General features: G+C 40.1%; 12 protein-coding genes and 2 long non-coding RNA genes across 30 annotated transcripts; 5 read left to right on the forward strand and 9 right to left on the reverse strand.

The window, feature by feature from the left end:
* The first annotated feature begins 101,551 nt into the window (after window positions 1–101,551).
* ROCK2 (Rho associated coiled-coil containing protein kinase 2) lies at window positions 101,552–656,956 on the forward strand. Of its 4 annotated transcripts, none has more exons than XM_035562551.2 (32): window positions 553,536–554,068; window positions 596,336–596,417; window positions 608,211–608,311; window positions 615,240–615,377; window positions 617,925–618,185; window positions 623,707–623,851; window positions 628,150–628,288; window positions 630,011–630,102; window positions 630,932–631,091; window positions 631,797–631,860; window positions 633,722–633,801; window positions 634,090–634,138; window positions 634,851–634,986; window positions 635,116–635,207; window positions 635,461–635,707; window positions 636,053–636,159; window positions 636,818–636,977; window positions 638,070–638,230; window positions 638,636–638,820; window positions 640,039–640,108; window positions 641,430–641,533; window positions 641,668–641,854; window positions 642,182–642,275; window positions 642,376–642,470; window positions 643,117–643,296; window positions 643,532–643,700; window positions 646,806–646,876; window positions 647,791–647,879; window positions 648,456–648,534; window positions 648,747–649,008; window positions 649,632–649,845; window positions 655,232–656,956. In XM_035562551.2, exons 1-32 carry the CDS (start codon window positions 553,904–553,906, stop codon window positions 655,233–655,235), a joined length of 4,182 nt encoding a protein of 1,393 aa, XP_035418444.1. In that variant the 5' UTR covers window positions 553,536–553,903; the 3' UTR covers window positions 655,236–656,956. The 4 variants fall into 4 exon arrangements, with proteins under 4 accessions (XP_050565413.1, XP_035418444.1, XP_035418446.1 ...); XM_035562553.1 differs by lacking the exon at window positions 655,232–656,956 and adding an exon at window positions 653,890–654,749; XM_050709455.1 differs by lacking the exon at window positions 553,536–554,068 and adding an exon at window positions 597,632–597,723.
* LOC118255941 (uncharacterized) lies at window positions 176,258–189,056 on the reverse strand. The gene is made up of 4 exons (XR_004781094.1): window positions 188,928–189,056; window positions 185,890–186,062; window positions 176,833–176,882; window positions 176,258–176,321 (listed from the first exon to the last, which is right to left on the reverse strand). It is a non-coding gene; the product is annotated as an uncharacterized LOC118255941 (long non-coding RNA).
* LOC118255949 (uncharacterized) lies at window positions 313,439–320,901 on the reverse strand. Of its 2 annotated transcripts, none has more exons than XR_004781095.2 (3): window positions 320,729–320,901; window positions 317,426–318,794; window positions 313,439–316,096 (listed from the first exon to the last, which is right to left on the reverse strand). It is a non-coding gene; the product is annotated as an uncharacterized LOC118255949 (long non-coding RNA). The 2 variants fall into 2 exon arrangements; XR_007707950.1 differs by lacking the exon at window positions 320,729–320,901 and adding an exon at window positions 319,679–319,760.
* LPIN1 (lipin 1) lies at window positions 330,472–410,776 on the reverse strand. Of its 8 annotated transcripts, none has more exons than XM_050709457.1 (21): window positions 410,691–410,776; window positions 386,815–386,871; window positions 368,146–368,346; window positions 366,707–366,802; window positions 365,115–365,449; window positions 364,595–364,714; window positions 358,708–358,837; window positions 357,602–357,911; window positions 356,048–356,141; window positions 354,516–354,703; window positions 353,405–353,498; window positions 351,918–352,005; window positions 348,946–349,038; window positions 347,465–347,541; window positions 345,269–345,413; window positions 343,701–343,849; window positions 342,243–342,329; window positions 339,185–339,337; window positions 337,318–337,432; window positions 334,942–335,045; window positions 330,472–334,144 (listed from the first exon to the last, which is right to left on the reverse strand). In XM_050709457.1, the coding sequence occupies exons 1-21, from the start codon at window positions 410,727–410,729 to the stop codon at window positions 333,985–333,987; spliced, it is 2,835 nt and encodes a 944-aa protein (XP_050565414.1). In that variant the 5' UTR covers window positions 410,730–410,776; the 3' UTR covers window positions 330,472–333,984. The 8 variants fall into 8 exon arrangements, with proteins under 8 accessions (XP_050565414.1, XP_035418457.2, XP_050565416.1 ...); XM_035562564.2 differs by having other exon boundaries at window positions 351,936–352,005; window positions 410,691–410,775; XM_050709459.1 differs by lacking the exons at window positions 386,815–386,871; window positions 410,691–410,776 and adding exons at window positions 368,489–368,518; window positions 376,534–376,586 and having other exon boundaries at window positions 351,936–352,005.
* On the reverse strand, window positions 416,754–474,347 carry GREB1 (growth regulating estrogen receptor binding 1). Of its 2 annotated transcripts, none has more exons than XM_035562546.1 (32): window positions 474,191–474,347; window positions 467,088–467,207; window positions 466,185–466,361; window positions 459,219–459,401; window positions 458,775–458,918; window positions 457,358–457,483; window positions 455,256–455,378; window positions 454,234–454,371; window positions 453,858–454,043; window positions 453,066–453,416; window positions 452,462–452,590; window positions 450,826–450,951; window positions 450,162–450,359; window positions 449,900–450,080; window positions 447,929–448,121; window positions 447,166–447,302; window positions 445,495–445,834; window positions 443,861–443,976; window positions 442,941–443,140; window positions 441,130–441,219; window positions 439,146–439,756; window positions 432,557–432,659; window positions 431,680–431,838; window positions 429,126–429,268; window positions 428,139–428,300; window positions 426,283–426,487; window positions 425,069–425,243; window positions 423,880–424,098; window positions 421,168–421,303; window positions 420,431–420,631; window positions 418,629–418,767; window positions 416,754–416,917 (listed from the first exon to the last, which is right to left on the reverse strand). In XM_035562546.1, the coding sequence occupies exons 1-32, from the start codon at window positions 474,345–474,347 to the stop codon at window positions 416,754–416,756; spliced, it is 5,832 nt and encodes a 1,943-aa protein (XP_035418439.1). The 2 variants fall into 2 exon arrangements, with proteins under 2 accessions (XP_035418439.1, XP_035418438.1); XM_035562545.1 differs by having other exon boundaries at window positions 439,146–439,740; window positions 441,108–441,219.
* Window positions 526,878–537,319, forward strand: E2F6 (E2F transcription factor 6). 2 transcript variants are annotated; one of them, XM_035562554.2, is made up of 7 exons: window positions 526,878–526,982; window positions 529,263–529,311; window positions 530,655–530,871; window positions 531,181–531,339; window positions 532,548–532,662; window positions 534,149–534,296; window positions 535,032–537,319. In XM_035562554.2, the coding sequence occupies exons 1-7, from the start codon at window positions 526,896–526,898 to the stop codon at window positions 535,034–535,036; spliced, it is 780 nt and encodes a 259-aa protein (XP_035418447.2). In that variant the 5' UTR covers window positions 526,878–526,895; the 3' UTR covers window positions 535,037–537,319. The 2 variants fall into 2 exon arrangements, with proteins under 2 accessions (XP_035418447.2, XP_035418448.2); XM_035562555.2 differs by having other exon boundaries at window positions 526,885–526,973.
* Window positions 656,957–663,436: 6,480 nt separating the features above from the next.
* Window positions 663,437–673,251, reverse strand: SLC66A3 (solute carrier family 66 member 3). The gene is made up of 7 exons (XM_035562550.1): window positions 672,949–673,251; window positions 670,850–670,932; window positions 670,298–670,367; window positions 669,622–669,679; window positions 668,259–668,379; window positions 666,771–666,812; window positions 663,437–665,250 (listed from the first exon to the last, which is right to left on the reverse strand). The coding sequence occupies exons 1-7, from the start codon at window positions 673,089–673,091 to the stop codon at window positions 665,162–665,164; spliced, it is 606 nt and encodes a 201-aa protein (XP_035418443.1). The 5' UTR covers window positions 673,092–673,251; the 3' UTR covers window positions 663,437–665,161.
* A 7,445-nt stretch (window positions 673,252–680,696) lies between these two features.
* C3H2orf50 (chromosome 3 C2orf50 homolog) lies at window positions 680,697–685,858 on the reverse strand. Its single transcript, XM_050709461.1, has 3 exons — window positions 685,560–685,858; window positions 683,184–683,223; window positions 680,697–682,515 (listed from the first exon to the last, which is right to left on the reverse strand). The coding sequence occupies exons 1-3, from the start codon at window positions 685,817–685,819 to the stop codon at window positions 682,324–682,326; spliced, it is 492 nt and encodes a 163-aa protein (XP_050565418.1). The 5' UTR covers window positions 685,820–685,858; the 3' UTR covers window positions 680,697–682,323.
* A 22,011-nt stretch (window positions 685,859–707,869) lies between these two features.
* LOC118255931 (ataxin-7-like protein 3B) lies at window positions 707,870–715,024 on the reverse strand. The gene is given in 3 exon segments (XM_035562544.1): window positions 707,870–708,730; window positions 714,880–714,922; window positions 714,925–715,024. Coding segments are annotated over 3 exon segments (243 nt in total). The 3' UTR covers window positions 707,870–708,630.
* A 124,686-nt stretch (window positions 715,025–839,710) lies between these two features.
* On the reverse strand, window positions 839,711–841,278 carry KCNF1 (potassium voltage-gated channel modifier subfamily F member 1). The gene has a single exon (XM_035562576.1). The coding sequence runs from the start codon at window positions 841,276–841,278 to the stop codon at window positions 839,815–839,817; it is 1,464 nt and encodes a 487-aa protein (XP_035418469.1). The 3' UTR covers window positions 839,711–839,814.
* A 77,301-nt stretch (window positions 841,279–918,579) lies between these two features.
* On the forward strand, window positions 918,580–932,502 carry PDIA6 (protein disulfide isomerase family A member 6). Its single transcript, XM_035543124.2, has 13 exons — window positions 918,580–918,699; window positions 921,375–921,516; window positions 922,634–922,691; window positions 923,395–923,521; window positions 924,025–924,131; window positions 925,964–926,097; window positions 926,517–926,631; window positions 927,577–927,717; window positions 928,957–929,041; window positions 929,133–929,205; window positions 930,254–930,412; window positions 931,181–931,277; window positions 932,011–932,502. The coding sequence occupies exons 1-13, from the start codon at window positions 918,666–918,668 to the stop codon at window positions 932,077–932,079; spliced, it is 1,341 nt and encodes a 446-aa protein (XP_035399017.1). The 5' UTR covers window positions 918,580–918,665; the 3' UTR covers window positions 932,080–932,502.
* ATP6V1C2 (ATPase H+ transporting V1 subunit C2) lies at window positions 932,403–954,556 on the reverse strand. 4 transcript variants are annotated; one of them, XM_035543127.2, is made up of 14 exons: window positions 954,325–954,556; window positions 953,776–954,145; window positions 953,466–953,624; window positions 951,830–951,897; window positions 947,085–947,170; window positions 942,165–942,259; window positions 941,358–941,449; window positions 939,054–939,152; window positions 937,238–937,306; window positions 936,189–936,281; window positions 935,681–935,774; window positions 935,266–935,363; window positions 934,751–934,880; window positions 933,603–933,987 (listed from the first exon to the last, which is right to left on the reverse strand). In XM_035543127.2, exons 3-14 carry the CDS (start codon window positions 953,592–953,594, stop codon window positions 933,892–933,894), a joined length of 1,149 nt encoding a protein of 382 aa, XP_035399020.1. In that variant the 5' UTR covers window positions 953,595–953,624; window positions 953,776–954,145; window positions 954,325–954,556; the 3' UTR covers window positions 933,603–933,891. The 4 variants fall into 4 exon arrangements, with proteins under 4 accessions (XP_035399019.1, XP_035399018.1, XP_035399020.1 ...); XM_050709460.1 differs by having other exon boundaries at window positions 933,605–933,987; window positions 953,746–954,145; XM_035543126.2 differs by having other exon boundaries at window positions 932,403–933,987; window positions 953,466–954,145.
* Window positions 954,557–959,359: 4,803 nt separating this feature from the next.
* Window positions 959,360–1,008,528, forward strand: NOL10 (nucleolar protein 10). The gene is made up of 21 exons (XM_035543030.2): window positions 959,360–959,497; window positions 959,980–960,025; window positions 961,389–961,487; window positions 962,197–962,274; window positions 964,059–964,096; window positions 965,817–965,953; window positions 966,572–966,637; window positions 968,172–968,232; window positions 968,742–968,827; window positions 969,190–969,268; window positions 970,509–970,658; window positions 972,963–973,029; window positions 977,914–977,966; window positions 994,293–994,419; window positions 995,912–995,991; window positions 996,110–996,208; window positions 996,607–996,696; window positions 998,969–999,142; window positions 999,524–999,771; window positions 1,004,968–1,005,070; window positions 1,007,593–1,008,528. The coding sequence occupies exons 1-21, from the start codon at window positions 959,432–959,434 to the stop codon at window positions 1,007,710–1,007,712; spliced, it is 2,067 nt and encodes a 688-aa protein (XP_035398923.1). The 5' UTR covers window positions 959,360–959,431; the 3' UTR covers window positions 1,007,713–1,008,528.
* Window positions 1,008,529–1,080,226: 71,698 nt separating this feature from the next.
* Window positions 1,080,227–1,088,754, forward strand: ODC1 (ornithine decarboxylase 1). The gene is made up of 11 exons (XM_035542980.1): window positions 1,080,227–1,080,545; window positions 1,082,764–1,082,909; window positions 1,083,021–1,083,194; window positions 1,083,359–1,083,531; window positions 1,083,821–1,083,955; window positions 1,084,117–1,084,198; window positions 1,084,511–1,084,594; window positions 1,085,853–1,086,015; window positions 1,086,102–1,086,214; window positions 1,086,492–1,086,706; window positions 1,088,276–1,088,754. The coding sequence occupies exons 2-11, from the start codon at window positions 1,082,808–1,082,810 to the stop codon at window positions 1,088,415–1,088,417; spliced, it is 1,383 nt and encodes a 460-aa protein (XP_035398873.1). The 5' UTR covers window positions 1,080,227–1,080,545; window positions 1,082,764–1,082,807; the 3' UTR covers window positions 1,088,418–1,088,754.
* Window positions 1,088,755–1,101,369: the final 12,615 nt, after the last annotated feature.

The following is a 1,101,369-nucleotide window of genomic DNA, read 5'->3' on the forward strand; positions in this document are numbered from 1 at the left end:
CCAAGTCTAAATTTACAGGAGGCATCTAAATCTTGTGGGGAAATAGTGAATTGACGCTACAATTAGTAGCAATAGTAACAAGCTCTTTGTGATATTGAAAAAAAAATAGTGAAATATAATAATATAAAAATATTCTGGCCTTTTTTACCTCTATCCTGTCACATCTAATCTGCACCAAAGGTTGGTTATCCAAAAGGAAAGCTAAAAGTGGTAGAAGTTTTGCAAGCATTAGCAACACAGAACAGCATAACTTTTAAGGATGATCAGTTCCAGCAATGCTTCCCTGAAGGCAAAGTACTAGCGGCTGTTTGTTGTTGTTTCATTTTGTTTTCTTTAACTATGCTAATAAAATAATGATTCAGATATACATTATATATATGTAATTTTAATGAAGGTAAAATACATATACATTTACTTGGAAAAAAATTGTGGATGAGGTTCTAAATGTTAAGTAGGAGAGACAAAATTTAAATGCAGGTTGCCTTCATTAGCTTTTGTTGGAATAGCTGAGACCTCCCAGAGTGAAAGAGTTAGTTAAATATTAGCCATTCAGGTACTAAGGACTGTTTAAAAATATCCTGACTGTAATAACCAATGAAGCAAGAGCACGTTTCATCTATATCAGTTGACAAGTTGCGTAACATATGTTAAAGCTGAGTATAAAGCCAGTGCTTCACTTTCACAGGTATCTGGAATCACCACTTTTTAATTAAAGGCTTATCTGTTAAACGACTTGCTCTGAATACTTTTCTCAGTTTCAGGGTATTTTGGTTCTCACATGATATAGACATCATACATATTTTTCCTCTCTTTCTATACCAGTTCTATTTGAAAATTTTAAGTTCTTGTCAAAAGACTAGGCTGTTCTCTTTGTAGAGCTACAGATTCCTTTCCTGTCTTGTTCTGTCAAGTGTGAAGATAAAAAAGAAGGAAAGGAAAGGAAAGGAAAGGAAAGGAAAGGAAAGGAAAGGAAAGGAAAGGAAAGGAAAGGAAAGGAAAGGAAAGGAAAGGAAAGGAAAGGAAAGGAAAGGAAAGGAAAGGAAAGGAAAGGAAAGGAAAGGAAAGGAAAGGAAAGGAAAGGAAAGGAAAGGAAATATCATCTTCTTGGTATAATTTTAGTCTTCCTTTTCTACGACATAATGTTCCTTAACTTTGTTCTTTCTTTGAACAAAAAATCACTGTCCACCCAGTCACAAAGAAGAAAGGTGATCTCCGAAAACTTGTCATAAATTTGTAGTTGGGGAAATGAAATTTTAGCCTTATGAGAATTAACTTCACAGAAAAATCAGCAAGTGGAAAGTGTATGGGCTGGGGGTATATTGATTTAAGGAGGAGAAAAATAATGTCCCTGAAAACTTACACTGACTCATAAAGACTCTGGTCAGTTTTTAGCTTCTTTGTCATTTTCTTTCAACGGAAAATGTCTCTGAAGAAAGCTTATACACCCTGTTATGCTGTGAAGATTTGAATGAGCTAAACCTGATAAAATAAATAGTTCTACAGGACTTCATATATTGTTTAACCTGAGCAGTTGGATTTTAGAGGTGGAAAGAGAGATTACATAATATAAGGCTCTTGGGAAAGGACCCATCCCTTCTGGATCAAATGTGTGTAATTTTAGATTTGCATGAATATCATGAGAATTCTTTTCCTATGTGAATTATTAGAAAAACAAACACACATACACACAAAGGCTTTTCAGAGGATCAACAGTAAAAATAAGGAGTAAATTACTTTTTGTATGTTTAAACCACTTTTATGCTTAAAGTCTACTTTTCTTCTTTCTTTGCAACGCTACACAATGTCTATTGAAATCATGGTAGAAGATTCCCTTTCAAGGTTGTTTTTGTGGGGGTTATTTATTTTTATTTTTATTTTTATTTTTATTTTTATTTTTATTTTTATTTTTATTTTTATTTTTATTTTTATTTTTATTTTTTTAGAACGAATGGTCCCAAGCATGCTTTTTCTCTCCCTATGCTGATGCTAGTTCCGCACAAATAACTTACTGTCTTTCTGCTTTACTTTTGATCTGAAGAAAGGGTTGTTTTACACCGAAAGATGCTGACTTCCTTTCTCAGTAATCACAGTGGAGCAGGTGTTCCATCTTCCCACAGATTGCAGGTGTTCTCCTGGGTAGCTTTCTAAAACCATTCTGATGTGTCCCTGATTGATGTTCAGACAGCCAAAGTGAGTAATTTTGCAGTAGATTGTTTTTAACTGGTCTGTTACTATGTTGAGCTTGTGTGGATGAAATTTTCAATACCGTTACTGGGCTTTACATTTTAGTAAGATTGCCAAAGGGCCTTATTTAAGGTATGGTCTCCAAATAATGTCAGCTGGAGCTTTTTCAGTAGCTTTAATGTGGCAGTGATTTATTCTGTCCACCTCTACAAAGAGAATTAAAGGAGTTTGAAGGTGTTAGTGATAAGTGGTATAGATTTAGTATTTTCTGTTGAAGGTCCAGCAAGCTTGAAGCTGAAGCTAAGCAGAAAAAACCATGAAGACAGTAATCTTATTTCTCATTTCTGATCTTTATCATTCCACATATCTATAAAAGAGTATACACTGACACTGATTACAGTTGCATAGGGTCCAGTATGAAGCGTACATCTCAACACACAAGAACAGATTAAAGGTTTTACAAAAGAACAGCACTTGTGTAGACCTGGCCTGGGTAGTAAATCTTTATGAGAACAGAGGCACCTCCATGATGATAATAAAGTGGTGATATTTACATGGCAACATAGATTGAAGAAAGAATATATGACAGCATAAGATGCAATCGGGTAGATAGATATATTTTGGGGGATTGACATAAGTAGTTATACAATCTGATCCTGTGAAGGAGGTTAAGAAAATCATAGAATTATAGAATGGTTTGGGTTGGAAGGGACATTCAAGACCATCAAATTCCACCCACCCTGCAATGGGCATGGACACCTTCCACTAAACATCAAAAGCCCCATCCAACCTGGCCTTAAACCAGAGGTTTAAGGGGTAGGGCATCCACAACTTCTCTGGGCAACCTGTTCCAGTGCCTCGCCACCTTCATCTTGAAGAATTTCTTCCTTATATCTAATCTAAATCTACCTTTTTTTAGTTTAAAGCCATTCCCCTTGTCTTATCACTATACTCCCTGACAAAGAGTCTCTCCCCAGATTTCCTGTAGGCCCTCTTTAAGTACTGGAAGGTTGCTATGAGGTCTCCATGGATCCTTCTCTTCTCCAGGCTGAACAAACCCAACTCTTTCAGCCTGTCTTCATAGGAGTGGTGCTACAGCCTTCTGATCATCTTCATGGCTCTCCCCTGGACTTGCTCCAGCAGGTCCATGTCCTTCTTGTGCTGGAGGCCCCAGAACTGAACGGAGTACTCCAGGTGGGGTCTCATGAGAGCAGACCAGAGGGGGAGAATCACCTCCCTCGCCCTGCTGGCCACGCTGCTTTTGATGCAGCCCAACATACGGTTGGCTTTCTGGGCTATAAGCATACGTTTCTGGCTCATGTTGAGCTTGTCATCAACCAACACCCCTAGGTCCTTCTGCTCAGGGCTGCTCTCAATCCATTTTCTGCCTAGTCTGTATTTGTGCTTGGGATTGCCTCAAGCACATTATAATCATAAGTAGATATTGATAGATCTTTAGAATGAAATTATGTTCTTTTGGGATGGCATGTATTGTTGAAAGATATTTTCAGAATGTTTATGCAAAACATTTAAAGTTTTATTGTGATTATTTAATAAAATAATTTTCTTGTACACATAGTACTTACAATTTTAAATACCACATATAAGGATTAATGGTTTTAGAAGGAATAGTAAAATGCAGCTCACATTTCAGCAAACATATGACCAAATAATAAAAGCCTCATCAGGACACAAATGTGTCCAGGCAAATCTACTATCACAAATCTACTACCACTGTTTTTTGACTTTTGACAGCTGACAAGTTTGTGGTTGCATGATAGATTGTGTCCTAGAATCTGGCCAACTGACTTCTCTGTTCCTATCCTCTCTTCTCCCTAGCAGTTCAAACTGCAGAAGATGTAGTCTCAAGCCCTCTCAAAGAATTTTAACCTGTTTCTCACTTCCCCCCAAATTTTCACACCTTTAAGGTTAACTGCAACTGAAACCTCCTGGGGATCCACAAAGTAGGGTGTCTGTAGCATATTTTGCTTCCTGACCTATTTGGGTAGGTGTTCTCTGATGATACACACCAAACTAGTCACTATGAACACACAGGGAAGAGCAAGTGGTGTCAGCATCTCATTAACTATGAGGTGAGCAAAAAGTAGAACAGTCATCTGAAATGCTGGATATACAGAGCAGGATGCAGTGGCTTTCTAGAGATCAGCTTACTGTCTCAGATTGTATTATAGACAGCAGAGTTTAAAGGGCTCTTCAGCTGACCAGGACACATGTCTGCTTTAGGGTGAGTGAAATTTCTCACAACACATTATTAATTGTAAAGGAAGTTTAGAAAACCATTCATGTGCAGGCAACTTGGCCCCCAGAATTTGGAACTGAATTACCCTCCCAGCATTTTTATGTTTTATAGGGGCCAATGTAGAGCAAAACCACAGCCTTTGTTCTACTATAGCTGTTATAACAAGATAATTTTAGAGCCCTCTTTATTACTACCTAGTCTCTTTTGCTGAAGTGAATATTTGGGTATTCAACCTGGGGTGAGAGAACTTCGAATGGAGATGCTGAGAGAAGCTGACCTCTCGACCAGCTTCCATATTCTTCTTGAACAAACATGAAGCCTTCTATGACAGCCTATTGTTTAGAGAATTATGCCTAAGATAGAGACAGAAAGTGAAGCTAGAGCCTTAGCATAACAGAAACAAAAAGACGTGACTGTCTTTCCTTTGGGAAATGTTCTAAGAGGAGTTTGATCTACTTGGCATGATATAAATCTGCTTGTTGGGCTGGGCCTGGCAGGACCAATCAAATATGTGGAAAGTAGGTATTATAATGCTAAGCACTGGAGCAAGAAACAGATTTTAAGGTATCTTGGATAGAACAGCACAAATGTGCTCCGTATCCTCCATATTTTTTCAGCTGCAAAAAACATAATTTGGACAGATTGACAGGGAATTGGGAGGATGAAAAAGGGCTAAAAGGACTAGTTCTTCATTGTTTTCTGGACTTTTTTAGTCTAAATTAAGTAGCTAATAGAGTAGAATTTGTGTGTGGGGGGGTGTTTTCATGTTTGGGTGTTTTTGTTTGTTTTTGTTTGCTTTATGTTTGGTTAGTGGAGTTTTTTGTTATTTGTTTTTTGTTTTTTTTTTTTTGGCAAGAGATGTTTGTTTTCTCAATTAGTCAAAGAAAGTGCAATATTGTCAAAAGCTGCCAAATCACAGAGAGATATATGACTATTAAAATGGAAGAATCTACTATCAATCTAGGTAATGCTTTTCACAGCGCGCTGAGCAGAAGCAGAGCTGATACATATGAGAAACATGCAGACTTTCCTCTTACTCGTAAAGTTAAATCCATCTTTCCAGTGCTGAGCTTCACAGCAGGCTGGCTGAAGGTCAATGGTAACACCAACATGTCTGCCACATGTTGGAACAGATTTTTTCTGGTCAGACCATCAGGTTCTATAAATAGCAGTTTGCCATCACTGATTTTCTTAAATTAAACCAACATACCTATAAAGCTGGGGGCTAGCTGTGTATGTTCAAGTTATCAATGAATCTTCAGTGGAAAAAGAAATATATACATATATTTTAAATATATTTTTTGTATATAAATGCTATTGGGAGGCAGAGCTGATTATCTGTAAGGTAAGTATCTCACTCCTGCCATCAGCATTTTTACCTCCATTGTCCTCTGCAATGAGATTGTGTGTAGTGTAGGAAGCTATGTTTCCTCCAGAGTTTGTAAAAAACATGCATAAGTAATAGTGAAGTACAGAAATCCCAGCCTGTGACTCTTAACTGCTAGTTCTGTTACAGCTGAAGTACCAGTCATTTTTGTCTTTCTGTACTCCAAAGGGTTATTTCGGGTTTCCACTGGTGTAGAGAGAATCTGGGTCACAGCTCAACCATCTGTCTGTACATGACTTTTCCTCAGAAATGCTTTCAGTCCCATTTTAGTCTCTACCTATAATCTGAAAAGCAACTAGAGCTGGCTAGGATATTTCCACAAAGTGTGTTTTCATTCAAAAATGCTTATGAGTTGAAACTGAAACCTTTTGTGGCAGTTTGTTTTGACAAATGTTTATTGAGATTATTTCTTTGCTTTAACATGAGGTTTCTTTCCAAAACTAGCTAGTCCACAGCAGCCTAGTGGCTAGAGTACTTCCTTGAGACCAGGGAGACTTAATGTCAGATACCTGCCTTATGTGATTTGAAGCCAAGACAAGAGCTCAAGTTAGATGAGGAGGCTTGATAAGCTATTTTCATTCACATGGAAAAGTTATGTCTTGGTGGAAAGGGTTATGTTCCTTGACTGTGACATTTTGTACAACCAGTCCCCAGTACAGCCTTGTAGTACGGCAATAAATTCCCACTGTTGAGAATTTGGCAGCAAGAAAATGGAGCAAACTTTAAAAAAAAAAAAAATCTAGTTCTTTCTGCTAGTTCTTTTCTGTCCCTAGGACAGAGTAGTCTATGGGTGTTGCTTCATGCTTATTGCAAGTTAAGGCTAAAGGTTAAATATCTTGGTTTCTTCTAGCAAGATAAAGGTCAAACAACAGGTTACAGAATTTGGAAACAGGTTTACATAGTAAAATCAATAGGCCCTTAACTCCATTCCAAGCCATTGGTTCCTGAGCTCTCTCAGGGGTGCAGTTCACATCTAAAACTGGGGTGGGCTGTGATCTCTTTATTCTCTCCAGGTGGACAGGGCTTCTCAGAAACAAACTTTGCTTTGGTTCAAGGCTCCATGTTATTATTCTGTTTTGACAGCACAGTACTAGACAGAAGTTGTCTGTGAGGGCTTTATCTCTGGCACTGTTTTTTTTTTTTTATGTTTTAAAATGTCTGTTTACCTACTAATAAAGAGATCTCCTAATGGTTGTGGCTTTGGTCATTTGGAATCTACAGCTGCTACTGGAATTTTCATAAATTTATTTGAAAAGGGATCTCCAAATCCCCAAATACTCTGAAGTATTATTTCCAAACTTCTGTTAACTCTGTTTCCTAGTAGATTCAAACACAGTCGTAAACTTGCCCTATAGCCTTTGTCAAACTAAAGATTTCTTTTGTATTTCTGCAGTTTATATTCTAGTTGCCCCTCCATAACTGCATGATTTGTAACATGAATCTTTTCATACTTTGATAATAACATGTAATTTACCATATAATAGAAACTCAGTTCTCAGTTGAGCATCTCCAACTTGCTTCACAATTGAAATTACATTAAAGACTTCCACAGGACCTCCACATAGCTTGTCATGGTGAGATACATGACTGCTTTTACAGTTAGAATGGCATTGTTTTCCTTTTTTACAGAAATAATATCAGCACTAGAATTCAGTTAGCGTCAGTAATGGACAGACATTCCTACAATATTTCCTTAGGCTTGTCTGCCTGAGGTGAGTTAGTGCTCCTTTCCGAGCAAGTCTGAAGATCACAATTGCCTGGCAGTTTTGCAAAAGCAGTATTGACTTTGCATTGCCTGTCTTAAAATTACATCCCATTTTATATAGCAGGATTTTATCTTCTATTTCAGTCTCTTGAGACACTTGGCAAGCTTATCTTTTAATCCTTGGAAAAGCAGGATTTTGCAGTATTTCCTTTCTGATGTTAATTCCTGGTGCTTTGGAAGGAAGTGTCAAAATCCCTGCAAAGGGACAACTCTATTGTAACTTGCCCAAAGGAAAGTTTCTTTCTAACATGAGGCAGTAAATCCCTGGCATGTGTCCCAAAACATGAGGATTATATCTCTTACAAGCACGGTATTATCTAAAATCACTATAGATAGAAGCGTTGGGTCATATGAACATGTAATCCTCTATGTAAGACTTTGCATTTGGGTAAGGCCACAGAAAGATGAGTGTGATGGCCTGAAACCAAAGACCAAAATCATGCTGAGACCAAGAGGATTCTGGAACTGTGGGAATCAGGGGTTTTAAGGTGATTATGAACTGAAATAAACTTTGAAGTAAAAGGAACTCAGATATAATTTTTACGTACTATAAAGGCAGTTAGAGCTGCCTTAGAGCTGCTGCTGTTACCTAGCGAAAGAATGGCCATGGGCAGACCATGGGTCCACCCAAATCAGTTCCCTGGTTCAGTTCCCTTGACTGTGATCAGGTCTAGGAGACTGAGAGGGAAGTATATAAGAACAGGGAAAGAACGTAGTCATACTTCTCTAATTCTCTCTTTCCTTGTGCAGCAAGAAATCTCCACAACATAACCATGAGTTTGATGGGAGAAAAAGGCCTCCACTTAAGAATGTTATCTGAAATATGAAATTCTAAAGGAAACTTCAGGATTCTGTGCGTATATGTGTTTTGAGATGGTGAGGGTTTTTGTTTAGTTTCTTTGTTTTTGTCTGATGGATGCCTGTGGAATCCTAATGGCAGAATAAATATCTTATTTTGTTTTTATTTGACCAACCTGTGAAATAGCTGGCTGTTAATGAAAAGCCTTGGTATATCACGCATTTGGAGAAATGGTCAGTTTAAATTTCGCTTAGTGTGACATTTTGCTTTAGATTTGAATTTAGCCTACATATATTACTGGCACTCTGGAGAAGCTGCAGCAGGTAATGGGAGAAAAGGCAATCATATTTTGGTCTTTCTCCTCACAATTTCTATTTTAAAATATTCTAGTTTCAACCAATGACAGAAAGAGTAATAACTTTCTCAGCAAGTATAAGCATCCTTAAGAAATATTAGCTGCAGAATATACAGGAGATTTTTGTAATGCAGAAAATTGTGAGCTTTTTGTTTTTATTCTGGTATTTATGCAGCTTAGCAGGTAAGTCTTGGACTATTATTGCAGTTATATCTGAAAATATCCATTCTATTTACCAGCAAGGGTTAAAACTGTCCTACCAAAACAATTTTGCTGCAAAAACAGAGCTTGAAGTCGGATAAACGCCTGTCTAGCTTGCAGGGATTTTTTCTTCCTGCTTTGTAATTTGTGTTGGGGTCACAAATATCCAAGCTAGCTTGAAATAACCTGTGCTTGCTGTACTGTGCTGAGGTAGTGACCACAAGTGTAATGTGTGCCCATTTAAATCCTAGGTGGCTCCATAGAGGATGAAACATTAGCAGCTTCCCCTTATAGTCTTGGATCCTATAGATCTATAGATCTAACTTTTGTGACAGGAATATATTTATATATATATATATATATATATATGCATATATAAAGTATATAAATATATATGAAGTATATAATATATAGAGAGAGTATAAAAATATATTATATATATACGAAAGCCCTGATTTGGCCTTACTTTCAGTATAAACCTGTTTATATGAATTAGAGCAGTCTGTAGTTTGGGATAACCTGCAAAGATTCCAGGCAGGACTGCAAACTAAAAAACTGTAAGACTCAGCAGAGGGTGGGGAAAGCTGTCTGTGTCATGCTGCTGATTTTTTGCTTGATTGTTTTCCCACTGCTGCGATTTGAGGGTGAGGGTGTTACGTTGTGCCCACGTTCTGTGCATGCTATAGCTGCTGTCAGCTCTGGACACAGTGCCCCGCGAGCACACAGTCCCATGTCCGGATGAGCGCAGCCATAACTTCATCCAAGAGGAAGGGGTGCAGTCGGATGTACGCGTCCCATTGCCTGCAAATGGCTCTGCCGCCCCATTGTTCCCAGTGTCTCGGTGGAAGTGGATCAGGAAGCTTATCTAAGGCCATCCCCACCCTTTCATTGGAAGCAGTTTGAAAGAAATGTACCACGTTTCCCTCCCTCTTCCCTTCTCCCCTCCACTCTGATTTAAAGCTCGCAGCCCCAGTTGTTCCTACGGCACTCCGCCTATGGCGTTAGCCATTTGATGTCAAGAAATCTCATTTTAATTCCTCAAGCACTATGTCTTTCCTTCACTCGGGGCTCATGACAGGTGCGCCTTTGTTCTTTGATTTGATATTATCTCAAATAGCCTTGGAACTTCAGCCAGGCTAAAAAACTTGCACTTGCAGCAAACTGCCAAAATTAGCATTTTTGCTAATTCCAGAGAAACGCAAAATTGCTGAAGCCCTGCCAGGAACCTGTCAAATTAATTTGCAGTGGGAGAAGTGGATTTGGGGTGAGGAAAAAGTTCGATTGAATATGGCACAGAAAACAGCCTTTATAGACTTTCCTATTCCTCCTTTTAAAGATAGAATCATGAATTTGAAAGTCAGGTGAAATAATTTAAGATAGACTTTTTTTCTGACATGCTTGAAAATCTTGCATTGTTCTTGAGATCACCTTCAAGTGTCATTTCCCTTCTGTAAGTTACTAGGACATTTTTTTTTTTTATAAAGCACTTAAAATGCTCAGTGCTGTGTTTTTTTTTGTTTGTTTGTTTTTGTTTTTTTGCTATTTATTTATTTATTTAACTCAGTAATTTCATAGTGTTTCCTACAGCTTTATATTTTCCAACTCTTCAACTGCATGGTTCTTCTGTATTCACTTACCTGTGCTCTGAAGCTCAGTTTGTCTTTTTTTTTTTTGTCTTTTTTTTTTTCTGTCTGCCTTGTTAAATATGTAGTTAAACAAGATTTCTTCCTCCTCTTAGTTTGAGTTTCTTGCCTCATCTGAAAAATGTATGCCCAGCTCTCATCTAGTTAACTCCCAGGCTATTGCTCAAGGCAGATATAGAAGTGAGTGAAGCCCTTGGTTTTACTTTCCTGTCCTCTGTCTTTGCAACATATCTGGAAACCACAAAAAAAGCATAGGGTTATATAAACAGTAGATGAGCCATTATAGGGTGGGTCAAATTTTACAACTGGAGTAGCTCAGCAGTGAACTATTATGTGCTAGGAGCAAGGAAGAATTGAGGAGAGAATTGTACATCTGAGTCACAGCATCACTCCCAGGGTAGTGTGATTCGTGCCCTACCTTTGCTGCGGGCATGAAGTTTCAACCCAATCCTTTCTAATTTTCATTAGCAATATCATTCAATGTTCATTACTCATTTTGAGCAGATATATTATGTAAGTTTTAATTACTAATACCTTGCCATGGTATTCAAGAAGGCAGAAGTAAATTGTCATGCAAATACATGCATTAAACATTAATTAAACATTGATTGAACATTTTTAATGAGGGAAAAATGATATATATATATATACTCTTAATAAAACTGCTTTCTTTTTTGTACATTGCCAGACTTCTGCAGTTCTCTATTACAATGCATGTCTTCCTGTGCTGTGTGTGAAGGGTAAGCTAGCAAATCACTGTATTATAGACAAGGAAAATGTTTAAAGTACAGGAGAGGAGTGATGGTTAGAACTTCAAGCTGATGCTTGGGGAATTGAGGGGGTTGTGTTTTGGCTTATTTCTAGCTGCAGTGAACTGCTAGGACCATTCAGTGAACTGTGGTAAAATCAGCTCTGGGTTCCAGGTTCCAGTTCCCAATTTTCCTCTCACTTCATTCATTACCTGCACTGCCAGAAGAAAAGTTGCAGAAACCAAGGATGAAGCTATAGACAACATGCTGTGTGTCACAAAGTTCTCTCATACTTTGTGAACCAGTCTTGAAATTAAAAAGGAAAGAAATAAGAACCTTAAATTCAATTATGTATTTTAGCTGAATATGTAACTATTGCCTGCCATTTTTGTTATTTTGTGGTACAAAGGCTGGACAGCCACTCCCTCTCTGATGTTAGTGTGCAAACAACCTGATCTAACTTTGAAGGTAGCCCTGCTTTGAGCAGGAGGTTGGACTAGGTGATCTCCAGAGGTCTATTCCAACCTATTTTTTTCCATGACTTTACCAGCCTTTACAGAAATTCTTTCATCTGACACCCTGACACGCTAATGTGAACATCCCCCTCCTCCCACCCTCACCTCCCTGCAGAAAGCCTTTTATTTTTTATTTTTTTACCCACTCAGGCCTCAGTTCTGGCTCCACACAGGCTGCAGTCCAGGTGATATAGCTTTGTGGCAATCAGAGTCACAGAGACTGCTGTGGTCCCCCAGCATCCTGTGCCTGCTATAGGCACCGATTTCTCAGCCCAGGACGGCCTTTGCTTGGCCCTGGCAGAGAGCTCAGTAATATGATTTTTGCTGTATTACCTGAATACTCAAAAACAGTGTTTGTTTGAACTGGGACCTGGCATAGAGGGTAAATAAGGTACGTCCCTCTTTGCTAGTGCATCAGTGAAGATGATGGTGTAAATGCAAGCAGGATGAAAAGTCAGGTTATGGGTATGCTGAGACTTTTGATAGGTATTGAGAACATCTTATTTATACAGAATTAAGTCCTTGCTCCAGAGACATCACTGTTAAGTGAATATAAACCTAAATATGAGGCTTTAATTTTATCAGGTTAGTATTTTTGGTGTTTCCCCAGATCCCTGACATGTTCCTCTGCTTGTTTCCTAAAAGGACTGCATTTATGAGTTGAATTTCCCAAAATATGACAGCAGCATCACTAGCACCCACATTAGCTGGTGTGCCCCAAGCCACATTTTGGCCCATAAACTCTCTGTGATGCTTATATATCCCCTGCTTTCCTTATTGGAGACATACATAGGTTGAGACAGTACACTAAATAAGTTTGTCCAGAAGAAATTCCAGAGAAGATGAAGGGGGAGAAAGAAACTTGCTTCAGCAAGACCTAAAGTCTGATAAGATTTTTTTTTTTTAAAGAGTAGCTAAAACTTAAAGTATAATTCTGTGTCTGAGTAGTTCTCAGCTAGAATTTATTTACTGTGTAATGGATACAGTGCTCCCAGAACGACCCTACTTGGTTGAGTGAATTCCTCAGGGCTGGTTTTGATGCTGGCCCGGGGAGCTGGCAGACCAGCCCTTGCTGTTCCTGTTAGTTACTGACTTCAGCCACCTGCTTCTGGGCTTTCTTCCCCCTTGCAAGGGCTTTGGGTAGCTTCTACCTTTCATTCACTCATTTACCTGCCTTTACCTTTAAGCTGACTCCCTGATTCTCACTCATATCTGTGCAGCTTGGAGGAGTCTCATGTCCAGCACCCTGTGCCCTACCTTTTGGCCACAAATGCATATAGAGTTTGTACGATCTCTCATTTATAAATGATGAATCCCTGATTTTATTTATTTTTTTTCCCTCACAGGTTAAATAACTTTCATAGTTTTTATATAACACCAGCTTTTACAACATTGACAGGACTGAGGGTTGTGATTAGTAATACTCGGTGCATGTACACTGCTGCAGCCTTTAGTGTGTTCTTGGCATTTGTTTGCAACTGCATGTGATTCTTTTTAGACTCATTGTTGGTCTAGGTGACAGATTCAGGAAGAAAAAAAACATACTTTGCTTGGATGGCTTCCGAAGATGCAATGTTTTCACTTCTCTAAACAGCTGTTGCCTTTGGGGAGTTCTTTTATCATAGGGATGTTACGAATTTTAAATCAGCATCTTCCCATCTACACCCCCTGCTCTCTGCTAAAAAATAAATAAAAAACAAAAATCGGTTAGAGGAGAAGCAATTATCTAGCACTCAATCTGTTGCAATGCCATAATAATAATAATGGTGTTTGGTTTGGATGCCCATAGGTACATAAGAAATTCCTTATCTTGTGCAGTTATTGAAGTGTTAATTTTACTGTTTTCACTCTCTTTACTTTTGCATGAAAAGGAAATCCAGAAAGCTAAGAAAGCCTGGAGAATTCTTGCAGCCTAATAATAAATGTGTGTGTCTGTGGTGAAGTACTGTTTGAATTTCTGTAGACTGAAAAATATTCAGAACATTTGTTACTCAAATGCAGCAATGAAACTTTTCCTTTGTTGACTTAATAAGAATTCTTTGCAGAATTTTAGTAGCAACATTTACTTAGCATCAGTTACTGGTAAGGAAATTGTCTTTCTCTTCTTCTCCAAAGTAGTTTTCCCAAGACATCCAAACAACATGATCTGGACAGAGTGAAAATGGTCAGACTAGCTGCTATGAATTGGCTCATTCAGGTCACAGCAGAGAAAAGGGGAATCCAAGACTCCTAAAATCAGTAAGATTTTTAATGAATTGCTTGATACTGAGAAATAAAAAAAAAAAAAAAGGCTGATTCACTTGAGCATCAATCAGCACAGTGTTCAAACTCAAAATAATGACATATACTGACTGGAATAATAGTTGGAAAAATACCTGAGATAATCCATGGTTGTTTTTTTTTGTTTTGTTTTGTTTTTCAGGAGTGTACCAGTGGTGGTGAACTTACTGAAATGTCAAAAATAAACTAAACAAAACTTTCCCCTTCAAGAACTTGAATCATGACCTTCCTTACTGAAGTATAAAATTTAAAAGCGAAGAGTGACTTCCGTTTGTAACTCCCTGCTACAATGCCACTGCTGCTTTTATTTTCAGTGTAGTCAGATTCTGTAGCCTGGAGTTCTTTTGCTTTTGTACAGTACAGTTAATTTCTTTCTTGAAACAGGCATAGAAGAAACCAGAGATTTAAATCTCCTCTTTCCTGATGAAGCTAAATCACTCAAACGAGTCTAAATGGGAGTACCATGTGTAAATAAGGAGAATAAAATCCTATACTGGATTATTAATGTAACTGGGTCATCACCTGTTGAGGCGATCCAGGGGCATGGGTTTTTTCATTGCCATTAACTGAGATCTTGTACAACTTCCCATTCCATTTCCTGCTCTGTCCAGCCTCTGGTAGTAACATGACTATGCCTGGAAAGTTTGAGAAAAATGCTGCTTTTTTGGAGAATCACAATAGCATACAGAGGGAGTTGATTATCCTCGGACAGGCACCATTCAAATTCCCAGTAGCACTAGAAGTGCCAAGAAAACCCCAGAAAGTTCAGTGGCTTTGTTTGGCTTGGAAAAACACTCAGAAATTTGGCTTTTCATTTCTTCATGATCCCTACAGCATGCTTCATCGTAGCTGGAGCCTGACTGAAGTCACATTATGCTTCCTTGATCAAATATACCATTGGAGCTGTATGCAAGCATGGGACTTCTAAATGCATTATGAGCCTGGGCTTGAGTCATGAGGAGCTTTTCTACTAACTTCAAGGGTTCAGTTTAGCCTGCGTTTGGACTATGAGTGTCTGCCAAGTTAAAGTACAGTTCTCACAAGGTTTCCAGATCATCCTGTTACTAGGCGGGCAACTCCCCCCCAAAAAGAAGAGCCTTTTGGAATTTGATTGGCCTTCTGGGCTGGAAGCAGAAGTAATCAAATGGAAAGAAAAGCCTGGAGAGGAGAAGGGATATACATCTCAAGGCTGTGAACAGAGCCAGTTTCAGCTGACTACTGGCAAAATTCCACGTCCTTCTTTTCTACAGACAGGTTTATCTAATCCCATATGTTAGGCTGTGCTTCAGTTCCAGATTTGTCTGCTTTCATTCTTTTGAATGCATCTGTCCTGTTAGTATTTTGTCTTGGGAATTAACAGGCATTAACTTTGCATCCAGTTATTTCTGTGATTTCTCACTCTCAGAACATGACAAACTCACTACAAAGGTTTTTCTGTCTTGCACATGCATATCAAATGTGTGGAAGCCAAAGCAAAGAGGCAGTGCATGTCCAAAAAGGACTTCTTGGCTTCCATTGGTGCTTACAACTTTTCAGAATGAAGGATTATTGAATGTTTCCCAAAGCAGCAGCTGTACAAATGAGACCTGCATTGGGAGGAGGAAATATATGCACTAATCCTTGAACTGGTGATCCATGCCTAAATATCCTGGGGACAAGCTGAAAACTCAAAGGGAAATACCTGTTAGCTTTCAGGATCATTGGGATGTTAAAATCTCCCCAAGGTTTCCAAAGCTTCTCTATTTTCCTATTTGGTTTGTGAAGTCTATTTGTTGCCCTAAGGCAAGTATGCTCCTAACACTGTATACACTTCCAATAGGCATAAATTAATCTTTGACTTCAGTAGTACTCTACAAAGTCGATGGATCATCAAGCCCTGGAAGTTAAAATATTTTTGTATGTTAAGATTCTTTGACTCCCCTCCCTCACCTCCTCCCTTGTCACGTTAAACTATTCCTGAAAATTCACAGCCTCTGATAAGTATATAATAAAACTTGGTGAGAGATGATGAGGGGTAGAAATTAGCCGCAGTTTCTTCATTGTCAGCATTATGCAAGCCAGGTTTGGAGCTCATCTCAAACATCTGCCAATGCGTTTTCATCACAGACTCAAGGGAATGCCAGGAGCACTGAGCCCTCTCAGACCTGCCTGAGCATCATTTGCATTATCTTTTATCTAGGTCCATGGAGGAGTATGTGCAGCTATCTAATCCCCTTCCAATTATCATGGAGTAATACAGCATCTGATCACACGGCCTTTAGGCCTATATCCTACCATCCAAAATAGTGTCTATAAATAGGTCCTAATTTTGTGTCCTTCAATCCTACGGTACATTCTGCTGAAGTGCAGAACCACTATTAGCTGGTGCACACAGTTGATTCACCATCAGGTGGTCTATCATACTCAAATTCTTGTAATTAAACATATAATTAGAAAATTACTCAGAAGAATTTTCTTCCCTTCACATCTGCATAATGAAATTAATTTCAGTATTGTACTCTCCCCACATATACAGATTCCATGGCAAGATCAGAAGGTGAGAAAATGCTGTGTAAGAGAAGGGTGCACATGCAGACTTACAGAAGGGGAAGAAGGCAACTGCACTTTACCTTCCAGGTTAGCACGTCTGAGTTTAGAGTGCTCATTACAGCTTTCAAATACCTGTGTAAAACCCCAGGTTACTCTCAAGCAGACATTGTCCTGAAGGATTTGATATGAGTCTTATTTGAAGTCCATAGAAATTGTCCATGAACATCGGAAAAATTGAACTGAACTATAAATACAAGGTCTTGTGTTGGTCTTATGTTTGTATTTCCCTTTGAATCATCTTAGTGAAAACTCTAATAACAAGAGCATAAAAAATAATTCATGTTACCATCAGAAATTATTTTGTCCATCATCTTTTCATTTCCACCCTGTTTTTGACATTGCTGTGACTCTAAGTGTTGCTAACACATAAACAGGTCCCATACTGTTAGTTTTGAAGCCTCACTTTTGCCTAATTCCTCTTTCTGAAGTTATGTTCCTCTCATCTCCTATTCCCTCTTCCTCCTACACAACACTTTGCATGTCCACTGACCATAGGCAAGCCTCTGCTATTCCATTCCCTTCCATCCCTTGGCTGTTTGTGTCTTTTCCCCTTCCTCCATACCTTGAATCTGTGAAAGAATATCTGAGCAGCTGGGACATCTCCATCACTGATGATAAAGAAGCATCTCTGAGGGATCATGTGGGAGCAGATGATCTTGTCAGGTGAATTGTTCCAGTTCTTTCTAGTCCCATTTCTTCATGTTTTGGTGAAGCTTGGAGCATTCAATGGATGCTTTAAGGATCAAGCTGACATATACATATATATGTATAACCGTATATAACCTTATTTTATGAAAGAAAGTGAACACACTAGTTAAAGGTGGTCAAATATGCCAGTTGTAAAATACGGACTGTCGCTTCTGATTGGTAAGTTTGTTAATGCAACGTTAGAGCTCTAGGATCAGAGGTCCAGTAGTTGTTTCTTCATATTTAAATTAAGGAACAAGGATTCTGTAAATAACATCAATATTGGTTGAGATGTTTGGTAATTATTGTCCTATATGATTGGATCTACAAATTATGTAGATATAGGAGTGGATCTAAAAATTATTGTACAGCTGTAATGGTCATAAGTAAATACTGTGATTTACAGGTTTTGCAGTTGTTCACACATGGACTGAATGCTTTAAATAAAAGTACTGTGCTTGAGTCATTTTTAAAATTGATTGTTCTTATCAAAGATCTATAATGGCAACACTTGATAGTATTTGATAGTATTATTATAAACAAACTTTGCTATCAGGTGGAGAGTACAAAGTATTTTTGCCATAAATATAGCCAAATACTAATTTTTGTTCTGTTACTTTAATTGCTCAGTATCTCTCCAAAATTAAACTTTGGCTGGCTGCCAGTTGCCACCAAGCCACACTCTTTATTAATTCTCCTCAGCAGGATAGGGGAGAAAATAAGATGAAAAAAAGCTCACAGATCATGATAAGGACAGGAAGATTGCTCACCAATTACTGTCACGGGCAAAACAGACTCAGCTTGGAGAAGACTGATTTAATTTATTACCAATTAATACCAGAGTAGCACGTGAGAACTTAAACAAAGAACACCTTTCCGTCACCGCCCCTTTTTTTTCCAAGGTTCAACTGAAGCACCAATTCTTCCATCTCCTCCCCCTGAGCTGTCAAAACGTATGGGAAACAGGAGTTTCAGTCAGTCCCTAACACTTCCTCTCCACTGCTCCTTCACGGTCACTCTCTGCCCCTGCTGCACGTGGGGTCCCTCCCACGGGATGCAGTCCTTCCCAAACTGAGCCTGCGGGGGCTGCCCACAGGCAGCAGCTCTTCAAGAACTGCTCCCACATAGCTCCGTACCACGGGGTCCATCCATCCCCCAGGAGCAAACTGCTCCAGCACGGGTCCCCCACGGGCGGCAGCTCCCCCCAGACCCCCTGCTCCTGCGTGGGCTCCTCTCCACAGGCTGCAGCTCCGGCCCGGGGCCTGCTCCTGCGGGGGCTCTCCATGGGCCGCAGCCTCCTCCAGGCCACATCCACCTGCTCCACGGGGGGCTCCTCCACGGGCTGCAGTGTGGAGATCTGCTCCATGTGGGACCCATGGGCTGCAGGGGGACAGCCTGCTCCACCAGGGGCCTCTCCACAGGCCGCAGGGGAACTTGTGCTGCGTGCCTGGAGCACCTCCTGCCCTCCTTCTGCACTGACCTTGGGGCCTGCAGGGCTGGTTCTTTCACGTGTTCTCTCTCCCAACTGCTGTTGCACAGCAGTTTTTTTCCCCCATTACTTCAGTCTGCTCTCCCAGAGGCCCACCCAGCATCTCTCCCTGGCATGGCTCTGGCCAACGACAGGTTCTTTTGGAGCCGGCTGAAACTGGCCCTTATCTAACATGGCACAGCTGTTGGGCTCTGCTCACAGAGTAGACACCCTGCTACCAAACCCTTGCCACATAAACTTAGTACATGAACATATAGGAAAGCTGCATTTCTCTTCTTCCTTTATTATCTGTAGACTCATCAAAGTATGAAAGTTTAAATACATCTGGCTGTTTCTAGGCAACTTAGTATTCTGTAAGTGATTTTCATTACTGATGTTGGCATTCCTTTTATTTCTGTGGTGAAAATAAGCTGCAGAGCATTTGTTTTGTATGTTATATGACAGTATGTACATTGCCTACCTGTAGTATTTTTTTTGTGTGTGTTCTAAAGAGGCATTATAAATTTTAGTCTTCTCCTTATCTTAAAAAATTCATGTTGCCCTTGAATGCATGACTGGTTCCTACAGCTTACAGCATTATTTTATTGCTTGTCTGTTTTTGAAGTGATCAGAATGGATTTGTCAAACAAAAGATCCTAGAATATTTTACGCTTTAATAATTCCCACTCTTTCTGATTTGCTGAATTAAAGGGTAAACCGTGTAACAATTAGGGGTGAGTATAAGAAAGACTCCTAGTAGTTAGGGCCTTTTCGTAGATGAATGCACTTTAAGGACTCAGTAGTAATGAATCTCAGTTATGTTTCGCTGTGTCTGGATTTCTTTGGTCCCATTCTCACTTGAAGAGAGAAGGCTAGGGTGTGCTTGGTTCTGTCTCTCTTTTGCCCTTAAAATAGTATATGTTAACACTGATGACAATGATGCTAAAAGATGGAGTTCTTTTGGAGGAAGCCCAGCATCCTTTGAATTTCCTCCTGCCTTGTAACCTGAATAGGGAATCAAAAATACGATGTTCTGCCTACTTTCCTCAGCACAAACAGCAGCAAAATATTCTCTTTCTATGGCAGAAAATCTAATATGATAGGAAATTCCTGTAATTGTTTCTGGCCAATCAGAAAAACAATTTTGAATTTACAATTTTGAGTTTATTTATACTTCAAAGGGTCTTCTCCCCTAGACAGCTTGTAGTCTCACACGGAATATATATATATATATATATATATATATATATATAAAGCTTTCCCTCTTTATCAAATCTGATGAAAACATTCTCTAGAGTTGTAAGTTATTAAATTTGAAATTCAATTAAAATACCAAACTGCAATATTATTGTAATGGCATATTGTATATACATTATACATGTTGGTATGAAAGATGCTTTAATGGAAATGAAGTATTTGATACTCAATGTATAGCAAATATTGTGATCCCTCAAGTACCACCAGTTCTTATGAGAACAATATATTAATTAAGGTGGAGATGTCTCTTCTTCATTTAGTTCATCCTGCAATGTTTTGAGGATAATATACACTCTTTCTATAGAATGGATTATAGGGAGAGATTTTTATATTTGTTGTTTCATATCTGATTTAGCTGCCCTGAGGAAGCTAATACTTTGCATGGCAACAAAATAAGTTTTAGCTGAGCAGGATTACAGCACTTTCAGGAGAGAGCTGTATCTTGTGTTACAAGAAGCTAAGCACGACAGGCAGCTAAGCATGACACAGCCATTTGCTCACTCCTCACCCTCCGAGTGGGATGGGGGAGAGAATCAGAAAGAAAAAAAAAAAAGTAAAAATTTGTGAGTTGAGATAAAGAGAGTTTAATAGGATAGAAAAGGAAAGAAAAATAATAATAATGACTATATATATATATATGCATTACAAAGCGAGTGATGCACAATGCAATTGCTCACCACCCACTGACTGATGCCCATCCAGTCCCTCAGGAGCATTCCCCCAAGCAGCGGTCTGCACCTGGCCAGCCTCCCAGTGTTCTATTGCTGAGCGTGACACCATATGGTATGGGACATCCATTTGGCTAGTCTGGGTCACCTGGCCTGGCTGTGTCCCCTCACAGCTCCTTGTGCACCCCAAGCCTCCTCACTGGCAGGGCAGCACAATAAGCAGAAAAATCTTTGGCTCTGTGTAAGTACTGCTCTGCAATAACTAAAACATTGGTGTTATCATCATTGTTTTTCTCCTAAATCTAAAATATGGCACATACCAGACACTAGGAAGAAAATTATCTGAACTGAAACCAGGACATGTTTACAGTTTCCTTGTTCTGCCTCTCTGCTTTCTCCCCAGGGCAAGTACCTGAGGCCTCATACAAGGAAGGATCCATACATAGTCCACCCTTGACCCTTTCCATCCTGATTCTGGCTCAAGGGAAAGAACAATGTAGAATTGTTTCTGTAAAACAACAGAAAAACAAAATAAGCAACAACAACAACAAAAATTAATCTGCCTCTACACTGTTTTTCACATCATTATCTTTGTGTTATGTTATTCCAATAGTGTTTTTTTTGTTTGTTTGTTTTTTTGTATCAAGATAAGGTAATTGCTAAATCAAGGATAAGTGTACTGAATATTGGAGAACGGAAAGTCCCAAGGAAGACAAGTGAAGCAATGCCTGGTAGGGTGGACATGAAAAGGCACTCCCTGGTGATGGAGAGGGGAAAAATGAACTCAGGAACAGTTGGAGATGGGAGAAAACCAAGAACGATGGGCGGGACTGAGAATTTAAAGAGATCTATTAGACAATCTTTCCAGTTTTTGTGCATCTCCCTGCTTGCTTTCTCCTTCTCCTTCTCCTTCTCCTTCTCCTTCTCCTTCTCCTTCTCCTTCTCCTTCTCCTTCTCCTTCTCCTTCTCCTTCTCCTTCTCCTCTACCTCTTTAGCAGTAGTTAAAACAAAGCAAGCAAACAAACAAACAAACAAAAAACAACAACAACAACAAAAAACACCACAATTTGATTTGAAAGACTGTCTTGACTGTTAATCACGATTCTATTATTTTTGAAGCAGTATATACGTGTTCCTTTAATCTTGCTGAGGAGTGTCTAATATCAGAAATATTCCTATTGATATCAGTCACATTTTTCAGGAAGTGCAATTTTAGATAAGTACTTATATTAGTATCTTCCACCTTTCTTGCATTATTTCATGGGACTCATTTCACAGGACTGCTTGCTCTATCTCTTACAAGCTTGCTTGCACTACGTGGCTCTATCAGATTCGCCTCGTGAGTCCCTACTTATAACAACCTAAGTTTAGAAATTTTTGATCACATATTAGCAGTGGTATGATGTGAGAAGCTGTTTGCATTTCTGTATCAGCAGATTAGGCATCAGCTATTTTCTCTCATACATGATGCAGTAAGCTGCAGTGTTGCAATACTTTGTCAGAAAGAAAAGGAGATACACTGGGTGTGCAACTGGGACTGCATCCAAGAGATGAGAGTGCTGTTTTAGGCAGTCATACAGTGCATTTTTTGCTGACAGACAGGTGTCCCTTTATGTTCCAGCAGAATGTTTAAATTATTTTACAAGTTCTGTTCCTTATGAGAAGTACTAAGTATAAGAATGATCATAGAAAACATTTATTATATTTATTTTAATTAGCATAAGATAACATGTAAATGTTATGGTATTTAAAAGTCACTCCTCTCAACAAAGATGTCTGAGCATAGTACTCAATTTGTCTTCCAAATTCTTTCCTTTCACAGCATTGTGGGAAGAATATAGATTGCAAGATGTAAGAGGAGGAAAGCTTTCAGGGCTGCATGTATAGCTATGGCTGTCATTAGATTTCAGTGTGGAATCACTGGGCTTTGTTTAGCTGAATGCATCAGACATTTTCCCTCTCATTTGAATGGAGATATGGTCAGACTTCAGTGATTACATACACTGCAGTAGAGGCAAAATAATTCAGTCTTCGATCTGCAGATTTCCGGAGGCAGCTAGACAAGTAGAAACATTTTTCTTTCCTATTCTTGATCAGGCTTTTTATCAGCCATGTGGAACCACTTTTGTTTGCTTAGCCACAGTTAGACTGAGGTACACTTTAATAAGATCCATGTGTTTGAAGGATTTTTAAGCCAAGTACTACAGACTCTTCTCATTCCATGTTGGAACACAATATAAACACTGTATATATATATATATATATATATATATATATGTGAGTATGCATATATGTGTGTGAATGCATACATGTCTGTAGATATGCATATATTTTTCAGTTGCTTAGAGATTCTTTCTCACAGAGTTCAACGCTTCGAAATATAAGAGGTATTGCTGCTAAACACCATTACAATTTCTCTTTCCAGTCCTGAAAATACCAAAGTTAGATACTTAATCTAAGCTATGCAGTATGGGTAGAATTATAACTTTCTCTGTTTCATGAGGAGATAATCAAGGACATATCATTATTGTATTTAGAGGTGGATTGGATACAGCACTATTGTGAAAGCGTAAGGGATATTTCAAGATTGAATGTGGCTTCAGAACTTGAAACATGAATCCACTTTGCTGAATTTATCCTAGGGAAAGAAAGTCAAGACCTGTAACTATTTTTCCATGTCTCTACAGTTCAGACAACAAGACGAAATATGATAAGAACAGAATCCTAAAAAGAATGAAATTGATTTTCTTACAAAGATTCGTCTCAATATTATTTCCAGGATTTTCCAGGACTGCTTCTATGTATTGGTTTGGGTTTGCAGCAGGGTAGCAGTCTTGCAGTAGAGTAAGCCCAGCAAAGGTCTATATAATGAAGAGAAGAAAGAGTCCCTTTGTTCTCAACAGGAAGATGGCCTTTGGAGTTATATCACAGAATCAGAGAATGGCTGAGGTTGGTGGGGACCTCTGGAAGTCATCTGGTCACCCCCTGCTCAAGCAGGACCACCAAGAGCAGGTTGCCAAGGAGCATGTCCAGGTGGCTTTTGAAGATCTCCAAGAAGGAAGATTCCACAACCTTTCTGGGAAACCTGTGCCAGTGACCTGTTACCCTGGTGTTTATACAGAACCTCTCCTGTTCCAGTTTGTGCCCATTACTTCTTGTCCTAATGCTGAGCACCACTGAAAAGAGCCTGGCTCTCTTCAGGTATTTATATTTGTTGATAAGATCTCCCTGAATCTCCTCTTCTCTGGGCTGAATGACCATATGACCTTATTCTGTTCATTGAATTATCTGAGTGATTGCCTTGTTTCTTCTCAGCAAGAGAAGACAGGTGGAGGTGGAGGTGTGCATTCACAGTGTGTGGCTACCTTTGTACCGATGCTAAGAACAGGACAATATCCTCAAATAATTTCAGTTGCTGTGAAAATATTGTAAGTCAATCTATGGTGAGGAAGTTCATCAGTACTCACTACATCACCAGCAAATGCAAAAAACAGTAGCTTTGGAAGCTATGCCAATTCATTATTTTCTGAACAAGGAGTTATTTTATAGCTAAAAGAGGAATTAATACCAAAGAAAACTGAATGGAAGCGGAGACAGTTTTCTGCTGTAGGCATAGAGCCAGTGGAATTACTATTTGTTCGAGAAGTGACCTTTTCCTCTTCAGTGGATCTATTTCCATATTAATCTTAAAATCAAAGTAATTGCTATCCACTGTGTGCTACCTTGGGATTAGAATTTATTTTTTCTAACTTTTCTATATTTCATCTACTGTTCACAGCCTAGCATATAAACAAATTCAGTTTTAGACTTAGTCAACTCAGTTGTTGCACAGAAAGGAGCCTTAGGATAAGAGTTTTTCCTTCACTTTACTCCCCTATTTTTCTTGGTCACTTCTCTGGAAATGATGTCAGCAACCCAAGTAGAATTTAATGGCATTTTTCAATTAAAGTTTGAAAAATGGAGGTGTGGGGGGTGCTTCTGGGAGGGAGAAAAGAGTGGTGGTTTTCTTCTGTTGGACTGGAGAAACTCAATTTCTATATAAACTTTGTTTTAAAAAATTTCATTCTTTCTAAAGCCATGGGCAAGAATTGTATGTTTATGTCGTGTGTTCCCTGGACTGATTCCTACAATACAAAAGAGTCTCAAATGACATGTCATGCAGAGTAATGCAAATCCTACTGAATAGGGTGTTTAATATGCTTGAAAACAGCCAATTTACATCAACAATGGAGTGAGCCTGTTTTGGCTGATATTTCAGGGCTGAAAATAAGGTCTTCACAAATATTTTCTTTGCAAACAAATATCTCAACACGCTCAACTTCCATGGTGACTGAAATGGGTTGCATTCCTGTATTTGTCTAGAAGAACGTTTACCATTCTAAATGTCCAGAATCTGCAGTTTCAGGTCCATCTTGTGCTACAAGTCAGGAAACTTTGGGCAGCACTGGCACTACTAAATTAGAATCGTAGAAGATATTAGAGTTTCACTTTTGGCTTCCCCAGTCTTCTTGCCATGCAATTAGAAATGTTAGAAGGCCCTGATGGTGTCAAGGGATTCTGGGCTTTCTTCTCAATGCTTTGGATGTTTCAGACTATCTTTGATTTTCTGAAATTAGATGATCTCATGGTCCCCATTTTCCAGGGGCCACCCAGGTTGTTGCTCAGAATAAATCTCCAACAGTTCATTCTTTCTGAAGTAAATTTTACCCCCTGGAATCTCCGCGACAGAGTTCAGAAAACGATTAGTTTTCCATTTTAATTGGAGCTTGTCCTTTTTTCCCCCTCCCCAAATGTCAGCATTTCCTGTGGAGATGAAATTTTGAGCTTCAACCAGGTTTGAACAAAGAATCTAGCTGCCACAAGGCTTGGTCATAGTAAATTGTGAGCCAAACTGTGGAAACTGTTCATGCCAGGGCTCAAAGCAACCCAAACCACAGTCATCCTGACTAGAAATTAATCAAAACAGCAAAGACAACACTAAATATGGTTTTCAGCTAGATTTTTGCCCGCCCTCTGGAAATGAAACACACATTGGAACCAAATGTTGTTTAAATCAAATGAGTGATTATAGCAGGCGGTAAGACATGAGACATGTTCACTCATTAGTGATCTACTGGAATGTATTTGTGGCTTGGACATCCTCTTGACTCCTGAGAATCTTTCTGCTGTTGCAGTTCCCACTATCTTTTCTTTTGCCCTGCATGGCAGAAGATACACGGATATTTTAGATAGCTGTCTTTAGATGGGTTAAAATATCTTTCCCTGGCTAAATGGGTAGGGTGCTAAAAAAATTAATTATTAGAAAATTTGTCTGTGCTTTCTTCCTGACTGAGGTGTTTAAATAACATTAAAGGGGGCTATTTTGAAATATTCTTTATACTAATCACTTGTTGGGGGGCAAAAAGCCTGTTAGAATTAAATTCCTCTCAAATACCCTGCAAGCCTTCTTCTTTTGCATGTTTTGTCCCTGTGCATAAGGCTTGGGAAGTCCTGCTGCCATCTCCCAAGTTGTAGCTAATTTTAATTTGCATTTCACAAAGAAAGATGTTCTGTGTATTCAACTAAAACAAAATCTTATTAGTATGGTTTGGAATTCTGCTTGAAAGATAATAGGCACCCCCATCTCTTGCAAAAAGAATCCTACTGCAAACTAGGCAAAATTGGATAGTGTTTTCATATAACAATAGTTAAACAAAATGGCAGTGGATGTACCACTATATTATGGTACTTCAGCTGGGAATAATGCCTCTTATTTTCAATTGCCAACTTCTAAATATTATAGAAAGCAAACTCAAATGTTAGGAATTATTAGGGAAAATCATTGGCCATCTACAGTGTATTAGAGAGGGAACAGTGTATTAGAAGGAACCTATAGTTTTTCATTGTTGTCTCTGTATTTTCATGCAGTTAGAGGAATTAAGAATGTTTTTTATTATTTATATATATATGTATATATAAATATATACATATAAGATATACACCCCGCCTCACAACACAAATTGCATGGCTGATGAAAGGTCAGTTAATTAAAAAAACTCTCAAAATTGTCAATGCCTAAATTTTTCTACATGAAATTACACTTCTTTTTTTTTCTTCAGAATTTCAAGAAACAAATCAAAGCATTCAACAATGCTGAAGGAAAATCAAATATTTTCATTGGAGGTCAAAATAAATTTCCATGTCTGTAAAAACATTTATTATAATCATCTGCTGACAGAACAACTGTTGTTTGATGTTGCTATACTCAGAAGTCACTGACAGCAACTGAGAAAAGAGTGCAGTGAAGATTTGGTGATCAGCAGCTTAACACTCCTTTAGTAAAAGAATCTTCACTTTTGTTATCTCACTTTCTATTCTGTATAAATAAAACACAGAAAAGCTTTGCTGTTTGCCATGCACTTTCCCTAAATGACTCAAGTATGGATTTTCATTTCGATAAATACATATATATATATATACATAGTAATATAATTCACGTATGACTTCATTTTACCACCAAATCCAATACCAAAATTTAAGCTAAATAATTGTTTAATGTGAAACTCTTTCAGGCATATCTTTTCTCTACTGCTTCTCATTAAAGGCAAATTCAGCATTCATAAAATATACAAAATTCCTTTTATCAAGAATATTTTACAGAAAATTAATAAACGAAAATAAACAGCCTGAGCACTAAAAGAGAAAAGTTTTAATTTCATCAAGTTTCTAAAATTTAAGGAACAGTGCAATCTTTACATTTTCCCATCCATTCTCCCACAAGGAAAAAATAAGTAAATTTTATAAATTGGAAAAGTTAGGAAAGGGAGAAACCTATTTTAATATTTTTGTGTCCACAGGGTGAATGTTTTAAAAAGAAAAAGAGAAAAAAAAGACAAAATACTGAAATTTACAAACTAAACCAAAAATATATTTGTTTGGCTTTAATTCTCAGTTGCAATTTTTGTGATTAAGAAATCACAGTTAGTTTAATATTTTGCTAAAAATAAATAGTGCTTCCTGAACATCCTTTGTCAGGTTGCAACCTGATAAAGACTTTTGAATAAGGAAGATCTTTTAGTATTCTTATCTCCCAAGGTGCAGGACACGATGATAACATGTCCTCAACTGCTGCATGATCCAAAAATGAAGATCAAAATGAAAGAGATCATCAGATTGCCAGTGATTCTCTTCTATCTTATCCCAATGCAGTAATAAGTAGCACCGATTCTTGCCTATAATGCCAACTAGAATGAGCAAATTTTGACTGACTAGAAGGTCTCATGCGTAAGAACCCAACAAGTGTTAAGTAATGTGGTCCTGGACACCATTTTCTTCAACCAGTCTTGGAGATCTCTGATGTCTTGTCAGCACTCCAGATCCAGACAAGTTTTAAAAAAACCTCCATTAATCATACACCAAACCCAGAAATGCCCTCCTTAGTTCCAAAGGGTTACAGGAAAATTGTAAATGACATACTTGAAAAACAATTCTGTCTTCTTTTGTTGGTAATTCTTGTCAATGATACCTACCACTGTGGTGAAGGCTCTTTTAGAAAAGAATTACCTCAAAATCTTCTTAACCTATCTACCTCCTCAAAAATTGAACTTGTCTAATGAATGTTGTTTTGTGTGGTCTTATAAAAACAAACAAACAAACAAACAAACAAAACATCAGCTTGCACAATGGTTCCCATTCCATATATTTCAACATACTTTAGAAAACAAGTGTCCTGAGTGACTACTTATCCTGAGTTAATATTTCACATAGCAGGAGATACACTGGTAAAAGCAAATTCTGCCAATATCAAATAATGTACAGATGGGTTTGATGTGAACACCAGAACCCTGTCTTTGCCTGTTTGCATGGCTGACCTTGGGTCTGATTGTCCCTGACGTGGTCACTTAGCAAGAATTTATAGCAAGTGGAGTGCAAAGCCTTATATACAAGTGTTAAGATAACTCAATAAAATAAAATTTTAATGGAGAAAAAAAATAGTGCTAGTTTAATAGTTCCAGCAAATAACTCCTACTCATTCTAAGCTGTTGTGAACATTTATATCTCTTTATATTCAGTATTTAAAGGTGAAATACTCTCATGCAGTACTCTAGCTAATAACAGTGGATGTTACTGCAGTAATTTCATAAAACTTCATTGAAGTTCTTCTGTCTTAGCCTGTTGTCAAAAGTGCTTTTTGTATTTTTGGGCGTATTATGATGAATGCCAAAAAAAAAAAATTTGCATACAGATGGCCAGAAACAAGGTACAACCTACACAAACAATGTTCTAACCCTTCTGAGAGGGCACAACATCAGGCATTTATGTTTTTTTTTTTTTATGTGAATTTTTTGCTCACCCAAGTGATCATCCAAAATTTGGCATTCAGAAAGTTGTAGCTAGGACAAGAAACTGGTGATAGATGTGCTTCAGTTTATTTACAGAAGATATACAAAATTCCATTTCCCTTATAGCAAGAATCCAACAGCAGACTGTTTATTTGCTCACAGCTTCGAGTGCCTTTAACAGAACTGGAGAAAAGCATATCCATATCTGTGTCCTGTTTTTTTCTTATGGTTATGCTCCCAGTTCTTAATCTGGTGGTATATTATAGTTCTGCTCCTCCAGCTTCTCTCATCTTTTGTCTCCACATAAACACACAGACTTTCATTAAAAGAATAAAAAGTCTGTGAAGCTTTTTCGTTCAGATGTAAATTGTACAAGTCTTTTGGCATGGCATGGCAATGTATTTTACTGTTTGAGGCATATGTCTAGGACAATCTGAAGAACTCCTAGTTCTTTTTGGTTGTTACTCATTATGTTCTCATCATGCTTTCTGTGATTTGATATCAAGCAAAACAGGTGTGCTATGGGCTGCCTCTTAACTAGCATTAAGCAAACATAAATGCACACTGCTTGTGAGAGTTCATGGGTTGTGCTGGGTAGAGTATTATTTGTTGCTAGCAATGAGCAGCACTTAAACTGAGATAGAAATACTTTATCAAAATGTATGATCAGGATAATAGCTCTGTTCTACACGATGTACATATCTACTCATTTTCCTCTATTCAGTGCTGCATCTTTGCTTCTAACATGCTGAATTTGCTGTCAACTCAACTGAACTGGTTTATCAGTTCGAAAAAAATCCGTACTCAGGAGATGCCTCTTCTGGTTTTTATTTACAAACCTACTGTGAGCTTGAAAGAAGGCAAAGAAACTGAGGAAGGAAGCTTCTTGGTCAACAGCATCTAGCTTGGTCACTTAAGGAGCTATAACTCTGCACAAAGATATGAGTCAGCTTTTTCTTTTGGGGGGACAAGGAAGGAGCTTGTGTGGACTAGCTAAGGACTAGAAATAGCTTTATTCCAGCTGAGATATTGATTTGGTTTGACATTTTTTAAAAACAAAACAATTCATTATGAGCCCTTAATAAGATTTCATAATCGTCACTGGATGTGGTTATGAATAGAAGAAAGATTATATTAATTCTGTGGGTTTACTGTGTCCAGTTCTGATTGAAGGGATGTGGACTTCCAGCAAACCCATGATGCTTTTTTCTCATTGTCAAAAGTGACCTCTGTGCTTTTAAATCTGTGCATGCTTAACTTTTAACTCAACCCAGAGTGTATCATTTTCCAACTTAAATGCCTTATTGGCACCGATGTAATTTTTAGCCTAAAATGCATAGTGTTTATATCTGTCTATATAGACACATACTCATTGCATGTGTATTTATGTATATTTACATTTTAATGTACATTTTACAGTTAAAAGCACACAACACAAAAAACACTTTAACCATTACTACCCACTTCTAGAACCTAAAATAAGTTGTAAATGAAAGAAAGTGTGCATACATTTCTTTTACGGGCAGTTTCTGTTCAGATATGCACCAAAATCACTGTGTAAGGTCACTGTCATTGGTCCTATACTAAATTTCCACTGCTTTGAGTACCTTTGAAGCCACTGAGTACAACTCACTTCTCACAGCAGGTCCCATTAGATCACTAACAAAACAGTAAAACTGTAACATAAAAAATAAAACTTCTAAGACTTGAAACTGATGATAGTCTTCAAAAGTATTAGCTACGTGAATTCTTAATGGAAACTACTACCACAGGAACTGTTCCTTTAATAGAAATTAAAACTTAAACTCTTCAGTACCTCCAAATCACAAAGTAAAAGGGCCAGTGACCAATGTACATACTTAAGTCAGGATATTCTAATCAAAAAATACTTATTGCTGTTTTATTATAAGTTACATTTAAAGACAGTGTTATTAGCCACTCCAGGACACTTTTCAAAACTGTAATCTCTTCAACTACATCAAAGGAAAATAAATAACATTTTCTGCTTTAAAACTTTTTTTTTTTTTTTTTGCATGTAAAAATGGAGGGATGAATGAGATTCTATCAATTGATTAAAGAAATCAAGGGATAAAATATTTAGAATACATTGCTCTGCTGTAGTCTGCCAATTATCTTTTTCTAGAATAATCCAGCTTGTTCTTTCAGTTGTGCAGGAAGCAACTTTGGGAATAACAGTCACTGGGGGAAATATTCTAGCTCAGCCATAAGTATATGCATGCATAAGCCAGCTGCAGTGTTATCTGTTTCTCCCTGCTGTTATCATTTCTATCACTTCTGTTGTCTTGAAGGAGCATGTCTATTTCAAAGGACCAAATAAGTAAACATAACATTTCAGACCATGCTAAGATTAGAAAGAGGAGAAAAGGAAGGGAAGGGAAGGGAAGGGAAGGGAAGGGAAGGGAAGGGAAGGGAAGGGAAGGGAAGGGAAGGGAAGGGAAGGGAAGGGAAGGGAAGGGAAGGGAAGGGAAGGGAAGGGAAGGGAAGGGAAGGGAAGGGAAGGGAAGGGAATTGTATTCTGTCTCTTCTATTCTTACATAATTTGGTTATGATTTTGGCACTCTCTTGCTCTTCAGCCCTTCTGTCTGTCTTTGCAGACATAGAAATCTGCGTAGGAGGCAGGAAAAGCCCACTGAACACTTTTATTCATAATGAGAACATTGCTACACAGCTGATGAACATGTGGACCTCAGTGGTTCCAGAGGACAGGGGTGGATTTTTGGATTATATCCTTTTTGATTGTTTCAACAGTGGGTGTTTGTTTTAAGATTCCTTATAGAGAATTGATTTTCAAAAAGTATGTCCTTTGAGAGCAAAGATCTTTTTGAACTGGACATCCATAACTACTAGCAGACAGTTCTCCCTTCCTTTGTTGTTAGATCATAAAAACAGAAATGTCAAAGTGCTAGTTAGTAGACTTCAGGAGTTGTCCTGCCATTTTTTTGGCAGAATGTGATACATTTTCTATTCACTTTAATGACTTTTAAAATTGTTCTTTTCCAGGACAGTTAAAATCCTGTAAGACATGGTTATGAAAGAAACATGAGAAAGAGCTGCCTAGCTGAACATAATTTTTTGCCCTTGATAATTACATGTAGCAAGAGCCACTGGCCCAGATCATCCTGCCTAAATTTGCAAATGAAGAAAACCTTCAGTGTAAAACTTCTTTCTGAAAGGAACTGGGGCGGAGGGGAGAAGGGGAGGAGAGGGTTGAAGCTATCTGTATGGTTTGTAGACACAGCAATGTGCACTTCTGCTCTCAGGATTGTCAGAAAACTGCAGTGGGTGTCCAGAATTTAGTGCAGAGTAGGGAAGATAGATGGAGAAGGCTGGAGAGAGAAATAAGTTTGGTGGTTTTATTCAGCTGGGCAGCCCAGGTCTACCACAAACGCTTTCTCATTCCCCCTCTTCACAGGCAAAGGGGAAGAAAATACGAGGACAGGGAGATCACTCAACAATTATCATGATGGGTAAAACAGACTCAGTGTCAGGAGATTAAAGAAATGTATTACCTATTACTAACAAACTAGAGGAGTGAGAAACAAAGGAAACAAACTAAAAACACCATCCCCCCATCCACCTTCTTCTACCTCCTCCCCCTAAACAGCGCAGGGGAACAGGGAATGGGGGCTGCGGTCAGTCCCTGACGCTTCATCTCTGCCACTCCTCCACGCTCACTCTCTGCCCCTGCTCCCCGTGCGGTCCCTCCCACGGGATGCCGTCCTTCCCAAACTGAGCCTGCGGGGGCTGCCCACAGGCAGCAGCTCTTCAAGAACTGCTCCCACACGGCTCCCTACCACCGGGTCCATCCCCCAGGAGCAAACTGCTCCAGCACGGGTCCCCCACGGGCGGCAGCTCCCCCCAGACCCCCTGCTCCTGCGTGGGCTCCTCTCCACGGGCTGCAGCTCCGGCCCGGGGCCTGCTCCTGCGGGGGCTCTCCGTGGGCCGCAGCCTCCTCCAGGCCACATCCACCTGCTCCACGGGAGGCTCCTCCACGGGCTGCAGTGTGGAGATCTGCTCCATGTGGGACCCATGGGCTGCAGGGGGACAGCCTGCTCCACCAGGGGCCTCTCCACAGGCCGCAGGGGAACTTCTGTTGTGTGCCTGGAGCACCTCCTGCCCTCCTTCTGCACTGACCTTAGGGGCTGCAGGGCTAGGTCTCACTCCTCGTTCTTCCAGCTGTAGTTGCCCAGCAGGTTTTGTTGTTGTTGTTGTTGTTGTTTTTCCTCCGATCTTTATATCTGCTCTCACAGAGGCGCAACAACATTGCATATTGTCTTGGCTCTGGCCAGTGGTGGGTCCCTTTGGAGCCGGCTGAAATGGCCCTTATCTAACATGGGGAGGCTGCTGGATTCATCTTACAGAGGTCTACCCTGCAGGCCCCCGCTACTAAAACCTTGCCACATAAACCCACTACAATAAGCTCCATATGCTCACAGGGAATGGGAGATCACATCTTCATCTCCTGTCACCATCGTGGAACATGACAGTAAAAAGGCCTCAGATACTAATTTGGTTTCCATCTCTGTAAAATACAGTAAAGGTTGTGAAGAAGCTGTGTTTTATCCTTGCTAAAGCACTGTGAGACTGACTAGTCTGTAATCACATCGAAAGTCTATAGCAAAACATAATTTGAACTTGTACCTTCTGTTTTCTAGTTCATAGAATCATAGAATCATAGAATATCCCGAGTTGGAAGGGACCCATAAGGATCATCAAGTCCAACTCCTGGTACTGCACAGGTCTGCCAACTTCCGTTGGTTGGCAGTTCAACCAATGTTTTTTAACTTTATTTATTTATTTTCAGAGGGGGCTCCTTGGAGGCAAGTAAGTGGGTCAATTGACAGGATGGAGCTGTAAAGGTATAGAGTCTATCCAGAAGCAATATGCGTGAATTGGTTTTGCATTTGATAAACTGTCAGATCTATTAGAGCTTCAGATTTTTATTTTTATTTTTATTTTTGAGGAAGCCTACTTCTCTAGAGTATACCAACGCTGAATGGGGGTGTCAGGTTCACAGAGAAGATATTCTGAGCTAATATATTTGGAGTGTACTTTGTGAAACTCAGTCTGTTTTGTTCTACTCCAAGACCACTGTATAGTCTTCAGTTGTTTTTGTTTAAGTTAACAACTGGAAGAAACGCCCTTCCTCTGAGATCACTGATGGCTCACAAACTTTGTCATAATGTTCTAACTTTCCTCTTTAGAGCAGCATTTACTGGGCCAGCAGTTAAGCAGAGTATGTTAATTTAATTATAACTCTATCAATCGTGAATTGAATCTTGAACTCTGTCAAACCTATTATCCTTATGTGTTTTTTTTTTAGAAAATACTCATTCTAAATAACAGCAATGAGTTTCATGGAAAATATAAAAATTACAAACAAATCTTTTGGTATGGTGTTCATACCAGAAAGAAGGTCCTTCCTTTGATAATCCCCGAAATTATCAGTCTATCAAGTCTTTGTTCAAAATGTCTTATTTATAGTGGCTAGAGTTCTTTTTATTACATCAATAATACCATACATCATCTTGACATTTATCATTCATTTAATCTAGGTAAACTTATTATGTCTGATGTAATTCCACTGAGATAAATCTGTTGTATGTTTTTTGTGCTATTTCTAGCATGGATGTGGTTTAGAATGATGTTAATTGAAAGTAGGAACAATTTTTTGTACCAATTAGCCCACTATTATTTTGAAACCATGAATTATATTCTCATTGCACAACTTCCTAAGGAGATTCTTTTATTGTTTAGAGGAATAAGTTATAGAAAACTACTTATGACTCATAAATCTCTTAAATTTCAGTGTGAAGGATGGCAGAAGCTCGTATTGCTTTCTCAGTTTTATCAAAACATATCCTTCAGATTTCTTCACTTGTCTGCTCCTAAATGTCAGAATCCCATGAAATTTCAGAATGAAATGGCAAACACAGGATGTACTCTTGAATTTTCTAAAATAATATACAGTCATTCTTATCTGGTGCAGCAAATATTCCTCCAGGTAAGCTAGATTTTGTGAACTTCAGTTTATAAATACAGAGATTCCAGACTCAGGAAACATTACTATTCTTTTAGTTTCCCTGGTCCCTATCTCATGTAACAAATCTCACTCAGTCACATAGACTTGCAGAATAATTTAAGCTAAGAGACCCCCAGAGATCATGTGATCTAACACCCTGCTTAAAAGTGGGCCAACTTCAAAGTTAAGTTCAAATTTTTCTAAGGATCATATCCAATCAAGTTTGCAACATTGCTATGGATGGAGAACCTAAAACCTGTTCCAGCATTTGATTGCTCGCGTGGTGAAAATGTTCCCAAGAATAAGTGGTTGAAATTCAGAACCTTCATGAAAACTTTCATCACAGTATCAATTGTTTCAGAGAGGGAGAGAGACTGAGACTGACACTGTGAAGTGATTTATGGCTTAGTCTCCTTGCTGTTATTCTAAAGTTTTCTACCACTGGATGTTTACAATTAAAAAAAATAATAATAATAAATGAAAATTTCAATTTTCATGATGTATCTATTTAAAACTTGACCTACCCTGCCTGAAACAACTGCACAAAACTTCCCTCTACAACACGCTCAGAATCCATAAACTCACATTTTGTAAGTGCTTGGGGTAACAAAACGGTTCTCCCTCTTTCATCTGAAATCAAAGTGTGGAAAGATGTCTCTGAGCAGCAAAGCAACGTCAGATTGAACAGAAGTGAAAGCTGGGTCTCGACCAGAGGTGAGTCCCACTGCCCAGAGCAGTAGGCTATGTGGAAGATTCAGGTGGGACCCTTTTTCTAACCACATCTGTTTATTTTTATTGCTGCTCCAGGTACTGAGTTTCTGCTTTATTCACCTGTGCTTGTTTCTATTTCTGTACTACCTTATGAAGGCTAGGAAAACAAAATAAAACTAACACTTCTTTAACACTTCTAAATCTGTACAATCCCATACACTATAAATTAATGAGCAGAACCCTATATACTTATCTTTGCTAATAATGTTTTAGATTACTTTGGACATACTAAAGAAAACATTGTCTAACATTAAACACTCAGCTGCACCCAGAGCAAAATGGCAAAGTATCAGACTGCTTTAAGGATGAAGGGTATCATCTGCCTAAAAAAGAAGCAAAACCTGTAAGGGAAAATAGAAATGAAAAGAAGTTTCTCTGCTATGATTGAATCAGTAATGTGTAGGGTTAACATTTGGTCTTTCAGGGACTGAATATGCTCCTTGAATACTTCCTCTGATGACCTAAACGTGGCCTACAATAGTCCTCATAGTTTCCTATCTTAAATAACTAGCAGCTTGATTGTGATTTTATCTTCTCTCTCTCTCTCTTTTTTTTTTTTTTTTTTTTTTTTTACTGATACAGTTATATGAGAGTGCTGACCTTCAGTTAACTGCCTGTTTCCTCTGAGCAGGGTACACAGGATGTGAGAGCTTGGTTCAATTAGGCACGTTGAGTTGCATGTAAGTGAAGGCCTTGATCTCCACAAGTGATAGAATTGTTTTAGCTTGCATGTTACGGCATCTTTGTGGTCTGTTTAAAATCTGCTTGGTACAACAGGACAATCCCTGACTCATTTCTACCTTGCCAGTGTACATACCTTTGCTGATACAGTCCAAATACTGTTGTGCTTGCTCATGTGGGTAGAAACAACCAGGATTTAAATGTGTTAGTGGCTTTTCAGCATTTTAGGCTGTAGCTTGCTTTTGAATTATTTAACTATTTAAAACAATTTGTACACAACAAGAACAATTAAAAATGCCATGACTGTCTAACCTGGGAGAAGGCTAGAGCCTATAGAGATTCTTGCTATCTAGCTGAGGATCTGTTAGGAGGTTCTGCACAGGATGAAATGAGCATAGCTGTTACGTGGCACTGGAAGATAATATCGAATAGAATATGGATTTTGTTAAGTACTAGTATACAAAGGTCTGAGTCAGAATAAGGCAAGCACAGCTGTAGAGGTGATGAGTTTGGAACTCAAGACTTAACATTGTCATTTCTATCAAGAAGACTCCTGGAATTGGAGGTCCATACCCAAAACAGGGCTCTAGTTTGGATGGGTTGCATTTTGCACTATCTAATTTTCCTAAAGATTGTGTATGCGCACAGGTCCCTAAGCTGGAATAATAGATCCCACCAGACAACCAGACAGCTGCCTAAAAGTTAGCTAATACTTAGCACTTGGAGTTACAGTGCTTGTGTTGCTTTCACATCAGGACCGCAAGACCTACTATACCTATCAGGCTGGAGGGGCTAAATAAATTAATCTCTGCCTAAAAAGAGACCTCTGTGCTTTTGGAGAGAAACAGCACTCAGTACCTTTGCCAGCTGTGGAGGCAGAGAACAAGTTTAGTCCACAGCTCTGATTAAATCACTTCTCAAGGGCGGAGCATGCATTATAGACAAAAAATATTTTTAACTGTCTTCCAGATTGCTCCTTAATTCTGATTCATTGATTTCTTAAGATTGTTTCCCCAATGTCTTAGATTGTTGACACAATGCTTTATGATAGGTCTGTGGGGAATGAGACAAGACAACATAAGCTATATAAACAGCTATTTATTAATTCTGTCATTATGGCATAAAAAAAAGTCAGCCAGGCCAATGGAGACGGAATGGTCATTCCTTACTGAATGATATATATTTGCTTTCATCGGTTCCATGACCATTTTTCACTATAGTAAAGCAATCCTCAAAGACACTTTTAAACATAGCATTCCCTAGCTTTCTAATGTCTCCTAAAATGAGGTTTGGAACATTTTGCTAGTGGATTGTGTGATGTGGTACTTAAAGTAAGAAGGGAATCTTCTTATCTTGTCATATTTTCCCATCATACAGCAAGGCAGACAGAGAGATGCTATGGCAACTCCAGTACCCACTGTCAACTTAAGAGTCCTAGAGAACTCTTAATAGATCAATAAGAAAAAGGAAATCCAAATGTGTTCTGTTGTAGAAAGGCTGAATGGATGGAAAAAGACAGAAGTGATGGAAATTCCCTGTCTTTTCATATAGATTTAGCACAGGCTTTAATAGTAAAAATTGCTTAGTTTATAGGGGTGAGATGAAAAAATTAACTAAAATCTGTAATGTACATTGAACTTCTTTAAAACAAAATGTGCCAGGGCCACCACGTATTAGTATTATTTAGCTGCTACAAAAGGGCAATCACAGTATTTCACTGTTATCTTTCTCCTTGTCTTATTTTTTTCCTACTTCCTCAAGCTAATGGCATTCCTCAGTAGCATCAGATATTAATACTTTCAATATCAGATATTAGTAGTAAAATGGTTTCGCTTCAGGTTTTTTTTCCTGGACCAGGGTTTCCATTTACTACCACTGCAATGACACAGGAAAGCCTGACAGACCATGGCTTATAGAGCTCAGGACTTGAATCATGCGCCTTAATTTTAATTTGCCTGTTCAGTCCCATAATCAGTGGAGAGGAATAATCACTTCCACAGGGCGGTGATCCCACTTATAGTCTGAATCAGGGTCTGGAAATGACCTTTTTTGGCTGCGGAGGAACCTGGGGTGATTAGGCTTCTACTTTATGTTACTAAATGTTTGTACTGAGAAGGAATGAAGAGATAAACCTTTACCAGTAAGTGCTAGACAGACCTAGATACAGATTAACTCGAAAGTGCTGGAAGAAATAGCAGTAAAACAATATAGTGAAGTTATTCACAAACATTTTTTTTTCTCTGTTTATAATCACTGATCATATGGTACTGTCCCATTGTAGGAAGCTTTTTTTTTTTGCCTTTTTTTTTTCTCTTATCTCACTGTTGATTCTGTTTCTGCCCTTTCATATCAGTAAATGGCTGACACATATTCCTCTCTAACAAGATTTCCAGACTGAGTTATTGTGCGTTATATGAACACTGTTGCTCTGAGAGTTGGGATTTACTCATACCTTCACAAGCTAATGACAAATGCATCAGTGAATATTGATGGAAAATTGCATTCTCTAGTACAAAAGAACTAGCAACAAGCAAAAAGTCAATTTTAGCCTCTTTTAGGACAACATCAGACCAACTGTAACTAAAATGTGCCTTTTAAGCTTTCCTTAGCTGCAATGTGTCATCTTAATTACTGTACGGTGTATATCATGCGCTTTTGCAACATTTTACCTCACACCTCCTTACAGTGGCAAAAAGTGCTAATATAATAAATCATAATGTGCTAGGAGGAAATTAGAGGATTCAAGTGGTATATTCTTATCTTTCTAACATTGATTTGTCATTATCTAAGCAGTTTATCTTTCACTCATGAGAACTGTGGTTGAATTCTTTTGTGATATGATTTTTCCCTGTACTACCATGCATGGTTTATTGTGGTTTCCTTTTAACTCTGCTTAGCTATACCCAAATGAAAGCATGAAAGAAAGACAGTAAATTAACCAGGAGAAAGAAGAGGTATATGTGAGAAACAAAACCAGGAAAAAGGCTAGCTGCTCTGATGAATTCAAGTTGTTTCAGTATATTTGTAAACAAATACAATTTCTATATACCCAGATTATATTCTGATAATCTTGCCAGGATATTTATAGGGCTGCAACGTCACTAACAGGGACACAGACACAATCCTGTAATATATTTACTCCTTTTATTTCTATATGCTGTATGTTATATCTATTTACTTGTTCATGTTGCCTAGGGAAGGGCGCCGGAGAGCTCATACAAGTAAGGGATATAATTAGGCTAGTAAACTTGGGGGATATATTGAATGGTGATGTTGAGAAGGAAATGGGCAGCAGTGCTGTTCAGTCATGTGGTTGCACCCTTATCTATTAGGTAACATACTGCATCAGCTTGCATTACTGAGTGACAGAGTGAGAGGGAGATGGGGAGATAACTTTGCTTCATGTCATGCTAGAAGCTACCATAGGTCATACAGTGCAGGATTTACCATAGAGCACAACCATACTACCAAACATCTCCTGCAGAGTAAACAGGATCACTATTAAATTGACTGGCAGCCAACAATAGTTCATCTCTGAATAGCCACAGAGATAAATCTCCCTGTGGTTCTTTTCTGTCAAGAACATAAGATGTAGATTTGTAGTGTTTTTGTTCTTTTTTTTATTTTATTTATTTTTTATTTTTTTTCTCTTAGGTCTGCCCATTGGTTTAATTTCGGTTTGGCATATTGTCTACCCTCAGGTTTCCCAGAAATTCATTCTAGCACTGGAGAATGAATTATCACATACCTAATGTGATTAATGGGTATATGAAAATAAGCTTTCCCATAAGTGGAAGAGTATAAAAAAGCTTCTCATGGCCATTTGTGAACACAAAGACTACCTCCATTTTATTCTGGAAATCTATATAAATTCGCATTCAAATAAAAGTTAGTATGTATTTGCGCCACATTTAACAGGTAATAGGAAAATCACTTTGTCATATCTATGGTGAAGTAGTGTTACTATATATTGTGATTGTCAAAATCAATACACATGCTAAATATTGCAATATAGCTTTAAATACCCACATTTTTCATATTCTATTGATAAAACTATATTTTCAAAATGCATTTGCCAGTCATCATCATATATATATATATATATATATATATATATATGTAAAGAAAGCTATTGGATAGTTTCTATCTGAGACTATTGCCTCACCATGTTAGGTGCTTTACACATTTGGGATGTAAAATAGAACTGTTGCTTTGAAGTTCTGGTAGTGTAGAGACACAAGACATATCTGTAGTTTAGAGACACAAGACATTTCACTGACCTTTGTGTTAAGTAATCTTATTCATATACTCGGATGGTAACTAGGAAGCATGGGCTAGATCTTCACAGCTGTAGAGTTTACTTTAACTTCTTCTTTAGGAGTCTGCACACCTATTTGGGTCATCCTAGAAACACCAGGGAAACTTAAATGCCTGTGAAATGCATCCTCAGAATCCATCTGAGTTGACCGGAAGGCAAATATGGGATCTGTTTGGCTGACAAGGCCAAATAAAGCAGGATCCTGCTACTCAGTGCTTTGAATAATTTGTGAATTTCCTCTTAATTTTTGACACCTAAACTTCATTGCTGAAGGGAGAGGTGAGACTAATCCCATGATACTCACTAGTCTAGTGGTTAGATCTTGGCCTACGAGAGGCGGAAAATCAGAATTAAAGCCCAAGTTAGGCCTGGGACTCAAGCTCACATCCTACCTGTGTGTTGGAAGCACCTTCTGGGATGCAGCTACAGCCAAAGCTTCACACCCATCTGGGGAGACACCAATGCTTCTGGCAGGTAGCTCCAGGGCTTCCCTCACCCCTGTGAATGGTGGGATTTCAGAAGTTCCTGTTATTTATTTGTCTACAAAATAATCCCTTGCTTACAGACCATTTTTCCACAGCTAGGTACTTTACATTCAGAAGATAAGCTTTTTCTTCTCTCAATCTTTTCTTTGGTTGACTGAGTTAAATGAGCTCCTCATAGGACTCTGAAAAAAATTTGTGACTCTCTTTGAAACTTTCATGGAGATTCCCAGAATTTTTCAGACACTAGTACTGGCTACAATATTCTGATAAAGATCTTACTCTCTCTGTGTGCAGAGGAAAGGTTATTTCCCTAATTGGCTAGATGTCACTATTTATGCATCCAAAAATTGCATTCGATTTTTTAGCTTCAACACAGTACTTGAGAGCTCATGCTGAGGTGATTATCTGTGATGATGATCTCTGCTTTAGTTGAAGATCTTGCTATGGTTTGCTGTACAAGTGTATTTTTCCACAGTTTTTTTCTAGTTTATGTTTGTTCCTTGCATTTAAAATAAGTTATTTCTACATTGAATTCATCTATTCTTTACACTTTCTGAATCTGGAATCAGATAAAACAAATATATCACACAGATGTCTTTTATATTTTGCATTATCTTAAATACTCAGTCCAGTATTCCTGGTATAAGTCTACTCTATAACAAAATTTCTAGAAATTTTCAGAATGTTGTTGCGGTCAGCATGATCAACAAGAGGATTTAAAGCTACTCAGTGCACCAATATGTGAATCAAGATAGAGCAGATCTAATTCAAACCAATCCCACTAATTTGTATGAGCTTTAGATGTAGACTGAAAAAGCCATTTTTTTTTCAGAACTCCAAGCCCACAAAACACATCTAAAACAGTACAAGGGGAGGGAGAACTAAATAGTATATTAACTGTTGAATTATTTCAGTTCACTTGACAGACTTGCCCCAAATTTTTGCACAGCATGGTTAGGTATAAAGTCGTCATTTTCTTATCATTAATTTTAGCCATAAGCTTTGCTCAAATTACTATGACCTAATTTTCAGATCCACTAGAAAGCAGCTTGTAGGTTTTTACTGATGTAAACCTACCTTACTTCTGGTAGATTTAACAAGTACACCATCTCTCACTCTCTATTAAGAAGTCCTTAGAAGCCAGGAATTGTGAGAGTTAACTCGTGCATGTGCTCCCTCTTTCTTAACCCTCAAAGAGACACACAGAATTTGTCCAGCATATTCTTGTATTGGAGATAGCCCTGTTTTAAACACATAGTCAGTAAACTACTAACTGATGCTCTTTAGAATAGCCATAAAATTGCTTTAATCCACTTCAAGAGGTTTGTTTCTATGCTCAGGGGTAAGTAGCAGAGACAATGTTTTTAAAACTTAGTATTCTTTATCTACTCTTTTTGCAAAGCTCTATATAGCAGCCTTGTATCTCCTACATACAGTAATATGTTTATGCTGGTGGATGTGTTTTGAGGTTATTCAAGGTCACATGGATTTTTGTGTGCAAGTATGGTAAATGATTGAATTAGTTCAACCTAATAAGAGCTATCTAATTACAGAAACAACTGGCACAAATTCTATGTACCCAATCAGAAACAGAATAATCACATTCCATACACAGATCTTAATAATTTAGAACTAGTTGGAAAAAAAAAAGTAAGTTAGATCATTTGCAGCAGAAGAGAGCTTGGTGGTTTTCATCTGTTTCAGCCTTCTATATCAAGACAAGATTTGGAAATCAACAAGTAATTTGGTCATTTTGGATCTGATCCAAAATGTTTCACGTATTCAGAAAATCCCACTGGTAAAAAAACAGTCAAACCCTATAATGTGATACCAGTAATAAAGATCTGTGTTAAGAAAGACTAGGTAATTTTAAATAGACAATCTAAGCAAAAGCATAATTATCCCTTTCTGTTAAATTTCAGAAACCAACACATGGCTCCCTGTTTTGGAAAGAGTTGGTCAACTTAACTTGAATAAGTTTCAGTTCTTAATAGTATCATGTCAACAGACTAAATCCCTGGCAAGTTCAGACTTGCTTGGGCAGAAAAAATAACATCATTCTGAATGCACAGACTTGAATGACGATGCTAAGTCCCAGCTCTCAGCCTTTGACACTTGTCTCTGTTTTGAACTGCAGCACAACAGCAGATTCCTTACCAGAACTGATACTGTTAAGTGACATGTTGCTGACTGATTAATGCTCTAGCGCTGTCTCTAATTACACCACAGAGGTGATATTTTCTGAAGAGGTGCAACAGCTTTGCATCTCAACACCCAGAAAAATGCACTTATATAAAGTGTCTATAGAAGTTTTTTTTTCAGTAGTGTGGTCAGATGTTTTGTTGCGTGCTTGTATTTTAAGTGTCCAAAAAAAAAAAAAAAAGAAAAAAAAGTCTCCATTTTCCATGCACAGCCCATAAAAATGTCAAAATACACGTAAAAAATGTATTCTATTTTTATACATAGGGAAACCAAGGAACCAAGCTTTGCAAACAGTTGAAGAAGGGATTACAACAGAGAATAGACCCCTACCATAAGCTGCTGTCCAGCCACTCTACTATAAATATGTTCTTTCTGATTCCATGAAGCAAAACCCCATTTCATGTTATTTCAATCGTATCTGTAGACTGAGAGTCAGAATGATATTCCTTTTCAGTTTCATCTTTCTTAAATTCTAAATGCTAGCAAGCTCTGTTTCATGAATTTAATCACTCTGTCTTTATGGTGCTATCATTTTTGCATGCTGCCTGGTTATACTTAGGCTTAGTCTCCAGTTCACATTTCTCTTCCTCATTTTTAGTGCAACATGAGCTGTACTCATCTTAATGTTTCCTACCAGAAGTATTTATTTCTCTACTTTTGATCGTTAGAGGTAATTTTAGAGGTTGTCTGCTTTTTCTTTGTCTGTATTTGTTTTCCTATCTCCATGTAAATCTAATTTAGTTGGTAAATCCTTGAGGACTTCATGTTTATTTTAACCTTATTTATATTTAATAATAATGATGGACTGATACCAGAAATAGCAGATCTAGACACTCTGGCAGTATAAGAATCCCTCCTTTCATTCTTGTTTAGGCTTTGTTTCACTTTGTTAAAAAGGGAATTCTATTTTTGTGATTGCAGCATGTAACCTCCTTGGAGCTCTTGAAATCTTTCAAACGTTAAAAAATAATAAAATAAAATAAAATAAAATAAAATAAAATAAAATAAAATAAAATAAAATAAAATAAAATAATATTTTTTTTTTTTAAAAAAAAAAGGTAAATAATCCAGCATTTGAGCATGCAAAAATATCAGGCAATATTCTGGAGCATTTCAAGGGTGCTACCAAAGCTAAGTTAAGTTTAAAAAAAAAAAAAAAGCTCTGTTGGACCCAGCACCAACTTTTTTAAAAATCTGCATTTAATCTTGGTGAGTGGTAAAACCTCCCTGTGTCACTATGGGACAGGATCCATCTGTTAGAAGTGAACATCCTACCATTCCTGACTTACCACTTTAAAGTTCTGCCAGTTCTCCTAGCACTTTTATCTAAAACTCTTAGATCATATGTGTAAAAACATCCTCTGGAAAGGCAAAAAGTTCCACAGTACTATGACTAAAACATAACTGTGAGAGAGATAAAAGTAAATTTGGCACTTAATAGCTGGAAAAAGTAAAATCTACCTATTAGTTAAAATATTCCATAAGCAATATAAATACATCCTACAGATAAACAGAAAGATAACAGAACATAACAGATTACAGAAAGTCATACCATACAAAAATGACACCAACGAGAGAAGAACTACATAGCCATGAAAAGGACAAATCACTGCTATAACCCCCTCCTTTTGGTTGCTTTTGTCAGCCTAGAAGTTGCACATCAAGCACTGCTCTCAGGTTTGCAACTGGCACAGTAAAGTCTTATTCTTAGCAGATCCTTATGTACTATATGTCATTAACAGCAAGAACATTTTACATGGATACCCATCTTTAGTCAGGTCCACCAGCATGATCTTCCTAGTCTTTTCCTGTCACGTTGGTAAGTAAAATAGAAAGGAACAAGGTTAGCAGTAGACCCAGAACTTAAGTACTTGTTTGAGCCCTTAGTCAGGTTGATGATAGGTGATAGAAATATGAAGGTAAGAAGATACTGGAAACGAGGATGTACATCATCAAGCTCAAATGGCAGCAGAATGTGGATGTCTGCTGAAGTCAAGGGAACTGGTCACCCTGCCATACTGCAGAAAAAAAAATCAGATGTACACAGAATAAAGCCATGACAGCAAGGTTATAGCTTGGTTCTCTGAAGACAGCTCTTGCTCAGTCTTTGAATGACTGTGGAAAAGAAGAATGTCACTCTTATTTACACAAAGTAGAATAAATATTTATAAAAGATTTTTGCCCACAAATTTTGTGACATAAAGCATGCACCACTAATCCCATATTCAGAAAATCTGACAACTACCCCTGGAACATCTAGCACAGACTCCTGTTATTTCATGACACTGAATAACAATGACCATTGATCTGATCTAAAACAAGGATTTCCGTGGTTTCAGTAGATCGTGTGAATGCAAAGCAAGAGTGAGGTGCAGAGATTTAAAGTTTACGTTATTATAGCAGAAAAAGTGAAACAATCTCTGTTCTGACTACTGGAAATCTATCCTGTTCAGTGATCTGGTTTTCCTCTTTGTTTTTTTAAAAGCATGTAGCTTTAAATTCAAGCATACATCACCATGTCTGCTGTCACCAACATAGCTGATGAAGAAGTGTATTGTGATTTCTGACAACATCCAAGTAAAATAACAATCATTTTGGAGCTGGACTGGAAACCTCCCTTGGAAATCAAGTGCAGTGGAGGACTTACTGCAAGAATTCTCTCCCTTCTCTCCATCTGTGAAAGAATTCCCAAGGATAACATGAACATTCACAGGGACTGACTACCGTCAGACAAGGGCTGCAGCCAGGGAACTTTTAATGACCAAGTGATATTTAAAGTTTGTGCTAGAAAAGTCTTTGCCAGTAGTAGATAGGATCTGGCACTCAGAAGAAAACAGTTGTGATCTTATATCTGCCACTTATTTAGTGACTGTGGGCAACTTCTTTATGTGCCTTTTTGACTACGTATTTTGAGCTCTTCTGATTAGGAATTATCTTAATACTGTAGTACAGAGGGGATCTTTTCTAAGCTGAGGCATTGCAGTGAAATAGTAAAAGGAAACAATTCTGCATTATGTGACGTCTTGATGAGTTTTCTTGCTTTGTTTCTCTAAAATATTTTTCCTTTGTTCTTCACTCTGGATCCTGATAGTCCATCCTGAACTCATTGCAATACAAAAGCAACACAATATTTACAATGATCCAAGAAAAATATTCGTTGTTTCAATTACTTTGGTGCAGAAATAGTAAATAGAATAGTGAATAGGAACATCTGGAGCAGACTTTGGACCAAATTTCCGAATTACTGTAGAAATTTGACCTGTCTTAGTGTGTATTCTAAATTTGCTTGTGTTCCTTGTATTTCAAACGTTACTTATGCCAGATCTCTATGAAGGTGAGGCAATCCATCTCAACAGGACTGACCCACTGGGAAATAAAAGATCACTTTAATCACTTTAAGTTATCAGGAGACTTTATAATAAAAGATGCGCTTTCCTGATTATACATCCTTGTCAGAAATATCAGGAGAGTGACTGAGTTTTGTGTAGCTTGCATATCTGCTTTAGGGCTGCTGTGACAGCAAATCTTGGCAGAATTAAATATGAATCTTTGCACGTGGTTTCTATAAATCCGACATTTTCCACTTTACAATCCAGAAAAGATGATTGAGCAGATGGTAATGCAAGCCACTGGATTTATGCTTTTTTTTTTTTTTTTTTTTTTAAACTGGGAGTTTTCACTCTCAAGAGCAGCTTACATATGAGGGACCAAAAAGGCTGAATACTAATTTTTTGGCAAAGCACCATGCTCACATAACCTAGGTACACAAATACTAGTTATAAATAAGCTGACTGCAGGAGGTACAGAAAACAAATTCTTTCTGTGTCAATGAATTCTCTCTCAAGTAAACTCCATATATATGCATATATATATATATGTGTGAAATATTTTAGCACATTTATAAAACAAAGAACTAATATCTGTCTGCATTTAAATAACATAACTAAACTATGTTAACAACAAAAAATCAAAGGACTAGAATGCATGAGGCATGAGTAGGGCCATAACAATGAATGCATTTTTATTTTAGGAATTCTTCTCAGGAGCTGCTGTAATCAGTGACTCAATGCATAACTTATTAATAATGCTTCATGAGATGCTCTTTCAGCAGGTTTTCAACTTTCCTACTGAGGCCCCATGCAGACAAAGCCCTGCATTATATTACTACTCTGTTACTCTTACAAGTTTTCCCTGAAGGCCAAAGTCTCTCTGCTCTGCTTGGGAACTGTGTGCAGTACGAGGAGGTCCCACAAAGTTTTTAATGACCATATCTTCACTTTCATCACAGGATGATCCTTTTTGTCATAGGAGGGTGTCTGTCATGTTTATGCAAGATTTCCAGTCAAAACCACTTTATCAACCTCACCATGAGGTAATGAAAAGAAAATCCATCTCTTCTACTATCAGGCACAGCAGCACTGATGTTGAACGTCTGTTCATGCTCAGGCACCTCTGTAGTCAGTATGAAGAGAGGAGATCTCCAAGGAAGTAATCCAGCCAATTTAAGACCTCAGTGACCTTCTGTTAGTGCCTTTCACTAGCTCTTTAACACAGCAATTTCTTGGGCCATCAAGTGTCCCACCAGGACCTGTTTTTACTATATCTGCTACTGGTGTTCTTGTATTGATGGTCTTCCTGTGGATGGACTTCCCTGCCCTATGAGAGTTAACCAGCCTTCACATAGACATATTGAGCTGTGAAGAGCAGTTTGTGGAACCAGGATCATAGACTGAAAAATCCTCCATGAGAGACTGTCTATTTGCAGCTCGTACAGAGCTGAGCACACATTTTGGCTCCTTACACTGAGCAATAATTCTTAATAACAGCACGGACTTCAGGCCAAAAATGCTCTGATACATCTCAGCTTGTAATTCTGGAGCCTGTATTAATGTTACTTCATCAGCATTTTTTTTTTTTTCTGAATGGACCCTACATACTTTCATACCAGTTGGGGTGTGATTTTTATTCTTTTTTAAATTGTGGTTTCCAGATTCCCCTACCCTTTATAAATGTCTTTTTGATTTCCCATTGCCTGCTTGGTGTTGCAAAAAACTAGTACAGCATCAAACACTGTTATTTTTTTGTTTGTTTTGTTGGTTGGTTGGCTTTTGTTTTTAGTGCTGAAGTGCACTAAAATGCCCACTATCCTTGAAACACGCCCTGGTATTTCTTCATGACATAAATCCTTGCAGAGCAGTCTCAGGACTCCAGCAGTCTCCTGAACTCTGTTGACCATCACAAGAGCTCTATGATTCACTTCTGCCTTTCTCATGAATTTCCCCAAAGAATCATTAAGGATGTTGTATGGGTAGAATATTATAACTTTGTAATCACATCCAGGTAATTTAAATGAAGGGTATAGCTCCTTCCCTCGCTGTCAAAAATACGTCTGTTGCCTATTACCTCTGAATTCCCTCCCTCCCCTTCAGCCTTTGCTCAGAGAGTCCACATTTCTGATCAGTAGCAGATGGCAGAAAATGATTAAACTTACACATAAGGACCAGATCCTGCAGTCCTAGCTCCTTTCCTATTCTGGCACTTCTCCCATTGACTTCAGTGCCAGCGTAATAAATGTAGAAGGACAGCTGGATCTGTAGCAAAGATATTATTGTCAGCTTCCTCTGTTTCCCAGAATATTTTTCACAGACTGATTACTGAGACATAGGGAAGAATATTTTCCCTACCCAGTTTTGTGTTTGTATTCACTATCTCTAATGAGATTCCACTACACCAAAGTAATGCATTTTGAATTTAATATTCAAAATATTAATTCACAATAACTACGTGGAAAAGGGCAACACAATCAGAAGACTTGTCATTGGTCTGATATAGGGGAATCCTCTTTCCTGGGGACAATCTATGGGATCATGAGTAAAGCCTTTAACCTTTTAGTTCCTCTCTTTCACGATAGTAATTAATTCTTTTTGATTATTTTTGGAATATCTGAGTAAATGAGCTTTTCAGTTAGTAAGTAGCATTGTGAATGGCATAAAACTTACTTAGATCACATTGGCCACCCAATGGAAAGTAGTTTGCATCAAAGAACAATCACAGTGAATCATTCCACATGGATTTGCCTACTTTAAAAGGAGCTGATTTGTTTCCAGGCTCTAATAAACAATTCAAGTGAGTCATTATTTTAACATTGTATACCTTTCCTGTTTATAAGCAGTAGCAAGAACAATCTGGAAATTATTTCACAAGTCTTTTTCACTTTTGCAAATTGTACTTCCAGACTTTGTCTTCTACAACATGGCCTCTCCCTACACTGCAGGCATTTTGGGGATTTGGGTTTTCATTTACATTTCATTCACATTTCATTCTAAACACTTGGGAACAGAAATCTTGTTAAATTTCTGCATGTAAATAAGGAATGACAGCATATCCATTAACAAATATGCATTTGCTAAGTATAAATCATCACAGTTCCAGTAAATTCAGCAGAAGAAGGATGATCCCATGGTTAGCTTATTGGGGCAGAGTTTCCTTCTCTGTCCATATGTTTCCTGCATGGCTTTGAACATCTAAACCTCATCGTTCTTCCCTTTTACTTACTTAGTTGAAGAATTTAGTTTTCTAGGCTCTCCCTGATACCAATGGAGAAATCTAGGCACCTCCAACATTCCTACCCAGTATCTGTATACACTCATGAGATGGGATGCCAATGGTGGTCTAAATTCCTAGCTTCAATGCTTGTTACATGCACAAAACTAATGGCATTAAGCAGGCCTCACCTGTTTTGTACTGATAGGTGCCTAACCACCTTTGTGAATCTGGCCCTTATATAATCTGTCTCTTCATTTTTTAAAATAGAAATAATACCCTTCTAAGATTATCTTGGTGCTGACACCTGAAATAATAATTAAGAATGCATCAGTGAACTGAATCCAACAAAGTGCAGGAACTACAGTCAGCAGCTTCTTTACACAGCTTTTATGATCAATAAACGAGACAGAGGATTTCGGCATAGGTGCAGTAGTGGCAATCAAGAATTTAAAACACAGAATTTGAAAGCATGGGAAGGATCTAGCAGAATGAAATGCCCTGTACTTTGCTGGTCTAGGCAAAACCAGTGTAGATTGGATATAAATGCAATAGCTTAAGTAAGCTTGACTGAAGTCCAAGCATTTCTCCAAGAAGCAAAATAAGAGGATTAGGTCACTCTAATAGTCTCAGTGCTCTTGTGTAGATTAACCCAGACCTATCTGCAAGTATGTCATTTTATTCAGTATGAAAGCCAAAGTTTCCCACATAGGATTTTTTTTTAATTAATTGAACTGATTCGTTTTCACATTCAGAAGTATGTGGAGTTTTTCTAAATGCTGATAGCAATATCCTGTTATGATTCACCTTTTGTATACAGTGCCATGTGTACTCATGGTTTCCAGCAGTGTGTGCAGACATCCTCACTGGCCTGTAGTTTTCCAGTTTAAGCTTGTTGCAAGATGGCTAATATCACCAAAAGACACTACTCACCCTATCATTGGAGGAATAGGGAAAAAGGGGAAAAGAAGAGTGTTTCCAGTCTCCTGAAATTCATGACTTTCAGTTACTATAGAGTAGAAATGCTTGTGAGAGGCAGAAATAAGAGAAAACAGCAAAAAGTAAGTTGAGTGAATACTGGTCTAAGTAGAAATGATCAGATAGTAGGTAAATAACAAGGAGGTAAAAATATGATTCAGTATGGGTCAGTGGGACAAAATGGGACAAAACTAAGAAAAAGAAAACATTAAAAAACTAGGAACTCTTGCTACTAGTGAGCTATATTAAACTAGAAATACTCTTCTGGGGAAGTCAGTGGAAACCGTATCAGCTGAATCACTTTGCTACAGAATGGAAAAGCTTTCAGTACAGAGAGAAATCTTTCACTAGAAATGGATGAGTGGGTTTACCTACTGTTTGCTTCCTTTGTTACGCAGCTGAGGGATATCTGAGAGTTAGGACAAGAAGAAAAAACAAAACAAAACAAAAATATATATATAAATTGTGAGGGGGAGATACAGGTTTGATTCTCAGAGTTGCTGCAGATTTTCTGTGAGAACCTGATTAAATCACTAAAGTTCTCATTTAAAGCTGACTGGGAAATGAATTTCACTACTATGCAGAATGTCAAGGTTCAGGGAGAAAAAAAAAAAAAAGTCCTTAACCAGGATGAACTTTGGCATATTGCACCGCAGTGAAATTCTGTGGGAATAAGGACAGCAATGACCTCCCAGTCCCTTGGTACTGTTCAGCTCCCTGGCTGTTCACTTGGCAAAGATCCAGAGCCAGAGCACTGAGGCATCCTTCCAGCAGGTGCAATTTGTGCTTACAGTGTTTCTGCTATGGCAATCAGGGTAAAGCACTAATAAAATCATGTATCTTCAGAGTTAGATGTTCAGCCTAGCCTCTTGTTCTGTTACAGTTCCTCTGCCTGTTTTATGTAGTGGGCTGACCCAGAACAACCTCCTCTTTACCACCTCTGGGAGGGCTACTCATGATTTCACAGGAGATGATGGTTGGGATTTTGTTGGCTGCTGAAAGAGGAGAGTGAGCAGCAGCATTTAGCTTTGCAGCTTTGCTCCCTTCTGACTCTGGGAACTCTGTATCCACAGCAGCTTCCAGGATAAGGACAACTGCAGCACTGGATCTTTCCCAAAGCTCCTTTGTGGAAAAAATGTATACTTGTCATATAGGAAACCCACGCTGTGGTCTGCTTCTTTGGTAAATGAAGATCCAACACATTTCCCTTACTTGCGCTGTCACAGTTGCTGAGTTTTTGCTGCCTTATGGGCAATCTGTGAAATGAGTGCTGCTCACAGCCTGCAGTCACTTGCACAACAAACAGCCACTAAATATTTTGCTGCCTTAGGCAACCATGGTTTGACTGGTATATGTGAGCTGGCCCTGGCTGCTTTTTCCTCCATGGGCTGTTCTAGGCTACTCAGGCTCCTTGTTCACTGCTCTGTGTGCTGCCCAAGTTGTCTTTTATCAGAGGGTCCAGGATGAAGCAGGTGTGAGGATGAGGAACAAATTAAGAAATCAATAGTTCTTAGAATTTCACTAACTCTCCAACCTCCTGCTAGGTCATGTCATCTTTGAACACACAATTTTATTTTTCCTTCCCAAAGATTTTTCTCTAACAACCTTCTTGCGCACACTGCATTGCCCCATCCCTGGAAGTGTTCAAGGTCAGGTTGGATGGGGCTTTGAGCAACCTGATTTAGTGGGAGGTGTCCCTGCCCATGACAGGAAGGTGGGATGATCTTTAAGGTCCCTTCCAACCCAAACCATTCTATGGTTCTATGATTCTATTCCCATCAACAACTACCTGTACAAAATCAGCTGCTTCAACAGGTCTGTGCTGCAGTTGCAGGCAGCCTATTTTGGGAGCATCACTATCAGTGACTGTGCCTCTGTAACATGACATGTTTTGTGCCCTGGAAATTGCACAGACATTTTCAGCTTCCAACAGTGAGTGCTAGGGCTAAATTTGAATGTATTTTCCCAGTGCAAAATTTCTCTAAGATGATCAACTATAACTGGGAACTAGCAAGATATGAAGTGACCCACAGCTGGCTATATTATATAATCTTTTGTCTATGTTCCATAAGATTTTAATGCTCAGAAATCTCATGAGCGAAGAGGTGACATTGCATTACATGTTGTATCCACATGATATCAGAGACGGTCTTTGTCTCAGTCTAAGTAGGCAGGACAAAGAATATTAGAAATGTTTGCCAGTGCAAAGGTGAATAACAATTCAGGCAGTAACAGCATATTTAACACGGGAAACATAAGTCTTATCTCAGTGCTCTTACAAGTCTTTCTTCTGGTCCAGTTTCATTCTAGTTTTTCATTCAGCTATGTTCAAGCAGGATTTATACCTACATAATATATGTAGCTGACAGCAACAAAGGTGACCTGCGAGAAGAATTCTTAATATCATGTTGTAATGGGCTCTATCTGTAAAATAACCCTGAAATTAAATCTGCAAATGACTACCTAAAGCCCCCCTTTGTCTTCGAATTTGACTGATATTTGGCAAAGAAACTTTTATTCACATCTCCTAATTTTTGGACTGCAGATAATGCTGATGAAAGAACCAGATGTTAGGAGATGACTGGACATGTTAAAAATTTCGATCTGCTGCACTGACATCTTGTAAATGTGCCCAGTTTTCCTTGATGAATCCCAGTACCACTGGTCAGACGTTGCAAGATGCTACAAGTCAGTCTTCTTCCAATAGTGATGGCAGATACTTGACTCCCTGTGTATAAAAAGTGTTTTCAACCACAGCTACAGTCAAGATCGCAATATACCAAATTGTCTTATGTATCTGCAGAACCAGATTCCAACAGAAGACATTGAGGAACAGCGTATGTGCCTTGAGTGTGTCCCCTGCAACTCCAGGGCTATTAAATAACCGACTGAGACAGGAACTGTGGTTAACTAAAGCAGAACTTGGTACACTGCCATAATGTAATAAAGGTCACTTCCATATAGTAAGAAGGATTGCTTTTGCTCTAACTCAGTATATCTCACCAGGATACCTGGCAAATGGGGTGTGCCGTGTCAAAAAGAATCCTCTTTTCAGACCACCGAATAGCAACAGTGTCAATGCTCTGCGCCAGACATACCACCTCCTGGATTTCTGTAGGGAATGTACTACCCAATGAAATCGGGTTGGAAAAGCTGTATATTTTGAGTCTGCTAACCCATCATCCTGTTCAACATTTCTTAGTGAGCTGGGTGTTTCAATTAACTGTTACTGCAAGCAAATTGAAAAAAAATACAGCCTAAATCCTCCATCCTCTTCTTAACAGCAAGTTCAGATCATTTGTGATTCATTGTTAAACACACATGTAAGCCTCCCCAGAATAGACGCCAAAGTAATGAGTTCAGTCTTCACATCACGTTCAAAACTCCTTAAGCATGAAGTAAAACATGACCAGTTTAATTTCTCCTTTCTTTTGATTTATGCAAATTAGAATGAATAATTTCCAAATCTCAATTCTCACCAATAGGTGGCACCAACATTTTCTACTTTCTTCCTAACACATTTCCAGAAGCTAAGATTTAAGTCTGCACCAGTGCTAAATTATCTATTAAATTACAATGACTTCTGTTCTGTTCTTTTTACCACAGATTGTGGCTGATCACTATGCAGTGGTACACGTTTTGTTCTCTAAGCATTTCACAAACTTTGTGTGGGATGTTTTACTAGATACATTACCAATAATTCAGACTGCTGTTCTCTTACATGTTGTGGGAGTCATTTTAACAATGCTTTATTGGAGTCTGGGTTTGGGGCGCTTTTACTTTTTCTGATGTTTGATAGCTTGCTTTCTTCAGCCTTTCACACAAAAATGTTACTGTATGTATCTTTTTTTTTTTTTTTTAATGATCTTTCCTTCCCCCTTGAGCAGGTAACAAAAAGTTTAAAAGTAGACTTGTAAAAAAAAGTCAAGTAGTATTTTTTCTTTTTTCATGATTATATTATTGCAGCCTTTACAGCTAGGATTCCACTGAAAGTAATTTAATAGCTCTTCCATGAAAAGTTTCAATCGTGTGAATTTTATAGTTGTTTTGGGGAGTATGGTACTAAAACTCTGTCACAGGAAAGGTCATTGGAAACAAAAGCAAGCATGGCTGCAGCAAACTCAGTTAATTGGTTCAACAAATGTTTGATGACCTTCTTTGGAGTAAGGATCCTTACTCACAACTTACAGATCTACTACAAATAACCTATAACTTTGCATTGGAGTCCAATGCTTTTGAGTTTGTTTTCAAATAATAATTTATCTGGTGCAGATTACTTCTCAAAGGCCAAAGACTTTAGTTTCCTGCTTAGTTTCACAGACAAGAATGTTTCCTTATTCTCTCCTTTTGAAATTACAGTCATTGCTACAAGAATGTGTTTTTGGGGCTGTAATAGCCTTTCTGTGAATCATAATCAGAAGCTTTATATTTGTCAGATTTTCAGGGATGTAAAATGTGATTCTCAGACTATTTCCTATCCACCTGAATTCATGGCACTGCTGGCCAGGAAACAAGAATGCTGTTTCATCTCAAATTTAAAGTTTAAAGCCTGCTTATCTACCTGCCTATATACACAAATCATTTCAATGTGTTTATTCAGTTTGCTGTTCTGGGGAACATTGTGAAAAGAGAACCTATTGCATGGATGATTGCCAAGATTAATGAATGTTTGGGAATCCAAATGCCAATTACATAGAAGTTAGTCTCCTCCTAACATAATTTATACACCTGACTTGTCATCTTTATGTTTTGCTTTTTCATGAATCAAACCAAACCTCTTTATTGATTCTGCACCACTTTGTTGTGTTCTGAATATTCACTTCCCCAAGCTGCGTATTCACTGAGCTGTCAGGTGCTTAGCGTTACCTCTCCAGTCAAACACCAGGCTTGCATGTATAACATTGAACCACATGAGCTGAAGCAACTCCTAATATATAAAAATAAATAAATAAATAAAATTGAACCAGCAGAGTTCTTTACTTCTTTGATAACCTTGTGGTGAAGTTTTACTCATGGCATACTGGTCAACGTGTTAGTCTAAAATCCATTAGCAACAGCTGAAAATGTCCTTTGACTTAAATGAGTGTTAGCTCTTGAATTCCTCTGACATCTTCAGTGTTGTGAATATGCTCTAAAATAGAAGACATTACCTTACCCAAACTTTTCAGGAAACTTGATGCGTTTAAAGCAGTCATTATCCCACTCTTTAAATGATTTAGCATTTTGCTAGCCTTTAGATAGACAGCCTTAATTAACCTCTCTTTTTTACATGCTGAACACTGGAGTTTTCCATTTCTCTACAACTACATGATTCCAAAACACACACCTAAGGCTGAAACTTGTTTAATTTGGGATTTTAAGTATCCACCCTGTATTGCAAAAGCAGCCTATATGATGCAATACTGTTTTCAGCAGCAGACTTTGTAAAACAAGTATTGAGTAATCAGAATGTATCTTTATCCTTATGTGCGCTTAGCAACCTTACAGGTCTGGATGACAAAAAGAATTTGCCCTTGGACAGCAATTTAGCAAGACACCAAACAGTCAGGAGGAAAGAAATAAAAAACTTTGCTTATATTTCGTAATGAACAGAAGATTAATGTATTACCTCAAAGTCACATTGTTTTGTATTAGGGCAGTGTTTGAAACCTTTCACTTTTAGACCTCAGTAGGTGCTCTAGGGAGGCCTCGAAAACAGAATAAGAAACTTTCTCTTCTTGCATCCTATGGAGTGGCTGCCAGAACAGCTGTACAGACACATGATACTCTTGACCTTGTCTTTAGCACTAAACAGATACATGTCATCAATGGTTAGATTTAAAATAAACTAAAGTAAAATGTAAAAAAAAGTGAAATGAAGCAAATGCTACTTAATATGCTTCAATATGCTTCTCAGACACATCCTAAAAACAATATGATGTATATAGTACATAAACCTGGGAGGATTAGATTAATAATTGCCCAAGCAGTGATGATGTTCAAAGAAATCCACAAGAAAATGGCTTATTAACATCTCTCAAGTCTCAGACTGAGCCCTGGAGTCCAACAGGAAGAGATCATATGTCTGACATACAATGTATATAGAAAACAGATCAGAGCAGCAACTACCTGTCATCTATTTGTAGTCATGCTATGGCTGGTGTTGAGGAGACTATGTTTAAGGAGTTTACTTACACAGGAGCAGAAGAGTAAGAAGGCACTTCTTACTCTTACACAGGGTTTGTGTGGAAGATGCAATAATTCCTTATGACAGGATGAGAGGCAAGGTCACAAACTGGAGCACAGGAGGTTCTGATTAAATATCAGGAAGCACTTCTTTACTGTGTGGGTCACTGTGCACTGACACAGATTGCCCAGAGAGGTTGTGGAGTTTCCTCCTTGGAGATATTCAAAAGCCATCTGGACATGGTCCTTGGCAACCTTCTGGATGTGTCCCTGCTTGAGCAGGGTGGTTGGACCAGATGACGTCCAGAGATCCCTTCCAACCCTAATCATTCTGTGATTTCTTGTGTCCTTCACTGAATAGCACAACCTGAGTCTTCCTCTGCTTTGGGCAACCAAAACCAGTTAGTCAAAGGAGATGTAACTACACTTCACTGGCTGGTCTGAGGAGGTAAAGTTACTGATCTTCTCCCTGTAGACTGCCTTGGCTTAGCTTCTATTCAGACTGCAAGCAACTCCTACCCTCTCACAGTAGACAATGCTGGGAAAGACTCTAAATTGTCTGCCCTCTTGTTTTTAAGGAGCAGACGGGACAATGAAATCTTCTGTGTCAGGCACAGAGCTCAGTATATCCTGGAGCAGACACTACAGAGAAAGGAAGCCCAGGTTTTCCCTGCCCAGTCTCCTGAATACTGAGAAAGGCAAAGAATGGTAAGGGCTGGCAACTCGCATCTCACGCTCATACCCAAGGTCATATCTGTCTTCCAGAATAAGTGTAGCTGTTGGCTGCAATCTTCCCAACTCACACTTTTCTGTGCTCAGAGAGGGCAGAATTTTGTAAATAGTTAAGCATCCAGAGATGCTGTACTGCACTTGTTAGGAAGAAAGTATCGCCGAGATTAGGTTCATACTCAATTTTGGAAGACAAATACCTCTAAAAATCTGCTGCCTGTGGCTTAATAGCATACAGTTCATGCAATCCATCTCTCCTGACTCTCACAATCTACAGTCTTGGTGTCTATACTGGAACTAGTGACTTTAGGTTGAATAGAGAAAAACAGATGTTTTTAAGAGTGATTCATCTGACCTATTTTAGATAACTACACTAGGAAGAGAAAAATGAAGGCCTGGAAGTGCCTGTTTTTGTAGTTGTGGTTGTTGTTGTTGTTGGTTGGTTGGTTGGTTTGGTTTGGTTGTTTTTTTTTTGTTGTTGTTGTTGTTGTTTGTTTCTTTTGTTTTGCCTTTTTTTTTTTTTTTTTTTTTTTCCACTGACTAAAAGGAATCCAGATAACTAGATCAGAAACTATCCAAATAGGTGAATCCATGTCATGCATCCCGGATCACCCACTGCTAAGTTACAACTGACATTACCTGATTCAGATAGTGAAAGCAATTAAAAGAGTACATTTGCTTCCCCTGAATTCAGTATGTATGTGCTTTTGTCTTTATGACTTTGTCAGAGAAGCAGCAGTCTTTGCTAACATGTGTCTCACAGCAGACAGAAATGTCTGCATGCGGGAAGACAAAAAAAAATACATCTAAGAAAGCAAGTTTCTGGGGGGAAGAGGAGGAATGTTAGCTTTCTTTTTGACATATAATGCTTTTATTAAGCTCTGAATCTATTCTTCCTAAATTGTATCTAAATTTGGCTGCAGATGAACCAGTTCTTCTCAAGTAAATGCCTAAGTAAGTTTTCAGTGAATTCAGTAGAGTGATCTCATTTGCTGAAGACATGGATAACAGGTTCCTCCTTCTCTCCACTGACGCGAGGCCACAAGGTGATCTAAGTCAGATGTCAATCAAACAAGGAGGTGTGAACAGGTGTTCCTGGGGTCTCCATCCCTTCAGTGATTCTCCATCATCACAAGTTCTTTTCCAGTGAATGGCAGGGTTAGCTGGCTGCTTGCCTTACCTGCATGGCAGTGGGACTCTTGCATGACAGACTAGTCCCCATCTCCCCTTCTGAGCAAGTGCAGTTGACTAAGTTAACCACTTGAGAATTTGTCAGGCTAAGTAGAGAGTGTTTTCAGGAATATAAAATCCTAAAGCACTAGAAATCAGCAGATTGGACCCCTGTTTGAGTCTTCAGGCTGTTTTCCATGGCACAAATCATTGCAGTATTTCAGTACAGGTCACAGCTCCAGCTATTGTTTCCAAAAGTCTGTTATATCAAAGTTGCACAAAGAATTCACTGCCTTATATATCTTTCTCACTTTGTATGTTTCTTTAAACGTTTTCAGTTGATTATTTGTAAATTACACTATGGCATTAATATCTCATATAAGACTGTGATTTCTATGTTCTCAAAAAAAGCTTTAAAACCACAAATACAACTGCTTTAGTTTTTATTAATATTGCATTAAGAGATGTGAGGTTATTCTTGTAAAGTCAGATTGACTACAATTATCCCATATTTGAGAAACTTCATCATGGAGTATTTTGATATTACTTTTCCTTGTCCACCTTTGTTTTCATCAGAACAGTGTGAAATGAAATTTATTAATAGCTTAAGTTCCTAAAACTGAAAGTCATCGTATATAAAATCTAAAGTAGCGGTGTCTTGAGTGGCTGCCAAAATGTTTAGTCCATAGAAAGGTTTTATTATTGATACTGCATTGTTGCTAAAGATAGCCAGTCAGCTGCAGTCACAGTCATCATATATACTCTGAAATGATCTGGCACAATCTTTTTACATATCCTGGATTTCTTTAACAAATGTCTCACTGGGTGTCAGGTTGCTGTTATGCTGCTTTAAGAAATGTAACAGACAGTAAGAAGATGGAAACTTAGGAAATCTATCCCCTAGTTTCTTCCACTATAATCAATATTGAAGAATATTTTAGAAATGCTCTGCCTTGTCATATTTGTCAAAATATACCCTTTTACTTTTCCTTTGCTTTCATTTAGTCTTAACTAACTCAACTAACTTAACTTCATTTCAGCCTTAACTGTGTTCTAGGAATAACCTGGGCAATTTGTTTTCAACTTCTAGGCTGTTTCTAAATGACCAAATTCAATCAAGTATTCACTGCTCCTGCACTTAGCCTGCTTCTGATTCCTCCTGAACTGAGAAAGGTACATTGCTTACTGTATTTCCAGCAGGTCACCCAGTCACGATTTGAGAAAGTCTTGAAGTAAAGGGTCCAGCTTTTCCCTCAGTAGTCTACTTGAACAGCCATTGTATTCTCCACAGTTAAAAATGTGTGTTTTATTTCTAATTTGTACTGTATGGCTTTAGTTTAGACTTCAGTTGTTGGCTGTTATGACAACTGAGGTTCCTCTGTAACCTGGTTTATGTAGCCTAGTTACTGTCATTGATTTCACTCCTGGATTCTGTCAGCTCTTAACAAAGCATTAACCCCAATTGGAAGTGGTATAGGGGGCAAGGGTGCAGGGAACTTGGATAGTTTCCACTTCCTTTTCACACTGTCTGTGGAAGCTCATCTCTGAGCTGCATGTACAGCTGACAGACCACGCATTCAGACCAGCACTGGATCCACTCCCTATATCTTTTGGGTTCTCTCATTTTCTTAAAAGAGAAGGTAACAGTGACCTTTAAGCATAGAGGTGGAAGGTGGCATATTGAGAGAACTGCTGTATGCGGGCACACCTCAAGCGTTTGCAGAGCTTTGCGTACCAAATATCACCTGCTCTGTTTCCATAACTCTGACTTCTATGAACTATGACTCATTCTCACCAGCCTGCGCTAGACTAAGGGGTTTAAAACACTGCACTATTGATTTACCACTGTGTTACTGATAAGTGAGAAGGATTTTTTAAAGACATGTGGCAAATGTAAAATAACATACTCACTGCCTTTGAACCTCCCAACATGTCACCTCCCATGGAAAGCTGTGGAGGTGATGATTCTGTTCCACCTGCTCTTGTGAGATTCACCTGTTCCGATGAAGAATTTCAGAATTCCTGGAGATAGCTTTAAATCTCAGTAGAGTTACAGAAAAATAGTGAAAATGGAACAAAACAGGAAAGATCTTTCGAAAATTTCAATGTATATGAATTACATAGGCTAATGCAAGGTTAGTTTAAATAGAAAAAAGATTTGGGAAGAAAGAGTCTTTAAATAACTCAGAAATATCAGGAAGACTGATAGTGCATTAAATTATGTTTAATTAAGGGCTAGGATTTGGAATCAAAAGAATGAGTATCATAGCTAGGGTGGAGCACTGGATTTATATTTGACTTATATAGAGGTTTTTTTTTTTTTTTTTTTTTTTTTACTTGAGTAACATGCTATTTTTACAAATAACAGCAAGTACTATTATCACCATTATACTTTGGGGAAATCCAGACTCAGAAATCAAGACTGTATGAATTATATTCTGTAGAACAAAGGCAACTACTAATAGAACTAGGTTTCTTGACTCCCAGTCTGTATTTTTTTTTGTTTGTTGCTGTTGCTGTTTGTTTTGTTTTGTTCTTTTTCCATCAGACCTTATTGCATAAAGGACAAATCACAAGCACAAATTTGGAGAAGTTCTTTTTTTCTTTTTACCAGATATTGTAGTTTCTATTGTCTGCATTATGGAAAAGAGAAAGTTTTTCTTTGCTGGATTTATCTTTCTTTCCACAACATTTTAGGAAATTAATTGAAAGTACTTAGAAGCAGTAAAGGAGTACTTGCTGGAGCACTAATATCTGAGAGTGGCTCATACTTATGAAATTTTAAAATTTTTAGTTCTTATCTTCAACAAAAGCAATGATATAATAAAGAATTATATTTAATAATTCCTTAAAGAATTGGAATCCAGAGAGTGGATTGTATCTTGAGGAGAGATGTAGAGCATCTTTATTAATGTGCACATAGATAGTATTGCGGCCCTGAGCAACGGGATTACATTACACTAAGAAAGCACCTGTCTGTTGGCTCGCCTTCCCGCAAGCCTTGTCGGTTATATCTTTACTCCTCAGACTGTCAGCTTTTGGTTTGGCTCTGTGTCTATCTGTTCTGTCCAACTATAGCCTGAGCTTCAGCTGTCCCAGAGCTGCCTCCCCCAAACTTTACTCTGGTGCCTGAGCTGCCATTCCTTTTCACCAGTTGCTTGACCCACCTAACAGTAACAGTTCCTCTTTGTTTCATGTTTGCTCCTTTAGTCTCTCTCTATATTTACATATATATTAACATATGTAATTTTAGAATATACTTGTAATGCCTTAGCCCAGAAGCACAGCATCTTATTTTTGAATTTCTTGTATCTGTAACTTGCCTTCTCCTTGGCACTAACATAATCCTTTTTTTTTTTGTGTGTGTGTGTGTGTGTTTTTATTTTTTTTTTCATGCTGCAGAGAAAGGGCAAATTTTTAAAGCCCCTGTGGAGCTGTTTCTGTTCTCTGCGGAGGTTTTCATGGTGTACCTATCTCAGCATGGTACAAATTTCAGTGAGGTTCATTTCCCCCCCGCCCACTGTTGTGCAAGCATTTGGAGCCAGGGACAGGCATATTTTATAAATTAAAAAGAAATCAGTCAGTACACTGAAGCAATTAGTGTAAATGAGTTCAACAGACAAACAACCAGACAGAGTTCGTTGTGCTGTTTGTCTTTTCCTGCCCCCACAGCCTTAAGTGTAGTACAAGAGCTAAATGAACAGAGTGAAAAATGACCGCATATAATGGGCCAGGTTCCAGCCTCAGTGACAGAGTTGTAAATCCAGAATAAGAACATAAAACCTGCCGTCCTGGGTGAGCGTGAAAGTCCTTTTAGCTCAGTTCTGGCTTCAACAGTGTGCAAAAGCAGAAGCGTAGGAGAAGAATAAGGCAGATAAAGGGATTTTCGTCTGCTGTAGCCTCTGAACTGAAGGCTGATTAAACAGAGCCAGAGACTGTAGTTGATGATAGAGTTTAATAGCCACAAATAGACCTCTGCTCCATGATCTAATCCCTTTTTAAATCTATGTGTGTTTTTGGGCCCCACAACATCCCAGTGCAGTGAACTCTATAACTCCAATGCATCTTAAGTGAAAAAGCTCTTGTGTTCAGCCAGCTGCCCAATCATTTCACTGGATGCCCCTTCTGGTATGGTGAGAAACAGAGACTTCACTATTTCTGTGCTATTTTGTACTTTTATGGTAGTTTCAGTGATGCCACTAAAGGCCCCTTCAACCAATGTTGCTGTAAGGCAAGGTCAGAGTATTGTTTTTACAGGATCTGATTAATTCAAAAGTCTAGTTGCTACCTGGTTAGGATAGTCATCCTAAAAATTGCTGTTTGCAAGATGAAAGCCTTTAAGAGCACTCGGTGTTCAAGGAGAAAGGAAGGAGGTTAAGGGTATATAACTTGGGTGGCGCCTGGAGATTCTGTGCATTTCAAACACACCATTATTCAAGACATCCAGATGGCACGAAGTCAGTAGCATTCCTGCTCCTCTTGTTCCACAGGTATAGCCAGCAACAGACTTGCATGGAGTTATGTAGAATTTGCAGCAATCTTCAAGGGACCAGCAGGTTTCTGCATCCCAGAACCTGAGGGTGAAGATATGCCTGGCTCACAAAATTCGTAACAACTGCTCCCCTGCTGTATTCACAATGGCCTTTGCAGTCCTCGGAAAGCATGACCATCCACACAGTCCTCACCTTACAGAATGGTCTAAGTCACTTCCATTTGTGGTTACATTAACCCTACATTTATGATTGCTCCAGCCTAAAGAAGCCTGTGTTTTCCAATACAGATTCAAAAGTGGCATGCGGGCCCCCATGGCTCTATCATGTACACAGCCCTTCGGATATAATCACATAGGCTGCACACACAACCAAAGTTGCCCACAGTTGGTATGAGTCCTCAGAGCTGCACAGTCTCTTTCCAAGAGGAGACCCAACCACTTCTGGCCATATCATAAGAGCATACATGGCATCTCAGTTTTGTTGTGGCACCAGTATGATGACTACTAAGTACATGTTAAATAAAAAGAGGACAAAATAGAAAAAGGAAAATAAATAAATAAATAAGAAACACCATTACCACAAGGAAAAAAATATGATTCCTCATGGCTGAGTTTGACAACTCCGGCTGTAGTCAAGGAAAAGAGGAGCAACTTCCAGTCTCCAACTCTGAGGATACATCCTTCAGTTCATAGAATTTGCAACATATGCACAGTGATTAGAATTAATAGGTAAATACATCTAGCCCGTCAGCCTGTGTATCCTTCACTCAGACAGAGAACATGGACCACTGCACCTGTGAGGAACAAGCTCATCTCATGCTTTCTCCATACAGTAACTGTAAAATGGTCTCATGGTTTTCTCCCTGCTACCAAATGAACATACCAGTTAACCTCAGAAACCTCCACGATCATGGGCTGAATTGAACTCATCAGTGTTAAACAGCACAGATACAGATCAAAAGGAATCTGTCGTGGCATCTTTGAGAGGATGGTAGCTTCTTGCTTCTTTAACTGAAGTCTTGGATACAGCTGCACTACTTCTTCAGAACTAATATTAACTCTTCACACAAGACTGTGAAGGCTTGAAGTAAGGACCCACTACAGCTTACAGGTGCAAGGTAACGATATTGTCCTTGCAGATACTGTTCAGAACCACGATGGTGACTTGAACAATTTTCAGCAGTTTGGATCTACAGTTCAAGCACTAATCAGGACATCCCAACTGTTCAGAAGAACCATATGCCCTGCAGTGAATCACTGCTAATAGTGTTTCTTTCCCTGTGTGGTTCTGAATACAGATTCTAGGTACTTATTTCTCTCTACCTGAGCCCTACAAGCAGCAGTTACAAGACTAAGGCCTGAAGGGTCTGCAGCCTGCAAGGCTACCAGGACATGACAGAAGGCAAGGCACTTTATGTATGGGGGTGCAATGAGTAGCAAGACTGTGCACTGTGGAAATGAATTAGTTTAAGCCAGGTTAAACAGAACCATAGGTAGTTATTGTGAGGGTTTGCAGAGTGGGTGAGATGCCCAGAGTAAGAGTGTTTTGTTCAATAGGCATTGGTTACTGGGGATAAAAACATGACAGTACCAATTTTAGCAATTAATACTATAAATATTTAAGTTTTCTTGCTCAGGAGGATTTCCTGACATTGTTAATTCAAATGTAACCTCTGTGATCATTGAGGAAATCTGTGAGGCTTACAGTACTCATATGGTATGGGGGGCAGATATTTGGTGTCATTTACAAAGAGCTAGAAATGGAATTCCCGAGAGTCTTGTTTTAAAATGTCCCCTCCAGAAAGCAGAATTTCTAGTAGAAAGAGATAATAGGAGAGATCAATAATGGAACATTCTGACTTGTATTCATTAACCATACTTCCAAATCATCTCTTCCTATTTTTTAAGTCCCTTTTTTAGAACGTTTTTAAGCTGCTAGTTCCCATTCTTGAGACAACATGAGATATGCTCTTAGTAACTAACAAAAACAGTTTGGGAAGATCAGCAGACAACTTTTTCCTCCACCCTGTCTGATTGCACATCAACATTACATTAAATAACCATTTGTCATTCATTTCTTAGCTAGAAGAAGTCAGAGATGGTATTACGGATATACCCATGGTCTCTCTGATCCTTGTGTCTTGCTGCTGCCTGGGAATCAACTTGTTAAGTCCATAAAACTGGTTCTTTTTGTAGTCATTCAGGGAACATAATACTTGTACATGAAATAGAATGAAAAATAATATAACAAACTACTGCAAAATATTTACATGAAAATTTAATTTACAAAGTTTTAGTCAATATGCCTTGAACTTCAGGAAATGGGTTTATTGCCATAGGAAGAGTTAGGATTTTGAAGGCATCTTCTGCCCTTCTTTAGAGAAATTCTTCAGACTGCTGTGAAAATAAGGGAAAGGAATTAAGTGTTTGTAAGTAGGTGTCTGAGAGAGAAAGACAAATAGTCTTATTGTTTTGTCTTTGATTCCTCCTTAACTCCACTAATCCAATCTCTTCCCATTTATCTGCCATGAAATTGTGTCTCCAAAGAGTTTAGTGCCTGAGAAGAGACAGGTCAGCAACTCTTTGGTTTAGTGCTTAATACAAACAAGTTGAATTAACACACCAGGAAATCCTAATTCCCAGTGAAAAAGTTTCAAAACAAAAAAGCTTCTTGTGCTCAAGATAACATAGAGTGACACATCTTCATCAGAGACAGTGACTCATAGTTAGGGCTTGAGTTGTTGGGGTAGATTGTCTTATCTGTTAGCTGTATCAAGCTAAGAAAGATGGAGGTATGACCCTGAATGTCTTATAAACTGCCAAGATAATTACATCATGGACAAAATGTGGAGATGAAAAGAATTTGCATCAATTTCTACTTTTAGTCAGTTTATGTGTTCTGGAAAAAAAAGTCTGTATCCTGTACCACAGCTCTCAGGCAATTTTCATACTTTACAGTCTGACAGCCTCTGCTCTTTCAACGTAAAATATTTATTTTGACTAAAAGCAATGATGTAGTTGCTATTTTTCTTATTATCTCACCTATTTTTGTTGTTTAAATACCTTCACAGAATGTTTCATCCTATATGTATTTTGTTCACTTTTAGCATGAAAGATGGCACAGGTGGTGCTGTATTCTCCATGCACTCAGAATTCTCCAGGAAGTCAACACTTTCTAGCCAGTGGACTGGCTATGAGTAAGCACAGACATATATGGGATCAGAATCCAACTGACTGGTAATATTAAGAAAAGAAAGAAATCAGAAGTAGAGAGTGCAGCCATAGCTGCCTTCAGTGGAGAAGGTGGACAGAATATGTGAGCTTGCACTGAACCCTGAGGTTAGCAATTTTTCTACTGTGGTTAGCCAGACTGCATTTTTCTTTCTTAAACAAAAGAAAAATGGTATTGTCAGAGCCATAGTGTAAGCCAGGAAAGGCTGCCACTGTGGGAGGCAGTGAGAGTTCCAGCTCCCAGGAATCTCAAAACCAGGAAGTGAGAGGATGCTGATGATCACCTCCTTGCAGCATCCCACCTCTATGTAAGGTTCAGCACCCATGCTCAGGTGCTATGGGATGAAGGATCTAGAAACTGTTTTCTCTCAGAGGTGCTGCAGTGTGTTGTGGCTCCCCAGTGGTTTCTGTGTGCTAGCTCTGCCGTGCACCCCTTGAAATCCACCCACAGGCTGCTCTTGGTACCATGCAGATAGGAAATCTTCCATTTATGATCCAGTCCAGACACAATTTTCACATCATACAATTGACACACTGCTTTTCCTCCCATGGGTGTTGGGACATTACTTACAGGAACTGGGACAACAAAGATTTTAAGAAAGAAGTTTGAAGGAGTTTCCTGGGAGTGAGCAGGATGGGAATTGCTGTGATGTTGACAGGAGCACAAGGCTTCTGTACAGGTGAGGTGAGGAAAGACAGAGTATGAGTCAGTGGATGGGGAAGGCACAAACTCAAAGAAAGATGCTTGTCTGTTTTCATAAGAAAACCTATTGGGAATTAACAAAGAGAAAAGGCAGGTCTGATATTTTGAGAGAAGGGCTGGAGACTCATTGGCTGCCACCCTTATTTCCTTGTGAACGTCAGGAACAAATGTGTCCACATAAAGATATCTGAAATTATTTTTCAAGAGGAGAAGGTCTAATTGCCCTTTCCAACACTTAGTTTAAGCATCAGCTGCTGTTGCAGTAAAATATCAGCCATCCCTTGGCTACTATACGAAGAAAAGGAGAAAATGGTCTAAGATTTAGCGCTTTATTCTCCGGGAGCCCTCTGCTCTTTGTCCACCACATTTTTAGTGTTCTCCTCTCCTTTCTTTTGTTGTTCCTCCTCTTTCCTCACAGAAAATTCATCACACATCTTAATGTATAAAACTGTCTACACATGCTGCTTTAAAGTCTCCTGCTGTATGGAGTTACACTTTTTAAAGCAGTGTCTGACAGGTGACTGCTTAGCCTGGTGTGGATCTGCACAGTCGGAAGACAAGTTGTCAACTGCTAGTGACAGACATAGAAAAATGGAAAAAGACCAGAACTTCCAGAATATTGCAAAGGACAGATATCCCCAGGCCATTCTTTGTTTTGGAGCAGCACGTTTCAGCTCTGAGGGTATGAATGTTTCTTTCCCTGAAAGTTTCAGTTAGATCTTCTCTATATAGTACTCCATCGCTCAGCATTTAGCCATCTAAACTCACTTGTCTTCAGTGATGTTATTTTGTATATGTATGTACATATGCATGTGTATATAGATGTTCTTGTAGATATCTTTTGTGAATAACTACTCTCCTGTCTGGTCTTATAAAGAAAAAGAAATGTGCATTACTTTAGCTACTATAATAAAAATTGTGGCACGCTAGCGCTGACCAAATGTTTTAGAGATTGAAGTGCTAACACTGGAACATTTTTTTTGCTGTTGTAACTGTCTGCCTTCCTCCTGTCACAGCTGGCCAGTACTGGTAGCTGATAGACAGGAAGAAAACAAATACCTCTCTGCATGTGTGTTCGGTCCCCCCAGAGCTATAAATAGTTTTACACAAGAGAAAAGCTACAGCAGGAGGGGCCTATTCTGATAATCATTATACAGTAGAGAAGTCAGAAGACTGGAAGTTCTGGAAGTGGAGAAAGGGAATTATTTTCATTATATTTGAAGAGAAGAGTCAGAATGGCTGATACAAGACAAAATAATTTTAGAATGGACTTTTGGAAAAAGCTGTAGTGAGGTCCATGAGAATATGAAACAGCTGTGTTTTGCAAGTCGTTGTGTGGCTAACGCCATTTGTAAAGTAACTGGACAAAGAGCTCAACTATGTACTCTAGAAAACAATCATTTGGCACTGGGATGGAGTAAATGACTTAATAACATGTCTTTTCCCTTGTCTAATTTCTGTGGTTCCATGATTGATTAACAGTCTTCTGCCTGCTAGTCTTACATTCACTGTTATAAAATACCATGGCATAAAATTAATCAAAGTCTGACTTGAGTGTAATTAGGAGTGTGTGCAAGTAATGGCAGTGATGCAGCAGCAACCGGCCCTGAAATATGAAAATGAAGCTTTATGATGGGGAGATGAAGCAAGGTTTTATAAAGAGCTATTGGCAAGTTCTTCTTCCCTGCAGTGTAGTCAAAGTAGCGACTACTCTGTACCTTAAGTTCTTTAAATATTACCTTTAAATCCTAAATCCATTTTCCTACAGACATCCAGACACCGATGAAACTTGGCTCCCTTGAGGAGATTCATTGACCTGAATGGGACTACTCCTGAGTAATGGAATACCCTCTCTGTCATAAAGCTGGAAGACCCTGTACAGACATTAACTATCCTGCTGCAAATCACAGAGATGTGCCCAGTGAGTCATTGGCACAGTACGGCATGGAACTCAGGTCTAGTAAATCAACTTTTCCTTTTCAGAAACAAAATGTTTTAGGTGTCTTTACCCAGTGTTAGAGAGGTTGCTTGTATTTCCAATGAAATTAAATTAAAACAAATACTTCTACAACCACCCCAGAACAAGCCTGAAACTCAAATCTAGCATTTCTTTATTGTTCCCTGTTTCTTTTTGTTTTCAGCTTTGTACGAAAGCAATCCCGAATCTACATGGCCTCCTCCTTGGGTGTCCTCTTGCAGCAAGACCATATTCACACCCATAATATCACCTCTTAAGCTTTAGTGTATAACAAGAGGCTTTCCTCAGTGGCCAGTGCTCAGTACAAATCATTTCATGTGAAGCCAAAGGTATTCCTAGTGATGCAAAAAGTTCAGTTTAGCCACTGCCTTCATGCTTTTAGAAAGTTTTTGTGCCTGCCAGTCATATACATGGTCTTTCATTGCCAGGGGACAGAATAGTTTTGCAATTAGGGCTGTGAAGTACTGCTGATGAACAACTCCCATTGACATCATGACAATTGTACAATAAAACAAAGACAAAATGAGTTTTTTCTCACGCTTTGAAAGCATGAGTCCTACCTTTTGGAAGCCAGAACAACAAAAGATGTTACCGTCACCCACTGCTCTCAGCAGCAGCAAGTCAGAAATGGCAATGTTCATCCTGCCAGACCACTTTGAAAACAGATTGCTCAACAGTGCTAATAGTAGTTATAATGGGAATAACAACACAGAAATTGCTTTGTGCAATAATAACAATTAAAAAATCTTAAGCATTTTCTGCAATGTCAGAACCTTTTGAGGCAGCAAGAAAAACTAAAACAGCTCTTCTTTGGAAGTCTCTGGAGGGAAACAAAGCAAACAAACAAAAAGCAACCTGTAAGTCCCACGGTTATCAATGATGTTTTCTTTTTCTTTTTTATTTATTTATTTTTTTTCATTCTTTCTTAATGACACGTTTTAACCCTAAGAAAGAACGAAACAGGAGAAGGTGGAGAAGCATCTACTTCCATCTACTTTCCAGTTTCCCCTTAGCCTAAATGATTCTATTTGGATGACTCAGAATGCACTTTTACAAAATAGGACCCTCCTTGGGAAGTCCCACTTCTAACCCGTTTCCCATGGTAAAACTGAAATATTATTTTTACTGTGCTTTCCGTTCTACTACTCTAACTGCCCAATAAAAGGCTGAGATAATTAGATTCATTGCTCTACCCTATTTATAAATTTACACAGCAAACAAAAGGGTCAAAAATAATGAATGTTTCATATTTACAAATTCATTGTTGGTCCCTTCCCTCCCCACCCTCTTCTCTCTAGAGAAGATAGCATTTCATTTGTCTATATAAATGGCTTTTATTTCATAGAATTTGTTCAGGTCTACAGCTGGCACATTTTCCAGCACAGCAATACCAACTAAAGTTATTTTTATTGTAACATATATATATATATATATAATATATATATATATTGTCAAAGGCTTGGTGTAGATATGGTTACACTAGGATGGAAAGTGCTTTTGCTAGTATAAATTATTCCACTCAGGAACCAGTATTCTCTGTACCAGCAAAAAAATTACATTTTCTTTCTTTTTTCTTTTTTCTTTTCTTTTCTTTTCTTTTCTTTTCTTTTCTTTTCTTTTCTTTTCTTTTCTTTTCTTTTCTTTTCTTTTCTTTTCTTTTCTTTTCTTTTCTTTTCTTTTCTTTTTCTTTTCTTTTTCTTTTCCTTTTCTTTTTCCTTTTCTTTTTCTTTTTCCTTTTCTTTTTCTTTTTCCTTTTCTTTTTCTTTTTCTTTTTTTTTTCTTCTTTTCTTTCTCTTTTCTTTTCTTTCTGCACCCACACAAGGAGGGCTTGCCAGGACAGTTATATTGGTAAACTTTTCCTCATGTTGACCTGGTCTCCAAAACAGTATTGCATAAATAATAGAGACAGGTGGGAGCAATCATAAGTGAATGCCAAAAAAATGTAGCTGAGTTCATTCTTATGTCAGAAGCAATGTGGTCGTGTGGTTCTGTCAAGGGTCATCTATTTTGGGCTGGGTGGAGAAAACTGCAGAATGAGACGACACACTTCAGCATCATTTAAATTCTGCCTTTGGAAATAACTTTACAGTTAAAGCTGTTTTGAAAAAAAGTAGAGCTAGTTTATGGCCTGACTCCAATTCCCAGGTGGTCAGGACCAGAAGATAGAAGAGATGAAACAAAAGAAGCTCTCACAGGAGCAGCTGAAGAGGGAGATGTGGAGGGTCCTTTTTAGTCAAGCCAGTGAAGAAAAGAAGATAAGTGTGGAATACTGGCAGAAAGAGGAGCTTAGGTGGGCTAAGCCAATACGAACACACAACTCTTTGAACACACATCTCTGTACTGGCTCTCAGTGTACCTTGGATGAAAATCAAGGTATTGGCTGTAAGTTAAAAGACATGGCTCTCTCAGTTCCTGGTGGTCTCCAGCACTGCTTCATTCCTTCTTTCACTGCAGCTTCACTGCTGGTCCGAAAGGCTGGATTCCAGCAAGGAATGTGCTCTTCTTAGGAGAGGCCTTTTTGTCTGGGGTTTGCTAGTTTTTGTTGTCTAATAGCATCCAACCAGATCAATTTTAGTTTTAATATTTTTATCTCCTAGTATATATTCATTTTTGCTTACGTTTAATTCATGAGTATGTTGACATGGGTTAATTTTCAAGGGAGGATTCTGGCATTGCCAGGGATGTTCTCTACTCTGAAACGATTTGTTTGAACTCACCAGTTTTTACCAAATGTTTCTCTGAGCAGCTGTAAGGCACCTGGATATTGTGATGAATGTCACAGCCTCACCAGACAAAAAAGCACCTATTTAGTATGTAACAGCTAACCTGGGTATCTACTGATGGTACATTATGACATTTTAAAATTTCTTTGTTGCTTTATATAAATAGAAGAAGTAGTAAATATTTAGATATTGTCCTTCTCTGTATGAAAGCACAGAAAGCAAAGTGTATAGTGGGCATACTAGTGTAGCCTTTTATAAAACAAAATTGAGACTAGTCAGTAATATTTTGACTTTCTCACTTAAACTAAAACACTGGACTTACCCAAGTGCTGTACACAGGTCTTTCTCAATTCCATGATTTTCTGGATTTAGAAGTACTTAAACTGTAATGACAGTCAAGGGAAAGCTATACAGAGAACACAGTGTGCCTGTGTGCCATGTCTTAACTTTATATGAATACAGTCCTCATCTTTACTATATCAATGGAAATTCATCCAGAATGAGCTTTAGCTATCAATTTCTAGTACCTGAAAAACACCTTTTGCAATGTTTTTCTACTGCATACACTTGGACTCAGTTTAAACTATGAGTTAAAAGTTAAAATATGAGTATGAAGTTATTGCAAATTCCTTATTCTTTTCTTCATTTAAAGAAAAGCTAAGACTTGCCTTCCTACTAGAACAGTGTCTTTTGTCAACAGAGGGTTAAAGAATATTGTTTTCAAGCTACATTGGCAAATCAGGCTTTTAAAAAGTCTCCTCATGCTTCAGCAATGATAAAACAAGAACTGGAATTCAAGAGTTTGTTTCTTTCACTTAAAACCACTTGATTCAAAACAATAATAATGACAGAGCACTCTGACACGCATCACAGCTTTGAAAACTAATTCCTACTCTTCATATATTTAGAGACTAACTTAATCCACAGAATATTGTAGGATACAAAAATCCCTTTATAACAAATTATAAACTATTCTACATAAGGATCAGTTTAGGTGTTTTAACAAGATGCTGGTGTAATAGGAAAAGATTTTAACTTGGTATATCTTTTCCTTTCTATTTTCTGTATGATCACAATAATTTGAATTACTGCATCTTTTTACTTCTTATAGTTCCTACTGAATGTAGAGGTGGTTCTCAGTTCAGAATTGAAACTGGTCAGTAAGACAGTACCTGGTAAAACAGCAATTGCTGATGGCTTCTATAGACACTTTTCCTGTTCAAGAAGCAAAGCCATTAAAAACTTTTTTTTGTCTTTTCTTTTTTTTTTTTTTTTAATGGTGCATGAGGATTATAATGCATTCTGTAAAAATCCAGGTTTCCACCCTGCCCCTCCAGCATGCTTGAAATAATACATATATATATATCAGTAGTATTTCAGATTATGCTTAATGATAAATTTAGTTTTTTTTTTAAGAGTTTCACAGAGCATCGGGAATGCATTTTTACACTTGTAGGGACATCCTTCATTACTGCATTCTTGTGCCAAATTGACCAAGTGCAGCAACAAGTAAACAGCATCAAGAACCCCAGTTACAGCCCTGTTAATAATTTGAGGAATCCAAATGGGAAATCCACTTCTAGTTTTGTATTAATTTATTTCTGGTAACAAATTAAACATACTCCCCCATACCCCTTACCCCAGCTTCTTGTTCCAAGCAAGTCTGAATTTGTGGTTTCTTTTTCCCCCTCCATATAGCACTTCTATTTACTTCTCTGAAGCAGAGCACACACAATCAATGATCATAGTTTGCTATATGTAAGAAAGGAAGATTTCACTTTCACCAGTAAAACTGAGAATCAGTCATTTTTGTTTAGCTATGTTGCCTTTCTTTTTAAGCCACATTCACCATTGTGTAGGTTAATCCACATAATCATGTGGTAACGTAGCAGTAGCGTGAAAAACAGAACTAAACTCACAGATAAGCAATCAACAAAACTGAAGGATTGTAGAAAGTTACCATCCATTTCAAAGGTTGGAAAATAGTCAGGACAAATTTGTTTCTTATATATATGAATTTAGATGAGAAAAGCTAAATTAGAAATGTATGTAGCAGCCTCAGAATTATTCCTCACATTGTCATCCTTCATCAAAAAACTTCTGACTCCAGAATATTTAAACTGAAGCACCTCCATTGGTCTTGCTGATTACACAGTGCATAGGAAAAAAAGATCTGCTTTTTTTGGAAGCAAGGGCTCAGATTATGAAGAACTTTAAATAATTCTCTTCAAACCATAATTTTCCCATGGGAGTTAATGGAGACTCTTAACTTTTCCCTCTTTTCTCTCTATCATAAAACTAATGTTATAGATAAATCATACATATATTTGAAACATACCAAATGATTTTGGCTCATTCTGCTGTATGTATAATATATTAAGATGCATCTGATGGCATGTCTTTTAGTGGTTCGGGGTAAATCTGGTCATCTGCTGTCTAACTAAATTTAGATTACAATAAGGATTGAGAGTACAAGATGCTATGTATAGCAAGGGATAAATGCTTGAGAATGGTAACTAAATCCTGCATTTTGGAATTATCGCTGTGACCAACTGCCGATGAAATGCTTTTCATTTTAATGTATAGTATGTCTGTATATAATTCTAGATCTGTATTTATATCTGCAACCATATGCTGCTAGATTTCCATCTCCTGTTCAGACAAATTACTTGAGCTGCAGTTGCCAAAGCAAACAGAGCCCTTTTATTGTCTCAAAAGCACCGAACACATAACACATGACATACTTCATTCTTTCTTATGTGATAATTTCTAAAATAACAAGCTACTAATATGTGTGATGTGTAAAGGGGTAACAAAGTTAAAAACAGAGGGAGAAGTAAAAGTGTCATTTATATTTGTTACTAACTATTACTTGGAGTAGCCATTTGGGTAACACTTCTCAGAGACAGCAAAAGACAGACATGTATGTCCTGTCCTAAGTCAACATTTTTTCCTGCACACCAGGTTAGGCAGAAAGATGTCATTGCTCACCTCATGTTGGTTGATAGCAGAGTCTAGATGGCAGAAAGTTTTCTGTAAATCACCAGAGGTTAATTTCTTGCAATCTGAGGATTGCTGGGGACAGGTTAGGTTGTTTTTATTCATTTTGCTGCTGTCTGCTCACTGGATTGGAATTCCAGAGCCTGAGCCTAACCCCTGATGGAGAATTTACCAGTTTAATCAGGAATGCAACAAGTTCAGAGATTAATTGCAATGCAGGGAATATCGGGCTCATTGATAATACTGTCAATATATCACTAGAAAAAGCTCCAGAAAGGTGTGTGCCACATCTTATTGAGATCTTGTGTTCATCTGCTAATTTGACAGCAAGCCTTTTTCAGTGGAGCAAATCTATATATACTTTTCAGCCAAGAGTTATGAGTGGGAGTTTTTCCTGATTTCAACAACTTAGTAATCCCTCTTTTGGCTGACAACGAAGCAATATGAATATTTTTTTGCAAATATTTGTCTGGCAGTGGCTCATTTATATTCCACCATACAAAAATGTTTGAGGATAAATTAAACAGTATTCTCAGCTACACTGTCACCAGCACATTTCTTGCACACTTACACTTACATAAATTTTCAAGAAGAACCACAATCATCTACTGTTCACCTGCATGCCCTTTGACATCTGACAAGCTGCTTGTACATGGCAACTAGAATTCAGCATGGAAAATGACAATTTGTACCAAAAATGGTGAGAACGTCTCATCAGTGTAAGTCTGTTTCTAGCATGAGATTTATCTCAGTTAACTTTAATTGTGTAAACATTGGAGATTTAGTTTAACATAATTCTCTAGACTCTGTAGAATTATGGTGGTAATGTAACTGTTTTTAATATAGACTATAGAAACTTAAACGGAGTACTGCCCCTTGTCACAAATTGTCACCACTCTTTTGCAGCTTAAGACAGAATACAGGAACTCAGGCTTTTTTCTTCTTCTTCTTCTTCTCCTTTTCCTCCCCCCCAAACATTTAGGGTAGCTAGTTTCCTGCTGAGGGATAGGTCTGTACAGTAAATCTTGGAGGTTGTGCTATTCTGTGGAAGCTAATGGACTCTTGAAAGAGATGATTAATATCTTACAGGGCAGGAATGGTATTGAGACTTCTAATTTTGGAGTGTTCTCACCCTCTTTCAGACTTCATAGGGAATAGAGAAGAATGAGACCCTCTGTTCAATTCCATTTGACTGAATGAGGTACAAGAAAATAGTAATTAGTGAGAGGAAGTCCCTTGCCTCTAACTATTCATTATTTGTAGTCCAAAATAATTGAGCTGAGGTGACCAGTGACAGTATGAAAAGTGTGCACTTCCTTTTTCTTTTTCCAAGTTGGATAGCAGAGGAGGAAGAGCACTGTCCTGAAAAAGAAATCTTGCCTTGCCTATGCATGCACCAGCTATATTCTAAGAACAAGATTTTCTCTCTGAGTTAAGTAGAAGATAGGGGACCAATCTACTGTGGTTCTGTAGCTCCTTCTAGAGTTGCTAAAGTGAGGTAGGCTCCTCCAACTGCTATCCACAATGCCGTAATCATTCCATGTTTCTCAGTCACTCACACTACAATAATCTGAATTTTCCCTTGGAGATGGCTGATTTTTCTTTCCTACTTTGTAGATGAAAACTAGATTGCTGTCTTGGTCCAGACAACTTTAGATAATTAAAGCTACCTCAAATACATCCTAGAGTTTGTTAGTGAGATCTGAGCTGTCCAGCAGAAAAGAGATCTGCCAATTAAAACTATGTATAATTATTGCATCCCATAGTGTAGGACAATGTCTCTACCTTCTGCTAATTATACTGAATAAACAACAGCAAAAACTTTGCCTTGGCAAGCCTATACTTTCTCTATCCTGTTCAAATAACATTGCCAGCTGTGTACAAGGAAGTTTGCTAACCATTCAGATAATTCCAATATTCACACGTACAATTTCACAACTAGGTTTACTATATTTCTTCTTTTCCCCAGTTGATATAAAGCATAATTGTATCTCAATGAGGTTTTAGGCATGGTCAGAGAAACTGCATTGCTCAGCCAATGCATGTATGTGCTTGAAAAAGAATGAGCCCTTAACAGACATAGTTGGAAGACAAAAAAATCTATGACATTTATTTTTAGATACTCAGATGTGATTAAGCCTGGTGTTTTGATAGTATTAAATAATGAGCTATGTTGATGTAAGAAGGTGCCATCACTCAAACTTAATTGTGTGTCTCTTGGTTTCTTGTGCCAACTGAATCCCTGAATTACTTAAGAATTAGGGGAATGATCGTAAAAAGTGATTCAACTGTTAGCTTAAATGCAGTTCTCAGAAAGATTACATGGAAAAATGTGATAATTTCTCAATTTATTTGTTCCTTGTCTTTATGCTGAACTACATGCTTACTGGCACTGAATTAATTCTACCTGTAAGGTAATCAAAAACATATGTAAGCATATCAATTTTAAAGTTCCTGGATGTGTTGGGTTAAATCCTTAATATGTCTTTCAGTTTGGTCTTTGAAAATCAAGACAGTGCCAGATTTCAACAACAGAGAATAGAGAAGATGCTGAAGGATGATATTGTTGTTGCTGATTAAATGCATACTGATAAAAGCATGCTGACTACTGGCAAAAAATAGGTTTGTGTTTCATGTGGTACCACAAAGCTACTGCTTCTGTTAGACAGATAGATTCAATTTTGCCTGATGTGGTATGAAAGAAACAGTTAAATGAGTTAAAGCAGGTAAAAACACTTCTCTCCTATGAAGGTTGTTATCTGCTGGAATCAAGGAGAGTTAAATGGAACTACTACATTACATTGAAATCCTCAGCCAGAATCTTTGCTATTTGTAACATTATACTGGGAAGACACCTGAGATATAATAAGAGCTGGTAGAGCTGGCATTTAGGAAGAGAAAGACATCTTTTTTGCTTCCCAGCTGTCTGTACTTGAACAGCAGCAGTGTCACTGTGTAACCATAATAAAAGATTACTTTTACAGTCACTTTCCACCCAGTCAAATCTGCCCCTATCAAAACTTTACAAAGTTAGGCAGCACCTTCAGTCTGAGCAGAAGGATAATTTAATATTTCCACTCTCTGTTTATTTCATAATTCTAACACTTTTGTGAAGTACAATTAGTAATATCTTACTAAAAACAAAGGCAACTCTTTGTGTGCCTTCATTTTGCCAGTGATTCCAGTAGTGATGACAAGTCATATTCTTTACTTTTTATTTCACATGACTTTTCTCTACTTCTGCGTTGCTAAAGGACATCTGCCAGGAATAGTAATTCTGGGAATTATACCCAGCACTAGCTGGGAACATTAGTTCATTGAAGAAATGGGAATCATCTGTAAAGTTGTAGAGTCGTAGAAATAATTCAGACTGAAAAAAAGGGACGTGACTTTCTGAAGTTCACAAGGGACAACCTCTTAGAGCAGAATTAACCTTAAAGTTGATCAAAATGCTCAGGGCATTGTCCTGTTAGGTTTTAAAGGTCTCCAAGGACAGAGACTTGATAACCTTTCTTGGCTACCTGTTCCAACCCTTAACCACTCTCATTGTGAAACATTTTCCCTGTTCATAGTCAAAGTGTGTTTCATTTCACTGTGCACTTAAGTGCACAGCACCACAGCAACGCATAGCCCTGATTACCCCACCATCTGGACAAAAAATCTTTCTGAAGAGCATCACATTACCCTTTCTGCTCCTACCCTTTACAGAAATCTGGATACAAAGGCTCAGGCATACCTGAATCCTGTCTTGGCATGAATCTAAGCAATATAAATCTAGCCCCAAATCAATACACATTGACCTGGGTTAGATACAACTATTTTCAAAGTTGTGGTGAAACTCCCTCTAGAGCACTGTGTGGAAGGATGAAGTATCTGGCAGACACACGCTAGCTGAGATGGTGGCTACATTACAAGTTTTGAAGGAACCTGAGGTGAAGCACAAGGTTTGAAAAAGCTTTTGCAAGCATTAGCTGGAGCCAGTGCAAGGCAGAAGTTGAAAGAAACATTGTTGGAAGTTGGTCACATGGCGAAATCACTTAGCAGTGGATCCTGAGGGACAGGTGCTCCTCCTGGGGACCTACTGGCCTGACAGCAGGTGATGGTGGTGGTGGGACCCCCCAGCCCATCAGCCAGAGGGCCTGGAAAGGGAAATAACCTGGTGAGGAGTGCATATTATGTAATGGAAGATACAAGTACATCCTTAGGGAGGGTTTCTGGTCTGGTAATGATTTTGAGGGAAAGAATCATACTGTTTGTTTTCATTTGGGTTTAAACTGAACTCATCATGCTCTCCCCACCTGACTTGGCAAAGGAGAAACACACTCCCAGCTCAGGAGAATCACCTTGGAGGGAAAAATGTCTCTGTGGTGAAAGTTCCTCTGAATGATCCCTGAAAGTTCAGCTTTACAGTTGCTGTTCAATGATATCAAACCAAATACAAAGCAAATACAGTATTCAGTGACAACTGTAGCAACAGGCATTTCTATAGAGAAAGCAGACCCTCCGTTCTCTATCCTATCTAATGCCTGTCTTGCGTGCAGTGTTAGAACTCTTTGCTGATCAGTCTTTTCAAAACAGACCATTTAAAGTTATTTCTTTTCATTATGGATCTAGAGAGGAGATTGCATATCTGACAGGACTGACAGGGAACCTTTAACCTCTCAGGACTGTCTAAACCTGGCTCAGTACAGCAATGACCAATGACTATTAGTGGTTTGTGTAAAATGACTAAATAGCCTCAGGATTTGTTGGAGATGACTGGCCAGATAAAGGAGCCACAACAGGTCTTTAATTGTTGGTCTCACTGCTTCTAGTAATTTTCAGTGGAATAAGAAGCAACTGGCAGAGTCTGTGGAAAGAAAATCCATCAATCCTATTCAACTTGAAATAATCCAGCAGTTGTAGATCTTTTAATGACAAGAAAAACATATTCTCTCTTTAGGTGCCTTTGTGGCTGTTAATAGGAGAGTACCTACTTTTCTACTACCTCTAAATGTCTCTTTCCAGCTGCTGTTAGTTAGTCATAGCACAGTTTTACTGCTACAAGTCACTTCCAGTCCCTACAGGATGCTCTCTATTGGAGGCCTCTTACTGCATTGTTTCACTTTTTTTTTTCTTCCTTTTTTTTTTGTTTTTGTTTTTCCCTGATAAACATATAGCCATGAATGAATTGTTGCCAGCTTCTTTACAAGATCCTTTAAAATGCTTTCCCTAGTGCTGGGAGCACATCTTTCTTTTTCTTTGTTCATTTTTTCCTCTTGACAACTGAAAACAAAAATAAAAAAAGTGCCCAGGAGCTATTTTAATTCTTTATAGTTATTATAATTGCAGTTTTCATGGGATTTCCCTGCTGTTCTTTGGAAGCAGTCAGTAGTTTCCATATTGAAGTAAGTCTGTTGTACACAGAAAAAGAGCGTGAAATAGAATGTTGATGACTTAGGTATAACCTAGATATTTATCAACAGATATCACTTCTTTGTGTTAAAATTAATACCCTGCAGTAACGGTTATGGCCTCCTATTGAGAACTTAATTTCCACTTAAACTCACAGTACCAAGTACAAGGTAATACTTATCCAAAATATAAAGAGGTCAATGCCTACTTAGTTTTCTAATAGAAATATCTAGCTTCCTTTTTAAACGTATGTGTTTCTCAAATCTAAGTGCTTTCAAAAATCCTGCTAGAGACCATCTTGTTTGTTTAGGCTTCTGAATGCCTGTAACAAATACAATAATTAAAATTTCACAGAAAACCCATTGTGTAATGTCTTGGTGGAAATATTTAAGAATGGAAGTGGACTCGGGTTATTACTAAGGTGGACTGAACATTACGAAAATTTCAAAACAGTAACTTGATATATTTAGAGAGCTGTCACTTTTAGGTTTCTTGCTCATTGAGCTATTGAAGTTTAGAGAATCAAAGGAAAATATTTTAGTACATATTACTATTATACCACAGAAATGTATTATTTCTAACACCATCTTAATATGACAATTATTAATACCATTTTTTTTAAAAAAAGGTAGCATTTGCCTGAAAAGCAAAGTTATAACAATGAATAATTCATTCTGTTTGTTTTCTGATTGATTTTCAAATAATTTACTTGACATCAATATTCTGTTATAATTCTCCATCAAATGTCTGCTGAGGGTTTTTTTTTGTTTGTTTGTTTGTTTTGTTCTGTTTTGTTTTGTAAAAGCTGTCAGCACAAAAGGCCAAACTGCAATTCTGTTAATTATGAATAGTGGTACTATGGTGAATAATAGAAGAGGTAAATGTATCTGTAAAACAAGCTTACCTGTCTTGCTACAGGGCCCAGATTGGAAGAGGATGTCTGTGTTTACCATTGGTTATAACATACCGTGGTGTCTTACTTTGTTGTCCCATGGTGCTACTCATGGAAAATTACTGTTCATTAAGAAGGGCAACAAAATTTGGCCTCAGGGACTGAAGAATTGTTATGAAATGCATTTTCAAAGGAGGCTCTAACAACCTCTAAATTGGCCTTGTTTTATTTGCAGCTGTGAAACTGCATTTATCAAAGCCAGAGCTGGCCCTTTCTGGTGCATAGGAATGCATAGAAATGTGTAGGAATGGTTACATATGTTTAATATGTTTTTTGTTGTTGTTGTTGTTGTTGTTCTGTGAGGTACACAAGCACAAAGTTTTTTCATCCTGCCCTTTTTCATAGGCAGTAGGAACTTACCTTAATTTCAGTGATACATACTGACATTACTGGAATTGACTAATCATGACTCTGGATCTGGTCATTTAACTGAACAGTGGACATGAGCACTGGTCCAACATCCTGTAAAGTTACCTAGGAGTATTCCCACAGGCAGTGGAGGCATAGAATCAATCATTGTTACTATAATTAATGGTTAAATATGCATTTAATTCTGTTGGAACGCAGAATTGTTTAAATGCTGATTAAGTGCTGCAGGCCAAATACCAAGACAGGAACAATTCCTTTTAAGTATATCTCAAACAAAGAACAATTCTTGCTCTCCAAACATTTATCTAATTGGTATCTTGTTTGATTTTCAGTGAGCTTTTATGCCCATCCCGAGAAGAAATCTTGGGCATATGTACTTTATGGATTTTGTATAGATGTTTTCATACATTTCTGAAAGTCAGACATTTTCAAAGTGGGTGGTGGAAGAGATTTAATGGAACATGGCAAGAAAATACAGAAAGTAAAGAATACCAGATAAATTGTAAATTATGTGGATAGGAAATGTACATTTATTCCAGATTCACTCAACGTCTGTGTAATTTTAGTTGATATATTGAGTTTGAACTGAGTATCTCCCAAATGAAAAGAATAAGCTTCTACGGTTTGAGCTCAAAACTGTAGACTCTTTCACTGGTACAGTAATAGGATCATATCCTTTGTGGTTCAGGCGTGGGGGAGAAGATGAGGGAAACTGATCTCTACAGATGTTTTTGTTCTGTGCAGGAGATTATTCCACACAGTGTTTGCTGGAAACAGACTACAGGCAGGAGCTGCTGAGGAGGTCGTACAGGTTTCTGATTCAATGTTCCTGCTCCATGTTGCCAAAGTGGCGGAATATCTGAGCTTTAACTTGGATCAGTGGAGTGGTCTCCAAAGGACATACTGCCTGGTGATGACAGAGTACTTGGCACCTGGACACTTTATTTTTCTGTCCCAGTGTACATTCTGGATATTAGGAAGGGACAGTTTCACCACTGATCTGCTGGGGACTCTCCTATGAGGAACAAAAGTTATCTTTGGAAACTGGAGTCACCAGTACTAAATGTCAAATCATCTAAAGAGTTACAATAGAAAGTTTCTCTTAACAGCCATATTTTTAGCTGTTCCTTCCAACTGTGGTGAAATTATGCTATGCAGAAGCATTACTTAATCAGGTTTGATTGTAGCCACAGCACAATTTAGTCTTTTTTATATACTGCCGCATAGTCTAGACTACTAGCTCACACAATATTAATGCAACACAGATTAAAAGAATATTGTTGGAAAATACTGAAAGCAACCCTTGTTTATGCTCCACTCCTACTAAAACTGAAATTAAACTGTCTATTCTTCATCTACTGAATAGTCGCTTCAATAGCATTCATTTAAAATTGCCTAAAAATTCTTAGATTGACATTCTGCAATTGTAGGTTAAAGAAAAAGGATTTGAATTGTGCTGTTTTCCTGAACTGAGAAACTACTGCACAAAATTCTGTTGGGACAGAAAGAAAATAAATGAATAGATTTCCTTTGTGTTTATTATGGGTTTTGTTCTCTTTCTATGAATATTCTAGAAAACAAGGTAACAGATACAGTAAACCTAATTTAAATCTAAAGTATGTTCATGGGAAACTGATTCTGAATTCTGAGCAGCACATATCTATACAGGGAACACAAGTCTACAAGAACAGAGACCTCTTTCCAGCAGCTTCGTAGTGCATTTTACTTTACTAGATTATGTATTTGTGCTTATCTGAAGGTTGAAGGCCTCTTTGCCAGAACAAATAATTTGTTGAAATAGCTGCATTCACTGTTCCAGGGTTTTGGCCTAAGAGAATCAATCTAGTTCCCATAGAAATCAATGAGTCTGAATTATGCCCACTGTCTGATATTCCCAAAACTAATATTGCATGAAATAACAGAGAAGCGTCTTTTTTAGGGGGATTTTTTTTTTTTAGGCTACATAATTGCTACATAAAACTTTCTAAGGTCTGAGAATCCCCTTCAATAGGTAGTTAAGAACAGGATCAAACATGTCTCAGCAGTGATTGAATGCCTCAGGGAAGCTACAGCAAGATCCCATAGTGTTCTCTTGCAAGGGGAAACAGAGTTTTGGAAAGCCTTTCTGAATATGGAGGAATATTAGTTCTTCTACTTGTCCAGAACAAAATGCAATGATCCATACCCAAAGATACTGATGATAAAGGAATTGGAAAACTGTCCTCGTGTTGCCAAAATCATGATTAAGGTTCTGAGAGTGCTTAAGGTTTAGCTCAGCCATCAGATCATGAGAATTATATTTTTTTTTAAGATTCCTTCCTTCCTTCCTTCCTTCCTTCCTTCCTTCCTTCCTTCCTTCCTTCCTTCCTTCCTTCCTTCCTTTCTTCCTTCCTTCCCTCCTTCCTTCCTTCCTTCCTTCCTTCCTTCCTTCCTTCCCTCCTTCCCTCCCTCCTTCCCTCCCTCCTTCCTTCCTTCCTTCCCTCCTTTCTTCCTTCCCTCCTTCCTTCCTTCCTTCCTTCCTTTCTTCCTTCCCTCCTTCCTTCCTTCCCTCCTTCCTTCCCTCCTTCCTTCCTTCCTTCCTTCCTTTCTTCCTTCCCTCCTTCCCTCCTTCCTTCCTTCCTTCCTTCCCACCCTCCTTCCTTCCCTCCCGCCCTCGTTCCCTCCCTCCTTCCTTCCTTCCTTCCTTCCCTCCTTTCTTCCTTCCCTCCTTCCTTCCTTCCTTCCTTTCTTCCTTCCCTCCTTCCTTCCTTCTCTCCTTCCCTCCTTCCTTCCCTCCTTCCTTCCTTCCTTCCTTCCTTCCTTCCTTCCCTCCTTCCCTCCTTCCTTCCTTCCTTCCTTCCCTCCCTCCTTCCTTCCCTCCCGCCCTCGTTACCTCCGTCCTTCCTTCCCTCCTTCCTAGAAACTTGCTTCTGGAAAACAGAAAAAATATCAAAAACATTATCTAAATAAGAGCATTTTAAGAAGACACAACAGTTGGTGACACTACTGTGTCACTAGTTCTGTTCACAGTAAAAAATAAATAAATAAAAAAAATCTCGTGGTTGTTTTACATGTTGAAAAATAAACTGAAATCAATTTGATAGTAGTCTACATTATTTATTGCAGAAGATTTCTGATAGCAGACAGCTCTTTAACCACCAAGAAAAAAGGTATGGTTAAATAGCTGGAATCTGGAATTAGGCAAATTCAGGCAATAAATGACCTTACAGTATAGCAATTTCTCTGCCATCCGAAAACCTGAAAATAGCTTAAGTATAGTCTTAAGTATGTATGACAGGGGAAATTTAAGTTTAAGGGCTTAATTCTGTAATCAGTTGATGATGCTCTTTGACCTAAAGTTAGGAATTTGGACATGCAGCTCCATGATGATTTTAAAGTATAAGATGATATGAAGAGACCTGAAGACCTCTATATCTTAACTGCTCAGACTACCCACCTGTCTTGTGCCTTTTTTTCTAATATAATCATTCTTTCAACATTTAACATACATCTTTGATATTATTCCTTAATTTTATTCCTAAAGCCACAGTTTCTGGAGCATATGAGAATATTAGTTTCTGTTAAAATAGCTGGTTAATGCTTTTTGAGAAAATATGCTTGATAATAATAATTAAAAAGTCTATGTTACAATATGACACATTTTTAAATACCTTGCTATTTTTCTGTAAGCTAGTTTTATTGCACAGTACAAGACTATTGATTAGATGCTATTACAAATTAGGACACAATTTTTAAAGTTTTCATTATACATTATACCTCCCAACTTTTTAGGTGAGGAAAGTTCGAAGCAATGAATGCTTGTCATTTTTCTCTTCTTTCTTTTCTTTTTTTTCATTTCCTTTTCCTTTTTTTTTTTTTTTTTTCCCTCTGTACAACACTGCACTCACCAAAGCACTTCTAACTTTAAGATATATTTATGCAGCTATAATACATAAGAATAAAAATGTGTACAGGCCTCTGTATTTGTAAGAAGGACACTTCTAAGAAGAGTGATTCAGGACAGGTATACATCAATCTGGTAGATTTTAATCTCTTCCAATAGTTTATTCACTATCTGTTCATATTCCATTTTCCTCATTTTGTAATATTTATTGGATGCATGAAGTCTGTATTTTCTTATAATACAGTTAAGTCAGCAAATATTATCTAGTTTGTGTAATATTTTCTTATTAACAGATATGGTGTTAAAATAATCTTTCCACTTTCCAAGTGTCATTAGAAATTCTATTTTTTTTTTCTCAAATTTTTATTAACTCAATTTCTCCTTCCAGTTAAGATAAATTAGGTCCTCAGCTGGTGTTAGCCAGTATAACTGATGAAGCTTTGCAGATTTATGCACCTGAAATTTCAGTTCATCATTTCAATAGGTTATATTTAATGATAACCTATAAAATCAGCTGCCTGCATAGCTTAAAATTAATCTACACATACTATGGATTAAATGTTCTCCACCTGTGCTGGTAGGAAAGGGACAAATGAGAGTAAATGCATGCACAGATAACCTGATAGTGAAGTCTTGTAATGTTGGAATCTCAAATGGACATTTCTACTGGGGACTACCCTATACCACTATGAAATAAAACCAATTATCTTCCATTGGGCAGAATCTGTAGGGTAGGTGAGACACAGGTAATTGTATGACCATGTCTAGTCTTACAGTATGATGGTTTAATCAGATGTCCCAAGGCTACAGTTTATTCTTTTGTTCTTATTCAGTAATAGCAAAACCTCTGTATGTTTGTTATTGGATTAAATAGTTCACTTTCAAGTCAGAAACTGTATACACATCTATTCTTAAGGTTTGACACACTGTTACTTTCTGTTGCATTTGTGAACCAGATATTTGGTCATACTTTCATTTTAGAGGTCTTCAAAGGCAGCTGAGCACAGACAGTACCCATTACTCTCATCCATCCCCTTCAGATTTATCTTTTTGTGGTAAGTCAATTAACATGGACTTTCCCACAGATTTTATCCATAATTCTTTTCACTGTTTCTCTTCTATGCTTGCTGAAATCTAGAAAGGTGAAGGATCTTACCATCTTATTCATCTAGGGAAGGAAGACGTATAGAGGGAACCTCTCCAAATCTGTAGAAATAGAAGCAATTGTTTGAAGATTAAATTTCATTCAGGCTAGGGTTTCCCTTCTGGCTTCACTTTCTGTCTGCATTTTGTAACAGAAAAACTGATAAAGAATTGATTTGTCACTGAGTTTGTACAAGTATGTCAGAGAATAATACTCAGCCATGACCCAGCCACTCACTAATTTCAAAAAACAACACAACTCCAAAATTTTCAGCCAGCTTTATTTTTCAAGTTTTGCTTTCCACTAGCCATTGAGAAATGAAGTTGACTAGTGAAGGTATGTGCAGCCGTTCTTATTAAACAGAAGTATTAGTAGTTTGGGATTTTAATTAATCCAGCCTACAATTGTATGTGCATAATAAAAAAGAAAATTAAAGTGTTACCACTGAATTGAGAGTTAGTGTTGAACAAAATGATTATTTGGTACATGGATTGAGCAAAGAATATGCAACCACTTAATAGGAAGATAGAGAAATGAAAATGACTTTTCACATCCATGAGTTCAAAAACTGCTAGTTACTGATATAATTATCACACATATAATTACATTTTATGTTTGCTTTAAAAATGAGAGAGAAAAGGAGACACTACAGTTTTGTGGGCACAACTTATTACAGACACAAATATTAATATTTTGATGGTAGTCAACAAAACAAGCAGTCGGAGGTCTAGAAGCTAAAACATTTGAACCTGCAATTTAGTGCACAGATTTGAATGTGGGATCATTATTTTCATTTTCAAGGCCATTTGCCCTCAAACATCAATTGTTAGCTTGTTTATTAAAGCTTTTGGTAATTTAGACAGTTTCCCTGAAAACTGATGTATGCCTTCATTGTTCTGTGTCCACAGCAACAGAAAATATTACATCATATTATTATAAATGATATTCTTTTACTTTGTTTTTCTAAAACAAATCTTGCCAAAATATTTTTCTTCTGGTGAGGTTAAAGTCAAATAACAAACATCAGACTGCACTAGTTTAGCAGCTGCAGATGTGTACTATACAAGTTTTGAGTTGCTGATCCAGTAGTTGATATTTTCATATGCACATCTCTCCTTCAATGTATATACATTCCTCAGACTAGATCGGTATTTGTATTCATGGCTGTATAATTATTGACCACGGCAGTGAGAAAGAGTACGATTATATACCAAGTGGAAATAACAAGTGTGTCAGCACAAGGCTTTTCCTTTATTTGGTTAAAAACTTCATCTGTCAGCAGCCTTCCACGTCACTAAAGTCACGGTGACCAACGTGACAACAAGGCAGACGTGACCAGCAAATGTCACCCGCATCCTTGTATCTTCATGTAGTGTCATGTGAGACAGGGTCAGCACTGAGAAAAAGGATTATTCTGACAGTTTTAAAGGGGAAGACTGACAGCATTCAAATGGAGGGATCAGTAAGACAAACGAATGGCTCTTCAGTGATCAAACATACTCCCACCTGCACCTCCAGAGAAATGGGGAGTGATTTTCTGTGTACACACCACCTTGGCATCCACATGGATTCATGCAGGAGGAGTAGTGAAGGTAGAAAAATAATGTGTTCCATCAAGTTATATTTTTTTCTTGAACTGTTTAACAGGGACTTATTGAAGGAAAGAACAGCTTGCCTTGCTGGAGTTGATGGTATCAGAGGGAAAAAGCAGCTGAGAGAGTGATTGCCAAGTGCAGCGGGCTGATAGAAATTAGTTTATGAATATATACATTCAAATGTGTACATATGTATATATAAATGTGTTACAAACCCTTCATATAATGAGTTGATCACATTCATCATTACTCAGCTCTGTCTGATAAAGTTCTATCTTATGAGTAACCAGATGCTAGTGTAGAATGGGAATAAAACATGGTGATATAGAGGATTTCCTCTGGAATACACAATGCCGGGTGGTTGCCAGACTGTCAATTTTCATACACTAAGATTTTGTATCCAGGGAGAGGCTGATGTAACATGGTGGGATTCTAACACTCAGAAGACTTTGAGATTATTTGTTCCAATCAGTATTTCCATAATTTACTTTGTGTGTGTGTAACTGCATCTAATTTGTGCTCACAAATGACAGATGTCCTCTCCTGCCTTTGAAACATCAAAGGGAGACTGGTAATAAGATAGGGGTGAACAGAGCTGTAACTGCTTAAAATTGAAGGTAGTAATAATGGCGAGGTGTAATGGGCTGGCTGACTAGTAGCCATCCTCTCTAGGAGATCAACAGAGTATATACCCCAAACAGCTGAACCCAAACAGGCACCCACCAGAACTCTCCTTTCAAGGAGGCCATGGACTGCTTAGGGAGAATAAGTCATTGCTTTTTTAAGATTAGCTCATAACTGGTAACATATCTCCCTCTTGGAGGAACCACTTAAAGTGACATGGTGCTGAGCTCAAGCTAGTAACTCATGTCAGATGGTCGAGGGGAAGAACTTAAAAGAAGCTGCAGTGTTCACAGTGACATGGGGACATTGAGGAAGGCATAGCAGAAGACCAGACAGGAAAGCAGGCAGTCCCATAGGCAGAAGAAAGGAAAAGGCAAAAGTAGATGCAGGAACTCATAAAAAAACAGCATGATATTTACGCCAAAAGTGTTAGAAGCCACCGTTGGATAGAAGTGAGTTGTAAACAAGATGCTGCAATCTGCAAAAGTTTAACCAGATCCAACCAATAATGTGTCTAATGAAAGGCAGGTGGAAAAAGAAAAATGAGGTAGACAACAGTAACAAGAGCTTCTGAACAAATAATAACTTTTTTTTTTTCTAGATTATTTGTTCTTTGTTTTGTGGACATTCAACAGATACAGAACCATGTGGATAGCAACTTACATTTTCATTTTACAGCTGCAGATGTAACATCTTACGATGCAACATCTTACGAACTGGATTCCTAAAGTGTTGTTTGCCTTCATCTGTGTCTTTGCTGGATTAAAACATAGAACTGTAGAATAAATAAAAAAAATAAATGAGTGTTTCTCTTAGGAAAAAATAAAATAATATATGTATATATACATATACACCATATATATACACCAATAATCATTATCACTCAAAGTTTTGAATTTCACATTCTCTGAATAAACACAAAATAGATTCTGTGAAGATAGCTAATCAGATGGTGATTCATCCATACATTCACACATTCACAGGTTTCCCCTCCTTCTCCCAAGTATCACCGATCAAAAGACAAGAGATTATCACTATAATATGGATACGATGGATTGGAGATGTCAAAACGAGGTTCTTTAAGAACTCATTATTTCTTTTGAGCTGTGTATTCTGCAAGAACCCCTGTTGTCTGTCAATGAAAGCAACATACCCATTGCTAAAGTAACAATCAAACTAAATTTAATGAGTGATGCAGACAGACTTTCCTTTTCAGGATCAGTTAGGAAGTCATGGTTAAGGCATATGTGATGCACTGAATTCCATAAGGTTCTCAATATGATTTGTCCTGATCTGTAATGGCAGTAATATTCAGTATTGTTTAGTTGGACGTGCCTTTATCAGAGACAGGTAACAGCTCTAAGCACAGAGGAAACTTCTATTCTGCAAATTATCAGTTTTAGTAACATTCCCCAGCCCTTTGGCTGACAAGCCCAGTCTCTTCCATCCCCTTTTTGTATATGCTTGGCACTTTGAAGTTTCCATTATTTGATTTTGTTTTTTTCTGAGGATGCTAAACATCACTGAAAATGCCAAAATCTGTCATTATAGTTGCCATAGACTGAACTTTTCAACTGAAGTCAGTAATCAGCTCACAGCAGACTTAATAACAGTTGGCCCAACTCCCTCAGATTTCTTGGAGGAGAAGCTGTGATAGCTGGGAATGTCAGTCCCCCTCCGTTCTCAGAATTGTTTTTGCAGAAGTTACTAAATCACTTCAGAGACTTCTTTCTCTGGTGCTTTTAATCTTGGGGGTTTGCAATTTACAGGGGAAATAGTTGTTGAGGAAACCTTACAAATCACAGGTAGTTTGGGAAAAATTCTTAATCTCTGATAAACAAAAAGGGAGATCAACGTTATCTCAAATCACACACTATCTTATTCTATATAACCTTGGGAAAAAAAAAAAAAAAAGAAAAGGAGAAATGGGAACATGCTACACATCAACCTGCCACTGATGTTGGAAAGGCTAATGTTATCTAGTGACCACCACAGGGCCAAGCACAGGCACAGAGTGTAACACCACACAGGGTTAACCTAAGGTAAATACCTTACAGCTTGTCTTTCTTACTCTCTGGCAACACTTGTGTAACTTGTCATTCCAGTCAAGTCATACAGAATTGAGCAAAACTAGCTGAAACCAAATATGCAGAGAAACATATTTGTCATTGCACTTAAGCTGACAGCTGTAGCAATTTTCTGTGAGCAGACATACACAGCTTGATCACAAAGAGGGAAGCTTGTGTGGATTTCTAATTGCAGAGTTCTCTTGCATAGGCCACTGATAATGGGCCTCTGATTTTAAGAAGGATTAGGAAACAATCAAAACCAGGTGGTTTGTTTGGATTTAATATGCACAAATCATTGGGAATTTCTAACAGAATTAGGGAATAAGCTTTCCAGATTTTTCAAGAGGAAGCAGAAACTATTTTAAGATTCAATGTAGGATAGAAGTAATATGATAATAAAAAAATGGGTCACTACTTCACAAAACGTATAAGGAGAATTCATTAAAATCAGTAGTAGCAGAGGGAGGAAGTCTTCATTTTCACCACCATTTAACTGATCACTGTGACATTGACAACAGTATTAAAGGTGACACTGAATTAAAAGTTATTCTAATCTACTTGTATGATTTCTCACTGAAAGCTTCCAACTTCAAACACATTACAAGAGGGTAACTATTTATTTAGGTGTCTTCAAATCTATAGCATGCACAAGGCAAATCAAATTAAATTAGCCTGTGACGAACAAGCACTGTACTAACTCATATGACTTTGAATTTGCTGTTGTAAGTGACCCTGGGACTATTCCCACAGCTCAGATAATGCAGGTTGAATGGTTTTTCAGTGGTACTTTGTGCTTGTCTAAACAGTGACTTTAAAATGCTTTGCTGAAAATGTTTGTATCTAAGCATTACTGAAAGCATAGTGAAAATAGATATCTACTCTTCACTCCATTGTGAGCAGAAAACATTTCTAAAGTATAACTCTAATTATATATTGAAAAAAAAATTAAAAAAAAAAGAGAGAGAAATTCTATTTTGCAAGTCAATAGATATTTTCCTTATATTCTTCAGTACTTTTCTATGTATGCTCTTCAGTTCCCTTTAAACTGCAGCTATCACTGAGTTCATTCCTCAGAGCTCACTGCTGATACCCCCAATTCATCACTAGATTTTTTTCCTGTTTCTTTTCACCTTTAAATTCATCTAGAGTTTAAGAACCATTTCCTCTTTCTCATTGCTTGCTAAACCTCTCCCGTTTTGACTTCCACTGTAGTGAAACTGCCATTCTGCCCTTTTTTGGTGAGCTTCAGTTGTCTTGAAGAAATTCAGCCTTGTTTTGACACCGTCACTGATGGTAATGCTCTCACAAAGCCATTTTCTCTTGTAGCTTTCACAAATCTCAACTGTCTTCTCTCCTTATTCTAATCTCTCCAATTGCTCCTTTAGTAGGTCCATATAGTTCTCTCTTTGTTACATAATGCATTTCCTGTATAGCCTCCCTGAGGAAAATCAACCCATGGCACATTTTCACCTTCCATTCTTCTGCTGATAAATGAAAAGCCTACCTTTCCAATCTGGAATCTTGATTTGTCCAGCCAGAGAACCCAGCCCTCAGAGAAAAACATGGAGTAATGGGAAAATGAAATACATCTCCCAGCTGCTTGGGAGCAAAACCACAATTTTCTGTCAAGCAATCAGAAATTGTTTGTTCCCAAGATATTTGTCTACTGAAGTCTTGGTTACAGTGATTATTTCATCCTCACTTCTCAAATCATTCAGATTACCTCAGTTCCCAAAGTCACTTAGTTATATTAATTAGTATGTTCACCACACAAACTCCAATTTCACAAAGGAATTTCAAGCTCACTGTAAAACTCTGAATGGTCTCCAATTTGTGAATTTAAGTCTCTAAGTGTCTTCTTGGTTTGGTTGGCCATGCTGTTCTGTGGGCATGGCAAGTCCTCCCTAACAGATCTGTGAATCCACGTTTTTGCCTCTTCTCAGAGCACACCACACTGTACATTCCTTTCAAGCTAATGATGTTTTAACCAGAAAATAATGTGCTGCTATCCCCATTTTTATTTTATTTTTTTTTTAAATAACAGATAGGCAAAATATGCAACACTCTTATAAAATGACATTTGACTAAAAATTACCCGTCAGATACTGTTTAGGTACGAAGGAGGCAGATGTATAGCTAGCGACTGAAGAGGATCAGATGTGTTGAGTAAGAAAGTTTTATTATATAAACAGCTTTAATACTTGAATCATTTTAATAATCATAGAATCATTAGGGCAGGAAAAGATCTCTCAGATCATCTGGTTCAACCATCCCCCTACCACCAATATTACCCACTAAACCATGTCCCTAAGCACCACATCCAACTTTTCCTTGAACACCCCCAGGGACGGTGACTCCACCACCTCCCTGGGCAACCCTTTTACAATGCCTGACTACTTTTTATGAGAAGAAATGTCTCCTCATCTCCAAATTGAACCTCCCCTGGCACAACTTGTGGCCATTCCATCTTGTCCTATTGCTAGTTATCTGCTAGAAGAGGCTGACCCCCATCTCTCCACAACATCCTTTCCTAGTTGTAGAGAGGATATGTTTAATGATAGCAATATTTGAAAGTAATTACCGGAATTTATGGTGATTGGTTCAGATCTTTCATTAAGAGTACATTTGTACTACAAACTGGCAATGACAGAGAAGAATAAGTGTGTTACAAGAAGTCAGTATGCTTTTTAAAGCACTTTTACAGTCTCATTTTGTGTGTTTTCTCTTGCAACTTCAGTAGATTAAATTTAAAAAATAATCACTTTGAAAAATATTTTTTCACAAATGACAAGCTAAAGTAGTATATAATGAATTGAATAGTGTGGATGAAAAACAACACTAAAAGCAAGCTTTGAATGATTAGATCATTAATACAGCAAATACATGTAACATTAGCTTTTTGCAACCTGACAGCTTTTTAAATATATCTTCCATATGCATCAAAATCAAAGAATATGAAACGTGTAAAACCAAAATTAAGATAGCAGTATGTGACATAATAGCTTTGGTAAATTGTTTCTTGTTCACAATGTGGTTTCTGGAATCATGAGGATTAGTTCTTTGCATCAAACATCAAAGAGGCTGGCACAGACAGAAGAGATAAACTCTGCCCCTTATGAGCTTGTTCATATCACTTCTACCCATTTAAATTCTAGTTAGGTTGATCAGCAATGAGAGAAAAGCTTTAAATTGCATTATTAACAATAGGTTAAATCTTAGACTGCTGATTAAATCAATTTCTCTGAGATAAAATCATAATAGGCATTGGCTGTGTTCGTCTGACAAGAAACATGTCATTGGTAATGCTTTGTGTTGCCTTTAATGAGTCTGATTGTCATCTTCCAGCAGGGAGAGCATAAAAGGCACCTGCAGGTCTGGGTGAATGGGATCACTGATCGATCACGTTGTCAGGCCTGTCAAGCATTTGGGAACAGCTGAACAAGTACATAAAATCAATGCTGTGGTGTATTTATATGGAGTCTGCCCAGATTAGTCAGCTGATTGAAAATTTTGGCAGAATCAGTTACACACTAAATATCATTTCCAAAATTATATTTACATCACAATACACATGTTTAAAAACAACTGAGTTATTTAATAGTGTGTGTGATTTTTTGTATTTGAAAAAAAAAAAAATTGTTTATCATTTTGGCCAGCTTTGTGTCTGGGTACAACTGCAGCCTACCTGTTTTTTTTTTTTTTTTGTCTTTTTTTTTTTTTTCCTGACATGAAAATTATTACATTCTAAGTTTCATTTATTATTTATATTTAGCTTCTGCCTCCCATTCACTGAAAGGTAGTTACATTTTAGCAATTATCTTTGCTACCATTCAGCTATTTTACAAAGATTAGGTTATTCTAGAAAGAAAACAAGCAGATGAATAGAGGAGTCCCTCCTTCTCCCTAAGGAAACTGTATACTTGCCCCCATGGGAATGGAACCAGAAGAACACCAGCGAAGAGGTGCAGCAGGAGGAACAGCCTGCTACATCCAGCTCAACCTGCTCCAGCAGCTTAATGGATGCACAGATTAGCCTCTAGTCTGTGATAGTCTTTGGGGTTACTGGGAAGGGAAATAATAACATTAAAGCAACAGTTCTGGGTCACAACCTAAAGCAGGCTTCTTTATAATGGACAATTAACATGGTCTGTTTTGCATGTAAGGCAATGCATATCAATTTCTACTCTTTTGTTTACTGTTATCTTTTCTGTTTTCTTTCTGTCATTCCACATTCATATGTTATAATTCATTCACTGGTTTTCCATTCACATCCTAATCTTCCCTCACTCCATTTTTGTCCCCAGGGACTCACTTTCTCACAACCCTCTCCACCTCTATCTTCTTTCTTCATTTGCTTGCCTTATTTGTAGTCCTTAAACTCACAGAGGGATGAAACTAATCTAATTCAAGCCTACATCCAAAACACAGCTTATTCGATTCAAAATTATTCTTTCTGGTGTTTATGATACATGACATTTTTTCTTTGCAGATGGATAGAATTCATGCTTGGACATGAAATGTATTACTAAGTTTGCAAGGCACATTTTTTTTTCTTTGTCTTTTCCTCCTTGTTTTTTAATCTTCTCTACATTTTTATCTTTGCATCAGTCATTCCTGCATTTTGACTGTACAAGCTTGTTCCAACGTTGTGCCTTCAGTGTTAGTTTAGCTATGTCACTTTCAGTAGGAGTTAATCAGTTTAAACTTTGTCATAGTTGTAGTAACATAACATCACAATGGGCAAGTTCGACTACAATTTAAAGTAATAACATAAAATTTTAAGATAAGTTCACATACCAGGTTGGGATAATAAGCATATTGCTCTTTCCAGCCCACGTGTTACTTGCAAAGTCCCTTGCAACAAGCTTCCTGGATTCCTCCCAACTGTGAAACAAAAGATCAGCAGATCTTCAAGTCTTCTCACACTGAAGCACCAGAAGCCTTCAAATTCTGCTCTCCATGCAGAGCATGGCGTACACTCTGTTTCAGGGGGAAAACTTCATAGACATCGATATAAGGCTGAAGTTGTTCACAGTCATAGACATCTGAATTTTAGAAGACAATACAGTATTTCACGGGATGATGTGCGTCTAGGTACCGTTGTGATTGTTTTGAAATTTAGAGTGGATTGATAGTAATGCAAGTGTGGTGGATTTAAACCTTTTAGAGTAAACCTGGAGAATTCACAAGATGTTCTTGTGAATGATGAAGCTATGACTGTAGAGTTCTTATCTGATGAGTATTGAGAACTCTAAATTAAAACTCTTAATTACACTTCTTTATTATAACAGGTAGATGAATGCATAGCAGAAGTAGTTGGTGAGGGAGGAAGAACAATCTCTAAGGATAGTAGGAACTCACAGGTGAAGGTTTTGAATCCAAATATTCCAGGGCATGTTACTCTGAAGCCTGTATTGGAAATACTGGAATGGAGCTGTCTTCCCCATACATCATATTTCACTTAAATTAGTGAGATTTTTGCTTCTTTGGCAAAGGCAAGAATGAGATCTTGGTGTTTAAGTTGCCATGGCCAATGTAAAAAGCAGCATCTCACTGCAGGTGCATAGCCAGGTCTCTGCTGAAATGTGTGCAGTCGAATGTTAGCGCAAAGGAAAACACTTGTCATCACTGTCATTGATTTGCTGAAGTACAGCATGAGTGCTTTTCTTCCTTCCTTGATCTTTCCTACCCAGTGGTGTCATATCCATAACATCCTCTTCCCCTCTATTTTCTGATTACCACATATAAGACTTTTTGAGAAAAATTCTATGGCTTTTAACTTCTAATGAGTCTTCTCTAATCTAAACTACTGTTGTTAAAATCTGAATTGATAAATCATTCCAAAACAACAAGCATCTAGATTTCTAAATTTCTGGGAAACAAAAACAGGTTTCAAACACAATATATGGATAGCTTTTTAGTTTACTTCGTCTTTGTTAACATCTCAGAGAACCAGGCAACAGGCAACAAGAGTTGTATACAAGCAGAAAATTATTGCCCCCAAGGTAACATATTCCCTCTCCCTCAACATCCCTTCAGATATAGTATTTCTGTTCATCAGCTTTACTTCAATAGTTTAATTAAATGGTGGGACCAGAAAATGAGTGCTGCAGCTCTGGAAGGTGATGCCATCTCTGCCCCAGTTTTACAAGTAGCCTTATGAGGCAGTTCATAGAAGAGCATTATGCCATAAGCCTCTGACAAGTTTGCTGCTGCTTCTCACTCCTGCAGCTATAAACTATCTCACTCCAGATAGCTATAAATTGGGGAATGGCTGTGTTCTTTATTTCCTCTCAGTAGGTGTCTGTAAATCAAACCCAGCAGGTGTATCCCCCATTTTCATATGACCCCAACAGTTGGATGTGTTAATAGTACTAACCGCTCCAGATCCCCTTTAAATGACTGAATAAAATTGGTGAAACATTTTAATTTTTTCTGTGCTATAAATAAACCACAATTACCATGTACATAGATTAAGAACATGTCTCTGGAAAGACTGCTAAAAAACTCTGTTTCTTGAAAGTTATATCTTTTGTGTTACTGCCATGACTCTGTTTGTTATGTCCTTGAAATCCTGGTGTTAGAATTCTTGACCTTCCAACTAATTTGTAAATTATTTTTAAATGTATTGTAATTATTTCTCTAACATTCCAGTAGTTATGTACAGGAATAAGTATTTATAACTTTACAGAATGTGAATTAGCATTTGAATTTTAAAATAGCTTTTGATTACCAAGATGGTTTCAAACTAAATGAAAAAGAAAAAAAAAAAAAAGAAAAAAAGACTAGCAGACACTGTCATATAGATTGTGAGTTCCTATGTACTTTAAAATGTATGAATTGTGACATGATCCAGGGAACTTTGAAACTACATCAATTATTTTGCATCTGGCATTGCACACCACCTGCATAATGAGAGAGCAGAGGGCATGATGATTTTGAAACTTGTTTCAGTGGATAGTCACATGAGTGCATTGTATTGTTCTCTAGACAGATGGAAAGCTAGTAATGTCCCAGAATTCAAACATGACTTGTATTGAATCTTGGCTTATATTTTACTTTGTTTGTTTGTTTTGTTATTTTGGCATATTCTGATATATCAAAAGCAGAGCATTTTTTTCTAAAGAGCAACTTAAATTATATACATCTATATCCTTCCTTCTCCATGCAGTTGGGCTGCCCCAGGGGAACTGAAAGTAGAATTTAATATACACTGTCTGAAAGGGCACATTTTAATATCTACAGTTTCATTGTTTATTGGGTTTTTCAAATAGATTCTGTAGCCAAATAAGTTAATGTATGCAAACATTTGGCTCTTTCTATGTTCTCTAAAGACTTTAATTTAAATTCTTAATTTTAGAAGATCAGATTAAGAAAAAAACAAAAACAAAAAAACAAGGGCCAGAGCTGGCACAGTGAAGGTATTCTTATTTTCAAATGGTGTTTCACATGTTGCAAGTAACACAAGCTCCCAACAGCAGAATATCAAAACTCTGCACTACTAAATATAGTAGTACATAGCATAATAAAAAATGTTTGTCCCTTCATAGTTTTAAAAAAATAATAATAATAAAAAATAATGCAGTGATTATTCTGATTGACAAAGAATATTGTCCTGGTTTTGGCTGGAATAAAGTTTTCTTCCTAGTAGCTGGTATGGTGTTGTGTTTGGGATTGAGGATGAGAATAATGCTGATAACACACTGATGTTTTAGTTGTTGCAGAGGAGTGCTTACACAGAGCCAAGGACTCTTCCACTTCTCATGCTGCCCTGGCAGTGAGGAGGCTGGTGGTACACGAGGAGCTGGGAAGGGATGTGCCCATGACAGGCAACCCAGACTGGCCAAAGGGATGTCTCATACCATAAGGCATCATGCCGAACAATAAAAGCTGGGACAGAAGAGGGAAGAGAAGAGAATATTCAGAATAATGGTGTTTTTCTTCCCAAGAAACTGTTATGTGTGACAAGCACTGCTTTCCTGGCAAAGGATTAATATCTGCTTGCTGATAGGAAGAAGTGAGTGAATTCCTTGTTCTGCTTTGCTTGTACACACAGCTTTTGCTTTACCTAGTAAACCGTCTTTATCTCAACCCCTGAGTCCTTGCACTTTTACCTTTCTGATTCTCTCCCCCATCCTGCCAGTGACAGGGAGTGACTGAGCATCTGAGTGATGCTGAACTGCCTACCAGGGTTCAACCACAACGGACCCAGACTGGACATTGTATTCAGAAGTGGTATCACAGATGCCAAACAGAAGAGAAGTATCACTTCCCTGAAACAGCAGACTACACTCTTGCTAATGCAGGATAGGATGGGCCACCCATGTTGCACGGCCTCCTGCTGATCCAGGCTCAGACTTGATGATAGGGATCCCCAGGCCTTACGCTTCAGAACTACTTTCCAGAAAGTCTTCCCCCAGTTTGTACTGGTGCATGAGGTTATTCCACTGCAGGTGCAGGACTTGACACATGCCTATGATGAATTTCATGGAGTCATGCCTGCTCTCCTCTCCAAAGTTGCATGGGCCCTCTGAATGGCAGCCCAGCCCTCCAGCACTTCAACCAGTCTCTGCAATTAGTTAGCATCCTCAACATTGCTGAAAATCAGCTTTGATTTGATATGTCTGAGGTCTGTAGACCAGAGGTCAAACCAGGACTAAACTCTAGGTCTCTGATGCCCGCGGATTGAAAGTGAAGTTGGTGCAGAAAGATCCCTATCAGGACTGATGAAGTATACCCATGTCAAAAGAGAATCTTGCTTGGTGCAGAAGGGATTTTATGCTGGATCAAACTTTAATCTTTATGACAAATAAAGATAGTGGAATAGATTTCCAAAGAGGATGCTTCTCCACTCTCCAGTGTTATATGAAGGTAATATTGGGATTTCTTGCTAGGAATCATTCCTCCTCTGCCCTACAAAAATATGTCAACTTCCTGAACAGAAAAAAAGTTATTCTCCTTCCCTGACTAAAGCAATGTAGGTATAACACAAAAAACATAATTGAATCAAGTGAATGGGTAGTTCTACTTGACATTCTGTATTTCAAAAATGAGATATCTTTTAGATTTTATTTGTTTATAAGAAATAATCTTTACTTCTTGCCTAAAAAAAAAAAAAAAAAAAAGTTGGCTCCTTTTTCCACCTAAAATGAATTTTTACAGCCATTATATAACACCTTGAAAGTAAGGTGTTAATGGAAGTACTGACTGACCTTTAACAACCAGAACAAATGGCTTATCTGTAACAATCAGATTTAAAAGCTCCTCACATACATGTGCAGGTGCTTGATTTTTTATGTGTGCTTATTAGACAGAAATGGAATAGATGTAAATGTTTTGGACTAACTTTTACTAGTAGAATTTTTGTTTTAATTGATACCCACAATAACAATGTGTTTAACCATCCAGTGTTTTGAATCGGATGTAAGAACCATCTTCCAAAGGATGTAGACTTAGTAATGACTTTTTATTGTTACTACATGGCTGTCTTTCACTTTAATGCCCCTCTGTATCTTGATTCTCTTCTCCTGCTTATCAATTTCATCAGTTTGAGAAAAGAATTAAAAATTTTATTAACAAGAAAGGAAAAAAAAATCTAAGAAAACTCTCTGAGTTCAAGATTCAAGATTCAGATCCAGTATAAGAATTCCCCCAGGATCAGAAATATTTAGTCTTGGGGGTCGTAAGATTTTATTATTATTATTTTTATTTTTTGGTGGTGGGAGTTCATTTGGAGGACTGTGTAATTCCTTTGTTTGTGTAATTGAACATATCTGTAATTTATCCATAGGTTAAATAGGTTTCTGGTCATTCTTAAATAGAATGACTCTTAAAAGTTTTGGATTATATAGGCTTGTGGATCAGTATCACAGCGTCTAGCTTACACCTGGATGGCTCTGGGAAGAGGATTAAGATGAGCTAGCTGACAAAGGATAGTAACCTTGAGCTATCCATAGATGTCAACCACTTCTTCTGGGCCAGGTCCTACACTCTCCTCATTGACTGCCAAAGGGAGTAATAACAAATAGAGAAACGGGGATTTATTATGGTGTCACTCATCTGGCTTCCATATCAGCATGTATCTTGCATTAGATGTATACTTTAGGATGAAATGAATTACAAACTAAAAATGGCAATTGCTTCCAATAACTATAAAGGGAATTTAAATTATTAGCTCCTAAATAGATGTCTGTAATGCATCTGTGTTTTATCAGGTAAATTTCAAATATTGCCTTAGGTGCCTAAAAGCTTTTTACAATATAGACTTTAGATTTATTTAGATTTAACTCAAAGTAAATAGCCAGATTTTCAAATGTACTTCAGTGCATTAAAACAGAGTTAGGTTCCCATTATTATGTTCAAGCATTGAATTAAAGATGAATTATTACCTAACTTTCTGAGATACACTTGAAAGTAATGTCAGCATCTGACTGCATTTCTAGGCAATTGAATACATTTGAAAATTGAACCCTACATCTTCAGTTTACCTCAGAAAGCAAAATGCCTCTGATAAAATAAATAAAGCCAATTTCTAGAATTTCCCTTTATTTTCATTTCAGTATTTCATGTACCACCTATCACTAAGGCACAATTAAAGGGCCATAAAGATCACAACTGTATGCAGAAATGTACTTGATTCCATTCTTTATGCAAGTGACAAGGGAACAAAATTAAGTAGTAAAAATCCTTCCTTACTTCCAATCATTTTCACAGCCTAGTACCAAGGTTTTGTGTTGTACAGAGGGACAGGACAAGAATTCTGTACTATGTTGGAGTAACCCAAGTTTCAGTGTTAGATCTGGTCTTCATTTAGGATTCAAAATGTAACATAACTCATTTGCTGTCAGTGACTTTTTGTCACTGACATCAATAATTTCAATAATACCTTCTGGTAAATTTCAATTAGGTATTTATTAAAACAAATATATTAAGTTGAGGTGTTGAGATATTGTACTGAGACAGATCTGATTTCTGCAAAATGCATTAAACTACTTAAATCATTACGTGTAATTATTAAATATAAGTTATAATAGAGACTGGCCCATTTGGCTAGAAGACTCCTAAGAGTGACCTACTATAAAATAACTTTAAATTACATGCCCTCATCTCTCAAAATGCAGACATGAAGAATTTTCTATTTCCTAAGCTAAATATCCTTTCTTTAACTCTGTAATAAACATTCAGATAAATTACTCTTATATAACTCTAATCATTATCTCTGAGGTGTGTGGGAGATGACTTCTGGCTTTCCAATTAGAATTACTTTGCACTCTGAAATACTTTTCAAAACTAAGTTTTTAATTAATTAATTATTATTATTTTTTAATTTTTTTCCTTTATTCAAATTATTTTTAATGTATGAAGAGGTCTATATAACCAGGCTGGCACCTGAAACCTTCTGCAATACACAGTGGCAGTGCTTCTTTAAAGGAAATATAAGTGGTTATTTCTTGGTTTAAAAGATAAGCAAAAGCAATATTAAAATGGCAGAATTAATGGTATGATTCCTGGCAGCAGGTACAATTTGTTGGGATTGCAGATATTACAGTTATTTCAAAGCTGGGCCTAAATTTACTTTGCTTTATACTGAGTGAACACAAAGAGCTCCTTACTTTGATCCTTCTTAGATGTTTCTGTTCTTTTGGCTTGGAAATTTTCTAGACAGCTCATTTTTGTATTGTGAAGAATAAAGCCAAAGAAATTAGGAAAGCCAAAAGAAAAGCATAGAATAGCTGGTCTGGTTTTGTCACTTTATATATAAGTATATGTTTCTTCCCCTTGCTCTTTTCCTGAACCTGTCCTGGAAGTGTCTTCATAAGCTCTGAACTAGCTTGAACTTTGATGAGAACTTTTCATATTTTGTAGCATTTTCATCAGACAAGTCCCCCAGTAAAAGCAGAGCCACTTGAGACTTGTGAGTGGGTTCTTCTGAAAACAATTCTCTTGACATGGCCTAATGAATAGCCAGTGAAGCTTAGAATAGACTTTTCCTCCTGCATCATCACAGTAACTGGACTGTGGTCATGGTCATACTGCAAATCTTTTAGTACAGGGCAAATGCGATTGCTGAAAGCTCTGAATCAGAAATGCTTTGGGTTTTGTTTGGCAATACTTGATTTTATACCTCCTGGGTTCAAAGGGGTTTTGGAATGGAAGCTTGTTCACATTCCACTAGAGAAAGGAAGGTATTCCAAGAAATTCTACCTTATCTTTGAAGCATATGGAAGAAAAATAGCACATAGTGTTCTCCATTTTATTTTATTTTCCCCTCAATGTTCTTTACCTTAATAGAGGAAAACTTTTTTTTGTTTCATTGCTTTTTTTTCACCTAAAAGCAATGAAGAAGATGCAAATTCAGACTATCTAATGGTACTTATAATGAAGCTACAAAGTCAGTTTTATCAAGGCAATTTAATTACAATAAGATGTCTCTCACCTATATATGAGGATCTACTTTCCATAACAATCAATGGGAGTTTTTGCTTAAGGCAAAACAGGTGGAAATTCCTTTAGAAAAAAAGAATTAGGATTAGAAGTGTTTTTCCACCAGTGGCTTAAGAATAAAAAGAGAATTTATTAAGTTAGAAAATTTGAAAGAAACATTTTAAAAATTAGTTAATAATGTATTATAATAGGTTCATAGGGGATGGGGTTATCCAGCAGATTTAGATACTGGTCTCCTACATAAGTGCCCTAACTATTTGTCTGGCTTCTCCCACTCTTCCTCTTCTGCTCTCCCTCCTAGTTTTAGACTGCTCTGGATTTGAGAAAATTTTCATTTTCAATCTAATATATCCTGAAAGTTTTATTCTTATTCATAGTCATTCTCTGAGTATGAATGCTTTATCAGAATCATACCAGGTACACATCGAATATTGTAAAGCCATAATCTTTAAGTCCAACCATCAACCTGACCTAACAAGTGCCATCTCTAAACAATGTCCCTTAGCACTGCATCCACACATCTCTTAAACGCCTCCAGGGATGGAGACTCCACCACTTCCCTGGGCAGCCCATTCCAATGCTTGACCACCCTCTCCATGAAGAAATTCTTCCTAATGTCCAATACAAACCTATATAAAACTTCCCTAGAAAAATGCAAGACAATTTCCTCCTGTACTGTCACTTGAGAAAAGAGAACACCCACCTTATTACAACTTCCTTTCAAGTATTTGTAAAGAGCAGTGAGGTCTTCCCTCAGCCTCCTCTTTGTAGACTAAACAACCCCAATTCCCTCAGCTGTTTCTCATAACACTTGTTTTCTAGTTTGTTCACCTGGTTTGTTGCTCTTCTCTGCATATAGTCAAGCAACTCAGTAACCTTCTTGTAATGAGGGGCCCAAAACTAAACACAGTTCTTGATATGAGGTCTCACCAGTGCCATATACAAGAGGACAATCACATCTCTAGTCCAGCTGGCCACACTATTTCTGATGCAGGCCAGGATGCCTTTGGCCTTCTTAGACACCTGGGCACACTGCTGGCTCATGTTCAACCTGCTGTCAACCAGCACCCCCAGGTGCTGGTTATCAGCAACACCATCAGACTAGGGACTCTACTGACTTGTTTATAAGCCTTATTTTCAAATTAATAACAGTATTCTTGGTGCAAGAAGAGAGTTGCATCAAATTTATAACATTTATAACAATTTAAAAATAACCAGTCCCTGTCATAACTACATGAAAAAGAAAATTTAATTTTTGAAAATACTCTCTGAAAGTCCTGTAGTTCTCAACAGGGTGCTTGCTAGATGATAGTTACAGATTCTGGAGCGAGGACATTCAACAGCTGAGCCCAGGGTAGAAAAGAAATTGAAAATAATGCAAGATAGGGTTGAATATACCAGGGTAATACATTGTACTGTGTGGTGTAATGTAAAAGATCATCTTGACATGCAAACAGAAAGGATTAAAAAGTATGTGGAAAGTTATTTTCCTTGAAAGAGAAATGCAGGGCAGATCTCAAAATCAATGAAGTCATGCTATTGGAACATGTGAATTATTGATTCTGATTTAAAATGTAAACAGGAATTCCTCTGAAAGTTGATAAATATAATCCTGAAAAGTTGCGGGCAGATTATGAATAATAGCCACTGTGAAGGTGTTGTGGTTTAGCCCGGCTGGCAGCTAAACACCACACAGCCGTTCGCTCACCCTCCCCCCTCCCTCTCTGGGATGGGGGAGAGAAATGGGAAAGTGAAGCCTGTGAGTTGAGATAAAGACAGTTTATTAAGACAGGAAAATAATAATAACAATAATAATAATAATAATAGTATTAATAATAATAATGTGTACGAAACAAGTGATGCACAATGCAATTGCTCACCACCCGTTGACCGATGCCCAGCCTATCCCCGGGCAGCCGGCCCCCCCCACCCCGGCTAGCCACCCCTATATATTGTTCAGCATGACGTCAGATGGTATGGAATACCCCTTTGGCCAGTTTGGGTCAGCTGTCCTGGGTCCGTCCCCTCCCAGCTCCTGCTGCATCCCTAGCCTGCTCGCTAGCAGGACAGAGCGAGAAGCTGAAAAGTCCTTGGCTTGGTGTAAGCACTGCTCTACAACAGTTAAAACATCAGCATGTTATCAGCTCTCTTCTCATCCTAATCCAAAACATAGCACCCTACCAGCTACTAGGAGGAAAATTAACTCTGTCCTAACTGAAACCAGGACAGAAGGTCACGAACAGGAGCTTTTAGGTCAACAGAAATATTAGGCTCAAGCTGTCTGTCTTAATAACCTAACACATCCTGCTAGCCATATACTATTCATAAGTGGTTTGCAATATGCAAAGGTTTAGTGCTGTATGCACAGATATTTTAAGACCATTTGAACTATTAAGCAGTACATGATTTACTCTTTGCACAAGGCAGAATTTCTCATCCTAGGCTCTAAGCAACTTACCCTGGTTTCCTAACTTAACCACAAGGTCATCTTTTCTCTTGACCACAAAATTATTTTTCCGGTCTCATATGGGTATTTCAGGTCTTGTTCAATTATGGCTTAGATGCCTGCTCACTGAAGTAAGCAGCTGGAGCAGTTTGATATTTTAGTTCCCATCAACCAGAGAATAACACCTCATTGACTCTGGCAGGAGAAACGAAGTATGAACCTTCATCAAACATTTCAGTAAAAAAAACAGAACTTAGTTTAAGCTAAGGTTCTGTGACCTTTAGTTTATGCTACCAGTTTTTGCACTGAAGCAGTTGAAGTTTGTTCAGACACTGCAACCTACAGCCAAAAGAAGTGGTCTACAGTGGGAAAAAAAATCTTGCTACAGCCATTAGTGAAGCAAATGCATGCCTAAGCCCTATACCAGGTCACACACCCCTGCATATATATATGTGGGTTGTAGGCAGTCCAAATAAGTGACTGTTTTTCTTTCCTCTCCCTCTCCTCTGGACACAGAGAAGCAGCTTGCATTCAGCTCTTCCTGGTTGGTCTAATGGAAGAAAGAAAGGATGTGAAGACTTGCCACTGTCTGCCGTGGCCTGTAGATGTGGTGGAAACTGTTCATATCTTCTCCTAACACATTTCCCAAGCCATAGAGCAAACTAGGGTGCACAGTGTAGGTTCTGTGTGTCAGTCATAGAATCCAGCCATAATAGTTGCAATGCTTTCCATACATAAATGTCGCCAGAGTAAAATATTAATGTGTGTTACTATGAATAATCCAGAAATGTCATCCTGTAAGCTAAGAAAGTGGCTTCTCAGTTGCTTCCTGGCCATCTGCAACATTAGAACAATTGCTGTGCTACATAATACAGAAGAAGTGTGCCTCTGTGATCTCTAACTCTAGGTTTTCTCTCCCATGGAACAAATCTTGCAGAGTGCATTGCTGCCACAGAAACATTGCTGTGAAATGTCCTTTATTCCGTAGCCATTAATGATGTAATATGATCTTTAAAAAACAACTGTTAAGTTGTCTATGACTTCTCAAATTGAAAGCCTTTTCTTGGGCGTGTTCATTCCCCATGGTGCTACCATTTTCAGCCTGAGAAATTATGTAAATTCAGAATTTGTTAAAGGATTCTTCAGATATTTCAAAAGCGCTTGATTTTAAAAACTGATGTTACCCAGCTCCTGAAAATGGATCTCCTTTGAGGTGACCCAGGTTGGAATACAAAATCACAGATCACTGCTGGTATTTTTGTCTCAGTCTAACCATAGATGTACTGCTCAAAGCCCGTTACCAAAGAGGTCAAAGCCAACCTTCTTTCATGTGATGGAGGAGGTGTGGGAATGAAAGAGTCTTGCTGTTCCTGTGTAATAATGAAACAAGGGCTTCTGGCTATAACAGCCTTCATATGTGTGAAATGCCGAGTCATCTGTTAAAACACATACTGTTGCATAAAATCTGAGTTTAAAGTTGGCTTTTTCCTTAGAAATGGTGAATAGCCTCTGACTTGCCAATTGTTATTGAAGTTCCCACCCAGAAATGTCCTTCTGTCTTGCACAGCAAGGACTGAAGAGGGGGACTGTAATCATACTCCCTTCTTCAGAGCAGTAAGTGGTGGGTGAAAAAGAAGGAGAGAAAGAAGAGAGGGCAGTGTAGACCAGCTGTAGTTTTAGGTTGACCTTCATGGTATAGAAATGTATACTGTAGAGCATCTGGAAAATGGTCTGTGGATGGGTGTCCAAGCCAAAACAAAGTTATGTCCTATTCTTTGGACCCCATACACTCAAGCAAATCACTCAGCCACAGCATCCATTCCTTTCTTTCTGAAGGTGATGCCTTCCCTCACAGTGGCTCTGCGCTTGCCACTGGGCATTCCAGTCCTTCATCACATGCATAGTGAATAATCTCCTTCACAGTTTGGATGTGCACTTCTCACTCTTTCTCTTTTCGTTGCTTTGTCCCACAGGTTAGAAATCCCAAAAGAAGGCATGGGACATTCCGAGACTGTTTGGTTTAGAAAGCAGCTGACATCATGTTTCCTTGTGCAAGAGAAAAAGTTTTCACAGCACATAGGTGTTGTTCCTATGATTGTCTTCAGGAAGATTCTCTGCAGAAGTGAGGAAGAAAGGTAGTTTTTTAGAAAACTAAAGCTGGTCAGGCATTTTACAAAAGAACTTGGGAGTCTTTTTCTGTTCATCAGCAAAAGACCAAGAGAAATCAGGAAGTTTCAAAATCTGCCTCATTTCCTGCCAGCTCACCTTCCTTGCTGTATGTCACCCATGTGGCTAGCTGACAGGGAGCCAAGAGCCTGGTAGCACTGCCTGTTCAGCAGGGGGGCTCTCAGATCTGCACCAGCCTAGGCTGGGAAATAATGACCATTCTCCTCTCTGTTTATAAATACATAAATAAGTAATCAATCGATCTAGTTTATCTTGCTTTTACACAATTTAAATTCCCTTTCCTGATAAACTATAGTCTCATCTGCATATACATTTTTAGATATACTGAAATACAAAGTCATCTCCTATTTTCATCTCTCTCCATTTCCCAAAAGCTGCCTCTTCCTCCACATATTTATCCTTTAGCAAAGGTGGGGCAGCATATCTGTCTTCTTTTTTTCCCTTCTCCTCAGTGCCAGTGCCAGCAAGTGCAAGCTCCCCTCCACCCCTCAGATTCTCAGCAGGCAGTTGCACCAAGCATTAGGTGCACATACGTACTGTGCCCGTGACGTGCATTCAAAGTATTTTTAGAATTTAGTTAATAGGGACTCAGATAAAGCAGTTGCATTCCTGTGCTTATTTAGTTACGGGAAAAAATGGGGTCAATTCCATTTTCAGAGTGCTAAAGGCTTGAAGACTTTGTTTGTAAAAAGTCTCCTTATTTTACACCAAAAAGGTAGCAAGTTATTTTCAGTTATGTTGACTATTTATATCTGTTTATTTCATTAGTAGTGTTAGCATAGCTTTGTGAACAGTGTGGGTTCATCACTTGGATATAAAGATGGAGCTCAAATTCTTTTTAAAATATATTAATATTCTAGAGATAAATCAAATCAAAGAAAATTCCTCTTACAAACTATCTGTTTTTGGTAGCTTGTGCTTCAAAAACTTCTTGAAAAGAAGGATATATAATGCTAAAATATTCAAAAAAAATGGTACAAGATCTGAAAACATCCAGACATCAATCCACAATTGCTGTGTACCTTAAACAGTCCTCAGGTTACTCAGGCTACCTTGTCTCCAAGACACCTACTCCTCTTGACAAAATAATGTGTGACCAGATGCCCTGCCAAGTGCATATATTTTAATAGTAAATAAACAAGTTCCCAGTAGCTCTCTTGCAGTCGGCAAGGGAACTAATTTCCAGCTGCTTGTTTTCTTCTAACAGATGAATAAATACATTCCCAGTACTATAATACCTTCAGCAAGAAAATGATTGCACAGTAACTCAAGGCCAAGATACGCTCATCCTGCTGTTGTTTATCTGAAAGCAGGTGGGATATTGCCCAGGTACGTCTCAAAAATTTTATAAGATCCTATAGGTGAGGGATATAATCCAAGAAAAATATCTCTCATGGGAAACTGTAATTGGGATTTTCCCTTTTGAATTATAATGCAAGTAATATGAGGGTGAGCAATTTAATGGGACTGAATTGGAAACAGAAAATGAAATCCAGTGTATTAAGCTCACAGAAAATAGAAAAGACTTTAAAGGACAAAGTTCTGCGACAAAATTTTTTCTTGTCATCTCTAAGGGCATCATACTTCCTCAAAATAAACTTTCTGTTTATTAATAGTACTGTTCTTTGTGGTTTGGACCTTTACCTTTGCCAGTTTTCCAAACTGCATTGATATGTTTACTCCTTAATAGTTCTATAATCAGTGCTTACATGCTGTCTGATTACTACAGCAGTATTAGGCTTCATTTTCTCAACAAAATACAAAGAATGTAATCTCTCATCTTTACAGAAATTCTGTGTATAGTGTGCTCTCCTCTCTGCATTTGATAATAGAGCTGTGCAAATGTACATAGAATCATAGAATGGTTTGAGTTGAAAGAGATTTTAAAGATCATCTGATTCCAACCCCCCTGCCATGGGCAGGGACACCTTCCACTAGACCACGTTACTCAAAGCCCTGTCCAACCTAGCCTTGAACATCTCCAGGGATGGGACATCCACAGCTTCTCTGGGCAACCTGAGAACATTGCAGACGTTATAGTGTTCCTCTTATAATGCAATTACCTAGATTTACAGTATGTTCTTCAGTGGCATAGCTGAGAGCTGATGTGGGTAGACAAATGTACAAGTCCTTCCAGTACTGCAGCTGATAACACAGCATACGTAATTCTGTTGTACCTGAATAAAAACTTTGAAAACTTTGTACCTGAATAAAAACGCTGAAATCACTAAGCTCTGGCAATGGGGTATCCTTTGGTCTTCACTTGGCCATGATCCAGGCATTTCTTGCAAAGCCCTTTTTTGTGACTGCAGTTTCATTCAGTGAGAGGTGAAGGAACATGGTCATGCTGGACTTGGGAAAGTAAAAGGAAGTTTCTTAACTGCTTATCTAGAGATCTGGGTTACTGATTTTTTCTTATTATGCCTACAATGTGTGACAGCCACAAGTGAAAACCCCCTGCTAAACAAGCGTTATCAAGCTCTGGTGAGTCACATTTTCTTCTCACATATTGAGTGGGAGAGTACGCCTGATGGAAAGTGCTGCGTTCATGCTGGGGACTATCAAGCATGGCCAGACTGAGGGACACAACATGGAAAATAATCATTCACCAAACAGCAGACTGCTAGAGACTTTCTAAATAATGTTGTTGCCACTAACCATCCTTAGACAAAATTTCTTCCAGTCATTTCTTTTTGTCTTATTGTGACTTCCTTTTTGTATCTTTCCTAGTATTTCACAGTATTAATTACTGTTACCCTCCAGCCAGTCACTCATTACAACTAGGTTAAATGTGTCTGACCAAGACTTTGTGAAATCTGTCTTAATGTGTCTTAAAATACCTAAAGTGGATTCATCCTACTTTTAATGGTCAGGTATCTAATTTTAAGTAGTTGATGAGAAACAAGAAGCACTGGATGGCAATATGTCTCATCCTAAAGCTTGTGTCTGTAAATTATTAGGAATAATAACCTTTGAGAGTACCTATCTCTGTCCATTGACCACAGAGGGAGACAAGGTGAATAGTTTAGGCTTAAGCAGTTAATTGATAGATGTGTGAAGTTAAGTAAAATCTCACTTGTGGTGTTTGCATCAAGACTATCTAGTTTTTTAGGCCAATGCCTGCAAAATAAGCACCTGCCCTTATCATAATGAGTCAGATAGCCTTAATATAGGAATGAGGAAGCTAGTCATCCTATATATAGATGTATATATAGGCATACTGTGAAAAATCAACACCTCTGAAGAATGATTCATTAGGCTAAGTGTGTTTTCCTGCCTCCATTAATCGTAGGCCTTAAATGCTTTTGTAGACTTGCTCAGTGCATATTGATCAAGGAGCTGCCTTGAGCTAGCCACTGTGAAAATCTAGATGCTGCTGTCCAGATCTACATTTCTAAACCTTCTTTTGAAGCAGCTTCGCAAAACGAAATGAGAGCTCTAAGATCTTTTTCAGCTTGAGCAGGTTTAAACACAGATCCAATGTCATAAGCCTGTAACTGTTGCTCAAAAATGACAAAAGAGTGTCCTTCATCAGTAAGCCAAGCACTCTTTTGTCCATTTGCTTTCTCTCCTGGCTGGAAAATGGCACTCTGCAAGAGAAAGGTTAACAGTTGTGCAGCCCCAGTCTTCCCCATAGACTACTCATTCAGGACAATAGACCTTAGAAATATTGTGACCCACAAGGTATGTATTGGTTGCTTTGTTAAGATTTGGTAAGTGATTAAAAACACTCACTGCCATCTGGTCTGAATTTGGCCTGTAGGTCTTATGTTTTTAGAAAAAAAAAGACATGAAATATATGACAGACTCTTCAAACCCTGTTTTTTTCTACTTCAAATGGATAATTTACAAGTATCTTTCTTTAGTGTTCTTATGCCACCTCACAGTCCTTAAAATTATAGTGATAAATAAAAATGAATGATGAAATCTGTTCTGATCAGTTCTTAGGGACAGGTCACAGTGGCAGGAAATCAGTACTTCAGAAGATTTGGCCCATAACATAATTAAATATCTGATTCTTAATTCTGCTTTATTTTTCCTGTTTGATATTAGAGGAACAGGTAAATAGGTAAGTAAATGCCATTCACATATTTTATATGCCAGCAAAATGGACTGCAATACAGCATTACATAAATAAGTTTAAAACTAGACTTCCAGTATCATGGGAATAGCATACCACATAGTGGATCCATTATCAGACAGACTTACCTTGGGGGGGGGGGGGGGCGGGTGGAATAGAAAAAGAAAAAAAAAAAAGTGAATGACTAAGAAATAATAGGCAATAGACAATTAACATGTTCAGCATTACTAGAATATGCAAATTGTGCTAGCCTTACAAAAAATGAGAACCTTTCAAAATATCTGAGTGGCATATCACCTTCCTATAACTTGTTCTGATACATGCAAATGTGTCTTTCATTTGGCAGGCTAATGGATGGCATCAGTTTCTCCCTAAATAATTTGACGATCTTGAACATGACAATTCACCTGCCACAGTGTGACTATAAAGCAAACAAGGTCAGGATGGAAATTATGAATCATTGGTTCCATAATTTGCAAGCCGACTCAAGTTGAAAACCAAATGCATTTAGCATTGACTCAGACTGGAGCTTCCTGACTCAGTGTGTGTACATGCAGCAAAAGGAAATCCTATTTAAAAGTAAACCTTCTAAAATGCAGATTAGTCTCAGCAAGATTTCCTGTGACAGAAAGATGGAAGTAGCTCTCTCAATTTTATTTTTACACTTATTTGTGGAAGGATTAGGGTGCCTTTCAGTGAAGGATAAAAGGTGATTTCAGGTTTAAACAACTGAATTGTTCATTGAGCTTTGTTGTTGTTGTTGTGGTTTCTTTTTTTCATGTTTAGGGTAGGTAAATGGAAAGTGTGTCTCATTTTAACATGACAAAAGGGGGTGTCATTTTGAAGTACCTCTTCACATTCAAGGAACAAAATGTTAAGTATGTTTCTTCATTACCTACTAAAAATAAATATAGCACGGCACTTTTTACCAGACGGTGTTCCTCTTACTGAAAGATGTCTATAGATGATGAGATCAGACTCTAATATGTTTTAGATAAATCCTTTGACCTCCTTCTCACTCCTTTTAGAATGATAGTATGTATGTATATATCAACCTTATTCACAAGAAAAAATAATAATAATATAAAAACCTGTGGTAAAATATTTGGGTCTTATCTGGCATATCATGTACTAGTAGGAAGAACGTTATTGTAGAACTGCACAATATATTTGCAACAGTGTCATGAATTTTCCCAGGTCCTGCAAGTGTTTGCATTCACCAGAAGCTCTTTATGAGTGAGCAGTCTTTTCCAGATAAATAAGCATATTTATAGTTGTAGGATCTAGGTCGGAATTCATCGCTGTCTGGTGAATCTGTGGATCTCCAGGGTTGTCAGTGCAACCCAGTAAGCATAAAAACCTTTGACATATTCAGATGCTTTTCTGAAGAGGGGACTTCTTAAATCACTAGAACTGTTCTGTATGTACATAATCTTATTACAGTTAATAGATAAATATGGCCTATGTTTCCCATTACATTAAAAATCTAAATTTTATTGCCTTTCAGTAAAATATAGACACTAGCAAACCTGAATCTCTTTTGAAACAGCTTTTCTCTGTCCTGGATTATTTGGGGTAAGATTCATCTCTTCTTACTTTAGCCACACGCAAGTCAAACGAAACATCTGAGACAGTTGTGTAGTTTCCCTTTATCATCTATAGGGAGAGACAGGCAATTTCCAAAGAGCAATGCCTCCCTCTTGTTTTAGATATCTATTTTAAGATGAGCTAAATCACACTCTAGCGGTGCTTGTCGCTCTCCACTGATGATAAAAAGAGCCTAGAGAATTCACTTAGATGCCTAGCTATTAGATCACAAAAGATACTAAGACAAGTAAGACACTCTCTTAGACACTCAGGAACACTACCTTTATATTTTAAGCTCTTTTTCCTTACTACCAAATGATGCCATTTTAAAGAAACATCCAAATAAAATAAACTAGATGTTGAATAGACATGTAGATGGCTGTTGTTCATCTACAAAAACAATCAAATGAAAAGCCACCACTACCACCACCAACGACAAAACAACTCTAAGTCTTTAGAGTTCTTGAGTTTGGAAAGATAATGGTTTTGATCCAGTGCAATGCAGCTACCTCAAAAAATATGTTCATAGGAAGTATTGAGAAATCCAGCATTAAAAGACAGTAGAAATTGTTAATGTTGTTGTTCAATTCACTGAGGAGACAATTATGATCATGTTTTCAAGAAAGATGATCTCGGCCTGGAGCAGACTTAGAGAAGGACTGTCAGGAGTAGTAAGGGAATAGAGGGTCTGTCTGACAAGACACTCAAGAGTTTGGCTTGTTTAGCGTAAGAAAAGAAAAGTTGAGAGGGAATGTATTTGCTTTATAGGGACAAGCAGAGATTCAGAAGAGCTATTTTAAGCTAAAGAACAATGCTGGCATTACAAAAGCCTAATATAAGCTGTTCATGAATAAATTCTTCTGGAAATTAAAACAGACGGAACAATAATGTTTTAAAACAGCCTTCCAGTCAAAATAGAGGCAGAAACTTTAGCTGTTTTTCAGACAAAATTCAGTGCTTTGATGCATGGGACAATAAGACATGGAGCCTTGAACACCAGAGGAACAGACTCCATGTCCCAGCACAGACAACTCTCCAGAAGTTAGTGGTATCAAATCCTGCAGACAGTTCCAAGAATAAGAATATAACCAGAAGATCTTTCCTAGGCATCTGTTTCCACTGGAGGCCTTCAGTCTACACCACAAGACAAAAATACGATAAAGAGAAATATTATTAACCATCCAACTTATTTTTCTTATTGAATCAAAAAACTTATGTTAAACCCGAAAAGCATTGCAAAATTAAAATTATTTCCTAACCAGCAAAGAAGTGAGATTCTGAAAGGATGCTGCTTAATTTCTAATTTGAAGTTGAAGACTTATGATTTTATTGTATTGCATGGGTGCTTGTGATATCAGGGCTTGGATGTCATCACCCACGCTGTCTCTTCAGACCTGTGCTCGCAGAGTTGAGTATGGCAAGATATTGATATCAGTCAATATTAGACTGATAGCTGGGGGGATTTTATTGCTCCACGTGTGAGAAGCCATGAACTAAAATGAATCTTCTAACTACATCTTTGCTGGATGTCATTACTGATTCAGAAGACAGAAATCTTTAGTTTCCAACCTCTCTTCTCTGAGAAGGTACACTCAGGGTGTACCTTCTGAGAACAGTCTGTTCATTCACGTGTCTTCAGTTATACGTAGCATGTTGTGAGGATGAACCTAAACCAAAGTCTATATTACCAAATTTTGAGGGATTGCAATGACTGAAAGCATTCAGTTCAGGATCTCCCTTTACTATTTTTAATTCAGAGTCTTCTTTTTCCTACTGTTTGTGACCACTCATTCATTAATATAAACAAACAATATTCTGGAGAGTTGCAAGAAATATCACCTGTCACCACACTCCAGAAACATCCTGAAAGAAAGAACTGGAGCAATGCAGTTGGTTTTGTTTAAATTTTTTCCCACAGACCTTTGTAACAACCCTGAGGCAAACAGTGCTGTGTAATAGCCAAGGGTACAGCTTGTGACAGACATACCCTGAAGTCTGAATGTGGCTAAAAGGTCTGATTTAAAATCTAACTGTGAGGGATGTGGTATTGACAGTAGGCTTCAATAATCAGTAGCAACTCCAACCTAATTTCTTGTTTACCCTGTCTATCATGGGCGGTTGTGCACAAGATGATTATTTTTGAAGCCTGTTCCTTGACTGGGCTGGGTTTACTTGTTCATTACACTCAGGAAGCTTGAAGTCTTCCAATTTTCTTGAATATTCCTAATTTGTACTAATGCAGATACAGTGCAAGGGCTGAGGTCACAGCCACTCCCCCAAGAGGAGGCCGTCTCAACATGCATCAGCAAATTGTTCAGATACTTGTCAGCCTTTGACTAATATTTCAGCTATACTCTGGGGATCCCGTGTCACTTCTTTCCCTTCGGGGAAGCAACAGTCAGGCTGTAAAACCAGGTGCACTTCAATCGAACATGTCAACATCTAAGCATTGAAGCTGAACCACTTTATATGAGTCTGTTAAAAGTTTGCAGCCTATGTAATACAGATAAAAGTTATTCTTTTGAATGAGAAGAGAAATATTTTATATCAGCATCATTTTTCCTTAACAGCATTCTACCAGCAGCTACACTATTACTTCATAGTATTTCTGATCAGTATGTTTCTAGGAGTACAGTGTTAGTAAATAGGCTGGGTCTGGGTAAATTTTAGTTTGGAGATAGAGGAATTGAGGAAAAAAAAAAAAAAGGCAACTTAATCCTTTCCCTGAACATTGCACAAATATACAACAACTTCGTGATCAATAGGGATCATGGGCTCTAGGTGGCAAAGACTTGTCTTTGAATTGAGGATTTCAAGGCCATGCAGGAGATTGAACAGAGGTCCACTGTTAAAACAGATATTGAGGCTAAATCTTTGCTCTCCTGAAGAGCCTGGCCTTTGGGGCTGTGCTTGATGTGATTTAGTGAGGATCTGTTGCTGTTTTTAGCTTGATTTTCTCAGGAAACAAAAATATTCAACTATTGTTTTGTCTGTCAGTTCACTGCCCTCCTGAAACCCAAATATTTCCTTACCCTGTATCCAGAATAGCCCCAGCACTGTAGCCTCTTTCCCATTCAGATTTAAGGGGAGAAGTTATTGCAGTAAAGAGGTGTTTAGCTGGAGACAGAGGTATGCTTAGAGAACAAGGGACACAAACCTAGAGAAGCAAGTTTCACTCACTGCTTTGCTTACCAAATAACTTGTTCTTCTGAAGAAAATGAACTCACAAGTTTTTCCAAAACCTTGATGACTTTCGTTTGCTTAGCCTTGGATAGCCTATACTTACTCTCTTCCTTGAAATTTCTGGCAGAGATATATTAGGTATTTTTATACATAAACACAAGGGAGAGATAGGTTGGATGAGTTTACATACCTAGTGGAAAAACTTCCACTGAAGTAAACAAGTGGGGTTTGCTCTAAGGTGGTTTTGAAGATAAACTACACACAAGGCGGAGAGCTTGGAATGGAGTACGTGCAGCTGTTCCAAATTTTTATTAGAATACAGCAAGCTGTTGTCCCTAGGAGCTGTCTTGTTATTAAAAGTCAGACCAGGTAAAGCAGAGAACAATTATATTATAATGTTTATTTCTTATGCTAAGTGAGTTAGGACATCAAGTACAGAATCACGTCTGTAAAATGCACAAAACTGTGTCTTCAGGTCTTACATGAATTACAATGTTAGCTGTGTCTTGTCAGCAAGGTTTTAATAACAGTGAAGATAATAGCTGCTGCTTATCTAATATTTTTCATCTGAATGGCTTGAAGCATATTACAAAGGAAATATTATTGTCCCCCTTTTATAAGTGGAGTATCTGAGCATTAGAGAGATCAACTGCTTAAGGTCATACACAGAAAGGGATTTTAAGTAGTCACAAATGCTATTGCTAATATTTTGGTAAGTTTAAGAAAAATGCTTTCTCTTTGAATAATCTGGCTTTTTTAATTACTCTTGCACTAACTATTCTATATATGTCATTGCCCCATTGCTGAAGAAAAGTAGATTGTAAGGCTGTGTTGTGTCAGATTTTTCCTAAGGAAAAACTTAGTGACACAGAACTGAGGGAATTTAGAAAATTCACAATGAACTCTGGAACATTATTCACACTACATAGTCTGTACTCTCCTGACACAAGTAAATCCAAGGAAATCAGTGGTACCTTAGAGGAATAGTGAGTACCACAGTCTGTTTCTTTAAATGTATGTAAGGCTTTTTAATTTCAAGTAGGTGTCAAGACCAACGAAGCAGCAATTCCAGATCTAGAAACCATAGGTAATATGCTAATTAATATGTCTTGTTGAGAAGAAGCAGCTTTGTTCTCTCAATTAGGATTTCTGCCCTCTTGCTTTCAGCTCAATCTTTGTTGGCAATCTGGGTCCTCTCCCTTGCAAAACCCTTTAGTGCAAAACCAGTTCGCGGACCACATGGGACTTGCATATTTTGTGTGTGAGTGGTGTTTTCGTCCCCAGAAACACAGGTGTGAAATATCAGTTATGGTAACTAAGAAGTCAAATTTTTTGGCAGTACCTAGAGTCGTGTAAGGAGAGATTTATCTAAGAAACATTTAAAATTTAGGCACTTAATTAAAGCTGGTTGAGTAGGCTCATTGAGTAGTAAACTGTGGAAAAAACACTTTCAGAAAGTTGATTGTTCTATGCTAAAGAAAAAAAGAAAAGCATTTATGATAGGTGGAAAGCTCTCTTTCCATGCAATTTTATATAAATGACATAGGCAATTAACAAGAATAAAAGCCCAAGGTTTAGATGGCTAAAGTCAAGTAATATAATTTTCATCTATTGTGGTAAATCTTTCACTGCACTTGAGAAAACAACTTTAACTGGGTGTTCTTGCAGGTGTATAACTAGGCAAACTCCAGTAAATGCGTGGGCATCTCTTTCTTTCTGTGTAACTACAGAGATACACCATTTCATGCATTTTTCTTATCAGTGCATTCAACATAATCTGACCAACATATCATAGGAAAAAATGTATGATCTAAGAACAGTTATTTAATACCATTTCACATCCATGTAAACAGAGGTTTTGTTGGGAAAAACATCTGATGGGGACATGCTAAGAGACTGGGTAAGAGTCCTGGTGACCAAAAGAGAATGAAAATTAGGAAACATTCAGTTTTACTTTAAGTGCAGCAGCACTACCAGCCACTCTGTGAGTCAGATACTAAACAACAAGCCCCCGAAGGAACAGAAAGCTACAAAGTCTGTACGTGATAATAATCCTGATGGAACAAAGCAAGCAGCATCCAAGAGAGGTGTTTCAGCCTCCTTGAGAGAGAGAGAGAGAGAGAGAGAGAAAGAAAATGTCATTCGTCACTACATACTGGGAAAAATGGAGAATAACAAATGCTGTAAACTCACCAAGAATACAGCTGAAAATTAGACTGTAACTGTCTGAGGAGTAATTTTCTGAAATAGTTTCTCAATAGAGTTAGTGAAAGGACATCAGTCTTTTGTATTTGGCAGTGAAGTTTGATCATTTTTAGTGTTAACAGTGAACATTGCTTGATAACCATTGAAGCCCTTATTACCTCAGGCTCTTAGGGCAAAAGTCACATGGACAGTAGGATTCTGCACTGTTTCACTGGAGTAAAAATAAATCTGTAACAATAAACTGTGAAGCTCATACAGTAATTGTGTCATTCTTCTATAAGGAGTTACCATATGGAATTATGTAAATTATAGTTCTCAGGTTGTTAAAGAAAAACAGGATTCAACTTACTTCTCTGGAGATATGTTCATTTCATGAGCGACCAAGCAGTGGATTGCTGAGTATATAAATGGTATGAAAGCAAGGATTCGGGCTTTGGGGAATTTTTTGCAACAGTTCTGTGGAAAAAATAAATAAATAAATAAATAATCACATTGGCAGAGGCTTGTAAATTAGGGATAAAGATTAGTCTTCCTGGTCAATGGTAAATTGAAGTAGTCTAGAAGACTTTGTTAACATTGATGATAATAACAGTAGTTTTATCAATAGAGTTGATAGAACTGTGTGCATTGTAGACTCAGGTTGCAAATTTATTGAACTAGAGGAGAGATAAGGTAAAGAAATGACTTTGTTTTCCACATATTTACGCTAAAAATGTGGATGACAAGTAACAACAGAAAATTCTTGGAAAGTGTGGTGTACTTGGCAAAGCAGGTTATAGCAAGCATGTTTTATGTGACTGGAATTTTTAAATCTTTGGCTGTAAGAGCTGAGGATAAAGTGGGAGAAAGCATGAAGATATAGACAATGTGTGCATATCCAGAACTCAATTCAGTGTGACTTTGAATGCATTGGGCAACTTAGCTTAGGAGATGGTGATCATGGGAGGTGTACGGCAGGTCGAAGAATTAAAGCAGAAAATTAAGTCAACCATATCTTCTTGTCACGTATAGAAAACTATTTTTTTTTTCCTAGTGGGGGAAGTGTTGGCTATAGGGCACAGGCATCACAATTTCTAGAAGTTATAGACTATGATTTCTTATACAAAAGGTCTGGTACCCAACAGTGGTTTATTTTATTTGCCATTAAGTTGAACAAAGATAAATTATTTCCCTGTAACAACAAGTAGGTGATTGCCCATAAAGCAGTGACTATTACCTGGTTATATTCAATAGGTAATTAAACAGGGGACAGTCCTAATCAGTTGCATACATGGTTCTTCTAAACAACTAATTTCCCGAAGCTGAGGGTAAGTATGAGTAACAGTGAGTGGGAGGGAAAAGCAAATAAAAACTGAGAGAACTTGAAGAGATTATTAGAAGCCAAAAAGCCACTGCTCCACAGTCAAGAAAGAAGAATTTGGCCAAGAGCCCACTGTATTTTTGTCATAGTATTACAGGGTAGTTGGTGAAATGGAAATTGTAATATTGTTAATAACTATTCAGAAATGCAGTTTTCAGAGCATACTAGATTCTCAGAAGATGTTGAAATACTCTGGTGTTCCAGTAGTGATCAGGGAGGTTACTAATCAAAGTTTTATTAAAAATAGGCCTTTAAAAACAACTAGTCAACATTACTTTTATCCCAGAGTCATAGATGAGAGATCTCAGACAACTAGCCTCCTGGTGCTCCAGTATAGTTCTATTTCCTAAGAAAACAGTGCTTATGTGATCATGCTGTCTGCCTATTGAGCTGCCGGTCTGCTGTTTGCTCTAACTCCTCATCTAAAAAATAAAAAATAAAAACAAACTGAATCCACTAGCCAATTTCAACTACATTTAAGAGACTGGTAAAAGATTCAAATATAAATAAGTTCCTAACACTTTCCAGAATACAAGTGCCATTTTAAAGTTTTAGTTCTAAACTTATTCAGAAAAAAAAAAAAAAAAAAAAAAAACAGAACAACAACAAAACAACAAAACAAAAACAACAACTGTCTACATGGTGATTTGAAAGACAGTGTGTATCAACAAAATTATACTGTTATTTTTTTATTATTATTTTTAAATAATTTGAAAAACAAAGTATAACTGCATTTTAGTCAATAGCTACACTATCATCTGGTTCCTGCTATTATGGGAGTTATTGTCTTGCACAGAAGCAGGACATCAATTCTATAAAGAAAACAAGAATATTGGATCTCTGGGTGACAAACTTGGTAGAAAAAAAAAAAAAAAGACATCTGCCCCATACAGCAATCAAAAAGCAGCTTTAGCTAACCAGTCCTCATGTTGGGGACTTCCAGATCCCAGTGCGATCTGGATTCAGCAGTATCTGGGGCTGGAAACCTGCTGTTGCAAGCAGAAAGAATTCTTTTCAGCCTTGTGCAAGGCAACAATTCTATGACTGTATAAACTTAGTATTATAAAAAGGATTAATTCTTCCATACCTTTCTTAAACATTTTTAGTATTTTGAGCCAGAAGAAACCAGCAATTCTGCTCTCTTGATCCCAGCAGAAAGCAAGCACTTTAGGCTGGGCATTGTAAGTCACAAATCAGTGGTGCACATTTCTGTTGTCTGCTCGGTTTCTTCAATCCAGATCTGCCAGTGTGACTGACGAGGTTTAAATGACAAAGACCAGGATATAATTTTGGATTATGTTCTTGGTTTCAGCTGATCCATATTTGCATTTTTTCTCATACATGTGTAAATGATGTGGAAGTGGCAGATTTCTCAAATGCAATGGGAAGAAAATGCAGTTTATATTGTACTACAGTGATCTGCAGTGGTCAGGGTGATGAGTGGGCAGTACAGGAAAGGAAGCACAGAGCCCTGCATGCTGTGGGAAGTTGTAGTTTTACTGAGAGAACAATTTGATGAAGAAAACAAACTTGTGTCGACACTTTCAGAGCAATAGGCCAAAAAGAATTGCTTTTACATAGGAAGTCTTCAAAAGTCTTTTAAAAAGTATTCTTTTGTAGCATCTTTCTGTAACTTTTCATTAACAAGAATTTGAAGATAAAAATATATGCCTATTGTGAAACATTATAAAAAGGTCAGCAGCTGTAGCTGTGACCTGAATATGCATCGTCAGAAATTACTTACATACATATTCATTTTTCATTCACAGACTCTGTTCTAGAAAGAGTGCTACAGTGCTTTACTGTGGGATTGCTAAAATGTTTCCTTTCATCGTCCTCTCCCATGAAATCATCCATGCATTTCGTCATCAGAACAGATTTTCACTCTCTGATCTCCAGAGTGGTGGGCTTGCCATCACACAATGTTCAGTTCTTTGTCTGAGGAAGCAGGCATTGCTCCATGTATGCGCCATGCATATGTTCTTGCACTCTAGGATGCCAGCAGGAAATCTGAGCTGTATGAGGACAAACAAAGATGAGTCACAGCAGCCAGAACTTAATGGCATTCCATTTCACACTCTGAAAGAGATGGCTCCAGCAGCAGCCTGTTTGTATGCAGGGGCATTGGTTCAGGAAAAACACAGCAACCTGCTGAAAAGCTAGGGAGGGAGAAGGGTTGTCCAAGGGTTTGGTCTTTTGTATGTGTGTGTGTGTTTAACTTCACCCAGGTATCTCCTTAGATGCCTCTGATCAACATTAAACCTGTTCAACCTGTAAGCACAGAGAAAGGTGGAAAACTAGCAGATTAGGCTCTCAGCTTTCTATGAATTTAAAACCTGTTTCTCCACATACTTCATGAAGTGGTGCTCTCCCACCAGCTTTCATAATACACAGTGCTACCACCAAGCAGGACTAGCAGCTTAGTTTGAGAGGGCAGTGCTGAAAAGAAACTTGTTTGCTGAGGTCCATAACATTTGCAAAGGCAGCAGAAATTTCTGGCTGTACAATATGGGCAGACTCTGACCAGAATCAGGTCCTCCTGGTATTTTGTAGGATTTATGCAAGTTATTAGGAGTTGGTAGTTGTGTGCTTCTTCAAGTCATTAAAGAAGGCCTTCTCAGCTGGTTATCTGCTATATCGTCATCAAACAGCCTGGAAACTCAGTCCAGGTTCTTTCTCATAAAACCTCTATCAAATCTGCTTCACCTATAAAAAGGTATGGGCAAACCTCTTTCTTGCAGATCTTTTAGCTAAAAGATGGCGTTTCATTGATTTCACTGAGTCCAGTATTTCAAAACTTTGCCTCGGCTTTTTGATGGGAGGCTTCCTTTACCTCTGTACCCCGCATTTCATGCTCCTGGGTAGTTCCCATCCAAATCACCACACATACTGTCAATTTTTCCTTCTCTTTTTCTTTTCTATTAATTGCTTTGCCTTATCTGTCTATTTATTTATAATTTATTCATAATTTCTTCTTAATTTATTTCATTTTTTATATCACTGTAATCCCTACCTGGGATACTGAAGATCCTGTTGTCAGTGATTTAAACACTGCTGATATTTCATATCATGTTTGCTCATGACATTCTTTACTCTTTGACATTGTGAGGAAAGGTACCAGAAGTCACTTGCTTTGATAGTTTAGAGAACTTTGTTCTACAGTGTGCATCCTCCCATAAGGATATGATTTTTGTTCATATTCACTCTTGGAAGCAAACAAATGAACCATGAATTCCCTTTAGAGAAACAGGAATGCAGGAGGGATTTCCAAGAATGGTAGACTTGGCAAGCATCATATGTAAATCCAGACAATTTCTGTGTCCAACACATTCCTGTTAGATGTTAGAGCTGGCCACATCTTATTTTTACTGCTAAATTACCAAGAGAAATCTTATTTTATGGTACAGTCACTCAATCTGTATGGTTTTCACATTTTCCTCCCTTTCAAAATCTCTTTCATTTCCAGAAATAGCCACATCAATGATTAATTCTGCCTTCAAATTTTCTTAAATCAGCCAATGTCATGCTGGGCTTTCTCTACCTGTACAGCTGTTGAGTCATACAGAATTTATACACTATTATTTTGAAGTGTTTCTTAATGTTATGTCTCCATACTTCTTCACTGCATTCCAGTTTATGCTTTTTCAACAACTCCCACTGCAGACAGTCAGATGCTTGATAATGTTACTTGTCAGTGAACCTGCAAAGATTGACCATTGAGTTGCAATATGTTGCTTTATTTTTGATGTTCCATTATGCAAAAAGACTGATGATAGGATTTTCTCAGGAAAAAATGTCTTGGGCAGGAATGAATGATGCATTGCTAGTAGCTAAGCTTCAGATTCTGCTTTGATAATATCATAGTCTTTTCAAAATATAGCATGCAAGGGTAAAGTTATTATTTTGTGCAAAAGGAGTTCCTTCTTAATTTCCCTATTTACACATGACATTTTCAGGACAGATACATTCAGTTACCTACTGCAGTCATAACTAAAATAGGCAGTCACAACAAAAAAGTTAACCTGGAAATTCAATAAGAATGCAGTTCTAAATATATAATTTAATAATCAAAACTAGATTCTGCTACCCAAAATATTATAAATGATTGTGGCCGAGAAGATAAAATACTAGTTGCTTTCCAATAAACAAGGGCATCACAAAATGAGTGATCTAATGTGTCTGCTATTCCAAAAGTGCAGGTCAAACATTTGATACTCAAAATCATTATCTTAAAAATGACATATTAGCTCTGGGTTGAATTCTCTTTTATCAGTGTTCAGCACAAAGAAGTAGGGAGGAAAAGGGAAAAACATGATTAGAATGGGATGAAAGGTCAGTCAGGGAAGACATGTTTTATATGTCCCTTCTTAGGCAGGATTTGTTTCTCCATACTAGTCCCTTTGCACTATTTTCAGTATACAAAAAGAACAATAATGCTAGCTTAACCATTATATTTTCCATGATAGGGGCTCTCAGAAAGTGCAGTAGTTGTTACTTTGTTAATATGCAGAATGGCAGCAGGAAGTACAGTACCTAATATTTACTTGCTTACTTTGTATTCTTAACAAGTACGCAGGGCATCTTGCTGCTACATTGAAGGCCAGGGTCCAAGACTGTTTGGGGCAACACATTAGTTATTTCAAAAGAAAAAGGTGATTGGACAAGTGTGAAAAAGCTGGTAAATGTATGATACAAAGTTTAAAGCTTTTTCCAGTTCTTAACTGTCTCATATTTTTAATCAATGGTTTCATATTACTTAGGTAATGACGCTGCTTTTTTTTTTTTTAACACTGAATTTTAATTTAAGACGTCAATTTTTTTTTTGTTTGTTTGTTTTCAGAAACCATTATATATATATATTTTAATTGCTTAAATATTCAGTCTCAAAACCACAATCTATCAAGCTAAAATATACTCACTGGAGTGAAATAGAACATCTTACATCTCTGCCCCTCAACTTCTTTCCTGAGAAACAATTAAAAAGATGCATACAATAGTGCAAACTGAAGCCTGTCCTTCTTAAAGATTACCTTGAAAGAAAGAAAGAAAGAAAGAAAGAAAGAAAGAAAGAGAGAGAGAGAGAAAGAAATAAAAAGAAAGAAAGAAAGAAAGAAAGAAAGAAAGAAAGAAAGGAAGGAAGGAAGGAAAGAAAGAAAGAAAGAAACCCAACCCCAGACAAAAGTGGCTTCATAAAGTGGAAAAGATGGTACACATGCCTATATACTTACCTTACAGGAACACTTTTGAAAAAACAAAAAAAAAAAGGAAAAATTTAAAGGAAATGTACTAGCAGAATTTCCTATTTCTGAAAAGTCAGAAAGGAAAATTTGTTCTGAATTGTTCTAAAAGATTTTTATTGTTATTATTTTTATCAATGTTTTCTTGCCATATTTAAAGTCAAAAAACAAAGATTTTGTTCTGACATTTTTAGTGAAGGAGGCTTAGTTTTCCTAAGAGAGTTCTATTATTTTATATAATTTTAGAATTTTAGAATTAGTGAATCAAAATGATATCAATAAGCCTGCATTTTTATTATTTTGCTTTACTTGAAGATGTTTAAAAACAAAACAAAACAAACAAACAAACAAAAAAATTTGTCTGTTAACAATCCTGAATTTTGTTCCCAGTCAGCTAGGAGATCTGTCAGTAAATTGCTTCTCATTGCTTTTTGGCATCCCAGATGAACATCAAAATTAACTATTTTGATCACTTTCATAAAGTTCTTCAGAATCTAGTGATTTGAAGTGCTTATATAAGAGCTATCCATTATTATTACAGCCAGCCAAAGTACCTGTGACATCAAGTGTCAGAATGAAACGGTCTTTGAATGTACATGTCTACTCAAAATTGTCTTTCAAAATGTAAATTCTGTGAAAAATCAGAAGGAAATGCAATTTCCTGAATCATTGATGATCTGATATAGGAAAATATCCTTTTTCAGCATTAAGTACATGCTTAACTTCCAGTTATATTTCACCTAATGAAAATTAATAACATGCTTGAATTATGTAATTTCAATAATCAGGCCTATCTACATTAGCTAAAACACTGTTGGGCCTTAATATGCTAGTTTTGGTGGACTTCTAATATTTTTTTGTGATTTTTGACTGATGCCTTGATGAGGATGATGCTCTGTATAGTTCATATTTTCTTTATTCAGCATTTGTGCGCAACTAATCATTGGTCAGAACAACTGCCTTTTATATACTCCCATAAAAATTGCTAATTCAGATGAGACAGAATCACAGAATCACAGAATCATCTAGTTTGGAAGAGACCTAGATGATTGGAAGATCACCTAGTCAAACCTCCGATCTAACACTAACAAGTCCTTCACTAAACCGTATCACTAAGCTCTACATCTAAATGTCTCTTAAAGACCTCCAGGGATGGTGACTCAACCACTTCCCTGGGCAGCCCATTCCAATGCCTAACAACCCTTTCAGTAAAGAAGTTCTTCCTAATATCCAACCTAAACCTCCCCTGGCACAACTTTAGCCCATTCCCCCCTGTCCTGTCAGCAGGCACGTGGGAGAATAGACCAACCCCCACCTCTCTACAGCCTCCTTTAAGGTACCTATAGAGTGCGATAAGGTCGCCCCTGAGCCTCCTCTTCTCCAGGCTGAACAATCCCAGCTCCCTCAGCCGCTCCTCGTAAGACTTGTTCTCCAGACCCCTCACCAGCCTCATTGCCCTTCTCTGGACGTGCTCAAGCACCTCCATGTCCTTCTTGTAGCAAGGGGCCCAAAACTGAACACAGTACTCGAGGTGCAGCCTCACCAGAGCCCAGTACAGGGGGACAATCACTTCCCTAGACCTGATGGCCACGCTGCTTCTTATACAGGCCAGGATGCTGTTGGCCTTCTTGGCCACCTGAGCACACTGCTGGCTCATATTCAGCCGACTATCAACCAGTACTCCCAGGTCCTTCTCTGCCAGGCAGCTTTCCAACCACTCATCTCCCAGCCTGTAGCGCTGCTTGGGGTTGTTGTGCCCCAGGTGCAGGACCTGGCACTTGGCCTTGTTGAACTTCATACAGTTGGCCTCAGTCCATTGGTCCAGCCTATCCAGATTCTCCTGCAGAGCCTTCCTTCCCTCGAGCAGATCAACACACGCACCTAACTTGGTGTTATCTGCAAACTTACTCATGGTGCACTCGATCCCCTCATCCAGATCATCAATAAAGATATTAAAGAGAACTGGCCCCAGTGCTGAGCCTATTGCAGACTAGGAAAGGTGCTGACTGGCTCAAGCAATGACTAAATCACCACGAGACGGTGACTGAACATGTTAAAAAATAATAAAACATTCAATTCTGTTTGTCAGAAACCAATAGAAGGTCAGAGAATCCATTGTTTGTTTGTTCTTTCCTAAGCCCTAACCTACAGAAATAGTATTAATTTTATTTATTTATTTATTTTTCCAGAAAGGTTGCAACAGAAGAAGACCAGATCCCAAATGAAACTATGAGTTCCAAGTAGGTAGACAAAATTTACAGTATAAAATTAATTTCTCTAAACCCAATAGGCCAGGATAGTCAAGAAATACCATTAAATGAACTATTATAACTATTATTTTCAGAAGGACTAGCACTTGAGCTAGAGCCTACTTTCTCTTTGGATCGCCCCCTCAGATGAGTCACAGTGAAATTCTGTACCCTTTTCTGCAAATTAGACTGTTTTGGCTGGAACTAACTGGACACACATGTTGCCACCTGCTGCACGTTCTTTAGTCTGAAGTTTTACAACAGCTTGGTTTGTATCATTGAACAATTTGTTCATTAGAGAAGGTAGAAGTAGGGAAGGGAAGTGTATCCTTGATAAAGATTTCCAGCAATCCTATCTGGATGGGTTTGAGGCTGGCAGTTTACTGTAAAGTTGCTCCTAGGTTTACGGGTCTAACGTGTAGTTTCATTTCTGAATATACTTGTTGAGTCAGTGCTGGAAAGAGGTTACTTCACATGGTGACATTTAATTCAGGTTTGTAAACCAAACTCTAAATGTGCATGTGAAGATTTTTTCATATTCATTTGATTATTCATCTAGGTGTACAAATGGGTTTGTAATTGCACACAATTGTGGATTCATTAAATGCAAATTTAGAAAAAGTAGGTGAAAATTCAGTTTCTTTCATTTGCTGGAGTGATTACTTCCAGTACTTTGGATGGAACAGCAACAGTCCTTTTTTTCTCTCCAACATATTTTGTCACTTGTCATCCTTCCTGTTATCTTTCTCATAAATACACACACGCACATACTGTGCCCAGACCTTATCCATACAAGCCAAGCAGAAATAATCACAGTCAGATTAAGAATATTACATCGCTGTGATGGCACCTCTGTGAAATTTCATTCAGCTTAATAGAACAATTTCTCATCCATGGCTTCAGTCAGAATCAGTCACATACTGAAAGTCTGATCTGTTGCATCTCCATGAATAGAGACTATCAGTTTGGTTTGCTATGGTTATGTGCTCACATTATTCACTATCCATGAACACTCTCAAGTACATAATGTATTTGTTATAGCAAAAAGCTGTAGGGTTTTTAACATTCATGATGATTTCTTTGGCCCCCACTATTATTTATAAGGAAAGTCATATCATAGTGTCATGCTCCGTTATTAGCTTTACAGTTACAGTGTTTCAGTTATCCACTCACAGAACGATCATCACAAAACAAACAAAAACAAACAAACAGAAAAGTAGAAAGCTAGGCAGAAAGTTCACATATGAACCATGCCCTTAAAATGATTAATCTATAGTTTTCATATACTTATGAATAATAAATGCACAAGTAGAAGGAAATCAGTCTGGACTTGTATGTGATAGGAATAGGTGATGGCCTACATATAAAAATGTATATCCTTAATGTTACATTAAGGAAAGTAGATTGCAGGCCTTTAGTTCTCATATTTGATTATTGAATTATACATGAGCTTATCTAGAGAGTTCTAAAAGAAATTTTTGTGTGTAAATATTCATTAAGCTTGCTTACTTATGTAAACTTGAAGCCCCAGCTTTTAATGACTGTTGTTTTGAAACAGTTTGATCAGTTTGCCTTGCAGTTCCTCCCATCATCATGTGAGATTTACTTCTGCACTTAAAATTCTCTGTGTCTAACAAAGATAAACCTTTGCAACATTGGGTAGTCAGTAAAAGTTAATCCCTTTAGAGACCGTCCAAACTGCAGACTGTGCTGTGGGCCTCTACAAGACATGCAGTGATGAGCTTAAGTGCCTGCAACTAAATACAAACTCTCATCTCATACTTCTTTAGGCAACTTCATTTCTGCTTCAGCTGGGAAATATCTTTTCCACACTTTGCCTCCCTTTCTCTTGTCTTGCTCTTGTTCTAGGTCCAGAAAGTAATGGGAAGATCAGGGTAGGAAGAATATATGGAAAGGGTAGGTCAGGGAGAAATGATGCCTACCCAGAGATGATGTGGAGTCTCCCACCTTGGAAATCCTCAAAAGCTGCCTGGACATAGTCCTTGGCAACATACTCTGAGTGTCCCTGCTCGGGCAGGGTGATTGGACCAGGTAGCCTTCAGCAGCCCCTTCCAACTTCAACCATTCTATGAGGGAAAGGAAAGTTAAACAAAGCCAAAAGCCAAGTGATTTCAGTCAAGTAGGTGAAAGGGAGCCCAAATGACGCTTCTCATCTTAATGAACAGCATATTTCCAGACATCTAGCTAAACAAATTTTGTGTAAGAAGAGAGAAAGGAGGAAAAAGAGGCTGTAAAGAAATTTAAAGAAGTCTAAAATCATAACAATAGAAAATATTCTGCATACTTGTTGGTTTGGCAGAGTTCAGCAATTTAGAAAATAGCTTCTCTTTCCTAACTATTAAGCAGAAAAAATGCAAGTAAACTAAGAATTCAGATCCCAGCCAATGACAAATGTTTCCTGACTGATTTTTAAGACAGTTGAACAGTTCTGAATATTAGATTAAAAATTTTAATATATACTTATTTACCATATTTTATTCTGGCAGTCTGTTTCATACAAGAGCAGATCTATTTAACATTCATTCTTATATATATATATATTTAATTTATTTATTTCTAGCAACTGAATCTAATAGTTTTGAGATGTTATTGTTGATTCCCAACATTAGACTTCTACAGAAATCAATAGACTTAGACCCATATAAATTGGTGCTTACTATGTCCACAAGGACTTAGCCCTGAAGATTTTGTCCTATTTCTATAATTCATTAATCTAGTTTCATTGATGTAAGAAACAAAATATTAAAATTGGGGAAAAAACAAAGATACAAATAGAATTTTTCAAATCAGTATTTTTTATTACATCATCTGGAAAACAAATCTGTTTTCAAGCATCATTGGAGACTGCTGGAATAATTGTCCTCCATCAGTCCGGTCACCTCATTTTTCATACAAAAATGTTGTGAAACCTTCTGAAAAAGCAGAGCCCTGTAGTCATCACTGAGTAAATGTTTATCATTAAACATGAATCTCTTCCTGTGAAATACTTCATGGCCTCTCCTTATTAAGTGAAAAAGAAAAGTAAATTTAGAATCACTGGTGTCAGGTATAAAATGAAACAAAGAAAGTTAAAAATAATCATGATTAAAAGTTCTTTTGGTTATATTTTTACTTAATCTGAGGATATCTCAGGCGTGCTGCATTTCCAAGCTGCCACAGGTTTAACAACTGTAAACAATATAAGGTTTTGCTTTGGGACTAGACAAACATGACTCTCCTCCCCCCAAAGTTAACAAAGAATATCAATTAAAAAATGGGGACTGTTCTGGGAAACCGAAATTACAACTCTCTAGAGGTCTGAAATGAAGAATAAGGAAATTGCTTTTTCCCTTTGGGCATGACCTTTTCCTTTGAATGGATTCCACAGAATAAAAAGAGGAATCATCTTTTATTTAAACAGGAAGAAACTGGAGGCAGTTTGGGGCTCTTGGGAATACTTAAACACATGCTGAGAAAGAAATTGAAAGCTATGACTATTTCAAGGACAGAACTTCAGTGATCTGTGCCTTTAACTCGATACCCAGCCCTCCTGACACCAAGAGCAAAAATAGAATTTATCCTTTCATCAATACATAGCATTAACAATGCAACTGCCTGTGATAATGGCTGAAAATAGAGACAGAGCAGTTGTAGGGGCCTTCTGGAAGGAGTGGACACACCTGGTAGGTCCATTAGAAGTTGCATTAGGGTAATTTAATTCCTCCAGCCCCGCTCCATTCATTGCTCCTCCTTTCTTCCAAGTAAAAGTTTGTTGAATCAATAACCATTAAAGCAAATCAGCCTCAGTGGGAAAATGCCCTTGTATAAAGCATAGCCTGACTCACTGCAATCATTTCACATCCCTGTTCAAGCAAGAAAGTCACAGTTGGATCCTCAGCCAGCATGTACCTTATTTTCAAAGTAAAACCACAACCTCCAAGCAACACCAAGGAGCTGTGATACCCATAGAGAAAACTCAACCAAGCCAGCTGAGATTCAAGTCAATGTTGCTTTGTGTTTGCTTCCATAAGAGGAAATGCAGTCCCTAATATGCTGAATTGCTCAGAAATCTGAAGATATTAATATAATAGTTTTATAGAGTATTAGAAAGAAAGACCCATTTCTCTCTGTTCTCTTCTTTCACTCAGATTCCTGTAATCTCCTGTTTTATGTTTGCAGCTAGATGTCTCTGGGCGATGTTTTTCATTTATTTTAATGACAGAGTATCAGGTTGTGACTTTTCATGGCCTTCCAGAAGAACTGAGCCCTTTTATACCATGATGCATACTTTCATCAGTATCACCATACAACAGGATATTAAGGTCTAAATCCACTTTCATTCGCCCAGTGCATTCAGGTGGTCAGAAAAGGATGGCCAGACATCCAACACAGCCCTGTGTGTTCTAATGAGTACAGGGGTCTGTCAGGACAAATGATGGTTCCAAGGGTGAAGATCTTCCATTGGGAGGCGAGAAAAAAGTCTTTTGGTGCAACCCGGGGACCTTACAAGACAGGACTTTGTGTAAGATCTGAATACACTGTAAGTGAATTGAATATACTCACAAGTCAACTAAAAGTCACTGCCTAAAAATTACTTTGGAAAATGTTCTCTGTTACAGCCAAATTAACAGTAAAAACTGTATGAATATACTTGTGCATGTGCTTACTATATGGAACTCAATGCAGTAACTGAAAATGAGTTTTCTCTGTGTATTTCCTTGCCTCTTCGTTTTTTACCATCTCTAAAGTACTATGGTATGTTAAGTGCTTACTATTTATTTTTTGTCACTAATTAACTCAGAAAAGAAAAAAAAAGAAAAAAAAAGCCATGTGGCTTAATGTACAATAATGACTATGATATGATTTTCAAGCTGTAATATGAAACACTGAAAATGTGTTATTAATGTAAGGAGAAAGATCACATACCTATTTAGAAATCTCCTGAAATGATGAATCTTCCAGTGCTGCTACCTATTTATAAACAGCTCAGGGTTGTAAAGTACACTGACAAGTTGATGACCTAATATCACATTATATTTTGACTTTATTTAATATGCATGGATTCTTTAATCATAACAGGTCATATTGTATTACTTTATGGCGTGTTCCAAATATAATAATTTTGCTAACTTTTGCAGATAAACCGCAACAGTCACTAACAATTTTCTCTCATTTACTTTTCAATACAAATTACTCAGTTACCTCTAATGCTTATAGTTTAGTCTTAAAGTAACAGAATAAAGGATAGGTTCATAACCACATTTTGATCGCATAGCACTGACTTTTTTTCTTGCTAAGAGCTCTGTAAGCACAAATAAAAAATGAGACAGATGACAATGGATGGAAAGTATGAAAGCTTTGGTTTAATATGGCTCAAGGCTGGGAGGAATAATTGATGACAGGGAAATAAAATTGATGGAGACTCTGCTATTTTAAACAACGGTATGAATGGCAATAAGAAACAGAGGAGATGAACTGGAACTGGAACAAGCTCAGACTGAGAAATGTCAGGTTGGTACGATTCTTAGAAACATTATGATAAGGTTTTAAGCATAGAGAGCTGGTCTTTATTGCCATGTAAAGTGATATTAAACTTGGGCAGATTACTGGAATTTTCTAGTGCTAAGGGGAATGATCTAGAACAGCTTGTTCCAGAGAGGGACAATTCACCCATGAATTCCTTGGGAACAGCACGAGACTAACTACTTGTAAATGATAAGATCGCAAATATGTCAAGATAAGATTATATGGTGCAATTTGTTAGGAGAGCTTGGACAAGGTGATACAATGCAATCCTCCCTGCCTGTGTTAATCCATTGGGATGATCACACCCCAATCTTCCATGGAATTCACACAGAACAACCAAGAGGTTGCAAAAGCCATCTCACACACACAAAAAAATAAAAATAAAATAAAAAATCACCTTTTCTACACACAGAAGCCCCAGTCCTGCAGACAGACATGTTAATTTTATACTACTATAAACATAGGAATGAGCCTATTAGATTCTAGGTGCTTAAAGTCAGTCCAAATAAATCTTACTGATTTCAACCAAAAAGTGTTTTTAATTTGTGCAACTGGGTTACAGACAAGGAGTTTATTTTTTGTGGGTTTGAAACATGTTTTTCTTTCAAAGTTTCCAGAGGAAGGTACACTTCTCTTACTCTCTCCTCAAGAAAACAAACAAACAAACATAAAACTCTGATGCAAGAAGGCCTTGACAATTAATTAATTTCAGCAGTGGATGGAAATTTCTCATTTATTTAAATTAACTTCAAACCAAGAACATGCTCTTCTTCCAGGTGAAATATTCCTATTTTTTCTTGGGCTAGACATTGCTTTCTGCAGAACAAACGAAAATTTCCTCCATGCAAACTTGCATGTTTACTGAAATACATGGAGGTTGTCCATACGAGCTTTGCAGGTTCCAGTAACTGGTTGTTTTAGAGGTTCGAGGTTTCTCAGACCAGATTGCACCAGTGTTTTCTCACTGTACTAGTTTTGGTTTTGTTTTGTTTTGTCTGAACTGTTTCTCTTGATTTCAACTATGCTGCTATTTTTTAAACCATTATGCTATAGTAGGGAAAAAAAAAAAAAAGAGCAATCCTTTCTCATACATGAAAACTTCATTCTACAGCAACAAATTCACTTGGAATGAAATATAAATATGAAGTGCACTGAATGTATAAGAGTTGACAGTAAAAATCCTTATGATAACAAATTCTCCTTCTGCCCAGCCTTGTGCTGGATTTGGTTAAGTCAAATGCTCCAATCATCCCCTGAAGGCTGGCAGAGTAGTGCAAGAGAAGGGAGAGATATACAGGGTGACATCCTCAGGTGAGGTACATCCAGTGATTGAACTCATCCCTGCTGATTTACCGCAGCCCAAAAGCTAGCCTGTTATTTTTAACTTGTATGTTTTACTGGAATTTCACCGTTTCTCTCACCTGCAGGCAGAGCACATGCAGGGCTGCCAGTTCTGCTCCCACACAGCCGCAAGCTGCTTCTGCCCCTATTCCAACCATCCATCCTACAACTTGCTGACAAACCTCCCTCAACTACAATAAGGCGACTGCCTACACATGTGCTGGCTGATTTGTTTCGTGCAGACCCAACATACCACCTCCACAATCACAGCAGCCTGTTTCAGTGATTAAAAGTGTGAAGGAACAGCAATGAACAGGGCTTGCATATGCATCACTGTTTGGTGGTAGAATGAATTTTATAAAGATTCTTGTTCTCTTCCCTACAATGCATGACTTCTTCAGAGATTTCCTTAGCAGAAGGTGAATAAATCACAGTTATAATAAAAGTTGCACCTCCTCCTACACAATGTATGGTATTTTGCAACTAGAAAGGCTGCTTCAGAAGTTTGCTGTATAATAGAGTAGTACTTCAGTTATGCTGAGGGATTCTGCTGGAAGTTTCAGCACATGGGGATGACGCTGCTGCATGAAGGTCTACGTTATGTCTTTTTATTTTGTCTTTAAACATCCACATATCCTGCTTCAGACCAGCTTCCCATAGTCTTTCACCTGTGTGTGTAAAGCAGTCAACTTTCCAGGCATATGTCAACCTGAACTGCCTTTGCTTTAATGTTAGGGTTGCTTATTCTTGGGAAACTGATAAATTTGTTTCTGCAGCAGTGGGATGACTGGTCAGAAGTCTTTCAGAACTCTGTTGAGCTTGTGTTCTTACAGAGCATCAGTCTTAATTCATTAACTATAACTCTTTTGAGACCCACTAAATGCTTTAAAAGAACTTGAGATGATTAACCAAAAGTGCAGGATCCACAAGTCCAAAAGTCCGTGAGCCAAAGTCCATGAAGCATAGTGGAAATATTCTAACACCTAAACTATATAGAGATTTTAAGAACCTAGAGATCGAGACTGGAATAAGTGGGAGTTGCAAAACTGTTATCAGCTTAAGTTAGGCATCCAGGTGTTTCTCCGAACACTGAATTTCCCTTTCTTTGCTTTATCTGCCATGTCAGGTAGTTTTTAAACACCTCCAAAATTCAAAAATCAAGTGGTTGAATCTGTTATTTAACATGTTGGTCTTTGGATATAATTTGTTTCAGAGTTTCAGATTCACACCTCCACCTGGATTTAATCATTTTTCACACTCAGGGAAACATTGATTTACAGAATGGTATATTTTTAATATTCTTTTAGTTGTGAACTTCACAAACAATACTGTGGATCCCTGCCTTGGGGCAATGAGTCATCGGAAGTGGCTGGAGGAGTGAAGTGATTACTTTGAAAAGCATATTTTTAACTACAGGAGGAAATAACTTTCATTATCATTAGATTGGCAAAGTACTTGAAGGTAATAGCTCCATCAGGCATTTTTTCCTAGTCCTTATGTCAGAAAATAATAATAAAAAAATCCTTCTTTTTTTTTTTTTTCAAAGCATTCTTCACAGCAATGGAAAGTTAGATGTAAGAGCAAGTTTCAGACACTGACAAAATAAAATAAATGTTGAAGAAAATAATAGGTGGATAAAAGAGAGCAGAAAAGAAAAAATCCCACAGGATACATTTATTTCAAGTGGGATTTTTTTCTGAGATCCTTTTGGACCACAAACACAAAGAAACACACCTAAAACATTCTAATTTATACCAAAAGCAGAATAGTTTGAAATGATTTCAGATAAAGCTTGTACACCCATGATTCTGGGTAAGAAAGTGTTTTTAGTTATGTGCATAACCAAGAAGGGAAAGAATTTTACTGTTTTATTTGCTATAACATCTAAACATACATAAATGAAGAGTACCTTTGTATGCGTTTTCTTTTTCAGTCTGCCACTTCAAGCATCAGTAGCTGTGGCCATCTCTGACCATGAACTCCATTCGATTTTGGATCAATTTCTGTACACAGGCAGTCCAACATTAATGTATTACTGGCTGTACAGTAATGGGATCCGTCTACCCAACAACTTAAACCCAACCTATCCTATACAGATTTGCCCTTGTAGAAAGAGTATTCACAATTTACCTTTCAAGCTTGTCAATGGGTAATGAATAATATTCATATACTTTATACATGCAAATCAGTATCCAGGGATGTGTTTGTCATACGCACCCTCACAATGTTTGGAGCTGGACTGAGTGCCCAAAGATCTTTTGAATCAGTTAACTGTAATCCAACTTGATTTACAAGGTTATCTGTAATCCAACTTGATTGAGTTGAAATGCAGGCTTTCGTTAACTTGTCAGCATAAATACAAGACAGCATTATGCATCCTTACACAGTCCAATTTAGCAGCCCTGCAGTAAACGATGGTTTCTCTCTTAATTTTCATGTCTAATTTTTATGACAGTTAGTCCCAAGCCTCTACTTTTAGGCAGCCTTCTCTGAGAAGATGCAAAAATAGTTGCCAGTAACAAAGTAGGCCAAATCCTCTACATTAATTGCAGCTTCATCGCTCCATTTAGCAGCCACCATCTGCCAAGATCTGGCCAGAACTGGGGTGGTCCTCAGGCAGGATTTGCCAAAGTAGTGACAAAAAGCTGAATTAGGTTTCCTTCAGATTCTAGATGGAAAAATCCCTACTTAATATAAACTTTGAAACACTTGAATTCTTCTGACTCTGTCAGTACAGAAAAAGTTATAGGCATGGTAGAATTTGAAGCAGCTTTGGCTGTTGGTCTCTCCGGTTGCATCCACATTGTATCTGAGCTATTTGGTCTGAGAACAAACTTCACATTTCCAAAGCTATTTAATACATATTTTCCCTACAAGTGACCAGAAATGAAAGTGTGCTTTGACTTTCTCCAATATACTTACTCTTGCCATGTCTTACTCTTGCATAAATCCTGCCATGTCCTTCTCAAACCACCCTCACTGCCCAAAATCCCTGATGAACCAGCTCAGTAGAGGTGATGTAAGGCACCAGACCACATTCTTCCATCAGGTGAATACTGTGCCAGAGCACCACAGCCACCCTGAGGGTTCCCACCTTCCTCATTATGTGCTTCTGCATTGCATATAGTGGAGTTCCTGTTATAGTATAAAGCAAATCCATGTATTGCATTTATTATGAATATATGGCATAATATAAATATGAATATGACTAGAGCAGAGAATAGGCCTAAGTTGACCTTGGCTCACTTGTATTCGTTTCAGTCATACTTCTTTGCTCCTGCAATATTTCAGCTCGCTATGTCCAGCTGAGGTTTGTAAGGGCTGCTACACTGAGGTAGTCATGCTGTGCCCTCCAAAAATCTTTCTCTGCTTTTGAGTGTTGTAAAAATAAAATTTAAATATGGATTAATATGCAGCAATGCTTTGCATACATGCTATTCCCCATAGAAACCCATGTTTTAATATGCTGTTCATACTAGAAAATATATCTATTTTTTGCCAGAATATTTCATTTCTATGACAATTTAGCTTAATTATACTAACACAAAGAATCAGGCCCATTTACTGCCACTTCACTGTGGCATCAAACCTCCCACCCAAGCAGAAGGCTTCAAAGCCTTTGATTTGCTGCATAGTTACTGGTCAAATGAATCAATACCTACTAATAACATTTACAGCAGGAGAAATAATATGACTCAGAAGTGTTTTAGCTTTCAGCAGATCTAATTGTTTTATTTGTCTCTCACTACCTCTGCTCAGTATCTCAGGGCTGATGAGGTTTAATTGCTCTGTGAATACCAAACTTGGTAGCCATAGTTTTGCATATGTTGTTTATTGAGCCCAGTAAGAGTTACTGTTGTGGCAGAAGATGTATCCTGAAAATTATATGGGACAGAAGCTGCAGGTGGTTTGAGTATCCCTCTGAAAGTGTTGAGCAGCACCTTCCTACTAGGCAAGACCCTTAGGAGAGGAAGGTGGCCACATTTGGGACATTATATTTAAGCAGATACACCATGTACTAAAGTCCCCTTCTCCATCTCTTTTAAGCCTATCATCTGAATAATGAAAAACTAGATTTTGTAAATATACCTTTAACTATCCAAAGTGCAAATAGTAAGGCTAAAAAGTATTAGTATGAAATGTTTGTTGTAAGACTCCTTAGTTTTGAGATAATTGTACATTTAATAGTCCCAGCACAGATTCTTGGTTGACTAGTTTCTAGTCACAACCTTTTGAGCCTACTCTATCTTTAAACCAGATAAACTATTTTAATTTTGCCAAACAAGCATCATTTTGATCATTAGACTGTCACACAGCTGCTCTTTTTCATTGTCTTCACAAAATCAAACATTGTTTTTGCTTTTCTCATCACCCCATGGTGGACCCATATCAGTTCTTACCCCTTTGACCAGTGGAAGAAACCTGAAAACAAAGTAAGCTCTTGCTTTCACCTTCTGGGCAATCATGTCCTGCTCTAGGACATTCCAAGCTGTTACACCTTGCTCCGCCTCTTTGTTTGCCAAACTGCCTGTTCTTAGGTCCATGCTGGTCATCTTCAGTTGAATTTTTCTTGCTCCTGGGCCTTCAAGTTTACTCTTCCCAGGGCAGCTGCAGTTCTTACCTTCTGGTTTCTGTGATGACCAAGTTTTGGTACATTAGACATGAAAAATCGCTATCTAGCAGAATCAGGAGAATCTTGCTGGCCGTTTTCCATCCGGAATGTTCAATTATTTTGTTTCCCTGCATTGTTTAAGATGTCCTGCAAAATAGAGCTGATTGACAAGAAGGTGTAGGCAAGTTAATTTTTCTTTTAAATCTATTGTTTTTCTTTAACCTATAATTTTAGTCTATATACAGGTTTTGAAAGAAGGCCATTTTCTCTCTTTCTCTTTTTTATTAGTTAATTGTGGTATGAATCTTTTACATATTCACCCAAACTGTTTCTTTGTTTCCCCTTCCATCCCCATGGGCAAACGGATGACAGAAGAAATAGATTGTGTGCTGAAATAAATTTCAGCTCTTGTGAGAGACATCTCCCCATGGGACAAAGCACTGTTATGTTTCATCCTTTCCTATCTGCACTCTGCCTGCAGAAACAAGTTGAAGTGATAGGTGTCACACCGCTAAACACTGAATGCAGAGTGAAAACCATCTCTTTTCTCAAACCTCTTCCCAAGAGGTTGGAGTATGCTGCTGATTTGGGATGGCGTAGGATGGGGGGGGTGTGGTGGGAAGGCACAACACAAGAAATATATCCACGCATGAAAGTTCATGTATGTTTATTTTTTGTATAACAAATGTTCTAAGAGGTGAGATATTTTTTAAAAATCTGAAAAATTAATTACATTACCTTCTACTTCTGCATTCAAGAGAAAATGATATAATAAGAGCTCCAAAAAAATGTTGCTGACAGATATTGGTGTTCCTAGTTTCTTTCGGATTGCTTTTTTTTTTTTTTCTTAATTTATTCCACCACATGCTGGATGTTCACACCAACATTCTCTTGATTTCCTTTGTGGACATTTAGGACACGAGGCTGTGGATGTAAAAACTACGTGCTTCCTTTCAACACTTTACTCAGCCAGAAACTGGAAAATTGCAGTCTTGACTGTCTGGACGAATTTGTTCTAGTTCCATTTCATCTGCCCAATGATTTGACCACATTTTATAGCTTTTGTTCTGATGTATATTTACTGTAATATTATACAACAATTGTTATATATCATATCTATTTTTGTAATTCAATTTCTATTCATTTGTACATGTAAACTGTTTTTACACTTGCTTATGTCTTTGAATAATCAAAGGCTTAAATTTCCTCTTTGCCAACTGCTAGGAAATTATGATTTTTAGAGCTTAGAAAAAGCTAATTTTGACCAAAAGAAAAGGGGGGAAAATCTCCGCTATAGACGTATTTCTGAATCATTTTAAAGTGGAATAGAACTGGCTTGAAATATGAACCTGCTTGGAACAGTGAGCCAACTAGGAAAGGTGCCCTCCTAGATCTGTTGCTGGAGAACAGAGAGGGTCTTGTGGGAGACGTGGCAATTGGTGGCCGTCTTGGTCATAGTGACCATGAAGTGGTTGAGTTTAGAATTTATGGTGACAGAAGGAAAACTGTCACCAAAACTTCAGCCCTGGATATGGGGAAAGCAGACTTCAGGCTGCTCAGGGAACTAGTCAGCAAGGTCCCCTGGGAAACTGCTTTTGAAGGCATTGGCGTCCATCAGTGCTGGTCAATCTTTAAGCACTGCCTCCTAAAAGTACAAGATCAGGCGATTCCAAAATATCAGAAGTCAGGCAAGCGGGGCAGAAGGCTGGCCTGGCTGACCAGGGATCTTCTACTGGAGCTTAGGTGAAAAAAGAAAGTGTACGGCTGCTGGAAGGAGGGTCAGGCGACAAGGAAGGAATACAGGGATGCTGTTCGTGTTTGCAGGGAGAAAATTTGTGTGGTCAAAGCCCAACTAGAGTTGAAGCTGGCCATGTCTGTGGGAGACAATAAAAAAGGTTTTTTTAGATATATGAACAGAAAAAGGAGAACCAAAGAAAACATAGGTCCGATACTTGACGGGGAAGGTCTCCTCACAGACAATGACACAGGCAAAGCAGAGACGTTTAACACCTTCTTTGCCTCTGTCTTCAACACTGATGATGGGCTTCGGGACCCAGGGTGCCCTGAGCTGGAGGACCATGACAGTGGGAATGACAAACTCCCAGCCGACCCTGAATGTGTGCGGGATTTGCTGCTCCACCTGGATCCATACAAGTCCGTGGGTCTGGATGGGATTCATCCCAGGGTGCTTAAAGAGCTGGCTGACGTCATCATGGGACCTCTCCCAATTATTTTTCAATGATCTTGGGAATCTGGAGAGGTCCCGGTGGACTGGAAGCTGGCAAATGTTGTGCCAATTTTCAAGAAGGGTAAGAAAGAAGACCCTAGCAATTACAGGCCTGTCAGTCTCACGTCAGTGCCTGGTAAAATTATGGAGAAGATGATCCTTGAGGTTATTGAAGCGCACCTGGGGGACAATGCAGTCACTGGTCCCAGCCAACATGGGTTCATGAGGGGTAGGTCCTGCCTAACAAATTTGATCTCCTTTTACGATAAGATCTTTTGATCTTATGATAAGATCTTATGATAAGATCATCTAGTCGATCAAGGGAAACCAGCTGATGTGATCTTTTTGGACTTCAGCAAAGCTTTTGACACGGTTTCCCATAGGATCCTACTGGACAAAATGTCCAGCATACAACTCAACAAAAACATCATACGATGGGTGAGCAATTGGCTGACGGGCAGGGCTCAAAGGGTTGTGGTAAATGGGGCCACATCTGGCTGGCGGATGGTCACTAGTGGGGTCCCTCAAGGCTCCATTTTAGGGCCAGTCCTCTTCAATGTTTTTATAAATGATTTGGATGTAGGACTAGAAGGTGTTTTGAGCAAATTTGCCAACGACACCAAACTTGGAGGAGTTGCGGACTCGGATGAGGGTGGAAAGGCCTTGCAGAGAGATCTGGAGAGATTGGAGAGCTGGGCAATCACCAACCACATGAAGTTTAACAAAAGCAAGTGCCGGGTCCTGCACCTGGGATGGGGCAACCCTGCCTATACGTACAGACTGGGCGACGAGATGCTGGAGAGCAGCCCCGCAGAAAGGGATCTGGGGGTTGTGGTTGACAGCAAGTTGAATATGAGCCAGCAGTGTGCCCTGGCAGCCAGGAGGGCCAACCGTATCCTGGGATGCATCAAGCATGACATTGCTAGCTGGTCAAGGGAAGTGATTGCCCTGCTCTACTCTGCGCTGGTGCGGCCTCACCTCGAGCGCTGTGTGCAGTTCTGGGCACCACAGTACAAAAAGGACATTAAACTGTTGGAGAGTGTCCAGAGGAGGGCGATGAAGATGGTGAAGGGCCTAGAGGGGAAGACATGTGAGGAGCGGCTGAGGTCACTGGGCCTGTTCAGCCTGGAGAAGAGGAGGCTGAGGGGGGACCTCATCGCAGTCTACAACTTCCTCGTGAGGGGGAGTGGAGAGGCAGGTGACCTATTCTCCGTAATCACCAGTGATAGGACCCACGGGAACGGAGTTAAGCTGAGGCAGGGGAAGTTTAGGCTAGACATCAGGAAGAGGTTCTTCACCGAAAGGGTGGTTGCACACTGGAACAGGCTCCCCAGTGAAGTAATCACTGCACCAAGCCTGTCTGAATTTAAGAAGAGATTGGACCGTGCACTTAGTCTCATGGTCTAAACTTTTGGGTAGACCTGTGCGGTGCCAGGAGTTGGACTTGATGATCCTTATGGGTTCCTTCTAACTCGGGATATTCTATGATTCTATGGTATGTGATTTTTCCTGAGTGCATGATTGGCTTCAATGTAATATTATACGCTTTTGAAAATTTATAACATTGTTTGTGAAAAGAAGTGTGTTTCTTTCACCTGTACCCATTCGACTCAGTGGACAAAGTGAACTCTGAGATCTGGTTTAAGTAGGGTTTGCATTGTAAGGTGGATTTATTCAGGAGAGACTAACTGGGTGCTGGCTGAGGTTTTCCAAAGTGAGTGATTTTAAAACCATGTTACAAAACAATAACGGAGTGGAAGTAATTCAATTGAGACCAAAATGTGAAAAATAAAATAGTTGATTAGGTTATTCACTCCAAGTTGAACAAATTAATTTTGCATAATTTTGAATAGTCAGTTAAAACAAACAAACAAACTAGAACAACAAAACTTAAATAAGTTCCAGATTTAATGAACATAATAAACTTCCAAACTTGAATGAGCATGATATTTTCCTAATGCTTAAAGCTACACTATAATGTTATCTGACTAATAATAAGTCAAGATCTACTCAATAAAGTATTCTGGAGTCACAGCTGAGCCACTTTGGTGGGTGGAAGAAAGATCAAATATTAACCTTTAATTTTTCCAGCAAACACTAAACTGGAATAGGCTGTGTTTTTCTACCAAACAGAGATGTTTGTCAACAATATTTTATTCTTTTATTTGTGTTGGGAAAAAAAAAAAAAAAGTAATATACATAATTTGACAAAATCTAGACTGTATGGTGGAGTTATCCACATGTAAGACAAGTGCCTATCCTACCTCTATGGCCAATGGGGAGAACTGGAAGTTGTGAAGTTCATCTCATCTCATGTATAGTAAAGGCATTTTATAGATTAGATCAACAGCATGCCAGAAATTCTTTTTTCTGTTCACTCTCTGCAAAGGAGATCCGGATCCCCAGGTCAGATGTCTATATCACAGACACATGAAGTTCAACATGAGTTCAATGCTACCATTTTATTGTTAGTTCAGTTTGTAGAGTAAATCAGGACTCTTTATATCAGTGTGCCTTTTAAAGTTTTACCATTGCTTACAGATCTCTTGTTTTTGCATTCTTCACTTGTGATTTACCCCTGCCTCAGAATGTCCTTTTCTAGTTTTGTTCTATTATTAGTAAGACTAGCTGCATTAGTAACAAAAATTCTTAGAAATACTTTGGAAAACAGAAAAGATATTATAAAATACTTTTTTATTTTTATTTTTTTTATCTTTTTTTTACTTGCATGAGTAGGCTTTTAAAAATATCTACACAAAACTTCTGTGGCAATTTGCAAAAGTTGTAAATAAGGGAATATCTTGAAGGAAACAGAAAACCATTTAACATTTCACTGTAAAAATGGATGAAACCGTGATAAATATATATATATATACGAAACAAACAAACAAAAAGACCACAGAACCAATTGATTTCATAATGATCTGCTGAACAGTCTGTCCCCCTTCTTACTGTAAGTGGAAACAGATTCCTACTGTTCTACAATTGCAGCAACACGGTAGCAATTTTTTCAGGCTCTTCTCTATCTAAGGGTTGATTGGCTTTTCAAGCTGTGCCCACTCATTGATCCCAGCTCTGAAACATGCCAATAAATATAAATTCCTGGTCAAAACATTTCTCTTGACAAGTCACTTATTCACTTCAAGGGAAATTATTTTCAAGCACCGTGTTCCGAAGAAGTGTACCCCGAACATGATCAGACTTCAGAAGAGGAATGAAACTTTTCTACCTGAAAGGTTCATTGGTTTATGCACAGTTATATCAACTGTAACAGTTTGTTACAAAGTTCCACCTACCTAACACTGTTTTGAAAAACAGTTTTTGAATTGCTTTGGGGGATGAACCAAGAAAGTCTGTCCAGTGCTATTATTGCAAGCCAATTTACACCTTGCTTTTTGTCCTGGAGAGGAACACATGCTAAAAGTAATGGTTGTGCTCAAATCCATGCATAAACAGGGAACTATTCCTAAACTAGGATGAGAGATGGTAGAAACCTGTCATTCAACAACTTACAGACCCAGACTGGCTGTTCTGGATGCTGCTTCAGGATGCCTATATGTACATGAATTCTACACATTTACAACAGGTAATTCCATAAATATAGTCAAACATTTAATATGTTAAATTCTTGACACAGTTTGGGAATACGTTGCAAGTCAGAATGTTTTTTTCCCCTAGTGGGACAGAGGCCTTCTTCATTGATAAGCCTGTTTGACACAGACTTCAAAGTTTGAACAGATAATGAAACACTTCTTGTGGAGATATCTTATGGATGGAGATGATTTTGCTCAGTTCTTTTGGTGCACAGTCCCATAGTAGAAATTTTCAAAACCTTGAAAACTTTTTTTTTTGTTAGATGTAATGATATTGCTATGCTAGCAGAAGACAAATGAACCATATTCAAGTAGCAGTACATTCATTCCACTATACTTTTACACTAGATGAGCCAAGTAACTTTAAGAGAAGATATTCTCATTTCTCTGATATGGTTTATTGTGATTATACATTTGGCTATGTCAATTTCATGAATTTTCAAGCCATCAGAAAGTATAGTTGAGGATGACATGTATTACTCAAAAGTGCTACATATAAACATCAAGCAATCCAGAGGGAAAGTCCAAGGGTAAGTCGTTGAGATATTACTGATATGGGTGGGAAGCTTCCTGGACTCAGATCCAAAGTCAGAACAGTGCTTGCTTAGTGCTGCTAAACAAGCTGCTAAACTTTCAAAGTACATTCTGTGTCCTAACAAAAATCATCAGCGGCGCTGAAAATCACTCTTCCTTAGAAAAGACCTAAAGATTTTCTTTAATCCCATACTCCCCTATATTTCATTTTCATATAATTATAGATAGCTCAGGTTGAAAGGGACTGTAAAGATCATCTAGTTCCAACCCCCCTGCCATGGGCAGGAATGCCACCCAGCAGATCAGGTTGCCCAGGGCCTCGTCCAACCTGGTCTTGAACACCTCCAGGGATGGGGTATCCACAGCTTCTCTGGGCAGCCTGTTCCAGTGAACAGTTTTTTTTGAAGATAGGATTTTGATCCTATCTTCACAGTAGCTTTACCTTCCCTTGTTGTTGTTGTTGTTTGTTTGTTTGTTTTGTTTTGTTTTTCCTCATTTTGTCAGTATGAACAAAGAAACACTTGCTTTTATTTTCTGTGCATATGTTTTTATAATACTTATGCTTTGTTTGTATTTCTACATTTCTCTTTTATTGTATATTTTAATTTCTATTGCGAGGTATAAATAAGCTGACTTTTATCATTTGTATCATTTTCCATTACTTTCTCAACTCCATGATACAGATTTGTTGCTGATCATTCTGTTTCTACTCTTTTACACTCTTAGTTTGTTCCAAGTATATTTATGATGTTCATTAATCCAGGTTAACAGCACAGTCAATGAATTCATTATATTCTACAAGTGTCATAAATTTAATAGTAATAAATAATAGCTGAAGCTAGTATTCTATTTGAAATACATCTAGGACTGTTAGTTACTCTCTAACAGATGTTCCAAAGGAGCCCTTTCTTGAGGTCCTTATGCCTTCCCTCTAACAAAATAATCTATGCTTAAATTAATACCTTTACCAAGCGTCTTAGTTTTTTTTGGTCAAGACCCAGCTACTTGTCATGCACTCACTCAGTGGCAGTATCCCTTTGAAGTTCTCCCTGCTACTCCAAGGCTGGAAATTTTACTTCCTAAGAATTGCAGGATCAAACACAAAATGGCTGCATTCATTAAGGAATCAAAAGTGCCCAATCCTAAGTATTTAAAAGGACCTTTGCTGCACATATTGACATTGAAGAACAAAACAGGGAAATCGATGAACAGCAATTGAGCAATATAAATGCAGGGCAAACATCTGAAATTCTATCTGCAGGTCTCAGTTTCGCAACCCTTTTGACTGCAATGATGTTGCACAAGTATAATACAAGGCAGAACAGAGTCTTCTGCAATGAATAATCAAGAGCTAAGAAGTGCCTTCTGATCCATGTGTAATGACAGTTTTTGCTAGCCTCCACAATCATCAAAGGCACTGTGTGAAGATCTTTATAACTGTTGTGTTTTTAAGGGTGGGAGTCACTGCAATCATTTTAGGAAACACTGTTTCTGACAACAGCATCTAAAGGGATCTTTATTGCAATACTTCTGGTTATAAAATTATTTTAGGAATTCAGGAAGCATCATGACATCCTGCTCCACTATATAGGGGAAAACAGATAAAGTCGGTTCAACTCCCTAGAAATCAATATTACAGCAGCCAAAAATTTGGTCCAGGGTATTATAAAGCCTGGAAAAGACATACAAATTTTCCACTTTTCTGCATTAAGGATGAATCATTTTTCTTTGTTTTAGCAGCAAAGCTAAAGCAAAGAATAGAGAAGGTGTATGCCAGAGGCAAGGAGGAGGAGGACTTGAATCATTTTGAATTGTTGAAGAGCTCACTTTAATATGAAAAAAATATTTCAACAATCTGCAAATGAATGAGCCATAGAGAAGGGAAAGCCATACTTTTTGTATTAAATCAGTCCATTCATTTAACAGTTGGATGTGTTGATAGCTGAATTGCCATCTGCCATATAACCAGATGTTTTCCATCCATGTTTTAATGAATCTTATTTTTCTAATCAACTTTGTACAGAGTAAAAATCTGCTTTTACGAAGCGCTACATTTTCTTTACACTGCACTACTTTGGCCTGTCAAAATTACAGATTATCTTATCAAATTAAAGTGTTTATGTGACTGGATTTCCTTTTATGGCATGAAATACACCCTCGCTTAAGCAATGATTCTTTCCCATCCTTTTAAAAATGACATAGTGAAACTGCGGGCTTTCCCAGAGCAAGGCTGTGGCAATCCATCTGCAATTTGAGGTAGAGCATGCAGATATTAAAATAATTATCTCCTGCTATTACCCAGGGGCTCTCAAGTAATTACCTGTTTCCATTACCATTTTATTTGATTCACTAATTACCTTCAGAAAATCTGGTTGGATGTCCACTACCTGAAAGGACTACATCCAAATTAACAAAGATTTCTCTAAAGTTGTCAGCATGAAATTATAATGTAATCTGATGCATATGAATAGTAAAGCAGTAAAAACTTCTATGTGAGTCTTTTATCTTTGATTTGTTGAAAGTCACAGAAAGTTGTACGGATTTACAAGAAGGGAAGAGAAGAGAATGACATTTGTCCTCACATGGATGTTGATCATGCAAGCAGTTTATTGTGGAAGTACATCCATGTCATTTTGGTCTGATTCATCACACAGAGGGTTACATGCCCACACTGGTACAGAGTTTATTGAAGGACTGACCTCTGTGATATTTAATGGTTTCTATTTTGTTATATACTAGATGTACTATAGTTTGGTGTATAATACCATTGATTGATTGATAGAAAATATCTAAATCTGCTACTCCCCTAATTTGTGGTTTCATCAAAACACATAAATTTCAGTTGGTATTTAATATCTAAATGTGCATAATGTACTCTCAGGAAGTCTATGCTAGTAATACAAATAACCAAAAGAGATTTTGTAATGTATTAGATTGTAAAGTAGATTTATTTACAAGTTTAGTAATGATAATATGCTACAAGAGTAAAGCAGCCACCTTATTAACAGGCAATAGAAACATGATTTATTATTATTATTATTTTTAATGCCCCAAAGAAGAGAAGCTATTATAGTTTTTCACAATGGAAATATTTTCCACAAGAAAGCTCAATGTAGTCCATCTGTTATTTTTGTATGGGCTTAGTGTTGTGTTTTTTTTTTTTTTTTCCTTTTTTTTTTTTTGATCTTGTAATAACTGTATACTTACTTGCACGTCCTCCTTTTTTTTTTTGCCTGTGGATGGAGTCTCCCAATGCTTACCCTCCAGCACATATTTATACACAGTTATTCATACATAGGTAATGTACTGGGCCTTGTGAAGAATGCCAGCAGCTTCATATTCAGTAGAACACTCTTGGTGTGAGCACCTCAGGACACTCCCTTTGGGAAATGCTGACCACTTGAAGTTCACCAAAAAAAAAAAAAAAAGTTGAGCAAATGTTTGCAAAAAGAAAAAGTGATTTGAAGTATGCAAAAATATTGGAAAACCCAGTGACTTTGGTGAAAGTTGATGGTGATACTGTCACAAACACACGGAAGATCAACATAAATATATAAAAGGTCAGAAAGTTCATTACAATGTTCCTAAAAGTACTTTTTTTTTTTTTCCCAGACTACCCAAATGAAACTTAAAGTTAAGAAAAACAGGTTGAAGTAATTACATGGGATATGACACTTTTCAGTGATGTGGAAGAATTCCCTCAATTAGGATGCCTCCTGATTTAGATCATGGTTTTTAATTTGAAGCTTCCATCTCCTTTTCAGCTAAATGCCATACGCTCAGTACTATAGACTATGTGGGAATTGGTCTCATTTCCCTTCTTAACTAATTCAGTATTAATCAGAATAGAGAAAGAGCACTAGTTACATTATTGAGTAGTGGTTATGTCATATTTTGGTGAAGGAGAAATAAAGACTACCTTAAGATTCAGTTCTAAATAAATATTTAGGCTAAACAGAAAGCTTCAGATAGAAGAATGAGAGCTTGAGTTTTGAAAAAAAATCCTTAAAGCAGTGAAATAGAGAAGTTACTGGCAAAGCCTGAAATCCAGGTCAAATCCCACTGCCTGAATTAGAAGATAAACAGGGCTTTTTCTCCTGGGTGAATACCATAACCCTACAATGTAAGGAAAACGTCATCTACTCTTTGATCTTGTGAATACTGCCCATGTAAATCTAACTATTTAAAATAAGTTTAATCCTTGAAAATAAAACAAAACAGATCGTTTTGCTCAAAAAAAAAATCTTTTAAAGTTGAAAATAGCTGTTTGAATGACTAAACAGATAGGAAGATTTCTGATTGATTTCCTACCTTCCTTTCTATTTTATTTTTCAATTCAAACACCAAAATGATTCAAAATCTCATTCCAAGAAAAGCAGTCAGCAAAACCAACCTAAAATTTAAGATGTGACTATGTTGCTTCTATCCCTTCCCCATATAACAATACTGTTCCATCTCCATTTTGATTCTTTTGTCTCCTTTTCATCTGTCTGGAGGACAGAAGATGCCTCTTTTCTAGGGCAAAACTCTTGCCCTTTTTCTAGGGCAAAACTCATCTCACCAGCATTTTGAAAAGTGATAATGCTGTTTGAGACACTTGATTTCAGGGGAAGGTTTCCAGGGCCTTTGGCTAGGTATCAGGGTTGTATTCATTGCAGAGAAAAACATTAGAATGTAGACACATGTTTTCCAGAGGCAAAGGAGTAAAGTCTGGGTCTAATAATGGCAATTACATTGCATGCTATGCTTCTGGTCTTCTAGAACAGGAAATACAATTTTGAGATAGAAGCTGTCATTTCCAGTATTCTGACATTTTTCTCTTTCTCCCCTTTGCATTGCTGCTTTGCTCATTATCATTTTGCATAATGTTAGATTTTATGAAGAATCTCTAAAATTTAAAATTGAATGTAATGGCACATGCTTCACTTTTAATGCTTAAACTAAGTTCACTAACTAGTTATGCACTAACTAGTGCATTATGAACACTGTTTGGAAACTGGGAGACAATCTAATCTTATCCTAATGACATAACAACCCCCCAAAAAAATGTAACTAATACCACCTTATACCAGCAAAGCAAAATTTATGATGTCCCAGTCCTTGCATATTCTTCAGGTATAAACTCAAGCAATAATGTCAGAAAAGTATAATCTTATTCATACATGGTAGTAAAGATACCAACACAGCTGACCTGATTGGATATGATTACACTGAGCAATAGCCTTCCACTCAAAAAGGACTCCTATGAAGGGTACATGTAGTGTTAAAATTAAATTGTGTACCAGTGACGCTTCAAGTAAAAGAAAATTGAATTTACTAAAGATGTATTTTTACTCCAGATCAAACTTCCACTCATCACAGGCCAGTTTTGAAGGACTCCCTTTAAATTTAACCAACTTGTTTGACTGAAAAGAGGCTCATACATATCTATATATACAGATAGATGGATATATTTCTCCATATGCTGTTAGAAAGTTTAGGTACTTTCATTGAAGTAGGTGCCTAGGGAGGACAAAAGCACCAAAAATTTTGGTGTTAATCAAGCAAAAGGCAGAGTATTTCCTGTCGTATCAGAATAAAACTTTCTGCAGGAACATAAGTAAGCAGGTAAGGGTATTGTTTACAATCAGGTAATTATTTGATAATAAAGATAAAGTATTTCAGGTCTTTACCTTAAAAGAGTAGAACTGAGAAAGTTAACTGTGTAGTCATGTTTTCAGAGTCACACCTCACTCTGCCTTATCGACTCTGAGTTGAGGTGGATCCATACATTTCAATTTTAACACATTGTTATTGTATTCATACACATAAGTATTTCATTTTATTACAATAAAAATCATTTAATTGAAAGAAAAAAAAACCACTGTAATTTGCAAGCAGAAAAAATCATTATTTAAAAAATAATTTAATCTTTTTATATACCAGTCTAATAGCTTCCTCCTACTGGAAGGTTTTTTCAAATGTAGGAATTTATTGTTTCGTAGATGTTTTGTCTCTCTCTGTGGTATGCCTTTACATGGTCAAGTTGCTAGTTCCACATTTAATATGTTGCTTAATTGTTTAGAAAACATGAGTAGCTTTCTTTATGCAGATATGGAAAGATGATCAGAATTGTCCCTTCCAGTAACAAAATCTATGAATGAGCATCTTGCTTCTTCCCAATAATACCTTGTCCTCCCTCCCCAAACTTCTGTTCCAAGATATTTCATGCAGGTTACAAAACCAAGACATTTCTTATGTTATATGTGGGAAATACCTATTCACATCACTTTGTTTCCCAATTCCTGGTCTGCAATATAGTCTGGGGAGTGCCAGTGAACCTTTTCTGAACAAACAGATCAACATGGAAATGGGATAGTGTCAGTTCCATTCTTCTGTCTAGAACAGGTGATTCAGCAAAGTCCTCCTTCTAAAAATTCTCTCTCTAATACACTTTAGATTTAAAATGGTAGATATATTGCCCCATTGTATGGTAGTAGTTATGAATCACAGAAACTCTCTTGGTTGAGATAGCTGGGGTTGTTCAGTCTGGAGAAGAGAAGGGTCTGGGGAGACCTTATAGAGGCCTTCCAGTACCTAAAGGGGACCTACAAGAAAGCTGGGGAGGGACTCTTTGTCAGACAGTGTACTGACAGGACAAGGAGCAATGGTCTTAAGTCCTAAACTAATGATTTAAAGTCTTAAACTAAAAGAGGAGAGATTTAGATTTTATATTTGGAAGAAATTCTTTACTCTGAAGGTGGTGAGGCACTGGAACAGGTTGCCCAGAGATGTTGTGGACGTTCCATCCCTGTAAGTGTTCATGGCCAGATTTGGGCAACCTGGTTTGTTGGCAAGTGTCTCTGCCCACTTGCCCGCTCTGTGTGTGTGGGGGGGGGGGGGGGGGTGGGGGGGTGGGGTGATGATTAGGTGACCTTTAAGGTCCCTTCTAACCCAAATCATTCTGTGATTTTGTAATTCTGTGAAATCAGCAAGTTTGCCATTTTGTTCTTCACAACACTAGCAACACTAGAGAGACTTCTGAAGTTGCAAAACTGTGAGACAAAAAGAGCAAATGAGACGGATTTACTGTCCCATGGATACAAAGGAGCTAACACATGAGTGGGAAGTAGGTTTCGGAGCTTTCCAAATAGTTTGACCCAGATTTGGTTTGCATTCCTGAACATCTGCTACTGTTTAACATCTAAGTAGAACCCTACACCAAATCTAAGTGAGGAAAACCAAAGACACAAAGGAGTCTCTTCATGCAGCCTTCCTGCATTTTTATCACTATTCACTATATGCATAAATTTCATTAATATGTATCAGTCAAGCAAAAATCTAGGATCTAATTTTATATTTTCTGATGGAAATCTTGAGTCCTTTAATATAAATTGATGCTGATAGTTCATTTCCTTTGTATCAAGTTTTCCTATACTTTGCTATATTTGACAGTCCAAAGTGAAGTGAATTATTAGTTTCAAATAATATTCCATCACTGATAATACAGACTAATAATACTGGAAATAGCTTTCTGCAAAAACAAGTAGAGATTAGCTGCAGACAGCACTGGCCAGATTGTTTGATGGGATCTGCTGATTTTGCTATAGCTCAATAAATATTCAAGGCACTAAGGCTGAAGCTGTTAGAAGGTTTTAAAAAACTAATGCAAAACTCTGCTAGATATTTAGGGGTCTAAGTCTCCCTGTATGACATTCAAAACACATATATGTTCTCGTAGTCATCTGAAAAACAGTAAGTACCTCATTTCTTACCAGAAAGATTTCTTGACTCCGATTCTTTCCAGAACAGTGACTCTCCCAGGAAAGCTGATTGCTTCTGACCCAGTTTCATATCTAATCCTTTTTGTCCACCTGTGGCATTAAATTCATCAAGAAATTTCTTGTATATAACAACGTTCACTTGAAAACATGGCTGGAGCTTGTGATTTGAAAATACCAAAGGAAGGAAGGAGAAATAACATAGCCATGCATCTTAAGTACTGGAATCCACCACCATTCACTGTAGTCATGAAGTAAGACAGCAGTGGGTAGCTTTTAGACATAAAGCCCACAAGAAAAATATAATTATTATAACCTGTTTGAACTGTGATATAATTTCAATGCATAGTAGTTGGTGATCCAGAATTTTAGATAAAATGCTGTGAAAGACCTAACTTTATTTTCAGTATATTTAATTGTATTGTACATGGACTTTTACCTAGAATGGTGTGATAATTAAATCTTATTTGAGATAGACTGTGAGATGTAAATTTTAGCCTAGTTTCTTACACTTGCAGAAGATCATATCCAGTGAGGCCACTAGTGATCTTTACTTACCGGAAATACATTTGAATAGAGTGAATGCAAGATGATTCTTTTCTTTAATGCTGACTCTTGGAAGAGATAATCACTTAGGATCCAGGCAGAACGTGTGCAGTGGCCTTAGAAGTAAATAAACTGACAATAACAACTTTATGAGTTATGGGTCTCCTGGTTCTGAGTGAGGTAGGTTGTACTGGTAGCTTTTTTCCAGTTCCAGGAAATTTCTCCATGATCTAAGAGCAGTTTTGGTAATGTAATGTGGTAAATATTTTGTGAAGTTAGTAAGTTTGGGTTCAACCAAAGCATAGCAGCATCCGCCATACTAGAACAGATACAGGTAAATTCTATCCCCCTTTTATGTTTTCCCTAACTGCATGGTCTATTTAATTGAGAGAGGAGGCTTGATTTTATATTTATCTATAAATACGGCAGATGTCACACAAGAGAGCCAATGGCACTGATAAAGACAATGACACATTGTGCTTTGGGATGGATATGTAAAACACCTAGCCTACTGGCAGAATGACACTCTCAAGTCTTAAAAGTTCATTCAGTTGTTTCAGGCAACCTTCAGAGGGCATATTGTTTTGTAACTAAGCTAACACAATTTTTCATTATTTCCCAGAGCCTTCAATAAATTTGAAAGGTATGCTTATTACTTTGATCTACTGACCTAGGACTGCCTGAAAGGAGAAGCCTGCTGATTCACGTCAATTTCTTATGGTTGTTGTAAGACATGAAGAGAGCTCTTTTCCACTAAAAATTACAAATAAAAACAAATAAGCTTTGTTCTCAATGACCCTAAACAGCGAACCAACAAAAGGTGATGAATTCTTGGATTAATCTACTTAAATATCTAAAAATAATTGGTGAAAAAAAAAAAAAAAGAAAAAAGAAAAAAAGAAAAAAAAAGTAATTGTGACACATAACAGTTTGACTTAAAAAGAAAAAAAAAAAGATTTATTTTGCCATAAACATTAATAAAAATATAAATAAATAAAATAAAACTCTTTTAAAGCAATAGAATGCATCCTTTGTTTCATTTTCAGATAATTACAAAAGTGGGTTTTGTTGGCTTTGTAAAACATAGCACCTTTTTTTTACCTATATTATAGGAAATATTAACTCAGTAGAAACTATGTATGTATGAAGAAGAAAGCAGCTCTCTTGCTAATAATGTTTGCTAGTAAAAAGAAATCTTGGTATTTTTGCTGTACCACTTACTGGACAATATCAATTGATTAATGCTTGTTTTATAACAACTAGTTATTTGCATTCTATTTTGGTAATTTTTGAAAAGTTAAATCCTCAAAGAGATTTCTAACAACTGAATTATAATTTAATTCTATTTAAATATCATTCTGACTTCAAGGGGCTTTACTATAATTGCTTGTTTCAATTCACAATTACATCATTCTTAACTTTCTTCTCAATTTCTACATCAAAGCAGTAGAAAAAAGCACATGCATTCTACTTTCATAAAATTCAGGGAAAGCAGCCTTTGTATCTGCTAATATATGGAAAATATAGTGGGCCTTCAAGGCAGTCAATGAACATGATTATTTTTTATCCAGCTGGAATAAAACCATAGCATCTAGACTGGTACTTTTTTCTGTCGTCATGGCAAGGGTTCCTCATACTTGATTTTAAACATTTAATCAAAGTTCCTGAGTGCCAAAGTGCCTAAGCTGATCAAAGTTTACAGAGACTACAGCCAATGGAAACAGGTAGACAGCTTGGGGACTTTTTGTGTTTTAGTTACATATCTATGTTGCCTGCATAGGAATACAAAAATGACTGAGTTATACAGAGAAAATTATGGATAATAAATCTAATCTAAATATTAGATTACATGTCCAATAATATGTCAGAAAAATAGATAGAAAATATTCAAGTCATCAGTGAGAATGCTATGTATTTTAGCCCAACCACATTTCACCTCTAATAGAAATAATACTTTCTAGAGAAAATGGATGTTTGGATTACTTTATTTTATACTTCCAGGTTTATTAGGGAGCAGAGGAGGGAGAATTTGGAGAATATAATTTGTCTTTGGCAGGAGTGATAGTGGATCCGACAAGCATCTTTAAGAGAGAGGTCCATATGGAAAATGTTCTTTGCTATATTCATCCTTTTTTTTTTTTTTTTTTTGTCTCCAAGAAAAATACCTTTGCAAATCCATCAAAGACCGGTCAGTGAAAACATTCTTCTTCCACACTCTTCTTCCTTTAACTGAATATAATACACCTTTTTGTTGTCGTTTTTTAAGAAAAAAAAAAAAAAAGAGATAAAAATTATCATTAATAACATATTTTTTGAAAAACATGAATGGAAACTGAAGTGAAAAGATCCTTATCAGGATCAAGGCAGCAGCAGTTTTTAGTCTTGAAATCAAGCTTGGTTGAGTCAGTAAGTTAGAGCTCCTTCACAGATCATTGAGTTTGATGATGAAATTCATGTATAAAGCTTTATGACCTGCAAAATAAGAAGTCCAGACACTGCAAAAGCTGTCCTGTGTGTCAAGGATAAGCAGATGTGCAGTATAGAGTTTAAAAACAAAACAAAAGAACTTTCCTGTTCTTCCCAGTGATACCTAGTGCCTGGTGTGGCTCAAGTAGTTCTTCATGCTGACAAAGCCTTGCAATTTCTTTAGGATTCTGTATCCTTGCACAGGTGTACAGGATATAGCCACCAAGAGGGAGTCCATTATTTACTTTTTTATTCTCACTTTTTTCCTTTTTTTTTTTTTTGTCAAATTACCTGAAAATTAGAGGCAAGAAAGAAATATGTGCCTTTGTAAGACAAAAAATGATACAGTTGCTACTATATTTTTATAATAGAAACTTCTATTTCTATTAGAAGAACACTTCTATTAGAAGTGTTCTAATCATTTCTGTACCTTACAAAAGCACCCAGTGTGTTCTAAACTCCCACTGGAGTCTGTCTAAAATTGCAACACAGAGCATGCAGGAAGGAATATGCAAAATGTGGAACATAGCCAAATAAAGCTCAATCGCTTTACTCTTCACTTGAAGTACAAAAGACTCCAGTCAAAAAAATCCACCACATTACTGCACAGAGTTGCACAGATATTAAGAAACTGAGAAATATGTTCTTACAAAAATGAAAATCAAAGATGCAGTGTTTTTCTAACTTAAGAGACCTCTGAATGATCCAAAACCTTGAAGCAGTATTTTACATGCAAATCTAGAATTGTTTTGTAGAAACACAAAAATAAAAGAGATCATAAATTTAGAATTATAATTATTATTTTGGAAATTCTGAATATATTTCTTATAAGGGTTAGCCCAGGAAAGAAATACTAACGGAAATGCTTTTTGTCTAACTTCGGCAGAGTTCTTAATATGACCTACAGTACATTGCTACAGATGTAAAAGCTATCAAACAGTCTGGGAAAGTTTTTCTTTAAATATGGGTTCGCAGATGTTCAATCACTTGGCTCTTGCAAACAGAATAAATATGAATCCTATAGCATATATTCCCATTGGTCTTCTGTGACCCAGGTTAGCTTTTCCTTAAACAAAACATAAAACATTGATGCACTATCCCTTTTCTTTGCTATGAAATGTAATAAAATAATGACAAAAACATTTGCTACTGTATATCCAACAGTAAATTTTTGGGTCTTGAGCAGTGTAAGATCACAGCTGAAAACTGCTTATAGAATTTTCCTGTTTTCCTGTTTTTGTTTGTTTGTTTGTTTGTTTTTCTTTTCTCCTACAAATTGCAATTATGAAAGCTTGCTAGTAAGTCAAAGGGAAAGCACATCTCCATGCTGGAATAAAGCTATGAAAAGAAAGGTGTTTTTATAATGATGAATACTCAGAAACATCTGCAAGTTTATTTGTTGCCTATTATACATTCAAAAAATAAGGCATATTTATTTTAAAATAATTATTAGAATGGAACAAAAATCCAAGGTCAATGTCAGCATCATTCTGAGTTCACACTTGGTTGTCATCTTCAAATAGCTAGTCCTTGTTCATTCAGTGGTATCTGAAATACAATGTGTGTTTTTGTTTAGTTTTATTTTTCATTTTTGCTGTATGAAAGAAACACAGTTCTTATGAAGGTTTTCAGTGTTAGCTGGTGACGTGACAAAAGAAGGATTTTTTTTACATAGTGTGTCATGCAAGGATAGTTATTCTAGAATAGCTCTTCTTTAGTAACACTACAGCTATTTAAATAGGGTAAAAGCCTCTAATTCTGTTTAGTTTCATCTATTTTTCACAGTGAGAAGAAGGATGAGCAACAATGCTTTTATAATCACACTTTACTTACATATGAATTAACTTCTGTGTGTATAATGCACCATTATAGCAAAGCAATTTATAAATCCAAGTATCTAGTTTGGAAATTCAGGTGTTGAGTTTGGATGAAATTGTTCTCTATCCTGTCAGAAATCTAGGGGAATAACCATGAATTAATCCTATTTGTTAGAAATACAAATGTATTTAATGATTCTCTCTGCTGCAAAGCAAACATGACTATATTTTAAGATGAGAAGCATATCTGGTTGAATAACTCAGAGTAACTCGAAAAGACAAGAGAGCAGGGAAATGCTTCTGTGCAGGTGAAATAACTCCCATTCTTCCCTTCAAAAATGTGGGGATAGATTATTTTTATTCTAACCCAGTTTTACTGCAGATATACCTCTGCTGTATATTACAGAGTTGCATCAGTGACAGGAAGACCATATAGTATGTTGTAGAAAATACGTTTTATGACATAAAAGAATATCAGGTGCTTAGATTTATTTCCTCATTTTGTTCACTGGCAAATGCATTAAAACAAAACAAAACAAAACAAAACAAAAACTCTCTCTCTTTCCACTGAATTATGGTAATACATGACCTATCTATATGTTGTTAACATGTGAAAGAATCCTAGAGTACATGTTGATCTAGCTTCCTCATTTACACAGCTATAAAGAGGGGGCAAAATCTGGAGCACTATTTTTCCATGAATAAAATACATTAAATTTATGTTAGGTCAATAGCATAGTATAAACTAGTTTGCTTTTTTCCTCCATATATTTGCTTGCCTTCCATAGCAAGTGTGTGCCTTGTAAAACAAAGTTAAAATCCTAGGCTGACCAGCATATTTCCATTAAGTTTGAAGATTTCAAGATCTAACAATCCTAAATTCTAAATCAGATACAGATGAATTTGTCCTGTGAAGAAATATAAGGTTACTAAACAAGACCTATAGGTAATTTAAATCTGCACAGTTTGGATAAGTATGATTTTACTCAACAATAGTTGAAGATCTATTTAATAATTGAAAAATCAATATAATATCACTAAAAATTCTGCAACACTAATTACTTTTAATAAATGGGAAAAGAACACTATACTTCCCTCTTTTTTTTTTTTTTTTTGGAATACACCTTTCCCAACAATCTTAGAATCTTAGTGCTCATTTTTCCATGTCTTCTCTTTTTTAAGTAAAATTGCAGATAATTTGTCCTGTCAAAGTCAATGCTTCATAACTGCTGTTTATGCAGGTCGATGGGGCCGGATGGGATCCACCCGAGGGTACTGAGAGAACTGGCGGAGGAGCTGGCCAAGCTGCTTTCCATCATTTATTGGCAGTCCTGGCTATCAGGGGAGGTCCCAGTCGACTGGCGATTAGCAAACATGACGCCCATCTACAAGAAGGGCTGGAGGGTAGACCTGGGGAACTATACGCCTGTTAGTTTGACATCAGTGCCAAGGAAGCTCATGGAGCAGATTATCTGGAGTGTCATCACGTGGCACTTACAGGGCAACCAGGCGATCAGGCCCAGTCAGCATGGGTTTATGAAAGGCAGGTCCTGCTTGACGAACCTGATCTCCTTCTATGACAAAGTGACACGCTTGGTGGATGAGGGAAAGGCTGTGGATGCAGCCTACCTTGACTTCAGTAAGGCTTTTGACACCGTTTCCCACAACATTCTCCTCAAGAAACTGGCTGCTCATGGCTTGGACTGGCGTACGCTTCGTTGGGTTAAAAACTGGCTGGATAGCCGGGACCAAAGAGTTGTGGTGAATGGAGTCAAATCCAGTTGGAGGCCGATCACTAGTGGAGTCCCCCAGGGCTCAGTACTGGGGCCAGTTCTCTTTAATATCTTTATCGATGATCTGGATGAGGGGATCGAGTGCACCCTCAGTAAGTTTGCAGATGACACCAAGTTAGGTGCGTGTGTCGATCTGCTCGGGGGCAGGAAGGCTCCGCAGGAGGATCTGGATAGGCTGGACCAATGGACTGAGGCCAACTGTATGAAGTTCAACAAGGCCCAGTGCCGGGTCCTGCACCTGGGGCGCAACAACCCCAAGCAGCGCTACAGGCTGGGAGATGAGTGGTTGGAAAGCTGCCTGGCAGAGAAGGACCTGGGAGTACTGGTTGATAGTCGGCTGAATATGAGCCAGCAGTGTGCTCAGGTGGCCAAGAAGGCCGACAGCATCCTGGCTTGCATAAGAAGCAGTGTGGCCATCAGGTCTAGGGAAGTGATTGTCCCCCTGTACTGGGCTCTGGTGAGGCCGCACCTCGAGTGCTGTGTTCAGTTTTGGGCCCCTTGCTACAAGAAGGACATGGAGGTGCTTGAGCACGTCCAGAGAAGGACAATGAGGCTGGTGAGGGATCTGGAGAACAAGTCTTACGAGGAGCGGCTGAGGGAGCTGGGATTGTTCAGCCTGGAGAAGAGGAGGCTCAGGGGCTTATCGCACTCTATAGGTACCTTAAAGGAGGCTGTAGAGAGGTGGGGGTTGGTCTATTCTCCCACGTGCCTGCTGACAGGACAGGGGGGAATGGGCTAAAGTTGTGCCAGGGGAGGTTTAGGTTGGATATTAGGAAGAACTTCTTTACTGAAAGGGTTGTTAGGCATTGGAATGGGCTGCCCAGGGAAGTGGTTGAGTCACCATCCCTGGAGGTCTTTAAGAGACATTTAGATGTAGAGCTTAGTGATACGGTTTAGTGAAGGACTTGTTAGTGTTAGGTCAGAGCTTGGACTAGGTGATCTTGGAGGTCTCTTCCAAACTAGATGATTCTGTGATTCTGTGATTCTGTGATATGTTCTCTAGCTAACATCAATAGAGCAAAATAAACAAAATAATAATAGTAATAATAAAAAAAACTATATAAGACACTTCACTATTCTGCAGAGTCAATATGAATATGTAGAAAGACATTAACTGTAGATGGAAATAAGCATGCACGGAAATGTACTTATTGTTTCATGATATTGAATCTATTTGAGTTTTATACAGAAAATTCTGCAATAGCCAAGCACAGAAGTCCAGTAACGCTAACTGATGTAGTTAATTTGACTTGAAGGGCTTTAGCTGAGCTGTTCACTCACCTGTGGAACCATATTTTCTTGCCTGTGTGACACAATAACCTTATCCTTACAACTTCAGTTTGCTCCCTTGATTGCAACTTGTATTTAATTGTGTCTTGTCTCAACTTATAATGTACTTTCTTTAGGTCATTGTTCATACTAGGCTTGCACAATGAGGGTTCTATGTTCTAAAATAAAACCAAAATATAATAATTAAGAGAATGTTAAGGTTAATATGAGAGAGAAACAGACTTATTTGAAATTCTCTTCTGTGCTGATTTATTTTTTGTCATCTTTTTAATATTCTAAGGTTACTTATAGTCTCTTCTTCCCTCCATTGTCATTTCTAGTGGCTTTCCAAAGTAGGACTTAGGGTTAATTTCTAGGTGTAATGGCCTTTTTGTGTTCAGTGACATCAAAACACCTCCCCAGAAGAATATCAGTTTCAGTGAAACTTTTACTGCTCAGTATTTGTGAGGAATTTTTTTTTTTTTATAACACTCTGATGACGATGAGCTCACCAACAATACAGAAGACATTCAAGTCCTGCTCATCTTGGTTTAAAGCAGGACTGGAAATATGATGTCTCACATTGTGGGTGATTGCCCTAAATTATACTCTCCAAGCTATTCTGGAGTGAGTCAAAATTTCAGACTGGGGGGAGATGATAGAAAGAGAAGTAATTGTTTTCCTTTTCCACAACATTGAAAGGACTTGGATATTGCAGTGTAATAGGGAAAGAAATCTTCACTTCTCTGAATCCAGACAATATTTGTATTAATTATGTGGGAACCCATATGAACTCAGGTATGAGGATAAAAATAAAATTGCAGTAGGTATCTGGTCAGTGCTTTAATTTCACTTTCAGATTGAATAGAAGAGAAGTCCTATGGGGAAAAAAAATCACATAGGATGATCAGACATCTGTTCTTTTTATGTTTCCCAGTCTCCACAGGGAAAATAACCCTCCATTTCCTGTACATATTACAGACATTTGCTAGACAATAAAAGAATGTGAAGTACCATTCTGGGTTGTGGAAGACATTTATTCTAGCAGTGATAACCTTGTTCATTCTGCTTCCCTCATGCTTTTCATCAATTCCCTTGCCAATATCCCTTCCTCCATCTTTGTCACTCCTGTAACATTCTTCTGTGCTTTCTCCAAACTCTCTTCTCTCCCAAAACATGACTTCTGATCTTCCTTACTGTGCCTGTCTTTGCTAACAATGATAAAAATTTCCTCAAGGAAATAAGCTGGCATATTTTTGGCCTTCAATCCTTAAAGTTTGTGAACTCCAATTTTCTGAACCCCCATCTAACCAGCTGGCTATGTTTAGCAATTTTAAAAACATGGCAGAAAACAAATTTCTGAAATTAGGTTGGTCATGTCCTTCCTCCCTCTAGAAAGATTCCAAGTTCCTATCTAAATGCACATTAAGATGGTAGAGCTTCACCTTGAAGCAGCCATAAGGATAATCTTTAGATGAGCAAGACAAGGCATTTTCAGAAAGAGTAGAGCTGTTTTAGGTGGGAAGGCTAAAAATATTCAATCTGATACGTAGTTTCTGCTTCATAATGAGTTTTCAGAATTTTAAGGCACACCAAACCACTCTTCACACTGTAAAGTTTTGTATAATATCATCTACCAGAACAGTTAATAGGTACTGATACATCATGAATCAAAGCCAAATGTGAACACAGTGCATCCTCTTTAATGGGGTAAGTTCAGCTTGCACATTTTAACAGATCCAGATATGTAAGATTAAATCAAGACGTGCAGTATCTCTGTAAAAACAATCAAGATAAAACAATCTCAGAACAGTGTGACTGATCTGACTTTGCCCTTAGATCTGGGAGAATATCTTCAGAAAGACAGCTTAAAGAGGCTACATTCAAAAGAAGCAAAACATCACAATGAAATAATGAATGCTGTACATAACAAGGATCAGACAAAGGTGATCTATGCCATTGCTTTTGTGAAGAAGATAGTGCAGGAGATATAGAAAGGAAGGTAAAGAAAGATGTAGAAAAATGTTAGTAATAACTATAAATTATTAGAAAATACTTCTCTCTAAAAAAAAAATGATGATAATAATCATAATAATCATTACAATGTGACTGCAAGTATAGAATTACATTTTGTTAAATTGTAGATTTTGATTAGAGTATTTCAACTATCTGTATTGTGCATCTGTTGCTTAGCAGGCCAGAGGTAATTACTATCGGGTTTCTATTTACCCATTCAGGTATGCTACATTAGACAAAGATAAAAATATGTAATATGAGTCATCCTGTCCTATTGTAAAGCAAATACTTATATTCTTTGCGGTGGAAACTAATAAAGTAATGAAACAGTCAGAAATACATTAGAGAAAAAAACTGCTAAAGCAATATTGTAATCTAATCTTGGGACCCTCATTTGCTCAACATTAGCATCTTTTATTCAGCTAAACAAGGTCTTAGTCATTTGCACCTGATGAAGTTTTCACATGGTGACATATATTAATATTGGGGAGAAAAGCAGAATCCTATAAACAGAAAAATAAAATTCCATAAAAATGCATATTTCTGTTAAGTTTCCTTTTACTTTTCTCTGAACCACTGGAAGAAAAATGCAAGCTGGAATCTCAGTAGAATTATATGTCTTGGCATCAGAAAAATGAAAGCTAAATTGACTGGCAGGTAAATACTGAAGGCAAAATTTTATGGAAAATGTATACTTTCCCAGAAGTTCAGGAGTCATAAGGCAATCATAACCACTACTGACATGAATAAGAATGCTGCCTGTTTACGTCTAATCTGCAGTGCCTGGGGAGAATGAGGGAGAAGGAGCTGGAATTTTAAGAAGTATCAGCAAAAAGCAAGACTTCAAAATGGTGCTGAACCCACACTGAACCTATTTGTCAATTTGAAAAATTCCATGAGCCAGAAATGTTAGATGGGAAGCAAGTGACCCTAGCTGCTTTTAACAGCACTGAATATGAAATAACTGTATCGTGTAACCAAGCAAGAAGTGCATTATGAGTCTGAAACTTACAGCTGTGTTCAGCATTCTTGTTAAAATAGCTGGACGATATCACACATGCCAAATAAAATTATTGTTCCTCGTCTCATATATGAAGTCTAGATGAAAAGAGGTAACAGGGACAGGCTGCGTTTGAAAATGCAAAGAGGGCATGGACTAGCATTTTATCTCCAATTTTATCCTACGGGTAGTAACACTGGAGAGAAGGAAAAAGACGAAGAGTCATAAATGATTTTTACTACCAAATGTGTGTAATTTTACATTCCCTTTCTTCTGAAGATTGCCATTTATGAACTCTAAGCCTGATTCCTCATCACTTTATTCTTGGATAGTAGTAGATTTTAGTATAAAACTATATATAAATGTATTATTATAACTTTTTGGACAACAATTTATATTGGTTTTGTGTAACTGCTGATTACTTCATGACTTCCAAAAAGTCAGTGTAGACCAGTGACAAATAAACAACATTATGCTCTCTTAATTCCTTTGTTGCCTCTCCCTGTCCTAAGTGAGAAGTTACCATGAACAGCATGTCCATGTCTGCTAAACACCTTAGCATTTATTATGGGAAACCTCTGCTCCACCAATAACACCGTTTTCATTGGATCTAGGAGCCTTCTCCCTGACACACAGAATATCTTCCTAGTTCTTCTTTATGAAACCCATTAACTTTGCTTCTTTTCCTGTACATTCCGTAAAAGATTATCTTAAGATTCAAACATGAGTTCAATATCATAGAATCATAGAATCATAGAATATCCCGAGTTAGAAGGAACCCATAAGGATCATCAAGTCCAACTCCTGGCACCGCACAGGTCTACCCAAAAGTTTAGACCATGAGACTAAGTGCACGGTCCAATCTCTTCTTAAATTCAGACAGGCTTGGTGCAGTGATTACTTCACTGGGGAGCCTGTTCCAGTGTGCAACCACCCTTTTGGTGAAGAACCTCTTCCTGATGTCTAGCCTAAACTTCCCCTGCCTCAGCTTAACTCCGTTCCCGTGGGTCCTATCACTGGTGATTACGGAGAATAGGTCACCTGCCTCTCCACTCCCCCTCACGAGGAAGTTGTAGACTGCGATGAGGTCCCCCCTCAGCCTCCTCTTCTCCAGGCTGAACAGGCCCAGTGACCTCAGCCGCTCCTCACATGTCTTCCCCTCTAGGCCCTTCACCATCTTCATCGCCCTCCTCTGGACACTCTCCAACAGTTTAATGTCCTTTTTGTACTGTGGTGCCCAGAACTGCACACAGCGCTCGAGGTGAGGCCGCACCAGCGCAGAGTAGAGCAGGGCAATCACTTCCCTTGACCAGCTAGCAATGTCATGCTTGATGCATCCCAGGATACGGTTGGCCCTCCTGGCTGCCAGGGCACACTGCTGGCTCATATTCAACTTGCTGTCAACCACAACCCCCAGATCCCTTTCTGCGGGGCTGCTCTCCAGCATCTCGTCGCCCAGTCTGTACGTATAGGCAGGGTTGCCCCATCCCAGGTGCAGGACCCGGCACTTGCTTTTGTTAAACTTCATGTGGTTGGTGATTGCCCAGCTCTCCAATCTCTCCAGATCTCTCTGCAAGGCCTTTCCACCCTCATCCGAGTCCGCAACTCCTCCAAGTTTGGTGTCGTTGGCAAATTTGCTCAAAACACCTTCTAGTCCTACATCCAAATCATTTATAAAAACATTGAAGAGGACTGGCCCTAAAATGGAGCCTTGAGGGACCCCACTAGTGACCATCCGCCAGCCAGATGTGGCCCCATTTACCACAACCCTTTGAGCCCTGCCCGTCAGCCAATTGCTCACCCATCGTATGATGTTTTTGTTGAGTTGTATGCTGGACATTTTGTCCAGTAGGATCCTATGGGAAACCGTGTCAAAAGCTTTGCTGAAGTCCAAAAAGATCACATCAGCTGGTTTCCCTTGATCGACTAGATGATCTTATCATAAGATCTTATCATAAGATCAAAAGATCTTATCGTAAAAGGAGATCAAATTTGTTAGGCAGGACCTACCCCTCATGAACCCATGTTGGCTGGGACCAGTGACTGCATTGTCCCCCAGGTGCGCTTCAATAACCTCAAGGATCATCTTCTCCATAATTTTACCAGGCACTGACGTGAGACTGACAGGCCTGTAATTGCTAGGGTCTTCTTTCTTACCCTTCTTGAAAATTGGCACAACATTTGCCAGCTTCCAGTCCACCGGGACCTCTCCAGATTCCCAAGATCATTGAAAAATAATTGGGAGAGGTCCCATGATGACGTCAGCCAGCTCTTTAAGCACCCTGGGATGAATCCCATCCAGACCCACGGACTTGTATGGATCCAGGTGGAGCAGCAAATCCCGCACACATTCAGGGTCGGCTGGGAGTTTGTCATTCCCACTGTCATGGTCCTCCAGCTCAGGGCACCCTGGGTCCCGAAGCCCATCATCAGTGTTGAAGACAGAGGCAAAGAAGGTGTTAAACGTCTCTGCTTTGCCTGTGTCATTGTCTGTGAGGAGACCTTCCCCGTCAAGTATCGGACCTATGTTTTCTTTGGTTCTCCTTTTTCTGTTCATATATCTAAAAAAACCTTTTTTATTGTCTCCCACAGACATGGCCAGCTTCAACTCTAGTTGGGCTTTGACCACACAAATTTTCTCCCTGCAAACACGAACAGCATCCCTGTATTCCTTCCTTGTCGCCTGACCCTCCTTCCAGCAGCCGTACACTTTCTTTTTTCACCTAAGCTCCAGTAGAAGATCCCTGGTCAGCCAGGCCAGCCTTCTGCCCCGCTTGCCTGACTTCTGATATTTTGGAATCGCCTGATCTTGTACTTTTAGGAGGCAGTGCTTAAAGATTGACCAGCACTGATGGACGCCAATGCCTTCAAAAGCAGTTTCCCAGGGGACCTTGCTGACTAGTTCCCTGAGCAGCCTGAAGTCTGCTTTCCCCATATCCAGGGCTGAAGTTTTGGTGACAGTTTTCCTTCTGTCACCATAAATTCTAAACTCAACCACTTCATGGTCACTATGACCAAGACGGCCACCAATTGCCACGTCTCCCACAAGACCCTCTCTGTTCTCCAGCAACAGATCTAGGAGGGCACCTTTCCTAGTTGGCTCACTGTTCCAAGCAGGTTCATATTTCAAGCCAGTTCTATTCCACTTTAAAATGATTCAGAAATACGTCTATAGCGGAGATTTTCCCCCCTTTTCTTTTGGTCAAAATTAGCTTTTTCTAAGCTCTAAAAATCATAATTTCCTAGCAGTTGGCAGGGTGTTTGGTGTAGAAAGGGCGTAAGCATGTAGAAAGGGTTTCAGCATCAATCCCCCCTATCGGAAAGACAGACGCAAACACAACCTGTGCCCGTGATCCTTTAAGTAGTCGCCCCAAAGCCCTAAAGTCCCTTTTGATCGCTCTCAGGCTTCTCATTGCTACCTCGTCATTACCAGCCTGAAAGACCAGTAGTGGGTAGTAGTCAGTGGGCCGTACCAGGCGCTTGACTTTCTTAGTGAAGTCTCTCACCCAAGCCCCAGGGAGGCAACAGACTTCCCTGTGGGTTGGGTCTGGTCGGCATATTGGGCCCTCTGTCCCTTTCAAAAGGGAGTCCCCATGACAATAACCCTTCTTTCTTTTTTGACAGATGATGTAGCAATGCAGGGGATAGGTTGCCTTGCCTTAGGCACCCTCTCCAACTGGGACGGGCTTTCGTCTACTTCGTTGTTCTGACTGTCGTGTTCTAGACCCTCATATCTGTTATATAAGGGTAGATGTGAAGGTGAGTTGGGCAGGGACAGGACTCGCCTACCACCCCGAACAGGAACCTGCCTCCATTCCCGCCCCTTGGCCTAGGTCTCCTCCTACTGCCTGGTGGGATGAGGGAACTTTTGTCTTCTGCATAGCAGGAGACACTTGTGCTGTGGCAGGCTCGTGAGTCTGTCTCAGAGAGGGCAGAGTACACCTCCACCAGTCAATTTCCCTCTTTGACTCCCTGATGCTCCTGAGCCTGCTCACCTCCTCCTGAAGCTCTGCTACCTGACTGAGCAGCTCTTCAACCTGGGCACACCTCCCACAGACCTGGGCACACCACCCACAGAGGAGCAAATATATATATGTTCTCCTTTACAGAATCACAGAATGGTTAAGATGGGAAGGGACCTTTGGATGTCACCTGGTCCAGACCCCGGCTCAAGCAGGGCAACTCAGAGCTGGGTGCTCAGGACCATGTCCAGGCAGCTTTTGAAGATCTCCAAGGATGGAATCTTTGCAGCCTCTCTGAGCAACCTGTGTTAGTGCTCCATCACCTTCACAGTAAAGAAAGTGCTTCCTGGTATTCAGACAGAACCTCCTGTGTCCCAGTTTATGCCCATTGCCTCTTGTCCTGTCATTGGGCACCACTTATGAGTTACCTCTTGTTGGCTGAATACTCACATCAGGATATATGCATTTTCTCAGCAAATGGGGGTAACATTGTCATATTTCAGCCTTCACATCTGTCCCTGGTTAAGTTGGGTGAATTTGTTTTTGATGAGCACATGTAGGCAGGTACTGCAGCTTAGCTGAGCTGCCTGTTCTTGAGATGGCAATTTGCCCATGTAAGTAAACAGACCCTTATACCATTCAGGATCTCAATCTTATTTCAAATAAAGCTCCTCTTGTTACTCTGGTAGAATAAGGAAACCGATGTCCAGTTGAGAATCAGACTCTTCTTAATAATAGATGCATCTGTTAACATTTGCTAACTATATGATCTAAGCATTAATGTGAGCCTTTCTTATCCCACTGCTTTTGAGGTGGCTTGTTTCCTTTTCCTTGTAGAACAGTGCTTGCAATTAGCCTTTACACCAAGAAGTTGCTTGTGCAGTTTTATTTGCTGTGTAATAGTTATTGAGATGGATTTGTTCTTCCTCGGCCAAAGTTATCCAGGTCACTCTATAAATATTGGAAAATAAACATGCCATTCTCTGTGTTTCCCTGTTTGTTATGAACTATTGTAACAGTTATCCAGGATGCTGTCTTGACTAATGTTGAAAAAAAAAAATTAACAAATCTTGTGGGCTTCATGGAATATTTGCATGGTACCTAAATTTTCTTGCCATTTAATATACTTGGGATGAAGGATTTGTCTATTCTCAACCCACTGACTTTCCCTCTTTTTTTTTTTTTTGTGTGTGTGTATGTTCTGCTTTTTTTTTTTTTAAAAAAAAGCTTTCTTACACGAGCAATAAGCCTCTGATATCTAAACCACAGAGGAGATATTTTGTTTATGCATATTCATAGGTGATTAAAGGAAATTATACTTGTTTATTTTGCCCATCTGAATTGTAATATTATCCATATTGATTCCTGCCTCGGAAAATGCTGCTTAAAACTCATATGAAAAAGGGCAAGAATTCCCTGTAGAACTCTTTATGGTTAATTCTATTTTGAAATAAATCTTATGCACAAAAGGCCAGTTTTATTTGATGTCATAAGAATAAAGATTCATACTTGCTATTATTTTACTGAAATGATTTTGTAATGCAAATTGAGCAGCTTTAGTATTCAATTACTTTTGTGCTAATATAAATGGTAGGATTAACATAGTCATACTATAGCTTCAGCAGTTGGTATTGTAAAAATTCAGCCAATTTCAACAGCTGCAGTTAAATGGTATCCTGTGGTCCAAATACTGAAATTGAGGTACTGGTAATAGAAATGCTTCTTTTGGACACAATTGCGATAATAAGAATACTGCATAATTTCCGAGCCACTGTCATGAATAAACAACAAAAGAAAAAATAGAATAAACATACAGAAGATATAAGCCTTTCTGTACTTTACAGAAAGTAACACTGTGCTTTCACTGCATTAGTGGGTCATGTAGAAGTGACCACAGGCAAAGAGATTCCTGTACATAATCAGATGCTCACAGTATTTCAGGTACTTGAGCTATTTTGGCATCACCTTGTGATGAGGAAATGTATAGTGGAATATAAATCAGCAAAAAGCTCAATCCCATTCTGAACAGGTCCCATGGGTGCTGTCCTTATACACTGCATAAGCACAAAATACTCCAGCCCATGGATTATCCACAGGTTATGCTATTTTATTATTTAATTTTATTTATTTTCATTTTTAATGGTGGGGGAGAAGCAAGGGAGAAGTAGAACTGGACTTTTATTTGAACACATTCTCTCTAAACAAAGACTACAGATCATCTCAGCTAAAATGGTCCAGAAGTATCCCGAGTTAATGTGACAGCTACTGAGACTGCCCCTTATCACTTTCTGAGGCTGTCTGGGAAAAGACCTTGGTTGAAAAAAAAAAAATCCCTTATTGTCCCATTTGCAAAAGGCTGATTATACTGGGGTTGGGGGAAAACAATAAGTGAATGACAAACAGGTGTTCATTATAAAAATAAACCCTGTGTAGTCTTTACTTAAAGTATCCCGTTAGTGGCCGAATCTCTATCCTTTTCCTGCTACTGATACAGTTGCATGCTCTTTAGTGATATAGCAGACTTACAAAATGTGTTTTATGAATGCATGATGAAACTGAGAGGGAAATAGTACCCACCCTTTTAACTTTGACAGTCCTATAGCATTTGGGTATAGCTATTACAATCTGTTTTAACCTGAGACAGTGTCTCAATTAAAGAGCTAACAGAGCCAGATCAGAATGACTACGGCTAAGGATCAAACTATGACTCCTCCTGTGCCACCACCCCAGTGTGTGGCATTTAGAATGTCTCATGGTTTGGGTCTGCTTTGAGGATCCTCAATCCTTATGGGAAAATGCAAACTTACATTTTTTTTCTGTGTTTCTACAATGTTTTTCACTCATCTTCCACCACCGCCAACTGAATATGCACACAACTCAAAAGAGCTTTTGTAGTTCAAAGCAAGAAAAGTCTCCATCATGTAATTGTTGTCAGTACATTACAAGAAATTTAAATTAATTTTAAAAACTTGAGCATGAATAGCTGAATATTGTAGTTTGTACCCACGTGGCTGGTCTTACTGGTTTAACAAGTTACTGAACACCATTGCCATCTAATTTCACAAAGTGTAAACTCATTTTGTTTTAATTTTATATGAAATTTTGTCAAGATTAAAATACAAAGAATAATATGATCTTCTCCATCATATTTTCTACATGACTCCCCTAGTATGGAAACTGTTATGAATCTGCAAATTCATAGAAACTTAATCTGAAACCCTATTAATACATTTAAATGATTTATTCGACTTAAACTATTTAATTAGACAGCCTCTGCCTTTTTTTGCTTGCTATATAATTTTTTTTGTGAAATATGGTCCCTACAACTGTCACTTTCCATGGTGCCAGCTCATTTTAGTGTGTCTATGAGCAATCAGAAATTTTTGCATATGCATGATATACACTGCCAATTTAAATGTAATCAAAGTTCTGGTGAAGTTACTGGAATGACATAAGTAACTAAAGCATTGACTGATGAGGCAATAACAGTAACAGAAGCTGGATATATGGTTATCTCATAACATTGATGGCACCAAAAACGAAAAGTGTGAACCAAATTCTATATATGCACCATGCTGGACTTTCTCCATTTATCTAGAGAAGCCAGTGAGCTGAGGTTTTGTCTACTTTGCATTATTGAAAGGAAACTCATGTGTCATCTTATTTTGTTGCAAATTTAGAGGAACTCTATCATGGAACAGAAAACTTTGTCCTTGTTAATGATAAATGTACAGTAGTTTTCTTCTTTCCAGGGAGGTCATCAGGTCTGTGGCCAATCATTATCACTGCTTCCTATCATCAGAGACTAATACATAAAAGTCATGAGGCAGCTGCCGGTTCAACAGTTGAGTTAACACCAGTCTGCTTTCACACTTTGAATACATAACTGAGTTGCTCCACTGGCTCTGTCAGATGGACAACTACAGCTAGTGGCTCTTGTCATTAGATGGGAAACAGCGTACACCAGTCAAATTGTTAGTCTGGACCAAATTAGTGCCTTCATCACAGCTATCCAACAGCTTCCGAAACTAAATTACAAGAAATGCATCAGTTTGTATTTCTGTGGAGGAAAATTACCCAATATCTGCTTAATTTCAGAGCCAGTGCTGAAGGATGCTAAAGAAATATGTCTATTTGCTTAGAAGCTTTTGCTACAATGTTTCATTCCCTTTAGTTTCCCTGGAGACAGCATGACATGAAACAAAGTTGTGGATCAGTCAGGTCACTGTAAGAACAATTTTACTGCATAGCCATGAAACACAGACACCAAAAAGAAGCCTGACACTGGAAGGTTTAACATCTTGTTGGTTGTCCTCAACAGCAGTCTAATCTTAAGGATCAAAATAAGATCAGCATTCAAGACACTGGTACTTGAGAAGACCCTCTACTTCAGCCTGGTTCCAATTTTACAGCTCTTTTGGTAGAAGAAGTTTACAAGGGTGGAAACAAAGGAATTGCAAACAATTTTGACCAAGAAAAAACTATATACACAGTGGTTGTAGGCTTCAACACCTTAGGTGACATGGCAAGATTACAGTGACAGACTTGGTCTATCAATAAGACAGCTCATTTTAATAACTCAGTCAAAATTTGTTATAGCTGACATTCAGTCTTCACATTAGTCTCCCGCACTTTGGGATTTATCTCCTCAGCAGGTGGCAGTTGGATAAAATCACAAACTCTCTCCCACTGTGTTCCTTCTTTGACAGTGTACTTAACACCAGTTATGACCTCTGCTGTGAGATTTATGTGTTGACCATGACAAAAGGATTATAACCAATTACATTAGCTTCTGATACTTCCTTTTGATAATTTCCTAAATTGGCAATGCTTCCAATCCTCTTGATTTATTGTCCACGTTCCTGAGACACTGCACCAGTCTGCTACTTTAGTAAATGTACTTCTTAAAGAAGGGGAATGCTTACAGCCCACAGGTAAAAGGAAGATCCCCTTTCACTGGATCATGCCAAAAAGGGAAGATTTTATGAAGCATCTGCCAACAGAGATCAGGAGTCTGTTGCAGTGCTGCTGCACATCTTCACCCCACGTAGTTATCTTCCTTGGAGTAGTTCTGTCTGACATGCTTTTTAGGATGACAGCAATATGCATGTTTTTATTCTGTAACCTGGGAATTGTATAGATCATCTGTGTGTTCTTGTACATTCCTCTGGGACTCATAAAAGTTGATATGGGGTGTGATACAAGTGAGCATTCTGTATCTTAGAGCTTAGCTTTACACCTGGAACAGTGCTATCATTCAGCAACAGCTCTTCTCTCCCATGTCTGAGATTGGTTCTTTCTCAAAGCATACAAAAATGTCTTTTTCTCTGAGGTAAAGGAAATGATGCTTCAAGTAACTCTAGACTAAATTTTTCAAAGTTTAATATATTATTTATAAGGAAAAAGAGAGTTATTCAAAGCAGTGCAGAAACCAAGGCCATAAGCAGTCTGCTTGTTTTAGGTATGTAACTTCACCAGATAGGTGCTTAGCTCCAGCACAACAAAAGAACAAGCTGAGACTAGTGATCTGAACTCCCTGTGCAATCGATGCAGAAAATGAAGCTCTCCTGAACAATGCAGAGAATGTTAGGCTTTGGACTGCACAGTGAATCTAAGCTTCTCTGAAGTTAGCCAGTATTTCTGTTCTGTGTACTAGGAATCCTGTAGAGCCAAAGGACAGGAAACACCAAGTACAGGGATGTGCTAGAAGAGGAACTTGGTTTAGTGGGAACTTCCATTCATACACTATTCAGGACATTAAACCCACTGGGGAAGATAAGCACTCTCAGACAGAATATGAGGCTGCTGCAATGGATGTACTGTGAAATTCAGCTAATACTCTTCCCCCTCTTCCACCTTTCTTCCTCGGTTTGTGTAGCTAACAAAACTACATCTGACATGGCCACCCCAACATTGCTTACATACAAAGTAGGGCCCAGTTCCTCAGCCCTTTACAGTGACAAATCTGAAGCACAGCACAAGCAGTAGCTTTGCCCTTAATTTCCTAAGTTCATGTGAAGTCCCTGGGCTTCCAGAGCCCTCCAACCTGTTCCTACATTTCAATGAGAATTTGGAGGATATACACAGTTTTAGATTTAGTTATTCATGCTTCCAAGGCCATTTCAGGAATGGGAAAGATGAAGTAAGGTCCTCTGCATTTCGTATGAGCCTATTTAACTGTCTGTCATTGCTAAATGCATTGCACTTTGTCTGAAGATTCACTATATTTTGTATAATTTAGAAGTATGAAAATTGGATTCAAGTAGCAAGCATGCTTTCAGGCAAGAGCTTGCGATGTGGACTGCAGATCACTTTAGAGCCCGTTACATAGCTCAGAAATTACCACTAATCCCAGGATGTTCCCCCTGACATTACCATCATAAATCCATATACTATATTCCTATCTCAAGCCATAAATTTGGATTTCTTCCATTAGTATTTTTACATACAAAATAACATAAATAGCCTAGTTCCTAATATAAAATGACAACTTCTGTTCAGGCTATGAATTAAATTTCAAATTGAAATTGCAGATTGTATACATGCAGTTGACCTTCATTAAGTTTATAACAAGGTTTAGAAATCTTGAATTTTGATCAAATGTATCCTATAAGATTTTGATTTTATTCTGGTACACAATATCATCTCACTATTTCCCAGTTTTCAGTCACCCATACAGCAGAATAGGAGTAGCACTTAATCTAAATACAAAGATGCTAAATTATTGAGAGATTTGATTTATAACCAAACTGTTGATTTATAATGTGGTGAAGGATCTGAGTCTGAATTTCATATCTGGATCCTTCTCTTATGTAGGGAAGTTGAAAACAATATAATTCCTACAGGGACATTTTAAATCTCAGTCTAGCTCTGAATTTTGTAATGATATGAGTGGGTTTTTGTATGGAAGTGTTTTAACTGGGTGTTGGTTTCCTCATGAGGAGTGTACATGGCTACTTAGATAGGAGTCATATTGGTCTCAATGGGATCAACTTTATGCTTGGGGCAATATGAAACTGTGCTACCCCTGAATGAATGGTGAAGGGATAATGTGCCTCCCAGGAAGATCATTTCCTCAGGGAGATGCTCTGCCCTACAGGGCTAGTCAAAGAGATTAATCTAAGCCATCTCTATCACGCGCTTCTAGTGCTTTGCAGTGAATAAAGACTTTAGCACTAGCCAGCAACATCGGATGGAGGCCATTTAATATCTCTCAGCTGCTTCACAGACAAGAATGAGCCTCACAAAATGTGGTCCATTGCATATGCATCTGCCTCTTTTATCAATAATTACATTATATAAATCTAGGTTTCACAGATCTCTAGCACAAATGGGTAACTGGAACAAGATGAGGGCATTACCGTCCAAATAAATGATTCTTGTGGGGTAAAGTGTTATAAATGGCAGTCAGCATATTGCACCTGCAAGCAAAGAGCATATTACCTGCTGTCCAATGCCAGTAGTAATTGCAGGTTTGGTGAGAGATTGGGGAATTCAATGGACAGCACTCCTGTGAATGAAAAAAATTTTGAGCTATAGAAATATGTGTGTTTACACTCTGATCTTGGAGTCTGTGCTATCCATTTGTTCAAGCAAAATAGGAAAAATAATCATGCTTTCATCAGGAAAATACTAGAGACGTAAAAATTTCCATTGATTAATCCAGAAATTACCCAAGAACTTGAAGCATTTGTTCACCATAACCTGTAATTTTGCTGACGGGCTACAGCAAGGCTCTCAGAGCCAAAAGGGTTCAGCTGAGGTGACACAGTAAATGTAGAGACATGCTGCACTGAAGCTGCATAGAATTTCAACTCACATCGTTAGCTTCAAGGATAATAACTCTGAACTCCAGGGCAAACTTTTCTTATAGAGAACTAATGAGTTTTTGCAATACCTCAGAACATCGTGTACCTGCTCTTGAGCTCTGAGTTAAACAAGCGGGAGGGAAAGTATCTGTCATTGCTACTGTCTTCTTCCAGTTCTATGGTTCTATGCTACTTTATGGTAAGTCATTTTACCTCCAAATGTCTCCTCAGAATTATGGATGAAATAGTTCCTCTCCACAGATCTAAAAAAGAACAAATTGGTTGAGACATTGTAAAGAATGTTTTATATGCTATAGATTCCTACTAGTTCACTTCAAATCCATTATATTTGCAATAAGAATGGGAAAAAATAATAGAATGATTTACTATCAAACTACAGTTTTATCAGAATAAAAAAATGTGAACAACAACATCCAACTTTTGGTAAAAAAGGATTAAAATATTTTATATTTAATTTGAATTTATCATTTTGTTGCTTTTCATTGTGAATTGCATATTGTAGCTAACTATTAAAGTCAGCCAGCTGCATTATAATTAAAACAAAGCACAGTGCATCATATCTAGTACACGGAAATGAGATTAATTTAAATTATGAAAACACAACATTTTGACAAAATGAAAGAAAACTGTGTTAGTAATTGAACAAAAATTAATTCCTCCTCTCTAGAAAACAATAAAATTTTGGTATTTTTTAAAAAGAAAACCTAATTACATATTTAATTACATATTCATGTACAATGTTAGGCTTTCAATACTAAACCAAACCCTATATAACCTGATCTGTAGTTTTCCAGCTTTGCTTGGGTGAAAATATACACTACACATTCCTATTGCCACAGTTTTCAGTTGATATTTTTCACATACAGATTAAATGCATAGAGAAAGCTGCCTCATGACTACAGTACCCATGCAAGCAAGGCTTTCTTGCTTGCACTGATGTGTTTAGAGGGTGTTTTGCCTCCACAGGATGCTATCCCATGCCATTTAATCCAGGGATGTGAAGCTATTAACACTCCCCAGAAAGAGGATCTCTTTCTCCAGACCCACAACAATGTGAGACCTGTTTAAATCTCCCAGCTGTAGTTAATGATACACACCTCAGCACTGCAGTAAGTCACCACACCCTGTTTTTCAGGCCTCCTGCAGACCTCTGTTTCCCCTGCTGCAGGCAAGATCCACATCTCCCTCTGGCACACACCTGAGTACTGTAAAGTGCAGGCAGGATAAACAGAGACTGCACAAACTTCCAAAGCCTGTCCTTGGAGCACCTAATTCACTATAATGTAAAGGACATGTCCATGACTTCCCCTTGAAAATCTCATCCCCTTGAAAATCTCATCCGGACTGTTCTGAAGATAGGCCTAAGCACCCTGGACAACTATGTACAATGTTGAAGTCATTTGCTCCACACAGTGATGCCTGGTGCCCATTCCTGTTGGCTCAGGGTGTCTTGTGTCCACATGGCCTCTCTGGATCAGACCAGACCTTTGACCAGAGTCTTCTGTGCATCTCATGTTGCAGCTCTGTATACAGCTCAGTAACCTAAACAGTCCCAAAGTCCATTCCTTGACCTTGAGGGATGACCAAATCTTTAATTTTCAAAGCTTTTCTGCTATAAAATACTGTGAGATCATCCAGACTAGGTACTGGGAATTGAGCCTGAATAGCACTAGCTGGCCTAAATGAAATTGTGGAGGTGACTAATTCTAGTACTTTAACAGTATAGATGATATCTGGACTTATCTCTGTGTTATTGACTTTACTAGCACAAAATTAAATCTGTAGCCCTGAGACAGAACTACTAATCTGTTTTCTTATATTTAATTTCAAAATGCCTACAACAATGTGAGGGCTGTGTCACAACTAACCCAAGTGAGTTTTGTATACTGTGATAACATCATGCGTGTCCTGGGATGGGGCTAAAGAATGTGTGAAGTTGGCCACAGATATGTTGCGGTCCTGAAGGAATACTGATGTGCTGGAGGGGTCAAAATGTTTGAGGGAGCAAACCTGATGTTTATGTGGTTTGGGCTACCCATCAGAAGCAACCTATGGACAAAAACATTGCTGAAACCACATGCATGTTTCATCACAGAGCTAATATTTCATTCACTTCACAAAGAGAATCAGAATGAACTAACTCACGCACAACGAGGGTCTTCATAGCCTAAACCTCTACCTAGGAGCAAAAGGAGAGGCAAATAGTTTTCCAGTACTCAGCTTGGCACAGCTCACTCAGTGCAATTCCAGGCTAAATTAAAACAAAAAGTTTGAAAGAATCTGTGTCTTTGTCACAGTGGACAATGGGGATCTCTCTTTCCACTCAGAGCTTTAGAATGGTGACAGTGACATCACATTCATCCACACAGTGGTTTTTTGTGACCCTGTATGTATACTTTTGCCATTCTTCATAAAACCATTCCTAGATTACGCAAGTCCATAGAAATGCTGATTAAGCTGTACAGTAAATCTGAGCCTGAAACATGGGTAATTAACCAGTGCAGCATCTGCCAATAACTCCAGGGCAAGAGCTTCTTTTACTTTTCCTTCAAAAGCTGAAGGAAGAAATGTTTGATTGTGAAGCTTCAGCCAACAACAGAAGAAAATAGGGTCTTGTATTTCCTGGTCTTTGAAATAACAAAGAAAATTACCAGCACCTTCTTTGTGAAACAACAACTCTAAATCAGAACAAATAAGCATGCTTTACATATATGTGTTAGAATAAGAAAAAATATTTTGAAGACAAGGAATAAGAAGTCATCAGTTGAGAGGGTTGGCTCTGAGGAGGAATTCCAACTTTGGTTTACGCAAAGGGCCACTGGGGGATCTTGGGAAAGTCACTTCTCGAAAAAGTGCCTTGGTTTCTCCATTATAGATTATTCTGACAGCCAACAAAAACAGTTACATAAAAGAATTATACACTATACATAAATATATATTATTCTCTTAGTGCCTCAGCTATACTATTCTCTAAGTGTATCCGCTATTAAGTACAGTAACAGAGGAAGACAGCAAGATTTCTTCAGGATATGCTGTATTTGTGCCCGTAAGAGAGATACTCTCAACAGATAAATCTTCCCTTTCTGCCTCCTTTCCTGCCACGACACCAAAATCAAGAGTTAATTAAAAATACATAATTAAATAAAAAATAAATATCTTGCAATGAGAGGAGGGGGTGAATCAACAAAAGGGGACAGAATTTTCAAAGGATCACAGGATCACAGAATCACCGAATCGTCTAGGTTGGAAGAGACCTCCAAGATCACCTAGTCCAAGCTCTGACCTAACACTAACAAGTCCTTCACTAAACCATATCACTAAGCTCTACATCTAAATGTCTCTTAAAGACCTCCAGGGATGGTGGCTCAACCACTTCCCTGGGCAGCCTATTCCAATGCTTAACAACCCTTTCAGTAAAGAAGTTTTTCCTAATATCCAACCTAAACCTCCCCTGGCGCAACTTTAGCCCATTCCCCCTCGTCCTGTCAGCAGGCACGTGGGAGAATAGACCAACCCCCACCTCTCTACAGCCTCCTTTAAGGTACCTATAGAGTGCGATAAGGTCGCCCCTGAGCCTCCTCTTCTCCAGGCTGAACAATCCCAGCTCCCTCAGCTGCTCCTCGTAAGACTTGTTCTCCAGATCCCTCACCAGCCTCATTGCCCTTCTCTGGACGTGCTCAAGCACCTCCATGTCCTTCTTGTAGCAAGGGGCCCAAAACTGAACACAGCACTCGAGGTGCGGCCTCACCAGAGCCGAGTACAGGGGGACAATCACTTCCCTAGACCTGATGGCCACGCTGCTTCTTATACAAGCTGACTCATTATACAAGCGCTGGCTTCTTATACAAGCCAGGGTGCTGTTGGCCTTCTTGGCCACCTGAGCACACTGCTGGCTCATATTCAGCCGACTATCAACCAGTACTCCCAGGTCCTTCTCTGCCAGGCAGCTTTCCAACCACTCATCTCCCAGCCTGTAGTGCTGCTTGGGGTTGTTGTGCCCCAGGTGCAGGACCTGGCACTTGGCCTTGTTGAACTTCATACAGTTGACCTCAGCCCATCGGTCCAGCCTATCCAGATCCTCCTGCAGAGCCTTCCTGCCCCCGAGCAGATCGACACACGCACCTAACTTGGTAATGATATATATATTAGTCCATCTAGCTTTTGCATATATAGAGAGAATTTTGTTTACCTTCTGGAATTCATAAAATGGCAATAAGTATTATTTGAGATTTTTGTAACACGGTCTCCAGATTTCTAGAAAGTCTGAAAGGCTTATCTGAGCACCTTTATAGGGAAAACATGTGGATGGAGACTGAAAGTACTGACAATATATTCTCCTTCCTTTGTTGAACGAATTTATGTGATAACTTCCTATACTGAATAGTTTGTAAACAGAGATTTGAGCTACAATCTCTTCCCATATAAAACAATAATTTTAAGTAACTTTTTCAGATTTCAGTAGTCCTTCCAATTTATAGCCTTAACTTCTCCATTTAAAATGTTGTATATTTACTGTATATATTATATATATATACATACATATAGGGAGTAAGGTAGAGTTTCGAGAGTGAAATACCCTACTCAGTATCAGATTTGTAACTGAGGCATGTTGTAGAACACTAAACAGTTTCTTATGCAAAATCCTCAGTTATAATTACATTCAGTTATGTTAAAAATGCATATACTGGGGGACTGAGTAGATCATGACTCGCTCATGAAGGGACTCTAAGTTGTCACTTCATACGCAGTCCTGGTGGTTAAACAACTGAAAGATGTTAATTGTTCAATATCCCACATGAAGTGAAATGCGTGGTCTCAGATCACTGGAGAAGTGTTTAACACTACAAGAACACCAACTCACTTGGCACTAACTGGAAACTTTATTGTCAGCCTCAGCATTTATGCAAATGCAAGAATGCATCACACTGACCAAACAACTATTAGGATGATGATGGCGTGTACACAAAGAGATCCTGAAGAAGCAATAAGCAGATAAGAATTAAATTGCTACTGTTTATTTTATATCTAGTTCATGAATTAATAAAAGGCTTAGTAGGGCTGGAAATCCACTATCTTTGACTAACGCTTAATTCACTTCAGAAAGAAAATTACATTTAGGAAAAAAAAAAAAAACAAAAGAATTCAAAATGTTTAGGGAGATTCACCCCTGGGATTTGTCACAGAATTCAGAGATGGAAATTCCTTTGCATTGATAAGAGAGTTCACTTGAGAAATCAGACCTTATAGATTGCATTTATCCTGTCTAACTTTAGCTATATAAAATGCTGTGAACCAGTTGTAAACTAATTATTTATGATCCTTCTATAATCAACAGAGAAAAAGAACTAAACCACTCTTTCTAACCTTAACACATTTGTCTCTTTATCAGCTACAGAAAGAGCCTAAATGGTTATTTTCTGTAGGTTATAACTGAGTGTTGGACTAGCCACATAAGTTTCATTGGCTAATCTTAGCAGTAATTGATACCGTAGTTTCTTTTCATGAAATGCAGTTCTTCCTCAAATGGCCTTTGCTCACATTCCCTTTCACAGGATACTGGAATTGTCCTTGAGCAGTACCCACTGGACAACACTGAGCCTTACTGTGCCCATACCTGTAGTGACCCTGAGCATCTTGGTCATCGGACTATGAAAGGGAGAAAGACTGCTCCTATGGTACTGACAGGGGAAAAGTATGAAGCAGATCTGGGAGAAAAATCAGCTTTTCTATTTATCTAGATAAAAGGGAAAAGCTTGTAAGTTCAACTTTATGTGCAAACTGTGTATTTTCTATGGATTCTGTGAATATAAACGTTCAAAGTCTGCTTCAGATATCTCCAGTCACAAGACAATATCTTTAATTTTTTAGTCATAGCGCTTCCCCCTCCTAGGGTGAAATGAATTTGAGAGAGACTCTGGCCAATAGTGAATACACAGGAAAAAGTGGAAAAAAACAAGGCGTGTATAAACTGCCCAACTCTCCATCTATCCTCAGCTCCAGCAGTGATCAGTTTAAATATTTCCTGAGCCAGACTTTGCATCTGGATTACTTATGGATTCATTCCCATGCATTTCTCTAAACCCTGTTTAAATTCATTTATATTTTTGGCATCCACAGCATCTTGTGGAAATGACCTCACAGTGTGGTTATGCAACAATATGGAAAAGCATTTCCTTCTGTTTATTTTAAACTTGCTACCTGATAACTTTATCGTGTGTGTGTCGTTCTGAGCTTCTGTACTGAAAGGAATCCTATAGGTCTTCCCAGTTCCCCATAATATTCATAAACTTGTGAAAATCTCACGTTCCTTTAAGTTACCCTTTCCAAACAGAAGAGGTGCATTCAGTTTAGTCTCCTTACACATGGAAAGAATTCTCCATCTCTATCAACCTCTTTGCCTTTCTGTTCTTTTTTTATTAATACTATAGTTCTGTATTATTGGTAAGTTTGTTTTTGTTTTGTTCTGTTTTGCAAAAACAGCTAATACTCACATTTTTGTCCTATTTTTACATAACACAACACAAAAGCTTCATATGACTATGCTTGTCTTCAGCCAAAGCATTTACTGACTCTAAGACTGAATCCTCAGGAACTATATATGACATAACATAAAATAAAATCAATTTCTTCATATTGCATGTTGATGCAGTTGTACCTTATTGAGGATTTAACCAATGTCTATCTTTTTAAGTTTCTTACATTGCCAGAATTGTCTGACAGTTTTATAACTTGAGATAATCATTCTTCTCACACTCATGGCATTTCAATATTTTCTGAAACTGCATTGCTTCAGCCAGCTTTGTTTAGGTGTTTAGGCATAAATACAGGAACAGCAACAGATGTTTATGCTAATATTTAACTTGTTTAAAATGCACACAGAATCTCTGGTCTATTTTTTTATTGTTTGTTTAGCCAAATCATTGCTTTTTACATCATTATTCTACCGAAGTCTTATATGTAGCCAATTTTGTCAGGAACATCAACTATCTCATCTACCTCTAGCACTTTGTGTGGCACCTGTCATATTTAAAAATGAATTAGCAGATTCAGGAAAAGGAAAAAAATATATATAGAGAGAGAGAGATTCAGGTTATTTTAAAATGGATATTTCTCCAGAAGGTATATTGCAATGTGCTGGCAAATGGTCAGATATGGTATTTATATCATTTACCAGAAAGCTTCTGGTAACATAAACAAAAACTTGATCAAACACACACTCCAAAGTCTTAAGGCTGACCTCAGATGCTCTTTTTATCAACAGATGGGTCTATCTGACTCACACTTATTCTGTGTACTTGGGAAGCATCATGCCTTAGCAAGCCTGAGACCCTGAGGAACTGTATAAACCAATCTGTGAGCTGGAATAAGTTTCTTTTTCTGTTTGTTGTAGATGAAAGTAGAAAGTTCATGTGTTTTCAGGGAATGTTGCTGACAGCATTTCAGGCAATGAAAAAGTGACAAGGAGTTCAGGAAACTTCTTTTTCAACATCTGATTTCTCAGGTTCTGAGTTTATAGGATGTGTCTTGTGCATCTTTTAGTGTCACTAAATATTTTTGTTAGTGATTTTTTTTCTCTTCTTTATGAATTTAGTAAACACCAGTGAGTAAATTGCCAGGTCAAGGAAGGGAGATTAAGTACTTTAGTACTAGCTTTTTGGTAATTTTTGGACACTAATATTTCTTGTATCAGAACTATGTATTCTGGCATAATTTCTCATGACGTGACCAAAAATAAATAAAATGTAGTAGAATAAAACACAAAAAAAAAAAAAACAACCCAACACTTCCATGCAATTATGATGTTCTTATTCACAAGGTAAATTTATCTGAAGACCTTTTATTCTATCACCCTCAGTTGTGAGAAGAGATCTCAGTACAGATATTCAACCTAGATCATGTAACTGCTGCCTAATTGTCATTCTAGAGATCAGGAGTCTTGGTAGTTATCCTTGACTGCAAAATAAAAGTGTGGATTAGTAGCTAGAGATTTATTGTGAAAAGCATATTCAATCTGAGGCCATACAGATGATTTGTTAAGATTAAAACTTATTGCATGAGGTCTTGGGTTCTGTTCCTGAGGCAATCCATGACCTTTCCTTTAGCTTATTTATAAAATATGATAGCAGTTCATACTTGAATGTTCCTAGCTAAGAAGGCAAGCATGGATTTATTTAGTATAAGTGGCTAAGTGCATGAAAATAAAAGCCGAAGTCAGTAGATCTGACTAATATAAATCCATGGTCTCCTTTTTTGTAGCTCAAGGAGTTTTCCCCTCGTGAAGAAGGGAGTAGGTAGTACTGCCTTTCTTCTTTTCTGCTGAAGAGAATTAGGATTCCCTAATAAATATTGTATTGCTCTGTTGACAGCCCAACATCTTTACACACTCACATAGTGCTCTACAGCCTAGCCCAAATCAACTAAGCAAAAAAGCCATCTAAAAGCAGTTCTGTGTCTGCTACCCTCAGGAGATACCACTCATTCAAGAGCCTTGGCTTTCCTATGTGGCTCGGACCTCTCAAGTCTCATAGCACATTTAAATAAGGAGGGAGTCCCCTCACCCTGAACAAGGCAGGATTGTTTTTTCTGTCCTACACTGGTTTATGCATTTCTTTTACTTCTGGAGAAAAATATCAAACCATAATATAGACAATCTTTAACTATATAAAAGTGATAGATGTCTGAGTCCTGAAGAACAGGTGAAGAGGATATGGATAAGGTGGAGATTCCAGAATTTTTCTTCCAAAATAGTGATATAAAATAAAATAAAATAATAAAAAATCTAATCTGTCACTTTTAAGTACCTTAACTTGTTCTTAAATGTCTAATGAAGTAGTTCTCTTCAAATAGAAGCCTACTTTTTTTTTTCTTTTTTCTTTTTTTACCTTTAATAAAGAAAAACAGACAGCTCAGGAGACAGATTCATTTTCCTTGTCTTTAAACAGTCTTCCTTGCATATATAAGTAATTCAGGGATTTCCCTTACAAGAATTTCTTCATTAGGCATCCAAAATTGTAGCTACAAGTTAGCAGAAAAATGCAATGTATTGCATGCAATTACAAAAGCTTGGGAGGGGAAGAGGGATTATTTTACTGTATTGACCTGCTATTTTGCAAAGCAGGAGAGAAAGCAAATATTACTAAACTATTAAGTCCTAGGGTTTTGTTTCTGTGTTATTCTTTCATTTGTTTATTTTAAGAAAAAGTAGGCTTATAACACCTGTTTAACTGAAAACATCTTCCATAACTTTACCTGTGGTATCTCAGGTATCTCCATCATGATAAATGGTACATCCAGTCCAAGAAGAGTCAAACAACAGAGGGTGGATTATCTTGTTTACTATAGACAGAATCACCCCCATCAGGACAGGGGAAATGAAGATGATATGCTTTAGGATGAGTTCATTCTGAGTGCATTATTTTTATCTGTTAACAAACAGAAACATTTTTTCAATTATTTCACATTTTCTTTTAACATTTTTTTCTTCATTCTCTTAGTAAATACAGGAATTTTGAAAGTTTACTTTTTATTTCAGAGCATCTTTGACCTTCCATAAAGCAAGTACAGATTAGACTTTAAATTATGTACAATGAAGGCAATACAGGCTAAGATTTTAATGTGTTTCTGAATCATTAATTGTGTTGATAACAATGAATCTAGTAGGCTACAAAATTTGCTTTCTTAAATGAAAGCTATGCTCATTGCATCATGAAGCAAGTTCTATTTTTTGTTAAATTCAATTATATATTTATATAAATCCTGGTAGGATTTAAACCTGGAAGTTCAAAAGGTAGAGTGATTATAGACTACTTAATGGTTCTAAATTTCAAGATTATTTTATTCTCTGTCATGAAGTTAAGACAGATGGATTGGATACAGAACAATTTTAGTAATAATAAATTGGCAGAAAGTAAGTCTGTTTACAGAATAGTTTTTAGATCTCCTTTCTGTTTCTGAAGAGATGGATTGAAACTGTGACTTTCTGTGTGCGTGTTTTAGAAAAGCTGGACCTCAGGTCTTTTTGCCTTTTTCAGCTCTCAAAATATCTCTGCATCTTCACTTATTAAGGAATATTCATAGATATGAATTATGTCTAATCTGGTTGTTCTCATCAAGGCTGAGAAGTGCCTCTTTCTTAGCACTAATTTTACATTCTCTTTGTTTCAACTTGCCTACCTCTAGCTCCTATTAGTGTCATTAGTTGTTGCTTTTTCCATCATGATAAACCTGAACAAGCCTTCTGAATCAGAACTTTATACAGCATTCCCATATTTTAAAACTCTGGTTAGTTAATTAAAATTCTTTTTCAGAACTGGAGCCATCATTTGCTGGGTTGAAATTATCATTTAGAGCCTGAAAAAAATAGTCCTTCATAATCAGTGGAAAAGTTTTCATTCATTCAGAGGTTTTTGAATCAAGTATAAAATATGTATTTGAATGATAAATGTTAATAAGTTTGCTTTCAGACAGAGTAGATCTGCATCAATTTCAATGAAATAGTTTGAACAAGTGGCTGTTAAACATCAACAGGGTTATATGTGAGCTGGTTAACGCAGAATTTGTCCCTCGTTTGGTAAACCCTGCTCTTTCTTCACTTTCCAGTTTTCAAGAAGCAGAATTAAATCCCCTCTGAACAGCTCCCTTCAACTTTGCTTAAACACAACTGCGTGCAGCTCCTACCAAAGTCCATAAAGAGACTACATCTGGCATACAAACAATCTACTGCTCCCTATTTTTCCCCATTGTGAGCTGCTTTTCAAAGAATAGTCTCTATCAGGTGCTCAGTTAAACCTTTGTTTCTCTTCAGCCTAACCTTGATCCAGCCAATGCAATGTTCCAGTGCTGAATTTGCAAAGAGAGGCTGCTTTCGTTTTCTGAAGACAAGCTTTAGGCTGGGGGAAAATATCTGAGGAGCAAAATAAGAAAGATTAAGTTTAGGGTCTAAGGGTCCATTTAAATTAACGATTTATCTTCATTCACACTACAGCAAAGCAGATGCTTCTAACAGCAGTGTAGAAGTTAAAGATGGACATATTTTAGATGGCTGCTCTATTTTCTAAGCAGTGTTACTGCTACTGCATAACTAAAGGCAGTAGAGTAAAGGTAAAGCTGCATACATAAATTTTCAGCAGCAGCTAGTCTTTCTCCGCATTTTCCTCACAATCATAGGATTTTTTTCCTCTGAAAAATAGGAATATCATTCCCAGCATTGCAATAGGCTTGTAAATATTTTTGAAATCTCTCAGGTTTCATGGACTACTGCAGAGGTGTTCAGCAAGCTAAGGAGATCCTCAGAGAAAAGAGGGTTACAAAGCTCCTAACTCTATGGACTTTGTTTTGATCCTGTAAATAATGTCAAAAGGGAACCAAAACAAAGACACAAATTGGTGACCCCAAAATTTTGTCACCTGAGCAAACATCATATTAAGCATTTTAACTATTTTTATTTGTTCACCTACTTGTGCAACTATTGATATTATTGGAAAAGGAGTATCCAATAAGAAAAAAATATCAAGAAATTGTGAATTCTGATTCACCTTGGACAAGCTAAACCAAACACAATATTTACTATTTAACACAATTTTCTCTGGTGGAAATAAATAAATAAATAAAACATATATACAACATTTTCTAGAATATGCTGATTTTTGTAGAAACTGCACTTTCTTGGAAAAATATTCTCTGGAAAATTCCAGGTGTTGTTGAGACCTGGACACAATGGCAAATTTCTTGCTGTAAGCAGTCTACAGAGAGCAACACCCACTAAAAGAGTGCTTTATTATTTCAGTCCTGTTCCCACAGCCCCTTTGAAACCACAGCCACCTGCAAACCCAGCAGAGTGAGCCCAAGTACAGACACTGTACCAGAAACCATAAAAGCAAGCACCTGTCCATCAGCCGTTATGTTTCACTGTTGCAGATCTGCAACAATCGTGTACTTCAATCCCTTTTTAACCCCCAATAGGCTAATAGGCTATCCTTTTAAAATGAAAATTATGCTTACTAAAACCAGAATCTCTGTTTGAGGAGACTAAAGATGAAATCTCAAAAAAAAAAAAAAAAGGGTAGGAGATTTCTTCTTGCACTTTTCTGTGCATTTCATTAAATAAAAGTAGAAAAGGTTGCCACTTGCAGGCAAATCTATAAATGAAGTGAAATTAATAAAAATGTCATTCATTCATTGCTTAAGATTCATCTAACAAATAGATTTACCTTAACCTCTTTTATGACTCGTGAATAGACAGAACTTTGTTCCAGAATCAGTTCTACCAAAAAGAGCACTTCACTTACCCTTTGACTATTCACTATAATCTCTCAGAGGAATAGGGTCTCATTCAATGTCATGGCAAAATATCCTTTGCCTGGAGAAGTCTGTTCCAGCTACAGAATAACCAAGCCCAATAAATTTGATTTTTTCCTATCAAGCTGATCAAAATAAAGTTTGCAGGTGACAAAATACATTTCAATAATGAATGTCCACAGACTTCAAGATGATATGAAATTAGGATGTGGAAAAGCAAGAAAATGGAGAAGTTTTGCTGAAGTAATTTATCTCCCACTGCTACTTTCATTTCTTACATAGCAAGTACAGTTGTGATTCTGATGCCTATGTGAAACTGATACCATCTATGACTCAAAAGCTCTAATGAATGACTCACCAATGCTGAGAATAGCTACCAAAGGGTCACTCTGGGACTGGAAGGTTCCTTTCAGGAAACAGAGAGTGTATCAGTTCCTGCCTCACAGTAAAATACTCTCAACTGCTAAAAGGAATTTAAAATATATATTTTTACATAAAATAAATGAAATATCACTATAAAATATTAACAGTACGTGCACACAAAAAACAAACAAACATAAGAAAAATACAACAACAACAAAACAGTAAACTAGTAAACTTTTAACCAAACTGTTACAGAATTCCTGGAAAAATAAGAGCTGTGATTTTAGATTTTGCTTGTACAGATAATTTCATTTCACTAACAACAGTCTTAATTTAATTTAGACCTATTGTGAATTTTATCATTTATGTCCTACTACTCACTGAAATACTGTCTTTTACAGCAAGCAGAACAGCTTTGGGCTTCTGCACAGTTATTTATATAATTTATACATACATTAACGTGATTTTTAGCATAGCTCATCTAATCAAAATGTAGAGACAAGTGGATGCCAAAGGCTGTGAACTTGGAAATCAGTGAGGAAGAAGTTAAAATGCTTTGTGAAAAAGACAGTGACACACAGAATACAGACTGAATACATTTTCTCTGGAGATGCTCAGGATCAGATAACAGAGGAAACAAAGTTCTGAGTGTGGCAGATCCAGGGGTAAGCAGGAAAGACCAACTGCTGCAAGAAATTCAGTAAAGGGCAGGCACTGGGGAGAATAGGTGTGACACATTAGCTCTGGAAGACCTGGAGGTGAAACAAAAGAGAGGACTAAAAGGAAAACAACACAATAAAGTCACAGGCATCTATTGCCTGGAGGCCACAGAAAAGACAAATGGGCAGGCTACATTAGATGAAATCTGGTGTGATATATTATGCTATGCTTTGATTATAAGACAAAAGTGAGCATTGTATGTGGGTCTTTCTTGGTAAAGGTTTTTGGAATGTAAGGGATCTATCTGTGCTGGATGGGACTGGAGGTCCCATGAAGCCATGAGAGTGAATGAGTAGGAGTCAAAGAGATTAACAATCACCTTCATGGAAGTTGACACCACAAAAGATTAGGCAGAAAAAATATATCATCTCACCACAGCATGGATACAGATTCTCTGAAATAGTAGATCTCTTCCATCTCAAACATACTGTGTAGGGCTTGGTATCTCTGTATTACTCAGAACTGATACCACATCTCTGATAGTTTCTTATTACTATTGCAGCTGTGCACCTAAAGCACCTTGCTGTAATACATAATAAAGAAAAGCCTTGGCTTTAGCCTTCAACAAATACTAATGTGTTCTTTCATTCATTGTAAGTCTGTGGCTGTAGCAGGCTGTGATCTCTGATCTCTGACGGTAAGCAAGCTACTCTGACTAGAAGGTCTGAAAAGGCAATGACAGTGTAATAGAATTTTATGATTACATTTTGAACATTTCCACTGCGAGCAGAAGGCTCCTGACTCAGATATTTTTATCTTCTGTTTAAAGAACTATAAAAAATAATAAGAATAAATCAACAAGTTTGGGTAGAAATAACTCAATACCTGTGCTATATTTCCTTATGTTTTAATTTTTGCTTGAATTTAATTTGCTGAAACACAGTAAAAATAATTTGGTAGTTCTGAAAAGGAGACCAGCATTACCTCAAACTAAGCGGATGGTCATCCTGTATTGCTGGAAATGGGTTTTTTCTCCCTGTGTATCAGTGATAACAATGAACAAATGAACCAAGAAAGACAGCTTGAATGTGACCTTTGAAGGAATGTGGGAGACAGAGGAAAATTCTGCATAAGAGACCATTCTAAGACATAATAGATTCTCAATCAATGTAGAAGAGGACTGGGCATTAGGAAATCTGTGCAAAGCTTGTAATCATGTGCCCACATTGAAACAGAACCACAGCACACCTAGAAACACCTGGGCCTTGTGTACCTTGCTTTAAAAGAGACTCGTGTTTTGTCTATTAAACCTGACAGTGCCTGTTTATCAGGAAAGCTACAATAACCTTTCATTTACTTCATCACAGACCTCATTCTTCAAATGCATTCACTAGCATTTGTAAAGCACTTTGGAAGCCTTGCCTGGCTGGCACAATATAAGCTCAAAGTGTTATTAAATCATTGAGCATAAAATGTCCTTTACCTCATTATATTTTACAGTGGTAACTTTTTATTATCATCTGATGGCAGTAAAACATGACACAGCTCATCTACCATGCTGGGGAAAGGTCTTGACTGAAGTTGATTAGAGTTTTGTCTGAATGATAAGTGAATAAAAAATGAGTTAAGGACTTCAGAATTTGGTTTCTTAATAATGTATTAGGAAAAGAACATATATATGAAAAACAAAAATGGCATACCTCTAATATACAGCTTACTAATGCTTTAGGTTTGACTGACTCCTTTTAATGGGGATACTAACTCTCCTAAATTTGAAATAATGCTGCCATTTTTTCATGTGTTTATTGCTATTACTAACTACGATTTGAGCATTTTCTATACACCTCCCTCATGCTGTCTTTTTTGTGACACAACCATAATTATACTTATTTTAACAATATAGTGATTGCCTTTTGCAAGAATAATGAGGATGATGAGTATTATTGGCCCAGTGAATTGAAAATAAGTGAAAGAGTGATGAAAGGATTCTGCAAAGAATAGGTCTTCTTCATGAGAGTGAGAACAACTCCTTGTACTTTTCACCATTTTTGTCACTAAGCTTTCAAGAATTAATATATTAATTTCTCATGTGAAGCAATAGCTCTGGTGGACTTAAGGAACAGAGCAAATATTGAAAGAACAATGAGAAGAGAACTCCATGATATAACTATCACATGCTGAGTAGGAAATCAGTGACCTGGGCATCTCTTCCAAACCTCACCAAATTGTGAATGTAAGAAGGTAAGATAAAGAGGTTCCCTCCTACACTCTACATTTCCTCTTTTGTTAGCAGTTCTTTCTTCTCTTCCTTCCTTCCTTCCTTCCTTCCTTCCTTCCTTCCTTTCTTTTTTCTTTTTTCTTTCTCTTTCTTCTTTCTTTCTTTCTTTTTCTTTCTCTTTCTTTCTTTCTTTTTTCTTTTTTCTTTCTTTCTCTTTCTTTCTTTCTTTCTTTCTTTCTTTCTTTCTTTCTTTCTTTCTTTCTTTCTTTTCTGTTCCAACCTTGATATAAGTAAATTTTGCTTACTCTGTGTTAATGTCATATCATTTAATTTCCTTCTCAGCCTTTTGTTCCCACAACACTCTATACGAGGCCCAAAGACTTCCCTAAATTCTCCCATGCTCCTGAGGGTTTTTTCTAACTATGTCAGTTTCTCCAAAGTCCTGCTTAATCCATCACTGCTTTCTCTGGTAAAAGGAATTATATAACTTAGATACATAGTGTACCAACTCAATTAAATTTAAAAATTCTTTATGCAATACATTGCCTTTTGGCCTCACATCTCACCAGTAATTATTAATTTTATAAACCCCTCATACAAATACTTTATTTGGAGGGGAAAAAAAGAGAGAGAGAGAGAGAATAAGAAAGAATAAGAAAAAAAAAGAAAGAAAGAAAGAAAGAAAGAAAGAAAGAAAGAAAGAAAGAAAGAAAGAAAAAGAATGAATGAATGAATGAATGAAAGAAAGAAAGAAAGAAAGAAAGAAAGAAAAAGAAAGAAAGAAAGAATTAGCAGCCAGCATCACCACAGCCAACTGTTCTCACCAAAAATTCAAACCAGATAGAAATCCCCTATGGCAGAGCAAAGAAAACAAAAAAGGCCACGTGAAGGAGACAGAGAGAAGTCAGTGCAGGGGTGGAAGAAATTGCTGCAGAAGAGGACACAATGAAAGTGTATGAAGATGCTTCTTCATGTTGCAGAGAAGGCTGAAGGGAGCTGCAGAGTACTACCTGAGGACAGGAGATTCTTGCTTTTGGTCTTTTCCAGAGGTCAGAGTTACAGCAGCTTAAACAGTGTGCGTGTGGCAGGCACTGCACAAACAGCCCTATCCAAGACCAGGCACACTGCTCTTTTAACCAAGGGCCCCTGGTGTCAGCCCAGCAATCAAATGCTGTAGTACATGAGGATAAGCACCCATGCTGGCTGAACAGCAGTATTAATCGTGGGGCTCCCAAACTGCACTATGAGACAAGCTCGCCTTCTGTTTCAAAATGATGTTTGTGACAACAAATCTGTTAAACTCCTCCGCTGACATGTTTTACTTTCCCAGGATGAGAACACTGTGAAGGTTGCTTGTTGGCTCAGCTTCAATTCCCATGACAGACTTCAGGCAGTGACCGAACCTACCTCTTGCTTTACAGGAAACAGCTTGGAGATTCAAACTAGCTTCATCTACAGGAACTTAATGATAAATTGACCAGTGATACATAAGAAAAGAATCTGTCTTTTGTATTTATGAGAGACTATTCACCTCCAAGCCAAGGCTGAAGAGACATGCATCCTTTAGGGAAGGAAGTTTTATTTACAAACTAGAAACCTGCTTCCAAGGAAAATGGACTTGCTCTGGAAGATACAGAGTTTTACTGATTGTATTTCTTCCAGGGACACCTTACAGCCAGAACCAGAGAAAGATGGCTCAGGTCGCTGGTAATAGGTAACAAAGCTTTTCATGGTACAGCCGTTTTGAATACAGGAAGGGGATAAAAGGGGACATTTATAAAATGGTGTCTTGCTGGTGAACTGTACTGGACTTTACTTACTGAGTTACTTGAGTCCCCAAGTAACTTCTTAATAAAAACAAACACATTTGGTGCTAATGGGCAGCCTTCTCAACTCACCAAGAAAACAGAAAAGTTAACTGGGTGAAGAGACAAAACAATCTTGCACAATCTAATGTCAAGGTCAAAGGAGGGAATTCTACAATATTCACACTGTGCCTATTCACACAATAAAGGGTGAATTGCATTAGTCAGATAAGTCAATAATGCACTTGTGACCAGCAGCAGATTTAACAACTTAATTCCCCCTCAACCTGAAAGACCTCCTGGCTGCTCTTGTGAAACTCTAGACCAAAAGAATCATTTATTCTCTGGCCTGACCAGGGCTTAAGGATATCCAGGCTGTGAGAGCAGAGGAGGCACAACTCCTCCTGCAGATAAAAACAGCAGACCTGCAAGAAGGTGGAAGAAAGGAACAGAATTCGTACAGAAAAATTCCCCTGCTCTACTCTACACTGCCAAGTGCACTCACTTCTTTATCTCTGACATCTTAGTCTGTCCTCTCCCACCATCCAACCCCAGGGCAACAATAATTCAGGTGATGAGGTATGGAAAAAAATGCCTAAATCCATCTTTCTTCTTCTTTTTTTTTTTTTTTTTTTTTTTCTTTTTTTTTTTTTCTCTGTTTACCAAGCTGAGAGTAAGCACATCCCCAGATCCAGCTGCTCAATGCCAATGCAGGAACTACACATTATTAATACAATGGAGTCAGAGTACATTACATTGAACAATTTACTGTTTTATTTCTATGAAAAAATAAATTGATTGAATTTGCATGGCTTCAGTCTTTTCATGTGTTTTGTTGTTGTTGTTTTAGGCATTAATTGATAAGGACATGAAGACAGTCTGCTCCAATATCTGATTTCCAGCACAAAATCATACTTTCATGCATCAGCACATAACAGCTCAATTGCTGTCCAGTTTCCCAGTATTAATCTGTTGACAGAGACATACCACTGCCAGACCATGCTTCAGCACTCTGGAACCCCCTGTTCAAAGATGCTTAGGCTGCCAGCTTATATTTCAGGCTCATCTCTCTGCTGTATGGCACGGGATGGTTAAGATGAGGGTAGTTACTGAACAGCTTAGTAGTCTAGTGTTGGTTAAACTTTTCTGTTATATAACATTAATCCTTTTTGTACATCTGCTATGCTGTTCCCATGGGAGTAAAGCAGGGCAGAAACCAGATTTTCTATTTCATGGGAAATAGAATGATTTCCTTTTTTTTTTTTTCTTTTCTCCCATCAAAAAGAACAAAAGCAAAAACGAAGGGAAAAAAATAAAGCAATTTAAAAGACACTGAAATCACTTTAACTGTTTTGACTAAAAAAAAAAAAAAAAAAGTTGACATTTCACTTGGTTTTCAGTTTTTTTAAATATTAAGAATATTTTAGAAGAAAAAATAATTTGATTTTCAAGAAACATTTCATATTAGACATAATAAATATTCACTTCCAGGTATGTCAAAACAGGATAGTTTTTCTTTGGCCCCTACAGCACTTTCTTTTAATGTGGCAGTTGAAAAGAAACATCTAAGAAATTTCAGACAGAAATTAATTCCTGATTTTATACTGAGAAAGATTTATAACAAAACTCAACAGAGTAATAAAAAGGGGAAAAAAAGTCTTATTGGGGTTCTAAAGTTACTTTATTTATCTCTGATTTTTTTGCAGGTAGTAAAATGCAATGCATATGAATAGATATTAAAAAAAATATAATGGGGGGGTGGGGGGTTGGGGGGGAACGTAGCAGAACATCAATGATGATAATCTACCCATGGCATCAACTTATTTTTATACTCCTTCAAATATAAAAATAGGACAATAAAAATGACACTCTTCTACTCCTCTGGAGTCTGGAGTTTGTGATCTAGAAGACGGAAACGGTCTCAGACATGTGAGTACTGAAGTCAGTGTTTAACCAGCTCCACTGAGTTGAGCTCCATGGTACAAAGCAGCATCCTCGTCCTGAACTGGTAACTTTGCAGCCCACAGGTCCTGCGCTGCAGTTATCCTTTACTTCAAAATAAAAGGCTCCTGTTCTTAACATTACACTGAAACTTCTTTTTCACTTTGGAAGAGGGAAATTCTTATACGAGGATCCAGACGTGCACAGAGCAACTGTATGGGCAACTCTGCCCCACAAAGAAATTGAGTGTCCTCCTGATGGAAATCTAGTTAGAAAAAGCCTGAGTTATCCAACTAACTATCCTGCCTTTATAAAAGAAGAATGATGAGGTTCATCCACAGTTAGGTCAGGATATGGGAATTTGTTTGACGTTACCTACAGTATATCTTCCTGTATAGATTCTTTGTCTGGAAAATTGTTAGAAAGTTATTTTTCTGCAATGTCCTCTGTAAAATGGGACCTGAGTAGAACATGTAGCTCCATGGGGAGTTACACTGAAACAAAATTTGTGGTACTTTTCTACACAAGAAGCCAGCTTTCTGTTAGAATATGTCTGGCTATAGTTACCAGTATGATGACATATTACTCCTTTGATCCAAGAACAAGAATGTCATAGCTGGAAATGCAATGCTAGTATTCCAGGAACCATGTATAGGTCAGCTTACCCATTTTGTCAGTGCTATCGAGAAAAGGTGTTGATAGATCTGCCTTACAACAAGATGCACCAAGTCTGCCAGGATGAGTCATTCACAGCATTCACCCATCACCAGAAGCTGTTGGACAAATGAAGAAAACTGACGAGAAACAGGAAATTACTTGAGAATCAAGAGGCCAAAACTCATCAGTTGTACACCTGATTGTGCATAAATGTATCATAGCATAGATCATAGTCCACTTTAGCATAAAGAGGATACAGACAATAACTATAGGTTGTGTGGTGGGAGGGGGCACAGGATAGTTCACTTCTGGGATGCCACTTCAGCTTTTGCTTTTTCTTTCTCCTGTCATGCCATGGGTTATCCAGGGAACTTGAGTCAAGCCACCTATAATGCTTTCCTCACATCCATGTACACACCACTGCTAAATGAAGGATGATGCTGACCTTCCTCACACGGATTTTGAAAAAAAATAAATAAATAAAAATAAAATGTTAGACATTTATCTTAGACTTAGTTCATAGTGATGGAGGGGAAGGCAACTACACACTGTAACAGGTATACAAAATGGAAAAAAACTTACAAAATATATCTTTTTTTGAGTAAAATTTGTGTAAAATGTTAAATTCTGCCTTTGCACAAAATAGAAACATTACTCCTGTAATAAATGCTTAGAGTTCAGGACAATAATGCTTAGAGTTCAGGTTATGTAAGTCCAGATGCTTAGCAGATATAATTTATTTATTGCAGTTAATTTCAACTCTCTGACACTGATATTTCTGCACAAGTCAAAGATTTGATGACTGGTTTTTATTCCCCTTTTTTCCCTGCCTTTGTTCCATGACCCTAAGGAGCTTACGCTTCCCTCATCCATAAATTTGGCATAATAATATTTGTCTTTTCTGAAATTACTTTACCTCAAGGATACAAGATGCTCTTGTTTACATCCTTTGCCATTTAAACCATTATCAATTTGCATGTGTTGAGCTTAACTTCCCTCCCCCTTCAAAAAAAAAAAAAAAAAAAAGACAATATTTTGTGGGGGGCATTAAAACACCCCTGTCTAATTTAAGTGCCAGGCAAGGATTGTATTAACAGACATCTAATGCCATCTATAGCTGGCAGAGTGGCAGCTTTTTTCTGTTCATTGTGAGCACAGTCCCCACTGGGATCAATTTACTTTTTCATTCACACCACACAAAAGAATGTGTCGATAGTGCTAGTGATGACGTCAGTGCAGTCAGCTGCAGAGAGCCATGGAGAGTACAAGTGCTGCAAATGAGAATAGCCATCGATAACATGCTCCTTGGATGAAAACCTTTCTGCTGGAAACCAGCGGTCACATTTATTAAAGCCTTGCCTTAAAATACAACCCACGACAATTCAAAACAGCCAAATAAACCAGAGCAGGAAATACAGAATGGTGATTTTATCCTGAAATAATTTAAAGAATGTTGAACATCAGATAATCTCTTATTTCTAAGGAATATTTCTTCTGTGTAAGTATTAGTAATAAAATACATACCAATTTTGCTGCATAATTCACTACCTAGGGAACAAACTGATGCTGCTAGGGGGACATATTGAGCTCTCTGTCTCACCCAGAGATCAATGCAGTCTCTGATAATAACTTAAGAGCAAAATCTAGTTTGTTGCTTTCAGAAAAAAATAAAATAAAATAAAATAAAATGGAAAAAAAAGCTTTTTTTTTTTTTCCTGAGTACTCAGCTGCATTTTTTAAGTGGTGTTTATAAAATAATTTGTTGTGCAACATTCTTGAAATCTATTTAATACAGCAAAGGAGAAAGCATTATGGCTGTAATAATGAACTTGTCACAACTCACTACATTTTTTCAAGTATTTAGATGCTAGTTTGGAGCAGGTACTAATTCTTTGCTTCAGGCAACACACATCTTAGGTTTATTTTAATAATTGATATTTCATCTAAATTTAAAGATTGTTTAGGCTGTTCTGCCAAAGCAAATCTTAAAGAGTGCATAAGCAATCCCTTTCCACTTTACCCATGATGGTAAGGCACTTTAAGAGAGGGAAACATTTGAGCAGGCTGATGAGCTATAAGATAGGCATAGGAAGGTGCCTGCAATGGGAATCTCTCAGTTAACTTCAATGCCCTGTAAGTCAAAGCCTAAAAAGTACAAATCCAGAGCTGAAAGCTGCACGTAGCCTGTAATGGGAGTGTTACAGCAGCATACAGAGGCTTATCAGCCTAGCTATAATTTAGCTAGCTCCGCATTAATGGCAATGAAGTCATGGTGCTTGCATAGACAATCGGACACCCAGCATCTCAGGTGGCCTCACCCAGCCTACACCAAAGCTGGTAACCCTGCAGCTTCCCCGTAAGGACACCCACACTGTCTACACCAAAGTGACTGCCAACATCGTGCTACCTGAGCGCAGTGCAGAAACAACCTTAGGGAATGATGTCTTTCATGTAGCTATGAAACAGAACATGCTTTCTCTGCTGTCTTCCCTCGCGTGTATCATGAGGGGACCAGCTCTCAGAGCATAACTGCATCTCTGTATTTATTCGAGTCTTTGTCTCAGTGCTGACATTTTCTATGAGCAAGCTAATTCGAACCAACTGGGAGGGGCAGCAATGAAGAAAAAGAAGCCAAAACCACATTGGTTGGAAGAAGGCAAAGGAAATAAGTAATTATTTTCTTTAATAGGGAACTACTGGAATGACTACAAGCCCATTAAAGTGCATAAAAGGCACTTTATTGACATCATTAAGGTTTGGTTCAGGAACAAACTGAGTTAAGTCTGATCCAACAATCTCTAAAATGAATGGAAAAATCCTCATCACTTTCAGCTGAAGCTAAATCAATCTGCAGACTAAACTGCTTGGGCTAATTTAGAGTTTGGGGAAAAATAATGAAGACTAGCCAAGAGAGGCTGGTAGACTATTGGCTTGCCTTAGGCTCATTTTCTTCTTGGTCTAATGCTTTCTCTGCAGTATCTTTAAGGACTTCAAGAGAGTCCAGATTTCTCAGTCAGGGGTTAACCAGATCCTCAGGTTCTTTCAGAAAAGCCCTGAAGCTGAGGGGGTGGGGGACAGGAATTAAATGCTCAGCATGAAGGAGCTCCTCACATAGGATTGCTGACCTATGTACAGTGGCTAGAAGCTCAAATATGGCCTTTCTTCTGTGTACACTTACACACAAACTGCCTGGAATATAACTGTAAAGAACTTTTTTTTTTTATTTTAGTCAGTGAAACTGGGAAAGTCAGCAGAGGCTTTGCCTGGTCAAACACTGCAACTTTTCTGTTTCAAGTCTGGTCACAGAGGAGGGAGATAGATCGCAACCCTGTGGTTTTGCTGGGGCAGACAGGCTGCACTGCAAGGGTATTCCTATTACAGAGGCAGGTTGCTGCTTTCTACTTGAGAAAGAGGTTTTATATTTATTGTCTTATAGAATCAGGGTATTGTGAATTATCACCACCCAATAGGGACTTTTCAACAATTCAGTTATATTTTGCACTATCTAGTTTCATTGGGTTATTCATACAGTGAAAATAATACTAATTTTTATATTGATAAACATGTATGTACCTCTGTAATATATGTGTAAGCACACCAGGGAGGGAGGTCTATATACACTTAATTTAGGGGCTGTTCTTACTGAAGAGCAAACGTGGAGGTGATTACTTGGGCACTCCATGTTGCCTGAATCCATATCTGGAGTTGTTTTTTTCTGAATAAGCATCCGAGAGAGATAAATATATACATATGTTGTATGTGTATGCTATGAATATATGCAATGCATATATTTTATAGAAGGCATACAGCTTATATTAGGGATAGACCATACGAAAGAAAAACATTTCACTTAGCTTTTTGACAGGCTGTAACACATTTTAGTTAGCATGCATATTCAAAGTATCAATAATAACTGATTGCATTAAGTCAGCCAGCCAAAGCTCAAGAGCAGCTGGACAGTATAAAAGCTCAGTGTCCTGGCAGGATGAAAAGGGTTTTGGCTGTAGCAGCATGGTCCTGAGACCTGAATGCTGCTTAGGTGCAAGGCTGTGCAAGTGGAGCACAGGTTGAGGCTGGCCAGCAGCTCTGAGGAGTCGGTGGCTGTAGCACTGGTTTCCTGGAAAACAAATACAGAAGGACAAGGGAGAACAGAGGTGGCAGTAAAATCAATGGGCTGTGTTAGTAGAGTGAGGGATAATGGAAACAGAGCATCCGAATTCAGCTGCAGTGAATCAAAAATCCAGCCTTTATGTAAGATAAATGTAGTGTGTTGGAGAGGCTCTCCTTTGAGCTTCTGTCAGCCCCCCCAGGCAATGCTGGATCCATTCTTATTAGCTAGTGATTTTGCAGCTCTGCCAGCAGTTCATTTTATTATAATAACACCTGGATTTCTACATCTGAGAATCCCTGAACAGCAGCAAGCACCTTGCTATTTCCTCACTGCCCACTCTTTCAAATGCTCTTAGGGGAGATCTGTTTTTTACACTTGATACCCTCTGAAAGGAAGAATGAATCCAGCTGACTTTTTTTTCTTTTCCTGACAAAAGCAACACTCTCAGCCTTAGCATAGATTCCCTCCTCTATCTTGGATCCCTTGCTGCTACAGTAAGTCCAGTGGCATGCTTGGAAAATTTCTTGTCTCCTATAGGTTTTGATAGTATACAAATATTAAGTAATATTATGCCATAAAAGTGATAACTCTACAGAGTTACAAAAAAAAAAAAAAAAAAAGTTCTGTACCACCCCTATTCTATTATGAAAAATACAATGAATAGGAATCTCATACTGCTTTTGCTGACACAGGAGTAATCCAAATGACTTTCTGGCCAGAGACGGAACCTGCAGAGAGTAGGTAAAATTATTGTAATTTAGACATGTGAGTATCTGATTTCCAGGAGCAATCAGGTGCTTAAACACTTAAATAGCTGCTGTTTCATCTGCAGCTAATTACACGCTTAGAGAAAGACCCTGGTAAGGAAGGCTGAAGGCTGCATCCTAATTTGTACTTCCTCCCAGAAAGGATCTCTTAAATGCAAACAAAAGAGGACTTCAAAGCAAAAGTTCATGAAGCAAATTATTTATATATATACTATATATATATATAGGACCTGATTTATCAATATCCCAAAGCATTTCGTATTCGTTATTTGATGCTAAGACTCAGGATTTCTCAGTGTTATCAAAATGAAAAACTGTACCTTGGGACTTAGATTTGAAACAGGACAAACTGGTAGGAGTTGGTTTTCTATGCGATGCCAGCAAGGAGAAAGATGGAAAAGAGCGATACAAATCAAACTGCAGTCACCTAGATCTTTGCCTAGTGATTCCAAGTTCAGAAGAAAAGTTCTCTTAACTGCCGACCATAATTCATTGCTTACTGCAAACACTGATGTTTCTTATGAGAAGGGAAATCCAGTCACATGCCAGCTGCTAAGCTATGGTAGCTACATGTTTTCCCACTCACATTAAATATAAAATCCAACATGTATCTGTACTGCAAGTGGCAGTAAATGGACAAAGCTGTTTGTCATTTGTCAAACACTAGCTCTAAGAGATGTGCCAGGGCTTTGCAATAAGGTTGCAACAGTAATGCTGGATCCATGCCCTTCCCCTGGGCTTGTCCATGATAGTCAACACAGTATCCTTATGTCATTGATTTTTATGTTACTGTTGGGTTTTACCCCAATTTTTTTATGGAAGCTGAATATTTTTAAACAAAAGCATACAGAGACATTTAGAAAACTTATGAACAAGGACAGGAAGATTTTTGGTGTGTTTTTTTTGTTTGTTTGTTTGGTTGGTTGGTTGGTTGTTGTTGTTTTCCCCACAAAATGGGGAGATTGTTAAGAAATTTTGGCACTGAAAGCAGATGAGACTATTGCTTCTAGAGAGAAAATGTATTCCCTCTCTCTTTTGGGCGTCAGTCCGACATCTGGTGAAATCAAAGGGAATTATTTCATTGACTCTATTTCTGCTACACCTGGCCCTGTTTACTACTCAGGAACAGGCATGGTTTAAAAAATAGGGGAAGAAAAACAGATTAAACTTTTTTTATCCTCAATCCAACCGCCCTTTGTAGCAATCAGAAATCCCCTCCCCTATGCCCAAACATGTTTCTACATATATCAAAGAAGACTGTTTTGATATTTTGCTTACAATGAGGTATGAAATGACCATTGTCCATGTTACCATTTCAGATATTATTGGTCTTAATAGTTAATATCATATGAAACCATTCCTCTTCCCCTCATACTACTTCTTGAAATTGTCAAAAGTTGTTAGCAGCTGTCATGAGGTGGGTAACATTCACTTCATATTTTGAACCTTGTGCTTAGCCACAAAAACATGAATATCAATATTTTTCAGATGACAGATGAAATTCTGGAATACAGTTACAGAGATGCATAATTATAAATAAGCACAGCAAAACAGCAGTTCATTTTGCAAATATTGTTATGTGTAGGGTAAGCATCTGCCAGACATTTATCAAGAAGGGGAAAGTCAGGAATGATAAGGGGATTTTAGCCTCTTCCATCACTAACCGCAGGTGCAGCATATTTTTTTTTTCAGAGATTTCTGAACATCTGACATACTGAGGAAAATGACCACTGCATATTTGGACAAAGTTATGTGTTGTTCTCCCCTCACTAGACCTAAATGATGTGCTGGAGCTTGGAATCATGCCTTTTCTGCAGACCTCGCTTACAACCAATACAGCATCCTTATGACACACATGGAGACTACACTGCATTCACAGCATATCTGCTGTCATATTTTTTGTATGAAACTTCCATTTGATTCAGAGATCCCTAAACAAAGGGTACAAAAAAAAAAAAAAAAAAAGATTTGAAGCTGTGTTCAAAACCGGGTGATACACTAACCAGGTGAAGGTTGAGCAACTAGAAATTGTTGTATGTTGACTATATCCCATGCTAGAGGCATTTGACATTGGCATTGGCAGGAAAGGATTCCTGTGGCAGCAAATGCTATTTGTATTATCAGGAAATACATGTTAGTTTAGACAATGCCTACAGCTTTATTCCTTAAGAAGGAGCAAAAAAACCTTCAACATTTCTGGTAGTAGAAAAGAGCTTAAATTTAATTAGAATAACTATAGATGGGATTTTGTACATAGTTTTTGAAACCTTATATCATCCATCCTTTAACAGAGGCTAAAACTGGACTAGGCAGTGTACTCAGACTGAAGTGATTACACTGGAGAGAAGAAAGAAAACAGATAGAGATTCTGAACACTATGTTGGTGGCACAATGAGCATGACCAAAGTAGAATAGATTCAAACCACTTATTATTAAAAATGATAATGATGATAATTCAGGTACAAATATAGTTTTATACTGAAATTACAATTTAATGAAACTACTTCATGTTTTATACAAGTAAATATCACTAATTAATGTAGACTGTACATTAACTTCCTGTGTAATTACTTAATATCAATCTCATACCTAGAATGTGCATTTTTAAACTCTGGATACACTAACTATATTGTAATTATATACTGTAATGACTTTAAAATTATATACTTAGTTACAACGTGTGCCTATAACAAATTCCATAATTAAAATGCTTTAAGTATAGGATTGAATTTCTCACATAAGAACTCCAGACTTCGGTACCTAATGCAGATAATCTGAAAAGCCAAAAGCAGTAAATATGGTGTGCACTAAATTTCTAAAATGGGTTCTCTAATTTGGTCACTCATTCAGATTATATTTATTCACTTAGTGACTAGTCTAATTTTTCAAAAGTATCAAAAATCAGCAATTCTTTTTCACTTCATCTAGCAAAGCAGTCTACAAAATATAACGGATTTTTATTGTACAGAAATAATAAATTACATTATAGATTAAGTGTCAGTGCACTGTAAATGTTAAGCAAAGCATAAAATCGAGATCCAGAGGTCAACTTTGTTGATATCCTCCATATTATAAATTTATGAAACTGTATTTGAAAGTTTGTATCCTTATTTCTTCAGCCTTGCTTGAAGTAGCCAGCTTGGATTTCACTGTTCTGTTCTATAAATGTTGCGAGAGTACTTTGTTTTATTTCATTTAAAAAAAAAAAAAAAGTGAGAAAAAGTGAGAAAAAGATCAAAGTCCCATACAGTCTATAACAAAACGGTAGTCCAAAAACCTTTCAATTTAGAAATTCTTTTCAGCATTCATAAATTCTAATCACTGCCTGAAATTGGAACTTGCAAGAATACAACCTATAGGCAGTATCCTGTGATGTGCCAGGAAGGGAAGGAAGAATAACATTTTAAGACTTTCAGAATCAGAAAGCAGAAAGGTAGTTGATATTTTCCAGACAAACCCTTATTAAAGCCAGAGTCTCTTCTTTCAAATCCTTCATACCCTAACAACTTTCAGTAGACACTGGGACCAAAATTGACTTGTCCTTAAACCTGCCCATTAACAATTACCTGGGATTTTTATTTCAAGCCAGCTGTGTGCAAAATCTTCCACAGTCATTGACCTTAAATGTCTAAGTTCAAAAACATTCATGTGCAACTTCTTACACAAAAGCTCATCTCACTTGCATATACAACTGCCAGATGTGCACACTTACATACCTGATGTGCATTTTCAGAAATGTCTGTGTTAACTTCTTTATTCAAACACTGCAGAGAGGTCAGCTCAGTGGGAAACACAGTGGAAACCCATACACAAATATATTCACAGGATAATCCCTTCTTCAAAATTTTCAAAGGACAAAGTTAAAATCTGGCAAAAATATACAAAACATTTTTTTTTTTAATCCCAGTTGATTATAACTTGCAAAACAGATACACAATTCTGTGGTTGTACTTGCTTGAAAATCCAATATGATCTTGTCAATAAGACAGGAGATTTCACTTGACTTGTCTTAGAATTAGCTGAACAGTTCATTGACCTCCCTCATTTTTCTCCCTTGCCTATGAGTGACTCATTCAAACATAGCTATCTAACTTTCATATGTCTCACAAAGGACAAATAAATTCTACAGTTCACCTCTTTAATGCAAATAGATGTATTCAAATGGTACTTTTCTTGGCTGACAAAATTAGCCCATTATCAAACAACATGAAGTCTACACAGTTTATCATCTACAGGTATTTTAACAGACAAGTTAATATCGATAGTTAAGGAATAGGTGTCTTGGTTTTACATGCCAAGTACAAAAACATACAATATGGAGCTTTAATAGACATCATGATATAAAGCTATTTCTAGCTTTGCTGGATCTGTGAAGGTGCTGTAACGTACACCAGAAGTCTACCAGCGTGCTCCACATAGTATGTTTTTTTGTTTGTTTGTTTTTATTTATTTATTAAAAAAGATAAATAAGCCAGTTTTGAGGATCAAAAACTACCACTTAATTGCAGGATGCTTTGGATACTACTTGTAGAGGCTTCTGGACTGCAAACAGTTACATTCATCATTGTCTTTATCCATCAGAATAGCTACATGTAATGGTTTTACTCTAGTAGATTAAGCTTCATGCGTAAGTAATAGCAGGATAGGGACCTTTTTACATTTTGTTTCTTGGTCTAGAAACTGCCTATTCAATTCACATAGAACTGAGTCAGCAGTCAATGAAATGAGTATTTAAATTCTGCTGCCACTGAAAGCTTGGCAGGCCCAGGGATGCTGATAACTGAGTTCCAGTCCAAGCACTCTGGCCAAATCTACTGAAGTTTTTCAGCCTGTGCTATCTGTTGTTTCAAGTTCTCTACTTAGTGACACTGCATCTGACTGGTTAACAATCTGTATTGCATTTACCCTCACAGAATGCCTAAGTGGTTGGGCAAATGCTTATATTCTCCTTTAAAGAAGAAAAAAGGCAGGTGAATTAAAGAATGCAGGTATCTAAAGTCTGCTTCTCCTATCTGTCACATAGAAAAATATACAAAACATGGCCTAAGGAGATCTGAGGTTACTTAAACTATGCTGCTGTCCCAGGACAGCATCGTTCACGCCTCTGCCACTGATACATGATATTTCTTTAACCCGTTTCTCAAAATAACTCCTTTAATAAAAATTCCAGTCTGTCGACAATTCCACTGCATCACTATCCCCTATATAGAAAGCTTTCCTAAGCTTTTTCCTTAGCTTGACATAAGTCTTTCTACAACTTTAATCCATAACATAACCCATATAGGAATGGAGAACAGTTTATTGTCTTATTCTTTGCAGCAGCCATTTTTAAAGTCTCTCTTACAACTTCTTCTTTCTGAGTAGACTTTTCGCCATTTCTTTGGACATCATATTTTCTAATCCTTGAACATTCTTTGTGATACCCTCCCAGTTGTGGCAGATGGTCCACATCCCAAGCTGGTTAACTAGATTTTCCCTTTCAGTTTAAACATGTAAGTATTCCATGTATTTTAATGAGTTCCTTACATACCTAAGTTAATCAGGTATTGACATGCCCCACTATATCATATAAGAGGGATCAGATTCTTGCAAAATTACATCCTGAATGAGAAACTGAAATCAGAATTTACAGCAGAACTCAGAGCAAGAAAATTAAGAAGAACTGTATAACCAAGTACAAAAATATTTGTTAACTTCTTATACAACATTAGTAACAGCTCAGTATATCAACTTCTCCTGAAGTAAAACCCTAAGATATTCTGGACCTATATTCCTGTGCAGTTACTGTAAAACCTGTAAGTACTCATTTCAACAGCGATTCCCATTAAAAAAGAACTCAGCAGTGCTGGAGAGGCTTGAATGTTCCATGAAAAATGCATTGCCTCTTAATTTTAAACAGAGCTTCCCTCAACTACTTAATGGATATATTGACTAGAGATCACTAAAGAAGACTGTCTGCTACTAAGAAAGAATCGTATTACAATATTGCATATATAGCATCTGTTTCAGTAGGTATAATTTAAAAGTCAAGGAAAAATCTAAGGCTTTTGTGACTGGTATTTTCAGAGGGCAAAGATTCTACCAGCAGTGCTTCCCAAAACCCAGCTCACATGCATAATTCAGGACCTGTTCTTGATAATGTGCTCTTACCAGCACAGGAAAATTGTTGCATGTATTGTAACACAGAGTAATCACAGCTGTAGAACTGTTCCCAAGGCTATCTTACTGGTCCCAGGTACTTCTCTAGAAGAACCAGGTGTATTGTTTAAACATGTGATTGACTGCCTTGCTTTGAGGAGTCTGAGTAGCCATTCATACAGTCAGGACTGAGATCAGGAAAAAAGGAAAGGAAAGGAAAGGAAAGGAAAGGAAAGGAAAGGAAAGGAAAGGAAAGGAAAGGAAAGGAAAGGAAAGGAAAGGAAAGGAAAGGAAAGGAAAGGAAAGGAAAGGAAAGGAAAGGAAAGGAAAGGAAAGGAAAGGAAAGGAAAGGAAAGGAAAAAGAAAGAAAGCAAGAAAGAAGGAAGGAAGGAAAGGGAAAGAAGGAAAGAAAGAAGGAAAGAAAGAAGGAAAGAAGGAAAGAAAGAAGGAAAGAAAGAAGGAAAAAAGAAGGAAAGAAAGACGGAAAGACGGAAAGAAAGGAAGAAAGGAAGAAAGAAAAAGAAAGAAAGAAAGAAAAAGAAAAAGAAAGAAAGAAAGAAAGAAAGAAAGAAAGAAAGAAAGAAAGAAAGAAAGAAAGAGAGAAAGAAAGAGAGAAAGAGAGAAAGAAAAAGAAAGAAGAAGCTACAAAGAATTCTGAAGAATAATAGGAAGGAAAGGTCAGTTTTAACAAATCTGTCGAGATGGAAAACAGGTCAGCACAACTTCAAATTGCTTCCAGGGGTGAGGATATAGAAAAGGGTAATATAGAAGAATCTGTTCTAACCACAGAAAGGAGGACCCCAACCAAGCTGTTTTTAAATGGAGATATGCTTTCCTCCACAATAATGATTGAGGGCATATAGCTACATGGCAAAAGTTAGAGTTTTGAGCATTGTCCTTGGCCTTCATCATTTCTCTTTCTTGACATTTCTATCTGTCTTGTTCTATATTATTATCAAGAGTGGGCTGTAGGAAGATGTGGTTTTAAAATTGCTTTCCTCCATTATTTTGAGAAATTCTTAGACCAAAGTGTACATGCAAAATACATTACAGTATTATATACTGTATATACATATACAATACAAAATACAAATAATAAAATACAATAAAAAATAATAAAATACAAATAATAAAAATAAAATGAAGATTATGTATAGGCAGAAATAGCAAAGGCAGTAAGTTTTGTGGATCTTTAGCAGGGTGCACTTTATTGTAAATGACCAAACCTAAAGCAAGATATGCAGAGATATATAATGCCATGTAATGTTATGTTCAGATTCCCAGTTGGTATAAAATATTACAGTTTCATCAGAGTTCATGAATATACACCATTGTGCATACACCAGCTGAGACTCTGACACATTGGTCATATCTAACCACAGATTCATTAAAGTGGATAGCAGATGCTGCAGAGGAATTGTATATCTCTCACCTAACTAGGTTCCTAATAACATCTAACAAATACACAGATGTCAGAACAGTTTAGAAAAACTGCTTAGAACTGTTATCCACTGTTTATTTCTAGGACTTATCTCAAACACAAGCTTTCTTTTAGGTTCGGAAGGCAATTGAAGTAGTCAAAATCTTGCTATGGTTAAGAAGCAGATGTGATCTTTGGCTTTAAAAATGAGACTCTGAAAAGAGTAAATCGATATTTGACAAATTCAACTGAAAACCCCACCTCCAGCTCCCGAACCACTCTTTTCTGTATTCACTAGATTTCTGTTTGATATTCCTTGCTATATTTCAGAGTTGCTGAAGGATGATAAAGTATGACTTTTTGTCTCTTTTTTTTTCTTTTTTTTTTTTTTACAAAAATCTATTGTTTTCCCTTTCCTTAACTTCAAGATTTTTTTCAATTTTGAAATACAGCAAGCATGAAATAAGAGGCATGACATCAATCCAAAATTCAGCATTTCCTATCTCATTGCCATAACCAATCAAATTACATTGTGCTTTGCCTGTTAGTAACTAGGTCTACATAGGTATACTTTCAAAAAGATCTTAAATTTTGTCCCAGCATGGGGTTAAAGTACAAAATACTTGACCCACATTTTGCATTTCATTATGCATTTCATTGTTGTACATTATGCCTGCCTAGATACCAGTCAGTATTTTACTGCTAAGAACTCAGTTACCTCCATCTCTGCCACCACAATGGATTACCAGCATGGCTTCCTGATGATCTTAGCAGTAAAGGAGACTAAAGTAGTCACTGCACTAAGCCTGTCTGAATTTAAGAAGCATTTGGACTGTGCATTTAGTCACATGGTCTAAAATTTTGGGTAGACCTGTGTGGTGCCAGGAGTTGGACTCGATGTTCCTTATGGGTCCCTTCCAACTCAGGATATTCTATGATTCTATGATTCTAAATATACACAGAATATTTTAAAATAATAGGCACTTAAGGAAAAAAATATTGTTTAAAAATTATTTAGTAAAAAATCTTTTGGGAAATTTTATATTGTTGATGTGAAATTGTTATTTTCAGTCTAGAGGTTGAAGTCTAACCTCCTGCCCTGAGCCCCCCCTCTGAGGGGCTCCTCCTCTGGGCTCAGGCTCCTCCTGAGGAGCTCCCCCTATGGGGGCTCCTCCCCCCTGATATGGGGGGAAACAAAACATTATTCTTTAACATCTCAATACTATCGCTTAAGAACAATGGAACAATAGTAGCTATTTGCTGAGCTACTTTTTTTCTTTCGGGATTCTATGATCTGTAATTTAAACTGCCTTTCCCCTGCCCCAGTGTCCCTGCTACATCTTCATACAAGGAGAATGTCTGCTGCCCACATTAATAAATTAATGATTAGATAAGAGAAGGGTATCAGGAATCTCCAGTGGAGTGTATACATCTGGAGCACACACTCCCATATGCATACCCTGTCTTTGGCTGGTTTGGTTCTAGGCCCCCACTTTTATCCCTCTGGAAGTGATATTGGGAGTTACGCAGAAGATTGGCCAGTTTGAAAAGCAATTTCTCTAAAGATTTTTGATTCAGACTTTTGATTCTGAATTTCATTCAAGGGCATGGCACATTTTCGCATTCCAGCAGGGCTAGGTGGATAGCCACAACTTTGGTCTTGAATGGTGTCTCAGTGTTGCCATTTCAGTTTTAGGCAAGCTATGGATAGACGTTAATCATTTTATAGCATTTCTGGAAGCTTGAAAGGAGCTTAAGCAATCCGTATATACAGAACTTGATCCAATTGCTGTAGAACATCCTAATATGCTGAGGAAAAACTGTATGTCTACCCTACCTGTAGAGTCTGTAGGCAGGGTACCTGTACAAAATGGGTAAAAGAGGAAAAGACATCTCAACCTGAAAGACATATTGAAAAACTTAAAATCCTAGAGCTTATCCATGAAAGGTGGAAGCCAGAGGGAACATTTTTTAACGACAAAAGTACAGTTCCTATTTCATTGTGGGGCGTAAGTCAAGAGGAGACTACAGTAGTGTGAAAAGTGAATAAAGAGATTTAACATTCATGTACGAAATACATAGCGATGTTGATAGCGATGTTTGGGAAACACTGGAGGGATTTTATTGGGCACAGGTTAAAGAAACAAATATTCTCACTTTTTATGAAAATCTCCAACATTTTCAAAGAGAATGAATAAAAGTTATGGGTTTTCAAAAATTCAGCTGTTATTCAAAATAACTTTTAATGGAAAATTTTCACACTGACTCAAGGTCATTGCAATGATCACAACAGGATTTTAGCTTTTTAATCCCAGGCAGTGGGACCGCCAAGGCTGCAATGAAAGATAAATCTGCCCTGACAGCAGAGCTATCAGCCTGCTTGATTTTCTCTTTTGATAGGTTTATGTTTCATGCCAATCAATCCCATTCTACTGTGCAGCATAGTCACATTACCTTTATAATGTTATCTACTAGCAGCCTAAAAGCTTTGAAGGAAAACAGTGCCCTCTAACTACAACAGGAAAAAAAAATGTGTGAGAGAATGGGAAAAGATTTTTAAGAAAATTATTTTTCTGTTTAGCAAATGATTTTTAGCCATTCTGGTGATTACATTCTGATGATTTCCCTGGGGTAAACACATGTTCAGTGTGCTCACCTTGGGGTTCCTGTTCCTCACTTAGTCATTGCAACAGTAAAGTGAAATCTCTATGGGCAGATGTCTCTAAGGAGTGAGGTCTCATGGCCAGTGATTCACAAGAAAGTACATTCTTGTCCTGAAAAAAAAGACAACAGCAAAGTGTAAACTTAGTTCAAATGTTGAAGTAAATTCATATGCTAAGCAAGACTCTCATATCAGTTAATGGAAATGTAAATTCAGACAGTTTATTTGTGTGCTGAAGCTGGTTTAGATTTACTCTATTTTAATTAAAATGAGAATTTTACTCTCTTTGTTGTTTTAGATTTTTTTTAATAGCTGAATTTCGCCTACATACAGCAAAATGATGGATCTATTTCCAACACTGTTCCTTTAATAAAAGTTTCACTAGCCCTTAGTACCTTAATCTTGCTACTAGCACCAGGACAGTCCTTTGGGGTACACCTCACATATGCTGCAAATCAAGTTATCTCACTCAAATATAATACCGTAACAGCTTTGACTTCTAATAATCAGCGAACTGTAAAATCTCAGTGCAGGTTATCTCAAATGAAAATTCCAGAGACAAAAACAGTTTGGAGGTTAATGGAATTATCTGAAGTCTCAGGCATTGAGACAATATAACTTTAAGCTGGATCTGCAATACTGTGTGGAATAGCCAATTTGATTTCTTTTTACTCCCCTTCCTCTCCCACTCTTGCTGTTTCCCTGGTTTCTATGAAATAATGTGGAGCTTTTGACAGATACTCTAAAAATGAATCCTGACAAGCCAAATGCAATATAATATAGCTTCTTCCTTCATTTTTAAAACAATTCTCCTTCTGAAAACACTTACAAACATGTCCAGTCCCATTGCATGGTTCCAGCTGTGCTCAGCTACCCGAGTTAAATGGAACTCACCATGTATCATAAATCTGAGTCACTGCATGGTCTTATGGTTCTGAGTTTATTTTAAAACATAGAAAATAACAGGAGAAAAGCAAGACAGGTTCAGAAGAAAAGGGAGAGCAACCTCTTCTGTCCCCAGTTCAGCCACTGAAATACTACACAGCATTGGGAAAGGTGGGCAAGTCAAAAGTTTCCTCAAGCATGCAGGTGGAGCACTCACGCTGGGCTATCTGAGTCTTAGAATCTGAAGGATTTGGAAGCATACAGACAGGCTAAACCTGTGGCTAAAAATGGACTGGAAAGAAAGAGATAATTAGCATAGTTTAGGAAGGCAAAAGTTGAAATAAGATTGCTAATTTTTCCTAAGAAATACGTAATCATTTTTGATGGGAAAAAAAAATACAGTAAAAATTTTCTATAATTAGAATAGCATCTGGTTTGGCAAGAAATATCCTGCGAAGGTGAAAGTAACTGTCTAGAGAAGCAGAAATTCTTCTAGCATGGACCTACTGCCAGCAAAGGAATTTTCTACAATACCAGCATCTGATGCCCTCCTTCTTCTACCCCTTCTTCCTCCACATCCACTACAGATGGTTTCAGTCCCCTTACTTGTGATAAATGACTGAGAATTTGTTTTGTATCTGAATTCTAAATAAAGAGGGCAGAAACAAGCTGTCAGATTCTACAGAAACCTTTCAAAACACAATTAAAATGACCATAAAAATGACCTGCTCACCATCTTAAATAAACAAAACCAGATAAGGTACAATTAACAGCTACTGAAAGGACCAAGCCAGAAAGCACAGGATTGAGTATTGCAAGGAATGATCCCACAGCACAGCCAGGAGCTGGGATGAAAGAACCATCATCTCTAACACAGCTGCAACAAACTGACACACCAAGTTGTCATAAACAGCTGTCTTCATCTGCTGCTAGGGCAGATAGACTGGTCCTTACCTTCTGGCTTGATGGGTCAATGTTGTCAGGGAGAAAAATTTCAACTGGAATTGTAGCATCAGAACATTAAGGGTACCTTAATGGACTGCAGAATGCAGAGTAAGATGGCTTCTTTGGAAATAGAGTCTAAAGCCTTTGTTTTGTTAGGATCTGTAATACAGGTGGGAAGGTGAACACTAACAAGCATCTTATTATTGTGTAGTGTGAGTAACTCTGACAGATAAAGCAAATAGTCAGATTATTGTAGATAAAAATATATTGCTTTGAAATGAATTTCAGTGATTTAGGCAAGTGGCACTGTGTGCAACAGCCATTTCTGGCACTCCCTTTGTGCTCCAAAACATAAGCACAATGTGTGTAAATGTAAAACTAGGATATGTATAACTTTATTCTCCATGCTGTGCAGATTTGCATTTTTGAGGAGCAGCCTGATTGTCCTTATGTCTATGCAATGCAACAATATCTCAGATGTCTCTAAATGTCCTCACCGTGGAACAGGAAGCGGCATAGCTGCAGCAACATGGCAGAACTAATCAGCCTGGGCACCATGCCCTGCTGACGCAGCTCTCCTCTTTCCAGGACCCCAGCTAGCATCTCTGCAAGGCACTAAGTGCACACTGCTGAAACTCATATACTGTAGTCATGGGGACAGACAGAGAGCAGCCAAGAGATAACCTTCCCTCACAGGCTAGTAGGTCAGGCACATAAAGGAGAGGGGGCAAATTTATCCAATCTCATGCAATTATTACTTTTTCAATCTGAAGTAAACTGTGCACCTGGAACCATCCCAAGTGATTTTATGAGCTATTAGGTTAGGATTATTGGGGCATGTGGATTCCATACTCTTGGTTGCAGACACTACATCTAGACTGCTAAATTTAACAGTGTCAGAACCCTTTCTCTGGCTCTGAACCCAGCACTATGTCCCAGACATGCCCATGCTATGCTTCCAAAGAGGGCAGCTGCCTCCAGACAGCCTGCTGGAAACTGTCCCCATCCTGTGCTGGCCTCTGGGAATTGTTTGGAAGAACACTAGTAGGCCCAGGCCAAAATTGTGCTGGGAAACATGCTATGAGTATACAGACAGGGCCTGGGCCCCAGAATTAAGCTGCTAGCATCAGTACTTCAGTGAGAAATGTTAGAAAGCACCTAGACTCTTTGAAGAGCAGCTATTGAAGAGCTTCTATATAGTAAACACTAAAATTAAATAAATAAATAAATAGATAGATAGATAGATAGATAAATAAATGTTTAATTGTCACAAAACCAGTGAAATCCAGAACCAAAATAATAAATGATAAACCACTGGTGCCAATGCTGAGGTGAACTCTGTTCTTTCTGAAGTATGCTGAGTGAGTCTGATGTTCTTTTGAACTCTTAAGAGACAGGTAGTGCCTTTCAGACTTGAAATACTCAGACTGTATGAGCCAAGAATGACTCATGTTATCAAAGCCCTAGGAAAAAAAGAGAACCCAGGAGAATATAACAACAACCTGAATTTAGAACACTATCACATTTGGTCCCAATGGGAGAAGTAAAAGAGGTTGCTTACACCATAAAAATACTGTGTTAATAAATAAATAAATAAATAATAAAAAATAAAAAGTTTCTTTTGTCTTGTTTAATAAAGAATAATATATATTTATTTTTGAGTAGCAGCCTAATAATATATATATTAGTATTAATAAAATCATTAATAAACTAGCCATTCATTTTCCTTAAGACTGTATATGAAATTCTCAAACTGATTTTTGGACTACAGTTAAAACCTACCAACCTTCTCAGAATAACATAACTGTTTATTTCATGGTTGTCATTTTGTTTCAGTAGCCTAAGACATCCTAAACTAAACAGCACAATGACTCAGGTTTCTGTTTAACCCCATGGTCATTATAAGACCAGCATAATTAACATTAATATTTTAAGAAGGCTCAGCATTCATTATTCTAGTACATATGGTTAATACACCCAGAAGGTAGAATATAAACCCTGTTTTGGCCAAGCAAGTGGCTGTGCTTTGGTATGAGAGCAGCAAGAATCTCGTGGAGAATAAGTGGATGCTCACAGAAGCAGTACAGGGCATACTGATGTGCATTATTCTGCTTGCTTGCTACGTGGGGAAGAAGAGGAGCACTGCTGGGAAGTGTGTGCTCTGACACATCAGAGACCAACGAGGATTCTGGGCTCCTGGACAGCAAACAGATCCTTCCAAAGAACCTTCTACAAATGCAAATATATTTCACAACAGCTTTGACCCACGGGTGAGCCAATTTTTCCTCAGTTCACTCTGGGGTACAACTATAAAATGGCTTGAAATGATCAAACTTCACCACACCCTTTATGGGCACATTCTGAACATTCTTGCACTCGTCAAAGGTGTCTTGCTCTTTTGACCCAGAATTCTTCTCAAAATCTGAGTGCAAATTCAGCTGGCTGGCAGAAATGACTCTCTAACCTACTCGCTTGCAGTGAAGCCATAATGAGAAAGCCAGGTCATAAGGGACTCTGAGACAGAAGAAAAAGAAGCAAGGTTACCTCAGGATGTCTAAGATGGCAAAAAAACACACACCTCTCTCTCTCTCTTTTTCTCTGTCACTCTCTCACTCACAGATACACATCACATCACAGTGACAATAAGTTGTGGCACAAGCTGGAATATCAATAAATCCTTCATCAACCTGAGGCTGAAATACAGCCAGCTAAAATTTATTTTTAGACTACCTTGGACACCAGCCAGAATGAAACAGGCAGGAATAAGACACTGCAATAAATGCTGGTAATGCAAAGCCGTAGCTAGGAAAAGAGGACCTTAATCCATATGCTAGTGAAGGTTTCCCTTCCCTTTCTGAGAAGACTTTAAATAAATAGAATCATCCTCATTCAGATTATTGGTTTTGCCTTGTTTGGTTTTAGTCTGGATTGATTTCAGCTCACTTTGTATCACTTTAAATATGCCAGAAAACAAATACTTCTAGGGAACAAGTGATACCCCTGCCAAAATGGGAATGGAATATAAACTGCTTTTTGAGACTATGATTATAATAAAACTGTTTCCCAAGGTTATATCCAGTCACAAAGTACCAGCCCTCTCCCCTTCTACTCACACACACACTTATGTTTGAAACAAGAAGGTCCCTTGACTCAAGAGAAGAGATGGAAAAAGAGATCCATCTGGCCCTACTCTTCTCGTTCTTCCTTTTCCTACTTGCATGCTTCAGTTCACCCTGGGGGATGCTGTACATTTCCTTAGGTATATCTTCCTGCCTCTCCTGGCAGTGCAGCTATGCAGCTTTGCTGTCAAGGTAACTCCATACCTCCAGAGAAATGCAAAAATTTCCCCATGGGGAGGGATGAGGCATGAAAGAGGTGCTCAAAGACTGTTTACAGTACCTGGAAATGGCTGTTATGAAACTGGGCATTGGATTTGCTATTCTTTTTCAAACATGAATGTCTATCTAGTCCAAGATCCTGTCTCTGGCAATAACAAGCACTGGATATTTAGTACTTAGATATTTAGATATTAGACTAGATTAATGTGGGATAATGAAAGCATACCCTAATCCCTCCACATCTCTTTAACAGCACGATAGCTGAAATTTGGATGATACCCTGAAGGATAATTTTCTTTTCCAAAACTTTGTAGCACTAATTTTTACAACTCTAAAAATTCTTGTTAGATTCTTGGTTCCTCTTCACCACTTGTAAAATTCTTGGCCTTAAAACTATCCTGAGACGATGAGTTTCAAAGATTACAGTTACATTGCACCCTAAACGCATTCCTTCCTATTCTACTTGCTCTTCAGATTTCATTAAATTCATAGCTGATCTGTCCATTTTTTGATGGTGAGACAGAAAGTATTGATTCTACTTCTTTCCAAATTTGTATTTCATGTAATTTGATACATTTTATTGTTTTCCCTTATTATTCTGCTTTCCAAATAATTCCAAATTTTTCAGTCTCTGTTCATATAAATGTTTGTCAAGCAATTTCTAAACTCCTTACCATAACTTTAATTCATGTTAGATTACAACACTAATGTGGATTGTATACATTTGTGTTAATATTTTGTAGCGTTTGCAAATTTCTATGCATGAATAATTCAAAGTTATTTCAATTGTTCTTAAAAAAATAAAATTATTAATGCTAAATTTGAAAATAATGTAATTTTGCTAACAAAGTAGCATTACAGGCATATTGCATTGCCATCTCCATGTGAAGAATAGCTTCATATTAAAAAAAAAAAAAAAAAGCCTCTTCAAGGACTGATACAGGTCATTAGTAGGAGAATGTAGAAATAAGGTAGGAAATGATGTCATGTCGTTATTGCAAGTCAGGTAATGGTCACTAAAACCCGTTATTTCAAAATATACCTATTTTAAGCAGCAAGACAAGCAAACAGGACAGAGAAGATAATGGGCAGTGCAGGATGATAGCATGGATTGAGCTGAATGATTTTCATCTGGAATGCATTGATCTCAGAAAGCATTAGAGGACTCAAAGTCCATCCTCTTTACTCATCTGTGTGAGTCATCCTCATTAAATTCAAAGGATCTCAGAACATCTGCGCAACTGTAAATTGAATTTTAACACTCAAATGAGCAGTGACTCAATACAGCCTTCCATGCCTGATACTAAACTGGGCAAGTGAGGAATTGCCTAAACGCAACAAAGCAGTACAGAAATTTGACTTAGAAGTGTCAGTGTTAGTAGGTGGAAGGTTGAAAAATTAATTTCCTCTAGATTATTAAAACATAGCTTTAAATGTTTTTCAATTATAATTACCCAAGCATTAGTATAGCTAATTTAATACAGAGAGGATTAAACTTTTCTTAAGGATACAAGTAAATAGACACTGCATGAGACATTCAACAGAAAGAGACGGGAAATAAGAATCTGAAAAGAACTTTAGTATTAATGAATGATGACCAGTATTTTCAATAAACAGATGACATCAAATGGGTAAGTTTTCGTTTTAACAGTCATCATATTTCAGGGTTGATTCCTTGCTGAATAAAAGATGTCAGGTAAGACCTGAATGCAAAAGATATGGGTGTTTTTTAAGTGTTAAAAGACACTAAACAATACATGTGAAAGTGCTAAGGGATCAGATTTGCAAAAGTATTTAGATCTAAACATCAAAAAGATGGAAGCCTCATTGGATCTTTATCAAGTGTGAAACAAAATACAGTTAAGCATCGAGAACCCTCTGAAAATCTCACGGGTTCTTGTCTGGTTCTTTTCACCTGAAGACCTTTAAAATCTGAACAAATACAGGTAGAAACCCACTCATTTTTGGTTATATGTAACTTTTTTGTGCTTTTTTTTTTTTTTAATAAAGTAAGTTCTTAACAATTTCATAAAACTTCATAAGCTGATAAATTCATAAAGGCCATTGTATATTCAAGTAGTCTATTGTACGTGTCTATAAATAAACAAGTCAAAAATAAGAATAATCCTAGAAATATTCAGGTTTGTTATTTAAAATAAATACATAAATAAAAAGGGAAAAAAAAAAAAGAAAAAAAAAGCTTCTTTGTTGATTACAAACAGTACTCACTACTTGAGCGTGGCTGCTTGCTTCACCCATGGACAAGGTACACATTTTTGTAACTATCAAAGCTGGCTCCATGGCTACATATATATTCAAGAAGACAAAAAGTGGCAGAGAGCTCTCTGAATGCTGGAATTTGTTTACTTACACTAATCAGTTGCTCAGCCTGTCCCATGCATGCCATGGCATTGCTTTCCTACACAGCTTCTGAGCTTAGTTTGAGTTCCAACCATGGACTATTCCCATTAGGTATTTTAGACACAGCCACCCTATTGTATAAGGTAAATACCATGGACACAAACCTCTCTTTCCGATTGTCTGTGGTGCCAGAGAAATATTCTGGGCATTGGTGGATACTAGACACAGGTTATGTAACAGTGGGATTACAAATTTGTGAATGGGTTAATTCCTGCCACACAATATTCCTTATTACAAACCATATGAGCAGTCCGGAAAAGAGGGACTGGCACCCAGTCCTCTCTCTTTCCAGCAGCATGCTCCAACCAGAATCATGAGCCTTTACTACAATTTGTGCACTGCTGGGTGACAAAGCCCTGTCAAGCTAGTCACAGGATCACTAGATTAAGGAGAGAAGGAGATCTAGATTTCAGTCACCCCCAACTGAAAGCTCCAATATATGACAAATATGTCATTTCTCACTTCTTCCTATGATCACTGCCAGGCTCTTCCTCTGGATGCCGTGTTTTACACAGCTCATCACTGCCCTACATGTGCTCAGGGCATTTCTGAGTGCAGGAGAACTTCCCAGGACTGAGTCAAGATGCCCTTCTGAATTCTCACTGAGCTGCAATTCTTCTTTGTGCTTTGGCACCTGCTTTTCAGTGAAATGCCATGTTCAGCCCAGAGTATAGGGTCTGGCTGTAATGCATCAAGTTTTCGTTTGTGATATTCAGAAATCTCCCAATTTCTGGCTTAAATCTCCATGTGGTTGTGTGTCATTGTGCCTCTGTTATCCTTTAACTTCCCTACCTCCATCTGCACCAGTTAAGAAAGGACAGAGTGACCTTGCTCTAAGATACAGCCTAAGCAGGATTTCTGTACTTTCAATTATCCAAGGCCCACTCCTACACAGAGCAAGAAAACCATCTCCATAATAGCCACTGTAGGTTATATAAAAGATATTTTGTAGTGTTTCTTCATGTCTTCTCACAAGTAAGACAGCATGCAGGACAAATAGGCCATATAGATCATAGTAGATCTTCTAAGAACAAATATCTTGTTTTTGTTTTTGTTTTTGTTTTTGTTTTCTCCTCACTAAAAATGTGAAAATAGTAGAAGTGACAAAATAATTGTGAAGAACTAACAAAATTGTACCCTATTACAATTCATATTCAGTCACATCACTTAATTCTGACAGGAAATTGAACAAGACTGTCAGAACTCAAACATGACTGAAATTATCCAGTTTTGTAGAAGAAAAGCTGTTTACTGTGAACAAGATGTCTTCTTTTCTAACTCAGAAAACATAATTTGTTTCGGAAAGGGCACAGTTTTCTCTATGATCATAGATGCTTCAAACTATAGCAATAAGAACATTTTCCTGACCATTTTTTTTGGTACTACAAAGCCGTAAGATGACATAGACGTTGTCTGCATAATTAAACTCTATTAGGAATATTTGAATATATTCTGTAATTAAATAGTTTGAATTTTAACAGTGTATCATCATTTGCAGCTGCTAATGGTAACATTGGAAGATACAATTCTGTCCACAGACTAATTGAAAATTAGAATATTTGCCTCCAGCTACTGCATTAGGACAAATATTGCTTACTGTAAGAAAGTGCTCTATAGATAAATCATCATTAACTCTTTCAATTTGCATAATAGATTTTCAGACATTTTATCTCTTGTAAAGAAAGTTTTAGAATGGTGAGAGATTTGTTTTTTCAGTGTGGAATCACGGGAATAGAAATTTCTCCATGTAGCACCAGTTTACCTTCAAATGCCCTCCAATACCTGACTTCATATTTTGCTTGCTGTTTATTTTAGCTAATAGAATAACTCCAACATGATTCATCTGCTTTCTGTACAAAATGTTGACATTTCAGGAAATTATCAGCATCCCTAAAATTCTGAAAATTTTCAAATGGCTTTATGTGATTTATCTGCATAGAAAATGTTATTTAGCAAAAGATCCAATGGGTGCACTGCAAAAGATCAAGAACTCTTATACCTGGGAAAAGTCGAGACTCTCTCTTGGTCGTAGTTTTCCCAAGCCTTTAAAACTCAAAGAAATTTTATGTCCTTTATTAATTAAAATGTAGGACCGAAAGAACAAATTCCATATATATGACAAAAAAAAAAAAAAAAAAAAAAACCTTGGAAAGACTGCAGGATTCTAAATAATACTAATCCTGTTAAAAATGACCTTCAAATTAATTTCAATTGTATGAGTAAATATCATTATGATTTTTATTCTTATTTTTTATACAAAGTTGAATTGAAATGTACTGCAACCAATGATAGGTAGCATTTAAACAGAAAATTGAAGCTTGATGTGACCAGTTTGTACACTGGAAGCAACAGAGGTATATATTTCAATACTATATTTACTAAAAAAGATAGCATTTCCAAATCACAACCCTTAAGATATACATACGTTTGTATATTATTTCCAACCAGGAAAGATGATCAGCCCAGGAAAGATGAATAATAACATGTGGAAAATATCCATTGTGTAGGCTTCTGTGTCCTGCACAGCTTTGAAAAGTGGCCTGTTCTACTACCCTTAGTTCAAGGTTAGGTCAACCATTTCTGCCATCAATATTAGGCAAAACTGGTCCCTACATTTATAGCAGCTCTGCTGACAGTGCCTCCAGGTGAAACAAACACAGTGATGCTGTAGTAGGAGATTTTAGATCTATGTAACAGAACTGGATTACAATTTAGTCTGGAAGAGATGGAAGGTATAAATTACTATGACTCTCTAGTGCTGATTGACGTGATTATGTGAGAAAAGAGGTAGAAAAGATCTATTAGGTCATCTTGTCCATTCCCCATGATACATTTTAATGTCTCCAAAGGAAATGTTATAATGTGTTTTGACAAGGACCTGGCTATTAATAATGCCATTAATAATTTTTATGACATGTTTAATTCTCTTTGCTTGGGCTTTTTTTTTTTTTTCTTTTTTTTCATGATCTGATAGTAGATGCCTTGTTCTTTCACAATATTACCAATACAGGCAATATGAAGTGTAATAGAATGGTTCATTGTCAAAAAAAAAAAAAAAAAAAGAAAACATTAAATGATTAAAATTGCTCTGCATGACCAGAGTGCTAAAATTTTACCACATCAAAAACAGAAGGAGAAAAATAGCTCAATATTAATTTCCTTGGGTCTGACCTCACTTCCCATCATACAAAATACAGAGCAACTTCTGCCTCTTATCCATTCTCTAATCTATGGAACTAAAATCTGCACAGCTTTCTGGCTGAGGAGAATTTGAGGAACTGCCCCCAGTATTCAAAATTAAAGCATGAATTATTCCTTTATGCATTAATTTTCCACTGTTTCTGTTTCCTGTTTTCTGTTTATGTTTTGTTTCTGTTTATGTTTTCTGTTCTGTTTTCTGTTTATGTTTTTTCTGTTTCCACAGAAAATATCTTTACTTGTGAATCACCCAGCATTCAGTCCTTGACTATATACTCCTATGAAATTAAGATTTGTCCTACTTTGTATAGTAGTGAAATGGCAGTTATTCTGAATGGCTCAGAGGAGCCACAAGTCTGGGACTCAGGTTCAGGATAGCACTGCCACATATATTAGTGTCCATAGCTGCAGCACTGAATAAATCATTTAGTTCTTTTCATGCAGTTGTTTCCTCTCTTACTTTTATATATTCAGTCTATTTACATGGCAAAGTCTACATCTGAACTATGGCCAGCCCCTGGGTAAGATATGGACCGGCATTTCTCCCTCTCTTACATCCAGTTCCAGCTTGGTGTGGTTCTCACTAGGAGGCAAGCCAGCCAAATGAGCAGGGAAGAAGCTGTTGCATACTCCAGTTGATATCATCATGCTGGTGGCTGAAAGTCCAGGGCGGTGGAACACTGTCAAGATGACACTCTTGAATTTTGTTTGCACTGTAGTGCAGATAACTAACAGGCACCTTGTGAACTAGTGGTATTTATGTCACGAATTCTACAGTCCATGCAGAGGAGGTAAAAGATCAGAAGCTAAACTGGCTTGCCAAGTAATGAAAGGGTTCTCCTCGTGAGTGAAGAAATATTGGTGCTGGTTTTTTTATTATTCTGTAGCATGAGTTATCTGTTATTTGGTCCTTTGCACTCCATGAAGTAGATTTGAGAGATTTTTACTATAAATCAAGAACTATTTGTTTCAATTTATGGAAGAAAACTGGATGGATTTCTATGCCACTCTCAGTGAATGACAATATTGTAAAATAGTTTTTGTTTTATATTCTCACCAAACATGAAAACATAATAACCATAAATTTAACTGATGAGAGCATGATAAGGGATCATTAGCTACACAAAATTGTTTTTTATCAAGCTAGTGTGTGCATGTGTGTGTGCATGCACTTTTTTAATATTTATGAAATATTACTAGGTATAGCTAAATTCATTACTAACTTATTTGAGAACGTATTGTACAACATATATTAGTAATGAATTGTTAACAAGCAACATCGCAGCTAGCTGTTATAAAGAATATTGTAATGTAGGGATCATTAAAAGTAAGGACATGCCTAATTAATATGTGAATTCTAGAGGTAATATAGCACATTTAAAAGTACAATAAATGTATTAAATAATAACAAACCAGTTGTGTAAATGGATATCATAAAGAGTCTGAAAATGGTACGTAAAGCCAACTATAACAGAGTAATCAAACGCTCTTGGTCTATGTAGCTTCTAGTTCTAGTTCGGGCCACATATGAAAACAAAAGGAACAAAGGAAAATATGTTAACAAGAGCACAATATGAAGTCTCTGTCTGAAATTAATATGAAAAGCTCATGCACTGATGTCATCAAGTGCTGAATTTATCTTGATATGTTATGGCTAGTTTCTCCAGCTTTTCTATAGACAAAGGTGGAGACTCTTCAGAGTCCAGCTGAAGACAAGAGACAAAGTTAGGAACTCCAGGTGGCTCTTGGGAGAATTTATCTCCCTCTATTGACTACCCAGAAAGCCTGTGCGGATTAGGTAGCTGAAATACCCATCTAGATTACATTTCAAAAGCTGGATGTTGTGGTTACTCCCCCAGATGTCAACTGCCTGCAAAAAATTTTACATAAGACGACTGTTTATGTAGCTGCACATGCTACTTTGGAGCCACCTTCCTTTGAGATGACCATGCAGATTTTTGCAGACATATTTTCTAAAGGAAGACTCTTAATGCTGGCTTTAAAGCATGGCTTTAAATGTTGCGGTTAACTTTATTGGCAGAATGGCTTTGAAGACCAATTTTTATGAAGGATTTTTTCAAACCCAGACTGTTCATCTATTATGTGCTGACCAGTAATATGAAAGAACTCTGTGTTTCAGAAGTTCGGTGGTTCTTAATTATGAGCAAGCTTTGAAGCACCCAGCCATGTGTGACAGACTTCCTGATACCTCCTTGTCTCTTTCTTCTTGCAGCCTGAGCAATTCCCTCCAACTCCCCTGTTGCCTGGAAGTGTTTGCCTTTATCTTGAAGCTTTCTTCAAAACATCTGACTACTGAAAGATTCAGAGTACATGACTTGACAGATTTACAGTATGATTTAATATGACAAATCATATCCTATGCAATACTGCAAAATTAAAAAACTATTGACCGATATTTATGTCAGAGCTAAAGGAATCTATATCCTGTGGTTTTGTCTTACCTCCAGCACAGCAATTAACAACATCTCCTGTTCTGCACGCACCATTAGAAATGTAGAGCCAATTTCTGATCTTGCAGTATTTGACTAAAAGCCTGAGCACACATTAGTGATGGAGAAAACATTATTAACTAACCTTCTGGCCACAGAGTGTAGGGGAATCCTTTCAGAAATATGAATCTGAGCAATCCCAAGTTATAAATCATAGAGCAGCAAATTCATTTTATTGGAACAATTAATTAATATGGATCCTGCAAGGACAGAAGAAATTTCTCTAGGTATTTTAATTCAACTGAAAATCAAATAGATTTTAAATGACACTAAGAAATGTCCTCACATGGTGGAACACAATTTCTAACTTCCAAACTGGAATTAGCAAAGTCCTGGATTCATCTCATTCAATTTTATGCATCTAATATTAGATGGTCATCTAAATTTGATGTGTGGTTAGTAGAGAGAGAAGCAAAGAAATCAATCCATCTACAGATTACACATAAAAAGCATGGGGTGAATGTCTCTCTGAAAGTGCTCATCTATCTTCAATGACTTTACAGGTACTTAGATGAACTGCACAACTTTCAGATGCCTAAAATTTGTTAGATGAAAAAACTTGTCCCTTTTTGTCTCTCTCATTGTTCTCATTGTTTCGGTACATCAAGAAAGACAAAATCCATACAAACCAGTCATAACAGGATGGTGTTCTTAGAAGAAACTAAAAAAAAAAAAAAAAAAAAAAAAGTGGTCACTGAGTCACTGAAAGCAAATTTCCAAGATGAGATGTAATGCCACAACCTCAGCCTGAGCCAAGCACTGCTCGTAGGAGAGCCATGGGGTTAGTAGCTTGCCATGTTTTCTCCCCACAATTTTTTTAGCATGTGAGAAAGGTTAGTCTTGCACTAAAAGGTTAGATCCAACATCTGAGCATTTCCATCTGCTAATTGTTTTCTGACTCAGAAAGACTGTAATAAATGTGAGCGATTCAAACATGACAGAGATGAATGATATGTCGCAGTTTAGCTAGATAGATGTTACAGTAGTTTTGAAAGGACTCCCCGCAGACATGCACATGCACATTTATGAGTTTTTAATTTCCTCACTTCTCTTCCCTATACTTCTGCCTCTAAGCAGTCGACAAGAAAAAGACTGAGAAATAAAACTTTTCCTCACATATCAAGTTTCTTTTTAAAAATACTTTCCAAAACGATCATATGAATTATTCATTACCTCTCTCTCTTTGTTCCTATTAATATCAGCTCCTAGGGATCTGTTTGTTTGGGATTTTTTACCCAGTCCTTTTCATGCTTTGCTCATTTTCATTGATGAGATGTTATTTGTTTTGCAAATTAAAATGCCTGCAACTAAGCCATTAATCCTAGAAAGGTTCCGATAAAATTATTGTATTTTTCATCCTTCACTTGTCTGAAAAGGGTTACAATGCTTAACCATTTTTAACATGCATCAAAGAGAGACCACAATCCTATAGCCTATTTGCCAGCGAGAGTCTGTCAATAATTGCTCCAAGAAAGAGTGAGACATAGAAATATTCAATGATACAAAAGATCCACATACAGCCTTTATGCCAAGGCCATGAGAACTAGAGTCCTACACCTAGGTGTATGTCCTAATATCCAAGCTACAGGGTCTCCTGGTGTGCCAAGGGCTCCAAGGTGTAATGCAATCATTGCCACATTACAGTGTGATGCATTTTTTCTCATTATGGTGAAACAGACATGAACTGAGTGAATTCAGACTGCATGTAATTTCATATTGCCAATTAATGTAGTACAACATAGATCAGTCTTAGAAAAACAGTAAGGGAAGGAAAGGAAGGAAAGGAAGGAAAGGAAGGAAAGGAAGGAAAGGAAGGAAAGGAAGGAAAGGAAGGAAAGGAAGGAAAGGAAGGAAAGGAAAAAAGGAAAAAGGGAAGGGAAGGGAAGGGAAGGGAAGGGAAGGGAAGGGAAGGGAAGGGAAGGGAAGGGAAGGGAAGGGAAGGGAAGGGAAGGGAAGGGAAGGGAAGGGAAGGGAAGGGAAGGGAAGGGAAGGGAAGGGAAGGGAAGGGAAGGGAAGGGAAGGGAAGGGAAGGGAAGGGAAGGGAAGGGAAGGGAAGGGAAGGGAAGGGAAGGGAAGGGAAGGGAAGGGAAGGGAAGGGAAGGGAACAAACAGCCTTGGCACAGTTAGGAACATTTTTTCAGGATACTGAGGCACAGGACAGGCTCATAGGACAGCAGAAGGAGCCCCTCTGCCTTACAGAAAAGACCAACAGCCCTGTAGCATGAGGAGTAGTAGCATTCTAACAGGGAGGAGAATGCATGTCAGAACCAGGAGCTGTCAACTACAGTCCAAAAGGGACTGTTTTTCTTTTTTTTTTTTTTTTTTTTTCTGGCAGAGACATATATTTGGCAGGAGATGTTTCTCACAGCAGTCTTCCAGACATCAAGGTTAAAAGCAATCCTACAGAAGAGCATGCATCTCCCCAAGCTGCTGGGCTACAAACCTAGCTGTGCATGTCCAAAGACTGCTGGACGTTTTGCCTCATAGCACGCTACATACGTAAAAACTTCAGCCAGTCACAACATTTTCTCAGAAAAGTGGTTTAAAGGGAACACAAGCTCCCACTGTGGTATCAGGAGAGATGAGATAGCCACTAGCTTCCTGTTGGTGTCATCTAATCATAAACACAGAACTGCGTCCCCAGTTCTGGCACGCATACTCTGGGGTAGACAAATAGTGATTTCAAAGTCTGCAGTATTTATAAAATAGGCTCACTGTACAAGATCACTGCACAGTTGTGCCCTTATTGTCTTTAGATATTTCTCCAATTTCAGAGTACTATGCTACAGCTATTGTCCCACTCATCTCATAAAACCTTTTAACAAACCAATAAACCAGGGGGAAGAAATAACCCTGTGAGTTAGGGCTGTTTCTTCTTATCATGGCTCCTGGCTGACACGAGGCTTTGTCAGATCCTCACAGCCAGTACCTGGGTCCTTCTCACCACCCCAGACAGGAGCAGGGCTGGCAGGGCAGTGGACATCTCACTGGGGACAGGGAAAAGGACAGGCCAAGGCCACACAGGGGATATAGGCCTGTAGGTGGGCCCCACTCTACCCATGATCGGGCAGGGCAGGGCTATCAGGAGCTGGATACTATCCTTGTTGTGTTATCACTGGGGCAGAGGTGTGCAGCCCTGGGGTCTGAAATGGGGTCCTGGGCCATGGACAGAGTGAGGGGAGCCCTGGGTGGGCTGGTCAGGGAGAGTCAGGGTTGGAAGTGCCCTTGGGGCCCTGAAAGAAAAAGCAGAGCTGCCTCCAGCTGGTGTAGGTAACACACCAGCACAGCTGCAGAGTGGACATAAGCCACCCTGGCTACTAATCGGCCTAGCACTTAAGGCCACAGCCCCTGTTACAGTCCTAGATGTTTCTGTTTGAAATCTTCTGATTTAGTTTTCTTTGCACATACCTTCCAAAAGGCTCATGTTATTGATAAAGCTGAAATAGCTGAACGTTTTATGTGCAACTATGATTGAAAATATTCAACAGATGCAAACAGTAATTTACTTGTGCTACTGCAAGTGAAATAGCCAAATTCTAGTAAAACAAGTCCATTGAAAATCTGGCTCACGTTTGACAAAGCAATAAAAATATCATCATTTATGTCTTGCTAACTTCTCCGTGTGCTTTATTCTTGATCTCAGTCCAGGTGAAAGAAACAATAAGTGAAGTGAATACATTATCATCAAAATTATCTTTTTTACTTCTTGTTGTTAGCATAGCGTAGAGAGAAGCAGCTGGGATTTAGAAGCTTGCAAATTTCTAGCGCTGGAACAGGTAAGAGAGTTTCTCAAAAGTAAAACCACTTACAAGCTATCAAGGCTGTGGAGAAGAAAATAGCTATTATCTATCAATTAGATCTCATAGGAAAAAAAAAAAGAAAAAAAAAAAAAGCTGGAAACTTAGAAAAGAAGGTCATAACCCATGTAGTAACAGAAAAAATATATTATCATTGAGTACAGAAATTGATATTTCTGCTGCTGTTTTAGGCATGTTTTAGAGTAGTTCAGATGAAGTGTTAAAGTTATCTAAGAATTACAGTCCATCACTCTGAATACAAAAATGGGAATCAAAGATTTTAGGATTAACATTCAGCATATTGACACTTAGCAATTAGAGTACTATTTTCAGAACACACTGGTGTGCAAATTTCATTTAATTGCTAAAGTGTTCTAAAACTAGGCAATTAGAGAATTCACGTAGAGAACTCACTAATTTGGTGCATCTTCAATTATTCATTCCCGTGCTTTTTCAGGGGTGCTCCATATCCTGCAATCACAATATTGTCTGCTTAGTGTTAAACATGGGCCTTGGGTCATTGTGTCCTGTTTGAATGTTACTACCCTACAAGCTCCGGACCTTAGATAGGCAGAGAAACCAGGTAATAGAGGGTCCAGGGTCAACATCAGGCAGCCATGTTGCCTAAACATAGCCCTCTATGGTCTTTTAAACTCTCTGTGTTATCCCATCTACACTTCAGCTGGTTATCCAAGGGGAACATGCTTTCTGTAGATCCTCTCTCTGCCTTAGCTGGTTGTCTAAGATTCTTCAGGGCCTCTCAAGTCAGTCTAGACATCTCCTTAGGGAACTGAATTGAGCCTTCACCATCATGAGCAAAACCTTCATCATTCCCTGTAACTTTTCTGTTTCTGAGGTGAGGAACTAGTCATTTGGATACAGCTATGTGTTTTGCTAATTACTGATTTTCTTTTGGGGAAATAAATTAATAAATAAATGTGTATGTATATACGTGTATATATATACATATATATATATATGAAAGAAACTAGATGGAGGTCTGGTGAGTTGCTTTAGATGATTCTCAGTCCAGACATTTATGTAGGAAACAAGATGGACCCCTTAATAGAGTGGATTTCACTTTCTTGCATACTGTACAAAATGGTAATAGAGACAGCAGACTCACATCTACTGTTAATAGCGCCCTGTTTGCCTGTTGTGATGTTCCCAGGGACTTCATCCTCAGGACAGTCAGGAAAGCTAAGAGTCGGTAATCAATGATTGGCACTGAAATATGTTCAAGGGATTGTACAGTTACATTTCATCACGCATAGGAGTGAGTACTGAAAGTCAAATTCTCACTGCTTCAGTTTCAGCACTTCCTCAAAATTTGACCTTTGCACTGTAGGGAAGTTTTGAAAACAGAACCACAGGTTTAGAGATGCAGTAAATGTATTATTTGTTCTTCTAAAGCACCAAATTCTTACAGGCCTCCTAGCAAAAACTAAAATGAATAACGTGCTAATCTGCAGAATGAACTGTGAGTGGTAAATTATGTATCTCATAAACAGCCAGTGAGCTGTTATTTTACAAGCGCTATTTTGATGTTTCATTATCTCACAGAGATGAGCAAATCTGCAACCTTTCACTCATTCAGCAATCTTCAGTGCTTAGTTGTGCAAAGTTTAGGAGTTTGAATTAGAACACACCATTTACAATGGTCTATTGTGAGGAAAAGCTGTGCCATACCTAATTAAAAAGAATGGTACTATAAGTAAGACTCGGCAACAGAAACTTGCAAGAACAGGAGAAGATGCCTCAAATCTGAAATTGAATTTAGGCAAGCACAAACCACAGTAAGCTCAGATTTGTGGCAACTGTTGGTATCCATATTCTATGGTTAACCATCTCAATCTTGAGAGATGTAGGGAATTCTATAATTACTTGTATCATTCACTATAGCTTGCTCTAGCAGCCATCTTTGGTACTCTTGAAACAGCCTGGAGAATGGCTAACAATTTATCAAACATTGCTTCACATTTGGCTAAGGCAAGTTCATGACACAGACTATGTGTTTAAAATGGTCAGATTTTTTTTTCTTATCTGTTGGCCATACGGTGAAAGAGAATTATACTCTGGTGAGGCCACACCTCAAGTACTGTGTTCAGTCTTGGGTCTCTCTGTACAAGAAGGACATCGAGGCCCTGGAGCGTGTCCAGAGAAGGGCTACAAAGCTGGTGAAGGACCTGGAGCACAAGTCCTACAAGAAGCAGCTGAGAGAACTGGAGTTGTTTAGTCTGGAGAAGAGGAGGCTCAGAGGAGACCTTATTGCTCTCTACAACTACCTGAAAGGGAGTTGTAGGGAGCTGGGGTTCAGCCTCTTCTCACAAGTAACTAACGATAGGACTAGAGGGAGTGGCCTCAAGTTGTGCCAGGGGAGGTTCAGGTTGGAAATTAGGAGACATTTCTTCTCAGAAAGAGTGGTTAAGCATTGGAATGGGTTGCCCAGGGAGGTGGTGGAGTCACCATCTCTGGTGTTGTTTAAGGAAAGGCTGGACATGGTGCTTAGGGACATGGTTTAGTGGGTGACACTGGTGGTAGGGGGATGATTGGACCAGATGATCTAGGAGGTCTTTTCCAACCTTGATGATTCTATGATTCTATGATTCTGTGTGAGGCTACAGAGACCAGTAAAAAGTTAAGGATGGTGTCACATCATCTGATGGGGTATCATGGACACTACATGAAGTTATGGGGGCCAAACTAACAGATGATTACACCATTTTAGCTTTTGTTGCATAGTAGTTCTATGGTCATTCAGACTCTCGCTTCTGTCCTCTGCTGAAGCAAAGCATTGGACTGGAGAGTTTCCGTTCAAATCCATCAAGGAAGTTCTTGTTCTGAAATTTTCATGTGTTTTTTCAGTCAGAGGGAACTCTTTGTGACTATATATTTTTACCTGTATGTGTGGTTTTGTATTATCATGTTCTGTACTTCAATGCACAGATTTACACACATATTCATATGTATATCTCATTAAAGAGAGTTTTTTAAAAAATGTAAAAAATGTGAAAAATACACTTTATCTAGCAATGTATAAACTAAACGATACAAAACACCAACTCCTTATATGTACTGTTCCTGGAATTACAGTTATTCATTGGCTCACTTATGGGTGAAAACACATCTACTGTTTCTATTCAAAGTTGTTCATGAGCTGTGTGGTCTAACCCACATAGGTGGTGATCAGGAAAAACAGAAAAGAGTTCTGACTCATTGAGCAAAGATTCCGTTTTCTTTTTAAGTTTGGGGTAACTCTGAGCTGCCATCAAATTAATAAATTGACAGCACAAGTTAAAATTACTGATAACAGACTAGTCTTCAGTTTTTCAGTTCAGATCTCCATGACACCTCATGTCTCCAACCCTCACATTTTTCTGATTTTCCACCTTTCCCACACTGGAAATGTCCTCATGCTGGATTGTGTGGTGGTTTAATGAAGTGTACTGATGTGAACCCAGGTCAAGCACACCAGAATCCTGTCACATATCTTATCTGCTCACCATGCTCTTGTATACACCAGACACTTATATACATAAATCTAGAGTCATCTATACATCAAAGGGGAGGCTGTAGCATCAAGATACAGGTATATATCTGTACAGACACATATTGACAAAAGGAAGCAATAAGCCTAAGAATGTCAGCTAGTCAATGCAAGGTGCTTTTTGGAGCAAAAGAGAAGCTAGTCTGCTGTAATCCCTGCAAAGAATACCACAACATGAGGTCTCTCTTCAGACCAGTAACTCCAAAGGGCTCTGCAGGTTCACAGACTTTCCATGGACCTCCATCTCACATGAGATACTGCTATGTGGGGGATTTTGGTGCAGGATCAATTAGATCTTAGGGGTATGGAACCAGAAATGTGCCACAAACATAATCCACAGCTGGGAACATGCATTTCTCACAAGTGTTCCATTGAGCTGGAACTCTAGGCAGTGTGCGTGACATCTCCTTCACTTCTGTACCCCAGAAGTCAAAACAGATGTTATCTGATGTGGGACCAAAAAAGATGCTCCCTGTAATACCTCACATATGCGATAATGAAAAATATTGATAATGAAAGTGAAGCAACCGAGCAAGTCTCATTCACAGACCAGCAGAGTTGACAGATCTGGGTGTGTGAAGGGAGCAAAGACACTGCAAATACACCTAGATTAGGTTTACACTTGAAAAGAGATGGACAATTCTAGCAAATATCATTGCTCTCCCATGCAAGAGTTATATAGAAATCAGCCTTGAATGTTCAATGCTTTAGTACAGCTACACAAAAGTGCCCTTGGGAAAAAGTCTGCAGTATCTAGAATTTTTCTCAAAAAGATTAAATAAATAATAATAATAATAATAATAATAATAATAAGGATAAAATAATAAGGATAAAATAATAAGGATAAAATCCATAAAGAATTTTTTTAATAGATCAACACCTAAATTACTTCTATCACTCTTGTGACTGAAGATGTCACGAAAGTCCAGGCAAAGTACAATGAGACTGTTAGCACAAAGACCTCTTTTGATGCTGAAAAAAACAGTTCCAGCTTTCACTCTCAGCAAACTCTACCTTCTCTTTGGGCCTGGACTGGTTGCTTTTTGGAGTACTAATTGTCCTGCTCAATCTTCAGTCCAATTCTCTCCTTATATATTGAAGGCTATACTGGTCAACATGTGAGACAGACTCTATCCCTTATTTAATTCTTTAATATATATTTGCAAAGTGTTTGATCAGATGCTTTAAAAATATGAAAATGATACAATTTATCTGATTAATCTGTCCATGTCACACACACCCCTCCCCTCCTTCCCTGGAAGAAAAGAAAAAAAAAAAAAAAAAAAGTGGGTTCCCTATCAGCCATTCTGGAAAACATATTGGCTTTGCTGTCATATTTTGGGTCACCAAATTCAGGACACAGCAGTTAAGAGCATATGCTGTTTCTGAGCTGCAGCATAACATGCTGTGCAAAACTAATTCCATTATTTTGGGGTGTTTTTCTTCTGAATTTTTGTTTAAGTGCGTTGGAAGCATTCTATTTCTGTTCTTTATTCATTTAAAGTGTATCGCCTAGAAAACTTGCAAACTCTTGTATGGACTTCACTAGCATGAACCTGGTTAAACAACTGCTAGAGAGCAACTGCTTTGTGGTCAGGGCAGTTATATTTCTGTCACATTGTCTTTCTGTCTTTGATCAGATCATTCTCTTTCACTTCTGCATTGAGATATTTACTAAAACCAGAAAGATGGACACACAGCAACAATCCTCTTCTGATCTTTTGAGGTTTGTGTATTCCCTTTGTTTCTGTAACTCATTTTGCAACTCTACGTGTTAAAACCATTTGCATGATCACTGTGCAATCACTAAAAACTCTCAGGCATAGGCAGAAAGGTAGGTCTGACAATAAAAGAATTTGCAAAATAGGCCATAAGTCTGTTCCAAATAAAACTAAATCTAAATAGCTACCTCCTGATGCAAATGCTTCTTCTTTTTTTTCTTTTTTTCTTTTTTTTTTTGCTGTTGCCTCACTATGGGTCCCTATCTGTGAGACAGAGTAAGTGCAATGTAAGAGCTGGCTGGTATTTTCCATTCAAAATGGACTTCTCTGACATTGCTACATGATGAATTCATGAAAGGTTCATTAGCCCAGAGAAGAGAAGGCTTGAGGGATCTTATCAATTTATATGAATGCCTAATGGGAGGGTGCAAAGAGGACAGAGAAAGGCTGTTAGTGTTAGGTCAGAGGTTGGACTCGGTGATCTTGAAGGTCTCTTCCAACCTAGATGATTCTGTGATTCTGTGATTCCTGTCCCAGGACAGAACAAGAGGCAATGGGCACAAACTGGAAGACAAGAGGTTCTGTCTGAACATCAAGAAGCACCTTTTTGCAGTATGCGTGTCCAAGCAAGGGAACAGGCTGTGGAGTCTCCCTCCCTGGAGATATTCAAAAGCTGTCTGGACGTGGCCCTTAGCCCTTACTCTGTGTCCCTGCTTGAGCATGGGATTTGGACCAGATGGCCTCCAGAGGTCTGTTCTAACCTCACCCATTCTGTGATAAGATACTCCTCATATTAGTTTTCCTTCTGTGCTCTGCAGAATCTGGAAAGCCTGTTTCAAACCTCTTGCTTCAGCTCTGCCCCAAAACCTGGACACTTCATTTTAAGGCTCCACCTGATCAAAGTTCCCGTGTCCTCACCTGGATCTCTCAAGTTCCATAAGACACATACAATAAACATATAAAAACTGGAGACCTCTTCCTCTTCCACACCCAGGACTGTGGCTTTTAAAGTGATTTGGTTATACATTTCAAAATTTTGAATTTAATTAATCTTTTCTCCTTTTTTTCCTCTTTTCCAGTTGAAAATTGATTTTGTCTTTCCAAAAGGCAAATTGACTAAAACTTATTTGACAATCTAAAGAAGTACTGTTTTAGGTTTTTTCGTTAGGAAAAAAATATAAATAAATAAAAAATTGAGCAATATTCTCCAATGAAAATGCATTGTTTTTAATTGGCAATAAGTCTTGATTGAAGTATTTCAGTTACTGGTGGAGTTGTTCAGGAAAGCTACTGTCTCTGACAGAGTCTCTGTCAACCTGAGTCTGGATTTTTTTGGATTGAATTCTTCAGGGAATAGATACAACTGAGGAGTTTAAATCAACAGGACTTCTCACGTGCAGTAAGTGAATTGCCTATTTAATTTGCACAAAATCAAGTTCAGGATATTGTTCTAACAAGCCTTTCAAGAGGATATCGCTGTTTTGAAAGTGATCTTTAAAGTTGATTTTATGCAAGAAAACAAGGCTAAAAAAGAAACCACTCGGAAGCTCTTAACTGCAAATCTAATTGTTACTCCATCTTGTGTGACAGTCGAACTAAATGGAGACCCACTGGAACATCATAAAGAAATCAATTAAATCAGACTTCCACTGTAGAACAACAACAGAAACCTGTAAGGAATTCAATACTTGCTAATAGCTAATATATTCTGCTTCCTAGAGAAAACATCAAACTATTAGCAAAGCAAAAGCATAGTAAGCGTATTTCTTTAGGAGCTGGCGGCCTCTTAAGGGAGCACATCACAAAGGGAATATTACAGGAGGAACCCATCTAAGAAACCGAAAGGCACTATATCTATGAAAGTCATGTATTAACATTGAGGAGAGTTCACCAAGATCTCTGTAGCTTTCAGAAGAGCTTCAAGCCTCATCTCTACCATTTACCACAGGAGCAAAGTCACCTCCATAATCAGTGGATTGAGAGAGATGCCTCCAGAGGAAAATTCAGCCACATGGAAATTATGTCAAATGAGTCACCATAAGCTACTCAGTGCTGAAATTCTTTTGAATATATGCCCTTACCTGTAATCGAGTACTTTTGCAGACTTTAGGAATCCAGCAAAAAAGAACTCAAAAAGTCTCTGAATCCTTCACCTTCCTCAAACATTACAGATATGACTACAGAGATTCAGACAAGAATCATAAGCTATGGTATCATTACACTACTGTCATTTTCTCATTTTCTTTTTGTACCTTCTGAAGCCAAAGCTATGCCTGAGGGGAAGGAGGTATAAATATAGTTGCTAAAGGAGAATGCCCTCTTTTGAGGTAGCCTAGGGTTCTTTCAAATGTGTTGCAGGGGACTGTTTTGAGCATGTACCCTGCACGTCCATCAGCATCAAATTCACAGCACCAGCCAGAATGGTAAAGAGGCTTTCTTTCTCCAGTCGTTTGGAGTTAGCAGCTGTAGAAATATTGCAACTACCTTTGAGTATGTGTTTACAGAACATTTTTTGTGTTTTTACTCTCTTAAAAACCCAAGAGCACAAGTCAGTTTCCACCCTTGTACTTCAATAAATACAGATTCAGGCAGGTTACTTTCTCTATTTTAATTTTACACTTAAATCTGTGGCTTTGGGGTACTGAGGCTGTTGAACAGTGCACACAAAAATGCAAATGTATGCATATAAAGCCATTGTCAAACTGTACGGTAATTTCAGGAAATCTTGAAACCATGTGGGGTTTCTCCAGTAATATTCAAGGGTAGTCAAATGTAGCCCATGTCCATGAAATTTGACCATGAGTGCTCAGGGAGATGATCTAGAAGTTTGCCCTGCAAGAGGAAGTAAAACTGCCCTGGCCTCTAAAAAATGGCAACACAGGGCTCTTATTTCTCCCTCCTCTATGGAAAAACTGTATTAACATGTTCTCAGATATTGAGCTTCTTCAGGCAGAGTTCACATCTGTGTCACATGGTTGAAAAGAATGATTGTCCCATTGCTAGTGCCATTTAAATCCCAACAGAAGTGGTATTAAAGTGCAGTTACATGAGTGCAAGCAGCAGTCTTACTCTTGTTGTGCTTGTTTTGTAAAAAGCACAGAACCAAAATGGACCATCACTGCTGCTTAGGATCTTAGTTCATTTACGCCCATGGTTAACCTGAAGAACTTCCATCTGGTTTCCTCCTTTAACCTCTCTGCTTGATGGGAATCATAGCTTCCAGCTAACTTTTGGAGCCTGCATGTCACATTTCAGCACATCATCGGATGCCAGGGATAAGGACAGAACATATTGCATGTCAACACTATAAACTGTAAGCGAGTTATTGGTATGCAAGGTGTAAATCGTTGCCTAAAGGAGATTTTAGTCTTATGTCACAAATCCTCCAGGTCAAACATAGTTCACAGGTAGAAAAAAAATGTGAAAGTGAGCTTATCTCCATTTAGCTAGTCCTGTTTTTATCTTCTGGACTTTTAATTTATTTTTTTTTGAGGGCTCTGAACTTCAAATCTCTTCTAGTGATTTATTATTGATTTAATGTACCTTTAAATTTTACCCTTCAAATAATCCTGCTGAATGTCATAGGATGTTGTCCCTTTAAGCCAATATTGTGAACCATTATGCAGGGCTGACTGTGCTTGACCTAGTTAGGGCAGAGCTTTCTGTTACACAAGGCAGAAAATAAAGTTGAATCATCGGATACTCTCACTGTCACACAAGACCAGCACTCTCTATCCCCACCATGAATCAGTCAGTGATCAGCCCTTACACCAAAGATGCAGTTTCCTTATATAAGGGAAACAAGGAAAGCCTGCCAGTGATATTTTTGCTCTTTATAATCTCTGAACTTTTGGGGGCAGCACCCACATTTTAAAGTATCTCTACAGGTCCTTCTCCATGGCTGTGCCCTTTGGCCACATTACAATATAGCATTCTCTGAAGTGGTAAGCTTGGGATAGCTTCTTAATGGTTTAAATATGTATTCTGTTCTTGTCCAAAGAGCTTAACTGAGACTGAGCTTCTTTCTCCTTAGTATTATAAAGTCATGTAGTAATATACAGTCCCTGTCCCTGTGAATCAATAATCTAAATGGCCAGCTTGATACAGAAAGAAAAATAAAAAATAAATAAAAATAAATAATAATTTCAAGAAACGTCATATTTCATGCACGTCTGACTGTGCATATATGAATGAAGAAATATATGCAGAAATTACACTTGTGAAGAAATATTTGAAAGTAAAAATCCTAGTATGGACGTTTTGTATGCAGATCTAGAGCACACAGCTGTGTGGATGTAATTTTTGAAAGGTAAGTACTATATTTGTAGAAAGCTTGGGCACAGCAGGGCACCTGTACAATGCCATGGCCACCCTTCTTCTGTTATTACACATGAATAAATTCATACTTTCTATCGAACATTGCTTACTGCATGTTCATACAGCCCTCACCATGCCATCAAAGAAGCAGGAGAGCAGAATGGCATTTCTCTGTGTCATGTATCCTACCTTTAGTTTGAAAAAGATATAGCATATCTGCTAATAACCTGGAACCTAAATTTTGGGCTTGATGAAAACAGCCATTGACATTGTTATTTCTATATAAGTTTGCAAGATGAGTATTGACAGCCACAATCATGTTCCTTGAACTGATTACAGTGATCCCTTTTCAGGCACTGAAAAATGAGCTTGACACTACGTTGTCAGAGCTGTTCCAAGTTCCTTGGTGTAAAAGTGACTTTGCTCTGCAGTTTGTTAAATGTCTTGCAGTGATTTTAGTGATGGTCAATGTAGTGGCTAATTCATGACTGCATTCTTATTTTGGCTTCAGGACATCTTTAGTCTTAAGACTCGACTCTGAAAAACCTCTTTAGCTTTTTGAATGTTAAGCAGCCAGATGAAGTATCTCTGTCAGCAAAAAGGAAATATATGTTCTCCTTTCTCTCTGCACAGCTCCAGACTATATTCTCACAGCATCCTGCATATAGTGTTCCCACAAATGTTAAAAAGTTATATACCTACATTTAAAGCAGACTATGACAATGAATTGTTATCCTGCCTTTGGATACTACTGTTACTTCTGATACCAGCACTACTCATTTCTCAAGTGAGAATACTTAATGTGGAAGATCTTACACTTCTGATTTCCAGTGGGGAAAAAATCTTCAGTACAGACTCAAGGTACATCCTGAATGCAATTTGTTTTACATATACTACTTCTGGCACAGAAATACCAAAACTCAAGTGAACTGATCTGTCTTCAGAAATCTCAGGACCATAGCCAAATTCACAGGCAACCCTGCAAAAAAATCAACCTCCTCTAGGTGACCAAGACTAAAAATTTTCTCACAGACTGAGAAGAAAGGGAAGACATTGTGCAAAAACAAGCCTTGGGAAGGATATTTTCATTTTATGAAGAAAGAAACAAGTTTATGCAAACTTCCTATGCAGCAAGTTCTTAATGTCCTTGCTATTCCACCTGAGCCGACAAACTGGGAAGGAGCTCATAACTTTCCATCACTCAACAACTTAGCTGCCTATCATTACAGAACTGGCCTATTTGGCTGGAGCTGTACTAACAAACTAAACTTAGTCCAGACTAGGTTTGAGCCCTGGCACCTGATCGATGCTGTTACATGGCTGGCACATTCCCATATGTGGTTTTCTCCTAAAGCCAAATAGCATTCTCTCACACAACAGCCAGACTGAGGTCAGGGTTCGACATGAGCCAGGGACTATCCCCAGTATGGATGATTCTGGTTTTGGTGGGAAAGAGGGTTTAAGTGGATGCAAGTCATAGAATTGAGGAATGGTTTGGATTGGAAGAGACCTTAAGGATTATCTAATTCCAATACTCAGCCGTGGGCAGGGACACCTCCCACTAGACCAAAACCCCATCCAACCTGGCCTTAAACACTTCTAGGAATGAAGCATACATAAGTTCTCTGGGCAACTTGTTCCATCCCTAATTCGTTATGATATAGACACAGCATGATTCAAACTGTCTTTTCCTTTTGCACTACAGTAGATTGAAAGAGCTATGTCTGACACAAAGGATACCACAGCAGCACTTAGATCCTCAGAGTAATATTTAGCTGTTACCATAATTCAGATAAATAGCAATTTTAAACTATAGTTGTACAAATATTGGGAGGAAAATAAATAAATAAATAAAACATAAATTAACCATGGATGAATCATTGCTTCTATTAGCATTTATTGAGCCATGAATCAGTATAGCATTAAGTATTTTTAAATGGATACTCTGCATACCTCTATCTATTTATTGGAGGAAAAAAATTATCCAGAAAAAAAAAATAAATAAAAAAAATCAATTTTCCAAAGAAATCTGACTATTAGATGTTACATACAGGATCAGTTGGTACAGAACAACTCTTGAACTGTCATAGTTAATTTCCTAAATGCCTGCTGTCTTTCAAGGATACATACTACCTTTTCTGCAAATGAACTTAATCTACTATGATCCATTTAATACATAATACTTGCATTCTGGTGTAACCATGTTCAGTCAGCTATCCACCCTACCAACAACAACTGAAGCTCAATTTCCTTCCCTTTGACACAGACTATTAAATTCAATTTTATATTGATATAACAATGTTCTTTCCAGGTACGGTACCAGATCTTAAAGGCCCATCTAGATCCTTTATCATGTTGAAATGGGACTTGACTCATTTTTCTCTGACATACACAGAGTAAAAAGCTTAATCTTTTCAAACTTTCACTTCTGGGAATACGGGAGTTGTTCTTGGTTCTATGTGTTCCACATCCCCCTTTGTGCCCAATCATTTGCAAAACACTTAGTAAAATTCATTAACAAAAATGTAAAGTCTATTTACCACTTCTTACAACAAAGGGGATAAGGAAAAAATCTAATGGCTTGCTTTCTGCTAAAAATAAATTGCTTTCCTGCAGCAATCAGAATTCTATATGAAAGCTGATTCCAGTAATAGATATTGGTTAGAGAAAAGTTTTGATAATCAAGACTCTTCAGGTTATTGGGATTTCTCATTTCTCTTCATAATTCTTAACATGGCATGTCCTCACTTTACACACTGCTAAATTGAAGACTAAAGTGAAAATTTATTTTATAAGATATGATAATTCTGCTATTATTTTTATTAAACAATTTGAATTTATTAGATAACAGTAGCACAGAAATTGCATAGTACTTTCACCATAAGACCCCAAGACTTCAGGCCATATCTACTATAAACAAGCCAATTCAGAACAAAAGTAGGTCTGTAAATGTCACTTCTGCCAGTGTTGGAGCAGACAAAAACCTTGTTTCAAATGCTGAGTATCACTCAGAAATCGCTCAGAAATTACTGGACTACTAGAAATATCATTCAACCAAAAAAAAAAAAAAAAGAAAAAAAAAAGAAAACACAAATCCCAGTTTGAAGCTGGGTGTAGCTAACATGTGAAAGGTCAGTTCTGGTGCAGTGGGAAGTATTTTACTCTTGCAGATCACCACCTGCACATGGAGCGTTCTTAGATATAAACATTCCCACAGAACATGGGAACAACTTGTTTATGAGAAGAAACAGTGCACCCATTTTTCTCAGTCCAGAAATAAGGAAGTTCAGAGGTTGATATAAGCGTTCACCAGCAGGAATAAACTGTGAACTGCCTTTTATAACTTTTTTTAAGTGGTTTAAGGAATGGAGAGCTCAAAGAACTGGTGGTGAACTGTGAAGTATTTCTACTGTAGGCCAACAGTTTAAATATGAGCCAGTCATATGGTCTAAAAGTCCTTGCTATCAGAGCCAGTACAGTGGTCTATATAAAATGGTCTTGTGGTCTTCGCTAGTTTCGCACCACAAAAAAAAAAAAAAAAAAAAAAGTAGTAGTGTCAGAGCTACTGGAACTTAACCCCTTTGTTTGCAGTGCTAGCAGTGAGATTGAACATCAAGGAATGAGTGTTAAGTCGGCTTCCTTCCTGAAGTTGTCCATCTGGACTGGGTCCAAATAACCAGAGCCCTCTCTGGGATGCCCTGGCAAATGCATGGGCCACCAAGTATTCCTATCCTCGAAACACTTCTGCAAATGCGTTCTTCAATGCATTTTGATAGCACAGCAATAACATGTTGCTACTGCTGTTGTATACCTGGGATGTGGACTACAGCCAGACAGAAATCAGGAGTTAGGTCAACTGCTGGGCAACAGTGGTTAAAAACCCTCACCGTTCCTAATGTAGTATTTCTTCCAAGGCATGACTGACTACTTGTTCCTCAGAGCAGAACTTGCCTGGCTATCTTTAACAGCACCATCTGGTGACTTCCAGCACTGTAGCAGATTTTGCTTGAATGAACTGGGCATGTAAAAATTATCACTATAGCACCTGAAGGTTGTGTGAAGGTCTCATCTTTTGAGTTAAATACCAATTATATAGCTTTTCAGTATCTAACAGTAACTAACTAGGAGCAAGTTATAGGCACGCAATGCACACACTTTTTTTTGCAAACACTACAGCCAGTTCTGTAGAAATCTGCCTCTGGATGATGTTGAGGAAACACAAATTGGGTGCATGCAGCTGCTACTGTTTTGAAATGCTTCTGTTACATTTTGAGACACAAGGTCTGTAAGTATTTGTTTCTACATTTGAAGCCTTGTGTAATATGCATAGTTTCTTTATGAGATGTGATATCCTGTTTGGATTTTTTTTTCGATTTTATGCCAAAAAGAATACATTTCAAGCTTCTTGTACCAGAAAAAAAAAATAAATAGATAAAAAATCTTAGTGCCTTATGGACATAGAAGGAATGTTAATTTTCATAGGCGTTAATTTAGGTATAACTAAGAAATGTCAATATTAGGTTGGAATTAATTAGAAAGTGAATTATGTGGGGAGGGAACAGTCCACAATAGGAAGTTCTGATGAATATTTCAGTGACTGGAATCAATATTTACTTTACTTGGGTTAGCACTGTACAATATATCTACTTAGCAAATAAAAATAAGTTTAAGGAAGCCAGGAAAAGCTTTAGGAAAGTTATTGCAATCACAAATGTTTGACCATCTATTTTACTGCCAACTCCTTGTGCTACATCTGTGAGCTTCCTGGATTAGGGCCCACATATCTCTCTGGGAGTCCAAACCCACAGCCAGGGAGGAGGCCATGCTGGAGGGGTTTAGGCACAACAGGTGTTGCCTTTATTTTTGCTGCTCTCTGGAATGCCCTGGCCTCTGATCTGAGACTTTCTGCTTTTTCTTCCCTGCTCATAAGCCCAACCTTGAAGAAATACTCTCTTTACTTAATATCTGGCACTGGACTGTTTTTAGACTTTGTGTTGTTAGAATTTCAGATATATTTCATATCAGTTGTTAGCATGTCTTGGTGGAAAGGTGTCCTGCAAATAAAAGTCAGATATAACCACCCTGAATCTGATGCTATCTGTGGATATCAGATATATTCAGAAACTCCAGTCCAGCACATTTTTAAGCACTAATATCCAACATAACATGTGGAAGGCATAAAAGATTCTGAATCAAAGCATTTCATTTGGAATTTTTTTTGAGTCAGGGTTTGAGATCAACCTCTTCAGATGCTTTGCTGCTAATGGAAAAGTAACATTGAACTTGTATAAAAAACTAGCTTTACATTTTATACTACCTTCTATTTTCACTTACTCTGTAAATGTAGGAAGGCCTACATGCACAGTCTATAATTGCAGCAATGAAGTAGAAGGAACTGCTTATTTTGTTGGTTTCCTTTTACAGAACCATTTCCACATCCTCTGTTGTGTGGTGGTTTTTCCAAAAAGAAAAAAAAAAAAAAAAAAAGTGTACACATGGTGAGGAGCAGAAAATCCCCTGTGGGGTACGTTGCTCTTTCCACGATGTAAATGGGAAGTGAAAATAGATTCAAGTTTCTTTGAAGTATTAATGTCTGAATGTAAACCACACCAACATGAGTCGCAGAGTAAACATTCATGAGTGATACCCAGGTTAAATAGGAAAAGGGGAAAAAAATGCCTGTGCCAACTCAATAGTAACTGAAGTGCGAAGTGCTATTAGCAGTATTTGCCTCTCTTTCTGGAGAGCTTTTCCATGGGAAAAGGGGGGTGGTCCAAAGTTAGGCCTTAAATGCATTTGTGCAAAATATATGGTTATTTAACATGCCAACAATGCAAAGCAGGGGAGCTACATGCTGGAGGACAGCATGCTTGGGATGATGAGGATTACCAGCACTTACCTCATGTCACTGTCCCTTTCCCTTTGCAATCAAATGATTAGCCCAGCAAAGCTATGCTGCAATGACCTGCCTTTCAAAGCTGGACATTATCAGTTGCATTTACTACTTACATCATGGCAAGATCCAGATGCTGAGGTCCAGGCCACCAGCTGCCACCTAGTATAAGTTCACAGAGAAGGCACCAGGCCTCGTCTTAGATGGCTTCCTGATGGGGAGATTTGAAGTGACTGGTAGGTGACACACCTCAGCTGAAGCTGAAATATTGTGTCTAACACCATGAGATTGTAAATCATCTCCATACTACACAAGCAAAAGTCAGAAAGTGAACAATGAGAGATATAGCCATCTACAGAAAAAAAAAAAAAAAAAAAAAAAAGCACAAGCTGTGGAGATCAGAGCATGGCTAACATTCATCACTTTCAATGTGAATCACACAGAAAGGTCTCTGCAGCTCTGCAAGGAAAGGAAGCATCAGTGCATCAGCAGCAACTTGCCAAAGGACCACAGCTTATAAATTTGCCTGTTTCTCTTTTTGAGGACACAGCCATCTCTATCACTCTGCCTTTACTGCCTAAACTACTTACTACTTAAACATGTAGGATCTCATTGAAAAGAGGAATTAACCATTAAAGTGAAAGAAAGTGGTTCAATTTCTCTTGTGATAATGTTTTATCATCTCACTTCATCTATTTGTTCTAACTCAAATTCACTGTGGTAGTTAAAATTGTAGTTTAAAAATGTATACATTTCACATGGGGAAAAAAATAATGAAACTAGATAGAGAACAGCCCAACCACATTAAAAAGAAAATCTGTTAAAATAAAAATAAAAAAATAAAAAATCACCCTGTCCTCTTCCAAAAAAAACAAAGCTGTTTATGATCAAGTCAGACAAAACGCAATCTGAACTAAAGATGCTGATTTTGCAGACAATACCATGCAGGTGGACTCCTGTTAACTTCAGCAAGATTTTACAAACACCTAAGAAAATTAATCAGTGTAAATGGGGCAAAAAAATCTGTGGACACTAAGAAATCAGTATATGCAATTCACATAATAAATAAAATATGAATTTGAAAAAGGCAAAAGAAAAGAAGGATAGGAGTTCTTTAAAATAACAGGAAAGCATTTCGTCATTATTCTGTGTCTGTGGAAATGATTTTATTTTGTGATGTTAGATTAATGATTGTTATGTATATAAGCCCACAGATGTTAAAATGTTTCAGCTGCATTTGGACAGTGTATTTATTTCTGAGAAATATTGCCTTCACTATAAATACAGTTCAGGTTATCTCAAAATTAGTTTAGATTTGGGTTCAGTAAGTATTAACCGTTGCAACTGCGAACATTTTTTTCACAAGGCTGGGGTCACCTAACTGACAACTGTCAAGTCATTGTCCCCACTACCATATAGCAAAGGGCTAATGGAGGTTGATGAGAGTGTATTTTCCTGCTCTTGTATTCACGTACCACCTACATATCCCTGACTGCAGAGGGTGAGCAAGAGATGCTCACAAAACCTTGGTTTGAGGTTGCTTTACATAGTAATTGTTAAACATTCATGAGCATTGTAACAAGTTCCTGGATTATCCACTTGCCTGACAAGTGGCCTCATTATTAATGTAGAGATATATTTTTTCTCTTTCTCAGAGCTGGAGTATGCCACTTTGAAGTAGAAGTTGCTAGTGCCTAGTTATTAGAACAGTCACTTGAATTCAGTTCCCTTCCCAAAATCAGACAGAAAATTTATTAGTGAGTGTACCTCTTGGATGATTTATACACTCAGCAGCCTGACAGTACTTTGAACAACTCCTTCCATCCTGCTTCAGCAGGTCTTTATTGCTGTCAAGCAGATGAGCAGTTATCAGCAAAATTCATCCCAACCCTTCCCTCCATACCTGCACTCTGGTGTTACCTACAACCCTGCTGCTGGATCTCCTTCATCCCAGCTGCCAAAGCAGTAAATAGGAGGGAACTGTAAAAAGCAGTAGCAGTTTCTAGCAGCTTTGCAAGTGTATCCTTCATTTCCTCTGCATTTCTTGCAAGTAAATGAAACATTTAGTTTCAACTTGAATATCGTGCTGTGTGGCAAAGCAAATGCAATATGTTGAGGGGGTTTAGGTGAGAATCCCAAACAGATTTACATTTGGACCCTGCAGCCAGAATTGCCTGTCCTCACCTCCACTTTGGCAGCCAAAGGAAAAATAAAATAAAATAAAATAAAATATCATTATGCTTGAAGTGCTAATTGTGATGTTTTACATTGGCAGAGCAACAGCTAAGGTTGCTGTTTAGTTCTGCAAGTACAGTAGCATAGCACTCTTATTCTTACTTTGCTTGAGCAGTTATTGTGACTTTCTATATTAATCCTAATTATATGACTAAAATGCTTTCATAAATAATTTTAAACACTGTTCTAGTGACTAATAAATATAATGGAGAGTAAGTATAAAGTAGGATGGATCCAGTTAAATTACTCTTCGGTGTCCAATATCCATGGCATGTTTAATGATTAGACTTCTGTCCGTCTATAAATAATTATAATTATTTGCATTCATTACTATCGAGCTCAGCAATTTGGCTAATTACTACAAACTGTAGTTAACATATTTTCAGTTTGTATTAATAAATCATTTTTTAATTTCTAATTATCACCATATCCTTAAAGTCTTTTATTCTTGATGCCATTTAGTTTTGAAAAAGTGTTAGAAATAAGCTTTCCAAAGTTTCTTAGGAGTATATTTTCATTTATTTAAACAATAGATTTTCATCAGTACATCAGTATGTCACTATGTGTTACTTGAAATGATATTGCAGTCTGGAATTTTGAGTAGGAATTAGACTATTCAGTGGCACTCTGGGATTCTGATAGTTCTCTTTGTCTTCCACATAATGGTATGCAGTCCCCCTGAAATTCAGTCTGACGTCATAATTTGCAGAAGTTTTGAAATCACAGAGTTTGAGTCTTACCATAACAGGTTCCCATTAATGCAATTCTATTGACTTCATCGAAATTGCTCCTAATTTACAAAAGTGTTATAATTAGATTGTGACTTTAGATCTAGCCTTGGAAAATAAGAGACATATAAATTACATCAGTTCAAAAGCATTTAAATAAAACAATGTGACCTGAGCTGGTTAGGAATTTTCCAGCAAAATATGTTTATGCCAGCAAATATTGTTTCATAGAAATTTAAAATGTTATTTGGAGGCCTTTCAATACATCATGAAAACCCAGTTCCCTTGGGAGCCAGCCTACCAGGCAGGATTTCAACCTGAGCAGGTTCTGGCCAGCTCACCTGCTCTCTCAGCAATGCACACAAGGCACTGGTAGAAAATTGAGATAGTGGGAATCCTGGATTTCAACTCCTCAGCTCTCAGGTGCTCCACAGCCTGTATTTGGGGCTACTCTGTATAGCTCCTGCAGCTTCCAGGTTCCTAATTAACAAAAGGACAAGCATCTGGCTTCCATCATCATTGCTTCTCATCAGTCTGAACTCCCAGGCCACCATCATTTATAAATCCAGCTCATTGTAGCAAGAAGTTATCAGCCCCATGGCTGGTCACTCTGGGTTAGCACATCAGATATCACCCTTCTAAAGTCTATGCTCACTTTAGTTGGAAATATCATCATTCTTATCACAAATTCCTTCATAAAACAGAGATGTTGTTTTTCTCACATCACTAATTGGAACTGCTACTGTGCATCAGGCTTTTATGAGCAGTGAATTGTAACATTTGTTTTTTCCCAGTGCCCAGTCACTTTCACACTTCCCAATTCACAGTCTGGACAGCTCAGAAGTCTTTCACTTTTTGTGTGAATATACAGTTCAGGTCACCATGTGACAGGAAAATTCAAAGTCAGGCTATGGGATATGCTCTTCAGAGCCTTGAGCCTTTCAACATTATTTGTCACCTCACAGAGTGCCTCGAAAGCAATTTCCCATTCCAACTTGATTGTGTTTTATACTTAGAAGTGGATACAGCATCATAACAGAGAGTAATTTAAGGTATTTTCAGATTGCAAATGCCATCCCCTTGAAAATATAGGAGCTAGCTCAACTTCTAATTCTATTCATGATACAAATAAGCTCTGAAGATTAGCACCATCCATTCCTCTCCCCTGAAAATGTTGTGATCTGGGAAAGCTCTTGCTTCTGCTAATTGTCATTTGCCTTTTCAGTGACATGGAAGAGCTCTTGAAACACAGAAATGGAATGGAAATTTCCTTTCAATGATCATAACAAAGATGTTTGTTTAGTAAAGAGAGAGGAGCTAGTTCTGGCTGTTAGAGAGAAGCATGCATGTGCATGTTAGATTAAAGGAACCATTCATGAATCATACATTATTACCCAAATGTTATCCCTGCAGTGCTACCCAAGTCAGTGTCAGCTCACGTTACCAAGTACACAAGTGCTAGCCTTGAAACATAGACCTGCCCAAGGGCTAGTTTAATTGACACAACCAGCTTTTCTAAAAATGGTGTGTGTTTGCAGATTTGCAAGCTTGATATGTTGCAACAATGAGTCCCCGTGTAGTTTTTCTCGATTCTTTGTCATCTTGCAAGCCCTTCACTGCTCATCCAGTTTTCCCTGTTATCCTCTGAAAAACCTGGGCTGGGTGCCACAGACTCCGTGTGATCTTGGCAAGTCATTTGGGGTCAGAATTTCACTCACACTTAATTTCAAAGTTGTTCCATTGGTTTCAGTGGAATTACTCAAAGAGTGAGTTACTGCACAGAGAGAGTGGAGATGGGAAATTTTAGCCCTTCAGATATTTTTGTGAGGCTCAAGAACCCTACATTTGCATCTGGTTACATGAATGAATACTCCATTTGGCCCTAAATAAATTTTAGGAAGACCATTTCTGACGTGGAGCTCTGGGAAAAAACATACACAAAGTGAATTGTCTTGCATTAGTTAATCCAAGGAGCTGATTGTACACTCTGGGACTATTATACATTAATATGCTGCTTATTTTTCCAAAGAATTCGGGCTCTCAAATGCTTTAAGTAACACCAAGTTCTCCCTCACAACTTCCAGGTCAATTCTTCTGAAAGGGCTCCTTCCTGCTTGTAGGCACAGTGGTGTTTAGTGGATGATGCCTGTCCTTGATACCCAAAATGGGGCAGCCTACAGCCTCCCAAGGCACTCTGATGCACAGGATCAGTGCTCATCCCTGTTGAGTGGGTTACAGCTTACCAGCTGCTTAAAAGCTGGTCTTTTAGTTTTGCTGCTTAAAACAGGGCAAGGCCACCCATTTCAAGGGCTTGGGTTCTTGGCTTCTGCTAAGCACATCCCTGCTTGGCTCACAGAGGGGTTGAAGAAAATTGGGGAAAGAGATTTCTGGTTCCTTCTTCCTATTTCCCCATTTTATTTTCACCTTCCTACAAGTCTCATTAATTTAGAATATATATGAGTGGCTTCCTTCTCTAAGTCACGGAACTCCAGACAACTTAGCATCTGCGTAAATGCATTTCTTTCTTTAGGTGGTAGCTCAGAAATGTGAAATTTGAGAAAGAGGTCAGAGACATAAGGTCTGCACCAAGGTTGCAGATAATGTGGATGATAATGGAAACCTGAGAGCGAATGTGCTCTCTGAGATCAGCTCTCAGCTCTCTCATCAGCTCTCTGAGAACAGCTCTCTTTCTATGTAAACAGCTTTGGTATTTAGTCTTATGCAAACTTTTATATAAATCTCACTTAAGGCAATTGTCTTTGGCCACTCATAGTTAGGAATTTTAGCCTAAAGCTATGCAAGAAACCTTATAAGCTCTGTAAGAACCTCTTACATATTTGTGCATTTATTTACTTCTCATTTTCCCATCCAGAACTTCTTTGACCATTCCTGTATTAGAAAATTGCTCAACACAAAACATTTGATAAGACTGGCTCTCATAAGTCTCAAACTGTATGCTTTGAGTGGTGGAAGGAACTTCCTATATACTATCGTCATAACTTAGAAAGGGTTTCTTACCAGGGTTGGGACACATTTCCAATAGGTGGTACCTGTGGCTACCTGACTAATCCGTGGCCAGATATATCTAATACAAGGCAACAACCAGTAATAACATCAAAAGCACTACACACGAGAAAACCCTTAGACTCTCTTCATGCCCTGGCCAGTTAAACAGGACTAGTATTTCATGGAACTTGCTCTTTATTTGTTTTCTGTGCAGAAAGGAAAATGAAAAGCAATGTAAAATTAGCTGTGCCATTCACACTCCTTGATAACGGCTTATCCTTGCCCATATTTTTCCTGTACTGCTGAAATGTGAACTTTGGCAACTGAGTGTTTGGTTCAGACACATCCTTTGGAGATACATCTTTTGGTTGCTAAAATCTCTTACTCCCAAACCATAAACATCTGTGTAAAGTGCCTGTAAGGCATAAGGACTGGATAAATTATGGAATACCAAGCTTTGGTTTCTCAAATTTTGCTATCTACATAAGAAAATATATATATATATATATATATATATTACTGTTAAGTTTTGTTTCATTACATTTTTTTACTTTGGAAACCAGTGGACTAAACTACTTACAGATGTCAGTCATCTGTTACCTCTGAAACAACCTGTTCCTTTACTTCACTTTGGGTTACAATAAATTCAGTTCTAATTAAGGTGTCCAACTGTAGTTCAGCTAGACATCTAGCAAGTCCACTAGGTTGCCAGCAGGGGAGTGACTCTGTGGAGCCCAGTCTGACATTCTTGCCCCCCTCCACACCACCTGCATCCCATGTAGCAACAGATTAGGCATCGTGGACTCCCACCAGACTTGAATGAATACCCCATGCTTAGAATGCAGGAATTTGAAGGGTCCACATCTGGAGCACAGCATCTTGAATGCAATGAAATACATTTCCTTTGGGAGCTTAGAAGCTGATTAGTGACAAACAGCCGTAGACCAGGGCATTTTTCACTCTCCCTAGCACAACTGAAACAGAGAATTACTCTAACTGCTAAGGATACAGTCATGTAGAGAACTGTGTGGGGTTTTCAATCATGACAAGATAAATTTTTAAACAAATCAGAAGATAAGTATTTTATTAGAAAAAGTCTATTTTATTAGAAAGGAACTATTTTTTTAAGAGTACTGTGGAAAAAGCGGGACTGGCTTGTGATTTTAGAAAAAACTCTAACCAGTGCTTAGCAAAAACAGGTCAGGCCAAGCTCCTCCAAGCACTAAGCTGCTTTCAGTACCCTTGATTTTTTTGCTTGTATTTTTCTTTCTGACTACTCAGCCTCACAGACCAGAAAGATGCTTTCTTTTTCTTAGAAACACTGTGCTACCCACTCAGGCCCCTGTAAATGAGCAGTTAAATTATAGATTATTTTAAAGTTGTAAATGCAAATTAACTGCAATTTGATTCTATTTTCTGAATATTTTTCTGTCAAACCAACTCCATTTGTTTTTCTTTATCTCTGTATATTGTTCTAAGACTACATTTCAGGCTAAATAAATAGTGTTGAACAGAGGAGACTTACAGATTTTGATGAATAATACTGGAAAATCTACACTCTTCCCACAGGCAATTCAAACACTCCAAACCAAACTAAAGCTGATTTTCAAGAGATAGAAGAATGATAGGTTTTTTTCTCTTGAATACTGAAGTTTGGGATATAAATACACATGGGATCATTCCTAAATTCAGAGCCAAACCTAAACCTTCTGTGGTTCACCCAACCCTGTGTTTCCATAAATAAACAGACCGTAAGCATGGAAATTCAAAAGGCAGATGAAAGTGTACGGAAACAAAGCAAATTTACAATACAGAGATACATCACTGTAAAATTTTGCTGGCGCCATTAAGAACAGGGTAAGGAAATGGCATATTGGATACTGAAATGGTAGTGAAGTGCTTTGAGTACTCTCCTGAAGTTTTATATAATTGTATTTCCAAATGTTTCAGATTTCTGTTTTTTCTTTTGTTATCTCTAGGAGGTTTTCTGAGAAGACTCATTCTGAATGCAATAGAAATATTTTCTTTTGAGCTTTTAAGTGGAAGAATGTGAGTCTTATTCCATGGAAATAATTTCCGAGCAACCTTGCTTACAAGGTCTGTTTATGTAGATGAACCAAATTAAAAAGATTTCAGCCAACGAGATTTTCAACATCGCCTAAAGATTTTATACATATCTCCCTTACCACAAAGAGGAAAAAAATAGTCTACTGTAGAAACCTGCAGCTGAGCTTCCTAAAAACACTGAAAATCTCCTCCTGTGAATAAGAACACATTTCCTGGGTCTACATCAACAGTGAGCTAAGTGTCTCACTTAAATTATTAAAGAAATGATAAAGGTAATAATGGAAAAATGAAACCTCCCATTGCCACAAAACAAAAGTGTAAACTAAATTATTGCAATGAATCCCTGCCTGTTTCATGAAATCATTCATTGTCATGGCTTGTATTTGCCACGTACTTTCATATTTGTTCCCAGAATACTGAACAGAACTCATACCACAAGTGCTGGCTGTAAATGGTAACCGTAGGAAACAAATAGAGATATAAGCAGATGGGGATTATGCAGAAAAAGCCCTGTGTTGGTGGAATAAGTTACCATCCTCAGCCTGCCACCAACTGCTTATCATGCCCTCATTACAAAGGTTATCCAATCCTACAGCAGAGCTGCTGAAGGGGAAACTACTGTACCTGCTGCAGTCAAGATAAAAAAACTTATCAAAAGCCTAGTCGGGCTAACCTCATTTTGACTGAGACAGATTAAGGAACTTGCATGGGACAGGTTTCTTTGAGGGTAGCAAAAGGAGGATTTAAAGAAAGTCAAGACCAAAGACCCAAAAGCTACGTCTGCTTGCATGGAGGGATCTGGAACAAGACACTCGTTTGCAGCTTAAAAAACATTCACCAGACAGTGGGCTCTCTTCCTAATACAAACAGATTATATTCAAGGGGACAGAAATGAGGTTGAACAGAGTAGAAATTGTCTCAGGAAAGTATTCCTGATAGGCAATGTTGATATAACACGTTGTTTTTAAAGCCATGACCATGCTGGTGGATTTTACTGGATAGGAATATTTGAGAATCCCTGCCATGTTTGGAACTCGTTTGTTATACCGACTATAAACAGATATTATTCTCCATTTCCTCAGTCCTTCATTCCTGATCACTAGTTTTACAACTGTCTCTTGCACAATCTAGTTTTAAATCCTTGGCACAAATGGATTTGATATAATTCCAAGTGCTTCCCTGTCTTTTAACCATCTAACGGCTCCCCATATTCACATGATTTGGAAGTCTGTTTTCAGTCACGTATGGAATGATAAGGTTGCCTTCTTGCTTTTTCTCTTCCAGAAAATGCTATATATCTTATATCATTCTTTCTTCCTCAGCATCATGCTCCACACTCAGCCAGGATCTTTTGGGGTTCTTCTTTGTATGTTTTTCTATATAACACAAAGGAATCAAAGGTTCTAATTTTTAGTCATAGAACTTGTATACTATTTTTGTGGGAACAAAAAATTTATGACCAATTTAAAAGAGCCTCAGAAAGGAAAATCAGACTGAAAATTAGAGATTAAACACAGAACACTCTAAGGATCGGTTTACTCAGAGGAGGTATGCCCTCTTATTACAATGTTATAGGTAAAGCACCTCATCTCCTTTCCCAAACATGTGGATTTCCTGAATGCTCAGGCCAGCTGTGCCACTACACTCTTATTCTAACACAGAAGAGGAATTAATTATGCCTTTGAAATTATGCTTCCATTGTTTGACTGAGATGGCCCCTGAACAGCTGAACAGATTAAACCACATCTGTATCAGGATAGCAATTGTTTATTCTTTTAAGATCACAAATGACATGAGGTAAGGATAGGGGAAAATAGTGTGACTGAAAAAGTACACTGAATGGACCCCTTGCTCAGTCTACAACATTAACCTAGGAACACCACTGCAACATAAAGCTAGGAAAACCACTAGCTCTGTCCATTGTCAGGGAAGTATTGCCAAGGCTCAGAGAAAAGAAATGTTTCAGCAGCCCCATATTAAGGACTTTCAGGACTTAAAAATAAATTAATTCATTAAAAAAAGGAAAGGAAAGGAAAGGAAAGGAAAGGAAAGGAAAGGAAAGGAAAGGAAAGGAAAGGAAAGGAAAGGAAAGGAAAGGAAAGGAAAGGAAAGGAAAGGAAAGGAAAGGAAAGGAAAGGAAAGGAAAGGAAAGGAAAGGAAAGGAAAGGAAAGGAAAGGAAAGGAAAGGAAAAGAAAAGAAAAGAAAAGAAAAGAAAAGAAAAGAAAAGAAAAGAAAAGAAAAGAAAAGAAAAGAAAAGAAAAGAAAAGAAAAGAAAAGAAAAGAAAAGAAAAGAAAAGAAAAGAAAAGAAAAAAGAAAAGAAAAGAAAAAAAGAGTTATGTCAACCTAAGGAAGATGGAAAAAACCTTCTGGAACAGCACTTATCCTACCTTGAGATGGAGTAAAGGAGTAGAAAGGGGCAAGAGTGGTGCAAAGATCAAACAAAATGACTTGAGAGCAAGGTACTCTGCTCCCTGCTGCTGTGAAATACCTTGCACTCTGCTCCCTGCTGCTGTGAAAAATCTGGGTTTGGAAAAGAAAGGGGAACATAGGGACTGCTTCTTCTGGTAGAGCCTGGCCTTGAGCCACACCATCATATGTCCTTAGCAACAGAAGCAAGATCAAACCTGGCTTCTCAGGGCTTGGGTACCCACAAAGCAGGAAGCAAAGACAGAGCTTTTTGTTGTTTTTCACAGTCTTCTAGGAAACTTCCTACCCTGCCCATATGCAGACACCTGATCACCTCTTCGGATCTCAAATGAATCCATTTCACAGATGAACTTTTCCTGTAGGAGACATCCATGTATTTTGAGTGAGTCTACTTAAATGTAGTAGTATGTAGGTTTGGAGGGAACTACAAAGAGTCAGGAAACGGCTTCCTTTTCTGGCTTCCTCTCTACTGCCATTATTTTCCCCACCCTCATCCTGCTGTAAGGTTCAACAAGATCTGTTGGGAATTTAAATGAGGTCAGCAGCAATGCCTCTCAGCTGAGGACGGCACTTCAAGTTCTGTGTTTTATGGGAGCTAGTTTAGCTTAAAGCTTTGTCTCTTCAACCCCAAATTTTCAGGGATTCAGTGTGCAGCAGTGTCAAAATATCCAATATAATTCAAGGGCTCTTTTGTTCAGCATTTAGTTACAGACCAAATTCTAGGAAGAGAAGAATTTTCTGACCCCTAGAGTACAGACGTTATCAGTTTTATGTCCCAGAAACCCTTAAGGAGCATATTTTTAGCTTGTCTGAGCTTCTGTACTATCCCTGAAAGGCATCCTGTTATGAAGTAGATAGCAAGAAATAAAGCACGTGCTGCTGACATGCAAGGGCCCAGAGCTGTTATTAAAAGAAGTAAATCCCCCTCAATCTCCCTCAGCCATTCCTTCCTTTCTCCTTTACATAAGGATGTGAATTCAAGAAAGATCATTGCAAAAATGCATACTGTAGGATTGTCATGGCTGAGGCATAGCAGGGTAAGGCTACATATACATGAAAAAAATTAAATGTTATTACCATGAATACTCTGGCCAGTTGGAGAACTTCCAGTACAGTTTCGCCTTGTCTGTGTATTCAAAATCCAAAATAAGTTGTCATATCCAATCTCTCATTCCAGAATTGGGTTTTGACCATGTTAACTCCCAGACCACAACTGAGAACTGTTTGGGAGACTCTCACATGGCCCCTGCAGAAAGCAAATCGAATACTCTGTTAACAAGTTAAGATATTATCAAATTTCAGTGCTTGCAGTTGGATAGTGGCACTGTTTAATACACTAAAATAGTTACAACCTGAGTGGCCACTACAGGGATAATTCAAACAAGTCTGGGGCAGAAATCACAATGAGGCTGATCACAGACACCGTACAGGCATCTACATCATTCTTCCCTCTAAATCAGACTACCCAACTGGACTTCACTTCCCATAGTGTCCTGAAGCAAAGCAGTGAGAAGGGAAGCCATGCTGCCCCATGGGAAGTGCCATCTAGCATGGCAAGCACAAAGCCTTAAGGCTTATAGGCACATGTGGTACCCAAAATAAACCACACAGCTAAATGGAAGCTCAATAATTACCACTATACATCACTTTAATCAATAAAAATAGTAACATTTTGTTGAGACATTGTCTTCAAAAAAATTTAATTTGTCTTTAAAAATATTTTGACATAAGATTTCTTTTGTGTTTTAAAGTGTCATAGGAACTGACTGCCGCAGGACAGAGTAAAATTGCCTAAAGACATTCTTCCTGTGGCATCCGTTCTTCTTGCAAAGTGGATGAACTTTTTTTTCACTTTCTCAAATCAGCTGCCACTTTTCCTTCAAATCTTTATTTTCCTGATGGCTCTAATTGGTTATATTTTAATCTTCATCTGCCGCTGTGCAAGAAATTTTGTTAGTTTTCCTAGTAGAAAGAAGAAATATTATACATGGCATACATTGGGTTAGTTTCAGGTGAAGTACCTAACAAAATACTCTTCTTCACTCATAAAATACACACAAGCTCTACATTGTTGTCCTTCAATAAAGCAGGTAGCCTCATATCTCCAGCAAAACTTAAACACTTGCTTAGAATGTAACCAGGCCTAGGAGTTTTGCTGAATAGAGGTGAGCTCCATTAACACCAAAAGGACAGTGGTTAGTGAGTCACAGAATAAGCTCTTTTTAATAACGTTATTTTTAAATGGTAATAGAACAATGTGAGTTCAGCATGAGCTCTTTTGTTTTGGTGAGTAAAGACTTTTGTGTACTGCTCGGTCATTCCCATTCCCAATGAAATGTCTCAGTCAACTTACAATGAATCCATGGATCTATGAACAGGAGCAATAGCTTTCTTTTCTTTAAGCAAATTGAATGAAACTAACAAAAAAGAGGAACAGAAGTATGCCCTCTGTCCCACTGAGGCCTGGAAGAACTTTAGTACTGATTTCAATGGGCCTAGAGTGAAAGTCCTGATAAGTGCAGCAGAAAACCAAAAGCTGAATTGTCAAGAGCGTTAGAATGTCTGGAATTAAACAGGAAAAAAAAGGAATAAAACAGGTGGAGGGAAAGTCCCATCAAGATTAAAAAAATAAATCTACTCCGTCTGCTTGGACAAACTTCTTATAAAGAGATGGATGATGGAATATAATTAAGTCAGATGGAGTCCAGTGGTTTATAAGTCTTTAACAAGACAACACTGGTGGATAAATAGCAATTTATTTCTGAAATCTTTATCTTTTGCCCAGAGCAAGGGTGCTTAGTGCTGTGCCTTATACTGATTACTTTCTAAAATATATATGGAGAGGGAACAGATAAGCAATGTAACACAAATAGGTTTCTGTTTAACTTAATATCAATGAATGATTTGACTGTCATAAAATGTCATAAGCTAACTTCTAAAATGGCTCAAACTGAAAGATATGATAGTGGGGTGTCTCTGGGCTTTGACACATTTAGTTACTTCCTTTGAAAGTCAATGAATTGAAATGGCCAGAGCACCTTCTCCTGTCTCCACTCTGTTTGCCTCTAAACCAACCAACCTGCAAGATTTGGAAGAGAAACAGAGGAGCTCTGGTACCATACTGCAGTGGAATGTAGACAAAAGAGAGAATCCTTAAGTGTATAAAAGTTTGTTTCTTTTTGTCTTTCTTTCCCAATACTCTTTCTTTCCCAATCAGCACTCAAATATGTATATTGATTGGCAATAAATTAAGTTAAATTCTGCAAAGTTGATTCTGTTTGTGACAGTGACGTCCTAGTTTTTACTTCAGTCCACAACTCTTCTCTCTCTTCTTTCCTGTATTATCCAGCCTATCCTTCTGGGTGCAGAGAGTGTGTGAGTGGCTGTGTGGGTGCTTGGCTACAAGCCAAGGCCAACCCACTACAGAAGCATTATCCATCAAGATGACAAAATTCAATTTTGTCTATACTCTGAAGAAGCCTAAGATTGGTTCAATATAATGTTCAATTACTATGTCTCCCATGTGGTACCAAGGTATTTGGTGATTCAAGCCTTTCTTATTGAGAAAGTGCTTTTAAATTAATATATTTGAGAAGAAATTGAAAACTGTTCTCATTTCGATGCTTTTGTGCAGAGGAAGAGATGAAGATCATACTTCAGTGTGATTGCTTTGGGAGCAATGATCTGACCACAATATTACTCAGTTTGGAATCTGTGCAGAGCCAAGGTATTCGGTGCTGACAAAGACACATCTTGAAAAAATAGAACGTTCATGTAAAACACAGGAGAAGGCAATTTCTCAATCAAGGAATTTAAAGAAAGCAAACCTAATGGCTGAATATCTCCCCACTATAGCTAAAATAGTCTTCATCATACCTCCAGGTTTTAGAGTATATTCAGTCATGGAAGTACCATTGCAAATTCAACTGCAGAAGGTGATAAATGCCAAGATTTTAATGGTATATGCTGCTAGAAAATCTAATATTTGTTTATTTATAAGGAAATCCTATCAGTAAGGGAGGCATGGAAATTACAAGATTCAGAGCAAGGAATTGAAGTATATAGTTATTTTTCTTGCCACATAAAATATCAATATTAGATTATCTTCAATAATTCGTGTTCTCATGGTTCGTGTTCTCATGTCTTAAATATTATACTGTATCTGATCATAAGAACATATACAAATCAAATTGTCTGTCTTGAAGATCTTGTTTGTAGATCAGTTGTATATTTAAGGTTAGATGGAAAGCATCATAGAAATGACTGGTTCTCCATCATGCAGTAGGTCCATGTTGGAAACTAATCAGATTTGCACATCCTAAGTCCCTAACAATCCCTCAGTCTCAAGACGAAATGTGCTTCCATCTTACATCATGTTAATTTGGTAAGTTTTCTATCTGATAAATACACAATTGCCTCTGGCCCAATTCCATTCTTCCTTCTGAGAGCTTCTGAGAGCAGAAGCAGACCTGCTGACTTGTGCTATTGGATTTTTTGATGTGGGCACCTTTACCCGATAAACTTCACTATGTCTACCAGTGCATTTTATAAAAAGCCAGTAAACATTCATCAGATGGAAATGACTCGCAGTCTTTACTGATTAGGTCATATTTGATCCAGTGACCTAGAGCTAAAGAGTAATGACAGCTTAAATTGCTTTCTATCATACAGCAAACTGTCATATGCCAAAATACAGTTGAAAGATGCAACTTAGCATACTTCAGTTTTATAATAAGCAATTATCTGTTCTACCTTTAATTCCAGTCAAAGTAAAATCTTTGACAGTTCGCTACTTATGAAACACTAACCAACCAAACAGCTATGGTGAACTGGGAATGCAGACATTTGCATGCAAAGATCAACAGTGATTTTGTCTTTTTTTTCAACAGCTGCAGAGTTTTGTCATCATACAAAATGCTACATTTTGTCTTCACAAAGTTTGTTGATGTTAAAATTCAGAGACGGAAGAAAAATCTATGAAAGAATTGCAAGAAATGTTGTTGCAGTTGAAGCATTCTTAGTACAATCAAGTCTGCTTTGTGTGTTTTGAAGTATTCCCAAATCAGGACTTTTTTTTATTATTTTTTTGTTGTTGTTGGCTGATTGTTTCACAGACTGAAATATTTGATAAATGACAGCAAAAGCTATAAACCAAATGATCAAAACTGTTGTTAATGGTGGCTTTCTATACAGCACCCATTGTAAATTGCAGTGGAAGTTGATGTGATTGCAGTAATAAACTTCTTAGGAAATCCTTATAGTATTTCCCATAGTTCAAAAGGAGAATTGCTGGGCCTCACAGCAGTGATATCCTCCAGATCAAAAGGCCACAGATCTGCAAAGAAAGAACTACTTCTCTGCCTTTCATATGTAGCATGCATTCAAATCTGATTTGCATTCAGGATAGCATCTGAGTTTTCCCTTATATTCACTTACAAGGATATTGAAAGAAAGTAAATTTGGTTCAGTTTTATGCAGACCTGAATATAAAGCACAGCTGTACTTGACACCTCATTGTTCTCCTACTGAAAATATTCTCGTGGTGTTTGTTCAAGAGACTTTTTGTGCCAGCTGCAGTTTTCACACTATTTCCAGTAAGAATTAAAAAAAAAAAAAAAAAAAAAGTTTAAGTCCTATGCAGCAGTGTATTCTGTGAATATAAAATGAAACTCTTGTTACTGTCTCTCTTCACATTTTAGCGTTAATAACTCCAATTTCTTTTGCAAACCAGACCACAGAGAGTAATCCTTATCCAAGGGTGTTGGCTAATTTCCCTAGTACACTGGTGATAGGAATGCAGAAATACCTTCTTTCACACCCTGAATGTAATGCAGAGGTAATAATTGGAGACATATTTTCCACAGGAACCTAGGGTAAAATTTGTCATTTCAGTCAACTGGTGGCTTTTTCCAGTCATCATCAGCCTCTTCCAATCATCACAGTCTTCTCAGAATGACACAGAACAGCCTTACAATGATGTCAAGCCAGCTTCCCCATCACTCTTGCTCTGTGGACTCGTGTATGCCCAATTTGTTTCTGTGCTTCTTATTCAACCCTCTGTTGTGGCAGTGTACCGACATTTTCCTTAGGCTTCCTTTTGATGCCAATGTATTTACAGAAACCATTCATTTTGCCTTTCATATCCTTTGCCATTTGCACTTCCACCTAGGAGTTGCTTTCATAACTCCATCCCTGTGCACTCAGACTGTGTCTGTACATTCCTTCCACGTGGCTCCTCCTTGCTTCAGTCTTCACTGCACTCACTTTTTTTTTCCTTTATGGCTCAGTTAGGTATTCCTTGTTCATCTTCACTGGTCTTCTGCCACACCTGCTTGTCTTCCTGCACATCAACATTGATTTTAAATCTCCCACTTTCACAGTTGCCACAGCCAAGGACACCCTTGACCTTCATGTCCCCTGTCAGTTCTTCTTTAACCGTAAGAAATAAATGCTGTGTGGTCTATCCACCTTCCACCCCTCTAGTCATGTTATGACTATGCACCAGAATGGGCACTCCTGTATGAAGGGTGGACAATGAGTCCTGAACACATCAAAAGCATCAGGGATGGTCCTCCCAGTTCATATATCCTCAATCATCTCTAAGCCTTGGTGTCTCCTTGCACTGATTGCTCATCCTGGGAATGAGACCTACTGCTTACAGTAGAGCTGGCTTCACCAATATGCCCTGTTAGGACTCAGCTGTCCGGCTCACTGTGTGGTAGAAAATGTTTGCCAAGTCCTTGCACAAGCTGTAGAGGATTCAAAACTATTCAACAATGTAACCACCTTGGATGAACTGACCTGGATCCTGTCCATGAGTGCATGCTGTGTCATAGTGAAACAACAAGACACATTTATGTTCTTCCTGCAAAAATTAAGCAACTAAATGAAGTTGCTGTAGGCAGGGCACTGATCTGTTAGGCTGCATGATTCAGGGAAAAAAGGACAGAAATCAGGAGTTCACAATGCAGAGAGGCACCCTTACCACAGCAAGGTTTTTGCCCTGAGGAAAAAGAATACCAACCCACTGGTAACAGTAGTAGTAGATGATAGTAGTCATAATAATAGATGGTTCATTCTGGACAACAAGAGTTCCACCTATTCGACTTTTGAACCCTGCTGCTACATCCATATACCATTCCCTGTGGTCACCAGGACCCTGGCATACTTGGAATTTATAGCCTTTCTAAATGCAATGGTTGTAAACACTCTGTACTGGGCATGATGAAGAATGAAGTATTTTGTGCTCTCTTCTTTCAGATTTCCTTTAAAAAGAAAAAAAAAAAAAAAGTTTTCTCTGTTGTTGCCCAGCTGCGAAGGTGTCAGTCCAATGCACCTTATCTTTTAACACAGAGGTTACCCGGGCACATAGCACTCCTCTTCAGCACAGGCCAGGAAGCGTCTTTGTTTTGGCACATCTCTGCATCATGATGCCTCTATTGTCATGTGCTCTCAGGCCCAAAATGGATTTTAGAAACAAAACAATCTCCTATCATCTTTAAATATTTCATAGGCATGCTGTAAATGCATCCAGACAAAGCTGGTCCCACGCAAACAGATCTCTGCCTTCAAGGTTTTTCTTGCTCAAAACAGCTGCTCCTTCAACACACACAAAAAAAAAAAAAAAAATCGCAACACTGACACAGAGTAATGCATGTTAAGGGCAAAACCAAGGCAGCAGGAATGACAGTTGACACATGTTAATGACATCTCATGCTGCAGTGCTGGAAGGAATTATCACACCAAGAGTCTTACCAGAGTTGTAAGAGTTTGTCCTGGTAGAATAGAAGACCAGTATTATCAGTTCTGGACATGTGAACCTGAATACAAGAGAACCATTTTCAATATTAGCATTATCAGCCTTCTCCTCTTCTGCCTGTCCTACTTCTACCACCACCAGTGGAAAATCTTACTCTTTCCTCTGTATTTCTCTGAATGGTAGCTAATCAGAGAATATCCCTGAAACTGAGCATTCAGTTTGACAGTCTTACTTACGAATCTGTTTCTCAGATGCTGAAACCCCACTGAGACTTGTATTTCAGTATGAGTCATATTTCATCACAGTATGTTAATTTAGTTATTCATTTCCATTGAGGGATTGTCTTATAGAACACGTCAATGGAAGCCTTATTGTTTCCAAAAGAATATTATGTCATCTTAATGCAGTTTAGATCCAGTGCCTGCAGCTGCCTTCTGTTTAAGACTTGTTTCATTTAAGTTTATAACATTCTGAGAGACTAAATTCCCATTCATAGCTGCTTGGATCTAGGTCTTTAGTTTTATTATTGATGTGATGCAGCACAAGTTATCCCTCTAAAAGCTGTTCTCAGCTGAATGGTTAAGCAAAACATCAATCCGGCCCCAGGGCTCAAAGCTAATCTTTCAGCTCATTACATTTTAAAGATTTCAAACAGTCAGAAGGCCTGGAATTTATGTAACTTGGGTTATATACAGTAAAAGCATGTAAAAGTTATATAACTTAATGTTCATATCAGATGTTGAAAAATAATAGGTAAATCAGACACAGGAACATAACAAAAAAGTCTCAGAGGAGTACTTGTGGTTATCCTTTGACTAAACACACACAAAGAGCAATGTATTTTTGCATGTGATTAATTCTCTCACCATTTCAAAATGAAATGTGTATTTTTCCACTATTTAACTTTTAAAATAGTACTCATAAGTACTTCAATAATACTCTCAAATCTTTGCAAGTTTAAATTTAGTTTATGAACAAGCTAATTAATTTTACTCTCATTATTTGAACATCAGAGTTCCTATTTACCTAAGCTGTTGTACAGCGTGGCTGTAGCAGTGTTACAACTAACACCAAGATTTTGTCTTAGAAATATCTAAGTTCACAGTCAGATTTATAAGTACAAAGGAAAAAGTTATGCCAATTCAAAAACAAGATCACGAATCACATTTCTGTGCCTTTGTTTTTACCTCTTAAGACACATTACTCAGTGAATAGAATTGCCCTATCAAAATGATCCACAGTTGCTGCATTTAATTAAGATTAGATATACCTTCTTAAAAGTATGAGACAGATGAAGAAATTGCTGTGTGGTCCTCCAAGCTGCACTATTAGGGAAGCCAAGAAACAAGTTCCTAGTAATTCTTTCTACCCTTAAACTTTATAAATCCCAGCCTAACATCCTCCATGATTACAAGAAAAAAATATAGATTTTTTTATATATATTTTTTTTTAAGCTAAGCCACTTATAAATTATGTCCTACTAGACTGTGGTGTAATGCTGTGGCCTTCTTCCTGCCCAAATAGCCTACCTAATTCACCAGGCACTGCTGGTCAGTGGAATAAATATATAAGACTCCACCTTGAAAGGTGCTAGAACTGCTGGTATGCACCTCAGCCACAGTACAGCACAGCTATCTTTCACATACTGGGCATGCACTTGGCCTGTGATATCTTATATCCTAGCAAGCAGGCTGTCATGTTCATACCTGGATTGCTCCACTCTACCAGAGCCTCAAGCACGCAGAAATAACCAGCAAGAGGCTGGGAAACAGAAGGGTCTGAAGATCAATGCATAAAATGGATGACGAAATCATGTTATAATTAATCCAATAAATTACAATTCATCACTTTTTTGTTTTTTAATTTATCAGATGACATCAATACAGTTTTTTATTCCACCAAAGTTTGAACTCCTAACAAGCACCTAAATTAAGACTCATCATCTTTCCAGGATCCTTGCCTCCTCAATGGGAAATAAAAAGCTTTTACAGAGCTAAACCCAGCTAAAATCCAAATCAATTCCCAATACCCTGCAACTACATTAAAATCTATTACCACAGAGCCCCTTCTGCAAAAATAAGTCTTGTGCTTCAACAAGACTATCCCTAACAATATCTAGTGAAATATTCAGTAACGGATGTTGTGGCTCTCGAGGCTTCCAGTGTTGTTCGGGCTGTTTATCATTATATTCACCCACTCACAAGCAGAAAGCACCAAATTCCAAAATATTTCCTTTAAAATATGACTCCCAAGGAATCCTTTATTCCCTGGACAGCCACGATCAAAACTCAGTTTTAAATCAGTTTTTATCAACAGGTCTGCCCACTGAAGTCAACCTCATGGAAAACCGCTCTCTAACCTCCTACTTACATTAAAATCAGTTTTGGAAGGATTAGAAACAAATCTTTGGTCATTTAGATCTTCTTAGATACCTGAGAAGGATGAGAGTTTTGGACTTACAGCGTGATTCTATTCCCACTGAAGTTAGTAGGAGTTTTGCCACTAACTTCCAGAGGAAGAAGATGAGGCCCCAGACTTTTGAGAGAATAATGCAGTAGTACTTAATGGTTCATGCAGACCTCCTGAGTTGAAAATACCTTTGTGGTTCCAAGTTTCCATCTACCTTTCCTGGATAAACATGGACATTTAGTTCTCTATTTCAAATTGTTTCCAACTAACATTTGCAACACATTCATATTCCCTTTTTGTCTTCTGTTAAAAAAAATAATATTTAGCATGTTCCATGATGTTAGGAAATGCCAAGGAATCATTCCAGCAAGTAAAATTTCATACATCTAGCTGGCTAGGAAGAATAAATTATGACCTTTTCCACATGCCAGCAAATATAAAACGTTCATATTTCCACAGGCACAAGCTTAATGGCCATCTGAGATGTCTGATTCATTTATGATTTAAGCACTGTTTATAGGAGTTGACCAAAGAATTTACTTGATATCATTGAGGAATGCAAAACACATGAGTAAATTATACAATGCAGATATCCACATGCAATTCACCAAAAGTGAAATAAAGCACATTTACACCAAGAAAGTAAATTTTTTGCACACATTCTATGCAGTCATGCTATCCCAGTCTCCATCATTTTAGATCAATTCTGCAATTTTTCTGTTAGCATATTATGATATCAGATTGGAAGCCTGAATCTAACTAATGCTTCTTGTTTTCTTTATAGCAGTTCCTTTCCTGCTCTTCATCAACCTGTGTGTTGCACATATGTTTATTGTAGGGCTGCTACCAAGTGCAGGCCTCATCTCACGAAGTAACTGCTGTTTATATGAGAAGCATTAGTCCCTTGTCCAAAATAGGCATCTAGAGCCATTGGAGCTCTGTTGCTTGGCTGGCAGATGCTGTTGCAGAACAGTGTGGAGCTCTGCTGATCAAGTTCCATATTTGTCTAACTTGAGCAGATGTCTTGGGCACATCTCAAACAGCATTAAATACTCCATCTGTGCATGGGAAACAATGGACAAAGATCTAGGTTTTTATGTTAAACCTGAAATTTAAGCTCCTTCAATGTATCCATAGGGTCTCACCACAGTCAAGGCAGGTACCTCCAATAAGAGATTCATCACATCTGTTGTACATGATTATCAGTGGGTGCAATGCATTAAATTCTGGAAGTTAACTCTCTCCAAAGGCTATGGCTATGTTTCAGTTAATGAAGTAATTAAAGCATATACACGTTCAGCCTCTGGTATGCAATTGTCTGTACCATTTAATTGTTAGCATGCTCCCTGGTGTAGTTTTGGCCTTGGTCAACTAGCACTCTCCAAAACAGTCTGGACATATTTCAGGAGCTAGCACTGGCCAGGGACTCTTCCCAACAATGACAAAAGAATGGACCATATCTCATTTAATTTACTGGAATAGATATAGCTTATATAACTAGCTTAGATGATGTACTTATAATTTCAGCATGGCCCTCGCACAGGTGAGATGAATCCATCCAGTATGATTAAAATGTTCATAGCTGCCCTGTGACTGCAGATGTTCTACTGAGGACAAGAACTTTGGTCCCACAATTCCAGATGAACCCAAGGATTGCTGGTTCAAAATCTTGTCTTACACTAAAATGACTGTGAAAGAATCTCTCAGTCTTACTTAGAACTGGCATTATAGCACTGTTATACAAACAAAACCTAGTAGAAAACACATCTCAAAAACACTGACTGAAAAGGTAAGGGGAAGAGTACTGGATACAGTATGTAGTGCTATGCAGCAATCAAAATGAAAGCAACATGGTCATTTCAGTCAAGCGGTGTGCTTTTTGAGATGTTTGTCTATTCATCTTTTTATGGAGCAGTTGTCCAGTACTGATATACAATTTCACCCTAAAACAGATATGCCATGATACATACCAGGCCTAATACCGTGTTATATAAACAAGTGTACCATGATTAAGACACTTTCTTGTGTACTTCAGCTGGCTGCTGGAAGTTAGGCAGGATGAATGAAGGCTACTGTGACTAAAGGAAAATTTTCATATTTGTTCCTAAACTAAAGATTGTCATGTAATATGATAGACAGCATGTAAAACATGAGCAATGTGTTTTCCTTTATGATCTCTTTCACTAGCCATAAATGCATTATTTCCTCTATAGTGACTTCTCAAAGGCATTAGGCAATCTGGATGCAATTCATTTGACTTATATTTTGCAGGGTTGTATTCTCCTGTGTTATTGCTTTGCCATAAAGGGACTGTATAAAGAGCATCTCAAAACACAGTCAGACTTCAGAAGGAAAATTTTTCAAAGCAGTAAGCTGGCTGCTTATTATGGACTATTATGTGGAACATAGTCAAAAGGTACAAACAATCTGAACGTCTAGCCTCAGTTAAGTGAAGAGTGGGACTGGTTTCATGGTCAAATACTTAGACTCTCTGGAACAATTTGTTTGATTCCTGGAAGAGCTGACTTGGATGCTGAGATTTCCAAGGTTCCACTGGACACCGTGGATCTCACTGTGGGAGCGGCCACAGCCTGTTAGCCAAAAAGTTAAAAAACCTGAGGTACTCTTACTTGTGGTAAGCTTTACACACTGTGGCAGGTTTCACATGACTCAAATGAGTCATGACCTATGGCCAAAGCAGTACTCGTAGTCAGTGGTACAAAGTATGTAATTGTGGTTATTTGGCTTCTTCTCTCATCCCAACTGTAGCTGTAAGTAAAAGCTCTTGATGATTAGTTATAAAAGGTTCTTTAAGATTGCCTGGGATTAAAAAATATAAAAATAAAATAAAAAAAAGAGGTCTGAAGTGATGCAACATTCACAGTCATTGGTGCATTTAGTGTCCCGTAAACTTCACATGGCTTTTAGCTCAGACCCTGCAGGGACATACTTTACTAAGTGGGCAGGGAAAGTAGGCAGTCAGGAGGTGATTATCATCTTTACATAAGCCTCACGTCTGACTGCTAGGAGTAGGAGTTCCAGCTGGGAATGTTCAAGCCACTGTCTGTGTTGAAGTTATGTCATCAATAATGTAGCTCTTGGCTGGAGTAATTTCAAATAATAAAAGTTTCTGTAGTTTGTAAAACTGGGTTTTGGATATATAGAAGGGAGTCTAATGTCCCAGTGTTGCTCTCCAAACAACATCTTTCACTCTAAAACAGTGTTAAGGGCCAAATTCTCTGTGTGGCTTCAACCCAGACTCTAACATTACAGCTGCGAGTTTTACACAGGGTGAGTAGTCGTCTAAATATACTGGTCTTGAAGAGTGTACTGTTTAATTCACACACAACTCTGCAAGGAATGGCAATGGACCAACACAGAGATTGAACAGTCATAAATAAGCCAGAACATTTTATTTGTTTCCTTTTTTAAAAACATCAGGAGTTTTCTTGGGACTTTTTTTTGGAAGGTGACCTGGAAGAAAAAAAAAAAATGCATCAGGTGAAATTAAAATGAGGAGAATGAAGCTTCATAATGCTTCATAATTCATAGTAAAGTTTAAACCAAACAGAGAAGGCAACATATTATAAGTCTCAGAGTCACTTGTGGGAAAAATAGCCAAAGACAGTGTAGGAGTGAGCTCTTCCTGCTCTGTAGGAGCAGTAGCATTCTAAAACCATCAGTTACTTGTGGTTATTGTATTCAGCTACCAGTACAGCTCCAGCACATGCAACCACTATTTTAATTTTCTGGGAGTCAAAACAATTGACTGTAACACTCTGGGACTTGCAATGTATTGTAGATCAACTTTGGAGAGGTGAGATGCATTTTGTTACTCTCAGATGGGATTTACTCTTCCTAAGTCAAGCTGTGGAGCGCTAAACAAAGTGAAAAAAAAAAATGTAGTACTAGGGCATGGGCTTGAATGCTGGAATCCAGCCATCTGCACTGCTTTTTTGTTGGCATGATTCTGGCATGTTTTCAGCCAAGGCTGGTTAGTGGTCTTCTAAGTACCCAAGAGCTGGCATGGACCAGGGACCCTTCCGTAGGTGAGAGTAGCCAGTCTGTTCTTTCAGAGGGAGGAAGAAAAGGCATGAGAGACTTTAGTGATGTGGCCATTGCTAATTTGGCTCACATGGCTGTAGAGCTGGAGAACAAGCTCAGGCTCTTCTCACTTTATTAGCTTGTGTCTCATCTTAGGTGCCTGAACAAGCACAGAGATTCTCACTCTCTCTGGAGGAGTTTAAAGTATCCAGCTCTCTCCATGCAGGGCATCTGCAGTATTCAGTTTGGAGTTCAAGTATTTCACTGGACACTCACTTGGATTAGGCAGCGAGGTGCACACCTTGATTTCCTAAAGCTGAGGAGCACCACGTGGTGTCTGCAGTTCCCTCCACTTCTCTGTGAGCACAGAAAGCTTCGATCAGAAACCAATGTACGGCAATTTGATAATACCAACGAGTTCTTAATAGCAGTGATATTAATTAATTACCTGTTAAGTATTCCCAGTGCAGGAGAACATGTTCAACGCAATAATAAGTCTTTTCTTTGAATTAATTATTATAATAAAGCTAAAGATTTTATTAACTCCGAAAAAATGGCTTGAACAAACTGTATCATGCAGGCTAACATTTTAATTGAATAAGTAATCTAAAAGCAGAGCACTACTTAAATTTAGCAACCCATGACCTTATCATTGCTTGAATCTTCAGAGTCACTCACTTCTAACATATTCTTGTACTCTGCTCTCGACTTTTCAAAAGATTCTCTCAAGATTTAAGTTCTGGTTTTAATATAGGGAGAGCAAATGCAAACAGCAGTTTGTTTTTTACATCATCATTATGCTTTACCACCCACCATGAACTTCTCTTGGCACCAGACATATCTCCAAGCTTGTCCCAGCTTTAATCCCACTCATAACCACAGGTATCACTTTTGACAGGCTTGTAGCTCCTACTTATAAGCAGAAACAACCACAGTCATTTGGCTTAGGTCACCTCCTCCAGCAACAGCAGTCCTTTTTGTTAGACCAATAGACTGGGAGATGCTGCTCTCCGTATGCAGAACAATGTAGGCTCCATCTGGACAGGAACCTTTCACTGATTGTCCTGGAACCTGAGCACTCTGAAGGAAATAGCCAGAAGACACTGCTCAGTGCCTGCTTTGTCATTCAGATAATTTCATTAAAGAGTGGTGTTGTAAGGCAGTAAATAAGATATTTCAAACCTTGCAGCAAAAGGTTTCCACAGACCCATTCTGCTTTCCAGTTCTTCCAGTGATGCGCTTGAATTCAGCCATGGAAATCACTCAGATTTCATGAAACATAACATTAAAGACAAGGCAAAGTTAAATCAACCACTGTTCCTCTTTTGGTATAAGGCAACTGTGGGAGCCTGAAAGAGGTAGAGAGGGTCCCGAAAACTGCTAGCTGGCTTTCATAATTCTTTGTCCCACCCCTAAAGACCCAAAGTGCTGCCCCTACACCTGCTGGAAAACAGCAGTATTTCTCATTCGGAGACATGGTGGTGGCAGCCCTGGCAGGCTGTGTCTTCTAGGGTTCAGGGAAGATGAAGAGAGCTTTGCAGGCAGGACTGGTCCTCCCCGGCCCACCCAGATCTGCAGCTCTGAGGGTCTGGGAGAGAGTGAGAGGCAATACTACATAACTTGTATGGGGTATGAGGCTAAGGAGGAAAGACTGCGTATTGTAACTGGGGAAGAAGAGTCATGCTGAATCTTTCTAGGTATTTTTAGTAATCAAGATACACTAAAGCAATTTTTCCACTAACAAGTATTACTCATTCTCATTCTTTGAATGTGGAGACCAGAAATTTTCTGGCTTTATCATCACTATTCATGCAGATTCTTTCAAAGTGAAAGACAAAGGAACTCCAGGGATTTGTTGAGGCAGATCAAGAGTGCATGGTGTTATCCTCTCCTAGGAATGAAGGGTTCCTTCCAACAAGCGCTGGAGTGATTCAGTGAAACTCTCATTGTATACAGCTTCATAAATCTAAAAACAAATAAAAAGAAAGGGTCCAATGCCTTCCAGCACCTCAAAGTCTGAAACAAAAGCTCAATGGTAGAATTCAGTTCAGGGTAATTCAGCATAATGCACAGTCCTGTCTAGTTGCTGAGGAAACATAGCCAATTCATCTTTTACCAATGATATTTACAAGTTCCCCTGAACTGCAATCAGCAGAGCCTAACAGAATGCTCCCCAGCCTGAATGAACATCTTCTGTTTTGTTTTGTTTTGATTGTTTTAGTTGTTGTTGTTGTTTTGGTTTAGTTTGGTTTTGGTGTTGTTTGTTTGTTTGTTTTTTTATTAACTTTTCAATTACTTCAATGATTTCTTCACTTACTTGTGATCTCTGTAATCCCAAAACTCTGTCATTCATTTCTTCATTGCTGCTAATCTTCAACATTAGCTGTGAAGAGTTCTCCCTCTCAAAGGCTTTGGGAGATATGGATTTAAAACTTAACATCCTGAAAGAACACAAATGAAGCCCTATGCGTTGTGAATTTTAACTTCTTATCCATAATACATGAAAAGTGGGTAACACCCAACCTTCATTACTTTAAATACAAAACATGAGAGTTGTCTGTATCTAGAGGGACACTGTTGGAAGAAGAGGGCAGTAGGCTGTGGTTTCCAAGTTCATACCCTTCTTTAAGTCAGGCAGGCATGAATCCAGACACGCAAAGTACAATTCACCTTGTCCATCTTAGATATCTCCATAGTAGGTGGATGTCCAAAATTTAGCTGCTTTTATCAAGTAATAGGCATTTCTAAGAATCTTCTGACCTATTTTACACATCTGCTGTAGGACAAAGTGAGGTCCCAGCTTCTCCCCATTAACTATAAATTAAGTCAAGATGAGCACTTAAGATGTAGGTGTCTAAAAAAAATCTTGCCCACACTTCTTCATTTTTCATTCTTTCTTCTCACCCATTAAAGACTGGCAGCTGGGAATCCCATTCTGAGGGACAAATCTCCACCTAATACTGCCTAATCCATGGTTACAAATTCCACTCTACAATCCAGCAGCCTAGTAGATAAACCTGAAAATGCTGTGCGTCACTGCAACAAACCCTTCTGTGGATCCAGTCTTTAAAGCTCAGATTATTTACAGTCTCTTCCCTAGTGGCTTGAGCTCCCACACCTATCACTCTTTCGCTTAAGAGAAGGCTCCAAGGTACCTTGCAATGGAGTATCCAGCGTACCACTAAGTCCTTGAGAAAAGAAATTCAAAGAGAAAATCATTCATATCTGAGTGCCCACCATGATCAGGAGTGGACACTCCTTACGTCCATACACAAAATGGAAGGTACCTGAAAGCTGAAGGATGATCAGAAATCACTAACCTATTGCACATCTGGGGGAGATTAAAAGAGAATGTGCTGAGATGTCTTTTCATTTCCTCCTGAGGAAAAATACCCCATCACTCATAAAAAAAACAATTAATTGGCTGCAGATTGGCTAAAAGTCATGTCAATTAAAGTAATAATAGTGGCAGCCATGAATAGTTTTGGTGTTCAAGCATTTGTAACCAAGTTCCAGAATTAACAGCCGAATTTAAAAAAAAAAAAAAAAAAAAAAAGAGAGAGAGAGAGAGTGTTCTCACCTTCTTAGGTCTTCTCATTTGAGTCTGGCTACAGAGAAGTTACAGCTGTGAAATAACAGTTTGTGCCATGAAAAAATGTCTTTGCAGTAACAGTTTAGGAGACATCCCAGAAACTCCAGTTCCTCCTCACAGTCCCCTGACATGAAACACAAACCCTTGCATGGTCCAACTGCTCAGGCCATCTCACAGGGGAGATCATGAAGGAACCTTGTCAGCTGTTATTGATCATTAATTTATTATCATATTTTATTGTAGCATTCCTGCTTCATGACAGATAAGCTGTGTCAAGCAATTTATAGGTTTTTTGAACTCGCAGGCTAAAGTAACAGTGGTTATTAAATAGTGCACTGTTATAAAAGAAGCTGAGGCCCCATAAAAGGAATAAAATAGGATAAAAGGTGTCTCCACAGATCTTCATCTCATCTTCCACAGTCTTATACTAGTCCACCGATTTCTGATTAATATCTCATTAAAGGTGTGGTAAATTTGGAGAAGGAAAGTAAAATCCGTGTTAAAGTGAAAGGACTTGCCTAAAACAGAAGACAATCTCTTTCTTCTATGGGTAGGTAAACAAGCATTTGATGATGAATCAGTATGGTCATTAAGAATTGGCCTTGAGCATCTTTACACCGACAATCTGCAGTTACATGAGAGAAAACCTGAGAAATTTTGAGATTTCTGTTAAAAGTTATCAGTCTTCCAAGAACTCTTCTGGGCTACTTTAAATAAATCAAACTATTTTCCTTTGCATATGCATGCCTGGGCAAGAAAATAAATAAATAAATGCAAATACATTTCAGGTCACTTAGATACTTAAGTTAACACTATTTAAGCATATTCCACACATTACACATTCAATCAACTGCATGGCTGCAAAGGAGATATTGGCACAATTAGGTTTTGGGGGAAAAAAATAAAAAAAATAAAATCTTACTTTATTTCATTATTTAAAGGAAAAGTCAAAAGGTTTTTGGTTGGGCTGTCTTTCATGTGTGTTTTGTTCTAAGTGTGAAAACAGCTGGATTTCCCTTCCCTTCCCTTCCCTTCCCTTCCCTTCCCTTCCCTTCCCTTCCCTTCCCTTCCCTTCCCTTCCCTTCCCCGCCTGCCCAGAGGCCAGCAAGCCCTCTTGTTTGCATATGTTGTCGTGGGAGAACAAATAGGCCATACCACTATTGCCAGAATTGCAGGCCTGAATTCAACATCTTAGTAAAGTAGTAATTGCAACAATATTCAGAGTGAGCTTTGCTTTGCATCCGCTTTTGGTGTTTTTTTCTCCAGTCATTCAAAAATGAGAGCTGTCTTGGTCAGCATCCACAGAAATCCCACCAGTGTCCTTTCTCCTCATCCTCTATTTAATGCAGTGAGGACCAGCAAAGATACTGCATTCCGACAGAAGTTTCTACACAAACATCTTATATTTCAGCCCTGCTGTTCATGTCTCTATGTGTTCATGATTAAATGAAACCGCTCTTCATCTTCCTTGATGGTGTCCTAGCTCTGTGTTGCTCACATCATTGTGCCATATGTGCAGTATGGATGTGTTGTTCCTAGTGTAGCTGTTAAACCCCATATGCTTCAGTCTGTGGGAAAGAAAATATTATATACGCAATCAACAGGTTATTTCTCATGTAAGTTTGTCTTTAATGCATTGAAATGGATTTTCCAGTGAGATTTAATACTCATCATTCTTGATGTATTCAAGAAAATCCACCAACCATGTTTAAATAAAATTTTGGTCCTAAAATTCAGGGGTAGTATGTGACACTGTGATATGAAAATTCCACCGAAAGAGGAACCAGTACACAAGAGGAAAAGGGACGTACATGGACTCTACAGTCAGTGTGTGTCATCTGATTTAACATGTAATGTTTTCATGTCCTCTTTCTGAAGGTTATTTTGCTGTTGTATATTGTGGAATTTAGCACAACTAAGTAGCAGATGACATAATTTAATTCTTTACCCTTGGGATGATGTTTAAGTCCTCTTGTTCTAGAACCATGCACCATGTAATGCACTGATAACCTAGCACCTTCCCTATGAAAAGAGCATAAGTAGTGAGACTACATTACAGTAGGGAGCTGGTTGACATACCCAATAAGTAAACTATGCTCTGTTCAAGAAAGCTAAAGGTGAATTAAAATTAACCCCTGACTGTTGCTGTTTCCATGGGTAAAATTTTAAGGAGTGATGTCCTTAAGCTCAGGACTCAGTTATCTTTCAGGGCATGATTTTGGCTGCAGGCAGATATTACAGTGAAGTTGTAATTCCAGTGTGTCCAACAGTTACCTTTCCCTGTATGTCTTGGAACTAGCAAAACTAACATAAATTATAAAAATAACATGGAAAAGAGCATTTGGAAATTTAAGCTGTGACATCCACGTTCTCAGTAAAAACACATGGTAGTTTTTTGGTTTGTTTTTTTCAAGCCTGCTTTTGATTTAAAGATTGTAGAAGGTAAAATAAAATAGTATTTCACTGTCCAAAAAAAAAAAAAAATGGACACTGCCACTTTTTTAAAGTGCTACTAGCTTTTCGAAAATATCAGTATTGACTGTTATCTTCGGAATACCCAAGTTTTTCTGTTCTTCCTTGGTGTGGCCCCCTTTGCATTTTTCAAGCATTCATTAAATATCTAAAAACAATTAAAAGACTTCAAAACCATTCATGCAAAGCCATTAAGAGAGACAATGATCTAAAGTTTCTGTGTTGTAAACACTAATATAGTACAATCTTAATGAAACCCATCATTTCTTTTAGCACGTCAGTTCTGATCATTAGTAACACATGGATGGTGGAATAAATGTTAGGATCCATATGTAGCCTAATGTTATTTAACAGACACTGTGGAGGAACATGTAATCAAGTTCTGAAGTGACCAAATTAAATGCCTTCGTGACCAAAAGCAAAGAGACTGAAACACGGGCTTAGCTGAGACGTACAGACTGCATGTGTGGAGAGCAGAATCAGCAGACCAATAGTGGCTATCCTTTTGTTCTTCATAATCTAAAGATGCTAGAGAAAACCAAAGGGAAAGTAACACTGAGCGAATCAAAAATTGATCCTCAGTCTACATTTAAATGTCTAAATTTAAAGAGTATCAGAGAGCACTTAACTGCCCACAAATACATTCCCTGGTGTGATTTTGGCTTAGATCAGCCAGATTCATTTCAGGAGTTAGCACAGACCAGGCATCATTCTCAGTGGATGGAGCATACAGCACATCTTGTTTCATACATTAAGACATGTAAATGTCATGGATGTGGCAAAATTAATAATAATAATAATAATAATAGTAATAATAACAACAATAATGGTTGGACTACAAGCTAAAAAGCAGGTCTTGATATTGTTTTGTTTAAATACCTGAAGATCAGTTTACTTACATTTACCTCTGAGCCACCTGGAAAGCTTGATACACAGCAATAAGAGAAAACAGTGAAAGACATGCGTGTGGGAGTGTCTGTGTAAATTCACCCTCCATCACCAGGGGGTGAAGGAGTAAGATAACAACACAGTGCTGGGGAGACCATCCCTGAAGGACTAACACCAGGAGCACTTGCTCAGCAAGACGGTGAGAGAGACCACCACCATCACTTACTCGGCTGCTCACAGCTCAGAAAGCCTGCACAACTCACACAACCTCTCTTCAGACACATCAGCCAATATTTATTCTGAGCATGCTGCAGAAGAGAATGAAAAATAGCGATTGAAAACAGGTGAGCAGCAAGGACTCGCTCTTATCCCCCTCCATGACACCCAGGTTTCCCACCAAACAGACAAAGACTGGAATTAAAAACGCAGGTTTTTTTGGTTTAATCTGCTGACTTAATTTTTAGTTACTGGGTTGGGGGCAGGAGGAGGGGGGAGCTTTACTTTTCAGATCACTGAAAATGAAGATATTTTTGCAATTTTTTGTTTTTACTATCAGTGATCAAAAAAAAAAAAAAAAGAAACAGCTAATGATGCAGCACATTCTGGGATTCTTGGGTACTTAGCAAGCTACAGAACTAGTGAATCATCACAGCAAAAGCACTACATTGTCAAAGCAAGTCCACTCAGGCTGATTGACTCTGAGATCATAGTTCTGCAGTTAATGAAGGTTCTGATCTCTTGGGATAATGAGGCCAGATGGAGACCACGTGAGGCTGCCTTGGCAGGGACTCTGGCCCAGATTCTGAAATCTGCTTGCATATTAGATAATTCTCCAGTGCCAAAGAAGGAATTTAAACATTCAGTTTAAAATATGTCTATCTATCTGTTAATTTTACCAGAGTCCTAGATTCCCAAGTGGACTTCTTTCTAATCTGACCCCTCAGGTAGAAGACCTCCTAGCTCTAACAGGAACAGTGAGGGAAAGAGTAAACGGGAACAAGCACACATACATGCACACACTCTTGAAAAGTACATTGACAGAAGACAGCATTTCAAGCTGTATGATAACACAGTGCATTAAAATGCACCCCTAATACATTATTTGTTGTGTGACTGAGTAGAAACAGCATATGCAAATTGATTTGAAGCATGCGATGTAATTCCCATGTATATGAGCTGTGCAAATGGGAATTCAAGTTTGTTATGAGCACTGACTGAGACACAATCTTTGGTTGTTTCATTTATTTTTTTTCTAGCTCTGAGTCATCAGTCTCACTGCCTGATAATAAATTTGAATGTGAGTCTGTATAATACTTTCTCACTCTCAATCACATAACCTCTTGTCATCATGTCATTTCCAGGGAAATACAGTTCAAATCACATCTTGCAGTGATGAAGTGAGAGATTGCTTTTTTTTTTCTGGAGGGGGAAGGAATATTTGTCACCTTAATAACTTAAAAAGTGATGTTTTCGAGAGCTGTCTGTGTCACAGTTTCATTGAGCTTGTGCCATTTGCATTGGTGACTTTCATCTTCATGGCAACTGAGAATGTGCCCACCAGGCTCATGGAGGGGGACACAACATGAGGAAGCGAAATGACACTGCATGATATGCAGATACAAAAAAAATAAAATAAAATAAATAGAAGATGAATCACCTATTTGCGGGAGCCAGTGCTGGCCATCACTCCAATTTTCAGTATGCTCTTCTAGAAAAATTATGGCAGCTTGGATACAACTCTTCCCCCACTCCTTTTGTTATTCTATTTTTCCCTCTTACACTCTTTCAAGTGGCTTTATGAAGCTTTGAGCATAAAGACAATGTATGGCCTGGAGTCAGCTCTGGGGGATGTATGGTATATTTGCTACTAGAAAAAGAATATTGTATGTGGGATGACAGATCTATGGACAGACTGCCTGTTCCTTGGAATAATCCTGAGACTGATGTAAAAAGAAAAAAGATGATCAACAGCTCCAGGAAATATTCCCAAGACTTTCAAGTCCTAGGTTTGAGAAGCAATGAGGGGACAATAAAAGCAGCATGGATTGGAGCTGGCAACTCTGAATGACAGCTATTGTTCTCCCTAGATGTGTGTCATGAGAGCTCCAGGAAAATATTTTCCTTGAGAGCAGTTTAACTCTGCTTGCACACACCCTAATCTGGTCACCTGCAGAGTTCTCAACATTTCTGAAGGGATGTGGTGCTTACGAAAATAGGAAAGCTGACAGCTTCGAAGGGAGAAGCCTGCGAGCAGCAGAGCATGTCCAGCAGAGCCAGGGGTGCACCTTCCCGCCCCAGTCACAGACACAAACCTGACAAACATACTTCTTGCAGCTACCTGCACGCAGCAGTGGAGACAATCTGCACTGTCTGCCCTGGCACACAGCACTGAATGCTGCTGTCCAGGTGAAAACAGGCCAGCTTTGAGCTAATGGATGGGGAAGGCCCACACAGGGCCTCCTCATGTCTTCTCTGGAGCTCAGGCCCTCTGCTCACTGCCAGTCCAGGAGGTGACTGTCTCTGCAGTGTCCTGGAGCCCCATCCAATTTCATAAACCAACCTGGAGCCCTCAGCTAGGTGGGGAAAGTTCCAGGCTTCAACCATTCTCTTAGAAAAAAGTCAAGATGCTTTTGCCTGCCCCTTAGACCACCACTGAACTAGTTAAAGATACTCTTTGCTCCTCTTGATAAGGCTGTGCTACACTGCACTGAAATTTAGTGACAGCAACTCTTAACCAGATTACAAGAAAGCCTAGCTAGTGGTGACTAGGTCAGGTTACTACAATTATTTGTGTAACATAAAATTGATGGACAATTTATGCACAAAGAGCATGACCTATCTCTCTTTTTCCAGTGCCTTAACCACTAGCACAGATGATGAAACATCTTCTTACCTCTCATTTTTCTATCCCCACAGCTTTGGGATTTTTGAGTGTAGGCCACAGACAGGATATGGGATGGGAGAGATTCCTTGAGGAAGGGGCAGAATCGACAGAAAGATGGTTGGAAAAAGAATAGAACCAGAGAAAGACCAGAGGCAGAAGCAAAGATGTGGTAAAGAGGAAAACAACTATTGAGGAGGACGTATTTGGTCTGGAGTTGGAGACAGGATTCAGATCACATGAAAAAAGATAGAGAGAGCATCATCTCTAAAGGGCAGAAGGTGGTAATAAAGTGAAGGCAGGAATGGAGAGACCTACCGTAGGAGTTAGGGCCCCCCAGTTTAATAGAGAGAATCCAGAGTGAACATATGAGAGCAGGAGGTAATGGGGATGGTAGAGCCGCAGCACACCCTTGTTTCAAGAACTTGCTAATTAACGTCTTATTCCTCTGCTTTTGCTAAAATAATTGTTGAGACACGGTAGCAAAAGAGCATGTCTCCATCGCCCCCTAGTGCCACGTCCTCTCAGGGGACGCGTGACACCTACCAGTCATTTGAGCACACCAGCAAAGAGGTCTGAAAAGCCAAGGCTTCTTGATAACCTGCATAAAGGGATCAAGAGCAGGAAACTCAGAGACCTTTTTCCCTCTTCATTAAAAGTAAACATAATACATTTCATCAAAAATACTAAAATAGATATAGATGAGTGTAAAGAGCCATGCACTCGACTATTTAAGAAAATGTCAGCAGGTAAATGTAATTCACTACTGTGAACATTGTGTACTTTATCAGACTGTACCTGGGATTACTGATGTTCATTCAGGTTTTTGCTTTTTTTTGTTGTTGTTGTTTTTTCACAGACATTGAATGAGATGTGAGTGAGAGAGAGGCTCCAACTAAAACAAGCAAACAAACAACTTTCTCACTTTGTTTATACATGTATTTATATTGGATGTGAAAGCTTATTCTCCTTCAAGGCTTAATGGCCAACTGAAGCAACAGGAGCATGGAAACTGGGCAGTGGAGGGAAGAGATTTATAGACTGTTTAATAGTCCTTTGATCTTCATTTTGGCCATGCAGTTTGGATGATTTTGTATTTGGATTTAGTGTTACTTGTACAAACTTGGTGCTAATTTGCAGAATACTGTGCATTTATGTCCAGTACAGAAATGCATACTTTCAAACTAATGTTTATGCATTTCGGGTAGCAATGTGGAAACTTTAAGGAAGGTCCTCGCTACACAGGGTGTATTTCAACAGGTGCAAATTCCCGGTATTAGACTTATTGCTGAGATTTGGTTTAGTCTGATACAGTCAGACCTCTGCTAAATCACAGCAATTCTCAAAATGCCTTTAAAACTTGTCACACAACCTGTTTGTTGAAACTGTCTGCTCTCACCCAGCTGTCTTACCACAATTGCTTAACCCATTGTGGAGTTCCTCCACTTCTTCCCAGAACCTGCATAAACTCAGAATAATTCCTGCTCCTTGGAACCAACTGGGATTCAAAAAGTGGTACAAAATTGTGTATCTGCTTGCAGTTTTAACCTATTGCATCAGTGGCACTCATATGGAAAGCAAGAAGCCTATGTGTCCATGCTGCAGGCCGAGAGCTGATCTCCACTAGACTGGATGAATAACAGCTATGGGTCATATCTGGGCTCTAAGTTCCCACTCAGACATTGCAGATTAAATAGATACGATTCATTACTGATCCCTAACACCTCTCCTGGAATGCTGACATTCCTGATAGTTCTAAAGCCAAAAAGCCAAAAAGGAATATAACCATCCTGAAAGCCACTATCCTTTCCTCATTTTAACATCACCAGACAGGAGAGTTGAGGTAGAAAGACAGCTCAGATAATAACTTAGTTCTCCTTTTGCCTAAGAGTTGCCATGTTTTGTTTTGTTGTTTTGTTGTTGTTGATTTTTTTAAAAAAATATAAGGGAATTATCCCAGGAAAAAATATTTTTAGGGATCTGTCTCTGAAATAGAAGGATAGACAGGACTTAAAAATCAGAATGGCTGATGCACTCTGAAAAATGTGCATAGCCCCAGTGTGTGTTTTATAAAACTATGTTTAACAATTTATAGAGCTTGAACTGGCCATGCACACTTTATTAAGTATGTGGAAACAGCTGTTCACAATTAAGGTCTTTATTCTTCAAATACCTACTACTGGGCACAGAAATGACTGCTATATATAATCCAAGTCAGTGATCTATATCTCCATATAGACATACTCCACAGTATCCTTGAACTGCTTCGCTTTATAATAATGTTAGTTTTCCGGCATAGTAAAAAATGGAAACTCAGAGCCTAATTTTCCTCTCATTTGCACCAACATGAATCAAGGCAATGGAGCTGTGCTGATGAAAGCAGATGTAAAATAGAATGATAGTCACATCCCTAGAGCCCATTTTAATTTTTGCAAGTTGCATATCTAAAAACTAAAACAAACACCTGCCAAGTTGTTACCCACAAAAAGGTCAATCTTTCAGAGAGCAGCAGAACTTCTCTTTGTGACAGATCTCTTTTCCACAGGAAGAAGGAACTGTGTGTCACCACTATTACGCATAAACCATGGGAACAGACAGCAACAGCCTGGTCAGAAAGCTGCTTTCCTTGACTCTACATACACCTTTTCCCTTGGCATTATTAAAATATGCAGGAATGGAATATTCTGTTACTGCTGCAGAACAAGATACGCAAAGGAAATGGTTTGGCAAGCTTGTTTCCAAGTGTAAAGGGCTGTCTTAGTTCCCAGTAGCCCTGCCAATGAAATTAAAACTCTTCAAACAACACTCAAGTTGGTCTTTCCTTAGAATATATTTAAATGTTCCTAAGCCCAGTAAGGTACTTCCTTTCTTTCAAATTCTTTGTGTCCAAATGTCAATTACTACGGATGAACATGTTCCAACAGATCCTTAATACAAAGCTCAGGAAAGTAACTCCTCATGTTTTAGGTGCTTCAGACATTTGAGGTCTGATATAGCAAGGTATTTAAACAGGTGCTCAGCTTGAGCAAACACCCAGTTCCAGTGGATGCAAAAACAGTGAAAACCTGGAGCCAGAGCTTTACAGAGGACACGTGCTAATGCCCAATTAGTAAGCGAAAGTACAGTCTCATATCTGTTTGCAAAATGTGTCAAACCCAGAGACAGCACCCATGGAGCACCAGAAAAGCAGGTTTTGCAGCATGCCTTTCTTTTTGTGACCTGCAATAGTCCCTGCATGCACATGACTCTCTTTTGGAACTTAATCCCACAGGGACATGATAAACACAGCAAACACCTCCCAGAGCAAAGCTAGTTCCCAAGCAGTATTCACTACGAGCTGTTTGGTTTAGGTTTTTGTAATGGCATGTGACACATCAAGAAAAGTCATCAGGCAAGAACATTTTGGATTTCCCAATACAGCCTGAACACTTCACTGTAAAAATGTATGTGCTTGAAAAGATACTGATCCAGTTACCTAGAAATCTAGATCAGATACTAGACTAATGGGTAGTAGTTTAATACTAGCCATATGTGAAGCACTAGAGTGCTAGAACAGTCTGGGCACAGAGATCGAGCCAATCAGTGTTTACCCAACTCCCAGCATTTAGCCACAGTAATTAAATAACTAGATGTTACTTTGTGTTTTTCATATTAATTTCCTTTATTTATGAAACTATGTTTCATAATGGTGAGACTAATATCTCTTTGTTTGCTCCAATGGGCTGAAGTCATGTGAGAACTGGTGTTTCTTTGAAAGGAGGAAATCAAAGATTAGCTTGAAGGTTCTTGGAACAGCAACACAAATCTTCATTAGGGCAGTAATGAGCATTAATGCACTGTAACTAAAATGGTCTGTTACCTCTTCTTGTTAGAAGCAGGATGATAGATGGAGACCATTTCCTTTTTCTGATTACCATTGCAATTCTAATGAGTTTGGTGAATAAATACATGATTGAACTGATCGTGGAAAAAAAAACAAGAGCATAAGGCAGTGATTTGATCATATAACTACCTTTCTCCCCCTCGAGACAAAGTCGTTTAATTTTAATGGCTAAGGACATGGATGTTACACAATGACAAAAACGTTCATATTTCTTCCTATGAATTTTGGAGAGAGGCTTTTGCTGTTTTCTCTCTAACATTAAGAGATCTGTTCTAGATGAGAGACCTAACAGGAATAACCTTCACTTCTATATCCTTGCTCTTTCTCTCACTCTTTCTTGTTTTCTACCATCCTCCTGGTTTTACTTCTAGTTTTCTAGTTGCATATTGTGAGGATATCAGTTAATGTTCCAAACATGGTAGTGCTCCACTAGTGTGCAGTGCTTAAAAGAGCTTATGAAAATTATGGGGTTTTGACACATGACAGAGGTCTTCAAATTATTGTTCCTTTGTAATAACGTTTGAATGACAAGCTGAAGAAATGTGTCATAAATGTCTATATAAACACACAGAGATATTATCAAGCAAAAACTACCTTAAGATTGTGTATTCGTCAATCATTTAGAATAAAAAGTGTTCGATATATGTTGCAATTATCTCTATGTTGAGTAGTCAAGAAATAATGTTCTTCTGGAAAAAAAAAATACAGTCTTTAAGGGATGGAATTGTTTAGTATAGGCACTAAACAATAGCCACACTATCCATCTGCACCCTGTAATAAACAAGCAAGTAATTATGAACATGGACTTGTTTATTTATATTTATGGCCCTTCATTAAAGCATTTTAAAGATAAATTCATTTAAAATATATATATATTTTTGTTCTCCAGTATAGTTGTAAATGTTAATACCATGCATAATATATAATCTAGATTACTTGCTTTAAAGACAGAAGATAAAAATGGTAACATTTCTTGTCTCTTTTGTATTTATTTCTAAATGTTTTCTGAACTATCTTTGAAATCTAAATAGTGTACCTAATTGTTTCATCAAAGCATTGTGTTCGCATTCTTATGTGAATAGCAGGAAAATCTGTGCCTCCTAATTCATATGCAAAAGCACACAGCCTAAACATTGGTATCAGTTCCTTCCACTGTTACCAGCTCTCTTATAATGACAGCAAATCAGAGGCAGCCATGAATTCTGGCTCAGAGACTAAGTGGAAGAGGAAGACAGCACAAATTAAGTTGCATTGCACAAGTTAGGAAACTCCTAACTCCCATTTTCCTCTATGTCCTATAAAATTCTCTTTTGTGGATGTATAGCAACATGCCCGCATGTTTCAAGCTTTATCTAATGGCCCAGCACATTCCCCTACTTTCCAATTCTTGGTCCCTTAACAGGGCTGCCAAGGGTAGCAGTGCCAGGAATGGAAATCAGCCCTTAGCCAGCCAGTCATCAGTATTCACCATATTCCCAACAATCTTTGCATACTTAATTTCTCATGCATTTGGTTATGTCCTGGGACTGGCCCTTTAGGCTGGGTAATGGACCTGTGCTTTTGTCCTTGAGGAACCATGTTGAAGACACAGTGAAGCAAGCAGGTGACTGCCCCCATCTGTATGCAGTGTAGGGTTTTTTTTACAGCGTCAGCCAAAGAAGGAAAATAGCCTTTACACATAGATTTTTTTTTTTTTTTGTCTCAGAAAAGGCATTTAATCTTGATAGAATTTCATTAATAAATATATCTCGGGGTGTTTTATGGCCCAACATCTCATACAGAATGTTTAATGGAAAAATCCCTCTGCAGGTAAATACCAGTTCAGCCATGGAAAATTACATCTATACAAACAGCCACTGTTGTGGAGTTAGTTCTTGAAGTGATCAAGGAAAGCGTGACCCAAGTGGGACTAATTTGGCCCTTCACATATGGCACATAAACCTATGCATAGGAGACCACTAATTTGGGGAAGAGGCCAGCCTAGCATTAATTGTGTCTCTAGGCTACGCATTCTTCAAGTGATGCAAATGAAAAAGTACAGATGTCATTTTGGCCCATGGACAGCTCCCATATTTTTTTTACTGATGCCACAGAAAAGCTGATCATGAACAAAGTGGCTAATAAAAAGCATATAATATAAAAGTTCTCAAGTTTAAACAATTCACCGCTTCACACCAAACTCTCTTTACAAAAAAAAAAAAAAAAAAAAAAAAAAAAGAGCAATGGTCAAATTTAATTTTCTCCATGTAACTCTTGCAGCTAAAAAGTTGCCATATTTTGGCTATAAATTTCTCCATAAAAATGGCACCTATTAATATGAATTTTATATCATATTAAAGTACAAAAAAAGTCATAAAGAATTATACCATGCAGCACAATTTTCCTTTGTGTTGTGTCTTTCCTGTAAACTATGTCCCCAAATCATTTGCAGAATGAAATCATGCTATTTAATTTTATGATTTATATTATTAGTTTATATAGCTATCAGGCCATGTACCTGGGGTTCTCCACAGACCTAGTCTGAATGGGCCATGAAGTCACTTTGTCTGGTCTCAACAGGCTTGGCAGACAGAAGCTGGGCCAGCCTGAATGCTCAAGAAAACCCTTCTTGCCCCTTATGCCTTCCCTCTCTCATCCCCATAACTGTGGCTAAGAATTAGTCACAGTTGCCTTTCTTCAGGATTTATTAGCCTCTCTTAAGCTCTGCTTCCAAAAGGCAGAAGAAGAAAAGTCAAGCTTGAGGACAGGAACCCATTTAAATTCCACTGGCACTTATCATTAAGCAAGAGTTTAAACATTTATTAAGGACAGACCTGTGGAAAAAGGCTGATCACTGAACTCTCCCGGCTGGTGCTGCTGGGTAGGGCACTGCCATGCGTGGTCTTTAGGACACTGCAAAGCTCTCTGTTGCTCTGTTATGGCTGATCAAAAGCATCCTGCCGTGGCTCCTCTCCTGCTTCAGCAGAACCTCTTCATGGCATCTACACATGGAGCTCTGGGTCATTCCACACTCCAGAAATATAGTCCAGTGGTGTTATCCCTTCGAGCATCACAAAAGACAGGAAAAGAGATTTTGTTCCAGTTTTGTTTTCCCTTGTTTGCCCAAACAAGCCAATGTCTCAGCTGAGGCATGGAGCAATTATTTTTCTATATGGGCAGCCCAGCACAAGTAACACACAGCAGACATTTGACAATGACAAGACAGAGTCAAACAAAGTATAAATTAAGATGCTAACTCAGAGCACCCTACCCCTGTCCTTTCTCTCAGCTGACTTGCACAGAAGACAAAAGCAAAATTCCCACTGCTCTCAATGGCAATCATGAAAGCCCTTGAAGGTTTTCAAGGGTTTTCTGACTGACCTGGCAACCTAACCTCTAACTATTCAGAAAAATAAGACAATTTTTTTTCCTAGCTTCATGCTGCAGGGACAGCTGGGCAAATCATTTACTTCCTATCCTGAGCCATCCAAGAGCACTGCCGCACAGCTGCTGCCTCCACCCTGAATGCCATGGGCAGATTAGAGCAGGATCTTTGGCCAGGGGCCAAAGGCAGCGGGGGATCGGGCGCTGTGACAGCAGCACAGGGCATGCAGGACCATTCAGCTTGCCGTCTGCTGAGGGCTGGGGCTGGCCTGAGCCATGGGGGACCGAGGACTTGGCAGGGGAAGAATGGCAAGGTGGGGCGAGAGGAGTTGCTCCACAGCATGGGCTTAAGTTTTGGGGTGTGTTTGAAGCTGTGGTGAGTCAAAAATCCATTGGATTGTGCTGATTCCTCCCTTTTTAAGTGGTCCTCCTTCAGTGGAGCCATGTCTGAAAGACCTCTTTGCCAAGCAGAGAGTACAGTGATGCAGTGGTAATCCCACTGCAGAAAAGTAGCCTCCTTAAATAAAGGAGAATCCTTTTCAAAATCCTCTGCAATCCTCAGCCATTACAATCACATGTTATATAAATGTATGCTAATATTGTCATTTACTTGACTGTGTCTCTTTTTCTTTTGCTCCTCATTTGCCTGTCACCGGGGAGGGCTTAGTATAAATTTTTGCAGCCATGTTTAATACTAATAATTTAACTCTTTTTTTTTTCTCCTACGTTTCTGGCTCACATGATGCTGCAGACTAAGGTTTACCTTTCCCTGGTGATGTGCAGACCTGCCTGAAGCCCTTGCCACTGTAAACAGATATTCTAATGACGGCACAGAGATCGCCTTTCAGAAACTGCAGCTTGATTTAAATTCACTCACTGCAGCTCCGCATCTCAGCTGGTGCCCTGCTGAGCTTAATTGGTCCTCTGAAAGTACATCTCCTTTACATGTTGATTATTTTGAATAGGAGGTGAGAGGGGAGGAGAGAAGGAGAGAAGTGAGGGGCAGAGCTGCAAGGACTGGGAGAGGAGGAAGGAGGAGTAGCAGTAGGCAAGTGGAGTGAGCTATGTCAACATTTTCCTCAGATGCCATAAGGCAGAGCCTCAGACAGGAAAGAAATGCAACCAAGAATCCAGGTAACCCCAACTCTTCCTACCAGGAAGGGATGAAAAATGTTTTGGAATCACCTTGTCAGTAAAGGTCATTAATACTAGTAAATGAAACTATGCCATGGTGTATCCCTAGGATATGAACTTAGTTGTCTATGCTGATGCATTTTGAGAATGGCTTTTGGCACAGTTTTGGCCTGAGCTGGGGAGAATTCTGAACAATTCCCAATTGGGAACTGGCATAGTTTTGGTGTTAGCAAAGGCCAGGGCCCTTTCCCAACAGGCAGTCTGGATGAAACCACCTGTTTCAGATGATAACTGAGTTCAGTAGCATGAACTCTGCTAAGCCACACAAGGACCTCACGCTCAGAAAAGAGCACCTGGTACCATTCTGTTTATAGGTGTAAGCTATGAAGCCAGTGTGTCCCATCCTGAAGGGACACTGTGCTTTTCAGGACAAGAGATATCTTTATAGCTTGCTGAGCTTGCAGACAGCTCTCAGAAAATAAATAAATAAATAAATAAATAAATCCACTTTTATTCATAATACATTTAAATATCCTCCAGATTGACAGAGAACTCAAATCTTAGCACACCATTTCCTGGATAAGAGCTGCAGCCAGGAGGTTATTTTGAAGAAATTCCTCCTGCAGAGACAGTTCAGGAAGTGTGAGCCCTCTGGAAGTGAGGCATCACAGCCATGGGGGTGACATGCTGTTTGGCTGGCTCTCTGCTCATGGTCTCCCTCTCTGCTCAGCTTGGACTCTTCGTTCAGGCATGAGATGTGGAAGAGGCTGAGGAGATAGTCTTGATTGCAATCTGTGCATATTCCTAAAAATCAAGGGCTGGACCCATAAGAGGTACAAACAGTATGTCCTCCATGGGCTTCCATGGGACTACTCATGTTTCTACATCAGCATTTAGGTGAGCTGCAGAAGCTTGGTGGGCTCTGTACCAAAATAAAGTTCCAGCTCCAGAACAACATCATATTTCTATCTACAAAACTGGTACTGTACCTTCATTCTATCGCTACTGTAATTAATTTCAGAATGTGTCCTCTCTAAACCACACTTCAATAGGGTTGTATTTTTGAATAATTAAGCTTTAAAAAGAAAATCTAATGAGACTAATGGCTATCAAATTACTAGATTTTGAAAATCATTGATTTTCTCATTTACACTCATACATGGCTGCTAAAATTAATTGATTTCATTTGCATATAGAGATTGCATTTGCTTTGACTTCCAGAATGTTTCTCTCCCGAGTTTCTCATCAAACTTTCAGTATTCATTTTCATAAAAAGGCAAGTGATCCTTTAACTAAGCTCATTTGCATAGGAACTGAGACATTATCCCTCATCTAAATAAGCACTATTTTAATTATCCTTTTTGTTTGAATATATTTCATCCCAGAGCACTCAGATATTTCAGCTGTGCTCATCACCATGGTATCTGAATACCTTATAAAAATTATAATAGAAAATTCTAACATCAGATTATTTAAAACCTTTTGCTTCTCCCCTTTTTTAGAGAAATTCTTCTCTTTCTCTTTCCTACCACATCAGCTAAGCTGTCATTTTTTCCACCCTTGCCAGCTTTCCACTTTCTGCCTTGTAACTTTCCCTTCTCCTTCTCCTCCTCTATCTCCCTGGTTGAATGGGAAGGCTGAGCTGTTCATGTATTTGGAAAAGGTTAAGGTGCCAAATGACTCGTCTCTCCCCTATTTTTAAAAGTAACACTAAGAAAAACAGAAATTCTTTCCAAGAAGAACTATCCATAATAACAGAGACAGAAATATAAAAAGAACTCCATATAATGATATGTCAATTTAATACTAGTGAAATGTTCTGGTGCTAACCATTTATTCAGACATATGTCTGTTTGGTATGAATAGCCAGCTTCCATCAAGAGGAAAGATGCATCATGATCAGTACATTTCTCCTTATCATCTCTCTTCTATACCATACTTCTGATCATCTACTAAACTGTCTTCATGGTTCTTTCTCTAAAGCGTGGGATGATGCCCATCATTTCACAAAGTATGTCAGAGCTTTAGAAAATAATTACAGGGAGAATGTCTCTTTAACTGTCAGTATCTCCTCTTCCCTAGCCTTTCCTCCTTTCAGCCCCCATTCTGTTTTTATTGGTTTGTTGCTGTTGAGCTGTTGTTCTTAAAATTTATGTTGTTGTCAAATTATGGACAGGAGGATGGATCAAATAAGCAGGGTAAAAATTATGTTCTAATTTTTTTTATTATTTTTATTTATTTATTTATTTTTGTCATTTCCCTCTCACTTCAAAGAGGGAGCCACTGCAGAAAACTGGATTTCTGGAGAAGCTGAGTTGTACAGGTTAAGGAGACTAGGTTGTAGGTGCCCTGGGAGGCTGCAAGCCACTGGCTGAACAGGCTGTCTCTATACCAGAGAGGGCTTGGAGGAACATCCCTGCAGTCAGTCATCAAACCAAACTCTTTTGCATGTAAAGAACATTCCTGTAATTTTTGTAGAGTGTGACATTTTGAACCAGTAGCTGTTTTGCTTCACCACACAGTTTTATCCAAAGAAGTAACTTATCAAAGGAAGAGACAGGGATACCCTGATGATCTTAGTCTCTTCTGACTCTTGGTATCCTACTTAATTAAGGCTGTATTGCTTGGCTACCCAATACCAGCAAGGAATAACATACGCTTGAATATACACCCAATCCTTTGCCACTCTGTCAGGAAGGTTGACGCTTTTAAAGGGGTAGTACTGATGATGTGAATATATTTTCTGAGATCTCAGCTAGCCATCCCATTTTGTAAGGCATTGGTCACTAGTAATGTGGACTTGGAACTAGGAGATAAGTCCATTCTATCTTCCGTGTATAGTGATGAAAAATCAATCCAGCTGGAGAATTGGAGGTGGGCATGGCATGAAAATCAAATCAAGTCAGTGATTTCCTGCAGGTGGGATTTTCCAGAATGGAAAAAGCCCAAATGATTGAACCAGTGAGAAAACCATGAGCATATCTAATCTAGTAGATTCTCTATTGCTGCTTTAGGTTAGAAACATATTCAAGTAAAATTTACATTAGGAAAAGTGTTCTGCAGTAACAAGAAGGCCTGAGCATGATTTTAAACATGCTAAATCATGGAATCCTGAATGTTTTGACTGTCCAAGTGCTAGTGGAGTTTTTTCAGTTTCCAAATCTTAGTTATTCTCTTGCTTTTCATATTATTTTGCCTATGGCTATGCCAGACTGAATGTACTTTTTCTTGTCTCATCACAGCAACTAAATAGTTTTGTTCTTCCTTGAGAGACTAGCTGGGAGTCCCTTGCTGTAGGGATTAGCCAAGGAGTCATGGTCAGAAGTTAAATGGATAGGAATATTTCTTCGGCCGCATCATCTTTACTGAGATGATAGATGTGAAAAGAATAAAAATAAAACCAAAAATGCATTTGCCTTGCCAAAGGAGAGCATTCTGAAAATTATCCTCTGTCACTGTCTGCACTGTTTTTGAGTATTATCAGCTGTGCTTGCACAGCGATGGAATCTGAGCATGTAAGATCCACTTACCTATGCAGAACAATAATTAGTATCAGATGGTCATCTCATTTGGCTACACAGGGAGTAGTTCTTAGAAAACCATGCATGCAAGTGATATGCCACAAAGGCAATTGCATGGACCATAACAACAAATGCAATTAGGTGCCTGATCACTAGTAGTTTCACTGACATTTGGTTTGTATATCATTTACGATTTGGGTGACTTCTTAACATCCATGAGTTCTCTGTAGTCTACAAGAAGAATATTTTGGCATTTGTAGGGAGACTGCAGAGAATATCAATTTGAACAGCTGTTTACCTCCGTACAGAAACTTATCGGGGGGAAAAGTTCAGTCTTATAAATATAAACTCAAAGTCCTGTTTCAACCAGATGCATGAAAATGTGTAACCTTAGACTCAGGATTATTACTATTGACATTTTATTTAAGAATATTGCTTAAATCAGACTTTAATTCCTTGGTTGTTTTGTTGGGTTTTGTTTTTATTTTTGTTTGTTTGTTTGTTTTGTGGTGTGTTTGTTGTTTTGTTTTGTTTTGTTTTTTTCACCACTCTCATGCATACATAGTGTTGTCTGATAGGCCCTAAAAGAGATTTTCACCAGTCAGTTAATCTGAATAAAGACATTGAAGAGCTATTGGTAATTTTATCAGGTGCTCTGGCCATTTTCTTATTCATATTTCATTTGAACATCTAACCGAAGATAATTCTGGATGTACATTTGAAGAAAAAAAGGTTGGGGTGGATGGGGTTGGGTTTAAGTCATTTAGCAGTCTGTATATTTTCCTAAAAGTACTGAATTAAGCTTCTCCACAAAAAGCCTGTGATGATAATTAGAGGAGCAGAACTTCATTTAGTTGTTGATGATAGAAATTTTTTCTTTAGATGGCTAATATCAAAAGGAGAGGATTACTAATTTATATATGTGCACGTACATTTATTTGACCAAGGTAATTCACCCTCAAAATAGATAAATTCCTGTCTGTTTTGTTCAGGCTTACCAAGTGAATGAGGGCTGACAACACTCACTGCTCATTTGATGAGCAATGTTGGTTACTATAGGTATTATTCTTTGTATGTGCAGAGTGTGCTAAACTAAAATGTATGCAACTTTGTCATCTCTAATAATGCCTTCAACAGGCTTAATGAAATAAACCATTGGGCAGTACTGGCTCTACAGACAAAGAAGGGATGTAGAACAATGGAATGCCCCTGTTTTTTCAGACTAGAGTCCTAAAAGAATTTTATAATTACGACTTGCAATTGTGATAGCTAGTGCTCATATATTAGCACCAAACAGATCTGGGAAATATTTTTTTCCATATTGCAGTCTACTACAGATTGATTTCTTTACTTCAAGAATAGCGATATTATCAAGAAAATAGTATGACACTTTCTTCTTAAAAAAGAAGGCCAGCTTGTGGGGCTGTTTGTTTGTTTTTGTGTGTACATGTGTCTGTGAATAACATTTTCGTATCTTGAAGTTGTTCCCTTTTGGAAAAGAAATTGTTAAATCGGAATATGTTCATTAAAAGCTGCTGGAAAACAAAATGCAGAACTAAACAAAGCATGAATACCATCCAGAAATTGCACTGAGGATGTACTCCAAGCCATAGATTTTAAACAGCCTTTGCTGGTTTGGGTGCAACCCTTGTTTGGGGGCTTGTTTTTTGGTTGTTTTAAGTGGAGTTTCTTGAAGGCGTAATGGAGTAATGAAGCAAAACATTTTAATGAATAGCTCACTGGATGGCTATTGATGATCATGGCCATCAAAATTTTTATATAGACAATTATTTTAGGATGCAGAAATCACCAAAAAATGTATGATGTGTCACTATAAAATGAAGAGGGTGTTTTTTGAGTTCTTTCATATGGTCATGTACTCTACAGTAATAATGATAATATTTAACACGTCTGGGTCATTCCATTACCAAAGTGCAGGCATTATGGACTGTAAATTGTGGCTTTAAGGCACAGGCTTGGCTAAGAGGAAATGTAATGGTCTAGTGCTCCAGCATGAACCCGTACAGGAGCTAAGCCTAAAGGCATCACTGAGGACAGAAGCACAAACCCATAACTGAAGGATTTTGCAGACTGCAGCATGTACTCCCCTGGCTACTCTGTGCTCTGTCATTATTGCATCCAATGCACAAAGGAAGATTTCTAGCACAGGCAGAGTCGTTAAGGACCCTGGCTATGGTTCAGTACTGCTCAGAGACTCAGGCGGTCATTTATAGCAGCAGAAGGGACAAGAAAGTGCAGACATCTTAAAAAGTTGTAGGGAGAGCTAGGACAGAGCATAATTTTTCTTTTGCTTAGGAACTGGAGGAAGAGTATAATGGATTTCAAGATTTTAGGACATATACCAGTTTGTTTGTGGGTTTGTTTTGTTTTGTTTTCATTTAAAGTGAACTGAAAATCTGGGAGAAATCTTTTTTTGAACCACTTGTAATGTTTGATTTTTCCTAAATAGAAATATTTTGTTTTAATTACAATCCATAATAATAATAATAATATAAAGATAATAATAAGCTTTTCAAATACTTTTAGCTGCAAGAGGAAACTCATGTTCTAAAAGTGTTATATCAAGCCCAAGAATTATGGGGCAAAGGCAGAGGTGCAGAGGCAAAGACTCTTTCTGTGCCTTCACAATTGAAAGAGGTATAAGGAAAGCTTCCTGTTTCCTGTAACCATTGTTACTTAACCTAGACTTGACTAATGAACTAATTGCTAATGAAATCTCTGCAAAAGATCAAAAGATACCCAGGGTCCCATGAGCAGGTCTTTATAATAATGAAACATTAACCAGAGTAAGATGGTTAATCTACTTTAAATGAAATAAGCATCACTGGTGATACAGACTCAGAAACCAGTTCTGAATTCTTTTCTATTCCTGGAAGGATGCTTCATTTCATATACAAGCTCATCATGGCTCAACTCCTATGTTTGCTTCAATCCATAACAGTTAACGGTGGGGTTCTCTGCTGAGAGCCATTTCCTTTGCAGGATCTCCCACTTTAGAGCAGATTCTGTGCTGTGCTTGGGACACCAGAAAGATCAAGCTACATCCAAACCAATGAATAAATAGACAAAACCCTTACTTTTCATAACTCTCATTATGGGAGGCCCAGTGCTCAGACTCCTCTGTGCTCTACACAGCTGATGAAGAGAGATGTTGTTTAAGAAAAGGCTTTACAAAAAGCTCTCTCTGAACAGGAGCCACCTCAAACATTTCTGTGGGATATGCTGAGAAGGGTGTGTAAGACCTTCCTAGGGCTGAGGTTCTATACTCTGGGTTCATGGCAATTAGAAAAATACCTATGTTACCTCTATGATAAAAAGCCAAGCTACATAAAGAGGAGGACTTCAGCCAACATTCTTTTACTAATTCTGCAACAACTACATTCACCTTGGGCCTGGGGTGCTTGGCTACAGTTCTCTCTTCTCCATGTTGCGATTACAATGGGACTCAGCAGGTCTCAAGCTAGGAATCCATTTCCTGAACATCTAGTGGCATGTTAGAAGTCTGAGAATACCTCAAAGCCATAGGTGCTACTCCAGAAGGATGCAAGTCTCCCACAAGTACTTCATCACATCTGTGATCCCCCAAAATTCCTCGAATGGCAAGGGATGTCTCAAAAAGCAGTGAGTACCTATGCCTTGGCAATAGGTCCCTTCCTCCATGTTCAACTAATTTGCCCAGAGGCATACACTGCTATCTACATGGTCTCCTGCCACTGCTGCTGCTCCTCCAGAACATACATACATTTTACAAAGCCTAAATTAGAAATCATTGGACAACTGAGAGATAAATAAGAGATTTAGATTCAAGCTCAAAGAAAAGTTCAGGAGGCTCTGGAAGTAAATAAGGATCATATAGTCCTGCCTAACAAGCAAAAACATTGTCAGGGTTCCTTAGTTTCAGGAAATGTAGATCAGTCTGCAACAGTAAAACAGAATGGTCAGCAAGAAAATCAGAGAGATCAGAAACATTAAAATCAGTCAAACGATGCAAAATCTATGAACTACTCCCTTCTACAAATAATCAGGACCTGTTAATTAACCTGTTGTTATGTAAATGGTGTTTCTGTCCCAGGAGGTAACCCGGTTTTAATTGAACAACTTTGTTGTTGGCAGTTTTGTTTGTTTGTTTGTTTTAAGTTAGGCTACAGATCCTTGTCAGCTGCTCTTAGGAGCAAAAGAGAAATGTTGCCTGCTTAACATCTGCTGTCAGATTATGTTGCCGCTGCTATCAGAAATGAATGCAGAAGACCAATTCAAGTTCCTGTCAGCTGTGATGCCTTTTGGACATGTTTCAATCAAGCAGCAGGCTTTTCTTTACACTTAAAGAATCATTAGAACAGCTAAAGTCTTAGGGAAAACACATTTTGATTGCAATTGTAAACTAATGTCTAATTCATTTAAATTATCATGTATTAAGTAAATATTTGAACTGCTTTGAGATCCATCACATAATTGTAGCTCTATCTTGAGTTTAAATATTTCTCCCTCCTCTAAATTCTAATCAATAGAAAGCAAAACATCTCTTAGAGTTAGTGCTACAGCAATCTGATATGTCAGTGTATATGCCCACAAATTCTAAGCGTTATCTGATGTTTTGCATATTAAATATTGATGGTTCTTACATCTCATGGTGAACTTGGTAAAAGCGAATGATAAACCCAAACATACCTCAGATGGTTCATTTTCATGTGATGTGTCAGCTAAGGTCGGATTCTGCTGAGATGATGTCCAGACAAATCTTTAAGGTGCCCCTGGGCCGGCTATATATGGCACAGGGAGTTGCAATGTGACCCTATCTGAAATCTCTTCATGTCAAACAATTGTCAGAACACTCTGAAATCTTTCACAGTGAAGAGTAGGGATGAATCAAGCTTGATGTTAGAGAAATGGCTGCATGGACTCCTGTGTGAATCACCTTTTTCTTATCCAAGAACTCGTCAACAACCGCAGTTCTCTCATTTTCCACACAAAAAGAAGCAAAATGTTATGACGCCTATTCTAGTAATGTAATTACAACATTTGGTGTTCTCCCAAAGCCTCTATTTCTAGAGCCAAGTGATTAGCCAAGTATCTCAGTTTTTAGTCTTTCACAGAGGCTTCCAGGAGAAAACTTGGAAATGTTATAACGTTACCCCTACAGGCTCATAAACCAAAGACAAGTAAAAATAGTTAATAATGTTTCCTCATTTCTAAAGCTCACTATTTTAAGCCTGTCACATGCCTTCAGATGGCCCGTCTCATGGTATGGTTTCAGCTATACTGGTTTCAGCTCTATAGCTGATGTAAATATCCACTGCCCACAGCTGTAAAGGGAACCCTCCTACGGTGGGATTTTTCTGTGTTAAACGTTTGTGATGCCCCATTTAAAGCCATATCAGTAGTTCAATCTAAAGTAGTCAACCTAAATTATTTTTGTTCTCAAAGGAAAGGAACACCTCCAAAGGACAATTCATCTCACCTAAAGACAGGTTTCTAAAACAAGTACCTCAAAATACCTGTACAGCAAACTAGTTTTTCTCTTTTGACAAACAAAGTAGAGGTAACCAGCTTAGATTCAGTCAGTTGACTGTTAAATATCTAAGATTTATACCACCTTGCAATTTTCTTTCCAGCTAAGATCTGAGTACTTAAAATCCTCCATTACTTTCCAGCTCTGCACCTGGAATGATTCTGCCAACTGCACACAAAAAAATGAATTTTTCTGATCCCATCACAATGGTGTTGCCGTGTTATCAGAATCCAAAGCCTTTCATCAAACCTACTTCAGACCTGCTACCAACAAAAGTCTGGATGTGCCAGACCCCATCTACATGGCTTACCAGCAAAAATGAAAGAAAAGTGCTAGAAAGCTAGAAAGGAGAAGAGTGAGGAGACTCAGAGCAGTGTTCAGACACACACACACACACACACACACACACACAAAGCAGCTATAAAGACAAAAAGAGTATTCTATTCTCCATGTATGGGAGCAGATAAGAAAAAAGCATAATGAGCTTAAATGACAGTACAAGGACGAAGCAAGGAAGACATGGTGAGCCTGGTGTAACAGGTTACCTGGGAACACTGCAGGGCATCTTTAGGAACAGACTACCCTAACAAATCACAGAAGTCAAACAGACATCGCTGATCTACCCTGGACTAAGAGATGGAACATATAATTTTCTGAGATCCTTTCAGCCCTGTTCCTCCATGACTTTATGCACAAGCTGTCTGTGGACTGCATGCCTGGTAAGTGAGATACGGCCCAGGCCTGTCAGATTAATAGAGCAAGTGTTGTGGGAGCATGTGAGAGTTGCACTGACTGAGCAACCCTCGGATATGAGAACCCCACTCTTTGCAACTCATTAGTTGCTGCAGCTAATAACAACAATATACTAACCTAAACCAAAAGTATTTGAGCATCGAACTGATTTTTTAGGTTCTGCGTTGTTGTTCAGGGAGAGGTGTCCAGGGATAAATCCAGTTAAAAAAAAAAATAATCACTATGTATCAGGTACTATAACACCCAGTTTTTAGGTACATGGCACACAGGGTGGAATTTACTTACATTAGGTTCTTGCAATTCCTATAAAAAAGAATTGCCTTCCCAATTTCCTACTAATGGCAGTGCCAGCTGAAAAGAAATACAAAGCAAAACAAGGAAGAGAGATTGAAACGGTTTTAAACTCCAGACCTCCCTCAGCACAGAGGCACCTCAAAGCCTCAGACAGAAACAGTTTTTCCTTGTGGGGTTTGGGTGCTGATTTCCCCTCTCCCCCCAGCTCTCAGATGATTTGAGCGGGAATCATGATGAGCGCAGGGGAACACAACACACACAGGGGCACACCAGCATAACAGAGGTGTATGCAACTTCAGTGGCCCCAGGTTTACCTTTTTTATTCAGTTAAGTCACTTTTTTTTAGGTACATAATCTTCATTTAGATCTTAAAAATTCTGCATCTAAATCTACATCACTGTCCTGCAGACATCAAGCACTCAAGTCCATAGCCTGTTCAGCTCATCACAGAGCTAACACTGATATGCACATTTCTTGTGGTTTTTTTTGTTTGTTTGTTTGTTTGCTGGTTTGTTTTTCTTATTCTGACCACTGTCTGTCTCCTTAAATTGTGATGAGTCCAACAGAAGCCATCTTTACAGGATGATGGGGAAATATCTAGAACATCCCATAGAAAAATAAAGCATTTCTCTGCTAATTTCTAGAAGGCGGTCAACAAAGAAGCAAAATAGAGAGGATTCTTTTTTCTGACATGTGAGCACTTTTATTCTCTGATCGCCATAATACAGCAAACCTTCTTTCTGCTTGTTTCACATTCAGAAAAGATGCATTATCTTGTTCTCAGCTTGGATTACCAAGCTCTGAGGTCCTGCTGCAGGGGCGAGGCAGGGCAGTTCATAGAGAGAGAAGCCAACACAAACTTTTCAGACAAACTCAGTTGTAACTTTAACTAGGAAGAATCACTCCTCAATAATGTTAAAAACAAAATCAGAGCCAGGGAGTGGAAAAGGACAGGATAAATACTGTACATGCTGGAGAACTCCATCCCTCTTCTCTGCTGACTCACAACTTAAACATTGTACAAGTCAGGTGACATTACCACAGTGATAAATCTGATCTCTATCTACAGGAGAAGACTCCTGGGCCAATCCTTTGTTGAATACTGAGGAAATCATTGCCATATGTGAACATTTTTTAGTGGTGCCTTCTGACAAAATGCATATTTTCCATTCTTTATTGAGCTGTTTATCTAGACCAGAATTATGATAAACTGCTCGAGTGGTTCATTTTCCCGAGATTCATATGGAACATATTAAAAATATGTTTCCATAACAAAAATTACTCAGCGGTAGAGCTCCCACACCCCTCCCTGCAGATGAGCTTCACAGCCAAAGTGGACACAAATGGCCCCGTTTGTGGCTTCCCAGCACTCAGCTGCACGTGCCAGGGAGGCAGCCCCACTCCTCGGCAGGGATGCACGAGGCCAGGTGCTGCTTTCCAGAGACTGTGAAACTTCTGCTCCCTGCCACAGCCCAGTGAATTCAGCAGGTTTCAGTATATTGGATATAAGGCAGAAATTCATCACTCAGAGGGCGGTGGGGCACTGGCACATGTTGCCCAGAGAAGCTGTGGATGCCCCATCCCTGGAGGAGTTCAAGGCCAGGTTGGATGTGGCTTTGGGCAACCTGGTCTGGTGGGAGGTGTCCCCGCCCATGGTGGTCAGTTGGACTAGATGATTTATAAGGGTCCTTTCCAACCCAAACCATTCTATGATTCTGTGATTTTATGATTCTCTGATATTCACTTTCTCCATATCTTGTAATGTGGTTACTACTCAGTGAAAAAGGGAGTCTGGATCTGGCCCCTAAAAAAGACAATGAAGGATGAGGAAAGGCATTGCTTTGTATCTACATGCCTGTATGGTTCTAGTCTTAGTCCTCAAATACAAAGGCTAGAGATAATCTAATTGACACCTAAGAAAACATTTGGCTAAATAAAATGTGGATATGGACATACACAGGAGGTCCATTTGTACTTGACCTTGGAGTCTACCCTTTCATTCCAGCTAAGAATGTCTGACATCTCTTATTGTATAGCCGTGTTTCCATTTACCGCTTGGAGAAACTTTCATTATTGGAGGCTGAGCTTTCACGTTTGTCTTACCTAATTTTTAAAAAATATCTAAGACCTTTTCAGGAACAAAGAGTGGAAGAAAAAAGCAAACAAGCAACAACAACAACAAAAAAAACAGTTAAACAATGATTTAAAAAAAAAAAAAAAAGTAGTTGCAAAGCTTAGAAGCTCTATGTTTTGCAGAAACCTTTTGTGAAGAAAGAGTTGAGCTTTTGTTAAGGATAAACCTTGTTTACTCTTTTTTATTCCCTGTGAAATACATCCACATCCTAAAAATGCACAAGTGTCTGACAAGTAGTAGTTTACACAAACCTTGTAAAGACTTGCCAGAGTTTAATAGCTGAAATCCCCAGGCAGTCTCTCTTCACTGAGCATGTTCCTGCTCCTTACAAACTCTGTATGTGGCTGAACTGTACATGCTTCACAGCCACCGGAAAAATAAAATAATAATAATAACAACAAAAGTATTCTGCAGCGTAGAGCTATAGGAAATAAATCTGTTTTCCTCTGTAATGGTTGTCCCCGCGTGCCTTGGGCATCCTGTGCACTGGATGTGGCTCTCTTGCATTCCCAGTCCACCCACTGCTAAACACGAGCATGGCAGAGGAGAGAGCTGCCTACGTCCTTTGGGGAAGGACAAGGAGGTAGATCAAAGGCTGTAAGGAAGATGAAGTATGTAGAAATATGTGGACTTTCTGAAGGAGAAAACTAGGTCCAGATGCCATCAAGGGATATAAACTTGGACTGAAATAGGACAGGGACCCAGCAGTTTGGAAAAACCTCAAAGTGGGATAGGAGGTAAAGCTTGGGAATGGCAAGGTGCAGTATAGGTGCAAGCAGTGGGCATGGCTGTACTGAGGGAAGAGGAAGGACTGTGTGCTTGCAAAGAAACTGTGCTCAGGAGTGCACAAGGAATGGGATGAGGTTCTCATGGGCAGAGACTGAGTGCTGGGGGAGAGGAATAACACTAACAGGGGGAAAATAAATAAATAAATAAATAAATAAATGAAGAGGATTCATCAAGACTGACAAAATTTGGTGAGGGAAAAGGAGTTTGGGGAAAGAAAAAGAGAGACAATGTGGTGAGAATCACTAAATGGGACATTTCTGCACAGGTTAATGAAGTACTAAGCATAGCATTGGGATGAGACCAGAATGGGACTGGAACAAGAATGTACAGACAGCCCAATAGTTATGTTTAAGGGGCAGAAAAGTGGAACACAACCCTCCTTAGAACTGGAAACAGCCCAAAATCTTTCAGCTCAGTTCTGTGCCTGTACTAATGCCCTGCCTGTGTACCTGTGTGAGGTCTGCAGCATCTCCATTAGATCAAGCAGCCAAGCTCTGCCAGCTACAGTGTTGCTTTTGAGCAGCACTATATCTGTGTGGGACAGCACTTGGGAATTGCTAAGAGGAGAAGGTCAGCTCCAAACAATTTAATATGAACAAAACCTTTTATTCTTTGGTTCTCATAACTGGCAAGGGAAAAACATCATGAGGATAGAGGGAGAGATGGTGCTAGACTGGTAGTATTGTACACTCCATGTGACCACCTCTCCTAGGACACTTTTCCTCCCTTTCCTGAGTTATCTTCATGTCCCAGCCTCCATTCAAGAGCTTTGGAGGAGCCACAGAGCCTGGCAGGTAATTACCAAGGTTCCTTACCAAGGCAAAGTAATTACATGGTTCCTTTGGGACGAGGGGGACTCAGCTCTCTCATGGGCTCACCAGAGGAAGGACAAAACAGGAGGGCCAGAAAGTATTTGGTTGTAATGAAGAGGTCCACGAAGGAGTTGAAATCAATATCCAAGCACAGGGTATAATTTCCACTTGTTCATAACTGGAAATAACAACCCTGGTTTAAATGATTTGCGCAGCTTCTCATATGATCTTTGTGTCAGAGACAGGGATGAAATCCAGCTCTCCTGAGTGACATTCATCTACCTCAGCCACAAGACAACCCGCTTTCTCCCTTCTGTCCCCTGCCTCATTCATTTCACATCTTCCAACTTGTGTAACAAATGAGTCAGGGGACTTAACAGACAACAGATGCCTTCACAGCACAATTCTGATTCATACCCGTGGCAGAGTGGAAAAAATCATGTGTGATTATTTAATTCAAGACTGTAACCTAAGGAACTGAATGAAAAATCACAGACAACAATAATTCTGGTATTTTGTTAATTTTTAAATCTTTGCCTCTGCAAATGTAGAAATTTTGTTTTGTTCTGTTTTTAAGTCGTTAGCTGTTGGGTGGGTTTCTTTGTTTTGTTTTCTGGTACAGTCTAGCTTTCACTAACACATATAATCAGCTTTATAATCCCAGAGCAACAAGAGCATGAAGAGATATACTTGGGTTTCTCTTTTCTGATTCACTATAGTCAAAAATGTGAAACCCCAGACTTACTGCGGTCCTATGCAAAAAACACCCAGAAGACCTACGTTATCCTGAATTCGTACTTTTATGTGTACTCACTGTGCTTGTACTGGCTGTGTACATACAATCATATCCTTTTCTGATGTGTGCTTTTACAGGAGCTCTAATCTTTGAAGACTTTGGAGATCTGCAGTCCGACCCTGTGGCACAGCCCATGGAATAGATCTAGCACTTTGTATGTTCAATTCAGGCTAGATTTGTTATGCAAAGCATCCACACACACACACACACACACACAGGTTACAATGCCCCAGATGAGTCACACGTTCATTATCTATTCCACTGGGCTGCCAGCATTTGCTGTGGAAGATAACAACGCAATAGATTCCCAGCAGAAAATTTCTCTGCAAAGGAAGCAAAACCATGTTCTCTGCAAAGGACATCACACCGAAGCTGTCAGTCATGCATGAGTTCATAGAACTGGCACATTCAGATCAGATGAATGTTTAGATTCATACACCTCTAATATGCTTTTGTTCTCATGGACTATTATTTGGTTGAGGATTCTGCATTCTCATTATCGTCTCTTCCACACTCACAATACACTCCAAACAGAGGCAGGGGGATTGGATAGCAATAGAAAATAACCTCAGAAGACATTTTCTTCCTGACTACAGATGTACTCACTGGATGCGATGAGCTACAAAGATTTTTCAAGTACTGATGACAAGGTTATGATTTCTAAGCAAATCCTCAAAATGTCTTTAAAATAGAGACTGCCTCCTCATACTACCATTGAATCTTTAAGTATATGGCTATAGAAAATTCTCTGTATAATAAACAATGACATTGAAATATTGGGCCTTATGTGATATGGCTAGGTTTCTTGACACTCCTTGAAGAGCTACTTGCCAAAGAATTGTAGACAGGGAAAGGACTGTACTGACAAGACCAGCCTCAACTTTAGCTACTACCTCGCAACCTGAGCCTAGCCTGCCAAGGGGCTGCTTTGGACCCAAAGCTCCATCATTCAGTTCATAAAGAGAGCCAAGATCATAGCGTAATAAGCAAGTGAGTCTTCTCAAACTGCATGGCTTTATCCACTGTCCGATTATGACAGTAGTAATTCCTACCATTATTCATACTTCCAACATCTAAATTAACTTACCAGTTTTACATGTTCCCAGTAGTAAACTGTGAAAGAGATCTATTCATTTAGAAAACCGTTCAAAGCAAAAAAATGACTTTCATTTTCTGAGATGAGACCTGCACCACCCTTGGTAGCTATGGTTGAGACCCAAGAGGCTGATGCACACATATGGCCAGTAGTCTCAAAGTCTGGAGATAGCTCATGAATTCTGCTGCCTGACTTTCCCTACTTGGGGAAACTGCTCTCACTCCCCAAACAGGTTGTCATAGAGGTGTGTGCAGGTTGGGCTCAGGTGTCAGTTCATGCCCAGAGCTCATCTGACAATACACAGGAGGCTTATGAGCAACTGAGTCAGGCTTCACCTCTGAATCACCTTCTAGAAAGCTTTTTTTTTTTTCTTTTAACCACTAAGAAGAGAGAGGTTGGAATATTTCCCAACTAAATCACACTTGACTTTGTGATTGTCCCTTCTCTTTCATTGTCTGTCTTATTTACAAGTCAGGCATATTTTAACACAGAAACCAAGCCAGAGAAGTTCAGACCCAGATATCCTCAAGGCTGCTGAACAAAGGCTTGAACTTCAACATCTCCTTAGAATCAATTGATGGGTCTTCAGACTCCATTGTTGTTGTTTTTTCTGGGGGGGGGAGTCTTTTTTTTTTTTTTTGGTATATCATGCAGTGTTTTATTAATTCCACTGAACCACTATATTTATTCTTAGTTGTTTAGTTCTGCTGGAAATATGCATATGTTTGCCATAAATATGATGCAGTTAAAATAGGTCCATCTTTTCATACATGTTCTCCTCATTATAGAAAATGAAAGAGCAAGAAAACATTAAGTCAAGAGAAGAAAAGGATTAGAACACAATTTCTATCAAATCTTCAGCATGCCTTTCCCTGTCTCTTGTATTCTCACTTTGTAGGCACATAGTGTATAGTACATGAAGTACAAATGTCATCAATCTACTGTTTACAGTCTTTCTAACCTGAATGGCTAATAAGTTTAACACATTCATTTTTCAGTACAAATTAAACCTGTCAGAATGACTCACACTTCTATATAAAGGAAGTTCTAAACATATTTAGGGGGAAATTTAGCTGTCAAAGTCAGTTAGCTTGTTGAAGTAAGAGGAATCCCATGTTTCTTTGTAACCTTTCAGAGAACATGGTATTTGGCAGATGCAGACTGGTGCAAGATAAGTGGTTTTTAAACTTGTTTGTGTATGTATGTGTGTGTGAAAGAGAGTAATTACAGACTCTGGAGAGCAATTCTGGAAAAGTTGAAGACATACTTGTTTGTCCTTTACTACAAGCAAGGACCTTTCTGTAAGTTAGTGAGATCTGAGGAAGGTCTTTTTTTTTTTTTTTTTTTTTTTTTTTTTTCTGAATTATATAGTTGATATACTGAAAGACACTACTCTCCCTAAGCTCTTGTCTCTCTGGTGTCCCGAGTTATAACACTACTGCTTATTGCACTTCAAGATCATCTTTTGTTGCTAGTTTCTGAAATGTCTTATATAAATATTGCTGCTCAGAATGACATTTTCCAGGAAAAAAAAAAATAGCAAAGCAGAGGTATTGTAAGATAAACATGGCTGAAAGCCAACTTTAATTTTTTTTTTCAACCAAAAAGGGTAAAATAAAAAGGAATGCAGAAGTTCTTCGCCAGTTCCTTTGCTCAATTAGCCAAGAACCTAATTTTGCATTGTTTCAATGAAGTATTCTGAGCAGCTCCTAATGAATCCCCTCTTATCATTACTGGTGAATGGAGACCCTAGAGAGATGAGACAACTTACCAAGAACACAGAGCAAGTTATTTGTTTCTCCTGCCATAAATATACCCCATGTGCCACAAAAAGGCATGGGAACACATCGCTGAAGTGAAGCCCACTATGCCGTTTTCAGTCCCTCCTTTCCTTGTTCAGAGATGCAGAGCTTAACACCTAGGTCCAAAATAGATGAATCCTTATGGTAAGTCTGATTACCTGGGAAGAAGTGTGGCCGACTTTTTCCATACAGATTGCCCGCACCTGCAGGTTACATACCTAGGCTGCTTCAATTTACAGCCCTTAGGAAACCCAGGCACACGCCTTAGGCAGCTGGATCACAGAAAATAGTTGGAGTCTTTCCTTAAATGCCTAGAAGACTTAACCAGTGAAAGCATAGTTCATGCTGAGTGTGGGCCTTGTGATTTTCATTCTTGGCCTTTAAACATTTGCTTAGGAACCTGTGACCTTTTGTAGATTTCAGCCCTTGTTTAGCCATTAATGCAACATGCTCTAGCAGGCAGCTGAAGCAGCGTGAGGGATGTCACTCTTTGACATTTCCTTCTTCTCAGCATCCCTTTCAAAGAAAAGAAAATTTTCAACAAAATTGTTATCACTTAAGGATCATGAGAAGATCACCTTTTAATCCAGTAGAGGATTAAAGTAAAATGCCTGTTAATGATGAGGCCAATTAACTAAGTTTTTAAGGATCAAAGAAAGCTTTAACATGCCACTGTCCAGCTTATCTGCGGGCAGGTAAAGTTAAACTCATCCATTACTGGAATTACTGCATTTTTAACGAACGTTTGAACTCTCCACTTCCATTCATCTGATGTTAGATTAGATGGTGTCCTGAAATGGGTGGCCAAAACTTCCTATTGTAAAGATAATTTTCAGATAAAATTGGAACCCACTTTTAAACCCACTTTTTGTTAAACTGTCCTTTTTTTCTAACTGATAGTGTTAATAAGCCAATGTGGTACCAACAACAGGCTGTAAGAGATTGCTATTACCTAATCAAAAGAATTTTCTTTCTGAAATATTATATTTGGTATCGTTTGGGGGGAAGGAAAAGGAAGCTCAGCATCAGCTGAACTGTTTCAGGTCAGGCCAGTCACCATGGCAACAATTTTTTCTGATATTAGAGAGTATCACTTGGGAAGTGTTGTTAATGCAATCATTTCCATATATTCACTTTAGTCTTAGTGCTTAAAGGCACTGTGTCCTTTTCTTCTGAAAAAGACTGTGGTATAATGCACAACATACAGAATATAGGGACAGAAAATTGTGCATATCAAAGAAACTGGATGGTCTCAGCCAAACAGAGGCTTTGGAAAGTTTCGCTGGCAGAAACCCAGATTTAGCTACCAATAGCCTGCTTGACAAGCATAGCTGTCCTGGCCCCTTTTTTCTCCAGTGACTACGGTATAACAATATTTGTCTGCTATTTAGCTATAAGTAGATGCACAGATGCAGAATATTTCTGAGCAGCAGAATACTACCTTGAACGGTGACTGTACTTGAGTTGTTTCATTTCTTGTCACATTAGATTGAGCTGTGTTTAAAATATGCTGGGTTTGCTTTTAACAGTAAAGATAAATATGTAATTTGACTACTCTCAGGGATTTTCAGTGCATAATGTCATTCTTTTCACATTTTCTTCTCTAGAGGTAGGCACATAGCTTCTAAAAGTGCTTGAAAAGAGCTGCTTAAGGATGTGGTAGGTTCTTAAATGAAATCTTTTGGATTATTTGCTCTGATACCATAAGAAGTGCTGGATTCCGTGCAGGATTAGGGGTGAATCTGATGTGTACAAGGCAGAAGGTCAGAGACACCTATAAACTGCAGTACAAGTATTCAAGATTCTTCCTTGTCAGCTAAACAGATCCAAAATTCATGATAGGACCAAAGGGGCCATTACCTCTACTGAACCCATATTCAGTCAAAAAAGTACAGTTCAATAGGTATCATAAATACAAATCTTATACTTTTTTTTATTCAGTGTACTAAAGAAAGCTTTTCACCATCTACCACACTGTGAGGAGTAGTGAGCCAAATTCTGATTTCACTTCCACCCATGTAAGCCCTGAGCTGGCAAAGGAAACTCCTCAGGATTTACAAGCTGGTAAAATGAGCTCAGGATACAGCCCGGTATACTGCATGAGGTAATGCTTACCCCTATAGCTGGCTGGAGGGTTTCCTTATGGACCATGGAAGAACCACACAGCCTGTGCAAGAATCACTGGGTGAAACTCGGTGGCCTCTCTTCTGCATGAGGTCAGACTAGATAATCAGAGTGCTCCCTTTTGGCCTTGAAATCTATGAATCTATTAAATGAAAACAAATGTTACAATTAATCAAGCTGCTTTTCCTCTGCTCTAACCCACAGGGTTAGTCATGAAAAATTGGCCTCTCAAGACACGATTCTTTATGGCCATTTTGACTAGTGTTTGGTGCAATACTGCTATGAATTAACAATGCCAGAAGTGTCAATCTTTCAGTTTCATTTTTCACATTGGTTATCTTCCATAACTGAAATCCTGAAATCCTTATTTGGTTCTGGCTGAGCTAAAGCTTGAATCATGTTAGACCTGAAGAAGACATGAATGTGTCCCCACAAAGGACTGGATGCAGTAAGCATTGTTAGACTTGTAGCATCCAGCTGCAGTGCAGACATGGAAGTGTCTGCCAGCTGCAGCCTGTAATAGCGAGACCCTGAATAATAACAAAGGGCATACATCACACGTGGGCAGAGCTTAATGTCCTGGAATGGAAACCCTGTTGCATCATTCCTGTGGAGAGGATTGAATTATTATAATTGTGTAAGAGTAAACAGGATACATGGCATATATTTTTACCTGGATCCCACACTCATTATATATTTGGCATGGCCATAAGCCATGCCCAATGCATGTTGCAAAACCTGAGACCCATCTGTGGGAACATGAAGTGGACAAAAATAGAGATGCCTCCATGGCACAGTTAAAAGATGACATCTTAACAACCCTACCCAATGATTAAGCTACCCTGAAAATAACTCTTCTCAGTCATTAGTTCCTCAGTGTAATTGTTCGACTTCTTTCTGTGAATAAAAAACAGGAATTTTAAATTTATCTGAAATGTTAAGTAATTTACCAATAGTTAAAATCATACAAAATGTACAAGCTGAAAGAGATAAATGCTGTGGTTACAAAATATGATCTGCATTATCACATGATGTCTTGGAAAATGGGACTTACAGAAGTGAAGTTCTGCTGTATGTAATGTAGGTTGTTTATTGCTCTTAATACAATGGTTTGAGTAAGATCTTTACACTGAGAACAATCTTTTAAAACAAAGAAGTTTTCAGAGATTATTTTTCAAGAGATTATTCTTTCTCTTTTTTGCCTCATACTTATCTATCTACCAGCCTGTACTATTTTGAATCACCATAATGGAGTAAGAGACAAGAAACTTTCATTTTTTCTGTGAGAAAAATAGAAAACAGCAGTGCATAAAGTTAGTTGAATATGAAAAAATATGCATTATTTCATGTTTAAATGTGTTACAGTTACCTTTTGCTGTCATTTTTGGGCTTAGACATGTGAAGTACCAAACAAGCTGGTCAAATATGACCTGACAATTCAGCAGGGTGAGTTTGAAATGGCAATGTCTCCTGTGATTATCAACACTAGGAATGATTGATGCAGGCTTTCCTACCAGGTTAAATAAAACCTTTTAATACAGCTGTCATCTAAATGAACATATCATTATATGGATGATTCAGAGAAATTTAGCTTTTGTATTGAAGTGATTTCACGTATTGTATCCTATTATCTGTGAAAAAAGGCAGTGCTTTGGTGCCCACATATAACCTTCTTGCAATTTTTTCAGGTGTCATCTGATGTCTGAGACAACCACATCAGGCTGGCAGATATGACCTGCCTCTTCTGAAGATACAGCTGGAGGCCAGCCAGGAAACTGTAAAGCAGCTACCGTGGCACTAGGCATCGATAGTTAGTCAGCTGAACTGAGCCTAAGGCATCCAAGTTCTTGCTGTATTTAGCAGAGATCTACTCCGTACAGTCACCAGGGTCTGCAGGGTGATTCAAATTGCCTGACGATAGACAGCTAGTGGCTAAGCAGCCAAATTGCTCGCTAGATTTCAATGAGTGCATTAACTAGATCTCCACTAACTCTAATGTGAGTCTAGATACCTAGCTTGCGTGTAGATGGGTATACATGAGCACATGGAGTGTCCTAATCTCAAATGGATTCCTAAGCCTAGGGTTCAATGCAACTGCCTAAACATTTAGTGTTGTTTCAGACAACTAAGACATCTAACCGCTTTTCAAGGAAAGCAAGGGTCTACTGTACATTCTGCATTACAATTCTGATTGTTAAGGGATGTTTTAGACACGTTTTGGCATATCATCTGTCACTAAGAGGATAAATTCAGGCAACTGAATTAGAGTCCATAACTCCTTCCCTTCCTTCCATAAAGCCTTCAGCAAGTGCCCCTGCATTCCAGATTGCAAAGACCCCAGCCCCTAATAAGAGCTAAGCATGCTTAAGGTAATATTGTATGCAGAAATGGACAATTAATTAACCAACTGCACATCCAGTCTGGATGTTGGGAAAACTCAACTCACTGGAGCCTTTAGCCAACGGCAGTCTCCATCCTCCCTGTCTCATCATCCAACACCACACTCATTTAGTGTCTTTTTAAATCTTTCCTGCCCATGACTGCATTTACAAAATAGATTATCAGGGGCAACCAACCTTAGACTGCCCAGAAGAGGGTCAGACTAATAACTGGGAGGGGGTGCTCCCAAACTGTCAAGGGCAATCAGAATTAATGCTTGACAGGAAATAAAACCAAGCAGATGAAAGCAAAGAAACTGGGGACTTCCCTAAGGGATGATGAAAACACTTTAGAATAATGGCCCAATTATTTAATTCTGAATTTCAGTGAAAATCCTATAAAAGTAGTTAAAACACCCCCATTAGCACTAAATGAGCTCATCTTGATTAATGTTATTAAAACAATTGCCAAAGGGTTTAGTAATGATTAAGTCTTTTATCTCAGGTGATAAATTCTTAACATTCTAGATACGTTAGTATAAAGCATAAAAATAAAAGTTTATTTTAATTTTGATTTTTCTAATTCATCATTTTCTTTCTTCACCTCTCCAGCAGATCCAGCAGCATGTGCATATTTCCACCCTAATCTAAGTAAATCTTGCACAGGCAAATTATGCAATAATATTCCCATTGTTTCAGTTGGGTGCTTAGGTGCTTCAACCTGTTCTGCCCACTAACTTTAGGCACTATTCAAGGCATCAAATTAGAAGATTAATCTTGCTAATGACTCTTAACAGTTAGCTGTGTGGGATGGGATAGTCTGACCCACAATCTGACTGCATCTGTCTCTTTGTACTGATCTACCCTGGACACCTTAATCAGATGCCTATATTTAGGTGGATGAATCCCAATCTTCAAACCCTGAATAGGCACACAATTAGAGTAAAAATCTTAGCCCAACTGAAGCCATTAAAAAGACCCCTATTGACTTCAATGCTGAATGTGTGTAGACTTACAGTACTGGTTACTGAGAATTATGTTTGACCGTTTTCACATACATCCCACGGTGTCCTGGTCTTTCCCTCTCAGGGGTCTCAGAAGAACAAAGCTAAAGCAAAGCATGGGTTTTGTCTGGGAATACAGCTGAGGACACAGCCACAGACTGTCTTCCTCTGCCAGCAATGCTTATGGTCCATGGCAGAGGAAACCATCCTATATCATCCTGCAGTAGTTCTGCTGCCCCTGTTGATTGTGACAGCCAGTGAAACTCCAGTTGCACTGTCTGTAGGAGCTGAGGCCTCCGTCTTTAATAACTCTAAGTGCTCAGCACCTTGGTGTGTGAGTGTTTTGCTGAGAATCAAAAAAAAACCTGAGATTTTATTTGCATGGATCAATTCTCAGAGTTCACAACAAATCAACATCTTTGAAGAATTTCAGGAGTTTTATTTGTTACTCGTATGTGTGGGTGCATGTGCTAAACCCCTTCTTTCCCTCCAGCCTAATGCTTAGTGCATATTGATGTCACTCAACTGATGCTGGGTAAGTTTTGTTGTCCTTCATGCTCAAAAGATGCAGTGTGCATGTCATAATATATCTTGAGAAGATCCTCAGAGCCCTTAGTAACTTCTCCCAGGTTCCTGTGACACGTCAGCAGGCATTTTCCTTGAGTCAGGGCTGAGAGCACACTATGACTTGCAAGTACTCAGGCTGTGTTGCACTGAGAAAGATAGGAGGCTGCTTTTCCTTATCTTCTCTGTTACAGGCTCCTCTGGCTGCATAAGGGCACTCTGAAGTTTGTTCTTTAACAGACACAAAATGAAGGTTTGAGGAGCTTTCCTATCCTGTGCAGTCATATGAGCTGTAGTCCTTATCTCTAAGCATACAGATAGTTCTGTTAGAGCCGTTGGAGACAGGAACCACCCAAAAGAGACAAGATGCAGACAGCACCATTGCCCTTCTTATTGCTCTTTGCCAAGTGGCATCTCCTCCTGAGGGCCACTGAGAGTATGGTGTCTGTGTGGCAAGATCTGAGGATCTCCTGTCCTCAGATGGGCAGAACAGAGCTACAGATGACTTGTGAGAAGCATGGGAATTACAGACACCAACTACAAACCCAGCAGCCATGTGTGTGCATGTGGCAAAGGTTGCATGGACACAACTGAGCTGTTCCAGCTGGTTACAGCACATCTGCATGGATCTACATCACACCTCTACAACACACTGCAGGCCATCCAAAACCCTGTAGACATCATTATTTCCTTGTGCTGTTCACAAGTCCCACACAGGGCAATCCACCATGGCTGGATACAAAAAAACACAGGATAAGGTTGCTGCTAGCAACTCCCTTTAGCAGCACCAAGCAATGCTACAGTGGAAAGAAAAGAAAAGAAAAAAAAAAAAAGTGACTTCTATCCTGTTAGGTCTCTTGGCAAACCTGTTTCCACATATTGTTATCAAGCTCTTAGTGATGCTGACAAAGAGCTCACTTGATCTGAAATGACCTTTGCTCAAAGAAGGTTTTGACATTAGTTGTGTGCCTGTAGATGGAACAGCCCTTGGACTGTATAAAGGCAAGTGTCAAATAAATCTAAGCCTGTAAATGCAGGCCTTGGTCTAGGAGAAACAATTACACCAAGGGATTTCATGAAATCTAAGTAAAACCAAACAAGTTCCAATTACTTTCTCCGAATCTAGTAATTTAAAAAAAAAAAAAAAAAATCCCCACAAGTTGCATAAAACCTCTGGTTCTCCATTTCCTGACATTTCTTTGACAACTTGAAAGATCTGATGAAATCTCTGGAAATGTATAAAGCATGAAATGTCCTCAGATTTCACAGATCTTTTCCTTTCACCTCACTTCTTGCAACATGTAGCCATTATCAGATAGCAGTTTGCAATTTGCTTGTGTTCACCAAAGCTTTTACAAAATGTCCTTATTTGCTGCTGCTGAGAAAAAAAAAAAATAATAATAATCTTGAAGTTTCAACTGTTTCTCCCTATGTGTCAATAATCTGGCAGCATGTGGATCCTTGCATCTTTCTGGAAAATATCTCCTACTTTGTTAAGTTCACAAATTTTGCCTCCTAAGGACTCGTCTGGCCTTTGAATTTATTTCTCTTTGGATTTATTTAGGCTCCTACTGAATTCCAGACATTTTTATCCTTGTCACTGAGGATTTACCTTACATCTTCTCCATCCCACCATGTCCCAGTACAGTTTCTCCTCCCCGAGAATGGTTTTCTTCTATCCAAAATAAAGATGAACAGCCCTACAGGTGAATCCTGCATAGCCTACAGGAGTCTGTCCAGCCACATCCATAGTAGCAGACTGAGTAGAGCCAGGGCACAGTAACAGAACCCCATCATCTGAACTGATAAATGCTTACAGCAGTGCCAGGAACATTTCTGAGCCTGGCCAGTGTCACAGCCAGCAACCTTCAATCAGTTCCTGGGCACTTCTAGAGAGGTCACATAGTGCAGGGGCTAGACTAGACCAGGAACTACTTGCTAGCCAGATTTGATGCAGCTACCGTGTCTTGAAGGCAAAGAGACTTTAACAGCATGGACATTGCCAGATGGTTTCAGGTAGAGAACAAGACCTGGCACCATTCAGGGCAGACATAGTGCTGGGCTCCCAGCACTCCTCTCCCAGAACCTCTGCCCTGCAGCATTTGTGCAACCAAAAGCAGAAAGAAGAAAAAAAAAAAAAAAAAAAAGGAAAAAGAAAAAAAACACATACTTGTTAATCAGCCCTGACCACTGAACGTGTCTGCATGCTTCTGAAGGACGTGTGCCCACATGAACAACCCCATGAACATTGTTTGCACATGTGGGTGTTCCTCTTTTGATTTTACTCTGCCATGGGTTTTGCTGACCATTCCTCCATATCCAGACACTCCCCATATCAGCAAAATACCATTCAGTGTGGCTGGTTAACTTGTGCTGAGTGACTACTGCTACTTAGGTGCCGCTAAATTCCCATTGAGAAGTAATGCTGAAGTTGGCTGTAGGTGTTTTTCTCCAATTAAAACTAGAAGGTCTGTGTTTTGTGAATGATGGGGGGGGGGGGGGCGGTGAAAAAATAGAAGAGCCCCATTCAGTTGCACAAGCTTCATGAGCAATTAGTAACTCAGAGGGGAAAAAAATCATGAACCAAATCATAGGAAATGGCAGCGGAGCTGCAAAGATGACATCATAGTTTATTGGAATTATTTAAACATCTTAGACATATGTGCAAAGCTCAGTGGAGAACTCCAGTGCTACATGCCAGTGAAAATCAGCTTTTCATTCAGGATCAAGTCTAATATCCTCCTGGCTTCACATTGGAGTGCTTTACTCATCTTTTTATACATGGCATCTAAATAAAGCCTCTGTCACAATTAGCTGCGCCGAAACAACCTTGGGTATCACATGATGATGCATATGCTTTAGCTGATGTGCATCCGGAGAGAAAGCTAACCAGAACCACAGGATATTTCAGACCTCGGGGGGAGGGAAGTGAGCAACTCTGCTGTGGAAAGTAGCTGGAAGTTATCCAGCTTCCCCAGGCCAGTCAGTCATGAATATCCTGCTTTGGCCACAGAGGGGCTGTGGAGGAAGCAGGCTCACAACAATTGGGAAAGGTTTGTAACCACAGGAGTCAAATGAATGAAGCCAAGAGGCCGCCAAGTGATGCAATTCATGGAAAAAAAAAAAAAAAAGAAAAAAAGAAAGAGAAAAGAAAAAAAAAAACTCTTCAGCTCCTACACAGGAGCATTCATCATTCACTGTGACCTTCCAGGAATGTGCTGACAGACACAAACCGTTTTGTGTGACATTGTGCCAGTGAACTGGAATGACTGCTGCTTGCACCATTGTTTCCTAACAGCAGGGCACCATCTTCTGGAGGCTGCAAAGACTGTCCCAGTCGCTCCTTGAGCAGTACTGGATGGGCTGGAGGGGGGTGAGAATGATGCACCAGCCCTTTGAAAACAATTTAGGATCTAAAAAAAAAAAAATTACTGTTCAGACTTCCTATTAAAACCAGGTGCTGCCTCAATTAAACACAGGGGCCTGAGTGGCAGAGAGGGGTGTCTGAAGGAGGTGGTGCTGCACTGGGGCAGGATGGAGCTCGGGGAGATGTTTCAAGAACATCAGATCCACAGGGGTGACTAGCAGATACTGTTGTGCTGCTCATAGGCACGGCCACAGCTGGACAGACTGACAGAATGACAGTATGACAGAATGATATAGCCACAGAATCACAGAGAGGCTCAGGCTGGGCACAGCCTTTGGAGGTCATCTGGTCCAGCCCCTGCTCAAGCAGGGACACCTAGAGCAGGTTGCCCAGGACAACGTCCAGGTGACTTTTGAAGATCTACAAGGAGGCAGACCCCACAGCCTCTCTGGGCAGCCTGTGCTCAGTCACCCACAGAGCATCGAAGTGTTTCCTGATGTCTAGATGGAAACTCTTGGGTTCCAGTTTGTGCTCATTGCCTCTTGTCCTAGCACTGGGCACCACTGATAAGAGCCTAGCTCCATCTTCTTGGCACCCTCCCTTCAGGTATTTATTGGATAGGAATATGACAGGATCCCACGTGAACATCCTCTTCTCCAGGCTGAGCAGTCCCAGTGTTCTCAGCCTCTCCTCAGACAGGTGCTTCAGTGCCTTGATCATCTTGTTGGCCTTCTGTTGTATTTTTTCCACTATGTTCAGGTCCCTCTCATACTGGGGACCCAGAACTGGGCACACTACTCCAGGTGAGACCTCACCAATGCTGAGTAAAAGGGAAGGATTTCTTTCCTCGACCTGCTGGTGATACTTTGCCTTATTCAGGCAAATACAGCATTAGCCTTCTTAGCATCAAGGGCACATTTCTGATAATCATTTTCAACTTGGTGTCTACCAGGACTCCTAGGTCTTTTCTGCAGTTGCTGTCCAGCTGGGTACCCCCAGCATGTCCTGGTGCCTGGGGTTGCTCCTCCCCAGGTGCAGAACTCTGCACTTTCCCTCACTGAACTTTGTAAGCCCACCTCAGAATGGGTCAGCCCACCTCTCCAGCGTGTCAATGTCCCTCTGGATGGCTGCACAGCCCTCTGGTCAATCAGCCACTCCACCCAGTTTAATGTCATCCACGAATTTACTGAGAGGGCACTCTACCCCATCGTCCAGCTCATTAATGAAGATGTTAAACAGGACTTCTTGACCCGGCATCGACCCCTGGGGTGCTTCACTTGTTACTGGCCTCTGAATAGACTGCACCGCTGACCACTACCCTCTGGATCTGGTCATTCAGCCAGTTTTTAATCCACCTCACTGACTGCCCATCCAGCCCATACTTTGACAGCTTCTCTACGAGGATCTTATGGGGGACAGAGTAAAAAGCCTTACCGAAGTCCAGGAAGAAAATATCTACTGCTCCTGCCCTCATCCATCGGGCTGGTGATTTCATTATAGAAGCTTATCAGGTTGGTCACGCATGACTTCCCCGTGGTAAATCCATGTTGACTACTCCTGATGATTTTCTTCTCCTTCATGTGCCTGGCAGTGGTTTCCAGGATTAGCTGTTCCATCACCTTCCGAGGTGAGACTGGCTGGCCCTTAGCTCCCCGGGTCCTCTTTCTTGCCCTTCTTGAAGATAGCAGCGACATTTGCTTTCCCCCAGTCTTTAAACACTTCTCCCAGTTGCCATGACTGAACAAAGATTATAGAGAGTGACCTCACAATCATACCTGTGAACTCCCTCAGCACTCATGGGTGTGTCCCATCACTGTCCTTGGACTTGCAAATGTCCAGGTTGCTCAAGTATTCCCTGACCTGATGGTCTTCCACCAAAGGTACATCTTCCTTGCTCCAGCCTTTCAGCCTGGCCTCTGGGACCTGGGATTCCTGAAGGTCAGTCTTGCTGGTAGAAACTGAGGCAAAACTGACCTGGAGCAGTCTCCAGACTGAGAAGGAGAAAACAGCAGGCATTACAGAGAGAACAAAGTATATTTCTGATTTTTGTTTGATTATACTGTATTTTCCAGAGACTAAGATACATCTTTGAATTTTATGGTCCAAAAGGAGATCGATTTGAACCACCACCTCCAGATTTGCTGGTGGTTGTAAACTGGTATCTCACCAGATTTGCTGGTGCTGACAGCAGTAAACTGGTATCTCATTAAGTCACCAGGACTTGATATCAGTTACGTCTTCCTAGGTAATTTCAGAGTAAAATACATTTTAACTTTAGGCGTATTTTATGAGACAGAAATGTGGTTTATATATTGGATGCAGGCATCCATGCGTTTTATGACTTACGCTGAAATTTATTAAAGAAGTCAGAGGCATGAGGACACTGTTTCCCATTGATGTGATCATTAACCTCTTTAGGCTGCTTTGGATATGCCACATTTTATTTCTGCTTCTAGAGCTGTGCGATGCAGTGTCCGCTGCTGAGGCACCTCCAGGGAACATCCCACAAACCTGCACCCTGCTTATGGCCACCAGCCAGGGACAACTGCTGAAGGCAGAGGGAAGGCACAGATTGTGTGACTGACATTTCCATGTGTTTTTATTGTAGGAAAGCACTGAGGGTGACCCCCAACGTGGCCTTATGCCATGAAAACACAATCGGTACTATACAGCATGTGGAGGCACGCAGACATCCCTCTAAAACTGGTAGCCAAGTAAACACGAGAACATCTGCGAGTCCTAGTCTGTGTCATGAAGGTCAGCCCCCAGAGCTGTCTGCAAGAAACAACTCAGAAACATTATCAAAATCACTCTGCCAGCAAAAGTGTTGCAGGAGGGGACATGATTGCGGTGGCAGGCATGTTCCCTTCAGCTGCACCTCAGCTCGGGAACTTTGCTGCCCTGGGGTTTGCCATTGTGGCTGTAACAGCAAGATGTTTACAAACACTGCACTGCCAGGGCAAGCCCTGCTTCCGTGTGAGTGGAGGACATGGAGGCCTTGGAGGCATAAGGGTAATATCCAGTTTAGAGGTCATATCCTGTTCATTTCTCTATAAGCCAGGTAAACTTTATTCCTTGGTGATGAGCCAGGCAACAGACTGCAGGTTTGGTTATGCCTCCAGTGCTGTCTCTCAGACCCTCTTTGCCCTCTCTCTTCTACCCACTCCAGGCACTAGCTCTGTGCATATGCCCAAGTATAAGTAGTGTGGATTTCACCCTGTCCTGTGCAATGCTGTTGTACAAACTCTTGGACTCACCAAAAAAAAAAATTAATAATAATAATAATAATAATAATAATAATAATCTGTTCCATTTTACACCTGCAAACTCACAAGTCCCAAGCCCTTTGATGTCTGAGATATGTCTTGTTATTCTGCTTGTTGGAAAACAAAAGTCACACTGTTTAGCTGAAGGGCAATGCCATAGGTACCATGAACAGAAGTTTCTGGGCACTTGGGCATATCTAATAGTTCAGGCTGGCCAGATTGTTGCTCAGCAGCAGCAGAAGCTCAAGGCAGACAGGTTTCCTCACCCTCATCTTCTATGGCCTTTCCTGAAACCCTTCCAGCTCAACACACTGTGCAAAGGGAGAGGGAGAGGGCATTATCCTGCCCTAGGTGCCTTGCTGAGGACTTCTGCTGCCAGGCTGACAATTCAGAGGATACAGGACAGTAGAAAAGAGGCTGTCATGTTCCAAGTATGGATGGTGCAGCTCTCACTGCACAGACAAACTAGCTGCTCTTGGCCAGGCTTTGTGCCTGAGTGTCCCAGGGGCTCCACAGCCCACACAGGGGGAGAGGAGTGAAGCCTGCTCAACAGGTGGGATGGATGTGGGTATTGACGTCCTGGAGATCCTGACCACGTCTGGGGTTGCACACTTGGGGATTCCCATGAGTATGGCTGGCTTTTAATACTGGGGCTTGGAACAGGCTCATCTGAAGAAGAAGAAATAAAATAAACAATTACAATAAAAGGTGCGAGGGGCTGCTGGCTCTGTTGTGTCCTCCACAGAGCTAGTGGTTCATCTGGCCACAGCCAAGGAGAGGACACACTTGGGTGATATGAAGACAGGCTGGGAAGGTAAGCAGCTGATACAGGAATGAATGTAGGATCGCTCTCTAGGTTCAGAGAGGTAGTACATGGTGCAGCAGTCAGAGGAAATAATACACAATACAACCCTTTAATAAAAGGAGAGTAGAAGATGCCAAAGGTAAACTAACTCTTCTGTCCTTCCCTGGATCAAGGGTGACTTCACCATCCAGATGATGAAGTGGTCAATTTGGAAGGGATTCACGGCACTTGTGTGTGACACTCACTGTAAAACTGGGTGCTCGGTGATGCCTGTTAGCTTTAGACATGTACTCGATTTTCTCACTTCACCTCTCACAAAACCACACACATGCCTTCATTTCTCACAGTCCAGTTGGAACACTTGGGTCTCCCATCGCTACCTTCCGCTGCAGTCACAAGGCTGTTCCCATGCCCCTCATTAGCTTGTTTCTTTGCATCCTCTTTTGGGAACAGCCATCCATGTGCCCTATGCATCTGGGATCAATCCAGGGCAAGTGCCTTGCGTCTAGCGTGCCTCCTATCAGACCGGCTGGGAACCGTTCCCAGGGACCGCCTCGATAATTGCCCAGTGGTATCTTCAAGTGTTTATTGGAAAATGGGGAGACAATCAAAGCAAACCTGTAGGGAAGCATAAAAAGATCAGATCTAATCTAAGCTGTGGGTAACAGCCCGGCTAGACAGAGTAAAAGCTTCCAGTTACAATCCGTTTAAGAGACCAACTTCCTCCTATTCTGCTCTTGATGCAATAGCCAATTTTATGAGATAATCAGACAGAACTCTCCAGTTATCTAGGGGAAGACTTTACCTCCCAGTGAGCACTGAAATGCTAAGCCCACCTGATGTCAAATGGCATAATTTAGCTGGTGGCAGTTTGCACCAGTAGATATCAAAGAAAGATGTGACTCGGTAACTGCAAAGGCAGTGGTAGTGAAATGTAATACCCATCCACTACATAACTGTGGGTTGTGGCAGCACAGCGCCAGGAAGTCTATTAAATAAAGAGTATTACAGGGACTTTCATCCCTAGGTATCCCAAGCCTTTTGTGCTTGCTACATCCCGTGAATCATTCCTCCCTATATAAAGACAACTGACTTGTCTCTACCATCCCAAAACAAAGACTGAATTCTCAGCTTGTACAGCACCAAACACTTCACTAATTTATACTGAAGATGTAGAAAACTGACACAACACTTTAAAAACAAGATTATGGACATTACAATTTATCAGAAAGCAGGGAAAACCCATCATAGTAAGGAAATGAGCACAATGTATTCTTTATCATAAAATCAAAGCACATTGCATTCAGTAATTGCTAGTTACTTTTTTTCTGAGTCTACACATGTTGGGACATGGAAAATTGGACATGGAGAGGTTTTTAAGGAGGAAATTGCATCTTAGATTTTAATATATTTCCAGAACTTCCAAGCTTTTCAAGAGGTACTGATGAATTAGAGGATCTCAGTCCTGAGAGCTGAATTTAAAAGACCATAAATGGACTTACATTTCAGATGATGGGTGCTCTGCCATTCTGAAATTCAGGCCTTATTACAATGTTTCCAGTTAGGCACCCAAAGTCATTAGTCACTTCTGAAAATCTTGGCATAGAGTAAAAGAGAAAATCTCCAACTGAGCTAACATCCTTCATGTACAGTCTCATAAAACAAAAACTAGAAAAAAATGTCCCAAATCCCATGGCTGAGTCAATCTCATTCATTGTGGCCGTAGTAAGCTGTAAATTATTTTTATTTAATAATAGCTAATACCTGTTTTATATACAGCTTTTTTTTTTTTTTTTTTTTTTTAATCAGTGGGCTATAAGTGAATTATAATCTTTAAATGCAGCATCGCGGAGCCGTTACTACAAGAATTTAGTTAGCATAGACAGACCATCATAGCAAAAGAATCCAGCTAAACAAAACATACACCAAAGTATTTGCTCCTTAAAAGACAATGGGAAATTTTAAGCAGGCAAAAATTTGGATGCCTTTCTCACATATTATTCTTCAGAGTGTATTTCTCAGTCAGATCAAAGTCACTTGTGTTGTTTTTCCTTTCTTGTTTCTTTTGGTTTCTCCTGCCAAGCCTAAGACAAGGCAGTGGTATTGCAGATCTGAGCATCAGTTTTTCTATCCTGTTTTTCAGAGCAAAAAGCCAGGAGTAAGCATGTGTATGCACTGTGTCCCCTAGGATTGCTTGCAGAGCTGCTGCTTAGGCATCTGCCCATGGCTGTACCTGAAACAGTCACCTGGCCCAAAAGCCACAACAATCAACTCAACAATCAGGGGTCAAAATTATCCCCAACACCACTCTCGGCTTGGGGTACTTAACCATCCTGGGGTACCAGTCACCTGGACGTGGTCCTGGACACCCTGCTCTGAGTGGCCCTGCTGGAGCAGGGGCTGGGCCGGGGACCTCCTCAGGTCCCTGCCTACCTCAGCCATGCTGTGATTCTGCAGTTCTGTGGTATGCCAGCATTGTATTCCAGCTGGCCAGGCCCGTTTTACCATGGAGCTACCCCCTGTCAGCCAACCTACTGCATGCATGCACAGACCTGATCAAGTAGAGGAGCCATTTGGCAGATGGGTCTGGCTTTTTCAGATTCAAAAGTTTCAGCCTTGAATAGCCAGCAAGCACCAGTGCTTGACTGAAACAGAAAAGCAAAGTTCTCCTGATCGCTTGAGAAGGTCCATGTTTCATCTTGCGCAGCAGGCCTGTGCCAGAGCCATCACCCTGCAGCTTAGATAAGCCCCAAATTAAGCCTACGCTGAGCTGAGCTCCACTTGTCTCACCACAAAATTTTTGTTGTCTGGGGACAAGCAAGAATGCTCTTACATGGGGCTGAAAGTATGCGCAAAGCCAGCCTAGAGCTGCACACGGAGCCACTCATCTGGCGCCTAGATGAGGACCTTGCAAAGGTCATTTGCAGCATTTTTATAAGTGATACTATACATTTTTTTTTCTGCACAACCCCCTTCCATTGTTGCTGCTAGCTAAAACTGGTTGCTCTACTAGGCTGAAGGTTGATTTAGGTGTGGCAAAGCCTGCAGTTTTAAAGAATAAATAAAGTTCTTGTGAAATCCTTGCAGAAAGCATTGGTGCCACAATCATTTTGTTTCTGCCACAACCCTACAGCCTAGCCTGTTGACAAAAGAGAAGTGGGTGAGCATACGGACAGGGTCAGGCCTAATGAAACCCCATCTCAGAGTCAATTTTTAGTAAGAATTGCAATCACAGCATTATTTTCAGGAATGGCTATTGGTATTATCTGCAGTAATCCACATCAAATATTTAATTTTCAAAGGGAATGTATAGAAATCCAGATTAGCCAAAACTCTACCTCTGTGTTTGTCACCAGTCCGTTTTGAGAATGTCATCCGTGGGCCGACACTCATCAAGCTGAATTTTAATAAACAGTGTGAGCCCTTCCAATTTGTATATTGGCCAATGGTTTCAAATCCAGGCTGAGTTTATACCATGTTATCCCTTTGCACAAAACTACGTTGACAACAGTACTCTGGACACCTCACAGGTTTCCATTATTCACTGGGTGCTGTAAGTGCTCAGAGCTTCTGTAAATTAACCTGCACCTAATAGGTGGCTGGGAACTCATCGGCACAGGCTTGCTCGTGAGCCATGGCCCTTTCGTCTCCCCACCCTGCTTACGTGCTGCTGCCTGCAGCTATTCATTTTCTTCTTGGCGGTCAGGGTTTGGAAGGGCTCTGACACATAACTGCATTGTTGTCACTTAGCAACCTTTGCTGTATTTCCTAAATGAAGTGTTTTATAGAGGAATTCATCTAAGTTGGGAATTTATAACCAAACCAAAGTCTTTTCCCTCTGTCACCAGATAATTAAAGTAAAATAATTAAAATTTAAAATAAACCCGTGAGGGCTATTTCTCACTGAGAGAAATAGAAACTAGGAAAAACTGATCTAAGGCCCTGCTGCCAGTTACTGAGATTGCGTTTACCTAATTTTTAACCTCTTGTCTGCTCATTGTAAAAGGCTGCTGCTGAGCTGGGGCTTGCCTGGAAGGTCTCGGATATCACCTCTTGCCAGAGGCTCTGTGAAGTCCTAGCTGAGCTGGAGTTTAGCAGAGTCAGAACAATTTCAGTGGGAGATGTGATTGTTTCCTAACTTATGTATACTGGTTAAACTTTTAGGCTGGGCCAATTTCAGCATTAAGGCTTATTCCTCTTTTTAATGTAAATCATAAAAATTAAATATTATCAAGTGTAAATGAGAAGATTTGAACTAGCATAACTGCATAGGAGACATTTGAATTTAGCAATGTACAAATAGGTAATGCAACAATATTTTCCACATGCATCAACCCTTGACTTTTACAAAATACATCCCAGTAGGCCTGAATGGTTGACAATGGCTGTCAGAGCACAGTCCTATGCTGAGCAGATTAAGGGTGACAGTGATCTTGGTACACTTCCTGACCCTCTCTGCCAGCAACCAGTCCCTCTATGGCTGCCTCTCCCTTGGGTGTAGGAGACAGTTAGGGGAGGGAAGGGAAACTGAGGCAGGGCTGCATGTGGCTGTAGACACCTTGTACATTGGAGTACGCAACAAAAACGCTGTACCTCTGGACAGCCTCCAGAGGACTATGGATGCTGGGTACTCAAACCAAGACTTTGATGCTTAGGTCCATCAGCAAGGGTCCAGCTGTAGTCAGGACTGAAAGCGAAGAGCTGGCTACAACAACTGCATGGGCAAGGCACACCGAGTCTGGGAACCAGAAAGCCATGATGAACCTTGTATTGGGTTCTGCTGCCCTGAGGAAAAGACCAAAAGAGCAGTGACCATTAGCAGCAAAGTCTCAAGAGCCATGCTAAGCTGCCAGCATGGAGAGCACGCACATGAAGTTGCCCAGTTTGATGGAGCAGACACTCCCTGTCTGTGGGATGCGTGGCATGACCACAGGCCCCGCAGAGAGGCCAGCCTATGGTCAGGTGCTGGTGAGCTCAGTGTCGCTGCCGTCCCAGGAACCACACGTGATACTGGTGTAGAGTGGAGAGAAAAAGTGGGTGAAGGAGACATGGCCCACCAGGACAGGCCCCACCAGGACAGGCCTACCAGGACATGGCCCACCAGGACAGAACACAAGTCCTGCTCAGCTCTCTAGGAGAGGGTCCTCAGTGCTTCCCTGAGAACCCCACTAGTGGCACCGAGCAGGCAACAGAGGTGTGTCACTCTCTTCGAATGACTTTTTTTCCCACAAGATAGCACTAAAAAAGGAAATGAGAAGTGGCTTCCTTCATGGCTGAGATTCACTCCGGAGGGCTGCTTCTTGCTTGCCACTCTCCTCCTATGTTGCAACACAGGAAATTTGCTTCTGCAAACACCTGGTGTTGTTTCAAACAGCCAGATGGTCCTAACCTCAGTCTGCTGTAATTGATGGCCTACTTGTCTAACCCTGTAACTATCTCTCACTTTAGACACAGATGCTGCATCTCTCTAAATACCGTTCCACATTAAAACATCCTACCTTCCTGTTTCACATATCAATCAATGCAGCAATTCTTACAGAAACCAGCAATGGCTTGTGTAAACCAGGAGACAGTGGGTGTAAGCAAGCAGAGATAAAATTATGCAGGCTTAAATTACGAATTGGATGTGTGGTTGAAGGATTTAGACTCACATTGCAAAATTAGCTGGGACATAACCAGCAAGCAAACAAACATCATGCGGTGACCCCAGAGCAAATCTGCTAGTCGATTGGACTTAGCTCACAAAAGCCAGGCTGCCCTGGTATATGCCATGCTCTGTCACGATGACATATGCTGATGTGGTGTTTCTCTGCATCATGCAGACTCTGGCCATTTCCAGCACATCCAAATAGCCTTATGCAATTTTAATGTTCTGGGGTTTTTCTGGTAGTCGTTTCTCTCCAGGTCCAGGGTTCATGATGATACACCCTAGAGACTACCACCAAATCAGTGACCATTAGCAAAGCAGTGCCATTTCATGAGCTTGAAGACCAGGAACTTTTTCTTAACAAATTGGGGTATGCCCTGAGCTCCCCACTTCCTCTCAGTCCTTGTACTGAGCACACAAAAGACACGGTACCTGTGACCCTGGCATCAGGCTCAGGAAATTGTGGCCAAAGTTGCTCAGGCTACTAAGACCTTTTGTTTCCTGTTATTAAGTGGAGATCGTATTTCTTCCCCCTCCCAAAGGCCAGTGAGGACAATACTTTATGTGACAGTCAGGTGTTCGGAAGCTGAGCCACTGGTGGTGGTTCAAATACCCTTCTTGTACACCCCTCCACCCCCCTCCCCGCCCCCCCGAGTTTCCTATCTTAGTATCTCATTGACATTAATGTCTAGTCTTCAGAATATGCCTTGGACAGAGGCAACTGCCTTCAGCCCCATCTTGCACGTGGAGATCTAAGGCACAAAGTACAATGAAGGATTCAGCCCAGCCAAAACAGGACATTTGTCAGGGCATGGATCTTGTTCCTGTCTTGGAACCAACTTTTTGCTTCCCCAACAGTCCTTCTGTCTTGGGCAGGTGGGTTTGATCCTGGGATTTCTTTACTTGTGGTATATCACCACTCTTGGGCTCATCTGGATATGGTTATGCCCTTGCTCTCAAGTTCACTAATAGGCACTAGACATGTCCCTTTATGAGGTCTGCCCTCAATTACAGGATTACTATAAGAATTAAGAGGTCAGGTATAGGATGGAGTCAAACACAGGAAAATTTAGGTTGCAGCTTCATGGGACATACTTAGACAAAAGCATAAGGTCCCTGTTCCCCTCTTTCTCTTATCCATGCACTCACCCACTTATGCTGTATGGTATGCACTGTATCCCTCCCTGAGCCCGTTTAATTCTGCTAATGCAGAACAAAACTGTCCCAGGAGTACAGCCTGTTGGTGGGGTGGAGAATCAGGAGGAGCAAGAAAGGAGACAGGGAGAGTGATGATTTTTTTTTTTCCTTTAGGCAGTAACAAACCAGTAGATCAGATCAACCGCCCATGAAACCACAGCCTTGGTTTAAAAGAATTCGCTAGGTCAAAAGAAAATGGAAGTGATTCTCTGCCAATAATACGTGCAGAGGAGCAGCCCACAGAGAGAGAAAATATGAGCCTTGCAGGGAGGTGCAATGCTTGTGCTGACTCCCACATTGCACAGAGTGCATTAGAAAATGTAGGTGTGCATCTGAGCTGCTCCCTAAGTCACTGCACCAGTCACTGCACTAAGTGAAAGCTGGTGCCGACACAAAACAAGCAAACAAAAACCCTACCCCGCGTTACTTTGGGAAATAAGGACAATTCTCGTGTTATTTCTTTCACACAGTACATGGATCAGAAATGAAGTCCACAATACAGGGCACTGCATTTTTATGTGATATCTGGATCCTTACAGGAAAGTGACTATGATAATGTTGTGTCTCCCTGCATCTTTCCTCTCAGTACTTTCCCAATAAAGCTTTTTTTCATTTCTATTACATTTTTTTCTTTCAATTGTTGTCCCTGACACCTTGAACTTGACAGCTGAGTTGCATAACAGAGAGGCCACACTTTTAACATGACCTGTTGAATTCCTGCTTTCACAGAATCACAGAATGGTTGAGGTTGGAAGGAGCCTCTAGAGATCATCTGATCCAACCTCTCTGATCAAACAGGGTCCCCAAGACCACATTACCCAGGGTTGTGTCCAGGCAGTTTTTGAATATCTCTAGGGAAGGAGGCTCCACAACATCTCTGGGCATCCTCTTCCAGTGCTCAGTCACCCTCACAGTAAAGAAGTGTTTCCTGATGTTCAAACAGAACTTGCTCTGTTGCCGTTTGTGCCCATTACTTTCTGTCCTATCGCTGGGCACCACTGAGAAGACTCTTGCTTTATCACCTTGACAACCTCCCTTCAGATACTTAAACACATTGATCAAATCCCCCAGAAGCCTTCTCTTCTCCAGGCTGAACATGACTAGCTCCCTCAGCCTTTCCTTGTATGAGAGATGTTCCAATCCCTTCATCATCTTAGTAGCCCTCCACTAGACTCGCTCCAGGAGCTCCATGTCCCTCTTGTACTGGGGAGCCCAGAACTGGACACAATACTCCAGGTGAGGCCTCACCAGGGCTGACTACAGGAGGACGATCACCTCCCTCAGCCTGCTGGCAACACTCTTCCTAATTTCTCCTCAGGATACTGTTGGCCTTCTTGGCCACAAGGGCACGTTGCTGGCTCATGGTTAACTTGTTGTTAACCTGGTCCTTCTCCACAGAGATGCCTTCCAGTAGCTCAGCCCCCAGCCTGTACTGGTGCTTGGGGTTATTTCTCCTCAGGAGCAGACTGAGGCAAAGAAGACATTCAGTAGCTCTGCCTTTCCTCTGTCCTCTGTCACTAGGCTCCCTACCCAATTCAGTAGCAGGCCCGCGTTTTCACTAGTTTTCCTTTTGTTACTGATATGTTTGAAGAAGCCCTTCTTGTCGTACTTGATATACCTAGCCAAATTTAATTCCAAATGGGCCTTGGCCTTTCTCGTCGCATTTCTGCTTACTCTGTATTCATCCCAAGTGGCCTGTTCCTGCTTCCACCTCCTGTACACCTTCAGCTTATGTTTAAGTTCTGTCAGGAGTTCCTTGTTCAACCATGCAGGTCTCCCCTACCTCCTTTGCTCAGTTTCTTGCTCATAGGGGTTCACATTTCCCAATGTGTTTATTGGCTCCCAAATATGATTTTCCTCCCCACATAAACTTTGTCTCTAAGAAGCTTGCGTTAGCAAAGTTTTTAGATTTTACTGGCATTTTGCAGAGCTGCTGAGATGGTCTCAGCTTCCATGTCATGCTTTAATATTGCAGGGGCTTGCCTTAGACAGAGGCAGAAGCAGTTCAGGGCCAGATAGTGAGATCGAACTAGGCTACAGAAAAACTAAAGCACCTTTCCAAGCTTCTGAAGATCTCCAAGGAAGAGACTCCACCAGCTCTCTGGGGGACCTGTGCCAGGGCTCCATCACCCACACAGTGCTCTTTCAAGCAATGCCTAGACACATTTTGAGGGTCATCGTGGGCCAGTGCTAACTGGTACTTGGCAGGCAGTTATTTGGACACTTGCCAAAAGTGTGGCAGTTGGCCAGGAGGCCAAAGAATAGTGCCTGCCCTTTTGTTGGCCAGCTATTTATTTATACGGACATAGCCACTGAGCCTGAAATATAAATAGTCATATCTGGTAATGGGGAATGGAAACCATCCTGGTCATTGGTTTTGATGTATTTATGGCTGCTTTTAACGTAAATCTAAGTTTTCAGTGCTAACGGTCCAAGCTTGCAGAGGATTCTGTCCTTCCTCTACTTTTGTTTAAAAAAGAAAAAAGAAGAAAAAAAAAAGAAGGAAAAAAAAAAAGAAAAAGAAACAAATCGATCCACTTCTACCTCTTGGCCTCCGGTATCCAAAAGGAATGACAGGAATTGTACGTAAATCCAGATGCTCACGGAGCTGCTCCTGTGTCAGTAAGATCAGAAGGAGGCTTCCACTGTTAAATTTGGGTATTTATTGGTTATAAATCAAAAGGCCAACAAATATGGAGAAATCAGTGAAAACGTGTTTTTTGTCTATGCTAACAACAATGTTCTAAGATAAAGATGTTATTTTAAAACATGTCCTATTTTCATTTTGCACTAGTCTTTTTAACTGCCCTGAAAAGAAGGATGTTTATACAATTTCACAAAGAAATGTGAACTCTTCTGCTCCATTTACATTTCTTTGTTCCAAAATGTATTCCTCTTGTTGAGATTCCAGCAGACAAGGAAAGCAGACACAGCGGTTCCTTTCCAATGTGAAACTTAAAACCACAATCTCCCGCTCAGAAAACACAGAATGAGTCACAGGAAGGGGCCACTTGCTTGCAAAACTCATTAAAAGCAAGGCAAGGCAAAATGGATTTCCTGTATCAATAAATAGATTGCTGGCAGCAGGCAGAACACCTGACAGTGCTAGAGGGTAAAAAACAGTCCAAGAGTAGCCATTAGAAGAGAAATCAATTCTTCAGCTTGGAAACCGTATCTCCCCAGTACCCAGTTTGATTTCTTGGCATTAGTTGACTTAATCCAGTAAAGTGATAAGAATATGCACAAATTTGATTGCAGGGAGTTGCAACTAAAGCACACGCTTAAATAGGCTGTGTCAATTTTCCAAAGCGAGCTTTATCAAAAAGGATGCGTGCTGTATATACTGCAGGTGAAAGCTTTGTTCCCCAGTTTCATGAAAATATAAAGCAGCCCTAGTCCTTATCAAAGCTTACAATAGAGCTGTAACTGCAGCTTTCTTTTGCTGTTAGTGGTAGCCCTCAGATGCTTAAGCAGGGATTTCGTTTTGATGAATGTTATTCTCTCCTGCTTGGCAAATTAAGCCAAAATGGCCTTCTCCCCTTCTGTTCAATGTAGAGACATGGGATTTAATAGAATCATAGAATCACTGAGGTTGGAAAAGACCTCTAAGATCATCTAGTCCAACCCCTAACCTAAAGTCCACCACTAAACCATACTACTCAGTTCTACATCTATACATTTCTTGAAGGCCTCCAGGGATGGTGACTCAACCACTTCCCTGGGCAGCCTGTTCCAATGCTGCACAACCCTTTCAGTAAAGAAATTTCTAATAATCAACCTAAACCTTCCCTGATGCAACTTGAGGCCATTTTTGCTCATCTCATCACTTGGATTTTGGTCAAGAGGCAAGCAGCTCAACACCTGACAGCTAGGTTCAACATGGGCATGGAATCAAGAAGCTGCTTTTTGGCCACTTACTTTGGTTTTGTTCCCTTTCTCTAGTTCCTCCTAGAAGGAAAGTCATTTCTCATTTCGTCTTTATTTCTCACCCTCACATTCCAGTAGCTAGAAAGGTCTTGATGAGGACCTCCTCCTAAAAACATCCAACACTTAATCTCTTTGGTATCACTGCTGGGTTTTCACTAGAGCTAGCCTCTTGTCTTTGTTTGCAACTAGTCTGCTCCTCGCATCACTCAATCATGCTCTAGAAAGAAATGAGGTGCTGGATTTTACTCCAAGCAGAAGGATTAGGACCACCTTTGGTGATGGCACTGCGAATGTACTCCCTTCACAAGCATTTACGCAGTAAAATGAAATAAATAAAATTGCCCCCGGGCTTCACTTTCTTTTTTGCATATTCGGAGATGAGTTGAAAGTTACATTTTTTAGGCTGTTGGCACCAACAGTCTTCTGCCTCTTGCAATAATCTGTTCTGATGTACTTGATGGCATCTGCAATGCAAATGAAGACTATTTATTTGAAAGGAAACAATTAACGCAGTATTCTGGGTAATGTTCCTTACCTTCTCCACAGCATCAAAAAATAAGTCTTGACTCCTCAGGAGGTTTGTTCCCCTGACTTTTCTGCGTCTAGTGTTAATGAGATGTTCCAGGAGCAATGAATATGTCCTTATAAAGTTTGGTTTGCTGAGGCAAAAGCATCATTTCTCTGACTTTTAATTAAAAAAGCACCTTCATTTCAAAGCCTGTCTCCAGAGCTCTAGTGTAAATGTTTATACAAGCCAGAGACATACAGAAAATAGGGAAGATTGAAGAAGCAGTGACTGCAGGCTGCCCAAATACGGCTGCTCTTGTATTTTTAACACAGGCCTTTAGCTGCTGTAGAGCCTTATCAACCCCAAACATCTTTGTTTTCATACCAACACCAGCCCGGCAATATTGCTACGGCTGCAGTTAGTTTGCTTAGCAAACCTGGCAGAGGGAGCAAAAAGCAGTTCTGTATTCTCACAGACATGAGGAAATGTTATTTGCTTCTTGCCAGCTGAATGGCCAATGTCAAAGAAGGGGAAAAAAAAAAAAGGGGGGGGAACAGTTGGGAGGGGAACTAAGAGAGAGAATATCTGGTCTCATTACTGTGAATAACAGCAATCCCATTCAAATCAGATAGCTAGTTTTCCAGATCACTCCAAGAATTAGACAAAAGGAAAATGGGAAAAATCTGGGGTATGGTAAGATTTCTTACTGGTCCTGCTGCTCCAGTTCCCATCTGGTTACTCTTGGCTCCCAGGTGCTGTCCCCAAACCCCAGCACGGTGAGAGCCCAAAACCTGGCCCTGCCTCCCTGGCTCCTTCCATGTGAAAAAGCTCTGGATCAAACACTCTGTAACCAAACAGCAAAAATTTTGCAAGTGCTGGAAGTTACACTGGATAACCCCAGGAAGAGATAGGCAACTGAGAAGGAATGTACAAATTCCACACTTCAGAGCTCCAACAGTTCTGAAAAAGCACTTTGCCAAAATCCAAGCATACAGAAAAATAGAAAAGTCAGAAGAAATTTACACTTGCCTTTATTACAATATATAGTTCTATCATCATTGCATTCAGCAGATCAAAATGAGGTGTTAAAATGATTTTCATCATTCCAGTAGCACATACATATACAGAGTAAATACTGTATATAAATAGTCTTTGAAATAATAATCCATATCTACAAATAAAAATACCCAGTACTCTTTCTCCTCCCTCCCTATATTACAGCAGTAACATTTTATCTGTAACACAACTAATGCAACAATCATGGTATCCTGTCCCTCACACGACACAGCTGGAGGGGTATGGTCATCAGCTTCATGAAAATAAACATCAGTCACTCCTCGCTGCTGCATATTCTAGTTTATGTGTACCATATAAATAGAATATACAGTGATTTAATGTCTCTGCATACTTACGCTAGCCAAATATTCTTTCTGTAACAGAAACCAGCATTACACTGAAAGGAAAGTTGAGAAAGTTTTTTTCTTTCACAGAAAGAGTAGGAATTTGTTAAACCGTCCTTTTTTTCTTCATTAGGAATTAACACAGCAGTTTAAATATTATGCATAAAATTGCTCAGCTACCAAAACAAAAAAGTATCTTAAACTCCCTTTAAAAGTATGGCAATGTTTCTAGCAGGTCAAAACTGGGATTTTCTTAACTGTCTTTTCTGTGAGCAGGTTTGATAAACATGAGTTATATAAACACACATTTGTTTCACTTTCTGGCTATATTTAAACTTTCAGATACAAAGGGTTATACCGTATGTCAGAAGTACGGCGTTAGCTTCACAGTCATAGCAATGTTGGTCAGAAGGGACCCCTGGAGGTCAGCTAGTCCAACTTCATGCTCACAGCAGCTGATAAACATGAGAGCCAAGTCAGCCACAGCTCTGTTTAACTGAGTCTTGGAAAACTCCAGAACGGGGATTCCACAGCATCGCAGGGCTATCTGCACTAGCATGGCACTACACTTGCAAATCTGAGGGAATTAAATGACCACTCATTCACACCATCATTTGGGTTGAAATATTAATGGCAGTAACAGCCCTGGACAGGCTATTTATTAAGTCATAAATAAATACACACAGGCTTTAGGCTTTAATTTCAGAGAACTCTCTGGGACCTTTCTTTTCCTGGTGAAAGCTACTGCATGCGGTACCTCAGGAAAGCCGATCTCAACTACTGTGAAAAATAAAAAACCTGATGGTCTCTAACTGAAGAGAAGGGCTGATTTGGTTTTAATTTGCATAATGGACTGAAGCAGACCTTTACAAAAACAATCACACAGGATTCAGTTGGTACATTCATCCATTAATTCAGTCATTAGCGACAAGTATGAATGGATACTTAAAGTGTGGCTATATTTAGAGATGCAACCATCTCCGTTTGGCAACCTGAGATCCTCACTGATTGTCTGACAGATTTAAGAGATATGGTACGGATTTTCTGACATTTCGCATTTTCTTTAAACTTTCAAGACAGCATAATCAGTCTGGGGCATTGAATACACATTTCTTCCTCTTTGTGTTTGTCTACTAATTCCAGTATCTCCGAAACGGACGTGTACCTTGCCTGAACCAGCAACATTCATGTGAAAAGGAAGACTTAGGAAGCGCTCACCACTGCACATTGCAGCTATGCACATTACAGCTGTATAAAGGATTGCACTTATTAATTACTATTGAAGGCACAGGGAAATCATAAATTGGCCCCCTGACATCTCAGATAAAGTCTGCAGCACAAGAAGTTAAAAATCCCTGTTACAGAATTACCATCCCACCTATGTCGTTATCACTCTTTTGAGATGCAAAACCAGAATTTGTTGAAACAGAACAAATGTGATGCAGAGCAGCTGTTCCCAAACCTTTGGGTGCTAACCAACCACAATCACATCTTAAAATTTCTCCTGGACCACTCTGCCTTCCTATTATTAAACTCTTAACTGAAAACACTGCAAAGCAGCTGCAAAGCATGTATCATAGCCTCACAGATCACAAGTTGGCAGAGATCACAGCTTATGAACCACTGTTTTAGCCATACTGAAATACTATATACATGGAATCCCATTATGCCATTTTCAATGTTTCAGAGAACAATTCAACTTTTAAATGCATTTTAAAATGAGGGGAAAAAAATCACCTTCTTAGCTACCAGCTCATTTGAGGATTATTTGGCATATGGTCATCTGATGCATACATTTAAAAGTACCGCATTGTGTAAAGGCAGATCATTTGGAAAATATCATCAACTGATCTGCAGTATTGCTTCTATGATGCACAGTTAAACCTTAAGGCAGTTGAGAGCAAGTAGCAAAAACAGTACCTACAGCTTGTGTCTGAACAAATGAGAGGGGGGAAAAAAAAGATGAAAGAGGAGATTTTGTTTTCTTGGAGCACAGTAAATCACACTAAAAGCATCCATTCTTTATGATACAAAAAACAACTAACAAACAAAAAATCCATTCAGTAAAAACCTGAGATGCATCACTCACCAGCATCAAAGTTCACACTTAAGCCAAAAATAACACTTAAATAAAACTATTCCATTTTGACAAAATCTTCAGTTTTCTTGGCTCAGCAATGATATTGAAACTCAGCATATCTGCTTAGTAAGATGTTTTTACTGAAAAATCACCGGAGTCAAACCACTGACTTCAGTAAGATGGGCACTACATACAGCAGTCTGTATCTTACACTTTCACACATATCTTAACCCAAATAGCTGTTCTAAAACATGGTACTCCCCAACTTGAAGAAGACTGGCAGAATCTGGCCATCTTATTTAATTTACTTCCCATTTACATTGCACATCATTTATTTCCACACACACACACAAAAAAAAAAAGCGTTAGCAGGTCAAAACAACAGGTTGAAATAAATCAACACGCTCCATCGTCTTTGATGGCTACACCAATTTACAACAGCTGAGGACCTATACCAGTAATGAACCGTTAAACAAACATCAGATGGTCAAGCAAGGAGGAAAGAGGAATCAGAATGGTTAAGGTTGGAAGGCACCACTGGAGGTCATCTGGTCCAACCACCCTACTCAATCATTCGCTCTTTCAGAGGATGGAATTTTGACATATGGACAGCAACACGTATCACAAAATGATGTCAGGAATGGTGAGCACCTTCAGCTCCCTAACTTGCAGGAGTTTCTGAGATGAAAGACATCTTCAGTAATGCAAGAAAGATACAGAACCACTTTATGACCTTATGACATGTTTAACTGCAATTCTGTCATCACTGCACTTTTATTTGACTTTAAGCAATGAAACTGTATGGCACGATTTGAGTTGCTGGATGAAGGAACATTAGGAATGTAATTCCCATTCCTAGTACGACTCACTCTTGTCATCTGGAAACGTGACTAAGTACGAAGAAGCATTTCTAAGTTTGCTCACGGCAAAGGAATACAATGCTCACATCACAGATTCCAGCTGAACTGCCAACAGCAAAAGCCAAGTGAAGTCCTTGCAATACAAGCTAACTCATTCTTTGATCTGAGGCTGATGGTTCGGAGATGCGGTTAAGATGAGGCTGGATGTACATCCTGAGTTTCAAAAGGTGGTAGAGGTTCCCTCCAGTAGGTGAACTGACTGTAGGTATCAGAACAAGGAAAGTCTGAAGAATGGCTTCTTTTCAGCAAAGGGAAAATGTGATCTACCACTTCACATAGTCTGACATAGCTGAAAAATAAATAAAAAGATCTTCTTACTTTGATTTTTTTTTAAATAAGTCCCCAGTCACCAAGGCATGGCTACTCTTACATGAACGAGTTATCATCCTTGAAATAATAAAATTCAATACAATTCTGGTGCCTTGCTTCCAGGTAGCATTCACAGTTCAGATAAGAAATCTGTTCACTCTAAGCAAAGGGACTTACCTAGAAAGAAACAGATACCATTTTCCTCCCAAATCACCTGTTAAAATATTCAAGCCCCACATTTTGTTTCTCCATTGCTGTCCAGTTTGGTTTGAGCAGCTCCCTGCTCAACTGGTAATTCATATTTTATACACTCCCCTTGGCTCCCTTTCCATTAAGTGCAGTCTTAACATCACTAAAGGCTGTCTCCCTTCATTATGTGGTGCTACAGTGCCTAAGAATCTTGATGGAAGCCCTCAGCCCTGTCTTCAGATTTGTTCCTGGCTCTTCTAGATAGGAGCTCCAGGAAATGGAAATTTTGAAAAGGCAGATGGCTTCAGGAAACCAGTTAATCTCATTTCTGTACAGACTAAATTGCACACTTATAACTCCTTTACATGATTAAAGTAAATGGAGTATATTGAACTAAATACTAAATAACGTCTTTATCAGTTTAACTGAAGGAAAGTAGAAAGTCTGTATTTTATTTTACATGTTTTATATTTTGTATGGAATATTCTAAGGAATCTTTCATTAGTAAAATAAAACCCATCTTTGGGCACTCTAAGTTATAAAAGGAAATTATTTAGCTTATAAGGTGTTAGGGATAAGATTACTTACGATGAGATGTTTGTCTTTGCATGCTCTTGTATAAGTTCTCCTTTAGGGTTAACTGTAAATATTCGGTTTAAAGAAACCCCCACTTGTTTGTATGAATAAACATCCTAAATAGAAAGGAAAAAAAAAGAATTATGATTCTACCTTTGCACAATCACGTCTCTTCTTGCTGAAATCTATTACACAAAACATATTTACTCCCTATTGGTACTAAAGTTACCTAGTTATTGTGCACCTGAAATTCTCTGAATTCCTCAACCTCAAATATGTTGAAAACTTGAATTCAGACTAATGAAAGGCTCATGAAACAGATGATTTGCAGGTGTGGAGTTTGTCACTGTAAATTAAACTATTGATCAAAATCATGTTTTGTTTTGCTTTTTTTCTCCAGTTACTTCCCTTGACACAAAAATAAAATTAAATATTAAAAAAGTAATGTTATTTGGGTATAAAAGTATTTGCACTTTCATTTTTCAGATATTTCATTTCCTGAGTGTATTGTACTGAATAACTTGCAACAACATACTGGGGTTAAAACATAACTGACAGAAAATAGTGATTAGTTTGTATGGACAAGGTTAAAAAAAAAGAAGTTATAACAACTCTGCTTACATTAACACCCCTGGAAACATCTCTTAGCTGCTCAGTTTGGATTTGTGCAATGTCCATATATTGACCGTGTATCAATGAAAGGGAAAGAGAAGGGAAAGTAAGGTATAAACACCATAACTGCAGCAGTGAGCCCCAGGTGGTAATGCAGATACAACTCTGGGAATTATTTTATGGCGTTCAACTAGAAGTAACGGTTGAGAATATCTTTTAAGAAATTCAAACTGTTAAGGCAAGCAATGAACAAGTTTTGTTCTGGTCTCAAAAAAAAGTTTGACAACGGAAAGATAAAAATAACCCCCAAAAGATGAGACCAAGCTTCCATTTTACTAATGTAAATCATTGGGTATAGTTTTAAAAATTCAAGTGGTAAAAGACTGAAAGGTTAATGAAGACATGAAAAATATTTTAATTTTTATGTTGTACAGGTGCATGAGTACTGAAATTTCACTTAATTTTGAGGGGAGAAAACAAAAAGCAAAAGCAAAACAAACAAAAAGCAGCACAGAAAATTGAGAAAGCTCTCATCCCAATGTTCACAAGGCCAGTAGCATATTTTACATCTGAAGGATGCACTCTGACAGCAATCAAAGGAGTACGAAAATAATGGTTTTATTTCCCTGAGGTTCAACAACAAAAATGAAACTAGAGGTAGGCTTTATCCATAATACAAAACCACAGAAGTAGCTAAAAAGTTATTTCAAAATCATATGTCTAAAGTTATCTTGATAGTCAAAATTAAGCTGTGTATGATATAACAACCAGATACAGCAATTGGACAGTGATGTCCTCCTGTCCTCACTGATAATGGTTTTAAATTATGTAACTTGCTAAAAGATGAAGCTGAAAAAGTTGTCACTGCTCATAAATATCAACAACTCTAAGAAAAATGTGAGATACTTGTAGAAATAAATTCCAACAGAAAGGCATGCTGATTTCTCCCAAATGTAGCTACAACATCCACAGTTTCAGAGCCAAAATATCTTGCCAGACACTTCCGTCCAACATTTAGGCATCTAAAAATGCTCAGTCTCCAAATGTTCACTTTCACACTGGCAATAGCTAGTGTCCATATTTATATTTGTGATTTACTCAGGCTATCAATGTTTTTGCCAGTGGACATGTCTAAGGTCTTACAGTTCTGAGCAGCTACCGCTGGGATCTATTCCATGCTCCTCAGGTCTCAGCATGTCTGAGACTGTTGCCTTTTGTGGATGCATATATGTATGTCCTTTGGGCCTAAACAAGAGTAAGAAAAGCCTACAGCCCAATTTTATAGTCTTCAAATGGGTGAGGGAGACCTCACTTTCCCTCTCAGTGTCAAGGAATTCAAAGTCAAATGTTCAATTTTAGTGGGACATCCAAATCCTTCTGAATGTACTTAGGGTTTAAAGTCCCACTGATATTCATCTGAAGGATTTTGTGTCCGTTCACAGGTAATTTATCAGCATGGGATAAAATGGGATCATTAAAATGGGATCAGTGTTTTCACACAAGCTTAAAGATTTTTTACATAGTTAGAATTTCAATCAGTATTTCTTATTATGCTAACTTATGCAGATGTAATGTAGTTATTTTGTTTCTCTTCTACCTCTGCATCCTACATGGTGAGATCTTTCTGGAAGAACCTTTATACTATCCTTTGTATGAGGCCTAATAAAATATTCTTAAGTCCTATTTAAAGCTTCTAGGTTCTAATGTAACAGAATAGTGAAATAACAGCAACCTTTCTGTTCTCTGTAAAAGACACAAATTTCAGCTATTACTTACAGCAGGTCTGTTTCCAAAAGCAGCATAAAAGGGTTCTGTGTTAGGATAAAACAAATTTTTTATGTCTGTCAGACACTGAACTTTGAATTTTTCTGGCTTCTTTTCTATCACTTCCCTGAAATGATACAAAAATAAAATAAAATAAAAAGGTGAGAGGACACGGAACCTGAATAAATACACGTGAAATATAGCATAAACCATTCTACTTTCTTTAGTCAACATTTTTACCTCGCTGGATACTCCTACAGAGCCCCCACCCTTCTCCAATAAATCTTCATCTAGAAATCACAATTCCCATGAAGACAAAATAGCATTCCCAAGCTTACATAATGGGCACAGTAAATAAATCCTCTGAAACAAGGGGACCTCTATTGAAGCCTAAGTGATAAAGATGGTTACTGAGCAAAGATGGTTGATTACAGGGAGCAGTGGCTAAATAAAATCTTAAGACATAAATTGTTATTAAGTAAACCATTTCCTGAGAACTGCAGAATGATTCATAGATTATATTAGCTTTCACTGTGTATGGCTTTTTTTTTTTTTTTTTTTACCTTTTTTTTTTTTCTCCTTCTAAATTAAAGGATTACAATTAACATATGTGCTGAAAGGACCTCAGCCTGTTAAGATCCTTCTACAGTCAGGGTCATCCGTCACTGCTAATTAGCAGAAGTTAAGGAATAAAGAAATCTTCCATTTCTCTTCAGTTGCTCCTTACTGAATACAGAATTCATTAATGAATAGTGGAGTTGTCTCATCTCTGGGCAAGAGCCCTTTCACAACAGCTTCTCTTGGCAAGGAAGCTGAACAGGTGGCAAAGTCTGGAGTTCCCATAACAGAGGAAGACACCAGCATGACACAAAAGCACTGAAGAAGCTCAGAATCCCACATCCTAGCACCAACACATATGCCAAGGAAGATGCAAGTAGCACAGAAGCTTCAAAGCAGTATAATACAGCCCTCCAGAATAGCAACTCAACATATAAATTAAAGTTTGAGGATGTGCAAAAGAGGAAGACAACCATCTTCCCCCAGTCCCATATACACCTGACCTCAGAGCCCTCAAAGCCACAATTAATAAATCGATGGATAACAACGAAGTCATTTCTTGCCTACACAAAACAGAAGTTAAGACAGTGGATACTGAAAGATGGGCGTTCTTTAGTCTAAAGAACATATCAAAAAGAGTATCACTTCTAATATATTGCTAGATATTGAAAACATAAGATGACAGTAGCTACCCTTTCACTCCATCTATTATTTAATCAGTCTAAGAAGAACACTGTATGCCTCTACGTTCTCTTATATTTAGAACATGACTGGTAAGACAGGCTGCATGTCACTCAATCAGAAGAGCATCTGAACAACCTACCATTAAAAATTCTAATGAAATCCTGTCACAGCAGCTTTTAACATCTTAAAATATTTTCAGTAAGCACTTGACATGCCTCACTGAATTAGGAAGAAGGTACAATATTCATGATCTGTGCTATTAGGATTCACTTGTTACAAATCAACACCTAGAAAGGACAACATTATCCCCACAGAATATCACAATGCAGTCAGAACTATAGAATATTCATTTCTTTTTTACACTGATTTCTTCTAAACCCACCAACACACACGAAAAAACTTTGGGTAAACAGTGAACACAGATGCATATTGAGGTGTGTTTAAGAGAGAAACTAAGCAACATGACTGTTGGATCTTGGTCATTCTTTAACAGAATTTCTTAATTAAATTTTGCACCAGTATACAAGAAAAATCATTATGAATGATTTCAAGTGCTCCCATAAAATAGGAAAAAAAAAAAAAAAGCTGAGAATTCAGCCTCCAAGTTTCTTTCAGCATTAAGGTGATATTGCAGTACCTGTGCAAAGCTGAGAATAAGCTGCTTGGACTCAGCAGCACTGGCCCTTGAGGCAGCACAGTTCCTCGTTCATTGACCCAGTGCAAGTATCCTCTGGTCATGTCCGCCATTCCAATAGCACGTGCTGAGCAATACAAAAATTTATATCCATTTCTGTGAACAGAAATGAAAGAAGAAATTACTGTAAAAAAAAATAAAGCAGGTGTTTTGACATTAATAATTCTGTGAGTTTATTTTTGCACAAATCAATCGTAATGGTTAAAACAGACTTATGTTTAACCTACGCTTATTTAAAATGAATAAAAACATTTGTTTCAGAATGCTGGATAACTAAATTCTGTCTTGCTCTACTACGGTTTATGATTTACACCTAGAGAGGGCTCAATTATCCCTGGTCTTCTCATGGCTTCATATGGTTTGCTATCCACCCCTGCACACTAAAACCATAGACCTTAGAATTAACTGAAATGGTATTTGCCAAGAGGAAAACACTGCCATAAAGCGGACAACAGCATATTAACCTTTGCTAAATTAACAATGCTACACTCCTGCCTTTTGGGCCCCTTTTGGAGAGGGATTTGGGGAGAGGGGTGAAGAAGATTAGGGAAGAGAAGACTGGTCTGCGTGCATGAGTGCAGCAGCAACATGCAGTTTCAACTCTGAGCAGATTAAAACTGCAAACCATAGTGTGAGAAGCAATCTTGACACTTTCTTGTCTTGATACTGAAATAAAAGTTTCAGACGAAGTCACTGGCTATCTATCCTTGGTTCTGTCGTGATGGAACAGAGTCCAATGACATTAGTGCAACTTAACAGCATGGTTAATACAACTTAATAGCATTTTCTTTTGCAAGTCCTACAAAGAAACTATTTGTGAAATAAATACCGTATTCAGTGCATGCATGGTCATTAAATCTAACTATTGAACATTTCTGTAGTGTTCAGCTGTAATATCTAGCTGCTACATAATTAACTCAGTAATTTGAAAAGCAACATGACTCGAATTCATTTTTCCCTAATGCTTTTGATCACCAAAGCCCTAACAATAGACAGTGCTGGCAGGCATAGAAATAACAAGGGCAATTAAAAAAAAATAATTAACGTTTTCACCAAAGGTAATGCAGAAGTTACACGCAAAAAACAAATACTGTTCAGCACATGAATTCACAGGCTGCCCTGTCTTTTCTGTAATGTTGTATGCCTATACAGAATAAAAGCATTGACCAGTGTCTCTGGCATAATCTAGATTCCATCATCCATAATTTATAATTTATCACCCATGTAAAATGAAAAGCAATAAACAAGCCTTACCATAACCCTAGTGCACAGAACAAATCAGATTAACTACGAGGACAGTGGTGATGTGTACCAGAGGCTCTTCAAACAGTTGCGGTAGGTTGAATATATAAGAAGAGCTGAATTTAATGCAATAAAAGATTTTTTTCCTGCATAAAGTAGAAGTGCCAGCTTGAACAGACAACAATCACTAAACCTTTTTGTTGAAGCTAAAAATCTGAATTCTTAACATATATATGAACAGATATCAGAACATAACAGATATTTCATCTGACCCCATTTAGCCATCAATTAATTTTTCTCCTAACTTCCTTTTTTCTCAATCGCTATTGACAAAATTGACCATACTCTCAGAAGGTTCTCCTATTCATATTCATTAGGGGAAATATCCCAAAGTTTTTGAAGCGTATTGTTCTAGGTCACACTAGGATTCTCTCCATGTTAATGACGTTAACTGACAAAGTTCCACTCATCTGCTACTACCCAACGTTTCTTCAACAATCAATGGAGAAAAATAGTTATATCAAAATATCATTAGATCTCAGGTATCTGAGCGTACAAGCAACAAGAGACTATGATGAGTCCAGGTCCTTCCATCCACAGTAGCAGAGAAAATGTTTATTCCTGTGGACCAACAGGCACCAGTGCATATCAGCTACTGAGCTATACTATTGCAGCTCACAATGAAGTTGCCAGGTAAGAGCCAGTTCCTCAGGCTCATCACAGCAGGTCTCATTGACTTTCAATGCCCTTAAATTACACTTTAAGCAACGTCTACTTATCACCTACTATCAAAATTAACTAATGACACAGAAATATTTTAAGACTGTTCCTTCCTGTTAAATTTGCAACTTAATAATGGATTAACAGCAAATACATATGTAGAGAATAAAAATAAAAAATATATTTTATAACCAGGCACAAAGACTACCATCACTGTCTTTAAAATTCATCACTATTTAGACAAGTGAAATGTATATATAAGCAATGAGTATCTGAAAAGGGACTACATCTACTCAAGATAAGACATTGTGCCGTGCTTTAAGGGTGAGATTTCCCTTGACTGACTAGAAATCTAATGTTTAGACAGCTCAAGTCTGCATTGTTTCTCTAACTCCCTTTCTGGTCAATGGAAAGAGAAGAAACTCCACTAAGCTGAGTCATCTTGTGTGTTTTATGTTTCTTCTTTGCATGACAGATGAAGACACACCTATGTCTCTCTACTCACCACTGCTAAAAACCTACACAATTAGCCTAGGTTAGACACCTAACTACACTACTAGGCAAGTCAAGTTTGGCAATAGGATCTCCACCTACAGTGACCACCCTCCGTTACACAGTCCTTATGCATTTTGCAATTTTGTCAACATGGAGAGATGGGAAGGTGTATTAGCATCTTGTAAGTTAATGCTGTTGCAACTCCCAATTTGCAAGAAGTTCCACTTGCTGCAGCTATACAACTCATTCAAATTACTAGAGTTTTTGGAACTGCACTGTATCTGTTTGGAACAGTTAGTAGAGCAATCACTACTCATTGGTAGGGGGCTTTTGCTCTTGATACCCAGAGAAAAGCCTGCTTTGTGATATTGCATACAGATGTTTATACTGTGTAAGCATCATAGTATCTCATTGCTTCAGATGAGATTTCTTTTAAACTGCGAGGTTAACTGTCTAGAGAGATTTTAATTTTTAAATGCAAATGATTCAAATGAATAAACACATGCAAACCACAGATGTATAAACAGATTTACTGAATACTCACTGGCTCACTTTATGGTACAACTTTGCAATCCCTTGGTGTGTCCAGTCTTTGCCAAGAGTAGGCAAAATATGACCTAAAGTATCTGACCTGAATAAAGAAAAAATAATGTAATTGAAATGGAAAAAACAAAACAAAACCAAAAAAGCTTACTGTTTTTAAATAATAACATATAAGGCTAATAGAAGTCCCCCTAATTAATTTGGCTTTCTGCAAGGTACTGACTGCAATCAGAAGAGGATGATTTTATTTCCTTTTCTTTCAACACAGACTGATATGTCTATATTGTTTTAATCAGTCCTGTGCCCCAGGATGTGGATAAGCTAACGAGCTAGCATGGAAGTTACAGCACATAGGCTATCAATCAGAGCTATAGAGTAGACAAAATGATATTAAGCATACTTTTTGAGGTTTGCATTGCATGTTTTCTAAATAAACCAAATCTACCTATAAGGTAGATAGTGTTGTGAAATTGCAAGCATGAGATCATCAAGTCATATTCTAGCTTATTTTAAAACAAATGTGCTTTTCCACATAAGCTGGTAGTTGGTCATATGTAAAGTATTATGAAATAGTTATACTGTTTTCAAATTTTTCTTTTATGTAAAGTGGGAAATATAATTACTTACAGTATAATAACATCTAGAAGTACAAACAACTGAGCACCTCACTTGATTAAGTGTTATACAAATACACTGCAAGAAACCAACACCCTGAGTATCTTGCATCTTAAGAGAGAAAAGACTGGGCAGTGGCTTAGGATGGTTTTGCAATAGTATTGTAAGGTGAAGGGATTCAATTACTGTCCAGTTAGCTCAATAACAGAGACAAGAGTAGATCCCATTCAGTTCATTGACACTTAAGAAAATAGAAAGGAAGAGGGACTAACGTGTGTTGGCACCAAAAAAGCATTTTGCCCTATAACTGATAATCACAAGGGAAAAAAAAAAAAAAGACATTTCAGTTCAAATCAAGTATTTTAATTCATCCAAAACTTAAAAAAAAAGAATAAAATAAAAAATCCAAGACTAAAGGTGAGTTTACTTTTGAAAGAAATCTAAGTCTTGTCTAGTAGACAAAAATGCCCCTCACTGGAATGCCCCACTAATGCCTTTTACAACAGAATGCAAGTGTTTCTTCTTTTTAAATGAATCTGATGTACTTTACAAATGTGACACAGCAAAAAGTGAAAGGTCCTGCAATACTACAGTAAATACTATCATAAAACAATAGTAGGTAACAAATAATGAGCGCATATAGCATATGTCTTTACAAAATTGTGAATCTAGCCAATGATTCTTGCAGTACTTTTATAGCAAGGTTAAAAACTCACTCACCCACACACTCCACAAAACACTAGAATATAACAATTTCTTGCCTTGAAATTCCCTGTTAATTACTCTTTTTGCTTTAGTCCAAAGGACAGAAGCAAATAAAGCCTCTCCCTGTTCATGAACTCACCGTGTGATTGTTCCATCAATGTCAGAAATAATAACTTTATCATCCCAATTCCATAGGTAAATGGTGCCTTCACAGCGGCAAGTGCCTTGATATTGTGTTGTAACACTAAAGGTCACATCATTGGGGCCATTCTTGAGCTTTAAGCTTTTCTGCAAGACATTATCAGCAAGATAATCAACAAACTGAGCATGTGAAATGGACACAGTGCAAACAGAGCCACAGACGATCATTGCCTTGGTCACACTGAACCTTATTGCTTTCAGCAAAGCTATTTTCTAGGTAATGTTAGCAGAGATTTGCTTTGTGTGATGTACATGAGGCACTGATTTAGAGAGCAGAATGAAACAAAAAATAATTTCTGTTTCACAGTAAGGGATATGAAAAAAAATTTCCTGAAAGGTTCTCATACAAATCTATGGGGATTTTTTTCATACTGTGGTAAAGAAATATATGGAGGGAGAAGTATGAGTAACAAGAAGTGCCATGAACGGTGAAACTGACAGAGTGCTTACATGAGGATTTGTGTTCCAAGGCACTACATCTCTAGCCTATAGTAACCCACCTTTCTTACCATATGAGCTATTACCCTTCAGTCTCCACCAAATTTCCTTAACTTTCCCACCCTGCTGCCCTTCCCGTCCACTTAGTGACCCACTGGGCATAAGACTACTGATTTGATTCTTTTTGTGGGCTCATTCATTTTCACAAAATCTGCAGGAGTTTCATACTTTAAATGTTCTTAGTTATATTTCATTGCAATTGTTCAATGAGTTAAAAAGTGAAAGGGAGGTGTGAATACAGAACTGATGGGCAATCAATGAGTCTCGCCCACTGTTTCATCAAGAAACCAACTTAAGAGTAGTACTGGGTTCTGCTAATTTCTGCAAGACAAGTATCAGTGTGTTTGTATAATGCTTACTTTCTGTCTGATACAGAAAAGTACAAACACATTCCATCTGTCTCGTGGGAAAAAAATCTACATTTCTTGCAGACTATTCAGGCAGTGAGCAATAGGCTGCATAATGCTGTACTACTTGTATAGGTTTCCTTCTGAAAATTAATTGGCTGTAGATAAGAAAGACAACAAAAAGCATTTCTCTGAAGTAGCCCATTTTTCCAAATCAAATTGGAATGTGCACAACACAGAACAGTAACAGTTTTGTCACCATTAGTCAAAATGCCTCTGCCACAAAGGAAGAGAATTGGCTCAGGAGAAATTAATAGCCTGGCCTCATAGTAGGTTCACAAGCAGCTCTTTCAGAAGTTACTAACCAAGAACTGTATTTATGTAAAACTGTGCCTGTCTGTCTATGAATGAGGGGAAGGGAAAGGAAAGGAGGGGCGGGGGAGGGAAGAGACCTGTGGGTTCTCACACACACAGACTGAAAGGAACAACATTCATGTGTAACACTGAAAAGAGAAAGGAAAAAATTGTTTTGAAACTATAGTAAGAAATGGGATTCAATGCAAGAAGTAAAAACTAATTAAACCTTACAAGCCTGAATAACAGTTTTGTTCTTGTTCTATCAGAAATGACATTTCAGGACAAGGACGTAAAACTAACTCACAAGCTGGTCAGAAGTGAGTCGAAGGGTTTTTTTGTAACTGATTCCAGACAATAATGAGAGATGACTCGAGTTGGTTTGTAATGACCCAAGGTTTTGTTTGGCAGCTCTAGGGTCTTCATCGCTTGAAGAAGATTCATCTTTTATTCTGGAACATTGCACACACAGAAAATGATGCTATCATGTCAGTAAATGCATCTCAGTAACCATTAAAAATGCATTAACAGTGAGTCACCAAATACGTTATTGATTCTCTGCTTCTAACATCTCACAGGAGGTCATTCATATCATGGCTTTAAATATATCAATGGAGAGTGAATTTTCATTCATGCTTGTTCCCCATTATTCATAGTTGGATTCTTCTAGTCATTCACTTGTCTATATGCTAGTTTTCACCACTTAGGTTTTACAGATGTAAATTAATGAGATTTTTGAGTCAGCATAACACATGGTGGTAAATATATATAAAATACTAAAACTATAAAAACCTCACCGTTCTCAGAGAAATAAAAGGGGAGTTGTTATGCTAGGGTTTATTTGGTTTTCTTGTTTGTTTGTTTTTAAGAAATTTAGCAATTAATCAAAGAATCCAGGTGATGAAAATTTTATTAGCAAAAATAACTCCTCCTCCTTTTTCAATGAGCAATTTTAGACCACCGGATTATTCTTTTCCAGGATTTGCAGGATTACCCCATTCAGGATATGATGATGAAAATGTTTTAAAAAGCCACCCCACTGAACTCCTTTAGAGTATTCTGCTCTAATACACATCAGCATAAAAATGTTTATTTTTCTGCCACTGTTTTTTTCTGATTTTTTTTTTTAAGGTCAGTTTTCTTCAGAGGGAAAGTTTTCCTACATTACACAAATCTATCATCTAGAGAAGGTAAAAACATCCTTTCAGATCCTGCAAATATCATCTTCAAAACAATCAGCTATTGGGCTTTTATTTCCATCACACCTGGATGCTCTTTGATGACAGGAAGTCTTGACCCAGTATCAAGGTACCACGTGTCATGACTACCAATATTTAAAAAAAAAAATCATTATCTTTTTAACATCAGATCTCAAAAGCTTTACTCAACATCCCACTTGCGCTCTTCTGCTTGCAAGCAGTAGAGTTCTTATCAACAGATTTTTAAGATCAGTTAAACAACAAGCACTAATTACAGCATCTAGTCTGCTTGAAATCCTAATCCCACTTTAAAGCCTATCTTTAAACAACTGTGTAAGAGAAACAGACCTTAATGTCACTTATTATCCACAAAAGGGAAATCAGCCTTTCCAATTCCTTCTGTGTATCTCACAAACTCAGAAAATAGAGCCAAGTAAGACAACAGCTAGTCTCCTACAGTGCAGGGAATCCCTTTTCCAGCCCACTCTCCTGCAGTGTAACTACTGATCTCCAGAAAGAATGTCAACTACGGCCTTCTTGTTTCACAAAGGTGACCAACCACACAGCTTAACTTAATGAGAATAAAACATATTTAAATCTGAATGCTATGGCCCTCTTCAGTTCTAAGTGCAGCACACATGAGCTGTCTTTACAGTCAGATCTGATTTAGTCAGTCAGCAAAGAGGTAAGGTAGGAGAGCTGTCCCTGGCTAGCTCATCCCCCCAAAGTTTTGGGGCAAGATAAGACTCATCTTACAAAGCCCTACTGAGGCAGAGAATCTGGTCATATGGTATAATTACTTTGGAGCACAAAGGAACAGATTTCTGAAATCTCTGAAAGAAGTAATAGAAAACCATGCTATTTTCCTATCAATAGCCTGTGAAAAGAAGTCTGGAAAGTGTTAGACCCTTGAACCTCCTAAGATACGTAGGAAGAAATTAAACTGTCAGGCCATAAATATTCATAAAGCTAGTCAGAACTGACAACAACCTGGGGTCATCTATGATCTTTCCTTGAAAACTCCAGAGAGAGAGTTTTAGAGAATTGCTCCAATTATTGTTTGCTGTCAAAGGGCTGTAAGATGTATGACAGAACTACCAGCCAAACCGTATACTAGAAAAAGCACACTTGCAAGGTCTGCAACCCTGCCATGTCTTCCTATCTGCACTTAAATTCATTTTGTATTTCTTTGTACCAAATATTTCATTGATGCAGCATTCTTTGTTCAAATATATGAGGTAGCTTCCTTTCACAGTTAAACTGTAACTCGTGCTCATTTCAGGTACAGATAACTTCTTGGGTACCTGTTTGCCATGCTCATCTGTGAAGATTCTTCTCCTGTAAGTCTACTCCCACTCATACCTTGCTCTGCCTTTGTTTCCTGCAAAAATACAAGTATGAGAAGTTGGGCAGAATATCTGAAAAACAAGTTCTGTCCTGTATGGACTACTTAAAAAAAAAAAAAAAAAAAAACCTTATGCAAAAAGCAAGTGAGGTTTTTCCCCACACACACACACAACCCTTTACTTGCAGGCAAAGTAAAGTTTTAGGGATGCCTTAAAGAATAAAGGCTGTGAAAAAGGACTAAAAAAAAAAAAAAAGCAAATATAAAACTCAGAAGAATTAAGGTTTGGTTTTCCATAGAAGTACAGAACTATCGGATTTCACATGGCTAGCACTGTTGAAGTTCTAGGATCAACCTCATAACCATCCAGTTAATTCACCACAAATAGCTAGATTTCACTTGAAAAGGCAAAATATCACACTGGAAAAATAACAGAAATTACCTTTCAAGATATTTGAATCATCAAAATCATTACTCCAACAAAACTTTCCAAATTATTTTTTACCCTGAGTAGGTGCTAAACTATATCGATTTCTTGCCGTAAGTGAAAGGCTTTTAAATAGTGAATGTTTTTGAAAGAAACAAAGAATAACGCTTCCCATTGTCAATTTATAGCTGCCACAGCTCTATGGATAAGCAAATACTTCCACTCAGAAAGAAATTCTAAAAACTTCAAGTTAACTGTAGAAACTAAAATCTCATGCTCTGAAGCCCCTATCCACCGATCAGTACAGTGGTTATTTCACGTAAAGCTACTGAGGTACAACCTTAAAAATGTATTAGAAATCATTTTCTCCCCTCAAGTACTAAAGCTTCAATAGTATAAATGAATATGAAGCAGTTTTATTAGCCAACTTTAAAGATTAAATATGTCTAGACAGAAGATCAATATTTCATACAAAGTTTTGCTTTTTTCACCTTAATGTTCTTTAATGTTCATTCACAGCTTTAAGGCCATTACCACCAAATTCTAATGCTCAGGAAAGAAATTCAAAAAGGCTTTAAAACTAATATATATTCAGTTTTCCACCTTAGATTTTGCTGAATTTTAGTGTACTCTAGCCAGAAATCTCTTTTACTCAACTGTCAATGAAAACTGTGTGAAGGTAAGCAAAACATGCAAAAACATAAAATTGGTGGCACAGCTCTTCAACTCTAACTTTCCAGTCAAATTTAATCCATTAGATAACATTGTCTCATGTCTGTATAATGAAAAGAAACACAAAACCAAAACACTGCAAGTAAATGTTCCAGGTAGGATCTGATCCAAGGCTTTCTGAAGTCAGACTTCAGATCCTGTTCAAACGTCTTTTAATGTGTACATCCTCATTCAAAATAAGTGCTGAGTTAGGACCAGAAGCAAAGTTCTGAGGGATGAATATGGAGGTATCCACCCTTCCCACTGCACCCAACAGGAAACTGCTTGCTTCTCAAACTTACCTCTTTAATAGTGCTGTTTCTCCCTCGCCAGGAAAACCACCACCTTCCACCTTTTTTGGGCATCTTGTCCCTCATGATAGATTCCACAGTGGCCTGTGATAAATGGGTGGTAAAATAAAAAGAAACCAAAACAAAGGACAACCTGATATATGTAAATGAAAAAGTGCCAAATGTACAATTGTAACTGATAATAAATAGAATAAAAGTAAACATACTGTCTGTGAACCGTAAATTCTACTAAAGCAAAATCTAATGGTATCCAGCACTGCTTTGAAGTAACTTAAGCATGAATACTTATGAAATTTTTAAAAGAAAAATGAAAAAGAGACACAAATCAAAGAAGAAAAATAAAGCATAAATAGGTATTAGTTTAATGTCTGGAATGGAGAACCAATGTTTTTAAGTTAAAGTTACTTGGTTAATTATTTAAATAAATCAATAAATTAAAAGATCACTTCCGTAAAGAGCTCTCATGGAAAACAGTAACAAACCAGCATGCAAGATGGTCATTCTCATTGAAAAATAACTATAAGGTTCAAATTTAATCACCAGCTAAGAAAAACGCAAAAAACTAACTAGCTTTTATGAGTTTAGCATGATGCTATGAACTTGAATGACAGTGTTAGAAGTGTTTTTTGTTATTTTTTTTAAACCCTGTCTACTTTCTACTGGTTCTACATAATTGGATCCCAGTAGAGAAAAGTTTCTTTCAATAACCATAATGACTGGAGCCTTGTGCAGCATAGCAATGAGAGTTGAATTATTTCTACCAGACAGCAAGCGAAATACAAAAGGGGAAATACTACAATAAAAGTGGCCACAGCATTTGGTATGCCCTAGAATTGCTTAGCTTTCTGATGAAATGACAGTCTCTACTGTAAACCAAGTCATCAAAATAAAAATGCAATGTTGATAGTGATATAAAGAAAAAAAAGACTATTCCAAGAAATGTTTGCAGTTAAAAGAGAGGATTTGCTCATGTACGAGACAATATAATGCCTCCCTTTTCTCTGTTTTTCCACAGGTTCTCCTTCACTATACTAACTAAAGTATATTAGAAAAGAAAAAAGTGACAGAGAAGTGAATGAAGCTGAGCAAGTAAATTGAGAACTTTTTAAACGTATAAAAAAAAAGTGCAGATGGAGCTACAGAGAACATAACACTGAGGACAATGGCTACAGTTTAAGGAGGTTCTCAAACATCTGGACAACTTCAAGCAGATGTCCTATTAACTTTTAATGAGACCACAGAATCATAGAATACCCCAAGTTGGAAGAGACACGCAATGATCAGAGTCCAACTCCTGGCTCCACGCGGGACCACCCCAAAATCAGACCCTACATCTGAGAGCGTTGTCCAAATGCCTCTTGAAATCCATCAGGCTCAGTGACATGGCCACTGCCCTGGGGAACCTGTCCCAGTGCCCGACCACCCTTTCGGTGAAGAACCTTTCCCTAACACCCAGCCTGACCCTCCTCTGTCCCAGCTCCATGCTGTTCCCTTGAGTCCTGTCGCTGTCCCCAGAGAGCAGAGCTCAGAGCCTGCCCCTCTGCTCCCCTCATGAGGGAGCTGCAGGCCGCCATGAGGCCTCCCCTCAGCCTGCTCTGCCCTGGGCTGAACAAACCAAGGGACCTCAGCTGTTCCTCATACATCTTGCTCTCTAGACCCTTAACCATCTTTGTAGCCCTCATTTGGATGCTCTCTAATAGTTTTATATCCTTTTATACTGTGCTGTCCAAAACTGGACACAGTACTCAAGGTGAGGCTACATGCACATGCTTACAGTTAGGCATGTGTTTAAAGCGCATTTTTCTGAACATGGGTGATTCTTGCAATAGCTCCAGTTTTCAATCACTTCACAAAGCCTGTTTTGATTAAAGTCTCTAAATATTCTAACTCTTTAGTTCCATTATTAATGTAAACCAAAAACTCAAATAAACAATTGGTTAAGAAAAACAGTAGGATTGAAGGAATTGCTATTTCCCTCAATGGGAAAAATATTTCCTACAACTTGTTTCCATTTATCCTTCCTAGGCAAAAGCCTAGAGATTTGGATCAGACATCTACACGTTGAATTAGAAAGGCAGTTACCCTACATTCTTTTTATTGCCAGTGAAGACCAATATGCACCTAACAAGGTCTGAATCACTCTGTGGAAGTGATCAACAAACATAAATGTAGAGTAGAGTAACTATAGTCCTTCCTGTAGGCACTCAAGTTCGGTGGGATGAATCCCACCTTTGATGATTACTGAAATATGTGCAGTAAAACACAAAAGAAATCTCTCTCTGCAACATCCTGAAATTCAAAACAGGTTTACCAGATGTTTGGGACTTCTATGATCGGTTTACTTTATATTGGGATACTACAGTGTAGCTATGCTTGCTTGCATATATAGGTAATGTGGCACTAAATCAGAAAGAACGTGGTGGTAGAGTAAAAATTTCTCCAAAACCCAAAATACTCTAAATTTACAGCAATAGAGATAGAATTTGAATTCACATAGGTCAAACACAAAACGTGCTGGGTTGCAAGCGGCAGAAGGAAAGTGTAGGATCCAAAATGTGTCAAATTCATGGCTAAATAGCACACATTAGTGCCAACGTTGACACTTGCTCCTTTATAAACTTCCACAGTAAAATGTATTTCTGTCCTGAGCATCTCTGTGGCACCAAAATGTAATTGGACTGTTCAATGTGTATAATATAAGCCACCATACAGCTGTCACATAGTCGTAGCTATTAGTCACTGCCACTGTTGTAATGATCTTAGCCTAGGAAATAAAAAGTATTCACAGACCAAATTTAATCCTGTTTATTGAGCTCGCTCTTAGCATAAGCTCAGTGAATGATTATGTGTGAATAGATATAACAGATATGCAGATGCTTTTGTAAAACCACCCCTTTTCTCTGCCGTAGTAAATGATGCAACTTAATAAATGGCAGAATGTCACAGCTTCCACTCTGACTAACCTTCATATTCAATCTCACCTTTGGCAAAGGTTTCTGGAATGCCTGCATTGCCAGCAGAAGGGGACCAGCTGTTGTCCAGTTGTAGTACCTAGGCATTCAAGAGAGACAATTACTGCATTTTGTAATCTCAAGGTTCCAATGCACAACCTAGTATTTGTCACCTGGTATGTTAAACCCATGAAGCTCCTTTAACTCAGGTCAAACTCTGGCCTGGACCAGCAACAGCAGTCTCACCTTATTCCACAGTATATTCATAGGTATGTATGGCATATACTTTTCAAGAAACACAAGAGAAGCTAGATCCTTAAGTAGAAATGGTATTTGTCATCCATTCCTTACTGTACTTCATTATCACAACACGAGCTACATTTTTTACGAGCAGGTTTCGCTGTTTTTGCATCAAGGCTCTATACAAAGGTTAGGGACTGGAGTCTATACGGTTATGGTTTTGCTATGATGTGCTGAACACAGCTCAACTTACGTTGCAGACAGTAGGATTAATACAGTAGTATCAATCATCTGTCTACAGCACATGACAGTTAAGATCCTCACTGAGTACTCCTCTCTTCTCAACACATCAGCAGGCACACGAACACTACCTTCAAATATCAGAGGACTAAGGCAGGGAAGCAGTAAATGACTCACCTCAGACTGCAGAGAGGGTCAGCTATACACCTCTCAAGTTATCCTTCTCTGATGGAGGAGACAAGGTCATCATATACCAAACACATTTGTGATTAAAAACTACTGAATAAGGATGTGCTGGACACATCAGATTTTTATGAGCAATGTCTATAACTAAGGGTAGCCTAACTTCTAACTGCAGCACAATGTCATTATGTCTCTTCTACTCTAAACACAATATGTCAGCTGCAAGGGGCTGTCAAGTTAAAATACCCTCCGTAGAGCTGCATCTAGCATAGGCCATAGTGCTGCACTGCCCAGCAATATACACGTATGAAATAACGTCTCAGCCTTCCAGAAACAGAAGTCATATTGAGTGGGTGAAGTCTGACAAGTCTTGAAAAGCAATGCCTCCATAGAGGCACGTCAGCAAAAATATTCAGCTTATAGAGACAACCTGCTGGGTATGGAAGGTCTGCAAGCAGACTGCCATGTCCCTGTAAATATTAATTATTCAAATTTACTCAAGGCAAGCCTTAGCAAGTTCACAACCTATTTTATTTTTACTCTATCAACTGAGTGTGAACACTATTAGCATTTAATACTAGCTTCTTGAAATTCAAATTGTGTTAGTTAGCTGTGACAGGTCATCTGAAGCTGCTCTTTCAGTTTAAAGGAGGAAAGGTACGTAGAAGAAGAAGAACCTGAATTCACTGGAGAGCTGACTCTTTCTAGATGAATCTACACTATGAATGCACAAAACCTATTTTTCAGCTATGGTCAAATTGATCTAACACACTGAAGTACCAGAAGCAGTGTTTTTACTGCGACAGCAAGAATCATTTCTCTTGAACTATACTTACTTATTTCCAATCTTAACCACGAGGTTAGGGTCATCAATGATAGCAGGATTGTCCACAAACTGCTGATATGTTACTGCATGTTCTAAGAACTCTTCTGTTGGGGAAAAAAATGCATACGTAAATCATACATTTATAGATTCCTGGGATGAACCAACCTAAAAAATTAACTCAGACACATAGCTTTCCCACTCATAGTCTGCCCTTGACTACTAGGGTATGAGATCAGCAGTAATATAGAAGCAAGATGTTCAGAAACTCTCAATTTCACCAGATGCTGAGGGTTTCTTTGTGAGCTGTTGGGTGTCTTCCTCCTTCATGATACAAGCTAAGTAAAAGCTTAGGGATGTAACTGTGAGGAGGAAACTCAGGCTTCTAAGCAAAGTAAAGCAGTACTTTATCATCACTTCCACTGATCCTCTGTCCAAATTAGGAACAGGAACAGGTGGGCTTACATATACATAAACCCATGGGCAAAAACTTAATAATCACTTCTAAGGCTTACTGCAAAAGGAAAACATCTGTGAGCAAACACCCTTTCCACTAGTTGTGACTCCTTCCACAAAATCCCCATAGTTTACAGGTGATTTGAATAACAAACGTAAATCACAATATATTCAAAATGCTTTAATAACTATCTTCTGAACAGAAATCAATGTAGCATCAGGATCAGGTGGGTTGATGCCTCCATATTACTGCAGAATATGCATGTTTTAAACCATTTATCTTCACAGTATGCAGCTAGAAGTTTCAAGCACAGAGCACTCTAAATGATTTATCTAAAGAATTACACAAGAACCTGGAGACAGAGCAGGTGTCCCCATTTACAGATCTTTTTCATTTCTGACATGGACAGTGGAGTACTTCCTAGCTATATATATATATATATATATATTCCTAGAATACAGCAGGTTATTAAAATATGTTAAAATGAGAAGTCCCTTATCAGTTTACTGTTTTAAACCTAAGAAATTTTATGAAACTTGTCGTTTCAGGGACAGTATTTTCTCAACATATTCCTAGATACAACCGCAGGAGGGCACTGTTTCCTCGGTCAAGGATGTTAAAACTTATCTGACAGCACACGCCTGTAATTCAGAAGGTCATTCAATACCTTTGGTTATTTCTTTGTTGTCAGTAAGGCCTCCACAAAGAGAAATGGCAATGGAGGGCAAATCCCTGATTCCATCTGAGGTGCTTTCAACACCACTGTCAACACCTGAACTCCCAAAAGACTGTGGAGACTGACTGGCAGACCACGGCCCTGTGTCATTTGTGTTCTTGTTTTGTACATTATCCCCACTGAAAAAGAAGAATCACACATTCAGTCTTCACATATCCATTCCCAAATTCTCTCCCTTCAACATGCACAGCTTACATCTGATGCATACTTAAGAATACAGAAAAATAAATTTGCTTGTTTTAGCCATAAAATTTAAACAAAGTAGCATAGGCCTCAGGTAACCTTCAAAATTAGATTGCTTCTACTTACTTGCCTAAACCAGTCATGTATAGCTCATTTACATGAGAGACAAAAAATAAGACAAACTGTAAAAGCTTATTAGACAAAATAATACTACTATAAGCAGAGTTTATACTAGTAGAACTGTTCTCACATTGGAAGAAGAATAAATATAGCTTATTCTTGAATTTATATCAATTATATAAACTGGTATCTAAATCCAAAATGAAGGGTGTATATATTTGTATATTTATGTCAAATGTGTATATAAATAAAATACTTTACATATAAGCTATTAAGATCTTTAAAAATTTAAGAAACAACACAATTATATCCACTTAAAATCTGTGTATAGATGAGATCATTATTACAAAGTGCAGGCTCTTCAAGTTCTGCTTTCCAATCCATTTATATGAATGTATTTGAGAAAGGAATTTGCAATCCAGCCTTTTCCTCTATATTGCTAATCTTCCTCTGTTTTATTGAAATGCTAATATTACAACAGCTGAGTTTAAGCAAGAAAGAAAAATAAAACATGCAAGCTGCTTTAATTGTTGCTCAATGACTTTAGTCAAATGACTAGAGTGATGTGGAAAGATTAGAAATTTTAAAAGAGATTCTGATAAAGACTGAAACAAATTGGAAGTTGTATGTTTGGTATAAAGTATTTTCATACATAAATCTGTCATGCATCATTCAAAAATGATTTCCTAACATTCATATTTATAGGCGATCACCCACAGTAGAACAACGTAAGAGCAATAATTTTATGCTGTTAGCAGTAAGCTATGTTCTTCACAGTAATAAGCAAGGACATGGGGATATATATATCCCACGGCCAACTGCTCTCCCAGGGCATGTGAGTAACACTCACAAACATCAGTGTACATTACATAATAATCCACAATCAATATATGATGCTTAGGCGACCAAAATGGAAAAACAATTTTAAGCACACTTTTTAGGCCCTAATGCCAAGCCATCCGGAAGCTCTAATACAAGCTTTCTACAATACAATACTTTCTAATACAATACTTTCTACAAGCTGAGGTGAAAACAGATGGAAAATAAAGCTTTGTACTTTAAAAAGGAGGTCTCATCCAGTTCGCATGAACAGTTTAATCTAAATTTGAAAGGAAAAGAGAGCTATTTAAATAGTAGAAATATAAACAAAGGACTTATACTTTTTGGGGAAATAAAGTGCAGCAACTTCTGGATCCATGTCAGTGAGGTCATCTAAATAGACACCATCAGCACCAAGATGCCGGCTTCGTTTGTCTGTAAGGGATGGCATAAGTAAGCCTATTAACAAATATTTTCTGAGTAACAAGCCAGAATTGTTATTGCAATTTAGCTATTCATTTTAGGACTGAGAAAGAAGACAAGTTGTAACACTTTGTGAACTACAGTTGCATTGAGTGGTACTGCCAAAAGTTTCAAACCAAGTTGCTTGCATACACTATTCACGCTTCAATGACACAAACAAGACAGCATAGGACATCATTTGAGACATGCTGCAGCCTCACTGTTCCAGACAAAACCACTGGGAATTAGAAGTCAGTGGTCACTACAGGAAAACAGAAAGAGAAAAACTTTCATAAGCATTTCCACAGGCCTATTATTACTGTAAGTCAATCAAAGCATTTAATCTCCACATAATTAATCTTCAATATCGCCCTGCAAAACAGAAACAACGCAACAGGCTATCATCACTATAGTCACTACCAGACTATACCTGGGATGCTGATGGAGACAATTCACTCTTTCAAACATACAGCTGACGTGTTGCACACATGCACCATTGCAGAAGACAAGCGAGACAGCATGGAGCTGAACACAGATCTTCTGTCTTACACTAGTACCAACATGCAGTGCCACCTCTGTCCTGGTGCTGCTGGTAAGTCTAGACAGGTAACTGGTATAAGGCCAAAGTTCATTTGGAATTCATTCTAAAAGCCCCAGCTTCTTGCTGTCACGATTTCCAACATGAAACATCACAAAAGCAATCAGAATTTTTTTTTTTTGTCTTCAGAGACATTCAAAAGCATGTGGAAGAGGCTAAAAAACTCGTATGTTTACTGATAAAAAAACATCTGCACAAATCAGGCTTTTATAGAGCTTTCATAATTATAGAATAATTAGAGCTCTAAAACATAACATTTGTAAGTAAATTTCATGTGAAAATTTTAACATTTGGAATAAAATAACATGGGTATAGATCCCAAGAATTTGGAATTTGGAAGCAGAAAAGCAGACAGAATTGTATCTCGCAAATTCAAAACAAGATGTGTACCAACTAAACACAACTACTGAAATTGCTTATGTAAAACAAAACTACCTTAATTTACAGCAAATCTGTTGTTCATGCAAAATACATATTACTACTTTGTACACGAATACAGGGGTTCAACAACTATCCATCCTGCAGAACAACTCCGAAAGTGGTCAAAGCAGGTGAATCAGCAGATGTAGAACAGGCTTCTACCAAAAATTAAACCTCTGAATTCATCAAATATGGAAAAATCCCCAGTGAAGGAGAACTTGTGTCTTACTACTTCGTTCCTGTGAGCTGTCTGCTCCACCACTAGGTTTTGATGGTTCTTTTAAAGTTTATTCCTTTCCAGATCTCAAAGTGCCCTAAAGGCACAGATTAATTTATATGACAATGGGGTGCTTTATCACCATGAAATCTAAAGACAAAAATCATACATATAAAAGTGCAGAATCAACAGCTTTACCTTTCTTTCTGGTAGGGGAATCTGTCTTGTCAACTGCTTGGGCTGAGCAAGCTGCAGCTTGTTTTATTTCTTCACTGGCAGGCAACGGTGCTACAGCTGCTCCTGCAGACTCTGTCTCTGGCTTGTTTGTCTCAGCTGGCAAGGGCTCAGTTTCATGAGCGGTTGCTGCATCTGCTTGTCCAAGGGCAGGTAGAGGAGACACGGTGTTAAACTCCTCCACAGGAGCACTCTGGATGACCCGAAAGTGAGTGCTTTCGGAAGGATTTACATCTACCATGCTGGGTTCCTTAGCTTTGATCAGGGAACTGGTCTGTGAGGGAAAATAAACAGACTGCTATAAAGAAATGCTCTTAAAAATGCAACAGCCAGAGTTTTACCTGTTCTGTTCAATTCAAGGATATCAGATTCTCAAGACGATCTTTGCTCCTCTCATCCCAAGGCAGATGTAAGCCTTTAACCTCCCCTTTCCTGTATGAATGCTCTGGCTCAACAGCTGCGGTAAGGAGCCAGCCACACCTGACCTGAAGCTGCACATGGCTTCTGTGCAGCATGGGAGGCAACGCTGCTGGCATGCTACAGATCCTGCCAGCTAGCAGGGCCCTCGGAAAAGCCAAAAGGCCTCAGGCTGGAGACAGGCACCAAGCCAGTGGGCTCAGCCAAGAGAGCTGCACATCTGGGCATGTGGAGATACAGAAGCGCAGGTGCTGCCGGACTTAGGCATTCAAGCAGCCAATTTTATTTTTTGTGAATCAAACTGCTAACACCAAACACCTCATTTCCATCTAAGGCCCTTTATGAATTTCAGTGATTTACCAAAGGGCATTGGGTTCTATTTTTATACTTCATTTAAGCTTCTAAGTTTTACAGGACTAGGTCTCAGGTACTTTTCCATTTTCTACCATATATCATCTGTGCTGTGAAATGGCACACAGCATTTCTCTGTATCTCCTAAGGAGCAAAATGCAATTTTCTTACATAAAATGTTACGATTTTATACAAAACAGGATCCATTCCCTCTTCAGGAGTCAGCAATAACATAAGCACATTTGCCCTATTAATAAAGCCCAATAGATGCCATCAGGAAATAAAACAATTACACTGGATACCTTTGTAGCTTGGGGTAGCTCTCCCCAGGCCCAGTGCATGTGTGGATTATTCTTCAGTCCGCTCCTGTCCGTGGGTTTACTGACTAATTCTGAATCACTTTTAGGAGTAGAAGGGCGCGAACCTGATGGGCTGAAGAAAAACAAACAAACAAAAATAAATAATTCTTATTACAAAAATACTGCAAAAATAAAAATAACTGCAATGCACTAAGCACTTTCCAAACTGACATCCACCAGCCCAAAGCATTGAGTATTTTGTATTTATTATCAGCCACATGACGGTGTGAAAGCATGGAAAAACATTTCAAACGGTTCAGGATCTTCTTAGACTGGCACTCAGAGGTCTCATCATCTGTCATTTTTTTAGTGAATGCCATCACAGAAGTAGGCTTTGAGAAGCAGAAGGAGAGGGGACAAGAGCACTGGATGTGAACATTTCATGAGGATTTTTGTGGGGTTTTTTTTCTGTGCAGAAGAGAAGAATGTGAAATGGGGATGGCACCAGCAGCAGCAGATGAAGAGATGTTAGTATTGTTATAAAGGACATGAAGTGCAGAAATGATTCACTCAGATCAACAAGACACTTTACCCTGACTAAATAATAAATTAGTCTAAGGAATCCAGTTGATTACTTCCTTTTACTGACTTGTTCAGGTCTATCTTCATACACATGTTTTTATGGAAACCAGCAGGAGCAGTGCACAAAGAATGTGAGCCTTCCCAGTGGAAAAATATTTAACTGTTTGTTTTGCTGCCTATTGGAATATGAAATATTTAATCACTTATTAGTAAATTATCAGTTTGTAGCACATTTTTAATGTGGTGGAGTCAATAATATGATGTCAAGTTAGCCATTAATAAATAATGATTCACTGATTTCAAGGGCAAAATGAAAAATCCTAATTATTTGTTCTGCCTGTCTACGTAATGCAAGTCCTAGAATTTCTCCTGGAAACTCCTGAAGAGAGACCATTATTTTTATTTGAGCCACAGCATTTGTGGCTGTGCGAGCCAGACTTTGGTATACTAATACAATCTTGACTTAAAAACTACAAGGAAAAAAAACAATCCACATTTGTGAATCAAAGGTCCAAAGCTGAGCTACCTTCACTGTTAAAAGGCTTTCTACGTTTAGTCTAAATTCTTCATGTTTGATTTATACTTTCTTCTAGATAAACTGAATACCCAAAACAGCGTTGTTCTCTCAACATAAGACAGTTTTGCAGAGCTTGCTCAGGAATTCATTCGTCATAGGAAAATAATTACTTTACACTAACATAAAGCAGTTTTTAGAAACGTGTGAATTTCACATCTGAATGTTAGCAACTTAATTATCTACATTATTGCTGGTTTTTAGATTTGTTGCAGTAGCATACACCTTGAATAGGGGCAAACACAAAAACTCTTCAGCTACAAATAATTAATTTATCTAACTAAATTGTTAAGATTATAAGAGGACCTAAAAACACCTTTCACAGTGGTGCCCAAGAATTTCAAATATTTATTAGTCCTTAGGATATCACCTACCATTTGACAGATGAAAGAATCGATGGAATATGTTGTAAAAGGCATTTCAAGCTCTTAGGATTCAAGATATGCCTGTTGGGATTTTCAGCACCTTTTACATATCCCACTGACAGATCTGTAGGATTTCCAATACCTTGCATGCATCTAGGGCCCACTGAAAGTTTGGAATATAGGAACATGGGAACTTCAAAAAGTCTCAGCCAGCTATAATACTTCTACTGCAACTTTAAGCCCCCAAAATCTAGCTTTAAGGAAGTGCTGTCACCACACAAACTAATCTGTGCACTACATACATTTTAACCTTCCCAATGCCTACTGTTTACTTTGAAAAATCTCCAGTTTAGGCTGTACGATATATTCATCTCAAGTTCACTTACCCAGCCAGATAACATGAGAGAATAGAGGCACTACTTCATTTTGGGCTAGAAACTCTGTAGTTTGCAGTGAGAACACAGACCACACACAGAGTGGGGCAGGGAGGAACTCTGCCTTTTCCAGAGTTTTCTCTGAAAATACAATTTCCCTGTACACACAGTTAAGTGGGGAAGAAGCTGGTGTTACTCAGCACCAAGAACCATGATATGTGTTCCCAGCCACACACACGTAAGTGCCAGAAGTAGTGTACATTAACACAGATAGAGCTCTTCTCTGAGAAGGCTCCTGCCACAAAAGGTTGCCCCATGATCCAGGCACCAGTCTTGGTTATCGGTTCACAGAAGATACAGCTCAATATAACCACGGTAAATCAGGAACGGGGTGAACGTCTAACCCCACAACATCACCCACTCTCCCAAAGCAGCGTATACACCAGAGTACATGCTATCTACTGAACTTTCAACTCAAGCACAATTCACATTCTATAAATAATCTTATACAACAAAATACAAGATTTGAGAAGTAGCAGCACGTTGGATCTTCAGAATTGTTTTCAGCTGATTCCTCGTTGAAGCTTACTGCACAATACTAATGCAACCTCAGGGTAGACCATAATTATCACTGTAACAGCATCTTAATTTAAAAGGTCCATCAAATCAGGCTACAAACATGCATCCACTAGGCAAACAGTGTAAATTATGTTCCTGCCTGTACAAAAGGATACTAAAGCATTCTTTGTATCTTCTGGAAGACAAGCTGGAATTTCCTATGCCACCCATTAGCATGGAGTTGGTGGCTTCCCACTGTGAGCTGTTCTACCATTACAGAGAAATAAATACCTTTGCTTTTCCTTCATATGCCATATTGTTGTTTAACACTCAATAGCTACTCTCTCCACCTAATACCCTTCTGGAACAGCAACAGTTTATACATGCAGATGGCAATTATGCCTACTACAGTCTTGCTTGTTTACTTCCTGTTTGTATAGTTCTGCTTCCATATGTGATGCCAGATGTCTCCTTTATCTGCTCAGGGACTATTTCAGCTGCTATTTCCTTCATACTATTGCCACCAAAGTAAAAATCACACTGAAGACTAATAAAGCTCACAATCACATTCCTTCAATTTTCTTTGCTCCATTAGTTCAAATTAAATCTTGGATTAATGTGACACTTACACTAGGTGTCGATAAAGCTGAATACCAAGTCTGTGCAGGATTTGCAACCCGGTGAATAGTAACCTGTACAGACTTCACTGAATCAAAGACTCAGGGGTTTTATTTCTTACATCACTGAGACATTTGTATCTCAGGCTGAACTACGCCTTGACTTTCATGCAATTCCTCTGTCCTTAAGTTAGGCACTGGCCCAACCAAAATTCTCTCACCTTCCACAGATTGCTGCAGACACTGCAGATCAAACTAGAGCCACCAGTCCTGTCAACGCTGCATGAGAAAGAAGGGCAACCTCAGCTCAGTCATTTAGACCAGCACATCCAATTCATATCCCATAAACACTGAATATTTGTGTCCCAGACTTATGTGTTCCTTCGCACAACCTCTGCATGCCCTGAATGTAACCTGATGTCAAAGACAGGAACTTGGCCTGTGGCTGGCAGCTCTGCAGCAACACACCATGCTGATCTCAGCAGTGTTTCCTACTGAAAGCAAAGGCAGCAGTGTGACCTGAAGAAGAGTTCTGCCTTGACTAAAGTCAAATAAACTAGGGAAGCGGCCAGAAGGAAAGAGGTTTACCTCATGTACATAACACAACAGTAGCTGAGAGCCTCTGAACTTCATTTGGGGTGGCCATAGCAGGGTTTCTTACTTCACAGAGGAAAACAGTTACAGACACAGAGAAGTTACTACAGCACTTTAGCTGTATGTCTACACTGCAGGACTCCTGAGCAAAGTTCACAGAGCCATACAGGAGACATCACTGCTCCAGGCCTGCACTTGTGCGCCTGCCCTACCTTCCCATTACAAACACTGAGGAGAATGTTCTTGATTACCCCAGGGTCTCACCTCAGCTTGGTGCTGCTACGTGGTCAGGCTAAAGAGAGCAGATCTACAAGCTGGGAAACGCTCAAGATTATCAGTTTTGATACAGCCTTAAGCACCTAGTATGGCATCAACGTTGAGATAACAACCAGCTTAGCTCAATTTATTACTCAAAGCTTCCCGAGCACTAAAGGAGAACTGTAGAGGTCATGTTCAGACACATACTTTAGACGGTTTAACTTAGTTGCTGTAATGTCTACACTGACTTAATGGAGAGAAAGGGCCTGGCTGCAGAACCTTGAGACACCTTGAATTTAAGAAATTATAAAAATGTCCGTACCCACTTTCAGCTCTGTAAAAGAGAGTCCACAGCCAAAGGAAGCCAACACTACAGCGAGGGCACTCGAGTTCTTCCTTTTTGTTTATTTGGTGTTTTTTTTGATATCACGTTAATCAACTTCAGTTTTAACCCTGGTTTGCTTTGTCCTGATTTTACATTAGCCACCCCCTTTCATTGTATGATTCATCAAGGCAACTTACCTCCCATCAGTGCTCACAAAGAAGCAAGCAGAGGACATGGTTTTCAATGTCACTTTTTCTAAAAGTGTCTGGGTTAGCAATAAGTGCAGTTATAAGTTCAGCAAAGTTCATGTGAAATTAATGTGTCAAAAGTGTATAAATGTGTTAAAAGGATTAAAGAGCAGCACAGAAAAGAGGGAGAACAACTGTTCTACCTGTCTGGAGGAGAAAAGTGAGAAGATTGATGAGGACAAGAGTTAGATAGGCCTCCATCTGCCGGAACAGTGAGAAGAGAGGATTGCCCTGTGCAATCTATAGGCTTACTGGACAGCACAACATGTTGGTAGGAAAAAAAACAGGGTGTCATTATTCACAAGTGCTAATTAACACAAGCTCTTTGTGTATTAGCTACATGAATGCGTGAATCTAGAGTTTTCAAAATCCAGGATATCGCAATTCAAAAACAAACAGAATGTACAGTTCAAAGAGCCACAGAAGGGGCAAGGTATTGACACATGTTATCACCAAACTAATGAAGCTGATCTCATTAAGCTCTACAGTCAATGGAGAAAGCTTCTTCTGGAATGCAATTCAAAATATCTAAATTAAGCCCTTGCTCTGAAATCATCTCCTTGCTCTCATTTCTTCCAGTCCTCACGCACAGAGGCAGTGTATTGAGGTAAGACTTACAATAAAGTCTTATAAATACCGCCCCACTCCAACAGTCTTTGTGAAGATGTGGGGCACGTGCACAGCCGCATAAGCACACACTCTTCATTTAGATTATAATGCAGTGTAACTGACATCAGGTGAAGAACTGTCCATTTTTCACAGTGTTCCACAGACACAAGAAAGGAGATCCAAACTGATCTGCTTTGACATTAGATGATCTTTAAGGTCCCTTCCAACCCAAAGGTATACACATGCACACAAATGCACATACAGGAAAAAGTACGCAAGTTACTGTATGTGTTCTTTCACATAATAAATGTTTTCTATCTACCATTGCAATTCATTAGATTAGCTTTAAAAATGGACACAAGAAGCTCATACTCATATTCATTAAAAAACAGTATTTTTATACATCAGCTCTGATTTTGCAAGGAGTATACACAAAGTACCGAATATTTACGTCTGCACTCACTGAAGTCCTTAAAAGGTACGTGTATCAGGCAAAAATTCAGCTTTCATAAAATGATCTTCCTCTCTAAAGTATTTATATGCAAGCAGTGAAATCAACAGATATAAATATTGTTTAGAATTTGTGGGCTTGCACTTGTATGTATGCATTTGTTGAATCAACGACAGAGTTAACCTGAAGTTGTCGGACGCCATCTGATTTCATCTAGCAGCTGACAGTGACCATGTTTGATAACAAAATTTTCATAAGACTTCATACAGCACTAGCATAAAAGAAATTAATGGAAAGAGGACAGCAATCTAGAACTGTACTATCACAAAAATTACCTTTGAAGAGGAGACCATTCTCCATCTGAATGAGGATAAGACGAAGACTGAGAATATGTAGAAACTACAGGAGCCTTTATGTCAGATACTTCATCAACAAACACATCTGGAACAGGGATCCTAGGTACAGGGAAAGACATGACATTTAAAAACCATACTTGATTACTCAACTGTTACATGCTCCAGGGGAAAAAAAGCAAATGAACAACAAAAAAAAAAAAACCACTAGTGCAGAAAAGAATTAGTCTAACGTGAACTAAAGAGATAAAGAGATAATTGTTATCTGATTCACACCTTCCAGTGCACAGCATGATTGAACACTGTTTTTGTTTTCAGTGTCATTTTCACTATTTTTGTCAGTGGCATTCCTGATAGCTTTCTAGCCCAAAGCTTTTTCTTAGAGAAACATGTTCATCAACCATGTGTACTGACATATACAGAAATCACTGTCAGAAGGTACAGAATAGAACATAAACCTAACATTAGGTTTCTATTACGTATCTCAATTCCGCTGTAATACCTTGAATTGTCCAATGGTTCCTTTTCTTCCTCAGAGCTAATCTCTATAGGAAACATGTCTTCATCTTCTGACGTGTCTCCATTGTCTTCTCTTTTTAAGCTGTCTATTTTATGAGTTGATTTCCTCCTCTTTTTCCTCCTTTTTTTCACAGAGTTACAAACTGGAGATGTTTCAGTACCAGGCTGGGATCCATGAGCTTGGGGCGATACTTGTGAGGATGCACTGTTGTCCAGGTTTCTTATCCTGTCAATAGAGTTTCTCTTCAGCTGAGCTTCCATTAAAGCAGTTCCCTCAGATATAATAGGGGATGTAGAGAGATGGTAAGGAATTACCTCCTGAGAAAGTAAAAATCCAAAGCATGCAACATATTAGTTCCTCTGCTAGTCATAAATCTAGTTTTAAATTCTATGCGCAATCACTGAAAGTCATTTACTCTTCAGAAAAGTAGCTAAGATCTGGCATCTGGATGCTCAGCATGATCCTATTGCACATGGCAATTGTTCCATAGCTGCATCTCCCTAAACAAGCCAGGAACAATACTCTTAGCAAAGAGGATCTAATATTAGCCAGTTTGTGTCATGAGTCTCTATTCACCTGATGCCAGATACAGAGCAGAAACAAAATCCTACTTTTTAACATGAACATTTTGTAAAATCCAATTCTCCTTCACGACTCAGAGGAAGATACTGGTCAAGGTAGGTCAGCAGTTTATAACTAGGTCACATGAACATTCTCTTATGCAGTAATATATGTACACAACTCTAGACACAAATGGAAACATTTCTAGCTTTTTTCAGTCACCAAATAACTGTTAGCACATAGAAGACTTTATAAAGATATAGAGATGAAAACACCCCATAGGCAGAAATCTCACCTGAAACCAGTAGTATTGTACTCAGTAGAAAAATTTGAACATTCATCCCACTTTGGCTAGTAACAAAAATTATTGGGAATATCTGAAGCGCAATGCCTTTAAAGGGCTTTTTCTATGTTACATTACATTACATGTGAACTACTCAAAACTAGTATGACCATAACTTACAAAGACTAGTACTTAATCACACAGCTCAACAGCAGCATTCTCCTTTAAATGTAATTCCACATGAATAGTAGTTGTAAGATCACATCTTTGGTGAGTACCAGAATTACTAGAATTACTCTGTGCGCAGAAGTTGAGAAGGCATGTGCACTTTATATTGGCAGTCTGCTGAGCGTATGCGTTCAAAGCAAATGTTTCTGCAAAAAACAGGTCCATGGGAATATCATCCTCTGTTGCACATATATTTGGATCGTATGAACTGTGTACAAGTTATTCTGTTCACACACTGACATACATATAAACTTTGATATTTTTAGTTATGTGACTACTTTCTTCAGATTGTTCCAACCTCAGCAACTCAAAAAAATAAATAAACATATATATTTATCTATAAAAGCTGTATGGTATTGAATTTCCATAGCCGAAAAATGTCCAGAAACTTTCAAAATTATAAAATGGATAAAGATATGTTCTTCAACAAAATTCCTAAATTCAAAACTGACTTTGATGAGTTAAGCATTGAATTTTAACCAACTAAAATTTTGACTCTTACCTTATCATTATCCATCTCCTGAACAAAAAAGGCCTCTCCATTGTCTCCTAGTTTCATGTGCAAATCTACAGCCTCTCCATTAATTTCTATGTCAACCTGGAAGAAAATAACATTTTCTTTAACTGGAAATAAAGTTTATGGTATAGTTTCTGTTCAGCTGTCCTACTATTGTCACAGGACAAATGCTTCTCAGAGAAGCATAGGAAACCTTGTAATAAACACAAACTCCTCTGTTTCTCTCCTCACCCCTTCACAAGGCCATCAATTGTCAGTATGTTGTCCTAATTTGTTCAGCTCACCGGTGTCTTGCTCCTCTACTCAGGAAGGTATATATCCATTACAGAAAGTCCTGAATCTTTTTAAACGTAATTCTGGATGCTTCACTCATCACATAAATCTTTTCTCCCTTTTAATGCATAGGCTAATTTTGCATCACGCAAAAAGTACTTCCACTTGGAAATTCTTAATATCCTGCCTTTCAAATTCATTAGACAGACACTACGAGAAGCACAAATAAAAACTGATTTATATTCTCTACAGAATTCACATATTGATTTTTTTCCACACATCTACCTCAATGCTGTACAGCCCCAACCATTTCCATTTCTTCTCAGGAGGATCTCTCTCTTTGCCTATAACCATTTTTTGCCACAAAATCCATTTTCACGGTATATTGGGGGGCACTTGGACAACCCTACATTTATGTTGTATTTCAGGACACAGGATATTCTTGGCATATTAACAATTTCAACTTTTATCCATCCTAAATATTTGTATTGCTTTCTAATTCATGTAAAAATTGAACAATGTTCATGGTGACACTTGAATCTTTCTGCTGAACAATTACAGCTACCATCAGAACTCAGACTATATGTAGTTACACAATATTTCCTAAAATAATCTGTCTTGCTTTAGTCACTGGCAACTTCTCATCTGATATCATGTTGCCAGGTCATTCAGCTTGATTACATTTATCTAAAGTCCTCCCAGCTTTTTCTAGCTTCAACTGACTTTAACATTCTGTTAATCTGAAAATATTACTTCAATATTAATTCCTTTTTTGTAACTATCAATACATGTGTAAAACAAAGGAGTCTTAATACATAGTCAGTAATGAAATTGAGTACATACCCAAATTAGCACATTCAAAATTTTGCTCTACCGAAAATAAATCACGTAATTATTTCTTCTTTAATTTTTATTACAAATGTCTTTTGTCTATTACAATATCTTACATTGTCTATGACAATGTCTTACAAATTACACTTTGAAATGCAATAATCTGTAACAACCATTTTAATTGAAGCTTCCCTCAATTTGAGCACATTGTAAAGACTGTCTAAAGAAAACCTTGACTAGCATACCACAAAACATTCAGTAACTCATGCCGTTCCAGTCAACCCACAGACAGAACATACCAATGGTGTGCATTTTCTTACCACTTTCTCCCTAGAACGTAGAACTCCCATTTTCCCAAAGCGTACATGGAAGGGGGAACACTGAAGATTTCCATCCGGCTGACGTACAACGATTATATCTATACATCCCGACAACGTGGCTGGGTTTAGTCCCTTATAGAGCTCCTTCACAGTTACAAACACTTGCCCTGCTAACTGTCCGACGTAATTCATGGTTTGGACCTGAAAAGCAAAAGATAAACAATGTTTTGTTTCCTGCTTTATATTTTAGAGACACTTGAGACCAAGATATTTCAGATCCCAGCAATGGGTTTTTCTTCTGTTTCACGAATTAATAACTTCACATAAAATCAGGATTTCTGACCTGATTTATTTTCAGCTGACGTGTAGAGAGCTACTGAAAGGCAAAGGTAAAAAGAGACCTTTTAACTCGGAGAATTATACAGCTTTCAAAAGTTCATAAAATTAATTGCATTCAAAACCTCTGTCAGACTTCTAGACTCTGCAACTCATAAAAGTTTCTAATTATCTCTGAAGAGAAAAGCATTACTTCCAAAATAACATCTCCTCCTATCAATTATTGTGCTCTCAGCATGGATATACTTTTCTTGTGTATTTCTACAGGCTTTTAAGGGCAGGGCAAGTGAATGGTTTCTAATTTTCCACTACATTAAAGGCAAAGACTATTCTCCCATTTTACGGGATTTCTCCAGTTAAAAGATTATGATAAGTCAGACACAAAATGGATACACGTTAAGGTTTGACAAGCAACCTTCACTCTAGAACTGCCAAACATTAATGCAACTTTACCATTCTTTTAAAACAGACTTTTAGTATCAGCAGGTTTATTAAAAATTAGGCATGTGCTGATGGATGAAATGATTGGTTGGCTGGCTTTATTTCCCCTGCTCATGGATTTGTTTAGCATAGTCTCCCACTTCTGCTCTGTTAATGCACATCCTGTTTATGCTCTGTTAATACACACACTCCCCTACACGAGACAGGGCACATACTTAGGCACTCAAAAATTCAAAAAGTCTTTTAAGGCCTCTCAGAATATGAACGAATTTGAGCAGATACCCTCCAGAACACCGGGGACTTTTAATGTCTATTATCTCCCTTATTTTTCCAATGCTTCTTGCAGATTCTGAGCTACTGCTTTCAGGGAAGTCCTTATGCACTCGGTATAACACATATGCTTCACATCCAAGTTCTCTGCTGAGCTGTACATCACCTGGAAATTAAAAAAAAAGAGACACTCGCAGGGTAGGCAATGGTAAAACTCCTGCTGATGGGCATGAGAACAGAGCTGAGCTCAGAGCCTGAGAGACAGTCCCTGCACTGAGCTCACGCATGGGTTAAGCAGCAGCATCTGCAGCAACACAGGCTCCCTTTCAGCTCTGTTCTCTCAGAAACAACAAAAAGATGCAAATGTGAAATGCTGTGAAAATAGCTCCAATTTTTAGCAGGGATTTTTATTTAGAAACAAACAAACAAAAATAATAAAATGAAGGTACTACCACGGAAAATTGTAAAGTGAGGAATTGTGATAATTAAGGCTGGTCCTTTCATGCATAACTGTTCTAATTAATTAATGATCACCTGTTTTGTTTTGTTCTTTTTCCAGCAGTCCCTCCACATCAGATGAAACAAAGCTTTGTTTTCTTCTGTGTTTCTATGGCAATACATAAGCGCCAGGACACAAACCATGTTCTGAAGGGAGAATTATTTATGTTCCTTTGGGCTTTATGTAGTCGTCACTACACTGCTGCTGAAAGTGATGATGCTCTCCCCATTTGACAGTTGGGAAATGGAATCTCAAAAAGATTAAAACTAGGCACTAACTTTGGAAACTGAAGTGACTTTTTCAAAGTATTTAGCATTACAGAAGATGCTAACTGCTGAAAGAAAGATCCCTAAATACTGCTTGGTGAAGCGTTTCCTCACAGCCCATACTCAGGCGTCTAGAAAGTGCCACCTACTGAAAAGCCAGCATGGGAAAACTTCATGGCAGGAAGAGTCATCATATTCAGTTCTCCAGCGTTCAACTAGCAGCAGCACTGCTGGGCTCCTACAATTCATACATTAGTAACATACTTTCCTGAATGCAAATCCAGCAGTGAGCTGTTTCACAGAGAACCTTAACTCATGACACACCCTATGCTGTGTCACAGACTCACAGAACAACAGGTCGGAAGGGACTTCTGGAGGTCACCTGCTCCAAAAGGGTGCTCAAAGGAGGGTCAGCATACACCAGCTTGCCCAGGACCTTGGTCCCACTGAGTTCCCAGTGTCCTCAGGATTGAGATTTCACAGCCTCTCCAGGCACCTGCTCCCATGTCTGACTGTCCTCACAGTGACAATTTTCTCCCTAATATCTCATCAGAATTTCCCAAGCTGCAACTTGTGTTCATTGCCTCTTGTCCTGTACCCACGCACCTCGAAGAAGATGCTGGCTCTGTTTCCTCTGTACCCCCCAACAGGTAGCTGCGTACCCTGAAGACAAGCAAAACGAGCTCTCCCTGCCTCTCCTAAATGTCAGGAGCTCCAATCACCTAATTATTTTGGTAACCCTCATCTGAGCTCTTTAAAAAGCAGGCACCACACGCACAGACCTAAGTTCAGAAAAGAGCCTCCAGAGTTAACAGATGTAAGCAAATTTTTAAAATCATCTTTGCTTTGGAAAAATACTTCAGTTTCTATGTGGCATTTTTCTAACCTAAAGCAAGAAACAGATTTCTTACTGAGCTAACATTAAACTTAAAGATGGCTACATTTAGACTCAAAATTACACGGTGTAGGTCACTCCTGTTAATGCTTGGTCTGCATACACAACAAAATTTCTAGGTGCAGCACGGCCACAACTTCCTTTTCCTTGGTGGATAAGGACCTGCTGGGACAGCACATACACCCCACTCTTCAGGAGGGTTATAGACAAAACAAAACAAAACAAAGGGCTCATGCTTCATCCCAACAAGTCACACCAGCAGGTCTCCTGATCTCCTAAGCAGAGACTTCTGCAACTATTCTTGCTCGTGATAAATCTTAGCCACAGTGCCTGCCCTGTCTCAGGACACAGAAATTATTTTTATACCTGTGAATTCAAAATTAGACGCTACCCTCTGAGGCCCGCAGGCACAGCACTGCTTGCTTCCTCACAGGGGAAGTCCTTCAAAAGTGCCACGTCCAAAGGGCCAGCCGGTGGTGGACACTCCTGTCAGGCTCAACCTGGCCTGTGCAATAAAATCACCACAGAATTAAAACAGACTGGCAGTTAAATCACACAAGCCCCGTTTCCTCAGGAAAACACACAAAAATTATTTTATATTTCCAACGTAGGGAACAAAAGATGCTGGAGTTTTAATGCGGGATAGGTCAGAAACAGGACTGTGAGGGGGGTGGGCCCTTTGGCCTAACTTTTACACAAGCCAATGAAAGCTGAGATTGTTTGGAGTCTGGAGTTTTCAAGTTTATCCCCTGAACCTAAAGTCAGCCCATATTATGTCAGTACTCCAGGAAAACAGCATTCCTCAAACCCCGGCGAGACTGCATGTGGTTTTGGAGCAGCATTTTACTCCGGCTGCTCCAAGAAGTCTTTTACTTACTAACCAGGCAGCAGCAACTCCAGCAGTAAACACGGGTTTACGTCATGGCTTTAACCCCCACTGCCTGCTTCTTAATTAGACTGAATTTAGCAAAACTTGGTTCTCATACCATCGAGGCAAGCTAGTGGACAAAGCATAAAATATTTTCCTGTGCTGGGAAAATTCAGAATCTTTCTGATCTAAGCTTACAGCAAGTGAGAGCAGTCTGTACAGCTTCTGTCACGATTATCAAATGCGCTGAGTCTCCTCGTCTTTGCCAGTAGACTGTCCACTGCCCTACATTATGCATCTATTATGAAATTGGAAGTACTTTCTAGTATCATTTTTTATGTCAAATTAACTACCATCCCCTGCCAGAAGGCTCAGGAAATTTCCAACCCTTTTGAATGTTAAAGACAGCAGTCATTTTTCAGATTTGATCATCTCGTGGAAAAATAAGCAAAAGATAAATAGCTAGGTGTAACTTACTACTTTACAAATTTATTAACTTAGTAAAGAGTGACCTAACAAAGTTAATTCTTCAAGTCCCTGCTCTACTGGATGCCATGTTTAGTTCAAATGCACCACCATCTAGATCATCTGCTTCTTCCATACAAGTACCCCAGACTGCCATAATTCCACTGGAAAAGCTGGAAATTGTAACCTTCCTGGCCCATTTTTTCCAGCCCAGCTCTTCTCCACACCATTTCCAGTTTCTTTGCTTTATTTTCTACAATAAGACACTGACAGTTATTGGAATCAAAGATATCTTTTGCTTTTGCAAGAGCCAGCATTTCCTCAGGTGCCACAACACAATGAATAATGGATCTCCAAAAGACATCTGAATTATTTTGGGATATGGGTGCTATTTGACATGCTCCAAAGACAGACAGCTTTTGAAGAAACGTGATTTAGGTAGCATGCTATAAGGATAACTAAAAACTGGAACACACTGGAGCATATGAAAACTCCAGTACAGAAAATTTTGAAACCAGGACAGACAAACATCTGCTGGGACCAGTTCAGGATGAGGCAACCCTCATCTTTGGGACAGAGATTGTCACTGTGCCCATGTCCAAACCACATCACACCACAGATACAACCATTACCATTTGGTCAACAATGAATCGATTTAAACTACAAAACCTGCTTCTGGTACATTTTTGGCACACCAGCAGTTCTCAGGCACACAGGCCTAGCAGTTAGTCCATCAGCAGCAGCAGTAGTTAAGGTGCACTGGAGACCACTCCCAAGACCAGCTGAGATGCAGTTGCCTTCTTTTAAAGGTTAAGAGAGCTTCATAGAATAGCTGTGAACAGCGTGTGCTCACTGGTCCAGCCGCCAATCACAGCCTTTGGCACCATTTCAGTCATTAGCATGGAGGTAACATTTAGGTCCCTTCCAACCCTTTTGCCAGGGCTCTGCAGTCCAGACTGTGCTCTGGTTTTGCAGGCCATGAGAGGAACATTTGCAGCTATGGTAAATGTAACACAAACCAAATGGGTTTTATGTTACAAAGCTCAAGGAAAAACATCAGATACAGACATATCTTTTGGTTATGCTTTTAATACATTAGGTCATGATGAGACCCTGGTCCACAACTGAGGCACAAAACAAATCGACTTTTCCTGAGAACTTTTCCTTACAACTTGCAAAACGGTGAAAGGGAGCCAAAACTAACGAGCCAGTGTTCAGTTAAAATAAATCACTGCAGCTCTGCCTCTGACGCTGAAACGATGACAGCTTTACAAGCCTGGTCCGTCTGGTCCCCTGGTCTGCCCTTGGTTTCTGTTTTGAAGATGTAAAGCTTGAGAGAGACTGGACTGCACTTGGGGATCAGACTTTGGCCCCTTTCAGTGAATTATTCCACTCGCAAAGTAAGTGGCAACATTTAAGAGACTCCTAGGTAAGTGCTTACTGCTACTGTTTTATTATGCACTAAACATTTCTTTCCTTGACTCTGAAGCAATTCAGTCTGTTTGCAGTGTTGAACACCAACTCCCTCTACAGCAGTTAATGGAATTCTTCTATTGCCGTATTCTTTACTGTGACAAACCTTATCAGAGCTTACATTCTAAAAAGATTTATTATAAAAACATAGGGAAGAGAAGGAAATATTTTAGATAAAGATTCCCTAGAGGGATTTTTTTTCAAAATTAAGATAAACCCTTCATGTCTGTATAGCAGTCACAGTAACGACGACTTCTTAGCTACAAAAGTTCATAAAAACCAATGCTCTACTTTTTTAAAAGAGGCATTTATATTCATTAGTGAATGGTCAGCATCTTGTGAAATCACCAGCGCTGTGTGACTATCACAGTTAAACCTTTTAATTTCTGGCTGGAAACTGAAAATCATTAGTAACTTTTGAAAGCCTTTTTTCTTTACTACCTTGTACACCCAACATCGATCCAACCCAGGGTCACTGCCATGAATCTCAATCCCACTTTTTTGAATAAAATCCCTGGCAGAACCGAAAAGTTGCACCTGTCTCTCTCAGAGCAAAATCAGGGCCTGGATTTACCTTCTCTAGAGAAATAGTGAAGACACTGTGCAGGACTTGAGCAAGCTTCATTTTAGGTCCCTCCTTTGCTACAGGATTCAGCCATCATCTTGTCCAAGTTACTGAGGCTGAGATCTAGAGGATAGTTAACTCCCACCGGTTTCAAGCGGGGTCTATCAGTGTGGCTATATCATGTGGCAGCACGCCAAGCTCATCCAAGGAAGACACAGCCGAACATTCTCCTTGCACATTTTTGTCCTGGGAAAGGAAACCTGGACACACAAGCCGGAAGGGAGCCAAAAGCAGCCACATTCCTGATATGGACGAGCTGTGGGGGGAGAACTCCAGAGCACTCTGCTGGGCAGTGTGGTCCTGGTTGTTTTGTCCATAGGACAGAAGACTCTAGCACAAATCTGAATATGTGCAATTTTTTTCCAGACTTCATCACAAGCACAGCGGTCTGAGCCTGACCACATTCCTGCAGGTGATTTGACAATACTTCTCATCAACTGGGGACAGGTGCAATTCACTTGCTCATCCCCAATCAGAAAGCACCATGCAGCTGACTCAACACCAGAGTAAGAGCATTTTGCTTCCTGCCAGCAGAAACACTTTAGGCATGGGATTATTCCGGGCTTAATTCTATTAGGAACTATTTGACTCCTATTCCAAGTTAGCCATGCACAGTGCCAAAAACTGTGAGTTCTTATAATGGCCACTGAGTCAAATGGATCAAATGTCAAACCTCTTCCAAGCTGCTCATCTCTCCCAGAACCTGCTCACTCACCCAGGCTCGCACCCAGACACAGACTTTGACTTTCAGGTGACTCGGTTCTGGTATTGCTAAAGATTCCACCACCGCCTTCACTACAATAACTGAAACATTATTTGGTCCAATACTTGATAAAGGTCCCATAAACGGTGGGATATTCTCTTGAGAGCAGCTGAAGTCACAGACTCAAGCTAAAGACTCAAAACCTGTAATGAATCCTCACATGTAAACAGAGGGAGGACTGGCCTCTAGTCCCACAGTCAGGGTGGCTATATCCAAGAGAACTACTTCATGACCAGTTTAAGTCTATGACCGTGGTCACCCACCAACTTCCCAAATACACTCTCAATTCTCCCAATCTTTCCCTGGTATCAGCACTGAAAACTAACACCACCAAAACCATACAAAATGGACTGACACCTGCTTGGTACCGCACAGATAGGATCAAACTTCACAACAAACTGAAAGTAAAAACTGATCCTTAAAACTAAGGACTTTTGAAGTAACGAGTTAATATATTGTAGGTCACGTCTTGTGCTGCTCTCTTGTATTGTTCTGATGTCAGAGGAGGAATATAAATCAGAGTGGAAGCACAGCAGTAGTTCCACTCCATGCTGATACCTCATGTGACTCAGTGTCATTTCTTTCAGTGGGATTGTAAAGTAAGTCCATTCTTTGAACTATACAAGTGTTTTCACAGCTTAAAGTGAGCTCTTAGTATACTTCAAATACTTTTTGCGATTGCCGAGTCTGTGTGTTCATAGATAAACAAACATGTACACCTGCACATCCATTGGTATGGAAAAGGGCCAAAGACTGACACTTGCCCAACTCCCTTAAGTAGATGTTATCAGGTGGTCTGTACTCTGAAATGGAGCTATCAGAAAAGCAGAGAGTAGCAGAGAGTACCTAAAACCAGCAGAAACTGTTTTCATGGCTTGATGCCTAGAACTAACATTACTGAATTCTTCCTATTTTATCTTCTTCGCTGTCTCCCACCTTTTCTCCAGTTTCGTTGATGGAATTAGGCTCATTTTACTGTAACAGAAGCATATCCATCCGGCTTCTAACTGGATACACTGATGGCAGCAAAACCTTAGACACTAAACATCTGCCAGTATTTTTTTTTTCCTAAGACAGCACTGACACAGTTAAAACCACCGAGAAAACAAACAAAGCACACCAAAACCCACTCCGGACCAAACCAAATCAGAGGTTAATGGGCCTATCGAGGCTGATGACTTTACACGCGAAAGGAGAAATAATTTGCTGGTTAGCCTGCAGCATCAGCGCTGGGCTCCCCTTATCGGCACAGGCCTCTGCACAATTCCTCTTTCTGACTGCGATAACAAAAACACTGCACGGTTTTGTCCCTTCTGCAATCCCCGAGCCTCCCCGCGGCTGCTTCCCTCCTTCCCTCCTAGCACCGTCGCCCCCTCCAAAAAGCAGCAAGGCAAAAAGCAGCTGCCCAGCGGGTACCGGGGAGGCAGCTGCGGGTCCAGCTCGCCCCATCCATCCCTTCCTCCCCACCGCACAGCCCCGGCACTCACCTCCTCCACCTCCTCCTCCTCGGCCCAGGCTGCCTGGGGCCGCTCCGCCCGCCGCAGCCACAGCGCCGGGGCCGCCCCGGAGGAGGGACCGGGGCGGGCGTGAAGGGAGCCCCGGGACGGGGCTGACCGTGCCCGGGCGGGACCCGCCTCCTGCCGGGCACAGCTGGCCCGGGTGCTGGAGCTCCCCGATCTCGGGGGGCCCCGGGGGTCGTGGGGTGGCTGAGGGGTGGCTGAGGGGTAGGCAGGGCCCTGGGCCAGCTGCAGGGAGCAGAGTTAACGGGGAAGAGCCTGGCTCGGCTGGGCCTATCCTCTGTGTCCCTGTAGGGCCTGGGTGTAAAGCGCCTGGTGTTTGTCAGGGACAGTGCTGGGAATGGAGGGGAGGGAGGTCAGTCAGACCGCTGCCAGAACGGGAGCTGCTGTGGAGAGCTGGCCCTTTTTGTGGGGACAGCAGTGGCAGTGCTTACTTAAACCATCCCTTCACGTTCATAAACAATGAACAGGGAAATAGCTTCTCTCCCCCACCTCCCCCCCACCCCGTTTTCACCCCCATCTTGAGGTTTGCTCTTGGGGAAAAGCTGGGAGTGGAAAGGGGGGATTGTTCTGCCTGGACTGCTGAGCATGTCCTGGAAAGGCAAGGAGTCCCGGAAAGTCAGTGGTCCCAAATTCAAATGCTGGAGACAGTAGGAAGCACTTAGTTCAATATCATAGCACATAAATGTGATGAAAATAAGTTTTTCGCCAGATACTGGTTCCCTTCCATTAAAACCCTGTTGTAACATCCGTTTGCACTGGGTGTCTTGTGCTATTAAATTGGGAAGTGGACAGCCATTATAAAAGTTATCTGATAGAGGAATTGTCCACGCTTTTCAAGTCAGCTTACAGCAAGCAGAAATAGGTGGTGCTAAGTGCAAAGCAAATGAGCAGGAAACAGAAAAACACAGAAAAAAAAAAGAGGACAGAAAATGTGCACAAAAAAACAGGATCAAAGTTCATACATTAGTTGAAGAAGAGCCTGCCAACGTTAGGCTTGAAAACAAGTTTTTCAGAGGTCTTTTTCATGTGTCTACATGTTCTAGTCCCCACCACAGATGAAGCCTGGGACGAGTTCCTTGTTGAGTAATTAGCAATTAAATCTTCCATTTTCTGTTAACTTTCCAGTTATACTGTAAAGCAATCTCTCTGCAGTTTCCCCGAGTTCATCACCCAATTGTAATCCTTTGAACTTCTTTTTCTTCCGCAGTTTTATGTAGTTTTGTTAACTCTGGCTCAGCGCTGGCTAATCTTTGGACAGTTCACAAGAACTGCTGGGTGATGGAGCCTGATGCACTCTCACAGACTCAAATTCCTGTTTGCTGTTCTCCATTTCCAGTTACAGAAATACGCTAACAATTTCATCTATGTTTTAGAACAAAGTCAGCAATGCCAGTTTCTGCCAGGGCACAACAAACATGGATGTTCATTTATTCCCAAAGACAAAACAATACGCAACTGAGCCCAGAAACACCTGCATTTTCTTTTCCCAGGCATGTCATATCTAATTCCTTGTCAGCAGTCATTGCAGGTGATGAGACCTGCTGGTGAATAGCACCATCCCTGCCGTAAGTACAAGATGCTGTGCCTGTGCTGGCTGTGGATCCTGACCAGAGCTCTGTCTGCTGCATTCATGTGGAATGCAATCCTGTATCATGTTCCCTCTGAGTGGGTGGTGTCCTCTGGCTGTAACAGTCCAAGACTGCTTTAACATACCATTCCACTACAGTCTTTCCCTGCTACATTTAAATAAAAACATAATCATAACACATCGAATCAAAACCACTGTCTTTCCACAGCCTCAGCAACACCCGCCCTTCTCAGCTGCTTTCAGAAATCCAGTAAAGAGCCTCACCATTGGAAAATACTGTACTGTGTTCAGCTATTTACCATGTCCAGCCATCTGCTGCTTGACGTAAAATAGCCCACAAAATAATGCTCTACATTTGTAATGGTTTTCTGTGCTGGGTCATGTTTTCCTACGTTGCTGTGAAAATATAGCCGTGATAGAAATAAGATGCTGTGAAGAGTGCCAAATGCTTGCACAGCAACTATAAGCTTCTGTTAACAGCAGGAGATCATCTTAGTGCTGCTGTTCTTACTGCTGGTGTGACCACAGGACAGGACAGCATTCCTCAGATTACTTCTGGACCAACCTCTGCTAACTGATTCTGAAATCCTTATTTATGCAGCACTTTGGCTCACAACTATTCTCAACAGTTACATCTGTCTAGATAACCAAGCACTAGTACATAATCTTTTATACCATACAAGCTTTCCAGTGGTCGTGGATGTGGGTTTCTTTATATTCCTTCACTGATCTGCATCCATCCTTTATGACTCGCCTAACTCTTGATTCCTGTCCCAAAAAGCTCATAGTTTGTCTATTCAGTTTGTGTGCTTACAGTTCTGGCACAGTGGAGGTCCAGCCTACGATCTGGGCTCACAGTTACTATGAAAAGACAAGTAATAAAAAAGTTGACCTGTGTAGTCTTTTGATAATTAATAAAACTAGGTTAAAAAAAAAAAAGTCGAAAAGCACAGAAAGTTTAACAAAACTCAAGATTACTAGAAAGCAGTATGCAAGTTTATGCAGGAAAAAAATAAAAATAAAAAGTTCAGTTCTGTCTTGGGTCACTAGATTTTCATGGCAAGTATGTTGGCTAGTGACCAAAATTTCCACTCAAACCAAAAAGTTAATTTTTTAATGCACTATCAGTCATATCTGGCCTTCCCCCCACTAAAAGTGGAGTTCTTCTTCAGGCACGTAATGCCTGGGTTATGAATGACTGCAATTGTTAATGCATGCACACTGTGCATGTAAAAAGGATTCAGAAAATAGAAAAGTTGAGCTTTTAGTTAATTTATAATGAGCTCGTAAGCAAAGATGGCTCTGGAATCTGCTGCTGATTTTCACTGTATTAAAGTCAGTAGCTCAAGCAGTATAAAGAGCCGATCTAGTTTTATTCCAGAATAAACATTAGAAAATAGTTGGACTCTTGTTCTGTAATTATCTGATTAAATGTCCCATCATCTTAACAAAATAATAATTCTCCTAATGTAAGTAAGTAGACATTTTAATATAGCGCCTATGGTACATTCAATGAATAATTGAATCCCCTCTCCTGTTCACATTAATTTTTCCCTTTATTTTTCTTTTCCCTTCAAGTACAATTATCTAGTATTTGAATTTGTCCTTCATTTGAAGGCATAGTAGTGCTGGTTACTGCAGCGTGTAAATCCTGGCATTTAATCTGCTTGACTTCTTTGAAAACTTTTTAAGAAAAAGTACGAACAGAAGTTATTTAGTTGCAGAGATTTGTAAAACATTTGGTCCCTTTGACTTCAACTTGTTGCCAGTTTTGTCTATCCTGCTGGTTTTGCTTTGTCTCTGCTCCTGGGAGGGACTGTTCCCCCTGTATCAGTGTCAGCTTCTTCAAGATCTGAGGAGAAAACAACCTCAAAAACAGGAAGAATGCCATCCTTGTCCAACATAAAGCTAAACAGAACAGATTTTATTCTTTATTCCATGGGAAAAAAATCTTGTTTTTGTCAGTCACTTCCATCTGTCACGTTTAGGCAGATGCTTCTGGCCTGCACCAGCTGTAAAGTCTGCCCCACCTGCGCTCCTTGTACTTTGCCAACTTCAGCTTTTGGATTTTGCTTTCCATATGGTCACAGTGCTGTAATTGTCTGCTGACTCCCGCCAGTTACATGCATGTTAGATGATTTCTTAGACATCATCTCCTGTTAGATATTTCTTATCTTAATTCTTTGTCCTCATGCTAAGAGGTGAGGTGATGATATCATCCTCGGAAGGGCTGTAGTGCCCTCGAAAGGACTACAAAGTCTAAGTCAGTGAAGAGGGGGAGTGAAGGTGAAAGGAGAACCGAGGATTATTTTGTCAGGATTGTAGGATTGTTATTTTCCAGGAACTGTTACAAAGGGAATTAGAGGCAGGGCAAGAGGCACTGATCATGTACTGAAATGTTCATCTAATGACGCATATCAGCTGTCATGCCATCAGGCCTGTATTGCATAACCAAACTTGATTTTGAACTAAGTACTTTTGGACTTGGTATTGTGACAGATACACTGTTTTCTACCTGTCCCTCTCTGAAAAAAATAGTCCCAAAAGGGGGATTTGTAGTCAGTGAACTGCTGAAGATTTTTTTTTTCCTTCTCAGAATGTAACATGTCTTGACAATGAAAGTTCTTAAAAGAGCCTTTCCTTTTTTTTTTTTTTTTTTTTTAGATCCACATCCAGCCTTGCTAAACCATGAAAACCTCAATGCTTCCTTTATATTCTAGGAACTCTTTGGAACTCTTTCCACAGTGAGAACTCAGCTCTCTGCTACAGAATACTTGGCTACTGAGAAACAGAGGCATGCATTGACTCCTATGATCCAAACACAGCCAAAGCAAAAGAGGGTAGGAGTATTCAAATGATGAACAAGGGAGGCTAAATATATCAGCCCTGTTGGAGGTCCATTTGTACCAGCACAGTCTCATCAGGAAGTAATTTAGCCCAAATCAGTAGCTTGAGCTCTCTAAATATAATCTTAGGATGCTTAGAAAATCGTGAATCCTGTCAAATCAATCACAATATAGGAGATTACGGATATAAGATTGAAACCATCAACATGCTCTTTCCTCAGCCAAAGCCCAGAATTCCTGAGCAGGCATGTTCAAACACAGGCCTGTGCTCTGCTCAGACAAAAGGCATATTAATGTTTAAATGTACACACACACCAGAAATGAAAGATCATATACACCTCCACAGAAAAACCCTTCATCCTGTTTTGGACTGAAATGCTTTCCAGCCCCAAAGCTACCTGTTCTTCAATCCAGTAATTCCATGCATTTTGCCCAGAACACTGGTTTCAAAGCACAGCAAATGAAAAACAAGATGATCAGTATTGTTTGTTTGGAACAAAATAGTACAAAACATGCTTTGAGAACTCTGAAGAAAGCTGCTGTACATCCCAGGTTATAATCTTTTCTTTGTTGTCTCTGTATCTCTTGCAAACAAAAACAATGATGTTAAAATAGTGACCTTAATCCTAAAAAGATATTCAGAAACCAATTCCTTCTATTGGGAAGATTGTTGCTTTCTTCATACTAATGTCTACAGTATCTGCATCGGGCTGCCTGCAAACATTGAATTATCCTACTAAACAGGTTCTTAAAATTATTGCTTAGGGTCTGCAAAGCAGCACATCACATTAATTCCCTGTATTGTTAGCTCATTACTATGCAAACTAGTCCCACTTTCCTGTAGCTAGCAAAAATTGAACAGCTATAGCCAACTTAAGGTAAAGGAAGATACAGAGATATGCTTTATACAGCTTTTCTTATGGTAGGCAATGCATTATGTGCTAGTAGAGCTCATATTGAAGCTCATCCTGTAACTGCACTGGCAGAGTAATGTGAATAAAGTAGGTTTTATAATAAAAGTAACAGTATCTGGTGTTTGTCACTGTGACAGAAAAACTCTTCCCTTCTGTGCAGACCAGTATCTGACGGTGGTCATTCTGCACGTTTGCTTCTCAATGACTTCACTTTGTCTGTTGTTTGCTTGTAGTTATGAGAAGCAGGTATACTTGGCTTTGAAGTCAAAAATGTCTGTGTGTTTCTTAAAAAGGCACTTCTCCACTTTCCCCAATTCAGCTGTGCCACAGGTTTGGATCCTGCACCCCAAGCTGAAGGGGGCCAGCTTTACCTCTGTGGGGCTTTCTGTTACAGCGAGACGAGAGCACAAGTACGAGCCTGGCGAAGAGCTTTGGCCCTCAGGATTTTCGTTCCATTCATTGCCTTGTGCTGAGCTGCGAGGAGGCCTCAGCTGGGCAGCAGCACCTGGCAGCACAGGTTTCAGATCTCTCTGATCTCCAGCCTCTGACTCAGCATCAGGTGCTTCAGAGGAAGAGATGAGGTACTGTTTGGGGGTAACCCTTTGAAAGGCATTTTCTTTGCACTTCTCTTCCATTGGGATTTTAGTAATTACAGTTTATAACAAGGACTGTGCTTGTTCTGGATTTGAAGTACAGCCATCCTTTGAATGCTTGTGATAATATTTTTTCGGGCAAAATTTGAGTAGTATGGAAAAAATAATGTTTAAAAATATATTTGGCTTTAAAAAATGATCTTTTCAGTCTTACTTGCTGTCAGAGCTAACAATCTTACTGCTTCAGAGATGATTTGTTCTCAAAAATACTTTGTTACTGACAAAGATAATAATCAAGATTGTACTGAAATCCTGGACACAAATTGAGGCACAGAATTAAATCTGTGCAGATGCAGTGACAGGACAATAAATTCTCTTTAATTTCTTGCACCAAATCCAGGCAATTAATCAGTACATAAGGTTGTTTACTGCGGTCTTTATCTAAGCATGTTCAGTCTCTTAGTTTAGGCTCAGGACATACATAAAATTCTTACTGGTGCCACTAAGTCAGGTATTTTAAAGCAGGAATATTGTAATTGATTTCAAATTTGCACCTAATATCTCTCTGTATGTCTGTGAGGATGTGCATATACTTATGGGATGTTATGTAAAGAACTGGATTCACTCTTATGATTTCTGCGTCTGGAGTATTATATGGTTAACAGATGTGATTGGCTTTGCAAAATCATGAAAATATTTTATTTCAGTTTCATGTTCAAGTTTATATGAATGGGAGAAGTGTCCATGACAACCCACTAGTAAATCCTTCCCTCCAAATATTCTTGACATCAAAATGAGTGTAGGCTCTCCAAAAGTGTCATGGCACAATAATCCCCGATCGTGCTAATGAAAGTTATACACTTCATCAGCATCAGTCTAAAATTAATTATTTGTGAAACTAAACTTAGGTTTGGTGTGACTAAGAATATATCAGCCAATTTGGAATTTGAAAATGAAGTATTTAATGGAAGAGGTACAGCCTGCAGATTGTAAGTAAATATTTCCTTTTTCTGTTTTTTTTTTTTTTTTCCTGTTGTGTTGAACACCGAGCAGATATTGTAATTTTATCCCATGGGGAATTTCAGTATTTAAATACTAATATTTGAACAAAGACTTTGAAATATAAATGAGTCTAAGTATAAAGCAGACACAAGCTTTTAGCAAGTGGAACACCTGTCTGAAAGGAGGGTTATTATGGATATGTAATCTGACCAAAAAGTGTGATGTATTCAAATGTCTCTCATGCAGCAATAATCCATTGTAAGGAAATCTAATTCAATGCTGAGCTGAGAAATCTGAAACAATTTTGGTTGGTCCAGTATTAAAATATTGTCAAAGAAACCCTAATGAACTCTGTCTGCTCTCCTTATCGTTCTCTAGACTCTACCCTTACATAAAAGGCAATGAAGGTAAGTCTGTGTCCATGTATTTCTGTTCACAACTTTAAAAAAGCTTACCAGCACTTGCACATACAGAACTTTTAAAAAGTATTTCTTGGTTGTGTTTTTGTTTGTTTGTTTATTTTGTTTGATAAAATGGCTGCATTCAGGAATTAGCACATTGTGAAAATTATATCGCCCTGTTCCATACATTTGACATCAATGTTTCTTATATACAAACATTTTGCATAAGTCCATGGCTATCATTTACTTCAGTGAAGTTAGTGAAATCCATTTCATTAGGTCTGGCACATTCTGCCTTTGTCCTGGCAGCCTGAATGCTTTACATATTCTGTTATGCAAACCTGAGAATTCATCAGAGACTTTGCCCCAGTCCTGATACCAACGTTATAGTTTACCTTACAGTTTATCTACTGCAGAAAAATCTACAGACCATGAACAGCCTCAAACCTAGCAGCTTCTGCCTGTGAAAGCAACGTGAGCTGGTTTTCCCATTGCAGGCTGGCGACATTGTGCTCAGCAGATCACGCGCAAAGAGAACTCAGGTCCCATGCTCCGTCCACACACAGCAAGATAATCCCATTCAAACCAGTGACCTCTGCAGATTTACACAAGCAAAGGGTCTTGCTCATTGTTTGAAACAGGTGATTTTTTTACATTAGAACAAAAGCAAATCTATGAGTAGGCAAGCAGATAGTGTTTTGCATCGAGCTCTGCAGTAGTACAAGAAGCTGACAAAGGCCTGGTCAGAAAACACAGAAAATAAATCTATTTAACAGAATAAAAAAAAAAGCAAAGTCATACCCACAGGTAGCTCAGAGTCATGTCAAAGTACATGTCTGCTTCTGATCTGACCTCTTCAGACACCCTGTTTTTCCCCATGCCCACCCCCACACTGCAATTTGGGCACGAACAAAAAAGCCTGCCTATGTAGTCAGCCCGGTGATATCAGATGCCCCTCCCCTGCAGCCCAGCTCATTCACCCTGTATGTTTTGCATGTTGCTTGCCCGGGGACGGGATCATCGCTATTGCTCATCTACCTTGTCCAGGTCATGTCATTTACCCTGTGTAATTCTGTTTCCTGTGGCAGGTTCTGTTTGATGCGGTTTTCTCACTTTCTGTTTCATACTGCGGGCTGCAAAATTGCTACCGTGTCTGTGCAGACATAGGTACAACCTAGTGCTAGCATGTCTTGTCTGCAACACCCTTTGTATTATTTTAGTGGTTCATTAATTTCCTGTGATTTCCCTTCCATGTAGCATGTTTTAAATATTGCACGTCTATGTTACAAAATTGCTTCTCCTCATCTTCTTCAGATATTTTTATACTACATTAGGAGTAGTCTAGGACAAATGACATAACAATGAGCTATAAAAGTACATTGAAAATTTTTCACAGATAAAACGTAAAGTGATACTTCTGAAAGTATAATCTTACAATAATGCATTATCCTCGCTTCCTTCAAACTTCAGTACAAGTTCACAAGACACGTTTCACTTGCCCAGGAGATACTCTAAAGTTCAGAATCTCACCTGAATGCAGATCCAGATGTTGCTCAAGTTTGGAATGGAAAGATCTCATCCATACTGTTGCTTTAGATGTGTTTAATTTTCAGATTTTGTGCTGTCCCTTGCTAATTGGAGCTTCTTCCCTGTTTATTTTATTTGCATTTTGAATTCCCAGGTTCCTTTCTGTCTACATAGCTCAGATACTGAAATGGATATGCAAACCCAACCCGACCCAACAGCAGCCAACCTCACCCTCATTTGAGCCTGCCTGTTTGACTTATCCACCCGTCCACTTTACATAACATTGCCAATATTAAACTCATCATATAGATTAGATCCTCAATTTGTGTTGGCATAGCTCCATGGAAATCTTCACCTACATCTGTCAGACCCAAACTGAAAAGCTGCCAGGCTCCACAACCCCCTAGCACGCGGAGGAGCTAGCTACCTGTGAGTCAGCCACAGCCTCCTAAATCAGGAAGGTTCCTCCATAAATCATAGCATATCTTCTACACTGCACCAGTGTAGGCTGCGTGGAAACATGTGAGCAGGATCTACATGAGATAGCAATGTGATGTGTGATACTCCACCCAGGCTAATGTTCTGTGAAACCCACACAGAGATCCACAGGGACTCCAACAGTTCAGGTAAGAGGATGTGTCTATGTGGCACTGCTTGGTGCTGGGTAGAAATGCCGTGGTCCTACATGTGATTTAAAACACGTCAGCCTCTAAATCCTCTGCCCCACCATCTCCATAAGAGTAGGTCACTGCTGAGGAATACAGTCCAGAGTCACTTAGAAAGGCAGCAGGTTGTTCCCTGGTTCTGCCTTTTCCCTCCTTCACCAGCCGTTCAGCAGTGGCAGATCTCTAACTGGGATGGGAAATGCCGTCCTTTCTTTCATTATTGCTCCTGAGAGTTCATCTGTCCCACTTGTGGCTGCGTGTCCCAAGGCCACTACCTCACAGATGTGCCTTTCAGGAGAGCTCCAGCAAGGGTGCTTGGGCACATTTTCCCTGGCTTTGCAAATGTCCCTTAACCCACATTTGCCACAGCTTTGCTTATTTTATTCTTATTGCCCAGGCTACGTGCCAAATTTCCTTCTTTGTTTGTTGGTTTGTTTTTGATGTTTCCATCTTTACCCTGCTAGTACCAGCCACATGTGAGGGCCACAGTTGCACAGTCTCCCAACCTTTCACAGAGATAACAGTGCCCCATTGGGCATCTGGTCACACAGTGTCCAGAGGGTGACACTTGGATGTGCTGTGCTGGGTACTGGGAGGTGGCCAAGCATTAATCTCTGCCTTATCCCCTTTTCCCAAGGACCTGCCTAGCTTCAAGCTAGGCCTGCCGTACAGCACTGGAGTTAGAAAGCAAATAGACAATAAAATTCCTTACGTTTAGATTGCGAGTCCAGACGTTTCGAATCCAACCAGGATCTTTCATCAGTGGAATCTGAAAAAAAAAAAAAATAGAATACAGTTAATTGACTATATACAGAAGTTAATGTATCCAGGCCTCAATTACTGTCCTTGAAACCCAGCTGCTGTAATACAGACTTCCTCTGCAATTCCTTTGTAAGCCACATCCTCACTTTTTATCTTTACTGAGAGATGTTCTCAATTCCCTCTTTTTCCACCATCTCAGTTTTCATGTGTGTTTTTTTTGTTGTTTTGTTTTCTTTGTTTTGTCTTTCGAGCAGGAATTAATTATCTGGTAGTAAACTCTATATAATCTGCTAGAGAGAGCTCAGAAACAGGGGATCCCTGTGAGCCCTGAAGAAACATGGACCACAAGCTCTGTTTATTCTTTTGCAGAATGGGGATGCCCAATGCAAAGGACTGAGGCAGAGCTGTAGTCTTACCTCCTACTTAGGGAGATCTTTTCATATAGCAGCATCCCTGGCCTCTATGGTACTGGAAGATCTGTAATACCCAGCATGATAAGAGAAGGTATTCTGTAGGACAGAAGGGGCCCATTTCAGCCCATTTGGAGAAACCTGAAGTTAAGGAGCTGCACAGCAAAATCGGGACTTTGTCCCGTGAGTTGTCCCTTACTGGCAGACAGCACAGGATCCTCAAGAGTGGCTGTACTTTCCAAGTCAGAGCCCCAAAGTTGAGGTGGCACATAGCTAGTGTGATAACCTCTTTCTGAATGCATAGAATATGCATTCATTCTGGAAATGAATAGCGAGTTCATTTTATTTAAAGCCACAATTGTAAGACATTGAAATGAATTAATATCTAATGAAAAGGGTGAGCTTCCAGTTTTGCTAGAGATGAGGGGATTCAGTCATCCTTCTATTAAACTAGAAAGAAAGGTTACTGAAGAAAAACTCTACATTGTATACTATTTCTTATTTCATACTGAAATTTTATATTGAAAGGACTAATTCTACATGCTCCATAAATAAGATGATTTGGAAGATTTTCCTTTGGTGTTTAGTAAAATTAACATTCAAATACAGCCAGGTTTTCTGGTAATGTGTGTTCTGAAAACATTCATGGTCCTTTATATTCAAATCTCCAAATTTTTCAAGCACAAATGTTCACCAGAAAAAAAAAAGAACTCATTTTGCTCTTTATTGTTGTCAAGCTGTACAAGACCCAGAATACTCCAAGGGATCTTACTGAGCACATAGAAAAGGCTTGAAATTATCCCTTTCCTGAACTATCTCTCATTTAAATATGGCTAATGAAATACTAACAAATAAGAAGGAATTGGAAAAAAAATACAGAAAAAAAAATCACCCAATTCTGATAGGTGCAGTTCTTAAGAGTTCCATTAATGTTCATTACACTCACACACTCTGTTATATGTATAATTAGAATAACATTTTGTGTGGATGACATGAAGAGTAAATTCGGGGTGGCACCTTTAGGAGAAGACAGTAGAGGTCTGACATGTAGCCCTTCTCTGCATGGTAATACCATGCATCCGGAGCCCGCCATTAAGGATTGCACCATGCTCCTCAAACACAATTTACCAACTCTCTCAACAACCTTATGGGCCAGGAAGTATTATTAATTCCATTTTCCAAATGAAGAAACTGAGATACACCCTGATTAAATGTCTTGGTCCGGGTTACCAAGGAAGTCTAGCATCTGAATTAGAAACAGATCTCTTTCCATATGGCCCATTATTTTAGCAAGAAGACTATCCTTTCCATTCTCAGAAGCAGAACAAAAGTACTGGTATTGCTGCACCAATAAAGAAAAGAATATAAATATTTTTGCAGGCTAAATTATTAATTGAAATGCAGGTGCCTGTTTCATGCAAATGTGGGATTTAAGTTAATTACATATTCCTGTTGCATGTGCTCGTTTGAGTTCAAGATGCCTCTTGTTGCTTTGGTGACCAAGGTGTTGGCTAGAAGATATCATAGCAGTTGACAGCTCAATGTCAATACAAAATATATAGAACATGAAATATCAGATCAAAATCACAGTGTTTATGTGTTTTATGTTTGTATTTCTGGTGTATTTCTTTCTCTTTTTCTGTTTTCTTTCCTTCTTTCTTTCTTTCTTTCTTTCTCTTTTCTTCCTTTTTCTGTTTTATTTTTATTTTTATTTTTATTTGTTTTGTTGCTTCTTTTTCTCCCTTTTTCTTTCTGTCTGTCTTTCTTTCTTAATAACAATCAGAGTTCCTGATAAATCACATACATGGTTAAATAAATAGGAACACAATAATAGGAATCGCCGCAGGAAAACAGTACGTTTCATTAGCAGAGAAGTCAACAGTGTGTTGCAACAGAGTTGGTAATTGTACAATAGTGCTGCTGCTTTTGCATTCAGTTCCTCTGAAAAACATTGATCAGAGACAGTCCCGTAAAACATTCTTTGTGTGCTGGTGTAACAACCACGGGACTCTCCAGGATCCCTGCCAGCAGTTTAAAAGTACAGTTAACGTTGCAGTTAAGTATTTGATCTTTAGAGTTGTCTAATCTCTGCTCCTGCTTGCATTTGGAAAACAACCCTAAGGAGCTTTCATTCAGTCCTGCAATTAATGGGAAAAAGTAGTATTTATTGAATTATTTTTGTGCATTGTTTAGCGTACCCTCTTTTTCAAGGTGACTGCTAGAAAACAGCTTTCCTATTTAGTGGGCTTGGAAATGCAAATTGACCTAAATGAAAATTGTTTTAAAGCAGACATAATGCATCAAATCTTTCCTTTAACTATGCCAGCATCCGTAGTCCTTCTGCTGACCTTAGGGAGCAAAGCTAACACAGAGAAAAGATGACCTTGTGCTTAAGCCAGTGAAATAGGACACAAGGCTATTCCTGTACTGCAAAACCAAACAGAGGCAGGGCGCAGGCGGAGGTGCCGGAGCAGCCTCATCTCTGCCCTGACACTGCTAGACCAGTGCTTGGCCCCAGCCTGCGAACAGCTCCCAGCCTCTCCTGGCACACCAGAGCACTCCCAGCAGGCAGTCGCAATGGGGCCAACCGGTTTGGGGGGATGAAAGAGCTTGATAGCACAGAGGTGACTAGACCGTGCCAGGAAGCATCAAAGGTGGAGCATTGCCCTGTCACTGCTTATCTGGCTTGCAGCTGTGTAGCCAAGGGCTCAGATCTCCTCTGGAGCTACCTGAGCCTTCTTCCAGGCATGTGGACTTAGCACGAGCACTGCTATTGACCTCAGTTCTTCTGTTGTTGACCAGGAATAATGTCCTCCTCAGCTGTTAGAGTAAATTTATTAATGATGCAAAACAAAATTTGCTTTTTAACTTTTAAAGAGAGGCTTCATAACAGTATTTTGGCCAGTCTGGAAGCATTAAGCCAAGCTGTACTTTGCCCAGCTAAATATGAATAAGACTCAGGTGAAGAAAATTTCTTATAGATGATAGAAGATGGAGTAACACAGAAGAAGATTCAGAGATAACATGTTATGACGTGACAACTGTAGAACAATTAGTCTGTACTTTATCCCCTCACTAGAGTGGGGAAAAAACAATCATCTGGTATAAAAAATTGCAAGGAAAATAAAAAGGTGACAACTGTAAACCGTGTCTCTTCAAGAGAGATATGGAAATGCAGTGGGTATGAAATGCAACAGGAAGCATTTAGGCATTAGGAAAACTTTATAATATCAGGAGCAGGCAAGTTCTGAAATGGATTGCCGGAAGAGGCTTGAGATCTTTCAGAGCAGGGTAAACAACGTGTTTGTCAGAAATGTTGTAATTCTAGTTGTATTTGTCTTTAGGCATAGAAATGAACGGGATGATCTCTGAGTCTTCCAGCTTTGTGTTCTGCTGTTCTGTGATAAACTGACACAGCAGGATGAGGCTGCATTTTAGGAGCCCTTTCCTAGCAACAAAATCTCACAGTGGAAAAATTCAGAAGCTTGTGGCAAAAGCCCTGTCACATGAGGTGTGTTTTCAGCCTGACTAAGAAAACAGTGCAGAAATGAGCTGCAGGGAACCGTAGCAGAATAGCCGAGGGCCAGAACTGGTGACCTACAAGGTTCTTCTGTCTCAAACTTGTGACTCAGTTGCATGACATCACCTGGCCATTGATTAACTCATCACACTGATTGCAACAGCTGTTGTAAACAAAGTTGCTCGTTTGTGAATTACTCACCTCATTTAAATCTGGTTCCTGCAGTAATAATGTCTCCTAATGTAGTTAAGTGCATGGTGTATGCGTGCTTCTTTGCTTTCCTGCTAGTACCAGCCAGAAACATCCTATTTCTTCCCCTGAGGGGCATCTGATTTTAAAAAACAATTATAAGACCCACCTCAGGTGCCCAGAGGTGACTTACATTTTCTCTGCATAGCGCAGAGCAGCAGATCTGTTCTTTCACAGATACCCAGAGCTAGTGTCTTTGATAAAGTGATGTTATCTCCACCACAGGGTCTCTTTCAAACAGCAAAGAGGAAGAAAGGCCTTCTTGTCAGATAAGATGATGATCCTAAATTCAGCACGTGACTGGATTCCTTTCTAAATGACCATTTCCTGGTATGGAAAGAAACCCATTTCCTAGTTATCTAGCAGAGCAAGGTTTGACTGACAACATTAAGTTTTGCTGGAGAGGTGTGGCTAGAGTCAGGTGAAGCTTGGGTCATCAAAAACCTCTGTCACAGAATGGGTTGCTGTTGCAGAAAATGTCAGAAACAACCACAGAGAGCTCCGTCAGAAACTGTGTGAGTTGCTAGTCAAAAGGCCTGACTTCGCAGCTTACTAGACTCAAAGAATTACTGTCTAAGTTTAACTTCTACAAAAAGGCTACAAAATACAGCTGCTGGTCTGTGGGAGGTCGCATCTGGGGCTACAGCACATGGAGATGAGCACAGCACCATTTATGTACTTTGAAACATGAAAATCATAGTCAGGCTGTATTGTATGAAGCTGAGGAGGCCCAACACGAAACCTGTTCTGTTCTGTCACCTCATCTGTATCATCTCTCTCCAGTCAAAGGAGCCACTATCCTCAAGCATTCTGGTAGCTCCATGGTCCCATCGAGTTAGAGGCATGGTTACAGGGTGGGAAGACCCCAAATGACTTGGGGCCTTTGTACCTGTCCAGCCCTCAGCAGTGGCCAGGGCAGCTCCTGCAGCGTGAGCATAGGGTTCCCCTGCCCCTGTCACTTCTGGAAATACAGATAGCTGCATTTTGCACTACCTCAAATTCCTAAATGACTTTAACCTATGCTGAATGCTTGGTAGTAATCCAGTCTCTAAATTAAATAATAATAATAAGAAGAAAATAAAAAAGTAAGAATATCCATGGCATTTCTGTCCTAGAGCTCCAGGTTCCTTGCTGTGGAAAAGGAACAGCCCCTGCTTGCTCTGACCTCTAGCAGGGCACAGGCTTGGTGGTTTTCAAACCACATTTGAAAGTGACTTTGAGGTAAAGGTAGAAATAGGGACTGGAGGAGTAATACTACACAGCAAGTAAATTATTCACCCCACCACAGGGTTAATACATGAGGCTGCAGTGCCAAGTCTTACAAATGCACCCGTCTGGTACGAATTTCCTGCCTTGCGCCGGATTTGAATTCTTTCTGCTGAGCTCCCTCCCACCTCTTAACCTTACGTTAGTCACTTACAGAGAAAATGATCAGCTATTTATCTCAAATCTTATGACACATCTATAGGCAGCTGGTAGAGACCATTTTCTCATCTCCACCACGCCACTAGAGCGTGTTTGAACACTGCCTCCATTGGCTGGTGTGGTGGCCTCACCACCACACCTCCTGCTTGCTCTTGGCAGATATTTTAATCACTGTAGTTAACACCACACCTGGGAATGTTCCTCTTAGGCACTACCCCAGGCTACCAAAAGGTGTTTCATGAGGTGATGTTTCCACATCACCCGATCATCACACCCTCATTCACGGCATCCTTCTTTCCAGACCCGGTGACCTCCCAGCCTTCTCCTCCACCAGGCAGCCTCACCATCACACCTGGAAATGGGGGCTACCATGTGCAGCTCACCACCAAACCAGCCAGGAAGCCCACACATTCCTTTCACCAGAGAAGGATTACTATGAGGAGTGGAGCACGACTGCCTCGTCCTCACAATGAGGGGCAGAAAGCTGGCGGATGGGGGAGCTTCAAAATGATGGCATCTGCACTACACATGCCCTTGCATGTTGGTCTTAGCCTTGTGGCTAGCTTTGGGATGTCCAGGCCCTGTTAAATACAAGGCCAAGGACTTTGGAGCTAGATCTGAAGATCAGCAGAATATGGGGTTTACACCCATGAAGAGTCTGGAAACATTTGCTTGTGCAAGAAGAATAGAGACCAGACCAAATGTATGCCTGTCCCATTTGCTTTCCTGCTGTGACACCTGGTACGTGCTTAGTCCTGTACACATAGGATCCTCAGGGAGAAAAAGGGCAGGAGCTATTAAGCTATTGGCTTAAAACAAACATATTCTGGTCAAACAGGTACAACAGCAGAGCTCAACCTGAAGAAGTCTTGTTTACAGGCTTGAGAAACTGGGTCTGTGACACATGCTGAACCCCAGGCTCCACAGCACCTAGAAGTAAGCAGGAATAAAAGCTACTGCTGTGTGCCACTCAGATAACGTGGGCACAGGCTGTGTGTGTTTTCACTTGCTAGTAAATTCTGCCATAGGCCACATACAGACAACTTGCTGAAGCTTGTGGGAGATCTTTCAGAAAGGCTGTAAGAAAATGAGTGTTTCTCTGATCCCATTTATTCTTCAGGTAAATCTGGGCATGAGGTTTAGGACTGTGCCTGGGATCAGAAAGATGACAGGCACAAAACTGAGTGCCACACACTGAAAAGTTGTACAAGCCTTTCATTTTGTGAGTCAAATCCTTTGCCTATTGTAGCTGCCTCTGAGCATGGCATAAACCTTGTGGCAGCAAGTCAAAGGTAATGGTCACATCTGGGACAGACCCTTGAAATTTAGGAGGGCTTGTTGCTCGCTTTGGCTGCTCACTTTGCTCGCTTGTCGGCTTTTACTCAGAGGTCTTCCCCCTGGGTATCACAGCTATTTTAAACTGCTTCTCAACCCTTGCCCATTGATTTGTGGCAAGCCTCCCGTCAGATTGCAATTTATTCAGAGCAGATTAAATTTTGCCACAGACTGAAGTTTGTGGCACAGAGTCAAGTGCTGATATCTAAGCACTTATGTATAAGTTACAGCCCAGAGTCAGCAAATGTACCAACAGAGTAATGTGACCATCAGGTTTCAAGATATGACTTCATGAAAGAGTGATAACGACCCTGTATTAAAGTGCAAGTGAATGAAAAATCATCTGATTGTTTTCACACTTTTCTCTGTCCATCTGTCAATAAATAAATAAATAAATAAAGACAGCTTTGTTATGATTCTTTCAAACCTGTTTTACAGCCAAATTGTGCAGACTCAGATGTACATTGCTAACTGCGGGGGGGGCGGGGGGGGAGGGGAGGGGAAGTATAATTGTCTTTCACGTGATCTTTAGTTTTTAAAACAGATTTGCTAGCCACAGCTTTTTAGGGAATAAGTTTCAGTCATTTTGTAGAACAGGTGTATCTTTGTACTACGGAGAGGGCAGGACTTGTGTCACAAGATCAGGTTTCTGGATGAGAAATAACAAGAGAAGAAAAACAATCCTACATCTCGGGGAAGGCCAGAAAGTTTGGAAACTTCCATTGTGGCTGGCACTGCCACAGGCTTTCTGTCCTTTACTGAACAACCGGGCTAACCTCTCTCTGCCTCTGTTTTGTTTTTTGTTTTTTGTTTTTTTTTTTTGATGATGTTTTGTTTTTGTTTTGTTTTAATGTAAAATAGAGAAAATAGCATCCACCTCAGTGTCCTGTTATGAAATTGAATTTCTCAATGTTAACAATGTTAACAATGTTAACAATGTTAACAAAGGTTCCAAGTTCCTTGGGTCAGAACATAGGGTTCATATGTAGTAAAGACTACGTATATTTAAGAGTAAATACAAGTTCATAAATAGACTTTGGAAGCAGTTCCCTGCTGGATTTTGTCCAGGAGGCCAGAAAATAAGGAGGAGGGGAAACCTAAGTGTGCTTTTCGTTGCATGTGATTTGTTTTTCTCACTAACACTACACGCTGTTCAGGACTATTTCTAGGAAGAAGGAGGTGCTCATAAAAACCAATCAAAATGCACAGCAACTTTGCTGAATAGTAGAAAAATAGTAGAAAAAGCACGTGCAGTACAAGAGGAAGTTTTTGACTCATATTCTCAGGCAGAAAATTTGCAGAGTGCAACAGGGCAGGAGCATTTTACTTCCATGCTGCAAGTATTGTATTTGTTTATGTAGAAAGCTTTAAAAATCTTTTTAAAAATCTATTTTTAAACATGTTAATAATCCCTAGGTCTTAACCAGGCTTTAATTAATACTAAAATAATTGGATTGGCTTTGAAATTGTTCCAACATGCAATAAAATCACACTATTACAGGTTCCTTGCCTCTCCTCCTACTTCCTTCAATATTTTGCCTAAAGCAGCCTCAGTGGCCTGGCATCTAGCACTTTTCTTTTGTTACGTGATAGCATTTTTCTCCATCCATTTTAATCCTATGGGTGAAGTTTCACAGATGCCCCTGCTGTAGAGCATACAGCTTATATCGCCAGCATATGCTCCATGTGGGGCTGGCTGATCCCAGGAGAATGCGACAGCTCTGAACATTCATTACAACTATCTCTTCTGCACCTTTCTCTGCTGCTGTTGCTGCTAGCAAAGCATCACAGGACAAGCACCTGCCCTCAGGAATGCTCTGGGGCTCTTTGTTTTCTGGATTTGCAGCTTAAAAGTGATATGGAAAGATGAGTTTCAAGACCTGTGCCACAAACCTCTTCCCACATACAGCGACATGACCAAGGACATCAGAGATACTCCAGGCTAGCAGGATCCATTTCTGTAATTAACTTCACAGATTAGGAAGTCAGAAAAAAGTGAGATACTGACAACAAGAAATAATCTGTTTGCTCTAGCAGGCTCTAGCATATTTACTTGTTTTCTTTTCATTATGCAATTCCCATCATGTAATTATTCCTACATGAAGGGATTCCCACAGAGAGCAAGCACAGAGGTCCAGCTGCTCTTGTTTTACTTCAATTAGCAACACAGGACTATACTTTTTCAGAGCCTATTTCACCCAAGTGAGAGTTTTCATTATGTGGCATCCATTCAGGAGAAAGATTTCCTGCCTTTTGGTTGGTTTCTTCATATTTAAATAAGGTAACATTTGATTTGGAGCACTCATGATAGACAATACAAAGATGTTTAATATAAGGACCCTGCTATATCCAGTCCAGATGTACATTTTCTGGCCTTAAGGACAGAGAATGATCCATTCCCCTGACGTCAAGGCCACCTTGCTTCAGTGAGATCAGATCCTGGGGCTGCCCCTCTCACTATAGACATCCATAATGAAGATGGCTACGTCTGGATTCCCGTTCTAATCAACAGGAAGAAGTAGCATTGCTAGAGCATGATCCATCTGACCTACCTTAAAATGGCATGTCCTCTGGCCTGTCACGGTAAGGCCCTTTCCATAGCAGCCTGCTGTTCTTTCTCCTTTACCTTTATTTCACACTTTGTCCCCACAGGACACGTCTGCCTTTGTACCTTACCTAAAGCGTACTGCTTCCAGGAGGGGCTGCAGCTCCATGCAACAAAGGCAACTTTTCTTCAGCAAGCCCTCATGTGTAATGGAAAAAAATGAAAACAGATGCAAATGCACCCTGAAAAACAGTACAGCAGTCAAAACCATTTCATTTTTATGAGTATTAAATTGCCCCAAGGTTTACAAAGGAGAAGAACACACACTTTTTTACTATTACTCCCTTTTTTACTATTGTTTTCTTGCATTCAGCAGTGCTTTAATTGTGGTCCACTTCGCTACACATTGTACAGGGACAAAAAAATTGGTCCTGCCAAGATCTCTCTTTTGTGCAATCCTCCCTACTTTCAGGAGGTGAGGGATTTCCAAAAGCATTATTCCAAAATCTGGTCAGTCCTTCACTGGCCTCTGCCAGTGGAGAACGAAATGAGGAACTGCCTTTCCAGCGTGGCAGTGTCATGCACGTTCCCAGCAAGCAGCATCTTCCCTAACCCCGGCTGTTAGGTTGCCTAAGCAAGCTGACGGTTCCCTCTGTAGGCAGCAGAGAGGTAGAGACATTTCAAGCAATTATTTACTCTAAGGGGGTTGTTTTCTTGGAAACCCATAGGTGGGGATGCCCTTCTCTTTCCACCAAACCCAAATACAATAAAAAACCCATGCAGCAGCATCTTCAGCTCCCTCTGATGTGGGTGGAGTTGAAAAGAGTCTATGGGAAAGCAGGAGGGAAGTCACGGGGAACCAGAGCCCAGCTGCCACGTGAGGAAGGGCTGCAGGCTGATGCCGCTGGCCTTTGGCAGCCCCCTTCTGTGGAGGCTGAAGGCTCCCTCAGCTTCTGCCAAAGGCTAAGGGGGAGCACTGCTGGGCAGGATACAGCCCAGCCACTGCATGTACCTTGTAGAGAAAGAAAGCAAAGTGGCCAGCCCCTATGAAAGGTAAATATCTGGGTGCTGTAGTAAGTGCTGGGTTAGTACTTAGTTTGTAACGTTTTCATATGTGTCATAGAAATGTTTCTCTCCTATCCCGCTGCCCAGAACCACCAAGAAAACTGAGTCAGAAACTTGACCATTGCCTCTCCCTCAGCATTAACCTGTCACCCATTAGGCACAAGCTGCCAGCAGGAAATTAGACACCGGCCTCAATCTTGTTTTTGTAGTCATTAAAGTGTTGGGATAGCATGTCTGCCAAACCCCTATTAATAAACCACCTTTTTGTCTGTCGCGGAGTTACGCCAAGATACAATGCTGTTCCCCCTCTACCATCCGTCATCCGTGCTTGCAGATCCCCAGGACTGACTCTAACACAGATTTCTTTCCTGCACCATCCTCTAATCTACTGAGATTTGTGCAGCACTCATAAGAGGAGGAAGAATACCAAAGTCAGTGGGCTCGTCACATAAGTAAGGGTTAGCAGAAAGTACATGTTTTCAGCTGTACCATAATGGCCTGGCTACACACAACCTATCACCCTGAGATGAGCAGGGCAGGGAAAGAAGAGAGAGAGGGAGAAAAATATTAATTTTGAGAAAAAAATAAGCTTTATGGCACAGTTTATATCCAAATATGTCGCAGCAGAGATGCTCTGTGGACATCTTCACAGGCTTCTACTTTACAAAACCTAATACAGCTGCTGGAGGGAAGCAGAAGGGAGCAATAAAATGAAAATAAAGCAAACTTCCTTCTTCTATCCTTTTAACTCTCTTCACTTATGTAACTTTTTACAAAGGAGGGGAAAAATATTGTTTGCCGTCTGTTTATTAAATCCCTCTTAAATTGTATACAGCACAGCCTCCGTGAATCTCAAAGCATGTTACAAAAGATGTTATTAGCATAATCCCCCTTTAACAGATGGAGTAACTGAGAAAGTTGCAGTGGTTTGTTGACACTCATCCAGCAGCACCAGGGAGAATTGCTTCGTCACCCTGAGTCAGGCCAGCGCTGCACGGGTTAGGCCAAGAGCTGCCATTTGTTTCTCAGTCTCAGACAAGAGTCAAGTCTTATTTGATTTACATTCAAGTCATTGTCCCTGTTGGACATGCAAAATAAAATTTCCAAGGGAAGGGATTTATGAGTACCCAAACGTTTTTATCAAAGGTCATGTCTGTATTTCTTTAAATTAGCTCAAATTCCAATGACTGTTGCATTTCCACTGACCCTCCAAAAAAAAAATGCTGTGACTTGGCCAGTGAATCTAATTTAACTGAGGACATAAAGATGCAGGACATTTAAATACTGACAGAAGAGCTTACCTCTTCAGTTCTGTGATTCTGTGATTCTGTGATTCAAGTTTAATTTGTTTTATTTTTAATTAGGCTAATACAAACTAAGGAAACTGTTGTTTTTCATACAAATATTTTTAGCAATTTATTGACTAAAGAGTGTATTTCTATTGAATTTCCTAAGCATCCCCCTGCAAGAAAAGCCCCCCCAGATGTCTTTCATAAAAATCTCTAAGCAAAAGCTGGGAGGCTGGAGGTGCTCAGACATTTATGCTGAAAGGAGATCTCTGAACCCTCTATAGATTTCTCAGAGGTGTTTACTGGGATGGACATCCCACAAAGCCCCGACTTACACCTCTGCCTTCTGTGTTTCTACCTTCAAACACTAAAGAAAAGGTGAGCCCATGGAGTGCTAAAATATGTAGGAGAAGATAGGGCAATCTATCAGATTTCCAGATTGAAAAGGAAAAATAGTGATTATATTAGCAAAGGTATGCAGAACTTCAAATTGCTAGCATAATACCTAAAAATGAACCCTGTGATGCCTGATGGGGTGATCTCTCGTTATTTTCTTACTAAAAGTTCTTGTCTGTCCCATACCAGGTTGCTGTATGGGGGATGTTAGCATCAAAGCTGCACGTACAGAGAGTGAGCAAAGAGAATGGGCCAGGCAAACCCAAGCATAATGCAGATAAAAACACTCCTGAGATGTACAACACTGATGAAATTTAAAAAAAAAAAAAAAATACTTTCATAGTGGTTAGCAAGTCTGTTTTAATTATAATAATAATAATAATATATAATTATAAATAATAATAATAATAATAATAATAATAATAATTATTATCTCATTGTCTCTTTTCTAACAAGGGGAAGATAAATGCTAGGCATCAGCCATGAATGATGTGTGTGACCACTGGAGGTCACTTTTGGTTTAGAAATCCTCAGCTTTCGAGGTCTTTGGCAGCAACAAAGAATATCCAAAAGAAGAAAGGAGCACAGCTGGGAGTTTGTAAGTTTGTCCATAAAAACTCATTGGAAAATATTTATTGCATTTGAGGATATGTTGCAGATCAGAAGAGCTTCAGAGGATACTAGCACATTACTACCATGAAACAGCTATTCTCACAAAAAAATCCATAGTGTGGAGTTTTGCAATGTGAATACTTTGGCCTGAAAGACAATGATTTTAAACAAATTAATTAAAACAATAACTAAAGGGTTGGGTTAGAATGAAAAAGAACATATTTTCTTCCTTTGTACCTATGCAGACAGGTTACTGCACTTTTCGTGAAACTGGCTTAATATTTACAAGAACAAAGAAAATATTTAAACTATTCACCTGATTCAGGAATCAAATACCATGCACATCTACCACTTAGCCCAAAAGCTCCAAGTTTCAAGTGTTTTTCCCTGAAGAAATAAAGAAAGAGCAAAGAAAAGTAGCAATCCTGACCTCATCCCTTCTATTCCCCCTGCTTGTTGGGCAAAAGAAAAGTTGGTTGTACATTAGAGCAGTACATTTTAGTTGTGATGCCACAAAATCAGCGTTGCTCTGAGATCAGAACAAGGCTCTCACAAAATTCAGAAGACAAAAAGGAAAAAAAATAAAGCTGAGGAGGCAAGAGAATATAGGAACTAAATAAATCTATCCTTCCTTTTTTTTTTTTCTTGGCCTTTCAGAAGGGAGGATGCAGAATTGTTGTGAAGGGGCATGTCTCTATTGCCTGGTAACAGCACCTGTAATATAGAGCCTGCTCTGTTCAAGTAAACGATTGCTCTTTTGTGCTGTGGTCTGTGGTTCGGATGATGGACTTCCTGGCAAACTGTAAAGATAAAAATCACAGCTTGCCAGAAGTTGAAGATTCAGGGAGCTGTAACTTCTAAGTGGTGCTCTTGAGGGAGAAACCTGAGTGCCCTGGCAGCACCGCAGGTTTCTTCATGACACTGAAACCTCATCTTTCCAAAGACTTCATTAAAAATACATATTTTCAAAAATTTTGATTTGCTATATTTTCTACTTCAGTTGCTAAAACCTAAATTAATGTATGCACACAGAATTCCTGCCTGGGAGGTAATTTTAGAGCCCTGCAGGACACAGTGCATGGAGAGCTTGAGGACAGTGGTGAAGGTGCAATAGACAGCACTGGCTTCAGCTTGAGCGATCCAGATCATAGGTTGAGTGCCTGAGATACAGATTCAGGAACTGCTTTTTCTTTCCACACAAACATATATAATTCCTCAGAAAAATAGTGGCAGATTTTCCTGTGAGGGTGGCTACTGATACCAAAATTCCTTTGATGAATCCAGGCTTTTAATATCTCCTTTTTTCAAATCAAATGATCAAGCAGTAGGAGCATCTATGCCTTTAACTCATCCCCAAAGCTGACTGGGCAGCTGATGTTTCCCTGACTGTGCAGGTTAAAACTGTTTTTCACAGGAGGAGCCCATCTGTCTCTGAAATTCCTCAAATTAAGAGGATGCACTTACAAGAGAAGGCCATATAAACTTTGCTCCCTGGAAATGCTTAGTTCTGTAGTTTTTCAGCCACATCGTGCATTTTTGCTGTTTTCCTTTCATCTCACTAAGCAGATGAGTCCAAAGGTTCAGACCTTTGCAGTAAAATGTTCCCTCTCTTCTTGCAGCTGCCTTACTACAGGGGCAAGCTTCCACTCTCACCTCCACACCTGTCTGTAGTCCTCCACACAAGCAGCTCCACTCGCAATTTCTTAATTATTTCAGCTCTGTGAAAGTGATGACATCCACAAGACTGTTTGCTCCCAAGTTGGTAGCGAGAAACAAATATGTACCATAGCCTTTAAAAATCACACATTTTAAGGCAGCCCTGGTTCATGGAGACATTTTTGTGCTTTCACCCTGCTTGAATTATGTTTTTCTTATTTCCTCCACCTTTAGAAGTGTTTTGCACTTGCAGCAGAGAACTTGGTATAGGTTTCCCTCAGCCATTCAGCCAGGGCTGCACCTTTAAATGGTGGGAAGTTTTGCTGCAAGGGAGAGTCACCTGTCACAGATCACTCCAGGGAGAACTGGAAACGGGGAGGTTAACACTCTGTTTGCATTTTTGGCAACCTAAGATCAATTAGTGTTATTAAAGCATTACTCATCCTGCAAAGAAAGAAGCCTTGTGGCAGTGTAGGCGACAGGAACTGGAAGGCAAGGCAGCTGATAACCTTCATAGTGTTATACTGCCCTCACATCCTTTGGTCCTCATGTATTGAGCTGAACTTTCACGTCTATAATAAGACGGGGCAGTCTCTCTGAGACATGTTCTCCAGATACAGAGGGACTGCTGACCTCCAGCAATCTGCTCCGAAGAAAGTGCAGAAGGATCCAGTCTTTAGTCAGCTCCCAGAGAGATACTCTAGGTACTGCAGAGAAGAGTGCACAGTCTGGATTCAATTTACTGTTTGTTTTTCTGTAGGTGGGAAGGCAGCACACATGCTTGATGCTGAAGGAAAGCAGGTCAGCAGAGAGAACATTATTTACCCTTATTTCCTCTTGCAAGAATAGATCCTTCATCCTCTGAAATGGGAGCAAGGGTCTGCAAACAGGTCTGCCACTACAGACGTGCTTGGCATGGCATGAAGACAAGCTCCTGCTGCTGGAAAGCCTGAGTTCTGCTCAGGGCCAGAAAGGCCACTGTTTTTTTTCAGACCTTTGAATGCAGTAATCTGCCTATAACACCAAAGCAGAGTAAGAAACTGAATTATCATGTTTAAAAGCAAATAAATTTTCCCTTTGTAGGCACCCCTTTCCCTGTAGCTGCCTCTCACTGATGAAGCCCACCTCCCTCAGCACCTGAGCCTTGCTCCAAAGCCCCTGGTGCTTTGGGACATGCCACCTCCCAGCATCTTCCCCAGCCCACCACCAGCGCTGCTCCAGGGCTCAGCTTCCCTTGGAGAAGGCTACAGCCTTGGAGAAACAAGGGCATTTTATCAGTCACTCAGTGTTTGACCTGAGACTAGCTGGAGAGGCACAGAAACTTGCCCTTGAGGAGCTGACCAGCCCCTCTGCCCAGGCTGCATCAACCGGCAGCAGATGGCAACTGCTGCAATGCTTTGCATTTCTAGAAGGCTTCTCCTGAAGGATCTCAAAAGACAATATAAGCCTCAGGTTAAATTAACCTAAAAAAATCAGGTTTTCACAGATGCTCAGCCCTTGCAGCTCAGGTGAAGATTGCCGAAGTCCCTCTGAGCGTGAAGGTCTCAAACTGGGACTTCATGACAGAGCTCCCTACAACAGATGGAAATTCTGGAAAATAAAACCTGACATTGCCCAAGGCTGTATGGGAAGTTTGTGTTTGATACAAGAATTTGTGTAGATCTTTGTGTCCTCTGTGCTTTGACAGGCCCAGCTCTGCTCTAAAATTTGGTAATATTGAAGGTTAGGTGAGTACTTTCAGTGTGCTTCCTAGATATTTCTGTAATTAAACATGAACAGCAGTGACAGCATCTGTTAGCTAATCTACATACGCCATGCTATCTCATTAGTTACCAGGTACAAAACCATCCCTGTGGGCTCTCCCTGGAAAGCACGCAGCTCTATACCTGACATGGTTTCCCCAAAACAGCCTCACACCGTCCTCCACTTGACAAGACAGCTGCCCGCCCCAGAGCACTGAGGTTTCAAGCGCATCCTTCAGAACAAAATAAACAACCACTGACTGAACTGATGAAACCACAAAAAAAAAAAAAAAAAAAAAAAAAAAAGAGTCCAAACAAGTTAATCACAGGAATAAAGGACCTTCCCCGTGCTCCCGCCACATGCCCCCCATGTACGCTTCCTGGTCACAAAATGGATGGTCAGGTTTCTGTGCCCAGCACACACCCATCCTGACCCCAGCACCCCGTCACTGCAGTTGTTATGCACAGCCTGGTCTTGATGTTTTGGTGCTGTGTAGTCACAAGCCACAGCAGTTACATTCAGAGTCACCACCTAGCCTCTCTCTGCGACACCTCAGAAGGCTTCTTGAGCTGCTGCAAAGGCCCTTGAGGGTCCCCTGTGACTGTCAAGAGCTTTCCCAAGCTGACTTCCCCTCATTCAGCCACTGAGTGTTGGCTCAGAAAGCAGCAGACACCCATGGTGGCCATGTCACCACCCTGCAGAGATTTTACTGTTCCTTCATGCTTTGGGACACATGAGAGCAGCAGGGTTTGGAGGTGACCTCAGAGACAAGCCCTCTCTTCAGGCCCGTGCTCCAGCCCAGTGCTAGCGCTGCGCTACTGCTGAGGTTGGGACGCGTTCCTCACTGGTAACGCACGGCCCAGCCTGTCAGATGCCTGCAGACACCATCCCTGTCTGCAGGCTGGTAGTCTGTCACAGAGGGTTTGTCACCAGCAGGAAGAGGGGACTGGGAAAGGGCCCATCTTATCAGGACGCTGGCAGCACACCACTGTCTTGGTTCATTCCTCCGTTCCCACCGGGCCATTTCCCTGAGGTGGACTCACTGCCTTCTGTTCTTCATGGACTTCTCACCTTGCCAGGCACCACTCCCTCCCACTTTTGCAGGGGGTAGCCTGGGGATATTGCCTATGTGCGTTTGCAGGGGGCAGAGATGGACTATGGGTCTGCTCTTCCCAAAGCTGACCAAATCTGTGAAAAGAAGCTCTCCCCAGCACCAGAGTTAGCACTACAATATGTATAAGCCTCTCCTGATTTAGATACGGGCTCAACTGGTGCAAACATAGGCTAAAGGAATCCACCTTTGCATTATAAATACAAAGCTGTGGCAATGGACTACAACATTAAAGAGAATATATAATTATCTTACTTTCACAGGAGGTCTAGAAAGGCAGATACACAAGAATAACACAGCTGATGTAGTCCAACTGCAACCTGGGCTGCAGGTTGTGCTGCTCCAGCAGCATCCTCTGTTCCTAAGAGTCCCATTTCCAACCACACAGCTTAGTCACAATTTTCTACTGAAACTTCATGTGCTGACACATTGCCAGTCACCGGTCAAATAAATAAATAAATAAATAAATGAACTGGTTATGCAGGTTTTTAAGGTAACTTTTTTCCTTCTGCTTAATCTGTTTTGCAATTACCATAAAGCTGTCTTCCTTACTATCTTTCTATTTCAAGTCTAAATTACAGCACCACCATCCCTACCGTGATACATTGGCTTCTTTCAGTGATGCATAATTTCTTTGCCTCTGGTTTGTTTCACGTATCTTTTCCTTTATTCTTCTAATAAAAAGGAGAGAAGTGTACAATCACGTTCAATACCCTCAGGGAAAGGAAATTCCTGTATGAAATCATTTTTGTGTCGTCCTCTTACAATGCCATGGTAAATCAGAGGAAGTGCTTTGAGGCCTAGATGCTTATAAAAGAACATTTTTGCTTCTGGAAGCATGTAATGTTTTAATAGCATGTTACATTTCAACGTTTAATCTGAGGGCTCATATGTTTATCTTTGCATATCTAGGAAATCTTTTTATTGAAGAACTCTTTATTATGAGCTTTTAAAACTCTCTGATATAGATATTCAGTCCTCATCTTCAGGGACCACAGTTTTCTATTTACCATATGCTGACACACAGAAGCACAAGTAAATCTACGGAGAGAAATGGTCATCTCTGAAGTCCTTAGCAGAAACCTAGAGTCAGCAACTCCTAAAGGCCAACAGCAACAGTTTCAAATGATCTTTAGGACATCTATTTCTATCAGAAATCCAATATGCTTTATATGCTAAATAACACTGCTTATTTAACTTGCAATGAAGCTTTCATATTTGTTGAAGAAGAGATTGTTCCACAGAGCAGTGGGACCCATGATTTCTCATGACAATTTAAGAGACATGTGAAGGAATTTCAGAGAGGGAAACTTAAACTAAAGTACAAATCATACAAATGCAATTGACAATTTTTAAATAAAACTCACAGCCAGAAATCTATTGAAGTTTGATGTAAAAATAAAATAAATAAATAAAAATCCCTGCCTTATTTGTAAACCAAATTCAGAGTTTTGTTTATACTGAATATAGTTCAGATGTTCCTTAGAGATCTAACCACCTGCTAACTATTCAGTACCTCTATCTCCACACCCAGCCTCCATTCTGGTCAGTCTGCAGGGGATTTTCACTGAAAATAGAGTTTCCACTTACTTTTAGTTAAGAAATCAACATCTATAAATTATCTTCCTAGCCATTAAAAATAGACATTCACCAACACACCAATCCTGTCACTTGTCAGTAATCATGTGGACTGCTAGTGAGAACAACTGGTATTTCTCTTCATCCTCCCTGCATGTTCCTCCAGTGATGAACTATTTTAAATCCACAATTCTATCATCAGCTAAAACAGTTTATTCTATACTTTTACCTTCAAAAAGAATTGACTTTGAAATAGTTTCTAAGTATTTGTGGCCAGGCACAAATATGCATGTAAGCATGTAACTGATATTTCATGCAGGTACCCAGGGAGTTATCAAACGTTGATATTTCCAGAAAAATCATAGATGTGTATGTTTTTAAAAAGAAAATTACATTTAAGTTTATGAAATGATAACAAACAAACAAACAAAAAAATCAAGATTTTTTTTAACCACTACAGTAGTAAATATGCTTTAAAAAGTAATTGAAAGCCCCCTATTTTCCTGAGAATTGCAGAGTTCTCATACCATTCAGTAGAGCTGTTCCTGTTTTGATTCAAAGCCCCATCGCAGTGAACACATCCTTTATCTTCTCAGTAGAAAACCTCACTGACCCACAGCCTTTCTAGCATCATAAAGCATCAAGCCCAGACCTTAAACCATAGACCTATGTAGCCACTGCTACTAGACCATTAGTGCAGAATGTCTTATATTAAGGCAGTTTCTATCTTAAAAAATTATGGCAAAGCTTTTCTGTATTTCTAATAGGAGTCTCACTGGCTCTCTTCTTAACAGATACCTGTTAAGCAGGTGTTTACACTATTCTTGACATCATTTTCCCTCCATTATACCTAAAAGGTACCTTTACACAGTGCTGCTTTACACAGCCAATAAGACAGCAAACAGTATGGAATCAGGTTTTCTTGCAGCACTTGGCATACACAATAGGAGCACTAGGTTTTCCCCATTTATTTATTTTTTAATATCTACAGGTAGAAATAGAATAGGAAATCTAATCAGTAATGAAACACAAACTTCTCTATAAGAGTGAAAAAGCTGATTATATTCAGTTCTACCTAGGCTTATAGAGCACAGTCTGTTACTTTCTTCTAGAGCTTTAAAATGTTATTTATGCAACCTTAGGGCATAAGATCTTACCCAAGACCAAGGGGAGCCAGTAGGGCTCTCAGGCTGTTCTTCATCCTCAGACGACATCCTGGGCTGATCATTTTCTCCCATTCTTTGCGTAGGCTACTAAAACCAGCCTTGGTTTCAGCCATATACAAAAATGCTGCCTTCAAGTTTTAGCTGTTGACAACAAAGCTCCAGAGAATATAATTTCCCCGTGATCGCGTTTGCTTGCTAATTTTACATGCTGAAGTTCTTGGAACCACAGTCAGAGCAAGAAACATGAGCTCGGTAAACCAGAGCACACTTTCCTTGCAACTGACTCCTCAAGTATCCTAATTAAGTCATAAAGTTCAGTGAAAAATTAGAGCTTGACAAACAAATGAACTTCCAAACATTCGGTGTCTGTCTTACTAGTATATGAGATTTTATGGTCAGACTATTTGCTGAGTTTCACATTCTGTGAAAAGAATATAAGGAATTCTCACTCTGCCAACACTTTATTACCATCGCTTATCATATTTAGTGTGGATTTTAATGGTTTAATTTTGTTTTCAAGACAGGTTCTTAATGTCAAAATCTAATTCTGCCTTTCTGCACAGCCACAGAGCTCTACAATTGTAACTGTGCGTGCGCAGGCAGCACAACTTTTCTCTTCTTCTGTGCAATAAAAAGTTGGAAGGAGGGCACTTTCCATTTGTTTCCTTTGGTCTTATGATTCCTTTTAGTTATACACCAGAATGTAAAATACAATTATTACAAATTTTGTCCTGTGTAGCTTCAGACAAATTTGCCCCGATACCTGTGTGATGTCTCTTTCTGTAAGAGGGGACTGCAGAGCTCAGTGTCCTAAAATCACGTGTGGCAGCTGAACTGACTGGCAGTTTCATCCCCCACATGAGGCCTATGATGTTGAGGCTTTGATGTTGAACTGACCAGTAATTCATGGCTCTGTTATGCTTTTAGGATCATAACCTTTGGCTTGGATTTTATTAATTCCTCTGCTTATAAGGTATCTGCTTGCAGTAGCTGGTGAAATAAAATTATTATTGAAAAATCTAAACCCTGGTGATACATCTGTGACTTCAGGCAAAGGCTTCTAAATCTTTCCACTGTGTTACATAATGAAATGTGCTATTTATAGGGAGCTATTGCAGGAGAGACCCAGCACTAGCTACGAGCTGATAATGATTATCGAATCAACAAGTGCACCCAGCTATGTTTGATATTTCACCTTAAGCTATATGCAAATTCAGTAAGCAGGGAAACAATTAAGCAATGGAAAAAGAAAACTTTGGAAATATAGCATGAGCAGAGAAATAGCTTGCAGCCAGGATGTGGTCTGTCATCACTGCAAGTGGCACTAAGCTTGGTAGCGTGTACTGGTAGAGAGGACAGAAGAGGGGAAGCCCTCTCTGATAGCTGGCAGTCCACCAGGCATTGTCAGCTCGTGGATTAGGGTATCACCATCTCACAGCCTGTGGTCTGACAGTGTGTTTTTTTCAAGAGCAACATCATCTTCAGCTGTGTCCTCTGTCACCCTCCTCATCCCAAACTACACCACGCAGGGCTTTTTAAGACCTGAAACAGGTTCCTGAGATGATTTATTCTGGGGTCTCCAGAAGAATCAAGTCAGCCCAACTGAGGGGGAATCTCATTGCCTCGTGGAGGCAGGAATCAGTGGGACAGGACTGTTGTGCAGGAAGCAGTTCCTTAAGCTTTGAGCGTATTGGGAACTAGGCATTATTCCTGTGTATTCCAAAACTAACACAGCCACCAAAAGCAAACATCTAACATGGCAAAGGAAATGTCAGTTTGCACCACACAAGGGGCATCAGGTGCAAACAATAAACTCTCAGCTTACTCCAGGTGCTCACCAGGCCCACAAACATCAGCAGGGCTGCCCTCAGCACCCTCCTGTGCCATCAGGCAGCCTCCTGCTGCCCGCTGTGCCCTGCTCCTGCCCTGAAACTCTGCCACTCCAGCCTGCTGGTGCCAGTGCCTGACGGACTTCCACTTGATGGGAGGCAGGGTCACAGGACATTGACTTGGAAGACACGTGGAGGAGAGCTGATTTTCAAAAAAAAAAAATGATGCTTACTTAGATTCACATTAGAAATTCCGAATCTGAGGTGGCCAAATAGATAGGTCACTTTAAAATTGCAGGCTAACGCTTCCCAGAGAAAAGAGAACAGAACTTAAGTTACCAGGATGCTCAAGTTACTGGCTTCTGTTGTACAGAAAAATGGTAAGACTGGGAGCACAGAAACCCATTTATTAGCTATCTGACACATCACATTTTCTTTCTGGAGCAGTTTCGGGGAAGGAAATTCAATACAATTCTCCTCATTGCTGCTTAGCAGGGAAATGCCACACCTAGTGAATTTCAATGGCATTCCTGCGTCTGCTGAAAGGTCTATTCACAGCACTTGAAAGATAGGAACCACTTCTTGTTGGAGTAATTTTCCACAGTACCACCCAGTTCTTATGTTAAGTTGGCTTTCAAACTGGGATGAACAAGTATAACAATCTATCAGTAATTGTTTCAATCATTATAATACTTTGCATAATGTTTATTTATAAAATTATTCAAGAAGTGGCTGTACATCTTTCCCAGCATGCTGTATATCTGAAGCCTTTGTCATCTTGTGCATCGTCTGGCTTCGGGATTTTTCTGCTTTCACCAGGAAGCCCTGACAGCTACGAGCATTTCTACTATGCAATAGGTGAACCCAGCAACCACTACCCCTAGATCGATGCTCCTGATAGTCAGAGTTGGCATCCTATGTCCAAGGGTGACCAACACCAGATGTTTCTGATCAAGAAATCCATAAATTGAATAATAACCATACGGGAAAAAAAATCTCTGATTTCTATAAATTTTTCTATAAATTTCTATAATTTCCACTAGTTCAGTGGTTCCCAGGCTTTTCACAAGGTTGCCACTGCCACTGGCTTCTCCCCTTCCCACCTTCTCTGCTTTCACGCTCCCCAGCCAGGCTGATGTCTCTTTCTCTCCTGCAAATCTCCTTCCAAGTGCTCCCTACAGCCCCAAGCCCCAGCTGCTTTTCCCTCAATCCATTTCCAATTCTCCATGACTTTACAACGTTGCTGCTACATCCATGGTTAGTGTTTCTAACCAAAGACATGCTGGGACTGACCCAGAAGTCACAGAAAATATTCTCAGACTCATGTACATGTAAGCTTTGAAGCCACTTTTGGACTCCTATCCAGCTTGTTGCCTCTATGAGATCTTGTATCAGTAAGTTTCACTGGATAATCGTGCAGCATATACAGAAGTCTTCTGTCAGTTATAACATAGCCTAATGATTTCATTACATGATCATACAGGGCAAACAGGAGCCAATTTCTTTTTATAAACAGTATGTGTAAGTGCTCTGTCATGAGAAGAAAAAAAAATTGTAGTCACCCCAGAATATTTAAAATAGTAATATGAGCTCATGGTAGCCATGGTGTAAACTTTATTTTCTAAGCTAATAAGATTGTCTTCTTATTTTTAATAGAATAATTGCTCACTGAAGATTAATTTAAGATACTTTTAGATACAATCTACTGTTTTGGGACACAGCCACTATCTTAGAGCAGTTTAACTTTCTCCAGCCTTTTCACATTGCTGGAGTTACTGTGAACACAGCATATGGAACTGCTTTTCTCTGTTTTCTTTGTTTTATCTCATAAACACCCATGGCAATTTACAACCCCTTGAAATAGGGGCTTTATAAAGTAAGCAAGAATAAAATCTACCTTACACAGCTGCCAAGTAGTAAGCCTTCTGCTTTGCATCTACACCACTTGTTTTTTCTCCCTGGACACGAGGCTTGACCACTGTTTCTGATGGTTACTGCAAATGCATTACAAAACAGGCAGACTAAGTAAATACAGGAGGTACATTGGTGGGTTTTCTAACTGTCATCTCTTTCAGCTGGGGAGATTCACCATGCAAATAAAAGAAAATTAAATAGCAGCAGAGTTTGGGATTTTTAGCTATACAGATACCAAAGAGAAAAAGGAATGAAAGACACTCAGTTAGGGCAGAGGTAAGATTCAAGATGCTGCATGTTTGTCTTGAACAGGAGCCCAGTGGGGGACTTCAGGCTGGTACCCAGGGCTGCCAGCATGCCCCAGCACAGGTGCCATTTAGTCTGGGACGGATTCATGCCATTTATGGCTGATACACCAGGGGCATTTACAAGAATAAAATTCAAATAGAAAAAAGTGACACCATCACCAAAACCAGGTTCTGTGTGATTACAAAATGATCTGCTGTGTTGGTATATTATGATAGAGAATCCAGTGGTTACCACAGTACCCTGTGAGCCGACAGCAGTTCTCCAGGGTCACTAGGTCCCTTCATACAGTAAGAAGTAAAAACTCACTTTGTGTCAATCCTGTTTTCTCTAAGTAAAAGGAAATCATTCAGCTGCTGATAGCAATGCCACTACTCTTTTTCTGTAGTACCTCAGCATGCACTTTGCCAGAACAATCCTCCTTAATATGTTCAGAGCTTAAAATACATCACTGATGTAACAAGTACAAAGAAATTTCCTTCTGTTTATGCTACTATGCAAATCAAACGTCAGTTTTCTTGATGATTTTAATCAAAACAACATTTGCATATGAAGCAGCCTTATGAAGTTTTCTAAAAATCAAGGCAGTCAATTCCAAACGTCTTTTTCTGACTGAGCAGGACTCTCACTGTTACATTTGACATCCCCTCTCTCTTTTACTGAATAATATGTTAGCAGTGAGCACTGCCAGCAAATGGACAATGCCTCAAAACTCCCTGAGCTGTGGTTACAATCATCAGTGGTTACTTTTTGGGTGGCATTTGCCAATGACAAGAACTAATGATATTTTTTTCAGATGAAAAGCAGAACAGAGATAAGGGGTGGAAGGCAGTCAACAGGCAGAGGACATATGGGATTAGTTTGCTTTTCAATGAAGACCTGGGTCCTTAAGGAGGTAGGAGAAATGGAAAGAATAATATTAATTTTATTTCTCACCAACATAGCTGCGGTATTTCAGTGAAAACCGATGAACTACTAAAGCTGTTCGCTGAGGGGCAAATGCAGAGGCTGTGCTGTATCCATTCTTAGCCCTGCTTCCATTGTTCTCCATTTTCCACTTTGTAACTTCTCCCCTGACACTTATTTTGGGCTTATTTCTCTTGTACTTCTTTCTTTTTGTCTGACTGACACCTATCACCATAGAGTATCACAGATCTAGCCTTTGATATGTTTAACAGCTGCTTTTAGATACTGCGTAGGAGCCAAGATCTGTACATTCCCCATAACACCAGGAGGTGCTTACTGAGGGAAGAAGGCTGAAATCTCTTACATCCTGTAGCGTTCAAATCATCCGTAAAGCCCATGCCATTCAAATGACAGACATTAGTGCTTAAGTGCTTGTGAAGAGTTTTTTAATAGTGGAGAGAGAGGGTAAGAAGGAAAATAATGTCACCTTTCCAGTAACCTTCTCTATATTTGGATACTGTCTTTTGCAGAAGCTGAATCATAAAATGCTTCACCCCCTGACACACAGTACTGAACACGATAACAATACTATCAGCAGGTGATAATGGTGGATGACTAAGCCAGCAAGCATGGAAGGCACTAGAGAAGAAAGTAGAGGCTGGATAAAAGTCTGTGAAAGCATGCTGTCAATTCCCTTTTGCCTTTTATTTTGTTTCCTACTACATTATCGAGTCAACCTATGTGATGGAGAGCTCTATCTTCTTGCCGCATCCAAAGTCAGAAAGGAAAGACTAAATGATTTGTTTGCATGAATGTGGGTTAATTTTTCTCTCAAAGGTCACTGTAATGGACCCTCCTACAACAGGCAAGACAAAAGCAGGGTGGAGCTGGGACCTGGGTTCCCTACCTCTACATGCAGCCCTGGTAAAAAAACAGCAGCACAAAGAAGTTTCTATGCTTTGTACAGCATAAGATGCCAGCCCCACCCAAAGAGATTTGATTTTATTTATCATGATTATTTACCTGCATTACTGTAATCACCTCAGAGTCTCAGTTGGACACAAAACCCTATGTGTTCCCCATATCTGAAAGCTTACAGTCTAAGGGAGTTTAGCTTGTAAACTATGTCAGGGATGAAGAAATTTTTGTACAGAGATCTGAAGAGCTGCTCTCCCTGACTTATCCACCATTGATATTTGGCATCATGTGAACAAAGTGCTATGTTCTTCTGCCATGTCAGGTGCACAGCTAGTCATCTGAAGGGAAATAACTGCATTTTGGTCACACAAGTGGTGCATATTTAGTCTTATAGAAAGACATAATAAAAACGAGGCCTTGAAAAAGTCCAGGTAGATGACGTTGGTCAGTCTTCCCTTGTCAACTGATGCAATCACTCCATCATAGAAGGCCATCAGATTGGTCAGGAATAATTTGCCCTTGGTGAAGCCTTACTGCCTTTCTCGGATTGCCTCCTTGTCTTGCATGTGCCTTGACATTACTTCCTTGACCTGTTCCATGATCTTCCCAGGCACAGAGGCGAGGCTCACAGGTCTGTAGTTCTCCAGGTTCTCCTTTATACCCTTTTTAAAAATGGGAGTAATGTTTCCCTTTTTCCAGTCACCGGAGACCTCACCTGACTGCCAGGACTAATCAAATATGATGGAGAGAGTCTGGGCAATTCCACCAGCCAGTTCCCTCAGGACCCTGGGATGCATGGCATCAGGCCCCATAGACTTGTACCTGTTCTGTTTCACCAGGAAACATGTTTGGTGAGGCCACGTCCTGAGACCCTATCCTGTAGGCAGGATACAGTGGATAGGTGACTCACAGAGCAAAAGGTTAAAAGTGAGATGTTACTTAAGGATATGATGGTTTCAGCCCACCCGCGGCTGCAATTTGTGAAAATCTTGAAGATGTCATACCAAAAGAGAATGTTAAGAAAGGATGTGATTTACTGTTTCCATCTGATTTAGTGATATGTTTTAACTTCACACATGAGAACAGTTTTGAATTAGGAATGCTAAAGCACAGCCTTGTGGCAGCAATCACGTAAATATGCCTTTCAGGAATTACTTTTAAGCTATTCCCCATTCACTTGGTCTGTACATGAAACAATTCAAGATACCGAATGTTTTAATTTGGCTGTTTTCTAGTGAAATTTCCAAAATTTTATGATTTCTTAATTGCAAAAGTATTGATCTTACCCACACAGAATACTTTTAAATAAATACACAGTTAAAGTGTTTTGCTTTTTCATAATGTTTCTGCCTCTGTGTGTCAGCACCTTATTTCTTAACAAGTAACCTCAGTAAGTGAAGTTCAGAATTCTCATGTGAAGTTACCTCAGTGTTTCAGACAGTAAATGTATCTGTTCAAACACAGGTACAGAGCCTAGACTGCCAAAATGCCAGCAACCATTCTAACCACTGCAGGGAATTGTCCTCATAATGAGCAAAGAAACAAAAACAAAAAATAAATACCTGATGAAATGCATTTTTTTTAATCTCACAGATATTTAATGGAAAGCTCTGAGCTTGTGATCTTTCCAAATGGTTTGGCCATTACTAGTAGAGCTGAACACAACTATAACAGCATGGGACACAGAAGGGGTTGCGTGCTGGATAATTCCATGAAAAAATACAGACTAAGCAGCACCCAGCAGTGTTGCAAAAGTCTGAGGAACTTCGACAGCCACACTAGTGAACCTATAGTTTATCAGAGTACCATTTACAGAAATACTGCAAAACACACCGGTAAACAACTTTATGGGAAGATACACGAGCTTGGACTGAGAAGGCACTCTGATTTTCCCAGCACTGTGATGTGAGAATCAGAGAAATATTGCTGTGCAAAGCCACCACTTGTGAAAGCAAAACTGGAAAGCTTCTTGTTTCAACACAAATACTTAAGGCCTTTTTTTCAGGATGAATCTTGGAGAAAGATGCATGTCTAAGCATTTGCAAAGCAAATCTCACATCTAAAAATATGGAAAGTTTACAGACATTTAGCATAAATTGTTTGAGTACAAGACAGGAGTTTTCAACCCTCTCTGTTTAGTCTCGATTTCTTCTAAAAACTCTTGTACCTTTGAGGCTATGTTACACTTTAGGCCATTAAATAACGCTGTTTTTTCTCTTGATCAGTTTCAGGAATTCTTTAATAGTGAATTCCTTTCATCCAACTTTCCCCTCGCCCCCACAAAAGCATGCTTGACAGTGCTACATATCACCAAGACAGATGTCCATGCAGTATCAACTTTATTTATAAAGGATGGATTAGACATGAATGTCACACTCCTTTTAAAAATTTAAATTAACTGACTAATTGTTGAAAACTGCCCAGGTGATGCTATTTACATAAAGCAATGCCGACCTTCATTCCCAAAATTTAAATGAAGCAAACCTCTGAGAAAAAAAAAAAAAAAAAAAAAGCAATAAAATATACATGCACGCCAATTTCTACCAGTTATCTTGTAAACAGCAATCTAAGTCTCTTACAGTTACTGTAATTAGCTTTTCCCTGTGAAGGAACCTAAATTTGCTCTTTGGCACAATCATATTCGTGTCGCCATTTCAAGACCAGTACTGTCATGGCTTCAGCCACCTAATGGCATTTCATCAGTATAAAAATCAATGACCATCTCACTGGCATATCTAGCAAGAAAGACTGCCCAAATATTACACACCTTCTGGCAATGTCTACACTCATCCTTCCTGCACTCAGACTGAGCAAAGTAAACACTGATTCTGTAAAGACAAACATGAAGTCCAAAACTCAGAGAACATTTCCAAAAATCTAAACAAGGACTGTGATCACTGACTTCACATTTAGAGTGTACAAAATACCATGATGCCTCATGCCTTTCTAGAACATGTTTTTAGATTACCACCTAAACTCCTCAGAGTCATAGTCTCTATTTTCTCACTCTTTTGAAGCACCTTGGCAAGAAAATATCCCCAGAAAGTGTATTGGGATGGTTTCAGAACCATCTCTTCTCTGTTTTGACTGCACTGGGCCCAGCTTGAAGTCTGTAGTCAGTGCAACAGTTTAGTCAGAGGCCAAGAAACACCAACATTTTAGGTGCAAAAAGCAGGTCAGTCTTACCATTTGGTATTCTCAGTTGTGTCAGGTAATTTCATTTTCAGGTTTAATTGTTCAGATCTCACTGTTAAGTCTACTTTCTTGACTCTTCTTTATGCTAATAAAATCAGACATAATTATGCTTTCAATCCACAATTCTTGTATGGTAAAACTATCCAGTATGGTACCTGTTCAAAAATTAAGGCTCCAACGGGTTTCCCATTTTTTAAGAATTATACTTCACATATCTTCATATAAAAAACCTACCTGGATCAATCAGTAGCAATATACTACAAGACTAACAATAACCTGTTGCTTTGTGCCAACTGTTAGATAAATAAGACTCGTAAAACAAAATCTGCACCTAAATTTTCATTTCCTATTTTGGGAATGTACAAAAAGTTTTCTAAAACTCTTGCTTATAAACTTGTTTGTGGTCATTTTTGCCACAGAAGAAATGCATTAATTGACCTCCTTTCTGATCCAAAATAATTTCTGCCACATGGAATGATAAGTTTCTGCATCTTTCCCAGGAATCAAGAATTACTTCCATCGGACAATTGAATTAGAAGAGTAACTTATAGTGCTTGGAAATAAGAGGATAAATTGATTGATTCTAATAAGCAATGTCATCAAACACTCCTGTTTTTCCTAAGAAAGCAGAGCCTCCCAAAAGTCATCTTGTGAGATTGTGGCAATTAGTCTCTTGTCATTCATTTTTTCCTAGTTATACAGAAAACGTGCCTAATTTCTATTAAATATGTCGTCCGGTCAGGAAGAAAAGTGGTCTGTCCTCTTTTGCATTGGCAGTCTGGAATTCATCCCTCAGTCGGAACTGCCACTCATCTTCCAGCTCTAGCCGGACAACAGTCTGGCGAAGAGAATTGCGATCTTGACAAATAACACACAGGGTGGCACCTAGGTAAACAATTAAAAAGAAACCCATGTGAGTGTCACCTTTGTTTTCAGATCACCCAGCTCCCACCGCCCCTTAGCAAAAGGAATTTCCACCAGTTTCAAAACAGGAGTTACAGATGTTCTTAAGAGAAAATTAAGACACATAGGATTTCAGAGAGCTACATTCAGCTCCCTATTAATCAGGCTCGTCTTGTGTAGCCTAAGATGTCTAGTACTCATCTAGTAAACAGGACTAGCAATACATTCCTTACACCTTGGGGTAGAAAAGGGTAAAAATGTCAAGTCTAAGCAGGTGGTGATAGATCCTGACAGAAAGCAAGGTAACGCCCTACATCCATTACTGTTCTAGCCCTGCTGATCATCATTACCTTGTTGAGTGAAACCTCACTCAACAAAACACCTAAACCCACAAGACAATCACCATGATGGCTGATTAAGCTCTATGTGCTTTGCTGACGAGAGATGGTTTAATATCAACTGTTTTGATTGGCATTCTGATACCATTTCAACATGCAAGCATGACTTCCTGGCTTATGAAAAGAAGTTCTTGATTAAGAGGAGCTAATTACCTCACCTGCACCCAATACTCTGAAAGAGAGGTGGTGAGGTAGGAAGAGATGCCCAAGACAAAACCAGCTGAGAATACAGTAAAAAGAAACAAGACAGTCATGTGGTGTTTAACACTCAGGTAGCTGGCTAGAAGGTCATTTGTACTGCTAATGGAGACAGGGAAATCCTGAATCAAACACACTTTGTGCTACACAGTACAAAAATAGGCCGGTTTGTGCAAATTGAAACTGATAGCTTCTCGTCACTCCCTTGAAGAAATGCAGTACAAAAGCACTGCTTTCATTAGACATTACTCTGACAGCCTTGTCAGAGAAACTACAGGCCGATTAAAATGTGGACATTGCTCCAGAATGAGAATAGACACTGGCACTTATGTGGCTTCAGTAGTGTGTGCAGGTAAAAGCACCATATACACCAATTTGCATTTTATTACACATACCTACACAAAACTGCATTAACTAAACAAAGAATATAGCAGTTCATAACTCCGCCTGTTTCAACAAGGCATTTGCAATAGTGTTCCTACTCTAGTGACAGTTACATCCAAGTGAAACAAATCCCCAGAGCATTAGATGTCTACAACAGTAGCAGAACAATCCAAAAGAAGTTTGCAATGTGACCTTCAGTACAGATGGAAGTGATTTGTCTCCAGTACTGTCCATCATCATAAGCACCACACAGAGAAACTGATTATTAGGAATAAATTGGAAATAGAAACTGTGTAATTTAAAAGGACAGCAAATAGATTTTGATGGAGTCACATCCATCATCTATTTTCTCTTGAAAATTAGAAAACATCACTTGCAAGAACACAATGGGAAAATTCTTCATACGTAAATCTTAAATACTCAGTTTTCAAGCAGAAGGTAAAGAGTTATGCATATACACTAGGCATAATGATAGCGATCCAACATTGCCTCTCCACTTAGAATTCTGCAGAACACAGTTATAGACCGGTACAGAGCCAGCATGACCAAACATCAAAAATGGTAGGACATATGAAGACAAATATAAACATATACATAAATATATATGCACATTTTTATATAAAATGCAAAATCAACAGTACTTTTCCCATTTTTGCACAGATTCCTAGAGACCAGGATATATAATTTTCTGTAATAAAATTACTGCAGCTCACCTTTAAGAAAATGAAACTTCTTCAAAAAGCTAGCTACAACAAAGGAATCACAGAGGTACAGCAAGAGACCACTGAATGTCAAACCAGAGGAACTGATATTCAGAGAGTGAGGCCGAGAACTCACATAGCAAACTGCAATCTAATTGGGAGAGAAGAAAAAAAAACCACACATGTAAGTTAGCGTTCTTCAGGCTTCTATATAACGCTACTAGCTATGGTTTCATACCTTTCAGTATTCACACCTGATTCACATTCAGACTTGCTTTCCAACTCCAAATATTGTGATTGTTACAGTTCTTTTCTAAAAATCCCCCTACTTATTAAAAGCTATATAAAAACAGTATTCATAACTATTCATTAGTTCTAATTATTCATTATTATTATTACCATGCAGTTTAGATATGATAGCGTTTGAAAGCTGTGGTAATGACAGCTCCAAACAACCATAAGTCTGTGACCTACCCAGCACAGTTTATCTACACAAGAGCAAATACAGTAATTGTGCAGTCTGAAACAAGAAGCCTTTAGAAATGTCTAATTTCATTTACATCACAATGGGATTACTCAAGTCAGTAGAGCTGTGCATATAAATAATTGTATGAGGTTTCCTGTTGTCTAGTTACTTCGTTTCTATAGCTATTCCCCCAATCCACAGGGAACCAGGAATATTTAGAGCACCTTTTCAGGGTTTATAAATTTAAAATTAAGGAATCTTTCCCACATGAGTTTACTTTCAAAGTGCTGTTCTACTTATTTGGGGCAGACCCATATCTAGCATAAATCAGCATGATTCAGTGTAAGAAGGTTGACCCACAGCAACAGAGACAGCCCAGGATATCTATATGCATGTCTATATGCATAAAATAGCTGCATGAATTCCTTCAATCCTACTGTATCATATACCAATTCAGGTAAAAATTCCAGAACTTAATTAAACTCATTTCATATGCTGAATGGATTAGAGCTGAAACAGTGCAATGGATGAAGACAGTAATAGTACAATGCCCTTCAACACAATTTGTTTTTTCCAGGCATGGTGGGAACCTGCAGGAGCTCAGCCAGAAAGGAAATTAAAAGACACAGTAAAAATGTTCTGGGAACAGCATAGACAGAAAGGTCATTAAACAACTGTTTTGGTAAAGAAGTTAAGTTAGTAAATCCAACAAGTCTGAATTTCACTTAGTATTCAAGCCAGGTGAAAAGGTGAAAACAGTTTCTCTCTACTGAACACCACCACCTTACTATTGCACTTTTATCTGACCTACATTTGTGTTTAAATATGACCTTTGTTTTAGATCCAAACCCACTAGGGAGAGTCAACAGCTCTTGAGATCTAATGTCAACTTCTCCCATTCTGGCTGCATGTCTTGGTATTTGCTTCTCTGCCTCAGCGAATCAGTCAAAAGTAATCTAAAACATTTTTTTAGCCCTTTGAAGGGCTTTCTCAGGACTAGGTAGCATTTGTAAAACACTCATTTGGAAGAAATTTGGTATAGGAAGGGTCAAATTACAACAGATTAAGAAAACACTTATTTAAAAAAAAAAAAGTGCTCTGTATTACTTCAGACTCTAACACCACTCACAGACTATATGAGTATTTTGGACAACTCTGGTATTGCTCTACATGTATTTTATGCGTAATTTCTCTCAGTATCTCTATACGACAAAGAATTTTATTTTAACAACATGAGGATTTAATATCTGATTGTTTGAAGGCTGTTATGAATGAATGCCTCAACAAACTCATCCAAAACATAGGCCATACATTTCTAGAGCTGATTGAAGGTTACTTTGTTCCATACCTGTGGTCCTAAGTTAAGGTAACAGTCCACAGATAGCACTGGATGACTATAATTCTTCAATGAGAGGGGGAAGAAGCGATGGCTGTGATATTGGAGGTATTTTTCAAGAAGCAACTGAGCAGGTGCTGCCAAGAATGTATGCTTGCTGTCAGGAGCACAAATGTACTGAGCAGGTGAGATTGAAACTGGAGTGTCAGACACCTATGAGGAAAAACATTTCTGGCACAGATGAATCCTGATCAATCAAGTTGCACTTATCTGAATTTTAGTTTGCACAAAACACATCTCTATCCTATACATCTAAGATTTATATAAGAAGCAAAGTCATTCAGACAAAAATATCTGCTACCAAAAATGTTTCAGAGGTTCAAAGAATTATATTTGTATTTATAGAGTCTTTGGGGTTTCTTCTTTGAAACCAAAGTACTCCTAAATATGAAATCATGTGAAGATGAGTAATCAAATAGATATAGACAAAAAACTTATAGTGAATGGTTATCTGAATTGTAAAGAGATGCTTCAGGTAGTTTTGAAAGTTTTAAAGAAAATGATTACAAACTGGTGCATTTATACCAAGAATATTGTGGATTTCAGGAAGAAAGACAAAAAAGACATGTCAGACATACCCCATTACTGGCAACTGGTGATGCACCATAATACCTCAGCTCTCCTGGTTACAGGGTACAAAAGGGAAAACAGAATTTTAACAATGGTGAAACAGAGGTGCCAGTTCCCACCTTAGATTTAATGTGGAAAGATCTCTGTCCTCCTACTGCAATTTGCTTCTTCATGACACTGAAGTGATTGAACCGGCAGATGAGAAGGCCTGCACTGTGGACACGCAAGTTGAAGTCAACATCATCACACGTAAACCTGGGAAGAAGAAAATCACAGCAATTCAGAGCAATGTTTCTCATCACTGACTAACAAATACAAGCATTCGTCTTTGATCTGTACAATAGAAAGGACAGGTGTTAAACATACAAACCCTCCATTCAGTAGCTATCAGTCAGGGAAAGAGGCTTCATCTTTGTAATAATAAATGAGTTCATTAACAATGGCTGGACTGAAATTTAGAAAATCAGAATGAGGGAAGAACCACTTACAGAGTAAAAGGACTGGAAACACAAGGGAAAGTTAAAGAAGAAAGGCATTAAAACGCCAGGGAAAAGACCTAAGAGTTAAATTATTTTATTTGCTTCTTCATACAATAATGCAGTCATAGAAAAAAGATACACAAATTACTACCCCAAATAAGGTCAAGGAAATTAACTCCTTTGACTTCTAAGGACATGGATGATAGATTTTTGATCTTTGAAATTTGACATTTCAAATGTCTAGATGATAGACATTTGAAATGTATAGAGAGGTCTGATTACTCATTTTTTCCTTAGAATACAAATATCTGTGTTTTTTGTTTGTTTGTTTGTTTGTTTAATAATCCTCTACAGAAATAATGTCATTCTGCATTAGAGACAAACTTATTTGAAGACAATTTCTCTTTCCTTAGTCTAACAGAACTGCTGAGACATAGGAATAAAGCACGCAGAATGAGGACAAACATCCTTGAGCTAAATTTGGCCCACTTCAAAAATAAAACGGACCAGAAGGTAAACTTCTAAAGCTGACTACATGCAAATCCTCTGGCCTTTGGGAAATTCAAACTCAGTTCTCCATTTTGAATGTAGATGTTACACAGGAAACAGGATGATGTGCAGAACTGTGGGATTAACATCCAGGGCTTGGATTTAGGAGAGCTAAGCAGTTACTGCAACAGTGAGCATTAGTGAGAAAAATGATATTTGATTATATGTTTTGAAAACCTTCTCTTTGATCTACATGGATATTTGTTATCCCTGACTGTCAGTTCCTCTGTGTTTTAAAATATACCTTTTTCCTTGCCAGCTCAGCTCGGCATGTCATGTAATGGTTCGGCCTTAACAGCACCCCCATACAGCATTATGGTGAGCCACTCATGGATTAGAGACACAGACAGGAAATGGGTGGCGTGGTCTCGCATTCCTGACATTTTAGCATTGCTGCCTGTACTCATATCATTGTGTTTTATTGCACTGTCTTTCTCTCCATTAGCCCTTCATGTTGCTTAATAAGATAATACAGCTAGACAGCGTGGGAGCACAGTTCTGTGCCAGAAGATGGATGGGAGCAAATTTAAAATGTTCTTTTAAAGTGTCAGACTGGTCATGATAAAAATTTAGGTCATCTGTTTAGCTAGACTAAAGGAAGCAGAAGCGCTTCCCCACAGTTACAAATAAACTTGGACTTCATAAGACATCTTCCTGAGACAGTTTTACTGAGAAGTGCAGCGGGGTTTGGTTATCCAAGTCTAGGTGCTCAGTGCCATTTTAGATTTTAGACTTGGGCTATCCCAAATAGCTCACAGAAAAATAAGTGTCTTAGATTTCATGTCATACCTGTCGGCCCCATGTGGACACATCCTGAGGTGCCGAAGTCTCACTTTAGACAAGTGAATCCCACCTTTAGAAATAGCTACTTCATTCTGTTGTGATAAATGCTTGTCCCTCAGAAACAGGAACAAAATCTGTTTCTTTCCCATAAATCAGTGATTTTCTATGAGATGGTGTATTTAGTGAATACAGTTCTGGTAACTGTGGTGATACTGTGTATGGCAGTACTTTAATCTGAAATACTATGTGAAATAATAAATGAAAAAAATGGGAATTCAGAGACAGAAGAATATGAGAAAAACCACTAATGTTAATGAGGTTCATTTACTCCTGAATTTGCTGATGAGCGTACAAGTAGTATGCTCCAATGTTTAGAATAGAACAGAACAGAACAGAACGGAACAGAATGGAACGGAACAGAATGGAATGGAACAGAACCATTAAGTTGGGAGGGGCCTTCAAGGATCATACAGTCCAACTGCCTGACCGCTTCAGGGCTGACCAAAAGTTAAGGAACATTACTGAGGGCATTATCCAAATGTCTCTTGAACGCTGGCAGCCATGGGGCATCAATCATCCTGCAAGGAATCTTCTTCCAGTGTTTGACCACCTTCACAGTAAAGAAATTTGTCCTTTGTTGTGTTCCGTGTTGTGCTGCTCAGCATAAAAAGCCCAACTATACCTCAGTTCCATGTCAGAACAAGACTTGGCTATGTACCATCCAGACATATGGTGTTTACCAGAAGGCTGCTTGAACCAGACAACTGGTGGACTTGCACTACTGGGCACACTGCTGAATGCACTTTCTCTGTGATTCAGATACGACTGCTTATTTGAAACTATGGAGATTCATGTCCTTTTCGAACTGATGGTACTTTGGGAAGGATTTGAACCTTCAATAAGAAAAAGAAAATCTGTTTGCTTCCTATTAACAATTTCCCCAAAAAGCTGACAAGAGCATTTGTAAAACTTCCTTTATTTGGTTCATTGTCTTTTGAAAGATGCTATTTATTCACTTACCTGTTCTGATTGTACTGTACATTCTGTGTCAGATCAACATTTAGCATAATGAAATCATGTACATGGCAACAGGAGAAAGGCTCCTTGATCTCAGTACTGTTTGCTTTACTGGACCATTTCCTCATCCCAATTAAGGCATAGTGAGTGACATTGGGAGTTGCTTCAATACGTTGCAGAATTTGCTTCAAGGAAACATTCCTTTCAGTCCATGTATAGTCACTACAGTAATTAGGAAAATGTGTTAAAGTATCCAGAGAATAATCAGAATTTTAGTTATGTGAACAACAGTTCTCAACAGTCAAAAGTAGTTATGAGCATCAGGTAGATAACTTCAGTGTTGTTTTTCTTTATTACAATGTTTCACCTCTCACTCCAGGATAGAGTGAAAACTTACAATTAACTAATACTTATGCACTGGGGACTGATATACTAGGTCTGAAATTTATCTTAGATCTTTCAAAATATTTACTCAGGTTTGTAAACTTTTCAAGTTACCTGGATAACGTTCCAAATGACCACTGGAGGGTTGCTGGCTTTGTGCCAGCAACTCCAGAGCAAAGCATAAGATCCTCCTAGCCTGCCACTCAAGTCCATAAATACCAAAGCTTTTGCTGACTTTAGTTCTCTTTCAAGGTTTGCTATAAATCCTGAATAACATTGTTATGTATGGGAGTAGACAGAAATATCTAGTACAAATAATGTTCTAAAGCAATGAAAATAAAAACACTTGTTTGGGGATTTGGGGAAATAATGAAAGAGACACACAGACTGGGACTGACAAATGAGCCAGGGAAAATTAGATGCCCAATTTTCACAAAAATGTCTTTCAGCTTCCTTGGAAAAATCTGACAAAAATGTAAATTTGAATGCCTTTGTTTTCCCAGTGTATCAGGGATTGTTTAAAGAACTTGAAATTTTCAGTCCAAGTTATTCTAGTTTGAACCAGAGTCACACTATACAGCAAAGGCTGCAAGGCACTTAAATCCTCAGGGGACAGGAATGAAAAACAGGCACTAAACATTGCACTATGCAAAGCCAGATATCTAAGGAAAACACTTCTTTCATTAGGCAAATATTATTCCATGCTTGTACAGGGTGAAAGAAGTATATCAAACATGTCAGTTCAAAACTGATATGCGATGAAAGCTTAAAAGAGATCAGCTGAAAAAGCCTGTGTTCCTCTATTTACCTTTTCCTGTCTCCTGAACAATCAACTTCTACTGCATTCCACATAACACAAGAGTCATCTGAAATGACAATGAAAGGCCAAATATCCTGGGGTTTTATCCCCAGCTCCTCCTGCCGATTTCGTTCTAGCTCCAAGTTATGATAAGATAACTCTTTAATCAGGAAGTGTGCAGCACCTGAAACCAAGGACATAAACCATAAGATGAAAAGTAGGGACAGAAATTGTTTGCTTTTAGCTTGGAAATTTCTTAAAGGGAACATTTCTGCACCCCAGGGTATGACTCACTCTGAAGGTTTTAACACCCTGACACTCCCTGGGGCCAATCTCCCATGTCATTTGCTTTAAGTGACTTACAGGACCCCACTGGGAAGCATGCAAAATGAAGCCTTGACTTCTGTAGTAAAGATGTGTTAATGTCTTAAGGGTTTAGTCACCAATTCTTTTAACTTAAGAGATATTTGCCTCCACTATCATATCTTAGTGCGAACATCTAGAAATGATTAATTAACTGAACAACACAGGAACAATTTCCCTTGACTGTCTACTTTGAATGTTTGTCACTGCTGCTGTCTACAAATTGTTCCAGATGTAAAGCGAGGTGCTGAATATTTCACAGGTGTTATATTGACAGAATCTACCTAAGACATGTACATAATCTGCATGCTTACTAATCTTCTCCCATCTCTGTTCTCCCCCACACACATCTGAGACTGCAGTAGAGGGCTTCCAGCCTCACAAATTCACATGATCCACTTCTGTGAGATCCTGTAGTTCTCTCCTCTACCAATAAGCCTGAGCACAATTCAGTTGAAAAAACAGAAGCATGTAGTGATATTTGAGGCTCCCCTTGCTACCTGAGATATCCACACAGAACTAGCAGTGACACAGGCTTCTGGAAATAGCACACAATTTACTTAAAAAAAAAAAAAAAAGAGAGGAGGTAACTCCGTCTGAATTAACCACCTTCATTTCCATTTAAAATCAGTAGTGAAAAGTAAATATTTCTATGATATGATTCATCTAGCTTGTTCTAGGTGACCAGGATTAAGTGAATGGCACCTGAGACTGTGACACATTGTCTTCAAAGAGAATCCAGGTCACCAGATCAGATATGGTAGCTACCAGGTGTATATCTACATTTCACTGATGAATAACACCACCTCAAGGGCCCAAATCATGTGTTCTCATTTGTTAGAACTTTTGGCTATACTTACCTACTCCTGCACTATTGAAAATGCTTGGAAGAACAAGCATGATGTGGTTGGGCCAGTACTTCTTATATATGGCCATTTCATATTCCTTGACAACTAAAACGTGCAAGTGACTGGCTCCATCCATTGCATGGTATAAATTGAAAAGTCCATGTTCATGACGCCCAGTGGTGGGAGTAAAAGTGGGGCTTTTTATGTAATCTTCATTCTGTAAATAAATAGAAATGTGAGTTTCTGCATTAAGCTGGATGATGTTTAAACAAGGAGAAACAAATCTGTCAGTAGAGTCAGATTCAGTGACTCTACATTGCTACATTTTAAATTAGCTTAATAGGAAAATAAGCACAAGTTGGGAAAAAGAAAACTCTATTAGCCTCTTTGACTGGTGAGAGTGTGGTGGACAGGACAGTCTTGCTAAAAACTTGACTTGTCAAATGCACATGGACCTTGAGGCTAGATCTGGTAAAGGATTCAGGTCCACATGACATAAGATAGTAAGAAACATCTTAGTCCAAAACTGCAATACAAGTCTTATGACTGGCTATCATCCAAACTTGAATGCATTTAAACTCACTAGGTACCTTCAAGTCTGATAGTACAGCTCCTAAGAGGCCTGTTTCTACAGACTTCCAGGACTATTCCAGTCAGGGCAACTGATTTCAGCCTGGTCCCTACTAAGACCATTAAGGACGCAGAATAAATGTGTGCCTCTTCACAGAGACTCTCCAAAGCCCTCACAATTAAGAAGACCAGATTTAAAACTGCCGAAGTATAACATGGTGGGTTTGATGCCCATGGAGTTCTACAAAGGGGAAATTAAAACACATTGAGAAAAAAAAATTGTAAGGGTTTCATAATCTAGATTTATATCTCATAGCACTTTTCAAGCTTGCAGAAAGACTGAAGGCACCATTTTGGAGAAGATGAACAAAGAAGCAAAGAAAGAATAAACAGTTTTGGCAAACTCTTAGAGCAAGCCACTAGCAGAAGCAAGAAAAGAATCCACAAGGACCCAACGCACAGTTCCAATTACCTAGCCAAGCACAAGCTTACTGAAGTTTCATCCTCACATTGTACAGTTGCTGCTGGGTTGCTGGCTGGGGTCTCCCATTTCAATCTTGAGCTGGGCATAAATGCCCAAACTGTGAGGTCATATTGATTGATTATCGTTTGTTGGAAGCAGCTTATTTTCTCAAAGATAGAAATGCTACCACTTACTATTGTTCCACAAATTGTTCCAATAATCCAGGCAGTGTGGCCTGAACCATTCAGAGCTTCATCATAAGCATAGATATTAGGAGTCTCTGTAAAGGCCAGCATTCAAGATTGCATAGCCTGTCAGATGGATGATCATATAAAGTGTTTTCTGCAAGAGCGCCCTGCAATTCCTTGTACAGTTTTAAAGCCCTGACAAAGATTCTTTGAAAGCCTTGCTTGTTTATGAAAGCATTTGAGCATTTATGCAAAATAGGATAGATAATCTACTGTCATCTTCTACAACAAAATAAATGTTTCCTTACAGTAAACAGTTTGACAAATGAAACTATGTCGCTGAGGCTCATTGCTAAAACCATTCTCACTAACATCTTAAACTCATAACCAAAGAACTTTTGCCCCAGATTAAGAACCTATGTACTGAAGGATCAGCCTTGGCAATGAGCAAAAGAAAAAATTTATTAGCGGTTTGACAGCTTTGCTTCATGTCTTCCTTTCAGGCAGAAAATACAAGCTTGGTGTCAGGACATCCTTATTATCTCTTGATAGCAGGACCAGAAGTGTAAAGAATCCTAATTCAACAAATTTAAAAATTGGCCATGTTGCTCTCCCATACATGGACATAAATACGATAATCCATCTACCTTATCTGTGACTAGCGGTAGTCTCATGCTTTCCAATTGTCTTCCTGGCTGGCTAAAGACAAAATGATGTTCCTTTGACTTTGGAATGATAAAATGCAGCTGGATCTCTTCTCCCAGCATGGAATAGGAAAAGGCAAATGCGTGCAGAGTGGATTCATAAAGCTGAGAATGGAAAAAAAAAATAATAATTCCAGTGGTTAGAGTCAAACATTTCCTACAAGGTCTTGCTGTGGTTAATACACATTCATAATATTACAAAAAACATAACAATTACTTACTGTATTGCACTATATTTTACCTAATGATTCACTATGTGTTAAGCATATGATTATGATATATTACACTGATGATATTACCCCTATGATATATTACACTGAGAAAAAAAAAAGAAAAAAAAAAAAGTTGTGGCTCCCTCTTTTGAAACCATTGTTTCAGCTTTGTATGCAGATAGTACCGATACTTACAGGACACTTGCTGCTTTCAGAAATGCTATCTGACACATAAAAAACAGTGTTAGCATTGCTAATACATTCTTCCTCACATTCTAATAGTCAGGAAATTGAAGAGTCACACTGAGCAATAACAACCTATATGCCATTTATAAAATACTCTATACTGCAATACTGCAGTTTCATAAGTAACATCTTTTGTGGTAACTCAGATCAAAATGTAAGGGAGTCCCAGTGTGAAAAGTTTACTGGGAGAGCAGTTTTCACTGGTATTGTACATGTAGACTGCTCATAACAGCACTGAAATAAGTTAGTGTAGATGAGGTGAGGAACAGTCCTGTGAAGTACCCATATCTGCAGTCTGGTCAAGGCAGGCAAACCCCAAGAAATAACAAAATCTGTTGATCAGCACTTTCTTTGTTTTTAATACATAGATACAGTTTGTAAACTAATTCAGATACAGTGAATGAACACAAAACTGAGATCGGTCTGTCTGTATCAGTTTTTGTTCTGAAGAGTAGCATCTGGAAACCTTTACCTGGTACCTGGGATTGAAACCCATATACTGATGGCACTGTTCACAGTGATGATAGGTGTTATACGCTGCATACTTGGATAATCTCATTCTAGTTGTTTGACGGCGTGTATACATATCCTCCTGTCTCCTGCTCATTGACCTATCTATTTAAAAAAGAAACGACATAGATGTAGCATGTATTCAAGTCCAGAATGTATTCCCTTATGACAGACTGTTTCTATCACTTTATCTTATAGGAAAAATGGCATGAGTAAATAAATGCAAACAAAATAGGAATTTATTCTGATGTGTTTTATAAATTAATGTGTACACCAAAGAGCACTACAAAGATGTATCTGCAAGTTCATGATTATGATAGTTCTGTAGAAATGTACATAAAGCTGAGGCATAAGCAAAGCTAGATTATTAAAATTATTATTGCTGCTGCTGTTATTACTGGTTGAACACTTTGAAAATTAATAAATAGTAAAAAAGGGTCTTAAGACAGACATCTGCAGTCCTGTGATGGACATCACAGTAATTAAGAGAAATGAACTCAATAAACTTACTGATGTTGCTTTTTAACATATAACCACATTAAATAAAAAGTTTTCTTTTGTGGGAGACAGAAGAAAGATGAGATTTAATGATAACCTATGATGAGAACACCTACCTATGCAGAGTTGAGACCATGACTACATGAGCTCCATGCAGCCTTTAAATGGGAATCATTTCTGTTGAAAAGGGCTTATGTTATGTCATCTGGCCAAACACTTCATTCAAATTTTCAGCATCAGATCAGGTTGCTCTTGTCCTATCAATTTTAAAAATTACTAAGTATAGATTTTCCACAGTCTCTCTGGGCAACTTGCTCCAGAATTTGATCACTCTTATTCTGGAAGTATTTTTCATACTATCTGCTTGTATTTTCCCATGTTGCACCTTGTGTCTGTTGTCGCTTGTACTTACACTGTGTATCTATATTAGTTTGTGAATACAAGCTCCCATTATGAAGCAGTAATCAAATGGCCCTGTGAGACTTTTCCAGACTTAACAAACCCCATTCTCTCTGCTTTTCTATGTACATCATGTGCTTCGGGCCTCTATCCATCTTGGTGGCTACCCAGTAGATGCATTTCTGTATGGCAAAGCCTTTCTCGTACTGGGAAGACCAAAACTTGACACAATACTCTAGATGTGGTCTTAAAAATGCAAGGCATAGAGGAATAATCACTTTCTTTGAGTTCCTTGCTAGATTTGTAGTAGGTTAGTTTAGTAAGCCAGTAACTCAATGGAGAACTGGTGACTCATGTTCAAATTGCTGTCTAGAGGATCAGAAGGTTACTTTCTATATAGATAGTCCCATGCCTGTACAGGTACAGAGGGTTATTCCACCCCTAGTGCAGGATTTTGTATTTGCATTTGTTGAACTGTGTGAGGTTCCTATGAACCCATTTCTTCAGCCTGTCATGGTCTCTCTGAAGAGCAGTGCTGCCTTCTAGCATATTGACTGCTCCCCCAACTTGGTATTATCCATGAACTTGCTAAGGTTGCATTCTGTCCCTTTGACCAGGTTATTAATGTCAATCTTAAACAGCATTTGCCCTACTGAGTCCCTGGGTGTTACCGTGCATAAGTATTTGGCCACAAGGGTGATCACAGGGCTGGAGCTTAGACATGGCTTGCAGGGGGGTTTGTTCCGTAATTGTTTGGGGGACTGAGGGTAGGCTGACTAGGGTGTATTTGCTTCAATCTTTCTTCTTGTCCTGTATAGGAAAGGCATGGTATTTGCCTTTTTCCAGTCATCAGGAAACCCCAACAATTGTCATTACCTTTAAAGATGATAGACAGGAACCTTACAACAGGAGCTGGATGTTGGCCAGCTCCATTGGAATGCTTGGATGCATCCTACCCAGTCTCATGGGCTTGTGTATGTCCAGCTGGCTTATGTACAGGCCATAGTAAGAGATTTGTTTCACCTGGCTGTAGACACTTTCATTTATTAATTTGCCTGTAAGCTAGATGAGTGTTACAGCCCACAGAAAGCAGCAGACACATCTAGCCTTTAATTGACCTGACCTACCTTACATGTATACTTTATCATGAGATAAATTTTACTTTAGAAGAGCTTACTTCTCATGAAAGATTTTTAAGGGAGTCCAGAGGACTAATTCACACCTCAGTACTCCAGTAATCTAGATGCATTTCACTATTTCCAAAACCTAAACTAAATAAACCTATAAACACTTTTAAGAACACAAATTCAAGTACATAACTAATGCATGTCACTACATTGCTACAAAACAAGACAATGTTATTACATAAAAACATTCAAATATACAATTGTTTTTGTGGGATCATAACTTTTTCAATGAGACACTACCCATTTAGCATTCCATAAACTATTGATAAGTTTCATACTCTGGTGTTTCATCTAACAAACTACAAATCTCTTTCAATTATTACCTAGTCAAGTGCAATTCTGATTTCATTCTGTTTAAAATCAACAGAATTATCACATTAAAACCAAATGAATACATATATGTATGCCATTCTAGATTTTTCAAATTCTAACCTTCACTGTTTATTGTCTGAAGCTTGGAACAAATCAGACTTGCATCTTCATATTTCGGGTCATGGATAGTGTAGTTAAAAGGGATCTTCTTAAATGTCTCCAAATCTGGCCACGTATCTCCAGGTTGATGGTAGCATTGATCAGATTCTTCTTTTATGTCTATGGAATTATTGAAAAATAAAAATTCATGGAATTACAATTTTAAACATTCTTTATATTGTTATAGAAGGTTTTGTTATGCCTACAATTCTTAAACGATTTTTTTTTATTTCATCATTCTGATGAAGCAATATTATTATGCATAAAGACGTGCACCTTTGAACAAACGAACCTCATACGTCAAGAAAATTCTGGCTTTTAAATGTTTCTTTTAATTCTAAGAACTTGATAATCTTATTATAACATTGGTGGAATTATAATGAAAACAATGTCAAGGTCCTGGTAAGTCTGATCTACCTTGATCCAGGCCTTTGCAGTCTTTCCACACCACATTTGTGAACTCTGTTGAGGAAAGATACTTTATTCCCATTAAGGAAAAGAAACCTTGCTTTGGAAATCACAGTATTAACTCCAGTGCAGAGTTAAAGCTTACCACACCTTCTAGTGATAAGACTAGAGTAGTCAAAGAGAATGTGCAGTGAAATCAGGCCTTTTTTTGAAACAGGTGAAAAAGAGCACTAGTCCAATGAAATACTTTTCTACCCTTGTCAAGAAGATGAAGGGTCTGATGAGTAAAATGGACAGTATAAAATATTTCAATAACGTAAATCAATTACAAAGGTGAACAGCATCAAATATGCAGGCAAATTACTTCTTGAATTAACATAACAAATGTCTACACTTTCCAGAAGCAAATATTTTCATATCAAGAACTTACTAATGTTGATTTCTTCCTCATCATAAACATCGACTTCTGTCAGTCTGATCAGCATTCTGGACAAAATACTGAGGAACTGCAGATAGGCACCCGTTTTCCCTATCTGTAAATACATAAATCAGAAAATATGAAAGAAAACTTTCATTTTCATCTGGAAATTGCACCTGCAATGAAACTTTTGGTGTTTGCATATCCCTATACTTGTATATTCCTAAGCAAAAATGACATGCTGAAATGTCCAACACTTCTATGCTCTCTATGCAGGAAACTAGTTTGGAAAATGTGTTTTATATCACAGGTCTAGTCTAAGAAGCTAGAATTTTCTCTCTTTCTTCTGTAGTTGCTGCATTGGCAGTGAACTTCTAAAAATTCATATAAACTCAAAAAATGTTCCAAAAATTGCTCCTCTATATACAAGATATCTAAAGAATTACTTCAACCCTTTCATACTTGTACAATTCATCAGCACACTGACTGCTGTTGAAGTGCACTGACTATCCTGAAGAAGTGGCATACCTCTACTGGAGAACTTGTGCAGGCCACATCCACTCCTGGAGGACCTGGCATATGTAATAATGTGTTGTTTCACCTCTTGAGCTGAAAAGACATTATTTTCCTTCCACTGTTTCCAAACTACCATTTAAAAGTATGTTTTAAAAATATTTTAAGACTGTAGCTTTAACTTTTCTTTTTTTACCAACACAAAATACGTATTTTCTCTTCCTTACACCCAACTGTATCGATGTCCTTTTATAGTTTGTTTGTTTAGCTGAAAGGCGTAAGCTGCAGCCAGGGATTTACTCAATTAATTGCTCTGTGTCTTCCACACAAAGTTTTTGATGACAACATCAAGTAAATAATGCCATATCTAAGCAGACAGCTTTGCAAACCAATACATTTTAACAGGGAGCAGTATATAAGGGGTTTCAATGAGCAAAAAGAGACCAGCAAACTCCTTTCATTCTCACAGGAGAATACAGAGTGAGGTTAAAATGTAGATCCACTATGGCACATTCTCCTGATGCAACTGTCTGATTTTGGACTACATCTACATTACTGCTGAATTGAAAGTCCAGCTTTCACTGCCATTACTTTTAGGACATGTCAGAAGCATAGGGTGTTGAAGTACTAAAAATAGTATTGTATTTAATATTTTCCATGAAATTATTTTTTTTATTTTTTATTTTTTCATTTAAGGCTTTGCAGATGAAGCAAGAGCAAGTAAGCATTTATTTTGTCAAAGTTCAGTGTCTGTTGCTTTTAATAAATCAGATTGCACATGAAGCATTTTTTTGCCAAGGGTGGAAAAGGGTCCCCTGTTCACTGCTGAGGGTTAAATAAGCCTTTCAGGTGCACTTGGTAGACCTTTGTATTAGCACACAACCCCATGTTATCCAGGGGTAACACAGAAAAAATGTGACTTTGAATAGAGGATATTAGAGCATGGGCTATACTCAGCCCACAGACCAGGTGTTACTGACACCCAGTATAGGTTTTCACGCAAAATCCCTTAAGACTGATGAAACTCATGGAATAAGGCTCTAAGGTTCACTGGAATGGCTATTTATTGATAAAGCAGACAAAGAACATTTTATCTTCCCACATCTGAGGCAAACTTGATCATAATTTGTTCCGTTAGAAAATGTTTTCTACATTTTTTCTCAAGTCAGAGATTACCTTTATATGCCATTATGAACGTACTCTTTTTAAGTGCCTCCCACCATCTTTTCATTAAGCACTGGGTGGCCTGACAGATTAAGAGCTCCCTAATTTTGAACAAATGAGAGACGAATTGTCAAAAGTACACAGCCGTAATTCCTAATCTTTTTGAGGTATATATTTAGAATTGTCAACAGATCAACAGGCTGAAAACCTTACTTTTCCCCTTCGGTAACTGTTTAAAACTTTCTCTGTACATGTATTTTTCCTTTCCCTCAGGAAACAGGTTTTCACCAATGGTTTTCAACAATGTATCTGGGGTCAGCAGGCTACCGCTAAGTGGTACTTGGATGAAAGCTGTCAATTGTCAATTAACTCAAATATACAAAGCTGTAGGGTCACAAATTGGAAATGTTGAAAACCACAGAACTAAAATACTGCTCCCAAACTAGGAAAATAAAACATATGCACTTTTGATATTCTGTGCATCACATCTCACCCAATCTGTCATATAAAAACTGCCTAAGACAATGCTGTGAGCTTTATGGACTGTTAGATATTTGCAGCACTGTATGGAAAATGCTGGTGGGAATGGGCAGAAATCTCTCATTTTCAGGATCTTTTTTTTGTCAGCAGAGAGCTCAGGCTGAACACGACAACATTCATATTTTGACTCCACTCAGTTGCACATTTACCTGCATTTTTCTGCTGAAGAACTGAATTGCTGTAATACAGAACACTTTTCTCAGTTCATTTAGAAAACAAGAAAAAAGAAAAATGACTTTTTATTGACAATCAATGTTTACTCCAGAAGGGAAGGGCCCTGAATTCGTAGCATGCCCAGATGGGTAAATGTGCCTTTAAATTTAATAATATTGTTTTCTATATGCACCATCTCTAGACAAAACAGAAATGCAAAAAGTGTCTTTGATTGTTTGAAAGTATGGAGTAGTTGTCAATAAACAGAGCTTCCAGATCTCTCTGAAGAGTTCTCATCTCATCTGTCACTGCCCCTCTTTTGGATCAGTTTTATGGGGCATCTGCAAAGAGATCCTGCAAGCAGGATAAGGCACTTGGGGGCCAGACATACTCAAATAATGGAAGTCTTACACTTTTTTTTTTTTTCTGGCTATCTGAATATGGAAGACAGAAGTATGATGAATTAGACTCCAAAGAAGAAAATCACGGAAGATTAAGAAGCAAAAATCTCAAATCTTGAGAAAACCTATGATAACCAGGGATTGTGGGTCCTGCAAAGATTTTGTTTTTTGGTTTCTATTTGTATCCTAAATGCAAGGTGTGATTTGGCCTATGAGAAACTAAGAGTATGTTTACTCTGCAGTTCTTCATTCACAAAGAGTGTTGTGGGACACGAGCAAGAGGAAAGAATACGAATTCAAATTCTTCCTGCAGAAAATTCTAGAGATATGAAGGTCCATTTTTTTTGTGTGTGTCAAAGACACATAGTGCCTATGGGAGTGAAAAGTTATTTTGACCACTGAACTGTACTTTCCATAAATATCTATGATAAACTGAAAATAAACTGTCTAAGAACCAGAGACAGAGAGACTCCAGTCAGAGAAATTGCATGTGTGCCTCCACATTTATTCATACAAAGGACATTCAAAAGTGTTGTTGTAGCAGGTCTAACACTAATTATTTCCTTTATTTTTTTAACTTGTTCCAGACCCTGGACATCAGGACCACTGGAAGTACTTTATTACTCTTACATGTTGATAGAAAGCACCAAAAGATTTCAGTCTTCACATTTGGAGAATGTGGCAAAGGGGAAATAATTCCATAAGGCTTTTCTGTTTTAATTTCCAGGCGAGATAGTTCTTCACATGCCACAGCAGTGGTTTTCAGACTGTGGTCTGTAAACCAGAAGTGATTCATAGAAAATATGCTGATGGTCCACAGACAGCTGGTCAAATGGTGCTGGCTCTTCTCCTTGTTTCCACTTGCTATGTTCTGCTAAAAGACAGCTAACAAAAGATATATTAAATATTTCCCTAATACTTTTATTACATTAGAAGAATGGCATATAAGCCCATTGTAGTAAAGTTTTAATAAGAGTAGAGGAAATCCAAAATGTATCTAAGTTTTTAGTGAGATCAATACTTGAAGATCCTCTTTTTCAGGATTTATCAACAGCTTATAATGCAGAAACTCCAAGCACTCAGTAAGGATTAAATATAACAAACTTGCTTTCAATTTGAAGCTACAGAAAAGAAAAACAAAATATTGGAATGATAGTGGAAAGTCTACAACATCATTTCATTCCAAAGGATGCACTCAGACCATTGCTTAACTTCTTAGCCCACTGTTTTATTAGTATTTTAATTGATGTCAAGAGGCACCTTTCAGGATCAGAATCACTTGTGTTTGAGAATTTAATTACCTGTGTGGATAGATGAAAAGTAGCCTTATGGCAGAACATTTTGACCAGTCCAGAGGGTAAAATGTCTCTGTGAGAGAAAGGTAAGTGTACTTTACTACTGATTGCCTTGACAGTGAGAATTATAATTTTGGTTCACTAGTATGTCTAGTTTTCTTCCTGTGTTTGTTTCATGTTTTTTCATTCTAACCAACAAATTGCTTCCTGATTTTAATTTTAGTAAAGTAATTTCTGTCTAATGAAGAAAATAACTACTTCCTAATTTTTGAAAAAGAACCCTAATACTTTGTCTGAGATGTTATCAATCCTCCAATAGGTACTGTCTAATAATTGTTTTTCATTGAGAAGATGCCACAGTTTTCTGCCTATATCTCTTCATGCATTAATCATGAGTCCATGTACCATGATAGTACTATCGATCGCATGTGAGCAAAACTTATTTCAGTAAGGAAAATTCCCCAAAAGAGAAAGGAAATTCTTATTTCTGTAAATTTTATTGTAACTACACCCTAGAAGAGATCCTGTATTGTTATACCTTAAACCAATAAACAGTCAACATACATTTACAGCTCTTTTTGAGGCTTACAGGTGTTTTTAGTACTTTGGGAGGTTAAAATACCAAAGGAAGCAAAGCTGCTTTTTCCCACCTAATGAAACTAAGATATACCCCTAAACTGTGAATTGTGATATCAGTGTGTGAATTTGTTCTGTGTCAAACATGTATATTCTTCAGAAAGAACTGGAAAATATAAATTGGATATAAATGTGAAGAGTGTCCTTCAGGAACTGATCCAACTGTATGATCTAATAAAAGACCAGGAAATAACCTGCATTGTGTAAACAGCTGGAGAAGGGATGGAATTTCATGTAAAGGAAGGGATATCAAGGGTGAAATTCACTGCTGTACAAAGGGTCTATAGGAGACATATTCCATACTTGAAAAAAAAAAAAAAAGGTTTCACCTGATAGCAAAAAGTGGTGATTGCCATACCCTGGTAGGGAGTCAATGAATAAGCAAGCTGCCTGTCTCATTATAATTAGTTAAACGGCATGTATCATATGTGTTAAGCAACAAATCCTTCTCATGGATGTATAGTATGCTTTCAGAAGTCTCTGAATGACTCTTCTGAGAACCTCCGGTTTGCATTTGTGACCCCAAACCAAATGCTTTATGATCAAATGAATACTAAAGTGGTATTTACTTACCAGCAAATCTGGATATTTAGAGTGTCTTTGGAAATAGTATCTTTGTGGGTTTTGATGTGTATACATATAAAATTCTATCAAAAATTGTCACAGCCTGTGTTTTTCTTAGAGATGCAAATTGGTAATCTGTTCCAGAATGTATTCGTTTTTGTGCTGCAGCTTTGTATGACATTTAGTTTCTTGATCATATAATTCCTCAATCTTTGGCAGGGAAAAACAGATAATTTAGATCAAAGGAATGGAGAGTAGTGTAAAACTTCTCATCAGAGTACTTTCTGGAATCCTTTACACATTACAGTAACATTTGCAGGAAGCTCCAACATGAAAAGCCCGTTTACGCTCTTCCTACTTTACTGAACCCTAATTTCAGATGTACAATGGAATAAAGTCATTTAATAAATAGTAATTTATACTTTCTTTTTGAAATGGATTGGCATAGAAGAGTGTTAAATCCGTAACTATCTTTAGATGAATTATTTTGTTTGATGTTAGAATAACAGGAAACATGGGTCTTTGCCTTATTTTGATTTATCCTTTTTGACTTCCGATGTTCACAGGATGTCTGTATGTTCTCTGTAGGCATGGGATCTCTTTCTAGCTTGGTACTCCTAGCTTGATACTCACAGCTTCATTGCTTGGTACTCCAGCAGAACATAACAGGCACAATATCAATTTTAGCGTGTAACATGCATTAAACTGAGAGACACCTTGCTCAGAGATTAGAAAATTTAGAAGACAAGGAACTTCTTAGTTCCTTGCATGATTTCCATGCATCTTTTGAAATAAAATTTTAAAACCCTGAGTGTGCTATTCATCTGGTAAATACAGCCTTGCTAGTGAACAGGCCTTCTTGCATGTGTTATTTACAACAGCTTCTATTTCTGTCTGCCATGTGGAGGAGGCAGAGAAATACCTTAATTGCAAACTTTCAGCTATCTTTAGATTGATCATAAGAAAGTGGTTTTGTTCAGATCTTTGATCTTTATTCAAAATGTAAATGCTTATTCATCTTTAGCAAACTGAAATGATACATGCAATATATGTTCTGGGAAAACTATCTTTTAAAACATTTTAAGGGAGAGAGCCTGACAGAAAATGAACATTGCTCCAGCTTCATTGTCTTTGAACTTAGACTAACAAACAGTAAAGAAAGAAAGATTATTTTATTAGAAGGGAGTTAGGAAATAAGGAAATAAAATAAAACATAAGCAACTTACTCTTCACCAAAAAATGTTTTAAGAATGAATACTAATAACTAATATATTTTTTCAGAGAATAAAATTAAACAAAATAAATGAATGAAAATACCTTGCTCTTATTACACACCTGTGGTGGCCCACTCAGCAGCAGCCTCCTTGGGTGAAAGGTGTCCATTCTGCCCTCATTCCTATTATTGTAGTCCATATGGATTGGCTTGGGCACCGTCCATTGGCGGTAGTATAGAGACTGCTCCGTGCAAGTCATCATCTTACTCATAAGAGGACGAAAAGAACTTGCCCACATAACAGAATGATAAGGCAAGAGGGAAGATGATTTGGGAAGTCCACTGCTGTCCGTTGAAGTAATAATATCATAAACCAGTTTGGGCAGGAAAACTATGGGAGGCTGTTTTGATGCTTTGGTCATGGAGCATTGAGAGGTCTGTAGGATGAAGGAGTTGTGAGTAGGCGCAGAGGAGGAAGAGGAGGAGGAGAAAGGTGAAGAGGATGAGGAGGTGATGGAAATTTGGGCACTTTTTATGTTTTGTTTTGTATCCAGTTGTTCTGTTACCGGTGGTAAATGTTTGCTGACTGTTGTTTGTGCCCCCTTGTCTACCTTCTGCTTCTGCCTTTCATGGCTGTTTGTATTTTCTTCAGTGCTGTTGTTTAGGTGGGGGGATTTTGCTGTATCTCCTGCTGTTACGAAAGGAGGCAATGACTCACTGCAGAATGCTGTAACTAAAAGAAAAATTTTATTTCAATACAGGGCAACAATGTCATCTAGTCAATGTCATAGTTAAACACTGAAAAATGACTTTGATATGGTGCCTGTCAAGTAATGCAACCTCACCCCTGTTCCTGCTATCTTTCACCTTAATCATACAGGAAGTATTAATGGGACTAGTTTGGAGTATCTGTCTCAATGCAGCAAGCACCTTTACAAAAACTGAATTTGCATAGGAAAGCTGTCAGTGATTGTTCTGTCCTCTCCTTCCCTCATCCATTCCCCACTTGAGTCAGGAGTTCATCAGATACCATCATCTCTCAAGACCACTACAAAATTACTTAAACTGTTGTTTAAAGGAATGCAAGAAAATAAGTACTAACAGGCCCTTACAGGAAAATAAGTACTAACAGGATAGGAAGATTTCCTTAATCACAGGCAAATTTTGGCCACGTGGACACTGTGAATTGAACAACAGCACAACTTTAAAGAAGAAAAACATATTTTGAAATTAAAGTGGTGAGAAATTTTATAAAAATTTCTTCAAGTTGTTGTTGTTGTGGTATTTGTTTTTTTTTTTTTTTTCCGTTTGTAACAACCATTGTGTCTGCAGAAAAGAAATCAGGCCAAATATGCATGTCAGCATGGTGAAAACTACAATTAGATCAAAAAGATTTTATTGTCACTGGCAAAAAACAACATGTTTTTAAAAAGCTGCATGACATCGCAACTCCTATATAGTTATGGTACAATTTATATTCTGCACTTCACTCAACTCTCCTAATATTATCTGCATTAAAAGCATGCAAAGAAATTTATCAGACAAAAAGCCCTAGTAGTTCTCAACACTGCCTCATGCTTTCTATGTCAATTTGCAGATTAAAAAGGAAACAAAGATTAAAAAATGATCCAACTCTAAAGAAGCTTCCAAACAGAGCAAAATTAATGACTGAACATTGCAGAGCAAAACCAAAAACATAAAAACACAAACAAGACTGAGCGTGCTTTTTCTCCCACAGATTTTCAAAAGATTTTTTAAAAATTTGAGGCATGTTTTCTTGTTCATAGACTGTCATAGCTTCAGTGAGCACAGTCAGCCATTGCAGTACTAACTCAGGATTCATGCCTCAGTGTCCCACATTAAAAAACGTGCCTTTTTAGGTACTCCACCCTATGATTACTTTTCAAGCAAGAAAATATTTTATTTCTTATAGTTCAAAAGTCTGATTCTTAAAGGTGTTTTTTTTAAGTTGTTTTTAGTGACACCATTAAAATAGGCCTTGCCAAAAGTTTAATGATTTATTACTTTAATTCTTTCTCTAAGATGATTAAAATGTCTCTTTAATATCCTAACAATGACTTAACAAAGATAATCTTAAGGTCTTACTAGAAGCCTTTGAAGAGAGAGATGAAGATGCAGAGTCATGGGAATGAGATCTTTCTCTTTTCATAGGACTTCTTTTTTCTGAAGCAGAACCTGTTTCAGGAATGGTAGCAGGGGAAAGCAAAAACAAAACATAATTTAAGTAAGCCTGTGAGAAGTTATGGCTACATTACTGAAGCAGCAAAAAGCACACAAGTTCGTCTGGATTTTGTCCTCATCCTGACATGATTTACAATGTGGAGAGTATCTGCTCCTGCCGTGCAGTTGTGGATCAGCCTGTGGTCTAATCTAACTACGCTGAGCTGCAATAGCCTCACAAAATCAGTTCTGCTGCCAGGAGTCGGCAATTTCCAGGCATGTCTCAACCATGTTTTATCTTTCAAACCCATGCCTTACTTTCGTCACAAATCCAGTGTCAGGGAAGCCAACTGACAATGACCTCCATTTTGTCAGTACGTTATGAAATTACCTTCTACCCCTTACATTACAGCTCTATGGACAAATTACATCTCAGGTTTTGGTAATGACAGTCTATATTTAGACAGCCACCAAGAATATTTGCTTGAGGTTCATAGCTTAGGCTTCTATGTCAAAATGCTTGTTTCTGTACAATTTTACCTTAATAAACAGAGACATAAGCACTGCTATAGGTCTATCATCTTAGCTGCTCTGAATTGAGCTCTTGAGGAGCATACCATAGTTAATGGACTAGGCAAACAGCCTTACAACTTAGATACCTAACTTCAGAGCACCCTTGACTCAGATCACATATAGTCTTGGCTTTCTTCAACTAAATGGGCAGAGGTATTCATCCCACTTAGAGCAGGCTTCTATTGTAGACAGTCGGAGTATGACCATAGGTATTTCATTCCTACATCAAAAGTATTTGTTTGATTAAAGTAAATATTTCTGTTCTGCTTGTTCTGCTCTCTTTGCTATCAATGAGTAAGAGTTCAATAAATGAACAGTAACAAGCTCCTCTTCCTCCTCATTAGTAAAAAAAAAAAAAAAAAAAAAAAAAAAAAAGGAAATGAAATCAAGCAGTTTGAGATTTAACTAACTTACAGGAATTAAAATTCCTTGTTTTCCCCAATTGTAAGGTACAACAAACAGTAAAGAAAAAAATATTAAGAAATTAATGGTATCTCATAACATCCATCAATTCTCACCCAAATAAAAAATACATTTTCTGGGTAAATCACTGTATATTTACATATGTATATGTAATTAATTGCTCTCTTAAAAACTGATAAACTCGCCAACTCTACCGTTTCAATTTGAATTCATGGACAGCACTCAGGAGTACTCAAGGAGCACTCTGAAGTTGCTACATTCAGATATTTTTTCTAGCCATGATGTTTAATTCTTTACAAACTTGAGACTATTCAGCTTGACTTTGAACAGTTCCCTTGGGGGGAATCTTCAACACTGTCAGTATGTAAGGATAGGTTAGGCAGGATCAGCGAGGGAGTTTTGGTGGAGATGTCCCTGTTGCAAAGTCACTGCTTCCCAGATGGCAAAGCACAGAGAGGAAAAAAAAGAGAGGACAGAACCAATTAGCAGAGAAACAATACATGCAGAAGCATGACTGTGACAGATTAAAATGCCTCAGCAGCAGCACTCTCTGGGCAAGAGGCAAGGAAGGGTGAGAGAACAGTGGTTAGCTAAGATAAAGCAAAAGAGAGGAGCAGAGGTAACTCAGTAAAGCTAACTCACTGGCTAACCTTTACTGACTAGATATCACACATAATTTTGTATTTTCTAATACAACTCAATCATTTTACAGCTTCTTTTATTATTACTACTAGCAATACCTTCTGTTGCTATTTCTTCATCTTCGTTATCAGTGCTGCTTAGTTTCTCTGGGTCACTTTCTAACACATCGTTCACAACTGCTTTCTCTGTGTGAACTTCTGAGCTCACAAAGTATGCTGCCAAACCAAGTTCTTGCTCCAAGGTTGTCCTTACCAAAGAAGATGAATTTATTAAACGTAGGTCACAGTATCTCAGTGATCTGGAGAGAAACAGATGGGGTAATATGAAAATTCACTGTAATCTACTTTCTTTCTTTTCCAGATGCAGCCAAAGGGGAAACTTTTTTAATGATCTACTTAAACTATGGTTGAGATAGAGCACAGTATATCTTTGGTGCTTAATAGGTCTACTGCTATGGTGTGCAGTTTTATTATTCTTAATCCAGTTAAGCAGCTTAACTTAATGTTCAGTGCACTGAACATTAGCATCAGCACAAGAAAAAGGGTATCATTTGGGTTCTAAGCCTAACACACAGAATGGGATTCAATTGAACATACAAAAACATGTAGTGCTATTTTGGTGGCCCCAGAACATCCTGTCTGCCTTCCAGCTTCAACTCCAGAAGGCATGGATCTCTCCACATGTCCTGTAGCACATATGCCAGCATCCTGCAGATGTCTCATCTACCTTTTGGTGTCTGAAGTAGCTATAGATTTTTATTTATTTATTTTTAACATACCCTTACTCTCTCCTGTATAGTGGGACAACTCTCATAACACTTTTAAGTTATTTGTATCTTTCTATAAGCAGGGGATTATTATTAATAATAAGCTTCTTGTATTTGTGATATAAAAATGGAAAAGCAACATCTTGACACTGAAATCTGTTTTCTTTTCCCACAAGCATTTAAACAGTTAATTTTTAGACATTTTTAAAGCAATGGATAAAAAACTTCCACTGAGAAAATACCAGATCTTACCGTGGCAAAGACTCCCCCTGTGGATCCATACCACTAAATATTAATATACAAGGCAAACCCTCCAACTCCAAATAGGTCCGTGGCTTCCAATCTACATCTTCAATTTTCTGCCAGACCTGCATAAGAGATGCTGTTGGACATACTGATATGGCACAGATAAAAATACATTTTATCATTCATTACATGAATCAATTTGTACGTGGATAGAAGTTCCACCAAGGTAAGCCACATAGCAGAGCCAACAGGTAGATTTCAACATAGGTGGATTTCACAGTTTCTAAAGAGTTTCAGGTAGCAGTCTGACTGTTATAAGCCTGAGGAGATTGGGACAGTATGTTCTGGTCTGAAAAGTCTCCTTGACTCCCATCTGCACAGTGCTGAGGCTAGAGCATACACAGATAGAGCAGATATAGTGCATGAGACAATGAAGATGAGGATGAGCTTCGGGGGATAAAAGAAAACAGAGACTTTCTTCTTATGGCAGATAAAGTGTGGGTGTCTGAGTCCAAGGAGGGAAATGAGTTAGGAATGAAACCTTTTGACCTTAGCACAATAGCAGGAAGCTGAAAATGTTGAACACGCATATACCACTGTCCACACTTAATACCCTCTGAAGACTCCTGCTCTTCACCAAAGTTGTCAGTTCTCCTGGTGACTTCATGAGAAGTTCAATAATTAGATTTATGATTTGAATCTTTAGCATCAGGCTATAAAACTTTACTGACATCAGTCAGTAAATTTTGCTGTGAGACTGACTTACAGATAAGGAATACACAGCAAGAGCAACAGTAAGACAATTCGGCTTCTGACATTTGTACATTTACCACTGTTTTGCATGTCTGTGAAGACAAACAGGATGTGATTCAGAAATAATACTAGTTTTGTTGTTGTTGTCGTTGTTTGCTTGTTTTTCAGAAAAAGTTACAAATAGCAGATCAAGATTAGAATTAGGTCCTGGATCTCTAATGACTTTGTTTAACGTATCACATTAGGCACGGTACAGAGTGTAATATACATTCTTGCTTTGGTGATCAGATGTTGGCAATTTTACGAAGAGCAAGAAAATATCATAGGTTTTTATTACACAGATGACCCAAGACTCTAGACCTAAAGCATATAAATGAATCCATGAAACAACACATGGTCCAGAAAACATAAAGCAAGTCCTGAGCTGTGAATACCAGGGTGTTCTAGGACGCATAGCTGGCATCACTGATTTGGTGCCTTCATGCCATCTGCTGGTGAGAAGAATAATATAAACCTCAACGGGTCACTGATGAAAATGTTTTTAAACTACAATAACTTTGTGAGAAAACAGTGACAATTTTGTTTGGCTGTTTTCCCTATTGTTATAAATAAAAGCAGTTCTGGTGGTTGGGAGGGTTACTGCTGGAAGCCAAGTTCTAGATATATGAGTTAATATTCAACTGAGTAACCAGAACATAACCAGAGGAAGGAGAGTAAAGGAATCACAGATTATATATCTAAAAGATAAAACTCATGCTCCTTACAGTAGTTTTGAGTTTTACGAATAAGAACCACACTTAAGCTTACAACCATAACTCTCACCAATAAAGTCTCCCCACCTACCCATCTAATGAAGCTTCCCAGTTATATTTCATTCTGCAAGTTACCTTTAGTTGCTCCACAAAGTGCTTCCCTATTGTGATTCCAGAATTAGGATTTCCCAAGATTATTTCAAAGTTATCTTCAAGGGCTAGTCTTTCCCTTACATTATACAGACGTTCATATGCCACTGCAGCCAGCGGGGTACATGGAATTCTCAACACTACCATGAGGCCATGACCACTAGGACATTGTCTTGAAGAGTTTATTAGGTTTTGGGTGATTTCCAGAGTTTCAACTGAGGTGTAATTCTTCATCTGAGAAAGACCACACACTGCCATCATAGCTGCAGAGTAGTGTTGTATGAGGACAAAAGTCCTTATCACTGCACTGTGTAATCTGGGAAACCTGAAATAAATGGCGAATTAAATAGTGAGGTATTAAAGACTAAACTGAAAAAGCTAATGTTCTCCACAATATAGTAAACTTAGGATTTCCTCCTGTAAAGAATCCTTCATATTTACTGTACAACACTCTCACCAAAGTGCAATTTGATAGTTCTTGCAATACATCATTACACAATCAGAACTGATGTTGTCTCTCTATTTCTCAGTACAGATTTAATAAGCAAAGAGTTCAGTAATGTTACATCACTTCAAGTAAACAATACTTTACTGCTGTTACAAAATTTATCACAGAATATTTGCTAATGCACTCAGTAATACCATTGATCAAAATAAAGGCATTTGTCAATGAGAACAGTATTCTTCATGATGTGTTATCCTTAGGTGTTTTTTTCTCTTGTTTTCTTACTAAAGCCCCAAACTTGTTTCCAATAGCCTCAATATATAGGCTACTTTCAATGAGCACTCTATGTTTCCGAGCCCAGGTACACCCCGTCTCAATCCCCACTCTACAGTAGGGAGAAACATGGATATGTAAGAGCTTCCTGTGCTCTGGTTTTCATAGCAAGGAAACCTGAGCGCACAGTACAAAGAGAAACTATGGCTTGCTCAGAAATGCACCTGATGTGTGTGATCATATCTCCACAGCACCTGGTAGCAAACCCCAGAAGCTGTGTGGACATTTTCTGTCTGTCAGTTACCAATATGAATTCACAAGATTCTACTTGTCCTGACTTTCTTGTCATAGATCCCAAAGAGTTTATTCACAGTTGTATGCGTTCATGTGCAGTGATTCTAGACTTGTTTTGCAAGGACCAAGGAAACTTAACTGTTGATGTCTTTTCAAACTGTGATGATGCTATGAAGCTTTTTACCACTGATTTAAGTGCACAAAACATAGTGAAATATCTCCTTCTCTTTGTGGTCCATTTATGCAGTATACACAAATAATACACAACAAAATCAGCCAGAGTCAGCAAGTGATAATACTGGACAACAGTGAGAATGCATCTGAAATTATTATAATAATCTGATAATGTAATTTCAGATTATTGTAATATAGAAGTAACTACTAGTCCCATCCAAGTACACACATTAAAGCAGGCTGAACAATGTGCATGTTCATGGTAAGAGGCAGCCTAGACTAGTTAGATTACAGGCCAAACATATGCAAAAAAGATTAAAGAAAATATGAACAAGTGAAATGCCCTTGTAGACACAGTTGATTTGTGGAACAGCAAGAAAAAAGAAAGAAAGGTTTCTAGCTAGTAACTCAAGACACTAGAAAAATATACTTCCTAAATTTCCATCATTAAACCAAGGAGTGTACTGTACCTCTTTCCCAAAGCCATGACCATTGCTTCAAAAGAGCTGTCGTACCGAAGCAGTGGAATACTATGGCCAGAAAGAGTGGATTCAATGAATTCTGACAGTCCAAAGTATTTCTTGTTCTCATGGTATAAATCTACACCCTAAAACAAAGGAAGCAATACCAATTTAAAGCTAGCAATTATTAATGTACAATTGATTAATCATTGCTATCTGATATATTTGCAGTCACATTCTCTAACAAGCATACATACACTCAGATGCCCACTAAAACAAAGAGAGAAAGAAACAACTAATTTTTTTGAAAGGAAAGAAGTTTGACTCCATTTTCCCTGTTTCTTTTTCTCTCTACTCTCTCCCCATATATACATAAGTACAGACAGAAGAGCTATGCAGGTAAAATATGCACACATATCAAGAAAATTCATGTATCTACATTTCAGATGTTGATGATTTTCAGGTGGTTTCCATTTATGTAGCTCAAAGACTTTTAGCAAAGCTACTACAGTTTATAGGAGATATAAAAGGAATAAAAAAATAAATAAAAATAAAAGGCAAGAAATGACAGAATAAGCAAGGGTTAAAAAAAACGAACAAACAAACAAACAAAAACTTGTCACAGACTAAACAAACAAACAAACAAAAAAGATGCCATGCAAACGTCATTCTTGTCCACAAAAAATCATGGGGCCTCCAAAGTTTTACCAAGTATATAAATGTAAAATAACTTATGAAAAGCTTGAAAAGCACCTCAAAGCATCCATCTTACATTGCTGTATGAAGAAGGCCAGTGGATCTCATTGTAAGGGCTGATATGAGTATGCTGAGTCTGGAGCGCATAGGGGAAGGAAGTCACATGGAGTGTCACAATATTTGGCGCCTCTTTCACCTCCCTGCAGTTCAACAGTCTATCAACAAGTCCTGTAGACAGTTCTGTTTGAGGATAAAGGCTATGCATAGCACTGCAAAAAAGAAATCCAAAACTCTCCAAAGTGATTGGCACAAAGGAACATTTGGGTCCATGGGATAGCTTTAACCGGGATGTGAAATTGAAGTTAAACATATACAAGGAACTTAGGACTCTGTTCTTTACCCTGCTTTTGTTGTATAGAAGGATGGCAAAAGAAATGCAAAATATTTCAGTGCAGCTGAAAATTTCTATAGGACTGGTTAACTCCCTAGCTAGCAAATTACCAGTTTCTTACAACCACCAGAATATGAGAGAGAAAGGATGAAAGGAAGCTGACGTTATGTCAGTTACAAATAATCACATAGTCCTCTACTAAATTTGGCCAGATTGTTAGAACTGCCCCTGAGATGATATAATTCTTGCCTACAAAATCAAGATAGAAAATGACAGGCTGTAAGTCAGTACAACAGAAAGACAGAGGGAGGCTACCTGTGACACATCTATTACAAAAAGGAAGAGTAGTTATTGTTAAGGCAAATGCCGGTATCATAGAACACCTACAATCAATTCATTGCTCCAGAGTAAGACTTCAGTCCAAATTCATGATATTTAATTTTTGGCATTTACTTGCAGTGACCATGTTACAAACCTAGTCAGTGTAAGCTCCTCTTATCAACACATAGAGATAAGTAATTCCAGGAATTTGTTGTTTCCACTCAAGACCTATGCCAGCTTTCAGAAATGCCTGTGTCTCTGTTGTGTCTACGTGAGCAATCCCAGGCAGTTAAACTCCTCTTTTAGGCACCTTACTTAATTGACTTCAGTTAGGGGGCATGAATCCTGCTGTACAGAATAATTGCTTCAATATTTGCCACTTACATGTCTTTTTTTAGATAAAAGGAAAAAAATGTCAGAGCTTAGTAGCTATACAGGTACATCCCTATCACTCAGGGATGTTATATGCCTTAAGGGCCATCATGTAAGTTCCTAAGATATAGAAGAGTTGAACAGGAAACCCTCACACATGCAAAAATACAGGTTTGATGAAAACACTGGTTCTTAACCCGTATGAAAGCCGAGACCTTGTCATTTTATTCACAAGCAAAATTCAGAAACACTATGGTTTTGGTTTCAGAAACACTGTGATGTTAGCAAAGTTGGAACATGCTGGTGTTTCTGGAATTCAATACATTCTCCAACCTCCCCAGTGCCTCAGGAGATACAAAGCAAAAGCAGCCCACCTTCTCAACAGACAGACTGCTAAGACGGCAAAGAATCAGGGCTCTGTGAGGGAAGCGATGAACTATGCAGGTGAACTGACAGGGAGCTTGGTGAACATTGGACAGAAATCTCCCTGCTCCCTTGAGACATGTACCTGAAAACATCTACACACAGAAACACTCAATTGCTACAAAGTTAAAAAAAAAATAAGCAGTAGTGTTGGATCACTAGTTGGCTAGTCACTGTGGAGGGTGTCTGCATGTTCTACAGTCCAGAGGACACTGACAGAGGATAATGAATTTTGTGTACTTTCACAGGAAGCTTTGCTTTGAACAAATGACAACCAGCCAGAAAAAAAGATAGCTGTGGCTGAAAGAAGATAAGAATGGTGAGCAAGGAAAGCTGAAATGTTCCACTGAGGCATAATATAACAAGCAGAATGACAATAAGTCATGAAGAACCTTAAAAGAAAACATATTTATTCAACGCATGGAAATAGAGAGTTAGCAGAAAGGTGCAAAGAGAGATGAAGGAAGACATAAATCATAAATCTGATCTTGAGAGCTAATGCAAACAATAATAATTTTTCTGAAGTTACAGTTTTCTTACCTCATTAGATCCCAGTGTGCGTGATCATGGATTAAGACAAACAGTGTGTGTGGATTCTGCATAGAGTTTTGTAAAAAGACTTTGAACTTAATCTGGGCGTCTGCATCTAGTTTCATAACATACTGTTCTACCCTCTGCTTTGTAAGATGCTCCTTTTCTAATCCAAGTTCTAATAAAATACCTAAAGAAATGGAACAAACATCAGTATTTCCAGATACAAATGTTTTTAATGGTTTTACTGTAATTCCAATAAAATAAGCACCTGAGTGCCAGAGATGAAACAAAGTCTGCTGATAGGTCACTTCAGAGGGTGGAACACAAATCAAGAAATCAATTTTCTCGAAGGAACCCAAATCAAGATTTTGAGTGCTGGAGTCAGCAATTGAGCAAATATGAGACAGCAGTTTCTGAGCCACTGCTAGCTGAAACGGACGAATCTGATGCCGTTCAATCTCATAACCTGGAAAGTGACAAAATTCCGTTTAGATATACACGCAAAGTCTAACCTAATGCAAAATCTTAGAGCCTGGCAAAGAATAACTGAGCTATACTTTAAGGTTCTTTGCTTATGAGTCAAAGTCCCAATTTTGGAAAATCTATATGGAACATGAAAAGAAATCTTGCTGCACTGGGGCATTTTGGTCCTGCAAATCCCTTAAATATTGAAGAGCTGAAACTGAACTTGTGCAACAGCATTCTGCTGCCACAGAAGTAAGACTTAGAGCTTCAGGGAGTACAGTATCTGATGGAATGAAGCAGAGCATCCATCAAGTGTAAATCTGCATATCCCAAGATGTAAGTTCCTGATCACCTCAGGACAGAATTTTTCAAGAGCCTAGGACTCTGCCCAGAAGTATCTAACTCCACACCTAAAGACCTATTTTCAAGTACCTGACTCTGTTACCTGTTTAGAAGGTACTCCTTACTTGTACACACAGCTGCTCCAGTTCCATTCATTGCTGTTGATTTATTCACTGAAGCAGACAGCGATGAAGAGATGTGCCCTTGGTTTTCCTGATAAAATTTCTCCAGCAAAAGATCAATGTCACCCTCTATCAAAATGAAAGTATAGTGGTATAAACATCCAGGTTAATAACAGCTGCATTTCGTACTGACTTTTTTTTGTAGGTCTTAAGAGCTTTATATATGCTAGGTAGTTGTCCTGCCCTTAGCTTACTGGCTACTTTGTACAGGAATCCTCATCATTTTCTATTGTATTAATACTAATAAAATGTATATCAGGCCAGGGAATAGACAGATAGCTATGCAGACCTCTGCCTAGGACATTTATAGAAGATATCAGAAAACTAGCTCCAAGGCCCTGATCTAAATCAGCAACAACAAAGACTTGAAAGTTACTTAGTTTATGTTCTGACCATTGAGCTCCAGTGTTTGCTAATAAGGATTACAAGGTTTTGAAAATCTCGTGCAGAGCATAAATATTATTACATCTTTAACATTTTTGAGAGAGAAAAAAAATATAATAATTCCCTGTAAAGCTGTAAGAGAAATTAGAGTTTTGTAGCTACATACAATGCTGAAGTAAGCAAGGTATGTCTTACTGAACTAAGCACATCTGCAAATACATCCTATTCTATGCAGCAGGGACCCAGCTTACAGATGACAGCTGTGCAGAAAATACAGTGTGCCTGTTCAGAGGACTTAGTATTTTCTCAGCAGTTGAAAAGATGTTTGAACATGTCTGCTGCAGGGCTTAGAATGGCAGGGTCTGCCCTGTGAAGTGCAATCCAATGGATGTAGATGGCAACTCGTTTTAGGACATTCATTTACTTGTTCTGCCCAAACAGTAGCAAAAGTGATTCTGCCATACCTTGAAGATATTGGGAACAGAGACACTGATATTACATGGTGGTTCTAGGAAAACAGGTTTCTCTTAAGTGACTAGTCAAAATACCACAACATCTCCATAAGTGTTCTCGCCTCCTAAGTACAGATTTATTGGTGTGACATGAGTGGCAAAGGGGATGGTGACATGCCTTTTACACAGACAAGAATGCTGCATTTGCTGTAGTTGTGTGATGTAGTTACACTTTCCACATGGCTGAATCTATTCCCAGATAATCCTGCTTGCAGTAATCTTCAGTATGTTCAGTTAAAAAATGATCCAGTAACCCTGGCTCTCTGAAATTTTCTTTTCTTTCCCATGCATTACAATCAAGCTCACAGTATGATAAGTTCAAAGGACAAATTTTTCCTTCAATGACATAATTCTTTCTATCATGGTCTAAATGAATTATGTGCTTTTGGCAAAAGAATCTATATCCGTTCACATGGATATAGACTTGCATATTGTATGAATGGATGTGCATACCTAAGTGTAATGTGTTCAGCTACTTACTGGCATATTTTCATGAAACTAAGGGATTTTAGAACTGACACTTTTAGGAGGAACTTCAATTCAAATGTACTTTCACAACTTTGTCCTGTATTTTTTATTTATTTCTAATAGTGTCTTGCTAGTGGAAAAGTAGTACAGCTATTTTCACTTACTTAAAAGATTCAGGGACTTGGAAACACACCTGTTTGTAGCATATTATGTACCTGGGCAGAGGGTGCTAAAGAAGGACCCCAGAGTTTCCACTTTCCCTGTGACCAGCTGATAGTTAACTTCTTTTTGGTAGTCTGAAGGAGTAAGCATGCCCTCAGACAGGACTCTTGCCTGATACTTTCCTAAAAGAAAAAAAAAAAAAGTCATTTTGAAAGCACTTCAAACTAAAGTAAAAATGTTCTAAGTCATAATAAAAATAGATCCCAGCTAAATGAATCCTCCCCCCATAAAAGTGACAGAGATCAATTTTTTTTCTCTCCTACACATGTATGCACCATCCATCTGTAAGATAGATTCATATTTTATAATTCTATACGTTTCTTTTCCATTTTAAGAGGTACTTGTTGACACAGTATACAAAAAGCATGCAAATAGTTAAAGATATTAATGAATCTTTGTATGGCTATTCAAATAACTTATCAGCATAGCTCTCAACAGGTTGTTGAAGGCAATAAGGTTGAAAGACCATATTTTAGAAGCTTCATCAAAACCCATTACTTGTTGGTGAATGCTCTGGTTTGCTGGGGCAGCTTACTGAACCTCCTCATCCCATTGAAAGATTCAGTTTTGCCTGGAGATACACCCTTGGGATCTCACCTGTTATCACAATGCAGGAATCAATGCCTCGATTTCTACTAGCACATATGATCACCACGTAGTTTGTCTTTATTAATTTTCCTTCAATGAGCAATTTAAACATTTCTGAAAGCCCTTCAGCCAGAGAGTAGCTGCACTCGATGATGTGGACACTGTCATTACAGGAGCTAGCTGCCAGGCCTGCCAGCCAGGGAAGCTGGGCTGAAGTCACTGGTGCGATCTGGCTAGGCACTTGAGGAAAGGTCTGTGGAATTGCCTGTTGGTACTGCCGGATTTCAGATAGGTGTGATTCCCGCCATGAACGCATGAATATTTGTTCCAAATCTTCAATCAGAGGGACCTGGTCTGAGGCTAAAAAAAATTTAAGAGGAAAGTGTTCGTATTACAAAATAAATGAACAAAACTGTTGAGTTAAAAACATTTGTTTTTCAAAATAAGTATTTTTTTAGAGATGGTCATGTTTCAGATTTATGCAAGCATGCCTACTGACATTGGAAGATGCAAACCTTATCTTTCATTTTGAAGTGTTGTTGTGAGGCTCAAGTAAAACTGCCATAATTGGAGCCTGGCTATTAGAAATACTTAAGAGGTTGAGTACTGCCTGAGTCAGCATAATACTACTTCTAAACCATGGACTGTGTGCAAAAACAATGAATTACAGCTGTTTTACTTTTTATTTTTAATTGCTGAAGTCCCAAATCATAGGAAAAGATGAAATTTTTATGGTTATATTTCAATCTGTGTCTGGTCTTCGAGAACAACAAATTATTTAGCTTTAGAAAATAATCTTACCTAGCTGAACAAGGTAGTAGACAGTCAGTAAGAGCTGCATTTCCTCTGAAATAGGCTGTATTGTGGATGCACCATATTGTTCATATGCTCTGGATAAAGACTGTGAATTTCTGTAACAGGTGTACAGCAAAGGACTCACTATCACATCATTAATGTTCCCACAAAGATATGGGAAGTTTCCATGACCTGTGAAATGAACAATATTTGTACATATCACATTAATTTCATAATTTTCTGTGTGTGAATTAAACAGTTTTTAATAGTAGATATTTAACAAGTGAGAGGTTAAGCAGTATTTGGCAGTAGGATTTATCTTTGCATCTCTTATAAAAAAATACATAAGGTCCTGTTGAGTGTTTGGGTTGGTTTTTTTTACCTTTAAAAATAACTGGCTTTGCTTTACAGATTTTCAGCAAGTTGTCAGGAACTGAGACCGGTTCTCCTGAGCCCACCATCGGAGACGAGGCTGGCCCCACCAAAGCAGAATGTGGTAAAGATGATAGGCTTCCTCCATCTACGATTTTACACATAATGTTACTGGTGTCAAGTCTAATAATGATTTCCTCGAAGAAAAGTTATTCAGCATCATCTTAAATCCACATTTGGTATCAGTGTTACATAATTTTGTGGTTATATCACACATTTCATGAAGTGTTACTACAACCAAACTACAAGCTCATTTTCTCGGAGGATGAATTATATTATAGCCTTAAATGTTGCACATGCATCCAAAGATTTAAAAAAAAAAATTGATAAACTTTTTCAGCTAGCAAATGCATGAATAGAGGCATACGTGATGTCAATAAAAACAAGTGATTCATGGCCTTGTATGATATATCTAGTTTTACAGATTCTAAACAGGATTTCTTGCTACTCAGAAAAAAAAAAAAAAAGAAAAAAAAAAGATTCAGCATTTGTTCAATACTAACTTATTTATGGTAATTTTAATTTAAACAAGAACACATTAAAAGGAAACATTCTGGGGAAAGCTGGTTTGTTTCACTGCATGTCATTCTAGTTTGTATCTAGGCTATAAAATCCAAGTAAGTGCCAAGAAGACTGTGACAGATAAGTGAAACAATGGATGATATATTGACCTAACTTATGACACTAACTTTAATTTCCCAAAGGTGTTTAGGTGTCTAAAGATAGATACAGGCATGTGTTGCAGTTTGTTAATAATGACTCAATGATTGGATCCTAATGAGAGTTAAGCCCAGACACCTCAAAGAGAAATAAATGGAAATGAAGCACATAAATAATTCTGGCAATGTAGGTATTAAACTCATTTCAAAACTGTACTGAGAATTTGCATGTATCTTTAAAATATTGCTTCTTTTCCCCCATTATTTTCTGAATAATGAAATGAACATCATCATTACCTTGGGTATAGCTTACCATTTTTAATTCTATTTGGAACTTGTGGGTTGAGCTGCAAGTTCCAGGTTTCAGTAGATGATGGGGATTCTGGTGACCAACCTTTATGGCGTTTTTTTGGAGGCCCTGAATTTGTTAAAGTGCCTGAATAACAATAATATATCAGAAAAGTATTAGAAGAGAATGTATTCATTTGTGTGCATGATAATTCAATATGTGTCGATAGACTGTATTAAGTACTGTGGTTAATAGGGTCAACTCCATGAGCATAATCATTTCTTATGCCTTGTGTTTTCCTTTTCTATCTTCTGCTTGAAGACCTGGAAAATGTTTGGTGCAGAGATCTCTTAATCATCTTGGAGACTTAATCTATTTCATGTCAAAGTTTACTCGCTACTAAGAGTAATGTACTAACAAGTAATGAGGTGTACTAAGAGTATTTATTTGTATTAATACTTTGAAGTCAACACTACGGGCATTTTGCTCCTTTTACTTCTAAATACATGGTACTGCATTTCATGTAACATAATGCTAAATAACATTTTCAATGGTTTCATCATGGTATTAACAAAGATTAGAGTTCTTTTTAACAATTTTTCTGTTGTCAGGATTTTTATACTTCCTGGTGGTTACTGTTTTTGATTTTGACATTCTGTACTAACTCCAAGTAAATGACTTCTGCACTTTCCTCCTATCCACCTTTAGCTCCAACACACCTGTCTGTAAAACCATAACCAACTTTCTCACAGTTTTCCTGGGAGCCCACGACCATTACAATCTTGAAACTTTTTTCATTACTTTCTTCAGTCTCCTTGGGCACTCCTCCAAACTCCTAAAATGATGAGTTTCCACTAATATCAAATATTTCTAATTATTGAGAGTTGATACTCCTTCAGGAATTGCTCAGCATCTTGAAGGACTGAGTTGTTTCTACTTATACATGTTAATATGTAAAACCCAAAACTACTTCACACTTGCAGGTCAATATCTGCTTGCCAAACGGTTAGTCCCATATAAAATTCAAAATGGAGTAAGAACATGATATTATATATCCATATATATATATACATATATATACTTATATATAATGCTGTTGTTGTTTTTTTTTGTTTTTTGTTTTTGTAAAGGATATTAAAATCAAAAGTAAACCAGAAATCTTCAGATTTAGAATAAGTTCGATCATTTGCAAAACAGCCTTATGTACACATTAAGAATCACTTTGTCCTTTAAACTACTACCATGCGAGGGCAGTATTTAGCCATCTGTTCTAATCATTCTGTCATTTAGTTTCCTGGCATAAGGTTGTGATAAAAGTGTAACTTCAAGATATTCAGTGTAATACAAAGTACTTCTGAAAATGCCTTACTCCTTCCTGCAGGATTATCTAATATGTTGACATGTGAAGGTAACCCGTCTGAAATTAATTGGCAAGATCAGTTTACTGAGAGCATGTTGCTGCATGCAAGAAAGAGATCAAGAACCTGAATGGGCAGAGAAAAAGAATTTGGCTGAGATACTAGCAGGGCAACTTGGGAAGATTTATTCTAAAACAGAGATATAACATGTTTCTAGGCATAGTAAAGACTAAAAAGAACTTTCTTGCTCAAACAAGTCAGTGACATAACATACAGTTTGTGACAGAAAACAACACAAATCATGATAATAATGGTTCAATGAGGAAAATTTCTTTAATTTGGAGCTACTTGTCAAAGTGGCAAGTACATCCCAAGGTGGACTGCAACACAGAAATTATCTATGTGTGGTTACTTATAAATCTTTCTTAATTCCCTGCACAAAACCTTTTAGGTGAGATTGATGTAAACAAATACATTCTTTAAGAACATAGAATAAGAGTCCAGTCAGTACTTCTCTAAAATGGTATCAATTGTAAGTTGCAATGAAAAACTCCCAATTAATAATCTGAGCTGTAGTAAAGCTATGGCTAAAATCATATCAACAATTTTTCTGAAAATTAACATACAAAAAAAAAGGAGTGTTATGGTCACAAAAGACTTGGAAGGGAAGAGTAATTTCTATTCATAGAGAAAATTGTAATGATGATATCTATTATACACATAGCATATAGAGTTAAGGGTTATTAAACAACAAATCCATATAAATACCTAACACCGATGGTCTTGTCAAAGCGGACAGGTTATTTTTCACCAACTGTTGTTTAGGAGATTCCTTGCCATTATACACTGTGGAGCTGAAAGCTGCTGTTGAAGGAATATGATCCATGCCTGCAGCTGGCAATAAAAGAAATGTTATATACAATAAATGTTTCTAGGTCAAGATCCCCAGTTAATATAATTAAATGATCATTGACTTTAACAGAGCCATCAGGATCTGCTCAGTGAATGCAATGCTGAATAACATAAAGCCACTTGTGATCTCATACCAGATTATTGCTGTCTGATTCCTAAGTGCCTGGGTAAAATCCCAGTCTGCAATTAAATACATAATTTCAGATCCTTTAGATTCTTTGCAGGTTCACCCTAGGTCTTATACGAAGTTTACTTAAGAACTAGCAAAGAGAGTAAAAGAGTCCAAGCTTTGTTGTTTAAAATTTACTAAAAATGTTCTCATCTTCAACTCAGATTGACATCCTGCTTCCAAACATCATTTTAAGTGTGCTGCATTAAAAAAGAGATGTTTTTGCAAGCCAAATATGCTTGTAATTAATGTATCTTTTTAAATATGTAACCTCTGGCAAACAAATGCCAATACTGCTATTATAAAGAGATTAATGATTTGTTCTGGAGGGGTACCGGCATTCCAGATCACAACTATTTAACTGGCTTCTGTCCCTCAGACAGAATATAACCACCAACAGCTGTGCCTCAGTTCTCATATGTGAATCTCTGTAACAGTCACAAGAGACTATTCATTATGAAGAAGCTCGGAGAGATCACTTTAACCTCTACCATCCATCACCTTTTATTTATGTAAGGCTAATGGAAAAGTAAATGTTTCAGAAAGCATTGTTAATACAAGGAAGTTAGAGATATTAATCATTACTTTATCTTTTAATATTAAAGCTGCTTTTCTTCACAGAATAAAAGGCTCAGAAGCTTTTAAGCTAATGTCCATACAATCTCAGCAATAAAGGGAATTCTGATTATAGCATAAAATAGACTGGAACAAGAAAACACCTATTGCAAGAAATACCTATTCTTCGCCACTTTAAAAAAAAAAAAAAAATAATAAAAGGCTCTTAAAAATGTGGTTTGCCTTAGTTATGAACAAGCTTCAGAACACCTGGCTATTTTATTATTTGCTAAACTTTTATACATAAACATAAGGGAAAAAAATGGACAGCAAAAAGCCTTGACAGCATGATTTTTTTTTTATTTGAATGATACCTCTATACATATTCAATTTGCTTTATTTTATGTGGTAGTGTGCTTATTTCTTTGTCTCTCTGTTCATACAAAGACAGATATGTACAGACACAATAGTAAAACTACATAACCCAGTAAAATAATAAAAAAATAGTAAAACTACTGTAACCCAGAGTGTTTTCTTTCTAAGCAGTACCTGTTTGTTGAGTCCCAGCTGGAGTATTTGGATTTGCTGCTGGGAGAGGCTCACTTGAGATGCTTCCAGAGAGGCCCGAACTTTCTGGCAGTTGGAACAATGTGCTCGAACAGGTGCTGGAAGAAGACTGTCGGCCTCTGAACTCTTAAGAAAAAAGGAACTTGTTATCCACTGACAACAGCAATAGTTGCTTTTCTCTGCGTATCTGATTTGATAATTTCACACATGAATTACTTAAAGGCTACAGCACTTAGATGGGAGGAACTGATGGCATCAAACATGCCATCCTTGTATTAGGGTACTCATTTGCTTTTTACAGCTGCACTTTAAGGAGCCTTTCTTTCAACTGATCCATCTTAGGTTTTACACAGACGCCAGTCCCTGTGATATCTAAGCTTGGATGATGAAAACCAGAGCTCGAGTAAGACAGCTTCATTATCTTACCTGCTCCTTTCCAGCAGATTACAGATCCTTTGGTCAGAGCTCCCTGTGCATTCCTGACCAGATAATACTTTAAGTGTTTCTGTTTCTTGGGCTGAGTGGTCAGTTTAAGATTAATATGATTTGAGAATTCTGTAAAGTAGCAGAAACCTTTCTTGCCACAGCCAACACAATTGCCAGAGAAGCCTGATAAAATAAACAATACATATAATCCAATGAGACAGGTTTGTCGCTATTAATAACATCAAAACATGATTATTCTCTGGAGAAAAAGAGTATTTTTTCAATAGATTGAGCTTTTTATTAATATTATCCTCCAGAAAAAAAAAAATCCGTACCAAATTCTCTGTGTTGCGTTTCTGCAACCGAATTGAAAAAAACAGAGCTCCATAAAGAAAAAAAAAAGAGAGAGAAAAAAATTAAAATAAGCCATATTTCCATTTTCTCCCACCTGAAAAGAAAATAACAATATCTCTTATTACCTACCTATGAAGCATTGCATTTCACTTATTTTTTAACTTTCATTGAAATTAAGCCTGCAATTAAGTCTCAAGAAATTAAGTATATTTAATCTATTATATTTAATTAGATACAAGTATAATTAAGAACCAAGTTCCTACTACAGATGCTTGTTTAGAGAGGAAAAATACTAATGCTTTCTTGGGCTATTGATTTAAAGTAGCTGTCTCAAATTATGTGGCTGGACCGTGTTAGCACTTCACAACAGTTTAAGCTATCTGTGATTACGGACGAAAAAACATGTCTGTAACTTTACAGAACATGACAGAGACACAGTCCTTGCATGTAAAGGAGCTTATTGTCCTCAGGCTTAATGGGGCACTTCCAGGGATACTGTCATTTCCTCTCATTCTGAGGTACAAAGTTTGAGCCTCAAAGAGGAGTTCATGATGGTGATGGCATTATCACCATAAATAAGGAACATTCCTTGAACAGATGATTAAGACCATCTCCCTTTTCTTCTTACAGAACTTTAGTTTTCCATTTTCTAAAGTATTGCCATAAGAAATATAGTACTGCATAAGACCAATGAAACTATCTGAAAATATTTACAACTTCCAAAGAAATCTTATAGTGTGCAATTAGAAGCTAACGTTCCCCATGAACATTTCTCTCTATTCTCTACATATGCCTTGAAGCATGAAGGTTTCTTTTATTTTAATCACATCTAATGGACATCTTGATGTGTTATCAAAGGAATTTGAAATTGAAAGGGTGAGTTAAGTGAATCAAAAGATGGAAAAAATAAAATAAAGGAAATGAATTTAACATAATGGATGAAGAATAGCATTGGAAATAAACAATGTAACTGCAGTACAGGCTAAATAATATGGTAGATAAAATTAAGAGCCATTTATGAGAACGATAATTTCCACCACATTTGAGGCAAATTATGTTTTCAAATTAATGGTCAGTATTTCTTTTTCTTCTTAAGAAAAGTGAACTAAAATGCAAGCATAGTGCTTTGTAAACACCTGTTGCTTGCTCTATAACCTGAGTACTTTCATTAGTTTTCAAAGGGCTCAGAAGAATTCATTAAAAATCTAAGTTAATGTGGCAATTGGTCTGGTGTCTATGGGAACAAGTGGATAATAACTACTGAAAGCTGCCTATTATACCCCTGATGCTAGTACATAGGATCATAAAATCAGGACAAGTCATGACTCTGCAGAATCCTCTGTGTTGTATCAGTCAACACAAAAGCATCTGTCTAACATCACAGAACCTTCATTTGCTGCAATAAAAGCAACAACAAAATGAAACAAAACTAGAATGGATGTGGTAAAAGCTGTAGAGTTTGTATGTATTTTATGCACGTTAAGAAACTACTGAAAATGCTTCTACTGGCAAATGAAAGTACATCTCTGAGGCATATTGAGCATGACCAGCAACGTTGCAATTTTGGTTAGGTTGCCACTTACAAGCCCTTATTTGTTTCCAAATAGAAGCATGAGGGGACCATTTCTGAAAGTAAAATAGAAATGCTTGTACCCTGTTTAGGTTTCATTGTTTTGCTGAGTGTCCAGCAACTTGCCAAAGCTACAGGTAGAAATATGTGCTGAACAGAAAGTTTGGCAGTGGATATAAAGTCTTTTCATGTGGACTTTAGATCAGTCAGTACTGATAACTCTTGTAAACTATCATCAGCCTAAGACATATCTAACAGACAATAACTTCTACCTGAAGCAACCTCTAGTGTCCTTATTCATCTATCTTAAACTCTGTCTACTGGGCAGAGTCTACTGCACCAGGTCTACTGGAAAATTAGCTTTCACCAAGTACAGCATAGAGGTGAGGCCTAGAAAGAATTCAACAGACCTGAAGTCTTGTTTTGAAAAATTATTGGCGAACATTTTAGAAGGTTGTTTTTTTGTTTGTTTGTTTTCCATTTAAGCCGAACTAACATCTTTCTCATCAAATCTCCCCAGCTTCTCTGAGCTGAACTAAATCCTTTCTGGTAAGCTCCTGCCAACACTGTTTTTCATCCCATTCATTCTGACTGACACTTTTTTTGATGACAGTCATTGCCTCACTAACACGGCTCAGCCCTGGCTTCACAGATACCACATATCATGACTTTATAATTTCAATGCAATACAATGATGTCCAGTCATTACTCTTTCCAGGGCTAACTTTCAGACTGAAGAAGCATCTACTGCCAACCTTGCTTACAGCACTTACTTAGCAGATTGAGTGACACTGAAAACAGTGTTTGTCATGAGAGACTCCCCCATTCTGTGCGTGCCCTGTTCAGATGCCATAACCAGAGGTAGCAGCTGATGGAGAGGACAGCTTGTTTCATAATCAGGCTGCATTAAATATTCTTCCATACATTATAGAAAGGACAAAGGTCAGGCGAGTCAGGGCAGCCATAAGGCGACTCAATATATCTATGTCATGAGATTGATTTCACAAGAGAATTAGAAATCGATGCCTGGAATTTAGGGGCTAAGCCTTTCACCTTTAGGTCACCAGTTCAAATTCAGCTCAGTTCAGTAGTGACTTAAGGCCGTTACCCTCTGAAGATTGTTTAATCAGAAGGTATTTGCTTGTGTCTGATATTTTATCACATGTATTTGCTTGAATGTGCCCACATCACAGTGATCAATTACTCATAATTTAAAAACCACTTTCCCAGGAGGGACCCCATGATCAGTAGAGGGACCTTGGACTAGAAGGGTATGAAGCCTGCCCTACCTCATCACTGGGCAATGGTTCCTTTGGATTAACAGTGAGCTTGTGCTAAGGGTAAACAGAGGAATTCAAGGTGGAAGGACATCCATCTAATATTTCATAATCTAGTCTTTCACATGTTGGTCCAACTGAAAATTTTCTTCCTGTTTCTCTTCTAAATGACTAATGGGGTTTTAATTAATGTTAATATTTATGTAATGTTAATATTTTTGTGAAAAGTTGGCAACTTGCTTAACACAAAAAAATTGTTTTTTCAACTGTTCAACAAAAATATTTCTTCTCTTCAATTCTATGCACAAGCAAAAAGCACAAAAACATTGACAATGCTCCACATTTTTCCCTCCCATTCAGTACCTCTACATTTGAAGACTGAAGTACTGCGTTTTAAAAATAAATGAAATGAATACGGTCAAGCCAGAAAGCTCCACGATACAGAAACTCACTACTATTACAAAAGCTGAACAGAACATTGTATATTTTAATAGAAGTGCCGCAGTATTTCATACTGCAATGTTTTCATCTTACATGCAGCTTAAAATGCAAGCAAACTAATCTTTTCCTCTGTCATTCTGACCTCAGGGACCCACTCCAAAAAAAAGGATTTCTTATTCCCTGCTAGGAAAGTGGGCAGCTGTTTGGTCTTTTCGGAAGGAAAATGGTGGGTGAATAGCTGCTTTGTTCATCATGAGAGACTCTCCTTATGAGTGAGAACTGGAAGGGGGTGGGGGGTAACAAAAGAGAGAAACCTTTGGGAGTGGTATGTATTTGCTGCATTGGCTTCTTTTATTAGAAAACAATAAATATTGCACTATCACAGAAGTTCTTCCTCCATCTACGCATTCCTTCAGGCTACAAAAGAACAAGAAACAGCTTCCTAAAGGCAAAACTTTAATTTGTTTTGCAGAGTAGTGAAACTTGGTGTGTAACTTGATTAATAGAAACATGCACAGTACATTCTCAGTCTCCTCAAATGTAGACAACTTTTTACTTAAGAAAAATATAGCCCTTTCCAGAAAACTGTTTTTTGTTTTGTTTTGTTTTTGTTTGTTGTCTTTTTCTTTTTTTTTTTTTTTTTCCCCCTGTGGAATAATATATCAACTGTAAAACCAAAGAAACAAAACAACCTCAGTCTCCAACAGAAATGACTTTCAAATCATAAGCACAAATGCCTTGATTGGTGGGACAACTTATTAGCATAATCAGTAAAATGGCTCATGCCCCAGAGTCATATTAACAACCCCTAATGGGAACAAGACCATAAGTCAAAAGCTGGTCAGGAAACTACAGAGACATTTTGTTTTCTTCTGGAATTTTTGTACGTTCCACCGGCATCTTCGCAAGCGTATGCAGGTGGACCATGAGAAATCAGGAAAATATTGGTTATTTCATTTGTGCCTTTCCCTGCAAATAAATTCTTTTGGGGGAAAAAAAAAAATGAACTACAACAACATACAACAACAAAGCCTACAATACTGAGTAATAACTGCCTTACAGAAACTCACTATATTAAGAGAAAAAATAAGAAATTATGAAAGAATGTGGTTCAAGGGTTACAAGTGATATGCCAGAATCACCAATAAGCCTTAGCGAAAGAGCAGGACATAGTAGGACATACTCTGACTCACAATGACATCTCATTTCAATTCTAAACAAATTAATTTAAATTTCCCTATAAATTCAGACATGCTTCAGGGACCACTTTCTGGAAGGCTAAGATCTTTGAAGGCAGAATGGCCTAAAGCCAGAATACAAAAGTAAGCCTTCTTTCCTATCTTTTGAAACAAAGATAATAAAAGATAGTAAAAAGAGCTTCCACTCTTCATAGTAGGAGTCTATGAAAAGTTTTCATCTTAAAACTAGCACAATACAGAGGTGTTATCCTAATAGGCAGAGAGTTTAAAACAGTTGTCTTTTAGCTTACTACATGTCTCTAACTGAGACTCTTGATGTCTGCTTCTAATTTTACCTCCCCTGATTTGACTTGCATCAGTGTATGAAAATCAGAATCAAAAAATCATTTCTACCAGACCTACTGGAGCCATGTAGTAGTACAATCGATTGTAGCAACAGTATGCTGTCCTCATGTCAATGAGATACATCATGTTTTTTCACCAGATTATAGAGACTGAAAACATTTTTTTTCCAACTTACAGGTCTTTGGATCTTAAAGCTTACAGGTTCTTACAGATTTAAGCTTGTTATAGTATACACAAAAGTTATTACTAAAATTCTTTGCAAAAGATCGTGATTCACTGATGTATAAATGTAAATCAGCCAAAAATAAGCATATAAATGGTTTCAGAAAACTAAAACAGTATTAAATAAGCAAGCTGAGATGCAAGTAATATAAAAACCTCTCAGTTATGTTCCTGTTGCCTTTTTCTGTTCTTGTTTAGCAAGCAATTAACAGATACACTACTTCCTCTCTGCTAACAGCCTAAGGAGCTTAAGCTGTTAATAGTGCTAGCACTGAATGACTTGAGTGGTACAACATTCCTGTCTTTATCTTTAAAATGACAACACATGGGTGATTTATAATCCTCTTAATTCTTTTACAATCACTGTTCAAATGTACTGTGACCAACACAACTCTGCAAGATCACATGAGGAAAGAAATCACTGTACATAGAATTACATTATCCACCTTCACACTGTGCTGTCATCCCAAATGCCTTGAAGAGTGGCTCGATCTGAGAAAACAACTGAGTTCACGTCATATCCCTCAGTGTTTGTGAGAGAAAATGGTTAAAGGAAACAAGGACAAATGGTTCCTTTTTGCTATTTAAAGCTCAGACTGGTACATAAATAAATGATGAGGCATTTTTGGTTAACTAAGAAAAATAATACTTAAGAACCCAGGAATACCTGACTGAAAAAAAGAGTTTTCCCTCAGGTTATATACTATTTGTCCCAATGTAAAAACTATTCCATTTTAATTACATCAGTATTTAGTTCATTTATTCACATGACTGCAGATCACCCCAATTGTGTTGATTTGGATGAGGTTTAACAGCAATCAAAAGGGCTATAACAAAAATAGGTAGAAGGACCCAGTTTATGTCAGAAGTTAGACAAATGGATGAAAGCCAAGAAAATTGTAAGTATCCTACTTTTTTTTTTCTTTTCTTAAAATACTGTGTATTATAAGATTGAATTGAAACATGCAGTATTACCTGATTATACATAAAGGAAAAATTTCAACTTGTAACCATTTATATTTATGTTTACTGTGATAATAGCAAAAAGTCATGGGTTAGGATCCAGAAGCAATACTATTATTTATATGCAATGGAGAATATGATCCCTACCCTAAAGAGATGAATGGAAATTATCATAATTTTTTATAGTACAAACTATTGTCAAACTGTTTACATGTATATGGTAGCCAAAAAGGTTCACTTTGACAGACCTACGGTCTGTCCAAGTATGTCAGTATTTGGAAAGCTAAAATCTACTAGTCCAGTGACCAGATGTGTAGTTTCAGCAACTAGGACATAAACTGACTAGACTATGACTTAATTCTTGGACTAATGGATAGAAGGTGATGAAGCATTTCTAATGAACTGGCTTCCTCCGTATCTTTCTAAATAGAGCAAGCATAGCCAGCTCTGAGTTGTTATCTTGTTGAGCATCACCACCGAGTGTTACTATACAAATGGAACAGAAATAAGATCTGCTGAACTCACTCTACAAAAAAGACTAGCAATTAATTGTAGACCACAGAAGCATCCACTTACTTCAACCACAGACACTTACCCAACAGGGCATTGCGCCCATTGTCATCTGGCAGGAATCTTTTATCCACAGCACACACTAAAAGGTGATCAGGTAAATTTGGTGACTTCGCACCAACAAGTAAAAACCCTGATGGTACCTCGATATGTTCATTGGAAATTGAAACCAGTCTCAAATCTTTACCGGCCTGGCAGAAACCTAGAAAAAATCAATTTAATGTATTTTAAACTGACAAGATTTTTTTGTTGTTTAATACACACAGTTGTCTTTATTAAAGAGCGTCCAATATTTTTTATGAAAAGCAGAGTTGTATCCTCTGAGGTGAATGGCAAACTAAGAGAGAGTTTTCTTCCCTGCCTTTTGGTCAGCCATAACCAAATACTATGAGGACAATAAAAAACAAATCTGAAAATCCACATTTTCATGATGATGTTGCACATTATATTTATGGGACTACTTACTAATGTCATCATAACTTCGGTCATACATTCAAAAATGCAGATAATAGTTCTCTATATCTAGTGAAATTTACTGGTTTTCAGAATATTTTTTTTACAGCAACATTGAACGAGGTACATTTTAAGTAGGAAAAAGTGATGATAAAGCCTAAAAATTGCTACATTCATTTTAGCAAATGTTATGCCAGCAAACTGAACCTTGCCTACCAGAACAGGAATTCTGTCCTCGTGCCAGGTATTTTAACACAAATGCTTATCTGACACACTTTGTAAGACCTTACAAAAATGTAAAAGCAACCAAGAACAATACAGATTTGTCTAGCAGATAATGAACACTGACATTTTTAGGATTTCTACACCATATAAATGATCTCATTATAATGAGTTACAGGGGAAAGAGTCCCAATCCTACCCTTTTCAATAGGGCAAAAAGGCCTTCAGATAGCATGTTTAGTGTATTTCTCACCATCAGTAGTGCAACATCCTTCTGGAGGAGGCTTCATCTGGTAAGAAACAGGACTACTTGATTCTGAGCCTTCCTCCTCCTCCTCTTCTTCCTCTTCCTCATTATCTGCTCTGCTGCCTGCTACAAATTATAATAGCATATATGACTTAGAAAACAGAAAATGCTGGCAACAAACCAGTGAATGGACAAGGTGACCCAGTTACAGAAAAGCGTTAGAGAAAATTGGATTCTCTCCTTTTGACAATGACTTCACCGTTGCCAGCTCTTAAGATATTTGTTGTTTGCTTAAAGCTCCAACTTGCAGTCTTATGCTTACAATAGAAAAACTTTGATTAAAAAAAAAAGAAAAAAAAAAAAGAAAAAAAAAAAGAAAGAAAAGAAAAAAGGCTCTTAGACCTTGTTAAAAAAAAAAAGTTCAAAAACACAACACCAGTGCAGCTAAGTAAAAATAAAACTAGGGACAAATAAAAAGTAAAAATAAAAATAAAAAATAAAAAATAAAAAAAGGACAAAGTAAAAAAGTAAAAGTGTTTTTTTTTTAAGCTAACCTCATGATTCTTGGAGTTCTAATTCCTGGTGCCTTAACTCTTGTTGATTACAACACTGTAACTGTATCCTTTGTTTATAACATTAACAGCCAATATAAACCCAAATTCATTACTTCTTAGCACTTTTGAACATCCTGGCTACAGTCCAACTACAGATTTTATTAACGAGGTACTGACCATGTCCTTGATGACCATGTCCTTGATGAAGAAACAGTTCCTGCTTAAAACTAGGTTCACCACAGATGATGTCAAGATAAGAATACCTAATTCTCAGGCAGTCTGTCTCCTACCAGAATCCAGAGCTCTGAGTAAAGCACTGTCACTCGTTGTACAATGTCAAGGAAAGGCAGATGTCTAGGAAGACAATACACAGTGGTCTGTGCATGGACTGCACCATTCTAGGAGTTTCTTACTGAATGCTAAGGAAAAGAATAAATCATTTAGGATTCTTTTTAAGGGACTTTCATGTGTTTTCTCTCCAGATTCTCTACTGTATACCACTCTTCTGGTGTTCTGGTCACTTAAGTCAGCAATTTTACCTGATAGCTTTCTTGTTAAGAGAATTTACCTGCATAGTCTTAGTGTATGTTTCAGCCTTTCAGCTAGACACTGCTTCTCTCCCTCTCTCTATCCATGGGACAATCATTTTCCATGCATAATGCAACACCTCCAGCAAAACACACTGAGCAATGACTCCATCCCCTCTTGTGACTAGGACATGCTGATGGCAAATGGGAAAAAGGTGGCAAGCAGAGGAGTGCAGCTAAATGGTCAATGGGGAGAACACTTCTGTGGACAGGACTTCGGAAAATGTCAGACTGGATCCAGCCTTACATAAGACAGAGGTAGGGAAAAAGTACTAAATGAATCCATTGGGGCTTATGTCTTGTCTTACAGCTTTTTGGCTTAGATAGAGACCTGCCTGCAATGCAAAGAGATTTCACTGGCAAAATTTGGTGGTGAAGGGCTGCAGGTATTTGAGGATCAGACAGAAGCTGAATATGCTGGCTGGACTTGGCAGGTAGAATAGCAATTAGGGTCCTACAATCTTCAGATGATCCAGCTTTTAGTCTTTAAACAGAACAACACCAAAGCTTGCTGCAGTCATCCTCCAGAGCTCAATGCCAACTGGACACACTCTCTTTGTTTCGACCAACTTTTTGGATCAGACACTCAGAATCCCACAGAATATTCAAGGACTTTTTTTCCTATGACACTCCTCAGAATGTTTTTTTCTTCTATAGAGAAAGGATTGTAGAACTGGCTAAACAAATACTACAGAATAAATCAGAATTAGGGAGGATGCTGAAGAAAGTAAATCTGGGGTTTGAAAGTTTGTTTTTAAACATTATTAAGACTTACAGCCCGATCTAAAAGAGGATTTGAAAGGTATGTTTACTTTTAAATATCTAAACATCAAGCTTGAGTGCTGGTATGCACAGATAACGACAATGTTAAACACTACTGTTTAAGGGTGTAGTCCAAAGATAAAAGTGCTGAAAGTGGACAAAGAGAAAAGTGAAGCTCTCCATTTTTGCTATTTAAGACAGGGGTAAGTTATGTGTTATGACTTAACATTGACTAACATCCAGATGCAATGAAAAAGGGACGAAGCTGGCTTTCCTCTCTTTTCCTGCACTACCAGCCATGAAGTTCCTTCTTTCCTCTTTGTGCCAGCACTGACACTTACTGGAGCCTGTGAGGAGCCATCCCAGCTTGCTAACCCAGAAAGCTAACCAAGCAAACAAAAATGAACTTTTCTTTTTTTTTTAATTGTGTTTATGTATTAAGTATTTATGTATAAGTGCAAGATCCAAGAAATGTCAAAGCTGAAGCAGGATATGGGATTTCCCCCTTTGGCCAGTGGTAAGCTGTTAGGTTTGCTCAGCCGTAACAGGTAATTTCACTTTAAAAAAAAAAAAAAAGGAGAGACAAGAAAGAAATAGAAGTGGAAACTAAGGAAGAGGAGAGCTGCAGCACTTTCAAGACAAAAATGAAAAGAATACAAGAGTATGTATGTACTATTAATACACAAGAGTGAACTGCTGTCACCTGTATTGAGCATCATTAGGATTTCTGCTGCTTGTTTTAAAAAAGATCTACACCTTCTGCTTCCCTTTTAAAGCAATATCCCTCCAAGGATCTCTCTATTTTTATATTTCTGTTCCATGTCTTCTTTTTTTAAACAATTCCTAAAGAACACAATCAAGCACTCAAAACCAGAGATAATATGATGGCAGAAGTAGACTCACAACCATTGTTCTTCTGTTGTATGTTACAGAATGAAGCAGCCAGCTGATCTAACTTGTTATAACTCCATTAACCAACAAGTTTGTGAAGAGTATGTCCATATTCTATTGAATTTAGATTTATTAATAGATACCATAAACACAATTGTTTTCTTTATTCTTCTCAGTTTCTTTAAAGAATTCTTTTCAGTTCTCATGAAAATTGATTAGATCTTTATGCTTATACAGTTCTGGTACCTTAATTTAAAAAAAAAAAAAAATCATATGGAAAATTCTTCTGCCCAAGTGGAGATCAGTAACAAGTGGCTTTCCTCAGGGGTCAGTGTTGGGACAGGTGCTGTTTAACATCTCTGTCGGTAACATGGAGAGTGGGATGGAGTGCACCGCAAGTTTGCCAGTGACACCAAGCTGTGTGGTGCAGTCAACATGTTGGAGGGAAGGCATGGCATCCAGAGGGACCTGGACAGGTGTGAGAGGTGGGCCTGTGAGAACCTCATGGAGTTCAACAAGGCCAAGTGCAAGGTCCTGCACATGGGTTGGGGCAATCTCTAGCACAAGTACAGGCTGGGTGGAGAATAGATTGAGAGCAGCCCTGAGGAGAAGAACCTGGGGGTGTTGGTTGATAAGAAGCTCGACATAAGCCAGCAGTGTGCACTTGCAGCCCAAAAAGCCAGCTGTATCCTGGGCTGCGTCAAAAGAAGCGTGGCCAGCAGGGCAAGGAGGTGATTCTCCCCTTCTGCTCTGCTCTCATGAGACCCCACCTGGAGCCCTGCATTCAGCTCTTAGGCTCCCAGCACAAGAAGGACATGGGCATATTAGAATGAGTCCAGAGGAGGGCCACAAGGATGATCAGGGTGCTGGAGCACCTCTCCTGTGAAGAGAGGCTGAGGCAGCTGGGCTTGTTTGGCCTGGAGAAGAGAAGGTTCTGGGGAGACCTTACAGCAACCTTCCAGTACCTAAAGGGTGCCTGCAGGAAAGCTGGGGAGGGACTCTTTGCAGGGGTGCATAGCGATAGGACAAGGGGTAATGGCTTTAAACTAAAAGAGGGGAGATTTAGATTAGATATAAGGAAGGAATTTACTCTGAGGGTGGTGAGGCACTGGCACAGGTTGCCCAGAGAAGCTGTGGATGCCCCATCCCTGGAGGTGCTCAAGGCCAGGTTGGACGGGGTTTGGGCAACCTGGTCTGGTGGGAGGTGTCCCTGCCCATGGCAGGGGGTTGGAATTTGATGATCTTTGGTCCTTTCCAACCCAAACCATTCTATGATTCTATGTTAGAAGGCTGGAGTAAAGAAAGATAATGAGAGGAGAACAAAAGCTTATGTATAAGGATGGATCTCTGCTTCATTTGCATCCTGGTCCTCAGAGTACAGGGATTCGTGTAGTTAGGAGTGGAAATTTCTGTTTATTGTGAAGCTGGAGTATAGGATGCCACATTGCAGACCTCTCCCACCTGAGGAACAACCTTCGAAAAACTCTGTTTCAGGTCCCTTCAGAGTCCCATTCACAGTTCCCTTTGTCTCAAACTTCTATGAAATAAATGTTCTCTGTCAAGCTGTTGTGGGACTTTTAATTAATTACAGTTCAATTCTGTTGCCATTAACTGCAAAGAAAACAGAATCAGCCCCTCGTGATCTAAAAAGTTGTCTGAAAGAAAGGAGTTACAGAAGTGTGAAATCGCACTTTTGTTCCTGAACAATATGTCTGCTCCTGTAGCATCATTCCCAACTGATGTCAAAATCCATTTTGTGACATCACAGTTGGCTGCCATGGAAATGTTTATGAAATCCTCTTAGAAGGATTTGATAGAAGGATCACTTTGTGTAATGAAAAAGCAGCATAAATATCTAAACCTCACCACCTGAGAGTAAATTCCTTCCTTATATCTAATTTTTAAATTTATTTAAATTAAATTTATTTTGCCCAGTCAGCATGGGTTTATGAAAGGTAGGTCCTGCTTGATGAACCTGATCTCCTTCTATGACAAAGTGACACGCTTAGTGGATGAGGGAAAGGCTGTGGATGTGGTCTACCTTGATTTCAGTAAGGCTTTTGACACCGTTTCCCACAACATTCTCCTCAAGAAACTGGCTGCTCGTGGCTTGGACTGGCGTACGCTTCGTTGGGTTAAAAACTGGCTGGATAGCTGGGCCCAAAGAGTTGTGGTGAATGGAGTCAAATCCGGTTGGAGGCTGGTCACAAGTGGTGTCCCCCAGGGCTCGGTACTGGGGCCGGTCCTCTTTAATATCTTTATCGATGATCTGGATGAGGGCGTCCAGTGCACCCTCAGTAAGTTTGCAGATGACACCAAGTTAGGTGCGTGTGTCGGTCTGCCCGAGGGAAGGAAGGCTCTGCAGGAGGATCTGGATAGGCTGGAGCGATGGGCTGAGGTCAACTGTATGAAGTTCAACAAGGCCAAGTGCCGGGTCCTGCACCTGGGGCGCAACAACCCCAAGCAGCGCTACAGGCTGGGAGATGAGTGGTTGGAAAGCTGCCTGGCAGAGAAGGACCTGGGAGTATTGGTTGATAGTCGGCTGAATATGAGCCAGCAGTGTGCTCAGGTGGCCAAGAAGGCCAACAGCATCCTGGCTTGTATAAGAAGCAGTGTGGCCAGCAGGTCTGGGGAAGTGATTGTCCCGCTTTACTCAGCCCTGGTGAGGCCGCACCTCGAGTACTGTGTTCAGTTTTGGGCCCCTCACTACAAGAAGGACATGGAGGTGCTCGAGAGAGTCCAGAGCAGGGCAACGAAGCCCTTCGTCAAGGGGTCTGTGAGGGGTCTGTGAGGGGTCGGTGAGGGGTCTGGAGAACAAGTCTTAACGAGGAGTGGCTGAGGGAGCTGGGATTGTTCAGCCTGGAGAAGAGGAGGCTCAGGGTAGACCTTATCGCTCTCTATAGGTACCTTAAAGGAAGCTGTAGCGAGGTGGGGGTTGGTCTATTCTCCCACGTGCCTGGTGACAGGACGAGGGGGAATGCGCTAAAGTTGCACCAGGGGAGGTTTAGGTTGGATATTAGGAAAAACATCTTCACCGAAAGGGTTGTTAGGTATTGGAATGGGCTGCCCAGGGAAGTGGTTGAGTCACCATCCCTGGAGGTCTTTAAAAGACGTTTAGATGTTGAGCTTAGTGATATGGTTTAGCAGAGCATTTGTTAGTGTTAGATCAGAGGTTGGACTAGGTGATCTTAGAGGTCTCTTCCAACCTAGATGATTCTGTGATTCTGTAAACAATGAATGTATATCGTGCGTATGTCCTACGCTAGCAAAAAAAAAAAAAAAAAAAGATTAATGATGTGTGAGTGGTGAGCAGAGTCATTTCTTTAAGGAATATTTTCTCAGCAGTTACAATGAGGTAACAGTAAAGGGTTTAATACATGCAAAGTATTTTTTTTTCGATTACCATTTCTTTTTGTTTGTTTTGTTTTCTGTTAGTGTGGATTGTTAAACATTATGTGTTCTGCATTACATATATTTCTAAGCTATCTTTTGCAAGTTATGACAGCATAAGTAGACCTGGTCAAAAGAAATGAAACACCACCCTGGTGACAGAAAAGGATAAATAATAAAATTATTAAACATAACCTTGCACAAGCATGCCAGAGTTCTGCACACACCAGTAAACTCACTGCACACCTCTAGACTACACATATTAGAACACACCAAAGTACCAAATTGTATCATGAGTTTGCTTGCCAGAGCTACACAGTTTGTCTAAATCATACTACTTCAAAGAAAAAAAGACTGAACAAAGGAAAATCAGAAAAAAGATATCTCTAAAAACACATTAAAAGTCCCATATATACTAACTGGAGCTAACATATCCTAAGTTTGTACCTTTACAGCAACAGAATAACTAAAAATATCATGCCCAAAGTAGTCATAAACCTTCTTTATAATCAGCTAAAAATACTTCTGCTGCATTTATAAATAAAAATTACTCTTAATATATCTCATTTATAAATCTGTCACGTGTTTACCATCATTTACTGTATAATTTTCAGCAGTGTATGATAAATTATAGCATGACAGATCTGTGTTCCAAATTTCCAAATATTTCTCAAACAATTAAAGGTACAATTCATAGTAAATCTGAGTAAGCAGATGACTTAATTTTGTCAAAATAAAAGACAATGCAATTTAAATTTTTAATCAAATTCTAATACACATATTTATATACATTTTTAGATCATAAAATTTCCAAACAAAACCTTTCAATACCTCTGTTTTTCTGTATTCTAATTTGGAATGTTTGTGCTGACCCTTGGGAGAGAAAACAGCAGAATTGTCTTTGAGCAGAAACACATATTCCTACCTTCCAGTGATGACAATTGCTGTTCAGCTTCCAGATACAACTGAGAAAAGATTGGTCTGGGAACTAAGTTGTTTGAGCGCAGAGAAGCCTCGATAGAATTATGCAACACTTCTTCAAACCTTGTTGTCTTGAGCTGACCAGCATAAGAATTTCCCATCTTCTCAAAAAAAAAAAAAAAAGACAAAAAAGAAACAAACAAAAAATAGATTTCAATTTTAGTACTCAAAACTCAATCACTGCACGTTGATGTCAGACTACACTATTTCTCATGAAAGAGAGAAGCTTCACTGCCCACAGAGAAAGGCAAAGGAAAAGAACATTGACTGCCGCAGTCACTGTGCTGATCCTGGTAGTAAATTACAGGAAGTTATCTAAAAGTAACAGCTTTCTGTAATTCAGCAGAAAGGCAGCGAACTTTGACGCCTACAAGCCTGCTTCTAGTAATTCCTTCATTTATATTGCAATTGAGGAGATGCATTTTCAAGTCAGCAATCTCACCTGTAAAACAACCTCCTGTTTTGCATGATTTGAACAGAATACATTGTAAAGGATTTGGGGAATAGCGCAGTTCTGTGTATTTATCTTTGCATAGCCCATCACACCTGAAAACTCACTGCTAAAGCAGTTCAACATATATTTTGTTCATCTTGGAAGTAACATAGCATTGCACTAACATATTGTGAAAGATAATGGCTTTTCCTCCTCACCTTAAGCAATATTTTTCCATGTAAACAAGCATATTTTTTAAGAGAGAGACACACCTATTATATTTTGCCTTTCATTATTAGGATTTTAATGTTAGTGAAACAGAATAATTTACTCGGACTGTCACTGAAGAGTCAGTCTATTCCAGCTGAATATCTCAGCATTTACTTCCCACGTACTTAGCTGCCACCTGCTTTCTACAGCGAATAGAATGACCTGGTATAACCAAAAGCCATGCCAGCTTTCTTTTTCTATCACAAAGTAGCTCTTGCCCTGGGCCCCATGTCCTTTCCCTCCTCAAGTAACTGTGAATAGAAAGCATGAAATGCTTCCTGTTTGTGGCAGTAATTCCTAAAACACTGAACAGCCCCTCCTCAGCACTGGATACTGCTTGGGAAATGAGCCTGTTGGGAAGCATCCTGTAGGAATCAGGCAAGCAAAAGAAAAACTACTTTGAAATCACAGGCTGCTTTTGTCAGGAAGAGAAGCAACATACAAATTTGAAAGAAATAATATACAAATTTGATAGTTTGGATATATTTTTATGACTTTACAAAGCTTCTATACATATATAATTGTATCACTGTATACTTTTTTGTACCAATTTAATACTATATATATAACTATACGTTATATGTATGGTGTTATCAGAAGCATAATGAGAATTATATAACAATGCAGACAGCGCTTATGAACATGATCTAGAAAAGGAGCAGGCATTACTGACAAAATATGTTTATGTACACAAAAGCCAACTGAAAAATTTCAGTGTGCAGCACTGATGTATCCCCATTTGCTGAAGGGTACATGGGAAGCCACAGCGCATGTTACCTAGGTTCAATGCTAACATGGAAGTGATGCATCTCCTTTTCCAACACAAGCAGCTGACAATTCCCTCTGACTCCCCTAGTTTCAAATTTTCACTACTGCTTCACCTACACCAAGCACAGTTGAAGACAATGAGGAAAGTCTGACTTCAGTACTGTCCCTAAAAAGCTTTATCAGAGATGTATGCAACAAAACCCATGGTTAAGATCTAAAGTGAGTTATACCCAATAGTGTTTCCACACAAAGGCGCTACATGATATTTAGTTCTAATTCTAATCCATCTTTCAAGCTCTATGTAATAAAGACAAACAATCAAGATACCTGACAGATTTCTATGTCATTCTTCTTTAAAATCCTTCTCCTTATTATGAACTAAGATTTTCTCTTATTAGATTAGAGATATCTGGTTGGTCAAGGACCTGTCTGCACATTTTCAGGGTCAGGTACAGTATGGTTCTATGTGACTGTTCATCACAGTCTTGAAATTCTAGACTAAAGAGAAATGAAAATGAATAAATATGCTCTCGGTATGGTTAACATCCAAAGCTACACTTTCAGGAATAGAAACAGCATTTAGATATCATGCATTCCACAGAGATTTTACATAGACTGCTTTATTTAAGCACAGAGCCACAGTAAGAAAAAATAATGTAAGATCCAAAAGATTTTTATACTTAAAAATAAATACACAGCTCTCAGATGATATCCAAAAGTTTGATTGTAGTTGCAGAGGCTTGCCTTACAAAGGGCTGGATTTTACCCATTCTCAACATGACTATGCAAAAAAACCTGCTCCACCTGATTTTCAAACTTATTTCTTAATAAAGCTTCCTTAAAACACATAAAAAACAGGAAGTTTTTAAATTCATCCAGCGTAAGACACAATATTTTGAGACAACTCAAAAGCATTACTATATAAATATGCAAGCAGAACTGCTTTACGCAATAAGGCATGGAGGCTCACTTGTTTTACTGATTACTGTCTGCATCTATTTGTGATGAATTAGAAAACACCATGACATTCCAGTTTATAAGCTTTATCCCATAGGTACAGACAGATATTATTCTGTACAGTTTATTAGATAGAGCATTTACTGGTATCTAACATACTTGCTTAGGATTTATAGAGACCACTAGTGGACATGCCAGAAAACCTATCTTTAAATTTGCAGATGACAGAAACCTGCATCTTGTTATCTGTAACAGTAAGTTACAGGAAGTAACAGACAAGGAATCAATGAAGATTAAGCTATTTATGCAACGTACAGATTCTGAAATCCTTTGCAACATAATTAAGTTTATCTATTGTAGCGCTAATTTTGAATGGTTTTGTACAATGAAAAAAAAAGTACTTTCCGGATTTGTACATGTGGTAAGTTCTTGTGTACCTTTTGGGATCTTACAATTATACTGTCAAATACAGTCATAAGTTCAGGAACATACTGCAGAAGACACAAAAAATATTTTAGAGCCATTTTGCATCATCAAACACACACCACTGGAACCAGAAAATGCCCATTGCAGGAGATTTGCCAGCGTCAGCCTTTGCCATTCAGAATCCCAGTAATTCTCTCAGTTGTGGGAGAGGTAACTTCTGTACAGAAAGCAGGGGAGAAGCTGTTTCTCACTAGCTCTGTGATGGTTGTCATCCCCTTTTCTTTAAAGCCACCCAGACTGTGGTACCTGAATTGTAAATTGCTGACTCCATGGCACCAGGAAGCAAAGGCTTTGAGTCCTATTCTCCTGCTTCAATGAGCCCAGCGTTCCCAGCCCAGATTTATGTCTCTCTTGGATAAAAGTGGGTGGCAGAGGCTGAAGTTTCAAATGCATGTGAAATTCCAAGCCATGAACATAGATGGTGACCTGATCTATTAAAAAATAAATAAATAAAAATCACGGTGCTACAGAAGGATAGCCCTCAACCCCATCCACTGATAAATCGAAGAACACCTCCCTATCTCGCAGTCAGTCTCCATGGAGAGCATGCAGAGAAAAATACTAGTCAATAGAAAAGGAAAAAAAAAAAAAAAGGAAAGAAGACCTGGACCTGGAAAACCATGATAAAAAGAAGAAGAAGAAAAAAAGAAAAAGAAAAAAAAAAACTCTGTGGAACATGGGTGCCTGAGAAACAATTGCAGATGTAATTGAACTGGGTCAGGTCAGTGTGTTAGAAACCCACACATAAATGCTGCCAAAGAACAGTGGCAAATCCAGGCAGCTGAAAACGCTTGTAAAAGTACATTAGTCTAAAAATAAAAAGTAGAAGTATGTTTGTCTAAAGAGAACAGCTCTCAAATTCCAAGCAAGGAACTGTCAGGGTTCCCATGGTAAACAATGGTTACACAACTAGGGAAAACAGAGATCTGCTTAAGGTTTAATGTTTTTACCTGTCAAATACAGACTCAACTGGAAGTTCAATTGCAGCTGAAATAGCCAGGTTTTGAAGACATTCTGCTATGGCCTTGTACTCCAGTTGATGTGATTTAGAAAAGAAATTCCCCCTCAGCCACGAGGACAATACCTACATCAAGAGCCATGACAGTGACTGGTCATGTTAACACAGAGGACATGCAGTCCCATTCCCTAGCGTGGACATGTTTGGAGAGAGATCTTTTGATTAGTGAAATGAAGACTAACACAGTCATGACTTTTCAGTTGCAGTTGTCTGTATTAAGGAGCGACAGGGTTTGTGAAGACTGAAGATCTAGCACAGCAACTCTGGACAGAATTTATCCTATACCTAGGGCAGAATGGGTATCACAGTATCAAAGATTGGGCTGGGTTGGAAGGGACCTCTCGAGGTACCCTAAGAAAAATGATGGACTTTAGAGCAGAGAAATTGATCCAACGCTTTGACAACTGTCATTGAAATAAGACTGTTAGAGAAAGTCTGGTTTTAACAGAAACCGAGAAAAAGCAAATGTATGCAGGCTGTGTTAAGTATTTTTTGACAAAAAGATGCCAAGGGATCTAAGAGTGAAATTAGGAAGCCACGGTTAATCATTTATTTGAGAGGTCTGAAGGGAAGAATAGGGGAATATATGCCCAGTTTTCAAGGGTGATGGCCAAATAAAAAATTCAGTCTTACATAGGACTTGCAAATTATTACCAGAGGAAAAGTTTCACATTAAACTGCAACTTTTTGCATTCTAAAATTTCACTGACATTTCTATTTTATTAATTTTATGTGATGAGACATATTCTCTGATAGATAAAAGAATTAACATCATATATGGAGTACCAGTAGCTGAACCACTACTATTTAATTTTAAATTCAGAACACTATTAATTTCCTTTCTCAGGCAACATGAGAAAAAATCTGATATATTTTTAGCCCTTTTAGATATTTGCATTACAGAAGCTGTTCATATCAGACCAAAGCAGTATAGCAATGGATACATTTTCCCATTTTGAGCATTGAGCGTTCATACTTTATTAGTCTGTTTCTAAAGTAAGTTCTATTAAATCATTTTTTTTTATGGAAGAATGGTAAGATGTCTCCAAACCCATTATTATTCCAAAATCATTTGTCATTGCTATCACAAGAGGCAGTTCATAACTTGTATAAAATGAGGTTTTGTTTGTATAAATTATGGGTTTAAGTATTCAAAAAGTATTAATATTTGTCTGAGAGGAGAAGACTGCAGCTTAACAATTTGATCACACTTCAGTATTGGAAAAGGTAGTTAGCATGATCCTTTTGCTCACTGAACGTGAGTCAGAACAATCTACTAACATGCAAAGTCCGTCAATATTTCTAAAGTTAGGTAAAGTCTCTAATAACTCTTGAAAACCTGTATTAAAAGCAACAAGAAGAAATAAATCCTAGGGTAGGATTCTAGATGTAACTACAGAAAGAAGAGTAAATTTGGAGACACTGCAAAACTGACTCCCTCTGACAGTAATGATAAACAGTATAAGATATTTCTTATGGCTTCACTTCAGCCACAAGACTGAGTAATCATGGTCTATTTTTTTATTTCTGTGAAGCTGTCTGTAGTTATAGACAGTGCACTCAATCTTTGGATTTGGTTGAATAAATTATTTTTCATCTACTGCATTAATGTTTGTCTCACATAAATTAACATTGTGTGTCAAATCTATTCCCACAGGTTATAACAAATTCTTAATGCAGGGAAACTAAACGAGCCTCTTACTGATATTGACCCCCCACAAGACTCAGCAAGACACAGCAGAGTTCTTCCTTACTAAGAGTCATGGCTTGTTTTATGAGCAAGCAACAGAGAGGTTACCTCTTTAGAAATAAATAAAATGGATGGGCCACAGGACATTTTTTGTTTCTGAGGCCCAAAGGACATGTATGTAATATAGGTGATGTCTTTACTAATACAATAAAACAAAGTCACTCTACCCAAAATATCCTTTGTGAATGGTCACTGGCCCAACATAACTTCAGAAATGTGCCTGGGAATGGTTTTAGAGAGTGCTGGCACTACAGGCATGCCAAGACACAAACAACAGAAAACTGGTTTCTAGCACACTGGAACTTCCCTGCAACTGTTCAATTTACCAATACAGTTGTAGGTACTATGGACAAGAACAAAGCAAAACTTATTCCCTTAGAAAACAATCTGGTTGTTCATGTACCATGTAATTATCACTTGTAGAATCAATATACAAAGTTTTTTATTTGTCATACGGGTGTAGTAAATAGGTGGACTATTGCCAATTTCTACAAAATATATTGGTTTCTGGAAGTCAAACCTGTTTCCACAAAATATTCTGCATGAACGACTTGGCAGTAAGAAATGGGAAAAAAAGAGCTCAGAAGACTGAGGTTTTTGATACAATAATGGACTGTGGGAAACATTTAACTACATTTCATCATTTGAGAACACTTCCAGAGCAATGTTTTACTATTTCTATGTTTTTCATCAAAATCATAATGAAAAAAGTGTTCTTTTTTTATTTTTTTTTTGCTGATAGCCTTACCCATAAAGCTAAATTTTGAAACATCAAAAGTTGCTGAGAAATGAGATGATGATACTCTACTTAGCTGAACTCTATAGTGATAATCAGATTAATATCAATAGTCACTCATGGATCTGCAGATTGAAATCCACTCCTCCAGTGAAGTCATTTGTTCCATACCAATAAAGCTGACAAATCATTTCAAAGTCTCTAGCTAATCAATGTTTCATACGTGAATAAAGTTATGGGAGTTCAGCACACCACATTTGGCCATTACATTTTAAAGGCAACATTAAAGCCTTGACTTAAACCACAGATATCTTTGCCAGAATTTCCAGCTCATTTTCTGTTACAAGAGCTTAAAACTCATATATCTCCCGTGGAATTTTATTAGAAATGCTGTGGGCAGACCAGATCAGATTAAACTTAATGGTTTCCTAATAATGCCACTTTGGAAAGCAGTTCATGATTAAAAACAGAGGCACTGGTTAAGGTTGATGACAGGTCACAGAGAACATAACTCTACCATCTTTATACAGCCAAAAACAATTCTGCTACTGTTTCCATAAAGAGAATATACTGAAAGAAGACTACTGCCCAGACATCTATACCACTTTTTTTTTTCTTCTGTTCTCACTTTTAATTTTTATCTGACATCTTATTTTGATTTGGAAAATTAGGCTGACCCCAGGCACAGGATTTCTCCTGCATTACCGGTGAGATGATTTCCTCCAATGACTCATGTTTCCAAGCAACAGGAGCTTGGAACAAGAGTACTGACTGAAAGGTGCCAAGCTTTCAAGTGCACTAGGAAGAGTGGGAAGAAGTCACCAAGCTTTTTGGCAACTTTTCCTCCCAAGCCAAATTGCTTCTATGAATCACTGAAATCAGTTCCCTCACTCAGTTCAGAAGTAAATAATAGGGAGATGTCTTTATTATCAGGAGATCTCTGTAAAGACTAATACAGATACCTCTGCAATGAAATCAAATGTATGTATTTTCCCCACCTATTGAAAAATCAAGCCCAATTTGTTAACTGTCCTTTGTGCATTCAGGAAAACAAAAAAACAACAACAAAAAAACAAACATACTGATCCATATCAATAGGTATGAAAACAGATTAGGACAAATCAGAGGTAAGCAGTCTCAGTAAAAGCACTATTAGAAAGCTGTTGCTTCCTTCTTTTTTCTTTGGGCAGAGAAAAAAATCCAACTATTTAATGAATCACCCTTAATACAAAATTATTTCACTTTCATTTTGGCCATTGGAAAGACAAGAATTTCAGCTAAAAACAAGTATTTTCTTATTTTTGCTGAAAATTTTCAACTGCATACCCACATTCATTATTTTGAAGAGAAAGTTTCCATTTTTCAATTAAAATCCTATAATTCATGTAGGGAATACTATCAAAAAATATTTTCTATAGACAAAGGAAAAAAAGAATATCCAGACTATGTCTACAAGAAAACCCAAAATATATTTTTAAACTTCGTATACAAATTCAACTTTACTTTGAACCAAAAAATAAAGCTCCACTAAACACAGAGCACTCTAACTTGCCATAAACCCATTAAAATATACAGCTATGCATTAGGCTTGGAGATCCGGACTCAGGCATGTTGGCAATTTAGTGAGAAGGAATCTAAACTGTGACAGCTTACATTGTAGCTTTCTGGGGAAACAGAAAACTCCAATTACAACCAAATTCCTTTAATTATTTAAGGATGAAAGGTTGTTTTGATTTTAAGACGTAGTTTAATCTTCCTTTACGAGTAGAGAAAACTTAAACATTCTTCACCCTAGAAACTTCTATGCCTACTGTCAAACCTGAGTTGAATTTTTCTGAGAAATTTAAAATAATGATTTGTTTAAAAATGGCAACCTATCTACCTTAGCTTATCTTAGCAAAGAAGAAAAAATGCCAAACAAAGTTCAAACTGGTTGTAGTAGAGTCCTTGGTGGAAAGTCATACATTACTTGATTACTAATCAAATTTAAAGAGAATCATAATCATCATAATTGTGACTGATGCCTGATAAACATCTATAACTGGGAAAAAAAAGAAAAAAAAGAAAAAAAAGAATAAATCTTAATTAGACTTTTTACAGACGACAGAACATCTATTATTAACTTGTTTGTTAACTGTGACTTTCACTGGAAATCTATTTTCAGGCAAAATGTTCACATCAATTTTCATTTTCTTGCTTTTTTGATTTAAGGTGAACCCTCTTTTCATAGACAATCATACATGTCACTCCTTAATATCCTGACAACTGGACTAATTCATTAAAAGTAAACGTGGAGCTAGGTGATAGTCCAGTGCTGTAATCATCGTGCAGACTAAGCCTAATATATTATATGGCTATAAATACATTTAGGCAACTGCACTTCATCCTGTAAATACTTCCACATTCTTCTCTGCAGGAAACAATGCATTCTGATGCAGATTTCTTTGATTTTCCTACAGGATCTCATAAACTTTGCAGGTGTTACTGGAGGGAAAATCCCTTATCAGCAGCCTCCAGTGTAGCTCGACTGATATGCCTCACTATTTCTACAGCACAGAACCCTGACCCTACTGTTGGTCAGGCAGCTCTGCTTTGGCTCCCCTTCGGCTTTTGTGTGTTGCTTTGATCAGCTCCTGGCTCTGGATGAAAGCAATTCTTTTAGAGACCACCTTCAAACTCTCTTAAAAAAAGAAAAAAAAAAGGAAAAAAAAAAAGAATTACATACATAAAACCAATTGAGCTTGTTAAGCAGCAGGAAGAAGCCAAGTAGAGGGAGGAGAAAGGGAGGGAAGGAGGTGCCACAAATCAGTGCTAGGAAACGATGATCAAAGTGGCAAGTGGAAAATTAGTAAAAAATGTTCCCTAAGTTGTACAGGTCTAGGTCATTCCCTTTCCCAGCTCTGTCAGTGCAAATTCTTTCTCAGTGTTACCCGGGACAGAGATAAAACTCTCTTCAAGAATTGTCTCACACATGTGCTCTGTACCTTTGAGTGTAGCAGCACTTGAGGTCTTAAGAGTAAAGCAATAGGAAACAAACTGATGCGTCAGAAAGAAAGAGATTATTGTGAAATGCATGTTTTCCAAAGAAAATTCTTAGGAAATCACCACATCGAGTATAATACTATCTTTTCAGATTATTGGTGCTAGAGACTGTTTTTGAGAATCGTTTCAGAATCCGACGCGAGTATACAGAGTAACCCTATGCTGACTGTAAAGGCTAGGTTTTGAGCCATCCTCAAAGCCAGGCTTTTATTTTTCCTTAACCTAAGCCTAACTTTCTAGGCTCATTAGTGGAAGCAGTGCAGCAGCTGCCCATGGGGCAGCCACATGCACACAAGCAGAGCAGGATGCATGGCTTAAAGACACTTTGGAGCCGTCTCTTTCAGAGCAGCAGAGCCATAGCCAGACAGTCTCTGACAGCTCTCCGTGGATACATAGCTCTACATGCACGGGTTTAGAAGCTTGACTGCTTTCACGGAGAAGGGCCTTATTGACTGAAATAGAGATCTTTGATGATTTCTTCCGACAGAGTACACTATGATAAAACGGGATCATATTTGCTACAAAATGAACAAAGAGAGGACAGAAATACAGTGGGAACAGTCCAAAAAACACTTCACCATCTCTGGAGTTATAGTAAAAGATAGCGCATACATCTTTAGGTAAATTTATTACAAGTGAAGACAAAACTCAGCATCAAAGTATACTCAGTCAGGAGATCAGTTGTACATGTATAGCATGCTGAAAATACATTAAATAAGAAAAATTCATAAACATAAAAATGTAATCAAAAAAAAAACTTAAATAAGCATTTTTACTTAAAGAACCACTACAATGCTTAAATTTCATCCATTTAAGAAAGTAAACTTAGCAGTTTGAGATCTAAATTGCCTATCTTAAGGAAGTAAAAATTAAAATTTTCTGTATTTTTCAAAATACATCAAAATTATCCCAAGGGGAAATCATTCACCCCAAAGACAGCACATGACTATGCAGGAGGGACACAAAACATAGACAAATGCATGTACTTAAAATATATCATCTGTTAAACATTCCTCTCAGCACCAGCATTTGAACAGTCACCAATATAAGGCAGTGTGAGAATCTAACATTAGCATATCTATCTTATGTTAATGTTTTCATTAAACAGTAACAGTATTTTTCAGCATGGCAATACCAGCTATGTAATAAAAAGTATACTGTACCGTAATGAAAGCATGTGCTCCTCAATTACATCCAGTAAGTTACTCCCAAAATTTCATATTCTGAAATCTGCTGAACATCTTACACCCGCAGCAACTGCCAGTGATTATATCTTTATTACATTTTCCTCCTTTTGATTTAGGAGAGGCTGCTGCTTGAAGAATTGGTTAGGACACTTAAGGCTCCTGAGTCAGCACTGTACGCAACTGAACAACTCAGTCAGGTCGCCATGACACGAACACTCTCCTGGCACAGTAGAACACAGGAAGGTTTCAAAGCTATCTATTCTGCAGCTACAGCAAAAACAAAGTAATGAGACCACAATATAACCTGGCAAGCTGTCCTCTAATTTGTGTGCTGGCTATACTAAATGATAAATGGCCTGACTTTGTGTCATTAATACAGAAGTGCTGTGCTGGGTCATGGTGCTCCTGGGCAGGCACATATCAATCCGTCAGTTTGAAGCATTATTAACGTCAACAGTTTTGTTACAGGGTTTGGAAGGACTATGGGTAGCTTTTTTTAAAGAAATAGGGGAGCCCTTTGCATTATTCTGATGACAGAACCACTAAAGAAAGCATGTATAGGTGTATATTATGGGTACTTCATTTTGCTAACAGAGGATAAAATTAACAGAAAAGAGATTACATACGTATCAACATTATCTTTGTATTGATACTCTGCCTCTATCTTCTGAATAAAAGGATATGAAATAAAACAATATTTGAGAGATCATGTTGAATATACTGCTGGATACACAAAGAAACAGCTATTGTATTTAAACAAATGCTACATCTCTTAAATACACATCTAGACTACATGTACTGAGAAAGTGTATTTCGGGTAGACTTACAGACACAGACACAGACACAGATTTCTAGGTTGGAAGAGACCTCAAGATCATCGAGTCCAACCTCCGACCTAACACTAAGTACTCCACTAAACCATATCGCTAAGCTCTACATCTAAACGTCTTTTAAAGACCTCCAGGGATGGTGACTCCACCACCTCCCTGGGCAGCCCGTTCCAATGCTTAATAACCCTTTCGGTAAAGAAGTACTTCCTAACATCCAACCTAAAACTCCCCTGTCGCAACTTTCGCCCATTCCCCCTCGTCCTCTCACCAGGCACGTGGGAGAATAGACCAACCCCCACCTCTCTACAGCCTCCTTTAAGGTAACTGTAGAGTGCGATAAGGTCGCCCCTGAGCCTCCTCTTCTCCAGGCTGAACAAGCCCAGCTCCCTCAGCCGCTCCTCGTAAGACTTGTTCTCCAGACCCCTCACCAGCTTGGTCGCCCTTCTCTGGACTCGCTCGAGCACCTCCATGTCCTTCCTGTAGCGAGGGGCCCAAAACTGAACACAGTACTCGAGGTGCGGCCTCACCAGAGCCGAGTACAGGGGGACAATCACTTCCCTAGACCTGCTGGCCACACTGCTTCTTATACAGGCCAGGATGCTGTTGGCCTTCTTGGCCACCTGAGCACACTGCTGGCTCATATTCAGCCGACTATCAACCAATACTCCCAGGTCCTTCTCGGCCAGGCAGCTTTCCAACCACTCATCTCCCAGCCTGTAGCTCTGCTTGGGGTTGTTGCGCCCCAGGTGCAGGACCCGGCACTTGGCCTTGTTGAACTTCATACAGTTGGCCTCAGCCCATCGCTCCAGCCTATCCAGATCCTCCTGCAGAGCCTTCCTGCCCTCGAGCAGATCGACACACACACTTAGCTTGGTGTCATCTGCAAACTTACTGAGGGTGCACTGGACGCCCTCATCCAGGTCATCGATAAAGATATTAAAGAGGACCGGCCCCAGTACCGAGCCCTGGGGGACACCACTTGTGACCAGCCTCCAACCAGATTTGACTCCATTCACCACAACTCTCTGGGCCTGGCTATCCAGCCAGTTTCTAACCCAGCGAAGCGTACGCCAGTCCAAGCCCCGAGCAGCCAGTTTCTTGAGGAGAATGTTGTGGGGAACGGTGTCAAAAGCCTTACTGAGGTCAAGGTAAACCACATCCACAGCCCTTCCCTCATCCACCAAGCGCGTCACTTTGTCATAGAAGGAGATCAGGTTCGTCAAGCAGGACCTGCCTTTCATAAACCCATGCTGACTGGGCCTGATCGCCTGCTTGCCCTGCAAGTGCCGCGTGATGACCCTCAAGATAATCTGCTCCATGAGCTTTCCTGGCACTGAGGTCAAACTGACAGGCCTATAGTTCCCCGGGTCTGCCCTCCGGCCCTTCTTATAGATGGGCGTCACATTGGCTAGCCGCCAGTCAACTGGGACCTCCCCCGATAGCCAGGACTGCCAATAAATGATGGAAAGCGGCTCGGCCAGCTCCTCCGCCAGTTCTTTCAGTACCCTCGGGTGCATCCCATCCGGCCCCATCGACTTGCGCACATCCAAGCTCCTTAGCAGGTCGCCAACCATTTCCTCATGAATAGCGAAGGCCACATCCTGCTCTCCATCCCCTTCCGCCAGCTCAGGGCACTGGGTATCCAGAGAACAACCGGTATTGCCGCTAAAGACTGAGGCAAAGGCGGCATTAAGCACCTCAGCCTTTTCCTCATCCTTAGTAACTAGGTTTCCCCTCGCATCCAGTAAAGGATGGAGATTCTCCTTAGTCCTCCGTTTCGCGTTGATATATTTGTAAAAGGATTTTTTGTTGTCTTTAACGGCAGTAAGAAACATTTCTTTATGTCCCAAATTGTAGCATATCCCTCCAGAAGATGAAAGCAATTCTGAAAAATTAATTTTCTTTTTCTATGGCTTTTCTAGGCCAGGAACCATTCAGGTATGTGCTTGATTTTAAACTCAGTTAAATAACAATGAAATTAGTAAAATTAAACCCTTACTTACGTGTTCAATGGAATTAAGGTTCTATATAGCCTTTGTACATTTGATGCACTGAGCAATGAGAAGTATTTTGCCTTTCAGCTTGCATATAGCTTTACTCTCAGGGTGCAGTTTCATGACTGGCTCAAGCTGCTCTGAACTCCAGTTACAGCTGAAAAGCAACGTCTCCCACTCTCGACCATATATTCCCCCTCTGTTGTTGTTCAGTGGCATAGATTTGAGCTGATATGCTTGAAAACTTGCCATTTTTGCAAGGTTATGTTTAGCTAGATCAGACCCCTCATCTAGCTATGCACGAAGTATACAACCATTAATAAATGCAAAAGAAACAAATGGTTAGGGATGCTGGTGAGAGCAGAAATTTTCTCTCCAGAGACAATTGAAATTGTTTTAAGTAACATTTTTAAATTGCAAAACTTCACCCTCTGAGACTTTTCTGAGGGAATAAAAATCTGAATTTTAAAGCCTGATGAGAAATCACTTTGAGACTCAGGAGATTTACTGTTTTCATTCGAAACATTTTTCACATTAATTTTAAACTATAATGGGAAGCATTCACTGATTATTTGGGAAATTAAAGTTATATACCCTATACTTAAAGCATAGATCCAAGCACTGTATGAAATGATGTGAAAAACAAATGGTACAGGAAGCAGTAAGTAATACTCTGAGAGAGAGACCCGCACATTATTCTGTCACATGCAAGAGAACTGGATGCTCTTAGTGCCAAGTATGGGAGACCTGTTACGTCAATTTTTCAAGTAGGATACAAAATTGTTTGGATGGGGAACACAGAAATCACTGCCTGGTTTCCTATTAGCACTGCACAGTTGTGTGCCTTAGACATACTAACCTCACCAGATGACTCTTAAAAGACTTTATTGGCATATAAAGTTTAGAGGAATCCAAATGGAAAACAAACACTGAAAGAAATATGCATGTGTGTGTGTGAATGCATGGGATTTTTGGAAGAGTCACTTTTAATCAGGTCAACAATAACACAAGCCATAAAATATACATTTTAAAGAGGTATAACTTGATTAATGCCAGCCAGGCATTCTTGCTCCATAACTGTAGTGCATTCACGAAACAAATTTCTCTAGGATGCTGCATAGGGTGCTGTCTAGAATGAAGGCTAGGATGTTTCAGTGCCTATCTCTAGCTTTCCACTGGGGCTGGAAGCACCACACTATTCAAAGAGTATCAATAGAGGGTAGGTGTAGAAGGAAAAGAAGTTAACCTGATGTTCAGTGATGGAATGCAGAATGTGAAAGAAGCTGTCTGCTTTGGGTATAGGCATGGAGCAGAAGTTCCAGAAGTGAAATAGGAAGGGCAAGAAAGCACAGAAGGGCCTATTGTGTTTGATTAGTAGCCGGAGCAGGAATGCCAAGAATGGGTGATAAGCATGGAGGTTATGTATACAAGATCTTATATATAAAATCTAGGATTGCCCTGATCCAGGTGCAGGCCTTTGCACTTGGCCTTGTTGAACTTCATGAGGTTTGCAGGGCCCACCTCTCAAACCTACCAAGGTCTGTGTGGATGGCATCCCTTCCCTCCAGTGTGTTAAACAATCTGTTCTTGTAAAGCACTCTCCACAGTAGTTTGGTCATCTAACTGAAGCACCCTTCCCACCACATGTGCAAAAACTGTCTCAGAGGCACAAAAGTCAGGTGAAGCGTGCAACAAAAGCTGTCAGCCCATTCTGAAAAATGCTACCCTGTGCCATGTGGGTAAGAGTCACTGCACAGTATGGCCCACGGGCTATATCGTCCTGGGCAGTTGTCTGTCCTAAAAGGTGGCATGGGTTCACTTGGGGTTGCTACAGCTGATCAGGGCTCTGAGCATTTCAGTTTGGGGCATTCTGTATAAAGTTTTCTAAGTCCTTTTGCCTGCTTTTTATTTATGTATTTATTTAGGTGCTTGTTCTGTAACCCTTATGTCCTTCCACTATTTGAGTATATACTGGGGGATAATATCAATTTTCGAATGCACGGAGAACAGTTATACTCAATGTTGTGAGCTATTCCAACAGTGCTGCCAGAAAAAGCATGTCAAGAGATTATTTATCAGTTTTTGTAGAGACTCCTCTTCAGTTTTTGTAGATATTAAAAACAAAAACAAAACAAACAGAAAAAAAATAAAAAAGTCTTAAGGAGAACTGCAAAATAATTTATGGACTGCTATTGTGAAATACTTACAAATGTGAAGGAAACTGAGGAAGCAAGTGTTGTGAACTGCTTCTTAAGAAGTAACAGGATATCTGGAATATTTTCATATGAAAATGTATTAAAAGAACCTAAAATACTTATTAAATATTGCTTTGTGTTTAAAGTCATATAAATACTTTTGTTCTTCCTATCACTGAATAGACAAGGGTCCTAAGCATGATGGTGTATGTTTTTAATATCTCCAAAAAAAGAAATGTTATTAAAGAGTAAAATAAATGGTCAGTCAGGTTTTATAAAACAGCTAAGTGCTTCAATAATGAATGAGAAGAGAAAATGAAAATAATGAAAGGAAACACACACTTGCCAAAAACTACAGAAAACAATAAATTTCTATCTCTTGCTAATTCCTCCTTAAACACCCACGGCACAGAACTTCAGGACTGAAAAATTAAAATAAACAGGGTCACACTGACCTCAAGGCAAGCAACAGACTTAATTACTGCAGCAGACGAGGATGACTCATGCCTCACCAAACCTCCCATTCCTTCTCAATAGGATGCATTATTAATCTGACACATTGTTTTACAACTGGCAAAACTTACGCCAGAAAAAAGCCCTGGCTTTCTCAGTGCACAACAGGAACATTTCAGAATGTCACAACTGTTTCCTCTCCACTCTCAACCATAAAAGAAACTCTTGCTACTGTCATATCTCACTCACATTTCGTTCTGATTCATGCACTGCACAAAAGCACCAGCCACTTGTTCAGTCATGCTGTACCTGTGTAAAAATCTTAAATGAATGCTCAAAGATCATTTTTTAAAAGCTTAAAAGCTACAGCCTGACTGATGCTTCTGTAGCTATTAGCAGGTCTAACTGTTCAAAACGCTTCCTTAAGAGTGTTCCCTCATACTGGAATAAAAAACTTAGAACCTCCAGGCTGAGAAACATTCAAGTGCTCAGAAAAACACCTCTTGACAACTCTCAACTTTCCTCAGTCTCAGTGTGTAAGATTTGACACGCCACGCCATGTGATGCAGGACTCTGTACAGTACATTGAGTCAGGAGACAAGATGTGGCACTGTCTTACAGCTGGGGAACAGGCACATCACATTCTGTTGGGAACGCAAAGCAAAACTGATTGCACAAATCTTGTGCTCTGTGTGCAGTTTGATACACTTGTGTTAACTCACCACCTATCTTTAAATTCAAAGGCTGATGGTGCTATTCCCCTGCAAACGATTACAAACTATGACAGATGCATTTTCCATTTTCATCTCCACGTTTTGTACCTACTTCCCAATCTGCCATTTATGTATGCTCCCAATCCTCACATACCCTTAGGAAGGTATGTCTATGCAAGTGCCAAGGGATGTTTTTCTCATACTTAATGACTTAGAAAGAAATACAGATCTCTGTTTCTAATCAAAGCAAATGTACAGTACTACAACACAACTTGCTATCTGAACAATTTATTTTAATTACTAGAAATCATTAGTGTTTTAATCTCCCTTGTTTACCTTGGTTTTAGATATATCTTTCTTAACTCTCTCATCTGGTCACTCGCACTAAAAACTGATACAAAAGAGCTTAGTGGTGCATTTTAGATTCATCAATTGATAACGTTCAAAACAGTAAAAAATTCAGTCTCACTTAAATAAAAACTGTTCCTTCTTAGTTTTTAGAAGTACCAGAATCTCCAGTTTTTCTTTCATGGTCTATGTACTGTAATTCCTAAACAGCTCAATATTTACGAGCTCATTGTTTCCCTTGGAAAACTGCAGGAAAGCTAAGATATGCTCTTTCTCCATTTTACTGGTGGGAAATTACAAGGCTGAAGTGATCTTTGCATAGATCCCATGAGCATCTGAGTCCCTAGTTACAACTGAAGTCCATGACAGGTAATTTTATCTATATACTTTTAAGAGACAGAGTTCAAATATTTCAAAGTCACATAAGAACAGTGGCAAAGCTCAGATTTGAATGTAGTTCTTCTGCAATACGTCTTTGTGCTGGATCATCATCTGTTCTTGCATCTTAATAAATATTTAGCTATTTATTTTAAACTCCATTAGATGTGTGAACTTTGGAGGGTGTGGAGGAGTTAATCTTTCAGTTTTCTATAATTCCATTTGGAATACCCAAAGACAGGGCCACGTAGAAACAACCTGTGAAATATATTTTCTGATAGAAAGTGTTTTTTTTCCTTATTAAGGTAAATGGTACCAGAAGTTTCCTGCAGCTTCTAAATCGTTGTAAGTCATAGCTGAGGAAAAATAAAACATACAGCTTTCTCTTCTCCTGTCTTCTTCCTCTGGAGTTTCTTAACTGATCTACAATATCAGGAGAGATCAAAACCCAGTGTAATCAACAGTTATGTCAAACAGTTTGTGTCAAAACTGATGTTTTTTAAATGTTTTATGAGTGTTCTCAGATCTTAAGAACTTCCATTGATTTTCATTCATTAAAACATTGTATGTTCCAATGAAAATTCATCATCATATCAGATTTTCTAAAAGTGTTACAGAAATTTAAGAAAAGGTTCTCCTCTATAAGGCATTTGGTTAGTTACATAGCTAGCATCTTATTCATCTGGTTTTGAAGCTCTCATAGTTATCAGTCACCACGGTTCCATTAGCAAACAGATGAATCAATCCTGCATTTTTTTATGCTGAAAAAAACATCTGCAAATATTAACAGTACTGGAACAATGCAATGCTGAAACAATACAAAACACAATGTCAAAAAAATTAGCAACTCTCAAATATCCATGCAAGTCTTATCTGCTTTGGATGTTGCCTGTGCCAGTGGCCCTCAACGTCACTCCAAGCAAAGGCAGCTTAGGTCTCATACAACCTATTAGCTTATGTACATGCCGTGTAAACCCAGCCAGACCATAGTCTTCCAGGTGTACTCTTCTACTGGGTGTTATACAGCTAGGTCCTGCTGAACTGAGTGTCAATACATAAGTATTCTAATTGATACTACACTATGTTAGTCAGCATTGCAGTCTCCATATTAATTTCACCCAGATGTTCAAGGCTCCACCTTATCTTGGCTAATGAGGAGTTACCTGTGCAAGAAAAATGAGTAGGCCTTAAATTCAAAGATGCTGAAATACTGCAATCATGAGCTCACTGTAGGTTTTAGACACCCAAGCAGACAAGAAAGATAACAATAGACTCCTTGAACACTACTCCTTTGAAAATTACTCTAAGACTCTATTAAAAATGTCAATGTCAAGCAACTAAGAAACAAACCCTTGTTTTCATCCAAGAAAGGTTGGTAAGCAGCTAAATTGGCTTCCATTTGCACCTGTAAAGTGGAGCAAGTTCTAACATAAGAAACAGGATATACATCAGACAATACAAATGCTGACCCTGTCAGCATCCATGATCTCCTTATCAACAATCCCAACACTAGCTGCCTTTGGTAATGCCTGGAAATGCACAGTAGAATAGCACCCAACAGAAATATTTTTACATGTGAGTTCAGAAAGGTTAAGAAAATTATTTACTCAGAACTCTTTTGCAGAGTAAATTCTAGCAGTTGGAGACCCACCTGTTGGTGCTAAAAAAAAAAAAAAAATTAACTGCATTTCAGCTCAGCATGCCATCTCCAGCCCTGCTGAAATATCTTCTTCCCTCTCCCTAGAGACAGGACAACAGTACATGACACAAAAATCATCAGTTTTACATAACTGTCTGGTAAAAAAGAAAGAACTAGAAGACAAGTATAAAGGATTCCATATTTATTTTAAATTTCATGTTGGATGAAACAGTTTTAGAGAACCTACATCAATGCTTATCAAAATTCTGTAGCTGACAGTACAACTGCTTGGATAGAGGGATTTTTCTATCTTTTTTTTTTTTTTTTTAAATAGAACAGGTCTGGTGTTTGCAAATAGCATAAAATGGTATTAGCAGACTGAGAATCGAGCTGCCTGTTTTTTCATTGTCTAAAAATTAAAATCAGAGAAGTAATGGACACTATTTTGCAAACTTTAGATCCTTTTTCTCATATTCTCTTCTTGAGAATCAATTCAACATTACTGTAGGTTTTATTATACCTAATTCAAACTACAGCCATTTAAACAATTGACCACAGTCAATTGACAAGTTCTTTCAATCAGCAAAAATTATAAAGGAATAAGCTTTGCATATTTTTCTCACATATTAACGTCAATGTGCTTTCCAGCTGAGTACATAAAAATTATCAGTTGTACACATAGTATGAACAAAGTGAAAATATTTTAATTATGTTTTCATCGCATAGATTTTAGTGCAGTTTCTAAAGGCCTCAAAACTTAGCTTTTAACAAAATACTGAGTGTCAGGCTGTAAAGACAAAGATCCTACAAAGTCTATTCTAGCTTAACATTCTGCACATCCAAAATTTGATGCTGAAATAGCATAACAAGTATATATGATGCTGCTGACTTCTGAAAAAAAAATCAAAACTTAAAAAAGCAACTATTTATTATAAAAATGACATGATTAAGTACAATGTTTGCTCTTTCATCCTCAGAATTTTTCAAAAAACAGTTCTGAAGTCATCTGCCATGATGATAAAGAACTCTTCAAAAAATTAGAAATGAATTTGACAGATGCATGATTTCTGACATTTTGTTGAAAGCAATGTTAAAATCCTTACTATTTTTTTAACCTCGTGATACAGAAAAGAAGCTGTAGCTGAAGACAAATAACACCGTCATTATGACATTATGCCTTAGTTGACATTTTGTCTTATTCTGGTTGGAAAGCAAATCATTATAGCAAGTTATACAACACAAATACCAAAAGCATTAATAGGAAAGGCAACCCAGAAAAATAGATCTATACCAAAAGCAATACGAATTGCAAGTAGTAATTATTTTCTACCATAAAAATCTCAAGATAGCACAATGCCAGTTATTTACTACATAATGATAATTACATACCTTCTGTCTCTCTCAATGTGCATTGTATAATCCTAATGATTATGGTATTTAAATTTGTAATTATAGTCATTAAAGAAAATTGCTTTCAAGAATGATTTATTTGTATTTGAAATTATTTTATCAATATACTCCTGTAGTAAGAAATGACCTAGAACATCAATACCTTGGTTGAGAAAAGCAACCTCAGTAGTATATTGTGACCTTATTAGTAAATTCTAACACTAAATTTGATTTTTTCTTTTTGTTTTCATTAGCAAATATAAAACTGCAAATCAGATTTTAAGAATTTAGAGGAAAAGAGCTGAGACCAAAACAGAAAATGTTCTTATGCCACTGGATAAATCCATAATCTGCTTGCACTGGGTTGCACTGTGTGCACTTTGGGTGCACTTTGTCAAAAAGGACATTGTAGAACTTGAAAAGGTTCAATGAAAGACACGAATGAACACCAAAGGAGTTAACAGGCTTCAGGACTATCTAGTTGGCTGAGATTCTTCAGCACAGAAAAAAAGGTGACAGGCACCTTTGCTAGAAGTCTAACAAAATCATGACTGACACATCAACAGTGCATAAGGACTGATAGCTTACTGTATCTTCCAGTATAAAATTCAAGACACTATCTCATGTATATTATTTTTAGCCCCATTACTTCAGTTAGTTGATAGATCTTCATATTTTTTTAAATAAACTGGGCAGTGCTCTCACATTTTAATATTACCCAATGTACTTCGTCCCTGTAGCAGAGAACAGTCTCTCATGATCAAGAAAGATTTAAAAGAACAGAGTTAATGTGACTAGATGAAAGAATGGAATAGCACTCTTAACAGACTGCATGAACAGTACAAAATGGTATTTCTAAAACACCACAACTGGACATATTGTACCAGTTGACATGTTAGGAACAAGCTTTTATGTAACAGTAAAATTCTTGCCTTTAAGGGCTTATTCTTCATATCTGCAAGCATCCATTTATCCTGTAATTTGTGTAAGAGCAAAATTCTTTGCTTAAAGGGGTGACTCTCTCACGTCTGCCAGCTTCCATTTCCCTGTAATTATGCACCAAGGATACTTTACACATACACATGTCCAACAGCAGTAAAATATTCTTACAAAGGCCAGTCTTTTTCCTAGACATTTGATAAAAGCTCCTTCAGAAAAATATAGCTTAGCATTATAATATAATTTGAAAGGAGGAGAAAGATGCATTCAGAAATGGTAGCACAAGATTAGAAGGCAAGAAATTTAGACTTCTAATTCAAACTTTGAAAATTACATTTTAATTTGATTCTGAGCAGGTTGCTTTACCTGCCCACCATAGGGCAACTTGTTCCCACGTCTTTGTTCAGTATGTCTGATTTTGGGAGGCTTAAGATTATCCTAGTTTGTTATAACACATCCTAATGCATAAATGTTATGATCTCAGCTTTTGTCTTCTAATCCTACATATAATGTCTCACTGTAAAATAAGGATAATTCTACTCACTGAAATGTAGTGAAAAATTTGCTTGAAAATGCCTTGCCAAAGTACTGTCTATTTTGTAAACACTATTACATCACTTTCAGGAAGCAGCACCACAATAAAACATAACTTTTGAAGAATAAACAAAACATTATATCAAACGTACCCGAACAATAGCTCTATGATAGAATATAGGATGAACCACATATAAAGCATTCTACAGAATTTATCCTCTGTGGGGAAACATTTCCATAAGTACTGAGGAATAACTGTTATAACTGTTGCTTGCCTACAAGCTGTCTAAGACCGAGGAATATGATCTCTGGCTAAAGAAGTGCATGAGTCAATCCTGCAAAGAGCCCAGGTCACTTTCAGACAGAAATATTACCTTTCTTCTTTTTCTCCTGTGACAAAAGCTATGAAGAAGAAAAGGAAGGAATAACTGGTTTACACAATTGCAGACCTACCCTACTAACATTCTGCTGCTCCCTTAAAATATTGAACACTGAAACACCAGAGTTTTATCAGACAAAAGGTCCATCAAGCTCACCATCCTGCTTCCAGCTGTGGCCTCAGGTAGCTTTCAGGAAGGAGCTTAAGAAGGAAAGGCTGTATAGCATTCTCCTTCACCCAGAGTCTCCCAGTTTTGGAAGTCACTTGACCTGAAATGAAGGTTATAGCCACATCCTGATGGTTAATTGGTATTCACAGATGTTTTTGCCATGAATATGTCTGATTCCTTTCTGAACCTCCTCCTGCTCTTGACTTGACATAATTTGTCAGCAAGTTACACAACTTCTTTATGTTACGGAAGTCCTTCCTTTCCTTCCAACACTCTGACTGGAGGGGGTGGAATTATATGATCTTTAAGGTTCTTTTCAACCCAAACAATTCTGTGATTCTGTGACTGCTAACTTCTGTCAGTGCTGCTAAATCCATGCATTATAGACTTAGAAACAGTATATTATTATCTTTTCCTAATCACCTTATCCATTCAATTAACAGTCTATATACTGCATGAATAGCATCATCCCATTAAGGTGCGTATTCTTTACCAAACTAGAGCTTTATACATTTTTTTCTTATTGAATAGATTTTTACCTCATAAGCAACTTTGACACTTTAAACCCTTTGAAAAAAAAATCTGTTTATCACTTGTTTAAGTGTTTCAGACAACAGTGTCCCAGTATGCCACTAAGAAGCTCTTTAAAAGCAATAGCTGTATCCCAGTGATGGATAAATGTGCATCAGGTGGGTAGGTACCACCTGTGCATACACACACATATCAACACACACACTCTAACGTGTCCTAGGGCCAAGGCTATCATACATGACACTTGTTTGTGCAGTCGTTTGCTTTATCAGTTGATATTCATCACTCTAGTTTCATTACCTCATAAGAATTTTGCACAAAAGACAAAGACAAAACACACCCCTGATGTGGTGATATAACTTTTAGTTATTGCTATTAGCCACTTCTTCTCTATTTGTCACATGCTACAGTCCTAAGTGGTAAACTCTATAGAAGTGAGTTTATTGGAAGACCCATACAGATGAAGCTCATCAATAACGCTGCTCAATATGGCAGGCACTCCCACTCGGGCGAGAGGAATCAGTTTCACAGCAAGCCCACCTACTTACCAGCTACATCCAAAGAGGGAATGCAGTTACTTTGCAATGTCTATACTGCAAAAGAAAACAAGGTCACAGGTCGTTCTGTGGTATGCCCACACTACATTTCTCGGATGCACATAGTGCCCTATGGCTCTGTGGGTATAATCTTTGAATGTGGTTTGAGATTATATTTTTAATTAATGCCAGTGTGGTGCTGCAACTCATCATCGTGATGCTTTCACAACATGAAACTGAAGGGCTGCAGAACTGTTTTAGTGGGAAAAGCCTGCTGGCACAGTATGTGAGGCCAGGATGGTCTTGTCCCTCCTGCCTGCTGGGAACAGTCCCAGTGTGCCCAGGCACTGTCTAGAAGACTTCTAACCACAAAACCATGGCCAAAACCATGGAATCGCTCCATATCCAGTGTTCAAACTCACCACGTGCACTGCTTTATTTAGCACTATAGACTCTGTCTTCAAGTCCATGTGCATCCTAGTCACAGTTTTCCCTTCTTCATTCTACTTTCTCCAATTAATTTTCTACTCACTGTCATTTTAAACCTGCTCTCTCTATATGCCCTTCCCAAAAATGATATACATACTCCACTTCCACCTACTTTTCCTTTCCAAGAACTGAAATATTCAGCAATGGAACAACTACTGACACACATGATGAGGCTTTAAAATTATCACTGCTATGAAAAATTAAGAAAGCTGCATTTTGAGACTGTGTTGCAGACCCAGAGGCACTATACTGGTTTTATAGTGGCTGTACATATATACTCATGCAACCATGAGAGACGTCATTCTGTTTACCTTTAAACTACATAGACTAAGTAAATAAATTTATTTAGAAGCAAGTTGAGTAGCTGCCTTCTTTAAAGCAGTAATTTTTGTACATCAACTCCTGATTTTCTGTGTGTGGATTGTCCAACCTGTGGTTTAAGTCTTGCCTTTAGTTAAGCACAGCACCTTGGAGCGTGACGTGCCACTCAGACCACTCAGCAATGTGTTTCTTAAAGCTATTCCCATTCTCCTCATAAACAGTTTCACATATTCTTTCTATACATCAATATTCTTAACATAATCTTATTCATTTGCATATGTTAACTGTCTTTACTTCATGTCTGTTATTCTGTTCAGTCATTATGCTGTATCATTAAGAACTAACTGTACAATGCTAGCTGATTTTTTGGAAGAGTTTCCCAACAAAATCTAAGTGAAATCACAGGTTTCAAATTCCTTAAAATGAGTCTTGTGGTAATCCTAAAAAATGGATCATGAATCTTATCCTCACGAATTTAAATATTTATTATTTTACTGGTACCTATTTATTCTACTATTTGCTAAAACAAAGTATCTCAAGACAACCTCAGATCAGAGCTTCACCACAGACAGTGTACTACACATACATATCATGAGGCAGTTTTTTGTCTAAACTTCAGTGGTAGCAACCAACCTCACGGCAAATGGCTAGACCCATTCCGCCAGCATGACTGCTCTGTTCAGTCTGTTCTCCAGGGAACCCAGTAGTGAGGGTCTCACGGGCTATATGAATTACTCTGGCAACCAGCTCCCTAATGACCCTTTACCCATCAGCCTTTAGACATTGAAAATGCAGCCGTCATATGACCAAAACAAAATTGCTCCCCAGCAGAGGACAGTGCACATCTGATGCTGCAATGGATGTGTGTTTATTCATTAGGTTGTGTAATGGGGACAACTTGTACAACCAGGCTATACTCATGCAATACATGCCTATGGGGATGACAGCAGATTGGTCCCATGATGGGTACATTTCTTTTCACAGGAGAGTCAGTCTTCCTTACAGGCTTCAGCAGGGCACTGTCCTGCCCCCTCAACACAAGTGTCTTACAAAGTCCTCCCCATAGGACCCCTCTTTTTTAAGCCTGACTTTAGAAAGGGGTTGTCATTGCATTACAACACAGAGCAAGCTTCATCTCCACTATGAGCAACTGGGCAAAACAAAATGTAAAAACAAACTTAATTTTAAAAGTTTCCAGTCTAAGGAGAAACTTTTAAGCAGGATGATTCTCACAAAACAATTTCTACTTCTTGTATATATTCATTTATTTATTTTTAATAATTTTTTTAATAGTGGTCTGGAAGGAATGTTCATAAATTTGCATAGCAGAAAGTTCTGAATGAGTGTCCAGTACAGATAAATAAAGAGGCAATTCTGTAAACATCAAAGATGGTCTGACTTCTCTCTTTAAGAGAGAAATTTCATTTTTCTCTTGTTTCCTTGACTTCTGCTTTCTTATCCTTATTTACAAATTATGCATTCATGACATAACTGAATATGCCTTATGCTAGCAAACAGTGACCTATTCATTAACGAAGTCTATTAGCTAAACCACTGCTGAAATATGATGCTCGAAGACATGAATCACTTTTCATGACAACTTTAATTCATCTATTTACCCATAGGATCACAATTTAACTACAGAATCAGGATTTCACTTCTGCCGACACTCCCATTTTTATGTTGATTTTGTCATTCTCCACGTATTTGAACTATACTCTTCAATAAAGTTAGGGACAGAGATATTTGCAAAATCAGGATATAACTCTGATCAGAAAAATAGTGCAGGTGTAGTAATAAAAAGGATAAAATAGTACAGGAGGTGCAATGTTTTATTCTCCGTGTTTTTCTAAAAGTAATATTATATTATATATTAAATTATAAAATATATTATCTATAGACCGTAGTATCAATGTTCAAGATCCATATTTGGAAGTGAGAAGGACTTTGAACTCTCACTGTAGTGATGTGGATGAATACAATCATCTAGCCTCCCTGCAATCACTGAGGCATGCTAGCAAAATATCTAGCTCTTCATCTTCTTTACTAGATGAGGATATGGGAAAGTAAGTAATGGTGAATCATCTAGCAGCCCAAAATATCAGTTTTCAAGTGCAGTATCCGTCCAAATAATGGTTATCTCAGTACATATGTTACCTACCATTGTTTCAAGTTTAGCTCTCTAACCTGCAACAGTGATATTTCACATGTTCTTCTAGCTAAAGTTAACTCATACATTTTTATCAAAGTTTTGTCTGTAAACCTAATTTACATTAGAATGAAATACGGTACAGAAACACATTCTCATTAAACAGTTTAATTTCAGACTTTTGAAAACATGTTGCACTTACATTTTTAGCTATATTTAAAGATGTTACACAACTATTTGCTGACAAATCCCAGCTCCAATTTTCTTTCTTTTTTTTTTTTTTTAAGAAAATGTCATTGATTCAACCATAGATTTGTTTCATTTTTAATATCTACATTGGCTTGAGTTCCTGATATTGAGATCACATAGTCTTCTTAAGACAATAATGCAATTCTGTATATTGGCCTAATTTATTAGTAAAGATTTAAAGTATATTCTAATTAATAATATGCTATTAGCAAAATGTGGGCAGCAACAAATCCTTAAAGCTGTTTTTATTAAACATTCCTAGAGACTGATCCATAACCAGAAATGCTAGTGTGTTAGCCCTCAGACCTGCCAAGACTCATCTTTTTACATTGTTCCACTAAGTTCAAGAATGACAGTAGCATTACATAATGACATAGGCACTATTATTTCATTTGAAACAAACAAAAAAAAAAATCCAGAGTTAGGTTCACAGCAATCAGAAGTACAGGTTCATTTCTATTCTGACTTCCCCTCTGTTGCTACCTACCTTAGTCTAACGAGTTCCCACATGGCTCAGGCCCCAGATTATTGCCCTGGTTTTTCACCACTAAACCCTGCAGTAGCCAGTATCTCTTTGCAAAAGTGGGGTTTTAAAGAGTTCCAGCCTTTAAAAAGAAATGTAAAAAAGAACAAAGAGAAATGTGTTTTGCTTTTGCGCATGGGCAAAATAGAAAATATTCATAATAGACTTTCCTCATAACATTTTCAGAATATATTTCTGTATTGAATTGAGCACAAATGAACAGCAAACAGCTGTTATTCCTTCAATAACAGGCAATACAGGAGCTGAAAAATATTAGGTGCAGGCTTTCTTCAGTACTGTAACTTTCATTCATTGATGAGGAAAGCACATCCTTCTTGAAAATGATGGCATCACTCTTCCAGGCATCAAAGTCAATTTTTAAGCACATATTGCACAAACTATCAGTTCATTTATGAATATTTTTGTTTGTCTGTTTTCTCAGAACAGTTCTCCATAATATGTCAAAGCAAGCAGAACTTGAATCCTTAAAGGAATATGGTCTCACAGCATGTTGAGTATGAAAAGAAAAAAAACACACATTAAAATCAAATCTTGGATGTGCAATATATAATTTATAGGCTTGATTAATCTGCACTTTTTAAAACTAACAGATTGTTTTACCGGTTCCTGCAAATATTATTGATCTGCTTTCTTGCTGAATTAATAGCAGTAGCATAGGACAACTCGCTTTCTCAGCTTTCCCAATGTTTTCCTGAAAAGAGGCCCATTACATGGCAGGGGGCAAAGGACGGGCCTAGATAACACTGTTTAGACATTTCTTTGATGTCCACAGGCATCATCCTCGACAACTGACCACCAGAGACAAAAGAGCACTCTTCGACTGCTGGAAATCCCAGCCATTCTTCTCGCCACCTTTTGATATCCCAAGGTTTCTATACCCTGACCTCTGCACCCTGACACAAAGATCTTATTCGAAGGATGGTCAGCCATGTCAAAAAATCTTTCCAAATTTAGCCAAGAAACTCAGGATTTCTTTTGCTTTTCATAATTGCTTTGTGTCCTAATGTACCAGTGGGGACGCTAAGAAGATTTTACAAAAACGGGGGAATGAAAATGCCAACAAGAAAAAATTGCTTCAATTTTCTGATTTGGAAACCACTCTCAAACACCTACTTTATTTCACAAACCATTCCGTCTAAAGTTTTTTGATGACAGCTCACTGTGCACTCACACCCACAGTATTTCTACCTACTCGCTATTATACAGAAGTCCACTTTTAACAGACAGATATATGAGCTTGCTAATGTAACTTCACTCAATAAATGCACACATTTTAAATTCTGTGCATACCTTAGGGATTGATGTCGATTTCTATTTTTTTGCTTATATTTTCAGGAAAAAAAATCATTTTAATGGCTTTCAAAATATTTTCCTCCCTAAATGGTGTGATTGATAAGCGTATCATTTTCCCAATGCCTTCCAAAATTTTTAGAGAAAAATTTTCCACAAAACAATCTGAGATGATTGTCAGTACTTTTAATCAATCACTCAGTACTTTTAATCCTCTTTCTGAGCAACTAAAATTGAACAAAATGATCAAATAAAAGTGCTCGATATGTAGCCAAGACACTGGGAGTCCCCTAAAATCCTAACAACACAATACATTATTCCCTGCAGCATTTAAACATTTTCTGCACAAGCTCAGCCAGGAAAACACCTCAAGAAACATCCCTCTCCCCCTGATTACTATGGGAGATCCTGCTGTCCACTCTAGATAGGTACATAAAATCACACATGTAAGTAATAACTTTAAAAATATAACTTATTGGTGATCAATACATATATATTCTAGGCACTTTTGTAATCTGACAATCATCTTTGCAACACATTCCTAAAATGTCATCCTGCTATGAAGTTACATTGGCAGGAACGGGCCAAAATTTGATGGATTTCACAATTTATATTATCCTAAACTTACTTTAATTTAAAAATCTGTGACTAAGTGGTAAGCTGGTTTATATTGATTTTTTTTTTCCAAACTGACGTTGATAAAATTTTTTCCTGCACTGACAATATTTCTCTCAATTTTTAAGTCAATGACATTATCAGCAATAACACAACATGCAAAGCATACATGTCAACATTTTAAAATAAAGTAATACATAATTTACAATGCAAACACTTGGATTCACAATGCTTGTTTTAAAGACAGTTCTAAATCACCTAATACAATCTACTCAACTCAACCAACATTTACTTGCTTAAATTTAGTTATCTATAACAAGAAAATTCAGTTCACAAAAGGAATAGAGTGCTATTAGAATTATCAAGAATCTTGCCACTTTTAGAAACTCTCTTCTATATTAGATCACTACCATAAAAATGAAGGCAAATACAAGCAAATAGTAGAAGGTTAAAAAAAATAATAATGTTTTAGAATTCAGAAGGTACACAGACAAAATTCTGATGGTGGCCATGCAAAGGTTATTAGAATTGAACCTATTGGTTTCAATGGGTTTTGAACCAAACCAGAGCATTTTTGCAGTTGTATTAAAATAACTAAATTATTATTTTTTTTTAAAAATGCATGTCTTCAGATGGAACGGAAGATTCTGAATCAGTGCAGAGCCCGTAGAGCAGACCCAGCATGAATATAAAACAGATATTAAAAAAAAAACAAAACACTCTACTGAGGTACAAGTCTGTAAATATTTTCATTTAACTGAATCCTGTCCATAGACAGGATAAACAACATGCAAACATACAAGCTATATACCAGCCTAAGGCTATATCTATATAGCAACATGAAAAGACTAAACATTCACTGATGCAAATCCAATGCACATAAGGCCATGGACAAATCTGGGAGTATCCCCTGAAAAGATTACAATAATTTTTATAGAGGCTCATTACTGCTCTGGTAGAAATTATTGTCCTGCCAGCTTTACACACTCAGTTGCTCCTGTGAGCAAGCCCTGTCCATCTTTACTCAAACAAAATTCAAGTGTTAAGATCATAGATCTTCATCAACCCCATTCATTTTAACAGAAACAGATTAGGAATTGTGCACGTGAGCAGCTCAGCTGGCAGAGTCGACTGTGATAACCTCTGACAGAAGTGCCATAATGAGGTACTGGGGGCAGTAACCTTTTTAACCAGCACAGTTGCAGTTGGAAGAGGATGTGTGAATAAAGCCTTCATAAAATGCATTAGATTTTCATGTGCATGTTTTTATACATGGCCCTGAATTTGGTGTAGCAAATTTTATGGCTGCAGTTACACTTTATTCTGTTGTAGGTAGAAAATATAAGATCACATAGATTATTCCTTTCCAATACTGCTACTTGGTATACTTGCCAGTAATCTTTCTCCATTATGTCAGTGTTGTTATAAATTGCCAGACTTTCATCACATACCCCAACAAACACAACTGTGTAGGCAATTTCTAACTGGATATATTCAAAGACCTACTTTAAAAAGAAAAATGTACTTCATCCTGGATCCACAGAAACACAGAGTGAAAACAATAACAAAACAAAACAAAAACAAAAAAAAAAAACCTTAAGGCAACCTTTACCTGGAGATGAAGACCTCACTTAGAAAAACGTAATTGGATTGCTCTAACATGTAGTAAGACTTAGCTTAAATTCAAGATAGCCTTTTTTCTTTAGAAAGTTAACACATTGCCAAAGAAACCAAATTACATGCAAAGCAATGCAATCTAGCAGTGAAAAGGCTATGTGAAGCCGTAGAGCTAATTTGAAATGGGGATAGAGTGACCCACAATGTTTTGCTTTCTTGTTGCCATCCTACACAGCATTACTCCCCATCCAGATTGGCCTGTCAATGTGCCTTACACCTCTACAGCTAAAAGCCCTGGCCTAGGAAGAGATGCCTTTAAGTCAAGGGATGCAGAACCACTTGTGTCTACACTGTTCAGGTCTAGTCATTGGAAGGACCACATTCACAACATTTGATGTTTGGCCAAAGCGTCTTTGGGCCTCTATAGTGCATCTTTGGCCCTGACATAACTATTTGTGTATGCTCTTTCCCCAGCCAATTTAATTATTATGAAAGCTGTATTGCAGCTTTCAGCAGAGCTAAATTTTTTGGCATGGAACTGGAAGCATGTCATACACGAACCAGGATGTGACATCACAGTATACTCATGCTACAAGGCCTACTGAAATAGCATTAGAAAACCATGTGGGATTAATAAAGTAATAATTGTGTTATCCATATTGGTTAGTAGTCTATGGTAAATTCTTGGTGCAAAGTAACACTACTACTTCTCTATTAAAGCCTCGCAGACAAAAGGTTGTAGTTATGGGTAACTATGACATAGCAGCTGATCGAGCAAGTAGCTAAACCATGGTAACTTACACACACATCCATGCCACACCTTGGTTGTTTAAACTGTGAGCTCCAGTTTACGCATATACAGCTTATAAAAGAAACAGTCTACGATTCAACCCAGGCCCTGTGAACTTTATTGGCAATGTTAGTACTAATATTCACTCATGGGCTAGAGTAGGCAAATGGAAGATACTCCAAATATTGAAGTTGTTCTAATTTATTAATGGTTTTGTTAATTTTATTGCTATTTTAGGCGGGGAGAAAAAGGCTGGTTGCTTTTTCTAAGTTACAATACCATGAAATTTACAGCTGACTGTTCACAGGTGGTCAAGATACAGTAACTTTACAGGACAAGTTCTGTTCATAAAGAAAAAACAAACAAACAAACAAACAAAAAACAACAGTATTTTTGAGAACAAACTTCTCAAAATCAAGAACAAGAAGCCAAGCTATTTACTGCATAGCTTCTTTCCTGTATCCAGGTTTCCTCCAAAGAGTTCCATAAGAGAGGAAGCGTAAGGTACAGTGCCTCTCCCACATATGTTACATGAAAAGAAATGGACTTTCAAAGAGTCTGCTTGTCGTCAAATGCTCCTGACATCACAGATAAATGTCTAGGAATTTGAACCTACTGAACAACACCCAGTATTTATTGATGAATTCTGAGGCCCGGTACCAAACTCAGTAAGACACAAGGATCTTACCAGTAGTTCTGTACATTATCAGAACTCAGCTGTCCAAAGCTGTCAAGAACTGTGCGCTGCCATCTTGGGCCTGGAGTGACAGTACACAGCATCCACCTCGGTGGTAAGAATTAAAACAGAAGATTTACCAAGCTACACAATAAAATCTTTCTTGAGCTTATGTCTTGTGCCCAACATACTGAGACTGACTTTACTACAAGATGGATACTTCCCACTTCTTTTTTCAATCTGAACAAGACCTAGACAACCATGGTTAGACCAAAATAAATTTTCAATTTATTTATAAAATCAACTTTTTAAACAAAGTTTTAAACGGCAGGATACAACACTTTCCAATATACTCAGATTATATGAGGCAATAAACTCCACAATAATACAGCAACAGTATCACAACTGTAGCAGCTTCTCCTTCGGGAGCCGCAACCACATTTCACATTGCAAATACCTACTTGCCCCTAGAGAATGGATCGCAGTATTGGTGGAAGACCAGGGCTTTCCAAATACCATTTCTCTGATTCTGCACCCAGATTTGCTTCACAGAATTCAAGGGGAATTTTGAGGTCTTTGTATGCTCTTCTAAGTACAGAATGTGCACAGTACGTCACTTTTTACTCAGCCACCTTCTCACATGAGTAGGCCTGGTCAGTATCTCATAACTGGGTCTTGCACTTTGGTCACAACAACCCCATGCAGTGCTACAGGCTTGGGGCAGAGTGGCTCAAAAGCTGTGCAGAGGAAAAGGATCTAAGGGTGTTGGTCAATGCTCGCCTGAACATGAGCCGGCAGTGAGCCCAGGTGGCCAAGAAGGCCAGCGGCATCCTGGCTTGTATTAGGAACAGTGTAGCCAGCAGGATCAGAGAGGTGATCATCCCCCTGTACTCAGCTCTGGTGAGGCCGCACCTTGAGTACCGTGTTCAGTTTTGGGCCCCTCATTACAAGAAGGACATCGAGGCCCTGGAGCGTGTCCAGAGAAGGGCTATGAAGCTGGTGAAGGGCCTGGAGCACAAGTCCTACGAGGAACGGCTGAGAGAACTGGGGTTGTTTAGCCTGGAGAAGAGGAGGCTCAGGGGAGACCTTATTGCTATCTACAGCTACCTGAAAGGAAGGTGTGGGGAGCTGGGGGTCAGCCTCTTCTCACAGGTAACTAGTGATAGGACTAGAGGGAGTGGCCTCAAGTTGCACCAGGGAAGGTTCAGGTTGGAAATTAGGAGAAATTTCTTCTCAGAAAGAGTGGTTAGACGTTGGAAAGGGTTGCCCAGGGAGGTGGTGGAGTCACTGTCCGTGGGGGTGTTTAAGGAAAGGCTGGACGTGGTGCTTAGGGACATGGTTTAGTGGGTGACATTGGTAGTGGGGTGATGGTTGGACCAGATGATGTCGGAGGTCTTTTTCAACCTTGATGATTCTACGATAACCCCACCATGCTGGGTCATGGGATTGGAGTATTGCTGCTGCCTAGGAAACACTTGGTCTAAATCACCTTCTAAATGGGGACCCTACCATGAGGCAGAGTACCAACTACAGTGACATTACCCTCCTGCTTTTCCTGCCAGCATCAGGTGCACTTCAAAGCAGGAGATAAATTACAATGCTGTGCTATAAACGTGTAAAATGCTAGTATCTTGGCTGGGGAGCTGGACACCAGTTCAAATGACTCTTTTCTTTTTAAGGCCTTTTTGCCTCATGGACCTTCTGAGCAGCAGAGATATAATTACCACTGGTTTGAACCGTGCTCTCCTTTACACAAAAGATGACAAATGACAAAAAATGTGGAAGAATAGGAGAACAAGGAGGGAATAATGAAGTGTACAGCAAACACCTGTTGATAAAAGATTTTCAGCTGAATAAAATGATAAAACTGAAAACTACTTATTAATGTAAGTCTGAACTGGCAAGTGAAAAAATGCATTTCTTCCTCTAAAGGGAGTGACAAGTGACTTTTTCAGGGATGGCAGGAAAGACTGAGCAAAACTGACATCTATATGTCTGTGCATATCTCCACAGCATATTCATGCATGGGTTTTGAACAGTTAGGGCACAAACCATTTATAGTTCCATCTGTGCAAAACACCACTGAGATCTGGCTCACTCACTTAGCCAGAGTCACACTGCAGTCAAGCAAGTCACAAATGTTTTCTTTAAAAACAAATGCACTTACATCATAAATCAACCATTTCATTACCTCTGGGGTGAAAATAATGAAAACAGCTGTCAGATGAGGATGAAATGATCTTTGGAAGTTTTCATTAACTTCACAATCATTCTTGTGTCTGAAAATAATTTTATTGTTGTTATTACAAGTAACATCCCCAATTATTGCACCAGTAATAGCTATGGTTTAATCCACTATTCTTTGTGTATTGTTCAACCAGTTTGTGTATGAGGTATTACTTTACAAATTTAATCTTAAATTCATAGAGAAACTGAAAGAGAAACTATGAAAACTTTCATAGGGAAAGCATGGAGATTAAGAAAATGTGAAAATGTGGTTCCAAATCAGAAAAGACTATAATAAACATCTAGTTGATAGAAGCAGCGACAGTGATTTAAACCTGCCTACAAACCCATTTGAGTCTTCTTGGAACTGATACATATAGCCCACAGATTAGGACCTGTATAACAAAATCATAATAGAAGTGCAAACATAATTCTCGGAAGTGCAAATATAATTCAAACATAATCAAATTTCAAAGCACTTTATCATGACGCTAAAATTTCACCAGACAGGATCAGATCATTATTTTGATTTTACATAAATGTTTATCCTCAGACAGAAAAGTGGCGGAAATAAAAACCTATAAATGAAAAACCTTATGAAAAACCTTTTCATAAAAACAGAGGACCTAGCCCCACAATTTCCTACTATGGAGCTCTAAAAACTAAGAGAGCTAGGCATACAAGGATACATTTTGCAGGAAACCATTTAAAACAACACAAAAAGCGTTAACATAAAAAGAGTCAATAAGCAAAGCATCAGGATGAATTCTCATACCTATGTCTTTGATGACAATTCTTTGTTAGTACTGCTTATTTTTATGACTGTGATGTAAATATACTTTCTACAAATAAATTTTAATTTCTGTTTACTGCAAATTTATGTAAAACATGCCTCCAACATCATTACAGATTGCTTTTAGTACATAAAATACTGCTATGCTGTTTAGCTCAAAAAAGGATATTTTCTTCATGCAGTATTCAATCAGTATTTCTTTTAACAGCATTTTTTCTTAGATATACGTTGTCTAAATGGCAACTTTCCTTTCCTGTTTCCTCAAAAATATACCACTTCTCATGTTACTTCTTAAACTCTCTTTATTCCTCACATAAACATTTAAACATGAAATGCAACACATGGATAATGGCAGATTAAGGCAAACTGAAAATCAAACTAGAGTTCTTTGGAACCCTTAGGTGTAATTATGTAGGGACAGCAACAAATCTCTACGACATGAGCATAAGTGACATATTTAAATTTCCTTAGTAAATAACAGAATCTCCTTCCACAGTCTGTCTAACAGACATTTTGAAGAGTTAGACTTGCAGCTGACTGAATCACTAACCACAGTCTAAGTGGAAAAAAGCAAAGAATTTCAGCTGAAGTCAAATATGTAATGCTTTCCCTGTGCATGTATGTAATACATGAATGCATTCACATATTTGTGTAAGTAGGGATGTTTGTGCGTATATTTTGGTGGCTGTTAGTTACAAGGGCCTTTTATGCCCCTTCATGGTGTCTTTTATTCACATGAAATAAACCCAAGGTTGTGCCTGATCTCAGATGAGAGTAAATGCTTTATTTTGTGTGAGGGTGGAAAAGGAGTGACACATCACTTATCATTCACCGTGCAGACTTTGTATTCATTAGAAGAGCCACAATCAATACGAACCAAAGGCAATTTTTCCCTAAAGATAATTATGCCTAGCATCACTAGAGTGCTTAGGAGTCTGATAGGCTTTCATTTATTGACACAAATCACCTTTGAAAGTTTACAACTTCCTAATAAAAATTTGGCCATACCTAAGGAGTGTTACAAAATGCTTCTGTTTTATTTTGTTCTACAAAATTACACAGGTCTTCTTGTGGTTACTTTCAACCTCTGTAAATTGCATAAGATTCAAATGAGAAACTTATTTCCAGAGCAACTGCAAATGTCAAGCTGACTGCCACAGCAATCTTCTACTTTTTTGGGGGGAGGGCAGCAGGTTGTATTTGAAAGGGAAACTTTGAAAGCCGTTAGTTTCTTATATAGAACACGTTCTTTAACAAGAAAAATAGAATTCAAACTGTTGTTTTTGACTTGCTATTTCACATTAGAAAACTCTTCCCTTAACTTTGCACATATTATTCGTAGCATTATTGACGTTATAAAAAAACTCATCTAAGAGATTCTGAACTCTCATATCCAACAACAGACTCCCTTAACAGAAGCCATTGAATATAGACATAAACAGACAATAGGTCTAAAACATAAATTAGATGACAATTTCTGTAAAACTATATGGTCACAACATATTACAGACATTTGTAATACAAAATAAATGAAACATTGCTTCAAAACATTGTGTCTAACAAATATTCACAAAGCAAAGATGATCAGGGCATAAGTGAAATTCCATCCCCAAATCTCTCTGTTCTGTGCCTGTGCTTATAACATCTTCTGTCAGAGTCTAATCTCACGTGACAAGCCTGATCCAAAGCCATTTGAAGTCACTGGAATGTCTCTTCCTGACTTCAGGGAGCTTTGCATCCAGCCCATATAAACTTCAGGAACAATACATTTCATAGAAGGTTGTCTTAACAGAACAATAGCTAACTATTGTTTAAGTGGAAAAGAATATTAGCTTCAAATGAAATTTACCTGCTGTGGTAGGTTCGTGTTAGGTTCTTACTGTTAGATGTTTTGTTATTGTTTTTTATGCGCATACCACAGATAAACCTTTCCAAAGTGGGAACATTCCATTTCCTAAATAGAAGCCAAAGAAAATCAACAGTAGTCAAATACCCCATCCCACCCCATCCCCCACCAGGAGTAAAGCAATTTTGTATGTAGTAAGTTTAGTTTTTCTCAAGAAGTAAAAGATCACTTTCAAGGCCTCAAATTAAAGGTTTTCTTAGATGTATGTACATCAAGAACAAGACAGAACATGAGGTTTCAAAAATATACTAGGCATTCCTCTACCTAGTAAACCAAAAGATAGATTTAATAAACAAAGAAAACAAACAAAAAGTTGTGTAAGCAAGTAGCAGGCTGACAGGAAAAGAGGTTATTTTAGGCTAGTGTTTTTGTTTTCCTTTTTTTTTTTTTTTAATAAAAACCCTGATTTTCTAGTGAATGAAGTCAATTTCAAACCTATGGCTGACAACTACAACACCACACAAAGACCAAAGTCAGGCTGCTATTTATTGTTTAAAAGTAATAATGGAACTGTAAACCCTGAAATGGTAATTAACATAATTGTAAAAACTAGTAAAATAAAAGCCCTACTGTTGTGAAGTTTGTGGGTCTTTTCTCTAAGAAAAATCAGAAAATGATTTAGTAGAACAGTACAGAACCCAATACTGATCCCATGTCCACTTGTGCCAGGAAATTTATGCTGATGAAAATTCAAATCCTAATCATGTCCACAATCACCAAGTTCCCTAAGGCAGCAGACAATGGTGCTTCTAACTTCCTCACTCACACCACAGATCGACCAACTCACTAGAACTATTTTGGTTACTTAGAGTGGAGGTAAACAGAAACTTCCAGTTAAGCATAAAAATACCAGAATGTCTACCTTTGGAGATTGATTTCAGTGTTTCATAGTGGAAAAAAATACATTAAATCCTTAAGAATCTTATTCATAAGACATACAAGACTGTTAATTTTCTTTATTGTTGGCTCAACATGTTTAGCAACAAATACTGACATTATTGCCATTACTCGTTAATCATTTTCAGAAGGGTCTATGAGTTATTAGATCAAAACCAAGGTAGCTCATTCCTCAAAAAGCAAAGTAAATGAGACAAAGCACAGGGGAAAAAGCAAGCAACATTTTCTCCAATATATAGATGATAGCATTTCTGCCTCTTTCATCTGTGCGTCCAGAACCAGCAAGTAAAAATAAATAGTTTACTTTATAAAGACATCTATCCAAATTGCTTTTTACTCTGAGGGAATGGATCAAACATAATCATAAATTTCATTTCAGGCCAGTACAAAATTATAGGTTTTTGTGTGTGCGTGGGTTTTTTTTTTTTTTTTCTAGATGGAAAAAAAAAAAAAGACAATTTGTCAGGTCAAACAGCATACCTTGCTTTGGTATCACAAGTATTTTGTTACAATAATACAACAGCATATTCTGTCTGACTCAACAATACACATTTCATTTAGGTGTGTTTTTTTTTCATTTGCTTGTTTCTCCTTGGTGCTATTAAGTGCATTTCTGAAATGAAATACAGTCCTAAAGTAAAAAATCAAACTTTCACATAAAAAGTTAAAACAATATGCAGGCTTAAGCTTTGCATTTAATTTACATTTTTTCTTCTGACATGCACAAATTAATGAAATATTTTGTTCACTCACAAACCACAGTTTGTCATATATTTTGTTAAGCCTTATTTAGCCATATATTTCAGGTAACAGGCTATTTGCTCTCACGGCTCTCCAACCATATTTTCTCCTCTTCCTACACAGGCAGTTGGGACACAAACTACCCACTGCTGAATATTGCTGGCTGGTATCCTGATCCCCTCAGATCTGGTCTGCACCCCTGTTACTCTATTCTTGTTGCTCACTGCTACTGCTAACACTTCCTTAGCCTTCTGGGGACCTGGGCTTCCAGTTACAGCACACCCCCCCCCCCCCCCCACACTGCCTCTCAGCATTCCCAGGTGCTGATAATCTTTTCTCTGTATTGTTGCTGCTCCTTCTCTTTATTTCAGCAGATGCTCCAGTTTTGCAAGTTGCAAGGATCTTACCTCTGAGACCCTCTTTGTTGCTCTGTCTGTGACCACGTTGGAAGCAGGCAGTGATGGATATTAGGGAAGCATGAGCCTCCCCTGGCTGTTTAGCAGCGTGGTCTGCAAAGAAAGATAGAGATGTTGCTCTCTCCTCCTCCCCCCTCGCTGTCCCAGCTTCCTCCTCCCTCCTCCCTCCTTCCCATCCACAAACTCTACTTCTGTCTGTGCTTCAACACAATACGCTACCTCTCAGCACCAGCTACCTAAGGTCAAGAATACAAACCCTTCGCCCTCCCCCCTGCCTTTTCCTCTCCAGTCTCATGCATCCTCACCCCTGCTTCCCACTGAATATGGTATCTTCCCAACTAGATGTGCCTTATTTGGCTCCAGGGTCTAAAGCACAGACAATTTCAGCAGCCCTAGGGGAAAAAAAAATAGAGTTATAAAACAGAAGATGCACAGGAAAGACCAAGGATATGAAGGAAAAGAGGAAATCTCCTGGAGAAACTGGAAACTTTGGGGGTTTATTTGTGTGTGTAAGAAATCTAGTCACAGTAGCCAAAGCCAAACTTGGAGATTAGTTTTAAAAATCTATACAGATTAAAGAAAAGTGCCTTGGATTGTTAGTTATCTCCCAAATCCAGTTAATCCACTGTTTAAGCTCTTTGTTTCCCTATCTTTATTATAAATAGCTTTTTTAAAGAAGGTTCCAAACTTTTCCCCTGCAAAGCCAGACTTAAATACCAGTATAATCTGATGATGCAATAGCTAATAATGGTGAAAACATAACCAGTGGCATTCTTTAAAGATTATGAGCTATGAAATAATCGCCTTTAATCGCATGGTAAGCACAGTATTAAGCCCTCTGACTTTTCAGCTTGGATGAAATGTATTCAAGGGGTCTTTTTTCACTTTCAGTAGTTATGACGACTGGAAGCACCTTCAGGCAACCAGTCCCTGGCGTCCAAACTTCACCTAAAATTACAGCTAGCCAGCATGTTCTTCTTTCTAATTTCAGACACCTAATAAGCCAGTCCTTGAGAAGAGTTTATGCTTGTTACAGAGACTATGAAGGGAGGTAGATGATGCTGAAGACCTCTAAAAGATCTTGCGTGCTAAGGTTAAACTTAAAAAGTTAAGTGGACAGGATCTCCCTCTGGAGGCCTTGAGAGGCACCTGACTTGCTCTAGTGATGTAAGAGGATGCATTAGGCACTTCACAATGTCTATTTTACTGGATACCATAAAAAACAAAAACAAAACAAACAACAACAACAAAAAAAAAACACAGCGTGCTAACTACTGCATGACTAAGGCAATATAATGAAGGTGTAGTAACTGCAAGTTATCTTGAAGCTTTATCTTTCTTAGGTAAGCTTTATCTTTCTTCTTTCTTGAAGCTTACCTTTCTTCAATGTTGGTGGCCTTATGGCAAACAGCAGGCATGATCCATCTGTGGTCAGAAGAAAGTGGTCCATGGGGCAGAGAAACTACTGCTTGCATTCCCTGGATCATCTCACAGATAAAAGAAAGAGACTTTCTAAGGAGACTTGGTGCACAACAGCAACATCCACCATATCAAAACAATCTACTGATCAACCTTAGTAAAAGTCTTGACCAATGTGAGAAGAATCAGAACGTAGTCTTCATCTTCATTCAATGCTAGGACAAGCTAAGTAATGAGTGCAACCAATACAGACTTGATCCAGTTTGAGAATGATAGCGTAATGACTGAAGTGAAAGTAACTAAGGAACTAGTCCAGTTACTCCTTCATAATCATCTCATTTTGACCAGAAATGATGACTTAAGAAAAAAATTTAATCCAGACATGCCAAATCTCATATACTTATTATATGATACAGTTCAAGCAGCTTCTTCCACCTTCTCCTCTGCAATAAGACCTGTATCACAGCCAAGTGTTACATCCTCTCTCCCTCTTGAAAGCGCAGCAAATGCAGCTCTTGGCAACTTGTTTAAACATAACCTAATGCATCTGATACTTATATTCAGTGCTCAGAAATGGGCTACAGGGTTGTCCTGCAGCAAAAGGGTGTACTGTCTATATTCACACTCAAAAGCGACTTGTGCCTCTATGTCTCATTTAAATTAAATAAAAAATAAAAAATAAAAATTAATCTAATTGCTCAAAATTAGTGCAGAGGTTTCTTATACATCAAGGCAAAGAAAAGACCTGAACTTCTGGACAACTTCTGGTAATGAGCCTGACTGCCAGCATCAAGACTTTCCTACCTGAGTTGTGGGCTGCACCTTTTAAAAACTTGTGCCATTTGCACTAAATAGGAAAACATTTCATACTGACCTTCAGTATACACAGCACATTCCAGCAGTCTTTTCCACCCCAAAAAGGCAAGAGTACAACTCTTGAGTTCTACCAGAAAGCTGCTCAGAACTTCATGCAGGCGATGAAGTTTTTAGACTGGAAACACTTCTTACAATCATTGGAGAAACAATCTCTGGATAAGTATCAGTAAGCACCTCAAACTGGTGCTGTTCATGTTGCAGTTGGTAAAAGGACTAAGACAGAGCTTGCAACCTGGTTAAGTCTTTAATTTAACAACAGATAAACACAAAAAAAGGGAAAAAATTTAAAGGAGTGAGAATCAAATGTCCCATTTGATATTTTGGTGCTATAAAGATCTCTATAAATCAGCTAAATGCTTTTTCTGGAGCATTCTGGAGGTGTCACACATCAGCACAATATCTGAAAGTCAGAACTTTTTCCTGATGGTCAGCAAAGGAAACTGCTGAACGGAACAGGTCATCTGGAAGCAACGTATCACCAGGGCCAGAGTTTTTTTTACCCAAATACAAAGCTGCTGAACTACTAGGTATAGGGCTGAGGCATGTAACCCATAGCTTAAACCAACTTCAGTACCAGAGGAATGGTAAGTATGAGTGGGATACCAATGCCTGACTGATGGACTGTGACTCTCAGTGCAGTCTCCAATGATATGGAGAAGGAGGTGAACAATGTTGTGAAAGAGCTTGATACATTGTACAGCACGGAATAGTGAAATGTCAGAATATTGTTCAAGATGCCCAAAACCAGAATGAAACGTTGCAGGCATATCTCCTAAAAGTGGATGATTAAAAAGGCAGATTCAATTAAGTCCTAATAAATTAAAAACAACAGATGTGCTATAAAAGATCTGCCCTATAGCTCTAGCAAGCCACAGTAGCACTCAAGGAAGAAGTCAGAGGCATGATGCTGGCAGTATGAATAGCCTGTTGAGGTTTGGAGTTCAGTGAAACAGCAAAGGCCTTTGGCACCTATCTAGAGAGAGGGGGAGGAAAGGGTGGCACGAAGCTGCTCAGGCTGAAGGCAGCAGCCACCAGAGCTGGTCATGGAACTAAATCAGAGTCCAGCTCTTCTTCAGAGTCCAGGAGCATAGCAGGGGCAATGGGCATGCTAGTGACACAGAGTTCAATCCTTTGCCCTCACAGCAGACAGCTCTCACTTTCAAACAGTGACTTTGCCAGAGCACCAGACAACAGCAGCAGTCACAGAACCAGGCAATCCCAAAGGGATTGCTCCGCAGGGAAGTGGTCACAGCACCAAGCCTGCTTGAGTTCAAGAAGCATTTGGACTACTCTCCCAGAAACATGGTTTGCTTTTAAGGTAGCCCTGTGCGGAGCCAGGAGTTGGACTCAATGATCCTTGTGGGTCCCTTCCAACTCAGGATATTCTGTGTTTCTAAGAAAGATTTTTCCTCCTTGCTGTCTGCTTTCGTCCAAGCTCAGTGAAGTAGCTCAGCAAAGAGAATGGAAAGATGTTGCTGTCAAAGCCACCCTTCACAACACCACTTTTTGATGCTCCTTCCGCTCTGCTTTTGCTACAGCTGGTAATGGTATGTGCATAATAGACACTTACCTACTTAGCAAAGAGGTCTTTGAGCACTGTAGACAGTTTTCTGAAAACATCAGCTAAATTTTCAGCAGTTGTCAAAAAGGCACGTACAGTGCCTTTTCTGTGAAGAACAGAGAATAAAAAAGAAAATACCAGTTTGACATTGCATTAGTCTACACCTGCAGACTTCTTGTATAATGCATGACTATCTGGTCATCAAATCACAGGATGATTCACATTGGAAGGGACGATGGGAGGTCTCTTGTCCAGTCACACAGTCAAAGAAGGGTCAGCTATGAGGTGAGACGAGGTTGTTCTGGGCTTTATCCAGTTGTCTTGGAAACCTCCTATGAGAGAGACTACACAACCCCTTTGGGCAGCCTGCTTCACTGCTTTACTGTCCTCATGTTAGGGGAAAAGAAAAAAAAAAATCCATTTTTACCTTTTTTTTCCTTTCAAATGGCACTTCTCTCCCTTTCAAATGTCACGCCATTTGAAAAAGTCTATGGCAGAACAGAAAAGCAACATAGAAGAGTGACTACAGACTCGAAATAACTTCCACATAAACAAATCACATACGCTGAGTCTCCTGATTGCAAAACAGATAACTAGGCTGATAAAGATCTGTGAAGTTGTGAGCAATATGGAGAAAGTCAATTGGCAGGAAAGTTCAAAACTTCTCATAAGAGAAAATTACAGAGCATCCAATGAGATGATCAGATAGCATATCTGAAACAAAATGATTTTGTTTTTTCAAATTAATATTTAAATCATAGTACTCACTTGTGCAGAATCCAAGAGCAGTCAAAACTGTCGGTGAGTTCAGAAATGAATTTGATAAACACATGAAGACTGGTCCACAAGTTCTGATGAAGGAAATCTGCACTACATGAATTCTCCAAATTGTTCATTACGAGTGGATACTCCAGACAAGGCACAACTCCGTGCTTCTGTTTCTTAAACTCTTTCTGAAACTGGCTGTTCCTACCAACCATTGTCATGGACAGAATATAAACAACATACTTCAGTACCACATTTTCTTAGAAAGCAAAGTTTTCTGGGGACTTTCCTGTGTCTTTTTAATAAAACACAATTCTAGCAATTTTATTCATCTGGTGAGATGAAAAATCTTCACATCAATGCTATATCTAAAAAGAAGCAGATTAGTTTCACAAAGATGCTAAATGTTTTAAAGCAATACACTGCATGACATTCAAAGATACAATCATCGTATTTTTTTTATTATACACCTTGATATAGCCATAATATGAAGTCTTTAAATATCTGTGCCTTTTCATCAATCATGTTTAGCACAAGACTTGTACTAAAGACACTCTTAACAATCTCCACTGCTTCTTCATAGAACATTTTAAAATTTTATGCCATTGCAAAGATGTAAAAGGCACTGGTGTGGTTCCAGATCAAAAGTATTCAAGTTCTCAGTGGAGTTAAATTAGCAAATAAACAGTGTTTTCCTTCAAGTCTGACTGTTTCTTTCAACTTCCAGTGACAGACCACCAAAACAAGGTCTTAGCTTCATTAGAACAGCTACACTGTGAACTCCAGAAGCAAAAGACAGCAACTGCCTGTCCAACTTAAACAGCAGAATCGTGTTTTTGGCAGAAGCACAGGTTTCTGAGCAGAGCCCACAGACCTGTGGAAAAGCCCAGGGGTTGTCATGGCAGCCATGAAATCCTGAGCTAGTCCAGAAGCCTCATTCTCTGAGTATGATCAGAGTTAGTGCCTGCTTTACACATCCAAAACCAACCAGGAACTGGATCACTCCAGCTAAGGCATCAATTTCAGTAGAGGATTTCAATTCAGCTGTAACCACTAGGCCTCAATGTTCTCCCATTTTATGGAAAATATACAGAAGCTTTTTTCTAAAAGTTTACAGAAACATCATGATTAAAATGTTCAAACAAAAGGGAAGTCTGCCTTCAAAAATCCACTTTCTGATAGGAGTCAATATGTATTTTGCATTATTGATCATAAGCAATCATTTTAGCTGCCCGTTAACTATTTTTTAATTTGGGTCTTCAGTCTTCTTAAGCCTCTTAATAAAATAGCAGGAAAATTCTCTATCACTCATGTTACAAGCATGAGCCGAAGTAATACTTAAATAAGCACTATCATTTAAAAGGAAAAATGCTAAATATCCAATATATCCTTGACAGACAAAGCAAGAATAGCTGAGGATGTGTTTCTGTCAATACCAAGATATTTAGGTAGCTGCAAGAATGAGGAAATAATCAAATCACACATAATTTAAATGTTTATTGGAAATAATAATAATAATTTAAAAAGTAATGTGTATTCTGACAGTTGCACTGGACATATTCCCAAACTATAAATGACACTAATCGTCAGATTCTTAGTAACGAACGAAGTTAACCCTCACTTAATCACCACCTTCTTAATTATAAGAAAACTCTGTTGACATTGAAATCCTACGAATTAAGCCATCTTTGACACCTCTACAGAAACCATGCAAGACGCTTCACAACTGTTTATTTAAAACATTCTAGTCATTATCAGAGAAAAGAAACCATTTTTTTCCATTTTTTATTTCTAGATGTTGGATGAAATTCTTAACTTGTCTATTCAAAATCAATACCTTTAATCATATGAATTCTAGGTGTTCAATGTATAGCCTACAAAGTAAATCTACCCTACAGAATGATTAATTTGGCTGATAGTCTTTTCCTCTTTTGCTAGGATAGAGTTTTCCCTGCTACTTGTCTAGGAATAGCACTCATAACCAAAAAGAAGTTGTGTTCTAGTGCTGGATGGATACACATCCAATTGTTTCTTTAAAAACAAAACAAAACAGCAACAATCACCAGAAAATTTCACTGTGACACTACAAAAATTAACTATTATATAGCATGCTTATTACATGACCAAAATACAGGAATTTCCATGCATGTGACTGAAGGTAACCAAAACAAAGCATATGCCTGCACTTTAGTTAGGTAACATGCCGGTCTGATTATTCCTGGCAAAAGGTCATTAAAATATGGCTATAAAGAAATGTGTCTAAGAAAATGGGCAGAATGATGGCAACAACTGACAGAAAGTTGTTCCAAAGTCCAGTTCAAAAATATGGTGTCAGACTATAAAAGTCAATGCAAACTTGTAAAGAGAGATACTGGTTTTGTTACATCAAGAAATATAGTTGAAAAAACAGAAAGATTGTTTTAGAAAAATAAGAGGAAAAGGATTATGGTAATTTGATTTGGTGCAATCAGAAAAATATATCTCCACTTCTTTTTTGGCTTTGCTAGAAATTATATTTAGATAAATGGGATATTCACAAACAAATTATTTATTATTTATTATATTTTCAATCAAAAGCACCTCAGGTTCCTCAGCATTGTAGGCAAAATTGAATTTTAGCATTCCACAGGCAGCAATTATTTTGTTCTATCAGTGGTAATAGCTGCTTTCTATTTTGCTTGTGGTGGCAAAGGGAGGGGAGGGAAGGATAAGAAGATGGGTAGAAAAGTCTGCCTAGCTTTAAGAATGGAGGGGATTCAACCTTGCTGGAGTGCTGGGACCTATTCCTGAGGGGTTTTACTCCATGATGGCTGAACACGGCAGCCAAGCACAATGTGGATGGCTGGAAAAGAGACACCTCCAAGATGGAAACGACTCCCTGAGTTTTCCCAGCTTTTCCATCCTCCTCCTACAGTATGCCTCCCAGTGGCATGCAACCACTTTCCTGGAATCTCTTTCTCCTCTTTCCTTCCCTCGGCACAGAACAGGTCCCCCAACATTTCTCATTCATTTCATATTCTCAGTGCTAACAGCAGTGAGAGAAACAGGAAGAAAGGATGGCAGCAGCCAACTGAAACACTGCCCTCTGTTAGGCTAGAATTAATTTTATCCACCTAGAGAAAACTGTGCTGTCAGTGAATGTGCTGTATCATAAGATCAGTGCACACATAAGATCTCTAATTACTATAATTTCAAGTAGGTGCTATAATTTTTTTTTCATATTATTAAATAAAATTAATAAAGATATTAACTGGAAGTACGCCTTCATCAACCTTTTCCTCATTACGTTTTAACCACAATGGGGCTATCCTCATCTAAAGTAATAATAATAATAATAATAATAATAATAATAATAATAACAACTTCAAATAGATAAAATAAAATTACCGTAATTTGAAATTCAAGATATAAAGGCAACCATCTTATAAGGACATGCTTCATTTTCAAGCTGACAAAATGAAATACATCAGGCAATTTTGAAACTATTTTCGGTAATAAATAAAAATAATTAAAACTTTTTATTATTCATCTTTCAAAATCAAATGATGACTAATTATAGCTTTCTGCTGCATGATAAAAAATATTAGTTGCATAGCTAGGTGGAAAGCAGATATTCAGTATAACTTTTCATTAATTCATAAACAGAGGTGTCTCCCAAAGTTAACATTATGAATTGCACATAACTTCTTGTCAAAATTCAAAGACACTTGTCAGAATTTCAAGCAGAGCTTAACCACTTCTTGGAAAGAATCAAGCAGAAAATACATTGTTCCCCCCTCAACGATAAACCTACAGAAACTCTCAGAAACTTCTTGATATTTCCATGTTTTTAGTCATCAGAAGTTACAACCTGCTTTTTCAAACAAGCCTTTAACCAGTTTTGCATTTAACAGAAAAGCAATCATAATACAGGCCAATCCCAGTTTTTATTCTCTCTAGAGGTATCATTTTCATATGGAGGAATTTTGGAAAGTGAGGCTATATGAATCGTTTTTAAAATTCTTGTCAAGCTTTCTACATTAATTAGCATGGAACGTTCTTTAGAATGCTTCTGTCATTTGCATCGTATCTGCTCTGTCATCTTCAATATACTAGAATCATTTAAATGTTACAAGATAGTGCCCCATGGGAGAAAAAATAAAAAGGTCTTCTGCATAAACTTCCATGAGCTTGTGAGCAAGTATTGCTGCCTTGACAGATTCACGGAATCACAGAGTAATTGAGGTTGGCAAGGACCACTTGAGATCATCTAGTCCAACACCCATGCTCAGTGCACAGTCAGCTAGAACAGGCTGCCCAGGACCATGCCCAGTTGAGTTTTGGGTATCTCCACTGATGGTGACTCCACAATCTTTCTGGGCAACCTGTTCCCATGTCTCACCACTCTCATAGGAAAAAAGTGTTTTCTAGTGTTCAGATGAAATTGCATGTGTTTTAGCTTGTGCCTACTACCTCTTGTGCTGTCAGTGGGCTCTGCTGAGAAGAATCAGGCTCCCTCTTATCAGGTATTAACACTCATTGCTAAGTCCACGCCTGTGTGCCTCCCCTTCTCCACGCTGAGGAGTCCCAGCACTCAGCCTGTCCTCACAGCAGACACTCCAGTCCTATAATCAACTTTGTTGCCCTTTGCTGTGCTTGTTCCAGTATGTCCCTATTTTTCTTGTATTGAGGAGCCCAGAACTGGACACAGTCCTCCTGATGTGGCCTCACCACTGCTGAGTGGAAAGAAGGGTTAACCTAATTTAATTCCTCTATTCCTTTTAGAAAATGCAAAACTCTTCTTTTAAGGTGATATAATATTTTTGGGGGTCATTATTTGATGGTCATTTTAAATGTTACTATCACAGTCACAAATAAGGTTGGGATATTACCTGTCAAACTAAATATAAACAATATGAGTCAGCATAAAAAATTTGGTCATTAGCATTAAAGCAGATGGGGAAATGAAGCAGTTTAGTTGCTAGTGAGGGAAGGAACTGAGAATCTTCACCCCTTTTTGATATCATAGAGTTCCTCATCTAAGTTTAACATAAGTAAATCCTTCTTTAATGTCCTATCCCACAGTTTTAAGGTGCTCCTTCAACAATCTTCTCTGCAACTCAAAAGGGACAAACAAATATAATAATGCCTTTTTGCCACAGAATCTTCTGTTCATAAACTGTTTAGAAGGGATGAACATTTCCAGCAAGCTCTTGTAATACCTTTGCCAAGAAATCCTCAGGTTCTTTCAGATGGGAGATGGATTGCTTCCAAGTTTCAAAACCTTACCAAGAACACAATAGCCACTGCACTTTTTCTGTAAAATACAACAGTGTTCATATGCAGCAAGTGCTTGCTGTTTACATAACCCTAATGTAAATGGGTATCCAAATGTACCCTTCAAGTTACTTTTTCTTTCTACGTAATTCTTCTCTAGGTAACAGGTTAAAAAAGTAAGGCTTCAGTTTATATCACGTCCTGAAACCTATGTCTCTACCATGATACCATATCCATGACATTTAATTTTATTTCAAGTGTGCAATTCAGTACGCAAAATCACAAAAAAAGAGTGCTGCTTAGCATTGTTCTGTTAAGATCTGATTAACCGACTCAATCTTCCTCATACTCGTATGTACAAAGTAAACAAAGACGAGATTTGCTTTCTAAATTAATGGATGAGCATTCACCATGTATACAGCAACAATTTTTTTTTCCAGTCAGATTAAGCTGACCACATCAAGAAAGACTGTACTATTACCAGAAACATATTTAAATTTTACATTTTACAGCATTAAAATTACTCGGTAGTGTTCCACCTCTTTATGCCTAGTTGCTATGTAGTGATGAGGATCTTAATAGGATTTGAGGGAGGCTAGGAAGTTTATACAAACGGACATAAAGATATACAAAAACATTCAGCTTAAACAGATGCTTTCATCTATCATCTGTCTTTCAAGATGTTGCACTTTTTCACCTTTTCAGGAAGATATTAGCTCTGGCTCATCTTTGTAACAGTACATATGCACCTTCTGGGAGATCCACTTGCAAGATTATTGTCATTAAAGGGAAGATTGCATTTGAGACAAAATTGCATCGCTTTTTAAAGAATAAGGCCTTCGCTTTACCTGTTGGAACTACTATACACATAAACAAAATAAAAACATATCAAATAAGGATATAAAGGTACCTGTCAGATAATTCCCAAATTTACAATTACATATATAGGCTTTTAAATATCAATTGCACATTAGTGCAACAAAACAATAAATGAAGAAAGCGAAAGTAGCGGCATTCAAAACAAATTTTAAAATATTACAGTGGTAATAGAAAAATCCTGTTTTGCATGAGATCTAAAACTTGCAGCATTACAGCCCTGCATGAGGTTCACCAGTAAAAATTTTACAAAGTAGACTATTTTCAGCTGCTCAAAATGAAAGCACAACCTACATGCCTAAGTAGCACAGAGTAAAATATGAGGTTTATTTTATGAATATAATTGGCATTAAATTACACAAGTTAAGTGCTTTTAAGAAAATTATGTTTTCACATTCAAATACAGTCCCTCAAAAAATGTAATGAAACTACTGTTGTAGGATGTATTCATTTTAAAAGTTCCGATTTAGTAAATGGAATTATTGCCCTCTGGTGGCAGATCGAAAATCAATTCAATCGATGAAAACATGATTTCAGATTAAAAATAATAATAATAATAATTTTAAGCATCATTACTAGTGTGATTAATGCTTAGAGATATTTAAAAACAAACTGCACAGTCATTATTATATAGAATAAGATAACAGTAAATGGGGTAAAATTTACATTTTCATTTGCAAGAGCATAAAAAATTAATGTGGGAAACATTTTAATTCAGCTTTATAAAATGTAAATAGAAACACACTAGAATCAAACTCTGATCAATAGAATGCCACTGCCTAAATTCCTAAGTCAGTTCCTTCAAAATCTCATTTTCCTTTTAAAAAAGGATTAAGCATTATACTTTTAATGTAAATGCAGAAAAACCTTCCTGAATCTGAAGCCACATGGGGCTTTTCTTTGCTCTGCTGTTTCCACCAGCCAGGGATTGAGGAGCATAAGAAAATACAGAATTTCATCTTATGACTGGCTAGAACAACAGCATTGTTAAATGTTGATGCAGTGTTTTCCGTGTGGGTTAATACAGAAATTCATATACCTAAATGCTCAAATTATGAGCAGTTAGCCTCCCTGCTAATATCTGAACACCCAACAATCATCAAAATCCTCGTCAATGATTTTTATACTGCATGGTACATTCCTTGCATCACCCCAAGCTGAAGTGGCCCAAGACATCTGCTCCAAACCCTTTTTCCGTTACAGCTGGAAAAAAAACAAACAAACAAAAAAAACCTGTCTTATAACAGTGGGATTACAATGGTAAAGTATGTGTCCAGCTAAGAATACAGCAAAGGGGGAAAAATGTTGATTCCTTATTGGCCTACATCTATCACCACCAAGGAGTTAGGAAGCATTATGGTTGCTCATATAAAAATGAGTGTTTTTACCTTTCAGTGATATGTTGTTGCTTCCATGACAGGAAGATCTTTTGCATTTGTACCAGTCTAAGCTCTCCTTGGAATACTGACAGGCAACGTTTGCACATCTTTAACTGCACAACTTAAGGCTTCATGTCTCCTGTTATATAGACATCATGCCTTTGAAGAGCTATACTTGCCAGTGTATATTTTTCACCATTTTTTTCTTATAAATTGATTGGAGCATGAGAACAACCCACCTTGGTTCTACACACATTTACAAAGACAATTATTACTGCAGAAGTAACTGATTGAAAATAAGTTACCAAGAAGCAAACGCCATCAAGGCAGCAGCTTTATCAGTGGTGACACTAGCTTCTCCAGAGGAATGTCTAACCTGAAGAGATATGAAACCACTAGTAAATGAAAATGCATTCAGTATCTTTTCAAGATAAGAGAGTTTTTCTTGACCTGCCCAGGCTGGCACATTAGAAGATGAATTAAAACCTTCACAGCTTTGACTTCCTCATACCAGACTAGTCTTTTTACACAACGTTCAATGAAATTTACATTTGTCCACAGCACCTTCCTTGAGCATAGTGAAGGGGGAGCGCCTTAAAGTGTCACCTACTGGGTAGTCAAGGAAGCACAACGGTTCAGAAAGCTTTTATGGAAGGAATTTCATGACTATTTGTTGTACTGTATGGTACAGGGCAGCTAAATGGCACCAACATCAATCAGATCAATAATTCAACAAAGAGTTATGTCGAAATGTTTTTGTCGAAATGTTTTTGTCTGACAAACAGAAGTTAGCTACTAAATCAGAATGTTTGTGATCACTACTGATGCTGACAAGGAAGCAGTCAACACTTGCTAAAGGTTATCAGAGAGGTGAAGAACGGGCAGGAGCACTGGACTAAGGATTTGGGACCTCTAGCTGGGATGTAAACAGACTTGTTTCGGGCAAGCAACAATCGCAGACTCCACTCTGGCCCTAGAGGAGCTAAACCTAGCCTCTCACCCATAAACCACCCGTAAATAAACCGCCTCAGCGCCACCGCCATGGCCGCCCCTCAGAGAACGGCTCCCCCCCTCTGTACGGCCCGGCAGGGCGGGGCGCCGGCGCCTGCAGGGGCCGATGGGTAATGGAGGGCGGGGGTCACAAAATGGCCGCCCCTGGCCAGTGGGAGCGCTTGAGGCCGCTGCGGCCGGACACGCTGCGTGTGAGTGAGGTACACGGCGGGCGGGAGAGGGAGGCGCTGCCCGAGGGCGGGACGGGGACGCAGCGCCTGGCTTACCCCGCCGGAGAGCCCGAGGGGACGCCGGGGAGGGCTCCGGCAGGAGGGCGGCGGGCAGCAGAGCCGGGGGGGGGAGCCCAGCCGGGCTTGCGGCTGCCTGGAGCGGCTGCGGAGGGACGGCTTCGTAGCAGGGCTAGCTGCGACCTGCCAGCCCACCGAAGTGGGTTATAGGTGCTTTGGGGAACAGCTATCGGACTGCAAGTGTGTGTTTTGTTCCTCGCTGAGCGGCTGTGAAGTTCGGTTAATCACGTATGCACCTTGCTCTACTGCTTTCAGCACTGCTGTGGTGTTGCTAATTAAAAACAAATCTCTTAATGCTCTGAAATGTGTTCCTAATTGAAAATAAATCTCTTAATTCTCTGAAACGTGGTTTAAAGTGTTCATTTTTTATTAACCTTGAGCTAAGTGTTGTTTGGTAGTAGTGGCTTAAAGCTGTGAAGATGTTGATACCCATTTTTTTCCCTGATGGTTTGAAGTTTCTCCTTATTAGAGGAACTGATGGTGATTGGAGTTAAAAAGTGTTGGCCGCAAATCCAAGTGAAAGGTGGGGGAGCTGGAGGGGTGGAGGTCTGCAAGGACATCCCTCAGTGTGTCAAGGGTGATAAGGACTTTTATTTTTACATCCTCAGTTAAGGCTGAAGGAGGGAAGAAAAATGAGAACTCCCTGCTAAAGGGGAGAAGTGATTTAGTGAAAGCAGACATAGATGGGGATGAAGTGCTCTGCTTGCTTGCTTGTATCTTTAGAGTTCAATGTCTCTGAGGCTTGTGCCTGAGAGATAGGGCTCAGGGAGGAGAGGAGTAACTTGCGATGCAAAAGTACCAAGCTAGGAATCTCTTGAGAAATCTCAACCTGTCTGAGACCATAGGACCTAATGGGGTCCAGGGGGAGTCTGAGAGAGCTGGCTGATGGCATTGTGAGATTGCTGTCTGATCATTGAGAGGTCGTGGAAGAAAGCAAAGGTGGTTGGGGATAGCTGATGGACTGTTCTTGCGAACAGATTCACTTCAGTGATGAAGTGACTGGATTGCAGATCCAAAGCCATAGATGTCATTTGCATTAATGTTAGCAGCCTGTTTGAAACAGTCTCCAGCAGCATTCTATCATTTAATTGGAATATTACAGATAGTAGTTGAGTGCAAAACTGACTGGTTTCTTAGGCCCAAAGAGGAATGGTCAATGACTCGTATTTTACATGAAAGTGGATTACAGGCAGAGCTCCTTAGGGACCTGGGACCTGTCTGGACAGACCCCAGGACTGGGTTTGTCCAGGGTTCTGTCCTATTAAATATCGGTGAGCTGAAGGAGGACATAGGATACACTCCTATGATGTTAATGACAGCACATGGGGAGGGGAGGGTACTATGGGCGTAAAGGTATAGGCAGGAAGAATGGATCATCAGGAATCTGACAGACAAGGTGGCTGAAAATTAAGGTTTGAAATCCTGCATCTGGGACTGTAACTTGCCATCATACAGGCTGGGAGCTGAGATGCTGGGAAAGCACCCCCCCTGAAAGGACCCGAGGGTCCTTAGGGAGAGTGGGCTAAACATGAGCTAACAATGTGCCCTGGCATCAAGGCATATGAGGCTTATTAGCAAGAGCATAGCCAACAGATCAAATAAAGTAATTCTCCTTTATTTGGCAAGTATTGAACTGCTCCTGGAATGCTGCATCCTATTTGGGGCTGACCATTACAGGAAGGATGTTGATAAACTTAAGTGCAACCAGCAGAGATGGGTCAAAAGTGGTCAGTGGGTATGGGGATATATCTGTGAGGAGAAGCTGAGGGAGTGTTTTAAGCCGTAGCTGCCCACTAGCACGTGCAAGGAAGTTATCAAGAAGCAGGAGCCAGACACTTCACAGCAGTGTTTGATGACAGGCTGAAAGAAAAGAGCCATAAATTGAAGCAGAACAAGCAGGAGAGGTTGCAGATTGATGTAAACTTCTTCACCACAAGGGTAGGCAAGCAGTATAATGAGGTGCCCAGCGTTTCTAGCTTTCCAAGAAAGAGGGAAATCTGCTCTGATTGAGGTGAAATTTCTGATGGGTATTAATGAGCGTGTCTCCCTTCTATCCAAGGAGATTCTTTCACTGTAATATCTGTTGAGTTGTTGGCACTCTCATTGCTGTAGCATCCAGAGTTGGGTCGGGGTTTTCTCCCTGAAAACTTCCATGGTATTTTATGTCAGTTATATTTTCACTTTTTTCCCCAGCCACCAATGCTCAACTTGAATCTGGACGATGACGTGCAGTTTGTAAGAAGTAAGTTTCTGCATTCCATGTGTAAAGGTTATCCTTGAAATATTTAATGCTTTTTTTACAACAATGCATGTAGTAAACAAATGAGAAATCATTGTGTGTCTAATATAGGCAGAACAAGAGGAATGCTGCATACTAAATGAACTAGCAAACACAAAGCAATGCATTTTTCATGGTTTTCCCTCTCCTCTTTCTATTTGCTCCAAGTATAAATCACTGCTGCTATCAAGAAAATGGATTTACAGAAAAAGTGACTTAGAGACAACTGGGACATTGTGCTGGCAAGCATTATTTTTCAGCTGGTGTTAATAAACGTAAATACAAGCTTTAGTGAATTTGAGTTGGTTGTTTTTTTTTTTTTCTCACCAGTTGAATAGTCTCCCACATCTTACGGTAGAATCATAGAATGTCCCGAGTTGGAAGGGACCCATAAGGATTGTCGAGTCCAACTCCGGTGGTAGCGCTATTCAAAACTAGGTAGTGGGTTCTTGAACTTTTCACCTCAGGTTAAAGAACAGACAATCCTGTAGCCATAGAATGAGAGTGGAGAGTTATGAATAAAAGTGCACATTCTTCATCTGGGGAAAAATATGAAGTTTGAAGTAGCGTTTGCTAAGGAAGTTTCCTTCCATATGTACCCACATTCTCTTGAAAGATTAGACTGGAGAATTATTCAGTGGCACAGTTTGATTACACAGGAATTATCAGGCTTGCTTTGCAGGACAAGGCACAAATAACAGCAGGATTTGACAGTCATATTGGCCAGCATTAGAATTTTTAGATGTACTACTTTTTTGTGCTTTAAAATAAATGATTGGTCAGGCACATGTAAATAATCTAAAGTTAACAAAACTGTTCATCGGTAACTCTTCTGCTGTTTCTGAGACTATGCTGGTACTGGATTTATATAGCACAGGTGTCTCTTAAACCTATGGTGGCCTGGTATCAGTAGATCTTTGTTGTATTAAATTGAAGAGTGACATCCTCAATTCTTAGGCCCTGAGGACAGCTAGTACAAGCTGCATTTTTTTCATACATTAAGTTCTTAGGCTCTGGAACTGACTGGCCTGAAGTAGTCCCTGAACCATGCCTGAGAGTTATTTGGGGGACCTTCTGGTTTGTTCTGGGCCAAAAGAACAACCATTTTACCAGTGTCACTGAGCAGATGACACAGCTGCGGTTCTCTGGTGCAGTGCCCCAACACTGCCGATAGTTAACCAGAGGTTTTGTTATTGCAGTGTTTTATGCTTTTACATTCATTGCAACTTCATGGCTAATCTTTTTTTTAAGAAACACTTCATATTGTCAAAGTCATTTACCCTGAATATTGTATCAAAACATTACAGGAACTCTGAAGGTTAGAAGGCCTCGATTTGATGCATCCTTGGTTTATTTGACCCGAAAATTCATGGATCTTGTCAAAAGAGCTCCAGATGGTGTCCTTGATTTAAACGAAGTAGCAACAACTCTTGGAGTACGAAAAAGAAGAGTATATGACATCACCAACGTGTTGGATGGAATTCACTTAATTCAGAAAAGATCTAAGAATCTTATCCAGTGGGTGTAAGTGGGCTTTGAAACTCTTAATTTCTAAGCAATGAAACCCAGCAATGTTGATTAGTATTTATAACTTTGAGAGTATTTTTAAGCATATTGAATTATTTTAATAGATAGAAATATCTTAAGTTTTTCTTTATCCTTAGGTTGTCTGAATTACATACTATATTAAAAAGTATCAAATTGAAGCATGTTTCAGCTGAGTAAAGAATACCAGAATTTCTGGTTGCTTTCTATTTTAGCATGTGTTTTTTATATTCAGTAAACAGGCTTTTACTTTTATAAACATATTAGACAACTTTCATATTCTTCTAGAGGTTCTAATCTTGACCAAGTTGTTGGAAAGGCAGCAGAGCAGCAAAACCTTAAAGATGAACTTTCTGACTTGTCAGCCATGGAAGAAGCTCTGGATGAATTAATCAAGGATTGTGCTCATCAGTTATTTGATCTAACAGATGACAAAGAAAATGCAAAATATCCTTTTAACTCTTGCATTACTTTAACTCGTGGTTTTGGTTGCCAACACTCAGGCATTCTAGCATTAGGTGTAGGCTGATAACACAGGTATGCCGTAATACTTGATAATGAGACAACAAGGAACTCATTGGCTATTTTATATTAGTATAGACTAGACTTGTGCGCTGTAGTATTATGCACAGTCTACCCCATTCTCAGGGGAGTGCTACTTGTGTGACATTGCCACTGCAGAAGATTGAGAGGAAGTAGAGTGGGAAGAACTGGAGTTTGACTGTAAGTCCTTCATTCCTTTCATGCTCTGCCATGGAAAGAAAAGCAGAGTATCCCAGTGGCAGTGAGAGTAAGGAACGGTATATTACTGAGATAAGGAACCGTTTGGGGTGGTAATGAGGAAAAGAAAAATGGAAGTGGGGCAGTAGTCTTAGTACCCTGACCATTACCTTGTTCTCTCCACTATAGAGTAAAGTTGTCTCAGGGACAGGTCTTGACCAACCAGTGAGATTGAGTTGCTTACTGAGATAAGAAAAAGGACCCAAAACAGAGTCCCAGTGGCCTTTTGCCATGAAGATATAATGGTATGTTGATTATGTCCTAATACTGTTCTATCTCTGGGGAGAGGTTCCAATGCAGTCTTACCTTTCAGGTGTGATTTGATAATAGAAAGGGCGTTCCTTTTTCCTAGTTTTAATATGACAAATATTGGATTTTGGCTGTGGTTACAATCAAATAACACTTAGCACTGTTTTTGGCAGAATGTTAAAGATTGGTGCTCAAATGAAGAGAAATGTGTTCATTTCCTGTATGTTATCTAGAAAAAAAAATCACTGTACCTTACCTGTTTGGATAAGAAAGTAACTTTCTTGTTTTCCAGGATACGATTTCCATGTATTATTAATGCAAAAGAAAAAAAAAAAAAGGCTTCTCAAAAGCAGCATTCCATCTGCTACATAGATTTATGAGAGCATCTATGAAAACTTTGTCAAGTGTGTGTTTTTAAATACTGAATGTGTTTTTTTCTTTCCTAACAAAAAAAAAAACTCCACTTGTCAGCTGATAACTAATTTTACAAAGCTAATATTGAAATAACCTCAGCTGAACTATTTACCGTTTTTCTTAATTTGGTATTTTGCTTCAGCGTATCTTAACATTCTCTTTGCTTCTGCCCATTAGCAAATTGCTATACAGAATCCTTGACCAATGTATACACTAGCTTATGTGACATATCAAGATATCCGTAGCATTCAGGCGTTTCAGAAACAGATTGTGATTGCAATCAAAGCTCCAGAAGAAACCAAACTGGAAATACCAATTCCTAAGGAAGTAAGTTTTATAACTTTCCCTCCCTTTCCCTCTTAAGGGAAGAGAAGTTATTAAATTTTTGTTTGTTCTGGTTTTGCAACAGTGATTAGCAACTGACTTCCAATTTCTTTGTCATGTATAGCAAGTACTGGTACTTCACTGTTCTTGTATTCCACTAAGTAATTCTGTGGATATAACAGTCTAAGGTTATTTTTAGGAATTTTTGTTTTGCTTACCTAAATTATTAAACTATAAACATATCTAAACTTTAGTTTTGCTAGAGATGATGGAACAGCCGTGATAAATGATGGAACAGATGTAATATTTGTCTGGTAATTACAATAATGAAACTAACAAACAGCTGTTAATATTTTTCAGTAAAATCTATAAAAGCTGTAAATCTAACCAAACAAAATATTAAGCCTAATTTAATAATCATCCTAACAGCAAGTAAATGTTGTCTTACGAGTCGACAGCTACTGTCACTATAATATTGAAGTATGAAATGTACAGTATGATCAAAAAAAAAGTTCTTGTGTTCTAGTAGATCGTGTCAAGATGGATTTTTGATGGAGGTGGGGCATGTAGCATGACCTTGCCTCACGGTACAACATGTACACCCCATTCAGGTCACACAGAAGAGCTATAGCTTTGCCCTCTGCACCCAGTTAGACTGCATCTGCTCCCATACACTGTGAACCCACTGTTTATAAAGTAATGCTGTGAAAGAGAAGAAATACTGGACGTAAGCTTGAGATAAATAATGGAGGTTTAATTCTGTTTTTCTTTTTGCGTATGCATTTTTTATAATGTTCTTAGTTATATTTTCTTCAAATTTGCCTTGCTGGGTGCACAGGGAGGGAGAGGATATCTTAGGAAAAGGAGATATGAATCAATACAGAAGACTTAGATCCACCATGTGTATCTCCAGTGGTGTCACGGGTAAAAGTAGCGGGGTCTCATCCTGTGAAGATTCCAGAGGTTTTCTGAAGCAAAAGAAGGCAAGATTTGAAAGGCTGTACTTTAGAGAAAACACTCTTCTAGCCATTTCCCATTAATTTGACTTACTCTGTGCCTTGCAATGTGATACCTGCTAAAGGAAAGCAGTAGTATGGTTTATTTGTTTTGCCATACTATTAAAGCTGCTATGTGCTCTGATTTGTTTTCTGATCTGTGGCATTGGCGGTCAAGTTTTTATTTCTTATTCATACTAAGCATATGGTAAATCTTGGCTATATATCAAAAGGTCAGTAAAAAGACTGAAAGATTCATTAGGTGCATTGCATGTCAAAAATGAAACCTAGTTACCTTAATGGTACTTAATAATTGGCCTAAAAATCTATTACGTACTCATAACTTACATAGAACTAGTAACACAATCTTAAGTAGTTATGTCACTCCTGTATTTGTTCTGCTCTTAACCTGTTGGCTTTAAAATATGTGTAAAAATAGATAACTGATGCATAAGACTGGTCTTTTGGTTAATATGTAAATCATTGTTTTATAGGATTGCATAGAAGTACATGTAAAGAGCACAAAAGGACCCATTGATGTGTATCTGTGTGAGGTGGAACAAGATAAGCCAGGTGCCAAAACTTTTGAAAATATGAATGCTGTCAAATCTGAAACTGAGCCATCAGTTCCTCCTGGTGAAGGTAGCATCTCCCACTTACATTTTGATCCTCATGTAATTTTTTTTGAAGAAAACTTTGTTCTCAACTTTACCAGAATGGTATGACAGTGTTAACTGGGCATAGTTTAAGTGGGCTAGGATGCGTGGGAGGACTGGAAGTGCCTGAAAGCTAAGCTTATGGTGGCACATTACCTCACAGCAGCAGGAGGCCAAAGGGTTAGGCACGTGCACACACAGCATGCTGCTCTGGTTCTACGACCCTCTTCCTTCCTTTGCTTGTTACTGGTTTCCTATCAGAGCAGACTGTTCTGCTGTGCTCTGCTGATGGGACTGTGTGCGAGTTCTCAGCTGTTTCAATGTCCAGGCCAGCAGCTCGGCTGAAATACCAGTTGTCGTGGGAGTTAAGATGCGTTTCAAACAAGACGTTAGCTGCTCTTACTCATTATTGCCGCGTTTAAAGCAGGACAGCCAGGAGATGGGATGTAGTATTTTAATGTCCTAGAACAAGACTGGCTGGAATTCAGTCTGCCAAGAGCTCCGGTGCTGCAGGACGTTGTGGTTTAAAAATAAATGTGGCGGGAACTGCAGTAGCTCAGAAGACGCAAGAGTTTATTTTTAGCAATTCTACTTCATAGTAGAGAGGAAGAGTTGACTATTTAATCTTGGGCTTTCATTTAACACTGCTTTGCTTGTGAAATGACTCAGTTATATTTCCTACAGTGACAGTAACTAGATTCTTCTTTCACTTCCCTTTCAGAGTGAGATTCCAAAAAATAAAAAAGTAATATATATATATATATATGTGTATATATACACTGAGATAGAAGATGAATTACAGCTCAAAGGATGAATTACAACTCAAAATCAAATACAGAATGTAAATATCTGTTATAGAGTTTTTCCAAAGCTCTTGGAACTGCGAACTTACCGACCCAAACTGCTCCGGGGTGTTTTTAATTTAAAACAGCAGTGGATTGAATGGTTTCACAGGACTGTTTTATCTTCCCAAGTCAGAAGACGGTTCCTAGATTTGCTTTTAGGAGCTTTGTTTTCATAATTGCATGTGATCTACAGAGCTTTGGGAAAGTGGTATTTTTAGCTTATGAAATGACTTTAATTGATGGAAAACATAATGACTCCTAAAATGAAGGTTTGGAAACTGTTTCTGGAACAATCCACAATCCTTCTGAGAATGTATGTAATAAAGAAATGCACTTTTCAGTTCTGAGGCTGCACTACTGCTAAGCAGGATCGTCAAATACAGATGAAGAAATAGCTTGATGCATCAGAAGCCTTCCCTATAAGGAACAAGATGTAAATACTACGAGAGTTACGCCTTACACTGTGTAGATGCTGTTTGCATTGTTTGCATCCAGCTCTGCATTAACTATGGTATCAACACTGAAGTTAAATAAGTGGGCTTTTTGTATATCTGTATCATGTCTGGGTAGTTACTGATGTAGATTTATTGAGGTGGTTTGCATCTCTGCCTTTGTACAGCAAAGAAATAAAATAAGCTTATAAAACATAAAGTGGCCAGTTTAATTAAACGTGATGGTTAGTTGTTAATGTTTGTTCGCCGAGTGAATTCTAACATTTTAAAACTGATATGGAAAAAAAAATTTAATTGTTAAATGCAGTGCTGGCTGCCCCTTGCTTGACCTAATTCTTGTGATGATGCTTCTGAAGATCACTACAATACTGTAACACAATTAACAGTAAACACTTAAACTGGTCACTCTAGGGTCTAGAATTTCTATATAGTGTAGCCCTAGCCTGTTACCACACCCTATTGTGGCTTCAGTTTGCAAGTACTGTTAGATACTTTAGAACTTAGTGAAGAAATACTTGAGAGTTTAGAATGCGTCCAACTTCTGTATTTATCCACCTTCAGTATGTGTAAAATGAGACTTCAGAGTGTCGAGGCTGGGTCTTTGTATTGGTTTTAGGGGACAGGGTGTTCCAGAAGGGACGTGCTGCTGGCGAAAGCAAGTGTGTGTGATGCTGGTGGTGGCTCTGTCATAACATTCAAGCAAGGATACAAAGTGTTGCACAGCAGCTGTGAGAGAGGAGTGAGAAAAATTTGAAACAACCCACCAGAAATCAAGGTCAGTATCAAGGTCAGTAGAGAACGAGGGGGCGGAGGTGCTCCAAGTACCAGAGCAGATTACCCTGCAGGTGGTAGGGAGGGTCATGGTGGAGCAGGCTCTCCTCCCATAGCCTGTGGAGGACCCTGTTGGGGCCATTCTCCGCACTGCAGTCTGCAGAGGAGCCTGTGCTGGAGCAGGTGGATGTGCTCTGAAGGAAGCTGCAGCTTGGGAAGAGTACACACAGAAGCAGCTTCTGGCCAGAGCTGCAGCCTGTGGAGAGGAGCCCACGCAGGACCAGGGAGTCTAGGGGGAGCTGCCGCCCGTGGGGGACCCGTGCTGGAGCAGTTTGCTCCTGGGGGATGGACCCCGTGGTACGGAGCCGTGTGGGAGCAGTTCTTGAAGAGCTGCTGCCTGTGGGCAGCCCCCGCAGGCTCAGTTTGGGAAGGACGGCATCCCGTGGGAGGGACCTCACGGGGAGCAGGGGCAGAGAGTGACCGTGAAGGAGCGGCGGAGATGAAGTGTCAGGAACTGACTGCAGCCCCCATTTGCCTGCACCACTCCAGATGGAAGTAGAATAATTGAGATTGAACTTGAGCCTGGGAAGAAAAGGGCTGAAGAGAAGGTGGGTTTAGTTTGCTTTTAGTTCTCAGTGTTCTAGCCTGTTAATTGACAACAAATCAGTCTTTCCCAAGCTGAGTCTGTTTTGCTTATGATGGTAACTGGTGAGTGATTTCTCTGTCCTTATCTCAACTCACAAGATGTTTTTTAATTTATTTTTATTTTCTCCCTGCCCTGCTTTGGAGGGGGAGTGAGAGCACGGCTTGGTGGGCACAGGGTGAGTAGCCAAGATCAACCCAATAGTCTTCTGAGTGAATTAACTTGTAACTGTACAAATGCCATGCATATGCTTGTTTCTTTTTACATTTAAAGTGTATTTCATAGTTTCCTGTGTGTGGTATTTAAAAAATAAAAGAATCAAAACTCGTGGTTTTCGTGATTGCACCGTATCAACAACTATCTATCAGATAAAGCCCTGAAAGTGTTAACCAGCATCTCTACACCAATTTTAGACATGCTATGAAATTAAATGTCTGCCTTGTTCTACTGAAGAAATGCATATAAAGTAGGGCAGTTGACACTGAAGAGCTTAAATCTGCCTAATACAGTTTGAGAGTTAATCTGTCTTCCTACAAGGTTCACTAGTTCTGCAAAATATTGTATTTTGCAGACTGCGAAATACACCAAACAGAAATTCATGTCAGAAAGTAATCTTGGCATTTTGTGTATGTTCAATCAACTTCCAGCTCTGAAAGGCAGAGATTCTGTGGTGGATGCCTTTTTTTCTACATGTCTGTAGAGTGCAAACAACAGACTGAGCTGTTACAATAATAAAGCAAACTGAAAGGACGTTTCATATATCGATCAGAGAAAGTAAAACTGAGGAATATGCTCCTCCAGTGAAGCTGGGGTTGGGGGTTAAAATTTTTGCACAGCCAGATCGGCTTGTTCCTTCAATGTCTGTCTTCTCCCCAAATGGCAACTTGCTATTTCATTTTTGCATTGCTGTTCTGTTTTTTTCTTGGGCGGAGTGAGAGGGCTCTGTGTAAGTGTTGATTCACCTAGACTTGTTCAGTAACTTGGGAAAATGTTTGCCATGAAATCTGTAACAATTTCCAGCACCAAATGAGGCACCCTGAATGCCATGTGTTAGGGTGGGATTTTGTTAGCTGACGCAGCATTTTGAACTACGTAGAAAGGAAATCAATTTTTACAAGGTAAGCATTTTGCAAATGTTAAGGCTGTTTTAAAAAGCAGAACGTACATCATCTAATTAGAACATTAGGGATTTTTGTTTGGAAGAAATCTGTGATTCCGTTGTTCCTCCTTTGTGCAGGTTTTTTGAGCTGTAGAATTATTTTTTAACTTCAAGCTGCACGATTATCACTGAAATGGGAGAAGCTCTAAGATGACAGTTCTGCTTGAATAGTTTTCCTAAATACTTTGGATTGTTTCAATAAGTGCGCCTACAGTGGAACAAATGGACTTTGGAAGATATTTTTGTTAATATCTGAATACTTGCAGCATTATCCACTTGCAGTACTGGAAAGCAATGTACTGCATGGGCTCAAGAAGTCAGCTAACTTGATGGAAAGATTAGACTTGGTCTGTAGGAAAAGTTATTGAGCTTATTTAGTTATTGAAACTAAATGCAAGTTACAAGCTTGCCTAAAAAGTAAACGTGATAGAATCTTACTCTGAGTTTGTACAATAATGCTTGATTTTTTCTGACAGGTTGTTAAGATAAAATATTTTTGTTGAGTCCCTATGTGTCTATTTTCAGCATATTTATGTCTAAGCATTTCCCTCATTATTTGAGGACTCTGCCTGCAATAAATTAGAAAACTCTAATAACATTTTTGTCTTTCCTTCAGTAAGAATGTCTGAGGATCTAAATGCATTAATCAGCAAGAACAACAGCCAAAATCTATAATTATAAAATGTCCTGATTTTGCTGACTCTGTAATTGGAACAAACTCCACAAGTTGCCAGTTCATGCCTTATTTGGGATGGGAAATTACTGGGATTTTCAGATGTGAACTGCAGTTTTTAAATAATGCAATTTGCAAAGAAGAGAGAGGATTACTTTAAATTATTAATATCTTCTGGAAAGTACTTAAAAGATAGCAAATTCCTTATCTTGAATAATCTTTTGTTGTGTGCAAAGAGTTCATTTATAGGCATAATTAAATCACAATGATTTCAAAAGTTACTTTAGCCCTTGTAATCTTCAGTGCTGAGTGCGGCCTGCTTCCTAGGCCCCAGCTGGTCCTGGGTAGCTGGAGCTCATGGCAAGCTTCAAGCTATTGCCTGTCCCATCACCTCGGTGTTGGGCCTGGAACCTACGGAACTGCTCAAGTGTTTATCCAGAGCAGTAATCTGCTGGTTTGGGTTCCCAACAGTTATTTGTGAAACGTGCATTGAGGATAAAATCAAGTAAATTATACTTGGTTGTGTATGGTTTATATAATTCTCTACGAGGCTTCTCTCACAGATGTTTACTGAAGGACTGTGATACCCATTTAAGCAAAAGAACGTGGAAATGTGTTTGGAAGGAAATCTTGATGCCTGGAGAGACAGAGGTGTCTTGTTCTCTCAATGTAAGTCATAGAATCATTAAGGTTGGAAAAGACCTTCAAGATCATCTGGTCCAACCATCATCCTACTAGCAATGTCACCCACTAAACCATGTCCCTAAGCACCACGTCCAACCTTTAAGTTCCTCTGATGATGGCCTGAGGGCCTTCTGATGAAGTCTGAGGGCCTGTGGGCCTGTGGCTGTGTCTCCAAGCACATGGGGATGCAGGCAGCTTCTCACAGCATGCCCCAAGAACGAGGTGGTGGTTGTAGTCACCCCTCGAGTAAGGGATGAGGCTGTAGGAGACAATAACTAAATCCTCGAAGTTGTAACAGCAAATCCAAAAGATGAAAGCTCAGGACGTTGTTAACCTTTTATTGACTTTTTTAGGCCTCTCATATTTTATGGCATCCTTCTTCAAAAGGAAGACTTGGCATTAGCACTTCAAATGAAAACTGTAGGAATCTAAAAATCTGCAAGAAGCTATTTGAATTTTGAATTCCTGGAACAGCTTTGCTTTCACTCTTTTACAGATTCTCATGCAAATCCCATACAGAACTGATTTTAGATAATGCAACGTTCTTTTCCAGCCAGACAAGCCATTTTGGTAGTATGGCTGTTGTTTTCCAAGGAATTTTTTTTTTTTTTTATCTATGGCCACAAAAATGTCACAGGCAGGTTACAGCAGTAGTTGCTTCCCTAACATGCTGCCAAAGTGAATGTCGTGGAAAAAATGAAACAAGAATGGATGATATTTTTCTTGAAAAGTAGAAAGGTAGTGGATCAGATATAAAGTTTCAGCAAGCTGGTAAAGGGAAAATCTTTTTTTATATGGATTTTAATTAGAAGGCACACGTTCTTGAGAGGCTTGCTGGCTTCTAAATCTAGGATAACATTTGTGTGCACAAACTGTGACCTCAACATTAAAAGAGTTCATTTCCAAGCGTGAAAATAAAAGTTATCCATCAGGAGAAAAGTTCAAAGTCCAGTAAAAAAAACATCTCAGAATTTATTGGGATAATAAAGTTTTAAAGGGGATTGTGAATTAGAGATGGCCCCAAACCTTTCAGCGCAAGCTAAGAAGCAAATACCTGCCAACTCGGAATAAAATGAGGTCAATAGGCCCCGTGTTTATTATACGAGTCATTAACAGTAAAAGTTGAAGCTAGATACAGACTTTTCTTAAGATCAAGATATCTGACTGAGACTTAGCATGACCAAAATAACTGTGAGACAGCTGGGACTCGGAAGAAAACATCAGCAAACGGAAAATTTCCCTTTGTTATTTGCAGCAGTAGCTGCTTGTAGGCACCTAACTACTCCTTTGTTTTCCTAACAAGCACTGACAAAGAAGTTCTTGAATGGGTACCTTTATGAAAAACATCCTACTAAATATTGCTGATAGATGAAAAGTAAAATTCTAGCCTTTCGTCTGGAACTATGGAAGGCATGAAGCAATTTTGAAACTGGGAACACAATAAATATCTCTATGGTGTTACTGATAAGATCAATATTTTTCCAAGATGGGATGAGATGGTCTTCTGAAGTTCTCATCTGCTAGGTTGTATTCTGCCTGTGTTGTTGTATGGGAGGGCCCAAAAAATAAATTGCATGCAGAATGGATGAATGAATGAACAAATAGACTCCTGTTTTCCCTGGCAAGAACCATGAGCATTCAGAAGATATTTTCCTGACCATATGAAAGTACTCCGAGTAACACCAGGCACTACTATTTTTCTGGGTGTGCAAGGATCAAAGCAAACTTCCCAGTGGTTATTCGTGGAAGCAGAACTTCCTCTCCCCTGACACCTCAGAAAAGAAGGGGACGACGTTCATGTGCTGCCTCTGCCCTTTACACTAAAGCAGGTTGCACAGAATCCGTAGCCTGGAACAGAGAACTGTGATTTCCTTTATAATGCTGCTCTCCATAAATTGTTAAGGATTCATTTTGTGAATGCTTTATTTTGTTTTGTGTAAGAGACAAAGTCTTGTGGCAAAACTCCCCTTGGAGCCAGATTTGACCTCAACTGCCCAGCAACATGAGCAAGGCACTCAAGGTGGGGAGAGGCTCTCCGAGCTGATGATTTCTGTCCTTATCTGGCTGAAGGTAAAACAAACACCTGTGAAATGATATAAAATGATCCCATCCTGGGCAAGTATTCATGAGAGAAATGCAGAGATCTGCCTCTAGGCCTGTGGGATGAATTCTACCTGTGGCTAGAGGTTCGAAGTAAAAGAAAATACTGTGAAGACATTAGCATTACCTCTCTTGAGCTTAAACATTTCCTAATTTCAGATTTTTTCTTAAGGAGATGAATAAAGGGATAAATACAAATATAGTGTTTCAGTTACCAAATCTGACACGTATGTCAGCAGTCCCAATGCACAGATCAGTGGATTTGATTTGTTTGGAAAGTGTCATAAGCACTGACAGCCCTCAGCCAGTGAGTAGCACAAAAGAAAATGATGGATTACTCTACATTTATTGACTACTTATAATTATTTTTGTTTGGTTGGTTTCCAGTCTGAAAGACTCTAGACTCTATTAAAAAATCTACTGCAGATTTAAGCTCAGGAATCAGACTTCTTTTCAAGAAGGAATTAAATTTGTGACATTAAATGATTGTTTCATAGAATCTTAAAAGCAAGCATCTTACAAATGAAAATATCTTTTATTGCCAATCTGAAAATACTGTTCTTTTATACCCAGAGAAAATACAGACGGTTACAATCTGGATAGAAGGGGTCAGACAGCTGTCCAGATACTCTGTGTGCTATGGATGTCTCGCTGAGAATCTGTTGCCTGGAAATGAAAACAAGAAAACAAAAACTGTTTACATAGAGGTTGCCTGCAAACTTCTCATGCATTTATGCTCCCTCAGCTGGCTCCATGCCTGCCTTCACCGGACTCTTGCTAAAAGTGACAAGGGGGAACTATCGTTGTGGGATAAGAAGGGGAATCTGCTAAACTGTAGTGGTATTTTGAAGAGAAAATGGTATAGCTGTAAAGGAAAAAAAAAATCATAAATCCGAACAATACCCGAAAAGCTTTTACCACCTTTGAAATCAAAAATTGATCAGAATGGTGTCTATTCAGTCAATTAATTGCTTCTGATCAGGAATATTCAGCAGTGTGCTTCATTGACACCAAATGATGGCTTTAAGTGGGTATGAGTAAGCTGTATAAATTATACATGGAACTGAATTGTTACACTTCTATATTTTGTATAGGTAATTCACATTTTAAAAGTAACAATGGATTCACAATGGTAATAGTGTTAGCAGAAGAATTACTGAGATTCACAGCTGTGATCATCAGGCGGATGAGATTTGGGTATTCTGTTTCCAGGCAGAGAGAACCTCAGTGTTGGGTTCTCTAGGGACAGTTTCACTTACACATGCACCTGCGCATCCAACCACATCTGCACATCCTACCACCACCATGTCGCCCTGCCACCAGGCAGGTTTCTCTGTTCTGTGCCCATTTACAAAATAGGGGTGACTACCTTGATCTCCTTTGCAAATTACTATCAGCTGTGCTCTGCAATGAATCCGAAGTCCTCATCAGCTTCCACAGGCTGCTGATCCTACAACAAGGACTTCAGGCTGTGCACCCTGAAGCAGCCGTGGGAGTGCCAGGACCATCACCTAAGATGCCCTAGGAGAGCATCCTCTCAAAGACAGCTCTGGAAATGCCTCTGCTGTCTTCAGGGATCCTGCTCCAGGGCTTACCGATGCTCTCAGACTTCACTGCACAACCACTAAGAATTTAAATTGCAAAATAATTCAATGTTCCAAGCACATGATCAAAATTAGCATTTTACCAACAACTGCAATTGAGAACCAAAAATGTACAAATGCACAAATAAATGTTCCTTGTTTTAATTTTACATAGACATGTTTTGTTCTTTTTTCCTTTGGTGCCCCATCTTTCTTGTATTATGAGACAGGAAAATATGCAACATCTGATTAATCTTCAGTAACCTGCACAATGACAGAATTGTTCCCTCTCTAGGTTAAATAATCAGACACTTAAAAAAGCTGGGAGATAACCTTAACCCTTTCCTCCTCCCTCTGTCATCTCCCAATATGTCCTTTTTACAGTGGCCAGATAGGAACTGAAATACATCCTTTCGTCATCATAGCCGGCGTTACATAAATCCTCTAAGCAGCTTGGACTGCTGCGGAGTTTTGAGGCAAATGTTGGAGTAAAGGAAGAGAGGAATGATCCCTATTTCTTATGCCTTTACCAGCTCTGCCAGCCCCGTCCCCAGCCCCAGGCCACCAGAGGGCTGTCCAAGCCCACTCTGACTCCACCACCTCGCTCAACATTTCTTTTGAGCTGCAAAATCCTCAGCATCAAGCATTTCAGTTGAAAACACCATATATATGGAATATATCCTGTATATACCACAGTCTAGGGAAAATATTCGGAAACTGCTGACCTGAGAAGATGCTATGCAATGCTGCTGTGCTGCACAGATCCAAGGCAGCAGATCACAAAATTTCCAGTTGAACAGTTTTCTACTGTGAAATTCTAATTTGGTGGAAAGAAACAGCTTCCCCCTGATGCCCAGCTGCTGTTTTCCTCTCAACACATCAGGCACCCAAGTCTTTCTGCCATCCCAGGTTCCAAGGCTTCCAGCAGCCCAGCTGCCTGCAATACCTGTTGTGGGAGAGTTCTGAGCAGTTGCTTGGAAAATTCTGAAAAGCCCAAATTTCATCCTTTTCTAAGTGAAATCTCTTCGTAATTCCATTCGGGAAGTGTCACACTTCCAGCATTTGCTTCTGACCTGGAACTCTGTCGTACTGTAACATCTCCTGCACTCCTATCGACTCCTGCTAGATATTTATTTATTTATTTTGTTTCCTATGTTTTTACTTGTGTGTTGTGGCATAGCACAAACTACTTAAACTACTGAACAAGTAGCAGTGACAAAGATACTTCCTTTTATTAGTTTTAAATTAGTTGATCCAAAAATGGTGGCAATTTAATACTGAATTTAATACCATTTCCCCTCCTCCAGGGACAAGCTGTTGGACCAGACCAGATGAAAGGGGCTGCAAAGAGGGGAAAAAATTGGTAAGCTGAAGAACTAAGCATTAGTTGTAAGCAATATAATAGGTGTTGTGCCCCAGTAGAACAGCATTATTAATGAACCCTAATTTATAGCCCTGGCTGGGTAGAAAGGTCAAATTCTTACGCTTAAAAAAGATTTAAAAATGCATTTTAATTTAGGTGCAAAAGAAGCAGCATAGAGTTTAAAAGTGGTAATAGTTAAGAGTTTGGATGATTTATTTATTTATTTTAATAGCTAATTCCCTGGAAAATGTGGTTTCAATCATGCCTAAACTATTTGCTTTGAGTTTGCTGAATGGTTTTGTCTGGAAAAAAAAATAAATAAACAAAAAAAAGGAGGAGGTGACCTCTCTTGGAGGAAAGTCCTCAGTTACCACGAGTTCACTGATCAGAGCATTTCTGTAGGTAGCAGAGCCCCCTCCGCACAGGGTGTCCTGAGGCAGGGTACACCCAATCCTTCCCGCTCCCGCCCTGATGTTTCACAGGGTGGGAAGCCACCATTCTTGTGCTCCTCCTCACCGACACCATGAACTTGGTGCCTTTGTGCAGGGGAACAGCTCCAGCATGAAGAATTTCCCCGTTCTTCCACTCCAGGGATCCTCAGTCTTTGGGCAACTTCCTAAAGAATAGGGTTCTGCTTCAAATTCCCTTGGCCACAAGTAGGATTTCCTTATCCCGAGTATCTTTGCGCTATGAGATAAAAAGCCATTGTCACTCTTCTTTCAAGCATCCAGAGCAAATGGTCTGCATTGCTCAAGCAGAACTTTGGTCTGTGCAAAGAAATCCCCCCAGGTTATTTTCCTTCAGCATGGAAAACAGTCAGTTTGGTTCCAGCCAAACCATGCTGGTTTTGTTATATTCATTGTGGCTTTCGAACAAAAATGCCATCTTCACAAAGTCTTTGAGTGGTTGTGATATCGTTTAGTTTCACTTTCATCCAGGCCTTACTACTCTTTTTACCAGCTGTTAGGACTACAGCTACAGAAACAAATAGCTGAGAGCGACTTGGAGGGCTCCCGACCCCAGCCCCTGCCCTTCCAGTCACATCACACAACCCTTCAGAAACGTACTGCTCCTGCCGAACGCAATTACTTTCCTGCTGCTTCACTCGGATGAAGGCAGTACTAAAACCTCATTGCTCATAGCTAGGAGGTTCTTATTTCCAATCTAAATCTGTTTGTAGCCAGTTTACATGCATATGTTCGTCTGTCAGCATTGCCCTGTAACTTAAACAGCTCTTAGGCTCCTTGGCGTTGACTTCGTTGGTGTACCTACAGAGACCACCATACTCTCAGTCACCCATATGCTGCACTTCATAGTCACCTCATACAAAACAGGCTCCCTTGGTCCTTTACCTCTGCCCAATTTCCCATTTCAGTTCCTCTCATTTGACACAGATGAATGGAGCTATTTATGTCCCCGTGGTGGTTTTACTTCATCTTGGCCTTACCCTATCTTACTAGAGTATCTGTTAAATTTTAGAGTACCACTTACGCATTTTAATTCCACAGTGCTACCAACTAACACAGCCTGAGGTCTTTCTCCTCAGCTGTTTTCAAATGATAAGTTCCCACCTTATAACAGAATTTCTTACTACTCCCAAAGAGCACATCCCACTACAGACTGTCTTATTTAATTACATCCCATTTCTGTCATTCCCACCACTGAGATGATCCAGTTCTCCCAAGCAATATCCCAGCCCTCGACCCTCTGTTGGTGCTGCCTTATGACTTTGTGCAAATAGCCAAGATCATCAGCGCACTCCTTGATTTCATGCTGTTAAACAAAAAGATTAACTCAAAAATGTTTAACAAGTCTGACCAAGACTGGTCCTTTTAATTCCGACCAATGTGAACTTTCAATGATTCCACAAAAACCCTCCTATTTCACCCCATAAGGCATTTCTGTCTACAGTCAGTTCTTCGTAGTTCTAGAATAGCATGTTACCTTCAGGAATATTTTATGGATGGTCTCCTATAGAGAATGTACATGAAAAGTTCCCTTATCAATTCATATAATCTCCAGCTTTACCATATCAAATTATTTTATTGAAGACATGGTAAATGAGCGGCACTTCCCCCCCATTATTTTATATCTACACTAGTACCTGTTTGGTTTCATCGGGTGCTCTCAAACCTACTCTTTGCCTACAGTGGGAGGGACTTTGCTCCCCCAGCCATCATCTACAGGTTCAGGGAAACAAGAGATACGGGAAGCCCGACTGGCAGTGAAGGCTGAGGCAAAAAAGTTGTTGAGTGCCTCAGCCTTCTCCATGCCTGTCGTTACCAGCTCTTCCTTCTCACTTATCAGAGGGAATAGGGTCTCCTTGTCCTTTCTTTTCTGGCCAATGTACCCAGAGAATCCCTTCTTGTTATTCTTTGCATCCCTTGCCAAGCTCAGTTCCATCTGTGCCTTCACTTTCCTGATCCCATCCCTGCACATCCAGACAGCATCCCTGTTCTCTGCCCAGGCCATGTGTCCCTGCTTCCACTGCCTGTGCATTTCGCTCTTGCACCTCAGTTTGACCAGCAGGTCCTTGCTCAGCCATCCTGGCTTCTTGCTTTCCCTACTTGATTTCTTAACGCACGGGGATGGAGAGCTCTTGTGTGCTAAGAAAGTGTCCTTAAAGAATTGCCAGCTCTGATCAGTTCCTCTGTCCCTAAGGACAGTGTTCCAGGGAATCTCATCCACAAATTCTTTAAGCAGCTGGAATTTCGCTCTTCTAAACTTCAGGGTCCTGACTTTGCTCTTTGCCAGGCCCATATTCCTCAAGACCAGGAACTCAACCAGAGCATGGTTTCTACAGCCCAGACTGCCTCCCATCTTGCTCTCCTATCTCCTATCCTACCTCTTTAATGAGTTCATCCGCATTAGTGAGCACCAGGTCCAGTAACGCTTCTCCTCTGGTTGGTTTGTCTAATACCTGGACTCCTGGGTTGCTCACAGCCTGCTGTGTGGCTTTTCCAGCAGACATCCAGGTGGTTGAAGTCCCCCATCAGGATGAGAGCCTGTGAGCATAATGCTTCCTATAGCTGAAGCAGGAAGGCCTCATCAACAGACTCCTCTTGATCGGGTGGCCTGTAGTAGGCCCCAACCACAAGGTGTCCTTCGTCAGTCCGGTCCTTAATTTTTACCCACAAGCTTTCAGCCTGTTTGTGGCTGTTTCTCAAAGGCAGCTCTTTGCAATCTCCCCCTCCCCTTGTAGCCCTCAATTGCAGCGTTCCAGTTCTTAAACAAGACTGTCCTTCTTGTTGGACAAAATGAGAAAATAAGCAAACTGGCTGTATCTGGTTATTCTACTTCTCTTTCCCTCCTTCCCTATGCTGTTGTGACTTTTCTGCTTGACTCTGCTGTTGTTTAAATACAAAATGACACAAGTTCTCCAAGCATGTAAACTTTTATCTGCAAAGCTATGTCTTCACTAGTATGCTCATGACTGTTTTTATTCCTATTTTACGACCTCTGCAAGCTGCCCAAGAGCAGGCACAGCAACCATAGTTGTTTACCCCCCAGCATCAGCTAGACTGGCTTGTTTTCCCCACAATTCACAGTAGCTAAGTCCTGATGAAAAACAGATCGTAGGAATGACAGTGCTAGTATGGAGATACATAATGTGGGCATTCAGAGATGCACACAGAACTGCAGCAATACTCATCTTTATTTAGCCTCTTATATACGAGTCATCTTCCACTGGCATTTCACCCTAATAGCCGGGAGTGTTTGTTGCCCAGGGTTTTACTGTCTCTCCACGCCATTTGCTGCATACTCATGGCTAAAAGCCAGATCAGAGGAAGGATTTACATGACTACAATGGATTTTACACCAAAACCCAAGACTGCAATCCAAATATAGTCTTCTCAATTATTGTCTAGCTAAGTTTGCTTACTAACTGTCTGATTCTCCTCTTGCTTTATATAAGCAGCCTATTTGCCCAACTCTGGACTTTGGGTTCCATTTTGGGAGGCAGATATTTAAATGTTTGATGTGAAATCCAGTATAAATTATCAAAAATGCTTATATTCATATTGGTATGTGTTCACTAGAAGAGGCAAGTATTACAGGCATGCAAGTGGCAGGAGTGAATTGATCCTCTTTGTCTCCTCATCAGAATTAAAAGCAGGCTGAAACACCTTTGAGAAGCCATGGCCAGCACTTCTGAGGGACCAGCAGCTTTGCACTGTGCAGGCTTCCAGTTTTGCAGCCTTTACAATGTGTCACACAAGGGACACACCAGAGATGATGCATGCAGCAGAAATAAGAATAGCAGAAATGCTCCTCAGCTCTAGTGTACCATGAGCAGCCTACTGACAGCACAATGGGGAGGATTTCATAAATCAGCGCAGCCCCTTGAACTGCTGTGACTCATGTCTACGGGCTGTAGAGCTCCAAACTTTAGGCTAAATGTAGAAAGCAGCAAAAGAAATCTTCAGGACACTTTGTCCTTGCTTTCCAAATTATGCTTACTACATGTTTCCTCCCGAGATCTGCAGCACAGAATCTAGCACATCAACATCACATAAGCATTTCAATTAACCTACATTCACAGTTTCACTTTGGTCTTCCCGATGCATCCAAGAGACTACAAAACTACCTTATTAACGAAAGCCACCGTAGCTAGCTGGGGAAAATTATGTAACACATGAAATCAGAGAGGCAGAGGCAATGTCCTGCATTATCAGGACACACCCAGTCCTTACACAGCCACTTTACCTTTTCTTTCACACCTCCTTTACCTGATCTGTTGGTATTTGTGATTTAGATAACTGACTTCTAGAGAGCAGACAGTACCAAATAATATTTCTTCATTTATCTGCTAGCAGCCTATGCTGTTTGAAAGAGTGGAAAGCTATAATAAGGCATATTTGTCAGAGACATACATTTCTTCCCAATCAGAATCAGCAGATGTAGGCCTTCACCTATAAAGTTTACAAAATGAAGATATTTTCTTTAACATTTGCTTGATTACTTTGGTTTGCATTTAATTATACAGATGGCTGAGTGGTTATGTAATTTTATAGCTGGCCTGTGCCAGTGATTGATGTGGTGGTGTCATTCTTACTGAGGGCTGGTTTGGAAATGCATCGGTTTTGAAAAGCTGCTTGTATTTAAAGCTGCTAGTTGCAATTCAACAGAGGCTGTATCATGAACTAAAAGAAAAAGAACATTTAAAAAATGCTTTTTCTGTGTGTGTACTTTGCATAACTAAAATATTTGCACCAAGACAACAGTGGAATCAGAAAATCAACAGCGATGATGACTGTGGCTGACTATTTAACTTTACAACTCCCTTAAAACATGTCCTCTTACATTTCCCAGATACAAAGTCATGTACCTTCCTTACCGTCTGTTTTCATTAACCTGAAATCATGAAAAAAGGCTTAATTTTTAATCCAGAAGAAATAAATTTTTAATCCTTAGACCGATTAAACACTACCATGTGAGAAAGGAAAAATAAAAATAAATTAAAACAAACAAAATGTATATTCCTTTCCTTCCCTATTTCATATCTATGAATCTAAAAATAAAGCACCTGTTATGCTTGTGAAATCAATGTAGATCGTTTTCTGGAGGCGGGATGACAATCTTTAGCTGTAACCTCTAATGTCCCAAGACCTCATTACCTAAAACATGGCCTCTTGCCCTATTTCCGTCACGACAACTGACTGCGATGTTCAAGCTGTCAGAGCAGTGTCTTGGGCTCCCAAAAGGGGAGGGCTGACAGCTGCATACCTTTGCCTGTAGCAGTTTGTCAGAGCTTAGGCTCGGCAGATTTCAAAGACCGTGTACATGCTGGACTATTTGTTTTACTGTCCTTCTTACTCTGTTGTCACAATGATGAGGGTGGTGAGGCTCTGGAACAGGCTGCCCAGAGAAGCTGTGGATGTTCCATCCCTGGAAGTGTTCAAAGTTGGGTGGGATGGGGCTTTGGGCAACCTGATCCAGAGGAAGATGTCTCTTCCCATGCAGATGCACCAGGTGATCTTTAAGAGTCCCTTTCAACCCAGAGCATTCTTTGATTCTGTGATGAGAGTCCACTAACATCTCTACACAGAAGTATTATGTGAGATCATTGGCAACTCATATGTAAAACCCAACCACATGAGGTGTTACATCTAATTTTTTGGCACCTTATCAATAAGCTGAATCTACTCCCCCCTCCACAGTGCTCTTATGCTCTTTCTGCATGGATGGTAGAGAGAGGAAGCCTAGGAAGAAGACTCACAAAAGCCGTAAGAAGCCAGCTGAAAGTGCTAAGAACAGACCAGCCCATTCTCCTAAAGCTGATGCACACGTGAATGGCTTGTCTCCTTTCTCCTCTTTTGCAATAGCTGGTAGGTAAAGCATGTCTGAGGTCCAGATTCAAATTCCTTGTCTTCCTGAGAGGCCCTGATCCCTCTGTAAGTACCCTGAAGGAACAATCTGGAATGGAATGGAATAGTTCAATTGGAAGGGACCTTCAAAGATCATGGAGTCCAACTGCCTGACCACTTCAGAGATAACCAAAACTTAAAGCATATTACTGAGGGCATTGTCCAAATGGCTCTTGAACACTGACAGGCATGGGGCATCAACCACCTCCCTAGGAAGTCTGTTCCAACATTTAACCATCCTCACATCTGAAGCTGGTGACTCCTAATCCACAGCCCTGTGGATTAAAAGTGTGTGACACTCCTACAGGGGCTGTACTGGGGGATTAAAAATTGCTTTTCACGAGGCACTGAAGCTGATCAATGTCCAGCTTACCAGCTTCTTACGAATTTGCTTATAAAAACACAGACTTCTGAAAATGGTCAACAGCAAACTCATGAGTGCTTCAGGACACCTAAGAGATATTTGGATTTAGACACCTAAAGAGTTAAATGGCATCCCAGGGAGGAGAGAGAGAGAGAAGGCTCCAGCTGTGGATTCACATGCTTACAGCTGCAGTCTGCTTTCAGAGCACCCTGGGAGTCTTTGGCTTTGCCTTGCAAAACATGGTTAAGTAACAGTTGACAATTCACTGCAGCAGACTTCAGAACCATTGTGCATGGACTAAATAAAGCCAGTTCTTCCTTAAATGCTATCAGGGATAGGTGTTATCCTATGAGATATATGGTACTATAGACAGAAAAGGTAGAATTGCAAAAACACCACACAAGGTGGTGGTATTTTTCCTTTAGGACACCCGTATCAATTTGCTCAACTAACATGTTAAAACAGTGTTTTCCCAAATACCAAGCCTACAAACTGAGAGCAGGATCTGACTTTCAAAGTGCTCTTTCTGCCACTTAATCATTTATAACCAGTAATAAAGATCTTGCTGTTAGAACTGAGCTGATGATTTTGTTGAGGATTTGTCGTACAAAGGAATTCAGCTGATGCTGCCATTGTAAATTTGTCTCTCTAACATTAACAGAGTAAAACTTGTTTCGTCAGTAAGCAACTATGTCCTGAAGGCTGGAGGAATAGATCTATTGGGCAAGAATTTCAAGAAGGGACTGTTTCTACACACTCACTTTTGAAGTTGCAATCGCACTTTTTTTTTTTTTTTTGTATGCAAAAAGGGCTGTTACGCTTATTTAAGAATTTCTTTGTTACGGTCATTTGGACAATAATGTCCATAAATCATATGAGCTAGATAAAGTACAGATTAGTTTTGACAAACCTTATAGATTAAAAAAATGAGGAAAGAGACACAGCTTGCCTACAGTCAATGGGAAACTGATATCTTCAAATTACCTGGTGCTTGACTCAAAGCTCACTGAAATCACCCCAAAGATTCCTGTTGACATTAACAAAACCCAGCATGTTGATCACTGGAAATATGTTGCCCACATTTGGTCTTTTGTCCCAACCTATTTAAATCTCTTTAAAAAAAAGCAAAGATACATATTTCTGCTCTGCCGCTTACAAGAAATTAGCCTACTCACTTACAAGTAGGCCATATGGGAAGAAATTATGTTTAAGTAATTTAGAGCTTCTAAGGGCTGAAGTGCTAGCTCATGTAACTTCACACTGCTACCAGCATCCACATCCTAATCCTGGTGGAATCCCTTGGACCTACATCTTTTATCTTGTGTCCACGTAAACTGCTCGAGCAAATTATGTGAGTTTTTGGGGCGCATGTTACAGCGAAGTGGGTCCTAATCTGTTTCGGGGATGAGGTAGCCCTACAAAATAAATGAAAGAACATCTCCCAAACGTATTTTCACTGATTCCTTCAGAAAACCCAAACTCCTGAAGGAATTTCAGTGAAAGAAATGTGAGTTTGACATGCACAGATGCGATTCAGGGACTTTGACCCAGCTGACTGCCCAGCGCAGCCTGCCGCTGAGGCTGGGGCTACCAGACACCCAGACCTGAACCCCCCTGGAACCGGGGGCTGCTGGGCTCCAGGGTCCTGACTCAGAACGCGGCACGGGGTGATCTCACTCCAAACCACGCGAGTGAGTCACGTATTTACTTCTCTTTGAATCCATCTCTTCTTCCTTTCAAGCCAAAGCATTTGCCCGTTTTTCTGACATCAGCCCGCTGCCATCCAGCTATCAGCAAGCCAACAGGACAGCGTGGCCCTTTCCCCCTTTGCAAGGCACGAGCTCTGCCTGCTGTCTGTAGGTTCGTGCACCGCGCCAATAAGCACACAGAGCCGGAATCCACATGAAAGTCTTTTAATTCTTCAGGGTTTCATATTTTTTCTTCCAAGTTTTGCGACTACATGCCCCTTCCCCACCACACCCCGCAGCCCACCTCCTCCTCACCCCCTCAGCTCAACCCTTTTTCCCCCCATTTTTCTCATCGCACCCACGAAAAGCTCTGACCCCCCACCCCACCCCACGTCCCCACAGCCTCCGGGCCCGGGGTCCCCTCGCTGGGAGCCCCCTGAGGAACAAGGGACAGCGACGACGAGCCCCCGTCCCCGCAGGGCCGGGGAGCGAGCCCCCAGCAAGGCGGTCGCCGGCAGCGGAGCCTTGTGGGTAATGGAGGCCGCCTCACGGGGCCGGGCCGGGGGCGGGCGCGGCGGCAGGGGAAGAAGGGGAAGAAGGGGCAGCGCCGGCCGCCTCAGCATGGACTGAGCGGCGAGGGCGGCTCGGAGGGAGCGGGAGCGGCTCAGGGGAGGCAGCCCCAGCGCTAAGCGGCGGGAAGAAGGGAGCCGCTCGCCCCGCTTCTCCCTTCCTTCCCTTCCCCTCCCGGCTTCCTTCATGGCCGGGCGGCCGCGGGGCGGCCCAACCGCGCCGCGCTAGGCCCCGGAGCGACCCCTCGCCGTCTCCTCCTCCTCCTCTTCCTCCTCCCCGGCAGCGAGAGGGGAGGCGTCCCGCCGCCGCCGCTGGGCGAGCCCCGGCAGGATGAGCCAGCAGCAGCAGCAGCCGCAGCAGCAGCAGCAGCAGGCGGCGAAGATGTCGGCGGCCCCCCTCCCCGACTCGGCGGCGGGGATGCTCGAGGGCCGCCAGAGGAAGCTGGAGTCCATGATCCGCGACCCGCGCTCGCCGGTCAACGTGGAGAGCCTGCTGGTGAGGGGATGGCGGCGGGGGAAAGGGGGGGGGGGGGGAACAAAGGCAGCGCCTCGGCAGGCGGGGAGGAAGGAAGGGAAGAGCTTCGGCATCCCGCAGGAGGCTGAGCGGGGACGGGGAAGGCTCCTTCCCGGCCCGAGGGGGACGTGGGGCACCGAGGAGGGCAGGGCAGGGGGTGGGGGGCACGGCGCTGTGCTTCAGTACCAAGCTAAAGGTTGGGGTAACGTGGGGGGAAACGCCTGTGGGAAGCCCGGAGACGCCTGTGGAAAGCCCAGAGCTGCAGAGGGAGGCGGCTTTGCTTCCAGCATCGCTCCCACCCTTCCCTTTCGCGCCTCCCGAGCGCCGTGTGTGTGCGCGGAGCGAGTACCTGGCTTTGTGCGAGCTGCCAAACCTCGCCGGAACGCCGCCTGCCAGCGCCGGGCTCGGCCGCCCGCTGCCCAGACCAGCCCCTCGGGAAGGGGACCTGCCTCACGGAGCCTTTATGGGCCCCGGGGTCCCGCGGGGTCCCCTTGGTTTCCTGCCTTTAGCCCCGTCTCCTGTGGCAAGTCGCATTTTTCGGCGTGAGTGCGTGAAACTGAATTTCCTTTAGCAAGAAATCCGTGCCCTCAGGAAGGAGTGGGAAGGGAGTTACGTTTCCCCATTTAAAACATCTCAACCCTGGAAAAGGCCGTGAGAGCCGCCCCGCTTTATTTTTATTAATACGTTTTAAAACTGAATCTCTGGGTCTTTAGGCCTCATATTTCCAATCTTTCCCAAGATTTCCAGTGTGTCCCAGTGAAGAGGAACAGAAAAGGGGGGAAAAATCCCAGCCTTTCCAAGAGTTGCTCAAGGCACTTACACTGAGCCTTTCTCTCTCTCTTTTTTTTTTTTTTTCCTCTTTCAAATGGCTCAGTTCTGTTTGGCCAAAAATACAGGAACTGACTGAACAGTATGTATGCCTGTGCTGTGTGGAGAATATAGGAATTTCCTATAACATCTGAAAAATGTCGTTCTCAAGGCTTTAATGCTGCATTATTCCTCTCGTAGACATTCAGAGGCGTAACGAGGCATATTACCCATAGCAGTCAGTGAAGGGGAGTGGGAAACAGGGCTACATATCTAGCTAGATTCAGATAAGTTCTAGCCTAGGCCAAAGCAGAGAGAGCTGCCTCTGGGCTTTGCTCCCAGCGTTTTCACATTGGTATTTTGCTAGGAAAACTTTGACCTGTGGCCAAAAAAGAGCAGTTTAAAAATAGTACAGTCGTTCTGAAAAATGCATCAGGTTAACGTTTAACCCCAGCAGACTTTTTCACACTCTGCTTTTATACTCAATGGAGTGTTACTTTTATTCTCTTGCCTCCCGTGGCTTGGACATGGATTAGATACGCTAAAAACTGTTTAAGTTTCTGAAAAGAAATTCTAATTGCAGAAACTAGGATGCTTAACACCTTTTTTTTTTTTTTAATATATGTTTTGTAATTTTATAGTGTAGATCAGTTCGGGTAATACATTGGACAAATCAGTAAACCGTGGAAGTATCCTAACTGGATTGTAAATGCATATTTTTGTAGCAAAGTCCATCAGTTTATTCTCTGCACTCTCTCTGTAAGTGTTGTTTAAATAATTAACAGCAAGGAAAATATAACATTAAATCAAGTTTCCTAGTTTTGCGTTCTGCATGCCTATGTATGAAATAATAAATTGGTTAGGCTTTTTTATTGACCTTATGAAATTTGCAGTGGATTTCCTGTAAAAGCCTTTGGGGCTTTGGTATTGTTGCTTTATGCTATTTGACATTAATTTTGTATCGGCATTTTAGGCTGCCTATTGCAATCCAAATATGAAAAAATCATATTCAAATTGCAACACTTACTTGTTTGGTAAACAGCTCACTTTCAGTGTAAATTATCGTAAGTGGAAATGTGTTTTCGTTTAAAAGTAGAAATACAGCAACTGAAACTAAGAGTCAGGGAAAAGGTCTTAAAAAGACTGGCTGGAATGCTACTATTTCATCCTCCAAAAATAACATAACCAAAACTAAAAATGTGGAATGGAATTTAAAATGGAATTCATTTCCTTACGCTGTAAAAAGTCATAAACAGCTGCTATTCTGCGTTTCGTGTGCGTGTTTTATTTTTGGGAAGCTGTAAAAAGTGAAAAAGTAACTGTTAATCTACAACACATGCTGCAAATTTGAACAAAGTGAAAAGCAGAGGTAATAAGCTGTCTTTCTCTAGATATCAGTTCCGTTGCCTATCAGGAGCTAATTTATGCGGTGGCTGCGAACGAGGAGGCTTTCTTTGTGTACCTTCCTCACCACACCGTCTGCTTCTTCAACAGCAGCATCTATGAGGCCAGATAACTGATTATTTCCCTCCACCCCTGTATGGCTCCGGGAGACCATTAGATTTTTCTAATATGGCCACTGCTATATTATATGACTTACTACTTCGCTATTTTGCCTGTATTAAGCATAATCATTTGTGATTGAACAAGATTTATCTCTGGAGAAAACACACAGCCTCAATTCAGAGCTCACCATTTAGTTTGTCATGGTAGCTAACTTGCGAGGGCAGAACTTTTAAAATACGCAAATTGAAATATGTGGTATGCTTATCACCATCCTTTTCCTGCTAAATTAAAAGAAAAAAAAAAAAGGTTACCATAGAGAACTTATTAAGGTGGTTCAGATGCATAGCCTGTGCTGCACTTGGTGGGTTCTTCTGGTTTTGGTTTGATAAAGAGCTGAAAATGAAAATGGCAGCACTAGAGCTGTGTACACGATGCCATTGTAGGCTCAAGTGAGAACCTCCACAAAGGAAAGTGGTTTCTGCAACCTTATTTAGACATCTGGTGACTGTTCTTTTTCTCATTGTAATATGCTGAAAGCCTCTGTTGCCTGTGCTAAGATAAATAAGTTTTTTTTTTTTTTTTGTTACACCTCTGTGATATAGTCTTATTCTTTTTGGTCCTGTAGCAGCAGTTATGAAAACCTTTTTGGTATATCACGTTTAGATTGCGCAGCTTGGTTGGTAAAACTACTGTATTCGTGTGACTTGCTCCTCTGCCAGTTTGTGTCATCCGCTAATTCTGTGAAGTGACGATTTTATGTGCACTGCATGTTAACATTGATGATTGTGTTAAATGGCATTTGACCTTGGGTGATCTATAAGAAACCCTACTATAAATACAGTCCTACTGAATGATTCTGAGCTGCCAGCTACGTTGAAGAAGAGCTTAACAGTTCTCAAATACATGTGCTTCTTTTTTCATTTGCATATATGCTCTACCTACAGTGTAAATGGAGCTGTTTTATATAGTATCGAATACGTGTTATTTAAGGGCGCATTGATAAGCATTATCTGAAGACTGAATGTTGTCCGAAAGAAGAGCAGACAGGTCAACGTGGGCTGTGCAAAACTAATCCAGACTTCCCTTTCCTTGCCCCGTGTCACTGTGTGACCTCAGCATGTGCTGGACTCGAGCGCAGAATTTCGGGGTGGTGACGAGCAGCTCCCATAAATCTTACCGGCCACCTCCCCACTGGGTGCGTGTGCTGCAGGCTGCGGTCGAGGGCAGTTGGGGAGAGAAGGGAGCTCGCGGCTGCCTTTTGTTTTGTGCAGTGCAAGCCCTGGTGTTTTAGCGTTATGCTTCTGCCTTGTCGTGGTGGTGTGAGCCGTCAGGAGAAGCCGTTCTCGCTGTCAGGCAGTGATCACGGTGCCGGCTGTGGGCATGTTTGTGACACGCTGCAGAGCAGGGAGGCGGTTGGAAGACATGTGCTTCAGTGTCTTGGAATATACATGCCTTAAGACTGGGGAAAAATGCCTTTTTGCTTCTCTGTTAAGATAAAATTGATGGGTAAATGCTGTATTTACGCTAGTTTGGAGAGGAATAGAAGTTCAGAGAAATTTAACCTTGCCATCGAGACCCTAGAGCGTTGCTCCTGATGAAAAATGTGTTACTGGTACAGCTGTGACAGTCACCCTTTCAGTAGATGTCTCTGCAGCTGTCTCATCACCTGGATGGGTACCAGTGTGACACACCAGTGTGACCAGCAGTGTTAACTTAGCAGATCGCTCAGCTGAGCTTTCTTCGTATGTGGTCTCCAGGTCTTCATGGCTGACATGCATCTATCCTGTTGCAGGATTTTGGTTTTAGGAGCTTTCAGGGGATTTCAGAAATAATATTGAAGTCACCTCACTTTCCTGAGCTTATTGTCACGTTATTTTGAATGAGTAAGAACCATCTATTGTGTTAATTTTAACCATCTAGCACAGCGAAGAGCTGAAAATGTAGCAGCTATCCGGATCTGATCTGAAATTCATTGCCCAGTAAGTGGACAAGCCAAATGTTTCTCTGCTCCTGAAGATTTTTTTTCCTTGTTTGTTACAGTTCTTGTGCTGTTATTTCTTTCTTAGCTCCTAACTCTTTCTAGAAACTTTCTATTTTTAATTTGTAATTTCAGAACATCTACTGTAGAGTTGAAGAGATGAGCTTTAAAGAAACAGAATTGCCTTTTGTTCTTTGTTCCTGGGTAATGGTTTTATATATAGCAATGTAGTTTAACTGGAAAAGGACAGTTCTATTTTCTGACACTTACAAGTGTTCTTATATTCTGTATTATTACACACCAGAATTAAAGCATTTCGCTTTGTTTAAGAAAGGAGAAAAAAAGCTAGTCTGCTCTGCTTTTAATGCCACACATACGATGCAGCCAGATTTCATGCGCATTCACTGGAACGATACGTGCTCCCAATATTTTTGCCTGTATTGATCAGATTGCAGGGTGGGTCATTAGTATCCTTTAGTTGTTCAGCCTTTGTAACAACTAGCACCATTCTTTTCTGATTTTCTTTTTAAAAAAAAAAACAAAACTCTATTCCAAATATTAGTAGCCTCAGTGTCCAGTGGGGATTCTGCAAATCGGCAAATACTGATTAAAAACCATTTTGTTAAATAAAATTTCAGGTTTCAGCTAATGGCAGAGCAATGCCAAAGCACTTGGCTATTTGTCTAGTGATGCTATCCATGCCAAAAGCTGCCTAATTTGAAGAAAAAAAATGCTACCACAGTAAACAATCTCTGCAGCTCTCAGTAGACGCTTCCTTGCCAATGTTTGATCTATAAAAATAACCGGTATTGCATTGCTACTGCGGAGGAATTATCTGTGGATTATAGGGATGAAAGGGGTTGAAACTTGGTAATAGAGTTTTATGTAATGAAAGAATAGAAGAATTTATATGTGCCTTTTTTTTTTTTATATAGGTATTTTTTTAATAACCCATAAGTGTAGGTGTGGGGAGGGGGATGCTGTATGAACTCAGAGGTTGTTTTAAACTGCTATTCCTAAAAGCACCAAATGATTCCAGTGAAAAATTCACCCAAAATACTTTTTTCCTGATATATCATGCTGGTTAAGAACAAGAATACTATGTTTATTTTGGCAGCCTTTGTTAGCAATAAACTTATTTTAATGAGTCTTTTGCTATGTAAACAGTCCGCTGAACGTGGTGCTTGGTTCCAAAGCTGTACCTACTGTGTGTGACGCTTTTGCTACAGCAGTGAAACTGCAGAAATGCTTGCTGTACAGAAGGAGTTCAGGCCAGAAGGAGTTCGTCTTCCAAACCAGCAAAGTCACGGCTTCCTTAGCGCAGGTGAAGTGCCGCCTGTGTCCTTACTTTAGAGCATTGTATTAATTATCCGCTAACAAAGTTGTAAGGTGCTGTGCTTAAAGGGGTCGTTTGGCCACCACCGCATGTGCAGGGGGTCCAACTATGTTTGGAAGATGGCGATTCTGTGAACTTGGTCAGACTTTTATTTGGTTGGATGGTATCGATCAGTAGCAGCTGCTTATGTGATGTGGACTTAGCTCTCTTTTCTGTGTTCTTCTGCTATGGTTACTGCTACTAAGAGAGTGGGCTGGTTTATCTTATGTGAAATATCCTGGTGTTGAGCTTTTCTTTCACATCAAGGGATGGGGGTTGCTTTCGTCACCCACTTGCCCTTCTGTTCAGTCTCTGCCTCAGTTGTTGTAGGATCTGGAAGGTGGTAAATGTGAGAAGAAAATCTGAGTGTGCAAATGTTTTTTCATTATTTCTATCTTCCATTAATTTTATTTAATGTAGAACAACTTGCCGAAGTCAAATCATTTGCAGATGGTCACCAATTGCATATTTTGTGTTTTCTGTGCGCCCGAACTAAACGGTAATGTGCGGCACTGCCCCGTTAATGCTGTGGTCATATTGTTAGCAGGGCGATGTTGGTCAGATGTTGCAGTCAGGGATCAGCGACCAGCTCGCAGTGCAGGAAGCTCTGCGCTCTATTCCCCGTGTTGGCACTGCATGCCATCAGACACATCTTTCTCGGTTTCCAGCTTTACGAAAAGCTTTTCTTTTTTTCCCTCCTGTGCTGGAGAAGAATTAAATGTTTAGAATGGACTTAATGTGATATAGAGAGGGTGATTGAGCAAACATTATGGCAAAGTGTTTAATTCTGAGTCTTGAGGACTTGGATAACAAAGCGGTTGCTTTCTGTCTTGACTGTTCAAAGTCATGGGTACTGACTTTTAGTCTGCATTTAAAGTGGAAAATAACAGGATCCTGCATTAAGCAGGATAAAGTTTGGGTGACTGATCCAAACATAGGATTTTTTTTTTTTAAGCTTTTCTTCAGGAGGAAATGAAGTGGAGGTCAGATACAAACATGAAATAAGGCTTGTAACCATGAGGAAGGAAGACAAGCTAATCTTTACTAAATATGCCTTCTATTCTTTTTTCAATCTCTAAACAAAGAGTGTTGACTGTTACTGTTATTGAATAAGTAAATTGAAAGAGAAAATAGTGAAGTTCTATACTTCTTCTGAATGGTATTTAAAGTTTAACTAAAATTACAATTACTATTATGAGGTTCTAATACATCTTTTTTTTTTTTTTTGTCCGCATCTGTCACTGCTGTTACATGTAATTATCCAAAGTTTGTAGCTTAGCTGTTGATTAAGAATCAAATATTGCTGTCTCAACAGCGTAGGTTTACTCTGAAGTGGTGTAGATGAGAAATACCTTTGGGTGTTTCTTGGAAATTACTTTTTATTGAACAAGTTGTGAATTTGGAAAACTTAGTCTACTTGTGTTTGCTGCTGCTGTACAACTTGATTGATCCTCCGTGATTTTCTTTTGTTGAAAGTGCAGGGCTACATCGGTAAGTTCACTGTAGTGTGTATGTGCATGTCTTCAAAGAGATTGCTACTGTAGATTTTTTTTTAAGAGAACACTGTTTTCGGTTGAGGGGTATACGTTCAGTTTGGCTTGCCTGTGCTATGAAAATATTCCATTCCATGCAGAAACCCGTTTTAAACTGGTTTTCCCTGTGGTTTCTGTGACTGGTTTGTTCTGGTCTCCATTTTCAGTTTAGCACTGATGAAGTTGAGTGCAAGATCAGAAAGACGAGCATTGTCATTCATTGCATGTATAGGACATAGGTTTTCATTTTTAAATCTTTTATTACCAGCTGGTGTACAGGGGAGCATATTTTGTGGTAGACTTCTGATATGTGCAGCTGAAGACACGTGGAACCAGCTGTAGTAAGTAGGTATAAGATATTGCTGAGTTACTTGATGTTGTTTCCGCCCCTTTTTATACGCAAGCATATGATTATCCTTGACTTCTGAATGCTTCTTTTGCAGGTTTTTTAAACCTTTGTGATAGAATGACCATGAAGTCCCCCCTTAGGAGTAGATCTATTCCCTCTAACAGTGCAAGAAAATGGAGAAGAGCAGGTAAAAATACCGTGTTGGAAGCTGACGGCTTAGTGAGTAATGAAAAACCTTTCTGGTGCCAGCTGTGTACATGCACAGTCTGTTTCTGTTAGTGAATGTTTCGGGCCTCTTCCTCCAACAGTAAAAGTCAGCCCATTTAGGCATTAAGCCATAACTTTTAATTCTTGGCCTATTTAACTTAATGACCTCTTTAAGTTGTATAATCCTGGATTGTAAACTATAACTCCTCCCTCCCCCACCCTTTTTGTTTTTAATTCTTCAGTATGAAAGGTAACTGAAGACAACTACTTGAATTACTCCTGTGGCAGGGAGATACTCACAGTTTATTCTTGTATTGCAGCTACTGCAGTTAATTTAAACGTTATTCTATGTTTAGTATTTTCTCTGGGGGCACAAAGTACTTAGTAATTTCGTTAAAATTAAGAGAGATATCCATGCTGGTATTATAAGCACCTGAACTAAGCTATGGATCTGGTAGGATAAGCTAGAAAGAACTACATTTTCAAGATGATTGCTAAACAAAAGTTTTTGTGAAGTCCTGTTTTTTCATTGCTTCTGTCAAGTTCAATGTTCAGTATTACTGTAAACAAATAATTTCTCTTACATTCAATGTACTTTTAATTATATTTTTTAGTTATTTTCCTTAATCCCCATCTCTGCGGGTTTCCCCAGAGTTCATGTCTGCAGAATTGAAGGTCTTGCCTTGACTCCGCAAACATTATTGGCGTAGGGAATAGCAGAACTCCAGTTCTCAGAGTTCTGGTGCAAAATTTGAATGTAGCAGCAAATAAAGGAGCAAAACTACTGTTTTATGTGTGTGTGGTGTTTGTTCTATGTCAGGAATAATTTCAGCTTGAATGAGGAAAAGATAAATATGTAAGCTGCCTCTCCTTAAAAGGATTTGCCACCATAGTATTTTTAAATGTAGACATCCAGCTAGTTTTCTGCTTTTGACAATAATTTCTAACTGTTAAGATTATGAGGCAAACATTAAATATGGACGGTATGATGAAGAACCGTTCATATGTGGAAGGCTGAAACAGTAGCAGTATGAAGCGTGACTCATTTCATCTATTTTCATGATTGGCTGTTTCCGAAGAAGGGCAATTTAGGTGTCAAAATAAACTATTTAATTGTTCTTCACTTTCAGAAGGAATACCAGTATTCTTCTGCATATATGCCTTGTGGTGTTTCTCAATTGCCGGAGGTCGCAACTGTCCCCTTTCTACCTGCCAAAATGTCTTTATCAAAACTTAGATTATTAAAAACTGAGAATGGAACTTTAAAACTAGTTATGTAAAATGTGACATCGATCATTATTAAAAAAAAATCCTAGATTTTTTATGACTACCCTGCAGGATATATTTCAGTGAATCAGAATGCCTCAGGCAGCGTTGAGCCTTACTGTAGTTTAAATTTTCTATAAAGTATGGGACGTTTTGTTTAGACTGTGTTGCTGAAAGTATGTTCTGTAATGGTATTTTTTTTTTTTTGAAATCACACTGTCTGTAGGAGGGAAGATGCACAGTGTGTATTTCAGACTTAGATGTAAGTTGGTGAAGTTTTAGTATAATTACAATCCAAATACTTTTTTTTTAATTAAATCATAAGCAATCAATGCATGATTAAGTTATTTCTGTTTATGAACATAGTATATAGCATGGATGCTGAATTGGGAGGGTGAGAGAAAAGGTGTTATGTTTAAGTTTTGGAACTTTTTAGTTATATTTTTATTTCAATCTTAAATTTCTAGTGCATAAATACCAGCATACACTGCCATGTGATTCAACTCCTTTCTTGGCACATAGGAATTGTTCTTGTTTTTATATATCAAATAATCTTCTGCATTATAGAATTGGTGTTGTTTTTACTGTCATAATGGCTTGGTTTATTTTTTATTGTATGAAATCTTATCAGCATTTAGATGGATATTCTCTAAAATTGAAAAGAGAGGAAAAGAGAAACAAACATGCTTGGCACTGTGATGTCCTAGGGCCAGTGATGCTGAAGGTACATAGGGATCGTGAGAAGATCATGACTTTTTTTTAGTTTCATTGCATGCAAAATAGTTGCAAAGGTAAAATATTTCTGTTGTCTGTAAGTCTGCAGCTGTAGCAGTGGCCCAGACAGCGGTCAGGTCCTGTTGTGCTCCAGCCAGCATGGTCTCACCTCAGCCGTGGGATTAAAGTCACAGCCTGCAGCTGTCCAGAAGTGCACTGCGGGGACGGGCAACTGGGTGTGGGACTGGGCTCTTTCACGTGAGCCCAGCTGCTGCTCTTCTTTAACCTGCTGCTGCAGGCCAAGCCTTGAAGTGCATCATTTGGCCAGAGTACTCTCAGGGTTTATTTTAAGCATAAATTGCTGATTATTTTACTGGTTTTGACTTACTGGCTTGGATATGGTGTGACAGAGCAGGCTAAGTAGTATCCTGGTAAAATTGGGCATCACCACTCTTCCAGCAGACCAGGAGGTAGTAAAGTAGGAGGTCTTTAAATCTAAAGTAATGCCACTCCAATTATTTAGCCATATTCCAATGTTCACTTTCTGAAAATACTGGACTTTTTTTTTATGCTTGAACTCCCTTTGACAATGGGATGCATACAGTGGTTGTACTCGGATTTTCCGTGAAGGGTAGCAAGGAATGAGAAGAAACCAGAATCAGTTAGGGGACACTACTTGGTCTGGAATGGCTCCAAATGATCAGGTCGTGCTCTTGTTTCAGTGATGTGTGGTGAAGCTGACAAGCTGTTTTTGTTGATGTAAGGATTTTATTTCGCCAGATCTAAATGCAGCTTTAGTAAAAGTCTCTGCGTGCTGTAGGATGGCACCACACTGAATGGGGCTGTACTGCTTCTAGTTAGCTCACAGTTCTGTGCTCTGTACTTGCTATGTACCATATAGGATGCGTGCTGCGGTACTTTTCCAAGAGACACGGGTAAATCTGCCTCTCTGAGCAGCCTGGGCCAGGGCCTTGGCACCCCAATGTTAACAAAGTGCTCTGTGATGTTCAGGCAGAACCTCCTGTGTGCCAGTTTGTGCCCGTTGCCTCTTGGCCCTGTCCTCCCAGCACCTCCCTTCAGGTTCTGACAGACCCTGATGAGATCCCCCTGGGCCTTCTCTTCTCCAGGCAGAGCAGTCCCAGCTCTTTCAGCCTCTCCTCAGAGGTGGAAATGCCTACTGCCAAATCTTAAGGAAATTTTAGAAAACATCAAGTTACCACCCATGGGAAAACTATTTCCACTTACAGAACCACCGTGAACGTGAAATCTATTTTATTCATTTTGCTTTGCTTTTCCAAGTACCTTGGGATATTCACTTAGTCCTGAATTTTGTGCTGTATTTTTTTTAACATTCATGATTTTTTTTAATTCTTTGTATTCCAAAGCTGAATTTTCACAGAAGGGAGAAACTAGTCACACTGCAGTAAATGCAAGCTAAATAAATGAAAAATATTCTTCCGTTATAAAATTTCTTTTAGCTACTGGAATCTCTGCTGATATTTTTAATATCTGTATGTAAATAAATCCTGGTAGAGTTGCAATTTAACTGTCTTGTTAAAAGCAAATATGCTTATCTTATCTTCAATGATACAGTGATTAAGACAATCTTGTTGCCCAGGTGTGTGGAGATAATACCATAAACTTGAAAGCCAGTATGTATCGAAAGAAAAACTTCATACTTAGTTTAAGATTTATAGTGCCTAGGGGTTGTTCACTGTAATAGCTTTATCTCAAAAAGACTGTGAAATACACCTCTAAGTATGTATGCACAAGATACTAAGTTGTCTGAGAGCAAAGTTCCAGAGAAAGACTGTGAAATATACCTACAAGTACGAAGATACAAGGTGCTTAATTGTCTGACAGAGCAAAGTTCCCGAGGACATCGGTTCCTTTGTGAAGATTTATATCAACCATAAACAAAGTCCTTTTGAATGCCTTTCTGTCTTTCCAGATAAGCTCTGTCATCATCCTTTTAAGATCCGTGAGTAGTCAGGGGACAGGGAAAACATTAGGATGCTGTAGGATACGGTATCTGTTTCTGAATGACTTCAGAAACAGAAAGAGATGACGCATTGCAGACAAAAGCTTATTAAATGGGACGAGTATGGTCCTTGGGCCAGATGACTGGCCTGCAGTGTGGAGGTAAATACAGCAGTAATTAATAATAGCCTACCTGCTTTCAGGTAGTCTATAATGGTAATTCTGGCACTCCAAAGGAAGGTATGACAATGCGATCCTTTTATTTTTAAAAAGCTGGACACAAGATTCCGTGGTCTAAGAAACTGTGACTATGCTAAATGGGTCCTACGTGGCCCAGTGAGCTGGCTGGGTGTGCAGCACCAAAACATCCCTTGGGAATTAGGTCAGACACGTGCACAGCAGAGCACAGACGTGCGTTCTCAATGGTGTTTATATGTAAAAAATGTTACTGATGGAACCAGCGTGGCTCTTCTGACTCAGTAGTAGCGTGTTTAGAAGAGGAATAGATGTTATGGTCTTTATATTTGAAATAATTAAGTTTTTTGCAGGGTTATTCTCTAATCTAGATGTTTGGTTTTTTTAAGGTGTGTATATTTTTTACATTTATTTAAGGGCTTCAGTCATTAAGGATAGTCACAATCAAGTTTATATATACTTAATGAAAATATATATACCTTTGAAAATGTAGATCAACCAATAAAATTATACATTGAGGGAGAAATGAAGCAGCTTTTAATATTAGAAAAAGAAATGTTAAAATCTGAGGAAGTAGAAGGTAAGTATGGGAAACTGCAGCAAAGCAATCTCAGATCTTTTTCACCTTTCTCCCTTAGTTATATTGATCTTCCTAGTTATATTGATTTAAAAACAAACAACAAAAATAAACACAGATGCTTAGTCAAGTTCCACAAATACTTTCACTATCAGCTAAAGAAATAGCTCCACCTCCTTCCATGGGGCACCACCTTTATAGTGATGCAAATGCTTGTGCTAGTGTGTTGTAAACTGACCTGAGAAACTAATCTTGATTAAAATTAAACCAAATAATTTTCCTATTTAATCCTGTCAGAATTTGACTGCAACTAAAACTATGACATTTAAAAAAAAAAATAAAATCCTAGGTTTGTGAAAACCAGAAAATCTATACTGCTTCCTTTCCTCAAAGACCTAGGCTTCAGTTGAATGGTCTGCTTATTAATCAAAGTATGCTGCTCCTGAATGTAGGCCGTCATCTGGGTGTCCTACACCAATGTTGGTAATGAACCACAGAATGGTTATGGTTGGCAGCGACCTCCCGAGGCCCCCCGGGCCAGCCCCTGCTCCAGCAGGGCCACCCAGAGCAGGGTGCCCAGCACCACGTCCAGGTGGCTTCTGAAGGCCTCCAAGGAGGAGACCCCACCGCCTCTCTGGGCAGCCTGGGCCAGGGCCCCGGCACCCTCATGCTAAGAACGTGCTTTGTGATGTTTAGATGGAGCCTCGTGGGTTCCAGTTTGTGCCCACTGCCTCTTGTCCTGGTGCTGGGCACCACTGGACATTCTGAGGGCAGCAAGCTCACAAACCCTGGACTTTGGGAGAGAGACTTTGGCCTCCTCAGAGATCCGCTTAGTAGAGTCCCATGCGATACTGCCTTGGAGCAAAAAGGGACCCAGGAAGGCAGGTTAATATTCAAGGATCACCTTCTCCAAGCTCAGGCATGATGTATCCCAAGAAAGAGGAAGTCAGGCAAAAATGATAGGAGGACCGCATGGGTGAACAGGGAGCTCCTGGCCAAACTCGAGCAGAGAAAGGAGGCCTACAGAGGCTGGAAGCAAGGACAGGTAGCCTGGGAGGAATACAGAGACATTGTCCAAGCAGGCAGGGATTATAGGTTAGGAAAGCCAAAGCCCAGAGAAAATTGAATCTGGTCAAGGACATCAAAGGCAAGAAGAGCCTTCTACAAGTACCTCAGTGACAAAAGGAAGACTAGGGAAAATATGGGCCCTCTCCTGAAGGAAACGGCAGACCTGGCTACCCGGGACAGTGAAATGGTCAAGGTATTGAATGCCAGCTTTGCTTCAGTCTTTACTAGCAAGACTTGCCTTCAGGAATCCCAGAGACCAGGCTGAAAGGCTGGAGTAAGGAAGTTGTACCTCTGGTGGAAGAGCATCAAGTCAAGGAAAATTTGAGCAAATTAACAAGTCCGTGGGCCCTGATGGTGTGCACCCGTGAGTACAGAGGGAGCATGGTGACAAGAACTAGCTCTGTACCGCGGTGCAAATACTCTACCTTCTTTCAAAATTAGAGAAGCTTAACAATTCAGATAGAATCTGCTTTTTAACTGTTATGTGACAGTTGAAGCCCTAGAAAAAGCAGTGGTTCAAGACATTTCCTCCCAAAGCTACTTTTTTGAAAGTTAACTGAGATAATATAAGCTTAGAAGATTATCGAATTAGAATAAGAGAGATGAGTTATCACATTCAGGCCTATGTAAGAAAGAAATGGGGTGATAGGCTGCTGTCTTACTGGCCTATATACAGAGAAAATAGTTGAAAATGGAAAAGTTTATTTTGAAGAAACTTGTTTTATGCAACCCTTGCATGGGAGAAGAAGGCCGATTCCTATCAGTACTGGCCTGTGTTTAAATTAGAGTAACTTAAATCTACTTTTTGTATTGTAGCCCATTGCTTTAATCTGTTGTTTCTTCCCGTTTTAGGAAACAACATAATTGTGGATGTAAACAAGCTCATTTTAAAGACTCATACTGGCTCTCGTTTTCTTCTGAAAATAGCTGTAAATAGTAGAATGCATCAACATGCAAAATGCCAGAGTGACTAATTTGAGGTCTTATCTGCCAGTGCTTATTTGGAAATTATTCCTAGTGCCATGTTACCATTGCTCCACCAGTGTAAACCTCAAATACATACAGCATGTTACACTGGCACAAAGCAGGCTGTGCAGCTCGGTTTGATAGTTGACCGGATTAAGTTGTACAAATGCTACTTGGATGTTATACTTAGAGTTTTCTGATGGAATAGTCTTACACCAGGGCTACAACATCAGCTACGTCAGTGGTGTAATGCTGAGTGAATCTTGTTTGGGTTTAAAGGACAAAAGGAGTTACTTCTGGGTTTTAACACAGAGGTGGATGTGTTTATCACAAATAAAAGTATTTTAATGTTTTGCAGAAAGCATGCTTTTAATTTCACAGTTGGTTTTAAAGTATTTTTAATGACTGGTACTATCTCTAAATTGTTAAGAGAGAAACAGATTGGTATTGATGTCGGCTGTCTTATGTTCTGGTGAAGACTTTCAGGTTAGGCCCATAAATTGCTGGAGTTACAACTGGAACTGATATTCTTGATTATTTGTCTTTAAAATCTTACAAAACTACATCAGCTATGCTGAATTGAGGGAATAGTCACTAGCAGCAGCATCTCAATCTATTTTACATTTAATTTATTTCGTATTTGTAGCTTAATACTAAGCCGTTCATAGTCCTGGTTTGGAAACAAAACAGATTAGGGGTGGTACCAAAAAGTACATTTCAACACTAGAATGCAGGAACTGCAGCAGGACCACTTTCTATAGATGCAGAATCTCCTGGTCAGGCATCCTAAAGTAAATTTTCATTCAGAGATGTATATACCCCAGGGGATGCTATTTTTCAGTTATTTTCATGGAAGATACATTTTTGACAATGCTGATTTTTTTTTTTTTAATGAAAACAACATATTTGAAATCTGTATTGTTCTCCTGTTCAGATATTCCCAAAATTTTATTTTTTGATCTGTTTTAGTGAGCTTGAAAAAATTAAAAAACAAAACACATTTCTCTGTCATAATGGGGAGTTTTTCTTTGTGTGTTTATATGTTCTCTCATCTCTCTTTTTTATACTTCCCTTTCCCAAGATAAACAGATTAGATAGCTAGACTAGGTAATTTTTTTTATTATCTAACACATCATAAAAGTGAACTGGATCCTAAAGAGATGGATTCCTCAATGTCTTTTGAAAGACACATTTTTTTATAGGCGTTTCTCAGAAATATTTTTAGAGTCCATTTTTACAGGCACTTACATTCATGTTTAGCTGCAAATGTTTTAGCAAATGCAATGAAGTAGAGAGGATTACTCATGTGCCCATAATAAGGCACAGGACTGTGGTTTTGTCCAGAGGACTGTGGATTTGGTGGTGGTTGTCAGTGACTGTCTGCAGTTGCTTTTTTTTTGTCATCTCTTTGATATGTATGATAATTGTATCCACTTCATTTTAATCTTTCTTGTCATCTTAGAGCAACAGGGAGCCATTTCTGTTGAGACTAACGAATGAAATCTATTTCCTAATAAAAATATGTTTTGCTTAAACAAATTCCTGACATCTTAGTCTTAATGTTTGAATGTGTGTTGTGTTAGCACGTAGTTTTGTAAGCTTAGTCATTACTGCTTTGAAATAAAACAGTTTACCTTATGTGAAATGTAGTAATACATTCAGTTTATTTCTGTGGAATTCCACCCCTTGTTTCTCAGGTATGTCATTGTATTTTTGAGTGAGTTTTGTATGCCTTATGGAGGAATAATTCTAGGAAGAGGAAAGGGCAGATGTCCTGGATCCAGTGATTTAATTTTTCTTTTCAGACTCCAGATGTTTTGTTCTGTTTCTAGAATACCCATGTGAAACTTAAATTGGAGCATAACTAGCATATTTACAGTGGTGCCACTATGATGAAAATTACAGAACTCAAATTATGAATTTATTACCTCTGATTATAAAAAAGTTGCTACAACCTTTTCATTACCCATCTTAAAGGATTATCTTTTAAAGATAATGTACGCTTTCTATGGTACTGTCTGCTTTTCTTTGAGATTCCCAGTAGCAGCTGCAGTGTATATCATTATGCATGCACATGCATACTTAGAAGTTAATATTTCTTCATATTACTGATTTTTTTTTGTACCGTAGAAAGTGAACTTTGGCCTGAGGTTTGTTTCATATGCATGACTCAAATTATTACAAAAATGTGCTACGTTTCACATACCTTGTTATTAAATAAAGTGGATAATGCAGGTGATAAAAATAAATATGAATGTGTAACACAAAATATATCACTTTAAAATATTTTTAGTGAGGAAAATGTATACATTACCTGTCTTTTCTTTCCTCTGAACTTTTCAGTAAGTTTAACCAGGTGATACTGGTTGATAGATGTTCTGTCACGTTCATCTCATTTTGTCAAGCATTTAGGTACTTCAATTTTATACATAATTTGGTCATCTTAGTGTGAGCTGTACTACCTTCATTAGCCTAGCCTTTGAAGAGGAATTTCAACCCAAACTGTCAAATAATAACCAGCTATTTTCTCTTTCTCCCTCCTTTTCTTAGTATGCACGCAGGCCGTCTTTAAAGAATAAGTATTTATTTAAAATTCTGAAAGTTTTTCCTTACTGTTTATTTTATAAGTAATTGTGGTAACTGCTAACCTTTTTGGTGTACGTGGGAGAAGGTTTCTGCAACAAACTTCAAATATCGTTGGAAGAACGCACTTTTAAATTAAAGATAAGCTTGTCAGAAGAGGTGCAGTTTGTTTCAGACAGGCAGGGCTGACTGCCTTCAGAGCTGTCAGCTCTCTTTATCTTTAGAATTTAGGGAATTATATTCTGTTTTTCCATAAGCTGTTATGCTTGCTTCCTCACTATGATGTTTGTAGCAAATAAGTAGCATCAGATGAGGAAAAGGCATCTTGCACTTGGGAAGTTGTTGGGCTTTTCTGTGATCCTTCATTTCTGTGGAATTTCATCCCCAGGTTTTGGACCGGTCCCTCAAATTGTAGAAAGCCTCTTTGCTCAGGAGGAATGTGGTTATAAACCATGGTCTTGAGGTGGGAGATTCCACTGGTGTGATATTATAAGGTACGGTTCATGCACACATTGTTTCTCAAGGAATGCTAAGGTCAGAGTCTTTAAAGTTTAAATCAACCACAGGAGCCAAAGGCAAGCCTGAGACAGCTCGTCTGTCTGCCGAGGAATACTGCACTGCTTTGTACGGCACAACTGGGCTCCAGAAGTCTTTGTGTCCACAGAATTGTATGGCAGTACCCCATCCAAGGTTTGAGACAAGTGAATAAGGCTTATCTGCAGAGTGGGGTAGGAAGTTGAAGAGTGTTGTTCAGGTTTTTGCAAGGTGTATTTATGCAAAACCCAGGATAAATAACTCAAACTACTTAATATAAATCCAAACAGCACTTTTATTCAGGAGGTCATGACCACAGTCTTAAATAGGATGGGGAAAAATCTATTTGAAGGAGTGAAGTAATGTTACCTTTTCTAGATAGAGGATGAATCAATTTGGAATGGAAGCTTTTAAATCATGGTAGCTTATGATGACTCTCTTCCCAAAATACCAATTTACTGATACAGCTGTGTATGTTACAGCTGAAAGTGGCCCTTGCTTAATATGTAAATATGGCTTTCTTAAGAACTCTTTCTTTATTTTTCTCTTTAAATTTCTTATCCTCTAAGCAAAAGAAAGTACGGTACTTATGTTTGAACAGTTCTATATTTAAGTATAGAAACATTCCCTATTGTGACACTTTGTATATTTTTTTGAAGTCAGAAAATAAAGAGTGAACTTATTGGACATTTTTTTTTTTTTAATATGAAGAGGGGTGTTGTGTTTCAGAGACATGTATCAGTCCACTTGGGTGTGAACTATAACTCAATGAAATGCAAAACATTTTTTATGGGTAAACTAATGGCTATTGATGGTATGTTTAGCATAGTTTACTTACACAGTTACAAAAGTATTTTCTGTACTTAAAATAGACTGATTAGTACAACCAGAAACAATTAGTTTTACAGACTTGATAACATCTTTTTTCAACTGAAATTGTATGAATAAAAGAAAAGAAACAAGTTTTTCTTTTCCCTTCAAGTTTGAATGAATGGACACTGTACCAGGGATGATTCCCCATGCATCTAATCTGATTTGTCTTGGTTGCTGTATTTTTTTTTTTCCTGTTGTCTTTGCTTAACTGATGCTGCAGTGAGTAGCTTTAAGGAGCTAAATGGCCAAAAATGAAAACTGCAAAAGACCTGTCCAGTTTGGCTCCCTAAACTGGCTTGCTCAGGATGAGAACACTGCTGCTGAGTCAAAGGAGGGGTGGGGATTTTTGTTTAGGGGACAGGGAGACTGGTTTAGACTGTCCTGGAACTTCATCCTCAGACCTTGAATAGATTATTGCTATATGCAAATATATGCTGCTTGACTGGTTAATCTGCAGCCCTGAAAATTACTGCCAGTTGGCTGTAATTGATTTATTCATTGTTAGATGCCTGCAACATACACAGCTTTGGAAGCAAAGGGTAATGTTAACCTGCTTTCGTAGTTTGTTTTGAGAAGCGTCAGATGGAGTAAGTGCTTGAGACATCCATCTTAACTGCTGTGGATATCACATACCACTTAACCATAGCACAGGCTTGAGCTTCCGATGTCTCTGCAGTTCTTATTCAAATGCTTCTTGACAGTGCCAAGAATATAGTGGCTGTTTTCTACAGTTTGGGGCAAACAACGATGTAGGCTTCAAAAGGGTCTTCTATACTTGTCCTTGATACAGCATGTATATTAGAATGGCATATACTGGTAATTACTTTCTATGAAAATTACCAGAATTGGTTGGTTTTTAAGGAAAAATGCGAGTTGTTTGCTCAATTTCATCTTAGAACCACCCTCTAAAATTTTGGTTATTTTTCTTCAGTGAGCTAAAACAAACCGCTTACCAACATCTTTACAATTTCAACAGTTTCACATTTGTTATTTGTGGAAGACCTTCAGGCTTTGTTAGAAGGTGTAGCAAATAAGTGCTTCTTCATCATGTATTGCAAGAGCAAGATTGACTTACTACAACTTCTGGCTCTTTCTCATTTTAACATTAACACAATCATGTTTAAATGGTTTTAATAAACTCTAATACATTGTCACATGTTGCAAACTTATTCATTTTATTTTAAAATGCAATTTTTTTAAAAATCATACATTCTGTATAGGTAATGTGTACAGTATCTGTTACGATTTATTTGTATAAGCCAGCTGTTTTGAGATGAGACCTGGAGGAGCGTGGTTTAGGAAGGATACAGTGCATAGATTTTATAATTAAATCTCTTAGGTGCATTGTTCCTAATGTGAGACCGTCATGTTACGGAGGGAATACATAGCAATGGACAGCTTGTATTAATGTTCTCATTTGCATAACCTTTTTAATAAAATGGCTTAGTTGGCTGAAGACTGTCTCTTGTTATAGAGGTGAAATGACATCACGCAGCTAAAACATGAAGATTGGAAAGACTTCTATTACAAAACACGAACTGCATTCCAAGAAATTATGGAAAATAAATACTAAGAATGTAAAGCTGCAACTTTATATGGCCACCCAGGCGTTCTGTCAATGTTGGTGTTCCAAAACCTGAATGGTTTATTCAGTGATGTGCCTCTCATTGGGAGATGGTGCCAGACAACCTCTTTTGCTCCCTAGTCAAGTTTCTGAAGTGCTCTTAAATAACAGTTCGATCAAACATTTGCTAATTAGCTGACAGAATTTTTCAGTTAAGTTGGGTACTTCTGTTGAATTTCACTGTGTAGTGCAATTCTTTGAGGCACATGGAAGTAAAATAGTTATAATAAAGCTACAACTTAACGAAAACTGTATGGTAGATTTAATACTTTCAAAGAAAATGCTGAGATAGCAGTATCATTTAAAGTGACCGACCTTCAGAACCCCTTTCTAAATGGTTATTAATAGTAGTTTTTTAGAATTTCTTTGCTTTTGCCAAATTGTTAGTGTTATTGTTTAGCCATGAAATAGACTTGACTATTGGTTTGAGTAGGTTGAAAAAAGAAAAAACTTTCAGAGAGCAGTCTAAACTCTAAATAAGTCACTAACTTCAAGGAAAAGAAAAATCCAAAGTCCTCTGCAGGTTTTTATGTGCATGTGGAGGGGGTGGGGGGAGAAGCACAGCTCAGCTGTTAAAGTATAGATTTCCTAAAATTATTGTTTAAAAGATTGACTTTCTTTGTCAAAAAGGTCCCCAGTCTTCAAAAGTTTGTGATCTTTTCAATCTGAAGCTTTGAAAAGGTCTTTTGCTGTGTGGTCTGCTGAGAAGGCCAACGCACATTGTTAATACAGCAGACCTGTTCACATATAACAAAGAAAAAAATGGTTGTAGGAAAAAATGACATGGCAAGCTAGACTGTGTAAATAAGACGAGTTTAAAAAAAAAAAAAAAAGCTAAAAATGTGCTGGCTGAATAATTCATGGCAGCTTTGAAGAAGACACATGACTGTGTTTGTATTAATCACAAGATCAATTAATGGCAAATTATGGAAATAATGCAAAATTGGCTTTGAGAAAATGACATTTCACTGGAAATCAAGCTGAGGTGGAGCCACAGCAAGGAAAAAAATGCAAGGGACTAGGTATACAGTAGCACATCTTAGTTAAATAACTATTTTTGACATTAAAAAAAAACACAACACATTTTCAAAAAGCCTTGAATATTAAGAGTTCCACTGACTTCAGTATAAATGAGGTGAAGCTTTACTGAAGTATCTTCTTGCAGTACAAAGTAGTGATTAACTTTCACTTTTTCATCCTTATTTCAGTAGCAGAAATGATGCAGCTTGGTTTCCAAGTGGAAGTTGCAAAAGCGTTTGTCTCACTTTCGAGTCCCATGTACAGCATAGCTTGCCTCTGCATTTACAGCTACAATGCTTCACGTTCCTCAAAGCTGCCCGAAAATTCACGGCATCCACCTCAGTTGCCCTTCATGCTTCTTACTTGAACATTTGCATTCAACCCCTTTCTGTCCAGGGAAGGATTTAGCTCTTTTAGTGTGATATGAGGTGCCAGCAGGATGCAGCTGTGTCATGGGGCTTCTGAAGAGCTCCTTGAAGGTCTCTGGATGCTTCCTTGGTTTTGGCTTATCCATTCAAAAGGAGGGAGTTGCTTTACAGAGATGGATGGTGGCTAGTTGGAAGAATACACTTAATTACAGTGTAACATACTTATGTAATCAAAGTAATTTTGCATAGAGCACTGCAATTTGCTGTATCATAGAGAGTAACTTCACTTTTTTCCATTGAGAACGTCAGAGTTTCACGCATGTATGCTGTCACACTTTGAGTTTAAAGTTTACATAGGCACATTTTGGATAAGTTGCAATTCACTGTAGTATTGTTAAAAACTGCTTTTCACACAAACGTTTACACAGTAGCTCATGCAGATGGACCTTATGTATCATCTTAAATTTGAGACAGATGAGGAAATTAAATGATTTTCCCATCTAATCACCTACCTACTACAGGATGCTATTTGAGCAGCTGTTTTTAGGGGTGGACAGGTGCACTGATCTGTTCTTTGTTCAACTGCTTTCTGTATGAGTGGAAGACATTTCCAAAATGAAGTATGATGATAGTTTTCTAAACATTCTTAGAAGGTGAAGACTTAATTCTGTTGACTTTGCACATACAATCTCAGTTGCAGCATTTGAAATGGTAGAAATCAACATACAGCCAAGCATTTTTGTGAGTTTGCATGTATGTAATAAAGTAAGATTGGATCACGTATTTTTAAATAGCTTTGAAACTTGGGAGACTTCTTGTGAATTTATGTATTTATATTTAGAAAATACCTAAAGTTGTGTTAATAAGAAGTTTCACAATTAAAATATCTCTGCATGCCGAAGTGGATGAGTTTGTATCTTTATTAGCATTCTTGTTAACAGTACATGTCAAGTTGATACGCAAAACAGCACGTCCTTGCAAACAACCTTAATTTCTGGTAAATTGCATTTTGGCAAAGAAGATTGGCTTTTATTTATGGTTGTTTTTTTTTTTTTTTTTCAACTTGAATGGAATTGTGTGTCAGAAAGGAAGGTAAGGCCTGTACTCTGAAGGCAGAATTTGCTTTAAGATGTAACTGAAGGATAGTCTCCAAGTCTGGAAAATGCTTGTCAGTGTGGGGATTTTTTCTCCTCCTCATTGCAGTTTTCAAACACATATGTTGCTGTGGGTTAGAAGGGAAGAGCTGGCAAATACTGGAGGGGGAAGTGGCTATGAAGGGTTTTGGGCACAGGGAGGGGATGGGTGATTTTGGCACCTCAGCACCCAACCAGTCCTCTCAGCACTGGCAGACTGCAGTCTGGCCACCCCACTTGGTGAATGAGAGGAGGGCTGGGAATCACAGAATCACAGGGTTGTAGGGGTTGGAAGGGACCTCAAGATGCCATTGGTCCACCCCCCCTGCCAAAGCAGGTTCCCTAGAGCAGGCTGCCCAGGTAGGTGTCCAGACGGGCCTTGAATATCTCCAGAGAAGGAGACCCCACAACCTTCCTGGGCAGCCTGTCCCAGTGCTCCGTCACCCTCACCGTGAAGAAGTTCTTTCGCATGTTGGTGCGGAACTTCCTGTGCTCCATTTTGTGGCCATTGCCCCTTGTCCTGTCCCCACAAACCACTGGAAAGAGGTTGGCCAAATCCCACTGTCTCCCACACCTCAGGTATTTATACACATTGATGAGATCCCCTCTCAGTCTTCTCTTCTCCAGGCTGAACAGACCCAGGTCTCGCAGCCTTTCTTCATATGGGAGATGCTCCAGGCCCCGTATCATCTTTGTGGCCCCCCGCTGGACTCTTTCCAGGAGATCCCTGTCTTTTTTGTGCTGGAAGCCACACTCCTGCCTGAAACTGAAAAGTGGAGCTGCAGGAGAGCACTGGTTGTCCCCGGCCGTGGCCACACTTCTGCTCCGCTGCCAGCACCGTGCCTTGGTGGCACGGCTTCACCTCTCTGCCAAGCATCTTGCTTGCTTCTGCGGTGGGATGCGATTCTGCGTGACCTCATCTGGCAGATGTGTGAACGGCTGTTGGCTTTACCAAACGTATTTGGTACTGGTGAAGCAACAGAACACTTGAACACATATATTTGGATATAGTAAAATTGGCATATTTGTTTCAAATCAAGTTTTTAAAAGTCAAGTAAAGTCTATAAAATTTTAGTCAGCAGATGAACTGTATAGGGAGAGGGTCAACTTCCATGCATGTGAAAATTGAGTGATCAGTGAGCCATCGAAGGCTTTGGGTTGGAAGGGACCTTTAAAGATCACATAGATCACAAAGATTGCCCCTCTGCAGCAGGCTGGGATGTCTCTCACTAGATCAGGTTGGCCAAAGCCCCGTCCAGCCTGACTTTGAGCACTTCCAATGGGTGTTGGATGCTTTGATGGGGCAACGAGGAATATTTCCAATGATGGTGGCCTATGGAGATTCTTCCGAAGTCTAAAATAAATTGTGGGGTTTGTCACTTTAAAAGATACTTCATAAAAATAGGCCCTGCTTTCATGTTTTGGGGTGCTTTTACTATATACAGCACTTCAAACTTTTAACAAACGTATTTATAATAATACAGACAAGGGACACTTCAATCAATGGCGAAGTTTCTAAGTATTGAGTAAAGGCATTTTTTTTCTGTTCCTGAACTGTAGAAACTCTGTAAAAATGGGGATAAGGAGGTGACACAGCAGAAAATGATGCTTGTAAACTGCTTTAGTGGCATAGGTGAATGTTTTCTCACTAATGGGTGACACTGGTAGATGTTTGTTTTAATTTATGGTACCTGGCAAACCTATCTTTGATCTTAAGGTCTTTTACCCCTCATGTTCCCAATGTACAATGTCCTCCAGTTTTGTCTAATAAAGGGCATTTAAAAAAATACATAGCCTTTTTTGTCCCCCTCCCCCTTTTTTTTTTTTTGCTTTAAAGCTGATCCTGTACAGATTCCAGTGAAGGAAATCAGTTGATTACCAGCATTGTGAGTTTGAGTCATGAATGGGAAATAATCTTTGACACTGAAGGTTAGTAAGGGGGAGGAAAAAGGAAGCATGTCATCAACCTGGCATGATCGTGCACCTACTCCAAGCAATAGTCGCAGTCTGCATTTCAGTTTATGATGAGAAGAGTAAGAAAGAGCTGTACTGGATTCTATGAGGTGTAATTCTGCTGCTGATACTCCTCTAAAACAGTCAGTGGCATAAAATACAGCTCTGTGGTCTACACAGGGTCTAAGTCATTGCTTTGGGTATTTTTGCTGCGGAAGATTTCACTGGCTTGTTTGTTCCATAATATCTTTCTCTGGGAATTTGGAACTTGTCATTCTTTAATCAGGGCCACCTTCTTGAAAGATGGTAGGACTGCTTAAGTTTTTGTTTTTTTTCAGTTGACCTGTACCCCACACGGCCTGTGAAGTCCACCAGAAGGACGTTCTGTGCCTTCACGTCTGAGCTGCTGCCTTCCCTGCTCTTGCTTTGTAGGTGCTGGGTTGCTAGTGGATCTGAAAGGAATTTGTTTTACTCACTCAACAAGAAACTCTAAGACTCCTATTTTTTTCCTTACTTGAAACTGGGAAGGCCTCAGGAAAGAGGTCATCTTACAGTCATTTTTGATGCTTTATTGATACGCTGTTTTTTATATCTGTATATAGGAATACCTGCAAAAAATTGCACTGTCCTTTTACTAAATAAATTTATCAGCAAAAATTTTAAGTGAATCTATAAAAAATAGTATGTATTAGTAGCATTTTATAATTTCACAGGAAAGCTCTCTTAAAATAAGCAGCTTCAGTTTCCCCCACAATATTGGTCAATGGTAGACAGGGAGATGAATATCCATCTATCATTTGCTGACATTCTTTAAAATTTTGATATCTAGCTGCAGCTTGTTACAAACTTCAGTGGTTAATAGGATTTAAAGTGAATGTGGAAACATTACTGTATAATTTGAAATAGCTGTTCAGATTGAAAAGGCTGTAACAATTTTATCTGGTCCTCTCCTCCTGCCCAACTCTGAGTGATAACAATATTTAGAATTCCTTTCAAAATGTCTTTGGAATGATGCTAGGCATTTCCCTGTGTAATTCTTTTCTGTACTTTTATCTTTTCAACTGTTGACCCCCTTTCTTGTCTATGTCTTGTCTACAAAAAAAATGGCCTTTTTTTTTTCTGGTCATTTTACTATAAACCTTCATTTTCAGTACTGTGATTTATTGTAGAAACTCGTCTGTGGATTTTCATTCTCCCAAATCCTTTTCATGAACAAGTGGGGTCTAGTTTTGAAGCTAAATTTGCGTCAGTATTTGTGATGATTAATGTTTTAGATCTTAATATCTCCAAATTTGATTACTGCAGTATTTCCTAGCTTCTTGAAATCTTCTTTATCTGTCCTTCAGGGAAATGGTTTTACTTGCTGATACATAGCAAATGCAGTTGGTTTATACTTTTAGACAGGCACTTCATGGTCAGTTTATTGTTCAGGATGATTTAAAGCAGGATCAGACAAAGTAGCATGGTTTGCATACTAGCTGAATATCATAAATAGCTGTTACTATGACGAAAGTAGTAACTGTAATAAATGTTTCTGAAAAGTGTAGTTTAACATCTGTGATTTGAGTGCTTAATGAAGTTAGGTTTGTACTTTCGAAGAATTGAAGTTATATTTTCAGGTAAATGAGTCAGCATAAGAGATTAATGCTTCTAGGAGTTCTATTTTGGTATCTAACTCAGGTATTTCCATTGAGAGTGATGGCATTCTGAGTGAGAGACGGCTTAAATATAGAATTGCATAGTATGTAGAACAAGGTGATATTAAAATTTAGAAATAAGTATTAGAAAGTAAGATGCATTGTGTCAACACAGTAAATTTTTATAATGCTGTGTTTATGTATTATCTTTGAAATGTTTTCATATGAGTTGCAAGTAAAAAGGGAATGTTATGAAGATATGCAATGATATATAAATATTCTTGATTTGTGTTGAGGAAGTTAGAGAGCAGGAATTCTCTTAAAGAGTAAAAGAAGGTAAACGTTGACTTCAAAACGTAGTATTTTTGGAAGTGATTGTTTCTCAAGAATGTAACACTTGTATGGCCGTCTGAAAACCACATTACAGTTTCATGGCTAGGAGGATGAATGTGCATATACACAAAAGTTTCGTCTGTAATGAACAGAAGAGAGATTGTACAATGACTCAGGAACATAACTCTTTGTGAAAAATTTGTTTTTACTCCAGTACTGCTGATTTCAGGACAATTTGACAATACTATTTGTTATTGGAGATCAGCCTTATTTGGAATTGGATTTGAAAAGTCTGATTTCCAAAGTTGGTGAAATTGTGCAACTAAACAGAAATTGAAGATCGAAATAGTCATTCTTAAAAAAAAAAAAAAAAAGACACTGGTGTTCTCCTGAAGGTGAATAATACATTTAACATTCTTTTACAACTTGTAACTGTTTTCACTCTTAGCAGTAGAAGTCTAGGGAATTGCAGTATGATTTGGGGTATTTTTAGAAGACTGCGGTTTCCTTTGCTAATTTGATATGATTCCTTTTCAGAAATGCAAACAAAAAGGTCTGGTGTATACATAAGTGCACCCAACTGTTTGATTTGCACCTACAGCTGGGATACTGGGGAAGAAAAATGTGCTTGGAACTTGTTACGCAAATGGAAGACCAAGTGTCCCACTTTATTTCACAATTACCATCTAGAGTATTACCACAACAAATAGCTTTTTCTAACTAGAATGAGGTTTAACCAGCTGTAAAATTGATAATCAGTCATGCTATTTCAGAAACTGCAGTGAGTGCTTTTTGCCTTGTCTGTGCAGTAATGAAAATAAAGTCCTAAGAGCATTGAACGTACCTGGAATGTTGTTTTAGATAACCAAAGAGAAATTTTATACACTCGGTACTGTTGGTTTTGTTTTCACTGAATCAGAGATGAAGTTGCATCTCGGGAAGAGGATACAAAGCCGTATTGCATATCCACCCATTCCACACTGGAAGGATTATTATCACGTGGAAGGAGAAGTGAAATAATGTTGGACACTCAGCCTTCAGTCTATTATATCTAAATTTTGGAAAACTTTTAATATAAAACTGTATGTGTATATATTGGTAATACTATTTCCCAGATATGCATGTTAGCTTAAAATAGATGTGTTATTACTTAAAAAAAAAATCACTAAATGATAAATAGTTTTCCTGTTCTGTGTATCACTAAGATGAGAAAACCCATTTTATTCCATCTGGAGCCAATACTAGGTACTTTCAAATATTTTCGTTAAGCTCATAACCTGCTTTATAGCAATGACACTTGATTTGGTTGTTGCCAGAACTGACATTTGAACCCAGCCTCCATTTTTTTACGTTTGAGGTAAGATGCAGTGCACCAGTAGTTTCAGAGTGCTGGTCTCCGTTGATAAGCTCTTCTCCTTTTCCTTGGGTATTTTTGAGTTTGACCCCTTAATGTCCTCTTTTGTACAGAGGATATAACACTGGGCCTGAAGAAAGAACAGCCTCTGTTTCATTTCCTTGTAATTACTTGTTGGGATTGTAGCAGCTTCTGTGGGAATAATGAGACAGTTGCCCAGAGTAATAACATGAAAATGAATGACTAGAATGGGAACTAGATTGAACCAAGAATCTGTCTAGCCTAATACCCTGTTTTCATCAGTAGCCAATTGCTAGAAATGCCTAGGAGAGGGTGTAAGAGAAGGAAACTTCCTGTCCTGTTAAAATCTCTCAGCCTGTGGAGGCAACACAGTTCTGGAGCTTCCTGACGTAGTTGGAGTGTTTTCTGTCTCGTAGCTTTTGACAGCTCCAACTCTGTTGAATCAAATAGCCTTCAGACCAACGTGAGCTTCTTGGCAGCAGAAACATTCCATAACAATAAGTTCCAGCTTTACTCAATGATGTGAAAAAAATCTTCCATGATGAGTCTCTTGAATGCTAGCTTCATTTGCCTTCCATCCTATTGTTAACTGGGATCCAAATAGCAAATTATTTTAATGAGTCACCACATATGTAGGAGAGCAGATCTAAGGTGATTGCCTTTGATGCTCTGTGTATTCCAGTTTGTGTTTATCCATCTCTTATCTTAGATATGACAGCAGTACAAAACAAAACCAAGTCACGATCTTCCGCAGACAGGCCATCATCCCTGATCGATGACGCTGTGACAATACAACTCACGAAGAAGCATTGTTTAACAAAATTTCCTGTCAGCTCTTCTAACAGCACTGTCTAGCCAAATAATTTGTGGCATTTCTGAAGGTTTACATGGCATCCTGACAATAACTGAGCTCTGTTTGATTGAAACTTTTTTACAGAATTGAATAAAGGCACCCATCATAGAGTAGTCTAGGAAGCAAGAGGCCTTTGGAGGTCTTCTGGCCCAAGCCACTGATATGCTCTTAAGCAGGTCCATTAGATGATGATGGTGTTATGGTGAGTTATGTTTTCAAAATCTCCAAATACAGACTCCACCTTATGTCTAGGCAACCTGTTCCAATATTTGACCACTCCATTGGTGGAAAAAACATTTCCATATAGCCAATTGCAATTTCCCATGTGGCAGCTTGTGTCTGTTGCCTGTTGTGTTAGAATGCCGTCGGATTGATTGGATGCAATTTGCTTGCAGTCATTCAGTTATCTTTTTCTTCATCTATCTGGAAATAGCTTCCAGAGAGATTAGCTTCATAATTGTCCTGGGACCTGAGGCTAACTGTAATTCAGGCCTGTAGTTCATCAGATCCTTTTTCATGCCCTTCCTGGAGATGGGCATGACACTTGCCTTTTTGTAGTTATCAGCAACCTCCTGAGTTGCCGTGACCTTTTTAGGGTGGTAGAGAGCAGCCCGGTAATGATTCTGACTTGCTCCTAAGCTCCCTCGGATACATCCCATCAGGGTCCCAGGAGGAGAGTGGTGTGTGTCCCAGGAGACAGCAGCAAAAAAGCTCACCTGGTCTTTTCTGTGCCTTCCATCACTCTCTCTCCTACCCCACTGATAAAGGATGCCCACATGTACTTACTTTTGGTGCTGATTTACTGATAGCAGACTTTCTTACTGCCCTTCATATCCTTTCATTGCCAGGATCTGAATGTCTGTGTGCAAGGATGTACAAGTATGCATATATACTGTGGTTTTGCAAGGGCAGCGTAACTCTAAAGTTTGAGAGAAGTAGGTTTAATCACAGTCATTCCAATATTTAGTTGCTGGAAGAGGAATCTGCAAATTGATTCATAATACAGAGTATATAACAAGATGCACTGGCTGGAAGTTATGGCTAGGTAAAGTGATCAGAAGTCAAGAGCTGTTATTTTCCCCAGCTTGTGATTGACTCTGATAGAAATTTATATTTTATAATGAATTCTTCTTACTTCTAAAGCAAGGTTCTGCACTTGTCCTGACGTTAAAGTCTTATTTTAAAATCTTAAGATTTTAGTGACTAAGCAACCATTTTTTCTTCCATGACTGAATTATTTTATTGATGAAGTAGTTGAAAAATTCCTCAGAAGAAATTACCTGATCTCTTCCATGTCCCTTTGGACCGCCTCTTTGTCTAACTAAGGAGGTCAAAGGTCTTACCAAAATCTGTTCCCAACATTATGGGTTAATTGTTTGCAATGTCAAAGTCCTGACTGATCTTCTAGATGAAATACCTAATTAATATCTACTTATGCACATAATAAACTTTTTGCTTAGGGACTTGAAAAATGAGTAATAACAGCAGAAGATTACAGTAGACCCTCACTTCAGCAGGCTTTCTGAATTAAGTCTGTCAAAATCTGTAGAGAAGAGGTTCCTGTCAACCACACTGTTAAACTTTTTTTTTTTTTAAGCAATAAAGAAAATCCATATTTAAGGACTATCTTGTGCTGAACCAGACCTTTTTGGACTAATTGGTATGAAAGCTGACCTTAATGGTGCCGACTTGCATGTGCTCAGTTCAAATGTAATTGTAGAATCACAGAGTAATTCAGCTTTGAAGACCTCGGGAGGTCATCTGGGTTCATCCCCTGCTCAAAGCAGCTACTTAATGTCTATGCCAAGTGTGATTCTGGTCTGTTTTTTTAACAGGACAGCCAGTTATGTGGTTTTCTTCTCTTTTTATTTTTGCCACTATTTCAGTAATAGGAAATTTCCTCAAATGATTTCATGACATATTCTTTTTATTCCAGAGAAAAACATGGAAGATCAAACACTTCTAGTTGAACTTACCATTAAATCTAGTTAGTATTCCTTTCCACTGCAAAAAGCAGAGGCTAGTGACCTCTTAAATAGCTTTTTATTATTGAAGTTGGTGAGAAAATTTCAGTTCATTGATGAAAAATAGTCCTCATGAATTTTACATGGGATGGAAGATTAGTCTAATCAGGCCCTAAAAGCATATGTTTTGAGTTTCAGCAGAATTCATCTACAAAAGTTCCTGTCACACTTTATAAAGCCTAGGATATCTCATTAGTAGTCCTGACACAGGAATTGGAATTTAATTGGTATTTCTGTTATATTAGGTATTTAAACATATTTTCATTATGTAAGTTTATTTTATCAAAGAGTGCATTATTTATTTGAGAGACAAAATTATTAGTAAATTTGATTGCAGTCGAGTCATCAGTGAAGGTTGTTGCTAGGGTAGGGTGCATATTGGATGGTGGAGAAGGATATTGCACTGTGCTTGTCTGAAACTCCAAGTGAAGTTAATCTTATGTATGAAGTGGGAGTTATGCTTTATGGACACACAGTTCTACTAAAGAAAGTCACTAACCTTTCTTCAAACTGATTCCATAGAATTAGATGCCCTTTTTAAAATTTATAATAGAAAAGATAAAGCCTGTGTTAGCTAAGATTACGAATGGATACAAATACTGTCATTTTGCCTTAAAAAATAAGGCGTTCATATAATGTTTTCTTGAAATATGCTTTTAATTAAATAGGCTAAAATGATTTGTAATTTTCCTTTGTCAAATCTGTTTATGTGAGACATTTTTTAGGGCTGCTTAGCTTCTTTGGATTAAAATGATTATCTCCTTACCAATATATAATGCATATATATTATTGCAAAAATAAAAATTGGTTTTCTTTATGTTGATAAACTTTTGCTTCAGTTATTTGAGATATTGGTGGTTGGTATAAATTATTATGCATACTCATTTTGTTTAAATTCCGTTAATTTTCTTCCACTGTTATTAGGTAGGTACTCATTCAAAGCAAATCTTAAGCTAATTGTGTTGTGTGTAATACTAGGCAATGGACCAAGAGTAGTTTAAGGGTGGGCAAGGTCTTTTGACTTATCAGCATTTAAAATTATTTTTACCCATTTTCTTTTTTTCTGTCTGTTTACATGACATTACATTTTTCACGCTCTCTCTTACCTGCAGACTCCCTTTCTCCAGGCAGTCATTTTTACAATTATTTCTTTTTCCAATTGTTTTTCATAAAACATATCCACGTGTTAGTATGTGAACAGCAGTAAATGGTAAAACTCTCTTTTGACTATTTCTATTTGACATGAGTTGTTTCTCCCCTGGTGTAGAAACAGTGCCATTTTTGCTAGTATATGGGTCAAAGCATTCTGATGCTTCCTGGATTAGTCTGGTTGTCTTGACCTTTTCAAAAATAAAAATAAAAAATCAATCTGTGACAGTAAGTGTTCTACATTTCTCCATGTGGCATGAAAATTGTTTACTCCAAAGTTAGGTGTGGTTTTGATTGCTTCAGTTTTATTTATCACTTTAACTGGAAATCAGGGTTCATGGAATTATATTTTAAGATATATGTGGTGCTACTGATCAGTATGCTGACGTCAACTTTGAGGTTAGGCAGGAGATACTATGATAGGCAAACTATTATTTATTGGGGTTAGAAATATTCTAAACAGTCGCTGATATTTTTAGTGCTGGGAGGTTTTGTAATCATTTTTTCTGAATAAGTGTTTGGGGGGGGAAAATAAAAGTCCTTTTGTTACTTCTAGTTAATCTTGCTTTTAGGGGAGGATGATTCTAAATGGCATCTTGATTTTTTTTCTTTCAGGTCTCGTTTTTTACAATTCTAGTTACTATAAAGCAGCTTGTTGCAATTTTCATTATGTACTCTAATAAGTGTTCTTTTTTAGTTGTCAGATTGGTTCTTACATATTATTATCCAAGACTGCTAAATAGATTAGTAAAACCATATATATGAAGGAATAGATATGAAATATATTTCTCTAAAAATAAGCTATGTTAAAATTGAGGGATAAATGTCTCAGGTGGTGCAAGGTGCAGTGGCTTGTTGCTGAAACTCACTTCACAGATTGAGCTGCTTGAGGGTAAGAAAAGATAAATAGAAACATTTTTCATGATGGAGAAGCAGAGCCCTTAATTAATATGAAACAAAGGACGGCCTTGTGGTGAAAACAGGATTTTAAGAATAGACTGTACATCTGTCTCCTACCTCAACCGCAGATGAGCTCCCTGACCTTTTATCTGTGTTCTTTGTATTACCACTGATTCCTGCAGCTGTAGGCTTTGAAAGTCCTGCTTAGGAAAACAGAGATGGATAAGACGTGGTATTTTCCATTTGGATTTTTATGGAACAGTAGGTAATTCCACTTTTTCAGGGTGTCAGAGAAGCAATTCTAGGTTCGTGTTTGTTTTCTGTGCATTTGTAGATAGTTTACTTGCAGTTCTAGTATTTGTGCTGTTCTGCTTGATTGCTTGGGAAATCTTCTGAATCGATGCATAAATGGCTTGCTGCAGGAGAGTTAACAGTGGAAATCACCATACTGCTTTTGTTCTCTTGTTAAGAAGCTAAGCTTACTATTAAAGGCCTTGGAGAATTCAAATTAATAGGAAATTATCTCCAGTGTTACTTTAACAGGTTTGCAGTTCTTGGCTTCAGTACACAGTAATTTTTGCAAGCAAAAAGAATTCTAAAATCAAAGTTAACTAAAGAACATGGAAATGTACAGTGACTTCAGATAAAAACAGATTATGCTGAACTGCTGAATTTTCCATGGCTACAGTGCTAACTAGCAAGACATGCAGACCTGTTTTATTCTACCAAGGTTTAAGGAGAAAATAGCAGCAACTGATTTGGCAGAGAGACAACTAATGAATGTATTTGGGAAGAAAACGTGCATTTTTGCTATGGTTAACTGTTTAATCAATGTTTTTATTAAGATGAATAATATTGTAAAGATTAAATTGCTGTACCTTTGCCCACAGCTCCTGATAGACTCTTTTTCTCAGTCCTCTCTCTCTGGCTTAAGTTCCTGCTTTTATGCATTTCTTCAGCTCATTTATGAAGAGTTTCCAAGTAGTCTTGGAAGGGATTTTAGGGATCACTAGTACAGTCTTCTTTAGAGAGGCAGGATATATGGTTGGATGGATCTACTGTAACAGCTATTTGTCTAACCTGTTAATCCCTTGTAAGGCAGATTTCTCAGCTTTATTGGTTAGGTATATTATGTCAGTTTGTTGTTATTGCTACTTAGATTTTTTTTCTTTTCCTGATCTGTAACCTAAATCTTCCTCCAAACTCTGCTAATTTCTTACGGTGTTTCTGGTAATGTGGGGAAACATCCATCCATCATTGCTCATAACAGCTTTTTACATTCTGAAAAGAGATGTCATGTCTCCTGTTAAGCTGATCTTTTTTAAGACTGAAGACTCTGGTTTCAACAGTGTTCCCTAGTGCATGTTGCTTATCACTTACTGCTCTTGTTAGCCTCCCCTCAGTTCTTTTCCAGCTGCTGCTCTTTTGCAATCCTTATAGGGATTATACTCTGGTTTAGACTATAACAGTACATAAACAACATGAGTCCTCTGTGAGGTTTTACACAGTGAACCTCCTGTTTATACAGCCTAGATTTGACTTCTGGTCTGCTGTAACCCTGCGTCTTTTACTGTTATCTTACTGTTTACTAATTATTCCCATTTTCTTGTTATGTAAATTACATTTCTGTCAAAAGCGTATGTTGGTGGGTTCTTTTCTCTCGTGCTCATCCCTTCAGTTGATATCTTTAAACAATATTTCTTCATTTTGAGATCATTTAAAATACCATAAAAGCCATGTGCTCAGAATTCTACGCCTTGGTATCACTGGCTGATTTTTGTTTGCTTTTAACAGATAAATTACTCGTTTTCTTGCTTTATTATGGTAAGGAAAATATCCGGTTGAACTGGAACAGGACAAACCCAGGTGAATTTATTTGACACACTTTTCAAAGTCTTATACCAAACTCCTGATAATTACCTTTCAGACATTTTCTCCATGATTCCCTGTACAGTATAATTCTTTATTTTTCTAATTTGAAAGGTGAATCTTCTCTTTTATTCCTATGGTGAGATGCTCTGCTTTATCATGTGTTCTGCCAGAAATCAGTTACATGATACTATTCTATGATTTTATTTTTGAGAAAAATACAAAAAACTTGCAGTGAGGATCTTACCTGTTCTGGGTGTTTACAAATTACTTAAAATCTTTTTCTAGCTCCCTCTCCCTGAGCATTCAGATCTATAGTTTGGAAAGACTATAGTTGTCCCCCCCTGCCCTTTGAAGGTAATTCTTTGGATTGCCCTTTTTAGTCCTGTTGATCTCTCCTGTTCTCCTGAGTACTCAACAAAAAAAAAATATTGACTGACTAGGACAGCCCCCTTAAGTATTTTAGCGTGAAATTCAGTTGATCTTGACGCTCTCAGGACATTTTCTTATGTGTAGTGATGTTCATTATGATTTTTTCTTTTGTTCTTATCCCTTGTAAATATGTCCAGATATATAACATCACGGAAAAAAGGTTGAAGAAAGCATAGAAAACCTGAGCTTTCTGTGTTTGGTTTGCTTTTCTTAACCTATGATGGACTTTTATTTTCCAGTTCTCTTTTATTTTCCATTTTTTTAATGTTTTCACAAATGACTTGGATGTAGGAGCAGAAGGTGTTTTGAGTAAGTTTGCAGATGATACTATATTGGGAGGAGCTGTTGACTCCATTGAGGATGGAGAGGCCTTGCAGAGAGATCATGACAAATTAGAGAGCTGTGCAATCACCAACAATATGAAGTTTAACAAGAGCAAGTGCTGGATTCTGCACCTGGGAAGGGGCAACCCCGGCTGCACGTACAGACTGGGGGACAAGATGCTGGAGATCAGCCCCACAGAAAGGCATCTGGGGGTTTTGCTTGATGCCAAATTGAATATGAGCCAGCAGTGTGCCCTGGCAGCCAGGAGGGCCAACTGTACCCTGGGGTGCATCAAGCACAGCACTGCCAGCCAGCTGGTAGAGGGAAGGGACTGTCCGCTCTGCTCTGAGCTGGTGCGGCCTCACTGCCAGTACTGTGTGCAGTTCTGGGTGCCACGATATTACAAGGACATAAAACTATTAGAGAGTGTCCAAAGGAGGGTTACAAAAATGATGAAGGGTCTGGAGGGCAAGACATATGAGGAACGGCTGAGGTTCCTTGGTTTGTCCAGCCCAGAGCAGAGCAGACTGAGGGGAGGCCTCATGGCGGCCTGCAGCTCCCTCACGAGGGGAGCGGAGGGGCAGGCGCTGAGCTCTGCTCTCTGGGGGCAGGGACAGGACCCGAGGGAACAGCATGGAGCTGGGACAGGGGAGGGTCAGGCTGTGTGTCAGGGAAATGTTCTGCACCCAGAGAGCGGTCGGGCACTGGGACAGGCTCCCCAGGGCAGTGGGCACAGCACTGAGCCTAATGGAGTTCAAGAAGTGTTTGGACAACGCTCTCAGACACATGGTCTGATTTTGGGGTGGTCCTGTGTGGAGCCAGGAGTTGGACTTTGATCCTTGTATGTCCCTTCCGACTTGGGGTATTTTATGATTCTATTTTAATCATTCTGACATAAAATATCTTCTGTCATTTCCTTTTGTCACTTGTAAGCTATAAGTGATTATACATCTTTGCCTTTCTGTTGTTCTAGTTGCATCTTGAAAAATTGCTTTGTGGTTATTCTTTTGCTGGTCTTTAGGGATGAAGTAATTTTCAGTCTGTTGTCATCCTATCTTTACAATTGAAGAGTTTGACATAATACTGTAAAACCATTAAAACATGCATGTAGGATGTAGCACATGATGACAGACACTGAGAGGTATTTCTTGTACAATGAAAAAAAAAAATCTACATCTATTCAACTGGAAGACAGTATTTAAATCATGCATCAATACTTGTTTATCTCCATATCATACAGAAATCAGATGGCAACTACAACCCGTGAAGTATTTACATACATATTTTGTGGCAACAACTACTTTTAGGTTTCCAAAGTGTATATATTCAGTACATGTCTGACCTTAAATCTGTTATTTAATGTACAATGTTAAAGAACTTCTAGAACAATAAGACCTTCTGACAATAAATGTTGGCTGCATTATCGTGATGTGAATTATTCCTTCAGGAACTAATTAAGGTTTAATAAGATAAAAATGAATTACAAGGTAGCCTAATGATCGCTGGAGTAGGATAAACTTGGGAAAACAGTATGTTTGTCTTGCATATGACCTGTTGGTTCTTTTTCCTTTTGTATGCTGTTACTGAGCTTATATCCAAAGGTAACTTCTATATTATGGAAAGACATAATTAGTCAGGAAGGACCAAAATCATTTAAGGGTCCATGTGGCATATAGAAGAATATAGTGGGGATTTAATCATGGTGAAGCATCATTAGATGGTCAGTTCACATATGCATAGATTTAGGAAGTTCTGCTTTAAAAAGCACGTAGGTCAAGTTAGAAAAATGTAGTCTGAAGTTACAGACTTTTCTGTCCTTATTTCTTACTGCAGCATAGCTTATTAAATTTTATTTGAGGATTTGGGAAGCTGGCAAAGGGGAAAGGAAAAGTGTTTTGGGTTTCTTACATGTAATGGTTTTTTCCAAATATTTCAGGGTTATGAATTGTTTCCTGTGAATACTAAGGAAGCATTTGATACTGCTGCTATTGAGTGTTCTTACTTTTTGGTTTTGATTTGTTTTACTCTTTTCTCATCATGAAAATGAGAAGTAAATCGAAGTAGCCGAAGCTGTTTTGACATCCTGTGGAAAGTATATGTTTGTATCAACTTTGGACGGGTTAAAATAGCTGTTTTAGTTTTAAAAATCAGAATTGGCATGGCATGGTTTAATTCTGTAAGGGCTTCGGTGGCAATTAACATTGAACTGGTTGGAAGCTACCATTATTTTTCCCTGTAACAGTCGCTTTTGTCAGAGAGAGAAAACAAACATTTACTAGTTCTCATATCTGCTGAATTTTTCTTGCCTATTTTTTCGTGATTTCATTCAGGTTTGTAACAGTACAAGTTGCTCTCTGAGAAAGTAAAAGTCCACGTTGTCCCCAGAGGCGATTTCTGTTACCGCAGTGGCCTGGAGCTCTTCTCTCCTGATGTAGGATGGTGGTGCAAAAATACCTACTTTGGACTTTACTGTTGGAAGACAATCTAGGGAGAGTGTTTCAGCCTGTTTGCCAAGAGCAAAAGGCTTTTAATGGAATGGTGTGGGCAGAGAGAGCTGTCTTTGCCAACAGTGTGTTTGTTTGGAAGCTGCTATTTTTGTCCTGTTTAGCTTCTGAACCTTTTGTAATGGCAGAAAGAGGAAGCGAACAGTGAAATCACTTTAATAACATATTTCCTGGTTCAAGTGACTTATCTGTGAGGCCTAGACAGAGGAGATGTCATTTCCTGGATTGCTTATCTTTGGTTTGAGTGTTCTGTTTTACTGTGTAGTCTTTTGACCCAACCTAACTGTAGTGCAATTTAAGGGTTAAGTAATGTAAACAAGGCCTTTTAATGAAAATGTAAAGCTTTAGTGAAACACTTTTTAACTAAATGCTAACGTGCAAGACACAAGTCTTTATAAAGTACATGTTGATAAGAATTTGCAATCCCTTAACTTAAAATTATGTTTAAGAGCATAGAATCCTGTCTTTGAAAGATGCTAATAAGGTTTGTTCACAGGGATAAAAACAAATTGACACACTGTTTGTCATGATGCTGATACTAATCACCTCTCTGATGCCAACTGCATTGTTATATCCACAAGAGCTAGGAGACTTCCAAATAGTTACCAGGCAGTTGTGCTCTTCTCAAATTTCTGTTTGTTAATAGCTACTTGTGAAAATTGTTACCAGCGGTCCATGAAAAGGAGACAGAGCTAATCAAAAATTATCTGCAAATATGGTTCAGTTTTTTTATATCCCTGCACCGCCTTCCTCCCACCCCAAAAAAATAAAACAAACAAACAAAAACTTTTGGAATTGGAATGACGAAGGAAAAAAGGTGATATCTAAAATAATTAAGTACAGGTCAGTTTAAATTGGAAGTTATGGTTCTTTTGGACCTTGTAATCCAGCTTCACTAAAACGTCTTTTGGAGTTGCTAACTTTATTATTTTACCTTTGTGAATAAGATATAAATAGAGCACACTAACAATGTTTTACTTGGGCAACCTCTAAAATACCTTTGCCTAAAAAGCATTAAAATAGCAATTGAGCTCCCCTCTTTTCTCCCCCCAAAGTATGAAGAATAGAAATGTGCCACATTGATTTGTGTTGACACATCTTGAAGATGTGTTTTACATCTTCTCCCTTAAAATGCATAGGCAGTTGTTAGTGATAGTTTCAGTAACAAAGAAGGAAGAATGGCAAATAAGTGATAAATAAGGTATTAGACTGTGAAGAAAGAAATAGTGTAAGTATTTGTCATTAGAGTTAGGTGTTGTTAGAGCTAGACTACCAGCTCATTGGAGTTGGGACTTCATCGTGCTAGGTGAAATTTTAAAAGATGGCCCATCTCTTCTCCGTCATATCATCCAATATGGTCCTTTTCTACATGTTGCAAGGTAAAGATGTGTATTTCTGCTGACATGCTCTGCTTTGTCTGGTAGAATAAGATATCCTTTTTTGGAAGGCAGTACTTGCTAAATAAAGAGTTTGGAATGACATATTCTATTATGTTGTTTTGCAGGAAGTCGTCTGTGCTCAGAATACTTTCAGGTGGTTATGTCCAGGTCATCGGACAACTCCTGTACAATTCATGCAGGGACTAATTCATGAGCATTTAACAGCTTTGTTACTTTGTTTTAGATTTGTTGTATCTTTCATAAAAAATTAATCAAATTTAAGAATAGGTACTATGTCTTCTATCCCTCTGAAAGACAAGTACGATGTCCTAGTGCATCTCTCCTTTCTCCTTAATGGGTTTTGCAGTAGCAGTTACGATCGAGACTTAAGTAATGGCTATAAGTATTGTTCTTAAAGTAATTAACGATTGATACTGTGCATTATTCATCGACTTCCCTTTGGGCTTACTAACGCTTTTATGTTTGCTTTAATAAAGAAGTTCTAAAAAGTTATGTCTAAAAGAAAAATAAAAAAAGGTCTAAAAAGTGAAGCCTGTGCCTGGGGTTATTCCTCCCCTGGTGCATTTCCCCTTGATGTTCTTGCTGTGCAGTTGAGGTCCATTTGGATAGCAGCCCAACCCTCTGGTGTGTCAGCTGCGTGCCCTAGTTTATTTTTGTTTGTTTGCAGGGTGCAGCAAGTCATTAATAAAGATGTTAAACATTGCCGGCCCCAGTATCGAGCCCTGGGGTGTACCACTAGTGACTGGCCTTCAACTGGGCTTTCTGCCCCTGATCAAAGTCTTCCAGGCCCAGTCTTTCAGCCAGTCTTCAATCCTCTCACCTCCCACTTGTGTAACCCATGCTTTGTCAGCTTGTTTATGAGCATGCAGTGGAAGACAGCGCCAAAAATCTTACAGAATTGAGGTAAACAACATCAACGGTTTTCCCCTCATCCACAAACTAGTTGTTTCATTGCAGAAGGCTATCAGCTTGGTAAAGCGTGATTGCTCCTTCATAAATCCATTCTGACTATTACCGATCACTTTGCCGTTCATGTGTTTGGAAATGGTTTTCAGGAGCATTTTCTCCATCCCCTTCCCTCACCTCCAGGTCAGCCTTGGGTTTCCTGACACTGTCCCTGCACGATGGGACATCAGCTCCGTCCTCCTGGGTCACCTGCCCTCGCTTCTTTTCATGTCTGAGTGCAGCTCTTTCTTCATCCAGGCAGGCCTCCTGCTTCCTTTGCTTGATTTCCTACTTGTTGGGGTGACCTTTCAAGAGTTTTTGCCTTTGATGAAGTTTTATGCTTCATGCAATGTTGTAATGCGTCTGTGAGTCTGATGTTTTATGATTACGTCAAATACAATGATTGTAGTCCAGTTAGGAACCCCACAGATCATCCTAATGAGATGCTAATTATGTTTTCACACCAATTAAAGAGGAAAGGCAAGCTTGTAGTCTCTGACCTTTAGTCATCTGTATAGGAAATCACACAAATACATCTGTAATTCCTTCAACCACTCCTGTTTTCCATAAACGGTCTCGTGGCTGCTAGCGATGTTTCCCAAGACACTTTCATTTGCTAGGAGGCAAAGCAAACAAGATAAAATATAAAAACAGTGCAATTGAATCTCTCAGCTTTGAAAATGTGCTTAATCATTAATGTTTTTATGCGGTGAAACTGAGAAGTGACATCTCTACAGATGAGTCTTGTTTGTATATATACATATTTAGCATAGGCTGGCATTTGGTGGGTATCTAATAATCTTGGGCCCTGCCTTTAAGTCTATACAGGTAGATATATTATTAGAATAACAATAATAATTTTAGTGAATTTGCAACAGAAACAGTCCCTTACCAGGCATATTTAAAAGTAATTGTGTGGATTGTTAGCTATAGGCTCGTTTATGTGTATCGGGTGTTAAGAAGGCTGTGCAGTTCTGTTGGTTGCTTATTAATAAACATGATGTGGTCTCTGGCTAAAAGCTCTGTGCCCTGCCGAGGTTCAAAAACCTTAAGAAGCAATCTCTGGGTTTTATTCTTAGAGCAGTGAACAAAACTCAGTTAAGGCAAAACACTGGAGATGCTGAGTATGAATGCAGTCTCTGGCTCCTAATGTCTGAAACTAATTTTTAGTTTTATTTGTCCTTGTGTTACTGGAAAAGGCTGGGTGTTTTGGAGAATAATCCGTAAAGTTCTTCTAGGCTGCTGAAAGGTGGAATTGAGTTTAAGCCTTGGAGCAGGCATTTAAAAGACTATTTTTAGGTCAGATTTTGGTGATGTTGTTCTTTGCTGTTCTGAGAGGTCTCGGTTGTGGAGATGGCAGCGTTGATAGTTGATGAAAGCATTGATTAGCAGAATGGTTCACAGGCTTCTGCTTTCTTTTTTTGACTCACCTTAAAATTAAGCGGTATCGTTTTGTGAGCTTGAATTATGTGGTGAACCGTCATGCCTTCCTTCCAGGAGCAAAAATATGCTGTCAGATTTTGAACAGCCAGAATGAGAAGGTAGAGAGAATGTGATCAAAATAATAACGTGGGTAATTAAATCCGTCTTTAAGCATTAAGATTGCTTACTGGTTAAGATTAAAACTACTACTTCAGTTTAAGTCCCGGTGCCGCTAATTAGTGGTAGCGTATCTGCACTGTTTCTAGACCAACCTGGAACCTGTCATTGTGTTTTGTGTACTGCTTTGGGGTGAGTGGTGTATAAGCATACTTGAGAGCTTGTTTTATTTTCCTACTAGGAATATAATGCATGTTTAAATAACATACAACCAGTCTCAGTGTAGTATCTCTTAAGAAAAGTGGTGTAGTAATTATTCCTTTAGTACTCGGTTAACGTATTTTTATTTCTTTTTAGGATGGCTTGAATTCTTTGGTCCTTGATCTGGATTACCCAGCGCTGAGGAAGAACAAGAATATTGATAATTTCCTAAATAGATGTAAGTTGCAAGTGGCCTTTTAAAATTGTTGTGATTGTAGTTGTAGGAGCTGAGTGGTCAGAAATGCATTGCTGATTTTTTTTTTTTTTACTAATTATTGTACCTCTGACTTTATTAAGAAAGATGTTAAAGAAGGCTTTGAAGGACCACTTGTTATGGAGATGTTTCATTTTAGGGAGTTGTTATATTGATGAAAATGTATTGGAAAATACTGACTGTAGAGTGTAATTTTTAAAACTACAGTTAGAAAAATCCTTCTATGTTAAATATTTATTTTGAGTATGTGCTGTGAAGTAATTTGCAAAACATATCCCAGTTATTATGAAGTAAGAATTATGCAAAATGTAAACACTGTATATAAAGTCTTATTTAACCTAGCAAAGACGTCTTCTGTTGATTTTAAAACTTAATTTTTGTACCGTAAAATCTATGGGTGCATTTTTGGACCTTTGTGTAAATGTTCGATTTTGCACAAATTAATTGTTGACAGGATTTTAGTGTTTATTGAGCATGTGAAAATCTAAGACTGTTACAGTAAGAGTTAACTTTATTTTGACTTTAACTTAAGAGTAACTGTACTTTATCTTCTTAAAATGTTTTTCATCTATGTACGTATATACATAAACAAAATATTGTACAAATAGTGGATTATTTGCTTTAAAATATAAGTTGCAGTGAGTAAGACTTTTTGGGATAACTCTTTGTTGTTTAAACTAAAAAAAATTTGCATGTGTCAAGGTTACTGTGAATGCAGTCTATCAGCCACTCCTCTTTTGATTCATTTCCAGTAAGAATTATGAGTCTGCTCTCCATTGCTCTAGGACTTCTTTGAATTTCCATTCATGCCTCTCAAATAAGTGGTTGCTGGTGTAGTCCTTTGTAGTGAGTTCTTATGTTTGGAGTTCAGTGCTTCTCTGTGAAGTTTTGCAGAGCTCCATAGCTTGAATACAGAATAAATAAGAAACAGCGGGTTAGAAGTGGAGGCATACCTTGGGATTTTTCTTAGTCCTAAGTTAAAATGAATGCAAGTAGATATTTTTAAAAGAAAAGGTCAGGAATAGGATTTTAAGTAATTTTGTTACCTGCAACTGTGTATTATAAGTGTGATGTGAGAGGAAAAGACCTATTTGCAGAAAATATGAAAGTGATTTAAATGACAGTAACTTTTATGAGCTGTTCAGATCTGCATGTACATTGGAATACTATTTTTGCAGTAAGACAAAACTAGAAACATTTTCTACGAGGACCAGTATTTATGAGGCATTCAAAATAGAAGCTATGGGAAAACAACGAAACCTTGGAAAATGTATGTACTTTTTTTTTTTTTTCTTCAGCCCCTGGATATTCTTGCTGTCTGTTCCCTTTTCTGAAGACTGCTGTTCCTTCTTCTACCCCAGCTTCTGTCCCATTGCTGTGTTAAATATTAGTAAGCATCTGATGTGGCAGCCGTGCTACCAGCAGTGGCAGAAACACAATCATCTTCTTTGGTTCACAGTTTTATTACTGCCCTTGTTTTTTAAGTCCGCTGTCAGTTTTCGGTTGAAACAGACGAATAACAGATAAAGAGACCTCAGATATGTTTTTAAAAATCTGTCACTTACAGACAGACAAGTCTTTAAATTCACAGTAGTTAATTAAGTGTTTTCACTTTATCCTTATCTGTTGTACTTTGGGGAGTGAGGGAGAGAACAAACCAAAAATGTGTAAGAGGTGACTATTTTGGTTCACACATTGTGAAGTCATTCATCTCTTTGAAGAATTTACTAATGTAACTTGTGTTTCAGTACTGCCTGGGAGAGAATGAAAAGTAGGGCTGCATATCTTCTGTGATTTACAGCTTTTGAAAAAAAAGCATTTTGAAGTGAGAATTTTCTAGACCTTTGAAGCTGGTAATGCATTGGCATTGCAACTGGAAGAATCAGAAACCTGCAATTTGTTTCAGTCTTGTCCAATTCAGGTGTGTGTGGTTTGTTTGAACCAGGCTGGGGAGCTGATCAGAATTAATGCAGATGGTGGGTTGGTAGTTTTCTTGGTTTATTTTTGTTAGAACAAGTCAGGCAAAATAAAAAAAGATCAGTTTCAGATTTTCATATCACTTCTCCACTATTTGTACCAGCATAAAAGGATCTGATCAGGTACAGGAAAAAAAAAAGAAAATCAGATTCTTACTGTCCTCGCCATTTTATGCAGTTTAAAGTTGAACCAATATCTATGTCTTTTTGGAAACCATTGTAACTATCAGTTGAAGGGAAGAGTATACCCATGCTTGCTGAAGCCTCTTGCTATTGTGGTGTTGGAAGAGGAGTTGGGAGTAGTATTAATTTATGGAAGAGTAAGTTCTTGTCTTAGGTTAGGGAACAACGAGTTCTTGTCTCTTCTCATTTTTGTCAGCATCTGAAGAGCTGTAGCAAATGCCTGGATGAGCTTTATTGTCAAAAGGTTCTGACAGACCTCTGGTGAGTGGTCTGTTTGGGGAATCTGGAGCCTGCATCCCTCTTCCAGGCAGAAAGGCGGCCCGAGGCAGCTGCAGAGAGGTGTCATGGCCATTTTGTGAGTTAAGCACTCTATAATTCAAAGTGGAGCAAGTGTTCTTATCTACGTTACATGAATCTTTAAAAATTGTGCGAAATGGTGCAATAATCATGACAATTTTAGTCAATTCTTTCACTATAATACTTTGAGAAGGGCATTTTTTTACCATAGTCCCAGGGATTTGAATACACCCTAATTCAAATTTACTGCAAGTCATTAGTAGCAGGTTTAATGTTTTGTAGATGGCTTATTTTAATATGAAAAGTTTCCATCTCAGATGAGACATTAATTGATATTCAGCTCAACGCATAGTTTCAAGCTGAAATTCAAGTGTTAGCTCATTTCACAGAGTTAAAATTTATTAATTGTGTGTACTGTAGGAGTTTGGTATATTCTGCTTCTGTTAACACTTTGCAGAAGAAGCCTCTTCATGTGTCTAATATGCAAGAAACTTTTTTATCACCTGATTTCCCTTATGAATTGGGTTCATGTAGCAAAGATTTTGAAGCAGGGTGGCTGCAGGGGCGGTCTCTGTGAGCAGAGCCCAGCAGCTGTCCCATGTCAGATCAGAGCCAGCTCCAAAAGGGACCTTACTGCTGGCCACAGCCGAGCCAGTGGGCGATGATGGGTGGGCCTCTGGGAGAGCAGACTGAAAGACTGAAGAAAGGGGTAAAAAAAAAAAAAAAGAAAAAGAAAAAAACACACACAAAATACAATCTGCTGCACAATAGCAGCTGGGAGAGAGGAGTGAGAACATCTTAAGAGAAGCAGCCCTGCAGACCCCAAGGTCAGTGCAGCAGGAGGGCAGGAGGTGCTCCAGGCACACAGCAGCAGTTCCCCTGCGGCCTGTGGAGAGGCCCCTGGTGGAGCAGGCTGTCCCCCTGCAGCCCACGGGTCCCACATGGAGCAGATCTCCACGCTGCAGCCCGTGGAGGAGCCCCCGGTGGAGCAGGTGGATGTGGCCTGGAGGAGGCTGCGGCCCATGGAGAGCCCCCGCAGGAGCAGGCCCCGGGCCGGAGCTGCAGCCCGTGGAGAGGAGCCCACGCAGGAGCAGGGGGTCTGGGGGGAGCTGCCGCCCGTGGGGGACCCGTGCTGGAGCAGTTTGCTCCTGGGGGATGGATGGACCCCGTGGTATGGAGCCGTGTGGGAGCAGTTCTTGAAGAGCTGCTGCCTGTGGGCAGCCCCCGCAGGCTCAGTTCAGGAAGGATGGCATCCCGTGGGAGGGACCCCACGTGGAGCCGGGGCAGAGAGTGACCGTGGAGGAGCGATGGAGACAAAGCATCAGGGACTGACCGCAGCCCCCATTCCCTGTTCCCCTGCGCTGCTTGGGGGGAGGAGGTGGAAGAGAGTGGATGGGGGAAGGTGGTTTTAGTGTGCTTTTTGGTTTCTCACTGTTCTAGTCTGAAAGTGGTAGGCAATAAATTATATTAATCTCCCAGTGCCGAGTCTGTTTTGTCCATGACTAATTGTTGAGTGATCCCCCTGTCCTTATCTCAACCCTTGAGCCCTTTCCATCCTATTTTCTCCCCCTTTCCCTTTGAGGAGGGGGAGTGAGAGAGCGGTTGTGGTGGAGTTCAGCTGCGCAGATGGGTAAAAACCACCATGCCTTATTATTCTGTTTTCTTGCCATTTTTTCCAAAACATGGAACCAAAGTAGAGCATGTATTTATCACATGGGGCACTCCTTTTCAGTTTTCTAAGTTGCTTTAGTCTACTGTTAGGATTCTGTTTAAACTGCTTTTTTTGTCTTTTTTTTTTCTGAGTATTCATGGGACAGGAAAGCATAACGTAATATCTAATTCCAAAAACAATGAGAGGAATTTCATAGTCCTCTGAGAACAAAAATTAGTTTGCTAATTTTAGAGAAGAAGCTTGAGTTTTCCAGGATGGTCTTGGTGTAATAAATCTTTCCTTTTCTTTTCCTTGCCTGTCATCTAGGCTATGACAACAGATTGAGTAAATTCTTCCAAGTCTCTTTTTCTGCCATCTGAGATTTGCTAAGTGTTGAATCATGTCTTGGTGGCTTGTGCCTTTTTCAGGTTGTCTTCCACACAGGTACTACCATAGCCTGTTAGCTGCCTTAACTTCTGGGAGAAGGAAAATTAAATAATTAAGCGACAATTTTATGCACAAAATATATTTAATTGTTGATAATCTATTGTCAAGAATAGAAGGGAATGAAGAATGGTTTTCAAGGAAGACCAAGCTGCGTAGGGAATGGTTCCATCAACAGACCTGGTACAATCCAGAAGCCTTAACTCCATAAACTGATCAACAACTTCCTATGCATTATCCAGCACCACTCAAAGATTGGAAGCCTCTATTGTTACAGTGATTTGCTGATGTTTTGGAGGATGATGAACTTCCAAGGTGTAATGGCAACAAACTACTGTAGAAGAAGCTTCTGCTGCAGGCATGTCACTTGTGCGTGAGCTAAAGGCTTGAAGAGACTTCCTGGCAAGTTGCTGTTACCGTATTCGTCTCCAAACAATTGTTAACTAAGCAATTATGGTTACTTTGAGTTGTATTTATTAAGATGAACTTCTTGCAAAATTAACATTTCTAATTCCTTCGCTTACATTTTGTTACGTCACTTGAAGGTGCTATACAGTTATCAACAGAAGTTCATTATCTCTTATGGCATTAATGCCTGTCATGATTCTAATTCTGTGTTACGTACTTCCTGTCAGTGACACAGGTGAAGTGTTGCATGCCAAGAGAAATCTTAGAAATTTAGATTTTATGTTGAGTTAATGAGTTAATTTCCTCTTTTGTTTTCTCTTGGCTTCTTTAAGGCTGCTACTTGCCAGGTCATTGCAGCCACCAGAGCAGGTTTGGCTTCATTTTCATTTTTAATGCTGTCATTCTGTTAAGCGTAGTGATGGGGAGGTATCAAATAATCAACTTTTTCTAAGAGGAGCATGAATTAGGCCCACAAAATTTAAGACAGGATGTCTTGCATGTATTAACAAATAGCATCATAGAATGGTTTAGGTTGGAAGGGACCTTTAAATATCAGCTAATCCAGTGTCCTTCCTTGGGCAGGGGGACATCTGTCACTACTTTCAGGTTGTCACTACTAAAATCAGGTCCAACCTGATTTTGAACACTTGCTATGACGGGGCTTTCACAACTCTCTGGGCTATACATTCCAGTATCTCACCACCCTCATCATAACAAGTTTGTTCCTTATATTCAACCTAAATCTACCCTCTTTTAGTTTAAAACCCTTATCTCTTGTCCTGTCACTAAGGGCCCTGGTAAAAAGTCTTTCTTTGTCTTTCTTATAAGCCCCTTTTATGTATTAAATGGCTGCACTAAGGTCTGTCTCCCTGGAGCCTTCTCTTCTCCAGGCTAAATAATCCCAAATCTCTCAGCCTGTTTTCATGGGAGAAATGTTCCAGCACTTTGGTCATTTTTGTGGCCCTCCTCTGGGCTGTGAAATATATGTCATTGTTATTAAATGGAAAATTAAAAATTTTTCCATTTGGGTATGTGCAGGCTTACTTTCATTAGGTCAGGGATGACTCGTCTGTGAGTCACAGGAAAGCTACTTTCTCTTTCTGTATATTCTATTCATTTTATCTGTGGAAAACAAAATGTGTGTCTTACTTTTCTGTGGAGGAGATGTTAGCCTGTCTGAAGTTGAGTCCTAGTTTTTGCTCCTTCTACAAATTGCCCAGCAGCTTGTGTTCCCCAAACATCTTTACTTAATGCATACCTGCCTCAGTATTTCTGTTGTGCTTTTTGTTTGGTTTTGGGAGGGTGTGAGATTGCAGCACTTCCTGGCTGTACTTCAGCTTCACTTCTGGCTAGACTTTTGCCCACAGCAGCAACTTTTGACTTAACTGTACTTCATAGCAGCACTCAGTGGTTTATTCTTACAGATCAGACATAGTCAAATTTCACTCCATTGCATTCTTCTTCCTCTATTCCTTGTATATGCACACCCCAGAACTGCCTGATACACGTTCTTTTTAACTTCCAAGAAAATAACCTGGATATGAAACTTTTTTTTTTTTAAAGGAAGGAAAGCTTGCCTCGCCAGCCTCGCCGCCCGCAGTTTTATACTTCTAGTTAGGTATTTATTCCATTTTCACCAGCACTTGTAACCTTCAGCTACATTCTTGCTGCCAGCTGTCAGTGACTGATCCAAACACTCTGCCCTTTCAGAAAGTGAAGCTTCGTTTGTTTAAAGGTTATAGTGCCATTTTCAAGTAGTAAATCAGAAGGTGTCATTAAACACTCTTGCTGTCTAGCATTCCTTGTCCTTCCTATTTTAATGAAGAAACCTGAATCATAGGTGATGATATTTTCACATTTTAGGAATTTTAACTCAAATGTCAGAATGCCATCATATTCTGGGACTGGGCAGTCCATCTTGTTTCTACATTTTAAGTTGATATTTTTCTTCTGCTGGACTTCCTGTTTTTGCAAATTGGTGTGTAAGATATAATCTCTGGTATCTATGCATACAAACTGAGCCGCATGAAACCTTCTGAAATGTTTTTCTATAGTAAAAGGATAGTGTTGGAAAGGTCTCCTGCACCTTGAGTTAGGTCGTGTTATGTGATACATGAACCAAATCATATGATTCAGCATGCTGCAGATATGACATTGCTTCAGGGTTTCTCTGAGCTTGCCTTCTTGCAGCCTGTTTTGCTTCAAGTTAGTTCCATGCTTCGATTATCTATTCCCTATCCGTTAAACTTTATGAGAAAACAGAAACTCCATCTCATCTATATAACACCCACAACATCTGTCTCCGTAGATTTTTTTTCAAAGATCATTAAATCTTGGTAGAGTTAGTAGTATTATTCCATCTTCAACACTTCACAGGGATGATAAAACTGGTAATTCCTCAGCAGGTACCTCATTTGATTACACACAAAATATACACAATATATATATTTATAGATATAAAAATACATATGCCGTAATATATATATAATGTATTAACTGCAATGCTAATTGTGTAAAGAGTTTCACTGGAACTGTATTAAAATTGTTCATAATGTTTCTATTATATTTTGAACACATATTTTGAAGTATTCCTGTGATTTTCTGACCAGTAATGGAGCTATGTAGATCTACAACTTACTGTTACATGTTTAAATCCGTGCCATCTCATCTCACACACCTCAAAACATTTGAAACATCTCAGAAACATTAGAAAATAAAATTCATGTGATTCCTCTCCCTTGTGAGATGTAACATTCCGGGCTCAAACAAGTCAGAGAATAGCACATTCTCTCTGACATGAAATCTGCTTATACTCCTTCTCTACTGCTGCTTCCTGTAAATTTACATTGGTCCTCCCTGTCTTGTGCCAAAGCTTCTGATTTGCATTTGAATAAGTGCAGTTCCTTCTCAGACTGCAAAATTAGTTCACAGCATGAACAAAATAATACATTTTGCGTGGGAGAACCACTGTTGCTGTTGTGTGCTTGCTGCCTAAGCTTTCATGATTTGCTCTAGAAAATGGTCTCTGCATTCTCTCAGCTTCTTTTCCTGTTCACACTCTGGATTCTTTCACAAGTCTTATTGGTACACCAAATTTTGTGTGCCACAGTGCTAGTAGCAGTGAAAGCCAGCAGAATCACAGGATTGTAGAATGGTGCAGTTTGGAAAGAACCTTTGGAGATCAGCTGGTCCAACTCTCTGCTCAAAGGCAAAGCAGTTTTGACATAAATCAGGTTATTCAGTGCCTTGTGCAGTTAAATTTTTAAAATTTCCAAAGATGGAGAATCTGCAGTTCCCCTGGACAATCTGTACTGTCCCACTTTCTTTATGGGGATTCTTTTCCTACTCTGTGGGATTTCTGATGTGCCAACTCATCTGTTGCCTCTTGTCCTTTCAGTCTGCACCTCTGAGAAGAGCTGGGCTCTACAACCTTCAGCTTCTGTTTAGGCCAGCCATTTGGATTTCCCAAGCTGAACATCTCCAGCTCTTTCAACTTCTCAGTGTACCTTGTGTGGTCCAACCCTTCAAGCATCTTGGTGGTCTTCCACTAGGCTAGGGAGTGTTTAATTAATTAATTTATTTTTTTTATTGCACTGAGAAGACCAAATCTAGATACATACTTCCAGATGTGGTCTCAGAAGTAACAACTAGGGGAAGAATCACTTCCCTCAGCCTACTGGCTATGCATTTACCAGAACAGCCTGGTAGTGTCCAGTCGGTGCAGAGGCTTAATGCTTGTTCGTGTTCATTCATCCTGTTGTCCACTAGGGCTCTTGGGTCCCCTTTCTCAAGCTACGTTCTGGCTGGTGGGGCTACACCTCGACTACTGTGTTCTGCTTTGGGCCCCTCACTACAAGAAGGACATCGAGGCCCTGAAGCATGTCCAGAGAAGGGCTATGAAGCTGGTGAAGGGCCTGGAGCACAAGTCCTGTGAGGAGCGGCTGAGGGAACTGAGCTTGTTTAGTCAGGGAAAGAGGAGGCTCAGGGGAGACCTTATTGCTCTCTGCAGCTACCTGAAAGGAAGGTGTGGGGAGCTGGGGGTCAGCCTCATCTCATAGGTAACTAGTGATAGGACTAGAGGGAACAGCCTCAAGTCAAGTCAGGGGAGGTTTAGGTTAGAAATTAGGACACATTTCTTCTCAGAAAGAGTAGTCAGGCATTGGAACGGGTTGCCCAGGGAAGTGGTGGGGTCACCGTCTCTGGGGGTGTTTAAGGAAAGGCTGGACGTGGTGCCTAGGGACATGGTTTAGTGGGTGACATTGGTAGTGGGGTGATGGTTGGACCAGATGATCTTGAAGGCCTTTTCCAACCTTGGTGGTTCTATGATTCTCTTAAGAGCAGCCCTGCCCTCCAGTGTGCTCCCTGCCATTTTATCAGTGAACCTGCAACGAGGAGACCGATATTATCTTCTGGGCCATTAATAAAAACACTAAACATTATGGGGCAGTATCAATCCCTAACTCATCTTGTTTGGAATCGGCAACCAGTTGGACAGGTGAACCTCTGACCACTGCTTCAGCAAGTTTTCCACTCGCCGTGTAATTTCTCTGTGCAGTCCGTGTCCTCCCAGCTTGACTACAAAGATGCACTGAGATGCTGTGTTGAAAGCCATGCTACAGTCAAGGAAAGGACACACACACTGTTCTTCCTTTGTATTCCATCTTACCACGGAAGGTAATTAAGTCCTTAATTCTGATTTCCTCTACAGTGGCTGCCCGACATTCTGCTGTTAGCTTCAGGGAGCTGGGAGGCCTGTGAACAGAGCTTGCCAGTAAAGCCTGAGCCAAAAAAGGCACAGAGTACCTTGATCTTCTCCATGTCCTTTGCCACTGAAGCCCTACGCCACTGAGAGCAGTGGGCCCACATTCGCATCATTCTTTCATTTATTGATAGTTTTACTGCTTTATAAAAGCTCGTTGCCCTTCATAAGCCTGGTTAGTTTCAGCACCAGCTGAGCTTGACTTTCCCAATTCCATCCTTGTGTGCATGGGATATTGCTGCTGGGTATGGGGTAGCCCAGCTCAGCTTCCGTGTTCCAAACCTTTGCTTTTTGTGCTTGAGTTGAGGCAGAGGTTACCCATTCAGCTAGTGTGGCTTTCTGCCATGCCTGCTTGATTTCTAGCTAACTAGAACAGACTGTTCTTGTGCTATGAACACGTCATCTTCAAAGATCAACCCACTCCTCTGCCCTCCACAGTAGCTTCCCACAGGATCCTGCCTGTAAATCCCCTGAACAAGCTGTAGTCTGTTCTCCTGAAGTCCAGGGTCTGATGTTTGCCCTCCTCAGTTTTCTCCGGATCTTAAATTTCACCAACTCACACTCGCTTCAGCCAAGGCTGCCATTAACTTTGTCATCCCTGGTCAGTTCTTTCTGGTTTGTGAATAACAGATCAGAGTGCCTCCCTAACTGGGCTTGTTAGTCACTGGGGTTAAAAGAAATGCTCTCGATGGTCAGGAATGTCATAGATTGCTTGTAGCCTGCCAGGTTGCCCTTCAGGAATATGTAGGAATGGTTAAACTATTTACCAGGTATTTGTTATCATTAACTTCCCGCTGACAATGCCGTCTTTAATGTCATACTGAATTAACTGCATCTCTGATCCTTTTTTTCCCCCGTTAAGTCTGAAGTCCCTTTTAATTTCTTCCTTGGGATCGAATTCCACAATCTTTGACTGTGAACAGGGATCTCACAATATACACCTTTACTCCTCTCTGGATGTAAGCATCCACAGCTCTTCATACAAGCTCATGTTATTTCCTGGCAGAGGTCTTGCTCGAGCCAGCCCTTTTTGCACATTTCTGCTCTTCCTATAAGTATGTGTGAGGGCAACATCAAGATTTGGCACATTTAAGAAAAATTACGTCCAGTACTGTGGATTCCACTCACTGCTTCCATTAGCTTTGTCATTGTGAATAGAATTTATTTTTTTTAAATGCATTTAGCCACGAGTGCATTCACTAGCATGCTGCATTTGCAAAATTACAGTGGCTTGGACCTTGCAGTTCTTTAGAATTTGTCCAAGGTCAGAATTTCATTGGCTTTCCTTACAGATTCCCACAACTGCAAACCAAAATAATAATAAAAAAAAAGAGCTTACCTGCAGAATATTGTACCAGAGGATGCTAGAACGTGATATTGTAGATCTAATTTTTAGAGTTGTTGGTGTACACTGCAGAAGCGGTGAACACTAAGGAAGGATCTTTGTGATGACCAGTAGATACATAAACATAATGAATTACAATATCATGAACAAATTGATCGGAAATCGTATCCTAGCGTGATCTAGCCTGAAGTTGTACATGAAGGTTATTGAGTTGTATTCCTCACTGTCTGACTGTTGTTGAACCCTTCAGCTGTGTACGAGCAGGCTGCACCTGTAGCGCTTTTGTGTGTAAGAGGGATTTGGTGCTCCTGCGTTCTCCATAGTGTCCATCATTGTGGCAACACAGCATATGGCCATGAGTAAACGTCTGAAAATTCAAGATGGGCATCTCTGGTTCTTGTCCTTATCAGAGCCTTCCTGGAAGCTTGTTTATGAGTATCAGAGGTGTAGAATGAGAATTGGCAAAATCCAAAGGAAATTTCAATTGTTACATCTAAACATACACATTCGTTATTTTTCCAACAGTACCAAAAGGAGCTTTTTTATGGTGACTGCAGATTTCAAGAATTACCAAGAAGGCTCTAAACATTTGCATACAAATGTCTTATTTTGACTCTAAATGGCAAGTGTTAAAGAAAATTACTGTGTTTGGTTAACACATGCATTATCACACATTTTATTTAATTTGTTTTAGATGAGAAGATTGTGGAAAAAATACGAGCTTTACAAATGAAAGCTGAAGACTATGATGTTGTTAAGGTGATTGGAAGAGGGGCTTTTGGAGAAGTGCAGCTGGTAAGATTGATGATTTATTGATTAAACAGATTTATGGCTGTAGTCAAAACTCTGCCCAGTCTTGCATGCTTTATATCTAAAAATGCATTCTTACAAAGAATAAATGTTAAAGTAGAAATCATTTTCATTGTATCCTGAGGTCATTTCTATTGATAGTAAACCAATACAGTCTACGTTTAGAATATGATGGATTGGAAGGGAAGGACTTGGGAAACAGTTTGCCATACTGTCATCAAAATGAAACAGGCAGTTCATGGCAGTTTTATTTTTGTTGGCCACAACTATCACCACGTAATAATGTTTGAAACCCTCCAATTAAAGAAGAAGCTAATAGTGCAACCAAAAAAAAACTTGTTGTTTTTGTCTTGTAATTTTGATCCTTGCATTGTATTTAACTGATATGGTTTGTGTATTTTTTTTTCCATTAAGACTCTTCTCTTAACATTTTTGCCCAACAGCCTATCCTATATAATATCTATTGTCAGAGATGGATTACTTTTAAAATTTATATTGCAGAGAAATTCTATTCCAAATAACAAAACAAAAAAGTTTACACTGTCTGACTTAATATATCATGCACAGACAGTTTGCATTTAGTTTTGATTTGTCCTGGATTCCCAGGACAATCTGTGAGATAAATAGCAGAAACATTGGAACATGAGACGGATTGATATGGCAGTTTTGAAACATGCTATAGGTGTAAGCAGCTAATGGAATCTGAGAATAGCACAAACAAGTTTCCATGAGCTAACAGGTAGGTGTGTATTGGCTGATCCATGCTAATTTTCTGTGTAAGCATTCTCAGAGGATGTGAGAGATGTGAAGTCAATGGAAAGGGGAACAACTAATTTGCAGCAATTGAAGCTGGTTTACTCGTTACCACAAGGTAACAAAAACTGTATTTTGCTTAGGGATTTTGGCATGGAAGTGGCATTTTACTGTTCTGTGCTAATTTTGTACTAGAAAGAAGGGAAGGTCATATCACCTGGTAATATAAGGTATTTTTGAAAACACAGTATATCGGAGTTTTGTTGAGAAATGTTGCAAGTTGTTATATCTGTGGTGCTTGTAGGAGGCACACAATGTATAATGGTAATAAACCTATTACCCATTTATAAAATTATTTGTATATTCCATGCTAGTATTGGTGAAATTGGTTGGAAACAGGGAAGAAATACAAGCTTTTACAACTGTTTGTTTATTTTTATTCCTTGTTTTCTTTGCAGCAGTGACTTGATCAAAGTTGTGTTGTCTTAAACAGATGTAATTTTGATCCTTCATTACCAATAAGTCAATATTTATTGTCTCAAAATAGATACAAGAGGTCTTGGTTTGGTGTATTAGAACAGATGAATAGTGGATTCAACTTTGTGGTTTAATACAGTGTAAATAAGGTGAAGCTTTTGCTTGCTTACTCTTCCTGGCTAACTGTATAACGTGCTTTTCAACATGAAACAAAAAATGGAGTGGGAGAAAACGATGGCTAGCTTAAAACCACTTATGTGCCGTATGGGTAATTTGCGAGTTTAGATGTCATTCATGTGGCAGTTAACACTATTGAATCTGCAATTTTTATTTATTTATTTTGTATTATTTTTTTAAGGCAATTTCATCCAAGTGTGGCAACATGGGAATGTAGCGCTCCCTCTTCCCTATTTCTTTCTGGGTCAGTTGTGCTTCATTTCTATCAAGAAGAATTTATGAAATACAGAGAGGGATTTTTCCAAAGATGGCATTTTCAATCAAGACTTTAAAGAATTAGTGGGTGTATTGCTTATATATCTTTGCTGGCAAGAGATCAAAACCAAAACTGTCAGCAGAACCCCATGTATTTGAGAAGCTACTGCTGCAGAGAGCTTTGTAAGAAAATGGTCTATTCTTACTCCTCTCTGTCTTTTCACTGATAGTCAATTGTTTCATTTTAAAGTCTTTTATTAGACATTTTTTCATTATATATTTGCAGTTAGAGCATCTACTAAGGATGCTTTTGAGATGCTCTTTTTCCATGTGCTTGAATGGTTATCGAAGAACAATCAAGTTGTAACAGCTGCAGTTCCTCTTCCATTTATTGTTGGGAGGAGATGAAAAGGAGAAGATACCAATAACAGAAATTGTTTGCGTTTTTTGGATGTCACACTGATGTATTTGCTGGAAGCATGCAAGAAAATCAAATTTTTAATGGGCTTCAGAAATGAAACATTGTTTTCTTATATACATTTCTAAGCACTTCATGTTTTTTTGTTTTTGTTTTGTTTTGTTTTTCTAAACCATTAAATAGTTGTTTTTTTTCATTTGCTTTTTGACATTTAATTTTCAAGTTCTTAATTTGTTCTGGCTTAGAAGGAAAACATTTTTTTTCCTCTTAATGTGCTTTTTTTCCTCTTAATGTACTGTATCATTTGTAAAATTCTGAAGTAGAAATTGTTCACAGTGCACATACTTCAACTAGGTAGTTTGAGTAGTCTGAAGACAAACTTTAGTTCTCATTCGCTTAATCTTTATAATGTAATGTTGAAACACACAGTAACTTGGTCATATATGACCAAAACAGTTGTTGTTATTTTTTAAGCAGGCACTTGAAGCCCTAAAATAAAAAAGCTAAAGAATGGTTGGTACTGGAAGGAAATCTCTTTGTGTTCATATAGAGCTCTTTTGTACTTCATGACAACTTAAAAGAACATTTTTTCTGGAATGTGAACGTACAAGTAGAAACCATGATGCTGTATTGTCTTACAGCTAAAAAGTAATGGGTTAATAAATACAACTGTAGATCTGAACTAATATTAGCTGGTGATGAGGGCATACATACCTAGATTTTTTGCCTCATAAGGTATGATACAAGTTTAAACTATTGAGCTAAGCTATATCTATTTCTACTTCATTCATAATGTTAACACCACAGTTGCAGATGATGGATTTGCAGTAATCAAAATATTTTGCAACACATTCTGTGATCAAAATAGAAATTTGTTTCACTGGGGGCTACAGAAAGAACCATAAATAAAATGTGCTTGAGTATGAGTTAAATTCATGATTGTCATGTTATCAGTGCATGCCATTGTGCATAAAGATATGTAGAACAAATATTTTTCAAATATTTGTCCTATTTAAATATAACGAGACAAAAAATGAGCACGTTAACATATAGCATAGAATAATCAGCTGTGACTGCCTTCATGTAATTTTTTTCTTCCCCCAAGCTTTCTGCTTTAGAATGGCATTTTCTTGTGAAACAAGCGGAGCACAGAGATCAACTTCCCAGATTATAAAGAAAGGAAAACATATTCTTTGATGTTGTATCTTACAGCTATATTTAAAACAAACAAAAAAAAACACCTCAATTTCCCCCCATCACACACAAATTCAGTGCGGTAAAGAGAGATCAGATGACTCTGGTCTGAGCATCTGATTTTGGTGGAAGAGCAATTTCCGAGGACTTGAGAAGTATTAAACTCAACCCTTGTACCCTGTCCTTCTCCTTTGCTGGGTCAGTGGTGGTGAAGAAAGCTAAGAAATCCCTGTCTGCAGCCAGATCTCTTCTTCTCGTATGCAGTGGCGCGAATAAAAGTGACTGGTGTCTAGGCCAGACATAAAAATCGAATTATGGTGCTTAATTTGTTGCTTGTGGTTCATGCAGAAGTAGCAATTTATGAAAGCACATCCTGAGTACCTCTTTTGTTTTTACTTTAGGAAAAATCCTCTTGATCTGAAATCAGAATCTCAGTTCCTTTGCCCAGGTCTAATTACACAGTACTGTAACACTGCGGTGACGCAGCAGGCTGACGTGGTCGTATGCTGGAACAGAAAACTAACAGCTAAATCCTTCTGGTGTTGGGGTAGTAAAGGATGCTCTGGGTGACAGTCTATACGGTATGATTTAGTGTTGCAAAGCAGGGGTTGTCGTAGCATATGTAACCAGGTGCTGGTTTCGAATTTTCCAGGAAATGCTTGCTGTATGAGGCTTTGTTCCCCAGCCGCTGCTGCTGTCAAAGTGCATATAAAGTAGTCGTGGTCTCTTACCCAAAAGTTTATCAGGATGTGAACTTCAGGACTCTATCTGCAGTAATTTCCTATGGTTCTATTACATAAATTTTACAGAATATTTGTAATTATTTCAAAACCTGAGGGTTAATTTCACAACTCCACTCTAGAATCTTCATTTTCTTTCATGGTAGAAGAGTTGCTACCTTTATTAATCCATACTACGTATTTAATCTGCTGTTTTCTTTGCCTGCAGATTATCATCTGATGTGAATGCTCTAGAAATTATGGATGCATTTTCTGCATACTGATTTCCTGAAAGTCTTAGATTGCTGTGATTTTTTTCGTCTGTCAATGACGAGGCAGAGTAGAGGGAAATTCTCATTCCTTAATGTGTTTTAGGAGTTAAATGAGGTCATGTTACTTTATGCTGATGGCACGAAGGGATTTTCCTACCTATTTTGAGTGTTACTCTGGTGAGCTGCAGTTTAAATTTGGCAGTTCATTTAACCAGTTGGAAGAAAATGAAACATCATGACAGTTTAATACATGAACAATCTGCTATATGAGCCAATATATGTATGTACAAATATAGCTCTTGGGTGAAGAGCCCAGTGGCCATCATCTAAACAGGCTGTCTTCAGCAGCCATCGTAGTGATGCAAGAAGTAATATAATTGGTAGGTCTGTTCACCTGCGAAGCAAGCCTTTGGATGTGCCAGAAGAAACCTATCTTGAAATTTCTCAAGAAATAGTTTAGCCAACTAATAATCTAATGGCACTGTTTAGAGAGGTGCACGAGTTTTTTTTGCTCCTCTTATGCATGAGCCTTCTTTGGGGTGTACTGACTATTGGAGTCTTTTTCTCTAAGTAATTGGAGATAATTGTTTTTGTAAATGAAGACAGCTATACTAACTACACCCAAGCACAAGTACACGATGAATTTAGGAACCATAAACTACTAAAATGCCTTACAGAGATGTATATGCAGGTTCACATGAAATGCTTCTGCAATTAAACAAGATTTTCTTTGAGGTTTCTTGTTGCTGAGTTTCTTCTGTTTTTGAACAGGATTACAAAAGCTCTATGTTACAGAGCATAGTTTGTGGTGTGCCACCAATTCTTTGTAAATAATTCCATCAGGGATTAGAAAATGGGAGGAAGGTAGTTTGCAAAATTTTCTTAGAAGACATGTTCACTAACTGATTAATTGTTAATGTTCTTAATGCACACAGGTAACATGGTTCTGTCTTAGGGTTTGGCTGGAGGTTTTTTGACTTAGTTATGCAGGAGGTTGTTGGTCAGTGTTAAACTGTGCAAGGTGCTAACTAACATTTTTGTACCTGTTTCTTGAAAGCAAAAAGACACAATTTCAAGAACTGTAAATTGATAGATAATCCTGTTGCTATATATGTTTTCATTTCTTCTAAGGTTTTATTTATTTATTTATTTTTAACCTAATGTTTCTCCTGTTTCTACAAATCATTCCCGTTGGCTTGAGCAACAAGCTCAAGCTTACGGCTCCTCAGGAACAGGAGGCCGATGCTCCCATGTTTGTAGACCACATAAGTGCTTCTCTGAAGCTTTGCATTGCAGTTATAATGAACCTGAAATGCTTCGATTTGTACAGGAAAAGAGCTTATTAAACATTATTTCAAGAATCATGATTAAACTTGGACATTGCGTCAACCTAACAGGTTGGGGGATATGATTTATTTTACTAAATGTTAGGTTTTTAAGTGAACCACAAAGTCTTTACCATTTGGTTCTGATGTCACAAATGAGGCCAACTTAATTTTATTTTTTTTCTATGCATAAAATATGCCAAAATTTAAGATATAGTTAATTTATTATTTCTGCTGACGCAGACATCTCATAGATGAATACTCCTCACCTTGATTTCTGCAAGGAACACTTGTCAATGTTACAACATTGGTCCTTTAGTAGTTGTTTCATTAGTCACATAAATGGAATATTTCACTAACAGGATAATGACTTTACAGTCTGTCGTATGGATTCTTTTTCATGTCCATATTCAGATGAAGTTTTCCAAAATATGTTCAGATTTTGTGATAAAAGTTTTAATTTCAGTTTACTAACAAGATCCATATTACTGATTTCACACCATTTAAAATGAATTTAAGAACAAAAAAAGAAATAGCAGTGTTTTCATGAAAACATAAAAGATGAACGAATCTGAAGTGGACTGCTTGCAGAATTTCTAACAGATTAATGAAACAGAGATAGTGTTCAGAATAAGAAATTGTAAACAGTTGCATTTTTTTCTTCTTACGTGACGAAACTTTTAAAGGGAGCATAGAAAAGCATTTTCTTTTTCTTCTGTAAAAATAATTATTTTATTGTTTTTTTCTAGTACTCTGGTGATTTGCAGTAGGCGTATTCACTCAGAAAATGCTAGGAGCAGTCTTGCTCTTTATAGGAAGGTGGTACGTTCCGGGTTCTAAGAAAATCTTTTAGTAGTTGCAATTGGATTAAGCAGGCTACTGAAGACAGCTCTCATTTTTATGGTCATAGCCATAGTAGCAAAGAACATGTGTTTGTGCATCAGTACATCTTCAGTAAAGCAGCTATCCCAAACAGAGCCTGCAGCCCTGAGGCACGTCCTTCCTGTGGCCCCACAACTCTTCCTCTGGGGTTGCAGCAGCAGCTGCAGGAGTTGGCCAGGCTCTGGCATCTGCTTGGCATCCGTGTTTCTTCCCTACTATGTTTTTTGGAGCAGCTGTCAGGTTTTTCTTTCCAGGTTTGAAAGTTCTCAAGTTCTTACTGTGTAGCAAGTTGGATATATGAAGACCTGGAGGCATCGCATCCCAACAAACAGTTTGCAGTTAGGAGAAATTTGCTATGTCGGTACTCAATTTTTTTATTATTATCATTTTATTTTTACGAGACATATTGAAAAAGTTGGTTTGCTTCTTTTCAACCAACAGGTTCGCCATAAAATGACACAGAAGGTTTATGCAATGAAGCTACTTAGTAAATTTGAAATGATCAAGAGATCAGATTCAGCCTTTTTCTGGGAAGAAAGAGATATCATGGCCTTCGCAAACAGTCCATGGGTGGTTCAGGTAAGGAAGAAATGTAAGAGTGAAATAATAATATTAAAGCCATAAATCATTCCTAGTCTTGAGCTCGATTTGAATTTACTTCTAAACTCAATGGTTTAGATTCAGATCGTACTTTTTAAAGATGCATGTTTACAGCAATTTCAGTGAGTTTTGTGCATTTGGTTATATTAGGACGTAGATTAACTTGTATTTTGGTCACTAAAATGCATCATAAAATGGAATTAAACAGAATTTTAAGTATCCAGAATGAACAGCATTAAGTATCCACATAATTATTGGGAATAACGGAGATAAGAGAAGTTATGGTTCCAGATAGAAAAAAAATCTGTATGGGAATATAGAAACAAATGCTAGCATTACTTCCAGTCTTTCTTGATGATATGGTCAGTTGATCACAAGTATTATGAGTGCCTGAAGATGTTACTGGCCTTTAAGTTGAGATATGCTAGGTGGATGAGTGCACATTCCTGGTGTCCTGCAAGACGGGAGACTGTAACAGTGGTTTGCTTGAAGCCATCCTCTCTCTGGTGGTGAGTTACCACATCTCAGCTCAGAAGCAATATCCTCCTGCTGATGGAGAGTTGACTTCTTCAGCTGTTCTTGAACACTGTTGCTTGCAACTCTCTCATGGTATTCGTTATCATGTTTGTAAAATGGATTATACTTTTGGGAAGAATTAGTGCTAAATACTGCAATTTGTTATAATTGGTAGACTACATGGATTAATAAAATGCATAGTGAAAGTATACGTTTAGGGAATGGTATTACTAATATATTTTGTTAAATAATTAATACATTTAAATCCTCTCAGTTACATTGCTGCACTTCTGTATTTTTAGAAAGTAAAAACAGGCCTTAAGCTCTCCATATATTTTTCATAATATTTTACATCATGCCTGCAAGCAACGTTTCACTTTTTTTTTTTCATTTAGATGTTTTACTCTTCTGAGCATATTCTGTATTCTTGCCTGTATTCAGGTGAAACACTTAACAGAATAGATGACTTATTTACTACTTTGGTTTTGTTCTAGTGACAAAAGTTGTCTAGAAAGTATTTTTATTTTTTTACAGTTGAACTGAATGATCATGCAGTTGAAAGAAAATGTCTGACTATTATCACAGGAAAGGGTATTGCGTGATATTTATATGTGCATGTATATTTGTAAATGGAAAATGTCAACTGTATTATAGCTGCAATTGTGCTTTCTGTGACGGAGTGTATAGGAGTGATATATTTAGCTATTGTGGTCCAGGGGGGTTGGAGCTGGTTTCAAGAAAATGTAGGTCCCGCTCTGAGGTAGAAACTGGGACAGATCACATTGCTTCTCTGTGTCTTCTTCGTCATGTGGAAAAAAAAAAAAAAGTGAAAGCAGAGCCCTAGATACTGTTGATTTTATGAAATCCCTTGAGAACTATACTGAACGTGCTGTATAAAGGCATAGTGTTATTTATCGTTCTGTTAAATTAATGCCTTTAGGTATGGGAATACAGGCCCTATTTTGGATTTTAATTTAGACTTTAATGATTAAATACATGATCACATTATGTATTGTATATACTATCTGTGTGTGAAAAGTAATACACAGTAAATTTTACTATGAAGGTCCAATCTGTAATAAATTTCCTATCTTTCTGGGTTCCTTGTCCTCCACAGACTCCCTAGTTCTGATTTCTTCCTTTCCAGTCATCCTTTTTTTTATTGCCTTTGAACTTTGTGTGAGTAACTTAAAGATGTGAATACGTTTAGTTTTTAATGTAAAAGAGCAGTATTCTCTGAGAAAGTGACTTTCAGATACATAGTGATTCTTTTTGCTGTTTTGGGTCATTTTCAGACCTGGTGATTGCTGAGTGAAATTCTATAAAATTTCAGTGCTCTGGGTCTGAAATATGTTTTAAAAAGACTAAACTTACTTTAACTACCATGCCAGTTGGAAACATAGTAGCTGCAATGCATACCAAACAGTTAATTTCATTGTTAAGGATAATTTCTTTACATTGTATTATTGTGTTGTTATTTCTGTTCTGATTTTTTTCTCATTTCAGCATACATGTAGTTTTAGGACAAAATCAGTATTGACAGGTTGTTTTTTTTTTTTTTATAAATATATATGGAAATGTTACATATATATATGTTTATAGTATATGAAATTCAGAAAATGTGTAAAATACTCTTCACTATTGAGCTATTTTCAAATCCTTACAAGGTACCCCCTTTCTCAGATTCAATATTTGGCATTTTGATTAGTAGTGATACTACTTAATGCCAAGAAACATGGAGATTTACATAGTCGTACCACTGAAGTAACGGGGAAATCTTTTTTGTTTCCTTAAAAATGAAAGTGAGAGTTTTCAAAGCTCATTAAATTTCAAGTTACTGCAATAATTAGTAGGAAATAGAGATTATTTGAATATATAAAATAATTTTACATCCTTGAAAATGTATGCTCAGGCTTAATACAACTTGAAGTATTCAAGTACTTTATTATTTTTCCCAGCTGTCTCTGAAAAATAATTGCTCCTTTTCCTTTTTTTTTTTCTATGTTGCAGCTTTTTTGTGCCTTTCAAGATGACAAATACTTGTATATGGTAATGGAATACATGCCAGGAGGAGATCTTGTAAACCTTATGAGCAATTACGATGTGCCTGAGAAATGGGCCAAGTTCTATACAGCTGAAGTTGTTCTTGCTCTTGATGCAATTCACTCCATGGGCTTGATACACAGAGATGTGAAGCCTGACAACATGCTTTTAGATAAATATGGGCATCTGAAGCTGGCAGACTTTGGCACTTGTATGAAAATGGATGAAGTAAGTATGCAACTGAATAATACATCATCTATAAACTGTAATTGTAAGGATATTTTCTTATGAGTTATAATACCCAAAAGAATACTTATCAAATGGTCCACTTGGTTGGAAAGCTGTTCCTTGTCTCCTAGTTTTAAATACAAGGGTACTTTAAATAGTGTAACATTGTCTATAACAAACTGTTTTGGCACATGGAAGAAGGAAATAAACTTACTTTTTGTTATTTTTGAAAGCATGCATGTTTATGAATTTCTGAGGTTCATCTTTTTGCCAAATGTCTGAAAAGCTTATGAGACAACTCCTAGTTTCAACATTAGTAACCTTGGAACAGTTCATAAGCTGACAGTTTTCTATAAATGAAATGATTTTATAGGCAATATAACATTCTTATATATATATATATTTTTTCTAGGTCTAATTGTTCTCATAGCATCCTCTAGTGGTCATTAAAATGAGGTCACAGTAAGGTAGCAGTGAAATGTGATCTATTGATTAAAATTTATGTTTGCTATTAGTCAAAATGTCATATTTTAGCTGTCTAGATTGTATCATGTGCAGCCAAATACAGTTTTCTAATGAAGTTGCATAAGAATAGCTATTGTATTTTTAACAAGATGCACTATCTTGTATTATTAAAGGAGACATAGAAATAAAACTATCTTTAATAGTTCGCACAAATCTTCCCTGACAAAGTGTCAGGCAATTTACATGGTACATTCTTCCCATGAAATTAAAGCAGATACTCAAAAACTTTTATGAATGTATCATTTACTTGGGCTTTGAAAGATTTCTATGTTAATGTTGGCAAGGATGATCCTTTCTCAGCTTATTTGCTTTAATGTGTTAGATTCTGTATTATTTAGGTAGTGCTTGGTATAGTTTCTGAAACCTACTTAATTTGCATTTGCATTGTTAAGTTAGTATCTATCCAGCTGTATCTAGAATTGCTGTCATTTTTTCCCCCTTCAAGTGACAATATATTACTCTTGAACAAACACATCTGTTTATTGAGATTCAATAGTCTGTTTAGTTTGGCTGATACTGTAGTTGTTATTCCAAAGATGTACAGATTGTTTACCTCCACTTTTCTTATTTAGCTGCCTGTATTGTAGGGGACAGCCTTTATTTTAACTGGAAAAGTCAAAAGTGGTATTTGATCTCTTAATGCAGTCTTTAGATTATCCTTCATTTTGAGCCAATTAGACTGTAGGTCTTAAGAAAATCTAATGTTCATCAGAAGAGGCAATAAAAAAGCTTCAAAAAGTTCAAAACATTTATCTATAAAAAAGGTAATCACTTATGCTATGTTAGGGAGCCCAGAATTTGTGAACCTAAGTGTTTTTTTTTTTTTACTTTGTTTTGTTTGTTTTGTCTAAAAGCATGGAATACTAAAATGTGGGTGATCATGCTATAAATGTGAGAACTGCATGCGCAGCTCTTGTAAAGAGCTATAGCAAGCTCCATTTTGGACTGGGCATCATCAATGAACTGGTGATCTCTTAAAGAAGTTAATTTTTAACAGGCTACATTTTAAGTTCCTCATGTTTCTCAGACTCAGTGGAATGGCAAAAATATTTTATACAGGAAGCTTTAGAAGTTGAGAGGCTCTGGACTGTCTCCAAATCTCATGCTACTTCTTACAAAACATGAACACATCCCAGCTGTGTAAATATAATATTGATGTTGGCAGGATGATTTCTGGAAAATATATGCTTACCCAACACTTATTTATTTTTTCTGACTTGGAGTTCTTTTAGCAGTTGTACATATTAGCATCTTCCTTACACTGTTGAGAGCTGAAGAAAATTCTGCTTCAATTTTTGTGAGAGAGACAGTTTGAAAGAGAGACTTTTTTGATACTTGCTGTGGAATTGAAATGAGTGTTAAGTTGTCCAGGCCACTCTGGACACTTGCAGCAGAATTCCTCCTTACCAGTATGTGGAAAGAATTGCAAAGTCTCTTAGTGATGCTTTCCAACATGAAAGGAACCGGCCTCTTTATGTAACTTGGTTGTGATATTTTGTTGGTGCTGTTGTGGTTTTTTTTTTGTTTTTTTTTTTTAAATCTGCAACAAGGTGAATATCTGTAATTGAATAAAGGATGGAGTTGGCCTCAAAGGTTTAGTAGGAATTGTAATTCCCTTTTGGTACTTAGGTATTGAAAAGAAGCCCAGTGCAGGTTTCACCAGATGCTACTCTTTGGGTTTGCTGTAAGTAATAAACCAGGCAGTAGCATGGTTGACTACTGTAGGTGTTGAAGAGCCAGAAACTGCTAGTGCTGCCTGGCTCAGTACATAGCTCTGGCTTGTGCTAACTGTGCTTTCAGGACAGCCCAGGCTTAGAGAATGTCTGTTGAAAAGAGATGTGACTGAAAGAGGAACCATTTATCACTTGGGATTATTGCCTCGGCTCAGATAGTTTAGCTGAAAGAAGAAATGTTCCTCTTCTTAGAACTTGGCTCATTTCACAGAGTAACAGAATGGGTCAGGTTGGAGGGGACCTCTGGAGGTCATCTGGTCGAGCCCTCCTGCTCAGCAGGACACTGATTTCTCCTCGATGCTCCTCCAAGACTCTGCTGGATCCTTCTTGCTTCAGTTTGTTGTCTGCAGCTTGAGGGTAATATTAACACCTGATCTGCGGTGTCCTAACATATCCGCACCAGCACTCTCCAGCTCTTGTTTGCTGATAAGAAATTCATGAGGGAATGAAAGTCTAATTCTTAGCCTTGGTCCAAGACAGCAACTCATTCAGGTCTGGCTGAGGATGAAACCAGAACTGCTTTGCCTGCAGCAGTGTAATGGTTTTGTACGATCGATCCTAGGAAACACAGTAGCCTCACAGACAAATCTTCACAAGCTGTGAGAACATACTGTCTTGTTGACAACTTCTTTTTTTGGTTGTTTGGTTTTGTGGTGTTTTTTTTTAAGCTCTTCACTGCACATCTGTCACATAGCTGCGGGAGCTTCCCTCAAATGGGGTTCCAAGATCCACCCTGATCTTTGGAGGTGGTGAGAAAAGTCTCAGGAAAAATGCCAACCTGAGACTACTGAGAGGAAGTTTAGTATCAGAACTGCTATAAATAAGTAGGTGTGGTGTTCGGTATAAAACAGGGGCTTAGGATTTGAAACACAGGAGTAGCACTTTGTCCAAAGAAAACGGCCCCCTTCAGATCTCTTCTCAGCTGATGAAATACAGAAGGCAGAAGCCATCTCACAGAATGTACAGAATGTCAAGATGTCATGTAGCGCACAGAGAGGACTTCCCTGTTTACTTGGCTTAGATGCCAGAGATGACAGAAGCTGGTCCGACTGTGGTAGTTAAGAGTACCCAGTACTTAAAAATACATACAGGACAACACCCAAGTTTCTAGTCAAGTGATAATGCATTTTTAGATTTGCTCCTGAGACAGACAGTAGCAAGTTCTGTGGGGAGCAAGAGTAACCAATGTCACGTGGTTAAGAGAAATACAGCCCTCTGAAAACTGATGTTAGCACACAGAGCCCTTTTCTTTTGCCTGGAGAAATATTTTTGTTTGTTTGTTTTGTTCTTTGACATCTTGTCTAAAAACTTAAGGCCTTGTACAGTGGAATTCTCTAGCATCTACAACATCATTGACGAGAAGCTTTCTTGTCGCCACCTACCAGCCATCAGACTGGGGTAGGGCCGCCTTTTCCTCATACAACATTAACATGTATAAAATATTAAAAAGTGTTCTTGTTTTGCTGTATTAATTACAGAGGAATGGGAAATGGGGTGTCATTAAGTGCTTAGGTGTCAAGGTGATGCAACTGATCTTGTGACTGAAGCTGCAGTCCTCAGAGAAACCTCTCAGCACTGTTGTGGTGACATTATATTTAACGTATCTTCTTACTGGGGGAGGGATTCAGGTGGCTTCAGCCAGGCTTCACCGAGGGAAGGCACAGACATTCCCTTGTTGTAATTTTGCATTTGGGTAAGGAAGGCGTAGATGTGCACCAGTGCTGGAGGCTGTTGCCTCATTAAGATGCCGCAGCCCTACTTGCCTGAGTGCTGTTAGAAGCAGAACGACAAAGTAATTGTTCTCGTCTTGTGCCAGATCCGTTTTTGAGTGTTCTTGGCTTTGGATTTCTGGAGCCTTTGGGCTTTAGCTTATTTTCCAGTACTATTTCCATAATGTCATTTAATGTAAAACGCAATATTTTTCTTTCTCCAAAGAATGCATTAGCTCCTCTAAAATGAGTTGCTTCATTTTCTTAGCCCAGGATGATCAAGTGGTATGCTTTTATCTGGCTCATTGTGCAGGAAACAGAGGTTAGCCTGCTCTTCATTCTGGAACTGAGAAATTAAACTTCCTTTACATTTTAGCTTCAGCATAGAGTTGTAGAGGAAGATAAGCATTTACAAGGAAGAGATCTTCAGTACTCCTTAAGTCTCTGCAGTATTAGTGTTTTGGCCTACTGGTTCATGACTTTCCAGGATCCTGTTTTCGTACATAAATAAAATTTCCTGGCAGTTTGTATTGTATTTGAAAAGAAATACTCTAATTTGGTATTTAATTTTTCTGTATATAGATAGTTCCAAAAGCAAAATTGATTCTTTTCGTTTATTTAGATACGGATTTTGGCTTCAGTTGTTCCTACTGATACTCTGTATTAACATTGAGCCAAAGGTGATGGCTGTATTAATATTCAGCCAAAAGTGATGGCAAAATGCACAGAGAACTTTGTAAGGTAACTTAGAAAAGACTCCAGGCTGAGTGACATAGTAAAAGATGAATGTATTTTTGGTACTTCTTTAGCTTCATCCAGGATTTTATTTCATTCATCCATCTGGTCTCTCTGGCATGAATGCAATGAATTTCATTAAAGGAAATAAGTCTTGTAAATTTGAACCAGCATGCTGGCAGATCTGGTGATATTTCTGCATCACTTAGCCCCTGCATTTGTAGTCTGTCAGTGTGAAGCAAAGAGGATAAAGAGTCACTCCATTAGTACAACTAAGTTAATATGTTAATAAAAATCACTTAGTTATATTTTACTTTATTTTTCTTAAAACTTGGCTGTTCTTTAAACATAGCTTTAACTTTTAACTTTTTTCTAAGTAAAAAAAAAGGCATGACCATAAGAATTTACCTATAAGTTGCTGAATTGTTTGATTTACACAAAAATGTTACGTACCTGCTTTGTAGGGCCTAACTAAGCTAATCAAAATTATTCAGAAACTTGTCCTTGAATTTAGTGAGGTAAGGAGCGGTCCAATATAGCATGTGTTTGTTCATATTGAAAACGAGTAAAATCACAAAATTTTTCAATTTTTGAGATATTTTTAATAAGGAGAAGAGAGCAGGTTATCGGGATTTGTCATTCCAATCCACATTGCTTTTGGAGTAAAAATAGAAGCTTTCAAACGTGTACTTCAAACCAAGTGTTATGGGTTATATTTTTTTATTATGTTATTCTGATTAACTAATACGCTACTGCAGTTTTGTGTGAAGACTCAGCAGTATTTCTAATGGAGCTGTTTGACTTGCTGCTGTTGCACAGACAGGCATGGTGCGCTGTGACACGGCTGTTGGAACCCCCGACTACATATCCCCTGAAGTCTTGAAATCGCAAGGGGGCGATGGCTATTACGGACGGGAATGTGACTGGTGGTCTGTAGGAGTTTTCCTTTTTGAGATGCTAGTTGGTAAGTAGCAATTTCTTTCTGCTAATAACATTGGCATTTAGTCTTTACTGTGCCTTCACATGTGCTTTGTTGCCAGGGCGCTGGTTGTGCGTCATTATCTCACAGCTTCTGACTTCTGCCTGGTGCGGTTGTTTCATTCCTGTTCCCTGGGCTTTCTGTCACTCTTCTGCTGCGACAGCTGTTTGGGTGCTTGCACAGCGATTAGTTCCCTGACTTGGTTCAGCTTAAAACTAATTCTTAGGATAGTTTTTGACTTGGATCAGCTACCTCACAATCTCAGTAAATGCTTGTCCCATTTTTGGGGCAGCATTGAGATGTCAGGGATGCAGAGATGGGAAAAGAGTGGGAAGGGCAAGACTGTTTGGTTTGTTTGATTGTTTTCATGGTTGTTTTATTTTGTTTTGTTTGTATTTGGTTTGGTTTGTTTCTTCCCTCCTCTCCCAGCAATTGCTTCTGTTATGTCAAAATGACTGTGGAAGCTTAATTCTTTCTTTTGTGCTTGGGTCCGGATTTTCCAATAAAGTAAACTGGACTGCTATGGCAACTAACATAGAATATAATCTGTTAAAGAGATGAGTCATCTGTGATTTAAAATACACTGAAGATCAGTATTATAGTCTGATTATAGAAGGATGGAATTGAGCATATAATTACTCAAAATTCAAATCAGCATGTTCTGGGAATGTTGCAGATCTGATGTTTCTGGCATCCTGAGCCAGGAAAGACACTTCAATATATGCCGCTATTGAAATCTCCATGCCTTTGGGAATTAAGGCATTCTGATGTACAAAAAGTATATTTTGTAATTATCAATCTCATAAACAATTTTAGCAATAAATAGAATTCTTCAGTTATTAAAATACTGGACATAGCTGCTCAGAAATGTTTTCTCAGAAGCTAAGAGGATGCTGACCTTTTCATCCCTCTAATGAAAACATTTTTTGATGTGAAAGTGAAGAGGTACAGTTTTTACAGAAGCTTGGTTATGTAAAGGATCCTATACATGCTTAGGACAAAAATCCATCTGCATTTAACTGCATCACCATGGCTTTATTCCAGGCTTTCAGTATGGGTCATTTAATTTTAAGGGGTTTATTTGGTGTAGTTTTTCATAAAGTTTGGAGTTGTGTGTTGAAAAATTCCTAACATTTCACAGGTCTCATGTATTTTTCCTACCAAAGGTTATCTTGTTATAATATTTGAACCTACACTATTTTTTCTACTTTTTTTTTTTCTTTAGTATTCAACATCATTTTTATTGTGTATATTCTAGACTGGAATCTTTGCTTTCATTAAGGCTATGATTTTTAGACACTTTTTCTGATGGGAGTTAAGTCATGGCTTTGTTTCTGTTTTGGTTTTAGCCACGTCATACTACTACATGTGATTAACACTGTACCCTTTCTGCTGAACTCTCTGTCTTCATTCTTTGCACTTCTCATGTCCCCCCCCCCCGCCTTTTTTCATTTAATTTGAGCCTCTCTCTGCCTCTGAAAAGGATATGTGATTTACTATATATGCAGTCTTTTTGAAATGTTAAAACCTGCTTCACCTTTAACTGAAAATTACAGGGCCTGGTTATGCCCTGTAATTTGTTTGTGTATTTGTTGTTCTACAGTCATCATCTTATTCCAACCTCAGTTTTATTTCCTGTCTACCAGCACCAACATGATTTTCTTCAATGGCTTTGTTTACAAACACAGTATTTGAGGCTCATGTGAGATCCATTTGACAGTGTCTGAATCAAGATGCTGCTTCTCTTAGATAACCTTTTAATTTTCTTGGTTCTTGTATTTGAACTGTTCAAGACAGATCTACTCCCACGTGCGTATTGTTACGAAACAGACACCTATAAGATGGCCTGGAGTGTTTGATAGTGGCTAGCTGATGTTTGAAACCCTTATCACTTTTCTTATCATAGAATCAGAATCATTAAGGTTGGAAAAGACCTCCAAGATCATCTGGTCCAACCATCACCCTACCAGCAATATCACCCACTAAACCATGTCCCTAAGCACCACATCCAACCTTTCCTTAAACACCCCCAGGGAAGGTGACTCCACCACCTCCCTGGGCAACCCCTTCCAATTTTAACCACTTTTTCTAAGAAGTTTCTCCTAATCAGCACCATCTCCCACAGCAAGGTAGACCATTTGTTGAGCCATGTAAGATGGATGAATTGGAGATGGAATGGAGAAGACTGCTTCTTAGATCTGTGGTAAGGATGAGCAAAATGATGCTGGGGGTACTCAGTATCTGCCTCCTTTGCCACAAAGGGGCCTCCTGTGATGCCACCTGCCACCTACTGTGATGTCACCTCAGTGTATGCTAGCACCCACCAAAAAGGGCTGCCCTGTGTCTGGCAACATCTTGCCAAGCTTCTCGCTCCTGCAGTTCAAGGAGACTTGGAGTAGCCAGGGTGCAGAGAAATCAGGCAGGAACTGCCAGCCTTTGAGCGGTGCATTGCAAAAGCCAAAGGATGGATGTAATGTTCCATCTGGGACGGAAGAGGAAATCTCAAGAAGTGAGATTTGGACACCTCAGTGGCGAACCCCCATGTAAGCGTCCAAGGCTGGATGAAACGGTGCGGCTGGGGAGAAAGAGGAAAGCCACACAAGAACTGGATTACCTCAACGGCCAACCTCCCCGTAAGCGTCAAAAGGCGGATGATACAGAAATGGAATTGGACCCACTGACAAAGTTTTAGCGGACCATCAGGGCGTGGGTTGACATTAACAAAATGATGGCAGTTTGCGGCAGATAGCCACCAACAGTGTTGGCGCAAGGCATCAGAGCTCAGCCTGACAAGACCAATATCCAGGCCACAGACAGATGCCCGCCAACAGACTTGGCACAGACCATCATGGTGCAGCCTGAGAGGAGCAGCGTCCAGGCCATGGACAGACACCCGCCAACAGAATTGGTACAGACCGGCAGGGTGCAGCCTGAGAACAACGTCCAGGCTGCAGACAGACACCCACCAATAAAGTTGGTGCAGACCACTATGGTGACGCGTGAGGCCGATGTCCAGCCCAAGAACAAGCACCCATGAGGAAAATGGGGGCAGACCATCAAGGCAGAGCCTGAGGATGACGATGTTCAGCCAGGGACGGACTGGGGGAATGACTGTGGATTTACCACCAGTGGGAAGCGCGGGTACATTCCTGCAGCTGGCCCCTGCTTGCCTTTCACTTACCACCAATAAAAGACGTGTGAACTTCCAAGTGTCGTTTGAGCCATTCTTTCCTGTCCTGCACTGAGCCCCCAGGATTTTGACCGTTGAAGAGTTCTTTTTTTTCACCCTAGTAACAGTACCTAGCATAAAAGAATTTTAGCATTAGCATTTCAATTCTGAAGTAACCTTGTCAAGAGACAGTTAACAATCGTTTTTAAAAGCCTTTGTGGACTTTCACACTTGTTTAATTATTTATTGTTAATTCATATTAATTAATAAGCCATTAATTATTCACCTCCTCCATTAAGCCTATGGATTGGTTGTGAAAAGGGATTTTTGTAGAAGTTGCAGCCTCTTGGTTACTGACCCAAACCGTTTATATATGCAGCATGTTGTCAGTGAACTTCAATGTCAAATACCTTTCTTGATACTGATTCTTCTTCAGTTGTCCCAGTTTTACCTTTCTAAGTTTACATGTGCAAAGAAACTAAAATTAACTATACCTTACACTGCAAGCTTCTGGGTGAGAAAGGGCTGAATTTTAAAAGCTGCCTGCCCATGTTAATATGGGCACCCAAGCCAATATAATTTGTCTGTCAGCAAGATTTGAGAATCTGGGTTTGGTGGTGCCGTAATGTGCTCTGAAGGCTCCTGATCAGAACTGCCTTGCCCCAGGCTCACCTGCCCCTGGATAGGGGCCTGGGAGAGCAGTGGTGGAGTCTCTTCAAGGAATGTTCCTCAGCAAATCCTTACTGAGTTTTCCTCCCCTACACCCTTGGAAGTGCTTGAAGAGGGGCTTACATGTGGTTGTCATCCATCATGTAAATTAGAAAGCACAGCGACACTATTCAGGTAGAACAAAAGATGCAAGTCATTGGGCGAAAGTTTGGTAGTGATATGTCATACAGAGAATGGTTTAATGTGTAACAGGCATTTTGAAAAAGGAATATTCTAGTAGGATATGCTATTTTGTACCTTGTACTCCTCTTTTCTCTCTTAAATATAAAGGCAATTTCAGGCTAAACTGCTTGTAGACTTTACATCTCTTCTCTTTTTTTGTCTTCTTCAACTTACATGACTTGAACACGCCTGAAAATGAGTCAATTTACTATTTTATTTTCAGGCGATACTCCTTTTTATGCAGACTCGTTAGTAGGAACATACAGTAAAATTATGGATCATAAGAACTCATTACATTTCCCAGATGATGTGGAAATCTCTAAGCACGCAAAGAACCTCATCTGTGCCTTTTTAACTGACAGGTAGGTGTATGTATTATTTTGGTACTGTTTCTATTTTAGATGGTATTAGTACATGTACGTTGTAAAAATGAATTCCTTCCATTGCTTTTCCTAACTTATGTTCAAATCTCTTCTGCAAAATCATCTGCGTTCTAGTTTTTCTTTTGGGGTGTTTTCCAGATGCTCCATTTTATTTCTGTGAGTAGTTCTGATGGCTCATGCTACAACATAATTTGTGCTGAACAAATCCTCCCAGCTGCTGTGTGGTGTAAAACACAGCAACAAACCTGTAAGGTTGGAAGTAATTTTTAAGCCCCTAAAGGCAGGGGGACCAAATTGTTGTGCTCAGTGACTAAGTAGATGTTGCTTATAAAAAATGAAAACATGCTTTTATGAAGATAAGCATACATTTACCTAGTTTGTTCAAATTTTCATAGAACGTTTGAACTTTTTTTCATTTACCTTATGGTACTAATTGATAAGTGTAGCTAGCAAACAAAGAGGATGCTGTTCTGGCTATAAATTAATCATAGAGGTCTCCCTTGGTAGAGCTGAGCAATATTTATTGATATTAGCTGTGTAAGCTTGTTCTTGACCTGAATATTTAAATTTTTAGTGTTAGAAAGCACAGATTATGTTAAATTTCTTTGATTTAAAAGAACAACACTGTAGGTCCAAGGTTAACTATGGGTTGATAATGCCTTTTTATGCTTTCCAGTGATCACCCAAATTTGACTTGTAGATAATCTAGTTTGTAGAGAATGAGGGATTAGTAAAAATAAATGCAGAAATGCATTGTCTTATAATGTTTTTTGCATTCAAAGAGAGTTGTTTGTTCTGCTGAGCAGGATCCCACTTGCTCAGGAAAGATAGGCGTTAAGTGTTTCTAACCAGTAGCTGCAGGGTGGAGAGAAAATAGGGGTAGAATTTAATAATGCGAATGCTGCGAGGTGTACTTCCACTACGTGTGTCTGTCTTCCTGTTTATATTTAATGCAGTGCTCGGGCGACTTATTTGAAACAGATGCCTTCTTTCTGTATGCGTGATAACTGCTGAGGCACTTAAAGGGACAAGAAGAAATAAGCATCTACCCTGTGATTTATTAGTTGTCTTACACGCATCGGTTTTATGTTCTGTTCCTGCAGATCGCTTTAAGGGAGACTTCTCTTGGTCAAACTGGAAGTTTCTTGTTGAACTTTAGGTTTGCTTCATTGTAAATATCAGCAAAAGATGTGTCAGGGTTAGTTATGGGGCAGAGGATGGAATTCTTAAAATATTTATTTCAGTTCAGCTTTGAATAACTGTTCTGTGCAGTAAGTTAGACCTTCCTTCACTCGAGTCTTAAGGTTTGTCATGTGGTTTGGCAGACACCGGACTTCAGTAATTTTTTCTTCCCCCAGGGTGTTGGGTTTTGTTTTTGTTTTTAGTTTCTTCTTATTTTTTGCCTCAGTGCTCTCTCTCTCGCTTTACTCCCCACGTGGCAGACTCCAACTTCTGGACGTTTTAGCAGTCGCAGGCAGTGGATATTAAGAAACCAAGTGCATTTTATATAAGAAACTACAGATCTGTGGTTGGTGGTTTTTTGGTTTACTTTTTTTCTTTTATTTGACTATTAATGTGGTTTACAGGGACAGCCTTTACAGAAAGTTGCTTTGCTGCTTATGAGCAAGTCAGAATTTAAAAACAAAGCAAAACAAAATGCAGTTTTTCCTAATGTGAATTTGGCTTCTTTGCTATGTTTAGGGATGTGCGACTTGGGAGAAATGGGGTAGAAGAAATAAAGCATCACCCTTTCTTTAAGAGTGATCAGTGGAACTGGGACAACATTCGAGAGAGTAAGTAAATTAGTTTAAAAGTAAGCTTTTTTTTTAAGTATTTGCATGAGGCTACTGTTCAGTAATAGCATATATGAAAAACTTCAGGCTCTATTAAGCAAATCTTTTCTGTTGTCAGGACAGATAACAACTTACAGATAACTTTCTTATTTATCATTTGTATTATAAAAACTGTATCAGTAAGAGATAATAAATAGACGTTTTTCCCACTGAAATTATTCTCACATTTATCATGTTTGAATTTATAGATTTCTATAGATTTGAACAGCAAAACTGGATGTTTTAGAAATCTTGGCAGAATGAATGCTTATTAGGTTCTATTTTTGTGGCTTTTGTTATTGTTGTTCTCATGGGTTTTTGTTTTATTTTACTCATTTTTTAACCTTTTAACCTTTTTTTTTTAATCTGTAATTAAGACTGGCTATAAGAGTGGTCTTGTTGGTTTTACTGCTTTTCATTGAAAGTATTGAGAACTTGATAGCTTTAGGCAGAAAAACAAGTACTTCTGTTCCTGTGCTTGATCATAACTTCTAAAGTATTTACTGAAGTTTCTTAAAATGGTGATTGTATTTAGTGTTCCATTCTAAAATGTGCTTACTTCAGCAAATACATTTTGAGCATTAGATATTCCATATATTAAGCAAATAATGAAAAAATACTTTTCCTTAGGGGAAAAAAAATCTTCACAGTAATATTTACAGTTCTACTGCATGTTTAATACATATTTAACTAGCATGACAACTTACATTGTATGTTTCTTAATATTAGAGAGATACCAGTATATGCGAAGTGGCTGGAGTAAAGTTGATCTTTTCTCCCCTTTCTGTAGCTGCTGCTCCTGTTGTTCCTGAGCTTAGCAGTGATATAGACAGCAGTAATTTTGATGACATTGAGGATGACAAGGGAGACGTGGAAACCTTTCCAATCCCCAAAGCCTTCGTGGGAAACCAGCTGCCTTTCATAGGATTTACCTACTATAGAGACAATTTGTATGTGAGAATTTAATATGCATTTTTAGAAGCACACCTGCAGATTTTTCTTATAGCCTATCCCCCCCTTTATTATTACCCTAGATACATAATTTATTCATTGCTTTATTTCATTTGTGTCCAATTGTGAAGATACAAAATGCAGAATTTAAGTAGAATATAACAATTGTGGCTACCTTGATAATTCTGTTTAAATAAATAATATTTTTATATACATAAAAATGTATAGTCTCTTTGAAAATCTGGTTTGGGGTTTAAAATACTGGATTTTAAAATACTAGATCTGTAATTTAGCTCTAAAATAATTTTGTATTAGTAGAATTAGAAAAAAGTTTATGCAAAATAATAGCTTGCTAAGGCATCACTGCCTCCCCCTTGCCATTATTTTACATTGTTAGTCGTATTCAGTGTGTTTGAATAGTCATGAAATAATTGTGAGTATTAATTAAAAAATAAGCCGTTACAGATTTGGAAGTGTCTTCAATGTTGTACTTCACTTAAGAAAAGATTCAAATTAGAGAGATTCAAATTAGAAAAGATTCAAATTAGAAAGCTCTTACCGAGGTAAAACAATCTTCATTCTGAGAAGAGCCTAGGTCAAATTAAGACTTGAGAGAAGTGATTAAAATGCCTTGATTGGTGAGGTTGCCAGAGTTGTTGAAAACTCGAATAACAGCAGGAGGGATTTGTTTTTGTTTTTGACAGGTTGCTAAGTGACTCCTCTCAATCTTGCAGAGAAAATGAATCGGTGCAGTCTAGTAAAAATGAGGTTAGTGCTTTTTTTGTAAGTATTAATGAATGGTTAACTAATTTGGTTAAGTCTGTTAAGAAAAAGCAAAGTCAAAACCGGTGTCAAGAACCGGTGTTGGGGGGGTGCCTTTTAGTTTTTTAATGCTCATTGATAAAAACTATGTTTTCCATCTACAGGACAGCAAGGAGGTAGGTGAGTGTATTATTTGAATTATGAAAGGAAGCAAATCATTCCCAAATAATTTGTGTGGACATGATTTATCATGAAATACCGTAAATGTTTATTCACCAGTTTGTTAACAGTAAACCAATTATGTTTTGAAATAGTTTATGAATGAGTTGTTATATTCAAGTGTTAAGGTACTCCTGTGTGAAGATGAATGAATACAGATTTTTCTTGACTTCTTTTGGAATCCAGAATTTGTTTTGAAAACAAATGTGTAAGGCTCTGTTTGCTCCAAACAGCATTGCTCTTGGAAAGGTTGTGATTCGTGGCTGCACACTGTCTGTGATTCATGACAGATTTATCCAGAGTTTGGAAATGTAAATTGTCACCTGCATTGATAAAGGAATGTTAATGAGCATAAATCTTTCTCTCAGTTGAAGTGAGTGTCTGAAGCACGTTTATCCATTTTTTTGAAGATTGCCAACTGAATTTAAATATGCAGATGACAGGAGAATGCTACAGATTTTTTCATGTAACAAACTTACTTCATTATACTACTTAAACATTTGTATTATTCAAGTGTAGCTAGTTTATGGTTAACATTTGTTAAAGCTTACTTAATTGTTAAACTTTGAAAAGGAGTTGTAAAGGAAATGCATTATGTATTGGGCAGCATAAATTTAAGCGCAAATGTTTATTGGACTCCACTTCTTTCCTTCCTGTCATTAGTGAACAGAATAATAGTTTTAGTTTCCTGTTTAATACGAAATGGAACTGTTTAAAATACAGAGTGCCATGTTCATGATACTTGCTTTATATTGTGATAGTAAATGTAGTTGGTAAAACTTTGCATTTCATTCTGACAACTTTTTTAATTTTTATTTTTTCAAGCAGTGAGTCTTGGGTTTTGATGTCTTTTTAAGTGTCCCTGTTATGGTAATCTTATAATTGTAACAATTACAAAGTATTTTAGAAAACCACATTTTTACATTTTGTTTTTAGGGGTTGGAGGAGGAAGAGAAAGGGAGGAAAAGAAATTAATTGGAAAGCCTGAAGACATGGGTCAATTTAAAAAGCTCATTATAATTATAATCCTTTTTATTTATTTATTTATTTATTTTTATTTGGGGGTACTTGACTCAATATCTTTTTAATATTTTATTGAGGAAAACAAAACATTCCCAAATTTCGAAAGTGTTTCTTCTGCGTGTGCTAGATGGAAAAAATATTCTGAATATGTGAGATCATTGAGCATGTTTAGTGTTTTCTGAATATTGTCCAATATGTTTATGTGCCCACCTTTATATTTTATGATTTATATTTTACTTAGAAAAGACTATCCCAAAAATTCTGCTCCAGCAGGACTCTAGACAGAGAAAAAGGAGAGTAAATGGTCAGCAGACACATTCTTTGCCCATGGAAATTTTATGACTCAGTCTGTGGCACATCATTCTGTGATAGTTAGCTTTAATATAGCATGTAGGAAATCCTGTTACTACACATCGGTATTTTAAAAATTATCAAGATTAATAACTTGTACAGATGAGAAATAGAAATGCAATAATCTTCTGGTGATGGTTTAAAAAAAAAAAAAAAACACATGATGGTAGATTGAATTCATTTTCCTTGCTTTCACTTTTTTTGTTATTAAACTGTTTTACACTGTGATTCCAATCTTATATAATGGCCATGCTTATTTTCACATTTTGCTCAGTTTCAGAAAAAAATAAGCAAGTTAGAAGAACAGCTCAGTAATGAATTACAAGCCAAAGATGAACTAGAACAGAAGTACAGGTGAGATTATTTTGAAATATTTGATATGTTCATAAAGAAGTGTTATTACACCTTTAGTTTTTGAATGATTAAAAGCTTAAAAGTTCTTGCTACTCCCATGGCTACTTTTTTTTTTTTCCTTATCTCTCCATAAGAATCTCTCTATTGTTTGAGTGATATCCCCAGCCATCAAAATTTCATGTGATTGCTGAAAATAGGGTAGCTTACATAAAATTAATGAGACATATCCAAACAGTCTAATTATTGTGTGATCAGTAAGGTTTAAAAATATTTTTCAAATTCCTTCAGGTCTACTAATACTCGGTTAGAGAAGATAGTGAAAGAGCTAGATGAAGAGGTAAGTTATTTCGTATTGGAATTAGAACTTGAGCATTTTTGTGTGTTACTTTTTTTTTCCTTAGGAACCAGAAAATTACTTTTGAGTAGCTGTATATTTATGGCAAATAACACCAGCTGATTTCCTGATATTCACAAGCATTAAATTGTTGCCTTTGCTGAAAAATTTTCATTATGACTTCTCTAATCTCCTTATCTTCAGAATCTCGAAATTTTTAATTTGGAGGATAACATAATATAAATACCCCATATACAATTCTAGTAATTGTATTTGAAGGTGAGAGTGATGTTGATAGAAAAGGAAGCCCATTCTTTGCAGCATTTTTTGTACCTGTCCAAACTGTGTCAGTAAAAGGTCCTTATTTTGCCCAGCTTTGCATCTTGATGCTACTGCAAATTTACTTAATGTACTGTTCATTCAGGTGAATGTTGAGATCTTCCAGTACATGTATGTTTCTGTGCTTCATGATGCTAACAGATTACAATATTCATTGAAGTCAAGCCATCATACAGTCTTAAATGGTAAAAGCTCCTGGCTGTAGTTATTCTGGGCTGTATTTGAACATGTGCTCTGATATGCTGTGTTTGCAGTAAGCAAATGGAACATGTCTTTCTCCACTCTGAACTAAACTGAATGCATGAACTGTTCTTTATCACTTGAAAAATGTCAGGATTCTGTATGTAATTAGTGTGTTTTTTTTTAATGTGCCCAGATAACTTCAAGAAAGAATGTAGAGTCTGCAGTCAGACAGCTAGAAAGAGAGAAGGCTCTTCTTCAGCATAAGAATACAGAATACCAGAGAAAAGCAGAACATGAAGCAGATAAGAAACGCAATTTAGAAAATGAGGGTATGTTGAACGATGTTTGAAGGGTTCTATTTTGATGTGGCTTTTTAAAAGATAAAATAAATGAGTTATAGTTCACTTTAAAGTTTTTTCACTACATTGATTAACAATTTTGAATTGTTTTTGTTTCAGTTAACAGTTTGAAAGACCAGCTTGAAGATTTAAAAAAGAGGAATCAGAACTCTCAAATATCCAATGAGAAAATCAATCAACTACAAAGACAGGCATGCCAACTTTTTATATGTTTATTTTAAAATAGTAGCTTTTTGAAGTTCAGATTGTGTTAGTAGTGGTGAGAGTTAAAATGTGTAATGAAGTTTTAAAAGTCATTCTTTTTTTTCATGTTCTTGTGTTCAAAAATAATCTTAAAAAATACCCCTTCTTATTTCTTTCATCTGTTAAGTGTAATAATCTGTAATAGCACTGGTAGATGTTACATTTTAATTGTTTCTGAAGTATGTTTTTATCAATCCTTAGTTGGATGAAGCCAATTCTTTGCTGCGATCAGAGTCTGATACTGCAACCAGGTTAAGGAAGAACCAGACAGAAAGTACAAAGCAAATCCAGCAGCTGGAAGCTAATAATCGAGAACTTCAGGATAAGAACTGTCTGCTGGAGAATGCTAAACTCAAACTAGAGAAGGACTTTCTCAATCTTCAGTCAGCTCTAGAATCAGAAAGGAGAGATCGAAGTCATGGATCAGAGATCATCAGTGATTTACAAGGTATTACAGCAACTGTTAAGCTTTCTTCTAGTTTCAGAAGTAAAAATAGGTTTTGGTGATGTTATTTGAGCTTCAAACTGTGACTAGATTAGTTTGCTGTGACTAGATTAGTTTGCTGTTTTATACAGTGTTATTTAAGTGAGGACACAGTAAAGTGAACATGAGCAAGGATATATGTAAGATAAGAATGCGTGTTATTGATAACTTCTAAAATCACCCTGAAGGGAGCTCTTCTTAATAGTCAGAACTGGAAGCTGTTACGTTTGAAATGTTTGTTTAAGTAGATACAGTACATTCCTTTTTTCAAACGCTGCCCAGCCTCATAGATGTTTTGTTCATTTTTAGGTCGAATATCTAGCCTGGAGGAAGAAGTGAAAAATGGAAAGAGTGCATTAGCGAAACTGGAAATGGAGAAGAGGCAATTGCAGGAAAAGCTCACAGATTTAGAGAAGGTAACAGCACTTCTAAGTAAACTTTGGTATTACATTCTTATTTAATTTTAAAATTTGTGCATTTGTTAATTGAGACATGGGACAAAGTTTGTGAAAAAAAAATACAACTTGTTTTCAGTGTCACTTTGTTGTTGTTGTTATTGCAATTTGAAAAGTGGGGAAAAAAGACACCGTTTTCCAATATATTGTATTTCTAAAGTGCGTAACAATGCACTCCAATGTATAGCTTAGCAGTGCAGAAATAGCACATCATTTCTAGTGTAAAATCTGACCTTTTTTGAGCTTTGAATCTGACCTTTTTTGTCAGTATTGCCAAAAATAAAAAAGGTTTCGGCTAATATTTTTTCATATTTTTTTATTGAAGCAAAAGTATTCAAACAATTCTTCAATAAATGTAATTTTTGAACTCTTTTCACAAAACACTGTTTTTTAAGGCTCTAATTCTATAATTTTTTGCAACTGGTAATGTCACCGTGAACTTCTAGAGCATGTTATCACCAGAAAAACAGTTGATGAAATGTATTCTTAGTACCTTAGGGTCTGTGTTGTTTCTTCTGCTGTTAGCTTACTTCCAAGTAGGATGTTACTGTTGTCCAAAATTTTGTATTTAACCTGATGTATTTAAATTTTATTTTAATGTATTTTTTTTCTTTAACAGGAAAAGAGCAACATGGAAATAGATATGACATACAAATTCAAAGTTATGCAGCAGAACCTCGAACAAGAGGAAGCTGAGCATAAAGCCACAAAAGCACGACTAGCAGATAAAAATAAGATTTATGAATCTATAGAGGAAGCAAAATCTGAAGCCATGAAAGGTATTTATTTGACATTACAGTTTGACTTAAGTATAAATTATAGAATGTAGGTAATATAATCTTTTAGTGTTACTGGGAATTTAAATGTAGTGTGTTTTTTTTTTCTTTCAGTTCTTCTGTTCTTTTTTAAACACAGTTAGCATCGTAAAGCAGTTTTAAAAATCAGTTGTAATCCCTCTGTCTGCTTTGCTAGGTTAAAGACAGTTGCTGAGTAAAGCAGGCTCTCTGTTGCTGACATCACTAATTCACTTTCTGTGCTAGGGTATTCTGAACTAATTTTTCTTAAATCTTTCAAACAGTTCTAGTAATACAAACTTTCAAGAGCTTATCTACGTAGTCAAATTTCTTATTTTCTTCCTAAATAGAATATGTCAGCAGCGTAACAACTTAAATAGGTTACTAGATAGCATTAAAAATAGTAAAGCCTTTGGTAGGCTTCCATCGTCACCATGCGCATTCTGGTGTCTCCTGACAATTGAAATCTCTCAGAGAGAAGGTAATTAGCAAACAACTCCAGAAGATGGCTCTTATTTTTTAATTGAATTGCTTATGTCTATTGCAACTGATTAAAAAGCAACCTATATATCTTATCATTCCAATTGGAGAGCGTTCACAAAAATTTTGAGCTTGCAGATGTTTCAAAAAAGCACAAACAATTCAGTGGTAATGTATGAGTCACTTGGTCTATCAGTTTCCTGAACAGCTTCAACTCCTTAATTGATTTCGGATTATTATTGTCAAAGCAATGCTTCATAGATTGATACAAAATATTTCTTTAAAAAGTAACCGCCCTTTTATCCATTCCAGATGTGTTGCAGATAAGCTAGAAGTTATCTTGAAACTCAGAAGTAGGAAATAGGTCTCAGGCAGAAATACTTGCAAAGCATCCTCTTGGATGCTTTTTCATGGTTTACTGTGAAAATTTTAATGAATTACTTTTCAGCAATCTTTCTCTTCAGTGTTAAAAAAACAAACATGTTATTTGTTGTTAATAAGGGATAGACCTCCTCCTTCCTCCCACCTCCTTCTCACTCTTGAAACCCTCTGAAATGTTGACTGCTTTACATTGATATTAAATCTCCTTCTTCACAGAAATGGAGAAGAAACTTTTGGAAGAGAGAGCTTTAAAGCAAAAAGTAGAAAATCGTTTGTTAGAAGCTGAAAAGCAACGCTCCATGTTGGACTGTGATCTCAAACAATCACAACAGAAAATAAACGAACTCCTTAGGCAAAAGGATATACTAAATGAAGATGTACGTAACAATGACAAAAGAATTCTCAACTGGAACCTTGTTTTAAATGTCTTCATATTTCCCCTGTTATATCTGTATTTAGGGATGTATTTGAAAGTAAATGGTAGCAATTTTTACTTCTTTGTATTTGGATTTAAATTTGCTTTCTGTAGTTTCACTTTTCTGAAGTATTCTGGCATTTTTGATCTTAAAAAGTTTTTCTCCTGGAATGTAAAATGCTAAGAGATGGACATGGAAACATAACTTATTTATTCTGTACTAATAACTTCATTCAAGAAATACATTTGTCTATCAAAAGATGTGTGCAAGTTGCACAAAAGTGTAGAAAGAGTTAATAAGAAACAATGTTTAAATGTTATTTCCCTATGTAGATTTGTAAAACTCATATTTCTGTTTATTTTTTAGGTAAAAAACCTGACATTAAAAATAGAGCAAGAAACACAAAAGCGTTGTCTCACTCAAAATGACCTCAAGATGCAAACACAACAGGTCAATACCTTAAAAATGTCAGAGAAGCAGCTAAAACAGGAAAATAACCATCTTCAGGAAATCAAATTAAGTCTGGAAAAACAAAATAATGAACTTCGCAAGTAAGCAGAGTTGCTCAGTCTATTTTTTAAAGTAATGCTGATTTTTAATTTTCTTTTTGCAAAAGCTGAGAGCCATGTTAATTTTAAAGATTTTTACACAGAATATGCTATTCCATAATGCGAAACTTAATTGTTTAATATAATTTACAGCGACTCTAGCCTTAGTGATTGAGCAACGTATAGATTTACCATAGAAAACGTTTGCTTCCCTGAAGACCTATAATCAGAAACAAAAAGTGTAAAGGAAAAGAAAAACCTTAAACAGAGGAGCGTGAAGAGTTGAGAAACATTTATTTAGGAGAATACTTAGGAAATTTTCTTTTAAACAACTGAGAGCTTCAGTAAAGAGGAAAGATGCTGTCATTATTAGTCTAGGAGAGATCATTAGAGTTGGACAGTAATGCTAATACAAAGCTGTGAAGTGTAACCATTGGAAATAGCCTGTGCTAAGGGAGTTTAATCACACATACTAGGCCTTCAAATAGGAGTTATGCTCGCAATTCTTCTTCAAGTGCTTACAAGCAATTATTGCAACTGAAAATAAATAAATATTAAGGTTTTCTCACACAAAGAACATTCTTGTGACAGAAAAGACAAGTTTAATATGTAGATCAGGTGTGTTTTATTCTTTGCTCTTTTAGACTTCTGATGATGTACCTTGTGCTTTTGCTTTTCTGTGAGCAAGATGCAGTTACTCACCTGGAAGACTAAATATGATGATTGCTATAACATAAAATAATGGTGGAAGTCTTTTCTACTACATTACTGTTCTTTGTTATGTGACTAAGTGACTTTCTGAGTTGTTTTAAAAGATGAATTCAAGAAACGATGCCTGACAAAGAATAAAGGCATTCTCAGAGTCTGAGCTCTAGCAAACAAGAAACAAAACAGTCTGTCAGATCAGTGATGTTTTACATGGAAATAAGATTCTGTCAGTGGCTGTTTGCTTTATCAGTGTTTCTTAGTGGTTAAACTGTCAGACTGTTGTAGTTAGTAAGTGAGCAGTATTAAACTGATGTCTCATTAGTGTAGTGTTCTGAGCTGCACGGGTGAAAATGAGAGAAAGTCTGGTACCCGAAGGAAGTGTCAAGTTTAACTGCAGATTATACTTTGATCTAGACAGAGTGAGGATGTTAAGAGTGTAAATGAACTCCTTTCTGTTTACTTGTTTGGAATATCTTCATATCTTTTATTTAAGGGTATTATATTCCTTCCTAGGGAACGTCAAGATGCAGATGGACAAATGAAAGAGCTTCAAGACCAACTTGAAGCTGAACAGTATTTCTCAGTATGCTTTATGCTTCTTTATTTTTATACTAATATGTTTAGGTGTAATGTTAGCTTTCCTTCTTCCTCCTCAGCCATGAGGCATTTCACCGCTCAAATCTTAGGCTAGTTCTTTTCCTTCTGTCTGTCTTCGGTCTTGTCTGCAGCCCTGTTACCACTCTTTGCTCTTGATCATTGAGCAGTGTAAAAGTGGTTGCGTTAAGAAATGTAACAGCTTTGGAAGGGAGTCCCAAGCACAGTTTTTAGTGGGAGGTAGTCAAGCAGCTTTTTCCTTCTTTTCCACAGTGTAAATGATTTTCTGCATGTTTCAAGCATTTTGTATTTAGCATCTGTTCCATGCTGCATGGGAGAAAAAAGCTGTATTCTCAGAATCATATGGCATTATGAAACGTGCATTTAAGGCTTTGAAGGAAATTTTTGCATTATAGTTACACTTGGCAGAGACCTTTTGAGAGTTTTTGCTTCAGTGTGATAGGTACAATAGAGTAAATAGGTATTGTTGGTAGAAATCATCACTATCATATGAAGGTTAACTTATATTAATAGTGCACAGCCAGCCACAATGAAAAGGCCAGAGAACTTGCTCGAGAATTAAAGGAAACTTATGCTTCTACTGTGGTCTTTATGTCAGTGAGGAAAAGGACTAACTGGTCAAAAAGCTGTACATCTCAAAGGAGACAGAATGGGAGAGTTGAGGTCAGTTGACTGCTGTGGATGGGCCAGAGAGAGAATTCTGAGGGAGTTGTCTTACAAGTCCTGCGCTAAATCCACTTACACTTTGTCTGTTTTCAGTCATTCTTAGTGCACAGAGCAGTGTAATTTTTGTTTCGTTTCCTCTATATCTCTAGGTTTGTACCCCTTTCAGAAAAAATCTAAATTTCAAATACTTTTCTAATCTATTTTTCTCTTACTCCTTTATGCCTTTTTCCTCTTGGGCTGTCATGTTGCTTTCATACATTTGTATGGTTAGAGTCCAAGCTCTACCTAATCTACCTCTGACGGGGATTTAAAATCGTAGAGAAAAGAAAATTCACATTGTGAGTCCTATGCATAGTATGCTTGCAAGCATATAAAATGTATCTCATACATCCATTCACAAATAACACAAGTTTAATACAAAACAAAACAAAAAACCTTAAATGAAGACATATTTGAGAATGATGATGATGACCTTTAGTTAAATTTAGAGAAAGCATTGCACTGTTGTACTTGAACTGATTATAGAGCTGTATACTACATCATCTTGTATCATCACATCATTTTTGTGTACCTTCAAGCTAGAATATGCAAGTCATGTCCTTTTTTCCTACTTTAAATTCTAGACTCTGTATAAGACACAAGTTCGAGAACTTAAAGAAGAATGTGAAGAAAAGACGAAACTTTGTAAAGAAATACAGCAAAAGATACAAGAGTTACAGGATGAGAGGTAGATTTTACTAGTGCTATTAATACATAGAATAGGATGGCTTTTTATTGCTTTTGTTCAGGTTTTTTTTGTTTGTTTGTTTTTTAAGCAACTTTCTATTTTTTGAGTTAATAGTATGTACCAATAATTTGCAGAGATTCCTTGGCGGCTCAGCTAGAGATTACTTTGACAAAAGCAGATTCAGAACAACTTGCACGTTCCATTGCTGAAGAACAGTATTCTGATTTGGAAAAAGAGAAGATTATGAAAGAACTGGAGATCAAAGAGATGATGGCTCGGCATAAACAGGAACTTACTGAGAAAGATGCCACCATAGCTTCTGTGAGTAATATGCATCCTAATTTTGTTAAAGGTTTATGTGGGCATTAGTTTCATTTGCAGTTGGATTTATCCAACGCTGTTTAGCATACTTAAAGGTAAAACTGATATTTAAAAATACATCTTTTTTATGAATTAACTGAAATAAAAATCTCATACCCTGTTTCTTCCATGAATCTCTCTGATCATTGTCTTCTGTGCTCCTACCTCTCTATAACTAGCCCTCTTATGTTGTCCCGTTTTTGCTCTCAGGCATTTCCTTCTGTACTGTAATGCTTTCATATGTCAAATGTTTTTAGTTGCATAGTCACATGTACTTTTTGTTTGCAGTTGGAGGAAGCAAATAGAACACTAACTAGCGATGTGGCTAATCTGGCTAATGAGAAAGAAGAACTGAACAATAAACTGAAGGAAGTACAAGAACGTATGTATTCCTTGAATCAAATACAGTTTAGTATGAAAACAGTATCATTTTTAATAGTACTGTTTCTTTTGTAATGAACTTTCATTGATTTTTTTTACAGAAATTACAAAGCTAAAAGAAGAAGAAGCAAATATAGGAAATATTAAAGCACAGTTTGAGAAACAGTTATTGAATGAAAGAACATTGAAAACCCAGGTAAGCAAATGTATGTAAATGAATGAAGAGATAATGTTCGTGAAACAAATAATTTTTAGTAGAAAACTTACTGTTTACACTACGTTTTTTTTTACACTGAATCAAAATATGTTGAATTGATCTTATTTTGCCTGTACTAAACAGACTTAATGTGTGTTGAAACTTCAACCTCATGTTTCATCATAGAGGAATTCCTAATCATTCTAATCCTAATTCCTGGTGGATGCAGTCCACCAGCATAAGTCTAGATTTCAGTCAAATTCATATGGTTTTCCTCTTGATTTATATTCCTCTGTAATTTCTACAAAATGTGAAATTTTTGATGTCAATCTCAATTGTTTTGTAGAGTTAGTGACATTTTAATCCAAAGATGTATTTTGGGGCTAGCTAACGGAAACTGAAGAGAATATTTAAATGAGTAGAAGTCTTCTGAACGAATATTTGCTTAAAGTGAAAATGGAATCGTGACCTTCTTTACAATTTTGAGCAATGCAATGAATTAAAACAACTTTGTACTACCAGATATGCAGTGTTTACTATTAGGTTACAAGTGCCTGGTCATGGGTAGGAGAGAAGACTGTTTCTTCACAGCATAGTAGTATGTACTTATTGATGTGGTTTTTTCTTCTTTTTCTTCCATGGGAAGGCTGTGAATAAATTGGCTGAGATCATGAATCGGAAGGGTCCAGTCAAACGTGGAGCTGACACTGATGTACGGCGGAAGGAAAAGGAAAATAGGAAACTGCATATGGAACTGAAATCTGAACGAGAGAAGTTAACGCAAATGATGATCAAATATCAGAAAGAAATCAATGAAATGCAGGCAGTAAGATTCTCTTTGCAAATATAAACATTGATAGCATTTTCTTTAATATGTATTGAATTGATTCAGGTTTTTAAGGTAGCGTGTAAAGTGTCTATTCCTGAATTTCCATGTCCGAAAGAAACATGCAGTATATATTACCGAGACTGGCTGCAAAGTCTCCATAATTTTCTACTTACATTTTCTCTGAGTAACTGAATATAATGACAATAGGAAATCTTTTCATTTATCCTTACAGCAAATAGCAGAAGAGAGTCAGATACGCATTGAACTCCAGATGACTCTGGACAGCAAAGATAGCGACATTGAACAGCTTCGTTCACAGCTACAGTCATTGCACATTGGTCTAGATAACAGTAGCATAGGCAGTGGACCTGGAGATACTGAGACAGATGATGGATTCCCTGGTATGTTATTTTTATTAATATTTCTGCGTTAATTGGTTGTATATCTGTGTTTTACCATGGAAGCTGAAATATTGAAATACTCCTCTGATGTTTCTGGGGCTTTTTATCTTTGTGTTTCTGTCATCTTATCAATGCTTTGATAGTGTTCACTATCCACGTACTAACTACATCTATCTGTAATCATACTTCATTCTTAAATTTATTTGAAAAAATTTCTTGAAAAAAATGTATTGTCTCACATTGGAACTAATTTTTTTTTCATCTCTATGACAGTAGTTAATTTGCAATTATTTTGCTATGTGATGAAATGTAAAACTAATACTCTCTTCTTAGGGATTCTGTTTTGACTTCTTTTCTACCTTTTTCCTCCTTTGTTCTTTATGTTTAGTCCATATCACTCAATCCCACACTGTGGAATCCATGTCTTTTACCTACCAGCACTCTTCCACCTCTGTCAGTATTGCCACTAAGCCTTCCAGTTCTCGCATGCTTCTTGATTCTGATTCTGATTCTGACTCAGAGGAAGAACCTTTGTCTTGTTCCCACAGCCCTACAGAAGTTGATAGCACAGGTGACATTCCTGAGAACTGCTTGGTGTTGTTTTTACTGTGTTCTTTTCTCAATTTCAAAACTAACACTATTAATACGTTATATATTTAAGCAAACGAAAAAAAATTGGCAGCAAACATTGTAATCAAAGGCATGATAAGTTTTGCATGAAGAAATAATTCACCTGTTTCATCTAAATGTTTTCAGATGCTTGCTGCCATTTACAAAACACCATTTTTATGAAAGCATTGAATAAATCCTTATTCCTTATTGTCTTGTTCAGATAGGTAGCCTCTATGCAGTATCTAAAGTTATCTGCATGATCTTAAGATACTGGATACCAAAAAGTCAAGTATTTGTGTTTCAGTGAAATGTCAAGATATCTCTCCTCACAATCTAAATGTGTTCATTACTTGTTCATAGAAATTCAGTCTTCTGAGTGTTACCTTTCTTTTTTCTTTTTGCCTTAGTTTGAATCTTAAATTTGATTCTTGTATGATAAAGCAAGAAAAAATTATTTCTTTTTGTTGATCTAGATGCATAAAGAATATAATTAAAGAGCTCTGGTAAAACAGAGCTTTGTTTTATTAATTCTATACTCATTCTACGTGACTACACGAACACTGTCTTGAATAAAACTTGTACTTAGTGTTAATGTCAGAAGCAGAGCTTTTTAATTACATTCAATTTTCTGTATTTTACTTGAGGCTCTTCTAAAGTGTGAATACCTTTCAATCAAAGGCTGATTTTTTTTTCTTTCCTGAATATTGACATTACTTCTTCAAACTAGAGTAAAGCATAAGGCATTTCCTGTATTTTCTTCATTCTCTGTTTTTTTGGTATGAGGCTTCTGGTGAAAGAATTATTGAGTACTTACATATTTTTTCCTTGTTAGTTGCTCTTGTGTTATGTGCATGGTTTTATTTAGTTCTAAAGTAAAAATCATAGCTAAGCTAGGACTGTTCACTAAGATATTTGCAGCAGATTTGAGGTTTGATGATTTTTTTTCCTCCTAGTGCTTACAAACATGTGCTGTGAAAATTTGGGACTATTTTGGCTTTTCTCTGATCTGTTATTATAGAATGGATGCCAGAATTGACAAAGTATAATACGAAACTTCTTTTGTCCACTTTCATGCTGTAGTCAGAGAGATTACAGAGAAAAATTGGGAAAAAAAAATCTCAAGATTAAGAAATCCAAACATGCTTCCTGCATGTGGGTACCACTGTAGGAAAGCATTTTTGCATCAGCGTTATGCTTGCTACCCCTTGTATCAGGCATAGTTGAGAAGAATAATTTAAAGTGACAGGTATGAGGCAAAATAAATGTTAGAGAGCTGCTTCACGTACACTAAACTGTGTCATCAATAGCAATGGTTACAGAGAAATAAAATTTGAAGACAGAACACATCTCAGTAAATAACCACTCCTCAAGTCTCTCTGGATGTAACAAAAATTCAATGAATATCTAATATTTGTTACACTATATTAAATATAGGCACAGGATTGCAAATGCCATCTGATGAGAAAAAAAATAACATTTGCACTTTGGGGTAATTTTTGTGCTCCTTTCATGGATTTGTGTTTGTTTATACTGAAGGCTTCAGAATTTTAGCCTTGGTGTCTGCAGCAGGAGAGGTTAACTGCTAGGGTGGGAAACCAATCATGTTTACAATTTTATTTCTCTTAATAAACCACAGGGGAAAGAAATTCTTGTAAAACTTGGAACTATAAGAATAGTGTCAAAGTCTATGAGATACTTACTATGTATTACCAAGCACAAGGAAAGTCTGATCCTGTTGAGATTTTGGTTGCTGCTGAAGTGTGTGTGTCAAAAAACAGTTGAGCTATTAATCCTATTGATAAAACTCATTTGACTAATGTGATGGTGAAATATAAAATACCACAAGTGTGTGAAAGCATAGTTGAATTTAGGCAAGGCCTAGGGTTTAGCCCAAAATCACTTATTTTGGATTAGAAAGTCTAGGAGATTTAGGCAGAACTAGAAAAATAGAAAAATGTATAGAGCGAAAAATATGAATAAGAATATAAAACTTGTGAAATTTTACCTGGAATATAGAGGATATATATGTTTACTGATGGTGGTAGTTTGCATTGTTTTGTCTTTTGTGTAAAACTGGACGTCATGTGGTCTGTACTAATATCTTTAGATGTTGTTCTAAGTGGTAAAGCTAGATAGACCTTAAAGTCTTAAAAAAATAAAACAAACCAAAACCAAAAAAAAAAACAGCAAAAACTTAAGGGAATGTGTGTGCTAGAATTGCAAGTTTGCTCTTCCTGCCTTCTTCCTCATACCTACTAGTTTTTTGTAATCCCGTTGTTTGTGATTGCTGTATTCAGGAATACACAATTTAATTTATTCCTGAAAATTTACTGTAATAAACTTTGCAAGACATTGTATTTTTAAATAGTTCATGTTCTCATGTTTGCTCTGGTGCTTTATTATTGATCTTCAATGACTACTTTTAAGTGCACAGTAGTCTCAAAAATATTGTTTTGTGAATAATTATGTTATTTAATGTTTCTCTTTTTTCAGAATCAAGATTAGAAGGCTGGTTATCACTACCTGTTCGAAATAACACTAAAAAATTTGGATGGGTTAAAAAGGTAAGAAAAAACCATATATATGTAAATATATATATATATAAATATATTTTTTTTATGTGTAAACTGGATTTTACACTCACCACAGATTTTCAGCACTTTCTTTTTTTTTGATACATGTTCTCTCATTACTTAAATGTGTATATATATGTGTATATATATGTAAATATGTCTGAGAGTAACAGGGGTTGGACATTTATACAATCAACAATAAGCAATCTGAATAGCATCATGTATCTGGAACTTAACATAGTCTGGAAGCAGATGCCCTTGAGAAATACTTCATTTAGGAGATAAAAACTAGTGGCTGCACATCTACTATGTGCAGCCCTCACTTGGTAACTGCTTTTCAGTAGCCTCTTCGGTGGGTCTTTACGCAAAGAATAGCCTGCACAGTTTTATACTAGTTCACTAACTGCTCAATCATAGTGTTCATTCTGGACAAAATTCTAGAAATTTGAGGTCGTATAGATAACAAGCTGTTTTATGAAAACTGCTAGCAGTACTGATAATCTTTGTGAGCATGATGCCTATTAGTTGTGAACTGCACATGTAAAACAGGCATTGTAAGATGGCAACTATTCTGTCAGTCCAAGTGAAGATTAAGTCTGTAAAATAGAATGTAATGTTACTCTCTCCTCGATTTTCATTCTTATCTCCTCATATAAACTTAAATCTGTTTAAATACCAATTAATCTGATAACATAAACTGATGCATCAAGTAATAAAAATCTTGTCTGTAGTGCAGTGAATTTATTGGCAAATCATGGACTCAGAATACAGTACTACTATTGTCCTTTTAGATTGTTTAACAAAACGATAGAGATTGCTTTGACATCTGTGATAATTGCTCTGATATCTTTGATGTGATGAGTTGGAGTAAAATGTGTATTGTATGCTTTTCTGCCTCCGAACAGTATGTAATTGTAAGCAGTAAGAAGATCCTGTTCTATGACAGCGAACAAGATAAAGAACAATCTAATCCCTATATGGTATTAGATATAGAGTAAGTATTCTGTAAGATTGCTTCCTCTGATTTGCAGGTGGACTTTGTCAGAAAGGCTTTGACCAAGGGCCTTTTAGAAAGATCCAGTCTTAGACCACAATGTCAAATGGGACATACTTTTGCAATAAGCTCTGTTGACGTTTGTTAACCCACACAGACCACTGAACTGACCTGACTGAACTGCTTCCACTAGCTGAGCTAGGCTTACCTCACACACTGTAGCAAGAAATGTTAAGAAATCTGTAGCTGAGGGACTGTAATTTTCAATGTTTGTACATTTTCATTTACAGCATGCGCTTATAAGCAGGTGGCGTAGTTAATTTATTTCCTTAACAAATACAGACTGTGGCTATTCGGAGGTTGGAGCGTGGGCAGAGGATTATGTTAGAAAGCTACCAGCAATCACTAAAGTCACATGATGTCAGTTTTTCAGTGTTGTCATTTGTTTTGTAAGTATAGCTGGATACTTGTGACTTGTTTTTATTTAGGGTTTGGAAATTTGTGTGCAGGATTCTAAGATAGGCCTATCATTTTGGAAACATTAATTTTTGTATTTATTGAAATAATTTCCTATAGCAAACTATTCCACGTCCGGCCAGTCACTCAGACTGATGTGTACAGAGCAGATGCCAAGGAAATTCCAAGGATATTCCAGGTACTTAATAATAAATAAATGTCTCTAACGTAATAAACGTGGTATATCACATTGTCAAAAATATTTTCATAACTTTGTCTAATGAAGTATTTACTACAAAATTGTTGAAAAAATCCATTCTGGTGTAATTGCTCAGTCTTTCTAATTAGATAATTACTCTGAATATATGTTTGTCATATAGGAGTACTGAGGTTATTTTGCCTTGATTCTAGATTCTATATGCTAATGAAGGAGAGAGCAAAAAGGAACAGGAATTTCCTGTGGAGCCTATGGGAGAGAAGTCAAATTACATTTGTCACAAAGGACATGAGTTTATACCTACTCTTTATCACTTTCCCACCAATTGTGAAGCTTGTATGAAGCCTCTGTGGCATATGTTTAAACCTCCTCCTGCTCTAGAATGTCGTCGTTGCCATATCAAGTGTCACAAAGATCACATGGATAAAAAAGAAGAGATTATAGCACCTTGCAAAGGTAATTAGCAAGTATTTGATTGTGTGTACAGTCAAGGAATGACAAAACATTCTAATGTTAGTAATGGTCTAACACCAACTTAAACAGGGAGGTTTTTCTTTTATGGGTATGTAGCTGTCAAACTTCCTAAAGGTGTCTACAAGAGGATCGTCTCCCTGCTGTGAGTGAATGGTATGTAGCTAATTAGGTACATACCTGCTGTGTTGTCAGCTTCATGCAGCAAAGCCTAGTGGTTGATAGACTGCTCACACTGTTGTGTGTTGTGCAGCATTGCTGTGACATGATAATGTTAGTGGGGGTTAGGAAATGGATGATATTCAGTGAAGTTGCTCCTTGTGACTTAGGTTGTGGTTTCTGGTGATCAGGCATGCCTTTTTGTTACCTTTTCTTGTTTTTAAACATATGCATCTTCCATAGTACTAAACTCTTATCCTGTAAACAAACATAAGGAGGCATAAGGAAACTTTAAGTTTGGCAAAATCTGCCTCACTTTGCTTTTGATTTCTCTGCAGATTTCTCTTGCTGATTACGAGAGTATGGTAATCTGACCACTAATTTTTGATGTGGGTATATGTTTAGAGAAATAACGATATTATTTTTTATTTGAAAAACTATTATTACAGTGTATTATGATATTTCAACGGCAAAGAATCTACTACTGTTAGCTAATTCTACGGAAGAACAGCAAAAATGGGTGAGCCGACTGGTGAAAAAAATACCCAAGAAGCCTCCAGCACCAGACCCCTTTGCTCGATCTTCTCCCAGAACTTCCATGAAGGTACAGCCAAACCAGTCCATCAGACGACCAAGTCGACAGCTTCCTCCAAACAAACCAAGGTGACACAAGAGCTGCTATTTAATTTATTATTTTAAACATTCTACTACAATTAATGTGATACATGTCTATATGGGCAACTGACCACAAATGTTGTTGACTACTGATGTGTGATCTAATATGTCATATTCTATAAACCTTATTTAAGTTAAAAGAAAACAAATTATGATAGTTAACCTAATGCATTGATAATGTATCTTACTGTTCCCGTGAACTGGCAGCTGGTAGGGAAAGTGGGATTTAACTAGGCAGAGTCAGTGACAGGGTTGTGAAGATTTTGAGGGGAAAAAACAAAGGTTTAGTGACTTTCAACACGGCCACTACTGGATGTGATTTGAAGTTGCAATATGAAATTAGGTACTTGTGGTTCTAATGAACCTAGGAGAAAACTGGGTGCCTTCAAAAAGCAATCCAGAAGGTCTTCCACATACCTAAATAAAGACTGCACATCTTTTTCTTTCATACTGTGTGGTTTTGAGGAATGTGTTGAATTCCTGCCCCATTCTGAGGTTAGAACCATGACTGAGGATTTGTGTGTTCGAGTGTGATTCATCTGACCAAATGTATATAACTATGTCTAACTCTGCTTACAGTTGATATATAGGAAGAGTTGGTTTTAGGATTGAATTCACAACATCCTAATGAAGAAACGGAGCATAAAGCACTCTTGGACATCCACAGCAAAATAGTTCAGATGAATCTCACTTTTGCATCTCTGCCCATGCAGGTTCCACAGTGTGATGCCATTTTCTGCAGTGGTAGGCATCTGTGTGAGCATCACTCATGCTTTTGGAAAGAGCTGGTAGATGGGAAGTGGTGGTCACCGTTTGGACAAGTAGTTGGGGCACTTGCCAAAGGGAGGGATTGGTTTCAATTCCTTATTTAGCCTAGAAGTACTCATGCGTATGTCTCATGTTTCCTAAAAGAGTAGTCTTATCATCAAGTTCCTCTAATTTGGGAAAGAAATATGCATATAAAACCCAGTAATCTACTCTTGGATCAGTTTTAAAGAGCAAAATTCTATGTTGCAACCATAGAAGTGATAACATTCTGCAGATTGCAGTTAAGTGATAGCACAGTACAGAATTTCTGGATTTTTTCAGTTTGCTTTTTTTTCATCGTCTAGAGTACTGCACAGTTAGTTAAGAAGGAACAGTTAGGGTTATAAAGCTAATACTTAAACATAATAGTCCCTGGTTGTTGACAGCCCGTGAAAGGTTTGGTCTGTCTGACTTGCTTTGTTTGTTGCAGTATTCCAGCAGCAATGGACAATTCAACAAAGGTTTAAAATTGTTCCTTCAAGAAGCAATTTGGGAGTGGCTAGATAGTGTTGGTTTCCTTGTCCCTGTGACCAGACTGCCACCAGTATCTAAGCTGGCTGGTTGAAAACTGGGTTGGAAGTGTCACCAGATTTACAGTGGGGAATGCAGCGCAAGCATGCTCAGTGTTGTGATGCTGTTGCAATCGCGAAATAGCCTTATGGTAGGAAGAGTTAGATAGTAATAAAAATAAAAAATGTATTTTAATATGAGGAAATACATAGTGAAAAGACTCAAAATAACTTCTCTTCCCTCCTTATTTCCATACAAACTAATTTTTGATGATTTATTTTCCATCCTTTAAAAGAAGGTCTGACCTAGTAATTTGAATTTTAAATGATTAGATTTTTTAATTATAACCATGGAGGTGAAAAGTTTAATTCCACATTTTGGAGATTAATTATTGAAGGGATTCTTTGTGCAAAATCAATGCAAATATCAACAATTGGATTGGAGCAAGGAAACATTATTTGTGACAACCTGGGGGACAAGTAAAAAGCTTTTCTTCTGCATTTTTACATTCTAATTCATCAGCATTATTCTGTTTCTTATTGTTGACCTATAAAGGGTGTATTTTATACTCTGATTCTTTTTCCACAGCTATGCTTGTGTTCTCAGAAAGAAAATTTTCTTGTTGTAACACCCTTCTTTCAATCTTCATGATGTTTCTTTACAGAATGCTTTCAGAACTGTATCTAGCTTGCCCTTCTTTCTATTTTGGTTCTCATCCGCTCCAAATCAGTCATTAATGTTTTTTGCCTAACAGTATATTTTTCTATCTGTATGTTTAGTAATGGTAGGAAAAGAAGGAGGATGAATATTTTTTTGTGTAAGCAGTTTTATGCTTGCAGTTAAACTTTCCAAGTTAACTTTTGAAATGTACACCTGTCAGCTCAGGAGTTACAGATGGAAAAGTGGAGTTCTGTGAGGTCATCTCACCTTAATGCAGGTCTGTCAAAGTTCTGTGGAAATCTGTATGGATGTATTCAATTAGAAACCACACACTTAAAAATCACTGTTACTGCTATAGCCAGTTAATATCTGACTGGTGCTTTCATGAGGTTTTTGTACAAGCACTTACCGTGTGGAATAGTTAATTTTCTGTTACAAACTTCACTGAGAATGAAGATCCAGTTGCCAGCTAAATGTGGGAGCTGAGTGGCTGGCGACAAGCTGGAGATGAGCCAGCAGCATGCCCTGGCAGCGAGGCAGGCTCTGGGACTGCACTAAAGGAGTTCAGCCAGGAGACTGAGGGAGGAGATACCACTCATTATTCTACGGCGAGATACTGCATCCAGTTTAGAGCCCCCAGATTCAAGAAAGACTGACCAACTGGGGAAAATCAAGCAGAGGCCATTGGGCCTCTTCCCTATGAGGACAGTCAGCAGGGAGAAGGGTTGGTGGGGCTGGGCAGGCTCCATCCTTGGAAGCTTTCAAGAACCGGCTGGAAGGAGTCCTGCACAGCCTGAGCTGGCCCTACCTCGCAGCTGGCCCTGCTTTGAGCAGGAGGTCGGCCAAGAGACCGCCTGAAGTCCCGTGCAACCCATATGGTCCTATAAATGCCGTCCGTGCTAGGAATTTTGTCACACAGACCGTATAGTTTCTGCATTCAACTAGACTGTGCCAATAGGATCATTCCAAATTAGAAAAAACAACTTTAATATATTTTAATACCTAATGATTTCTGTGTTTTAGGAATTATGATAACCACAGTTCGTATAATAGATTAATATTGAGCCTTTTTAGGGATGTATCATTTAAGTGTAAAAACTTTAAGAGCTGAAATCCCAATAAAAACTGAAACCTGCTTTGTTTAAAGCATGCAATTAACTATATTAAACATTGTAACACGTTTTAGTTAAAATATCCTGAAGGCTTTCTTTAGAATAAAGTTTCTATCTCTGCCTCATATGGTTGGCATATAATCCTGATTTCAAATCCACTGAGCTCAGTGGAGAAATGACTAGACTGGATTTCATTTCTTGTAAGTTGAGAAGTTAGTACTTGAGATGTTTGTCTAAAATCCTTCTATAATAGCAGAAAGATGAATGCCTTTAGACAATGATTCATCCCATCCCAAAACGAATGCCTAAAATAGGTGAAATGACTCATTTGCTGAAAAAGCCTGCCTCTCTCTCCTCCATTCTCTGGTGACCATAGAAGGAGCATCGGCAGTGATGCATAGAGAACACGGTGATACATCCTCTTTTTTTGGCATTGCCTAACGTGAAATAATGAGCTGCAGGACAGCTGTGAAGTATAATCTCACTGTATTTGTTTGTGAATTCAGATGAAACTGTTCTATTTGATGTTCTGTTCAACAACCAAATTACTGAGTTTTACTGGAAAAATTTAGTCTTGCATTATTGTCTGGAAAGGGACGGCAGCTGAGCATAAAACTGCACCTGGGTCAACAATAGCTGCAGCAAAACAGCAGCTAATTTTATGAAATGTAAATGGTCTTTCCTACTGAAATTTTTGGGGAAAAATCAGTATGGTAAGTGTTCAGTAGAATTTAATGATTTGTAAGATAAATTTCCTTTGAATACAGCATTCATGGCTTACATGAAAGGTAACTGAATCTTCATATTCCATGGTACACAAAGGAAGGAGCCCACCTATTTTAAGACAGTCTTTTTAAAAAGGTTTAGTGATAACAAATGGAATTTTGAAGTCTCTTCTATAAGAAGCATGACACACATTAAATATCAAACCCTCCTGTTGCAGATTACTTGATCTGGCATTTAAAGACTGGGATTGGTCATTTGATGATGTTGATGATATTGATGGTGATGATGATGATGACGATGTTTTTGATTTCTGAAGAAGTATAAGGGGTAAATCTAAATAGTGAGGAATGGATTTGTTTGCCTTTGAATACAGCATGCTATATTGGATTTTGTTTCTTAAAGTAGAGAAAACACAAGATCTCATTTTAATATTTTTTACTGCAAAAATGAGATTCTGTTCACAGTGTCAAATTTTTAGAGGCGTTGTTTTCATTAAAATGATGGATTTGCCTTTTCACTGTTCTTATTTTTCTAATTTTGGATCTTTGTTCAAAATTCATGTCTGCCTGCCCCCAAAACAAAATACCTGTTGTTGTCAGAGTAGTTGTTCATCCGTAGTGCTAATACTAGCAGTATTAGTAATCTTAGCAGTGCTGCAAATAATTTGCTCTGCAAATAATTTATTTAGGCTAAAAGGGAGGTTTTAAAAGTTGGATATTTACCTGAAATAGAATCGGTGTTTACAAATGCTTTTTTTTCTTAAACTTTTAACGTGAACTCACTTGTCCATGGCTAGCAGACATGAAATCCCAGGAGTTCTGCATTTTGCTTTTTCTACCTGTGTTGTGAAGTGAATTTGACTTGGCTTCTCTTTGCAGTGCTGTGCTTTTTGGGTACCTAACAATGCATTTGAAAATTATGTAAACAAGCAGGCTTTGCAGCTTCTGTGACACGGTTTCCTTGACTGCTTTAGAAAAGATACAGCTGTTTTGTTGATCTAATTTGCCCCATGGCTTACTCAAATATGCAACGTGAATGTACTGGAAAGAGTGAATGAAATTATTTTGTAGTTCTCAATGTTTTAGTCATTTTACATGTTGATGAAATATTGCGTTTACACTGCAGAAAAACCTAAATATTAAACTGACCTCTTAAGAATTTTTCTAAATACTCCGTAGCTGTGTCTCAGCTTTATAAAAGAATGGGCAATGACAGCACCACAAGGGCTATGCCTCAGCTATGTACTCAGTTGAGATACCAGCTCATTACGTTAATTAAATATAATGCATTTTTATGTATAAAAAGCCTTTAAATTACTAATCTTTTATTACTGACTATTGTACTTTACCCTCATATATTACAAGCGGGTTTAATTGATATGGGATCATAATGCGTAAGGATGCACTATACTTAAGTAACTTGATGCTGTTGAATGCAGAGGAATGACTTCTCCCAAGTATGCTGATGAGCCCATCTTAAATGAAGATTTTGAGGAAGTGTGTTCTTGTCAGATTTTCATTCACTGCCTTTACTGACCAAACTTCCTGCTTCTTTTTCAGCTAACTGCTTTCCGTGAATGCAGACACAATTCAAGGTGATAATTTTCTTCCCGTTACAGCAAGACTGAAACATATCCCAAAATATATTAAAAATATATATTTTCCTGAGAGATTGTGCTATATATATCAGAGGTTTACATTTTTGCTGCAATATAAATTACTAATCTCTGAGGGTTTTCCTGTATTCCCCTGAGTGACTGATCAAATGAGGAATGGCTGGTAAATAGTAAAAGGATATGTTAGGTAACCTTTTAAACTCTGTTCCACAAAAGCTTTCTCGGCAAGACACACACACTACATTTCATAAAAGCATTGAGAGGAATGAATATTTAAACTGAAGAAACTGACTTTTCAGCTTTCGTAAAGATGCCACCAGCACGTCTGCAAGAAGAACAGGAGGAAGATCAATCACAGTGATATAGACTGCATCTGTAAGAAGTGACCATTATACTGTGTATATATATTGTACTGTAATACTGCAAGAGGGTTTTAAAAATCTTTCCACTTTATTTTTTTATGCTTATTAATCAGATACCGTTACTTATTGCAGTTGCAACTATGCACTTGTATAAAGCCATAATGTTGAAGTTTATATCATTCATACACGTTTATCAGAAGCTGCGTGTCAATGTTAAGCAGCTAGTTTAACTTTGAAGTATATACTAGTTTCAGCTTGTCATCATGGGCAGTCCTGTTTTTGCCTAATTGCCTTAATTTAATTTTTTTCAAGTTTTTTGCCCATTCTCTGTATTTAAGGAAAAGAAGGTTTACCAGCTCTTAGGATGCAATTTTGCTTCGTGGCAGAAAAAATAGTGCACTATTTTTACACCTAGTAAGTATATCAATGTCAATCTATTTTGAATGTATATCGACTGGTTTTGAGGGTGGAGAAGTGTTGGTTACAAAAACAATGTCTGATAACATTGGAATTCCTAGACCATTTGCTTATACATGTAACTGCTCATCCAGCCCTTTTTACAAACCTCAATATTAGTTATCAACTTATATTAACCCTCATTAAGTGCTATGAAAACTTCATTTTGCCTTGTTTTTGCATACTCTCCTAGATGTGTTTTTATTTCTGGAAAAAAAAGAGAATATGTGATTATTTTTTACATTTCACAACACAGTATCCAAGGACTGTCACAAACTTTAAAGAAAAAATAAAACATACTGTAGATGTATTTTAAAATTTTAAATCTGGTTCTCCAGCACATAGCTGTAGGCATAGATAAATATTCCAGTAGTGTGTTTTGAGAACTGATAGCTGGGAATAAAGGGCCTCAGAGGCACTTAATCTGACTTTTTTTTTTTTACTTGGAGTTGTACAAAAAATATAATTTATGTGGGCTCATTCATGATGTGTTCATAATTATCCCAGAAAATGCATGTTTTATACAACTACAGTATGCTATGTTAAACATATTGACAGTAAAAAATGTAGTCTCCTATTTGGTCTCTTTATATATATAAATATATATATATATTTAAAATATATATATATATAAACTATTGTGTGGGAGTGCAGTAATTTAAAATATGATCTAACACTTCAATGAAGGAGGACATTTCACTTTAAAGTTTTGTTTGTTTGTTTTTGTTTTTTTTTAAAGAGTGTTGAAATGTTTGGAAGGATAGGACCATGATTTATTTAACACTATCATGAAAGGTGGACTTGGAAACACTGAAATACTGAAAATGAATAAATCTATTTGCATTTTGTAACCTCTACTACAGTTCATCTTAACGGAGCCAGAATGTATTCAGTCTTCTATTTATGCACTCGCAAAGTAAAACGTTGTTTGTGGGTTCTTAAATCCAAACCTAAAACTTGCATATCATTTCTGTTAGGTATTATAACCCAATGCACAGCTACGGTGTTTTTTCCCTGCTTGTTTTGATTTACAGAAGTACGGTATATTTTTAGGTAATGCAGATTTGCATAGAGTACAACATTAAAAATGTATACAGTAAAACTGTTTCCATTCACTGAATGCATAAATATTTTATATATATATAAAAAAAATGTTACATTGTGGGAAGTTCTATCCTTTTCTGAATTGGAGAGTATTATATATATATTTTTAAATAAACTATTTGAGTAAGGTAAAGTAGTTCCTGAACTCGACGAGCTGGTAATTAATTAAAATATTTAAATACATAGGCAACTACTGCGGCAGATATGTGAAAGGCAAAGGCTGCTCAAAAGAAAGCCAAGCAAAGGCTGTGTGTGGAGGAAGGGCAGACTCAGCGGAGCTGGTTTGGCAGGCCGTCAGGTACTGGGGCACCTTCTCTGCATGGCTTGCCCTCGTTCACTGTGAATCCCTGGGGCCCTGTTAAGCCTGACATTTTTGGAAATGTGCTGTATTATAGTATTTACTAGCCACAGTTTATACATTCTATACTTAGATAAATTAGTTATTAGCTACACATACAGCAGGCTCTATTGAGAAGCTATCACAGAATGATACGGGCTCGTAGCGAACACTGGAGATCCTCTGGCCTCACCTCTCCCTCAAAGCAAGGCCAACTTGGAACAAGTTCCCCAAGAGCTGGTCTATTTGAGTTTTGAGTGCCTCTAGGGATGGAAGTACCATAGCATTTCTCAGTTCTCAACTTCATGCAATTCTGTATCAAAACAAAGGAATGGTGCGGGCCACGCTGAGCTGTAACATGGAGACAATTTGGCCGATGGTATGATGTGAGCAAACCTTGTTTTGTACCCAGGACAGAAAAGGGAAAGCAGCTCCTCTGTCCTTCTCGCTTGTCCTTCTGTTTGAGATGGGGCTTCCATCTGCTGAGCCGCGGACTGCAAAGAACTCTTCAACATTAGTTCCTGGGGATTGTGTTGTTTCCTTTTTGTCAGTAGTAATCATTTAAAATTCTTGAGAGATGGAACATATTACTGGACTAAGGAATAGTTGTTTTAAAGTCACTGAAGTTTAAACACTTTCTTTTGTAACAGGGCTGTTGCAACAGGACATTTTTATGGCCTGGCTGAATCTATCTATAGAAATTCTCTTATTCCAAGTCCTATTGTTTCACAAGAGTGCACAGATGGCATAGCCAAGCTGCAAATTAACCTTCTGGAAATATCAGGGGTCAGACTGGGAGCCAGAAACTCAAGACATTCATGGGAAAGTTGCTGTTTGGTTCCCATCCAATAGCTCACCAGCACAGAAACTGGACAGGAAGACCCCATCAGAGCAGTGTGTGGCAGCTGTCACAAGAGCCTTCCTGAAAGGAGATTTCCTCTTCTGTCCTAGTTGTGTACTGCACTTCCCTAGTTCCAGGGACTCCTGCCAAAGCTCAGCCCATCACAGCGATGCCGGGTAGAACACCAAGCGTGTGTAGGACAGAAAACTTTGTCATTCTTGCGCTTCTTAGCATGATTGATGCTGTAACCAAAACATGACGTGGAACATAGTTCCACCAAGGATTAGGAAACATGCAAGAAACTCAAGTATCTTGGCAGTTGGCAACAGTGGCCAAATTTAAAACATCACTGCAGTTTCTCTGCAAGTGTCTGAATCTCTTACTAGCTCTCTTGGGGATGCTGAACCTTGGACAGACATTCAGTGGCTCTCTTGAGTCACCACGGCCAGCAAAGCTTCTGCTAGAAATAATGTGCTTTGTCTCAGGCAGTTTCAGATGGTTGTTAGGAATTCGAGCATATGTATATATGATCTTGCAATGGCACTATAAACTAATCTAGGGATTATCAATGTCCCATTAGATCATAGGGTTTTGCCTGTTGCTTTGAAGTATCCCTCATGAGAGTGGGAAGTTTTCATTTGGATCTCTGTAAAAGATGTTGGCAGAGCAGTTCTGAAACTAATTCATACTTTTTGTTAAGTTACCTATAAAGTAGACAATGGTGTACTCAGACACACTCGTCTAAAAAATGGGACAAGTCTGCTGAGATGTATGGGAACACTGTCTAAACACATCCAGTCTCCTTCACTCCAGAAATTACTGCAATGAATGTAAAACCATAGCTCCAAAATACTGATGAGAGGAACTAATTTATTAGCACAGGGCTGCTAATTACCAGGTCTTGTTACGAAGATTGGGGTTTTGAATCTTTGCCCCTTGGAAGGCAGGAAGTATTGCTTTAGAAGGGTAAGAATGTCAAGTTACTGTCTAATACTTGCTATTGCAAGTGTGCAGCTAGATTTGGTCAATACTGCTCTTGTTCCATTAATCTTACAGAAGCCACAAGATTAAAGTGATCTTTCAAAATGAAAGTTAAAGAACTGCTGTACGAGGGAGCAAAATTACGAAGCCTTAACTGTATGTATTCCTGCATAACTAAAGAACTCTGGAAAGACGCATCTTCCCCCTGAAACGAAAAGGCAGAGAGCAGCAATTTTATGTCCCTGTGGCCCTTTTTTGGTTGCTTGGAGGAGCTACGTAGCAATGCCTCAACAGCCAAGGCAACTGAGTGTGACACTTCAGTCATATCACCCCCATTTTGAGGTCTAGGCCTTGAACATTTGTTCAGAAACGTGAGCCTACTTGTATGTGTAGTTTTACATCGTCATGTCCCAGTGTGTCTCTTAGGTAATCCAGTTGGCTTGTCATTTGTCATCACCCTTTCTAGCTCTCCAGGAATTCTTTCCCCCAGGATGCTGTTGCACCGCTTGGTAAGCACAGCCACCAAACAAGGAGTATGTAAGGCCTGTGGGATCACTGCCAATCCTCCTTGTTCCCCTCAGCTTGCCAGCTGCTTGGAGCTTAAGCACTAAATTGCCCTGTTAGCAACATATCTCAGTGTGTGCTACTTTTTATTAACAAGTGAATTGGTGGAAACTTTTTTTGGAGTTTTCTGAGATACTTAACACCTTCACTGTTCTGACAGAGCCAGGAAGCCCGCTGTTCGAACGCCCTCACATTCGCTAGGCCCAGCATGGTCTCTGTAACCAGCTGTGTTCCATCTTTGAGACAGGCTCTAGAAGCTAATCTTGGAGCTAGGTGCAGGTTGCAGCTAGGTCTGCAACTTCAAGACTCGTTGATTTGCTGGGTCCCATGGCTTCATGAACCTGTGTGACGTTGTGTGGCGTATTACAGCCTTGATGTATTGGGGGACGACTGGAGCGATGGAAGGGCTTGATAAATGCAATATGGGAGCTTCCCTTTGTGCTTCCTGTACCATTCAGAGCTACGGCAGCGCGAGTTTTGTTACTGGGAAGGTGAGCATACACGCAAGTTTAAAAGAAGCATCAGCATTGCTGAGATAAGAAAATATCCTGGAGGTCAGAGAGACCACGAGGACTGCTGGTAAGTTGTGCTGATTGTGCACTGCAGGGGAAACAATTTAAAGTCTCCCAAGATGAGTCATTCTGGAAGTCAGCTCAGTGAAATCTGTATGTAGTCAATAGCTCAAAGGTGACAATTTCTTTACAGTAAGTGCGTAACTTAAAAATATGTTTTACACTGGCTCAACTTTATGCTTCAGTAGAGTGCTGACTGTGCTTTACACGTCAGGGGGACACTGAGGCATAGGAAGCAAATTTTTCCATTTATCCTTTTTGTATAGTATGAGACAGGTCAGCACCTTGGTACTGCTGACTAATGTCTCCAAACTCAAAAGTGAAAATTATCTACATCCCAAAGCAGGCATATACACAGAAGACTTGCAATTACAGTAAGCTGGTAAGTAAAATTATGTTTTAGCATGGAGCCATGTTACTATTCAGTTTTAATCATTATTAGCTGGCTTTTCTTGTCACATTTAGCCTAGTGCAGATACTGCCCTTTAGTTTCCAGAATACTTGACAGATAAAACAAGATTTATGCCCTCTTAAAGTGCTTTTCCTGTGAATAAATAATACCACATAATATATAGAAGTACTTGCTTAAACTACTGGCAGTTGAAGATAGTTATGCAGAGCTGGAAAACAAACAAATCAACAACAACAACAAAAACAGTGATTAACTGGTAGGTTCTTGGGTAATGTTCATCGTGTCTCTCAGACACCCAATTGACCCTAACAGACATTATCTCAGAGAAATCTTAAGTGTCATGGAGAAGTGAAGCTCAAAAGCAAGCAAATTAAATTCTAACAAAAAACCAAGAATTTAATAGATTTAATAACACCCAATTCTATGATTTTGTATATATTTTTTATTTTTCAACAATTTTCGGCTTCCTCATATACCAAACTGGGGCATTGTTCAGAACATTTCATGTTCTGCTACATACATGAATATGAATCTCAATTATCAGTGATCGATGATTATCAATGAAGAATGTGGAATGGAATGAAATGGAAATCAGCCTGAAGAGCATTATAAAGGAAATAATTTATTCATCATCAAAGATGCATGGCTGGGAAACTACTTCATTTGTGTTGATCTCCACGATTCTGATAATTCTTCCTGTGGGCTCTGAGTGTTGGGGGAATAGTAATGTTACTTCTTGTAGAAGACCTAGAAGACCTAATGAAGGCTGCCTGAGACCTGTTAGCTAATTGTGGATGACTTTCTCCAGAGTACAACTGCTGTAAAAGCCTGCTTCTGGACTCCAGCAGTTACGGTGCAAGTCCCCTTCCCCACCCCTTTGCTCTCCTGTTTTGTTGGATTGCTTTAGCAGAGCCAGGTTAGGAAGCAGCTACATGCACACACAAGCCAGCAGAAGAGGCTCAGGGACAGGGAGTTCTGAGTCGTCCAAGCAATAAAATCTTTTCCTGGATTACAGTAATGCAAAGAAACACACCCGTGTCTACGTGGTCTTACTCTGCGCAAACCACTAAGTGTTAGGGAGGCCTGTAAGGAAGGGAGGTGCCTGTATGCGTTTGTGTACGACTCCTGTTCACTGATGACAGTTCAGAAGTAGGCTTTTGGGAAATGTAAACCACACCCATCTTCCACTGGCTACATCCCCACTTTTAAAACTGCAACCTGTTATCTCTGGAATCATGTCCTCATTCTTTTTTTTTTTTTTTTGATACCGTATGTCATGATAAATGTTTTCTCTTTCATACTGTTAAACTGAGCTTTGTCACTAAATGCAGGTTGCAGCTTATCCATTACCAAGGGCATAGTCATAGTTCATAGCTGGAGAGATTTGGGGTTATACTCAAATTTCAATGGGCTGTACTAGAATTCAAATTTTATATTGTCATGGGCAACAAAATTCATACTTTTTGAAAGCCCCAGTAGGCCCCACACTTTCCAAGCCAAGAAAAGCTGGTTTACCCTGTCAACACATTGTGAACTGGTGCGAGTAAGTGCTGGGTGTGTAATTCAGTGCTTCAACAGGCTCTGTGAATGGAGAAGTATTACTTCCAGCGCTGTGGATAAAAGTTACTCACTAGCTTACCACAGTAAAACAGGTCCAAGACGCTTTCCCTGCGTGCCTTTGGCCAGCCGCTGCACTTGCTTGCATCCACCCTGATACCACTGAATGACAAGTTTAACAAGATTTGTCCTCCCTGTTTATCTTGGCTAAAGCTATTGCCTTTAATGCAGCTACTTGGGAAGATTATGGTTTGCATACTGGAGGGAGCTACACTTTTATGGGGCTTGCCCAGGACTTGACCATGTTTCTACCTTAGAAATATTAAAGAAATTATTCTCTGTGAGAAAAGAAAAGAAGAGAGAGAGAAAGAAAAAGTATGTAAAACTACTTGCTGCTACCTTCTGATATGTTCCATATCCCATGCAGCTTGAGTGAGAACACACGGCCCAGCTTTCCAAGTCCCTAGAATTACTTTACTTAAGTTTGTGAATTAACCAGCCGTTTCTTTTCTTCATTTCCCACAAGTTTTCAAGGTGATTTATTCTACATATAGTAAGTAACCTGTACTGAACCTTTCTTAAATGTATTTTCAACATTTTATGGTGAAAAAAAAAATTAAATGCTGATCATCAAGCCAAAATGCTCTTGATTTTGCTACAGCATCACTCAGGAGTATGAAAGACACCAATAACTGAGTTTAGACTTTAAACAAATCTTTCTCTATCAAGAAGAGGCTTTAAAGAAAAAAAAAAAGATGCCTGTGTTTTTTTTTTTTCCTTTAAAATGCTGGAGTTCTTTAGCATTTTACAGGTTGATACACAGCCTGATACTTTGAATATTAAGATGAAAGCTGCCCATTAACGACCTGTAAAGAACATTTTATTTTCTCTCCATATATGGAGACAGAATTAAAAATTGAATGTATAGTGAAAATTCACTATAAGAATGACATGAATCAATCATGATGAGTACCATTTATTACCATGACCTGGAAAATGTATAACATACCACCTGCCACCAAATTATTTAGACCAGTTTGGATATTTAACACAGCTTTAGTAAATCAATAGCAGAATGTTTACAGTTACTCTCTCAACCAACACAGAAACTTCTGAGCATTTATACAGTTTTATTGGAGCAGTAAAAAAAACTCATCTTTTAACTTGCTCTCAATAATGTGAGATACGTGAAATCGTATGTCCACAGACATACTTCTTCCCAGCCCTTCCCACCCCAAAACCAGAGCTTACAAAGCAGCTATATTTTCTGATAGTCAAGGTCTCAAGGAGATTGCAGAGTAGGCTCTTCTCCCAGTGGCAGAACGCTGGCAGAACATCCGCTTTTGCAGATCTTGCTGTTCTAGAGGAGTCCAATGGTTTAGCACATTTCAAGGAAAGCCTGCCTCAAACACAGTCAATGGAGTCTTCCGAGTCTTCCTATAGTTTTCAAGCATGTCAGGATCAAGGGTGCCTGGGTTTTAGCATGCCAATCAATAGTAATACTATAAAAACTCTTTTGAAAAGCCCTATTTTTTTCATTTTGGAGAATGTAATGAGAGATCAATGGTTACTATACTACTCTGGTTACTTCTGTAACTTTTGGCTGGAATGGTACTACTTCCAAAAATAAAATCCTGTTATAATATTCAAGAATATACTTTTCCCTATTTAAATATACCTACTAGTAACTGATTAAAATCTCCAAAGTAAAAATTCAACTGAAGTCTTCCAGTTCTTCAGGACAGACAGGTTAAAAAGTAATAAAGCACAGAGTAGTATCATCAAAAAACACTGGAGATGAGTTTGTCTTGATGCATCAAGCTGCACTTGTAAATGGGTCACTGCCCATATGGATTGCATTTGGAGACTGGGCATCAGTTCAGGACTTCTGCTTGAACAGTATTTTTAACTCAGTAGCTCAAAGTCCCATTAATTTCTATACCTTCCAGTTTCTGCTGTTCCCAAAACAGTACGTTCAGTGAATATTCAGGTTGAAAAAGAAGAATACATAACTGAGTTTTTGCTCTTATCATAATAAAAAATGGGTACATTATAGAAAATGACCACGGGTGTCCTGTATCAGCTGTATACATTGTACTGTTTAAGTGTTGCATGCAAGTGCTGCAGGCCCAGCTGGATTTGTGACTTAGTAAAACACCTTTAAAATCTTATTTTGAATTGGGCCTTTATTCAGATTTTCTTTATCCTAAAATACAGATAGCTAATATCTGAGATATTATATATAATGAGATGATTGCAAGAAAAAGACAAACATCTGTTGTTTTCAAACTTGCAGCAGATGCAGAAAGAGGCATTGATGTGTTGGCACAAAATAGCTCTTGAATAATTGAAGAAAATAATTGTTTCTATGTAACCAGGAAGTACTGAAGTGATATGAGAATATATAAACATCTAAATACAAAATACCTTGTTCATTTAGTAAAAAACTCCATAGAAAATGTGCTATGAGTAAAACTTCTCTTAAATAACCAATAAAAATATGCTGCTTAAATTAGGTATCTTAAAAGAATTATTTCCAAGAGAAAATAAGCAGGAATGTACTAAATATGTTTAGAGATAAAAACAAGGCTTAAGAGAGAGAGCTGCCTCAACTTTTGTTTTGTTGTTTAAGCTTAATTATATCTGCTTTTTTGCTTTTTTTTTATGTTGTGTGCTGATGATTGTCTTCTAGTCAGTCTTTTTAGTTTTCCTGTAGCGCAGAATTGTGACCGTGACCCAAATATTGAGAATGAGCATGGATATGAAACGGATGAGAACTAAAAGAGAAAAAAAAAACTTGTAAGCATAATTCCAAAAAAATCAACTGCTGTCACTTTCAGAAGACACGTTGTTTTGTAAACTTCTCCTGGTGTACAAATTGGCTGGTTCCCATTCTGCAACTCATTTCAGCCAATTGGTTTAAATTACCACGTTCCGGAACCCAGAACCTCTCAAAGTAAACACAGCAGAAAAGAGAGTTTCACATTTGCACGTGATATCTGAAAATAATACACCTTTAATTGTTTTGTGACAAAACCAGCAGAGTAGCACAAGTCTGAGTAGCCTCATAAAAATTTATATTTACACCTAGCCTTAAACTTAGAGCCGCAGCTTTTGTGTCCTTTGTAGTTGCGTGTGTTGTTTATAATAGAGATTCTCTACTGCCATCTGTTAAGCTTACACTTTGGGGATACAGGAAATACTTGTATCTGTCAGATTTTAATGAGAGGAAATCTGGTAACTTAGAAAAAAACAGAACAAAACTGTTTTTCAGTATCTTGATTAACTTTCAGACTGTTTTTAAATCCAAGGAAGCAGAGTATCACTACCTGTGAGACCACAGCTTGAAGTACAGGTACAGCTAATACCCATTTGGTAGATGGAACATTGACAGAAATGTACGTGAAACTGTTTCAGAAATAAGTCATCTTTGACAGTTTCATATGCCTGCATGAAACCGAGATAAACACACCGAACTGTTAAGTGCTAGAAGTTAACATGAAACATTTTCCATTAGAGCTGCATAGTGTCAATGTTTGCTGCCATCCCTTTCATGTTCCAAAGTGTGCTGTGTTATATTTTTAAAAGTAGCTTTAACCAGCGCCAGCTTTACTTTCAAGGGATTTGGTTTTACTAGCGCTGTCAAGACAGCGTTTTTCTCCCTTCCTACCTCCCCTCAACATACCTCTCACTTGTAACCTGCAGAGGTGTGTAGCTGTGGGTGAACTGGGCTCAGTAGCTGACCCAGATTATATTTCTGCATGTGAATTATGCCAGTTTTTGGTGATCCAGTTAACTGCACGGCCCTGCACACTCTTACCCAGGCATAGAGCAGGCAGCATGCACAGGGGCAGAAATAAGAAATTAAAAAGGGGACTTCCTTTTCCAGTGAAAGAGCCATTTTAACTGCTTCTAAAACTAGAGCCTTACAGTGCTGCAGAGGACTGCTTGAAAATAAAAAATACACTCAGATGATGTTTCTGCTGGAATTTCTAGCTTTGAATTAGAAAAATGATCCATCAGATAAAGTATAATGCGATTTTGTTACTGTTCTTACATCCACCAACTCTTGATTTTGCACCATATTATTGATAAACCTGCTGCACTCTTTAGTTCTTTCAGTTTTGTCGGGATCACACTTTTTCACAGGATGGTATGGAACTGTTAAATAAATTTTCTTTATAATTAAATTAGCTGCAAAATATATATTTTAAGCCACTTTAACTGCTTTTACAAAGCAGTTAAAAACTACTATGGCAGCTATTACTTTGGAAGGGTAAGCCATTCTCATACTCACCTGAGAGATCATTTGTGGTCATTACAGTTGTAAATATTCTTGCTGTAAATTGGAGGAATTGTGATTAGTGGAATAGATACAACACCCTTCTACTTTCAAAAACTGATGAAATCTCTGTTTCGCAACAGCAGATAATATGGCATGAAAATATACATTGTATAAACACCGCCACTTTTAGTGGATCCACTCTTCACTAGTTTAGTCCCAGAGATCAAGCTCTCAAAGCTGAGCGGCACTGTACTAAGGGCCTTTTAAAATTAGAAAATAATTGATAGAGATATAAAAAATTTAATTATATCTCTGTCCCTAAATAGGATGTGGTCAGCATCTACTGCTTCTCTTTCAGTTCTCCCCCCTCCCTCAGTGGTTGATACTGGGTTACACCCACAATCGAGTTAGCATGACAACCTTTGTAAATGTTCACCTGCATGCTTTTAGGCTTCTGCAAGTATGAGGAATTCAGTTTCCCTACCCACAACAAATCTAAACATTAATTATTTCACATCTGCAGCAGGCTAGAACCATTTACAAAGATTACTACCATTGCTCAGCTGACATACCACAACTTCTAATTATTGTCTTAAAAACATTGGTTTCACAGGGAAATAGATTCAGCAGCGCTATGTTTTACAGTAAGGATATTTTAAACAAGGTTTGTGAATATGACAAAGGCATTTCTGATAAACAGCTGTAGAAATGTTTATGCTGGCCACTAGGTAATTAACATATGAACTGCACAACTCCCTGTTCTTAAATTCTCCTTTGTTGAAAAAAGTATTTACATGTAGACATAGTTAAAGGTATTTAGCATTAAGTATAATTTGTAGATGGCTTTTAGAATTAGCATTGTTTGCTGACTTAACTACAAAATTTAGCACCTTTTCATGATGGATCACGAGTAATTTTATTGAATTCTAGAACACTGAAATATTTTCTTCATAAAGGCACTCTCAATCACTTCATCTGCATCAGGATCCTTTGACCATTTTTGCATGTTTTCTAAATCCAAGTGGCATTGTGACTCAGCTGGTGTCAATGATACTTGACTGACTGTGGTACCTGAGTCTCAGCAGTCAGCACTAAGTGAAACGTGCCTGGTGACAGGACAAGGGGGAATGGGCTCAAGTTGCACCAGGGGAGGTTTAGGTTGGATATTAGGAAGAACTTCTTTACTGAAAGGGTTGTTAGGCATTGGAATGGGCTGCCCAGGGAAGTGGTTGAGTCACCATCCCTGGAGGTCTTTACAAGACGTTTAGATGTTGAGCTTAGTGATATGGTTTAGTGGAGGACTTGTTAGTGTTAGGTCAGAGGTTGGACTCGGTGATCTTGGAGGTCTCTTCCAACCTAGACGATTCTGTGATTCTGTGAAACTGCACTAGGCACTGTACTTATCTACCGTGGTTTAAAAACCCACTGACAGCATTAGGAGCAAAGATGGCCACAGAAAATGAGATCTCTGTGCTTCGCACCAAGCTGCCCATAGCTTACTTGCACAGGTGTATGCAGACATGCTCCAGGTCAAGGCGCTCACTTGTCCAGAATCTTTTGTCTGCCACAGACACCGCAGCTGAGCCAGCTTACTTGCTGCACTGATGAGCGTGCACAAATTCTGAAAAAGCATGTAAAAAGAGAGAATGAATCCCTGCCATTGTGCTGAGTGTTTAGCTTATGGCTGTCAGCATATACCTTACAAAAAAACAAGACTATTTTTTTTCATTTAGAATAGAAAAAAATACATACTTTCTCAGCATTTTGCAACCCAAGTGTTACAGTTTTGTACTAAGGAACCATGAAGCACAAAATTAAAAGTTGCCAGAAGCACGGGACTGATTTTTTCTGAGATACTGCTCAGTAAGAAGCTCAGAGAGCACAACAACCGCTATTACTGTTGGCAAATACTTGATTGAGGCAAATATTATACAAGGAGAAAATTAAAAGCCTCTCAACCTGCTACATAAAACTGATTATAAAAGTTAGCTAAAATGAGACTGATCTAGTCTAAACAGCAAGGTTGATTCATACCATCTGTTACCATTATGTCTGGCAAACAAAACCAGAAAAGAATGAGAAAACTGACAAGAATGTGTGGAAAATGAGTCCAATTGGTGGGGAAAAAAATAACGAAGGGAAAGGACTATTCAACCTGTCATCCTTTTAAGGGGGATTTTGCAAAGACCCTCCATGTGGGTCTTTGGGCAATGCCCGGATTTCCCTTGTAAGTAAGGATTGGTATTAGGCTTAGAAGCTTTTATCCTTATTTGCATTACTTTTTACATTAGCAATTCCAGTTCATCTGGAATTAACTCTAACTTTCTCTCTTCTGATAAAAAGGGCAAAGACCATCTTCAACCTATGTGGGGTGTTATCAAATAATAAGTTTCCTTTGGAAATTCTAGGGCTAAACGGAAAAAAGATCTTGTGAAATATTTAACGCTCCACATTTCAAATGCTTTGACTGATGCTCCGTTCTTTACCTTTCACGTTAAAGGTCTACCAATGGGTATTATGCCATTAGGACAGAAGAGGACATCTTACACCTTTGCTACTTCTAGCATTTTTATGACAAGGTCATGCCAGCGTATCTAACACTCTCAACCCAATACAATTTACATAACTATAACTCAGAACATATTTTTCCCCCCCCAGTCCGTAATGTAAGTGCTATGTTTTCAAGCCACTCACAGAAGTGAAAGAAACAGCTGTATTTGGAAACCGGTTGTTTGTTCTAAAAGCTGAACTAAATGATGAATTCTTCCAAGAATAAGTGTAAGGAGAGATTTCAATGATAAAGACTTCCACAGAAAATGATTTCATATGTGGACATGATTTCAAATAATCATGCAGCACTTACCATGGCCAGGTCTATTATCCACTTCCGCAGTGTTAGCACGTACCAGCCTCCCCAAAACCTTACAGTACGTTAAGTTTCATAGCACTGAAAATGCCAGGATACCAAAGCTCTCAAAACTGTCTGGAAAATTAGTATTTTTTTTAACATCTGGAAATAATATTATTGTATAGTCTGTAATAAAGTTTCAATCTGGATAAAACATATTAAGCACCGGTTGAAGCACTAAGTGCTCATATTTTTCACGGTCCTTGGTTGAACAGTGCCTGGGGTTTCTCAAGACCTGCTCCAATGCACACAACTTGAGATTTACGCCCAAATCCTATGTATGTTTTAAAAACGAACACTACCGTCTTTGTCATAGCAAGTACAATGTGCGTGGACAGGAAGCAAAGAAAGAAGATTCATGATGTGCACCCTGCATCTCTAGCAAAGATGTAAATTAGGAACAGGTCGGGCTCCTGAGCAGTTGTGGGCCTTCTAGCCATAGCCACATGCAAAGCTTACCTCACACAGAGATCTACTGTGATCCAAGAAATAACTTGTGGATGTGGAACGTGCAGTGAGAGGCAGGTGGCTGAATATGATTTCCAATGGTAGTACCAAACAAATGATATTGCTATGTGAAGAACAACCGAACAAGCTACATAAACCAAAATTGCCAGATTTTAAAGGATACATGACTGCATAGAGCAAAGCTCGTTTCATGTTTCCATTGAAACGCAGAACAAACAAAAGGAGAACGGCATCTGAAACAGATAGAAGATTGCTTGTCAGGGAAGGGAGAGAAAGGGCCCAAATGTCCCTAGACAACAGGAATTAGCTCCACTGGGCACCATGTCTACAGGACACTGGTTTCTTACAGGCTTGTCTCTCAAATTTAATGGAAGTCCAAAACACTGCAAGCCCCAAAATTAAGCTTTTTTGCGAGCCTGGGGTGTTTATAAGGCTTCTCTCCCACATGGTGCCACTGCATAAAGGGCGAGCTTATACTGCAACTCCACTGTGAGTGGATTAATTTGATCTTTCTGCTCTACCTGACCATCAGTTTTCGTAACGCATATAAGAGCTCAGTTATACTTGAGATGTTCATTGCCTCTCTTCCCCCCAACCCCAGCTGGAATCAGTCGATGGATTCACGTCATTGCAGTGGAATACTCTACCTACACGCACAGCCTCTGCATGTAGAAGCCTCTGCTTCATTTCCCAAACCACACTTACAAAAGATTACCTTGTGCAATGATGATGGGATATTCCAGGTATGTCTGCACAGGGTAACCGTAATAAATCTGGTACCTCAGAAACACGAGGAAACTGAACAAAAAGACACAAAACAGCATGACTGTACAAAGGAACAGGACAGCTCCTTCACAACTTCTTTTTTATTGTCTTTTAAACTATCTTTTGGTTGTGCCAAAAGGATCCAGATAGGTGTAGCCCCTGCTGTCAAACTGATCAAACAAATACGAACACAAAGTGCAGGCCTGATGATTCTATGGTCTATTCTTGTTATCCTCAAATAGAACAAGATGTAGAGAGCTGCCCACATTTCTTGTCAAGGTCTCCGTGTCACAGTATGAAAGGCATAATTTCATTAATTACAACTGGTGAGAAAGAAACAAAGGCTTCCAGACTGTAAAGACTGCCTTCTCTTTGCATCTGCCTTGGCACATCTGGGATAGCTCTGATTTTTTTTTTTTAAATCTATGTTCATAGTTCCACCTATAAATTAAACAAGTCTTACTGGAGTAAGAAATATTTTCCAAGCCATCCAGACTACACTGTTACAAGATTACCTCATGTAGCTGTACTGGTCAGACTGAGAGTCTACTCTTAAATGCACTAAACAATGGCAATTATTCTCCTTCCTGCTACTTCACAATACAGTATCTAAAAGGAACTGAGCTGTTATCATGCTTTCTTTACTTTCTTCAACCATCATGCAAGTCCATGAAGTTAAACAGGAACTTCAAAGCTGCAGTCTGCAGAAAAAACAGAAAGGACTCTGAGGCTATACATGAGGAATTGCCTGCCTTGTAGGTAACTGGCTTTTACAATATTCACAATTTGCATATCTGAATTCTGTCTAGAACTGCCTACAAGTCTTATTCCTTGTAGTGTCAAATTATACTCCTTGCCATTGCACCATTCTTCTGTGTTGTTCCTCTGGTGGGTCACTGCACTATGACTGCAGAACTATCCCAGTGTGTACCTGTAGACCAAAACTCTCTGCGGCTAGACCCCAAGTCTTTAAAGACTGCAGGCAAAGCAGGCCTACTAAACAAGCAAACAGTCCCAATAAATGTTTCAAAAAAGCCTCACTGAAACTCTTCCTGAATAGTTCTGTCCTCAACACATAGCAGGCGTAGAACCTACGGCAGTGTGGTTACTTACAAAGCCTTGTAGTTACTTACAAAGCCTTTTTAATATACACCAACACACACGAAATAATTTTAAAATGTTACTACTGCTGTTTGCTCAGGACTTTAGGCAAGTCTTCTCTGCTGGAACTAGAATTTGGTTCGGTTCTGAAGCATAAAAAGCATAAACCATGCTCACAAGGCGATGCTTCGGAGTGAAAAGCCCTTCGCTAGTGCTGCTCAGTGCTGGCTGCCTCTACCCAGATGTAGCCTCCTCCACCACTTCGTTTGGCACACACGAGGCGTTTCAAGGCGTTCTTTTGCACAGACTCATACCCAAATTTGTGTGTGCACGTACGTGGCTTATTTATTTTCCATTCCGTACAATCCTTTCCAACAAGATTTAATAAGCCTAACCAACGTATGATTATTGCAGGGTGAAAAAACCTTCCGAGTTTGACAAGGCTTGTAATCTTCTTAAAGAATGATTATATTTTACTTACTTGGGTGAAAGAATCCTGTCTAACTGGTACCATCACCTGCACGACAGGGCACACGGACCAGTGAATAACTTGATTATATGGCTTAAATCCCACAACGGGTATCGTCTCTAACTACACGGGTTGCCTGCGCTGGTCTCACAAGCGTGTCTCAACAGTGCAGACACGCTTTCAAATGGGAAGTTTTGGTTAAAAAAGGTCTGTGCGTTAAACGAAGCAGGATGCCATCTCTGTGGAGGCTGCAGAACCGGACCTCTATTTATAAAAAGCGCAGGTCTTATAAAAGCGAAAGGAAACGGGACGGCTTGAAGCACCATCCCACCCCGCTGCCAGGCGTGAGGGCGAACCGCTGATGGCTGCGGGGGCGCCTCGGCTACGCCTCCAGAGCCCGCAGCCCCTCGGATCTGGGCTGCCAACCCCCCCCCCCCCCGGCTTCCCTCCCGGCCTCCCCTCCCCATGCCCGGCCTTACCCGGCCAGCTCCAGCAGGAGGCTGCCGAGGCTGACCCCCCTCGCCGAGCCGGCCGCCAGCACGGCCGCCAGCTGCGGCAGCTTGAGCACGGCGCACACCGCCCAGGTGCTCCAGTGCGCCAGCTCCAGCAGCGTCGGGGCCATGCTGGCAATGGGGAACCCGGCCCGGACCGGCACAGCTCGCCACGGCTCGGAGGGGCGGGGAGCAGCGCCCGGCCCGGCCCCGCCGCCATGGGGCGGCCCTCACGGAGCGCTGATGGCGCCCGGGGCTCGCCATCTCCGCCCCGCGGCCGGGCCTGAGCCCCAGGGCGGCCGCAGGAAGGGCGAGGCCCGGCCCGGCTTTGCTGAGCTGCCAGGCGACGCTGGGCTCCGCCTGGTGCTGCCCTAAAACCACTGCGGTGGTCCCGCAAGGAGCCCAGTGCTCGGGGCTGGGGGCTCTGAGCCTGAAACTCATCCTTGCTTTCCTCAGAAATGACAGTACCGCAGCCATCGTCTCAGGCTGTTTGTGTAAAGGGTCAGCCACGGGTTCAGTTCACCTAGGAGCAGTGGAACTCAACAGCCACGGGTTCAGTTCACCTAGGAGCAGTGGAACTCAACAGTGCTTTGGGAGATGTAAGAAACACAGAGATAAAGGGTGAATTTCAGTTTGCTACCCCAAACTGGAGTTTCCTTCAGCTCCTGGGTTTTTAGGCCGTGCTGTCTCAATTGTCACAGTGCCGGCTCCTTCAGTAGGCATGGTGTGGTTGTGGCAGTGTCAGTTCTGGTTGTACAGAAATAAAGCTTTTTTTTAAAAAAAAAAAAACTTTCTGAACATTGTACTTGTCAAATAATGAGAGCTGGAGTAGCTTTCCTGGAACATACACCTACCTACCATACACAGTTGCGCACAAAAATAGGAAAGTGCCGTTTTTAAAGCTTTTGTACCTACCAGATTGTCAGAACTAAGTAAAAGCGATTCTCTGAGGAATGTGTGTTTGTACTGATCACACGGATACAGAATCTTGGCTCTTTCATGCCTGCATTTGGCTGGGATTACTCGAAGTGTCAAATCCATACCATTAATTCAGGTTTTTACCTACAGCATAATTGCAATAACATTCAGGGTTATTTGCAGGAATAAAACTTTTAGCATTCTTATGAAAGTTGTATTTATATTAGACTGATGGTCCTTATACAGCCTAGTTTCTGCTCTTCTGCAATTCTATTGATTTTCTTTCCCGTTGTTTTGATAATATGCTTTGACAAACAGGTTTATTGCATTCATTCCACATACATTTAGTGGCACTTCAAAACAATAATATTACTAATGCCTAATTTGTAAATCATGTCAGCCTCTGTGTAAATCAGTCATAAAAATAGATGTATGCAGGCGTACATAAAATCTGAAAAAATGGACTCCCAAAATGCAGGATTCTAATTTAAAAACTATGATCTGTCAATATAATTCAAAGGAATCAACCTTTTAAAAGACAGGCTCTAAAAGAAGAAAGCAAAACTTGAAATTAGCTTAAAATAATTACTGTTCCAAGATTTTCATGATAAACTGAGTTTTCAGCCTTGTGGGAGTATTATGTACTTGGAAAAGAGTTGAGTAACCCATCACAAGAAGTTATCTCATGCTCATTTAAAATTAGGCCTGTGATATAGATGTGTTTGGCATTTCAGATAATCTGGGAATAATAGAGAAATAGTTAAGGTAGAATTTGTATATCTGCATTGCTGTGTGGGTGTGGATTCAACAAAGTACTCCAAAAATACTGATAATATGCACTGTCTTCTATCTTGCTAGAAATAATCAAGGAGCTGAACTGAGCTCAAACTATTAAGCAGCTCCACGAGCATACTTTTATTCAACTGTTTTCATATTTTAACAAAGATTTTTACATACTAAAGATTTTTACATAATAAAGTTTTTACATTTATTCAGCATTGCAGCTTTCAAAATTTTGCTTTGTATTGCAAGCAATCAGTTAGGCAAAGACCTACTCTCCTTCCCCTGTCGTGTCTGTGTAATTGTATTGCTGTGTGTGTGTTAGTTGGTCACCTAAGTAGCCACTTAGGGAAAAAACAAGTGTCACGGTGCTGCATAGCCCAGGATTAGTGTATGGCATTACATAATGAATCGATGAAAAATGATTTTATTTGTCTGTTAATAAGAAATTCTTACTACTCTGTTTCAATTTCTTAGTTGAAATTGGTGAAGGATGTGAAGGAGAAAAAAAAGCTTCCATTAATCACTTTTGCAAGAAGAGAAGGATGAAGGAAAATGTGAGTACACTGCTCACATCTCCTTCACGTAGTAGGAGACCTGGTTAAGAAGGGCAAGGGAAAAGCCGACATGGTCATTGCCTTCTTTTGTCTCTTTTTACAAGCAAGGTTTGCTCACAGGCCCCTCAGGTTCCATGAGCCTAGGGGCACAGTTGGAGAGAGTGAAATACTGTCTGTGGTAGGGAAAGAATTAGGACTGCTGAAGGACTGGACAAAGACTGCTCCCGCTGGACCAGATGGGATGAATCTGAGCCTGCAGAAGGAGCTGGTTGACGTTATTGCAAGACCACTGACATTTATCATCTTTGGAGGGTTGTGGTTAGCAGAGGTCATTTCCCAATGACTGGAAAAAGACAAATGTCATTCCCTGTCTTTTGGCAGGAAGAAGGATCCAGGGAGCCACAGGCTGGTCAACCTAACCTCAGTTCCCAGGACTACTATGGAGCACGTGCTCCATTTTGGCCTCCTCTGGCCATTTCCAGGTGTGTGAAAGACAAGAGTGTGGCTGGGAGCAGCTGTTTTGGATTTACCAAGGGCAAATTGTGCCTGAATTGGCCTGATTGCCTTTTGTGAGTTAGCTGGCTTGATGTATGAGGGAGGAGTAGTGAATGTAATTTGCCTTCACTTTAGCCAGGCCTTTGGCCTGATCTCATTTAATGTCCCCGTAGTGAATCTGGGGAGATAGAGGCTGGATGGGAAGACCACAAGGCTGGTGGAAAACTAAGCAACAAGGCTCAGAAAATAGTGGTTTGATGTCCTGTGTGTAGCCAAACTGTGGGTGTTATTTCTCAGGGGCTGACACTGGGGTCAATACTGTCTTGTCTTATTTTATGAACAACCTGACAAAGGGTTGAGTCTGTTCTCAGCAGCCGTGTGGACAATTGCACACCGCAGGCAGCCTTCAACACACTGGGTGGTCAAACTGTGGCAGAGGCTCCTCAGTGGCAGAGTTGACTGAACAGTCATTTGGAGAACCTGCTCTTACTAAAGAAGTTCAATGGATTCCTCTGTACTTCATGTTTAGGTGGCAGTGTACAAGTGTGCAGGGCAGGAGTAGAAAAGAAGCATTGGAGGTTGCACATAGATCATAGGTTTAAAACACAGTATGTTATATATATGTGGCAAACTGAAAACGTGGCTATGTTTATGTAAGGTTTACTTGAGGTTAGACTGGACAGACACATCACAAATTGAATGAAAATACCATAAGCAAAAAAAAACAGAAAACACCACCCTGTTGACTCAGTCTGTGCTCTGTGAAATGCCTTATTCAGTTAACTGAAGGCCGTTCTGGGTAATGGCATGTTATCTTAAATAATATGGTTGGCCAAAAAGGAGTACTGAAAGAGCCTAGAATACCAAAACTGCCCCTCACCACACACACTTAGAAACCTAACCCAAAACCTAGCAAAGCCAAAGAACTGGGAGAAAGAAAAGAAAATACATTAACTGGTTTATACTGAGACTCACGAAATTGATTTCCATGTTAAATTTGGAGTTGTCCCTTCTGCACAGAAAACCTATTTCAAGCTTGTATCTGAGCGAGCAGGTTGATCTGCAGCATTCGGATCTGGAGCTGGCCTTGTTCTAGATCCACATTTACATCTGAGCCACTCAAACAGCAGAGGCCCCAGTGAGAGCTGAGAAAGTGAGCATATTTCAGCAGACCTTGTTAAATCACAGATTATATATAGTATATCCAGCGATGATAGCTGGCCATTAGTAAATGGGGAAACCTGACATGGAGTTTGAAGTGATCTGGTCAAAGTCATAGAATGAAACCAGATCTCGGCATTTTACAGCTATTATGCTTATATATTTGCAGGTCATTTTTAATGCAATTTGTCGATCAGTGTACGCCAAACGAGAGTTTCCTGTTGGCATTGCCTGGGAAGCCATTTAAAAGCCATTTGGAGCAGTTTTGCTCCACCAACCTGGCATAGAGGTGGAGTGCTGAGGTGAGGCTTTAACCCGAGATACTTGGAAAACCCATTTCTAAGTAATGGTGGTTTTGTGGGTCCGTACAACTTCTGAGAGAGGCTTTGAGGAGGTTACAAGCAGACGTCAGCCTGTGGCATCCGTCCCTGCTGGGACAGGAGAGGGCTGTGGTTATGGCTGTGATTTGCAGAACCGTGCAAGTGCCCCTTCAGTGTTTGGCAGGGTTTCTGAGTTTCATGGAGAAGCATCTGAATTTCAAAGAATTCATCCAACCAAAGGTGAAGGTTTCTGAGGAGCGTAGCTCACATGGATTCAGAGTAGCAAGTAGTTTTTAAGATAGACATCCTACTTTAGGAAGTTTTACTGGTTTTGGTCTGAGCAGGGCTTCAGAAAAGCAGCTTGAGGCACTAACAAATTATTGTTCATTTCTAAAACCAGAAGACAAAAAAAAAAAAAAAGAGGAAAGAAAAGAAAAAAGAAAAGAAAAAAGAAAAGGAGAACCATCCCACTTCTTGTGAATAAGAAAGTTATCTGCTTTAAGTTGGACTTTAATTCAGAAATATTCTTTTACAGAGTGTTCTTTATAAAAGGCAAACAATGTTGTGCACAATACGTACCAAGATGCAATGTCTGGACCTGGCCTCTGTTGTCCATCGCACTGTTCGTACCTATCTGTTCTCTCCCTTCTCTGTTGTAGGAAGCTTACTGTTCATGCAGTAATTTTCACAGCACGATGAGATGTCCTTTGTAGGAAAACCCTTTTAGCTACTACTTTAGAATAATTTAAAGGTCAAGAAACAGTTTTAAATTCAGTTTCTAAGGAACATGATCAGAATCGTCAATCCAATCTTATAAAACAAAACCTTACAGTTAAGATGCCACCTGGCAGCTATATAGGAAGACTATTCTAAAAGTATAAGAAATACAGATTTATATGAACTTACATATGTTTTGTTATAAAGTGTGATATATTTCACACATTTTTATTATGAGCAGAGCTTGAAATGAGAACATGCAAAAGTTGGAGGCACTGGAAACATCTCTACACCCACTTAGAATTAATATTAACAGTCCTTAAAAGAGAAAGCAGTGTGTCTAACCCAAGAATTAAATCCATATTCCTACCCACTTGTGCTCTTTAGCTGTTAGAAATAGAGAAAATGAATTGCCTAAACACGTGTAATCTCTTGTTTGAGATCTGGCAGCAAAAGGAAAGAAAGCTTACAAAGCTGTGAAGCACAAGTGATACATCATAAGAACTCTTTACAAGAAGCTTACAACACGGTTTAATATCTATACAATCTCTATAATAAATTGAATTTCCACTGGTTGTTTACAGGTTTCAGTGCTGCTGTCATCTCATCCATTCTTTCTAAGAGACTCTGCTTATGTAAGTAAGGATTAGTTGGCAAAGTTAATTATAGTAAGAGAAAAATTGCTGTTGAACTTGGGAAGAAAATGACGTCTAGAGAATGCCTGTTCACTGCCTTCTGCTCACAGTTCTATGGTGATTTTGATTAGGACCTTGGATATTCCCAATCTGTGTTTCTCAAGGTTCTGTACATGACAGAGAGATGCAAACTAACTTCAAAACATGTAGCTGGGTATCAGAGGAGGGCTCACTGCAGCAGTCCAAAATAATTTAAATTTCAAAGGAAAATGTAGTAGTTGAACAAAATAAGGTGTCCACTCGACAAAATGCTGTTATACCACATGGATTATCATGTCTGTCCATATGGGAAACTTATTCTGTTGATGATTAATCCGGAAATCCTTGCCTATTTTGGCTCCACTTCAGGTATACCTGCAGACCTTCCTGTTGTCATCTCTATCAGACCGGAGAAAAAGACTGCAAAGGAGCACATGTGGTAGGAGTGCAGGAGTGGGTGGTGGGTTGGGGTCTTCCTGTGCTGTGCACCTGTAATCACCCCAAGTACCCACTGCGGGCACTCTACCTGAGTAAGGACAGCACAATCAGGGCTACACACCATTGGTAAAGGCATCCTGAAATTGTTGAAAGGAAATTAGTTGTTGCTGTTCCTGCATGTGCCGTAAAGGCATGAACGTGCTCTCTCAGAGGTGTTCTTATGTGGCAGTCAGGGGAGCACTAGTGAAGCTTTTTGGATAAAGGATGGATTTTGGTGGGACTGTGTGATTAAAAGAGGCACATCTAGACTGTGTGAAAAACATTCTCTCTCAGAAAAATAGAAATGTGCGTTCATCAAAAACTCAGGTGGTTAATCTGTATTTTAGAGATGCAATCTATTCCAGCCTGGACCAATTGAAATATATATATATTTTTAATTCTTTTTCAATGTGTTTTGGAAAAAAAAAACACGTTTTCAAAGCATGTTTTGATCCCAACAACTGTTGTTACAGATCAGACAATTGGTGAAAAATACCTCAGACAGTCACAGTTTATACACTAACAGGCAAACCCTGTCAAACACATCCTTCTTGGTGGGTGGGTGTGTTTAACCTTCAAAGGTGGAGATTCCTCAGGGAATCTACTCCAGTGCTGTATTAACCCTACCAAGTACTGTATTAACCTTACTGCTAGCTTCCGTACTAGTAACATGATTTTCCTTGCTATAATTTAAGACTATTATTTTTAATATTGTCTGCCATGCACATGAAATAAACTACTACTTTTTCTTGCTCCCAAGCTGTGTATGTATCTAAAGACTGCTGTCCTTTTCCCAGTCTCCTTTTTCTTCAGGTTAAACTATGATAGACTGTTTGATCTTTCCTCCTGAGCCACATTTTCCAGTACTCCAGTTACCATCTTTGCTTCCCAAGACTCCAGTTGGTGGCCCATGTCTTAAGGATAAGACCTTCCGTGTCGTGCCCAAAACTGGGAGAAACGTCAGCTGAAACAACGCCGGTGCTGAGCTGAAGGATTAAGATGTGCAGTGCTTAGTCAGTCCTGCGGGGCCTCCCTGGGAGAGGGATGCTCTGGATTCACAGAGAGCAGGGTTGGGAACCTGGGGCTATTTAATGTCCTTTGAAATTAGACAGGGATTGTGCAACGCTGCTGCTGTAACTCAATGTCCTCATCAGTGGCTTACCTGGGGAGCGAGTGCCATCTGGAGGTCAGGGAGCACGGAGCTCTGTGTGCCTTCACGACGAAAACCAAAATCCCCGTGCTTTTTAAATGAAAAGTTCTTACACGAACAGGAGCTTGAGCCTGACAGACTGGGCATCTGCCACCCTGTGTGGACTTGGTGACTCACAGCAAGAGTTGGAGCTGCTCAGTGTATCTCGGAGTAAGGCAAGCAAGTGTAGTAATTTTCAGTATTATGCAACCAGGAATAAATATAAAAAATGCCTGTGCCATTTTTGGAAGAAGCTCTGGACAACACAAGGACAAGGAGAGGCTTGCTTTGCTCTCCCCTCTCCCACTTTCAGACGTTTTTGAAAGCAAAATGGTTCCTGCTGCAGCCATCTGCTCTCAAGACTGAAGAAAGCATTTTAGCTGAACAAGGTGGGGTTTTTTTTGAAAGTGTACGTTTCCATTTTCTGTGTGTGAACACAGTTGTCTACTACAGTTGGATATTCATGTCTGCAGAATGGAATCAGCCCTTGCACGGGCTACTTTCATGCCATCATCTTCCTTCTTCTCCAAGTAGCTTAGCTGTCATCCTGAAAGCCTTCATCCTCCAGTTCTCAGATGCTGAGGAAGCCAGGATGTGGCTGTGGGCCATGGCCCAACTCTTCTTTCTACAGTGGCTTTTTTTTCTTCTTTTTTTTTTTTCCAGAGACCACCTGCATGTTGGCAGTGATCACATCACAGAATCACAGAATCACAGAATCACAGAATTGTCTAGGTTGGAAGAGACCTCCAAGATCATCTAGTCCAACCTCTGTCCTAACACTAACAACCGTGTTGTTAGTGTTAGGACTAACCATCAACTAGGACTAACTATCAGCTAACACCGTTCCCTACCACCTATTGTGCCTGTCAACTGCCGCCTTCTGCTAAACTCTAACCTCAAAAATAAACAGTCTCAGCTGCAAGGCGTTAAGTAAACACAGCTCCACCTCAGCCAAGTGTGAGATTGCAGTCTGCTGTATCAGGGCAATGCTAGTGGCTTCGGTGTTGGTCTCCACCTAGGCAGGGCTGAGCATGGTCCTACAGAAGCCACATGCACCCTGTGAAGGCAGGCACTGTATGTATGTTCCTCATGCTTTGCTGATTGCTGTTTTTTCCCTGAAAAAACATTGCGTCTATGTCATGAAGATGCACTAGTGAGCAGGCTTTAGGTATTTTGTCGATTTAGATGGTGGTTTCCCTGGGCAACCACAGATTTTAGGAACTACAAACCTGCTAAATTCAAGGGTGATGATCAAAAGAGCGTAAGGCAGGTTGCTGAGCAGCATGCCTTCAGAGCAAAATGTAAAAGTCTGCTTCCTGGTCACTGAGTTTCCATCAGCTATACAAGGAAAAACAAAACAAAAAAAAAGTAGCAGAAGGGAATTTGAGAGCACAGGGGAGAAACAGAAAATCTAAAGGAAAAAAAAAAAAGAAAACAAGTCTGAAAAAAAAAATTGATCTCCCTCCCTCAGCAGGGAGAGTTGAAAAAGCACAGAACACATCTTACATGCCTTAAATTTTACTCTTTAGAGCAAGCTTAAACATGCAAGTGGCAGGCTGACGAATCCTTGCGTAAATACATGAAATGTAACAACCTGCTGTGTTTTATTGCCCAGGCTTTCAGAATTTGAAGTATGTTGTTTATGCTGTGACTCATCTGAGCTGGTCTCTGTTGATTGTTTCTTTTCAGGAGGTAAAAATTCAGGAAGAGTTTCAGAAGAGCCCTTTGGCTCTAATCTTTCTGATGTTAGTAGCAACGTTATTGTGGGCTTGCATGGGAAGAAGGATGAGATCTGTGGTCCTGACTCACTGTATATGGCCGAGTTACCCCAAATCTGAAGAGAATAGTCTCCTTAGGCATTGTTGAATGACATCCATCTTACTTCTTGAAAAATTTCCATGCTAGACAGTACTTTTGGTCTCTCTGAGAAAGAAAAAAAAAGAAAAAAAGAAAAAAAAAAAAGAAAAAAAAAGAAAGGATTTTGTTACCCGCTAATTTCAGTGTTGTGGAGTCTGAAAGAGGTCTGCTAGGTAGATCTCTGACTTGCTTTGTTACTAGTATTTTTACTTGAAGCATTAGGAAGGCTGGAGGTCATCCTCAAGTTTCCTCTTTCGTGCTCCGCTGCTGAAGAAGTAATCCATGTTTACCAGCATCTTGCCAAGTTCAGTATTCATTCTACTGCCAATGTTCTGGTTGGTGGAGTTGGGAACTTTGTTTGAAAACACAGATATATAATCTGGCAGTGGCTTCTGTTCCTTTTTCTTACCCTGAATGAAACAAAGACCATTAATGCTAAAGTTTTCAGAGTTACATCCTATACTTGTTATAAAAATTCAAGTTACTCAGATTATTGGTAATATCAGCTCTTTTGCTTTTAAAAACAGAATTTAGATGTACTTAAAATATAATGCTTACTGAATGCACATGAAAGTGTTGCAGAAATGCAGTAAAATGATTATTTTTCCCTATCCTCTTTCATGGGAGTGAGATAACACAGGAAAATGAATCATTTTTAAATATGTTGCATGAAATGTCAGGAGAGAAAGAATTTAGCCTGCTCTGGAATGGTTATGATGTGGGAGGTTTTTTGTTTCATTTTTAGTAAGTGGCTTGGGTTTTGGCATGATGTCATTATCTCACAAACTCTTCCTAGGAAGTTGGTTCTTCTAGCACTTTCTGTGTATGGAGAAATATTATTGAAATATTTCAATAATTATTCAATATTATAGTGTTGAAACAGACTGAACACAAACACAAGCTGTATTCCTGTTTAGCAGATGAATGGTACCTCGTCTGTCTTTTATTTTCCTAAAGATTTTAGTATTAAAGCATTTGCCAGTTATGCCCAAGTATTCCCCGATTTAAAGCATTAGCCTACTTCAAACTGATGCAAGCTAGAAGGATCCTGGGTTACAGGTAGGTGTTTGAAACTTACCATTTGGTCATAGTCCTTTAGGAAACTCCAGTTCTGGTACCTTGGAATAGAAGTAAAAAATGCAGTTTAAAATTTTCTGTCTCTGTTGGTCATATTTGAAAGTCTATTTATCTGCTCAGTTCCATACTTAAAGCCAGTTCTTATGCCTGCAAACTCTTTGTACCCAAACCTGTGTTTTCAGTGGTGAAGCCCAGGGTTTTCTTTATTCACATACTGCACCTACGCTTTGTTAGGAGTGTATTTTTGCTAAAGGAAGACGAGGCTAGCATGTCCACGATGTATTCCTTGTGTAAATGCAGATAAATCTACAAAGTCCTGAGTCACTCTAGCAAATTTCTGTCCCGTGCCTTAAATAAGACAGAGCTCCTTATTTTTTAATTGACCAATATTCTGCTGGCAGAAGTCCCCGGTAGGAATTCCCAGAGCTATATTTGCAGCAGTCAAACACCCGCTGGAGTATTTTTGTGCAGATAGGTATCTGTGCTAGGAGCAAAGCGAGGAGCCAGAAGACCTGAGTTTTGCTCCTCAGCCCTGTTCTACACCTGGTGTGTTACTACAGGGCAAGTCCTTTGATTTTCTGTCCTTTGCTTTCTCTGGCCAGAGGTGAAGAAAACTATACTTCACCTGGTACTGTAAAAGTGCTGTGAGGCTGACAGAGGAAGCAGTAAATCTAAAGCTGTATTTGGGACTATAAAGGGCTCAAGGGACACCCCAGCTGACTCTGAGCTGGTTACTGGTGTCCATGCAGTGCTTTGTCTACGCTCATGGTGCTGAAGCTGTACAGCCTTCCGAGTTGAGTTCTTGTGTACGGCACAGCCTTGTACCTCATGGACACAGTGGCCTTGGGTTTCTGTGCTGTGCTCCCCCATCCTGTAGAGCTACGCCTGAAGAGCAAATAAAAGCTAATTTATGATTATTATGTTTATTATTATGTTTTGGTATACCAGCACAGCACAGGGGGCCCAGATTTATTTATCTTGCTATGTCAGGCACTGTGTAAAAATACCAGATTTGGATGTTACTCTTGGGACTGCTGTTCCCAGCGTGGGACCACACTGTGGTGCCAGTTACTGAGAAATGTTTGGGTCTGTGCCATTTACCTATACCCACTTCAGGTCAGACCACCAACATGTAGCAAGCCTTGGTTTGGGGATGGGGATGTGGAGCTGAAAGACTTTCCCGTGCAGGCTGTAGCGTGTAGAGAAGCCAGCTATGGTGGCTTTAGGCACCTGTCCACATACCCTACCCCTCCACGGGAGTCCTGTCTTTGTAGCTAAGAATGGAGAGCAGGGCATGCATCAGGTTTATGATGTGTTAAGTACACATGAAAGTAGGTTTGCACCAACATCCATGCCTGTGAACCCCAGCAGAGAGGTGCAGGCAGAGCATCCCTCCTGCTGCCTGTGCTCTGGAAGGGGTATGGAACATACTGGGCCCGCTGGGAGAAGGCCTGGTGCACAACTGGGAGAGGGTGGCATTGCCTCCACAGCCCTGCCTGTGCATGAGTCAGCCTTTCCTTCAGGTAAAAGGAGATAGACAAGAGTGTAAAAACAGCTCTGGAGAAACCAACCGTACTATCTGCATTTCCTCCAGAAGGGTGAGGAGGGCAGGGCTGTTCAGATGCTTTCTTTTCCCTTCCTAAAAACATCCTGGAAGTGATGTGCTTCATTCTCCACCCTTTTGTTTTATCTCCTTGGCTAGTGCATAGACAGAACCGGAGCTGGCTGTGCTTTCACCAAGGATATTCTTCTAACAAGCGTGTCCATGTTGTGTACAGAAGCACGAACATAACGCACAAGTTATGTGGCAGAGGCAGGGAGGATGTTAATTTCTGGTTCCTTCAGGTAGCTGCTGTATACACGAATGCATGCCGTTCAGCCTGCTGAAGCACTACAATAATGGGATTTGCCTGTCTGCACATGGCTCGTGGGGCATGTTCAGGGATTTCCAGGCTGGGAATACAGAGTCGCGTTTTGGCAGAACACTCTGTTCAACTTCCATTTCAGCCACTTCCAAGAATATGAGAAGTGGTGATAATATCAGCGTGTCTGCAATAAATTATAAAGGTTGGCACATTTATGTAATCATTGTGGAGATCTCTATTAAGCTAAAAGATTTAAACATGCAGCTCTTTGCATCTCTTTTTTGGCTTAGGCCTGGTATGTCATGAGGTATTAGCACAGATTTTGTCCAGTGAAGAATAACGGAGATGATGTAGCCTTAGACAGAAAGGTGCTAGGGTCTGATCCAAAGTCCCTGCAGAAGAAAAATTCCCTTGATAGCTTAGGCTCTGAATCAAGCCCTAGGACTGTCAGGGAGCATCAGTACCACTGTCAGAATGAGTAGAAGAGGGGTGAACCGGAACAAGTGACTTACCAGATTTTTCTTCCTCTCTGTTCAGCCTCCACAGACTCCCTCCAGATCTTATCCTGTTGGACCTGGTCCTGCTGCAGTGCTGCCTGCTCCTCTGCCCTGCTCCGAGCAGCCGGCTGTGCCACAACAGGTCTTCCAGGCTGGGTGCTGCCACGAGACAGGGATGGAGCTGAGGCTGCTTGCCCCAGAGGTGTTGTTGCTGCTTGCCAAGACCTAATCAGGGTGTTCCCCCTGAATACAGAACCCTTTCCCAACACGTCCATTTTGAGACTCACTCTATCCCCAGTATTATTAGGTATATTGGGACTGTCACGGAAGTTAAACCTGGTATTATTTGTGCTTTCAGAGCTCCTCCTCTCCCAGCATTTTCTTTTAGCTGCTGATTTGGAGTGCTTTAAGAAAATGAATGTAGATGCCAGCACTGAGAGGCAGAGCTTGGCATTGTTTCGCTTCCCTGTTACTTAATGATCATTTCCTACTGCTTTACATTGCTTCATTGCCTGAAGGCTGGAGAAGTTTTCATGGTAACAACAATTTCATCAGAAATAATTGTTCCTGAAAGCCATCAGTAAGCAGCAAACTCTCAGCCTAGGAGGCAATTAATGCTGCTTGCAGCCGAGACCACCACACTCTGCAGAGCGATAAAGCCTGGTTTAGTGCAAAGCATGCTGTGGAGCCGAGTTTGTCAGGAGCACTTTTGTTGTATTTCTGTAGCAGAAGCAAAATCTCCCGAAAGCTGCTGGTTTCCCTGGTGTGTTTACTGTCTCCATTGGAAACGAGCCTGCCTTGTGAATATTCACGAGAAAGGGAGCACAGCCCCAGTGCAGACAGCTGCTGGGGCCTTGAAGTCTGTTTGAGGCGGAGTTTGTTTGTTTAAAATAAGATACTTCAATGAATCTGTGCTTTAAATCTTGTTATTTTTATATATATATATATATATATATATAAATATAAATATATAGATATATAAATAAATATATAAATATATAAATATAAATATATATATATTTATATATAAATATATATATATATAAAATGAGCAGCCATAGATCATGAAAAGCCCTTTTAAAGTACTTAGAGATTTCTGCAGAAGATATTAAGCAACTATGGGAAGTGCTTTTTAAGTAACTTTAAAGGGTCATTAGTACACAAAGTGAGAATTTTCAAAACTGTGTCCAAAATGTCAGTTTGTCTTTACAGTCAGCCTGCTGGTCTTCCGTGGTATGCAGTCACTTCTTCAAGTATTTGTGACCTTGCAGGAAAACGGGGTATTTTAAGTATAAATTTCCTCTCAAATTCTTGACTGACTTGTTTTTGAATAATGTGGATTAGCTCCAGATGAATTCTAGCCTCTTGCTTCATCTTGCTGGTAAATGCTAGTGAACTTGAATCGATTCTTTATTTATTTATTTTCAGATATGTTTACTTGGGGTATTGGAAAATATATGCTGAGTTTGGCAAGTAAATAATTTCTTTTAAAATAGTTTTAACTATAAAACAATTCAAACGTTTCATGTGGACATTTTTGAGCAAGAGTTATTTCTGTATTTGGAAACCTTGACTTTGAAAATCGCAGTAACATAACTTAAGAAGAGAGAAAGAAGTTTGCCTCAAAACAAAATGTTTGTCCCAGGGTCCTCTCCAAGTTGGACCATGTGCAGCCAGTTAAAGAATTGGACTTTAGCAGCATCTATCTGCTTTAAAAGGAAGCTGAGGCATGCTTGGATGACCCAAATCATTAATCAGTGCACATGGGATTTTAGCTCCTGATCATGTCAGGAAAGGATCTGAATGGGAAGGCTATTCCTGTGCATGAAATGCTTTTTAATTCTTGTTTACAAAGTTCTTGTGTTATTTTTTTCTAACCTTTCAAGTAATTTTCTGCAAATTAAACATAAAAATAAGCTAAAAATTATTATCAAGCTGAGTACATAGCTTCCAAACATCCTGTTCCAGTTGTTTCTCTGGATATGATAGATGGGAATTGGATCATGGCTGTTTATTTTTTTAAATATTATAATACTATGACTGTAGCTGCTGTTCCAAAAACAGACCACTAAGAGCAAGTATTTTAAAAACTATCCCATCTTCTACTGGGACCAAAAGTCATTAAGGGAATGGTTGCAAACCATTAAAGCACATCGAGGGGAGGGTAAGGGGGACATTTCTGGGGATAGCTCTAGATTCCTTACTGGATATATCTGTAGCCCATTTAGGCCATGAATTAACAGCTCAGCAGCTCTGCAGATATTGAATTGTTTCCCCTAACATTGTCATCTGCTGGTTTAGCATTTTATTGTTTATTATAAGAATTTGTGGCTTTTAAAGAGGAAACTCATTTGAGTTGGTAAAACTGATCTACTGTGTACTTCTTTTCATCCTGTGGTAGAAAAGGTTGATGTTTGTTGTGGCTTCATGTCATATGTATCTATGTAAATTGATTATAGCATCTTTATTTTTTTCTGCTTGGGGGCATGAAACTGAAAAAAGTCCCTAATGAGTGTCAGTGTAGGAGATGGCGCCTTTGATTAGGAGTTTATTTTGGGATTAGTTTATCTGATGAGCAGTGTCAGTGTTTATTATGCTGAGGGAGAACTTAACTGAGGTTATTCCTTTGTGGCTACTAGACAGGTGATGATATACACTACAAATTTTTCTGTGAGAAATGCATGAGTTAGTTCCTCCCAGAAAAGAAAAAAAATATTTGATAGGCTTTTTATGGAAAAAAAAAAAAGGTTCAGGTGTTTAGATAAACCATTTTCATATGACCACAAGAGGGTATTGCAGTATAAGTTATGCAAGACTTGAGCTAATGTTTGACTTTAATATGTACTACCTTATTTTTAAAATATGCATTTTTCAAAATTGATCATTTAAATTAACCAGTAGTTAAGAAAAACAGATTATGTATGCCAGTATTTGATGTCCAGATCCAGAGGCAATTTCTGAGCTGGGTTTTCTAAAAATTGCTTTGGTTTTTATAGTAAAATTTCCTGCAAAAATTATGTCTTCTAAACTTTAAGGACAGTGTTACCAAATGTGCACGCCATGTTTTGTACAGTTCAGACCATGGAAGAGGGAGCTGGACGGATTTCTGGATTCTCCTGTCCCCGAATCTTTTGCTGAATTTAAGAGAAATGACATGGTGTGCCTGCCTGTCTCTCAGCAAACTTACCTTCAAAATAAGAAACATCCCAGCCATATTACATTGTCTATGAAGAGCAAATTTCTGGGAGGTGTGATTAGATGATGATTTGATGGACAGCAAAGTTTTTTGTTGGTGGTGGTTTTGTTTTGTTTTGTGTAAGAAAGTTTGTATTTGATGGGAAATGCTTGCAGAGATCTAAGAAACACAAGTGATGTGAATAAGAGGCAGGAGCAAGATCATCAGCTGGAGGAGAGGGCGGCTCTCTGGACGCCAGCTTTGGAGACTGGTTCACTATTTGGAAAGTTTGCCACTTCACCCGTGGGACGGAAACCCCCATGTCAATCTTTGGGTACGAGCAGTGCTTCCTGTCTCTGAATAGTGACATTTGCATTGGCGTCATCAAGTGAATCAAGATCGGGCAAGTCAGCCAAGACTGCAGGTAGGAAAATGGGTACTGGTGAAGGTTAGCGGAGTGGGATGGTAGGTGCTCGGTGGCAGAGCGCTGTGCGCCCAAGGGAGGAGGGATGGATGCCAAAGCACTGCTGTGCCTCTTCCTCACCGGCCCTGGGTATTAACCAGAGGGCTGTACAAAGCCTGGAAATGGTGGATCCTACTGACAAGGTACCCCTTGGTCTCTCAAGAGTGGAGTGGCTCAATACAGACAAAAATAAAAATCCTACAAACAACTTCAGAGTAAAGCCCCTTTTAAATGAAGTCTATGTAGCCACCTGGTTAAAGGCCTCATACGCTCTTAAATTTTACTGTAGCTTTGATACAAAAATATAAACTTCTTTCCTGTAATGAAGGTCTGCTGAGAGAGCCTGACAAGTTTAGAGTCTGTTGCGTCGGCAGCTTACAAATACCACAGAGGGAACGTCTGCTTCCTGTGACACAGAGTCTGACACTTCAAAATAAAATCAAAGCTGTAATGCAGACTGCAAGAAATTTGTATCTGGAATCTGTTTTTTTTCCCTCTTTCTTTTAGTATAAATTCAAATGTTACAAAATATGCTAGCTACTGATAGGCAGTTATTTGAAACAAAAAAATATATATTTATTTGAAAAAATATTATTTACTTGAAAAAATACTCAATGATGGCTATTCCATACAATATGCAGGCCTGGTAGTTTCTGTATGGGTTATGTCAAATGCAAACGATAGTTGAAATTGGAGATAGAAGCAGTATAGCTTTGCAATATGGAAAATCCATATTCTGATACATTTCCACCAGTATTCTGCCACCTAGATTGATAGTCATATGAAGTTGGAAGGCACCATTAGAATCTTCTCCTTAAATCTGCCAGGTGAATGCAGCGGTGGGATTTCAGGTAGGGAGTGCTGAAGGGTTGCTGTGTGTCTAGGAACATTTAGAAGTACCTGTTTCAGGAGAAAGAAACAAAAAAGGGAGGAATGTTCCCCTCTGGCTGAGTCTTATCAATGTTTTCAGGTGGTATTTCACACAATTTCAGTCTTGGAGGCTACATCTTGTGAAGAAGTACAAAATTGTCTGGATGGCCAAAATTATCTTCAGAATTCAATCCGAATTGTTCAAGTCCCATTCTCACCATGGCAGGGAGCTCTTGTGATTATGTAGTAGAGTTTGGCTTTGTTCTGTTTATTCTCTTTTTCTTGCACAGTTCATTAACAGTTCTAATGTGTATATACATTGAATACATACTTATATAAAAATGTATATTATACATACGAAGTGATTAAGTACTCCTGAAAAGGCTGGACTTCATATTGCTTTAGTACCTGAGGCAGCAGTCTTGACCTCAGAAGTCTGGCAGAGCTCTACTTTTCTCCGACCCTGTGTTCTGTGGAATGCATCTAGGAACAGTTAATCCCAGTTTCCAGGTCAGTTCATAACAGTGAGGAGAAGCTGCCTTGTGAATACTACAGAGACTGAGTCTTCTCTCTCTGTTACCTGGTGCACTGTAGTACTTACAGAAGTATTTTATAGTGAATTGTAATATTCCAGATGTGTATGACATTAAAATAATGTTCAAGATGCTTTTCAGTTCTTTTTTTGATTCTTCTCTGGCCCCAGCTGTATCCTCCAGTAGCTAAGAGTATATTTACTAGTCTACACTTTAATACACTCAATGTTTCATTGATATATGCTCACCATATTCATTCAAAGGGACGTTGACTTTCTGTTTTGACATGAGATACCAAAAATTCTCTTCTAAAGGTACACAAGTTCTCTGCAAGTTAGGCAGTTTTCAAATCTGGATGCCTAAATCTTGTATTGCATTTTGTCTGTAGATATTAAATGAAAGGGTCCTGATTTTTCCTAACATTTATAAGTTCTGGTGGCTGAAAATTGAACTACTTCCCTTTAGTTTATTCAAGGGAAATGTCAGAGCCTAAAACTGTGAAGCCTTATCTGAACATGTCAATCATACGCTTTATCTGTTTTTCAGCAGAGCTTTTACCATCTTCATGCAGGTTTCTATTAATGTAGATTTCCTTCTTGCAAGTACCAGCTAATGTTAAACCACATGTTAGGCTCATGTATGGCCAGCTCTGACCATTAGGGATTAAAAGGAGGTTCTTCCTAGAGGAAGGATATTCGCATAACTGGGTGTAGGTTTTTTTATCTTTTTCTTTGATTCCCTAGGACCTGGTGACAAGTTTCCTGAGATCACAGGAGGATTCAGGTGACCTCAGGAGGTCTGTAGCTGCTCCGAGCAGGACTATGAGATGAGACCAGCTCAGGGCTTTATGCAGTTGGTCTTGAAAGCCTCCAAGGATGGAAACTGCACAACCATGGTGGGTAATGTGCTTTACCACTTGACTGTCCTCATGGTGAAGTTTTGCCTTACATGTAGTCAGATAAACATTCTTGTTTCAGCTTGTGCCTGTTGTCTTTCATCCTCCCACCATGTCCTGCTGTAAGCAGCCTGGCTTTGTCCTTTCAGTAGCCTCCTTGCAGGTACTGGAAGACTACTCTTGGGTCTCGCTGAAGCTTTCTGTGCACCAGATTGAAGAAGAACCGATGAGCAGTCACACTGTATTGCACAGGTCTGTCTGAGCTGTGCCTAACACTCCCTTTTCTGTCCCTGCCTGACTTGACCACATCTTGCTGCTCATGCCCAGTAAGACAGATGGTCTGGGGTACCTAGAAAGGCAAGTGACAGTGTACGGGGAAAGCACAGTGAGTTTTGCCCTGTTTTTCTTCGATCACCTGTGCTGGGTTGTTGTTCAGTTCAGCCTCATTCCTTCTAGGCCTGTAGAGAGTTTCTTTGTTTTGCTGTGGTGCTGGAAACTTTTGTTCCCTAAAGAAATGGGCAGCCAAAACAGTGTGAAATCTTCCAGGATGTGTTTGAAGCTTCATATTTTTAGCTCAGTTGGGCAACATTTTGTGTGCCAATACTAAAACAGTAAGGCAAAACCGAAAGGAAAACAGCTGTGTCCTGGGACCTTATGGCCAGAGCAGCCAAATGGAGTTGGAACAGCTTTCAGGTGGGATTTCTAGTGTAACAGATGCTTCATTGAAGATCCTTTTATGGTTTTATGGAGAAGAATGGGATCCTGACTGTTAAGGATGGGTCGTGTTCTGGTTTTCAGGATAGGCCCCTGTGTTTAGGAATCCTTATCCTTAGATTTTTGAAACAAGATATGAATGAACTGGCCTCTTGAATCCTTAAAATTAGAAAGCTTCCAAAGCAGGAGTGGACAGCTAGGCAATTGAAAACACAGGTGCAGAATTAGGATAAAATCCTACTTTCTTACAACTTGACCAGTTAATGGGAAAACATCAAGACCTCGTACTTTTTTTTGTGTGTGTGTGTTATCCCCATAATCTGCACAAGTGCAGTATGAGGATTGTACGCCTCTCTAAAAATCCAGCTTCGATCACAGCACTGACCTAAGTGCATCTCTCAGCCTTTTCCAGGTAGACATCCTGGAAACCTTTCAGCAAAACAGTGATTTCTCAAAGACTGTTGACCTGTTCAACCTGAAATGTTTCATCTGAAATATAATGAGCTCAGTGAATCTTGGATGAATGAGAAGCAGGGTTTCCAAAATGCTTCCAGGATCTGGAGCACCAGGACAGAGACAGAGTAAAGCCAGCTCAAATAATTTTATCGTACTGCACATTATTTTCTGTTATTGATTTGCTATTTAAAAGAGGACTTACTCATAAGTAAAGGGAGAAGTTGGGTGGCACTTTGTAAAATAAATCATTTAAATTTCCAGTCCTATGTTGGAGGAAAGTATGTGCTTTTTATCCTCTATTTTTTACAGTTTATATTCCTAATCCCAGCCATTTTTCTGTTGTAAGAGTTTTGTTCATATACTTGAATCTGTTAGTTGGAGGATTAGGTTGTTTCTCAACTGCCTTTTTTAAGTCAGATGATTAAAAAACAAACAAACAAACAAACAAAAAACACCTATGCCATTAGTGTCAAATGAAAAGCAGCCACACTCTTGCACTTGCAGTAGGAGAGAAGTTTATATGAGCAGAACATTTTTGCTAGTTAACGAGAATATAATTTCTGGAAGTATCCTGCTCTAGCTCTGTAGTTACAGTGGTACCATACTGTTGCTAAAGGCCAATTTAGGGACTTCTCAACAAGCGTCTCTGCTAGCTGTTCTGTTCTGGGGCCTTTTTGGGCCGAAGTACTCCGGAGCTGCGATACACATCCAGACTCAGGAGAGCTGAGCTGCAATCCCAAACTTAATGCAACTGGCATCGGGTACCCAGAGCCATGTTAAACGGTGGAGACTGCTGCAGACTTCTAAAGCTGTGCTGTATCTCTTTGATCTCTGCCTTTTTCCATTCCTCCAGAGTCTCATCAGCTTGGTAGAATGGATGTCCACCTGGGCTGCACAGCTCAACTCACACAGACCTACAACTTTGCAAGAGTACTAGAAAACAACAACAGCAAAGCAGACTTTGCAAAGTCTTTCTTCCTTCTAAAGCTTTTCTCACAAAAGACAGATTAAAATACCATTTCTAACCTTAAAAAAATAACAGTTTAACTTGCTTTTCTACCTACCTTTGTTTATGGTGAGTGTTCAAATTCACTTCTTTAGAATAAGGACTTCTCAGCGCCATGGTGTGTACTTTATACTTTGTTTTATGGACTCTGCTATTGGTGCTGTTGTTAGCCTGGAGAAGTAAATAGACTTCGAGCAAAAGATCACGCCATAGCAACCCTCAGCTTCTGTTTACAGTTCAAATAAATGTCTGTGCCATAGAAATTTGTGTTCGGAGGAATTTTCTAAGCTGGTATGCTAATTGGTTTATTAACAAAAGAATTAATGCAGATAAGTTGAAGACAAATGTACCCTCAATATTTAAATGGTGATTCATTTCATTATTTGAAAGCCATCAGTAAATAACACACATCACAGCCACTCAGTAGGCAGAGGGTATTTTTTGACTTATTTATCATAGTAGAAAGTGCACGACAGTTCTGAGGGAGATTCATGAAAGCACTCAGCAGAATATGAGTTGTCCCATTAAAATCTGTATTAAAACTTCATTTGTTTAATGGGAGCAACTCTTTGCATGTTTTGAAAACCCGAGCTTGTCGGTTTATAATTTTCTCACCTTTTGGTTAAAAAAAGTATCTCTTATTTAAGCAAAACTTCTATCAACTGTATTGAACATTTTTCTGGAGAAAAGCGAGTGGAATAAGTGATGTGCTGCTCTGAAAATCCCAGCTGCATGAGGTTTCGGCCTTTAAAGGTTATGCCAGGAAAGGACATTTTTTTTCCTTTCTGCAACTGATACTAAGACACCATTGCTAGCAGCGTCTGGTTTTACTTTTCAATGTTTTTAAAAGTTTGTTTTAATGTTTTACAAAGTAAAACTTTTAATGTTTTAATGTGCAAATGGCCAAGCTTTTTATTCCTAAATGTAATCATTCCTTACAGATTTCCCCCATACATGTTGGTCCTTCAGCCGACTTTTCATTATACTTGGCCAGTGGTGCAGAAAGGTCCCTTCCAACCCAAACTGTGATTCTGCCAGCCTGGGATGGAGCCAGCGATTTGGAAGTTATTTTATTTGGTGAGATCCTCGCTGGTTTTCTCACGGAGAGTGACTGGAGAGGCCGGTTGGGAGGCAGGGCAGGGTTAGGTATATGTGGACATCCTTCTGATCTGTGTTCTGCTTGTGTTTGTGTGTAGTGTGGGATAATGTGTTTTAATTTAAATACAGAGGTGATACCTGGCCAGCTGGTGGCACAGCTTCTGGTGATACTGCTGGACAAATAAAGCCTGCATAAGCACAACCAAAATCGGGCCAAGCAACTGGCCCTGTGGTCATGAATGGGTTCACTATTAAAAAATGTTTATTTTAGCCGAAGAAGTTGACCAGTGTATTCTTACACAATGTGCTATATGCAGCAACGTGTCATTACATGGTTGGAAGTTTAAAATACCATCGAAATAGCAAACCTGACATCTACGGTCCTGAAATGAATCAGATGAAATGTCCCTCATAGAACATTATTTTAGATCTTCTGTGAAGGGTGAAGACTTGCAGGTCAGCAGCCACCCTTGTACTCACGCTGGACAGCATATAGAGCTGTATGAGGTCCATGTATATAGGAACTGGGGACCACCACATACGGGATAATACTGCTCAGCAGAGGGGGATCGCTCGGGTAGGGTTTCTGGGCCCAATCCATCCCTGTGCTGCTGGGGTGGGAAGCCCATGGGGCAGGGTATGGGGCAGGCTGCGGGAGGCCTAGAGGGCCTGAGGGAGGCAGGTACGGAGGTGTTAGGGTAGCACAGTAGCATGGGCAGTGCGAGTTAGGATTTTGGGGGATGTGTGTGGCCGTAAGAGGGTACCTCCTCCCCCTTTCAAAATAGTAATATCTAAAAAATAGCCACAGACCATCACTGGAAATTGAATCGTGAAACCCAGAGGGAACCAATCCTCTCAGATCCTCCAGCGCGATGCTTGCTTAGAGCCTGCCTGCAGCATGCATGGATCCAGATTTGTGCCTCTTCTCTCCCCACTTCCTTACACCATGTCAACATTACCTAGGTGAGGGAAAAGTCAGGTTTTTATATAGCGCTTGCTGCTATAGAAACCACTGGCTCTGTAATGGCGTGCCCCGCGATGGAGGCGCTGCCAGCAGCAGCTCCAGGCTAGGAGCTGCCATAGCCGCGGCTGTCAGCCTGCAGCGTTTTAGATCACAAAAGGCTCACGAAACCATGGGCTCAGCGAGGGGTGGTTTATGCTGGAAGAGAAATCCATAGCTTTGTAGTGTAAAGATTTATCTGATATTTTGTGTCTGTCACAACTTGCAGACCACGTTAAGCCTCTGCTGGGCTGAATTATGGCTGTAGCTTCCCCCAGAAGGTCACTATCAGCCATCTCTGTTTTCTCTTCAACGGGAAAGAAAAGCCAGCATTAAAGGAGATATATGAAAAGCATTATGCCTACTAAGCCATTCATGATAGTGTTAGGATAAGTCTCTAAAATGACTGTAACTCTGATGAATATTTCTGAAGCCATAGGGAAATGGAGCTGTCAGCTATGAGCAGAGAAAAGCAATCTAGTATTGATCCTCAGGATCAATGTAGCAATCCTGCTAACGCTTATAATTCTCATCTCTGTCACTAGAAAACAAACAGAACAAGAAGGGAAAAAAACAAATATAGAACATCCCAAAGACATCGCGAAATGCTGTCTGCTGAAAGTGAAACGGAGATTGGATTCATGAAGTGGATTAAACCAATAAATGTGATTGCTTCTTTGGAGGCTACAAGATCTCTAGATGAAGAAGGAAGCTGCGTTATTAAAATCCAAATTCTCGATATTGCATCTGAGACAATTATCTCACAGAGATTTATCTGAGGAACCAATTTGCAATTAAAAACCCTGAGGAGAACAAAAACCTGTGTGAAAGACACGGTACAAAATAAAGCTCTCTTTTCAATGACGAGGGTTAGTTCATCACTGAGTGTTAAGTAATTGTCATTATTTAACACTCTCAAGGTTAAGTAATTAGTTGGGCACCCTTTGGCACTGGGGGTAGAGGGGTTGGGAGAGTCCCTAAATGTTTCTACAAGTGTTCTGTGGTACTCCAAGCTGTTAATTGCTCCAGTTGCCACCATCTTCCATCCCAAGGAGACACTCTTACATGCAGAGTACCTTTCCCTTCTATAATATTCCACTCACAGCAAGTTGGTCTTCATTTTGCTCCTCCCTTCTTCAGATGTCCTAAACTCATACCTGGAGGTACATACCTGAAGTTCAGCTCTTGATGCCCTGCCTTTAGAAACAAGAGTGTGCAGTTGATTTCTACAGTCCTGAAATGGCAGTTTCATTAGTTTGACCTATTAAATGTGCAAAAAGTCTAAGAAAATAGGATGCTTATTTAGACAGACACCTGTTTGCAGGAGCTGGCCTTATTTTGGCTTCCAAAGCAGCTGTCCCCAAGGATCCCCCTCATCCCATGGGCCAGGGGCAGAGGCGAGGCAGGGCGTGGGGCAGCCACTGTGCTCAGCAGCAGCGGGAGGGAGGAGAGAGACCAGGACCCCCGCCTCTGCAGCTTCCCCCTTCCTCCCCCCAGCATCTCTCCTTTCGAGTGCTACCTGGGGAGAGAGCGTGAGATACAAAAATCGCTCCTGGGGCGGGACCAGATTGGTTATTTCATCCTTCGGTAATCATCTATCCCCTGGTGGGATGAGGATTCAGGTGAACTACAAGGTTTATGCACCCACTTTTTATTAGTTTTGAATAATCTCGTATTATTGCTGCTAGACGAACTTAATTTGTCCTGTCATATGCTCTCAAAGTCAGGCAGTAGCAAGCCCAACTCAAGGGGTTTTGTTTTCTTTAATTTTTCAGGGCTTTGCAAGCTGGGGAAATGATGAAACACCTAAAACAGTGTGAGAGAAAAGATTGTATAGGATTATACTAAGTAAGCTTTCTGGTGGGAAGCATGCAATTATATATTATGTACTGTCAGCACACGGAGCGTGATGGGACTATAATTTTACCTATGTTATTTGCTCTGGTTGCCAGAGAAACCATATGAAAAAAGTCAAAGTGCTCCTGTCCTTATTGATCTTCTTAACAAACTCTTGCAAACAGCATCAGGTGTTATAATTATTTTCTTTTCACTGAACTGATGTCTGAAGTCACACACGCAGCTGTCAGAACCAGCCGAGTACCAGTGCAGAAAGCCAGGCATAAAACTATATAAAAAAAGCTGAGCTGAAGGAGACAGAGCAAGCACGTTAAATAGAAGTGGTCATGCATATGAATGCTTTACTTCGTATTTACTCTAGAAGCCTTATTTATGCAGATAGAAATGAGAGAAAAAAAGAGCTGCAAAGTCCAGGAAAATTACTCTGTCAATGTGAAGGTGAGTGAGATGGTGATGGACGTCCCACTGATGGCCATCAGCGTGCATGCTGCAGGGAAATGTGAAGAAGACTGTGTTTAGAAGGCTGAGAGGGGATCTCATTAATGTTTACAAATATCTTAAGTGTGGGGGACAGAGGGACTTGGCTGACCTCTTTTCAGTGGTTTGTGGGGATAGGACAAAGGGCAATGGCCACAAAATGGAGCCCAGGAAGTTCCTCACCAACATGCAAAAGACCTTCTTCACGGTGAGGGTGACAGAGCACTGGGACAGGCTGCCTAGGGAGGTTGTGGGGTCTCCTTCTCTGGAGATGTTCAAGGCCCATCTGGACGCCTACCTGGGCAGCCTGCTCTAGGGAACCTGCCTTGGCAGGGGGGTTGGACCCGATGATCTCTTGAGGCCCCTTTCAACCCCTACAATTCTGTCATTCTATGATTCTGAGTGCAAAGCAAGCCCTCTGGGGAAAGCTGTGAGGTGCAAGAAGAAACATTAAAACTGGGGTCGTGTGCATGCGTTTGTCTGCCCTTTCTTAATGCTAGTGAAAAATGCAAGATTTTTTTCCTCATTTTTGGAAGAATTTTCTCCAGTACGTTCAGCAGGATGTGAAGAAGAAAAGATAACACCTCCCTGCCTGACTGGCAGCCCACAGCTAACTTGTAATGAGTTTTTCCTAATATCATTTCAATTATTCTCCTTCCCACTGAGGGTGAGTGCAAGATATAACTTAAGTAAAATTATTACAGACCTATTTTTAAACGTACATGTGCACATCAACAGTTGGGGCATTGAGTGACTCAGGTCTTTGGAAATTCAACTGGACAGCCCCTGGAAAGTGTGGAGGAGGGCTGTCCTCTTGTAGCTGCATGGATAGAGGGTTTGGGGTTATTTCTCTCTGTTTTAGGTCCCCTCTAAAGGCAGCCCTTTTTGGAGAGCTGGCAGGGGAACAGCATGGTGTGCTTACTGCAAATGGACTTAACATAATGTAATACGGCAACCGAATCACTGCCCTGAGACTGCGGTCAGTGGCTGGTGAAATTGGATCCTAAATTACTGTGGGATCTGTCATTACGGGAAACCATTGCAGTATAGAAAATATTCTCCACGTGTATTCTCCATTTTCCCATTATTTCCTGATTGGTATACAAAGTGTCTCTGTTGAAACGTAGCATCAGGCTGATCAGTGGCGCTACTCATTACAGCTGTGCGGTGTGTTTTGCCTGTAATTGGAAACAGTTCTGTAATTTTGTGACAGACACTGACTGCAGAATGGCTAGCTGTTTATCACTGCATTTCTCTGTGCTTTCATGTCCATGTCCATGCTTGGTTTAGCATTTATATAAACATGATCATTTAAATGAAAACTTTACCTAAACATCCCCCCCACCCCAGCATTTTGTAATATTTTTCTTTTCTTTCTTTTTTCCTGCACATAACGCTGGCTTATTTTGTGTAACAGTGTTATTAAATTTCTTTCCAATTTTCATATACTAAATCTCCCTTGAAAGAGAAAGACAACATCTGAGAGCAACTTGCATGAGAGGTGAAATTATGTATTAATTGCAGGCCTGTTATCGCCTGAGAGCTCTGCATATATATATAGATAGCAGCACATGTATATTGCTATTGACAAAACCCTAAGGAATTTTTAATGTCATGTTTATTCAATATGTGCAATTAAACACATACATGTTCTCTGGACCCATCTGGATGCATGCATTATGCCTGAACGCTCCCACGCTACACAAAAAAACATTGAAACAAACCAGTTTTTGACCAAAAGCTAAGGAGGTTCCAGGACCATGTGTGTGTCTCTGGAAGACACTTATACCTGGTGTTTTAAGAGTCTATTATTCTGGGCATACGTAATTTAATACAAATAAGAGCAATAACATGAATAATGGTAAGCAGCTTCCTTTTTGGCATTGAGCCAGGTAAATGAGACTTCTTTAATTTCGTGGTACCAGAATTGATTCAAACCAGACCTCTTGTGCTTAGAAACAAATGCCCTGCATACCCAGTGAGTCTTAAGCACTTTCCTTATTAAAAGTCTTTAAGTCAGTAGCAAAATTCCCATTATTAGAGCAAAGCAATCTCCTCACCAGGTAATGAAAAGGAAAAGCACGCCCAGTTTGTAGTTGTTGTATAAGGATGCACCTAGGGTTTGGAGGGGCTGCCCTGTTCTCAGTGCCTGCTGCTCTGCCAGTTGTTTTCCCATCAGTACCCTTGCTCTGCTGTGGTGGGTAGGACAGGGTTTGCTACCTCCTTTTGGCAGGGTTTTGACAGGGTGTTGGATGAGCAACCTCACAGAAGGGCTAAAAAACCAGGCAGGCTCTGTGTAGGTTTGCTGCCAAACTCCTATTCTCCTGCTGCCCACGGGCAGGCAGTATTTTTCTGGTCCTGAGGTTTATAATGTAGATGTGCGCTTTCCAGCCAGTGCTGTAAAGCAGTTCCCAAACACAGGCTGCCAAATTTCAAGTTGCTGATGGAAATAAATAAATAAATAAATAAATAAATAACAACAAGCATATGATATGAAGGAGAAAAAAAGATCCGCTGTTCCCTAAATTAATTTTCAGGAATTGCTGAGCTGTTTCAGTAGAAAGGTAAAAAGAATCAGTCTGAAGAAGAGATCTGACAGGAGAATTTCCAGGCATAAAGATTAGCTTTTTAACAATTTTCAATCACCAGAAACCTGGTATTTTTAATTAGGAGGTCAAGGTGTCCTGAGCACAGGCAGCACAGCTTCACCAGAGGTTTTCTCTTAACGTGCTCAAGACCCCTTTCCACATTTTTATGAGAGCAGTCTCTGTCCCTGTTGCATTTCAGTGCAAAAATAATGGCCTTTGGTAGCCCTGGCTGGAGCCCCACGGTGTCCTGGTGCCAGCCAGCAGAAGGTAACCTAAATTTTTAGTTTCCTATCATGTTGTGGAGGTGCTGGAAGTGGGCTTTCTAGTGAATTAAGAAATTTAAAAGTTATTTGTTGAGAACGTAAATACATGTGAATGCTCCCAAATACTGAGCAGTGCACATTCATGCCCCAAACACTTAATGCTAGAAAAGACATGACATGAAACCAAAGGGCATAGCCCTGCTCTCTTTTTCACATTTTTGAGACCTCCCTAGTAATGAAGAAAATAAATGAGGTATCAAAACAAATCAGCTGAAGACCAAAACAAGTAAGTTGTAAAGTCCTGGAAGAAATACCTGCAACAACAAATACGATCACTTTGCTGAGGGCCAGTGATGAGCATGGAAACACAGAAAACACACAGTTTCCCTGTGGATACTGGAAGCCCAGGACTAGCTGAAATGTATTTCAGACATTGAAATGTCAGACTGATGTAAGCAGAAAAACTTGGGGCCAGCTGCAGTGTCTGTGTGCGAGTTAACAAGAAGTCTGTCTCAGAGCCTTTAAATGAGTCCTTAATAAAACAGCAGGTTAATGAACCAACATAGCACACAGGATCTTGAGAGTGAGCTGCACGTCTGATACTCACATCCCTGCTAATTTTATTCTGCTGGAATATTCCAAGTGTCTCTTTTTATCATCAACCACAAAAGGACAGGCATAAATGGACTGGAAAACATCATTTAGTGGGCTGTTTCTGTCCCTTGCTTTTGTGATGGCTCTCGCTGTTCCTTCCGCTGGGTGACACAGTGTCTGGATTGTTTCAACAGCAGACTTAGCCGGCACAGGGCCTGCAGTCACCCGCTAGATCTGAGGGGTAGCAAAATGTCCCTGCTCTGCCTACAACCTTCTCTCCTTACCCAGCGTGAGCAGAGGGCAGCAGGGCAGCAGCAGGAAAATCTCCAGCAATACAGGTGGGATCGATGGAGGGAACGCTGATGAGGACTTCGATGTGCAACACCAAAGGATGAAGGGCAGATGAACTTTTCATGGTGGAACTTTCTCAAAATAACTTGTTGAGGTCAAAGAGGTGATGTGGGAGAAGATACTCACAAAAGCTGGTGAGTGGGGTGCTTGAAGTGGATGGTACTGGAGGTGGAGAACGTGGACTAGTGAGGTGGAGAGTGGAAGGCTGGAAGGAGACAGATGGCCAAGCGGGAGGCAGAAGGATGAGCAATGACTGCCGAGCAGGAGAAAGACGAGCTCAAAGCAGTGCAGGTTTCTGGTGCTTCCGCAACACCTGGGGGAATGAGTTTTCACAGCACATCTGTTCCTCAGCTCAACTTCTATTAAATTAAGGTGGATTGTCTTTTGGGGATCACAGGATCGTTCAGGTTGGAGGGGGACTTTTGAGTTCATCCAGTCTTTGATATCATCTTCTCTTCCTTCTCTCTGCCTCGTCTGATTAAGGTTTTTCTATTTCCTATACATAGTGTTACCACAATGTTTTGGTGTAGATATGATTACATCTTCTACGCTACAAATAATTAAAAAAAAAAATTACCCAGAGAGCTTAGGCTTGTAGACACAACAGATCTTAGCATCTATGCAAGTCAAAATGGAAAATGAAAACAAAGAGGAGGGACGACATTTCTTCTGACTTTAATGTGGTCACATCCATGTCTGCATTGCCTAAATTCCTGCTGTACCAGCAAGCTTCTGTGTCACTTACTTGGAGTGTACTTGCTTGTCATTCTGTACAAAGTTTATCACAATTCTAATAGAAATGAGAGGTGACATACTAAGCATGTATCTTATGGCATGCAAAAGTGTTGCTTGCACAGCCTCTGCTCAGACCCAGGTAAATGCAATTCCTGGAGCCCAACGCTCGCTTTGTGAGAGCAAGCAACCAACTTCACTGGATTACCTAGCAGCTTCAGGAAGGATGTGTTCCTTTTGTGTTATATTTCTCACTGTTATCATTATTATTTCAGGACCGGCATTTGCTTTCTGGGATTTGATAGGGTGCTCCTACTAAACACCACATTTATAGCTTAAAAAAACATATTGTCCTGGAGTATCTGTGGGCTTTGAAGGAAACAGCTCTGTCTAGAAGGCATGTGGAGAAACTGTTTCTCTGGAGGATGTACGAAATGACATCAAAAGGAGTGGGTGTGATTCTTCCTAAAATACTAGTGTCGTCAATGTGATGAGAAAGATGAAGCAGTGACTCTCCTCCTGGCCAGAGGGAGCAGGGTGACCACCACCATTCACATCACAGCTTCCTCGTGGTCCTCTGGCAGAAGCCAGGTGTGAGAAAAGAGGCCGAAGATTTGAATCTGAATGGGCTGCTCAAGAGTGCCGCATTGTCAGGAACAACCAAGTGAATACTGAATTTCAGCTGCCAAATATCAGCTTTTACTCTCCACACCTTTCCCTTGCTCCTGGGTGGAGTTTTGCCCAGGATTTGCAGCTGAACACACACAAACATATATAGAAATATTACATGTGCTCATACCCATCATCCTTCTGGGAAGGAATCTGAGCTCCTCTCTCCATCCACTGCAGATGGTTTGTAAAGGGCAAATGTCATTGCCTTAAGGCAGGTTAAAAAGCCTTTCTCTGAGTGTTGACTAAGCCTTGCAAATTCCTTTGGTGGGCCACAATTAAATGAAGCACAAAAGAATAATCATCTGTCTGGGTAGAGAAAATGAAATTATAGGCTGTTAGGAGCCAAAGTGCTGTGGTTTCCCCAGTGCCTCCCTCTACTTGATCAAAAAAATAAATAAAAAAATCTTTACAGAATAAGAAATTGTACTTGAATGTTTAGCTGCTACCGGTGTTTAAACCGAAGTCAGCATTAGGTCAAATTTTGACTTTTGAACTTTTATCTCTAAAGGTTATTAAAATTATGCAAGATGGATTCATCCACCCTGAGCATTTTTGGCTCAAATAAGCCAGGAAATACTGGGAATGATGGGGAAAATAAATCTTAAGACCTTCTGCTGAATTTTGTAGACCTGACTGGGCATGAGCCGCTGGATGCACTTCTAAGCCTTCTTTGGGCTGCTCTTCAGATATATTTCTGTGAGATACTTCATCACCTGCAGGGCAGGCGGGTGGCTGAGCAAGGACTGAGAGACTGTGCCACTGTGAAACATGAAAAGAGAGCAAACTGGGATTTCTGTAAAACAAAGACCCTTCAACAGCAGAAGGAGGCTGTTCTCAAGAGCCCAACAGGCCTGAGTGCTCATGGGCCTAGTGAGAGGGCCAGGCTCAGCCTGAGATGCAGAGCATGCCATTGCACAGCTGTAAACTCACTTATATTTCATCATCCTTGTCACAATCACGCAAATGACCAAGGATTTTTTGTCATTGTTCTGGCAGATGCATAGCCACACAAACATCCCCCAGTGTTCCCTGAGCTTCTACCTCCACCCTTTGAATTTTACAGATGTGTTAATTACAGGCAGCAGAAATGGAGCCAGGCCTTTGCTGGGGAGGAATACTGCTCAGTCGGATACCTTCTGCCTTGACCTTGAGTCTCCTGTGCAGTACACCCATTGATTTGCAAAGACGTACTGAGATTTCTCACAAATTTTCCACTCTAGCTAGTCTGGTTCTGCACTGGTACCCCTGTAAAACTGCATCTCTGGAGCCAAGTCCTTCATGAACCAGGCTTCTTCCTCATGCTCTGCACGTCTTTACATGTGGCCTTTTTTTTTTTTTTTTTTTGTGTGTGTGTATTGTAGCTGTAATAAACTCTCTGAGGAATATTTGGCCATGTCTCTGCTGCCAGCCTTCTAACAATAATCTTGGAGGTTATTCTAGCATCTGGGCTGACTCGTTAGTGCAGGAATATTTGAAATGCTCCCAGTTCCATCACTCTGGACCAGCTATGTGGGAAAGAGTTGCTTTCCCCTGAATACCAATATCAGGTTAAAAGACAACTGTTTATTGGTTCAGTGTCTTGCCTTCATGCCGGGAGTTCAAATATTTACAGACCTCTACCTTATAAGACTCTTCCATTATGAAAAGTAAGTCATGCAATTTAAAGTAAGTGCAAATTAATGAGATGGAGGGCTCAGAGTGTTTCTGTGAATTAAAGAAGCACTAAGATTTTATTGGGCATGTAGGTGCAGTTAAAGTTAACAAACCAATAGGATTTTGATTCAGCCTGGTACATCCTTATTATCCTAGCCCCAGACCACTGAGCACTCCATTCTGCAATGAGTCCCATTTTATTTAAGTCACATTTTCTTTTGCTTATATTTTGGGGAGTCAGCCCTCCAAAAGCTACTGAGGATTACGCAAATTTAATTTTGCTGGATTGAAAACCCAGGGGTCTCAGCACATGGCTATGTTTTGGAGCTAAGAGTTTACCCATAGTAATTTTTCTTGCATCATATCAGAGTCACATTTTTCATTTTGGAGATAGTGTGTTTCATGAGCCCACCAAGTCTTTGCCTGACCTCTGCTTTACTTCAGCCCTTTGCTCTTTGTCCCACATAAGTTTCTAACTATGCCAGTCTTTCTGAATGGACTTGTAAGCAATTTGCTGACAAAAAGTGAATTAAGCTGTTTTTTTAACTAAAAATCATACAAAAACTCTATACATCAAACCAGAAGATGTCTTTACTGATATGTTCTACTCATTAGGAAGAGGTTAGATGGATGCATTTTGCAATGACTGGGTGCTCCCAGCCTCATGATACTGGCCACCATCCAGTGGACAGGAAATCTGCTGAAACAGTTTTTTGTATTCATTGTGAATTCTGCTATATATGAAAGCTTTGAAACCTGCAGAAATAAAGGAAAACTTTGCTAAAAATGCTTGTCTCCTAACCACACAACTTCCAAATGCTCCCAGTGACAACATCAGCATTTGGATGAAAGTCCCAAGTGATGTTTCCCCTGTTTGTCCTCGTTCAGCCTCAGGTAATTTGAGATCTTGCCAAAACACCTCAACCACTTGATTTCCAAAGGTGTGTTAAATAAAAACTCAGCCTTCAAATCCCCAATTAATTGCCAATCCAGGAACAGGCAGAGAAGACAAGCCCTCCCAGAAATCTCAAGCACAAATCACCTCACCCCACAGCTGATTGAACAAGGATCTTCCTTCCTGAAGTTCAGCAAGTGGAGAGGCACAATCCGAATTTTATTGCTTATCTTATTTATTCTGCAGTGTTGAGAGTAATTTGGAAGGATGGTGGGAGAGCAGGAAGGTTCCCTTCAGAATTTTAATTTCTGTTTCCAGCTGGTAATTTGTTTTACCATTTTCTTGTGTTTTCTGGTTTTATTTTTTTCATGGATGACTCAGTGCAGTTCAGAGCAGCACTTCTGAACAATACTCACGGTGTCCTGATGGGTGACATTGTACAAGTAGATCTGTCTACTCAGGTGTGCTCAGCCTTTAGTGCCTGCAACTTTTTGCCCAGGGAAGTCCTTAAATACCATAATCAAGCCAGCAATCTGCGTGGAGGATGGGGCTGATTGCAAGCGCTCCTCCTGTTGCTTTTACATTTCCCTCAAATCACATTGGCCCAAGGAGGGAATTTAGATGTAGATAGTTCATGGATGACCAGAAACATCCTGAAACAGCTTAGCCACTTAGAGACAACCACAAAATGGTCCTGGCTCCCATTATTTTCTGTGCTTTGTGACCTAAAGAAGAACAAGTCTAAATGTGAAATGTTAAAATAATGCATAAACCTTTAAAATTTTCTGTGTACCCTTAACAAGGATTTTTTTTTTTTTTTTTTAAAGAGTGATTCTGTAAAGTATTCAGACCGTTCAGGATGGTTTCTAACACATTTCCCTGCTGCTACAGTGACTCATATTAATATCAAAGTCCTCGGTGTCAGACCAATCTAATCTCACAAACAATCTAATCTTTCTCATTCCCTAATCTTTCTGACCTTCCAGATTCACTCCAACATGACAAATTAACACTTCTCAGTACTTTTTCTTTTGCTGAGTTAACAAGCACGGAGGTTTGTTTTTGTGGCAAAGGCAAATTGTTCCTCCTTCCACTGTGATAATTAGCAGAGTCCTCCACCAGCATAGGCTCGCAGGAGTCCTGTCACTTTACAGCTAGTACAATTATCAGCAACATTAGAGAATACATTCATGTCTAATTTCCTTAATAATGAGAACCAGTTCTCCTCCTGCTGCTGCCGAGGCTGAGTGGATGTTTTATGAAACCAGAATTCATGTGTACAGTGTTATTCACCAACACCTTTTAAAAGCTTATAAAAGCTTTGAAAAGCTTCACAGGATCCCAAAGCACTGAGGTGGGCAGGGACCTGAGGAGGCCCCGGCCCAGCCCCTGCTCCAGCAGGGCCGCCCAGAGCAGGGTACCCAGCACCACGTCCAGGCGGCTTCTGAAGGCCTCCAGGGAGGAGACCCCACCGCCTCTCTGGGCAGCCTGGGCCAGTGCTCAGTAAACCACATAAATTTAAGCTTTTCTGTGTAAGCTTGTATACAGACATAGCAAGGTTTCTAAGCTCCAAGTTCACGATAAACTCCCCATTGAAGTTCTTGCCCAGAGGCTGCAGTAAATTTTCTGTTTCTGAGCTGCCTGTGAGGGCTGGGGGAGCATCTCACATTTCTCTTTGCCCTTGGCATCTCCACTGGGTCCCAGAGAGGTGTGGGGTGGGAGATGGGTCCTTCCCCGAATACAGCCATTGCCAGAGGGCAAGAGGTGCACCTGAGAGAGTGGCAAGTACAGAAGGGAAAGGCTCTGGAGAGAGTTTAGAGAATAACAGCACGGGCATTGCTGGTGAGTTTGTAAGTCTGGCAAAGGATTTACGAGGGTTTATCATTTCTGTACAGAAGACTATTAGGTTAAAAAAGCCTATTTTTTTGAAGCTGTGATTAAAGGGAGAATCCTTAGTACCGTGTGGACAGTCTCTGGGGTCTGGCATGGCTCCCATGGTTTCGAAGAACAAAAGGAAGATTACAAAGAGGGGGGCTCAGAGGAAACCTTGACAATTTGTCCAGAATGTGGTCCCTGACCACCAGAAAAGACTGAGGACATGGAACAAGCACTGGCTGTAAAAAAGTCTCCAAGAGGAAAACAAAAGGAGAAATAGCCCCTGGAGAGTGCTGCTAGTCAGAGCTCTTGTAGAAAGAGATCCGTGTTCTCCCACGGCTGCACATCACTCAGTCTGCAAGCTCAGGCAGTACAAAGCTCTTCCCATACCTTTCCCCATGGCACTGGGCTGTCTGAATAGTTGCCACACTACAACATCAAATCTGTAGCTAACTGGAGGCTTGGAAGCAGCCTTTGAAGCCTGGGCCCCTTCTATTTTTGTTAGAGGAAAGGGTTTCAGAGAGGAGAGGTTACAAGGATCCCACATTTTTGACTGTCTGCTGTTGCCCTGATTGGTGCTTAGTGCGTGCAAGCAGTGTGTGTGGAGAGACTGAATAGAAAAGGCCAGACTTCTAGGTAGAGAGAGAGGTTTTTGAGAAGCTCTGTCTTGACAGTCATCCCAAAGATGTACAAAGAAATTGTACAGAAATTGTGTGGATGGGCTAATCCTGAGAAGACCCCCTTGAGATGTACGTAATTTTACAGGTGGTGGTGGTGATGAGATATATTAATATTGTGCCCACATCGTTAATTCCAGATGAGTTCTTTCCAGCCTTTCTGCAAGAAAAAAATATAACTTGAAGTGCCATAACTAGCTACTTTCAGCTCCTAAAAGGCAACATGTCATGGTCCGTGAGGGTTACACATGTGAGACCTGGACTCTATTTACATCTGCTACCAGCTCACCATGTGTCTGTGGCTGAATCCCTTCATCCTGCAGTGCCCCTGACTCTATTCATGTATTTGTTGTGATTTTTTTTGATTTAGCCATCAGCTACTTATAGCTCACAGCTTTGGGCTTGCAAGCCGTTAGTCCATACAGCTCAAGACCTATTCCAAGTCAGATTTACAAGTCTGGGAGCAAAACTGATACTGGGTGACTTAGGTGCCTGCTCACTGAATTCACAATTCAGTTCTTACCACGAGCACCTGCTTATTCATCCGTGAGGTGAAATATAATAATTTAAAAATGTTAAAACAATTGCAGAAAGCAAACAGCAAAAATTATGGTTAGATGATTCAAAAATGGAAATAAATATATATGCAACGTAAATTATGCCTTGCAGTCATTTGTTCAGCTACAGTAATAATGTTCATGTGGACAGGGATAGTTACTCTTATAACCACTGAAGAAAAAAGAAAAAAAATCATATTCTAACAAAAGCATTTTCAAGGAAATTAATATTTATTCAGATGTATAACATTACTAACCCTTTTATGTAGTCCTGGAAAACATTTTTTAAAAATGTATTCAATAACATTTCTATGAGGAATTAATGATGTAATTTTATTTTATGCAGAAGGCTTGTGGGATCTTATAAACAACCCCATCATTGTGCTCCCCCTGGCCCCAAATGGAGTCTCTTTCCTGAGGACAAAATCCTGAAACACTTCATTTAATTTACAGTTGTGACTCCAGCTCCAGGTCTCTGAAAGCACCAGCAGCTTTGTTTCATCTCCTGCCCAGTTGTCTCCCCAAATGCTGTGCCAGGAGGAGAGGGTTTTAGCACCAGCAAGCCTAGGCAGAGTAAGGACAGTCTTCAACCAGGAAAAATGTGGCATCATTCTGAAAAAAAGAGCCCATGAAAATGAACTGTCCTTGCAAATGGGACTTGACAAAGCCTTGCTGCGTAAAAATATTGAGTGCATCACAAAACACCTGTGGCTACCAACCTTCAGCTTGCTGTGATGGCTTCCAAGAGGATCACCCCAATTCTGTACCCCCTCTCACCTGCACCATGTGGGGCAAGTCACCTTCCAAAATCAAGGCTAAACCTCATGCAGCCCCACCACAGGGCTGTGAATGCAAAGCTCACCTGCATGCCTTGTTATATCACTAAAGCACGGTCCTTTGCTGTTATAGCAGGAAGAACAGGGATATTAACATTTTTTTCCCCTGTAGCAATATGTTTTAATCTGTCCAGGGAAAATGGGGATAAAAAAACCTTTTTATTAATGAAAACACATTAGAGGAAATTTCAGAAACTGTTCTTGAGGATTTTTTTCTTGTTTTTCTTGTTGTTTCAAAAGAAAAATTGAAGGATGTCAAAGAAAATACTTGACGATAATGGGAAAATATTTACTTCTGTCACCATTCTTTCTGTAGGCAAAACCCAGTAATTTTCCTTGTGTGCTGTCCATAACATGTATTTTGATGGAGCTAGGAGAAAGAATGGCTCTCCAGTGAGCGTAGGACTGCTTTTGGAGGGGCAGGCGGTAGGCATTGCCATCAGCACAGCTACAGCAGTGGAGGACATGGAGCTACAGGGCCATGGGACCCATCACGGCATGGTGTGGCTGCTGTTGTAGAGGTGATGCCATCTTCCCTGGCAACACCTGTCTTGGATCCTGATTATATATTCAGGGTGTTCCTCCGTCATACCCGCTGTGTTTGCAGTGCTGGTAAGGAAAGCATCTCCCTTCCGTCCCAATGAGTAGCAATGGGTTCAACGCAGTCTCTGTGCCATAACTGCCATTATGCTGAGGTCACACTGAGTACATGTTTATGAGCTCATATCTGAGAAGCTAAATGCTGCCAGGATCAACTCCCCATGCAAAGCTGGCATGGCTGGCCCTGTGCCAGGGGAGAAGGAGAGTGGTCCTGGAGCAGCAGCGCGGCAGCACAGCCTGGCCAAGCTGTGGCGGTAATGCTGTGCTCTCCTAGGCTTCAAAACAGGGAGGCTGTGCTGAAATCACCTGCTGGAGATCACCCCCAGTCCTTCCTAGGAGATCCTTCAGGTGGTGGTAGGTGGCCCAGACAAAACTGCACCCAGGACCTGCTGTCAAAGTGGCCTTTGAACCTAACACTGCTTAAACTACTAACAAGGACGTGCTTGGTTTTGGCAGAGGAAAAGGAGAATAACTGGCAAACAATACAAGCAGTAGGGCTAAAAAGTGTGTGAAAAGAAGGGAGTGGAGCCATGGCAGAGACTGGAGAAGCAGGAGATGAACACAGCAACAGGTTTTGCAGGGGGCTGTAGAGACGGTACAGGCTGCTGTTGATAAATGTGAAAGACACCAAGGAAAACAGCACGTTTGTCATGCGGGTGTCCTTGGGACCCAGAGGCAGGTTTTTTTGGAGTAGGCATCAACCAGCATCCCTTCCCTGTCAATCCCCATAGCACATCCAGGCACAGCCCTGGGCACAGTGCCTTGGTTTCAGGTGCCTGGGGCTGGGGCCAGCCAAGCCGTGCCATGAACTAGAACACGTTGTGGGTGTGGAATGGGTGACTTGCTAATATGCACGTGACATACTGGGGCCAAAGTTGGTATTTCTGTACATCAGAAAAGCAATGGAAAGTCTAGCACTGTTTACAGAAGGGTTCTTTGCTGCCTATCATACGTTATGCTATGAAATGCTAATTTAACTGCAACATAAAAACGAGACTAGTTCTTTTTGATCATTTTCTATAGCTTTCGCCCTGGTGAAAATCTTACCTTCTTACCTTTTTTTTTGTAAATCTTTTTTTTTTTTTCCCTTCATCCTTAATTTCCTTCATTTCTTGTCATTAGTAAAAATCCCCTGATGAAATGTCATCCAATAGAGATGGCTTCTCAGTCAAAACCCTCTGTCAGAAGAAAAAAAAAAAGAAAAGAAAAAAAAAATCTTTGCAAACTATTGTATACCATAACCAGTAGCATATAAGTGTTACTTTGTGCACTTTATTATCAAGAGTTTATTATTTTCCATATAAGCTTAGCTTTTTAAAAGAAGCTGGAACTATTCACTCATCTTTCTTGTGATCTGAAAAATATGGTCAAATGGTTTTTTATTTTTCCCAGCAGCAAAGTGTTCCCAATTGTCACAATGTTCATGATACAATTATGTTACTTTTTTTTTCCCCAGCATTTTTATTACAAAAGCTACATCTTCATACATAAAGTTGCAAGAACTTTACCTGCTTCTGATGCTGTGTTGCCAGCTGAACACATTATAAGTTTTTGTATTATATGATTTTCCATTGAAGATGCAGTGCAATTCATTGTACTTTATGGAACATTCATATAAAATGAAAACTGATTATTATAATCAAATTTGTTATCCATTTCAAAAGGATAAATTTCATGACTATCAATTAATTATAAGCAGGAAATGAGAACATGAAAATAAACATCAAGTAAACAGAGATGTGATTGGAACACAGCATACCTTCACCTTGGCATAACATCTGCAATTTGTATCCCAGCCCTAATCTCTTGTAATTCAAGCCAAATGTAGAAAAAAATAGATAAGACAACAAAACTTGAAAGAAGGATTTATTTTTTCCAACTGGGAATTAAAAGTATGCTTCTGTACACATGTGGTTATTAGTATTTTTGCAGACAATCTGATGGGCTCATCAATACAGTGATGTATTTTCAACACACTTCTCTGTGAAATGGGTATACTATCACTGGCCTGCGGCTCACTGGTATCTGGTCATATTTATGAGGTCTCACAGGGGAATTGTATTCACTTAAAAATGCCAAAACAATTGCAAAGAGCAAACAGCAAAAATTATGCAGAACTGCTGTCAGCATAAAGGTGGGCTTGGTGGCACCCCCCAAGTGCCACTGCATATGCCAGTGAATGAACTCTCCCCTCTGCCCTCTTCTCCCACCATATGAAGCTAAATTTTAAATTTAAGCACAGAAAATACAAAAAGTGTGAACTATTTCATATATACACCATAATAGCTCATTGTTCACATTTTTAAACCACCAGAAAACTACAGGTTTGTGACTGATCCAACTTAATCAAGCTTCTGTTATGTGTCTGTTACACTGGTAGGGGTTTTTAGCGTGGTGTCAGTGAATGCAGGATCAAACAAAATTGCTATTTTAGCTATTAATCAAAGTTAGATTAGATATCAAATTTAGTAAACTTAAAAAATCAGTAAGAGAGTGAAAAGAAAGGGAGGGCAGATCCTGAGGTGATATTACAGAACCCCAGAGCACTGAGGTGGGCAGGGACCTGAGGAGGCCCCGGCCCAGCCCCTGCTCCAGCAGGGCCACCCAGAGCAGGGTGCCCAGCACCATGTCCAGGCGGCTTCTGAAGGCCTCCAGGGAGGAGACCCCACCGCCTCTCTGGGCAGCCTGGGGCAGGGCCCTGGCACCCACACAGCACAGAAGGGCTCCTGGTGTTTCCTGATGTTCAGAGGAAATATGTGTGTTTCTTTCAAGAAGTACTTCCTCTCAGCTCTTGCGTTTTGTCTTCTGGTTGATGCACAGTGTGGCTACTCCTCTCCTCTCCTCATTCCCAATTCCCCATAAACTGTCTCTCTAGTTCATGCTCCGTCATGAAGGGGGTCTTTATGTTCAAACAACATCCAAATACACAGACATCTGGCTGTATATTTGGATGCTTGACTACCCCCTTACTCATCATTATCAGCCTTTTCCTTGGAGATGGATGGGCAAGGAAAAGCGAGGAGGGGCTGAGTGAAGCGAGGCACAGCCTGAGTCCCATGCGGAAGGCCCAGGGGAGCAGCCCAGGGTGCTCTGAAAGCATAAGGAGCTGGTACAGACCCTGCTGAACCCGGGTGTGTGTTTCCCTGCCACTGTGCCTGAGCCCACCCCAGCACCAGCAGCCAAGCCTGTGCTCTCGGGCCTGCTGGAGCATCTGGGCAGCCTCAGCTGCTTTAGGAGGCAAAGAAGAAAGCCACGACAACTTGCAGATGGTCAAACAGTCGCTATCCTTTTCTGTTGCCATGGATACAACAAAGAAGGCAATCACTTTTTTTCAGGATTAGCCTTTTTTACTGTAATTACAGAACAGGAAATGATTAGACCATTGCTCTCTCCTTCTCATCCATACTTCATTTGTGTGATGATTCAGTTGCCTGTACTGACACTCCAAGTATTCAAGCACCTTCCTAGGTTTTGTTGGTGATCTGGGGCTGCTGAGTGGCCGGGGGGTGTGCAGCGGTGCCAGTTTGGGGCCTGGGGTCTCTGTGCAGCAAAGCAGAACCAGCACTATAGGGGACTCGCTGTGGTGCTGCTCTGCGAGCAAGAATTTGTCAATTAATACACTTTCTGCTGTGGAATTAGCAGAGATTGCAGTCAGGCTTATAGAATTTAACAGAAAATAAAATGTCTATAGATTCCTATAGATTTTTAATAGCCCTCCAGGATTCAGCTATGGAACTGTATAGAACAGCAAAGGAATTTATTAAAAGATAGTATGTTTTTCTTTGCTTCTGTTAGGCTTTGCTTGGCCACTGCATTCATAAAACCCTTACTTTGTTTCTCTAGGAGTTGTGAAGATGTTGGAAGCATCAGCTCATGTTCCTCTTGCAGTCACTAATATTTCTGCGTGAAGGCAGGTCTGTGAGTGTGGAGTGGAGGGGAAAAGCTGTCAGACAGTTAATTTTAGCAAGTGTGACTTTGCCGGCGATGATGGGCCAGTAAGTGAACCCACTGCATAATAACTAAATGCTGGAGGGTGAGGAGGAGCAGGCAGGTATGCGGAGGGATAGAGATTTATCCAGCCAAATTGTGGAAAAGGACATGAGGAAACTGAAGCCCAGACACTCCAAATCTCCAGAACTGTTCAGAGGAACCAATTCATGGGTTAATCCATATCACACACTGCACCAAATGTATGAGGAAAAAGTGTTACCATGTAAAACATGAGCAAATATCCTCCCATTGGGTAAGTCTCCTGTGTCCCAGTCAGATCTGCACTGGACTCTGCATCTACCTTAAAATCCTAAAAAGACAAAAACACCTTAGAAAGAACCTTAAACAAAACCTTATTAGGAAAAGAACCTGGAAGCCCCTTATGAGGGCAGATTCATCATTTCACCCATTGCCACTGTGAATTAGGAGCGCTTTTCATTTTTGCAAATGTGGTGCATCCCACACAGCCATGAGGTCTGTCTGTGTGTCCTGTGCATGTGTTTTGTCATCCAGGTAGAAGTTGCTGCACTTGGCACCGCGGTGCACCTCGAACAGAGCCCCAGGCAGGCACCCTCCACCAGCTCCGTGTAGATCTCATGTGCAATGGCCTCCAGCTTACTGTTATCCAGGCCAGACACAGACGTATCCTCCATTTTCATTTGCAGCTTCAATGCTGAAAATAAAAATTTTTACATTTTTTTTGGCCATTAATTTCTCTGATCTAATAGAGAAGATGTTGAGCCTGGATTTAAGAGACATTAACTAAATGCCTGAGTTTGCCCTGGCCTCAGTGGAGCTGCATCTGACTCAATTTCTTGTCCCCGTGCCCATCCACGTCCTTGCAGCAGCCACACCTGGACAGCTGGAGACCATTACACGCCACACTTCCAGCCACCAAAATTTCTTTCCTTTGACCTCAGTTTTGTGTTTGGTGGTGATTCAGGGAGAAGCCCTTTCTCTCCATACACCCAGGAAATCCACTGGCTACTTTCACTGGTTAATAACAATTGCTCCAAGGAGAGTGGCATAAAAGGACATTTGAAACAATTAAAATTTTGGAGAGCTGAGCTCTTTATTTGTTTCTTTTTACTAATGAAATTTCTGGTCTCCATGTATTTTTTGTTTTTGTTTTTGTTTTTGATATTTTCAATTTATAGAAAGTGATTGAACTTAATTTACCAAAATTTTAAAACATCTTAAAGTGTGTCAAGAGCGTGTTTTTCATACCTGATGAGAAAATGATAAATAATAAATACAGAAAGAAAATGGGATGAAATATTCAATGCGGAGCATTAGAAGCAATTCTACTTTTTGAAAAATAGGTATTTAGAAATAAAATAAATAGGAATGAAAGAAAAAAGCAGGTAATTTTCCTGTATGTAAGTAATAATCCCGTATGAGAGTCTTTCTCCAGCACTGTTTGCTAACTAATAAGGAGAATGTCAAAGACCTTGTAAGCACTCAGTGGTTTTATAAAGAAAAGACACAAAAGATGTGAAGTGTTGTATTCAAAAATATTTTTTTGATTTGTACATGGAAATTCTCAGTTGTATGTGAAGAAACAATGAAAGATGTAGGAGGGTAATTTAAAAAATAGTAAAGAGGCAACAGTTAAATTACCATTTCCACCCATTGAGCTGCGTGAACTATACTAGGTTGTGGGAAATGTAGAATATGGTTTATTGTCTCTGCTCTGACTTCTTTGTTGCCACCAAATAGTTTTTTTTTCCCCAAATCTTAAATTTCATCATTTAATATTAGAAGCTGGCTCTGTAGGTGGCTGCATGAGTAAGCATGACCTGCTCTTCCGACATGCTGAGGACCAGTTCATTGCACAGAACAGAGACAGAGACTCAGCTACATGTAGCTGGTTAAATTTAAGCGTCCTATGTTTGGCATTTAGCCTTTATTCATTCGGAATTATTTTATAGGATGTGCTGTCTTTCTTTACTCAGGCACATGCCAGCATTCATTTTACTTCCATTAATATATCGCTCGTAATCAAAGACAGTGTTCAGACTGCTCAGCTTCCTGTCATCTTGCCAATCATTAATGCTCTTCAGAGGAGTGTATTTTTGCCCTGCTTTCAATGCCAAGTAATGTAGCCTAGGTCCTTCGGGACACCTCCCTCTTTTCCATCTGCTCGTTCCTATATTTGAGGACTGCAGTCCATTTGCGAGACAAAGCGCTGGTGGGAATCCTATCTGTAAGAAAAAAAAAGCAGACTTTTCATGGCATTCGCAGCAGGGCTCAGAAATTAAGCATCTAGTTATGAAAGGCCAAGCTTGACAGTGCCCTTAATCCAATTAAAACTATACTTAAAATACTGTTGTTATTTTGGACAAAGTGATTAAGCAGTGCTTGGCATCTCGCTTTAGGACAATAAATAAATAAATAATGACAAAGATGTTACAGAAAGATCTTGGGTTTATAATCAGTTAAGGCACGTAATCGATTAAGACCTATAAACCTGATTATCTCCGAAACCAGAATTCCATTTTTTCCAAAAGACCTATGTTGTGGTTTAAGTTTGTTATCACTTTGGAGCAGTGGATGTTAGTTGAATGACATGAAGATTTTAATTAGAGCCAGAAGCTTATACATGAAGAGATTAAAATAAAGAAGCAAAAAATGAATATAATTTATCAGTTTTAAGGATTGTCTTACAACACTTGATTCCCTCTTTCCTCAGGGTGATGTGTTTACAGATTTTTTTTTTCAAAATAATCCCTCTGTTTCTCACTTTTTGAGCCAATTAATTTTTTAGGGATACTCTTCTGAATTATATTTGTCAATGCACAAAGCCACAGACCCCTTGCTGACAACATTTTCCCAAGCTGAAAGTACATTTTAATAAGTGAAATCTGCATACCCAATGGCAAGGAAGTCTGTGCAAAATTAAATTTTATTCAGCAAGCATAACAAGATTATAACTATATGGATATTACTTTAATGGACACAGATCTGGGCGTTTTAGACAGAAAGCTAATCTGGAGCAAATCTTTGTGGTGTTCAGAGCTGATAAAAAACATTGTGAAGCTCAGTATCAGTTTGCAGTTTCTCTTATGAATAGCTCTTCTAACTTCTGGAATTTGCTCCATGGGAATTAGTACTGAGTCGTCTTATTATTAATTCAGGAAGAAGTTCTTTTAATTTTACTGTCCCATTTAGCTCTTGGTCCCTACCTTGCAGGGCTAATCCGTGCTGGAGATGTTACAGACAGGGAAGTGAGTCAGTCCCTTTCCGTGGGCTGACACCGTGTTACTTTGAACTTGCAGGTCTTCAGTCCTGGGTTTAACTCAACCTTTCCATGATTCATCACCAGCTCTCTCCCCCCACCTCATCTCCCTGTATTTATCATGAACACCTCTTGCCTAATAATCAGGCTCACTTTTCATGCCAATTGATGGATGTTTCCACAGTCAAAGCTCTGTGGCAGCACAATTATATCTTGGGCTGTGGAAGAGCCATTGCAGGAAAATTCACTGACTGTGTCAGGTGCAATTTCCCTGGTCTAGAGCAGGTCTGACGAAGCACTATATGAATCAGATGGAGTGATAGCCATTGGTATTGGTTTGTTTTAATTCTCTCTGCCTCTCTCTTTTCCTTCTCACAGAATTAATTTTGATCACATTTGCCCATATAAAAATGGCTGCCACCAATGCTTGTTAAAAATATAAGTTATTGGGCAAAAGACTGCTCAGATGGGAATGTAAGGTGTGGGAGGGAGATATGGTAAAAACAGAAGAGGACAAAGGCAAAGCTGGAAAATGTGAGATGAGGAAAAGAGTGGGAGGTCAAGAGGATGTCAGTGAAGTGAACAGCTGGGAAAAACTGCATGGAGTAAGGCCAGGGCAGATGATATTGGGAGGACCTTTAGCAAGAACAGAAAGAAGCGGTGGGAAGAGCAGAAGGTCTTGCAGATGCAATAAGAAGCAGATGTGATTTCCTATTCATGAAGGCAAATGTGTACGTGTGACTCATTGAAGACAGATTTACAGGTAATGTGACTCAGATCTGCAATCAAGTGAGTTATTTTTCCCTAAGCTGAAGTTCTGCCAGCTGCAGCATCTAATCATCCCTGGCTGTGGCTGGGAAGTATTTAAAGGCATTTCTGAGGCCAGCTGCATTGACCCACAATGTATCAGGCCAGCAACATGTAGTGCCTGAACTACAGTCTCTGTGTGGGTCCAGCCTGTCCTTGCACTCACGTGAGGATGTTGGGTGCCCACAGCCTGCGTGTTTTGTTCTCCAGCAGGTAGGGGGTTTGGGCTCAATTTGGATGTACAGGTCATTGGAGAACACGCCAAGCTGCCCACTTCTCCTAGGTCTGGCCAGGTAACATACAACAAAGCCAGGGACCCTCTCTTTCCCATTGCAGACCAGGTGGAGACACAATGTCACTGCATTTCCTCGCCAGGTTGAAGGGATTAATTTCAGATTTTTTTTGCATTCTTTTGATATGCAGCCTTCTTGGGGGTTTTGCAGGATTCCTTCCCCTGGGAGAGACCCAGCTTGCTGTTAGCAGGGAGGCTGTAATGAAATCTCATCCTCCTGCCATGCAATATAAAGTGGAGTTCATCCCAGCTACCCCCATTGGGGTGCCAGAAGTAGATTTGGCTAAATTATATCTGATTTATACCGGCCCTCTTTTAGTTTAAAGCCATTACTCCTTGTAAGTCCTTGTAAAACTCACTACACTCCCTGACAAGGAGTCCCTCCCCAGCTTTCCTGAAGATGCAGTTCAATTACCCTGTTGTGGACATTTACTTGAGAATGAGATAAATCACACCCTAAAAATTAGTTTCTCTCCTGTGACTATACATGGAGTACATACTACTAGATCATAGACATTTGGTTATGAGTCCATCTTTGTATTGACAATGTGTTGTATACACCTACACATAGATATACATACGCTATTGCATATAATAATAATTCCTTGATCATCTCCCAGATTTTGCTTCCTTTTTCTATTCAACTATATTATCAGGCTGAAATCCATTCCTTCCTTGGTGAGATGAAATGCTCTCCTTTCATATGTCATTGTACAAAAACAGAAATCCCCCCAGACTCAGGGCCAGGAGGAAGGAAAGAAAAGCAAGGAAGCTGTGACCATGCTGACTAGTAGAGCTTGAGATTTACTCAAGGCTTCCCAAGGGCAGAAGAAAAAGCCTCTCAGGCTCAGGAAAATTATCAGCTGAATCAAGAACTTGATTTTTTTTCTTAGATTTAGAAAGGAGCTTCTATCAGAAATATACTGGTATGTTTTTGAGCTGCTATGTTCTACCAAAAGTACATGCCCTGAAGTGAGCTTTGAAATCAAAGACCAGTTTTGTCTTCTGTGCTCATCTTCTTAGGCAAGATCTGAAGCCCTGTGGGCTGATGTGTCTTCTTTTGAATTGCTTTCTGACTTTTATGGTTGGTGCTAGATTTGGGATGTTAGCTGTTTACAAGTCAACACATATTTGGAGATCTATTGTTCACATTTTTCTTGGCATATATATTATGTCTGCAGGTAAAGGGCAGGTGACCGAGGATGCAATGTGTCTCTGTCTCCTCAGGCTATTTGGATCACAGATGTGGGGCAGAAGGAAGCCAGGCTAGGTATTTATTTTCTCTGAAGAGAACTCTGTCACCCAAGCAATTAAATTAAATGTCTCGGCATGCTAATAAGTCTTTTTTTTCTTTTTTTGTCTCCATCTTTTTAAGATGTTCCCATTCTTCCTATTTGTTTCTCAGGTGTCCAAATGTGCAAACAATTAGTCTCCTCTGCTGAGGTTCATTAACCATTGCTGGGCCATAAATTGAGATTCAGCACCATGGTTTCCCAAGTTAGCGCAAACTGAGTCATTAAAAAAAGAAAAAAGCCTGAGTACAGTGTGGTGGGATGTAACTTTCTGATCCTGTCACAGATAAATATTCCTTTACAGCATTCATCTAATGACTCATGCAGTATCTTTGACATCTGGACAGTTTGTGGCCATTTTGTTTACTGTCCTGAATGTTATCAGTTGTGTTTAGTTTCTTTACTTTTAGCATCTTGACTGAAATGTCTCATTTTTTTTTAATTTTCTTATTTTTTTCTGGAAAAGAAATGAGCCTGGAGGCCTGGAGTCTCTTCTCAGTTGCTGAAAGCAGCTAACAGAGAACCTCTGGTAGTGTTCTTTCATCGTGTCAGAAGCAGGAACTCTGTGGTGAGTTTAATCTTTCTAGCCAAGCACAAAAACAGAAAAATGTTCTGTCACACATCCTTCCCTGCTTTTGCAGCACCTAAGCCATCACTAGCTGGTGCTGCATTATGGTTAGTGCTTGTCCTTAGCAATGAATTTGTAGGTCCACCAAGTCTCATGTATTATACTTGAGACTCACTTCACTTATCTGGCCCTCCTCACTCCCTGCCTCTGCCCTATTTCTCTCATGTATAACCAGCGATGCCTTGTAGCCTCTCAGCCTCTATTCCCACTGGCCAGATACGTCAGGTCAGCTTGTGTGTGATCTCCTGAGTGCTTGCATCCAACAGGTGACATCTCAGGGCCAGAGAGGCAATGATGCAGCAAAGCCTGAAAGGAGTCTGGCTAGATGAGCATCCTGAAGTCATGAAAAAGTCCATCTATACTTTTCAGTTCATTTCTACAAATCAGGTTCTTCAGAGAAGGAAATTGCTATTGCAAAAATTTTCTTTGGCTTTTGTAAGTAGCATGCAGGTGTCTAAAACATCGTTTCTTTGGTATTAGCAAAGGTATTAGCCAAGGTATTAGCAAAGAAATACAACTTTTTTTCTTTACAACTATATTTTGCTGCCATCTGGAGTGACAAACCCTCTCTCACCTTCTCTTTGCCTATAAGCAGGCAGGTAATCAAAAAGAGGCACTAAAACCACACAGGAAACTGCTGAAGATAGAAAACTGGGGTAGCTAAGGGGGATGAAGAGACCAGGGAAGAGGAAAGTTGGAGAAAATCTTCCGTACCCACCTAAAAAATTCTTGAATGCTTACTCTATTCAGAGAAAGAGATGTAAGCGAGGTAGCCTTCATCCAGACTGGCCATTATATTCCCAAGAAATTCCCAAGAAATAACAGGGATGAGCAAACTCCGTGCCTCTTTAAACCTCCAGGGTGAAAAAATGCATTGAAGAGTGGTTGAAAAAAAAGGGACTTCAGGGAAATTTCCTTCTTCATGAAAGTGCTCAGTAAGTTCTGAGATAAATAAGGGAGCATCCAATAAACCCACTGTGCTTGCACCTTACCCATCCAGCTGCTTGTCCGCATCTCTGCCATGAGGGTGGGACACCAGCTCAGGTTTTCCCTGCACTCAGGCAACCTTTAAGGAGATGGGAGAGCAGAAATACATTCAAGCTGCAGAATGAAGCTCTCAACAAAAGCAGCTGCTTTCAAGGTGCCATTCTGATGTCACTTGGTTCCCTTCATGAAGTCATTGCTTGGTGTTTGTTGCTATAACAACCCCTTGGTCTTTTTCACTGTTACTCACACAATACAAATGCCTGCAGGTGTGTCACCCTTGTGAAGTTCACCTTTGAAACATTCATTTAAAAATATCTCTCACTATCTTACTGGGACAAAGCATGTGGGTTTACAGAAATGTTATTTTTGAAGAAAAACCATCTCTAATTCATCTTGTGCAGTCTGAACAAAAAAATAAGTCAACTAGAGGAAAGAGCATTCTTTGGGTGAACTAGCTTCTTTGCTGAATAGCTTTCTCTTTTTGTTCAATATTTCCAAAAGATTTATCAAGAGCTCACTTTAACCACTTATTTGCTGCCTTTACAATTTCATTCTGTGGAGGGGGATTCAAACAAAGCAGCTTCAACTCTTGTAGTGAGGCCTATGGCTTTCTGTATTTGTGTATTTTCTAGGAATGGTGATAAACAGAGCAAGTGCCTCAAAGAACAGAGTTCATCATTTTTCTGAGCAGTATGAAGCTCACGCCAAATATCTGCCCCTTTGGTACACCAGAGACTAGCAGGAGAGATGCCAATACAGCAGGTTGTGTCATGGATGGGAAATCCTTTGCAGCAGCACTTGAAATGCCGCTGATGGTTCTGGGCCAGCAATTAACTGTCATGAACGGGTGCAAGAACGACACAAAGCCAGACAGCTCTAATCGTCCGCTTGGAAATGCCTTCGTACCAGCTCACTGTGTAAACAAGCTCATTGAAACAGTCATGGCCCTGCGCTGTGTCACGCTGCGGCGTGGTGGGACAGGTCTGGGGACCCACGGCTGTGCTGCCACAGACCTCAGCACCTGGCACTCGTCACCTGCTCCTGTCCCGGTCACACTCCCTGACAGCAAAAGCTACAACAAGACGGCTAACATCTGGTTTTGCTGATGCAAATCTGAAAGAGATGGTGCCAACAAGCATGGGACAGACCCTCAGAGATACTTTTGTCTCTCCATTGACTACAAAAGGTGACAAGCCTCTGGTTTTGGGGGTAGGAGCCAGAAAAACTAGGTGGGATTTTCCTGGCCTTGGTGGCTTTTAGGTATAGTGCAGAAGGAGCTATGGCTAAGCTACCTTTTGGAGCGTTACCCTTTAACTGGTGCAATATATAGCACCACAGTGTCAGAAGTCTGAAGGATAAGCATTGTAAAATAACCACTTTCATGAAATATGCACAAGCTTTCACAAAGAGTATTTTTTTAAGTGTTCATTTGTTATTTTTTTATTATTATTATTTTCAAATTTTAAATTGTATTTTACAGCTTTCAATGATTTTGGAGCTCAAACTCATTCTGTTTTACTACTCTTTTCCATAAAGTGTAGCTATGAAGTTCTGGTAAAGGGACATATTGGTTTGTCACAGTGAAGCCAGGTACATATATATCCACCCTTCACATCCCTGGGGGTGAAGATCTCTGCAATGACAATGAGCTCACCTGGTAGGGGACAAGTGACCTGCAGGCAGCCCCTGTGTCCTAGCAGAGGGGTCAGCCTGCAGTTTTTTTGGTGGGGATGCTCAGGAGATCCCTGCCTCCAGCAGCATTCACTATAGCATCTCTAGCAGCACATTTGGCTCGCCTCTTGCCAGAATTAAGCAGGCTAAACTCTCCAGAGGGGTTTCTGGGAAGGACCACAAACAATGAAAGTCAAAGCCTAATTCATTTGAATTTCAAAAAAATGTTTTCTCATTTCTGGAATTCAGGGAAGCAACATGTGAGGTTTCTACTGTATGAGATTCGTGCTTGGAAAAGCTGTAAAAGGACAAGAGGTACTTAAAGACAAGTCTGTTTTTAGAGTGATAAAAATTCCATTAATGTTTTCATTCTTCCAATTTTCAGTCAGATAGACTTATATCACATTTGAAAGACGAAGCTGTAGGCTGGACTTACAAACTGTGTGTGTGTGTGTTTGTTTTAATAGACGTGCTTCTTGGGAAAAAAAAAGTCAGTACAAAGAAACACATTAACTAGATGGAAATACTTGTGTATAAAACAGTCTCATGCCTCAACACCGAGTTCAGCTTGAGTCCCCATGCAGTCATATTCATGTAAAACAAGTCTGGCTACAGGATCTGTGAGTCAGTGTTTCTACTGTCAGGTTTCTGAAATGTGGGCTGACAGCACTCAGCACGGCCAGCACGCTATCAAAATATCCAGAGTAAATAATTGTGGAAATCTTTTTCAGTCGTCGTTGAAGATCAGAGAAAGAAGCTATGGGAGAACTGATGCTGTTTGATCACGACATCTGAGATTAAGATTTTTTTATTCATTTCATTGTTATTATTGCTTCAGCAAGCTGTTCTCCATTTCTTTTCAGTATTACGGTTTGACCTCAGTATTTTCTGATTAATATTTTTGGCACTGTAACCTCTTTGGGAACCAGGGAAGATGGTAAATTTTCACTGGCAAGGGAATTTCACTGGCAAAAGATTTGTAGTCGTGAACTCAAAGCAATGCACATCAGTGACCTGAGCACAAAACAAAAGCTTGTCTGAGCTGTACACACTGAGGTGCACATTTTAGTCAAACCCATCCTTCCTTGGGTTGTACACCCACCCCCAAACCAGCCTCTTCACCTCTGTTTTTGACTGACTTATGGAGTATCCAAGGATTTGCAGCACTTCTCTGCTACTACCTTAGGAGGCAGCAGGAGGATGCAAAATCCTTCAGTGGCCCCACTGTAGCTTTGAAGCATTTTAACTTGTTCTGGGCTTGAGGGGGCACAGAGACTTCATTTAAGAGACTTTGCAAGCAGGGATTTTAATTTAGGGGCAAGGGGGATGGGGAATGGTGCCCAGCTGATGGCACGATCTTGACCACGTTGTCTCTGTGAGGCAAGCAGGAGGAGGGATCCAAAGCCTTGCTTTGCCGCCAGAGGGACATATGTCAGGGCTGGACAGATGGGGATGCTAAGTGACCTCAGACATGATGTCTAGCTGTGTTGTGGAGCTGAGACAGATTCACTACAGTTTTTACTGCAACTCAGCACTAAAAATGAAGCAGATCTATGTGGCATAACACTAGAGCATCAAAAAGGTTCAATCTCTTTCTGTGGCCCAAAGTGTGTTCCCTGTTTAGGTGCATGAGAAGCACGCTAGAAGATCCTTTTACTTGCAGATGAATCTTAAAAGCTGTTTGTAGAGAAGGAATGCATGGGGGATGCAGCATCTCTGGGTGATGGGTGCTGGCAGGCACAGGTCCAGCAGCTGCCTGCAGCAGGCAGGTTTCTCCCTAAGGGCACCTCATCAGCTTTCTCTGAATTACCAGACAGTTTCTCCTTCTGCCACTGATGTCAAACAATGCCTGAATCACCTATGCCTTACCCAAAACATTGGTAAAGGCAGCAACGTGAAAGTCTCTGGAGGTTATTTCCTTGAGGTTTGGGTACCAGTGCCACAATGATCATCAACAAACCCCACCAGTGATCCTCGTTTTCCTGGTTGTAGCTTGGTCCTCACTAATTCATAGCCCTCAGTCATCAAAGAGAAACGCTGAATGGAGAACGAAGCCAAATTTCCAGGTATGTGCTTGTTAGACTATCTGCACACTAATGCTTTCTCTCTCACTTCCCTTCCATGTATTTATGAATGTTGCTCCTTGCTTGATGAATTTTTTCCATTCACTGTTGTCAGATTGTCAAAACAGATTGTGACTCTCACAAATGTATTGCAAGTAATTGCCAGATATTTTTTACATGCTGCACTTGAGCTTCAGCTTAATCATTGAAGATCCTTGTGAAATTTTGATCAAACTTTATTTTCATCGATTTGAAAACTGTTTGGACTGGAAGCAGAAACTGTGATATATTGTAGTTTACATCCAGGTCCCCATTCGTATTAATGTGTACACTCAATGTTCTGTAATAATAAAATATAAAAGATTTTTAGGACAGTTTACTGTTGTCATGTGCTGTAACAGGCCCTCAGCATATATTATTTCTCCTGGACAGTGTATGTTATAAACGTACATTTCATCAGAAAAGAATATGGTGGTTAAAAGTGAAGATGCATCTGTTGGTGTGTTTGGGGATAGCCTATATGGTAAAACTGTGATTAAAAAGTAGTCAGTTTTTTATTGTTTGTTATGAAAGATTTAATAATGACTTGACCTATAAAGGACAGCTCTTTCTCAGTACTTGGAACCCGTATGTACTGAAGAAAATAGCTGTTCTTGTCAACTCTGAAATCAGAGGGGATTCTGCCATAGATGTCACCGAGAGCAAGCACAGACTGTAGGGTGGTGCTAGGGATTTTGAAGGCAAAACTGATAGAGGCTGATAGTTGAGCACCAGAGCCCCAGCTCACCCCACCTCCTCCTTGTGTGCACACAACTGCCTGGTTTCCTCCAGTATGGGTGACTCTGACAACCAAAGAGGAGTTGTTGCTGTTGTACGAGGCATGTTTGAAATAAATCTCTTTAAACTTTCTCTTCCTAAGATCAAAACATTCACTAATTTCCCAACCCACAAACATTCCTTCTTTGTCATCTCTTAATTTTCTTTATCCTGCAGGAACTTATTGTTAATATTCACTAAATATTCTTCCAAAATGAAATTGTCCCAGAGGCAGTCAGCCTGTGGGGATGCTGGCAGTGGCTAAGTGGTACAAGGAAAGATCTCTTTTGCAAGACCCTGCCTGCTGGTGGGTTGGTACTGCTTCATGCCATTGACTATATTAAAAAAACGTTCAAAAGGCTGTACTCTGACTAGTTTTGAGTTGCCTATAGACAGCTATTGTGAAATATTTTGTGCAGTGATTGGAAGATACGATTACTAACTTCCTCATAAGACCTTCTTTTCTACAGATTTCTACAATGTATAATATAAAAGAGTAATTTTATATATATTTTTAAAGAAGTTTTAGTAATTATACTTCTCATTCAGAGTTTAAATTAATTTGGAAACCTGTAATCTGGGATCCTAGGCCTCTGTTCAAGGCATAACATTCAATTCCCAAGGCTGCTGCAACTATACATCCTTCTGCAGTCCATATAATCTCCTTCTGCTCTCTAGAGGAAATGATTTCCCATTTTCCACCTACACAGCAAGGTTCATGTTTCCCCAATATGGGATTACCCTGTCCTGTGAATTGTCTCTAACCCCATAGATATATTAAGCCACAGATATACTTCTGTCTGTGCTGGCAGCCAGTGTTACTAACCTCTAAGATGATCCTTGTTCATTGATGAAAAACACACTCCAGTCTCTGAATTCTTTGGGGGAATTATAGATATGCAAAGGATATGTCTGGCAAACATATAACATGCTGTTGACATGGTTTCTTATACCATCAAATTTCACTAAGATTAATCAGCTGGCTTTAATTGATACAAAAAAATCTTATTGTGTTATTGCAAAGGGTTACTCCCAATGAACACAGCTCTAAACAAAATCCCTAAAGAAAAATAAAAAATATATAGGATATTTTTGCTTTCCTTTTTGAGCATTTCAGACAGTTGGGAACAGGCGACAACCTTCACGCTCTTAGGCTTCAAGTCCCTAGTGAGCTTTTAAACTTACCCATCTGTGCTTCTGTTCTGCTGCAATTGCCTCGCCATGCCCTCCTGATTCTCCTCCAGTAGAAGCCATTCTTGTGAAGGGAGAGCTCTTTTCCAGTTGTGATCATTTATACTTGCACATGCCTAAAAGGCTCTGAATCAGGTTTCTTCCTTTCTCCCTGGTTCTTTGCACTGGAACTTTCTTATCTCCTTTTAAAAAGTCTTAATGATCTGAAGCAAGAGCCCGTTGGGTGCTATAAACGAAGCATTCTTGGTTTATCTGGAGGTGTAACAACAGTTGCAAGTCTTCTTAACTATCTGAATTATGTACTGAAAGCAGTGTTCACTATATAAAATATTCATTATACATATGTCTTGCCAAGCTAGTATTTCCTAGTCCATTATACACTCTTTTTAGAGATAGCATGTGATGTAATAACACTATAAATTTGACACTTAAACTGCTTTCTATGTTACTTTCTCCCTCTCTGTTTCTTTCCTTTATATCTAGTGGTAGATATAAGAAACCTTGAAACAGGTAGCCTAGGATAACCAGTCTCTAGGGTAGACCCCAGTAGAGACTAAATCCTGAAGCACAAGGCCAAATCAGAGAAATGTAAAAACAGTACACGAGCCACAATTCAAAAGGCCCATCAGCCACTTACTTTCTAAGAATCCATAAAATACATCTCTCAAGCAATACAAACACATTTGCCTAACATAACATTTTGTTAAAAGCATGAAGATGCTAAAGAAGCCCTCAAATGTCATAAATACCATGTCATTTGAGCAGTATGTAGCCTTTAGATGTTATGAAGAAGAGTAATAAAAATATTAACTTCTTTAAATAATGATGGTTATTTTCAGCTCCAAAAGCACCCACTGTAAGCTACCAGGAGAGAAAGTGAATTTCTCCTCACCCTTGTCTTCAATACAGAAGAACATCCTTCTTACACGTATACTCTAGAGCAATGACAAGTTTGAATTAGTGCAGAAATTATTGGGTAAAGGTCTACTGTTATCTAGGACCCTTCTGGCCTAGCAACGATCACAGAGGGCTATGATGTCAATTGTCTTATTAAAGACTCATTCAAGCTTAAGATCCGCTCAAGCAACACTCAGGTAGACCTCTCAGGGCTGGTGATGTGACAATGTCAGCATCACCCATTATTACTGGCGTACTGATAGTGAGGGCTGGCTGTCCCATGGGGAGGGATGAGCGGGGAGCCCAACATGACCCTCTGCAAACCCTACCCGCACCCAAAGGGGCTGATATCAGGGTCCAACAAACCCCAGCTCAGCAAGAAATGAACCAGGGCCAGGATCCATCCAAGGGCTCCAGCCAGAAGTGAGAGGAAACAGGGACAGGGAAGAAGCTGGCTCCAAATCCATACATACTGGTACACCTACAGCGTCGCTCCATCAGGGACTGAGAGCTGGAATGGGGCTAGTCAGGTGTGAGTGCAATAGGATTTTTATCAGTCAAGCAAAGAAAAACAAATACATGTCTGTTTTTCTGATTCAGACATCTTTATATCACAACAGTTAAGTGTTCATTTTTTGTCGAGTGCTATTCCAATATCAAAAAGTCCTCATAAATAATCCACTAATATTGGGCTTTCATCATAAGGTCACTTGCTTAATCCCATGTAGGCAGTGACAAATGGCAAGCTGTGTCTGACTCAACCATTTCCCCGGCACCCTCTCATTACATGCGTTTGGAATCAAACTGCACTGTACCCTGCTGAGTAACCTTTATAAAGCGTGCTGCCTGTTGGGTAGGGCTTGAGGAAAGGCAGAGCAATTCAGACTTTGCAGGAACAGAAGCCAATTTTAAACTAGATTGAATTTTCACAGTAAGGCTAATAATTTTGATGCTCAAACTCAAATAATTGCTATTATAATTGTTTTCTAGTAGCCACAGGTGTTCTGGCTGCTGCTCAACCTAAATGAAAGGACCAGGACTCCTGGTTTAAAAAGCTCATGAAGTTCCTGCTTCCGTAAAGTTCACTGGAAGTCAGTGGGAATAATTTTCACAGGTGTACAAACCTCCTTGTGAAAGGACACAAACTTTACATTCCCTCAGGTGTCTGGGAAAGTTTATTCCAGGTTAAGATAAATTTACCAGGCAAAGAACATGATTGGTCTCTGTGAATGAGCTGAAATTTAAAGCAGCCTTCTTGGGAACCATGAAAATGGTCATGCTGGTTCAGAGCAAATATCCATCTATACCCAAACTGCTTATAAGCAGACACCTGGGGAAGACATAAAACAGGAGAAGTCTGTGTGATACTTCATCCTGCTGTCATACTCCACTGCTACTGATTTCAGCTTGAAGGATGTCCTGTGCCTGTCCTGATTTGTCTATTTAGTAACCTCCAAGGTGTCTTTCTTTTATGGACTTCTCCATTCTCCCTGTGGCACCATTGCTTACCTAATATTTCCTTGCATTTTCTTTGCTTTTTTGACTTCTACTAAATACTGTGCCGATGGTTTGAAGAAAATAGCTGCCATTTCCCAGGGCCTCCCTCCTCAGTGGTTATGCTCAGCTCAGAAGACTGTATTTTGTATCCTTATTTCTCCATGTTTATCTATAAATATGACATTCACTTTGCCCAGAAGGCAAATCATATTACCTTCACAAACTGGATGATATTATTATTATTATTTTTTCGTATCGTAAGCATGGGTGCTTTTATGTGTGTTCTCCAAAATGTCTGTATAGAAATACTGACTTTAAATATTTAATGTGAATGCATTTGACTCTAATCTCAGCAGGCAGCAGTCTTGAATAATTGTTATACTTTAGATGTGGCTAATATCAGAAATGTAATAGAAGAACTACCAATTCAATGTTTTTCCTTTCCCGTGATATTTTGCTTATTTTCTCTTCATAGATGGAAGAGTGACTACAGAGACTAAACTTGCTGAAGACACAGGCTTTCCCTTAACGAAGCTTCAGCATAATGGACAAATAATACATTAAATTGCTTCTCCTGAGTTATCTCTGCTGTTAATTTTTAATATAGCAAGCAAATTGAGGGTCAAATTAACTTGCAATTTATCAGTACATGACTAGATTTAAAACAAGTGTCCATCCTGCTCCAAAATGTAATAATCCATGTATTCCACTTTGTGACAACTGATCAGTTGAATGCAGAAAAGAGTTTTTCTCCAGGCAGATAAAAAAAACAAAAGAAATGATCTTTTTTTAAAGCTCGATAAGTCCTAAAGCCCGGCAAACATTACTGATCTTGTGCTCAGCAGCACTGCTTCAGAAGGGAGATATCATTATACTGTCTCTTTGCAACAGAAGACTTTTTAGTTAGTTCAATAAAGATAAAACAAGTTTGGAGAATTAATAAGCCGCAGTCACACTAATATATACTAAGCCTGTTGTCACGAGCCATTATAAATTATGTCTTACTATGTGGTTCATATCCACAGGAATCTCATACAAAAACAATAAACTTTATTATGTTAACAAATTAATTTTTATTCTTTACCTTGCAGAGTTGAAAATATTTCTTCTAAGACCTTCTGCATTAAGAATTAAACTACTCTAGCAGCCAGTATGTCTAGGCTTGCAAATGCTGCCCTTAAGTCTCTGACTTCTGAAATCAGAGACTTCCAGTAAGTTCTGGTTAACTGTAATTTAATAGTTTTAAAACACATGGAAATTAAAACCTTAGAAGCCATCAAACTCATATCCTGCTTCACCAGACAACAGGGAAAAGATGTTTCAAAATGAATAGAGCGGTGGTCTATTATAAAAATTCAAAAGATATAACCTGAAGACCAAGATTTAAATGCAATTAGGCATCTGTATGTCCTCTAACTGCCAGTCTTGCAAATATGTCAGAATGGTTTCTCACGGTGTATGCCAACTTTTTTTATGTAATTACATGCTTCCCCAGATTCTCATGCCTACTCACACAGACGAAACTTGTCTTCAACCAGTATGTCTATACTTCCTCCGTTACGCAGGCTGAGAGGATCTGCCTGTGGTGAGAGCACACCCAGCTTAACCAGAGAGTGGGTTTGGGGAAAACCAGCAGCAATGCATCCCTCCACATCTGCTTAGTTGTCCAGGGCAAATCACAGAATCACAAAATGGTTTGGGTTGGAAGGGACCTTAAAGATCATCTAACTCCAACCCCCTGCCATAGACAGGAATGTCACCCACTAGATCAGGTTGGCCAAGGCCCCATCCAGCCTGGCCTTGAACACCTCCGGGGATGGGGCATCCACAGCTTCTACGGGCAGCCTGTGCCAGTGCCTCACTACCCTTACAGTGAAGAATTTCCTCCTAATGTCTAGTTTAAATCTATACTCTTTTAGTTTAAGACCATTCCCCCTTGTTCTACTATTATCTACCCAAGTAAAGGGTCCTTCTCCATCCTTTTTATAAGACCCCTTTAAGTACTGAAAGGCTGCAATGAGATCTCTTTGGAGCCTTCTCTTCTCCAGGCTGAACAGCCCCAGCTCTCTCAGCCTTTCTTCATAGGAGAGGTGCTCCAGGCCTCTGATCACCTTTGTGGTCCCCCTCTGGATTCACTCTAACAGGCCCACATGCTTCTTGTGCTGGGGGCCCCACACCTGGATGCAGCACTCCAGGTGGGGATTCACCAGTGCAGAGCAGAGGGGGACAATCACCTCCCTCCACCTGCTGGTCACACTTCTTTTGATGCAGCCCAGGATGCAGTTGGCCTTCTGGGCTGCAAACGCTCACAGATGTGCTGCACCATTTGGCATATAATATCAGCATTGCTAATAACAATGAACTGATGTGAAGCTTCTTTCACTTCAATTGTTTTTGATTTGGAAATGACAGGATCAGTAAATATTCGTGCACTGAGATGTATTAAGAGAAAAGGGTTCTGCATGCCAGACCATTTTCTTTCATGGAAATCAATGAGTTCATGGAAAGCATATGGATGAGATTTTGTAGATGAGAAAAGCCCTTCTGTGAAAAGAAAAAGTAAACCTAGATGATATAACATAAGCAGGCAGGTATAATTAAGTGCGGAGCTTTCTTGCTTTCATAGCTATAAATAATGCATGATTAGGTTATTACAAAATTATCATATTGCTATCTGTTTTATGCATACATAGTTGCACTCATGCATATCCAAATATCATGAAAAATGAAATAATATCAAATAATAATGGAATTAATATCTGCAAATTCACTCTGTTTCCTTCCCTGCCGACTGGAGACATCCTTCCAGTTAGGAAGCCAAGTAAAACAGAAGTGCCCTGTGTTAGATGGTAGAGTAGATCCTGGCTTTAGTGAGCAGCAGAGGGGAATGAGGTCCAAAAAGGAGACACTCCATTTATTCAAGGATTTCACTGTTTGACCCTAAGTGTCTGGCATTGGGGACAGCAAGCAATAATCTTCCATGGACTGTGGTGTCCCATGGTGGTCCTCCTCCCCCATGCTGCAGCCTCTTGAGGGGAATGGGGATGGTGGTAGGGATGGGGACAGGGATGGGGACAGGAATGATGACAGCTGTGGGCTCTGCCTGCTTGTGGAAATCACCCCAGAAAGGGGTGAAAGCCAAGTGCCCAACAGCTTGCTTTGCACCAAGCTTGTTTACAGGCTGTAAGCCAGACCCAGCGTTAGGCACTGGCAGTCAAAATGTCACCTCAACAATGAGTTGTGCCGGGCAAGGAGCATTTAGAGAAGGGATTTTTATAACACACATTCACCTCTTTCCTTGCTAGTCATTTATCCGCACAAGGATATCATTAACAGTGCTCTTCATCCAGGCTTCTTTAACGAAGGCTGGATTTAACAAGCCACATTTCTCTCACCATTTATTGCATGGCCAAACCCCCAGGTAGCAGCACTCAGCACAGGGAGCATCTGGCTCCTTCAGAGCACTGGAAGATCTGCCAAAGAAAAAGGTCATTTTCAATGACATCAGGCTTCAAAGCAGCAGTTTAATTTGGGGGAAAAAGGTCAATCTATCCACTCCTAAAACTGGGAAGGCAAAGCCCACCTGATTGCTTTCTCCCACCAGCATTTGTGGGCTGTTGTCACTGTCTGACCAGGCCTTGCAGGTAACTAGCTTTCAGGAGCATTTTGTTTTTTAGCTGCCAGTCTTGTGCTGTCACAGCAGGCGTTAGTGAGAAGCCATCATGATGGGGACTGTGGTTTGAGTGTGCGCATCAGCTAGGGGTGCCTGGGATGCCTTTACCTTCCTGCTCTCTCTGCAGGACATGCTCAACAAGGATACTTTGTTATAGGTTTCCTTCCTGATTAAGAGGCAGAGTTTTAAGAAACAGGCAGACGGGTGTAGGAAAAGGCCTTGAGGTAAAGTTTTCCAAAATACCGAAATCTTATGTGCCAGAGGCAATGCAGAAGTGCTACTTATTTTTAAAAGGACATAAATCTGGTTTTGTATATAGATATTTTAATACTACTTTTTACTGATTCAGCTAGAAATCTTAACCTCTATACAGTCATGTAAGCACATGTAAACAACTGAACTAAACATCTATATGTATACATAGATATGACAAATGATGAGAGCTGGATATTTTTACATTGCAAGCCCCCCATCGTATCACACCCCAGGCCTCCTCCCTCTCTTCACCCCTCATTTCAGAGCCTTTCTGGTGAGATGCAGGAATGGGAGAGGCGAGCAGAGGCCAAAGGCTGCCAGGAAGCATGCACTGATTACTGGCCAGGGAACTGGGCACCGGGGAGAGGAGGTGCTGGGGACCTGGTTGGGCAGTCCCTGAGGAGCTACAGATTAATGTCTTTCTCTGATAGGAGACTTTGGGTCATCCTGTAGTGCTTTGGTCTGTCCCTTTTCCTCATTTCGGCAGCTCTCTATCTTCTGGATGGAAGAAGAAGCTTCTGGCATGGACAAGGCGGTAGTGTTTGTTTTGGGGAGAAGAATAGAAAAGGGAATTAGGCAGCAGATGCTGCAGAGGGTGGCAGGATGAAAGCCTGTGCCTCTTATTTCTCACCAGAAGGGGATGTACCTAGAACAGGCAGAATGGACAGCAGGAAAGGAAAGGAGCAGGCAAAGGGAGAAGCGATCATAAATTCAAACTATGGGACTAAGCAGCTTCCAGATACTCTGAACTCATCTCAACTTGGAAATGCCACCAAATCCTTCTCATTTCTGTGCTGAGCCTCCAGAGCCAGACAAGTCCGCCCCAGGGAGCATCTGAAACCAGTCTAGTGTCTTAAAATGGCTTTGTGAGACTAAACAGAGTCTGCGAGAAGGCTAATAACTCCTCAGTCACGGCAGTTTAAGCTTTCCCTGCAGGAATGAGAGACCTCAACTGGCCCAGGCGCTGTTTGGGGTTGGCAGATCTATAACACACGATTTGTACTTTCTCCTGAAAGGTCATTCTCTGTGGGCCAAGGTGAGGGGAGTTTTATGAGTCGACACACGGTTGGGCTTGCATGCTGCTTGGGGGAAACCTGCAACCCTCTACCTCTTCTCCAAGCAATGCAGGCAGCAGAGGGTTAGCATCCTCCACTGAGCTGATATCTTGGTCCTCACTGTGTGACCAAGGCAGATGGAGCAGGCTGTGGGAGCAGCCTCGGCTGTGCTGGGGACCTAGAGCTGCACTGGGTGTAACCTGTCAGGGCTACCTGGCATCCCATGTTGCTCCAGGGCTGCACCCATTCCCCAGGCTGGACATGCCGGGCTCTGGGGCTTTACTGAGAAATTGGAAGGATTCATTGGCTTTTCCATATCGAGGCGAGTTCAGAGCCTCAAGTTAATTATTTTCTGATGTCCCCCATATGGTGCCAGTGTCTAATGTAATCCAGAAAGTAATTAAATGCATCAGAAGTCCTTCAGTTTCCTTTCAGTGTTAGCTTAGCCTTCAGGAAGCTGGCTGTTTAAAAACTCCCTTTTTGTGTCTTTCATTACCAAACATTAGAGTAAAAACTTGCATTGGCCCATCTCAGTCCTTCCCAGCTGGAAGCACCATGGTTCTGCAAAAAGACAGTAGAGCTGGCAGGGAGAGAGGTTGGAGGTGGAACAGAGAATGAGCTGAAATGGATAAAAGCAGCTAAAGGTAATCACCAGTATACACTGCAAAATTATTATTCCTTTGTACAATACTTTGCTCACAAATGCTATAAGTGACACTTTTGTCTACTGTAAGTGAAAAAAAGACAAGGAGTAAACTTGTTTTTGGCTCTGTAATATTAAAAGTCAGTACACAGTCATTGCAATGCTGTGGTCAGTTTCTGTCATTATTTCATTCACTTGAAGATATTTTTACATATGATTCAGAGAAATCAAATATAAGCAGCTGGGGGCTGTTTATTATTATTTGCTGCTTGCAGTGTGGTCCAGGGATCCCGCTTGGAGCTTCAGGCTCCTATGATGCTAATGGTCAGATGTGTATCCAAAAAGTGGCAAATTAGTTTCTGCCCTGAGGAGCTCAGAGTTTGTGAAATAAATAAATGAATAAAGGAGAGCCTGTCCCCTCATTCTGCGTTTACACATCACTGATTGATGGAACCCCTTGTGCTGGGGAGAGGTTCACACAATCGGCTCATGTGCTGCCTCCAGTTTGTAGTGCTGCACCCCAGCATCTATGCTGTGATCTGAATGAAAAAAATGCCACACAGCTGTGTGAAGGTCAGCAGCGTACAGCTGGATGGAGATCTACCCTCAGTGGGAACCCACTGGAAGGTGGGCTTTAGGGTGCAACTCTGAAGAATAAGCCCCCCCCCAGCATGTGGCTGCCTGTGCTGCTGTGGCGTGATGGGATGCAGAGGGGTGCATGCATAGGAAAAGATAAAAATCAAGAGATGTCTGCAAAACAGTGTAGGATAGAAGAAGTCTTAAAAGATAGGAGAGCCCACAAAGGTTGTCAGACTTTGAGGACCAATATTGTATGTGAATGTGTGTTTATTTCTGTTATAAAAAGTCAAATTGATACCATCTGTTCAAATCAGATAGTACATCGTAAGTGGATTATTACTGTTTATCATCACTTGCTTCATTAGCAGCTGCAGACTTCTTCAAAATCCCCAGGTGACTCCTGAGCAATAAATAAACAGACATTGTTCTGTATAGTAAAAATCTTTAGTTCCTAAGACATGAGGTGTTCACTACTGAGGTGAAGCTACCCGGATTGCTCTGCAGACTGCCGTGGTGGGGTGGCTCTGCAGCCTTGCAGCCCGCTGCTTTGGTTTAGTCTGACCTATTTCCATTCTTCACAAATTTCCATTTTAATTGGCTCAGCCTTGTGTCTGGGCTTGCAAAGGCCAGGGATGGTGTCACCTGTACTCGCCTTAACTATGCTTGAAGGAAAATCTCTCCGGTTTTAAAGGAGAAAAAGTGTGAGGAGCTAACCCTCCTGTGGCTATTGGATTGATGGACTTCAAAAGCACATCTAGGGGGAACAGGAGAAAAGAGGGGAGCAGCACCCAGTAAATATGCGTGCTAAATTGATTTCAGGAGGTGGTATTTTTCTCTTTGCAGTTTCTGGCTGTCAGGGAGCAGCTGCTCTGCAGGGAAGGGGGCCATGGGCCCAGGGCAAGGCCAGGTCATCAGGGCAGTGGCCAGCAAGCACCCCTAAGTCCACAGCAACAGGGCTGTTCCCTGGTAAAACCCAAATCTATATAAGTCTCCTGGGGTCAGAGTTTAGCCAAGAGCCAGCATAAATGTCCCAGGAGGCCCTATCTCACTGCTGCCAAAGTGTGGCGGTAAATTCAGGCACTATGGGTTAGGTGCAAGCCAAATGGGAGGCTGATGGTGGTAATCACCTCATAAGTTCCTATGGCCCATTAGCACTTCAGTAACATGATTGAAAATACACATTTTGGTCATGTATTTGGTCTATTGACCAAATTTTTAATTGGTGAGCAGTATTGCTTCTCCCTGTTATTCACTGGAACTAAGTAGCAATAGGGAGATCTGGTTTATATACTGGTGGCAGACTCTCTGCAGCTATAAACAGACTTCACAGCACAAAGGCCAATCTTCATAAAATTAAGAGATGTTACCTCTGTGGGAAAAACAGCACTTCCAGAAAATACATTTAAGGAAACTTGCCTCATCTGTACTTATCCAAAAAATAAATTACTGAATCAAGCCAGATGTCAGGAAAGTCAACAAAAGATTTTACCCCAAGTGATCTGCTGGCGTTTTGTATCGACTGAATGGTGCCCTCTGGGGTTCTTGTTCTAAATTACATAGATACGCTCAAGTAGGACAGGTTTAGAAATCTAGATGGAGAGAAAATGTGGAGCTCTATAGATTACAGCACAGCATCCCCCCAGATCAGCCCAGCACTCTGACCTTGACATTTACTGCGTTGCTCTTATCTGAAAGAAACAGTGTCTTAGAGCAACTGCAAATAGGTTTAGTGAAATGCAGAAGATAGCACTTTCACAGTGCAGAACTAATTCTTCGATGTGCACTTTTCAAAACATTATTTTGGGCAGGCCTCTGCTTTCAGACTGAGAGCCCAGGTGTCTCTTGATTATAACAATCCTATATTTTACTTGTATATTCTTCTAGACAGCTTTCACACACTATTTATGGCCTGTGCATATTTCTCAGGACTTCATCAGTACTAAAGAGCCCAACCGTGTGAGCTGAAAATGTGAGATTTCTTACATTTTATGTGTAGTGAGACTAAAACTGAATGTAAAAGACAGCTCAGCCAGTTAAAATATGTAGCTCAGTTGACTTGTAGGTACTTTAAGAAGTGCAGATTTTTCAGAAGTACTAACCACCTCTTCTCCCTTTCTTCAGGGTGCATTTTGGCTAAGACCTCCTCCTATCAGCCTGTTATAGAGGATAGGTCAGAGAAGCAATGGCCTCTCCCCCAAAGGGATGTGTGCCACAGCAGGAGCGTTTCAGGTGGTGAAACCTGCCCCTGGCAGTCTCCAAGGATAAAGTCTTTAGAGAGGAGAGGAGAAAAAGCAGAAAGCCAACTCTCTTTCAAACAGCCAGAGATAGTCTCTCCTGAAGTCATCGGCTAGATGTTTCTCTTTATGGGGAGAGATCCAAAGTTTTTATTCTGGTTTGGTGATTGTAACAGTCTGCTCTTGTAGGAAGAATACAAATTTCACTTTAATATCCTGTTATTTTAGCCAACCCCCTGAATTTTTGCCTTCAGAAGCTGCACCGTAAAGAGCATGGGTGAAAACTGACTGTTACTAAAGGCACTTGAAACTCAAACTGAGGGAGAGATGTGGTTGCTCTGTCTCAGGGCTTCATTGCAGTACAGCTGGCAGGCACAAAGCACCAGGCTGGGGTGTGAAAGCCTGGAGGAAGGAACCGCAGCTTTTCCCTCAGCACCTTCAGGCCTTCTAGGACACCTTCACGTGCTGCACAGCACTGGGGGCTGAGCCACCAGGAGTCCTGCAAGTGGAGGGTGCACCAGCTGGGATGGATGCTGTCGTTCAGCTCTTCACAAGCACATGGCTGGGAGCTCAGCTGAGCATCTGGTGTGCAAGCAGTGGTGGGCTCTGGGCTGGAGAATGCTTTCGCGTGGTGGGCTGCAGATACTGACACTTCTTAGTACATCCCCTGAGTAAGCTTTCTCCTCTTTTACCAACTCCTTTTTAGTCTGTATGTGACACCTAGACCTGCAAGTTTCATGGACCTCATCTCCACCTATTTTTCATGCCAAATCACCATATTCTCTCTAATTTTGTGTCCTTAATGGGGCAAGAAGCTTGAACCTTTACCCCTGGCACCATGTTTCACCTTTCTGAGGAGCCTGTGAACTGCAAAGGTTTACATTATGCTATACAGGGATATACAGCTCTCACAGTTAGTGTCAGAACTGCTTATTACTTCTACAGTCTTTTTTCCTTTCTACTCCTTTCTGTCTGCTTTTCCTTTTTTGTTTCCTTTGTGAGTGACTGTGGTTTCCCTTCTGTGGTTTGCAACCGTACAAATGGAATGATTCATCAGTGAAGAGGTGCTAAAGCCATTAAACATCATTATTATCTTTAATGGAACTATGAAGAATAAAACTATATGATCCTTATTATCTGGTCTTATATGCACAGAAAATGCAAGCATAATTGCAATGGTCTGTGGTTATTTCACAGAAAGGTTTCAGTGGAAATGTTAATGGATTGAACAGTATAATCAAAAGGATGGAAATGTCATAACATCAAAAATGAATATATATATATATATATTTTACTTTAAGAGAAAGTCATCTCTCTGAGCATGATTCTGGAAACATTTTAATTAAGCCTAACAAGTTTTAATACCTGCCCTTCATCTCATTCCTTTCAGACAACACAAGGATAATTGTAATTACTGGCAACTTCTAAGTCTAAAAGATCAAAAATGGGACATTACTTATGGCAGAGAACATGAAAGAAGGAGGAATATGTATATCTATCTATCTATCTATCTAATGCTTCTCACATGCTGTTCTAGGAATGTTGTTTTTGTTTAGGTGAACTTCCTTCTGAGAATGGATGGAGTAACTCTTGTGGAATGTATTACACACCAGAAATTTATGACTTTACCTTGTCTCTACATTGTGCTCGTTTCAAACAATCATCCAGCGAGAGACCTTAAAATATTCCAGTGAGTGATTAGATGAAAAACATCTTTCAGTTTTCCTTTTTTCTTACCCTCTGCCTCTTCTATGATTTTAAAGGCAGGGACTTATGGTAATATTTTAAAATGAAATGTGTAAGCTTAAAAAAGTAATAATTATTAAGTTCTACTTCTTGTTTCACTTCCCCAAGTGTCATTGTTTACCCACAAGTGTGGGTCACACTGCTTGCCTGGGAAAGTCTCCAGCCAGGCATGCCACGATCCTGTGTGTCATATGTAGTTATCAAAGATCTGTGGAGATAATTTGGGTCTCTTCATTCTTCCAGCTGGAATATGCATAATCTTTTCCCTAGCAGAATGATATGTGATCTCACCCCAGCCCTGGCTATGTCCCAAGTAAACCTCCAGACAAATTACAGAAAATTATAATGCCTAATTTCAAATATGTGATGTGTTACTATTGACAACACTGTGGTGATATATGTAGGAACTCTTAGATGCTTGATTTTCTAATACAGCCTCATTTCCAGCACCAGTGAGCACACTTCTTCCTGGTATTTACGTGTCTCTGAAGTGTTAAAATAGTTGTGTCACATCTATAGATTTTGGATAACGTCTGCTAAACAACATGCAAGTCCACCTAGAGTTTCAATGCACTATATGTATTTTTTCAATTGCAGTATTTTCTCCCCATGATGCAATTACTGCTGAAATGACATGGTGTCAATTTTTGAATGTATATGTTACAAACTGGTATTGTATCTGTACCATTGCTGTCAGTGATATATTCAAAGCTGTGCTTGGAATTAAGAGATGACTCAGAGCACGTTGATGATCTTACATTTGCTAACTGATGATTTGATTTGATCAGTTACAAAAATTTATTTGGCGTTTACCTTCCATATCTGAGAGACTTTTGTGCTTCCTGGAAGAAACTGAAATTTTAAATGGTACTTTTCAGTTGCAAAACAATACAAATCTGTTATGAAAACAACAGAGTAGATTCTGTAAAGTGCCAAGTGTTATCCATAACCTGCAGATGTGTTTGGTTTTACGGAGTGGGTCTGGGCAGACTCTACCTCATGTTCATGCACGGTCTGCGGCTAGCTATGAGACTCATCCATCACGGTGATAGAAGAGGAACTCCTGTAATGTAGGTAATAAACAAACCCTGTGTTAAACTCAAAATAGCGGTCATCAGTGGGAGGCTAAGAAGCAAGGTCAGAGAAAAGAACAACGCCAGTACTGAGAGGGACATAGACAGAAATGGAAGTGGCATCTTTTTGTTCTGCCAGGCAGAATTTGGGGATAATTGCCTGATTTTGTGTGATAGTGAATGCCTACTGTTATTTTCTCTGTGAGACTTGATTATAAGCATGAATGAGAAGATTTATTTTAAGGGTTTTTGATTGATTGGGTTGGGGGTGGGAGGAGGTGCAACCTATTTTACAGAGCGAGATGCAAAACTGATATGGTTATTAATAAACATTGGCGGTTGCATAAGCACCGAGCAGCAGCTGCTGGCCTGAAGGCCACTTTGTGCAAGGGGCCATATGGATGTACAGGGACCTAAAGACTATGCTTTGAACGACTGACCTCAGAAAGAAGGTGTACATTTGTTCTGTTCCTCTACCTTGAGCAAAATTTCCTTGTTTGAAATCTAGGTGCCTTCTCTACAATCAGCAGGTGTATAACCCTGCCCACTCCACTATTTACATGGCCCTGCATTTAAGGATTCATATAGCTGTAAGGTCTCTTAATATTCCATACTTTGGGAGAACATGCCTATGCCATGCCCAGGAGCCTTGCCATCCTGGAGGATGTGCTTTTGTTGCTGATTGCCCCAAATAGTTGCAGCCCAGCCATTTGAGGTGTCTTGGCTTTGGGCTTTGGCCATTGCAGTTGATTTGTGCAAGTTGACAGAGAGATGTTCTTATGTCCTCCCGCGCAGGAGGGCCAGCACTCCCTAACAGACCCTCCACACCACATTTTACAGAAGACAGTGCTCCAGTCCCTTTGGATGGGATGTGGGAGCAGAGGACTTCTGCTCCCACCCTGGGTGCCACAGCTCCGGCAGCCTGGCCAGGTCTAAGCTGTATCAGCTGCTGAGAAGGATTTTTAAGGCTGTGTTCCTGTGGGTTTGCTGGCAAACAGAAACTCTAAAGTGAGCTGTTTAACCTTTTCACACACCCCTTTGTAGCATTACATATGAAAAAATAAATCCTAGAAACACATGTTAAGATAAACTCACCTCCTTAGCTCCAGTAACTCTATTCTTCCACTTCAGTGCAGCACCGTAAAGCCAGGATGTATTCCTTATCCTCACAGAAATGCTCTGCTGTGCTGAAGTACTTTCCACTTCCCAGCACTCTCTCTTCTTCCCTTGCTTTTTTTTCTAATTGATCGTCTTTTGAAAGTCAAAAACAAATTGATGCCATTTAAGTAAAAATAAATAAATAAACAACCCCCCCACACACACACAGATCTGTAGGTGGCTCAGGTGAGATGCTTTCCACCTACAAAGAGTGCTTTCTATTTTTCCTGACTTTGTGATAAAACACTCTCTGAAGTTAAGCTCTAGACTTTATTTATTTATATTTTTTTTGTACCTTAGCATGCCTTGAGGAGATAAAACAGGAGAGTATCTGAAAGTGAAAAATCCAAGGTCAGTCACAGATAGAAGAACAGGATTTTTCTCCAATTAATCCCCTTAATCCTTGACAGGTTTACTCCTGCAGGTACATCTTTCTCATTTCCATTTCAGTGCTGAAACAGAAGTTGATATTATCTGAGCAGGTGAAGCTTCAGGCCAGTATCTTTTATCTTCTCAGCCAGGCTGTGCTGCAGAGGCTGGGCACTGTGACACTGCCTGGAGGGCACACCAGGAGCTGTGGCCACTGCTGCTTCCCCCAGGGGGAAGGTTTGGAGAGGAGTTTTTCTTCTTCTTCCACTTCTTCTTCCACTTCTTTCCACAGGTATTTTGGTCTGTGCCTCCTTACCAAGGGCTGCCAACAGTGCTCCTTGCATGTGTGATCACTACGATGGTTCTGTGCAGTCTCAGCCTCCACAGGCTCCCTTTGCTCTTTTCCCAGTTCTTCCAGCTAAAGGCAGGTCAATAGGTGAGGGACTGTTACTCTATCACTTAATTTACCTCCTTTAAACTAAGCTTAGCCTCTAAAAAGCAAGAAACGATTATATAAGCTGAGCTCACAATAGAAACTGCAGAACTTCCTTGAATTAAATGTTTATTTCTCTGACAATGGCCTTAAAGCAGGTTTGGAGGAAAACAATATAGAACTAGGACAAGCTCACGTTATATTTTCTGTAAGAATTCCTAGCCTCCACCCAGCATTGTCAGAAACTCTTTGAGCCTGCATCACCTTTATGTATTTTGAACCCCTCAGTGGATTTCTCAATGCACAGCATATATTGGTGACTGTAAAGCTGGGGAGAAAATTATCTCCTAAAGGAATTGCTGTACAGCTAAGCTTGGGCATTGTGTCTGCCTGCATCTTTCTTCAACAGCTTGCTGAGTGGCCAGGGCAGGGATCGATGCTCTCAGCCATTTCCCAGGTGAGGGGAGAGATCTCAGTTTGAATCACAGGCATGATGCTTTTATTTCCATAAGGTTAATGTAAGACTTTCAGTGCTAAATCTGGAAGGTAAATTGTTGCTACCTCTAATCTGTGATATTGCTTGGGTTGCCATTGCTGGAATTGGATTAATTTTTCTTTTAACAACACAATTGTGAACGATTAGCCAATCCCCACCTTTTAAAATCACAGCAAGGCAGCGTGCCAGGATGCAGGAATTAGGCACTCAGTCTCTAATGCCTCTCATTTCCTCTCTGGCATCAGCTGAGATTCAGTCTTTGCTGGCATTTTACCAGTGGTAGCAGGAAAGCATTAGAGTGCAGGTTTTAAGTGGTTTCTTCTAAAATCTGTGTGTTTACTTTTGTTTGCTAAGAAGAAATACAGATTTGTTCATCGCAGGTCTATTTGTCAATTTTGTGAATTGTTTGTTGTTGTTTTTGTTTGTTTTGTTTTGTTTTTAAATACTTTTTACCAATTAGATTCTCAATATCGGAGCCTGATGCTTATTACTCTGGTTCTACCCATGTATTTTCCCCTGCACTCACAGAATGACTACAAGATGTAGGGTCATTTTTTCCCCTTTGCCTCAGGGCTAGGCTAAATAAGCCAAACTGCCAGGTTTAATCTATAAGAAAAGCTCTTCTTAGCCGAGTCATCTCTATTGCCATTCGCCCATCTCTTTGAATATGCATGGCTGGGATACTACATAGTCCTCAAGGTAAGGTATAGTTTCACTGCAGGAATCATTTTGCAATGTTCGACCCTAAAGAAAAACTGTTATATTTTCTTTCACTTAGAAAAAGCTTTTGCTGTTCTTCTAATTGGGTAGACCACTCCAAAAACTGCTTTGAGTGTTTTGCTTTGGCAAAGAGCTGAATTGATAAAACAATTATTATCCTAGTAGGTCCTTTCAGATGTTGTTTGCTTGGTCAGCACATTTACAAGTATTTTAAAACCCTTGAAATGCTCCTGCTCTCTCCTAAACCAGCCTTACCAATGTGCTAAACTGGCAATTCGGCCAGAACCCATCTCCTGTCGATCTAAATGGGAGAGGCAGTAAATACCCACACAGATCTACGCCTTGTCACGATGCCAGGTTCATAAACTGCCTAGAGTGTGTCTAAACGCAGTCAGCCAGGCAAAGCCTGGGCTAGCAGATGCCAAGGGAAGTCTCAATCCCCAAACAGTTCTGCTGCAGTTTTTAAAAGACAGGGAAGGGGAGGACAAGCTCTATCCTGTTGCACACTGGATTTAAAAGCTCTTTGGCTTCATGCATTAGCAGCTGTTGCAGCTGTCAAAAACACTGCTCTGAGAGCTATCCCCTCTCCTGTAGATGTAATTGGGAATGATGCAGCTGAGCAGGAAACACCATGAGGAAAAGAGATCTTCAGATGTGTTCTTGTTGGTTTGTTTGTTGTTTTTTAAACTCCAAAATGCGTTAAGCTGTAGGTCACAGTATTTTTGTCATTACAGGTGCTTGTAGATCTACACACAGGAATGCTTCCTCTTTCATGCTCTACTCCTTCCCTGTGAGTGCCAGCAATGTGAATGCAAACAATCGTTTTCATGGACACTGAAAAACAAGTAATTATGTAATAAAAGCCCTTCTGTTTCTGCTGGCAGTGGATGAAGTGACAGGAACCTTAATTATGCTCAAATTCACTGTAATATAAAATTCAGGAAGTGAGAAAATCATCAGGGCTTAAAAAATGGTCTTTTTTTTTTGCTTTTTTTTATGATATTGTTCTATTGCTATGAAATTGTTCTGGATGTGGGCCAAATCCACTCATCAGTGATGCCGATGTAAATTAATAGAAGCAGTGTTTACTTACAGTGAAACCTTAACTTGCATGTTAACTTGTGCAACTTGAAGCACAGTTTGCCACATACCCCAAAGGGAAGGTAATTTTCACCAGCTGTCTAATTGCATGTAAAGCAACTAAACAATTGTCCTCCATGTCTTTGCAATTTGAATTCAGGGCCAGATCTGAACTGTGGTCCTCACGTACCTCTGAGAAATGCTGCTCAATACCATACAGAGATGCAGTCTCTGAAAATCTGAATCCACGAGGTTGAAGTCCATAATCAAATGTCATGTCCTGAGCCTCTCTCAGTAGGAATGAGAGGGAACCCAGCAATCCAGCTAGAAAAACAGCATGAAACTCAAATACAGCCAAGTGGCCAATAATGCCACCAAAGTGAGTTAAAGAGATGCTGATCATAGAGCTCCATCAGAAGACATTATTTCAAACAGCTTTCCATTTTTGCCTGATCTAAATATGTCTAGTTACTTTCTAAATCATATTAATTTATAAAATATTGGACACATCATTTTGAAGTGTGAATTGAAGTGTAAAGAACAACATTTTCAGCAATGAGTTTCTGAGCATGGTCTGTGAAGTTTGCAATTGTACTTGTCACCGTGTTTTTTACTGAGAGGCTTTTAAAAGTGCTGATAATTGACCTTGGAATTGAAAAGGAAAAAGGAAAAAAAGAAAAATGAAATGTGGTGGAATGGTTGGAGCTGGGGTCAGTTTCTGGGTGACATGAGCAAGCCACTTCAATCTCGTGCAAGTGCTGGAGGTTTTGTGGTTGTTAAGTATATCAGATCAATCAATGAGAGACGATATATTTTTATGAAGGATCATTATAAATCTTTCTGTTAAGTGAAATGGTCTCTGTGAAGGGTAACCTATATATGTGTTCATTACAGTATTACTTAACTAGAGCTGTACATGGCATTCCTAAACTTGCCAGCTGAATATCTCAGTGAAACACTTTGAAATTGTTAAAAACCCAGTTGTTTCAGTGATTGACTGGTGCTGGAAAAAAAAAAAAAAAAGTAGATTTTCATTATATCTAATTCTGTTTCTTTAATAGGGATAATATTAAACAGAACTACTCCTCATTTACCAGGTCACTAAGTGGGATTCTGATGCCAACCGGAGACATTCAAACTATTTCTATATTAAAAAGACCAGACCTTTAAAGACAAACTATGAAAACACTGTGTCATGTTTTTAAAGTATGTTTTTCTACTCCATTTTGTTCCAGTCTTATCTTTTTTGCACTCTTTGGGATTATAATTGGACTGAAAATGAAACTAATTGGAACTGTGTGTGCAAGATGCTGGGAGTGTCTAGCTGAGCGATCCACCCACTTATTTATAAATGAAAACAAAAGGAACATAAGATATTTTTGACTTAAAAAGGTTAACAGTCTTTAAATATTAAATGTTTTCTCTGTACAATCCTATTGTCTCCAAAAATTTTTGGAAAAAGCCTTTTTAGATGCTTTGTATTCTATAGGAATAGGATAATACAAGCCTATAATAGCAATGGTGTTTATTCTGGCTGGGCAAAGCAATACTTTAAAGAAGTTTTCTAAAAATAGTGTTATCAAATGACCTTTGAAGAAGAGACAAAAATAAGCCACATGACATAAGCAAACAAAAAGGGAAATTGAACATAAAGAAAGTTAAAAATGATTTGTTTGTCTAACTCATCATGGTGTCTTTGCTGAAATGCTAAAAAGATCTGTCAGCAGCATAATTATCATCAAAAAAAAATATTTGAGTAAAATAATGCCAAAGTACTGAGTGGTATAGAACGGAGCCTGTGCTTGAGTACCAGCTGAGATATGAGAACCTCACTCAATGCTTTCCAAATGTCTTTTCTTTTTTTACATTATTTATTATGTGGAATAACCCTCTTAAAACCTTGAATGAGCAGTGTTTCAATCATACTCTGGCTTGTCTGTTGAAAGGCCATTCTCTAAATGTCAGCCAACTCTTCTTTCTGTATTTACATTGAATTCAGTGATTTCTCTGGTGTGTTTCCCAGCAGATCCCTCATTACACAACCAGGTCAAAAAGAAAACAGTGAGCTGAAGAGAAGCTCAATAAATAGTAGATGGGGGTAGAGGCTGATTTGGGAAAACTGCAATTTTATGGACTCTAGCAGATTGAAATTATGCATTTCAGGTACTTCATTACTGCAGTTTCTTCATACCTCAGGTCTGTTTATGTCAAACAGGAAAATGCTCCTTAGTCCAACTGATGTATGGTTAATGGAACATAAACAGACTAAGAGACCCAAAAAACGCTAAAATCAGAGAACTTTTAGAACATAAGTCTTTCCATATGTGTAAATGTCTACCTTAAGACAAGAGGGATTGGATCTCAGATGCATCCTGTTCTTCTAAAAACAGCCACAAAAGGATGGTGGGTGACTCACTGAGGTGTAGGTGTTTACACTAGGGACCTTGGGGGATTTGCATCACATCAGAAGTGACCTGTCTGGACACAGCAAGGTCCTGGCACCCTGGCTTCCCAAGTCCCCGGTTCATACCCTGCCTCAAGGACTGTCCTTCCTTTCCTAGCAGACAAACAAATAAACAAACAAAAAATCCCCAGGAGAAGGATGGGAGTTTGTGCTTTCGGGTTAACACAGTGCCACAGTTTTGAAGCGCAAATGCAACTCTGGGTGTCCAGCACATCTGCTGTGCATCTCAGTGCTGAGTGCTCAGTGATGCTGAAGATACAGTGAAAACTGAGCTGCGAGACTGTATTACCCACAGCAGGCAAATGAGTAAGGATTGCTTTTCTTGGAAATTCCAGAGTCGCATATATTATTGAGTCACTTTAACAAAGCAGGTGTATGAATCAAGATCCTGTCCATTTAGGCACATGAATTATGCTCAGATTTTGGCACCTAACAGAGCATCTCTACAAAAGCTCTTTATGTATCTATATAAAAATGTATATAAAGTCAGACTTCATAACTAATGAGGAGAAGTAAATGTGTTTGCAAACCTCCAGAGAGAAATCCAATCTGCTGAAATGAAGGTATCTCAATTAGATGTCCATTTCTGAACCTGTGTAAATTTCTAGTATATCCCTTCATTTCAGTAATATACCAAGCAGATACTAAAGAACAATGACACTGGCTCAATTAAATTGTCTCCATATGGACACACAGTGCAATTCTGTACACTGTAGGGTGTGCTAACCAGTCTTCAGATTCAGCTAGAGAAGAGTGCAGGTCTCCTGTAGATCCAAAATCCTATCTGTGCAATCACATGGACATCCCCTGTACCCTCTGGGATGCCATTGCATACCTGTATGTGGGCAATTGAGTCACGCCCTAAGAATGATTCATCTTGATTAAATCTAGATTTCTGCACACAAGAGGTCTGCCTCAGCACTAGTTACACTCAACTGCCTTTTGGTTGCTGAGAGAACCCAGCACTTTGAGTGTGCAATTCATCAACCTGTTTCAGAGGTCTAGATAAGCGTTCAATAAATTGCGCTCTGCAAGTGTCCTTTCTGTCCACTGAATACAAAGGGAGTCAAAATTTAACAACTCAAGTGCAGATGTAGATAATTTAAGTAAATTAATCCCATGCTAAGTTACTAATTCAAAAACAAATCAATAATGCAAACCAAAAAAACTGTCTTTCTCATCATTAATAGCCTGGGTCAATCAATCTTGACATTTTTATCTTTAAGAAAATTGTGTATTAAAAAATCAACAAAATATGAGTGTGCTTTAAATAATCCCATCCCTTTCTGAAGTCATTTTGCCCTACTTAGTTACAAGAAAATAGTTACAAATATGTTCCCCTACTCCCACTTATTCCTTTTATATGCAATAGAAGTTTATTATTCTATTTTTTTCTCCCTTTCATCTTTCAGCATATATTTTCTTTATAAGTATTAGAAATTCTAGGGCGGTGGGAGGGAATGAATTTAAATAGCTAATCGAGAAGTTTTACCTGGTTTCTTTTTGTTTGCCATTCCAAATACTTTCTTTGTTTGTTTGATTTTAATAATTTGTACTAAAGGATTTAAAATCTCTTTTGATTTTAATTTGTGAGAAGTGTCCTGTTTAATATTTATCTTTCCCCATCAAATAGATGTTTACAGAGCGGTTTTGTTCTGAGTCTGGAACAAGTCATCCCATGAGCTTTGAAGACATAGTGTACAGGACGATGAAATTACATTTACACTGAAAAACAAGGATTATTTTCCAGGTAAGCTTAACATCACAGCTGCATATTTTGTCAAAGAAAAATCCTCACTTGACTCCTTCACTGCAGCACACAAATCTACGGGTACTTGTGCAGTCCTTTACTGTCCAAATATACAAGCTGCTGTCAACAAATTCAGCTAATTAAAAATTGTTCTGACTCTTCATGACTTGTGTTGTCTCTAATTCTTTAACAGGTTTACTCATCCAGCTCAGAAAACTCTCTCTACAGAGAAATTTTCCTGATGTATTAAGAAGAGAAGTCTTGATATCTATCCATTTCAACCTCAAAATAGTTTGCTTTTTTCCCTCTCACAATCTTGCTGCTTTAAGGAATAGAAATTCTCTTCTGGTAGATACCTTCAGTTTATTAAAAGTTAGTTGAACCCTGGTTTTGGACGCTCTGGTACATGCTGAAATTAAATTAATATCCTGACAATTATTCTTTTGTCCATATTATCTGGGCTAATCTCAGACAGAAGCTGTTGCTGTTCAAGGAAGACTTTTCGTGTCTGACTACGTATGTCAGTGCGTTTGCAAATTAAAACAAAGAAACAAACAAATGTGATTTGAAAGAATTTTATTTTGTAAACGGATTTGTTGTGCATGAAGTGAAATTTCAAAACATTGCTGTTTCTTTTTAAGTGGAAGTCCCAAGCTTTGTTCAACAGCTCAATGCCAATTACTATGCAGGCTGACTGAGCCAGAGAACTTGCTTTGACCATGCCTGTGCTGTGTGTAAACACGGGTCTTTAATGTGTCCAGAGTCAGCAGTCTGGCAGTTTTCATGCATACTAAAGATTCGCTTAAAGAGATAATATTACAGAATAATGAATTGTTCCCACAAGCCATCTGTTCTTCTCCTACGCTACAAAAAGATCTGAATCCGATTCCTTTGTTTTGATTAAAGATTTCTGTACAAATTATTGTTTCTGAGCTTCAAGAAACAGAGAAGGCCTTAATGAAACCCTGGATTGGAAGAGAAATGTAATTCTTGGTATATTGTTAATAAATGGATGTTACTTATCTGTGGGCTGGTAAGAGCTTTAGAAACCAAGCCTCTGTATTTTTGCTGTAAAACAGTGAAGCTATTGTTTATATCCATCCTGACAGAGAGTTCAAGAGAAAGGGAGTAAGAAAATCCCAGTGTACAGATCTGCCATTCATGTGAAGCTTTGGCACTGCTTAGGGAAAAAAAAAAAAAAAAGAAGAGAGAGAAAAAAAAAGATGCTTTTTTTGTATCTAAGAAAGAAGCAAGTTTTTAAAAAGGCACTTTGCATGCTATGCTTCACAATCTTAGTCAAAAAGCCTGTCTAACTTTCTCACCTGAGACATGCTCTGTGCACGCCTCCAGGTGTACAAGATGTGGGACCATACCTTCCAGAAATCTGGAATTAATGTCCATTAATCTGGGATTATTTCTGATCAGATTCAAATCATTGCTAGTAGAGGTTTCTCACCCTTTTTTTGTCCTTCCACAGCACCAAGATCTCCCAAAGGTCACCTCAGCAAGTGCCCATCTTGGGTACAGTAATCCCATTTTTTTCCCAGGCTGACCTTCAAAGTCTAAAGAAGAAAGTCTACAGTTTAGCCAAGAAAATAATGGACACCTGTGCTCTGGATAACATCTGAACATGTGTGCTACTAACGCTATGGGTCTCAGGGCATGTAAAGCCCATCTGTTGTCCAAGGCTCCTTGGTCCCAGAGACACTGCAGGTTCTCCCTCACACACTTGGTGGAAGCAAGAATAAGAATCTGTACTGTGCAAGTCCTCCAAGATGCACAAGTTCTAAAAACTGATGACATACATTAAGCAGAGATAGGAAAATTATCTGTCTTTCTTGTGAAGTTAGTGACATTCTTTCCAGCTTCCAAAATATACTGCTTGTTATGTTCTTTGCTGTCAATAGCCCACTTCTGTACTTTTTTTTTCTCCATGCTAGATCATAAAGATTTTCATCCTTAGCTCTTTCTACATCATCTAATATACATGAAGAAAACAACATACTGGATTTTTGCCTTAACAAAGCTGTTTTCTGAGTCCCAGTGAATGTAAACCAGGACAATCTCCACTGAAGCCAGCAGTGATGTATCAGCAAAATCAGTGCTGTGAAGATACTTTCAGAAGAGAGACAAACAATAGGGCCTGAACCAAACCAGACTGAATATTGATGAGGGCTCAATACCAACATTTCATAAACATTTCATTTCTGTAAAAGGCTGTATTGCAGGATAAGGTGATATAGGGTTGGAAGGAAACCTTTGGAAGGCTCTATGCTAATAAGGCAGGCAGGACGAGGGTCTGTTCTCTGGCACTAGCAGTGTGTGGCACAAAACTCCTTGTGTCCATACAAATAAACTTCCTCCTGTCCCAAATGTATATATATATACATGTATATAACTGTATATATAGTCAAATATCTTGACTATACTGCATATAGGGATATATATGTCCCATATTATCCAGAAGTGCTATGTAGGCGTGGGCTCTGGACACCATAATAAACCATTATGGAGTGTGTTATAACAATTAAACATCATGGATGATCATATAAATCACAGGTTCTAAGCACAGGTTCTTAGACCCTTGCTCTGATCCTCGTTAGTTTATTAGCTTAGCTGTTACCCTGTGAAGCCTCAAAAAGTCCAAGGGTAGGATCAGCTCTACCACCTATGATATTCCTGAAAAACTATTTAACCTTTTCTTTTAAAAACATCATACTGGAAACTACCTGTGCTCTAGGCAACCAATTCCAATGCTCCTTACGCACTCCGAATAGAATTTTTTTCCTATGGTCCCACCTAAGTCTCCCACTTCCTCAGTTTGTGTTCATTATTACTCATCCTGTCCACTGAACATGCAGACCCAAATACAGGGAGTTTGCAGCACATATATGCCATGGACCATCACTAGCTTACCTTGAAGTGTAGAAATATGGTGAAGTAATTCAAATACCACCATGAATGCATGTACTTTTACATACCAAAGGAAAGGAGTAAGTACTATGCCATTTAATCAAGTCTATTTCATAATATTATAATTTAAACATTTCATCCTAAGATAAATAAACTGTGAATGAAAACTCTCCACTTAGAAAAAAAGATCCAGTGCTGGAGTGCAGGAATGGTCTTTACTTCTGGGAAGTTCAAATGAAACTACGAATATTTCTTTTTGCATCTTTGCTCATTTATAAAGCGCCTGTTGCTATAGCAGTTAAATGCTAGTAACAAACATGGATAAACAGAACTTCTTGTTATCAGAAATGTGTTCTAATCATTAATGGCTGATTTTATTCCCATTTCCCAACTAAATACATACCATGAGCTGACATATGTGAAAGCATTGGCTGTTGGGATTGCAAAGGCTATATATAGAGACATTTTCATTTTATCCCTGTCATTCCCCTGCAATAATAGATATAATAACTCTGTGGAAGTTTCCACTGCCATTTAGCAATTTAATAGAATAAATATCTGTAAGAATGTTTTGGAAATTTGTTATCTGGATGTAAAAAACACTCAGCTCCTGGGATGAAGGACTACATACACTACCAGTAAAGAATGACTGCAGTCCTGCCCTAATTTGGAAGCGGCATGTTAAGGAATACAAAAGCATACACCAGTGATCATCTACAAGGTCTTCAGCCCAGCATGAGCTCAGGCAAGCAAAATGTCCAAGAAGTGTGTTCTCTTCTGAAAGCCCTCGTGATGCTGGTCCTCTGAAGCTGCACCCAGCAGGGCTGTGTGTAGGAGCTGCTGGAGGCAGTGTCCTTTGCCCTTCACCCTTTGGTGCATCAAGCCACCCTCTGAGCACATCCCCAGGGTGTGCTCTTTCTGCCAGACCTGCATTTGCCCTGCTGCAGTGATGGGAGCACAGCCCTGCATAGAAGTGACTTCCAAGATGAGTTGCTTGCCAGCACGGACTATTCTGGAAAGGAAATTAAACATCATTTGGCAGTAAGAAATGATAACAAGCATGTCATTAAGGGAGTCAGGCTGCTGTACACCTGACTGACTGCTTCGTTTCACCATATCTTTTGTCACTGGGGAGACATTTGTCCAAAGCAAAGGCTTTGCAGATCTCATATGGCAGCTTGTTCAGGAAAACTTCTGACAAAATCAACATGGAAAAAAATATATATCCCATCTGTCCAGATGCCATGGATACACAGATGAAATCAAGCACAGGAAGGACAAAGGAAGCAAGGGCAGGAGTGCAGGAGTGAGGCAAGACAGCATAGCCCAGGAGAAACTGGGGGATAGGACCAAGCATCTGACAATATTTCCTCTGCAAAACAGGTGCATTTCTGGCTTCGCTGGCTGTGATGGGAGCCTAATGCTCAGGGATCACTGTGGGCAGCAGCTTGTGACAGTCACTGACTTCTCTCCTTCACAGGTTCTTCCCACTAACACGTCAGCTTGTGCAAGGCTGCAGTTCTGTGGTGGAAACACCTAGATCTGCTCATCAGTGGGATCACAAGGCAACCAACGGGTCTCTTGCTGAGCCTGATCCCTGTAAGGGACACAACAGCTCAGCCTAGGGGAGCTCCTGGAGAGGCAAGTAATCTCCTGCTGGCCCTGGAACCACTTTTCTGGCTGCTACTTTCGCTAATTTGCTCGAGCCCCCTCAAACAGGGCAGTAACCAAGGGTTGGGTTTTACCCTATTATGCGTTATTTTGCATTATGATGTTCTACCCAGGCAGACTGCATCACAGGGATGTGGATCAGGTTGCCTAGAGAAGTCTGGAATTGTTCAAGGCCAGGCTGGATGGGGCTTTGAGCAACTGGGTCTGGTGGGAGGTGTCCAGATGATCTTTGGGGTCCCTTCCAACCCAAACCATTCTGTGACCCTCAACTTCTTCTGGAGGTGCATCAAGGAGCCAACAGAGCACGTAACCGGGTATGTTGGATCTGGGAGTGGCATGTGTATTCTTGCAAACTGTGGCGGGATGACCCTGGCCAGCAGATAATCCCCGACCCAGCCACTCGTTCACTTCCCCCAGCAGGATGGGGAGGGAACTGGAATTTAACACTGGCATGTTATCAACGCTCTTTTAGTTAGAAATCCAAAACACAGCACTATACAAATTGCTGTGAGGAAAATTAACTGCATCCCAGCCAGACTCAGTACATATTCTCATATATGTTTCTAGCATAGGTCCCTTTACTTAGACTCCCTCACTGTTTCTTAGGGCTTTTATTTTGTTTTATTTTAGGATACATTGGTGAAGTTAAGTGTTGTTAATTATATCATTCAGCATGTAGTAGAGAATAGCTAATGCTTTTTCATCAAAAATACAGAGCTTTTTTCTTACAAGGTGCTAAACAGCAAGGGTCTGTCATTCTTCGTAATATTCCAGGTCATGGGATATTGCAACTTCCACTGAATGGTGTTTTTCTCTTAGTAGCTGGAACTGCATCCAAAGGAAGCATGCAGGTAGGGAGCATTTTGGTTAGGAAGGGCGACGTTTGCAGTAGCATAAGGTGTCAACTGGGGGAATTGGAATAAGACACATATTGTGACAGTTAGAGACTCGTCACTTAATTTGATCAGATGCCCATTGTTTATTTCAAAAGGAAGTGCAAATTAATTTGATTTGACTGTAATTGCTCTGACAGGAGTTTGACAAAGGAATGTTTGCTGATTCATGAAACAATAATGATATTCTTCAGTCTGAACAGTTCCTAGATATACATCAGTAACATATAAACAGTTTTAAATAACTAAATGTAGAACTCAGTCTTAGAAACAGGCAGTGATGGATAGAGCTGATAGGTTTTTAATCCTTACATGTACAAAAGGGAGAATTTTTATTTTATTTTATTTTATTTTATTTTATTTTATTATTTTTTGCCATCCCTGTAGTAAGCCCAAATTCTTTTAGTAAGACTTTGGTATATGCAGTTGTGATTCAAATCTTGCAGTGACTGCTGAAGGGACACAACCAGTGGAAGGAACAAAAATATTTGAAGACTGAAAAACATAGGAGACAAATTATTTACCAGTTTTGCAGGTCGTAGCACATTTTCCATTATGGAAAAATATCCAGGCTTTCTGTTGTACTCAGGAAGATGTTGTCAATGGCATTTGCCAGTACAACCTGCTCCAAAGCTCCTTTTATTGCGGTAAGTTTAGTTCACCAGCTGGAGGACGTATCTGTACATGCAGTAGGACCCCAGTGCAGACCTGACCCCCAAGTGCCCACAGAGTCCCTGGCAGTGCTTGGGCTCACCACAGGGATCATTTTGGATGGCCACACTGAGGAGAAGACATTTGTCAGCCGCTCTCTGCTGGGCTGATGAGGAGCTTATATACATGAAGAGGAGTAAATTAACTAAACAGAAGAGAACCACAGTCAGTCACATCAGTCCATAGTAAAAAGCAACGGCCAACCTATATGTTGTCCACAGAGCACCACACAGAGATAACTGAGCAAATACTGAACTGTCCACACAGTGCAGTAGTTACAGAGATGCCAGCTCAGCCCCTTGGTTAGGTTTATTTCCCCAAACACTGCCTCCCTTTCTGGACCTTGCTGGTCTTACTCGCTCTGTTCTTAACACAGCCAGAACAGTTTCATGACACGAGATCAAATACTTTTAATCTCTCTTTAACTGGAAGAAAGTTCCCTGCGTAAGCCAACTAGGCATGCGAACACCTATTGCATGGATTGGGAAAGTGCCTATGTACGCCGAAATGCTTCCATTCTGAGCAAAGGGTGCTGATGTGAGGAGTATCGGCTGCTCCCTGCAGAGCTCTGGCACTGCCAGGCGCAGGTCAGTGAGCTGCAGGGATGTGCAGATTGGGGACCCACCTGCCCAGTGGATGTGTTCTGCCTCAAAATGAGCCATTCCTGCCAGCCTGAGAGCCATGACTAATGGCACGGGGCATCCAGCTGATCTGGGATGAACGAACAGCTCCCAGACTACTTCAGGGCATGAATACGACCCAGGATAACAGACCCAGAGACATGAGTGTGGCTTACCTTACCTGGAAAAGTTTAAATAACCCCCCCCAAGCCTCATTGCAGGGTATTTAGCACTCTGCAGATTCAGCCAAGACAAGGAAAGGCAGCATTGCGTTTATCTTCTTTTAAGGTATTGAATGCAGGAAAGTCACCTCAGGAAAGAAAATTTCCCCTTTTTTCATTCCTGCGACTACAGCAACCAGAGACAAAGCTAACAGGATTTTTGCTCATTTACAGACAGTTTCAGACAACAGGTTTCACAGCACAACTCGATAACTTGTCAAGAAAGCACTGAGGGACTGCCTTCCTCTTACATTTCCACACAAGTATTGACGACAAGGCTGCTGAAGCAAGAAAACAAACAAACAAAACCTTAATCTTCTCCTTAGGGCTTTCCCAATCAATTTCTGGTCCAGCTGGTGTATGCAGGTCACCTCAGACATGGTTTTCCATGCTGAGGACATTGTGACCATGTCACGCAGCTCCCAGCAGCTGGACAGCTGGACAGCCCTGTAACACTGTCTCCTCCTGGATCCAGCTGTGGCTGATGGTTATTGCATTTCTCACTGGTCAGGGTACTTTTTTCTATTGTATGTCCCTTTCCCTTCCAGGTGGATGGGAGAGATCCCTTGAGAGTGAGATGGGTGCTTACTTTGTGGCCTGGACACATCCTAGCTGTAAGGCAGCAAAGCCACAACCAGGCACAAAGCATGTAGTGCTTTGGCACCTCTCAGTAGTGCAGAACACATTTCCTCACCTGTGCAGCTACCAGCAGACCATCCGACCTTCTGCACTCATCTTCAGTAGCTCCTCAGAGAAGTCTGGGGCAAACTTGCATTTTCAGCCCTTACTGCTGCAATGTTTTATGGCTTGAGGCTAAGGACATGCAGAAGGCTGCTTGCAGGCTCCTGCAGCCATGCAGATGGCTGTTGCCAGCTTTCCTCCTCTGGTGCACCACTTTTATGACAAGGAGAAAGCTCATCTGAGCAGAATTCACCAAAAAATCATCCTGAGACTGTTGAAGCTCCACAAAGGGCTGGGGGCTTCACAGACATTGTTGCCTTCAACTCTAATGGAAAAGTTCAATTTTTCAGCAGCCTTTTCTGCCTCTGATGCACCATAAATCTGCTTATTAAAAAACAAACCTTTACCAGCAACCTGGTGTTTTGTACCACTCTGATGTTGCTAGAGGTGGGATCTGCGCTGCCCTGGCTGGGGAGGAGATGCTGGAGGCTTGTGTACAAGGTCTGCAGAGGGGTCAGGAGCAGCTCAGGCATGTGATGATGCATTACATTTCTCTACTGCTGTCAAAGTCAGTGAGAATTTGCTGCTTGCTGGGTGAAAGCTTCAGACAAGAACCCTAAGTAGCTCTACCTTAAAAAATACGGTCTAAAATAGTTAAGTTAAAATAGTTAGTTAAAATAGTCCATAGTTAATTCCTTTCTTTCTGTCTGGATGCTGTATCCTTGAATCTTCCTCACTTATTTTACTCTTTGACAAGGTGTAGGAGAAAAGCATGCACCCCAGGGTGAATGCATAGCTGAGATGGGATTCCCTCCAGCCTCTCTGAAACCCTAACTGCCAAGGAGGTGAAGCCAGATTCATATTCTCTTTAGAGTGATCAAGAGGCTAATGTAACCCCCCTAGGGTTACCCCCTGGGACCTAGGCAACCCCAGATGCTGGCCGTTGGCCCCTCAGATGACTTCTGTATATGACCACTGTATGGATGTATGCTCAAGGGAGAGTGGTCGCTAACACGCTAGGATGAGAGGGAGTAGAAGTGGGCTCTGTCTGGGTACCTGGCTCTGAATTACCAGCATCCCTGCTGGGAGAGGCTCAGAGCTGGTGTCCCTCCTCCAGCCTATGCACAGTTTTAGGAGACCTTCCCTGTAAAAGAAGAGAGCTGATTCCTGGGCGTTCTTCATCCCCAGTTCTGCTCCTCACTGAAAAGTCAATGTTGTCCCCATCTGCTCCAGCTTTGGTGTTTGAGTGAAAGCAGCTGGAAGGTAAGGTGGCTCACCTGCAGCATACAAAACACTTCACAGCCTAAGCCCCGTGGTGTTGACTACTTGGGAGGGATGGATTGAAACACAGGGTTTGTAAGTCCCAAAAGGACTGATGTGTGTGCTGAACTGATGAGATCTGCCACGGTGGTGCTGTGAGGGCTCCAGGACCCTCCCAGACCCCACCACCTCATTGCCACATGGGAAGTCTGTCCAGGTGCTAGATGCTGGGCAATGGGAGAGTACTGGGAGATGTCAGCAGCAATATTGCACCCCTTTGGTTGCTGCAAGAAGAAAAATCTTGTAGCTTCTTGCTGTTCCTGAGCTGATGGCTCACAGTACGGACACAAGGAAGGCTAAGAGCACAAATGCATCTTTGCATAACTGAAAATATAGTTACTAAATCCTCTTGTTTATAGCTGTAAATATACTACCTTTCCCCCATGATGTTATCATTGCCGAATCACTAGCTGTTTCCTACCTTATGTAGACCTTTTTCCTGGCTTGATATGTGTCCTGTAGATAAGTATCATCTTTGAAGTTTTAAGCAGTTGGAGATTCAAAATCACTGGTGGAATAAAAAAGCTGAAGGGATCCAGCTTTTTTTTTTTTTTTAATTTCTAAATGAGTTAATATTAATATAACAAAATCTGCTGCTGAGTCTAAGAGAAATTTTTCAGACTGCTCTGCCTGGAGAAGAGGAGGCCCAGGGGATCCCATCAGGGCCTGTCAGTGCCTGAAGGGAGGTGCTGGGAGGACAGGGCCAGGCTCTGCCCAGTGGTGCCCAGTGCCAGGACAAGAGGCCGTGGGCACAAACTGGAGCACAGGAGGTTTCTTTTGAACACCAGGAGCCCTTCTGTGCCGTGTGGGTGCTGGGGCCCTGCCCCAGGCTGCCCAGAGAGGCGATGGGGTCTCCTCCCTGGAGGCCTTCAGAAGCCGCCTGGACGTGGTGCTGGGCACCCTGCTCTGGGTGGCCCTGCTGGAGCAGGGGTGGGGCCGGGGCCTCCTCAGGTCCCTGCAAACCCCAACCATCCTGTGTGGTTCTGTGAGAAGAAACTCTATTGTCATGAGTTGCTGGCTTACCCAGTATGGAGTGAGTTCCCCTACCACCTGGCAGAATGTTTCTTGAGGAAACCTCAAGGAAACAGCTACTCAAGAATACATGGCTATGTGTTAGTACTGTATAATAAAACGATGAAGAGCAGAGAAGCTGTGGATAAAAAGCCTTGAACTCAATGTTTTGATATATATATATTTTAAAATTAATAGATAAAGTGGTGTGAAAGAAAACAAGTTGCACAAACCTTCTTCCTGGATGATTTACCAGTGAGGGTGTTTATAACTGTGCTATTGCATGTAAATCCAAGAAGAACTGGAAAGGCATCTTGGTCCCCAGCTGAGAGCTGGTTTATAGGCACTTTAGAGGTTTAATGACTGCTGTTATTGCAGCGTTTAAACCATTTATGAGATAAATGGCCGAGATAAAATCCAGATATCACTATTTCTTAGAGCTGTGGAGATACTTTTATGCCTAGACAGGAACTTACAGACAGTTTGTGGAGGGCATTCACTTCTGAAAACTCACTTAGGGTATCTGATCAACTGCCTTTGATTCCATCCAGCCAACAAGTGGCAGCAGAAGCTTGGTGCCCTGAGTAAAACCCTGCTCTTAATTCATACCCTGTCTCTGTGCTAGTGACTTGTGAAGGAGCTGTTTTGTAGGGTATTGTGGAGAAAGCTATTCATCAACCTTCTCGTCCCATCATACCTCATCCCTATAACAAAGGTAAAATGCTGCATTGAAGACAAGTAGTCTCCCAGACCTCAGAGGGTGCCATGGTCAGGGGAAGATATCACAGGCAGGAGGCTCCTAAACTTGCCTGGCTCAAATGGAAGAAACTCAGGGGATTAGTTTGCAAAGGTTCTGGCAAGGTTTGTCCCTTCCTCTGCTCAGTAGGGGAAGCTGTCCTGCGGCAGCCCAGCCATGAGTGGTTGGCTCTTGTCCCCGTTATTTAGCTGGAAGGTGCCTGTTCACTGTCAGCCCAGGGCTCCCGGGTTCCACTGCCTAGAGAATATATTACTTTTTTTTTTTTTTTCCTATAAAATTGCTGTTTCACCGACCCATGAGGTTGAGACGCTGGGATGAGGTATTATTGGAGCACTAATCCTGACTTGCTCTTTGACGCTGCTATGAAAGGAAGGTTAACTGAGTGCCAGGCAAATGGAAAGGATAAGACTTGGACTGCGAGCCCATAGAAGTGGTTGTTCAGCTTTGTTCCTGCTGCTGAGACAGAGACAGGACTAGGTGTTCAACTTCACAATGGAAAGCTATGTATCAGAAAGGCATTCATGCTTGTCATGGTGGTTTTTTCAGGTTTCCACTTTTGGCAGTGCAGCTGAATGTCACAGGGAAGATAAAATGTTTTCTAAGGAATCATTTAAGAAGGACAGCTCTGTTTGAGGAAAATGAAATGACAGCAAAAGGTGTGTCTGAGAATCAGCCTGATGCAGGACTAGTTAGTGAGGCAGACCTACACTGAAAGAGGTGGTGTGGAGCAGCCATGAGAAAGATGCCCTAAAAACCCAGAGGTGCTCTTCTCCTAAACGTACAGCTGTAGAGCATGGTTATATTGCAGAATGATTGTGATTTCTGCACAACAGACAGGGAATTTGTATCAGTAATGTGCACTTAATGGGGAAAAATCTTCCGTCATCCTAAAAGATGGAGAGGTGGCTTTAAAAAAACAAAGGAGATTAATGGTAGTATAACAAAGCTATAAAAGGTTATTGAGTGGTGCAAAGTTACAATCTTTGGTCCGTGTCACTGAAAACTACTCTCTAGGGGGTTTTCTCAGGCAATGCACAGCAACCTGAATGCTGAGGACAGCAGCTGAGGGCAGAGAATGGTTCTTTCGAAAGTAGCTGTCTTATTTTGACAAGACATATGCCTCTAAGTGGCTTGGGCACTTCTGAGAATAGTGTCTACTTAAATGCAGGCATGCTGACACTCTGTGCTCGAGATGAGCTAATACCCTGCAGTGTTTAAAGTGTGATTCAGCCAGGCATCTGTGCTGCTCCATCACTCGAGAGGGCATCCTCTTCCCTAAGGTACTTTTGCAGCACGTCCAGAAAGGCAGCAGCCTGGGATAGGTAGCGGTGGGAGGTGGAAGGAGCTGGTGGTGGAAGGAGCATTTATATATACATAAATATACAAATATAGAGATATATTAATATTTTTTTCCAACTTCATCCAAAACACTCTGCTAGAAGCCCCATCTCATTGGGAGAAAATATGTTTTCTCCATTAGCTGCAGCTGTAACAGTGTCACCTCTCCTATGCTGCATTGTGCTAAGGAGTTGTTGGTTAAGAACGGAAATGGTTCATGTTCTCTGGATCTGAAGGTGCATTTGATAAGAATCAAGAGGCTGTGATGATGAAAATAAATAGGCCAGTTATTCAAAGGTAGCATTCCTGAAATAAAGTGTGTAAACACTTTTATGTATAACTGATGCATTTCAAATGGCACTTGTGCAAAGAAGGATTGTTTAGTTTAAACAGTTTTTTTCAGGTTTAAAATACTTGTAAAGTATTTTCTAACTTTTCTTGCCTTTGAGTAAGATTTCCTTCAGATAATAGGTGATCAATATAGAGAATATAAGAGAAAGTACAAACAATTTCTGGCTAACACAAATGATCCTCATGTTGGGCCGTGAGCATTGCATATTACCTATGGAAAATTCAGACTGGAAGTAAAATTAGTGAATATACAATGTCAGTTTCTGAAGTTGTTCCAAGTAACTGTTGTTCTTCAGAGTGTCATTCATCTCAGGTTTTAAAGCATTTTTTACACATTAATTATGTCCACCTGCCATGTGGCAGGATGTGAGAAGAGATGATGATGCAAGGAAAAGAAAGAACAGTACAAGACAGGCTGCTTGGCTGTTAGAAGATGCCCTTGGCCAGGCTGAGTTCTGTCCATAAAGCTTCATGGTCCTCAGTGAAATGATGCCAACTTCCAATTATTTTCAACTGCTTTCTTAAAATTATATCCATATCGATAGCACTACAGACATGAATGAGACAAATACAGGAAATAGGGAGTTCAAAAGAAGTGTCATTAAGAACAGCTTTTCTCTTGGAAAACATATCAACTCTGGGCCCACTTACAGCTAGTCACTTAGCAAATGTTTCAGTGCTTCAGCTATATGGGAATTGTAGGTCTAAGTAGGCCTAAATACTCTTCATTCTCCCTGCCCCTGATTATATAATTACTTTTAAGAGTCATTTATCTACTGAAGTGTCTTCTCACTTGTGAAAACTCCATGTTATTTGTGAGTGAAGGGAGACAAGGCAATACACCACTTAACAAAATATTTATGATAAATACCATGGCCGGAGCTTCAGTACTGAAAGTCTGGGATAAAAAATGATGTCAAATAAGGCTGGCAGAAACTGCTTTATCCTTCTGCCCAAAAGCAGGCTAATGCCATGGTCCAAGGCTGTTATCCTTGTCTGGTTTCTTCCTTGCCTCTAGTAGCAGGGGCTGTGCAGACTCTGATGAGAAACCCGTTCCTATCCTGCACCAATTTCTCACTCCAGAAAGCTTTTAGCTATTGAAAACTGCCTTGGTGTGGTTAAAGCCCATTAATCTAAGTTTTCTACACTGAGCACAGGGAAGAACTATTCCTTTATGTACTTGAGCACTGATATCTCTCCCTCAGGCTGCAATGTGATAGTAGGTTTCTTTTGGCAGGAAAGCTGGCTAGGAGTGGTTCTGTGCTCCTTGTTGTTGGGTATCCCCCTGTTTCCCTTACTCCTGCCAGTTCCTGTCTGCATGAGGCTCTGCTGAGAGCTCAGCAAGGTAACTGAGTGATTCTTCTGTTCTTCTGTGCTATGGAGAGTTATCTAAAGACAATCTTGGACCTGGAGCACAGATCAGCCCTTGAGCTACTGAAGGGGCAAACTGCTGTGGAGAGGCTACTTCTGGAGGCATTATAAGATCAGAAAGCACTACAATATCGATATTCTGTTTTATCCAGCTTTAGCAATCTAGCTATGGACTCTTCTTAACTGTGAAGTCCATGAAACACAGAGCCTGAAGCAGTATATAATTTGTCAGTCCCAATAACCACTTGCTACAATGGAGAATTTTTCCATGTCTTAAAATGCAAGACACCTCTTCATATTTCTTAGCACGCTCCTAGATGTGTCTTAGTGTTTCATAAAAGCATTACAAGCTGATTGATGTTCAACTTGTGACCTACTGTGTTTAAAAATTTGTCTTGACTACGTCCTTGTATTCACCCAAAGTGTCCTTGAGTATACAAAATATAGTTGTTTTTTTCTTATTATCCTCTGCACGATGGGTTTATTTCTGTCTGAAATGAAATCTGTAGGGGAAGAAACATCCTAAAGATAGCCTGTTTGCTTTTTAACTAAGTCTCTTCAACATCGAGAACAGTATGAATGATGGAAACTCCTAATGTTTTTGTTTGTTTGTGTTTGTTTTTGTTTTAACGTTGGGGCACAATTTGGGTTGATTTCTTAGACAGTGTAATTATCAGGCATGTAACACATTAAAATTATTCCATGAAATAAGTGCAGACCTGTAGAGAACACCCCTGGGGCTGCACTGAGCTTGAAGCCTCTGGAGCAGACGTCCCCTCCTCTGGCCCCTGACTGAGCGTTAGCAATGACACCACAATGATGCCACTGCTGTGGCATCAGGAGGTGGTCCTGCTGTCCCAGGGTGGACAGGACTTTGCAGAAACATGACATCTTAAATTCTGCCAGCCTGTGGCTTACTGCTCTCCTGTACCTCTCAGCAAAGCCTAAGCAAGGATGCCTATGTGCTTGGGGATAGTGAAGGGAGCTACTGTAGTAATGTCACCATTGCTTTTTTGAGATGTGGTATGAAAGAGGAAAAGAAAACCAAAAAGTCCTCCAGCAGATCTGTCAACCTGTTTTTTTTTTTTTGTTTGTTTTTTTCGTTTTTTTCCAGCAAGAATTTCATGAGATTCAAGAGCTTCTTGTGGTAACGGTGATGACTTCATACTTTTTTTATTATTTTTCATTTTTTTCTGAACTATATTTGACAGCAGCAGAACAATCAATAAATGTCACTTGTTAAATAAGCGGAAACATTCTATTCTATTTCTTAGAAGAGACCCACTTACTGTTTGTCAAGGCCAAAATACTTCTAGGAATCATGAAACCTCTATCAGGCAAAACACAAGGCAAGTGAGTATATCTGATAGTCTGCTTTAAAGAATAAAGTAGAATCACAAAAAGTGGCTTGTTCATATTCTCTGCATTGCTGTTGCCAGTGCTTGAATCACTTCAAACTGAATGAAGATGTACTCTTGTGCTTACATTATTAGCAAAGGGCTTGTGTGTGCAGGCTGGAATATGAGCAAACTTGGGGCTCTGGATTTAGCCTGGTGTTTAAGCAGCATGTATATAACACCTACTTGCTCTGGGGTATCAGATTCATCATTGCTTTATCCTATAAGCCCTACATATATGAATTGTAGATTCACAGAATGGTTTGGGTTGAAAGGGACCTTAAAGATCATCTAATTTCAATCCCCTGCCATAGGCAGGGACACCTCCCACTAGACCAGGTTGCTCAAAGCCCCATCTAACCCAGCCTTGAACACTTCCAGGGATGGGGCATCCACAGCTTCTCTGGGCAGCCTGTTTCAGTGCCTCGCCATCCTCATAGTGAAGAACTTCTTCCTTATAGCTAATTTAAACTTACCCTCTTTAAGTTTAAAGCCATCACTCCTTGTCCTATCCCTACATGCCCTTGTAAAAAGTCCCTCCCCAGCTTTCCTGTAGTCCCCCTTTAGGCACTTGAAGGCATCTATAAGGTCTCCCCGGAGCCTTCTCTTCTCTAGGCCGAACAACTCCAACAACTTCAGCCTGTCTTCACAGAAAAGGTGCTCCAGCACCTTGATCATCTTTGTAGCTCTCCTGAGGACTCACTCCAACAGGTTCATGTCCTTATTATGTTGGGTAAATAACAGATATCCTTTTTTTGTGAAGAGGATGGCAAGCCTAAGTCTCACTCCAAATGACCTTTACTCTTAATGCAGTCTTCTAAAGTTGCTTTATACAAAGAAATTTAATCTTTAATATTTTCAAAATAGTTGAATCATTCTCCTTAACTTACTTAAAGAAGTCTGACAAAGATATTTATAAACATTTAACCTATTTTCTTTCTGAAACATATGATCTTAGAATCTTCATAAAATGCTTTGAAACTCTTTGTAATGTACCAGTAACTTACACTGGCCATGGAGTCCTAACTCTCATGACTGTAACATGGGTGTGTATGTGTCCACATGTATTTATATCTATATCATACCTCAGGTTTGGTGCTGCAGGTTCTTGACTTGGAATCTTCTACTTAAATGAACTGGCTTACATAGGGCTTGTGTGGACTATCAATGTTACTCCAGATGGACTGGACTGAAAATTTTAGGTCAATATGAGGGCGCATATTTGGACCTTGATACTTACTGTATTAGTTTAGCTTTTGTAATACAGATACAAGCAGAACAATTCAGGCAGCCTGCTCAATTCGTATAACAAGTGGCCAAGTATCAAACTACTATTTGATACAACTACAAGTATCAAACAAGTATCAAACTACTATTCTTTATACTCTTGTGCAAAGCTCTTCTCAGGGAGGAAGGAGGTTCTTCTCAGGTTCTTGGAGGATTAGAATTGAAACAAACCTAATTTTGAAGCCAAATTCAGCAGTGTTCTCTCCCTGAGTTCATTGGGCAATATCTGATATTTCAGAGCTGAACTACAACAGCCTTCGCTCTCTTAATCAGCTGAAAAAAATATTTCATATCTGCTGTTGTGAGACCAGAGCTGACCTGGGCATATTTAGCATTCTATCAAAGAACTGAAAGCAGGCAAGACTTTAACAGAAAAAGTGGCACCTTACATTACTGGAAAACAATCTGAATGAGCCTGCTATCTTAAATAATTATAATTGTGTACCTCTTCAGTGAGAGGACTCATATTTTGAAGGCTAGTAACATCTGAACAGAGGCTCATAAAGAACTGTGGCCTATAAAAATGTGACAAATTTCAAGGGTGAACATGAAACAAAGCAAAAGAAATGTTCCTTTTCCCTCTTGAAGAATAGCAAACTGAATGAAGATGATGGCATAAACTTAATATTTTGGAGTCAGGATGGAATATTTTATATAATATAGAACATAACATTTAATTATATCCCTTCAGGAAAGGTCTTAAACATGTCACTAAGCAGACTACTTTATGACTATCTCAAGTTAAAAAATATGGAGAAAATAATGAATCACTTTTGATAGCCATTCAAAGGCTTAAATCAGTGAAGGCAATGTTGAGGCCTGTGGGAAAGATTGGTGCTTATAAAAATGAGCACCAATCACTAATAACAGGAGAAAACAAACACTTTTTTAACCTGAAACTAGAAGCAGTGAAATAAGAAAGCATTACGAAGTTCCCATCAGTGTACTGTTCTGCAAAATCTCCTCAGTTTGGTAGAAGAGTCAGTGAGTATATCCACCGCTGTTTCTTCACTTGCTTCCTGTTCCCCTGTCCCAGAGAAGAAATTACAGTAGATAAAGTATCCCAGATTTCCCAGTGTCATGTGTGAGTGACCTTGGCCATGCAGTTATACTAGATCAGTTGTTGAAGCAGTTGCCTTGATGGAAGACAGAAGTAAAACATGGGGTTAAACTCGCACACATCTTGACAGAACACCTTAACCACTCTTCTTCTTCTCTCCCGCCCTTTCTAAACGGCCTTTCTTCATGAAATCCTAGTTAACGTGAGAGTCATTCTTCTGCTTTCTTTTGCTTAGCTCCATCAATAGAGTCAAAAAGCTAAAAAGCTTCTGTAAGAGCAGAGGGAGATCCACCCAGGCATCCCTTGTCATTGGCATCCTGGGTAAATCTTAGGGAGGTCAACTATCAAGTTCAAGACTGTGCTTCAAATTAGACAGAGGATCCTGTGCTACCCCCTGTGCTGACAGCCCAGCTATTCACCTCTCTGGCTGCCCAGCTGTCCTGCTCCCAGCATTAGCTTCAATTGGGTTGGAAAGGCCATCCAGAACCCCACTGAAGCAGGAGAGCCAAAGCCAAGTCTGGTGTGAAAACTGTAGCATTTCAGAACTGAAGGGCAGAGCTGCTTTCTGTCCATTGTTGCATTTTTTGTAAATATTTGGGGAAAAAAAAAAAAACACAAAACATTTCAGACAGGAACTTTTATTTTTTAGCAGTTGTTTTTGGGCTGACCCTTGTCTTGCAACCTTCAGACAAGATCAGCAACCTGAATGGATCCAAGTTTCAAAGCACTGTACATCTCCTGCGGCAAACCAGCATTTCTGAATTTATTCATTTGTCTAGCAGAATCCCAGATGGACTGTTAGGCTGTTCTGGTTATGATGAAAGCCATGCTTCCATGAACTAAAAGTTACTGATGCATAGATGTACCTTCTGAAAATCTGCACTGTGGGAACATATTTATTTACCTTGTTAAGCTCAGGATTCTGGTGTGAATGGCTTAACTACCTGAAAGCAACTACATTTCTTAAGTGGGAATAAGATGATGGCTTTGAATGAGCTGCCAATGTAAAGTTATGATCTACAGCAATCAGAAAACCTCTTGAAAAATTTTAAATTTTGGAATAGTCTAGCAGGAGTTTCTTCTCTGTTTGGATACTTATATGAAGCTTATTTTTAATAAGTTCTTGGAAGCCTGTTGAACCTATTTCTTTCCTTAAGTAAACTCCCAATTTTCAGCTCCTCTCTGGGCTGGACTTAACCCTCTCACATGCTCTACTTTACTATTACCTGTCATATCACAGCCATGAGGGAACTTACTGTTTTTCGAAAAAAAAGCAAAGGAGAACTAGTAGGTAGCAGCATGTTGAAAGATGGGAGATGCACACTCTAGGAAGTACAGGATGACAAATAATGAAGGATTAACTGTGGCCAAGTCTCATTTAATCAGGCTGGTAGGGCTTTTCTAGCTTCTTGATGTCTTGAGTTGTGTTGGAAGCAAAGTGGTGTGGTGGGGTGAACCTAACCAGCAGCCATACAACCATACAGCTGTTTTCTCACACACCCTCAGAGTGGGATGGAGGAGAGCAAAAATGAGAAAACTTGTGGGTTGAGATTATTGGAGTTTGCTAAGTGAAGGAAAGAGGAAAAAGAAAACGTGATGCAAACTCACCACCTCCCACAAGCAGACTGATGCCCAGACAGTCTCTGACCAATGTCTACCTTGGAAGACAAAACTCCCCAGCTTTTTATTGCTAAGCATGATATCATATGGCATGGATCATCGCTTTGGCCTGTTCAGATCAGCTGCTTCCCTCCCAGCCTATTCACTGGGGTGGGAGAAGGAGAAACAGAAAGCCTTGATGCTGTGCAAGCACTCCTCAGCAACAGCAAAAACACTGCAGTGTTACCAACACCATTGTGTTCTCAGATTCAAAGCATGGCACTATTTGGGTTGCTATCAAGAAGGTTAACTCCACCCCAGCCAACAGCTGCAGTACAACAGCAGACTGGGGACTCCATATCGGATAACATAACTTTAGTGAGAAAGCTGGTGGCAGGTGGAGAAAGTGGAGGAGGGATTTTTTTCATTTTCATCATTGCCAGCAGGGAGTAGATTTACATGAAATGAAGCAGGCTTGCTCAGCACCCATGCTTGGCAGAAGATGGCAAATAAGGAATTTATTTGGGGCAAATTTCTCAAGCCCCTATTTGTCTTGAGAAATCTTACCTTTCAAATTATTTCTCCTTTTTTTTTTTTTTTTGAGAGAGAGAGAGAGAAAAAAAAAACACAGATAGGGTATCTCACACATGTAACTCTAGACCTTTAAAAAAAAAAAAACTGATTTTAACTCTCCTACCTCATTTATACAAGCATGCCCTCAAAATTCCTATTCACTTCATGTGAAGTGTTGATGGACTGGCAAAGTAAATAGAGTTTGATTTTTCTATCTGTTAGAGTGAATGTGAAGGGGTCATAATACTTTCTTTTACGAACAGGATGAAGTCCCCATCTCATGGATACTTTGCGTTCTTATCAGTTGCTTTTTGTGGGTTGCCTGTTTAGTAAAGTGATGTGGTAAAATGTGATTGTATTTACTGAAATTACAGTGCTGGCCTACAGCCCTTTCTGTAAGCCCTGGTGCAAGGAGACTTCCAATTACTGCATCTTGCCAAGTAGTAATGAAATCAGTTCATAATGTGATGCTCTAAAGCAGTTGGTTCCACAAAGCCATTTGACTAATCGCTCTAATGCAATAAAAAATGAAAGGTTCTCTGTATTTAAAAGTGAATTTGGAAAGCTGTTCCCCTTGAGGTAATTGCCCAATAATTAGAGATGGGTTGAAGTGCAGAACCTGAGGACAGGAAATTCCTGGGTTGTGGAAAGGCTCTCCCTGCTGCTTCTATTGCCATTAAAAGACAAAAAGGTTTCAATAGGCTTTAAAGGTCAATGTAATATCCAGCTTCACTGTTAGCCCTAGCAGGGCTTCACTGTGGCCTAGTAGGCCACATTTTAGACTGCAGTCCTAGGCCTGGAGGAATACACTAACTGACTGGTGAAGTGAAAGTCGAATAGGTTAAGTTTTGCAGTCTTGGCTTCACAGATGAAACTACAGTGGGCAGAGTGATGAAACACTGACAACAGGCTGCCCAGAGAAGCTGTGGATATCCCCTCCCTGGATGTGTTCAAGGCCAGGTTAGATGGGGCTTTGAGCAACCTGATCTAGTGAAAGATGTCCTTGTCCATGACATGGGGTTGAGCTACAGGATCTTTAAAGATCCCTTCCAAATCAAAACATTCTACGAGTCTATGATTCCATGAAGGCCTGGTACCTGGTAAAAGCTTCATAAAATCCACAGCCAATACATTGGCTTACACATAGCCTGCAAATGAACAGAGGCTAACTCAGCTGTTTAAAAGGTTACTGTGGATGGCTCCTCTTCCTTGTTTTCACTTGATGGCCTCCTCACTTGTATATTGTATCTCCTGCAGTGTTTTGGATAATTCTACATGGGCCTTCTGCCCAGGCAAGGGTTTCTAGTGGTGCTCCATACAACTTGGGAATGACCAGAGGTTGGAAATGTCTTATCCCCAGCTCAGAGGCACTGGAATCCTCCCATAAGAATGTCAAGTAAAAGGTAAACAAATTTTGACTCTGAACACCTCACTGCCTTTTTGTCACCTCCAAAATTTGGATACTGCTAATGGGGCTGACACTTCCTTCTGGACTTGTCTAAACTGTGTGTGCACTGTGCCCCACTGCAATTAAATTAAATTAATTTCTTAGGACTGTAAAGGTCTGATTCAGAGTCCAACTCTGCTGAAGCAGAGTCCTGAGGCATGTGTACATGCTCTCTCTGTTAATGTTGCATGGAATGACTGAAAATGAAATTATTAATTTATCAATACTTCCTTATTTCACTATGGAGAGAGTTGTCTGGGAGACAAGGAAGAAATGTATTGGATCATTACCCATGGACTCTTTGTAAGAGTGAACTATCTGCTATGTTACTGCTTAAAGGAAGGTCCTGCCAACAGTTTTTCACTTTGTAGAAAGGGCTTAATTCCTTTTTTGTGTTGTCTTTAAAGCAATGCACATTACATGTTTCATAACAGGAATGAGGCAGGATTTAAGATAAGGCAATTGTCTCAGCATCCTTCTATTGCTGCTAGTGGAGAGGGTCTAGTGCTCAAACACTGCCTATCTATTTTGTGATAAGTATGATGTCAAAGAGTGATTTACCTGTACTTGTAACAACATCCCACCTTCAGTTGATTGACTGATGGATTTTGAGATTCAGGTCAAGTTGTAACTTTCAAGAATAATATGCCTTTTCTATGTGTAATTCTCATGAAGGCTTAAGTTTAGGGAGACCTTGGTTCTACAACTCACTTTGGCTCAGTTATTTCATTGATGCTTTTAAAATAAGGTGGAAATTATCTGAAATGATGGGTAGGGCTCACATGCCTGGGATTAATATGTTGGTGTTGGGTAGATCCCAATGCTTATGATGTGAGCTCAATTCTAGATTAAAACCCCTAAATATAAGCAAGTAGATATAAAATGTCCAAGATCCTATTACTATTAATGAAAATTGAGTTAAAACAAGCAATGAATGATTCAGCTGATCAGTCACTAGGTACCTACTCTATGGTGAGCTGAATTGCTCTTCAGGCTCCAGTGACTGTAATGGGAACTTAGAAGCCCAGTGCACCCGAAAGCACTTAAATTTAGGTATCTTCATCTCAAAGTGATTCCTGTATGCAATGTTCCCTAGTCAATGAAGAACAATGGACACTTTTAGGGAATACTTCATTTGACCCATTTTAGAAGTCTGCCTTAGGGAATGAATTCATTTCCTCTTATCTAACAGAAAAGTGAAGTTACACCTTTAAGACAGCTGTAAAGTTAAGCAATCCTAAAACTTTACACTTCATTCAATTCCCATATTGTTATGACCAGAACTTAAACTAAACTACAGTTCTTTATATGTTACCTATTTCTTCAAAAAAGAGCTGGAAAAAATATATCTGTATGTACAGCTTGAAGCCCAATCAAGGGCAGAAAAAGCTAATCTTCTGGTTGCTCTCCTACATCCCTATCTAAAATTGATTGTTGTGCTCATTCCTATAAGATGTTGTCCAAGCTAAAAGTTTAGTAGAACACAAGTGGATGGGTTCCTATATGTCATGTACAGGTAGGGTTAAAAATTACGGCTCACTTCTGTATTACTTTTCAGAACTGTCACTTTAATGGTAATACCTCTTGAATTCCTAGCAGGAAGGTAAGTCATTACGCAAATTATAGATGTGAGACGTGCGCAGTACTCTGAATGGCAGCTTTTGGAAGATGGTGGACTAACAAGTCCTGTGGCTCTGGCCCAGTAAGACAATACACCTTTAATTAAATCTGTTATTTTATATATGGGCATGGAGCATTCTGACTTCTACATTTTTTTGTGTACCATAATTTAGTATCAGTTTTATTATTCCTTTTGATACAAGTAGTCTTCAAGATGCTGTAAAGTGACGGACTACTGTCCTCTTCTTTAACTAAAACAGTATTCATTATTCTGAAAAGATGAGCTTTTGAGCAAAAGGTATGTGATCAGTAGGTCTTCTGTAAGCCAGCCCATACAAAGGAAACAGCTCTGTATTCCGCGGAAAACCTGTGCCTATATCAAGTGATGCAAGGGAAATCAAGCATACTAGAGAAGTAAAAACTCTTCACAGTGTGCACCTGGTGTCCATTCACAGGACTTGAGTCACTAATGAAATGATGCTGAAGAATCCTTTTGAGATCTAATTATCAAACATTCACTTGACATTAATTCCTCTTTGTTATTTACTAGATGCACCATTAATTTTAGTGCTAGGCATTTGCTTGTCCTTATAGTTTAACTGTTTCTTCCGAAATACACATCAGAAAGAATCAGCCAATGGTGAGAAATAAACTAATGAGCTCTATATGAGCCTAGTCATAGAGGAGCAGAAGTCAGTTCCTATTGGAGCTGTTTCCCACTGAGGGTGCAAAAGTTTGCCTGTGCTGAATAAAATGGATAACTGAGCTAGAGATCTTCAACTATTTTTTTAAAGAAATTTCCCTGATGTGATAGAGGTCCCAAACCGTTCAGCTGCAAAAATGCTGTTGCCCTATCTCTACAGGAGAATGCCTAAAGAAATAGCCAAGTTTTATTCAAGAAGAAAAACAGATATTGGCTAACTTCCAAAAGTACTGAGTTTTACATTATATTCTTCTGCAGATCATCATTCTGGTCACCTTGTGACTAGTGATGTAACATGAAACACCTAAACATTGAAGGCTTCAGGCACTCACCAACAGCTGCAGTGGTACCACTTGTTCTGTCCTAATCTACATCTTCTACAACATCCTCCTGAATATAAACTCTGACATTTAAAAATGATACCCTTTCTCATGCTTGACTTTCCTCACCTTACTTAGGGCCTCTGAAAAATAATTATTTTGGCTTCATGTCAGGAATGGCAGACTCTTACGTCAACGTGTCCAACCACCCAGTTTTATTTATTTTTTCCTAATAAACAAAAGTGTTGGAAAGAGTGCTTTTTGGTGCCTTTTTTTTTTTCCTCTATGGATTTTATTTGTCAAGGTTTACACATTCAAATGTTATGCACACTCACATATGCAAACACTGCTATTTTGGTCTGAAAGTAGGTCCCTGATAAACATTTTTAGAGGTTTTTTTTTAGCTCCAATTTTATTTATATAGCAATGATAGTGTGAAGATAAGACTCAAGGAGAAAGTGAGACTTCCAGCAGAATAATTAGCTTTCTTAAAACAACATGTAAATGTCAGGAAGAAGGTATAAAGGGGCTGTAAAGTGCAGGCATGCAAAATGAAACAAAACAACAAAAAACCCCACACTGCTAAACCTGGTGAGGCAACGCAATCCAGTTCTGCCTCTCCATGACTCACCAGGACTTTGCCATACCACCACATAATTGCCTACTGTTACTTCATAGCTTTTCAATTATGCAGGACCTCAGGGACTCTGAGATCTGCTTCAGGAAGAGTGTGATTGCAGGTTCTTATTATAGACCTCGACTGAGCAATTGGTGTTATCAGATGGAGACCTTCTTGGTGCTTGTGCTTCTCAGGTGGGCAGCGTCACCAGCACTGAGTTGCACCGCAGCATGTTTTCAGAAGTGGAGAATCCTACCATGACAAAGCCCATGCAGATGTGGGGATGTATGGGGTACTCTGCAAGCATGTTTCTGTACTGATTCAGAGTTGGTAAGTATGGAAAGAGAAAGTCTCTGCAAAAGCTTGGATGAGATGTTGCATAATGCCGTTGCACATACTGGTTAACTCCACCGACTTAGTTATTTTTAATCTGGGGCTAAGACTGGAAAACAGAAAAAAAGAGCTCTCCTCTGTTTTTTGGCATCGTTGCCTGAATGCTTCTGTCAGTGATTATCCAGATAATTGCTCAAGTGCAGCAAAATATTTTAGAATAACTGCTCTAATTGTTAATAATGGCATTTTGCCTCAGTAAATGTGCACAACATTAGTGCCAAAATTTTAGGTGTTAGCTCATAGTCAGAGAACAAGTAGTGATTAAAGAAATCCTTTTATCTGCTTACTAGAAAGACTGCAGGTATTTTTATGATGTGGAAAGACTAATCTTTTGTTTCCCTGATTATAATCTTACAACTAGCTTAACTCTTACTTTTATAGGCTGGATTTAGCATAACAGTTTTTGCTCATGGACAAAATAAACTTCTCACAAAAGGCCAACCTGCTGCCCCATGCAAGTTCCAGCTCTATCAGACTGGGATGTGATCTTTGGTCTCCTACTTACGGTACCTCACCATTTACACACAAAGCAGGATTGCTGCTGATTGTGTTTCTTTATACCTGGCAGGGGATGTCAGTCTGCCTGGAGTCACAGTGTTTCAGGCATGGAGTGGCTGGAAGTAATTTTTCTTAAATGAAACTCCGGAAAGCTCTACAGCTAAACCTCACTGTGAGCACCATTTCAGCAGCTGAATTCCAGGAATACATAGACAGTTCTTTTGCAGAATGACCTTTTTCTTGCTGCAGAGACCTCTGTATCTAGAATTACTCAGTCTTTTCATTTCTGAGATGTGCTACTATGTGCGCTGAAGCCTTAACTTGAGCCAGTTTTGATATGTATGTATGACTTGGCCCTGGAAGTTGCAGATCAGCCCTCCCTAAGGGGTTGCAGGGCCATGCGGTGAGCTGGGCTAGGAACTGGCCCCTGCCCTGGACCACCCTGCAGCTCCTCACTGCATTTGGGCATCTAGCTGGCCCAGCCTCTGCCAGCTCTAAGCACCGAGCACAGCCTAGGGAAACGGGCAGTCACAGCTGCTTCAGGGACAGGGGCAGCTCACACTGGCTTAAAGCAGGTTTTTGAACAGCAGCCTGAGGCCATGGCTCTGACAATGGTATTTTTCCCTCTGTGGCACTAAGAGTTCCTCCCTGGAGGCCACAGCAAAAGCCAATGAGCAATGATTGCATGTCTGCAGGGGTCTGCAGTCCCAGGCTGGGGTGGCACAACTGGTGCATCACCCAGGGATGTGAAGAGATGGAGCAAGAGCCCCATGAGCTGGTCTTGCTGCAGGAGAGAATGAAACATGGAGCAAGACCTGAAGCTGGTGCAGCTCCAAATGTATCTCAACAAGCTGTGTCCCTGGTTGGCAACTTCTGCTCCCTTCCTTTGGAGACAACAGGTTCGGGGAAGTGGCAGCTCAATGCTGCCCAAGCAGCAGCATCCAAGGAGCAGCACCTTGCCCATGTTTTGCCAGGGTTTGTGCAAAGTCCTCCTTGCTTTTGAAGCTGTGCATGGGCAGCTCAGCACCATGACACTGCTCACTTACTCCCCACCCTCAGAAGGACAGGGGTAGAAAATAGAATGGAAAAAAGCTCGTGGGCTGAGATAAGGACAGGGAGATAACTCAGCAATTACCATCACGGGCAAAACAGACTCAGGAATGGGAGATTAATGTAATTTATTGCTTATTGATAACAGACTAGAGTAGTGAGAACCAAAAGCAAACTAAAAACACCTTCCCCCCATCCACTCTCTTCCACCTCCTGCCCCCAAGCAGCACAAGGGAAAGGGGAATGTGGGCTGCAGTCAGTCCCTGACACTTCGTCTCCGCCGCTCCTTTGCAATCACTCTCTGCCCCTGCTCCACGCGGGGTCCCTCCCACGGGATGCCGTCCTTCCTGAACTGAGCCTGCGGGGACTGCCCACAGGCAGCAGCTCTTCAAGAACTGCTCCCACATGGCTCTGTACCACGAGGTCCATCCGTCAGCAGCAAACCGCTCCAGCACGGGTCCCCCATGGGCGGCAGCTCCCCCCAGACCCCCTGCTCCTGCGTGGGCTCCTCTCCACAGGCTGCAGCTCCGGCCCGGGGCCTGCTCCTGCGGGGGCTCTCCATGGGCCGCAGCCTCCTCCAGGCCACATCCACCTGCTCCACCGGGGGCTCCTCCACGGGCTGCAGCGTGGAGATCTGCTCCATGTGGGACCCATGGGCTGCAGGGGGACAGCCTGCTCCACCAGGGACCTCTCCACAGGCCGCAGGGGAACTGTTGCTGCATGCCTGCAGCACCTCCTGCCCTCCTCCTGCACTGACCTTGGGGCCTGCAGGGCTGGGTCTTTCACGTGTTCTCACTCCTCTCCCCCAGCTGCAGTTGCACAGCAGGTTTTTTGTTGTTGTTGTTGTTGGTTTTTTTTTTCCCCTTTCTTCAATTTGCTTTCCTAGAGGCCCAACCAGTGTCGCTCCCTGGCTCGGCTCTGGCCAGCAGCAGGCCCCTTTGGAGCCGGCTGGATCTGGCTCTGATCTGACAAGGGGCAGCTGCTGGGCTCTGTTCACAAAAGCCACCCCTGCAGACCCCTGCTACCAAAACCTTGTCATGTAAGCCCCATACACTGGGATGACCTGACCATGACTGACTGTCCTCAGTAACGAACATGGCACCACAGGGCTGCCTGTCCCCAGTGGTGAAGCCATGTAAGCCACCACAGGCAATGCAGGTGCTGTTACGTGATGTTATTTTGCCACAAGGCAGGAGTAAGAGCCAGTGAGTACAGCAAGAAACACATTGCTGCGGCTCATTTGGGACTGGTCCAAAGTCCATTAAAGGCAATGGAAAGACTCAATTTTTCCACTGCCTTTATTATTATCCTTTATTTCTGTCAGGAATCATATTTCTCAGTGGATGGCACACACTGTCACAAATCAGTAAGAAGAAGCAGCAAGTATCTACTTAATATATGGTGCCTAAAGGTTCGTATTCAAATGTGTCTTATCTAGCCAAAGCACATGATCTGAAAAGGCTATTTCTGGACAAAGGTTTCTGCAGACTACTGCTCTGTGTTTTACTCAACAGTTTACAACCTTTCCTTCTGAAGTCAAAATCTCAGACTTGAGGCTTACGGGCCCTCTGAAAAATGCCTGTTATGCTATATATATCTACTAATAAAGTAATAACCAGTGTGCTGGAAAACAACTTTCATATAAAGGTATTTCAGGCAGGTCACAAGTTAATTATGCAAGCTGTGATTCTCAGGCATGTGAGTTATTGTTGTTAGTTACCTCTCGGCTAACGAAGAGCCCGGCTGGGGTGGGGGGGGGTTAAGTTGAGTAAAACTGCCTATTGCTACATGCCTCATCCCTGAAGAGGAGGATGAGTCCAGCCCTGTGCATGCTAGCCAGCTCCCTGCCAGCTGCGTGCTCAAACTCTCTGTTCCATGAAGACGCACGTACTACCCAAAAGGTGCTTGCCCATTTGGGTGTCTTCAGATCACATTAAATAGGTAGTAGAAAACTCCAACTGAGTTAAATACAACTGTTTTTGAAGAAAAAGCTAATATTAATCAACCCAACAGATGATACGTGTAGCTGCAAGAGGGTATGTAAAGCATAAGCCCTAGAAGATGAAACTATCGCTGCTGCACTGAGCTGGGAGGTCTCTAGGGGTGCTATTTGCCCTGAGAGCCATCGCAATGTCAGATTTTGTATCCCCAAACTTGTCTATTTGTCCAGTCCCCAACCAGAGGGATGATACGCCCTCTTGCCAATGCAATGTACCTACTGCTTCAAAAAGGGACACCCTGCCTCCAGACTGGGCCACCTTCCAACTCAAACTCAACTCATTGTCTGGCCTCCAGGTGCCAGCGTTTGCTGCTGACACCACTTCCAAAGACACAATTTTCTCTCACAAAAGAGATGAAAAAATATTGGCTCAGAACTGGATGGAAAAAGGAAGAATAAGAAAACACAAATGCTGCAAGGGAAGAAAAGACCATTTGGGGTAGGTTAAAAGCTTGCAAAGCCAATGTGCTTCCTCCTACTGTTCGACAGTGGTCACTAGAGGTCCATAAAGACTAAAGTTGCTCCTTAGGTTTGTGCTGGGCCCCGTGTATGAAGAAGGAGGTTGCTGAAGTAAGAATATGTGCCAGGCTTTAGGATCAGACCTGGAATTGGTACAGAGTGGTGGTCACATAGGCTGCATGAAGCGCTATTAGATAAAGACTTCTGAGCATCTGTCACTAAGCCTGTGACCTTTATGTAATGTATTCCTGCTTACTGATCATAGTAGAGACACAAAGCCTTATTCATATAACTCACAAAATCCAGAAAGACAGTCTTGAATAATTTGCTTTTGTATCTTGGTCTAACAAGTTCAGTTTGGGGTTCACACAGTAGGAAGCAGAGAAGACAGAAGACCTTTGTAAATAATAGTTGTAATAAATACATATTTTACTTTTTCTTCACAAAACAATGTGTTTTGGGCTTCAGTTTTCTTCATAATTCCTCTGGCTTTCTTACACTCATGAAGAACCCCTCCTCCTCTCCATTCAGGCAAGAAACCAGAAGGTCTGCATGAGGTCAAGTTGATTAGCTGAATAAATCAAGTTAGGAAATGAAGAATCACCACTCTTCAAAGAAGGCTTATGACAGAAAAAAAAGCATTTCTCATCATTATTTGATTTTTATAATCAAATACACTCAAAACACTAGTCTTGAAAAAAAAATTAATCATCTAGAAGTCAGGATAAGTTTCTGCTGCTATTTTGTTAAATGTACTTGCATGGGTGGGATCTGTGTGGCTTTGAATCCTGACTTAACTGTGCTAGCTATGGCTGTGGTTAGAGGCTGCAGAGACATGCAGTTCTAGCAGGCAGGTCTCCAGGGGACATAGAGCTGGCACAGGTACACATGATGCCTTTTGTTGTGGCCACACACCAGACAGCTGAGCAACATGTGGCCACTCACTTGTTTGCTCCACAGTAGAGGAATGGGGGAGAGAATCAGAAGAGCAAAATGGGAAAAATTTGTGGCTTGAGATGAAGATATTTTAATAAGTAAATTAAAATAAAGTAGGGAAAAAATGTTAAAATCAAGAAAAAAGCAAGTGATGCAAAGCACGATTGCTCACCACCAGCTAACAAACACTCATCCAGTCCCAGAGCTACAGTAGCCCTAGCAAATCTCTCCCTAAGTTTTATTATTGAGCACTATGCCACACAGTATGGGATATCCCTCTCATCAGTTTGGGTCAGCTGTCCGGGCTGTGTCTGCTCCCAGCTCCTCGTGCGCTCCTGGTTGGCAGGGCAGCACGAGAAGCTGAAAAGTCCTTGACTTAGTGTAAGCACTGCTTTGCAACAACTAAAACATTGGTGTGATTTCAACACTGTTTTCATCGCAAATCCAAACATAGCACTATATGAGCTACTATGAAGAAAATTCTCTCTATCCCAGCCAAAAAACAACACACTTTTGCAAGAACGGCTTGCTGCCACACAGCTCTCAGTTTGAACTAGAGGCCATCTGAACATGTCCCCGTTCTTCCTGGGGTTGCAGCTACTGTTTTTCACAGCCCCTGGGTGAGAAACATTAAGAAACAAGATCAGCTCCAGGATTTGCGCTGCCTCCCATGCAGAAGTGTGGAACGAGGTGGCAGGTAGCACCTGGCTGTCCTCATGTGGGAGCTGCAGGATCTACCCAGCCTGGCTGCTGCCCTTCTGTATTAACTGTAGCTGGAGAACTACCTTGATTCAAATAATTACAGTTTTAAAATAAGAAGGCAAGGTGGTCAGGAAACAGAATGCAAGTGTCAGAAAATTAATTTTCGTTCATACGCTGGACAAGGGTTTGCTTTCACCTCTCTCAGACATGTGACTAGTTACACAACTTCAATTATTTGATAAGTCAAAGATCCTTTATGTATCAAGAAGCTAACAATATAAACTGACATGACAGATTTCTCATCTCCTATCCCCTTCTCACCCTATTCTTCTGCTTCTCCTGGTATTGTGCACACTGGGGACTGCAAACATGAAGTGGGAGAAGCTCCTTTTTTTTTTTTTTTTTTTTTTTTTTTTTCCCCAGTTGGGACTATCTGCTTTCACCTTTCTGAGCATGTGACTTGTTATGCAAAATTAATTATCTGGAAAGTTTGAAATTTCTTATTATCTCCTGAAACTAAAATTTGATTTCTGTATTTCAATAGAAAGTTGAAAATCTTGCCTGTGGGATTCTGGCAAACAGCAAGCTCTTTGCAGAAGAATGTTTCTGCTTTCAGTGATTCCCATTTGAATATTAATCATTTTGATAGATCAGTTGTTAATCTTGGTAAGACTTAAGAGAAGGGGCCTGACTGCCTGCCTTTTCACCAGCCTGAGAAGGGAGCAGTCTCCCTTGCCGCAAGTGCTGCTGTGCTGCTCTAGGGCTACTTTTGTGAAGGAATGAGCGGTACCGAAGGAGGAGTTGCTGCTGTTCAACATCCTGAATACACGCTCTTTATATGGGGGATTTCAACTGAAAAATTATTCATGACATCAAAGGAAGCATGAAAAATATTAACCTCATTAACCATTAGATCAATGATGCTGATTTTTCATTAGAGTTACGGAAAATGTATTGAGATGCAAAACTGATTACTTCTGTATGAGCATTTCTGCATTTTGTATTTTTTACATTTACAAAGCACGGAGAGTAAAATTCTCTAATGAGAGGCCATTGAAATGCAAGTGTTTTCCTAGTTTAGGTGACAAATTTCATTCAAGCTTTTTGTGTATAACATGAAGATAAAGCTGTGATGATCTGCACAGTAAAAAAAGAACTGAATGCTATGTCTAGTTCTGTTCTTTCTGTGTGAGCCAAAGTGGGATAAGGAGCCCAAAAGCTCTTTCTTATCTCGTTTACTGCAGCACATGCATGCAAGTAATAGGGCATAACAGGCTAGCCAAAATCGAGCAGAGTAAATCTGTTTGGTAAACAGATTTTTAGAGGGGACTTGGATTACAGATGGCTGTCATCTGCTATCTGGAATAAGGGTGATTGTTTTTTTCCCAAAGCATCACCACTTTGGAAGCATTGTCTAACTGCTATTCCCACAGCTATCAATACAATTGCAGTTGTTGGAAAGAATGGCCATTGGCTTCAGAATGAGCAGGACAGGGTTTGGCAAAAGGAATTTCACCCAAATTCCCACTTCCCTGGCACTGACAACCTCTCCCCTAGCTTCCCTGTCTCTTGGAAGCACACTATGGACTCTCCAAGGTTTGTGTGCCATCAACTATCAATGCCTGTCTTTGGTTGTCATTGACAAGCAGTCCATAGTGGTCCCTAAAGACCAGAAATGCAATGTGTTGGTATAGCACAGCACATCCCGTTTGATGTAGTGTTAGTATTAGGTATTATTTCAACATGTATTTTTAAGTGTTCTTCATTGTGCCAATTGTATTATCAGTAATTTTGCCATCTGTCCTTATAGTACTTACAGCTTCCTTGTGATTTGTTTCTAAATGGTGGGAGGTGAGGCATTTATCATGGTCTTAACACCTTGTGGTTATCAAATTAATAATCTGGTCAAGTTTAATTGTGCAGTTCTTTAGTATGTGAGCCTGATCCTGGAAGGACTCTCAGGTCGGAGACCCTTGGTTTCCATCACTATTCTGGCATGTACTCATTCTCCAGGGCATCACCCTTTTGAAAAAACATGCATCTTACCTGGTGGCACCTGGCACCAGAGGACCTTGCCTGAACAGATAATATTTTTTTAATATGAAGTAGTAACTGAAAATTTACCCTAGACTGCAATAAAGAAAAAGTTTGCTGAGCATCTCGTTTTTTATTGGTTTACTACTAAAAGTTGATCTTAGGCCTCTGTTTTCATCTTCTTCAGTCTCATTTCATTCTGAATTATCTGATTTCAGTGGGTAAAAGTTTTTCATTTCTCAAGTCTTCTGTGCCAGCCCTCATGGGTGCCAGTAGCACAGAGCTGCCAAACCACACAGCAAAGCCTTGTCCTCTGAGCACCCTCAAGCAGTGAAGCTTATTGGTCCTAGTGGTGACAAGCGACGATGTTATTAAAGATAATAACTTGCCAGCTCCCATCTCACTCTCTTTTTCTTTCTGCGGTTGCAGAGCTAATGAAAACAGCTAGGCAGCTGGGCAGTCAAGTATGGGTATGTCCAGACCAGGGAACCTCACCATGGGAAAGTGTAGGAGTAGCCTCTGAGTACACAGAGGTGACTGTTTGCTCAGCCTTTGGTACCTCCTTAGGGCTGCACACAAGGCTAGTCCAGCATGTGGGACCCAGAGGTGAGGAGTGTAGCTGAGCAGATCTCATTCATTTTAAAGCTTGCCCAGAAATGTTATCTGCTTTTTCCATACTGGCCTAAAGTTTGTCAAGAGATCAAAGACCTGTGTTCAGTTTCTACCTCTTCCTGAACTGAGGGAAATCCACATCCCCCTCCCAGCTAAGTGCCTTGCCCAGCAGACATATGCCAGCAGCTACCTTCCTTGCTTTTGAAAAAAGGCTGATGGTATGAAGAGCAGGGAGAACTGAAATCTGCTCTCCAGTCTCCGCTTCCAGGGATGAAAATGCCCCTAACAGCTGTGGTCTCGTTGGGCTGGAGCTTGGGCTGCCAGCATGCAGTCATTGGGGTTCAGAAATGTTAAAGCAACCCCTAGCATTATTCCCAGATCACAGCAGATTTCTCCTTAACTTGTACAAGCTTGGATGTATATATTGATGTGGGACTAGGTGACCACTTCATTTTCCAGATTATACAGATAATCTATACAGATAATCAAATTGCACCAAATTTTATCTGAAGTATCAAAGTGGATAGTCTGAATTTTGCCAGGAAGAAAATGGAAACTGCATAGACTTGCACCTAAAAAAAAAATAAAAAAAAAAAAATCACTGGACACAGAGAAGCAGAAATGGGACATTAAATGTCAGCAAACCAAACACAGAATGCATCAAACCCTGTTCTTATTGCATTCAGATCTCTGGCTGTATCCAAAGTGAATATATTAGCATTAAAATGTTGGACTGCTCTTATGACGTGCTATTTGGGAAAGATTTATTGGCAGCTACTCCTACTCCACATTGTTAACATTTTGAAGCATAGGAACGTTTTATTAATTTGGGTCATTTTTGTTAGTTCAGTGGTTTACTTATGATAGACATTACTGAGACTATAAAACTCAGCTGCACAAAAGTCATTTGGGAACTGAGCTAGTAAACTAAGATAGATTCCAGCAAAACAAATTGAATAATACAGAAATTTTTGTCAAAGCCAAATGTCAGACCTTAATACTACATGCTGACAAAAGTACTGTACATGTTTATGCAGTTGATTCATTGAGAAATACTAGAGAAGAGTTGAAAAGACAAGCACAAATAACATACCTTCAAGTTTTTTTTTTCCCCTCAAACATCAAAATAAGAAATGACAAAATAGGTCGGATTTAAGTCAGACAGCAGGAAGAGAGCATAATTATAATTTTCAATTAAATTATGGGCCTGAGTCATGATAAGCACTAAGTGACTTGATTATCAGATGGAAATCTTTTGATGATCTCCAGTGAAATAGAACAGCTATTTTTCCCTGTATGTGTCCCAAAGTAACGTTAGTGCACCAGCAAAATGTATGGTTCATTTCTGAAGACTTTACAGACTACAATCACAGTTCCAGTGTCAGGAAAGGGAAACCTGGGGGAGACTCATGTAAGAACTGGATGCATGATAGTATCGAAGCACACTTGTTCTGTGACTGAAGCTACTCATTGCATGCAAATCACTGAATGTCTCAAATATTTGGTATGTTTATATCAACCTCAAAATATTTTTTTTCTTCAGTTTTAGAGCAGAGGATAGGTTACCTCATATTTGTATCCTGAAGTCAAAAGGAAGCATTTTAGAGCTAGTGACGGTAAGAGAGGGAGATGTGGCAGGATGGCGGGGATGGCACTGAATGTCAGCCCACTCTTGGGTTTGCTGATGGGTCATCGAAGAGCTCCTCAGGCTCCTTATGCCAGGCAATGGCTCCAGCTTTTTCAGGATGATATAACCAGCCTCCAGGCAGTTGTGATTAGGGAAAAGCCAGCCTTGGTGAGCCACGCTTGTCCAAGAGGTGCAGGCTGGTTCCAGCCTTTCAGAAGCCATGGAAAAAGAAACACACCAGGCAGCAGAACTCAAGGAAGGTACCAGGTTCCTTTGCTGTAGTTTCTTGTAGCTGGCATATGAGGAAGAGCACAGATCTTGTCTACCTGTACTCAACCCCAGAAGGATCAGTAATCATGAGTCCAGCGATCAGGGGGCATTACATTGTGTTTCTCACCCTTCATTTCTCCTCCAGCCTTGTGAATTTCTAAATAACTTAAAGTATGGGAAAAGTGCAAATACAAGTTCTGGTCTGTTCTCAGTTCTATCAAGACTGGGTTTCCTTTCAAGAAATTCAGGCTGTGATACTCTGAACCTACCTATTTCTGATGAAGAGCTGAAAAAATGTGATAGATGTTACCTATTTTCCGTTAAAGAAGAATGTGTTTAAAACAAGGATCACAAGAACACATACAAAAAAAGCAGTCTTGAACTAAGAATGAAGCCTGAAATGAGCAGCACCTACAGTTCACAGGAAACTGAATTCTCATTGAAAATCTAGCATGAGAAAATCTGTATCTGATGGAAAAGAGAGACCTGGATATGTGCAGCACGGACCTTTGCTCCAAAAGAAATGTTCAGCTACAACTAGAAAATTCAGGGCTGTACGTACCACAGTGTGCTTCTAAATCTTACAGAAAATATAGAACATTTTTCCCTACGTTATCACTCCTTACCTTTTGCGGAGCATTCAAAAACTATTTCCTTTCACTGTGAAGAGTTGCACTAAGGGTTATAATAAAATACAGTGAGTGCAGTCTCTTTACTAGTCTTAACAGTTTGACAGATCTCTTGGGAGAGAAACCAAAACCAGAATTCAAAATTAAAAAAAAAAAAAAAGATATTTTTCCAAAACATTTGCATGAAAAGAATCCATTGTCCTACAAAATTTGCATGATGTGAAGGATGATTAAGAAATCTTCTGTGTTCTTATTTCAATTTTTGTTCAACTCTATTGACCGTAGAGACACATAAACCTTTGCTGGTATCATCTAGCTATCTGCCAGCTCTCTACTGTGAAGCCGTATTAAACAATTGCGACTCATGTTGATTTCCCTTCATAAAGGGCACTTGGATAGCTTTTTAGAGGGATGATACTTCAGAAAAATAGCTTCATGCTTGCAGTCTGGAGGCTGGCAAAGTAAACAACTTAGATGTTAAGTGCCTCCCTTTTTAACAGCTTTGACACCACAAAGGTGGTTCCCTAACTGGTTTGTACGTGAGTAAACTGGGATTCTTTTGTCTCTTCTCTACCAAATGAGATTGCTCCTCTGTTTGCAAGGCCATTCACTACTATCACTCTGTAGTGTTAAATTTAATTACATTTATACTTTTTAGGGAGATGGGACCATTGTTCACAAAAGAGAAGACTGCTCACAGAGAGACTTCCACTGAGTCCAGTGGGTGTTGGAGTGTCCTCCTTACAAACCATAGCATGAAAAATTTGATTCAGCCAATATGGGCTGAAGTGACAGTACAGCACAGTCATAGCTAACTAATGGCAAAGTTTATGGGATATCGGCAATGACATTTTCAGTAGTTCAAAGAACACATAGTTTACAGTGTATCACTTGTAATGATAATTACAAAATTATGACATTAATATAAAAAATAATTTCACCTAATTGAATTTTCAAATGGCTAATATATCAGCTGGGAGACAATGAGAAATAGATCGTGACCTCATGGGAAAAAGAAGGAACTCTGTAATGCAATGAGAACAGAAAATGCTAAAATATAGGAAAAGCATTTGCTGGCTAGCATGATTAGCAGCAAACTGTTGATATCATTGCAGTGGTTTGCTAGTTCACATCCAGCTAAGACAGGTCTTAAGATGTGCCCATAGGTCTTTCTGTGGGCTGAAAGAATAGGAAGGTAATGGCTTTGTTCCAGCCCTATTGAACAAGGGGTTGGGATAGAAATAAAGGCATGTGTTGCCATGGGCTTTGTAGGAAGCTCAGCACCAGTCCCTTGCTGATGGTGCTTCACACCACGGCCACCTTAAAGCCTCTCTGGTCTATGTTGGAGGGAATTGCAGATGTGCAAGTGCTCATCCTTGTATTGGATCTTGCATTGGTCTCATTTAACATCTTGGTTTTCTGGAAAAAGGGACCAGTTTGTAGATAAAGAAAGACTGCAATTCTCTTGAGAACAGAGCGATAAGGCAAGAGGATGGAGGTTAGTGCTGCAGGCAGGAAATTACATAGCAATGTTGTACTTGGAAAATGCAAACAAATATGTAGAGGAAATGTTTGCATTAAATAGGATAGCAAAACTTAGAAGCAGAAAATATTTATGTACAAGTGTTCAAGCAAAAGCTGAGAAGGTATTGATAATAAATATGTCAGATGGGACAAGAAGATGCTGACAAAATTAAACTTGATTTTGCAATGTGGTAATGCTGTGCATTGGAACAGCTATGATAAATGGGGCTGTACTGTTCAGGAGCTTACCTGGTACCTTTGTTTCAAGAAGTGCAGCCAGAGCAAATCTGGTGAAATCAGCTCTGTTTTCCACTTTGGTGTGGTGATACATTATGGAAACTCAAGCCGAGAGTGCTGGTTTGTGTGTGTGTGTGGTGCTCAGATGTGGATGGTGATGATGGGATGCTAAAGTGTAGTTGGCAATTAAAACATATTTAAAAGGTAGGGGATTAACAAAAAGAAAACAAAAGAGATATTGACTGAAAACTGAGCTGTGGTTATGTAGTGTGGGGCAGAGGAATCAGGGTTAAGGGAGACAATGTGATAGCAAGCTCTTGAGAAACTGCAGCAATGGAAAGTCAAGGCTTGTGTAGGATGACATTAAGATAAGGAAAGTTTCGATGAATATTCCCCAGAAGAGTTGGTGAGAATCTCATTATTTCTGTCAGAAAAGCTAGAGAGGACAAAGGGATTCAAAATACTTCTGAGAGAAAAATGCTGCCCAGATGGAAAGACATGCCTGGAGACGTGACATTTTTCTTCCATTTCTAGATATGGCAACTCTAACCTTCACAGCTGCAGGCAGACATATGGTGCATCAGGTTCTTATCTCTTGGCAATAAAGTGACATCAGTTATGCAGCAAGTATATTGGGATACTTTTGACAATGGTATGTTTAGGGCTTGATTAAATAAATGATGTGCAAAATGCAGTGAGTACTGATAAGAAAGGAGCCTACATTCATAAACAGGTTAAAAAAGAAAAAGAGAAAAGGTTATTTGTGTATTTTTTAAATCCACATTTGATAATTTACTGCAAACTTTACTATAGGTGTGATTAGGACTGGCAGCCTATACAGTGCTGTTTTATTTGTAGTTTTTGTTGCTGTTTATTTTTTACTTTTTAAATTTATTATTATTTTTTTTTTCAGAATGCTAAAGCAATTGACTACAATGGAATTGAAAGAAAACTTCAAATGACTCTGTGAAAAATGTTGCTGAAGTAGCACACACAAGGGAATTTGTCAACCTATGCAGAAGGAGAAATGTGCCACTCCAATTGCATTATCTTCTCTGGTTTGAATACAGTTAATAGGAGAGAGAAGAGTAGAGAATTGGGATTTGTGACATGCTACATGTAAAGAAATTTTTCATTTGAAAGAAGCAGAAGACAGAAGGAAGATGAGGTGGCCATGAAAAGTTGTACCTGGAGGGTCAGTACCAGCAAATCATGGTCGTGACTTACTTCCATGCTTTGCACAGCACTCTGGTGTCTGAAAACCAAAGATGTAAATATTTAACAGCCTTGTAGCTATCCTTGTCCGCTCACTGGTTAAGGCAGTGACTGAGATTTGAAAAGCTTTGATCCCTCCTAACAGAGCGTACCTTAAATTTAATTCAGCATTACTATTCAGCAGTATTAGCATAAGTGATATTTTTCTAGGAGGCGAGAGTAGCAGAAAAAGCCAAATAAAAAGGCCATTTTACACCTTAACCATCTTCTTACTGTAAAATTCTAAATGGCAAAAATTAATGGTAATTTTTAATGTGCTTTCATTGGCAAGAGAGATGCAATATCAGTTCATCTGAAGAAGTATACAGGACAGACAAGAAAATACATTCAGGGCAAGTCCCAGGAGATATCTAATTACTTCTGGAATTAAAAATGGGCATTGTAAGCTGCATGGCAAATTACTGAGACAGTTGCAGTGTGACGAGGTCTCCTAAAAAGTGCTTCCTTAATTATGCTATAAAAAATATGCTTAAATCATCAGCATGCTAACTTGGCTGGTAGGTATTGGGAAAGCTTATTTGACTTTCCCTGATAAACATATTTAGCCAATTAATCCGTTATTCCTGAAGATTCTCATATCCCAAATCCAGCCCTGCTCCCTTACAAGGGTCAAGGGAAGTCCCTGGTACTCTGTTCCATTTAAAAGACACTCTGGAAAAAATACAGAACCAAACACCACATTCATAAGCTCTGAAAAGACAGGCTTTTTAGTGTTTGCTGTAATCACCCATCATTAACTCAAAATAGGGTTATGGAAGCACTGGACAAAGGAAATACTTTGTGTGCCATGAATTCACAAGATAAAATGAACTGAGGTAAATACTTTGTTACCTTGGTTTCCTGAGTTCTTAAATTTGTAAGGAGCTTGGAAAAGGATGGGAAAAATCCCTCACCATTCTGTAGAAACAAACTGAATGAGTGGTAGTAAGAAAGGGCTGCTCCTTTCACAGTTGATTTGAGTCATTTGTTTTCTCACCCACTTAGCTTTTTTATGTTTTATTTAGCAAAAATGTTTAAGGAGCTGAGCATCTTTCTGTGTTTTGCATTTACACAGGCAAAATACCCTAGAGAAATGAAGAGAAATTTTCAACACCATATCGGGTAAGAATGAAAGCTGACTGAAGACAAGGATCTGGGGCATGGTTAAGGGATGTTTCTGCAGTAGTTGTACTCACTCCTTTGTGACTGGTTTTGGCTTACATGATTGTACCTACAAAATAGCTTGAACTGCAGGTGATACAATATCTCTTCTTTTGGTGGAAGCAGAAAAACTGCTCCAAGCCATTTCCTATGGAGGTGGCAGAGATTAGTCAGGGCCCTGTCTCATGTTCAGCATCATGCTTTGACTGAACTTTCCCAATCCCACATTTTTATTACCTAAAAACTGACTTTGCAGACTGAGTTCTTTCTGAAGAGCCTGAGAATGTCTTGTCACTGAGCTTCATGGTGCAGTCACATGCATGTGCATCAGTGTGCTCCAAGTGCAGAACTGGGGTAGTGCTCATCATCACGTTCTATTTTCCTTTCCTTATGCAACACAAAAATCTCCTATGTAAGGTTGGAGGCTGTTTCAGGTTGCTCTTGGATCTCTTATAAACCTGATGGAAGCAGTTAAAAACAAAAAGAGCCCACTTCTGCTCAACCCTCCAATGATGGAAGCTGTCATCTCTACCTGTTTTCAGGTGTTCAATTCCCAATCCAGTCCAGCATGAAGCTAACCTGTCTGAGTACAAACCCTGCTCTGACTTGGCTCTGGTCTGGGTTAGGGAGGACTCAGGAAATCAGATCACGTAGCTCCAAGATGTTCACAGCACCTGGAGAGTGGTCACTCATTGAATTGTTACGCCTCATAAAAATGGAACTTCAACTCAAAATTTGCTAGGCAGGAAAAAGACTTCTTACTTGCTGCTACTGCCTTGCTTTACAAATAAAATAATGGTACTGAAACCCTGGTAGTGGTTTTGAATTCCAGTTTATAACAGCCTGGTTCAGGGTCTCACTGATTACTCTAGTTCAGAGGACAGCACAGTTCCTGTGGAAAGACTTGCTCACACAAATGTTTTCCTCCCCATCTTCCAAAAACCCCAAACCTCACTGGGCTGCATCCAAACCACCTGCTGGAAGTACCCTGTGGTCTGGCCTCCCCCAAACCTGATCTGCGCAGAGCTGGTCTCCAGAAAAGTTGTAGTTCTCCTGGCTGAGTTTTGTCAGGGAACCTATGAAGAGTTACACACTGTGTCTGAGGTAGGCTCCCTGACTGAACACACAGCCCCAGCTGCTTTAGGAGCAGAAATTTTGCTTCTTAGGCTGGAATCAAGTGTCCTGCTAATGCATGAGTGATCCTTCCTGTATCCTTACATGAGCAGGACTGCTGCTGTGCAGGACCAAATGGGTTGGTGCACCTGTCTGTGTGCCCTGCCAAGCAGCACCAGTGGATGACAGAAGGGGTTTGTTCATGCTGCTGCTGTCCCAGCTGCTCGCTGAAGCAGCCAAGGCTAAAACACATCAGAAAAGCCTTCTGTCATCTTTGCAGGAAATTTTTATTAACTGCCTATGAGCAGATGCAGTGGACAATGTCCTTCTGGATTTTGAGAACACCATGTGGGTGATAGACAGGTTAGGATTTTCCAGTTCGCCCACCTAGATAGAAATAACTAGTCCCAAGGGAGAGCCCTGCCTGCTTAAACTGCACACAGTTCCACAGATCTGGAGGGACTGCTATAGGATACTTAAGAATAAAAGAGAAATTTCACCAAAAACCAACCAACCAACCAACCAACCAACCAAAAAAAAACAACCAAACAAACAAACAAAAAAAAAAAACCCCAACCTACCTAGAAGACAGCAGTAATCTTGAATTCTGGCTTTATTCTTGGTTAGAAACAGGGAAGTGCACAAGAAACCATTAAAATTCTACTCCAGCATCAAATCCAGTTTGTGTTAAAGGTCACCTCTCTTTCCCATTTAAGTAACTTTGCACTGGGAAGTTTTATGAGTGGTGTGTAGTCAGATTTGTTGTTGAAGGCTCCTGAAACAATCTGTCACCTATCCAGCCTATGGTGGAATAATGCAGCTTCCTCCCACTCCTTCTTAGGAGATATTTCATTCTTGTGTTTGTGCACTAACCATGTGAGGGTCATCTCCTCCCCTCCTTTCTATAGCTGTCTTGATTAACATTTCTGTCCTACGTTGCAATTAGTACATCTGGCTTCAGTCAGCATTTTTCAGCCCTCTGATATCACAGTGGTGTAACTTTAAGAAACAATGTATTGAGAAAAATTAAGATATTAGATGATATATCATTGGTCATGAATATTGAAAAAAAAACACATTCCATATTAAAAACAGAAGATAATAAGTGTGCCAAACCCATGGAAACACCATTCAATAAAACTCCTTGGGCAGAGCAGTTAAAAAACTCATAACCTATCATGATGCTGATAGATCACAACTGACAGAGCACAGTTTAGTGTTCAAAAAGGTGATTTTTTTAAATATTAATTACTGTGCCATTTACTGTGCTTTACCCTCTACTAGAACAGGTCCCATATCCAACCCATATACGCAGAAGATATCCTATATGCACTTTCATATTCTAAAAATAATAATATCAGTTTTTTTTTAATATTTTTTATATTTCACCATTCCCATTTCTTACTGCAACTCGTATTGTAGTTGCCCTTTGTTTGTGGATGGGTTTGATTTTAATGAGGTAGCACAATGACAAAGAGCCTCAGCTGAGCAGCTCATGGGACAGGTCATTAACCTTGCTTTGCTGGCATCATTTTCTCATGTCACCTCGCACTGTCACCTTCTGGCTGTAATTTACTCTTTAACCTGAAAATGTTTCTGAGAGAGAGAGACACACTAAGGTCTACCAGAATGAATAGCTCACTTTGGCACATCGCTGCTGTCAAGTGGCATTTGGCGCCTCTTTGCTGTCCATGTGTCTGCCGCCCTGGTGACCCCGCCATGCTCATGCTGCTGCCTCTCCCCAGCAGCAAAGAGGACATAATCCAATGCAAGGACAAATCAGAGTGGTTTTTTTTTCTTTCTTTCTTTTTTTTTTTTTTTTTTCTGGTTTAATAATGGTAGAGAAAACCATTTGAAAATCTCATGCTGTTTTATCAATCTGTGGGTTTTCTTATCTCTTCCCAGCGATTCTTCTCCACTAAGTGTTTTGCGTCTGAGATTTCAGCACAAAGTTGTTGTTTCAGCACAAGTCCTTCTTACAAACCAGGAGCTGGGGTTTACAGGAGCTGATTTATAGTCAGAGTATGTGAAAATTATTCTGAGGTAAGTGAAAGGGCTGGACACAGGAAACAAAGTGTCTGTATGGTTCCCTGATCTGATGAGGGCTGGCAGAATGGGGAACACGGTGTATGCATGCAAGGGAACTTGGTTCCTAGCTCATAATAGTCTTGGGAAGAAGTTGTATGGCGTATAGTAAGAAGCTCTGGAAGTATGACCTTAGAGTTTGGCTGGACAAGGGGAAAATAAACAAATAAATAAAGCTTCATTTTTCATGGGCAAAACACAACCTGAAAAGTGTCAGTGTCTGTTTAGAAAATGATTTTGATGACAACTTCAATTACAATTACAAAATGATTTAGAATGAGATTTTTTTAACCATCTCTTAAACACTGCAGAATCATTCCTTATTTTTTCCACCTTTGCTGGATCCTGATTTTAAACATCAGGGAACATTATGGAAATAGGTATCTGATTTGTAGAAGAAACAGCAATGAGAACACAAGTGAGAGGCAAAGTCAGATAAAATGAGCTTCTATTTTTTACTCTGCTGTTGACATTGAAACTTTTGACAGTTCCTTTAATCTGTCTTTTCTCTGTCATGCATAGGTAGGGCTGGAAAATCTTTTCTTGGGAATATTTTCTGTCATCAAACTATTACTTTTTCTACAAGAAAAGGATGAAAACACACACAAAAAGGACTTTTTCTTTTCCTACTTACCCAAACTTTTACTCTTCCAGCTTTTGCAGAGCTGAGAAATGGTAAGAGAGTGTGAAGAAAAGAAGGAAAAAACATATTTCATTTTCAGAAGTAACACCTTCCCTTCTGCATGCTTGACAATGCTTTCCCAAGACAACACTTTCTCTTGAAAAGTAGCACTTCTGAGACTTTCCTACTGTGTCACAGATGGTAAGGTGGCAGGTGAAACCCACACAGAAACTGCACACACACCTCAATTTTGCAACAGGAAGCTTTGACAAAAATCTTCCTGACACTTTTCTCCTTAATTTATGTATATATGTATGTATATATATATGTAAACTATACCTCTGTCTAAAACTAAACTTCTCCTTTAAAACAGGCTTTTTGTCCTCTTCTATTTGCAGATGAAAAATATGTTAGAAAAAATGTTGGCTGTCTCTCACCGTGGATGTGATAATGTTCTCAGACGGCTTCTATAATAGGCTTCTTGCTTATAAACACTTCCTCCTCCCTGCAAGAGAAGAGTTAACCTCAGAAGCCCAACAACCGAAGTCAAATTATTTAACCAATAAAAAGTCCTAAAGAGCAAAAGCTGTCTTCGGGTAAGATACAGGATTTCAGAAAGCAACTGATTTTGGCCCTGTCACCTCACTGTGCAGCTAAGAAGTAGGGTAAACCCTGCTGCTTTGGGGTGCCAGTGCTTAGCCATTATGCTTCCATCAGGAACAATGTTTACCACTGAAATAAAAAGTTGACCCCATCCTTGTGAAGCTGTGAATGTGTATGTGTATGTGGATGTGTGACATGGGCCTACACCTGAACACACCAGGCCCGCGGCCTACCTGAAGCCTACAGCCCTCTCCTAAACAGGGTAATCACATGTGAGTATGTGTTTCCTTATTTAAGCTGGCACATCATGATCAAATATATGAAGGTATCATCTGCAAATGGTGCTTTAAACTGCCTCCACCACATTTTTATAGAGCAGTTTGGCTGTAGCAAAGTGGCTTGGCTAAATAAATATCAGAAAAATGCCTATCCAGATGATGCTGAGCTGGAAAGAAGATCTCTCTCTTGCAGACTGGGTTTTACATAACCATTTCAATATTCCATTTTAATATGCCCATGTATCTATGGATGAATCTTGATTGTTCTCAAGTGAAATATTGTGAATCAAATCATGATGACAGTCGACTATTTAAATGTGTTAGGATGTATCTGTAATGCTCGATTCCTATGAATGACAAAATTAACACCTTCATTTAACTGTGTTGTTCTCAGAGGAAAAGAGCACACTTAAACGCTCCGTGGTGCTATTTACACCTGCTTAATTACTCGTATTTACAAATTGTCTAAATTACCTTGCCATAGAGGAGGATGGGGACCACAGTCCATGAATAAAAATGAAAAGTTCAGACTTCAAATGAATTTTTTCATTCAGAGGTGATTCAGAGGTGATTCAGAGGTGTTTTCATATGAGAAAAATCCATGGCTGTTCATACATCTTCCTGTCTTGGAGCCACAGACACCTTGGTTTAACTTGAAATTTTTATTTTAAGTCATGTCAGCAGGCAAGAGGGAGTGTTATTATTATTCCTTCTTATGGAAGTAGGTGGAGGAGCTGGAAATGTGTCTTCTTTGTCATCTTTGGACTTGACGTAGTGTCCCGTGATATAGTGATCCTTATCCATCTGCAGAATCATAGAATACCCTGGGTTGTAGAGGACCCACAAGGATCATTGAGTCCTACTCCTGGCTCCACACAAGGAGTCCACTTCCAAATTCAAACAGTTCTGGTTGTTGGGCTGACTACTTTTATTTAGGTAAAGGCTCAATGTGAACATATTTTGGACCTGGTTTTTGGGCTCCTGAGTGTCTCCAACCTTTATAATGGGCCAAATTCTACTATAGCTCCATGCTATTGAACGTCACGCCAACATCCAGATTTCTTGGCTAGTTTGTGGAGCAGCCTCAGTGGAGTGTGTGGCTCTGCTGGGCAGCCCTCATCTCCTTTCTACAACAAATACTGGGATGAGGTCCTGTTTATCACTTATGGAAATCAGAACCCAAAGACTTTAGCTCAGGACCTTTGAAAACCAGCATGCTTCTATTTGTTCTAGAGAGGGCAGCAGTTTTAAATGAGGTGCTTTACACTGCTTGCACTTTAAGCTCATAGTGTGTTTTGCAAAAGGCTGAGTTCCATAATGGTTGTGGGACAGAGAACTAGGATCTGAGGAAAGACTTCAGTGGAAAAAATGAGAAAGCATATGTCGTTTGATTGATTTTTTTTTTTCAGGTGATACACTGTATTTGGAATTGGGCTAGATAAATATAAAGGATTGAGTAAAGATAATGCAGGCTAAAAATAAAACATTTATATATATCTGCGTAGAAAACAAAAGTACACTAATAAATCTCTAGACAATTTCTTATTGATTGCCTCATTAAGTACCCCAAATTATAAGCTTCCTTCTCATTCCTTTCGGTAATTCTCAACTGTTTCTTTATACCCTATTTGTAAAAGAGCAGAGAACACTGAACAAACATGGTTCAATCAATTTGATGAGAACCGGAGAAATTCTTTAAAGTCAGAAGTAGAAGAATAACTGTCCTTTTATATTGTCTCCTTAGAAATTATATATTAAAAAGTATGTCTCCTCTTCATGGCTTATTATGAGCAATTGTAATCTATAAATGTATTCCAAGACAAAATTGAAGTTCGCATACATTTTTTAAAATGTTATTGAGTCCTAGATGAGAGTACTGTTTTATTAATTGAAATCCCCCCCAAACATGGAAATCAATTTCTTGGTCTCATTAACAGAGCAAATGAATTTCTAAAAATAGTTTATATTTATCATAACAGAATGTATATAAATGTAATGAAATCACATAAAAATGAAATATAGATGTTGAGATAAAAGTCTTCTGATTTAATAGATTTTTTTTAGGAGTTCACAGATATATTTGTCGTGAGCTGCACAGCATTCCTGTTATTTCCACTACGGTGAACAATCACAGCTATAACATCGCTGTAAATTGAAACAATTAGTAGGATAAACAACTCTGAGACAAATAAGTGAAATTTATTCAGATGAAAAAAATGTGGAAAGCACCATTTTATCCTCTGAAAAGAGATAACCAGCAGCTGCTAGGTTTATAAAATGGTGAAGGCGATTAAAACCAGCATATTAGCTTGCAATCTGCATAGCAGCAGAGGGCTGCTCCCTCACTTTACTCCATCCAGGACTGTTGTTTGTAGGATAACATATCTTTGCTCGGTACAAGTTGTAGGCTGCATTTTAAACAGTGAATAACAACATCGGCAATATTTAGAGCTCGTGTAAGATGATGAAGCACTCACAGCTTTTTCTGTACCTTCATGCTTCCTTGCAACATCCCTTGCGGGAGTCAAGGAAGTGTTACTATCTTCATTTTTCAGCTGAGAAAATGAGGAAGTGTGGTATTAAGGTGCGAGTGCAGGTAAGCTCAGGGGAAAGAGAAGGTGCCAGCCCCAATTCCCCTCTGAGCAGCTGCCCTGGTCAGGGTGCAAGCACTTACACATCACCCAGGCAGCTCTGGCAGCAGGGGTTGTGTGGGGAGAGCCAAATCTTCACGAAGATACCTATCAATGCTTCTACCTCTCTTACCTACATCTTCTCTACGTGCAGTGTTATTTTGGGTTTGTCCTGTAAGAGGAGTAACAATAAATCAATCTCATTCTAAGATAAGGGAGATTGTTATGTGTGTGTAATTTCATTCTGTTTTTAATCTACATTCCCTCTTTGTACAAACAAACTCACAAGTAAAGCAATTAATATTTGCTGGGCCAGCAAGGAATACTGCTCAGGACCTGGAGACTGGCTTGATACCTGAGTGGTACACTGGGATTGTACAAAGCAAAGCTCCAGTTCCTGGTTCCCAACAAGCAAAAAGCACTGCTGTGTTTTGTGCTGGGGAAGTTCTTCAGAACAAAGGTCTAGGCTGAATCAAAGAAATGGTCCTGATGAAGGTTTTGCCTTTTTGTTTACCTATTTGTCCCAACAATTTTGGCAAAGTGGTGAAAATAGTTCATCAAAAAACCCTCAGGTCAGCTCAACCTTAAAACCCCCACATTGAGGTTTATGGCATTTGGGTTAAGATGCCCTATGGTATGTCATTTTGCTTCCATACTTATAGCTAATTGCGTGATGCTTTTAAAATATTACAACCCAGGAAAGAAAAGTAAAATAATTGTGTTATATGTGCATCATTTCAGACTCCAGAAACTACCTGCCTTTAAGTGGAAGTACTTTTAGAGACCCCCATTAAGATGATGGGTCACCGTGCTCAGCAGCCCTTAGCAAACAAGGTGGAAGCAGAGGAGGTGAACTGTGTCTGGGAAGAAAAGGAGACATAAACTGGCCTGATTTAACCTCCAAGACTGGTACAGTCTCTGTCTAGCTTCACTGGTATTTTTACTGATAAAGCTCTAAAACTAAAAGGCCTCTCAGGATTAAAATAAGGCTAAAAGTGGATCAACAGTGGGTGTCCTGCCCTGGCACACAAGGTAATCCCTGCAGATAAGTCCTACAAGGGGTTGTGTTCAAGAAAATACGCAGCATGGTGAAGGCAGGATGCAGTATTTAGAGCAAGCCTGTTGCTGCTTCAGAAAGTCATTGTAAAAAAAATACCGATAACAGAATGAACTATTATTGGTGTGGAAAATGTCTGCGGGATTGCAGGATGTTTTGTGCCCCAAGTCTGCATCCAAGAATGCTTTGGTCCTCATGCTTCATCATTTTCTCATGGAGAGACAAGCTGTGGTCTATAATGATGCTCAGCAGATGGTCTGTGTGAACCACATAAATAGTTGGCATTTTTCTTACATGTAGGGAGCTCCCAGAGTCTGGAAGTTAGTTAAAATAATTCCATATCCTGTGCAGAGCTGGTAAGAGACTGAAAACACTTCTGATAAACATATGGAAATTCTGCAATGTATCTTTTGTGTGTCTGAACTATTTGTGACTTTCTTTAACTTTCAGGTAGAAAGAAAATACCTAAAAGTGCTACCTTTGTAGCATTGAGTGAATATTAAGGTTTAGAGCGTAATTGAAATTTTATCAGAAATCAAAATATTTTGTGGAAAGAACTGAGGTGGTGTACTGGCCATCTAGGGTCCTAGGCTGGAGGTTTGTGCAAACAGAAGATGACAAGTATTGGACCATCCACAGGCTGAGGGGAACAAATGGCAAGCCATTGATTTTGTTATCTGAATCATTCAGGATTGTCAGCTGAGGTGAAGAAAATATAAAGGCAATTGGTGCATTTTCTTCATACACAACAGTATGGGAAAAGCTACATCTAAGCAAACTATTTTCCTTCCTTGCTTGCTTCCTACATAAACAATTAAGAAAGGTGGACATTCCCATGTGTCAGCTTCACAGTATATTTTTCCTGACAAAGTGAGTTTGTTTATGTAATTACTTCTGCAATACAAACAAGGGCATTAATGGTGTTTGAAAAGAGTGGCCTAATTATATATTTTTAAGTGCTAATTTGTATTTGGGTATTAAACCTTGCTGCTAGATGCAGTGTGATTTCTCACTTATTATCAAAAGCTTCCCTGGGAGCCTCTGCAGTTCTTCAAGGCCAGGTGTGATGGTCTGCTTTCTCCAACTGATGGCCTTGAAGGCTAATCAGATCTGATGGCTGGGGTTTCGTTAACATTTTAAATGCTCCTAGCTGGTTTTCCACCTCTGCTATTATTATCTTATATCAAGATCTTTATTTCTTCTGAATTTTATTTCTGGGAGTGTGCATCACTTTGAAGGGACATTCTTGACACGTACCTTTTGATACTGCATGGGAAATGCATACATGCAGCGGTTTTTTTTTTCCATACACCATACGATTTGGCAGCCAGGTTTACAGTGTGTACCCAGTGGGACATGGTGCCTGCTCAGGAATCTCCTTTTTCCTTGCTTTGCCCTGAAACGAATGAGATTTTCTTTGTTTGCAATTCTTTAAAGTGAAGCCCATGTATTCCCACTCCAGCTCTGCTTCCATACAAGTAAGCAGGTCATATCATGGATTCAAAGGGCTAAGCTAGGCTTGAGGTGAAGATATGTAGAGGATGAATTGAGAGAAGGCAGGGCAAGGCAAAGGGAAAATAGCCATATCAAGTGCCTGTAAAAAAGGTTAGAGTTTGAATGAGTAAAAAAGACTTCAGGGATACATGGGGCTCCTCCTTTTGGGCTAGTTTGGAGACCTCTTCCCTTACAACATGAAGGTCCAGGGCACATCCCCATCCCCACTAAGCCTGGACTAGCAGCTGTTTTCATAATAAGCACCCCTAACTGTTCCTTTGCCAGATCATGAAACTGCATGCAGAAGCAGAGTGTTTCTGAGTTTGCTTTTTGAAAGCAGGCAGGAAGTTAAAGGAGATCTTCTGCTTTGATTAAAATCAAATACTGCTTCCTTGTGTGTACCTAAACTCCACAATTCTCTTCCCTTTATTGTATTAAGGAGAGACTTTCACCACGGAGGAGTATATGAAGCAATAATTAGCTTTTGAGGTTGCTTAAGTGCCAAGCTTCTGTCAAAAATAATCACATGTCACTCCTTAAAAACAGTTTAACAATGATCAAACTACTTTAGTCCAGCTATTAAATACATTTTCGAATAGCTTTTTAGAAGTTATAAATAACTTAAAACCAGCAAAGTAAATGCAGAAAACCTGAGCAGAAATCAGAATAAGGCCATTGTCTTTCCCATGTCACTGCAACTGCTTAAATTCACAGCCTCAATTCAAAGATGACAGCTTTCTTTCACTGCTTTCTAGGAACTTTAAATAAGGTTAGCTTTTTTTGATTGAATAAGTTCTTTACAAAACAGCAGTTTAATTTTATTCTTTTTTATCAAGCATATTTCACCAAAATAGAAAAATAAAGATTAACTGGTAAATGCCAAATATCTGTCAGGTTTTGTTGTTAGTTCCTGTTCAACAGCAAGATGATTTTAGCCCCATTCAGGTGATATCAAATAGTGCCTGCACTCACATAGGATTAAAAGATTGGTTTTATACCAATGAATCCTCCTACATAGCAAACAGACACTGTCTGCAGGTGACATATCATGCTAATGCCATTCACTGATGAAAGTGCTTTCATCTGTGCAAGTGGGGGAGAGCAGACATTTTAGTAAGCTGACCAGTTTAGTCATGGTATAATGAGCTATTACTTGGGGCTGTTTGAAGACGTAGGGGAAGCCTCACACCAGAGATAGCCTGAGAGGTAAAACACAACCTATTTATTAGTGGGAAGGATCCTTAGGGACGATGGAAATGGGAACAGTGCGATGAGCTCTGGGTTTGAGGGACGTGGGCTCAGTGGGGCAGCCGCTAACTAATACTAATGAAGTACCTGGCTCAGCAAAATGCCCATCCCTTTTGTCGGTGGTGGTAAAACTCTCATTTACTGTGGTGAGACCAAGGTTAAATAATCAAAACCACAGGATTTTCCTGCCTACTCTCTTCCTGCAGAGCTATGTGTCTGATCTAGGTTGGCACACACAAGTTTAATGGAGCTATATCAATTTACACTTATATGCCTGATAATAACTTTAAAAGCAAACAAAAGGTGCCTGATAGATGACACAGCTGGAAGCAGTATTATATTATGACTTGGCTCCCACTTTTTTACATCATTCTGCTGATAGACTTTTACACACTGCTTGATTTGCTGTTCTGTTACATTTCTTATTTCCAAAACTAACAGAGTTCTCCAGTTGCTGCTCTGTGAAACAAAGAAGAGGAAGGTTTCCTCCAGTATAAGGCATTATAAATATATATAAATTGTGTCACGGGGAAGCTTTCAGTGCATTCTTCTGCTTTGTACTTCTCATGATTATAGCACAGTGACATTTGCATGGAGCAGCAATTGTACCAGGAATACCTAACTATCCATCCCACCCAATGAAACAAATATATTTTTTTCTCCTGATTTGAAGTCATGAAAGAATTAAAAGGACTGGCAGTTTTTAGTGTGCAGTGGGGAACAGGCCGGCAGTACACAGGCATGTGAACATTTCACTAACCCTGTTAAGAGCACTTTTATAGAAATGCACTTCTCTTAGCAATGTCATCGACATAATAACAGCTGCAGAGCCTCGTGTAGATATTGGGGAAACCAGCAAAAAATCACTTTGTTTATTCTATTCTTTTTCCTTTATTTATTTTATTTTTTTCCCCAGGATTGGTTGTATTATTGACCACCTGCTGAGCATCAGTTGGGTTTATTTTAGTGACCAAACAGTTGTTCAGAAATCTTTAAAGCCTACCATGCCATGAATTTGTGTGGCTCTCCATAAAGTCTTTAGACTTAACCTATCTCCGCGCCTCACCTAGATTAGGCTGAGCATCTGGGATATCTCTTGATGGTTTTACCAAAAATAGAACTTTTCCCTGGAGGAAAAGGAAGGGAATTATCCAGTTGTGTTCTGTTGTCTGCCAGGTCATGCAGGGAGCTTACTTCCTGTCACATTAATAAATAATTTATTGCCATGAGAAAAAGCAAGTAACAGAAAGGGAATTTTTAACTCAGCTGTAGGAACAGAGCTGTGTAAGGAACTATTTCAGCAGAGGAGAAAATGCTTTTTAGTCACTCCCAGGACATATGTTATTGAGATAATCGTCCAAAATCAGACTCATTAGAGAAACATCAGTTTGCAGATACTACACTGCTGGCTTTGGTCTGACAGAGGTGCTGACAATATGCAGCTCTGCCCTGTGCTGCTGAGCCTCCCTCCAACCAGCTGCTGCTCCTTGGCTCTGCGCACAAGGAGCAGCCAGGTGGGCTGAGCACCAGCAGTGCTGGGCGTCTGGACCACGAAGGATTCGCCCCCTTGGTAAAGGTAGACGTGTGGGACCTGCATTTGCATCACACACGGAGGCTGTGCCTCTTTCAAACTGGCAGGCACTTCAAACTTTCAGACAGCACTTGGGATTACAGCTGCAAACGACGTCAATCCTCAGCCAGGAACAGGCAGAGAAAAATTCTCTTTTTCATTTAAGATGACAGCACAGTAACCTTTTTACCTTCTGCATTTAGCATAGTAAAGGCTGCAGAAGAGAACAGTTTTGCAAAAGATGTTTTCCAGCACTGTGAACTCAGCTTCAGAGCACTTTCGGCATATGATGTATGCATGTGATTTGCAACCTGAGACATGCTTAAAAAGAAATAAATTTAAAATAATTGGTACAACAGCATCTTTTTCCCTGTGAAGATGTCCTCACTTGGCAGGTGAGCCAGTCACCTGCAGCACAGCTCCAGAAGCAGATGCTCACAAACCACTGCTTGTTCCCTTTACCAAACGCATACACAGACAGCAGGTTCTTCCCTTCTTCACATTCATGTGATATTTTCTGCATTCAGAAAATTCATGGTCCATTCTACATGTTATCCTAGAAAGTGAAATGAAATATTTGTGTGTATATTGAAAGTTTGCACTGATTTAGATGGGACTGACCCTACTGAGGTCTCTGGAAAGAAACTTTTATCATGAGGGCATCATTTTCATTTATCATCAAGGCATTATTTTCTGTCTTGTGATCTGCCAGCTAGGCAAACAGAAATATTGGGTGCATATTCTCCACCAACTAACTTAGCTCCCCAGCTCTGGCCCAGATCCTGGCTCCTGTGTGTCTACGCTGGGTGAGTGACATTTCAGTCCAGGGCCCTCCTTTTGGCTGAGTTTTGCCCAGTTCCATGTGACACAAAGCCAGGGGTTGGTTTGGGGGCAGCTCACAATGACTGATCCCATCCACGATCTTCCTATATAGTCCCACAGGGTCCTGTAGTTACAAATCTCTATCAGGCTTTACCTTACTGCATGTACCACTTGCCTTCAACATCATGGCATGAAGCACTCCACTTGCCCTGGCTATGCTAACACCCTCAGATTCTTCCAAGTTCTTGGAATTAAAAAATCATGGATAGTCATAATAAAGTTTTAAGGCCATTTACCCAGAGGAGACCCAGAGTGGATCCTATGCAATATGGCCATGGTCATATTCTGTGCAACGGGCTAGCCCTGAAGGTCAACGATTGCCTCTTGAGTTGGTGTAGATATAATCATTGAACAAACCACGTTTATCACAAAGATGAGAAATCACAAATGGTGAAAGGGTGACCTAGGCAGAACGCAGGGAATTAAATGCTGCTTAATGACACTGTCAGACTATCAATGGGTCAGGAGTAATGTGGGATCCTTTTAATAATATTAATCCTAATGAATTATGTTTGACTTAATGTTATAAATGAAATAAATAATATACAGAAAGCCACGTATTTCTTACCAAGAAGATAATAATAAATAGTTGTGCACAAATGACTGTGCATCTTCCATGGCTATTTAAAGCACTGTATCACTATCCAGGATATATGGATAAGTGAGAGATCTGGTTTACTCTAGAATCACTAAGAGTAAGATGTTTATAAAAACCAAGTATATTGTGTGGCTTGGTGACAACAAGAAGGCAGAGGGTCAGTGCCAAGTAAAATCAAACGGTCTGCAAGAGGTGTGACACTCAATGGACAACTGCACAAAATACAGCTTGAAAGCTTATTCTCGTATGTTTAGCAAAGGGGAAAAGCAAGCCAAGTAGAGAGAACAGCAGGAGCTAGAAACAGGAGGGGTACAGTATAGTGCATAAACAGAATACTTCATTTTAACCTATAATTAAGATGTGTAGTTTAAAATTATACTATATATAGCATTGTTCTTTACAAAAAAAAAAAAAAAAAAAGAGAAGCTGGAACAAAACGGTTGCTGAATCACGCTGGCTTTGTTGGCTGCTCAAAAAGCTATCTGGTTGCTGAATGCTCCGAGGATGCTTTCCAGACACCTCAGAAGTGAGAAGGAGGATTGTTGCTCTGGTATTGTCTAGCAAAACCAAAACACAGCACCAAAGAGAATTTGGGCCTCTTGGGATTTTCTCATCATCATCTGCTATTCCAGAACCTGGAGTCAGAGACGATATGAGGTGATTAATCTTGAGCCTGAAAATAGCTGGGTTGTATCACATCTGTTTGCCCAGTTCTTACTCTTTCCTCTGTATTTTCTTATAATTCCTTCCTCTGTATGGGCTTTTGCTCCAGCATTGGCATACAGATGTTATTATGTCAGATTTCATTTCATATAGAAAATAAATTTCTAATCTCTGTTGTCACATAGAGTAAAGCATGAAACAGTCACTCCTACACTTCTAAAACCCAAGTGAACACAGAAGAATTCCATTAATTCATAAATCTTACAAATAATCCAGTCTCATGAAGTTTTAAAGCCATATGCATGTGATTAGTGATTGAGGTAGTCAGTTTGGGATCCTTAGGCCAGTTTCAGGCAGTTCAGATTTTGAACTTATTTTTTAAGATATGTTTACTCTGGAAATTGCATTGAGGGTGTGCTGTGTATGTAGATTTCATTTCCATTTATAAAGTGAGACCTGGCAGACGTTGAGACCTGCTCCGCACACAGTAAGGGTAACCCTATGGGGTGGCAATGCTCTGAGTCTTGCTGTTGTGCAGAAATAAGGCAGAGTGCACAGCTACATTTTATATCTGCACTTGAGGTCCCTGTGCTCTTGGGCCCAGTACACATAGTTGGCCAAATATTCAGAAAAGTATAGCAAATGAGTAGCTTTTGATGCTGGAGGTGATATTAAGAGGTTAATAGCCCTCGTTTAGTGACTTCACTTTGCATTCTTCTGTCTAAGGCATTTAGGACTCCAGTCTTCACTGAACAAACCGGATGATGACTCCAAACAGCTCACAGTGGTGTATCCATACAGCTATGGCCCTGGGTCTTCCCTGAGGTGCCCAGTGACACCAGTTACTGGGCATAATCATTACTTTCCTTTAACCCAGACCAATGTCACCTTCCTCAAGGCAGTGGGAAGAGCTGTCAGAGCTCTCCTGGAGCTATGGCTGCATCTCTGCCAGGGAACCAGACAGGACCAGGGTTTGGGCTGGGATACCAGCACATGGCCATCTCTGATGGTACGCACTCAGCACATCCCAGCACGGCTTGGGCCTGTGCTCCCTGGTGTGGCCCTGGGTATGTCCTGTGCACAGAGCATTGCTGGCAGGCCATGAAAGCCAGGGACAGTTAACTGTCTCCAACCCAGTGTATTTACAGGTACAGTCATATTTTTTAAGACCTGGCTTTTTCACACTATACTCTCTGGCACATTGTGTTGTAGAGCAGTTGCCTAGTCTGATGAGGCACTTAATGGGCATAAGCCAAGCTTCTGATGCAAATTCCTGTTCCCACAGCTATTCACATCAGTCTTTACAAAGCAGCAAGTCTAGTTAGACCAGTAGAATTGCAGACCAAGAGTTTTTTGGCCCATCCCTACCTCTAACTGCCTGAGCTTGTCAGTACCGAGTAGCCTCCACCTCAGCATTCAGCTTTGAGTACAAGAGCTATCAAGTCACCTGCACAGCTCCCTTCCTCCAAGGGCTCTCACTAGCTGATATACAAAGCCACTCCGGAAACTATAGCAACTTTTCATCCCCACACCCAGCTGTGATCCCAGCGTGTCTCCATAATTCATGGTGTCAAACACCTACTGATGTCCTGTGACTCCCTGGCCAAAGGGTAGCAAAGACAGAGATCACTAGCTTGGTACCAAAGTCTCTTCACTGCAATATATTTTCTCAAAGAAATCCTTCCAACTTATTGCCTCTGCTCAATACTAATGATAACCATCATAAAATTGTGGCTGTATATTACATTTTACAAATGGATTTTGCAAACATACTGTTGACTTTAGTATGTAACTACTCTCCGTATGTGTATATATATATATATATACATAGAGCAATCATTTCATTTGTTAGCAGAGTGCACCCATTTCTGGCAGAGTATATAAAAGCTCACATTATGTACTACACAGCAATTTAAGATAGGAAATAGACTGTATCTTATTGAAATTATAAAGATATTTAGTCAGGAAGAATATTATCATGTAAGATAGAATTTGGCCAGGAGATGAAAGCTAATCTTATTCTACCCAGTGGCTACTTAAACTCATATCTGAGTATGAAGAGATATATAGAAAGATATGAAACATTTATGAAAAATTGCATATTATTCCCCCCACATACATGCACACAATTTACTCTTTGATATAATGTTTTGCTTTTTTGTTTGTTTTTGCTTTGCAGAGTTGCCTTTTTATTAGGTAAGATAGGAAACCTGCAAATATAAAATATGGAGAGCCTGTAGTGGATACATTATCAAAGACTGCGGAGGCTGAAGAAAGAAAGAGGCAAATGCAGAACTGTGCTGCAGTCTGCTGGAGCTATCAATCTCATATATAAGCAGCTTTACACATTTCTTGGTTCCTGACTTCACAGCAACCAAAATTAAGGTAAAGAAAATAGCTAGGCATCACGCAAAACTTTTTTCAGCCAAGGCTAATACTAGCTGTCTTCTACCATTGTGTGGAAAAGCAGAAGTAGTAAGAGATACAGAGAAAGTCCAAAATTTGAATAACTTTATTTTTTTTTCCCCTCAGATACTTATAGTTACAATAAGGAACAATGAGAGAATATGCAAGAGTTATGCAGATTTACCTATGGCAACTGAGTGACTAAGATGCTTATTTTTATTTTATGGAAACAAAAGTAGTTGCAGTCTTAAAAGAGTGGCAGATCAACCCTATTTAGGCATACTTTTTAAAAAGGGGGCTCATCAGCTGTTTTTTTGTAGGAGGAATCAATTAGTGGAGCTGAATTGTAGCTCTGAATAGTATATCAGCAAAAATAGATGAAGCAATCACAGCATCAGCAACTATATTCTCCCCAGGGAAACAAAGGCAGTTTTCATCAACTTCATAGGTTGCAAAGGCCAGCAGGGAAAGGATTGTTAAATGTATTTTTCTATATGTTTTTTAGTGTTTTGGTAGTAGCACAGCAGAATTGAAATCTGATGGTAAATTGTACATGCACCGCTGGTTTCCTTGCTAATTATTGAGTATTGCTATTTTAAAGATTCCTGCAGTGTAGTCAGAGAAATGTCAAAGAGCTTTGCCCACCCAATATATATTTATGATATATTTATCATGCTGGTTTTAAAAACCTGGTTAATTACAGTGAATTTGTGAAGGACAACAACAGTTTCAGCTGGAAACATGAATTTATGAAGTTCAAAACAACCTGTCAAATCCTATTACCATGAGTTTCAGCCTGCCATTAGGAGCCTGCTCCAGTCCCACAACTATATCCTCTTTGTTGGAAACAGGCAAATGGGGAAGAGTTGCCTTACTTTGCTCTCCATTGTAATGCATGGTCAAGTTCCAAAGAGATTAAGAGAAGCTGATCTGGACCATACCACTCCCACGTCAGGGTCAAATCCTGTGTTGTTTTTCTCCAGTCTTTTATGCAATGCAGTTTGAAACCCCGCAGGTAATAGAACTTCTTCACTTCATCTCTTTATATTCAATTTTGAGTGTGATTTTCCATAGTCTCCCCCAAACCCAGCCTAAAATCCTACTCCTGATGCCACCTCCCCTCCTGACTTCCTACCAAAAACCCCTCAAAATGTTCAAAGGTTTAAGTAGAGCACTGCCATAAGACCTTGCATGTTTCTTTGTTTGCCAAAACACTTCAGCTACCACATGGTAAGAAGACCTCCCCAAAGGGAGTAGAAGTGTGGCATCCCAGAAACAAAGCCATACACCCAAATACTGACTGGTGCCCCAGGGCATGGAGCACAGAGCAGTACCAGACCTTCTTGACCTCTGATAAGGTTTTTGGGAGGAACACAACTAAAATGATAGTTACTAGACGTGGAGAAAGAAGTTTAGATGTTCAGTGTGAGAACTTTATCTAATATTTTTTGTTATTTATTTTAACCTAGGTATAATTTCAGAGTTACATTCAGCTAAGTGTGAGCAGCTCACTACCTCTAGGCATCTTACTGATTGTGAAAAATATAGTCAAGGTTAAATTTTCCATTATATGTATTACAGACCTACTGAGATTAAGTAAACTGGTGAATGTGAAATGTTAATTTTAATGGGTTAATTAATCAAAGTATCAGCTTCTGATCTCCCAGCCAGTAAGATTCCATATGTTAAGATATTAGTCTTTGATATGCAAATGTGCCGCTGAAATGCAGACCTGTTGCTGGGTAGACTTAGAAAAGCCTAAGTCCTTCTAATAAAAATTCAATTAACATGAACTTAGACCTTTATGGTGAGAAGGTTTTGGCACTATGGGTCTACACATGCTGTAAACTTTCCAGAGAACTTCCACAGCATGCAATTTGAAAACAATTCATTATACAAATACCTGTGTGATAACAAAGGAAATATGGGCTGTTACTAGCTCTTGCTAGATATCTAGGCATAACAGACAATGAGACAGAGTGGAGGACGGTGGTATGTCTGACAAAATCATACCCTCAACACAGTTCTCTGGATTTAGAGCAACTGTCCACACATGATTATGAGGTAAACTGCTGTCATGGGCACAGCAGAAAGCTACCAGAAGGTAAGTTAGATGTAATGTACCTCAAGTTACTTGTTCAGCAACACACATCTGTATACGCTCTTTCAATGGTAATGAAAACAAGATTAACCTTGTCTTACTGAATGATAAATAATCTCACAGTTATTGTGGGACAGGAACATAACATGGGCAGCTACTGAAAAACATTGACTTATCTGTGTAGGTCCATCATATTCCCATTGGTCAACAGTCATCTGTTTTATTACGAGCTGATGATAATAGCCTTAAAGAGTCACTTTTATAAATGTTTACCTTGGTACTGAAAATGCTGTGGCACTAGTGCAGACAGAAAAAGATAATGGAATATTTGTAGTGTATGTATTTAGCTAGCTCATACAAAATTGATAAAACAAACTAGTGTCAGGAAGATGGCTTTGTTTTGATAAATCATCCACAGAAGCCCTGTCCTCTAAAGGCTGGCTAATTAATTCAGGCTCTCTTGGTTATTTTATGATGTTTCCTGTGCATAGATATATGCACGGTCACATACAAGCTACCTTGATAGCCAAAGTGCACTTGCTTTTTGAGGTTACTGCTTTATGCACACTCCTTCTCCAAATTCCCCCCAAATTTAGAACAATAATTGAACAAGAGCCTTCCTCATCACCAGTTTTGCATTTTTAAATTAATTTACAATCAGTTCGTATCAACAAAAATGAGTGCCAGCTCTGCTCAGAGGAAGCCTACAGATGATGAGACTGACTGATTCTCTTGGCAAGGAATCCTCCAGATTCAGGGGCCTCCGCTGGTCTCCATGGAGGTCAAAGACATGACCATCTGGGAGATGGAGTCAGGGCTGGTGAGGCAACTAAAAGCGGCATATTCACAGCACCCCATAAGTACTTAAGCAGTATGACTACCATGGCACCTAAGTTCAAGCAAATATTGTGAAATTCATAGCACCTGTTCTGGAGCTCCAGTTCCTGGTTCCCTGCAGATGAAGTAGGAAGAAAGAGGTGTATTAGGCTTATGTGGCAAGGTTTTGGTAGTGGGAGGACAGCAGGGATGGCCTCAGTGTGCCCCGTGTAAGATCAGTGCCAGCTCCAGCTAGCTCCAAAAGGGACACACCGCTGGCCAGAGCTGAGCCAGGGAGTGACGCTGGGTGGGCCTCTGGGACAGCAGAATTAAGAAAGGGGAAAAACAACTGTGGTGCAACTGCAGCTGGGAGAGAGAGAGGAGTAAGAACCAGCCCTGCAGCCCCCAAGGTCAGTGCAGCAATGACGTCTTTTCTGTTCAGTCTTGATGAGCAGTGCTGCATTCATTTTTTACAGCAACATTTTATAGGATGCTTCAGAGACAGTGCCCGTCCTCATCCAAGTCCTGCCAGTCATAGATATTTGTGTGTGCCAGGTGAAGTTGTTAAGATTAGGAAAGACACCTTACACATAAAAATCCTAGACATGATTAAAAGTAAAAACATTTTCTCTTAGGAAGCTAATTTCTAACATATAGATATTTTTAAGACTTGGTTTACTGTAACTTCCCCTTCTGGAAGAGATCCAAAGGCCAAAATAATGTATACATTCTTAAAAAAAAAAAAAATCCTCACTGTTTCCTTCGAGGAAAAATAACAGCAAATAGATTGTAAATCCTCATTTCTAAAATCTAAGAATTTCCTGAAAAAGTAGGCTTGAGATTTAAAGCTGTTACTCTAAAACAATCTCAAATACTGTCATTGTATCCCATGGAAATGTTCCAGACTTGCTCTGAGTTAGTTATGATCAGAGTCACACCTACAATATCTCCAAGTCCTTTAAGACTCTATTACTTTTTCAGAAATGGTTCAGACTTCAGAAATGACAATTTGTAGTCAGCGTGTCTTCCAGTTTCCCTTGAGGAAATGCTGAACTGTGATCATGTGGTAACTCAGCTCTGTTTCATTAGCTTGTGAATTTTGTACAAGCAGGTGCTGGAATATATGTTGCCCATGTAAGCCAAAGAAGACATGCTCATAAGTATTTGCATGATTGGGTCCTCAAACAACAATTCTTTATCCTACTTGTCATGTAGAGAAAAAGATAATGCTGCAAACAGAGATTTCCTGAGCATTTTAGATCAAATCCAGGGAAGAGAAAGATACTAACATATGTGACATTGTATATTTATTTTAGAATGTATATTTATTTTAGACTTTTCTTTCCAAGTGTGTTTTTCAAAACCAGATACATATTTGTTTCACATCCATAACAATATCAGTTTCCTAGTTAAAAAAAAAAAAAAAGGAGGGGAGGGGGTAGAGAAAAAGACCCATGACTTCAAGTACAGGAAACCAGTTAGCTCACCCCACTTTCCGCCTACAGAACCAGTCATCCCTGAACTGCTCTGCACCTGAACAGTGCTGGTGGAAAGAGCAATGATTTGGTAGTGCCTGTCTAGTGGGCTTGCTTCTCTGCCAATTTATGCAGCTCTCTGTGGCTGCTGGGGAGATGTAAAGGGCTTGAGCTTTGGGTACCATTTACAAGCTCATCCAGACCCCAGCTCCAACAAGGGAAAGTGTTGAGGTGCCTGCTTGCTTTGCATCAGAAACATTAGTGGGATGGACTGTACTTCTTTATATCCACTTAATTACAACTTGGAGTAGTGTTTTGCCAGTTTTCTGTACGGGTCTTGAAGACTTTTCAATGTACGAGACTACTCACATGCTTACTGAGGAGTAGTAGGTAGGGGAATCAATGAAGTGCCCCTGCCAGCACTCAGCGGCACTTAGACCTCAGTGGGAGAACGATTCTGAAACACCTCCAGGCTTTGACACAGCTACATATGTCTTTAACATTTAAAACATGTTTTGGTTTCTGTTTGTTTGTTTGTTTGTTTAAATCTGGTCCCTCAATGGAGAATTTGTCAGCTAGTTTGATGGCTCCTTCCCCAGGCTATGGAGTGGGGTTCTGAGGCTCACTCGTGTCTCCAGGATTAAAGAAGGCACATCAAGGTTCGTGACCAACCATGGCAATGAAGAACCAGGTTTAATGTAATCATTAAAAGCATGTGCATCTGAGCTCCTTCCAGCCTTCTATGTGTGTCTCAGGGGAGTTCAGGAAATTAAGACAGCAATATGAATAGGGGGATTGTAAAATATTTAAAAAACAGTTTAAAATAGAACACAGCTAAAACAAATAGCAATTTAATAAAATCCCAGTGTAAAACATCTGTACCAGATGCATCTTTTCCCTGTACTCCCCACAAAAATAGGTTGAGGAGAATTTCCTTATAGCTGTGACAGACCTATAGCAATTCAGTTCCATCCATTGCATCCCCTAAATATGTACTTTACTTACCTGCACCAAGTTTCCTACAGATACTAGCTGACACTGGTTGACTACTCATGAAACAGTGTAAATCTATAGCAATAACAAATTTGCTTTGTCTATGTGTACCTTAAGCAATATTTGCAATCATCTTGAAATTCCCAGGTAAAAACTGTTCTACCAGGTGCGATCTAAAATAGGAAGCATGGAGGATAGTTGAAACTCTAATATAAAAGTGAATGTTTGAGAAAGAACTACTGGCATTCAGGAGTATGTTAAATCATATATTTTGTCAGATTAATTAGTCAGGATTAGTTTGTACTGAAGATTCATACAGAGCCTTGATCATTGAACTTCACTGATAATTGCTTGCTTGCTGCTTCATAAAAAGAGGAGATAAATGGTAGTTGATGAAAGGCTCCAATTTATTGTCCCTGCAGGAAAAAAAAAAAAAAAAACAACTTACTGTTGGTATATGGAATGGTCACAGAGAATTTCATGTTCCGTACTTTGAAAATAAGACCATTATTAACTGAAAGGCGTTATTTAATAAAAAAAGAAGTAAAATGTTCTTTCATACTAGGATCAAACTACTTATTATTGCTTTGATATACTTTTTTTAATAAAATGAAAACGACTTGTTCTCCTTAGGACGACATTAAAGCAGGCTTTACAGAATAGGTAGAAAGGAAATCTTGACATTTTATTTATTTGTTCTTTTATTTTGAGGTTAGCAGAAAGCCTTCTGTAGTCAATGGGAGTATTTTATTGACTTTGTGGATTTAGGATGGGATCCTAGATCACCTGCAAAGAAACAAAAATCTGGAAGGACCTATACTGGAAGTGACAGCCTGCTGTTTGACTCAGCTGTCTCTGTGCCCTTCTTGTGGATTGTAAACTTTCTGGTGTGGGGAATGTTGTTTTTTTACATTTATATTAGTTAATGCAATAGATGTTCAGCTCAGTCTGTCTCCAGGCATCTCCATGTTTTGGCTGTTATTCAACAATATGGCTGGCCAATCACACAGATTTAATGATCGCAAAAGGAAAGACTCCATTAGGTTTCTTTTCTTTACAACTCCACAGTGAAATAGGCTTCATTATTTCTGTTAACAACAGAATAAATGTTTTAAAATGATAAGTTCCCCTTCCTAATTCCCTGTACATATCAGAATAAACAAGCCATATCTAGATCTCCAGCTACTTCGTACAATATATACTGAACTACTTCAATATGTGTGATGGATTGCATGGTTGGTGTGACCGGTTTGAAGCACCTTTCTGAACTCAAGGAGCAGTTGCTGATGCTGAAAGCACTGTCTGTTTTTAGCTTCAGCTAAGATTCAGCTGCCTGTTACGCAAACTTAAAAGTTTTGTACTTACATGATGCTAGGGGAACACTGTAAATATATATTGATAAAGTTACAAGGTATATGTGGGAAAATACAGTTTATCTAAAATCTCAGTTAAATTCAATATTAATGAACCATGAGTGCTAGGGAAATAACTGTTAATTAAGAAACTCTTTCTATAAAAGATAAGAAATCAAACTTCCACCCTAGTGAAGCAATTCTGTTCTTGGACTGTTTGCAGCACACATGGAGTAGTGCTGCTGGATTCTTCTCATTTACAGGGGAGAGTAATGTTCATCTTCACTTTTTGGTAAAGTCCTTACCTCCATAAATTTAAATTTACCTGCCTTTACCGAGCTGTTAGCCTATGCTGCCCTTTTCGTCTGTATAGAGGGCAAGGTCCCTTGCTGCTCTCCAGTCTCTGCAGATGGCAAAGGTGCCTGGAGGTGCTTGTTAAGGATCAGGAAGGGAAGGGAGAGGAGTCTCAGCTTTACTGCATGATTCCCAGATGCTCTCCACTTTCACTGCCTGCTGGATGTTGGTTATGAATCTGTAAGAAATCATATACTCCATGCAGATTTTGGAAGATGGGAGAAAATTTCTGCACATTTCTTTGGAAAGCTGTTTACAATTTGCGGTGCGGAAGAGCCCAGGAACTGTGCCTGGCTCTGGCCGTTACACAAGGCATTAAATGGATGCACAGTGAAAAAAAATAATAATTTAAAAAAAATGCACTTTGTGTACAGCAGCACCAGTGAACAAAACAAACAAAATGAGATTTGAAAGGGGCAGCTCTTCCTGGCATGTTTTTCATGGCATAGAGTATCTAAATGTAATGAGCAGATTAAAAGTGCTAGCTGCACTTGCTTCCAGCCTACCCATTAATTTTTGCTGTAGTCTAAGCTTCTGTGAGACAAAACTAATTTTTAAGGCTTGGTCATGAGCCATTATTTAGTCAGGTTTTCTTTTGTTTTCCTTTCTCATTTGTGCATTTCTACTTTTGGACCTTTTGAAGATACAATCATGGTATGTCTCTTCCATTCTGTTCCAGACGAAAGAGAGAAGTCCGTTTTGATACCTTTTTGATGGGTGAATTGAGCACACAACATTTTCAGCAAACATTCCTTCCCCTGAAATCTCCAGATTTAAGTTTTCAGTCGTGTATTTCTGCTGTTTGTGTGCAAAACCTCTAATTATATTTCCCCAAATAATCACCTCCAAATGGAGAGGGTGACAAAAAAAATTGCCTTGCTGCCAGGGGTTTTGTAGACATTGAATTCTCCTGAGGAGAGGAGACAGAATATGGAGCCAGGAAAAAAAAAAAAAAAAGTATTCAAGTAATTTTTACTAATAGGTTTTTTCATTTTCAATTAATTTTTTGAACAACAAGCCTCTGAATATAGTGGAGAAATGGAACATCTTGTTTGTCAATTAATGTAGAGTGCTTTGCAAAAGATGTTATGACATTTGCCTCACTCTGTCTACATCAACATGACAGTCTAGTTAAGAGCTTAAAGTCTTTTTTCCTCATGTTTTTATCATGAGGACAGGATGGAGTTACCATTCTTTCTGTGGTAGATATTTACCTTCTCCCCATGCCTCATTCGTGTCGCCTCTTGTGATTTATTTCAAAATGTTACTTCAGATTTCTGTTTGCTGCAAAGAGTCATAAAGACAGCTTTTGTAACCTAGTGTTTATTTAATGAATCCAACACTGGAAGTGAGTTGATAAGTGGCTTGACTGAAACTCTGTTTAGAATAGGAGTTCTGGTTAGCAACTGCCTTCACGTCTCTCATTCCTGGGAGAGCTGAGAATAAATTGATAAGAGAGAGATGCTAGCCAGTAATCTCTTCACGTCACAACAACATACATTCAATTATGAATATTCAATATCACTCTGAATTTTTAGGTAACAAGGAGCAGAAACTTGCCCTGTCTCTTTTTTCAGGTGACAAGTGATAGAACCCTAGGAAACAGTCTCAAGTTGTATCAGGGGAGGTTTGAATTGGTCATTAAGAAGAATTTCTTCATGGAGAGGGCTGTCAAGCATTAGAAGGGTCAAGCATTAGTCCCCATCCCTGGATGTATTTAAGAGACATGTGGACATGGCACTAAGGAACATGGTTTAGTCATTAGGTTAGGTAGATGGTTGGACTTGATGATTCTGAAGTTCTTTTGATGATCCTGAAAGTCTTGATGATCCTGAAGGTCTTGATGACCCTGAAGGTCTTTTCCAACCTAATTTTCTATGATTCTATGTTACGGCCTTCTGTGCTGCAGAAGAGTGTTCTTGGAGGACACAAGCATCAGAAGATCTGAGATTTCTCTTTGTGTGCAGTGCTGCGTGAGACAAATGCCTTGAGCAGCAGTAGGTGCCTGTGTGTGCATTGGTCCTCATGGGAGATGGAAATTCTGTGAATTACAGACGAAACTCCGAGTACTTTACTTACAAAGTTTGGAAGAAAAATTAGTGGGATGATTTGATCAGGGAAACACAGAGGGAATTACTGCTATATAAAAATTAATAATAATAATGGCAAGTTCCTAGCCAATAGAATGGGAAAAGGCTTGCATGCTATAAGGGTTAGTCTTAGACAGTATTGCTTATGGGTCACACTGCATAGAACACAACTCCTCCATAGTACAATAAAACTGGAGAAATAATTCTGCCCATTAGCTAACTATCAGGGAAAGGTGGACTTCAGACTATGTTTGTTGTCCTGTAGCAGAATTTAAACCACTTAACTACTCCAGTAGGAAGAGAGAGCATTTATTATCACAAGAAAAATGTGATCTGAGATAAAGCTATGACAAAATGCCAAGAAAACAGTGCAAACTATACTTGAGGTTTGAAGTGATGGTGCTAGAATCAGTATACACAAAAAGTCTTACAAATTAGTCTCACAAATGAGTCTTCTTCAGCTGCAAGATTTGTATTTGATGTTTGAATACTTTGATTAATTTTGTGATATTCATGAGATTGTTTTCTTTTCCTCTTTTTAGAGCCTGCTGCCTGATCCCATCCCTGAGCAACTTAAGGGCCTTTGCAATGCTGTGATGTCCATTAATGTGAATGGCTAACTGTAGCTTCAAGTACTCTTTCCCTGAGATGCTCCCAACATGGCAGTGAATAAAGCCAACCCTTCTACTGCTGAAGAATATGGTCTGACAAAGACTTGCCTCTGTTTGGCTCTGGCAGAAACTGGCCTGTGAATTGCAGAGGACGCATGAAAGTGTGTGAGCTCAGAGGAGCAGGAGATTTTCCTCACCATTGCCCATGGAGGGAAAGTTTGCTGGTTCTAGGTTCACCAGGAGGATACGGGGCTGTTACAGGAAGCAGCCCATGCAAGTTTGTACAACATGGCAATGAAGACAGATCCATGATGCCCTCTTAGCCCTGCCTGCAGGGCTCTGGACAATTGCTCTTTAATCCTCTCATTAGCATCACCTTTGTTCCTGACTATAGTGGACAGGAGAACACAATCAAGAAAAAAAATGATTTATTTTTATTTTGTTTTGTTTTGTTTTATATTATTTTTTCTATATTCTGTGTGTCTTTACATGGAAGTTCAAAAAGCACAAACTTGCATGGAAGAGGCTCAAGCACAGAAGAAGAGAGAAGCAAAACCAGATTACCCTTATGAATCAAGAAGAACATTTCTGTCTACGTTTACTTGAGTTAGTGAGAAATCTCTCTCACCAAGAGATTAATTGGTGCCTGCAAATAATGTATGAGCAAAGCAAATAAAGAAGAGGCACATTTTCTTCCAGGAGGTGATGGATGGTTAAAAACAAAATCCACTCATACATGAAATACCCTGACATTTCTCAATAGCAGATCTGTGTGTGAACTTTGAATCTGATGCTTCCATTTCTGGTGATACAAACTGAACTCTGGCTCTTCTGATCCATACAGGCACTTGCAGTTTGTCTAATTGAGAATCGAGCCATACAAAAGCCTTGGGATTTACATAATTAACTGGATGTATTAAGGAAAGTCTGCCTACAAAATTTAATAACCCAGAGCTTGTAAGATGCCGATGGCCCTAAAGGCAGGCTGGTGATTTCATGCTGTCTTTGAAAAGCAGAAGATCCCTGTGGGGCTGATTCCTTGGTCTACTGAGGTCTCCACGGATGGGTCAGTGCCATTTCATTCCCCATGGGGATGTGGCACTGTGCTCTTCCTTGGGAGGGCACTAAAACCCATAGCTGGCTCGATCCTTAAACACAACAGCTGTCAGCTGCATTGCATTGCACAGAGGCTGAACTGGACACAGCCTGTTTTGGTTTTAGTTTTGTTTTCCCCACACAAAAATTGTATTTAAATTAATGTTATTTAGCACATACACTGCCTGAACTCTCCATGTTCTCTCTGAGCCTTCTTTGGGGCACACCATAGCACTCTGTATTATCCACTGTGATTGTCTCCTCATCAGACCACTCAGTGGAAAAGCAAATAGTGATGAAATCAGAGTCACCCTGGTGGAAACGGCAATTTTCTTGAGTCCCCTTCTGCAAGGAGAAGCCAAACTTTTCATGCATTTGTGCACTGTTCTTCTACATGCAACCTTTAAACTTAAAGGGTTATAAAGGAGAAAACTGACTTTTTTTCTTCTACAGCATGTTTGAGAATGATACAACTATGCAATATTGAAATTACTTCAAAAATAACATTTTATATAAATCATTAAATAATAATTAGAATGTAATGATCTTTTCTATCAGAAGGAGCTATTAAGCCTGATTTCTCATCTGGAATGTTAGTCAGTTCAAAATGGTTCATATGAAAACCACTCATCTTTTCCTTCTACAAGGGTAACACACCAATACATAACAGGTCACCAGGATGACATCTTAAGATTTTGCATTCTTTGAATCTTTTTAAACTTGATTTTGAATTTAGCTCATATCCCTTGGTCAGACAGCCCTTTCAGAGGGACAGGAATATATATCCAAAAGTATAATGGCAGGTTCACCCCAGGAGCTGGGCACAAACAGGGCTCTGAAATGCTTGTCCATAACCTAGCACAATGGCAAAAAGGCAGAAAAGACTCGTGCCGATTCTACAGATGTTAGAATTGTTGTGAACCTTGTTTGCTACTGCATATGAAGTGAATCTGATGGTGTCTCTGCTTTGCATCAAATCTTTGTCTTACCTCTAAAGGCAGGCAATTCTAATCAAAATCTTCATTATACCCAGCCCCAAGTATATGCATTTCTTGGTTGAAGCATGTGATAGAAGTAATCTTCTTTTATCCCCATCTATTGAAAGAGCACGCTTTGCCACGCGCTGTCCCACATCATCCTTCGCCTTCCTACATCCTTAGCAAAGCAGAAAGCTTGGCTCGTTTCCAAAAGCCATTCTTCATGGCAATTAAGAGACAGAATTCAGAACTCCATATAATAAAAGCAAACAAAAAGTGACAGAAATTATTTCTGAGCTCAGACAAGAGCTGAGACTGAAAATAAATAAATAAAGACCAAATGCTTCTCCCTGAATTTTCTTTGCAGAGATCAGGAACTGGAGTCATTGTGTTGGCTCTATTATTCCTGCAAGCACGACACAAAGCATTTCTGATGTGGTACAGGTCCATCTGCTAGCTGGGGGAGAAGAAAAAGAAAAGCAATTAAGAACATTATAAATTAGGTTTGTTGCTCTGGGCTGGAAAGATCCAGTTGAGCATGCTGTGATTCTGAAAAGAGAAGAATGGGAGATGAACCAAGAGGGAATTTTTCTCAGTGTCGTAACTTGACCTGTTTCCCCTGCCTCCCCAGCTCCCCCAGCCCAGGATACACCTGTAGCCAAACCTCCTCTGGCCCTCAAAGCTAGAGTCAGGTACTCTGCGTATAAATCCATATTCCTGTGGATGTGTGGGCTAAACACAAGCCTGGACGATTTACTCTTCTAGTCTGACCTTGTGATGGAGCACCCAGTTTTGCACATCAGTGAGGACACCCAGCCCTGATTTCCAGAGCAAGGAACTAGTTGGCCATTTCAACTTGTACTCCCTAATCCAGATTTGCAAAACTGAAGTCTCAGAAGTAATTCTTATGCTATATAGGCAGTGCGAAACTGTGACCACCTGCAGGAAGGGGGTGCAGAATTAGTCCTCTTACAAATGACCTTGTGTGTCTTGCTTGTTTGTCACACAGTTTAATCAGCTTTGGCTCAGCACTTGGGGACAACACTGGCAAAAAACTGCTTTTGTTATGCTGGTTGCATTTTTTTTTTTTTTGGCAGTGTCTGTATCCTTTCTTGGTGATGCTGCACAGCGCTCCTCTGGTATGCATGTAAAACAGTAATGAGAAAAGCGGCTCTGGGAAGGGAACCTAGACCACATCACTCTAAAGTAAACACATCAGTTAGCTGGTACAGGTCCAGCCAGACACAGTCACCATGAAACTGAGCCTTATCTTTGTATTTCACTGTAATCTGAAGGAAATGAACGCAGACCCCTAATGTTATGTCTGCTTTACATACAGCATCTGCTTTACAGTGTTATGATCTTAAGGACCTAAATGAATATGTAATTCTATGATTCTATGATGTAGTATAGACTGTTTCTCTGTTTTTGCTCGTTTTTTGTTGTTTTCACAGAGCTCCTTTGTTCACAGAGCTACTGTGACCTATTGCCCAGAAGGAGTCTGTGAAGCACACCCTCATAAACCTGTTACCACGACCTTAAAATCATTGCTGTGCAACATGCAGCTCAACCCCGAGCCGGCACTAGACGTACGAAAGCTGTAGTTATTTTTGTAGGCAGCATCACTTGTTTTTCCATCCCTTCACATCTTGCACCTGCTTGACGTGCAGTCAGGCTGCCTGCTGCCAGCAGCTTGCACACGGTCAGCCGTCATACGCCAGGGAAGGGGATCAGATGCATCTGCCAGACCATCAGCAGCATAATTATCCTGCTGATGGTTCGCAGTTTTGGGCAGGAGCAAAGTGATCCCTTCCTTGCATTTAAATAACTCTGGTCTCTGGAATAGCTTCGGAGTGCCGTGGGCTTGCTGGTGCTTTCACAGTTGGACTCTGGGATCTGTCATGGCCTGGCTGCAAAGCCTTTCTTGCTTGCACGCTTATGAACATTGCCAAGAGTGAGACTACGCACTCAGTGGCCATGCTGCAGTGTGCAGCCCAGACACTGCCTCTATCACCCATGAGGCACCCAAAGCAGCAGGTTCCTGGAGAACATCATGGCCTGGGGACTGGAGAGCTGTCTGCCAGCTCCCAGCTGAGCAGCCACAGGCTGGGCATGGCCTTTGAGGTGGATGTTGATGCGATCAGATGAGAAAATTGTGCCAGATTATCTCCATTCATCAAGCGAGAGAATAGCAAAAATGGCCATTTTAATAAGGGCAGAATTAAACATGCATGCAGGGAAAAAAAAAATGAAACTAGTCTAAACAGATTTTTTTTTATCACTTTTGCAGTGGTTTATAAATCATCCCCAGCTAGTTTATGTATGAGTGGAAACCTTTCATGGAAAGCTGATCTTGGATGCATTTTGGATGTATTTTGCTCCTGATACGTAGAAAAAAAAAATGTTTGGTTCAGCTTGTAGAAAGATGTTAGAAACAAAGTCTTGTTGAGAAATGGTCGGATCCTTGAAACAGTCCAGAAATAGAGAAACCACAGAGACATGGAATGCAGAAAGTGTAATTAGCTCTCCAGTAAAGGATCAATTTACTCAAATTTTGCAGGAATTTGCTTTCTTCTTTTGTATGGCATTAGGAAACTCAGGATTGATTAGTAAATATAATTATATGAATTGGAAATATGTTTCAAAGGTAAACCTAGATGTTTATTTTTAAAGAGAATTGTTACCCCTTTTTATTGTTGTGTTCAATCAAAAGACGGGTAGATTCATAAGAGTTGCAAGGAGCAAGGCCCAAGAGAGCCCAAGTTAATGGAAATAAATTAAAATTTAAAAAATGGTATTAGAAATGGGTAAGACTTTCTCATAAAAGGTTTGCTCCCACTGTCTCCTTTACCAAGCTGCCTATCTTCTGGAGCTTGGGGGAACACATCTAAATGTGTTAATGTGAATTAAAAATTAAATGATTTAAACAGAATTTTGGTAGGATTTTACTTCATGGTCTTTTTTGTTCTGTAAGTTTGCCTCTTCATCCAGCCTGGAATTTAAAACATGATGTTTAAAGGCATCATTAAGCATCTCAGTTTGCTTATGAGATAGGTGCCATTGTTTCTCTTTTTACAAATAATTAAACTGAGTCATATAGAAATTGGGTCAAATTCAACACTGGCATGAATTTTCCCTCATGTACTCCAACACTGAGTTCAGCCCGTCAAATACTATGTACCTGACATGATGCATCTGATAAACACACAGTAACTTGTGGTATTAGTTCCCAAGTGAGAAATGACTTGGCCTAGGACTGATTCTGTCCTCAGGGGACACATGAAGAATAGGCCACCAGAGGAGGTAGGAGTGAGCTCAGGAGCTCAGCTACTGGGTTAAGAGTTTGCTGGGTTAAAGGTCTGCAGCAGAAGAGAAAAGAAATATTCCACTGGTTCAATAGGCTGCTTGAGGTCATCACAATTGCAACCATTTCAGCAGTTCAGAATTTAATATTTCCTGGTGGAGTTATTTGAATGAATCTGAAACGTCTAACTGCACAAAATCTTAAAATAAAAAGTTTTACAAATTAATGCTGCAACTACTTCAGCAGCCAGTCTTGAATAATATTTCATTTGGAACCAAATTAGATGATATTTTGGAAAGATTATTTGTGCTGAAAAACTAGACTATTTAAGACAATGTGTGTATAAGAAAATCGTGCTACCTGATGCAAAGATACAATTTTATCCTGAGATTGTGAAAATAATTCTCATCCCATTATTTTCTTAATTCTCGTTAACTGTAGGACAACATGTTTAAAATGGGAAGATGATTTCTTTCATGGAAATTAAGAGAATGAAAAGGCAAAAAAAATGAGTTCTGTTGTCTCACATTTTAGCATTTCACAGGTTATTTGAGTTAGTTTTTTGAACAAGTTTATACAGTGCACCATGTCAGCAACCTTAATCTTTTGATTTTTTTCACTGAAATGTATTCCAAGAATGCTTCTATTTTGCCTAAATCTGATATTTTTAAGAATTCATTACTATACATCAAAATGGTTTCTCGGTTGAGCAAGAGGTCACTGATTATACAGCAAATCAAAATTGTCTATTGAATGTATATTGTATATTCAGTTCCACATTAAAAATTGAAGTGCATTTACTCTATTTGTATGTTAAAAAGTCAATTGTATTGCTTCTATTAACTGTGAATATTGTGAATAGCTACAATATTTTCATTGTTTCTGCTTGTCAACCCAGATGATTATTTCAAACACCAGCTCCTTATCTCCTTAATTCTCTTTCAAAATCCAGTAACCGAAATAAAATTATGTTCTAACATGACAGCAGAAATCAATGACCAGAGATATTAGTGGATGCTTATTGACACAGATGTCATATTGCCATAACGTTGGGCCAGGTGCTCAGCTATCAGTTTTAGGCACCAAGTGTGCAGGCTTGGATGTTCTAGCAGTCCAGAAGTAATTGGTTTTGGCAGGCTCTGGAGTGACTATAGATCCATGAGGTTATTTATGACCTATAACTGCAGCTTTGCTGTCTGCTGTATATTCCTACCGTGCACAAAATTCCCTCCCTACTTGTTATCTGAACATGACCCTTTGTACAAATAGGCTATGTGGACCTCATTAAGGAAGCCAAAAGTCCACCATCCTGTTTCCTAGATATTCAGTGTTTCTGAAGGAAGAGGCAAAGAGATATCCTTTGAAACTTTATTATTCTATTTATATACGAACCGATATCATAGATTCCCTGCCTGGTAAATTGGTCTGAGCTGGGTGCATTTAAATGCTCGGTTGATTTAGGATGTGGATGTAAATGGCAAAGTTCAGCTTATGAGCTTCATTATTTCTGGAGTGAGGCTTCCCATACAGTTCATTAATCTACCTGATATTTATTATCTCTTTCAGAACAACAGCCACTGTCTTAGCAGACATTTTGACAGAGTTTTAATGGCATTTAAAAAGATGACAGACCCATGAGGAGAAAATACAAGTCACGTGTATTAAATTGTTCAATCCTGAGATCAGTTCATCCCAGAAGTGATATCTCTACTGTTCTTTTTTCATTTAGGTTTTACTTTTTGCTTTGTTAGTCTGAACATAATACTCTGTATAAAATTTTATTTTGCTTTCAGGATTTTTTTTCTGCTTGGCCACCAACTAGAAGAATGAGAAAGACAGCTACTAAAGGATCCCAGGTATACCATCACTTCTTATGGGTTTTGAGCACTTCCAAAATCAGTATAAATCAATCCAGTAAAAATAAAGTCCAGCATTATTCTTCCATTACTATATGGAGAGCTATTCTTTTATTTTCTTCAAGCCACTCTGCCTTCAGCAATGTATTGCATCTCCATACTGAGGCTGGAAAAAAAAATAAAAAATGAGTAGGTGCCCTTCCAATTCTGAGGCAAAAGCAGGGCAAACTTCTTGTTGACTAGATTCTGCTGGGATCTGTGGGTCTTGTCTCTGTAATTTAGTTGGCAATTCAGATCGGACTTTCTTCTGTGGATAACAGAACGTTTTATCTTTAAACTTCTTTTCAATATACTTTTCACTTGGAAAAGCTCTATATTTCAAGTATATGCATATATTTAACCTGACATTAGTTTCCATAATGAACATGAAATGTAAAATACGCAGTTAGCTCAAGCTCATTACTGTGCTATTTTAATGACTTTCATAGCCATATTTGTGCTAAAATAAATAAGCATTTTTCTTAACAAACCTGAATTATTTACAAAGAGCAACATACTCTTGCTGCAGGCAGAGGAAGAACCATTTTTCTGATGGCCTGAAGCATTTCACCCTGTATATATGGTTGCAAACGGATTAGGGATGTAGCCCTGCAAAGAACATAGATTTTCTGCCGTGTATGGAGCAGTTTAACCTTCATGCGTGTGTTCTCTGCTTGGAGATGTCTGTCTGGTTTAGCACATGTTTTTTTAGCTCTGAAATGAAGGGCTTCTGCAATATGTTCTCAACATAATTCTGGACGACTGCCTGTGTGAATGGAGATGCTCACAGTGAAAGAGTAATGTGATTTTTGCAACAGATTAGTATGAATGGGAGTGCTTCGACAGCAGAGATCAGACAGACTTGTGTGGGATTTTCGTGCCACTTGCAGGAGTTAGGAATTGTTTGTAGTCATTATTCCTCTTCCAGCGTGTTGCACCTCTTCATGTAAAAAAATAGGGGACGAGCTGCAAGAGGATTTAGTTTTGCGCTGTAAATAATATCTTGCTTTTTTTCCCAAGTTGTTTTATGGTTGTCTCTAGATTTTTATCATCTAGATATATGAATGTGGACTGGCAAGTTTCATTGTAAAGACAAACATATTTAAAGGGATGATAATAAAACATCTTTACAGCGGTGATTGCCTCTACAAATCCTAGCTGGCGATCAAGCTGGTACACATAAGGTGTTAGAACCACAGAATCAGCCACTTTGGGACGGACATCTGCTACCTCTAGACCAACCTCCTGCTCCAAGCAGGGTCAGCTATGAGATCAGACCAGGCAGCTCAGGGTTTTTTCCAGCTGGGTCTTGAATCCTCCAAAGATGGAGACTACACAAGCTCTCTGGGCAGCCTGATCCAGTGCCTGATGGTCCCCAGTGACATTTCTTTCCTTGTATGCAGCTGGAAACTCTTTCAATTTATGGTTTCTGCCTCTCACTCTCACGCTGTGCACTGCTGTGAAGAGCCCAGCTGCAGCTCCTCAATACCCACCCGGAGCCATGGGCAGGATGCTGGTACAGCCCCCTGATGCTGTCCCTCATACAGGCTGAACAAGCCCAGCTCCAGCCCTGACCATCCTGGCAGACTCTGCTTGACTTTCCCCAGTTGGTCAATGTCTTCGTTTATCAGGCCCAGACTTCTGCAGAAATAATTGCAGAATCAAGGACTTAAACTTGTGTTTGTGTACATTATTATACTATTCCTTCCTGTTTTCACTCATTGAACAATTTTCTCAGCACTCTTAAGAAAGCAAGATCTATTACGAGTCCCTAAGAAGTATTACTCATATTAACTTCCTTCTCAGAATTTCATTAAGAATATTATATTTGTTTTTCCTACAATGTCTTCTTTTCAGTTTATTTTATGAGCTCCATAGATGGCAGATGTTTTTTCAGAATTAATGAATTCTTCAATGATAACATCATCATTCATTATGTGAACATCCAATAATCCTTTTTAAGGAGTAATGTGAAAGTCAATAGGTGCGTGAAAACAGGCTTTGAAATCACTTCCTGCTTCTGGCAAGTCAATAAAGGCATTTGGAGGGAGGCTGAACATCTCAGTATCTCTGTTTAATGGCAGCTGGAGGCTCCTCAGGACAGGATACAAGCATGTGTGCAAAGCAGGAATATTTAAAGCTACTTCCAGGTTCCTCTGCAAAAGAGGTATCTTTTTAAGGTCCTCAGGAAAGCAAGATATATGAAAAGGATAGTGCCTTCTCTGTCTTTATTTCTAAATGGCATCTGAAGAGTTATCTATGGAAGAGTTATGTATCTTACCACTGGAAGGGGGACTGCAGAAAATACCAAACTGGGAGGAGCAGGCAATTGCCTGTGGACAGGGCTGTGGTTCACAGAGACCACGACAGGCTGGAGAAAGGGGCTATGCAAGAGTCAAACTATCAAGGCAGCTTGTCAAGACTGACCCTTTATTTTTCCCCTCTTTCCCTGATATGGTTTGTGTTTTGACTCAATGTTCCTCTACATTTATTCCACAGGTCTTTAAAAACCAATTATTAACTCTTTTCTTAACTGTATAAGATCAGAAGCCAGAGGTCATTTGCAGTCTCACAGAGGTGGCAGTTTTAAAGTTGAGGTATTTATTGTACTGATTTACAATGCCATTCCTGACCTTCTATTACTCAGTAGAAATTAGGCCAAGTGTCCAAGTTCCCGAAGAATTAAAAATATTTTTAAATGAAAGATTATTTTTCACCATGTCCTGCACAAAAATATTCTTCTGATTCATACCGCAATCTTGCTGCTGTTTCCTTGGGTTTCATGCAGGAAGAACAGTACATCGATGAGAAGAATGATATGATTTTATTTAATAAAATAAATTTAATAAAAAATAATAATGTATTCAGATTCATTGAGAATTTTCCCGTAGGGCTTACCAGAAAAAAAAATAATAAAATAAAATAAAAAATTGCCATCTGGAAATGAAAGGAATAAGACATATAGCCGTTAATTTTCAGAAACATTCAATATCTTTCTGTGCTGGATTTTTTTCTCTAATTAGGTGAGTCAGCTCTGTGCTGGTTGTGGAAAAAGTAAGGTAATGACAGGTTAATTTCGAGGGAAATGTGAATAGATTGAAGCTCGTTACTGGGTTGACTTCATAGCTTCCCTGTTGCTCTGGATTGTAAATTGTGGCTGTGTGGAAGGATCTTTTCAGCACCACACAGAAAATAACTATTAAAAGAAAAATTATTTTGCTTTATCTCCTTAAGCACAAAGGGTAAGCACATAAATATGTTAGTCATATTTATACCCAATAGCAAATCTATTTCCTAAAAGATTCTTCAATTATAGCTGTAGCAAACTTTTCTGAAAGTACTTAGAAATATTTTTGATTAATTATGCAGGGCTAACTGTATAATACATATGTATGCACATACACACACACGTACATCATCACTTTTCCAGCTGGATTTGTCTTTAACAAATGACTTTCTGTGCCAAAAGTACCGAAGAGACTTTCATCATAGGGAGCTAACATCACTCAAAGGAAATTGGAAAATGGAGCTTTGTGTGAAGACAAAATGGTATAAAAATGTAAAAGCTCTCTCACACCTCTCCCTTTTGCCTCTCCTCTTTAGTGTTTCTGTCTGTAGTCCTTTTCATTCTTCTGCTCCCCATTACCCTCCTAAACTTGATCTCTCACCTGTGCTACTCCCACCTGTTCTGTCCCTTGCTTTCAGACTAACTAGCCATGTGTCCTTTCATGTCCCCATCAAGCCTGGCCAAGTGGCAATTGCTCTCCCTCTCACACACATTACCTTTTCTCATTGTCCTCAGCTGAAAAGGTTCAGCAGCTACGCTGGCTGTTTGAGGTGGTTTGTTTTGGATGGAAATTTTTCAGGGTGGTGAAATGGATCCAGAAGTCTCTCCATTTCGTCCTTCAGTCACTGCACTGCAGCTTTGATGTTCCTGTTTTTACCAGGTACGTGTCAATGATGGTATCTTTTTTTGCAATATAACACCATACCAAGCAGTCTGATGGAGGGATAAGTTCATGGCATTTTAATACCCAAGTACTAGTGAGTGTTAATGCTGTTTTGACAGTAGTAAAATCTGTGTCTGCCACTCCATCTGTAATAAATGGTAGATGAAGTCACACCACTTCCATGCAGGGGCACAGTGAGGACTAGAGAAAATGATGTTAAGCATATGTGTTTCACTAAACATCATGGAACTACACAATTACTTGCATTTCATCTGGTTCATCTTATGACAAAATATGAGCATGCAGTAATGGAATAAGTGTTTGCAAATATTTTGTCACCAAATTTAAATCACAGATTTATTTCAATAATAAACTTGGGAGATCATCTTGATCAGTTGTTCACTGAGTTTTGTGGGTGGGTAATATATTATTTTTATTCAGATGATTCTGTAAAATCACATGATTTAGTTATTTTGTCAGTCACCAGATACAACTCAGTCATCAGATACATCAAGTGATCTTCACTTCTATTGAAATCATAGGGCAATAACATTAGAATTATTACCCAGACTTTTGTTTGTTAGATTTGAATATGTATGAGAAGCTGTCTGGAGGATGCTAGATGTATATCAGAAAGGCAAGAAAACACTTTGGTTAGAAAGCTAAGAAAAAAATAGACCTTGCAAAGTTAGAAGCAGTCATTAAATACTGTATCTGTAAAATTTGGTGCTGAGTTAGTTTATGAAAATAGCATTCAGACGTTACTATTCAGAAGCCAATATGCAAAACTGGAAGCTGGGCCTCCTTTCAGAACATAAGTAAAAAAAAAAAAAAAAAAAAAACACGAGTGATTTCTGAAAGGCTTGATCTACTCTCACCAGCTGGAAAACATTAACCACACAGTTTTCAGCCACTGTGGAAAGAGCCTTGAATTTAGGTTTCCAAAGCAAGAGAAAACAGGGCAGTTTATAATTCTGTCTTCCTTCACATAAAAGACTGAGGATCCATAGCTGCAGGCTCTCCAGGGTGGCAGAACACGAAGGAGAGCTGCACGGAGGAGTGATGGCTTTGTGGGAATTATGGGCTGCAGTGATGGCTAGAGGAGCTGTGTGAGCATCGCTTGTGTTTTGGAGAATGGTCATCACTCTGGTCCCATGGCTGCTTCTGTTCCAGAGCCAGAATCAATGGCCCATTTCTGATTTTTATCTCATTTCCAACTGACATAACTGGCATGAGTCCTCTTTTGATATATGAGATCAGAAGCAGATTTTGAGTATATTAGCTCAATAACTTGGGACCAGAGTTTCCAGGTCTGGCTCCAGCAGCCAGATCCAGACACCCCCAGTCTAACAGGGAAGGCTGAAAAGTCACAATGCAGCGCCTGAAACTGTGCTCAGACACCTTATCACATATGGACATCATGCTGGACAACCCACTCCAACTGACTCTTCTTGAGCAGTCAGGTTGCACAAGGTGTTTTTAGTAGGTCCTTTCATATATAAATGATACTGTGATCTTTGCTGGCAATAGATGCCGATGCATTGGGCACCTGAAAGTTATTGCTCTGCCAAAGTGCACATAGGCTCAAGTGACACTACCAGCTCCAGCTTGATTCATCTGAGGGCAGTTAGGAGACTTTTGGTGCCCTATGTCTGCCTGGGTCTGGCAGGAACAGAGCAGCACCTTTGGGAAACGTGCCCACTTTCTGTGCCAGGCCAAGTGGGACACCCTCATCACCTCAGATACGCTGTATACTAACGTTTGGGTGACTGATTTCTCAATGGCCATGTCTTCTGAAATATTATGCAGCCATGAGTCCAGACTGCAAAGCCTGACCTTCTAAAATGAGTTGTTGCTGCAGTGAGTTACCTCTTTGTAAAACTTTATGCATCTGCATTAAAGCTGTGGATGTATACATGTACTTCTTTTTTTTTATGCTTCTGTCTGTTACATTAAAGAGCCCACGCCTACCTGAAGCTTCCTTGTTCTGATGGTACTTGATCAATCCATCTCTAAACCTTCTCTTGGGGAAGCTAAGAAATGACTTAATTTTTTCAATTTAAGGCAGATTTTTTCAGCCCGTAATTCATTCCTGCAGCCCTTAATACGTTAGTCATTGAGTCTCTAAAACAAAGCACGGTAGTGACACCTTTCCCCTGCTGGTTATTAACTAATAGGGTGAAAACTAGTAGTAGTAACTAGTAGCATTACAGTTGCAACAGCCATCACATACTGTGTTCTGTGGGAATTGTCCTGCCTCATCTCAACTCTAAGCGCCTTTCCCCATCATATACCTAGGTTCTCATTCAATAAGCATAAGCAGTCTGTGTGCAAACCTTGCATCCAAAAGTGTTTAAATGGATGGTGGTTAAATAAGACCAATTTGCTACACATTTGTTTCTTGCTCTGCCTTTATCGGTTTTCAACAGAAAATCATTCACTTTGATTTGTGTTTGCATTTGTGTTGCAGTCTCTGCCAGCAACAGTGGTTTCTAAGTTTTTTTTCCAGCTCATTGGTAGACGCTGATTAGCAAAACAGAACAATGAAAAGCCTTGAAGTGCTTTAAGTAACATTTTGTGACCAAAATAATAATAATAATAAAATGGTGGTGGTGGTGTGCCTTTTCATTCATATCTGAGTCACATTAAGTGATGTTTTGTTACAAAATAAAGATTTGGAAGACCACTCTCATGCCAATGGCCTACTGGGATGGTGGGTGACTGGTGCTACCTGGATCAGAACAAGGTGGCAACTGAATGCTGGGGATCTGTCACTGAAGTAACTGCTGCTTCCCTATTGAATCATAGCAGTGCTAGTGTCCGGATGGGTGGGAAATCATTAGAATCGGTAGAGGCATGCGAATGGAACAGGAAAATTGCTGTTTTCATTTTAATCTCCATTTAGAAATGAAGCTGCACCCAGACACACTCACCCCAAATATCCATCACACTTCCTACATGACTATTGAATATTCAACAGGAATCAATCTCCTTTTCTTGTGCAGAACCTTTTCTCATGCATCCATAATGCAGCCTGGGGAAGTCCCTCCCATGTTCCCTGAGCAGGACAGAAGCTGCTCCACTGAGCTGCAGGTGGGGGTCCTTGAGCAAAACCTTGCTGTAAGGCACATGCCCAGTCCAGCAGCCTACTGCCAATGTCCTTTTCTTGCCATGGGTGCTGCTGTAGCTGGAAGTGCCTTCTTCCCATCGCACCACATCACAGGACTGATGTACTCACAGATTCTTCATGTTTTGTTGCAGTTGCCATTATCACAGGGCATCACGTGGCTTGCATAGATGTAACAGTTGACTAGGCTGAAATCTGGGATTTTAGATGAGTTCATTGCACTAAATTCCTAATTACAGACTGCACAAGAGTCAGCAACACTGGATTGCTCCACAATCTCCTCACCTTGCTGTTCAAAATCCATTTTTTAAATCTACAAAATGTACCAATTTGGATGACTAAGCTAAGCCAGGAAGCATCAGAAGGGAGTGTTCCAGCAAATTATCTTCCTTTCCCCCACCTTTCTGTCATCGCCATAATTTCATTTACTCCACAACAGTAAGAAATGTAGAGGAATCTAGTTAGCATGGTTTATTTCCCTTGGTGGATGTGACACTGCTGCTTGGGACCTACTGAGCTGCTCTATGCACAGTGGGGATTTCAGCAGCCAGTTTGCTTACAACTAGTTGCAACATGAAAAGGATATTATTATTTTCCCTTTAAAGTCAATGAAAATTGAGAGCCATGATCTTTTCAGGTGGCACGTTATTATATTAGTCTTGAGTAGCAATTGTTACTGTTATTTGCAATGACACCTGCAAGTTTGTCATGGATCTGAAGGCTGTCATATTGGTGATATCAACAACCTTATGATTAACAAACTATCCCCCTCAAACAAAAAATAAATAAAAAATAGACCTTTGGCATCACTGGGGCTTAGCCAAGGGAATAATATTGTTGTCTCCTGCACTGGTTTATTCACCTCTTACAATGTCTCTTGTGCTTGGAGCCTGCTGGTATTTGGGCAATGGTTGCTCGAGTGGCTGAGCCAAGACCCTCCCCAGCAGCCCAGCTCACTTGAGCGCACCTCTGAGTTGCTCGGGTCCCTCGTGAGACGCCCTGATGGTGGGGTCCAGCACGAGGCAGGCGATAAGGGCTCCGGCATGCAAGGATGAAGTCCAGATGGCAACTGGTGCTCGCTTCTCCAGCCAAGGCGGCACAAATGTGCAGTGTGTGAGTCACAGCGGGGGTGATGTCCTACAGCAGCAATTAATTTGCTCCTACAGGCAAGTGGGTCCAACTGGTGAAGGCTTTTGCAAATGGAAATTTGCTGTTCCAATGCAAATAATCAACTGGCAAACAACCACCACTAGAGTCTGAAAGCCCAGTCGGCACTTGGTTGACATTTGTGCTGCAAAGAGTTTACAGATTCCCCACGAGTTGGATGAGAGCTGTGTTTAGCAGCAACAATTGATTTATTACTGTGACAACCAGTAGAAACAGAAGGACCTGCTGGCAAGCCAGGGTGTGATTTGTTCCTCTGCAAACAAGCGAGAGGTGGCCAGCTGGCCGGCAGCCGTTCCCAGGCGAAAGCCCAGGGGAGGATGCAAGTTTTATCTCCTCTCTGCTTGAGTTTTGCCTAATAAATACTGAAGGAATTAGGTGTCTTTATATATATATACTATATATATGTAGTATTATATATATTATTATGTACATTTGTATTTACTGATGTCTCTAAAAATTAAGTCAGGGGGATGCAAAGGTCAGGCTGCCTTCTAGACTTTTCACTTCTAAGCAATAGGACTGCACTTTCTCTGTTATTCATGAGCAGAAAATCATTCTCATTTATACTGCAGCAGCCCCTGCAGGGACCAATCAAGGTCCCATTGTGCTGATGCCTGATGGGTGGCTGGGAGCAGAAAACCACTGGTGCCTGCTTGGATGCGGTTCAGAAAGATCCATTTTTTGCCATGTAAGGTTTAACATGAGCACATTCTGATTGGCAAAGCACATAAGGCCACGTTTAAAGAAATCTCTGTCCAGGAAAATGTATCAGAGTGTTTCGGCCCTCTTGAAGAGAGCAGAATTTAAACACATGCAAAAATGCTCAGCAAAACCAGGCATCGCTGCTACACCCAGACCTTGCGTCTTTGGAGCATTACACATATAAATGAGGGTTCTCTTTGGATGCATAGGGGTGTTTTGGGAGTGGGTGGGTAACACACACAAATAAAGTCTTGAGCTGATGTGTTTCCCTCATCAGCATGTTGTAAGCCTTCCCCAGTGAATGAGCACAGTGCAGGAGCAGTGACTGGTGGGAGCGCACCAGTCATCTGCAAGGGTACAGGGGTGTGGGCGGCAAGAGAGATGAATCCCTTCAATTTTCTCAAACAAAATAATGAACTGTAATAGACTGAAATTAAGCTAAGAAAAAATGAGGCCGAAAGAAAAGAAAAATGTAACAGTGACAAGAGCTGTCCAATTATGGAGTAATCTTGATGGAGCAGAGGAAGAAACCAACATGGCACGTAGTATTTAATGATAATTAATACAGTATAGACCAAGAGAGAAAGGTTAATTCTTCAGTTGTTGATAATGGACAAGCTGAGACTTCAGCGATACAAAATGTTAAAATCAATGTATGATAATGAACACATCATTTATGTGACTGTGACTGTTTGAGATTTATCATTTTTGCTGCAAAAGTTATACCAAAAAAATTAACATTGACCAGCAGTTCCTTCATATTCTAGGTATTGTGTAAAAATTGTTGCATCTTGCACATTACTATGCTAGCAAGAGTGCAAAAAGCTGACTTTGTAATAGCAGTAGCTGTAACGCAGCGGAAACATTGTTTGGGATCGGTGGAGTGCATCTGAGTGATAAGGAATTTCCCCCTAATGCTGTTAGAGCAACTGATGCTGCAGTTTGTCTCCTGCATAGCAAAGCAGGTGCAGCCTGCCAGAATGTTTTCTAAAACTTCTCTTTGCAGTGACAACCAGTTTGCTGCTTTCCTCCAGCGGCTGCTGGTCTGACTTTCCACAAATCTGTGAGCTCTAACACAGAACTTGTGAACTCTGGCACAGGCTCTGACGAATACAGATTTTATTTTATTTTTTTAAGATATTACCTGCTACAGAGTGTACAGGTTAGCACTTTACAGAATAGAAAATCACACCATTTCATGTTTAACCCCCCTCAAAAAAATAAAAATAAAATAAAAAATAATAACAAAGCACTAGCGTCAGGTTTCATTTGTATGTCTCAATTCCATTGAAATCAGTCGAGTGATGCACTGAAAATAACTATTTCTGTAGTCGTATACAACGTAGCTTTCAGTCTTCCTTTTCATTTTGAGATGTGATGTTTAAAGACAGTCTTCTACTTAGATTCCTTTTAAGATTTCCCTTCCTTTCTGCACCTATTATACGTCTTTAACTGACCAGAATGATTTAGCAGTACTTGACTCTCAGCATGTTAAATAGATATTCAAGGCTCCCCTTACATGGGAAGACAAAAGGCAGCTTTAAGGCATTGGCAGCTTTCTCATCTACATATGAAAGCAACCGAAAAGAAACAATTACATGGCACAGCTTCTCCTGGAGCTCTCAGACCTTTCCATCATCTTCATTTTCCTCTTAGCAATTTACGTGAGCATGCCTTGTGCATTAGCCTGGCTTGCTCCTCTGCACCGTTCCCCCTCTGACCCTCCTAAGGCAGGCAGAGCTGCCACTGAATCCAAGCCTAATATGGATAATTGCAGGAAGGGAAAACAACTTCTGCTTTAGTGAGGAATATCTACATCTGGAGCAAGTGCATTAAATACACGTTGTACTGAGTCTACACTCACTATTTTTCCATTGCTGAAACTTTTGGTGAAGTCTTATCTGCCCCAGTCAGTACAGAAGTTATTCCTCACGTTGCTACTTGAAAAAATAGGCAGCCAGATCCTCAGAAACTTGGTTGGGCAGCAAGTGTGCTCTCATGTGCTTGTGCCCAGCATTCAGCGTGAAATATTGGGGTTTGCCAGGGGACACAGCACTGGTGGTTGTGTTGGCGGGGCGGAGGGAGGAGGCACTTCTCCCAGCATAATTTGCAGGGAACGCTGTTCCATTTGTTATAGCACATCTGGCAGTGCAGGTGTGGCTGAAAGAGGGTTGTGGCGTTGTTTTTTGTGTCTTCCAGTATGGCTAATTGCTTTTGTGTAGCTCTGAACCCTTACTTTTATGGACATCTGCCTGTTCTGTTTCACCACCTGTTTGCTATTCTTTCCCACAGCCTTGGGTGAGTTATTCAGGTTATTTATTTGAAATTAAAATGTCTCACAACAAACCTCCTCCTGAAATATCTGTATAGATTGAGAGAATGCCTGAGCCTGGAAACAAGATGGTTTTGGTCCTTCCTTTTATGTTTGCGTTGTGTGTTTTTTTTTTTTTTTTGTCAGGTAGACTCAAACATCACACGAGGAGTAATGCTGTGTGTCAGTAGTCACTGCAGCCTTCTCTCACACGTCTGAAAGCAATTTCCACTCCATTAAGCTCTGCCCTTTGTGGTGTCCAGGAAGCTGGAAATAAGCTTCATTTCACCTACAGCCTTAGCAGTTGCCACCAATCTGCCCCTGCATGGCTTATTAAATTAGGACTATCGAATCAGATTCTGCTGGCAGCTATTCTGTGTCGACTCTGGACTAATCCCAAACCTACAGCTGAAGTTAGTGTTAGGAACTAAAAGTGGGTCCTTCGGGATTTCAGTTGTACCCTGTAGGCTGTATTAAAGGTTCAGAGTTCTCTAGAAGGATGGCTGCACAGGGCAGATGTCCTGCAGGGCAACTTCTCAGGAGGATGGCTTGGCCTGCTCACTGCTGTCTGAAATTCCCTGCACGGTGAGCCATGGAGCTTCTGTATGAGAAGGGGACTGATCTCAATTACAAATATAGTAGCTCTGCTTTCTCTCAATATTTTTGCAATGGGTTTTTTGGAGGGTTACATTTTATTCCAGATCTCCCAATTTCTTATGGGAAGTGGAGCCCATTTCCTTCGCCCACTTGGGAATCCAAAGATGAGGGGAGCAGGGACAGCAGCAAGGATACAGGGGGTTCAGGGAGACTTTTCTGCACTTAGGGCTGCCCCAGTCCCTGTACCCAAACTGAGGGGATGAAATCCCAGGGGCAGGGCTTGCCCTGAAGGATGGATGTGCTGCAGAGCTGCCCTGCGTGCACACACATGGGGAAGCACAGTGCAGGGGCTGCTGCTGCTCCTATGGGTCTGAAAAGGGGAAGGAAAGCAGCTCTGTAACAGGCCAGCACCCAGTTTCCCACTGAAACTGGTGCATAAATTCAGGCTGGCTCAGGCAGGGCCTTTACCAGCTGTATTTACTTGTAATTAAGCCATCTGCAGGCAGTGGTGGTGACTCCCATGGGTAGGCAGCACCAGTGGGGAATTTGCTCTGCCCTGGGGTGCTACTAATAGGGCAGTTTTTAAAGCAAAGAGGAATTAGACCCTCAGTCCAAGCAACCCCTTGGGAACCAGAGCCTTGCAGTGCTTTGCATCATTTAACAGGATAACTTGTCCATAAAGCATTTGGGAAAAGCCAAACCTGGGAAAGCAGCTGGTGGATGGGGCTGGTGCAGCCCATGCCCACCTCACCCACAGGGAAGGGGCCTCCTGCACCAAGCATGATGCAGTTTTCCCCTTGAAAATACTTCAGGACTGGTGCTAGTTTTGCACTTGAAAGCATCCTGTGTCTAAGAGCCAGGGGACCCTGACTCATCCAGAGCCTTTGGATGGTACCGGGGGCAGTACAAACACTTGCCATGACCCCATCCCAAGCCTTCCAGTCTTTTAAGTCCTGTTTTTTTCAGATTAACTGGTAATAAAGGGAGAGCAGCCCTGCTGGGTGATGCAGATTATTGAAAATGATGTGAAAACAGATGTCCTCTATCTCACTCCATCCTGTGGGGCAGAGCCTGGCCTCCGGCCCCAGTTCCAAAGCCAGTGCTTTATGGTAGCTTCTTGGTCTGCAAGAGGCATGTCCCCTGTGTCCCCAGAAAGCCTCTGGCTGTCTTCCAGCAGGGTACAGCTGTGTTAGAAACCCTGCGCACCCGTAGTCCCCCTGTGTGCTGCCAGCCTGCCCTGTTCCCCACTGCCTGAATCTCCCCAGGGGCTCCTGCAGCATGGATAAAGCAAACAGGCACGGATCTCTGCTGCATACCCACACATATTTATATAACATGTATATGTTTTACCAAAACACACCTTGCACACAAAAAATCCCACAAATACAGCCCCCCGTGCAGCAGACTGCATGGAGCCTGGCTTAGGACCTGCCTGGGCACGAGTACCACCAAGGTCACCCCAAAGCTTTTCCCATGCTTAAACAGACTCATGTGCTCAAAGGCATAGCTTATTGGAGAAATTTGGCACTAAAGTTATTTCTGATAAAAGTTCATTTCTTATTTAACATCACATTAAATATATTGCCAAGCACAACAGTGAGGATTTAGTAGTTGCAGTGCTAAACATATTACTTAGCATTTATATAGTGCTTTCCTCACTCAGGAAAGCACTTTTGCTAACTTAATTCATTCCCAGCCATCCTCTGCATGTCATGAGAGAAGTCAGAAAGATTTAATATCCCCATGACAAATGAGGCATGTGGCTGGGGCTGGCACAGCTCCATTACTTTTCCTCTTCTCCCATCCTTAACACCATTCCCACAAGTTGATTTTTGGTGGCTGCGGACCACACTCGTGTCCTGGAAGTGCCCAGGAGAGTGAGGGGCACGATCGTGCCCTTCTGATGAGAGCCAGCTATGGTCCTGGCTGGGCAGCCAGGAGACTGGTGGCAAGCCAGAAACAAGCCCCAGCTGACCAGAAGGATTCAGAGCAGGTCTAGAGGCTGAGAGCTGGGATGTGGAGGGGAGGATGGGGGTGAAGGGATGCTGGGGCACTTGGTTGGGTTGGGTTGTTGGTCAAGACAACCTGGGACAAAGGTTGATGGAGGATTCTGGTACAGAAACGGTTTCTTTGAACTGCATCACTTCGTGGGGGGATTTAAGAAAGGACATGATAAAGGGGTTGGGGAAGGAGATGGTAGGTCTGGCGCAGGGATACAGAGGAGGTGTCCATGGAGGTGAGCATCTCAGGGTGTGAGGGGCAGCACTGGGCATGGACTTCAGCCTGGGAGATGCTGGGGGCATTTCCATGGCAGGAGACCTGCACTCCTGGCCCCACACCCAACTGCCTTCCCAGTAGGATACATCTATTCCCACTGCTCTGCCCCCTCCTTGCTTTTGCTGTGAGAGATATGGCATTCCCTGAACTACCCAAAGAGTGCCTTTCAGCTCTGCATAATCCCCCTGTAATCACAGAAGGGAAAACAAAGCCAGCTTCAAAACTCAAGCTTGAAATTGTCCTATAATCATGAGCGGTTTGAAAGCAAGGGCATGGGAGGGAAAGAGCCTCAGGGGCCATGCCTGTGCTGCAGAGAGGTGGTGGAGGTGGTTGAGGAGAGCCAGAGGCTCTCTGTGCACCCTGCATGGACCATCAATTCCCCTCACACCCATGGTGCCACTGGAAAGGACATCCATGGCCAGCAGACATGTGCCTCTTTGCTAGAGCCCGGGGTGAGCAAGGTGCCAGCAGAGAGTACAGAGCCCACCCTGCATCTCTGCTCCTCTCCTCTTGCTGCAGGGGAGAGATGCCACAGCCCCATCGCTTGCCCAAGTCCCTGGAAAAGAGTCCCAAGGACCTGCCTGGAGGTGTTAGGCATGATCTGCCCAGGTCATGCTGTATTCCACCTGGACAAGCGGCTGCTTGGCACAACAGGGGACAAATAAGGACAGCCTCCTTAGTCCTTTTATCATCTGGGATCCTACTTTTAATGTACATAAATGCATCTGTGTGCCAGAACTACCCTCCCGATTAAGCCAGTGCAACTCCTAGTTTCAATGCATTTCTCCTGTAGAGAGCCAACCCATTTATTGCACTCATTACTCAAGCCAAATGAAGGCACATGTGGAAACCGCTTGCTTTTGGAATGGGTAGTAGTTATGCACCAGTGTTGATTAATATGCTGATTAATAAGGCAGTGATTAGTTAGTGCAATTACCTCTGTAAACTAACATTCACAGAACCATACAGTTATTGTAGGGGTGGGACGTGCTGAGTTATGTGTCTGTCTTTTGTCTTTAGCACTTTTTTTTTTAAATAACTTAGTACTATGCTCATTTGGACAGATACTTTTAGCATAAATCAGCTGGAGACGATACTACTTCTACTGAAACTATCTCTACACTTATTTTCAAAGAGCTAAACTTTCCTGTTTAGAAGTACCTCAACTTAACTCCTCTATAAACTTCTCGTGCTTTAATAGTGAAGTAAAAATATTACAAATTAACTTACAGTTTTGAAACTTACCTGAGTATAAAGCCTTCCTGAAAGATCCTTGCAACCATAAATTATGATGTTGTATTTAAGCTAGAACAAATATTTATTTCTTTTCCTTCTTAAAGTACATGGATTCTGGTTTACATCATTGCCAAAAAAAAAAAATAGCTTTGGGTACTGTTTAAAGTTACTTTTTTTTTTTTTCTAGAAATAGGAACACATCCAAAAAGTCAACCCTAAGGTACATTTTACAAAAATGAAATGATGCATTACCTGTTTTATTCTGCACATGGTATATGCTCATGCTTTCAATATCTCTAGGCTGAAACTGCTTTTAACATTTTGCTATAAACCTGAATCTATTATGGGTGAGAGATTGCTTTAATTTCTTAGGGAATGGATTTCCTAGCTGCAAAGGCATTGAACACAGCCCGGAAGACATGCTCGGTGCGATGTTGTTCTTTATTGTTATAGGTACAGAGTTCTGGTTTGGCAATGCTGCACATTCAGATCATTGAACATTTACCGGCCAGGAAGGACTTTTCAGTCTCTAAAATGGTTACAAATGGTTTTTGTCAGAATGCATTCATCATAAAGCAGCCTGATTCCAATGGAGTCCTACTATTTTATTTGGGGTAATAACAGCAAAGTCTTACCAACTGCTGATGGAGGTACCAGGGTTAATTTGCGTTCACATTGGAAAAGCAAAGCAGTGCTCCCTCCCAACTCTGACAGATCCCTCGCGTCCTTTCCGTAGCTGATCGTCAGGTTGTCCCCGTCCAGAGCTTAGCGCTGACAACAGCTCACAGTTTATTTGCAGCTTTGAAGCCTGGTCCTATAGTGTTTCTCTTCTGACAGGAGATGAATAAAGGTGTCGCTGTGGGAGACTTTTAGCCTGCTGCTATAAAAAGGACCCTCCTTGTCCTCCCTCACAAGACCTTCAAATTCGCTTTTGGAGCTTGCAGCTTTCCCCTCGGCCGAGTTTAGCTCCATCAGCTCCAATTCGTGCTTGGCAGCTGTTTCTAAAACCCTCTGTTTGTTGTAATACCTGACAAAGTTGTTAATGATGGGGTGGATGGGAAGGGCAATGGCTATCACCCCGCAAAGAAAACTGATGGCAGCATTCAGTTTCCCTAGTGTTGTTTTAGGGTATATGTCTCCATACCCAACTGTGGTCATGGTAATGATTGCCCACCAAAATGACTGAGGGATGCTTTTAAATAAGGTTTCAGGGTGACTTTGCTCCATGGTATAACCCAGGGCAGAAAAGACAAAGATCCCAACAGCTAGGTACATGAGGAGCAGTCCTAGCTCCTTAAAGCTGCGTTTCAGAGCATAGGTCAGAGTCTGGAGCCCCGAGGAATGCCGTGCAAGCTTGAAAATCCTCGCAATCCTCATGATGCGCAGCGCCTGGACAGCCTGCTGGACGTTGCTCAGCTCCATCAGCTTGGCTCCCAGGTGGGTCAAGGTGAGGCTCACATAGAAAGGGAGTATTGCCAGCACATCGACTATGTTCATGAAAGACAGAGCGAAATGGAGTTTATTTGGCGAGGAGATGAGCCTCAGCACGTACTCCATGGTAAACCAGCCTATACAGGCTGTCTCTATGCTGTCCAGGGTCGGGTGCTCCACACGATTCCCCTCTGCATCTGTGACCTGCATGTCTGGGATGGTCCCCACACACATCACAACAGAGGAGATCAAAATAAACAGAAAGGACAGAACGGCAATCACTCGAGCCGGGTAGGACGATTCTGGCTTCTCCAAGAATTTCCAGATGTATTTTTGACATCTTTTCCAGCGACTTTCGGAGGCATCTACTCCCAAGTCATCCAGAATCAGTTGCACTCTTCGGGCTATTTCCTCCAGTTCCTCCTTTTTTTCACTCAGATGGGTTTTGCAGCAGTCATCCAAAAATTTAAGATCCACTTTCCAAAATTCCATCTCGTTCTTGAAGCAGATGGGGCATATTCCTTTCTTCATGTGAATTTCCCCAAAGTAGTACACGTCGATAATGCATTTGAAAGCATCTGGATCTCTGTCAAAGTAAAACTCCCTCTTTCCGGGATCATAGTCATCGCAGAGGGAGAATATGCTATCGTATCCCCCTGATAAGCAGTTGATCAGCTCTGCCAGCCGCGTTTCTGGGTACTGATTCAGGTTATCTCCGTAGAACACCTGCCTCACCCCACCGACATTGACTACAATCTCCGTCTCTTCATTCCTTTCTGAGACATCAGTGTCCACATCTGGAAACTGAGAGTCACCTGCCATTTTAATTGTATTGGATTTTTATCTTATTTTTAGCCCGCTGTTTGGTTTCAAAGCTTTGTGGGTTTAATTTCTCATGAAAGCAGATTGGCACCAGGTCAGCTCTGTTGCAAACGTTACCAGGCTGACCTGGAGTCGTGGTGGGAAAGGCTACAGAAACAAACCTGCGGTCACGAAAGCCTGGTGAGGTATGCAACAAGCTGCAGTGAAAAGACAAGTCATCGGCTGCCGTGCCTGAAAGCAGGAGGTTAGAAAGCTCCAGCAGATTTGAAAGAGAAGAAACCATTCAGCAAAACTCACCCCTCTGCTCAGTGCTCGAGAGTCTTTTCAGGTCCCACTCTCTCTCTAAAGTGCTATTTATTCACAGGTTGGAAGTCACGGCCGAGAAATAAATCCTGTGCTCTGATTAATGCAAAGTGACTGACAGTTCTTGGGGAGACCATCGGCGGGGTGAGCCCAGAGAAAACTGTTGCTGGTTCCCTCTTCGGTGCCACAGACTTCCCTAGAAAGCTGCTTTTTAATTGGGTTCTCTCTTTCCGCTCTCTTTTTACTTTAAGGTCTTCCAGAGTTTGTCTGCTGACTCTCGCACCCGGTCGGTGCAAGTGTGCAGAGGAGAAACTTGGGCTTGTTTTCCCGTTGCTGTTTCCCAACACAATAGGGCTGCGAGCTCCTTTCCCAACCCTACCCTCTTCTGGCCAAACCCAGCAAAGCACCAGCTGCACACAAAGCACAGCTCGGCTATTTATACGCCTGCCCGGCTGTAAAACGAGGTGCTTCTACGCTGCCGTGCACTTGAACGATTTTGTATAATTTTTTATTTTTTATTTTTAGAAATCAAACACAAAGCATGAGGATCTCTAAGTAATTGAGAGCCGTGGTGCAGCACTTCTGCGGGAAAGACAATTTCTTCTGATGGCATAAGTCAGAGAAAAAAAAAATATATGGTGTTTTGGAATAAATACAAAGCATAAATCTTGCTCTCAGAGGAACTCGTGCAAGCCTAGAGTAATTCCCTGTCAGGACACTGGGTTGCTGTAGGTTTGTACCCGTGCCACTAAGAACCGAACAGGGACCGTGAAGTTTTCACTGCAGCGACAGGGCAAAACTTTGTGCATGCTGTGCACTTTTCCCAAAGGTCCGTGTCCTCGTTTTAAGCTGTGTTTTCTGGATCTGCATTCAACTGACCCCGAGGAGTGTCTGAGTGCTTTATGATCCCTGTGATGGCTTCTCGGTGAATGCTGCTTACCAGGAATAGTGCTCTGCACCTTGTACAGCACGTAACAAACAGGAGTGAAAGAGCAAGCACTCCCCTTTCCTTTTGCTTTCTCCAAATTCAGGATCTGATGGACACGTGCTCCCTGGACCCCGACGTGCAGGTAGGCCCATCACCATGCTCTTGTCTTTGCTTTTATTGTCCTTAAATCTGACTGTCCTTTCATTTTAGTGAGTTCGGAGGACTCTGATCCTGCAAACCCCACAGGTGATTAGTGAACTGCTTCTGGCCACAGCAGAGTGGTCAGCTTCAGTAGGTTTTGGCCTTTGCCCATTTACTGGCCTCAGAAAAGCTTGTAAGTGGAGGAGAATAGCGAGGTGCCAACCCAAGTGACAGTTTTGCTTCTCTAGGCTTGTGTCTGTCCTAGGAGAAAGGTGGTAGCTGTGATGTACCCACCGTCATCGTGCCACCCAGTGAGGGGAAGCCTGGGGGGCACCCTGTGCCCTGTTTCAGGTTGGAAATGAGGAGACATTTCTTCTCAGAAAGAGCAGTCAGGCATTGGGATGGGTTGCCTAGGGAGGTGGTGGAGTCACCGTCCCTGGGGGCGTTCAAGGAAAGGTTGGATGTGGTGCTTGGGGACATGGTTTAGTGGGTGACATTGGTAGCAGGGTGATGGTTGGACCAGATGATCTTGGAGGTCTTTTCCAACCTTAATGATTCTGTGATTTCCACTTGTGGGGGATTGATGAGAGTCATGTGCCGGACCTCATCTTGGCATGGAGCATGCACGTAGCCCCGAGTGCCTTAACGGCACCCTGGAGACAGTTCAGGCTCTGGGAGACACACAGGCAAAGCACTGGCCCAGCCCCTTCCAGACCTTGCAGTGACCTTCCTTGTCCCTGAGCTCTCGCAGGAGGGAGGAGAGTGAAAACATGCGAAGGCAGAGGTGAATTCAGGAAAACTGTGAAATACAGGATCAAAGTCCTTTCTCACTGTCTGTCACACATCCGTGCACCAATTTATAGAGCAAAACCTGAAGCCCAGGGGAAGTGCGTTCTTGCTGCTCTGTTACAGCCACACAGTAAATGTAACACCCAGTCACCCAGTGAGGGTGTGCATGAACCATAGCTCCGTCATCTTCAAATGCCTGGGATGTCTCATTCATATCCATGCTGCAGATTAGCACAGAGGACAAGGAACAGTAAGAGCAGAGGCTGGATGCCTTATTCAAGTGACAGTCCCAGGAAAACACCTACCAGCCTGCACCTGAGCCACATTTCTTAGTCCTTGGAGGTCTGTGCCACCTCTGGTGCTCCTGACAGTATGACATAGTGTAGAAATAACATGAGGTGTAACTTGATTTTTTTTTTTCAGGCTCATATATGTTTACTGAGACTTTCAAACTTCTTGGGCCAAGAGAAATACCTAGCAGATCTGGAAAAAAAATAAAATAAGCAAATAAAAAAACTATTTATGGGCTCAGCAGTAAATATTTACCCAGCTAATCATACACTGGAATGGGATTTCCTTGCCCGCTACCATGAACGGTTTAGCTAGATTTTAGCACAATACATTTTAAGATGACAATAGCAGTGACATGCTTGCCCAGGGGAATATGTGGATGAGGTTCCTGGCTACCGGCTCTTTCAAAATAAAGCTAACATTTGGGATAGTTAGCTTTAAAATGTTGTCAGGCTGCATCAGTGTATGGAAACAGGCTCTTTAGGCTCTCAGCCTCAGATCTGACTGCCTCAGACACCTACTCTATGTGATCAGTGATTCATAACAGTGATCTTCTGGCTATTCTCCAGGTAGCAAGAACAAGTCAAGGTACAGTCCAGCATGACCGCCCCGGAAAGCACCACCTTCACTTCCAAAAAATCTTCCCACCACCAGTGTAATTTTACAGAACAAACACCTACAAAATACTTGTGCAGGATTAGCACGCACATTGTTCAGCTTGAAAGGTGAAATCAGCTCCTCTCAAATGATATATCTCAGCACATTCTTGAAAGATTGGAAAGAAACTATTTTTGAAATGCCAGATTATGCCAGTCCTTATAAAGACTTTACTTATGCGGCTGCTAAAATCCTTGTGCTTTATTCTCCCTTGTCTTGCACCTTTTCAGAGCTCTTTACACCTTTCGGCGTTACTGTCAAGCTTTAGCGATCTGGTTGCATTTTAAAATGATCCAAAGAGAGGGTCAGGAAAAATCATAATGAATTAAGATTTTGTTTTTGTAGCTGAAAAGAGCAAAACAAGCTTACTTGACAAATGTTTTTTATCAGATTTATCGCACAGCAGCAAACAACAACTGAATGAATGACTTACAGTAAAAAAATTCTTTCACTAATTTAATTCATTTTTTTATCCATGAAAATAGAGCTTCTCTGATCTAATAATTTCAGTAGATAATTAATGCCCTGCAACTCATTTAGGAGCAGTTTACTTCAAGTATTAGGGCTTCAAAATCCAAATTCTGCTGATTTATTGGGACTGGTCAAGCCATGCTCCACCTCTGCTGGAAGCAATGAGAGCTGGGAACTGAATTTCTACAGGCCAGATAAGAAACAGGGGAGTGGCTCCTTTCAACATCGTTTTTTTGTCTCAGAACAACCTGTGCAGATGTGCTAAGTTTTGGCGGTGGTTCTGACTCGTTCCTTCAGGGAGAAGGAGGGTGCTCAGCTGGACCTCAAAAACTGCAGCCTGAGGGAAGGGCTCGGGAGAGCAACATCCTGGATTGCTGGGTTCTCCTGGAGGGCTTGGGCCCCCAGGGACCTTGTTCCACAAGGTGCAGGGGAAGCTCTGATACAGCTCCCCGGCAGCACCAGGTCCTTCACCCAGTTAGAGCCTCCACCACTGGGCTTTGGGCCAGTCTTAGAAGAGAGCTTACTCGTCTTGTGGTTTGGTCTAGCTCATTCTGTGATCCCAAAGCCCAGATGGATGATGCACCCAGCTGCTCCCCCATGGAGCTACGGGCAGTACCAGTGAGTGAAGGGGAGCCAATGGGTGAGAAGCCAGCCCTGGGGAGATAACGTCAGAGTCCGTGTGGAGAGGTGAGCTCAGTCACCTGCTACCACTGGGCACCTTCTTTTCTGGTACTATGATTTCCAAGCCAGACACAGTCGTGTGGCCTTCAGAGACTGCAGAACTCACGGCAGGTTTGGGATGATCGTGGTTCCTACTCTATATAATCTCCATCTACTCAGTATAACCCCTTCCTACTCAATATAACCACACACTTCTGCTTCGTCATGTATGTTTTTCAAAAAACGCCCACAAGACTGGAACTGTGGTGGATCCAGCAAGAGACCTCAACACCTAAAACACAACTTGTTTTCAGGTAGAATCATAGAATAATTTAGGTTGGAAAAGACCTTTAAGATCATCAAGTCCAACTATCCACCTAACACTACAAATCCATGCTAAACATGTCCCTAAGCACCACATCTACCTTTCTTAAATACCTTCATGGATGGCTAGTCCACCACCTCCCTGGGCAGCCTATTCCAATGCCTAGCCACCCTTTCCGTGAATAAATTCTTACTGATATCCAACCTAAATAAATAGATGCAAACCACGGGAAGCTGCTCAAGACAAGTGCATGTCATGAAAATACCATAGAAAAGTCAATCAGAGACCAAAAGAACAGAGAATGGAAATGTCTTAGTCTTCCTTCTTTCCTTGGGGTATTCTGGGGATAAATATTGCAGCTGCACAGACACTGCTTTGATGGCAGATAGCACAAGGTTCTGTGTAGGGGAAGCACCATATAATTACTTCACACCAATTACCAGAAACGAGAGGCAGATAATCCAGAAGAAAAAGGATCAATTAACAATATCTTCTTGGGCTTTGGAAAGAGCAGATCATCCAGAGCAGCTACTCTGATCCCTGTATTACAGCTGGCTTTAATAAGAGGAGCTTGAAAGACTGCTTTCAAAATTCTTCAGGGTTTCCAAATCTAAGACGGCTTCTAGCAGTTAGCAAAAAAACTCTCAGACACCACTGACCATCCAGCATGTTCTCTTTGGAAAATGAATCCAGCTAATGCAATGTGCTGTTTTATTGTTTGTAGCCTACTATAGCAAATCCATTTTCAAATCATATCTTCTTTTATCCTTACAGATTGCTCTGCGATAGAGCCGACCATTTTAGCTCTCTATGAGAAAAAGTCATGTTGCCTTCCCTTTCACCCAGGGCCATTCCCACAACACCAGAGCCCAACCCCATACAAGTACCCACCACATCTGAAGGACAACAGTACACGACTTGCTTTCATGGATGGTAGCACCATGGTGTGTGGGGGAGAGGTGTCTTGTGGGCACACTCTAACAGGAAACCCTCCTGACCACTTGTGATCTTGTGTGTGTGTGTATATAGCCATAGCCTAATGGAGGGAGCCTGAGCCTCAGCATGAAACACATCCATCACCAGCAGAAATTTCTGGCAATGGGTGAGTCTTTCCGATCCCTTGATATGGGAAAAGAAGGGCTCCATCAAATGAAAGCAAGTGAAAACAAATCTACATTTTTAGTACACCTAAAATGTATCTTTCAGGTTGATATGTCAAAAGCAAGAGATTATGAACCGTCTGAACTGAGATGGGTATCTCAGAATAACTTCACCTTATGCATCTGGCTTTATGTGTCCTTGTCTCCGGCACATTCACATATTTGTCCATGACTATTACTTCAGATCCAACAAGTCCTTTCCTAGTTTCTTTTCCCTTCTCTTAGGTACACTGGTTCTTTTTCAAGTACAAAATTTCTACATACCCAGCCAATTTGTTCTAGCAGATCTTTTAATTAATTCCTTATTAAAAGATGGGTAATAGCTTGCTGTAAATTTTAATTGGCCTTGCTTTCCATTTGACTTTAATGAGTCTATTTTTGCATACAATTAAACCTGCTTTAAGTGACCACTCAGGGGACAAGCTAAATCTCTGACTTAATGTAAATGGCTTTAAATAAATAAGATGCAGCCTCCACTGCAAGAACCTAACAGCTGCGTTCAAATTAAGCATATTGGTGAATCTTGAATAGGATGAAAACTGGAGAGGCTGTAAAACTTATAAAGACCATGTCTTGTTTTCAGTCACCATGCTTTAAGGAAGGACTGAAAGTCTGCTTTCTGCTCTTAGATACTGTCATCAAAAGCTCTCAGTTATTATTATATCTCCCTTTGAATGTTGCACTCACACAGAAAAGAGAAAAAGTAGGTGACAAGACTGATCTTACAGCTGCATAGACAATGGCTTAAAAATTAAAAATTACTCAAGCTAGGATTTTTCTGGCATTTAGTGTCCAAAAATTGTGTGTGCTCCTGTAATTAGGGGCCACATCATAATGAATATTCACAAGGCAGGTGGATACAACTTGTACGCGTGACCTCAGCTTTGGCATCTTCCAGTTTATGAGTGCTTGGCTCTGCAAATCTGCTGGTGACTTTTATCACGACATGCTGCACGATTTCTCAAAGGACCCGTGTTGTGCTGGTGTTGCTGCTTGCCAGGCTGACCAAGGGCATCCCAGCCATCCTCAAAGAGATGCAAACGTTACTGGGGTGCATGCAAGACTGCTCTTGGCAGTGGCACTGGTGAAGTGACTGGGCTGGCTTTCCGAAAGGTGCATACTTCCATCACTACTGACTCGTGTAGTTCACAGTATTTGACTCACAGGAAAGACCAGCATTGTGGTGACAAGGAGGGAGGTGGCAACAGGCAGCCTGTTGGCTATGGTTCAGCAGCTAAGATGAGAAGTCAGTTTCTAAGTCCTGTTGGGCAACAGGTTGGGAGGGATCACTATGCTTCTATTTGAATATGATTGCTTTAAAAAAATCCAACTCCACTGCCTTTTACTGTGTTTGGAGTTTGAACAGTGATTAATAATTCTTTGCCCAAGCTATTGCTCTTAATTCTGCACAAGGAGAGCATGTGTAATGGCTTAGTGTGCACCATTTCACAATAGAGGTTTTTTATATGAACTAATATTTTTATTGTGGGCAATCAAAATAAGGAATATGATCAAATAATTTTCAGTAAACATAATCAAAAGCACTCTGATTTGTGTGCTTAGAAAGCAGGAAAAATAGGAAAACATTTTCTAGTGTGAAGAAGCTGTAAAGGAAACAGTAAAAAACGAAACAAACAACAACAAAACATGGAAAACATTTCATCAGTGTGCTGTAACAGTAATAAAAAATAAAATACTTTCATTGATCTTAGAAAACATTGCAGCACTGAGGAAAATACAGGTTTCAGCAGAGCCTGCAATTCTCACAGGCTCTTGTGAGTATAGTTATAATTTTCCTTCTTTCAATGAGCACACTGTGTTACAGGACACCAGAAGATGAAGGTCTATAGGCAGTAGTAGAGGCAGAGTTCACATCTTCACAAATATGAAATTACCCTTGCGGTACCCATGGAGGAGTACTGTGAACATTTTACTTCATTAAATCCTGCAGGACTGAGAGCTGTTGCGGGATGCCCTGGAGCACTTCATTGATGCTTTCCAGCTGCTGGTGGCACAGTTGTCTGCAGGAGCCCCCCCCACCTGCAAGCTCTTCAGGCTTACTCTCTTGGTCAGCAACCAGCACAGAGATGATGCCCATAGTCCCAGCTGAAGGCAATTTGGGACTGGAGGAGGTGGTGTCACCACACCAGCTTCCTGCTTGCACAGCTTGTGCTGAGTGGAAGCATTAAAACATGCAAATGTGGGGTGATTAAAGTTGTTTTTTTATCAGTGAACCTTTGCATTGTAGATCACACAAAGAGGAAAATCAAACTTGGTTTCCCGTAGTGCCTAATGACTACTTTGAAAAGCATGGGGGAGCATGTGCTTACACTTGTTGCCTTTGAAAAAGTCCAGATATCTGTGTGAACCTACCCTGGAAAACTGATTTCAGCATCTCCATTTTCCCTCGTGTTCTTTAGCTTTACTGAACAAAACAGTTTGCTGAATTCAAGTGGAATTTAAAGGGAATTTTAAGTCAATCCAAACTACATTTTCTGAAGGACAAATGGTGTGTTAGAAATAATTTTCTGACCTTACCTTTGATCTACTATTGACCATTGGTCGAGTTGTTTACTTTCTTGCTATTCTCCTTCAGCTGTCTGGCAACACATCGTATTTCTTCACAGCTTGCAAACAAGTCAAATCAAAAAACACTTTTAATTTGGCAAACAGATTACAAATACATTTTTATATTATCTGAATGGCTCTAAAGCCAACCCACATGTTTCTAAGTGATTTGTCTAGACAATGGGTGAGTCAAACCTTTTATCCTTTCTGTTTTACACAATAATCAGTTCTGCTCAGTTAAGATTTCATTTTACTTTACCAAAAATGAATGCCTTTCATTACTATGTGCTGTTTAATTTAACATTGTATTGACGTTTTGCATACTAATTCACTTTGCTCAGGGTAGAGTCACAAGCCTGCTCGAACAACGCAATACACACAATGTAAGTTCATTGTATGTGCTCGTAGTGTCCTCAAAGACGAGATTATAAAATTCAAGATATCCTATTCAAAAAAAAAAAAAAAAAGGCTAAGGAGATGAAAGGAAGTTCAGTGATGAATGGAGAGAGCTGCTGCTGAACCTTCTCTTTATTGCCATTCTGTGACATTTTCAATTGTTCTGTCCAGATGAGTAATGAGGACTTCATCGCTTTTGCTAAGCTTCACTGTGAATTGCTGGTGGTTAATCTCAGGACAGTCAGGGCTCCCAGTCCTGGTGACGGGAACATTTCAACTGCCCTCTGTAGTTGCAGTGAATTCTCTTGGGTGACCTTGAGAAAGGGGTCCCTGCGTATACCAGCAGCGATATGAAATCTTCCCTTAACAGCAAGCATCTCCCATGTGCTCTGGCCTCAGTTTTTTCTCCTCTAATTTTTTTCAGTAGGTGTCCTGGTTTCAGGTAGGACAGAGTTAATTTTCCTCCTAGTAGCTGGCAGGGTGCTATGTTTTGGATTAGGATGAGAAGAGCGCTGATAACATGCTGATGTTTTAATTGTTGTAGAGCAATGCTTACACCAAGCCAAGGACTTTTCAGCTTCTCGCTCTGTCCTGCTAGCGAGCAGGCTGGGGGTGCAGCAGGAGCTGGGAGGGGACAGACCCAGGACAGCTGACCCAAACTGGCCAAAGGGGTATTCCATACCATCTGACGTCATGCTGAACAATATATAGGGGTGGCTAGCCGGGGTGGGGGGGCCGGCTGCTCGGGGATAGGCTGGGCATCGGTCAACGGGTGGTGAGCAATTGCATTGTGCATCACTTTGTACACATTATTACTATTATTATTATTATTATTATTATTATTGTTATTATTTTCCCTGTCTTAATAAACTGTCCTTATCTCAACTCACAGGCTTCACTTTCCCGTTTCTCTCCCCCATCCCGGAGAGGGAGGGGGGAGGGTGAGCGAACGGCTGTGTGGTGTTTGGCTGCCAGCCGGGCTAAACCACAACAGTAGGCTTCTGTGCACAGTTAGTGAGACAATGAACTAATAGAGCTGAAGAGCAATGACCCACCTGATCAGGCTTTCCACTGTTACATTTTGCCACAAATCACTGGGACACATGCCATACATGAACATAAAAATTCCTATCCCAACTGAAAGTTTGTGATTACACTGAACATCGTTTCATAGAACCATCCCAGTTGGAAAAGACCTTCAAGATCATCAAGTCCAACTGTCAACCTGACCTACTGAGTCCCATCACTAAACCCTGTGCCACATCCACACGTCTCTTGAATACCTCCGGGGATGGGGACTCCACCACTTCCCTGCACGTCCCCTTCCAATACTTCACCACCCTCTCCATGAAGAAATTCATTCTTTTTTTTTTTTCTAAAATTCACCTACATCAGGAGAGAAAGTGTAGTGCCTTCTGCTTGTCAAATCTGAAATGTTAGCCCAATTATGTTAAATACTCCAGTATTTGCCTAGTCTTATAAAAAATATCTCAAATCTCTAATCAATTTCATCAGATTTCCTTTAGTTTGTAATAAACACAGATACAATCATTCAGAGTCAGGTGCTAGTTGCAAACATCCCCATAAACGTGACACGCATGCATAATTATCAGTTCTTACACATCCAAATGGTATGGAAATTAATTACCTACACCTGGAAATGGGCTTTGCAGCTTAAGGATGAGATTTTAAAAGCCAATGGCAATGACTCATCATAGGGATTTTACCTTTTATTCATTTGAGAATAGATACAGTAATGTTAGCACCATGAATATCCCAAATAATTTATTGATAATCATTACAGGTCTAGTTTCTTCTCTTATATTGCTCTTTCACTGGTGTACTGAAAGCAAAATCAGGTCTTGCATGTTTTATAATTTTTGCAATAAATTACTGATGTATATGCGCAGAGAAATAAATCATTACATCTCACAGCTGGGGAACTAGGACGCTGCTCCCCATCTTCATGGTCTGCTTGACATTTCTGTTTCAGAGCTTGTGACAAACCATTTAGTAATCAGCCATTTAGCATTTCTTCTTCACTCATCTCTTGAAGTATACTTTTTCTTTGTCAGGATTGATTAACATTAATTAATTTTAACTAGACTAGTACAGAAAACTGAATATTTTCTAGGAATTTCTGATATTCTGACATTTCATTGAGGTACAAGAGAAAGAAAAAAGGCATGTTAAAAAAATCTAAATATAGGACTATCTTTAGGTTAGCAACACTGAAATTTTAGATTATGAAAATATTTATATTCTCTATGCTAAATATATCATGCTAATATTGTGTTATAATAAATACAATGCAATTAGTGCAATAGAATTTCTAAATAAAAAGAAATAAAATGACAAATTCAAATTAAACATTTTAGCTACCATGATAAATGCATTATGACACCATGGAAACAGTTTCTTTCCAGATGAGGATATATCTCAATTAAGTGCTTTTACTGCAAATTTTGGCAACTTTCAATTTAACTGAACTGTGTTTTCTAATATCAGCCTCCTCTGTCAAAAAAATTATCAGTTTTATTTCCAATGTACAACACAAGTAATTCTAATTCTCATGCCATTCTTTGCTTTTCTTTAGCAGACGCTTCCTCAGAAATTAGAAACGATAGATGGGATTTGTAAGAGAAAAAGATACTTTCTGGACATTCAGCCCAAGGGCAAGAGAAAAAGTCAACATCCTCCACATGGATATTTACTGGCTGTCGTCTTTATTTTCTTTGTAGCCCCTCTCATCTTATTAAGCTTGAATCCTCTTCAGTTGCTCCCCATGTGTACATTTTTCTAAAGGAAAGAACATCCTTGATAAAACCTTTGGGAAACCCAGGGGTGTAATGAAAGTGCTCTTTCTATTGATCAAACAGTAACAAAGCTCATCCGTTCACCATGCGAGGACTGAGATCTCGAAAGCAGCTGGAAGTCTGTAAAACACCATAGAGAATAATTTATTTTGTGTCACTATGTAATGAAAATTAGAAAAGGGATCTTAGAAAAAATCCTTCTGCTGCTACTACGACCAGTTTCTAACCACAGCACTGTAATATTAGCGCCAAAAATTTACGGTATGCACATGATACAATGGCAAGCCCAGAGCACAAAAATTAATTGAGATACCTCATACATGACATATCTCTAATATTCTGAAACACCTTGCATGTTTTGTTGTTGTTTGTTTCTTTTGTTTGTTTTGTTTTGATTTGATTTGATTTGCATGGGGCAGAATTGTCCACAACTTCATATCACTTTAATAGTGTGTGTCAGACATGATGTGTATTTGAAGCTTCTTCTGCATTCATTCCTCAACATACACCTTGACTATTAGCAATGGGAGATCTGAATCCTGCTGTTAATTCCTCCACTTTTTTTCTTTTCCAAATTTGTCTGTGAAGAAGTTGGCACTTACTGTTTTTTGGACTAAACCCAAACATTTTGTCAAAATAGGATTTTTTTACAAACATAAGATATGTGATTTTTGCACACATAGTGGAAAAAAAATTGTTCTCTAAATGAGTCATTACTTAAATTACTAATGATCCTGTTAGTAATTCCACAGGAATTCTGTGTTGGGTTAATCACTGATGATACTAAGCTGGCTTTCAAATACTGCCAAAATTTCTAACTGAGTGTTTCAAAAGTCGAGTAAACATTCTGTAGACTGTAAGTACAGAATATAAACATAAACGGGAGTATCAATCAGCCTGACAGCAATTCACCTGGACTTGCTGCGTATTTCAAATAACTAAGAAAGTGGCGTTCTCTTATGTGTTTACCATAAACTCATGACAAGACTTCTCTCAATATGAACACGGAAAATTATTGCAGTCATTTTGCTTTTTCTCCTGCTCACAAACAGCTTGCAAGGTGATCCTAGTTTCCTTCAAATGTTTTCCTTATCCCTACTTATTATTATTCCAGAAAAGAGCAAGAAGCAACCAAGAATGAATAGCAATAAGGAGCAGAGACAGTATGTTCATATGCTAATGCCTTTTATCCACATGATTACTTGCATTATTTTTTGCATGAATAAAACCCACTTCTTTCCATACAAAGAAAAGTCATGTGAGTGTGTGTCTGCAAGTAGTAAAACAAGGGGGAGACGTAAGGGTGATTCCAGTAGCTCTGTGGAGGCAAGGAGATGTGTATGAACAAATGTCCCTAAGCCCAGCACTAAAACTACACATTTTATAGTAATTGAATCATTACAAATTCAAAGTCATGAGGCTGATCATGAAAATACCCATCCGCAGTTACACCTGGGACAGCACAGTACCCCCGGGGATGCAGCCAGCCTCATAGCCTTTGCTGGGCTCGTGATCCAGTTCTGCAACGTCCAACTCTGCAAGGACTCATGTTTTGCCACTGTTCCTCATTTTATGTCACTATGATCATAAGAATGAGCATCAGGATATATTTTCTGTGATGCAATGTTGCTGTGTCTCAAGTTTCCCTATTTGCTCTGCACACTGAACGAGTCTGCCTCTACCCCAGAAGGAAAAAGAAACCTTTATTTTCTTTTTTGCAAGTAAGTGGATGAAGTCAGAAAGGAGTCTTGGCCCAGTATTGTGCTTGTCCTTTGTCAACACCTGGAATCCAAGCCAGGTCCACTACTGAAGTCACCAAACCTGTCGCCATCCAGCCATCTCACAGGAGTGTCCCCATTCTCCACCAGTCTTCGCTGGACTTTCTTGGGGGAAGTCATCACATCTGCCCAGGGAAGGAGAAATCACCAAAATAAACACTCCTCCCACACCTCTCTCATCTGTCTTCCCACGCACAGTGGGCATCAGGGAAAGGATTTTTCTTTTGTTAGATTTGAAAAGTTGTTGTGTGGTTTTTTTTTTCCTTTTTCAAAGCACAAGGATTGATACTTACTGTCAGCTGTGGGATGTTTCAGTCAAACAAAATAGCTTTTGTTGGGGTCTATAAATAACCTTACTGTTTAAGTGAAAAACATCAAATATGCGTTTTGTCCTTCCCAAAATATGTATACTTCTTACCATTAAGTGAACAACTTAATGCTATCTCAAATTAGCCATGTATTTCCTAATGCATGTGTGGTGATTAGCTTGAAATGCTAGCTTGAATGTAAGAGATTTCCTTTTTTTTCCAGATTAAGATTGAAAAGTTTTTCTTCCATAAGAATATAAATCTATTTATTTGGTAATTGCTTTATTTATTTACTTAGGTTACATGTTCTAATCTTAGCCTTTTGGAAGAAAATCTGCGGGTGCACTAACATTAGCATAATGATGTAGCTTTATTTTCTAAATCCTCCCTGAAAATTCAGGTGCTATTGTCTCAGGATTTCTGTAGCACTGGAAATTCCCCCAAAACATCACAGGGTTTCATACACCACATCCTCACTAAGAGAAGGATGTTAAATGTCCAGTGTTGAGGGCAATCAGAAAGGCATTCTTAGGGGAGGCACTGAATGCTAAAGCTGTTTTGAAAGAAAGAAAAAAAAAAAAAGCATTAAGCTTTTCTAAATAACCTGTTGCTGCCATGTCATGCTCATTTAATTTCTCTATCAGATCATGAAAGTTGATTATATCTCTTTTAGGTTGCCTTGGACTGTGAGGCATGCAGTGAGTAAGGGGGAAAGTGTTGATTGCATTTGTTCCTGGAGCAGCGACTTTGAGTGTCCTGCCACTGCTACCATATCCACCTGTCCCTCTGCAGGGAGTCCCAATCCTTACAACAGCATGCAAAAAACATAGTTTCCACTGCAAATTCCTGCCAGAGTAGGAACTGAGAAGTGAAAAAAAAAATAAAATAAATAAACCTTTCCCTGTTCGATGGTCTCTGCTCCCTTACACTGATTTAGAGCTGAGGGGATGCACAGAAGAATGCTATGAACTGGCACCACATATTTTTACCACTATCCCTTCCAATTAGGAATTTTTTTGCCACACTGATATGCTCCTGCCACTCCAAGTTTGAGCACAGACTGATAAAATTCTGATAAAAAGCTGCATGTTACCAGTATGATTAGAACTTCGTATACAGCAAATGTTCTTTACACTGATACAATTGCAGATGGGGAGGAACAGTGTCACTGAAATTCCATTTATGAATGGTTAAAGCAGATTAATTTCCTAAATTGTTGGTAGTACCAAATTTTAATCCTGGAAGATGTTGCTTGATTGCCAGTAATTAAAGCTGTCTGTGACCAAAAAATAAACAAATAAATAAGTAAAAAAAAAAAACCTAAATAAAATAAACAATGAAGACGACACCTTAGTTTTTGACATGAACTGGGATTTGCTCCTAAGTGCAGCTACTTTGATCTCAAACCCAGCACTTGGGTAGAGCACCTGCCCACTCCCCATCCTCACCTCAACACCTGACTGGAGTCAAGCACAGTAACAGCTACTCAAAGCAACACTCGGCTTAAATATGCTGAGTTCTGGCTCACTCATGGAAGAATCACCTTTTGGTGCTTTCCTACCTCGTGTTTCCAGTGGACCACGGAGCACTGGATGTAGCCCTTCTGCTCTCAGGCTTGCTTTGCCTGCCCTCCTGCATGCCAAGGCCATGGTTTTCTGCAAAGTTTCACCCTTGGCTTCAGCATCCTGCTTCATGTTGCATGTTTGCTAGTTATAGTGAGGTGTCCAAAGATGCTGGTTCAAACTCATGGTGAAAGGCAGAGGATGGAAGAAACAAGAACAGAGAGGAGCTGACAGCTGTCTGTAACTTTACCGCAATATTACCACGCAAAAAACGTAACCGTTCATCTTGCTTTATCTGCCAGAACCAGTTTTATAGTCTCTGGAGGCCAGAGAAAGGGATCAGTGGGCATTTTCTGACAAATTAGATTCTCTTAATCCACCAAGAAACATCTGGTTTTGGAAGCAGATCTTCATGCTGGTCTGTAGTCAAAAAGTAAGAGGTCAGCTAGCTCGTTACAATGCTCATGATTAAATAGCAGAAATACCACTTGCTGCATAGCAGACTTCCAGTTCCCACACGCCAAGTCCATCCCAGTGACCTACACACTACTGTTGTGTTCAGAAATTAAAAAAAAAAAAAATCTAAAAGAAATTTATTCCACAGGTTGGCTTGTAAGCAGTGGTAATATCCTTTATTATCACAAAAGACATGCCTGGGGGGGAAAACAAACAAACAAACAAAAAAGCTATCTCAAGCCTTTAAATTAGGCCCTTGATGAATGTTTCTGATCTCTTCTGTACTCTAAAAATTTTGATTTTATCCCAAATGGCATGAAAACATAGTCACATCAGATTCACAGTCAAGCTATAAATAACAAAGTCTGATGAAAGCTTTTGAGATGCTCACCCAAACTGCTGGATCTGTTTCATTCAGCCATCCCTTATGGCTGTGTTTTGTGCCTCTGTAATTGTGGGGCATCAGTCACTGTGATACTGGGTGCTGGCCAAAAAACAAAGACAAGGAGCATTTGGACTAGTTATTCCCATTAAAATGAAAAGTTACTTTGTCCTTCCAGATGGCTCCCAAAATCTTAGCAGGCTCCCTCAGCTGCAATACCTATGCTTTACCTCCTGGGCTTCAGTTATATTACAGATTCTTTTTTTTTTTTTTTTTTTTTTTCTGGACTTTTCAGGTTCTCAGGCATGCTGCCATTTTCTGTTACTTACACACAAATGCCTCTACAAAAACCGTAGTCACCAATCTTAACACTCCTTGGAGCTGTAAGAGAACTTTCATTCCAAATTTTGAATTTCAGCAAAGGTATTACACAAAATCGTTTGAATTATTCAGAACTATTCATAACCAGTGTAAATTCCCAGTATAGGTTCTCTAGGCTCTGTCTAGCTTAATTAAGAGTGAATCCCAGCAGACATTGCAATTAAAATGAGGGAGTAAATAGGAAAAGTTAAACAACCTGTAAATTCAAGATTAATAAAGAAAATTCTCTGTATCTTCCCCAACATTTATTTGAAAGCATTCACTGTTGGGCTTCACTTTATGGTTGCCTAAATTCCTGCTGTTAATTTAGAACAATCTATGTCATTACAGGTAGTACCAATCTTTATGGTGATACAACAGGAGTAGATAATTCATAGCTAGCTGGACAGAGTGAGAAAACCAGTGAGTTATCTGATGCGTGAGCTCCCTGTGACATAGAAAGCTGGAACTACCTGCCTTAGGAAGTGTTCTCATTTTGTCTGTGCTGCAACCAACAAGATAAACCTCCTGGCCACCTACCAGTGACCCTGCCGGGTCCAAGACACAGGTAGACATCTGAATTTGGGTGGCTCTGTCTCAAAATGAATCCTACCACCTTTGGCAGTGTCAAGGAGAAATGCAGGACTTTCCTGTCCAGTTGGGTCAGGCACTGGGGGACTGTTTAGCTCTCAAAGCTGACATCCCAGGGAACTGTGAGGCACAGCTGACTGCAAGGAACAGCAATTAGTGTTATCGTCAGAATATATGCCAAACAAGCAAAACATTTAGCAGCTGCCATAAGCAGACTCTAGAAGCAGAATCTTTCAGAAAATGTAAAGTAAGTGTTACCTACAGTATGCTGACTGAAATAGAATACCCATTCATGAACAGTCTTTGGCTAAGTGCTATATAGGATAGAGTTGAGCAATCACTGAAAGCAGTCACACAGGAACATTCCCCTTTTACCTTTAATAAGATCTCTTCTGATCCCATTTACTGGGATGTTTACTTGTGCAATGTCTTATTCATTCAACTCCTATGCAGACTCAAGTCAACAACATTTTTTATTTTTTTTTAACTAACTACCAAAATACAAGGTTAAATGCTTATTTTCACATGCTTGGCTATTAAGACTTCAGCTTCTCTGAGTCTGATTCCTTTCCTTGCAAGTAAATAGCTTTAACTCCTTCTGTAACTTTTTGTAAGTACTAAGAGGTACAAGGAAAACAAAGGTGCCAAGCTCATGTTTAAAGAGCTATTTGACTAGCATGTCTATCCTGATAGCTTTTTTTAAACCACATATAAACATTTCCCCCACCCAATTTTCCTGTCTGAATTAGTATATTTATGTTTAAGAGTAAGTATGTGCATTTGTAAATACACGTTCTTGTATCTTGTAGCAGGGCTGGCAGTGCTCACATACATTGCAAAGGAATATAGTATGTGGGTGGCAATTTTCTCCAAACATTTTATCAGGCAATTTTCAGACAGCTTGGATTACAGATTTTCTTACCTAGCTAAAGAAGAACAACAATAGTGCTATTAAAGCTATTAAAAGATAATAGCTGATACCTACAGAGCTGGAGAGGGCTAGGAAGGTGGGGTAAAAAATGGTTTTGGTTTAGGCAACTAGAACCTAATCCTGTAATGTGCTGAGCTACCTCAGCTCTTCTTTCAGCAGAGTGGAAAGAGCTCAGCACCTTGCAGCCTAGGCTGGCTGCTGTAGATAAATTTCAGTTATCATTGATACATAGCTGGTTGCAGCAAATCTAGGGAATGGTCCTGGCTTAAGGGTTAAAAGGCTTAAAACGCAGGCTTTGTCTATACAAGGAAGGCGAGGGAGACCTGTTGGGTGCAGACAGGTCGGAGATGGCTCTGACCACAGATCCACATCCCTTCAAGACTGGATGCAAAGCAACTCAGCTGCAGGGCCTGAGGCCAGCCCAGCTATGTTATCCTGGGCACCAAGAGGATTTTGCATGAGCTGGTACATCTGCAGGGCACAACACAACTTGACCTTCCTTTCAGTTTATGACTTTCTGTGGTATTCTCCTCTCACTTTAACCTACTACCAGTAGTTGAAATAAAGATAAAAATGATTCATCCACAATGATAAAGGAAAGTAGTCATGGTCACCTAAGAAAGTGATGAGAAGAACTAGATCATGATCCTCCAGGTCTCAGGCTTAATCAGGTGGTGGCTCTATTTCTAAAATGTTCTTGTTATTTCTCACTAATTTAGATAAAATAAAGATATCCGGTTATCAGACTTAGTAGCAAAGAGTTACTTTTGCCGATAAGAATGGTGTGAAGGAGGCTGCTGGTTTTGGTGTTTATGAAAAAGGAATTCTCAGACAGGGAACAATAGTTTCCTACATTTGATTATCAAAATAACAAACACTACAGATCTGAGGAAGTGGGGGCATAGAGTGAAAACACTGATCGTGAATAGAACTTGATCAAGAGGGAAAGGGAAAAGCCCTGCCACATATTTCAGCCAATAAAGCCATTACACACTTCAGCCTGGAAATGGTTGGCTTGTAGCTTCTCAAATTCTGCCATTGAAACTAGGAGCTTAATGCAGTTTCTCGTATAAAGGCATCTACTGTTCTTTGAGATGACCAAGGGTCATCCCCTCCTCTTGGACCAGTCCAGAAGAACCTAGATCTTGGGTTTGGTCATACCTACCAGCACATATGTAGGTCTCAGACATCATCAGGCACATCACTGGGCACAAGATGCCAATGTCTAGCAACTGAAGGCAGCCCTAAGAAAGCACCGGATGGATCCTACTTCTAGCTCTGCTACAAATTTCCTTCGGGACCTGGGTTAAACTCTTAAACTAATGTCTGTAAAGACAAGCAATTTCCCATTAAGCTCCATGGGAACATTGATTTTTAAAGGAGAATAGGTGCCTGTGATGGGATTCAGCAAGCTTAATTTAGATATCTTATCTATGCCTGCATTTTAGATGCTTAGTGAATCAGTCCTCCAGAAATCCAGGCAGGCAGGATCTTCCTTTGAAGACATCTCACCACTGACTGCATAGGAAATATCAGATCTTTTTTTAGGATGACTGGTTTGCTTTGGTATTTAAGATGTAGCACTTTAGATGTCTGCAGTTAGATAAACTGTATTTCATAGTTTAGGTATCTTAGTGGATGCAAACTGCATAATTTAATTTTAACAGGATTCACAGACTTTGTGGTCAACTTGTACATGCATTTCTGGGTAGGCTGTATGTAACTATGTTAGTTTTATGTCCACATGTCCATCTAAAAAAATGTCACTATTCGGACGTACAGATACCTAGATTACAGGAAAAATATCAGTGAGCGTAATTTATGGCAGGCCATTGAAGGCATTAGCATTAAGGTGAACAATCTAAGTGATATGATAATATTTGCACAATCTAATTGCAAGATAAACTAACGTTTAAGAAATACACAGGTCTTAAGATGGAACATGAGCCTTTATCTGCAAATTATTACTATAATTTAAAAGTACCATGTAATATCAAAAGACTTATTGTTTTATTTATTTTATCATTCTAATTCAGAAAAACGATATATGCTCCATGTCTGATGGAAGCAACATGAAATTTTCAGTGTGCAAAAAAGATCAGTTCATGAGCAAAGAGCAGACTGAAAGAATATAGCAGAAATAATTCTGTGGATTACACTTCATATACACTTCTGAGAGAACCACGATCTTCTTCCTGGAAATATAAAACAAAGACGAGATTCAACAAATAAATTTCCCAAAGTGAACTGGTCTCCTACATGTACCTGAAAGTTCAAAAAAGAATAAAGGATAATCATAACTGTCGTACTGAAATTTCCTCCAACATTGCAGTAATCACAGCTGAAAGATGTGACCACTTTATTCTCCATACTCTTATTAAAAGTCATTGTTCAGCCTATGCAAGTACACTAATCTTCAAAATCTGTGAGTGGGATTCATCTCACCTAGCTTTAGATGTTTGCAATGTCGACAGCTACATCTGAGCCCATCGCCTTTGGCTCACTTTGTAGTCAAAGGAGAGCAATAGGCAATCCAGGGTGCAATTCAGCTGTCCTATTTAGGAGGCCTAATTTTAGGTTAAGATGAATCACATTCCAGAAGTGTCTACATCGCTCTATCGACTAGAAAGGGAGATGTGAGATTTCTGCATCTTATTTTTCCTCTGCTTTAGAAACCTTAAATCTTAAAGCTCACAGACATGGTTCTAAAATGTGTAAACAGGGAGAAAAATTAAGTCAAAAAAAAAATCTTAAGGAGGCTGGAACAGCTTCAGAAGACTGAAAGCAACTTTGAACCTGGCTCAATCAAAAGCTAGGCTGGCATTTAGCATCATACTGGCAGAAAAGGGAATTCCACCTGAAGAGCCCTGGAGGGGATTAGTTTATGCAAAGGCTTCTTGCTTGGCAGGGAAGCTCTGCCCTTCCCCACATCATTGCTCTCTGAGCTCCCAGCTCTGCCAGCAGCAATTTCTGCTTCTTTCTCTGTCAGTGACAGGCGTTTGGGATGAGGAATCAGCTGAACGGGAGAACAAAGGGCATAAGCAATCAAAGCCCTTCAGGATCTCACCTGGCAAGTTTCACGTAAATCATTTTCAGGTTCTTCAGTCTAATTGCATTGGCCCGATTCTCTTCCCCAAGATGCTCCTATCTTAAGTAGATGTAAATAAGAGGAGAGTTGTGCCTATTTTTAATTTTTTTTCATGCATGAGTTCTGCATTGTATATGGAAAAAAAAATCCCTGCCTCTTTCCTTTCTTCAGGTATACATTACAGGGGAAAACTGTAAATAGAAGAAAAGGGTCGAGCATGTTCCTGTGGATGCTGCATGATGTATCCACCTCTGTGCATGGAAGGTGGAGGTGATGGATGATGCTACATATCTGGCACTGATGGACAGTTAGGAGAAAAAAACTGAAAGGCCAGGAATTGCGTAATTAAGAGTATTCTTCGGCTACAAGTAAGAAGCACCAGTACCCTGCTGCTGGGTGATTTGGTTCTAAGTGGTAGCTCTGCTCCTGTCTTTACCAGGCTATGCCCTTTTTATGAGAAATAGGCAAATACGACTGAGTTTTACAAATCAAGGTGTGTATTTACATTGGCTGACAGCATTGCAGTTCCAGCCTGCCAATGCTGAATGGGAGACCTGATGTGAAAAATAGATACTGCAACCCCGTCGAAATCAGGGGAACTGAGGCTCTTGCAGCAATAAGCCCAGAACAGCAAAGAAACACTTGACAGCTTCTAGAAGAAAAAGTTTTTGCTCATGCTTTTATTCTTCTGCAACCAAAATATACAAAAACTTAAATCATCAGATACAGAAAGTACAACTGTCAGTGATAAATGCGTCTCCACCTATCTTGTTTTCATCTTATCTTCTAAATAGCCTATTGTATTTTATGACCTTTCAATTACAAGTTCCTGTTATTCTTTGAATTGCTGTAAAACTGAACAGCCTCCATATGTTCAGAACAGCTTGCAATTAGTGTTCCCTGAACTTGGAAACTGAAGTCTATTAAAAAGATGGAAATATTAAAGCATAGCATCTGGGGAATGGCATATGTCTGTCTCGCACAGTGGCCCTCAGATGCCAGGGTCAGAGACTCCCAGCTATCACAGAAAAGAGCTTATGTGATCACCACTCAGCTGCAGAACTTCAGAGAACTTTCATATGTTCTTGGGAACTTTTTCACATTTAGCTTTTACACTTTTTTTTTACAGTAAAAAGATAAAGAAAATGAAAATGAAAACCCCTAAGGTTTGCTAAGTTATAGCCACTTACCTGGAGTTCTCAGTTAGGTTTATAGGCACAGCCCCAATAAAACTATGAAGATGTGAATATGAAAGCTTTAATCCAAACTCAGATTTTATTTTTTTACTATGCCAATTGTATCATTTTCTGAAGTTTCCATCAAACCAAGGGCCTGCAGGAGAGCCATTTCTGCTTGAATATATTTTTTGTTCCAACTCATAAAAGTGTAAGGAGTGTTCTTGAAGGAAGATGAAGTAGAATACAAATTTGGGGCTTATCTTTCTTCCAGAAATGAAATGAAATGGATTGTATAGTTTTCCTCTTCATATAGATGTCAAGGCAAGCACAGGTCTCTATTTTATCCAGATTCCCATTTGAACAAATATGTTGGACAAGCTGAGGGCTGTTTTCCATTTTAATAACGAATGTTTGTCAATAACAAACTTGTATATGAAACAGGAGCTTTTCAATATGTTATATGAATCAAGGTAACTGAAGCATAAAAATTGCTGTTAACAAGTAGACACAGGGCCACAGATGCTAGCAGATCTGAAGTGCTGAAGTCATCTGAAGGTGACCCTACTAAAGTAAAGAAATCTAAATGATTCGTATTGCTGCGTACAGGAAAACACATCACATTCAGCTTAGTGCCTTCCGTGGCTACCTGAGGGATGCATTTGGCCCAGAGGCTGGGATTCAGCTCCATGTGTAGACACCTCTACTCCAAGTATAGGTGTTCATAGATAGGGCAGGTGGCTAAACAGGCTAAACACTGGAGTCAGAAGGGGTTTAAGATAGCTGCATCATACCATGGGCCTGGCAGATATGGCAAATGCGCTAAGGCAGATCTGCTCCCTTCTTCAAGAGCTGCTGAGGCCAGGACGATACCTCAGGACATCTCAAACAGCACTCGAAACCTATGTTTAGGCAAATGAATGTAGTTTCTTAGTCAAAACAGTCAGTGATGCTCAACTGAGGAGATGCGCACGTCCTCTTTAGGATGGGATGAGTCACCCCCTATATCTCTTTGAAGGCTTGAGTAGAGTATCTCACTGCTCATTACAGTAGGATCTTAAACACCTGGTGTATGCGAAGATCCCTGCTTTTAAGACACCTATGTTTATGTATCTAAATTAGTCAGCTAAATTAATCCAGAGATGCATATTTCTTTCCACTGAATATAGAGAAAGCTTACATCATTAGCTTAAACTAGATGCCTGGTACATGGATAGCCAGTATGGCGATGTGAACCCCACACTCCGTGCTTGTCACGTACTTTCCAGTTTAACTTAGCTGTCACAGAAGGAAATCGCAGAAATCAGAGAAGGAAATCACAGGATGTTTGAGGTTGGAAGGCTCCACTGGAGGTCCGCTGGAGGTCATCTGGTCCAAGCCCCCTCTATATCCTTTGTATCAAAAGCGTTTCATGTAGAAATGAGAAGTAACAACCTTATTATGCAATTCTCTAGTGAAAATAGGGTGGAATTACTGTCTCCCACCAGAAAACAGCTCCAGCTCAGTTCTGCCATCTTGAATTACTCACCACGTACTGCATTCAATCCTCGTGGATCTGACCCACGGTGACTATTTTTGGCTGGATGTTTGTTGTGGTTTAGCCCAGCTGGCAGCCAAACACCACACAGCCATTCGCTCACCCTCCCCCCTACTTCTCCAGGATGGGGGAGAGAAACGGGAAAGTGAAGCCTGTGAGTTGAGATAAAGACAGTTTATTAAGACAGGGAAAATAACAATAATAATAATAACAATAATAATAATAATAATAATAATAGTAGTAGTAATAATAATAATGTGTATGAAATAAGTGATGCACAATGCAATTGCTCACCACCAGTTGACCGATGCCCAGCCTATCCCCGAGCAGCCGGCCCCCCCACACCCCGGCTAGCCACCCCTATATATATTGTTCGGCATGACGTCAGATGGTATGGAATACCCCTTTGGCCAGTTTGGGTCAGCTGTCCTGGGTCTGTCCCCTCCCAGCTCCTGCTGCACCCCCAGCCTGCTCGCTAGCAGGACAGAGCGAGAAGCTGAAAAGTCCTTGGCTTGGTGTAAGCACTGCTCTACAACAATTAAAACATCAGCATGTTATCAGCGCTCTTCTCATCCTAATCCAAAACATAACACCCTGCCAGCTACTAGGAGGAAAATTAACTCTGTCCTAACTGAAACCAGGACAATGTTAAAAATGTGATGGAGTGCCAAAGAAGGTCAGTTTTCTCAGGGGCTGGCAGATGAAATTGGTCGGACCTCCGTGACTCTGCAATCTGCTGTTTACAAACAAGCAGTCCGAGTGGCAACGTGCCTTCTCCAAACCCCAAGTGTCCTTGCAAAATCGTGCCAGTGTTTCTTTGCATGCACTCTTCAGCAATATTTCTCTGATGCTTCAGCTGAGCTCTTTCCATGTCATAATTATTTGACAATATCCTTTACAGTATCATTGTCTCAGATTTGTCTGTCATTTCCAGGCATGTTTAACTTATTTGTTTATAACAGGTAGGTTGTGTCCTTTCAGTACCAGAAGTCATTAGAAAATACTAATATGACCAGAAAACAGAGGGAAGACAGAGAAGGAACATAAAAGACAGAAACAGAGTGACTTAAACAGAGCTATGGAGATCTCTTCATCCCTTCTCAGAAAAATGAAGTCAGGAGTAATGTGATGAAATTGAGAGCCAGAATATTTAAAACTGATTAGAGGTGGGTTTTTTGGTTTTGTTGGTTGGTTTTGTTGTTGTTTGTTTGTTTGTTGTTGTTTTTGTTTGTTTTGTTTTGTTTTTCCCTACAGTATGCAATTGCCAAAAAAAAAAAATGCTCTTTGCATGTTTTTCCATGTTATTTCTGTTACATTTCTGGTCTTCAAGGCAGAGGTTGTTTTCTATCCTTTTGGAAAGTGGATTGCATCCTGCACACACCTTTAGAAACAGATAATGGGAAAAAGAGGGCTGGTTTGGTTTAAATATCCATACGTTTTGTAAAACATTATGTGTGGTTCAGGAAAAGAATCATCAATAATAATAAAGAAGATGATTTATCAGCAAACAGGAGAAAAAATGGTAATGACATCTTCACAAGTGTGTAGTGCCGACAGACGTGAGAGATGGTGCGCACTGCCGTATAAACGATCCCAACTTATTAGATTCTTGTCCCTGTTCACTGGCAGAACAGCCAGGGGCATACCAAAAAAGAGGAAAGAAAAACCCACTTAGAAATGATCCTCTGGAGTCAGCAACCATCCACTTCATTGAAGAATAACTCACCTGAGAGTACAAAGCATTCCTGCTCCTTGTGGCATTACTGCAGATGCTAATGGAGTTACAAGTTATCTATCCCTTTTCCAGCATGGGGTCGTTGCTTTTTTCTGGGCAGTGGCTTTGTGTTTTAAAAAAAAATGAAACTCTTTCTTGACTGATTGCTGAAAACATTGCAGAAGACTAGATTTTTGTGCTCCCTTCTGTAGGGAATTATGTATTTTCCTCTGTATTTTCTGCACCAGCTATCGAACTCCTGGGCAGAAAAACACAAACATTTGCTAGGTTGCTTGTTGCTGATCTATTCCCAGAATGGGAGAGAGGGCATGATACAGAACAGAGCACTGTATCCATGCTTTGACTCCTAGCCCGAGGATGTGCACCAGCAAAGCTGTATTTTTTTTGCTGTGCACTATATTTATTCCCAATGCCTCTTGTAGCAAGGAGGGATAGGATTTCATGCATGGAAGTGAAGGAGAATAGCTCTGGGGCCAAGAGTTGATGTTTTTTGCTCCTGGTCCATGCTGTGCCTGAAGCCTGAATCCAGATTACTGTGATGGGTTCACCATTGCTGGATACTGTGAACGTACAGGGTCTCAGCCCTGCCTGCTTTTAGCAGCCATGTTTAAGCAATTGCAATATTAAGAGGAACCTTTTTTATCCCAATAACTTAAAGATTCAATATATGTACTTATGACTCAGTGACATTGGATGTCACATTGTCAGTATCTTTTTGCTTCAGTTGGAAAATGATTGATTCCAATAACCCAGTTGTGGAATTGAATTAATATTCCGCCCCCCCCAAAAAAAAAAAAAACTGATACATTCAGGAAATTGTAACCATGAGACTTTTGAAACTGGGATAAATAGAACTAAAGCAAAATATAAAATTTTGGAGACAGGGACAAGCCTATGAGTTGACCTGAGCTAACTGAACTATAGATATATGTTAGACATAGATAGATAGACATTTACATATGGATATCGATGCAGAGCAAATCACCTATCAGTATAAAACACTTTCCTGTCTATCTCTAGTATGATGATGAGATGGACAATGATAATGACAAAAAGGGACAATGAAATTGAGTGCCCAGAGTAAATATAAGTGTAATAATATACAATGGCAAAATACAGTCATATTTATATCACATTCTGAATGAAAATAATACTATAAAAAAAACACAGAGGTTTATTTTGAAAAGGTAATTAAAAAATTAAAAATTATTATTAAAAACTATGTATACCACGTCCTAAGAAATTAAGCAAAAAATTAAAAGTTGTTTAAATGCTCAAATGTCTTGAGCTGTTTTCATTTCTTTATTGTGTGATTAAGCAAGTCACAAATAATCATTACCTCACTGCTAACATAGATCAGAGACAATAACTGTCATATATTGGATGCATCATGAATACATGTTGCACCGACTGACAACCAACTGCACACTAACACAACCTAGAGAAAGAAAACTTTGTCTTTAGCAGTGATGCTAGGAAAGGCTTCTGCAAGCAAGCTATCGGTGATCTACCTCACAGCAATCAATATTTCTATATTTAGATCCCTGAATCAATTTAATTTGTGCATTTGTTTAGCAAATCAATACAAATCCAATATAATTTAAATCATAACAAAACATTCATCACTGGAGATAGTAGCCTAATCTTTAGGATGTATATAAGAATATCTCCGTTCATCTGAAAATCTGAATGGAATATGTGGAACTAGTGGTCTTACGGGCCTGAACTCATCTGTTTTCAAACGGGTCAAACATCAACAGTGTGGCTTCCCAGAGTTACCATACTATTATAATTTATTTTGGTAATACTGAAGATGTGTTTCAGTTGCACAAGATACAACAAAGACATAGTTCTGCTCCAGAAAGCTTGAAAGGTCTTACTCAAAGACACAAGTGCATGGGGAAGATATGATTTCCTCAAGTCAATAAATGAGTAAGATAGCTTGATTTTTGTTAAATCACTTCTTGTGGTGAAACAACAACTTGGTGATCAGACCCCTCCTGATCTCAGCCTGTGGGACCACCAGAGTGTGGTCTCCATAGTAGTCTTATGTACTGTCAACGCCAATACCAGTCTGTTGCAGAGGGGGTTACCCATTTCATCAAAGCCAACAAATGTCGTGTATGGCAATGCTTTCCCTTGTTTCTGTACTGGGGCAGTAGAAATGCTGCAAACTATGGACTACTAAATCCTGCATCACAAAGATACTCTACTTCCTGTAATGCATTGCAAAGGAGAAAGATATTGGATTTGTAACTGTGCTGGTCCTGGAGATGGTTTGTGAGCTAGCACTGAGCATCTCTGCTGGTGTTTGGATGATGACCTGTGTTTCATGCTTGCCATGCGTGGTGATGAGGAGACCTACCCCAGGAGCAGGTTCACACAGATGGTCCTAGAAACCCCCGAGTGATGATATCTTCTCCTAAAGGTACTTCCACTTCCTCCACAGAGAACTCAGTGTCTACCTGGGCTAGCCCCCAGTGCTTCAGAAGGGCAAGGTGGGTTGGAGAAATCCCGCCTCCAGCTTCACCAGCAAACCTGAACAACGTTCAGAGTTCACACAAATGGTGAGACCAGGCAAATGCCACTCCTTGGAGCAACATAAACTTGTGACTTGGACCAACTTTTAGAAACAAAAACATTGCTAAAACCTTTGCACCTGCCCCCCACATGCAGAGAAGCGAGGTTCGTGTCGTTGCCACCAGGACTGGTTTTAGTGGGGAGGGGAACACTGTGCACAACAGCAGTTATTCGGCTTTTCCCTTTTCAAAACAGGCAAAATATACGACATTCATTTCCCAAGCCTGTGCTGTGCCCTCATAAATACTATATTATTTGAAATTTTTAGCACTTGCATATGCGAAGGTTGGTTGAAGGAGATAGTCACATGTGGGGCTTGATTATAGTGTTTTATCACTCAGCCGAACATCTAATGTTTAGCACAGTAGTTGGAGTGCTTCTTTTCATGTCATAACAAAGGTTGCCCTCAGATAGTAATTACAGCTTTCCTAATAAAAGAAACGGCAGTTTGAAACTGCCTAAAAAGTTCAGAAGCTAGAGACAAACTTTGGAAAAGCAGTTTGACATCATTTTGCAACATGGCAGGTCATTTGCAGCCTTAGCTGCTGTGCAGCAAAGTAGCAAATTTGCCTTGAAAACATTTCCCAAAGCTGGAGACATTAAAAAAAAAAAACTGACTGGGGAAAAAGAAAATCTCCAAGGCTACAAAAAATCACAACAAAGTTAATGTCTCTGATAAAAAATATACGAAACCCGTTTAAAGAACCATTGCTTTATATTTTAAAAGTGCATAAAGACGTGAAAGATGTACAGATGAAAACATATTGAGAGCCAAGCTGCCCCTTTTTTCTGGACTGCATCTGTGTCTTTAAATTAGGGTGTCTGATTTTGGCCTATTTCTACAAAAATAAAGAGGACTTCTATTTCTTGTGGTGTTGAGGCAGTAACACTATGCCGTGGTACACACTACTGGATCATAAAATTGGATCTTCCAACCTTTTTCCAAAAAAAAATTATCTTTTTCTTGTACATCTTTGAGCCAGCAACAGCTCTTGTGTGCATCTACACCATGCTGATAGGTCATTTTTCAGCCGTGGTGGTGGGCAGGAGGGAGAGAAGAGCTGACGCACTGTGTTTGGGGGGGATGAGCAGGGGAAGAAAAGCCTGGCTCCAACCGTTGCAACACCCTCTTTTTTTTTACGGTTTGGGAAGTTCTGACCTTCAGATGCGTGCACATGTATATATGTCTGTGTGTGCAGTTCTGGAGGCACTGGGCTCTGCTGGTGACTGCTGGGCAGTTTGAGGTGAGGGCACAAGTCCCACCACCACCGTGGTCTTGCTGTCTCCAGACATAGGATGGCAAGTGTATAGGGAACAAACTCTGCAGCAGGTTGCCGACTGCAGCCTATATTGCTATGGATGTGTGGTTTAGCAGAGGCTTTGGTTTTGCTGCACTGCAGGGAGAGGTGAGCATGTTTACGCACAGCCACTTGCTTCAGTTGTCTGCACAGATGATTTCTGGCTTTCAAGTTGCTCACTGCAGAGGTCCCTCTGTGCTTCGCTTGGTATCTGATACCCAGGGCTGCCCCTGACAGCATCTCCCTGGCTGAACAGCAGCCCTCTGCTTGCTGGAGGTGGCCCAATCCTGCCCAAGTGACACACAGGTGACACAGGACAGCCACAGCCCGCTGCGAGCTCCTTACCTGACCACAGGCATTATCCAAAGCGCTGCTCTGCACTCATGTCATTTCTATGAAGAGTTTATTTTGTGTTATCCCGTGTGCTTTCCAGTAGCAATTACATTTCTCGACAATTTGGGGATGCAGATATGTGTGCATACACAGAAATGTCTGCGTGTACCAAGGATGCTGGTGGGGGATTTCTTCACAAATCCTTCTCCACCACCTCTGGAGACCTTCAGCCCCACATTGTGGTTTCTAGCGAAGGTGCAACTTTTTGGTGCCTGTGCCTGTGCATCTCTTGCAGATGATGAGCAGAATGTTGCTCAGGCAGGACGTGGCACCCAGCAGTATCTTGCATATCCAAAATGACTAAGGTGAAGTGTGCTAATTTTTTTACGTAGGTGGGCCAAGATGATGCAGTGTCTGCAGTAGTTGGTACCCTGATTTGGTGACTCGAGGAATTCCCTCCACTTGGGCATTCCCACACTCGTGAAATACATTGTGGTTTTGGACAGAATAGATAGATATGGGAAGAGACGAGAGGACCCAGTTATTTTACTGCTGTCCTTGCACATGACAAAATACCTCATGTGCAAGAGGTTATTCGCCAACACTCTATATTTAGTCCTACCTGGAATGACGATCACCCGAACGAGGTTGTAGACAAGCCCTCTGTTTTAATAACAAGGTCACATCAGTGGTGCTTTGCCAACCAATTCAGCAGCTGTTGCAAGGGCTCTGCTGGGAAGCCCTGCATGCCTGCCTCCAGGCTGGTACCAGTGATATTCCCAAATGCCTCGGGGATCCAGATTATGGCTGCAAGCCCCAGCTGTGTTTTAAGGTCTCCCAAGTCTTAAGGCCATAGAGGGAAATTACTGCAAGTTTATTTTCCTTCCCATTGGAAGTACAACTTTCAGAGCAGCAGGAGGGATTCAATATTTGCTATGTTTTTGTCCCTCATGTTTTGCTCAGTCTCACGAAGCACTTTTCAGATGCTAAGGCTCAAATTCAATCACCCCAGGTGCAGATGTTCAGCTCTGGTACCCCAATGAGGAGCATGACTACCTCTGTGGTCAGAGGGAGGCTGGTGCCCAGGGGACAGGTCTCAGGGCTGTGAGCCACTGTGCTGCTGATCACCCCCTGTCCCTCCAGGGACTGCAAGCTGGGCAGGGCGAGAGGTGTGTGGCACAAGGAGCTCTCAGTGTGGACAATCCTATTGCCTCTCCATGCCAGCGACCACCTCAGTGCCATGGTGAAGTGGCTTGGGAAAGAAATCTGAGTTCATCATGGCTAAGGGTGTTACAAGAAGGAGCCCTTTCCTACAAGAACAAATATTTGGTTTTTACACACTGCAGGCACTACATGGCCCAAGTCTGGAGTGGCATTTGTGCTTATCACAGGGTGTTATTAATGCAAATCCTAATTTGTGCACATATGGGTTGTGGCACACTGCTCAGCACCCCAGGGACATGGCACAAGTGTCCCCCATTAACAAAGACAAGCTGGGAGCTGCTGGGAGCATCTTCCCCCTGCACATCTGTCCAAAGCCAGTTTTCACAGTAGCTGTCTACTGTAGCTGTTATAATGGCACAGAAAGCCTCACTTCTAATGCTCAGAAAATTATATGCGAATGTTTCTTTTAACCCCTATAGGCCTTGGGATGTTCTATTCCTATTAACAGCTCCTACCGCCTTTCCCTGAAACTATTTCCTAAGCATGTGAGACAGTAGATGCTCAGTGCACATGTGGCAGAGGCACGCATGAAATATTTGACAGAAGCAAGGTGAGTTGGGCTTCTTGTGCAGGTCACAAATCTCAGGAAATTTTGGTGTTCCTCGAAGAACATGAGATCAGAAAGGTAGATAAGAGATCACAAAGAACAGATAAGAAAGGACGGTTCTCAGAGATTAGGGAAGTATCTACAGTGTGCTGCAACTATAACTGGTATTTTTTTCACAAACAACTTGGAAAAATGTTTCCAGCCAGCAGGAGGATCGTTCACTTCCATCAACCCAACATTTCTGCGTGATGGGGTGGAGTGCTGGGAAACCCACCCTGTTTGGCCACCACAAACCACCCACCTACAGCACTGACACAGCTCCAGGCTGAGAAGCAGCCCCAGAAAGGAGCTGCCCAGTGCCAGGGACAACCCTGTCCTATCTGCCTGTTTCATGTCTCTGCTTTGAACACTACACAGATATGGGTGTCATTTCCAATTCAGGGCTGTACGATAAAAATAAACATGGAAGTGCATATTTTAGAAGGTGAATTAAAATTTGGGGTTTAAATGCTTTTTAAATATCACTGTTTGCTTGCATTTGGTCTAAATTCCAGCACATTTGCTGGTTTCCAAAATCAGCTAGCCCATGTTTCAGGATCAATATCTGTCATTCTTTAGAGCATTTATCAGACTGGCAGTATTGATCTGAAAGCCCCATTATAAGTCATAGAAGCATTTGACTGACTTTATCCATCAGGATGCCTGTTGACATTATAAATCTGGGGGATATTACATTAAATTCTAAATATTTTCCACTACATTTTTGGGATGCTGTGAGAGCTTGGAAATATTTAATGCAAATTTACTGGAACAGAAAACCAGCAGTGGATTGGAAAGTATGCTTATACTGTTTGGGAAAGTTTCAAATAAAGCGGATTTCACTAAGTTTCATCTTTTCATGGAAGAGCTGTCCCCTGCTCCTGGCGTCCCAGCTCCCATCATTAGGACCTTCCAGTCATCCCCAGCCTGGAGGCCACATGCTGAGGACATGAAAACTTGGAGCTGCTCAGACTGCACCAGCTGCACCATCTTAGTACATTCCTATCAAACAGAGCTGGAAGAGCTCTTCAGAACATCAGTTCCAGGTGCTGCCCGCAGGAGAAAACAGCTCTCCCCAAGCTCTTTCTGACAGAGGTGAGCCCAACTTGTTTGTTAAGCTCAGTGAGGGGATGCTGCAGCCTTCCTGCCCAAACTGTCACCTCCTTTGGCTCTTCCTATCCCTGGAAGATTTTCCCTGGTGGTTAGCTTACCTTTCCCTTGCTGCAGTTTAAGCCCATTAAGAAGAGTTTATTAGCAAGTGGAAAGCATCTCATGTTTTGTCCTCTAAACACAGCAATAAATTACATGGCTTCTCTCTTACCTATCTAGGATCCCAAGCTCAGCTTACTATTTAGGAACCACTCCTGTTTCCCATAGCCGGCTCTTGAAATGCTGCAGTGCTGCTGTTTGCTGTGCAGCTCTGGGAATTGAAAGGAGCCCGCTGGAGCTGCAGGGGTGTGCAGGGTCCTGCAACCCCCGCCAGCCCACGGGCTATGTTTGCAGGATGGCCTCCAGGCTCAGATGGGGATATATTCAAGGCCAGGGTGCCCAGCACACACTGAGATCATATTTAAAAAAAAAAAAAAAGAGAGAAAAATTCAGAGTGTGACTGACAGCTGCATCTGCTCTCCCTGCAGCCTCTCCATGCCGTGACTCTGGCTGGGGGATGGAAACACTGAAAAGGCAGAAAACTCCCCCCATAACCAGAGCCTGTGCAGGCAAAGCAAGCCCTTCCACGGTCGTGCATCACCCCTCAGTGTGTGGGCAGTCCCTGGGATGCCTGCAGTGCCACAGCCCAGGGACCCGCTCACATTGTCCCCAGGACACAGGTTGTCTGTTGCCCTTCCATCATGCCATGCTGAGATTTGGTCTCCCTCCTCTGACACTGCCCTTTCCAGTCCCTTCTCCACCCTGTCTCTTTCCCTCAGTAGCACAGAGAAGCTGGAGGCCCCGGGGCCCCTCAGGAGGAGCATTTCTGCTGATCCCCATAAGCACTGCCTTCCTGTTGCTCCTCCCATGGCAAGGATGGACTCGCTACGCTTGGGGTCCTGTGAACACCTCTTCTTGCCCCAAATCCATTGCCACAAGATGTCAGTGCTCTTATTTTTTAATAGGATCAGTTTGTGGCTTTCATTACAAAATTTACCATGGTAAGGGACCCAGCAGATACTTAATCTGATTTTAAAAGATCTCCATAGGACTGAGGGAATTACACTTTCAGAAGCAATGAGGCAGGGACCCAAAAGGACAACACATAGGCAACAATTTGCTGAGAGTTTTGCTGCTGTTGTGAATTATGCTGGAAGTGCCAGAGCTTCAACTTAGTTCCTTTGGTTCCCCTTCCTCTTCCTGACACAAAATTAAAGCAAGATCTCAGTGTGTTCCTAGGCCATGAGCAGCCCTTACTCCACTTTTTGCGGGCAATCCTACAGGATATAAGCACCATCTCTAATTTCTAGCAGAAGTAGTATCCAGGACTCCAGGACTTCAGCCATAAGAGGTGGAAAAATGACTATATTTTTTTGATGAAATTGTACAGATAAACCCTCTAGAGATCCTCTTCAATGCAGAGCTCAAGAGGCCAAGGGCTAAGGCTGCCGCTGAGCTAGAACAAACCTCAGCCCAGACATTTAGGATGCCCATAGCAGGTCAGGCAAACACTTGCAGGCAGCCTAACCCAGTATTCAACTGTGTCAGTCAAGTTCTGAGTATTTTCTCAGAAATGACACGCTGGTGTTAGGACACCTCAACTCTGCTCTCATAAGACCCCACCTGGAGCACTGTGTTCAGCTCTGGGGCCACCAGCGTGAGAAGGACATGGACATATTACAGCAAGTCCAAAGGAGGGCCACAAGGATGATCAAGGGGCCTGGAGCACCTCTCCTATAAGGACAGGCTGAGGGAGCTGGGGTTGTTCAGCCTGGAGAAGAGAAGGCTCTGGGGAGGCCTTACAGTGGCCTTCTGGTACCTAAAGGGGCCTACAGGAAAGCTGGGGAGGGACTCTTTGTCAGGGGGTGTAGTGATAGAACAAGGAGCAATGGCTTTAAACTGAAAGAAGGTAGGTTTAAATTAGATATAAGGAAGAAATTATTTACTCAGAGAGTGGTGAGACACTGGCACAGATTGCCCAGAGAAGCTGTGGATACCCCATCCCTGGAGGTGTTCAAGGCCAGGCTGGATGGGGCTTTGGGCAACCTGGTCTGGTGGGAGGTGTCCCTGCCCATGGCAGGGGGGTTGGAACTAGATAATCTTTAAGGTTCCTTCCAACTCAAATTGCACTGAACTAGATGTTCGGGTCACTGCATTTCTAGCAGAAACAACATCAGCCCAGCATGACTGTCCAACATCTGTCAGTCTTTGCCTCGGAATAACAGTGCTTCATCAGGTACAAACTCAGACACCCAATAAGTTGGGAACAGGAAGAAGAAAGGAGCTCTACTTTATTGTGTGATGTAGCAAACCCTCCTCACTCTCTCACCCTCTTATCCAGATTGTAAAAAATAGCATTAATTTTAGCTCTACCATTATGCTGCATTTATTGAGGTTCTGGGACCTGTGGAATACTTTTTGTTCTGTTTATTCCCATTTTCTCATTAAAAATTGAAGCCAGGATGCACACTAGAATTAAGTATGTTGCTCTCAAAGGCCAAATCCTGATCTCTTTTCTGGCAAGGACAGAATTCCCATTAGTTTTATTGACACAGTACTGAGCCCTAAAACTAAAAGTAGCTCCATGAGTGATAGAGCCTTTGTATTCAAGATTAAATGCTCTTCCTGACGCATAGCTGGGTTTCTTTCTTTGCTGTCATTTGTGCAAAAAATATTGATGATCTCTGCAGATGTTATCCCAGAGGTCTGTGCTGTCCCCAAAAACCCTTCCGTGAATTTGATGGCTCGGCCTCCACCACAGAAACACCAATAAGCTGATAGGGGCCCATCCAAGCCACAGGCAGTTGGGGTACATGGGTAAGGAAGAGCTCAAGGTCAGCTGAAATTCTAGGTGTACAGGGAGAAGATATATAAAGGGGTCCTCCTATCATCAATCCTAGAACATGGAAGATCTTCCTTTCAAACTGCAAGATAGGAAGGTGTACAGTACATTTTCTGGTTATTTCATGCCATCTTTTCTTGTAAAATCAACTTAATCTACCCGGTTAAATCTTGAGGAAAAAAATATGTTATTTTCTTTTCAGCTGGACAATTTGATCTGTATGAAAGAACAAGTTATCACTCCGTGACAACTCATATTATGAGTCTCTCATGCACCTTGTAATTTAGTGTCTCTTAGAAGGATCCAGATGATGAAATATAGAGACTGTGCAAGAATGTCAACAGAGACTTTGCAGGAATGTAGGCTTGCACTTCTAAAGAAAAAAAAAAAAACGGGAAAAAAGCTTTAAAAAATGAATACACTTTAACCTAAAAGGTGGAAACCTAGAAACTAAATATAAAACAGACAACAGATAATCTAAAAATGACCTCCTGTTTTAAAAATAAAATCTCTTGATTTTGGAGCTACAGGTGCAGTTTTTGGTGCTTACAAATCATCATCATGTAAATGCAATATTCATGGCATCTGTTTGTAACTCACCTCAGCTCTTCATTGTTTAGTAAAGCTCTCCCCACTAATCAACACTCCTATATTCATGTGCTTCTCCCCTAGCAAATATGCAGATAGGATAATGTGTACTAAAATAGCAATACAAAGGGTTGTGTTACGTACTGCATTTAGCTATGGCAGGACAGTTAACTGTTCGGAAAGCCCTGGACATCAAAGCCTGATCCCATATATGCAGTTACTGTCTTTGAAGCTGACAATGTAGCACATCTATTTTAATCCATTTCCTGCTAAGCATTTTGATGACTGTAGCTCTTGGACCACATGAGAGAGTGAGAAAGTCAGAGGCTGTCCATCATGCACCACAATAGTGTATGTCCATATCACGTCCCCGTATCCTGTTATGTGCCTCTGTATTTTATACTCAACGATATATCCCAGTGTCAGGACACGAGGGCAGATAGACCTTTGATCTAAGGAAGAGTGACTTTAACTCGTGGTCCATGGCACCTCCAGAAAATAGGTGGAGGCGCAGCTGCAGAGCTGAGCCCCTTCCTCCAGCTAACTGCCTCCACCAGCCATCATCCCCTCCACCTGTGCTGCCTCCTCCAGAGAAATTCCCGAGTGGAAAGCTGCTCCCCTAGACGACCATCCTCTTCCTCCACGTTCCCCTCCCCAGAAGGGAATCACCTTTGTCCCCACTGCAAGGCAGTGTCTGGGGGTGCTGCTGCTGGCACTGGAAGCTGGTAAAAGTTGGAATGCCTTTCTGCTGACAAAATTCTCCCTCTTGTCCCTCATCCAGGGCGTTGGTGGGGCTGCAAATTAGCTGGCCAAGACTGAGTAAAGAAAAGCTACAGCCAGCACCTCGCCTGTGTTTGCAGGCTTGTTTATGCCACAGCGCTGTGCAAAGACCTGCTTGAAACCTACTGGTAAGGTCTAGCCCTGGAGTAGGCTTTCAAATATCTAATTATCTCTTTTCAACCTCCTTCTAAAATACTTCATTCCTAAATTATGAAGAGGTTTAATTACAGCTTTCAGCTTCATTAACTGTTTTATATACCTGGAATTAAGAAAGAAAGCAAAAATCTTGATTAATCTTCCAGCAGCATTGTCTAACACAGCATAGGGTTTGTGTCCGTGTTAAAGCATTTTTAAGAAGTCAGTTTTTTACAGTGCAACATAAGACTTACATGAAGTCGACGTCTAGTATGTGAAAATAGAGAAGAAAATATCCCATGTGTTCCTCATATTGCCCATTCGTATAAAATTTCAGAGTAGCAATTTGGCTCAAGAGCGCAGTAATGATTTCAGTTAAAGGAGAACCTTTTAAAATTACCTGAAAACTGCAGTTTTGATGTAATGCCTTTCAAACATTTCTATGCATAGTCAGAATTAAACCTAATAGCCATTTTGTGTAAGAAAACAATTCTTCTTCTGATGTGGGAATGACTTTAGCTGAGTTTGCATAGTGTTTTAAAGTACAGCAGCACAAGTGATTGTCACATATGTGACTTCTAAAGCTTCTTGTTGCCACCTGTCACCCCTGCATTTCCAGATGTTCAGCTTCGTTCTCAAATAGTGTGGTTTACATGAAGAAATATGAACTTTTTGCACTCAAAAGCCTCACTCAAGTCAACATGCATTTTGGGTGCTCAAGGAATGGAAAATGAGCAAATTATTTGCTGCCATTTACCATTTAGCAAACTGACCAATCCCTTTAGGATCAGGGTTGACTTTCAAGGACATTCACCACACTATTAATGCTGTATGTGAACCAGATCAGATTTTAAGACATTTTCTTTGACAAGAAAATGAAGATTAGAGTAGCAAGATGTCAAAATGCATGAATTGTGAATTACCATTAAATATTCCAGTGAAGCGATGTGAATAAAGACAAGGGCGCCTTGCTACTAAAAAATAACCTCTTGTTTTCAACATTGATCTGCAGCTGTAATGAGTGTTCAGCAGTTTTTTAGTCTATCAATTTTTAATTCTAGCAGGTTGTGCCAACCTCAGATAAGAAAGATGCACTCTGACTTTTAGACATTTTTTTTTCCTAACTTAGCTATGTTTGATTTTGGAAACAAAGTATTTCACCAAAACCAAAGGCAGAGCAAAGGCAAGCTATCACCTTGGTGTTATGCAAAGCATGAAATCACATTGCAGAAATAAGAGCCCCAGGGAGATAAAAAAGTGCTTAGTGTCAGGACCACTTCAAACAGTGTGGGATCTTCATCTTGCTGTATTATACAAGTGGGCTTTCACATGTAAATCTTTGCTACAATTAAATTAATATTCTCAAGCTTAATTCTGATCCATTCTCCTTTGCTTAATAAAGGACTAATTCCAATGAAGCCAAAGGAATTACACGCATGTGATTGAACTCAGAATCAGGCTCCATGCATGGTTTAGGGTGATTTTTAGGTTTGGGTGGTTCTTCAGAGCCTGCTCTCCCAAACTCCTCCCTGCTTTCTCAGAAGCTCTGGCAACATTCAAAAAGGGCTTAAACTGAACTTGCCAATGGGCAAACAAATATTTGTACTTGGACTCTACGGGGGAGAGAGGGAACCTGTTCACTTGGGAGCTAGGAATATGTTGAATGTCACAGCTCATAGTTACACAATTCTTGTCCTGCATTCTGTGGCATGTAGCAGCTGTTCAAAGCCCCCAAAAAGTTGTAAGAAATTCACTCTTACCAGTCTTGGTTTTTTTTTTTTGTTTGTTTGTTTGGTTTTTTTTTACAGTGTACCACTTTTCCAGCACCCATGTTCTAGTTGAGTAAATAAACAAGACAAAATGGCTTTAGAGAAATTAACTTAATAGATGTGATTATATGTAATTATACATAATATTGACTAGATTTAATTCCAGAGCATAGCAAGCTTAGAAAAAGAAGTCCTCTTATTGTCTGCATGACCAGTTCAAGTTGAGAACAATATGGAGATAGCCCAGCTCATTCTGGAGAAGCGTGTATTCACCTAGTGGTCAAAGGACATCTTCTGCTTCCAAAAAGCTATTCAGACCCACCACAATCACAATGACAGCAGTGATGGAGATTTTAATGATGAATAGAACTTATTCCCAGAGTCCATTGGGAATTATAGATCTTCAGAGGTCAAAATGGTCAACAGACACCTGTATCTAGGCAAATGAGTGAAGCCTTTATCCTGTATTGTATGTCTACAGCTACACCTGTGCAAGAATCTTAGCTGTCCTAGGGGGTCTCAGATTGCACTAGACCCATATATTTAGACATCTGAACCCACTCTAGATTTCCTTTGACTATAAAGACTGCTTAAGCACTTCAAGCTCTGGTAGATACCTATATGCAAACACATAAATGTAGTTATGTCAGTCTTTATCTGAATCCATCCCATTTCTGTCAACTTCTATGCAGAATAATGTTAACTACTCTGTACCTGAGTGACTTATATTTCTAGTGCTGACATAAAAATGAAAGCTACAGTTGAATGTTTTTTTAAGGAAACACAAATTAACTTATTTTCAGCTCTTCTACCTCCGTTTATGATCAAATGAGGACCTTCAAATAAGAGAATTGTGATGGTATTCCTTCCAGACACAAATTTAGAGTAGGCAGGTGTACCTTGGGTAGTTGTTGAGGTGATCCTCTGGCACCTGTTACTAATTGTTCAGGTTGCAATTGGATAAGGCCCCCACATACTGCACAGACCTCCTGTTAATCCCATTCTAGGTCCTGTTGCATTCCCTGGGCCAGGCAATTCAATGTTGAATGGTCTTGAACCTAATTTTTCAGGCATCTAGCTCTATCCCTCTCAAAGAAGGGCCTAACTTGGCAAAATCCTTTAGGACATCTGCATTATACCTTATGGTGCCACATCACACGATATTGACCCAACCACCTGCTAGGATGCAGCATGATGTGCCGCAGCTTAAAGAGGAACTAAGTCAGGAGAACAATGACCTGTCCTGTAGGTTGTGAGACCATTACATGAGGTGAGACCTTTACTTCAGTCACTGGAAAGGTAGCAGTCGCTGAGTAGAAATGGAGGTAATATTTCTGTGTACTTTTGGAGAAATGGGGTACGGAGCTCTCAGCTTTCTTTACAGGAGAGGGCAGAGGAGGTGCTCTCCCTTCACCCCATCTTCACTTCACCGCTCATCTCTCCCTCAGGAATTTCATCCACTTAAACATTTGAGAAAATAATATATAAGCTGTTGTCTTTAGTGTTTACTTCTTGCCACTGCCAAGTGTTTTTAATACCATCTTGCTGTTTGGAGTGTGCTAAGGATGTCATTTAGCCCTAATCAAATAACCGCAAGCTTCCCAGATGCAGAAAACTAAAATTCAGTGATTTCAGACCATCTACAGAAACAGCAACAAAATATGAATTTCTTATTATCAAAATCTGAATGTCACTTCCCTGCATGTTAATTTTGATCTGGTTGGGAAAGTGAGTGGTTACTGAGGCTATTAAGCAAACATTCCCTGAATCAAAACAATAGGCTAATTACTTCTCGAAGTGTATGGGTTTTATTATGCATGAATTAGTTACTAATTCACCCATCCTGCATTTTAATATTCAGCTAGCAAGCACAGATTGGTTTTACAGAAACTTTTATGTTTTCCAAATGTGAGACCTTTGCTACTTTACTTACTGAAGGGTTCTAAACAGTAAATAAATATTTCATGAGACTGTGGGAAAAGCATCTTGTTTTACATTTTTTAAAGAAAATTGTTTATTGAGAAGTGGAATGAAACTGGGAACTGAACCATGTTCTCCTCAAACCCAGCCTGGAGCCTAGGGGTAAAAAAAGGAGAACTTGCTTTAATACATAGTATAATTTGCTGTTGTCAGAATTTAAAGAGCTGCACAAGCCTCAAGCCAGCTCACTCTGACTGCTCCCCCCTGCAGAGAAGGGCAGGCAATCAGCAGTGACTCAGAGGGTGCCTGCAAAAGAATTGAGCTGTGTCTGTAACCAAGAGGAAGAGGAGGAGGAAGAGGTAGGAGGTTACAGGGAATCCTGTCTCTTTACATCTCAGAGAGGAAACTGGAGCTAAGGGGCTCCAAAAATCCAAGAAGCTGGGTCTGGTGAAGCAGGGGAAGGAATGACTTGGAGTGACAACCCCCACTTGCTTTTACATGAAATATTTCATTTGGTGCTGGAGAAAGTAGCTGTAAATTTTCTTGCCGTTGTCACATAAAAGCATGACAGCAATGGTAAAGGGCAGGAGATTAATAAATGCTGACTTTTTGTAGGGACACAAGCTTCCCAAAACCTCCTGCTGCAGTTCTTCCCTGGAAAACAGGTAATTCCAGCTCCACACCAATAGGAGAAAATGCAGCTGGTTTCTCCAGGTACCTCCAGTAATCCCCATGGGGGGTAAAAGGCAGGAGATGACCACCCCTGGGGCCAGAGGTGGGCTGGTGACACAGGTCCCTCCCAGCCACACGTGTGGAGGCAGCTCAGCCTGCTCGCGTAGGGCTTCTTGTTCTTCTGCATCGTGGGGCATGGAAGAATGAGACGTAATGAACCCAAATACAGAATCAGGATACAGCCAGCTAACTCGGGAAACCTGACAATATTATTTCGTCCCCATTACGGCGCCTTGAAGATCATTAATAAAATTTCATTATTTACAATAAGTGTGCTTTGTACCTTGTGTTCCTCAAGAGGTGTTTTAAATTTTAGCAGTGTATCCTTTTATCCAAGTGGTGTTGAAATCTCTTCAAGTCTCTTTGCTGAGTTTCTAGTTACAGATTTTCAGGGACTGTGAACAGTGTTATGCTTCTGTATCATCTCCTTAGAACAGGATGCTTAATAAATCACAACTGGAAGAACTGAGCACTCATTAATAAGCTCTAAAAATGAGTAGGGAGCGGGACCTCTCAATCATCTGTGCCCTCATAACTTTACTGCACTCAGAATCACCTTTTGTACTTTTTTTTTCCTGAAGTTCAATGGAAGATTGTGGAAGTCCTTGAAAGACTGCAGGGACTGGAGAGAAGGATGTGCCCAGGGTGACTGGCACACACTGTTATCTGACCAAGGCTGGGTGAAATAACATCCACCCAGATATTTTTGGAGGGGGAGCAGAGAATGAAGCTGCCCAAGGAACAGACTGTGTCCCGTTCAGTCTCACGTTGGTGTAACTTCTCCTTCAGGTGTTGTCATGGGGATAACCTTGGCCAGCTCCAAGCACACAGATCTCAGTCTGAGATCTACAGAAGATGCTGCCTGCAGCAGAAACTGGCCTGCAGCCCCTTCCCTCAGCCTGTTGGGGAAAGAAAAAATGGGTTGTGCAGTGCAGGATGTCTTACTGTGCTCTGCAGATCACACCACCTCTGCGTCCATCGCCTTTGGATGAAGGTACACAAGAAGTTCCGTGTCAGCAGGGGATGCCACCTTTCTAGCATTCACAAATTGTTCTGAACTGGAATAAAGGAAAGCATTTTTAAATTTCCCAATAATAAATTGTAAAATATTGTATTTGGGATCAGTGGAAAAAATATCCTAAATATATCCCTTCAAATTTTATATTGCAAGAAATATGCTATATAAGAAATAGGAAATATGTGTATGTTACTAAAATGAATATTTAAATCTAGAAGTCCGGATTGCAGCCTAGTAGCTGAATGTACTGATAAAGTCATAATGAAGTATTTTGGTTTCTCAATGGAAATATTAGAGAAATGGATTTACTCCCATAGAATATTTTTGTCAGTTAAACTGTGTTTTTCATTGCAAGCTGGTTCTTCAAGAATTCTCAAGCAGCTTTATCTATGGCAAAAGGTACATATGGATTAGAGATACTGCTGATGGCCTGAATTTCTCTCCTATATAAACTCATTTCCTGTACCAGGCTGCATTTGAAAAGAAACTTTTATTTCACAATATAAAATAATAGAGAAAAACTTCAGATTAAGAGAGATTATTTTACTGCTAGAGATGTTAGAAAATAGATTGATGTGTTGTCAGAGTGAAAAAGAGACCCAGAGAGTGAAAGCTAGGGCTGAAAATGTCAGACTTAAAATAAACCTAACCAGGCAAGTTGAATTTCAAATTGTTCCATAATGCTACAATGACACTCTGAGCAATAATTAAGTTCTCTATTGTTTGCATTCAGAGAAGAATCTTTTAATATCCTGCAATTTATCACTCTAAAACTGAATAGCAATATAATTCTCTTCATTTTAAATAGAGCTGTAATTGTTAAAGAAATGGTAAAATGCATTAGGAATTCACTCCAAACTGCCAGCATCATTATTCTTGGGACAGGATTTGGTAATTTGTTGATGGGATGTTGAGATTACAGCATGAGAAGGCAAATTCTGAAGGACTGCTAAACAAACTCTTCCCAGTGAGCAGAACAGGGACCCTCAGGCCTCTCGATCTGGGTCTTGAGGTCTCTTTGCTCCATCTCCTTCAGACACAGAGCGTTTCAGGGTGAAGGTCTGCTCTTGCTTCCAGTCGTAGAATATTGTGCTTATTTTAGTGGGGTTATCCCAAGCATGTGCTGGTGTAACTAGGAGCAGAACTGGGCCCTTGCAGCCCACTTAAGATAAACCATAATCTTTTTTAGCACAGGATTCAGTGAGTTGGAGACGAGAAACTTTGCTTTCCTCGTGGAGGAAGAAGAACGTAGAAAGACTGAACTTCTCACAGTGAAGCAGCAAATAACTACTTTGCCTTGTTACTCTGTCACCCTGCTCTGTCCCTCAGCCCACATGGGCCATCACTCATCCGAGTGCCAGTGTCACAGATCTGGTGGGGTAACCACATTCATCTGCTGGGGCAAGCCTGAGATGGTGGTCCTCAAGGGATTTACCAGAAACCCTAATTAATGAGACCAGAGATGCTGTTCCCTATTATTCCTCTTTCTCATTATTGTGTCTTAAAATATGAAAAGCATCCCTATTTGTTATAAATTTCCTCCTGCTCCTGGCTAATCATACAGTTTAAGGCTGAGAGCAGCACAGGTGGATAAGAAGAACTTCCACCCTGTACATCTGCAGTACCACAGGTTTCTGTATTCCAGTGCTCACAGAAACTTGGCTATTCTACTGGCTTCAGAAGCTGATTTATTACTTTCTCAGAAAGAAAAGCAACATAGTTAAAAATGCACAGTAATTTGCTGCTCTTACAATCAATCAGCCACAGCCAGCAGTGGCTGTTGTATTGACAGGATGAAAACATGAGCCCGCTGCCGCACCAGCCCTGGGATTTCTTGCTGCGATCTCATCAGCCTGGAGACGGGCATGAACATTGCCAGCCAAAGTCCCTGTGGAGCTCCCGCAGATCCAGCAAAGAGTAGCTGGTAACTCAAAAGGCAAGCAAAGAAGTCTTTAACGCTTTCTTAGTAGCCTTCGGGGATGCTGTCCTTGCTCAGATGAGCTGGAGCTTGAAACCTCCAAAAACCTTGCAAAAAAAAAAAGGGCAGCTGGGAGCTGATGATAAGAAGCGATTGACTTTAGAGGGACTGAGGGAAGAGAACATTTTATTGTGAGTGACTTACAGAAAGCCTTGGGGAGAAGGAACAGGTTTTCTGCTGTTCTTTTTCATCCCAGAGGGTGTGAGTTGAGACAGTGCAATGCAGCATTGCCTGGCCACCATCACTGGGAGTCCTTGGTCCCCAGGACCACAGATACCTTGGTCCTGAGGACCACAGACACAATATTTCCCAATGCTCCTCCATCCCAAGGGGACATCTGAAACAAATGCCCTGCTTGCTGCAGTGGGGACCACCCCATCACATCTTTCAGCTCATTGAGACTGAGTTGTGTTAGCATGAACAGTCACTTAGTATCTAACATAGGTCACAAATGTGTTAACCATCTAGCCCAAACCATAATATCAGATAACCTAAGTGGGCTGCCCTCAGATGATCGGCTTAAACCATAAAGATATTTTTAACCAGGACACTTTCTGCCAACTGCCCTATAGTACTCAACATTGTTTCATGGCTATCTTCTCTTAACCTTCCTTCCCAACACAGATCTTGTAAAGTCCCTTTCAAAATGGGGTATGATGTCTTTTCCTTCACTTATACTTGATCCTCTAAACAGTGATAGGGGCCACTGCTTACCCCTAAGGTCAACAGACGCAGTTAGTTGGCATCCATGTAATTAAAAAAACACACTGTGACCGCATCCCAGTTGCCCACAGGGAGAAGCCCCTGGTTCATGATGCCTTTCAGACCACACCCAGAAATCCTTTGGGAGAATTCTAGCTGGCCTGTGATTATTCACACCACATTTTTATTATTTTGTTATTAATTTCATAGTCTGGAAGTAGCCTTCTGTGATTCAGATAGACTGCACCTGGTGCACACCTGTGCAAACTTCACACTCAGTGGTAGTTTTGGTACAAAAGTACTAAGAACAACTCTGGTAAGGGATCATTTAGTGTATTTGAAAGTTTTAAGCAATTAAAAATATGGAGTATAAAACCCTTTGCACCTCATGTTTTCAGCATGAGTCTCATCAAATCTATAGCAGTTACCCTATACTGTCCTTATTCTTAAATGAGCTTACTGAGAAATAGCAGTCTTAGAGTCGTCTTTCTGTGTGATGAGAAGCAGTTGAACACAGAGACCACTACTTTTGACAAATCTGGATAATGAGTTGTCTCTATGCAGGCTAGAAACAGTAGTCTCCTATGCCAGCATGGCTTCTCTTTTTCTCACCTTTGGGTTTTCCCAAATATTATAGTGCATTCTCAAGGAATTTTATTTTTAAAAAATGGAAAATTCAGGGGAGATATCCTGTTGTGTTTTTTTGTTTGTTTGTTTGTTTGTTTTTTCTTGGTTTAGTTTCTTGCTGGATTTGTAATAGTTATCGGTTAATGCATAATATTCTCTGAATAGGTACCAAGGCACCATGGTGATGTCTGTGACATGAGACCCTAGATAAGGAAAACGAATTTGAAGCTGTGACAGACTGAAAGGTCTGTTAATCTGCAGGAAAATTATATCCTTGCAAAAATATCGTAAGTGCAACATTCTTGCTACAGGGATAACATCATCCTTACATAATCCTGTAGGATAGTTAAAAACCTTCAGGGCAGACATACTTCTCAGTTCAGCCTCAGCTTTTAGAATATTTGCATATAATAACAAAATAGTTGCAAACGAATTCTTAACAAAATTCCTGATCAGTGCCGCAACTGCCTTTGTATTATCTCAGAACAATCTCCCCCAAAGCAGACATCCTCATTTACAAGTACAGAAGACATTTCTCTAAACCGCAGCAACCTGAATGCATCATCTCATTCATCTCTGTATTCCTGATAAATGAAGTCTAGACTACCATTCAGGGGGTTGGGGAGAAGCTGCCTCATGTAATTAGCTGTGTTTAAAAAGTGATTGTAGACATTGGGACTAGGCAGCAGGAAAAGGCTCTTACTCAGACTGTGCAATAAAGGGCAATCACATTTCTGAAACATTTGAGCTTCTTGTCTCTAACTTCATGAATCAGCTTTTTCATTACAACCACCAGGGAGACCGATGGAAATTTGCTATTTTGAGCGGCTCACTTCTTTGCTTTGCACTGAATCGGACACCCCCCAAAGATATGTGCTTAATTTGATTAGATACCAAATGAGGCTTCAGGTTTTGCCCACGCAGGTGGTGATAGAGCCAGCGGATTTTAACCACAGTTTAAAAGGGGGCTCGACTCCTAGCGCTGCTGGATTAGTACCCGCTAATGGGGGATGTGGTTTTGTCAGGAGCATTTAGATTCACCACATGATGTTTGCTTCAAATCCAGCCAGGCCTATGTTACAGATTCTTTCTGTCCTCATGAAAACTACGCTGGCTGTATTGAGACTGAGAGGTCTGAATATTCAAAAACATTTCCCCGGGCTGTGAGTGAGGGGCTCCTTGGCAGGAATGAAAGTCACAGTCTAGCAGCCACACTCTTTAGAAGTTTTGAATCTAAATGATCGTCCAATTTCTAAGAGTGCTTTCGTGCAGAGCCACACAAGAAAATATTTTGTAAAGGAGGACAGGGATACAAAAAAACAAGCAACCTACCACAGTGTTCATGCTACTTTTAGTAAGTAGAAGTGTGACCCTGCAAGGGTTGGATTCTGCTCTCAGCCTTATTTCCCTCCCACCATGAAATGCTATGAATCCTGTGATGATCTTCCCAATTTCTGTCCTAACCTCAGTTCCTCTAACTTAAAAGGAATGCTTCCACTAACTTCAATGGAGCTATTAAAGAGAACAATATAATAAGTGAAAGTGAGGCTTCAAAGTCTGAATTTAATTTACTATCTTAATAACTTTGCTTTGCTGTGGAAACCAAGGGCGAAGATCCCAGTCTATTACATAAAATCTGCCCTTAGCATTTCTATGCCAAACCAAAATCAATCAGGCCAGTTTAATCAATGAAAAACAGACTGATGGGATGGTTAAAACAAATAACTTGTAGGCATTCATCTTTACAACTCAGAGAAATGTAAATGTACAATGGTAAGTGTCTGGTGAATGCTTTGACAGATATTCTGGAAGGAAAGGTAAAACAGGAAAGGAGACAGCAAAATGCAGTACAAAAATAAAATAAAATAAAATAAAAAATACCATATGCAAATGTTTGCTGCTGCACTTTAGACTGGGCCAACTCTTAAAAGACAGCTTCTTGATATCAATGTTATTTGAAAGTCTTTAGCATATCCCATAAGAGGTCTTTTTAAAAAAAAAAAAAAAAAATTAAGTATCTGTATTGCACAAATCCCTAGGAGAGCTGAAAAACAGCAATGTCTGGAGTGAGTCATTAACATGATTTTATCGTCTGTGCCTTGTGACGTCTTACTGTTGGCCTGAAGCCCCAGGTATCTCAACAGCTTTAAACACCTTCTGTAAGATGCTGCAGCCACTTCAGGGGTCCAGCAGGAAGCTACCAGCTACGGTATTTGCTCCTGGGGCAATACAAGAGCTCACTTCACATTAGCTTGACTGAGGGTGCTAAAACTTTCCAGGATGTAAAACGAAACAGTGGCAGACTCCAAGTAAATTGCACTGTCTGTGCTGATAAGCAGGCAGGTTTTGCTAAGTGCATGGTCCCCACAGCCGGATTGCCAGCACTCCTAAAGAACAGCGGCCGTGTAAGGAGCTGTGCAGAGGGAAGTACTAGGGGGGACGAATCAGGGCTGGTTTGCTCCTCCTTCCGTGTTCTTTGAAGCTGCAGAAGCTGTCCCCGGGGTCACCAAAGCCAGAAGATATTGTCTCACAAGATGAGAAAGTCAGTTTTTGTGTTCCTTGGGAAAGAGACATTTGATTCAAGTGACTAGCGGGGCATGTATTCCTGAACCACTTGGGATATAGCTATGTTCTTACAGGTTTTGGTAACACCCTGTTCAGGGGACAATCAGATAAAACTCAGCAATATGCTGTAAAAGCCTTCACAGAAAGCTTCACTACAAACTCCCAGGTCTCAAAGGAGCACTTGTTATCAATCCTGCTCCAGCAAGGAGCTCGGTGTAACTGAAAGAGCCACCAGGGGAAGACCTTGCAGCCTATGGGAACAAACATAGGGGTTTTACCCAGCTCTCACACAGGGATGGAGTTATTCGAAGGACATGTAGATGTGGTGCTTGGGGACATGGCTCAGTGGTAAACTTGGCAATGCTAGGTTAACAGTTGGGCTTGATGATCTTAGAGATCTTTTCCAACCTAAACGATTCTACGATTATATGAACTATTTCCACCATTTCTCAGCTGGCACAGCTCTGTAGGGACTTGCATATTTGCCCTTGTGTCTTGGAGTCTTGGAGCCTGCCCTCATATCTGCATTGATTGGAAAACATTTGCTCAAATCCAAAGGGGAAAAAACTCTCCTATACATCTATGAGATACAAGGAAACATATATACTGTACGGTTTGCTTGTTTCATATGTCATTCTGCCACATAGTCGGCTCAAAGACCTGGTAGGAAATAGAAGCAGAAAAAAACAGGTACAAGACATCTCTAAATAAGTCACTTTGAGACCATTGGTTAGAAAGATACTATTTTCAGCTGCCAGCTATAATTAAACTACTCACTTTCCTGAGGCAGAAGATCACAAGCTTCCTCTACAGAAAAAGGTTTTGGTTTTTAATTAAGTTGCCAAGGAGCTGCTCTCACAGACAAGTCTGAGAAATATTGAGCTTGTGGGATTGGCGTGAGGCAGTTAGATACGTCCATGTTTCATGAGAAAAGCTATAAATTTTAACAAGGACTTAAATAAGCAGTCTTTCAGATATTTCACAGGACGCTAGAGCACTGAGGTGGGCAGGGACCTGAGGAGGCCCTGGCCCAGCCCCTGCTCCAGCAGGGCCACCCAGAGCAGGGTGCCCAGCACCACGTCCAGGCGGCTTCTGAAGGGCTCCAAGGAGGAGACCCCCACCGCCTCTCTGGGCAGCCTGTAAATCTATTTTTAACCTCTTTTCCTCTGCTTGCCGTGGACAAATAAGCAGCACAGATATTCGAGTAGTGATGCTTTGAATTCCTGTAATCTGCTGTTAGTCATTCTCTCCCTTAGAGCATTTTCGCACCTTGTCCAGACGAAGCTAGGCCCATCACCCGTAGGAGCCTGCCATGGCACACACATGGGGCAGGACCCCACGGCAGCCAAAGCGGTGGAAAGCCAAAGGAAAGCCAAAGGCCAAGGCCAAAGCCAAAGGAAAATCACGGTATTTCAGCCAGGAGAAGCATGAGCAAAAGTCTGCCCTTGGGCAGGGCCTGTCCCACTGGGACCAGCTCTTCCACTGCATCACCCACCACCTGCAGAAGCCACCCTACATCTCCCCACCACCTCCTCTCTCCTTTGCCTGCTGCCAACAAGGGCAGGTTACTACAGCACTGTCATGACTGTGCTGCAACGCCACACATGACGATCAGGAGCCCCTGAATGCCCCTGGACAATACGTAACATAAAGCAAGGCCAGAGCCCGCACTGCTGCATTTGGGCAGGGTGCCACATGTAAACCGGGAGGGAGAAGGAAGACACAAAGACAAATACTACTGCACAGATCCACTGTCACGGGCTGCTACCAACATAATGCTATTTTCACTCTCTCCCCCCACTCCCACCCTTCATTATTTACTCTGATTTTATTGTACATATCTATAATTGCACTGTTCTCCAAAGTATTTGCCTAACAGCCATTAAGCCAAACAAAGTCGTGTTATCGCATCGCAGTGTTGGTGCCTTGAGCAGAGCTCTGCAGCAAATTCAAAGATGGGCTCTCTTATGCCCCAGCAATTCTTCCTTTTCCAGTAATGTTTAAAGTATATAATTATGTGCCAGATAACGAGTTACCTTATTTGACATTTGAGAAATGCCAGTGTTATGCTTCCTTGCGCGCTCCTGCAAGGCAGGAGGCATTTCTGTGAAAGACTGAAGGGGAGCTTGGTGCTGCTGCGGCCTGGGGGGCCGCTGGCATCACCCCTGAAGGCTGCTCCAAGCCTCCTGCATGGCACGGGGGGCAAGGGGGACGCTGGAAGCGTGTTGTAGGGTTGTTAGTAGGCTCTGCTTGGGGAGGGGCAGAGGGCGGAGGCTTACCTCCCTAGAGGGTGGGTTGGCACAAGGTATGGAGCACACACCAAAATGAAACTGGGGCATTTCTGTTAGGGATGATCAAATTTTTATTAATTTATTTATTTATTTTTCCCTAAGCACAGACAACATATTACATTTCCAGCAAGAACAAAAATGTTTCCCCTAAGTATTTCCAAGAACTCCCTTGTTTTTCCAAGGAAGCATACATTGCTAAAAAAATATGCTGTCTTCCAAATCCCAAATAAACCTTTATCCTTTACCATAATTCAGTCAGTCCTTCTGCTTCATTTTTCCCTCTTAAATCCTTTCATGTCCCTTCCAGTCCCCACCATCGTGTACCTGTATTATTCCAACTAAAGTTGCCAAAGGTGATGAGAGCAGTCAGTGCATCCAGTAGTCCTGTATGGGATGGGGACAAGGAGAGCATTTTATGTTCTTACTGTAGGTACCCTGAGTTCTTGACCGGATCAGCCCACAGGCACCTTGTGGCTGGGAAAAGCCAAAATGTGGACCTTGCAGTTCAGACATAATTATGAGGCTTGATGTGGTTTTGTTTTTATTAGAACTGAAACCTCCAGAGAGAGCAACATTTGTATCTCATTATTTCTCTCCTTTCCTATCTCATCCCTGTACGTACAGGTTTCCTTCTATGGCAGTGCTGTCAATCACCAGGAAAAAAAAAAAAAGCTGCAGAAAGAAAAGACATTAATTTTTCTGTAAACCTTTACTCACAACTTGCTTCCCCTTGGCACTCTGGTGAGAAGTGAGACAGCTTGAATTATCTAATTGCCCATGCATTCCTTCCTGCTTGTGTATTTTTAATACTTTCTATCTCTAAATAAAACTCCAAAGAAATTCAGCATACAGAGCGCGTCCAGTAGCCATCTGATTTTTAGTGCTCTATTTCTGAAGACTCTTTTCTGCCTCATGGATTTTTAAATACACATTGGAGTTGAGTGTCTGGAAAAAAGATGACAGCTAGAACCCCCTAAGTAATCATTTGCTGCCAGACACAGAAACCTTGTGCAGAGCTTGTAGAGTGGTGCCCTGCACCCACCAACCCTAAACAGCCAGGGAATTAAGTGGCATTCCCTGGGCTAGGGCTCATTTACAGAGAAGGAAAACCAACCACATTTAAATCCTTAAAAATGAGAGGACTGCCTGGGTCAGTTGAAATGCCCCCATCACCCAGCATCTTGTCTTCACCATTGACAGCCAGTGATGGGTGGATGGGATTGAGGAAGATGAGGTGTGTATACATCAGATATTCTTTCAGAATCTGTTCGTGGGCTTCCCGAGCCAGAGGCTGTGTCCAGATGATTCAAGTTTAATAGTCCCTGGTGGAGCTTTCCTCCACAAATGTGCATAATCCATCTGGAACTGACTTCTTGCTGCTTCCACGACATCCATCAGCCATGGCTTCCACAGCTCCAGCTGCGTCATAGGAAGATGTCTCTGTGAGAGCTACCCAAAAAAGTCACAGGAGGGACTACTAATTCTTGTAGTGTACATTTTGCCTCCCTGCACTTGCATCTTTCCATTTTCTACCTCCATTACATCCTTTCTGAGACCAAGGGAACACAGCCGGGTGCAGCCAGTGTTTGGGATGCAGGGACATCACTGACTCACAGCACCTCACTGACCAGCTCAGGTGTGTTCTCACTTTTTTCCCAGTAATCCCTAATGTTCCCTTTGCCCCTGAACCTGGATACGAGCCCTCTCCTGAGAGCTAGCAGCTAAGTGAGAGCCCCTTACTGCGTACTTGTAGCCAGGGCAATTTCCTCCCCTGCACGTGCCTTACCGTTATTGACACCAATTTTAACCTACCATTCCTTACCAGGCCAGTCACTTCCTGGAAGAAAGCCCTTTTCTATTTGAGATGGAGGCACCAGTTCTATGGATGCTTTCGCAACCCACACTGGAGGGTGCCTGGCTGCTGTAAGCTATTTCCATCCCTGCAAAGTGGTGAGTGGCTCACAGAGGGGACACCCAGCCAAGAGCATCACTGCAAGAGCTCCAGGAGCAGAGTATAACCCTGTGCTTTCAAAGTAGTGAAATAAAGACAGAAGTAGCTGCACTTCTCTGCTGCACTAGAATGAATAATAGCCAGGTGAATTTTGTTTTGCACATTAGTTAAATTATTAAAAAAAAAAAAAAGTCACTGTAAGATATAATGCAATACATAGCAGAACTAGCAAGAGGAAAAGAAAACATTTCTGTGAGCAAATATAAATCCTGGGAACTGCAGACCCTGGCAGCTATAATGGCAGTAAATTTTTAAGATGGTTTTAGAAGGTAGATTCTCTACATGTAAAAGTCAGGTTCTATTTAATTATTAAGGTCTCTGTGGAGTAATGAGAAAATGGAGGGAACAACCAGATATTTAACAGGGCATAGGCGCTGGGACATAAAATATATGCAGTAAAACAAACTTAACCCTATGCGTGTGTGTATGAGCACTTGTGTGTATGCTCACATGCATTAGCAAGTCTATCAAGACTGTACGTTCATATCCTACAAAGAAAGCATTTCACTTTATAACTTGTGCTGGCAATGTACTTTCCTATCATTATTGTTCAGCACTCAGGCGCTCCTGGGCAAGGAAATTAATAGTGAGGCAGACAACAGACCATACCCAGGCATGCACGTAAATAAGCCTTACACTATTCATACATAAGGAAACGTGTGTTACAGCAAAATGTACTTAGTCTGAGCCACCAGAATTTAAATTTAACAACATTCGTGTCTTGATGACCACAGGTAAATACCTTTTTTTCTACATACCATGTAAAAGTATAAGGAATATTAGCTCAGAATAATGTTTAATAACGGATCCATGTTACAGCTCCAGAAGGCAATTCTGTGCATGCAGTTGAATATAAAAAGACTAATGCCATAATTTACTTAACATACAGGACTCCATTTGCAGAACCATTTGTCTGTACTGTACGAGCTTGTGTTTTGCTTCTGAGGTTGACAACAAAGGAGTTGGAAGTAAAATGCTGTAGTGCATTTCTTTCTGCTTTTTCACAGCACTGCTCTATTCCTATGAAGTTAAGCACTATAAAAATTTTGATTTGATTATAATTAATTATATTATTTTGATTCTAAATGCCGTTATACAAATATTTATATGGAAAAAAATCAAAATGAGAATAAACAAAATGGCTGATTTTGTTCAGAATTGAATTTGGTCTATTTCTGGAAAAATAAATTGATATTTTTCATTTTTTCTTGTTTTTTCCTTTTTGTTTGGGTATTCATTTCAATTTTTTCAATAGAAAAATAGTCTAGTTACAGCCTATTCTAGCTATTTTTATTAAACATAGATACTCATTTGACTAGATCTAAATAACTTGCTGAACTAAGTAAAAGACCGGAGATTTAAGGAAATTGTTTCCCTGAATTTAATTAGATATACAGGCTTCCTCTGGAGGTCTTCAGAGACATCCTCCTCTCCACTAAGTGCTTTCTGGGGTGGCTTCACTAGACATCTATGTTTTAGGTGCAATTTAAATGCCCAAATTATACAGGGCACTCAAAGCCCACAGTAACCAAGAGACCCAGTCTTAATAACACGGAAACGTAGTACACCAGTAGAGATGACTGTGTGCAGCACTTGGCCTCACACCATGGCATTTTTTGGACCTACTGGTAGAAACACAGTCTGTATATAATCCTGCGCTGACATTCCTGAAGGGGCACTGGTTCATGGGATATCTGCAGATCCAAAGCCCATTTTTCTCTTGGTTTTGGAACTGTGTCTGCTGTTTGCAATAGTCATACCTCCCTGGATTTCCATGAATTTCTGCATGAATTCAAAGATTCAAAGTCTGGGTGCCTAGTTGGCACCCTGTGCTTGGCCACTGGAAAGAAAAAAAAGGGGAAAAATAAAAGAAAAAATGAAACAAACAGAAAACACACACACAAAACCTAAAAAACCCTCCACGCAGCAGGATCTTTAGTTATTGTGCTAATCAAAGCCAGCACTGTCAAATGACCTGCTGAAAGGAGACTTACGTACACATCAAGCCTGCTCCAATTAAAAAATTGCTCATTGCCTAATTTATTAAACAGTAGGAAGTAGAAACGAAGCTTTAAATTTAGCAGAGATAGTACTGCTAATTATTAACCACAGTCTCTCATTAAGCAGTTGTCTGTCATTCTGATGAACAATATGAACAAAAGAGGATAAAATATAATCTACTAATCAAATCGTAATCTAATCATATCCAATCGAACAAGCATGTGGTCATTTTCTCAGAAGATCAACTGGTGGCTTTATCTTGCAATTGCTAATTAAGTGGGGCTTTATGGCTCGAAAATAACATGAATTATTTCCGTATCACATTCCTTACTGTCACAAATAAGGAAGGAAGAGTACTCGGCACTTGAACAGAAAGCACTGCAGCAGGATGTAACTCAGTTTGCTGTCTTTGTGCTCCTTTATATGATAAAGGACAATTATCTTCACAGGAGCAAATCTTACCACGTGGCTCTGTCTGGACTGTTCTTGCAGCCCTGGAAGTTACTCTGTGTAGATGTTACACAATTCACTGCTCCATGGGCTGGCTTCAAAAGCGAATTTGAGCCACTCTTATCTGCCATACTCATCAAACACAAAAAAACAGATCAATATCCAATTGCTCCATCTAGGTGGGTAGCAGGATGTTTCAAAACCTCTCACAGTTGTATTGAGCTCTGTGATTTCTCCCTGTGAACACAGAGGTAAATGCCGTCTTTGTGAACCTCAGGGTAATAGTTGAAGGCAAAGTTTGCACTTATCACCAAAATCAACTCCTTCACAAAGAAATGTAGGGCTTTGTTTTTTTCTTTTTTCTTTTTTCTTTTTCTTTTTTCTTTTTTCTTTTTTCTTTTTTCTTTTTTCTTTTTTCTTTTTTCTTTTTTCTTTTTTCTTTTTTCTTTTTTCTTTTTTCTTTTTTTTCCTTTTTTTTCTTTTTTCTTTTTTTTCTTTTTTCTTTTTTTCCTTTTTCTTTTTTCTTTTTTCTTTTTTTCTTTTTTTTCTTTTTTCTTTTTCTTTTTTCTTTTTCTTTTTTCTTTTTTCTTTTTTCTTTTTTCTTTTTTCTTTTTTCTTTTTTCTTTTTTCTTTTTTCTTTTTTTTTTCCCTCTGTAGGACTTGATTCAAACTGAATCCAATGGATCAGTCTGTTCTGTTGCTATTTCAGTCCTTCTACTTAGCTGTGCAAATCTTAGGTGGTTACTGGGGAAAAGTTACACTTTGTGATTGCTGTGAAATCCTGCCTTGGCTCGGCTAAACTCAAAGGATTCCTAGCAAAGGGCATTCAAATTTGGGCTTCCATCTAAACATCTGTTGATGACTGCTGTCTTCCTCTTAAGCCCATTACCACTGTGGAAATGAAGTACAGAAAGTCCTAGTACAACAAACCATGCAAGAGTAAAAATGGCAGGATTTAACTGATGCAGTTGTAGATGTTTGAAAGTTAGGTGCCTACATGTGAACTAGTCAGCCATGCCCACTTCCCAGTCAATTGCAGAAGGTAATTCTTTTGACCTCATTTGATATGCAGATATCATCATCATTTGATATGAAGATACCTTAAATTGACAGAAACTGCTTTCTGGAGGAGCCTGTTTATGTCCAATGAATATAAAGAGGGTCTCAGTTAATTAGTTTTGACTTAGATAGCCATCTTTCAGGCAGATAACCAAGCAGAGATAAATGCCAACTTGTATCTGCCATTCATGGCATTCATGAAGTGAGCTTCACTCGATTGTTTGTTACACTGCAGCACCAGTGAAATTCACCAACATTTGAAACTGGGTTTCACAATATTTTGGAATTTTAACAGGTAGCTTAAAAATAGAAAGAAAAAAAATCTATCCTGCACTGCTTTGTTTTACAATTCTGAGCTCACCACAATTCAACATTTCCTGGAGATAATTAAGGGTTATCCTTTTTCTTCGCTCCAGAGGTTCATTTTAAGACAGATCCAAAAAAAAAAATGTTTAAAAGAGCACTGAAGATGTTCTTTTCCAAAGCAGATTGTTAATTAACCTTCCCCTTTTCAAAGCTTGTTAAAAATTGCACTGCTCTTTATGCTAATTATTCATCTCTTAACCTGCCATTTAATTCTGTGCCCTTGGCCTTAGGATTGAAATCTTCATCCTCCCTTGGCTTGCAGATGGGTCAAAGGGCTGGTCCTTCAGTCCTTTATATCTCCCTCCTAGACCTGGCTACCAGGAAGATTCTGAAAGCTTCTACGAGTTGTCAGCATTTTCCCTTGTTACTGCCCCTCTCCTTTATTATCAGTGAACTTCAAATGTTTATTAGTGTATCACCTTAATTTGTATTAGATTTTTTGATTCTAATTACCATAGCAACCTAGTACAAAGCTATCCAAGAGGTAACATATTCACCTTGTCAGGAAAGCTCCATGTAGTTAAAGGACTTAAAATGAAAGAATTTGTCTTCAATTACCTATTACAAAAAGATTAATCATGGATGTTGCATTCCCAAATTAAGATATTCCTACTCCTTTGCCTGTTAGGAGTATGAAAGGCCTTCCTGGTCTTCCTGGTCTGTTCCAATAAAAAGGTAACATCAGCTGTAGAAGACAAGTGAACATGACCCCGTTAAATCTTAAAGTGTGCACACGAAGTCCAGTTTCCTGGAACACACTGGAAACAGTACAACACGGCACCCACGGGAGACTTCCCTTCAAATTTAGTCCTCCACGTCCCTCTGTCAAGTGCTTAAAATTGTTCCCCTTGCTGTATGCCCTCTTCATCTGGCACAGCTGAAGCTGGAGGTCTCGTCACCACTGGATTTATACATGGCCCTGAAGAAACAGTGCAGCCTGACCACATTAGCTTGTGATTGACTTTACGATGCTGTCCACAGCCTTAGGAACTAGCTTCTTTTTGTCTTCAACGGTCAATAGATAATGGGATATTTAATTATGTTTTCCATTTAGCCTGAAAGTGTTACCACAGTTTTTCAGCTTTCATAACTTTGCAATAAAATCGTATTTGACTTAAATAGGCAGTCTTTCAGACATTTCACAGAACCCCAGAGCACTGAGGTGGGCAGGGACCTGAGAAAGCCCCGGCCCAGCCCCTGCTCCAGCAGGGCCACCCAGAGCAGGGTGCCCAGCACCACGTCCAGGCGGCTTCAGAAGGCCTCCAGGGAGGAAGACTAAAAGACAGTCATCCTGACTTTCTGCTTGGCCTCAGTGGCCCTACTTATAATTTAACACAATAACCACTGGGTTTCTGCTCATAAAGGAAGGCAATTACCTGGACAAATGTGGCTGTCCCTCCATCTGAAATAGCTGCTCGTGCTGCTGTAGCCAAGGGAGAGGCACGCAGAAGTTCTGTGCTGTGATTCACCAGATATACTTTAGACATCTGCATTAAGATGGTATGAATCACATCTTAAAACTGCCTGTTTCTCACCACAGAGCTGAGAGTTGCTTAAATGTGATTTAAATGTATATTTGTAGGCATCTACGCTTGGCCAGACGAAAGCCTTGTAGAGGTAACATCTACACTAATGATGTAAGTAGTGTTGGGGCCCCTTTTCTGGGCCTGCAGCCAGCCAGTGTGAGTGGACCAAATAAATGCCCTCTGAGTCTCCAGGAAAGGCTGGTGATGTGCAAAATGCCCACTGGAAAAAATCCCCAGCCTGCGATTGCTCCTCAGTTGCTCTCATGAGTGGTTTGGGGGATTGCTAGCTGTATGGGACCAAAACCATGTCAAGGGCTTTTCTAGCAAGTTAACAGTATGGACAATCAAGTTCCCAGTCCTTGGTCCACGTCTTGGCACTCTTTAATTTAATTAAAGTACCCTGAGTGTCCCAGTCAGTCTTTTACACAATTAACCTGATATTGTGTTTCTCCTTCTGCTTTAAGTTCTAAGAGTTATGACCAGGAAATTTTAACATATGCATCTTTTTCTTTTTTTTTTTCTTTTTTTTTTCCCCCTCGGGACATCTAGAAACTTCCAGAATCCTGCCTTCTCACAGACTATACTGCTTTGTTGAACTGCTCAGCTGTTGAAGGACATCTCTCTTTATCTAGAATTAAATGTTTATTTGTGCCTGGAGAGAATGAGGTGCACGTACGGGCACAGGGCATTACTCTTTGATGGCCTTTCCACGCAACACCAAATCATCACCTGTGGCAGATATTATGTGTTCTCCAAGACAGGAACCAGAGCTCCCTGTCCACAGAAACCTGCCGCTGCTCACCCTATCTGCAATGAGTCCTTCCAGCCCATTGTACAAGGAACAGCTTCCACAGAAGGGGCTCAACAGCCTTCTTTTCAACCAGAAATGCATAGCTCAATGGTTGCAGCTTGTCTTCATGGGATGTAGGTTTGAAGCTCCTCAGGCAAAGAAAAAGATTGAATAAATAAGTTTCCCATATCCTGTTTTATTGCAGTGTGCGACCTAGCACTTTGGTTGGTCAGAGGTCTGTAGGGGATCTGTTAAATCTGCTGAATTACTGGATCTTGACAGGCCATGGGCATGAGACAAACACTACGCTGCCCTGTAAAACCAAGGCTATTCCAGCATGCACAGAAGAACTCCAGGCAGCTGGTTGCAGTACTGTAGATAACTGAGTTGCCTGTGGAGCTCAAGCACCAGCATCTCTGGTAGCACCTACATGGGATTTTTGAGGATTTAGGCTGTTGGTTCCTAAGACCCATTATTTTTATAAAGAAAGGTCTAAGTCACCTGCAGAACACAGCTTGATGCAGCTGTGAACTGAAAGTGGAATGAACTTTACAGCAACATTTTTCAGTTAATTTTTTGAAGGAGGCTAAGGTAGGCCAGAAGCATGAAGAAGGAATGGGAACATCACACAACCCACCCACCTATCCAGTATCATTTCCCCCTGCTCATGATGGTGTGCAGGGCCCACAAGGACAAGCCAAACCTTAAAGATGTATTTAGAACCATGGGATCTCTGCCTGCAAGCAAGTTACTTGGCTATGCCTTGATGGTGCAGGTGATTCTGGCCCACTGTTTAGAAAACATGTTGTTAGAATATCTATTACAGTGCTTGACATTTGTATAGCTTGATGTTTGCAAGCAAGATAATTTGCACATAACAGACATCTTGGTGCAAAGAAATATTTCATTTAAATTCGAAAGAGAAATCAGTTCTCTTAATTCAAAAACATTCAATTCTCATACCTTCACAGCCACATTGATAACTTTAGTTCTTGCCTGAATTGTGGTGTATCAGTCACCGTTATGTGCCCTGAGCTTTGCAGGGATAAAATCATTTTTTTTACTTGCTGGTTATTCTTGGATATGACTTTTTTCCGTTTTTTTTTGTGTGTGCCTTTTACTTTACTCATTGGTAAGTGCAAGTAGCTTTCTGTATGTTTATTCATTCGACAAAAAGGCTTTACTTTAAACAAAGAAATTCCTATTTATCACACATGTTTGGCATGTGCAGACTTACCTTCCCCTCAAATGAAGCTAAATGCTGAGCTCAGAGATGGTCAGTAAAGTTCATTCACTGTCATAGATCCTGAGCTCCAGGGGCTCAAGGCAAAGTCAGCATTGCACATGTACTGTAGAGTAACACTGATGCAACCAAAACATTTGTTATAACCAGTCATGTAACCATGTGCTGAAATCTGTGTTGCAACTGAAAAAAAATGAGATATCTCCCATGCTTTTTTTTTTTTTTAAAAAAAAAAAAAAAAAGACTTGACATGAATCCAGCTGTGCTCTTATCTTAATGGGAACGCTCAGTCTGTGCAGTGAAATAGGGGAATGGTGCCAGAGACAGGACTCTATGTTGAATCCTTGCTGTCTTTGCACACAGTTTTTGCAGCTTTGCTGTGAGTTTAGGAACAGAACCAACTGACCGGGATGGTATATACTCCAGAACAGTCAGGATGTGAAGCAGGAATGGAAAAAGATGTACTTCTGTTTGGTTTTAGTGCCCCTGACCACAGAGGTAACCCATGGTCAGAGCACAGTTCATGGTCCCACTCCACCTGCAGTGACCAAGCACTGGGCTGCCCAACAGGGACTCCTAGACAGATCCTCTCACAAGATCTGTGTGCCTTGTTATTCCTTTTCCCATTTCTCAACACTCCTTTTCACCACCCTTGTACCTCTCTTTCTCTACCTCAGCTTTCTCACAATAAACCCATCCCTAAATGCTTTTTTCGTTGTCCCCATTTTGCTGTATTTTTACCCAAATCTGACTATGTTGATGCCATTACGTAGGTCACCTTGGACCTCCATAGCAGCATTACTGACATGCTTCCCTGGGCACTGCTGGACTTGCAAGACTTTGTTCTGCAAAAGGTCCCCAGTACTCCCTGGTATGTCCCTCCAATTATCTGTGATGTTCAGCTATTTCTCACATAACCACCTGTGAAATCCAGCTTTCTCTCACAGTGCAATCCTTAACTTTTGACAGGCTTTCATGTTGTTAACTGTTACCATGCAGCATTTAGCACATCACACCCTGCAGTTCTCCGCATCCTGCTCAGGGAGCCTCATCTCAGGCCAAGGTCTGGTCGGTGACCTGCAGTCCTAAAAAAACACTTTACTCACAGAAAGGTAAGCTCATCTTGGGCCAGGAGCAGCTGATTATTTTTTACTGGATATTATTTGGTATTTATTTCTTTTACTACGAAATTCCAAGGCTCTCTCTTCTAGGAAATAGCAATATTCTATTCTATTCCTCTTCAAACGATGTGAAGTCCTTTGCTAATTAATAGGTGAACTTCGTCCCTGGGAGGATGACCAGTGTAGTGGCCAAGCACGAAGGAGCTGGTAACAATGTCACAGCAGATATTTCACTGAAGTCTGTAATTAAAGCAGAAAAAAATCCCTTTTGTTCATACTTTTATGCTTAAACTTTGACTCCATGTCTCCTACAGAAACTCTTCAGGGGACTATTAAATTGTCTGTATCATATTTTTAGAAAAATATTCCCCCAGCTATTGCTCGGGAACAATTTTAATTTCTCCATCTTGGATTTTAGTCTCAGCTTTAAGGATTTCTCCTATCCACCTGCAGCTCAGGCTACATGCATCCTTAGACCACTTCTCCAAATCGAGATGAGCTTAAAGCACACACAAGAATGTGACTTTCTTACATTTACCTGCCAGGAATCCTAAACAAATTTTTCTATGCCAGGAAAAGCTCAGATTTGGGAAGCATTCTCTTTCTGGCAGGGCAGAGCAGCAAGCTAACAGTCTTCACTATTCTGAAACCTCTCCTTCCACAACAAGTTCTCCCACGCTGCCCTCCTGCTTGGCATCAGGGGCTTAAGAAGGGAAGAGTCGGGATTTATCCTCCACCTCATTAGACACAACTCATTTGCCCGATTCACTGTCTTATTGTGGGTGCAGACTCTGTATCTGCACACAAGACTTGCACTGGCCTCTCTTAGGAGGAATGGAAAATAGGACTAAGGCAGGGGGGTGGAGACAGTGGCTGTCTCCAAGCCAGACAAGCTGCTGGCTCCCGTGCCCACCTGTCCCCTCTGGAGAGCTCCCTTCCCCAGCTCCTCACAGCGTGAGCAGGATGAAGTGGGATTGAATGACAGCTCTTTATTTTCCCATCTTTAGAGCCTGCATTAATGAGATATGCAGATTAGCACACTAAAGTTAATTATTTTTTGACACAAACTAGGGAAGATGAATCACTGATGATTAAAGCGAGTTTAAAGTCCCTCTTTGCATGGCTTATGTAAACCAAAGGGGAAGCGGCAGCGTCTCACAGCTCTGGCGGGGCCTGAAACACCCCTGAGGGAGCAAGGGTAGGTGTTTCCATGGGCAGGTTTCACAGCCACCAAAATTTCAGTTCTCCACAGCAGAAGGTTTCCAAAACTGAGCAGTTTGCCATATGTGGGCAAGGTATCTGGAGAAGCTAATATTAAACAGAATGGGCAGGAACCCACTTGCACAGGCTTCATCTACCTGAAGGTTAGATGTTGCGTTCACCCAGGTTCTTGGTATGCTCAAGGAACAGAAATATGCACCTCACCTGACCTATCTAGATATCTGTCTTGGTATGAAATCAGTAGTTATCTCTCTTTCTTAGCTACAAAGGCAGCCTGCATCTTGTACGTAACTTTGTCACGGAGGTCAGGCAAATGACTCCCGTAATAGATGGTTATTTTTCTGCATTTTTCCTCTGGGCTTTTCAATCAGAAAGAAAAACACTTAAATAAATGGTTTTAAAAAATGGGTTTGGATTAAGTGTTTCTGGAAAATAAAGTAATTGGTTTTCTGGAAGGGAAAGTTTCACCTTGAAATTTTGCTTTGTCTCCTGGCTCCAGAAGCCATGTAAGTGTACCTACAGGGAGAAAACAAGCTATGCTGAAACCTGTCAGAGTGTTTATTTGAATAAGTTAAGCTAGAGGCACTTGATTTTCTGGAGTGGCTTCATTATTAGAAGAATCCATGATGCAATGTTGTCCCAACTAGTACTTTCATGGATAATCCTTGGGTATGCTTTTGGAGTAAATACAAGCCAGGCATCAATCCAGATGCAAGCAACATTTTTCAGAAGCTAAAGAGCTCCATAGTGTGGTAGTGGCCACAGCAGGCCAATTGGCCTGAAGGCCAAAAAGGGATCCAGATTTTCCTCAACTTACCGACAGAGGTATAACAGCAGTGCATCAGCAACCCAAAGCAATGGAAACCAAAGAGTCATATGCTTCCCTCAGCAGTTCTGGCATAATTATATTGAACTTCATCAATTTAGTCGTAAAATGGGGAAAATTTGATAAAAATACGATATGAAACTAACCATAAATTATTCCCCTCTTTATCTATCTTGTGAAATCTAAGCTCTGGATTTTGCATTCCCTGCTGGTGTTACTATTTTCACATGCAGCAGTGTAAGAAAAACAACCCGATTTCTTTCTGAGTGGTTTAACAGAAGTATCCTGGGCAGCTGACCATGAGAGCAAAGAGCCAGGTTGCAACCCCGGAGCTGCACAGAATCAGATGTTCAAATACAGGCTCTAGCAAGAGTGGCACTTGTACAAATTATACATTGCCTCCTAATCATACGTACTTGTACACAAACCTTTCATTCATCTCACTGACTTGTGGGGCCAGCTGGTATGTTCTTATTGTTTATTTCTTATGAGGCACCTCCAGAGGCTAAGGCCATCAATTTTAAACTTAGGGATAGCAGACAGACATTGAAATCCACCATCTGCCTCCTATATTGCTGCACCACCAGTGTGATTTCAGCAGCTTTAGCTGTACAAGAGCTGTGAAAAACAGACCTCTCCTTTATGCCCTGAAGCCTTGGCACCGGAGCCACCCTGACCTGGGCACAGTAGGCCTGGTGGCTCACCTAAAACCATAGCAGTGGCAAACTCAGGGACCAAATCGCACTCACAGTGCAGCAGCCCATTTGCAGCTGAGCAGTGTTCTGGCAGGCAGCTCTGCAGGAAAGAGTCTCTGTGCTGACATCTGATGAGACTTCTGAAAACCAGCGTTTTCTTTCTCTGCTGAGCATTAAAGATCACAAAGCTCTTTAAAACGAGGGTATGCTCAGCTGTAATTTGTCAGGTTTTCTCCTCTGCCCTGTTGAAGGGCGGCATATGGATGGCTGCTGACCTGAGAACTGTATGGCTATAGAGTTCTGTTAAGCCCAAAGGTGAATACAGGCCAATAAACGCAAAATAACCATTTTGTGATCAGCCGTGGTATTCAGGTCTCAAGCAGTGAAATGTCCTGCAAGTTTCCTTCAAGACTGTGCTCCAATCAGTATCAGGGAAAATCAGCTGAGTACATAAATATTCTCTCTACAACCCCCCAAGTAACTCACAAAAGCAAAGAAGAGCACTGTGTTCCTCAAACTTCACATTTCACAATGGCAATACGGATCAGTCCTGGTAATTACATGCACATGAACCTTCCTACATGGTTACTATTTCCTTTGAATAGAGCAGAGACGTTCTGAAGCAGTCACTGACGAGCACATTCATTTTCATGAGTCTTCCTTTTGAATCTTTTAGCATCCATACAGGGCCCTGCTCGTGAAACAAATGTTCCTCCACATTCAAGAAATCACTTGCTACAATTTTTAGCAATGTTGTAAGGACATGTTCTAACATTCCCCTTCATTATCACGTTGTCAACCTCCTAAATTAACATTCAAGATCTTATTTCTCTGTCCTAGACCGAGCTGACAGAACTCATGGGTTTTAATTTGAAACATCGCCCTCTTCTCTGCAATTAAGTTAATTTCCCTAAGTTGGGTGAAAAGGAGAATGTCACCACTCACTCTTACTCTACTACCTCAGTTACCCTTATACCTGGCGACACAGCACTAACATTTGCCTGTTAGTGGAGTGTCCCCATCCAGTATCAATGACCTTACGTGACACTGATGGTATTAAGATTAGTAACAGGAACTTTAAGGTGGGTTCCAGTGGAGAAAGAAGGGAAATGTCTGGATATGGGTGCACCAGAATGCATGGAAGAAGTGGAGGTGTAATAATGGCAGGTGATGATGGCACCTCAGTTAGAGCATCATCACAATCATCGAGTATTTACTACCATCAGCTTCTGTACACTTCACCCTCAGGTTGGTTTGGTTTTTGAGGTAGAGCCTACTTCAAGTCTAATACAAAGATTCAAGCCTTTTAAAAGGTGATGGTGAGAAGTTGAGGAACAGGAACTTCCATTTAAGCATAAGAAAAAAGTTTTTAACTGAAAGGGTGGTCGGACACGGTGGTTGTGGGGGGTCTCCACTCAAAACCCAACTAGACAAGGTCTTAAGCAACCTGTTTTGGTTAATCCTGCTTTGAGCAGGGGTAGGGGACTAGGCAGCCTCCAGAGGTCCTTTCCAGCCTCAAGCATTCTGTGATTCTAATGGGGCTGGATCCTTAAAATCCCCCCTCAAGGAGACAAAGGACCATGAGTAAATTCTAATGACTGAGGTGAATCACGGTGGTGTGGCAAAAGATCAAAATCACCATCAGCACCTGTGTGCAGAAAAGCGTATATCCAAAATTATCAAATGTTTATCAACCTAAGGAGAACACAGGAATCGTAATGAATACTCGGTAACTGGAGTCCTCTCTGCATTTTTTTTTTCACCACAAGGATTCTGGACCATGTCTTGGAATTCTTTCCACCACAAGGAATAGTGTCCACCTGATCCATGAGATTGCCTTCTCGGTGCCTGAATGCTGGACAGGGTGCTAGGACACCTGTGTCCTGGTGCTTGAGACCACACGGGTATGAGGATGGGAGCAATTGTTTTATTTTGTAAATATTTTTGTAAATACAGAAAACCTTTCCCTCCATATTTACAATAGGGTTCCTACAGTGTTGCAGTGTTGTTTCCTACAATGATATGATGCAATAAGAGGCAGTGGGATCTTTTTCTTCTACAGGAGCACTGCAAACTTCAGTGCATGAAATGTAAGTGTCATTTGCTCAGCTGGGATGAATTAATAGCATTTAACTCTTGACCTTTGTTCGTTTTTAAACTGTGGTTGTCTGCGTGTCTGTAAGATACAGACTGGTTCAGACAGGAATTTATTTGCAGAAGCTCTAGGAACTTTATTTTAACCCAGGTCAGTTTAGACTAGCAGAAGGAAACCTTCTTGCCCTCAAGTTGGTGTCTACATCTACTTAAGACTACCCAGTAAAAAAAAAATATGACTCACTAGGTTTGATCTTGCCTCTATGACTTCCCAGTTGAACATTAGCAGACCCTGTGCAACTTATGTTAGCACGGTAGCTCAGTTCTACTTTTGGTGTCTTTGATCAAGATGTTAGGGACTGTAGGATTCACACCCCTTCACCCCCTTTTAGTCTTCTCCTCCTCCCTTGATCTCGGCTCCCCAGCACACCTCCCCTGCACGAACAAACAAGCCTGTCTGGGCAGAGCCCCAGCTCTACAGACACAAACTCAAAGCAAAGGCAAGCAGCACCATCTGCCAGCTGTTCCGGAGCACTGCAAGGAGCAATCCTGCGGCAGCAGTGAGTGACGAAACATCATTTCCCCCCACACACACTCCTCACTTGCCTATAATGTCCTTTGTTAAAGATACTGGCTCTTGTGCCATTGATTCAGTGAATGATTCAAAATAATCAAGAATTTTTGGGTGAAATACACAAAACTACAATGTATTTTTCCAGGAAAAATAAAATAAAATAATAAAATAAAATAAAAATAAATTAAATTAAATTAAATAATTCAAATCAATATGCTAGTTTAGTTTAAAAACTTTTGGGGAAAATGTCTCAACCCCCACTTGACCATAGATAATCAATATGCCCTTGTCCCAAATGGTCCCCTAATTTCTCTCCCAGAGAATAGCTCTAAAAAAGAGCATGGGGGAGTCACTAGTCCATCCTTTTCTTCCCTCCCTCCCTTTGCCCAGATACATCCCCTCTGCTGTGTGTATCTGGATGAAGCTGTTCCCCTAAACAGGTGGAGCTGGATAGAGATTTTCCTTTTTTTTTTTTTCTATTTATTTGTATTTATTTACTGGGAAGCAGTGCATCTTCTAGTAGCACACAAACAGGTCAGTTAGGAAAACAGACACCAGGACTCTTCTGGACTTGACCTAAGTCACCATCACAACCACCACCACCCCCAGGAAAGCAGAAAAAGAGAGAGTTCTCCAGACCTTTGTCTGCCAAAAAATATAAACACGCCACAGATCTTATCTGCCAGAAATGCCCTTTCCTCAGCCTGCTCCTCTGTACAGTAAAGATAATTAGCTTTCTCCGGAATGACATGTTTTAATTAGTGACAATGGGAGGCCAAGTCAGAGGAAAAGATAAGTTGCTTTGCATGCAGACTTGTAAACTCAGGCACAGCAAACGTGGCAGAGCAAGGGCTAGGAGCCAGCAGGATCCAACCACTAACACAAGGAAAACACATTCCTTGTCAAGATGCTTAATACAGATTTCACATAGTTCTTCTCCATACTCCTAAATGCCATCAGTTTAGTCCAGACAGAGTACCAGCTGGTGTCTGGAGATAAGATGCTTTGATTTCTTGCTTGTAACTCGGTTGTCACTCAAATGAGAAACTGCAGAATGTACAAGGCAAATGAACCAATAGTTGAAAAATAAAGGGCATCACTCCAGTGAAAGCCTGGATGCCACCTCTTAAACCAGGAGTTATAGGCAGGGAGCAGCACTATCAGTTAGGACCTTAGGGTTTCTAGTCATATAGGATTCACTACTGGAATATTAAATAAAACAGAGTAGCAGAAAATACGTGTGGGTATCTGGGATAATTAGCTTCTGGTTCATCAAACCAGCAGCCTGGGCAGCTGCAAGACCCAAGACCCTGAAGCTTTCATCGTGGCTCTGAGTTCTCTTCCTCCCCTCTCATGAGTCTTTTTGCACTGGAAGAGTTCAGGTGAAACTGGTTGCTGTTTCATGTTAGTATCTTTCCTGAGAAATTCAGTATCTGTAATGTGTTTGCCACAGTATCAAACACACAGTTGTTTTACAGTGTGTTGCGCCTATTTGTTTGTGCTACCCCACTCACTTAGCCAAAGATCTGCATTTATGTCTCTTTATAATGATGGGTGGTGTAATAAAGACAGGAATTGCAGTGTGACCTGTGCATTCAAGTAAAATATAGTTCTAATGCTAGAAATGCTATTACTTTATCTATTTCGAGGTCCGAAGAAATTGTTATTTCCTTATGCTGATCAGTGCAGTTATTTATTGCCTGATTCTTGAATAGATTTCTAAACCTATTTCAGATGCAGACTGGCTGCTGGTAAGATATTGAAAAGATATTTGATAACACACAATCATCCAATTCAATGGAAGCTAAATACATCTTGCCTTTAAAAGCCTCCTGCTTTCCACGGACCCAAGCAGTCTGCTACTCTTAGTGCTGGTCACTGCTGCTGGCTTGTTATTCAGAGCATCTGAATGTGGAGCAAGGACACTTGACTTGAAATAAAGACAGCAAAGTAATAAATACACTGCCTTGCTGCTAGAGGCTGATCTGCCTCTCACCTTGCCTTTTAAATGCCTCTCCAGCCTGCTAACAGCACTTTGTTTCAGGTCACCAACTTTCATGCACGGTCCTTTGACATTCAGACACTAGCAAAGGCACCGAGCTGGCTGAATGCTGATATAAGGAGTAAGTAATAACAGCACATTGAAAAGAAAATCAATCTGCCAATGAATAGCATATACACACTGAGCTGGAGTGGTACACAAAGATGAGCTTCACACAGGTAGGGTGTGAAGACAGAAGTCAGGTAGGCTAGATTACTTATAGCAACTCTCTGAAAGGGAAACCCAAATCACAGCTAGGCAGTCCCCATCAGGGTGCACAAGTGACGTCGTATTTCATCACCAATGCTCTCAGTGGCAGTAGACCACTGCCCTTTTTCACTGCCAGGAGAGGTACAAAACAAGCCGTCTTTACAGCAACAGTCATGCTGTGAGGCATACTTGCTTTTCTAAGTCACAATTCCCTAAATTTTCCCAGCTTTAAATACATACAAGAAGGCAATACTTGGTCTTGCAGTTTCTAAAAAAGAAAAAAATAAAAGTAAAAATCAAGCATTCCTGAACTGAAGCTTCCATTTAGAGCTGTCAGTGTTTCTGTGTCCTATTTGGTTTGCCTCTTAGAAAGAGACTGTGGGACAGCACTGATCATGCCTCTACACCTGTTCTTCAAATATATATGCTTCATAAATGCATCAACATGCCTGCATCCTGCCTTGCTGTTTCTGGTCTGATAGGACAACTCAGCCAAAGTGTCATCCTTCCGGTGACTCCCAAGGCTCCAGTGCTCATTTCCACATTGATTTTACTGGAAAATTCTTTGATTCGGGCATCTAACAAAGTACATTTTGGTTCTGATTCGACCGTTCCCTCTATATGGGATGTAACCAAGAGCAGAACTTACCTAGCAATACCAGTGTGGATCCTCACTAGAACTTTTAAAACAGTAGTATAATCTTTTTTTTTCTTTTTTTTTTTTTTTTGGACATTCTCTTATAATCCTGCAATTGAGAGTGCAATGCAGCAGAGACAATGTAACAAGGAGGTTCCATATAGCAGGTAACAAGTAACAAGCTAGTATATATCACAATTTATTACTGCATGTATGAAGATTATATGTGTGTGTGTACATTTTTATGGTTTTTAATTTATTTTTAAATGCTTTACATAGCACTCATGCAGACATGAGCCTGCCCTATAGCTCTCACTATAAGCTCACAAATCTTATGACAAATGAGGCTACGAGCAAAATAGAGTGCATAGGAGAAAGTCACAAGATACTTTATGAGACAAATAATTTTTCTTCTATTTTCCAACATATAACATTTACATATTCTCATTTTATTACCTCATTTATCTCAGTATTAGCTGCATAATGAGTGACCTATATTATTGTGGTCTGTTGGTTTGTTGTTTTTTTTCAAGTTTGTTAACTTTTGCAAATTTTCTGAAACTCAACAAGTATGCACATCCATTCAAGTCTACTCTAACGTTTTCTTGTCAGAGATTCACCAGCTAAAATGAATTAGAAGCACTGATTTCAACACAAATTTAAGTGTTCTTTGGCCAGTGGTCAGTCTAATCTTGTGTGTTGAGAGAAAGACTCAGCCCCATGCAGTTGAGGCAGGGTAGAAGAGTTTATATAGCTGACAATTTGTTACAACAAAGAAGTTGCCATCCATAATTATTTTCTTAATGTTTAGGTGCATTACAGAGCTCTTGTGCCTTTCTGCCTTTAGGGGGATCCCAGGGGTGTCCCCAGGCTCTCAGACACAGGCTGAGCGCAAAGAGCTTGTAGGAAATCATTACAAAGGTCTTAGTAGCGGGCACTGCTGCTTTCTATTGTACAATGGTCTTGTTAGCACTGAAAGATCCCACCAAAAGGGACATATTCCACTCCAGTCTGTCAAGGACGTACGGGCATATACGGATTGAGAGATGGCACAGTGGCATCTAGTGGGTATTTGTTGTACTGGCTGGCATCCAGCCATAATCTGCTCATATTTAGTCTCTCCCCCACCTCTCCTTCTGCGTCCATATACACCAGCAAAAAAAGCCATCCATCACCTGCATATTTGTACTACACTTTTTTTTTTTTGGCATTTGTTTTCGTCTACCTACTCAGTGTTTATTCATTATTTAGGAAATAGGTAATTCCACTTCATCTTTCTAAACCTCCACCACTTTGGTGCCATTCTCTACAACAGTTTAAATATATTGGCATTTCTTAGCAAAGTAATTCCAATTTTTCATCACGGTACAAATAAATGCAGGTTTATATATCATTCAGCTAGCAGAGGAGTTTTTGTTTCCCATTAGCACCTCAGGCTAAGAAATTACGAACACTTGGTGGCAAGTGCCCTGCATGAGCTTTTGCCACTTCCATTCCCCAAATAATCACCTTCTTAATGAAAGATGGATAAGCATTTCAGAACGCAAAAACAGCAATATGAAAACAGGTCAAAAAGCCATCAAGCTCTCTATCTAGGAAGAAGATGATAAACCCAAAAAATAGATCCGTTTTCCCAGCACAGTCTCACTCCCCATCATTACGTGGTTAGGGGACTTTCCAAGACAGAGTTTATGGCCAACTAGTCGGGAAGGAATTTTCTTTCCATGACTTTTGTCCAGTCACTTTTTTAATCCATTCAAATTTTTACTGTTTTTAGAACCTCCCCAAAGAACCATTTTTGTTGTTGTTTTAAAGGGGTGGGTGTGTCATCAGACATCTGGGTAGCAGAGGCTTCATAGCTCCGGGGATGGACCTCTTGTGGGCACAACCCACCGCACAAGGATCTGGAGAAGGCCAAAGGAAATCCTTCCGAAGGATACTGCAGTCATGCTGCTTCTCATGTGGCCCAGCTGAATAGTTGGTGACTTTCTACAGCAGTGTGTGTTATTTGCTATCCAGCTCTTTTGTTATCAGGATATACCCTAAGAAAGGAAACATCTGGCACTGGAAAACATGATTCTTCTTGCTGTTATGCATAAAGAATAAACCTTATGTTTGTGCACCATGTGACATGAGGATAGGAAGCTAGCATGACCAGGTCAGACTATGTGCATTAAGTTTTCAATGCCATTTTCAGAGTCCAGGAGTGGTTATAAAATGGCTGTGTGACAGGCTAATCCCAAATAAGTTATGGTACAGAGAAAGAACATGACAGGTCCTGTTGAGGGCCCAGATGACCATAACAGGATAGACTTGGGAGAAGGCCTGGATCTGAAAAGGTGAATGCTCCATTTAAATAACAGAAGAGGAAAGGTGGCTGATCCCAGCTGTGGCAGGGATATGGCTAAAAAATATCTGTTTTAGGATAATGCTGAAGCCTGGTAACTGACTTCCCATGAGAAAGATGAACTAGCATATTAAAGAGGTTTTCCTCCTTGTGATGGCCTCAGCGTGATCAAGGCAAAAGGTCTCCAGACCTGAGGATCACAGAATCACAGAATCATCTAGGTTGGAAGAGACCTCCAAGATCACCTAGTCCAACCTCAGGATGTCAACAGGAAGGCTCCCAAGGCACATCCACACCTCCCTGCTGGGTAGGGTCCCACAGAGAGCACTGGTGCCCTGTGCCAGCTGTTGGCATGACACTGCTGCAGGCTCTCAGCATGCCACAGGGAACGTGGCTCGGACACACACTGTGGAGAGATGCCCTGCAAGGGACCCCAAACCTACAAGTCCTGGCTGAAGCCCTCACAAGGCCATTTAAGGGTTTGCCCCATGTCTCATTAATTAAACCCAGGAAAGTTACCATAGCGTGATGGTCCAACCCATACTGCTCACAGCTCTGTTTTTGACGTGGATTCAGGCGAATCCACAGCCTGAGTCTGAGGTAGGAACAAGACTTCTGGGTGGATTGTGTGTGGTCATTGCCCTCTGCATGCCTTCTCCCAGTTCACAAGGACAGGCAGGTGGGAGAGCTGGGAGCAGCAGGCTCTCTAAAGGATGTTCATATGAGGCTTTTATTGGGATATGTGCAGGGTTTAGTGCTTGTTCAAAAATCAGAAAGGGGGTTGGACTCCAGCAGATACACTGGCTTCACCTTGCTCCTTGGAGAGGAGGGAGGGCCTGTCCTGTAATGACACACATATTCAACTCACAAAGTAAGCTCATGTCCTGTGTACCTAATCCTGGGACCTGCTGAATCTCTGAACAGCAGATGCTGGAGCCTGGAATATTTGTAGGGCTACACCCACTAGCTAGTGCAGGCCCCTCAACATTTTTGCTGCCTCCACGTCTTCCCCTCCTTCTTCAAACGTGGTTAGTTCTGGTCATGCGTATTAAATTATCCCAGCAAAAGGCTTTCTTCCAACTTCCAAACCCTTGTCTCAGTCTCATCCTAAGCAGAAAATTAGCCTCATTAAGTAGACAAGAGCTTGTCTTAAGCTCCATCTGTTGTTCCTGCTGAGGCCTAGTGGCAGCTCTCTCACCTCTGTTGGAAGCAAAGCCAGCTGCTTCAGGGAGCAACCTTATCCCTACCTCTTTTTTCTAGCTCTAAGGCTTCCCCTGTTTTTTTCTGTCTCCAATAAAAGCTTCTGTCTAGTAATTAAAGGCCACCAAGATTAAAAACATGTTAATAGCACAAATGAAAAATGCTCCTTTGGGTGAGCTTTGCTTTACTGCGAACTGCATTCCAGGAGCCCTCAACTATGTCTCAGATTTGGAGTTAGGAGGCACCCAAAACTTGTAAAGCCAGAATCCCTGCACTTTATACTCCTGCATGTCTGCCAGTGCAGTAACCAGGTGAGATCCCTGGGATACAAGAATATTTCTCACATTTTTTATCATTAATCCTCCTGCTATCTGGTCTGTACAAGTGCTACATGGACATCGCAAGGAGGGAGGACAAAACATCCATGCCTCACAGCTGGGGCTTAGCTTGTAAAGCTCTGTAAAAAGGATCTGCACTAAACAATCTGTCTGGTATTGGCTTGGCAACAACAGGGGTATGCAAAACAGGGAAATGACAAAGAGGATTCACTGATACGTAGCACCCAGGCTTGTATTACGTGGGTACTTGCTTCAGTGATCTCTAGATGAGATTTTGCATAAACCAAAACCAAGATGGAAAGGCAGAACTGTTAGTAAAATCTGCCTTTCCGTGTCAGTAAAGTTCAGGTTTTCTCCCATGACCAGGAGTGGTCAGACCACAGCACAGTAACCCTGGCAAAGACACCTAGGTCTGCAAGCATTTTTACTACCCCAGACTGGAAAAACCTCGTGGTTTTACAGGGGACCTTTAAAAGCTCTTAACAGCTCAAAATCACAGGGCTTTTAACTTCATCCCACTTCTACCATACTGATCCCTGAAATCAGACTGAGATCATTTTACACTAAGCTCATAGCTCATCCACAATGGTTGAAGAGACTTTCACAAATTTCAAACACTTTATAGGCAGGGAGGTGCATAAAATTGAGCTGGTAACCCAGCTTCTCAGCACTTCAGATACAAGCATTCTCTAGGTCATTTTGGGGGGGAAGTGTGTTCATTTGGGTGATGTACACTCATATCATGTACCTCAGCACACAGCTGCAGCCTGTGGACACACGGAGAACATAAGCCAGGTCTCCCAGTCAGGAGCCTTGTGAATTTCTTCAAACACTGTGTTTAATTTCTCAGGTAACTGATTTCAGGTTTTGTATCAGCTGGCTCCTGCACCCCTGGATGCATCCATGAGGCCTCACAGACTCAGGTGTGGAACAGTGGCTGACGTATCACAGCGCTGACCTAGGAAACCGGCAAAGTCCCTTCTAACCCTGCCCCTGTAATTATGGATATATTTTTTAAATATAGGCCCAATAACTTGTCTCATGAACCTCTGCAGACAAAGTATCTTTCCATTATTCCCCTTTTTATGTAGCCATGAATCACATCAGCTTTATTGCCACAGTAGAAATTCATGCTGCAATGGAGAAACAGCACTGAAATCTCTTTCAGAGACACCGTTCAAGTACTGGAGAGTGTACTGTCTTCACTGAGGTAGAAAAGCCTCATGCAAACTAAAACCCTAAATGTACTGTGTCTGAATGCAGCTTATTCATCAAAGAGCCTGTATCCTTGTCCTGTTTTCATCAATATTTACCACTTTACTAATATTTGTGTTAATGCAGGCATTTTCGGCGCTACCTTATGTGTAATTCCAGAATACAGATAAAAATGTTGAAAAGCTGATGGTGTATTGCTGGTGTATTGTTTCCTAAACTCATTAGGAATTTACCAAGTCTGTAAAGACATGTTTTAAAAGTTTTTTTTTTTTGGCAATAGGTACTTCAACATGTGCTTCTTAGTGCTATGGAAATGTTGGCCATTCAACTTACTGTTGAACGAATGAAATACAGACATTCAACTTACTGTCACATGATGCTGATAAAAAATCAAATGTACTACCTCTATACAGTACCTTTTAGAGACAAAAGAGACCTTGGTTAGAGCCAAACCAAAAAAAAAAAAATTATCAATTTTCTCTGACAACGCCTATGTACCATAAAACTATAATTATTTCCTTTTTTTTTTTTTTTTTTGAAAATTTTGCCTGGAGCTAATGTCACACTAACAGCTCAGTAGTGCCCCAAAGCGTCATATTTATTTTTTTAATCATACTGGTGGAAATGTATGAAGAACTTAAAAGAAATACTTCTCCCTTGGTAAGATGGATGGTCTGCAGAGCAGCTCTTGTTTGATTTATGTACCAGTGAAGTGACTGCAGAAGGCTGCTACTTTCACTTATTAGCCAGCATCTCATGTAAAGAAAAGACATTTTGCTGCCAATATAAAAAACTGCCCTAAAATGAATGGCTTTTTCACACAGATTCAGAGTAATAAAAATAAGAGGTGAGGTATGTGTTAACTTAAGAAACAGGAATCATCACTAACATGCATCTGCCTGCTCTGCAGGCTGCTCTTACATGGTTGAAAATGCCAAGATGCCAATATTATGCAGCTATTCTGATTAAAAGCACTTTTACGTCATGCATTCCTCTTCCTCCATATCTGAAACAACTTGATTTTGACAATGGCTGCCTGTTCTCACCACTGTGCTAAGTTTCATACTCTTAAAAAGCAGGACTTGATAGCATTGAGAAGTGCTACTTGTGTCACAGGCATGCGGATGTGGAAAAAATTTAGACCACTTCAGATACAACTTCTGATACTTACTATTTCAATGGCACATTAAGTTTAGCTACTACTACACTAGAAATCCACAGCTCACTTAATGGCTGAATCTTAGCTCTGCAGAAGCCTTTGTCTGGATCTATGCCCACCAACAACATTGCCTCGAGCTACATACCCTCCTGTGGTGTGCAATCATTAGGGAAAAACCATTCAGCTTTTTCAGTCAATTGTTTCCAGAGCTTCTGAACTGGGATGCCGATTTTTCATACAAACTAGCTATATTAATATCATGCTGCTGAACTTAAATTTTTCATGTCTCTGTTGGATGCAGACAGGCTATGCAGGCTAAAACAGTGCTCTTGTCAGCAAGAACCAGCCTTCTCCTTCCCTGCTTTTCTTCCTGTTGGCCTACAGCAGATTGTGATGGATATGCTCAATGTCTGCACTTGACATAAATCTTGCTTAGGTTATGAACCACAGTAGGCCTCGGTGTGACTGTTCCTTAACCTGGATAGTTCATTAATAACAGAGCACCTGGTGAATGCTCACAGCCATGACCACAAACAAAGCTGGGCACAGCCCTAGAGCAAGTGACCATTGAAATCCCTGATGGGGAAATAATGAATTGCATGAGGTCAAGAGGAATATAAGTTTGACTACAAGCCAAACATTTTACCGTGTAAATATGCCAGTGAAAGAAAGCCTAATTTGAGGTCTCCCTGCTGAAGCAGTGGGCTGCAGTGATCTCCCCTTGGGCAGGGATGCCTCTCAAAATTATCCCTTGAGGTTGAGATCCTTACTAACCACGTATGTTGACAAATGAAACTTTAATTTTTAAAGCTGCCTGATTTATGCCAAGATTTAGCAACTTGAATATGCAGTAGACTAATCACTGTGATTCTTGTCATCATAACGAATTAATAATATCAATCTACTTACTATAATAAACAGAATTACTACTATATCATTAATCAGCTGTTTATTTTCATCAGCTTTAGAATCATTAAGGTTGGAAAAGACCTCCAAGATCATCTGGTCCAACCATCACCCTACCACCAATGTCACCCACTGAACCATGTCGCTAAGCACCATGTCCAACTTTTCCTTGAACACCCCAGGGACGGAGACGCCACCACCTCCCTGGGCAACCCCTTCCAATGCCTGACTGCTCTTTCTGAAAAGAAATGTCTCCTCATTTCCAACCTAAACCTCCCCTGGTACAACTTAAGTGTTGAATATTGCCTGCAGGTAGAGCTAGATGAATTTCTACTTTACACACAACCTTGTGGCTTGCAGAGAACATTTTGTCGAATCTGCTTTTTGCAGCAAAGCCACTTGGGCTCCCCATTTGGGGACTGGACTAGATGATCTTTCAAGGTCCCTTCCAATCCCTAATATTCTGTGATTTGTGAGATTTAGCCTCACCGCGAGGCTCTACAAAACGGACAAAAGATGCTGCCTTAGAGCCTTGCGTGGGCTCTAACCCATGCCAAGGCCCACGCCCACTCTCGCAGCTCTGTAAAGGGGAGGCTGCCCCTGCCCACCACAGGGCTCTGGGCGGACATTTCCCCCCTCCACCCCGCCCAGCCTCGCCTCCCTGCCTGCCTCCCTCACCCCAGCTCCTCCCGACGCGGCCTCCCCCTATTGGCTGCGCCGAGTGCGCCCGCGCCCGCTCCGCCAATGAGCGGTGGCCACGGCGGGGACAGGCGCGGGGGGCGGGGCTTGCCGTGAGGAGTGGTGGCGGCGGCGGAGGGAGCAGGGGGCAGCCATGGGGGCGCGCGCCGCGGGCCGCCTCTGGTGGGGTAGGAGTCGCGCGCCGGGGGCGGGCGGGAAGGCGCTGAGGGGAGCGGGGGGGCCGCCATTTTGTGCGCCCCCCGCCGCCATTTCGGGGAGCCCCCGGCCGCCATTTCGGGGGCCCCGGGCGGTCTGAGGGGGGCTCCGGCCGCCATTACGGGGGCTCCAGGTGGTGGGGGGGGGGGGTCCGGGGAGGGGTTGGGGGCGTGATAGGAGCCCAGGCAGCAGCAAAAAAAAAAAACTGTTTTATTTATCTTATTCTACTTTTAAAAGCCACTGTCGTTTCCAGTAACTTTTTTTTTTTTTGTGCGCGTGTGTGTGTGTTATCTTATTTTTGGTTTTTTTTGTTTCTAACTTGCGTGGTTGGTCTGCGCTGGGATACGGTGCCATAAGGACAGTAGAAAATTAATAAATGGAAGCCACAGGGAGGAGTCGCAGGGGAGCCGCTCTTCCTTTCCCGCTACCTCTGTTGCTGGGCCTGCTGGGCTGAATAAATCCCTAAATCCTCTCAGTGGTCCCCACATGCAAGAGCTGAAGGTGCAGGTAATGCCCAGCGGGTGAGGAGAGGCTCTTGCTCCACTAGAGTGAATTTGGGCCTCAGAAGGTGTGGGTCCCCTAAGGAGGGAGTTCGCAAAGACATCCCCCAGCAAAAGCTTTCTTGCCCAGCTCCTTTGGCTTGGAACTTGGCTTCTCGATGGGAACGAGTAATAGCACTGTGGAGCCACCTTCGTTGGTTTTACAATGCTCCTGGCTGTGTAGTTTGCTTACATTAGAGAGCAACTTCTGAAATTAGATTATCTGAGGCTGATTGTCCCCCTAAGAACCAAGCAATCACAGGTTTGCATTTTCCTGGCTTAAAGGGTTGTAGGAAAATAATATTTTTACTTTCTAAAGATGAATTAAACCGTGTATGTTTCACAACAGAATGGGAAATTACACTCGTGGTTCATGAGTTATAGTTAAAATAAAAATCAAAACAGTGGTATGTGACTAGGTAAATTTCACCATGTGCTATCTTCTGCAAGTTCTCTTTGGGGTATTTTTTGCATGAGGTAGAACTTCTCTATTTGAAGTGCCTGGGAACTGACAGAAACGGCTGGGTGAGCTCCGTTCGGTCTCTGAATGTATTCTGCCATGGATCTCTTGGGTGATGACAAAATATGCTGGGTTAAATTTAATCATCTCTTTCCATTGTGGGAAGAGTTTCTGTTGAGAATGGCTGTGGCATTCAAGTAGTGTTTTGCATCCTTGTTTTCTTATTCTGCCCCAGCAGCAGTTGTTACTGTAGGTCACCGTAACGTGCTGTAACAGCCACATACTGCCCTAGAAGCCGCTTGATCTGTGCTGATGAAGTGCTGCTTGTGTGTGGGCAAACTGAAGGGACAGAGCCAATCTAACATGGAAATCTGGTGGTGGAAACCAGCTGGGATCACCCTAATAGAGGGCTAGAAGATCCTGTTAGGAGGGGGCGTGGAGCACTCAATAAGGTGCTGGTTTGCAGTGGGGTGATTCAGTCCTGACCTCTGGCTGAGCAATCTGAAAGATGGTTTTTCTTTCTGCTTCCGTCATCTGCAGACATGTAATGGAACTGTCTTTTCTCGAGCAGGACTGTTAAAGCGTAGGTGATGCTGTGCAGTCTGCGTGCCATGTGCTGCAGAGCTTTGCATCACTGAACCATATCTTCCTTTCACGTTCAGTCTTGCAGAGAGACAAGGTGCAGCTTGCCATGCGAGTTATTAACCACTTGCAAACTAGCTAACTATTTTTTCATTAGTTCCGACTTCAGTGTCTGAGCTTTTATTCCCCTGAGACTTTGGTGGATTAAGAAAATCTTCTGCTTTATGGACTTTGTTACAAAGATGCTTGTCTTTCAGAAAGTCAGGTCTTAATCCTCTGACAAGGTAGAAGGAAGGATTGTGAAGCTTTACATGGAAAGCCTCAAGTAATAATAAGATACAGAAGTGACCAGAAGTAAGAAATGTTTTAACAGAAAGCTATATCCTTGTGCCTTTTCAATAGGGTGTTTTTTAAGAGTGCCGAAGGTGTTTGAGCTGTTAACCAGAGAGATTTAGCTGTTGCTCTCCAGCCTATTGCTAGAGAGACCAATCAATGCTAGATTAGGATCCTTGTGAGCAAGAGTGAAGGTAGATGCACTACCAGTGTATCAGGGTCTGTCCTAAAATCAGTGTAACTGCGCTAACTCCTGCATTAAGTGGTCCTATGAAAGATGTGTTTGGTGGCGCAGTCCACTGAGTGCCTGTTGTGCAAGAGATGTGGGCAGTTGGCTTAGGAAGTCCTGTGAGAAAACTGAGAAGGAATCCTAGCTGATCTTGGGTGTCCATGTGGAAGTCCTGCCTGTCTGGTACCAGCAGAAGTTAGGGTTGCAGCTTTGACTGAATGTTCTCTAGAAATCCTCAGCTTAGCAGGAGTCCACCTTGCTGTAGGCACAGAGAATGTATTACATGATCCTATTAAACTGTGATTTAACTGGAGGGGGGGGGGGGAGACTGCATATGTTGCCTTAATTCCTGTTTTGTCAGGTGAAGCTGGAGTTCCTCACCCTTTTTTTTTTTTTTTTGCTGATGTGAAAGCTTGCTTAGGGGAGGGGAGATGATTTAGCCATGGAAACAGGAGTGCCATAAATGGTCTGTGGGAATGCTGATTGCTTTGCTTTTTGTTCTAGGCACAGTGAGCTGCACATTATTCCTGGCAGTTAACGGCCTATATTCGGCCAGTGATGATGTGATAGAGCTAACACCAACCAACTTCAACAAGGAGGTCATTCAGAGTGACAGCTTGTGGCTCGTCGAGTTCTATGCCCCATGGTGAGAATTACAGCTGTGCACTTCCTCTTATCTTGGAGGAGCACTGTAGGAATCTGGTGCTGATCAGTCCAGGGTTTCTTTCATTCATTGGCAGTCCAGGTATCAACTTGGTGGCCTCATGACTAGAAAACAGCTGTAGTTGGGGTTCCTTTTTCAAATGTCTTCACTAGAGAAAAAGGGAGGAATTCGTCTCAAATTGGCAAACAGGGTGTAATGATGAAACTTTATGTGCCGTTTTACCACCTCAAGTTAAAAGGCTCCTTACTTATTTCTGTCTTAACCTCAATCTAATGTGAAGCACAGAGCTGAATTCACACTTAAAATTTCTATTGAAAAATGGTGCCTTTGTGCACCTTAATTTACTGTCCCTTTCTCCCATCCTGCTCGTGTCCAGAGCTCAAAGTCTCTTTGTCCCGCGTACAAATTCTGATCGTGCATATTCCATCTTTGCATGGCTCCTCCACACTATGGCTGTCCAAAGCTTCCAGGCCCTGAAGAAAGGGGCCTTTCATTGCACCCCCTGACAGCCTCTGTACAGAGAGGTTTAGGTGAAGGCCGACCTGCTGCCTCTTCCTGGTGCTGTTGCAGCTTGCCAGGCCAAACAGTAGGACTAAAGTGTACAATAGGTATCAGCAAATGGCTACCTCCTTTTTCCTACAGACCTAGGATGCCACGATTATACACTGGCTGCCAGTCAGCTGTTGGGCTTCTCCTACAGACCCCTCCAGGAGGTGGTGCACCAAAAATCCTTTGCTAGTTAAGGAGTTACCTCTGGAATAAATCTTTCAGTCCTCATCGCTGATCCATTTTAGCTTGCATCAGATGGGATTGTGTGTAAATCTGGATTTTGGTGCTCGCATGTACATATGTGTTTGGAAAGCCAAGTAGCTTGTAAGGGGGGTTGTGTGTATTTGTATATATGTATGTATCTATATAATATATAGTGGTTTTTTTTTTTAAGTTGTCTGAGCGATAATGTGATGTGGCATAACCTCTTCCCCTCTTCATGGGTAGAAATCCTTTGGTTTGCAAACCCAACGAGGCTGCTTTCTGCTTCATGAAATAGTTATACAATCGGAATGAATATTATTGTTCTGTCTTTTTTTCCTTCTGAAAGGTGTGGTCACTGTCAAAGACTAACCCCTGAGTGGAAGAAAGCCGCAACAGCATTAAAAGTAAGTTTAACTTTTCACAAATGCACTTCTGGCAGAGGACTAAGGAGAATATTTGTCTGTCATCTGGCTTGGACACATGGAGGCAGAATGGAAATGCCCCGAATCATAGCACTTTAATTATACTTGTCCAGCTGCAGAAGTGGCACATGAAAGGTGGCACACAGGCACTTAAAAGTTCACTTTTAAGCCTAAAAAGCCGTTCAGTTGTAGAGGAAGCAAGTCGATTTTGTCCCAGCAAGTTTCCATTACTGTTTTCCAGGTCTGCTTTTAACAGTATCACAAGACTTCAGAATCCATCCATCTCCCAAAATAGCGCGTTTATCTTTTCTTCCTTGCTGTCCTGTCCCCTGCTATTGAAATACAGGAACAGCATGAACTGAGTATTTGAACACAGCTTTGTAAGCTGTCGGTGATGAGTATTTCTTTCATTATGGAAAACTTAGTCATTCAGTGATTTGATGAGCTCTTACCTACATAAAATATATATTCCCTTTTTTTAAGGGGGAAAAAAAAAATTTAAAACTTAGGATAAAGAAAGAAATGAGCATACGAGGTGTTCCCTAGTTTAATGTTTTTGGGTTACAGCATCTTTCAGTGACTCTTTTCTTAGCTTCCTAATAACTGTCTCCAGCATGTGCAGAGTATAAAATGTGTTAAATGACTATAGAAGGCTTGTCTTAAATTTATGTTTTTACTTCCACAGGGTGTAGTGAAAGTAGGTGCAGTAGATGCAGATAAACATCAGTCCTTGGGTGGACAGTACGGCGTCAGAGGGTTTCCAACTATCAAGATATTTGGAGCCAACAAAAACAAAGCAGAAGATTATCAGGGTAAATGTGATCCTCTTTCATGTGCTGCACACCTAAAATCATCCCTGAATACAGTAATTATGCTAGCTGTTAGTGCTGTCTTGCGTTGTAGTTCCTCCCTGTCTAGTGCTTTTAGTAACGGGGAGAGACAGGTGGGTGGGATTTGTTGGCTGAGTTGTGCGTGTTTTAGTTCAGGCTGCGTGTCCCATCAGCAGTTCTTAGTTGATGGAGGTTGATGGGCAGCTCCAGAAAATTGCTGCTTTCCTGTGGTTTAGTGGAAGCTTGCCACAGTCACCCCCCTCCATCAGATAAGGTGGGTGTTTGAAAAGCAGAGTGAGAGTGAATCCTGCTGCTTGTGTTTTGAGTCAACAATGTCCCACCACTGGTGCTGTATCATTCACCACCCAGTCCTGCTTCTCCTAAAGAACCCCTTGGGAGAGAAAGTGTTCCTTAAATTTGTAATTTAGTCAGTGGCTGGCCTTAGACTGTTTGGTGTTCTGATCATTCATTTTGCTGTGTTGCAGGTGGCAGGACAAGTGAAGCTATTGTTGATGCTGCCCTAAGTGCTCTTCGGTCCCTGGTGAAAGACCGTCTCAGCGGCAGAAGTGGAGGATATAGTTCTGGGAGACAGGTATTTGAGGAAACGTGTGGTTTTGCTTTGAACTGGAGGCTGTCCAGTGCAGGAGGCTGGGGTTGTGCCCCCTGTTCGCTGTTCACAGCATAGTTGTGAAGGGACCTTTGGATGTTGTGTAGTCCAGCCTCCTGCTCAATGCAGCATCAGCTAGAGCAAGTTGCTCAGGGCAGTGTCAAGGCATGTTTTGAGTATTTCCAAGGACAGGGACGCCGCAGAGACTGCGCTCCCTGGGCAACCTGTGCCAGTGTTTGACCACCCACACATTAGAAACATTTTTTTCATACTCTGAAATGGACTTCTTGTATTTCAACTTAGGCCCTTACTTTTTGCCTTTACACTGGGCATTGCAGAGAAGAGTCTGGCTTTGTCTTTGCTCCCTCCCACTCAGTTACTTATATACACAGGCAAGGCCTTCACTGAGCCTTCTCTCTTTCGGGCTTAACAATCCCAGCTCTCTCAGCCTCTCGTATGTCAGATGCACGAAGCCCTTAATCAGTTTTGACCCCGGCTGGACTCGCTCCAGTGTGTGTGCATGCCCTTCTTATACTGGGGAGCCCAGTACTACAGATGTTCCTCACCAGTGCTGAGTAGAAGGGAGGATGACACCCCGACCCTGACCTTCGGGCAGCTCTGCCTAATGCAGCCCAGGAGGTTGTTGAGCTTCTTTGCCACAGAAGTGCTCAAGTTCAGCTTGTTCTCCACTAGGACCCTGAGGAAAACTGCTTTCCAGCTAGCCTGTGCCCACATGTGATGGTGGGGAGGTTATTGTTCCACAGGTGTTTCTCCCTTTGTTGTACCTTGAGGTTGCCCACTTCTTCTGCTGACTGAGGTAGCGCCAAGTGGCAGCACACCCATCTGGTGCGTCAGCCCTTCCTCCCAGTTTGGTGTCATCAGCAAATTCGCTGAGGGTGCACTCCATTCCGCTGTCCAGGTCATTAATGAAGATGTGGGACAGTGTGGTCCTAGCGTTGGCCCCTGCTGTGTAGCAGTGGTGAATAACGATGCTTTGGGCTGGTGATTGCAGTCCTTTGAACGCAGCAGTTCAGCCTGTTTGCAGTGCAGCTCACTGTCTGCTTATTAAACCTACGCTTTTATCGGTTCCGGAAGGAGGATATTGGGGGAAACTGTGTCAGAAGCCTTATGAAGTCAAGACAGGGAACATCCACTGCTGTGCCCTTACCAAGAAAGGATTAAGAGAGATTAAGGTGGTGTTGGAGCCTGCTTGGCATTGGGGCCACCGTTTGCCTGGTCCAAGTCTAAGCTAGGTGGATGAGTGTTTTTTTTTCTGCTTGTTCTTAAATTTGGTAATGTTCTGCTGTAGTTGGCTTGCTGGATTTCTCCCTGAAGGTAAATTGAAACACTTCTAACTCATCCTACAGTTTCTAAATCATGGAGTAAGTCTCTCGACATCCACAGGTTGGCCAGATAGAAGGCTTGGGTGGACTGCACTGTGTGGTGTGTATCCCACTGGCATCTTCTGTACAGAAAGCAGGGCACAGAGGTGGCCCAGGTAGGCTGTGGAGGGCCCCTTGTTCTTGGGCTGATCTGGGCATGAAGAACTGAGGAAGCGTTCCCACATGTTCCTGTTGTCAGTTTGACCCGAATGCTGTTTTTAAGAGAGAGTTTTCTTGCTGTTTCTTGAAAGTGCCATGGGAATAGGCTGCATATATTTGTTGTCAGTTCTAAAATGGGAAAGTTGTATGACCTAACACTGCCTGTTTTGTATCTAACTCAAATAAAGAGCGTTTGGTACAGCATGAGGTGGGAGAGCTTGTGTGGGAAACCCATTTTGGTTGCTTCTTATGTGAGGGTCTGTTTGTTTCTTACAGAGCCGAGAGAGTGGAGGTGGAGACAAGAAGGACGTGATTGAGCTGACTGACGACAGCTTTGATAAGAACGTCATAAACAGTGACGATGTGTGGATGGTGGAGTTTTATGCCCCATGGTGTGGGCACTGCAAAAAGTAAATGAGATTTTTTTGTTTGTTTTGACAATTTGGTTCCCATTAGTGCTCATTTGTGTGCAATATGCTTAATCCCCTGAAAGGGATCTTAGAAAAACACACTTCTGATATACCTACAAGGCGTTTTCACCGAAAATGTGTGGGCTTCTCCAGCACAGGCCACCTTCGGTGCTGTTCTGGCTGCTCTCTCCCTTAACAGTAAACTCCCAGTTACCAGTGGGAATAAGATTCAGAAGTTTATTAACCTCTTCACTCCTTCAGATGCAGGATTTGAGTCTAATTTGGAATAATCCAGCTGGCTGTCTTACTCTGCAGGTTTCTTTTCCCTCTGTGTGATCTATGCTTCATACCGTTGGAATGAGGTATGCTTTTGTTAACTCTGAGAGGACTTAGAGCGCTGATAATCTTTTATTTTTCAGTCTGGAGCCAGAATGGGCAGCTGCTGCCACTGAGGTGAAAGAACAAACCAAGGGGAAAGTAAAGCTGGCTGCGGTAGATGCAACAGTCAATCAGATGCTGGCGAGCCGGTATGGGGTGAGTGTGCCTTGCGGTGGTTATAATTTCCTTTCCGTCCCTATTAAGTCAGATTTTCCTTCGATCTTACTGAACTGATTGTAGCCTGGCACCACTTAGATGTTTTGTTCTAAAAATGTTAAGTGACACATACAATTTTTACACCACTCATTCGTTCCTGAACATTAGTAACAATATAAAAGGGGTGAGAGGAAAAGAATAAAACTGTTGGTCGCTGATGAAAAAGGCTGTGCACTTTCAGAGCATCCTGAATAGCCTTACCACTGTAGTGAGAGGTCTCTCCTTTCACACTTGTATGTTGTCTGGGTGTCTCCAGAACACACGTGGGTGGCTTTGAGCCATTTATCAGGGATCACTCCACCAATGCTACCCAGATCGGTTTGCTGTGGGCCCAAAGCAAACTGGTAGTCTTGATTTTTAATATAGTGCGAGGGAGCTTAGTGTGCTGCTTAGTTTCCCAGTAAGTGCACGTGGCTGGCAATCAGCAAGAGCACTGAACAAATTGTATTTGAAGTGGAGCAGGAGGGAGCTTAAGGTCTTTTTCTTTTTTTAGTTTTGTGGTTTTTGATTTTTTTCCACGTAGGCATAGTGCTGTTTTGCCAGAGACTTAAGTGGGGGAAACTAATGTCTAACAGATACGAAGTTATGTCTAATAGATACGAAGGGTTATGGTGGTCCTCCTGTAATTAACCTTTAGTGCTTGGTACTTCTGAAGGGAGATGGAAAGCTTTGCTGCTTCATCAGTCTTAAAACTTGAAACGGTGTTTCAGCTTGTAAATAAGTAGGAAGCTACAAAATTGTACAAAAAAGTTCAGTTGTAACATGTTGTAAGACTTGACTCATCTACATATTAAATCTCTTAATTTGGAATACATCAGTGTAACAGATGTCTTCCACCACAGATGACCAGATTTACTGAGTTGATGACTTAAACTTGTCTTGCAGATTCGTGGATTTCCCACAATTAAAATCTTCCAGAAAGGAGAAGACCCTGTTGATTATGATGGTGGGAGAACCAGATCTGATATCGTTGCTCGTGCTCTGGATCTGTTTTCTGATAACGCACCGCCACCTGAGCTCTTGGAGGTACCTCTACATCATTTTTTTTCAAATTGCTTTTCCATTATATCCTTTGTAGCATTTTTATAGGACTATGTTGACTGTAAATAAAACAGCCGAAGTATGCTGCTTTTGCACCATTTTGAGGCAGAAATAGTCTAGGATAACAATTCTGACCACTTTGCTTTCTGTTTTTAATTGTCACTGTGAATCTGCTGTTCCCTAAAATATTTGGAATTGGTACAGTGAAGGCACTGACAGCGCTGGTGCCAGTATGTCTGAACCCTCTCTTGGGGAATGAAGGAAAAGTTGAGTATAGAAAAAGATGGTAGAGCTTTAGCATCTGTATGCTCTCCATTAGGAGTTGCATGCAAATTGACCCAGCTTGTGGTCCGAAAGATTCTACGCTCAGTATGGTGATTTCTGGTTTTGGCTTGATGGGGGTAGAATTGAAATGGTGGTCGAGATCAGTTGTCTCCAGAGTGGGGCATGTGCACCTCTGTGGCTGTGCAAAGACATTGAGGCATGGGAAGAAAAACTTCCTGTACAATTAATGAAATAAATAAAAATATATATTCTTAAATAGTGATTATTTCACCCTTATCCCATCCATTTTTAATGTTTATTTTATTACATAAGGTATTAGTAGAATAAAAGATATGTTACTTGTATACGTATATTGGGGCTGTGTGCTGAAAACATATTATTTACTGATAGGGGGCAGAGTCAAGGTTTGGTGACCACTGATTTACATAAATGGATAGATTCCTTTGTTTTTTAAGGTGGTAGATCAAATAGAAGTGGTATTGCTCCATCAGATGTCAGTTAAATTTCCTTGTATTTAGCAAATGGTGCTCCCTGCTGGCTCTCCTGATGCTAACAACAGTGTGAATGGGAACTGCAGGCACAGGCGTATGTCTGGGTGTGCAGTCTGCGGTGACTTGCAAAGAGACCAGCGGTTTGTTTTACACAAGCCCTGGTTCAAGGGCACTGATTTGGAGCTAGAAGTGGCATCTTACTGTGCTCCCTCCAAGCCTTGTTTGATACTGCTTAATTTGCTTCAAGTCCTAACAGAAAGCTTTGTGAACTCCTTGTAATTAGTTGTACCTTGGGGGACCAGTGAAGTAGGTGGGGCTTGCAAGCTTTTGTGTTGTTTCATGTGCTTATTACCTGGTAGGATGGAGTCAGCGGGTTGCTGGAGGGAAGTGCAGACACAGCTGGGTAATCAAAAGTCTTTCATTGACTTTGTGTCTGTCTTTCTTCTAGATAATTAGTGAGGATGTTCTGAAGACTACCTGTGATGCTCATCAGCTGTGCATCATTTCTGTCCTGCCTCATATTCTTGACACAGGTAAACATACAAGCAAGCAGTCTTCTATACGAACTTGTCTGTTAAAGCATGTAGAAATGTTTTTTAATTTTTAATTCTGTCTGACAAACAGGAGCTTCAGGGAGGAATTCTTACCTGGACGTCATGTTAAAAATGGCTGAAAAATACAAAAAGAAGATGTGGGGGTGAGTGGCATTGTGGCTTCATCTTTTTGGAAAAGACGCGGGCATTTTTAGAGGTAATGGGAGAGAATCTTGTATGGTAGTGATTTATCTGCAGAGAGTTGTTCCTTGTTCTGGATCCGCTATCCTGGTATTTCACTAACTGTGCTGGGGCTGGAGGTGGCTTGTGGCTCTAAAATAAACGGCTGTATTGTTCTTGTCTTCGTGCATCTCTCAAGCCCTGTGTTTACAAGAGCTATCCAAGCATTATGAGATCAGATTAAGCATGTTTTACTCTTATCATGAATGCTACAGTATTTTAGGGCAATATTTTGGACTGATGGTTAAGTCTGTCAGTGTGACTGGCATTCTCAAAAAAAAATAAATTGCTAATAGTTTTCATGTTCCTGAAGGAGCAGGCCAAGCAGGTTCAACCTCTTTTTCTTCCTCTCTAGAGTGTATGTTGACTTCTATGGGAAGTGAGAGTTGTTCTGACACTGACTGCTGTGAAAAAGGGGCAAAATGGCTTGAAAGCCTGGAGGAAAAATGCTGAGATGAGCTGGTTCCACAGGATCCTCAGCAGACTTGTTAAGCATTAGAGGAACTGAGACTTGACCAGTGAGAAAATAATACTGGGTGAAACGTTAGTCATCCAGTCTTCGGCCAGAAATCCTCTACAGTGGGACCTGGGCAGCACTCTGTCATGTTTGAGATCGGCGACTTGAGCCATTTTAAATGTTGCTTATTATAAGCTAGAGTGGAGCGATTTGTTCAGGCTGGCAGCGTTGTTCTTGCCTTAGAATGGCTTATGTGGCTGTTCCGATTGACCGGAAAAGTAGCTGTGAACGTGGGGCTAGACTAGAAGTGCTGCTGTTCGGGAGGGGCTTGCTTCTGTTGCATGGTTCAAATCTGGGACCCCGCTATTCCCTGCTGACTGGAGTAACAAACGGGGATGGGTTGGCACTGTTGAGGGCAGTTCAGAGACCAGTGCAAACTTTGCAGGGTATGTGTGACTCTAAAACAATTGCAATACTTATTTTTAATTATCCCTTATCTTATTTTTTTCCTCAAGGTGGCTGTGGACAGAAGCAGGCGCTCAGTCAGATCTTGAGAGCTCTTTGGGAATTGGAGGCTTTGGGTATCCAGCAATGGCAGCTATTAATGCTCGGAAAATGAAATTCGCCCTTCTGAAAGGATCGTTCAGCGAGCAAGGGATCAATGAGTTTCTCAGGTATTAAATCTTTATTTAAGTGAGTTAAATCTTTCAATATCTGGTGCTGTGACTCTCTGGACCAAAATCAGGCTGTCATGGATGAGATGATACTTGCACAGTTAAATATAAAAGGCATTCACTGGAGAAAGGGAATGATTTCAATGGGATTGCAATTACTAAAGCGGTCTACATTTGTGTAACGGACAGGTACCGTCAGGAAGTTGGCTGTTTGGAATTTAATGGTAGTTCTGCAAAGACTTTTGAAAATAGTTTGAAAACAGAAGTGAACTTTGATCTTGAAAAATTCTGTTTCTCTAGTAAGCTGGTAAATCGGGATGTGGTAATCAATGCTGTTTAATTCAAATGGTGTGATCTGATTAATAATTTGTAATTGGGAAGTTCCTGATTTGGGAATTGCTAGCAGTGTCATTCCGCAATGATATAAACGGATCTAAATCGGTGCTGTTGAGGTTCTTGAGGTTTTATCTATTGCTAGTCATCTTTCTGGTCCTGTGCTGTGTCTGATTTGTCCCTGAAAATGCAGAAGGGTTAGCTCTTTGGCTTTTTAATGTTAAGCCTTTTGAGCAAGCGTAAACCAACAAGTGCAAGATGGGGTGCTTCACAGCAGGAGCTGGTTTTGTAGCCCTTGTAGTCAGTAGAGGCTTAAGAGTCCACTTAAAAGAAACTTGATCTCTAGCTGTTCTAAGGTAGAGTTGAACCAGACTGTTCAGGTGGATGGACACTGGAGAAAATTCTTAAAATTAATTTTTACTTGTCTCATCTCAGGGAACTATCTGTTGGTCGTGGCTCAACAGCACCAGTGGGTGGCGGAGCTTTCCCTAAAATTTACACAGTTGAACCTTGGGATGGCAAAGATGGTGAGGTAAGAAATGCTCTCTCTGTTATAGTGCTGTTGCTTTGCAAGGTTCAGAAGCAGCTGGGCAGAACAAGAACTAGTAGTGTGAAAATTCTTTTTTTTTAACAACTATAACAAATCATTTTGGTGGTCTGGCGGCAGGATTTAGGTAATGGGAAAACAGACACCAGGTTGATTGTCTGACACAAACATGGCACTCCTGTCTGGCTGTTAGGATGCAATCTGAAAGTTCAGTTACTTGAGAGTGAAACATGTTCTACTACCCATGACGAGTAAGCAAGGCATATATGCATGCAAGACCCAAACATTGTGGAGGTTTTGGTTCTGCGATGTGCTGACCTTAATACCAAAGTCTTAGTGTTGGAAAGCTCGTAAGGTAAAGCCCCACGCAGTGACTGTGTTCTTACATAAGGTTCAGCACTGCTGTAAAAATCAGTTACTACCATGCTTTGGTCAACTTCAATGGAATTAAGATATAGAATATGGTAGTAGTTCTGTTACATGGTCTATTTGTATTTGACTTTATCTGGAGTATATATAATTAGTAGAAAAAATCTTTTTTTCTAGTCTAAACTTTGATCAGTTATCCATTGCTTAATACCACTGAGTTCTTAGGAGTGAAGGATAACAGGAGGGAGCTTTACATGTAGGATGAAGGGAGGATCTAAGCTAGTCATGTTTTGGTGTTGTGTGCTGACGCACATTTGCTCAGAATTCTTGCCTTTTCATGTTTTCACAGCTTCCAGTTGAAGATGATATAGATCTCAGTGACGTCGATCTGGATGACTGGGATAAAGATGAGCTGTGAGATCTTCAGGAGACTTCTTTTCTTGGGAAGAGCTTGCGCAGCAGTTTGCAACCTGGTTCACATTCAGATGGATATTCCAGTGGCCTTTTTATGGAGAAGTAGCACACGACACACTGTGCTATGTGATGCACTGCAGCAGTGAACTGTACGCAACTCAAGAAAACATTGCAGAAATTCTATGAATTGTCATAACCAGTAAACTTGATTGTATTCTGTGTAACAAATATTTTGAGGACAACATGGATTAATTTTTTTCTTTGAAACATCTTGGGGTTTATTTTGTTGATGGTGTGCTGTTCGAGTGTTACTGAAGGCTGTTAGTGTAACCAATTTTAAATGTGATTTTTTTTTTCTTTTCCATTGAGGTGGAACCTGGTCAGCTTCTGTTTCAATTAAAGAATAAAACAATATTTTTGACACACAGTGTTAGTCTTGTACAGAGTAACAGAGGTGCACATGGTAAAAGCTATCCTGTTTTGGATGACTCTTGAAAAATGAATGGCAGAAGAGAGCCTGGAGAATGAGGGAGTCCTAAACTTTACCTCCGTGCTGTGAAAGGTCTTTGCAGTTTGGCCTCAAGCTTGGTTAGAGAGACAATCTTAGTTTAAATGCTCTTTAGTCTTCCTTTTCCTATTCTTTCTCAGGGGGTTTCTCTTTCTTTGTGCCAGACTTCATATGATTGATAGTACAATGGAACTTGTGTTGCTGCTGTAGTGGGAGACACCATCCAGTAGAAAATGCTGCTGAACTGAGAGCTGGTACTTTTTTTTTTTTTCCCCAGGATCAGCAGTGAAATTAATCCCCATTTTAGGGCATGAGGTGCTAACAGTAAAAAACCGAGGTGCTGTCTCCAGCAGATTGGATCTGATACTTCTTCACTTCCCATCTGGCACTGTTTGGATTTGAAATATCAATTTCCTTGCAAGAGGAAGCAGGATTGGGCATGGGTATGGTTATACTGCTGCTTTTTTTTTTTAAATAAAGACACTATTACATTATATTGCTCTCCATGTCTTGTGTGTCAGTGTCTAGAAGAGTGACCCTCATGTGATCAGCTTGTTTATAAGGACGGAATGAAGGAACTGAAAGTTCCCATCCTTTCAAGGAAATAATTTAAAATGTGGATATTCGTGATCTAGTGGTGTCTGTAAAGGATTGCCCTTAGTTCGTTCCTCTCAAAGTCGATGTAGTAACTGCTGGCAGCCAGTAATAACTTGACCACTGATGTGGGGCAGGAGCTGTGCTCCAACTCAAGTCGTCCCAGCAGATGAGCTCTCCTAATGACACGCTCTAACTGAAGTGTCTTGGCAAAAACTAAAGTTGTGATTGCTTGGGCCTGTAAGTCATACCACAATAAGGTTCAAAGCAATCCTGGTGAATCTTCTTAAGTAATTCTGTTAAATTAGAGAAAGAAAAAGAAAACAAAAAAACTTGGGATCCTGCTTTGATGCTTTTTTTCCTGTTTTTTAGTTTTTGTTAGCAATACCAGGACTGTACAAGCCTAATAGACCCATCAGCCACCGCACATTTAAAACTGTTTTATTTCCAGTCCAGTAGAGACTCCATCTTTGTAACTTATCAACAAAATAATAAGTACTACCATAGTACCTCCTGCCTCGGAAATGTATTTCTCTAACACTATGAACAAAAGGTGTTTATACTGAAGTCGCTTAAATGTTACTGGAAGTGTTAGGAAAATCTTATGTGGTTATCCTACAGCTTCTGCATTTTAATTTGACTTTCAACAGCTAACGCTTCTTTTATCATAACATTAGGGTCTTGAATAGGTTAAGCTTGAGTGATTTATTTTTTTTAACTGCAGTCAAGAAGACTGAGGTCAATCTTGAAATAGACATAAGGATAGTATTCTTGATTACTCAGTTGTAAACCAGGGATGTCCATGCCAGGCTGCAAAAGGAAACAACACGACTTTAGTACCAGTAAAGAAAGCGTTGCACTGCTCCAAGCTACCGTGGATTGCTTTTTGCTTTGCTTTCTTAGGTGGAGTGGAGACATACTTGCTGTGCTTAACACAGGGAATTCACGCAGAATCTGGTGTTTGCTTGGTATTTTTAGGCTGTCTAATGCCGTTAAGCATTGAGAGGTCACACTCGGTTGCAACTTTATGAACGTGTACTGCAGCATTTCTGGGTGCTTTAGCTCTAAAACAACGTATTTCTTTCTCCTCGATTCATGCACTGGGAATCTTAGGCCTGCCTGGTCTTATGCAGTTCTAAGCTCTTGGTTTTAAGCCAATGGTTTATCCTAAATCCTTTGTGCATGAAAGACGTGGGGGGGACAAAGCAAGTACTGCTGCCTGCTGAAGGCCCAGGTTGAGATGTTTAGTCAGTGACAGCCGTTTACAGGGCAGGGAGCTATCATAGTCCTAGCATTCGTTTTGAATTTTTGTTCCTTGTGTTGATCTGAAAGCTTATAGAAGGCATGAAGCTTTTCACCTGAAGAAACTGCCATAACTGAGCAGACCTATTTCAGCCTGGTAGCTGTTAACGTTGGCTGCTTCAATGGAAACTGTACAATCTCTGTACATCTCCATGATAACCTGCCCCTGCCTGACGCCCCAATCCATTCTGTAGCCACCAGAGGCTACAGCTGTGTCCAGGGATCCTGACTGAACTGCTACAGCACATGCAGTTGTGGCCTAAATACATACATCCATTATACTTGCTGCTGCAACTTCGTCCAGGTGTTTGAAGACCACGTTTAGGACATCTCTCAGGCGCTTTACGGACTTCCTATTTGGCTGCAGCAACATTGCTTGGAAATTCACCGGGAGGCCATACCTTGGGACACATCAACACACAGGGTCATTTCCCGGGGGGGGCATGCCTTTCCACCCCTGCCTTCTGCCTCGGCAACTCATGGTGCACCAGTAGCTAGCGTCTGCAGCGCACAACCTCAGTGGTGCTGTGCTGCCTCCGTATCTGGAAGCATTTTCGTTTTGAAGCCATAAGGGAACTAAACGGTGTCCTGTTTTCCCTGTAAGTGACCCCAAAGAACCGTATCAGTTCTGTATGTCACCCTTTTTGCAGTCATCTGTCATCTCCCGTGAGCTCCTGGAAATGTGTGCGAGGGATGTTCCCTCCCATGAAGGAACAGCTGCAGGAAGCGAGCTGCACGTTCTGACTTCTCCAGGACTCTGCCGGCACTGCATGCGTACCCACTTACCTCAGGACAGATTCAACAAAAACTCTCAAGGCTTTCACGTGAATCCAAGCCACGAACGCTTCACTGAAGTTCACTTTCAGCCAGCGCAGTAAAGGGCCCTATGAGAACAGACGTAACGGTACCGTGATGCCCTTCACTACCTGAAGCTGCTCCATAGCTAACACCATGGAAACCACCATGGGCTGCTGAGTTAATTCTCAGGCAACCCATTATTGACTCCCAGCTTATCAGAAACTCGAGTAACCTTGGGCAAAAGGCAAATTCTGTTATGTATCCTATGCCTTGGTTTTCAGTGCTAGATAGAGCTCACAGGAATCTGCTGGAACCATAAAGCCATTCCTGAGTGAGATCCTTACACACACACCAATACCAAGGGTCATCAATACACGGGCCACCAACTTGATGTGCTACTTACGTATTGCTGTTTCTTATCAGAAGCTAATTTCATCAGCTCTTCCTTTTCACATTTCAGTTCCTTCTCATCAAAATAAAATTCTCGAACCATGAACCTGTAATTGAATGACATTTGCTCTCACAAGCCGTAGTCCAAGCAATATGCACACTTATTTCTTTTGCATCTGGAGAAGCAGGATTGGGATGTTTAAAGGTGCTAGCCATTTAGCCATCTAAAGTATCTGGAGGGTAGGAGCTGAAGTCACTCCCTGAAAGCAAACTTCCTGCTGTCAGAGAGCAGGAAGAACAATTCCAGGATCTGCAGTTTGGTGTTCAAAGAAAAGAATTGCTCTATCTAGTCACAGCTCCTTCCCTCCCCACTGCCTTCTCAGTGGCTTCAGGGCCAGCAGAAGGCCAAACAGCAAAGTCCTAAAAAACAGCAATGATTTCAGCTGTACTGCACGGAGAACAAGTGCCTTTACCCTCATCATCTGTTAGCCTGACGTGCCTTGCAATCCGTGACTGCCTACCTGTTCTCCCTGGCTTTAGCTTTGAAGTCATCCATCACTTTTCTAAATAGGGTCACAGTGAAGAGTCCTCCCTCAGCATCCTCAGCGATCATTCTGTGGGAGCGAAAAAAAGCTGCTGTGATTCGACATTGCAAGCCTCTTGTGCTTTCTTCACCTTCCTTTTGCAGTTCTTTCTTTCACTTATGGTACTGAACAACGCCCTGCCTTTCAAGACCTGCTGTAACTGAAATAAAGAACAAAGACTTTACTAGCACCAACCACAGTACCTCCAATACACTGGAGATGACTTAAGTTGGGAAGTCATAGGAGAGGACAGCCCATGACTTAAGTTTCTGAACCCGTTATAGTACACATACATTCTGACTAGCTTTTTTTTTCCTATGTTTCCTAATATGTTCCTTCACTTACATGCACGTGTGTTTTTACAACAGGCAGTAGCACACAGCTTTCCTCTTTCTGTGTGCTTTCTGCTTCTTCCGTTTCAGCTAATATCACTGTCACCTCTTACGCCCTGGATTGGACCTCATGTCTGCCTTGAGCTGAGCAGTGGAATATTTAATTCCTTGTAAGGATTTTTTACTCTAGGTGAAAGGATTATGCAAATGGCAGTACACTGGATCATCCTATTCTACTGCAGAAAACAATTACAGATGCAAAAATACTGTTTGACCACTGTAAAGAGTAGTTTTTTTTAAAGTTGTATGTGATTACATGTGTCTGAATTATGCCTGGATTATCGTAACTAGTTTTTTGTCTCTGTTATACAACGAGCATTGCTCATGTGAGTACTGCAAGTGGAAGGAACTAGATTACTGGAAAAGGGAACCACATGCTAATTATAGAGAAAAAACAGTTGTTTTATTTTTTCTTTTAACTGTATTTTCCTTCAACAGTGTAATTTTTTTTTTTATTTCAAATGAGATTGAGCAAATCTATATGTTAACAGGGAGCCTATGTGTTAGACAGGTCATTCTTTAGCAACTTGAGGGACTGAAATATAGCAGGGATCTCTGAAGCCAGCCAGGACCTTAATTCGGAATTTCACTTACTTGGTGGAGCGAGGCACTACCATATCAGAGAGGGATTCATACGTCTTCTGCCACTGTATGTAGCTTGACCTTTGAGCACAAAACAAAGCAGAGTAATTAAATACTGTACAGTAGAAAAAAAATGTATTGATAATCATAGTTAATTAAGGTAATGGCGTGGAGTATGAGCTCTTCATGCTGGGTTATGTGATAAAGACACACAAAGCTTCTTAGAATCATAGAATCATTCAGGTTGGAAAAGATCTCTACGGTCATCTAGTCCAACCTCTAACCTAAAGTCCACCACTAAACCATGCTATTAAATTCTAACTCTACATCTTTCTTGAAGACCTCCAGGGACAGTGACTCAACCACTTTCCTAGGCAGCCTGTTCCAATGCTGCACAACCCTTTCAGTGAAGAAATTTCTCCTAAAATTCAACCTAAACCTCCCCTGGTGCAAATTGAGGCCATTTCTCCTTATCTTATCACCTGGTGCTTGGGAGAAGAGCCCACTCCCCACCTTGCTACAACCTCCTTTAAGGTAATTGTAAAGTACAATAAGGTCTCCCCTAAACCTTCTCTTCTCCGAGCTAAACAACCCCAGCAGCTCCTTGTAAGACTTGTTCTCTAGACCCTTCACCAGCTTTGTTGCCCTTCTTTGGACGTGCTCCAGAACCTCAATGTCTTCCTTATAGTGAGGGGTCCAAAACTGAACACAGTTTTTCAGGCATGGCCTCACCAGAGCCGAGTACAGGGGGACAATCGCTTCCCTGGCCCTGCTGGCCACACTATTTCTGATACAAGCCAGGATGTTGTTGGCCTTCTTGGCCACCTGAGCACACTGCTGGCTCATATTCAGCTGGCTATTGACCATCCTTCTATCCTTTCCTGTCCTAGTCACCAGCTAGAGAGATGTTTCTTCACTGTTACACCCCCAGTCCTCATGTTGTGTCTTGGGATGAGGAAGGGTCTGAAGAAGGAAGCTGAAGGTGGGAAGAACAAGGCTTTTGGCACACATGTACAGGCTGTCACATGGCGTCCCGTGCCCCAGGACCTCCATGCATGATGCCTCTGGTCCGTGGGCAGGTGTGGTACATCTGGTGCACACAGACCCAGAGCTGATCCGGTGATATGCTGGAAACACGGCAAGTGCCAGCGCTCAGAGAACAGGGTCAAGGGAAGGGTGAGTTTGCAAAGTGAGACATCTGTTTATAGGGGGAATCCAAAAGAACATGCCAATAATAAACTCAGCAAACTTACTTCAAACAGGTTTTCATAACATGTTTCCCACAGACAGAAAAATGATGGTACTGTGTGTGTGTTGGGTTAGGGCTATACTGAGAGGACAAGTTCTGTGTAGGCTTCTAAGAAGGACATCTTGTACCTTCACAACTGGTGGTGATAGCAACCATCCCACACGCAGGCACTAACTACTACGTGACCAGCAGAGGCCCTGTGAGTATGACAGGTCTAATTCCTTTTATAAACTGGCTAAGCTCCAGTAAAAATCTGTTCTTCTATTTTTTTTTATTATTTTTTTTTTTTTTTTTAAACTTTTACTCTTCCTACCAGGAGGCTGTTTGAGAACCTGCTCTGTAACAGTTAAAAACCTACATCCCGCTTCTGTCCTGCTGTGAGTTTGGATCAGTTTGTCTCTTTCTTTCGTGCCAGCACCACCCTTGGCAGAAACTGTTCTCTTTGCTAAGAACTCCACCCATTCCCCAGACACAGTGAGGATCAGCTTCCCCAGCCTGATCCAGTACTGACTGGATCCAGTATTTAGGCCCGAAACTCAACGCCGCACCTGAGCGTACGTGCCTACGCTATTGCCTTACTTTGGCACTACGACCAGGAGCGTGATAAGGTACTCCGAATTCAGAACAAAGTCTTCTTTATGCACAATGTCTGCTAGGGTCCGAGTCAGCAGGTTTCCCCTAAAGTGAACAAGACAAAGAAAAAAAACATGACATTAGCAGGAACCCAGCAGCAGCACGCTGGAGGTATCATGCTGTAAGTATGGTTGCCAACAGTGCATACCAGGGTAGAAAAGCATCAGGAATGCAGTGCCTAGAGGACACATCTATGCTTTTAAAATGGCCATTTATTTATCTTTATTGTACTTAATAAATAAAAAAATGATACTAATTCCAGCATATCATCAACTAGCACTAGTTTATCCTTTTCCTCTATGTGAAATTACACCATGCTGCTGCTACTGTTTTTATAGTGAGGGTGTAGGTGGTTGGAAAGTGCTCCTCTGAAGTCGCCACCCCTCTGCCAGGCAGCACCACACTTGTGCAGGAGGCACCTGCTTTTCTCAAGGCTGCCTGTGGGGCCGTGCATCAGACACAGCGAGCAGTGTCAGTACTGATCTAAGCCATCAACACAAACCTGGCAAGCCTGGACTGCAGAGGACAAGCTGCCCCTCACATCAGCACAGGGAGATTACCTCCAGCTGAAGAACAGTGGAAACAGCAATCTCGTGCACAGGTGCTGTGAGGCCTGCAGGAGGTGCCTGCTCACAGCCCTTTTGATCACCTGAGAGCCCCCTGGGGCTGCGCACCTAGTAAGTGCAGACAACTAGGCTGGACATGGCTGGTAAGAACCAGAGGGAAGAGAGCAGCTGCCCTCCATCCTCCACTGGGCAGGAGTGAAGAACGACCTGAACCAGCAGTTTTGGGGTTGAGGCCTGCTGTGCCAGTTGGAACATTAACTAACTGCCCAGTAACAACTTACTAGATGTTTGTTAAGCCCAAGCTAGCTGGCACTGGTGCACGCCAGAGGCACCAGCATTCAAAGGTGGGCAGCACTGAGAGAGGAAGATGGGCCTGAACCATGAGGTCTCAGCTCTTGTCCCTCACCCCCTTGCTCTAGGTCCAGCACTGCTCACGTTGCCCATACAGAGCAGCTGCCTCTCTCCTGGGGCTTAACCTGACCTGGGAGTTGTGGAGCTGGAGAGATGCTGCAGGAACAGGCTGAGAAGACAAAAGGAAAATGAGAGCTTTTTGTCCCATTAGTGCCTCCTGTCCATGATTATGCATATTCATGCAGCCCAAGACAATCACATCTAACACCATCCATACCAAGCTGGAAGCACAGGCCAGTGGGGTTGGCTGGCAGTGATGAGGCACGGGGCACAAACTCAGCAGAGAGGCCTGCAACTGTGATATGGCTCTTCTGACCCTCGGGGGCACTGCAGTCCCCGTGTCGAGCAGGTTTCCACAAGGGACAGTGGCATTTTTTGACAAACATTCTGAGCCAATTCCTTGAAGTATTTTTTTCTGTGGTTTCTGGTTGGGTTCAGCTGAGTTGGTGCCTGACTTGCTCAGTGTGAAGCAAGCAGAACAAAATTACAGCCGTTCTGGGTTGGGGTTTTAGCCCCTGTGAGAGTGGCACATACGAGCAAGTGTTGGATGAGGGCTTGCAGAGCATCTTTTAAGTTGCTCTAAATGTACCACTTACTGAAATTTACTCTTCTCCCCGGTGATGCCTTAGAGAAAATCCAGATTAACAGAACTGGTAGCAGAAAAATCCAGGTAGCAGCACATAGGCAAAGATCATAAGCAACTGAAGGCGGGAGAGAGAAGCCCTGGCAGAGACTTGCAGAATTCTGCTAGCCCTTGCCTGGACCAGCAGAATGAAATAAAGAGAAGAAAAATGAAAGTGGGATGCTAGTGAGGTAGGCACAGCAGGGAAGGAAAATAAATGCTTTTGCCTGGAATATTGTAGTCGACTTTCTGAAAAGCATTTGCAGAGCTCCCCTAGGAAAGGGCTCTGTGTTGCAAAGGAATCTGCCAGTTGACTCAGATGATCTGATTTCTGACTCCCTGAAATCTCATTAGAGCAATACAGTGGCATTCGGTTTTGACCCTTTCCCAAGGCTGTTTGCTCCCCCTGCCAATAAAATCATATTAGGAACTGCAGTCTCCCCTGAGCTGATTGTAAGACAGGCTGATCACACCAGCTACCCCTCAGCTTCCCCTGCAGCTGTGGATGTTCAGCATGTCCCAAAGCCAGGCACTAAATTTGCTCCCATCAGAACACACATGGTCCGCTGGACAGGAGTGGATGTGGGCATGAACTGTCCTCAGCTGAGCCATGCAGCATTCCAGAGGTGAACAGACACATGCTATACTTACACAGTTTTTTTCTCCAGGTTCTGCAAATTTCCTTTAATGTTGTTGTATGCAGCTGATCGGGTCTTTAGGTCTGTTTCTATTTGAGTCATTTGCTAAAACAAAGTAAAAAAATTTGAGTCAACTAGGTGCTTGAGGCATTGTCCTCCTGCTCCTCCTTCCACCTCTGCCCTGTAGCGAGGGGACAGAAATGTCAGCCCCCCGCAAACCAGCTGATCATGGCTGAGGGGGAACCCACATCACTTCTGGGTTCTGCAGGTGCCCTGTGGCAATGGGCCCTGCAGCCAGAAGGACTTGGTTAGCTGTTACTGTGTGTATCATGGGTGTACCTAAGGAGCTACTCCACCATTTCATTTGTTATCTACATCAAACAACAGACCACTCCTTCCTGAATAGACTGGCAGTGTAAGCAATTCTTCTGACCAGCAGTGTGTGTGATTTAAGGTAAGGTCAGTGATTTCACAAGAAAACTGACATGGAGAATAATATTATTGTAATGTTTTATTGTTTCTATGTAACTGTAAAGGGACTAAAATGCAGAAAGCGTTATCAATATGCCCTAGTAAATCTGATAAAGTGACATATTTATGTCGTCAATAGGTCTATATACTTATTTTATATACATATATGTGATCAGTGTTACTACAGTAGCAATTAAATTAACTGATTCAGTGCAGTGTGTTTCTGAGCCTGCTCCTGTTTTGCACCAAAGGCAAAACTCACTGACTGCCATGATAGGAGGGACCAAAAACTGTCAAAAGACATGACTCCCCATTCTAATATCTTCTTGCAATCTGGAGTACAATTTACCTTTGCTAATGCTTCCGATATATTCTTCAGCGGCTGCTTTATGGGGTATTTGGCCATGTCCCACTCAAACCGGGTCAGGTAGCTGATTAGGTCAACTGAAAATACAAACAAATGCATTAATGCGACAGCTTCCCAAATAAGTAATAAGAACTGGGGTCTTCCCTCGCTATAGCCTACACATAACTTTGATTAGCATTAGAGATGGGTGTGAACCAGAAGCTCTGCTCTGAATCCTCACAGAAATTTGATCAAATCTGCACAAATCGTACGTCCAATCTAATCAACACCCCCAAAATAAGAAATATTTGAAACAGAAATCTTTTTTTGCACTACACCTAGCAGTACAGAGCAAGCATTACCATAACATTAGCTGTATCAGCAGGGCACAGCAACATGCAACCGTTCCTCACAGTAAGAGCTATCAGAAAAGTATTTTGCTCGCAGGATCTATAGTAACACTCAGGGTTACTGAGAGTCTGAGCAAACATATTCAGAGCATAGCTGATGTTGCCTATCTGTGATCCAGTCAAACTCTCACTAGAAATCAAACCAATCCAGATGCGATGGGGAATTCTTCACTCACTATGCACACAAAGCTCCCCATCTCACACAAAGCCATACAGTGTTTCTCTACGTGGATAAATCCAAATAAATGTCCAGCCAGAGCACGCTACATCAGAAATTCACAGCAAGGCCCTGTGTGCATGCAGCCCTCCAAAATAAGACACACTCGGACCGCTGGGAGCCTTGGTGTCTTCCAGAATTAAGGGGAAATGATGCATATGACATCCCCTAGAAGAGGATGGCACTGCTTCACTTCTGAAATCCACGGCTCCTTAACTTCAGAACATTAAGCTTGGCGCATTACGGCACCAAGTTAAAATTCTCCTCCAGCAGCTCGTGAATTCAGACAACTCCTCACCTACACTGAGTCCTGAGAGCCCTTAGGATACCACCCACACCCCCACATAGTGCTCTCGGGCAGCTTTATGGGATGGGATAAGCCCACGCACCCTGCCACAAGAAGCAGAGGGGCTGGGATCTAACCTGCAGGTTAGGAAGGGTAGAGAAAGGCAGCAGGCACGGTCTCAGTGGCCAGACAAAGATGCCAGAGGCGTTGTCAGCTGCAGGATGGGCTTCCTTCCAGACCAGCAAGGATGGAGAATATCTGGGAAGCTGCTCTGGGGAGATGGGAAGCAGAATAGGATCAAGGTGCTAAGGAAAGGAGGGGCACGCTGGGGCTGCTCAGTGCTCTTTGGTGCCTTGTCCAGAGAGTTAACTCATTCCCACAGCGAGGTCCGAGCACAATTTCTTGTGGGATGGACTTCCAGGGTGTGAGGAATGCTGTATGAATCAAGATGCACAAAGAGGAATGTAGAAAGGTGTTTAACTGCTGTACTGCCAGGCTGAGGGTGCTGCCCTGCCTCGTGTGACACTGAACACCCTGGCAGGAGAGCGCTATCCTTTCCATGGGCTTCTCTCACCCCACAACAGAGTCAGTTTACCCTATTAGATTTCCAAAGCATGGAAAGTCTTACATTAGGAGGAAACCAGCTTCTTATCAAAGGATAAACTGCCCAGGAGGCAGAGAGCATTGGCGTGACCACGTTCTCCCTCCCTTTCTTTGCAAACCACAGCTATGTAAATCTCCCACACATCCAAAGCACAGGAGTCATGAGGCAAAGATCCAGCCCCTCCTGCCAACCTCTGACCGGGAATTGGCAAATCCTCCAGCACAGGGAGTGTGCAGGAGCAGGGCAAAGCTGCAGCAGGGCTGCTGCACGCCTCATCCTCGGGCAGTGCTTGCTTAGACCTCCGGAGAAGAGGCAGGGGCGTCAAAACACCTGAAGTTCACAGGAGCCCTTAAGGCACAGGGTATGTGACACAGGGATTTCAAGCTGCTGCCTCTCTTCAAAGCGCTCTTGCTTAGGCTTTGCTGAATTCAGTGGGAATGAGACCTGCAAAGAGCACAGTATGGACCTGTTCTGCTGAGCAGAACAACAGTGCATTCACAGGCTCTTTAAAGACAATCACTGAGGTGTTTATAGCTGCAGAGATATAAAAGTTCCCTAAAGACATACACGTGTCCCTTCTATCCCTGCATTCCTCCAGTCTCAGCAGAAATCAGGTGTCAGGCAGTTAAGCACAGCGTGAGTCTTCCTCCCATCTCACAAGCCTACCCCTCAGCAGAGCTCTCAAGTCGCTTCCCTTCTCCAAGAGCTCTCCCTGGTGCCCACCCAGGAGAGATGCCTCCTCCCCAGCGTGCTCACAGCTGCCCAGGAACCCCACAGCCTGAGTCCTTCCTAGCTCTGCTTCACTCACCCAGCTCTAGGCAGCAACTTTAACAGCTTTCCCTACAAAATGCTGAATTCTTCAAAATGGTTACACCTCCCGTTTTGCTTTTTTGTCCATTTCAGTTTTGAGCTCGTTATAAAGAACGGAGTTATTCCACTACTAACCAAATTTTAAAATTATTTTTGGGTCAGCGTTACTACAAAGGGAACAGAATTTGCTCTAAATCTTTCAAGAAAAGCTTTACATACATTTTACATTTTTGATTGTCATAAGCAAGAAAGCACTTCCTGCTACTGTGATACGCTAAAATTCCCTGTATACACAAATTCAAGTTTTCCTTCTATAAGAGAGACATCTCTACGTGACTGCTTCCAGTTGTTGCCCACTGGCATGCAGTCTGTGTGCTCACTTAACCGAAAGTGCTGTATTTTCTGGTATTTTCATTTTCCTTCACACATACCTAATCAGACAACTGCAACGCACAGCCAACATTTTAATCGGCTGGAAGACCAAAGTGCTGTCAGCAATATACACATCTGAGCTAAAACCTGACCATTTGTACGGTATAACTGAAAAACAAAACCTGAATTTGGACAGTCTCATTGTCTGAAATGGGACCAGGCAGCAAGAAATCACGTCTTACGATTTTGTTTCTGATTTCGTGACCTTTTTTAGGGTCCTTTTGTTAACCAGAGAGGGGGAAGGAAGAATTTTTACAGCAGTATTGCTGCTGATTATGAGGAATGACACAGGATTGTATTAGGGCAATCCTAAATATATATATTTGTATATTAAAATTGATCCATTTTTCTTTAAGCAGCAGCCAGTAACATTTGAAAAGTTATACAATATGACTCACTTGGATGACCAAAGGACAGAAACTAGTAACATACGCAAATAATTTCCACATCCTTCTATTACAGCACATGCAGAGCTGACAGGAAAGGAAAAGGGTGTAAAAAGAGGAAACAAAGGAAATAAGCTGAACCTGTTGTTTCTCAAGTCATAGGGATATCGTGATCAAGCTACGAGGTTGTTACTTGAGAAATCCATCGTAACCTGATCACTGTATCTCTACAACCAGACCAAGACTTGTTTCTAGCACTACCACACACAGATGCATGCTTGTAACACCACCGCAATCAGCAATTCTCAACATACTTTTCAGACATTTCATTTTATCCTTTAGCCCTGTAACATAATAAGTGGGATTATGGTACTTGTTAAGTAGTTGCGCACATCAAATGTCAGCCTTATTTCATGCACGAAGGGCATTTCTGAAAGAACTTCCTCCTTATCCTTTACTCATACAGATTTGAAGCACAGCACTGCAGACAATCGAAGGGTGATGGAGTGTGTGCTGTTAGCTTACTTGTCTGACAGTTCAAAGCGTTCCTCTACAAGCCTGTATGTAGCACATGTAACACGTCCAGCTTCACTCTACAAGTCCAGGACGGCTCAGGAAGAATATGCTCTGCAGCAGCTCTGAAACCCACTGAGGGTCTCACAAAATGTGCAGGGATTTGTTCCTAAATGTTAACTTTGCCCTTGATACAGGCTCCTTTTAGGGCCTTGAGTACCATACTAAGTGATAAAGCTGGGAAATAAGTTCTTGGAGGTTACAAAAACACCACACTGAGTGCTTAGAGACAATGCAGGGGAGCACTGGCCTCCAAATTCATCATGTCAGAAGTGTCCCTGCTGTCACTGCCTGCTCTTCTTTGCTATGCAACAGCTGCCAGCCAGGGCAGGACATCACAAGGGAAACCAATGTGAAGTTGCTCTTAACAGGAGCAGCGCATGCACATCCCAGCGGCTGCTGGCATGACCTAGTGAGTGCAGCTCATTCTCCCCTGAGGTTGCAACTTATGGACAGGGCAGCAAGAGGGACTCTTACTGCAGGGACTATGGAGAACTCATGTCCTGCTGCCTGTGCCAGCCTGGGAAGTCCTTACCCACCCGACTGCTGAACAGCATCACAGCTCCACTACAGAACCTACATACGCCAAGTTATCAGTGTAGGAAACTGCTCAGGCTTTGGTTGTAACTGCAGCACTGAGTATAACGTGGTATTTTCGGTCTTGCTGCTCATAATAAACTCCTAACTCCCCAGGAGGTGAAATGTGTCATGTTTTGGAGCCAATGCCTCAAATGTCTACCTGTGGTGTCAGAAATCCACTGTTAACAGAGCACAGGATCTATCCCAGCACTGAGGGAGGGAAAGCAAAATACTCATGGATGCCGTGCTGCTGTATAGAATACAGTTTAGCTGTCTGGAAGTGATCCAGTCCATGGAGACCAAAAAAGGTGCTAGATCATTTTAGGAATGAAGGAGGATGTCTCCTTCTTTGCTCTTCATTCCTTAGCTCTGGTGCTAGAAATATTTATTCCACAGAGGGGTACCGGCCACTGGATAGTGTCCTGGAAGCAAAGCTGGAACTGGATAAAGCTTCTCTGAACTTTGGAGAAAAAAAAAAAAAAGGGATCTGGCCAGATATATTCTTAAGAAGTATCCCTGATTGTTGTCCGTACTAATGTGTGAGTGTTTCAATTCTAAGTGTTCGTACTCTGAAGCAAATACCGGTAGCATCAATGCATTAAGATATCCCCATTCACAGCACCTACCTCCATTGGCCAGAAGATTTTCCTGGACTTTGTCTTTGGAGTCCTCCATAACTTCTCCTATATACTGGGCTATTTTCTTTATTACGCTTAAGTGTAACAGAGAAACATTGTTAGTGAAGAAAAAACGTCAATATAAAATAGTTACCACAATGATCTGATAAACATGGAGATCCCCAAACAAAACAATTCTGAAGCAAGGCAGGTCAATTTGCAATTAAAATGGTAATAAACACTATGGCATATAGCAGAATTAAAATACACTGATTTCTGTAAAAACAGAGGTAATATCACCTTCCCAGTGCTCTAGGCTTCCTAAAAATACACTGTAAGTCATGATACTTGCAGCAGAAACCAGAAGACAAGAAACCCATGTTCACAGCTCTGAAAGTGATGGAGTGACAAGACCACACACAGAACCACCCAGTCTAGCCCTGCTTGAAAATATGGTCCACAGGATGCTGAATAAACCTTTGTGGTTGCTGAGATAAGGTTCTGACTGGGTACTTAGGGGAAAACAACAATGTTCTCTTGTTTGACAGTGAGAATTTCTATCTTATTCCTCTTCTTTAGGGGACTCTCTTTCTCTCCTCTCTTTAGCATGGTGGACATTACTTTAAGATGTGTGAGAACAAGGTTCAAATCCTCCTTTGATTCTGAGCAGTGATTTGGACAAACCTTCTCCTCCTGAAGATCTTCTCTAGACAGTTTCTTTTTTTTAAAAAAAAAAAAAAAAAAAAAGTTTCATCGCAACCCTTCAGCAGTAGATTCATTTGATGCTAGACAAAGTACCTCTTTCATAAAGGCCAAAGTGCATTTCTGGTTGTTTCTGTATCTTTCTGTACTCAGAAGTATTCTCAGAATTTGGCCTTCAGCTCCCTAACAGTTCCAGGTTTACTACACCTTGTAAATAAAGCTACAGCTAAAAATTGACTGCCTGATCATGACATTTGCAGGGACATGAAGCAGGTCATGGGATGGCGACAAACTGGCAGTGTGCCTTGAGACATCCTGTGACTTCCAGGAGCTAAGGAAAGGGATTTCAGGTACAGATATTGTGAAAGTACCAGAGATAAAGATTCTCTGATGTGCTGCAAAGCTGATTTACAGGCCATTTAAAAGAAGGAATTCCTAGAGGTAAAGATTTCCCCCACCTCCATTCCTGGGAACAAACTCACAGTTTCTGGAAAGGTTTTCTAGTCCTGTGACAGGGAGGAAAGATCAGGGACTGCCGATGCTGCCAAAAATACAGTGGTCAGAATTGCTGCTGTTCTCACGACGCCAGACAGGAGCAGTTCAGAGTCTAGGCTTGGTGCACCAAACAGAGCTGCCCCATTCCCTGGAAGGAATTCACACCAGCTCACAGCCCTTTAAGGGCTGCACTGGTCTTCGCTGTCCAGCTGCAGACACTTAGGGACCCCATGCGGGCTGAGTGCTGCTGGTAGAGGACTGTGTTTTGCCCACACTCAGGCCGAGGGGAGAGTGCAGGGACCCACCAAGCCGTTCTGCGTCAGCTGCCACCTTGCCAAATACTTCTGCAGTTTTCAGCTGGCAGATGCAGCTGGTTTTCAGCTCCTTCCTGATGCGCAGGGAGCCCAAAGGAACTTGGAGCAACACAACGCATAGCAGGAGGCTGAGGATGTAACAGAGAAAGCAGCCAACATGAAAGCATATAAAGCAGTAATTTTTCCAAGGGGACTGAACTGTTTTAATTACAGGTGAGTGCAGCTGGTGGCTAACCTGATAGCTGGGAGACGGTCAGCTTTGGTCTCTCACCTTAGAGACTGATGGTGGGGCAGGCATGTGCTCTCATGCACCCTACAGATCTAGTTGCCCAGCCAAGGCTTGGCTCCCTGCCCTTCCAGCCCAAGTGCCGCAGGGTCCCCTCAGGCAGGGTATGGCCAGAACAAGTTGGGCCAGAGAGATGTTCTCCTGCCCCAGGTTGGTCTCTGCACCTTGCCTTCCATCCTGGGAAATGCAGCTGGGCCTCACTCACCTAATACATTCCCCGGGCAAAGAAAGCAAAGAAAGAGAGCACACCCTGCATGCCACTGATGGCTGAGGCAAAGGAGAGGAATCAGACGCCTGGAGAAGCCCCGTTGACTATAGCAGCATCCAACAGTGCACAGCTTTCACGACCAGCCCTTAAAGCTCTCCATTTGATGAGGTGAATCTCACCTTGAGCAAATATCACCTTCACATGCTGCATTATAAAAGGAGAGGGTTTCAAGCAGACTGCCTTTAAAAAGTAGTAATAAAAACCTGTAGAAGAAAAGCTACAAAAATAACTCCATGTAGCTTATTATTATAGCTTGGAAGAACCACACATTTTGCTTGTGAAAATGCTGCAATGTCATTACTTAATTAAAAAAAAAAAAAGTCTATTAGTCTTTAAATGATACTGTGTATTAACTGGCACTAGCAGCTAGGTCTCCAAAGGCTGCAGGCAGCAGAAGCCTTCAGGCTCTGCAGAGGTTGGATCCTGGAGAGTCCCTGGGTAAGAGTAAGGGAGTGGAACGTCAGCTTTGGAGAGCACCACGGTACCTACCATACAGTGACATGGAAAAACACTCCGCCTCCTGTGTAAATAAATAATGAAAGTACATGGAAACAGTAGATCCTGCAAACTCTTGCCCCTTCTCTGCTGCCCTGGCAGGAGGCAGCGCTGACAGGTTTGTGCTGCCTGGCTTTATGGGCAGTTTTGTTTATCTAGCAACAGTGCAGCAGGTAGCTAGCTGCCACAGAGGAGCAGGAATGTAAATGCTCAGGTCATTTAACAGCCTTGTAACCCTCTGGAAGCCATTTGCTTCCACTAAGTACAAGTGCTTGGCATTTTAACCCTTGACTTCCAATTCATACTCCAAACCTTTGGCATATATTTAACACTAAACACTTTTGGACTTCCTGTACATTTGTGTTGATTATTCTCTGCTATTGCTCTCCTCTAACTCATTTTTCTTTTTTTTTTTTTTTAAGCATGTTTTTCTTATTTTTAAGTCTTATTGTGTCTTCTTGATTAGTTAGCTCAAAGAAGACAAATAGGAAGAGTCCTTACCTCAGTAGCTTACTCTGCAAAAGTTTCACTGCCTCCTTTGCTCAGTGCATATGCGTGTCATATGGTGAGTGTCACTACAGGCACTAAAGGGACAGTTACTGGATTAAAGTGGCATTCAGCTTGAACAAGGAGCTACACGCCATGTTAAAGAGTTAAGACAAAGGTAACAGTGGGAGACGGTGAGCCTGGGAAGCTCATAATGATATATCGAATAAACTACCCTCAGTGATCTTTCACTGATCCTATAGCAGGCTTTGCAGAAGTCCTAATTCAGCACAAAGTCTGGAATTACTTAAGCCCTTCTGAAAATCATTTCTGCATGATTTTTACAATGCTTAAACCAAGATCACACAATTGCTTGGCTACCTGCTGCCCTGAAATAGAGAAATCTTGCATTAGAACAGGTAGCTGCTATTGGGTTTCTCCAAATTTACCCCCATTCCCACTTTATTTCAGCATACGATTCTATGGACAATCTCTGCAGTATGAACCAGGGACCTGGACGTGTTTACAAAGATTTCAGGGTAGTTTTCCCTGCCAGATGGACAGAGTCGCAACAGAGAAGGTTTTTTTTGATGAATTAACTATTAAGCTGGTCTCTCCTGCTAAAAATTCCTGAAAAAGCAATTCTAAAAAGATCAAAAATGCATGTAACCCAGGGTGATCAAATCATCTTAATTCAGTGCTGCTGTGAGTACCAGTAAAATCATTACACTGTCCTATGGAGAAATGTATTCTGGCAGACTTACTTCTATCCAAACTGCCTAACATAGATGTAAACAGCTTATATCAGTGTCTCCGTAAGTATTTGCATCCACCAGACAAAATTCACGAAAAGTACCAAGCATATTTAGACAAGCAACTCCTTATCAGTCCTGGCTGGGGGATAAAGGCAAAAAGCCTCAGAGCTAACATATGCCTCTGTGGCCAAGACCACAGCAATATGTGAGGTATGCCTCCAAAGCTAAAAAAGAAAAGAGAAGCAGCAGTTTGTACTTTCATTGCTTCCTCAACAAAGCCTTTTTTGTGCCATGAAGTATCTCAAAACCTGACATTTCCTCAGCTTGCTGTTCTCTCTCCTTTGTACATCCAGGTCAACTTGGCCCTAACGGCAAACTTGGTGATGATCAGCAAGGAGACCACGCAAGTCTTTGCATAAATAGGTTTGATACAACATGAGTCAATATTCTGGGAGTTTAAGAGGCTAAGAGGGAGAGTCCCAGATTTCATTCAGGAGAACTGACTGCTTAGAACTCCTACCTCTGGTTGGAAGAGAGAAATCTCAAGAAGAATATTCTGAAAAAAAGAAAATCAGGGAGGGCTTCATGTTGTCTAAATGTTGCTTTATTAATTTGAGATTCTGGATAGGGTCAAGGTTGCTGTATAAAATAAAATAAAGAAAAAACAATTTTTAGCAGTTTCCCTTTGAGAAACAGCTTCCCTAGTATTGCCACTCAGACATCACCGTACAGACAAATGTTCCACTCTCTTCCTGCAGCCAGGTTTTAAGAAATAGCCCTTTCTCTGTGATGACTCTGTGGCAATTGACAGAAGGGTTAAACAAACCTATCCACTTTAGTCAGGTTGTAGTCTGGGTTAAACTGAGTCAGACTGAGGTGAACACAAGGACATACCATCCCATAAAAACAATGTCTGTTTCTCATTTGTAGGTAGTAAATAAGTTCTATTTTACCTTTCAGCAAAGCTATCAAGTTTTCCCAACTCATCTGACAGACCAACAAGAGCATCCAGTGTCCCCACCTGTGCAAGAGATGAGAAGTAGGTGAAAGATACACAAGTCTAAGGCTTCTGTTGGCTTTCTTAGGGACTTTGACTTGTATTTAGCACATGTGAATTCAACAGTTTTGCAGAATTTCATTCACTCAGTAGAAAATAGAAGCAATTCCTTTTCTCAAAGCCTAGGGTACAAAAAGCCTTTTTCAATAAAGGAAGAGCTGTATACGGCAACAAGATTATACATCAAAGTTTTCCTTCCTGTTTTCATTCCTGAATGATCTTGTAGAACATATTGGCCTTTTTCCCAATAAAACGCTGAGTAGAAACGTGCCCAACATATATACAAAAATCTGATGTACTGAGAGAACCAAGCAAAGCAGTATGTATTCAAGAGGTTCTTCATTCTCATTCTTTCCTATTGCCAAAGGCTAAGCCTCTCACAAAGACATTTCCTCCAACACCAACATCTGCTTTTGGTGTGACTCTGTCACTGTCACAATCCTATGTTTAGGATGTGATTGTATGGTGTTACAATATATTGCCGAACCTTTTCTTGCACTGTTGACAGCTCAACATTACGAAGGGTCAAACTGAAGGAAAAAAGGAACAAAGAAACAAATTTTACATAGAACAATTAGCATCTTCAGATGCTGCAAACATTTTATTTCCTTTAACATTAATCTCACCAACGCTGGCTGGGTCGGTGACTGTAAGGCGCACAGAAGGTAAAATCATAGCAATCTCTGGGCACATGTAAAAAGCAGCACCTCCAGTCTGTAGCATTCATGTGCTAATTCAGTAGGTTATTTACTTGAGAAGAGGCCACAATCCCCTTTCATTTGCATCCTTATGTAACATAAATAGCTCAAATTATAACCATTAACAATCTTTCTGGATTAAAGCCAGATCCTGGATGCACTAAGTGTAGCTTTGTAAGTGATGGGTGATGGCAGCTCCCCAGGGAACCAAGTTCTACATCTGTTGTAGCTCCACTGACTTTAATGAAGCATATTTGGACCTTTCACAGCCGCAAATGAAACAAAAATAAGGTGAAAATCTTATGAAAGAAGGATTAAATAAGGCAAAGATGTAATAAAATCAAGGATTAATACTCTCCCTATTTATACGATGCTATGAAGCTGTTAGTGTAGCTGAATATCCACACACATCTATTTCCCATAGAAAAATGTGCATTATAGGACTGTCTTCTCTGTCAGTGGTCTTACTGGCATGGTTCTAGATACTTCACTACTCCCTGTGCATTAGTGATCCAAGATGTATAATGCTGTATGATTGTCACAGCAAAAAAAAAAAACACAGGAAGCAAATAGTACACCAAATGCAATACATTAGTTATTTAACTGGTCACCCTCACTCCTTACATGTACATTCTTCCATTGCAAAAGTCAGCTTCAAGTAAAACAACTCCTGTTCCTTTCTGATCGATTTTCAATTGACTGAACACAACTCATTCCCCAGTCGCAATCCTCTTCAGCTCTCTGCACATTATCCCAAATGAAAAATCTCACAGAAATCTTTAGTCCTGTCTGGGGCTGTTTCATCACCCATAACCAAACCGCTTCCCCACTTACCTTTAAGTCTGGAATATGGAATTTGCTGTTGCTGGACAAGTTGGATTTCAGTGTCACCGTATTCATTCTCTCCCATGCCTGCAGATTTGTTTTATCTCCTGGGGCAGAAATTAGCCAGAACTCCGACATGCTCTGATGTTTTCCCTTCACTCCTGGTCACTGTAGAAACACAAGGCAGGTAAGAGGCTAACAAAGTCCCGCATAAAATGTGCTCTTCCCTAAGAACTGACAGAGGGTGAATTACTGATTTATTTTTTGAAACACAAGTACAGTGAGTCACCCTATGTCTCAGACTGAACTGGAACACGACCTTCTGCACAATGTCACAGAGAGAGCGCAGCAGTTCCTCCTTTCTCAGGGCTGTTCCCTCCAGTTTCTGGACGAAGAGCTGAAGCTTCCTCCTCCCCTTGTCCCTCCCATGCCGGTCCACCCGCATCGCTGAGCGCAGTCTCCATCGTCGCAGGGTTTGTGGACTTCGCTGACATCTGAACATCATGCAGGACTTCTGCTTGATCAATATTGCCTCTCACTTCTTCGGGCGCTCATAGGCAGATGTGGAAACAAGATGTAGAAAGACTGCTGAACTTGGAGGCTGCAAAAGGCGCCACTGGAATATTGCTCTCCCTGTGTTTTTCCTTCCAGCTGGACAGGAAGGAGCAGGAGGAAGATGCGCAGAGATGCTGTCAGCAGAATAAGACATAAAACAGTTACAAAACCCGCTGGCCGACAGCTACGCCGCGGTTACTCTGTGAACAGATCGGAGAAGCACAAACCACACACAGAGATCTCCAGTTCTTCTCCCGGGCGGCTCTCCGGGGCTCCCCTCCCGCCGTACCCACCTCCTCTCCCGTGTCCTCACCAGTGTCCTCCTCCGCCTCCTCCTTCTCCTCACCCGTGTCCCCCCTCACCGTGCCCACCTCCTCACCCCGGCCGGGCGCCGCGGGGCGGGCGCGGACATGCTCGGTGAGGCGGCCGGGGTAGGGCCGGGCCAGGCGGGAAGCTGAGGCGAGGCGGCGCAGGGGGGTTCCCTGTTGACAGAGGCCTCGGCGCTTTTAAACTCGGAGACATAACACGGATGCCACTCGCTTTCAATAAAAACTGACTTGAGCGAGCCGGAAGGACTTGGAATAATTAAATTCTGAGGCAGCTTCTGTTTCTGGGGCTGCCCTGGGTGGTTGATGTAGCAAATGCTTATGCAGCCTGTAAGGTGATGCTTCGTTGGCAAAATACAGTTGTGGCTTTTAGTCCTCAGTCTTAAGTTTGTCATAAATTGCCTTAAATTTGCTTGAGATCTTGGGAGTGTTTTGTAGCTCATCTGGAGTAATGTTCTGGAGACCCTTTTGAACTAGATGTGCTCTAAAGGAAAGGAGCATCTAAATACCTGAGTACCTGCCTGCGAGGGGCACCTCTGCAGTTGGGAATTCAGCCTCCTCCTAGATACTACGTGGTGCATCCAGTTCTCATTTTCTGACAGAGTGCTCTAATCACCGTGCTGTCACTTGGGCAATCTTTCCTGTACAATCATAGAATCGTTAAGGTTGGAAAAGACCTACCAGATCACCTGGTCCAACCATCCGACTACCACAAATGTCACCATGTCCCTAAGAACCAGGTCCAACCTTTCCTTGAACATCCCCAGGGATGCCACCACCTCCCTGGGCAACTCGTTCCAACAACCTGTAGTTCGTGTTTTACTTTCTTTAGAAGACAGTGCATTTTCCTCTGGACCTATTCATGGTCCTGTGTCCCAAACATAAATGAAGCCCCACAAGAAATTGAATTCAAAAAGGATGGCCCTTGTTTTTCCACATGATCTGTCTTAAACTGAGGGCATTTGAATGGCTTGGTCCAGGCAGTTCTGGTCAATGCATAAACTCAGACCTCCTGATGTTTGCAATTACTCTAAGACCCCTAATGGGTGTGAGTATCTCCAGCATGAGGTAGAAGCAGCTGATGGGAGAAGTTCTAGACATGGACAAGTCTGTAGTCTTAGACTTGGATAGTTCCATCTAAATCATGCTTCAGGTAGCTCATGTAAGAGTTAAGGTTTATAGGTTCTTTACATTAGGCAAGATATACCATCAGGATTCATCCTCCTCTGCTTCTTTTTAACATTTTTAGTGGTATATAAAAAGAAATACTTCTGTGGAGGAGGAGAGTCTCTACTAAAAGCTCTCCAAAAAGAAACACAAAGATTTGGAGTTGAAATAACCACTGTTTCACTTTGTCTGCTTGCTTATTTGGTTTATTCTTTTTCCTTTCTAGGGTAATTAAAAATTTAGTGTTCATGATTGTAATTATTCTAGTTCTTTTCAAACAAGGTGTTCTCTAGGGCACAGCAAAAGGACTTTAGTGAAGTTATAAAAAAAAAAATCAATGTGTCTCATTCAAAGAAACTGATTTTTTTTAATCTTCCTTTTTGTTGTTGTTTCTTTAGACTGTACATTTCATTTTAATAATGAAAACTAGTTAGTTCAGGTAAGTACATCATACATTTTAACCTACAGAATAGAGGTCTGAAAGATGTAGAGGTGTAGTAAACCTTATCATCTAGTTAAGGCAGTTCTTTAGTTCTTTCCCGTTTCAAACTAAGTACAGAGTTTGCATTAGATCCTAGCTGTAGTCTCAAGCCAAAGAAATGCTTTTCATGATTAATTTTAGAAAAGTTATATTCTCATAAGCTTCTTAAGGTTAGAATTGTATCAGCTGACACTAGTGCTAACAGATGAGAAATGCTATTTGCTGCAGTGGTGCTAGCTGTTGGGGATACCTCTGTATGCATGGATATTATAGTGAATAAGGTAACATCCAAGCTGAAGGGTTGTCAGATTTATGGATTCTACAATTCAAGCTATTTCCTTCCTAAATGTTTTTGTAAATGTTTTGTAGCAATGTCACTTTTTGGTTTCTTATAGTTTCATATGTAATCATTTGCCTTGGTTCCTTTTACTATAGTGAAAAATATTATGCTACTTATTGATTTGATAGGAAATTTTCAAGGAAACATGATGTTAATACCTAGGCAAAATAGTACTGTTTTCTATTACCACATTTTCCACTTTTATTCTGACCATTTAATCTCCCCCCACCCCCCATTATATCCGGATGAAGCAGCAATGAAGGTAGTGGAAGGAAGGGTCACGCAGCGACATAGCTCCTACCATGGGATACAGGAGTGTGCTGCACACTGCTGCTAACACAGCTATGGTAGCTCCTGTGTCCCCTGCCATTTCCCTAGCTTGGACTGTGTGCTGTGCCATGTGACCTCAAAGCTACTTCATTCCCTTGTGATCATCATGTGTCTTTCTGTTCCCTTTGATCCATCAATGAAGGGAAGCTTTGTGTGACTTTGCCTTTCTCTATGTTTATGAGTACTTCTTCATATGTCACACTAATGTGCAAAACACAGCCTCCAAATAGTCCTTAAAAGCATTAATACCTTATTTGAAATATCTCCCCAGGCAAATTTCTCTAACAGGTAATCAAACTTAATTACCTAGACAGTTATGACATTGATATTAATGGGAAAGCTTATGTTTTAAGTATTGTCTTGTAAAACAGCAACCACAGAGCTGTTGTTCTCTATAAAACAATTTATACAGCTACTACATACATTATCTGCATAGTCTTCCAGTAATGTCTTTTTTTCCCCCTGCTTAAAAAGAATCTTTTAAAATCCCATTTCCTAGTCCTGCAAGTGTATTACTGTAGTAATGTATTGAAATTAGTATAAAATATCTCAGTGAAGGAACTCTTAAAATGACTTGATAGAGATAGTAAAACACTGTTATTTAAATGAAAACATTTCCACGTATTTTAGGATTAATATGCAAATTATTTCTCTATTATAATTCCTTAGCTGTATGCATTTATATACTGAATGGACATTGTCTAGTTACCATTAAAATTATTAAAACCAGTAAAGATTACTTTCAGTTTGCTTATCACTACATTGTTCCAGAACACTGTATCTTGTATGTCACAAGGTAATGCACACAGTAGATTCTGACGCTAGAAGAGAAAAGAAAAAAAAAACACAAGAAAAATAATTTGCTCCTAGTTGAAAGCATTCTCTCACATCTATTTGCAGTCAGCACACCTCAGCTATATTCATTGAACTGAAAATCTGAAAGTAAATCATTACTACTTGCAAGAAAGATTCATTGTACATATGAAGCAAAAAGCTCCATCAAAGCTTCAACTGCATCATTCAGAGTTTGATTTTTTGAACTTATCTGTAGTAAGTGTAACAAGCAGATCTGCTGCTCCAAAGTTATCTGGACTGAAACTTTCACGTTCTAGTTGGTCTTTTTACCTTTAAACTTTCTAAAAAGTCTTAAATGTGTCAGATTTATCAGCTTTGCCTGAGAACTGAATTTCTGAATTTGTCAAAAATAAAATCTAGAAACTTGAAATAAAATTTAGCTTCCTGCTATGCAGCCCAAATCTCTGGATTCTCCCAATCTTCCATCTTTTTTTTTTTCTTTCTTTTTTCTGCATTGCGGTCATTGAAATGCATCTGGAGGACTGAGGAAAGGATCGGGAATCTTTGGACAGCCTCACCAAAACAATGTCTAGTAGTTCCCCAATATATCAGAACCTCCAGGATTTGTACCTCTAAGTTCTTTGTCGGTTCAGTCCTCCTGACCCTGCCTTTTGAGGTGTCACTGTGCCACATCAACCAACCGGGTCAGGATGTCTGGAATTCCCTAGGGCATCCTGAACTGCATGAGACACTTCTCTGCGGATAAATGCATTCAGCTTTAAGTGTCTATTAATAACCTAGTAATGGTCTAAGTAATTAGACAGTAGAACCTAGGAAAAGATTGAGCTCAGACCGAAGTAGACACCTGGTGGCTAACGTGCTACATTGCTCCTCAGGCATCATTAACTGCATTCACTAGGGATGAGATTCAGGTGTGAGCTTCTAGTGCCATTTGAGATGTCCTTGCACGTCTTGCCTGGCCTCTAGGTCATGCTGCAGAAGGGCGTGGGTTTTCCGTAGGTCTTGTGTCAGCCCCATCTGGGTGTCTTGGATACCATGCAGCATCTCAAATGCCTCTAGACAACCTACATTTAAGCAAGTGAAGACTTAGCTCTCTGAAACGGGAGCTTAGCACCCACACAAACACCTATATGTTGGTGTGTTGATATTGCGTGAATCTCAGCTATAAGACCCTCTAATGATATAAAGTTGAACAGTTCCTTCTAGGCATGATATTGGTACTGTTGTTGAAGTACATCATCCAGGGAATATCATACAAAAGATTTACTTGACACAGCTTCAGTTCATAACTTGTAGCAGAATTATGTGTTGTTGTGATACAAATCCAGTTGTTGCAACTTGTAGCAGAATTGTGTTGATACAAACTCAGTTGTGATTTTCATTATTTCTAGAAAATATACACAAATTAGATACACATAATTTTTGTCTTAGTTGTTGTTCTTGTAAGCTAAAATAGGAATGGTATTACTTTTGCATGTCCAGTCTTGTTCAGACGGTGATGGTACAAAGCACTAACAACCTGTCTTTTTATGTTTGCTGGCAAGATGCCGCTCAACCAAATTCTGGATTGATTGATTTCCATCGATAGTGGGCAGGGTTCGCTGTAGGGCAAGAAAATCAATCTCCTCAGCCACAACTGCAAAGGCAGCTCCTACCTTTGCGATGTGGCTGTGCGGAATGGCAACACTTCGGGCAGAGAGCAGCCGCTAAGCGTTAAGGTGCTAAAATGGGATTTTGCCTAACAACTCCCTCATTCAGTGATAACTTATCTACACTTCGGGGCGGGTTGAGAATGTCCCCATTCCCTCCGTACGAGCTGTGGCGCAGCACAGCCGCCACACAACCCACAGCACCGCCCGCCTCACGGCGCACTGCTGCCGGGTTAAAGCAGCAGCCCGGAAAGCCAGCCGCTTTCCGCTTCCCCTCTACCCGGGAGGAAGAGGCGTGCGAGGCCGTCGCCATGCAGGTCTCCAGCCTCAACGACGTGAAGATCTACAGCCTCAGCGCCGGCAGGAGCCTCCCGGAGGTGAGCGAGGGGCCGCCCCCCAAGGGCCGCCCCGCGGCGGACAGGGGTGCGCTCGCCGCCCGCTGTGAGGGGGCCGAGGCCCGCCGTAGCCCTTCGAGTTGTTGGCCCCCGTGCTGCGAAAATATTTGGGGTGGTGTTTTGGCCCAGAGCGGCTCACAAACCTGGCCAGACCCTCTTGTGTTGAAGGGGGAGGATTTTTAGCTGAAAAACGGTTGTAAATGTTTCTTATATTAAAGTACAGTTTGAACACGTGTGTCTCTTGCTTTAGGTGTGCTATTCTACAGATTCTTAAACACTAATTTTTAAATGTCTTTAAGAATGATTAAACTTACCACTAGAATTTTTAATATAATTAAGGAAAAAAGCCTAATGTTCCAGACAGATCCTAAACTTCCTACGTTTTTCGATGTGATAGGTTTTAACAGTTCTCTGGGTCCATTACGTGTAATAAACTTAACAGTGATGTATGTGTTTCTGTACAGTGGCTCTCAGACAGGAAGAAAAGAGCGTTACAGAAGAAAGATGTGGGTGAGTTTCTCCATCACTTGGTCCTCAGTAGCACTAGGTGGCACATACATACATGACACGCAAGTCCAGAAGCAGGCAGTTAATAAGTACAGGACAGTTATGCATAACTCATTTTAGTAAGTGCAAATATAAAGCTATAGGTAACGTTAGAAGGCCATACTTCAGCTTCCTACGTAGTGCTGTGTGAATAGTACATTACCGCTATTATTTTAAATTTCTGGCATTAGATATTGAGAGATTGTAGATCATACTGAAACGTGATGGATGCATTCATGTGTAGTTCATGATAACATCTGACTATAGACTCCTTTTTGCATTTTAAACTCAACTTAGAGTGCAGGAACTTCATCGTTTTAGGCTAAACTTGTTATATGGAATATTGTTATATTATTATCTGGAATATTGTGTCCAGTTCTGGGCCCCTCAGTTCAAGAAGGAGAGGGAACTGCTTAAAGAGAGTCCAGCAGAGAGCCACAAGGATGATTAAGGGAGTGGAGCATCTCCCTTATGAGGAACGGCTGAGGGAGCTGTGTCTCTAGCTTGGAGAAGAGGAGACTGAGACATGACATTATTAATGTTTATAAATATGTAAAGAGTGAGCATCAGGAGGATGGAGCCAGGCTCTTCTCAGTGACATCTAATGATAAGACAAGGGATAATGGGTGCAAGCTGGAACGTATGAGGTTCTGCTTAAATTCTCATATTTAAGCACAAACTTTTTTATGGTGAGGGTGACAGAACACTGGAACAGGCTGCCTAGGGGGGTCGTGGAGTCTCCTTCTATGGAGACATTCAAAACTCACCTGGACGTGTTCCTGTGTGACTTGATCTAGGTATTCCTGCTCCGGCAGGGAGATTGGACTAGGTGACCTTTCAAGGTCCCTTCCAATCCCTAACGTTCTGTGATATGAAGTAAAATATGGCTATTAACATACCATAAGAAGCATGGTATAAAACAACTAAAAAAAATGCGTAAGTTTAACATGATGATGGAATATATTATACAACATTTTTGTTGTGTAAAATGTGTGATACGTATTCACTAATACTTTATATAATTTGTAACCTAATTACCACCTCAGAATAGACATCTCAGGATGTCTATTAGACACCATATTAATAGACACGATGTTTTGCACAGTGATAATCTGCTTCTCGGTGTTAGCAAACTTTATTATTATTCTTATAGCGTGTGTGTGGTAAAGGTAAATATTTAAGTATCATTTAAAAGATCATGAAAGATATTCCCTGTGTTCAATGAACTCAGCATATTTCTATAAGAAATCATTGTAGTTTTTTGGACTGGTACAATACTACTAGCTTTAAAAATAATTCTATTTTTTGCTGTTTCTTTTCTTTTTAGATATCCGTAGAAGAATTGAACTTATTCAAGACTTTGAAATGCCCACAGTTAGCACAAAGATTAAGGTATCAAGAGATGGACAGTATATTATGGCAGTTGGTGAGTTAACTAAGGGTCCCTCTGTAGCAGAGGCCAAAAGTACTAGACATTTTTTATTGCAGAATGATTTTAATATTTCAGGTAAAATTGACAGAGTTCACTTTAAATAGAGCATTGAATGGAGTTTTGGAAGCCTACTCTTAAGATGTGATAGAATGAATGTTTTGATAGTGATGTTGTGAAAGGCTTATTTTTAGAATACAGATACTCATCTATTTGTAACACAGTTGAACACTAAGTTCTTAATTGTTTTTATTGTGTGTTAATAAAGTTGCTTTAATAACTTCTGAATATCATTGTTTGAGTATTTTTTTAAAGGATGGAAGATTATGCTATATTTTATAACTGTCAAAGGAGGATCCTAACATGAATACTTTAGTTGGATTTAATAGCACAGAGAGACTTGGTCTTTCAGACTTACTGGAAGATATTACTAAGTACTGTGTGATGTATTCAGCACAAGAAAGTACATAGAAGGTACTTTCAGACACCAAAGCCAAAAAAAAAAAAACAACAAAGAACAAAACAGGCTTTCTGGTAATACAACCTTAGGGATTGTTTTTCCAGTTTCTGAGGCCTTGTTAAGATGAGAATATTTATAGTTGAGGTGCATTAAAGACTGTATGCATAAGTTTGGTTTTTTTTGATATATGCTTTAGTGTTATCTTTTTGTTCAAGTGTTTTACTAAAGATCAATTTGTTCTTTCAGGAACTTATAAGCCAAGGATCCGCTGTTATGATACCTATCAGTTATCCCAGAAATTTGAAAGATGTTTAGATGCTGAAGGTTAGTATAAGCTATGGCTGCTAGTGCATGATGTATTTCATATATAATTCAAGTTGGACTTAAATAGAAATTTCTTTCCCTGTGCTGAGGGGACAGATTATATTTTGGAGAAACACAAGAGTTTAGAGTAAAATCTCACCTAGTCTTTATTTCTGTATTTTTCCTTCTTTTTCTATAAAGTTCTTTCTTCTGTTGGAGCTGTATGAAGAGAGTAAGATCTACCCTGAGCCAGTAAGTGTGGGGCTCAGAGTGAATGTGGCTGAGGGCTGCTCTGTTTGGGGGAGTGCTATGTGCTTATGATGGTTAGTTAGTGTCCAGTTCTCTTTTTTTTTTTTTTTTTTCTTGCCTCTGTGAAGCAGTAAGGTAGCAGAATGCACTGTGGTTGCACCACTGTTACTGAAATGAATTCTCATGTTTTTCTGCTGGAGCCCAAGCTAGGTCAGTTAGAATAAAGAGAATTCTCTTGGGTTATTTTTTGGTTGGTTGGTTTTTGGTTGGTTGGTTGGTTTTTCTTTTTTTTTTTTATATATTTTTTTATTTATTTTTTTTGGAAGCAAGGCCTAAATGGTAGCATGGGGAAGGCTCTAACTTCACCTTGTTTGGGAGTATTTTGGAGGGAGAACAACCATGGTGGTGAAAGCGAGGAGTCATCTAGACAATGAGAAGGGAGAATCTGCTGAAACTTGGACTAGGGGAGGAGGTCAGAGCTGCCTCAGCTTTGCAGCTTGAATTTTTATGGTATATAGTGTTGGCGAAGGATTTTGTTTGTTATTGTTAGACCAATGGAAGAAGACTAATGCAGAGGAAGACTTGAATCACTACTGAGAAATGGAACTGGTCTTACTTTGATATGTGATGTAAAAAAATAAAAATGAAAACTACTGAATTAGGTCAGGAAAAGAGGAGTAGAGCATGGTAGCGTTTCCGTACGTGGTGCCTGAGTACTACAAGGAGTCTTGTACAGTAAAGAGAAGGTGCTAAAGAGTAGTATGAGGGGAGACTGTAGGAGAAGCTGGGGAGAGGAAGGTGTGGCAAGAGAGACCCACTTGGAAAGAGAAGTCACTGTAATAGTAAATGCTTGCAGTTAATTAGAGCTTGAAGTTAATTTTTCCGAACTGGCTTCTACACTGTCAAGTATGTTTAGCTTGAATTGTAGCATGGAGTCACTTCAGGTAATCCTAAATGAGTTACCTCATTTAAATGGAAACAGTTTAGATGAAGCAGCTACTCCCTAATGTTCCTGACCCACCTTATTTAAAACTAGGCAAAGTTCAATATGTTGTGGTCTTCAGCATAGATAGTAGCTTTTAAATTTTGGACCCTTAAAGCTTTTTCTGTGGAAGCTGACTCCTTAGAAAGGTCGTGTCTGCAGATCTGCATGTAGTACATCTGACCCCATATTATTTTTTATCATTTTTGACAGTTTACCAAAGATCCATGGACCACATGCTCACTCAAAACCATTTCATTAAACGTTCCCTGAGCCAATAAATACATGGTTGAGCGTTGTGTTGAGGAACATGTCAAATGTACAAGAATGACAAAAAAGATTACAAGGTGCTTCATATGTTTCTAAAGTTTTCTAAAACTACTTATTATTTTGCAAATAAAGTTATATAATTAAAGATTTTATCACAATGTCTGTATTATGCATTGACACCTGTGGGGAATACTTATATGACTAAAGGTTAGAATAAGTGTAAATATTTTCAGGATATATGCCAATGTTTGCAAATAAATTTGCTTACTTAGTTAACTTGAAATTCTCTTGCTCTCTCCTCTAGTGGTTACATTTGAGATTTTATCAGATGATTACTCAAAGGTATGTTTAATGTTTTCAATGTGTAAATGAGAAAATTGTGTAATATGTATATTAAAATATATTTTCATATATAGTAAAGGCAGTCAATCAAGAACTTTTGGAACAGATTAAAAAAAAAAACACAAATCAAACAGGATAAACATTTTTTGTACCTTTAAAATGTTTTTTGTTTTCTTTACCTCTTTGTATTATAATTTGCCTTACCACTTTTAAAGTCTTTTGTCTGCAGTAGAGAAAAGCTTCAAATAATGATCTATCCTATAACCAAACTAATGTGAAAAACATAATTAGTTATTCTTGCCGGGGTAACATTTAGTTATAATTGCTTGTGACAGTAGCCCACGTACATCTTTTTTTGAGAGGTGGGATAGGTACCACTGGGTTAGATTGATTTGCTGTAGAAATGATAATTATAAGCATACGAATGAGGCAAAAACTGGAGGAAAGTAATGTCTTGTTTTATGAACTCCTGTACCTGGAAGAAACAGATGAGTTCTTAGAACTGTTAGCCTTTTTCAGGTTCGTAGTTATCAATTCAAATTTTGTTCAGGACCCAAAAAATGTAAAACATTGTAGCAGATTGCCTCGTCCTATAAACTTTGCTCTGTTAATTCATCAAGGTGTTATGTGCCAAATGAAATACAAAAATTTAAGCACGTAATTCTGCTGTTTTCATTAGGACAAGACATTTTTAATTTGTAATTGTATCTTTTTTCTTAGAAGAGACCTTAGGATTACTGGTACAGGCTTGTCATAATAAAAATTTTCATTTAATCAGAGGCATTATCATCTAACCTTTTAACTCTAGTCTTTTCAAAGTTTTTCCCTGTGAGTTTTCCAAGAATGTGTGTGAACTCAAATGGATGAATAAGGTGACTGATACAATAGAGTAGTCTCCTGCCTGTCTGTGAGAGAAAGTTTCTGGTTGTAAAGACCAAACAGTTATTTGAGAGGCTGAGGAATGTATTCTCATTGTGTTCAGCAGTATTTTTGACTGATTGCTAACAGTAAGGCTTCTGTGTTTTTTGAAAGTGAAATTGGTATTGTATTTCAGACGGAAGCCCTGTCTTGACAACCTTAGCTTCAATTTCGTTTTCCCAAAACTTACTAAATAGCTAGAAAGAAAATTAATTTCAGGTAGCTGTCTTAATTTTTTAAGTATGGTAAAAAGAGGGAATGGTATTTCATTAAAAATATAAAAATATTCATTGTAAGGGGACATCTAGGGTTCATTTAATGCTTGAAGCAGTACTTTTGCCAGTAATCTCAAAAACTGCAAGCATTGAGGTTCCACAAATTCACTGAATAAATTGTTGTAATGAGCACTGTGTGGAGAAATGAAAACACATCCTCCCCAGTCTGCTCCCACTAACCTCCTAAGGTATCATTTTGAGGGTTGTTGGCATTTTCACAGTGAGAGCACACTTGGCTCTCATTCATGTTGATATCCATAAGGCCAGTTACATTTCACTGCTTTCCTAAAATTAAGACTTGGACTAAGTCTTAGGAGAGAGTGATATCTTTATTAATGGAGCTTTGGCTGTGGATGGTGAGAATGAAGAAGTACTAGTCAATTCTATTATTTTAATAGAAATTATTTAAGTGGGTTATGGTTAACCTGTGTGAGCTCGGAAAAATCCCTGGAGGCTGTGTTATGAGACAAGTTGAGGAGCTGCAGTCATCTGCTTTTGTATGTTTCAGTTCTTTGTTTCATTTTCAGATTGTCTTCCTGCAGTGTGACAGATTTGTGGAGTTTCATTCACAACATGGCCATTACTACAGGACAAGAATACCAAAATTTGGTAGAGATTTCTCTTATCATTATCCATCATGTGACCTGTATTTTGTAGGAGCAAGGTATTGATTACATAGATTGTTTTGTTTCACTTCTGTTAGGAATGTGTTCCAAGAACAGGATGAATATTAAAATACCAGAAAGTTAAAAATGTTATTGAAAAAAATAGCTGTTCTTTCCAAATAGAGACTGTGTATGAAGAGTAAAAAAAAGTGGAAGTCTAAAATTAATTCAGTTTTTCTTTGTTTTAAGACTTTCATTCTTTGAATGATGTGTTTGCAAATTTTATTGACAAAATTACAATCAGTGTACTGTTTTAAGTGTTTGACATCTAAGTAAGGAAAATGAGATAGTAATAAAACAACCAAGATAGAAGAAGCTGTTAGAATAGGAGTAAAATCACATATAATTAACGGAATTTGTGAGAAGACGGTAAAAATAAAATGAGATCTTCAAAGTCTGAAGCAAATTTTGAGAAACTCTTTTAGTAATCCAAGCTGTAGTGTAAACTGTAGGAAATTTAAGGATGTTAAAAGAGGGATTAATGTATCTTTTCTGTGGCAAAAGAGTAACTGATAGGATACTGCACTGTAGTAAATATCATTGGTGAACATACACATTATCCTCTTTTCAGTATTTGTAAGAGAAAGAAGTCAATTTGATCTATTTTTTTTTCGTAGTTCTGAAGTATACAGGCTAAATCTGGAACAAGGAAGGTTTCTCAACCCCCTGCAAACTGATGCTTCGTAAGTGTCTGTAATGCAAGATGTCCGTCTGTCTTCTTTCCACCAGGTGGAACCAAACCCCTAATATGCTCTCCATCTCTAGTATGTCTGAATATTCCCAAATACGTTGCAGAGTTGAAAAGGAACATACGCTGAGCCTGAGCCTGATTTTATTTTGTGTTCTGTAATTCTTTGTTCAAGTTTTTACATTTTAAAACATTCACAGAAGAAAACTCAATTAAAATTGCTTAATATAGACATGTAATAGGTATTATATAACTTGATCTTAAGAGCATTTCATTACAACTTCGCCATTACTGCTCAATTTAGTTGTCATATAGAGGTCTGCCCACAGGTTGTGTACTTTCCTAGATAGGTCTTTGTCCTTCTGCTCTTGGAGTAGCCCAAAGAGATATATTTTTTTAATATCATAATATATCATTATATATTATATATATCATTATATATTTTATATATATATATATATATATATATATATATATATATATAAATATTAATATATTTTTAAATATCTGATTCTTTTGAAAACTATACCATAGCAGGAGCTGGGCTGCTTTTGTGTGGGGAGAGGCAGATGAGAAGAACTGACTTGAGCAGATAAAGTGGCTAGTTAGTGAGCAACAGCTGATGTTCAGTGAGTAGGAGAGCTTATGGGAAGAAGCAGTATTTGGGCAGGCTCTACTATATAAACTGAGTAGCAGCAAAAAGAAAAAGGGGGGTGGGGGAGAGTCCTGGACCGGGAGAGCTAAGTCATCATGCATGAAATCTGAATCAGGGAGAAGAAACTTGAAGATGTGAAAAGGTTGTGAGTGAGGGGAACTGGATGAGTTATAGTATTATATGTGGAGGTCTTGGAATAGAAGGAGTTGTAATTTTTTGGGATGAGTATAATCAGAAATATTTGTATTTTGAAAAAATTGTTGGAGAAATAGAGGGCTCCATGTTGAGCTGTTGAGAGAAAAGAGGACGGGCTGTTTATCAGAATATGTTGGAGATGTATTCTTCTAACTTATGTCGTCAGGAAGACCTTTTGATGTAATTGAGTCATTTAAGACTACAGCGAGCAGAGCAATATATCAAGGCTTTGTGGTGGATGGTGGCCATGGGCAGAGGATTGTAGAATCATTCAGGTTGGAAAGAACCGGAGTCCTACTCAGGACATGGTCAACATTGAATTCAAATGAGTTTGCCCACAAAGTCTTGAAAGCTCTGAGTATAGAAATTCCAGAGCTTCTTTTGGCAGCTCATTCCAATAGTTAATTATCCTCAAGGCATAAAAAATATTATCTTTACATCCAGTTGGAACCTCACCCATCTCAAATTATCAGCACTGTCTCTGATTTTCTCTGATAGCTCAGAATTCTTGATAAACTCCTCTTAAGTATGAGAATCTGTTATTAGGTTGCCATCCGCACATGCACTCCCTCCTCCCCCCGCCACTTTTGCTTCTCGAGGCTAAACAATATATGATTGCAGAAATCTTTCTAGTTACATTATTCTGAGGTCATTAAACTTACTCATTTTTCTGTTTTAGAGAGAATAATGTCTGTGACATAAATCCCGTACACTTCTTGTTTGCTACGGGGACAGCTGAGGTAAATGTTTGCATTCCTTTTATTAAAAGGGCAGCAGTGTTTGTATCTCTTTAATATTGGTTTGCATGAGGATAAGAAGAAATCACAACAGGAACCTACGTAATTAATTTGATCTCATTTGCTGTGTTAAGTATAGATCTGTTAAACAAGATGACTTTTTAGAGTGTAGTGAAGATATAATTTCAGAACTGTCTTTGTTGCTGAGATGCGTGAGATTTTGCAGATGAGAGAAAATAGCTTTGTCTTAAGAATATAGCTATCTGTAGAAATTAGCTAGCCTCTGTACCCAGTTAATATTGGAAAACTTAGCATTAATCATTTTCATTCAGATTACATTTGTTTAAATACAGGATAAAATGTATGGAGCTTATATGCACTTATTAGTACAACTCATGTCAAACTAGGGAATTTGATTAATTATTCATAGATGGAATAATTCATAATTGTATTTAAACACAGTATCAGGTATTTGTTTCATAAGCTTAAAATATGTTTTCTGAACTGTTCAGGGTAAGGTGGAATGCTGGGATCCTAGAACTAGAAATCGAGTTGGGCAGCTGGATTGTGCTTTAAGCAGTGTGACAGCAGATACAGAGTGAGTAAAGGCTGCCTTTTCAAAGTGCATTCTTCTGTTTTTGTGGGTTTTTTTGTTTGTTTTGTTTTTTAAGCTTTGCTTTTAGAAACCATTCCCATTTTGCATCAAAATCTCTCATTGCTAGTGTGAATAGAGGGTTTTCTTAGTCACAAAGAAACTGAGCCATTACTGCTCAGATAAATAACTAATTTTCTATGCAAGTTGTGATTGGAAACAATTTCGCTTGTTGAAGTAGTATTTCTGAGTGGTATCTGTAAATTAATTTACAATAACTACTTTAGCTATTTTTGACATTTAAAATTGATTGCATCATTGCATCAGTTACGGAAAGAAAATCTAACTGTAAGCATTGTGCTTTGCAGGATAGATTGTTTACCATCTATTTCAGCGCTGAAATTTAATGGAGCTTTGAATATGGCTGTTGGAACGTCTACTGGGCAGGTAGATTTAACTTTTTCTGCAACAGTTCTTATGAGATCCTTTTCTTGCAGTTGCCAGTCCAGGTCTCTTGTACATTGAGTGCACTTAATGTAAGATAGATATACGATAAGTATGTTAAGACCATAAACTACATGTATAGTGCAACGATAGACATTGACAAAATTAATTTGCAGTTTAACAAATGATCTTGTTCTTCAGAATTACTGTAGGGTCGGCTTAAAATCATTGCAACCTCCAACCTAGGTAACTTCAAATTCTGCAGTTTTCTTCAGACTTAACAGTCAATTATGTGAGGAAGTTACAGCTTTTTTAGATTCTGCCAGTGCCATCTCAATGCAAAATATATGCTGTATCTTGATGGTGGCTGAAGAAGCAGAATTAATTATCTTTCAGCTACTGTTTTTTGTCTTATCTTTCTATAAAAGATCATTTTGATTCATTTCTGCGTTGTTGCCATCCCATTTGTCAAGTGGAGTATGAGGGTTTTTCTGCCATTAGTGGTCCTTTCATGGGTTTAGAAAACTGTAGCTTGTTGAAGACAGATGCATAAGCAAGAGTTGTAGGTGTCATAATGTTAGTATGTATGTCAGGCAAACTTTATTGGAAATTATCATTTTGTTTAGTTTATATATATATATATACATTTTTTCCCCAAAATTATTAATATTCATACTTGGCATATGAAAGATTTGAGGTCTTTCTCAAGTTGCAAAGGAAATTTTTGAGATTAAAAACATGGGTTTCTGGAAGATGGCCTGTACTCTCCACTTCTCTAAAAGAATAATTGCGTTCTGTAGTGTTTTGCTGAGTGAAAGCGATACTCACAGAATCTAGAAGGGCATCTGAAAATTTAAATCTTGTGAGTGAGAATAATGCAATAATTGAAAAGTGAAAAATTAGTAATAATTAAGAAATACTAAGAGTCTTGAAAATAGTTCATTTTTTCAATTTTAATTCCAATAGAAATTAGAAGGACTTTAGAAAGATGGCAATCTCTTGAATTCAAATTTCGTTTTTCTAGACTGAAAGATTTTGTAGTTAATATATTGTAAGAATAAGCAGGGCTCACTTAGTAAGTCATTTTCAGAACTTGAAACGGTTTCTTTTATGGAAATCCTGTCCATGTATTTAAACAAACAAGCAAACAAATCTGAGTTAAAACATTAGTGAAGACCTAGTGCGTGTGATTTCGTCTTGATCTTATAATATTGTAAGTTTAATCTGTCTCTTATTCTTCAAGGTTTTATTATATGACCTCCGGTCTAGTAACCCATTAATAGTCAAAGATCACCAATATGGCCTGCCTATAAAGTCAATTCAGTTTCAGCATCAGTTGGATTTAATTATCTCTGCAGATTCTCGAATCATAAAAATGTGGAACAAAGATACAGTAAGTATTTCTCTGCTGCTGCATTCAGATCTTTTCACTTTTTTTTTTTTCCTTCAACTTGAATAATGAAGCTGAAATTCAGGGTGGGAAGTTGTGTTTTGAATGTGTCCTAATTTACATGTTTTGCCTTGTCTGGCTAAACAAGCCGGTATCTGGGAAGGTATTTTACAGCCTGTCAGGTATAAAGATACAGACTTCAGGTTTTTTTTTAGGTGTTTGTATATGTCTGCTTAAGATGCTTCTTTCAGTAGAGGGATTTAAACACAAAGTATCTTAGCCATTGCTCTAGTTTGTATGTTTCTTAGTGTGCTTAGAAACATCCGATTCTGATTTTTCATCAGAGAAAAATTGATCATTTCAGTTCTCTGCTCCAAAAAGGGCAGCTTCAATGGTAGATCAGTTTATGAAGTGTTAAAATCAGGTCCCGCTTGTTTTCACCAAAATTTATTTAAATTTTGGATCTATAATATCTGCTTCAAATAACAATGTGTATTATGCTACATTAATGGATTATGTTTCAAGAGACAGTATCTTTATACCTGTCTTTTGCACCTATAAGTGAAGTTGCGATCTAATTAAGACTTTCCTTTCTTACCTTATGCTATTCTTGTCTCCGATCAATGCAGCTTGCACAAGATACCTTACCCTATAGATTCACAGTAATACTACTGTCATTTGGTTTGGTCTAAGGGGCTATCATTAGTCATTCTAGTCCTTAAAACTTGCTCCATTCAGTATCTATGCTTTTCTAGCTGTGTAATGTAACAGTAACATATCAGGAGCAGTTACAGTAGTTTAGAGGCACTTATTTTCTAACTATTTCAGGCAGTCATTTCTCTATTGTTGTATTTCTTCATGAACTTTCAACAGCCTCTTTTTCTGTGATTGCAAGCAGTTGTTTTTTTTTTTTTTTGTAAGCTCTTCTGCAGTTACTTTTTATTGTTTTAAAGGGCAAATAAATTATTGGTTATTATTTAAAACATCTGCAGTGGCCTCTCTTCATTTTTCCTAGGTATAGATATTTTCCTCACTGAGAATGAAACACTAAGGTTTGTCAGGTGGCCTCTGCAGTGGGAAAAGGGAGGGTTTCTTACCGCTGGAAGGCAAAGATAGCTTTGGACTCCTTCCTAGAGTATGTTCCAGCTGGCTCCACCTCTCCCAGATGTTGGTTCTTGACTATCTCTGGCTGGGAACCAACTGCAGAGGCAGACTGTGGGGTGGAGAGCATATGGCTTTGATACCAGAATAGCCCCATGCTGAGACGTGCCTTGGGGTGGGGAGTATGAGGCTTTTGTCTGCTAAGACTGGCGTGGGGGAGGACTCTTATTAATCATCGGGGAGAGACCAGAGGTGGGTGGGGTAACAGCATATAACTGGGAGGGAAAGGAAGGGCCCAGAAAGGTAGGTGGGATTGCTGCAGGGAAAGAGAAAAGAGGAATAGGATGAAAATTTGCTCTGTTCCTGTCCCTCATTTAGAACCGTGTAGGCATGTACTCTCATGCTTCAGATTCTGTGGCCCAGTTGCTAGACACACTTCTTTAACTGGCTGTCTTGCATCTTGGCTTACAAGAGCACCTGTATTTTGTCTGTGTTTTTCAGACTCTGTTCCAATTCTTATTTTTTTTAAATGTTTCTTGCTTATACCATTTTCCTAAATAACCATTAAAACTTCATTTCTGACCTAAGCTACATACCAGTGGATACTTTTATTATTTTTATATAATTTTGTGTTTAGACCTCTTTAATACTGAGTTTGTAATTTACAAATAAAGCGCTGAGCCATACTTCATTTTAGGTAGACATGGGCAGGGTGGAAGAACCAAGCTCCAGAATAAAATTCCACTCCCCATCCATCATTTCAGCTAATGTACTTAACAAAATGAAATTACTTAAAACTACCGTATTCAGACTTGAACAAAACGAGGGTTGCACTGGCAGTGTACCAGGAACTTACGGACCTCATCCTCCTTTTACAGAAAATAAAATGAAGCTGAACTGCCATAATTTTTCAACACAGAAGTGTGAGCCAAGGAATCAGAGGTGCCACAGTACATTGCTATGTCCTCGATAAGCAGTAGACAACACTCCCTTGTAAGAGATCTGATAGGAGACAGAGCACAGTACAAAGTTCCTATGTTATGATCAGATACTTTAATAACATTTTATTGTTCTGCAAAATCTCTGCCAGCTTGATGCCATCATATTTCTTAGCTTCTATAATGGCTATTCATAATGTTTATATTTACTAAATTTCATTATATTGTTTGGAATTCTTTATAATCTATTATCTTCCTTCAATTACAGGGGAAGATATTTACTTCAATGGAGCCAGAATATGACATCAATGATGTCTGTCTTTATCCAAATTCAGGTACATTAGATATATTAATGTCTTGTTAAGTTCAAAAGGGAAAGCGTGTGTTAACTCAAACTGTGGTTTTTTTATTTAGGTGATGTAAATTAAGTCTGCTTTTCTCCTTGTGACAGAGCTAGGAAAAATAGTTACTTGCTATTTAGTGTCATTGGTTTCTCTTCATCTTTATTAAATCGAAGACCCTTTGCAGTTGGAAGCTGTTGTGCTGTCAATTGAGTGATTGAGCTCTTTCGCCCTTTCAAATATCTTAAGTCTTTCATAAGAGAAGGAATTTTGGCCTTTTGTCTAGGCTAAGCTCCAGATCAGTTAGAGCTTGCTTTCTAGAGCTAGGAAAAAACCTCTTTACAATGAGTTTACAAATTTTTACAAGTGTTTATTGCCATTTGATCTTTCCTGTTTTTTAGTTACAGTACTTACTGTGGCCTAGTTAAGCTGGAATACTTTTCTTTGTAAGTGTAGAATTCTGAATGCACAGATCTGTGTGCTTCTCAAATTTGGTGTGTCTCATGGCATTATGTTTGGAAGGCAAAAAAGAGGTCCACTTTTAACTAGTTTCCAGATCCTACTTAGTGAGGAAAAAATATTTTATACAGTGGTGGTTGTATTGTGTAAAATATTTTTGTGTCTACTGCACTAAAACTTTTAATTTTTAGTTGCTTAGTTCTGAAGCAGTATGACACCCATTTCCTGTTTAGAAAGCAGCACTGAAAAAGATGAAAGAAAAATTAGGGCCTTTAAGATGTCAGAGGACAAAATTCTTGATCAGAGAATGCCTGTGTTGCACTCTGCTATTATCTTAATTTCAGAGAGATAGCAGTGAAGACAGAGCGACTTAGACTTTGATTCATACCAGCAGCTCAATTTCAAGATTGTAGATAAGTGAGATTTCTAACGAGTTAAAACTTATCTTGCCTTTTCTGCCAACTTCAGTTAAGAATGTCTTTTTTTTTGGTAAGATGAGAACTTAGTATCCAAGTTCTGCTGAGATGGTAAGCCGTTTTGACTTTATGCAGCAGCAGCAACATAAGGGTCTGCAGGATCTTGGTGAAATTACTAGCTCCCTTCCACGCTGCTCAGGTTTTCCCCCCTCTGAAAAAGAATGGTGTTACAGTACTTAGCAATTGGACTGTTGTTTTTTTTTGGTTTTTTTTCTGAGTCTTCAAAAAAATGTATCAATAGCATTCTAATTTGTGTTCCATATATTTGTTTTTCCCAGATTAATGTGCCAGAAATACTTTAGGCAAAAAATTGAAGCCTGCCAAAAAGGGAGCTTATGGCATGGTGCTGAGGGCGCATCTTGCGTGCTCTGGTTGTACGCATGAGTTCTTCTGGGGGTGTTGGAGAGCAGCTGTGTAACAGTGTGGGCTGTGCAACGTGGAGGTAGCCAAACCTGGTCCTCCCTCTTCCACAGAGGCCACAGGAAGAGCATTACAGAAAAAGGTCATTGGAGTGAATTACATATAGCATCTCATCCAGGTTTCACCTTTGAGCTTATCGGTTTGATCCAAATGAGAGTCCTGGGGTGAATTAACATCCATGCAGCATTGATAACGAAGGGGTCATGATATGGAGGGAAAGATAACAAAGTTATGTAGAATCTTAGCATAATTTAGAAAGGACCTCTGGGGGTGTATGTTCTCTGCTCAAAGCAAGGCCAGTTTTTAAGTAAGATCCTACTTCAAAGTCTGGACAGGTTGCTCTGGTCATAACCAGTCAAGTTTAAATATCTATAAGGATGGATGTTACACAGCTATGGACGTTCTACAGTCTCTGTGGTATGTAGATGTACCTCAAGTGCTGATTTGGGCTTAAATGATTTTTGTGAGACTCTGCAGGACGAATCTCGTAGCACACGGAATTAAAAGCACCTGTCTATTTAATGTTGCTTATGGGACATTGGTTTTCCACATGTCTGATCCCAGTCATCTAGAGTGTGCATTGCAGTCCTCTGTTCCATGTCTCCTCACGAGTCAGTTTTGCTTTTTCTTTCTTCTTTGACCATGTCTTTAGGGAGGGCAGGTTTGACCCTTTTGTAAGAGCTGTTGTGGCCTGAAAATTAGGTTGTAATTTATAACCCTGTGAAGGCAGAGGGGAAAAACTTGAAGGTGTTTCAGTGAAAACGAAGAGATTTAAGGTGAGAGGTGGTGCATTCACGTTTGTAATAAATACTGTTTCTACAAAATTTAGGATGCCTGGCACTGCCTCATGCAAGTTTAGAATGTAAAGAATGATTACATCTGAAAATAAGGAAATACTTCCAGTAATACAAATGTTGCAGCTGAGGAAAGCAGGAAAGACAATAGCATTTAATTGATAGTATGAGTGTAGCTCAGTGTTGTCACTGGGGTCTCAGCATTCTCAGGGCGCCCCAGGATGTTTAGAAGCTGGCGTGGCACAGCAAGTCCCAGGACCTTTGCCCAGTCTGTGCTTAGACTTCATGTGAAACTACTGCTCAGAAAGCCTGTAACCTAATCTTTCCCTTACGCTCTTTCATTCCCTTAAAACAGCTCTGCTGTTCATCACTGCATGGAACAATACACATTTACCTACTTAATTTCACTGATGTGGGTCAGAATTCAGAATTTGATTCATGAGAAACACACAGATTGTGTTTCAGACTTGAAGAGAATAATGTCAGAAATGTCACAAAGCAGAAGTCATTGAACCTCCATTTAGAATGCTTTTCTTTGGGGAAAATTGCTATCTAGTACACGTAGATATTTTACTTTTACATTTTCTATTTATAATTTTGTTCTAATAGTTGTAATATTCAAGTTTTTGTTTTAAAAACACAGAAAGCAGCTGCTACTTCGTATTAGTTGCAGCCCTTTTTTAGGTAAAAATGTCTGCTGCATGTGCAGTAATGAAATAGTTTTAACGCTGTGTTGTCTCAATTACGAAAGCAATAAAAAAATGGAGAAGTGAAACCATTTTGTAACAACATTCTGAAATATGGTAAGATGTGGATCAGAATAATGTGAATTAATCTTTCTCAGTAGCTGTGTTTCTGTTTTTTTTTATTGCTTTATTTTTGTTTTTAATTAAATTATTTTAGCAGCCATTTTCAGTACTACTACCTTCTATGGGAAGCAAACCCTTTTGCAACTTAAGTGTTTTCAGTGTATAGAAATTTGTACATCATTTGTTTCTATTATTATAAAATTATTTTTTTACAGGTAAAAACTTTGCATTTTCTAAAACATCCTCTCCCATTTACTACCACTTCATACCCATTTTTTCATTTCTTTAAATGAATGATACTGTATTATTGATCACTTTCTATATGCAGTCTTGTTAAAATGGCTTCTGTGATAGAAGAGTTCTCGTTTATTTCCCTTTTTAAGTGATCGCACTAGACCGCTGTGTAGTTTATTAGGGTGTGGTCTCCCTTCCCGTAAAAATTGGTTAGCAATAATGAGCTGAAACAATGAATAGTGCACAGCAGACTTCTCCTTTCACAAACTTGTTCCTTTTTTGTTGGTTTCTGTATTTCCCCTTAATACACACCCACCCCTGTACTGTTCTGAAGACGACTTTCCCGCCTTCAATTATTGGTGGAAGACTCCCAAAGAGGAGGTTTTCCCTTTACTGTCATCTTTGAAGCACCTGCAGAATTAATTTCTATCGGTTTATCTCTAGTGATTCATATTCAGTCAATGGAGAAATGCTTTGTCTCCTGTAGTAGTACCAAACACGCTGATAAGTTAAGGGAGCACAAAATTTATCAAAATATACTATGAATTTGTGCTTTTTCCTTAAACTGCCTGTAACCATTTCCAGGTTTGGTTTTAAGCCTCAGTTTGCTGACTAAGCTTTCACAAATTTCTTGCTTTGCCAGGAAAGCAAGCCCCCTTTTTTCTAACATTAAAAGTCTAGCTGCGTTGTGTATTTTTAATAAAAAGGATTAGGTAGGAAGGATTACTCCACCCATGTTAATTGCGTTCCTCTAGTTGGGTGTAAATTATATTTCTGCCCTCTGGGTATGTGGTAACTGCCCCAATTATTCATAGTCTCAATGGCATATGTTACTTCTGGATCAGAATGTTATCTAACTTGATTGCTCTTCTCTTCTTCGTGCTGCATCTTCTTGTATTACATGGTGATCACCTATGCTGGAAAGTCAAAGCTGAATTAAAAGTACAGGCCAAATGTCCTTAAAAAGCTCTTATGGAGGATGAAACTGAGAGTTTCTGATTTTGAATGTATACCAAGTCTTGTGACAGTTCCAGATATTCCATAGACTTTAATATTTCTGCAATAGTTCTTTTATATCCAGAGTATTCACAGCATTCCCTAGGTATATTCATAAATATTTCAAATCTTATGTTTGTTCCACCTGGCTAATAATCACTTGCATTTGAAGCCACAATATCCTGCCTCACGTTTTGTGTTGACAATCTACTGTTGATTTCCAAGATGAAATATGAATAAAGCAGCAAACCATATTATGATTTACGACATTGTTTAGACTATAGATGTGTGTTTAAAAACAAAGCAAAACAAATTCCCAAAACCCCCTTGTGTTAATAACACTGGTTTATGCCCAAGGTAGGTTTTAAGTAGTACTACCTGGATTTCTTCTAAACAGTTTTATGGGATGAACTGTTTAAATTTGTTATGAAAATTGGCAGTCTGCAGGTGTTAGAACTTTGTTGTTTAAGTTGTGCTGAGCATTTTTTAAGATAGAGAACAAAAGGCACAAATATATAGGAAATTAAGCTTTATTAATTGCCCTGCTATCAGGCTTTTCTTTCCTAGTCCTGTGTACAAACCTACTTCATGTGAATTAAATACTTTGTGTGTTTGTGTGTATACATACTTATATAAAGTAACATTATCCTCTTGTGACCAACATTTTTTAACGTGGAAATCTCTTTTTAGGAATGCTAATGACTGCCAATGAAGCCCCTAAAATGAATATCTATTACATGCCAGTAAGTAATACAAATTGTTGCTGATACTGCTCTTTTAAAACTGTCAGTAATTTGGTGCCAGTCAGGTTTTCATGTTGGAAAATGATTTCTGCAGATTCCTGTCTAGATTCTCTGACTTTTCATGATAAAGTTAAGATAGCCATAAATTATTTATATTATATACTGAATTATTATTTATAAAAACAAAAGCTTGCAATGTCTTTTCCTAACAGTTCCAGAACTGGCTAGTGGCAGTAGGAAGTTCAGGTAGAGCTTTGATGGGAAAAAATTGCTTTAGATAGCTAATGAGAAAAGAATTCCTAAAAGGAGGCTGTATAGTTTGCTTTTGAGGTAACAGTTTTGCTTTGTTGAAAAATATTTCGTTAGTGTCTTTAATGCCATGACTGTATCACTGTATACCATGGACTAAATATTTTTCTGTGTCCTGACGAGGAAATACTGTGTGGTTTTGTGCGTGATTCTTAGCAGTAGCTTCTGCTCAGTGCCATACTTGAGTTGGAGCTTTTCACTTGAGAAGCTTTTCACTCAAAAAGCTTAACAGTTAAGCGTGCATTTTCTTCCTGTGGGTTGATTTTAGGGAGACTTAACAGCAGGCCTTCTGGTGCTAGGGAACTCCACAGAAAACTACACCAGCATTTCACTCTAGTTATGTTTTTGATTCTACAGTACACTCTAGGATTTGTTATGGCCTGGAAGGAGATAAATACTAGGGGACATAAGCAAATGTTCCAGGCAGAAGAGCAGACTGAACTCCAATATTATGCACACCGCTCCATAAGTCACTTTCTTCACATACTGGACAAACTGCAAAGTTCGTTAATTTTGAAAAATATTTTAAACTATATAAGTAGCTAACAGAGAGAAATTTTTGCATTCCAAGAAATGTACGTTTTTATACACCAAGTTTTTGTGTGTCGTTTATATCAGGTGGTTTTTCAGATGGAAATTGTCAGTTTCTTGAACCCATTTCTAACCATTTTGTTTACTGGAGCTATTCCATGCTTGAGATAACAATGGGAATAGGGACAACAAATATTTCTGTATTTAAGACCAAGCATTAGCTGTAGTTAGAAGCTGAACACAGTGTTTCTATTTATCTTGTTCTTTGTAAAGTTTAAGGAGAGCTCTCCAAGCCTTTATCTATCTCCCTTTTAATTAGGGGATTGGAGAAGACAAACTCCCATAATTTCAAAGTCTGTTCAGTTTTTAAAACTTGAATAGACTAGTTACTGAATTTAAGTAATTCAGATGGAAGAAAAAAAAACCACCTGCATTCCTCCTGTCACTAAGCCTATGGTTCAGCTTTTCTCTGGAAATTGAGCATTGACTTTTTTTTGTGCAAGTGTGCGTGATATATGAACCTGACTGGTATAGCACATTAGAGGTACATATCCAACATTGCCACTTAGCCAAAAAAATATTTCAGACTTGATTTGTCACCAGCAATGGGTGTTGTCGGAACTTGTTCCAGCAAGTATTATTTTGAATATTCTTGCACATATTATAAATCAAAACAGAAAATACTCATTTTTTGCTCTCTTAAAGTCTCACTTTTGTAGAAGGCTCTTGGAATATTGTATGTATGTTTCTGAAGTCAGATATGGATTTTTTAGCTAATAAACATTATTTTTGATCTCAGATTACGTTTAACAGACATTAACTACAAACTTAAATAGTGCCTAACATTGTCTTATTATTTTTGTGGAGTACAGGCTATTCCCATGAAAATCAACATTATGCTGTATTCCTTTGTCATTGTTCTTTGATTATGGGTACCTGAGTCCACCTGAACTTCTCTCAATCATACCTTATTATGGGTTTTACGGTCACAGTGACACATGAGCATAAAAGTGGACCCATGATTGATTCCCAAATGATGAATGCTAAAGCATAAATACATATAAGAATTCTCTCTCCTCTTTTTTTTTTTTTTAATGCTGTTGTGTATAAAGAGAACCTAAAGTTTGATTTAAAATGTACTACTCAGGCTAGATTTGCTTTTGAATAAGCTGAACTTCTGGAGTTCCTGTCAGTGGCTTCACATCTGAAGGCTGCTGAAGACATGTTAAGTATTGGCGTGATTTTTTCATTCAAAAATCTATTGTTCATTGCAAGTGAATATTTTCAGATAGTATAAAAACATGGAATATTAATTTTAGACAATAGAAAAGCCAAAGGTAGAAGACTTTTTTTTTTTTTTTTGAACAGAAGTTTCACACACTGCTAACTTACTGTTTTACCCCATTTGCCTTTTTCATTTTGCCCTGCAAGAATGAAAGGTCTGGCACAACTAGTATTGTATAATTGAAGGGTTACTTACTGCATTTCCTAAAAATCAAGTATGTAGCTCACTAAATCTGTTTTTGTTGGCTTTTTTTAATCTCCTCTTCAAATGAAGAAAAAATAAAATGGAGAAGTCGTGTCAGCCTTAAGCTGCTCCGGGGCATTTGTTATTAAGAAAAACTCAATGTTATTAATGTGTTCATTTTAAGGCTTCTATTCCTTGATCTTTTGGGCTAGTTATTTGAGCTCAGATGCACACCTGTCCTTTGGTTTGTATGTCAGTAGATTATTAAGACACATTTTCTTCCTGTACTTGGAACTCTGAGTAATTTCCTTTGTACAGACAAAGATGAGTTTAGTTGTGTGCATTTTTGGAGCAAAACTAAAGAACTAATGATTTGCTGCTTTGCCTGATCTCTTTTCACAGAAAAGTTTTCTGGCTTTTCATAAGAACTAGGATTCACCATTTTTCCAAAGAACAGCCTAATTTTCTATTTGTTTGTTTACTTTGAAATAGACATAAATAACCTTTAAGAGGTGTCCTGTCTTTTTGAGATGTTGACAAGAACTAAATTACAATTCTTATATTCCACAACAGAATAAATGCCTGAGGGAAAAGCTCCAGCTATGGAGGACAGTTGTGTTTCAGAACTGTTGGAAGTGCATTTTTGTGAACAGGATTCACCTGACTGCCCCAGCACTTACTGCCCTGTAGTGCTAGTAACGATTGCTCTTTTTTAAGTCTTCACTGGAACAAGGACAAGGCAATATCATGGTGATGGTTGAGGTAGATGCTTAAATTCTTGAATGTATGGTGCTGTACTCTAGCCCTTCTAGTTTGAAATGTTTTTTTCATATTTTGTAGAAGAGGTGCACAGAAGTCTTAACAGCACAGGAGTGTGCATCCCCATGGCTGGGTGCAGACAGACCCAGAATCCTCTGTCCTCGATTCAAGTTGGCCAGACAGCGTAGGACTGTGCCCAGCCTAATATACCCGGCCTCTCAGCAGGTTTTATTAGCGTGGGCACAGTGCTGTGCTAACACAGCTCTATGACTTCTGAACTGGAGCTGGCTTGTGTCTGGCTAGCTTGGAGTACGCTCTGGCTGAGCTCATGTCTGAATGAATTATCTGTCTACATGTGCCCGTTCTCTCCATTGTTCATGCCAAAGCTGAATTTCCATTGCAAACCTAAAAAATGACTGTCTCTTGAACTTCAAGATTATGAAGGAGTTGACAACAGCTATCATAATATTGTCTGTAAATGGCGTGCTTCAGCTTTCACTGCAGGATTTTCAACAAGATAGGTATGACATTTGAGACTAGGAATGTCTGAGAGAACTATGCTTTTCTTAAAAAGAAAAAAAAAATCACAGCAGTTGTTCCTTTAGTGTGCAAACTGTTAGAAGGAAAAGAAGGTGGTTTTTGGTTTGCTAGAAATGGCAGGCAGATTTGGTTTTAAATAGCAAGAAGTTGCCTTGTGCAGGTACCCAATGCAGAGGGTGAGTAAAAGGCAAATTTATTGTTAAAATGACTGCTGAAATGAAATGTTGGTTTTACACAGGTAACATCTTGAGTGGCTTAGCTTAGAGACTTTGTTTTTGTTTTATTTTGTTGGGCTTTAATGAAGGCAAGTGCCTCTGCCTAGAATTGGGCTGTTTGCCAATAGTTTAATAGTTAACTTGCAGTTTATGCAAACATTTGGAACCTGCCTCTTGCCAGCTGGCTTCCTGGTACCTCACTTTGAAGTGTGTCTCGGGAAGGTTGAAATGAAAGTTGTATGTGCCCTGGGATACTTTTCAGACTACTGACTCAGAAATGTCAGTTGAGTCAATAGTGCACCCAGGTTCTGCCCAAAGAAATGGGAGGAAGAAGCTCCACTGACACAAGGTGGCTTGATGGACTGGGACCTAAGATGAGCCAGATTCTCCTAAATTTAAGCTAAGCTGTCAACTTCCATGACATGTGAGTTTCACTTTCCAGGTTGTACAGAGAAAAGCCTACATATGACCTTCTGGATCCTTTGGGAAGAAAGCAAGGGGTATATACATTATTTATTTTGAGTGTTTACTACTGGTTACGGGAACATGTCTGATCTTAGCACAGACATTTCAAGCCAGTCTTGTCTCCTTTATTGGACTTGAAACTTTGGGCTACATATACATACTGAAACTGAAACTTGCTCTATTCATTAGGCTGTTAAAAGAAGAGAGCAATTAAGACTGTAATTAATTGAGTGTAATATTCTGTGTTCTGGATGTTTTTTTACTTTCCTGCAGTCTTGGCAGAAAACACCCTGTTGAGGCTAGAAGCAATGTACTTTTGGTGTAGGGAAGATATTAAGCTCTTTAAGAATAAATAAATCCTGGAGCGTCTCTGGCTTCTTTTCAGGTGGTTTTGGAAAATCATTTGATACCCTAGTGCTCTCCTAGTTCAGGGCTGTTGGAGTTACAAAGTGGAAATGTTTCAAGGGCAAGTATTTCTTGCTTGCTCAATGATCCAGTTTCTCCAAGAATATCTTTATAGTTAGGGTCTGGTTTCTAATACAATACCCTCTTTGGATGTGTCAATCTTTTTATTGCTAGAAATGCTTATGACCTTTCCCCTCATCAAATTGGGTGGCTTTTCAACTAAACCAGCCATTACTGGTGGTACTTTCCCTTCGTATGTGCTGTTTTAAATTATTTTATTTCTCCTTTTTTTAGATCCTTTACTTGCCTATACGAATAACAACTTATCACCATTTCTTTGTTGATCGACCCTCAATAATGCACATTCTTTAAAAAAAAAAAATCTTAATTTTAGAAAAAAAAAAAAAAAACACAACAATTTTGAAACCTGTAGGCAAACCTGCAGGTTTCCTTAGTAGTTACCTGAGATAATATAATCACAGATCCACAGATTAAGGCACCAAATTCTACTAGCTAATATGTTTTTATTTTTTAATTAAATGCTTTAAATTTAATGTGCTTTATATTAGATGAAACAAATCAGTAGATGGAATTTGTACTGAGGCAAATACAAGTGAAGGCAGTTTTATTTTATACCTCAATTCATTCTTTTTACTTCTCTCTTGATACTAGTTTGGGACAGTCCTGGGTTGTAAATTAAAGATGAACATGGCTTGGTTGGATTGTAGGTTTGCAGATTAGCTGCTACGTGTGATTGAATTTACTGAAGAGATTTTGTCAGCCTGGTGACAGAGTGCTATCAGCTGGTGCTGTACAAGGGGTTGTAACCATTGGATATCTCTCCTTACGCTCATTCCTTCCAACATTCTGTTTTTCACTTAAAAAAAAAAGGTCTGAGAAGCTTCTCATGAGGCATGCACCACACTTAACCTCTATGGTCATGACCTTTCACAACAGTTCCTTGCTCATCCTTTCATTGTTTTGGGATCTGCTAACTCTTGTCCTTTTTTCTTGGGTCTTCATACGGTGGGGATGCAATTAGAGGCGAACACCTCCCCACAGGTCGGACTTGAGACCGATGTTGTGTATTGTCAGCCCACATTCGAGTGGTTCATGGGATCAGCTTGGAGTTGCATCAAAATCATCTAGCCTTGAGTTTTGGCCTCAGCATGGCAAATGCTATGAAGTAAATAATGCAATTGTTTTCGTATTTGTGACTGGCATTTTGACAGTACTGGAGCAGGTTAGTGTTAGCCTGTGAGATTTTGATTTCTTTTAGGATGTTTTCATGTCTTATTGGCAGTATTAGGTCGCTGTGAATTAATGCTGCCTCAACTGTCTTCTTGAAGATTGTATGGCGAGGGTGAATTTTTTAGAGTTGTTCATCTACTTCAACGTAACCATTACCTCAGAAGTTTTATGTAAGGTGGAAAACAACCATGAAATTGAATTGCGCTAAGAGCTTCTCTCTATCCAAAAACAGTGTTTCATTCCCTTGGGGTAAAAATTAAAAAATAAATAAATAAATAAATAAAAATAATTTTAAAAAAAAGGTAAAATAAAAATGCAGCAGTTATGGCATACAATGGGAAATGTTGGTCTTAACCATGGTTTTATTTTTTTTTCAAGAACTGCAAAATGACTAGAAAGCAGAGAGATTATGGCATCACATATTACAGTTGTGCTTTGGGACCGTGAAGGACAGTGGTGTTGAAAGAAAACTTTCCGTTAACAAAAAGACAGTTCAGTGCAGCTTTGGCCTTTAAGCTAATTCAGAGTCTCGGTGTGTCATCCTTCTAGAGCTTGGTTTTCCATTCAGAACATTCTAATCCTTTATACGTAAAATCATGCAAACAGTATAAAATAGAAGAAGGCTGTCTAATGAATGATACATTACTTATCTCACAGTACTAACAAGCTTAGGAAAAAATTGTTTATCCTGACAAACAGAAATGTGAGCTTCCTCCTTGTAACCTAAACACTTTCAAGCTGAAAAATAACACACTGGGCTTATTCCCAACAAAGGATATCCTCCGTTTCCCATGCGCTGGCTGAGAGAAACGACCGCTTTTCACACATACACAGAAGAAAAACACCAACGTGTGATAATTGGAAAACAATTTCTGATCTTCCTGTAAAATTTGCTAGAGATGTTTTTGGTGCTGCTGGTGTAGTAGTTCAACATCGTGAATAGATTATGGAGGAGTATGGGCTCTGCTTCCTGCTCTTATGGGTGATAATATGATAGACAGCACTTGTCCAGTTTTCTTTAATGGGCAGCACCATATCACAAGTAATGTAAAAAAATATGTGTATATAATAATTTCTGAGAAGGAAGTTTTATACCCTACTAGAGTCTGCCAGCATGTTATAAGAATTAGTGGGGGGTCGTGTTTTGTTTTTTTTTTTCTTTTGGATCAGAAAAGACAATGTGAGAATTCTGTGATAATTTCAACTAAATATTTCATATTTTTTGAAAGTAGAGTATCGTGGCTTATTTGTGTCATCCTCTGGCTGAACTCATTAGTGAACCAAAGTGTGTGTTGAGTTTAAAAAAAAAAAATGTATACAAAAGTAGTTTAAAAGCTGTGAGGATTTAGGATTTCTATCGCACAAAGCAGATAGATAAATAAAGCCAATCAAATGTATGAAAGCTAGCATTAGGAAATAATTTCCTTTGAGTAGGACATATCTATCAAAGCATTTCCTAAGTTAAGTAAAACTTCGTGCTGAAATAGGACTCTGGAAGGAGTAGATTGGTTCGTGTTGAAGGTATCTCTGGAGGAGCTGCACGTTCCCAACAGGTAGCTGCTGTCCCGTTCCTGGATGTTGCCTGAGTAAACACCCAGACCAGCCTTGCTCCCAGCTCCGCAAAGAGCAGCTAAACTGCCACGAGAGGCAATTATCTCATGGATTTCCAGTAGCTTGTCTGTTACATAAGGTAGGCTAGACTCACCATTACTTTTTTTTTCTGTAGCATCCCTCAAATTTCCTTAAAACACAGGGCATGCTCTTAACTCCAGTACAGTCAGTTTTGTTTTCATGAATTTTAAGATATTTACACTGTAAAAGTACTTGCTATGTGGCTCGTATTGCAAGAGTCCAGCTGTTTGTAGTGACGTTAAGAAGAGGCAAGTCACCACGCAGGGTGACGATTGAGAAGTTTCCTGTGCCGTCAGAGAGACAGACAAGATGGCTTGCCAAGATTTTACATTTCTAGCTTATTCTGAGTTCTTCTAACTTGTTAATTTAGGTTGCAATCAGTGGCTATTGCATACATACTAAAATCAATGTACGTGTCCCTCATCCCTCTTAGTTTTGGAAGTGCTGTCCATTGTAGGCCTGTGTCCTTACTGTTGCAAGAGATGCTGTTGTATTTTGAGATGCAGGTTTCTGACCTCGTAGGGACAGGCAGAACCGGCATGGAGCTCTTTTCTGTTAAAGTACATAATAATAGTCATCTGTGCCTATCTAATAACAGGGCATCTGTGAAGTCTCCCACCTGCCTTATCTGTTCCCTCCCCATCACAACTGTAAATGGTGCGGGAGAGCTCTGTGAGGGGTGTATTATTTGAAGAATATTGTGCTAGGTTTTTTATTGTTGTTAGACTTCATGTAAAATGTGGAGGGCACTCCTATTTGTCATTCTCCTGTGAATTTGGAAGTCGTACTAATTACTGCAGTCCTTAAGTATTTTGGTTAGTGAAGCTTGAACATTTCGCAGACTGTGGAACATTTCTCAAAATCCTGGAATCCAGGAGGAATTCTTGTGGGAGGAAAGGGTGAAAACGGGTTTAAAAGAGTGATGATTGTAACATGCTGTCAGATTAAAAAGCTTTAGGAATATTTAAGCTCGCTTTCTCTCCTCTGTTAAGAAAACACTCTGCGGTGCCGTGCCAATGAGGTGTCGGGATTCAGACTGCCAGGAGCGCTCGGCTGGTGGTCGGAGGCTTCCTTCTGCTCAGGGTGGTGGCTCGGTTCCTGCTGGTGGTTGTGGAGTTTGTTCGAGCTTTGCTTGCTGATCCAGCTCTCTAACCAGGCAGGGTTCAGGGGTGGTGGTGTGTTTAGGGAATTTTGGGGAACTTCTGATTCATTACCAGCTGATATTTATGGGATAGTGTTTGAAGCAGATCGTGCTTTGTAACACATGCTTTTAGAAGCCACTCCTCCTTAGCTTCATTTGATTAGGTGACTTAAAATGAAAGTAGTAGGTTCTTGCACTTCATTTTTATTTATTGTTCTTCTGACACCAAATCTTCTCAACGCTAATTGTCTCGAGACCATAATAAAAGCATACGGAGTTTGAGAAATAAAGAGATCCATAGCAAGAGTGACTAGTGTTTATCTTTTACTTGTGTCAGCATGTCAGAACATGACAGGGATATTGATGAAAGCATTAGGCTGCTTAACTCTTAATGCCACTGCCGGTAACTGACTTGAGAAGCATCCCTTTTTCTTCCTGTCTAGTGAGAAAGAGAAATATTGTTGATTTCATTTACAGTTTTAAGGAGTAATTTTCTGTCTTTGCTGAAAATTTATTTGCTATTCCTATCCTGGAGGGCACTTTTTTTCCTCGACATTACAAGCAACAGGATTATTGCCTTCTTCAAAAGGTGGTGGCTTCACTGGGAAGACAGTCGTAGTGAGAACAGGCCTCTGGCTGGTTAAGTGACTAATATCTGTCGGATCAGACAACATGAGATTAAACAAGAACCCAAAAAAACACATATGAAGCTAGACTGTTTAGGATTAGAAAACGAATACTTACTATCTGATAACTACCAGGGCAGAAAGATTTAGTATCTCATTCCTAGAAGATGTGTGCAAGTTCCTGCAGCAGTTTTTGTTTAACACTGGAAAGATCTTAAAAGCAGCATTTCCTTTAACATGCTCTCTAAGGAGTAAAACCTCCAAGTGGTTGATTTGGCAGCTCCCATAGCACAGTGAAAGGTAGGAAAACCAACCTCTCTCAGATTAGTGAATCTGCCAAAAATGTCTGGATGTGCTGGAGTTGGGATGAGAGAAGGAGCCAATTCGTTGTATAGTTCAGTGAAATTTATGAGTGCGTGGGCTTAAAACCAAACGCAATGCTGTTGTTAGTAACAAACTGGAAAAGAAAAAAAGTGCTGTTCTGTCTCTTGGTCATAGCTGTACTCCAGTGAGCTACTTGATGGCCACAGAAGTTCAGTTATTGTAAAAGCATCAAATCCACGCTGTATGACATAGGGTAAATGAAAGCATGAAATTAAGTAAAATGTAAGTGTATGGGAGATTTGTTTGGAGTATATTCCCCAAACCCATTTAATTTAGAAAATGAAAGAATTTTACTCACTAAATTAAGTGGGATTACTCATGAGATGAACAGGGCACAATTGGAGCTGATCGTGGAGTGTTCATAGGGGGAAAAGTAGAATAGAAAGGAATGCCAGAATAATATTGAAGATCACAAATTGTTTGGAGCACGCTGGTTCCTGAGGGAAATGTACTGTATATGGAAACATAGTAGACAGAAACATACCAAGGTAATGTCATCCCAAGGCTCTTTTCTAGCACAAGCTAATCTCATGGCTTCCCTGAAGTTGTTGGCCTGGACATACCTGAAGCCCATAAAGCACAGAAACAAGAATGGAGAGATGCAGTTTTTCATATTTGCAAGCTAGAAATAATACATCGGGGTTTTGAGAGCTACAGGTTGCAGTTGATGTAACCTTGATTTGTACAAAGGTATAAGTAGGTATTCTTTCTTCTCTTCCCTTTTCGATGCATGTGATGGAAACTTTTCAAAATTATTACATACTGAGATCTGTCTAATTCTTAAAATTAGAGAACAAAACATTAAAAACAGTACTCTTAAAATGAATAGTAATTAATTACTCATGTAATTGCATTAATTAAACCTGGCTATGCAATTAGGGAGCTAATTATGTTGAAAACGCAATTGCACATTTCAATCACTGCCCACACCCTGGGGATCACCCAGTTTCTTCTCCTCCCTCATTAGACCTTCTGTAATCTTCCTCTGCTGTTACATGGCATAATTGAAGCTGAGAATATGTACACACAGATGTGCATTTGCTTTCTCCAGCAAATGTGTGGCTAAAAATGTAAAGTGATTGTGTGCCATTTTATTTAAAATATATTTCCTTTTGTCTGTCTCCTACAGGTAGATATACATGACTCAATGCTTTCACATACATAAAATACATATAATTTCTAGAAATTATAATCTAGAAAAGATTTTTTCTTTGTTAAACTGCTTTAAGGCATTTTTTAAATGTTAACAGAGGAATGGAGGAGCTTTCTTGGGTCATGGAGTCCCAGCCTATCTTACCACAGGCAATCGGATTGTATAATCTTTTCCATGAATGTCAGATTTCACCTTAAAATTAGTTGGTTTTTCCTCATTATTTCATTAAAAGACTGTTTGACATTCACATCCACCTGATGTTCAGCTAACCCTGTGCTGTAACTGTGTTAACTAGAATGTACACAATCTTATGTGAGCACTATTGCTTCACATATCATCCCAGTAGCTTTTCACTGTGCTTACTAAACTTTGCATTCATGGATCCTGAACATGATTGCCTGACGTTGTATAAGATATCTTCCCTGAGTCGTTATCCTTATCCTACACTACTACAATGGTTTTAAGACTACTTTATTGTCTTGTGCTCAGATAGTATCACTTTTTTCCTCTTCTGTTGTTTACATCAGGTAGTAATTGGCTATAAGTTTCATCTGATTTGCAGCTTTTTTAGTTTTCAAGGTAGCTGCTTTTTCCACTGAGAGATTTTGACCCTTCTTTTCACGCAGTCTGTAATCAGTACATTTCACAGGCATCTTCCCACTATATATGGCAATCATTAGTGAAAATGTTTAATAGGATAGTTCTTGAGCTTCACTTGTAACCTCCTTTCTGTGCAGTAATTCCCCTTTCAGCATAAACTATTTCTCATTAGCTAGTTCCTATCATGCCTTATGGTTATTAAGATTATCATCCGACTAGTAATTTTACACAGTACACTGAGACCAGAGCTCTGTTGAGGACCTTAAATACATGCTATTTTTGTTGTAATCAACATTATTCAAAAAGAATGGCAGTGAATGATTTAACTGTAGTAGTACATTTTTGCTACCTGGTAAAGATCTTACAGCCTAACTTAAAATCCGTAGAAGATACAACAATGAACAATTCCAAGATTTTTCAAAGGTTTTACTTTTAAGTTTTGTTATGAAAGAGCAGTGATACAATATATTTTCATATTTATTTGTTGGTAACCCTATTCCCATAGGTATGGAGCGATACAGCTTTACAGTGCTAATTTCTGTGAAACTGCATGTTGCTGTCTAAGGAAACCAGTGTTTCTGCTTTACAAAAGCTCTCTGGAAGCTCTTAAGTGTTCTGCTGAATGATGTCCACATACATGAAGTTAGTCTTCCAGAGGGAATTTAGGCAATCTAAACTTGGCAAATTTAGTTTAGTTATTTCAAATCTGATCTGGGCCGCATATATAGCATTTCTGCATGTTTTTAATTGCTAAAATACATCAATAAAACTTGGGAGGAGTTTCTGCTGTTTGACTCAACACATTTTTGACATTTTATTTGTAACTTAGCAGCTAATCACTGCCTTGAATGAAGTCTTCCAGGGGCTTAGTCATTAATGTCTTGAAAAACTTGGATTTTGGAACCTGTTCTGACTCCCTGAGAGAAGACCAACTGTTTGGTTCAATTTTGTCGAATTTGTCCCTTTAGTCTTCAAAGAGATGCTTAACAATACCCATTTGTGTGTGAATTCAGAATTGTTTCACTTAAATCTCATAGCATCTGGCTGTAGAATCTCCTAAGCATCCCGGGCTGCTTTTAAGTTGAGTGGGTTACATGCTTAATGGTAGTCAGGATTAGACCCAGTCTTTTGGTGGCTCTGCAGAGCTGGCTGACAAATTGTTGAGTGGCACTTAGAAGTGGATAAGTGCTGTCTGATCTTCCAGATTGAAGATAAGGAACATGTGTTGTGGGTTGGTAATAACACCCAGTTAGTCCTAACATTTATTAATTTCAGGGGAAATACAGAATGATGATGGAATATTTTCCACAGAAGTGCTCAGGAATTAGGCACGATCAGAAGTATGGTGTTTTACAGAGCAAGATAAGGGATGCTATAAAACTTTTACTTTAAATGTCTTTTAAAATGGAACACAAAAAGGGTGTTTTTTGAAGTTACTTTGCAATATTTTCAAAATATTTGTCAGATTTTTTTTTCTTCCTCCTTTTCTTGAACAGTTTGGCCTTGCCATATTAGCAGCTTGTCAACTCAGATGAGTCGCATGCTTAGTTACTCATCGTACGTCTTCTGTGTCTAGGGTAAATAAATAAAGACGTTCTAATATGTGCTAACAAAAGTTTGGCATTTGATGGCATGGTACTGATAATTAAGAAATATGCATCCATACTTCCCATGGTTTGGTGTAACACATCCAAGGCAACATCAGGCTATCTGCATTACTTGTGCTGAGGGGCGCTACAGCAGGCCAGCCCTTGCCCTCCGTGTCTCCTGCTCAGGCCTTTCCCTCGCGTGACCCAGCCGCCACCCTTGCCTCCCAACACAGTGCCAGGATGCCTGGCCCTGTGGTGGAGGATCCGTGCCTCAGTCCTGGCACAGGTGGTAGCTCCGGGCCCTTCAGGAAGAAGGAGGAGGAGGAGGGAGGGCAGGAAGGATCCCACCCGGCCTGCTGCCTGCTGGCTCCAGCCTCGAGGCCAGACCCTTCTGTTGATAGACAAAAATATTTTCAAAGACGGTCGTCTTGACTTTCACTGGAAATTGTCGGAGATTATTTCAAGAAGTGGTAATTCGGCTGAAAATGGAATCATAAGGAAAATAGTAAAAATATTGTTTTGATTGCTGTTGATGATGATGTCTGGCTTCTTAGCTGAAGAAATATTTGAGTGTGAGCCAAGTTTAGATGTGCACTCATTTAATAATGATTTTCCGACTAGCTATACGTAACTTGTCTAAAACTTGCAGAGAAACCTATTTGTTATAAGTATGGTAAACGTGAGACCTGTCAGTTTAGTTGCATGTGATTACCTACATTTAATCATAGAATCATCAAGGTTGGAAGAGACCTCCAAGATCATCTGGTCCAACCATCCCCCCACCACCACTATCACCCGCTAAACCATGTCCCTAAGCACCAGGTCCAACCTCTCCTTGAACACCCCCAGGGACGGTGACTCCACCACCTCCCTGGGCACCCATCCCAATGCCTGACTGCACTTTCTGAGAAGAAATGTCTCCTCATTTCCAACCTAAACATCTCCTGGCACAACTTGAGGCCATTCCCTAAAACTTATACCCCTACAAAATACTGTACGGCGTGCTGTGACCATACCAGCGTCAGCTGGCAGAGTTCCCAGTGTCTGCCTCATACGTGTTTGCCTGCTGCAGACAAATCCCCTGAGCTGTGGAGTTTGTACCTGGCTACAGGGACAGCAGAGCCTCACATTTCACAGGGGATGAGTATGTTGGTAGTGGATCACTCTGCAATTGAAGTGCAGTGGCCCGTGAAGAATTTACAGAATTTACAGTTGCAGGGGAAAGAAATTTCTTGTTGATATTTTTGGCGCTGTGTCTGGTATCGTTTGCCTTTTTTATTTTTAATTTTTGTCCTAAGCTTTAAAAAATGTTCCCTTTTAACATACCAAGCAAAAGTCCTAGAGGTTTCCTAGAGGTGTTCTGGAATAGGTAGGCAAGCAGTTTTAGTAGGGTGGGAGAGAGGGAAACGAGGCAATAAAACTTACACAAACATCTCTGTAGGGTTTTCCTTTTTGTTAGTTTACATGCAAAATTTGAATAATGGCTCAACTCTGTATTTTTTCCTGGTATTCTGCCACAGCTTTTTTCTGTTAATTATCTCACTTTCTCTGTTGTTTTCTATGATGTGGTCCTGCAACTTGCTTCATAGATCAGAGGGAAAATTCAGGTTGTGTAACTTTTAGGTGTCTCATCACTGACTGACGTTTTGCCATAGAAGTTTTAATCTTAGTATCGGGTTTTGAGTACAGGAATACATGAATGGTGAGCGGAGTTACAGCTGAAGAGCGGATAAACTGTTTTCCTTTATTTCTGAGACTTCTACTTTAATTATTTTTTTAAAGATTTACACCAGTCAAGATCACATCTGGGGATTACCCTAATTGGTTACAGTTGTTTGAATTCTAATGAGTAATGTGCACTGTGGAAGGCTTGAACAGATAGTGCCACAGAAATGGAAGTGATGAAAAAAGTTTATTGAAGCGATAGAGATCTTAACATAATGTGTCAGCAAGATGGAATGAAGGGGAACTTTTTATTTAATTGGAATGGAAGTGAGTCAAGGATTCTCTAATCTCATTTCTAATAATCTTTAGCAGACAAATTTATACTTACATTCGATTACAGGAAAAGTTTTGTTAGTTAATAAACAACTTGTTTGTTGTTTTTTTTTTTTTTTTTTTTTTTTTTTACAAGAAGGACAAACAGTTTCATCCAAAACACAAAAACAGGTAAACTTTAAAGATGATTCCCCCAGTCCAGTCATGTTTTGATGGTCTGGTAATGAAGCACCAGTTACTGGTTTCTTCAATGGCATGAAAAACAATAGCACATTTAATATTTCTAGACTGCTTTGTTATTAATATGAAAGAGTGACATTTAGATTCGAATTGCAACCGTTACTATTGTTGTTTTGTGATTTGAGTTTTTCATGTGAATTTTTAGCGAACAAAATGGAAGCCTCGTTAGAAGTCCCACTCCATGAGTTAACTGGCCACTTTACATCCTAAAATGTCATCTGATTTGCTCTGGAGAGAAAAATGTAATGTTGGATTTTTCCATTCTGCTAGTCCACCTACTAAAATAATAATGCTGGAACAGTTGAGTATGTCAGTGTGCATCAGGATAGGGAGGAATTTCAATCAGAACAGCAGGAGGGAAAAGTTAAGGGAGATAATTATTGACTTGGGAAGTTGGAGGAAGCATATATGGAAAAGTAAATTGACAGTGCAACGTAATATTGTTCAAATAAATCCTTTGCCTCATGGTGGAAATATGCAGTCCTTTTTTAATATTTTCCATTATTTGTCCATATAGTCTGGATTTTTTCCTTGAACAGAAGTACATGAAATATACCTGCGATGTTCTGTTTAAAATCCTGTTCTGCCCTACTTATTTTAATCAACGTGATTGTGTAGTGAACTAACGAGATCATGGTCCAGCTGTGCTGTACAGATTAGTTGATATCTATTGCCATTAGTTAAGTTGTTAATTGTATCTATAATGTTTAGCTCTGAGCTTTTAATAAATTAATTGGTCAGACTAGGATCTCTTGAAACAGTTGAATATGAAACCTCTCAATTGTTGGTCTCAAATAAATTACCTGCGTTAACAGAACACTTGCATAATCAATAGTACTCCTTATTGGTAATGTAAGTAGTAGATTTAATTGTGTTCTCTAACTGCTGTTGTTCTTAAGGTGTATTTGCTTTCAGGGAGATTCATTTATTTTTCCAGCACAGCAGCTGAGAGCCTAACATTAGGTGTTGTTTTTTTTCTGTATCTATATACAATTTTGTACCTTTCTGTAATATCCCCAGGTTTTAGGACCTGCCCCCAGATGGTGTTCCTTCTTGGACAACTTGACTGAAGAACTGGAAGAGAATCCAGAGAGCACAGTTTACGATGACTACAAGTTCGTGACCAGAAAAGACCTTGAAAATTTAGGTAAAATCTCTTTAGCTGACTTGTTTATTCTTTTTTTTTTTTTTTTTTAATCACACTTGCAAGTTTATTAGTTCAGATGTGACTTATCAGTGAGAAATGCGGAGAACTGTTTGAAATTTATTGGCAGTAGTTTCTTCCAGTCGTCTTGGTTATTAGTATACCAGACTGATGACTTTCTGTTCATTGGTTCCCAACCAGTGCAACACCAGATGTTTGTGTTGAGAAATGATTCACCTGCCAAAGGATACCCTAATTGAGTGTAGTATTTTCCAGAAAATAAAACTCCATTCTAGGGTTAATGGAAAAATGGTTTCGTGGAACTAGAATACTAAAAATGACATAGCAGAGAGAGTTAGCATGTTTGACTCAAGGCAGTTGCTTCTTTTTCATTCCATTACATATTTTGATTGTAGTGTTTTACTCCAGTTTAATTCATTTACCTCTGAATATGGCAGGACAAGGAGGAGGTCTTCCAAAACACCTGCCTCTTAACTTCTGAAGGAGGTGGTCTGAATGTAGCCCGTAGATCCCTATTCAAAACTTAAGGGAATTAGGCAGTGTAGCGTTATCAACACAGAGACTTGACTGGAAATAGTTCTTCTGCTTTAAATTCACAATAACTTAGTAAAATTCACTTCCCCATAAATGCAAGCTTTCAAATGAAGAACCAACTTAAGTTATATTTTGCATTTCATACATCAGTGTTCTTTGTATAGTACCCGTTGTCTGAAGTATTTTGGAGTATGCAGGAGGATTGTTTCCTGGAAACAGTTAAAAATAACATAAATAAGAACTTTGCTTTCTGAGATACACGGAACTTTCTCTCTCTCTTTTTTTTTCTTTTTTTTTTTTGCCTTTTAGTTCTAGAATAAGATTAATCTTTAATTTCTAAAGATTTGGGGGTCTGTAGAGGATATTTTTCTATAAAAGGGTTCCCTTTTTCTCAGTTCTGGAATTTTGTGAAGATACAAGGAAGGACAATCTGACAACTGTTCAGTATTTTCATTCTTACTCTCGGTTAGGGCATAGGGTGACAGTTTTATAACCTGATGTGGTACTCTATTTCTTTCAGCACATTGATTCTTCAAAGACAGGGACCCAAGACGAAATTCTTTCATTATAAATTCAGTATACCACATGAAAAAAGCACTTGTCAAACATGTACAGACTTTCCAAAAAAAATTTTTTTCTTTGTAGACTTCCTGTGGTGCACAGTACATGCAGGCATCTATAAAAAGTGCATAGTAACATGTATTATGACAACAAAAATGGATTTTGTTGCTCCAAAGTAGCTAGGATTTCTTGCTGGCCTAACTTGATTTTTTGTGGGTTTACTTAGTCTTGATGTACTGGATGTGACTATCAGAGAGATTGATGTGTTGCATTGGCAGTGCTTGTTTGTCTTCAACCGAGTAAGTGAAGTGGCTAGCTTGGAATAGGAGTTCTTCATCTGTGAAAGCTCTTTGAAATCCTCTGTAAATTTTTTTCCCAGGCCTTGCTCATCTCATTGGATCGACACTGCTCAGAGCATATATGCATGGCTTTTTCATGGACATAAGACTTTATCATAAGGTAAAAAATGATGCTTGTAAACTGTTGCTCTTAACAATAAAATGTATTGTTTTTTTCCCACATAGAGGACTGTATCCTGTGTTAATGATATATAGTTTTTCCTTCTGCTTGTTCAAAGGCAAAAATGATGGCCAACCCCTTTGCCTATGAAGAATACAGAAGAGAGAAAATAAGACAGAAGATAGAAGAAACACGTGCACAGAGGGTACAGCTGAAGGTAAATCCCATGAACAATGAACATGCTCTGGAAGAACTATTCGTAAAAAATAGTATATTCTTAAGTGTATCTCAGAAATGTAATTACTTAGGATTTGATTCTGTTTATCATTAGAGACAAAAAGTAAAGTTAGCTTTAATTTATAGAACTTTTTGAATGGAAACATAAAATTCTCATGCATATGAATCCCACAGATGAGAAAGTCTGATACCAAACTATAAAAGAGCAGCTCTCATCCCATTTGCTGCTTGAGCAGATAACCCAGAGGTAAAACTTCCAGTTTCTGCTTGCCATTAAACTAAATGACTCAGGCCATTGAAATGCAATACTCTGGAAAGAAACATATGTAAATAATATTGTGTTTATACATGTATTCTCTTTATATCTATATTCTTTAGAAACTTCCAAAAGTCAATAAAGAGCTTGCACTCAAACTGATTGAAGAAGAAGGAGAAGAACAACAGGTTGCCAGAAAAAGGAAACAAAAGGTAAGCTTTTGTTTTTAAAATCTTCCCTAACTAGGAACACAGAATTAATAATGCTTATAGTTACTGATTTGTTGTTACCTGGCCAAATAGATTCAGAACTCTGTTTTCAGAACTCTGTTTCTTGTCTCATAAATAGCTTACTACACTAGGTGACTGTAAAGTGGACTCGTGTGGCTGAAACACCAAAAAGACCATGTAATAACCTTGTCGTCTATATTAAAAGTTTAAAATGCTGAAATACTCCCTGTTGAAGACGATGATGGGCCTTGTAGGAGTCCAGAATCTAGTTAAGTGCAGAATTGATATCAAAGCTGTTCAGGGAAAAAAACAAAACTTTTTTTCATTTGTTAGTATTTTAGTGCAAGGTCTGCACCTGGGCAGGTCTGCACCAGGGCAATTCCAGACGGGAATACAGACTGGGAGAAGAACTCATTGAGCGCAGCCCTGCAGAGAAGGACTTGGGAGTTCTGGTGGACAAAATGCTCGATGTGAGCCAGGAGTGTGCACTTGCAGCCCAGAAAGCCAACTGCATCCTGGGCTGCATCAACAGAGGAGTGGCCAGCAGGTGAAGGGAGGTGATTGTCCCCCTCTACTCTGCCATTGTGAGGCCCCGCCTGGAGTGCTGCATCCAGGTCTGGGGCCCCCGGCACAAGAAGGATGTGGGGCTGATAGAGTGGATCTAGAGGGGGGCTACAAAGATGGTCAGAGGGCTGGAGCACCTCTCCTGTGACGGAAGGTTGAGAGAGCTGGGGCCTGTTCAACCTGGAGAAGAGAAGGCTCTGGGGAGACCTTATTTGTGGCCTTTCAGTACATAAAGAGGGCTTATAAAAAAGATGGAGAACAACTTTTTACATGGGCAGACAGCAATAGGACAAGAGGTTTTTAACTCAAAACTGGAGATTTAAATTAGATGTTAGGAGGAAATTCTTCACTCAGAGGGTGGTGAGACACTGGCACAGGTTGCCCAGAGAAGTTGTGGATTCTCCATCCTTGGAGATGTTCAGGGCCAGGTTGGATGGGGCTTTGGGCAACCTGGTTTGGTGGGAGGTGTCCCTGCCTATGGCAGGAGGGTTTGGAACTAGATAGTCTTTAAGGTCCTTTCCAACCCAAACCATTCTATGATTCATGAAAGGCATGTATTAGCTTCATGTGGCATCCAATGAAAGCTAGTGTGATTCGGTTGAGATGGTTAGGAACCATGAACTACTGAAAAAGAAGGTGGTGGTAAAACCTTAGATGCAGAATTTCTAAGCCAGTGTTGGAGTGGAAATGAGTTTAATAAATGGGGAGTGATTTGTCTAGGAATACAGATAGATGGCATCTCAAAGTACATTAAAAAGAGTACATTAAAATGTGTGGTCTGATTATTTTCCTGAAATGGCTCTAGGAGTCTTGTGAAGATCCATTTATTTTTGGCTTTGAGATTGAACTTCTAGCTTCCAAATGAAATTGCAAGTCGCACGTTTGCAACAGCTTCTGCACTTGAAATTTACACCTGTTTCCTCTATCTTTTTCCCCTACTTTGTAGGTAACAATGAAAATATAATGCTGGGGTGTGTTCAATCTGCTGGTAGAAGTTTGGAAATGTTAAATTGTAAGATCAGCTTTTATTACAAAAAGCCATGTATTCAATTATCTGAAACAATGACAGGTACTCATATGAACTGTAGTTGTAGTTTGAACTGTTCTTAATTCAACAGTAGCATAATTTACATTGGGTTCTTCTTATTTCCAACATGAATGAAACTGCCTTTTCCATCCTTTATGTGAGGGCAGTGAAGAAATTGTAGTAAGATGTACAGAAATACTTACTCTTATATATTTACAGTAAAACAATAGTAGTATTGTATGAAGACATGTTTACTCTGATAATTTGTTTTACATGTTGTAGAGTCATCCTGATCAGGCAAGGTATTTGCCTCAGAGGTACTTGTAGTCAGTCAATGGATATCAACATGTCTCCAGACTAGCTGGCTGTGAATGTAGGAGATACATTAGCTCAAAAATAGTAGTAATTGTGTATTTATGGTGTCTGTAGTGTGCATAAAAGCCTGTCTTGCTTACAGGTAGCTTAGAATGATATTTATTTGATCTTTGTGAACGTAATAAAGTATAATAACCATGAATCTTGATTTATGTGACCTGGAAGGATAAAGCAACTGATACTTTGCATTCAGTTTTTGAGCTTTGTTTAATTAAAGCAGTGTTAGGTATTTTTACCAGTGTCTGTTTTGATATTTTATAACTAACTCATGCTTCGATTCTTTTCCAGAATCTCCCTAGCCTTCTCAAAGACGATCGTTTTAAAGTCATGTTTGAGAATCCAGATTTCCAGGTAGATGAGCAGAGTGAAGAATTCAGGCTACTTAACCCACTTGTTTCTAAAATAAGCGAGAAAAGAAAGAAGAAACTAAAGCTCCTACAGGAACAAGAGGCAAAAGAGCAGGTAAAATATTTTCCTTTTGGTTTATGAAAAAGACATATTTTTACCTTTGTGTTATTCTTTCAGATTTTTTTACCCTAGAAAGAAGGAAAGAGGAAGGGAATGCAAGAATGTCTTACCAGATAAATTAGTTAGATGTAATTTATAATATTATCATCCAAGTTTTCAGGTGTATGTCTACATGAATTTAGGTTTGAAAAACATATAATATGTAGGTGGAGGTAATTTTTTAATATTTCTGCTTCATTTGCTGTTAGTGCTTTTGTTCAGGTTTTAGATCTCTTCAAGTGAATCTAAGTAAAAGCTGACGTACTCTCGTTACAGAAATGGTTTGAAAAGAAAATTAGTTGATGATTTTTCATTTTATTCTATTTTTGTCTGCAGGAAGAAGAGGAAGAACCAGAAGGAAAACCAAGTGATGCAGAAAGTTCTGAGAGTTCAGATGATGAAAAAGGTTGGGTTGAAGAGGTCAGGAAACAGCGCAAGCTTCTACGCCAAGAGGAAAAAGTAAAGCGGCAGGAAAGGTTCAAGGAGGATCAGCAAACATTACTAAAACCTCAGTTTTTTGAGATTAAAGAAGGAGAGGAATTCAGAAGCTTCAAAGACTCTGCCAAAAAACAAAAATTAATGAAGTAAGACTGAAGTTCCTATTTTAACATCTGGGGGTGGAAGATTCTCAAGTATTTCTCTAGAGCGCAGGCCAATGGCATTTTGGTTAGTTAGCATGATAGTCTTGGAAGCACTTACTAATAAGGCCACATCTGGTGATTCAAGGATATGACTTAGAGCGACATAATTGTTGAAAGTCTTTTGTTATTGCTAAACAAATATAACATTTTAAGTATGCCAGAGAGACAATGCAAATGAGATGAGTAAGAGATTCATATTCTGAGCCTGATTTGGGCATCCATTTTTTTTCAGTGTCAGTGAACTGCTGCTTACACAAATAACAGCACTGATGTCTCTGAGACTGGTTATATTACTCCACCAATGTCAACATGAGGTTGACATTTTGGACGTTTTTGAGCTGACCCTTTAAAAGGCTGTCTAGTACTGCATGATCAGCCACTATTTGGGGGCAGGTTCCAGGTAGTAAAAGAAAAAATAATTTGGTCTGGGTATTTTTATGGCGTCCAGAAATTTTCAAAAAATATGCTGTCCTTTTGTTGTCAGGTCTAACTTTTTGTTTTTATTTTTGCAATGAAAAAAAATGGAGTCAGTTTTCTTATTTGGATTTCTTTAAATTGTTGATCAACTGAAATAATTGGGTACTGCATAAAGGGCATGCTTATCCTTTAGGCTTGCAAACTAAAGGACTTGGCTCTGAGGTGCTTAATGCCTGTAAATCTCATTGACTTTTTTTTTTTTTCCAGAGGTGAGTTTAGGCCTTCAGAAGATGAGATTTAATAGCCTTTTATTAGTTGGAGAGCAGACACTAATATTAAAACCTTGAGGGACAATAGGTTCAAAGTTCTTGCAGCACATTGGAGGCAGAGCAGAATTTTGACTAATGTTGGAAACAACTAGCTGTGTTAGATGGATCTCATAATAGCCTTTTTTTTATTTAGAATAAAATGGTACATTCAAGGTGAATAACATATATAATGGGGCTGCTTTTTATGTCAGTAGGAACTGGTAATGCAGCCTAGATGTTTCATGCTGGACTTTTGCTGGAGATACTTAGAGAAACATGGTAAAATTCAGCCTTTCTCTTAAATGTTCAAGTTTTTAACTAGAGTTACCATATAAAATGGTCTCTTGAGCATTACTGGTACATTGTTCCTGCAGTAGTCTATGATTTCTGTGTTGTACCAGTAAAATCTCTTTAAACACAAATAGTAGGATTTTACGTAGTTCTAGGTTGGTAGTAGTTCTGCAGAAGTGATATTTGTGTTAACAGTTTATCAGCAAATGTTTACACACACAGGGTTTTCCTTTGTTCTCTAAAGTAAATACACCCATTCATTCTGGACTTTAGCTTGCTGAGATTTCTCCAGCATTCTTCTGATTATTTTTCTTTCTGTTATAGACGATGATGCAGCTTTTTCCTTTTGTCAGTTCTTCTGCTTTGTCAGAAGGAAAATAGCCGTTCTGGACACTCTGACAGAGAACACTGTCCTAGGAAATGTCCTAGGATAAAGATATTTCTCACATTAAATTCATAGTCATGTTAGAAAGTGACTTGAAAGGAGCCTGAAAGAGCGGTCAAATGGCACTGTGTTCTCACTGACATTGAAATGCTTCCCTTTAAAGCAGTATGGCTGCAGCCTGTTGCGCTTTGTTCTTTTAGAGAAATTGAGCTACTGACATCTAAACAAAATTCTCAAGGACTCTCATTTGAAATATTAAGATTTCATTGTGTTCAAAACATGTGCAAGGATACAGAAAGTTAGATAAATAAGCCAACACAGCTATAAAGAAGAGAAACATTTAGAAAAACATAATAGTGACACAGAATGAAGTTGAATCTTTCATCTGGTGTTCAGTGGGAGAAAGATCATTGCTTCAGCTAGGAAAAAATGAAATCAAATACCACAGTCTTGTCCAGTGGATGGAAGAATATCAGTGATGACATAAACCATGGAAAGATCTTTTAAAAGATTCCTTTTAGGGAAGAGAACATCTGTCTTAAGATTCACAGTTCTGTGCAGAATATTTTGCAAGATATGATGTGTAATTAGGGCTGCTTAGGTTACATATCCTCCGTGCAATAGTAGCACAGGTGGGATGTAATGTAAAATGTTTAAAAAGGGGGGGGAGATTTAAGATAGAACAGCATGACAAAAATGTGACAGCACTACTGCCTTTGTTTTTCTTTGAGTTGCTGTCTCTGAATTGTCTTTCCCCCCCTTTTTTTTTTTGGTCTGGGCAGTGATTGCTGTACTCAGTGACCTTGTTTGGGCTCATCCAGGCATTGTTCTGACTATGTATACTCCTCAAATTCTGGGAGGAAACTCAAAATTAATAGCAGGTGTCCAGTTGTTGTACCACATAGCCGATACGATTACAGAATCATAATGACTTAGTCTCTGTTGAGACCTAACCTGTTCTGTTAAGCATTTTTACACAGTAGAATTTTTTTGATAAAAAATGCCTAAATAATGTTTTCTGCTGGCCTTATTGAGTGATAAGTAGTCAGCATAAAAAATAATTAATTCAGCTAATGTACTGAAAATTGGAAAGACTGTAGTGGCATGTACAATCTGGTGAGGCTGGCATGTTTGTCTTTGATTTGATTTATTCAAGCAATGGAATGATGGTCTGTGACCAATGTAATTAAGTACCTTAATACCTTCACTATGCACTTAATGGCTAGGTGTTCTTTTTTTTCTCTAATCGTATAATGTTCTACCTGAGGAAACAGTTTATGACTTACATAAAACTGGGTGTTGCTTTTGACATGTTCCTGACTCAGCACGGCTCCAAGCCCAACTTCTAAAGCAGGGGTGCATACTATAAATTTCTTAGCAGACCAACAGTCTACACATTTCTTTGCGCAGGAAAGCTGCAAAACTTAGCCGTGATCATAACAAACACCTTGTCTCAAAGTTGTCCACATTTCTCTTCCCCCTTTTCTGTTCTTCTGCTTACACGTGAAAACCTGCTGAACGTACTAGTAAAGATACAAAAGTTTTGTTTACTTTCTGTATAATTTCCTTGCATAACAGCTTAAAAGGAATACATAAAAGACGAGGGTTTTTATCAGTGTGCTAAGAGCTCTTTAGATTTTCTTGATTTCCCTTTAAAATCTTTGTAATTGAAGTTAAAGCACGTCAAAACTAAAAACTGCAGTAATCCTACTTTGCAAAGTATAAATTAGTGCTTACATCTTCTGAGATGGGCAAGAAAGTCAACAAAAGCCAACAAAAACATCGCAATATCTAGGAAGGTCAGCTAAAGTATCGTGGCAGGAAAGGAAAAGTTCTGGAAAACTCTTCTCTTTTGCTTTATAAGGAGGAAAAAATAAGTGCCTGGTCAATTTTTTAATTTTTTGGTTTTGTACTGAAGGGTGTAGGGGAAGTTGATTTTAATAACACTCTTAAAGGAATCCATTGGATCAATTTGTTGAGGGTGATGTAGGAAAAAAAAGACCCTAGCTATTGTAAGTTTGTGTGCAATTCACTGTGATTTGGGTGTGCACATCTTCAGATAAGTACAGCCATACCTGCATTTACTCAGTAAAATTGCAAACCAAAAGCATTTTCCTGATATCTCCCTATTTTAGTTTTTCTCCTGACTGAAGCAGTATCTAGGCAGTCATGCTAAATAATTGCTGGGTAGTAGCCATATTTCTCTGGTGCAATTTCAAAGGGGAGAAAAAATGGAACTCCACTTGCATGTAGAAATCCCACCACGATGTCGGTGACTGATCTTCTGCCATAGTTAGCTCTAAGGCTTAGCTTGTCTTCCCGATTCACACAGATGGAACAAGTTTTTACATGTACTGAATGAAAAATATACTACAGAAAAAATACAATCAAAGTACCTAGTCGTGAGAAATAAAGTAATTCTTGACAGTAATTTTTCATTGTTAATCTGAAGAGTCTTTGTTACATAAATGGCTCATTAACCAAAATTCTGCAGGCTCCAGAGGCTTCATACATGGGGCACAATCTGTGAGCCTTTCAGCCTTAGAAACTCCATTGACTTTGGGTGGCTGCTAATCACGTGTATTTTTATGACGATTTATTTTCCGCCTTTCCCTTAAAGTAAAAAATTGCAGAAATGTATATGCTAGCATTCAGCTAATGCATGCACTTTAAAACTTGTCCAAAAAAATGTTTCTTACCCCTCTTCAGAAAGATCTACCTAATAGCAGCATCTCAATTTGCAGTACCTAAATTCATATACAGTTAGGTGAATGCTTTCTGAGTGTGTCACAGAGTAAGTTTGGTCCTCCCAGTGATGTCGTGTTCTCAGATAGCCTTGCCTACTTGTAGGCACCGAATTACAGATGAAGGGTTTGCTACGGTAGGAATCACAGGTAGCGTTTAGCAAGACTGGATCGAGCAAGTCCCGTCTCTGTCTGCCTCACCCCTGCGCTGGAGGTCCTTCAGGTCCTTCGAGGTCTTCACTCCGCGGCTGCTCCAATTTACAACCCCCTTATTGAAGTCAGCATAGAGAAATACTGCAATTTGGTGCCTGAGACCAAATAACTCACAGAAACTGAGTGATGAGCACCATGCAGGGGAAGGTGTACGCTCATGTGGCACTCTTCTGTGAGGTCAGGTTCTCTTTTTTTAATCAGACTCACTTGTTTGCGTTCTTTTATTTAGAAAACATATTATACAGTTACGGGACGCAGTGTCTGAATAATCATTTTTAATTGGGCTATGTAGTTTCTGTCGGTGAAGTCATGATTCATTCTGTGATGAATTAATTTTAATGTATAGCCAAGATTATCTCCTTCCCTCAACTGTGTTTCTCAAATCAGAAATTATAAGTTATTAAGCAAACTGGGTATATTATGCTTTAAAGCTTTTTTTTGTTTGTTTATATCTGTTACTGCAGCTGAATACCTGATTTTTTCTGAAATGTCATAGAAAACTATAGCAATAGTAGGATGTGGTCTCTTTCTCAGCTAGAGGCCTGATGCTTTTTTAGAAGACAATGAACTTTTCAGTAGAAACATTTTTTAAATTTATGTAAACGGTATCTGGAGGGAATGATTTGAGCCTGTGTTTCTTCTCTGTTTACTGAGTGCTTATTTTTTAGACATGGCATTTCGGGGTTTCAGAGAAACTGAGATTAGTTTTGACTGCATTATCAGCATTTATTGTAGTGAAAAGATGGCAAGAACAGGGACTAATGTTAATTATTCTCTGCAGGAAAACTCTTGGAGATCGTTTAAAGCTTGAAGAAAAACTTGGCACGTTAAATGTGTCTGATACCACAGTAGGCAGCAAGCAGGCAACATTCAGGTTAAAGAAGGTGAGCTGTATATATATGTATAACTTTTTATTATTTTATTATTTTTCTTTTAAGATAATACACAAGTAACTTTAGTTTTTGCATGAAGGAACAGGAACTTTAAAACTGTCAAACAAATGTCCCTCTTCGTTTCTTCATATGCTGCCAACTCTGCTGCTTCTTGCCAAGAGAATGAAAGCCTCCGGTAGTGCTCTGTGTGTTTATACCCTTATAACTCAGGCAGCACTCATAAAATCTTATGTTCCGGTGGAAAATACTGGCTTCCATCTTTTAATAGTTCATTCGCAGACGTATCATCAGAAGCTTGTGACCTTACCTGACATCACTGCCAGGACTGATCAGATCTTGGTTTGCAGGTCCAAACACAATCAGGTTGCTGTAGGTGACAGTTTTTCTCTTGGCTGGTGAGGTTGTTAGGTCTCAGCATGATAAAAACAGAGCTCCTAACCACTTCTGTTACTGAACTTTGTAACGCAGATCACAAGAATGAGCTCTGGTCCTGGTGTACTTGCCAAATTCCATTGGAAATGTGTAGTTGACGGCTGCCTAACTACCTTTCCCAAAGGGTTTTTATTTCCTGTCCTAAGGTATTTTGTAGATCATAGACAGCTGATCACCCTATAATGCAGGAATATTGAAATCCATGTGTGCATCTGCTACTGTTGTAGAACACTTAGGGATTTTTTGCTTTAAAAAAAAAAAAAAGTTTTAGAATTGAACCAAGGACACGTTATAAAAGCTGAAGGTCCATATTAATTGATACTTCAGTTGACAAAATGTACTTCAGTTTTTCCTTGAGCGAACTTTTTTTGCACTGTAATAAATTTCTCCTTACCAGTAGTCAAATATTCTTCTCATTGGTACAACTGATAATACAAGAAAATAGTTAAGTGATCGCTTTAGGTATACCTGAATAAAATTTTTAAACATCCAAATTTATTGGAATAGTTCTACAACACTTGCTTGACTTGATTATTGACTGTTTCATCCTGGCTTGATTCCTGTATTTCTGGAATTTAAAGTGTGTTGGCTGTTAATCAAGTTATAGGTTCCTCTGCAGTGCTCTGTAGGATAACTGTTCTGGGGATTTTACCAACTGCTGTAACTGATATGTTAGTGTCTTGCAGCTAAGTAAATAGGCTTTTGGGGACTTTTAAAGCACAGTCTCTTTCATAGCAGCTTTAAATGGGGAAGTGCTGAGCCACAAGATTTCTTGCAGTTGATGGTGAACAATGAACTATCATCTTTCGCTAACAGTTTTGTGAAGATTTGGGTGGGAGTAAGGAGGAAGAAGGCAGTTGTTCAGAGTGCCAATTTTACATGACTCCGTCAGATATGCTACAGCTTTGAGTTTTTTAATTCATTGCTGATAATGTATATGGACGGATCTTGCAATGGATTTTTGTCATTGATATTTTGCAGTTTAGTTTTCAGGGGATTTTAAATATAAAAAAAAAAAAAAAAAGTTTTATAGACAGCCCAAGTACTTACAGTACAGAGGAACAGTGCTCCAAGTGCAAATGGAGATCATTCAATTTCAGCATACCAGCTGTATCAGGAAACATTAAGTAAGATTTGTCATGACTGTTTCAGATGACACCTAGAGACGGAGAGAAACCACTTACATTTTCACATAGTGGGTTTCTTTATCCCTACTTGCAGTGGAAACAGGAGTCAATAAAAGTCTAAAGACCACTATCTTTTATTACCATAATATGGGCATGGGTTTATTGCTACCTGCAGTGGAAATCACTCTAATTGATGGAGTATTTTATAGCATGGACACTTGTCTGAGAGTGGATAGTTCAAGTCTGCTAGTTCCAGTTTATTATTAGTTTGAAAACAAGCCTTAGTCTTCCCAAGAAAAGAGAAGTTTATGTCTGTAGGAGCCTTTTTATCTGTGTAGTATGTAAATTAAACCCTTTCAGTGCATTTTTGATGAAGAGAAAAAACATTAATAGAGCATGTGCCACTGGAGTGGAGATTTTCAATTATTTTCCTGTAAAAAGTGTTTCTATAATTGTATACAGTATATCAAATACTTCCAAGAAATGCTAAGAACACATTTTAGAAAACCTGTATGTTTCAGCAAAATTAATAATTGTCCCGTCTGTCACTTTAAAATACACTTGTGCAAATATTCAAGGTGGTAATACCAGTTAACCAGAGTAGGTACTAAATAGCCTGAAATTCTGGTCTACATTCTTAAGGGCATTAAAACCTAAATTCTGGATTGTAATTTTAGTCTATTGTTAGACATTGGTTTTCATCTGAAATACATGATTTTATTCAGTGCTTTTCAGTATCTTTGTCTTAAACATTTACTCTGACTTACTTTGAATGGTAATGTCGGGAGACAGCCAGAACCAGTAGGTACAGTATAAGACAAGGTAACGGGACCATTTATAGTAGCATTTCCAGATTTCTCGCAAGGATTTCTGACTTGATATAGAAGTACTTCATCAATGAGGTGATATGTAAGTTTGCAAGAACCTGAGCCTTTTTTTCTTTCAATATTCCAGTCAGAGCAGCAAAAGAAGCAGCAGGAAGCTGAGAAACAACATCGTCAAGAGAGGAAAGCTCTTAGGCGTTCTGCTGGTCACCTCAAGAGTAGACGTGGAAGAGGGCAACGGTTTCATTGATCTATGTTATTTTTTAAGGAACTTTTTTTTTATCACTTTTCCTTTGAAAAAGGGACTTTGCAATAGCAATGTATTTGTATTTTGTTACACGGATGAACAGAAAACAGAACTTGCTAAATGATGTCTTAATTATTGAGAAGCTTATGAAAGTATAAGTATTGTCTAAGGGACACCATGACTATGGTATGTTGTAGACTCTAGAGTGAACTCTATTTGTCCAGAAATAAACAGCAACTGGTTATTGTGTAACCCTGGATGTTTTTGATACAAGAATTTATGTCGACAGTGAAGCTGCCTGTCTTTTAACTTAAGAGAAGTGGGTTTTTGCTTTCTGAAATTTTTATTTGTAACTTCTTAGATACAAGATCAAGGGTGGGTTATTTTGTCTAAAAACTTACCTTTACAAGGGCACAAGAAATTTTTCTTCTGTGCATCTTGAAGTATGACATACAACCTTGTTTTTCAAAATATGACTTTGTCTTTTGTGTTCTTGGGTTGCCTAGAACGTATGTTAAGAAAATAATTTTGTATGTTGTCTTCTTGATTACCAACAGAATGCTTGTTGCTAAAAAGGATAGAACACTTTTTTTTAATCTTACAAACCCTTCATCTACATGAGTTGTTCACTACTTGAGCAAATAAATTAATTTTTACTTTTGACCTTTTTTAAGCCTTGTGTATTGTTTTTTCGAAGGTTTTATAAATTGTCTCTGCTAAATCCAAGAAACTGAACTGTGGATCCAGAAAAAAATCAATCTACCCATCACAGTAAATCACTTTGAGGCTTGGAGGTTCTTCAGTGTTTTGCTTTATAAACCAGAGAGACTATTAATTTTGGTCAGGTCTCTTGAACAGTATTTACCATAGAATGTAGGTAAAAATGTAACAATTATGTGGTTACAATTGAACCTAACTGGTTAGGGGGAAACCTTGCTTTTTCATAGCCTGATGTTTTTTTCTGAATCAAGGTTGATTGTCTATTAGATGTAGAATAATTGGTCACAGTTGAATTTATTTCCTTCCCTCTGATTTAATTCTTTCCTTAATTCTTTCTTTAATACTTTCCTTCTGGTTGTAATTACATTGTTCAATTTTAAAATGTCTTTTGCACATGGTATTTGCTTCTTTAAAATATGCATTGCAGTTGTCACCTCTGTCTTTTCACTCAACTAAAGGAACAGACTCTCAATACCTATTTTTTTCTCCAGATCTCAAATTTCTGCATTGTCTGTATGCTTCTTGTGCTTTCTGTTTAACACAGAACTATTATTCCAGTGTCTGTCTCAGCTATGCTTTATATCAAGAAATACCCTTGTTACTTCTACTTCCATTTAGCCACTGAGAAAATGCAATGCAGTTGCGGGTACATCCCTCTTTTCGGAGTCTTGTCTTTTGGTGACATTCAAACCTTTGAAATCCAAGTGAAGTGATGAAGTTTTTACTAGTGCAACATCTAGTTCCGTTTTCCTGAAGGAGTGAGGTTGTCAATCATCCTTCAGTTCACATAAAGGATGTTTGGGATACATATGAAATGGTGTTTAAATATACTAGGTATAACCAGTGAAATGCCTGGAAAGATATAAAGATAAGGTGATTAGAATATTTTAGGAAGCAAATATGGAAACTGGAAGACAGACTTAATGCACTGAGAAGCTTATTTGGTATAAAACATACTAGATAGTCCGTACTGTTTGAGTTTTGCAAAGCACTGCAGGCTTTGTCTGTAATTGTGCAATGTACATAAACTGTGTGTGTGTGTGTGTGTATACACCATGTATAAACAGTACTGCTATAGCAAATTTAACTTGAGATCGAAGTGTGAGGAATGGATACCAGTCATTCCTGGGAGTAATCCTAGAAGACTGGAGATCGCAGATGGTATTTGTGAATGAGAACGTTAGAGTTGGCTCAAGAATCTGAATATTCAGGAATGGCATACGTAAACTCACCGCTTGTGATGTACCCTATTGAGAAGGGAGATCGTACTGGGTTGCAAATTCTGCTCGTCTTTGCCCAGGATGGTTCTTCATGCAACAGTTTCTTCATTTGTGCACTTGATTGCCCAGGGCTTGCATGAGATCATGGTGGAATAGGGCAACTGTGTGAGATGCAGGAGATGCAAAGCTCTATGCAATCTCCATCTTAGCTCTAACTGAATTCGTGCTCTGCTAGATGACTAGTGGCTGATGTAGATTTTGAAAGACCAGAGAGAATTAATCAGAAACAGGTTTGTAGTACAAAAGGTCCATAGGTAAAAGGTCTCTGTGCCAAAAGTGGTTTCCTGCTGCAGCTATATTCCTGAAGGAAGGACACATTGTTCTGACTGAGGTAGATGGATAACCAGCATGTCTCTAAAGCAGAAAATTAAAAAATAAAAAAATAAAAAAAGAATTAATTGAATGAATATTTAATCTGAGGCTACCTTTTCCCATGAACCAGCAGCTTGTTAGTCAGTGATACCCACAGAAGTGGATTTCCTAGCTTTAATTTATGAAACGTTTGAAAGATGGCAGTGTTCTTTATATACGCTTCAGGAGAAGTGTTAGATGTTTGCATTTTGCTAAGAGTTGGGCCTGATACTTCAGGGTGTCCGGCACTTGAACTCTGGAACATGGATGAGCTATTGGTGGCCTGTGCCCCGCTGCCTGATGTGCATTCAAGTCCAAGAGCTTTTCAGTGAAATAGGGTTGATCAATCGTGGCAGTGACCAAGAGCAGCAGGGCACATGAGCTGGCAGTAATGAGGTTCAGCCAGCAGACCAGACCGACATGCCTGTAGGACGAGAGAGGTCCAACATCAAGTCAGCAGGTCAGGAGCAGTGGGGTACATGGGTAGGTGTGGGCACACCTGCGGCGTAGCCTAGGTAAGGACCAAGGATGCTGCAGCTCCCAGACAGACAAAGCCTCTGGCGAGGCTTTTCAGAGCTCTTTCTTGCACAGCTCTTCTCATAGCAGTCTGATCCCCTTATTTGATCAATCTGTGTCAGAGGTGGCTTTGAGTGCAGGCAGCCAAACCCTTGGCAAGAAGGGAAGAGCAGAGCCTGTTAGTACTCTTAGGGACCTGGAATGAAGCATGTTCAGATTCTTGAGACTGATCAAAAGCAAGTTATTGTCCTTGAACAGCTATCTGGGGGAAGAACTGAGAGCCTCAACAGAAGTTGACGTGTTAATGCAACATCGTTGCAATCACTTGACTTCATAATGCAACCAAAAAAGGCATTTCTTAGTTATTGTTCTGATTATATAAACTTTTTTTTCAGTCAACCGTACCATTTTCCATAGTACAGGAATCAGTAGTGATCCAGTATTGCCATTCCTAGAAGCTCAGCAGCTGCTGAGATCCTTTTTGACATTTAAGGTTCCTGCTCTAAGGTAAGATCTGTAGCATTGTGGGAACACTGATTGTTTCATATGTACTGGAATTTTTGGTGATGACCAGGTTTAGAAAAGTTCACTGTAAGTAAATTTCCAGTCAGTGGTTAAACTTGAGTGAAGTACTAGCAAGAGATCTGAATCTGAAGTGTCACCTATACTTCAGTACTTCCTTATTCCACAAGTAACATAATTTACTTCAGATAGGCTATTAGTCATTGAACAGACATTGAACCAAAATTACTTGTGTAATTTTCTGTCCCAAATGCTATTAACAAACCAAGAAGCATGCTGTGTTCCTGTAGGTTGGTATAATTTTCTGAAGTGGAGAGCATCCACCGATTTACACACATGAGTGAAAGAATTTACTATACCACATGGCTCTCTAAGTATCTGAACAAAATAGTGTAATATGATTTTAAATATTCCCCTGCGTAATTGCACGTGTGTGTAAAATGTATTTACACATTTTTATACTCAAGTTGTTTGCTTATGTACGGACATCGAAGTAGGTATGACTTGAAATTGCCTACTTCAAGAGTTGTGAGGGAGGGTGTAACAGCTTTCAACGTACTCCATCTTCTTTTGCAGCAGCCTTTTATATTTTTGTTCTTTATGTTTGCCCTAGATGGGAAAAAGAGTAATAGACTTGAATTCAAGGCAGAAAGACTCAAAGGGCAGGCTTTCAAACATGTCTGCAAGGCGTAGAACAGCTTGCCTGGGGAGGTTGTGTGACGTCCCCTGAAAGTTCTGTGATGTCAGATTAAACAGCTGCAGGATCCGCAGAGGTACAGCGGAGTCTGCCTGAGGAGGAGGAAGGGATGAGTGAACTTGAGAGGACCTTCCGAGCCTGGCGATCCTGCTGCTGGTTGTGGGGTACGAGGAACAGGCATGCCGTGTTAACTGACTGGCGTCATTTTTCCCCTTTGTCCCATCCTTCAACTGCATCACTCACTGGCTGTTTTATCTTTTTATCTCTTTCATAAAGATTAAATACTTTTTTTGGCTTGTGTCCATAGCTAATATATTTTGTCTGATCTTGGGAAGTATGGGCTTTATAAGCTGAATGAAAGCACATAAATCTATTAATAAACTTTGGCTCTTGATCATTATCTCTGTGTTTCAAAGCCCATATTGCTCAACAACTGACTCTCTCTGATGAGCTGAAGAAGCAGTCCTATCGTATCACCAAACAGAACAATTTATAGTACAGCCTGCAGAAAATAGCTTTATCAAAGCTTGTAGTTTACACAACTGGAGCAGAAGGAATGCCCACATTTAAGAGACTTTGCAGATGGATAAATGTAAACCTTGCTACACTGTTCTGAAGTCATTCGGTCTATAAAACTGGGTATTGCTGATTCCCACACCCATTCCCCAACCTATAATTTAGGCTTTCACTCTCTGCCCCTTTCCTCTCTTTGATGACTGTGCTCCTGTTAATGGCATTTTAGTATAGCTTCCTTCCTCTTTTGTTGTTGAATCTGGCCCAGATCCACGATTTACGTGGAGCCTGTTGGCAAATTTCTATTGATAAAGCGGCACGTTATCCTGTGTTTGTACCGTAAGTGGCATTTCTCTATGAAATACTTGTGAGCATCCTATGGTACAGACTCGTTTGCCATTCCCACATAGCAGAAGTAAGTAAATTCAGTCATTGTGATTTTCATTCACTTGTATAAGAATCACCCATACTGCTTCTCTTGTAAATTCAGAATTGTGCCTATCTGTTGTTGACCTTGTTTTTCAGGATCTCAACTTCTATTTTCTGTTTGCTTAGTGTTTCCAGTGCGTTTGCAGGGAGTGAAGATTGACCCCAAACACAGCTGCTCTTCAGAAAAGAGTCATTTTTCTCTCACCATTTGGAAGAAGCAGTTGCAGAGAGAAGTGCTGCATTTTCTTTGACAGTTACATTCAGTTAAAGTCTAATCACTTTACAGCAAGATCAGGAATAAGTTTAAAACACTGCTGTTCCCAGCGTGGGCATGCTTTACGAGTGACATTTTGGTCAGCTTACCAATGAAGGCAAGTCCTTGTTCCTGCTTAATCACTCATTGAGTGGGGCAAAAGTGAAAATCCCATTTCCTCATTAAAGAAAAAACTAGGCAGTTGAAGTGGGAAATACCAGCCCAGCCCTAATCAAAATTTATACTCCCAATTCCTGGAACCACCCTTCCCTTCCCTACAGCGGTTTCTGCCAAAGCTGTTCTGTCTCTCCTACTTATTATCTCTTGTTATAACATATGGCTATTTCTTGGGGGGTGCCTGTATCTATGCTATGGTTTTTCTATTATTATCAGGATCTTTAGTAAAAATTTGTACAGATATAGCACAGCTTTGAGAATGCACACTAAAATGGCAGTAGTGGATGGGTTGTGTACAGTCACTTGTTGGACAGAATGGATTTATATGAACTCAGATCTGGAGTGCTGGGACATCAAAGTGTATGGTGAGGGTTCAGAGAGCTGGCGTATGCTCCTGTACAAGTCTTTTGGGATAGGCAGGGGGAATGCCATTTGAACCCCCCAAAAAAATCCCACTTTCGCTGCTCAGTGTGCTTCTGTACCACTGCTTTAGCCTACTTTAGTAAGGGTCTGGCTGTTCTGGGTGGGGTTGTTTGCGTGTTATAATTTTTCAAGAACTTTGCATTAGTAGAAGTGGGCCAAGCTCTTGGAGCATTATGTACAATTACATACATGTACAATTACATTACATTATGTACAATTACACGGAAAGTTCAACATTCAGAAGAGCAATTATACATCATCTTACTTCAGTAATGAATGTTAGATCCATACCGTTTACTTACGTTTCTCCTGTAAATGTATTTTCTTCTATATTTTAACCTTTGAAATGTTGCAGCTTTACACCTCATGTGAAGTGCATGCAGTGGGAGTCATAATAGACTGCTTGCTCACATGTAACTATTTTGTCTTCTTATGCAAATGACCACGTAGTGAAAAGTAATTATCTTGTCTGTAGTATATGGATTGGGGGGGAAGTTTGTGACGGTCCTGCCATAGCTACTTTGTTTTCCTCCTTTCCCAGATACACATGGGAGGTTTCCCAACAAGACTCTGACACGGTTGCACTGAAAATATGAGGCAATATTTTTAAACAGATCTCCACAGCAAATACATATCCTCTATCTGAGATATTTTAGACATGTTACAACAAATCTCTTTTGCACAATGCCGTGGTAACTGCGTTGCTGCAGTTGAAATACTCGTAGAAGCAGAGAGGAGAGGGTTGTGCTCCAGCGCCTAGGCCCGGGCCTGGCGCGGTGCGGTGTGCAAGTACAGACGCGGGCGAGGAACATCGCGTTCAACGGGTGCAGGTCGCTGGGGACTGGAATCATCAAATTAACTGTCGTTTAGCAAGTTAAGGGAGGAAATCAGAAGTACCAATAAGTTTAGGGAAGGGTATTTTAGGAGGAGTCAAAGGAGACAATTCTTTATTTTCCTGTGTGGTCTCACAAACCATGAGAGGCCCCAGTTGAAACTGGACGAAGGCAGAAGCTGCTCCAGAGCAGAGATGAGACAGGAGGCTATTTTAGGCATCCAGCAAGCACTTGACCTCCCTGGAGTGGTGGGAATGAAAGCTGACTTCAACGGTGGCATTTTGGATGCGGGGGTGAGACGTGGGGGATATTTAATGTGGCCAAACAAGGGAGATTTTAAGTTCAAGCAGAGCGCTGCACCTCGGTGTAACCAAGGGTGAAATAACCAAGCAGGCAGCTTGCTCTCTCCAGTGTATTTCCAGAGAAGCTTTCTTAGCCTCCCTTGTTGTGTGAAGTGTTTATGATGTCTACTGAAGGGATTTCTAGAAAGGCACGTCCAGCAGTGGATAGATGTCTGGGCCTCTACTGAGATTTATGTTTCATCCTGGTCACGAAGAAGCAATGGACCCATCATGTCAGTTAAGATTTAGTATTGCTCCTTGCCTCTGAAGATCTTGGTAAGCAGAGCAAAGAAGTCACCACTCCCTGTGAAATTAAAGGAATTTCTCATAGAAAGAGATAATTTGGAAAAAAAAAAAAAAAAAAAAAGACTAGCGTAAATAAAGCAGCTGGGAATGAAGTGAGAGAGACCTAGAAAATCATTTGGGATCTGGCCAAATCTTTCTCTTAAAACACTTTCCAACAGAAAAGAGCTTATCAATGCAACTGTCAAAGCTTCAAGAGCTGAAACTAATCTGTTCTGTTTTTTGGTTTTCAGTGAAGACTTTCTAGCTTTTAATTTTACCACCATTTTCTCCTACAGGGTAGAATCTTGTCCTGACCTGCTCTGTTCTTGTTTTTGTTTTCTGGTGTGTTTTTCTTTTTTTCTTTCCTTTTTTTTTTTTTTTGTGTGTGTGTTTTGTTTTGTTTTCTGTTTCCTTTTTTTTGTTGTTATTTTCTTTTTTGTTGTTGTCTTCGGGGGAGTTGTTTTCTGTGTTGTTGTTTTCTGGCATTTTTTCTGCTCTCTTTTTTTTGTTTTCTTGGTTTTTCGTTTTTCATTGTTTTCTGCTTTTCTTGTTTTTTGTTTGTTTTCTGGGATTTTGTGTGGGTTTTTTTTGTGTGTGAGTGTGTTGGATTTTTTTTTGTTTTGCTTTTTGCTTTGGTGTCTTTTAAAAAACAAAAAACAGCAAAACCCAGTGAATTCCTCCAACCAAAACGACAAGGTTGTTGGAGTTGGCCAGATCCAAAGGGTAATGTAACTTCTTTCAAACCCTTTTGTTTGTTTGTTTGTTTGTTTGTTCCCCCCTCACCTCCCCTTGACCTGTGGAGTTTCTGGGGATTAGATAATTGGGCACTATCTAATCACCAGGCCTGAGTCATTGAGTGCTGTGCGGAGCAGCGGTCTGAAGTGCCTCCAGCCTGTGACCACTGAAGTGCTGAGCTGTTCGAGCCCTATCTTCCCTTTCTTCTGGGTGGGCATAGTTTGACACTGACAGCATCAAGAAAGTGACCAACAGCAGCTGTCAGCAACAGGTTTCCCAGACTTCTTTCAGCTGGCCAAAAATGGCTTTAGTGAATACTATTCGGAGGGCAAAATAGGAAGTTTGATAGACAACCACTTCATTTCTTCAAGATGCTGCTAGCTACTAAGTCCTAACAGCAAACCAGTTTCTCATCAATACTGATGGTTTTGTTTGTTTGTTTGTTTGTTTGTTTGTTTTCTCCCCTAGTGCAGTTAGGATTTGTTGAGAACTGATAGGAGCTGAGTTGAAATAATGTCTTAACTACAGGAAGTTTTGCAGCTTCTGACTTTGAGTCAACCCTAACTCTTGCATTCCTTCAGGTTCACGCTGACTAATGCATTCAAGACATCCAAACAAATAACAGCAAGATATAAACCAGGCTGGAGAAGCAGATGGGCTTAAGAGTCTGTCACTGGGTAAGGTACACCTACGGCCACAGATTCCTACTGTATTAGGTTGCAGTCCCTTAGGTCACAACTTCTGTTTCTTGGCTAAGGCATTTCTCCAGATCTTGGACTGCCCTCTGGGCTTGCTCAGAATTCAAAGATGTTTGAACCTAAAAGCATGCACTTATTCCTGCTTTGACCACAGCTCCGAAGTCATCAGAGCAAGGCTGTCTGAAGAGCTTGGCAAGGCCAGTGCTTTTGGCCTTCCTACAGTGCATTCTCTGAGCAGTCTTCCTCCTCCTTCTTGAAAGCCTTCAATACCTAAAAGCATGTTTTGAGACCAATGTGTCTAGAAATATCTTCAGTGTTTCAGAAAGGTACCACCCACTCCCTGAAGCAACATTTCTGATCACTGCTCTGAGGAGCATTAAACTGAACCTGTCCATAGCTGATGTTATTTTCCTCACATAAATATTGTGGGCTCTGAAAGTAGGGAAAAACTGACCACCAGGCTCAGGGAAAGGAGGGCTAAGCCCTAAGTTAGAAGGACAGAAATAAACAAGGGATAACAACGATGCTGAGATATTTCAGTGTCAGTCTCTCAATGCAGTGATGCATGCCTCAAAATGAAGGAAGAAATTTGAGAGCTCCTCAATTGCAAAGCTATCTTTAGACATACCTTTTCAATGTGGATTTCAGAGCATTGAAAGAGGGAAAATCTGTTATTTTGAAGGGATTGCGTGTGTTTTTACCAGGGAGGCAAGATACCGTGAGAGCTAGCTACAGTGACCGTGCTCATGAAGAAAGACTCGCTTTTCTCTGTTAAAACTTTTAACTTGGGCACATAACTAAAGCTGCCCAAAGGCAGAGAATTAATTTGAGCGACCAGTACTTAATTTGTATTGGCTCTCGTGGATGCTGCTTACATTAATTACAGGGATCCCTTTGCAGAGGATGAACTACTACTGAATCATTTCTTAGATTCATTAAACTTAAGTTGGCTTTCATCGCACATGCAGGGCTTTGAACTGTTCCTGAATAATTTCTCAATTCATTTTCCTCAGGCTTTGATTCTGACTGCAGGTCTTGTCTTTTCTACCTACACAGCCCCCAGACATCAGAGTCAATCCTGCTGCTTTGACACAGGCCATGCTGTCACCAAAGGGATTGTCACCAAAGGCATTGAGATGGTGTTGGCTGCACATTTACTGTGACAACTGCAGGTTACTGTCTGGTTTATTGATTGTGCACAGGTCTGGGTGATTTTGGTGCATGGAGATTGGGGGAGGAGAAGTATATCACAGTGGGACAAGGGAAAATGTCTCTCTAGGTGTGGTGAGCTCCAATGGCAGCTGCCTGTCCCCGAACGATGCTGTGTAGAGCAGCCTGTGATTCCCACTCTGGGGCAGAGGCCCCAGGTGGAGTCATGCTCAAGTCTGTTGTGTGCTTTGCACAGACCCAGTTCCTGGCTGCAAACAATCTCCCAAAGAGGAAGGAGGATGCAGGACCACACTGAAGGCTCTGTATGACTTTTGCTGTTCCCTCTCTTCACACCCATTCCCAATGTAGGTGCTACAGTGGGTCTCAAAATAGGAGATGAGATGAGGACTGCATCCCAGAAGAGGAAGGTAACTTTTTCTGAATCCACGGGGCAGTTCTATTCAGAGCCCTGTCTGGGCATGAGAAAGAGATTAAATTTCCATCCATCCCGATGGACAAGACTTTTTGCATCTTTGTTCTGATTTCCAGACAGGCCGGCGTATCATACATCTAACCTTCTGGGTCAGGAGAGGAAGGAAGAGGGTGAACTAAGACACTGAAAAGACACTGAAATCATTATTAACAAATAATAAGGGCTAAGGGGAAATGCACCCTCATGCATAAGTCCCCCTTACTATAATAGCATGGGTATATGCTGATATTGTTGTCCAGATTGTGGTTGCCCCCAGCCACGATCAGGCGAGGCATAAGGTGATTGTTTCCTCCATGGCCGCCATGGCAGCCTTCTTAACGTGTTGTGGGGATTATTGCTAATGCAGCAAAGACATTTTTTGGCCCTGAGTCATTGCTCATGCTATTCAGCCGAAATTTTCATGAGAGTTATTTACTAGCAGTTAAATGCAAATAGGTTCTGCCTTACACGGAAGGCAGAAAAAGGTACATTCCCTGCTCTCTGAAATTTGTGATCTAATTAGAGATGGTATTTGTCAAAACATCTCTGTGCCCCAGTTGCTGTTACTAGGGATTTTAACCAAAGACACCTCTTTCTCTGAGAAGGTACAATACTGAGGAAATACCGAGGAAGGTACATACTGTGGAAAAAATAAAGAATCTTTAAAAATATTTTTAAATAAATAAAACAATTTACTTTTTTTCTCCCTTTTGTTTGAACTTCTCATGAGCTGAAGGAGATCAGCAGAGCCAATTTTTTGTGGCTTGTGCCCTTGAAATTGTATGGAACCCACTCACCAAGATGTCTGCTGCCACATTCAGTAACAGATTGGGTCCGAAATGCCATTGTTGTTTGGGTTTTATATGCAGAATGCTTTGAATTTTCCCCTGGGGAATAGGCTCAGTATCTGTAGGTGATTGCATAGGATCACCTACGTTGTTATAGGATTAGAGAAGGGCAATGGGACTGCAAACAGAGTGTTTAGGGAGAGAGGAAAACCCTATGAATGCTTGCAGATTCGGATGGGTTGGGACTTCAGGCTTACAGTGACCTTTTAAAGAACTATTGCAACACTTTCCTTTGAGCTGTGTACAGTTATGGTATGGTCCACATCTGCTTAAGGCTGTGACACTTCTTTCTTTCTACAGCAGTAGTTTATGCCTAATAGTCACCTAGCTGTCAGCAGTATTTCTCTTGGGGACAAATTTAGCTGGGTATGGGTTTTGTGCCCTTGTGCTTTAGTTCCTGTGCACTCATCCAGCTTCCTCTTGAAGCCTGCAGACTTTTAGCATCCTCATCACCTACTGCCATGGCATGGTGAGCCCCGTCCTTCTGCCTGTGCTCAGCCTGGCTCTGGGGGCTTCGCTTGAGCTCTCTTCCAGTCCTTGACTGGAGGAAATAGAAAGATAGCTGTTTCATTGACATCCTCTTTGTGACAACACTCACAACACTCTTGATTTTTTTTTCATATTTTTTATTTTTTTTAGGCTTCTTTCATAACTGTTTAAGTCATCTCTTTTCCAGACTGAAGTTGTAAACCATCCAGTGACTCCTGGTACAGAGGTTGCCCAATATCTGGTATGTCTGTAAACATGCAAATCGTTCAGCGCAGTTGGTTTTCTGAAAAGCTATTAATGAAGTATTTTCCCTTTTGCTTGGAAACTAGGCTTGGTTTCTCTCAGTTGTTATGGGAGTAAGAGGAAAGGTCCTCCTAGGAATTGGTAAGTTATTATAGATAAGAGGAAAGAAAGGATAACAATAAATGGGCAATGTCCCTTCCAGAAGGAGGGGAGCAGTGGGATTTCCAAGGGGTCTGTGTGGAGCCCTGTGCTCTTCCTTGTATTTATAAGTGCTTTGGGAAGATAAATTATCACCCAGGAAAGTCAAAAATAAAGAAGACCACGAAGAGCTGTAAGAGAATTCAGCAAACGTGGGGAGGAACCAAGGTGACAGCTGTCACTGTGGCACGCTGTGACATGAGGGTGGCATGTCAGCTATGAGGAGCTATATGGACGGGCAGGAAAATGCTTTGTTGCAGAGACCCAGAAGTGAGATCCACACTGGTTATTGGTACCCAGCAAAGATATTGTGACTGGAGAAAGTTCTCTGAAATCATTGATTTCAGCAATAGACAAATGTTATTGGAAACAGAAGGAAAGGAAGAGAAAAAAAAAATTGTGCCATATACAAACACCCAGTGCAACTGTACCTTGAGTGTTATGTTTAGTTCTGGTCACCTAACTTTAAGAAGGGGCATGGTACAACTGAAGAAGAACAAGAATTTCATAAGAGACATTAAGAGCTTCCTTGCAAGTACAGATTACACAGTGTGGGACTAATTAGCTTGGAAATAAGGACAGCTGAGCAGACGTGCGATAGACGTCTATAAAATGGTTTGAATGTTTTGTAGAAGACGAATGCAAAACTATTGTTAAATATTCTTTATATGGTAATATCTGCGTGCCGTCAATGAAATTACCAGGTAGCAAGTTTAAGACAAACACGTGGAGACTTTGTGTGTCTGATGTATAGGCACATTCTGGAGCTGGTTGTTTTAGGCTATTATGAGGCCAAATGTATTTAGCAGTCCTAGAAGGGGTGAGATGCTCACCAGTGAAAAATGCTTTGATGCTTACTCTACCTGAGACCCCGGCTGCCACCTCCAGCTCACAAAATCAGTGATTGCCTGAAGCTGGGAGCATGGACTGAGAAAAATATCACTCTGGCCTTGTCCTGTTTCTTATATTCTTCCTTACATGATCTGCTGTGGGGCAGGTGACAGTGGTCTGTGGGTGTTTGTATGCTGCTGGGAGAACACCGAAGCACTGCATCTGTGCCGGGGAAGGCTATAAAACTTTATGTAATCTTTCCAGTGTTACTCTCCCTGTAACTCCAGTGTACTCTCCCTGGGGGCCGAGCTGAAGTACACCAGAGCAGACTTGCCAGGATGTGACTCAAAAGCCAGGCTAAGCCATAAGCCGGGGTTGTAGGCGTTGGAGTCAAAGTTGTGCTGGTCTGCTGTGCTACCAGCAGCCTGCCCACGGGTGCACGTGGCACAGGGAGGTTGCTTTGAGCCCTGGAAGGTGGGAATTGCAGTCACTGAGCCCGCAGGCCTGAGCTGTTGTTACAAGGTCACAGCACGGGTGACGAAGGCCCAGATGAAGCACCTAAGGAGCAATTTCACAACACATCTGACCCCTGATCTTTCCATGGGAGAAAGGACAGAACAGGAATGGCGTACATGACAGATGGCAGTCTCATCCCTACTGAGGCAATGCCGTGGGGAAGCTACTGCAGGCTGAGTCTCCCTCCCGCTCCCTCTCTGCAAAAGAAACCAATCATCATGTCATTGAATATGGACAGGTATCAGACTAGGCTGGGAGAAAAAGATAAAAAACAAAAACAAAACAAAAACACTGAGTTATGTATTTGCAGTTGTGGAGAGTAACTGAGCTCCCAAGTTACTCAAAGAACATAGCAAGAACTGGCATTTGAAAATCACTACCATCAGGAAAAGGTACAAGCAAACAGTGCATTTCTGTATATGCCACCATCTCCTCTCTAAACCTGTCTGAAGATTTATGGGCTTTTTTTTTGCCTTTTTTTTTTTCCTCCTAGGGTCTTGCTCTGTGTTCCTCTGTTATTCACAGACGAGTAGGACTGACAGGAGGATAGCTGAATCTCTGACTTTCAGTCCAGCTCATCGGCCCTGCATCCAGGAGGCCGGAGCTGCATCTAACCACAAATGTCTAAGCCTGGAAATCCCTCCTCAGAGGCAAAACAGATTCCAGGCCCTGGCTGGCTGTTGTGCAGAAGCATGAAGCTTCTTCCATGGCTGCCTCACGAATGTTATGAGGCTGAGCAGTCAGAAGCGTTCGATGGCTCCTGGCCAAGTCAACCTCAGAGTGTCTACCACATGTAAAGCATGAGTAACACCCAGCCTTTGAACCACAGGTAAACCACTTCAGTGTAGTTCCATTAAGGTATGTTCTACAAATAATAATTGCAAACAGCTCCCTGCAGTCCATAAATATGTTCCAGTGCCACAATCTCTCTTCTTTTCATATGGGGCAAAATCCTAACGCACTTGAAACCAGAGCAACAATTGAAAATATTTCCATCTTGTTTTCAACTGTTGCTGACAACTTCTGAACTGATTAGAGAGCGTGGTGTGGTTTTGTTTGCTTGTTGATTTGTTATTGCCTTCATGAAATCCAGGTGTAGCACACACACACAGAAAAAAAAAAAAAAAAAAAAAAGGAGCATAAAGGATGTGGTTGTGGAATAAAACGTGTTTGGAAGAATGTGTCTGACTGCTGGTAGTCTTGAAGGTGGTGTTTCTGTAATCCTGCTGAAAAATAGAGCATGAAGGATCATAACACACCTCTGCTGTTCCAACGGTTCTTCTGCATTTAGCACCAACAGACAGAAGGAATAATGTCCAACTTAGATGCATCCTGGAGCAATGGCACGACAGATGCAGGAGGGAGTCAATGTGGTATTAGCCCATTATTGTTTGCTTGTCCTCGTTAGCTCCCAGCATTAGCAAAATCAAAGATTATGTTGCAACATCCTAACTGGGATGAGTGTTTATAGGGAGCAAATTATTGTTAAGAAGCGCAGTTTTGGCCCATCTAAGCTCTGATCTGTATTCCCTAGATTTTTTAGGCTGGACTCCTGAAGGATTTAAGGCACTGCTCACAAGTGGTAAGGAGACCAGGGTCTCTTATACAAGCTAGCTGGAGCTGTCGCCTTCTCTTCACCTCTGAGGACCAAAGCATTTTGAGGTAGGGCTCCCCTTGCTCAGCAAGCAGAACAGGTGTACTTTACACAAAAATTTAGCTTGGACTGCAGAAGGAAACAAGTATTCTATAGCTTATTGGTTAAAACCTTCCTCTAGGAAGTGTTACTTACCTGTTCCCTAGTTAATACTGACGTATTTTGCAGACCCCAGCACACTTTGATCAGGAGAGGTTGGGATAACTCCACTCAATGGTATATGAGAGTGGATTATCAGATGCCGCTCGGAGGGAGGTCTCAGTTCACACATCTACTCTGACGTAGTGGAGGAGGCCTCCAAAACCAGCTCTCCTCTGTGCCTCTTCACCCTCTTAGGACTAGCTCTGGCAAACCCTTTGGACAGGTATCCCCCACCTGCAGCTCTGAACTTGGCCATTCACTTGCACTGCAGATAGGCCACGCCAAAATAGAGTTTTCCATTTTCAAGAAATTAAATAAAATGAAGCATTTTGGGTTTCTGGCCCACCTAAAATAATTTTTATTTATTTTCTGTTCAATACTGCAAGCCCATCTCCTCTTCCCCCTTCCCCAGTAAAATGTGCATGTCCCTAATCCTAGGATTTACTTAAGCAAGTACAGAGGATCCTGAAATGGCTTCTTTTCCAACTGCTTTGTCTCCAGCTGGAGACAATTACTGATTTGTCCAATTCTCACCACATATATTATTAAGATCAAAGGCAGACCTCAAAACATTAACAACTAATTTCAGTGTTATAGTTCTAATAAAATAAAAGCGGGCCACTATTAGGCAACATCTCTTTTGTATGTGGTAACTTCTTCATTGAATTCTGAGTTTTTTTTCCTTCCCAGATAGAATTAATCATAGCTGCAAGGATATATGGATTATTGCCGCTTTTAAATTTGCAGCAGGGTGGCAGATGGGAGTAATTTGGGTACGTCCCTGGCAGGAGCATGGAGAGAGGCAGAATAGTGTTAATAATTTTTTTTCCTTATTCTAATAAAATTCTGTATTCAGTGTTAGAGACTCTTTTTGCAAGGGTCTCCTTTTATCACATGGCTTGGTAACAGATGTTAATTTGTTCTGTATTGGTACAAGTAAGAGGAAAAGAAAGTGCTACGGTTTGGTCTTCTGAAGAGAAGATTTCGATAAGTACAGGGAGGAGTTGCCAGCTGTCATAATTAAGTGTTTCAGAACTAAGGAGTGGTGAATGTAGAAGGTGGAAATGAAGAGGGGGACGGGGAGTAAAATGTCTCATTAATATAGGGGAAAAGGCAATTGCAAATCATTTGCTCTCCCTGAACTAGAAGATAAAAATCCCTTTCTTTTAAAGTATTTCTGTGTTCAAGCCCTGCTCCCCAGAGAAAGCATCTGCCTTTTCAGATCCTAGCTCTGGTAAAGAAACTTCATGGCCTTCAAATCTAGGCTGAACAACCATATATGAGGCAAAATGCTGCCCTGGACCCACTGCTGGCTCGGAGGCTCTGATGATGATGATGATGAAGGTCTGAAGCAGAGCTTGCCGGCTACAGCACATAATGGAGCACACCTAGGGCAGGGGGGCAAGGGGACATGGAGCATCCAGCATGTGGCCGATGGATCTCTGGTCCTGCCAGCCTGTCCTGGGACATCCCGCATCCTGCTTATGCCCCTTGTAATTAGCAGCAAGCACGAAAGGAGGCAGAAGCCAGATTAACTCTGGGGCTTTGCTGTGGGGACCCAGAAGTGCAAAGCATGGGCTTCAGAAAAGATCTGGCCAGGGAGGGATGGTATGATCTGGTGCACGCCACCTAACCTTTAGCTTTGCCTCCAGGTAGCGTAAGCAGGACAGCAAATCAACAGTGATCAGAAGAGTGTGTCTGAAACTCCTTCTTGCCTGGAGTCAGTAAAGCTGGAAGTTGTGCCTGAAGCTGCTTCCCTCTGGGGGAAAAGGGAGAGTGCCCAGGTTTGGGAAGTTGCGCCTGGTGGTTATGACTCTTGCCTGGGACGCCAGTGAGCCCAAGGGTCTTTGAACTCCCACCTTAAGGCAGAATCCCACTGCTCAGGTCAAGGCTGGAGTAGGACCCCTCAGCCCTGCTGTGGCTTCACCCGGCAGGCAGCTCAGCACTACGCAGCCCTTTGCTCCCCATTGTGGGATGGGGAAGAGAATTGGAAAAAAAAAAAAAAAAGAGATAAAAAGCTCATGAGCTGAGATAAAGACAGTTTAATAGAACAGAAAAGACAGGGAAAAAATAATAATATTAATGATAAAGGAATACAAAGCAAGTGATGCACAATGCAGTTGCTCACCACTCACTGAGTGATGCCCAGCCTGTCCCCGAGTGGTGACCCACCAACCACCCCGGGTCCATGGCTCAGCATGATGCCATGTGGTGTGGGACATCCCTTTGGTCTTCCTGGTGAAAGGCTGAAGTAACTAACTGGCTAAATAGAGCGTTACTGAATCATCGGCTTGTGCACTTCTATTTCCTCATACAGTGAGCTTAATTTCCAAACGGCAGCTGCTGGTTTCCGTAGTTCCCCTCTCGGCACCACACTGCAGCCCACCAGCCACCCCCTCGGTCACGCAGCCACCACCAACAGCAGCACCAGTTATGGGTTGTGGATGTCACCTTCACCTTGACAGGGTTATTTTCAGCCCCGAGCAGTTCACCTGAATCACTTCAGCGCAGCTCTTTTTCATCACCCCTGAGTGGGTGTGCTGGCCCCAGCAATGTGGTGGTGGAGCGGTGGGGATCCCCTAGGCTGTTTTTTTGCCCCTGTCGTGGACCCCTACCGTGCCAGGTCACAGCCTCCCTCAGCATGAGCCCACCTGGTCACAGGCTGGCTCCAGCTACCTGGATAGCCAAGGAGCAGCGTGCAGCCCCATCTGTGTGGGTGCACTGAAAGATAAAGGAAACACCTCAAAACACGGTGGCAACATTTGCTGGGGCTGCTCTGTCAGAGTCCAGAGTTGAAAGAGGCATTTTCCCCATCACTTCAGTGTGACATCTAATCTTAAAATCCTTTTTTTTTTTTTTAATTTGTTTTTTAAGGCTGAAATGATACACGGGCTATAGTGATGTAAAACAGTGGTCTGGATTATAGTGGAATAGTAGCATAAAAATTAGGTGTCTGGATTTTTCCTCCTGCTTCCCCACTGCAACATCACAGATCCAACGTGACCTGCTGCCACAGCCTGGCGTGCCGTGCACTAGATGTGATCACAGCCCCAGAGGGCCTCACAAGGGCCAGTCTGAACGCTGATTTATGCAACCTACCTCAACCCGTAATAGCCATTAGCTCACTTCTACCACTTTGCAAAGTTTCCTGCAGAAAGGGAAAGATGGGATTTCTGTAGCATAGAGGCCAGCTCCTCAGCTCATCACTGGAGCTTTGCCCCTTCCTGCCAGATGGGGATTGGACTTTTTCAGATGAAATACTACCTAGCCAAGACTTAGTGGCATCTGGCTAGATGTTCTGTGCTTTCTGAGAGATTTGTCGTTACTCATCTCAAATACTTTGCTCTTGTATCTGGCATTATCTGACTACTGCATTTCCTCCAGCTACTTGCAGTGAGGTTCTTGCGTGCACACAATCACAGCAGATAAATCTCTTCTAAAGAGATCATCGCAATCTCTTTAATCAGCACGCTGGAGTAATCCCCCGTAAACAGACCGGCTGCAGCAAACCTTTTAGTAGGTCAGTGCCACCACTGATGTCTCTCTTCTCTTCTCTCCTGCCCTGTGTCAGCCGTGTGGCAGGAGGCGTTTCAGAGCGAGCAGGAAATGAAACGATCGTGGGTGCCTACAAGAGCTGATAATACACATCTTGCGTGCATGTGCTGTTTGGTGATGACAAATCTGAGACCAGTATGCAAAGATGAGTAAGAAGAATTTAAACACAACTTCCTTGAGATTTAGCACATGGCAAATCCCAGTGACTCCCATCTTGGGGCATTCCCTACTAAACTAGTATTTACAGTGTTCTTTTGTTTGCTCTTTGTTCCCTGGATGTTAACGATACTGCTGACGCTGCAGAGGTTACAGTTTGTTCCTGGTTGCAGGTGGTGCACATACGTTATGGTAAACTTACCTGTATTGTGGAATGGGTTATGGAAACTGCAGGCAATCTGGATTGCACACCTGCCTCCAGCAAACTCTCCTCATCTGTATTTTTTTTTTAAGATGCTGCAGAATCAGTAAAAACATTTCTAAAGAAAGAGGATTCATCCAATGAACCATAGCGAGAGGTCAGCTCTGTTCAGACCCACTCCAGCAAAAGGGAGAAGGGAATATCCGACCAGAGGAAAGGCGGCTGTGCTGTCTGCCTGCACAGGCTTTGTAAAGAAGATTGCTTTTATGTGCTGGGCATTCAGTGTGTTGACTACCACACTGGAGGGGTTCCAGGTAAAGCAAGGAGAGGAAAGAAGGTTTGGGAAATTGGACAAACTTGTCTAAATTGTCAGGAAATATTCCCATTTCAGACAGGGCACTGTAACTCCAAGTTTGGGGCTGCCCGGAGAGACCAAGGAAGTACGCTCAGAAAAAAATGGCGTTTGCTTTGGAAGAGAGGAGACTGTAACCTTTAACGTTCATTTTCGTGCCTAATTTGCAGGTCAGCTTCAGGAGGCCTGCACGCACTTGAAAAAATGACAAGCTGCGTCCAGTCCTGTGGGTCTTACTCATGGGACTTGTCCTTACTCATCGGATCAGCCCCCGCAAGGTCGGCGAGCCTGCTTGCGTGATCGAGCCTTTCGGCAGAAAGGCCTGCTTGTTGCGATGGGTATCTGTTTGTTCTGCACGCTGCAAAAATGCAGCCGACTGTGGAAGGCGGCAGGAATTTTACCCGTGCAAGCTCAGATGCACAAAGGGTCACAGGACCCTGTCTCAGTTGCCATAGGAATTAGGTCTCTCAGGCCTACTGAGGAAGGTAGGAGTGGAAGTGTAGTGTTTCTATTTACGTGATGCATTGTGAAGGACATTCCTCTGTGTGCCTTTATTTCCCCACACGAGCAAAAAATGCTGTCACCCTAAACTACAGAGCAGCCGGGGACCAGGAAGTGGGGCAAGCTCCGATGCAGGCTCTGAAGACCATAAAACCGTGCGTTGGAACTGGTCCAGGTGCAGATGCAGAGACCCCCACAACCCTGAGGATCACAAACATCCTGGACATCCGTTTTGACATGGCATCTCCATCAGCGGTGTCCTTGGCTGTGGCGGCTGCCAGTGGCTGTGTTTTCACTGCAGAGATTGATGTGTGTGGATCTCCCAGCTCAAAATAACAATGGTGCTTCCTGCGCCGCCACGGGCAGGCGGTGCTGGGGCATGGAAGCGCTGCTGGTAGCCTCCTTTTTATCTCCGCTTCCTGTTAGATCTGAGCGTCTGGAAGGAAGGATGGGCTTACAGCTAGGATGCTGGACTGGTAGGAATAAACTTCAGATCTGTTTTCTACCTGCTCTTTCCCGTGGGATTTTGAGGAAGTCACTCAAATTCTGCCTCATCTTGTTGCATGTTAGGAACAGCAGTGATTCTCTGTCTCAGAGGAGAAAATGTCTTGAAAGTTTGTGGATTAAATGGAGAACATGCTCATGAGATTATGTAACAAGTGTGCGAGAGGAGGCAAAGCTTGTAGGCTGGGGCACTTGGGCGTGAAGGTATCACAGTGACAGAAATCCTCGGAGTTTGTTGTGTTTTCTTGTCCTTAGGTGTCTCCCACAGACACCTGAAGTTCAACTTTTTGTAGGCATTACAGCCTAAAACCAAGGGGGGACATTACCCAGTTTTGTCTAACTTTCAAAGATCTATCTACGTGCAGGCAGATCTGCCCATGAAGGGAAGGCCTTCTTTGAGGTTAGCACATGGCTGCCGTGATGGTGTGCTCCCACAACCATTGCCATCACTGGCAGACAGATCAGGCATTTGCCAATCTGTTTAAAAACCTCTATTTCAGGTGAACCCGTTCTGAGGAGCAGGCATCCAGACCTGCTGTATAATATGGATGGAGACTGATTAGCTGCCCTTGCCCCACCAGCGAGGAAGCTGAGATGACACTGTGGAGGATTGTTTGGCAGCCTTGGGTGGTGCTTGAATTTCACCGTGATTAGTGGTTTTGATAGAGCTTTTCCCATCGCTGTGTTTTGCTCAATGGAAGGCGTTTTTAAGTGGGGCTTTTTTCCCATTCAATAAAACAGTGTTGATAAGATCAGAGTAGGGAATGGTTTTGCTGCAGAGCACAGAACAAGGAGCCAGAAGGGAAGGCACATAAATGATTTCGGGTATGACAAGCCCTTTGGGAGCAGCAGTGGGCTGTGACAAAGCCGTACTCTCAGCCAAAGTCGGTGCTCTTTCCAAGTCAGCTGTCCTGTCTTGGACAGGCCCTCTCCCTCCATGGAGAGCGAGCCAACAGTTTGAAAACTGTTGATTTTCTTCTAGAGCTCATTAGGAATTGATAATATTACAAACTGAATTCTCTCTATTTTTTTCTTTAGAGGAGACACCTTAAATATAAACAGTAAGGTCAGAAGGGGACTTGAGGATGCTTTGGTGTGGTTTATGAAGGAGGCCCTCTCATGTGAACCAACTGACAGCTGTATTCCAGTGAACCTTGACTGAGCATTTTAAGGTGCCTGTGTTTCCCAGGCATCAGCCCCATCTCTCTGCCAGTGCTCCAGGCTGCACGCCAAGCTGCTCCAGCAGGAGGGTTGACGTCTGAGATGGCCCTCCCTCTGCAAGCAGCCTCAGCCACAACAGCTTCCTTCGTGTTTTGAGGAACATGAACATGTTGAATTTGCCAACACTGACACATTGAATGTGCCCTTGCTTCTGCTTGATCTTACTGATCTCCTTGTAGAGAGGTGGCCAGCTGTGAGGGGCACCAGCTTCTCAAACTGCTCCTCCTATTTCCAAACAGAACGTGTTTCTGCAGTTAATGGTTAAAATGATTAAGTTGCTTTGCTTTAGCTGTTAACAGTTCTGCTCTGGGTTTGCTTAAGCCCATGTTTTCAAAGGCTCTTCTATACGCAGGGATAGAAACATGCTTCTAAACCAGGTGTGCTGGGCTTCATGGCACGGTTTGGTAGCGGAGGGCTGCAGGGGTGGCCTCTGTGAGCAGAGCCCAGCAGCTGCCCCATGTCAGATCAGAGCCAGCTCCAGACGGCTCCAAAAGGGACCTGCTGCTGGCCAGAGCTGAGCCAGGGAGTGACGCTGGTTGGGCCTCTAGGAGAGCAGATTGACGAAAGGGGAAAAAAACTGCTGTGCAACTGCAGCTGGGAGAGAGGAGTGAGAACATGTGAGAGAATCAGCCCTGCAGCCCCCAAGGTCAGTGCAGCAGGAGGGCAGGAGGTGCTCCAGGCACACAGCAGCAGTTCCCCTGCGGCCTGTGGAGAGGCCCCTGGTGGAGCAGGCTGTCCCCCTGCAGCCCATGGGTCCCACATGGAGCAGATCTCCAGGCTGCAGCCCGTGGAGGAGCCCCCGGTGGAGCAGGTGGATGTGGCCTGGAGGAGGCTGCGGCCCATGGAGAGCCCCCCCAGGAGCAGGCCCCGGGCCGGAGCTGCAGCCCGTGGAGAGGAGCCCACGCAGGAGCAGGGGGTCTGGGGGGAGCTGCCGCCCGTGGGGGACCCGTGCTGGAGCAGTTTGCTCCTGGGGGATGGATGGACCCCGTGGTACGGAGCCGTGTGGGAGCAGTTCTTGAAGAGCTGCTGCCTGTGGGCAGCCCCCGCAGGCTCAGTTTGGGAAGGACGGCATCCCGTGGGAGGGACCCCACGTGCAGCAGGGGCAGAGAGTGACTGTGAAGGAGCAGTGGAGACGAAGTGTCAGGGACTGACCACAGCCCCCACTCCCCCACACTGCGGGCTCATGCAGTGTTCCTCAGCCTGGTCCTGCTCTATGCCCAGCCTTACAGCAACCAAGTTCATTGTGGAGACTCTCAAGCATCATCTACAGGTAGTTTAGCGCTGATTTAACAAATGCAATTTAAAGCCCATTTTCTAATATTGTCAAATTGGTCAGGCTTGAACACGGTTTTGCTTAAGTCATTTTCTAAATCAGTCTTTCAAGCATGTCACTGCTGCAGAAATCTGTACAGATACGTTCTCTTGTTTCTTTGCACTGCATTAGACCAGCTTTTACTTGTACAACAGGGCAGTTCAGTTCGGAAGACAAAATACTTCTTTGACATTTGGAAAATTAATTTGGTAAAATCTCAGATCTTGTTCTTTTTATTTAAGAATGTGCTGAAAAAAATCTTGGGAGGACAAGCTTTAAAAAAGGAAGGAAGCACAACCAAGAAATATCCACCCTTCTTCATATGCTATAAAGCAACACAAAGAGCTTATGAGTATTAAAAATACTTTCACAACGCCATTAAATCTATTTATCTTTTCAAGGTCCAATGTTTCCTTTTTGCCAGTGGACTTTGGCTATGCTCCTTTATGATCTCTTTCCCACTTCCAGTCCACAAGCCTAAAAAGCATCCTTTATCTTTTTCATGGTGCATTTCCCCCTTCCTGTTCTTGCCTCCTCTCACTCACCCCCAGAGATTTAGGATGGTCTGCAGACAGGACAGAGCTTCTACTGTGTCTAAAGATAGCTTCTGGGCTGGATGGTAGTGGGATATGGGGCCTTTCACCCTCTGAGTTGCTAATTTGGCTGTGAATCAGATCAGTCATGACTGAAACATGCTTTTCTTCAGTAGCTTTCTAGTGGTCTGTGTGATATGATTTACTCTTGTTCATTTAAACTGAATCCCATTTGTCAGAAATCACCACCACAACTGAATTAACCCGCTCTCAACCTGATCCCTACTGCTATGGTGAGAGCCTCTGGAGGTATCTGTCCTGTCTGGACTTTCTCCTCGCCCAGGTCTTGGCTTGGGGATCAGCTTGGACCCAGTCTCTCTGAGTGGTCTGGATGCGGCCACCCTGCTTAAAGCTAAGCTGGGCAGATACAGTCCGGTTGTCCACTGACCTCCGGATCAAATAACGGGTCTGAGCCCAGATCCACACCCCAGTTTCTGAATCCTAAAGACATATTTGTCATCCAAAGGCAATATGCAGAGACCTGAAATCAGACTGGTTGTTTAGTACCCAGGGAGGCAGCATCTCTTGGGTGGTTTCTGCACCCCGGAGGTCACCCTATGCAATGTGCTTTTAAGGGACCAAAGGAGATGGACTGGATTAGACAAGGAGGGCTGGAGCAGTGTGGTCTCTGGTCATATTTACAAGTAGCTTTACGAGAGTCCCAGCTAACGAGACCAAAGGAGCTGAAACATGAATAGGAGCTTAAAGTTTGGAGCTTTTTTTCTGGCGTGGCAGATTTGCTGCATGGCTTTAGCCAAATTTCTCCCAGCTTCAGTCTCTTGGCATTTAAAATAGAGGAAATACTTTACTCCCATGATGACTGCAAAACTCATTGAGGAGCCATCAGCAGAGAGTTCCTTAGATCAGCAGATGGAAGAGTTTGTGTGGTATTCATTATTTGCATCGCAGACCTCCCTTTTTGTCCGATGAAGGGTTTTTTTGCCTGGGTGTCTTCTTGGAACTGCCACCGGCATCCTAGTTCTGGGCATGCACCGCACATTTTACCTGCTCTCTGAACATTGATCAAAGCTGCTGGGAGGAGAAGCCAGCAACATACTAAATACATGTCAGTTCAGTTGTTTTCACACGCAGAACTTTGCTTAGCCTCCTAAAGCTCATTGTCTCCAAGCCAAGTAACTGAAGGAGTCGAGGCCCTATTTAACCTTTCAGGAAGAGCAGATGATCTGACATCCACAAAGAACTTCTTTGTTTGAGGAGTTAAAGGATCTTTGCGAGGTTAGGCTCAGACACTACAGCCCAGCACATGGTCACTAGCTGTAGTAGGTGAGTTGGTAGTTGGGGCTGGGATGTGGGAGACCTTGGGGTTGACAGAGTCCTCTGCCGAGGGAATTTGAAACTGCACCTCCCGCCCACAAGGACATTGCCCAAGCCACCAGCTCTGAATTAGTGTGCACCCTTATCCCTCATGTTGGAACTTCTGCTTTCTCTATGGTAACTTAAATCATGATTAATCCGCAGGAGAAAAGAACAATTCTAGCCCTTGAATGACTAGGAGATAGGGAAATTTAGGCTCTGGTTACTGCTCCTGTGAATAGGAGAGAGACTGCAGGTTATCTACACTATGGTACCTTAGAGTTTGTTTTGTGATGGCAGTCCCCCAGTTATAAGCTCTGTGATGAATGAGGCAGAGTGGATTTGATCTGGGAATGTCTTATTTCCTTGACAAGAGTCAAAGCAATATGAATTTCACCCCACAACCATCCAGCACTCAGTGCAGCTATTGATTTATATGCCATTTTGCATTCTGCTGTGAAAACGTCTACAATGAATTAACCTGTGGTGCCTTTTTTTTTTTTTTCTCTCACTTGTCACACACACTGTTTTCTGTGTTTCTGCCTGTATTGGAAGAGAATTTGGACCAACATGCTGAAGAACTGTCATTCCTTATCTAGTAGCAATCATATTCAGCAACTCTTTTCAAAGCAATGTAGGTAATTGGAGGAAAATTTAATTGCACCATCATTATTCCATTTTCTTTATTTCCTTTGGGATTGATACCTTGGCATGTGCAGTTACAGATGCCCTCTCTTAACCCGTGTGACCCTCTAATTGATCACCACCATTCTGCACCCTGGAAAAGCATGGGTCTGCCTTGCTGCAAGCTGGAGCAGGCACCACGTGAGGCATTTCTCCAGTGTCATGCCTGGTATTAGCTAGCTATATGCAAGCTACTTTGGCATCTTCACCCCTATAAATCTGTCCAGTGTAATGAGGCTCATGGGTCATTTAAGGTGGAGGGCCGTTGGCTGGAGTGCTAAAGACCTGTCTTTCATCCACATCCTCATGTAAGCAATTCCACATGTTTGCTGTCCATGAGGATGCTGCAAGAAGAGAGGAATCTTGAGAGAGCAATTAATTACCTTACATTACCTCAGAACCCCATTCGATTTGCCAAATTCTGCAACAGTTTAAATTTAAAATGAGCAACGGACTCATCCAGGTCCCACATAGCGTAATGAATATCTTGATTGCAGTTAATTAATAACATGCTCCTTTTTATTCCAGAACATGCCCAGAAAGCCAAGTGTATCATTAGCACCTACTGAGGGAGTAACAATTAATCGGGTTTGCTATTTATGTCCAGAAAAAAAAACAATAACTGTTTTGCATGTTTGGGATGTCGAGGGGCCCTAATTTATCCTCACACTCTTATAGCTCTTTATTTATTTATTTATTTGTGCTCAGAGGGGTGATTCTTGCTCTTCAAGACCTGGAATAAGCCATGCAAGTGTAAAAACAGCTGGGCCAGTGCTTTTCAATTAGACTTAACTCATCCCCTGTTGGTGCCTTGGCAATGAACCTAGTGTAACGTGAGGCACTACCTCGTGACCCTGCAATCCGTAGACTAAGAATACTTAAAAGACTCTGGTCAACAACTAGAATTTTTTTTCAGGAGCAGACTTCCCTAAAATCCAATTACTAGAAGTAACTGAACTTTTCCTGCAGGGCCTTTAGACTTGCACTTATTCCTACTTGTCCCAGAAGAGCACTCGGTGGAAGATCCCTTCACAAGTATTTTAGAAAGCGGGCTCTTATTTTTTGGACCCACAAAGAGGCACTTTCATCTTTCTCCGAGGCCTACACATCCACAAACCAAAGTGCTTGGCACATCAGAAAACCCTCCACTAGGCACGTGAGCCTGGCTCTTTGAAGATAGAGTTTGTTTGTTTGTTTGTTTGTTTGTTTGTTTTTCCTGAAGATCTTAGTCTGAGGCAATATCAGTCTTTTTCAGATTGACGCGACATGGATAAGTTCTCCTGCCACCATCCAAACCAACCTGTAAGTGGAAGTCAGGCCATGGCAGTTGGAGCACAGTGTGCTGGAGCTTTCTGCAGCCGTATAGCTCTGGCTGCACCTGGTCTATAATGGATCCACGTGGAACAGGAACAAAAATCACTCATGCCTGATGTGAAAGGCTGTGTGGAAATGCCCCACGTACTGTCTGACATGAAACAGGAGGGCCCGGAAACACATTCCCTTCCCCAAAGGGCCAGATGAAATAGCCTTTGAAGAATAGGACTATTAAACAAGCCATCACAAGTCCTGGGTCATCTGCTAAGAGTAAGCTTTTAGTTCTTGTGCTACATTATTTCCTGGCCTTTTTCTGGTTGCACTCCTTTCTATGGTGCAGTTTGTTTGCAGGATGGTTGTGGCTATGGCAGAGCTAAAGATGCAAGCTAGCAGGGAGCTCGGCTCTGAGCTTCCACCTTCCCCCTGCCTGGCATCTTGCCTCTCTGGGGTGGATGATGCAGCCCCGAAAATCATTCCGTGCCACATCACGCAGACGTAGGCAAGCGGTGCAAACTGTGGCAATGAGATGATAATCCCCTATGAAGGAGCACAAATTAGAGAGGAAATGCTCATTTTCAGTAAATGGTTTTCAAATAAAACAACCATGACAGGACAGCTTAAAAAGCTTTTTAATTAGTCAATTTTCCTACCACTGCTTAGTACCTTATGACGGGTAAGCTTTTTATTGCTTTACATTTCTGTGCCAGCTTGTATGGTAACTCAGTAGCCTACATCAGGCTCCGGTAGCAGCAAAAGTTGCACCAAAAGCAGCTGACAGCTTCTTGAAAGCAGCCTTAGGCTTTATAACACAAAGGTGCAGTCACTTCTGACAAAAGGATAATCAGGTAGAGCATCATTTCTTTTCTTGTCCTCTCTTTTACCAAACACAGCAAGAGGAATGGCAAGGTAGGCTTCATTTCAGGAAGACAATGCTGGAGGAGCACTGTGCTAAAGCCCAGTCCTACACAGCTGTGCTGCTCATGGGAACGACCTCATTTTGTTCTGTTACACAAGTCAAGGAGAGATGACTTCCCTGGGTCCGTGCTTTGTGGCTCCTGCTGCCCATGGCTGTGTTATGGTGAGGGATGCAGCTCTTGGCGTTGCACATTTCCCTGAGGTGAGCTAGGCCGCTCGCAGGGCTGTTATTTCTGTGCAGGGGCTGATGGTGTCCAACTCATTGTTCAGCTCTAATTGGCCTTCCCCAGGGACTCTCACACTGGTGCTGTAGGCACTACTCTGTCCTGCTGAGCTTTGTTTGGTTGGGGAGCGATGCAGCAAGCGGGAGGGCTGAGGTGGAGGCCACCCGGAGCCAGCCACAGTGAAACCCTGGGTGCAGGAGCATTTGAGCCTCTCTCTGAGGGCAGGCACCAACACTGGGTGCCAGCATTTCGTCTCCTGGGGTTTCTCAAAAAGCTCTTTTAGGCAGAAGGTCTTCAGGCCCGTGTGTTTGGATGCACTGTGATGGACCTTTTTTCTCTTCCATTTCCCTTCTTCTGAGAAGGCTGCGACACGATCCTTTTCTTCACCCACTTAACCCCACTTTTAAACAGCAGATTTCTTACTCACCTTTTCCTAGAAGTGGGACTAGCTCCTTTGGGCCTATAACAGCCCCAGTCCTGGGGTTAGATTTCACATGCTCAGGGACATGAAAAAGCCATAATGGATGTTGTAAACACCATAACAAGACAATCAGCGTTTAATGAACTAGCATGGAAAATTCAGTTAGATAGAACATGTGTGTGTGTGTATGTCCATGTGTGGCTCCATGTTCAGTTTCTTCTTGGGTATTCAATGAGCGAAGAGCAGCATCCCCTGCCTCACAAAATCCTTCTTCTGGGACGGACTGCATCAATGTGGCTGGTCTTCTGCTGTGATATTATGACCTGCCCGTGCTGAGACTCCCTGCTCCTTCTGAGGTCTCCTGCACCCTCTTGAGAACTGCAGATTTTAAAAAGCAGAACTAATCCAATTGCTTTGTCATTCTCTGTTGGGATTGCTTGCCAACCCTCATTCTTCTGTAGCAACATCAGGAAGAAAACATTTGATCTAGCATTTTATTTTTATTTAGATATGTTTTATTCCAAAAACAATATTTCATTTTGGTTTTAATTTTTAAAGATTCTCTTCAGTCTAGGTGACACAGCCTTGGCATGGACGCTAAGACACTCTGATATTGCGATTTCATGTTACCAGCCTGAATTCATGATCTGTACATGGAGAGATCCTCTGTGTAATCCCAGGGAGCCCACCAGGTCACAGTTTATAATGTTGGACCCATTTATAGGTACCACTCTCAGATATATATGCTTCTGTTTTGTCCAAATCATGGTTTCAGTTCAGTGTCCTCTCATAAAAATCATGGAGTAGACAAAATATTCTGGACAGAAATCTGCTGAGCAGGAGAAATCTTCAGTTGGAAAGTACCCTTTCTGCAATCTCACCCAACCCAAAACACTGGCTTACAAGTTAGAAGTTGTATCACTTTTTAATTAAGTACGGACTGATGTTACCTTTAGAATCAGGGGCTGGAGACACAGGCTTCTAATGATTAAATATCTTGATCCCTATCCCATAATCCTAATGTTCTGCCAGTTAGCTATCAAAGTATGTCCGGAGCAGAGCAAGCATTTGGCAATTTAGCATCCTTCAGTGATTTAAGAAAAACCCCAAATGACTCTGTAGTACATACTCCTATTTTAATCTATAAGTAATATCTACAGCTGCTGAAGAAATACTTTTCAGCATTTTCTGGGTCTTCATAAGCTTTGAGGAATACTCATAATGAACTCCCTTCCCCAGCTATAAAGTGCTTGGTAGTTTAATAACCATGCTTTGGACAGGAAGGTCAATTCTTCTCCAGGGAGTGACTTTAAGATTCAACACAATAAAAGGGCCTTCGTCACAGTCTTGTGTACATGACTGCAAATGCACACTCATAATAGCATTGTCTTTGAGGGATGTTGTTAAGTGGGCACAGCTGGAAAATCCTTTGCCACGGTCCATCTCCTTCGATGATAGATTGCTTAAGAATTTGTCCTGAATTGTGTCCTGTAGCTTCCTGAGCTTGTTTGCTTGTATGGTATTTGAATCCATTCAGAAGTCTGCAAAGTATTTGGATAAAAAACTGAGCTGTGTTTTTCAGAGGAAGTTACCTGGTATTGCCACAGTGCCAAATCTGGCCAGAGGGCAGTCACACAGTCAGCAGATGACAGCAAGGAAGTCCCTTCTCTGACAGACAAGTTTTTATGGCATCATAACTAGCAAAACAAAACTGGGCAGGGTAGGTGGTACTCCAGAGCAGGAGCTCACCCACCTCTGGCCAGACGTGATCTGAGCTTGAGCAAACTGAAGATGGGAGTCCACCTGTAGGGGTGGGTTCAGCTTTTGTGCTGAATCCCTCTTTTGTAGGTTTTCCAGAGGTGGATAACCTCTCCACTTACTTCAGTGGCTGGTGTTTCTACCCCTCCCTTTCCTTTGGTTTGGTTTAAGAAGGCTTAACACCCCTGATGTAGCTATTCTCATTATTTGATTTTGGCTTTATCGTAGATACTTGAAGTGTTGCTTTTACCAACTACAGACTGTTTGGCATGAAGTACTTTGTTTTCTGAATACCCTACAGTAGGCTGGCCAAAGTTTCCAAAAAGGATTCATTAATTGCCTGAATTTAGCTCACTTTTCAAGCAAATGTATCACAGAATCACTGGATCACAGAGTGGTTGAAGTTGGCAGGGAGCTCTGGAAGCATCTGGTCCATCCCCAGCTCAATCAGGGCCACCCAGAGCAGGGTGCCCAGGACCACATCCAGGTGGCTTTTGGATATCTCCAAGGAGGAGACCCCACCGTCTCTCTGGACAACCTCTTCTGTTGCTCCAGAACTTTCTGAAATGGGAGTCTCTTTAAGATGCCATAAATGGTACACAAGAAGAGGCTACTCCAGCAGCTAGTCTCTTTTTGAGAACTTGGTCATAACCCTGTTACAGGCGTACTGGACCTTATATTTATTTCACTCCCTCCTACCCACTTAATGTATTTCGCTTGTGCTATTTCCTCCTGAAGTTTTTTGAGTTGGGGGTGAAGTCAGAGCATGAGATCACTCTCCTGTGACACTTTCCCTTTGGTGGCTAAAGGGACTCTCCCACTGCGATGCTGAATCCTCCCATCATCTTCTTGCCTGGGTTTTTCAAGTCCCTTTGGGCTGTCCCCATGTCTCTTGGGAGGGAGGAGAAAGTTAATCAACTCCAAGGAGTGTAACTCAGTGATGTTCACAGTGCTGAAAAGTGAAAACTGGTTCATGCCGAAAACTGTGAAAAACAAGTTTTTCCACATGATTTCATTTGACTCATTTGCCAAAATATATATAGTAAAAAAAAAAAATCAGTGAGAAAATGTCCACTTCAGTTTGGAGGTCAACGAGTCTTATTGCTGTTAGCACACTGAGGCTGGTGCTGGCAATCACACCCCAGATATTAATGAGGTACTTAACACGCATTTCATTACTGAACCAACATTTCTGCTGTTGCTCCTCTGGTGTTTCCCAGACACCATTATCTGATCTTCTGATTATCACAACTTAATTCTTGTGTGGGTAATTAGCAGATGTATCAGGGTTCTCTGTGAGATGCTGTGCTCAGTTTTTAACCTCAGAGCTTATTTAAGACTACGTATAGAAGGTCCTGTGGCAGTGACCACAACTGCCTGATTTGGTGGTGGCTGAGCTGGTGACTGGCATGAATCGTGGGGTGCTTCGGGAGGCTGCTGTCCTCCGTTGGCCACAGGTCACCATCCCCAGCCATGTTTTATGGAGCAGGGATTGATACCAGTTTAAATCTAAGGTACCTGGCTGCAAACTTTGTTGGCTGAAGACTCAATGTGCTTTGGCCAAAGTGGCAAGGAACAGTAATGTCTGCTAGGAAATAGCAGATGGCATGAATTTCCTGTATTAGCCCATCAGAGCTCAAAAAGCATTTGGATAATGCTCTCAGACACATGGTATGATTTTTTGGGTGGTCCTTTGGGGACCCAGGAGTTGGACTCGATGATCCTTGTGGGTCCCTTCCAACCTGGGATATTTTGTGATTTGTCGGAGCACCCACTCTCATTTCTTCCATGTTTTCTATAAGCCATGTCCGTGCCAGAATCCAGTGAGCTTGCATTACTATTAGCCAGAATTAGGCCCGCAGGAGAAGGGGTGACCTCCTCCATCAGCAAAGGCAGCACAAGGCAGAGGAGGTGCCCACACAGCCCAGCAGCGGGCAGAGCTCGGGGACAGAGCAGTCAGCTGGAACAGCAATCCTGGATTCCTCAACAATTCAGAAGCCCTCTTGACTGGATTTTTAGGGCCAAACCTTCAAAAATTTGCCACGTGATGGCATTGCACTGCCTTGAAGAGAACGTGTCTCTGCAGAAGCAGAAAATGGAGCTGAAATTTAATAGCGGGGAAGGGAGTGTATGTGTAAAGTGCAAGATCGACTATGGAGGGGACAGCAAAGTGCTCTGGTAGCATCATACCTAACTGGGGAGAGTGCAGGAGAGACTAAATGAGATCATATAAATGAGGAAAGCTATAAACCAAGGCCTGTGCACGGCCCTGCCTGTGTTACACCATACAGGCTGTGGTCCTTGGAAGGAAGCACGCCTTGCAGGGAAATATTGTGCTGTCCTGTGAGGGCACGGGGATTATCCTGCTCTCCTTTGGCTGGCTCACTGATCCTCAAAGGAGTCAGTGGGGAGGGATGGTGGTTCCAGCGGTGCTTCTGCTCCCTGGAATACAGCCATGAGGGCCTAGGGACACCCACGTTTTTCCCCAGAAACAGTCTCTGAAAACTCTCAAAGGTCCTGATGGTCCTGTCCCCGTGTCCACATCCTCTGCACCCTCAGTACTGTCCCTGGGCACTGAAACAATGTGCATTTTACAAGCCTCTGCAAGCATTCATTCCCCCTTCAGTTACATTAATTCCTATGGGAAAAAAAAATGCATCTCTGTCCATTGAGCCTCTACCCATCACCTTTTCCAGCATCCTAGGTTGTGACACTTATTTTCCCCCTCCGTGCTGTCGACAAGCACCCCTGCTTTTTCCATTTGTAGGCCCTGGCTTTGCCATTGCTGGTCCCAGAGCAGCTCCTCTCCTTGCAAGGAGCTGCAGAGCCCTGGACGGGTCATGGAGCTCATCCTGCCTGGCCCCAAGGTACGGGGCTCACCATCAGGGCTGTCTCAGTCTGCGTCACTCCTCCACTGAGCGCTTCTCCACCCAGGCAGTGCCTCCCCAGCCGTGACACTAGAAAGCAGATGTTTGTGACTTCTCTCCCGAAAAAAGCTGCAGTTGAATCCTGGAACGTGTTTACATTCCCAGTAGATATGCAATGTGGAAATGTCGTGAAATAGGAAATAGCGTCCCAGCTGAATGAGTAAAAGGCATGAGATGTAAAAAAAGAAAACACCGCTATCATCATTTCCGAGAGACTTGCCAAATTCCTCGTTTCTGTGCTGATTTGCACATCCTGCAGATGTGTCTGCTCAAATTTCCCTTCTGGTATTTCCCGCTGACACGGTACGTCAAGCGCAGGCACACATTTACCTGGATGAAGAGCAAGTGCAGTTAATGGTAAGTGAAATAACTACTGGCCATGAAACAGCGTGAGGAAGGGGATGTGACTCCGTGCACCCATGTACGCCCGCAGACCGCATGCCATGTGTTGTTCCTAGCTTTCTAAGCAACTGCAAATGGTTCCCTGCTGCGAGCCCAGAGCTTTTGCAAGTGAGAAATGATATTCACACAGCCCTGAGAGCTGCTGCATGTCTCCTGACATCTCCTCACATGTGCCTGTTGTTAGAACGGAGCCTGCTGAGGTATGGGGACCATCCTGCAGAAGATTTCCAAGTTGATTTCCAAATCTTGTTTAAACGGAAATCATTCTTTTTGTTGGTCTTTCCAAGGGTATCAGCTGCACATTGAGTTGCAGGTACTGTTGGGAAACATTGCACGGGAAGTGAGGCTAGGAGGGCACGGGGGTTGCATAAATATTGACTGGTTTAAAGGTTCTGGTGATTACTTTTTTGTAATAACCTAGGCCCTGAAGATGTGGTCATGAGCCTCTATTATGGCAGTTTCTACAAAACACAACTTCTACCTCCACCAGGCCAGAGTCTGACCCAAGTCAGATGTGACTCCCATTTGTCTCCTCTGCTTTCCCCAGGTTGAGGTCAGAGCAGGAGAGAGCTCAGTGGTCACCTCGAGCAACACCCCCAACCTCATTTTGATACATCCAGAGCCATCTGCCTAATCAAAAGATTAAAAGGATAGAGCTGTGAGAGGCATCAGGTGAAGGCTGGCTCGGGGTGTGAGCTCCCGGTATGCAGGGGGTGAAGAGGATCTGGCCGGAGTGAACATCTGTAGGGGCACTAACACAGTCCTTGCACGGCATGGCTGGGACCTTCTCATTTGTGCACAATATGACGTGCACAAGCCGTTGAGGTGGGATGACCACGAAGGACAGAGCTGCCCAAGGCAGCAGGACCATCTTGGGGCCCCCTTCACACCAGCAGGACGTGCTGGGCAGGCAGCACAGCATTGGTGACCGTAACAGGCCCGATGGTGGGTGGGATTCCCCACATTTCTCTAAAAATTGTACTTGCAGGGCCCCTCAAAGAGAGGAGATGCAATCTGACAGAGCAGTGGTGTGATGTGGTGTACTGAGTCCCGGGATGCTGGAGAAGGGGGATCTTCGTCAAAACCACTGTAGGTATAATGACAAACAAATCACTGAGAAGCAAGGGGAAGATAATATCCAGGGAAGAAGATAAATTAAGGAGATGCGTTTTGAATGTTAAATTTGAGTCTTGCAGGCTGGAAATGTTGAAACTGAGGTAGCCTCAGGGGACTGGAGCGCCAGTCCTGTGCCAGGCACAAGTGGAAATGAATTTGCGGGGTAGTTTTCTGCTCGTCCCTAGGAATCCTTGTACCTGACTGTGATTAGTGCTCAAGGCTGCCAGGAGGCCCAGGCCAGGAGTAACAATAGCGAGAAGAGATGAAACGCAGAGATTATGGTCTTGTCTATACAAGAAGAGTTGTATCGGTTTATCTAGGTGGATTTGGAGTGATGTAGTTAAACTGGAGAGAAACCTCAAGTGCAGGGGCACTCCTGCTCCCGCTGCAGTGGGTTTAACCCAATCTGCAGCACGGCACCACCTCGGCACCTTTGAAGGGCTGGGGCCAGATGCCTATCTCGACGTCTAAGTGCTCCCGAAAATACCTGCGCCTCCGTGCTGTGGAACGGGACAGCAGCGGGCAGAGGTTGTGTGAGGACAGGCTGAGGGGCAACCGGGCCTGGAGGCTGCCAGGCCTACCCCGGTGTGGGGACATGTGGGGACAGGGGGATCTTTGGGGTGCTTGCAGGACATCCACCTCCAGATGGAGGACGGTGGGGCACGTGGAGAAGCAGGGCCAGCATGGGCGGCAGTGCTGGGGCTCGGGGGAATACCATAGCAAGTGTTCCCATGCCACCCGGCCTGGCTGTCAGGCCATCTCCTCCTCCTGTGGCCATGGAGGAAAGTGCCACCAGAGCAGGCACTGCGCCTTCCTTCCTCGTGCTGAGATTGCCCCATCTAGCAAAGCTTCCTCACATCTGTCCAGGCCTTGCTTCTTGCCCCGTGTGGCTAATCCACCAAAGATGATTAGGATTTTATTTTGTTTTCCAGGCTACCTAATGAATGGGTTATCCTCTTAAATTCTGTCAAACTGAGAAGTAATTTTTCCTTTTAAAAGTCGTGCACCAGCCATAAATTCCCAGCATCTGAGCCCAGATGTGCAGTTATAATTATGTTATCTACATGCAATGTGAAATCTGCAGCAGAAAAAGGGGGTAGCATCAGCCACTGCTGCCTCACCGATGCCTCTGCAAAAGCAAATTGCTATTTTTCTCAGTATGTTAAATATATATGTATATATTTGACTATTTTGATTGGCTTGATCCTGTCAGATGCTGAGCACACATTTGTCAGCACTTCTGCTGACATTAACGTGAATGTGATATTGATGAGAAAGCTGGTTTTGTTCGTAAATCACCAAGCTTTGCTGGTAAATCACCAAGCAGCGGTTGGCTCTGTGCAGAACCCAGCACCCTCTCCCCTTACATGCACATACAGAGCTTGCATAACTCCTTCACAGTGAAAGCAAATGCTATTATTAGTTTATAAAGCAAGTTTTTGTTGAATTTGGCAGACAGTGTGCATGTGTAAATTCCCCCAAATTAATTAAAACGTTTAGAGCGATGGTGGAGATAGCAGTGCTGCTCATCTAATAGATAGTTTTAACAGGTTCACAAATGCTTTTATGTAATTAATTAATGCTTGGCTACCTCAGGTGAAATAATCTGGGCATGCATGTTTCCTTAAATCAGAGCAAAGGTAGAGGGGCAAATTCATGCTCTGTTTAAGCAGCTTCCATCTAGGTTGGTCTGAAGCCCATTGCGGGTTCTAATTTATCTCTGGAAGACAAAATGTGATCTGAACTGACTGTATGAGCAGAAGAAAGAAAATGCATGAAATAATAAATAAGGCCCTGGTGCTTGCCAGGAACCAGTGCCAGAATATTCTTCCTGCCTGAATTAGCTTCTCTCCTTTTGTAGTCATGGAGCAAAACCAGACTTGGACCTGGCAAACGATGGCTTGTGCCGACCCTGTCACTCTGGCAGTGGCAATGCCACTTGGGCAGTGTGGCAGGATGCCAGCCACCTCATCTGGTTTGCCTCCTGCAAGCAAAAGCGGGGACAGCTTGGTGAGTTAACAGCACTAATTTGCCTGAATTTAATGGGTTATATCAAGAGTGCCTCAGCCAAGCAGGGACAGCTAATGGTATTCCTGTGAGTGTGTTTGGGAACACTTCAAAAACAATGTGGCTGGCTGCAGACGCTATGGCTCAAATGTAGCTCCCCTGCCTCCTACCAAATTCCCAGGCTCAGGACTTTAAATCTGGGCTCAGTCCTTCCCCTGCCTGGTGCACGGGGCCACAGGTACACACAAAGCTTGAAATGCTGCACAGCTACAAATGAAAGCCTTGTGGAGAAGAAAGCCCATGTCTGGAGCTGAAGCAGATCTTCTGAAGTGACTGGGCAATCCTAGTGTGACTGCAAAAGTGGCTGAGGAAAATAATAATTTCTTAAAATCATATCCTGTGTGCGTTGAGGCTGCTATCCGCTGATCACCGCAGCATATAAATACACACTTACTCGCTCTCTGTTAATGTTCGCCATGGAGGATTGCCCCTGTTTTCATGGGTAGAAAGCTGTATTTTAGCTCTTTACTGCATCATCTGAATAATTCTTTGATAAATGGCTGTCTGTTTTCCCTGGGCAAAATCAGGCAGAATTAATGACTACAGTGTAAAATAACCAACCTGGCTCCCAGATTAAGGTGAGGGAGAACCTCCTCATCATCTTCCTTTGCAAGCTGGGCGTATCTGATCTGAGTCACAGAGGGAATCAGCTCAAAGACCTACCATCCCACTTTAACCTTCTTGCTTTTCAGAACAGCATCACACTTTAAAAATCTGCCTAACATACAGCCCAGCCAGGTACCTGAAATGCAAAGCTGTGCTACCTGCAGACTAGAAGGAGGTACCCAGCTGGTTCAGACTCACCTCCGTCCTGTAAGCCTGAATGGAGACCAGCTGGACACAGCTCAGAAGCACATTCAGCTTTCTATCAAATGTGTTTCCAAGTCAGTGTGATCAGTCTCTGGACATAGCCTGGTCTATCTCAGTCCCCTGATGACAAGGCTGCTTCTTACCTGGTCACCTTCTGACATGATAAATCTTGCCGTCCAGGCTGCACATAGCCTTCCTCTGGGTAGGCTTTGCTTGAGCACACCTGCCAACTCAGACCCATAATACATTTTAGGGGCTTCTAGTGTCTAAATCTGAGAGCTTATCCAGTCTTTTCCACTTCTCTGTCCAGACCAGGACATTTTGAGCATCCTCTTAGGAATTTCCAAGTTATCACTTATATTTCTAGTGAATGGTCTGCAAGACTGCGTGCCGTTGCAGAGCAACTTCAGAAGGTTTGCATTTTACACTGATTAATTTGTTATGAACATTAAGGAGACCCCTGCAGGGAGGTTGATAGCATTTTCACTGGATGGTTGTAGCTGGAGCTCATCTAGTTTTCATGCAGGTAGTCACCTAGGGATATCTGCTCCACTGAACTTTGGTATGGAATGGACGCTAAATTAGAAAGACGGCATTGTTGCTTCCTGCATCACGTTCAGTAGTTTCTTTCCATGACTCTGATGCCTAACAGACAAGCTCCCACCCTGGAAAAAAAGGCTTGTAAACTAGATATCCTGCACAGCTGTATGTGAGAGTATTTCCTATTTATTGTTTAAAGAAAATCTCTGGAGTAAATCGTGGAAGAAAAACACTGGAATAAATGTGGGTTAGGTTACTCCCTTGTAAAGGACACAGCACTTCAAAGAGTGTGAAGCAGAGTGCCCACATTCCTCCTTTGTTTCTTCCTTGCTTCCTTTGACAGATTCCTTTTCTTGGAATACATAAATCCTAATCCATCGCACAGAAGATTTTATCTCTGCCACAGGTACAATTCTGGAGTAACTCCACTGACTCCAACAAAGTTGTTCCAGATCTAGGGCTGAGCAAGAGAGAGCAACAGCAGTCAAGTCTCTGCTCTCCAGCACCATGTCTGGGTGTTGCTGTAACACCTTGCAGATTTACATCTACATCAGGGCCCTGCAGTGTTCAGTGCTGCTCCCTCCTCCGACGAGGGAGCATCCTAGTCACACAGGATGTATGATCCAAGACAGGTTTACAACTTCAGCTACTCTATGGCTTTCCTGTCTGTCTCATACTGTTCTTTGTTTTGGCTCTTTCTTGATTTTCCCTATGTTATTTTCCTTCTTTTACTTTGTTTATTTATACAGATAAGCAAATGTATGTGTGCACATAGAGGTACACTCTTTCTGGCCTCTCGTCTTATGAACAAATCTCATTCTAGACAAACATGTATGCATGTATATACTTTTATAAATATATGTCTAATCATATAAATGTATGCATAAATATTTTCACAACACCATTCTTGCTATGGAAACTGGATCTCTGAAATGTTTTGGCATTGCTTGACTTGCATTTCGAGACTTCAGTCAAGAAACAAGTAAACACCGTCTCATTGTGAATGAACTGAATGCAGCCTTGTATTCCTCTAAACATGATCGTGAGGATCCACCTGTTCTCACCCTGAAGGCACATTCATCTGTAGACACAAGCTCTGCTGCTGGCCTTCTGTTCAGCAGAGTTCAATGCCACGTTCAGAGGGGCTCAGCACTTCCTTCCCCAGGGAGAAGGGCAGGTTTGGGACGTTCAGTGTGATGGAGCATCGTGCAGGAGGAAAGGTCTGACCGTGAGCTCAATGGCTACACACTGTCAGTAAGCCATAATGACCACATCTACCAAGTGGGTTTGTTGAGTTTTGGTGGCTGGGTATCACTTGTGCCACAGTTAGGAATTATAGGCTGATGGCCAAGCCTGGTATGTTTGCTCCTTAAAACCCACTAGTCTGGCTGTAGGTAGAGGGATGCAAATTGCACCATCTTTTTTATAGAGACGTTGGAATTAAAGAGATATTTTTAAATGTCTTTTTTAAATTCCTCATCCTCATCTGCGGTTTTGGTCTTTGTCATTGAAAAAGTCACTCTCAGAACAGCCCGTGTTTCCTTAATGGGCTAAGGAAAGAGTCTATGCTACTTTTGGATTCTCTTCTCTGCAACAACAATTGAATTTGGCCTGGAAGTATGGTAGTCTGCAATTAATGGAGGAAGCAGATCTTCAGGTTTCTTTTTCTTGGCTTTATGAATGGGCTTGAACAGTGTCGTTCAGACAGTGATACCATCCAGGCAAGGTGGACTCTATACAAAAAGCTTGTTTTTAACCTCACAGGGAAAAACAAAGTTCTCCCCAGTTTGGGGAAGCAGACATTTTACTCTGTTCACCAAAAGCCTTTCAGAAGAGAGACGAACTGTGGCCGTGTCCTGGAGGGAGACCTTACTTTTGTTCTTTCTTGTGTTCCTTCGTATAAACATATCCAAGACTGAAAGTATTTGGCTGTTCTTCCCGTCTGGAAACATAACAAGAGATGATTAGGTAAGTTAGCTGTGGGGGTGATGCATCTTGCTTTGTCTTAGCCACCTGGCAATTAGGCGTCTTGGCTCCACGAGGCACCTTGGCTCCAGGAGCTGGTGGAGGGGAAAGAGGCACCTTTGCTGGGCAGTTCATCCCCTGCCTTAAGCACCTGTCTTGGGATGGGATGGCTGGCTCTCCAGAGGTGTTTGTCCCTGCCATACCTATTGAGGAAACGTGCAATTAGATCAGATTGCATTTTTGACATTGAGAAGGGTGAAGCCATCAAACAAGGGAGAAGATCACTTTGAGCTGTGTCCTCGTGCCTCTGTGTCAAAACATGCCCGTATGTAGTTTTATCAGCTGTTTCAGAGCTGTTATTTTATATCTTACATTGTTATGCTTTGGGACAAAGATACAGTGGTGCCTCCTGGATGAGTGTTTTTCTGCTACTAAAAACAGAACCCCTTTCTCCTTCCCTAAAAAGCAGCTCACTGGAAGTCTCTTTAAAAAACAGATAAATTGCTGTCTACTTCTGGTTAATGCTTGATTTACGCTGTTGTTACTGGGCCTTATAGAAAAGGGCTGCTCCTATCACAACATTTCTAGATACATAAACAGTCAAGACCAGCCATTTGAAAGTTCCCTCTTCTGTAACCCAATATTATTTAGCTTTTGCTTTGATCTCACGCCTGGAAAAAATCTTTTCCTTGAAACACTGCAAGTTTTCACAATTCTAATAATGCATCAAAGCCGATACCGTATGCAGTTCAGCTAGTCTCCAGCATTAGCTCACCTTGTGAACCCAAATACGTCTCTTTTCCCCTTCTTTCAGTTCTAACTTCGTGCTTTCTTTGCAGAGGTTCTGGGGAGTAGCCTGTTGCCAGCGCGTGGGGAAGCAAGAGGGTGAGGGTGCTGGCTAAGGCCAGGCACAGCGCAGTCAGATGCTTCCTCCCAAAGGACTGCCAATGCCCTGAGCACCTCTAGACGTCTCGTGAGCACAGACTGCTGCTCCTGCCAAATTGCATGGCGGTTTTGGGGATGGAGACGAATATCCATTGAGTATTTACTTGATGCTATCAAACTCATTTGTCTCGTAACCAAACTCAGAGTCCCTAGAGGTGAAATTCAGTGCATCAATCCGCTGCTCCATCTACCCATCTTTAAAAGGAACATCATTAACATGCCTTGCACATGAACAAATGTGGCTTTGTTCCATGTTACTTCATTACTGCATTATTTAGGGCTGATAGATTTGAAAGCCAGGAGGCACCTTTATGATCACCTAGTCTGATCTCATGAGTACCACAAGCTAGTAATCTAGGCAGTAACCTGTGGTTGATCTGTATCATGTATTTTAGAAAAATAGCCAGTTTCCCATGGCAGTTTGGACTGATCTCCGTAGATGTGCTGATTTCCAGCAAGTCGTATGCCAAAGGGGGAGCAGAGAACACAATAGCAGAGCTGGTATTTGCTGTGCAGATCTGGAAGAGGAGTTTCACCCTAGGAAGCCAGACAGGCCCAAATACAAACAAAGATGGAAAGAGCACCACTCTGTAGATCTGAATTTAGATCTAAACTCTGGCTGAGGGCCTATTTCCCATTTTAAGTCAAAGTGGGAAGCAGTCTGCTAAAGGAAGAGAATTTGCTACTGGGATACCGTGGATGAGCTCTGAAAAAATACAGCTTTCTGGACTTGGTTTGGGGCAAAAAGACCTGTTCTGGAGGGATAGAAACACACTGAGAAATGTTCACAATTTTATGTTTTCCTTTTCAGTTGAGAAGTCTGTTCTTGGTGTTGACTGCATGGTCAGAAAAGACTGACCTGTGGAAATGTATTAGCTTTGGTGAAGGACTTGATGAGACAGACTCTATCCCAGGAACCTCCCCAAGTTTTTTTGCCTGCTCGCTTTGTGGGCTGCTGAGACTTCAGGCTTTCAAGATCCAGCCAAGGTGACTAGCCAGGTTCTCTTCTACAGAACCAGCACAGGACTTGTGCTTTAATGTGGTATCAGCTCTTTAGGTCCTGGGAGCCCCTCACTCTCAGGACCTCCCTGAAATGAGATTAACCTTGCCCTACAGATTTATTCACGAGTGTGTCACCTTGGGCCAAGACGAACAGCTGCTAAACCCAGGGGATCTGGCCACCCAGGGAAACCAAGCACCCCATGGATATGGACCCCCTTAAAAGTTTGCTGCATTAAAGAAGCTGCAGCTGTCAACACGTTCTCCATAAATTAGGGGAAAATGGGAAAGAGGAAGGCTGATCTGAGAGGAAAAATTCTCTTGGGCATGCTTTGAAACCTATGCTCTTCACCCGCATTTTGAAGAAGACTAAGGAAGACTGCAGGAGCCAGCATCCATCCTTGGAAGCAGCCTCCAGGAGGTGGCTCACTCCCACGAGGCTCTGCAGTCTGACCCCACGTGGTGTAAAGCAAGCTGTGATTTCACCCTTGGAGCTGGACATCAGAGCACATCATCTACCTGGTCACAGCTCTGGCCTTGCAAACCCACCTGGGGGAAAGAGACGTGCTGACTGTCATGCAAGTGGGCTTTAAATGTGAAATGCTGGGTTAGGGACTGAGCAGCAGCACCCTACAAAGGGGTGCCCTGTTTAATCTGTTTCCAAGAGCAACACAGCCACTACACATCCCATCAACGCTCCAGGCAAGTGCTGGAACAAAAGGCAGAGGCAGTAAGGGGGGCTGTGATGGTTAAGTTCTGGGAAGATTATTGATTTATTGAACGAAGGTCAAAACTACTCAGCAAAATGGCAGGAAATCTTAGCACAAAGAGGCTCAATGTGGAAACAAGGAGCCTTAGCGTCAAGCAGGAAAAAACAGCGCACACAAGTGTAAATGAAGCATTTAGGAAAGCTAAATAAGGAAGGTCAAGGCCTTTCCATGACACAGATCGGTTGGTGCAGCACAGCAATAAGCAAACAGATCTCAACAGGCATGACTGGCAGCGTTGGCCCATGTGTGATGGATGGATGGCCAGCAGAAGAGGAATGACGGGTGATGAATTAGCTCCAGGGCCAAGGGAGGCTGGAGCTCCTAAGCCAAATCTCCTCAAAAAAACTCTAAAAAGGCCGAGGTCTGGCCTCTACCACTGGAGCTGGCTGGCATGGCCCTACCACAGCCTCCCTGCTAGGTTCCCTTTAGCTTCCAAACCACAGTGGCCACATCCTAACCACCTGTCAGGAAGGATCTCTTCCCAATGCAAACTCCTAGACTGTGCCCAAGAAGAGCATGGGGAAGCGCTGTCTGGCCTGGGTCAAAACACACCAGGGATTTTGTGGATGGTTCTGACTGGTTCTTAGTCTAGACACAGAGGACACGGAAATCTGGTGTAACTCTTCTGTCTGAATCATGCTCATTGGAGGCATCACCAAAACTGCTGCTCTCCTACATAACTGATGAAGTTTTCCTTATTGCCCAGTGTGATTGTGTGGTTTGCAAACCAGGAGGGCGAATCCACTGAGGAGCCAGCCAGGAGAAGTGGATTCCCCCAGCCCTCGTGCTTACAACCAGAAGTTGCAGGTGCCCGAACCCTCACGCAGCCTCCATCCTCCCCCCATCAGACCTCCGTTTCCCCAGCTGTGGCTTTTCCAAGGCAAAGGTGTGGGATTGCTGTGGGAAAGAGGCTGGTGAGGGTGGCGATGGAGGGCAGCAGCAAGGGCTGGGTTAGGTGAGAGCAGGCAGCCTGCCGCAGCGTTTTGGCACGCGTCTCCCTGCTCACGTCTCCTCTCTTCTCCAGGGGCAAAGACAGACGGTGTTAAAACCTCCATGGCTGCTCCCCCAAGCAGTTCTTGAGACGGGAGCTCACGGCTCCTGCCATCTCCCTGCGGCGTGTAGGCTTCTGCTCCACCCCACCCTGCCTTCCCCTGGGCTGTCTGATTATGAGTGTGGCTTACCTGGCCACAAGCGTGTCTGTGTATATGCAATCACTCATTTGTTTGTGTACGCTCGCGAAAAGACAACAAAGAAGCCAGTGCTGGCAAACACGGCTCCTGCTGGCTTTGGAGAAAAGCTGTGTGCATTTATTTGTCTGCGAACAAAGTCGTACCAGTGGGGCTGAGCTGAGTATGGAGCAGTTCACCTGAAGATCCCGGGTGCAAGACAAGAAGGAGCAAAGCTCTAGAGGAAATCTTCTTTGCAGTGCTTTTTGCTGCAGCTAGCATTCATTAAAATGCTGCTTTGTGGAGAGCAAAGTGCCTCACAGGAAAGTACGAACTGCCTTTGGCTGTCAGACCTGAGAGCTGCCTAGACACACGTGGCTGCTCAGGTAAGGAGTTTAGGGTCAGGAGCACACATATATGGGACATCTCAGTTACTAGTCAGTGGCTTAGGGACTCTGCTCTGGAGACTGGGACGATTGACATAGTAGAATAGGTGGATCCATACCCTGTGAATTTGTCTCAGCCACTTAGGAACTACAAATTTTAAATCCCCGCTTTGAACCTGGCGTTGGGCTCCACAAATCCATTGCGTGTGGCAACGAATTCCACAAGTCCTCATACAAGTTATTTGGGGTTGGATGGTTTTTCACCAAATCTCTCATCGTGCCTGGCACAGCTGCCTGATAGGGCACAGATGAAGCTGATGACGTGCATCTAACAGGTGAGGACATAGGGCAAAGGAGGCCACGGCACCGCTCTTCAGAAGAGCGAAATATGAGCCTGGGTGAGCAGGGGAGCAGGAGCCTGTTGTGTGGTTGCTCTCAGCCCGAAGTGTGACAGGTCTGTTTGTTCCCCTGGCTCTAGGTGCTGTCTCCTGCTGGCTGGTGTGCTGAGGCAGCCCACAGCCAGGCTTTCTTTCTCATCTGCAAGGGTTTTCCAAAGTCTGTGTGCAGGCAGCAGTACTGGAAAAGCACACAAAGAGCCACTGGGCTGAACCAAAGTAAAGAAAGGCTCCTGGCCAGGCGACGGCTGAATGAACTGGGAAGAGAAAGGAGTGAAAGAGGACATGGTACGAGTCCACACAATCATGAATGGCAGGGAGAAAGCACGCAGGATATCACCGTGATTTCCAGTAAGAGGACTGGGCACCACCAAATGAAACTCCCAGGCGGCAAGGTCAGCGCAGAGGAAAGGAGACGGTTGTGCTCCCAGGGAGGAGGTGAAGGTGGTAGGTGCCGAATATTTACATGAGCTCAAATTCACAGAAGAAATATCTATTGATAGTTATTAAATACAAAACCGCAGCCTCTCCTCCAGGATATCCACGGAGTCAGGAAGAACGTCCTGGAGCAGCAGCATTACAAGTCTGTCCTCTTATACTCTTCCCTGGCACCTCTTTTTTGCCAGGAAGGGAAAAGATCCTGAGATAGATGGATCCTTGATCTGGCACACATTGGCCTTCTTAGGAATGCAGGTGTGTTCTTCATGTGAAGGCAAAAGACATCTCTTTTGGCACTTTGGACAATTTGATCCCACTGATCTTACCTAGCCAGTGAAATAAGGTTAAGGTTAAGATGAGTGCTTAGGATACCAGCGCACAAAAGGCATCTCCCCTCTACAGATCTTGGCCCAAAATGGCTTCTGACTTGCCCGTATGTCACCCAGGTCCAGCAAAGAGGAGTAACTCTTCTGTTTGAAGGGAAGAGTGCCCTGCAGCCAGAAAAACTGGTAGAGTTTGCCTAAGGTAGCCAGATGTGTTGGATGGTCCTGGTTGCTAGTGTCCTCTGCTCAGCGTTCAGGCTGATCTAGCTGTGTGAGATCATTCAGCCTAACAAATCACCACGTGTCACGTAGCGTCAGCAGTCAAATCACAGCCTTCTACTTCAAAATTTCTTTCCAAATATGTGTATCTGGGAGGTACAGCAACAGAGCGTGCGTTCAGTGCTGCGGGATGCAACAGCAATTTTTCCATAGCGGGCTTTTCTTCGGAAAGAGGCACTGCGTGAAATGACATCGTCTTTATGGGTGCTGAGATACCTGGTGTGTGTGAAACCGATTGGGTGCAGCTCGCACAAAGAGCAAGGTCACCCAGAGATGCAGGCCACCCAGCCTGAGAGCTTGGCTCAGCCACGCAAGAGTCATTTCCTCAGCCTGCCAAAGCATGAAGCAGGGGTTAGCATATGCTCGTGTATGTCATGCTGTTCATCTGATAACACTGCCTGATGATTAATCACTATAATTAATTGCACATTAACATAGTTCGCTGCAGCATATTGAAACAGCAATGGAGATTCCCTCCTCAGCAAAACAAAGGAGTCCTATGGCTTGTAATAGGACAGGTAGAAAAAAGAACTTTGTTTTAAACTTGTGTGATGCAACACGGTGAATCCATGTGTCATCTGTGTTGTCCTATCTGTCCATCCCACTCTCCCCTCCCTTTTACCTCCTCATGTGCAGGACTTGCTCATTACCCTTCTGGCAACCTTGGACGTGGAGAGATTGTGGTTATCTTGGACAACCTCTTGCTCAAAGTACAGGACCGAAGAGCTGTGCCAAGCCTCTTCTGCCATCCTGGGCAGAAGCACCGCGTTTTTGTGGGGAAAGATGTATCGTAGAGCTGCCATGGGGTGGGATGCTGCCCTGGCGGTGTGAAGATAAGGGAGGGTGCTGAGCTGCGTGAAGGAGCCATGAGGCTGCTCCGAGGGTGTGTGTCCCACCCCTCCCATGGCTCTGTACAAGCTTCCCCAGGAGACTAAACCACAATTCAGTCATTTCTACCCCTTGAGCTCGCGGGGTGGCAGGTGGTTCTCCACTCTGGGGTGTGATAGGACTGCCTCTGGTCTGGAAAAAAGCTAAAACCTTCCTAGGCTATACCTATTTCATCTACAAATGGGGCAGCGAATGTCAGGCTGGGAGAAAGGAGAATTCCTTCCTACAGGTGACTCGCCTGTGTCTTGGCGGCAGAGTCACAACACTCTTGGACAAGAGTGTTCTTGATGGAAACAGATGGAACCAGCAAGGACCAGGTCTGTGATGAGACCAGCCATGGTACAATGGCTGGATAATAACAATTCCATGAAAATGTCATGGGAATGCAACATTTTTGAGGAGAGTCAGATGGAAGAGCAGGTCCTGCTCTGCTTCTTAGCCTGAATTCGGCCTGAAATGTAAATTCTGCAGAATTCTTGGCTCTGGGTTATTTCTGGAAAGAAGGAACCAAGATTTAAAAAATAAGAAATCTAAAACACGTCTCTAGAAACAGAGAAAAGTTAACCCATGCTTGGTTGTGTGTAGTCAAGCTGTAGGTGCCAGAAGAAGGAAAGCAGTCAAGAAGCAACCACATTTCTGGCAACGACTGCTTCTGCAGCACTGGATTGTGGTTTTCCTTGTAACAGACGGGAGCACGCTATCGCTGATTCTCATCTGACAGAGGACTGCTGTGAGAGGTGTGGGATGACACATGGAAATGGAGCTCATGAGCAACAGGGCATTAAACAGAGCAAGAGGACGACACCTGAGAACTTGCAGTTGACCTGAGCTCATGGCTACTTAAGTGGTTGGCAGAGATATTGCCACACTGACCCTGTCCCCAGGGAGGTGCCCGATGCCTAGGGATGGGACAGGCCCAGGTGCCAGGCCCTGCTCCTGTCTGGGGCACTGGGACAGGCCCAGGTGCCAGACCCTGCCCTCACAGCCCCACAGGGACCCCCACTGCCCCCAGCCCATCTGGTGCCCTGGCACTGGGCTGGGTCAGAGGAACTGAATCCCCCTAAAAATAACGTGACAGGAATGAGATGGACAAAGTCTCCTCCTGGCCCTTGCCACACAAACCTCTAATGAAGCAACTGGAGTTTGCTAAGCAGTGGGCACCATCGCACCCAGATAAAAGAGCGTGGAGTATAGACAGTGTGCTGACACGTGGGACCCCAAGTGCTACAAAGAAAGATGATTCTTGCTCGTAATTCTGTGCCTCTGCTCTGAATTTAAAGTGGAGGTTCTCAAAACTGGTTGACAGTTTATTTAAAGGCACCCAAGATGGAGTTTTCTTGCATCATTGTGAAAGACTTCTATTTTAAATAATAATAATAATAATAATAAAATATGAAAGTCACGTAAGGGTAGAAAAGGCCTCAGATGTTTTATCCTAATCCTGAAAGAACAGCAAATGGAAGTGCTGGGGTAAGTTCCCATTGACAAACATACAGCCCAGTGGAATGACAAAGTCAACGTTAGAGATGCAAGATGAGAGACTCCCCAGAATGAGGTAGATACAGAGACTTCTGTCCTTTAATTAAAGAGGCACTTAACCAGGTAATCCTGCATATCAAGTCTATTTTTATAAACTAGTATCTGCTGTTTAAGCACATTGCTGTGAAATACAGGCTTTGACATGAAACCGGTAAGCACAATTATCCCCAACCCAACGAGCTGGTGGAAAACCTATCAAACGCACAGGAAGCAGCTGGAGCAAGATGAAGAGGAGTGATCGGAAGGCAGTCAAATGGAGGATAAATGTGAAAAAGCTCAAAAAGTAGGAAATGGAAGTTGTCATTTTAGAAGAAAACATGAGTATGTTATATAATAGCTAAACTTTGTCTGAAACAGACTTGATCATGTGGTGAAAGGGTTGGAGAACTACTGGGATTATAGAAATTCATTTGTGAGGGAACAGACGATTTTTTTTAGAGAGAGATACATTGAGAAGTCCAATCTGGGTCTGGGAATTCAGATTGGGGTAGTTTCATCCCAGAGGAACAGGTGTAAGAAGCTGCTCTCCGAACACTTATTTCTCACTCGTGAGCAATTGCTATGAGTAGAAATGAGGGTTTTACCTTCATGGTAAAAAAAACCTGTTGCTCCAAACAGAGGACCTTCTTTCAGTAGTCATCTACTGATGTTCTGCACAACTGACACTGTGAACAAGAGTGCCTGGCTTGCCAGAAGCCCGGAGCAGGACCACTGCACAGAGAGCCAAGACAAAAGAAGCTTCAGGAGAGCTGGGGTCCGTGCGACTGCTGCTTCTCTGTGGGAAAAATGCTGCGTTTTCGGGTGGTACAAAACAATTGCCACAAGCAGCTGTGGGGGTCCTTGGATGGGTGAGGTTATCCCAGAGGACGCATGGGAAATAGGCAGCATCTCCTCCAAACCCAGAACAGAGAGCCCTAAGCTGGCTGCTTTGCCCAAGAAAACCTCAGACGAGCACCAGCCACAGCAGGCTGGGACAGCTGAGCCCCAGGGCATGGCACAGCCAGAACCAGTGGCCTTCTGGTGCTTTGTAACACTGGTGCTGATGTCTCACTGGAGACACCCTAAATAAGAGCTCAGTGTATGTTCAAGCTACACATGCACACACGCTCTGCTCTCTCCTGTCTGGATGAGCCTTCTGCGTGGCACATTGGCCACTAACAGAGGTCATCCCTTATGTAAGCTGCTGTTCGAGCAAAATGTTTCAAAAGATGAGATTTTTCAAAGAAGAACTTGGAGTGGGTGGTGGTTTCTTTCAGAATTCGGTCACCAGAAGAAAGGAAGAGGCTGCGAGCTCTTCTGGTTTAGATATTGAGTCTCTCTAAGATACAGTATAATTCATTTAACTGCTCTGCCCCTGCTCTCCCCCTGTGGAAAATAGAGACAGTGAATTCTTGATGCCAGGCAGCTTTATTTAGAGTGTAGATAATTTATACAGACCATAAATACAATGTCAGTGCTGACTATGATTGTGGAACGGTCTTTCTCCCAGTGTGGGCACTAGCTCCAAGTAACTAATGTTTTGGAGACTTCTCTAAACCCCTCAATTCACATGGGACTAGGGGACAGGAATGCTAACTGTTGAGCCACCAGCAGATCAGCTGGGCAAAGCACTGAACTACTTTTCTTCAGTTTCTCCATCTGTGGAACTGGGATGTCTGTCTGTTTTACAGTCACGCAGTGAGGATTGATTTATTGTTTAATGTGTGTAAAGAATTAAAGAAGTACTAAGTATTATTATTATCAAGCCAGAAGGGTGAGTCAATGACCCATTTCCTATCTGAGCTTGCCTTCAAGGTGTTGATGTTTCTGGCAGATTACAGGAATTGAATATCTGCCATAGGTTGTATTCATATAGAGATGCAAATAAAGCACTTTTTGTGGGCATTATGTTGCTTCAGGGCCTGTGATTACAGAAGAAAGATGCATAGATTAAAACTGCTTTTAGATCCACAGCATCTCCACGGGCTATGCCGTTTAACCTCTCTGGGAATCACAGCAGTAGGTACATCCACATGGAGAGATGGGTCCATGGGGCAGGCAGGGAGAGTGGATAGGATGTGCGGTTCAACTGCGGCTCTACTGCAGTTTTCCTGTAAATGTTTTGCAGATCAGTCTGGACAATCCTCAGGGATGTGCTGTAGAAAAGCTGAGATGCAATCCATCTGCTACAGCTCTTAAGGTACGACTGGTAACTGGTGTTTACCCGTGTGTCATTCAGGCAGTACAGAGCTGATTTCTTATTCCTTGACCACGACACCAAACAGGGAGCTCATTCATCCTTTCTCTTTGCCTTTGAGCCACTGGATACAGTGTACTGCCAAGACCAATTATATACATTAGTCATTATTTATTGAGAAGCATTAGCGTTCTGAAGTCTATCATTAAATTTGCTGAAAATGATGGGATGTTTTCTTCAAGTATACGAACACACATCATGCCCTCCTGAAGCCACCTCAAAGAGCTCATGTAGTCAAAGTTCGCATTAATTGCTTGGCTATTCACTGGCCTTTCCCATTCCCCCTTGTCCCGTTCTCCCTTGTCCCACGGGGGCATGTCTATTCTGGTGGAAGTGATGGCTTTTGGCACAATCTTGTCCTCGTTAAAAACAATAAGGTCTTTGCCACTTAGAAGTGAATGTGGGTCTGTCCTAAAGGCCATATTACAGAGGGGAGTTCATCTGGATCGAGGTAGATTGTGACATTTAAAGGAAAATAGCCTCTTTCCACAAGAAAAGTGCACAGTCTGGGTACTTTTCTCCAGAAGCAGCTAAGCAAAAATGTTTAATTTAGTTTTATTGTTTGGGAATGGGACCTCTCAGAAGCTTCTCAACAGATATTGTTGGGATATTATTTCAAATCCAGACAACTTCTCAGTTGTAAAGTAAAGAAAACTGAAGGATTTATTTATTTATTTATTTATTCCCGATTGTCAGGGCCTAAAATGAAACCCCAAAGCCATTTCCTAGTGGTTAGGTAGCTAAAAAAAAAATAGGTTGTTTAGTACTGTCCTTTTCTAACAGCATACTGAAGACAAGTTGCTGCTTTTAAAATTCCCATTAATTGTCGACTTACACCTTTCAACACTAAAATACACATGCAAAGCCAGCCCAGAATTCCCAAGGACCACAGGTAAGTAGAAGCAGACAGACCACCAAAACCAAGGTCCTGCAGCTTTTGTAAGATCTCTTCACGCATCCTTGGTGCTGGGAGCAATTGATTTCATGGACATATCCAGGGTCCACTGAGAAAAATATGAAACCATGTGTTTCAGAACTGACTTTTTGTTCTGTTTTATTTCAAGGCTGAATTTAAGCTGTCAGTCAAATACCAAATTCTGAGGCAACTGTCAATCCTTGTCAATGGGATCGGCACTGGCACACGATCTTGCCGGATCCTGTTTCCTCACACTCACCTGTTCCCTGTGCTTCCTTTAACCACTCCCTTGGCTTTGTCTCACTGCTGACTTGGCACCATCATCCACACTCACCTTTTTTCCTAGAACAGCCTCCCACTTATGCCTGTCAAGTGCCCACCCTCTCCCCGTCAAAAATGCCTTTATCACAGATGAAACACCTTTGCTCCAATCTTCCCTCAGTGTCTTGAGGTGTGCCTGTTGCCTTAGCAAGGTGGTGTCTGTCTCAGTAATAAGCTGATACATTATCTATGTTCTGAAGTCAGGAGGAGGTCAGCAGGACTGATGCTTATACTACCAAATTTTGTCTTAGGTGGATCTGTAATGGCCTCGCACTCTTAAAGACATGATGCTATATCTGTATAGCCAACAGTCTGTAAGGAAAGACAATAAATTTTAAATTTACCAAAATTTACCATAATTTTCAGAGGTTCCCATTCATGTCCTTGTTCTCTTATTCCTGTTGGACATTTGGGAAGAACTGATGACCACCACGGAGAGTCTTAGAAGTGACCCTAGAATGAAAGAAAACAATGAAAATTGTGAGGTACAGAACATGCTGTTGGCATATTATGCTTAAACAGGCAAAAACTGTTTAGCCACTAATGCTGCCTGATAAAGATAATGGAAGAGAAGGCCTAAGGATATTTTAGATCTTGGAGACAAGGACAGAATTGGGACAACAATCTGAAGATGTGATTTTCATCTTCATTGTCTCGTCTCCTTGTTCCTTTTCTAAATTTACTTCAACATTTGTCATTCATACTCAGCCAAATCTCAAGATGTTTTTTTCCATGTGGTGGTGATGCATCTATCCTCATCCAGGTCCATCTGTTTGGCATGTACCTGTAAAGGCAAGGAAGGGAAAGACACCAAGCAGTAAATGAGGGAGGGCTGAGGAAAATGAGGTAACAACACAACAGAGAGAAAGAAATTGTGGAGATAGTGAGTGGCCTGCTGGCAGGAGGAAGAACAAGAAGACGAGAAGATATCCAAAAACTATGAATTAGGCAAAACCGAGGTCTATCCAACTGGGCACCGCTAACCAAGAAGAGATGCTATTCTGTTTGTCCTTGTGTTTTCGGAGAACAGCAAAGCACGCTGGCCTGCCACATGCACTGTTCTGGGCCTCGTTTTTGACAGCCAGTTTTAACAGGTGGCCAGAGTAAATCACACACCTGTCAAGTGTAATGCCAGACTAGATGAGATACATGGCATTAGAAATTAGCAGTTAGCCTACAAAGCATGGGAGACTGCATGGATCAGCAAGGAAACTGGTGTCTGGAGAACTACCAAAATCAAACTGATTTCAACGTTGTAAATAGGATTGAAACCAGCAGCAGACAACTTCACTCTATAAATAAAAATAGAACAAGGAAGAGGAAGTGGTTCTGCTTAGCAGTGAAAAGAAATAGAGATAAAAGATAATATCATTTTGGCTCCAAAACTAAATGAGTACGTTGCTTGAGTTTTTCATTAGGACACTGGCATAAAACCCGTGGGCAAACAGAACTTGTTTAATGAGAGGGTCTCTGTCTCAGGGGAGTCATGGTATAAACAAAATCCAAAGGGTTTGCTGTCTACGAACCAAAGGGAACTGGCAATATTAAAGAGCTGCTACATGAAATTGCAGTTCCAACAAGAAGGGGGCATGCTACCAAATCCAGCTTGGTATGCTCTGGCTGGAGAGTTGCAATCATCGTGCATATTTTGAAGGGTGGCCCAAAAGCCATCTGGGAGGCTTGAGTCAGTCTGACCACAGAAGTTCATAGGCTTTTGAAAAAAAGTGTGACAGTAAGACTAATTAAAGACATGTGGGTAAATGGAAATGAAAAAGTGCTATGGGGATCTATCTAAAGATGGACAGTGTAGAAATAACATGCTGAGTTTTTAGAAAAATGATACCTTAGGGAAATGCAACGGATCTAGCCTACTTAGATTTCACTAAGGTCTTTGTTATTGAACCAAATAAGATAGTATGAACTATAACAGGGTGAAAAGACTTTGTGAAAAAGAGGATGGCAGCCAGGTACGTCACATGGGGAACTGTCGGGCTGGAGGGAGAAATCCCTCCATGGAGGGTGAGAATCCATATGGGAAATACTCGATAACATTTTGAATGACTGTGGCAGGAATGACAAAAAAAAAAACAGAGTGCATTAGTGAAATACGATGATGTCCATCATCAGTGTAGACAAGGACACTCTAATACCAAGTAAATTTTGCCTGTTTGCAAGTACAATAAAACAGCTTTTTTCCTTTAGCCATTTCTGCAGACTTGTTAGAGCACTGGGAAATTGGATCACCCCCCCTTTTTTAACGTTTCTGTCTTCATCTCCACTGACAAAGAAACAAGTTGTTCTGCAGGAGGTATATGTCAGAAGGTAATTCAGCTTACTGTGGCTTGGCTAGGTTGGCTTTGCCACATTACCCTGAGGAACAGCAAAGTAAACATTTATTTTGGCCTGTGCATGGCACTTGCAGGGCAGATCCGATGAACACAATGATGTCACGCTCGGTTTTCTGATCTCAGCCTGGGCGTAAAGGTAAGATTTACATAAACAGCTCTTGGGTAGGTCTGTCACTCTCTGCGTGAGATGGTGGAAATGAAGGAAAGCGGGAAGAAACAAAGGAACAAGCTGCAGTCTGGAGTCCATGGAGATTGTCTCTGTCATGGGAATGGTCGCACCGTGGGGCAGATGGAAGTGGGACATGTTTAAGGTCAGGCTGCTGTGGGGCTGGCAGAACTGGGCTGCAGGGAAATTGCATCTGAACAGTTGTGTTCCCCCTTGGCTTACGTGGGTGTACTCAGGAGCCAGCCGGCCAGGAGGGATGCCTGAGCTCCGTGTCTCTCTTTGGCCTGGATCATCACGGTGGCAGGAGCAGCCAAGTCCTGAGACTTCATCTATGGGCATGCAGAGTTCGGCTTTGCCTCTACTCACAAAGAGCTTTGAATTAGCTCCAGTCTGGAGAAATCAGAGGTGAACGTGCTGTTATGCCAAGTAATGTGACTGCCACCAGTCTCAGGCCTGCTTAGTGCTGCTGCCAACGCTGAGCAGACTTGATGAAGGATGGATCAAAGGAACCAGCGGCAGCACATGGCAGAGCAGGCTGAATCAACGCAAGGCACTCTTGAACCACGATGCTCTGGGGATGCAGTGCTAACTGTTTGGCATCCCTTCTGCTGTGCTCAAGGGGAGGATGCTTTATAAACATCTTCAGAATTGCACCAAGCACTTCTCAAGTCCATGCCGCTGTGTTATTTACCTGCGTTACTGCTGGAGCCATTTGCTCCATGTCTGGTAGCCTTCCCGTGGCAATCAGGTGCAGTGTTCCTTAAGCTCTGCTGGCACTACAAGCTGAGCGGCAGCGGGCGGCTGGCAGGCAGCACTACCAGGGCATGTCAAAGGATGACTCACTGTCAAGCCGCGAGAGACAAAAAGATTGATTACGGAAGAGCTGAGAAATAGGTTGCAATAGTGACTCACCACATCCCACCCTTTCTGCATTCACACACCTGCCAGCTGATTCATAATTTTCATTCTGCCTTGTTTTCTCCTCCCTGTCAAGGTGATCAATCAAATAAGGGTCCATCAATTAAAATTTCCTCCTGAAAGAGTGGGGTTGTGTGTAAGGCACACGTCCCTTTTTCCATCCCCACCTGCTCAGCCCCTTTCTCTGCCTGCTGTAGGGCCCATCATTTTGGGGAAAGGAGGTGACGGTGAGCCAGCACGTAGGGCACCTGGTGAAAAGCAAGGGATGGAGAGATGGACGTGTCCTACTGAGTGCCTGTTTCTCATCAGGTGAGATTTGCCGTGTTCCCTATCATCACCGTTCTCCTGGCATCTGAAGGAGATTTTCAGAAGGGTTTATCTTTGGGCTAACAGTTGTCACCGAAGCTGCTGCTGTCCCTGCCGGTGCCCTCACAGCCACATCTGGCAGCCCTGGCACTCCCACTCTGTCTGCTCACAGCACAGCCCTCTGCCAGGGGCGTCCTGCTGTCCCCGTTGGCACTGTCCCGAGAAGTCCCCCAGTGTCTGCTGGTGGCGCAGAGGGCTGGCATTTGGGGAAACTCTTCAGAGAGGTCCTGATCTACTGTGGTTGGCCAAAATCTGCTTGCCAAATGGTAGACAAAATGCCAAATCACTGCCAGAGGGATGTAGTGGGGAAGCCAGGAGATGCCAGGGTGGGGAGGGTTGGAGATTGGAGGACAGGGAAGCCAGGGGAGCCTCTACCATTGACAGCTGTTTTGCCCAGAGCCTGGCACAGGCTCAAGGGAAGGGCTGCATTGCAATTCCTCTGGTAGAAATGCTGTGGAAGGGAAAGAACAAGCATGATTTTGAGAAGGAGCTGGATGAGTATCTGCTTCTGAAGCAGAGGAGACATGAGGAATCATGAGCAGGAAACAAAAAGGTTGTACCTACAAGTGGATGTCATCATTTGCAACTTAACAGGCGATATGGAGTGCTTCTGAAAATCCCACCCTGCATTTCTAATATTTTCCAGGGCACCTAGAACCTGGGACAGACATCTTCTAAGATCAAAAGAAACAAAAAATGAATCAAATTCATTTTATTTTGCAAGGCGTAGCCTTTTTGATCTTTTGCCTACTTGCCTGAAGACTGTCAGGAAAAAAAAAAAAAAAGTGAATTAGAATTGTTTTAGGGAAGGGTAAATACATGTCTATAATGATAGCCAGTCAAACACACAGCTCTTATCTAGGATACAGTTCTAAAAATAGCGCTGTAGGGTTTCAGGAGTGTTCAGGCTCAAAAGGTCTCAGTGACTTCACCGGTCTGTTTGCTTGGGTTTACATTTACAAGTGGTGTCATCTGCTAGCACCTTTCCAGCACACTTGGCTTAGCTCCCCAAAACTCGATGGGGTTCTCCCTGCCAAATGCATCATCACCAGCAACACAAGATCCATGGGGCATATTCTGCCGTCCGGGATCTGACTCAGTGCTGGCATGCTGGGGGGCTCCTGCAGGTGCTGGGGAGGAAAGGAGCTATTCCTGTAGCTGGGATGAAGTTAGCAATTAAACTTTCAGTGACTGAGATTTAATGATGGAATCCTGAGTGTTTGCAGCTTCTTCTCACCGTTTGATTGAGCAGGACAAGGAAGGAAAAGCCAAAGCAGGACTTAAGTTGGACCACAGAAAAAAAGAAAAAAAAAAAAAAAAGTAGCCAGGTTTGCTTTTCTGCAACACCAGGCTTCCTGGAAGGTGGGAAAATCCATTAGATAAACGCAGCTGATAATGTTGCTTATGTGAAACAGCAGTGCTCACGCAGGGTTGGGGTATGTGTCTAGGAGATGGCTGCCCGTCTGGGTCACCAAAAGTGTATGGCCACCTCTCCTGCACCATTATCCTCTGAAGAGCCTTTCAGCTGTGTGACTCCTAAACCATGAAGAGCCCAGAGCCTCTCCATTTCCCAGAGCTGTAAGCTACATCCACTCATGAATACAAAGGTCTGTGGGTGTTTTAGCAGATATATTTACATGTACTATGCACTCATTCATATATACTTACATGATAACACGCTGCTAACGCCCTCAGGTTTCTGCATTCATAAGTTGTGCTCTCCGTTGTTGCTGTGGGTCTCCTGCCTTCCTCTCTTCTCAAGCTGTGATTTCCTCAAGATATTTCTGTGCTGGGAGCAGCCGCCCTCAAACTCTTCCCTCTTTCCCTGGCCAAAAAAAAAAAAAAAAGAAAAGAGAGGGTCCTTCACCTGGTTATTTTCTAAACCATTAAACTTTTGTAGTGGTGCAGTTGAAGGGATGGGCCAGGAGAAGACCCTGCAAGCTGGTGCTGATGGGAAGGGATGTAGGCGACGTTGCAGTTGGAGCAGTGTGATCCCACCTGTAGGCACCGAGCAGCTCAGCCGACCTGGCTACCAGCAGCATGTCTCACTATAGGCATCCCTGCCTTGTGCTCTCCTTCCCTCCCCATGACCATTTTGTGCTCTTCCAGCGCTGGGTGTAACTCCTTCTCTTGTGTTCATATCATAGAATCATTAAGGTTGGAAAAGACCTCCAAGATCATCTGGTCCAACCGTCCCCCTACCACCAATGTCACCCACTAAACCATGCCCCCAAGCACCACGTCCAACCTCTCCTTGAACACCCCAGGGACGGTGACTGCACCACCTCCCCGGGCAACCCATTCCAATACCTAACTAACATGGCACTGAGTGTGGGGGATCCCTTACCCTTGGAAACAGGGCAGATAAGGGGTTTTAGGCGCCACACTGCTCAGGGGAGGTGTCACCTGTTCCAGACCCCTCAACTGACAGAAAGCTTGGGGAGCAAACGGGTTCAGGAGCTTCTCAGTTAGAGGAGCACAGGAACCATGGGCTGGACCCTGGCACTGTCTGTGCTGCTCTGCCTGAGCACCCCCACCACGTAACCCACTTGGTTACAAGAGGGTGGTCACCGCTGTCCCAAGGGACAGGCAGGGGGTAAAGCCTTCACAGATCAGGGCAAAACATCCTCCTGTGGCATGGGGTGAGTGGGCACTCGTTGGTCCCACGCACGGCACCCCGAATTTCCATCCTTATTACTTAATACTTCATTTGCACTTAATGATGTGTTGTATTTTATGTGCCGTTTTCCTTCATGACTGTTCTCCCGGTTGGATTAATCTGTCATTAGTGCATCACGTTTTAAAGGCTTTTCTTTTCCCCTGTTAAAGAGTTTAATGGGCTCAGCAGGCACCCGTGGGTGTGTGCTCTGCCCTCTGCGTGCGCGCGGCCGGGGTGCGGCTGGGCACCTTGCACGCACCCAGAGGGTGCCTCCGGGGCCCCCGGGACACCTCCTTGTCCCACGCAGCCCCACTGGGGTCACGGTGGGACCTGGGGGTGCACAGAGTCAGCGAAGACCCAGCGGGAGCTTCAGAAGCTGTGTGACAAACCCTGGCTCCAGAAATGGCCCCAGCCTGTACAGGCTAATGAATAAATAAGTATAGATTAAAAAAGATTTATTTATAGCCTATGGTAAGGAAAACAAGTGAACTGTCCTTGGTTGAGTTATATACAGTAGCAGAATCAGGAATAAGCAGTAGGACTTCAACCTGATGATTTTGTTTGCCTTTACCTACAGCCATCCGTGTACGATGATAGACCAGATGTATGCTTCCTTTATAAGGAATATGAAAAAAATATATCCATAGTTGTCAGATTTACACAATAAGGGGTTTACATAATAGACTTGCTATGATTATTTAATGTCTTATGAGATCAGCTTTGCCCCTGGTCTTTTCAGAGAATTATAGGGCTGGAGGAACCTCAGAAGATCACCCAGTCCATTCCCCTTTCATTGCTTCTGCCCAGCAGAATGATTTGTTGGGGCTGACAACATGCACATACAAAAAAAATCCTATTTTCTTATCCACCTAAATTAAAAAGAACATGAGTGAAAAGCTTACGACAATAAATACGCTTTTACACTCGCCTTAAATCCATGCGTACATAGAGGAGGGTGAAACCTACGCCTGCCAAGGGGTAATTCATACATCTGCAAACGTGAGCGTCCACAAAAGTGCTGACACGTGCAGAACACGAGCGCTGCCGCATGAGCTCATTCCAAGGCAATCATTTCCTCCTGGTGAGTGCATCGCTCTCAACCGTGCGATGGGAGCAGGGCGCAGGCCTCCAAGCGATACCACACAGAACCTGATCCTAATCTCCCCTGCACTGGAAGGGCCCCGATCCTGCCGGTGTGTGAGTCGGGAACAGAATTCCCCACCAACGAGGTCCCTGCACCACGGGGGTTGCCAGCTACAGCCCCAACATCTGTACGTGCAGTCGTGCTCCAGCAGCTTCCCAGACGTGTGATGGGGTGTGCAGAGTCCTCCCCTGCACTTCTGCTGCAAGACCAAGGGGAATTCTACATCTGATGTAAAGCAAAGGTCTCAGGTGGCAACTGGGAAGAGGCGGAAAGAAGGCAGTGTCGATGTTCATCCAGACACCCACTTTGGGAACCCCACCAGCATGTTTGCTGTGGCTCCCTTGTATGATCAGCTCTGAGGAATTTGGTCCTTTCTTGCAGGTGACTGGCCAGGAGGAAGGCTTCAAATCTCGCGGCGATGGTCATGAAGGTGGCAGTTTCCAGTGCTCAGATCCAAAGGCCCCAGTTCATACCAGCATGTGGAAGTCTGCAGAAGCAATGTAGCTTACAGGACTTGCACTCAAGGTCAAAGTCAACATGTGCCGAGTGCTTTTCTGCACCAAGACTATGGCTTCATAGGTGGTTGTCCAAATTAAGGACAGGAGGGATGCCACTGAAAGCCTGAAGAGGCAGAAGGATGTGACAGAGCTGCTAGAGCTGGCCTTGCTTGCGAAGGGGATTAGTGAGAATGGGGTGGTTGTGGCGGGAAGCACAGTTATGGACATTGGGCATGGCACAACAGGGACAGCACTGTCAGCTTGGCACAAGACTGGAGAAAATCTCCTCTTTGAATAAAGTCTACATCTGGATATCCATAGTGAAGCTCCTAATGATTGTGCCTGAATGGCTGGTAAATGGGGCGATAGATTGGCCTCAGGGAACACAGTTATCCCACCAATTCCATGCAGGAAGGTCTGCAGTCACTTAGGTACTGGCACTGATGGGTTTCTGACCACATTCATCGCCTATTTTCTCTCTTTTCTTGTTTCAAAGCAACTTTCTTTGAAGCAAATGTAGACAACAGAAGGATTTATTTATTTGTTTGTTTGTGTATTTATTTATTTATTTATGAGGTGCTGTGCAGTTACTTTTATTCCTTTCTTGAAAGCAAGATCTTCACTTCTGCTTATGACCCTGGACATCTCTGAACCCATCCGAATTAGGCCAGTAAGTTAATGCAGAAGGCCAATCAGTAGCCCATCATCACACATGGGCTGATGAGCAGCATCTCTAGCTGAGACCATCGCTTTGTTCCTCCTGTCTGCAGGAAGTGGTAGTGTTGGAGCTCCTCTGCCACCAGTAGAGGCAGGAAGATGGAGAGCACCGTAAACAGTGCGCCACAGCCCTCCAGCACTGAGCAAGGGACACTGAAACTCTTGGAGGGAAACCTCCAGATATAGCAAAGACCTGAGATCTGGGACCTGGGGTCGTTAAAGATTCCCTCTGCCTCCTGGTGTATAAACCACACAAGGTAGACAAATCCTGGTTCAGATAAATCCCCTTGCTGCTACCTGATTTCCCTGCTGCTCAAGCTGGATGCGAAGCTCTTCATTTCTTCCCCGTTGCTGTTATTCTTGTTAGCTCTGGACACTCACTACTGTAATTACTCCGATTCTAGGGTCCAGGAGATGTAGTCATCAACCATGAGCTCATCTGACTATAGAAACAGAAACAGAGGAGAAAGGTTTCTCCAAAACATTGTAAAGCAAGAGATAAGAGAAGGAGAAATAGTTAGAGAAAATGAAGCAGGACCAGTCAGAATGGCAGACTGTAGGTGATTTTAACACAAGAACATAACTATGGCATATATATTTTGCAGGCACATTGGCAGAGGATAATTGAGTTTGAAGGAAAATGAGAGAATGAGTGCAGTTCAGTATTATTCTGCAAGGTTTTGTGATTTTAAAGCTTACTCAGGAAATACCTAGCCTGAGTCATCTCTGGATCATGCTTTTTTCACAGCCACCCCCAGCTCACAATCCTCCTAGCATGGCACTTCCCTCAGTAAATTCGTAGATGACATGAAACCGGGAGGAATGGCTGACTCACCACAGGGCCGTGCCGCCATCCAGGGGGACCTCGATGGGATGGAGAGGGGGACCAGCAAAGATCTCGTGAAGTTCAGCAAGGAGAATTGCAAAGTCCTGCACCTGGGGAGGAACAATGTCAGGCACCAGGACGTGCTGGGGCACCCAGCTGGACAGCAGCTCTGCAGAAATGGACGTGGGGGTCGTGGTAGACATCAAGTTGAACATGGCCGGCAACATGAGTCCTCCCCTCTACTCAGCATTGGTGAGGCTGTACCTGGGGTGCTGTGTCCAGCTCTGGGCCCCCTAGTACAAGAGAGACCTGGGCATAATGAAGAGAGTCCAACGGAGGCCCACCAAGGTGACCAAGGGACTGGAGCACCTCTCCTGTGAGAGAGCTGGGGCTGCTCTGCCTGGGGAAGAGGAGGCCCAGGGGGGTCCCATCAGGGCCTGCCAGTGCCTGAAGGGAGGTGCTGGGAGGACAGGGCCAGGCTCTGCCCAGTGGTGCCCAGTGCCAGGACAAGAGGCCGTGGGCACAAACTGGAGCACAGGAGGTTTCATTTGAACACCAGGAGCCCTTCTGTGCTGTGCAGGTGCTGGGGCCCTGTCCCAGGCTGCCCAGAGAGGCGGTGGGGTCTCCTCCTTGGAGCCCTTCAGAAGCCGCCTGGACGTGGTGCTGGGCACCCTGCTCTGGGTGGCCCTGCTGGAGCAGGGGCTGGGCCGGGGCCTCCTCGGGTCCCTGCCCACCTCAGTGCTGTGGGATCCTGTGACTGGGATCTAACAGGGCAGACCATGGCTCGAGCACTCTCCTGGGGCACAGGGCAGGATGCAGAGCAGGACAGATGCCCCCAAGGGACAACGGTAACAAGGACACCCAGCTTTGGGGAGGGCAAGTGGGAGACAAGTGAAAAGACTTAATCACAAGTAGTCTCAGGAGTAACCTTTGAGGACTGTCACTAGCAACTTCTCCAGGCTCATACTTTCTCTCCATCCAGTACCACCTGCCATGCTCTGAGCTCCCTGCCCAACGTGCCCACCACGTCCTGACCTGCAGTAGATGTTCAGCTCCCAGTGTAAGTGTAACTCAGGGGGTTAGGAGGCTAATGGCCTTGGTGGCCACTGACTTCAATAGCGCTCCCATGGACTGCACTAAAACGAGTTACCAGCCACTGATGTCATACCAAAAGTACTCTGTGGGGACATGATAAAACTGAAAGACCAAGTGAATTATTAGCTCGTTTCTAGGAATGGAGGTCTAATTTGTTTACAGCAGATCTCGCTCTGTGATCTTGTAACAGGCATAAAAAAATGAAGGGTTGCTTCATCCAGTTACCTCTTTCTGCTCCAAGAATGTTGGTTTCTTTTAGTCTCTACGGTTCACCCTATGAACCATTTCAAACGCTATGAATCATTTTCGGCAGCCCAGCTGGAAAGGCAGAAGGCATCTGTTCTGGGGTGCAGCTGAGCCACCAGGTCCTGGAGCAGGACAGAGTTTCCCAGAGCAGCCAGAGGTGCCGTGCCACAGACCCAAAGCTCCGTCCAGCAGCTGCTGGCGTGCGGTGAGCCGCGCTCACGCCCCACATTCCTGCAGCTTTGGGGCTGAGTGACTGCAAGTGCATTTTTATCAGCTGAGCTCTCAGCCCGCTGGGAAGATGACTTTAGGAAGGAACAGAAGTGCCTTTAGCTTTCTGTTTCCCCCTGGTCCACAAATGCTCCCACAAGAGAGGTGAGCTGGTGTGGGTCAAGCGTTTTTCTGAGTCACAGCCATGAACTGCAGCTGCCCTCTGCTTTTGCCCTGTTGTACCTCGCCCACACAGTGCAATCCATTCCTGTGGCAGGAGAGAAGCGCTTCCAAAAGGTGGGGAGGATGATGCCATGTTTATACAGGGAACACAAATGGGAGCAGGGGCTGGGCCTGGGCTTTGGTATCTGGCCAGTATCTGCCCAGGGCCAGCTCAGGGAGAGGTGTGGGCCAGGGCCAGTTAACAGCACATCGCCTAATGCAGACTCCTTGTTTCAGAGCCTTGAGTGGTTTTGCCCTCGGTTGGCCTCAGGACCAAAGAATAATAGCCCATGGCCCCATTTATTTTCCAGCGCAGAAGCTGCTGATGCACCTGCAGAGGAAAAGTTCATTCCTCTGTGCTCCTCCCGCCCACATTTCCATTTGTCGCCAGTTCAGGGAGTGGACAGGATGACAGTGGCTGTTTTAGTGACATCTTCAGAAAGTCTGGTGGTGAAGTGTCTATCTGGCAAATCCCCGGAAAGTTTCATTCCAAAGTCTCTGCCGCCTCTTTCAAAGTCTTGCTGTGGCTGGAGATGGGCCCCTGTATGTAAATTCAAACCTAGATTAGGTTTAGGCTAGGACTCAGCGATGAGGCCAGGGCATGAATCAAAGTTTTGGTTTGGGATTTGAAGGCACTGATTTTCATGAGAGCTTTTCTTGCAAAATTTAACCTCAAAACCCTTTCTGTTACTTTCTGGCAGTGAGATAATGAATCACCGAGTACCAGTGAGCCTGTTATATGTATTTTAAGCCTCGCATTTAGTACATCCCGTGGTCTGCCTCTGTCTCCTATTTCCTAAGAACAAGTTCCTGCCAAATGGTCTTGGAGGATTACATCCTTCACTGTAGCATCCGCTTTTTGTCATGCCTTCTCTTCAACCACAAAATTGGTGGCGACGTACAACATTAAGCCTTGTTAGCGGAGTCAGCTGCCATGTAAGTGTCTCAAGATTTGGTTACACCAAGGCTCTCTTTATAAGCTAATCCAGCCCAGCTAAACTTGCTTTAAAAAAGGAGGGAGTGAAGATAGCTAATAAAAAACTGTTTGAAAAGGATCGAAAAATGGAAGAACCAATCTATGAGTGGCCATGGACCAAGACGTGACTGTGTTCTCCTGCTGCCATAGGGAGCTGGAGAGCAGATAACTCAACCCGTGTATTTTCTCTACAGCCTGAAAAAGTTCTGGATATATTGAATTTGGTAGAGCTTTGCTTTTACTAGCAAGAGGCATCTGCTGATTTTTTTATTATTATTATTATTTATTATTTTTTCCTGTAGGAAATACAGAGGAAAAGATGCAGGCCAAACTGTCATTTTGCCAAACACCACAACTAAGCATTCTCCGTTGATCATACTTGTCATTATTTTTATTACGGCAGCATTTCATGTGGATTGTAAAATGTCGAAGAAACGTCATTGCTCTCTTTAACTAAAGGTATATAACAATAATAATTGCCTCTTACAAGTTTATTTTTTTTTTCATCTGTGAATGTCAGAAGCTCTTTAAAAAAGTCAGCATCATTATCCTTATTTTATGGCTGTAAAAAAAAAAAAAAAAAAAAAGACAAAGGCCAAGCTGTTACCTCTAGCTTCAGGCATCTAGGATCCTTCTAGCATCGGTGAAGACAGAGAGTGACGTAGTTATTTGCCAGGAGATCTGAATTGCTTTGTGGAAGGGACACATCCTCTTTGTGACTCCCACAGGGGGTGTCCCTCCAGGATGATGGCACCGTGTTTCTACCGTTACCAGTGGAGCCAGCCTCGCGTGGCTCTGTGCATAGACAAGACTTAATGCTTGGTTTGTGGCAGCACAATTTTTGTCTGCCTGTGCATGATGGTGTAATAGGTAAATCATAGAAACAAGAGTGTATTGAGTGTACTCTACAGCCCTGCTTTCCCAAATACCCAAACCGTATGTTTTACCTCCAACGAGAAACCTGGTCTTCCAGGTCCTGGTGAAAATAATGCCAACACCACCCGTGTTACCCTAATCGCCCTTTCTCTTTCACGGTGGCAGCATCGTTGCCAGTGATTCATTCACTGCTTGGGCCGACCCGATGTGATGGCCTTCCCCGGGTACTTCTGGTATGATGTTCCCTCCTGCAGGTGCATTACACAGCAGTTCTCCTGGGAAATGTTATCACAAGTATATTTTAAACACCGTGACTGCCAAGTAGGAAAAGTGTAAGGAACATGATGGTTAAAACAGAGAAAATAATGGAGTTATTCATCTAATTCTAGATACAATTACACTAACTTTAATGTTAATATAAATGTCAGTGTAGGCATGTGTAAAACAGACCAAGGAGTCTCGCTACCCACCTGCAGAGAGGACGCTGAATCTGCTTTGCATTAATGCACTCTGAATGGCTTCCGATCCACTGAGATGCCCTATAGTACATTATATTAATCTCCCTTACATTTTGCTTATGATGGTAATTGGTGAGCGATCTCCCTGTCCTTATCTCAGCCTGTGAACTTCTTTTTTTGTTGTACGTTCTCCCCCTGTCTTTTTGAGGAGGGGGAATGCGAGAGCGGTGTCGTGGGGCTGAGCTCCCTGCCGGTGTGCAGCCACCACAGCTGTGCAACCAGGCACGAGAGCGGGGAAAGGAAGAATGAGAAAGCCTTTCTCCAGCCTTGTGATTAGGGCATTCATCTCATGGCTTGGGGACAGGGAAACCTAAGCACCCAGCAAAATGGTCTGACCCCATAGCTGACCCTGGTTGGAGCGGGATGTTGGACTAGGTGAGCTCCTGAGAGCACTTCCAATTTGAATTATCCTATGATCTTATAATGCCTGCTCTTGAAACTGCTTTTATTCTAATGATGAATGAATGTAAAAGGCATTACATGTTCAAGGGGACAAGTTATGCAGCTCACTTCCTTCCCCTTCCAGCTGCCTGGCCTAGCTGTGAGCAGCAGCCACGCTCCCAGGCCCACTTTCTGGTCCCACAGCTCTTGGCTTCAGCAGGAAAAGCAAAATGCTTTCACCGAGGACACCGTTATCTGGTGATAAGAGTACTCGCAGGAGATTTGGGCTCTTCTCCCTCAGGCTGAGAAATGTCTGAGATCTCGGTATCCCATTTCACAGAATCATGGAATTGTAGGGGTTGGAAGGGACCTCAGGAGACCATCGGGTCCAACCCCCCTGCCAAAGCAGGTTCCCTAGAGCAGGCTGCCCAGGTAGGCGTCCAGACGGGCCTTGAATATCTCCAGAGAAGGTAGGTGTGCCCTGCAGCCACCGGGCTCAGGGGCTGAAGGAGTAACCGGAGATAAATCCCAGGCTTTGTCATACCACAGAAATCAACCTGAGGTGTGTCAGCGTTACACGTGGAAGGACTCAGGGAAATAACAGCAAGCAGATAACTCCTGGTGTGGTTTAACAGGACAAGCAAAGCTGCTTACATTGAGTAATCCTCTTCTGCTGCTTGCTTCAGTAGGTTGGTCCTCACGGACCAAAGCTCGAAGCATTTCTCCTGCTGTTTCATCCTAAAGTTGGGGCTGTATTCCAAGCACTTCCCTGGAGAACAGTCTGCAGAGAAGACCACTGTGGTACGTGCAGGTCCCTCTCAGATGTAAGCAGCATTGCAGAGTACCCCCATACTGACCAAAAGTGTTAGTAGAGAAAAATCCTCATGTTTGATTTTTATTGTGGATTTTTTTTTTGGCCTACTTTTGTATGAAAGAACCCATGCATGTGAAATGTTAAGTGTCTGCTGAAGGACATGTTTGAAGGTCAGTAAGACCCAATGGTGGCGCTCTTACCGATTATCTTCCCAGCCTGTTGAAACCAGCTGGAGTAAGGTACAATTTGACGTGGGCAAGAGCAGAGGAATCAAGGTCTTCATTCCTCGGAAGCCTGAAAAATACTTTGGTCTCGCAGAGCGCTTCTCCTCTCCCGTGATAACAGCACTGCAACAACACTGATTACAACGGGCCACATGTCGTACCTGCTGCAAAGCTACATATCCAACAAAAACAAGGGGCAGATGTTACCTGCCCACGTACGGGCAAGGTCACCCGATTACGATTAGCAGGAGAAAACACATCAGGGGCTTGGCTGACGGCACAGCACGATCGCAGCCGCGTGCTGGCGTACCACTGCAGAGCCGACGACACCGACCCATTGTTGTCCTGAGACATAAATAATTCCTTGCCTCGACACCTCGCAGAGCTCGTTTCGATACGCACCGGTTCGTTTGCACAACCTTCCAGCCGTGACAGGGCAGCCGTGCTGGTGCGGGGTGCCCCCGGGAAAACCTTGGCTTGGGGCTGCTCCGGGAGGTGGCACTCGGTAGTGGTGACGAGGGGACAGGAGGGGCGGCCGCTCATCTCCTCCACAGAAGGTCCCAGGACCCTGTCTGGGAGCGGACCAGCTCCCAGCTTTGCTGCAGGCCACGTTTTAGGTCTGTCTGTGCCCAGGGAAAGGCAGCCAACACTTGCTTTCCACCTCCCCCTTCCCTTCTTAATATTTAGTATTAATTTATTAGCAATAATTTAGTATTTAGGCTTTGACAGCCTTCATGAAGGGGATTTTTCCTTCTGTCTATATCTAAAGGACTCTATGCTGGGAGCAGAATCCCCTGGCCCTCTGTTTTGGATGAAATCCCCTCTCTTTACCAGTCGGTTCCCGCTGGATCCCTCAGATGACTCTATACCCCAGGCGAACAACATTTCCCGCACTGCACACGCTATCTGCCGCATATCCTAAGCACCCTTGAAAACCGCTCCGACAACCAGCTCATTAACAGAGATATTACAAAACCTCTGTGAGTCATTTTCAGACTTCTGCTTTATTATTTTTTTTTTTTTTTTAAGCGTGGTTTTAAGCGAGTGACCCAAACCCAGCGCTGCCTAGCCAGGCAGTGGCGCGCGGTGGGACAAAGCTCAGTGCTGCATCACCGGTACACGGGTGCCTGCTGTCCCTGCGCATCGTCACCCTGTCCCTCGTCCCTTACAGCAGGCTCTGAGCCACCTCCTAGAGTCCAGAGGCTGCCCGAGAGCTCGCAGCTGATAAGCAGAGCAAGGCTGACTTGCAGCAGGCACAGCCTGTGCCGTGCACCCGTTTCTTCTGTGGGGGTTGTGTGCTGATCGGGGCTGAGCCCAGGGCACGGGCTCCACCAGCTCGCTAAGAGTCCCTGGAGGCTGTACCACCCTAAAGACACCTGAGTCATAATCCCTTGTCCTCCTCCTTCCTCCTGGGAGTGGCAGCAATTTGCTGTTGGCATAGACCTGCAGGAACAGACTTCTAGCCCTGCCGTGCGGCCAGCGGACAAGCCTCTGCCCCGCTGCCCACCTACACCTTGCCCACCTATGGCAGGAGGATGGGAACAGGAAAAAACTCCTGCTCGCTCCTCCACACCCCGGCCCCAGGTCTGGGTAGCTCTGAGTAGTCACAGGTGGTTTTTCCTGGGCTGGTTTTCTTTTCTATTCTATTCCTCTTTTTTTTTTTTTTTTGACAGGGATTTTTCTTGCGGAAGAATTCTTTCTCGCTCTCCATCCCTCACGCGGGAGTACTGCCAGGCTCTGGTTTTCTCTGGCAGCCTCTCCCCGAAGGTGATCTTCCACCCGAGACGCTGCTCAGCTGGCCTCTTCCCAAGGTGGCCCCGTTTTAAAAAGGAGCTGCATGAAGGAGGTAATATGTGGCTCTCAGCGATTTCCTCTTTGGAGCCAGGACTAAACGCAGCTCCTGGAGAAGGACCCTTCTGTTTGGAAAAGCAGGTCACCTCCTGCACTCCTCTGGCTCCCTGATTTAATAACTGGTGTCATGGATGATGAATTTACCACCTTGGAATCTCCGTGCTGGCAAGTTATGGAGAAGCAAGTGTCTACCCCAAATTCTGCATTTCCTTCCCCTCTGGACTACTGGAGCATGTGCATTAGTTCATTCAGGGATATATTCCTGGTCTCCCCATTTAACCTACTTATCTTAAACTATCTTATCCTATTTGCCCCAGAATTTCTAAAAAGATCCTACCCAAGGACAAGATCATGCTTGTGAAATTTTTGTGTGTATTGGTTTAGTTTTGGCAAAGTTAGGAGGTAGTTAAAATGAGACTTATAATGGAAAGCTAGCTGCTAGCGTCTCTCCGTAATACATGTCTACCTTGCAGGAGAGTTGTGAGGATTAATTAATTTGTGTTTGTTAAGCACTTTGAGATCCTAAGATCAAAGGTTCTATAGAAATGCAAATTGTTATTATAATGATAAATTCTTTATATGAGCTCATGTGTTTTGCCTTAGAGGCACAGTCTCACCCTGAGTTGCGTAGTTATACACGTAAATCTTCAAACGTTATGATGAAAATATACCTCTGAGGGCCTGATCCTTCCTTTTGCTCTAACGCTTCGTGCACAGAGCTCCCTTTGACTTCAGGCAGGTCCTGTGCATGGGACAACTGCAGGACTGAGTGTGTTTGCGAAATGAAAAGACCTCTGTGTGCTTCCGGGCATCGCATTGTGACAAATTTCTATTCTCACGCCCTGAAGCTGCTGCTGCCAATAGTTACGTCCATCTTGCTAATGAAAGGACTGAGCAGAGCACCAAGTTCAGATCTGAGGTTTGACTCTCCCAAAGCTGAGTTTGTCAGATTCCTTTAACCTGGGAGAGGAGGTGGAGGCTACGTCCAGCTCAGCCACAACCTGTTGCCATCTGCAGTGGATATAGGACTTCATTGGCACCAACAAACGTGCTTCGTGATACACCAGATTTGCTCTCTTTGTCCTTCTGCTTGGTGCTTCTGCAAGAGAATGAGGAATAGTCTCTCAGGCACTTATTGCACAAGTTGCCCGAGGACAGATGGGTGCACCCCCCTCCCAAACAGAGCTCTCTGCTCTTCCTTCCCCCTAGCACAAGCTCAGAGAACCACGCTGTCTGTCCCCAGCCTGTGAGGGCATCCATCTGTCCTGCTCACCACCTCCGTCTGAAGAAGAGCCAGGAGCGGGGCTGCTGGGCTGTGCAACAAGCACCTTCCATCACGCCATCCCTCGATGCCCTCCTGGCCCTGGCCCCGGCACACAGGCACTTCTCTACTCACACCTTTAATGGATCAAACTATACTTGGTTTAATCTGCAGGTATGGACATCCCACCCCTCTAAGTACCTGCCTCAGAACTGCTCTACCCTCCAGGAGAAGTTTCTCCTGATGTCCAACCTGATCTTCCAGTGTCACAATCTACAGCCATTGCACCTCGCCACACCGTCTGGCAATACCCAGCAGTATTTTGCACCATCTTTGTAGCTACCCTTCAGCTATCCACCTCTTAAATTGCTCTTCCCTAGGTTAAAATAATCCTGAGTTAAAGTGCAATCATAATCCAAAACTTGGAGCTTTCAGCTGTGACGTGTTGCTTCACGGCCATTTGCAGCTGACGACACTGGAATAGATGTAAAATGGCTCTGTGGGTATTGCATAGGTGAAACTGCAACACTTACATCTCCCAGAAGATGAATTAAAAGTAAGCAGCCAGCACACTCTCTTAAAATTCATTTAACATTTGATGTGTCTCACAATACTTCTGTTGCATGAAATCCTTTCCAGAAGTGAAACACATCTGCTCCAAATACTGCATTATTCCCTTCCCCTGACATGGAAACCTTTGGAAGATCTCACTTGGTCTGTAAAACTGTTGGCTACATGTACACATCTAGCATTATCACAGACAAGAATGAGCATTTCTCATGTTTAACACATACAGACTTTACAATTTTCCTAATTTTACCCTTGTGTCTCTTCTTCCAAAGGGTCTGACGCAGATTTGATGCATTATCCAGTCTACTCACTTCTAGCCTCTACGTTATCACTTCCTGCTAGTGGAGATGATCAGTCAAGTCTAATGTCATAAACCCAGGGAAGACTTCTGATAAGCTTCTTCTGTTTTGCATTACTGTAAGGAAAAAGATGTCCTTTACGTTCCTGTCACTTGTCAATCTGAAGACAGCAAAAGCCAGAGGAGGGGAAGGCTGTGGTGAAAACAGGGACTCAGCCTCCCAGTCATCCTTGTACCACAAAGCACAAAGTGTGTACTCAGAGCTCTGTGTTCAGACACACATTAACCAAAAGCCAAACCTTTGTGAGCAAACATCGGTAGGCACCGCGTGCACACACGGCACCCTGCGGGGCTGGGCTCTGCCACCTCCTGGGCTTGTCCCCTGCCTCCTCACCAAGGACTGCAAGTGTGCTGGAGCGGTCCGTGTGTTTGCACAGCACCTGAAGATCTGTGGCTTCAGAGACGTGAGCGATACTGCTGTGTGCTCATCTCTGCAAATAGTGATGTATTTTAAGCCTAAATCCCTGCTGCCTTCTGCTCCCAAGCAGCGTCCTCCTCTCCGAGGGACCCTCGCAGTGTGTGCTGAAGGGGATGCACACAGGGGCTTTTCTCTCCCCCGACCATGGAGCAGGCTGACCTCTGTTTTTCAAGCTACTAAGAGCTCACCGGCTCCTGGGGAATTTTGACATTGTCTTCAATGCCAGCAAGGCGAGATGACTCTATCTATGCCTGTTTTACCATTACATGTTGCCTATAGAACAGATATAGAACCCTTGTATTAAACATAGCGAATAAAAACCTTATAGTCTGCCTCAGTTGTGAGGGCTGAGCTCACGCAGAGGCTGACACCTTGCAGTATCAGGTCTATTTAGGGATGTGTCTGAGAGCACTGGCTTTTTTCAGTTTCTTTTTGGTCTCAGATCCAAAAACATGAAGGACCAGAGCTGCCCCAGCTGCGGGGACAGCAGAGCTGGGCGCTTCACCTCACGGCGCGTGCCTGCGGACGGCTCCTTTTGGTACACGGGGGCTGCTTCCCCCAGCGAAGGCAAATTAGGAAACAGAATTAGGAAACTGAGCTATGTGGTGAGGGTTTCCAGTAACTTCATGAGGTTTTTGGCTACTCGGCCTCCTTTCTCCTCTCTGCTGCGAGGAGCTGTATGCTCTGTAACCTTGCCTTGATGAGGGGCTATTTTAGTTTGTTGCTAAAAGCATGTAATACCACAAAGAAGCTGCATTCAGATGCTTGGAAAACGTGTGGTGAAAGATGCCCAGGATGTATTTTGGAGGCATATCGCTTCCTATCGTGACTGTTTTTGTATGGCAGGGACAACGTATAGCAGGAACTGTGCATTAACAGGGGTGATATATAGCTGCTTTTGCAACGGCAGGGACAAGGCACAGCTGCTTGCGCACTGGAACACCATCTTTTATCTGGAAACCGAGAGAAAAGAAGGAACAAACTGGGGAAACACACACAGAGACACACGCACAGGGCGCAGCCCCCGCCTCCCTGTCAGGGCGGAGCCCCGACGCGCTCAGCGCACCTCAGGGACGGGGCGGGCGGGGCTTAGAGTGGTGGGCGGGGCTTAAGGGAGCGGGCGTGGCTTAGAGCGGCGGGGGGCGTGTCCCTCCCGGCGCGTGCTCCGCGCCGCCGACGTCACAATAGCGGCCGTTCGCGGCCCCGGCCCGGCCGCAGCCGCTCGGGGCTGGTTTGAGCTGGTGCGTTGCCATAGCAACGCCGCCGGGCCTATATATAGGGGCGCCGCGCCGCTGGCACCGCTTTGTCAGACGCGGCCGCGCCGCCGCCGTACCTCCGCTTCCTGCTGCTCCTCCTGCCCCCGCAGCAGGCCCGCCGGGGAGCCGGGCCCCGGCCCGAGGCCTGCCTGAGGTGAGGCCGCGTGGCTGCCGGAGGGCCCTGAGGGGCTGGGTTGGGGCACGAGGAGGGGCTGTGGGGCTGTGGGGAGGGGACGGAGCGTCCATGTGGGGGGGTTGTGGGGTGGCTGAGGGCGGCCCCGTGCCCCGGCGGCCCCTCTCCGGCCGTGCCCGGTGGCGCGGTGGGGACGGGAATGTTCTGGAGCGAGCGGGTCGCCGTCGTTTAGGGTAGTCTCAGGGGCTCTGAGCGCAATCCGGGGAGCAGTAGGCGCTGGGAGGCTCTGCTCCGCATCGGCTGGCTGCGCTGGGTGTGACTGCGCCGTAATTGTGCAATAACGGGGAGATGGGGAGCTTGCGGGAACCTACAGCCCGCTGCGACCACGAAAAGTGCAGCCTGCTTTGGGCTGTGATAGGGAACGTGGTTTGTGTGCTGCTCCACGCAGGGAGGGGGATGTGAACGCCATCATTAAGAATTTAACTTATTAAAAATCCTAGCCAGACCTCCTCGGGCTGCTTTGTGCAAAACTGTAGCATCTTGTTGAAATCATCCCGTGACGAGGTGCAGCCTCTCTCTGTAAGAACAAGTGCCTGAGCAGCTTCCCGAGAAGCGTTTAACTTGCTGGTTTCCGAAAGCCTCTTTGGAAGAACCTTAAGAGCTGACTTTAATCCAGCTTCTGGGAGAATTAACGCCGCATGGGAATGAGAGCGGGGGGAGGATGAGGATTGTTAGGTTTCATTTCATTAGAGTTGGAGTTTAATCTAGTTTGAATCTCAAATCTGATTTGCCTGGTAAGTGAGAAATGATTGAAAAAAAAAAAAAAAAGGAAACTGTCCTTGAGAAGCAGCCCTTGGCAGGGGCAGTTCAGGTGCCATATGTTTCTGAAGGCTGGGATGAAGTTTTATAATCTCTTGCCTAAGTCATTACGTGGTTGAAGTATAATGGATTTTAGTGTACACACTGTATGAAATGAATGATTCTACTGGACTTTGAACCTTGTTAATCAAAAAAATCTGTAAAATGTAACTTAGGTTATCTTGCATGTGTAATAAATGACCTTTTTCAAAAGAGGGCAAGCAGTGATATAACTCAAGATTACTGAATAGTTTACAACTGACATAATCCTCAATCCTAATCTGTACGACTAGATTAAGTAGAAAAAGTGCTGAGAGAAGGCAGAGGGCTGGACACGGTTACATGAAACCATATCTTCCTATGACTCACTGGCAGCCTTGCGCTGCTGAGCTCTTTACAAAGCAGCACACACTCTGCTTGAGCTAACAGTTTGAGCAGGCTGCCGTGCTATATTTGGACTCCCCAGGAAAAGTGACCCAGGTAACTTGCTGTGGACTTGATAGGCTTTGGGTGGCAGAGGAACATGCTTTTGCTTTTTAGTTCTGGGTTTCGGGGGGAGCTTGCTGCCTGGTTTGTTAACCATATGGATTTACTCCAGCCTGCTGTAAAATCCTGTTATAAAGTGTTCCTTGGAATTGCTGTCAAGGCTTTATGTATGCCTGCACACCACAGTTAGGAACCGCTGTTCTCGTGTGTATCTGCCACTCCTGACAGCTGAAGTTTTCTTTTCATGTAGCTTGGTTTCATGTAGCTTGGAGGTCATGGATAGAAGAACAGGGGAGCTCTAAGCACTGGCAGAGCAACTTCAAGGCTACATTAGGTGCAGTTAGAACTGTAGTGAGAGTCCAGATACTCAGTTTGTATTGACCTAGTGAGACTTGTTACTGCTCAGAGGTCAGTAACATGCTCTAATTCTGTCTGTAATAAGTAGCAAACCCTTTCCCCAGAAACTGGTGAGCTACTGTAGCGCTTAAGAGATATTAGAAAAGTGCTGAGTGTGTTGACACAGGCACTAGCCATAACACTAGCAGTAACTCTGCTGTGGAGGTCAAGGAAAAGATGCTGAAAACTTCCAGGGACTGACTAAAAATATTCAATAGCATTTGATTTTTTTAATAGGGTTCAGAACATCATACAGTCTATGAATAGAAGATAAGTTGTCTTCAGTCTAATCTGTTTTGTGGAGTGTCTCTTTGGTTCTGATTAAATGTGATGTCATCTATCTAATGCTGTTAGTGATCACTATAGAAATCATAATTGTCAATTATATGACCACTAAGTAGTGATCATATAATGACTATGGATTTGAAATCTTAAATGCGAACAATAAGACTTCAATGAATTAATGCGTTATTTTTGTTTTGTTTTTTTTCTGTATCAGCAATTCGTACCCAAGTCCTGTGTAAACCCAAAAAGTCAGAAATCATGACTAACTTCAGCAATGAAGAATTTGAATTCACCTTCCTTGATGAAGGCTTTACTGCCAAGGATATCCTTGACCAAAAAATAAATGAAGTGTCATCTTCTGTAAGTATGATAGGAAAATGACAGCATTTCATGGTGCTCTCCTCAGATGCTGATCTCCAAGCTTATCCTGTTATCCATTGGTTGTAACTTTAAGATGTGTATTTGCTCTAGGATGATAAAGATGCCTTCTATGTTGCTGACCTAGGGGATATTGTAAAGAAGCACATGCGGTGGCATAAAGCCCTTCCTCGAGTAACCCCCTTCTATGCTGTCAAATGTAACGACAGCAAAGCTGTAGTGAAGACTCTTGCTGCTCTTGGTGCAGGATTTGATTGTGCCAGTAAGGTAAGATCTGGACTGCGTTCTCATCTGTGGTAGTGATGTGTGGTTTGAGGTGGGTTTGTATCCAGTAAAGCATAACCAAGCACTGTCACTTCAGTTTTATTGATTTGCGTATTCGTCTAGAAATAAAGAATATCCTTCATGAGTGTAATCTGTTCTTTCTTCAGACGGAAATACAGCTGGTACAGAGCATCGGTGTGCCTCCGGAGCGAATAATATATGCAAATCCCTGCAAACAAATATCTCAGATCAAACATGCTGCTAGCAGTGGTGTACAGATGATGACGTTTGATAGTGAAGTAGAACTAATGAAAGTTGCAAGGGCCCATCCAAAAGCCAAGTAAGTTTATTCTGTAGCTCTTTTATAATTCTTGATTGAATTCTTAGGCTAATTAAACAGCTGCTGTTACCAGCAACTTCTTTAGTTAAGAAGTGATATAAAATTATGAGAAAATAAGTCTGCTTTCAGCCAATGAAGTCTATAAGTCTGTAGAGCTTACTGACACTAGGAGGAGACAGACAGGAAAGCTTGCATGCTTAAGTTCGGCCTTATTCTAAAGTTAAAAGTGCCTGGTAATGATGTATTGTGTACTAGAACTTAAACGCTTTGTTTTTTTTCCTGTTTCTAGATTAGTCTTGCGCATCACAACTGATGACTCCAAAGCAGTTTGTCGTCTGAGTGTCAAATTTGGAGCTACGCTTAAGACAAGCAGGCTGCTTCTGGAGCGTGCAAGAGAACTGGACCTTGCCATTGTTGGTGTTAGGTGCGTTGATAACTGCAAAATGCAGTCATACTGAATAAGATTCCTTTAAGTGATTCCTTTCATCTACCTGACAGTAGAGATGCCTTTGCATGTTGTGATTTGAGTTTTGTATAAACTTACTAACTTATAAAACAGCCACTAATATCTTTCTCTTTTTGTAGTTTCCATGTTGGTAGTGGATGTACAGACCCAGAGACATTTGTTCAAGCCATTTCTGATGCCCGCTGTGTGTTCGATATGGGAGTAAGTCTAATTCCGCTTCATCTGGAACTACTACTCAACTGTTTTGGCAAAACTGAATCAATTGTAAAAACCGTTAGAGGGTTAAAAGCTTGTTAAGTCACTAATTTCATGCTGGAGTTCTTGAGGTACTGTCTGGCTGACAGTTCTGCAAAAACGCACCTACAGGTGCAGTAAAATCAGCAGCTCAAATGACTGTTACTTGAACCCAGTGAGTTAGTTCTGTTGCTATATCTTAATAGAATGACTTCATGTTGATTTTTAAGCTGAAAAACTAAACTTTTCTTAACGCTGTTCCACTTAATTTCATTTTAGGCTGAACTTGGCTTCAACATGTATCTGCTTGACATCGGTGGTGGCTTCCCTGGCTCTGAAGATGTCAAGCTTAAGTTTGAAGAGGTATAGCTTTGCTAAGAACTTCTTGGGTTGTGGGATCTTTTTGAATGTCATTCTGCATTAAGCGAAATACTGTTCTTCTCTTACGTTTTTTCATGGCAATATAATTTGTGTGGTCAGAAATTGAGTTTTAGAGGAGAGGGGAATGTATCTGACAACTGGAAATTAGATTCGCTCATAAAATAGAGCTGAACGACTACATGAACAAGCAGAGGTATCAAACTTGTAAAGCAAGCTTTAATTATGGACTGGAGAATGAGCTGAAAGAAGTTTATGCCAGTGAGGAGGATCTTCAGACATTCTAGATAAGTTAAGCTTTCAGCTGGGAGGAAAAGGTAGTCCCGAACCCATATGGTTCTGAGTGGCATGAGCGTTGTTGCAGCCAACAGGTCAGTGTCTGATCTGTTTTGATCAAAAAAAGCACATCCAAATGCTGGTTATAATTACGTAGTTTGCTTTCACACAAATACTTGTGTTTTTAGGAGAGACAAGGTGGCTGGATATTAATAGGACTAACTTAAAGCAGTGTTGTCAGAATACCTGCCGGTCTAAAGTGGTGTTAAACGATATTACAGGTTTACACAAGGAGAGAGCAAATAGATTCCACAAAGTGAATTTTCTGCTAATAACATGGGCTAATGTTACCTCACTTGTTACGTCCCTTAATGCAAGTTGGCTTCTCCTAGCGTAGTATTGGCTTATGCAAAGCATCAAGAGCAAGTGATGATGTCACTGGGCTCCATGGCGTAATGCAGTTGTGTAGCAGTTGGAGGCAGCTTCATCACTGGTAACTTCAGAACTTGGCAGTAAGAGTGTTCATGAAGGCGACATGATTTCAAAGGTGATGACAAAGATTTCTGTAGTCTTAAAATCCTGTGAGATTACTTCTTTAGGATGCAGTGAACTGGGGATGTTGCATGATTAGCAGAACCAGAAGTGGACTAGAAATTGAAGTTGAAGGACAGTGACTTGTTGGTCACTAATGCTGGTTTAGTGAATCTAGGAGGGATGACTTCGCTTAAACTTAAGTGACCAAACAGTGCATGTATAACTTTTTAAGCTGCAAGTGTCTGCTTTTATTTTCTTAAACTTTGAAAATGTAATAAAGTAAAGGCTATCGATATAGTTAGCTACTTGCATATTTTAATCCATGTTTGACTAGCATATTATGCTGAGCATGAAAGAATGACTTCATCCCAGACTTAAAACAGCATCTGAGTAGCTGCTGAAACAGTAATATGTGCAACTGATTACTCCCTAGATCACAAGTGTAATCAACCCAGCACTGGATAAATACTTTCCTTTGGATTCCGGAATAAAAATTATTGCAGAGCCAGGAAGATATTATGTTGCATCAGCATTCACACTGGCAGTCAATATCATTGCCAAAAAAATTGTGTTAAAGGAGCAAACAGGTTCTGATGGTATGTAAATTTAGACTTAACGTTACTTCAAGCCCAACTGTATGTGTCTTTTCAAGCATTCTAACTGGTGGCTCTACTTCTTCCAGATGAAGACGATGTGAACGACAAAACGCTTATGTACTATGTGAATGACGGAGTCTATGGATCGTTCAACTGCATCTTGTATGACCACGCACATGTTAAACCAGTTCTGCAGAAGGTACGGTAGTTCAGAAGTATCTCATGCTTGTAGCTTGGCTGTAGGAAATCCTCTTCACCGGAGTCGATTCTGTTCACTGCTCCCTTCACATAGACAATTTGGCAATAAACTTACGAAGCATGCAGCAGAAGTAATTTGGAGCCAAGGGTGTAGAAGGAACTGCAATCAGCTCTTCCTCCTCTTAGAGAAGAAATGGAATGCTGTGCATGTATCAATTATGATGTTACTTCTGGAAGCTCTGTTTTGGCTGTCAAACTAATTATACTCTTTCCTTTAGCGGCCTAAGCCAGACGACAACTGCTATTCCTGCAGCATATGGGGACCAACATGCGATGGCCTCGATCGTATTGTTGAGCGCTTTAACATGCCAGAGCTGCAAGTTGGTGACTGGATCCTGTTTGAAAACATGGGCGCCTATACTGTTGCAGCAGCTTCTACTTTCAATGGATTCCAGAGGCCAACAATACATTATGTGATGTCAAGACCAGCATGGTTAGTAACTGAAATGTGTGGTGATAACTTGATCCATCAAGTACTTTTGGTACAGAAACCGTAGCTTGAGTCAGTTGGCTGTTCCTTAACAAACAGGGCCACAGGTGTGGTGCTGCAGTCCTTGGAAAACTTCATTTTGGTGTGGAGGGCAATGCCTTGGAAGGCTTCTCCTACATTAGTAGAACAATCAGTGCTACCAGTTACGTTTTTTCTCTGATCTACTTTTGTCTAGAAGCCCTTTTAAAGGGACAATGCTAGGAGTTTTTTCATTAACTTGGGTTTCTAGCTTGTCTTTCTGTGGTACAACAGAGTGATTACAGATTCTGTAGCTAGTTTTTCTGACCAGCAGTCAGTCACCACTCTGCTACTATGCTGTCTTCTAAACTGACAGCTTGCTAAGTCCTGACTGTAAGGAACAGGAATATAAAACCAGTTCTTACCTGTGCAGCTTCACAGTGTGTTCTGTTCGAGAGCTGTTTGTTGACTTAGGTTGCGCTCTGGCTCATTGCTTAAAGCAGTGTGTTAGATCTCCACAGAGGAAGTTACCGCTCAGGTAAGCGAGGAAAGCAGGGTTACCTCTCGAGTACCGGCACACTGTGACATTGCACTTCTTTGTAAGGAGTAGTTGAAAGTAACCTGGATGCTCTTCTGTGTGAGACAAGGTAATGGATTGAGTCTTCTATAAAAGTCTTTTTTCATAAGAGGAAGTCCCTGTCTCTGTACTGAAGTTTGCCTGTTAAAGTGATGGAAAGCATTTGGGCAGCAGAATTGCCCAAAAGCATGATTAACTTCGGTAGCAGATTCTTCCCAGACTTTCTGAAAAACTTCAATCTGGGGGAGTTCTGACTCTAAAAGTAAGAGGAAGTTTCCTCCATTCTCCTGTTAGCCTTGCCTTGTGTATAAGCAAGAGTTGTATTTTCTTTTCTTTTTCCCTTTCACGACACCTTCAGTCAACTGGAACACTCCCTAAGCCACATGAAGCTTTAGGCTTCCTGTAAGAGTCCAGACTTGTCTGGCTGAACTACAGATGGCTCTGCAGAAGAGTAATTGGCTTGTTCAGTGTAGCACTGTGTGTCTGTTAAGATGTAATGCTTGAGCTTGGGGCATATTGAACTTGAATAAGCCAATGTAACTGTTGCCCAAGGCTGCAGCACTCTTTGTACCCCATATGACCCCTTAGGTGTCTGTTTGTTTGTTTGTTTTTCTTTTTTCTTTTTTTTCCAAACAAGAGTACTAGTATAAGCTGCTCCTTAACTGTAGGGAATGTATTAGTGAGGTTATGCTGCAGATCTCCTTAGCATAGGCAAAAGCTTTTTGCTATATATTTATGTATGTGTACAGCTAAATTCATGGCTTTTAACTGAAGGGTGTAAAGGACAAGATGCTTACATAGGTTGAAGTAAAAGGTAAGAATGTATACCACATGGGCAGCTGTACGGTAAAACAGCTTCACCTTGCATGTAGTGTAAGATAACAAGGTCAAAATTCACTTACCTGAAGTTCTGTAGCTGTCAGTAACCAAAATGTTCTCTTATATAGACTTGACTTTTGCTGTTTTCTTCCTTCCAGGCAACTAATGCAGCAGATTAAGGAGCAAGGGTTCCTAGCTGAAGTGGAGGAGCAGGATGTTGCTAGTCTGCCACTCTCTTGTGCCTGGGAAAGCGGAATCGAATATCCAGCGACTTGTGCTTCAGCTAGTATTAATGTATAGATAATATTTAGTAACTAACTGCAAGTTTAGTCATTGAATTTAGGGCATTTGGGGGACCATTAACTTAATTCTTGCTAGAATTTTTAAGTGTTTTTTTTTAAAGTTTAGGTTTGGCATAAATGCAACAAAAATGACTAGGAGATGGGTCACATTTATCTGTGTTCCTATGGAAACTATTTGAATATTGTTTTATATGGATTTTTATTCACTTTTCATGTATGCTACTAAAGACTGACCCTCAACTGTCAAACAAGTATTTGTAGCTTGTGTATGGCAGAATGGGCTAAGCTTAGTGTTTTGTGACCTACCTGTTTTAAAATAAAGTATATTGAAATAAGTGGCCACGTTTGGTTAATCTGCAGCAAATTTCTCTTAGATGGCTCTTGCCATGCACACAAAGAGTGGGAGTTGCTCTACACCAGCATGCTAGGAAGGTTAAGGCAGACCACGTGCTGTGAGCCCTTAGCCTCTGAAATTGTGAGTAACAAAACTAGCAGCTCTCCAAGCTTCCCGATGTTACTGAGGTAAAGAAACCCCATAATGGGTAGGGAAGTTAGCTTGTTTCTTTTCCTATATGCGACCTCAAAAGTTTAACTAACAGCATAATATCGTGCAACTTCCCGTAGGATCACACTTGTTTTTAGCTGTTGAACATGGGGTTAACAGTAGCGTATAGCAAGTAAACCATGCGGGTTTTATTCATATTGGTCTACAATGGGTATAAATTGCTTTGGCCAGACATAATGACTACATCATATCTAGTTAGTAATGACAGAATACAGCACAGGCTCCGTGGTTGCCATTGACAAGTTGCTTGTTACATATTGAAGGATTAAAATACATACGTTCAGGCTCTTACCTTTTCCCACTGTGTGGCTGACTATAGTACAATATTACTTGTGTTTGACACTTGTTGTTGTTCAGGGCTTTAGTATAAAATAGGCAAGGGATGAGACTACATCCTTTGTGCATGCAATACAATTAGAAGTTTATAATAAATATTTATTATTCAGGGAAAATACATAAGCTTCAGTTTTTAGAGTAGATGTGATAACTAAGTCGTAACCAGTAAGAGCCATTATAGGGTATGTCTGCTTACTGGAATAGAGCATTCTGACTTATACCTAACTCGATGCTAGTTTACTGCCACTTCTTAGGCTAAAACAGTAAAATATTTGCAGCGTCCTCTGCAGGTCCCAGGTCTGTTCTGTTGGCCAGAAGGCCCTGGACTGCTGGCATACCTTAAATGCCTCCTGTAGTGTAAAGGAAAACCTTAACTTCACTAAATCAGTATGTAAATCCTTAACATGTTAAGTTAAATTTAAAAGGTCAGCTGAGGGGTTGCATTGCTGATAAACAGGGGATCTAGCAAGATAAGAAATACAAAGCTGTTTTCCTAAAGGTAGCTGTGAAAGCTTATGTTTAATCTTCATCCTGTGCTTTCAGCTGGGCCTCAACTCTCCACTAGCTGAATGAGCTGGGTAAACAGGAGCAAGTTACTCATTCCTGTTTCTCTTGAAGCAGCTGAGCTGAAGTCATGTTTTGTTTTTTGAAGCTGCTTCACTCCTAGCTTCAACCTTGTGACTGAAATAGCACTTGCCTTAATTCTCATGCATACAGGAGCCAGCCATTTGGCTACTGCCGTACCCTTCTGCAAACTGCAGTACATGCATACAGGAGAGTGACAGCCTGTGTCTGATGCCAAAGAAACTCCCTGCGACCAAACCAGGATTTTCATTTTAGCTTCTACAGATTCACAGAAATGTGATTCCTAGTGTGAAAGCAGAAGTAATGAATGGTAACCAAAAGTTAGTACTGTGACAATTTCACATCTAAATCTTGCTCTGTAACAGGTAAGTGTGTTTGAACCGTGGAGAAAAAACCAGCACATAGATAGTCAAAGTACTCCTGGAAGGTCTGCAGGTGTCTGAGGGAACTGTTGGTAAGCCTGTCCGTTGGAACGGGGACAGAAGAGCCAGATGTACGGCTGTTGTGAGACCCTAGGTGATAACAGCTGCGCTATCAGCCGCTGCCAGCATCCATTCTCTTGCCCCGATGGGGCACAATCTGGCCTCCTCCACTCTCAGCCAGTGGAGGCTGTTCCCAGCAGGTAGTTTGCACACAATAGGGTGTGGAAGCTAATTAGTAAGCTGCCTGAGAGGAATTTGTCAGGCTGCCAATTAGTTTCTTGATCTGCACTTAACTCGATTAGTTGTTTTAGCTGTTTCAATGTCTTTTGTCTCAAAATTCCATCTGCTTCTCTCTGCTGGAGGCCGGAACAGTGGCAACGTGCTAAGCATTTTGATGAGCTTGGTGATGTTCCCTAGAAGAGATGTAGCTGGCCTCAGCTCTTCACCTTCTACAACAGGTATGTCGTAGCTTCAGCTGGTGCTCTGTAAGACACGAGTAAGGAGAAGAATATCTAGTGCTTAAAAAAACTGTTAGTTTCTTTGTGCATCTTTTTTGTAAAAAATCAATGGGTTTTACTAGGTTATTGCTAATACTTGTAGGAATAATAAATCTTCACAGTAACAGTGGTGTGGTTTTAAGCAGGACACAACTTTGTCATTTTAATTTGGATTGTGTTGAGCAGATGTTCTGGGCTTTCAGGTACTGCCCGTATAAACCTGTCTGTTTGATCTCACAGCAGCCATAGCCCAACTTCCATAGGATCTTAGTGCTCCATTTCCACTTTTTATAGACATTAAAATACCTGAAGTGACAGCAATCTGTCGCGTGCTAAATGAGGCCGTCCTGACTGTGGGGATTACCTGTGTACCATCCACACTGGGAATATGTTTATTACAGCAAAGGTGTAACAAAATCTGCAGTGAACTGCTGGGGTTTGTTTTGCTTTCCTTTCCCCAAGTCTTGAGCCATCAGAGCCTTTGCTCTATTTTGCAACATCCATTGATAAAATCTGCTTGTCCTAACTGCACACCTTAGGCTTTCTCCGGGGAGGTATAACTGTCTGATACGGGAGGGAAGGAGGAGCTGCGTCCCAAAAAACCTGAGGTCAGCTGCAAGTGTATTATAAGCAGTTCAACAAGTATGAGAGGTACAACGCAGCTCTCCTGCTCCAAATGTTCCTGGTGGTCACTGCTCTCATAAACACCAGTGGCAGTGTCTGGTCATTTGGGGTCGCTCTTGGAAAGAAGGGGGCAATACCTCAATGAAATACAAACCCATTTCCCTGAGATGAGGGCATGGCTTCTCAGCGCCCCGTTCCTCACTGAGTGGTGAAGCCGCCTGAGGTCTGAAACAAACCTAGCTGAGACTCCTTCCATAAACCCACCTGTGGCTCTGCCGGGCCTGTACCGGAGTCAGCCGACAACCTTTGGTGCAAAAGTGGTTTTATATTAAAAAAAAGAAAGAAATAGTTGAGAAACACTGATCCTCTAAAACTGCATCCCCCATCCTGGCAGCTGGAAAAGCAACGGTGGGAGCGTCAGCGAGGGTGGAGAATGCTGGAGCAGACGGGGAGCGGACTGTAAGAGACAAGCAGGTAGTGTGCTGTGGAGCTGAACTTCCTTACGCTATGCATGAGCACTTAACTCACAATTAAGCTGCTAACTTGTAGGCTGCACATCATAACACATGCCTTTCAGACAAGAGGTAGGTGAGTGCAAGTCACCTTAAGCCTGTAGAGCTGCTCTGGGCAGGCACCGCACAGCTCCTGCAGGCTCCAGGAACAAAGCTGGGGCTGGGGGAGAGCTGCGCACCTCACAGACCTCCCCACTAGCGAGTGTTACCGCTTAAAGCGGTCTTTCGCGGCCAAACACAGCATCAATTTGTAGTGAGACTGAAAGGGAAAGATTTTCCTTACCAGATCGAAACCAACCCTCTTCCCCCTCCCCAATAAAATAAAATCATTACTCAAAAGCATTGTGTGAAGATCTTAGATCACTACGTTATTTGACTGTCAAAAAGGAAAAGGACATCAGCAATTGCAATGGCAATAATTATTAATTTTCTCTTGAAATAAGCATTGACTGGTGCCAGAAGAAGTACGAGTGATTTCCTTCACGGAAGTGCCCCTGGTTTGGCCATGTATCACCTGGCATTGAAGGCAGTTGGTGTCTCATCGGCTCTGCTGTGGTTTCAGTATTGTCATGGTTTTGGCTGGGATAGAGTTAATTTTCTTCGTAGAGGCTTGCATGGTGCTGTGCTTTGGGTTTAGGATGAGAATGATGCAGACAGCACAGGGGTGGTTGAGCTTTGCAGAGCAGTGCTCACACTGCCCAGGGCTGTTCTGCTCCTCGCGCTGCCCTGCCAGCGAGGTGCCTGGGGGGGCACCAGGAGCTGGGGGGCACACGGCCAGGACAGGTGGCCCAGGCTGGCCAAAGGGGTGTCCCACACCACGTGGGGCCATGCTCAGCAACAGAACTGGGGTGAAGGAGGAGGAAGGGAGGGATGTTCACAGCGATGGCATTTGTCTTCCCACGAAACCGTTCCACGCGCTGAGCCCCGCTCTCCTGGCAGGGGCTGACACCTGCCTGCAGAGGGGGGAAGCAGCGAAGGGGTTCCCTGGTTTGCTCTCCTTGCGCAGGCAGTTTCTGCTTGTCCTAGCAACCTGTCTGTGTCTCAACCCATGAGTTCTCACACTTTTACCTCTCCGATGCTCTCCCCATGGCACCTGGGGAGAGCGAGCGAGCGGCTGGGTGGTGCTGAGCTGCCTGCCGGGGCTAACCCACAAGTGCCCACATCACAAATGCCTTCAGTATAAATTCGTCCTTAGCTATTTAAAACACAGCATTTGACTATACTGGAAACACACTAAGAACAGAGAGCACATTTGGGGCTGGGACTTATTTTTGGGCAAGTTTTGCTGCTGGTTTTCAGCTGACTTTGTGGTCCTCTGCGCTGAAGCCAATCCTCCTCTTTCTTTCCCTTGTTTCAGGGAGCTGTTCCCAGCCTTGCCCACAGCATTCCCACAAGAAAAGAAAAAAAAAATGCTTCCCTTCCCGGTTATACCATTCAATTCACACTCAAGGGTATCATGTCATTACCACGCAGCGGCCAGCTTCAGGAAAAGAGCTGGATATGGGCACTTGGTGGGCTTCAGCATCACCCCTGTCTCTTTGTCTCCTAAGCTCACTGTCTGGGAAGCAGCTTCATGGTTACAACAAGGTATTGGCCCTATGCTGGCACTATTGCAGCAAATGGGGTTGCAATGCTTTACCATAATAGTGTGGATGCAGTTTTCAGTAAGGTAATGGAGGTGCTGCTTCCTTTTCTGAGGACAAAAAGAAAAAAAAAAAAAGATGTATATTATGTGGTTAAATAAAAAAATTCCTGCTTAAAAACTCCTCTTCCTCACTGTTAATTATAGTTCAGCAGCAGCATTTCACTGTCCCATCCCAGTAACTATTTCTCAGCAATGACTGTCCCTCTTCCTCCCAGCTGAAACTCATATTAAACCATTCGAGCATCTGACCAAAGTGAAAAGCAGAAGAAAAACCCAACTTGCCACTCAGACCTGCTGATTTGGGGGAGGGAAATTCCTCGTGCAGCCTGCTGGGCTGGCTGGGGCTCGTGTGCCCGTGCCACAGGTGTTTTGTGCCCCCCCGCGGGGCGATGATGCCCGACAGAGAGCAAAGCACCCTGAGATAAGGCTGGGCTGAGTAATTCACCAAGCAAAAGCCGCAAGATGGAGCTCGGCTCCAAAGGCATCAGAAAGTTTGTCTGACGGAGGCAGGGGAAAGTGGAAAGCTTTATCCGACTCCCACACTCCCAATGCAAGACTGCACCATGAGCAAGAAGCATTAGAGAGAACAAACACAAATGAAAAAGTGCAAGGAAAAAGTGCACACAAAGGAGTCATTAAGCCGTTGCATGGCTAAAAACGAAAAACACAAACCCACACAAAAATTCCCCATCTGCTAACAGAAATGGGAAACAGAGGGTTTGGGGACTTAATATCAGGACACTTCAGAAGTGGTGACTTTTCTTTATTTGTTTAAGGCTGTTACCTCAAGTATCCCCTCATTTTCCAGCTTTCTGCTTGGAGTCCAGCCCAAGGCTTGGCTCTCCCAGTAGTTATTTCAGAGATGTTTTAATTCGCCTCTACTGCTCCTGGGCTTAATTTAGGCTCTCTGCTGTCAGGGTTTTTTTTTGCTGGGGTAAGTACTGACTCATGCCATCTTCCTTAGTGCAGCTTCGGGGAACAGCTGATGTTAAACAAGAGGCAGAAGACACAAGCTGGGACCACGGTGGTTAGGCTGGGTGGCAGAAGTCTCCACCATGAGGACACAAGGCTCATGAAGGTTCCTCACCCAGGAGCCCCAACTCTCACAAGGTGGAGATGAGCCCTCCTGAAGCACTTTCCATGGCACTCTCCCCTTTTACCAACTGAATGTGCCACCTGTGAGATTTGGGAACACCATTCCCACTCCCTCCTGGGTCAGATGGTGGCTACAGAAGCTTCAGGGAGCAAATGGCTTCAAAAGCTAGACCTGTCCCCAGACTCAGGTTTAGGATGCTCATGAGTGCGAGGTGCTGGGTGGAAGGACGCAGCTCAGCAATCATGGCCCCAAAATTCTGGCTATATCTGAGCCCATGGCCATGGGGAATGGGGGAAGCAGTGGTTTCTCCTGCTCTGGTTTGCCTGTTGAACATCCTGTATGTTCATCACAAAACAGAACAGGAAGGGGGATTCCCAGAGGCACTTCAAGATTTAGGAAGCAGCCCATGAGCAGCATCTTCAGTACACTCCCTTTGAGGATCTAAGCTAGGATCTCAAGCTCACAAGTTTAGCTTGTAATGGAGAGCTGGATCCAGGCATGTCACTAGCTCACCCCTCTCCTCCACACTCACATTTCCTGACGGTCCTGGGGGAAGTGATTTGGCTGCTGGCAAAAGCGGTCTGTCCTTGGCAAGATCCTTGTGGGCTCAAGAGAGCCACATCGTGCTGGAGGAGGCCAAACCCCCACAGAGAAAAGCAGCTGCAAGTTAACATCCGCGGGAGCGTCTCTTAATGAGCTTTTACTAGGACCATGTCCTGGCCCTAAGTACTGCAGCAAGCAAGGCAGCAACCTCAGAAAAGGAGGTGAAGCGGAAAACAAAATTAGACCTTAAATATTTTCTCCTTGGTGGCTCAGAAGAGGAAAATTGCAGAAAACCGGCGATTTGAAGGGGAAAACCAGCAGCAGGTGTGGGTGCGAGGGCTAGGTGGCAGCAGCAGCTCATGGGACCGCCTGCCTCGCCTCCCTGCTCTCACCAGCTCCTGGGCGGCCCCAGCACAGGGAGGGAACTTGGTGCTACCAGCAGCTGCACTGACCTGCTCTGACTCCTTACCTCTCCAGCTTTGTTGTTGGTGGGGAGGGAGGAGGAGGGCAGGGAGCACCAGGAGGGCTGGTACCCAAAAAGTGCCCTGGGAGAGGCTTTGCGCTTCCCCACTGCTTTTTTTTGGGGGGGGGGGAGGGGTGACGCCAGGAGGCCTGCAGCAAGGCAGAGCACATCTCCACAGGCCTGGCTCCCCAGCACCATCCCCAAAAATGCCCAGGGGCACAGAAAAAGCACCCTCTGCTATCCCCCGTGCTTCCCAAACCCCCCATGAGCCTGCTGTGCCTCCTGGGGCTGGGGCTCCTGTGCCTGCGCAGCAAGTGGGAAGGGATAAAAAGCTTCCCTTGGCCCCGCTATTTCTGACCCAGAGTTTTAAGTGCTAAATTGCTAGTGCATAGTGAGATGTTTTGTCCTGAGAAATGGCAGCTTGTTCATCTTTGGGAGAGACGGGAGTAGCCAAGGCAGTGCTGGGCTGAAGAGAAATGAGCCCTCACACCACCAACATGCATTCAGCGCCCTCAGGCCAAAGGCCCCGGCCTGGTGCAAAAATTCCCCAACCTGTGGCACCTGAAGGGTCAGACAGGCTGATTGAAATGTTCCCTGCCAGTGTGAAGAAGCTGTGAAGCTATTTGGCACAGGCCTGACACGACACCAGCCATGGGTACCAGCTGCTGAGGCCTGGAGGCTCAGGGCCCAGGACACTGCCATGGGGGCAGGCCGGGCAGCCCTGGCTCTGCCCCAGCAGCTGAAGGAGGTTTCGGAGGCCACTGCAGCCCTGTGTGATGCTCGGTTCACAATTTAGTAACATCCTAAACCCAAAGGCTCCCCCAAAGCCCAAGCATGGTATAGATTGCAGGGGGCCTACAGGAAAGCTGGGGAGGGACTCTGTCAGGGAGGGTAGTGATAGGAGAAGGGGTAATGGCTTTAAACTACAAGAGGGTAGGTTTAGATTAGACATAAGGAAGAAATTCTTCACTCAGAGGGTGGTGAGGCACTGGCACAGGTTGCCCAGAGAAGCTGTGTATCCCTGGAAGTGCTCAAGGCCAGGTTGGATGGCCTACGGTTCTGTGACTGAGAATTTAGCTGATATTTTCAGACCTACCCAAGGTGATCCCAGCATCACACTTATTTGGACCTCTTTGCTGTTTACGAACAGTTAGGGCTAGTTTTTCACTGTCCAGTCAGCAGCACTGAGAAGCACCAAGCTTTCCACCAGCTCTGGCTATCCCAGACAATTCTGTATCATTGGAAAACTTTGTCTCACTGCACCTCTCCATCCCTTTCCAGATCATTTAACGATGCCTTACTGCAAAGACCGCTAATAGACTCATGAGGCAAGACCTTCATTTGTAAAAGCCCATTTTGTCTCTTCCCTAATATATCATATTTATCCCAGTATCTGCAATGTCTGCACTTTACTGTAGTTTCTACCAGTTTTTTTTTTTTTTTCTGGTTCAGACATCAAGCTTACTGCTCTGGAGTTTCTGTGACTGTCCCTGGAGTCATTTAAAAAAATATAATAATCTGGTATCGTGTTTGCCAAAGGCTGATAAAAACGAGAGGTTACACTCTCATCTTCCTGCTCTTTTAGTGCACTCGGGTGGATACCACCTGATCCTAGCAATTTGCTGCTGTTCCTTTTAATGGGCTGCTGTAAAACCTTTCCTGTGGCATTTCAGGTTGGCACGGCTGCTCTGACTGGTTCTCTGTCATCCAGAGCTGGGGGAAATCGTTGTTTCCACCTGGATGTCTGGTTAAAGAAATAATTTTTGCAACTTAGCTTCTCGCTTCCATACTGGTGGCATAATGGCCAAACATCACTATTCCGAGAGGCAAAAATGGGCCAGGCTGGTCCAGCCTCAGCTTGCTCCCACCCCAGCCGTCGTGCTCCTGCTTCTACGTGCCTTTGAGCTTGATGTCCTGAGGAAGTCCCAGTGCCACCTGCTGCAGCTAGGGCTTAACTCCTGCTGCCTTGGCACCACTTGCTGCCTTTTGGGTATGTCTGAACTTGCACATGGTCTAGAGGGAAACCCTGAGCAGACCTTTGTCCTGGCAAGACGCACGGCCGTCACCACCACCCCATGCCCAACGACAAGCTCAGCTGCAAGGGGTCTTACAGAGCTATGGCAAATCCAGCTGGGGTGGGAAGGGGATTGCCATCAGTTGGTGTCCTCTGTGCCATCGCCACATCCTGGGGCTCCTGGGCATGCTGCAGGGACAGCTGCCACCCCACCTAAGCTGACTCGTCATGTTTATTTGCAGCAGGCTTTGGTCCCCCTTGCTCATACCTCCTGCAGCGCGCAGGCGCTGTGACTTCCCAAAGGTGGAGGCAGGGGGCTACAAAGTCATCCGAAACGGAAAGTAAGGTTTTTCTGCAAGCAAGTTGCTTTGCTTGGAGTGGAAAAGAAAGAATACCCTTTGCTCCTTTTTGGGTGTTGCCATGGAAACTGAGGCTGCCCCAGCCTGTGCTGCCTGGAGAGCATCAGCCGGGTACCAGGCGGTGGGCGCAGGAGGGGCCGTGCAGAGGCACAGAGTGGGCAGCAGCTCCCTTACAGGCATCACGGGAAGGCATCTCACTCCGAGGAAATCATTTACAAAAACACACTTTTTCTGTTTTTCTCTTTCATTTTTTTTTCATCAGTCCTGCAGCTTTCAGTGGTGCAGCCTGTGATGCCTCGGTCCCAAGTGATATTGGGATTTTGGCAGGGGAGCAGGTGACCTGCTCAGGTTGTGAGGGAACACTGGGCTCGTGGCAGTGTGACTGCTGGGCGGCTGGTACCACCTGCATCTCAGGGAGGGGTGGCTCTGAAATCTCCTTCCCCACGTCCCCCAGCAGGCACCAGACCTGCTTGCTGGCAAATATCAGTAATTCAGAAGGGCAGCAAACAGCACAGGAATAACCATGGCTGCGCAACACTAACATCTGAATTAGCCGAGTTTATTTTATTTTCTCCAAGGAAAGAGTGTGCAGTGTTTGTGTTTTGTTTCTGGTTATTAATGGCAAATTAATGCAGCTGCGTTGCGCTCACCTTTCCCCAAGGAGCGAGCTGCCAGCGCTGCGCCCACTGCCAGCGGCAGCCGCTCAGACGTGGAACCGGTGATTTACCCCAAAAGGGGTCCAGGGAAGTATTGAAAAAAACGGAATAAAGAGAAGGAGGGAACCCTGAGGGTTTTCAGCAACCTGGCTCGTGGCTGAGCGGGGCCAGGCGGGAGGAAGGCATCCAACGGAGAGAAGTTCGCAGAGGCGGCACGGCGTCCTGCTGAGGTGACAGAGCTCAGCCAGGAGATGCCAGCTGCCACCTGCCTGCTCCGGGCCATGCGGCAGGTCGCACTTTGCTCCTGTGCAGACAAGCCAAAGGATGTGTGGCAGGTGCTGTAAGGCCCAGAAGAAACCCGTGGGTCTCCCTGCCGGGTAAGGCAGCGCGGGTGCAAACGAGGAGGCTGAATCTGCACCCCCACAGGGGCTGGCTTTGTATTTTTTTTTTTATTTTTTATTTTTTTACTTTGAAACAAAAGAGCAGGGGAGGTTTAGCTCGGACATTAGGATGAATTTCTTCACAGAGAGGATGGTGAAGCATTGGAAGGGGCTGTGCAGGGAAGTGGTGGAGTCCCCATGCCCGGAGGTATTCAAGAGACGTGTGGACATGGCACTACGGGACAGGGTTTAGTGATGGGACTTGGTAGGTCAGGCTGATGGTTGGACTTGATGATCTTGAAGGTCTTTTCCAATCTAGATGGTTCTGTGCCTCTGTATGGGCTTGGGGCAGCGAAGGATGGCGTGAGGGTAGCAGCCTGGCACACTTCATTGAACAACCAGGAGCAAGGAGGGGGCCCTGCCTCTCACCGTCAGACCAGAGACTATTCCCTCCAGCTACATCCCAACCAGTAAAGACTTCATTTAGGATAAATCACTTCTCCATCAGGACGAGCCCAACTGCTGTCCACCCGTTCAAACACCCCATGCTGGCTGTGGACTTACCCCTTCCGAGGCTCCAGGACAGCTCCTCGCCTCCTCCTTGGGGCCGGGGGTTCCTGCCTTGTCCCCACAATGGCTGGCAGGAACCCAGGCACCCCCAGGTGGCTGGGACCTTCAGGAGAGCATGCAGAAGCACAGCAGACCCCATAACATCACACCTAACACACAGGGGCTACCTACAAGGGCTGGGGCCAGGCACCGCCTACAGCAACAAAGCTTGTAGAGATTTGCTTTGCTCACTTTGTTTTTTTTTTTTCCCCTTTTCCAGCGAAACATCTCCCCTCCCAGAAGACGTAACAGCGATTATCGGGTTCATCAGCAGCCTCTCTGACCTGACGCAGCCTCAAAATGCCAGCTTGCCCACTGGACCATTAAAGCCCACGTCTGCTTCCTAACCTTTACATACGAGGGTGCCCTGCACAACGCAGCGGGGACGGCTCCGCAAAGACCACCTGCCCAGGGGCTGCACAAGACCGCATCCCCGCGCCTCTGCCACCCCGGCTGGAGCTGAGCGGCCACCAGGAGGGCACTAACTTCATTTGGGAGGCAAGGCCATGATTTAGGATTAGCCTAACAGGGCCTGCGATTCGTACAGAAGAGCCTGAATTGATGTGGTAATTAGCCAGAGCTTTCGGAGTGCCAGATATCTCCATGGTGAGAGAATAATTACACAGCTTATTAAAACGAGGTAAAAATGGACCTGTTGATGGGTTATTTATTTATTTATTGTGCCAAATTCCACTTTTGCTAAGTTAAACTCACGGCCTCAGAGGGGCTCGTCACAGCAGAGCCGAGATGTTCAAAGTTAGCTAGTGGCCGTGGGTGCCCAGCTCCAGCATCTGGAGCAGGTCTGATTAAAGGCTGAGAAAGTGGTGGAAAAAGCAAGAAGCAGCCTAAAAAAAAACAAACATGGGGCCGGAACCTGCTCTGGGTGGCCCTGCTTGAGCTGGGGGTTGGACAAGGCACCCTTCTGACCTCAGCCCCTGTGATCCTGTGAGAGGCAGAAGGAGTTGGGCTGGGGGAGATGTTGGGGAGCATCACCCATGCATGTTGTGGAGAGATGTGCAGGCAGATGGACTCAGGCATTGGGCTCGATCCCATCTGCACGGGGTGGCCGGCAGCAAGCCTTCCCTCCCAGACACCTCGGCACATTTTAATGCAAAAATTGTAAAGCCAAAGAAATAAAACTTTTTTTTTTTTTTTTCTCGCCACTAGAAGTCAGCTTTCGTTTTGTTTCTCGAAAGCCAGTCAAAATGAGCTTTTTGTAAGGAGATTCTTTTTTTTTTTTTTTTTTTAAATGAGAACAGTTTGGGTTTTGTCAGACTGTTACTCAAACTTGCTATTCACCAAAAAGAGAGTCGGAAACCAGAAGAAGACAGATGGCAGAAAAACCTGAAAAAAAGGACCACGCCCAGACTCAGACAAACGACGAGAAAAAAGACCTGATGCATTTCCGAATGCTACATCGAGACAACTCTTAACATCCTCACTACCCAAAAAAAGGGGTCATTGTGCAGCGCCCAAATAAAAATACGCCTGACTCATTTTAGGATCCCACAGACCTGCCGAGATTCAAATGCTGTGGTCCCCTCGGGGGCACGGTCCCGCTGCAGGCGCAGGGACGGTTCCTCACGCTCGCCCAAGCGTGGCCACATGTGTGAGCCCGGAGTGGCTGCTGTACCTCTGCTGCAG

This window comes from Cygnus atratus, chromosome 3 (genome assembly GCF_013377495.2).
Source record: "Cygnus atratus isolate AKBS03 ecotype Queensland, Australia chromosome 3, CAtr_DNAZoo_HiC_assembly, whole genome shotgun sequence".
NCBI lineage: Eukaryota > Metazoa > Chordata > Aves > Anseriformes > Anatidae > Cygnus > Cygnus atratus.

Excerpts from the sequence above, each read along its gene's own strand:
- LPIN1 (XM_050709457.1), bottom strand. The coding sequence starts at position 410,729 with ATGCAAAGCAGAAGGCTTACTACTTGGCAGCTGTGTAAG. Across the intron at positions 368,347-386,814 it reads TCTGGACTCGCAATCTAAAC|GTCCAAACCATGAATTACGT; the intron begins GTAAGGAATTTT and ends TTTGCTTTTCAG. Across the intron at positions 349,039-351,917 it reads AGGTGAGATTGAATATGAAG|GCCACTGTGGAATCTATCAT; the intron begins GTTAGTCAGAGT and ends CATTTATCACAG.
- GREB1 (XM_035562545.1), bottom strand. The coding sequence starts at position 474,347 with ATGGGAAATTCTTATGCTGGTCAGCTCAAGACAACAAGGTTTGAAGAA. Across the intron at positions 450,081-450,161 it reads GTTTCATCTCTGGCACTCAG|GTATTTTATTAGAACTTGGA; the intron begins GTGCTTATTTTA and ends CCATTTCTTTAG. Across the intron at positions 447,303-447,928 it reads GGCCTTCTTCATACAGCAAT|GGTGTAGATTTATACCATGA; the intron begins GTAAGATGGATG and ends CCTTTGTTTTAG.
- E2F6 (XM_035562554.2), top strand. The coding sequence starts at position 526,896 with ATGGAGGGCGGGGGTCACAAAATGGCCGCCCCTGGCCAGTGGGAGCGC. Across the intron at positions 529,312-530,654 it reads TGACGTGCAGTTTGTAAGAA|GAACTCTGAAGGTTAGAAGG; the intron begins GTAAGTTTCTGC and ends AAAACATTACAG. Across the intron at positions 531,340-532,547 it reads GATGACAAAGAAAATGCAAA|ACTAGCTTATGTGACATATC; the intron begins ATATCCTTTTAA and ends ACCAATGTATAC.
- ROCK2 (XM_035562553.1), top strand. The coding sequence starts at position 553,904 with ATGAGCCAGCAGCAGCAGCAGCCGCAGCAGCAGCAGCAGCAGGCGGCG. Across the intron at positions 641,855-642,181 it reads AAGATGCCACCATAGCTTCT|TTGGAGGAAGCAAATAGAAC; the intron begins GTGAGTAATATG and ends TTTTGTTTGCAG. Across the intron at positions 649,846-653,889 it reads CTTCCTCCAAACAAACCAAG|ATTACTTGATCTGGCATTTA; the intron begins GTGACACAAGAG and ends CTCCTGTTGCAG.
- SLC66A3 (XM_035562550.1), bottom strand. The coding sequence starts at position 673,091 with ATGGCCCCGACGCTGCTGGAGCTGGCGCACTGGAGCACCTGGGCGGTG. Across the intron at positions 670,368-670,849 it reads TCCCATCATCATTGCACAAG|ATGCCGTTCTCCTTTTGTTT; the intron begins GTAATCTTTTGT and ends TATCTGTTTCAG. Across the intron at positions 666,813-668,258 it reads GTCTGCATACACCTGTGCAA|CAAGAATATTTACAACTGTA; the intron begins GTAAGCTATGGG and ends TCCAATTTACAG.
- C3H2orf50 (XM_050709461.1), bottom strand. The coding sequence starts at position 685,819 with ATGGACGTGTTGGGAAAGGGTTCTGTATTCAGGGGGAACACCCTGATT. Across the intron at positions 683,224-685,559 it reads CAGAGAGGAAGAAAAATCTG|GTACCAGAACTGGAGTTTCC; the intron begins GTAAGTCACTTG and ends TTCTATTCCAAG. Across the intron at positions 682,516-683,183 it reads TAAAGGACTATGACCAAATG|GGTAAGAAAAAGGAACAGAA; the intron begins GTAAGTTTCAAA and ends TGTTTCATTCAG.
- KCNF1 (XM_035562576.1), bottom strand. The coding sequence starts at position 841,278 with ATGGCAGGTGACTCTCAGTTTCCAGATGTGGACACTGATGTCTCAGAA.
- PDIA6 (XM_035543124.2), top strand. The coding sequence starts at position 918,666 with ATGGGGGCGCGCGCCGCGGGCCGCCTCTGGTGGG. Across the intron at positions 921,517-922,633 it reads GTCGAGTTCTATGCCCCATG|GTGTGGTCACTGTCAAAGAC; the intron begins GTGAGAATTACA and ends TCCTTCTGAAAG. Across the intron at positions 923,522-924,024 it reads CAAAGCAGAAGATTATCAGG|GTGGCAGGACAAGTGAAGCT; the intron begins GTAAATGTGATC and ends GCTGTGTTGCAG.
- ATP6V1C2 (XM_035543126.2), bottom strand. The coding sequence starts at position 953,594 with ATGTCGGAGTTCTGGCTAATTTCTGCCCCAGGAGATAAAACAAATCTG. Across the intron at positions 951,898-953,465 it reads TCCATATTCCAGACTTAAAG|GTGGGGACACTGGATGCTCT; the intron begins GTAAGTGGGGAA and ends TCTCTTGCACAG. Across the intron at positions 942,260-947,084 it reads AAATCTTCTGGCCAATGGAG|TTGACCTAATCAGCTACCTG; the intron begins GTAGGTGCTGTG and ends TTGTATTTTCAG.
- NOL10 (XM_035543030.2), top strand. The coding sequence starts at position 959,432 with ATGCAGGTCTCCAGCCTCAACGACGTGAAGATCTACAGCCTCAGCGCC. Across the intron at positions 970,659-972,962 it reads AAATGTGGAACAAAGATACA|GGGAAGATATTTACTTCAAT; the intron begins GTAAGTATTTCT and ends CTTCAATTACAG. Across the intron at positions 996,209-996,606 it reads CACAGAGGGTACAGCTGAAG|AAACTTCCAAAAGTCAATAA; the intron begins GTAAATCCCATG and ends TATATTCTTTAG.
- ODC1 (XM_035542980.1), top strand. The coding sequence starts at position 1,082,808 with ATGACTAACTTCAGCAATGAAGAATTTGAATTCACCTTCCTTGATGAA. Across the intron at positions 1,082,910-1,083,020 it reads TAAATGAAGTGTCATCTTCT|GATGATAAAGATGCCTTCTA; the intron begins GTAAGTATGATA and ends TATTTGCTCTAG. Across the intron at positions 1,086,215-1,086,491 it reads TTAAACCAGTTCTGCAGAAG|CGGCCTAAGCCAGACGACAA; the intron begins GTACGGTAGTTC and ends TCTTTCCTTTAG.